This window comes from Nycticebus coucang, chromosome 4 (genome assembly GCF_027406575.1).
Source record: "Nycticebus coucang isolate mNycCou1 chromosome 4, mNycCou1.pri, whole genome shotgun sequence".
Taxonomy (NCBI): Eukaryota; Metazoa; Chordata; class Mammalia; order Primates; family Lorisidae; genus Nycticebus; species Nycticebus coucang.
Genome location: NC_069783.1, coordinates 43,736,535 through 44,882,667, shown reverse-complemented (window position 1 = coordinate 44,882,667; position 1,146,133 = coordinate 43,736,535). Strand labels below are relative to the sequence as shown.

The 1,146,133-nt window shown below is 42.4% G+C and overlaps 4 protein-coding genes, 1 long non-coding RNA gene, 1 other non-coding gene and 3 pseudogenes across 14 annotated transcripts; 2 read left to right on the top strand and 7 right to left on the bottom strand.

Annotated features, from left to right (window-relative positions):
• Positions 1-100,623: 100,623 nt before the first annotated feature.
• LOC128583113 (uncharacterized) lies at positions 100,624-104,056 on the bottom strand. Its single transcript, XR_008379383.1, has 3 exons — positions 103,980-104,056; positions 102,492-102,668; positions 100,624-102,011 (listed from the first exon to the last, which is right to left on the bottom strand). It is a non-coding gene; the product is annotated as an uncharacterized LOC128583113 (long non-coding RNA).
• A 4,991-nt stretch (positions 104,057-109,047) lies between these two features.
• On the bottom strand, positions 109,048-109,184 carry LOC128585239 (small nucleolar RNA SNORA2/SNORA34 family). The gene has a single exon (XR_008379962.1). It is a non-coding gene; the product is annotated as a small nucleolar RNA SNORA2/SNORA34 family (small nucleolar RNA).
• Positions 109,185-120,258: 11,074 nt separating this feature from the next.
• Positions 120,259-206,414, bottom strand: EPAS1 (endothelial PAS domain protein 1). The gene is made up of 16 exons (XM_053587011.1): positions 206,031-206,414; positions 155,220-155,410; positions 146,926-147,077; positions 146,428-146,512; positions 143,649-143,767; positions 143,348-143,553; positions 134,824-134,930; positions 130,526-130,673; positions 129,700-129,914; positions 128,982-129,172; positions 128,367-128,477; positions 126,402-126,898; positions 125,375-125,501; positions 125,104-125,218; positions 124,622-124,792; positions 120,259-122,485 (listed from the first exon to the last, which is right to left on the bottom strand). Exons 1-16 carry the CDS (start codon positions 206,054-206,056, stop codon positions 122,334-122,336), a joined length of 2,613 nt encoding a protein of 870 aa, XP_053442986.1. The 5' UTR covers positions 206,057-206,414; the 3' UTR covers positions 120,259-122,333.
• Positions 199,941-228,464, top strand: LOC128583112 (uncharacterized). 2 transcript variants are annotated; one of them, XM_053587012.1, is made up of 2 exons: positions 199,941-205,145; positions 228,349-228,464. In XM_053587012.1, the coding sequence occupies exons 1-2, from the start codon at positions 204,537-204,539 to the stop codon at positions 228,352-228,354; spliced, it is 615 nt and encodes a 204-aa protein (XP_053442987.1). In that variant the 5' UTR covers positions 199,941-204,536; the 3' UTR covers positions 228,355-228,464. The 2 variants fall into 2 exon arrangements, 1 of the variants encoding a protein (XP_053442987.1); XR_008379382.1 differs by lacking the exon at positions 199,941-205,145 and adding an exon at positions 206,490-206,921 and having other exon boundaries at positions 228,349-228,461.
• Positions 228,465-269,755: 41,291 nt separating this feature from the next.
• LOC128584292 (THO complex subunit 7 homolog) lies at positions 269,756-270,646 on the bottom strand (annotated as a pseudogene).
• Positions 270,647-284,200: 13,554 nt separating this feature from the next.
• PRKCE (protein kinase C epsilon) lies at positions 284,201-835,344 on the bottom strand. Of its 2 annotated transcripts, XM_053589740.1 has the most exons (16): positions 834,077-835,344; positions 638,248-638,311; positions 500,474-500,633; positions 498,358-498,392; positions 497,050-497,135; positions 493,003-493,132; positions 461,730-461,872; positions 459,120-459,216; positions 456,206-456,405; positions 453,138-453,311; positions 374,188-374,342; positions 318,441-318,579; positions 313,110-313,298; positions 308,777-308,923; positions 300,780-300,888; positions 287,246-287,375 (listed from the first exon to the last, which is right to left on the bottom strand). In XM_053589740.1, the coding sequence occupies exons 1-15, from the start codon at positions 834,422-834,424 to the stop codon at positions 300,799-300,801; spliced, it is 2,157 nt and encodes a 718-aa protein (XP_053445715.1). In that variant the 5' UTR covers positions 834,425-835,344; the 3' UTR covers positions 287,246-287,375; positions 300,780-300,798. The 2 variants fall into 2 exon arrangements, with proteins under 2 accessions (XP_053445714.1, XP_053445715.1); XM_053589739.1 differs by lacking the exon at positions 300,780-300,888 and having other exon boundaries at positions 284,201-287,375; positions 834,077-835,339.
• A 143-nt stretch (positions 835,345-835,487) lies between these two features.
• Positions 835,488-1,126,816, top strand: SRBD1 (S1 RNA binding domain 1). 7 transcript variants are annotated; one of them, XM_053589735.1, is made up of 23 exons: positions 835,488-835,591; positions 861,236-861,397; positions 867,110-867,241; positions 884,677-884,756; positions 887,506-887,680; positions 890,001-890,387; positions 901,661-901,827; positions 902,622-902,739; positions 903,611-903,749; positions 909,589-909,685; positions 911,526-911,661; positions 914,584-914,687; positions 925,386-925,493; positions 929,280-929,437; positions 933,993-934,083; positions 934,815-934,922; positions 1,000,804-1,000,895; positions 1,011,338-1,011,420; positions 1,093,280-1,093,386; positions 1,094,604-1,094,780; positions 1,096,783-1,096,965; positions 1,122,300-1,122,484; positions 1,125,909-1,126,816. In XM_053589735.1, the coding sequence occupies exons 4-23, from the start codon at positions 884,677-884,679 to the stop codon at positions 1,126,196-1,126,198; spliced, it is 2,985 nt and encodes a 994-aa protein (XP_053445710.1). In that variant the 5' UTR covers positions 835,488-835,591; positions 861,236-861,397; positions 867,110-867,241; the 3' UTR covers positions 1,126,199-1,126,816. The 7 variants fall into 7 exon arrangements, with proteins under 7 accessions (XP_053445710.1, XP_053445709.1, XP_053445713.1 ...); XM_053589736.1 differs by having other exon boundaries at positions 835,560-835,647; XM_053589734.1 differs by lacking the exon at positions 861,236-861,397 and having other exon boundaries at positions 835,499-835,591.
• On the bottom strand, positions 983,177-983,709 carry LOC128584659 (nucleolar protein 16-like; annotated as a pseudogene).
• Positions 1,021,380-1,022,157, bottom strand: LOC128584658 (dnaJ homolog subfamily B member 6-like; annotated as a pseudogene).
• Positions 1,126,817-1,146,133: the final 19,317 nt, after the last annotated feature.

The window sequence follows — 1,146,133 nt, the reverse complement described above, 5'->3', positions numbered from 1 at the left end:
ATGTAAAGTCTCCATTTTTTTTAATGGCTGAATAGTATTCCATGGTATACATATACCACAGCTTGTTAATCCATTCCTGGGTTGGTGGGCATTTAGGCTGTTTCCACATTTTGGCGATTGTAAATTGAGCTGCAATAAACAGTCTAGTACAAGTGTCCTTATGATAAAAGGATTTCTTTCCTTCTGGGTAGATGCCCAGTAATGGGATTGCAGGATCAAATGGGAGGTCTAGCTTGAGCGCTTTGAGGATTCTCCATACTTCCTTCCAGAAAGGTTGTACTAGTTTGCAGTCCCACCAGCAGTGTAAAAGTGTTCCCTTCTCTCCACATCCACGCCAGCATCTGCAGTTTTGAGATTTTGTGATGTGGGCCATTCTCACTGGGGTTAGATGATATCTCAGGGTTGTTTTGATTTGCATTTCTCTAATATATAGAGATGATGAACATTTTTTCATGTGTTTGTTAGCCATTCGTCTGTCGTCTTTAGAGAAAGTTCTATTCATGTCTCTTGCCCATTGATATAAGGGATTGTTGGCTTTTTTCATGTGGATTAATTTGAGTTCTCTATAGATCCTAGTTATCAAGCTTTTGTCTGATTGAAAATATGCAAATATCCTTTCCCATTGTGTAGGTTGTCTCTTTGCTTTGGTTATTGTCTCCTTAGCTGTACAGAAGCTTTTCAGTTTAATGAAGTCCCATTTGTTTATTTTTGCTGTTGTTGCAATTGCCATGGCAGTCTTCTTCATGAAGTCTTTCCCCAGGCCAATATCTTCCAGTGTTTTTCCTATGCTTTCTTGGAGGGTTTTTATTGTTTCATGCCTTAAGTTTAAGTCCTTTATCCATCTTGAATCAATTTTTGTGAGTGGGGAAAGGTGTGGGTCCAGTTTCAGTCTTTTACATGTAGACATCCAGTTCTCCCAACACCATTTATTGAATAGGGAGTCTTTCCCCCAAGGTATGTTCTTGTTTGGTTTATCAAAGATTAGGTGGTTGTAAGATGTTAGTTTCATTTCTTGGTTTTCCATTCGATTCCAAGTGTCTATGTCTCTGTTTTTGTGCCAGTACCATGCTGTCTTGAGCACTATGGCTTTGTAGTACAGACTAAAATCTGGTATGCTGATGCCCCCAGCTTTATTTTTATTACAGAGAACTGCCTTAGCTATACGGGGTTTTTTCCAGTTCCATACAAAATGCAGAATCATTTTTTCCAAATCTTGAAAGTATGATGTTGGTATTTTGATAGGAATGGCATTGAATAGGTAGATTGCTTTGGGAAGTATGGACATTTTAACAATGTTGATTCTTCCCATCCATGAGCATGGTATGTTCTTCCATTTGTTAATATCCTCTGCTATTTCCTTTCTGAGGATTTCATAGTTTTCTTTATACAGGTCCTTCACCTCCTTCGTTAGGTATATTCCTAGGTATTTCATTTTCTTTGAGACTATGGTGAAGGGAGTTGTGTCCTTAATTAGCTTCTCATCTTGACTGTTATTGGTGTACACAAAGGCTACTGACTTGTGGACATTGATTTTATATCCTGAAACATTACTGTATTTTTTGATGACTTCTAGGAGTCTTGTGGTTGAGTCTTTGGGGTTCTCTAAGTATAAGATCATGTCGTCAGCAAAGAGGGAGAGTTTGACCTCCTCTGCTCCCATTTGGATTCCCTTTATTTCCTTGTCTTGCCTAATTGTATTGGCTAGAACTTCCAGCACTATGTTGAATAGTAAAGGTGACAGAGGACAACCTTGTCTGGTTCCAGTTCTAAGAGGAAAAGCTTTCAGTTTTACTCCATTCAGTAAAATATTGGCTGTGGGTTTGTCATAGATAGCTTCAATCAGTTTTAGAAATGTGCCACCTATGCCTATACTCTTCAGAGTTCTAATTAGAAAAGGATGCTGGATTTTATCAAATGCTTTTTCTGCATCTATTGAGAGGATCATGTGGTCTTTATTTTTGCCTCTGTTAATATGGTGGATAACGTTTATAGACTTGCGTATGTTAAACCAGCCTTGCATCCCTGGGATGAAGCCTACTTGATCTTGATGAATGACTTTTTTGATGATAAGCTGTAATCTATTGGCTAGGATTTTGTTGAGAATTTTTGCGTCTATGTTCATGAGTGAGATTGGTCTGAAATTCTCCTTTTTGTTTGGGTCTTTTCCTGGTTTTGGTATCAGGGTGATGTTTGCTTCATAGAATGTGTTGGGGAAGATTCCTTCTTCCTCAATTTTCTGGAATAATTTCTGCAGTACAGGAATAAGCTCTTCCTTGAAGGTTTGATAGAATTCTGGAGTGAAGCCATCTGGACCAGGGCATTTTTTGGTTGGAAGATTTTTTATTGTTTCTTTGATCTCAGTGATTGAAATTGGTCTGTTCAGGAGCTCTATTTCTTCCTGGCTGAGTCTAGGGAGAGGGTGTAATTCCAAATATTGATCCATTTCTTTCACATTGTCAAATTTCTGGGCATAGAGTTTCTGGTAGTATTCAGAGATGATCTCTTGTATCTCTGTGGGATCAGTTGTTATTTCCCCTTTATCATTTCTGATTGAGGTTGCTAGAGATTTTACTTTTCTATTCCTCGTTAGTCTGGCCAATGGTTTATCTATTTTATTTATTTTTTCAAAAAACCAACTCCTTGATTCATTAATTTTCTGAATGATTCTTTTGTTTTCAATTTCATTGATCTCTGATTTGATTTTGGATATTTCTTTTCTTCTACTGAGTTTAGGCTTAGATTGTTCTTCTTTTTCCAATTCCATAAGATCTCTTGTGAGATTGTTGATGTGCTCTCTTTCAGTTTTTCGAATGTAGGCATCTAAAGCGATGAATTTTCCTCTCAAAACTGCTTTTGCAGTATCCCACAGGTTTTGGTAGCTTGTGTCTTCATTGTTGTTATGCTCAAGGAAGTTAATGATTTCCTGTTTTATTTCTTCCTGCACCCATCTGTTATTCAACAGAAGATTGTTTAGTTTCCATGCCTTTGGGTGGGGTCGAGCATTTTTGTTAGAGTTGAGTTCCACCTTTAGTGCCTTATGGTCTGAGAAGATACAAGGTAAAATTTCAATTCTTTTGATTCTGTTGATATTTGTTTTGTGTCCCAGGATATGATCAATTTTGGAGAATGTTCCATGGGGTGATGAGAAGAATGTATATTCTTTATCTTTGGGGTGGAGTGTTCTATATGCGTCTATCAAGCACAGTTGTTCTAGAGTCTCATTTAAGTCTCTTATATCCTTGTTTAATTTCTGTTTAGAGGATCTGTCCAGCTCTGTAAGAGGAGTGTTAAAGTCCCCTGTTATTATGGTATTATCAGATATCATATTGCTCAGACTGAGTAAGGTCTGCTTCAAGAATCTGGGAGCATTTAAATTGGGTGCATAAATATTTAGAATTGAAATGTCTTCTTGTTGTATTTTTCCCTTGACCAATATAAAGTGACCATCTTTGTCTTTTTTGACTTTAGTTGCTTTAAATCCACATGTGTCTGAAAATAAGATTGCAACTCCTCTTTTCTTCTGAATTCCATTTGCCTGAAAAATTGTCTTCCAACCCTTGACTCGGAGCTTTAATTTGTCTTTTGAAGCCAGGTGTGTTTCTTGCAGACAGCAAATGGATGGCTTGTGTTTTTTAATCCAGTCAACCAATCTATGTCTCTTCAGTGGGGAATTCAAGCCATTAACATTTATTGATATAATTGACAAGTGTGGTAGTATTCTATTCGTCTTATTTTGTGAGAGTCCATTGCTTAGTTTTATCTTTTGCAACAGTGTGGAGGTTAGGTTCTGTCCTTTAATTTCTGAGTTCTTACTTTGCTGCTGATCCATTGTGGTGGTCAGTGTGCAGAACAGGTTGAAGTATTTCCTGTAGAGCTGGTCTTGTTGTGGCGAATTTCCTCAATGTTTGTATATCCGTAAATGATTTGATTTCTCCGTCAATTTTGAAGCTTAGCTTAGCAGGGTACAGAATTCTGGGCTGAAAATTGTTCTGTTTAAGTGGATTAAAGGTAGATGACCATTGTCTTCTTGCTTGGAAAGTTTCATTAGAGAAGTCTGCGGTCACTCTGATGGATTTTCCCCTGTAGGTCAACTGGCGCTTACTCCTGGCAGCTTGCAGAATCTTTTCTTTGGTCTTGACTTTGGACAGGTTCATCACAATGTGTCTTGGAGAAGCTCGGTTAGAGTTGAGGCGACCTGGGGTCCGATATCCCTCTGAAAGCAGTGTGTCAGAATCTTTGGTGATATTTGGGAAATTTTCTTTTATAATATTCTCTAGTATGGCTTCCATTCCTCTGGGGCATTCTTCTTCCCCTTCTGGAATTCCTATAACTCGTATGTTGGAACGCTTCATAAAGTCCCATAATTCTGACAGTGAACGTTCTGCTTTCTCTCTCTTCTTTTCTGCCTCTTTTACTATCTGAGTTATCTCAAGAACTTTGTCTTCTACCTCTGAAATTCTTTCTTCTGCATGGTCTAACCTGTTGCTGATACTTTCCATTGCATCTTTACGTTCCCTGATTGACTGTTTCATTTCCTTCAGCTCTGCTATATCCTTTTTATATTCTTCATATCGTTCATCTCTTATTTGATTCTGTTTTTGGATTTCCTTTTGGTTATTTTCCACTTTATTAACAGTTTCCTTCATTGTTTCCATCATTTCCTTCATTGTTTTCAACATGTGTATTCTAAATTCCCTTTCTGTCATTCCTAACATTTCTGTATAGGTGGAATCCTCTGCAGTAGCTACCTCATGGTCCCTTGGCGGGGTAGTTCTGGACTGGTTCTTCATGTTGCCTGGAGTTTTCTGCTGATTCTTCCTCATGGGTGATTTCTTTTATCTGTTTACTTGCCCTAATTTTCCTTTCAATTCCTCTTGCTCTTTAAGTTCTTGTGCCTGTGGACTAAGGGTTACAGGACCAGAAGGGTGAGAAGGTTTAAGAGCAAAAAAGCGATGAAAGAAATGAGGACCGAGTGATAAGAAAAAAAGAAAAAAATGAAAAAAAAGAAAAATAGAGAAAGGAGAGTGGTTGGGTGAAAGGAATATTGACAAAAAGAAGAGAGGCACAGAAAGAGGGAGACAGAGCAATATAGGTGTACAGTAGGGTACTTTGATACAACCTTAAAAAAAAAACAAACACCTTCTGGGGGTGCCAAGTGGGGTGGTTCCCTTGAGGTCAGCAGCTCTTTGCTAACCTGATCAGACACAGTACCCCACCTCACTAAGTAGAGAGGAAAGACAAAAATGCTATAAATCAAACCAAAACAAGCAAACAGAAAACCTTACGGGATAAAATTGGCTGGAAAAACCAAATAATAGTGGTAGAAACACTAACAAAAATGAAGTTCTGATTATTGAAATAGGCAGCAATGGGAAATTATAATTAAAATAGAAAAATTGAGAAAGAAAAAGGATCTGTATGGAAAAGGTTGAACTTAAAAAACAAAACAACAATCTAGAACGTCAAAATAAACAAAAAAACAACCAAACCAAAAAAAAAAAAACCAAACCAACAAACAAAAAAAAACACACACGCAACCAAAAACAAAGCAGTATGTATATGGAATTGAATATTGTCTGGGCAACACGTGGTCTTCTGGGGTATGAGATGTTAATCACAGTTCTGATACGACTGGAGGCTGCTAGTTTCTCGAACCCCAGCAGGTAGACACCCTAAATCTCTCTTCAGCCCACTTAAAAGGCACTTTGAACTTGTTCACTTACTGAGCAGAAGCTTTCTCAGGGAAGTGCTTGTTGCTGGAATCACTGCTGAAGTGGCTATCCACTTACCCTGTGTGTCAAAACTGGTCTCCCTCTGCCCCCAGGGTTAGGGCTGCAAGGCGGCTCAGACCCCGCCCTTAGGCTACTTGGTCGCTGGGTTACCAGCTCCCACCCAATTCCAGCTCTGCGACCCTGAGGGCGGAGCTTGCCAGGGCAGATCGCTCACAATGTCTGCCTGTGACCCAGAGCCAAACTCTATTAGCTCCGTCTGGCTCAGCGGCTCAGACTGGGGCCCTAGACAAAGGCCAAAGTTCTCCGCACTCCCGCTCAGGCTCTCCCCAAGGCAGTTCAGCTGAGTGCCAAGTCCAAAGACACCAAAACAGTTCACAGGTAAGGCCTTTCTGGTTTGCAGTCTCGCTGCTACTGAACTTACAGTTGCGGGCGGGTTTAGGTGGATTGAACACACGCGACCACTTGCCGGTTTTCCACTGTTTTAGTCCTCCTCTTGGGGTCCAGAAGTCTCTCGCTGACTCCCTGTATCCTCTCAGGGGTGATGATAGGCAGATCCCACCAGCCAGAGATGCCTGGAGTCCTATATCCCCAGACTCACGGTGCCCAGATGCAAGGAAGCTGTTACTCGGCTGCCATCTTGCTCTACCTCAAAATAAGATTTTTTTAAAGAAAAGAAACTCCAGGAAATTCTGCTGAGGACAAAAGTTAGCCCATGAAGTTAGAACTGTGTAAGAAACAGAAATCCCATAAAATTCACACACAAAGTAGGGGACAGGCTACTGACAAACAGGATGTCTCCCAGGACCAAGGCGGGAATCCATCACGGTCTCAGGAGAGGACTGGGATTGGGACTCAGAAAGCCACAAGTCCCCTGTATGGTCACTTCCCTTTCTTTCTTTAAGGAGTGACTTTTTCTGCTACCCAGTTTAAAGGACGCAGTACTCACATGGCACAATTCCAAAGTTTACAGGTTATGTTGTTCCAGAAACACATCTCCTCTTCTTGGAATCAATTCCACTTTCCTACAGTATCCATTTGGCCCAGCTTTGGTCAGACATCCAGATGTGGTCCAGTTGGTATCTGGAGCAGTTTCCAGAGAAAGAAGGGACTTTTTCAGCTGGACAGACTTCTCAATAGGTATCTTCTATGCCAGATATTTTGAGTTTCAAATTCAGTCATTCAGTGAACATTTCCTAAATGCCGGTCATGATCCAAATCTTGTGTTGGATGCTGGGCTGCAAAGAAGAACATAATCTGGTCCTGTCCTTTAACTAAGGTGGCAATGAGACAGTGTGGCAAGTGCCAGCCCAGTGCTGCGGTGAGATCCTATGGGAATACAGTGATTGGAGGAGAAGGTCACAGGAGACTTCTTGGGTGTTGGCTATCATCTGGGGAAAAGCACTTCAGGTAAAGTGGGGGAGCATGTGCAAAGGCCCTGAGGTGAGCAAAACTGCAGGGTGTGCTGATAGGGCCTGAGGGGACAGAAGGTGGGACCATGGACAAACTGGGAAAGATGGCCATGGCCTCATTTTGGGGTACCCCAAGCCCTGCTCTGGAGTTTTGGCTTAATTCTGGGGGTGACAAGAAGGTCAGTGAAGGACTGTCCATAAGAGTGAAGAAACAATGGAAGCTGGACTTCTAAAAGATTATTCTAGTGTCAATGTGTATGGGAGAACATACTAGTGGAAGGGAGAGACTGAAATTAGAACACTTAAGGGGGGTCATTTATCAGCCTTAGTGAGAGATGGTAAGTAACCTACCCAGCTCCTTTGTGAGTTAAGTGAAATTCATGATATATAGGCCTGGGGAGATTAGAATCAATGACTTATGTTCCATCCACCCCCTCTACCTCCTCCTCCCCCCACAACATTTTTTTTACTTGTCCAGGGCTTGGGGCTTTATTATAGTTTCATATTATCTTAGGGTTTTTTCTTCTAAGGATCCCCCTATCCTCAGAGCCTTCCCCCTTCTCTCCTCACCACTGTTCCAGGCCCAGCCATGTACCCTCTTCCTGACTGACCAAGACCCCACTTCCTGCTGTAACCCAGGAATAAATGGACCCCTTGGCTTATCCCAGCTCTGACCCACTAAGTCAGCCTCATCTGTTACCTGCCCTCCACATTAATTCATCTCCCCAAAAAAGGCCAGTCATGGAGATTTTATGAAAGGTTTTGTGGGAAGTGGAGGAGAACTTTGCATGGTACCCAGGGGGCAAACTTCCTCCTATATCCCATTTGAACATTCTTATTTACAACTGGTGGGTCACATTGAAAGAAAACAAATTTATAAACATCTCTTATGTTCTCCCAACTTTTCTATCTCTGGAAGCTGCCACACACTATTTTTCTCACCAGCCTTCTCCTTCTCAGCCTCTCAACCCTGTGGATTCCCATCTATTCCCTCACCACGTCTGTCTGCTCAGCAAAACAAAACCCACTCCTAATTGAGCCCTGACTGCCCACAGTCCCCAGCCGTAAGGATTGCACCTCTCATCAAGGACTTTCACGCACTGCCTTTATTCACTGTCAGCTACTGTATCTACCTGTCTCATCCTTTTAGACACAGCTCCTCATGGGCAGGGACTGTCTTTACCCTTCTTGGTATCCCCTGCCGCCTTGTTATTTTAGTGCCTGACACTGGGTGCGCACGTCGCAGCTTCTGAGTCAGTATTGATGGCTGTTACATTCTGCCAGGCCTGGCTCTGGTTTCTGGATAGAGGACTCCAGAGTTTTTCTCCTTTCCAGCTAATAGCTGAGGTTATAGAAAGGTGCAAGCATGTGAGATGGTGGTCCTGGGGAGGTGTCGGCTTTGTATTCCAGAGATCCTTCCAGATAAGAAAATCCTTTTCTACAGTCCTGGGCAAAGGCTGCAGGGTGGGAGGAGCCCGAACTCCAGGCAGGGCATGCCTCTGCCTCTCCTCAGTCCAGTGGTTGGTCACCTACCTGATGTCCCTGAGGGTTTACTGCATCCTTTCCCTCCCTGGGAATCAAACAGAAGGACTTTGGCTTTGGACCTGGGTGCCAGGGTGGGGCCTGTGGAGGGGCTGAGCTTGGTCTGTGTCCTCCACAGGGCCTTAGCTATGGAAGGGGGCACATCTTAGCCTTCCCCTCTAAGTGCCCCCCAAGGCTAGACTTGACCACTGGTGAGGCTGCTTGTCACTATTCTGTTGAGTTCTGACAGCTGCCCCCCGTCTTTGCTCAACAGGGGTCTTTGCTTTAGAAAGGCTCGCACTGGGCACTTTCTGTGAGTTGACTGGTACAAACTTACTGCATTCTTTGTTAGCATCAACCTCCTCCCCCCAGGAGGATGGTCCTTGTGTAAGCTCCTGGTCCCAGGAGCCAAAGGCGCAAACTGTTACAAATGCAGGCAGGCAGGCAGTCCTTCCCCACATCTTGCTCCTCATTAACACTCCCTAGAGGTGCCAGGGAAGCTGCCTGCTGCTGCTGCAGAGGCTTTGCCTGGGGTGGGGGGAGCTGCGGGGAGGAAGGTAGCAGGAGTGACTGACTTGGAGGAGGAAGAGTGTAGATGATGTAGTTCTTCTTTTTTTTAAAAAAAAAAAATGTCTTTTTTTGAGATAGTCTCACTCTGCTACCCTGCTCACTATAGAGTCTCACTATAGTGCTATAGCATCATAGCTCACAGCAATCTCAAACTCATGGGCTCAGATGATCCTCTTGCCTCAGCCTTCTGAGTAGCTGGGACTACAGGCATGTACCACAATGCCCAGCTAGTTTTTTTTTTTTTTTCTATTTTTAATGGCGATCCATCTCCACTAAGAAGCCATCAGGCTATTCTTGCACTCAAACTCATGAGCTCAAACAGTCCACTCACCTTCGCCTTCCAGAGTGCTAGGATTACAGGTGTGAGCCGCCATGCCTGGCTCCTGAGTTGACTGGAGAGCCAGATGCTTTGACCATGAACCTCAGAGAAAGCAGGGAGACCAGACTAGCAGAACAGAAAGCACTGCAGAGCTTCCTTTCTGACCCTGAGGTCTTGGATGCCCAGAAGAGGGTCAGCAGATCTACTCTGGGCCCAAACACGTCCCCCGCACCCTCCATACACACCCCTCTGGAGAGCACCTGCAGCCCTTGCTGGGATCTCCAGGGACATTGCTCAAGTCTTTTCCTCCTTCCTCTGCTCTCCCTGGTGTACCCCTGTACTCCTTCCAATTCATGATCTCATCTCTAAAGTCCCACTTGTAGATGGCGCTGGGAAAGGACCCTCATCTCTCCTCCCACTGCTACTTCCCTGTGCTCTGTCCTAAAGTGTGATAGACCCTCACTCTTTCACAGCACCTGCACCCTCCTGCACAGTCTCACAGCTGATAGAGTCAAATGGAGGAACCTGCTCAAATAGAACCTACCTACCCAAATAGAGCAGACCCACCCAAATAGGATGTCCCATCCAGGGAAGAGAGAAAGTGCCCACCTCTACCCTTCGGACTCCTTAAATCCCCACCCACCTTAGCCCACGTGCTGCTTCTCAAGCTCAGCTCACCCTCTCTGGGTAGAAATGAAGGTCAATGTTGCCCACACAGAACCTGGACTTGTTTCCTTTCATTCACATGTTGGAATAATCTTTTATTTTTGGTTTTTGACCTCTCAATAGCACCCCGCAACCCTGTGGCCTTGTCCTCCCAGACAACACTCCATTCATGGGGAGGGAGGGTACCCCACTCCCTTTGCAGGTGCAGCAGTAGGGGACCCGTCTTGGCTGCCCTTTGGCCCAGCAGCTTACCACACCCTCGTGCACATTCTGGGAGTGATAGGATTGAGCACGTTGTCTTCACCGGGAGATGAGCCTGTGGAGGGTGATGTTGACTCATCCTGGATGCTACCAAACCTCAGTGAACTCATGTCCTAGGGATTACAGAAGGTTCAGAACACAAAGGGATTTGAGAGCCCAAAGTTTCCTTGAATCTGAAGCTCAGAGGAATCAAGGAAGCAGTCTGGGGTCATAATCAGCTAAGTTTCCTGGCACTGCAAACAAAAAGTCTGAAAAGACTGGGTCATCATCATTTGTTTTATGAAAAACTTATTGTATAGATAGAAGCTCATGAACTTAGGCTTCCCACAAGACAGATACGATAGAAAATGCATGGCCAGAGCTGGGTCCTTGGAAAATCCTTCATTTCTCCTTCCCAGGGAGTTCTGGTCTCAGGGTGCAGTCACAATGAAGGCCCACAGAGAAGGGGGGCCTGTGGGTGACCCCACGAAAACTGTGGCTTGAGGGGGCTCCAGGGAAAGAGAAGACCCCTGGGTGAGGTCAGGGTCCTAGGGCAAGTTGAGAACAGAGTAGGTGGAAAGGTGGGCCCAGCCCATAGCACCTAGCTCAAGGCTGGCTCAGAGCACTGCTGGCTAACCAGATGCTGTGCAAGGAGGAAAGAAAGGAAGGGAGGGAGAGATGGGGGAAGGGAGGGGAAGCAAGATGGGTTGGGGCTCAGTTGGTGGAAGGAGAACAATGGGGAGTGTTTGAAGAATCTTTTCTTTGCTCTTTTGGAAATTGAGCCCTAGATTTTCACTCAAATTATCAGACTTTTTTTTTTTTTTTTTTAGACAGAGTCTCACTTTGTCACCTTTGGTAGAGGGCCATAGCGTCATAGCTCACAGCAACCTCAACTCTTGCACTCAAGTGATCCTCCTGCCTCAGCCTCCCAAGTTGCTGGGACTACAGGTGCCCACCACAACAACTGGCTAGTTTTTTTGAGAAGGTATCTTGCTCCTGTGCTTAGGCTGGTCTCAAAACTCCTGAGCACAGGCAGTACACCCACCTGGACCTTCCAGAGTGCTAGGATTACAGGTGTGAACCACTGTGCTCAGCCCAGACTTTTAATTCATTTGTTCATTCCATAAATATTTATTGAGTGGTTACCAAGTGTCAGGGAGCACTGCCAGGCACTGCATCCCTTGCAGTGCACAGGAGAGCCAAGGCCTCAGCCTCCATAAAGGAACATTCTAATATGGGGGAATGCACAGTAGAGGTGCAATTGTTCTTGCTCAGGCTGGTCTTGAACTCGTGAATGCAAGCAATCCATCCTCCTTGGCCTACCAGAGTACTAGGATTACAGGCATGAGCCACTGTGTCCAGCCTAGGTGACACTTCAAAAATTTTTTTTTTTTTGTAAATAACACCTGGGGCTGATGATAGATCCCTTTTTCTTACAAAGAGTACCATTAACTTCAGCCTTGTTTTTAGTAGCAGGAACTGCTAAAATTGTGGTATTCTATGGGTTCCACCCCAAGAATACTAACAAATGCACTACCTACAGAAATCCTCATCCACTTCCCTTTGTCTTACTAGGGACCTGCCAGCAGGATTGGTAAACCCAGACTTAGCTCCCCTGTTTGACTGTTTGTGCCCTTACTGCATTTGTGGAGTCTTTCGGTTCTCTTTTAGCTCTGGACTGCTCAGGTCCCATCTCTTCTTGCCTCCTTCTGCCTTCTGGAATCTTTCCCCACTATGCACGGGAATCTTCAGGATTCTCGCCCATTGGTTTGTTTCATATGCTTTGGAGTTTGGGTCTGTATCCCTGGACAGGTGGCCTCCCCTTTACCTATGACTTTGCCAGATTTTTCTCATCTTCAGCCTTGAGGTTCACCTAACCCCATTAAGGGATTAAGTTGGCCTGAGGGATGGGGTATAGGGTTTCACTCTGTAAGAATCAGAATGATCCAGAAAGCAAAGACGCCACTGGGTATATCTTGAACAAGTGAATGGAGCTTGGCTCTGTGGCCTTTGATTCCTTTGGGCTTTAGATGGGGCTCAATTCTCTCTGGCTACTATGTGATCCTGGCAAGCCACATCTCTGTTAAGTGAGATCTGGGCCTGATGACCAAATTTCCTGGGACTCTCCAGCCTCTGCTCTCCCCTGCTTCCCCTCCACCCCCGTACTGGCTTCATCAACTGTCACTGAACCTTGGTCTCTTAGTCTGTGGGATCCTTAGTCCTCCTTCGGGGGCAGGATTGTATTTTAAAGGATGTAGGGGAGAATAAACTGCAAATTCATGGGCCTCACTCTTCCTCCAAGGACAGAGCATGTTCCCAGGGGAGATTGCTTTTGGGGACAAGGGTAGCTCTGTGTATGGGGGAGGTGGGTAGGTGGAGGAGTTTGGAGTGTAGGTGGAAGAATGCTTTAGGCCTAGGCGTTCCAACTCAGAAGACAAAGAGCATTAATAGGGCTGCTTCCTGCTTCCAGGCTCACCCACTGGAGGGAATCCACACTTGGATCTCAGCATCAGGCTCTTAATAATAGAAGTCTGTATTCTCCAGGCAGCTCCGTGCAGCCCAGTATGTAAGGGAATCAGTGTGGCTTATAGGGCAGAGCCCAGGGGTGGGAAAGTACAGGCCTAAGGTTCTAGTCCAGGGTTGCCATTCATTTGCTAGTTCAAGTAACTCACTCACTTTCTCCATGCCTTAACTTCCCTGTTGGTAAAATGGGAGAGAAAAATGCCTATTTTCTTTGGGGTGTTTTGACAATGAAATGAGATAAAACAGAAAGCACCTAGAAGGCAAAAGAGATTCCTGTGTGTTCCATACTAGTTTTGATAGTGAACTTCAACTTCATGGAACTAGTTTTATTATTATACAAGATATAGAAAATGTTATAGAAGTTCAAAAATGTTTTAAAAATCACATATAATTTTATCATCCTGCTATGCTACAGTTGTCATTTTTTCTTTCCTTACATATTTCAGTGATATCCTCAAATAATTATGCATAATATGTCTACTATTTTAAACGATTTTCACATAATGTTAAAATGTGAAAATTTGCAATGCCTGAAAACTATTATAACTAATATATAATAGTAACTAATATTAATAATTGCCTAATTATTAATAATTAGTCCAGTAATAATTGACGTTTGAGCTACTTTTAAGTTTTCATCACAACAAATCATGTTGTAATCAGCATATGATTTTTTAGTAAAATCAACCTGTAAATAACATGCGTGATTATTAAATTAATATATATACATTGTGGAAAATCTAAAAGAAAATTTAAATCACTGGCAATCATATCACTGAAAGATATGTATATAGTAAAGATGTGAGAGTCTGCCTTCTCATTCTTTTTCTCTGCATAGACTGTAAGGACACATATATATGTGCACATACATCACTGACCTGATGCTGTGTATATCCTGATTCCTTACTAGTTACTACTGTGGCAGGCAGCTAAGAACTTGGAGGCTAAGAGGCTGGACTCCCAACTCAGCTTAACCTAGTTCAGATCCAGTTCTGCCACATACTCAGCCCTCTGGATAAATTCCATAAGTCTCGATTTTCAGAACTTATTAGCTAGTCAACTTTGGGCAATTAGTTTCCAAAAGGCCAATTTTTAGCAGAAGGATGATAACAGTAACTATGTCTTAAGCTTGCAAGAAGCAATCCATATAAAGCATTTATCAGAACATCTGGCACTGAATAAGTGCCGAACAAATGCCAGCTATTATCTATCAGTTTTTATGATGTTCCAGGTCATGAAAATGTTTTGAAAATCACTATTTTAGACGACTTCCTAAAATTAGATTTTTCTTTTATACCCTAATTTATTCAACCCCATTATATATTTTCTTAGTTCAATAATAAAGCAGAGAGTGAACTTTGTGCACCTGAATTTTTGCCACAGTTTGGATCGTTTCCAGAGGCAAGCGTCCTAGAACTGGGATTCATGGGTTAAAGAGCCTGACAACTTTAGACTCTTAATACGTACACCAAATTGCTTTGGCAGAAAAGATTTTAAGGACTGCGACTCAAGCACGGTTTTCAAACTGCAGCAGCAAGAAGCACAATCTTAGACTTTTTTTTCCCTTCTCTCCTCCTTTCTTAAATTGCAAGACATGGAGCCTTATCCTTCTGATTCCTAGACTTTTGAGACGGTCCCTTGGTTTGAAAGGGGCCAGCACACTGGAAAAGGAGGAGGCCAGAGCAGGTTTGAATGTCGTATAAACGCCAGGACTGTCTTAGTAATTGTTTCACAGTTGACAGATGCAGCAGCGGTCACATGACCAAGCATGACCTCACAGTTCGGGGCGCCGCCCGCGCGGAGCCAGCACAGCAGCTGCAGGAGGAGAGGAAGGCGTTGTCAGCCCCCATCCCCACCCCCCACCCCAGTTGGCAAGTTGCTTAAAGGACACCTGGGGGCTTGGGAACTCTCAGGTTCCCTGGGCAAAGAAGGAAGATGCGACGAAGTCCAGACTTCTCTAATGGCTGGGAAGTGAGACGATTTAACAGCACGATTAGCAAGTATTTGCTTAAATGCCACTAGGTGCCCAGATCTGGCTGCTGGCCAAGCTCCGTGCCAGGCGCTTTACAAACTTCATCTCACTTCATTCTGATTACCCACATCTTCCTGTCGAGGAAACAAACAGGCGAGAAAACTCTGGATTCCGCTGGGGAGTGAGGACTGGCCCAAAGTCACAGTCAACTGCAGGAAGCAGAGGCTGCCAAGCTGCGCAAGGCGGAGTTGGCTTGGGGAGAGGGCGGCCAGGGCCGGGAGGGGGTTGGGAGGTGGCGGGGACTGCCGGCTGGGAGGGCTTCCCGAAGAAAGGAAGGGTTGAGGCAGCAGGGAAAAACGCAGACCAGGACTCAACCTGGCCTGACAGGACATCTGTAGTGAAGAGAATGAGATTTAGAGGAAGGCTGAAAATAAAACAAGATAATAAACAAAAGAACAGAGGAAAGTATTGATAGGATGAAGGGGGACCTCCTTGGCTCCTTGCCCATCCACCCACACCAGTGAGAGTTTACCCCCTGACTTTGAGGGTGACCTCAGGTCCCCAAAGCCCTTGACGTTGCATCAGTTCTAGGAACATTTCCCTTGCCAGCACCCTCCACCACTCTACTGGTTTGAATATTTTTCCTACAGACTCCTAAAAGAATTTTGAAAATCTTTGTGCCTCCTTGCGTATTTGTAGCCACAAACCCTTGAAATATTTTTATAAGTTTAGATGGGTACGTAGAGTCTACTTTATGGTGTATTGCAAATATTGACATTTTAAAATACTCTGAAAAACATTTCTAAATACAATACTATGTAGTGATTGGATATTACCATCCTGCCCTTTAAAAATACATGAACAAGTTGGACAAATTTCATCTTTCTTTTTTTTCTTGGACATATATTTCTATTCTACTTCCTCTACAGAATTTAGTCTAGTATATTTTTATGATTGAAAGTCTTTTTTTTTTCTTTTTAATGATTGAAAGTCTTTTATACATCACCCTACCATACTTCAGCCAACAAAAATATGTGTATAAAATAAATTAATTAAAATTTTTTTTCACAACCACAGACTCTAAATATTAAAGAACATTTTGTTTGGATTTGTACCATCATGATTAGTACACAATTAACCAAAACATATGCATTATATGTTTTAATAGATCAAAAGAAGAATAAAAAATAAAGTTTACTTGAAATGCATCTTTTAGGAGATGAAACTTTTCCCCCACCCCAATTAGTTCATATATCTGTGGATGAATATTATTTCTAGAAAGAGCCAGAATTCATCATTAATTCCATTTCCATTTTTTGTTTTTATTTATTTTTTGTTGTTTGTTGTTTTGGAGATAGGGTCTTGCTCTGCCCCCAGGCTAGAGTGGTGGTGTCATCATAGCTTACTGAAGCCTCGAAACTCCTGGGCTCAAGCAATTCTCCCTAAAGTTGGAACTACAGGTGTATGCCACTATACCTGGCTAATGTTTTCTATTTTTTGTAGAGACAAGGTCTCGCTATATTGCTCAGGTTGGTTTTGAACTTCTGTCCTCAAGCAATCCTTCTGCCTCAACCTCTCAGAGTGCTGGGACTATAGGCATGAGCCATTGTGGCCAGCCCTATATACAGGGTGTCCATAAAGTTCGTATGCAATTGTTTGTGTATATACATTTTTAAAGTAGTGATGGAAGAGCTGAGCTCTGAGACTTTTTTTCATATAAGTACAAAGAAATACGAGACCATTCGTATAGCAATGGCGTTCAATTCAGTACACTTCTTCTGAGTTATATGCTCCAAATCATATGGTCAGATCGTTAGAAATATATCAACTGATAATTAGAATTGATTATCCCTCTCTTTGAATGAAAGTGGAGAAGTGGAAGTTAGTTGATTTGCCCAGTCATCAGAGTTTCTCTGTTTTTCACATGGATACCAGGATTTAAATTGTCCCTCTGTCACACCGGACATTTTCCCTAAGTTGATGCACCCTGGTGAGATTTGGAAGGGATAAGAGGGATGCCTTTCGTGTAGGAAATGGGAGTGGCAGCAGCAGTGTCCACAAGCGTGTGCACAGACAGGTCACCTGGATAAGAGAGCCTGTCAGTGTCTTAAGAGACTCATGCCAAAAGGGACGCCCTTTGGAAAGTCTCCCTAGGAGGGCCTGCACCTTAGTTTGCACTGGCTCATTGCTGGACTGGTGAGCAAAGGCAGGAAAGGCAACGCACCAAGGGTTCCCGCAGGTCCCGCAGGTCCCACAGGTCTGTTTATACGGCGGAAGGTGCTTTCGGTGAAAGTGACCTCCCTGAAGGTGACATTATCTCTTAGGGCCTTTGTTTGGAGGGGCCCAAACCCAGATACACTATCTACTGTGTATGTCCCCCTACCCAGACGTTTCTCTCAGAGCCTTCTTTCTCCTTTTGGTTCAACCTGATTTGAGGCCTTGAAAGAACGCACCCCTCTTTCTTCTGTGGGTCATCTCTGAAAGGCGGGGTGGGTCCACATCATACCAGCCAGAGAGGAGGGGAGTGGCGAGGGGTCAGCTAGGGCCAGGGAAAGCAAAATTCCTGTTAAACCATGACAGAGTGCTGGGCTCCTTGGCTGGCTTGCTTCTCCTTGCCAGCCTGGGGCGGGCTCATTCCTGGGGCCATTAGTAGCCTCTGTGGTGCCTTTGTGTCCTTAGAGAAAGGACCCATTTGGGGTAGATGCAGCACCATGAGCCCATGGGGTGTGGAGCACAGGACACCTTTGTACTAAGAAAAAGGCTCCTCTTCTCCTGGACTGATGCAGCCCAGTGCCAAGGGAAGGGTGGGCTGGATTTCAGCTCCCATGTGGCCCCTCAGCTGGGCACCTTCACCATTGCACAGCTGCACAGCGACTTGGGGCATGCTGCCTGCTCCAACCTCCCTGCCTTGGAGCACACTGCTCCCCTATCTGCTCCCCCACATTTCAGGTGCTGCCGCCACCTCTTTCACCAAACTAAGTTTCTCCTGCTTACAATCACTCTCCCTTGTCCAGCTTCCTGCCGTGCTGGACAATCATGTGGTTAGGCTCTTGACTTGGGATGATTTTGGCCCCCTGGGAACATTTTGCAGTGTCTGGAGACATTTTTGGTTGGCTCTACTAGAGCAAGGAGCTGCTACTGGCTTCTAATCAGTAGGTAGAGACTGAGATATTGCAAACATCCTACACTACACGGCACAGGACAGCCCTCCGCCCCTCTAACACACACAAAGCAAAGAACTATCAGGCCTCGAATGTCAGTAGTGCTGAGTTTGAGAAACTCTGAACTGGATGATCGCTAGTTTCTAAAACACTTCATACCCTAAATAATGTAGTCATTTTTTTTTACATTGTATTTAAATGATTTCAGCATCGGTGTTCATTCTTCAACTGGATGGTGCTTCTTGGAGGCCAGAGAAACCATGTCTTGCAGTTTACTATGCCAAGGGCACTGACATTGGATCCCCTGAGGTCTGGACACTCAGGATAGATGCAGAAGAGGGAATGGAAGCTCTCTGGCCTGCCCCCAGCTCTGCTGTCAGATGTTTCTCATGAGCTTCTCCTGGAATTCCCTGCCAAGTGGGCTCTATGACATCAGATCTTAAAAATTTTAAGAAGACAAGACAGTTGTGGGATTCCTAGTATGGTTCACAGAATCATCCCTATCTCTAGGCTTTGCCTCAGTATACACCCAATCCTGGGGCTCAGCTGAGAAGACATTTTTGAGAGAAATCATTAAACTTGAAGGCTGAAGGCAGCTGTGTGTCAATTTCTCTCTAGCCTGGAGCAAGGAATCTATGCCTTGTATTTCCCAAATCCATAAATGCAACCTGGGAAAGCCTCACAGACAGATTCACTAGAAAGGAAAGCCCAGTAGATTTCTCATATGCTGCACCTCCGGTCAGGGCCTAATATCCATGGAGGCCCAGGACAAGAGGACAAAGGGAGGCCCGCGAATCACGTATTTAAAAATGTTATAGCTATAAAGTAAACTAACAAACCTTACATGTTCTAGGCTCCTATCTGGACAAATAAGTCTTCATAATAATCTGGTAGGTTAAATCTGAATTTAGCATCCCACACTCCTCAGAACACCATGCTGGAACCTGGTGGTTGTAGGGAGAGCTGGCTCCAGGCTCCCCCGCACCTGCACCTGCACCCTGCAGACCCTGTACCATGGACCATGGTCTGCTCTCCTCCTCTTGTCTTCAGCTCTGCCTCAACCTTTAAGGGGCCTAATTTGGGCATTCCAGCCCACAGTCAGGTTCCAATGACACCTCTTGTCTACTCACCTGCAGTTCAGTCTGCTCTTGGGAGGATGGACCTGGTGAAGAGTCCTTCAGGTTCTAAAGACAGGTTTGGGTCCTTTTAGGCAAAGAATTCTAGGGTCCAGTATACCCAGAGTATGGGCTAGGAAGAAGGAAGTGTGAATGTGAATGGACACACATGTCTATCCTCTGGGTCCTATAGACCTTGTCCTAGATGGAAGGGTGAGGCTGGAGGAGAGCCAGAGGAGGCCTTTTAGAGCGCCCGCCCAGAGTGAGATCTCTCTCGTTTGGGTGTGAAGGCAGGGCTGCCTCCCAGAATGCCAGCAGCCACTTGATGTATCCTGGCCTTCTGGAGGCCAACCCATACCTTCACCCGAACCACATGTACAGACTGGGCAGGAACCTCAAGAGCCTTGATTTTGTGTTGTTAACGACACAATTGAGATATAATCAATACCATTCACCCATCTACAGTATATAATTCAATGGCTTTTAATATATTTACAGAGTCATACTACCAACCACTACACAATTTTAGAACATTCATCACCCCCAAAGAAGTCTTGTATTCCTTTTCTGTCACCCCCTAATCCCTCTGTTCTCCCAGTCCTAGGCGACCACTAATCTACTTTCTGTCTATAGATTTGCCTATTCTGGATGTTTCAGAGACATAGAATCATACAAATGTGGTCCTCTGGGACTGGTATCTTTCACGTAGTATAATATTTTCAAGGTTCATCCATGGAATCAGTATTTGAATCAGTACCTCAGTAGCAGGAATCAGTACTTCATTCATTTTTATTGCCAAATATTGTGTAGATATCACACATTTTATTTATCTATCCATCAGTTGCTGTATGTCTGGCTTGTTCCCAGACTTTCATGGCGTCTTGTGAGCACAGCACTCTGTGTGTTGGCAGTGCCAGCATGTGACTGTCTGTGGAGTTTCCCACTGGGCATCCCCTCTCAGCTGGGCCCTGCTGCCATCTCCTTTGGCACTGTCATCAATCCATCCCCTCATGGCACTTCACCAGGGCTTTCTCTCCAGAATGGGGACGTGGCTCCCTTCCCTGCAGACAGAAACACATTCTTTCATGTGCCCCTAAGAGGTTTGCTTTTCCCCATATCTTTCAAATTCCCTTGCTGAGGTTCATAAACACATCCCTCTCCATGGAACAGGCTGGGACAGATGCTATACTATCCCCTAACTAGCTGATGAGCCCAGGTACCAACTCACAGAATGGGCAAGCCCTTGTAGGGTTCAGAACATTTGGTTGTAAGTGACAGAAATTCAATGCAAATCAAAATTAATAGCAAAAGTGGAAGCTGAAAATCTTAGGTGTTTCTCTTATTTCAGGCGAATCCAGGGCCCCAAATCTGTCATCAAGAACTCACTCTATCTCCTCCTCCTCCCTCCCTCCCTATCTGTCTTTCTATCTCTTGGCTCTGCTTTTCTCTATATGGGCTTTGTTCTCAGGTAGGCTTTCCCCAAGTGGAACAAGGTGGTCAACAGAAACTCCTGACATATATTCTACTAGCTTAGGACCCAGTGGAAAGAGAGTTTACCTTTCCAAGATTTCCAGCAGTGAGTTCTAGCTCAGGTTTGTAACTCATTGATCAGGCTTGGGTCATGTGTCCACATATGAGATCTCTGCTACAAATGATAAATCCATTCTTTATGAGATTCTAGAAATTGATAGCCATGATGATATTCTTCTTGATGAGGATTTCTCATTGAACATGAGCAAAGCCTTAGTCTGAGAAATTATAGACTTTATGGTAGGACAGTAGAGAAAATATTTTGAATCCAAGAGGTCTTTGGGAGACCCAGAGGCTCAGCAGGTAGGTACCCATTCATTACATCCACATTTAGGATCTAAGTGTCGGTAATTTCATAGTAATTTATCCGTGGCAGAGATGAGCAGAGTCAGGATGGGGGAGGTGTCAAAGGGGCCAGGAGTCTGAGATAAGGGTGTGTGGATAGCAGAGAGTTTGCTGTAGGCAGCAGCACAACACAGCTCTTCTCTGACATCCCCCTCACTCTATCTCCCTTGCTTGTTCCTCTGTCACCATGGCAACTAATGATGCTCCCTCCTCTTCCCCTCTCCAGCTCACTCTGGTCCCCAGGCCCCACTTGCTCTTTGTCTGGCCAGCTTCACAGAGCCCTTGCCAGTCTCTCTCCAATCACTCAGTCTGGGCACCCAGCCTCACCCTCTCCCACCCTATTTCCCTGCTCCCAGGCCTTTTTCTTGCACCTTCCTTAATCTTGATCTAGGCTGCAGCTAAATTCCCATCTTCCTTCCAGAAGTTGTATGAAAATTAGATCTTTGCTACTTTAACCTGATTTGAAATGCATTAAGAGATTTGTCTCTTGAAAACACCTCAAGGTGAGGCAATTTATGAAGGGAAGAAGCATCCCTTACTGCTGCTTCTGTGCTTAAACATTGTTAGAGAGTGAATCACATTCTATTTTTGTACTAGGAGTGTCTTCTGTTTAAATAACCCCCCCCCAGAGTGTTTCTGAGTGAAACAGAGACTCTGTCATAACATCTCAAGTTCAGAGATTGTGAGATGGTGGCCCCACAGACTTTTGTTAGGTCCACAGAGTGGCTAAAGAAAATTGGGTCCACAGTTAAAAATCAGCAGGTATCACAGGAAAGTCAGAGTTTCTGGCTGCCCTTGAATTGGATATGGAGCCTGAGTCTCCACATAGTGGAATGGGAGGGGTGAGTAGAGGCTGCTTTATGGCTTCCCCTTCCCTGACAGCTGCACCTGACGGCCTGAGCCCTTTGGCATCTGAGTCTGTCCCTGGCCCTAACTGATCCATTTGAGAATTAGGAGGTGGGGGTGGGGAACAGAGAGAGATAGAGGGAGAGAGAGGGGAGTAGAGGAAAAGAGAGAGAGGAGGGAGAGAAGAGGAGAGAGGGGGAGAGAGGGAGAGGAAAAGGTGTACTTAGCTCCTTCATCTGGCATTCCTTTGAAGTTCACCTGCTACCCAGAGAGCAGGTGAACTTTCTACCTTCCACTATGTTTTTGAGTCTTCCAATCATTTTCTAGGAACCCACTGAGGCCAGCTCAAATACTGGGTGCTCTGTGTGTGAGGATATGGAAATTGCCCAGAGTAGAAGTCAGGGGAGTGACCTGCCAGGTTTCCCTCTTCAGCCCAACTACCTCCCTCTTCTTTCATGTACCTGCCCCAGTCTCAGATGGCCCACACCATCACGGCCTTCAGAACAGAGCCAGGCGTGGCTGATTCAACAGTGAAGACCCCCGGGCTGACAGTTATGGCCTAGCTCTCCTGAGCAGGGGCATTTAGCAGAGGACAGGGGATGGGGTCCGGGCCTTTGCGAATGGAGCTGCTGCCATTCATGAAAACGGCAGGTGAGCCAGCGAGTGGGGACTAATCTGTTCCCCCCTCATTTTCTTCCTCAGCCTTTGGTGAGGGGACATGTGAGAATGGCGAGACGGAAGGGTAGGTTCATAAGCAGAAAATCTTTGAAGCTGCTACCCCCAGCTATACACTAGTAGAAAGGCATATAGTGGAACATAGAATAGCTTCCAAAATACAAAAGCATATGCTATCAAGCAGCTCCGAGTCTTTATCCAGAAACCCAAATAAACAAGACAAAGCATAATTCTTTAATCCCTTTAAAGCAACCTTCAGCTCTTTGCCATGCTTGGTCTCTGCCCCTGTGGCTGAGGAAGCTCAGACGATTTCTCAATCTTTCTGAGTCTGTTATCACAACTGCAAAGTGGGTGGGGTTGAAGTGTGTTCCCTCAAAGTTCGTACATTGAAGCCCCCACCCCTGGTATTTTAAACTGTGACCTTATTTGAAGATAGGGCATTAAAAACATGATTAAACTTAACTGAGGTCTTAATCCACTCTGAGGGATGCCATCACAAGAGAAGGGAAGTTGGGCGTGCGAAGGCACACCAGGGATGAACACGCAGAGAAAAGACCATGGGAGGACACAGAGAAGGCAGCCTGCCACCTGCAAGCCAGGAGAGAGGCTGCAGAAGAAACCAAGTCTATCTACACCTTGGATTTCAGCACTCCGAACCCTGAGCAAATAAGTTATGCTGTTTAAGCCACCTAGTCTGCGATATTTTGTTAAGGTGGTCAGAGCAGACTGATACACTAGGGTGGGCTGTGGAATGACACAAAGTGCCTTGACCAGGGCACGGTGCACCCTAGGTATTTAGTAAATGTGAACACCCTTTTCCGCTTTTTATGAAGCCTTTACAAAAACACTTCAGCTCACACAGCTTTTCTCAGATTGCCCATTACATTCTTTCTTTCATTCATGTGATCAATCATTCATGATCATTCATTTTTCCTTTAGCGCTGATTAAGCTCTGTGGACTCACTGTGGTCCCCAGCCATGGGGTGGTCCATGTAGCTATTAGTCACTCTGGCGTTGCTGGGGCCTGAAGTTGGAGCTGGTGCTCAGAGAGGAGCTGTCCCAGGGCAGCAAGTGTCTGGCACTGGCCCTTGCTGGGGTGGAGGGAAGCTCCTGAAGCCCCACCCTGCCCCCAGCTGCTGCATGGAGGACCCCCTTGCTCAGCACTTTCTGCTTGGCTTCGTGGTGGTTGTCCACCAAGGCCTGCTTCTGCCCCAGGACCTTACAAAGGCTCCTTTGATGAAAAGTTTCAGGCAAAGTGACTGTGTCATTTGATACAAGAGGTTTAATGGGGTAAAAAGTCTTGATTTCTACTATTTTTGGATTTTCTAGCCCAGAGAAAAATTATCAGCTGACTTGGGCTAGGGGTGCAGGCCAGGAGGGAGAGGCAATGCCACCAAGCTGGAGAACCTGAGGCGTCTGTTCGCCCTGCGCCTTACAGCCTGCTCCCCCTCCTGCTGGACTGGAGGCCCAGGACACAGCCTCTCTCAGGGTGGGATTGCAGAGGTACCACAAAGGTCCCTTGACCCTCATCTGCTCCATCCACCTCCAGGACTGCCTCCCCACCTGGCACTCAGGGGACCCTATGTACGGCTTACTGTTCTGTGTCACTGTCTTGGAATGCTTGATGGTTTTTGAACAAGGGACTCTGCATTGTCCTTTTGTACAAATACTGGAGCCCATCCCCCCCACCTCTTTCAGTTCTTGAAATTCAGGTCAGCAATCACTTCCCTTACCAGCCTCATTCCGTTCGTCATCACACAGACTGTCACTACAGCCCGGTGAGGGGCTGACATCTCCAGGCCAGCAGGGCCTTTGTGGGGATTTGCCCAATGAGCCCAAGCCTTTTGATGCCACTCCTTTGCTCTCTTTGAGGAGCAAAGATGCCTACCTCCTGACGCTTCTGTAATCCCCTCCTACTTAAGCACCAGAAATTTGCAAGTCCAAAGCCCACCCTCCCCTTGCTCTTAAGAGCCTGCACAGCCCTCTGAGGGTGCTTAATAAATACTGACTAATGAACCTGCAGCTGCTGCTCCTTTGGCTAATTAAATCTAAATAAGTCACAGACTTTAAATTATGCAACACGGCTTGGCCAAAACAGCTTAAAAATGTGGGAGCCGCAGCTTTTCTGCTGTGCCCTGTGGAAAAATCCCATCTTTTAATCATACTTAACCTTCACAAAGGAACAGTGGCAACTTTTAAATAATGAATGAATGTATATTAGCAAGATTTCCCCAAAGCTACCCACAGGAGCCAGATCAAAAAAGGGACAGAGGCAGACACAGGCCTGGGGGGATTCTGGAACTTTCTGATGAATCCTGGAGTATAGGGTAAAGTCATTTGGTTCCCTAGAAGCTCAAAGCGAGGACCCGTGAGGGCAGATACTCTGCTCCCAGGCTCAGCTTCCTGCATAAGCTCCTGCCGCTCCAGCCACGCCAGTTGTTGTTGGGCTTCCCCCAGTGCATCTAAGGGTGACATGCTCAGCTATTTTCTCTCTCTCCTCTTGCCCCCTCAGCCCTCCTGGAAAGACCCTCCAGGCCAAGAGCAATGTCTTCCCCACAAAGGATAGATTGAACTGAGTCTCATCACCTAAAGCAGGCATCCCCAGCCCTGAGGTGCAGATGAATCCCTAGGGGGTATTGTCACCATGCATCTGATTCCAGGTCTGGAGTGGGGCCTGGCACACTGCTCTTCTAAGAGGCTTCCCAGGCACTTGTTTTGGCTGCTTCTCCTGGTCTATGCATTGCTTGCTGAGGAACGAAGATCTAGGGTTTTCCACCCTGGATGCACATTTGAATTGACCAGGGCACTTTTAAGACTAGTAAATCACATCTGGACACCATCTCAGATTAATTAAATCAGAATTTCTGAGACCAGACCCTAAGCTTTGGTTTTTGTGTTGTTGTTTTGGTTTGGTTTGGTTTTGCACTGAGTTAGAGTCTAGATAATTTAGAGGTCACCTAAATGAAGCCTAGAAAGCTTAACCAACATGGAGTCACCTGCTAAAGTAGGATTACAAACAGACATGGCAGGGAAGTGGCCTTTGGACCCCAGCCTGCTCCCCTTCCGTCCAATAGATTTTAGCATTCTCTGCTATTCTCCTGTCTTGTCCCTGAGCGCAGGGTTGTGACCCATGAGATTCCATTTGGGGAGCAGAAAAGATGCTTTCTAAGCCTGCCTGAGACTTTATTCTCAGCGCTTCAGTGTTGGGCTGAAACTGAGCAGACCTTTAACATGTTTAACAGGCTTTAGCAGCTTGGCTGATTGGATCCCCCTCACCTGGCACTGGGCTCTGTTCTATGGGATGTGAGATGCAGAAAGGGAGGGAGGCTAGAGTCAAAACTGCTTCCTCTTCAGCTTTGCTGAGGACACCCAGCACAGAGAGGCGTGATCTTGCAGAGGGTTGGGGGATAAAGCTGCTCCAGGTGACCTTCTGCTGTGATATGTGTATATGGCACTCTCCCTTCAGGCAGAGTGCAGCAGGGCCAGGCCCAGGATGGTTATAGGTTTCACCTGTTCCAGGCTTAGTTATTCTTATAGGCTGCTCATTCAAGGGGGCGCCTGCTGGCCCCAGCAGCTTGGGAAATGAACAGGTGCCTGGCCTTAGACATTGGCACCTCAGACACCCTGCAGCTGGAAGCAGCCATGGGACCTAGTCCGACTAATGAGATGTGAGCAGAAGGCTGTGGGTGGGGCTTCTTGGAAAGCTTTTTAACGGGAGCTCCTTTTCTTTTCCACCTTATCTGACTTGGACTGGGGGTCAAGTGCCTGGAATTGTGTTACCATCAGGAGCTCATGGGGCTGGAGGTTATGGAGTGAGGTAAGAGCTGTGTGCTGAGGATGGGCTGGGTCCTCTGGGACTTCCTAGAGCAGTTTCATCATCCATGGACTGACTATTTGAGACTTCTTGGTATGTGAGAAACATAAAATCTCTATTTGGTTAGGCCACTGCAGCTGGGCTCTTATATAGGTGAACACAATCCTCAAACTGAGGACCTCAGAAAGAATGTTTCTGGAATGGAAACAGGTGAAGGTCAGAACATGGTCCCCAGAAGTTGGAAAAGGAATCTTTCATTACCTTTTTTTTTTTTTTTTACTATCTCAGTCTACAATCTTTTTAAATAGTCCCTGTTTCCCAAGGGATTACATTTATATTCTTCAGACCAAGACTATAAAATTTGGTCCCCAAACAATTTTCCAGACCTGTTTTATCTTTGATACCATTCACTGGAGCAAAGGTGACCCTCTTCTTCTGAATATAGATCATACACTCCCACCTTGACCTCTGTTTGTGTGAGTTACCCCTCCTCATTTCCGCCTGGTCTAGGATTACCTATCCTTAGAGGCCGAATATTTCAGAAGCCTTCTCCCTGAGCTCCAGAAAGCTCTCCTTCCACCTGCTTTATAGCTGAGGCTTACATGCTGACAGCTTCTTTACATTTTCAGGTATGTTAAACTCATCTCGCCAGCAAAGTTGGGAGATCCTCCAAGGAAGGCTCCTGGGAGCATGGCAACATGGAAAGAGCATGTGTTCCAGGATGACCTTGGGTAAGTCATTTAACTTCTTTGACCCTCAGCATTCCCATCGGTGGAATGGAGATAATATACATTTCTGCCCCCTGGGCTTTTGATGAAGATAGCCTCTGTAAACATGTAGTGTGGTGGCATTGGTGCCCAAGAGGTGCTTGGTACTGGTTTGCTTTTTGCCTAATTGGTAACTATTCAGCTGTGCCTTTTCCCTATCCTTGCATGTCTATGCCTTCTAGTTTTTTGTTTTGCATTTCAACTAGAAGACCTGATCTAAGTTGAAGGAGGGGCTCCAACTGGGTTGCTCCACGTTCCTTGAGGGCACATCTTAGGCTGTTGGCTTCAGTCTTCAAACACGTAGGCGGGATAGAGGGGAAGCTTTTATGCCCATGGCTATGAGTGTGAGACAAGATGCTAACTTAATTGTACAAAAGAGTTAACTAAGTCTTTCTCAGAAGATTTTTAAGGAAAATGAATGTATTTAAGTCCAGTTTTTACCTGAACTCAAGAGGATGGGCTAATGACCTTATACCACTTGTTTTTTTTTTTTTTTCAAACTCCCAATTCAGCCTGCTCTAACAAGGTAAATAGATGGGCCTTAAACTTTTTGCTGTTCTGATCTTCATCTCTTTCTCTTACCTCAGTCTCATGCTGGAAACCCAGATCAAATAAGATGATTGCGAGATGTGACCATAGCCCCGAGTCCCAACTTAAATGTTTAATGAGAAATGACAGTTTTGTCACCCCTAAATTAAGTATCTGCCACATGCGGCTATAAATGGGGATGGATGTATTGAATTGGGTGGAAAATGAGAAGTCACCATGGACTTAAATGGCATAGTAATGTGTACTGACATGGAAGTCCCCAGGCAGTGTTTTTTCCACATGGTTTCACTGAGCACCACTCTGAGTTCAACAAGACAGAAACTCTCTTGTCCCTCTTATGGCAGAGCCCGATGCCGGGGAAGAGGAAAGGTCAATAAAGCCTTGATTGATTGAACAGCTGTGACCAGCCTCGTGCAGTTTGGCACATTCTCACTGAGGAAACTCCCCTGTGGCATAGCCAGCCGTCATTGGCGGGCCGGGCTGGGGCCCCAGAGCAGCTGACAATAATCTGTAAGGAGTGTGTGTTGGAGAAGGGGCTGGGTGCTGGCGATGGTGGAGTTGAACTCCTTTCTTTGTTGTTATGTACTCACTGGGCAGCTCACTGCCAGCTCACTGTGAGCCCTCCTAGTGTTCAAGTCTATATTTACTGTTGTTGCTGCCTGCTTATTTGCTGGGTGGTGAACATTTGTCATGAACAACTGCTTATCTGCTTCGTATCTCCCTGTGAGTGAAGTTGGCATGTTTACTTCTGGGTTAGCTTTTCTGTATTTTTGTGAGTCTGTGTACTTGGGCTGGTGGGTAGGTATGTGCTGATTTTTTTTTTTTTTTTTTTCCCCTCTTCTCCCTTTTCTGGTATTGATGACTTCCTGTGGGCCCAGTCAAGGGGTTTAATTCCTCCTTCCATATGGTCCTTAGGAGTATGCCTTTACCTGCCTCACCCAAAGCAAGCTCTTCTCAGACAGGGATACCCTTTGTCCACTAGTTTCTGATAGGCCTGCCCTGGCCTACCTGGAAGTCAGCATATTTATTTAGACAGTCTCACTATCTTGCTGCCAGTAAAGTGCCATGGTGTCACAGCTGGCAGCAACCTCCAACTCTTGGGCTTAAGCGATTCTATTGCCTCAGCCTCCTTAATAGCTGGGACTACAGGCATCCGCCACAACACCCGGCTATTTGTTGTTGTTGTTGTTGTTGTTGTTGTCATTGTTTGGCAGGCCTAGGCTGGGATCCAACCCGCCAGCCCCCGTATATGTGGCCAGCACCCTACTCACTGAGCTACAGGTGCCAAGCCCATCTCTTTTTAAATCATAAATTGTTTGAAGGTGGACCCCGAGCACTGGTATGACTGGGTGTGTTCAGTTCTGCTCAGGCCAAGTGCTAAAGGAAACCTTACCAGCAGCCTGGTGTGGTGTTATCCTAACCTGTTGGCACAGCTGGACAGAGCTTGGGAGTTTTGGCCCTGTATTAGTGTTTTATTGCTGCTGTAACAAATCACCACAAACTTAGTGGCTTAAAACAACACAGACTTATTCTCTTATAGTTCTGGAGGTCCGACATCTAAGTGGGCAGGGCCAGGGTTCTTCTGGAGGCCCCAGAAGAGGTTCTATAGTCTTGCCTTGTCTACCTCCTGGAGGCCACCTATACTGCTTGACTTGTAGCCCCGTGTCACTCTGCCCTGTGTTTCCATGGTCACATGTCCTCTCTCACCTTCTTGCCTCCCTCGTATAAGGACCCTGTGATCACACCTGAAATAGCCAGGATCATCCCCCCACTCAGGTCACTAACTCAATCAGATGTCACAGCCTTTTGCTGTACAAGACAACGTGTTCATGATTCTGGGGATTTGGAACATTGACAACTTTTTCTGGTCAGGGGGCTACTCATAAGTCTACTGCAGGCTTTCCACACCTCAGGGAAGATCTACAAATGTGAATAGATGCAGTGGTTATGGTGTGATTCTGGAAAAGTCTTTCCCAACTCCTCCTTCCCCATATACCACTCTGTAGTCCACTAACTTCTCAAAGCCTCCTCTCAGGAGATAAAGTGATTCACAGTGAAAACTCAGGCTCTGAACAAGGGGCCTGAACACATTTCTTCCCACTCAGGTATGAGTGGCTGACACTAGAGCCCTTCATAAGAGCAGGCTGATGGGAGATAGGCACACATGAGCAGATGTGGTGCCAGGGAGGCTGGGGGCCAATTCGGATCATGTCTTGATAACTGATCACACACTATCATGGGGGTGGGGGTGGGGGGTTCGCAGTGATGGAGACAGCAAAGGCACTTGGAAGTATGACCAGAAGGTTTTAATCAGACAGAGCAAAATAGCCGCAATGCAGAACAGGTAGTGCTTGGAGAAGAGAAAGAAGACCATCTCCTTGGTGACATAGATTATGTGAATAAAGATGAAGCAGTACAGGAACATGGTAAACTGGTTCTGGGGCAGCAGGAGGTCCTGGAAGCCTCCCGAGAACTGTAGGGGAGAGAAGACGGTGGAGCTGGCGACACCAGGCTTGGTACCAGGCAGATCTGGGTTCAGTCTCGTTCTGTCCCTGCCTGAATGTAACCTTGGGCAGGTCCTTGTCCTCACCTAAGGAAAGGGTAATGATGACCACTTCACAAGCTCACAAGGAAGAAGAGTGAGACGATGCATGAAAAATTCCTAGTAAGGTAACTGGAAAATAGGGGGAACTCATTCTTTTTAACTTTTGAACCAACTTCTCCTCTTCCTGACTGGGGAACTGGGCCAATGACTTTCTCTTCACGCCCCATACTGGAGTTACACGTGTGGGCAGACTCTCTCTCATCCCAAGATCCCCAGATCCAAATGGTGGATCTTGGGAGGGTTCTTGGGACAGTTTTCCCTGATACACAACCTGGTTTTCTAGACAATGACATACTCAGAGGGTGTCCCTTGGGTACAAATGACTCCCTGAGTTGTGGTTTGTATTACCTGGGTTAGTCCATCATTCAGCCCAGGATTTGGCCTCTCCTGGAGGCAGGTGCTGAGAGATGTGTGTTAGGGCCTCTCTAAACCCAGGTAATACTGGGCTGGGGGAAAGTAGCTTGAGTTGTCTGGCTGATTCTGCTTGTGAGTTACTCTTTTCTGGAATCTGTATAACTGGGGTCTGACAGATTTTAACTGCAGAAAGCATCAATGTATAAGTAAGGCAAAAGGTAATAAAACTATTTTGACCCATTGAGAAGTTGAGAAGTCATCACCCTTGGGTTATTTTATAAAGTATTTTTTAAAAATCATGCCACATTTTTGGAAATAGCTAGCTGGCAGGGACTGAGATGCCCTACATAGTTAGAAACATACTCAGTAGTAGTATTTTCAATGAAAATCTGTCCATCTATCCAACCACCCACCCAGAAAAAGAGAAGGGGAGCTTCAAAATCAAGTCAGATCCTCACCTTTTAGTAAATGTATAAAAAGTAAAGCACTTTTGTAAACTATTACCAAAGGCTGAGGATTGGACACATCATTGTTGAAACAGCTATCTACAGTGTGAGGGCTACTAAATAAAATCCAGAGGGCAGCAAGTGACTCCAGTGATGCTGTCTTTACAATGAATAGGAAGGAAGGCTGAAAGACCAGAGGAAGCAACCCAGTGTTCTGGGAGTGGCAGGCTGGACCGACACAACGGTTCCCTGCAGGCTTAGTATGGCATTGGCCCTATGCCCTCTGACACCTTTCTGCAGTCTATATGTTTTCAGTGTGAAAATGCTGGTGCGTAATCTTTATGATTTTGATGACAAACTATGAATTTGCTAATCCTTCTAGACTTTTCAAAATACTTTCAATGGTCTACCTTTTCAGCAGTAGACAGAGACAGATAGGACTAGACACCAAGGATTTCTATCTCATCCAGCAAGGAGAAAGATTTTTCAGTCTAAAAAGGGAAACAGATATGGTTAGGAGGAGATACAGACCAAAGGCCAAGCAAGTGCAATACCATATCTGTTTTAAACAGTTTCAGGCTCCAACTTGTGACAACTTTTATCCTAGGATACTACGAAAAATCACAAGTTTGGAAATGAAACCTCAAATTCAAAAATATTAAGAAGTCAGCTTGGCGACTATAGCACAGTGATTACGGCGCCAGCCACATGCACCGAGGGTGGTGGTTTCGAACCCAGCCTGGGCCAACTAAACAAATGCAACAAAACAATACCCAGGTGTTGTGGCTGGCGCCTGTAGTCCCAGCTACTGGGAGACTGAGGCAAGAGAATTGCTCAAGCCCAAAAGTTTGAGGTTGCTGTGAGCTGTGAAGCCACAGCACTCTACCAAGGGCAACATAGTGAGACTCTGTCTTGAAAAAACAAAAACAAGAAGTGTGCCATAATCTTAAATATAGGCAAATATTTTCTAGATTTTTCAAAAAGGGGGAAAAGGCTCTGGTAATCTCAGTTCAATAAGCCTGACTTGGCGCAGTTGAAATCATTTAGTGCATAAGTAGGTATTTTATGAGCAAGAAAAAGAATTGTGACACTCATGGGTTCATTAAGAACAAATCACGCAAAACCCACCCTGTTTACTTTAGAAAAAAAATTGACCAGTCTATTGGGCAAATTCTATAGGTAGTGTTAATATCTTAATTCTGGGAAACCATTTGATGGTGTGTCTCAGGAGGAGTTTTTGGATAAGGTGAAGAAATGTGAGCTGGATAAAATGTAACTCAGGCATTCTTATTAATGGAACATTGCTAACCTGTAGGGAGATCTGTCAGTGGTATTTATTTTAGGTCATATCCTGTTCAACAATTATAGCAATGGCTTGGATAAAGACAGAAGGCAAGCTTCTCAGAATTGAGAATGACTCAGAGCTGGGAAGCATAGCTAATATATTAGCTAATATATTAGCTAATAAAACTAAAAAGTGATAAACGTAAGCTGCTGCATTTGGGTTAAGAAGCGAATTGCCTGAGTACATAAAAATGGTGATAGCCAACATTTATTGAGTGCTTACCTAATGTGCTGGGCTCATCGCAAAGTGTGGTACATGCATTCTCTCATTTAATTGAATGACAATCCTGAGGTAGGAATGACCTCATGGATGAGCAATACCCAGAGCTCAAAGAGTAAGAAAGTAATTTGTTCAACACTGCATAGCTTACAGATGGCAGAACCAGGATTTCCACCCAGGACTGCCTAACTTTAAAGCCTAGGCAACATCTTCCACTATTGAATGCTTATGATGGCCTGGCCACTGAGCTAAGCTCTTCACATCCCATTTAGTCTCTAAGCATTCCTATGCCCATTTAGTACAGATTAGGAGGGTGGTACATTTCTTGTGAAAAGATGGCTCAGCCCTTACAGTTGACTACAAGGCAGTGTGACCCAACAGAGTGAACGTAGACCTGACGGCGAGGTGATGGTTCTGTCATAATCTGCTGGCTAAAGCTGTGTGTTGGCATGTGCCTGTAATCTCAGCCACTCAGGAGGCTGAGGTGAGAGGACTGCCTGAGTCGCTGACTTGAAGGCTGTAGTGTGCTGTAGAGCCTGCGAACAGCCTTGGCGGGGTGGGGGTGGGTATTTAAGGTGGTGTCTCCAGCACCATATTTTGAGAGCTGCAGTACTAGGCCCAGCGACACACACCTGTAATCCTAGCACTTTAGAGGCCAAGGTAGGAGGATGGCTTCAGCCCAGGAGTTCTAGACCAGCCTGGGTAACATAAGGAGACCCCTGTCTCTACAGAAAAATTAAAAAATAAGCCTGGAAGGGTGGTGAATGCTTGTAGTTCCAGCTACTTGGGAGACTGATATGGAAGGATCCCTTAAGCCCAGGAGTGGGCGGCTGCAGCTACCTGTGTTCTTGTCACTGAGCTCCAGCCTGGGTGACAGAATAAGATTCTGTCTCTTAAGAAAAATGGAATTGAGAGTGGTGGAAATTTGGTGATAGAGGAGGTGTTGAAGACTTTCCCCTTAATCTATCAAAAGGGCCATAGGGTGGGCAAAGCGTTTCTGGGGCCCCTCCGGGCCTCAGCTGTCCTTGGAGAGGGGGATCGCAGCTGGGAAACAGAGCTGCCGTGTGTAGGGTGGGGGCCTCTAAGGCCGGAGCAGCTGTGACCCAGGGCAGGGACGGCCTGTGTGGACACAAATGTCTCCTGGACGGGACCCGCGGGCGCCACCTACCGGGCGCTGCGCGGCCGCGGGCAGCTGCAGCTGCTCCATCACCTCCTCGTGCTGCCGCTGCCGCTCGTTCTCCTCGTGCAGATACCGGAGCCGCGTGAGCTCGAACTCCATGCGCATCTTCTCCAGCTCCATCTCAGGGTTGTGCTCCATCCCTGGGGTCAGAAGCCACTCCGGGAGTTCAGGTCCATCACCCGCCTGGCCCTTGGTGGTGGGGCCGGCCGCGGGGGACAGCGACTTGGGCGGCCTTGGGTAGCCTCCGTCCTCACAAGTTTCCATTTCCTCCAAGTGGTCATAGGAGGAGTCTGGCTTCGGGGACTGTGCCTCCTGGGGCCGGGGCAGGAAGCGGTGGGGGGAACAGCGCAGCGTCAGGGTTGGGCAGCCCCCCACCCAAGGCACTCCCACAGCCTCGGTCACAACCACGGGGTGTTTGAAAGTGTCCTGAATTGTAAAGATAGACTGGGTTCTTATCAGAAGCACACTTACCCAGAGCTGTCAGAACCTGAGGGTTAAGAAGGAGAGGGCGCTAACATTAAGGGTGCCTGGAAGTGGCAAGTGGAGGCGTGGGGAGTTGAGGTGAATGTCTGTCTTCCTAGAGATTTTCAAATCACCAAGGAGGTAATCCCCCACCCCCAGCTTTGCGCCTAGCTGGATATCAGATCTAGGAGCTACAGAGGGAGGAAGAATGCCCAGGTCTGCACTGAGAGAGCATAAACGAATGGGGCCCAGAAAGTGGGCTATGGGGACGGGGCAGCCAGGTCCCATCTATGGAGCAAGGAAGGGCCCCAAATGGAGCTGCAGATGAATGAGATCAAAGCCAGCTTCCAGTGACTTCATGAGCAGCTACCTGGTTCCTGGTGACAGCTGAGTGCCAGTTATGGGAATGGGGTATGTGTTATCTGTGCTTCTTGCCAGCTCTCTGGAACCTTAGCATTCAGCTCTAGTCACATGTCCCTAGAGTACCTCTCTCCCCTCACTGGGGCAGTGAGATGGGATATCCCCCTTACCAAAGAAGCCCTTGGCTTCCCTTCAGACACGGAGTCACCAGGCACCATCTTGGGGAAGGTCTGACAGCTTTCTCCGGCCCCCCGGGCTTCCATGATCTCCCTCTCCTCCGTTGCCATCTAGAAAACCACACTGCTGCTAATTGGGGCCAAAGGACATCTTTGAGGTACTAACATTTGGTCTCACCAGATTCCACAGCCTGGCTACCATCACAATCCCCTGTCCTCACAATAACCCACATTCTACCAGTTGCTAGGGCCCCTTTGGTGGAGGGTGTGACATCTTCCAGGTGCCATTATTAAGAAGTGCAGAATGGGCCTTTCCCACCCCTAATGGATTGCTTTGAGAACTAAAATTCTACCACTTGAAATCTAGAATGTCATCATTTGGAATCTGTTCTTTTGCGTTACTCTTTTAAATGAAGATTATATTGGGATGAGTCACAATTAGTTCCATAAACCCTGTGATAGGCTGAACCACATCCTTTTCCAAGTTCATGTGTTGGAGTCCTAACCCCTGCTACCTCAGAATGTGACCTTATTTGGAGATAAGGTCTTTATAATGGTGATTAAGTTAAATGAGGTCATTCGGATGGGTCCTAATCTGATTTGAAGGGTACTCTGAGAAGAAATTTGAATCCAGACATGTACAGAGAGAAGATGTGAAGACACAGGAGAAAATGGCTATCTACAAACCAGGGGGACTTTGGATTAGCCAGGGTTCTCCAGAGAAACAGAACCAGGGTGTGTGTGTGTGTGTGTATGTATATTATATATATAAAATATTCATTATAAGGATTTGACACAATTATGAGAAAGTCTAAGATCTCCTGTCTGCAAGCTGGGGACCCAGGAACACCAGTGGTTTAAGTCCCGGGGCAAGGACAGCAGGAGACAGTTGGCTCATCCAGTGTAGTCAGGTGGAGAGAATCGGTTCAACCTTCTGCCCCTCTGTTCTATTCAGACTCTGTCCAGATGGAACAGGACCCATCCACAGCGGAAAGGGGGGCAATCTACTTTACCTACTCCAATGATTCAAATGCTAATCTTGTCCAGAATACCCTCAAAGATAGAAATGAGGTGCAAGCAGATATCTGGGCAGCCAATGGCCCATTTAAATTGGCACAGAAAATTAACCATCACGGACCTGGACTAGATCATTCTCTTAGCTCTCTGAGGGAACCTACTCTGCTGTCAACTTGGTCTCCGATGTTTAGCCTTCAGAACTGTGAGAAAATGAATTTGTTGTGTAAGCCACCCAGTCAGTGATACTGTGCTACAGCAACACTATCACATGAATGCAACCCCATCCTTCACATGGCCAGGTGGGTAGAATGGATTGAGGGGAGCAGCAAAGAGATCGGAGAGCTGGGAATATAGTTTACCATCTTCCATTTTGGTATTTGAAGGCAGGGTTGTGTTATGGAAGAAAGGAAGGCTGCATATGAATTTTAGTGTTGCTCTTCTTTCCAGCTGTGTGACCAAAGGAAGGTTATTTTACCTGTCTGAGGCTTGGGGTCCTCATTTGTAAATTGGATAAAGTTATGCCCTCTTCCTTGTGTTGCAGCACTAATGTGAAAAGAAGAGTGTTGAACCTATTCCCCGTCCATATAGGGACCAAGCAAATAATAGCTATCATCATTATTACTTGAAGGGGTGAGTTTGTCACTGGGCAGAAGAGATTGCTCAAGGTTTATCTTCTGCCTTTCTTGCAAACCTTTAAATGAACTGTGGCTTTCCTCTCCCAGCATTGGGTGGGGACCATGTGATTTCTGTCACTGCTGTTGTCAGTTATCTCACAGGAAGTTGTCCGGCCTCGAGCACCAGGAGTAGGATTGCCAAATATAGGATTCCCAGTTAAATTTGAATTTTAGATAAATAATTTTGAGCTTAAATTTGTTCTAAAAAATGTCGCGGGATGTATTTCTACTAAAAATCCAGTGTTGATTGTCTATCTGAAATTTAAATTTCACTAGGCATCCTGGATTTTCATTTGCCCAAAGAAACAATTATATGTGACCAAGTAATTGAGGTAGCTTTGTCTCAGAGGAGTCTCATCTTCTAGAAAACAATGAGCTAGCGTGGGCATACTCATCTCATGGCGATGGAAGAAGCACACAAGGCCTTGGGACTGACACACTGTCACTTCTGTCTTATACTGTTGACCGGAGACAGTCACATAGCCAAGCCCAGAGAGACTCAAAGTATGGAAATGTACTCTGCCCCTTTGGTGGGAGGAACTGCAAGGACACAGGCTCGAAGATGGGGATACAGAGGATGAAGAACGGGGCCCTTTGGGCAAGCTCCCCTGGGAGTCAAGGGGTCAGTGCAATTATGGGAAGGTTTGGAGGAAGGTGTGACGTGAAGGGTCGGTAGTATTTGGTGGGTGAGAGCATTCTCCATTGATGGTTGCTTCCCGACTGCTGCTCCATTTCCACCCTTCCCCACCCTGCCCTTTCCCTGGGAGGGTGACCTAGCATTCTAATTTTCCTGTCCCTGGAGAAGATGATCACAAACTGTCCTTCAGGGTTGGGGAGATAGGCCTCCTGAGCCTTGGGTTGGTCTGGCATGGGCGGCAGTGGAAAAAGAGCCTCATCTCCTCCCTTGAGGTCAGAGAAAGGAGTCTGCAGTAAAGCCGTGTCTGTGCTGGACTCCGGGCAGTTCGGGGAGCAGCGGTCAGAGCTGATGTGCTTTCCTGTGCGCTTACTTGTTGTTAGAACTTGGCTGATGCTGGTGTTTCTGTGTCCTCTCACTTCTCATTATCATCCTTTCTCACTTTTTTTCCTGTCTTGTAGCTTCACTGTGCACAGTTTTTGCTGCCTCCCCATTTCAGCTTATTCATAACTTCAGCTTCTGCTCGTCTTCCTAACCCTGACTGGCCTCTCCCTGTGCCTTCTGTGTTGTGTTTTCCCTAACTGTCAGAGTCACTCATTATTTCCTAGAAGACCTTTCCAAGGGCAAGAATCAGAATGAGCTGGCCTATCTCTGCTAGGTCGGAGCTTTCCATTCTGGCCACGGTGCAGCCTATGGATGGGGAGGTTGCCCAGCCCAGTCCATTCTGCAGTGACGTGGAGGAAGGGGAGAGCAGGGTTATAGGGAACAGCGCATAGCAGCCTCGGGTGGTCTATCAGCTGGTACTGCGGGTAAGGCAGCTTCACTTAGAAGGGTAGTAGGTGTAGCAGACATCATATTGGAGACTGATGGGCACATCCACAGAGCGATGTATCAATTATAAGTTTGACAAGCCTACCATATGAGAGGCTTGTATATTAGCGTGGTGCTCACAAGCTTTCATGTACATTATCTCATTTGAGTCTCGGAATGCCCTTGTGAGGCAATTTAAAGCAGGTACAATTACTGCTACATGATAAACAAGGAACTTAAGTCACACAGAGAGATGAGGCGATATGTGTCTGCATTCAAAGGATGTTAGTGGTTGATCCAGGACTGGAATGCAGGTTTCCCAATCTCCTTTCCCTGTTTTTGATTTTTTTTTCTTTTTTTATTTTATTTTTATTTATTTAAACGAGATCTCACTCTGTCACCTGGCTAGAGTGCAGTGGTGTCATTTGGCGTCATGATAGCTCACTCATTGCAACCTCAAACTCCTGGACTCAAGTGATCCTCCTGCCTTAGCCTCCCAAATAGCTAGGGCTACAGGTGCAGGGGTGTGACACCTGTCCCTGATACGGGGTTTCCCCATTCAATGCTGCACGTGGACCCCTATTTTCTAGGCCTGCTGGGTGAGCTTAGAAATCAGTCTCAATCATTTCCAGGCATAAACAGGTCCTTTCCAGGTCATGTTCTCTGGGCCCAAGCAAGGTCATGAAACAAGCACCTGATTATATCTCATCTGGGTGGTTCCTCCTGGAGTAGGGAACACACACCCTACTGCTTTGCTTGGAGCAAGGACTGCAAGTACCACATCCCTTTCTTAATTCTGGGATTATCTTCTGCCTGTAGGCTCCTGGCCAATTGTGACGTGTTCTGGACATACGTGCTGGACTCTAAGATAAGAATAGGATATAACCCCCTAGACCAGCGGTTCTAAACCTTGGGTCACGACCCACAGGAACTGTATTAAAGGGCCGCAGCATTAGGAAGGTTGAGAACTTCTCCCCTAGACGTGGGGACTCCCACATGGGCTTCCCACTTGGGTCTCTCCCCCTTCACCACTGTGGAGGTTTTCTTATCTCTTTATCTTTCTATCAATAAACTCTGTCCTTTTGCTTACTCACATGGTCTGTGGTTTCATTCTTCGAATCCTGAGATCAAGGACCAGACATCAATTCTGGCTACATTACCACACCTGACCTTTTTTTTTTTTTTTTTTTTAAGAGGTAGGGTCTCACTTTGCTTCTCAGGCTGGCCTGGAACTCCTGGTCTCAAGTAATCCCCCTCCCTCTGCCTCCCAAAGTACTGGGATTACAGGCATGAGCCACCATGCCAGGCCTCCATATATTTTTATACTAGACCATCAAGATTGTCATTGTGGCTCCCAGTCTGAGAGGCAAAATTATTTTCTGCCTCGTAAAAAAAAAACACAAAACGAATAAGTACATAGAAGTTTATAACAGCAGAAAACCTGAAATAGCTTAAATTTCTGTCAGAAGATATCTAGTTAAATAATTGGTGCTGTATTTATATCAATATTATGTAGGGGGGGATAGGTGGAGGGAGGATGATTGGTGGGATCACACCTATGGTGCGTCTTACAAGGGTACATGTGAAACTTACTAAATGTAAAATAGAAATGTTTTAACACAACTAAGAAAAAGCCAGAAAGGCTATATTAACCAGTGTGATGAAAATATTTCCAATTGTATATAAAACCAGTGCATGGTACCCCATGATTGTATTAATGTACACAGCTATGATTTAATAAAAAAAATTATGTTGATGTTAAAAAGAATAAGGAAAAAAAGATGAAAGAAAAAATAAGGTAGCTGCATCAGTAGCAAATATCTTGTTCTCTAAGATGTATTATTTACTAGAAAAGCAGGAACAATGTTCCCACATGTATTAAAATATGAAAATACACTTTTATGTACCTAGAATATATCTGGAAAGATGCATAAGAAACGGGTTTATTATAGTTGACTCTGGTTGGGGAGCTGAGGTATTGGGGGCTTAGGATGAGAGGGAGACTGATTCTTACCTGTATATCATTTTGTACTCTTGACTTTCAAAACCATATGCGTATATTACATTTTAAATTAAGATTTTAAAAAGGTTATCTGGGGCGGCACCTGTGGCTCAGTGAGCAGGGCGCTGGCCCTATATACCGAGGGTGGCGGGTTCAAACCCGGCCCCGGCCAAACTGCAACAAAAAAATGGCCGGGCGTTGTGGCCGGCGCCTGCAGTCCCAGCTACTCGGGAGGCTGAAGCAGGAGAATCGCCTAGGCCCAGGAGTTGGAGGTTGCTGTGAGCTGTGTGACGCCACGGCACTCTACCGAGGGCACTGAAGTGAAAGTCTGTCTCTACAAAAAAAAAAAAAAAAAAAGTTATCTGGAGGAGAGAGCTTCTTCCCTCACATAGGTGAAGGAAGTTTAGAATGTAGAACCTGTTCAAATTGAGGACAGGCAGGAATCCTCAAGCCACATGGCCCCCAACCCCACTGTGCAATCTGGGGTAGTCTTACTTCAACAAGGTATGGATGCCTTATTGCTACAATGTCCTTGTCTTTTTCTGGCTGCCTCTATTGCAGTCTCTGTGGTGGTTTTGAGACACTTGACTCAGGCCTGCTGGAGTCTTTAGAGAATTATCATAGTAACAGTTTATTGGGCACTTACCATGTAGCAGACACTGGGAATTTTTCATGGATTATTTTACTTAATTTTCACAGTAACCTATAAGTTAGGTCCTATTATTATTTCTATTTTTATAGAAGTCAAAACTCAGGCTTAGTTACCTGCCCATAGTTAGACATAGCTAAGAAGAGGTGAAGCCAGGGTTTAATCACCAAAGTCCCTGTATCTCATTCCTCCTTGTTCCAAATACTTAAAGTAGTTTCTGGCTGATATAGGAGTATGCAGGAGAAGGATGTGACTCAAAGCACTCCAAGGATTCACTGGAGAAATCAGTGCAGGGAGCAAGGACTGACTAACGAGGGCTCTTCCAAGGAGTATTCAGGGATGTGTATGAATGCATGTGGGGAGACAGAAACCACACAGTAATTCCAACAGGGAAGTTAGAATATAAAGAATTATTAACTAGTACTAGAGAATTAGCCACTACTAAGTGGGCAAGGAGAACTCTATTATATCTAGAATGAAATACATTCGGAAGAAGTAGACTTTTGAGGCTGAGATTCAGACCTCTTTGGGTGGATCTGGCTGAGCCACTGAATAATGCAGAAGTTTGCTAGGTCAAGGTCAAACAGGTCAATGCTAGCAAGCTGAGAACTGCTTGCTGGGTGCCAGCAAAACTCACTGGAAAGTTGCCCAAGGGGTGTTGCACTTGCCAGGAAGTTACTGATAACTTTAGCTGGGAGACTTTTTGGGGAGCTTCCCCCAAGGTGCTACTGAAATTCTCTGGAGGTGAGTATGACTAGGTGTTCTACATGTGGGGCAAGCATTGTGGCCTTGCAGGCATATGAAAAAAAGAAGGCCACTATGGACCTAGGGAGAGAAGCCCCTTTCTGTGCTGGTGTCTCTTCAGTGCCCCCTACTGACACAGCTTAACAATCATGCCTGCTGGCAAGAGAAATGCCCTCAGGGTTCACCTTCAATATCGCAAATAGGGCAAGTAAGGGAGAATTTGCAGCTGAGGCAATGCATCAAAAATTGGCATAGTGTATGCATACAAGCAAGTCAGTTCCCTCTCAACACTCTGGATCAGTGTCCTGTCTTTTAAGAAGTTCACCCTAAACAATACTTCACAAGCCTCTTCCATGTTCATGACCTTGTGCTAGGCACTGTTGGGAAATAACAGGTCATGTTGTGACTCTTACCTTTGTGGAGTGTGTAATTAAGATGGAGAGAGGAAGTGCTTCCTGATGTTATCTAAATACTCCCATGCTTGCCTGCTTTTTGGGTGCCAGTTTCCTCAGCCTAGAACATCCTCTTCCCCTTGTCTCTACCTGTGAAAGTCCCCTCCCACCTCCAGCCACTACCACCTATAAAACTGTGTGCTTTGCACCTCTTTGGCTGCCTGGTGGTAAATGGTCTGGTCTTGTCTCTGCTCCCACTGTTGAGAGATGGCTGAGGGCGGAGCTCACTATCCTGCTCATGACACCTGCTGTGAGCTTAGCCAATGCCCCCAATTCCCTCCCAGCTAATGAGTGTGACAAAGGCAGGTGATTCAGAGGGTCAGGGAGCTATAGCTGCTTGTTTTTGTGCTTACATACCCCAAGCAGAAGTGAGAGACCTCACTTCTTAAACACTTTCCTACTTTTATCTCTCTACCTTGATGTAGATGAATCAGCAGTAGATGAATTCCCACAAAGTTGGATATAAATCAAAGTCTTGTAAGTTTAATTACATTTTAAAGGCTTGTTAGTAGGATGACAGGTATGGGGACTTTGTTGTTTAATAGAAACTTTGTGCATAATTTAACAAAACCACTTTTCCCAAATTTATGGAAACCTAGTAACTGTTCATATGCTGGCTTTGGTAAGGCAAAGCCCACTATGGTGATGGCAGAGAAACTGAATAAAGGTATTCTTGGGCTCTAACTAGGTTAGAGCTCCCAAAGGGAGGAGTGTTCCCAGGATGAGCCTGTGTCAGGTAGAAATTCTGGGCTTTCATTATTCAGAGCCAGAGGAACCTTGGAGACCCCCCAGCCTGGACATACAGTGGCTTTCAGTAATGAGTTGTTGATTGATTCATTTGGGGTGAAGGAGGGGGCCAGTAGAGTATCTAGAAGATGTTTTGTACCTGGGACGGAAGTCCTGGTCTTCTAGCCCTAGTTCTTCTGTTGGCTAAGCCAAGACCAGGACAAATCACTGAAACCCTCTGGGTGTGCAGCTTCTGCAGCTGGAAAGGAGGACAATTAACCCTGCCCTACTTCTTGTGGGGTCACTATTGTTTCCACCTCAACAAATGGGCTTGGAGTGTAGTCCTGCCCTTGCTATTGGAATTGCTCCCAACTGGCCTGTTGTTTACTTACTTATTTTTTTTCTTTTATGTTTAGCTCTATACCTTGAGGACAGTATCACCTGGTCTTTTAGAATTTACTTTCTTGGTTCTTGTTGGCTCATAGTGGCTCACCTAAGTGAGATGACGGAAGGTCTCCCCTCTGACATTGTTAAGGTCTCCCCTGTGACATCGTTGGAATCTCCCTCAATGAAGCCACCTTGATTGTTTCATCTGACACTTTTTTTCGTTTTGTATAAAGAAACCTTCCTTTGAGCTCCTGGTCCTTCTACCCTCAACAATGGGAGAGTGACCTCAACTCTGTGAAGAGTGTTGGCCAATACTGCCCCCTTGTGGTGCCAGCTTGTCTTGTCAGGAGGTTTTCAGTCCAGTTTTTCCAGGGGTTCCTGCTCCTGACCCCTTGCAGAATTATCAGGTCACCCCAGAAAAGCTTAACCCACAAGACCCTTGGGAGGGGTTTCAGCTGTAAATGCCTGGTGACAAGCCAAACCTTCAGTGCTGGTTTCTGGCGGTCTGTGTTCCAGGGAGGAGATGAAGGCAGGGGGGAGTGTGTCATAAGCAGGATACCTGGGAGCTAGACCAGAGCCATGGGCATGAGACCAACCAAGGAAGGAGCCATAGTGGGGACCTTCAGCATTAGGGACATCTAGAGGCAGCAGCTGTCCCAGCAGGCAGGTGGGGCGTGGCCCCTGGAGGTCCTTCGGCAAGCAGGAGGCATCCATCACTGTAACAGTAAGCAGTGGGGTTTGTCCTGTGGCTTAGGGTTGGACTTCAGATCCTCAAAGGGATTAAGGCTAAGAGATGGGGAAACTGAAGTGGAATGACATAAGACTGAGGCAGGAGGAGGGGAGGGTCTGGCAGGGAAGCAAGTTCAAGGAGAAGAAATATAGGTGAGGGGCTAAGAGTAAGCGTTAGGTCTGGAACTTGGGTAATAGGTGGGGGCTCAGTTTCCAGAATTGGGGAGTGGGTTAGAGGCCCGGCTTGAGCCTGACTTATGCCTATAAATGCTGTGTGATCCCATAGGTGACTGAGAGGCCCCTGGACTAATGGGAATCTCCAGAGGTGAGCTGAACCTGTGGGAGAGGAGTAGGTGCCCCTAGCTGTCACTGTGAGGGGCCATTACTCCAACCCCAAGTTTAGAATTTTTTTTTTTTTTTTTTGCAGTTTTTGGCTGGGGCTGGGTTTGAACCTGCCACCTCTGGCATATGGGGCCGGCGCCCTACTCCATTGAACCACAGGCGCCACCCTGAGTTTAGGTTTTTGTAAGATTCCATGTAAGACCCGAGCTGAGCAAATCCTGAATGCACTTAGTGTGGCAGCTGTTGTCTCTTCTTTCCCAGCCCTAGCTGGGCATGCCCCTTCCCTAAGCATGTACCACTAGACCTTGCTCTGAGCCCCAGTCACTTCCCCGCCAGGAAGACAAACCTGCTGCTGGAGCTGCCACTCTGAGAGGGATCCCATCTGTGAATCACACCGAGCCTTGGTGACCAACCTGACTACACCATTTTTCCCAGGCATATTTGTGTTCAAACCAGTATTGAGACCTCTTAACCCAAATGAGTAATTTTGGGTGCAGAAGCAGAATAATGGGAGAGATAGCTAGGGGTTATAGGAAAACTTCTCGGGACGCTTCCTTGTGCAATGAACACACGTTAGACTTAAATACAAGCACTTCACGTGGGACCTCCCTTTGACACCCAAACATGGGCCATGATTCTGCTGTCTCAGTTGCTGGCGGGTTCAAAAGTGGCTCACTTTTCCAGGGACTGTATTGGCACCTAGGTTGTTTACAGCAAGGGGTTTTTGACATACCTTGGCTTTCTGATGTCACCCTTAAGGTGGTGTTCCCCAGACAGTAGTTCTCAAGAAGCCAGTCCCAAGGGATGTACCATGAAGCTCAAGTCTCCACAACCAGATATGTTTGGGAAGGGCTGACTAGAAATTCCCAGTTCACATCAGTGTCAGCTTTGATTTGAGACTTATTTTTCCCTGTGTGCTGTTTCTTCCCTCAGAACTACTTTCCCACAGAGCTCACAGGGAACCTGCTTTTAGTTACACACTGGGAGCCTTATTTTAGGGTGGATCAAAACAAAGCTTTAACCTGCAGAAGCTGCTGGAAAGCCTCTGACCTTGGTGTGTACTCCCTGCAGCTTCAAGGGACTTCTGTGGCAGCCCCAGTCCACTCCTGTGATTGCCCTTGACTACCTTGGGTCATACCTCCAACTTGGGATTGGGAGTAGGGTTGCCAGAATTAGCAGCTAAAAATAAAGGAGGACCAGCTACATTAGAATTTCAGATAAACAACAAATACTGTCACCTTTGGCTTTCTGATGTCGCCTTAAGGTTGTGTTCCCCAGAGAGTATTTCTCAAGAAGCCAGTCCCACCCAACCATACTCACCTTAATAAGTATGTCCCAGCTGGTATGTAGAAGATGCCTGAGAGGTGTGGGGGGTGTGTTTGGGGACAGGTGAACCCTGAGGGCTCCACAGAAGTACTATGCTGGGACCTTGGCATTGTTCCCTGCTGCCACCGCTGTAAATAGTACACGAGGGCTGTATGTGTTGGGTTTTGGGCTAGGGGTCCACATGCACGTCTTTGTTTTATTTCATTCATGGGGGATTGTTGTTGTTACCTCTATTTATGTCTGAAGAAGCCATGGCTCAGAGAGGTTGAGTGATTTGTCCATGCCACATAGTTCAATACCAAAATTGAGATCCAAAGTTTATTTGGATCTGCTTTTTAACTTCATCTTTGTCTTGACTCTGTCCCACACCCATGGACTGACTTGCCAGACTGTCTTGAAAAATATCCTATAGGCTTCACCTTTCCCCACTAAGGTTCCCTAGTGACAAGTTTTCTACTAACAGTGTTGCTGACCTGTGGGGAATGAAGGAAGTGGTGGAAGTTTCCACTCAACACTTCACTGAACCTTCTCTGCCTTTGATTTTTGATTGTTGCTTGTCAATATCAGTCAGATGTCACCTTCTCTGTTCTCTTTGGACCATTTCTTTTTTTGCTGTAGGCAGACGTCCTCTTTGGGGGTCTTGCCACATGTGGTACCTGTCTAGTGTGCTACTCACATTCAACCATTACCATTGGCTTACATGTCTCTGTACCTTTGTCTTCAGGCATTTTTTTTTTGACAGGGACGATCTCGTTCATGTCTACCCCAGCACCTCACATAACACTTCCAATATGGCAAGGGCTCAGCTAAATGCTTGTTGAATGATGAGTGAAGTAAGACATGCTGGAAATAGCAAAGAAAGAAGTATGCTAGGAAGTGCATCTTTGCTGTAGAAAATGAGATTGATTTCTTGCCATTCAAGGGTAATTTTTTCCTCCCCTGGTTGATTTTCAAGTTTGCTCTAGAGACCAGAACAGGAAGGGATCATCTCTGTGGCAGCAGTACCGCCTTCATCCAGGAGGTGGCAGGCGAGCCCAGCCTCCCTGTTTCAGAAAAGATACAGAAATCCCCCAAATATTTGCCAACCCTACAAATAAGCACTGAGGGTAAGAACTGGGCTTCTTCGAGGTGAGTTCTCTGGCTGCCTCCTATGAAAAGGAGCCTCTTGGAGAGGGTGTTTTGAAGGGAAAATATAGCAGTTGCTCATGAAGGAGCTGCTCTTCATAAATTCCCCATTGTGTTTCTTGAAACGCCATAGAAAAGGAACTCAATATAAACCTCTCGAGCTCTAAATGACTCAGGACAACATCCTTCTTGCCTGGCCAAGCTGGAAGCTTGTTTGCTTTGGAAGTCATTCCAGGCTCTGTGGCCCCTGGTGGCACCTCCTCCCCCTCCCTCACCGCTGAGAAACTTCTGGTGGAGTGACACCCCTCTGTGCACAGGTCTGTGCTCTCCAGAGGTCAGTAAAGACCTTCTGACTTGCGCTAACTGGAGAGAGGTGAAAGCCTGACAAAATGGCCTAGGGAATTGCCCACATGTGGGAATTTGCCAAATAGCTCTTTCACAGGGCCGAGGAGGCCTACCAATACTTCTCGAAGTCAGCCATAATTGCTAAGGGAAGGCCAGCAATTCCCACTGTAGGCCCCGAGGGGCATAGGTGTGGCCGTGAGAAGAGGTGACACAACTTCTCAAGCCTGTGCTAATATAGATTTTAAGGCTGCAGATACCCCATTCCCGTTTTTCTTCTGACCTAAATCCTCCCCTGGAACTGAGCTGGGCTCTGGGCCAGGGTGTCAGCCGTGGACAAAGGCGCCCTGTTTTGAAGCCTGGTTACTGTGTTTTCCTGCACTAAGTCAGCATGATTACTCAGAAAGATACAAAGGTGGCAGTTGCCTCAGTCTTACCTCCCAGGAAACCAAAAACATTGCTCCCTCATGTTTCCATCACATGGCCGGGGTGGGGGTGTGATGAGAAGCAGCCCCCTCCTCTGTCTCTGGGCTGGCTGGCCATGTGCTGGGTGCGGGGCTGGATTGCTCCTTAGCCAGGCTTGCCCTAATTTTTCTGGCTGACTGGGGAGCCAACCATTACTCACTGCTTCTCCTCAGGGTCTTTGGACCGTGAGTGAGTGAGGTCCCCACTATGGCCCATTCTCCCTCCCCCGCCGCCTCCTCTCCCCCCCCAGTACCCCAGCCCCTCTGTCCCTGTATTGCAGGGAGAATGGGAAAGGCCTGGGCAGGGCTGAGCTACCCACTGCCATACAACCGTGGGGATCCTGACCCTCTGGCTCTGTAGGCACGGTGTCCCCTGCTGTAAAGTGGGGATAATAACACATGCGCACCTCACTTGCCAGCTGTCTAGAGGGCATACTCACAGAGATGGTACAGGTGACAAGTGGGTGAGCATTCAAGATGGCCGGGGCTCTCTGAGCCTGGCAGGTGGAGAAGATGGGAGGGATTTAGGTGTTTGCATGTGATGGGCAGGGTGTGCCAGGTGGGGAAATGGTAGAAACAGTGGCACAATGACAGGAATCCATGAGGCATCTCTAAGGGACAGAAGGTACATCATTCTGGCTTAACCCCAAAGCCACATGTGTGTACACGCAGGCGCACATATGCCCATAATGGGAATGTGGTCCTAAGAACTTGGTAGGAAGTCCCAGTAAAGAGTGCCTTGAAGGCCTGGCTGATTATACTGGGGAGTGCTGGCAAGTTTAGGAGGAAGGATCACCTGTGAAGTAGTATCGGGAAGGTTAACACGGCTGTTTGTGTATGAGGGAGGGTTGGAGAGAGGGGAGAGGGGTCCATTTAAGAGCCAATTAGAAGTTCTTGGCCAGTGGAGGTGTGTGAGGTAGCAATGGAGTTGGGGGAACAGATGCAAACTGTTACGCCGGAAGAATCGATAGGACTTGCCTGAGTTTAGGCCAGAGATGAGGAGAGTGGTGAGGCCCCGCTGTGGAAGAAACAGGCAAGGCCTGGCCTCAGCAGGGAGTTCAGCTTCTCAGGCATAGCACTGAGGTAACTGTGTCCGTTTGGTCACATTTAAGCAGGGGCAGGTGGCAAGGAGATCTTACAGTAGGATAGAACTCCCCCAGCAGTCTCTCCTCACTATTCTGGTTTCCTCGTTTTTCGAAGGTGCCCTTTGCCCTGACCCCATATTTTGACTCAGTCAGCCAAACAACTGGGCCTGCTGGCCTGGCTCTCTGCTGGCCCAGCCCTGGTCAGAATGCTCTGTGCCCTTGGCTTTGCTTCACCAGGGGCTGGTGCTCCTCTCCCTGCAAAGCCGGGACTCAGCTGTCTTGAGGGGAGGCAGAGAACTCAGCCACATTTGGCAGGCTGCTTTTGGGAAGTAGAGACCAGGAGTTCTGCCCAAGAAGGAGAATAGAGAGACAAAAAAAGATGGTAGGAAATTCCTAAGAAGAACAAAAGGCAGCAAAAGGCATTTTCCCCCTCCAGTTCAGGCCCTTTCAGACAGCTGTTTATATGACTGATGGCGACGTTTATTTGCTGCACTTTTCTGGGAATCACCAGTCTCCAGTCAGTGCTCAGCACCCTGCGGAGAACACTGCTAGCATTGTGTAGTGTGCATTTTCATTCTGAGTTGTAGGTGCAGGCACAATGCTGATTGGCAACACAACTGGCAAAAGAAGGTAGGTGTGAGAGCCCAAAAAAGGAGCTGGGGCTGGGGGAGGTCCAGTTTCTGCAGCTTCCAAGTTCCCTCCCCCCTTTAGACCTCAGTCTTCTCATCTGTAAAATGACAGTACTGGGCCTGATGGCCTCCAAGTCCTTTTTGTACCCTGACATTTTGTACTTTTTTTTTTTTTCTGTGCCATGATCTCAGCCTGCAGCAAGATTTTTTGGACAACATTGGCAAGAAAAAGCACAGACTTTGCCAACTGGACAAGGCAACCACTGAACTGGTGCACCTAACCTGTCCAGGGCTTTTGGATCCGTCTTGATCCACTGAACAGAGTTCTTGTCAGTGAAAACTCTCACGCTGTCCTCTGGTTCCTGCCAAAAGTCTGTTTTAAGTTTTTATCCAATACTTGAGTCTGCAAAAAAGAAAAAAGAAATAACTTTTAAGAGAGATGGTTAAATTTTCAAATATTTTAAAAGCAATGAAATCTTTCTGCAAAGGCAATTCTATGCGGAATTAAGATAAGACAGATAAATCTATGGCAGAAGGGATATAGAGGACAGCTCTGCAGCCCCCTCTTCACACCCACCCGCCTGCCCCATCCCTGTCCCTTGCAGAACCTACAGAGCAGTGCAGTTTGTAAGTGGACGACCTAAGGGTCAGACAATGCACTGACAGATGTTGGGACAAGTGAGCTCCCTGACTCCATGGCCATGTTAAGCCTTCCCCTTATATAAAAAGTCCCCTGAAGAACCAGTATGTGAATTTTTCTGTATTTGCCATGAAGCTTTCGTTGAAGATACACAATATGTATCTAAGAATAGTGCCAGGCATATATGTGTGTTTCATTGAATATCACATGATATTCACTCTGGAAGGGCCTCCCCACTCTTCTTTCATGAGTCATTTCTTTCAGTAGTTCGTATTAGGAAAAACTTTATCTTTTCTCCAGGAACTGAAAGTCTCTCAGCAATTTGTTCTGTAACAAACAAGCACACAGAACTTGTTTCTCCCTAGAGGAACTTTGCCATAGTAAGAGGCACGTGACTGAGGCCATTTCCCTCCTTGTGCTTCATGTGTGGCGGGGACTCAGGCTTGATGTCCATTTCAGACTCCTGTGTGTCATCTTGTACCTGACAGCCCAGAAAATTAACAATGGCATTTGCCGATTCCCCTGCTGATGGGATTCTAGATTTAAATCAGCTTCCATTAGCAGCACTGATGCAATCTCTGTGAACATGGAGTGGAAGTTGTCCTAGCTGTGCTGGTTTTTGCTGGTGGCCAGCCAGGACAGTTCTGGGGTGTGGACATTCTGCAGTGGTGAATCACTGTCCAGCTGCTAGTTCTGTGGGTGTCATGGTCCATCAGTGGGGTGCATTGCCTCCCTGGTCCTGTGATTGGCGCTTTGGCAGCATGTTCTTAATTTCAACAATTCTAGGTGCTAAGCTTTGGTTCTCTGCTCTCCTGAGAGTAGCAGAGATGCCAGCTCTCCTGCAGCTTAGTCAGATGACTGCATTAGGCTTCTGCTCATCACTTCTGATGGCCTCGCCTAGAGCCTTCTTCTGTCATGCCCATGATTCATTGTGTAAGCATATAATTCTCTATATTTTGGCCTTTTTGCTTAAACAATAACCAACAAAAATTACTTATTGGTACAATGTACACTATTCCAGTGACAGGTACACTAAAAGCCCCAACTTCACCACTATACGATTCATTCATGTAAGAAAAAAACACTTGTACCCCCTTAATCTATTGGAAATTAAAAAAAAAAAAAGCCGACTAACAAGAGTGGATTCTGTTTTCCCATCTGACATTCTAAGTCACCAGGATACTTAGGTCTAAGTCTTTTTATTCCTTGCTCCTTGTTGAAGCTGCTTAGGGTCCATGAGCCTCAGTTTCTACGTGGATAATTCCATGACAATAGCGACTTCATTGTGATGTAATTCTTTCCTCATCTCCCCACTGGTTCCTGCCTCCCTCGGTGACTCACAACTACTTGGCAGCTTCACAGTTTACCAAGCCCTTTCCCTTGCCTGTCACTCAACCTTCACACCACCATGGAGGCCAGTAGGAAAGGTCTATGATAGGTACAAGGTCACAGGGTGATTGCCGTGGTGGGAGCCTAGGTAGAATGTTCTGGATGGCTTGAAGGAGTCAGATGGTTCTAGGAGTTGATGGCACCTGAGCTCTGAAGAATGAGGTATGGAAAGATGGGTGAGCAATGGAAAGACTTGACCAGCAGAGGGAGAAGCACCACAGGGGCAGGAGGAATGTGTGTGGCGCTTGTAGTGGAGATGGCGTGTGATCCAGGACCCTTGGAGTGGGGTGTTGGTGCTGGTGGGGTGCCTGCAGATGAGGCCATCTGGAGGGTCTGGTGAGAAACCTGTTGTACCCCAGGGGAGTTTCGATTTTTTCCCTTAGATGTATGAGCAGCAGGGCAACCAGGCTGGAGGAGGCTGTAATGACAACTCAAGTACAAGGTTATTAGGAGACGGTGTGAGGGGGCAGTGATATTGGTGAGTCTGTATATTAGAGCTGTTCAGTGTTCAGGTGGCAGTTGATACCTTGGGTGTGGATGATTTTTTTTAAGGGTAAAGACTTGGGAGGAGGAAGGATTTAAGGGAGACCTACAATGGAGGGAGGGAGAAGCAGCAGGAGATAAAGAAGGAAAATCAAAGGAAGATGCCATGGTTAACAGAGTCAGAACTGCTTGGATATCCAGTAAGGTGAGGACTAGAAAGTTTCCTTTGGATTTGGCAATTCCATTCCTTTTCCACTATGCAAGGGCTGTCTGGAAAGTATCCAGCCACACAATAGGAAAAGAAGAGATATATATAGTTGGATACTTTCTGGACAGCCCTCATACTGTGTGTATTGGGTGCCTAATATATGCCTGGCATTATTCTTAGAGCTTAGGCTGTCTCAGTGAATAATTTCACCCCGGTGAAAGAAGACAACTAATGAAGAACCAATACTACAGACTAGTATATTTAGAGCATGTTAAAAGTGCATTTATACCTTATCTGTAGGTAACAGTGATAGATGAAAAAGTGTAGAACATATGTATAAAGGGGAAATCAGGAACATTGAGCAGGATTGCAGTTTTAAATACAGTACTCATGAAGCAACATTTGAGCAAAGGTTTGAAAATGGCAGGGAGTTGCAATACATGGAAAAGTTTCGGGCAATACAAAGGTCTTACTCTCGGTTTGTTCTAGAACAGTACCAATGAAGTCAGGGTGCTGGAGTGGAGTCTGCGGTAGAGCAGCAGAAGAAACCGGCGGGAGTCAAGTGTAGGGTGGAGGCAGGTCTTCCAGGGCCTGGTGGGATAAGGAGGGAATTGGGCTTTGGGGAGCCACTGTGGAGTTTTAAGTCAAGGATCAGTATGGTCTAACTTCTGCTCTAAAAAGTTCTCTTCTGGCCACTGTGTTAATTATAGGCTATCAGGTGTCCTCAAACTACAGCTTGCAGGCCACATGAGGCGGTGTGATTGTATTTGTTCCTGTTTTGTTTTTTTACTTCAAAATAAGATATGTGCAGTGTGCATAGGAATTTGTTCATAGTAGTTTTTTTTTTTTTTCAAACTATAGTCCGGCCCTCCAACAGTCTGAGGGACAGTGAACTGGCCCCCTGTTTAAAAAGTTTGAGGACCTCTGGTAGGGAAGTTAGGGTCACAAGAGGAAAACAACACTGGAGTAGTGATCCAGGCACGTTGGCTCAGGGTGGTGGCAGTGGAGGTGGTTAGAAGTTGTCAAATTTTGGATATATTTTGAAGATTAGGCCATAAGAATTCCTGACGTATTGAGATGTGGGATGCAAAAGAAAAAAGAAAGAAAAACAAACAAAAAGGAAAAGCATTTGATAAAATCCAGCATCCTTTTCTAATTAGAACACTGAAGAGTATAGGCATAGGTGGCACATTTCTAAAACTGATTGAAGCTATCTATGACAAACCCACAGCTAATATTTTACTGTATGGAGTAAAACTGAAAGCTTTTCCTCTTAGAACTGGAACCAGACAAGGTTGTCCTCTGTCACCATTACTATTCAACATAGTTCTGGAAGTTCTAGCCAATACAATTAGGCAAGACAAGGAAATAAAGGGCATCCAAATGGGAGCAGAGGTCAAACTTTCCCTCCTTGCTGACGACATGATCTTATACTTAGAGAACCCCAAAGACTCAACCACAAGACTCCTGGAAGTCATCAAAAAATACAGTAATGTCTCAGGATATAAAATCAATGTCAATGAGTCAGTAACCTTTGTATATGCCAATAACAGCTAAGGTGAGAAGCTAATTAAGGACACAACTCCCTTCACCATAGCTTCGAAGAAAATGAAATACCTAGGAATGTAACTAACAAAAGAGGTGAAGGACCTCCATAAAGAAAATTATGAAACCCTAAGAAAGGAAATAGCAGAGGATATTTAAAAAAGAAAGAAGAAAAGGGTTACTTTGAATTTCTTAACATGAGCAACTGGAAGAATGCCATTCCCTTCAACTGAGATGGTAAGGAAGGTTTGGTTTCAAAGACAAGAAGTTTTGCTTTGGACACATTGAGTTGGAGGTGTCCGTTACACATCAAAATGAGATGTGAACTCAGCAGTTTCAGTAGCATGGGAGGGGTGGAAACTGACCTCATGTTTGGAAAGAACTGGAGTGAGACAGTGGAGGCTGAACCTGTAGACCACATGTCCTGCAAGAAGGGTGTGCTGCAGGGTGAAAGTGGGAGGGGAAGAGAGGTTGAAGGAGATTTTTCAAAGAAAGAAGCATGAGCTTGTTTACAGGACAAAGTGAATGATCTGGCAGAATCCAGAGGCTAATGGTAATTGAAGAGAAATTGTCCTGAGGGACTCAGGGGCTTGGAGATGCCACTGATAACAAATACACCTGGACACACAGACGTCCTCTCCTCTAAGGAGGAGTAAGGCTGAAGACTGAGGACATGCAGCTAGATTTCTAGGTGGTGGAGGGCAGGAAGTGGAGAGATTTTTATTTATCTATAGAATTAGGGACAACAAAGAGGGAAGGCAGGTGGGTTGGGAACTTGAGGAAGAATGTAAACATTCAGAAGAAATTTGTAGGGCATCATTCTTCACTTGGGTGAGATTTTCTCCAGCATCCCTAATAGGTACCCTGGTATAGAAAGTAGATATTTAATTAATCCAGGATTAGGAATTTATGGGGGTAGGTCTGATGGGAAGTCTAGAAGATGATAGAGCTGACGTGGTTGACAGGGGAGCAATTGGAAGTGAAACCTTCTATGGTATCTGGATGGGGAAGTGAAGTCAGACATGGAGGGACAGGTGGAGTCAGGACTCCAATGTCAAGGTGAGGTCAGAAAGTAGGCATAGGCAGAGGACCAGAGTGAGAGCTGGAGGGGTAAGCAGCTGTGACCTGGAGGGTATTGAGGCTAAGACTTGATAAGGTTGTTCTCAGGGGTATTAAAATAGAAGGCTTTTCCTTTTTCTAATGGAAAAGAGGTTGTCCCTAGAGTTGAAGATTAAGGACCTGGAGACTGGGATGCTAGATATCACATAGATACAAAATTCTCTCCCAGTGAGTGCCAGGAATTGAGTGAAAAGGAAATCCATAGGCCTGGATGATAAACTCCTCAATCGAAGTTGTGGAGCATCCAGGCTGTCCCTAAAGGATAGTAGTAACAGGTAGTTAAGGACAATGTGATGCTTGGCTTAGCCACCAAAGGGGGGGAGGTTGACTCAAAAGTCAAATAGGAAAGGCCTGGTAAGTTTATTCCTTTTCCTGAAGTCCCTCTGCATACAAGTATTTTTTGTACCTCTGTCAGCTCTTATTTCATTGGCCTCTGGGAGTATTATGTACACTGACTTCTCCCCCATGTTTCTTTCTTCCACAGTATTATTAGTTCCTTGAGGATGGGTATAATGTGCACTCACATCATAGGTCCTTGAAAGGTATGGGTTTAAAAATTAAAGCTAGGCCAGATTGTGATTTATGTTATGTACACTGCCTGAAACAAAGGGCAAGATCTTTATTTTTTCCCCATCAACCTGCATTTTCAATAGGAGTGCTCCAATACCAAAGGTTAGGGTTGGAGGGTTTCTGGCTTCATGTGGAGAAAAAGAGAAATGTTAGATTCCCACATGTGTCACCTCTCAAGACCTTGAGCTCTAGACGTGTCCATGAAATTGGAGCTTGTTCGGGCCCCTAACCGATGTCCTAACTGACGGGGAAACACAAGGAACTGAAAAAAACAAAAAACAAACCCAGAAATGGCTGTTGGAAACTAAGACTCCTGCAAAAGATTACTTGTACAATGAACAGAAAACTGTATGCAAAAGTAAATATTTAATTTGAGGTGGGATTTTATTTTCCTTCTATCAGAATAACAGTAACTTTGGATCAAAGCCTCTGGGACTAATGACAAAAAAATTAAATTAAGTATAATTATATGCCAATCAAGGCCTCCTGGGAAGCCATTCAAATATGCAATGGTCCTTTGTGAGAGGTGCGGTTGGTTCTTCCTGGTGGAGAAAGGCTAACTGTGGAGCAGGTAGGTTGAGTGAAGATAATTGTATTTGATAAACTCAATTACTACTTCTCAGTAACTGTCATGTGCTCTGCTTAAACAATGGAAAAATGATTATGTGTTCTATCCCTTTGATCCAAGTGAACAAAAGTAGAAAGAACAAAGTTCTTGTCCAGGCAAGACCAGATCTGGAATTAGGGAAGATACTCTAGGACTTGTTAGGACATATCGGACTGACCTATTTAGCCTACTGGTACAGAGCAGGTATTTGAATGCCAGGGACAGAGGGATGAACATAACCCCCTTGAAGGCCAGTGCCAGGCTGAATACTCTTCAGTCTCCTCCTGCACTTAACATAAGCATTGCCCATCTTAGTTTGAGAAATGTTTTATATTGCAACCCTGAGCAAAGAGGACTCACTGTTTTTTGGATACCATTGTATACACAGTGGTTGCCTACATCATTTTCTCTTTGGGGTGGTTGTAAAAGGCAGCTTCAGTTCACACATCAATTCCATGTTAGCCCTTACAGACCTAGATCAGTAAAAATTAGCAAACAAACTGAACCAAAACTCTAGCTTTAGCCTAAAACGAGTTGTGACTTGAATTGGATTAGCAACATTCTTTTCATAGCACTATGAGTGCCAATGTTGTGCCTCCCCAGTTTCTTAACTCCTATATTTGTCCTAACTTTCAGACTCCCGTGTCCAGCTGTCCACTGACTGCTGCCACGGCCACTCAGATTCTATCCTCTTCTCTGCGGCTGGTCTCCCACTCCACTCCCCCAGAGCCCTGGGAGTAACCTGGACTCACTGTTTTCTCTTTGGCTAGCGCAGTGGTTACCTCCTGTGCTGCCCTCTCTCAACTCTCCTCTGAGGTCTGTCCTCTTTCCCCACCCCCAGCCATAGTCACAATGCATGCCTTTTTTTTGTTTTTTACCATCTCAGGGAGTGGGGTAGGGGGTGTGGACGACAGCCACTTCTCAGCTGGCCTCCTCAACTCCCTTCTCATCAACTCATCCTCTGTGTTGTCCTGCACTACTCCTTGAAAGCAAAGTAAACAAAACAAATTGTAAAAGGATCCCCCTGCACATGGCATAGTGGTGGAAAGAACAGACTCTGGATTTGGAGGCTGGAGTTTCAACCCCAGATCTACCACCACCTTGTCGGGAACCTTAGTTCCTCTGGTAAAACTGGGACTAAAAATAATCCCTACCTTAGAGAATTCTTACAACAGGCCAGTGAGCAAATCTGTAAAGGATGGTGCCTGGTACAGAGTGAGCATCTGATGAGTGTTGGCTATCATTAGCCTCATGAAAACCCTACAGTGATGGATCACAGGCTAGAGCAGTCATTTTGACATGGCTTTCGGAGGCCTGGGATTCCTTCTGTCAATGTGAGAGAAGTAGGGAGCATGGACATATAAAGATGATTTGGGGTCTACTTTTGTTTCAAATTTTATATTTATGTTTTTAATTGAGAAATAGTTCTCCCATAGCTTTCAAGTTTAACCTGCAAAGTTCATAATTCTATTTGTCAGTCTAGCAAATATTTACAATCATGTTTAAAGGAGCTTCTATAATTTCTCCTAAAATATTCCAACTGCCTTTAAAATTCAACATATTCGGGTGGCGCCTGTGGCTCAAGGAGTAGGGCACCGGTCCCATATGCCAGAGGTGGCGGGTTCAAACCTAGCCCCTGCCAAAAATCCAAAAAAAAAAAAATAAATAAATAAAATAAAATTCAACATATTCTATGTTTAAGTGTTTTAACTATCTAATTCACCCTGTCTTCTGAAGTATTTCATAATTTTCAAAATGCTTTATAAGATATGTGGTAACTCTCAGTGTTCCTTATAAACTTAAAGAATATTATAATTTTAAACAAAATTATAAGACAAAAAGTGTACTAATAGACGCTCTGTTAGCATCAGAAGCCTGATTTGTTAGATATTTTAATGTGCAAATTCTCTTAAACATAATGTAGATGCAAACATTAAATTTATATATATCATTTCTAAATTTATACATTACCTTTAGGTAGATTTGACTTATTTAATCCTTTCTATACTTAAGTTTAAATCTCCTAGGATTAGAAAGATACTCATTGAATCAGAAAACAACTGTGTCACCTGCAGTCCCAGCTACTTGGGATGGTGAGGTAGGAGGATCACTTGAGCCCAGGAGTTCAAGTCTATAGTGTATTATAGTTGTACCTGTGCATAGCCACTGCACTGTAGCCTGGGCATAGTGAGAGCCAGTTTCATATATGTTTAAAAAAAATAAAAGAACTGTTTCATCTCAACTTGGGGCTTCTGACACGAATATTCTAAGCTTATTGACTAGAGAAGACCCTGTCTAGGGCACAGAATTTGATTCTTGCCCATGATACAGGAGCAGAGCTCAGGTCTTTGACCTCCAAATGTAAAACCATTTCTCTATATTCAATGGCCTAATTTTTAGTAATCAATTATTACCTCACTAATATTACAATAAACTATGCTACTCTTTTGGTTCCATTTCTTGAGCTTTCTTAAGGTATCTACACATATTTTGCTCCTGGCTCTTTATACCCTTGCAAAACAATTTTATCACTTCGAATTTTATCATCTGATTAAAGAAGATAAAGTCCTGCCCTCTCCACTCCTGTATTTTTCACTCTGGGATGGCTACTACTGTCACAACAAAGAACACCAGACAAAATATGTAAAACAGCGGCCCTCCAGACTTTGGACATGAGGCAACAAAGGACAGCAATCTCTGAAAGATTAAAAAAAAAAAAAAAAAAAACAAAAAACCCCAAATGCGTGGAGTCCTGCAATTTCCACAGCTCACTGCTTAGAGAAAAATTTCAGGCTGTGTATTAGGAAGAGGGAAGTAGGAACTGCCCAACAGTCTCCCTGAGTTAAGTAGGTAGAGCTAGGAGTCTGAGGAAGCTAGGAGTCCGGCTGGACTTTGCAGAATAGAAAAAGGGAGGGAAGATGTCTGTAGAGAGGCCGCCTCAACTGTTCTATTGAGTTCTGATCAGAGCATACATGTGAGAAAACAACCTGAGGCACCCCAAAAAGACTAGAGGGCATAGGGGTCACAGCTCGCCTAGAGATGAAGAGTGCTTAGTCCCAACAACCAGACTAAAACCCTGAATACTTACAGGAGTAGTGGGTAGAGTGACTGAGAAGGCTCTTCCCTTGGTGATGGGGAAAATGAACCCTAGACTAAATGCTGCTCTTGTGCATAAAAGCAAGATCTGAAAGGATCAGTGCTTCTAAATAACTATCCCCCAACCAAGCTTAAGAATAATTATAGCAGCGGTTCACAACCTGTGGGTTGTGACCCTTTTGTAACAATGAAAATTACATCCTGCACATCAGATATTTACATTATGATTCATAACAGTAGCAAAATTATAGTTATGAAAGTAGCAACGAAAATCATTTTATGGTTGGGGGTCACACAACATGAGGAACTGTATTAAAGGGTCGTAGCATTAGGAGGCTTTTAGGAAGGTTGAGAACCACTGAATTATAGGAATATAAAAATATATAGCACTCAATAAGATAAAATTGCTGGACATGGTAGCTCATGCCTGTAATGCTAGCACTTTAGGAGGCTGAGACAGGTGGGTTTGTTGAGCTCAGGAGTTTTTCAGGAGAGAAACCCCTTCTCTACTAAAGATAGAAAAACTAGCCGGGTGTTGTGGTGGGTGCCTGTAATCCCAGCTACTGGAGAAGCTGAGATCCTACAAGAGGATCACTTGAGTCCAAGAGTTCAAGGTTGCTATGAGCTATGATGCCCTTGCACTCTACCCAAGGCAGCAGAGAGACTCTGTCTCAATAAAAAAAAAAAAAATCACAAAAAAACTCACACTGTCTAGCATCCAGTCAAAAATTCCCAGGCATGTAAAGAAAGAAACAAAAAATAACGAACCATGGCGGGATCACACCTATGGTGCATAATGCAAGGGTATAAGTCAGATCTATTAAGTATAGAGTATAAATGTCCTAACACAATAATTAAGTAAACGAGATGAAGTATAAACCAGTGTGATGTAAATGTTCCTAATTCTGTATGAAATCAGCACATTGTACCCTATAAATGCATTAATGTATACATGTTCTATGCATTTATGATTTAATAAAAAAATAATGAGTAGATAGATAATAGAAATGGACCAAAAAGTGATAGAGATAGTAGAAGACAAACATTGAAACAATTAGTGTCACTATCCCATATATTCAAAAAGCTAGAGAAAAGATCAAACATACCAAGTAAAGAAATTAAAGATATTTTTAGAAGCCCTAAATTGAACTTAGAAGTGAAAACTACAATGTCTGAGATGAAAAAAATACACTAGATGAAACTAATGGCAAAAATTATAAATTACAGCAGGAAAAATTAATGAATTTTAGGCTTAGTAATAGAAACAATTTAAAACAAAACAGAAAAAAGACCAAAAGAAATGAAAAGAGCATGAATGACCTTTGAGACAACTTCATGGGGTCAATTAGACATGCATTTGGCATCCCCAAGGGGAGGAGAGAGGGACAGGAAAAATATTTAAAGAAATTATGACAATAGTATTCAAATTTACTAAAAAGTCTAAATTGACAGAAACTCAATGAACCAAAGAGCAAGAAACTTAAAATCACATTACAATCAAATTGCTTAACATCTCTGATAAAGAGAAAATCAACTGGACAACGAAGGAAGAGAGACAAAGATGAGAATAACAGAATTATCACTGGGAGCAATGCAAGTGAGGAGCGAGTGGAGCAGCAACATTTTCAATAAAATTAAAAAAGTCGACCTAGAATTTTTACTCCATGACAATATTCTTTAAAAAAAGTCTACTGTACCAGACTTCAAAAGATGAAAAAGCTTACCACCAGTAAACCTGCAATATAGTAAATGTTAACGTTCTTTATGAAGTAGGAAATTGATACACTGAGTCATCCTGGATAATCACAAAGAAATTGAGTATCAGAAATAGTAGCTACATGAGTAAACTTAGAGTTTTTTCTTGTTGTTTAGATTTCTTTTAAAGATAGACTTTTTTTTGTTTTTGAGACAAAATCTTCCTTTGTTGCCTTATTTAGATTTCTTTTAAAGATAGACTTTTTTTTGTTTTTGAGACAAAATCTTCCTTTGTTGCCCCTTGGTAGAGTGCCGCGGCGTCACACGGCTCACAGCAACCTCTAACTCTTGGGCTAAAGTGATTCTCTTGCCTCAGCCTCCCGAACAGCTGGGACTACAGGCGCCCGCCACAACACCCGGCTATTTTTGTTGTTGTTGTTGTTGTAGTTTGGCCGGGGCTGGGTTTGAACCCGCCACCCTCGGCATAGGGGGCCGGCGCCCTACTCACTGAGCCACAGGCGCCGCCCTCGCCTCAGTTTTTCAGTTTTTCATTTTTAGTAAAGACCGGGTCTCTCTGTTGCTCAGGCTTGTCTTGACCTCATGAGCTCAAGCCATCCACCTGCCTCGGCCTCCCAGAGTTCCAGGATTAAGGTGTGAGCAACCGCGCCCGGCCAACAAGATAGATTTTTAAACAAAATAACAGTATGTTATGCTTTGTAACATCTATAGAAGGAAAATGTATGTCAATAGCAGCACAAAGGGCAGGAGGGGAGAAGTGAGAGTATGCTATTATAGGGTTCTTAGTACTATATTTGAAAAGAGGCATACGGTATGGGAAAAACAAAAGGTTATCTTCTTTATACTCACAATACATCTGACACAAGATATTTGTGTACCATTTCCCCCACATCAAGCAAGTCTTCAATTTTCTGTGGACACTAAATAGGTGCCTTACGATTCATTTAAACTCTGACATTTACCTGGAATTAGCCCAGACCCCACAGATCAAGAACTCAGTCCCACCATTCTGCCCCTGACTTCAGATGCCTATCACAAGCAGTGGGTCCCCAGGTTAGCTACAACCTCTATCAGATGTGGCAGCAGTTTGGAGAGTTCCACGAACTCCTTCAGGTGTTATCATTTACTAGAATGACTTGTAGAACTCAGGAAAACACCCATGTTCACCAGTTAATTACAGAGGATATTACACTGGCTATAGAAGACCCAGATGAAAGGATCTATAAGGGGAGATATGGAAGTGTACCAAGTGCAGGAGCTTGTTCTGCCCCTATGGAGTTGATGTGTGTCACCCTCCTAGGATGTGGGTATGTTTATTGACCCAGAAGGTCTCTGAAGCATGTACTTTAAGAACTTTATGGAACCTTTATTATTTAGGCATAATTAACTATTTATTCTACAACTCTTCTCCCCTCCCTGAGGGTGGAGCTGAAAGTTCCAAGTTTCTGATCATGGCTTTGTTTTTCTGGAGAGTAGCCCCCAAGCAAGGGGCCCACAAAAAGTTGCCTCATTAGGGTAAAAGATGCTTCTATTACTGAAGAGATTCCAAGGGACTTAGGAGTTTTATGTCAGGAACCAGGATCAAAGACGAAATATTAACCTTAGAACCAAAGATGACTCCTAGCACTCCCATTGCTTAGGATATTATCAGAATTTTAGGAGCTCGGTGTTTCTTTTTATTTCACACATACTACAAACTCTAAAGTTAACTATGATGGAGTCTAGCTAATAAGCTACCAAAGGAGACAACACAAAAACTCAAGTCAAAAGAAGGTAGGAAAAGAGGAAAATGAGAACAAAATAGATGTTACAAATAGAAAATAAATATCAAGTTGGCATCAAGTTTAAACTTAGCCATATCAATAATCACATTAAGTGGACATGGCGTAAGCTCCCAGATAGAAAGGGAGATACTGTAAGACTGGATAAAACAAAACCCGGCAAGGTGTGCGGTGACTCACACCTATAATCCTAGCACTCTGAGAGGCCAAGGCGTGTGGATGGCCTGAGCTTAGGAGTTTGAGACCAGCCTGAGCAAGAGTGAGACCTCATCTCTACTAAAAATAGAAAAAAAAAAAAAAATTGGCCAGGCATTGTGGCAGGTGTCTGTAGACCCAGCTACTCCAGAGGGTGAGGCAAGAGAATTGATTGAACAAGAGTTTGAGATTGTTATGAACTGAGATGCCACCACATTCTACCCAGGGCACAGAGTCTTAAAACAAGACTCAACTATTGTACATGCTGCCTTTAAAAAACCCATTTTAAGTATAAAGATTTGTCATCATATTTAAGGATTACTATAAATATTTTAAATATAAAAAGTTTTAAAGTAAAAGGATACAAAGGATATGCCAACTCTGGTAGCTATATTATGGTCAAGCACAGTAGATTTCAAAACAATGACCATTACCAGAGATATGTCATTCATAATGATAGAAGGGTTAATTCATCTAAAAGACACAATCCTAAACACTTATATAGCTAATGACAGAGCTTCAAAATATATGAAGCAGGAATTAACAGTATGGCTAGGAAGAATAAGAAATAAATAAGATACAGAACATTATTAACCAACTGACCTAACTGATACTTCATAGATCACTTCAACTAACAGCAACAGAATGCAGATTTTTGTCACGTGTATGCAGAAAACTTACCAAGATAGAATATATTCTGGTCCATAAAATAAGTTTCAATACATTTTAAAAAAAACCAGGTCATCAAATGTATGTTCTCCAATCACAGTTTAATTAAAAAGCAATAAAGGAAAGATTCTGGAACACTTTCAAAATTTGGAAACTATATAACACTTCTAAATAACCCATGGGTCAAAGAAGTAATCAAAAGACACTAGAAAGTATTTTAAATGGAATAGAAACAATAATATGGGATTCCAACATTTATGATGTGCTAACACAGTACTTAGATGTAAATTTATAAAACTAAAATGCCTATATTAGAAAAGAAGGAAAAGTGACTTCAGCTTTTACCTTAAGGAAGGTGAAAGCAGAATAAGAGAAAATAAAACCCCAAAATATAAGCAGAAGGGAAATTATGATGATCAGAATGAAAATCAGTGGGGAAAAAATGTACACAGACTCAATAGAGAAAATCTAAAGTTGGTTTTGAGAGAAAGTCAAGAAAAATGATAACCCCCTTGCCAAACTTATCAGACAAAAAACACAACTGGGCAATAAATCAGATATGAGAGAGGTGACATCACTATTAAGGGGATGATGAGGGTTGTTACAATGTTATATCAAATTAGCCAACTTAGAGGAAATGGAAAAATTCCTTCAAGGACACAGATTACCATTTTTTTCATGTGAGATGAATAACATGAATATTAAACTGAATGTGTACATGCCTAAAGAAATTCGAATTAGATTTTTAACTATGTCGATTTTCCCTACGCTGATATTTTCCACCCATTTTTTTCAAGTGAATGTGCACAATTATGTGGATTCACAGGTAGGAACTTTTGTAGCTATTTTTCTTCAGTTAAAATAATTTTTTAAGTTCCTGAACAAAATTTGTCCCATGAAGGCCAAGAGCTTGAGAGGAAAGGTCTATACTTCCAAGTAGAGCTGCAGGCAGGTTTTCAAGGACCGAATATTCACCTTTGTCTGGAGGTATCAAAGCCTGAACCACCAGATTCCCCTTCCTATTTACAACTATATGCTTCCCACATATTCACAAGAGCTAAGAGAGGGTGCTACTGTGAGCGCTCACATTGTGAGGGACCCTTCAGGTTGCATGTGAGGGGCTAAGCCAGAGTCAGCCCGGTGACTTGGAGACCCCATACTGCCCTGGATTGCTGCCTTCTCTTCTGCATGTAGGAAAAGTTGCAAAGCTGAGGAAGAGGCTCTAGAGCAGTGGTTCTCAACCTGTGGGTCACGGGTCAAACGATCCTTTCACAGGGATTGCCTAATATCAGATATTTACATTATGATTCATAACAGTAGCAAAAATTACAGTTACGAAGGAGCAGTCAAAATAACTCTATGTTTGGGGGTCACCACAACATGAGGAGCTGTATTAAAGGGTCGTGGCATTAGGAAGGTTGAGAACCACTGCTCTAGAGTGTAAGGTATATGAGGCAGTTTCCTCCGAATCTTGAATGATTTGAATTGAGGACATCACAGTCTGCCCCAATGTAATCAGTAGAAAGTAAGTTTAAGGATCTGCTCAGTTCTAGACAGTCACCACTAGAAACTGAAGAGAAGCTGAACCAGTTCTTACCTCTAATTGCTCACAAATGTGTAATCAGAAAAACAAGGCCATATTTGGAGGAAGACCCCCTCAAGGAGACTCAGGGACCCTGGCTATTAGCGAAGCAGGTCTGGAGATACCGGGTGAGATGGGGAGACACGAGAGGGGCCTTCAGGAAGTATGTGCCTTGCGTTGGGCAGGCTCAGCTGCGGGAGGTGTCCTGGAGTGGTGAGTGCCCAGAAGGCAGGTGCAGCAGAGGCAGGGCCAAGGATGCCTTCGTGTTTTCTGAGACCTACATGATATTTCCTGTTACTTGAACTTTCGATAGTTCTGTGTGGTTAGAGGACTTGTATTATGTTTCAGATATGCATAGAAGACCTAGCATAGGGAAATATGCCTACCAGCCACACTCTAGAAGCCAGTATCTAGAAGACTCTCTAGGACAAATTACTTGGATCAGGTGTTTCAGATAAGCTCATGGATGGTGTTCCTACGGGATTATCAGGGGCTATTCAGGGTGCTTGGTACTTTCTCTATTCCATGTAGTTCTACAGTCCTTTGTGCACATGCTATGCACCCCCACAAGTGCTGGATTCCCTGTACTTTGAATCAGTGCACCCCCTTCCCAGAAAGAGCTTTGAGTTCCATGAAGGGGAGACAGGGTTACTAATTACAGAAAAGTCAGAGACATATGATTGCCCCACGTTCAGAGGTGGTGCCAGTGTGGGCTGGAGGTTGGAAAGGGACCAATCTTAGAGTTAAGACAGATATCAGAGGGCAAATATTAGTCTAATGGTCTATTAGGCCAGGGTGACTTTTGCTGTGCTGTGTTCAGATTTAACTCCAGTAAAATCGTTATTTATAAACTCAGTTGAATGAAAGTTGTTTAGGATTTAAGAGACTAGAAAGACCAGTGCTGCTCCATCTGGAACGAGCCTTTGGGAACACAGTGCAGAAGCAGCACTGGGCCCTGTGGGGCATGTGTCAGCCAGGGGCCCCTGCATATGTACTTCTAGGCTCTGCTTTCTCTGGGGAGGTGGGGAGAGGCAGACATGCGTGGCTTTCATCTGCAGTATTGAGGTTATTGTAAAAGTTGTTCCACTTTCATCGGAGGTGGGAGGGATCCCTCCAACTATCAGATTGTGAGGCAAGTTAGGGTAATAACTCAGGAACATTGTTGGGGAGGGTCCCATTTTGAAGACTGCCTATGGCCCTGTGCTTGTTTGTAAGAACTGTAAATACCAGAAGGGATGGGGGGGTCCAGGGAAACTGACACCCCGGCCATGGGAAGTCAGCTGAGCACATGGAAGCTATGAGCCCCATACTGGGGGCTGAACTGAGGTACAGGGTCTGCTGGATGTTAAGCTTTGAATAAGCAATGGAGCACCAGCTACTTCCCTAAAGGAAGACTAAGCTCAGGGCACAGAAAGAGGCAGAGTGCAAGCATTTTGGTGTGTGGATGTTGGAATTTGCGTAAGCATCCTGGCTGGAGTGCCTCTTTCTGTTGCGATGGGCTTAGAACATTTCTTGGCGAAGAAAATGAAACATTAGACTTATTGCCATTTTCTTATGGGGTTTCTCCCATGCATGTAACCTTCAGAGTGAACAGTATATAGTAACTTCAAAGAAAAATCAGATCAGTGGGGCATGGTGGCTCACATCTGTAATCCTAGCACTCTGGGAGGCCGAGGTGGGTGGATTGCTTGAGCTCATGGATTCAAGACCAGCCTGAGCAAGAGCGAGACCCTGTCTCTAAAAATAGCTGGGTGTTGAGGGGGAAACATAGTACCAATTACTTGGGAGGCTAAGGCAAGAGAATCACTTGAGCCCAAGAGTTTGAGGTTGCTGTGAGCTATGACATTACGGCACTCTACCAAGTGTGACAAGGTAAGGCTCTGTCTCAAAAGAAAGAAAAATTAGGGCGGTGCCTGTGGCTCAGTTGGTAGGGCACTGGCCCCATATGCCAAGGCTGGCGGGTTCAAACCAGGCCCCGGCCAAACTGCAACCAAAAAAAAAATAGCCGGGTGTTGTGGCGGGCGCCTGTAGTCCCAGCTACTCGGGAGGCTGAGGCAAGAGCATCGCTTAAGCCCAGGAGTTGGAGGTTGCTGTGAGCTGTGTGAGGCCACGGCACTCTACTGAGGGCCATAAAGTGAGACTCTCTGTCTCTACAAAAAAAAAAAGAAAGAAAGAAAGAAAAATTATATCAATCAAACCAGCTCCAGTTTACATGCCTTGGGGGAAGGAAACTGACCTCAAAATGTAATGCTGGGAAAAAAATGCTGAAATGATCAAATATTTGTTTAATATTTTCCATGCAAACAATTTAAAGAAATTAATTCAAAGTTTTAAATATTAATCTATGGAAAGAGAAGGAAGAGAGAGAACTTATCTCTCAGATGTCACCACCAATATCATTTTAACTATTATTAAAATTTAACATCATTGTACATATGTATATATATCTTAGGGGTCATGACCCTATACTATGTATATACAGTCTTTTTCCCCCATATTGTCTTGGCATTTTTAGGTCATTGCTTCACGGATTTAATTTTTCTTTTCTTTTCTTTTTTTTTTTTTTTTTTCCATTCTTGTGATGCTTTACTGAAAAGAACGTGTTCCACCTCAATCCAGGTTAATACAAAAGATGTAAAGTCTCCATCTTCTTTAGTGGCTAAATAGTGTTCTACAGTATACATATACCACAGCTTATTAATCCATTCCTGGGTTGGTGGGCATTTAGTCTGTTTCCACATTTTGCTGATTGTAAATTGAGCTGTTGTAAACAGTCTAGTGCAAATGTCCTTATGATAAAAGGATTTTTTTCCTTCTGGGTAGATGCCTACCCTGTTTCCCTGAAAATAAGACAGTGTCTTATTTTAAAGTGTGCTCCCAAAGATGCGCTAGGTCTTATTTTCAGGGGACGTCTTATCTTTCCTGGATTTAATTTTTCTAATTGTAAATTGATTTACAATTTTATAAATTTCTGGGTTACAAAGTGATGTTATGATTTATAAAATGTAGAGCAAGTAAATCAAGCTAGTTAACGTGTCCATTGCTGCAAATACTTAACATTTTTTTGTGGTAAGAACATTAGAGGTTTCACCGATTTTAAATGATTTTTGCTCATGACTGTTTAGTACTGAGATACGTATGAGCAGTTCAGAGTTTAATGAAATATTCCTCTTAGGTTGAAGAGTGAAGTTGTTTCTGTTCATTTCCCATTAGAAACAGTATTGGCGTGTCACATGTAACTGAAGTCTCAAGATGGGCAAAGGAACTTAAAACCACCACAACAGAGAGCTGTTGTCAGTTATCCCCCACCTCCCTGGATGTCGCCTGAGGCTGTGTGTGCTGCTGGATGCTTTGGTGTTTGTTCTGCACCCCCTCCACTGCCCTGTTAGATCTACCCAGATGCTGTGTGTATAAGTGACTGTATTTCATGCTCCCCTGTACAAAAAGAGAAGGGCGAGCTCCTCTCTACAATACTCCGATCAGAAAAATCCAAAGTTACAACATTTTTCACTTTGCCAAGGGGATAATTCCCTTTACAAAACGTTTAAATAATGGTCTTTGTTGTCTCTGAAATGTTATATTCCTGATCACACGGGTGGGACTTCTCCTTGGTAGAGGAGAAGAAACCAGGGGAAGTTTGAGCCAAAAGGCTTGGATGTCCCTGCCCTCTTGAAGATCTTTGGAAAAGCCATACAGTCACACATCATAGGATTCGGTTTACAACAATTCAGGCAAGTCAAAACAAAACAGCTAGGATGTTTTTGCCAAGCTTCAGAGTCCACTCTGCAGTAGAGCCATAGAATCTCAGTCTTGGAAAGGACTCTTTGACCACTTGTCCTGCTGATTAAGGTCTCCTGGCAGATGACCATGGAGCCTGTTGGGCTACAACCTTTCCTGAGACAGGGAGGTACACTAATAGTGGACAAGTTTTTCTGGTGGCAATGTCATCTGCCTTCCTGAACCCTCCTCTGGTGGCATGTGGTTCTGCCCTGTGGAATAACACTAAACAAACTCACCTTCTCTGTCCATCCTTCAGCTGCATATGGCTGCTTACTGAACACTCTCATTCCTGTTAGGTCTGTCTGGATGTTCCCTGTTCCCCTGGTTCTCAGTGTCAAGGATGAGTACAGGTACCAAGTCAAGCTGATCACAGAGACAGAGCAATCACACACACCTTTATTGCAAAGTGAACGTAGTCTCAGAGGGAAAGAAGGGTTATTCTCCACATGTGAAGGACGACTCTGAAGTCTTAGCACACACTGTCTTTTATATGCTCACTATTTTGTCCTACCTTTCTCCTGGCAGGATTGGTTGCTGTTTCCTGCCTTTGGGGTGATTGATGGGTTTGGGTTATGTAACAGATTACATAATAGGTTGGGTTATATAGTTTCCTTACTATGGATGTGTCCACCCAGAATTCTTCATGAAAACCCCACCTATTTTATGCTAACTAGATGGTAATGAGCCCAGGTCAGTTAAAGGTCACTAGGAATGCCTTACTGTCTATGTTCCCACCAGGGAACAGTTCTTAGCTTCAATTTGTTTCCTAGTTACAATTTGGTTCCCTTTGCCTGCTTTCAGCCACTTCTTTGCACCTGTTCACCCCCTACCAGACCTCACATTCCTACATGTTTCTCAACAATGTTTCCATTCTCCTCAGTTTCCTATGAGAAAAGCCCAGTTTATCAGTGTCTGGCTTAAAGTATGGTAGCCATCAAGACATTTCTGGAATTAGAACTTGATGAGAAATCCCATTTAAAACCTTGATGAGTACAGAAAGCCCCCCTCTAGTGACTTTTGATTCTTTATGGGGGAGTGAAAGTAACAAAAAAATTGACCTCCTGATTCAACCCAGCTTTGGTTGTCCATCGGCTCTCTATGGTGCCAGTGATTTCCCAGAGTTATTAGGGAGTAGGAAGGGGAGAATGGATAAAGGAGCACCAGAGAAGAGCATCTGGGTTTGACTTGCCTCTTCCTGGTACAGAAAATGGGATTTTTTTCATCTGCAGTCCTAGAATCGAAGAGCTGCGAGATTCTTAACAGTCACTTTGTCATCCTCCTGATGTATGTATGAAAATACCAATGGGAAAAGAGATTTAGCGATAGGCCCCAAGCCAGAGCCTCTAGGGTTCTTTCCATCAATTTCTGCTGTCTCCCACCCATCTCCTCTGCCTACTCTCAGCCTCTACTTCTGCCTCTCCCCCAAGACCCCTTTGAGCTCTCTGACAAGTGTTCTTACCTGAAACCTTCATTTTGAAAACAAAAGTACCAAAGTCATAAGATACCTTGGCACTTTTTTTCCCATGAGAATCTTTTGCACTGTGGTTTGTGGAGGAAGCAGACTTTAGCAATCTAGGGGACATGGTGGTTATCAAGAAAGAACTGTGGCTGTTAAGGTAATATTTGAATCTAAATATGTCAGCAGGTACAAGAGCTATTTTGTCCCACTGGGGCTACAGGAAATGTATTCACCCAAATGCTCGGGTCACAGATAGGTTAGAGAGATAGCACCCAGGGGTCAAACCAGCCACAATGTGGTTTCTGTAGACTTGCAATCTCTTTAATGCCAGGAGAGCAGAAATGCCCTTCTCTAGAAAATGCCTTGATGTTCACATGGGGCAGTCAAGGGAGAAAGAAAACCCCTTTATACAAAATTTCTGCAGCATCGGGCTATCTTTAATTTTAGACTCTCGTCTATTCACTGCTTCTAGAACATTTTTGGACATTCCAATTTGTGTTGTTTCTCCATGCTTTCATTCATTCATTCATCCAATAACTGTTTTAAAGTGCCTCCTGTATGCCAGTGACTCTGCCTTCCCTGCCTGTCTGAATTCTTCTCTTAATCCTTTAGGACCCAACTGGAATCTCATGTCTTTTGAGAGGCCTTTCTTGTCTACTCTAGCCCACATATTTCTTCTGCTGCTCTTTATATTTCCTGTACCTTTCATCTGCTTTGGGCACTTAATGCTATATGTGTAAGTTTGCTAACTGGCCTTACCAGTTAAATAGAACATTTGATTAGTCATTTTCAGCCAACCAAATTCAAATGCATTGTCTCATTTCATCCTCATAACATTGTTATCATTCTCATTGCAAAAATGAGAAAGCTGAGAGCACAAAGAGATAGGAAACTTGTCGCACGCTACAGGTAATGACACAAGGCGCAAAGCTCGAGTTGGTTCATCTGCTATTTCACTTTTATCACACTATACTTGTCTAAACTTCCTTTTATTCTCCATTGGGTCTTACACATTGTCAATGTTCAACTACATTCTCATTGATTGAAATGTTCGGAGATTTTTCTGTCCTAGTTTGGTGTAGAAGGACATACTCACTTGGAATCCATCAAGGAAATACGGAAATATTGGACTGTATCATGGCCATTTTTTGTTTCTAATATTATCTTAGTTGCTTGGCCTGGGCCTGGCAGATGACAAGGAAGAAGATGAAACACATATATTATTACCGTTATAAAGTAACTTATTAGTACACCATTTCAGCTATGATATCATGCCTCTTCTGTCCTCAGAACAGATATCAATATTTGAGGTGGGTAAAGGATAGAGAGAGTGCAATTGAATTGGCCTAAACAGAACAGGTGGATTGATATTTGATATTTAGTGGAATTCTGTACTGTCTACCTAAATCTTTTAGCATCCATTTACTATATAAATTGAGAGTTTTGTTTTGTTTTTCTTTTTTTATGTGTACTCTAGCATAAGTTTGAGAAATTAGTTCTACTCTCTTGATTCAAAATTATGCTACCAAATTAGCAAGGGTCCCTCTTTAACTGGTATCAGATTGATCTATTTACATAGGTAATCTTGCCATCTGTGAATGAAGACCATTTTTTCCCTTTCCTATTTGTATGCCTTTTGTTTTATTTTCTTGTCTTATCGCATTAGCTAGGGCTTCCAGTATGATGTTGAAAAGGAGTGATAAGATTGCACATCCTTGCCTCTTTCCTGATGTTAGGGGGTAAATATCCAGTTTTTCACCATTAAAAATAATGTTAGCTATGGGGTTTTTGTAGACGTTCTTTATCAAGTTGAAGTTCCTCTCTGTTCCTGGTTTGCTGAGAGTTTTAGCATGAATAGGTGCTAAATTTTGTCAGTTGCTTTTTCTGAATCAAGTGATACGATCATATAGCTTTTTTCCTTAGTATATTGATATTGTAGATAACATTGATTGATTTTCAAATGTTGCACCAGCCCTGCATACCTTGGATAAATTCTACCTGGTCATGGTATATAATTATTGTTAAACATTATTGGATTATATTTGGTACATTTTTCTGAGGATTCAGATTGATTTATTTAAGCCATAGCCAAAAACAAATCACTCCCTTATTTTAAAAAAAATCTCAATCATTCCTACACCTAATCAACTAAAATCCAGATCTTTTAGTCATTCAAAGCTCTCTTCAACCTCACCTCAATTTACACATTAGTATCTTTCTTCCACGACCTTTTTGTGATGTGCCTCTATTTCCCTAAATTTTTTGTATACTTTCTCACCCTCTTATGTTTGAATGACCCATTCTCTTTATTTGGTACTAGACATAAGTCAACTCTTTTCTACTCTTATTTTCAGGGATTTTATTTTTCTTTATATCTAGCTCAAATAATAAACCTTCTTCCATACTGATAACTGTGTCTTTTTTTGTCTTGGTATCTTAACAGTGTTTCACGTGTGACTATAAGGTGCTAAATGTGTACCTTCTGAAATGAAAGGAATCTGTGATTTAGCTATGGCCTTGTTTCTCAGAATATGCCTCTCTTTGCTTGTATGTTTTAAATATTGAGATCATCTAGTCCAGTGTTTCAAGCAGTGTAGCAATCCCCTCTATTCTCATGCAGAGGGGAAAATATTTTCTGTGATGAAAAGTTCCCTACCTCATGTTCTATATTATTGCTGGACTTTGTAACTGAGGGCTGGTTTATGTGACATAAATTGATCCTAAGTTTGCCACTTGTGATTTCCATCATAGGTACAACAGTCACTGGAGGAAGTTACAGCTTTCATGAAGTATTTTTTTGGGGGGGGGAGCGGGGACAGAGTTTCACTATGTTGTCCTTGGTAGAGTGCTGTGGTGTCACAGATCATGTGATGTGAGGTGAAGCCCCACCGTAAACTCCTGGGCTTACACGATTCTCAGCCTTTCAGCCTCCCAAGTAGCTGGGACTACAGGCACTGGCCATAACACTCGGCTATTTTTTTGTTGTAGTTGTCATTGTTATTTAGCTGGCCTGGGCTGAGTTCGAACCCACGAGCCTCAGTGTATGTGGCTGGCGCCGTAACCACTGTGCTACAGGCACCAAGCCTTTCATGAGGTGTTTATAGGGAGATAGTCTAGTGGAGCAGACAGACTTTAGGCTTTAAGTATTGGGTAGTCCTGAGATCAAAGTTCACTCTGCTGCTTACTAGCTGTGTTGTCTTAGATGAGTGAATGCAGTTGCCTGGACTCTGCTTCTCCTTCTTCTTTTTTTTTTTTTATTTTTATTTTTTTTTATTTTTATTATTCTTTTTTTTTGTAGAGACAGAGTCTCACTTTACCACCCTCGGTAGAGTGCCATGATGTCACAGGACTCACAGCAACCTCCAGCTCTTGGGCTTCCGCGATTCTCCTACCTTAGCCTCCCAAGCAGCTGGGACTACAGGCCACCACAACGCCCGGCTATGTTTTGGTTGCAGTTCAGCCGGGGCTGGGTTTGAACCTGCCACCCTCGGTATATGGGGCCGGCGCCCTACTCACTGAGCCATAGGTGCCACCCTTCTTAAAAAATGGAGATAATGGTACCTTTCTAGGAGAGTTGTTAGAACTAATGACAAAACATGTGCATAAAGGATTTTATGCAAAACTTCAAGTATAGCTCCTAGAATAAAGGTTTCACTGAGGAATAGCAATTATTATGAATCTCCTACAGTTTATGCAATTCTCTACTAGGCATCATGGGGGAGTCAGGAATGCACAAAATAGTCCTTTCCACTGAGGCTGATTTGAATTGTGCTCCAAACTCGTTGCTTCAGATGAATAAGATGAGAAACTTTGTTCCTGCACTTGCTAGGTGAATGTTGTGACTTCCAATGGGGATAATGTCATAGTTTCTTGGGGATAAGAACTGGCCTAGAATTAGTCAACAATTAAATGATAATTGATCACACTTCAGTTGAAGTTGCCAAAGGTGGTTTGGGAAGTCCAGACTATCAGTGTGAAGTTTGTGTGGGAAGGAGAAAGTGAAACAGGCCCCCAGGGCTTATTAGGTGAGCTGTGTGAGCTGTAGACAATGGGGTAAGAGGGGAGAAACAAATGAGAATTCCTTAGAACTTTCTTTTCACATCATCAGAAGATTTTGTGGGAACAAGCAACTGTTTTCAGTGACAATTCATAGTGATATCCAGATCTTTTTTTTTAACATTGGTATCCTCTTCCTCCTTTCTCATGCTAATACTCTCATTTTATGACTTATGACGATAACTGTGCAGGATCTCCTTTTAGCTAGGCTATGCAATACTTTTCAGTTGTGAACTGGTATTAGGATATGAATGTTCTGGGTTCTTTTTCAATATTTTGTGGTCTTAGGGGGTATTTCATAATAGCTGCTTTGAACATTTTCTAGGCTAACATGCTGGAGGCCATTCTCTATGACATACAGCTTCTGGAACTTTGCCATATGCAAACACAGAACTAAATCCAATGGGAAACTTTGTTGCTCTTTTTGGCCCCTTCTGGGTGGAGGTTCTGTGGATTTTCTTACTGGCTCTAATCCCAATTAGATTCTTTCACTTGGCAAAAAATGACATGGGTTCCATCCTTCACTTGGCTTATGGCCAAAGCATATTGAGTCTTCCTTTAATAGACTCAATGAATTATGTGAATCTCCAGCTTTTGCCTGAGACTATACCTTCCAACCCTGCAGCTCTAGTCTTATCCAGAAGCCAATTTTTAAACAAATAATATTCATGGAAGATTGCTTCAAAGATATGCAATTCATCTCTTTCTCCACATTATAAGTATTATCCTTGGGTAAATGTAGACCATCAGATAGCTGCAGACTTAGGCTGAATTGTCTGTCTTTCTAAGGATTCATTTGATAAATTGAACTTGAATTTGTGCCACTGGTCTACAATGAAGAATTGAAACATGTTCTTGTATTATTGAAGGTAGACTTCATTACAAACCATTACACTCCAGCACGAGAAAATTCTCCCTGGTTTCAGTACTGGGACAATCTGTGCTTCACCTGGCACCTGTTACTATCTTTTAGAAACCAGGAAACTGTAACCAGTATTCCCCTCTGGGAATTTGCTATGGGAAGCACAGATATTTATGTACGTAGTTCTCTCTTTGCTTAGCATTGTCTCTTACCCCTTGTTTATATTTTATTATTTATTTATTCATTTTATTCATGGCTGTGTACATTAATGCAATCATGGGGCACCCATACACTATAGACCATTTAACACATTTTTATCACACTGGTTAACATAGCCTTCCTGGCATTTTCTTAGTTATTGTGTTAAGACATTTACATTCTACATTTACTAAGTTTCACATATACCCTTGTAAGATGCACCGCAGGTGTAATCCCACCAATCACCCTTCCTCTGCCCCCCTCCTCCCTCCCTCACCTCCCTCTCCCCCTTCCCCATATGCTTAGGTTATAACTGGGTTATAGCTTTCATGTGAAAGCCATAAATTAGTTTCATATTAGGGCTGAGTACATTAATACTTTTTCTTTCATTCTTGAGATACTTTACTGAGAAGAATATGTTCCAGCTCCATCCATGTAAACATGAAAGAGGTAAAGGCTTCATAATATTCCATGGTGTACATATACCACAATTTATTAATCCATTCGTGGATCAATGGGCACTTGGGCTTTTTCCGTGACTTAGCAATTATGAATTGGGTTGCAATAAACACTCTGGTACAAATATCTTTGTTATGATGTGATTTTTGGTCTTCTGGGTATATGCCTAGTAGGGGAATTATAGGATTGAATGGCAGATCTATTTTTAGATCTCTAAGTGTTCTCCAAACATCTTTCCAAAAGGAATGTATTAATTTGCATTCCAACCAGCAGTGTAGAAGTGTTCCCTTTTCTCCACATCCATGCCAAAATCTATGGTCTTGGGATTTTGTGATATGGGCTAATCTTATTGGAGTTAGATGATATCTTAAAGTAGTTTTGATTTGCATTTCTCTGATTAAAGATGATGAGCATATTTTCATATGTCTGTAGGCTGTGCGCCTGTCTTCTTCAGAGAAGTTTCTCTTCAAGTCCCTTGCCCAGCCTGAGATGGGATCACTTGTTCTTTTGCTAATGTGTTTGAGTTCTCTGTGGATTCTGGTTATTAAACCTTTGTCAGAGACATAACCTGCAAATATTTTCTCCTATTCTGAGGGCTGTTTGCTTGCTTTACTTACTGTGTTCTTGGCTGTGCAGAAGCTTTTTAGCTTGATCCCAGTAGTGTATTTTTTTTTTTTTTTTGTAGAGACAGAGTCTCACTGTACTGCCCTCAGGTAGAGTGCCGTGGCGTCACACGGCTCACAGCAACCTCTAACTCTTGGGCTTACGCGATTCTCTTGCCTCAGCCTCCCGAGCAGGGACTACAGGCGCCTGCCACAACGCCCGTCTATTTTTTTTTGTTGTTGTTGCAGTTTGGCCGGGGCTGGGTTTGAACCCACCACCCTCGGCATATGGGGCTGGCGCCCTACTCACTGAGCCACAGGCACCGCCCAGTGTATTTTTTTTTTAGCTTGGTCCCAGTAGTGTATTTTTGAAGCTGCTTCAGTTGCCTGGGGGTGTCCTCCTCATAAAATACTTGCTGAGACCAATTTCTTCAAGGGTTTTCCCTGCACTCTCTTCTAGTATTTTTATAGTTTCATGTCTTAAGTTTAAATCTTTTATCCAGTGAGAGTCTATCTTAGTTAATGGTGACAGGTGTGGGTCCAGTTTCAATCTTCTACAGATCGCCAGCCAGTTCACCCAGCACCATTTGTTAAATAGGGAATCTTTTCCCCATTGGATGTTTTTAATTGGCTTGTCAAAGATCAAATAACGGTAAATAGCTGGATTCATCTCTTGGTTCGCTATTCTGTTCCAGACATCTACTTCTCTGTTTTTGTGCCAGTACCATGCTGTTTTGATCACTATTGATTTATAGTATAGTCTGAGGGCTGGTAGTGTGATTCCTCCTGCTTTGTTTTTATTTCTGAGGGATGTCTTGGCTATTCGAGGTTTTTTATGATTCCATATAAAGCGAAGTATTATTTTTTCAAGATCTTTGAAGTATGGCAGTGGAGCTTTAGTAGGGATTGCGTTAAAATTGTATATTGCTTTGGGAAGTATGGACATTTTAACAACGTTGATTCTTCCCAGCTCTGAGCATGGTATGTTTTTCCATTTGTTAACATTTTCAGCTATTTCTTTTCTTAGAGTTTCATAGTTCTCTGTATAGAGATCTTTCATGTCCTTTCTAGATAAACTCCCAAATATTTTATCTTCTTTGGCACTACTGTGAATGGAATAGAGTCCTTAACTGTTTTTTCAGCTTGACTGTTGTTGGTATATATAAAGGCTACCGATTTATAAATGTTGATTTTGTAACCTGAGACGCTGCTGTATTCCTTGATCACTTCTGAGAGTTTTGTAGTAGAATCCCTGGTGTTTTCCAGATATACAATCATATCATCTGCAAAGAGCGAAAGTTTGATCTCTTCTGACCCTATATGGGTACCCTTGATCACCTTTTCTTCCCTAATTGCGATGGCTAAAACTTCCATTACAATGTTAAAGAGCAGTGGAGACAATGGGCAGCCTTGTCTGGTTCCTGATCTGAGTGGAAATGATTCCAATTTAACTCCATTCAATATGATATTGGCTGTGGGTTTGCTGTAGATGGCCTCTATCAGTTTAAGAAATGTCCCTTCTATACCAATTTTCTTAAGTGTTCTGATCATGAAGAGATGCTGGATATTACCAAAAGCTTTTTCTGCATCAATTGAGAGAATTATATGGCCTTTGGTTTTTAATTTATGTGCTGAATTATATTTATAGATTTACGTATAATGAACCAGCCTTGAGAACCTGGGATAAAACCGACTTGGTCATGATGTATAATTTGTTTGATGTATTGCTGGAATTTGTTTGTTAGGATCTTGTTGAATATTTTTAGACCTATATTCATTAGTGATATTGATCTATAATTTTCTTTTCTTGTTGGGTCTTTTCCTGGTTTGGGGATCATGGTGATGTTTGCTTCATAGAACGTATTGGGTAGTCTTCCTTCTTTTTCTGCATTTTGGAACAAGTTGAGTAATATAGGTACTAGTTCCTCTTTAAAGGTTTGGTAGAATTCTGATGTGAAGCCATCTGGACCCAGGCTTTTCTTTTTAGGAAGATTTTGTATGGTTGATGCTATTTCAGAACTTGATATGGGCCTGTTCAACATTTCCACTTGATTCTGGCTAAGTTTTGGAAGGTGACATGCTTTCAAGTATTGGTTAATTTCCTTCAGATTTTCGTATTTCTGAGAATAAAGTTTCTTGTAATATTCATTAAGGATTTTTTGAATTTCTGAGGAGTCTGTTGTTATTTCATCTTTGTCGTTTCTGATTAACGAAATTAGAGATTTTACTCCTTTTTTTTCCTGGTTAGCTTAACCAAAGGTTTCTCTATTTTATTGACCTTTTCAAAAAACCAACTTTTTGATTTATTGATCTGTTTTATAATTCTTTTGTTTTCAATTTCATTTAATTCTGCTCTAATTTTGGTTATTTCTTTTCTTCTACTGGGTTTGGGGTTGGAATGTTCTTCCTTTTCCAGTTGCTTGAGATATCCCATTAAGTAGTTAACTTCCTCTCTTTCCGTTCTCTTGAGGAAGGCTTGCAGTGATATAATTTCCTTCTTAGGACTGCCTTTGTGGTATCCCAGAGGTTCTGATAGTTCATGTCTTCATTGTCATTTTGTTCCAAAAATTTGGCAATTTCCTTCTTGATCTCATCTCTGACCCAGCTATCATTCAGCATAAGGTTATTTAACTTCCATGTTTTTGTATGAGTATGCAGATTCCTGTTGTTACTGAGTTTGACTTTTATTCCATGGTGGTCCGAGAAGATGAAAGGAATAATTTCTGTTCCTTTAAATTTATTAAGGTTAGACTTGTGACCTAAGATGGATCAACTTTGGAGTATGTTTCATGGGCTGATGAGAAGTATGTGTATTCAGTTTTTTTGGGGTGAAATGTTCTGTAGATATCTGCTAAATCCAAATGTTGGATGGTTAGGTTTAAATCTAAAATTTCTTTGCTCAGCTTCTTATTGGAGGATCGATCCAATACTGCCAAAGGAGTCTTGAAATCTCCAACTATTATGGGGGTGGAGGAAATCAAGTTGCTCATGCCTGTTAGAGTTTTTCTTGTATATTAAGGTGCATTTTGGTTGGGTGCATTGATATTAATAATTGAAATCTCATCATATTGAGTATTACCCTTAACAAATATGAAGCGGGGTGGCACCTGTGGCTCAAGGAGTAGGGTGCTGGTCCCATATGCCAGGGGTGGAGGGTTCAAACCCAGCCCCGGCCAAAAAAACCCAAACAAACAAAAAAAAACAAATACAAAGCGACGATGCTTATCCTTCCTTACTTTTGTTGGTTTAAAGCCTGTTGTATCTGCAAATAGAATTGCAACACCTGCTTTTTCTGATTACCATTTGTCTGAAATATGGACGACCATCCTTTCACCCTGAGTCTATATTTATCTTTTAAGCTAAGATGTGAGTCTTGTATGCAGTAAATATCTGGTCTGAGTTTTTGTATCCAGTCAGCTAACCTGTGCCTCTTTACAGGACAGTTTAAACCATTTGCATTAATGGAGAATATTGATAAGTCTGGTAAAATTTTGGGTATCGAGTTTTTAGAAAGTCTAGTGGACATTTTTAATCCTTTTGCCACTGTGGAAGTTGGAGTTTGATCAAAAGTTTCTGAATGAGTTTACTTTTGTGGTAGAGGATTGGGCTGGTCATTATGGAGAATAGGTCTGAGAATATCCTGAAGAGCTTGTTTGGTTATGGCAAATTTCTTCAACATATGAATGTCATTAAAGTATTTAATTTCTCCATCATAAATGAAACTCAGTTTAGCTGGATACAGGATCCGGGGTTGAAAGTTATTTTGCTTTAGGAGATTAAAACTCGATGACCACTTTCTTCTGGCTTGAAAAGTTTCAGCAGAGAGATCTGCAGTCATTCTAATATTCTTCCCTTTGTAGGTAATGGATTTCTTATGTCTGGCTGCTTTCAGAATCTTCTCCTTTATATTAACTTTAGTGAAGTTAATTATGATATGCCCAGGGGATGTCTTATTCAGATTGAGTCATGCTGGCGTTCTGAAACTGTCTGCTATCTGAATTTCAGAATCTCTTGGCATGTCTGGAAAATTCTCTTTCATAATTTCATGGAGAAGGGCCTCTGTGCCTTGCGAGGCCACTTCATTACTTTCAGGGATTCCAATGAGGTGGATATTAGCCTTCTTCAAATTATCCCAGAACTCTCTGAGAGAATCACCCATTTTTGCTCTCCATTTCTCTTCCTCTTTGAGAGTTTGGGAGCATTCAAAGACTTTGTCTTCAATGTCAGAAATGCTTTCTTCTGCTTGCTCCACTCTGTTACTGAGGGATTCTACTGTATTTTTCAGATCTTTGAGGGCTGCAAATTCTTGCTTTAGTGTGTCAAAATCTTTGGTGGTTTTGTCTTTAATATCGTTAAATTCTTGAGAACTTTTGAATTTCTCCTCGAATTTCTAATTCCAACTTTTGAATTGCTCCTTGAATTTCTAATTCCAAATTTTCCTTCATTCTATTAATCTTGTTTGCAATCCAAATTCTGAATTCGATTTGTGACATCTTGGCCAGCTGTTTATGAATGGGATCTTCAGTTACATCTGCCGTATCTTCCCTTGGGGGGGGGGGTTGATCTAGTCTGGTTATTCATGTTACCGGAGTTTTTCTGCTGATTCCACCCCATGATTATTTTACACTGTTTCATTTTTCCCCTGGAGCTTTGTCAACGACCTGTACAGTGATATGGCTTGAGAAACTGGGGACCTGTTTGGTGTGGTGAGGCTAAGTGGTTTTCAGCTGGTCTCTGTTTGACCCTAGTGAAACAGTTACTCTGTGTTGAAGTCTCAGCTGTGAAGAAATACCAGCAATTAAGTCACCCTGCCCCCCACAGGCAACAATTGGAAAAGGAAAATCAAACCTTCCTACAACCACATACCCAGGTCACCACCTGAATAGTCCTCAGGCGATTGGCTCAGTTCAAAAGGTCCAAATCAATTGTCTCAGTCAGCACCTGTCTCAGGTGGGAGAGTTTCAAAGGTCTCTGGCACCTGGATCGCAGGGGTCTGGTGACTACTCAGATATGGCTGCTTTGGTGCTCCGTGGAGTCAGAAGGACCCACCCGGCAAATAGATCAGTCTGGGAAGGTTGATGCTTCCTTCCCCACCTTGCACCTCTGTCACACTCAGTCACTATAGCCCGGCAGTTGCCTGTAGTGAAGAGATACTCCAGGGGTTTGCACCTGCCTGAATTACAAGGAAATCTATATCTGCTCAGCCAGGCCACTGCACTCTGCCTCTATCTAGCAGGGGGAGGTGAGGCCTGACCACCTCGGGTGCTTGATGGAGGCTGGGGTGTGTTCACTCAGTTCCAGCCCCACCCCTGATTGCTATTACTGACAGAACAGAACAGAACAACTTTGCAGGAATTTGTTTCTGTCCCTGCTAAATTCCCCTGCAGAAGAGAAGCTGTTTTGAGTTCCCAGATCCTGAGCCTCAGGCCCTGTCTTTTGCTTGTGCAGGTTTGTATTTGGTTACCTTTCAGTTCTAGCCTCCTGTCTTCCTTTGTCCATAGGGTGACAATCCCCTGAGGGTCATGTGCATCTTAGGCTCAGTAAAGCAGTCTTCTGGGTCATCCCCACCCTGGGACCTTCCTGGCTCTGCGCGTGCGTTTCTAGTTCCCATGCTTCACCCAGGCTGATACCACCTCAGGCAAACCCTTTACTCACAGGGCCTGTCTTTCCATCCCAGATCTGTTCCATGGTGGTTGCCACCTGAGTAGATGTCCAGCCTCCTCTGGTTGCCCAGGGAGACAGGGGTTGTGGCTTCAGAATATCCGGGATTGAGCCCTATTGTTGCCAAAAGATGGCTGCTGCTCTGTGCCTCGGGTCACCGCTGCTCTGGTGTGGTTCCCTCTCAGCCAACCATCCTCTCCTCACTCCCATGCCGTAGAGTCAGCACTGACCACCTGCAGTTTAGGCTCTGTCCACACCCCTTGAGAAATCACCCAAGAATCTGGACTCCTGGAGGACAGGCCTCCAGACCTCAGAGTGAGAGTGGAGGGGAGTGCTGGGAGGGAGCTCAGAGTTGCAGGTAGAGAATATATACAGTTTTATACAGTTTTATGCCTGGCAGGAGAATGCTGTGGCACCCTAGTAGGGGAGGTAGGTCCAGTTTTTAGAGGGTCTCTCCCATCGAGTGCAGTGGGAGGACCTTTGAACTCTGCTCATTTGTTTGTGGGGCGCTCTGAACCATTCTCATGGGGGGGGGCTCCTGTCCACTTGGTGATGGATTCTCTACCTTTTGTTTGTATCCTTGGGGTTGCAGCTCACCTCAGGGGGGTTGATGTGCGATTTTCAATCTTCTGTCTTGGTGCAGCTCTAATCCACCAGGTTACTTGCTAAATTTCTGTCCTTTAAATCTCTTCTGGACAGGAGCCTCTATGGAAAGCTGGCTTCAGTCAGCCATCTTGTCTCCGCCCCCTCTTACCCCATTGTTTAATCTTTTTGTGCCTACTTTATTTTTCCTTCAGCCTAAATTTGTCATTGAGAGGAAACCTTTAATTTTACTGCACAGATATCTCTAACTGACACAAATCCATTCATGAGCATTTTAGGGCAAGTCTAAATTTCTAAGAGCTTAGTGTTGCTTGGTGGAGGTCAGCACAGTATGTGGAAAATTTCAGACCAGAAAGCAACGGGGGAGTGTTTGCCTTAGAGAACAAAGGTCAGCATCTGTTTGCATTTCAGTTCTGCAGAACCCTCTTCTAACCCTCTTTGGTTATGTGCAGCATGCTCAGACTGTGTGGTTGTTCTTTCTCAGGAAATCACAAAGGTGTTTCAGAAATGGAAAGTCTGGGCCCATTCACTAGAAATCCAGTCATACTTGGTGGAACATCGGAGTCACAATCAAAGCCAAACATGCCCTTTGTCAAGACCTCATAGCCCCAGTTGTCCTCACATCTGGGAGAACCAGCAGCTGTTCTGACCACTCCTCCCCCTGCATGGCAGACTCTCACGTGTTTCTGTGGCTCTGTTTGCAATTGCAGGTCTCCGACTGATTAATTTTATTTTACCTGCCAAAGAGCCAGGAGGGCCTAGGAACTTGAGAGAATCCTGATGAAGAGGTAGAGGGTCTTGTGATGACTCCCAGAAGTCATGTGGTCCTCGAGCTGAGGATGTCTTCCTTGGCCCTGGCCTCTCTCCTCTCTCCCACAGTGGCCCCCTATCTTCTCAAATGCTCAAGTTCTCTGTGCATCCTCTGACACCTGACTGCAGTCGTTCAGGTCCCTCCACGCCTCTGACTGTTTCCCTCCACAGCTGCAACTCCTGGAGCCTCTGATCTTCGATTTTGCTGTCCCTGTAACTAGGCCATGTTATCTGCCCGTGGCTCCACTCCAACGAGATTTTAATCTTCTGGAGGGCAACGTGTATATCCTAACCTTTTCATTTCTCACAGACATCAACATGATTCTGAGCAACAATAGGTATTAATAAAACCCCTCCTCTTCCTCTTCCTGTTTGGCAGCCTCCTCTTCCTATTCTTCCTGTTTTTCCTTGTTAGTTGTAGATGGGACTCAGTGTCAGTCAGCTCTGCCCTGGTAACAAGTAGCCCCACACATCAGTGGCTTATAGAACTTAGGTTTATTTCTGTTTCATGAATACCCCAGGCTTGCTGTGGCCCTGCTCCGTGTGTCTTCTCATCTGAGATCCAGCTGAAGGAGAAGCCCTGACTTGAGATAAAGCATGGCCAAGGGAAAGTGCAAGAGAGCTGGGAAAAATCTTAACATTGTCCCGAATGCTTTTCACTGTCATTGCCATTCACATCCCATTGGCCTAACCAAGAGCCTGGCCAAGCTTGCCTTTGGCAAGGAAGCATAAGCCGCCCACAGGACAGCACTCAAGTCACAGGGCCGTGGGTGGGATGTGTGAGCACCTTTCAAGGAAGACAGCCAAGAGTTGGGAATAAGGAAACATTTTACCACAGACTCCCAAATGCCTGGCTCTGCTTGGTGCATTACATAAGATAATGACCATTCAGCCCTAGATACAGTAATTTTATGACATGTAAAGCACTATTTTATAACAAGGAAATGGAAGCTCAGTTAATTTAAGCAGATTTTGAATGAATGAATGAATGAATGCCTACACTTCTTTCCATTTCTTTTGCTGACTGCTAATCCCCAGGGCTTACCCACCACCCACCAGCATGTTCCTTCTCGAGATAGTGACTCCAGTATTATCTTAAAATTTTTCACCATGATCAACAATACCTTCAGTAGGTCCTGGTATATTATTTGTTATCACTTAGATTAAGAAATTTCCATATTAGGGTGGTGCCTGTGGCTCAAGGGGTAGGGCGCAGGTCCCATATGCCGGAGGTGGTGGGTTCAAACCCAGCCCTGGCCAAAAACCAAAAAAAAAAAAAAATTTCCATATTAAAGAAACTTCTAGAGATGCCTCAATCTCTAAAGGTGATCTGATGGTGGAAAGTCCCAGCACCACATCCATGTAGTACCAACAGAGCCTTGGATACTCTTATTAAATGTTCCAAATTGTTGGTTTCAAACCATTAGTGAGTCTTGGCTTGAAATTAATGAGTCATGAAAATATAGTTTAACAAATAAAATAGAGTAAAAAGTATCAGAGTGTATCACATGTAAGGATAAATATTGTTTCAATAAATTTCTCTTAGTTATGTGTGTTGTGTATACACAATTGCAATGTACAACGTTGAGTTGACATCAAAAGGTTTTGAAAGCTATTGCTCTAAATAACACCTCCTTCAGCCTATTTTCTGGGTCTGTCCTTTCTGAGATCCAGTGCAATGAATAGTCTTGAAGGCCAAAGTCCACGTTTGTGTCCCATCTTGCCATGGAAAGCTGAGTTGGATGAGAGGGCTCTCTCTGGGACTAGGCATGTTGTAGGCTTCCAAATAAGATACGGTTGTAATGTTACCTTTTGTCTACAAAAACAAGACGGTCGATCAAGCAAGATAATCTTTAAGGCCACATCCAGCTCTATGATTCAATGATTCTATCTCTTTTGCCAAAGAAAAAAAGCAGCCTACCAAAATGTCTTATTTTCTTGGTAACATGAACCCCAAAACATTTTGGACCTTTTGGGTTGGGTCCTCTTACATCTTATGTCTGTGTCACTAGAAGTTTTTAAATGCTTGAATGGTTGCCATTATGTGAGTGTGATGGGCATTTCTCGTTTTGCTTTGCCTCGCCCTCTCCTCTGCCAGTGCTGCTCCCATTTTCTGTTAACAGTATTCAGCAATAGAGAATGGACTAATGGAGGAGGAGAAACATGTGGCCAACCAGGGCCAATCAGAAGCCTTTCTTGAGTATCTTCTATAAGGAACCTGGGATAGTGTTTTCTCTTTCTCTGGACTCATAGCTGGATACTCAAAATGATGTGCAGCCTGGAGTCATTCATGTCTTTCTGCTCCCTCTCTGCCTGAGGGGAGGATACATGCAATAGAAGATGAGGGCCATGCTCAGAGAATGAGTATGTGATGGGTAGTTTGAGAAAGAAAGCACAGAGCACGCTAAGGAACAGAGAGTGGTACTGTTTCAGCTCTTGAGTCCATCTGACTTGATGCCAGATCCACATCTTTTTTCCTGGTCACAGGAACCAAGATTTGCATGTCTTTTGTTGTGTAAGCTCATTCCTGTTCGGTTTGTGTCCCTTGAGTCAGAAGGACTCTGATCAGCACAATGGATATGACATTTGCATGGCTTTTTAAAAATACCACTTTTGATCCAGATCTATTCACCTAACTTTTGTAAAAACAATAAAAAAACAAAAGCCATTCCTTCTATCCTTCCAGAAGTATTTATGGAGCACAGAAAGTGTGCCATGCACAATGTTTGATCTTGACAATAGCAACTTGTATCTACAGCAAATTGTACTGCAATTTTTTCCCAATATTTGCTTAGCATAAAAAGTAATATAACTTTATTAAAAATACTTTTTAAAAACTAAAACTTAGCTGTATTTCCATCAATGTATTTTTTTCAGTTTTCCATATTTTCACGTAGTGTTTCTCCATCTGCACGATACAGTTTTCCATGTCGTAATCACGGTGTTGCCCAGATTGGGAATTCTATCTCTCTGCACCAGCTCACAAAATCTTCCAGTTTCTAATTTCTGTGTAACAGGGCGTGGTTGACACTCTGGGAGGCTGTCCTGTGCATTAAAGGATGGTTAACAGTGTCCCTGGCCACACTTCGTTAGATGCCATTAGAATACACCTTTCCCTAGTTAGAACAAACAAAAGTATCTTCAGGCACTGCCAAACATCTCCTGGGGGACAAAGTCACCACAAGCTGAGAATCATTACTCTATACCAGGGATCCTCAAACTATGGCCCGCGGGCCACATGAGGTGGTGTGATTGTATTTGTTCCCGTTTTGTTTTTTTACTTCAAAATAAGATATGTGCAGTGTGCATAGGAATTTGTTCATAGTTTTTTTGTTTTTTGTTTTTTAAACTATAGTCCGGCCCTCCAACGGTCTAAAATTTGAGGACCCCTGCATACTATTCCTTTGATTTGACACCATCATTTTCTTTATTATTTTTTTGAATTAAATTGTTTTATTCAAGAAGTTAATAAATCATAATATCATGATTTTTTTTGTCTTTTTTTTTTTATTGTTGGGGATTCATTGAGGGTACAATAAGCCAGGTTACACTGATTGCATTGTTAGGTAAAGTCCCTCTTGCAATCATGTCTTGCCCCTAGAAGGTGTGGCACACACCAAGGCCCCACCCCCCTCCCTCTTTCCCTTTCTCTGCTTTTCCTCCCCCCCATGACCTTAATTGTCATTAATTGTCCTCATATCAAAATTGAGTACATAGGATTCATGCTTCTCCATTCTTGTGATGCTTTACTAAGAATAATGTCTTCCACGTCCATCCAGGTTAATACGAAGGATGTAAAGTCTCCATTTTTTTTTAATAGCTGAATAGGACACCATCATTTTCTTAACTGGTCCCCTATTATTGGACATTTAAGTTACTTCCAATTCATTGCTGTTATAAATAATGTAGACATGAATATTTTATGCACATGTCTTTTTTATGTCATAAAATTAATTTCCTGAGAATAAATTCATTAAGGTCAAGGGGTAGGAACACTTCTAGGGAATTTTCTATTCATTATCAATTTGGTTTCTAAAAGCATCTCACCCATGTCAGTACGAGGAACAATTAATGAATGTAATAGTTTCCTTGCCATCTTGCCAGAGTGTCATCTAATAGGTTCCACTTTCAATGCAATTTCAGTATCAGGTAGTGAAAGGAATTTGGAATTTGGAATCAGACTGGTCTGGATCAAAATCCTAAACACTGATAGCAGGTTGACTCCAGGTAGTTACTGTGTCTTTCAGCCTCCGTGTCCTCATTTGTACAGTTGGTGTAACAATTGCTACTTTGCAGGGTTGTTGGCTTAAAAACAGGTGTTGTTAATTGTCATCATCCATTTTTGCCCTGGATGCTCGAAATACCCCTGCCTGTGAGGTAAGCAACAGAAAATAGTATTTCTGTTTTATAAAGGCCAAAGAGAGGAGGAATTTATCACGATCACACAGGAGATCTGTGTTCTCACAGAGCTGGAGGTTTATTGTGCCGGAGAGGTTGCTTAATACCTGCCATCTATATGTGATTCCATCAGGTGCCCATTCTGCTGGAGGTTGGGGGCGGGCTGCCAGAGAAGGGGGTGGTGGAGATGACTGTAACCTGAAATTACAAGAGCACCGTGCCTGGTACTGCTAAAGATTCCTGCACTAGAGGGATTCATTTATGATCTTCATTTTCAATACCTCCTCCATTAGCAAACCTGAGGTTGGGGGACAGGGTGCAGCCCCATGCCTGACATATGTCCTGACTCTCTCCGTAGCTCCTAACTGATGTCTTGCTTCCGCTGTTACCACTCCTCTGAGCCTCAGGCTTTAAGAGAGAAATAAGATCTCGTCACACCTCTTCCTGGGTCCTAGAGTGGCTTCCCATTGCTTTTAGAACAAATGCCAACTGGCTACCAGAGTCAGCAACTTACCTCAGTGGCTGTCAACTCTATGCTTTAGAATCATCTGGAGTGCTTTTAAAAATACTGATACTTGGGCTTTCCATCGACTCATTAAACCAGAGTCCCAGGGGAGGGGAGGGAAGTTTAGAAGCTGTCCAGCTGATTCCATTGTGTGGCTAGGGTGGAGAGCGACTGCCCACGTGTGGTAACCTCCTGTCTCTCCGGAAGCTCCTTTACTCTGTCCTGCTCACTGCCCACACTCCTGCCCCCACCCCCAGCCTTCTTTCTGCTTTTCAGGCCCAAACAAGCTCTTCTGCCTGCACAGCCTGTGTGCAGCCTGGAATGCCTCATCTTGAGATCTTTATTTGACTGGTCCCTGCTTACTCTGCAGATACTGATCAGATTTTATCTTCTCAGAGAATCTTTCTGATCCTGACCATTTTATGTAAAATCCACCCTTCTAATTTCTATCAAGTCACCTTGTTTTCCTCTTTTCACAGCATTTGTCAATATCTGAAACAAACCTTAAACATCTGTTTATGTCCTGTCTTGCATAGAAGAATGTCAGTGCCATGAGAAAAGAAGCTTTTTTGCCTTCATCACACTTTCTCTCCAGAGTCTATAACAATGCCTGAATTTAAATACAAAGCCTTGAGTCCAAATATTGCATAGTGAGACATGTGCTGGTCATGTGTAGTTTTTAAACAATTGATATAATGGCTAGTCTGAGTTGAGATGGGCTTTGAGTGTAAAGTACACAATAAATTCCAAACACTTAGCAAAAAAAAAAAAAAACCTTGTTAATACTTGAAAAAATTATTACACGTTCAAATGATAATATTTTTGGTATTTACTTGGCCTTTGAATAACATGGGTTTGAACTGTGTGGGTTCATGTAAAACATGGATTTTCTTGCCCCTCTGCCTCTCCTGAGACAGCAAGACCAGCCTCCCCTCCCTCCTTCCTCCTCAGCCCACTCAACGTGATGAAGGTGAGGATGAAGGCATTTTTAAGGATTCATTTCCACTTAATGAGCAGTAAATATATTTTCTCTTCCTTATGATTTTCTTACTAACATTTTCCTCTTGTTATAAGAATACAATACACACATACAGTACATATAACATACAGAATATGTTAACAAACTATTTATGTCATTAATAGTCATTATGACATCACTAGGTCATTTCTGGTCAACAGTAGGCTATTAGTTAAGTTTTGGGGAGTCATAAATTATACAAGGATTTTCGCTTACATGGGCATCAGTGCCCCTAACCTTTATGCTGTTCAAGGGTCAACTATATTGCGTTAACTAAAGCATATTATTAAAATTAACTTCATCCTTTTTTTTTTTGTCTTTTGTCATATGATTAGAAAAATCAAAATTATACATATGGCTGAAATTAAATCCTATTGGACAGCTGTGAGTTGAAACGGCAGACAGCATAATGACCTCTTACGTGTGCTTTGTCAGTGGCGTACCCTCACCAACCCCTAGAATTTCACAGCTCCTGCCCTGGGAGTTTCCATTCCAGAGTGACCCTCACAGATTCCCTGTTTCTGCAGATAGTGCCCACAGAACTGCTGGCTGCGGACCTTTACTACTTTGGTTTGAGTCCTCTCTCTCTGCTTCCATTTTGCCCCCCTACTCCATTCTTTAATCTTTGTTCTCTTCTTGAGCTTTTGCTCAAATCCAAAAACTACTTAATCTTTTCCATCAATAATTATCACTGTTCTGTTTGGCAACCATGCATTTTATTTTTATTGTATCTTCTTTAGGAGCCACAAAAACCATTAGAAGAGAATCACAATTGTGATAGCTGGCTGGGGCCTCCGGGACGTTTCATGAATTGGGAGGAACTTGATCTTCAGGTTTTACTAAGGTCACTGGGGTGGTAATCATTGAATCAAAGTCAAAGGTCAGAGGTTAATTATATAAAACATGAAGTGATACAAAAGCCCCATTGCTCAAGAGACTAGTGATGCTGGTGGTTAGAGGAAGCACAAACAGAGGAGGGCCTGACAGCAGGTGTGCCCCAGGATATGAGAGGGGGGCTGGCAGTGAACAAGAGAAAGGAGGCTTGAGTTTAGGAGATGGGGGCGTTTGGCACTCTCCAAAGCCCCACTGTGACCCACACCACAGTGGTTTTCCCAGACTTAGCTCTTGAAGGGGAGTTATCTTAAGATCAAGGGATTCCTGAGGATATGAGCTGAAGGCTGATACTAAAATCCTTATTGTCAGGTTGAATGGATTTCTACTCTAAGTCTATGACAAACCAGGAAACATACCCGTCCATTCACCTATTTATTCATTTGTGTAAAAAATCCTCATCTATGTTCATGAGTATGATTGGCCTGTAATTTTCCTTCCTTAAAATACACTCGTTTGGGCTCGGTGCCCATAGCACAGGGGTTATGGCACCAGCCATATATACCAAGAGTGGCGGGTTTGAACCCAGCCCAGGCCTGCTGAATAAAAATGACAACTGTCACAAAAAATAGCCAGGAGTTGTGGTGGGCGCCTGTAGTCCCAGCTACTTGGGAGGCTGAGGCAAGAGAATGGCTTAAGCCCAAGCGTTTGAGTTTACTGAGAGCTGTGATGCCACGGCACTCTACCCAGGGTGGCACAGTGAGACACTGTCTCAAAAAAATAAAAAAAAAAAAAATATATATATATACACTCATTGGTTTTGGTATCAAGATAATGCCAATGTTGTAACATCCATTTTGGAGCTTGCTGTCTCTTTTGGCTCTGAGACAGTTTTTAGTAAGACTGGTAACATATATTCATTAATGTTGGGTAGAATTTACTCAAAAGCATCTGGGCCTCCAAATTTTAAAATGTATTGATTTTAAGTTCAAATTATCTCTTATGAGACATCAGTGTCCATTGAATTTGTAGTAATGCTCCTATTTTTGTTCATAATATTGGGTTTTGGAGCTAACTTTTTAATTGAAAAACTCACTAGAATTTACCAATTTTATTAGTATTTTCAAAGAAACTTTTTTTTTGAGATTTCTAAGAACTTTATTTTTTATTTTTATTAAATCATAGCTGTGTACATTAATGCAATTATGGGGTACAATGTGCTGGTTTTATATACATTTTGAAATACTTCCATCAAACTGGTTAACATAGCCTTCACCTCATTTTCTTAGTTATTGTGTTAAGACATTTATATTCTACACTTAGTAGATTTAACATGTACCCTTGTAAGATGCACCATAGGTGTGGTCCTACCAATTACCCTCCCTGCACCCATCCTCCCTCTTCCCCTTCCCTCCCCCCCTTTCCCCTTCATCTTGGGCTGTAGTTGGGTTATTGTTTTCATATGGAAATGTGGGTGTTTAAATATTGGTTTCATAGTAGGGCTGAGTACATTGGATACTTTTTCTTCCATTCTTGAGATACTTTGCTAAGAAGAATATGTTCCAGCTCCATCTATGTAAACATGAAAGAGGTAAAGTCTCCATATTTTTTAAGGCTGAATATTATTCCATGGTGTACATATACCACAATTTATTAATCCAACGAACTTTTGATTGTATTTATCCTCTTTATTAAAAAGCTTGCCCCCTAATATGCAGCATTGTCAAGGACAAGGGTATCAGTGGCGACATAGACACACACATGCACACACAGAGATTAGAACTTACGTAAGTTGACCACCCAAGGGTCAAACTGGTCAACATACAGAGGTGGTCGCCATAAGGAACTAGGCTTATTGTACTGATATGTACATGTGATGCATGTTCAGTCTATGGAAATTAGGTCAACTTACGGAGGTGGTCAAGGTAGGAATGTGTTTAACTATGGAGGTTATAGTGTATATATCTCTGTGTGTGTTTGTGTATATATATATATGTATATTCAAAGTCATAAACTAAGAAACTGTTAAATAATATTTCTGTCCCACCTTGGCAAAGAAAACTATATAACAATGACTGAAAAAACATGTAAAATCTATGGCTTTATATATAAAGCTAGTAAAACATAAGAGATAACTGAATTTTATTTTTATGGGACTGAGTGTTCTGTATATGAAACAATAATGTTTCAATGAAATTTTTTTCTCTTTTAAATAAAATTAAAAATTATGTTGTAACAAATTTGCATTTGATTGATAGTAATGACAAATTAGACATCCTTTCCTGAGTCTTTGGTAGATATTATTTTTTTAAATTAATTTTAATTGGAAAAAATTCTGCTGAGGCAGTAACAATTGAAATTATAAATAAAATACTTAAATATCACTTTGATTTGGAAATAAACCTAACATTTTACATTGAAGTACAAATATTACAGTGGGGCTAGATAACATAACTTATTGCTACTGCAGAAATATAACAAAATGTTTTGATTTCATCCAAAAATTCTTATCATGGCAGGGCATGGTGGCTCACACTTGTAATCCTAGCACTCTTGGAGGCCAAAGTGGAAGGGTCACTTGAGCTGAGGAGTTTGAGACCAGCCTGAGCAGGAGTGAGACCCTGTTTCTACTAAAAATTGAAAAATTAGCTGGGCATTATGGCAGGTATCTGTAGTCCTAGCTACTCAGGAGGCTAGGGCGGGAGGATCACTTGAGCCCACGTGTTTGAGATTGCTGTGAGCCAGATTGATTCCATGGCATGTAGTCTGGAACAACAGAGTGAGATCTTGACTCAAAAAAAAAAAATTTTTTTTTTTAAATTTTTTAAAAAGAAATTCTTATCACCATCAATTTAAAGCAATATCTAGATCCCTATAGTGTTTAAGTTCTTTTTTTTACACCTTTCAATGCTTAGATAGTATAATGAAAATGTATTTCTTGCTCAGTTTTTCCAATGCTCCTTCAGTCAAGATCTTGATCTATGATTATCAAAAATTAGACTATACAAATAATTTTGGGGTGTATTTCTATGAAAATCTTCTTGTTCCTATTCATGCATATATTTTTGTTTCCTTTGTTAATCTATGTTTGTCCAAAAATAGACTATACAAATTATTTCGGGGTGTACTTGTATGAGAATCCTCTCATTCCTATTTATGCAAATATTTTTCTTTGTCCAATTTTCTTACTTCGTATTGGCGTGTTACTTTTTTGCATATTTCTTATGCAGTTGCACTTGACTTTGAAAAATTGTTTTCTTTAAAATTATTAAAAAGTTTTTAATCCTTTTAAAAGTACAGTAGTCAAATTTAGACCTTCTTGGATGTATTTGTAAGGTTTTCTATTTTAGTTCATACCAAATAACTGGATTTCAAATTAAAATTAATACCATTTTCTGTTGTTTTGCTTCATTTACCTTGTGCATTTTGCACCTTACCTAAACCAAGTCTACTTATTCTAAGAACATTTAGTCAGTGTTTCCATCCTGTGTCCCAGAGCGTCTGTGAGATCAAATTTGATATGTGTTTCATCAAGACACTCCATGTGTAAACCTTTGAATTGTTACAAAGAATATTGCTAGCTTTTGACATAGCTGGGCTTATGTCTCCTAGAAGCAAATTCAAAGTATGCACTGTATAGCATGAAGAATGCTTCCAGATTTTTGGCCAAAATTTTGAGTTAGAATGTCTTTTTATTTACAGACCATGCTAGTGCCAGTGTCAAAGGCTTGCTCTTGACAATATTTTAAATAAGTTCTTTCCCTCTCTCCCTCTTTTTATTTATTTTTGAGACAGAATCTCACTTTGTTGCCCTGGGCAGAGTACGGTGTTGTCATAGCTCACAGCAACCTCAAACTCTTGGGCTCAAGTCACTCTCTTGCCTCAGCCTCCTGAGTAGCTGGGACTACAGGTGCCTGCCACAATGCCTGGCTAGTTTTTATTCTATTTTTAGTAGAGGGTCTTGTTCTTTTGCTCAGGCTGGTCTCCAACCTGAGCTAGGTGATCCACCTGCCCCAGCCTCCCAGAGTGCTAGGATTGTAGGTGTGAGCACCCCGCCTGGCCTAAATAAGTTCTTTCATTGAAAGTAGTTTCTGTAGTTTTTCACTTAAGACAAAACCTGGCTCAGTGAGTAGGGCACCTACCCCATATACCGAGGGTGCAGGTTCAAACCCAGCCCCGGCTGAACTGCAACAACAAAAAAATAGCCAGGCCTTGTGGTGGGCGGGAGGCTGAGGCAGGAGAATCGTGGAAGCCCAAGAGCTGGAGGCTGCTGTGAGTCCTGTGACATCATGGCACTCTACCGAGGGCGGTAAAGTGAGACTCTGTCTCTACAAAAGAAAAAAAAAAAAGACAAAACCTGTACTTTTCACAGCAGTTGAAAAATTCTTTACTGCCTGAGCATGGTGGCTCATGTAATCCACGTAACTTGGGAGGCCAAGGTGGGAGGATCACTTGAGACCAGGAGTTCAAGATCAGCTTGGGAAATATAGTGAGATCCTATCTCTTACCGAAAAGAAAAAAAATATGTGTAAATATATATATATGTAGATAAAGTGGATGCACGCTGATAGTCCCAGCTACCTGGGAGGCTGAGGCAGGAGGATTGCTTGAGCCCAGGAGTTTGACGTTGCGCATGAGCTATGATGATGCCTGAGTGACAGAGCAAGACCCTCTCTGCACCCTCTTCCAAAAAAAAAAGAAAGGAAAAATTCATCAATTCCTGGTTTCTCTCTTTTAGTAGTTCATCAATGCTAATTAAGGATGTTGTTACATGTGACTTTTGTTCCTGTTATAATCTAATTGAAGAACGTAGTATTCACTTTAATTTTATTGTATATATTTATGTGTGATTTTTTCACTCCATTACCTATTAATCATTTTATTTTGAATGCTCCATCATACATGGTGATTGCTTCTTTAAAAAAGAAAATCCATCCTCTACACATTGCCAGTCTAGCATCAAGTTTTAAAATCATTTCTTCTAAACCTACACATTGTCTTTATTTTTCTTTAAATACTGGGCTATTAGTGTCCCCAAAAGCCTTACCTTGCCTGGCTAAAATAATGGATACATAATTTTATTCTTTACAGAGCATCAGTAAAATTTCTCCATCAGTGTTCACTTACCTTGATTATGATCATGGTTTTCTGTTTATTCAGCCTGTTTTTACTCTTAGTAATTGCATACATGCTTTTTGTGTGCAAGTGATGTTTTGTTTCCTATTAACCAAGAATCTAAGTTTTTCTGGTCACAAGTACTTTCATGGTCAAAGCTGAACTTGAATATTGATTATAAAACATATAACAGCAATTATAAAATTTATCTAGCTTTTTCATCTGAAATAATTTTGACGTAAAATGAAATGTTAAACAATTTTTTCCATGTTTTCCCAGACCCAAGGGAAAATTACAAACATCAGTTCATATCAGATTGTGTTTGCTGAGAAGTACTCTCTTGCTGTGAGAAGCATGTGACCACCATTTCCTTTGGTCATCTAATAAGCAGAGTAAAGAGACAGGTTTCTTTTTTTCATATCTAATATACCTATTTCATGAATGTGAATTTTTAAAATGGAAACAGTTTAATTCTTTGACTTTTGAGATGTGAATTAGATTAATTATTTTTCATTGTCGTTTTGAACAGCAATCAAATCTGTTTAGTATGAATTTGAAGGTTTATCTGTGTTTAATTGCAGATTTGACAATAATTTGCTTTCTTATTTTCATTAAAGATTTATTAAGATTGGTGTCTTTTTCTCAAATTCTATTTTGAATCATGCTTCATAGAAGTCTGTTTCTTTCTTTCTTCTTTTTTTTTTTAAGAGACAGGGTCTTACTCTGTGGCCCAGGCTGGAGTGCAGTGATCTCATCATGGCTCCCTGCAACCTCGAATTCCTGGCTTCAATTGATCCTCCTGCCTGGGCCTCCCAAAGTGCTGGAATTATAGACATGAGCCACTGTGCCCAGGCAAAGTCTGTTTACTTTCATTGCTTCTAGTATTTAAAACTCAACAGATCACCACTTTAAATATTTTTCTATTTCCTTTTTCTTTTCAACATTTTTCTTTCTCAAGTTTTACTTTGCTATTTTTTATTTCTAGTAACATCTCTAGTTTTATACCTTCTCAAAGACCTAAAGCATTAAAAAGGAGTGAATTCACCAAGAAAACATAATCCTAAATGTATATGGGCCTAATAACAGGGTCTCAAAATATATGAAGCAAAAACTTACAACATCACAAAAAGAAATTGCAAAATCCAAATTATAATCAGAAAGGTCAATACTCCATTTTACAGTGTAAAATATATATTTTTTCTCTGGTTTGCTTTAGTCGGTGTTAAATGGTATATGTGTCCCTTTTAACCTATTTATGTCTTCATGTATCATGTACATTTCTCACAGACCATGAATAGTTAGACCTTGCTTTATCCAATCTGACATCCTCTTTCACTTAAATGGAAGTATTTAGACCATTTGCAATAATATTATTAATGAAATAGTTTGGTTTACTTGCTATCTTTCTGTTTGTCTCATTTGTTCTTTGTTCTTTTTTGTCTTCATTTGGATTTACCACCTGTTGTTTTTTATTCTGTTTTATTTCCTTTGTTAGATTATAGTTATAACTTTCTGTTTAGTTTATTTAGTATTTGCTTTAGGGTTTATAATCTACATATTTAACTGATCATAGTCTGTAATCTTCAAGTCATACTATACTGCTTTATATATATAAAATCTCACCACAATTTACTTGCCTTTCCCTTCTGCTGGCCTTGGTTGGTTTGTTTCCTTTTTGTTTTAGAGGTTGCTCTTGCTCAGGCTGGTCTCCATCTCCTGAGCTCAGGCGATCCACCTATCGCGGCCTCCCAGGGTGCTAGGCCTTCTGGCCTTTATGCTGTTGCTGTTAGACATTTTAGCACTACATATGTTATGAGCCTCACAAGACATTGCTATTGTTTTTGCTTCATACAGTCAATTATGTTTTCAAGAGCCTAAAAATTAGAAAACAAAGCTTTTATATATTTTTTCACATTTTAATCCTTTTCAGCACTCATAATTTATGTATCTGATAATTTTTTTTCTACCTAATAAAGCTTCCTTTCACAGTTTTGGTAATATAGATCTGCTGCTCTGTATGCAAAACTATGCTTTCAGCTTTTATGCTTCTGAGAAAGTCTTTGTTATGTCTTTGTTTTTAAAAGGTATTTTCATAGAGTCTAGATTGCTAAGGTGGCAGGTATTCAATATTTTAAAGATTTTACTCTACTGATTTCTAGCTGGCATTGCTTCCAGTGGAAATTCTGATGTAATTCTTATCTTTGTTACACTGTCCATAGAGTATCTCTTTTCTCTGATTTTAAGATTTTTCTCTTTATTCCTGGTTTTAAGTGATTTAATTAAGATGTTCAGTGGTGTAGCCTCTTTCATATTTCTTTTGCTTGGGGTTTGTTGAAATTTTTGTCTATAGATTTATAGTTTACATCAGTTTTGGAAAGTTTTGGTCATTATTTCCTTAAATAATATTTTTTGGTATCCCCCTCTTTCCAATTACATGTAGTTTTTTCTTCATTTAGTTCATTTATGTTCTGTCCCTCCCCACCCTCCAAGTCTTTTTTTTTTTCTCCTCTGTTTCATTTTGAATGCTTTTTCTATTGCTATGTTGTCAAGTTCACAAACCTTTTCTTTGGTGGTATCTAATTTCCTGTTTATCCCACTCAGTGTTTATTTCAGACCTTGAAGTCTTTATTTTTTTAGAGTTTGATTGGGTTTTTAAAATATTTTTCGTGTATCTATGTAACATATTCAGTTTTTCCTGTACCTTTCTGACCATATAGAGTTTGTTAATTATTTTTAATGGGTTTTTTTTTACTAATTTTATCATTAGTGTCATTTTCATATATGTTTCTATTGATTGATCCTCCTGCACCTCTTACGTGGGTCTTATCTTCCTGTTTCTTTTCATGCCTGGTATTTTTAAAAAATTCAATTCCAGACAATTATGAATTTTGCCTTTTTGGATACTAGCTATTTTTGTATTCCTACAAATGTGCTGGAATTTTGTCATGGCATGCAATTAAGTTTTTTTTGGAAGCAGTTTCCTAGTATTGAGTCTTGCTTTTAAGTTAGGTAAGGAACATTATAAACTCTAGTACAGAGCTAAATTTCTCTATAGTACTGAGGTGTCATACCTTTCTGAGTACTTTACCTGATGTATCATGAATTATGAAGTTTTCCCCTCCTAGTGATGGAGATATGAGCTACTCGCTTCACTGTGTGAGCTCCAGTGATTTGTTTTTTCTGCTGGAGTGGTCCTTTCCTCAGCCTTTGATCATTGCCTCGTGTGAATGCATTGATTTCTTCCCAACCCAAAACACACAGGAAGGCTTTGCAGACCTTTGTATCTCTATTCTATCAATAAACCAACTATGGGGTAGGCACCATCATTATGCCCATTTTACAAAGGAAGATAGAGGTAACTTATGTGCTCGGGTGGCAGAATTAGTAGGGGACAGAGCTGAGATTCAAATCTTAATCATCTATTCCACAGGCTGACCTAACCACTTTGTTAAACTGCCTCTCTATATATGGTAATTCAGATGGTTTCTAGAGTTGACTTACCTCACACAGGTGGTGTAGCTGAGTTCTTAAAAGCTTACATCCCCGTTAACAAATCACTTTATAAGTCAAGGTCAACTGCTCCAAACTATGCAGAACTCAGACCATTCTCTAAATGGTCCCTCTTTTCTTGCTATTAAGTATGATTTTATTTGAGAAGATGTCTTGCCTCCCAAACCATGTAAGAGCCGCTCAGAGTGTTGGGATCCAGCCCCTCCTTTCCTGTATTACCTTTACAGACAGGATCCTATTTGGTGTAATCTTGTCTCTTTTTGAAAGGTAGCTCTATACCGCCTCACATGTCAAGTTAGCTGACTGACATCACTTCTAAAAGGGGAGAGGGAGGGGAGGGAGGGGGGAGGATGAGCAGAGGGAGGGTGATTGGTGGGATTACACCTGTGGTGCATCTTACAAGGGTACATGTGAAACTTAGTAAATGTAGAATGTAAATGTCTTAACACAATAACTAAGAAAATGCCAGGAAGGCTATGTTAACCAGTGTGATTAAAATGTGTCAAACGGTCTATAAAACCAGTGTATGGTGCCCCATGATCGCATTAATGTACACAGCTATGATTTAATAAATAAATAAATAAAATGGGTGCCAGTTTTTGTGCACTGAATTGCAAGCTGGGGTTTCTCGGTATGTCTGTACAGAGGTACAGGCAGCCTTCAGCCCAGCTTTTCTACTTCTGACTGCCACTGCCACTGCCACATGGTGGGGGAAAGCCAGGGAAAGGGCATCAAAAACAGAGTCGTTGGCATTTGATCAGGATAGGAATCAGTTATGGTCTGGGCTGACAGAGCACCATGACCATGATTGAAGAAAGAGACCTTCTGAATTTCCCAGCTAACAACTTTAAACTGTGGGTCTTATGCTGTGCTATCTTGTATTTTGCTTAGTCTGCTGAGAGTCAGACCATAAGCTTCTTCAGAAATAAATCTAATCAACATTCAGGAGAATTCCAGGAAAAGGTGCCCTATATTGTTTGCCATATACATGGCTATAACTAGTTTTCTCTTCCTGTCTGTGTATACTACCTGTTTAAAAATGAAATATTTATTTAATAATGAAGCATATAATTATAAATCAATAAAAATAAAATGATAAATACTAAAAATAGTAAGACTATTTTGGACACTATTGTCAACAAAATGTGATGTATTGATTTATTTTATGAAATGTCAAAATAACCTTTGGGCTCTAAAAGTCACTCTAAACCTGTAATTTTTGTTGAAAATCATAATTTTAATGGTGGTATACGACTTAGAACAGCTTTTGGCCAATAACCACAGTCTCTCTCTACCCAAGTGTGGATATTTTAGTCAAAACTTTAAAGGAAATACCAATATTTGGCTGGGGAGGAAGGGTTGGTCTATTTGTTATTTACACAGTGGGCATATTGCTCTTTTTATGTTTTAAATTGGGGCATGAGAACTCTTGGCTTTATTTCTCCCTTTCCTCTTTGGGATATTCATTTATATGTTTGGCAGAGAAAAGAACTTGGAGAAACTGGCTCCCCAAATGTGTGGTTTCCTGGCCTCCCAGGGCTGGGCATGAAGTGGGTGCTTCTGGGACATTCATGGATTGTCTTGCACTTTTAAGGGGACAGGAAGGTGCCCACCTTGTCTACCTAGCACAGCGTCATCATTTCCCGGTGCCCTGCTGGCTCCAACAACCTGAGCCAGTCTAGGCCTTGCAGTCCCCTGTGACAGATACTTGCAGCTGGTGATGTGGGGCTGACAGCCCTAAACCTTGGAGATGAGGGAAGCAAAGGCAGACAGTAAAATGCAGGCTGAAGGGCCCTGAGGAAGAGGCCGGGGTGCATGCTGTGGGTCTCTGCAGGGGCAGATGCAGGCTCTGCAGAGCTGAAATCAGCCCCCAATAATGGAATGGTCTTCCTGGAACAAAGCAGGGAGTCTTATATGTAAGGAAAGGCCTGCATGCATCTGGATGCTCCCAGGTGAAAGGGCAAATGTCATTTAGGTCCAACTGTTAGAGTTTGTCATCTGTGTGGATGGGGCATGTGCCATACAAGAAAGCCACCAGAACAAATCTGGTGGTGGGTACCCAAGAGGTCTACCCAGATCTAGGCAGGATAAAGAGAGAATCAATTCTGGGGAGGAGGGGCATCCAGTTTTCTCAGAACACCCTGTTGTGTCTTTGGGTAACAGCCACCTACCCATAAGGATATGTTCATTAACTGGCTTCTCAGCTAAGACCATGTACTTGGTGAGGGCCCAGGTTGGTTTGGATCTCAGCTGGTGTTGCTGCTCAACACCAGGTCCAGAGGGCCATGATCAGACAGGTGGCATGCTGCATCGTAGGGGGAGACTGCCTTAGCAGGAGGAGACCTGCCCTGTCTGCACCCCTTTCCTGTGTCCTGATTTCACATCCGCCTTGCAGTCACCAGATCATCACTCATGCCTCCCAGGGCCTGTGCCCCATTCCTTGGTTGGTACCCCTGGGCAGGGGTGAACGTTCTGGTCACTATCACACATACGCCCACTCAAAATAAATGAATGCACTTACATTGGTTTTTATACATCTTTTCTGCATTTGGTTGACATCAGCTTGTTACGGGTAAGTGTTACTGTCTCTGCATGAGTAAGAAGACCCTCTTTGTGGTCATTTAAGGCCAGACTCTGACCATAGTAAATTTGCCAGGAAAAGCCAAAGTAATATTATCCCCTTAGACCCCTTGGTCTGATCACCCTTTTGTCACCCATGTGTGACAACACTATTCTGTTCAAAGTTTTAACGCAGCTGGAAGCCTCTGTAGGGAGCTAAAAAGTGTGCAGGCCAAATGTCTGGGCATCAGGGTCCTGCTGCTTAGCTCAGGTTCTTGCTCACCACTTCCTAGCTGTGTGACCTTTGTGAGCAAGGCAACCTCTCTGTGCTATTTCCTTATGGGGATGACAACAGTTAAGCACCTCAGCACTGGTAAAGGGTTAAGTGAGCAAAGACGTGTGTAAGGAATCTACACGGGGAAAGCTCAGTAAGTGTTTTCTGTGATTATTCTTGGGCCTTGTTGTCTCCTGAATTACTTTTCAATAGTCATCTTTTTTTTCGGCAGGGCCCTGAACCTCCCCTCATCACTATGTCTGTCCATCCTTCCATCTCTGCCCATCTTCATCTAATAGGTCCAGCATGACTGAATCAGTAGCTGCAACCATGTTTCTGGGATAGGAAGAATTCTGAGCCCCACACAGGCAGGACTGGGCCTATCTTCCTTCATATCCTCAGGGCCTAGATCAGGGTTAGGCCTGAAGAGGTTCTCAAGAATCTTTGTTTTTAAAGAAACATACTCAATGTTTGTCATCTCAGGTGACTGGGGAGGTCCCACTTGATCCTGGGCACAGCATGGGCTACTGGCCAATGCTGCTCAGGTGCCAAAGGCAGAGGGAGGCAGGACCCTTCCCCGCTTTGGTAGCTGCATGAACATCCCTTTGTTTGCTGGGGGAGCAGGAATGGGGGGAGCTGATCACGGCGTTCACACAGCCTGGTCTCTGGGAACCTGCTGGAAAAAGAGCAAGAGAACACAATTTCAGGGTGCCACGAGGGGAACTTGGCCTAAATATACAATCTGTCAAGGACTCTCAGCCAGAAAAATTCTAGCCAGGCTAGTGAAGGGACATATGAATTAACAAAATAGATCAAAGACTGTTTTAAATTCCTCATGGCTCCCCCCAAAATAGAGACCATACATCCATGTAGGAGAAAGTGGTACTCTGTTAGATCAGCTCGCGCAACACATACTGAGAACCTCCTGCTCTCCAGGCACTGGAGACACCGCAGTGAACAAATCTGGCTCGCCAGCCATGCTGTGTGGCTAGAAGACCCCTGAGGAGGAGGGACGTGCTCTGGGCACCTGAGGAGCCGTGGAGATCTACGCAGCATAGACAGATCAGCGCTCCTTGTCTGGGGTCTGGTGACATAGGGATAACCACGTTGACTAGACATTGAAAGCCCTGGATTCTGTCCCTAGTTCATTATTTACCTGCTGAGTATTCTTGGACAAATAGTTTCCTCATCTGTCAATAAGAGGTCAGGCTAATTAACGATTGGTAAGGGCTCTCGAGGACACGGGTTCTGTGATCGACACGTCTCTGTGTTTGCCCTTGTTCTTTTCTGCTTCCATGTTGAGGTCCGACGTCAGCCCTGTATGGAACTGGAGCTGGAGTGGCAGAGGGGGAACAGGTGGAGGTTGGGGAGCTTCTCCCCCAGCCTCCCTCTGGCCTCTTCTCTCCCCTGGGAGAAAGTGCCACAGGAGCCTCAGCACTGAGGCACTCCTCAGGAATGCATGGTGCTCATTATACAGTGACAGAACCAGCCGAGCCTCCTTGCACCGACAGCTCAGCCCAACAACCTGCTGGGTGTTGACAGAAATGCCAGGCAGTTCAGGTGGATTCGGCGGTGACTCAGGGAGTTGGCTCCCGCGTGTGTGTATATTCATGGGACCTCACCCAAGCCAACGATGCACCCAAATGGGACATGGGCTATAGGGTCTGAGGCAAACACCTGAGTTGCTTTTGTCAACTGAACCTAAGCTCTGTCCACATGTGGACTGGGAGACGAGAATGGGCCTCCCTATAGCCTAGTCAGAGTAGGTGTACTTCCACTGAGCGTGTTTGGCCTCCCAAAGCTGAGCCCTCCCTCGGGACACCTCTGGGGAGGAAGGCAATACTATCCGTGCCTCACTGGGCTCCAGCAGTTATGCAACCAGCTCCAGGCGCCAGGAGAGGGCCAGCCGCCTGTGTTCTCTCTGCGGGCTGCGGGCAGCGCAGGAGGCAGGAGGCTCAGTCCTGGGGCTGGACCCCTTCCCTGTGGGGTGGCGAGAAGAGGAGGAAGGCGCCTGCTGGAGCCTGGGGCCCAGGTTCCTGGCTGGAGGGACTTCTTCCCCTCCCTTGCCCCCCACAGGGCAGAGTTCCTCTCCCCACATTCAGGCCCTGCCCTTCTTTGTCCCCACTCTCATGCCTCCCTGCCCATCTCATCCCCCCACGGATGTAAGGACACCAAGCTTCTGCCCTCAGGTGTCTCCCAGTCAGTGTGGAGTGGAGTGATCAGGAACGCGGGCTCTGAAAACCACATCACGGTTCCCATGCTCATGAGGTTTGCAATCACACTGTTGCATTTTTCTCATGTATAATTGGAGATAACAATTGTCCCCTTCTCAAAGGGTCAATGTGAGATTTAAATGAAGTAATTCGTGCACAGCTCTGAGACCTGTGCCAGCACCCATTATTTTATCATCTCTGTCTTCTCTGGCCCCAGACCCTTGGTACCCCAGGCTCCCCAGTCCTTACTGGTAGCTCCACAGCTCACCCAGTCCACCTTTTCCTGTCCTTTTCCTTGTCCTCTCATCCAGGGGTCTCCAGGCTCTGGTCCTCCCCTCTCCTCCACCCTTGCATCCACTGTGTGAGTTTAGGGCTGCTTGGTTTCTCTCTGCCATCGCAGGGACCCCCTGGCTGCTTCTCTCTAGCCTCACCTGATGCAATCGCTGAGTTGGATCATGATGAAAAAGGCTACCAGGAGCTTCCTGTCAACACCAGGATCAAGTCTACAACCTCCAGTGTGTGCACAGACTGGCAGGGATCTGGCCTTTGTCCACCCTCTGGCTTCTCTTTTGCCACATGTTCCCTGTAGTGGCCACGCCCAAGCCACAGCCACTACACTGCTTCCCCCACCATGCTTTTGTTCATGCTGTTCCTGCTTCCTGAGCTCCTTCCCTGTATTCTTTTTCACCCACCATATGCCTCCTTTTCTTCAAAAAAATCTATTCTTGTTTTCTTGCATTTAAAAAAAAAAAAAATTCAGTTTAACACAAGGGTACAAATGATTAGGCTACATTGTTTGCATTTGTTAGGTAAAGTCCAAGTTGTAGTTGAGTCCTTCACCCAGGGGGTGTGCTATAGACCCTTACATCGTGCCCATGAGGTGAGAGCTCACCAGTCCTCCTCCTCTCCTCTCTCCCGCCTTCCCCTCACTTGATTTTAACTGTTTTTCTCTCTGTGGGCGTGTAATTGTTCATCTACTGGTTTCATATTAGTGTTGAATACAGTTGGTGCTTGCTTTTCCAGCCTCATGGTACTTTACTAAGGAGAATGTTCTCCAACTCCAGCCAGGTTAATACAAAAGATATAAAGTCATCATCTTTTCTTTTTTTTAATTTCAGGTTAATGTGAGGATACAAACAACTGGGTACCAATGTTTGTATTAGGTAGAGTCCCTCTGGTAGTTGTGTCCTGCACCCGAGAGGTGTGCCCATTAAGTGGGAGCACACCAATCCCCCCACTTTCCCCCTTGCCCCAGCTTGGATTGAATTGTGTTTTTCTCTTATGTGGGTGTGTTTCAGATCTTCTACTGGCTTCATGTTAGTATTAAGTACATGAGATATTAGTTTTTCCATTCTTGTGATGTTTTACTAAGAAGAATGTGTTTCAACTCCATTGAAGTTAATAAAAAAGATGTAAAGTCTCCATCTTTTTATCGCTGAATAGTATTCCATAGTATACATATAGCACAGTTTGTCAATCCATTCCTGGGTCAGTGGGCATTTAGGTTGTTTCTACATCTTGGTGATTATAAATTGAGCTGCGATAAACAATCTAGTGCAAGTGTCCTTATAATCAAATGATTTTTTTTTCTTCTGGGTCGAAGATGACTGCTAGTGGGATTGCAGGATCAAATGGGAGGTCTATTATGAGTTCTTTGAGGATTCTCCATACTTGTTTCCAAAGAGGCTGTACTAGTTTGCAGTCCCACCAACAGTGTAAAAGTGTTTCCTTCTCTCCACATCCACACCAGCACCTGCAGCTGTGGGACTTTGTGATGTGGGCTATTCTCAGTAGAGTTGGGTGATATCTCAGGGTGGTTTTGATTTGCATTTCTCTGATAATTAGGGGTGATGAGCTTTTTTTATGTAGACAATAATCTTAATAAATATCTTTATAGACACTATATTAACAGTGTTGTATATGTATTCATGTAATCTTTTCAACAGCCTCATAAAGTGGGTACCATTAACAGTTGAGGAAACTGAGGCACAGAGAGGTTAGTAAGTTGACCAAGCTCATAGAACTAGAAACTGGTAGAGCCTTGGTGCAAACCCATGCATCCAACTCTAGCACCTGCTCTCAGCCGCCATACTACATCTCAAGCCCCTGCTAGGCAGTGCCCTCCCACCAAACCTGCCTGCCCTCTCTGGATGTTGTCTGATGCTTCCCCTTTGCTGCTGGGGATGACCCTTCCTGTGTTACAGTGCTCCTTTGGTGTGTTGCTTTTTCCTGTGAGCTTCTGGAGGGCAAAGACCATCTTCTGGTCATTTTTACATTTCTGCTGCTTCTCATGCTTGATATGTGGTGGTGCCTGATACACACAGTAGAACCTCTGTAAGTTGACCACCCAGAGACTACCTCAAACTGGTCAACATACAGAGGTGATGACCATAAGGAACTAGGACTTCTGTACTGATATGTACATGTGGTATATGACTGGTTTGTGAAAATTAGGTCAACTTAAGGAGGTCGTCAGTGCAGGGAGGTGGTCAACTGTGGAGGTTCTGCTGTCGTTATTAAAGCACAAGAGCCAGTGAGTGACGGGTCATCTGGAGGGTTTGGCAGAACACCATCTTGCTTCCACCAACCTTTGGCCCTCCATTTCCCATACATTTCTGGGACTTGCCTCTACCCAAAACCTTTCCTGCCCTCACTCTCTTCTTTTGCTGAAAGCATTCTTCTCTAGTGCACAAAACTCATGTGTACCATCAACTTATGGGTAGGGCTGCTGGTGGCAGAGCAGCAGACTGGGCAAGAGCTCTGGCTCTCTTTTGCTTGGGATCATGAGGCTTAGTGGACCTGAGTCAGACCACGCTGTGATGGTCTTGCCCAGCTGGGGGAGGGTGGTGTGTAGAAGATCCTGAGCATGGGACAGGAGACGCAGCAGCAGTGGGTCCTGTTGGGGCGTCCCTCTACCACCACAGCCCTTCTCTGCCTAGTTCAGATGATAAAAAGAGTAACAAGGAACCCAAGTGCAGAACTAGTAATCATCCTGCCCCACAGAGTGATAACCAAGGCTTCCATGCATAGAATGAGGGAGATGGATCAAGGCAGGGCATTTTGAGGCTAATGCAAAGTTCCCACAGCACCCAGGGAGCTCTTTCAGTTGAACATCAGGGTTTTGTCAGTGTGTTAGTGGGCGTGGCTGTGGAGCAGGAGGGAGCGGCCACCGAGGTGCTCCTTCTAAATGCCAGGGCTGCACTGAGCAACCTGCACAGCTAGTCCTGAAACTACGAGCTGGGGCATCGTGTCCTCTACAGAGGAAGAAACAGCTGGGAATCATTTGCCTACCTAGCGTTCATCCCCTAAGAAGCCTGGCAGCTCTAACGCTGATCACCAGAGATTCAGGATGCATCTGCTCAGTTTTTTGTCCCACCAAATGATATGTAGTCCCAGCCTCTGCCCCCCAGCTCCCTGAAGGAACCAAAGCCTGTGACATGTTTTGTTCCCAGATGCTTCCTGCAGTCTCTACCCCACACTTCCTGTGGAAGCTGAAGCCCAGAGAGGGCTTTGGAACATTCTCTCAGCCACCTACATGTAGCCATTTTGGGGAAGACGTGCCAAAATGACTTGTCCAGATGTAAAACCACTGGTTATTTTTTTCTGTTTGAGGTTCCGAGTAGTATGACCCACAGATCTCAGTGGGTCATGTCACCCCAGCCACATTTTCTATCCCCTTCCTCAAGCCCACCATGTCCTGTTGTGGCCTGCTTATCCGCAGATGAGGAGGGGTCAGGGAAAAAGTAAAGCATTTGCATGTTACTTGGTAACTTTTTAAAAGCTGTATGTATGAGGTCTGACAATTAAGTTTGCAAACTTATCCTAGACAAAGTGCTACAGACCTCATTGCTGAACATCACTACATTCGCCGTCAAGGTACCCGCCCTTGGGAAGCTGTGCACTGACACCAGTGCCTAGCCCACCCTTCAAAGCACTTTTTTAAAGGATGAGTCTGTGAACTTAACTGTCAGACATGGGTCCCTGCGTTGTTTTGGTTTTAGGTGGCATTAAAGTGTCTCCAACATGGACCCTGCTCCAGACTATTGCAGTGTGGGGATTTCTCTAGGACAGTGGTTCTCAACCTGTGGGTTGTGACCTCTTTTTAACAATGAAAATACACTGCGGCATTAGGAAGGTTGAGAACCACTGATCTAGGAGGTCCCCCCTGCAATGGCCGGGGCTCCCTTGGTCTCAGCCTCAGATTGGGCTGGGCGATGACTGTGTATGGGAAGCCAGTGTTCTTGGCCTGTGGACCCTGCCAGATCCCTTCTGGACAAGGGGAAGTGTGCTAGGAATCCTATAGGACACAGAGTGGGCTCACTGTGCCCTGGAAGGCCACCCTGAGGCCAGGTGGGAACCTCTAGGACCTGCAGGGAACGTGTTCAGCTGCTTGAGGCTCTGGGTTCAGACAGACTGGGCTCTAGTTTTGCCACTTACAGCCTGTGTAGCCTTGAGCCAGCTCTTTAACCTCTCTGACGCTCAGTATTCTTGTTCATAAAAGGAGGATAATGATATTTTCCCTTAAGTTTTCTGGGATATTAAATGCCTACATGTTGCTAAAGCTGTTTGCCCTTCAGTTCAAATCTGGCCATGGGTCTGTGATTTCTCTACAATTACTCTCATTTTCTGATACTTCTTTAAGTATCTGCTCTGCGAGGTTTGGCCTGAGGAGATAACAAAATTGTAAGTCTTCTTTATTTCCAAAAGGCTTGCCATAGGACAGTGGATGCCTGGGGATGAGGATGGAAGGAGGGATTGATTACCAAAGGACATGAGGAAATTTGTTTTCTTTACAGAAATTAACTTGTTTATGTATGTAGTAAGTACAATCCCATTTGGCAGATAAGCAAACTGAAGCCCACACGAACTTGGCCTCAGTCACATAGCTCTTACCTGCCACATGCAGAATCGGCCTTCCTGAGAGCATGAGGAAGGCCCCCGTAAGCACTGTGTACATGCCATCAAGCCATTATTACCTCGTGTAACCACACGGTTCCTCAGAAACTAGATTGGGGCAGTAGAAAGACAAGATGACAGAATGTGGTAGAAGAAACTTTTTCTTAATAACTCAGATCCTTCTTTCTCCTTTCTTTCTTTTTTCTTTTTCTTTCTTTTTTTATCTTTTCTTTCTTTCCTCCCTTTCCTTCCTCCCCTCCCTTCCTCCCTCCCTTTCCTTTTCTTTCCCTTTTCCCTTTTTCCTTTCCTTTCCTTTCCTGAGACTGAGTCTCACTCCATTGCCCTGGTTAGAGTACCATGGCCTCATAGCTCACAGTGACCTCAAACTCTTGGGCTTGAGCAATCCTCCTGTCTCAGCCTCCTGAATAGCTGGTACTACAGTCACATGCCACAATGCCTGGCTAATTTTTCTATTTTTAGTAGGGACAGGGTCTTGCTCTTGCTCTTGCTCAGGCTGTTCTTGAACTCCTGAGCTCAAGGGGTCCACCCACCTTGGCCTCCTGGAGTGCTAGAATTACAGGCGTGAGCCACTGCACTCATCCTAAATGTTTTTTCCTAATGAAATGACCATTACAATTCCAAAGTTCAGAAGTGGCCAACAAACTACAGAATAATAATTTTTTAGGCTCCTGCTTGAAACCAACAGCATCAGTAAACTGCTGGGCTTTATTCAAGGCCAAACACAGAGGAAGTTCTGGCAGTGCAGAGGGAAGGAGTGGGGAAGGGTGAGATGGGCTTGATGGGTCTGTGAGGGTCCGAAGTGCTCACTGTGGGAACTGGGGAAGGATGGTGGCCCAGCCAGCAGCCTCAGGAGTGAGTTTCAGGGAAGGTTGAGACAGGTTAATACTTTTGGGGGTGATGGACACATTCTCTGTCTTTACTGTGGCGATGGTTTTGTGGGTGTACACCTATGTCACGATGATTTATTTGTATACTTTCAGAATGTGCAGTTTATTGAACTTCATTTATACCACAATAAATATGGGGAGAAAATTTAAAAGGTATATTTCAAATGAACAAGAAGGATGAAAATATGCTTTTGTGTACTACACTCACAACTAACTAAACAACAGCAGAGCATTCAGAAAGGACGGGGAGTTTGACAATGGTCATCTCAATGGATGACCACAGTTCACCTGTGTGCTGGGCCGGTATGTGCCATAATAACTCATAAGCTCTGCAAGGACTGTGTTTATGGCTAAAGTCTTCATGCCCAACCCAGATCCTCGTGCACAGTAGACATGCAAAAAAAATGAATGAATTGATTGAACAAATAAATGGACATGGAACCTTAAGACAAGCCAGTGGGTGTTGAAATCAGTTGTTCTATCCCAAGCCTGCTTTGAGGTAGGAGTGCTTTGTTAACAGTTTCCTCCTGTTTCCCCACGTCCAGTTTTATCTGTCCAGGATAAACCTATGTGGTTGCCTCCTCTACCCCCTACTCCTTCAGAAAACCTGCTTTTCCTGTGTACATTTCCTGCGGCCTCAGTTGCTATCTGATAGCTTCATCTGCACTCAAGTGGGAGAGCAGGGGAAAAGTGTGTTCCATTCTGAAGGAATGCAGACCATGGGGGCTGTGGTCTCCTCATCTGATGGCCTCTGAAGCCCTGCCCTTCTCTGGCATCCCATGGTGCTGTCACTCCTCGCCTCCACTGTAAGGTCAGGACTATGTTTCTGTTTTGATTAATGAGTTTGTAGTCTGATGTGGTACAAAATTCATAGTACAATGGGGTAATCCTTCTCCCACCCTGAGACCCTGTGGTGCCTGTCACAGAGGCCACCCCACGGCTGGATCTTTGTGTACCCTTCCAGAGATGTTTGAACATATGTAAACCTAGAATGTGACGTCATGGACCTGGGCTAGATTTGGTTGACATTTGTTTGCTTTAAACACTGGCATTTTCTTGTTTAAATGCACCGTGATATACTCAGATAATCTCTCTGATGTTTAGGTTTAAAAATGATGCAGCCACAAATATCCTCATACATGTATCTTTGAGTACGTGTGGAAGTATAACTAAAAAAATCGTAGAAGTACAACTGCTGGTTCAAGGGATACATGGCATTTCAAGTTGTATGGATATAAAAAAAATTGCCTTTCAATGATATTTTTGATTTATACTGCTACCAGCAGTAAAGAGTACCCATCTCCTTACATGACAACATCAGTAATATTTCATTCAAGATTTTTTCCAGTTGATACAATTTATTGAGGTTTAAAATTCATGCAGAAAAGCACACTGTCTTAAGTGTTTGTTTTGAGGAAATTTCCCAAAGTGAAATGTATCTGTGTAACTAACTACCTTATAGATCAGAAATAGAGTATCCGTAGCATCCCAGAAGCCTTCTGCCTGTCTCTTTGTCACCATCCACCCTTTTGGCCAAATGTGACCAACATCTGGCTTTTAATACCATAGGTTAGTTTTGTCTGTACTAAACTTTTACATGGAATTTATGTCACTTGTAATCTATTTCTGGTTTGTGACATTTAGCATTTACAAAAGTCACCCATATTTTTGCCTATGGCAGTGGCTGATTCATTTTCATTGCTATAGCAAGTTCCATTTCTTGAGCATACCACCACTTTTTTGTCCATTCTGCTAATAATGGACATTTGGGGTTTTTAAATCTGGGACCCTTGGAAATATGGCTGCGATGTAGGTTTTTAACCTTCTCTTTTGCAGGACAAATGCACTCATTTCACTTGGGTCGACCTAGAGTACCTGGGTGAAAGAGTAGTATCCTTGTGTTCAGCTGCCCCTAAGCAGGATACCAAGCTTCACTTTCACTAGTCGGATACCAGGTGCTTCGCGTCCTCTCTAGAACTTGGAAGTTGGAACAGACTTTTCCAACTTTAGCCATGCTGGTGGGTACATAAATGGAAGTTTCTTACTGGGGTTGTAGCTTTCATTCTCCTAATGATTACTGAGTTTGAGCACCATTTTATTCTTTTATTACCTGTGAAAGCTTTTGTGATGTGTCTATTCAAATCTTGTGCTCAATTTTTCTTTTGGATTTTCTGTCTTTTTTGGATAGATTTGAAGAGTTCTTTACATATACCAGATAAGAGTCCTTTGTTATTTGTAAATATTTCAAATATTATCTCCCATTCTGTGGATTATCTTTTCATAGTCAAAAATTCTTGCCTACTTTGAGGTCATGAAGATATTTTCCTATGTTGTATTCTAGAAGCATTACTTATCTTTCACATTTAGATCTGTGATCTATTTGACCTGGACATTTTATACTTAATGTAAAGTAAGAGCCAAGAATAATTATTTTTCCAAATATGGATATCATATTGACTCAGGACATTTATTGAAAAAAAACTATCCTTTCCTTATTGCTGTACAGTATCACCTTTGTCCATGTATAAGAGTATCCATATAGGGGTGAAACCTCCATAAAAACCCAAAAGGACTGGGTTCAGGGGACTTGCAGATAGTTGGGCACACGGGAGTGTCTGGAGGCTGGCGCTCCCAGGAAGGCACGAAAGCTCTGTGTTTCTAGCATGATTAAACCTTCCTTAGGAGTTCTCAGGAGTTATCCGGCCTCAAGTGGCTTTCATGCTTTACTTACTGGCTTTAGACATAGCTCCACACTGTCTCCCAAAGAAAAACAGTAATTCTTAGAGACCATGCAGGCTATAATTCACATTAAGGAAGAAGAACATTTTAAAATCTAAATTCACCGTAATTTGTGCTAATTCTTCTGCTCACACTTAAGGATGGTGTTAATTTTCCTCTGTTCATTGTGGGTTCCACAGGGATGTCTTTCTTTAATGGCTGGGTCTTATCTACACAAAGATCGAACAAAGTTTTAAAATTATAGTTTTCATTGCCTTTGTCAGATAGCGTCAGATAAGGCATCATGATCTAAATGGCTTTCTGTGGTGATCAGAGTACAGATCTTACTCCCCTGGTGTACCGACTGAGCAAACACTGAAACTTCCAGGGAAGGGTGAGGTCTGCCCTTGAGTACAAGGGCTCAGCGTTGGGCTGAACTCTGCTTTCCTGCATCCATCGGCCTAATTCTATCCTGGGCAGCTGCCCAGAAAAATTCTGCACCCTATGGTTCCGGGAATATTTGAAGGTGGGCTTTTGAGCTCCCCAAATCTCATTTTCTCCAGGACAAACTTCCTCAGCTTCTCCAGTCAATTTTTATGAAATAGTTGAGAGTCCCCTCCTTGTTTTTGACCCTTCTTCAAATCAATCCCTGCTCATCTCTGCCTTTGTTAAAACCTGGTTTCCAGAGACGTGATAAACTAGGGTGGCTGTTTATTATGGGCTGCTCAGTTCCTTCTTTTCTCAGTATTGTTCTCCAATTAATGTATTTTAGGATCACATTCTTGCTATAACCCTTACTGTAGGACATCAGTGAGTACCAGCCTGGAGGATATGTTTCAGAAACTCCAAACTGCTACGCAAAGTCACTTCCTTGGCAAAGTGAGTGTATTTCTCTCTATACGGGTTTTGTCCTCTCCTAAGGGGAATTAGCTTGACTCTATGAGCTCAGAGGACTGTTGTGACACACAGACTCTAGTAAAGCTTAGCACAGGGAATGGTAAAGTAACTGTGACCGCCTCTCTCAGGGCTACTGTACCCTGCCACTCTGTGGCTTGCACCCTGGCTGGCAGAGGGACGGGTCTACCTGCAATGATTTGAGGAAGTCCCTCTTCTCCTTCAGGCCAGAGCTGTGTCCTCCCGGAGCTTGAGATGATTCTGGGATTCTACCCTTTACCCATGCGAGTCATTATTGGACCACAGGAACTTCAAATCAATTGGTCTCATTTCCCCCACTCCCATGAGACTGCAGATGTGTGGACACTGACCCACAGCTGGTGCCAGCGCCTTGAGCTGAGACCAGGCCTTTCTGTTTCCTTTAGAATTCTCCTGTGAGGGTACAAGTAACCAGGGAGGGGTTCAAAAGGGGATGCTGGGCTTGGAGTGGCTCAAAGGGAAATTTCCCACCAGGTTTGCAATTTCAGTCAGAAATTGAACAAGCCACAGCCAGTCCCAGGGCCTGAGGACAACACACCAAAGCTCAGTGTAGGTCCTGGGCATATGCGGTGCTGGGAATGACAGACCCTCCCAGCAGAGCCCGCCTGCCCTGGCCTGCACAGCTGTGCTCTGCATTCTAAGCAGCACAGCAGGACCAGGAACACACATGCGCTGGGCTTCCCAAACCCACGCTGGCCAACCTCCCCCAGTCAGAGGCATCTCTCTCCTTCAGCTTTGTATCTTAGTTGGAGCGCTGCTGTGGCCCTCTAGCAAGGCCCCAAACGATGTCAATGTTCACGCTTAGCTGCCATCGCCTCAACCAAGCTAATGAGGATGGGGAAAACGTTCTTTGTTCTAGGGCAAAGGGTCTTCCAACCACAGCTGTCTTCCTGTTTTGTTCCTACAAATACTGAGCCCACCCACAGGGTTGAAAGCCAAGGTTGGAACAGAAAGGAAGGGAACTGTCCCCAGGCCCCCGTCATACCTGCTGTTAGAAAGCAACGAACAAACTCAAATCCACTTTATGTTCGGTGAGCACATGCATGCGTGCGATGACCCCTAGGTGCTGCAGGACGGGTCAGCTCCCAGCCTTCTGGCTCGAGCCTCTGAGAGCCCCTCAGAATAATAGGCCATCTCTCTAATTCTCTTCAACTCAGCCATAAGCGCTAACCAGGCCTTCCAAGTCATTGGTCACCAATCACCACCTAGCCCCTGTCCTGGGATAGTTCTCCACATCCACTCATCCTCCACCCCTCCCGCCCTCCTGGTCCTCTCATTGCTGTCTCAGGAACTCTGTCTGATGTCGGCTGCTCCCCAGAACTTGCCCTCTCCTCCGAATGTGTCCTCTGCTCCTTTCATAGGAGCCTGTCCTATCCCCAGGGTCCCTGCTCCCTGCAGCTGCTCAGGGTGAGGCTGTTCTCTCTCTTACAGGTGGGGGTCAGACAGGGCTGGGGTGGGGGTGGGGGGCTCTGCTGCTGCTTCCAAATCCCTTCCTTTTCTTCCCCTCCCCCTCATGTCTCTCTGTCACCTTCCTCCAGTGATTTCAGCCCCCAGCCCCTCTCTGCCCGCCACCTCTCCTCTCACGGCCTCTGACCTGACCTGGGTGACCCTGTCCATACTCCACCCCCTTTCCTGCTCAGACGTCCTCCTGGATTTCGGCCATCTTCAAAAATCTCAGAATTGGCCTTATCTTTAAAATGTTTCAAAGTTACATACACTGAAATTCTTTGCTGCTGCACAGGGCTGTGACTTCTTTCCCCCGCACACGGATTCTCACAGCCACCAGCCCAGACAGTAAGGGTGCTGAATAATTCTAATTCTCCAGATCACTCCATCTCACTGCTCCTGTATGTTCAAACCACTTCCACCTCTGCCCTCTGGGAAGCAAAGATCTGTTCTGTTTCTATATATTTTTTCCTTTTCCAGAATGTCACATAAACGCAGTTATGCAGAACGTACCATTTTGGTACTGGCTTCTCTCACTCAACGTGATATTTTACTTTCAGATTCTTCTATGATGGTGCTTGAATCAAGCACGTTAACTTTTGTTGCCAAGTAATATCCCTTCATGTGAATATACTATATATTCTTTTATCTGTACCCCTGGTGAAGGACATTTGAGTTATCTTCATTTCTTGGTGATAAAGAATGCTGCTGCTATGAACATTTGTGTGCAGGTGTTGTGTGAAAGTAAAAAATGCCTAGAAGTGGAATTGCTGGGTCCCCCAGTGTGTGTAGGTGAGATCTCAGTTGAAGTTCCCTCCCCTCTGACAGGTAGGCCCTGTCTGTATGGTTCGATCCCTGATGCTGACCACTCTCTGACCTAAGACTCCCAATCCTCTGTGCTGACCAGTTTCTCCAGACTACCAGCCTCTTCGTTTCGTTTCGTTTCTTCTCATTTATGGTCTATGGTAAGAGTCCTTCTCCTGGAAACATTCCTAACTCCCTCTAACAAACCCTCCAGGGCAAACCACAACCTGGTGAACACAACTATCCTCCCATTCAGCCTCCATTTTAGCACAACCGTGTGGTTGGAGAAAAACACGCAACTGCACCAATGGGTTGATTCTTGACAACGCCTCTCACTTGAGCTTCCAGCACTAACATCTGACCTAAAGTGACTGGTTTATACTTGCATCTCTTCAGATTTCTGCCAGCCTCATACATCACTGAGGAAATGGAAGTGATGAAATTACAGGTTGCTGGGCCTCTTCCCACCACTGATTTCACTGATGGACTGTGCACTGACCCACTCTCGGGCTTCCCCGTTTTAGGTCATGAGCTGCCTGCACTTCTCCCCAACCCCCTCCCCGCAGTGCCCATCCCACTGTTTTTTTTTTTTTTTTTTTTTTTTAATCCCACTGTTTTAACAACTTGGCTTCTGCAGTTGTGTCTTCGTCTTCCTCTTTCATCACTTTCTCCCTCTGCCATCACCATGTAAACTCTCCTAACATAGCTCATCTTCAAAAAGAGCATCCCTTAAAGAAACAGTAACTTTACGGAAAAGATACCTGACAAACACTACCTCAGCTGAGGGATCAAGGTTAAAGTTAGCAGGGATAAGCCATGGTGATAACATGCACCTTTGATGTGATGGGGTGCTAGGGGGATGGCACTTGGCCTCTGTGTCTTCCTCTCCATCCCCACAAGCCCACAGCCCCTGTCTAACCAGAAAAACATCAGACAAATCCAAACTAAAGGATGTTTACAAAGTATCTGGCCAGCACTCCTCAAAACTGTCAAGGTCACCAAAAACTAGGAGACATGATGAAGAAATGTAATGTGGTATCTTGGATTCTGGAATAGAAAAAAGTGGTGGAAACTAAGGAAATCTGAATGAAGTACAGACAGTAGATAATAATGTACCAATAGTGGTTATGAAGTGTGACAGGGGTACCAGAATGCTGTTCACAATAGGGTAAACGCGGTGCAGGGAATTCTCTATAAGGCTCTTGCAACTTTTCTGTAACTCTAAAACTATCCTAAAATAAAAATGGATTAAATATTAAAACTCTTCCAACTCACACACACGTGCTCCTGATCCATACCTTCCTCCAGCTCTACTCCATTTCACTGCTCTCCTTCACAGAGAACCTTCTTGAAAGTGCTGTGTGTTGCAGTCTCAGGCCCCAGCCAACTCATTCCTTAGTCCCCTCCTCCTTAACCCCCATGGAAACTGCTCTTGGTAAGGCTGATGATGGACTCCCTGTCGGCAAGGCCCAGAGTCCACATTTCCTCCTTACCTTACCTTTCAGTCCAGGGTGTGACCCAGTTCTCTATTCCCTCCTTCCTGCAGCACCTGCTTCTCTTAGCTTTTGGGATACCCCTGGAGTTTCTCCTACTCCCTCTCCCCTGACATCTACCGGGGGTGCAGGCTCTGTCTTAAGAACTTTGTTCCTCATGGTCTATGGTCTTATCTCATAGGTGTATTTCATCCCATCTCAAGGATTGAAGTAAACCTTACTCACCACCAATTCCCAAATTTGCACCTCCAGCCTTAACCCTATGAGGTAGGGACTATTCTCATGCCCAAATAACAGAATAGCATGCATCGGGCTCTCAGACACTAAGGGGCTTCCTCAAAGTGACACAGTGGGAGGCAGCAGGGCTAGGATTTGAACCTGCGTCTGATTGACTTTAGGCCTTTGCTGTGAGTTGCCAGGCGCTCTACTGCCCCTGACTGCCCCCAGGGCCTCCCACATGTGCTGCTCATTCTGGCTTCAGGCCTTTGCACCCCTGGTCCACTCCTCCTGGAATGAGCTCTTCTTCTCCCCACTCTGCCTCTCTAATCATCTCCCATCCTAGCTATGGTGCAGAGTTTCTGTTCTCTTGAGACCCAGGCTGGTCTTATCTGGCCTACTGTGAACTCTCACAGGAGCTGGAATCCACCCTAAAACAGCTGAGGACTCACTTGCATCTATAGTTATCTGCTTTCTGGACAAGTGCAGCAGGTCTTGGAGTCAGGGCAACACACTAACACCCGGATTGGCTGGGAAAATGCAGGCCACAGGCCTCCACCATCATACACCATCTCACACAGTGGTCTGAGTGACCCAGGTGGCTTTTGTTTCCTCTACTAACTGTTAAGCTTTGAGAGAGAGGGATCATGACTTCACTGAGTAAGTGCCATTTTAAGAAACTCTGTATGTGTGCGTGAGTGTGTGTGTGTATTAGATGGTGTTGGGGAGTACTTCCAAACTCTTTTCTCCTCGGTTCAGTCTAGGAATGAAGGACTTGATGTAGACTCCATTGAGTCACAGAGAGGCCAAGCAGTTCCCACAGGGGTCACTAAGTTCAGAGAAACATTTGGAAGCATCAGGGCTGATGAGCAATCATAACCATTTTGGAAGAACTGAAAGTGCCCAGGGGAGGCCAGAGACCTGCCAGGCTGTGGTGGGAAGGGTGGTGAGAGAGGTCTCCAGGCTGGCTGAGAAATGAGACCTGAAAGTGAGAAAGCTGGTCAGTTTCATTGTGTTTCACAATGCTGGCCTGGCCTCTTCCCCCTGTCCCACCGGCAGCTTACTCTGAGACTGCAGGCAAGCCGCTCTGTTTTCCTGGGCCTTAGTTTCCTCATTTCTAGAAAGAGAAGGTTGAAAATATAAGTGATGGGCTTGGTGACATTGTTTCTTGGCCCTTCTCAGCATCCTGAGTCACTCTGAGATGACACATCCAGGGCTGCCTTACTGGCCCGGTGCCACCCCTGCTTTCCAAGAGGAAAAGCCAGGTTAATCTGGCCACTCTCACATAGGCCTCTTGGTAAAAATTCTTTTTCACAGGGTTCCAGGAGAGGAAGGCTGTAGGTGGTTGGATCTTGCATGTTGTGAAGGAAATGAGCCTGTATTTCCTTGATCTTCAGAAATACACAGTTCCTTCCCCATCCCCAGTTGAAATGTACATCAGACACCGTGCTGCAGAATGTTATCAGTTTTTCCCTGCATGGATTACAGGGGACAGGATTGGCTGCCTTCAAGTGGGGCCTCCTGCTATTCTGCTGGCCATGGCTTTGAGACCCCTCCCAGAGAGATTTCTCATCTGGAAGCTGCCAACTGAGCCAAATGCTGAGACGTCACACCCCACTAGGGTATGCTTGCCTAGAGGGGCAATATCTAAAGTCAGGGGATCCGGCTTATCCTGCACAAATGTGGGTGTGAGTCTGCTGGGCTCCTCTGCCCTTGCCCACCTGGCAATGCAGGTACATATTAACTCTGAAGCTACCTGCACTTTGAAAATAAAATATAAAATCAAGAGCATTTAAGTCAGTCTTCACTGGACTGCTTGAGACAAACGTGAAGCAGTGGCAGCTTGTGTGGGTCCCAGGTCTTATGCTTCAGTGCTGTAGGGAGGGGCTGAGCCCCTCTGAGCCATCCGGGGTTGGCTGAGCCATCAACGAAAGGGGTTTCGTTGTGCTCCTCCCCTTGCTTGCTGGACTTGGAAGTAAGAGGAGCTTGGCGCTGCCCTGTGGCTCTAGGGCAGGAGGGCACACTCACAGCCTTCAGTATGGGTAAGGCCAGAGGTTTTGCTCAGGGACAGCACTGTGGACCCCAGGGACTCATCGAAAGTTGTTGGTGGACTGGGATGGTGTCTTTCCAGCCCTGTATCCTGAACTTGCAAATTGTCAGAGGCAATTCTGTTCCTGAAGGATGGACTGAGATGTGTCATACACAGAAAAGATTCAGAAAAGAATGGTGGAGGGAGCTAGGCAGAGCCCAGAAACTCCAATCTGAAGGTCCAGCCCCCAGGTTTGGAGAGAGAAGAGTGAGCAAAAGAATCCAAGGAGGTCTAAAAGTTAAAGTAATAAAGACAGGAATTTTCTATTGGAAAAGGAAAACAGGGTCCTATCATGGAATCTACCTCCCAGCCAGTATAGGGTATGAGAAGAAAGAAGTTGGCCAAGATCTTATTTTTCCCATCAACAAGCTGTGACTTGCATAAGTCCCTTAATAAGATTCTCAGTTTCATTTACAAAATGGGTGCTAAGAGCATGGCTTAGACGGGAGCAAGTGAACCAGCAAGGTCACGTGTGAGACCACCCTGAACGTAGCAAAGTGCCAGGCAAAGTGTGGGCTGCTGAAAACAGCTGGTTCTGGGACTGACCGTGTAAGCAGAGGCTGCTGTTGGCTCTCTCCCCTGCTGCCCTCCACCCTCCGTCCCCGCAGATCACACCATGAGAATAGCTACCTGCTTAGAAGCAAGTTACAATTTGGAAAAATTAAATGTGAACTAGGGGACACATTGTGCTCATCTCCAATTCTGGGCTTCCTCCGTGCCATGTATGGCCGGGGTTATCTTTGTTCTTTCCATCCACATTCTACCTGGAAAGGCTCATTCCACCCGAGTTACCTCCAAGCTGAAGGCCTTTCTGACCTCTAGTGACCAGGCTGATGCCAAAGTGTAGAATGTGAACCCACATGGGCAAGCATGGCTCTCAAACTGCTTTATGCCATTTTCTGAAAGCAGAGACCAGGATCTCTTTCCTTGGTTTCCTCACAGGATTAAAACAAACAAACAAAAAACCCACCAAAAAACAGCCCTGAGGCAGATGGAAAAATACCTGCAGGAATATGGAAAATACAGCATGGCTTCTCAGACTTAGGCAACTGCCAAGTATTAACAATAGCTTCCTGTAAGCTCGACTCAGTTGACTTATATGTGAAGGTCAGTGCCAATGTTCATTTTCTATAAATTATTTACTATATCACTTGACATTAGTGTAGTCCATGATAAATCCCCAGGAAAGAAGAGCCAGCAGCAGTGGTAGGATCAGAATACTTTAATAAGATATCAGTGTCAAAATACATTTCCTTATAAAGTTAAGCTCCCATATAGTTATAATGTTGTCAGTAGGAATTCAACAATATAATAATGTTCATGAAATCATTACATTGACAGGTAAGGTTAATATGAAGCCTGGAATATTTTTCAGAGTATTTTAGTAAAACTGCAAGGGTAAAATGCCCTTCATGCCTGGGCAACACACACAGGGAATCAAATACTAGCGTTTACATGTCAGTAACCCTGCAAGTCCTGCTGCTGCCCTGCATTGGGCAACGCTAAAATATGATTTAGGCAGCATCGTGACTAAGTAATTTTTCTCATATAACTTGTTTCTTTTGAAAGTCAATTTTTGTTTTTTTGGCAATAAAATCTATCGGGCTTACCAAATTCTTAGCCTGATGTGCTGTGTGTGTTTAAAAGCTTTGTTGTGCCCACGACAGAAAAGTTCCACATCATTGGTATTTAAAAACCAAAGGTGTTGTCCCTCTTTACCCAGTGAGTTCCAGAGTGCTCTGGGAACACTCTGTTGTCAGTGCTTTCTACCTGTAGTATCACACCTCCTGTGACCCTGAGGCTGGGGGGCGGAGGGGGGGGGCGGAATCTGCCTGCCACTCGCCAGCAGGGGGCGCTGCACCTTGGCTTGCAGGGCCATTTGGCTGCTGGGCTAGGGATGGTCTGGCCCAGCTGTCCCCTCTTCATGGGCCCTTCCTCAGTCCAGCTCCACATGCTCTGAGGTCATGAGCTGAGAGGACGTAGACAGGGTTACTACACCATGGCTGAATCCTCGCTTGCCTTCCTATCTAAACCATTTCATGGTAGTTCAGGAAATATTCAAATGTGCTGCATGAAAGACCATTAGAGTCACATAGCTCAGTGCACTTGAAGGGCTAGCAACAAAACCTTAAGAAAAGTTAGAGCACTTCCCCTCCCTCCGTATTCTCCCCACCCCCACCCCTACGCCGTGCCATCAGACCCTCCGGCAGCAATAATAATAATACATACATATATGGTACATAGAGAACACGAGGCCATAGCACGCAATGCTCCCACTTAATGATTCCACATCTTGGATTGTTTGCCACACCGTGGCATATCACAGAAGCAAAAAGCCAGGAGAGACACAGACCTTTAGCAGTGTTAGTACAGGCCCTCGGGAGGACTGTACAATTCTGCAGTGTCAGCAACCACCAAGAAAAATAAAATCAATAGCTTAAGATAGTAAAGTGATTTTGTGAGCAAGATTCCATTTCCGTTTCTAGATATTACAAAGTACCCATATATACGATAAACACTTAACCCAGATATAAATTTTCTTCTTAAAAAACTCAGCTATGTTTTTGAATAATAATAATAAAAAATCCACCAAATGGGAAGAAACACCAAACAGTTTAGGAAATGCCACGCTGTGCAACTTTCACAGATAACCACAGACGTTGGAGTTTACCCTTCACATTTCTTTTTCTCCAGAAGTCATATCAAAATTAGAGCAAAGAGTCAGCTTAAAAAAAAAAAAAAAAAAAATGGTGATTTCTCTTAAAAAAGGAAGGAGAAGGGCTTTGAGAGGGAAAAGCCACAAATCAAGTTTGGAAAGCAAAATCATTTTGTTTCTCTTTGGCAACAACAACAAAGAATCTTTTTGATTAAACGAAGCCAAAGCTTTTCCTGCAGGAGAACAAACATACACCAAACTTGTTAGTATGAATTTTTTGTGTGGGGAGAAGGGTGGGAGATGGGGCAGGGGGAGAGGAGAAAGAGAGAGGGAACCTATGGATAATATAAATTAGAAGTAATTGAAGAGAGGGAGAAAAAATCTTATAAAATTTAAGAACATTTTCATTGACAGAGCAGGTAAAACAATTGTGTATTTTAAAAATATAGATAAAGTGAGCATCTCAGAAAAAAGGCCACTGCTTGGTGACCTCGGCAAGTCTGCCAGGTTAAGTCCATCCTGTAAAAAGTGTGCTGGCGGTAGAAATACCTAGTTGCAAATACAGCCGGAGAGGTGAAGCTGGTGGGACGGCATCGGCAGGGTGCTGCCGGGCAGGAGGGCCTGGCTCAGGTGGCCTGGTCCAGGGCTCTGAGGAGGTCCCCACCTTGCAGGAGCGTGGAGCTTCCTGGCACGGGCACGTTCACCTCACAGTCATATCTGGTCAGTTCAGGCAGCAGGTAGGGTTCAAATGAGGGCCCGAGCAGCCGGCTTGCTATACCTGAAAGGAATGGTTGGTATCATATTTTAAAAGGCCTACATTAAACGTCTGAAAAGCGTCTGTCCCATCAGAGGCTGGCGGGGATGAGGAAGGCACACACAGAGACAGCATGTCCGGTTTCCCTGACTGGCGAGGTACGGACAGTGCAGCCCTCATTTCACTCTGCTCCCCCAGTGTCTTCTTGGCCTGGCCATACTTGGGATGGACCTAGCAGAGAACACATCTGCCTCCAGACCCACCTCCCCAGACAGGGTGCTGAGACCCACGGAGGAGAGAAGCTCCAGGTGCGGAGCAGAGGCTGGGTAGAGGAAGCCCTCATTAAGTCTTCCTGGCCACAGAGGATGAGGCTTCAGGAAGAGCCTGGGCAAGGCCTGGGTTCCCCCACCCCATGCCTGCCGTGTACTGGCAGCGGGGAGGAAATGCTGGCACAAAGGGAATTCTGTACACACAGAGAACACACAACCTTCTCTGAGATTCAAGGGCCTGAAAATCCAGTTTCCAGTCACCACCCACCACCCTTGGAAGCCCCTCCTCGCCCCGGGCCATTCTCTGAGTAGGTGGACAGGGGAAGGACAGAGGGGAAACTCCCAGCACTCAAACAGGCCCTGCCCCAGAAAGGGAAGGCCGAGGTGGCAGCAAGCAGCCTGGAAGCTTGCATTCTGCTCCTTTGATGTGAGGTGCCCTCCTTCTCTTCCTTGCTTCACCCTGAACCTCCTAGCCCAGGCCTTTCCTGGGGTCTCTGCCTGACTCCCCAGCTCAGCTGTGCTCCTGGGGGCAGAGGCTGGGACAGCAGAAATGGACACGTGCTCCTATTACCTTGCTAACTTCCTTCTTAAATCCTAGTTGAAAAGAATATGATTTTCTCTTGATGTCAACATTCTAGGTTACTTGTGGGCTTCATATGAGGAAGCATAACACTGGCTACCTTTTGCTGAATACAAATGTGTACCAGTCACTAAGCCCAACACGTGCCATGCAAACCTCTCATCTAAACTGACAGGACAGTAAACAGCAGAGCTGGAATTTGAGCCCAGGGTTGTGTGGCAAATCTACAGCCTGGACTCTGAAGCACAGAACTATAATTTACCCCAAACTATTGCTGAGGAAACTGCCCTCTTAAAAGGCAGTTTTATAGTTACAAGGCAGCAATATAGTTACAAAACCACAAATTATGTTCAGGCCAAATAGAAAGCATTCTCGTGAAGACCGGTATGTCTTATAAGATGCTATCAGACTAAAGCTGCCCTGAATTGGAGGCAGACCTTCCAGCAGCCCTCTCTGTCCTGCCTCCTTCTCTGGCATGTTCTCAGCTCCTGCCTGGATTCAGTGAGGTCCTCAGTGTGTCTGAGGGGCTTTCGGCAATACAGTGACATGAAGACCTGAGTTAAGGCCACAGATTGTGAGACTGTCAGGGCAGAGAGAGCCCTGGAGGTCAGCTGATCATGGGAGGGCTCCTTCTGAAGTACTGAGGACAGATGGCCTTCTGACCCATGGAAGGGTGGCTGCCCGTCCCTGCAGCAAGCTTGTCCTCACGGGGAGCCAAAATCTGCCGCCTCGCGTCGTCCATGACTGGCCCTCACCCCTACCCCCACCATCCTAACTTTCACTCCTTCATCAGTTCCTGGCTAACCCCCTTTCTTCTGCAAGCACTCCTGCCAGTCAGTAACCTTCAGTTGGCAGAACAGTGTTCTAGGGGTAGCCAACCATGTCCAGCCTCTGTGGTCTGGGTTCTTTCCTTTAGCTTCTCTAGCCTGAGTTTGAATTAGGTCTTTTGCCCTTTTAGTTATGTCTTAGACCTACCCCCCAGGACTGCTGGTCACTACTGTGTCAGCTGGACCTAGTGATGAGGTACCCTGGGCCCCAGCAAGGGAGTTCTTTCGGTATATCAGTGCCAAGCGACCCTGCCCCTGGCACGGTGCGTACTCTGGAAGAAAGGAGAGGTGGGCTGGCCCTAGGGAACGTTGCACTGCGGCAGGCTGAGGAAACCCGTGTGTGTACTGAGCAGGGCACTTGGAGTAGCAGGCACTCAGCGAAGGCAAGTGTCTTAAGTCTCGGGGGGTTTTCAAAATGCTGACCTCCTGTTCTGTGAGGGTGATGGCCTCTCAGGGTAGGGGGGCCAGGCCCCGGTGCACCCACCTGATGCCTTGTGAGCTGAAGGCAGGCCATAGTCCTGGTAGGCGGCACAGCACTGCAAGGGGAACCCACTCTTGGCAGTCTCGCTGGGAGTCATGGTAGACGGCGGCTGTGGCGGTGGCAGGTGTCTTAGAGTCTGGCCCAAGCCATGCATGGGATTTTGGGTAAACTCATCTGAAAGACCCAAGCCAGAGAGTGAGGGTAGCACCCGTCCAAAGAGGATGGGAAAGGCCATGAAGCCCCCCACAGCCCTTTCCCTTTGCAAAAGGTGCTCAGTCACCAGCACTATCACCTGCCCTAGGGCCTCAGAACCCAGAAACTTCTGCCAAAGCTCATCCAAGCCAGAGAAGAGAGGAGGGAATTGGATGTGGGGAAGGTGGGCCAGAGGACTGTATCCATTCTGATGAAGCTAGAGAGGCAGGTGAGGCTGGCAGTGAGTGAGCAGAGGAACCAGGATGGGCCCCAGGCCTGCCACTGCTGCTCACCATTGGGGACGTTTGCATTCAGTGTCTTGTCAGGCATCAAAGGGCAGCTCCCGCCCCTGAAGTTCTTCATCCGTTTCCACATCAGATGTGAAGCGCGGCTACCTGGTGGATCCCCCTGGGTGTGGGAAGGGCAGATGTAGAGAAGGCCAGAGAACTGGGCCCCAGGCAGGGTCGGGCTGGGGTGGGTGTGGAGTGGCTCCACATCCCCTGTAGCCCTCACAGCCAGCTTCCCACCCAGCCTGCCCTTGCGGCCAGTCAGGGGATGGCTCACCCCGCTCATGTCCTGGAAGGCTTGCTCCTCATACTCCAGCTGTCGCTTCAGCTTCAGCTTGTTGGAGAGGGCTACCATGGCTGGGCTCATCACGTCTGGGCCCCGAGACCCATAGCCCTTTGCAGACCTGCCAAGCCCAAGAGAGTGGGCCGTGAGGGAGTCTGGAGCCCTTTGCTGCCTTCACCTGGTCTCAAGGCCCTTTGAGACCCAATACTCATGAATATGGTGACTCAAAGACCCTGAGGGTAGTCTGTGGGCTGAGCACCTGCCCCTCCCCCCTTTCAGGTGGCTCAAACCGCCTGCACCTCCCTGTACATCTGCCCAGCTGGGCAGTGTCTGTCCTGAGGAGGGTTTCTTTCTGCCCCTGTCTCGCCCTGTCCAGACCGTACCCCTCCCTTTGGCTCCCACTGGAGACCAGCTAGGTACCCTGTGAAGGGCAGGGCCTGCAGAGAAGCATCACCAGCAGATCCTGGGAGCTGCAAGTCATGTGCCAATTGCTGGGGCTTGGCTCAGTGAGCTCCCAGCTGGGTGAAATGGGGCATACTGGGGAGATTTGAAGGGGAAGGCAATGATGGTGCCTGGGCATGGCCCAGAGGTGCTGCTGCAGTGGAGGCCCTGGAAAGTAGAGAGGCGGGCAGGGAGGAAGCATGGACATCTTTTCATTTTTCTCAACCAGGGTTCCAGGAGAGAATGGAAAATGTAGTCACTCCAGTAATTTTCTGTCTTCTGTGGTTCAGGTGATGAACCCAGATAAGAAAGGCACTCTTGGGTGGTCTGAAGGGAGAAATCCATTGGGGTTCGTAGTTCTCAATAAGCCCCTTCTCTCCTTTCCTGTCCTCAGGCCTCTCTTGAGCTCCAGCCCTGATAAGAATCTGGGCCTCATTTACCTGAAGGTGATCCCCTGAAAGCCTAACCTCTCAAAGCACAGATAAGGGCAAAATGGAGTGTCAGCTATCTCACCAGCCCAACAGTGCCTCTCTGCCCCTCTCTGCTCAGCACACAGCCTGCTGCTGTGACTGCTACTGACCTCGTCTTGAACATCGAGACATGGGACACGGCGACAGGTGGCCCCAATGGCGGTGCTCCCAAGGACTCTGTGCGCTGATCCCCAATGGGCCACTTTGTGGGCCCAAAATGTAATGGTGGATCCGGAGGCCACTGTGTGTTGGATCTGCCCCCCATGGAAGAGAGAGGGGTGCTGGCTTGGCCACAGCATGGGGGCGGTGGCAGGGACGCCTTGCCTCCTGCATCAAAGAAGATGGAGGACATAGGCCGGTGCTCAGGCTCTGTCTTCTTGCTTCCCAGCTGCTGCTGATACTTGTCCAGGAGGAAGGGACTGTGTGAGGCCCTGGGGGCCAGTGGTTGGAAGATGTTTGTCATGGTACTGAAGCAGTGCTGGGGGGTGGGCTGTGTGCTGTCCGGCAAGAGCTGTTCCTCTGGGCAGATGGGGCTCAGCTGGAAGTCCTCCCCATCCATGGGGATGTAGGGCGCCAGTGTCTCCAAGTCTAGCTCATTGAAGTCCGTCTGGGGGAGGCAAAGCACAGCCTCACAAACACCATTCCAGCTCAGCCCCTCATCCCCCCACCAGTGCCCTTCATCCTAAACACAGCTCGATGGTGTCACTCTCCTGGCTCCCTAGGGCCTATCAAGAAGGTCTCAGACTTGGCCATCCAGTGTAAGGCCTTCTGTCAAGGGCACTAGCCTTTCCTCACCTTTGCCCTGTGCCATGAATCTCCATGCTCCACACTGGTGCCACCTCCCCAACTGACCAGAAAATCTCCTCCCTCTGGTGGCCAGGCCAGCCTACTCACTCCAGCCTGGGCTAGTTCCCCCTTCCCTAAATCCCAATACACTTAGGCCCTGAGGGTGCTAAGGACAGCTTACCTTCATCTCCTTCCTATGCCCTGGCACAGACCTAGGCAAGCAGGAAGTGTCTAGAGTGCATCAGTGGACTCTGAGTGACAGGCCCAGGAGAGAGGGATTTTTGTTCCAAACAGCAGACTTAGCACCCCATAGGTATGCAGTGTCATCATGGGCACCACAGGGAATGCTCAAAGGAGAGGCAGAAGACACTTTCTGCCTCCAGAGTCTGACGCCTCCCTGGAGAGTACGCTTACTAATGAGTGCAACTCTGGGAGGTGATGAAGGAGCAGAGCACACAGGTGTGATTAAACTACGAAGTTTTAAATCCTACAGTAGTTCAGAGGAGGCAGGATAAAGATGCAAACTGAGGAGCAAGGTAGACATCTGATGGACAGCCCAGACTAAGACAAATGGGCTGACCAGATTCATGGTCTGCTCTGGGGTTTTGTGAACACACATGCATCTACCCATCTCCTCCCTGGGTGCATACGTTTTGGAAAAATACTGGGCCTTATGTAATGAATGTGTTTCTGAAAAGTTGTAAGTAAACAAAAAAATATCAGAGGTCATTTTACACTGCATTTCAAATGATTATTTAAAAACATCCTGGCATGTTCTTAGTTATTTTGCTAAGACCTTTACATTCCACATTTACTAAGATTCAGCTATGTTGACTAGTATGATGAAAATGTGTCAAACGGTCTATGAACCAAGTATATGGTGCCCCATGATCATACTAATATACACAGCTATAATTTAATAAAAAAAAAAAATCCCAAGATGAATGTACTTGTGAAGGGATTATGTGTCCCTAAGGTTTACAAACATTTCATAAATCTGGGTATGTTTTTAAATGTATAGCCTCCTTAAAGAAATGTCCAGTTTTGTAGTTTGGGTTTTCACATGCACCGAGAAAGCTATCCAAGTAGGAGATGAAAAACTGTGAGTTAATAATCAAGGAACTAGAGGTCTGGGGGTGGGGAAATAGGGGTGACCGCAAACTCCATTTCCCCCATCAACACCCATTTAAGGGCCTTGGCCAAGCATCCCCACTGCTCTTTACAATGAAGGGACGAGGCTGTAAGAATGGATGTGAGCCTCTGCCAGATGGTGGGCATGCACACCTTACCTGGGTGCTACACTGGTCCTTGGCCTCTGTATCCATGGCGAAGAGCTTTTCAATCACTTCAATCTTCAGGTCATCGTTCAGAGATGTGTAGTAATCTCCAGGGCTGCTGGGCTGGGGGGCCAGGGAGGAGAAGGATGGAACCAAGTATATGGGACCAGTCTCTTCAGGAGCAGCATGGAAGGAGGACTACATCCTCAGACCCAGAGCCTCAACTCCATTCCACCAAACACGTATTTGTAGCAGGGCAACTACTGAAGAGCTATGTGAATCGGTCAATTCATCAACCTCTCTGAACCTCAGTCTCCTCATTGCAAAATGAAGCCTGTGGCTGCCAGAACTCTGCAAATGGTATAGCTCTGTGCCCTGCACTAGGGCTGACCTAGGGGCTCAAAGTCCTTCAAGGAACTTATCATTTTGGTGGAGGATGGAAACACCTCTAATACCTGGCAGGTAAGTGTCCCAGTCACTCTAGGGGGCTCTGTGACAACCCGAGAGGAGGAGGGAGGTAGCACTTCTGTCGCCAGTGCTCCTTTAGCCATCTGGCAAGAGGCAGAAGAGGAGCCCACCCTTTTTATCCTCACCCAAAGTCGGGGGGTGGGGGAGGGGTCAGCTCACCGTGGAGCAGCTGCTGTTGCTGGTGGCACTGGGGGTGGTGCTGCCTGGGGTGGCCGCCTGGGGCACAGTGAAGGCAGGCAGGCCCCCAGCCTCCTTCTGGGTGCTGTGGCTCCTCATCTCTGCTCCCCATGGCTGGCTTGGGGGCAGGATGGCCTTGCCATAGGCTGAGGACTCCTCAAAGTTCTGACATCCTGCGGAGACAAGGGCCTGATGGTGAACACTTAGAGGAAGCCCAGATGTTGCACAAAACATCTTTAAAAGGATTTGAAGAGGCTGAAAACCCTCAGACTTGCATTCCGAGGGACAGGCAAGTATTTTAATGAAATTGTGAATTTGAGGGCTTAATCCTGGGCCTCAATCTGTTCTCCATCCATGTTCTGGAATTATCCCTCTCAACATCAATCCAATTCAGCCTGTTGCCTAAACAAGAGGATCTTCCTTCTCTCTGTGATAACAACTCCTCCCTCTCATCTCAAACCCTCACTGCCTGTGATAGAGAATTGACCTCTCACGTGGGGTCCTCTCTTAACCCTCCTCACTCAGCACTTCAAGAGCCCAGGCTTTTGTGCCCACTAGAGCCTGTCATCTAACAGGTGATTAGCAGGGGCAGGGTAACTTGGGTTAAGGAAAGGCAGTACCTGGTTAGGCCTGTTATAAGAACTCCCTACCCCAGCCCCACGAGGGCTCCAGGGGCCCAGCTCAGCTAAGCAGCACCCACCGAAATCCAGAGAAATGATGGCATCTCCTGGGGTGGGGGCCAGCTGGGCCAGCTCCTCAGGCTCCTCTTTCAGCTTCGTGAACAGGAAGTTACTCTTCTCAGATATAGCCACCTCCCCACCGCTGTCGAAGATGCTATTCATGGCCATCAGGTGGGGCTTGAACAGGGATTCCGTCTGGTCCATGGAGAATACCACGTCGTTCTTCTCAATCTCACTAATGGGACAAGAGAGGCCATCAGGCCTCCCACATTTTCTAGCAAAATCCTTTTGCTCCCCAGACACATGGAAACCCTGACAGCTAAGCTCTCAAACAAAAAGGTTGGGGACCCTGTGTGCTGGCATTTTGAGAAGAATTACACCATGGAAGTGTGACTCATGGGGGTAGTGACCCCAAGAGTAGCTCCTGAATGTGTGTCTGTTTTGATGCTGTTCTATATCAGAGCTGAGCTGCGTGGTGCACAGGAGGCCAGAATGCTTCTGTTTTTGTTCTACCCCAGCAGTGACTTCCTCTAGCTTTCTTCCCACGTTCTATAGAGTGGAGGCGTTACACTTTTTTCTCCTAGAAAGTAAGAGAAATTTTCTCGCCCTTTTCCCCATTCAGAAAATATTTAAGTGACTACTGGGTGCCATCTGCCTTTCCCCACCCCCAGGTCATTGGCATGGCATAAATGACAGGGGCAAAATGGGCAGACAAAATTGCAAGTGTCCAGTGGTTCTCAAGACGTTCAAGGGAGCCTGAGGTCAGCACGGCAAAGAGCCCCTGGATCTGGACGCAGTGCCCTGGGCCTGCAGCCCTCTTGCAAGGTCCTGCTGTCTGGCACTTACCTCAGGACGTAGTTAACGCACATGACGCACTGTGGCTGCAGGTTGCGAGGGTTGTAGATGACTGTCCCCTGGGTCTCTAGCCACACGTAGCCCCCGTGCTTGGCAAGCATGCGGTATTGGCCGCTTACCACCTGGCCCTTGGTGCACACTGGGGGAAGAGAAACAGAGCCTGAGCTCAGGGAGGTGGGGCAGCTGGGTGTACCATGCTCAGGGGAGCGCAGTCTGCAGGGAGCAGACAGGACTGGGTGCCCTAAGCCAGGACCAGGGAAAGTGACCTGGAAGGCAGCTTGGAGATCATCACAGCCAGCTCAGTATTTCAAATACAGGAAAAGGAGGTTAAGAGAGGGTAAGCGACTCACCCAAGGCCATCTAGTGAGAGCATAGCCCATCACCAATCCCTTGACAAGGCACCCACAGGCCAGCTCTGCAGTGAGCAGGACCAGAGCCTGCCCCTCCCCTGCCTAACTCTCCAGGCACTGGGGACTCGCGAGTAAGCATCTTGGAGAAAGCCTGACTCTGGGTAGCTTTTTGTAGCACATCCATCACCAGCACCCTGCTTGTGAATAGAAGCAATTTCTTTTTTCAGGTCATATGTAAGGTCTGCCACTTTTTGGGAACAGAAGGTTGGTAAACCCACAGCAAGATGAAGGCAAACCACCCTTCCTTGGCTGGCTGGAGAAACGGAAGGGATCCCAGCAGTCTACATAGATTCTTCATAAGCCATAATAAGCCCTTTACATCCTCCCAACTGCCCCGCTAGGCTTCCAGCCCATGCCTTCTTTCTTTATCCAGATAGTCCTAAATGGTCATTTAAAAAGTGGTTTTACCATCTAAAAACACTAAGGAAGGAGTTCCGCATCCTGACTGTCCTCTTCCACCCAGAGTGCTCTGTCCATTACATTAAAGTATACTAACGTTAGAATGTTTGGTATTTTTATGGGCTCCCCATTTATTTTCATTCTTTGAGAATCACAGAGAATTGGGAAGAAGCATGGTAGAAGGATCAGGAAATCTTGCTAGCATGGGGATTCTGGGAAAGGAACAATTTTTCTCCCACACAAAAGGGGACATTGATAGTAATAGTAGCAATGATAATGGCTGACGTTATTAGCTGCTCATTATGCCACTGTGGTTGTATTGAGGAGCAGATGTACTTGCCTGGGCTATCCAATACACACGTGTTGACCAAATGCCAAGGACAAGCATATAAGAAAAGCTACCTCTTTCCCAAAGGTACTAACATGTACAGTGCCCAGGCCCTGTCACTGCCAGTTTGTACCACACTGCAGATGACGTAACCTGGTCTCTCCTGTGGGAGACCAGGTTCTCCGTCCACACAGTGTCTCCTTGGTTCCTCTGGTAGGCTCGTGGGCCACCACCTCCTTTACCAGCCCCATATAGCTGAGGAGTGTAGCTCAGTTTGTAATCTTTCATACTTAGGTTTTATTTGGCACATTTTACCCTCTTCAAAAATTTAACAAGCACGTGTAAGGTACAACAACAACTGTAACTTACATTTGTGTAGTGCTTTGTGGTATTTAAGACTGTCTCACAAGATGAATTCACTTCAGCAAAGCACTTAGGACAGTGTGTGGCACATCAAACACTCCAGAAGAAATCAGTGTCATTGTTAGCTCATTTAACAAGCTATACTGTGAGGCAGATATTATTACCACCAATTTACAGTGAAGAAACTGAGGCTTAATATTATTGAGTGATTTGCTGAAAAGTCCCCTCAGGTGGAAACAGCAGACAGAAGTATAGTCCAAATTAAAGTCTTTCTGTCTAGCTTTTTTTGTTTTTCATTTTACAAAATCAACTTACTGAGTTTTAATTTACCTTCAGTCAAAAATGCACTGATTTCAAGCATACAATGAGTTTTGACAAATGTATGTGCCTATCAGCACAGTGAATGTACAGAATGTACAGAACTTTTCCATCACTCCCAAAATTCCTTAAGCCTCTTGGCAGCTAATCCTTATTCCTACCCATGGTTCTACTGATCTGCTTTTTTGTCATGATATATTGGCATTGTCTTCTCTAGATTTTCATATAAGTGGAATCACACAGGAGTTTTCCTCTTGTCTGGCCTCTTTCTACTCAGCTTGTTTCTGAGATTCCTCATGCTGCTGGAGGTACTTGTGGCCATTCTTTTTCATTGCTGAGTAGTATTGCCCTGCATGGGTGGGCCATGATTATTCATTTGCCTGTTGATGGGTGCTTGAATTGTTTTCAGTTTGGGGCTATTATGAACAAAGTTGCGATACACATTTGGGTATAAATCTTTGTATAAACACATATTTTCATTTCTCATGGGTGTAGCTAGGAGTGTAATTGCTGTGTTATTTGCTAAATATGTGTTTACTTCATAAGACGCGGCCAAATTATTTTCCAAAGTGGTTGCTATTATCTTAGTCAAGTCTTTTTAACAAAATCCTGCACTGTAGAGAAGATAGATGAAGAAATAGGCCGAGAGGATTGTGACTTGCTTAATACCACACAGGGCAAGAGCAAGACAGTCTAGGCTAGACAACAGGCCTTGTGGTTCCCAGTACAATGTTCTCTTACTATAACATCTTGAGCCACAACTCACTGGGAAGACTAAATTTGCTGTTGCCACTGTCCTAAGCCATCGCTGACTCCTCCATGAAGGAAATAACTTTTGTCCTCTTTGCTATCCCTTTATCTGTGGCAGTGAGGCTTCCTTGCTACAGTAAAATGATTCTTGCACAATTTCAAGTGCCTGGAGTTAACTTATTTAGACGGTTCTTAATGGAAACCCAATTCAACCTCTTAGTCTTTTGATCAAACAGCACAGCAAGCAAGGTTTTAACTGCATTTCTAGCAATTGCAGGCAAGGGCCTGCTCTGTCAGGAGAATATAATTAACGCCAGCTTTCTAATCATCTGCTCATTAATGCCAGCCATGGTGAGGGGCCTGCTACTTGCTAGATAGGCTTTTTATGGTCTTTAATCTTGTTTTCCTAAGAGCACATAATATCCTCAATACAACAAAGAGAAGCCAGCCCCCAGACCCCACCCTCTGAGAATCACAATGTATAAATTATTTATCCATTTGGAAAAGATGGCTTTCAGTAGTCTAAATCTGGTTTTGGACTGAGCTTCCCCAGTCATTTCAACCATAAACCTTCGCAGGCTAAGACACGCACGTGCATAAATTTGGGACCCCAGTGTGTGAACCTGGGTCAGCCTAAAACCTGAGCCTCCACTTATTCCACAGCAGGAAAATGAGTCTGAAGTGCAACTTTATTTGTAAAAACCCAAAGATTAATGGGAGAGACAGAAGGGGAGGAGAAAAGAGAAGGATAGAGAACAGGACTCAGAGCTCAGGGCAACTTTACTTGTCTCTATCAGGGAACCTGACAAGAACCTGTGATTTCTGTTTGGGCCATGAATTACCTTTAAGTATACCTGATACTTAAATACATGGATTCAATAAAAGGCACCCTATTTTTCCTGGAGTCAGCACAACACTAACACGAAAAATTTTTACCCCAGTCTTTTTTACAGATCAAGGATGTTCTAATAAGAAGGGGGAAAGCCCCTTTTATATGCTTAGTGAGAAGTCATAAATCTTGTGCCCTTTGACAGTAGCTTCTTCCATTGTCCCATCTCAGAAGATAAAGTACAGTAATTCTGTCCTCAAAGAATTCTCATAAATTTTTCCCATTCTCCCCTGCTTTTCTTTCATCCTTGACTTGGAAGGAAAGGTAGTCTTTTCTCCAATTTTACATTTAAAAGTAGGAAGGCCCAGACAGCCAGGCCCTGGGGAATCAGTGGGTCCACTGGGCCTGAGTTGGGGCCCTATGTCCCAGAACCTGGATGATTCTGTCAACTTGCCTTTGGGAGCACAGACCAGGAAAGTTTGGGGGAATCCCACAGGCAAGGCTGGAAACAGATCCTATGCTGTCAAAGCTCGGGCAGGCTCAGTCAGGCTGGGTCACATTCACGGGCATACAAGAGTATTTCCATCTCTACCTCCCTACCCCAACCGTGGGTCCCAGAATGGGGCTGAATCTAGGTCATTTTGTGTATTTTATTTTGCCAGAGAGCACAGTGAGAAACTTCTCTGAGATAACATGATGTGCCCTGTTGTACTATCAGATCAAACCCAAAAGCCATAGAGGATGAAGCAGAGGAACCAACCAGAGGAGGTCTCCCTCCTTAAAAAAGCATCGACCATGCTTGCAAACAGCCTGGTCTTCTCACTGATCACATCCCACTCAAGGCCAGATGCCACAGACACAAGGAAGCCCCAGAGGCACTCCAAGAACTTACAGTTCTGGTGACTTTTGGTCATGTGTTCTGAGTCCAGTGCATGGTAGAATTCATAGGCTGAGCGGCCGAGAAGCTCCTCAGGATGGTAACCAATCAGTTCTGTGATTCTGAATTAAAAAAAAAAAATAGCATGTAGGGAATGAAGATACATGAACGTGGCCCATCATGTGGGCAGGGGCTCGAGGAATGAAACCTAGAATATAAATCAAATGCACACATCCAAGCTTTCTGGTCGTGCCATTGTGCTCAACCTATAATTGTAGGTTGACCCAAAACCTGTTGTGCCTCCCATTCCTGAAGTCTGGGAGGAAGGAAAGGATCTATTCAGAAGACTCCGCTCCCTGCCACTCCCACTCCACACAGGCTGTTGTCCGTGGACCAGCAGAAGGGCTCACACACCCTCATACCGCAGGTTTTGTGGATGAGGGAGTAGAAAGCCAGGGAAGGCAGGCAATTTGCGAGATGTTCATATAGGCGTCCAGGGACAGAGCAAGAATGAAAGCTGGGGCTTCCAGCTGCTAGGTCAAGCTCATGCTAGTAGAAGGTGAAATAAATTAAAAGTTAAAATTATGTGCCCCCAGGTGGGGAAGCAGCATGGAGCCACCTTTGTCTCTGTGTTAACCACAGTGTGAGGAGCATCTCGGATAAGCAGAACCTGGCTATGCTTAAATCTTTGTTCCTCTGGATACTGCCCTGCAGGTCCTCCCTGGGACCTCAGGAAGCCCTGGATATCAGGTTTGCTCCATAGCTTTCTCTGTTTCTCCCTATTTCAAGGAAAGGAGAGAAGGTGGGAGGTGCTGAGAGGAAGAACATGAAGTCAGTCATAGAAATGCCCTCCTCATTACACTCTCTGATAAACAGTTCTGAAATGATGGGGCTTGGCTGTCCCAAAGGCCCCTGGCTTTCATGGGAAGTGGGCAAAGGCAAAGGTGGAGAACCATGAATCACTTAACACCCTGAGGGCTCTTTGCTGAAATCACTGAAATAAATATAGTTCCACCCAAGAACCACCAGATTGCCTGATTTACCTAATTTCTTATATCAGGTAATATATCTAAATATTATTTCTCAAAATCTTGGTTGCCACGTCAATTTTTATGATGGGTTCATGGTCTTGTTTATTTGGCCTATCACAAGTTAGAAGTGATGCTGTGGTCTCATTTCACCACGCTGTTTGAGAATGCATGACTTCTGCCTACAGTCCTGGCATTTATCTGCACCGAGAGGAAGGCAGAAAACAGAAGCTGTGTTTCCTTGGTTTCCTCTTTACTTACAACATACCCTCCAAACAGGTTAGCTTGCATATGTCTGTCAGACTAAAGTGCCCTAACATACTATTTCCACCCTGCCAGTCCCTGTGTAAGCCTCTATTGCTTTCTCTTATTGCCAATCACATCAAGACAAACACTGCCTAACTTCCAAGTCATCTCTGTTTTTAGAGCAATTTGATTTTCAAATCATCTGTGGCACACCATGCAACCCCCCCCCCCACATACTTGGCAAACTTTTTTGCTACAGAACCTTTGTGCCTTCTCTCTTCCTTTCCTCCCCAACCTCTGACTCTTGCAGAGCCAGCTCAAGGCCTCATCCTTTTCTATAGAGCCCTCTCTAGTCCCTCCAACTCTCACGGACGTCTCTCATGAAGTCCTAAGGCAGTGCTTCTCAACCTGTGGGCCACCACCCCTTTTTAACAATGAAAATACATTGCATCATTAAGGAAGGTTGAGAACCACTAGCCTAAGGGATAAGTGCAATGTCACTGAGAATTGTACATCTGTCTCTTCACATTAGGCTGTCAACTCCCAAACTGCGGGACCACTTTCTCCTTTGTCTCTCCTACGACGGCTCTTCGTAAATGCCGGAGCAGCTGAGTCCTGTCTATCCCAGCCCTGTTAAGGAACCTGGGCACGGAGGATCCACTTATCTTCCTGCCCCATCAGTAACTGTCTCAGTACACACTGGTGTGCTCAGTCCTACACACACACAGCCTTCAACAGAAACCTCATGACACTCAGTCTATCCTTTCTTCATTCTGTCAGGTGCCTGGTTTTGAAGTGGGATGAGAAGAGGCAAGTTGTCTGCCTGGCTGACTCTGGGGGTTAAAGCTTTTGTCAAACAAGGAGCAGCTCAATGGCGCTGAGAGGCTTAGGGCTCAGCTGATTCAGCCCAGTGGAGATTTCTCCAGTAAGATACCAGTAGCTCACTTGTGCCAGCCAGCTTGTCTCAGAGTAGAAAAATCTGTCCCGTCACTTGGGGGGGACCCCGAGCAGAGAGGTCTCTGAACTCATTGGCAGCAAAAGTATTTTCTGGCACCCTGAACCTGCTACTGGCACTCAACGGTGGATATCAGGGGCAATAAGGACGCAGAGTTGTGCTGGTCCTATAACTAGTCAGCTTTGCTGCTGGCTCAGATGCCTTTTGGGGGTAGCCTGGGAACCAGCACTGTACCCTGATGACAGTGGCTAGGCATTTACAGGCTCACTGATTTGCCAGATAAACTGCTTCTATTCCTGTGCAAGTCTAGAATTTTCCAGAGACCCTCAAAATGAGTCTATGGGCATCCTGGGAAAGATGAGACTCTACTCCCTAAAGAAATTAAATTTCCGTTCAAGATTAGAATCTTTAAGTTAAAGTCTTCAAAATAAATATTTATTATAATCAGCCTCATGAGGACATGGTTTTTAAATTATCTAATTCGTGTGTCATCGATTCAAAGGCACACAATGGGCATGTTTTGGAAGTGGAAAAACAAACCTAGATTTCAGAATTGCCAGATATCTTCCCAGTAGCAGCTTTCATTTATCTTGTCAACTAAAATAAATATTTAATGTCTCTTTCTTCATTCTTCTAAACAGACTACTATAAAAACTGGGAAATACACATATCCCAAACACAATTGAAGAACATTTGAGTTGTCAAACTTCACAAAGCCAGGAAACCCCAACTTAAAGCTCATGGTCATTCGCCCCCATGTGCAGGCACGTAGACGCCAGCGGGAAGGTTAATGAACTGAGCTTGTTTATAACCTCACTCCTACAGCCCCAAAGGGCCTTCCCCACTCATTTCCCTGGGCTCCTGACAAACCTCCAGAGCTAGGTCATGATAACAGACTCTGCTCTTTCCATCAGGGGAACTATTTCTTTCTAATTAAGGGCTTCTAACTCACTGGATAAAAAAAAAATCAGTTTGGCGTCACTGATAAATTTGAAAGTCATCTCAGTAGGGCTGTTCTAAGAGGGGAGAGAAATGTAAAAGGACTTAACTCACCAGATTTTGAAAGTGAGATACTTTGTAATAATATAGTGGAAAAAGAAGCAAAATGAAGTGAAGTAACAGATGCAGACACAAGGTAGCCGCCAGAAGGCAGAGGAAGAAGAAAATAGAAAATACAGTGGAAAAAAAGGGTTGTTAAATTCTGAAGTTAGTGTAACCTGAAGTAAACAGGTGGGTCAGATCTTTGGGCTTTGAACCGCAGAGTGAGATGCATCTTCAGAATGTAAAGTGAATTATTCATTGCTCTTCAGTTGCCCTTTAGCCTCAAAAAGGTTTGCATTAAGCTCTGTTCAAAATGAACCTGTAGCTGAGCGCTAAGAAAAAAATTATTCTCTTGACTAGAGTGTCAGTGCTATTGCTTCAAAAGGCAGAAGAAATGCAGCCAGAGCCCTAAGATGGCTCTCTCTTCCCTCCATGTGGGGCACCACAGCCACACTCCTGGACACTGCCATCCCTGGTGTCACGCAAGGACTGCCTGTTTCTCACCCCTGCTCCCTACACGGGTGAAGGATTTGCTAGGTAAGTGAATTAACTAAACAAGATGGTTAGAGAGTATTTAAGCTATTTAAGAGGATAAAAGTTTTAAGTACCTTATAACAACCTATTTGCTTTCCAAAGAATGCGTTTGCTAATAAATACTTACATTAAAGTCTGCTCTCTCTCTGTCCACCCTCCTGCCAATGGCCTCTCCTAGGCATCCCTTGATTCACCTCATTTTCTCCATAATGTACGTGATTATAAACTCTGACACTGCATTTACTTCATAATACCTAGACAATTCACAACCTCAGATTTCAATGGTTGGTTTTCTATATTTTCATTCATATTTTGTTTGCTTTAAGCAACAATACTTACATCTTGTTTTCCTCAAATATTACCTGATTGCATGAAATCTATACAATTAGCTCTATATTATATGTCAGCCACATTTATGGGAACAAGCTGAGTAGCAAGTTGGGAAATCAATTTCCAAACTGTCTTTGGAGTGCTTCCTATGGGGTAAGTTTAGATTCAGGAAGGCAGTGTGTGTGTTGTACAACTCATGGCTCTTTATAATTTTTTTTATTGACATTCTCTTTATGATCTTCACTTTTCCTCACCTTTACCATCTTTACTATGAGAAAATTTAAATAAGTTTATCCACAGAATTATGAATACAGGCATCTTAACTTATTAAAGTCACTCCTGTCCTATGTTGCCTTAATCCAATGACAAACCAGGGTTGCCCTTAAATTCTTTATCTGTAAAGAATGCATGACCCTCTTTGCTGAAATTTTTACTGTAATTTTGAAATATGTTACCCCAGTGATTCTGTTCCCAGCGACATAATGGCTTTTTAAATTTATTTCTAAGATATAGAAAGACTGTAAAACTGACAAAATCACAGGGAATTCAGCCTCCTGGATGCTTCACAATTATTCTTTTTAGCCACTAGATGGCATCTCCCATGAATTTAAGAACCACTCCATTTTAAAGCTAAACTCCTTGGGTACAACTTCTGTCTTTCTTTTGGGTGAATGGAATGTTCTATTTTGTATCACTATGGTTTCATTAAGTTGCTTGCGTCTCATGCTCTAAACTCTTGGAAACCAGGAATCATCTTTTACTTCTTTGATATAACAGTGTCCAGCACAGGGTTAGACACTCAGCAGATGCTCAGTAAATTACAGTTAATGAACCGGTTGTTCGGTATTCTAGGAAACAGTATCATGCCTCCGTGTGAGTCATAAATGGAGAAGACATCATTAATTACATTGATAATCAGGACACTGTTCTTCTCTAATCTTGCTACTCAACTTGTTCCCATAAATGTGACTGACATATAAATTGTTACAGAATTTGTTTTTGAAAATATTTACTATGTTTTAAATAATTAATATAGGACATAATATGGTCCTCTGATCCTTTGTGAAGGGGAGAACAAATGAATTTTAAACCATCCATATTCCTTTCTTCAATTTCAGACGTTTCAGAACAGGTGGTTTCAGTTCAATTGATTTTAGGAACCTGAGAATTCAACACAAGACTAGAATCATCTTTTCTCTGTTCTTTCTCTTTTATTTCTCTCCTCCCTTCTTCTCTGTTCTCCCTTCTCTTTTTCTTTATAACCCTTTTGTTTGTGTCTGTGGTCTTGCTACATCTAAGAAAATTCTCAAACTGCTTCAAAAGTGATTGGGTGGATTCTAATTGTTTCACATTTTCTTCAGATTCTTTCTAACTTGTGGAAGAATAGTTCCCTTGGTGGGAAATCATAGCCCTTCATGTGTGTCAAATGCCGTTAAACCTAGTGAATTTCCTCATTAAAATGGAGAGCCCTACCCGCCCCCCATTAGCTATCACATGTAGATGTTGGTTTTTGAAGGATTTATTTCCGATGGGGTCATGTATTAAGGAGAGAGAATGTGTGGGTGGGCACGTGTACACATGTGCACTTCTCCCCATCCCAACACAAAGATTGAACACAAAACATGCTACCAAAAAAAAAAAAATTCCCAGTCCTCAAAGCAATTGAGAAATAACAGTTAGGGATTAAAGATTTAAAATAGTCATTTCATAAACTGTCTAAGCCATGTCTGTGCCCTTGTTAACTAATCTGCTAATCGGTTAAACACAATTTCTGTGTAGCACAGAATTTGGTCTTTAAATACCTCTACATTCAGCTGTCCAGCACCCCTGAATACAGACTTGGGGCCATCTCAGCCCTACTGAGATGACTTTCAATTAGGTTTCTTGAAAGGCAAGAATCTGCTGAAAATGCAGTGTGTCCTGCAGAACTTATAAGCAATACCATCCTGTGCGCTGTGAGTCACAAAGCCCTAAATCACAGGTTCCTTTAAACCAGTATCTACTCGGCCTACAGTCCCAAACCAAAGTGAGATGTCAGCACAGAGTGTCTCCCCTTTCTAGGTACACTTCCTCTCCTACATTTAGCCACCCAGTTCCTGTGTTCCCCCCACCACACAAACACCTTCTTTTATCCAAAGTTTAGTGCTTTCAGAAAATTACCTGAAATGCATTCAAACCAAGATAATAAAATATACTGTTGAATTATCCTTTCCAGGGGATCCCCCCCACTTTAACAAGAATCAAAATTTTAAGCTCTTTTAAAATTTTTTCTATTTTTTTCTCTTTTCTATTGCCGAGGGGTGGTAAGTTATAAAGGACAGTAGGGTTTTCCCGGGGCGTATGGAGTCACACTGTGGATGTGGTTCACTCACCAAGGGCTATATCCACCTGTCCTCAGGCCCAGGTGGCTGAGGCATCCTGAGCTACCTCACCTCAGAGCCAGTGACATGTGGGCTAGGATTAGGATTTTCCATGTCATCTCAGAAGGCTACTGAGAGGTACATCAACAAGACTGTAGTCAAATAAACAGTATGGGAAGAAGACACAAAGACTGCATCTAAAAAATAACCTTACCTATACCATGGATTGCCTTGGGGGCAATCTTTCTCTCTAATCATCATTGTCATTAACCCATACTCACAACTATAATAAATTCTGCCTTCTAGGACAAAAGGCTTTGTACAAGCTATCTTCTCCCTGTGAGGTTAGAGCACTTTTTTCTGCTTATAAAACTACCTATAACCTTTAAAAACCTTAATTCCAGCCCCGACTGTGGTCAGAACTGGGGCACTGGAATGAGCCAAGGACCAGTCTAGAGTCAGAGAGGAGAATCAGCCAGAGAGCAAAGTCCTACCCAGAAAGAAACTGGACACTCATGGGATGCCCAGGAGTGGGAAAAAGGTGGGTGGACCTGAGGGAGGCTGAGCAGGAGCTCTCTCCCTGGGGTCTGGTGGTTTCCTACTGCCTGGGGAAGACATGGCAGATTACACCTGGTGCTTTCCCCTTCCTCTTCCAGGCCCCCAGCCACCAAATCCCCTCAGAAGTGATCTTGGCTCCTTGAGCTTAGTGAGAGATTTTGCTTTGGGAAAGGCCAAGGACAGGAAGCAAGATATAAGCAATACAAGCAGCCTCCATTAGCCGGGCACTGTGGCGGGTGCCTGTAGTCCCAGCTACTTGGGAGGCTGAGGCAAGAGACCCACTCAAGCCCAAGAGTTTGAGGTTGTTGAGAGCTGTGACGTCATGGCACTCTCCTGAGGGCAGCATAGTGAGACTGTCTCAAAAAAAAAAAAAAAAAAAAAAACAAGCAGCCCTCATGTGTTATGGTGTTTGTACTTTTCAAAGTGTTTTCATAGCCATCATCTCACTCTATGAGAACCTAGAAGATGAGAGGGAAGTGGCAAAAAACTGTGACCCTGGGGAGAATAAAGCAATGACCGTAGATACCACAGCAAGCTAAAGTCAGGCTGGGCGATCTCTGCCTTGAAGGCACATCCGGGATGCCCGAGTCAGCAGCCACAGTGTGCTTACTCCAGCCAGGCCTAGCCCAGGCCCAGTCCTTCTCCTGGCTTTCCTTCCTTCCCTGGGGCCAGCCATTGCCCATGGTTTCTATTTTCGCCACCTGCCTCCTCTCATCCCTGGTCATCAAGCTCCTCACTCTCAGAGGCAGGGCCTATGGGGCAGTTAGGAGTTGCAACACACCCTCCCACAATGCTCCAGCCTCTTCCCCACCTTGCCCTTAGGTGCCCTCTCAACAACTTTTATAAAGAAGAGAGTAAGAGCTAACACTGAATATTAATTGTTGGATCTGAACCTAAGCTGTTCCACCACCCTCTTCACCATGTCCCCTAAAAGAACTTCCAGCTGGGCCTGGCACAGGGGACTGTTGAAGTTGGCTTATCTCCCCCTAAAAGCCCTTTAAGACCAGGCTGGACAAAGTCCAGGATGGAGCTGCACACAGGAGGGGAAAGGCAGGGGGAATAGCTCAGTCGGTAGTGGAAGAGAACACAGGGGCGCCATCCAGCTGTGGGTTGGTTTCTAGGCCAGAAGCTGATGTTCCCACTGGCTTCTGCACTGGGAGTACTAATGGAAATCTCCAGACTCTTCTCTCCTGGGGCAGAAGCCAGGAGCCTGATACCTACGTGGAGAAACATGTATACACCTCAACAATGACAACAGAGTGGAGTAGCAGAACAGTTCTGCAAGCAGACGTGAAGCTGTGCCAGTGAGAGACCACCCAACATGGTCCTGGGGACCTCTGAGGTGCACTGGTGGACTGCAGCAGTGACACAGGCCCACAAACACACACCTGGCAATTCGTGTTTACATCTCAGCCCATACCGTTAACACAGGCGCACCTGCAGGGAAGACCCACCCTGGCCCGTGGCACACACGGCTGAGCTCCCACCTGTCGTCACAGTAGGTGAACTTCATGTCCATGCTGTGGCGGCTCAGGAAGGTCTTGCTGTCCAGGGGGATGTCCATGTGGGACGGATGCTGGATGGGTTCACACATGATGATGAGGCAGGAGAGCAGAGGCTCCTTGTAGCTGCAGAGGTTGCTGTGAGGAGGGCAGTTGTCATAGACTTTCACCTGGCCGGTGCAGTGCAAGACCTGGATACCAGCAAGGAGGGTCAGGAGCGGGGTGGGAGTGCTGGGCACCCCCTCCACACACACCTGGAACCCACCCTGGCCCAACATCGCCCTACCTTCCAGGTGGCTGACTTGAGGTTGACAGTTCGGCCTCTGTTGGTGACCGTGCACTTCATCCTCATGAAGAAGTCCCGCTCTGTGGACATGTCTTTGCTTTTCTTCCCAAAACCAGAGCCTAGGTGGGGAAGAAGGGGGTCTGGTGAACTTTATGTTGATATTCATGGGGGGGCCCAGCTACAGTTTTTCTAGGCAGATTATTGCTATATTTCCTGAGCATCTGCCTCCACCCAGCATCACAGAATAATCTAGAATATTGTTTCAAATAATCAAACTCCTCCCTCGAGGCAAAGCTACCAGCCTTTTCACTTTCAGAGAACCTTGATTTATTTCAATGACATATTTTTGAAGAGTTATGTGCCAAAGGAATTGTGGTACCTACCCTGAACTTTAACATCCTTAAGGAGCCCACAAAGTAACTGGTGAATCTTTTTTTTTAAAAGAGAGGATATTCTTCCAACATGGTTATAAAACCATCTCTCCCATTCTTAATTATGCTTCTTACAATTTTAATTTTCACAGGTGGGTTCTGCACATAACGAGAGAAGCCTGGATCTTGGGGCCTGGCCCCACTGCCAGGATCAGCCCAGATGTGGGGAATGAGGGTGCAGGAGGGATTCAGCATTTGTGTTTGGGTTATTATTGAGGCCTAACTGGATTCTCCCCCTTCTGATATTTGATCATTATTTCTAAGCATAGCTCCAAGATCATGAATGGGGATATTGTCTAGAGGACTGAAGCATCGGGCATCAGTGGGGCTCAACGATTGTCAAGATCCCTTACAAACCTAAGACTGTCACTGGTCTCACCCCTTGCTCAAAAACTTTCAATAGCCCCCCACTTTCTATGGGATAAAGTTCAAGGCCCTCTGCCTGGCCACAATCTGCCGCATGGCCTTATATTCCTCTTAGAACTCACACAACTCTCTACCTTCAGATCATGAGTCCACCCACAGGCCAGCACCTTCAATGAGAATTTGCTGATTCACTAAGTTTCACCAATCCCAAGTCCCTGATACCTGGACCAAGAGATCTAAAGTTCTACCCAGATCAATAGAGGCCACTTGGCTGTGAATCACGGTACTTGAGAGAGGGAAGGTCCTAGACTTTGCCTAGTTCAATACCATAAAAATGAAAAGAGAGGCTCTGAGGAGCAAAGAAGTGAGGTACTGGGCTTAAGTCATACAGTCAAATGAGACTATGGTCAGTAGCTGAACTAAGAACCCAAAGGCCAAAGGGTTTCTGGAGTAGAGAAGGAATCAGAGACTTTTTGGTGTTCTCAGGCTTCCCATTCTAGAAAGTGAATCAGAAGTCTAGTACCAAATGTTCCACCGCGCAGCACAGATAAGACAATGAACAGCCCAGGGGTGCTTTCCAGCTTGTGGAGCCAGGTGGCCTAAGGCCTTTAGGGAGAATACAAGAGGGCAGAGGTGGCAGAGGGGCAGGGAGATGGTTGTCACTCTGAACATGGACTGCAGGTTCCACCTGCAACAAGGCTGGAGATCAGCTGATGAGACCTCTGTTTTTGCAGTGTGTGTACTAACAGGAGCAAAACCTCATAGGTTTAGTACCACTATCTCTGTTATGCAGGCTGGACGAGCACAGCCCCAAGGCAGTGACAGGTGTGGGAGGTTAAAGGCATCCAGACCAGACTCTGCCCAGACCAGTTTGTAAGGGATCTTGACAATTGTTAAGCCCCACTGATGCCCGATGCTTCAGTCCTCTAGACAATATCCCCATTCATATCTTTGCCTAAATGGCTCCAGTTACAAGAGATGAAGCTCTGCTGTCATTGTAACATGTTTTCTGCCTGTGTAGATCCTTTCATCCATGGGCACCTGCTGGGCACCCCCACAGGTAAGGTCCTGTACACTAGACCTTTTAATATCTCTTATCCATCAAAATCTGTCCTATGTCTCCAAAGGTGGTCCCAATGAACCATGCCTCCTGTCACTCACAGACTTGTACAGTTCCCTCCCATGCTGAATCAGGGCTGGCTTGTACAGTGCTCTAACCAATGAAATGGGGCAGAAGTGATGCTATGCTAACTTCGGGACTAAGCCTCGGGGTGGCAAGGCAGCTTCCACCTTTGTACTTCTAGGATCTCTGAGCTGCTGAGTAACATGTCTGGCTACCCTGGAGACACCATGTGGAGAGGGAGATGCTCTGAGACTCCACAAAGTGAAACAGCAGTCCAGCTGTCCCAACATTCCAGCTGAGCCTAGGGTTCCAGCCACCTGTCACAATGTCCCAGACGTATGAGTGAGCCATCTTGACTATGCCCCAGCCTAGTCCAGCCCTCAGATGCTCACAACTCAGCTGGATATCACTTAGAGCACAAGGCCCACCCACAGAACCTACAAAATCCTGAGAGCTCATAAACGATTGTTTAAATCCTATGTTTTGGATGTTTTTTTACACAGTAAAAGATAACTATAGTAGTTCCTGTGAGCACTTTGGTTCACAGATGGGCTTACTGGTTTGGGTGGCATCATTTGGCAGAGATGCTTGACTCCTAGAGACAGTGTCCTAACCCAAAGGAGCCTCCTAAACAGTGTTACTGCAGGAGATACCTCAGAGCAATGCAGCCCTTCCCTGCCCCCCAGTCTCGTTTCACAGGTTACATTGTCACAGAGGGCCAGCCTGGCTGATCTTTTATGGATGTCACTTCTTCCCGCATCATAATGGTGTTCTGCCATCTCTCCTATGCTCTGACAAAGGGAAGGAAGATTCCCTCCCAGGTGGGGCAAGAAGGAAGTAAACATATAATTAAGGGTACCATTTTTGAGACTGAGGTTTTCACGGATCTCCTCATGGTCACAGGGATGCGTGAAGTCAAAGATACTGTGTCCTGTGAGCTCCACCTGTTTCAAAAACAAGGTTAGGCTTCATTATTCCTGATATTGACGTTAAAGACGCCAAGAGGAAGCTGAGCCACCTTCCAGATTTAGAGACAGGGAGGAGATGGAATAAGGTCTTCTCATGACTCCAGTGCAGTGTTAGGCGCACAGACATACAGACACAATAGAGGACAACCGACAAGGACAGACTTGAGGCATGAGGGTTGGCTGTTAAGCTAGTCCACCAGGATGGTCACAAGCAATGCCAAGCCCGATGCCAGGGAGGGGGAGAGTGTTACTGAGGCTGAGGCCAGCGATAGGCAGAGAGAACATGGGCAGGGGACAGTCATGGAGAGCTGGGATCAGCACCTTCCACTAACTTCTACCTCCAAATGGAAACATTCCCCTTTTATGTAAGAGGCAGAAAAGGGTATCACCTGTGTGAGTCCCATGAACTTGCTGATGTTTTCTGACAGGAAGATCATGTCGCCATCCTGGGTTACCACAGCAATGAACCCCTCCAAGGCTTTCAGGTACAAGTTATCCATCTGTTGGTCAGCTTCCACTTCAGACTCATTTTCGGAGCAAACTGGAAAGAGAAGGGGATCAGACGGCTTGAGTGAATGTGGTGACTGACATGGGTAGGTGTCCACTAGGGATGGTGCAAAGGCATCAGGTGGAATTTTCTAGAAACACACACTTCTACTCATCTACATGTCTGCTACATGCCCAGGTGGTACAGATGAGCATCCCTACCCAGAGGACACCCTGGCCGGTGTGGTCAGTGTGCTTATAGTGACAACAGTGCTTGTGCTACCCGTGGTCACAGTGACAGTAGCAGGCATAGATATAATAGTAGTCACAGTAGTAGAACAAAAATTTTAGCTGCTGATGTGTACTGAGTAGACATTACATAAAAGGGATTGCACTAAGCATGCCGTACAACCTTCACAAGGACCTGTGAGGTAGGTACTACTCTTAGATTCATTTCACAGATGAGGCTTGGAGAGGGTAAGGCATTTGCCCAAAGTTATAGAGGCTGAAAAGCTAGCAAGCCCCAGCAGCTGAATCCAGAAGTACACTCAGCTATTTATAGGCTTCGGAGTTAAACACTGATCTAGTCCTAGATCAGTCTATATTACTTTGGGTAAGTAACCACCCTTATGAACATCAGTTTCTTCATCAGCTAAATAGAGATAACTATTTCCATCTCTTCAAATTAAAAGGAGAAATGTGTAAAATGCTTAAAATGGCATCAGCAGTAGTGAATTCTTCCTCCCTCTGCTCTAAGGCATTGTCACTGCCCTCAAATTACTTAAAACTTAGATGAGAAATATGAGAGATGCAAAGCTAAAAAGTTCAAGGGTGTCACTGCTGGGTACCCATGGAGGGTTATTGACAGTAAGTGCTCCAAGGATCTGAGGAGCAGGGGGTCACTGTGGGATGCTCAGAGACAACTTTACCAAAGAAGATTTGAAGAAATTAATGTCAAATATGGAGTTTACTCTGTAGAACAAAAAGAGAAGGGCCTTATGGGCTGGGTAGGTTGGGTGAACAGTGGGAAACATATGGAGCAATCCCTCTTGGGACTGAGAGGCGGCCCATTTGGCCAATGAGGAGAATGCATTTCCTAGACTGAGAGACTAGGCTGGGGAGGTAGGTCCAGTGCCCTGAAGAGGCCTCACATTTCAGGCAAGAGAGGAGAGAAGTGGCATCTCACAGCAGTGCTTTGGGGAGATTAATCTAGCCATGGCATGAAAAGAGTGAAGCGGCAACTTCATCACTGCCATGCTGGAAAGGTACTAAAAGCAGCTTAAGGAAACACCCCAAAGCATCCACTTTGAGTATCCTGCCCTAGCAAGCATACGCCTGCCATCTGCAGAATGCAGACTCAGCTCTGGTCCCACACAAAAAGATCTCTCAGGCCCCTGGCCCTCAGTTCTTATTCTTAGACCACAGACTTTATTTCAGCCTTTCTCTTCTGAGTTCATTATTTAACTGCAGAGATACGTTTACTTATGAAAATTTGTATTCATCCAGCACAAACATCAATCCAAGTATGCCTCATTTGATTTATAGAACAAGGAGATTAGAGAGTAATTTGTAACTCGCTTAACTAAAAAGAGTCTTTCAAATGGAAACTCTTCTAGGGAATGTAAAATGCAATTCAATATATGGGCCACTTGGCAAGGGACACATCAGTGCTGTGAAATGTGGTTCAAGGGCCTTGCTGCAAGGGAATGGACTTATTTCTCTATACTCTTTTTCCTCGAGCCCCTAAGAACTAAGCTCTGGACTATCTGCTGTTATTCCTCAAGGAGAGCAAATCCAAATTAGGAGATGTTCCTACTAAGGCCCTTCAATGGCACCACTGGGGACAAGTCATCTTTTAGGACACAGGATCTGAGAATGTGCTGGGGTCACAGATGCTGCTATTTCTGCAGAGGAACAAAATAGGGGCAGTTCCTCCCTTCAGAGCCAAGAGTTGGGTTGTACAGACTAATGTCCTGCTGGTTTTCCCTCTGTTTTTACTAAAATGGTGGAAATAAAATGAGATCCATTTTTTTTCCTCTTCACACGCTGGTTCAGACCACCTCTATGGAGGGAAGGATTCTGGGCCACAGGAATGGCTTCATCCCACACACATACCCACACCGATCCCTGCTGGGGGCTGCTGAAATCTCTGTTCTTTGCCAGCTACCCAGTCAGCTGAACTGATAATGAGCCAGCTGCTGGGGCTGCCACTAATGTTAGCTTTCCCAGCTAACATCTTCATTGAAACCGGAGCTTTAGGAGAGACAGTGACTTCATGCTGTCCACTGTGAGAGTGCATTAGAATCACTCGCAGGGCTGGCAGACACAAAGACTGCTGGGCCCGAGACTGCTATATAACTTGGATGGCCCAGTGCAAAGTAAAAACATGGGACCTCTTATTAAAAAATGTAACCTTGCTCAGGACCCTTCTAAGTGTGGAGCCCTCCAAGACTCTCAGGTCCAGGTTGCATACCCCTAAGCTGGCCTCCTCCCAGAGTTTCTGACTCACAGGTCTCAGGTGGGGACTGAGAAACTGCTTTTCTAACAAGTTCCCAGGTGCTGATGCTGCTCCTCACAGGACGACATGCTGCCTCTACTCAAGTCCTAGAGTGCCCCAAACACTGTGGAGATTAGTCTATCTTGGCAGGCAGTGACTTGTTTGGGGGATGGGTGAGAAGAGGTTGTCAACACCATTTAAATCACACAGATAGGTGACCACCTTCTATAGACAAGCATAGGCCAGCCTTATGGTTTCTGTCCTACTGAGAAGATATTTTCTCTTCAATTTCTTTGATCTCAGTGGTAACACTGACTTCAAAATCTGGAGTAATCCCAAAACAACCTTATTTGGGTTAACTAGGCCCAGAGGAAATAGTCCTGTTTAAAATTTCCTGTTTTTAACAGTTCCAGCCCAGCCAAACTGGTTTCCACCCATGCCCAGCACACTCGCTTCCAGGAGGTGGCGAGGTTGGCCAGAGCAGCATCAGATCAGCAGGCCTCTGGGAGGGAGGGATGGGGCACTCTAGGGCCATGAAAGGAAACAGAACGTCTTAGAACTGAAGGCACAATGGCTGGAGGACCAGGAAGCCAGCAGGCTGCCCCCAGGGACCCTGGGACAGAGGGCTGGGGAAGCCTTCCCTCTGCAGAACTCTGCTCTTCCAGCACCTGTCTATCCTTCTGCGAGCTTCTGCAGGAGTCTGGCCAGGTCACTTGCAGCTTGGAAGCTGCAAGTGAAAACTAGGTCCAGGAGGCAGACCCTCACCCAGGGTGCTAGGAGGCTTGTGTGTCATAAATCTGCTGAAGACTCCTCTGCCTTTTCGCCTATGAACACCGTGTCTTCCTAGTGTACCATTAATACGCAACTCAGCGTTAGGAATGTGGGACAATGTACTCATGCCCTACACAGTTATCCGGTTTCTACTGTGTACATCTGTCTCCATGTGTCACTTACTGTGTGCTCAGTCTTGTCCTAGGGAGACCAGAATGGCAGGGAAGACAAATAAACCTATAAGGCCATATAACCCTTGAGCATGAGCCCTCGGTGCAGAATGAAGTGAGAAGCCCACAAGTGCTCAAGAAGGCAGCAATGGGTGCTAGGTTGGAATTATGTGCTTCCCAGGACCCTTTAGGGCCCAACCCCAACGGAGGAGGACAGGCCATTCAGAGCAGAGGTGCTCTGTGGAGACGTCACAGCTGGGCCTGGGGAATGCAACAAGATTCTTTAATGCTAAAAATAACCCAGTAAACAGGCTTTGATGACTCCCCACAGCCAGGATATACGCGGGCTGAGGTTTGGAGCACTTTTTCCGGAGCACTGCTCATTTCCTTCAGGCAGCACTGCCGTGTGGGCCCGGGCCTCCTGGGCAGCGGGAGCTGTGCATGGGGGTGAGTGGGCAAGACAGGCAGCAGGCGCCTCCTATCAGGTCTCTACGGCCAGGCTGCCCTCATGGAGCTGCTGGTGCAAGGTCACTTTCCTTCGTCTCCTACTCTGAGAAGTTTGGGACTGCTCTGATCTTTCTTACAGCCATTCTGATGTGGGCTTCCCAGTTCAGATGTGCTTGGCAGCCCCCACTCAGTTGTCATCACAGAAACTTTCCTTCTAAAGGCTTTGCCTAAACTGATTCATCCCCTCCACACTCCTAGGGCCTGGGCCCCTGACAGCCCCCATCCTGGGGGTGCTGATTCTGAAAGCACTGCCAGTCAAGCCAGGAGAAAATTATTTTTGGATCATTTACTGAATCATTAGCAAGCTTGGGGTACTCTGACACCTTTAGCAAAAGACACTATGCAAGACCCCATCCATCTTTCTGGGTTCCTAGAGAGTCCCCAAAGTCCACCAGTACAGAGGCACCCTTTTGTCCTTTACATATCTGATTATCCCTCTCTGACCCCTCTGTATTTCTCTTCCTAAGATGTAGCACAGGGGTGGGTTCAGCAAACCTACTGATTGAACAGACATTTTAGTTTAAGCCAAGGGAATGATCTGAACAAGATCAGCATCCCTAGAAGAGACTGAATACTAGCCACTCTCAGCCATTAATATCCTCGCATGAATCAGTGAACTGGCTTCTTTCCAAACAGGATGAAAAAGGCCTTGATTTGGAGAGTGGGTGGGGCAAGGGGGTGGAGCAGAGAAAATGTCGGGGTGAAAGCCTGGGAAAAGAAGTTTGACAGTGGGGTATAAGAGGGCCCAGAAAACATATTTGCCTGCACAATGTTGCTTTCTTTGTCCCACTTTTCCTGCATGAAAAGAACGTGATAAATTTTTAAAATCAACTGTCCCACAGTTGCAGATCTTTTCCCTTAGTAGTCTAGAGATCAGATCACAATCTCTCCTTAAGACACACACCTACACTAGGCAAATGTAGTTGGATTAATAATAAGCCCCTGTTTTCTCTCACTTCATGTTGCTCTCCAGCTCCATGGAAAAGGAATCTAATTTCACCATTGTGAGTTTGGAGAAGCCTGCAATCAGTTTTACAGTAAAAAGCACATTCTGTGTATTGACTACTGCTTAATGTCCTCAGAATGCAGAACTGATCCCCATCAGGTCATGGTGTGTGGGGCCCATCCTGAGAGAGGATTTGAGACAATCAAGTGGTATTTCCACTGATGTTCCTGTGAGAGTGTGTTCTGTCCTCACCCAGCGTGGAAGCTCATATCATAAAGCTATTGTTTCAGTTTGCTTCCTGTGATATGAATCTCAAATGGTGGCCCAGACCCACAGCCTGAATTTCTCAGTGTTGAGGTTTCCTCTCCAACATTCCCACACAGAACAGCCTACTGTGAAAATCAAAGGGAAACATGTTACTAAGTAAAGAAGAACCTTTTCTAAAGCAAAACCTGGTATTTTTTAGCCTTTTGAACTCTGAGATATGCAACCAGTTACTTCCTACTATAAAGTGAGCCAAAATTGGTACTCATCTTTGTTAGAAATGCTTAAATAATGAATTCGTGGTTTGTGTAGAATTAGACTAGCATGGCGACTCTCCGTTTTGATACAAATTGCTCAGAGGTGGGTAAGAAGATAGTAAGAGCTTGTCTTGGGTTATGTTCTCATCATTTCTCCAGAAGCCTATACTGAACTATAAATCAATATACTTGCTTGTAATAATTTTTGTTTCTAAGGTATAACTTACGAGCTTAATATGCGGCAGACTATAGGATAATGCCTTTTATATCTTTCATCTCAATCCTAAAACAACACTGCAGAATGAATATCATAATGGCCTTGTGCCAATAAGGAAATTAAAGCTCAAAGAGAGAAAGAAATTTATATAAGGCTGCAGAGAAAGTCACCAGCTAACTGAGATTCTAGTACAGATCTATCTGCCCATGAATCTTATACTCTCCTTTCTTATCCTACTTGTGTGGGGAAAGTAAAATATGAGTAAAAAAGAAAAAGAACCTTTCTTATAATTTCTGAAAATGATTGGTCTACTCTAGAGAATATGTGGTGGGACCCTGGGAGAAAAGTCAGAGAAAAGGAGATGTTAAGAACCCATTTCTTTCTGGCTGTGCATGTTTTATGAGAACTTCTCCTTCAAGGACACCAAGACCAGATGGCCCAAAGTGGAAACTTTTTATCCTTTTCCATCATTTCTTTCCTCGGGACAGAAGACCACAGTGGACGTGAGGAGTCCTGTGGTCTAACTGGGGCTGAGCCAGAGGGCAGGCAGTCTGTGTCCACACTTTCAACAGCTCCTGTGTTGGGATGTATGATGCCCTGCCGTGGCCTCTCTGGTCCTATCTCTGCGGATATGTCTTACACACAGGGTTCACAATAGCACACATACAGGCTGATGTGCTCAGAGGGCTCAGCCCCCAAATTGTGTTCCTCCCCAGGCTAACCTATGATCTACTGAGGACAACAGGCTCGTATGTGAGCAAGCGTGGACAACCAGGCCTGCACCATGAGAAAGCACAGGAACAAAGCCCTGATCACGTGAGAGCCCCTCCTCACCCCATAGCTCAGGGAGGGCCCTGCGGTGCTTCCATTTAACTTTGGTTCCCTGCTTTCTCCCTGTGCCCAGCTCCCAACTTCCCACCCCTTTTTAACATCTGCGCCTGAGCAGGCTTGCAGAATCCTCCTGCCGTCTCGTGTCTGTCTTTCTGATGGACCAAGATTCAAAAGGATTTGAATTCCACGTACAGGTCCACCAGATGCTAAAGGTGTGACTTTACGCAACCTTAACTTTTTTGTGCCTCACTTATCTGTGAAACAAGGAGAAACATTCCACAAGTCCAAGTTCAGTCAAAGGAGTGCTTTTAGGATTAACATACAGGTTGAGCATGCCTACTCTGAAAATCCAAAATCTGAAATGCTCCAAAGTTGGACATGACGCTCCAAGGAAATGCTCGTTGAGGCATTTAGGATCTTGGATTTTCAGATTAGGGATATTCAACAAGTATAATGCAAATAGTCCAAAATATGAAAAAATTCCAAATCTGATCCCACACATTACAGATAAGAGATATTTAACTTGTATCACCCCTTCTGGAGCTCTCTGTTGAATGGGGTGGTGAAGAAGGAAGCAACAATTAATGCAAAGGATTAATATCTAAGAGTAGAATTTCAAGCACCATAGCAGGAAGGTAGAGGAGATGGTTCTAGGTATAGGGAAGGGATCTCTGTCTAATCATTAAATCCTCCACTGTCTACTCAATGTATATGTAAAGATGACTCCAACATTACCAGACACTGTGCTCAGCTGTCTAGGAAGACAAGCCTCTTTAGAAGGAGGAGGCACACAAGTGCCCTGTGAGTCTGCAGGCCTTCCTTACATCCAGCAATCCAAGCCTTGCCAAGGCTTTAGCCCATGGTTTTCTTTCTGTGGTGTCTATGCCTATGAACCTGTCATTGCCTTGCGCTGTTTCTCCCTATCCTGCCTGCACAACTGGCCTCGTCAGGCTGGCAGTACATACAGGCCTAGCCCTTTAACCCTTGGGCCCTCTGAGCTGTTGTACTATTTTCTGAAAGTCTTTCCCCCATATCCTTCCTGTGCTGCAGGACCCAGAATAGCACCTGCTGGTCTGGCCTCCCAGTCTTGCACTGGATTCCCTCTGCTCAGGGTTTCTTTCCCAGAATAGCCACTTCATAACAGGATGGCAGAATCAACTGTCTCCCAGGCACCAGCTCGCTCAGGAAAACCAACCACAAAAGAAGCTTCCCTCCCTGGCGGCCTCCCTGCGGCTCACCCCCTTGGGCACTGCCCACCTTTAGGCAGACCAGCATAGGGAGGGGTGGCTCATGCTGCCCAGTTTCTTCACAGAATCAACACACTAGATGAGATTATGAGATGAGAATAGGATGAAAAACTATTTCCTGTTAGCCCTGACCAGAAAGAGGTGTCTTGAGTAGTCTTCCATTGTAAGATAAAGATCAAAATGTTTTGTATGGATTCAATCTAGTGTGGAGTATGGGTCTTATGGCCAGATGGCAACAAACTGGAGAGTTGACAAAAGCTGTTCTTGGTTCTCCCAGCCCCCGTGTTCTCTCCAGCCTCTAGGTTCTGCGTTGACCTTGCCACTAAATTCATTGAGAAGTTCATTGTTGGAGAGATGTTTAGCGTGAAGTAATAAAGCTCTGCAGAGTGAGCATTCCTGGGAAGGAAGACTTCCTAATTCTTGTACAACAGGGGCCCCCTCTGTATAGGGATATGCTAGTGCCCAACCTGGGGAAGCCTGCCAGCCTCACCTGAGGACAGGAGCTTCTGTGTGCGCAGGAAGCTGATAGCCAGCCGCATGATGGAGGCCTTGTCCAGATGAGAGCTCACGCTGTGGGGCAGGGGCAGCTCGTGGGCCAGCTCATAGAACACCTCTGTCTCCTTGCTCCGCCGGCACCTTGCAGCATCTCGGGACTTCTCCTTCCTCCTCTCCAAGCTACTCCTAAATTGAGAAAGAGGGAGTTAAGCCCTAAAAGGTCACTAGCATTCTATCACATCCCTGGCCAAGACATCCCCATGTGCCCCCAACCTCAGTGCAGTCAAACTCTTCCACTGCACTGATCTGGGCCCACACCAGTCATCTGAGCCATCTGCTTCACATCATTAGCTCTGCTTTCATGTGCACTGGGGTCTTCCCAACTATCTTCCTCCCTCTTGTGTTTCCCATGGTGTCCAGAATAGGGCTTCACATGAGTGGGATTTGGACAAAGACTTGCTGATTAAATTAACTAGCAATGCCTTGGATCTGACCTTGGTCCTGGGTTATCTGAGGACAGAAGGTGAGTGTCCAGGGATGAAAAGAGAAGGGTGAGGAAGCTATGACCAGTATATAACCAGTATCCCGGAGGGTCCTGTCAGAGGCTCTGGAGAACAAGATAAAAAACTATTTCCTTTTTTGTTTTTCTGGATAAGACACTTCAGAAAAAATAAAGCCTGGTACTGGACCTTCTATCCTATTTCACATCAGAGAGTGATTTCCACAGTAAAAATTGAAAATGCTGTCATAGCACAATAAGAACGCAGAGTCAGACATTCATCAGTCGGGAGTACCAGTGTGCATTCCTGTCAGGGGTTAAAAGGGAGTGGGCACAAACATGTTTCTTCCCTAACCCTGCCAGGATAGCCGGCCAGCCTGCCTCAGGCTCACTTTCCTTTTTGTTGCAGGATGGAAAGAAAGACGAAGCACACCAAAGCATGCCTCTTTCAGGAAGTCCCAAAGAAATCCTAGGTCTTCTTAGAAAGCTTGTCTCAAGTTCTAACACAGACAAGTGTAAAAACCAGAATGTCTGAGTTGGAATTCTAACTTCTGTGCTTGCTAGCTCTGTAAACAAATTATTTAAAAATATTTAGCCTCGATTTCCTAATTTGTAAAATGACAATAGTACTTACCCTTCAGAGTTATAGTGAGGAGCAAATGTGGGAATTTATGTAAAATCTCTAGCAACAACTATAAGCAATCAATGTTAGCTAATAATAATTTTTAAGAAATCTATCCAAGAAAAGATGATTACGAGAGGTTAGAAGTTACAAAAGAGGGCAAGACAATCCCATTTTCATAGAAATGTATGTATTATGCATATTACTTTCTATAACTAAATAGGAAAAAACCTAAAATAAATTATTATTATTATAGTTATTACAGACATAGTACTTATTATGTTCCATGTACTATTTTAAGAAGCACATGAGCATCTTGAACTCACACAACCACTTTAGGAATATTATTATTCCTCAATTTCAGATGAAGAAGCTGGCCCTTAGAGACTAAGTAATCCACCCATGGCCTAGCAGGTAAATGACCACTGCCCGGTAGATTCCAGAATCCAGGGACTTAACCACTAACGTCCACCCCATCTCTCTCTGCTCAAAAATGTTAGAAGCTGAAGGAAAGTGAGGTTAGGGGAAAGTGTTTTTGTTTTTTGCTTTGTTTTACAGTTCTTATTTGTATTTTCTTATGTTTCTATAAATAACCTATATTGCTTATTTAATAAAGAAACATGATTGTTTTTTATTTTTTAAAAAAGTGTCTGATGCAGTGGCTCTCAAGGCCTTAATTCAACCAGCTCCCACTGGCTTGGTCTGTCCTGCCTTCTGAGTTTTCCAAAGCCAGGGGCTGCTTCTCCTTTTGTTTGGCTTTGCAGTCTGATATCTGGACAGAAAATTGATATTTTGGGATTCATATAATGTGGGTACATCTCTAAAATCCCTCAAGATTTGGAGTAGAAGCAATGTTTTGACTTTACAACATGCTTTGCCTAAAAAGACAGAACGTTCAGCCCCACAGAGGGATTAAGCATCATATACTCAGACCAGAGGAAGAATCGTCCAAGAGCTGTTGATGGTCAGGCAGAACCTTCAGAAAAATTGAGAAATGAGTGAAACTGTCTTTCTTGTCCTATGTCCCTTTTCTGTTTATCTAAGCCCGGTTCCCTCTCTCCCTGTCTTCCAACTCTCAAGACTCCTACCTCTGCTCCCCACCCTTCCCCATCCTCAGAACCTGCCCCAACTAGAACATTACTGGCAGTTTGTGTATTAGTCCCTCCGTTCTCATTTAAATTCTGGCCTCTGATTGTGGAGAAAAAACAGTTAAAGATCTGCAGGTACTCTGGCATAGGAATGGAAGGGAGGAAGGGGATGGGACACCGAAACCACACACATCATGCCCTAAGTCACAAGGGCCAGGTAAAAGGTGAATTCTGTTCTCCAGCATCATCCTCTGTACTTTCCAATAGAAGCACCATCAACAGGTGACCTAGTCATTGTGGGCATCTAGAGACGCCATCCTGGGGTGGGAGAGATCCCAGCACAGGCCACAGCATTCGCACCGACATCTGCATGCACGTGGGACGCTTCCCTTTGCCGTTGGTCCTTTTTAAGAGAAGAAGAGCTGACAGGGCAGAGAGGAGGAGCCAGGTGGGAAAAGGCAATCTGAGTCAGCGCTCTGACAATGGCATTTGACATTTGAATCCTGCCATGTTCCTCTGACCATATAAACATGTATTGACACCAACGTTTTATGCTTGGTGCTGCACCGAGAGCCTCATCTATGTTAGCTCACCATGAACTTCCTAATAACACAATTGGGTAGGTTTGTACCATTTACAGATGTGGAAATCAAAGCTGAGATATAACAGTCATTTGCCCAAAGTCACAAAGCCAACCCTACGTAAGACCTTGAAAGGTTCATAGTCAGTGACCAGACATACTCAGAAGTGCTGACACACATGGGGACTTCTTATCTAATTCCATCTGTGAACGAAAATAAAATTGCAAGGTTCTCACCAGCACTGACTGAATGGACCCCCTCTTGGCCAAGTGGATACCCTAAAACTGAGTTGTGAGCCATGAGAAAGGGGATCAGACATGCCTCATCTTGCCCTCCTTTCTTCTTGGAGGCCTTCATTAATAGGCCTACGGCTGTGCAAGACAAACCTGTAGGTCCCCAATGTACACAACAAATACACACTGGTAGCTTGTCCAATTAACAGACTTCCTTATTTTAAGAAAATTCTCGTCCTTTAGACAAAGTTTCATTTCCTTAATCAATTATAAATCAAAGAATCTTAAAACCTACCTATAATCTGTAAGCACCTACATGAGATATCCCATCTTTTTGGGCCAAACCAATAGAAGCCTTCCATGTATTAATTTATGACTTTACTTACACTTGTCTTCCTGAAATGTATAAAACCAAATTGTAACCCAGCCATAGAGAGTTCTCTTGCTCAAGACTTCTTAGGTGTGACTCTGGGCCATGGTCCTCAAATTTGGCTCAGAATAAACAAAATTATTCAAATTCAAAATTATTTTACAGAGTTTGGCTTCTTTTTCCATTGACACCAAGATGGACAAGGCAGGCATTGCCAAACCCCCTTTCACACATCTGGAAACTGAGACCAGACCAGGCCAAATTACGTGCGTAAGGCTATCCAGCCAATTAGCAGCAGAGCTAGGGTTAACACCCTACTCTTTCTGGGCAAATATTCTTTTCACTCCTTCGCTGTAGGAGATAGTGGCGTTAGCAAGAAATAAAGGAATAGCAACATCTTAACTTTTAGAAAAAGAAAGATTGAGAATTTTAGGCAGTTTCTTATTTAAAAGCCAGAAAGGTAGAATTTCAGTGGATCTAGAAGGACAAATAACAAACCCCTTACAGTGTTTTAGGAGTTCAAAAAGCACTTTTCTTTTAAACATGTGTTATCTCATTTAATTCTCACAACAACCTTAAGATATAGGAACTATTATTCCCATTTAATAAATGAGGATGTGAAGATTTAGAGAGATTAAATAATTTGCTAAAAATCATTGTCTCAGACCTAGTTCTTCTGGGTCCAAGATCAAAAGTTTTTCCACTGGCATCAAAGAAGCTATTATTTATTGTACAGTTTTGCCATGCCCAGTGCTGTGTTAGATACTTTCCCACAGACTACATGTTCATACATACTAGGGGGAAAACAGGAGGGCTGAGATTAGAAAAAGATAGAGTGACAAACATTCTGTGGGGGAAGACTCTGTCCTTAAGGGAGTACCCATTCACTCTAGGAAAAGACCTGGAATGTTGGGAATAGGATTAAGAATCAGTATCCAAGTTCAAATGGGAGAAAGCAGGAAGGGGAATCAGTGCTGTGGGCCTTAGCAGATGCAGGCCCCTTGCTGGAGAGCTGGGTGTGTGATGGGGTGTTAGATGTGACCCACAGCACCCCATAAAAGCAACAGGCCCAACCCTGCTACAGCACCTATCCACACTGCAAGTGGAAGGCAAGCAGTTACTGGTTTGTGTGGATTTTTGTTTGTTTGTTTTTGACATTTTAATATACACAAATTTATAGTCACTCTCCCCATGCTGGAAACTCACATTCTGAGACATCTGATCCCAACTGAAGGAAGCAACCTGCAAGAAGCAGGCAGCCAGTCAAAAGATAAAACAAAACTGTTCAAAAAACGTCAGCAGGTATGTGCTACAGCTCAACCAGGAAAAACCTCTCTGCTTGGAGCTTCATTATCTTAAAAACATCTTAACTTTAGGTCATGGCTGCAGGCGTGGCTTAGGGATACCTATTTAAGTTATTAATCTAAAGATGATCTGCTCTTGGTCAAGATGATCCCGGCTTCTGACTTCCACATGAACACAGCCTCAAGCGGGGCCCCAAGATGTCACCAGTTGTACCAAGGGACTGGTTGCTTAATTAGCTATAGATTCCTGACCTTTAAAGTGACTCACATGCCTCATGCCTGTGGCCATCGGGGTATCAAAGCCATATGCCTATTACCCTATAAGGTTAAATGACTTAGAAGCAGATTTCAGGCAGCTTGGATCAGACTACTGGTTGGGGGTGAAATTCTGAGCTGGTGCCAATTAAGATGAGGCTGTGAATGGAGGAGACCAAGGTCAAATGCAATTGGGAGGGATCTAGTGACCCTCAATAGGGCTGTGCGGCTATTGTACAGGGACTATCTGATGGGAGAAACATACCCAGCTTCAGGTCCCTGGGCCCAGGAGGAATGACTGGTCCTCACCTTAGCAGCTGACTGCTTCATAGATTAAATTAGAACGGGACCAAAGCCAGTGGTTCTCAGCCTTGGTTACTCAGAGCAATCACCAGAGGACCCTTAAAAATTTGATTCCTGGCTCCCACCCCCAGAGATTCTGACTTAATAGGTCTGAAGTGCAGGCTGGGCCTCAGCGTTTAAAAGTTCCCCACAGTGCCAGGTTTGAGGACCATTGTTCAAGGCATTCCATTTTAAAAGGGCTTTTTGAGGAGTTTAGGGGGTGGAATTTGGAGTTGAATGTTTTGGGGGATGCAAACAGCTGTGTCACCTTCATTCTCAAAGAATAGGGGCTAGGTGCGTTCCTAAGCAATCCCTTTTGGTCCCATTTGTGTTGTCCACTTTAGTTTGCATCAGAATCACCAGGAAGACTTATTAACACAGAGATTCCTTGGCCTGTGATCATATATCTACAGATGACCCAATTTACTTATAAAACCTAACCACAGTCTTTCCCTCTATCATGCACGTCACCCACATTCACTGTGTCCTGCAAATTTGGACTCACATTGTAAGTCAAACAGTTATGTATCTAGGAGCTGGTGTGATCATCAGTGTACCAGATGCTGCGGCTGACAGAAAGAGGGAGGTAGAAATGAGACAGTGATTTGAAATAGATGTCACACAAAAAAGGCAGTTAATTCCCCAAATTTCCACCTTGGGAGAAGCCTATAACTTGGTTCTGGTAGGTGGCCATTGCTTTAAGTATCTAGAGAAGCAGTTAGAATTAATTTCAAAGCTATATAAAATCAGTCATGACTCCTCATGGGATACACTTAATTTGAAACTCCACACAATATCGTCCAGTCTACCCACCCCTTTAGTCACCAGACTTGGCTGTGGATGGTTCATGGTTGTTTGAAAGATTCAATGTGCCCTCAAAAGATAAGGCTTTGCTACAATTGAAGGTATTCAAAAGAATGGTCTTGGCTCTGAGAGCAATTCAAAAGGAGGGGCAAAAATGTTTTAGATGAAGTCAGTGAGTGTTCCAATGGCCAGCTTTCTGGGTACATTTTGATGTTCAAATCTTGTAGTTATTAGTAGGGGAATCTATTATATACGGGAGGGGAAAGTAGCAATGTTAGCCAGCCAAAATAGAAGATACTAAGTTAGCAAATTCACAAGGAACTGAGCAGAGCAGACAGACCTTGCTTGACAAGGGAAAAAAGGCATCAATACCCTTTAGTATAAACACGTACATGTCTTGTGAGGGGCATGGTCTCCATTCTGAAGGAGAGCACAGCTCAGCTGGGAGACTAATAACACAAGAAGGGACAAAGAAGAGGGACGACATGGGGGTGGGAGTGGCTAACGCAGACCCAGCAGCTTTCACTCACTCCTTCCCTGAAGGGGGAATCCTGGAAAGTCTCCCATACCTCAGCCTCTCCACCCCCTCCTCTGGGGCTGAGCAGTGGCTCTGTGACCCACTCGGATGTTCTGCGTCCCTGGAGCAGAGGGCCTGGACTGCATTCAGAACTGACAGTAATGTCTGGGCCCACCCAACATGGCCCTCTAATGGTCAATTCTGCTTGGGGCTGACTGGAAATGCTTATCTGCTGGCCTTCTAAGCCCCAGGCAGCCTCGGAGAGCAGCAGATTCAATTACCAAGCAGCCCATCTGGGGCTCCAGATAACAGCTCCTTGCGTAACTCAAGGACATGTGTGTGTCCCCAGCCCAGCTGAGAAAGCTGTACATGTACAGGAGATGTCACAGTACTGTCCCTGTACTTGGCTTCACCAAGTCCAAGCCTTAGTGGATGCTATGGTCTGAATGTTAAATTCATATGTTAAAATCCTCATCCCCACTGTGATGGTATTTGGAGGTGGAGACTTTGAGGGGTGATTAGGTTGTAAGAGTAGAGCCCTGATGTGTGAGATTAGTGCTCTTTTAAAAGTAGCCTAAGAAAGATCCTTTACCCTTCCAGCGCTTGGAGCCCTAGTGAAAAAGCACCACCTGTGAGCCAGGAAGCAGGCCCTCACCAGACGTTGACTCTGTCAGCACCTTGTTCTTGGACTTCCCAGGCTCTAGAACCATGAGAAACAAATCTATATTGGTTTATAAGCCACTCTGTTTATGGTATTTTGTTGCAGAACAGAACAACAAACAGAACAAGACAGTGGAGAACTCCTTACTGTACCTATTAGTGAATGAGACCACTTTACATTTCTATTACACATTATAGTTTATAAAGCACTTTATAAGTGTGTAAATCCGGAAATTTTACACAGTAGAATATAAACAGCAGCTACCGTTATCCCCATTTTAGAGATGGAGAAAAAGAAGGCTTAACAAGGAGAGTAAGTGGAATTGGAACAAGTCTCCTGAGCTGTGGCTTTTTCCAGACCCCATGAAAAGAAAAAGCATGCTGCACTAAACATATCACAGGATTAGAAACAGACCTTCGTTATCTGTCCATCCTATAACTGAGCTTTTCCTAACACACAGAGATAAGGGTAATACTTATTTAGTATAGGCAGCTTAAAAATACAGAACGGTATGAAGAAAACAAATTGAGACCTCATTGGACTTATGGATTTTTAACTTTTTCTTTTTATTCAACATTATGTCACATTATTAAGAATCTTTCAAAACATTCCTAATAGCCAGCATTGTGTAGATGGAGCACAATGTAGTTTACTATCCTTTTGCTGTCGTTCAGCTATGGCTTCTAATTTTTAACTGTCATGAATAACACTATGATGAATACCTTTGTATCAGATGTTTTTTAAATTATTTTTTATGATAAAAGATATGGGGTGCCAGCTCCCCGTAGTGACCTCACGGTGGCGTCCCCCTACCTTACCTGCCCCACCCCTCGTGAAAGCTGAGTACACAGGTGTGGCAGCAGCTGCATCCTCAGGACCTCAGACAGCAGAACTGAGCCCAGAAGAGGTTCTTCAGAGGAAAGGAAAAGAGAACGCTCAACAGTCTCAGCCTTAGGCGGGCGCTCAGCCTCCTCTCCCTGTCTAGTGACCAGCTGCCTTAGGCTTCCTCTTTTCTGCATGCTGTACACTGGTTAGGATGTCAGAAGAGAGATGACCCACTGTGTTGAACTGGGGTTTGCCTTGACTCCAGATCCAGCTCTGAGATGTCTGCCCTTGTTGGTCAGCAGAGTCTCTTTCCTCGATGTAAAAATAAATTCTTTCCATCTTCCCTGCCCCTCACCATGTCCAGCACAGTCATGTGCACAGAAGTCTTTGTGGCATCCTTACGTATGGATGAGGGGAGGAAAGGGGCAGCTGCAGGGCATGTGCCTGGCTCTCCACTACATCTGTGGTCTCTGATGTTCACTACCACCCACCCTCAACACCACACTGACCCCAGGAAGGGGCTAATTAACTTCAGCAAGCTGAGATAGTGCTGCTGCTACTAGACAACTAGGAAATAACCACGTGTACCTCTCTCCAGTAACAGAGGGCTCATCATACTGCCTCCAATTGAACGCTCCAACGATCTTGAGATGTAGCTATAGTATCATTCACCATTTTACACACAAGAAAACAGACCCCAAGGACATAGGTGGCATGCCCTGCGTCGTCACTCAGTGATGGAGCCAGCACCTAAACCAGCATCATCGGGCCCTAAATCCCATACTCTTGATTGTAACTGGTCGATTTTCTCCCAAATGCCCATAAGCAGGTCCCTCTTACAAATTACAGATTTAACAGAGTTGGATATATTGGGGAAGGAAGCCTTCTAGCATACTTAATTTGTTGAGCTTCTGGATACATATACTCAGTCTGAGAAGCAGCAAAGAGGGACATCCTGGCCACCCTCTTGCTCTAGGTCAGCCCTTGTGCTGGCAAACGAGCCACTATGGGACAGTTTTCCTTCCTCGGCTTGGAGATATCTGCCATTTTTTTTTCCTTTTTTTTTTTTTTTTTTTAAAGCTCTTACTTTTACTTTGCTAGCAGAGCCTACAGATATCAGAGGTTGAGTGTTTCATTCTCACTAGACTATTTTCTTTGGTGCCACTTCTCTGGGCTTGAGGGTATTTCCCCACACCCAAGCTGCTACCAGATCTGATTTAGAAGTGTTTCTTTAGGGCTTCTAGCCATGAGCGGCCTTCTTCCCTTGGATCTTTCGGGCTTCCAACAGCATAATCTGTGGTTTGGCTCAGACCCTTCTGTGTGTGCAGCCATCCTGTTCCTACAACACTCCCTTCAGCTACGTAAGTTGACAAATTGCACAGCAGTAGGATAAAGAGAAAGGTGCCCAAGAGGTAAACAGATTCCCTGGAATATACTCTCTTCACCCCTAGGCCTGTCTAAATTACACTTGCACTTCAAGACATCCCACATGTCCTCCGTCTTCTCCAGAAGGGCCTCCCCGGCACTGACTGCTCTCTCCCTTGATTTCTGTAGCTCCCCAAATTGGCCACATTTTCTCCTGGGTAAGGCCTCTGTCACCTGTTATTCTGCTGGCCTGTACAGCATAAGTAGGGGCCCAGCCTTCTGGCTTTGCTTGTCGGGGCAGGTATGGGTGGCCTGGCGCTCCTGGACACTGCTCAGCCCTAGTAACTCAGCAACATGTGGTATGCTCAGCCTGCAGTGAGTCTGCCCACTGGAAACTACAGCTGCAAGGGGTATTGGTCTTGGATAGGAATATGACTGTTTACCTGTGAAGATCAGCTTATGGTAAGCACACTGGCCAGAATGCCCAAGCCAGCATGACCTCAGCCACATAAAGATCTGGAGGTCAGGAAGGATGTTGGAATGGAGGTGAACCTGTGGGCTTCACCACTCAGGGGCCAAGTGCACCCAGAGTCTTTGCAGCTCATAGCCAGGCTTGTCACAGAGATTCACTTACCCTGAAGGGCATGCGAGTGCCATCTGTGCTTCACTTTTATTCCAAGGATGGTCTGGCTGACACTGGTCTGCCTGCCTGCCTATGACCTCAACCACTTTACCTAGTTGGGGCTATGTGCTCCAGTTGCCCAGCTGTACCACTGCTGCCTGGGGGCACCTTCTAGGACCCGCCCACATAGACTTCATATTACTTTAATTGCCTCTTTCAAAATCCCACCTCAAGGATCACTTGAGGTGAGAAGATTAAGATAAGCCTGAGCAACACAGTGAGATGCCATCTCTAAAAATGTTTAAAAATTAACTGGCATAGTGGCATGTGCCTATAGGCCCAGCTACTGGGGAGACTGAGGCAGGAGGAACACTTGAAACCAGGAGTTTGAGTTTACAATGAGCTGTAATGATGCTACCATATTCTAGCCAGGGCAACAGAATGAGACACTGTCTCAAAAAATAATAATAAAATACAGAATGAGGTTAAGAATTAACATTAGGAATATGGGCATTACAGTTGAAATTTTAAGTAAGAGGTATTAAAGTGAATCGAAAGATTTAATATACTCAAGGACTGTATTTCTGTGTTGGTAAAACTTGAGAGTTAACTGGTCTTGAATTAAAAAAATGCATAAGCAGTACAAAGTTACAAACTGGAGACATTGGATAAAAGCTATTTTAATGACTTCTGTTCTACAAATTCCTCAAAGCTGTTCACTGCTCCAGATGTTTCATAAGAATTCTAATCCAACTCTTAATTAGAATAAAAGGTTTCCACCTGGGAAGAGTCATGTGCAGACGCTCTCAAAGGTATGTGTGAGAGAGAGACAGACAGTGTTTTGCTAACTCTGAATCAGATGTGGGGTCTGAACTACAGCTGCTGACAGTTGCCCATGGAGTTGTGCAGAGCAACACTTCTCCACCTCTGCTGTGCACACAAATCACCCGGGGATCTTGTTACAGGACAGTTTCTGATTCGGCAGGGTCTGACTGGAGACTGAGATTCTGTACTTCTAACCACCTCTGATGACGCTAATGCTGCCGGTCTGTGACCTCACACTTTGAAAAGAAAGAGACCTGGGATCTGTAAGATCTTGAGAGCAAGAACCCATGAGTGAAGATGCCATAAAGCGGAGTTAGCATTACCCGATGCCACCTTTACCCACGGGCACCTAAAGGCTAACAAATTGATCTTCTCTTCTGCTGGGAAGAATCCTATTCTCTTTGTACCCTTCTTTACAGGATTTCACTAAGCTCTACTTTGATGTCCCTCCCCTCCTTCAGGTCCTCCTTACCTCTCTCAACTTATCCCTCCCTGTTCCTTAAAAGTTTATCCTTCAGGGCCAGCTTAAGCCCCACTTCATGCAGAAGTGTCCCTGTGGCACTTCCCACCCACATTACTCGCTGGCCTGCATTAAAGATCCCCTGTCTTGCTGGCTTTTCTGTGCAAACACCCTGCCCTATAACGGGACTGTAAGCAGAAGACACAACATCTTCTACTTTTGTGTATCCTTCACAGGACCTTGGGCCAGGACAGACAAACTGGGTAAATATTTGCTAATTGCCATAAGGACAGTTCATGTGTGCCCTTTACTCTTTTCCTTTCGCTCTCAGGAAAGAAAAAGTGATCCCAGCTGCCTTGGCCTCCGTCCCCAGGCCAGGGCCTCGCTCATCTCTCAGGAGCTGCAGCTGGGCCAGCTCAGATCTCATTTTTCTCTCTGCAGCTCCTCTTCCCTTCAGTGAAGAGTTAAAGCATTGGGAAAGCTTCTTCCCACTTGGAAATCTCCATTTCCTCCTGCAGCATGAACAAGAGAACTCTATGGACAGAGGCTGTGTGAGCCAATTGCGCAGGGAGTGAACTCACTCTGAATGGGGCTGTTCTAACAGCCGCCAAGTCAAGTCATTAAGATGCCATCCCTGAGGTGCAGCCCCCTGCATCACCTCTGGGTATCCATATCCTCAAGCCTGCCTGCAAAAAGGATGAATGGTGAGCACAGAGCTAGTGAAAGCAAGCTCTTTCATGAGCAGGGTGTGAGAGGACCCCTCATCCTTGCTACAGGGGGGTGGGACACTGCAGAGGAACAGAAGCAGTTGGTCCTCCTCTCTCCCACCCCCCTTTACCACACTGAACTAAAATGAACCCTCTGATTTACATGAGGTTGCTAAACGATTGCTCCCCAAAAGGCAACCAAAGGGGCGGGGGAGGCTAATAACATTAGAGAAAATATCTGCAATGCCAAAAATAATCCCTGTGTCATGAGAAAACAGAGCTGGGCGGCCTCAGAGGCCAGCACTGGGTATATTCAGGAAGGAGGGGGCAGACATTCCCCTGGCAGCGTCGTCAGACATTCTGGGTGGAAAAAAAAAAAAAGAAGGGCCCAAACTGAAATAGACAGTTGTCAAAGAGAACTCTTTTCAAGTACAGAATATGATTTTAAAGGACCAGACACTTAATTTCAAGGAAAATGACATTTGTTTAATCTTTTAATTTCTTTATTTTAGACACTTTAATTTCAAAAAATTAACATTTGTAGTTTTTTAATCAGAACTAACGCTTGATCATATGCTTATGGTGAAATATCCTGGGATCTGCCTTACTAATTCCAATTTGATGCCAGAACTTCTGATGCCTGGAATTTAAAGTATTTCAACACAGCAGGGGGGATATGGGGGTGTCAAGGACCACAGGATCCCTCACTCTTCTGCCCCCATTCCATAATCCCTTCCATTCTTCTTATTAAAAAAGAAATGAAGAGAGAAGAAAAAAAGAAAAAGGAGAAAGGAGTCTGCAGAGTCTCTCCTGGGCTTCCTTTATAAAGCACCCCGACTTGGAGCGCATTCACAAGGTTACACATCCAGCCCTGTGGGATCGGTTCGTAGCCACAGGGCAAGCACTGCTTTCTCCCAACTCTTCCCCCTCCTACTCTGATGAGAAGTGAGATGTCTGCGCTCATTTGAGAAGCTATACTCCATTCCTCTGCAAAGGAGTCATCAAAAGCCACAGGAAATGCTGAAAGTCTTCCCAAATTACTAACATTCTCTCAGATGATAACATTGAGCAATTTGGGAAATAAGATTGAACTTTTCTCCCCAGCAATGGCTTACCCCCTCCACTCATTCAGTGTCTGATTCCCTCCCTCTTCACGTGCTGCAGCTGTGAGCACTAGAATGAAATGTGGAACCACCATTCCTGAAGTCAGGGAGCCTGTACAGAAGTGAAGAGTTAAGCCCTCAAGGACTGGTGTAGTTGTTGGTCAATGCTGCAGGAATTTGTGCAAGTGGGCATGGCAGGAAGAACAGATGGAGTTCTGTGATGAAGGTGGGATTTGAAGGAGGGAGACCATCAGGAGGGACAAAGGGAGAACAAAGATTGAGATACCACTGTGGGAATGAGCAGCGGTGCCAGTGGTCAGGAGACAGCCTAGAGCAGGGTGCAAGGTGGTGGAAGTCAGGCTGGGGAAAATACAGTCATAAAATAGAGTCAGATGATCAGATAATGGCCTACCTTGCTGACTAATTAGCAGCTGAGGTGCCAGGTGGTGGGCAGTGCCAGCCCCACCCCCCATACCCCTTCTGGCCATGCTTTTGCCATGCTTTCTGAGAAACCCTCTGTTTTTGGCACCAAAGCCAGGGAAAATGAATCCCTTCATTAGAAGCTCTAAATATGGCAGCAACCCTTAGGCTGCCACAGACTGGAGCCTTGGTGAAGTCCACAGAGACCTCTACAAGGCATTCCTGCTAAGCAGTAACTCATAAATGGTCCCCATGGGATGGAAAATAAACTGCACCCAGGGCATATGCCTCCTCTGGCTCCAGGGTGTTTCATTTATTTCCAGCCTTCTGCCCCCATCTTCCAACTATTTCCCCTTGCTCTCATTTTCTTTACCGTTGATAGAGAATAACATTTGAATCAGACCTTGGAGAGAAGAACATCTCACAAGCCCTTTCCCCCAAACCACTTTCAGCATGTCATTCCCCCATTTAAAAAATGGAAGTGGCACCCTACTGCCCTCACAACAAAGCCCACGCTCAACGTACTCCACGGGTCCCCCAGGCCCACCCTTGCTTTCCAAACTTAGCTCCCACTGCTTGGTGGCTACAGATGATCAGATAATGGCCTACCTTGTTGACTAATTAACAGCTGAGGTGCCAGGTGGTGGGCAGTGCCAGCCTCATCCTCCATACCCCTTCTGCTGGCCATGCTCCATTCTAGTGCTCACTAGAATGATGGGCAGTGCCCACCACCTGGCACCTCAGCCAGACCACACTGTGCACCACCAATCCCAAATTCAACACCCCTTTCTGCTGTCTAGCAATGTCCTTGGTGAATTTGTTCCACCTGAAATGCTCCCCTTCCTTTCTGACCTCCCAACCCCTACACTTTGAAAGCCAGTGTAGGCTTCCACCTCTACCCAGCCTATATCAATCTCTTCTCCACACGCCTACCCTGAAAACCATCCGAAAGACTCAATCTGTGCTACTTACCTGTGAGGCACCATCATTTTGTTATTCTTTATCTTAAGGGTCTCCTCTGAGGCTACAGGCAAAAGTATCACTCACAGTACTTTACCCCAACAATAGTGCCATGCAACTCTTTCAGAGATGGTATTGTGACCTAGAATCGAGATTAAACCAGCCACATACCCCCTGCCATAGGATCAGTACGGCAGAGTTCCAGCATTCTGGTGCCTTCCAGCAGAGAGTGGATGAATAAAGAGGAGTGATGGTGGACGTATCCATCACTAGGTTGCTTAATACCCCATGCCTCTTCACTGGCCCCAAGAAAGGGATCCCCGTTTCTGACGTTTTGGCACAGAAGTGGCTGGCTATGCCTGCTGTCCACATCACAGGTGTGTTCAGTGAGCCAGCTGCCAGTCAGCTCTCACTGACACAAGTGAACAAGCCCTGACTAGGGCGGCCCCTCCCAGCCCCAAGAGGCCAGTGAAGTTTCTGCCTCAGATCCCACCTCCTTGACACAACACTACAACCTGTTGCCCAATACCACCCACTGCCCAGAGCCCTCACATGTGTAGATGCCTTGCTTAGAGTCAGATTTCTGGCAGAGAGGATGTCAGGACTTGGCTAGGGTTCCAGTCTTCTGGAGATATAAGGTGAGAAAATGGGCCAAGCCTCAAAAAAAAAAAAAACAAAACAAAAACATAAAAACCACTAAACATAAAAATCATAAAAAACCAAAAACATAACTCTAAAGACAACCCTGAAGATCAGTGGGGTTAGAGAATGACCCACACCTTGGCATAAACTCTCTGCATTAGCTCAAATTTCGAATTTTTAAATTCTACTCCCTCAACCTTTAGCTGCCCCCCATAACGACACATACACCAGACCATGAGGGGTAAACAGAACCCAGCTGGTCCTCTTATCTGGACAACCTGCTAATGGCAAGTTTCTGCTAGTGGTTTCTGCAAATCACTTTTATTAGAGATAATGTCATTTTTACTTCATTATCCAGCCCAGCAGTCAAAGAGAAAACAAATTGATATTTTTTTCTGTGAAACACCAGTTCTGTTCATTAAATACTGACAGGTGACAGGGAACTGAAACTCCTGGGCCACACTTCGCAAGAGATTTTGGTTAAAAGACCTGGCACTTAGCACTAGGCCGAGCAGAGCTCACCTGGGAGCCTCTTTGCTGGAACCTCTAACTAAAGCAATGGTTGGTTTCTCTGTCTGGTGCTTGCTGCCCTGACTGCTCAAGAAGAGACCCCTGGCAACACCATGGCCGGCCTGCCTACACACTCAATTCTGCCACGGATAAGACAGTTGTATAACATCCAGACAGGCAAGTGCAGGAGCACTGTTAATTCTACTTTGTAGAAAGCAATAATTAACATGTGAGTCAGCAGCAGAGAAAGACTTTAAGCCTGGGGAAAAAACAATCCCAAAGTCCTGAAGCCTCAGAGGCAACGCGGTGTTTGATTAAACGATTTAGAAGATTAGCCCCAGTGTGGGGAGACCAACATGGAGGCGGCTGTGGAACCCTGGTGACTCTCAGCTCCGTCCAAATCCTGCTCCCACTGGATAAAAGAAAATAGGGTCATTTCTCTGAGGGGGCTGACTTCCAGGACGATGACTGGAACCATTCTTACAATCAACTACTAAGAAATGGTTTTATTGCTTAGTTGTTTCCCTTAATTATTTAAAAATGTCAGATTTAAGTTACATGTTATTGGCGTCACTTCAGATAGCCATAAAGATTCTGACAGAGGCATTTTTATCCCTTCCCCATAGCAGTCTGCCACCCTGTGTCCTATGCCACCTAGAAGAAAGTTCCTAAGCCACCTTCACTTAGCTTTAAAAAAAAAAGAAGAGGCAAGTACTCCTCCATACTTTAGCATTTTGCAAAACAGTGTGGCTCTCTGGAATCTAAATCCTATCTGGTATTTATGTTTGGTAAGCTTTAGTTTAGCTTTCATTAATTGAACATTTATTGAGTGCCTACCAAGCACCAGGCACTGGGGATACATAAGGGAAGACAGGTCCCTGCCCTCCGTGGGCTGACAGGGTACGAGGGAGACAGACAAGCAGACCAGGCCCAGGGGCACAGGCCAGGCGACGCAGCTGGACTGCCTGGGCATCAGGGCTCAGACACCAACTCTGTGCCCGGAAGCAAGTGACTTAAGTTTCTCTAAACCTTAAGGTCCTGTAAAACAGTTACAAGTACCTGCCTCATAGAGCTCTTGTGGGAATTAAATAATATATACACATAACATGCTTAGAACCACGCCTAGCACCATGCATTCAACAGGGTAGAATCTACTGCTCAAGAAATCAGTAGCAAGTGCTTTGGGAGCAAAAAAGATGCCATAACTCAAAGTGGGGAGCAAAAAGATCCCAGAGGGCTTTCTTGGTTGAGATTTTAAAGACAAAGCGGAGTTAGCCAGAACAAGCAGGTGGTGGAGGAGTCTCAACAGGAGGGAGCAGGTTCAGGCTGGTGAGGCTCAGGTTGTAGAAGCCAGGCTCTACTGATGGGGCTGACCTCCAGGACCATGACTGGGACCATCCCTCCTGAGGTGTCCCAAGGTGCCCTCAGCCAGAAGCAGAATCCTGGGTTAGCTGAACCATGGGGCAACCCTACTATGGTATTTCTCTCTCTTTTATTTTTTGCATTCCTTGTGCTTTGACAATGAGATGATTGTGTGGATATTACAAGAGGTGATTATCTCCATGGGCACTGAACCTGTTTTAGTGCAAAGACCTTGCCTTGCCAGAGCCAAGACTTCTGAGGTCATAGCTATGTTGCCAATTGTAGAGAACCTCCGACAAACCTCAAGGCCACCAGGGAGTCAGCTCTTTGTAGGATGGCTTATTTTAAAAGCTAAACTACACTACACAGGTCCTGGGCAGAAAACTGCATGGGATAGCTTTGATTCGGGAGCTGTGCCCTAGACATTGATCTGTGCCTAGCTTTGTGTGCAGGGAAGAGAAAAGGCAGTCTGTGCCATGAAGTGGTAACAGCTTAGAAAGGGAGCTGCATTCTGGATTCTGTAAAGCCTTTTATCCCCAATCTCTATGGGAATGGGAGTGCCTGGCGAAGCTCAGGCCCTCACAGGGTGTCGGGGCCAAGGAGTACAGAGGTTTGCTTCTGTCATGATTAAAAACATTAAGGTAGAAACTTGGAGTAAAAGTAAAATATTACTGATGTTTTTATGTGTTAAAATAAACACGGGGCATCATAAATTTTCTAGAACCTTGATGGGAATATTTTCAGCAGTTACACATTCCACATTCCTAGCTGATTTTAAGTCATTCTGTGACTGATTTACCTCCATACCTACAAGTGAACTACATAGCTATGGGGTAATAGCTGGGGAAATTAAAATGTGTAATATTCCACAGAGATAGGCGGAGGCTATGCAGTGAGCAGTATTATTGTCTTTAAAAAAGGGTTTTCTTTTTGTTTTTGTCTTTAAATAGAAAGACTACAGAAATGAGCACAGGCTAATGATAGGCAAGGTCTCCAGGAAAAGAAAACTTGACTTGGAGAACTCCTCGGTTCACTTGCCTTTAGCTGCAGCTCCCCTCAAACGTCTTCCTATTCTTTCCTAGATCTCCCTTTGCCTGAAACTAGGATAGCCTACATGCTCCTCTCCTGCCTCCCAAGGGCCATCGAAGTAGGGGCTGAGTCCTAGGAAAGAAAGAGCATTCTAGAAACGGTGTCTCCTACCCTGTGGTTGCCTAGTACCCGGATGACAATCCCTGGACCAGATTCAGTTACCAGCCCTAGCTCTTGACTTTCAGATATGGCCTAGCCATCAGGAAGGATTTTGGAAAAAAAAAAAACAAAACAGTAATACATTTCTCCACTAAAAACCCAGGAAGCTCTAACACTCTATCAAGTTCTTAAGACTTTTTCTTTTCTCCATAATCTTTGGCCAAGTTCAAAGGTGAGCACTTTCCCAGAGGCTCATTAGGAATCATGTTTATTTTATACATTTCGAGGTTGCATAGTTCGATTCCATCTTGCTTATTTGGAAAAAAAATAACTTTTTTTATGAATGAAAAGAAGGAGGAAACAGGGAATGAGACAAGCATAAAATGTGGGAAGGAAGAAAAAGGTACTTCGGAGACTATCCTGGAATGCAGACTTGTGTTCTGAGCACGTTCCCCTCTGATTTGCTCTGAAGAGTTGTAATGGGAGATTAGTGTGCCTTTTGCCTTTCTCAACCTCTATGACTCCATCTGTCCTCCCTACTGTGGCAGGTGCTTGAGTGAAGGTGTGTTTTGATGGCAAATATGATATGTACTTGTACCTTCACAGAGGGGGCTATATATACACAAAAAGTAGTGATATGTTATCACCAGGATTTCTGGGTTCTGTCCCAGGAAAGAAATTCAGCAGAGAGCTCTGTTAGGGTTTGTGATCTGATCCGAAGCCAGGCATCACTGCTGACTGCTCGGGTGATGGGCGGGAACTCTCAGCCCATCAGGGAGTTTATGTTTGTACCTCTTATGTCATTTGCATCTCACTTCCTCCCACCAAATAAAGCCCCAGATCTAAATGGACTGTTCTGTCCCATGTTTGGTTAGTGAGGAGTGGGATGGGGGGGGGGGTACCGCTGGGGAAACAGGAGGTGCCTGATGCCTCTACCCATCTTAACCTGCCAATGTGGCTTCTACTCATTCCAGGTCCACTCAAGCCCCTACCTCACTTGTTCCCAGAAGGGGCCCCTATTCCCTATAAGTGACCTCAGTCACACTCTTGGCACCTAGCAGTCTCTTGTCACCTGTGTAAGTCAGGGTCACTCACAGCCCAGTCTGCACATGGACCCTGAGGAACCAGGGCAATAGTTAGACTGCAGGAGAAAGTTGAGGCTGTTGCCAAGTTTTCTCAGAGTCTAAGTTCAGATACTGCTGGGGAGGGAGTGTCTGTAGCTTCCCCCCACCAAGGTGGGGAAACCTAGGGAGCAGAAGAATTCATCTTTGATAAAGATGGCTGGTTCAGGAGCTGTGAGGCAATTCAAAGCTCTTTACAGAGTCCTCTCCATGCACTGCCCTCTAGAGGTGGGGCTGAGAATCACCAAGGTGCCCACCGGTGTTCAAAGCTGAAGTGCGCTGGGTTCTTCTACAAGTCACCCAACAGATGAATTTTTCATGTATGCCCACTTTATGCCACGCACTATATTTTAACGAATTATCATCCAAGAACAGATAGCACATCAATTTAAACCTCTTTATAGTTTCAATCCACCCTATTGTTGTAGGCAAGGAGTTTTATAAACTTTATCTCACCCTAAACCCAAATAGGAAACCCTTGTTTTTTCCTCAGGTCAACTTTAACTTGAATATTAATGTCTATGTTCCAAGCTTCAGATTCTGGGATTTGGTAAATAAGTCTGAGCTCTTGTTTAAATTCTTCGTGCTTCTAAATATTGGATAAGTTGATACCAAAACTTATCCTAACTACTCTGGTCCAGTCTAAACTCTCTATTGCTATTCTTGCCACCAAGTTTTTAATTTCTGCTATTCTCTTATGTGTTAAGGTTCTCTCCTCACCTAGATTATAGCTTTTGAGAGAAAGAATCACATATTCTACTTTTTTCTTTTCCATTATGCCTAGCACAATGCTGGGCACACAGCAGGCACTTAAAAATATTCAACCATGAAATCATAGCATTTTAGTATAAGCAAAATGTTAGCATTTGTATGGTCTAACCCCTTTATTGTACAGATGAGATTATAAGTTACTAAATCAAGGTCAGGGCAGCCTCTCCTTTCTGGTCTTAGAGCTAAGACCATCTTTATAAGTGTTAAGCCATTACCTTCCAAAGTAGGGACTATAGCAACTCCCATTTTGCAGTTGAGGTAATAGGGGTACAGAGTATTTAAGTAACTTATCCAAGATATCACAGTTAATAGGAAGATGCAGGGCTTGAACTTAGGCAATTTGGCTCCAGAGCCTGCACACTTAGCCTCCTCTCTGCTTTTCCTCTTCAAAACCCCCAGAACCATTTCTAGTACTTACCACCTCCTGCCTTGACTGTGATCACCTGTCTGCCTATCTGACCCCTTCCTGGCTCCCACAAGACTATAGCTCCTATGGGCAGGAATGAAGGTATGTCCTTTAATTCTCTGACGCCTTCAGCCCAGTGCCCTCCCTACAGTGAGTGCTTAGTGAATAAAACTCTAAGAAAGTACAAAGGAAGCGTGCTAGGCTAGTAAGGCAATCAACTTCTTCCTCTTAAAATGATGTGCAGAACTTTAAATACTTGTTTTCCCCCATGGAGCAGATAGGAATCTATTAGGAGTACAAATGTCTTTGCCAAGACCTCTCCACCCTGGCCAAATGTTGCCCAATTCTTGCACAACCATGAAGTCACGTGGGAGGCGCATCTCCCGGGCAGGTGATCCGGCCACTTCTTTCTGCACCCATTCATGGTTTTTACCCCTATATTCTTTCACTCTGTACAGATGACGTCATCTTGGACCCCATACTTAAACTACTTCAGGAAATCTTAGTCCCCCTCATATTAGACAGCTAGGACTGGAAACCTAAATGGAACAGCAGATTCCCCTCTCCCCTAGCTTCTCCCAGGAGTATAAGATGATCCCCGCTGGGGGGAGTTGACAACAACTACAGGATTTGAGTGTTTCCCAGATCTATACAGGAGGGGAAACTAGGCTATTCCCAGGGGCAAGTGATGCCTGGAGGGAACCACCCCAATCCCAGCAGCACAGAATCATTTCCATTTTATGCTGAATGTCACTCTTTTCTCCAATATTCCAAATAGCACCCATGCTATTCCAAGGCTGCCCCTTATGAAGAATAACTGGGTCCCATATTACAGTTTTCTTTGCAGGAAGTAATCACTATAGCTAAGTTATTTTCTCTTTAGGATTTAAATAGGGTGAAGGTGAGGGGCTTTTACTAACCTCATATGCAGCAATTTTCTGTTTATTATGTATTTTATGTATTTGCTTTTAAAAACAAAATGTCTTGGCCAGGTGTGCTGGCTCATGCCTATTATCCTAGCACTTTGGAAGGCCAAGGCAGGAGTTTGAGACCAACCTGAGTTACATACTGAAATCCCTGTCCTCCATCTGAACAACAACAACAATAAAAAATAATAATAATAATCCACAGCCCCTAGTCCCAGCTACTCAGGGGGCTGAGGCAGGAGGATCTCTTGAGCCCAGGAGTTCAAGGGTACAGTGAGCTCTGATCACACCATTGCATTCCAGCCTGGGCAACAAAGTGAGACTTTGTCTCGTTTTGAAAACAAACAACAAGAACAGAAAAGAAAGCCTTAACATGAATCGTGAAAATCATTATAATAGCAGAATGTCACATTTTTCACCAAATTTATCTAGGTAGTAGCTATGGATGGATATAAACACACTAGAGTTTTTCTGTAACTATTGGCAGGAACAGAGAAAATGGTTATGGAATTCACTCTCTAATACCTGCCTGACACCACCAGCACAGAGGCCAGCATTCTCCTGCTGAGCAATGGAAAGGTTGACTAGCCACCATACAATTACCCTCTCTTGATCTCACCTGCCTGGATTCTCAGCTGAACTCCCAGGAGGTCACCACCAGAGTGAGTCATGCCATCCTTCACCTGCCTACAGGACATTCTTACCTTGAGACTATTAGCCCTTTTACCACAAACGAAGCACACCCTTGGTGCCTCAGCCCCAAGGAAACACCTACATCAGCAGAATTTTTCTTCATGCTCCCTCGCATGCTCTGGTTCCCATCTCCAATAGAGAGTGCAAAACAGATTCCCCCCAAAAGGAACTATCTAAAAAATTCCAAAAGACATAATATTTGAATATAATATAATGATGGTTTTAAAAATCCCTGATGATGTAAGGCTCTAACCTGGAACACCCAGCGGCAGTGCTCACTGGAGAGCACTGGTTCAAACAGGTTGGAAGGAGCCTTCCTTGCCGGGCTTTTACGTAAGAGAATGGGCTCCTCCCAGGGGCCTGTCCTTAGGGGATTTCCCTGCTCCAGCCACCCTAAAGATAATGTTAGAAGAGCTACAGAATATACCTAAATATTAAACAGCCTTTCTGTCATTGGGGAACTGCCCAAACCAACAGCGTAGCTAAAAGCTTGTCCCCAAGCTGGGTGGGACAGAAGACAGACTCGGGCAGGCTGTGAGACTGGCTCCAGCCCAGTGTGTCTCCAGTACAGAGCAGAAACATCAACCAGTTTTGGATTTCTCTATCCTTGACATTTAACAAAATAGCTCCAAATGGAGGACTCTGCCTCTCCTGTTAAGCCTTTTATAAGGTGCAGTTAGTTTCCCACTTACGTAACTGCTTTTAATACATGCCTTTAAAACTTACTGCGGAAAAAGTCTGGCATCTGGGAGCAGAAGAAGGAGGACCATTTTTTCATTCTAACCAGCCCGCCTCAGTCTTGCCCACCATGGGGCATGTCACAGCCAAAGTGAGACATAAGTGCTCCCTGTAGCTGTGCCCTGGTTTGCCCAGAAACAGCCCTGGGCCAGTCTGTTCTCATGGTTAGTTTTCTTTCTCTCACCTCCAACATACATCTATACTTTGTATTTTTGCAAATAAGATTCGTATTTTCAAAATCATAAATATTTATTGGTCATCTACTGCACATAGGCCTTGCTAAGCACTGCAGGGGGCTCAAGACATATAAAAACAATTCACCCTGCCCTTGCTTTTAAGCTGCTTACCAACAGCAAATGAGACAAGAGGTCGCCCTGTATACACGATAACCATAGACTAAATATTTGTTGGTGGTGGTGATGAAGGCCAGACGTTGTGTGGGCTGCAACATGCAAAAGATAGTGGTGGGTTATTGCAGAAGACAGGAGAATCACACCCAATGCAGTTTCCTTTGATTGCTCATGTATATCTTTGCAAAATTCTGCTTTGGCTTCTCTTTAGAAAACATATAAACAAGTACCCCAGGGACGTAGCAGTGACAATACCTTATATAACTCACAACTTGTATAAGGAAAGAAAAGAATTATCCTCTTGATAAGTCTGGTTTTCTACCAAACTCTAATTTCATAAGATGAAAGAAAAGATGTAAATCTATGGATGATTTGGGATTTGGAGATGCTAGGTAAACCCAAGGTGTTGTACCCCTTTGTTCAATCTTGTTTCTTCCTCCTGTCCATTTGTTAGAAGACCTCATGGAGTGTGGACACAGCTAACTTCTTTCTTATAAAGTATTAAGTATCACTTTATAGCCATTGCTAAGCTTAGCCACAAGTAACGGAATAGCTAATTTTTAGAACAAAACATAACATACATGAATTAGACAAAATATGGCAGCTTTAAAAATCTCTTTATTAACTTCAGCCTGATTTTAAACTTACTGACTCTAGTTATGATCCATGCTGTGCTTCTCACAGCCCCCCCTCCACCAGCCACCTCCCTCCTAAGCAGACTAGACTAGAGCTCAGAAGGTTCCTTTTTAGCTGTTAATGGATTGATTTCTTGTCTCCATCTGAGAGAGGCTGTATAGGTTGGTACAGGGATAACAAACTTCAGCTCCCACAGATGGGTATGTCTGGCAGTGTGTGAAAGATTCTAAGGCTATCTCTGGGCTCAGAGGTGCTGTGATGAATTAATACTGCCTGTCCCCAGGGGGACCAGATGAGGGAAGCTCCAGTGCCACACCTGACATAAGGGAAACAGCAGAAGCTTTGAAGTGAGCCTCCCAGCTTCCAGTCCGCTCTGGTACTCAGTCTGTAAGACCTGAGGCAAGTCATTTGGCCTCTCCACATGTCAGTTCCTCGTCTATAATGAGAATAATGCCTATTTCACAGAGTTGATGGAAAGCAGTGTGTCTCAAAGTGTGGTCTGGGGACCAACGACATCAGCATCACCCGGGAACTTGTTAGAAACACAAATTCTCAGGCCCCATCCCGGAACTACTGCATAAGAAAATCTGTAGGTGTGTCCAGTAATCTGAGTTTTAATGAGCCCCCTGGAGGGACTGATATATGCTAAAGTTTGGAACCTCTGCTGTAGAGAACCAGTTGTCGAACTGTAAGTTCTGCAGAGCTTATGAGGACAGAAGTCATGCTTTTCATCAGCTACACAGTGACTAGCAAAGTGCCAGGCTTACAACAGGTGCTCAACAAATTCTAACTTTTTTACCTTTCTTGTCAAAATACAAACTGTCAACATAAGAACCTAGGGCAGGGGTTGTATATTGCTTCAGGTGGAGAAATTAGTTAGTGGGTCAGTTCCAAGACTTAATTAAGCAAACACTTGACAAGATCTCGGGTCATTTTCTCTCCAAGAGGGAAGAAAATGGATTCAGGCTTCTGAGCCCATTTTCAGGCTTCTGAGCTTTCCATTCAGATGAAAACAATAATTATTCTCGAGAAAGAATATCAGGGAAAGGTACCTAAACATGATCCTAAATTAGGAAAGATTACACAGGGTACTGCCAGCCCACACCAGGCTTGCCTTAGATCTCATTTAGAGAGTTTTAGTTAAGTCCCAAAGGCCTCTATTTAAAACAGTTTCACCTTTTCCACAGTACACACTTTGAAAACAGTCTATGCAGGCGCCTAGAGGATACACAATAATAATAAGGCATCTTCCTGGCTCCTGACGTCTTTCATTCACAACAAATTTCATTAGTTTGATAGTCTCATTTGCCTCTCAGGTATAAACAATGGGGCAGAAGTTCCCATTCCCACACAGGCCGTCCATGTGTGCGAATGGGTATGTGTGTATGTCAATGTGTGTACAGTATGTTTATAAAGACAAATCACCAATCATTACGAGAACGCACATTGGAACCACAATGAGATACAACTTCACACCCACTAGGATGGCTATCATGTAAAAATCAAAATAATAAGTGTTGGCAAGGAAGTGAAGAAACTGAAACCCTTGTGCATTGCTGGTGGGATGTAAATTGGCATGGGTGGAGAACTGTGCAGCAGTTTCTCAAAGAATTAAACACAGAATTAACATCTGACCCAGCAGTTCCCCCTTTAGTTGCACATACAAAAGAGCTGGAAGCGTGGAGTCAAACAAATACTTGTACGCCCACATTCAGCATGATTCACGAAAGCCAAAGGTAGAAACAACCCAAATTTCCCTTGACAGAGAATGGATAAACAAACAGGGTGTATTACTCAGCTTTAAAGAACAAAATTTTGATACACATCACAACTTTGATAAATCTTGAAAAGATAACGCTAAGTGAAATATGGTAAGCCAGGTACAAAAGGATATATATTTTATATTTTCACATGTATGACCTACTTAGAATAATCAATTTCATAGAGAAAGTAGAACAGTGCCTACCAGGGGTGGGGGGAGAAAATGAGGACTTACTGTTTAATGAGTACAGTTTTGATATTGGATGTAAAAAGGTTCTTGAGATGGATGGTGGTGACAGAAGTACACCAACGGGAGTGTACTTGATGCCACAGAATTATATACTTTAAAATAGTTTAAATGGTAAGTTTTATGGTATCTATATTTTACCACAATAAAAAAAAGGGTAGTTAACCACCTACCCCCACCACCACCAAAGGAAAAAGACAACACGATGAAATGGACGGTACTCTTAAACTCTCACACAAAGTCAATGTCTTCACTAGAAAGGGTTCTGAAACCTCTCCATGCTTGAAATCCAAAATGATAGTGGTAGGTACATCTTTTCAAGGCAAACAGTTTTCCTAATTTACTTTGGTTTGCCACACTTCAAGTATATCTGCTATGAAAAAAAAAAAGCTGAAAACGGAGACCTGGCTGCGGCTCTCCAGTGTGTTCATCCTGTGGCTTCAAAATCCCCTCCTCCTTTCCATTAATGAAGGTTTGCTTCGACCTTTCCATTAGCCCACAAACTACTATTAAAAAAGCCATTTATCACATTAACACTGAGTACTGCAAAAGTCATCTGCAAGCGGCATGCACTTTTCCACGTAGGAGTTGCCATGCCAACAGCTGCTCCATGTTTATTGTACAGAAGTATCAATTTCAACAAAGTCTTGTTTCATAATTCCCAGGACCAATTCAGTCTTGTCATCCCCCTCTCCACTCCCAAATGTGCACACACGGCAAGGACCCCAAGAAAATCAGGTAATAACTAAGTAAGGGAGTAAGGACACAAGCAACTCGCTGAATTGCTCTATGCTGAGAACTATGAAAAGCAGGCAAAGACTATTATTTCCTCTCTTTTAACTCTTATTTCCATCCTCATTCATTAGCAGTACAGAGTCAGGGAATTTGATGTAATAACAGTCTGGCCAGTAATTCTAGAAAAAGGAGTCTGGGGTGAATAAACTGAAGGAGAGACTATAATTATGCAAATTGTTGAAATAGATCATTTGTCTGGAGAGCAGACAACTACAAACTACCCGTATCAAGTTCTGTTGCAAATTTTTGTTTAAAAGATGCCTGACAGCTTTTAAATAAATGTGTTTAAATTGACTGGTATTATCGTGTTTTTTGATTTAGACAAAAAAAAAAAAAAATCAGAAACAGAGCGCTTTAGGAAACAATTTGTCTTGTCTAAAAAGTAAACCTAGCAAGCAATTCCCAACCGTAAGCAATTATCCCCAGCCCCATGCTAAAATTTCTGATTAAATCAAAGAAATATTCGATCCACCTAAAAATGTGAATTAAAGAAAGCAAGTGAATGCTTATCGATACCTGGCTCCAAAATGAACAGGAATCATTATGTTCACATTTATTGTAAATCTCTGCCACACTTCTAACTACAACCAGCAACAGAAGAGAAAAAGCTAATCACAGCTTTCAGGGATGAGATAGAAACATTGTGTTGACAGCATCTTTTTCAGCTGAACTGTTGGGTTTTTTAAATCATCTAACTGTAAGCAAATTAGAATGATATTATAATTCTTTAAGGTTTTCAAAATCATGAAAACACTGCTATATAAAGAAGAAAGGTGCCTTTTTAGAGACAGGGATGTGTCACAAAATTTCAGGAGGGCAATGACCAATTAGAATTTAAAATGGAGCATATGTGGGGCGGTGCCTGTGGCTCAAGGAATAGGGTGTCAGCCCCATATACCAGAGGTGGCAGGTTCAAACCTGGCCCTGGCCAAAAACTGCAAAAAAAAATTAAATAAATAAATAAATAATAATAATAACAACATCAATAATAATAATAAAAATAAAATGGAGCATCTATGAAATCTTGGTCACAGAAACATCACTTATGAAAAACTTGTTCTACCAGGTAGCAGCTCCCTGCTCAAAACACACACACGGGCCACACTGGGCAAGCATCTCACCCAGAGCGAGACCTGGCCCAGCCCTGGAAGCTGTCATCAGTGCATCTTCTGTCTATGTAATCAAGTGAATTATTCTAAGCCTACAGAAAGGCCTACATGGCACATCACATTTTATTTTGTAGTTATTTCTGGGGCACCAGAGCTAACACGTTGGTCAGAAACATAAGAGAGATGCTGCTTTTCAGGTTTGAAAATAATCTTTGGGCTGGTTATAGCTTGTTTTCTGAGCTTGAATATGCCAACGAGTAGGAGTTTCATTATGATACTTCTGCAAAAGGAACTTAATATAGCTATATAGTAAATCTTTGTATCTTGATAGCAAGATATACTGCTATATAGAAAATACATTTTTACAGCAGCACATAATATGGACGTGCACTTTGCTTTATTGTACGTTGAAGATATTGAAGGTTTGTGGCAACCCTGTATCAAGCAAATCTATTGACAGTATTTTCCCCAACATCATGTGCTTACTTCATGACTCTGTGCCACATCTTGGTAATTATTGTAATATTTCAAACTTTCTCATTATTATTATATCTGTGATCAGTAGATATAATGATCTACTTGTTACTATTGTAATTCTTTTGAGGCACCATAAACCACACCCACGTAAGACAGCAAATGTAAGTGTGTTCTGACTGTGTCACTGATCGCCCATTTTCCCATCTTTTCCCCTTTCCTCGAGGCTCCCTATTTCCTGAGAAACAACAATACTGAAATTAGAACAATTAATAACCCTACTTTGGCCTCTAAGTGTTCAAGCAAAAGAAAGAGTCTCAATATCTCACACTTTAAGTCAAAAGCTAGAAACAGTGATGCTCAGTGAGAAAAGCCTGTCAAAAACCCAAGACAGGCGGAAAGCTAGGCCTCTTATGCCAAACAGTCAAGATGAGAATCAAAGGAGTTCTTGGAGGAAATTAAAAGTGCTACTCCCGTGAGCACATAAACAATAAAAGGTGAGCCAGCCTTATTGTTGATGGGGAGAAAGTCTTAGTGGTCTAGGTCAAAGATCAAACCAGCTACCATATTTCTTTAAGTCAAAATCCAATCCAGAGCAAGGTGCTAACTCTCTCCAATTCCATGAAAGCTGGGAGAGATAAGGAAACTGCAGAAGTTTGAAGCTAGTAAAGGTTGGCCCATGAGGTTTAAGAAAATGCCATCTCCATAACATAAAAGTGCAATATAAAGCAGCAAGTGCTGATGTAGAAGCCACAGCAAGTTGTCAAGATCTAGCTAAGATCATTGATGAAGGTGGCTACACTAAACAGACTTCTGGTGTAGAAGAAATAGCCTTCCACTGGAAGAAGATGCCGTCTAGGATTTTCAAAGCTAGAGAGAAGTCAACGCCTGGCTTTGAAGCTTCAAAGGACTCTCTCTTGTTAGGAGCTAATGTAGCTGGTGATTTCAAGTTAAAGCCAAGGCTTGTTTACCATTCCCCAAATCCTATGGCCCCTTAGAATTATCTACTCTGTGCTCTATCAATGGAACAACAAAGCCTGGATGACAGCACATCTGTTTATAACATGGTTTACTATTTTAAGCTCATTGCTGAGAACTACTGCTCAGAAAAATAGATTCCTTTCAAAATATTACTGCTTATTGGCAATGCAACTAATCACTCAAAAGTGCTGACGGAGACGTACACACAGACTGATGTTGTTTTCATGGCTGCTAACACAACATCCATCCGGCAGCCCATGGATCAAGGAGTCATTTTGACTTTCACGTCTTATTTAAGAAATATATTTTGTAAGGTTATAGCTCTCATAAATAATGATTCCTCTTGATCTGGGCAAAGTCAATTGAAAACCTTCTGGAAAGGATCCCCCATTCAAAATGCCATTAAGAAAAATAAAAAATAAAAAAAAACAAAATGCCATTAAGAACATTTGTGATTCATGGGAGGAGGTCAAAATATCAACGTTAACTGGAGTTTGGAACTTCAAACCTTATGAATAACTTTTGAGAGATTCAAGACTTCAGGTGAGGAAGTAATTGCAGACATGGTAGAAATAGCAAGAGAACTAGAATTAGAAGTGGAGCCTGAAGATGGGACTGAACTGCTGTAATCTCATGATACAACTTGAATGATGAGGAGCTGCTTTTCAGAGAGGAACAAAGAAAGTGTTTAAGATGGAATCTGCCTGTGAAGATGCTGTGATCACTGTGGAAATGACAGCAAAGGATTTAGAATATGACAGAAACCTAGTTGGTAAAGCAAGAAGTTCAACTACAAATAAAATGCTATCAAACAGCATCACATAGAAATATTTCGTGAAAAAAAAAAAGAGTCAACTGATGTAGCAAATTTCATTGTTGTCTTATTTTAATAAATTCCTGCAGCCACGCCAGCCTTCAGCAACCACCACCCTAACCAGTCAGCAGCCATCATCAACCACAGGGCAAGACTCTTTACCAGCAAAAAGAGTACAATTCACTAAAGGCTCAGATGAAAATTAGCCTTTTTTTTTTTTGGCAATAAAGTATTTTTAATTAACATATGTACATTGTTTTTTAAGATGTAATGCTAACTGCACACTTAACAGACTTCAGTATAGTGTGAATATAACTTTCATATGCGCTGAGAAACCAAAAAACTCACATGACTTGCTTTATTGCAGTGGTCTGGAACCAAACCCACAATGTCTCTGAGGTATACCTGTTGTCCATAATTGTATATCAATGTTTATTAGATAGAAGAAAGTATGTTCACCAAAATGTTAACAGTAGTTATCTCTGTGTGATAGAATTTTGCTGATTTTTATTTTTATCTCCATGCCTTTTTTTTACTATGACTGTGTACAGGGAACATCATGTATATTTTTTATAATCAGAAGGAAACAACTTAGCTACTTCAAGAATAATTTTACAAGAGACAACTCACAGAGATGGTAGGGGTGCGTGTGTGTGTGTGTGTGTGTGTGTGTGTGTGTGTGTGTGTGTGTGTGTGTGCAAGCGCCCGCGTGCACGCTCACAAGGTCTCCCTAACTCCCTCTGTGTTAAAATCTTGCACCAAACAATTTGGGAAGCCCTGCCCCTCCTGGGCCCAGAACACCTCTCTGGGGGATGTTCATACACCCCATCCTCCCTCCACATCCTGCCCTCCCCATCCAGCAACGTCAGGGAGCTGCTCCTGCACTAGGGCCAGCCATTCAAGAAGCAAGGAAATATTATGCAAGAGCACAGGAAGTCAGAGGAGACAGGATTCTGGGCAGGCCTGGCAAGGAGTCTGTGTGAACTCCAGTGAACAAGCAGACTTTGCTCAGCGGGGCCGAGGCCAGCAGAAAGCCTTCCCAGGGCGGCAAAGGAGAGCCGTTCACCTCCTGTTTCTGGACGGTGGGCGGCTATCCAGAACTTGATGTACCTGATGTAAGGCAGATAAACCCAAGTCCCAACATTTCTACTTTTTTGGCCCAAGTTCAAGGTGACTCCCCAGCACTTATGTGCTGTGACTCACCTCTGTCCCACGGTACATCCCCTCTCCCCTGGCACAAGTATGACTTCATTCAGTAATTTTCAAGCCCATTCCTCTCATAGCGACTGGTCCTTTCTCTACTACCTCAGACTGAAGGACGCAACACCTCCGAGTTGCTGTGATAATCGTCTCTCATTAAGAATCAATCCTGAGCACTCTCTATATATTTGTGCATGTATTTGTGATATATATGCTTAATATGTATATGTATATACAGGGTAGACAAAGTTCGTGTGCATTTAAATTAGTTTACTATTTAAATTGCACATGAACTTTATGTCCACCCTGTATATATATGAATCACAATAATGACCCCTTCTTTTGAAGTAATTGATATTTTCAAAGCTCCAATCTAATTGTCAGGGCAGAGCTCATAGCAGCCATCTGCCAGATGTGGAAAGCGAGGTTCAGAGGGAGGCCATGACAGCTGCAGCATGATGGTGTCAGAGCTGGGAGCCAAGTCTCCTAAGTTCAGGGGGCTCCCACACACCCCAGCAGCCTTCCTCCTTCTCCCTGGTGTCAGGATATGAAGACACCAGCTCTCTCATTGCTGTCCCTTCTTGGAGAAACTACTGGCAGCTCATATTCTGCCACACCTCAGCCCGCTTCCTTCATGCAGGCAGTGGTCCTGCTGCTGTCACGGAAGTGGGTAGGGCTATATATCAATAGTGACTTCCAAGTCTCTGCCCCCCCTCACTCTAACAGAACCTCCCCCTGAAGGGGCAGTTCCTTCCTCCAGCCCCCTACTTATCTTTAATCTCTCACCTTCCCCCTAAAGTAGCACCTGAGAACAGGAGTCACGACCAGGCTCCTTGAAATTCACCTTACAATGGAGTTGGAACCCTATAAAGGGTTTTTGAACCTATTTTGTCTGGTCTCACCTAGTGTCCATTCCAAAGATGGAGAAATTGAGGCCCAGGGAGGTCATCTAGCTGGTTAGCCCTTGTCTTTCCTATCTGGCAGGCTATAGAAAAATTCCACTAGATACACAAACCGTATGTTTTCCCAAGCAGAAAGGGCCTAGATATGCGTGGAGTGACAGGGCTGGGCAAAAATGGGGCTGAGTCCCAGGATCCCCCCACCTGCACTCCTCTCTGCCTCTGTAGAGGAACAGGCATTGGTGTTTCAAAATACAGGACCGGCCACATAGGGAGCAGCACCCACCCAATCACTGCCTCTCTCCTGACAATTACTAATTGTGGTAAGAACAACAGTGACATTCTCCTGGGACTCTGTTGTGTATTTCCAGACACTACCAACACACAATGGCCTTTACTCCTCTGGCATAAATATTGCCAAATAAACAAACAATAACATCACCACGACAGAAAAATAAGGTGCCAAGAGAGGTCCATGGGAAGAATGGAGGGCTGGGAGCTGTTCAAGTGGGCACTGCCACTCTCTGGTTCTGTGATCACATTGTTGTGCCTTGGTTGTTTCATCTACATGACAAAAACAACTGCTTTAATCTGTATCAAGAGCTTTGGGAAAAAATTAAGCACTGAACAAACATAAACAAAGATAACATTGAGGACAAAGACTCGGCAACCCTGGATTAATCATTTCACTTAACAAATATTTAAGAAACAGCTCATATGTATGTGCCAGGCACTGCCCCAAACACTAAAAATATGGTGGCAAGCATATAATGTATGGTCCTCACCTTCCCAGATCTCACAAATGGGGGAGGAGGGAGGGTGACAGATAATAAGCAAACAAAGAAATTACAACTTATGGGAAGTACTGTTAAAGGAAAACAAAACAAAAAAAGAGCAGGGATGGAGTTTAACTGAGGGAGGCAGAAAAGGCTTCCCTGAGGAGGTGATATTTAAGCTGAGGCCCAAAGACCTCAGCTGGCCAGCCTTGTGGGTGGGGCTGAGGGAGGGGCAAGCTTAGGTGTGAGAGCTATGGAGATATTACAGGTGATGGATCTGAGGCTTGTCTCTTGGTCAGTATGCAGCAAAGCCAGTATTCTGTACCCAAAGCCTCTTTCCCACTTCTAGCAACACCAGGAAGCCAAAGTATCATCTAGGCAGCAGTATTCACTCTATTTCTTGATCATCCACTAGGTCGTCTGATCTCTTAAAGACCTCAGGCAAGACACTCACTTCTTTGGGAGCCCACAATTAGGTCTTGCTCATAAGATACAAAGCAGCAGGCAGGACCTGAGAGGACATGGTGCAGACAGAGCCCTTTAGGTCCAGAGATTTGTGGGTGCCAAATTAAATGCTGATTCTTATTCTGAACAGGATCACAGTTGGCGTAAACCCTCTCCATCTCCAGAGGGGGAGCTGACCAGACATGGAAAGGGGCATAACTGAGATCAGACCATTTATCGGAGTCCTGAAGTTTCTTCCATCTCTTGGTATTATCAGATTTCCTCACATCTCAGGATATGGCAAAAATATAACTCATACCCTAAAAGCATTATTGGCAAAAACCCATAATCCCAAAAAGCCAGGAGGGAAATTTGAGGGCCTGAGAGCAAAAGTCACTTTCTAGATTCTCCTAGGGCTCCCTTCCACCTGCAGTTAATTCACTTCAGGTGATAATGTCCCTAATGATTATATTGCTGTGCTTGTTAATAATGATGCCTTAAAGGTCTGCACTTTATACTTTTCAAAGGTCTTTCTATTGAGATAATGGTTGCAAAAGTGATTTTTAAAATTTAAAATGCATGGTTTTCTTGAAACTCTAGCTCATATTGATCTTTTAATAGTACCCTGAAAAAGCAAAGCCTATGTCTAACTACCATTTAGAAATGTGCAGAGAGGTCATATATCAGAGAAAGATCTAGAATAGTCTTTTAGAGTCCTCTGAACCCCATGTAAGGCAGACTTTGCCAGGGACACAAAACAACAGAAGGTGACTTGGAAGCTGTTTACAATCTGTTTGGCAAGACAAAGGCCAAGAAACATAGAACCCTTGTGGTCATCCCAACACTAATTTGGGAGGCAAAGAAATTCAAGTGGGTGAAAATTTGCCCCTCTCCAAAATAAACATGTCCTCTGCCTTGGCCCTGAAGATCTAACTCAAGAAGTAAGCTGTCATCATGACCCTTGTAATATCTGGACACCTACAAGGAGCTTCAGGTGGCCCAGAATCACAGGCTTATGTTTGGTTTCAAATATGCTCAAAAAGGATAGGTTGGGAAAGAAGGAATCAATGTTCACAGTCATCTCAGACTCCTTTCTGCCTGGGTTCTCTAGTCACCAAGCTTTCCCAGGGCCTTGGGTTGGCAGGCGGCCACAGTGAGCACACCATCTCCAGGCAGGCCCAGGTCCTATCACCTCACTAACCAGGGCGAGGAAAGGAGCTTATAGAGTTCAGCAGAGGCAAAGTTAAATTTTTTTAAAGGACTTTTCACTTTGAAAAGGAAGAAAAAATAAAATGAACACAAAGGAATAGATTTTGATATGTACACAGGCTTCACACCCTAACAAATAGCTAGTCACAGATTAGCTTGGTTTGGACACCTTGCTTTTCCTTCTTGAGGCCTACCTGGAGATGTAAGAAGGTAGGTTCTAGACTCCAATTTCTAGCCATGGCAGATCTGGATAGACACCACATTCTGGGCTAGGGAGTTCCTTTGGGTACCCTTGAGATAACTTCCCAAGGAATGCCCAAGGCCCCAGACAGCCCCCGAGTCTGGGCAGGGCTGTATTGTGCTCCAAACTCTCTAGCACCTGCAATCCCTTGCTGGTCTTGACAGTCCAGGCTTCTTTCCACTTGGCTCCAGAGGACCCTTCCCTGGACCTGGCCCGGCACTCAGCAGCCTGCACAGAGTAGGCACTGTGAAGCAGATGGCTGCAGAGACAACCACTGAACCAGAAATCCTGCCTGCGCGGGGCAGGAATTTCCCAGTTAACTTATTACAAAAGGGATAGAAAAGGAATAAGAGATCAGACATGTAGTTGTCATTATGAAATTAAATTCCAAGCCAAGAGATTTTAGGAACGATAGCTTCCTTCAAAGTACCACTGGGCAGAGTGAGCTGAAGTGACTTGGATGAGACTCACTGGCCTCATCTGGTCCCTGGAGTGGGCTCTTCTCCAGTGATTTGGGATCTTGGGCCAAGGCCTGGCCCACAAGTGTTCAGCTGTGACCTTAAGTGCTTCCAAATTCCTCCAGGGGAAAGGTTACACCTGCTAGGGGAGGGGGGAAGCCCCAGTTGCCCTACCTAGGTGACAGTTCTTTTTTGTTCCCTTCTTCTGGCAGAACTGGCCCCGAGAACATCAGAGCCAGGGCTTTAGGAAAATGATTTGGTCAAATACCAAGAAAGGAGAAGGTCAAGGAATGGCTTGGCTGTAGGGCCCTGTACAGGGTGTGCAATGAACAGTTACTGGGAGAGAAAGATAAAAGGCGTGGTCTGACTTGGATTTGACTGTCTCATTCCCTATAAATAGTGGGGTGTTGAAGGGACTTCCCTAAATTATGTAATAATCAGACTCAAAAACCTAGAATCTGAATGAGAAAGAGCAAGAAGGTATAAAATGAAGTCTTTATCAAATCGTCTAGAAGACAAAGCCTCCATCACTAGAACGAGAGCATAGGGATGAGGGTGACTGCCACGTCAGGTGTGGCAAGCTGCACTCCTCCAGCTCCCACTGTGCACATGGGAGACTCATGCCTCGCATTTATTACCTTGAAGGGTATACAGTCCACAAAGAAATACACACCAGAGTGATTTGGGCACATTCATAGATGACTGACTTCCTAAGGGCTATGGAGGAGCTGAGGGCAACATTACAGGAGATGACCACAGCACCTCCAACCACACCTTGCTGTTCACATTAGAGCAGGTTCCCAGGTAGAGGGACAGTGGGGGTGTCCTGAGCAGCTCCTCATGTCCCAGAGTAGGCATGCACTGTCCCTTGTGGCCCCAAGGCAGCCCAAAGATTCCATCAGGCATGACTCAGGAAGGCTTGTCCCTAAACTTCCCAGCACCAGCCTAGGCCTGGTCCTCATCTCCTGTCTGTTAACAGAGCTCCAGATTCAGCTCTGGAAGGAGCCAGCTCACCAGCCCTGGCCTGTACACCTTGTTTATTCCTGCCTCCTCATTTTATTCATACTGTTCACCTCATCTGGAACGCCCCATATCCATCTGCCTACCCAAGTCCTACCTAATCTTCAAGACCTAGATTTTCATGCTCCATTAAAATTCTAATGTATACTAATCACTTCTCTTTCTAACTCTTCCCAACACACAGGTCTATTTATCCTTATTCACTCTCACTTAATTCTTGTCAGTCTTTAACAGTGTGCTCAATATTTTATCTAAGCTAGTTTTGATTTCCTAATGAGATGGAAACATCATAAAGACAGGGCTAGGACATCACTGATGTAAAAGAATCTTACATGGTTTTCAACAAATCATTCTAGGAGACCCTGGGTACAGGGTCCATCTAACACCTTTGTAACCTCACCGTGTAGTACAGCACCTGAATGTGGTAGGTAACCAATAAACATTTACACGTAATGATGATGCCAGCATCCCCACAGCCTCACTACATGGAGGGCGGATTTCCAATAAGGATAGGTTACATTGCTCTGAGCAAAGGGGTCTGCCTATGCTTCCATTTCTCCATACTAAGCTTCCAAAGTTCCTGACATAGATAAAATTACTCAGACTTCAAATAATTACTAAGCACCTCAACAGACTTCTGTTTTCAACACTATGGGAAGAAAAATCAGAAAAATATGACTGGATCCCTGCTGTTGAAGGACTTACCATCTAGCGGTGATCAAGAACAGATACGCACACACTGAAAACCAAGTTGTAAAAGAATCATACAAGTAACAAAATACAGATGGAAGATTATAAACCCAGGAGTAACTGGTGTATAGCTAACCAGAAGGCTTCCGGGGGAAGATGATCTCTCAACTGAGAGCTGGTCCCCTCTTGCACCACTTCTCCACTCAGCTATTAAACTTTGGGATGAAGCTAGGGTGTTTTTGTTTGGCTGGTATTTGCCTGAGTGTATAGGGCATTCTTGAAGTGAAGCACTGACATTGTACTAGCATGATGTTTGCATTGATATAAAGTTATGTATCAACAAGACAACCCTTCCTTTTTAAAGGGAAATGAGTAAAGGGCTCAAATCAATATGAACAGGGAAAGCAGAGCCCAAGAGGCAGGCTTTCCAAGTAACTCAAAGGATAGCAACAAAGCAATTCTATGATTTTTTTTTAAAAACTAAGCATGATTTCAGAGCTCAAAAAATGCAAGGGACACGTATTACAGTGCACATCAGAAACTTAGATATTCCCTGCCCGTCAGCAACGTGCAGTGTTGTTGGAAAGGCAAGAACAAATAAAATGTCATTAGATAACAAGGAAACATAATCAGGCTCGTTGGCAAACATAATCAGAAACATGTAATGTGTAGAGGGGGAGGTGCAGTGTGGGAATTACTCTGGAAGGTTCTGTGCAAGGTGTGGAGTTCAGGTTCACACCAGGAAAGTGGGAGCTATTTGAGTAGGAAGAGAGGGAACAGAGAGGGGATGAATGTTGCAGCATTGTGTCTGGGGCAGAGGGAGGAGGTTTGCTGTATTAGGAACTCAGGAGCACACTGACGGGAGGATGAGGCAGGGAGCTGGGGAAGAGTCGCTCCTTGACAGTGAAGTGAATCTCCATGGCATGTAGGCTGCCCTTGGGAAGGAAATTAGGCCAAGGACCCATGTCTTCATTCGGGTTCTGAAAGTCTGGTGATCCTTCAGAGAAACACCCAAATCTACAAAAGAAATCCCTTTACCACTGTGAAGACTCTGTGCTCCCAAGGACAGGGCAGTCCTACCAAGAAGGCCTAAAACAGGGGCAGGCTCAGCACCATGCAGACTTCTGAGGGTCTGGGAAAACCACCTTGGCAGCTGGGGTGCCTCCCAGCAGTGAGACAGCAGGGAAATGCACCAGGGCACTGATTGCTGTGAACACCAGGAGACTCACGGGGAGATGGGCACATGGTGGCCTAGCCACACTGACCAGGCTCTATCCTGAATTCTTGACCACCACACAGGGCCTCAACAAAAGGGAGGGGCATGTCAGCTGAGACAAGATAAACAGAGTGGAGGCAAGAAAGCCAAAACGCCCAAGGAAAGCCTCAGCTCTCCTGCTCCACCCTCCATTAATACCCCTAAGTTCTGGGCATAGAATAAAAGACAGATTCCTGCTGCACAGTGATATGGTTACATTTATAGAAGCTCCTCTGTCACCGGCAAGATGTGACCTTCATACTTTCCTTATCTTAATATCTGGGTAAACATTTGTTGTGCAAGCACACAAATAAAGGTTCTAAAGCCGAAATGTGGTGTGTCCAGTAACACCATGCTGCTCCTAACCCAGGCACCAGAAAGCTCTTTTGGCTCTGCAGATGATTTCTCTCTGCCTTTTCCCCGGGCACCAAAATTAGCTTTGTCAACCTCAGCCAGGGCTGGAGTAAATGCTGCCATTCCAAAATAGCATCTGAGAACCTTTAGAAACACAGGAGAAAAATACAAGGGTACAGTGGTTTACAAAAATTTACTGAGAAAGCAAATTCACTGGAATGCTTTTAGAACTGTACAAGAAATGAGCATTATGAGGATTTATTCTGGGAATCTTTTATAAAGCGAACAATACTCTTCTAGCTCACTAAATTCCTCCAATGGCATGTTATATGTAGTATATCCTGATTTACTCTATTAAAGTGCAATTGTTTTCATTCAGAAAAATATTGTAGGGGTAATTAATGTTCATAAAGGAGCATTTGTCAAATGACATACACTTTGACCCCAAATGTTCCTTTCCTAAACTTGCACAGTCCTATTATTTATAGAACATCCTTTAAAAACATGGTTTGCCCCATTCCTCCTGTATTTGATAGTCCAGAAGTGATTTTTAAAATGTTTCTTGAAATTCAGAAGAAAGGATTCTCAAGCACCTCCTCCATAAGCATAATTTTCTGTTGTTCCTACATGGAATTCATAAACAATACCCAGTAACTGATTTTTTTTCTGTGTGCTTAAAGGCATTCTTTCCTGCAAATGTGTATGACGTATTTTTCCAGGACAATCTTTCTCGAGACTCCAAAGTGCTTCGGCAACAGGAAGTCGTAAAGGTAGGAAGGAGGCCTGTAAATATTTGCTGTAATTACTCATTAGTAATGAGAAGAGCTGCACTGAAGTTTGAGTCACCGCTGGCTGTACTCTTGGCTCATTACCTGTAACAGGGGCCGGAGGTGATACATAGGGGCCCAGCCTCACCACCATACCTGGGGCCCCTGCAGACGGTGTGGTCTGCTTCTTTCAGCAGCTCCATTTCCTAAATATAAAATAAAGAACATGCATTGCATTGCTTTCTCCCTACCTCCTACTCAGAGGCAATCTCACACAAAGTGGGGGCAGTATGAAAATTTACTATCAGGAGTAAAATACGTGCTTGTTAATACTGTATTAATACCACATCAAGAGACAGAGGTAAATGCCATCTGGCTAGACACACAGCATAGTGATTTAAATGATTATTATCCCCCCACCAAAAAAATCACTTTTTTTTTTTTTTAAGATACAGAGTCTGTCTCTGTCATCCATGCTGGCATATGGTGGCATGGTCATAGCTCACTGCAGCCTCAAACCACTGAGCTCAAGTGATGACCCTGCCTTTTCTGATGAGCCCTGAGCCTTCGCAGTCATCACCCCATTGGCCTGTGCACTGTGATAATAGCTAGGACTACAGGCCTGTGCTATCACCTCAGCTAGTTTTTTCTTTTCCTTCTCCTCTTCTACCTCCTCCTTTTTTTTTTTTTTTTTTAAGAGACCAGGCCTTGCTATATTGGCCAGGCTGGTCTCAAACTCCTGGGCTAAAGCAATTCTCCCGCCCATGTTGCTAGTAATCATATACTTTAACTGACATATTTTAAAGGCTTTATAAAATGCTTCTGAACTTTCTCAGGTTGAGCACATGTATCCTCTTATTCATAACAAAGCCACTGACTCCTTGCCAGTTATCAGGACACCTTAGACTAAAAAAAAGAGTCAAATTCAACTAAAGCTGTTACAGAGTTGATTAACTTCTAAGAATACTATTGGGCTGTATGTGTACCCTTAGCATCTGGGGCAGCCAATATAGCTGTGGGGGTTAACTGCCAGCATCACAACCACAGTATAGCATACGGGATCTATTTTCCTGCTCAGGTGTTTGATTACACCGCTAACCAAATAAAATCACTAGTCTTTTATGATTCCTAGCACTTACCTCTTAGGTTTGATGTTTTTCTTTTTTGGTTGGAGGGCTCCATTGGAAAAGGACTGCTCAGGAAGTCACTGAGAATATATGAGATATTTCTAACAATCCACTTCCATGGCTTTGTAGAATTGAGAAAATGCTAGATGAGCGTGTGGCAAATAAAGACATTTTTAAAAATGAGGTCATTTACCTTATTGACAAGGCACTTTTCCAGAATATTTTTCCACATGAGAAAAGGATCTACTTCTCAGAGTCATTATCTGGCATAGAAATTACTTGTAACTCTAAAACTGAAGAATCTTTCCAGGTTAAGGGGAGGGAAATATGGCTCCTGGGAGCATCAGAAGCTTCTGGTGGTGACACCATATAATAAGAGTTTTGCTGACATACAAGAGGCCCCTGCAAACAGCCTAAAGCGGTCAAGCAAATCAGTATTTCTTGAGAAATTAGAAAAATCAAAGCCACTTGGAAGTAGATAACATTCTTGTCCATTCCACACCTGTCTCTTGGGCTCCAGTGATCTCAAAGGGTGAGTGTGTGGCAAATGAAGACATTTTTAAAATGAGGTCATTGGCTTCATGCCTTCAGATCAGTTCTGTGGCTTTCAACAGGTAGACCAGACAACTGGCACCAAATTATGCCTGACCTCTACTTGAAAATCAGAGATGCTGTTAGAGGCACCTACCAATGGGTCGCCACCACATGGACTGTGATGTGCAGTAGCCACCACAACTATAATACATGTCAGTGTGATTGTCTTTTACAGCACCAGGAAAACTCAAGAAGCCCTCCAAGTCACAGGGCACAGGCCAGTGGGGTGATGGCTGGGAAGGCTCAGGGCTCATGAGAAAAAGAGCTCTATGAAAATGTAACATTCTCACTGCAGGGATCACAGCTATTCTTCATCCCCCCATCCATTCTTTCCTTCCTGGATTTGCAATTTCAAAGGATCAAAAGAGCCAGAGGAAGTCCTGTGCATCTTGATTTGTAGATGGCTCTTCAGAAGCCACAGAGGAAAAGCTTCTAACAGGTTCTCCTGCACAATGGAATCTGAAGGCTGAAGTAATTATTGAATTCTTGCCACCAGCGAAAGGTGGGAGGTGGAAAGCTTTGAACTTCTTCAGGCAGTAGAGAACCACCTCCTGTCAGAGTGTAGGAAACCCCAGAAAAAAATAAGGAATTCCAAGAGTTCCAAGTCCACCCTTCAGCTCTTCAATCTCTAACTGCTTGTGAGGTTTGATACAAGTGGTGAGTCACAGAAGAGAAAAGTAATTATAATAATTATAAATGCAACAAAAGCAGTTATCATTTATAGAGTACTTACTACACGAGTCAGTCATGGTATTAAATACTTTATAGCTATCTTAGGTGACGCAAGGAGGTATATAGAGCTGGTTGGGAGTTTAGACTCTGGAGATACTTTACCCTGGCCAAATCCCAGCTCTACTACATGACCTTAAGCAGTTAACCTTTCTGCACTCTAGCTTTCACATCCGTGAAGTGGGCATAGTAACAAGGCTTATCTTACAAGGTTGTTATGAGGATTAAAAGAATTAATCCATGTAAAGTTCTGAGAAAAGTTTTGGCTAATAAGACTAAATGTTCAGTTTTGTGTTCTATTGCATACAGAATTCCTATTAAGGAGACATACATTTTGAGTGCATGAAGGACCTTTAAATAACTATTTGAGGATGAAGGAAAACACGAGAATAAATCTATATTCACAGCCATTTTAAGAAACATAACAAAATGAATCACCTCAGTATAAACCCTGTGCAGGGCACTCGACTCCCCTTTCTTCCAAGACTGAAGGCTGCTGTTAGGTGGCTGCCAGGGACAGGAAAGGGTATGCTGCATCATAGAATCTTTACTAGATGCACACGCCACCTTCCGCTGCCCCTTCTAAGACAGGGAAACACATTGGCAGAGAAATGTAAGAACTGTTGGGGAGCTGAACAGAAAGATCCCGAAACACACATAATAGAATCACCAAATCAGACATCCAAAAGCAAGGACTTGCCTTTTCCAGATCACAGAACCTTTGAAACGCTATTGAGAGCTAAACAGATTTCCTTCAGGAAAAGATGCTTCTATACCTGGCACACAATTTCAGATTTACACACCCCCAGAAGCCCATTCACAAAGCCTGGTTAAAAAGCCTCCTCTCCCTTCTTGGCCTTTCTGGAGTCACAGCTGTCTCCACTGCTATCCTCGGTGGAACAGAAACTGCTAATCCTATTGTACATGGACCCCTACCAGATTCCCCCTCCATGCCCCTCACCCAAAGCAAGTGTGTAAAGAACAGCAAACATTCAATTTGGGGGCCCTTTCTGTCTATGATGTCAGAGTTACATGAAAGGAACACAGTATGGGGACCCTCATGTTTTCGTCACTCTCATTACCCCCAACACCAAGTCCCCAACTCACCCTGGACCTCCCCTCAGAGCCAGTGTGTACATTGCTGGTCAGCACTCACCCTGTGTGATTCCGGGGACACTATGAACCAACTTTGCCATCCCCCAAAACATACACAATACTCTTAAATAATTGTGCTTGTATATGTGGTTACTGCCTAAAATGCTCTCAGAGCTTCTTTTGTTTGTTTGTTTGTTTTTTTGTTTTTTGAGACACAGCCTCAAACTGTCACCCTGGGTAGAGTGCAACCTCACAGCAACTTCCAACTACTGGGCTCAAGTGATTCTTCTGCCTCCGCCTCCCAAGTAGCTGGGACTACAGGCGCCTGCCACAACGCCTGGCTATTTTGGGGGGGGGGTTGGAGCCGTCACTGTTGTTTGGCGGGCCCGAGCTGGATTCGAACCCGCCAGCTCAGGTGTATGTGGCTGGCGCCTTAGCCACTTGAGCCACAGGTGCCAAAGAGCTTCTTACCTTTAGCTTCAAAATATTTGAGTCCTACAGAAAAGTCACATGCAAGCTGCCAACTACTTAACTTTTTTAGCTAACTTCCTGTGTCTCCTTTTTTACCCCAGTCTAAGCAACTTGATAACAAGGACTTTCTGCCCTATTTCTTAGTCTTCTCTTCAGCATTTTAGCTAGATTAGGAGGTATTCAGTACACGTTTGTTGTCTCACCAATTTATACCTTAGTGTGAATATCAGAGATGGTTTCCATCATGAGAATAAGAAGCCTCGTACTCGGGGGTGGGGATGGGATAAAGGCTACTGGGCCCTGGGAACAAACATTGCTAACATGACAATATCAACAAAAGCTAGACCTGTTATAAACTACCAGCAGTGGTCATTACTGAAAGCAAAAGGGTAGATTCATTTGGCTAAAATGAAAAGGGAAACTAGTATGTTGGTAGAGGACAGAACTAGGGAAAATAAAAAAGCAAATACTATGAGACAGAATAGACAGACTGAAAAGTGGAAAAGCTTCAATCTTGAAATAATTATTTTCCAATATATTGAGCTAACATCCTGGAGCACCTGGGTGCTCTAATTGATTACTTCTATTTCTAAACGCTTTACACAATCTTCCTAGGAAGTTGAGAATCACTCCCCTCCACACACGCATATACACAGACACAGACACATACAAAGAGAGACAGAGAGATTTACATTCTAAGTAAATTAAACTGTTTTAGTCTCGCAATTTCCACTCCTAGTAAAAATGCCAACTTGCCCAACACAAGAATCATTCTAGGCCGGGGTGGGGAACCTGCGGTCTGAAGGCCACATGTGGGCTTCTAGGTCCTTAGTGCAGCCTGTTGACTGAATCCAAATTTTATAGAACAAATTTTTTTATTGTTATTAATACATTCTTGTTTGGGCGGCGCCTGTAGCTCAGTCGGTAGGGCACCGGCCCCATATACCGAAGGTGGCGGGTTCAAACCCAGCCCCGGCCAAACTGCAACCAAAAAAAAAAAAAAAAAATAGCCGGGCGTTGTGGCGGGCGCCTGTAGTCCAGCTACTCGGGAGGCTGAGGCAAGAGAATCGCTTGGGCCCAGGAGTTGGAGGTTGCTGTGAGCTGGGTGAGGCCACGGCACTCTACGGAGGGCCATAAAGTGAGACTCTGTCTCTACAAAAAAAAAAAAAAAAAGAAAATACATTCTTGTTCATCTTTAATATTTCTATTTTATTTTTATAATGAACACATTTAAAATACCAAAGAATAAAATTAAGATTCAACAAAATAATCTTCCCAGATGGACCAGCAAAATTAGAACATTAGTAAGCCATAAAGGTTTTATTGACAACTGCTGTACTCATGATTTAGTTCTAACTTTGCCCACCTAACTGGCACCACAACCACATGAGGCTGGTTGGCAAGAGTTTATGGGGGACCAAGGACACCCGTCTATTATCAGCTTTTGACAATGGTGCACTATATTTGTGTTTGAAGTGGAATTTGTGAATAGTTCTACAGCTCAATAGTTTTTTTTTAACTCTGCTTAAACCCCATCACAACCAAGACAACCAAGAGAATGCTAACAGGAGGAAACTGATTTTTTAATGAGGACTGGAAATTGCCATATTATCTCATTTCTGCAAAAGATAAGATGATTTGCTTGCTTTGCAATACTGCAACATCAACATTAAAAGAAATTCAAAGCTCATTAGCATTAGAACACTCATAAGGACCACAAATATTTTAAATTAAAGGGAAAGGCTTGAAAAGTTATACTGTAGAGATTAAAGATGAAAAGCAAAAGAAAAGAGAATTCTTTAACCAGCAATAAGACCTGGACACAATGCCACTGAAGCAACTTATAAAGTAGTACATATACTTGGGGGAAAGGGAAGCTGTTCAATGCAGTAGAAATTATGAAAGAATGTGTTGCTGAAGTTGTAGGATGCTTAGACCCCCAATAACATTTCAAAGTACAAACAACTGCCTCTTCCAAGGAGAATCATACCTGATAGGCAGCATGAATTAACCTTCAACTTAACTTCATGCAATACTTCAAAAGGAAAATACATATTGAATTACTTTGAAAGAATCAACTGATACTATTGACTCTGCACTTTATACTTCATTGAGATCATAACAGAAGATTTTCTTTGCTACAAAGAATTACTTGCTTTGGGCACTCTTGGGAACAGAATATGGTGAATAGATATTTTGCATGATTTTCAAGATAAATGTCTGAATTTGGTACATTTAGTGAGTATATGGACAGACAGTGCATCTTCCGTGACAGGAAAACATGAAGGTTTATAAAACAAATTTTTTAAAAAAGTATTAACATATCCAGATGTTATCATTTTATCAGAAAAATCTCTGTGCCAAAGCTACTATTTTAAGTGACATTTTGCAACAAGTTTTAAGTACTGTTAACTATATTTGTACAAAGAGTGCAACACTGACTCATCAGTTTCATAACATGCTAAGGTTGAAAGATGAGGTATTCTGGGGGTGCCTGTAGCTTAGTGGTTAGGGTGCAAGACACATGCACCAGGCCTCCTAAACAACAACAACAATAATAATAAAAATAGCTGGGTGTTGTGGGTGCCTGTAGTCCCAGTTAACTTGGGAGGCTGAGGCAGGAGAATCTTGAGCCCAAGAGCTTGAGCTTGCTATGATACCATAACACCCTACCGAGGGCGACAAAGTGAAACTCTATCTCAATTAAAAAAAAAAAAAGAAAAGAAAGAAAGGTGAGGTTTTCAGTGTGAATCTGACATATCATTCTAAAGTGCAGTTGGCTATAACAGGCACAGGTGTTAGCCAAAATGTTATCTCTGTAAGAACAGATAGTTGAATTTTACAAAAGATAGAATCAGCAATGTGAATTATTGAAAGATTTCTACAGGAATACAGCATTTCTCTGTGATATGTCAAATCAAAACAACCTGGTAAAAATCTATACATGTATGTGACAAAAAAATCTAAGCATTAAGAAAAAAGCTATCTATCTTGTTTCAAAACATTTCTTCAAAAGTAAACTTCGAATGAACATTTTCCTTAGTTAGCAACGGTCATTGATGAGCAGGATGCTATATGGGAATCATCTGAAGAATATGTAGCTGTTACAGACCAACAATTGGAGAATACATGTACAATAAAAGGTTCACTGACTTTGGGAATCATGACATCACACTCAAATTAGCATTTCAGCCTCACCTAATTGATATCACCAAAGCACCTGCAGAACTACAGATGGAATTGATTTCGTGCTCAGTAGATGATGTATTTTAAGTCCTTGTTTGATGCTAAGAAAGATCCAACTGAAATGTGGAAAAATGCAGAATACCCACACCTTTGGCAACATGACTAAAAAAATGCCTTGTTGGTTTTCAACCATTTATTGTTGTGAATCTACATTCTCCTACCTCACCCAAATCAAGGTGCCCTTAAGGTCACAAATGACTGATATCCATCTGGATCAACTGCACCTGCAAAGACCCACATGCTGCTACCAAACATTCAAATGTTTTCCAACAAAAAGCAGACACAGCGAAGTCATCAAAAGATTACCTTTAAATTAACAAATCGTATTCAAATTTTTGATATTATTAAGTACATAGCAGTTAGTTTTTTATAAAATAATGTATATTTTATAAGTATATCTAATTGAAATTTCTTGAATGTGGCCTTAAATTTGATTACAGCTAAACTGAGGCCTTCCAACATGAAAAGTTTCCCCACCCCTGCTCTAGGGGCTGCTTGAATGTCCTCTACTTCACAAAACAATTTGCTCCACTGGGGAACAGTCCTTGCATTGGTTTTATTTAATGAGGTTGACCTATGTAAGTAGAATTTTTTTTCTAACTGAATAAAGGGAGAGCTCTAAGACAATGAATTCATACTTCTCGAAGTTTAGAGACACTGGGACCAACACCAACTCTGTTTCCTTTCTGTGCAAAAAGCAAAGAGAATCATGCCTGCTGCAGCCTGAAGGCTTTTATAATTATCTAGAAAAGCAAATCTCCTTTCTATAAGGTTCACTGGTTTGGGGGGTGTAATAAGGGAGGGCACTCTAATCCTTTAGAAATCATCCTCACTGTCTAGGGTCATTCAGGGCTAGGCCTACTCTTTTGTGAACAGTAACAAAATACATACTTAATTGCAAGTAATAAACCAGGGTTCTGATCCTTACCAGCATTGGAGAATTCATTTAATCTCTCTGTGCCTCAGTTTTTCTTAAACCCGAAAGAGGAAGGTTTGACTATATGGTTTCCACGATTTCTTATAAAATAATTCTAGGTTACCTTTAAGCAAAACTGAAAATACCCAAAGCTACAGCATTCTTTTGAACTTCATTAAAGCTATATGAATTAATACTTAAATAACTAAACCACAATCTGTTATATCAAGTCTGATTTGATTTCATTTTAGCAGAGGAACAACAAAATCCAGCTATCAGGGCTAGAGGGAAGTAGTTGGAACACTTCTGATCCAGATGTCTCCAATTCTCCTTCCATAGCTTACCTGCACTAAACAATACTGGGTTCCTGGAAGGTGCTTGGACCTTGGTCTGGCTTTGGGATTGGACTTTGATCCCTGATTATCCAAGGATCTCATTTTCATTTACCTGACCCACTCTCCAGTCACACATCTAAGAACTTCCACAATCTTTTCTCTTCCAGAGAAGGGACTCAAATTGTTTTATCAGGAGATAAATCACCCAGACACTTTCTAGCTATTCCTAGAATCAAGAACCCTGGCTGGTTAACGAGTCTTCCACTTCCCTCCTGAAAGATGGGTGCAGAAAAAGGAGTGAAAGTGCAGTGCCCTTACCAAGGTTCAGTTCTGACAAATTTGACATTCTGCTGTCACCAAAAGCAGTACCTTCTATGAGACGGACCAGCCAAATTTCAGAAAGCAAACTATTTATTACTATGCCATATCCATCTACACATGAACGTTTTGGGACAAAATAATCTGCCCAACTTCTTGTGGGACTATTGTTAGAAGAAACATTGAAAATGTTCCGTGCATTTTGAGTTCGGGGTGGCGTGGGGAATGGCTCTGCTGACCAAAGAAACACAAATTTTTAAGAACTAACTGTAGGCAGAATCGTGAGGGAGAGCTCCCTCGGTGTCACGTCACTCTTGTGAGGCACTTAGGAAAGCTACAGATAGCGGCTTACATGACAATACCAACTTTCCAGGTATGGGTTCATGTATTTTAATTACATCGTGGCCCCTAAAGAATCCCTTCCAACACAGCCAGGCGTGAAAAATAAATGAGTCTCGAGACAATCAGTCCAACAGGAAACGGACAGCCTCACAGGACTCTGGATGGTGAGGGCCACGATGTTTGTCCTGCCATTTTGCGGCACAAAAATCCAGGCTGGTCGCCGAGGGCGGACACGCTGGCGCGGCCACCAGCCCGGCGCCGCCGCCGCTCACAGTGGCCTCCCAGGCGTTTCACAGGCAGTCCCCGCAGTGGTTCTTAAAGCGGCCACTCTCGCCAGTTACTTGGAGTCTAATTACGCAGTTTTCTTCCAGCTCCTATTCTGACTATCTCTCTCTCCGCCAGCCCTCTAACGAAGGAGGTACTGGGGCCAGGTGTGTCGAAATCACTTTTCTCCTGCTCCGAAGGTTCTCGTCACAATTAATATACAGTACGAAGCCCCACAGGACGCGGCGCAGAGGCGCGCAAAAGAAGCTGACATTTCACACATTTGCCAAGATTACCATCAGGCCCCACCTCGACGATTGCGACATTCGCTGATACGCGTCACAGTTGTAAAATGTGCTGTAAGTTCCCTTGCCATCTCCGGAGCCGAGAACGCTCGCAGAGAGGGCTCTTTATAAATTGGGGGTTTTAAAAATTGTTCCACGAATAATTTTGGTAGTATAATCGGTTTTACAAAATGCACTGGAATCGTAAAATCTTCCTTGCTTCACTACCCTCAAAGGACAGGACCCCATGGCCACTCCCGGGGCCCAGGGACCGCGCCAGCCGCAGTATCTGTGTTCCTTCACCTGTCTCAGTCCCGGGGACAGACGTGGAAGCGAGAGGAAGGGCTGCGGCCGGGAAGGGGAAGCCGGGGGACACAATCCCCTTCCCTAACGATCCCGCAGTGAAGGATCTGGCTGCCTGGCCAGGACTGGCACGATTTGCTCCCGTTTATCAAATTCTTATCGGTGCGCCGAGGTGGGAACCGCAGCTTTGGACTGGAGATACACAGTTTCTGGCCCTGGTCCCGCAGTCTAAATCGGAACAAGAGCAAACCAACCCAGGCACTGAGCGCTTCGGGCCAGTCACCGCCTCCCCTCAAGCGCGGCCTTCCTCATCCCGGCACCCCACCTCACCGCCGCCCCGCTGCTGGTCTCTGGGAAGTTCGCTTCCAGCCCCAAGCGGGCTAGCCCTGCCAAGCTGCCGCCGAGCGCGGAGATGGAAGCTCCAGCCTACTGGGACAGTACGGGTGGAGACAGCAGGAGCGAGGGGCCAGGCAGCAAGCATCGCGCACTTGTGGAAGGTGAGGCCGTACCCACCTCGGACGGCGCACAGTGCGCTCCCACCCTAACTCGTAAAGAGCCCAGACTGGGAGCGGCCGAGAGGGGGCGGGAGGGCAGCGAGAGTTGGCCGGAGTTGCCTCTCACCCAGTGCGGAGAGGCTCGCAAGGGCAGGCAGGCAGACCGTGGCTGCCCTTCTCTGTCCTCTAAGGAGACAGACACCAGGACCTGCCAGGGGCGCCCAGTGTCGCCAGCCCCTCCCTGTGCACCGAGACACCTGCCCCCGCAGGCCAATTCAGGTCACTCCCCCACTCCCACTCTCCAGCGGAATCAAGATGCAGGGAGAGGGAAGGGGATCCTCCAAGCCTCGGTGGGGTCCGAAGCCCCGACAGCGTCCTGGCTACTAGACGGGGGCGCGTCCCTGCGCCGTGCTCTGCCTACAGCCCCCTGCCAGTTTGGGGCTCAGCGCGGGCACGAAAGAACATTTGGAAAGACTCGGGAGATCCGTAGTTAAAGAGAAGCGTGGATGCTGCCCCGGCATGAGAAACCTGAGAAAGTCGAGGGCATCAACCCAGAAACGTTTCAAAACGCGGGCCACGGTCTTCCTCTACAGGAGCTGGGAGGTTTTGAAAGGCACCGCGGGAGCACCTCCGACCTCCAGGGCCATCTCCCTCCGGCTCTTGGCCTCGTCGCGCGCGCGGATTTCCTAGGGCTCTGAGCCATACAATGCTCCACTGCGAAGCCAAAGCTCCGCGTCCCCAGACCCAGCACCTGCTCTCCCTGTCAGAACTTTCTAACCCGATCCTTGGGCCTCAAAGACCTCTCCGCACTCCTCTCCCAATCTCAGCTGCTCCAGCCCCACGCAGCCAGGTCTTCTAGCTCTCTCCTTTGCTCGGACGCCTGCTTACCTTTTCTTCTCCTTGTCAGCTGTCATCGTTGCTGTGGCCCTTTGAGAAGCCTAGCACCTGGGCTCCCTGGCGGGTGGCTGCAGCCCCCGCCTTCGCTGTGGCCCTCCTCCGCTCCCTGCGGCCCGGGCGAGTGTTAAAAGTCCTAGTGCTCGCAGGTCCCGAGCGCCCGCACAGCCAGGTGGAAGTTTGCGGGCGGCTGGCTAGGTGCTGGGGGGGGGGGGGGAGGCGGTGAGGAAAGGTGACTGGGAGGAACCTGCGGGTGGAGGCGGGGTCGGGAAAGGAGTGGGTGGAGGTTGTCAGTCTCGAAAAAAGGACAGCGAGAAGGGAATCGAAGTTCCTTTTTCCCTGGAAAAGCAGTCACTTGTCTGGGTTTTCAAGAAAAAAAAAAAAAGAGAGAAGAGGTTCGAATGACCGGAGTTGGAAGGAGTCCGAGGAGGGGCGGGGGAAGCTGCTGAGATGACCATACAGTCTCAGGACACTGCCGAGGATTGTACGGCCGCCTCAGGATCGCCGGGGCGGGAGGGCGGCGGGCGCCGGAGCTGTGCGGCGGGCCGCTCCCGAATGTAAGGCTCCCGCCGCTGCCAGCCCACTTTAAAAACTCCGGCGGCCGTGCAGGGGAGGGCGCGAGGGGCGAGCGGGAGCAGGGGGCGGGGGCGGGCGCGCGCCGGCAGGCCCCGCCCGCGCCGCGCGCCCGGGCAGCCCACTGCCTCCCGGCCAATGGGGAGGCGCGGTGCAGCCTCTGCCCTGACCCCGGCCCGCCCCCGCCCTGCGCTCCGCTCGGGTCCGCAGCGGCCGGCTTGCCCCGCCAGCCCCGCCTCCTGCCTCTGCAATCCTAGGAGCTGTTTATGAGGTCGCCCGGGTGGCCGGTAGCCGGGTGGGACCACGCGCCGGGTAGGCGCAGCCTGTGCGGGGCTAAGCAGCAGCAAGGAGCGGGTGTCAGGGAGTGCGCCTCGGCGCCGGTGTTTTCCCACCCTCGCAGTGCCCTTGGGACGAGGACAGACCGCGAGCGACCAGCGTCCCACGCCCCGCCGGGCCTCACGGAGACACCACGCTGCGCTCCCGCGTCTCTTGCCCTGATCCTGGCTCCTCGGGCGGGGCGGGGCAGGACTAATTATGAGAACCCCAGCGGCCGCGTTCCGGGCCCACGTGTTGCGCCCTTTTTGGCTGACTTTGCCATGGGGAGGAGAGGCAGGGAAACCTGTTGCGGGTCTGGCCTGGGGAAAACCGGCAGTTACACTAAACAAGGGCTGTGGCTGCCCTTCCCTTCTCTCAACCCGCACACCGGTTCTTCCGCCGTTTGGTTTTGGCGGGGATGTGGAAGAGGAAGGCTGGCCTGCAGTCCAGTCTCAACACCCTGCGGGTCCAGGCGAGTTTAGGGTTGGTGAAATGAGCATGGCTGCCCATGGATCTTGAGGTGACAATTGGCAAGGTGTCAATTGGCCTGCCCTCTGCGTCTCCGGGCTCGATTTAAGTCCTGGGAACGTGAAGGCTACAGGTGTTGGGAGATTGTAGAGTTAAGGGCTCACGCAGGTGGTTAGAGCTTTAAAGATGTTCCAGCTGCGCTTTAAATGCTGCCTTCCACCTGCGCTGACCTGCTCTTCCATTCCCGGCCTACTTTATAGTGACGGAGCAGAAATATCTCAGGAAGGGACGTGGGAAGCCGTTAATTTTTCAACCCCAGGGAAGGGCTCTTGGGCTTCACATGTGTGAATTGAAAAGATAGCAAGGGGGGGAGACTGGTCCGCCCTCGGACCAGAAGCTGTGCTTCTCACCACATTTTGTATTAGAATCATCTACATAAACCAATTTTTAGGGGACAGTAGGTTTGTTTCAGTGCCATGTTACAAAATAAACACGTAATTTCTCCCTTTGTACTCAGGAAGCGGGGTGGGAATACTTTTCTGGAGCCTTAGGAAGGCAGAATGAGGAAAGGGAAAATCCGCAGAGAACCGGGAATCAGACACATTTTCTCATTTTCCAAGCTCTGTGTACCTGGATAATCGAACATCATGCCTGACAGTTAATGAATTCAACCAAGATTGCAAATCTCTCTCCAAGGAGCTATTTCTTGGGGCTGGTGGTTTCAGGAATGGAATGATTTTGTACCGGCTTCTCCAGCCAGCCAATCCTAGTGGACACATTTATTTATCTAGTGAGGAATTCAAATTGGTAGACAGTTCTCCCTTAATCTACCATAAATTTATTTCCCTCACTTGGGACTGGAGGATGGGAAAAGGCACCTTGGTGGCTTCCAGATGCATAAAATCGTTTGCTGCAAGAGCCTCTAAGTCTTGGGCTGTGTCTAGCAGGTCACAAAACAACACTTGCAACCCACAGAGAACATTTCAGCAGGATTAAGTTTATAAAATTAGCCTTAAAATTTTTTAAAGGAAAGATAAAAGGTCATTCAACAGCGCATCAACTGTACTAAAATAGTTCCTTCCCCAAGGTCAACCTACCCATCTTCCTAATTGGGATTGTGCCCTATAAGTGAAAGGTCCTCAAACTAAAATAAACTAGACAGACTTTGTGGAAATCCCAGACTGAGATTTTGGCAGGGTTTGAGATTCATCAAAAGTCCTATATCATTACCAAAAGGATTGGATCCAGCCTTGCTTAGGTTAAGCTGGGTGGCCCAATGATCTCTTAAGATTTCTTGGAGGAATCAGTTCAACTACCTTTGCAGGAAGGACCTAAGAGTGTAAACCAGGTTCAGGTTGGTGGCTAGAGTGCTTTCCCCTCCAAGGAGGACTAAGGGGGAAAAACTTGGAAAGGTGATGTTGAGAATTAGGGGTGAGGGAGCTGGATCCCAGGGTTTAGAGGGGTGTCTCTGGAGATGATGTTTTGGCCACAGAGGGCAGCAGAGGACACTGGTAAGTGAAGCTCACTAGATGCTTAAAATGGGAACTTCCCACCTCCCAGCAAATCTCCCCACCTGCTTCACAATTCTGGATTGGACAGCTTAGGGACAAAGGCTATGGTACCAGAGGAACACCTACTTGTTTTTACAAGGGATAAGCCTTGGTCTCTTGCTTCCACTCTTCTTTGTAGAGTGTATCCTTGAGAGGATGGTACTAAAGATAAGGAATTAACTTACAAACTTGGTAGAGAGCAGGCACCTGGGATGCAGTGGGCTGATAGAAGAAAGATGGCCTCAGTAATCCCATTAAAGTAATGGTGTGGTCCATGATGTGGTTGGAAAATAGATTGGAATGGATGGGCTCTAATAGCAGAAGAAATCTTGCAAGGCTCAGCACTCTCGTTAGCACTTTACAACTTCCAATGCATAGTCACATACTGGGGCTGAGACCAGGGGAGCCAAAAGAGGCCCACAGGGTTCCAACTCTAAGGTGGCACTCTCAGCATTGTGCTCGTACACCAGCCCTGCTACATGTGTTATCTCATGTAATACCCATCTGCCCTTGTCTGGGCATTTAGCTGGTTTAGGAGTGGAGGGCATGAGAAGTAGGGAGGAAATACAAGCTGGCAGAGGTCACGGTTATTCCTCTATGAGAATCCTTGGCTGATTCACTCCTTCCCTCACACTTGCACGTTACTCTACCCAAACAAAAGTCACCTGTTTTATGACTTAAAAAATATATGTGTGTGTATATATATATCCTCACACTCCCCATCACTAAACTCCAGACCAGAAAACCATCCCTCCTGTGTTTGGTTTCAGCCTAATGCACTGAGATATTTTGCATAGACATATTCTATATCTACCGTTAAATGTAACTTTTGACCCCATAAATCCAAAATTTGTCATCTTTCATAAAGAGTTCTGTGATTTTTTTTTTTTTGGAGGAAAATGTCAAAACTTTTTCCACTTGAATTCCTAAGTGCTTACTGATAAGAAGGAAGCTATTTTAAAAAGCCTCAGCTTCTTCACCCCTCACACCTAGGTTACCAATGATTTAAAGACTAATGTGTCCATTACTAGGTCTAGGGATGAGGTTTTATCCCCGAAAGGTCTTTTTAAAATATTTTTATATTTTATTTCATAATATAGGGGCACAGATGTTTTGGTTACATACATTGCTCTTACACAGTTTGAGTCAAAGTTATAAATGTGCCCTCACAGGGAGTGTGCATTGCACCTATTAGGTGTAACTATGCCCCTCCACATCAGCCCCCTCTTGCCTGCTTGCTGTCCATTGAGTTTTATTACCAAATGTGCACATGGACATTGATCGATTAGTTCTGATTTCATAGTGAGTACATGTGTTTGTTTTTCCATTCTTGTGAAACTTCACTTAGAAGAATGGTCTCTGGGCTCACCCATGTTGTTACAAAAAAATACTAGATCAGCATATTTTTATGGCGGAGTAGTATTCCATGGCCTACAGATGCCACATTTTATTAATCCACTCGTATTGTCACTTGGGTTGTTTCCACATCTTTGCGATTGTGAATTGTGCTGCAGTAAACATTCAAGTATGTGTCTCTTTTTGATAAAATGATTTTTTTTCCCTTAGGGTAAATACTTAACAGTGGATCAAATGGTAGGTTTACTTTTAGTTCTTCGAGGTGTCTCTGTATGACTTTCCATAGAGGTTGTACCAGTTTGCAGTCCCGCCAACAGTGCATGAGTGTTTCTTTTTCTCCTCGTTTGTGCCAGCATCTGTCATTTTGGGATTTTTTTTTTGATAAAAGCCATTTTTACTGGAGTTAGGTAATATCTCATTAAGGTTTTGAAGATGTTGAGCAGGTTTTCTTATGTTTATTGGTCATTAGTCTATCCTTTTTTTTTTTTTTTAAGTCTCTATCCATGTCTTTTGCCCACTTTTTATGGGATTGTTTAGTTTTTTTTTTCTTGCTGATTTTCTCGAGTTCTTTATAGATTTGGACTATCAGTCCTTTATCAGATGTATAGCATGCTAATATTTTCTGCTATTCTGTAGGTTATCTATTCACTCTATTGATGATTGTCATTTAAGTGATTATGAAGGAGTCAATGGTTCAGGGCCACCATGTGCTGCCCCAGGAAAAGCATAAGGCACCAGTTTGGGAGAGGACTGTTGGTAGAGGACTAACGGTTTCCTTCCCTCCAGGAGGGCACAGTCCGTTTGATCACACTGTATTTCCCAGATTTTGAATAACACAATCACTTCTGAAATCAACAAGCATCTGTTAATGCGCTAATGATTCCCTTTTTCTCTCCAATCTATTTTTAAATTAGCAAATATACATGTATACAATTGATAATCTCTTACAATTTTTTAAATATGAAAACTGAGAGCAAAATCATATAGTCTAAATCATGGGTGTGCTAAGAATTTGGTAGTGGTGAGCAGGAGGGTAGAGGGAAGGAGTGAACACGCAGAAAAATCTGGAGTCTTAGCCATGTCCACTTCTAGGACCCAGAGAAGCCTTGCCCACACTGGCCCAGCTGGCAGGCTGATGGGTGTGACCTCTGGGGTGTCAAAATAACACACATGTGGGAGGAACGGCCGATAAGGAGGACATGCCAGCCCCACCTTAGAAAAAGGGATGAGCAGAAATGAAGGTGCTCTGTCATTGGGCCACAGGCATCCACACTGCCCTGGAGCCTGGATAACTACGGGTGGCACAAAGAGGGCAGTCAGAGCACCCTCCTCACCCTGTGGTGTGGCTTTGGCTATAGCACGGAATTAACATGGGACCCTCCACCTCAATTTCTACTGAGACAATAGGTATCAACTACGCCCACCTCCAAAATGGAGAACATGAGAAAGAACTCTTTGAAAATGGCTTTGTGTGCCTTCTCTAGCTACTTGCCACCTCAAGGGAGTGCATAGATGGATGAATGCTGAAGAGGAGAAGTACAGGGTTGTGGACAGTCCCCGTCCCCATACCAAGGAGAAAGGAAGCGTGCTCCTTGCTCCTTTCTCTATGTCCAGTAAGTGGGGCTTACAGGAGGCCATGTGGAAAGCTTGCTACCTGCCCCTGGGGCATCCCTGCCCAACAGTAAGAGGCTGGCTGAAGTGGCCCCTTGTAGGGGTATATACCTGGAGATTATTTCCTGTCATCTACATCATGGCAATGCAGCATGTGGCAGGTTGGGTTCCCTGGAAGATTAGGGAGGTTTATTAGAGAGTGCCCTTTGGATATCAATGGGAGATGGAAGAGGGAGGAAACAGGACCAGAGAGTTAGGGGCTCACCCCTCCTCTGAAGCTGGGATGGCCTTTCAGAGTTCTCCTAAGGCAGAGTGAAGGGGCCTTTCTACCCTTGCACTGATCTGTCGCTGATGCTGGGTGGCCTTAGGAAAGGGCTGAAACCTTGGGCAATAGTGCCTAGCGGAATATGTCCTTCATTCCTGAAAGGGGATCTGGGCAGGGATCCGAGGGTCCAGTATGCTACATCACATCCAGAGACTGAATGTGGAACCCACAGAGGAACTTCTCAGGGGATCCTGCTCATGTGAGCTTGTTCAAGGAAACCTTGGCAAAAAAAGATAGAGGCACCACTGTAGGCACAGGCTGAGGGGAGACCATAAGTGGCCAGCTGAAGGACAGGCCCTCCAGATCCATGAGGGATGCAGCTGCAGGGAACTGGGGTGGAGGTGCACATGCAAGGAACCCCACAAAGATAGCAAAGAGGGAAAGGCCTGCCATGACTGGAGATCAAAGAGGAATTGTACCCATACAAGGGAAAGGGAGAGTTTAGGAAGGGGAGGGGAGGGGGAATAAAGAAGGGAGGGGAAAGGAGAGAGGGAGGGAAGAAAGACCCTTCCTACTCCTTACTTTCCCTCCCTCTTACAAGGGGCTAAGGCAGGCTAGTTGAAGTTTGAGGTAGAGGTGCTAGGTGGGGAAATGTTGGCAACCTCAATGCCTAGCAGGGAACCTTGCATAAAATGGACACTTGATAAATATCAGTAATATACAAAGAATGAGGAAAATGTGTTCCCCTTATGATTTCCAGTGTCTGTATGAGGGCTCTCTACCTCTGCATCATTCTGGGGACTGCGGGTGCTGGTGTTCCTGGGGAGAGGTACAGGGACGACACCTAAAGCACACACAGACACGCAGTGCTCTTGCACGCACACACACTCATGCACCTCCCCAGGCGCCAAGGCAAGAAGCAGTTTCCCACCACAACCTCACTGGAAACTTTTCCATTTCTCTTGAGTACATACCTCTGTCTTTGCCCTTTGAAGAATACCAGGGATGCAATGCTGAGAATGTGCCTATAAATACTTAAAATTTTAAACTCTGAGGATTTCCTCTTGGTCTCCTCAGAGGGTCCTAGTATGTGCTGCATGAATCCTGGGACTGCAAGGCCACCTGTGCCCCATGTCCTCAATGACCTGTCCCAGTGGAAGGAAGATGAGAGACACCCAGATCAAAAGCTTGAGACAGTGGGTCTCAGCATGCCTTATGCCTATCTTAATTGTTAATTTTATATCATAGCAGATTAGCTCTCCTAATTATTTTTATCTTAGGCTAAATTAAAATGTATCCTGATCAGATAGTAATTTATAGTAGAGAGATGCCTTCTGGCCTAAAAACATGCCTGTGGTAAAGCTTTAAGTAGATGAAGCCAAGGCAGAGAGCCCAGGTGAAGTTCATATGCCCAGAGTTTAAAAGAATAATTAAGCCCTCCCTAATTACAAGAGCACTGGGAAGACTCATAGACAGTTCTAAGCTGACTTTACCTATTAAGAGGAGAAAGCTCATTTTATGAGTAATAAGATGAAGATGTTTACACAATGCAGATTTTCCGTTCCCTCTTCCAATTGCATCGCACTTGAGGCATCATCTCCTTTGTATGCCTTCTAATCTTGTGGAGTTAATTCATCCGCTCACTCTTCTATTCATCAGCCTTTATTAAGTGTCTACTAGCCCATACTTATGAATATGGTTGAAACTTAGCTGAGAAAGATGAATGACACATGGCTCTACCCTCTAATGCTCACCATCTACTGTTGGAAACAGACTTCTAAGCAGAGAAAAATACCACACTCGGTTTTTCTGGGTGCACAGAGTAGACAATGGCTCTGCCTTAGCATGGGAATGGGAGGGAAGAGAACTTACAGAAGGCTTCTAGAAAAGGTGACACTTTGGCTGGATCTTTCCAGGTGACCCAGAGTTTCCTAGTCAGAATAGAAGAAGAATAGCATTCCAGGCTGAGAATAGGAACTGAGTTTTCTTTAAAAATTCTCAAAGCAAAAGGAAGGCCATACAGAAGCAACTCAAAAGACCCTTCATGGAGGTTTGGTTATTATTATCCATCCTAGATTATCAGCAGTTACTGACTTTGTGCATTAAGTACTTAGAATGCCTTAGCTAACGTCCGATAGGGCAGTTGGGGATGAAGGAAACACATGTGCTGGAGATGAATGGGAGGTGACCCTCACCTTTTAGCCATGACAGTCCAGATTTCCCACTTTAGATTTGACCCAGTAAGTAAGTGGTCATCATAGCCATAATGACCAAAACACAGCAGTATTTCTCTATGAACTTTAGGAGCATCTGTAGAACTGAATGTGGATGCCCTTGACCTGTGTCCTTGGCTTATTACCAGGTACCTTCATTAAGTTTTTCATGACAAAAGTTTCTTTCTTGTTCAACCCAATTTTTACAAAATCTTAATGTTCCCTTTACACTGAAATTTTGCACAATAGGTATTAGCATCAGAGCAACATTCTTGTGAGTTCTAGAATCTTCTAGAGTAACTCTGAGCAAAGAGCCAATTATTACAGCCCTGACATTGGAGGGGACACTGGTTAGTATGAATAGCCCGAGAAGTATAGCTGGGTGGCTGTGGAGGCCACAGCATCTTTAGGATATTAAATAGGGCCAAAGGCAAATCAAACTGCACCTCCCCCCCTACCCCCCACCCCCACCCAATCTTGGAGTTATTCTTAGGTGCATGCAACAAGAGAGACCAACAGAGCTGGAAGAGTAGCCCCAGGGGAAATCCTTGGGCCCTGCAAGTTTCCACTAAATTCCTCACCTGAGCACTGCCCACTTCTTCACTTCTTTCTCTCTATTTCTTCCTTTCTCTTTCTGCATTCCTCTTGTCCAGTGAATATATATTTATCCTCCCCCCCACACACACACTGACTGGAAGTTTCTACAGAGTTCAGAGGTTTCAGCGACCAGACTTTTCACAACCATGCTGATGACAAAGATAAGAAGGCTATTCTCATTACTGCCTCTGGATGAGAGACAGCAGAATTAATGAGGCTCCTCTCCACAGGCCTGGCTAGACTGTCTTGGAGATGCTAGAGGGAAAGATGATCGGCTGTCCTCACTCAGGCCAGCGCCAAGAACCCAACACTGTGCTGGGCCTTGGTTGGTGCTGGGTGGGGAATGAGGGCAAGAAAGGTGGGGCAGGGAGAGCCCCAGAGGGGGCATTGGGAACCGACAATGAGATTCCATTTCCCATTTGTTCCTAAATTTATTTTTCTACCAAATTAAAGGAAACTTATCTTCTTCATACAGTAGAGAAGTAAATGAGACATGGGTAGGAAAAGTCTAAACCCCAATATAAATGAAAGGGTTTGAACCCAAGGGCTCAAACTGAACCGAGTCAGGGTGAGCTGGGCTAGACCTGGAATAGGAGGCGGTTAGTAGTCACTCTTCCCTCCCTTGGGTGTAAAAGACCCTGCATAAGAAGGGGCTGCAGAGCCTACTCGAGGTAAGCTGGGGGGGTAGGGGTGTGAGCCCGGGTTCAGGGCTCTAGCAAGCTGACCAACATCCCTGAGTCTAGGCTTCCCCATCTGTAAGATGGGAATTCTGATATTTCCACTTCATAGACTTAGGGACAGAATCCAATGCTCTACTGAGCACCAAATCACCTTATAAAATATAATACAAATGTGGTTATTAATGTTCCGTAACTAATACCATGGTGTTCCCTATACCATAATGGATTTCTAAAGGGAGAGTGTTCGCAAGAGAAAATAGTCTCAGAAGGACCTGATAGAACAAATCTTACACACTAAGATAATGTAAATCAGGTACATTTTAAAACTGAGTTTTTATGTAAGTGATTTAAAATCAGTTTATATTAACATTCAGAAGCATCTCCACATGCTCAGAAAGCCCCCTGTCCCTGGTTTCTGCCATTGCTGAGTTAGCCTCCCTTGGAAGGCTGTCCTTCCCTGCCCCATGCTGCTGGAGGTCCTTTAGGTGAACTCCCTCCCCTTTTCCCTGAGCAGATGGATGGGAGCATGGTACACTTCTGGTTATATTTCTAAAATAGTGTTGAGAGAGAAAAAGAGGGAGACAGGGAGGGCTCGCCTGACAGGAAGGGCAGGTTTTCCTGCCCTCCCTTCCCACCTGCCCCCACCCTAGTCACCTGCTCACCCCAGAGGAGCTGTCAGTCCAGCCCCACAAGTTAGAGGGTGCTACACTGCCCTGGCCCCACAGTCTTCTCATGAGATGCCGTCCTTCCCCCTGACTCCACCATCATCCCTGAACAAAGAAAGAAACCCCTCTTTCTAGCTCAGTTCTCACATCCAGGCCCAGGCTGGCTCAGTTACCCATCTTAGCCGGCAGCTAGCAAAGAATGGAATGGGGGCAGGGTCTGTGCCTGGGCCCCTGGGCTGGCCTGAGGAGTGTGTGCAGGCTGTACTTGGCCTTCCCAGGAGCACTGGCCTGGCCTTGTCCTGGGCTCCAGAGGGATGCACGCCTGAGTCCTGGGCCCCAGGAAAGGAGTGGTCAGACTCTCTGGTTTCCAGCATTGCTGTCTTCCACCTGGCCTCTGCATCCCCTGACTCTGCCTTGCCTTGGTTCCTGGTCACTGCTCCTCTGTAGGGCACAGACATGGCTACATGTTGTTCTTGAACTATTCTTCACTGTTCTTCAGGAGGTATACCTCCTGCCTGCCCCCATGCCTCTTATAAAGCCCTCAATTCCCATTTGCTAGCTGACTGAGCATCTGTCTGATAGACTGAATGGCAAACCAGTCCCAAGAGGTCTGAGTTTGTCCTCAATCATCTCTGACCAGGGAGGTTTCCAGGGTTTGGGGAAAAACAGAGAAATGTGACAAGTGCTTCAGGACTCTAAGCTTTAGGACCATAAGAAGAGCAGAAGGTCTTAGAGTTAGACTGACCTGGGCTGACTGCCAGCACTGCAGTTCATCTTATAGCCTTCAACAAACCCAGTAACTTTTTTTTTTTTTTTTTTTGCAGTTTTTGGCTGGAGCTGGGTTTGAACCCACCACCTCCGGCATATGGGGCCGGCACCCTACTCCTTGGAGCCACAGGCACTGCCCCAAACCCAGTAGCTTTTTACAATATCAGTTTCCCCATCTGTAAAATGGGGGGGGGGGTATTCTGAAGATTAAGTGTTCGCTAACGCATATTCAGTGTTCAGGCACACAACTCACCCACAGCACCACTCAAACTGTGTGTATGTGTGGATGGGGTCTAGCTTCTTGCATTCTTTGGGTTATTCAGTTGGTTGTTTTTTGCTTTGTGCACCTGTATGTTTAAGCTAAATGCCCTATCTTTGTGATCTGGCCTGCAGGGCCAAGGCTGGCCACAGATAACATACTGCTAGAGGGACATGAAAACCTTCCTTAATGTGTCACAGCTTTATTTTTCTTTATTTCTCAGTGACGACAGCAACGTTCCCCTCAGCAACATCAACAACAACACAGCTAACACGTGGACCCCCCACAGGTTTCTGTTGGCCTCACGGCCCCTGATTGCTTTGGAGATCTGAGCAACTCAGCCATGGGGCCGGGCTTGAAGCTGGTCTCCATGCCCCGATGTTGCTCTTATGCCTCACACTGGGGTTGCCTCAGCTCTGGGGAAGTGACAGAGAATAAGCCTTGCTCATTCCGAGGGGCCAGTGGTGTCAGTGATACCCAGTTAAAAGATGTCTGATCAGGACCTTGGGGCAATCCTGGCCTGGGAACTGAGAGGAAGGATCTGGCTAGCATTGGGGTTACACGGTTAAGTTTGCTCTCATTGACCAAATTTGCTAAGCAGCCATTGTGCAAGAGATGTCTTAGAAGCCACAGTGCTTGTGGAGGAAATTAACTCAAATTATTATTACATAGATCCCACTTAGCTAATTGCATTTAGTAAGTGTCCAGTGTACTGAGGAGGAAGGAAGATAAACACAGCCTTTGCTTTTGTGTAGCCCTTTGTTTTTTAAAAGTAACTTTTTAAACAGTTTGTTAGGGTTTCCCACCTTGTCTCTCTGACGTAAATGGCATAGATGTTACTATAGGCATTTTAAACAGATAACCCCACAGGTAGATATGGAGAGAGACCAAGTTATTATCCTAGATCCAGGGCATGTTGAGGGATCCAGGGCTCCTATCTCTTGGTCCTTTGTGTTTTTTGTTTGGTTTTCTCTTGTACCCGCCACAGGCTATTCTCTACACATCAGACAGAGTCATCTTTTAAACCTCAAATGAGGCGGTGTCATTCCTGCTCACACCCTCCAGTGGCTTCCCTGGAGAGACAGAGCACAATCTTTGCAGCCCACCCACCTGCTACAGCCCCTTCACGGAGCCTTTCTCCCTCCCTTGCTCTCCACGGCCTGCCTCCTCCTTCCCCAGGGCTTCCCAGTCCTCCAGGTCACTCTGTCCCACTGCCTGTGTTCTGCTGTCTCGAGTCTGTGTTTCCTGCCTCCCATCATCAGGTCAGCAGCTCCACGGGGTCAGAAACTTTGTTTTGTTCATGCTGCTTCCTCAGATTCTTAAATAGTATCTTGCACATAGTAATCAATAGAGGTTTTGAATGAATGGATATTGCACTGCATTGATAAAATAAAGCAAAAACATCCTGGGAGAGAGAGTGAGAAAAAAGAGGATGGGAAAGGAGAGACTAGCTGCCATGAGAGACTGCACCAGCTCTGCTGCGCTGCCCCTCTGCACCCAACCTGACACTCCTGAGCTTTCCAGTCACTTCTACCCAACAGATCTGATCAACAAACCAAGCTACAGTAACTCCAGAGTGGACTTTGACCCCAGATGGGGCCTTAACCCCAGGCCTAACTGCTAAAACTAACGCCTTCTCTAACTTTAACCCAGTCTGTAAGCACTCTCCTTAACTGGGTACTCCAGTGTCAGTGGCAAACCCAAATCCACAAGCACAGTCCCCTCTACTCAGATGGGCCTGTCTAGACTTAAGGAGCCAGCAGGCCCTACTCTTACCCCAATGCTGTCATTCACAGAGCCTTAGTTCACTCTGCCTTCATTCCCTTAGTGGAAAATGGGGGGTAGGGGTTGTGGACTAAAATCAGAGTCTCTGAAAGCTAGAAAAGACCTTAGAGATCATCCGTTTTCTTCCCTTTTTTGGATAAAATTAATACATACTATCATTTAGTTTTTACTTTTCCTGTTGGTTCTTTGTTTCTTTTTCTTGCCCTCTTGTGGATCAATCAAGTGTTAGTATTTCGTTTTACCCCCTCTATTTGTTTTTTTAGTTAAACTTCTTTGTTTTGTTTCCTAAGTGTTTGTTCTAGGGATTACAATGTGCACCCTAAACTTATCATACAGTTTATCTTGAATTCACATTTAAGAACTTAAACCAAGGTAATTCCTTGTGGTGCACTGTCATCATATATCTTAGTCCCGTGTATGTGATAAGCCCCACTATTGTTGTTGTTGTATTAGATGATTGTCTTTTCAAGAAATTAAGACCTGAAGTGATTATGCATTTAAAGCTACCCCTATACTTGCAATTTCTGATGCTCTTCTTTTCGGTAGGTAAAGTTTCTATTTTATATTATTTCCTCTCAACCTGAAGAACTTCACAATTCTCTTCCTCCTGTATGGACACTGCAGCCTCTTTACCCTTCTATCCCTGCTTTCCCAAATGCTCCAAAATCTGCAAATTTGCATCCATTCATTTCCCACAAGGCCAAGTGGCCTTGATAACAAGTGGCCAAGATAAATTTTTAGGCATTTCCAAACTCCCTAAGGACAGGTCCAGGTGGAGCCACGAGAGAGAAGAGAATGTAATTAACATCTCCTCCCCTCAAAAGAGACCTCTCTGACCCTAGAATATGAGATGAAACTAGTGGATTTATCATCCTTTCCCTGCTGAGGGACGAATGAGTATCTCAAACCTTTTCAGCCGCAGTGTGAACCCCTTCATCATTTCAGGTGTTTATGGAGCCCCTCCCAGTGCAGGCCCTTGGGTAGGGGAGGAGAAAAGTGGAGGTGGAGAGATGACAGGATGTCAAGGGGCTTTCGGATGAGTTGGGAGACCACATACACCCATCCAAAGGACATCAGCAATCCAGTCCTCCCTTTTGCTGCTTCTCCTTCCTCTTCTTCATTCTTTGCCCGCCAATTAGCAAGGATTAGCAGAATTGTTATTGGAATGAACATGATCAGGTAAGAAAAGATGATCTAAGAAGTCCTTAGATTCTGGACTCTGCTGAGGATGTTGTTTCCAAGGCCCTCCCATCCCTAAATAGTAAGAGATAAGAAGAGGCCACCTCAAAGCCTTGAGAACAGATAGATGATGGCAAATCCAAGGTTGTCCTGCTGTACAGGTGGCAGATTTGGACAGGACAAGGGCACACGGCAGCAGCAGTCCTCTGCAGGGTTATGAAGGGATGAGGGATGCTAGGAGCATCCTTAAGCTCTGAGGCAGTGACCAGAGAGATGCACAGCTGGCACCAGGGCAGGACCCTTCCTGGCCCCCAAATCCCCAGCATTTTTTTCCTTCTCCTTCTCTATCAATGTCCCAATCCCTTTAACAGCTGACCTCTAATCATCCTACAGAACATACTAAAGCTCCACCATTAAGGTTTCCACAACTACTGGTGGTGTTCCCTCTCTTCTTCTCATTTTTTTCTGATCCAGAGCCCTGGAGCCACTCAGACCAGGGTTCAAACCCCAGATGGACCTCTTACCAGTGCTGCCCTTGGATAAATCACCTTCTTCATTGAGGCTTGGTTTCCTTGTCTGCAAAAATGGGGACATCTTCTTTATTTGGAAAATTCTTCAAGAATGAATATAACAGATGTTGACTTAATATCCTTAAAATATAAAAGAGTTCATCCAAAATGACAGGAAATACACTAAGACAAAAACAATAGGTACCCAGGGGTGGTGAAGAGATAATTCATGTCAAAACACGTTTAACATTGTCAATAATAAAAGTAAAACTTAAATCCGTGAAGCACATTTTGTTTATAAAAGCTGGTATAGTTTAGAATCTATGATAGTCAATATTGGCAAGTGTGTGGTAAGATGGGCAATCCTTGAACTGGCTATTCAGAATACTTTTGGAACACAATTTGGCAATCTGTACCAAGAGTGTAACAATGCTTGTACACTTTGACACAGTAATTTCATTTCTAGGAATCTGGTTGAGGACATAATTAGAGAGAAGGTCAAAGATTAATATTCATTACAGAGTTATTAAAAGGAAATTTTTAGAAACAAAAATCTAAATGGCTATGAGTAAAAGAATGCCTACATTGGCTATAATGCCTTCTTAAAGTAGACTCACACAGCTATTAAAAATAATATTTTTAATGATTAATAATAATACAATGATTATAACAGATCGTTGCTGATAAGCAGGATATAGTGTTTTATATAACATATAATCTCAATTTTATGTAGCCATATTTATAGACACATATATGTATTCCATTAGAAAAAAAGAAATAAACACCCCCAAATGTTAATAAGAGTAATTTGAAAGGTTACAGATAATCTTTTCTCTTTTAAAATATTTACAGATTTCAAAGGGACAGTAACAGATTTGTTATGTGGATATAGTGCATAGTAGTGAACTATATTTCCTGAATCTTTCACAATAAGCAAGAGTTACAAAATTAGAAAACAAACTACTATTTAAGATCACAATTACACTGTTTGAATCTATAACTCCTCTTCTTCAAATTTGTCCTTTAAAAACATCAGACATTCAGTAAAAGATGTTGGTACAAAGATGTTAATGAATCATTATTTATACTTGCAAAAGATAGAAAACATATGTCTACCAGTTGGAGAATGGTTAAGAAAATAGTTGTGTCTCCATATAATGCAACACTGTGAAGGCGCTAAACATGATTTTTTTTTTTTTTATTGTTGGGGATTCATTGAGGGTACAATAAGCCAGGTTACACTGATTGCATTTGTTAGGTAAAGTCCCTCTTGCAATCCTGTCTTGCCCCCAGAAGGTGTGGCACACACCAAGGCCCCCCCCCCTCCGTCCCTCTCTCTGCTCTTCTTTTCCCCACCCCTTCCTCCTTCTTTCTATCTCTGCTCTCCCTTTCCCCCACTCCCACCATGACCTTAATTGTCGTTAATTGTCCTCATATCAAAATTGAGTACATAGGATTCATGCTTCTCCATTCTTGTGATGCTTTACTAAGAATAATGTCTTCCACTTCCATCCAGGTTAATGTGAAGGATGTAAAGTCTACATTTTTTTAATAGCTGAATAGTATTCCATGGTATACATATACCACAGCTTGTTAATCCATTCCTGGGTTGGTGGGCATTTAGTTTGTTTCCACATTTTGGCGATTGTAAATTGAGCTGCTAGTACAAGTGTCCTTGTGATAAAAGGATTTTTTCCCTTCTGTGTAGATGCCCATTAATGGGATTGCAGGATCAAATGGGAGGTCTAGCTTGAGTGCTTTGAGGTTTCTCCATACTTCCTTCCAGAAAGGTCGTACTAGTTTGTAGTCCCACCAACAGTGTAAAAGTGTTCCCTTCTCTCCACATCCACGCCAGCATCTGCAGTTTTCAGATTTTGTGATGTTGGGTTAGATGATATCTCAGGGTTGTTTTGATTTGCATTTTTCTAATATATACAGATGATGAACATTTTTTCATGTGTTTGTTAGCCATTCGTCTGTCATCTTTAGAGAAGGTTCTATTCATGTCTCTTGCCCATTGATATATGGGATTGTTGGCTTTTTTCATGTGGATTAATTTGAGTTCTCTATAGATCCTAGTTATCAAGCTTTTGTCTGATTCAAAATATGCAAATATCCTTTCCCATTGTGTAGGTTGTCTATTTGCTTTGGTTGTTGCCTCCTTAGCTGTACAGAAGCTTTTCAGTTCAATGAAGTCCCATTTGTTTATTTTTTGTTGTTGTTGTAATTGCCATGGCAGTCTTCTTCATGAAGTATTTCCCCAGGCCAATATCTTCCAGTGTTTTACCTATGCTTTCTTTGAGGATTTTTATTGTTTCATGCCTTAAATTTAAGTCCTTTATCCATCTTGAATCAATTTTTGTGAGTGGGGAAAGGTGTGGGTCCAGTTTCAGTCTTTTACATGTAGACATCCAGTTCTCCCAACACCATTTATTAAATAGGGAGTCTTTCCCCCAAGGTATGCTCTTGTTTGGTTTATCAAAGATTAGGTGGTTGTAAGATGTTAGTTTCATTTCTTGGTTTTCTATTCAATTCCAAGTGTCTATGTCTCTATTTTGGTGCCAGTACCATGCTGTCTTGAGCACTATGGCTTTGTAGTACAGCCTAAAATCCGGTATGGTAATGCCCCCAGCTTTATTTTTATTACTAAGAACTGCCTTAGCTATACGGGGTTTTTTCTGGTTCCATACAAAATGCAGAATCATTTTTTCCAAATCTTGGAAGTACTATGTTGGTATTTTAATAGGAATGGCATTGAATAGGTAGATTGCTTTGGGGAGTATAGACATTTTAACAATGTTGATTCTTCCCATCTATGAGCATGGTATGTTCTTCCACTTGTTAATATTCTCTGCATTTCCTTTCTGAGGATTTCATAATTTTCTTTATAGAGGTCCTTCACCTCCTTCTTTAGGTATATTCCTAGGTATTTCATTTTCGTTGAGACTATGGTGAAGGGAGTTGTGTCCTTAATTAGCTTCTCACCTTGACTGTTATTGGCATATACAAAGGCTACTGACTTGTAGACATTGATTTTATATCCTGAAACATTACTGTATTTTTTGATGACTTCTAGGAGTCTTGTGGTTGAGTCTTTGGGGTTCTCTAAGTATAAGATCATGTCGTCAGCAAAGAGGGAGAGTTTGACCTCCTCTGCTCCCATTTGGATTCCCTTTATTTCCTTGTCTTGCCTAATTGTATTGGCTAGAACTTCCAGCACCATGTTGAATAGTAAAGGTGACAGAGGAAAACCTTGTCTGGTTCCAGTTCTAAGAGGAAAAGCTTTCAGTTTAACTCTATTCAGTAAAATATTAGCTGTGTGTTTCTCATAGATAGCTTCAATCAGTTTTAGAAATGTGCCACCTATCCTATACTCTTCAGTGTTCTAATTAGAAAAGGATGCTGGATTTTATTGAATGCTTTTTCTGCAACTATTGAGAGGATCATATTATCTTTATTTTTGCCTCTGTTAATACAGTGGATAACATTTATGGACTTGCGTATGTTAAACCAGCCTTGCATCCCTGGGATGAAACCTACTTGATCATGATGTATGACTTTTTTGATATAAGCTGTAATATTGGCTAGGATTTTGTTTAGAATTTTTGCATCTATATTCATGAGTGAGATTCATCTGAAATTCTCCTTTTTGGTTGGGCCTTTTCCTGGTTTTGGTATCAGGGTGATGTTTGCTTCATAGAACGTGTTGGGGAAGATTCCTTTTTCCTCAATTTTTTGGAATAATTTCTGCAGTACAGGAATAAGCTCTTCTTTGAAGGGTTTGATAGAATTCTGGTGTGAAGCCATCTGGACCAGGGCATTTTTTGGTTGGAAGATTTTTTATTATTTCTTTAATCTCAGTGCTTGAAATTGGTCTGTTCAGGAGCTCTATTTCTTCCTGGCTAAGTCTAGGGAGAGGGTGTGATTCCAAATATTGATCCATTTTCTTCATATTGTCAAATTTCTGGGCATAGAGTTTCTGGTAGTATTCAGAGATGATCTCTTATATCTCTGTGGGATCAGTTGTTATTTCCCCTTTATCATTTCTGATTGAGGTTACTAGAGATTTTACTTTTCTATTTCTTGTTAGTCTGGCCAATGGTTTATCTATTTTATTTATTTTTTCAAAAAAACAACTCCTTGTTTCATTAATTTTCTGAATGATTCTTTTGTTTTCAATTTCATTGATCTCTGATTTGATTTTGGATATTTCTTTTCTTCTACTGGGTTTAGGCTTAGATTGTTCTTCTTTTTCCAATTCCATAAGATGGCTTGTAAGTTTGTTGATCCGCTCTCTTTCTGTTTTTTGAACGTAGGCATCTAAAGCGATAAATTTTCCTCTCAAAACTGCTTTTGCAGTATCCCACAGGTTTTGGTAGCTTGTGTCTTCATTGTTGTTATGCTCAAGGAAGTTAATGATTTCCTGTTTTATTTCTTCCTTCACCCATCTGTTATTCAACAGAAGGTTGTTTAATTTCTATGCCTTTGTGTGGGGTTGAACATTTTTGTTAGAGTTGAGTTCCACCTTTAGTGCCTTATGGTCTGAGAAGATACAAGGTAAAATTTCAATTCTTTTTATTCTGTTGATACTTGTTTTGTATTCCAGGATATGATCAATTTTGGAGAATGTTCCATGGGGTGATGAGAAGAATGTATATTCTTTATCTTTGGGATGGAGTGTTCTATATGCATCTATCAAGCACAGTTGTTCTAGGGTCTCATTTAAATCTCTTATATCTTTGTTTAATTTCTGTTTAGAGGATCTGTCCAGCTCTGTAAGAGGAGCGTTAAAGTCCCCTGTTATTGTGGTATTATCGGATATCATATTTCTCAGACTGAGTAAGGTCTGTTTCAAGAATCTGGGAGCATTTAAATTGGTGCATAAATATTTAAAATTGAAATGTCTTCTTGTTGAATTTCTCCCTTGACCAATATAAAGTGACCATCTTTGTCTTTTTTGACGTTAGTTGCTTTAAATCCACATGTATCTGAAAATAAGATTGCAATTCCTCTTTTCTTCTGAATTCCATTTGCCTGAAAAATTGTCTTCCAACCCTTGACTCAGAGTTTTAATTTGTCTTTTGAAGCCAGGTGTGTTTCCTGCAGACAGCAAATGAATGGCTTGTGTTTTTTAATCCAGTCAGCCAATCTATGTCTCTTCAGTGGGAATTCAAGCCATTAACATTTATTGAGATAATTGATAAGCGTGGTAGTATTCTATTCATCTTATTTTGTGAGAGTCCATTGATTAGTTTTATCTTTTGCATCAGTGTGGAGGTTAGGTTCTGTCCTTTAATTTCTGAGTTCTTACTTTGCTGCTGATCCATTGTGATGGTCAGGGTGTAGAACAGGTTGAAGTATTTTCTATAGAGCTGGTCTTGTTGTGGTGAATTTCCTCAATGTTTGTGTATCCATAAATGATTTGATTTCTCTGTCAATTTTAAAGCTTAGCTTAGCAGGGTACAGAATTCTGGGCTGGAAATTGTTCTGTTTAAGTAGATTAAAGGTAGATGACCATTGTCTTCTTGCTTGGAAAGTTTCATTAGAGAAGTCTACAGTCATTCTGATGGATTTGCCCCTGTAGGTCAACTGGCACTTACTCCTGGCAGCTTGCAGAATCTTTTCTTTTGTCTTGACTTTGGACAGGTTCATCACAATGTGTCTTAGAGAACCTCGGTTAGAGTTGAGGTGACCTGGGGTCCGATATCCCTCTGAAAGCAGTGTGTCAGAATCTTTGGTGATATTTGGGAAATTTTCATTTATAATATTCTCTAGTATGGCTTCCATTCCTCTGGGGCATTCTTCTTCCCCTTCTGGGATTCCTATAACTCGTATGTTGGAATGCTTCATAAAGTCCCATAATTCTGACAGTGAACATTCTGCTTTCTCTCTCTTTTCTGCCTCTTTAACTATCTGAGTTATCTCAAGAACTTTGTCCTCTACCTCCGAAATTCTTTCTTCTGCATGGTCTGACCCATTGCTGATACTTTCCATTGCATCTTTAAGTTCCCTAATTGACTGCTTAAGTTCCTTCAGCTCCGCTATATCCTTTCTATATTCTTCATATCGTTCATCTCTTATTTGATTCTGTTTTTGGATTTCCTTTTGGTTATTTTCCACTTTATTAGCAGTTTCCTTCATTGTTTCCATCATTTGCTTCATTGTTTTCATCATGTGTATTCTAAATTCCCTTTTTGTCATTCCTAATATTTCTTTATAGGTAGAATCTTCTGCAGTAGCTACCTCACGGTCCCTTAGAGGGGTTGCTCTGGACTGGTTCTTCATGTTGCCTGGAGTTTTTTGCTGATTCTTCCTCATGAGTGATTTCTTTTATCTGTTTCCTTGCCCTAATTTTCCTTTCACTTCCTCTTGCTCTTTAAGTTTCTGTGCCAGATTTCCACTGTTTTTGTCCTCTTGGGGTCCAGAAGTCTCTCGCTGACTCCCTGTATCCTCAAGGGGATGATTATAGGCAGATCCCACCAGCCAGAGATGCCTGGAGTCTTATCTCCCCAGACTCACAGTGCCCAGTTGCAGGGAAGCTGTTACTCGGCTGCCATCTTGCTCTCACACCCTCTAAATTCGTCTCTTTCTGTTTCTTTTCTGGACTCGGCTGTAGGCTTCCAAACCTTCTGTTAGTGTCTTCAAATTCTCAGGCTCCACCTTCCCTTCCTTGGGGCTTTGTTGACATGAATTGTGGACATTGTCTTCTCTTACTAGTTTTCCAGGCTAGGAAGTCAGTCCTTTGATTTGGCCCCAGACCAAGTCGCCAACATTGAATGACTTTTTTAGAGTTTTTAATGACATGAAATATTTTTTATAAATTTTATTTTAAAAAGAGTATATAATTCTACATACAGTGGAATATTGCATGTTTAAGATCATTTTCAAACTTGGAATGTACACACTTAAATGCTCACAATGGTTTATCCCTACTATGGGTTACATATGATTTTTATGACACTTTTATTTTATATACCATGTCTACAATGACATGAATTACTTGATGACCAGAACTTTAAAAAAAGAAAAGAAAAAGAGCAATAGACAGAGGGTGGGAGGGACCTCTCTGTTGGGTGATGGAGGAAATGACAATTATGGAGATTATTGAGAAGATTAAATGAGGTAACACTCCTGAATGTGACTAGCATGTAATAGGTGCTCAATAAATGCAGATTCATTCCCCCTTCTATTCCTGCACTCATCTTCCTCATTCTGAATGACTCCGTGTGCCACTGACAGTCTGTCTTACTCTCCTTCACTTGAGTAACATTTGTCTCCCAGTGGGTCTGTTGACCTAAGAGGATGGAGCTAGCTCCTACCCACAACAGGAGCTGTAGGCAGCATTGCTGAGTAGGGACAGAGGAATAGGGGCAACATCGGCTTCCTTCCACTCCAGTAATCTATGCTCATGATTTCTTCTCAGGGTGACATCTAGGAAGGTAAGGTTTGCATGAAGTGTAGTAAGAGGTAAGCTCCCTTGTAAATGGATCTTTTCTCCTCTTTCTCCTCTCCAATCTAGTGCTAGAAGATCTATCAGACAAAGAAGGCAAGAAGATGGCTCCAAGAAAACTTTCCTCTGCCAAACAGTCCTCTCTGGCTGATAACTGGTATCCCACCATTAAAGCTTAATGATGGTTAAGTAAGACTCTTTCCATTCACTTTATACAATACAGATTCCTTTTGGGCTCTGATATTTTAGTATGCATATATTTATTAGCTCCCCTTCAGAAGGCATGTATGTGAGAGGCCCAGCATAGGGAACTACCAAGAACAAACATACCTGGGGAAGAGGGGATGGAATCTTTCTATTAGCAAACTCATGCTGAGGCTTCTACCATATGCCAGACACTACTATGTCATAGCTGATGCAAAATGATAACAAGGCAAGGTCTGGTTCTCAGGTCTCTGAAAGAGGAGAACTAAGACAACCTTCTGAAAAACAACAGCAAAAACATATGGTAGAATAGAACTGCAGCATGGAAGGGACCTTAAAAGCTTTCTAGGTGGCTGTTCAATTGGTTATCAAATGACTATTGTAAGTAATAAGCACAAGGGATACAGGGCTCAGAGATGGCTTGATCCAGGACTGTCTGGGAAAGCTTCATGTGCAGAAAGATTATTAGGACTGGGTGAGCAGAGGATTGGGAAAGGCATTCAGGACATGTAAAGCACAGAGCTGAGAAAATATTTGAAGGACAGTATGTAAAGACTGTTGGAAGGAGGTTGGTGATGGGCAGAAGTAGGAAAAAGTGCACTCAAGGGAGTTAGGTTCAGTTTTCAAAGGCCCCAGAATGCCAGGTTTGGGTGTCTGGGCTTTGTACTCTGGACAATGAGAGGCCCCAGCTTTCCAAGCGAAGAAGTGATTTGGAAAAGAGGTTTCTATAGGTGACGCTAACATTGACAGGTGAGGGTAGTTAGAGACCATGTGGGGAGTCAGAGATGTTCCCTGCAATCCAAGTGAGATTGACAGGGCATGGATTTGGCCTGTGGAGGTAGGAATGGAAAGAAAAAGACAGTGGTGAAGGACTGTCAAGGGAGGACTGGGCAGCCCTTGGGGGCTGAGTGAGGGCCAAACTGGCAGCCCAGAACACTCTGCGTACCTTGGTCTCAGCTGCTGAGGCGCCACTGCTTCAGTAGTGCTCAGAATCTCTGGGGGAGGGAGAGGAAGCATGTTTCTAACGAGAGTTTCCAGGAGTTGTGCACCAACCGGGGCCTGGCACCCAGGGCAGGGGTGGAGTCAGGGAGAGAGGCGGCTTCTCCTATTCTCTTGGACAACAATGCACCTCAACCAGCCATTTTCTGTGGTTAAAATGAAGGCCTTCCCCACCAGCCAGTCCCTCACCCACAGGAAATCCGTGTCCCAGGAGTCCACAGCTGTGAATACAGTCTGTTAAATAGCTAAAGACGGGCCTGGGGCTGCCTGGTGCAGGCCTCCAGGACCATCTCAGGGGCCCAAAGCAGCCAAGCACTGGTCACTGTTGCCATCTGGCAGGCCTTATTGAGTACCTGTGGACACAGAGGGAGACAAAGCCACAGTCCAGTGGGGCGAGACCAGTCAACACTTTAACGTGGCCAGGCACTTGTGGTCACAAAATGGTCAGTGGAGCTCTCTGCCAGGTGTCATAGAAGCAGAGGATGGAGCTAGAGTGTTCAGGGAGAAGTGAAGAAAGGCTTCACAGAGATGGCATGGTGAACAGATCTTGAAGGGAACAGTAGGGGCTCGTAAGGTATATTGTATTCCAGAAGATGTCCTGTGCCAAGGCCTGACACACTGTGGTGCATGCTGAGGACCACAAGTCACAGGCCAAGCTGCAGAGAACAGTGCAGGTAGAAAGGTGGGAAAATGGGACTGGAGAGATAAACAAGGTCCAGGTGCTGAGGACCCCTGTGGCATCCCAAGGTGTATGTCTTACCCTACAGATCCTGGGGACCCTGGAGCTCAGACACAGCCACTCCCTGCTGGCCCCTCCTCTAGCTGAGCTCAGGAGTCCAGGGGAGGCACGGATGGCTGAGGGAGAAAAACATTTCTGTGTAACTCACAGTCCACCAGGCAGGCTCCCACCTGAGGGCTTTGCACCATGTGTTTCCTCTCCTAGAATGCTCTTCCCCAGATACTCCACCCAGCTCTGTCATTCATTTCCCTTGCCCTCCTCTTTCTTTCTTATTTTATTTCTGTGGCAAGTACCACCCACTGCAGAATAAACTCACACTATTATTCCTCGTCTCTCTCTACTAGAATGTGAGCTCTAGGTGAGCAAGGATCTTTACTTACTTTGTTCACCAGCTGTATCCCCAGCACCTAGAACACTCAGAAGCTCTCTGCCTATTTATGAAAGAAATGACTGAGTGAACAAATGAAGGCAGAATAGTAATCCCAGTGTCCAACACAGAGCTATGTGAGTGTGTGTGTGTAAGTCGAGCTGCTATTGTTAGGGCGCCACCAAGTGAGTGCCCCCAGGTTCCCCTGCAGACCCCAAGGGCTGGTCTGGGCTCCCCAACGTGGAGCGCTTTCCCCTCACCGGCCGCTGCCCAGCAGGGCACTTGGCACAGCCTGGGGCGAACGTGCCGCTTGGAGAATAAAGCGCTTCCTCGGCGCTGCCGCCCTGCCAGGCTGCCCAGGCTGGGCCGAGAGTCCCGGAAACAACTCCCCTCCACGGCCCTGCCAGTGTGGTCCTCCCAGGGCGCGACAATGGGTCGTCTGCAGGAAAGGCCAGCTGCCGGAAGCCTGGGCGGAGTTTTCTAGGAAGCGGCCCTTGCCCGCCTCTCCTAGTCCCGCCTGGAGAAGAAGAGAAAGCAGGTCCTAAGGCGGGAGCCCGAGTGGGCGGGGCATTTCTCCCGTCCGGTCTCTCTCCTACCCCTAAATCTCTCTGAACAGGTTCCCACGTGCAGAAAATATCCTGGTGTCCCTGTCCCCATTCATCATTTTGGAATTACACTATTTTTACTTATATAAAAAGAAAGCTACACAAACGGATCCCTAAGAATAGGATTGGAGCATGACTATGTACACAAGGGGACTTAGTTCTATCTGCAATGTTTATTTCTTACAAAATAAAATCATTGGAAACATTGAAAAAGAAAGCTTAAATTTTAGGTAGTGAAAATATAGGCGCTACTTATATTCTTCTTTTCACTTTTCTGTATCTTTTTTTTTTTTTGGCCAGGGATGGGTTTGAACCCACCACCTCTGGCATATGGGGCCAGTGCCCTACTCTTTGAGCCACAGGCACCGCCCAAACTTTTCTGTATCTTTAAAACACCTCAAATATTAAAAATAAAACAAACATAAGCAAGAGCAACAAAGTTCTTATTTTCTTTTCCATGATGACTACTTGGAGGTTTACCAAGTTAATGAATGTCCAGGGTTCCAGCCTTTGTGTGGCCATGTAACCAGTTGGGAGACCAAGGGACCATGATGGTCTGGTACAGCAGAGGAGATTTGCTGGGGTAGGGGGTCAGGATGCAGTGGCCCACAAAGGCACTTTCTAAGTGACTCCCAAGTCTCACTGTGTGGAGAACCACCTGCTCTCCCCACAGAAAGGGCCAGGTTTACTTCCTTAGCTTCCTGCATGTTTTATTTTCCCTCCCTGTCTTAGACCTTATTTCTTGGGACATGAATTAGAGGGTAGAAGAGTTGGATGAGCAGAAAACCCGGGACTGGTCTCTGGCAGTAAGGGACAGCCAATGTCCCTTCCTGGCGATTCAGTCTCTCACGGCAATTTTCAAGTGATGGGGCATTTATAAGATGTTCATGGATTGATGAGAGCCAGTGAAACTTACCTACCCTTACCCCCAGGCCAGTCCTAAAAGGCACCCTCCATGGAGATCCCAGGAAACACACGAAAATTTAGCAGATCCCTATCTATCCACAATCCAATGTAGGTACAAAACATGAGTTTTCCCCAGATTTTGTGAGGAGACAAAGGAGTAAACTTTTCTTTCTTTTTTATAATGCTCAGGGCATCTCCTAAGATCTCATAAGGCTGGTGTAGACTCAGTCCTATCTCTTCAACCTCCACAAAATCAGTGACTCTCAAGGTGGTGTGTTAGTCACACTGCTGTAACCATAGACAGTAAGATATTTATTTCCCACAGGACTGGAGACTGAGAAGCTCTGGAGTCTCTTCCTCTTCTTAAAAGGGCACTAGGCCAGTCATGACATCATCTAACCCTAATTACCTCCCAAAGGCCCTGCCTCCTAATACCATCGCATCAGGGTTTATGGATTCAACAAATTTTGGGGAAACAAAGTCAGTCCGTAACAGGTGAGAAGTGTCTTGGGAACCAGCCCTTACAGGTGACATAAACACCACTCCATACATCCTGACTCATGTGCAGTCTTCCTTTGAACTCCCCCTCACCCTCCATCCAGGCACACAGTTCTGTTCTCTGGGATGTACCAAATTTGTCTCATCCTTCCCATATTTGTAGACAAAGTGGTTCTTTCTCTAGATAAATGCCCTGTTGCCAACCATAAGCCTCCTAGTTTCTTAGTGGACAGGTCTGTACAATGGGAATGATAATGCCAAGAGCACTCTGAAATCCTCAGAGACCCTGAAACACCTCTGACACATCAGAGCAGGATTGGTAAGGTTTGCTTGACAGAGCTGTTGTTTACAGATGGGTAAATGATCAATCCACTGGCCATGGAAGTGAGGGCTTGAGGTTAACCAAGCTGTGTAATCACCCAGAGCTATTTTCTTCCTGGTCAGCTGGATCATTGAGTTGACTGAAGACAGACTAGCCTCCTAAAACTGTTTAATGCGGGGCTCACATTGGGCTCAGAAATTTTAGGACTTTATAGGAATATCTTTTAAATCACTGCTCCCTTCTTGAGAATTACATCCTCAAGAAAATGGAAAACTAATAATCCTTCACAATTGGCTCAGAAAATACATACAGTGGCAGTTTAGCTTGACCTAAAATCCTTAAGATATATGTTTTATTTAGGCTCAGATGGCCCTTTACAGGCACCCATTTCAGGGGTTTTACACAGAACTCAGCTCTAACAAATGTTTGCCCTGAACGGGAAGTGTTGGCCAGTATTCCTGATCTCTAGGGAGCTGGCTGGGTGGGGGTTCTACAAAAGAATGGGGGTGGGAATGCCCAGACTTTCTTCCTAAGACACCTCATCATCCTTCCTGCCTCACCCAGAATCTAGCCCAGCTCCCTGGTGGCCCCTTAACATCTCCCCTGTGCCCAGAGATTTTCTTCAGGAAACTGTGGGCACAGGGAGGGGGCCTGAGTGTGGAGCCACAGTTTTTAATCTGGGCCACTTGCTGACTCATTTTGACCTGGGTAATTACACTGGGCTGAGCACAGTGTCTAATTCAACACTTGGCAGCTCCTAGCACCAGCCAGGCATCAGTATATGTCAAGAGGCCCTCGGGAGAGAGAGCAACAAGGAGCAGATTTAGAGACCCAGCAGCAGCTCTGGGTGCCCTGGGTACCCAGCTTTCCTTGTGCCTGTGGGTCACATGACAGCTCTTAAAAATGCCTCTCTGGTCTCTTTCTGGGCTTGTTGGGGCACCCAAGTTCTGAAATACAGAATCAGTAGACAGAGGTAACAATGTGTCAGCTCTGCCGTTTGGACAGGACTGCTGAGGACCAAGGACTTCCTAATGGGGTTCTTGAGAAGGGCAACCTCAGCAGTGCCCCACACAACTACCAGCCCCCCATCAGGGTAGGTCCTTCACTGCTGCCCTGGCCAGAGTGGAGCCGAGTGCAGGCTGCCATCTGTGAGGCACTCGGCTCCCAGACCCAGTTAATTGGGGCAGTCACCTGCCTGTCGTGGCGGAGTCATAGGTTGGGTAAGCAGCCTGGAATTCCTTCCTTGTGGAAACCAAAGAGTGGGAAAGAGCCACCCCCATGTCTAGTAATTTATTTTTAAGGAAAAGAAGGCTGAGATATGGGGTAAGGACTTTTGGTTAAGAATTGGCTGGGGGGAGTTGGAAAGCAGCCACTGAGGGAGGCTGTCAAGCAGGGAGGAATTCGATTCAATTTGGCAACATTTTGAACACCCCATTTGTGCCAGGAAGACAACAAGAAACGCAAGATCCCTGCCTTCTACATCCTCAGCTACTGTCAAGGCACGTGGTGCTGCCTGGAGCTGAGGTGTGGGAGAAGCACAGAGAGGGGTGGCAGCGATGGCCCTGCAAGGGGACTTTGTGAAGAAGGTGAGCATTGGCCTGTTGAGAGACAAGCACGGGCACACTGAAAACCATATAGCTTCAACGACATTCTGTCCAGAGTCAGGGGACTAAGCTAGTTAGATCACCTCTTAAAATCGCAGATGGTCACCGCAGGGGTGTTTATGTTTAGAGTAAGTAATAAATCCCTCAAGGTGAGAAACAATAGTTCCACACAAGTCCCAAATCATCAGCCAGTCTGTGGCTGCTTCCTGCAGGGTTTGAGGTGACATTAGCACCCTGCTTGTGTGTGTGTGCACATGCGCTTTCATCCTTTCTAAGATGATCTGCTCTCCAAGTGTTCTTGCAAAAGCTTTGGGGGTCTCAGATCAGCCTCCAAAAGAGCCCAGGTTGTCCTCCCAACCCTGTTGTAAAACCGTTCTGCAGAAGAGGCCTCGAAATTAGATGGCAGATCAAGTTTGGAGACCTTTTCCCAACCTATTTGCCTGTGCCGTATCAGAACTGTCTTCTCTTTGGGGCGACATATACTTTTAACCCTAGAGAAGGGACCAATCTTTTCCAATAGCCTTTCTCAGTCGCAGCACCTCCTGAGAGATACCCCAGGGCCTGACAAACCTCTCAAGGCTTCTGCTGCTGCCACTATACCCAGGAGAACAAAGGTGCTGGCATCTGTACCCAGAGCACAATTATGCCAGTGCTCACATGCCAGGTAAGGTCCACCCTGATTTAATAAGATGTTAATGTTGAACAATAACAAGGGATTAACTTAAGCACATGGAGAAACTTGAGCTTGGACGCTCCATGTGCAGAACTGATTTGTCTCATTTGGGGCCACAGCCTGTTCTTTGGCAGGGCTGAGTCCTGGGAGGCCACAGGGTTGGTAGAGAGAGTCAGGTCAGCTGAGGACAACTTCAAGGGGAAGTGTGCGGGAAGTAGAGGGTAGGGATCGTTTGTAAGGCCAGAGCAGCCCAGCAGCTTCCATCCGCTGAGTGGTTTGTACAGTGGGGTAAGTGAGGAGCTAGAGGCAAGGAGGTTTCGGCCAGGGGGCTTTGTGAGCTGGGCCCGGGTCCAGTTTCCTTATTCTTTCCTTATCCTCCCTGGGTCTCAGTTTCCTTATCTTTCCTTATCCTCCCTGGGTCTCAGTTTCCTCTCTGGGTCTTCAGGCAGAAAGCTGCTTCTTCAGGGAGGGTGTCATGCAAATAAAACACAATCATTCAGTCACATTGTAAATTCCTATTAGGGAGTAATGGGTGCTAATTATCCCTTGGAAACTTCTAGGATGCTTGGTACTTAGAAGCTACTCAGCCAAACAAATGTTTATTGAACAAATGAATAAATCTGTTTCCTCCCTGCTAGAATTCCCCCAGCCAAAAGGGAAGCGAGTTTTGAGTGAGTCACAAATACTCTGATTGTTGTATCCAAGACCCTCCATTTCCATATTGTCTGTAGTTTTAGGAATTTGCTGAGAAACATCAACAAAGTAAAGCTTTGCTTCATCAAGGAACAATGCTCCCGAAAAGCTGAGTGTTAGGTCAGAGTTTTTATGAAACAATTTGATATTTTAAATGCACAATGAGAACTGGCTATTTTAAGAATGCTGTGAATTTGTATTGAAAGCAAATAATTTGTTAAATTAGTATAAGGTAAAACCCAGCTAAATCATAGAAATTACGCACACACACAGATACACTCACTGCACCTTCTTGCATTTTTATCTGTTGCTAAGCGTCCAGTTTTAAATAAAGATCTTATTAAAAAGAAAAAAAAATCACTAGTGCTGTTGCCTTTAAAAATGCAAATGATGGATAGTGATTCTCTTAATCTTCCAGGATTGCAACTACTGATTCCCAGTAGGGCAAGAGGGGAAATGGGCTGGAGAATCACTAATCACCACTTGCTGATTAGCTTCTGGGAAGCCAGTGAGTCATAGGGGGGTCTCTGTGGGCAGCCCTCGTGTGCTTCTCACCAATGACCATGAGTCCCCTCCCAGAAGGAACAGGATGGGACCCTCGCAGACATCTAGGCAGACTCGGTCTAGAGGGTGCAACTGGAAGAGGACATGAAAAGACTCAAATGTGTCAAATGGTCTATGAAACTAGTGTATGGTGCCCCATGATCACATTAATGTACACAGCTATGATTTAATAACATAAAATGAAATAAAATAAAATAAAAAAGAAAAGACTCCCTCCGAGGGAGGGTGAGGGGAACAACACTGCAATCTCTAAACCCAAAACAAATTTTCCCAATTGGGTTTTGTGGTCTCACCTCTGGGAGGCAGAGGCCTTGAGGGTTCTTCCAGTGGGGCAGAGTATGTCTGTCGGGGCTGGGAGTGGGGATGCCATTCTCTCTAGCTTCAAAATTTATTCCCCAAGCAGGGAGGGAAGTATTGAGGTCACTGGGACTGGACTGCTTACCAAGAATGAAGAATGCTCTCCCAGTGGGAGGATTATAATTCTTTTACTTGTTTCTAGTCATGGTTGGCCATATGACACGCCTTTAGCCATCATTGGCAGAATATGTGCAGAAACACCTGGGTCATTTCCAGGCAAAGGCTGCAACAGCCAGCACCTGTGGTCACCACAGCACTATCCTGGATGCAGAGGGCTGATGGTACAGAGAAGAACTCCCAGCCAGCCTGTGGTGGACATGTAGAATGAGCGAGAAATAAACCTCTGATGTTTGAAACCACCGGGACTGGGGATTGTTTATTACATGACCTAACCTTGCCTATATGGATGGGTTCATGTATTAAGGCAAACAGGCTAAGCATAAACCCTGTAGGAGGATCCCACAGAACCCAGGAACACCTGTAATCTAGGCTGAGTCACGGCAGGGAAGCGTGCATCTCCCAGGTTACTACTGGGCATGGGGAAACCAGACCTTAAATATCTGAGGGAGAGAGAGGGCTTGTCTTGTCTTAGGGAGATTCAGATAATCTTCAGTGAAACTTGTTAATAGTTTCCCCCCAAAGGAACAATTATGGAAAGCTTTCCTTTCTGCATGCTGCCCTTTTCCATCTCCTGGCGATCCCTATCTATGAACTAAGTATAGATAGGGATACTCAGCCCTGTGGCTCTGCCTCACAGACCCAGGTGCGTTCCAGACCCATATCACATGAAGCCTTGTTAGGAAGAAAAATCTAACCTGAAGAAATATGCGGAAGCAAGATAGTGCAGGACTGAATGAAAAACTCTGCAGTCCTTGTTTTTGCTTTTTAAAGTTGTGATAAAATACACATAACATAAAATTTCCCATCTTAACCATTTTAAGTGTACAACTAACTGAGTGGCATTAAGGACATTTATTTATTTATTTTGTTGTTGTTGTTGGGGATTCATTGAGGGTACAATAAATTAAGGACATTTATAATGTTATGCAACCATCACCATCATCTATTCACAGAACTCTTTTCATCTTGTAAAAGTGAAGCTCTATACCCATCAAACAGTAACTCCCCATTACCCTTGGAACCACTATTCTACTTCGTGTTTCTATGAGCTTGACTACTTTTAGGTATCTGTGAAACTCTTTGCTCATGCTGAAGGACAGTGGTCTCCAAATATTTTTAATCATGACCTCCCACCAGTTAAATATCTCTGCACATATACCATCAATATATTTGTAATTATCAATTTATAAATTAGGGGCTGGGTATAATGACTCATGCCTGTATAATCTCAGCCCTTTGGGAGGCCAAGGCCAGAAATTTGAGACCAGCCTGGGCAACATAGCAAGCCTCTGTCTCCACAAAAAGTAAAAACATAATAATAAAATAGCCAGGCATGTGGTGTGTACCCGTAATGCCTGCTACTCAGGAGGTGAGGTGGCTGAGGCAAAAGGACTGCGTGTGCCCAGGAGTTCCAGGCTACAGTGAGTTGTGATTGCATTACTGTACTCCAGCCTGGGTGACAGAGCAAGATCCTGTCTCTAAAAATTTAAAAAAAAAATTATACCACCTTACTACTATATTATGTATATTGGAAAACATACAGAGAACAGTGAAGTTTTTATTCCTTCTTTTTAAAACCTTTAATTTTGAAATAATTTTCAAGTCATAGAAAAGTTACAAAAACAGGGCAAGTTTTCATACACCCTTCTCTTAGTTTATCCTCATGTTAGTATCTTACATAACCATAAGACATTTAGCAAAACTAAGATAATAACGTTGGTACAATAGATTAGCCACACCACAGGCTTTATTTGGATTTCTACTTGTTTTCCCACTAATATCTTTTTTCTGTTCTGGGATCTAAGCCAGGATCCCACGTTGCATTTAGTTGTCCTATCATGCGTCTCTTGGCTCAATCTGGGATAGTTTCTGTTTTTCCTTGTTTTTTTTTTTTTTTTTTATGACTGGAACATTTGTCAGAAACATCCCTCAGTCTGAGTTTGTGTAAGATTTTCTGAAGTGTAGATTGGGGTTTATACAGTGTTGGCAAGAATGCTTACAGAGCCAAAGAGCTCTTCTCAGCGAGGGGCCATATATTTTGTTACTGGTGATGTTAATTTTGATCAGTGGGTTAAGAGGATACCTGCTGGGTTTCCCCACTGTCAAGCTATAATTTTAATTTGTAATTAATAAATATGCTAGGGAAGATGCTCTGAGACTTTGCAAATATCTTCTTTCTCCTCAAAACTTTGCCCACTAATTTTAACATTTGTTGCGGATCTTGCCTTCATGGGTATCCTGTAGCATTCTAACAGTGATTTTTCTGTTTCTTTCATCCACTTGCATTAATAGCGAGCATTCCTCTGAAAGGAAGAGATGTTCTTTCACCTCCATTTACTTATTATTTCAATTATTTATCTGTATCAGTATATCAATTATTTATCTACATTAGTATAAAATCATAGATATTTATATGGTTATAATCTAAATATTGTTACTATTTATTTTATTCCTCAGATTGTTCCAGTTTTGGCTGTTGGGAGCTCCTTCATGTTGGCTCCCATCTTTCTGGCACCACAAGATGCTTCAGGATCATCTTGCATTTACCCCACCCCAGCCTCGGAATCATTCACTTCCCCAAAGAGCATAGATTCCCTTTTTGGAGAATGGTATTGTAAACCAAGATCTGGGTGCTGGTGTGCTCATGGCCTCCAGGCTGTCTCAGCAGACAGAGACAGGAAACTTAAGTGTGTGCTGACACCTGGATGCACGCCTCCCTATATTTCTATAGCTATCTCTCTGTATATATACTAAAATGCCAGGATATTCATAAACATATGAATTTCCACTGTACCTAGTACAGTGGAATATTATTCAGCCTTACAAAGGTAGGACATTTGGACACATGCTACAAATGGATGAACCTAGAGAGTAAGTTGTCCAAGTGAAATAAGCAAGACACAGAATGACCAATATTGTATAATTCCACTTATCTGACTAGGCATAGTCGCAGAGACAGGGGGTAGGATAGAGATCACCAGGGCTGGGAAGGGTTGGGGGATGATGAGTTACTGTTTCATGGTTATGGAGTTTGTGTTTGGAATGATGAAAAAGTTCTAGAAATGGATGGTGGTGATGGTCGCACAACATCACGGACATGCTGTCATTGTGAATATAATGTCATTGAATTGTACAATTGAAAAGGTTACAGTGGTAGATTTCATGTTGTATATATTCTAACGTGAGTTCATCCTGATACCTCTGAATTCAAACCAACAAGATGGAGTTCATTCTAGCCTTCCCCGTTCTTTTTGCAGTTTTTGGCCGGGGCTGGGTTTGAACCAGCCACTTCCAGCATATGGGGCCAGCACCCTACTCCTTTGAGCCACAGGCGCCACCCCCCCACTCCACCCCCGTTTTTATCTGTAACTTATTTTTCTAATAGAAAGAAACTGGGCTCTCCTTATCTCTAATACATTTACTTATTGGTTGTTTTCAGAATTGCTAGTGCACATTCCCGTGAGAAACAAATTTACTAACTACGTTATTTGTACATAGTTTGATTTTCTTTAACCTTACAATATCCAGTCAAAATACTGCTTCCTTACTTAGATTAGTTCCTTTCTCACCATTCCTTGAATGTGGTGATGTTATTCACTTATAATATAGTTAAGTTCGTTTGTTATAGTTTGTGTCCTATTTATAATTCATCCCATATCCTAATTGATTTTTAAATATTTATACACTGCAAATTCATTCTTTGTAATGTATTTCAACAGTGCATAGAGAAGTGTATAAACCCCAGAATAGTTTCATCACCCCCCAGTTCTTTCATGCTGCCTCTTTGTCATCAACATCTCCCAACCTCTGACAATCACTGATCTGTTCTCTGTTCCTATAGTTTTGTCTTTTATAGAATGCCACACATATGGATTTATACAATACAGAGCCTCTTGGCTCCAGCTTATTTCATTAATAAAATATATTTAAGATTTGCCCATTTAGTTCTTGAATAAATACTTTATTCCTTTTCATCGCTGAGTACTAGCCCATCCATTGTGTAGATGTACCATAATTTTTGGTCCATTCACTGACTGAGGGACATCTGGGTTGTTTTTAGTTTTTGGCAGTTATAAATAAAGCTGCTATAGGGACCCAGCCATATGTTTTGACATAAACTAAGTTTTCATTTCTTTATGGTAAATACTTAGGATCTGGATCACATGGCAAATGTATATTTACCTTTATATGAAACTATTAGACTCTTTCCAAAGCGGCTTACCATTTGTATTCCCACAAGAAATACATGAGAGTTTCGATCACCCCAATTCTTGCCAGCATGTAGTATTATTAGGGATCTTGTGCTTGTCTTTCATAAAATAATTTGTCAGCTATTCTACTACAGAATAGTAGTGGTATCTCAGTGTGGTTTTAATTTGATATCACTTATTTCTAATGCTGTTGAACAACTTTTCTTTATATTTTAAAACAAAAATAATTATGAGTAAATGCCATGGCTTTCTCTAGTTTTACCCCAATGTTATGTAACTATCGATTCTTTGGAGGCCAAAGCTATAGGGAGTGAGAAGATGGAAAACTCAGCCCACCCAGAGCTGAGGTGGTCCAGGAAAGCACCTGTGTGATGTTGTGGGGTGGGGGTGATAGTGTTAAACTGGCCCTTTAGCAGTGGGAAGATCTGGCCAGGCAGACACCAGCTAGACTGTATTTTGAATCCCAGCTATTGGGGTCCCTATAAGACTCAAAGTCCTTCAGATGGACAAGGAGACAGCAATAGGCCGGAGGGGCAGAATGCATGTCCTTACCAGTCCTTGCCTCATTCTCAAAACTGGTCATTACCATCCATAATGTGCTTGTTCATTTCACACTCACCACCTCTTTATTCTTCAAATACCCTTTGAGGTATTTATCGAGATTATTGTCATTTTACTGATGAGGAAACTGGGTAGGAGAAGTTAAGTGACTTGCTGGGGCTTACCCAGTGATCAGCCACAGGACAAGGACTCTTGTCTAGGTCAAGTCATTCTAGAGCTTGTACTTTCACCATTATTGATACATGTTTGTGTGTGTGTGTGTGTGTGTGCATGTGCGCAAGTGTGGGGGTTGGGGGGTGCCATTGTTATCACACTCAACTAACCTTGACTTTATTTTCATGGACAGACACATTCATCTGTTCAGGAAATATAACTGAATGTTTACTATGGGTAAGCAAGCTACTCCTAGATCATGTGGGAACTCAAAGATGAGTAAGACATAGGTTTTTGCCCTTCTGTCTCTACCCACAGGCAAATAATATAAATTCAATGACTCTCAAATTTATGTCTGTGGCCTGGACTAGTTCCCACAGTTCCATGCTCAGATCCAGCTGTCTACGTGACATCTCTACTTGGATGCCTAATAGATTTCTCAATCTAAAACATCTAAAGCCAGACCCCTCTCTTCCACAAGCCCTACCAGCCCTTCTTGTCTTCCCCTTAGTTATTGGTGACTCCACCCTCCTAGTTGCCCAGCCCTCAAGCCTTGGAGTCACCACTGACTTCATTCTTTCTTTTATATCCACATGCAATTCATCAGCAGGACCTGTGGGTCTCACTTTGGAACACGCTGGAAGCTGACTGCATCCTACCTCCCACATACACCTCACCACTCACAGAGCAGGGAGGCCACTTCACCTTATTTTTCCTATTGTTTTCAAAGCCGAATCCAGTTAGTTGGGTTTTTTATACCTAAGCAGAACATGGACGCCTTCTTGTCTGCATCTTTCCCATACCAAAGAAATGTAGAACAAACCCAGAATGAAATCGGGTGGCTTTATAGTGAGAGTTTCTCAACAAGAGAAGTGCAAACAACCCCATTAATCTTTGGGAAAGCATGAATAGAACCTTCTCACGAGACAACCAATGAATGACCAACAAACACATCAAAAAATGTTCATAGTTCCTAACATCAGAGAAATGTAAATCAAAACCACCCCAAGATATCACCTAACTCCACTGAGAATAGCCCACATCACAAAGTCCCAAAGCCACAGATGATGGTGTGTGAGTGGAGAGAAGGGAACACTGAGGCACTGTTGGTGGGACTGCAAACTGATACAGCCTCTTTGAAAAGAAGTATAGAGAATCCTCAAAGAGCTAAAAGTAGACCTTCCATTTGATCCTGCAATCTCATTATTAGCTATCAATCCAGAAGGAAAAAATTGCTTTATTGTAAGGACATTTGTATGCAAATATTTATAGCAACTCAATTCACAATAGCCAGGATGTAGAAATAACCCAAGTGCCCATCAATCCATGAATGGATTAATTAACTAATCCAATTCATGGATGGAATACAATTCAGCCATAAAAAGGTAGAGACTTTACATCTTTTGTATTTGCCTGGATAGAAGTGAAGAACATTTTCCTTAGTAAAGTATCTCAAGAATGGAAAAGCAGGGTGGCGCCTGTGGCTCAGTGAGTAGGGCGCTGGCCCCATATACCGAGGGTGATGGGTTCAAGCCCAGCCCCGGCCAAACTGCAACAAAAAAATAGTCGGGCGTTGTGGCGGGCGCCTGTAGTCCCAGCTGCTCGGGAGACTGAGGCGAGAGAATCGCCTAAGCCCAAGAGCTAGAGGTTGCTGTGAGCCGTGTGACGCCAGGGCACTCTACCCTCGGGCGGTACAGTGAGACTCTGTCTCTACTAAAAAAAAAAAAAAAAAAAAAAGAATGGAAAAAGCAAGCATCCCATGTACTCAATACTAACTTGACACCAGTAGATTAACAACTATAGGCCCACACAAGAGAAAAACACAATTAATTCAAGTAAGGAGGGAGGGCAGAGGGCGTTTGGTAAGCTGCCATGTAACAGGCACACTATCTGGGTGAAGGACTCAGCTACAACTTGGACTTTATCTTACAAATGTAAACAATGTAACCTAATCATATGTGCCCTCATATTAAGCCAAAATTTAAAAAAATGAAGTGAGGGTTTTTCCTTAATTTCCCACAGTAAATTCATGTACAGTAGCTCTGGAGGCCCTTCTGTGAAGGGGCAAGTGAGGTATGCAGTTTCTCAACCCTGCCTATAGTATATAGGCTATTATTAATCTATTTACACTGCTCAACTGGCTCCCACATCACTGGGGGTAGCCTGGGGTTCCTCCTCACAGCAGAGCAGAGCAGAGCAGAAGCCCACTCTCTCCCTCAGCCCAAACCCAGGCCCTTGCTCTCTGCTCCCTGCACCATCCTACCGGGCAAAACTTGGCTGCTGGACCTGTGATGCCTCCTCCCTTCTTCAGTGGACCCCTCCTCAACCAGGGATACACCCACAGCCCCTGAGTCACTCACTCATCTGTTCAGCAAACACAAACTGAGCTCCTCCTTGAGGCCAGTTCCAGGGCAGAGCTTTTTGATTTTCTGCCCAGGGTGAAGGAGACAGGGACGGGCCATCCTTGCTTCTGTGGAAGTGCTGTAGGCCTCAGCTATGTGTCTTTTGAGGCTGGAGTCTTCAAGAAAAGCCATGCTCTACAGCAGGCGTCCTCAAACTTTTTAAACAGGGGGCCAATTCACTGTCCCTCAGACCGTTGGAGGGCCAGACTATAGTTAACAAATTCCTATGCACACTGCACATATCTTATTTTGAAGTAAAAAACAAAACGGGAACAAATACAATTCACACCACTTCATGTGGCCCCCGGGCCGCAGTTTGAGAACGTCTGCTCTACTGTTTTAAGAATTCCAGGATGGGGAAAAGGAAAGCTTGAAGTAAAGAGAGATAATTGGGAAAAAACAAAAAACAAATAGACTAGATGATCTTGAAGAACAGAAGATGTCTCTAGGGAAAAAAAAATAACAGGACAGTCCCCAAATAGTAAATTAATATCATTTTAGTGCTTACTAATATTTTTCAAAACCTTCCTACATATCATCTTATTTTCTCATCACAACATTCTTGTTAAACAGGCATGGCAAGGACAATTATCTCTAATTGACCGATGAAGCCTGTGGACTCAGATAGGTTAAATGTCTTACCCAACCTTGCCGAGGGAGTTGGTGGTGCAGCTGAGACCAGAATTGGAATTTTCTTCTCCTCTGTCAAAGACAAGGACATTATCCTATAATGATGACGTCATGTGAGCCACATGTAAGTGTCTCCTAATTAGATTCATCCTAGGTGATTAAGCGTCATAATCTTTTGGACATTAGGTGTTGTTCTTGCCCCAGCTTGATTTGATCTGTGATTGGTTGGCCAAGATGATCAGCAACACTGTGACAGGTTGGCCACTAATAGCCCGAGTGAAATATTTTTTTAGGAGTAGTTTTTATTTTCCGAAAATGTTAACTTGAGTGCCTGCTGTCATTATCTGTGTCCTCACTAATACCTTTCTTTGGAAATAATATAAAAGCAGAAATCTACAGTCTCTGCCCTCAGGAAGCCCCTCATCTGGTGAGAGTCCTCTGTGTGAAGGAGGAGGCTCAGTTCGCATCCCAACAAGCCTCTGTATGGAAGGAGAAATGTGTTCATCCTGTTAGGTGACGCTGCTTTCTTTGGCCACCCAACCTGCTCTGTTGATTTCTGAGGCTTTTGGTTCAGACCCCTCTCCACATAGAACTTGATGTGAAAATTCTCCTTGATCAAGGCTTTCCTGGCCAATTCTTTTCCTATAGTAGTGAGTGTAAGAGCCTAGGCATGCATTCCTGGAGGGAGGTGGGGGACATTTATTTGAAAGCAGAAAGAAACCACCAGCAGCACCCTGGGCTTGGTGTGGCCAGATCTAATAATTTTGTAAAAGTAGTTGGAAATGAGATGTTTTAATTTTTTTTTTAACTTTTTATTATTTAGAGAGAGTCTTTTTTGCCCAGGCTAGTGTGCAGTGGTATGATCATAACTCACTGCAGCCTTGAACTCCAGGCCTCAAGCAATCCTTCTACCTCACTTCCCCAGTAACTAACACTATGGGCATGCACCACCATACTCAGATAATTTTTCTTACTTTTTTGGTAGAGATGGGGTCTCACTAGGATGCCCAGGCTAGTCTCAAAACTTGTGGCCTTAAGCAATACTCCTACCTTGGCCACCCTAAATATTAGGACTATAGGCGTGAGCCACTGTACCCAGCTAGAAATTAAGATTTTTAAAGAGAAATCTCCCTATATTTTAAACACTGTAAAGCTGAAATAATACATATCTATAAACTAGACTTGATTTTCCCTGAACTTTGTCCAGGAAAATTGAAAGATGAGTCAGATGAATATCCATATCCCTTTCCCCTACACTCTTATTAGCATTTTGTACATTTGAACACTTGTTTTAATACTGCTTTTTTTCTCTTTCTGTACATACACCTGCTTTTTGGCTAAATGACTTGAGAGTAAGTCATAAACATCATGATCCTTCACTCCTAAATACTTCAGCATGTGTCTCCAAATAACAAGGACACATTCCTACATAGCCACAATACAATTGTCACGTTTAAGAAACTAACCATTATGCAATATTAACCCAGTCCATATTCAAACTTCTCTAACTGTCATATACTTTTTCCTTTTCTAATCTGCTATCTATCTGAAAATCTCACGTTGTCCTTAGCTGTCAGGACGCTCTAGTGTCCTTTAATCTTTAGCAGTCCCCTCGCCTTCTCTTTCTCTCCTTACACTGACAGTTCTCTGAAGACTGAATCTGGATTTATCTGATCACAGACCCTTGTGATAGAAGGTCAGACCTTTTGACAGGAATCCTATACAGGTAATGGTGTGTCCTCCTCCGTGGATCACATTGGGAGGAAAATGATGTCAGTATGTCGTGTTATTGGTGATGTCAAGTTTGACTTTACCACACTAGTAAGGTAGTTTCCATTGACTTTCTTCTTTGTAAAGTAACCCTTCTCCCTTTTGAATAGTGAGTAATCTGTGGAGTAGTATTTTGAGACTGTCACTTCTGGTTCAGTTAGCGCCTTTGCAGGTGTTTGGGGAACACAAAAAGAGACGATGGTACAATAGTAACCAGCTGCCTGGGTTCCCAGCCGCACCTACTGCCTCCACAGGCTGGGGCCCCTGGGTCTGGGCTGTCCATAAACATCGGGAGTGAGATGTGTTTTTACAAAAGGCAATCAGTCCACAATGTATGTACAAACTAGCATAGGTATAAGCTCAAGTGCAGCTACGTTGGACTGTAGCTATACAGAGTGAGCACACTTGATTTTAATAGCATACTTTGTGCATGCATGTGGGTATAAGCTCCATTATAGCTAGGCTGGCAGGACCACACTTACTTTGGGGGGTCTCAGTTTCCTCATTTGTAGACTAGATCATATTATATTGTTTCCAAAAGTTCATTTTAGCCATAATGTTTTAATTTTTTAAACTATCAAGCCTGGACTATGTACAGTGAATTTTCCCATATCGTATCTCATTTAAGTTGCCAAAAGCTCAGTTTTTACACACAAGGGCTATGAGGCTGAAGAAGCCTAACTTCCTACAGCACGGTTATTAGGTGAATCAGGATTTGAATCCTGGCATTCCTGACTACAAGAAGAATGTGCTTTAATCCATAGAGGCAGAAACAGATTAGTGGCTACAGGTGCCAGGGGGGAGGGCCGTGGGGCATGACCTCTTGACAAGCACAGGTTTCTTTCTTAGAGTGATGAAAATGTTCTAGAATTAGATGGTGATGATGGTTGTACAACACTATGAATATGCTAAAAACTTTACAACGTACACTTTAAAATAATTTAAAAGGTGAATTTTACGCGGGACAAATTTTGCCTCAACTGAAAAAACAATCAATAAGCTAAAATAAAAAGTGTGATTTTTCTCGATATCATGTTGACTTTTCAGCCAAAGATTAAACCAGCATTTAATCAGAAATAGAAACAGATTTGTGGATGGATGCCACTTCCATTACTCTTAAAATTCATAAAAATGAAAACTCGGAAATAACCTAAATACCCAACAAATAGGAAACTAGTCAAATAAATTTTAAGACAGCAGATGAAGGAACACTGTGGAGCCATTCCAAATTATGTTTAAAAAAAAAACTCTTAATGACATAGGAATGTGCTCATGATAAAACGTTCAAGAAAAAAAAACAGAGGATTTAACACTATATGTAGTTATATACGTGCATGTGTGTGCTTAAAAAAGAGCTCTTGGTGGAAACAGTCCAAACCTTTAACATTGCATATCTCTGGGTTGTGGGATTACGGATGATTTGTTTCCTTCTCTACACTTCCTTGTATATTTCAAGTTTTCTCTAGTAAGCATTTGTTACTTTTATAATAAAAAAAGAGTACAGTAAAAGTTATTAAAACAAATTGAGTGAAGTTTTCCTTGTACTCTCTCTGGCTCTGGGTATAGTTCCCAGGACCTCTCCTCTCCCCTGCACCCTGCCCAGATAAATAACAAGCAGATAAATATTTCAAAGGTCCTGATCTTAGATGCTGCCCAATTCCAGCAACAAATTAAAGGGACACTGCCCCTCTTACAGGCTCAGAGCTGGTTATGGCCTAGGAACTCTATTTTTATGGCTGGAAGCCCTGAAGCTTCTTTCAGGAATCTGGACAGGCATTACAGGAAGCAGCTGGTCACCCATAGGACAGGGTAGAGGGGGGATGAGGACGCTCCTCATGTTCAGGAACATACCAGGGGGGAGGGCCGTCCCCTTCTTAGCTAGGGACGTCCTGCTAAGAAGCTAACACACACATGAAGTGTTATCAGTCATTAGCACCTCCGTTGGCTGAGCTTGGCGGCTTCCTGAGAATGGGTTGATAAGAAGAGAAGGAAATCACACCCCCAAGAATAATGACAAAATGAGACTTTAATTTCTTTAGCTCCTTGGACATTGACTCTGAGAAGTCACTTTTATAAATATACAAAATTAGCAAGAATTGAGGTCATTTCAGAGCCTGGGACTCTCTGCCCTAGCTGGCAACGGCTAGGAAGCGTGTGTGTGTGTGTGTGTGCGCGTGTGTTTAAAAAAACAACAATGCCTAGCACCATCCCCAGAGGTTCCGATATCATTGCTCTCATGAGGGACCCAATTATCAGTATTTCTTAGCCCACCCCTAAGATTCTCTCTAGGGTTGAGAAGCACTGGATTTATGGATCTTCTTCCAAAAGTTCTTTGCTGTTAAAGTACCCTTGAACAACATGGGTTTGAACTGTGCAGATCCACTTACATACATTATGTGCAGATTTTCTTCCACCCTGAAACAGCGAGACCAACCTTCCTCTTCCTCTTCTGCCTACTCAATGTGAAGACGACCACAAGGATGAGGCCTTCATGATGATCCACTTCCACTTAGTGAATAGTAAATACATTTTTTCTTCCTTATGATTTTCTCAATAACATTTACTTTTCTCTAGCTTACTGTAAGAATATAGTATATAATACATATAGCATACGAAATATGTGTTAATTGACTATGTCATCAGTAAGGCTTCCAGCCAGTCATGGCTGTCTATCAGGAGTTAAATTGGGGGAGAGTTAAGACTTACACAATGATTTTTGAGTACACGAGATACCCCTAACCCCTGTATTATTCAAGGGCCAACTATAATTTTAAAATTGCTACTGATAAAAGTATTTATAAGCACTTGACAATAAAGGATTTCCTTTTTCCTGAGGAGCAATTTACTATAAGAAAGAAAATCCTACTTTATAGTTGGACATAATCAGGATTCATAGCCTTAGACCCAATAATTCTACTGCTAGAAAGAGAGTCAAAGGAAATGATCAGAGATGCCCACAAAGATTCTATTTGGAAAGATGTTATTTATAACACCAAAATTTTTGTGACAACATTATCATCCATTGTTTTCAATTCCCTGAAACCTGGAAGAAGTTAGTTAAGAAGAAACTAAGAAAAAAAAACTGGTAAAAAGTATTAAACTAATACTAAATATTTAGACCTGAGCATGAGGATGGTACTTTACCTCTCTGTATGAATTGGGTCCTTCTGTTGAAAATAAAGGAGACATGAGGGTTAACTCAGCTAATGAGGGTTTTCTGAAAGGGTACAGAGAAGCAAAGGACAGGAAACAACCTCAAATGCCCTACACAGTGAGATCTCAGGGAGGCTGAATCACCAGCTGGAAAATATATTATTGTTTAGGAACAACACAGCTGGAGCTACACTGGTATTTGGTCCTCCCCTTATCCTTCAAGATACTGGAGTTCCTTCTGTCTGACTCCATCATTACAATGACGATGGGGTCACTCTTGTCCTCTGGCTGCCCTGCTCCTACTGACGCTCACTTTCTGAGCCTTTCTAGGGCAGACTCTCCAGAAGGACTCTAATTTACTCTGATTTTTAATTCATTAAATCAAAAAATGTTAAATACCTGCTAGGCCCCAGGCTCTTTGTAGGCATCAAAGATACAGCATTAAGCAAGATGCACTAAGTCCCTGTGCTCACGGCACCTGCATCCTAGGGGAGGAAGATAGAAAATGCACACACATTAGAAGGGAGGCTCGAGCAGAGGGCAGATGCCAAATTTCCCATCAAAGGTGTCAATGCACCTGGAACCCACAGAACTTTCTGGAACAAGTGTGGCAAGCATCAGCTTCACAAAGTGACCCAGCATAAGAAGGGCAAAAGATTCCCTGTGTGCCCAGGGAAGAGGTGATATGATGGGAAACAGAGAAAGGCAGACAAAGCCAGTTTTCCAGAAGAAGGCTAAAACCACAAAGAGGATGTGCTGGGGCTTGAATGTGTTGAGCTTAACTGCAGATCCAGGGAAAGAGACCATTAAGAGAAGCCCTTTGAATTGGGAGAGGAGAAAGGGCTAAGTGATACAATTCCCCACTTCAGAAATGTTTGTTCTTTTAATTTTGAAGAGTAAATGTTGCAGCTATAGAAAAATGACCCATAGAAAAATACAGTAATATTCTCACTAAGAAAAAAAATTTAAAAAGTCAGGTGGTGCTACACGTATGGAAGAACACAGCATCTTAAAAGAAGAGAGAGGAGGGGCAGTGTCTTGTGGAGCAGTAGGAGAGGACACCTCTGACATGGGGAACTTCAAGATGAGATCCGAAGACAGCAAGCAGACCTCTGGTGACGAGGCCTTGGCCATGTTTCATTCAGTTCCTTGGGCCCTGCACTCGCTCCAGCCCTGACTCCCCCAGAGGGAGGTCTTCTCCCCTCTGGGGCCCACCCCCCTGGACACGCCACCCTGGATGAAATCTGGCTTCTGTTCTTACTCCCAACCTCCCGTCTCCTTTCCAGGGCTTTCCATCTTATTTCCCAGGCCTGTGGGAACACAGGACCTGCCTGAGGCAGAGAGAATCTGCTTTTCCTCCTGGAGAGATCAGTGCTTAAGAGTGAGGGGCCTAACTTCTCATAAGAGCATTTTGGGTAGCTCCTGGGGATCTTGAGAGGCGGGTAAAGGACCTTCCCTGTAGGCTTCAAATACTCTCTCTATCCCCTGGCCATATACACTGACCCCCTCCTGGGCAGCCTTACTGGCCCTTTCTGTCTCTGCCCTCCACCCCCCTGCCCTGCGCATGGCACCCATCGCACTGAGTCATCGGAAAATGTGAGAAATCACTTGATAAAGAACTGCCCTGGGGAAATGGGCAGGTAAAAGGCTTTAAATAAATGATTTCATCTCATGCTTAATTTAATAAGAACTATGCCCACACTACCTCTGCTAGTAAGGAAGACAGATGGCAGATAAGTGGATGTACTGTCAGTGCTGGAGCATGTAATCTCCGTCAGCTGAAGTTTCCCTCTCCAGATTCTGATGGGGCCATGCCAGGGAAAGCGGCTCTCTGCCTTGCCTATGGACAGGAGCAGGGGCCAGGAATCAGGTCAGCTTAATGTCAAGTCCAGATCCAACTCTTACTAGCTGTGTGACTTTGGGGAAATTACTTACCCCCTCTGAATTATATCCAGGAAATAGGAGTGGTAATACCTATCCAACTTGCTGGTTCCACACATATATGCCAAGTGCCCAGGGACCACTCTAAATGTTGGGGACCCATAAGAAGGACCAGAATGTCAGGAACAGCACAGGCTGAAGTGAAATGGCAAGAATACCAGAAGGACATGGTAGGAGCCCTGTCACAGAGGGGCTGGAAAGCCTTTTCCATCACAAGGAAGAGGTGTGGCTGGCACTTGATTGTGTATGGTAAGAGATTCTGGAAAGTCAGACTCCTGTCCTACTGATCGTTTCTTCTCTCTTCCTCTTAGCTCTAGAAAGTTCCCACTGAAAAGAACAGGAACAAAGTAGGAACCAAAATTGCCCTTAATAGCTGCACAAGTACAAGCCTCGGGCAAACGTAGCTGAAGCATGGGACTTACACACTAAGCTGAGTCAGACATCTTATTTAACATTTCCCCCTAGATCCAGATCACCAACTTCTGCATGGGCGAAATCTAGGGAAGAAGTGAGTAATACAACCAGGTCTACAGAGTACTATTTGGCTCAATTTACTGAGTCGACTTACCCATCAGGTGGATGGAGAAGAACATCATCTGGATACATGTGATCCATTAATGCTCCGCTCTGTGGGACCAGATCAGCAGTTCTTGGTGCTAAGCATTCAGGTTAGCATTTTTCCTTGAAGAGCTGGGAAGATGCAACAGAGATGAACCTGGAATAGGCTGTAAGAAATCCTCCTTTCTCTTAAGTGAGTGGGCAAGAACCCAGTCGCCCAGTGGGAAACACCACAGGCTACTTAGCCAGGTGGCTAACGAAGTAAGATTTGCATCTTTCAGGAGCACAGCTGCTGGCTAGATCCACCCAGGAGGAACTGTGAGGACCTCGTGGCATGATAGCAGCTGTTTCAATTTGGGGTATGGGAAGTAGTAACTGACTCAGAAAAAATGGGACGGGAAATGTTGGCATTCTGATTTGCTTCTCCCTGGGCCAACCAGGTGCTACCCCACACCTCAGAAATAAAATCAGAGCAGTGCAGGAGCCCTGGGCTCAAGAGTGGAGGGTTATACTATAGCTTATCCTCACATAAAGCTTAAAATAAATGAGCCACAGACAAGATGAATAAACCTCAGCAGTATAACACGGAGTGAAAAAACTAAGTGCTGCCAAATTCTGTGCAGCACATCATTTTTACAAGGTTACAAATAGGTAAAAGTAAAAAAAAAAAAAAAAATTTTTTTATTAAATCATAGCTGTGTACATTAATGCAATCATGGGGTACCATTGCTGGTTTTACATATAATTTGAAATATTTTCATCACACTGGTTAACATAGCCTTTCTGGCTTTTTCTTAGTTATTGTGTTAAAACATTTATATTCTACATTTAGTAAGTTTCACGTGTACCCTTGTAAGATGTACCATAGGGGTGGTCCCACCAAAATTTTTTTTAGAAATTACATAGAAAAAAAATAAATAAAATAAATAAAAAGAAATTATATAGATACAACAAGACCACTACAAAGGAGCACAAGGGAATGAAGAATGTAGGATTTAGGATAATTATTGTCACTTAAGGTGACAATGGGAAGGCAGGGAAAGTTAGCTCTGAGGAGTGACCATATCAGTGGATGTACTTTACAGAGACAGAGCAGATCAGTGGCTGCCAAGGACTGAGGGGAGGGGTTTCTTTTTGGAGCGATGGAGATGTTCTGGAATTGATTGCACAACTTTGTCAATATATAAGCTCCACTGAATTTTATACTTAAAAGATAAATATTTGATAGGAGGATTATATGTCAATTTTTAAGAGCAGGAAAAAATATTATAAAACTATAGTAATTAGTATAGTGTGTTTCATTTAAAAATAGGCAAATCAATGGAAAATGATAGAAAGTCCAGAAATAGATCTGCAGATATATGGATGAGTAATTTTCGACAAAGGTGCAGAAAGAATAGCCTTTTCGACAAATGATGCCAGTAAATTGGATATATGTATACCAGAAACAAAAAGAAAAAAATTTGACTTACATTTTGAACCATATACAAAATTTAACTCAAACTGGATCATGGACCTCAATGTAAAATCTGAAATTATAAAAGTTCTAGAAGAAAACATAGGAGGAAATCTTTGTGACCTAGGGTTTGGCAAAGAATTCTTGTTTTTTTTTTTTTTTTAAATAGTCTCACTATGTCACCCTTGGTAGAGTGCTGTGGCATCACAACTCACAGCAAGCTCAAACTCTTGAGCTTAAGCAATTCTCTTGCCTCAGCCTCCCAAGTAGCTGGGACTTTAAGCGCCCACCACAATGCCCAGCTATTTTTTATTGCAGTTGTCATTGTTGTTTAGCTGGCCCAGGCTGGGTTCGAACCTGCCAGCCTTTGTGTATGTGGCTGGCACTGTAACCACTGTGCTATAGGCGCTGAGGCAGGCAAAGAATTCTTAGTGATAACATTAAAAACATATTTTTTTTTAAAAAGAGTAAAGATAAATTGGACTTCAACAAAATTAAGGTAATCAGACTTCATCAAAATTAAGAACCTCTCTTTATTATTTTCTTGAGTATTTTTTTTTTAATTTTTTCAAATTAACATGAGGGTACAATTTTTAGGTTACATTGTTCTCGCTTCCAGGGTAAAGTTCCATTTGTAGAAGAGCCCTTCACCCAGGTGGCATGTTATATACCCTCACGATGTGCACATTAGGTGAGATCCTGCCTCATGCCCTCCCTCCTTTCGCCAAACGTCCTCCCCCTTCACCCCACCCCGCTTTCCTCTATCCCTTAACTGGACTATATTAGTGTTTTATTAAGAACTTCTCTTTAAAAGACATTTAAGAGTATGAAAAGACAAGTCACAGGAGACTTGAGTCCAGATAAGTCTGGACTTATAAGATAAGTCCTATCTCTTGAGTCTGAGATAGGACTTACATCTAGAATATATGAAGAACTCTTAAAACTCTTTAAGAATCATAGTAATAGTAATAATAAAAGTAATAAGCATAGACAATGGTAGGAAACTTTTGGAGGTGATAAATATATTTATGCCATATATTATGGTGATGGTTTCTGAGCATATACTTACCTCCAAACTCAGTACATTGTATACATTAAATATCTACAGCTTTTTATATATCAATCAGATCTCAATAAGCGATTTATGAAATGATTTTGGGTGCCACCTCAAAAAAAAAAAAAACCCGCCAGGTACAAAATAAACAAACCATTCAATTAAAAAATGTCAACGGACGTTTTGCCAGTGACAATATATGAATGGCAAATAAATGTATAAAAAGAAGTTAAATTTCACTAGTTATTAGTGAAATGTAAATTAAAGCTGCAATGAAATGCCACTACTAATTTTAGCATGTCTAAAATTAAAAAGACTGATATATCAAGTGTTAGTGAGGAGATGGATTGACTAACTCTCATATATTGCTGGTGAGAATATAAAATGGTACAAACACTTTTTAAATTAAGTACAACCTACTATATGAACCAGTCATTCCACTGCTGAACGAGAAATAAAATTCTATATATATATACAGAAAAACTTGTTTACAAGTGTTCATAGCAGCTTTACTTGTAATAGCCAAAAACTAGAAATGATGTAAATGTCCATCAACAGATGAAGGGATAAACAAGTAATAATATAGACCTACACCGGGATACTATTCAGCAACCAAAGGGAATGAACTATCGATAGATGCAACACAGATGAACCCCAAAATAATTGAGTAAAAGAATGTAACAAAAAAGAGTACCTTCCTGTATGATTTTATTTATATAATAGTCTAGAGAACACAAACTATTCTGTAATGAGAGAAAGCACATCAGTGTTGCCCTTGGATGGAAGTGAGGTGGGAGGGAAGGAACAGATTACAAAGTGGTACAGGGAAACTTTTGGTGGCAATGGATATGCTCATTATCTGGAGAGTGGTGGTGATTCCATAGGTGTAAACATGTCAAAATGTAGTGGGTTGTGCATGTAATTATCTGCAGTTTATGTAGAGTAGATATACCTCCCTAAACCTGATTAATCTCGGCCCGCATTCATAACTGATAACTGGATGATAGGTATACAGAAGTTCCTTACGCTATTCTTTACACTTCTTTGTGTTTGAAATTCTCTCTGTTAAAAGGAAAAAAAGATCCATAATCATGATGATTTTAAACTATGTTCACAAATGCTGTGACGCTCCTCCCTTGCATAGGTGCAGTCTACTTCCCCTCTCCTTGAGTGTGGATTGTGCTTGGTGACAGATGCTAAGGACAGGAAACAGGAAATGATAGTGGGACTTCAGAGACAAGGTCATAAATGGCAGTGCAGTATCCTCCTTGCTTTGTCATTCTTGGATCACTCACACGGAGGGAAGCCAACTACCATGTTGTGAGAACACTCAAGCAGCCCATGTGGCAAGGAACTGTGGCCTCAGGCTAACAACCAATGCAGAACTGAGTCCTCCTGCCAACAGCTAAGGGCGCGAACTTAGAACTAAGTGCTCCAGCCCCGTCAAGCCTTCAGATTACAGTATAGCCCCTGCCCACATCTTGATTGCAACCTTATGAGCGATCCTGAGCCAGAATGACCCAGACAAGCCATTCCAGAATTCCCAACTCACAGGAACTGTGAAATAATAAATTCTTGTTGTTTTAAGCCACTGTATTTTGGCATAATTTTTTGGGAAGCAATTGATAACATACTCTAACATAAAAAAATTCAGAACAAGTGTAATGGTTCACATCTTTAATCCCAGCTCTTTGAGAGGCCAAGGCAGAAAGATAGCTTGAGACCAGGAGTTCAAGACCAGCCTGGGCAATATAGCTAGATCCCTATCCTTACCAAGAAGAAGACAGCTGGCATGGTGGCATGTGCCTGTAGACCTAGCTACCCAGGAGGCTGAGGTTACAGTGAGCTATGATCAGGCCACTGCACTCCAGCCTGGGAAACAGAGCAAGATCCCACCTCTACCAAAACAAACAAACAAACAAACAAACAAAAATTTCAAAGGATAGGCAAAAAAAAAATCATCCATACGAAACACTATTGGATATTTTAACAAAGTCTATAGTTCCACTGAAGTGCCAGCCTTTACACCAATCTCCTGGTTTCCCCACCCTTTACTGGCACCCCCTTTTAGAAGTTGCTGCAGTCCTTGACATCTGGCCCTTGCAATTCTCCCTAGACTGTGCCAAGGTGCAATCTTGTCTCCCCAGAGCCATCTTGTGACCAAGACAAACCTTGTCTCTCAAGATTACAAAGGCCAGCCCCTGCTTCTTTCATGGTGCATAACACAGGACAAATTCATGGCCATAAGCCCTTCGTTTCCCAAACTTTTGGTAAAATACACATAACAAAATTTACCATATTAACGATTTTAAGTGTATACTTACATGGTATTAAATATATTCATAATATTGTGCAGCCAGTCACCAGTTCTAGCTCCATAACCCTTCATATTATAAAATGAAAACTGTTTCAAAGTCCAGGAGGCTGCAAGAAACACCCCTCATGGACACATCATGACTGATACTTCTCACAGCTCACTTTATATTTGAGACACTGAGGCACAGATGGAAAGTGACAAGCCCAAAAGTCACACAGCCAGGCAGTGGCAGTCTCTCCTGTCTGTGCCCGGTGAGAGTAAACGATTGTGCTAGAGGCCCTTGAGCACAGGCTAAGACGTTTGCTTTGAGGAATGGTTTTGAAGCCCTTAAGTTCACCGCGCCCACACTCCACACACAGTCGTGGTGCCTCCAGATGCTTAGAGACTAAGGCGCCCTGTTTCCATTTAACAGGCACAATAAATCCTGGTTCATAAAAAACAGATGCTCCAAGATATGGACACAGATGCAGACACATACAAGCCTGTGTGGCGGGACACACATGCACGCAGCAGACACACGGAGATGCCCAGAGAGCTGTATGGGGGAGCAGAGCCTCCCTGTGACCGCAGAGAGACCTCCATGGGCACCAGATAGCACAGACTTGTGTGCAGACACAGAGACCCACTGGCTGGTGCACAAATGGCATAGTGCTGGCCTTGGGTTTGGGTTGGGGTGGGTTGTTTGTCCTTCTTCCTCAGGCTTTGTCACAATAGGTGTCTATGAGAAGACTAGACCAGTGATCAGCAGCAAGCCAGGCCCTTGGCCATGAGCTTCCTTAGGTGACCCAGAGCCCTCCTCTGTGCCATGGTGTTCCTCCAGAAATCCCCTGGGCTGAATTTCAGCTTCTGTTTTGCCAAGTCCTTCCCCAATTTGGGTATCATTTGAGCCTTTATATTCAGAGGAGCTCACACTACGAGGCAGGAAACATTATCTCCATTGGCAGGGAAGGAAGATAGACCTCGGCCCAACCAAGGTCAAGTGATAAGCCAGTAGGCCCTCTCTCTCAAAGGCCAGGCATTTCTCCCAGCCAACTCTGCTAAACCTGCTCTCCATTCTCCCTACACCCTCTCCTCCCTAAGCCTTATAGAGATGCCACAAGGACATGGGAGCTAAGTCTGTGGTGAGTGGAGCATTCCCAGGAGACAGGAACCAGACACGGCCCCCTGCAGGAGCTGAGAAAAGCAGATGAGGCAGCTCAGACATGCTCTCTGCAGTCTCCCTTCCCATCTTTCTACTCTTTCATTTTAAGTCCTGGGGCCTACAGGGGGACTGAGAAGGGCACTGGGGAAACCCACCCCCTTAGGCACTTTGGGGTGCCCTGCAGGGCAGAAGGCTGATTAGCACCCATGTACCTCACAGTTTGCATAAGGCCAGTGGTGAGCCTGATCTTGGCTATAGCATTGTAAGTGAGACTGAAGTTAGATATGAAGGAGTTTCTGGCTCCAAAACTGAAATGCAATACTCTGTGGGTCCAAGAAGAGGCAGCAGCAATGATTCTGAAATTTATTAGGACAGACCACCTGAAGGGGTGAAGCTTGTGAGTGTCATCCACTTCTCTGCCTCTCAAAACCTGTTGACAGAAAGTTACAAGTAGCATTTGCATAGCAGATCCTTGTTGACAAACTGCTGTTAGCTATAGTTCATTTTGATCAATGAATATATTCATCCGGGAGGGTGAATGGTGCAATGGTCAGAAGTATGAGTCTAGCCTGGGCATGGTGACTCATGCCTATAATTTCAGTGCCTTCGGAGGCTGACGGAGGAGGATTGTTTGAGGCCAGGAGTTTAAGATTAGCCTGGGCAACCTAATGAGACCCTGTCTGTAGAAAAAAATTTAAAAAATTAGTTGGGTATAGTGGCGTGCACCTGTAGTCCCAACTACTCCGGAGACTGAGCCAGGAGGATTGCTTGAGCGCAGGAATTGAAAGCTACAGTGAGCTATGACTGGGCCACTGCACTCCAGCCTGGGCAACAGAATGGGACCCTATTTAAAAAAACAAAACGAAAAGAAGTGTGAGAAGTGTGAGCCTAGAGTAACTCCCTGGGGTTAAACACTAACTACATTGCCTGCTGTTTGACCTAGGGCAAGTCTTTTAACTCCTTTGAGCCCCAGTTTTCTCCTTGGTACAATGGGGATAAGCAATAGTCCCTCCTCCCTTACATGAAGGTTAAAGAAAGTTGGTAGCCTAGTGAGGGCACTCAAAGAGAGCTCAGTGTCCCAGCTTTTTGTGTTCATTAGTCAGGTGAGGGATGCCCTGCCTCCATCTACAAAGGATTGAAGTTAGCTGCAAAGTCTGCTTTAGTCTTCCCAGCAGCCTGGGGGTTGACCACGATCTCCCCAGGGAAAGGACCTGGGCCCTGGGTGAATCTAGTGCCTTGCTCTAATCCCACAGGCCAACCCAGGACCTTCACCCAGACTCTAACTCCAAGTTCTTGGTTCTCTCCCTGGACTGTTTACCGATGCTGCCATCCTGTCATGTGACCCCTGTGGGGATGCCTGGAAGGAGAGCAGGAGGAGGTCAGGACCCCTCCACTTCAGGAGGACTGGGTGCTCCATAGTGGTCTCTGTGCTCAAATGGCACCGAGTCTGTGGTGCTTCTGCTGATGAAGATTTTTTAAAAATTAAACCTCAGTGCTAATCTATGGTGGTATAAATTAGTGGTTGAAAGGGGAGGGGGTTGAGAGGAAGGGAAAATGAAGAAATCTTCTGGGGAGATGGAACCATTCTATAACCTGGATAATAGCTGCACACGAATTGCGAAAAATTATCAAATTGATATGTACATTTGAATGGATGTTAATTTACCAAATAATAGCAAGTTTTGACATAATTATGTCGGTGATGCAGAAAAAATAATTTTAAGTCTGCCTTTGAGCTCAACCACAGGGGCTGGACTCCCTCTGCAGCTCTGTCTGTGTCAGTCCTGAGGGGTTGCAGGGACCCCACATGGAGGCTTCAGCTGCATCTGCTGCCAGAGATATAGCTCCCTGAACACAAGCACACACTCATGTACACACTCATGCACACACCCAAACTTAGATGTAGGAGGAGAGAGGCAGGACAGGGTTGCTGTGGGACACGAGCTGCTGCACTCTCAGGGTATTTTCCAGTCTCCCATCTGCCCACAGGCCTGGGCACCAGGGAGGGCTCTGGCAGAATGAGGGGTGCGGGCCGGAGAAGAACATACCCTGGGCTGCAGCTGGAGTGAACTGGCTGTCATCCCAACATTCCTGCCTCCCCCTCCTGGGAGCCCTCCAGAAGCCCTGCTGGGCTGAATCGGCTCTCTGTTCAGGACCGGGGCATTAGTCCACAAATTGAGATGCTGGAGCTGAGTCAGAGCACAGGGCAACTTCAAGGACGTGAGGGAGAACACGCTGGAGCTGTCCACACCTCCCACCCCACCCAGGCCACAGCAGCCATCCAGCCACATCCTGGGCTACCCTGGCAGGACCTCCATGCAGAGCCCTGGCCACATGGGTTCCTGGGTGGCCCATGCTGCCCCCACCACCAGGTGCCCACCGGAATGGAAGGCAGGACTCTCAATCTGACAAAGGAGAAATTGGTGGAGGGTGAGTGGGGGAGGCAGTGGTCTTTGAACCCTCAGGGTTTTGGAATTTGTTTTTAATGTTTAAAAAAAATTGTAAGATTCATCTAAGGGAAAAAAGAATTAATTTTGGGATCATCTGTTGTGCTGATTTATTCAGATCATTTATTCACTTATTTGTCCAACAAAATGTTGTTCTGAAAGCTTAGTATCTGCAGGGCTCTGTGTTGGGCTGTATACAAAAATGGATAAAGCAGTCTCTGTTTCCATGGGCTTTACACCCAGTGGAGGAGACAGACAGGTAACAACTTGCAATAATAAAAGAAAGAGTCAGTGTCAAGAAAGAGTTGTAAGTGACTAGCAGCAATGGCCTAGGATGAGGGGTTCACTCTAGCTAGAGGAGTTAAGGGGAGGTTTCCTGGGAATGGGAAGGATGGAGAGGTAGCTGTACCTGAGCTTGAAGACTGAACGTCCCCAGGGAGGGGAAGAGCATGGGCAAGATGAAGAGGGCTGGGAGAGCCCTGTGTTCCCAGCAGCTGGGCTTCTGGGAGGGTGCCTTGGGGCTTGCCCTGAGAATGCCAGGCTGTCCACTGAAGGCCCAGAAGATCATATTCAGAAACTGTGTGTCCCCACCTCCCTGCTTTTAGCTGATTGAATCAGCCTGAGCACCTGCTCCATATCCAGTGGGCCTGGCAAGAACATTCTGCCCAAAGGAATACTGGGACTCCTTGGATCAATACTGGGACTCCTTGGATCCTGAGAGAAGCAGAGGAGTGTGTGTCCTGTGAGGCCAGAGCACAGACCTAGGGAGCGGGCAGCCCCACCTCTGAGCCCCCCTCTGCACTCTAGTCTCCACAAGCCCTGACTCCATGTCTGCCTTGACCATTCTTGATGCCTTGTCCTGGACTTTGCCAGAAGATTTAGCTACAGGGTTGATTCCACCTGAGCAGCCTCACCTATTCCCCCCAACCCACCACAGGGAGGAACTGATCTTTAAATTAGCATCATAATGAGCAAGTTTCCACAAAAGGGCGAACTGGAGTCTAGTTCAAGGACAGCGTGGAACTTGGAGGTTTTTGAGGTGTTCAAGAAGGTCCCTTTGGTATAAAACAGAAAGGATCTGAAGGGGACCTGGGCCAGGGGCTGTGGGGGAACAACTGGAGGGGAGTGACAGGTGGATAGGAAGTGGGTGAGGCGAAACAAAGTCTCCCAGGTGCAGAAGCCACGAGGAGGAACAGGTTTGGGAAGAGAGAATGGATCTGGCTGGAAGACCTTATGAGACATTCTGGTGGGAAGGGTAGGGTGTTCAGGAAGGAGGTCTGGGTCAGACACCTCAGCCTAGAAGCAGGGAGCTTGCAGGAGGGGTGGGGTCATGGTAGAAGGAAGAAGAGAGAGTCCAGGCTCAGGGAGCCCAGGTCTCCTTCAAGTCAGCAGGTACCGGAGGGTTTGCTGGAAGTCTGGAGCTCAGAGCAAAGCAGGTGGAAGAAGCAGGAGGTCTCTTTCCTCCTCCATTCTCTTTCCTTGGCCTCCCTTGAAGACAGAGGATGAGGAAAGGATGCCTGATTCATTTCCTAAGGCAGCCATAACAAAGTACCACAAAGTGAGTGACTTAAATCACAACAGAAATTTACTGTCTCACAATTCTGGAGGCTAGAAGTCTGAAATGGAGATTCCAGAAGGCCATGTTCCCTGTAGGAACAGCTTGCAGCTGCAACACACCAATATCTGTTTTCACACTGTGTCAGTCTGTTTGTGTTGTTATAACACAATGCCAAAGACTGGATAATTTATAAAAAACACAGATTTGTTTTCTCAGAGTTTTAACTTCCCAAGTGCCCTACTTGAACTAGAACTCCAGTTAACAGAAAATAAATCTCTGTTTTTTATAAATTACCCAGTCTCCGGTACTGTGTTATAATAGCCTACTCTGCAGGCTGGAAAGGCCAAGATCAAGGTGCAGGCAAGTTTGCTGTCTGGGGAGGGTCAGATCTTTCTTCCCCCATCGTGATTGGATGCTGTTGTATTCCTCCAGACAGAAGGAACATTGTCCTTACCCGGCAGAAGGGCAGAAGGGATGAACCTGCTCTGTTGAGAGGACACCTCATTCCATTCACGAGGACAGAGTCCTCATTACTCAAACACCTCTCAGAAGCCACACCTCCAATACCATTGCTTTGGGCATTAAATTTCAACATGAATTTTTGGAGAAGCCAAACCTTTAAATCATAGCACCTGGCCTTCTCCCTGTGTCTGTATCAAAATGTCCTTCTTCTTCTAAGTTTGCCAGTCATGTTGGATTAGGGCCACCCTAATGACCTTATCTTAACTATATCTTCAAAAGCCTATGTTCTGATGACGTCAACACGCACAAGGACTTCAACAGATCTTTTGGAAGGCCTAACCCAACCCATAACCAGGGCATTCTAAGGCAACTAGTGGTGAACAGAAAGAAGAGAGATGGAGGGGCTCTTGATAAGAGGGGGCCAATGAGGTTGGGGGGAAGGAAACAACTCCACCCATCCCAGTTCGTGCCTTGGATTGTTCAGACCCACTTATTTCCTCAGTGGAGAAAATAAGTGGGGCTGTGAACTCCTATCTAGGCCTTTTCCCAGGAAGCCTGGTTGTCTCTGGGATCATCCCTAAACCTACTTCCAGGATATATAAAAAAGGCAGAGATGAGGAGAAAGGAGCTCCAACCTGACTTGAGGCCCCTAACAGTATCTCCATGGAACTACAGTGGTGGCCTTCAGCTGACCAGGCCACAGCAAGGCCAAGGATTACCCTGGAGCAAGGGAGGAGCTGAATTTTGACCACAAAGCCTGACCTACCTCTCAAGTGGTCAGAGATGAAGCCTCAACGGAGTAACTTCAGCTGGAACTCTGCCCCTCCTCTCCAAAGGGTTGGGGCACAAAGACATTCGTATTTTTGGAGATCCCCCAACTGAAAAATGGGCAAGTGACTTGAACAGGAACTTCTAATATCTGTGGGGCCCTTAACAAACTATTAAGTAAGATATATTCTGTCCTCCTAACTTTGCGAATACACGTTCACAGTGACCTGGAGGGCCAGGTTCAAATTCAGAACTTCACGTTCCTAGGAGTTCCATGCCCAAACGTGTTGTTCAGGAAGAGCCTCCATTTCACTCCTCTTGTATTCCTGCCCCCAGTGACGTCTACCCTGCAGCGGGTCTCACACTTGTGAGAGGGGACACTCAAGCCTACATGTCCAAGCTTCAACCTCACTCCAGCCAACTTCTTGCACCATGGCTGCCCTGGAGACTGGGGAGAATAAGAATGCATGGTTCTATCCACCCTGGGAGGACAGGCCTGGGGAAGCAGCCCATGAAATCCTTGAAATCTGGTTTGGGAGCCTTTGGACAATGAATTCCAAAGTCCTAGTACCAGCCCCATCCCTTAGTAACTGGATAACCTAACTTCTATGGGCTTCAATTTTCTATAAAGACTGTTCAGCTAGGTTATTATGAGGTAAAAACATTATATAACTCTAAATCCTAATTCGAATGTTAGTCCAATAGATTTAATGGTGTGGGTCTGGACACTAGCCTGACAGCTTGGCCTGAGCTGTCAGGTGTCATCGGGCAAAAGTGACAAACTGAGATGGGGCCAGGCTCTAGCCAAAGCCCTCTGCAGCTCCACTGGGGGAGGGAAGGAGGCAGCTGACCAGCACCAGCCACAGCCCCAGGGCCTGGTGGGCAGGAGCCTTGGCTGTTCCTCTGGGGTCCCCTCTGGCCTCACAGTGATCCATAGCCTTGGCTAGGAGGCCTGACTGGGTGCTCGGAGCCCTGGCACTGGCCCCTACAGCTGTGTCTGCCAACTGGCTGGCTTGCAGCTTGGGTTGGTTGGTGTGTGCTCCAGAAGCGGGAAGACCTATTTTTGCCCCAGCCACAGGCCCATGGCCAGAAAAAAAGTTAAATTAAGATAATTTTGTTTTTTTCTTGGCATAATAAAGTGCAACTCGCCTACTTTGCAATAAAAGAAGTGATCTGAGAATCACTTCAATAGGAACAATGAATCCTAAATTCACACAGGTCTGCAATGAGGCCAGCAAAGCAGGGGCTAAGAAGTAAGGAGAAGGGGGCGGGGGGACTAGGGGAGCACTGAGGGGCCAGAGGCAGACAGAGAGAGACAGGAGCAACAGGAGGGAGGAGAAAAATCCAGTACAGATAGGTACACATTTAAGGGCCAGCAATAGAAAGAGAGATAGATAGCAAGGGAGACAGATGGACAGAAAAAGAACAGGCACCCTGGGCTTTGAGGAGTGCATGAGAGAAGTGGCAGAGCCTGGATTCATACCAAGCTGTGGTCTTGCATATCCATTGGCAAGATGGGACTTCATCCTGGATAGCCATTATTCAAGCTCTCCAATTACTCTACTCTGTGAACCCACAGAGGGTCCATCCTTAATGAACTGATCCAAGCAGTGTATAAAAGAGGAAGTTATCCTTGTTCCCCCAAAGCGCTGTCTCTTTTTTTTTTTTTTTTTTGTAGAGACAGAGTCTCACTTTACGGCCCTCAGTAGAGTGCCGTGGCCTCACACAGCTCACAGCAACCTCCAACTCCTGGGCTTAAGTGATTCTCTTGCCTCAGCCTCCCGAGTAGCTGGGACTACAGGTGCCCGCCACAACGCCCGGCTGTTTTTTGGTTGCAGTTTGGCTGGGGCCGGGTTTGAACCCGCCACCCTTGGTATATGGGGCCGGCGCCTTACTGACTGAGCCACAGGCACCGCCCCCAAAGCGCTGTCTCAAGACAAAGGGGCACATTCCTCTATTAAATCCCTGTTGTTCCTCGAGCCAAGGCAGGAGAAGACAAACCCTCGTAGACAAAGTCCATCCTACCTTGGGGTGAGGACAATTGGAGAAGGAAAGGTGTCTCCTTCCAAATAGCTTCTTAGGACCGCAGGGCCCACCCAGGGCAGGCCAGACACCCAGGCCCAGTGGGCAGCTGCTTCACAAGATGAGATCGGAGAAGCACCAGGGAGACAGCCCTGCCCCAAAATATCTGCCCCCCACTGCCTGTCAGGGCTTTGACCTTCACCTCAAGGTAACAGCCCCAACGAGGGCAGGAGTCAGGAAATTTAGCTGCAGGTCTCCCGCAAAGCTTTCCAAGCCTGGATTCTCTCTCTTTTTTTTTTTTTTATTGTTAAATCATAGCTGTGTACATTAGTGCAATCATGTGGCTCATGTTCCTTTTCTGTCCATTTCCCAGGGTTGCCGTGAGAACCAGCTTGCTGATGGATATGCAAGACCACAGCTTGAGTATGAATCCTGGCTCTGCCACTAACTGGTGGGGTATTTTGGGTTCTCTGTCCCCCTATCTGTGTAGGGAACCGGATCATGCAACCTATTTTGGGGAGGGAAACACCTAACCTGTTGTTAACACCTTTTCACAAGTATTTTCTAAGAGGACCGGCCAAGGTGAGCAAGTTTCTGATGTCTATTCTAACAGCACAGGTGAGGTTTGACAAACAAAGATAGGTGAGAAATTGGTCTAATGTTGGGGCACTGCTTGGTTTCAAGCAGTCAGTTCTCCAGCTGGCAAATGTTTACGTATTCTCTAAGACTCAACACAAGTGTCACTTTGTCAGTGACACCTTCCCTAACCAGAGAGAGTTACTCCTGAGTCTCATCACTCATGTTATAATTGTTCCACAGTGTCCCTCACATTTTACTGTCCTTATGGGGTGCCTCTCCCACCAAACTGTGAATCTGTAGAGCAAGGGCTTCATCAGCGTCAATTCTGGTTCACCAGCCTCTGACAAATGCTTGGCCCAGAAAGTCATTCCAGGTTTACTGAATAAATACCTGGGTTTGTCTCTCTACTGGAGGATCAGAAAATAGAAATATTTAATCTCTGTGAGGATCCTCCTAGTTATCCAAATAAAAGTCCTTCATTTGCAAAGCCTTTACAGATTCCAAGTTTATACACCTGTTACTTCATTTGCTCCTCCTCACAATGGCCCCATGGGCTAGGTGTGAAGGTACTGCACCCTACGTGACAGCTGAGAAGAAGTAGGAGAGGCTAAGGGATTTGCTCCAGGTCACCCTAACAGTGAGTAGCTGGGCCAGGACTGGCACTCAGGTCTCCTGAGTACTAGTCCAAGATAAATCTGCTGAGGCTTATTGGGTCAAGAAATTACAGGCTAGCTGGGGAAGGAAGTGGGGAATATTATTTTCTAGGGGTTTTGTTGTTGTTGTTTATGTTTCTTTGCCAAAGGATTATATAATTTTTAAAGAAAATATGTTTTAAAAAAGCCAAATAGGTAAAACATACAAAGCATATAAAAGCAGCATGCTATGTGAATTTATTTTATAAGTTCAAATTTATGATTATGTTGATCAACAAGAACAGAAAAGCTGTTGTAAATCAAACAAAAATGTAAAGTCTGAATTACACACGGTCTCTGCAGGCCAGTGAGATAATTATCACATGTATTTATTTTGTTTTGAATGATAATCACTGTTTCATTTCACAGCTTGCATTAGGGACAGTACTTTCGATTGACAAATAAGTACCAGGTCATTACAAATATTCTAATTCTTGATTTGTCCTAAAGACTCACACTATACATATTGTAATACTGTTTTTAAAAAATTATTTTTCACTGTGTGCTCAATGCTGATTTTTTTTGTACTTACCACGTCCTGATCTCTCTCTAATATAAACACACATAACCTCTCTTCTTTATGATTGAGGAAGTGGAAGAATGTGTCATTTGTTCAGCAAGTTCTATACTAAGAGACGTCTATATGATTTCCTAAGAACTCCTTCGAATATAGACTGCATACTTGCTGGAGTGTAGCCGGAGTGTAAAATCCCAGAAAAGTTACTCAAAGAGTAACCATTTCCATACATATTCCAAGTTAGCCTTCAAAGAAGTTTGCCCCAATTTACTCTCTTATATGCTGCGTATAAAACTGCAACCTGTCCCCACCTTTGCCAATGATGAGCATATTATTTTCAATTTGGTGTCAATATGCTACAAAATGTCAGCATGATAATTGCTTTAATAATAAGCAATAATTTGATAATAATAAGATAATTTGTACTTCTTTAATTATGAATGAGATTAAGCATTTTTTATGTGTCTATGGATGATCTATTTTTTATTCCTATGATATCCATTCATATTCTTTGCCTATTTTTCTCCTGGTTTTCTCTTTTATCCCTTACTGATTTATTTATCTCTTTGAGTATTAAGGGGGTTTCCACCTCCATTACTCCTCTGGCTGCCTATGACTTACATCGTATCAACTTCAATGAACTAGTTTCTGTTCTTCTGTGCCCTGAGTACTCAGCAGTGTTCAATACACTTGGCTACTCCCTGATTTTAATTATTTTCTTGACTTCAATAGTTTTTACTTAGTTTATTTTGATGAAAATTGATATGAACATAGTCAAAAGAAGTTATACAAGGTTTATAATGAAAATTAGCACCAATTTCTCCCTTCACTAATAACTGCTCAACAGAGACATCCAGTCTCAATGATGTTAGTTGGTTCATTTGGTGTTTACTTCCCCATCACTAAATAACATGCTTATATTGTTATTGATTGGCTTTTCAGTTCTGGCTATTATCTATTGATTTTCCATTATGGAAAGTGAAGATTCAGCTATCTTTTAACCCATATACATGCATACTTTTCATTCCTTATCCCCCAATACAATTGTACTATGATTAGTTAGATCAGTATTCTGTGTTTACGTGTTTATGACTCCATAAATGCCAGTTCCAGCTGAAACATACAGTAAACTTTTTGGTTTTACCTTTTCTGCACAATTCATTGTTTTTTTTTCCTGGAAATAACATTTATTTCTCCATGGCCTTCCTTTTTGATGAACTCATCACTCGTTCAATGTCAAGCCTCCCCCAGTTGTGTAAATCACCTCTCAATGTATTCGGACACATTAGGTGTTCTACCAGTTTAATCTTGAAACAATCCCCTGAATCTCCTGACCTTTTAAAATCCATTCAATTTGCCTTCTCCACTTGGCACATACATAGCCATGTCTTGGGAAATCCTTTCTCCATCATTCTGGGGATTTCCTGCTCCTCGTCCTTGTATTGAATCCCTTGTTTCCTGGATCCTCTGCTTTCTCAAGATTTCTGAGAAAGGGTGTGTGAGAGATCATTTCTTTTAACTTGAATATCTAAGATTTATTCTACAATAAAATCTGATTGATGATTTATGTTGGGCATTAAATTATAGGTTTAAAATAATTTTTTCTCAACATTTGAAAGATATTACTTCCATATATTATGTCTCCCTTGTCTTACATTGACTTTGAGAACTATAAAGTCATTCTGATTCTAAACATTTGCATGTGACATCTTTTTCCTTCTTTCTTAGAATTCTGTGAGATTTTTTTCTTCGACTTTCAGTGTCCTGAAATTTCACAATGTTGTCCATTAGAGGAGCATCTGTTTGGTTCCCACTGTGCCAGAGAACTAAAGGGCCCTTTTATCTGTTGAATGTTGTGATCTTCTCACATAGGCAATTTTCTTTATTCTCACACTGAACTATAGACTAGACAAGAGAAGAGAAATTTAAAGAACTCAAGCAAAAATTAAGAAAAATATTTAAACTTAAAGCATAGAAAGAAAAAAGGAATGGGGGAAAAATCCAGAAAGGAGCATAAAATAATATGAGATATAATAACAGATGTCTAACGTATATATAATTGGAGTCCCAGAGAGAAAAGAGAGGTAGAGAAGGAGGAAAAAGCAGTATTTGAAAAAATAATGGTCAAGAATTTTTAAATCACTCTGCTGCATTTTTTCCCTAAGAAAGGAACCTTTTTGGGGAGCAGTTATTCTGTTTCCTTCATCCCCTTTAAAAATAATACAATATTTTTGTTTTAAAATTGCAAACTCTCTTTTTTTTGAAATCATTTCCCTTTATGTGAAGATACATGAATGAAATGTATATGAATATTGAAAATCAAATATTTCACTGCCCAAACTTTAAATATCTCAAGAGCACAACACATTTTAAACACACTTAAGATCTTGTAGCTATTTCAATATTCTTAGGAATGATGAGTGATGAGCCGATCTACCAGTTAGGATCTGTTTCCTAACTTATTTCTTCGCCCTCTTTTACCTCTGAGAGCTTTTCATTATTTTCCAGTGTTTGCTGAAGTTTATGGATAGAACTAAGAAGAATATGAAACTGTTTCTGTCTCAACTCCAGCTTATTATCTTCAATGCTTTCTTTAATATGTGAGAGATGTCCTAATTCTTTTCCTAGAGCTTCTTGTTCCTTTAAGGTTTCATGCTGTCTGAATGATGCTGGATCACTTTGCCAAAGCATCATATTCTCGGCAATTTTTTCATATTCCTTTTGCTTGAAGAATTTGCTTGCTGCATTCAGCAACTTTTTCATGTGTTGGAGCAATGCCGCATTCTATTTCTTTGTAATTTTTTCATAATTTTCCATTTCTCTTAGATTCGTATCATATATTAATGAAGTTTTGCACACTGAAAATTCACATTTAGACAGTGTGCTCAGCATGCGTTGGCATTGGCTTTCCAACCAACCTTCCAGCCCTTGCGATCCAGAGTTGCACCATTTAGTGAAACTCTTTACTTGGCTTGGTGCCCATAGCACAGTGGTTATGGTGCCAGCGACATACACCGAGGGTGGCAGGTTTGAGCCTGGCCCTGGCCAGCTAAACAACTGCAACAACAACAAATAGCTGGGCGTTGTGGCAGGCACCTATAGTCCCCACTACTCAGGAGGCTGAGGCAAGAGAATCACTTAAGCCCATGAGTTTGAGGTTGCTGTGAGCTGTGATGCCACAGCACTCTACTGAGGGTGACATAGTGAGACTCTGTCTCAAAAGAAAAAGAAAAAGAAACTCTTTACCAGCAGATTAATTCTCCAATCATGTCCATCAACTAGGAGATGTTTCCTTATGACTTAGTCATCAGTCACGGCTCCCATGGTGTGTGTGGTGGCTGGGGTGGTACAAGCTGAGGATCGCGAACTCTCTTATCTCTCTGAGGATATTAAGGATAAAACTTTTTGTTTTTGTGAAGTTTTCTTCTTTTTCCAAAATACTTTTTATTTTGTTTTCTAAGATAGTCTGATAAACACTTTAAAATACATATTTTAGTATATTCAAAGAACCAAACGAAAAAACAAATTTTAACACTCTAGAGCAAATATAGGCAAAACTAAACCAGTTCCAGGTAGACATAACAAGATAAAGACCCACAATCCTTATCCACATTCTGAAACTCCGTAACTCTGAACACCTGAAAAAATATAAGATAGACCTGCAGACAATATCCAGACAGCTCAGGGGGAGCAAGGTTCAGAGAATTCTGTGAAAAATTTACTCCTGGGGATAAGAGTTGCACCTTGCCAGTGATAAGCGTGTATCCTTAAACACATGTCTCAAGATCTGAGAAGGATAGGGCAGACATGAGGATGAAGTTATGGCCAGAGGTGGGTGTGTGGGGAGAAGAGTGTCAAGTGTGGGGAAAATGCAGAGAATAATAAAACAGCCTCGGGACAGCATATTTTAGAAAGTATTAGTAAAAATAACTCCATGAGACGACCTTTTCTATTAACAAATATCTGGACCAGAAAAAGACACCTCATCCCGGAAAAGGAAGCAGCATTTACTTGATACAGAGTGCTCACTAGAAAAATATTGCCAAAGGAGAGGCAAAAATCCTGTGAGAACACTTTACTATAATTAAAAAATGAAAACCTACTAAATCAATAGTTTCTATGAAAAAGAAAAAACAGAGGAATTCAAGAAAGAGATAAGAAATCAAGAGTTTATGGTGAAATAATAGAGATGAGCCATGAGCTGGCAGCACTTGGGAGACAGAGAGAAACCGTCATGGAAACAAAGATGAACATAAAGGGGAATAAGACGCAGCAGGCGTGGCAGACAGGAAGGAGTAAAGAATTGTCAGACATACAAAAAGATGCGACCAAAGTGAAACACCAATGAAGGTTGTCAAAGGATTAGAGAGAAGGTAGGAAAGGAGCTCAAGATAGGTGCAACTGTAGTCACTGATGATTCAAAGAAAAAAAATGAAGGGCGGCGCCTGTGGCTCAAGGAGTAGGGCACTGGCCCCATATACCGGAGGTGGTGGGTTCAAACCCAGCCCTGGCCAGAAATTGCAAAAAAAAAAAAGAAAGAAAAGAATGAAGTGGAACAGATATTTAGATTATCTTACTATAGAATATAGAATTCAGGAAAATGCTGAAAGCAAGAAAAGGCAGCTTGAATCTACGTAATGATAGGACACACTGTCTGCCAGAGTAAACTCACACAGCATGGTCAATATGAAGACAGGGGTTAAGGCAAAAACAAAGAAAGAAAATCTTTCTAGCCAGCCATGCAAAAGATCAGGCTGCTTACAAGGGAGAAAAAAAAAATTATCCAGATTCAGATTTTTCCATACAACACTAGATAAATTAAATCTTCCGATCTATGACCAAAGTAGATTTCTCCATAAGAAATATTTTTTAGTCTATGGCCATACCACCCGGAACGCGCCCGATCTCGTCTGATCTCGGAAGCTAAGCAGGGTCAGGCCTGGTTAGTACTTGGATGGAAGAAATATTTTTTAAAATATTTAAAAAGACTGAAAGAAGATGAATCAGAAACTAAAAGCTGCCCTCCCATAATTCCTCTCAAATTTCTTGATATTGTGTGTCACCTGCTATATTTATTCCTAGGTACTTGAAGTTTTGGTGTTACTATAAATAGTATCTTTCTAAAAATTTCATTGTTTATTTATTGCTGATACATAAGGATGTAATTTGTTTTTGAACGTTGCGTTTGTATGGAGGTATTTTGCTAAATTGTCTTACTAATTCCAATCATCTGCAGATTCTTTTGCGTTTACTTCCCAGGCAATCACCTGTTTTGGAAGAGCGTTTTATGTCTTCTTTTCCCACTCTTATCAATGTCATTTCTTTTCTCTTCCTGTTTTGGCAGTTGTTTTACCTTCCTGCACAAGCGAGGATGCACAGGCACAGTGTGTAATAAAGGGAACAAGTGAGAGTGACAGCAGGTGTCTATTCTCATCGTCTTCACAATCTCAAAGAGAAAACGTTAAGCATTGTACTTATTGTGCTGCCAAATTAAAGCATTGTGCTGCCAAATTAAAAGAGTTTCCTTCTTTTCCTAATTTACTAACAGGTTATTGTTGATTTTGTTGTATACTAGCTTCAACCAAAGGGGAGTTTAATGAGGCCCCAGTTCTATGGAGCCTTTGAAGCCACCTTTGTTAGGCAAATAAGAAGGGTTCTTTATGTGATCTTCTTGGGCCATAAACTGCACTTGGCTTACTGCAGCTGGTCTTAGCTGTAGGGAAACAAGGTCTGCATCTAGGTGGAGTATTTTGGGCAGCCCATTGGTGCAGTGGTATGTCTGGGTAGACTGGCCAAGGTGGCTACAGTGATACTGCACCAAAGACATAGCACCATGTAGCGGGTAGATAAAGTCTATCTGGATATATCTGGATATCATACTTGGAGAATATACAGTAGGACCACCCTTCAGTGGCTTGCCAGCAAAAAAAAGAGGCTCTTGGCGGGAAGTGGTTGTCCTTCTTCATTTTGGATTTTGTCTTTGGCATTCTTTAAAGTACAGCTGATCTTCGTGTGAAGGGGGAAGAATGACGGCCTTGCCCACTAAAATCTGCAAGGTCTATATCTTTACAGAGGTGCGTGTGCCTCTAGTCTTGTTAAGCATCTTTATCATAAATGGTTGTTTATTTTTAAAAAACATTTTTCCATATCTAATGAAATTATGATATGGATTTTGGCTTATAATTATTAATATGGTGGATTATATGAGGTGACCAGGAATTCAGGTCTGCTCTGCAGCTATTTATCAGTTATCTCAGGGCCAGCATACTTTGGAGTGACTAGGCTTAACCTCTGGGTTTTCCTCTCCTAATAATTCCTAGCAGGTTCTTTGATCTTCTAAGAAGATTTTTAAAAATATTATATGCTGCTTATTTAATTATTCTTAGCAGTAGGGTAGTTTGAAGTTACTTATTCCTCTATAATCAGAAGGGAACTTTCACCATGAAACATGTTATATCTTTTGACTTGTGAGCCTTGGGTATGCATCACCCATTAAAAACTTCTTAAAAAATATAGTGCTAAAAAATTGAAAACTTGAATGAAATTATTATACTCCATTTAACAATATAAATGGTAAGGACTGATTCATGAAAAAAATGTAAAAAAAAAAACAATGAGACTGAAAGAAGATGAATCAGAAACCAAAAGCTGCCTCCCCTAAAAGGCGTCAGGCACAGAGAGTTTTATGTGTAACTGTTCCAGAGAATAAAAGCAATATAAATTATTTTAGATAATAGAAAAAGAAGGAAAAAATACAACTTATTTTACAAAGTATGTTAGTTAGATTTGCTTCAGTTCATGCCCTGCAACAAATAACACCCTGAATCTCAGTGATTTGTAACATTTCTTACTTCACTGTCTGTGGCTCGTATATACCATACGGTCATGGTTAATGTGGAAAATCCACTTTACTTAGTAAAATCCAACACTCATGTTCAAAGCACCCTGGTATTGGAAAGTAACACGAAAAGAGACATCTTTCCAAAACATATAGCAATCATTATACTTAATGTTGAAGCTATAGAGTTCCCATTAAAACCAGGAGCAAATCAAGAATGTCTACTACAATGGCTTCTAGTCAAATTGTCCTGGCTGTCCTTACCTGGCAGGAGGAGGTAGGAAGCTTAGAAATTCTTTGACTAAAGGCTTCATTTTTCTCATGAGTCACAAGGCAAGGTCATCAACTGATGGGCACAAAGTTGTCAGAGGTCTGTAGAGAGGAGAGGGGAAAGTATTGACAAATCTCAACAGGGTGAGAGAGCAAGCTTATTCAGGAAGCACTGAAGGACTGTAAGGAACAGTTAAATGCCCATTGTGTTTTGTGGTCATGAATGTACAGGGAAACCCATGAGCTAGAGTTTGTGATATTCTCAACCAATATTTAGTTGCCCAGGGATAAGTACAGTGAAACTTTTGGGTTTAAACAAGTTTAGGATTTTTTCAGGTAGATTATAATGATTCACAAGGAAACTGAGAGTTTTTGAAAGCTGATAATATTGGAATCTAAGCTGGGCAAAGAGGACTGTGAAGACTTAAGAAAGATAACTGCGAAAAAGTGACAGGCTTAACGGACAAGAAAACTCAACAAAGTAGAAAACTCATTGAGAAGATACAAAAGTGGGTGCAGAAGACTGTAGTGAGGGGTGGGAGGCTTGTGATTACATTTCAGAGGTGCTGGGTCATTGGAACAGGGCAACCCTGTGGGCAGGAGGGATGGTCTAGTTAGGGTAGGAGAAAAGTTGGAGGCAAAGAGGGCAGGGAAGTGGGAGATCAGGATGTCAGATGGAGTGGCCATTTAGATGTTAGAACCTCATGGACTGAAGACAGGAGAGAGAAATAGTGAGCTAAGAGTCTTCAGTGACAGAGGGAAAGGAATGAGGCCAACTAGGGGAGGACAGTGACAGATGATATGGGGAAATTGACTGAGAGTCATAAGACCTGGGATCTTAAAAGAAGGAAGAAAAGGCTTGGGAACATTAGTGGAGCACAAGGAAATACCTATCCCACTTTAGACCCAGAGGAAACCTGCTTTGGGGCTGAGGGCAGGTGGAACTTGCTGAGGGTGCTCTTGAGTTTGTGGAGGCCTGGCAGGAGGGGAAATTAAGAAGGAGGAAACAGGCAGGGGATTGAGTAAAACTAGGCCCAGAATAATGAGAGCAGCAAGACCCTGGAGGTTGCTGGGCTTCTGGTAGTAGCTACAGTAAGAGAAGACTAGTTAGTCTCTTGGGAGGGCTAAGAGAAGAGAAAACACTTTAAACTTGAAATCTTAAATGCTTGTCTTGGGGGTTTTGGAGAGCCTTATCAATGCAGATGAAATTGATGGTGGATTTTGAATCGGTTTGGTGGAGTTTCCCCTTAAGGATCCTGAAAGAAGTTTCCAGAAAGCAGCTGTTAGGGCAAGAAAGAGGACTCTCTAGAGATGGGTGTGAATCCATAGGCCCATGGCCCAAATACATCTTACCCAGCTGTGGTGGCTTCACAGGGCCACAGCTTGGGGCAAGGTTGTGATTAAAGGTGCCGGGCAGAGATAAGGTCTAGAGGAGATGGTTTAATCAGCAAGTGGTGTCCTGTCCTCTTATCCCTTCTAATAAACAACAGATTCCAAGAATGCTACTTGCTTGAGTTTGGCCCAAGGAACAATCTCAGTTGCATAAACACCATTTTCAAGGAGCCCTCTGGGCCAAGGGTGGGGAGAGAAAGCCCTCGGAAACCACAGCTGCCTTCCTTAGTTCCTGAAGATAGGACTGAGACATACACCCTCACTGGGGTCCTGTTCTGACTGGTGCCACACTCTCTTTCCTCCAACACCACTCCAAGGTAGGGGTGAGGGTCTCTACTCTGAGAATCAAGGAATGTCCCCAGTTCTTGTAGAAAGTGGCAGATCTCTTAGACCAGGGCTCCTTACTCTGTTTTCCTGCCTCCCATTTGATTCTTTAAACATGAATGGGCACTGTGGCAATCACTTGGTTAGAAAGTAAACTTGTTCAAAGGAAGACAAAGTTTTATGGCCCTAGTAGCACTTGAGTCCAACTTTGAAACCCACTACCCTCAAATTCCTACTTCCTGAGTTAAGGGGTAGAGCCCAGGAGTTGCATTTTCATTTGAACAAATTTGGAAATGATGACTTCAGTTTATGAAAGTTCCCATTTGCACAGGGCTGGAGGCCCTCTTGGGCCACCAGCACCTGAAAGAGACCATTGAAGAAGTAGGGTGGCCTACCTTTGGCCTCTTGCAGCTCAGTGGGGTAGAAGAGACAGCTCAAGGCCTGATGAAGCTCTCTCCACCCCCTACCCTACCTTCTTCATGGTCTAAAATCCTACTGTCAGAGATTCATTCCTTGAGTTAAGGGTTGATTACAGCTAAAAAGTAAAGCCCTCTCAGTTAAGGGGAATGGGAGGAGGGCTTAGGGAAAGGGACATCAGCCATTAACATTTGAACAGGGTGAGTTTATCCTATTAATGCACTGTTGGAGATGAAACCACAAGAATAACACACACTTACTTGAGGTCAATGGTTCTAGTCCTAGGATGGGCAGGGGAGAATAACTATGGGAAAACCTGGCAGGAACCTTTGCTCTAAAAGTAACTAGAGGGAAGTGTGGAGAAGAGGGAGGAGTAGGCCTGGGGCAGCTTGCAGGGATCTCCTAGCTGAAGCACGCAGGGAATGAGGAAGGACAAGGATGGCTCAAGCACAGGGTCAGCCACAGAACAGATAGAGGGAGCCATGTTGAGGGGGAACAGGAGTGGAGCTTGGGGCGGAGGCCTGGGGAGAGGGCACTATGGAGAAGCACTCCCTTGGCCTTGGCCTAGGAGCGCCAGCGAAGGCTTCCCAGAAGCCTTTGATGTCAACCAGAAAGAATAATTGTATGAAGTGGAGGGTAGCTGGGAAATGAAGGTCTTAGCAGAGGACCAGCAAGGGCACAGACACATAACTTTGCAGAGAAACTGACATGTGGAGGGTGGTGAGGGTGGTGGGGCTGAGGCCAGGGCTTTGGTTGGGCTGAGCAGACGCTGGGCTCTGGACCATGGCACTTCTGAATTCTTGGTGCTGCTCTGCATCTGGCAGCTTTAGAGGACAAGGAGGTGGAGGGGCTGAACTGATGGGTTGCTGTGCTCTGCAAACCTCAGGGCACGCCCTCTGTCACCCCAGGGAGAAATGTGCCTGAGGCCCGTTCCCTCCTACAACCACCCACACTGGTACCCAACTGGCAGAAGCACTTCAACATCTTCTTCAGAATAAATCCATGTTTTAAAAGACTTAGTTTATCTTGATGGAAACAGGAGTTAAATCCAGTAGTCAATTCCTGGGAGCTTTTAATTCCAGCCAAGAACCTGGCTGCTGTGGCAAGACTTTTTTTCTTCCTCTCTCAGAGGTGCCTGGGGGCCACAGTGCTTCTCTGGGCAAAATAAAAAGGCAGATTAAAGAATTAAAACATTTAAAAAAAAACTAAAAAAGAAAAGTCCAAGAACAACAGGAAGTTGGACAGGAAGTTCCCATAGAAGATGAAAATATTTGAGAGTCGTGCTGAGAGCTAAGGGCTAAGGACTGGGGGATTTCAGGGACACATAAGTGTGGAGGTGGCAGTGTCCTGGGCCACCCAACCTTCTACTATCCCTTCATTTCATGGGATGCCCCCGGCCTACTGGCCAACCCTTGTCCACTCCCAGAGGCTCCAGGCCACATCGTGTTTAAACAGGCTCACATGCACAGATGTATGCAAACGTGAACTTGACATGTGCTTGCCCAGATACACCCCAGTGTGCACACGCATGCACACATTCATGCCAATAAATACTTGTGCAGAGCAAAGCCATGTGCATACAAATGCAGAAAAGACAAACACAGAAACACAAAGAAAGTGGAAGTTGGAACCTAGACCCTTCCTCTTCTTTGTATATTTGACCCCCTCTTTCCTGGGGATCTTGGTCTCTGGTGATGTCTGGCTGCTGGAAGGCGTCTCATGGGTGTGTCCCCGGGGCCCACCACGTTCTCTTTGTCTCAGGACACCTTTACACTCTAGAACAGCAGCTCTCAACATGTGGGTCGAACCCCTTTGTAACAATGAAAATACATTCTGCATATCTGATATTTACATTACGATTCATAACAGTAGCAAAATTACAGTTATGAAGTAGCAATGAAGTGAGTAGGGCGCCGGCCCCATATGCCGAGGGTGGCGGGTTCAAACCCGGCCCCAGCCAAAAACTGCAACAAAAAGAAAAAATAGCCAGGCGTTGTGGCGGGCGCCTGTAGTCCCAGCTACTCGGGAGGCTGAGGCAAGAGAATCGCGTAAGCCCAAGAGTTAGAGGTTGCTGTGAGCCGTGTGACGCCACGGCACTCTACCCGAGGGCGGTACAGCGAGACTCTGTCTCTACAAAAAAAAAAAAAAAAAAAAAGAAAATAATGTTACAGTTAGGGGTCACCACAACACTAGGAACTGTATTAAAGGGTTGTGGCATTAGGAGGCAAAGCTGCTCTAGAACATTATAGGATCACAAAGAGCTTTTATTGAGCTGTATCTATTAACTGGTGGCATTGTTTTACATTTTTATAAATCTTTTTGATACACCTGTAAATAGAAGGCAGCTGGATTCCCATACCTGTGTCTGCATTAACTGCCTATTTTTTTTTTTTCTTTTTTAAGAAAGAGTCTCACTATGTCACCCTCGGTAGAGTACCTTGGCATCACAGCTCACAGCAACCTCAAACTCTTGGGCTTAAGTGATTCTCTTGCCTCAGCCTCCCAAGTAGCTGGGACTACAGGCGCCCACCACAACGCCTGGCTATTTTTTGCTGGATTTGTTATTGTTGTTTGACTGGTCCTGGCCGGGTTCAAACCTGCTACCCTCAGTGTATGTGGCTGGCACTGTAACCACTGTGCTACGGCCGCCAAGCCATGCATGAACTGTCTTAAGATATGTTTTAGTTGAAGTATATGAAGAAAATCCAGTACCAGAGAGATAAGTGGTTGGAAAAGAGAGGGCCTTGTGGATTCTTTGCTAGGCACGCGATAAGCTGTCTCTCACTGAGCCTCTCACCCCTGTCCTTGACCTTCACATTTTTGTGTAATCCCCTCTCTTATGTGCAGGCTGGGCATAGTGATTCTCTTCTAAGGAATACATATGGCAAAAGCAACTGTGATATCACTTTGAAGACCGAGTCACAGGAAGACTGGCTTCCATCTCGAGCACCCTCTCTTGCTCTCTTGCCCTGAGGGAAGTCAGCTGCCAAGTTGTAAGCTGGACTGTGAAGAGACCCACCTGACAGGAGCTGAGTGAGGCCTCCAACCCCCACCCAGTGAGGAGCTGCACCCTGCTGACAGTCCCCCAGGTGGGAAGCAGGGCCGCCCTGGGGGCCTTCCCATGTGCCTGCAGCCCCAGCAACCCCTAAACTGCAGCCAGTGAGAGACCTCGAGGCTCTGGCTGAGCTACGCCCAGATCCTGACTCACCTTGAGGTTCTATGAGGTAGACGTTTGTCGTTCTAAGCTGCTACACTGGGAGGAGTTTGTATTAAATAACTCAGGAAAGGGTCTTGGGGAGCCCTGAGAGTCCTCAGACCTCGCTTTGAGAAATGCTGTCCTCCATCTGTCTTCTGCCTTTAGTCCGGGTCCTCTCTCAGCCTCCTATTCTCAGCTGCTGGTAAGGGGACTGGTAAGATGGGAGGTCCGTGCAGGCGACACTGCCAGGAGGCCCCTCATGTGCATTTCTAGTCCCACCTTGCTGCTCCCTGGCAGAGGATTTTGAGGCAGCGGGCAATGAGGGACAGAATGGCAGGGTGGCCCATTTCCTACTCAGCCTGCCTATGTCGTGTTCTCCCCGACCTGGTGCTCTCTGGGGAATCAACTATGACCTTGCAGCTCCTTTGCTAGGACTTGGATGGCCATCACTACACTGTCATCCCATTTCTTCTACCTTCTGGGTCAACACATAGTCAGCCAGAGTCTGACTTTGTCCTCTAGTGGGTGAAAAGTCTTCCATGTGGATCAGCGCACGTTCATACAAGCCCATCTGTCCGGCCTTCTGAGTGCCTCAGCTACTGGAGTCACAGCTCTGCGTACAGGTGGAAAAGCCAAGGCAGGAAGAGGAATCAGTGGAATCCAGTCAGGATAGTGGTAGAACCAGGAAAACTACATTCAAACAGAGGGATTCCTTTAACCCCCACTGCCCAAAGAGATGGGAAGTGCCTGATCCCTACCTCCTTCTATTCCCTGGAGCGGCGCCAGCCTTGACCACTACACCAACAACACGGTATGCCCTGGGACACTTCCTGCTTCTCCACGGGCACATGTCATTGAGGGGATGGGAGCCTAGAGACTGTCCCGGCACACTGTGCCACTGAAGAGGAACAACACATGGAGACCCTGGCCCAGAAGCAGATGTGACCAGCCCCAGGTCACTCAGCAAGATAGAGACAGTGTCGGGGTCTCGAACAAGACTTTTGTTCCTCCTCCCAATCCCACCATCTGCCTCAGATAGGAGCTTCATGGCAGGGGAGGCTGAGTGGGGGGGGGGTGCCTCCCCCAGGCCATAGGGGCTGTGGGGCTGTGCTGGGCTCACAGCATCTGGCTCTCAGTAGCAGCTCACTACATAATTGGATTGGCATGTGTTCAGGTTTGGTCTGTGGCCAGGGGTAGGTTGCTGGGATTAAAGGTTAGTTTCTGACAGGGTCAAGGTTAGAGGGTTGGTCGATAGCCAGTTTAGGGGAGTTGACCATAGGAAAGGGCTGGAAAGTCAGTCTTTGCTGGGGGGGGGGGGTTCAGCTAATCTCTGGTGGGGTTTAGAAGTTAATCTGGCCTAGGTCAGAGGTCAGCCTTTGGCTGGGGGAGGTCTCAGTCCATGCCCAACATTTGCTCTTTGCAAAACTAATCAACCTCTCTGCTGCTTCCTGCAGCATCCCTGGCATCCTGAATGTCCAGTGTCCTGAGTAGGGATGAAGGGGTCGGCTCCAGCTCCATGGGTAGAGAGGACTGATGGATGGCACCAAGGATCATGCCTTTGGGTTAGAGTGGTCTCGTTTCTAGGGCTGTCCCCAAAAGCTCGCCTGGGATGCAGACCCTGCTTGAAGGGCGGGCACAGCAATTAAAAGGACCTCAGGCCCTTGGAGGCATTTCCTGTTTTCCAGGGAACTGAAAACTCGGCTTCCTGCTTAGAACAGTCCATAGGGATGGTTTCTTTTTTTGATGGTGGGCGGGGTGTCTGGGGGTTGAGGTTTTGTTGGACGTGAGGACAGACTCTCAGGGCCCTGCTGGGAGGTGGCACAGGAAGTAGGGTGGGAAAGCAGAGAAAGAACCCCCAAATGCCTCAGCCTATTTTTTGGCTGTGCCTTTGTGTTCCCATCCAGATTCTTTAGAAAGCAACACAAGTGTAATTGCACATCAAACAAGTGTATATATTTCTCATAGAAGTGAAGTTTCTCTGGAGAGAGAAAGCAAAAAGTGTACAGAACCTGTGTTAGGATAACGAACCAGGAGCTCTCTGGGGAGGGTCGGGTCTTTGGTGCCACCCAGACCCAGATTCAAATCACAGGCTTGAGCGCTGACCTGCTCCCACTGGCTGCACTGTCCCATCTCTCTAACCTTCTGAGCCTTCATTTCTAAAGGGTGGGGGTCCAAGCCACCACTGCCTTCGAGGAATACTGCCCAGCCCTATGGCATGCACCCTGAGAAGCGAGTCTCCTTGCCTCCAGCTGAGTGCAGGGGGGGAAAGTGGCACAGAATTGTATCTGTCCCTCAAACAACCCAAGCAGTTCTGTTTCCACCAAAGTTAGGGCTCCAGGCTGGTGCTGCTGTCCCCTGCCCGGGCCTCCTTCTCAGCCCTGTGGGCTCTCAGCTCAGCTCTGGCTCTCTTCTCATGCCTGGCTGGGTGGTAAGTGGAGAAAGGAGCAGTGGGAGGATGGAGGATGGAGGATTAGCTCTAACCACCTTGCCTTTGGCTGCCTTTATTCCCCCCAGCTGAGCCTGTGAGTTCCTCATCCTCTGCCAGGGATCACCCAGGAGCCTCCCTGATCCGCCTTCTGCAGGTTATGAGGGAGAGTGGAGAGGCCCACCAAACTGGCCCCTGCTCCCAGTTCACCTGGCCCGTGGTGTGCTATCTTTCGTGTCACTACCTTTGCCTCTGAGTGATGTGAACTAGGATGGATCCTTATCTTTTCCTTCAGAGAGGAGCATCCTTAGAGCAGCTGGAGGCACCAATCAACTGACTTGACTAACTGCGCAGGGCAGTGCCCACCTCTGGCCCACAGGGCACTGCGTATGAACAGCCCAACACCCCTTCTAGCCTCTCCCTTCCCTCATTCTTGCCTCCTCTTCACCCTCCTGTTTTTCTTTCTCAGGACAGTAAGGCAGGAGTAAGGTAGGTTTAGGGCATCTGGCAATAATGTGAAAATTTCTAGATACCTATGTGCATAGCTATCTTGGGTAGAGGCAGAGACCAGCTCAGCCCAGGTGGCCCTGGATTAACGCATTTCTAGTAATGGTCTCTGAAAACCAAGCCCACCAGGACCCCTGAGAACTCAGAGTTGAGAGTGAGCAATAATTCTATAATCACAGCACAGTTCTGCTCCAGGAAAAGCTACCATCTGGATGGGCTCAAAGTTCCAAAGGAGGGTCTATGGGAGGGGCCATTTGATTCCGAGTCCTCAGCAAAAAAGCAAAGGCCCAACAGGTCATGGTGTAAATTGGGGAGAGGAGAATGGAGGATTTCTCATACTTCGTCCTACCAGTCTGCCCTCTGGGACACTTCCGGGAGCTTAGGTTCATCCATTCCTTCATTCTGTTAATTGCGTATGAATTTAACGTTTCTACTAATTTTTGTTTAATTTCATGATTAGACAGACACACTGGTAGGGAGCTTGCTTCTCCTTGGGTGGTCACTTACCTAGAAACAGCTGCCTGACTGTGAGAGAAAAATATGGGATAAGCACACCTCTGTGGGGTGGATCTAGAAATTCATGTTCGCATCTCAGGATGGGCAGTGGATGCTGCGAGGGGAACGCTGCAGAGAGAGGCCATTCTGATGATATACCAAAGCATTAGGGGGCTTATGAAGAAGTGACTTTGTGGGCTGAGTGACAAATTAGGCCATCCCCTTACCTTAGGATGACAGACAGTAAAGCTGCAATTATTTCCATAAGTTTTAAGGAATGAGCAGTTTTTGGCCAATTGGAATTTCTGGTGTACTTGAGAATGCAGACTGTACTTCTGAGCTTCAAATATTCTTGAAAAATCCATGTTGGAGAAAGGAGAGGAGAACCAAGGCAGCATGAGTGGAATGACGAAGAGGAGCCCCGGAGTGAAAGGGAACACGGAGAGCCGGGGTGTCACCGAGGTGGTGGCGGATCCTGACAGAGCAGGAGGGCGAGGCAGGCACAGGCTAAGCGCAACGCCCTGCAGGCCTCTCTGCGTCCCAGGCCAGACTTCCAGGGGCTCCTGGGTTAGCTTCCTAGCTCCTAAAGGCCTGAAGTTCTGAGCAGCAGGCCAGAAACCAAGTCCTAAAAAGGCTGGAATGGTTGTTGGTTGCCAAGAGATCCAGAATTTGCTTCTCTGGAAAGATAAAAATATAAGTGCCCTCTGATTCCATGGCCACCTTCCAGCACCCCCAGGCAAACGGGCCATAACAGGGGAGAACCACGTCCACTTTGCACAAGTCCTCATTCTCTCTTCTGGCAGCACCAGAAGCAAAGAGGCCAGACAGGGGTAGGCCAGGGAGTATGCAGATATGGTCATTCCCAGCCTTTCTGCATCTTCAGAGAAGAAAGCTCAAGTGACATCCAGGTTTTGGAATGGTGCAATCTATAATGTACAAAAGCCAAAAAGCTTCATTAATTCCACCTTGCTCTATCATAAAGGAGATAAGAATCCTTATTGGGACTGAGAAATGAGACTTAATGTCATTGTATTTATTAGGTTCTGAAACAATACACATTCACATCCTTTTGAATACAGTACATTTGGCACAATAATGTTTACAACGAAATAACACTAATGAATGGCAAGTGATTACATCTAGAAAGGAAAAAAATGTACAAATAAAGCATCACAATACAAAAAATGTCCCTAAAATCGAATACATTTTATAGCCAGAATTATTTTGCACATAATTTAAAAAGAGGTAATTTTTTTAGTCTTTTTTTTTTTTTTTTAAGCAAGAATGCATTGTTTTTCACCTTTGGAGGGAAAATATTGTCTCCACTTCACAAAGTCTATAACGAGAGAACACAAGAGAACAGCTATCCTTCATATATTTTTTTGGCATTTTTTTTGCATTTTTTTTTTTTTTTTGAGAGAATGAGTGACAGAGAGAGAGAGGAGGGAGAGGAGGAGGGAGGGAAGGGTGGGGGTTGGAAAGATTAGAAACAACTGGCAGAAGCGTAACAGTGTGTCCGCTTCCAAACTCTTGTGAAAATGAAAATGAAACAATGATTCCTCAAGGAACACACAGGCCTTTTTCTATAGACCTATACTGGATTTAAATCTGCCTATGTGAGAACGTGATGAGCCAGAGGCATCCCAGCCTGCCTGGCTTGGTTGTGGAAGGAGGGCCTCTCAGGATCAGGCTGGCTGACTGCCTTGAGCTGCGGGTAGAATGCATTATTTGACTTCCCAGCAAAATTGCTAGTTGTCTTGTAGGGAGGGCCCAACCCCTGCTGCCATGTGAACACCACCAAGCCCTTGCACAAGGCCATTTGGCATTGTCCTTCGAGCTCGCTTGGTTGTCCAAAGTTTATGGGGGTGACAGAGCAGAAGAAAGATAGAGCAGTAGTTACACACGAGTATGATGGGCTGTATTGTTATGTCTTCCTAAAAAAATGAGATGATGCCACCATGAAGATGTTTCTGTGCTTGTACTCAACTCCCGAAGAAGTCTCTCCCCAGCATGTCAAGTTACCAAAGATAAATTAAATTAATCTAACGTTCTTCATCACTTCACTGGTATGCCAAACACATGAACCGATAGAGCATAATATTTAATATTTGCAATTATCATAAGAACAGATAATAATTACACCTGAGTTTTTTAAAAATAAAAACAAACGAGAACTGAATGTCATCATTAGTAACAAAGGCTATGACCAGCCGGATGCAAATAGGGACACAAACTCTCATGGGCTCGAGATAGTCACCGTCCAAGCTTTGAAACTACTATCAATAACATTCCTTTTCTTTTCTCCCATCTCTATCAGGGAATAATAGAGCACAGGAGAACTATGTGTGAGATTTAATATAGCTTAATATATGTTTACATCTTTTGAAATAAACCAAAATGAAATAAACAATACAAAGACCCCACCCCCCACCCAAAGGAACATACCTATCTCTCGGTAACTTGAACCAATACACTTAGAGTATTGCACCTGGACATTATTATAATTATTCTTTCATAGACTAAAGTTTTATAATATGCCTGAACATGCAGCAGTTGATACCTCTATGTTCAATGAATTCCACAGGCCTTGCAGCAAACACTATATACAAAAATCTCAAATGTACAAAAGGCAAAAAGCTTCATTAGTGCCACTTTGCCACTCACGAGGGGATATAGTTAGGGGCAGCTGGGAAATCCACGTGCGGCAGTTGGAATGGATTCCATTCCCTGCTAAATCAGTTCAGTAAAATGGGTAATCAAATGACCTCCAGGAAACATATACACAAAGCCACAGAAAACCCCTGGAAATGAAAGAATGTAACACTGTTAGCATATCTACAGGAGGTAACATCACTTCCGTTAAATAGTGTCCACTTGAGTTGCCACTGTGCGTCACACAGGAACAAAACTCTGAGTACATCTTGCCACATGGTCAGTTTTCAAAAGAGTTGCTTTTCAGTCCCCTGATACCCTTTGGGTAACCCATGTTTTGCCTCATTCTGCTTATTCCAAAAGCAGATAAACCACGACACAGTAGTACTACCATTTTGTAGAAGTGCGCAAAAAGGAACGCACTACTGCAGAAAATAAATAGGGTTTGTGCTAGGGACTTTGAGAATTTGAGAGCCAAGTTTTGCTAGAACCCCAGGGTCATGGCCATTGCTGCATGGCCTTTGTGTTCAGATGGAACTTTAATAACAGGGAGTCCTGCTTTTTTCCTTTTCTCTCAATGCCTCTAGCTTGCCTGGGCCCCTGAAGCACTGATCGCATAACCCTTGAACAACTGGTTTCTCATTGTATGTTAGCCCTTTAGTACCTACCTATGTTCAGATTGGAATTTATATCTTTTGGCCAATTAGACAGCAAGTTTGAGAATATATTTTTGAAATGTTAATAGAGTTCAACATCAAATTTCTTTTTCCACAAAAAGTGATTTTTCCCCCCCACAAGATATGAATTCACATGACTTTGGCATGCTCAACAGCTCAAACCAAAGCAGGCAAGAGTCAGCCATTCCAGAACACACTGACAGCTAGCCAACCATACATCTCCGTGTCCCCACCTCCTTGGGTGTGCCGAGGGTGCCTACCCTCAAAGCAGCAGCACCCATTTCTTCTGGACAGAAGGGCAGGGTGGCAGCCAGGGTGTCGGGGGGACAAGAAGCGAGAGGGGTGAGGGATCCTCTAGCAGAACCAGAATCTTCTTGTTTGCTTCATTTTTTTTCTTTGTGGTAAAAGAACTGAAGTTGCTCCACTGCCAGGAGCCCCTGAGGAGTGGAACCGGCTCACCAACCGTCGGCACCCGGCAGTGTGTGCAGCTGACTGCTGCGTTACTGGTGAGAAAGAACCAAGGGTGCCTTCTGCTCACCAGGTGGGAGGAGGAGGAGGTAGCCTGGGGTAAGGGAATGTAATAAATAGAGACTGGACGTGGGACTGGGCTCCGGGGAGGAGAAGTAGTTCAAGACTTTCTGAGTCTCTGGAACACAGGAATCTTCTCGGCACCCCTTCTTGCAGCATCAGCAGACTCCTCCCGGAGTGGCTTCTCAGGGCATCAGGTCTTCACCAAAATAGGAGAAGCCTTTGAATTCCTCCTGGTTGATCTGCTTCACAATGGCTTCGTCTACAAGCGTAAGTACTGGCTCTTCCCGGGTAAAGTCTTGGTCAAAGTTATTGACATCTCTTTTGGTTTTCTGTGGGAAGACCAGAGAAAGCACTGAGTTGAGGCTGACCTCCCTCCTGGAGGCCCCCGCAGGGAGTGGGCATCGCACTGACCAGCCTCTGGCCGAAGCAGGCCTCTAGCTACCAACAGCAGACATGGGGCTGTTCTGATGAGGTAATGATGGATGGCCCCAGGACCAGGACATGACAGAGAGGAGAGGAGAAATGAGTCAAGGTGAGAAGGAGGAAGGGGTGAGAGGGGATGGTGGAAAAGCAGGGAAGTGGGATTCCAACAGACTGTGTGTGTATGTGGGGGTGTGTCAGTACCCGTGCATGTCTGGGGAAAGTGAGAGGCAAAGCTCCCATCTCACACCCCCTTCCAGTGACTGCTGTAACCTTCTGGCTTCATTGAGACCTCCCTCTCTGTGACTCAGGGAACGAACTTGAATCCTTCTCCCATCAAGTCTCCAGTGGTCTTTTTTCCCTAGAGGCAGACCCCCATAACTTTACTATGTCTGCTCCCTTTGAAATCCTCTCTACAAGCAGGAGGCTGGGTAGCAGGGCAGAACCATCTTCTGAGAAGCCTACCTCAACCCCCACCTGCTCTCACTGTGAACCCTATTGTGCCTCCACATTTTCTTCTATTACTACACTCAACACACTGACTTGCTGTGATGTGTTTATGCTCTTGCTTAGACTAAGAGCCCCTTTAAGGCAAGACTTTGTCTTACTTAACCTTGGGTTCCCAGTAGTTCCCCTGCAGTATCTATAGACACTCCCCAGCTCAGGTGGATCTATACCAAGTCTGAGGTTCAAGTTTCCATGTTCAACTGTGTGGCTTATGGTTTGTAGGGGGTAGAGGGCAGCAATCAATCAACCCACAAGCAAAGCCTGGTTTGGAGAGAAAAACCAGAAAGCATAAATAATGCTCTCTACCATTACGGGCTTAGAGTTGCGCTGGAGAGTGAGTATTCTTGTCTAGAACACATGGAACACGTATGAACTCATTTTTAGTTAGAAAAGCGCCCACAGAAAGTCAGGACTTGGGCTAAGACTTGAAGAACGGGTCACAACTGTGTTGGTAGAGACGGGAGGAAGGATGCTTGGCAGGGAGAAAGATGGAACAAAGGCAGGGGGCAGGAACACAAAAGAGCCATACACAGGACAATGGGTTCACCCAGCTGCTGGGCAGAGTCCAGCATGGGGACATTGGGAGGTGAGGCCGGCAGAGGCCTTCAACTATGGGTGCCCACCTCCACGAGCAGGACAGAACCCAGTGCCAGGTGGATTACAGACACTCCAGCAATACTCTTTCAGACACTGATCAACTGGTATAACCTAGGTTTAGTGACCTGGATGGTAGACTAAATCTTGTAAAAACATTAGCATTATCATTTGTAGGAGAAATAATATTAATATATGCTATACCCCATGGAAACCAGTAACCTAAAAAATATTAATAAGTAATACTTTTGAGACAAAGCTGTATATTGTATTCTGCTTTTGGAGATTTGGCTTCCACACTGGGAAATTAAATTCTCTGAGAAATTCTAGAGTAAGGAAATCTAGTTCTTTGTTTAGGCTAGCCTTTCCTAAACTTGACATAAAATGTTTTCTTTTTTTTTTTTTTCCTGAATAGTTTATTTAAACTTCTCTTGAGGGCAGAGTTCTGTAGAAAAAAATTTGGAAAATGTTGCTTTATAGTTTACAAAGCATCTTCACATTCATTTGTTCAACTGATCTTTGGGAAAGGAGGGTACTGTAATCCTGGTTTTACAGAAGAGGAACCTGTGACTCAAAAGGATTTGGGGTCTTACAGAGTCACCCAACGAGGCAAGAGCAGAGCCGGAACACAAGTCAGGTGTCAGCATGGTGCCTCCCATAGCGTGGAAGGCTTAGAAATCTGGACAGTGGAGAAACGGGAAGATATAGCAAAGGTGAAGTTCAGCTAGGAGACATTTGGATAAAGCTCCTAGGCTAACATATAGCCAGAAAACCATGTAGTAGGCAAGCACATGGGGGATGGCTGTGGGCTGGAGAGAGAGTGGGTAAGGTGGGCCAGGTGAGCTGCACGAGGGGTCCATGTGGGCTGGAGAGAGAGTGGGTGAGGCGGGCCAGGTGAGCTGCACGAGGGGTCCATGTGGGCTGGAGAGAGAGTGGGTGAGGCGGGCCAGGTGAGCTGCACGAGGGGTCCATGTGGGCTGGAGAGAGAGTGGGTGAGGCGGGCCAGGTGAGCTGCACGAGGGGTCCATGTGGGCTGGAGAGAGAGTGGGTGAGGCGGGCCAGGTGAGCTGCACGAGGGGTCTATTTTCAAATGGGCCCAGATAGAGATCAAAATCACAAACAGCATGGAACAGGGATGAGCTAATTTTTAGCACCAGCAGTCCTGCTTGTGTCTTCTCTTTGAGCTCAAGTGCTTAGTTCAGTAGGTCTCAAAGACCTTAGACGGGAGACAGAAAGGGGTTTCCAGAAACAGAGCCTACAGCTGAAGGACGTGTGTGTTGCCCCTGGAGATGGGACAGCTCAGGAGCAGCTTTGTCATCTCTGCCAGGAGGGCTACCCAGGGCAGGAGGACCCTCTGTTCCCCTTCTCCAGTGTGTACAGAGGAAGAGGAAAAGGAGCATCCTGCTTGGAGAGGACTTGAGAGGAACAAAGACCATCCCCACAGTGACGCACATTGGCACACTGGACGGGGCGGGTGGTGGCTGGGGAAAGGGTGTGGTAATCTTCTTCCGAAGATCTCTATCGAAGGAGGGATAGATTCACTGCTTGAGGAGGGCCTCAGGGTACTGGCCCTCTGTGGGGGTGAAATGAGTCCAGAGAGAGGCACTGCGGTGGGAAAAGCAGCCACACCAGGGCTGGAGCTGCAGAGCGCTGAGGGGGCAGCAGTGGGCAGCAGGGTGAGGAAGAGAGTCCAGGCAAAGAGCAGGAGGAAACTCCATTGGTGCCACCACTGAGGACGGGCATGCCCGGGTCTGTGGGATTCCCAGCTCCCTCTTGACTAGTTGCTAACACAGGGAGTGTGTGCATAAAGAACCTCAGAAAACTCATAAATTCCCTGGCATTGGTTCTCTGTTTACCTAATTATTTGTGTTTCATCCTCCAACCTATCAGTTATTAGTATCTGTCTATTAGTCATGGAAACTGGTTTCATTTCCTGAGGTTACAACTTGCTGATTGTGTAACAGGGACCCAGGCTCAGTCAACACAGTGAGGGATGTTGTTCCCAGAGGACCTCCAGCTCCATTGCCCGTGAGGTTGGACGGCCACTGAGCTCAGCTCCAGGATTCTCAGGGGTCCCCAAATCTGTGGCATTCAAGAGAATATGCTGTTCCTTATGCTCTACAGATGTGGCCCACTCACAAATTGGACCCTACCCTGTTTTCCTTGGAGTTATTTTTAGGTACATGTCAGTTATCCACTTCCAATTCAAATAACCAATATCCCCGCTTGTGTAATTCCTGACTATGAACATTAGAGGCTTGGGAGGTTTTTCCCAAAGCAAATGCTTCTGGGAAAACCCATCCCCTGTTAATGACATGTAGGCCCACAGTACCTTCAGATTTGGAAAGGTCTGCAGAGTATATATTTTACTCACTACTTTGATTCTTTGAAAAGGTACTCCTTCCCTCACAGAACAGGCACAACAAGGCTTGACTCCAAGGTTCTAAGGGGCACACTCTCAGAGACACCTGCTTATCCTGATCCTCCCCCCACCCCCCAATGTCTAAATAGCAGACTCTTGGCGGCATCTGCACAGCCTAAGAGTGGAGACTCCCTGGGACACACACACGAACAACATTAACCGGAGACCTGTCCTTCTGCATGAAGCCTTTCCCACAACCTGTGGCCCACGGTTAGGGAAGGGTGCACAGAGGAGGAGAAGGATCACGGGCCAGCCTCTCACCCTGGCATGTTCCTCTCCTGGTTATACGATACTGGGAAGTTAACGTCTTTGACTTTTGCTTTTTTTTTCCATCTGTACAACGGAAGTGGCAATAGGCACCCTCCAGGCTGCTTGGAGGACTGAGTGGGGTGTGACGTCAGGTGTCTTACTGTGGACCCTGGACACAACAGGCACTCAACGGATATGCCCTGACCTGCCATTGAATCTTAGCCCTCACGTGAGCCTGTCTTCCTGCAGGAGTATCATGTATGACTTAGTTGTTAATTAACACAGTCCATGTGATCTGCCACTGATGAGCTTCTAGAAGAAAGGAACTGAGTCTTCCCCTTCTCTGGAGCCCTCTTGGTTCTGAACTAGTGCTGGGCCAGGGCCTGCCTGGGCATCCTACTTTCCTAAAGTAAGTGAGATTCCTCCATAGGCCCTTCACTGCTGTTGGGATGAAGTCCCAAGTTCTTACATGCACCTTCTTCTAAGGCCCTGTAGGATCCGGTCCTTGCCTGCTGCCCTGGCTTCACTTCTCTGGTGTTGCTGAACCATGAGGCTCTCGGGGCTCACCAGCTTCCTCTGCCAGACCCTTGCACAGATGGCCCTCTGCTTGGGACATGCTCTCCCCTCCTTGCCTTTGTCCCATGTCTACTCAATTTTCCCATCTCAATGTAAATATAAATGTCCTTCCTTTGGGAAGCCCTCCTCATCCCACCTACACTGGGTCGGGGGTACCCCACTGTCTCTCCTAACTCATCACAGTCCTTACTACCCTGAAGAGACTCCTCCTTTTAACTGCTCTGTGACCTCCTTGTAGGCAGGGACAGAGTGGTGGGACTCGTCATTCTACCCCAGCCCAGGGCACTGGCTGGCACACACTGAGTATTCAGTAGACATTTGCTAGAAAAAGTTAATAAATGTACCCGTCTTGCTGCTACTTTATCTAGAGCCAGTAAAGTGATCTCGTTTCAGGGCCAGGGGCCGCTATTCTGCAAGTGTGTTCCCCCTTTGGGGAAGTGAGGGAGGGAGAAGGCTGAGGTCTGATTCATGAAGGGCCTGGAGCAAGGCAGCCCACATCGCCAAGCCCCACGGGCCTGTAAAACAGGCTTAGGCCTAATGAATGGGGCTGCTTCTCCTGGCACTTAGGGCACCAGAGTTCTCTAATTGCTGGCAGAAGATAGAAACAGAAACAGGTTCAACCAGGGTTTGGGAAAATTCCATCAAGACAGATGCATTTAGAGACGTGGTAGTATGTCCCTGGCCCTCTCTGCTGGTGTTAGGGGAAAGCAGCATTCCTCCTCCCAATGGCATCTCTTCAGAAACAAGGTCTTGGATTTGAGACACCCAGAACTGCAGTGGGGGAAGGGCACATTTCTGGAGCCTGCAGTGGCAGAGGGTGGTAGAACTTAAGGAAACAGAGTTTCGGGCCACCCCAGATCTCTCTGAGAGGCAAGGCCACGGGGGCTGCCTTATACGCCAGGCCTCCACCATGGCAGTATTTTTGCCCCCATGGAGAGGGGCAGGTGGCCCGGGTGCATCCTTCCTGTCTGGTTCTTGCTGTGCTGAAGTCGTAAACACAAGCTCTGGAGGAGCCAGCGATTTCTGTTTCTGTCTTCATCTGATTATAAGATCAACAGATGACATTGTTCTGAAGCGCTGAGAAAACTCCCTCACCTCATAGGCAGAGCCTGGGGCGGGCTTTCATGTGGCCGCCTTGCTGGTCCCTGCCTCCCCCTCCACTCTGCTTGGCATGACAGCAAGAGCAGAAGTAGCAGAGACAGCCTTCCTCAGGGGTCTCATGAGTATGACCAGAACCAGGGGACGTGCTGTCACCAGGTGGTCTCCACAACGCCATAGGTTCCCTCTATGTCCTACCTCTTACGTCTCCCTGGACACCAGCCTCACCCAATCTCACCGTCCTCCCAGCTCCTGGCATGGTTCATGCGTGCATCCCCTTCTGATAGCACGTGTGTGTCATGCTCCCTTCTCGTTGCTGTCTACCACAAGGCAGGAGACACAGTGGACATTTAATGTTTATTTGCTAGAAACAATTCTATCCATTGTAACTGTCAATCTCTAAATCCCTCCTAGCTTTGAAATGTCAATATTCCTGTCTAAGCTCTTCTTTTCTCTTTTAAATAACATTCTAAAGGAAAAGGAATTTAAATGATTAGAAAGCTTTCTCAACATTAACTAGACCTTCACATAGACACATATATCCATTTAGCCGTACATTCTAATTAACAGAGCATACGTATAAGTGTTTATACACACACAGATGTGTGAAGTTCACGGGATAAGGGAAGCACCACTGTGTAGTGCCTTGCCTGACAGAAAGGAGGGCTGGAACAGAATTTAACTCTCAAGTTAAACATCTCTCCAAACAGAATCCTTCTTTCCTTCTCTCCTTTTATAGTTTTATTAACTATGAATTGTTCCTATTTTGGGGTTGTCTTTGTAGAAAACAGAGCAAAATCTACAGCCTGGCACTGGGCTGCCTGTGGACTTCCCACGGTACCCATCTCAGCAGGCACTCTTGCTAGTGCCCTGTTGTTTTTGAATCCATCTTCTTAGAAGGTATCGGCTGGCACTGACCGTTCCATCCCTGGCTGTGTGGTCTTAGCAATGCCAAGCATGGTAGCATGACCCACTCCTTGCTGGGGACACTTCAACTGATGTTGTCTAAGGCAGAATGTTTTATCTTTTCTTGAGCAGCTATAATAAAACATTGATGCTATCTTTGCTGCAGCAATCCAACGGAACCCTGCGATGGGTTGAATTATGTCTCCCCAGAAAGATAAGTGAAGCTCTAATCCCTGGCATCTCAGATTGCGACCTTATTTGCAAATAAGGCCTCTGCAGATATAAGCAAATTAAGATGAGATCATTAGGGTGGGCCCTAATCCAGTATGACCAGTGTCCTCACAAGAAGGGGCAATCAGACAGAGACAGACACCCACGGAGGGAAGACAGACCCCACAAGAGGGGACACAGGAGAGCTCTGTGATGAGACTGAGGGGGCGCTGCAAACAGATGTCTGGGCCACTGGGAGGTCGCAGAAGCAAGGAAGTCCCCTTCCCTACAGGTTTCAGAGGGGGCATGGGTCTGCCAACCTCTTGATTTCAAGACTTCCAGTCTCCAAAGCTGTGAGACAAGATGATTCTGTTTTCTAAGCCACCCAGGTTGTGGTGGCTAGGGGTACAGCAGCCCTAGGGTACCAACACAAACCCCAATCTTATCTCTCCTGAGTTTTTTCAATCTAAAAGTAATCCTTTACACTTAACCTCAATTTCTTCTTATTTTGGAATCTTATTTCGAGCGGTGAAGATCACCACAATGATTCTCTAACTTACCTCTCTGAATCTTAGCGTATTCACCTAGAAAGTAGGGATAACAAGTAAATGGAGCTTTCCGAGCTAACTTATAAGACCATATGAGTAAAGCCCAGGTAAACTCTAAACTACTATACAAATGTCATTTCAATCCTGTCCTCCATTTTCTCTGCTATATTCTTCAGCTTTATGACATGCAAAAATTTGACTGGCATGCCTCCACTTTCTCTATTAAGACATGTGTAAAAATATTGTTTAGAACAGGGTCAGGTTCAGGGCCCCCTGACCTGCCTATACAACAGCCCTCTTGAGAATCAACCCACCATCATCACTTTTTTCATCTTGGTCATGAGGATGATAATCAGAGACTCTTTCAGTTGCTTTGCTGGAATAAAGGTATAAGTGCCTGCAGCATTTCTCTGATAGAAATGAAGTTAATTGGCTGTACGTGATTACCATTTTTTCCCTGAATGGCCACAAACTATCATCTTATAAAAACTTCTAGAGACATGCTTTAACAAAAACCATCTCAAAGTATCCCAAATCTACATTTTCCTCATGTCTAAATGCTGGGAGACTAGTTGCCTGTCCCTTATCATTTGCTCTATCCCCTTATTTCCAAATTACCAAACAACAGGCACAGCTGAATTTTGAGTAACTGGGGATGTGATTCCCTGTGCCTCCACTAGCCTCACCCAGGGGGAGCTTTAGACAGTTGATGCTGGTCCCCTCCCCAGACTGCTTCATTGTTTTGGGACCTGGCCTGGCCGTGGCTGAGGATCCTGGTGGCCTCGGTTGCTGGTTGTAGAGTAAGGAGATACTCAGGCCTCAGGCCGGGGCCAAGTACACCCCTTCCCCACAAGAAGTTTGTGCCTTCTCTGAACCACTGAGGGAAAGCTGCTTCACCCCTTCTCAGGCAGTCTGTATACATACATAGGTTCCTTAAAACAGACCAAATTCCCTCAGACCCGCATTCTGCATAGTCAACCACAGCTGAATTCTGTCAGAACAGCTGTTTGATGGAATTCAACTATTCCCCTCTCACTACTATTCGCTAAACTATAAAAAATATATATTTTTACAAATTCCATTCGAAGCGTTACTTTTGAAACAAACCCTTGATTTCAGTTATTAGCTAACACGAATCTTCTTTCCTGCACCTGGGGAACATTTCAGTGATGCAAGCGACATTTGTCCATGAATCAGCTGGGGGATTACAGCCACAGCCCTCCGCGGTCTCCATGATAGGGGCAGGAAGGTATCTTTGTTACAAAGAAGTTGCTACCAAACTTCTAAGACTACGATGCTTTTAAACAAAACTTCAGGGCAACTCCTGGGAAGTTTGTCTGGAAGGCAATGCCAGTCTAGAAACCTACAGAAGGGAAGGAGAGTCTAAGACACACCTCCCTGCTGGCTTCTGCCCCCATGGAAATGGGGAACAGGTTCCTTATCTGCCATTGTAAAGAGATGAGCTTTCCAAGGCAATTTTCAAAGCTGCTTCTGCCTTTAAATTCTATGGTGCCATCATTTTAAATAAAAGTAAAGAATTTAAAGGAGCCTTCTTAACCAAGACTCCCTAGAGTAAGAGGTGCCAAATTTTTCTGAGAAAGCTCAGGTAGTAAATACTCTAGGCTTTGTGAGCCAAGTCAGTCTCTGTCATAGCCCCACCCCTCACTCCGCTGTTGTAGCACAACAGTGATAAGGACAATATGTAAATGGGGGACTGTGGCTGCGTTGCAATAAAACTTTATTTGTAGAGACTGATGTGACAATTTAATATAATGTCCATATGTCATGAGACAGTATTCTCCAACCATTAAAAAAAAAATAGGGTGGGCGGCGCCTGTGGCTCAAAGGAGTAGGGCACTGGCCCCATATGCCAGAGGTGGTGGGTTCAAACCCAGCTCTGGCCAAAAACTGCAAAAAAAAAAAAAAAAAAAAAAAGAGAAAGAAATAGGGTTCCACGCCCATAGCACAGTGGTTATGATGCCAGCCACATATACCAAGGCTGGTGGGTTCGAATCTGGCCCGGGCCAGCTAAAGGATCAATGACAACTGCAACAGAAAAATAGCCGGGTGTTGTGGTAGGCACCTGTAGTCCCAGCTTCTTGGGAGGCTGAGGCAAGAGAATTGCTTAAGCCCAAGAGTTTGAGGTTGCTGTGAGCTGTGACGCCACGGCACTCTACCTAGGGCAACAGCTTGAGAGTCTGTCTCAAAAAAAAAATCGAAACCATTCTTATTTTTGAGCCACACAAAAACAGGTAGCAGGCAGGATTTAGCCCATGGGCTATAGTTTGCCGACCCCCACCCCAGAGCATGGCTTCAGGGCTCGCGTGAACCTGGTAAAACCCTACAGCGTGTTTCCTGTGGGTTTTCTCAGACGGTGTGCCGGGTCTGCTTCCCAAAGGCCGTGGTGACTCCTGCTAAGTTAAGAACCACTGATGTAAACGCTTCTCGTAGAAAAGGCCCGGCTTTCTCAGTGGTATGATAACTCCCCTTGAGCATGCCACAGAAAGAGGAAAGCACTGAGAAGTATTTTCAGGACTTGAAATGTCCCCTTTTGCTGAAATCTTTCAGACACCAAGGGTCTTCAGCACAGAAACCACATGGCGTTCTGTGGGGAAGGCTGAAGTGTCTCCACACAAAAATGGCAGAGAAAAGTCCCCCAGATGCAGACTGTGCTTCTATGACTCTTCCTAGAGTCATCTAAGTGCAGGTGAAGATGATTATCTCAAAGCATTAGCCTCAAATGTGTCATTTTCCTATTCTTTTAAGAGTGTGCTTACTCCCATTCCTCAAACCCTCCTGGCCTACCACCCTCCCAAGCCCACAAGCATGCATGATTCTGGATGTGACACCAGTTGATTCTAAAATTTAGTAACAAAACATAAAGCACAGATTTCAGCTAAGAGGCATTTGGGGCCACGTAGTTACAGCACGTCCACATCATCTGCACAGGGCACTCCGGCCCTTGGTAAGGTCCAGTCTGGCTGGAAGAGTCTTGGCTCCCCAGTGAGGCTGGCAGCTCCCAGAGTGGCCCAGCCTTGCTGGCTCCTGGTAAACTGGGCAGACCCTGCAGAGATGCCGAGCACAGCCAAGCGCAGCAGCCCTTCTCTCTGCAGTGGAACCCAGTGCCCATCCAAGAGCAGAGATGAGTGTGTAGGAGGGTTTGTTTCCCTCTTAAATGCTGCAAATGGGCTCTGAAACTGCTCCTGAGGCCTCTGAAAAAGAGTCTGGGGCTGCTCTGTGGGAAAGGAATGTCTCTCCCTTGGGGAAACACCCCCAAGCCTGCCTGACCCTCCTGCACCTTGACCCTTCCCCCACCCCCTCATTCCTGGCACTTCTTGTAACCAGGGAGAAATAATGGCTCAGGCAGGAGCTGGCTTGTCTACTAGACGGGAGCTCCACAGGGACACCTGCCTTGCAGTTCAGGATCAGTGCAGTGTGTATGACAGCCTCAGTTTCTTCATGTGGAAAAAATAACAAAGCTCCTAGATAGAGACTTTGCCAGGTGCTGGCACTGCACAAAAGTGCCTTAGGTCTTGACTCTTATAACTTCACACCCACCCTACAGGAAGGTGAATGCAGCACATCCCCCACTGCAAAGACTGGGCCCCTTTAGGCCCAGGGGCATTAAACAGCAGGCCCACCCAAAGGTGGGGTGAGGATGTGAATTGAATTTGCTCTGCCACTGAGGCCTGTGTTCCTGGCGTATGCCTTCCTGCTTCCCGACGTGAACTGCTGGGAGGCATCGATGCATCCATCTGTGCAAAGGCACAAGCTACCAGTTCAATGGTTTCTGTCAATAGTGGGGTTGCTGTGTTAGGAACAAACAAATGGGTCCTGCCATGTCCCCTTACAGTGTATAAGGCCACCATCCACACTGAGCCTTAGGGCTCATTTCCCAGATACCAGGGTTGAAGGAAGCATAGCCCTCTGAAATAGTGTATTATGAGCCAACAGTTAAGAAATATATTTTACATATAACCTAGTATACCACCCCCCAGGAAAAGATGCAGCAAAGTATACTTTCTCTCCACCACAGGTATATCTGATGTATTTGGTGTTGTAGGCGAATATTCTATTTTGGGGCTTACAAATGGCCTGGAGGTGTCTAGCCTATCCTATTCATCCTAGTCTAGCCTATCCTGTTCATCCTCTCTCTCCCTCTCTCTTTTTGCATCTGACTCACTACATTGATTTTGCAACCCACTACTGGAAGGCCTTAAAGTAGGGTAGAGGGGCACCTGGGGATGGCTGAGACTGAACAGGATGCAGAAAATGCTGTGCGGATTTCCAGGAATCAAAACCCTTAGGAGGAGACAGCACCTGCCGTGGCTCGCCTGGAGCCCAAGCTTGCTGAGCCAGGCTCTAAAGTGAGGTGGTCCAATACAACAGGGCAGGGCCAAGCCTGGTGATGCACCCAGGGCCCATGTCTCCAGCCGGAAGCAAGCAGGCAGATGATGGTAACACGAGCCCATTCTGCTTCTAACCAGGGGCTCCTTTTCATCTATCATCTACTTTTAACATCAGTGTCATAGTCCACAGCTATTAGAGTTTATCTTTTCCAGGGATATTTCTGGTACCCAAAGAAGAAACTTTCCAATCCGATCCTGGCAAAGTCCATGTTCCTTCATGCACCACACTCTTCCCTGTTTATGAAAATATTCCAGATAGAGATCAGTTCTCTTGGCCCAGGATTTATTATTGCATTGCCTGCTGGCTTTGAATCAGAAACTATAAACATTCTAATACGTGCTTCTCAAGTCAAGATGAGGTCACCCACCTTCTCTCACCATTCGACAATAATTCCAGCTTTCCTAATATAAGGTCTTATGACCCTAAATTCCCAGGTATATACTGGAATTGGTCGTGGGCCATAAAACTTAAGAAAATAATTTAAAGATGGAGGTGGAAAAACATTACAGATCTATAGAATTCATTCATTCACTCCACAAATACAGACTGTATACCTGCTATGTGCTAGGAATTGTTCTAATTGCGGCAGTGCCCCTGTAAACAAAACAGAGATGACTCCTTTCCTTGATAGATGAACTATGCATTGCTAATTATCGACCTTAGGTGACAGACATGTGGGGATTGGCTTGATTCTCTCGACTTTTGTATATGTATGAAATTTTCCATAATAAAAAGTTAAAAATACATGGGTCACTACGAACATTTTGAGACATCAAATGTCAAGGGACTATCCCTTATTTCACTCCCAAGAAACACTTTCCACAGCATCCTGTCTGATTCACTTGTGCAAGTTTCAACTTGTTCAGTTTCTGAGGGCTTCATTTGTTTGTTCATGTGGATTTTACATTTCTTGAAGTTTATGTATCTCAAAACTTTCATAATGACCCACATATAAGTCTCAAATCTCAAAAACATGATGCTGAGTGAAAGAAGCCAGACCCCAAAAAGTACATGCTATGTGGCTCCATTTATATGAAACTCTAGAAGAGACAAGTCTGATCTCCAATGACAGAAAGCAGAGCAGGGTTGCCTGGGGCTGAGAGCATCAGGGAACTTTCTGGCAGGACGTAGACGTTCTATGTAATCATTGTGCTGGTGGTTACTTGGAAGTATATATTTTTTAAATGCATCAAAAACGCACTTTAAATGGGTGCGTTCTAGTCTATGTAAATTTTATTGAAATAAAGTTGATTAAAAAAACCTTGCAAATCCTCGCCCTCATGGAGCACATTTCCATGGCTGAGGATGGAAGAAATCTTAGCAATTACTACTAATTTTACTGGAAGGAAGTACAGGGAGTCAGTGACTTGCTTGGGGTCTCACAGATGGTGACAGCAGAAATCGGCACCCAATTGGGTCAGCGTTTCCCCTTAGCTCACCACCTGTGACACAGCGTGGGTGTTTAATTCTGGAACGCCATATTTTGGGGTTACTATATTCTCAGATTGGTGGAGCACCCACACACCAAGTCTAGATCAGCTATTCCGCCCCCAAAAGTCTGCAGGTCCTGGTGCTGCCAAACACTCACTGAGACACCAGTTGCTACAGGGAGGAGGAAGGAGTCTGGCTAAAGCCCCAAGTCGAGGTCTGGATTATTTTCTAAGTCATCTCAGTTGATAAGCTCCACTCTGGAAGGCTTATCTCTCCATCTCCCTATTTAGGACAGGTGTATTTCATATTTCACTGGTCCAACCATTCTGGTCCCTCTTCCACACCCAGCTGGCCTCACGCACCTGAAATCCTCCACTGACATCAAGCTCTGCACTCCAAAGAAATCCCTGTGAGGAGCAGTAGGTCCCAGAACACCATGCAGGGTGAGCAGCCACAGCTGGGCACCTCTCCCTTTGGAGAGATTGAGGTTGATGTGAAACCTTAAGGAAACCTAATACGTATTCATCAAGTCCAAGAACTCTAAAATAATATCTGAATGTTCAGTTTGGGCCAAATCCAATTCTGTTACCACCTTCTCCCCTCCTCTCTGCCCCACCCCAAGCACAAATAATAGGAAGTAAACAGGATCGCAGGGCCCCCAGTGTAAAACTGGATTCCCCACAGCACCTTTCCTCAAGGACAGATGTGCCCTTGGAGATTTCAGGTCTTAAACTTGGGGTTTTACATGTCAGCTTGAAAAATGCCCCTCGGTGCCTGTACCTTCCAGTAGCAAATGCTGGTTGGAGGCTGAGCCCCTCTGGGGAAGCTCTGAGGCTCTGTCTGCCTTTGCTTTGACACACAGGAACTGGCCTCTGACCACTGACCTGCTCCTGGCTGACAGACGTCCTTTAGCTTTCTTCACAGTGACGGGAAGGAGGGCACTGGATGGGGTGTTCCTTCAGAATGGGGGTCCAAAGTGGCCTGACAGAGGTCCGGCCCCTGGAAGCCCAGCCTCCCAGCTGTTTCTCTATAGCCATCTCCCACCCTCTGTCCTCTAAGCTCGAGAGGCAAAGCTCAAAACTCCTGTCCCACATGAGCGTCCAGTAGGAGTCGGGTGCTGGATCTCACCCTATTGCCTGTTATCACTGAAGCACTTTTCATGACTGAGTCTCTCCCGTGGAGACGTGAGGGTGGAAGTAAGGGATTCTTTTCCTCCTATTGTCAACCTTCTCCTCTAGGGCTCTACAGGCACAAAGTATATGCATAATAACCCCCTGCTGATTAGAACTGATTCAGATCCTTCTTTTCTCCTTCTCCCTCCCTCACCCTCCCAGATTTCTCTGCCAAGACCCAGCTCCTCTAGGGAACCTTCTCTGATCTCTCCTGCTCTCCTCTCTGTCCTCCAGCCAGTCTTGCCGTGTCCCAGGTGGGCTGTGCGTTACTCCCAGTGCTGGTGGGGCAGGGAGGAAATGAAGTTCAACACACACTGGTTTGATGGACCCAGGAAGGCACAGCCTGACTTGACAGCCACTAAGTCACAAAGGAAAACTCAGGAGCTTATAGAAATGCCCCATCAAGCCCAGGCCAACCCACCCACCCCAGGGCTCAAACTCTTGGGGCGGAGGTAGAGTGAGGACTCTAAAATGACTGTGCTCCCTACCAGTCCTCGGATGCCCTTCTGACCTGTGCTGGCCGGTGCCGTGCTGCACGGCCCAGTCCCTCATCTGAACTCCTGGCCCCTCTGTCCCTTTGGAACAGAAGTACTGTCTAGTCCAGCTTCCCTCAGCCTCTGACCCTGCTGCCCTCCTGTCAGCATCCATATTACCCAAATGTTCACCGTATATCAGGTACTGTGCTAAGCATTTCACATAACTGCTGTTGTTTATTCTTCATAGTAACCCTGTCCCTAGCCTATAGATCAGCAGACTGAGGCTCAGAGAGGAGAGGACTTCCCCCAAATCCCACAGCCCAAATTAGAACCTGGTTACATCTGATGTCACAGCCCAGTCTCCAAATACCACTCCTCCTCCTGCAACCCTTAACTCTTGATTCTTGGAGTCTTGGGGTCCAAGGGGACCTTTACCAGGCTGGGATGGGAGGTGGTGGATGCAGAGAGAGGAGCTAAAATGTATCGAGAATCCACAATGCACAAAGGAGCTCAGGTTTGTGATCCAACCCTGTCTGAATTCTACAAGGGAAGGAGTCTTTTACAGAAGAGGAGCTTGGGGACCAAGGTGGCCTGTGGGCCAGGGGTGAGGTGGCTTCTCGTTATTACGTGGCAATCCTGTGATAGCGATTTCAGTCCCGCCCGAGTCTCTCTGAAGTCAGAGACACTATTCTGTCCACTGTACCATGCTGCCACCTGGACCAACTACCAAAAATAGATTTCTGGACTTCTCCTGGGTCCTTCATCTGTGGGCCAGAGCCCTGGCAGTGGGAAGGATCTTGCAGCCTCTTGGATGGTAAGGACTCTCTCCCTGTGGTATGAACGCTGTCCAGGGGCAGATGTCCTCATGAAGGGCTGCAGGACTGGGCCACACTCCTCTTCCAGCTCAGCCAGGATGGAGGATGGGGATGGCACTCTGGCCCATGCTATCAGGTGGTCTCCTGGGCAGGTGGGCTGGCTTTGGGGAAGGGCTGCCTGTTCAGCAGGGCTCCTCCTCAGGCTGCTACACTGGTGAGGTGTGAGGTCTCGAGCCCACTTCCCAGGTTTTCTCTCAGCACAGCCCAGTCATGCGGGAGCATGCAGGGGAGGCCTCCCTCGGGCCGCCATGCTGCGCGGATGGCTGAATGGAGACGGTCATGAGGTTGGAAGGGGCCTCTGTGTCACCAGGCCTGAGGCTCACCTACCTGGAGAGACTCCCCACTCTGGAGGCCTTACCTTAAAGAGGGACATTCACACTGAAGCAAACTTGAAAAGAGAGAACACGTACACAAGAGAAGTTTACTCGGCCGGCATATCCCCCAGGCCTCCGGCTTTCACTGAGGACAGCTAGGTCTCTGGGGAGGCAGCTCTCCCGGCTATGCTTGCTTCCCCCCATCCCAGCACTGAAGCCCTGGGAGCCGTAATCTCAGACCTGACACTTTGAGGGGAAGGGATGGTATGCAGGAGCGAGGCCAGCAGTGAGCAAGATCTACAAGGTCAGATGCCACCCTCCAGCCACAGTGAACACATCGCTCTCCCCCTACAGTCCCCAGAGAAGGCAGCCCACTATAACACAAAAGCTGGACATGTTACTTTTATTGGCAGTTAGATAGATAATGCCACCACCTAGGGACAAAAATCTCCAGTGGGACAGACCGATGAACTGTATGCTTGGAGATTTTCTCTAGTATCGAAGGCTTTGGCTCACCCCTTGCTGGCTTTCCTACTCTCCTCATGCCCCACTGCTGGGGCACCAAACATCCCCCCACACCGTGCACCCTTACCCTGAAGCGAGCCGCCCCCAGAAAAGTGATTTGAGTACATAATGGCGCAAAGCCCTTGGTCTGGTGTTGATGGCATTTCCCTGGCACAAAATCAGCTCAGTATAGGGAGGGTCCAGGGTGGGCAGGAGGAACACCACAAAGCAAGTGGAGAGCGGGAGGCACCTAAGAGGGCCAAGAGGGCAGATGAGGGGAAATTTCCATGCTGAAGACAGAGCCCACTGCAAACTACTGACTGGCGTCAGCACAGAGTGACATCGACCTGAAGTCAGGAAGCCCCGTCAGACGGATGATAGCTGGGGAGTCAGGGCAGGAGTTAGGCAGGTGGGCTTAGGAGCCCAGGGAGCAGAGACCTCAGTTTAGCAAACATCTCAAGAAGGCAAAAGCCCGCAGGGGACGGCAGCCAACTGAGGTGTATTGAAACCTGACGAAAGGCCAAATTCCAGCTAGGAATCTGGACAATCTCCTTGGTGATATCTGCAGAGAGGGAGGCTCCTATGAAGGGGACCGAAGTCAGGCCCAAGAGTGTTCTGTGCCACACCCTCAGTCTCTGTGGGGGTGACCAGGGACCCCCTACCTGCAGCTGCACACAGAGTTGCTGTGCCTGGCAGGTTCTGCCACAGGGGGCCCTGGGAAAACATGCCACTGCACCTTCACTCTGCGTTTGTCCTAGCCCGGGGACATGACCACTCCCAGCCTCATCTCTTGCACCTACCACCTGACAAAGCCAATTCCTCCCTGGATGGGACAGCCAGGACCCCCCAGGTTATGCAGTTCAGTATGGCCAGCAGAGGAGTGGGGCAATAGCGAGTCAGCAGGTTCCTGGGGATTGGTGGCATTCTGGTGTGATGCTAATAGGGCGTGGCTCTGAGTGGAGCTTGCCCAAGACACAGCAAACCCGGGGCCCCGCTTAGGCCTCAGGCAGGCACTTGACAGAATCGCCCTGGAGGTCTTTCGTCTTACCAGAGTAGGGGAGCCTGTGCATCTGGTTTCCTTGCTTATTAAAACACAAGCCTCTTTGAGGCTGCCACCAAATTATAGAGCTGATGTTTGCTCATAGATTTGACCCCTTTCCCTATCACAGTGTCTGTCCTTTGATTTGGAGTCTGTCCTCAAGACACAGGACCTAAGATCCTCACACTGTTTCTGGCTGCTTCTGACCTGCTGTCCTTCCTCCCTGGTCTAAGCCCTTTCTTCCCAGCCGTCCTAGGAAAGCATCTGATATGCCCTCAAGTTATATGATGCCTTAAGCCCAAGGAATGCCTTCTCCTGTCTTGTGATGGAACTCTCTGCCCCATGAGGAGAAGGACAACCTCTGTGGGGATATATCTAGCTTCCTAGTATCTCTCCAATGACCTTTTGTGGTTAATAATCTATTTTGCCTGTGGTCACGCTGACTCTGACTCTCACTGCTGTTACCTGAGCTACGCAGGCACTCATACCCCTGGAGTCAACTTTTGGTTAGAGGGGAGTGAAAACTCACGTGAGTTTTTCTATTAGTGTTTTATTTTATTTTTAGAGATAGGTTCTTGCTGTATCACTCAAGCTGGAGTACAGTGGCATGATCATAGCTCACTGCAGCCTCAAACTCCTGGATGCCAAAGATCCTCCTGCCTCCCAAGTAGCTGGGATTGTAGGCGTACGCCACCATGCCCATCTGAGTTTCTCTCTCTCTCTTTTTAGAGACAGGATCTCTCTATGTTCCCCTGGTTGGTCTCAAACAATTCTCCTGCCTCAGCCTCCCAAGTAGCTGGATTAAGGGCATTAATTCTGCAAGGCTGTCTAGATGTGAAATACAGTATATTCATTACTGTGATGGGCTTTAATCCAACTACAAATTTGTTTCTGCTATACACAAGCCCACAGAAGACTCAGGCTGGTGCCACTGACACTTTTTGGAGAAGAGCTTTCAACATAGGGACGGATTGGGGACATGTTTCCCATCTGCTGCACATGCGGAGCATTCTTTTCTTTTCCAATTTTGATATTTCTCCTAAGAGAATCTCTAGTCCCATGGATGTAAATGTGATGAGACATTTAAATAACTTGAATAAGTCTTTAAAGACCTGTAGCTGAGACTTTTCTGCCACTTAACACCTCTCAGCTCCATGTGTGTGACCAGAAACACCTCTGGCACGATGTCTGTTTTATATTTTATCCTCCCCTTTCCCTGGATGTTCTAATTTTCTCCTCCCAACTGAATTCAAACCAGCCTAATAAATACCCTCTCCCATGACCCCCCACAGCATCCAGGTTAAAGTCTGAAGGCCCAGGGAGGTGAGGAGAGTAGAAACATGGACAGGAGATGATTTCCAAGGTGGTGATGAAGTTGGACTCTAGGAAATGTGATTAAGGCTGTTTTGAAATTAGTGGGAGCTCCCAGATGGCCCCTGTCCTCTCTGTCACTGAAAGCCTACTCGAGCCCCCCAGGAAAGGAGAGGGGTCTTGCCCTCTGGTCCCAGGTGGGAGGCTCCCAAGAGGCTCAAGGAAGGAAAGCACTTGGGTCTTGTTTTTCAGGTGTTAGAAGCGTCCCATCAGATCCCTGCTAGGAATGACCACCTGACCCAGGGATGTACTTCCTCCTGCTGGTTCCTGGGGCCACCTCATACCCCTGCCCACAGCAGACCTTCTCTCCTGGCCACGGACAGCTTTATGGGGCTCCCTGCCTACCTGGACCAAAGTGAAGCCTGCACCTTAGTAGAGCTGGTCACTGCCAGCTAGCCTCCCTCCTGCTTCCTTCTTCCCTCTTTTCCTCTCCCCTCCGTGCCCAAGTTCTACCCCATCCCTCAGGGCTCCATCTGTTTACCTCACACCTGCTCTCTGTAGCCCTTCCTCATTCTTCCCACACTCTATGGGGAAGCCAGCTACTGCTCAAAGTGGGACTCCTCTTTGAAGGTCTGCATTTTAACTTGGCTCACATGAAAGTTGGATGTCCCACTGAGGAATTCCTGGTATTGCCAGGACTTTCGGGACGACCTTTGGCAAGCAATGCTCTATCATCTATCACAGCTCAGAGACTCTTCTCCATGCAGCCACACTTTAAGGTTCTTTCCTAATTTCTGCCTTCCGCATGGCCCCTCTGGCTGCCTCTGCTCATACCAGGCCCTCTCTATGCACGCCTCTGACTGATGGTCTCCCTGGGGCTTCACTGACCCTTCCCACCCTGCCCCAAGCAGCAGGGTTCTCCTCCACCTCAGCCCAGGCCAGCACCACAAGCCTAGTTTCAAGTGGTTTTGTTGACCTAGAGTCTTGATTTAAGTTTAAGTCACTTTGTAGACCTATGCTAATATCTGATAAGCCCGTGTCTCATCCTGGGTTTCTCCTGCTTGGGCCTGGATTCTTAGAACTACTTCTCATCTTTGTTTGGGTCAATTAACTTAGATTAAACTGACATTAAAAGTCACCCTCACATCTGAGCCTTTTGTTTTTCTTCTTCCTCTGCCAGGCCACTGGTGTCCTATATCTCCCATTTTGCCAGGGACATAGCTAATCTGGGGGCACTCAGCCCCCAGACATTGGGCATTTGGGCATGCTCAGGGAGCCTGGTGGCACTGAGGGACAGGTGGCCCAGGGAGCGTGGGCCCCAAACCTTCCCAGTCTACCAAACCCACAGCATGGGCTCAGTGTGGTGGCCTGGAGCTGTGGTGGAAGTGGGGTGGAGTAAGGTGATGCTGGGAAGGAAGATGAACTCAAGTCCCACCTGTCCCAAGCTGTGTGCTGCCCAAGAGGACCCATGAAAACCAGAGCGGAAGTACATAAGGAATGGAGACAGGACGCAGGGCCAGGGCCAGTGAACCCTGCCTGCTCCCATGTGGCTGAGGTCTGGACCACACCTGCCCAGAGAACTACTCTCCCCATCCCCACTGTGGAACATTTCTAAGAAATGACTCCCCAGAAATCCTCCTCGAATAGAATGAAATTCTCCTCTGATGGTTCACAAAGTACAGGAGGGTGTTTTCTGTACTTGGAGGTAGGGAGGGAGAGCTCATCTGACAGAATGCTGGTGACCCACAGCTGAGCAGATGATCTTAGGCCTTCCTCTTCCCTGCCTGGGAGCCCAGCCCCACAGCCCCGGGTCTCCTGCCCAGTCAACTCTTGTATTACACACTCCCCGTCAGCTTGTGGCGAGCCTGCCGCTGGCTACCCTAATTTTCAGTCTGAATCAATGATTGCCTCCTTGCGTTACAAAGCAGCAGAATTGAGATAAAGACACACACTCTAACTTTACGAAGTACACCATGACTATCTCCCCACATTAGCAGAAGGCCACTTCCAGGACATGGGTTTTGTTCCGTATCAAGCTCAGACTGCAGTTCTATTCCTTGTCTCACCCTCTGAGCTTCAAACATCCTTTGCAACACCCTCTCCCCAGCTGGCAGCATGACAAGTCTAAGATGCTGGAAGGCAGGGAGAGCGTCTAGGAGGGCCCTGGGAGCCAGCTTTGTGGAGCAGGCCTCCATGAGGCTCCCACGGGGACAGGCTTTCCCTACTCCAGTCACTGAGTCCCAACCTCTTGCTCTGTGCTAGCTCTACATAATAACCACAACTATTATTGAGCTGCTCTTTTCCTTTACACTGATTGCCTCATTTGGAAAACACACCCAGTTATTTATAAAGATACCTTATGTCTCTGGCAAACTTGTATCATTTGTAATTTTCAATCAAAATAAATAAATCTCTATTAAGACAAAAGGTGTTTTCTCTGTGGCCCATATAAATCATCGTTTTGCTTACTGCTGAGGGTACATATTTTTGGCTGTAAAGGCTTAAGGCCTAAGAGACTCTCTCTTAGGGAGAGTCTTGGCCACCTCCTGCCTTTATCATCTTGGCTGTAAAATGTGTCCCCAGACCACTCTCCCTGGGCACATGCAGCCTGCCACACTCGTTCCCAGGCCCGCCCCACCGTAGAGAATGTGTGTGGGGCCTGACTTACAATTCGTGGCTTGAAGGGTGGCTTGATCTTCTTCTGTTCCAAGAGCACCCAGTCAATCTCCTTGAAGAACGGGTGCTGCTTGATGGCGTCCTCACCGTTCTGTGCTGCCACACAGCCCAGGCGCTTGTGAGGGTTCTTTGTCATGAACTGCCGGGATAAGGACATGAGTCAGAATTAGTGGCACAGGCTGTGAAGAAAAAATGGAAGCCGGCCACGGCAACATCTTCAGCATCATCCCCCAAGTCTGTTCTCTGCATCTTCAGGCGCCTTCCCCTTGGGTTTTCTCTCTTACATAGAATTTCCTATGCCCCCGTCTCCATTCTAACATATTATATGTTAACTCATCTCATCCTCACACAATCCTCCCAGTTATTCTCTTTAACTCTATTTTATAAGGGAGACACTTGAAGCAACGAAAAGTTAATTACTTTGGCCAAGGTGACACAGGTACCCCGCTGGGATTGAAAACTTGGGTTCTTACTAACTTTCTGATCCCCCACCCCTCAGCAGCTCCAGTATTCACATCAGAGAGACTGATAAGCTCATTTACACTCAGAGGGAAACAGTCCTTTTTGATAAGATAAGGAAAGAGGCCCAGGTATTCACTGAGCAGGTAAATTAGCAAAGGCACCTCCTGCTTCTCTCCTCTCCCTAGACCAGGGCTTTCTCCACTGTTTCGACATTTGAATCTGTAATCTCTACACAAATGCTTATGTTAGTTAAAAGATAAAAAAACAGACAAGGGTTTATTGCTTTTCAATGCTTGTATGCAAGAAAACTCACACTGATGTGTTTGACATTTTCTTTGGTGATGGGGATATTTTGGCTGGTTATCTTGTGATCCCCACACACCCTGATGAACTTACTTTTCCTATTAAATGAATCAGTTCTAATGGTAAACACTGAATGAGCAGACGTATGCCAGTCTAACCTTGAACAAAAGCTCCAGCAGGAGATATTCCTGAGAGCCAGTAGTGCACATGTGTGTTAGATACAAAGGCTTACATTTCACAGGGTGAAGGTTGAGTGTCTACATATTAAAAAAAGGAACTTAAGAGAACACAGTGTAACCCCAAGGAATACACTCATAAAGGTAGAATTTTAAGCTTCATCCATAAGGAAGATTTTCTGGGACAAGGAGAGGCTCCTACTATCTCTTGCCTGGTGCTCTTAAAACCAAAGCACGTGAGCACAGGTTAAATGCTGCCGGACAGAGAGAACCACAGATAAGAGAGAAGAGCAGTGAGTAGATCAGAGGAATGGCACCAAGGCAGTTCACTTTTCTAGTCTACAAGACATCGAGGTGACCTCTGCATACACAGCTCTGGTGGCCCATGCTATAAAGTCCATGTGCCTTAGTTTGATACGTGGAAGCTGCTCAGACTGAACCTGTCTACCTTGATGGCCTTCTGCATCCTTTATTCCTTCTGGTTGAAATCCTCTCTAGGCCGTAGGCATTCTCAAAATGCCACCTCCTCGGTGAAGCCTCCCCAGATTATATCCCCTTTGATGCCTTGGACCTCTTTTTTGGGGGGTGGGGGGGTCTATGTAAATTGTCATTTGTCTAAACATTTCTCTTTCTTGGTGAACTCTATGACATAGGAATCAGTCTTATCTGCCCGGCACCTGGCTGAACAGACAGTAAACTGCAATGACTGAGTAGGGGGCTCTGGGCTGGGCTGTTGCACAGGTTGTATACTGCATAATTGCATCATTCTGTGGTGCAGAAGATCTTCTCTTGAGTTCTGCACCATCTTCACATAGGCAGCAGCCCTCAGAGACAGCTCAGTGACCAGAGGTATGGAAATCCTGGCCTGGCCCTGAATCAAGTGACAATGTCAGGAAATGAAGTGCTTCAAGGCCAAAGGAGTAGAAGTCTCCTCCTAACTTCCTCAACTCCTCCTATCCTCCCTCTTCCGGGAGGGAAGTCTGAGGGCCAGAGGTAAACACAGAGGTCTGAAGCTACCCCTGAACCAGGGGCTCTTCTTCTCGTTTACCCTACTAGCCAGTTAGCATAGGTATAACCTTTAACTTCTGAATCTCTGTAGTTCAGAGTTTTCAACTTTGGTGCTATTAACAGGTGGACTAAATGCTTCTTTGTCACGGGGGCTGTCTTGTGCATCGTGGGTTGTTCAGCAGCCCACCCACCCCAGCCTCTATCCACTACCTGTTGGTAGTAACACTCACCCAGTTGTGACAACACAAATACCTCCAGATGTTGCTGAATATCTGAGATGGGGGGAAAACTGCCCTTAGTTGAGAACCACTGCTCTGGGTCTTCCAAAGTAAAAGGGCTCAGCTAGGGTGCCGGCAAGCGACTCACAGGGAGGGGTGCTGGGCTAATGATCAGCTGTGCCGGGCATGGCGTTCTGGCTGCCTCAGAGGCTAGAGGTTTTCCCTTAGCTACTTAGTTGACTTGGAACAAGCTGGGGCTCTGGCATTAGGGAAGGCAAAGGTTCCTGTATCTACCCCAAGTCAATTTCCCAGAAGACCGCTCTGTGGTGGTGCTTCAGAGTTGTAGCTCCAAAGTGCAAGTGAAGTAGAACCAATGAATAAACATGTTGAGATTTATCATGGAGTGGGAAAAGAAACACTGTGGAGATGTACAGCACCCTAATGTTTGTATGAAAAAGTGAAAAATATATCTTTATCTTTGCTTGTGTATATTAATACCTAAAAAATTCAGAATGATATATAAAAAAATCTAAAAGCAGAGTGGAATGTATGGAAAACAGGCAGATTGGACCAAGAATGAGATAAAGACCTTTCACTCTATCTTAGTTTATGCTTCGTGTTTTTGTAAAAAACAAAAACCAAAAAACAACCCCCCCCCAAAAAAAACCATATGATTAAAAAGCAAGCAAATAATGAAATATATAGACCTATATTATATAAACTGGACAAAGAAAAAATTTAATTCGAAAAATTGGGTAATCTAGTCCCCCTAAGCAAGATTCCTTCCCACTGGACGAGGCGCTCTTCCCACACGATCTCTGCTTCTATGCAGGAAGGTAAAAAGGGAGGAGGTTGGAGAGAAATCAGGCAGAAAGTGTTTAGGGTACGGGGAGCCTGGACTTGCAGCTGCCCAGTACTTGTCTGTTCACATCCCTTTTCTCCTTCGGACACACATTAGTCTCCACTTTGTGCCCTGCACATTGGGAAGACTCAATAAATAGTAGCTCACTGAACTGATGAATGAGAGAAGGAGGGAGTGTGGGAGAGAAAGGGAAATATATCAGGAAGGCAGAGAAAGGAAGGGAGGGAGAAAAAAGATCTATAGAAAACAGTGATGTGTTCTGATGTGGCATTTTGAAAAACATGGTACATGTGTCCCCAGACACCTACTACAGGGCTTTAATATTTATTTAACATTTATTTAATATTAATATTTTTCATATAATTATTTTAGTTAGTTATGGCAAGTCATATTGATATTTTTACCCACAATAATGATATAAATTTTCTTGTAAAATACATATAATTAGATAACTATTGAGACTCAATTAAAAGAACAAGAAAATTGTGCAGAGGGCACTAGAATGTGGCAAATTTTGTGGCCGTGGCATATATACCAGTGAACTTTGGGGCCATCTGATGGGTGAAAGGAGCCTGGAAGTCAAGGTCCTGGGTGAATGCCCCAATCCTGGCTCAGCCCAGTGGGTAACCTTGGGCAAACTGGCTGTTTAAACTCCCTGCACCTCAGCTTTCACAGATTCCAAAAAGGAGTAGGTAACACTGGTTACTTGACACAGCACAAGTGTTGTTTCATGGTGGAAAGGTCGTGTTGAGAGTGTATGAAAACATTGTTCACACTGGAGGGATTATCTGTAGGGGCAGGGATGGTCTATTGCATGCCTAACTCTGGCACGTTGCTCAAATCTTGAGGAGACCAGACCTATACTATCCTGACTGGCTGTTCAGCCACAGGAATGCTGTCACGGACATTGGTGGGAAGGGTCCTCTCACCCTGTTCCCCATCACAAGCCCCCAACTGAGGTAGGCCACAAGCGGCAGGCAAGGGAGAGGTGAAAGAGCAGAAGTGATGTCAGCGCAGTTAGGTGGGTGCTGCTCCCTCTGCAGTGCTGGTGGACACAGATGTACATGGCGCCCCACCTTGGGAAGCCCAGCATACCGTCCCTTTCCTACAAGCAGAGCCTGTCATCCCACGCCCTATTCTCTCCGCTGCAACCCTCTGAACTGTTCCGGAACACCCCATGGTAACTGTGCTTAACTCCACCCCTGCAGTTGTGAGCAGAGACAGAGAGAGAGGGAGGAAGAGTGTGCAGCAGAGGACCCCACGGGAGCAGAGCCCTGGAGGTGGGCAGTGACTCACAGCTTTCAAGATGCTGACAGCCTCCTTGCTGAGCCAGACGGGGTACAGCACGTCGTCATGGAGGATGGACTCAAACAGGTCGTCCTCATTGTCGGCCTCAAATGGGGGCTGCCCAGCCATCATCTCGTACATCAGCACCCCCAGAGCCCACCAGTCCACGGAGGGGCCGTACTCCAACTCCTGCAGGATCTGCTCATGAAAACAGGCACCGTCAGGAACCACCAGTGACCCCCCAACTCCTGGCAACACCGGCGCCACAGACACCAGTGGGAAGGACTGTGTCTTCATTTCCAGCTTACTCCTCTGTAGAGCAGTCTCAAGACACAGAAGGTGAGGTTCTAAATCAGCAAATTTGGAGAAAATTGAGTGTGGGAGGCACTGTATTGGGGCCATTTCTCCAAAGTTGACATTGATACTCTACCTTCCAGTGGGCACAGTTTACTCTCTGTCTGAGCATTAGATGAAGTTCCTGACTTGCATTTAGGACCATCTTAAAAAAATGCATCCTCAGGCACTAAAATTAGGATCAGAGGCACAATGCACCCTAAGGTGTAAGTGACTGCAAGTGTGGCAAGGTCACATCTCCCATCCCACATGCAGTCCCAGGCATGGCTCACTGCCGGAGGGGACTGGTGAGCAGCATCTCAGTCTTCCTTAAATGGAGACAACATTGACTTTACACAAGACAAAGTGCAGCGAAGTCTCCCCACCCTTTGGCATTCCACCAGCAAATGCAAGACCATTATTTTCCAGCATATTCCAAGAGAAGACCATCCCTCCATCGTTCCTCATGATTCGACTCACTGATTAATTCCTCCTACGACTCACTGATTAATTCCTCCTCTGTCAGCCTCAGCAAGCCCCAGGCCCCCCTTCCTTGCCTTTGGGGCCACCCTCATTATGAATGTCTTCCCTACTGCCATAGGCAGAACCAAATCATGTCCTTGACCGTCCGGTGCATTTTTTCTTTGAGTATGGTCACTTGTCTTTATTGTCTTTTCCTCTCTCACTTTCCTTCCCTCTGGCCCAACATATGGAATCAAACTCACTAAGTATACGTAGGATGTGATGTTGCTGCATGCCACACCCTGGGCCCTTCCTGTAGAGTGGTACAGATGGACAAGAGTTCCATAAACTAAATCATCATTTCAATGCATGAGCAAAATTCTACTTAAAGTTGAGAAGCTGCAGGGCCTTTTGAAAAGCAACTAATTTTCCTGGAGCACTGGCCACATATTACAGGGGAGAGAGAAGACCAGCAGGGATGTTTACGTTCCATCCCAACTCTGGTCCTCAATTTTGTAGGTGATCTCAAAAAAAGTCACTTGACTTCCTCATATCAAATGAAGCTCAGATTTTCAGCTTCATGTCACAAGATTAATTCAAGTGGAAAATTTTAAAAGCATATTGTATAATATAAAGCTCTATCCAAATTTTTTCTTGTGTGTGTGTGGAAATCAGATCCAGCAGAGAAAACTTGGATTTCATACTATCTTTCAGCTGTCAAGAGCTTTGTGCTTTGTAGTACGCTTTTAAATACTATATAGACATGTATATTAATACGTAGCAGGTCAGTGATGTGTATTTGGCTCAGAGGAAACATAAATGCTTAGCTGTCCCCCGCTCCTAACAAAGGGATGTGACATCCCCAACCCACAGTATTTTCTGTTCTTATCAGTCAGGGCAGGATCAGACATGGCCCTGCCCAGAAATAGGAGAGTAGATGAGATGACCTCACCAGGTCTGTCATTCTCTGAAAAATTCCAGAAAGTGAAGAGTGTGGAGGACAGGCAAAGCTGGATGAACACCTTGAGGACCCTGAAAAAACAGGCACAGTACACCCTAATCATTCTAGCTCTCAGGATACCTTGAGCAGGTAACTTTCTCAGGTCTGGGAGAAGGCTCCAATTTACTTCTCAGATTTCAAGGTGGCCCGGGAAGAGGAGGTTTAACTTGAGAATCTGATCTTTCTGTGGTCTACTCAAAACATTCTTCTAAAGGTTATAGATTACATGGGCTTAAATAGAAAGACTTGGACAAAAGCATTTGAAAAGAGTAAAAACACTCATGGTTTAGGAATCTTCTGAATTTAGAATGAGAAAGAATGTGAAAAAATGCTGCCAAGTCTAAATTACTAGTAGCTGATAATCCGCAAGTTTGGTTAGCATCCTGGTCTTGGCCCAGCAGTTGGCATATAGTAGCTGAAGTCAGAGCTATAGGTGCCATGGTCTGGAGGAGCCAGTGATGCTGCTCTGCTCCAAAGCCAAAAGCCACTCTCAACCTTGACAAGTAAGCACACAACCTAAGACCCTGCCTGTCCCTGAGATGCAGACACTTCCTACGTACGACTGCTTTTAGTTACTTTTTCACGGCTGTCTCTCTGCATCCATAAAGCACCAGAGGAAGAGGGCTGGTGTTCTTCTGAGCTCACCACTATGACTAGCCAGCTCTAGCAGCCAACATCTCATGACTGGCAGATCTGTGTATCCGTGGTGTGTCTCCTACAGATGTGCTCCCTTCTGTCCTGGGCTTGGGGTGCTGTAGGTGCTTCTTTCCAGAAGGTGGGGATAAGGTGGCTCCCAGGTGGCCTGTGTGTGCTTGAACTGATAGCATTGCAGAAACTGAAGAGTGACCCTGCCCACTCTGCTCCAGGCGCCCTTCAGAGTTTCTCATTTTGGGTGGCATCTTTTGTAAAATTCCTTTTAGGCTTGGCCCTAATTACCGATCCCTAATCACCTTGTCAGCAGTGGAGCAGGTGAGAAGGACAGGCTTTGCATGCCATGGGAAGGCACTTGGCATGGCAGCCGACCCCTCCAATGGGTCGGAGCTAGTGGAAAAGGGCCAGTACCAGGCCTGATGATGCCAGGTAATGCCACCTCCTAGGGAACAGGGGCCAGGTGTGGGTGCCACAGGGGTCAGCCAGGGGCACATGGTGGGAAGGGAGGGCAGAGCCCATGCCTTAGAAGGTGTCTCTGGTTTTGGGGTCACTCAGCATCTCATAACCTCTCCTATTTGAATAGAGATTTACATTTTCTGAAGCATTTCCATGCTCTAATCTCATTAGATTTTCATAATAGCTTGATGAGATGGGTAGGGCAGGAGTTATGATTCCCATTTGAAAGATGAGGAACCCGAGGCTCAAAAACATTCTGTGACTTCATCAGGGTCACAGAGAGGTATTAGGGGTCAAGTCTGGGCTTGAATCTCAATCCTTAGGACTGTTTTTTTCCGCCCCATTACACAGTCCAATGATGATGACACTGATTTAGCTGCACTTCGTATAGACCAGACTTAATAAGCACTTGGGGGACATAATTTCATTTAATCTTCCCAAGGCCCCTTGATAAAGGCAGCAGCTGTGTCACCTCTATCAGCTGTAAGTTGCCTGCAGCGAGACCAGGCATTGTCTGTCACTTCCAGGACAGTGGCCACTCTGCATAGTGGGCACAGGAGGAGGAGCAGGTAGGAAGCATGTCTGTGCCTCAACCCCCACAAATCGTGGAATTGTTCGCGGAGAGTCTCCGGATGGATTGATTTTCAGGGAAGTGCAGTGGGTGTTTTGTTCATTGTAAAGTGAATGTTTGTCTTGGGTTGGGCTCTGAACAACAACACTGGGCTGTCAACCCTTGACTCTGCATCAGCTCACATAGGGCCTGGAACCAAGTATTCTCCTGATGAAGGAGAAATGAGGAAGAGGAGAAAAGCAGGGCCCGGTCGTAAGCTCTGGCTTCCACTTATTTCTCCTTGATGTTTGAACTCCTCATGTTCTTGCCGAGAGAACACACTAGTAGAAAGACTGAATCTCTACTCTTCAGGTCTGTTAGAAGATAAAGGTTCTAAAGAGAATTCACCTATTCCTCATCACCTTCGCTTCTAGACCCTCCTGAGGGTCTTGCCTGGTCTATACGACGACTCTCAACTGTCCGTTCCTCACTCCCCGCCATGCATCTTCCCGGGAAGGTCTACTTAGGAGCCTTCTCCACTGGAACCCTGAGTGGGTGCACAGAGCTATAGGATCAAGGCCACATTCTTCGGTCCTTTATCCTAATCTCATTCATTCTATGAACACTAAAAACCCCTATGTTCTGGCTATACTATTTAACTTTCCTAATAAAGGCCAAGATGTTTTCACCTGTTGGCCTTTGCTTACACTGGAATGTCACACATTCTCATTTATTCATTCAACGAATTATTACTAAGAGCCTGATTTGTGTGCTGGATGCTGCGAGTACCCAGATTAGAAACATAAACCTTACACTGAAAGGATTCAGAGCCTGGGGACACCTAACTTTTTTCCTCTTCTGCCCCCTGTTCCAATCCTTCCTGCTGCTTTCAGGAATGCCCTCCCCACCTACTGTGCTGCAGGAAACCCTTATTCTTTATAACTCAATTCATCCACCAGGAATGAAGAAGCCTTCCCTGATCCCTGAGGACAGCACCTTGTTTTAGGTCCTTATTTATTCTGCTGAATAGGCTTTTTACTTATCTGTCACTCCCTTTAGACCAAAAGTTCCTTTAGAAGAGGGACCAGTGTCTCAGTCAATTCTTTATCCCTCATGTTGCTTTGTGTCTAGCAGGTGCTCAAATAATGCCCACTGAGAGCAAATGAAGGCTGGTGTGCTGACACCTGTCTACCAGGGCAACACTTAGTAGGGATTGGTACTTCCTTCCCATCTTACATGTCTCTGAGGCATCAAGATCATTTTGATTAAGTACCTATGGCAGGCCATGTCCTAAATCTGAATTATGTCACCCTAGGTATCTCTCAGTTTGGGCAAGATTGACCTGGAGGAACTCAAGGTAAATAAACCCTTCACGAGGAAGGGTTTATTTCACGAGCAAAAACTTCAAACAACTTTCACAACAGGCAACCCACTGGTGAGGTAATACACAGAGACATCTCATCTCTGTGTGTAAAGAGGCCTAGTCACTCCCTTCTTCCTGCTCCAGACGTAGAACCGCTCCCTACTTACAGCTGATAAGGCTAAGTATTACCTTTATCAAAGATGCTCCTTTATTCTGATTTTAAAGACATGAAAATAATGATATAAGCCATCAAATTCTCTTGGTCTGAGATTTATTGGTGGCTCTGGACTGGGATGGGAGAGTGATGTTCTATGAGGATTTGCCCAGATTTAGGGAAGAGCCTGTTACTCTCAGTTCACTCACCATCCCCCCCATCATTGAAGCTTCTTTAAGAAGAAATCAGCTAACCCCTTTCTTCCTCCTCCCTGGTTTCCCAGAACATTCTCCCAACACCACTAGATGACCTTAGTGCATAGGGTTGGACCCCTGCCACCAGGAACAGGGGCCTTTGCACATGGGCCTTACCTCAGGAGCTATGTAGTCAGGGGTCCCGCAGAACGTGGTGGTCGTCACACCATTCAGAATCCCTTCCTTGCACATCCCAAAGTCAGCCAGCTTGCAGTGACCTTCTGCATCCAGAAGGATGTTGTCCAGTTTCAAATCCCTGCAAGACAGGCCAGGACCACATGGTAAATGAATGTTTCACCCACGGCAATGGCCTTCATGAATTGAAGAAATGTGCATATCCCCTGGGGCTCTCTCTCAAGTTGGTCAGTCCCAGGTGGTGCCTCCATTCTCCTCGGCAAGAGGATGGACTCTCTGTAACCCCAGGAATATGCCAAGACTTCTGAGATTTCATGACTTCATGATTAAAGTCAGCAGCTACTCATGAAAGCCCTACCTACCATGCACTGAAATCTGTATTAATCAGACCTTACTTTGACAAAAGTAACTATCCCATGTACTTCATGAATTAACCACAGGATTAGACTGTTACATGTGAACATCAATGAATTAGATCACCTAATAGTCAGGTGCTACTTTATAGGGTACTGTCTATGTGAGCTGTTGTGTTTTAAAAGGGAAGACCAGAGAGCTAGTGCAGGCAGTGAGGACCTCCAGGAAACAGTGGCCCTCGAGAGAAGCTTAGAGGGTAAGGTTTGGCCAGTCCAGGAGAAGAGAAGGTGAGAGAAGGCCAACACAGCTGATGCAAAAGGTAGTGAAGAGACCAGAAAATTGGGCCCCAGTGAATAGGGAGGCAAGATAGGCCTGTTGAAACCAATCTCAAAGAGCTAGAATGCCAGGAAAAGGGGTTTGAAGTTCATGTGGAGAGCAATGACTGTCTGGCCTACATGAGCACAATGTGTTTGCAAGATTGGTCTTCCAGGGGCAAGCAGGCCTGGACAGGGGGAGAGGGGAGGAAGGCAGGCATGTAGGTCTCAATAGCCTGGACCTACTGAGCCCATATGGTCCTGGAGAGAATGAGAGCCACTTCTGCATGGTAGCCTCAACCAGTGTAGCAACCTCAGGGCCTGTTTTAAAAATTTTGGAGTTTTGTCTAAAACATGGCATGTTGGATAAGAATTCCTTTACTAACATGCCTGGAAATCAATACCTGGCCCTGTAGAAGATTGGCTACAGGTCTCTTCCCTAAACCCCCTTAAGCAGCCACCCTGGGCCCATCTCTTTGCACATAGAGAGCAGGAGAGGCCTGCTGGCTTCGGGACTTGAACTCTAGCCATCAAGGGGATCTAGGGCTGAGGGCAAAGGTGGGGCAGGAAGCACTTTAGGACCTGTCTGTGTTGTACCCGTGACCCTGTTTCCGCTCACAGCTGGGACTGCTTGAGAAAAAAGAACATATAAAATGTGCTGCTCTAAGCAAATGCTCACAAACTACAGAGAGGACAATGAGCCCGCCCAAGCCGAGCTACCAGGACAGGGCTCCCGGCCCCCACCATGCTGCTGTGCGTCAAAGCTCACTTCTAGCTCTGGCTGAGAGACCAGCGACACACACACCAGGCTGGGCTGCAGGAGGCCAGCTGTGCCTAGGTCCTGGTGACGCCACCTTGCTCATCTGTGAGCTTATCTGTCAAGTTGGGATGACACGCTCCTGCCTGCAGGCTGGTCTGAAGAACTCATGAAAGTAGTGTAATACCGCCACACACTTCCTTGGTGAAGAAACTGGTGGAGGGACCAGGTATACTCTCCGCCCACTTGTAACTATCTGTGTTCTCAGAAGGGAGGCAGTTTGGCCCCACTGAGTCACGTGCCCTCATGTGTCCTAGCACAGCTGTCCCCACAGCACACGGGATAAACAGAATGGCAACATTCATTGTCAGAGGATCAACAGTAATGCTTCTTCAGCACCTCCATTTACAAACCATGTTCAGGTGAGTTAGGAAGAGCATATTTGGCTATTACCCTTGCAGAAAAATGTCAATGGGGGAAGGTAAGTGACTTAAGGTGGTGAGGGGCTTGGTGGGTCTCCTGAAGCTAAAGCCAGTGTTCTCACCTCTGCATACCGGACGCCTCTGCCTTCCTGTCAGCTGCCTTCTTCCACTTCCAAGCCCAATCTTACAAAATACCCCAAATGCCACCTCTAAGCAGTCTCTTTTCAAGCTTTTTGTCAGAGCAGGACTTGTTTTAACTTTGCATGAAAGGGATGGATTGAGAACATTCTAGGCCAGCCTGCCCCTCTGTCCCATTCTGACTCGGGTTGGAAGGCCCAGCCTCTCTTTCTGTTCAGAGCTCCTACTCTTTTCAGGGAGGGGCAAGAGAAGGCAGAATGTCTCATTTCTCCCCACCTCCCGCTCTTTGTTGCCTGCCTCTGGCACCGGCCCCAGATGTACCCCATCCGAAGGCCAAGTGTGGCCACCACTGCCAACCACGTTCTGTAATTGTCCTCTGCCATGACTGATGGAGGCCCAGCCAAACACTGCTTCCTACTGTCCTACCACAAGACCTGAAAGCCTGTCTGTGGCCACTTCTTCCAAGTCTCTCTCCACTGTCTGCATTTTTTGAAAACTCCAACTCTCCACATAAAACCAAATCCAGGAAGAATTAGTGACTTATGTTCCTTTCCTTTGTGACAGAAGACATTAGTGTGGTTCAGAAGACTTCTGGGAGCCAGAAATGCCATTCCTAGAGCTTGGTTCTGCTGGGGGTCTTCAGTTCCATTGAAAATAAAAATGCTTATACCTCTACGACTAAATTTGCCTGGCACTGGGCTCAGTGGGAAGCAGTTTGGAGTAGTGGGGTTTCAGCAGATGGGAGAGTTCAGAGCCATGAGAGAGAGAGAGAATGTGTGTGTGTGTTGGGTGGGGATGGGGCAGGAAAGAAGAGAAGGACAAAGGGAGGGAGACCAACATTCCTTGTAAGATCCCCTCATGGTTTCCATACTAGCACTGTTACCCCAAGAGCCTTAAATTTCTACTTATTCCTGCCTCAGGATTCTCCCACCTGTAGGTTTTTAATTCTGCCTCTCCAATTAGACCTCCCTTCCTAGGGAACGGGGTTGGAAACAACTGGCCTTGCCTACCAGAGGTCTGTGGCAGATGGGTGGGCAGGCAGGGCGGGGTGGGGGTGGGGGGTCATCTCATCTCCTTGAGCCTTCCCATTGGTTCTTAGGACAGTGTCAATTAGTTCTCCTCACACTGGTTGACAGCTCTGGGACAACTGCCTAGATATTAGTCCTTATCTACTCAAGTCCTCAAATACAAGGCCAAGCCAATTTTGAGGACTGAGACTTTTTTTTAAGGAGTGGATAATTTTTTAATGGTGGTGGGGGGGGTAATCTGGCAAAATAAAACCCTTTCCCTATATATAAGCCCATGTGACAAGCTTTTACTTACTCAGTTTATCTAGTGATATCTTCATTTTTTTCGATAGGTAATACATTCATGTGTTCAAAAACCCAAAAAGTATCTAAGGGCATATAGTAAAATTCTCCCTCTTGCATCCATTCCCTAGCTGTCCCCTTTTCTCCCTTTGGGCAATTGCTTTGTATTTATTCCTTGTATATTCTCTTGGTCATATTTTATACATAAATAAGAAAATGTGAATATTCATGTCTCCCCTTTTAACTAAATAGGAGCTTACTATACATACCCTATGAAATCTTTTTCATATGCTTCGAGGTCACAGCTCCATACCACACACTTTTAACTACTATAGGTTTATAATATGTTTTGACACTCATTGGAGCTAGTTTCTTTATTCTTCTTCTTTTCAAAAATTTCCTGGCTATTTTTGTGTGTTTATTTTTCCATATGAACTTTAGAAGTATTTGTCCAGTTAAAAAACAATCCTGGGTGATGTTTTTATTGGGAAAATGTTTAAAGTTATAAATTAACTCAGGGAGAATTGATGCTTTTATGATGTTGAGTCTTCCAATCCAATAATATTGTTTGTCTTTCCATTAGTTCAAGTCTTATCAGCATTGCTTGGGAGCATTTTAAATTTATCTCATATAGATCTTGTACATTTCTTATGACACTTTATGATAGATTGGTGGTTGTCCCAGTAACCACCCTCACTTTCTTCTTTTATAAGAAAACACTGATTTTCTTCTTTTTAAGCCATGGACATAGCTGTGAAGCTATGAACTAGAATTAAAAACCACCGTTGGAACTGGGTGTGGTTATGGGACTAGGTTCTACCAATCAGGTGCATGAAAGTCTCCTTAAAAGGAAGAATCTTACTCTATTTCTTTCTTCCCTTTATCCTGTCTCTTCTTTTTCTTTCCTCCCTCTATCTGTTGCCTAGATGAGGATAAAATGCATGTAGTGCCATAGCAGCCACTTTTGAGCATAGAGACAAGAACCAAGCCCCAGAAAAAGTCACTGGGGAGTCCATCTCCAGATAACTTTAATATGAAAAATAAAATTGAATCTTAAAGTACTTTTGTTATGTTAATTGCAATGAAATCCACTTCTACATAATGCAAGGTATTATTTTATATTTTAAATTCCCATCATAGGTGAAGTGGGTGCCAAAAAAGTATACATATTTTAAGAGCTGTTATCTACGTGTAACCTTTGAAGTTGAATTGAAGGTACTGTTACGGCTCAAATGTATCTAGACATGCTATACACGTCTGTTTTTACCTGCAATCCATACACTTTTGGGAAATGATTAATTTTACCAATAAGATCTCTTAAAATGTGTTTCCTTTTTGTTTCTTTTGGAATCTCCTTGTATTTGATAGAATGAGGAGTTGCCCAGTACAAAAAACAATAAAAACAAATTCTAATTGTAAATAGGTTGTTTTCCATTATATCTAAGCTCTGGTTGCAGGTATAGGTACCTACTGGCTTCTGTTACTATTTTCTGCCCTGCCACTATACTCTTTTTATTTTTGTAAGGGCATTTTCCAGTTGATTCTCTAGGAATTTTTAAATCATCTGCGATTAATGATCACTTTACCTCCTTTTCAGTATTCATGTATTCAGTATTTCAGTATTCAGTATTTCTAATTCATTTCTCTTACCTGATTGTGTTGATTGAAACCTCAAGAACAATACTAACAATACTGATGACTTCCATTCTCAGCATTTCTTGCTCAGGCAGAAGGCACCCAGACCTAGGGCTGCCTTACTGTACTGGTCACTGACAACTTGTGAGAACATCCTAGGAACCACACTCCATCCCCCAGCTGCCAAGAGCCACACAGGATGTGGGCTGTGGGGAGAGGATAAAGAGCGGGCTGTTTAGCATCCCTGGAGTCCAGGGTTCCTCAACCACAGCACACTGGGGCCAGACTGACATTTGGGGCTGGATAATTCTTTGTTGGGGGAAGAGCTGTCCCGTGTATTACAGAATGTTTAGTAGCATTCCTTCTGTCTGTGCAGTAGACACTATTAGCAATCCCCACCCCTCTGTGACAACCAATAACATCTCCAGACATTGCCAAATTGTTCTATGTAGGGCCTCTGGTTGACGGCCCTGCTTTGAGCTAAGTCTTAAATAGTGATCAAAGCTCTAAGGCGGCCTAGCCCAAATTACTAAGCCAAATAGAGGTCTGGGAGCAATGCACTGTAAAGTGTGCATTTGCCTGGAATGTCCCCTGCCATTTTATCCCTGAGAGATAGGGATCCTGACTCCACCCACCCTTTTAAATGCATGATGAAACTGACGTCACATGTCCAAGGTCACATGGCTGGTAGGGGGCAATGTGGGGGCTGACCCCACATGACTGCTTACGATTACCTTTTAGATAAATGCAAGATCCATGAGCTGGAAATATCTACTTGATGTCTGAACTAAAATTCCTTTGGGCTTGGAAAAGGTGGTTTGTGGTGAGAAGAACACAGAGCCCAGGAGATCATAGCCACTGACAGAATGGCATAGTCAAGGCTCTCCTGGGGTAGAAATGCAGATTTCTTCCAGAAAAATCAAAAGACATGAAGAAAAGGAAATTCCCTAAACAATGTACTCCTAAAAATTCTGCAAAACCTGAGGGGAAAGAACACTTTTCGTTTTCAGGGGGGAGCCCTCCCCCGCTGAAAGTTTGACTTCTAAAACTAATTGTACTTACTACTACTTTATTAAGGTAGAAAAATGGAAAGGGATTGTGAGTGAGAACAAGGATCCTTCCAATGAGTTTTCTGTGAGGTGGAGAAAAAAATGATCTATGCTGAGGAAGAACTGGCACGCCCAGGTGTCAATATCAGAGTCATTTGCTGGAGTCGGGAGGAGACCAGGGGTAGATCAAAGTGTGTTTTTAGCATAACAAGAAACCAACTGTTGATGTCTCTAGCATCGTGTCTAGAATAATCTGAAATATGCATTTTGACATTTGGGGCTGGATAATTCTTTGTTGGGGGAGGAGCTGTCCCGTGCATTACAGAATGTTTAGCGGCATCCCTGCTATCTATGTAGTAGACACTATTAGCAACTAAAACTTGCCTTCCAGGTGTGGCTGTGCAGATGTCTGATTCCGCATATGACAGTTTGTGTGTAAGAAGTTGTTGGTGCTCATGTGCTGAGATCTGAGATGCTGAGAGGGACCTTCAACTGTCTCTTCCTGACACAGATAGGAGGGCGGCAAGGTGATTCTGAATCTGAATCCTAACTCTGCTACTTACTAGCCGGATGATGCTGGGCTGGTCCATAATATCTCTGAGACTCAGTTTCCTTATCTGTCAAGTGGGAGATAATACTGCCGTCACTAAATGTTACAACCTACACACAAGCTCTAGCACAGCTCCTGATACATGGTAATTACCCCAGAAATTGTGCCTTCCCCAGGGGTCTCTCATACTCATTTCTTATAATACACATCCTTTGCCAGGACAAGTCATGAAATCTCCAACAGATTTTTCTCAAAAATAAAGGAATTACTACCTCTCATTGTGTACGAGCCCCTGTGGGATCCAAAATGTGAAGCCCATGCCATGGAACATACGGGAGGAAGTGGCGAGAGAGAATAGGAATTATAATAAAATGCAGACTCCAGCCAGTTCAGTGAGAAAATCATGCGATTTCTTTCCCTAGGACTGGGGAATGACACAAAGTTCCTCAGGGAAGAAAGCAAAGGTGGCAGGGTATGTGTGTGTCACAGGCGGGGTGGGGTGGGGTGGGGGGGAGGCTGCAAGGTGCTTCTCATCAGGGCATGTGACAGGTTCTCAAGACCAGCAGCTTCTAGGTGATGTCATACACAGTATTTCTGCAGTCCCCATAGCAGCAGCCCTGGGTCTCATCCCTACCCCATCATTTATAGGTAAAGAACTTGGGGTGGGCTAGGGATAAGCAAAGCCAGAGAGGTGGCTGGGCCTTGAATTCAGATATTTAGAGAGCTCTGTTTTCCTCAGCTGTCTCATCTGAATTCATCCTTTCCCATTCAGAGAATTATATTTTCCCAGTGTCAGGGTAGATTCCCTGAGAATAAGGGCCACAAAACTCTGCTGCTATAAACCACACAGCATTTAGCAAAGGGTTGGCACACGGGAGGCCCTTAATGAATCAGAAAGAATGAAAAACGTGTTTGTCAGGCAGCACCTGTGGCTCAGTGGGTAGGGTGCCAGCCCCATATACCAAGGATAGCGGGTTCGAACCCAGCCCCAGCCAAACTGCAACAAAATAATAGCTGGGCATTGTGGCGGGTGCCTGTAGTCCCAGCTACTCAGGAGACTGAGGCAAAAGAATCACCTAAGCCTAGGAGTTGGAGGTTGGTGTGAGCTGTGATGCCATGGCACTCTACCAAGGATGACAAAATGAGACTCTTTTTCTCTCTCTAAAGAAAAGAAAAATGTGTTTGTAACCTTGACTTGAAAATATGCCATCAAAGAACCCCATACCACCATTTTATTCCCTAATGCCCTCACCTCCCCTGCCATGTGAATTCTACAAAGCTGAGGCCCGAATGCTGCACACTTGAGAGCAAATTCCTCCGGTTACCTGAAGATCAGAGATTAGAAAAATTATTTCACTTCAGAGAGCAGGCCCTTGAGGGAGATTGTGAAGAAACCCTGCTTGTTTTGGAACAAATAGCGGAGGCTTGTGAATGACTGTGTTTAATCAGATGGGAACAGAAGCCCTTCTAGCAGATGTTAGCAAACACCTTCATGAATTTAATGATACACTCATGAGAAAGGCAATTTTTCCCCCCTCAACATCGTGGCAATCAGGTGACTGGCAGGTGCCCTGCTCCTGGCATTCTCTGAGTAGGTACTTCCCAGCGCTCTCAGAAAGGCAATTCCCTCAGGGACCACCCCAGGCCAGCCAGGAAGGCCAGCAAAGTACTCTATTACCCCTCCAGCAACAAGAAAAGCACAACTTGTTTCAGAGCCCCAAATCAATGATTTATAAATTTTGCTTTGCAGTGTTCATAACTTAAAGAGTCAATGCTAATATTTCCTTATGGGCCAATGACAGAAAATCTTCTAAAGTCTTTTCATAGGAAAACGCAATCATTTAGGAACAAAATAATAGCTACCTTCCCCTCTTTCTACTGAAATGCTTCTGCATCACAGCTCAGTGTTAAGCACATTTAACCCCACCAAGACCCTATCAAATCTGCTCAGGCAATTATTCTATTTTCTAGATGAGAAGGGGTGTGTGGCTTGTTAACTGGCCCTGGACACAGAGGTGGTGAGTGAGCGATAGAAGCTATTCTGCCTGATACCACTGCCATGCTCTTAGCCACGGCGCTGGGTTGTAGAGGGAGAAAAAAGAAAAGACGTCATGTCCACACTCTTGTCCTTTCGTGGATAAAGAACAGAGTCGTTGCTGTGGGTTTGGTGCTTGTTTCTAACTCATGGAAACATGCTTATAAGATGTAAGCGATAAGCTGGGTGATGCCATTTTGGTCAAGCAGATGGCCCCTCATCTGGAGAGCAGACTTACAGCCACTACAGCAACAGCTGGAAGCCTGAGGTGTCAAACAATGTCCCCATGTACAGCCAAAATAAATAGCCTGCTACTTAGTTGATCCTGCCAGTAGAAGGGGGGGGGGGGGAAATCAATCGCTTGCAGCTGTACCTGGGCATTAAGAGTTGGAATCATTGCAGAATAGCTTATCTGATTGCATGGCTGTCCAATCACTGTTTGAAAATTCATAATAATGTAAGCATTTGTTATCCTCATCATTCATGGATAAAATCTGGACCCTTGCTGATTGGAAATAGCTGCCCTGGCCATTGTGATACTCACACTTAGTCCTCCACCTCCCTTAGCCCTCTCTAGGCCAATCAACTTGCTCATCAAAACAGCCACTCAGGCTGAGCTCAGGAGTGACCTTGAGCAAGTTACTTTTCTGAGCATTACTGTTTTCAAATATGAGATAAGACGGCTGGATGAGTTAATCCCCAAGGACCCTTCCGGTCCAGGATCCTGGGAAGTTAAGGCAGCTGGAGCCCATGAAAAACTTGCTTGAACTCGCAATGCACACCAAATGTTTCCCTTTCCACTCCAGAGCAAACCTTTGCCAGCAGGCATTTTTATATAACATGCAAATCGGATGATGCTCTCCTGCTGCTTGCATTCCTCAGTGGCACCCCAGGAGCATGGCCCTCGACAGGGTGTGAGCAGCCCTTTGCAGTCTCCACCAGTCTGGCCTTCTAGCCTCAGACTTCACCACATGTTCTCCTAGTCCAAGGTGGGGGCCTGGGGCTTTGGGGGGAGGTTCCTATCTCCTGCCCCAGTGTCCTAGCATTGGAAACACTCCCACCATGAGCGTCTGTCTTCCACAGTGGACACTCCACGTGGGCAGGGCCTTTGAGTCCCCCCAGTGTCTGATGCAACCCAGGGTCTCCGCACCTGCTGGTCAGATGAGTGAAGGAATCAGTGAGCAGAGATGACGTCATGGATCGTGCCCCAGGCAGCCAGATGACCTGAACATGCATTTCCAGATGAAATGCAGAACTATAAGACATTGTTATTGAAAACTGATCAAAACTAAGGCCAAACCCATCAGAGGCAACCAAATCTGACATTCTCTTGTACCCACCTATCCATTCTTTCCACAGCTCTATGGTTTGGGTTTCTGCCTCCTTTCCCTTTCCTCTCTTGGCCCCTTTAAAGCCCATCACTGTCACGTCCCCGCTTTCCTTGAGTCTCAGTCACAGCACTTCAGTCAGTTCCTTCACAGCAGCAATCATGATTTGTCATTATTTTGCTTATTTCCTTGAATATCATTGGTTTCTCTCTCACGATCATGGGAATAGGGGCTGTGCCTCTGTGTCTACAGCTCACTCCCCAGAGCCTTGCAAAGTGCCTGGTACTCAATGTTCATTGGATGTCAGGATGATGGAACGGGCAGAGTTTCTACGAAGTCCATTTCATTACAGTCTGGTTAGTGGCATGATTATAACTACCAATACATCCACTGTCTGCTTGGCCCTACTATGTATTTACTGAGCTTTTACCCAGAGCCTATTTCGTGCTAGGCCTTGAGGATATAGAGAGAAAACACATAATCCCTGTCCTCAAGGAAGGGTCTGGGGGATGGACATGAGGCCAGAGCACTCAGGATGGCACGTCCAACACCAGAGGGACAAACAGACATCATCACTGTCCTTATAAGGCAAGGGCTGCTGGTCTGGCCTTTTTTGGGCCCAGTGGTTTACAGCTCAAAGTCCAGACAGAACTCTGTCATCACAGAAAGGGCCACTCCAGCTAAAAGACCAAGAGTAACCTTTCTGAGGGCGTGCCTGGAGCCTGGCGGAAGTGGACTGTAGAACCCAGAATTCCCGGACAGGAAGGCCCGAAAACCACCCTTCAAGCTCCCTTGTCAGGATAAGAAGCTGCCAAAACTAGTAAGCATACGTCTTCCGCATCCAGCCACATAAGGAGCCACGTGCAAGGAGGTCGGCCAGCTCTTCGCAGGTCACTCCAGCCCAAATAAAGAGCTGAGGAAACACAAATGTAACTCTGCACAAGTTGAGGGGAGTGTAGGGAAGGCACGTCTCCCTGCAAAGTGGGGGTCACCCAAGTCACTAGGAGGGTGTCAGAGGCCTCCTGCAAGGTTAGCGAGCCCAAAACTAACTGACCTCTACAGGGACAGAAAACAGATTTTATTATTCTTAAAAAAGAAGTCTTCCATTTGTATTTGTTTAATTTGGCCATGGAAGGTATGCATTTAAGACCATGTGGTGCTTTTCAGCTGATCAGAAATGTGCTAGTGTGCGCGCACGTGTGTGGATATGCAGACACGTATGTCAGTAAGGAAGGGTACAGGACGGCCCTCGGGCCCACATGCATCTGTGGGCCTGGACCTATGGGCCATGGGTGAGGCAGGTTAAGGATATTCCTTCTCTTCATCAGGGAGGATACAATCTGGTAGAGTTTACAAAACAAAGACAATTAGAGCTAAAGGTACCTCCACCTCTCCATTCCATAGATATTTAGTGAGTGTCTGCAGCCTACCAGGAAGGCCTGGCTTCTGGAGTGAGACCGGGATATAGCAATTGTTCAGCTCACACATGCTGAGCCTGGGGTGCCTTGGAGACACTTAGCTGACATGCTGACTAGGTGTTATGTGTGAAGCTTTGGGCTGGCGGACATACTGAGTGTGGGTGAGATCTTCTGAGAAGAGGGTACACAGAGTGTGTGAGAAGAGAAGAGGGCTAGAACTGATCTGTGAGCAAACCCCATGATAGCCAGGACTTGCACAAAGAGTGGGCAGAGAGCAAACCCAGGAGACTGGTGGCTGGGAAGCCCAGGAAACGGGAGAATCGCAACTAAAGAGTGTGGCCAGCTAGTGACAGAGCCATGAGTTCCGTGGTCCAGAGATCTGTTTAGCCAACTAAAGTCCTTTATTTTTCTTTGCATGCTTTGAAAGTCTAATTCAAAAATAATAAGTAGTGATAGTAGCTGGTTTCTGAGAAACCATTTTCCAGACTGATAGAGCGATGAGTACCAGGGTCTGCTCAGTTAACAGCTTTAGTAAAGAACTATAAATCTCAAACCTGCTAATGGGAAAAGGGAAGAGAATTTCCAGAATTCCATCAGGGAAAAAGAGAATAGCAAGCAACCACTCTCCCAGTGATCCTGGGAGACGTGCCCTTGCTCACGGCAGTAGCAGTCCCCACGTGGGAAGAACCCCACTCACAGGAAGCCCACTGGTGCTCCCTGCTCTCCATGAGCCTTCCTCAGGCTTCCAACCAAGGCGGCCCCAGGAGCCTCCCTTCCTCCTCTGCCCACCCCGGGCTGTCCCTGAGGAGTAGGTTAGTCAGTGCGATGGTGTCCTATCCCAACAAGTCCAAAGTTCAGCATTCCTGAGTCCTTCTCCTCTCCTGGGCCCAATGCCTTCCTGTTGCCCCTGATGGCACTCCTTTCCAGACTGCCCCACCCTGGACATTGCTTTACTTCCTTCTCACAACAACAAATCATCCTTCTCTAAACTCTGAGCTCTTTCGAACAACTTGAAAATTTGTCCAATGTCACGGAGCTAAGGTGAACACTTACAGCTAGAAATGCAACTGCCCCCAGGGAAGCTGCAGAGATCAGAAGACCTGGAGAGTGAGCAGAAGTGAAGCCACATGGGGCCTAGTTGCAGCGCCTTGTCTCAGATCCTGGCAGGAAGGGCTGCAGATTTCCCTTTCCAGGGCACCTCCTTGCCACCACTGCCTCCCCCGCCTCTGAGTCCATCCTGAGTCAACTGCTTCCTTTTTTCTTATTTTACCCAGGACCATTCTTGGAGTAGGTTTTGGATTTCCTTGATGTCATTTAGCCAAAACTTGTAGTGTTATTCATTCCCTGACCTTGCTGATAATTGCCAGCTGAATTTATCCTCGCACTACAGCAGATTGATGCAGATGAAATATTAGTAAGCTATATTCAGCAAAGAGAGGTACTTTAAAAAGATTAATAATCTCTGCTTTGGGAGAAATGACACCCAGTTTTTAAACAAAGTTTCCCATTTACAGCTCAGGTCACAGATGTGTGCTGAGGGCACCAGAGTGTACATACAGACTATAGCAGAACTTTCTGTTGAGCATTTGCAGTTTTACTGTTCTTGAGCTGTCCTGAACGTCCATGACAAGCAGCAACTTCCATCCATGTGGAGTACACAGTTTGGGTTTTAATGGAGCCATGTGTGGGGCAAGTCAGCTGGCTAGCAAATGAGCCAGACCAACAAGGTCTGTGAAAGGGGTATTTCTCAGCCAGAAAGCTTTTTTGACCAAATTAAACACAGTAATATGAATTTGTTGGTGGTTCAGATCAAAGAAGTCCTTTAAATATTCTATTCTGAAATAAATAATGACTTGTAAATTTATTTTAGCAAGTACTATGGCAAAAACTGAAACTTCAGTGAAAACTAAAAAGATGGTTAATATGCTGTGAGGATGTAACATACAGGGTGGCCATAAAGTTCACATGCAATTTAAAATTTTAAATTGCACAGTGTTTATGGCCACCCAGTATAATTCTCAACATCTCCCTCTGTGCGCCTACATCTCCATATCATAATATATACTTTATTATATAAGGTACGTATGTAATATAAATGAAGTATACTGAAGTCTAGAGTATGATTAATTCGATAGAAAGAGAGAAGATGTTGAGAGTTACGTGTTGCCTGTATATATATGTGTACAATCAAGTATATAAACAACATGGTGGTCCCCCGGTATGAGAATGAGCCCAAGCAACATATAACTCTTATCGTGCTTTCTCAGTCTCATCTATTAATCACACTATAAGCTTTATTACATATATAATAAGGTACATATATAATAAAATATACAGTATGACTAACAGACCATATATAGAGTGATATTGGGAGTTGTGTATTACCTTATAATGTACAATAAAATATTCATGTAATAAAGTATATAGTCTGATTAATATGTAATACTTAGTATAATTTTTATACCATATACATATTCATATACATACAGAATATGTATTACATAAAATCAACGAAAGTTTCATTGTAAGCGTCCTTTTTTTTTATTAAATCATAGCTGTGTACATTAATGCAATCGTGAGGCACCATACACTGGTTTTATAGACCGTTTGACACATTTTCATCACACTGGTTAACATAGCTTTCCTGGCATTTTCTTAGTTATTGTGTTAAGACATTTATATTCTAAATTTACTAAGTTTCACATGTACCTTTGTAAGATGCACCGCAGGTGTAATCCCACCAATCACCTTCCCTCCGCCCATCCTCCCCCCCTCCTTCCTCTCCCCCTTCCCCCCATGCTTAGGTTATAACTGGGTTATAGCTTTCATATGAAAGCCATAAATTAGTTTCATAGTAGGGCTGAGTACATCATTGTAAGTGTCTTATTAGAGATTATATTTGGTGCTTCTGGTCTCTTTTCCATGTTGTATTATTTTTACCAACCTAATAGTTCATGTTAATAGAAATAAAAACAACAAAAATAATTCTTGAAACCTTAAGATTACACAAAAGCAATATCTTTTACCTTATCAGGCTAAAAAAATTTACTATTTTCATGTGCTAACAGTCTCTAATGGAGGTTAATTAGACAAATGCTAATTTCCTAATCTGTTGATAACTGTCAAACAGTTTTTATTGCCAGAGATTAGCTGTTATGATATACACCCACAACCATACCTGCTCTTTTTTTAAACATAAATGTTCTGATTTAATGGAAAATCACTGCAGGGCATAAGTATAAACTATAAAACAATTAAAATAATAAATCCAAATGGCAGCGATTCCCAGGGAGTCTTACAACATCAAAGTAAGCAGCTGCCAATCTGCAAAGCTGCCCCCTGGGCCCTGCAGGTGCTGGGCAGGGAACAGGCACAGGCAGCTTTCTGTGGGTCACCTTCAGCCTCAACAACCTGAGGCTGGCTGGAGTGCCCAGCAAAGGGGTGAAATGGTCAGCCCAGGACAGAGACTGGATAGTCCGCCTGTTTCCTTTCCTAGAAATAAAATCATTCATGCGTGCATTCAAATAGTTATAGAGCGACTACTATGTAACATGCCCTGTTCTTGGCACCGTGGACACAAGTTCCTCATCCTCTTAGAGTTGTATTCTAGTGTGAAAAGAAACAAGCAACAAATTCAGCAGTAAATATTAATAAGATAATGTTGAGGAATAAAATTGCAACGCACATGTAGGCTAAGATTAACTCTGGCCCATGACCTTTTTTCCATTAATCAACAGATAATGTACTGAGCACTTTCCATGCGCCCGGGTCTCTGTGAGATGATTTGCAGGAGACAGAACTCTAAGACTCAGCTTCTGCCACACACACGTGAAAAAGGAGAAAGCCATAAAGACACTGTGCTCAGTGATGGCACATGGTAAGCACTTAGCAGTGCACTCGTGTGATCTTGTTTAATTCTCCCTCCAAAACTCTCTGAAATGAGTACTATCATCTCATTTTAGAGGTAACAACTCTGAGATTTCAAGAGGGTAAATAACCCATCAGAAAGCCACAGCTAGTACAGGAGTAGGGAACTGAGATTTGGACCTCACAGAGCAAACTCTTAACCACACCCCCTCCTATGTGTGTCCAGGCTGGCTGGAGGAGGAGGAGGTGGTCCTGAGAAGCCTTGAACTCCTGGAAGAAGGACCAGGCCTGCTACACTGTCCACATTCTCTCCAAGACCAGTCAAGTCTTACTTTTCTCCCTTCAGGATCACCACAATTTCTAGCCTAGAAGATCTTTTGGTATGTGCTCATCCAGCTTACCCAGCCTTGATCTCGTCCCTGTCAATTCATTGGTTTATCAATCTTATTTTTAACAGTCAACCAGAGATCTAGATTTGATGCCTTCAGAAAAGTGGTAAAAAGATCAAGACCGTAAGGACTAAGAGACATTTACCATAACAGGGACTCTGCCCAATGCCACGTAAGGATGAGTATGACAGAAATGCCTGAGGCTGAGCAGGACTATGTGGTGAGTCTGAAACTCACAGCTGAGTTTGAAGCTTTCTCTGATTCCGACTCATTATTAACAGCATGTGAATACAATGACTTAAACTCAGTGAGGCTCAGGTTCTTGATCTGTAAAATGGGATGGTAATATTCATTTCAAAGGCTTGCTGTAATGCTTAAGTGAGATAATACAGAAAGGGTATGCCAGTTCCTGGCACAGAGTGGGAGCTTGACAAATATTTCTTCCAACTCTCTTTCATGAGCCATTTCTAAACTGGAGCATTCAAACCAATGGTTTCTTACTCCTCTTTCACATACAAAAAAAGTGCCATCTGTCACAGATTTGAACTTCTGCTCCTTCTGACTGCCCGCATTACAAGTGACACATCATGGAACAACACAGGAGCAAACACCACCGAGAAGCAGAAAGGGAAGCCAGAATGAGGATATGTAACCAGGATCTCATTCGAGTGGTTAGCCTAGGAATTGTATAATGGGCACTGTGCCAGGTCAATTTTTTTTTTTTTTTTGATCTGCAACTTTGCTAAAGTCATTTATTAGTTCTAGAATGCTGATCTTTTTTTATTCCATCTTATTTTCTAAATGGATGTAGATTATCCTACCAGGTTGATTGTGTTTCCCACTGTTGCAGTCTTAGTCATGGATGGGTCTGCGAGAGTCATGTGGCACACAAGACACCAAGCCGTGGCCATCTGGATACTCTGGTGATTTTTGAGGCAGTGGCACTAAGGCCAAGGGCTGTGACCTGACCAGGGCATGGTTTCCCGCAGCCATGCCTAAGCAGCATGGAGGTGTGCAGCTTCCTTGATTCCTGCTCATTTTCCCTTTGGTTTTCCAGTTTGCCTGTTGTATCTGTGAGCTGCCCTGTGTTTTTCTAGCAGTTTCTGCATTTGTGCAAGTTAGCCAGAACTATGGTTACTGCTCTGAACAATCCCTCCCAGTTCTGTGCCAATCTAAAAACTCCTTGACTCCTTAATGGTAGCAGGTATCCTATGAGGACAGCCTCTTGCTGTCAGAGGTTTACAAACTCAGAAATACTTTGGGAGCCAGTTCAATATATGATAAAGGTAGAGACCCCCTACTGGCCATCCTACATTCAAAAGTGTACAGCACTGGTTGAAAGCAGAGACCCAAAGCAGTCAAAGGCAGCATGGCCAGGATTACTAAGTGTACCAGGCCCCCAGGCCCTAAGAGAAAGCAGGGGCAAACGCTAGCCAACGGATATATGCTGATGTGACCATGAACATCGAGAAGCTGAGAGGTAAGGTTGCATGCTAGCCTAGGGCACGTACTCTTATTAAAAAAGAGAAAAGTCTATACAGCTGTTTCAACTCCAGCTGAGAAATCAGAGAAAACATTAAGCATATTATTAAAACCTAAAGAACTCACTGTGGGGGACACTGTTTTGGATCCTAAGAATCCAGGATTTTAGTGATATGTGATGAAAATATCAATGACAAATTATTTAAGGGCAAGGGTCAATGACTGTGCACTGAACAAACCTGGGAGCTAAATATGGAATGTACCCTGAAGCCCTCCAGCTAACCGGGAAGGCTGGAATCTGCAGGCTCTCTGGCCCTCCAGCCTTTCTCTCTATTTGTCCCTCACCCCCTAGGCTCAGGGTCCACAGGCTAATAGCTCTAACTCACTCCTCAGTTTGAAGCTCAACAACACTTGTATTTCAAAGGCCTATTATCCTAGGATAAGTCTGTTAATGCTGGGTCTTTACTATCTGCAGCCTTCCACCATCTCTCCTTGGGCTTTCCTCAGGGGTACCCCTCTTCGCACCTCCAGCGCCTACTGGCATCCCCACTCTTGGCAGCTCTCACTCTCCACCCCCAGAAGAGGCTGTGGCAATAGCCTTCCTCATCCCCTGGGAATGCTGGAGGGAAGACAGGAGGGAACTCCCAGCTGTTAGACCCTTACCATATACCAGGTTTCATCCTAGGCCCTACAGGGAGGTACCAGAAAGCTAAGAAATACTTAACACTAGGACAAGGCTTATAATCCAGCATTAAAATGGGATATATGCATACATACACACACACACACACACACGTACACGTATATATACTTATTTGCATATATATACACAGACACACATATACACACACACAGGATGGACATAAAGTTCATGTGCACTTTTAAATAGTGTGCAATTTGAACCTGCACATAAACTTTATGGACATCCTGTACACACACACACACACATATTTAAATGTGAGTAAATATAAGTGTTCACTTCCAGGTTTTTTCATACACTATTCACTCTCTTTACTGGCCAATTCCCATCACTTCTTGTGGGAAGCTTTCATGGACTCTCCCAGTTAGGATCAGTGCCCCTCCTAAGGTGTCCAAAGCACCTAGATCTCCCCTGCCATAGTATTCATCCCAGGGGATTGTGAACTGCCTCACTAGGCAGTGAGGTCCACAAAGACAGGACAAAGGAACAGGTTCTCTGGCTCACCACCTTGCATAGTGCCTGGAATGTAGTACGCACTTAATAAATACCTGCTAGCTGAGAATGAGCAAAGGGGCTGAGGACAGACCCAGAGAGATCTGGTGGGGCTGAAGGGGGTCCACTTCCAAGACAATGGGACTACTTACTAGAGAAATATCCACTAAATAATTTTCTTCTGAAAACAGTCTTGCTTGCTCCACAGCTTGGATGCCAAGCTGGTAAAACAAACACTGCCTGGGCCCACTTGACAAGAACCAACCTGTTGGGGTGTCAGGATCATGGCTTGGCAGTCCAACCCTGCCTCTTATATCTGCCATGCTGTTGGAGCAGATTAAGGTATCTTAAATCATTTCTAATCATTTTAAGCAGGTACTTCACTTAGATACAATGAAGACACGTACACTTTTTGATTCACTCTCCATTTTGCTATGGCAATAATCATGTATAGGATGGACTTTGATTTTCATGCTTATTAATCCTAATGCGAATTAAGAATGATGAATGACTCACTGTCACTGGCTGAATGTTTTTCTCAGAGAGTCCTTATATACCTAGGTGGTGTCTTTATATGGCAAGTGTATTTTTTAAATTTCAGATTAATATAAGGATACAAATGATTAGGTTACATCATTTGCATTTGTTAGGTAAAGTCCAAGTTGTAGTTGAGCCCTTCATCCAGGCAGTGTGCCATACATCCTTACACTGTACCCGTTAGGTGTGGGCTTACCAAATCCCCTCCCCGCTACTTGAATTTAATCATGTTTCTCTTCCATGTGGGTAGTTTTTCATCTACTGGTTTCTTATTAGTATTGAACACATTGGATGCTTAATTTTCTATTCTTGGGAGACTTTGCTTAGGAGGATGTCCTCCAAATCCTTTCAGGTAAATACAAAAGATGTAAAGTCTAGTCTCTCTCTTTCTTATGGCTGAACAGTATTCCATGGTATATATATGGCCATAGTTTATTAATCTATTCATGAGTTGATGGGTCCTTGGGTTGTTTCCACACCTTGGTGATCATGAATTGGGCTGTGATAAACATTCTAGTGCAACTGTCTTTGTGGCAAAATTACTTTTTTTTTCTTCTGGGTAGATACCTAGTAATAGGATTGCAGGATCAAATTGCAGGTCTACTTTTACCTCTTTGAGAATACTCCATACTTCTTTCTAAAAAAGATGAGTTAGTTCTCAATCCCACCAACAGCGTAAAAGTTGTTTCTTTTTTTCCATACCCGTGCCAGCATTGGGACTTTGTGACATGGGCTATTCTCACTGGGGTTAGGTAATACCTCAAGGTATTTTTTGTTTTATGGTTTTTGAATGATTTGATACATATTTTCATTAAGGGCTATGAACAAAGTTTTTATCAACTTACATTTGTACACATTTAAGAAATAGAAAATCAACTTAAGTCAATATTAATTTAAGTCAACCTAAGTAGTCCCAAGAATGTCCCCCCTTAGACAGGTACTTCAAAAAGTTCATGGATAAAATAGAAAAGATAAAAATGAAAAAGATAAATATTATTTCTCAACACAAACTCTATCAAGTTCAAAACCCTTTGTAACCAGTATCAGCCATTTACTCCACCCCTAAGGAACTGAAAGTGTGGGAATTTAACCACATTCATGCGGTCTTTTTTATTATTAACTAAAGAAAAATGAGTGGCCTTTAAAGACTTTTTTCAAGATTAGGAAACAAAAAAAGTCAAAAGGAGTCAAATCAAGATTAGATTGAAATCTAATCATTTCTCATTGACACTCTTGCAAAATTGCCCACTCAATGAGAGGAATGAGCAGAGCATAGTCCTGGTGGATTCTCTGGTGAAGCTTTCATGGGTGTTTTTCTGCTAAACTTTTCTCTGAGCTTCTCAAAACACTCTTGTTCTTTAACCCAAAGTAGAAATATTTCATTTTAACCATAAGTAGCTTTCTATTGCTACTACAGTTTGAACTGAAAGATATGGCTCTTGCCTGTAATCCCACCAAAAGCCCTCCGGAAAGTCAATATGCAAAATGCCTTGAACATCCCCCAAAACTGCTGCCATCTCCTTTGCTCTTTGTTGATCCTCTTTGGCTTTGGCTGGACTACGTCTACCTTTTTAGTAGCCATTGCTTTGACTATGCTTTGTGTTTAAAATTGTGCTGGTAATGCCAGATCTCATCTCCTAAGGTGGTTTTGATATGCATTTCTCTAATGGTTAAGAAGGGTGAGCACTTTTTCATGTGTTTTTTGGCCATTTGTCTTCTTGGGAGAAGGTTCTGTTCATACCTCTTGGCAAGTGTAACTTTATGTCTATATTTACTGGCACGTGTATGTTTAGGAAAAGGAAATTATTCAAAGACACTGAATAATGGAAAAATTTTATCAGTTGGACTCTGTCAGATGAAGTCAATGACTAATTCGTTTCCCTCCTGATGTTACTTAACCATATCAAAGAAATCTACCCTTGTTCCCCAACCCCTTTTTAAGGTTTGTGTGTAATAGCCACCTCTCATCCAATATGCCAACTCAGAAAACATTTCTCTTTTCCCCATAAAACTGATTCCCATAAATTCAAACTTTCATTTTAAATCTAGTCATCATTACCTAAAATGCCCTCCTCAAAAACCACTGTTACCATATGGTTCCAAAGAACTTTCTAGAGGAGCAACCAAACACTCCTCTTCATCAACTATATAATAGGGTCAATGTCTATTTTTCCTTTCTCCCAGATTTGGACTACTGAGTTCCACAAACTGGATGAACCATAGTACTAAATAATTCATTCTCCCAAAGACATATCTACTAATATTGGATAAATGTAACTGAAAATAAATCAGATTCCAATTTTCTAAAGTTTATACACACAGACACACACACATGCAAACATACATACAGACCACTATGAAAGTTTTAAGACAGACTATGGTACAGTCCATTATTTAACTTCCAAAATCCACAGTCAACAGCATTGTTTCTGATTCACCCATGCAAGTTTCAACTTACTTGGCTTAATCAGCATTGCTGAGAGGTCTTCCTTTATTGTTGTGAGATTTTGTTTCTTGATTTTTGTGTATTTCAAAACTTTTTTCTGAACCACGCATATACATACGCATATTAACTAAGCATACCAGTATAGAACTTGAGAAATTGTTAAAGGAAGAAAGGATTGGTAATTAGTAGCTAAATTAGTAAAAATTAGTAGCTAAACTAGCAAGGCACCATTGCAAATGATTACCAAAGTGTCTACTGGTGCCACACTGAGATAGACCAAGTGAGACATCTTTTATTTCTGGTAATATCTGTGAGGAGGAAGTTCCTCTTAAGACTCACTGTGTTCTCCACAATGAAGTGGACGTTTCTAGTGGAGAAATATTTTTAATTATTTAGGACCATCTGCTATCTCTAGCCATGCAACACTGCCATTTTTATCAGTCACCATATTGACTATGTAAGGAACTTTGCTAGATATGGTGAAAGATTGGAGAGAGATAAGACTGGGAATGACCCCAGTCTTTAGAGGTTTGTAGTTTGCCAAAGACAGATCTGTGAGTGAAGCATTTGGTACAAAGACTATACTTTTTCTCCTACCCCAAGCACAAACAAGAATGCAGAGCCGTGGATTTATGCCGTCATTTTAAACTTAAGTAGGAGTCTCTAACTGGGGAATGAACATAAAGCTATAGGGTAGTGTCAGAGAAACTGATCAATTAGGCTTCATAGAGGTAGCAGGACTTGCTTATGTTAACATCCATTGAGAAACTCAATTATTCTTTAAAAGGACATTCTCTATAGACAGCTATCTATTCACATTCCTTATCAAGTCTCAGAAGGCAGCACCACCATTAAGATTAGAAATGAGAATAGGGTCAGGCACTTGACACCAGTCTCTGTTAACAAGGAAACATTTTAACATCACTTTTCAAACTAGCATGGCTTGGTGAAACTGACTGACAAGTCAACTGCTTGAAGCATTGCCTCAAGTTTGCTGCCCTTCAATCACTTCTATGCCTTAGAAACATCTGATTCTTTGTTGATGGTAATTTCATTTCTTTTTTTTTGGATTGTGGCCGGGGCTAGGTTTGAACCCGCCACCTCTGGCATATGGGACCGGCGCCCTACTCCTTGAGCCACAGGCGCCGCCCGGTAATTTCATTTCTTTGCACTTGGACAGGCAATAATCCTTACCACCAAACACCCAAAAGGGTTGAAGAAGGAAAAAAGACACAATACGGCACGAAGACCATTACATTTTCTTTTAACTTATATGAGATAGAATTCTTAAGGATTATAAGAGTGAACAGGCCAAATTGTTCATTCTCTCTATAATAGGAATTCCGTGCTTTTGCACACTGACTTTGACTTCCCTCAAATTCTTTCACCCTCAATATCTCATTGATCCTCACTTCAGCCCTCCTACTTTCCACAACAGTCCCACAACTGGAGGAAATAGTTTAAGACATGACAGTGTGTGATTGGCTTATCTTTTACTCTGAGTCTCCTCTAAGCAGTATGTGGACCAAACAAAACAAAACACAAAAATGCAAAATCAAAACAAACAAAAAAAAAACGCAAAAACAACAACAACGAAACAAGTGTTTTCCTTTGTAAAGCTTTTCCTTTCCTTGTATTTGCACATTTTTGCTAGTGAACTTGAATACACTTTCTTCTTAAAGTTTAAACATATACTTCAGAGAGGTTTCAGAAAAACCATGGCCACTGGCAATGGTGCCACAAAGAACAATGGCAAAGTCTGGTGAAGTTTTCTAGAACGTCTTCTCTAGGAAGGAGGGGACTCAGTTTTACATGAAAACCAATCTGGCTCCACCAGGACTCCTACAGACAATGGAGGCAAGTGCTAGAGAAGACACCAGAGCCAGGCTCCAGTGCTGCCTCCACAATCTCCAGGACACAGGACCTTTTTGGCTCATCTTATAACCAAAGCCTCAGCTTCTTCATCTGTAAGACAGGAACAATGCTATATCTCACAGGTTTTGTTCCTAAGGGTTAAACAAGAGAATGCTTGCTGCCAGGCCTATTTTAACCCCTCAGTAGTTATTATTAATAGTTATCAATATCAGTAGTTTCATATATCAACTCAAACCCGGGCAAGGTCTGAGGGGTACACAGTGAGGAGTCCTTAGGATAATCACTAAGGTTGATTTGAAAGAGATCTATGAAACTCTAAGAAAAGAGATAGCTGAGAATGTTAATAAATGGAAAAACATACCACGCTCATGGCTGGGAAGAATCAACATTGTTAAAATGTCCATACTACCCAAAGCAATATATACCTTCAACGCAATCCCTATTAAAGTTCCACTGTCATACTTTAAAGATCTTGAAAAAACAATACTTCGTTTTATATGGAATCAGAAAAAACCTCGAATAGCCAAGACATTACTCAAAAATAAAAACAAAGCAGGAGGAATCACGCTACCAGACCTCAGACTATACTACAAATCAATAGTGATCAAAACAGCATGGTATTGGCACAAAAACAGAGAAGTAGATGTCTGGAACAGAATTGAGAACCAAGAGATGAACCCAGCTACTTACCATTATTTGATCTTTGACAAGCCAATTAAAAACATGCAGTGGGGAAAAGATTCCCTATTTAACAAATGGTGCTGGGTGAACTGGCTGGCAACCTGTAGAAGACTGAAACTGGATCCACACCTTTCACCATTAACCAAGATAGACTCTTACTGGATTAAAGACCTAAACTTAAGACATGAAACTATAAAAATACTAGAAGAGAGTGCAGGGAAAACCCTTGAAGAAATTGGGTTGGGTGAGTTTTTTATGAGAAGGACCCCCCGGGCGATTGAAGGAGCTTCAAAAATACACTTTTGGGACTTGATCAAACTAAAAAGCTTCTGCACAGCCAAGAACACAGTAAGTAAAGCAAGCAAACAGCCCACAGAATGGGAGAAGATGCTGGTATGTCTCTGACAAAGGTTTAATAACCAGAATCCACAGAGAACTCAAACGCATTAGCAAGAAAAGAACAAGGGATACCATCACAGGCTGGGCAAGAGAATTGAAAAGAATCTTCTCCAAAGAAGACAGGCGAGCGGCCTTCAGACATATGAAAAAATGCTCATCATCTTTAATCATCAGAGAAATGCAAATCAAAACTACTTTGAGATATCATCTAACTCCAGTGAGACTAGCCTATATCACAAAATCTCAAGACCAGAGATGTTGGTGTGGATGTGGAGAAAAGGGAAAACTTTTGCACTGCTGGTGGGAATGCAAACTAATACGTTCCTTTTGGAAAGATATATGGAGAACACTTAGAGATCTAAAAATAGATCTGCCATTCAATCCTATAATTCCTCTGCTGGGCATATACCCAGAAGACCAAAAACCACATCATAACAAAGATATTTGTACCAGAATCTTTATTGCAGCCCTATTCATAATTGCTAAGTCATGGAAAAAACCCAAGTGCTCATCGATCCACGAATGGATTAACAAATTGTGGTATATATACACCATGGAATACTATGCAGCCTTGAAGAAAGATGGAGACTTTACCTCTTTCATGTTTACATGGATGGAGCTGGAACATATTCTTCTCAGTAAAGTGTCTCAAGAATGGAAGAAAAAATATCCAATGTATTCACCCCTACTATGAAACTAACCTAGGACTTTCACATGAAAGCTATAACCAAGCTACAACCTAAGAACAGGGGGAAGGGGGAAAGTGTGGGGAGGGAGGGGGGAGGTGAGTAGAGGGAGGGGGATTGAAAGGATCACACCTGTGGTGCATCTTACAAGGGTACATGTGAGCCTTGGCAACTGTGGAATGTAAATGTCTTGGCAAAGTAACTAAGAAAATGCCAGGAGGGCTATGTCAACTAATGAGATAAAAATATGTCAAATATTCTATGAAACAAGTGTATGGTGCCCCCTGATCATATTGATGTACACAGCTATGATTTAATAAAAAAAAAAAAAAAAGAGAGAGAGAGAAAAGAAAGAAACCTGAACATAAAACTCACCTATGGTCAGAATGGTGGTCATCTGGGGGTAGGGGAGGTGCTTTTTGGAAGGAGCATGGGAGAGCCCACTGGGTACTGCACATGGTCTATATCTTGATCGGGTTACCCAGGTACACATTCACGTGAGAATTCATTAACATCTAAGAACTGTGTGCTTTATTAGTGAGGCCTATTATAATTCAATAGGAAGAAAGAATGAGAAAGGAATGAGGAAGGGAAGAAGAAAGGGAAAAGAAAAGAAAAAAAAAGTAGAGGCAAGCCTAAATGGGGTTTTCCTTGCCTTGATTTGGTCCTTTTAAAGTCCCTATTAGCCTAATTCAGGAGAGGCCCTCTCAAGGTGTGTGCCGAATGGCAAGCAAGAACAGTGTTATCTTTACTCCACGATCAGATCCTAAATTCCCATCAGAGGCATTTATGAGCCTCCCTTTGGTACATACGTAGGTGCGTGAAGCCCTGAGGGTGTGTACACATTCAGAGGTGGCATGCCTGTCTGTTTTCAATCCAAATGTGCTCCATGACGGGTGCTGAATGCCTGGGGCTATTTGATTCTTGCATTGTGAATCCTGAGCCTGACCACAAACCCAGAACCCTTGTTAACCAATTGGTCAACAATTTTTACCCATAACCCACAAGCTCAGCAGCACTGCTAGGTCCTATCAATTCCCTACTGGCACCTATAACATCTCAGAGCCTACTATGTGGTGCTGTATAGACCGGGCAGGGATTTGCAGGTACCCACGTGTCAAACAGGAATGACTGCACTGGACACCCTGCTATCAGAACCAAGAGACTGTGCAGGCCTGTCTCAGATCATTGGGGATGGTTCCTCCTTAGATGGATAGCATGCTGCAAAACGTTCAGGGCAGGCTGGCCTCAAGAGGTTGTAAGTAATGCAATGTTTACTAAACAGTGGGTACAGACAGGTGGAAATGAAAACTTTTATGTATTCTTAATCCTTTTAACCCCAAGAACATCAAACCATTATTGGCATCATGATTTGCAAAAGAAAAGAAAAGAAAAGGTGAAAGGGTGGGCAAAAATAATACTCATATTAGATCTAGCTCTCATGATATAGTGCCTTTAAAAAAATTGTTTTGTTTGAAACAAAATTTATCTGGACAGAAATAGTCTTGGTTTGGGAATGAATCCAAGCAGTTCAGAAGGATACTATGCTTTCTTTTTTGTTATTGTTGTTGTTGTTTTTTTGCAGTTTTTTTTTTTTGGCCGGGGCTGGGTTTGAACCCACCACCTCCGGCATATGGGGCCAGCGCCTTACCCCTTTGAGCCACAGGTGCCGCCCCATGCTTTCTTAGACAATAAATTTTACAGCTCTAACTAAGTTGGGCTGTTTAGTCATCTTCCTGATCATGTAGGGCAAGAACTACAGGCTTATGTTGAATATGCATGAGGTCCATGACGGGTGGGAAATTGATTTTAATAGCTGAATAAGAAGACAGGATCATATTTACACTATTCTAGATTTTATAGGAGGAATTAAGTATTTCTTGAATGACTATTGATAGAAAAAAAAGTCCCCAACCCTCTGGGTTTTCAAACATGGGTAGAATCCTTTCAAAGAAAGTTCAATACAATTTGATAGATTAAGTTGTAAAAGCTTGTTGAGTAGAGAAAGGAAATGAAAAAACAAATGGGGGTCTCTCCCTTAGCCTTTCAGAAATGTTCAGTCTCTACTTCTGATGTAAAACAGTGTCACCTCTCCTAGCACTAATGCAAACCATACCATAAAATGAGGCACTATGCTAAAAACCAACTTCATCCTGTTCAGCCTAGATTAGAAATTAGAAAAATTAAGAAAATACGAGTCCCCAGGCCCAATAAACCAGTTAGAATCATTTGTGTTTGATACTCCTAAGAATTTTATTTATGATAAGAATTTGAATATCTTCCGCCTGCTTTATCTATAAAAATTAAGTGACATCATTTAGCTAAAGAATGCCCTAAAAAGAACTAATAGCCTGAGATGTTTCTATAATTTAGGAAAGAAACAAACAAAAAAACCCCTAAAAAACTGTTCTTTTTTTTTTTTCCTCTTTCACAAAAATAACAGAAGGCAAGCTGCTACTGTAATCAGCAGTGATTGCAGGCATTTCCTGTATTTTTATATCGAGCTGGTTGTTGTTTTTCCATTACATACCCAGTGAACTCCAGTTAGGTCAAGACTAGAGAAAAACAGGACCAATTATGCCTCCAACCCCACAAATCTGCCTAGTTAGCTCTGCTAATTTTATCATGTTGACTCCCTGACTCTAAGGAGCCAGAGATAGGAAACCTTGGTGGGCCATTCGCCCTCTTCCTCCCGGAGGTGCACGCCTGCACTTCCTCTACTGTCCCAGCTAATCATCTCCAGCGTCCCAAGATGAAACTTTTCCACTCCATCTGTCACAGGCTGAGGTGCAGTCAGGTTGTTCAAAGACAGGGTCTTGGGTCAAGTCTCTCTGCTTTCTGAGAGGCTCCTGGGGTCAGCATTCTTGCAGTCAGAACAGTCAACACTAAAACCATAGTCCCTCGTGTTCATCTCTAGGAATCTCCATCTTTTGCTTCATCTCTAAGAAGGTCACCAAGTTCTCCTCTTTAGGCCTCACCTTCCTTCTCTTTGGCTTAAAATCTGTTTCTTCTGGCTCAGCCTTCTGGGGTTAGTTACATTAGGAGCCTCTTCGGTGGAGTCAATGCTTACGCAGTAATACTAAAATAATGGCCCCAACCCCCAGTTTTCTTCTTGTCATTTCAAGACTTTCCCTGAAAAGTGTACTCTGGTGTGTCTCTGCATTTTTTGATAACACTTAACACCTTGCTTGTATTAATAACACCAGATCACACTGGCTTTGCAGTCAACATGGTGTTTTCACAGCTGCCAGTATCTATTCTCTCTTTAAAACCTTCGGAAAATCTGAGAAAACCTTCTTTATCAACTTGAGATTATGAAAAGATGACACGCTCTTTGGCCTCCTTTGGGGGCAGTTTCTTTCTCCACCCTGTCCTACAGCGATCCAAGTGCTCACTCTCAGCTCAGTGTGGAGTTTCAGGTAGGTTTCCTCCTGATGACACAGCTCATGCTCAAGTTAAACAACTATCTCATTGTTTTAAACAACAAGACCACAGAGGAGTCTGTCCAGTTGACAATTCTTCCACAAAACTGTCCTCTGAGCTGTTCCTCTAGGGTTACTTGGCTCTGACAGTTATCCATGCTACTTATCAACACTCTTTATTGTTCATACTAATTCCATTGTTTCACGTAATTCAACATTACAATTTCATAGACTATTAGACCGGGGTAGACCTCAGAGGTAAACAAATACCATTTGGAAGTAGTGTTACAGGATTAAGGATTAAAAATGTTTTTCTAGTCCTACCACAGTTACCTCAGATGACTCTACTCTTTAAATACAGGTGTACTTTCAAGCCAGAACCTGACACTCATAGCAACAACCTTGCAACCAATTGACAGATATTTAGTGATTACCAACTGCGTATCTGGCTTCATAGAATGGTTTTAAAATGGAATGATAATAACAAACAATTACTAAGCCCTTGCTATGTGTTTTCCCAAGCATTACCTCATTTAATATTCACAATAATCACAAGAAGTCGGTGTTATTATTATCCTACCTTTTGAATGAGAAAATTGAGGGTCAGAAGGTAAAAAGAACTGACCTATGATCCACCTGTGGAGCCAGGATTCCATCCCAGGTGTGTCTGGCTCACAGGTGTGTAACCAGTCAGCCAAGCTGCATGTCAGCTACCCCAGAAAGTGCCAGAATTACTACCTACATGATTTCTGAACCTCCTCTAGACTTTTTCAGAATCCATCACTTCAAAGGCACTCAGAAGAATCAGAGATTTTCCTCTCTAGGCACACATTTCTGATACCAAATGATTGTTGGAAAATCAGATTTATCTCCAAGCAAGACTATTAGGCACAAAAGGGATGGTGTATTCACATAAAGATATAGAGAGGGATCTCAAAGCATTCAAAATAAGAGCAGTATTTTTACTCTGAGAATAAAGCCTCCCAAGAGGATGCTTAAAGAAGAGGACAATAGTCATTTGGATGTGTAAACTCTGGTATGTTTGCTTAAAAGAAAAAAAAAAAAAGTATTTCCTTATGGCAAAATTGAGACACTCCCTGCTCCCTAATGCCCTCACATGCTTTCTGGAAGAGCTGTTCTGGCAGACTCTAACAGTGCTTTGACAGTTAATTGTTTTTTTTCACTTACCTTCAAATATCAAATTGGGTTGCAGCTATTAATGACAAAGTCCTTTGTTTTATGTTCCTTCTTCTATGAAATTTGACCAATAATTTTTTCTACTCCAGACTTCAAGAAAAACCAACACAGGATTCTTTAGATTCTCTAAGTGCCCTGTCTCTCAGCTAACCACAGTTTCGTTTTCTCCTCTTCAAACCTTACTGCTGTTCACCTTCAGTTGCTACTCCTTTAGCATCCTCTAATTTCAGCATAAGATGCTCTGACTCCTGATACTTCCCAAGCCAGCTTTCAGGGAGCTTTTTTCTTTGTATAGGCATCTTTCTCAGAAACGGCATACCTGTGATTGAGTTAGCACCTCTGCCACCCACAATGGAGAAAGAGACAAAGGTACAGACATGAACTTGGCAGGTGGAGGCAGTGAGGTCAGTCTTGTTGGTAGCACAGACAAAATCCCATCAACTGAGTGCCCCACTTGACTTCAGTTAAAGGCGGATAGCAGGGGTGGAGTGGACAGGGGTGGGGAACACACACTCAGGGTAACCCAACCTTCTTATTTCATAATTGCTCCAAGGCGTCAACAATTCCAGGTTACATCAGCACTTTTCCAGTCTCCATTCACGTTGTTCTTACTCATCTTATTTTATTTGAAACTAGGATAAAAGTAACCAGGTCATGGTTGCCAAATTGCTTTTTACTCAGTCATGGAGGTTTTTTAGATTAGAATCCTGTGGGCTGTAGGTGTGGGGTGGCTCATGCCCACCTGTGCACATTGTTATCTGGAAATTTCTAAAAACCAACTCTCATTTGACATTGTCCGCTGTGGAGGAAGGTGGCCGCCACTCCAACCAGTCTTACCTCGCACACAGCCCTATGCTGGGCACCTGGGAGGACCTGAGAGAAGGCAAGGCCATGATCTCTGACTTCTAAGGACTAACAATTTAGTTGGAGAGACGAGACTAAAAAAACATTTTCAGACTATTGTATCCCTGTCCACCACTCTGAAATCCCACCAGCCACAGGGCCAATTCACCTTTTGGGGAAATCTCACTGGAATCCCTCTGCCCCTGTAACATCGTAAGACAAGCTCTTTCTCTTTGTAACTCTGGTTGACTGGGAACCATAGGTTTCTAATAAGTCAGGAACTTTGCTCATCTTATATTGAAAAAGAAAAAGATGAAAAGTCATATGCAGAGATAAAAGAAAGCAAATGGTGGGAAAAATCTTTCTGAGCTGAGTTCCCCAGGGTACCCTCTGTGATGGGGTGCTAATTACAGAGGGGGAAGCAGCCTGTATCTGGTTCTAATTATAGTTCAGAATCTTGCTTCTATCACAAACATTGACTTACAATTCAGACAAACACACTAAAAGAACTTGGTAGCATTGAGGCAAGTACTGATTCACACAGAGATTATTTCCAAAGTCTGCCTCATACATGCGATAGTACGAGGTATGTCTCTCACTGATGGCCAAATTGCTGTCATGTGCATGTAAATGTGTCTTCACACAGTGAAGGGTCCCCACTGGAGAACACTGGGGGGCTGGCAGGGCAACAGGGCTCCTGGGTTCTTTATACCCCTTAGCTGTTCTTCTAGCCAGGTATCTCTAGATAAGACTGAGTGGAAATTTTTTACTGGGGATTCAGGTTTTATGAGACATGCCTTTGTTGGTGCAAAAAATAATTATGGTTTTCAGATTCTCACCAGCAGCAATCACTGCCCTTAACCTCCCAGGAATCTGGAAGGATGAGCAGCAGTGTCCAGGAGCAGGCCCTGAGGAAGTGTGAAAGGCCAGGTGGTGAAAGTCCAAAGTGACAGCCTGAGCTTAGAACCCTGATTCTGCTTTGGACAGTTGATACCTTGTCAAAGACTACCTACTTCCCTGCCACCTTAACCCAAAAAGATCATGCCAGGGTCTCCAACTGAGGCTAGCTACGCTGTGGAACAAACCACTGGCGGCGTGGTTCATGTGGAGGTCCACTCAGCAATGAGGCAGGATTGCCGGAGGTCTTCTAGAATACATAATCTGGAGGAGAGGGATCCCTAAGTACATATTATCAAGGACTCAAATCATTTTTCTTCAAATCCTGCCTTTCCTTGCCTTATGTAATCCAGATAATTGCTCTAATTTATCACATATATATTTTAAACTTGTGTCAGCATATTAGAATCTCAGTGAGTCATAAAGCATAGTAAATGGGCTCTCTTGAGGGCAAAGGTTTTAGGTTCTCCTAGAAGCCTTGGATTCCGGGAGGGTAATGCTCTGTCTAGCCTTGTTGGCCAGGTTATGCCCAACCTTCGGGGAGAGTGCAATCTTAACTCAGGGAAAGATCAGCAGCAAGACCTGCTGACCATAGGACACTAAGACAGATGCAAAAACTTCTTGTAGGGCAGGCCTGGCTCTACACATGTTCAGTTCTGTGCTGCTTGACATCTCAGCATTGTGGGAGGGCCCTGCTCACCCAGGTCCAAAGGCCCAGCACAGGAGTTGTTCGGACATTAAAAATGTCTGGGGAGTGGAGAGAGAGACAGTGATTCATTCCCATTGAACTGAAATTACATATTCAGGAAACAAAAATAGAAGAAGGAAATGAAGAGGAAAACAAAGGAAAATGAATAACTACTTAACAGTATCTAGGATATTCTTCAGGAGAAAACTACAGAGATCAAGCACAGTCACTTTCTTCTGGGATCACTATCCAGGACTGTGTCAACTAAGTGGCTGAAACTCCTTCAGATTCACCGCTATGTGATGGGGTAGTCACTGTCACATTGTCCCTCTTGTCCCCATCACTCAGGCATCTCATTTTGTCCAAAAGCTAACCCTGGTCAGGGTTGAGCAGGAGCCCACAAGCCCATTACAGAATAGGGGAATAGCACCGTCCCCTTTCTCACTGCCTATCAGTGGCTAAGACTCTTCCCATAGAGACTTGTCCTTACAGCTTGAGACATTTTTTCCTTCTATTGTTTAAATTTTTATGTATGCGGCCTCTACCTTCATCAGGTCCTAAGTAATCCTACTTAGGATTACTAAGAGTTTCCAGCTCAAAAAGGGGGGACTGAGCCAAAGGGAGCCCCTAGTTTAGAGAGAGACATATGAAGACAACTGAGAACAACAATAATATCTGAGATTTGGGCACCTGCTAGGTCCTGATCACATTCTGTGATGAAGGTATTAGTGGAAGTATTTTATAGGCAAGTAAACTGAGACTTAGATTAAGAAAGCTTCCCACATCTATAAGTGACAGTCTGGGATTCAAACATGGGGCTATCTGATTTCAGAATTCTGCATATGACTGTGGGCTATGGAACAAACATGCAAAGAGAACAAACTTGAAGTGATGACGTAAAGAAGCCCAGAACAATATTGATATGTATTTAGGGTAAGTATTCTCAACCTTCAGCTGTGATAAAACCAGGGTACCTAAATCAGCTGTGAAGTCCATATAGTAACTGGGTAGCACTAATACAGTAATGGCAGCAATGGTCAATGTCTGGTGTCCACTGCCAGACCAAATACCATGCTGAGTACTCCGAGGTACTGTCTTACTTAAAGCCTCCCTCTCTGTGAGGGAGATACTATGACAGTATTTCATAGATTCTAGACCACAATTTTTCCCTCTACATTTAAAAAAATTTGAAATTAAGATCCATCTTACAATTGGCAATTTTTCTTTTTGGTAAAAAAAAAAAAAAAAAAAAAAGATGGAGGGAAAGGGAACAAAGAACAAATGTAATAAACAGAAAACAGTTGTAAATAGATATTAACTCAACTATATGTAATCATTTTAATTACAAATAGTCTAAATATACCAATTAAAAAACAGATTGTCAGAGTATATTTTCAAAATGCAAATAATAAACGAAGCAAATAAAAAATTCCACATGCCCCAACTATACGATTTCCAAAGGAAAAGTACTTTCAATATAAAGGCTCAGACAGGTTATACATAAAAGAATGGAGAATGAAAAATATACCACGCTAACACTATGTAATGATAAAGACGTCAATATACTTCAAGGTGACCTAAAATCCTAAATAGGCATGAACATAGCAGAAGAATGTCAAAATTAAAGAGGCAAAAATAGAGAACTCAAGACTACTGTGGGATACACATCATTATATTTACATCACATCCAGGTGGTTATATAATGAGAAAGACAGACAATGAACAGTGCTGGTGAGGACTTGGAGAAACTGCAACCTTCATACATCACTGATGGGAAGGTAGAATGGTGCAAACACTTTGGAAAATCGTCTGGCAATTCTTCCAGCAGTTAAACATGGAGTCACCATTTGACTTAGCAATTTCTAGGTGTACACCCAAGAGAAATGAAAACATCATTCTTCTCAAAAACTTGTGCACAGATATTTGTAGCTGCAAGTAGATACTATCCAAGTATCCATCAACTGATGAACAAAATGTATATTCATACAAAGAAATATTATTCAACCATAAAAAGGAAAGAAGTACTACATTTGCTACAGTGTTGATCTTGAAAACATTATGTTCATTAAAGAAGTTAGCCACAAAAGACCATATATTATATGATTTCATTTATATGAAATGTTCAAAATAAGCAAGTCTATAAAGAAAGATTAGTGATTGCCTAAGACTTTAGGTGATGGGTGGGAAGATTAGCAGATGAAAGTTAAAAGGAATGAGCTCCTTTTTGGTGTGCTGAAAATGTCCCAAAGTTTATCGTGGTGATGGTTGTACAATAGCCTGAATATTATATATAATAAAAATCATTGTAAACTCTAATGGGTGAACTGTATGGTATGGCAATTATATCTCAAAGCTGTTACAAAAAGACCGATCGAACTGAAAGGAGAAATGGACAGATCCCCTTGTACAGTGATGGATCAAGCAGACAAAAAAAAAAATCAATAAAGAAACAGTTGACATTTATAAAATACTCCATCCAACATCAGAGTACATATTCTTCTCAAGCTTGCATGGAACATTCAAGATAGATCACATCCAGACCACAAAAACTGCCCTAAATTTAAAAGAATTAACATTGACAGAGAATTTTATCAGACCATAATAGAAATCAGTAAGAGAAAAATCGTTGAAAAATCTTTAATTACTTGAAGATTAAACCTATTTCTAAGTAATATATGGGCCAAATAAGTCCCGATAAATACTAAAAAATATTCTGAACTGAATTAAAGTACAACCTATTAAAATCAGGGACACAGGGCAGTGTTTGTGGCTCAAAGGAGTAAGGTGCCAGCCCCATATACCAGAGGTGGTGGGTTCAAACCTGGCCCCAGCCAAAAAAAAAAAACAAAAATAAAAAAACCTGCAAAAAAAAAAAAATAAATAAAAGTAAAAACAAACAAACAAATCAGGGATACAGTGAAAGCAGTGTTTATGGAGAAATTTATAGCACTAAATCCACACATTAGAAAACAAGAAAAAATTAAAATCAATAAACTAAGCTTCTGTCTTAAACTAGAGAAAGAAAATCAATTTAAAACCTAAAGAAAGTAGAGACCAACAAGAAATAAAAAAAAGAGCATAAATCAAGGAAATCACAAACAAGAAAACAAAAAAAGCTGGTTCTGTGAAAAGATTAATAATTTTGATAAGCCTCTAACCAGACTAGGCAAGAAAAACAGAAGATCCAAATTATCAATATTAGAAATGCAAAAGATGTCATCACTATTGATGATGACATGAACGTTAAAAGGGTAATAAATGACTATTATGAAAAACTCCATACCCACAAATTTGAAAACTAAATAAAATGGACCAATTCCTTGAAAGACACAAACTACCAAGACTCATACCAGGAGAAACAGATAACCTGGACAGGCCTCTATTTTGATATATTTTTATTTGTGCAAATTTATGGGGTATATAATACATGCAAACTTTTGCTATGTGTATGCATTGCACAGTGATCAAGTTAGGGTATTCAGGATGTCCATTACTTGAGTACAATATATTTTTGTTTAGTCGTCCTACTCTCCTATTCAGCATTGGATTCATTCTTTGTATCTTACTGTATGTTTCTATCCTTTTTTCTCATAATCTATCCCCATTCCCCTCACTCGCTCTTCCTATTCTCCATTATTTATTTTTCCACTCTCTACCTCCATGTGACTAAATTTTGTAGCTCCCACATATAAGTGAGAACACAAATATTTATCTTTTTGTGCCTGGCTTATTTAAGATAATGCCTCCAAGTTCCATGCAAATTGTAGCAAATGACATGACTTTATTATTTTATATACAATGAGTATTATTCAGCCATAAAATTGAATGTACATGGACTGAAAGGCTCAGTATTATTAAAAAATCGATTCCCCATCCCCCAAATAATCTATAGATTCAATACAATACAAATCTCAGGAAGCTAATTTACAGACATCAGGAAACTTATTCTAAAGTTTATGTCAGACCACACCCATGGTGCATTTTACAAGGGTACATGTCAAACCTACTAAGTGTAGAATATAAATGTCTTAACACAATAATTAAGAAAGTGCAGTGAAGGCTATGTTAACCAGTTTGTTGTAAGTATTTCAAATTGTATATAAAACCAGCACATTGTACCCCATAAATGCATTATCGTACACAGCTATGATTTAATAAAAAAAAAAAATCTAGAAGCAAATAAAAAAAGAAAAGACAAAAGACAGAGGAGAGTCAACACAATACTAAAGAAAAAAGTTGGAGGACTCATACTGCCCAATTCCAAGATTTATTTTAAACTATAAAAAGATGAAATGCTATTGGGGAAAAAGTAGACATAAAGATCAATGGAACAGAAGAGAGATCCCCAAAGTAGATCCACACATCCCATTTACATCTGTAAATAACCAACTGATTTTTCACAACAGAGCAGAGGCAGCGGAGAAATAGTCTTGTCAACAAATGGTACTTGAACAAGCAGACATCATAAATGTCAAAAAGGAACCTAGACACCTTTGACAAAAAAAAAAAAATACGAAATAGATGATAAACTATAAAAACTATAAAACTTCTAGAATAAAACATAGAAAATCTAGACAGCATTGGGTTTGGTAACGAGTCTTTAGGCACACCACAATCCATGAAAGAAAACAATTGATAACTTAGAATTTATTAAAATTAAGGACTTCTGCTCTGCAAAAGACATTATTGAAAAGACAAGCCAGGAAATAGAACATATTGGTAAAATACATATCTGATAAAGAACTTGTATTCAAAATGCACAAAGAACTCTAAAAATTCAACAATAAGAAAACAACCCCCCTCCCCCCCCAAAAAAAAACAGGCAAAAGACCTAAAAAAGACATCTCACTGAAGAAGATATTTAGATGGCAAATAAGGTGCTTAACATCATTTACCATGGAATTGCAGATCAAAACAATTAAATACCACTACACACCTATTAGAATCGTTAAACCCCCAAATTAACACTAATTACTGGAAAGGATAACAGGAAACCTGTAACCTTCTGATTTCAAGATTGCTCCTTGAAAAGCACCAAAGGAGGCAAGGAAAACTTCATGTCTCTTCACTGCACCTTTTTTTTTTTTTTAATTAAATCATAGCTGTGTACATTAATGCAATTATGGGGTACAATGTGCTCGTTTTACATATAATTTGAAATACTTTCATCAAACTGGTTAACACAGCCTTCACCACATTTTCATAGTTATTGTGTTAAGACATTTATATTCTACACTTAGTAGATTTAACTTGTACCCTTGTAAAATGTACTATAGGTGTGGTCCCACCAATTACCCTCCCTCCACCCAGCCTCCCCTCCCTCTCTTTTCCCCTTCTTCTTGGGCTATAGTTGGGTTATAGCTTTCATATGAAAGTATGGGTGCTTATAAATTGGTTTCATAGTAGGGCTGAGTATATTGGATACATTTTCTTCCATTCTTGAGATACTTTGCTAAGAAGAATATGTTCCAGCTACATCCATGTAAACATGAAAGAGGTAAAGTCTCCATCTTTTTAAGGCTGCATAATATTCCATGGTATACATGTACCACAATTTATTAATATTCCATGGTATACACGTACCCCATTCATGGGTCAATAGGCACTTGGGCTTCTTCCATGACTTAGCAATTACGAATTGGGCTGCAATAAACATTCTGGTGCAAATATCTTTGTTATAAAGTGATTTTTGGTCTTTTGGATATATAACTAGTAGAGGAATTGAAGGATCGAATGGCAGGTCTATTTTTAGATCCCTAAGTGATCTCCAAACATCTTTCCAAAAGGAACATATTAGTTTGCATTCCCACCAGCAGTGCAGAAATATTCCCCTTTCCACTGCACCTTTTTAATAAAAGGATGTGTTCTGTAAGAGATTCAGTCAAAAGGCTGTGGACCTAGACTTAAGGACCTAGAAGGCCACACGTAGCCTTAAGGCTGCAGGGCCCCACTCCTGCACGCAAAATGGTTCAGCCACTTTGCAAGACAATTTCTTACAAAGCATAATCTATCATATGATCCAGCAATCACTCTTCCAGGTATTTATCCAATTGACTTGAAAACATACTTTTACACCAAAATCTACATGTTAATGTTTATATCAGCTTTACTTATGATGACCTAAATTGGAAGCAACCAGTATGTCCTTCAATATGCGAATGGGTAAACTGCATACATCAACATACTGATACTGCTCAGCAATGAAAAGAAATGAGCTGTCAGGCAACAGGAAGATGTGGATAAATCTAAAATGCTTATTGTCAGATGAAAGAAACCAGTCTGAAAGGTTAATACTGTAATGGTTCCAACTACATGGCATTCTGGAAAAGAATTTTACAAAAAAATTACAACATTGATAAAAACATAAATGGTTGCTAGGGGTTGCAGAGAGAGCTGAACAAGTAAAGCACAGGAAATTTTTTAGGCAGTGTATCTATTCTATATGACACTGTCATGGTAGATATATGATACTATCATTTTTCAAAGTCCATACAAAGCCAGGGATGGTGGCTCATGCCTATAATCCAGCACTTTGGGAGGCTGAGGTGAGAGGACTGTTTGAGGCCAAGAGTTGGCGAGCACCCTAGGCAACATAGGCAAGACTCTGTCTCTACAAAAAAAATAAAAAGAAAAATTAACCAGGTATGATGGCATACTCCAGTAGTCCCAGCTGCTTGGGAGGGTGAGGTAGGAAGATTCCTTAAGCCCAGGAATTCAAGGTTACAGTGAGCTATGATCTGGCTACCGTACTCTAGCCTGGGCAAACAGAATGAGACCCTATCTCAAAAAAACAAAAAACAACCAAAACCCCAAAGAACTTCACACCAGAAAGAGTGAAACTTAATATAGGCAAATTAAAAAAAAAAATCACTTAGGAAGTTGAGACATCTCAGGATGGAATGCAAAATGTGATGAAACAATCTGTCTGTATCTCAATTATATGAAACAACTTCTTGAAGGGTGTGGGGAAAAATGTGCTGACCTAAGTAACTCTGGAAATTAGTGGAGTCTGTAAGATCACATACAAAAGAAATTGCATAAACACTGCTTGTTACAGGCTGATTTGTGTTCTCCCTAAATTCATATGTTAAAGCCTAAACCTAGTCACCTCAGACTATGACTGCAATTGGAAAAAGGGCCTTTGAAGAAGTCATTAAGTTAAAATAAGGCCATTAGGGTAGATCCTCATCCAACCTTAACTGGTATCCTTATAAGAAGAGATCAGGACACACAGAGACCCCTCAGGGGCACAAGTGCAGACAGATGACCACGTGAAGAGGCAATAAGAGGGCAGCCATCTGCGAGCCAAGGAGAGAGGCTTGGAACGGACCATTCTCTCAACTCATGGCCTTCAGAGGAATCCACCCTGTTGGCACCATGATCTTGGACCTCCAACCTCTAGAACTGTGACAAAATAAATTTCTGTAATTTAAGCCACCCAAGGTCATGGTGTTTTGTTATGGCAGCCCTAGCAAACCAACACAGTGCTCTAGCTGATAAAGCTGTTTCTCACAGCAGTAGGGGTTAACAATTCTGATGCTACTATAAGTGTGTAGGGAACAAACAAACAGACAGCAGATTGTGGGAGCCAGGTTTCTTACTGTCAGAACAGATAAGCAACAGGAGGAAACTAGAATGATCCACGATGACATATTAAGAGATATCAGTATGAATTCATGTTTAGCTTAGTACAGACACAGATGTTTCCATATAGGAATATTTATAGACATGTATATATACATGGGTTAGTATACATATTATTTCTTGCTCTGTCATTTGAGAAGGCCTAAAAGAAATGACACCCCACTAGCAGTGAGCATATGTAGCTCCCAGATCTTGGTTTCTATTACTATTCTCCAATAAAAGGAGCCAGGGATCCTTGGAAAAATAGCTGTTTCTAGAACTGGGGTAAGAAACATATAACTAGAGCCTAATGCATTTCATAGTACCAGAAAGTAAGAAAGTCTTAAAAAAAAAAAAAAAACCCTACACAACAAAATACCCCACAAAGAGGTGGATGTATTGGAGACACAGGAGCGAACTGAAAGAGCTTCCAATGAGCAGATCAGGAATAATTTGAGCAAGAAAATAAAGTAATATTATATTATAACCCAAAATAAGAAAGAAATATCCACAAGTCCATACTGGCATAAATAAAAAAGAAAATAAATAATGAAGGAGGAGATAAATTTACCATGTAGAAAAATTCTAAATAATGACCCTCAAGGAGATGAAATATAATCTCTACCCTTAAGTGTGGCCTTCATATAGTGACTTCCTCCTAAAGAATACAGAATGGAAAAGAGGGGGGAAGATTAACCTTATGGAGGGGAAACCTGACAAACCTACCTGTGCCAGGTGATCAAGATCAATCTCAACACTGATAAGTCACATTGAGAGTATGTACCTTTGATAATGTGATGGAAATAGGAATTTACTCTTGTGGTCTCCTCCCCACCAAAAATAAAAATAAAAATAAAATCCAAAATCACAGTCTAATCATGAGGAAAACATCAGACAAATTCCAACTGAAAGATACTCTACAAAATATCTGAGCAGTACTTCTCAAATTGAAAAAGTCTGAAAAACTGTCACACCACGAGGCGGCTAAGGAAACATGATTGGTGAATGTAATGTGATTTCCCAGATGAGATCCTGGGCCAAAAAAAGTGGATATTAGGTAAAAACTTAAGAAATGTGGCCTTCCTTTCAGCCGGAGATGCCATCTTCCAGTAATTCACCAAAATCACAAACACAAAGGGAAAGAGGAGAGGCGCCCGATACGTGTTCTCCAGGCCTTTTAGAAAACATGGAGCTGTTCCTTTGGCCACATATATGCGAATCTACAAGAAGTGTCTTAAATTTGCTGAACTATGCCATCATCCCCACTGTACGGATGAGGAAAGCAAGACCAGAGACGTGGAAGTCACACCAAGTAGAACAGTTACGGTCCTAGAACACTTTCTCTGATCTTTAGGAGGAAGTTTCTGACTATTGGTCAGCGAGTACTGTATACCCCAGTGGAATACTGGTAAATGCTTAACAGTGGCTTTCCAATGAGGGAAAAAACCTTCATTTGTAGAGTCTGATAATTTTCATGGTACAAATACTCCCACCATGGCTGCTTTGAAGCTACCAACACTGAACACAGGGAGAGATTGACACAATCGGCCTTCCCACTGGGTGCTGAGCTGCTCACACCAGCTCCCTAGCAGACTGTTAAATCTTCAGCAACTTTGTGAGCTGGCTGTCAAATGTGGATAGCCTGAAATTGGTCCTGAGGGAAGTATTTATATCATGGAAATCCTCATATGTACAAGTCAGGCTTTGAAGTCTCTTTTGAAAACCAATTTACCAGCACACATCATCAAAACACCAAAACATCTGGGTCACCAAGAGATCAAGTGACCTTGGACAAGTCACAAAGTGTAATCTCAGTTTGTTCATATATAAAAGATGGAATTAGAGTAGCTAACCTCTCAAATATTCTCGCACTTCTGATAGTCTATCACACAGCAGGCTCCTCTTTCACAGCTCCCACAGACTCCTGATACAAACCACGACACATGTACTTCCAGTGCTCTGACAGTCATGTGCCAACCTCTCTGGGTGGGCTTCCTGCTCCCTCCTCCCCCCTGCCCGGGCATTGAGCTCTAAGGACATAGTAATTGTTTAGACCCACAGACCCATTTGGTAACCCCCTCCCTGCACCAAGCCTTTGCACATCCTGTTCCCAACTCCTTGGCCCCCCTCTTCTATGTCCTCTTACTCTGGCCAACTCCTACTCATCCTATTGTGTCTTTCTGGGAGTGGTCACCTCCCCTAGAAGGCCTTCCTGGACTTCCTCCATATTAGCTGAGGTGTCCCTGCTCTGTGTTCCCTGGGCAGCACCTTATAATTTCCCTGTCATCTCTTTTTTTTTTTTTTTATTAAATCATAGCTGTATACATTAATGCAATCATGGGATACAATGTGCTGGTTTTATATACATTTTGAAATACTTTCATCAAACTGGTTTACATAGCCTTCATGGCATTTTCTTAGTTATTGTGTTAAGGCATTTATATTCTACATTTAGTAAGTTTCACATGTACCCTTGTAAGATGCACCACAGGTGTAATCCCACCTATCACCCTCCCTCCACCCATCCTTCCCCCTCCCCCTCCCTCTCCCCTTTCCTCTTCTTCTTGGGCTATAATTGGGTTATAGCTTTCATATGAAAGGGATTAATAAATTATGGTATATGTACATCATGGAATATTATGCAGCCTTAAAGAAAGATGGAGACTTTACCTCTTTCATGTTTACATGGATGGAGCTGGAACATATTCTTCTTAGCAAAGTATCTCAAGAATGGAAGAAAAAGTATCCAATATACTCAGCCCTACTATGAAACCAATTTATATCCTGTCATATCTCTTATCAGTTTCTATTGCTATAGTTTGTTTTCAATGTCTGGCATTCCTGCCCAAATTCAAGAGCCAAGAGGGCAGAGACTGTGCCTCTTCTCCCCACTACAGTGTCTCCAAGGCCTGTACCTGGTGTACCAACAATTTAATTATTGACTGAATAAATGAACATCTGCTTAAACACACTGCTCTCCAAATAGACTTTTTCTTGGTTGCTCTGCAAAACAGATGAACAAACTCAGACTGAAATCCTCTTCCAAAACATGCTTTTGCATGAGTAGATTCATAACAAGGGAGGGAATTTCATCAGAGAGTTGTACCACTTCCAAGAAAGTATTGACGCATGGGCATGAGATTCTCAGTCCCGACAGGACCAGGACTTTCTAAGCAACCACCCCCTGCTCCCTGCCAGGAGTTCCAGCTCACATGGTCAGTTACAGCCCCTCAAGGCAGCTCTGCTCACCAGAGAGATAAATACTTAACTTGGCAACATCAGAGGCTCAAAAGCTATTTGTTTTGATTAAGAGGGATGACAATGGGTAAATTAGAGGTGGGGGGGGGGGGCGGACGCACAGACGGTGACTTGGTATATACAGAGCAGAACATGGGACCACCTGCCAGGGAAGCCTCATGTTCCAAGGAATTGCAGAAATTTGGGGCCAGGATTTCTAAACTCTCCTTGGGGGACACCTGGGCATTCTTGCTACTTAGGTCCAGGTTTATCCTCCTAAGCCTTGCTGAAGTAATTTTGAGACAGCATTTTTAGAATTTCATTTCCAGGATCTGTTTAAGGCATTCCTAAGCAAAACGATCTTAGGATCACAGAGCTGGATCATTCAATCTGGCCCTCATATTTTGTGGGTAGGGAAACTGAGGAGAAATAATTTCCCTAAGGCCAAGTTTATCAGAGTTCTGGCCCTGACTCCAAGCCTGGTGTTGCTTTCACTTCAGTAATTCATCAATCGACACTGTGAAGATCAAGATGTGCGGAATGGGGCCGTGCACACAGGAAAGAGACCAAGGGAGAGCTCCAGCAACAAGTTCACTAGAAAATGTCTCCTATGGCCAAATATGTTCACAAAATTCCCCCACTTCCCTGGAAGTGTTATTTTAATAAATTTGAAAAGGTCAGTCAGGAAATCATGGGCCACTGGGTACAACCAAAAATTCATCATAAAACCTGTGGAAACCCTACGGGATGATTCAACCAAGAAAGAGTCACACCATGCTATAAAAAGTGCTGTAATATAATGAAGCAGGTGCAGATTTAGAGAAGGAAGACATAATGAACTTTGCTGGAAAAAGCTAGGGAAAATCAGCTGAAAATGAACCTTACAAGAGGAGAAAGAGTTAACAAAAGGCATGTTATACCAGGAAAGGCTATGGTGTTCCTTGGTCAAGGCATTGCGGGTGGAAATGCGCTGGGTTGTGACTGCTGATGCTCAGGATCTAGGTAACACCTGCACGCTGCATCTGAGTGTGTCAGAGGTCTGCCAATGAGCACCCGCGTTAGGCTGGAGAAATGACTCAGAGGGGAGCTTGGTGGGAGAAGCCCTGAGGAAGACAGGAAAGGTTATCGTGCAGGGTACACAGAGACCTGTGTACAATCCCAGAGATGAAGCCAAGGACAGGCTCAGCTTGTGAAGGGCTTTGAGAGAGGCAGAAGAGTCTGGATATTGTCTGGAGATAACACAGAGTCACTGGAGGGTTCTGAGCAAGACAGTGCCCTAATCCCTAGGCTTATGTGACCTAACCAGCCAGGAATGGTGAGAGAAGAGAGCCAGGAGAGGGAAGGTGGCAACAACAGCAGTGTCGATCCTTCAGCCTGTTGCCACAACATGACCAAAGAGAGAGGCCAACTATGTATGCTCCTCACAGCCTTTGCTCACTGTGGTACCTGCATGGCTCCTCTCCAGACTCCGTCACCTGGGAGGGACCAGAGACCAGCCTCGGGTCTTCACACAGGACTCTGCTTACCATGGCAAAGCTACCAACTGTTGGCTAAAACAGTTCCCGTTTTCAGTAGCTCGATTATTAGCCAAAGGCATTGAAGAAACAAACAAAAAAAAATCACATGAGCAACCATTGAGGAATCCAGTCCCTGCTGTTGAATACGTTGTAGTAATACTTGGTCTGAGACTTCTGCTCTCTGTATAATACAGCATAGTTGTAAAATCAAAGTAACACACAGATAATGAAGACCCCTGCACAGGACAGGTGTTGATGCCTCCTGTTAGCCCCCGTTTGGAAGGCTCTAACCTGACAAGGTGTTTTCATCAGTTTGCCAACTGCCCGGACACATTCATGGTGAGATTTTTGAGATGTACAAAGTGAACCTCATCAATTGTGCACTCGGCCACTATCAGCAGCTTCTGTTCAGCGCCCTTACTCTGTAGCAGAGTAACTTTTGTACTCTGTTGTACCTTTATTGATTCATTTGATTCTTGCAATTTCGCTGTGGGGGAGGTAATATCCCCATATTACACATGAAGAAAAAAAGGTTGAGAGATGTTCCTTGCCCAAGACCCTATCCTCAAGGGAGAAGCAGAGGCAGAGTTTGAGCCCAGGGGTCCCAGAGTTGTTCCTAGATTCTCAGTTCTATGCTAGGTACCCTGAGATACACAAGTCATACGAGATGACAGGGTCCTTGACAACTTTTTTCTTTGAACACACGTTACTAGCCAAAAGACTCAAACAAATTTAATCAGGAATTTCCCTCTGGTTCCAAACTTCCTGTTTGCCCTGAACTTCTGATGTCAATGGCAGTCAGAATTCTACTTCTGAACTGGTCAGCAATAAGGTGGCTTTCTCAGAGGAATGTAAACTTGGCTCTCAGCCCAACTAGCTCAGTTTCTCCTCCCTCCTCCCTTCCCCTTTGTCATGTCACAACAATTTCAGCCCCCACTATCACCGACAGGTATTGTTTCCTGCCATCGGTGTAGGGTACAGATAATCTCACTAATGAGGTAAATTTAGACCCCTAAAAATGTGACTACTCCTGAGAAATTCATGCTAGTATTTAGCATTCTTTTATTAAAGGGTTAAGCCCTTCCTGGCAGAGGGACAGAACATGTCCCATTACTGAAACATACATTTTCAAAGTCAGCATCATTGCTAAAGCAAGTCATCTAGGGAGCAGGTGGTGGGGAGCCCATGAAGGTGGTTGACTGCAAAGGGAGACCGACAGGGAGGTTGAGGCACCAAAGTCAAATTTTCCAGCTTTCCAATGCAAGCACATCTGTCAACTGTCCCAGCCCACTGGTCGCTGTTATATACATTTATTGAAATAGAATATTGCCTGGTGGTGACAACAGGGCCCTTCCATCAACAGGCCCTAGACTTGCACAAGGGACACAGACTGGCACGTCCACTGACCAGTTCCTATCAAACCAGGGCATCACTGCACTGTCACCATCACAGGTGTAGCCCCAGATTACCTCCAGGGACATTTTTATGTTTGTAGCTCATCTAATTCTTACAACTTCTTAAGTCCACAGGTCTTGCTGTCTTTGGTAACATTTGTTAGTAGCACCATCTTACAGAGGAAGAATCTTTGCTCAGAGAGATGCTCTCAGCTGCCCAGGGCTTCATACTTAGTAAATAGCAAGACTGGGACTTGCCCGGGTACTCTGTATAAATTTGCTAGAACCGCCATAACAAAAACGACAGATTGGGCGACTAAACAATAGGAATTTGTTTTCTCACAGTTGTGAAGGCTCAAAGTCCAAGACAGAAGTACTGGCAGGGTTGGTTTCTCCCTGGCTTGCAGACAGATGGCTGACTTCTGGTATCTTCACCCAGAAGATTGCTTGCCTATACCCTAATCTCCCTTTCTTATAAGGACACCAGTCACAGTGAATTGGAGCCTATCCATATAACCTCATTTTGCCTTAATTACCTCTCAAAGTCTTTGTCTCTAATTACAGTCACACTCTGAGGTTCTAGAGGTTAGAGCTTCAATGTACAAATTTGTAGAGGATGCAATTCAGCCTATAACACCCTCTAACTCTTAAACTCAATGCTTTCTGTGCATCCAGTCAATATTTTTGGAACTTACCAAAAATACCAAGGTACCAAGGATTGCACTCAGCATGCCTGCAAATGTCTTCTCATGTAATTTTCACCCCCTCTCCCCAGTGATGTGTGTTATAATTCCAGTGATAGAATGAGGAAACTACATCCCAGTCCTCTGACCCCATACTCTACTTTATCTCCAACATCCAAGTTTGCTTCCCATACAAAGCCATGGCTGCTGCAACAGGAACAAGGTGACCCAACAGTAGCAGTGATGACAGTGAGATATGGCATGATCCCATTTTAGAAAGAGGATCAACAACAGTATCTACCTCATTAGGCTGGTGTGATGATTAAAAGAATTAATACGTACGAAGTGCTCAGAAGAGGATCTAGCTTATAACAAAGGCTAAGTAAGTATTTTGCTATTACTGCTGTTACTGCTACTGCTGTTATTATTGTTACTGACTTTTGCATAAAGAGGGTAGATTTTGAACATCCACAATTACCTTTCTCTCCATTCCACAAAGATGTGAGGAACAAAAAAAGAAACCACAGAAACAAGATTTTGGAAGCTGGGAAGCAAATGGATGAGTGGTCACTCACTCAGTAGACCCGAGAAAGCTGAATCCTGAACCAGTGACGGAGAAAGAATAAAACTCACCCCACAGAATTCCACCACCTACCACCAAATCAGGCAGAATCTGTCACAGTTACCCATGGAAATGAGGGTGATGGGGAGAAGGATGAAAGATGTGGCTGCGAAGCCACTGTAAGTCAGATTCTCCTTTTCACTCTGCCCTAAAGCTTATAGTTTAATCTCTAGAGAAGAGCAACATGGTTTCCAGACTCAGCGTGGGCATCAGCATACAGGACTGAAACAGGAGAATTGAACATCATGTCGTGTGGAAGCTGGGTCCGCCCACCCTCTTCCTTCACTTCGCTCCTGAGGTTCTGGCTGCCAGGCCCTCTCACTTTAGGCAGGACAGGATTCTAGAAGAGTCTTTCCAGGTAATCGAAGCATGTCAAGAGGAAAGGCTAAACATTTTGATAGACATCCCCCAACAGAGTGGCCAGCTGGATTAGTCTATAATGAACCCCACATTGATGAGCCCCATATCTGAATGACAGTTCAAGAAGTAGAAGAGAGGGACTCATTAAAGAAATAAATAGGACATTTTCTAAAACTGACAGGCTTGATTTTCCAAATTGAAAAGATCTATCCAGGGCCCAGTTCAATGAATGGAAATAGACCTATGGCACGTCATTAGGTAATTTCGGAATAGAGGTGACAGAAAATTTCAATAAGCTTCTGGAAAAAAAGAAACAGATCCATACCAAGGATCAAGAATCAAAATGGCTCCAGACTTCTCAAGAGCAACACTGTGAGTTGGAAAATAGTGGAACAATGGCTTCAAATCGAGTGGAGATGGCTTTCAGTCTAGCGTTCTATGCCCAGACTCTTCCAGGAGGCTGAGAGTAAAATAAAGGTGATTTTTAGTTATAAAAGGAAGGCCTTGCAATTTTCCTTCTAATACCCCAAACTCCTGGAGGAGCTTTGCCACAGGGATGGAGCATACAAAGACAGAGGCAGGAGGGAGAGACAGGAAGGAGGTGCTTCGACTAGGATAGTGGGGAGAGGACGCTTAGGGTGACAGTGAAGGGCGACCTCAGGACAGCTTGGCGGCAGGCACAGAGAACATTCTGCAGACTGCAGCAGTTTACAGTTCCCAAGAGAAATTCACCCAAGAACATGAAACTGATAGAATAGTGACTGCTAAAAAAAAAAAAGAAAAAAAAAAAAAGAATAGTGACTGCTTCTAAATACCCAAGACATGCACAACCCTTGGAGAGTGAGTGGGTGGTGGAATCAATAATGTGTACATAGAAAACAAAGATATAGCTATTAACCCAGGGAAAACAAACACAAGTATAGGAAAGAAAAAGTAATGAACGCAGGCTACCTGACAGCATAGTATTTCTCAGTCATGATGAGTATAGACTATATGAATATTCATTTAACACAAATTACAGGGAAGCATATTGAGAGGACAATAGTTGGGGAGGTTGGGAAGGTGGGTAGTAAGTAGGTGGGCAACAGAACTAAGTCTTCATCTTCCATAGTGGAAAATCACTAGAAAATACCACCAATGTTCTTTTTAAAGTAACAAAAAAATATTAATGTTATTTAGAAATACAGAGGTCCAGACCCAAAGAATGAGCTGCAAGAGTTGACAGTTGCATTTTCAAACAGGGAAACTGGGAAGAGGGAGGGCAGATAAATACTTTTTACTCCCCTAAACACCTTGTAGAACTATTTACCTCTTTTATCTATATATGTATCTTTGATTAAAATAACATCTAAGCTTTATATCTCACTGTGTGAACTTGGGCAAGTTACTACCCAACTTTGATCTCCGTACTCTGGCATTTGTAAATCAGAGGGGTGAGATCATAGTCCCCAGAAACCTCCTTAACATTCACTTGTGATTCCTGCCACAGTAGTTGGTATCCTCCCATCAGAGACTCAGCCCTTAAGTTGTGAGTGTTACATTAAAATGCCATTTTCTATATTGGAGGAGGGGAGCGCTGATGGGGAAATGCTCTGTGGGGAAAACAACCTTCAAGGACCCTAAGTGACTGCCTAAGGGCTGGGTTCTAAAGGACTGGCAGGGCAAAAGGAGGGGATCACCCTGCCTCCTTCTCCTCCCCGGCTTTGTCTCAGGTTAAACAACTTGATAACATAACGAAAGGAGACAGGAGTAAACATTAGATCTCCCAGTTATTAATGCAGGTTTAACCAGAGTCCTTCATCAAGTCAAGAAATCCCTAACTGTGCCAATGCAGGAGAGGATTCCAGGGATCGAGGCACACTCCCTCCGACTAGCTGGACAGAAGCTTCTCTCACGACTCGGTGTGTGTCTTATGGGTAGGCCCAGTTGGAGGGCACAGCCATGTACCTTACTACTTGCACATCCCCAGGCCCCTTCTAGGAAAACCCCTGCTAAGCCTCTCCTTTTGGGCCCCAATCCTAGCTCTAGAGAGAACACACTTCAGACTGGTTTATAGGGTGCACTGAGGTCTTCACTAAGTCTTTGTTCCTTGCTTTTAATTCTTATTTGACTTTTTATAAGCACCATAGTCAATAAGGAAAGCCCTCTGTAAGCATTTCCTGTGAGCTCAAGCAGAGGTGCCCTCTCTCTCCCTTTGTTTACCCACTGCCCAATTCTGGTGCCAGGCGCAGCACAGGCATGGGCGACGACTGCTCTCGGGGAGTGATGAGAAGGGCTTAGCAAGGGTCCAAAGGCCTGGAGAACTCGAGGAGCAGGAGAGGTTTACAACTTACAACCTCCTTCCTTGGTGGACCAAATTTTACTGTTCAAAATGACATATGTTATTTATTCATAATATATCACATAAAATGTCTTATCATTTCTTACTTATTTTTTCATTCCTGACCATAGTCTGACTTCCAACAACCATTCTCAACTACCTTTCAAAGGAGATGTGGCAGGTATTACCTGAATTTCACAATTGGAAACCAGTGACAAAGAGCTTTCTGTAACTTGCTCCAGAAGATTCCTCAGCAGATCCTTTAGAAACTGTTTTACCCCTGTGTAGCTATGAGGTCGGTGAAGGGAAACTGACCTTTTTTCCTAGCTTTCTTTTTTTAAATTTATTTCAGAATATTATGGGGGTACAAACATTTGGGTCACATAGTTTGCTTTTGTATATTTTAAGTCAAAGTTATAGTTGTGCCCATGACCCAGAAGTGTACAATGTACGTTCCCTGTTGGGTGGAATTGACCCATCCCTTTCTCCCCTCCCACCATCCTCTTAAATTTCACTGAGTTTTGCTTCCATATGAGTATAGATGTGTTGATCAACCACTTCCAATTCAGTATTGAGTACATGTGGTATTTGTTTTTTTCATTCTTGTGATACTTCACTTGGGAGCAGGGTCTCTAACTCCATCCAAGTTTTTACAAAGGATACTAAATCACCATCTTTATGGCTGAATAGTATTCCATGGTATAAATATATCCTGTTTTGTTCATCCATTCATGAACTGATGGGTCCTTGCATTTCCATAGGAAACCAATTTTATGCCTTTATTTACTGCTTAAAGTTTTATTTTTCCTACTTTTATAATTTTAAAAAAAGCTTAAAAAGGGATGAAGGACTGGGAATCATCTTTGGAGCCCAGGCTGGATGAAGGATCATCATTGTTCTTTCAATGTATCTTAATAAAAGTCAAGTCAAAGCATAATAGACAAGCTAACATTTATTGAGGACTTGCTGTGTGGCAGACACCGTTCAAAATTATTTAGACCTAGTAACTCATTAAATCCCTGTAACTGTGTGAGCTGGGTACAATCACTATTCCCCTCTTACCGAGGAGGACATCGAGGCAGGAAGCCCTTGGGCAGGGCTGTGGAATCTACATTCTTCAGCACCCTCTGCTGCACAGCGCTCCTGGCTGCTGGGCTGTAAAGAGTAAGACGATACATTCCTGTCTGCCACACCTGCAGCTCTCTTCCCCAGGCCCCCAGCTCCCTTGCTAAGATCACAAAATCTTTCCTTTTTGACCCATGGCCAGAGGAGCATTCTCTGCGCGTCACAGAGCCCACTCGTACAACCTTATTCTGAAAGGGGAAAGATTCAAAATTTGAATAACATGCATGAGCACTGAGCTTGGAGTGGAGGAGAAAGTGCCCCAAGTCAACTTTGCACAGACAACTCGCCCTGCACAGCTCCCACCTGTCACAGTGTAAGTACGTGTGTGTGTGCACGTGTGTGTGCTGGGAGGATTTTAAAAGCCATACTTAGGAAGAGTGGAAATGGATAACCAAACGCATTCTTCTACCATTGCACACAAAGGCAGCACAGGAACCCCGAGGAGGGGCCACAGAGACAGTGCCCTGTGTGGCCTGGGGTAGGGAACCTGACCCTAAGAGGGACCCCAGGAAAAGGGGTCTGTTCCTATCAGCTTGGGCTCTCTTCCAAGTGTAAACAACTGGCCAGAAAAATGACTTCTTTTATTTCTTGGACACTGGCCAATTAAGTAATTAATTTGCATATCAATTCCAACAAGAAAGCTGGAAAATTCAATCTTAGCTTCAGTAATGAGTTTCATCCTCCAAAACCTGGCCTTGTCAATCTTCCAGATACATCTCTATCACACGAATGTCACACAAAATGGCACTTCTGCCTGGCTTCAGAATATTTAGAAGCAAGCAGACAAGGACACACACAGCCTCTCTGTCAGCCTCACGTAGGTGGCCCCACAGAGCCCAGCTGCTGGCAGCTTGAAACAAAGCAGCATGGGACACATAGACCACATGGTCCTCACAAACTCATGAAAGAAGAAGTGGGGTGCCTTTCAGAATCAAAGAAAAAAACTGTGTTGTGCATTAGGAATACTTCAAACAGAGAATTTCAAGAACTACACGCCTGTGAGGCAGCAGCCCAGTGGAGAGGGAAGCTCGGGAGCAATACAGGGTAAGTATGTATTGATTACCCACTATGAGTAGGACATGGGCTCAGGCTGACCGTGGAAGCACTCTTGTGTGGAGTCCCAACCACAGAATAGGTGTCATGAGTAAAAATGCAAGGTCAGCAAAGGGAACCTGCTAAAGGCACAGTATAGAGAGATGCCTGGTCGCTGGGGTGAGGCATGATTCCTCTGCAGGCTGGCTGGGAGTGGTGGGAGGACATTGCACAGAGCTGTGGGACTTGGTACTGTCCTGAAAGCATGGAATTTCTCTCAAGCTGTAATTGATCCCCAAATGCCTGGAACACGTCAAAAAAATACAGATTCCTGAAACTCATATCAGATTTATTGAATCCAAAGCTTCCATTCCAGAGTGTTACCCTGGAGTCTATATCTTTCCACCATCATCATTATTATTATAGCAAAACACACACAAAGGTAGAAAGTATAGTGAACTTCCTGTGCCCAGCATCCAGTTTCAGCAATAGCTAACCCAGGGACACTCTTTTTTCTCCTATTCTCTTATCTACTTCCACTCCTCCAGTGTTATAAAAGCTATATATATATATATATATATATTTTAAAGCAGGGATTCTGAGGCTATCAGACCACAGACATGAACTGGGAACCACTGATCAAGACACAGATTAAGAGCAATGAAATCTCAGAAACAGTGGAGGCTCAGTGGGATGAAAGAGAATGGTGTTTGGGGAAGAAAGTACGTACAAGGAAGGAAAGGGGATAAGGATCAAAAGGCTGTGGGCTGCCAGGGCCCTGTTTAGATGTATGGTGTCTTTCTGAGAAGCACAGAAAGGCAACTCCTCTGGGCAGAAAAAGCATCCACTTCTCTGGGCTGAAGCCACCCATGCGAGGGGAGTGAGGCCGGATGCCTCCCCACCCACTGCCATGCCTTCGACTTCTATACTGCCCGGGTCACAGAGCTGAGCACAGCAGCTCCGGGGTCAGGCTGTGAGGATGTCTGGGCCCCAAAGAGGTCTGGACTTCATCTGATAAGGGTTGAAGGGTGCTAAGAAGGGCAGCGTGTGATAATCAGTCTATGCTTTAGAAGAATAACGGGCAGCAATGCAGGGGAAGGGGGCTGGACTCGGGGCCAGGACACCACAAGGCAGTGAGCAGGTTGAGTCAGCCAACTACCACAAACAGCCAGGGAGGAAGGGAGGAGGTCTTGATGGTCAAGCTCTGATGGGGGGAGACCTTTGAGGGAGAGAGCTGGGGATGATGGGGGCTGGACAGAGAGAGATGCTGGATACAGAGACGTGTGAGTCACTGGCATAGAGAAGTTGTTTGAAGCGATGGGAAGATTGAAATTGCCCAGGGAGAGTATTTAGGGTTAGACTAAAGAGAGATGAAAGCCTTGGGGAAAACCAGCTGAGAAGATGAAAGCCAGGGAGGGAAGGAGCCAGCTAAGCTGATACAGAGATTGAGGGGAAATGGTCAAGGGAGAGGGGGAGATGGGGAGAGAGGGAACAGCTCAGAGAAGCAAAAAGAGAAATCAGTATGGTGAGAGGAAAGCATCATTTAGGGAAGCAGAGACTCATGGAAAGCTTGGTTTCAGAGTACTTAGAATGAGAAGATAAGGAGTTTGGAGTTGGATTTGAAAAGGCAGGTTGATCAGTGCTATGGAGTATAGCACAGGTTAGTCAGTTACATTTCCCACGCCTGTTATTTACTAGGTTATGGCCTTGGACAAGTTACATAAGGGGAGTCTCTGAATCCTGTTAGTGGAACATAGATGGCTGTACCTGCCCTATCAGGGGTAATGTGGGGACCGGAATGGCAGTTTTTCTTCCCATCATTGGCACCTAGAGATGCCCTGTCCTGTTGTATGATCATTCCACATATTCAACTCCTTCATCGCTACCTGGCTTGTAAATTGCTTTGGGGATGGAAATTGGGGTTTAAAACTAACCAAGTCAATGGTCATGGTCAATGGTCATGGTCTCATATTTACTAGGCACAAAACAAGAAGAACCTGCAAAATAAGAATAAAAGAAGATGGAGGGTTTAACAAAAAAAAAGAAGTGGCCCTTAAGAGAGTTTGCAATTTTAGTGAAGGATCCACTTGGATGTCTAATCCTAACACAAGGCAAGTTCTGGTAGCAACGGAAAGTCTCCCACTGGCTGCAGGGACCAGGCAGGCAATACCCCACAAGGTTGCAGGGCTGGGCAGAGGAGGTGTAGAGGGAGGACCACAGCCATGTTGGGAAGTGGCAGGTGAGTTTGGGGAAAGTTAACAACCTTCATGGGTTCAAAACAAGATGTGTGGGAAATGAGGAGAGAAAGGTGTATTGGGCTGTAGCTGATGCCACCTAAGGTGTTCCCCTCAAGGAGTCACATCCTGGTACAATCCCATAATCCTCTTTCCTTGAATGTGGTAGAACCTGCAACTTCCCTTTAACCAACAGAATATAGCAAAGCCGATTGACATCACTACTGCAATTATGTGACATCACACGGCAAAGGCACTTTGCTGATATAATTAAGGCTTCTAATAATTTGACTGTGGAGCAGTCAAAAGGGACATTATCTTGGGGGAGCCTGATGAAAGCCATTGAAAAGAGAGTGCAGGCCTTTCCCAAAGTAAGAGACTTGAAATGGGAAAGTCCTGCTCTCTTGCTGGCCTTGAAGAAGCTTGCCCACGAGTTCTAAAGCCTCAAGGAAAACAGCTCTGCCAGCAGGCACCAGCGCATGGAGGACAAGCCCAGAGGTGAGATGAGAATGCAGCCTGGCTGTCCTCTCCCTAGCAGCCCGTGAGACCCTGAACAGAGGACCTAGATAAGCCATGCCTGGACTCCTGACTCACAGAAACTGCGAGATAAAAACTAGGTGCTCTTTGAAGCCTTTAAGTTCATGAAGAATAAGAGAGTAAAGAAGTATGGGCTTATTTATCAGAAATTACTGATTACTTTTTCCCTCTTGCTTTGGGAAGCTAAGTGCTGGAAGGAGGAAGAAAAGCCTGGGGTGGGGTTGACCAGAGCTCGGAAGAACATTTAGCCAAGGCATTGTTTGTAGGACAGGTTAGTAAAGTTTAGATGACTGACAAAGTTCTGGGGTAAATCAAGCCAGCTACTTACTCTTCTATCCAATTTAAAAAAAAAAGGAGGAAAAAGTAAAGATTGAGTAAAGAAATTGGAAGTCGCTGAAAAAAAACCTTAAGGAACTTCAGTGTCCTTGTTGCTAATTATAAATATTTACTCCTCCCAGAATTCCTGACTTCACAGAGAGCCTGCGTAAATAGCCTTGCTCTGTTACTGGACGATGAGCGTGCACGCGCACGTGAATATGTGTGTGTGTGCGCGCCTGTGTGTGCTTCTTGGAAGGTGACCGCGCAGTAATAAAGGACTGGATGATCTTCAAAAAGTCACTTCCTGTTAGACATTGTCTAGTTCCCATTCCCCACCCCCGAGTCCAGATCATAAACCCTCAGACCCGGAGCAACTCCTCCTTCCCTGATTCTATCTGCTGGAGACAACTAAGCTAAACAAACTCAGGAAGTGGCAAGGGATTGGGAAGGGGAGGAAGCTTGTGGCACAGAAGGAAAAAGTAAAGAGAATGCCCTGGTGTTCACGGAAGTGGGTGGGGGAGAGAGAAATGAAGGTCGACCGAAGGTCACCTGGCGCCAAGCCTTTAAAATGTCCTGCTTGAGCTTTAAATCAAAACTGGCACAAACAGTGGGTCAAATCTCCTGGGGCCATTCAAATATCAACATCCACAGTGATAAACAGCCCCCAAGAAAGTCCTCTGTACACAAATGGGAACAAACAACTGATCTAAAGTAGGTTGCTAAGAGACCACTTGGTCAGAAGCTAAAGTAGGTTCAAGTGTCCAAGTTTTTATTTTTATTTGTTGCTTGCAGGAAAAAGAAGAGAGAAGAGGCTACCTGTAGATGACTCCATGTTGGTGGAGAAACATGAGGGCTGACGTGACCTCTGCAGCGTAGAACCGTGAACGCGGCTCGTCGAATTTTCGGGAGCGCTGAATCTGAAACATGAGGTCGCCGCCGTTTACATACTCCATGACGAAAAAGAGGCGGTCCTGAAAGGAGAGAAGAAAATGCCATTTTGGTAATTTTATTGCAGCTGCCCACACAGGCCAGCATCATGTGAGTCCAGTGTAACACAACCAGGACTCAAGGGGGAAGAGCCTCAAAGGTGGACAATCCAGGGAGTACACGATCCAGAATGAAGGCAAAAGGATGAAGCACATGAATTAGCATAAGGAATGTTGTTTTACAATATCTTTCTCTTACTTTTGTAGGCATTAGCTTGCTCTAGGGGAAGCTCCCTAAGATTGATCAGGCCTTCTGACTTGTGTTACCAACTTGAAGTGTGGCCTTGAACACATCTCTGTCCTTTTGGAGGCTCCAGTTAACTTTACACATGGATGTATGGTAGGCTGAATGAAGGTCCTCCAACAGCTATCCAGATCCTAATCCTGGAAATGTGTGAATGTCACCACATATGGCAAAAGGGATTTTGCAGATGTGATTGAGTTAAAGATCTTGAAAAAGGGAGATTACCCTGGAGTACCAGGGTGGGCCTTACATGCAATCACAGTTGTCCTCATAAAAGGGAGGTACAGGGAAACTTGAGAAAGGGGGAAGTAGCCAAGTAACTACAGAAGCAGGGACTATAATGATGTAGCCACAAGCCAAACAATGCTGACCAGAAGCAGGAGGAGGCAAGAAAAGGAATGTCTGGGGTGAGAACAGCCTGGCTGATACCTTGAGTTTTGGCCCATTACGCTGGAGTTCTGGCCTCTAGAATTGTGGGAATAAATTTCTGTTGTTACAAGCCATCAAGTTTGTGGTAATTTATTAAGGTGCAGTCCTAGGTAACCAATACATTGTAACGTGGAATAATGAGACTGTGAGGCCACTGTTCCCTGTGAGGGCCACTCTTTAGGCTGGAGGATGTCCCTGCTAAGATTTCTATGGATTCTTCCCTTAAGGCTGCCTTCAGAACAGCTAAACCACAGTCACATGTCATTGGAGATGGCCCTTTCTTATCTGCAATCCATGGTGACGTGGAAACAATGGACTGAAATTCACTCTGTACGGTTTCTTGACTATCCTAAGCTCCTAGTGAAGGGGATAGTGTGCTAGGCAGTGTGCAAAGAATTATAAAGCCATCACTGCCCTGAGGGGCTTATGATCCAGAGGTGGAGATGGGAAACCTCAGAATGATATGGTATTAAAGATACCAGTTGCTGTAGGATTCAGAGAAAAGGGACCTCTCTGACCTGGGGGCATGGAGGATTCTAGATGGAGCCAGGCCTTGAGAGAAAGTCAGGAGAGGAGGCAAGAACCAATGCCAGGACTTGGGAACAGAGTGAGCACAGTCAGGGGCCAGAAAACCCCTGAGCAGCTCAGCGGGGGAGGAAAGATAAGGAAGTAAAGGGTGAGGTGTGTAAGAGCCCAGAGGGGCGGAGCACTTTTTTTTTTTTTTTTAAGATATTACTTTTATTAAATAGAAATGTTACACTATGATTTTTAGAGACTGTTGATGAAAATGATGACTCAGGGTGCTTCCAGGGGGATAAGCGCACGCTTTTTTTTCCATGAAGACCTGAGTAGAAGTAATTAATGATACTTCTTTGTTCACAAAGCATCTTATTGAGCTCTCTTTGAAAATAAGTCCATAGCTAAGAATTACTACTAACTCAAACAACCTCCTCCCCCACCACAATCTCCAGCCTTACACAGCTTTACTGGTACTGACAAAGAGTCTAGCTTCTCCTCTATTTATCACACCCTTCTTTTTCAAGTCTTACCTTGTTTTCTCCCCAGAGTACAATTTTTTACTCATCACACCTGGGTTTCCTTGCTAACTATCCATTCTATCATCCATTCTCCGTTCACCCATTTCAAAAGTCAGATGTTCAGGCCAACCCCAGCCCAGTGCAATCAGAATCTCTTGAGAGTTGTTAAAGCTCCTCAGGTCACCCCAACCCGTAGCGAGGGTTGAGGACTACTGACTCCCATCCATCTGGTTTCTCTCAAGGCATTTTTGCATCTGTGCCATGTAAGGAGTATAAAATATTCCCATCTCCTCCTTGTCTTTTCAAAGATTTCACCAAGAACGAGAGTTCTCAAACTTGTATATCAGAATCATAGTCTTGTTAAAATTTGTATTCTTGGGCCTCTCACTTGGAGTTTCTGACACAGGTCAGAGGTAGACTCAAAAAATCTCCATCTCCAAGTAGCACCCAGGTGATAGGTGATGTTGATGTTCCAGGAACCACACTTCGAGAACCTTTACTATAGAACACTCAGGGCAGCCCTTTCACATGGAAAGCATGGCTGTGTCACTCATTTAACTCTGCCCCAGTCCAGCTGAACCACACCGGCAGGGACAGCTGCCGATGTGCCCACTCCACAGTCGCCCTGTATTTGGACTTTAAGCAACAATGGGATATTTACTTGGCTGTGTTTGAAAAGAATCCACATCTCCAAAGGAGAAACATCTCCCCTCTCCACACTCCTTCCCTGGCTGCTTTTTATTTTACCAACACCGGATACACTGGTTTTAAAAAAACAGGGGCTGTTCCCGCATTGACTTTACCCCTTAATGGTTGCAAATGACTTTATCCCTTTATGCTCAGTTTTCTGATGTAAAAATGGGATGGCACAGTAATAGGACCTGCCTGACAGACCTCTCATGAGGATGAAATTATACGTTAAAATACCTGGCTCAAAATAGGTGCTCCATAAAGATCGACTATGACTACTGTTAGCTACAGTACTATAGCTGTTATTTTTATCATTATCATGTCATTTTCTCTGACCACTAGCTCAGCAGCTTTCTTCCCTAAGCACCTCCTCTTCCAACAAGCACCCGTTTCCTTTGGCTTAAGGCTGGTTTCCTCCCTAGGCTGCTGGTAGGACTTCTGCTGCTGTCTGTGGGTTTCTCTTCTTCCAACCCATTAAGTGTTGGACTCCCACAAGGCTGGGTTCTAGACCCTCCCTTCCTCACGTGGTACCTGCTGAGGGATCCCACCTACATCCAGATTCTAAGGTACCTCTAGACAGATGACCCACAAGCTTAGCTCTGCCCTGCACCTCTGCTCCACACTCCAGACCCACTCGTCTAACTGCAGTTCTGACATTTTCCCCCAGGTGCCTCAAAGGCATCAAACCTAACATGTCCAAAACTGACTCCATCATCATCTTCAGTGAACTGGTCCTTGTCCAAGGTTGTCTTTCTCAGGGCAAGGCTTCTCCCTTCAGCCAATTTTACATGGTAGAAACTCAAAGCCATTCTTCATCCTTCCCTCCCCTTCATCCATCACGCCCCTCACCAAGCCTGTTGCTTTACTTTTTGTCCCTTTGCACTTGTTACCTTCAGACCTGCACATTCAAGTCCTCATGCCCCCTGTAAGACATGTATGGCTGTCTATTTCTCTCCAGCTCCACCATTTTGGCCCCAGCAACCACCATCTCCTGTCTAGATTCTTGCTAGGGCCTTTCATTCACACTTCCCCTAAATGCTGGTTGCACTGGGGGTGGAAGGACCTGCTAAAATGGAAGTCTAACTGTAATCCACTCCCTTTCTCCTCTCATTCTACTGCTTACTTCTTTTAAAGGCTTCTTGATGCTCTTAGAATACACATAAAACTTCTTAACTTGCTTCAAAGCCTGTGTGATCTTTCAAGATGTCTCCCTTCCAGCTATCTGTCCCTTGTTCCCTCTGCTCCAGGGCTTTGTTCATGCTATTCCTTCTGCTGGCAATGTTTATCCCTTTCCCCTGCCCCATCTGACCCCTCTTCACCCTTCAGATTTCAGGACAGCCATCTCTTCTTCAAAAAAGCTGTTCCTGACTTCTCAAGCAAGGTCACATCCCCCACTCTGCGCTATGTTTTGTTGCAGTGTTCAGCACAGTGGGGGTTTTATTTGTGTAATTTATTTATGCCTTCCCTTGCCCCAGTTGTCTGTATGCTTCGTGAAGGCAGGAATTGTTGGTCATTCTGCCTGCTGTTTTTTTAAAGGGAATTAGAGTAACATACAAAAAATGCTGCTATAATTCCCTTTTAAAAACAAGCACTGGTTGAACACTGTGGCCTATGCCTGTAATCCCAGATATTCATGAGGCTGAGGTGGGAGGAACTCCTGAGCCTGGGAGTTTGAGACTAGCCTGGGCAACAATACAGTAAGGCCCAGTCTCTAAAAATTTAAAAATTAAAGAAAAAAAAAAAAAGGTTTTTAGCCAGATGTACATGGCAGGCACCTGTAGTCTCAGCTACTTGGGAGGCTGGGGTAAGAGGATCACTTGAGTCAGGAGCTGGAGACTGCAGTGACGTATGGTCATACTTCTGTACCCTAGTCTGGGCAACAGAGATCCCATCTCTAAAAAAGAATAAACATAATAAAATAAAAATAAAAACAAGTCCTCTGTAGATAGAAGAACTAAAAAAAGATTAAGGGGGTTACAACCAGCAAAGAGTGGTCTGTTATTTACATTAAATATCTGCAAATTTTTATTGCTAGTTAAAGGTAAGTCAGGCTGCTGCAGAAAGCCTGTAGTATGCAGAATCTGGGGATAGGGCCCTACTCTGAACACTTCTGCCACTGAGGGTCTGACTGCTGCAACAACCCAGTATTTGGTTACAGCCTCGAATAGCCTTGTTCCATGGATAGATGTCTTCACTTCCCAATGAGATGGTCATCTCTTTGAGGAACACATTTTACTCTTCCTGGCAACCCCAATTAACACTGGTAAAAACTCTGTACCCAAATAAGCACTCAAGAAAAACCTGCTCATCCAACTTCCTCTCCAGTGAGCATCTAGGGAAGAGCATCTGTTGCTTTAGTTCCTTACTGTACTATGTACAACCAGCGACTAGAGCTGAGCCTGAAATAAAGTGGGTCCTGGTGCAGAAAGCCTGAATTCTTGAGCACCCACTCTGGAGGAGGCTCAGATTGCTAGAAAGTAAAACATAACCCAGAGTTGGTTTCCCCATGTTACTTCTCTTGTTAACCTCATGTGGAGCTATTCTAATTTTAGTTCACTTTGAACTTGAGTTTTAATCTGCTTTCTACCCAATACAGCTCAGTGTTCACGACCTCCAAAGCATAAGTAGCATTTTTTTTGGTGGTGGGGAGGTACACAGTTTGGGTGTTTGAAAGCAAGATACTTTTTTCTTTCACTTCCCCTCCCTCTATTCAGTGAGTTTGGATTTTTTCTGACCTCCAAATCTAACACATTCGAGAAGCATGTTTTGATGTAGAGTAAGAACCTCAAGTCATTCTGGGAACTGCTTAATTACATAAACTGAAATCAAAAGAAAGCTGGCAAACCCAGCCGCTACTCATTAATCCCCTTTTGGCATTGGTAGAAAACAAAACAAAACAAAACACCAACTTCCTGGTAAAGTAAGCAATTATGTTTTCTGAAGTAATCAAAGATTTTAAAAGCCTTATTCCACCACCTCCTCCCTTAATCTCACCTGAATGTCTAAAAAGTTACGGTCTTGTGATAGCAGGTAAAACAATACAATTAGGAAAGAGATTATGTGTCATGGCCATTTAGGGTAAGAATAGTTAATAATGACCTACAAGCTGGAAGGGCCACACATGTGTTTGAAATTCCCACTGGGCTCCATTTTCCCAGAGCACTAACCTTTCCTGCCTTTGAAGGGAGAAGCCGGCCCGCCCTGTTCATCTTTCAAGGTGCGATGGGCAGCCAGATGCTTCCTCTCAGCAGCACTGCTTGTCCTGCCAGTGAGGTTTATTTGGACACAAATCCTCCAACATTTGTTGGCTGTTTTTATGTGAAAAGATTCTATAGCTTTTAAATCAATTTCACAGGCGTACCCAACAAAAGACTGGACTTGGAAGTGTCTGCCTTTGATGCGCTACTGACTGCATGAACAGTTTCTCCATCTAAGAGAATCACGGGTCTTCGTTTCAGACTCTACAACATCTCCTCTTCCCCTCCATGTCTACATCATCTAGCCTATCAATTCAACAGGTCTTTTCTGAGTCCCCAGCCCTCAGTTACATTTAGATGATGTAAGCCATGGCTTTTGTTTCTATGAGCTAGGAATTGAGGACAGGAAACCATAGAAAGCAACACAAAATGCCATATCACGATGTGCTCTGCTCTCCAGTATCGAATCAGACTGTGAATCATATCTTCTGGATCATATCTTCTTAGCACCCTTAGAAAATCATCATCTATCATCCAGGTCTTAACATGTAAAGAAGATCACTGCAAAAAACAGCCAGGTGAAACTCCCTCCATATTTTCCACAGTACAATTGGTATTGATGGAATTGGCCATTGCTATAGGAATTTGGTTGAGACAAATCAGAACTGGGGCAAGGAATATACTTGAGTGAAGTCTTTATTTTTCTTGTTAAGTGTCAAACAATGTGATGTGAGGCGGGAAGAGGAGAAGGCCGGTTAGAAGTACAGCCCTGATGGACAGAGGTAAGCAGACATGAAAACTGCTCGTGGAAATGAGGAAAGGAGGAGTGAGCCCAGTTAAAACTAAACAAAACAAAAATAAAAGACTTTCCACAGACCCTGGACATAGACAGGGAGGAGAGACAGAGGAAGTGGTAGTGGTGGGGTAGTTCTGAAAACATAGGTAGGAAATAAAGAACCCTAGAAATATTTTGAGTTGTCAAATGGCCCAATTAAAATTGATAATCAGGAAAACTGCTCTGGAAGCAGAGTTCAAGATGGATTGAAAGGGTAGGCTGAAGTTATTCTATCTCTTCTCCACTTCCACTGCCCTAAATGTTTAATCATCTTTGAAAGATGAAAAAGAAAAACAAGCAACCCTCATTCCTCACTATTAATCTTTCCTGGTAGAACCAAAGGAAAGTTCAACCACTTTGAGAAACTTAGCTAAATTAATTTCATTTCTCCATTTCTGAACAGTAAGCCACAAAGAAAGTACAGCCAGCCATCATTACAATAAATGACAAAGCAGTAAATAACAAGTGGGACTTTCCAGCTTTCAAGCAGACAAACCATGTGTGGACTGTAGGCAGAGCCACAGAACTGCCAAATGTGTGTTTTTGGAAAGGTGATATAGATAATAAAATAAAAGGATCTTTTTTTCTTACTGGAGACTTACCTGCCAATTCTTAGAGAATGAAAGAGTCTCATCTGTATGATAAATATTTTTAGTGATGTTCATTTTCCCATGCAATAAAAAAATCTTAATAATGTTAACAATGTAATTTGCACACTTCTACATAGGCCTTCTCCTTATTCTACCTCCTTGAACAAGCATAATGACCTTGTTGTGGTCCTTCCACAAATCCAGTTACTGCAACCAAATTCCGATAGCAAAGGCCAATTCCATCAACACCGATAGCAGTATGGGAAATATAAAATGGGCTTTCATGTAGCTATTTTTGTTTTTACTTTTGTACTGCAATGTATTATTTTTATTCGTTTCTCTTTACAACGGTTTTTTGAGGTCAGGTGTGGTGGCTCACTAATACTCTGGCAGGCTGAGGTGGGAAGATCACTCGAGGCCAAGAGATGAGAACAGCCTGAGCAAGAGCAAGACTCTGTCTCTAGAAAACACAGAAAAATTAGCCAGCTGTGGTATGTGCCTATAGTCGCAGCCACTTCAGAAGGTGAGGCAGGAGGATCACTTGAGTCCAGGAATTTGAGGTTGCAGTGAGATGCGATGATGCCACTGCACTCTAGCCTGGGCAACAGAGCGAGACTCTGTCTCCAAACCAACCAACCAACAAAACACCTCTAAAAAACAAAACAAAAAAAGACTACTTTTTGAGACCGCTTGACATACAAAAAGCTGTAGGTATTTCACGTGTACAACTTGATGAGCCTGGGGGCAAGTACACACCCATGAAACCATCACCAAATTTATTACTTATTTATATTTATTTTTCGAGACAGAGTCTCACTTTGTTGCCCTCAGTAGAAGGCTGTGGCATCACAGCTCACAGACTGTTGGGCTCAAGTGATTCTCTTGCCTCAGCCTCCCAAGTAGGTAGGACTATCAGGCGCCTGCTACAATGCCCAGCTATTTTTTTAGAGACGGGGTCCTGCTCTTGCTCAGGCTGGTCTTGAATGCATGAGCTCAGGCAATCCACCTGCCTCGGCCTCCCAGAGTGCTAGGATTGCAGGCGTGAGCCACTGCACCTGGCTTACCATTACCAAATTTACACCATAAACATATCCATCACCTCCAAGAGTTTCTTCCCATTCTCTTTGTGTACCTGTGCATGTGAGAGAGAGATAAGAACACTTAACATAATAAGATCTACCCTCCTGGCAAATTTTAAGTTAGCAACAGTACTAGGAAATACAAGCCCCGTGCTGCACAGAGGATCTCTTACCATCCTGCATAACTAAAACTTTGTACCCCGACTCATACTTCCCAACCCCCTCCTCCAGCCTCTGGGAATCACCATTCTATTCGACTCCATGAGTTTAACTACTGTAGATTCATCATCTAAGTCGTGTTGCGTGGCACTTATCTTTCTGCGTCTGGCTTATTTCACTTAACATAATATCCTCCTGTTTCATATATGTTGTTGCAAATAGTGGAATTTTCTTACTTTTCAAAGTTTATTCTCTTGCCTGTAGCTATGACTGTGTCTTATAATCTTCTATAAGCCAGAGAGGGTAAAGTTCGTCCTACGTTTGGTTAAAAAGGAGATGCCTGTTTTTCTTGGGAGGAAACCTTCATGTAATTAGAATTGGCCAAATAGTAAAAATTCCTCACTGCTGTCTGCTGGTCAGGAAGAAAAACAGTTCATTCACACACATCTGATATTTGTTTCCAATTACTTAAAAATTTGATTATTTGTTTTCAATGAGATAGCCCAAGTTTAAAGTAAGCTAACACTGCACCGAACTGATTCATCCAATAAAACTCAAACATTTCCTGCTGCTAATTAGAGCTTAACTTAGCCCAGGCAACAACCTCAAGTGACTGTCACCCCGACCCACACACTTGCATCTGTGTGTGAAAGCCAGAGGAAAGGAAAAAAGTTTTGGTCCAATAAGTCAGAGAACACTTCCTTTTACTGGGGTCATTAGCTCCTATGAAAAAGAAGTTTCTATCACATGATACGACAGTACGGATGGAAGAGCCCCCAACTAGGCTGCATTAGGTAACGCTAACCACCAGGACCATCTCCTGCCTGGGGAACAGCAGCATCGAAAGTTAAGCAGGAATGGCGTGTGGTTAGTTTCCTCTGTGAGAATGAGAGAATTGAAAGAGTATAGACGGGGAACTCTGCCAATAAAAAGCACAGTGGTGCTGTTTTTTGGAGGCTCTTTCTTTCCTCCCATTGCATGACCAGCATCAATGCCCAGGCTGAATCATCACTTTCCAGCATCCTGGCTTCCTCCGCCCAGCCTCACTCCACTGGCTGCTTTCTCCATAATTGCCATTCGTGGGGCCTGGTGTCTGGCTACCGTCCTCTGCCCCGGTTGCTCACCTGGACTTCAGAAAAGCAGTGATGCCAAGAACCTTAGTCCTAGCCATCTCCCCAATTTTGTGGCCCAATCATCTTCTGAGGAGTCATGCTGTTGGGGGACCTGTGGCCCACCCAGAGTCTGGTCTCCCTACTATGAACAAGATGATGACGTAGGCCCAATCTGTCTTTGAGGCCACCAAGAAATAATTTAAATAGACAAAAATAAAGAGTTGCTCAGTAGGGTCCCATTGACAGTCAGCTGTATAAAGCTCAAGCTAAGGACCTACAGAATATTCCTTGGAAGGCTTTTTAAGGTAGAAATAAAAGTAGTCATGTTCTAATCTCATTTCTCCAGCCCAGCCAAGGCCCACATGAGAGTTTGCTATCTACCAACCCTCTTCCCATGAGCTCCGGCATTTCCCCACAATCCAGGGTGTAGACTACAAATTCTGCTTGTTTCCCAGATGTGTGACTTCCTGTATCCCAAGAAGGACATCAGTGGCCAGAAACTGGTGCTCACAACACCCTTTGTGTATCTGCCCATCTCTCAAGTGGGTAAGGAAGAACTAAGGTGTTTCTCTTGCTTTCTACTCAGTGATGCTGGAGCCAGGCCCCACAGAGAACTGAAGCAACCCACAAGGCCATTAACTTTGATTCCAGAAACTCAAAAGTCATCTTACCATTTCCTGTGCCAACAGAAAAAGCACCCACTGCATGACTGAGGTCATGCTAGAGTTCTGATTTCACGTACTGAACACTGTTGTAAACAGAGCCTGCAGCCCTGCGCTAGGTCAATCCCTGAAACATTTGATTGCTGCTGCTGTCATAGCTGTTGCTGCTGCTTTTTCTCTGATTTTAGTTTCTTTGCTTGCTTAACTCTATCTGGAGAGGAATACTGCTTACTAACCAGGGTTAGTTAGAATGTGCCCATATCAATATTAAAATGACTGGTCAATTCAGTGAAAAATAATCAAGGAGTTTTTCAATCCTTTGCATATAAAACAACCAACCACTTAATTGAATCCTCCATTTTACATCCAGCTGCCAACATCATCATAGTTCTTTTCTTTCCCTTTCTTCCCTAAGAATATGCAAAGGTCTTGTGACAGTTTTAAAGATAAACACCTGCCAGGAAGCTGACCCCAAATAAACAAGGTACATCAGTATTTCCCTTCAATTGTGGCAAGGAAATATAACCTGCATAGATGGAAATATTTATGTTGGTCACATCACATAAAGATGGAAAAAAGCTGCCCCCTCGTCTTCCTTCTCTCCACCCCCTACCCCAGGTGGGTGTATTAGTCGAAACTGAACCTACCTCCAAGAGAAGACATGTGAGAACGTCAGTTTAGCCTGCAGACCAGACAATACGTGCACACCGTGGCCTATTCAACAATGATCCATGTATCCAGCGAAATGGCATTTCTCCACCTGGAATACTGGAGAACGCTGTCTCTCTCCCATTCCAAAGTGCACTCATTTATTGGGACATGACTCATGCCTGGTAAATTCAACCGCACTGACCTTTTCCCTTCCTGATCTGTCACAGAGCTGTCTGTTTGCACCAGTTTAGGCCCTTGAATATTATCAGGACTGTCTTTGGTAGAAGCAGGACAGATTCTGGAATGCAGGAAGCAACTACTCCTGTTGGGCTGTGTTGGCCAGACCACATAGCCAGCGTGATGTCCAAGGCTGGGCACTGATGCTGACACTGACATAAACTCTAGCTCTTCCAGAGGGAGGCAAACAGGAGGGTGAGGGGATGCCAGGAGCTGCGAGGAGTCTGAGGAAAGTGCAATGGTCAGTCTCAGCAGAGACTGTCTGAACTGAATGGATGAATGAACAAATAAAATAACTATTAAACAAAGAAACAAACTGAAGGGAAACTCTTGAAATAGTTGAAGGATTTGCATGTTTGAAGGAGATTTGGTCTGTGTTACTGCAAGCGGCCAAACTAAGAAAAAATGTATAGAAGACACAGCAAGATTCCCCCATTTTTTTTTTTAAAGGAAAGACTTCTAATAACTCCAGTCCTCTGCCCAACCTTGCATCCTATGACCTTTGTTCTGCAGAGAGTTCCTTCCAGCCCAAGGGATGCCAGGCTTGGGTGGGTGGCTACTTTTGCAAGCCTGTTAACAGAAATACTTGTTCACTGAGCAGCTGGCCCCGATGAGCTGGTTGCCCATTAGAACCTCTGCTAGCATTTTAAAACATACAGATTATCAGGCCCCTCTATCAGAGCATCTAATTGTGGGGTGGGCCCCAGAAATGTGCATTTTTTCTTAAATTTCCTAGGTAGTTTCCTAATGATTAGTGAGGTTTAGTAGCCAGTGGACTGGCCAATTGCTAGGGTGCCTTCTATTCTATTACTTTTTTTTTTTTTTACTGGCCAGGCACTAATTCTATTGTGTTTTGTCTTGCATCTTCCACTAATAATTTTATGTATTGGTAAATCCAATAAGAATAGCAATTGGCTTCTAATCTTCTATCCCAGTACACCAATGAACAAGGGGCACTCCCACAAAGGCTTTCTACAGTAAGAAGTATCTCGCGGAGTGACCAGGGCCAAGCCTCCTGTACTGGGCTGCGCCCCAAAAGTGCTTAACACCACACTGGTCTCCTCCAAGCCACTCCCAAAATGCCATCATAAAGCACTTACTATGCAGTTGATACTATGCTGTATTGTGTTTTTGTAACTGTGGGGGTCACATGAAATGAAATGCAGGGCCCCAAGTTCCCACCCATGTCTAGATAGCGATGATTTCACTCCACAATTGTATTTCTTGCCCCACTTGGCTGACTTTTCCTCTTATAGATGTGTTGTTGGATTCACATGCATGGCTGCCCGGATCCAAATAAACCATTTCACGATGGCAAGAGAGCGTGGCTGACATCTCCACTCTGTTAAATCCCTTTTCATGTTCTGACTCCTTTAATGAAGCCAAAATTAAAATGTGCTAATCCAGGGGAAACTGGCAACTTGGAAATAATACACTAACGTAGTCCTATAACTCAGTCCTGTCAATTCTGAACACTTGACCACATTGTTTTAAATCTTAAGCAGCACAACTGGTGGTTGCAGGCATGCTGACGAGGATTTCCATGCCACTTCACTAATACTTTCATTTGATGACAGATAGAGCATGAAAAGGGAGTTTTTGTTTTGTTTTTGCTTATTACATTCTATGATCTCTATATTTCTGTTCAGGTTTACTCTGAATGCTGAGCAGTGTGGAGAGAAAACTTATAAATATTTGATATAATAGCATGGAGTCCTGTGCAAAGAATTGCTGAACCATTGTTGTGCTGTTGAGAGAAGGTGCTGCATTCCCACGTGTGTTTACGTAAAATACATGAGCACAAAATCAACACGATGTAGTCTGCATCAAGCAGGCATAGGTAGCTGCAGAAGTGGAACAAAAACAGCTTGTGTTTAATCTGTTCACAAAGCTTTTGTTCTTAGCTGCCTGGAAAGGTGGTGACGCAGACGTTCAGGGGAGAGTTTCAGGACTGGGCTAAAGCTCTGATGTGGACTGAAAGCTGACATTTTGGACAGAAGGCTCGTCTCTCGAAATACGGAAATCCGTAATCTAAGCACACTTGTGAATACCTAGAGCAGTGGTTCTCAACCTTCCTAATGCCGCAATGTATTTTCATTGTTAAAAAGGGGTCGCGACCCACAGGTCGAGAACTGCTGACCTAGAGACACTGTCGGGGACATAAACAGGTCATGATTTGATTGTAGTCAATCCCCATTGGAGGTACTCTTTCCCGGGAGCCTTCTTTATCCTCATTCTCACTTACAGGGCATAGTAGTTCAAATTCAGCCTCCCTTCAGCCCCTGATTGCCTGGGTTCAAATCCTAGAGCTCAAGCTACTTACTAGCTGTGTGGACTTACACAAACTGAGGGGTTGTGGTTTCTCCATCTGAAAAATTGAAATCAAACAGTAGCTACTTCATGGAAAATCAGAATAGGTTATCTTTATTGTGGGTGCCTGGCCTATAAAAACTGCTTAGGAAGAGATGTGCTCTAATTTCTCATTCACAGCTTCCATTTATTAGCTGCATGTGGCTTGGCAAGGAGCAAATTTCAAATCAGTCAATCAATTTGTATTACTAGAGGGCTAAGAACCAGTTGGAAGAATGAGAAACTCAAGTAAAATAGAGTTAAAACCATAGGAGTGTTTTATGCCTTGGGAAGGAAGGTCCCATAGAAGAACTGGGATTTATCAGGAGATGTCAACCCCCAAATGAACGGGGTTTGGGTCTCCTGGGTACAGAAAAAGGCACAAAGATCCCCATGCATTTGGTATACTTAAGGAACAGTGATGGCACTTAGCTGTTTGAAGTAAACCATCTTCATCTTGACCTTTTTTTCCCCTTAGAAAATTTATAATCTAAGGCAAATGAGTATATAATAAGATTAATAATAGTTAGCATTTATTAAGCACCTACCCTGTGTCAAGCTTGAGCTTACTTTCCTCTAGATGCAAGAATCTTGAAAGCAAATGTTATTATCCACACCTTATGTGAAGAAACAGAGGCTCAGAGCAGCTGTGTGACTCACCCAAGGCTACAGAGCTTGTAACTAGAACAGCCAGAATGGGAGCCCACGTAGGTCCCAAAGCCAAGGTTCTTTCCATTGTTATGAGGGGTCACCAACAATAAGGCTGTCAAGAGAGGTCACATTTTACACACACACACACAAAAATAACGGTGCTTGAGGCTAAGATTCAAGAACACATGTCCAGGTCTTTACCCGAAGCCTTTGTATGGATTATATTTATAGAAGTGTCTGGAGTCTCTAGGAGACAAACTATGCTGCTTTTTGGAGAAGGGCAGTTTTTCTCCCTACAGCCACAGGATGTGTGCCCTTCTCTAGAGTAAACCCAAAGTTTAGGTGAACACAACATCATATCTGGTATACAGAGGTTTGTTTCCTGGAAAATTCTACCATTTGGACCACCACTGTGAATCTGTAAGAGAGAAAAAGTCTTCTGAGTGGGAAGGGAAATCCCAGTGCCAAGACCCACATGCTACACAACAGCAGACACAAACCTGCTCTCAAGTACATTGGCTATGTACTACTTTGTAGTTCTGTCTGCAAGATTCAGGCTAGGATTCAAAAGTCTGCCCTTCTCAGATTATTAGAACAGCAAGATGGGAAATAAGGGTATAGGTGACCACTTGAATTGCACAAAAACTGCTAATCTGGGACTACTCAACGTAGGACAGCAGTTCTGCCTTCTTATAGCTGAAGGCATTATTATACCAAAGTCACCACCTAAAACTGAAATAATATTAAAAAAATTCTTTTTATCAAGTGTTAACACATTAACTGCTGTGTGAGTTGTATGTGACTCATGCTAGTTTGACCCCAAGGCCTCATGAAACTGAAACCTCAACTCATTGTTTTCACTGTCGATAGGCACGTCTCCCCCTACTCTTGTCACCCTGTTCCAGCTGGCCACCCAAGTGCGCCACACCACATGTGCTAGATTGTGGTTTTCAATTACCATTACTTCCGATTGCACATTTCACCTTTAATGTTTGCACAGCGGCCTTTGAACAAAATTGGTAGAATAGTATGTGGCAATGTGACATGGCTGCACATAGTTAGGGAGTATGATTCAGGGTTGCATGTAACTCATGCACAGAAAATAACTGTAAGTAATACCTTTTTCATTAAAATTTGAAAAGAACATTTTCTTTTAGAAGTTTTTATTCCTTTTACATAATTAAATACCATGGCCCCAAAGGAAAAATTGTATTTTTCTAGTATGGGCAGTCAAGGTGTTAAAAATGTGTGCTAGTTTTCTTATTATAACAGCAACGCTATTGGTATGAATGTTTATGCAATGATTTTGTTTGGAAATTTATTTCCCATGAAAATGGTTTACTGGTTTATAAGGGCCCATATTAACTTTGTAATGTGGAAATCTGAATTTCCTGATAAACACTAAGTAAATGAACCTATTCTAAATAGTGGAAACAGTTTTTTAAATGGTGAGAAAACATATGAGTGAGTTTTATGTTCTAAGCTATAAGCACCATTTGATGTTTGTTCTTATTGTTGATTTAAATATTTTTTTGCAAAGTACACACTTTTTAAAGAAATCCCCACTTACAGAAATATACCATAGATTTGTGCTACACCTATACCCAGCCAAGACCCATCTTCAACCTTCAGAAACCACTTCAGAGAACATGAACATGATTTTAACTTCAGCTGGTGAGCGGCAGATAAGTAAGAATAAGTTACCACATTAAAGATGGTTTTCTAAGTGCCCTAGTTTGTTCACTAAGAACATGCCACTTCTACTTTTCAAAGATTCTTCAAAGAATCTCCATTGCCATTTGGAACAAAGCCCCAGTTCTCAGCAGTCATGCTTTTCAAACTTTAGCACGTGTAAGAATCAACTGGACACTTTCATAATGCAGATTCCTGGGCCTGCGCTCAAGTGGTCTGAGTCTGCAGGTCTAGGCTGGGAGCTGAGATTTGCATTTCTAATGGGTTCCCAGGTGACTGATGCAATGCTGCTAGTTAGGGATCCCACCTGGAGTGGCAAGGCTTGGACCTCCTCCTGTCTGGTGGAAATCTAAATTTCTGTCTGATCTCTCTCAACTCTGTATTTGAGTTGACTTCTTTGCACACCACACCCCCTCCTTGGGTCTTGGCTACTTCTGAACCATCCAGGCAACATATTCAAGTTCCTGCTGTCTACATGCCATGCACTTCCTGTTCCGCTCCTTGGTGATATCTTTTCAAATGAAGACATCCCTTAGAGAACTCCTTCTCTTCTGCCTTCATGGCAATACTTCAACTGCCCATCTGATCCCTGCTTGTATAAGATAACCTTCTACCATTGCCTTATATTGTTCAATCAGAAAAGGTTATGTAACTTGATGTTTCTCTTCCATCCTACTTCTTTGGCTAGACTTTCTCAGACTTCAGGAATTATGCCTGAATGTAACAGCAAGCCAATAAATAATTACTAATTAGAAATATCAATCAGTATATTTAATATAATTTTGATTCTGTTCCACTAAGATGTCTGAATTAACAAGGTAGGGAGTATCATTAGTCTAGACAATCCAATTCAACACTGCTTTTCTTTTTTTAGGGACAGAGTCTCACTTTGTCACCCTCAGTAAAGTGCTATAGTGTCACAGCTCACAGAAACCTCCAGCTCTTGGGCTTAGCCGATTCTCTTGCCTCAGCCTTCCGAGTTCCTGGGACTATAGGCGCCCACCATAATGCCTGGCTATTTTTTGTTGCAGTTTGGCTGGGGCTGGGTTTGAACCAGCACCCCATTTTCTGAGCCACAGGCACCGCCCTCAACACTGTTCTATGGTCTTGGTTCCCAGAGTGGCCCCTGAAGTCTCTTGCTGAATGTTTTACTGAACCTAACAGAGTAGGAATGGTCATAATTTACATGGTCGGCTACTCCTCAGCAGCTACCCACCCAGAGAGATTGCCTCTCTTCTTCCTGGATACAGACCGGCTAAGGTTTATACCCAGCCACAGGTATAAAAGAAGGGTGATCACTTTTTTTCTTCTTTTCTTTTAAGAATTCTAAAGGAGGATTCTACTTACCAATGATTTAAAAGGACAAGCAAACTTCCAGAGTCTCTCAGGAACAATGTTAACAAAAGGTTTTTTAAGTGTCTTCTGAGTAATGCTTTACTTAGTCATGTAATCAGTGAACCAATGAGGAAACCCTGCCTTCAACCACAGTATGATGTAAAAAGTGTGCATTCTCTTGCAATACTGATCTACAAACAATCCAATGCCAGGAAACTCTAAACAAATGCCTGGAAAACTGATATTCCAGATTCACATGACTTTTACTGTACTCGTTCCTTGCGTCATATTCTTGGTTTGTAGAGTTAGGAGACTAGCCAAGCAATTGTTATCAAATGAACTGGCTTCATAAGGATGGGCAATCACTCTATTTTGGAGCCCCAGCTCTCCTTTAAACTAACTGGAATTTCATGCATTGATTTCATGAACGCCAATCAATCTTCAGCAGATATTTTGTGAACATCAGTAGATGTAGGCAGTGTGCCTCCAGCACATGAACTGCTCATTCTTCTTCTTCTCAGAATTCTAAGCCATGTCTATTCTGGAAATTAGACTTGGCGTTTCATCTTGCAGCATATAGGCTGGACCCAAATGTGAACATGCCCTGGATGTGCAAAAGAGGCAAGATGGGCAGGTTGCAAAGCTGGGGCCATGGCACAAAGATCACTGCCAGGAACAGACAGGTCCTCTCCTACCCTCTGCCACTATCTCACTGCCACCTTGGGCCATTTCTAATTACTCAAATCACTGCTTTAGGTACCATTCTTTTTCCCATTAATCCAAACCACATGAAGCAGATTATTTTGATGGACAAGGACTCACTATAAAGGACATGTCATTCATTTAGCGCTTGTTCAAAGGTGATATGGTAAGGGAGAGGCAAGATGGCGGACTAGAGGGAGCTTTTGTCAGAAACGCCCATCCAGAAGGAGGAACGTGGGATTGGGAGTACTTGAAATTGGGGGATAGATAACCAGGTAAGAAATCAAGATGCTCAGCATCCCCACTGGGACAGACTGTGACGATAAAGATGAGAAAGAGGAAGGAAAAGAAGCAAGGAAAGGTACATTCGGGAGCAGACCAGATGGAGGAGCCTGGAGAGCAGAAGGATGAGGGGGACCCTCCCTAGCCTGGGGACTCCCGCGAGCAGTGAAACACAGGCTCTCTTGCCCCATGGGAGAATCCCACGAAGGACAAAAGTCCCACTTTTCCTGTCCCTAGGCATATCCGACCTGGGGCCTCCATCCTGCCAAGAATAGAGATCAAATATGACATGGTAACATTTTGTACAGGACCAGGCTGAAAATTCATCTTTATAAACAAACATACTACTTAGGTCTCTTAACAGCCAATTCAAGCACATAAACATTTTTTGATAATTTTAAGAACAGAAAGAACTTTTTGAGCACATCAGTAATACTGATCTACTTAAGAAATGTGCTAACTAAAACCACTCTTATCTTTTTATCATGGTAGGTGTCTCAGAACCTCTACCTAGCCATAATTTGTTAGCAGTTCTAGTTCCTGCTCATGCATAGAATATAGTGTCATCTCTTAGAATATATACCATATAATTTAGATTACTACCAGTTCTAATTGGTCAAATTAGTTTTCTTTGCCATGTGTCTGTTTAGATAGAATAAAACTCTGCCAGCTTGGTCAAAACAAAAGCACTGACAGAAGAATAATTACTCTTTTGGTTTCCTACCACCCCAAAGATGGATCTCACCACAGAACTAACTCTTCTCTTATCTGCGAAGCCCAGGACATGATTCCCACGTACTTGCAACCAAGGGTCAGCCTGTGATAACAGTTGTCTGTAGCCTAACAGCACACTGAGAAACTTCTGTCCTGCTCCGATCATCCAAATGGAAAATTTATGAGAGACACAGACAAATCAGTTCATGGGCTATGCCCCAAGCACTAGAAATAACTTATTTTCACAATTTATTTGAACAAAATGTACTGGGTGAGATAAAGTAGTTAAATGAATATGAGTCTAAGATACCTAACATACAGTCTTAGCAAAGTCAACCTTTATGTATCTATTTTCATTCATAAATTTGGGGGGTGGAGGGGAGAAGAAGTTAAAAAAAAAAAAAAAAAAAAGGAGGCCGTGAAAAAACAAAGGGAGGTAGGTGACTCCTGTTACTTCATCGTCTCCAAGACAGCATTCAAGTGGGTATATTGGCCAAAACAAAGGGGAAAACAGAAAAAATAAAGGAAAGGAAGTTTATAAATGCTCCCCTCTCACCTCCTCCCTCCCCCCCCCCCCCACTATACAGGGCTATCTCATCACTCCACAACTTGTGAAATGCCTCATTGCTTCTGTGGCCTTTCTCTAGGTCTGCAGTCCCCAACCCCAGGTCTGTAGACCAGTACCAGTCCATGGCCTGTTAGGAATTGGGCCACACAGCAGAAGGTGAGCAGTAAGGGAGAGAAACTTCATCTGTATTTACAGCTGCTCTCACTGCTTCCATCACTGCCTGAGCTCTGCCTCCTGTTAGAACAGCAGTGGCATTAGATTCTCATAGGAGCGCGAACCCTACAGTAAACTACACATGCGAGGGATCTAGGCTGCAGGCTCCTTATGAGAATCTAATGTCTGATGATCTGAGGTGCAGCTGAGGCAATGATGCTAGTGCTGGGGAATGGCTGCAAATAGGTGTACATATTATCATTAGCAGAGAAGTTTGACTGCACAGAAACCAAAATAAATTATTTGCATACAGATTCAAAACAAAATCACCCCCTACACCCATCCCATGGAAAAACTCTTCCATGAAACTGGTCCCAGGTGCCAAAAAGGTTGGGGACCACTGCTCTAGGTCAGTGTGTGACTCTCACACTCTCTCAATGGAAATACCAATATTGAAATGGTGTTTGGTTTGTCAGCATCCAAGTCAGTGAAATCATTTCTAGAGAGATGTTAGCCCTTTGGAAATTAGTGGCTGGCCAACGCAGTCTCAGAAAAGATAAGACAGATTACACAGCAGCGTTCTATTAGCCCCATATGCACAAGAGTAAGTCAGTGTCCCAAGAGACACCATCAACTCAGCATAAATCAACCGGTCCATTCTATTCTCTAAACTTTCTCAAATACTTCCCTTGAATCAGTAATATGACTTAAAGCACCTATGATCATTTATGGCTTGGAGACATAACAAAGATATTTTAGGATAATTTTCCAATGGGAAAGTATTTACATTTTTTTTTTTTTTTTTACATATGCTTCTGACCTCTAATGACATCAGATCTTGATCATGAAGATAAAGCAAAAACTGATCAGAAGTACCCAATTTTAGAACAGGAAAGTAAAAGGGATTCTGCTGAAACCTGAAAAGTGATTTCCCTAAGTTTAGTTATAGCAGATCTTATCTCAATTGTGGTCTTCATACACAAATAACTTTTGGCTGCTCAGATGGGAACAACAAATGCTTTACCAAAATAGCTGTGCTCTTTTTCTGACTCAAGCTTAACTGGACAGATGAGAAGATGGAAGATCTTTGGTTGGTGGAGTCAGAGAAAGTCTTTGCCCGAAATGATGTCTGCTTTCACATATTGAGAAATACACTATTTCTAAAGAATATTAGAAACTATGACAAACTCCAATGCTGTTTCTCATTTGGATTATGGGAGGATTGCCTCCTTTGCCCACAGACGCACTCTCTAACCCTTGGATATTAGCTAAACAGCCTTCTTTCAAGATACAAGTCTTAAAAAGTCTTTTCCCCCTTTTCTCTTTCTTAAGAACATGTTTTCAGGTTTGAATTATCCAGCAATTGCATTACTACCCCCATCTTCCATTCCTTTACTTGTTTGAATAAAAGAAGCTTGGAGAATTAATGTCATATAATATATGATCCCTTCTGAAAAGTGGAAGAATTTAAATAAAGTATTTTGAAGGGTCAAGAATGTACAAGGATCAAATAACTTAAGAACATGGCTTTGCAAGTTAGAAAGTCAACAGTTTCTTCACATTCTGGTTAAAGATGAAGAGCAACATCTGAAGAAAGATTAAGCTCACCATGAGCACCACCAGTGTCCCTCCCAGCCATGCACAAAGGAAGATAAATTCCATAGGCCATGGGTTTAGACAAGCAGAGACAAGCGAGCATCAGATAGTAAAAGCCTCTAATACTAAGAAGACTAAAGAGAGAGCCCAAAAGAACCAAAAAAAAAAAAAAAAAGTTATAAACGTAACTCTGCCTCCTCATCAAGTTTACCACGTTACCAATTTTAGACCAATAGCCAAATTTTCTAATTTCCACAATTTGGAGAGTCACCAAAATCAGAGTATAACTGTCCTTAGGATATGTTTCCTCATATCTCCCTAATTCTTCTTTCTATCTAATCTAGAGAAGAGATAATATTCAGTAAGGCCTCCCTTCTGGTGTAGACTACGGCTGATAATCAAAACCCCTCAGGCTACGATTTAAACATTTGTTGTCAGGACTGTCCTTTCCATTATTATCTAATACCATTTATTAAGGAAACCATTAGTGCAAGGAAATCTGATTAATTTGGTTACCAATTAGTCAGTATTAAGAAATGCATTGTTGATTTAAATTAATGTGAACTTCCGGTGTCAAAGGAACAAGACTATATTTTTATGGGTAGTTAACCATTTATATAGCCAATAAAATGTTATGGGCAAATGAAAGATTTGAGGACTCAAATTTTGTGATAGTCAACAACTCATGGGGCTCAGAGACGGTCTGGGATTCTATAAAGTCATTAGAAATGAACACTCCTTTCCTTGATGCAAAGGTTTATGGAAAAACAAATTTTTTAAATAAAAAATGTGAATGGGGCGGAGACAAGATGGCTGACTGAAGCCAGCTTTCCACAGAGGCTCCTGTCCAGAAGAAGAGTTAAAGGACAGAAATTTAGCAAGTAACCAGGTGGATTTGAGCTGCACCAAGAGAGAAGGTTGAAGAATGCACATCAACCCCACTGAGGCGAGCTGCAACCCCAAGGATACAAATAAAAGGTACAAAATCCATCACCAAGCAGACAGGAGTCCCCTCCCCCATGAAAACGGCTCGGAGTGCCCCACAAAAAAAAACGAGCAGAGTCCAAAGGTCCTCCCACTCCACTCCACGGGAGAGACCCTCAAAAAACTGGACCTACCTCCCCTACTAGGGTGCCACGGCATTCTCCTGTATATATTCTCTACCTGCAACTCTGAGCTCCCAGCACTCCCCTCCACTCCCACTCTGAGGTCTGCAGGCCTTTCCCCCAGGAGTCCAAATACTTGGGTGATTTCTCGAGGGGGTGTAGACAGGGCCTAAACAGCAGCTGGTTAGTGCTGACTCTGGGGCATGGGAGTGAGGTGAGGACAGTCAGCTCAGAGGGAACCACACCGGAGCAGCGGTGCCCCGAGGAGCAGAGCAGCAGCCATCTTTTAGGAACAATAGGGCTCACTCCCGGATATTCTGAAGCCACACCCCCTGTCTCCCTGGGCAACCAGAGGAGGCCAGGCATCTACTCAGGTGGCAACCACAGAACAGATCTGGGACAGAAACGCAGGCCCTGAGAGTAGAGGGTTTGCCTGAGGTGGTACTGGCCTGGGTGGAGCACAAGGACGAGAAAAGCATGCGCAGAGCTGGGAAGTTCCCAGAGCGGGGCTGGCCCAGAGGACCCTATACTGAGCCTAAGATGCACCCGGCCCTTAGGGGGTTGTCAGCCTATAGACAAAGGAAGACAGGAGGCTAGAACTGACAGGTAACTGAATACAAACCTGCAGGAGCAAAGACAGGGCCTGAGGCGCAGGCTCTGGGAACACAAAACAGCTTCTCTTCTGCAGGGAAATTTAACAGGGACAGAAACAAATTCCCACAAAGTTGTTCTGTTCTGTTCTGTCAGTAACATCAATCAGGGGTGGGGCTGGAACTGAGTGAACACCCCCCAGCCTCCATGAAGTGACTGAGTTTGTCAGGTCTCACCTTCTCCTGCTAGACAGAGGCAGAGCGCAGTGGCCTGGCTGAGCAGAAATAGATTTCCTTGTGATTCAGGCAGGTGCAAACCCCTGGAGTATCTCTTCACTACAGGCAATTGGGTCAAAGCCCTGTGGGACTATCAGTGACAGGGTATGACAGAAGTACAAGGTGGGGAAGGAGGCATCAACCATCCCAGACTAATCTATTTGCTGGGTGGGTCCTCCTGACTCCACAGAGCACTGGAGCAAGCTATACCAGAGTAGTCACTAGACCCCTGCGATCCAGTTGCCAGAGACCTTTTAAACTCTCCCAGCTGAGATAGGTGCTGACTGAGACAATTAATTTGGACCTTTTGAACTGAGTCAATCACCCAAGAACTATTCAGGTGGTGCCCTGGGTATGTGGTTGTAGGAAGGTTTAATTTTCCTTTTCCAATTGTTGCCTGTGGGGGGCGGGGTGACTTAATTGCTGGTATTTCTCCACAGCTGAAACTTCAACACAGAGTAACTGTTTCACTAGGGTTAAACAGAGACCAGCTGAAAACAAGACAGAACCTTGGGCGGCACCTGTGGCTCAAGGAGTAGGGCGCCGGTCCCATATGCCAGAGGTGGCGGGTTCAAACCCAGCCCCGGCCAAAAAAAAAAAAAAAAAGAAAACAAGACAGAACCACTTAGCCCCACCACACCAAACAGTTCCCCAGTTTCTCAGGCCATAGCATGGTACAGGTCATTGACAAAGCTCCAGGGGAAAAAACAAACGGTGTAAAACAATCCTGGGGCGGAATCAGCGGACAAACTCTGGTAACATGAATAACCAGACTAGATCAATCCCCCCCACCAACGGAAGATACAGCAGATGTAACTGAAGATCCCATTCATAAACAGCTGGCCAAGATGTCACAAATCGAATTCAGAATTTGGATTGCAAACAAGATTAATACAATGGAGGAAAATTTGGAATTAGAAATTTGAGGAACAATTCAAAAGTTGGAATTAGAAATTTGAGGAGAAATTCAAAAGTTGTCTCAAGAATTTAATGATATTAAAGACAAAAGCACCAAAGATTTTGACGCAGTGAAGCAAGAATTTGCAGCCCTCAAAGATCTGAAAAATACAGCAAAATCCCTCAGTAACAGAGTGGAGCAGGCAGAAGAAAGGATTTCTGACACTGAAGACAAAGCCTTTGAACACTCCCAAACTCTCAAAGAGGAAGAGAGATGGAGAGCAAAAACGTATCATTCTCTCAGAGAGCTCTGGGATAATTCAAAGAAGGTTAATATCCACCTCATTGGAATCCTGGAAAGTGATGAAGTGGCCTCCCAAGGCACACAGGCCCTTCTCCATGAAACTATGAAAGAAAATTTTCCAGACATGCCAAGAGATTCTGAAATTCAGATAGCAGACAGTTTCAGAACCCCAGCACAACTCAGTCCAAATAAGACATCCCCCAAGCATATCATAATTAACTTCACTAAAGTTGATATGAAGGAGAAAATTCTGAAAGCAGCCAGATATAAGAAATCCATTACCTGCAAAGGGAAGAATATTAGAATGACTGCAGATCTCTCTGCTGAAACTTTTCAAGCCAGAAGAGGGTGGTGATCAACTTTTAATCTCCTAAAGCAAAATAATTTTCAACCCCGGATCTTGTATCCAGCTAAACTGAGTTTCCTTTATGATGGAGAAATTAAATACTTCAATGATATTCATATGTTGAAGAAATTTGCCATAACCAAACCAGCTCTTCAGGATATTCCCAGACCTATCCTCCATAATGACTAGCCCAATCCTCTACCACAAAAGTAAACTCACTCAGATACTTTTGATCAAACTTCAACTTCCACAGTGGTGAAAGGACTAAAAATGTCCACTGGACTTTCGAAAAACTCGATACCCCAAATTTTACCAGACTTATCAATATTCTCCATTAATGTGAACGGCTTAAACTGCCCTCTAAAGAGGCATAGGTTAGCTGACTGGATACAAAAACTCAGGCCAGATATTTGTTGCATACAAGAGTCACATCTTACCTTAAAAGACAAATATAGACTCAGGGTGAAAGGATGGTCATCCATAGTTCAGGCAAATGGTCATCAGAAAAAAGCAGTGTTACAATTTTATTTGCTTTAAACCAACAAAAGTAAGGAAGGATAAAAATGGTCACTTCATATTTGTTAAGAGTAATACTCAATATGATGAGATTTCAATTATTAATATCTATGCACCCAACCAAAATGCACCTCAATTTATAAGAGAAACTTTAACCGACATGAGCAACTTGATTTCCTCCAGCTCCATAATAGTTGAAGATTTCAACATTCCTTTGGCAGTGTTGGATCGATCCTCCAATAAGAAGCTGAGCAAAGAAATTTTAGATTTAAACCTAACCATCCAACATTTGGATTTAGCAGACATCTACAGAGTATTTCATCCCAACAAAACTGAACACACATACTTCTCATCAGCCCACAGAACATACTCCAAAATCAATCACATCGTAGGTCACGAGTCTAACCTCAGTAAATTTAAAGGAATAGAAATTATTCTTTGCATCTTCTTGGACCATCATGGAATAAAAGTTGAGCTCAGTAACAATAGGAATCTGCACACTCATACCAAAACATGGAAGTTAAATAACCTTATGCTGAATGATAGCTGGGTCAGAGATGAGATTAAGAAGGAAATTGCCAAATTTTTTGGAACAAAACGACAATGAAGACACGAATTATCAGAACCTCTGGGATACCGTAAAGGCAGTCCTAAGAGGGAAATTTATAGCACTGCAAGCCTTCCTCAATAGAACGGAAAGAGAGGAAGTTAACAACTTAATGGGACATCTCAAGCAACTGGAAAAGGAAGAACATTCCAACCCCAAACCCAGTAGAAGAAAAGAAATAACCAAAATTAGAGCAGAATTAAATGAAATTGAAAACAAAAGAATTATACAACAGATCAATAAATCAAAAAGTTGGTTTTTTGAAAAGGTCAATAAAATAGATAAGCCTTTGGCTAACCTAACCAGGAAAAAACAAAGTAAAATCTCTAATCTCATCATGCAGAAACGAGAAAAACGAAATAACAACAGACTCATCAGAAATTCAAAAAATCCTTAATGAATATTACAAGAAACTTTATTCTCAGAAATATGAAAATCTGAAGGAAATTGACCAATACGTGGAAGCACGTCACCTTCCAAGACTTAGCCAGAATCAAGTGGAAATGTTGCACAGGCCCATATCAAGTTCTGAAATAGCATCAACCATACAAAACCTCCGTAAAAAGAAAAGCCCGGGGCTAGATGGCTTCACGTCAGAATTCTACCAAATCTTTAAAGAGGAATTAGTACCTATATTACTCAACCTGTTCCAAAATGTAGAAAAAGAAGGAAGACTACCCAACACGTTCTATGAAGCAAACATCACCCTGATCCCCAAACCAGGAAAAGACCCAACAAGAAAAGAAAATTATAGACCAATATCACTAATGAATATAGATGCAAAAATATTCAACAAGATCCTAACAAAGAGAATCCAGCAACACATCAAACAAATTATACATCATGACCAAGTCGGTTTTATCCCAGGGTCTCAAGGCTGGTTCAATATACATAAATCTATAATTATAATTCAGGACATAAACATATTAAAAAACAAAGACCATATATTCTCTCAATTGATGCAGAAAAAGCTTTTGATAATATCCAGCATCTCTTCATGATCAGAACACTTAAGAAAATTGGTATAGAAGGGACATTTCTTAAACTGATAGAGGCCATCTACAGCAAACCCACAGCCAATATCGTATTGAATGGAGTTAAATTGGAATCATTTCCACTCAGATCAGGAACCAGACAAGGCTGCCCATTGTCTCCATTGCTTTTTAACATTGTAATGGAAGTTACAGCCACCGCAATTAGGGAAGAAAAGGCGATCAAGGGTATCCACATAGGGTCAGAAGAGATCAAACTTTCGCTCTTCTCAGATGATATGATTGTACATCTGGAAAACACTAGGGACTCTACTACAAAACTCTTAGAAGTGATCAAGGAATACAGCAGCGTCTCAGCTTACAAAATCAACATTCATAAATCGGTAGCCTTTATATATACCAACAATAGTCAAGTTGAAAAAATAATTAAGGACTCTATCCCATTCACAGTAGTGCCAAAGAAGATGAAATATTTGGGAGTTTATGTAACAAAGAACGTGAAAGATCTATATAAAGAGAACTATGAAACTCTAAGAAAAGAGATAGCTGAGAATGTTAACAAATGGAAAAATATACCATGCTCATGGTTGGGAAGAATCAACATTGTTAAAATGTCCATACTACCCAAAGCAATATATAATTTCAATGCAATCCCCATTAAAGCTCCACTGTCATACTTTAAAGATCTTGAAAAAACAATACTTTGTTTTATATGGAATCAGAAAAAACCTTGAATAGCCAAGACATTACTCAAAAATAAAAACAAAGCAGGAGGAATCACACTACCAGACCTCAGACTATACTGCAAATCGATAGTGATCAAAACAGCATGGTACTGGCACAAAAACAGAGAAGTAGATGTCTGGAACAGAATAGAGAACCAAGAGATGAATCTAGCTAATTATTGTTATTTAATCTTTGACAAACCAATTAAAAACATTCAGTGGGGAAATGATTCCCTATTTAACAAATGGTGCTGGGTGAACTGGCTGGCTACCTGTAGAAGACTGAAACTGGACCCACACCTTTCACCATTAACCAAGATAGACTCTCACTGGATTAAAGATTTAAACCTAAGACATGAAACTATAAAAATACTAGAAGAGAGTGCAGGGAAAACCCTTGAAGAAATGGGGTTGGGCAAGTTTTTTATGAGAAGGACCCCCCAGGCAATTGAAGCTGCTTCAAAAATACACTATTGGGACTTGATCAAACTAAAAAGCTTCTGCACAGCCAAGAACACAGTAAGTAAAGCAAGCAAACAGCCCTCAGAATGGGAGAAGATATTTGCAGGTTATGTCTCCGACAAAGGTTTAATAACCAGAATCCACACAGAACTCAAACACATTAGCAAGAAAAGAACAAGGGATCCCATCGCAGGCTGGGCAAGGGACTTGAAGAGAAACTTCTCTGAAGAAGACAGGCGCACGGCCTTCAGGCATATGAAAAAATGCTCATCATCTTTAATCATCAGAGAAATACAAATCAAAACTACTTTGAGATATCATCTAACTCCAGTGAGACTAGCCTACATCACAGAATCCCAAGACCAGAGATGTTGGCGTGGATGTGGAGAAAAGGGAACACTTTTGCACTGCGGGTGGGAATACAAATTAATACATTCCTTTTGGAAAGAGATATGGAGAACACTTAGAGATCTAAAAATAGATCTGCCATTCAATCCTGTAATCCCTCTACTGGGCATATACCCAGATGACCAAAAATCACATCATAATAAAGATATTTGTATCAGAATATTTATTGCAGCCCTATTCATAATTGCTAAGTCATGGAGAAAGCCCAAGTGCCCATCGATCCACGAATGGATTAATAAATTGTGGTATATGTACACCATGGAATATTATGCAGCCTTAAAGAAAGATGGAGACTTTACCTCTTTCATGTTTACATGGATGGAGCTGGAACATATTCTTCTTAGTAAAGTGTCTCAAGAATGGAAGAAAAAGTACCCAATGTACTCACCCTTATTATGAAACTAATGTAGGACCTTCACATTAAAGCTATAACCCAGTTACAACCTAAGAATAGGGAGAAGGGGGAAAGGGAGGGTAGGGAGGGGGGAGGTCGGTGGAGGGAGGGGGATTAATGGGATTACACCTGCGGTGCATCTTACAAGGGTATATGTGAGTCTTAGTAAATGTGGAATGTAAAGGTCTTAGCAAAATAACTAAGAAAATGCCAGCAAAGCTATGTTAACTAGTGTGATGAAAATGTGTCAAATGGTCTATGAACCAAGTGTATGGTGCCCCATGATCATACTAATGTACACAGCTATGATTCATTAAAAAAAAATAAAATAAAAACATTCAGTGGGGAAAAGATTCCCTATTTAACAAATGGTGCTGGGTAAACTGGCTGGCAACCTGTAGAAGACTGAAACTGGACCCACACCTTTCACCATTAACTAAGATAGATTCTCGCTGGATTAAAGATTTAAACTTAAGACATGAAACTATAAAAATACTAGAAGAGAGTGCAGGGAAAACCCTTGAAGAAATCGGTCTGGGCGAGTATTTTATGAGGAGGACCCCCTGGGCAATTGAAGCAGCTTCAAAAATACACTACCTGGACCTGATCTAACTAAAAAGCTTCTGCACAGCCAAGAACACAGTAAGTAAAGCAAGCAAACAGCCCTCAGAATGGGAGAAGATATTTTCAGGTTATGTTTCTGACAAAGGTTTAATAACCAGAATTCATAGAGAACTGAAACGTATAAGCAAGAATAGAACAAGTGATCCCATCGCAGGCTGGGCAAGGGACTTGAAGAGAAACTTCTCTGAAGAAGACAGGCGCATGGCCTACAGACATATGAAAAAATGCTCATCATCTTTAATCATCAGAGAAATGCAAATCAAAACTACTTTGAGATATCATCTAACTCCCGTAAGATTAGTCCATGTTACAAAATCCCAAGACCAGAGATGTTTGCATGGATGTGGAAAAAAGAGAACACTTCTACACTGCTGATGGGAATGCAAATTAATACATTCCTTTTGGAAAGAGGTTTGGAGAACATTTCGAGGTCTAAAAATAGATCTGCCATTCAATCCTATAATTCCTCTACTAAGCATATACCCAGAAGACCAAAAATCACATCATAGCAAAGATATTTATACCAGAATGTTTATTGCAGCCCAATTCATAATTGCTAAGTCATGGAAAAAGCCCAAGTGCCCATCGATCCACGAATGGATTAATAAATTGTGGTATATGTACACCATGGAATATTATGCAGCCTTAAAGAAAGATGGAGACTTTACCTCTTTCATGTTTACATGGATGGAGCTGGAACATATTCTTCTTAGTAAAGTATCTCAAGAATGGAAGAAAAAGTATCTAGTGTACTCAGCCCTACTATGAAACTAATGTATGGCTTTTTCATGAAAGCTATAACCCAGTTATAACCTAAGAATAGGGGGAAGGGTGAAAGGGGGAGGGGGGAAGGGTGAAAGGGGGAGGGGAGGGAGGGCGATTGGTGGGATTACACCTGTGGTGCATCTTACAAGGGTACATGTGAAACTTAGTAAATGTAGAATGTAAATGTCTTAACACAATAACTAAGAAAATGCCAGGAAGGCTATGTTAACCAGTGTGATGAAAATGTGTCGAACGGTCTATAAAACCAGTGTATGGTGCCCCATGATCGCATTAATGTACACAGCTATGATTTAATTTTTAAAAATTTGGATATTCTACCTTTCTTTCAGTTATTTAATAATTTGTGCCTCAAGTTAATTTGATAGGAAAACAGTAATATAATTTAGGCAGAAGGAGAGTCACTAGTATGGATTTTTACTCCTTAAGGAGTTGGAAATCAGGCTTAGTCTAGCAAAAAAATCTTTTCTTGTCCCTTTCAAGATGGTCAGAGTTGCTGAATCTCTGTCCTGGGAGTATGCTTGCCTTCCATGCTCAAATGCAAGGGAAAACAAACAAACTTGGACTACTTCGCACAGTCTCAAATAGATTTTTCCAGCCCGCATCAGGTGGGTTTTTAAGGGCACAGACCACAGAAACTGTGAGTCTGTACTCAAAAGTCCACAACAATTCAGAAATTATTTCAGCTGTTTTCATTTTATAAGTAAAACAAAAACACGAAGTAGGAACAAACAAACACATGCTTCCATGTATCTATTTTTAAAAGAAAAGACAGCTCTGCCCCTGACATTCAGTCTATTCCTTTCTGTTAAACTATAGGATCTTGCACCATGAAAGAAAGTATAATACAACATGGGAAACAGGGGCAGTTCTAAAACTTCACCTCCTAGAACATCACAAATTTGCTCAACTTGATAAAGCATCTTAGGTCTTCAGTCGCCTCTCCCTGGCACTGGACCAAACATAACTGGGAATTGCTATTTCATCAGCATCCGCGGGTTCAATATTGGCCCACTCAGCTCTCCCTTTCCAACTTTGTCGCCATCTAGTGGCAAAAGCAGTTAACTGTAAACTACCCAGTAACTTGATTATAAAGAAAAAACCATCAACTTGCCCACCTGGGTGCTCTGCTTTCTTAGGTGATTTCCAAGAATGCATAATATAAAATGAAAGAACTTCTAGAATATGTGTGTGTCATTGTTTTAAGTGTAGAAAAATCTCCATTAATAAGCTGAACTTTCATCCTTCAATTCTAGTTAAAGGAATATTGGGGGTGTAGAGCTGGGGGTAAGGATGGTCAATCCAAGAATAAAGAGAAGACAGATTGTTACTGTGTTGCAAAGAGCCTGAGGCATCATTCTGCACAATTTTCCCATTTGCTTCATGGTCCCCATAGTTAGCACCCAGTCTCAAATTCCCAGGGGTGGGTTAGAGTCATAGTAGGGCACTGCTGGCATGGTGGGCTTCTCATGGCTTCCTAAGGAAATCAGGACTCTACCAGAAAGGTTGGCTAGACTGAGCAGGACTCATCTTCCTAGAGGGCACCCACAAGGATGACCTGGCACCAGAAAACCCAAACTAGCTGACGCATAGGCCTAGATATTGTTCCTGAAAGGCTGAAACCCTATTCTCAGTAAGAGTGCAGAGGCCATATCTGTCTTATTTCTATGTCCCCAGCATCTGTACAGTACTTTATACCTTGTGGGAGAGCAAGAAATACTTTGCTTATGCATGGATGAAAGCAAGATGCTGAAAGGGTGCTCAGGAAAGCAAGCAAAATGCTACCCCCCAGGAGACTCTGATTGCCAGTCCTGATTTCCTGCATAAACTAACAGGGGGAATTTAAAACTCAACTCCAGGGATCCTTTCAGACACAAAGAGGCATCTTGGGGGCCAGCCCCCAGGCAGCCAAGCCTCCCTGCTCGCTTCAGTGAAAGGGAGATTCCCTTTATAATTTTACATAGTGAGCTCCTCTGCAGGATTCATTTTAAAGAAGGATTCCATTAGCAAAGCAGCCTGAAACTACCACTCTAGGACATTGGCCTCAACACAGTAACAATAAACCTGAGAGGACTGGTTCTCCTCCAAACCACAAAGAGCAACAATAACTAAATTACAGGGAAAAAATAAAATAGAAAATCATTAAAGAAAAAAAGATCTGGCTCTAAGATTGGCAGCATTAGATAATTTCTTTGGGTCTCTGGGATAGACACACAGATATCAATGGGGAAGTGTTGAGGGGTGTCTTAGAAGCACATGAAATTCTTCTGGGGCCTTTTCCTGCTTGTCTACTGGAACTCAGTGGCACTGGAGGGAAGGCCTACTACAACTTAACAATAGGGGGAAGTGGGAAGGGGGGGTGGGTAGAGGGAGGGGGATCGGTGGGATCACACCTGTGGTGCATCTTACAGGGGTATTTGCGAAACTTGGTAAATGTAGAATGTAAATGTTTTGGCACAGTAACTGAGATAACGCCAGAAAGGCTATGTTAACCACTGTGATAAAAATGTGTCAAATGGTTTATGAAGCGAGTGTATGATGCCCCATGATCATATCAATGTATACAGTTATGATTTAATAAAAAAAAAATAAAATAAAAATCACTGACAACTTTGTTCAAAAAAAAAAAAAAAAGTGGGGAAAAAAAAAGTGGGAACTGTTTGCCTTCTCTGGTCTTGCCCGTTTCCTTTTGCAGGTGTATGGCAACCGGGGGCAGCAAAGTGCTGAGAGGATTTGCTTGGCTTGCCCCAAGTCTCATTCACAGTAGGACCACAAGCCTTAGACAGGTCTTCTCCCTTGTGCTGCAGATTCTTGGGCTGTCCAGGTGATGCTCATGGAAGGAAAGAGCCTTCTGACCTCGTGTATGGTGACTGTTCAGGAACTTACTACCCCCAGTCATTCATTTTGTTAGCTTCTATTTTCAGGGGCTGAAACTGCATTCCTAAATTGAAATACCTATGGAGTGTTCTCTAGAGAAGAGACACAACAAAACTACTCTTCTCCAACTTTTAATAGTATGTAGTCAAAGCCACAGATATGCCCTGATGTTCTTTAGTAAATGACAGAATAATTTATACTTAACTTATTGCTATTTTTCTTGTCTTTTGATTTTTTTTTTAATTTTGTTTCAACTTTTACCAATATGGTAATGATGCAAACTCATGACCTTAAGCATGAACCAACAGGGAAATGTCAAATTTGTGACAAGTAACATTTTTGTATTATTTCTATAATGTCCAACATCTCTTGAATTTAAGTTTCTTTCAAAAATAAATCAAATACTAAATTCAATGAACAAATTACAGGTGGCAAGCAAAAGGCCCAAATGAAACGTTGTGGGTTTTTTTATTGTTATTTGTAGAGATGAGGTCTGTCTTACTCCCAGGCTGGAGTGCTCATGGTTGTTCACAGGTGCAATCATAGCACACTACAGCCTTGAACTCATGGCCTCAGGAATCTTCTTGCTTTGTCCTCCTGAGTAGCTGGACTACAGGTGTGTGGGCTTTGAGAAGCTTTGTGAAGCACAGGCATGGTGGGGAATAACCAACATACTGAACTGCCTCACAAATCTGCTTGGAAATATTAGCAAAATCATTCATCTCTGCAAAAGAGCAACCCTAATGGCCTCGAGGATTCTGGAATCAGATTCTGGAAACAGAATAAAGAAGACCTTTCACCTTAAGGACTGACCAGTCACTCACATTGGTGCTGGTTACTAAAGGAGTTGAGCTACAAGACTCACCGCTGGTTAATGCAATGACTCAGTATGAGGCCACTGTATCCAAAGGCAACAAAGTGCAGGTAAATGAGCTTTGATACTATTTTACTTAAAAGTGTCATTTTAAGTAACAGAATATAAGATCATTCAATGTGACTAAACCCACACCATTTGGGACATCTGGAAAACTGGAAGCTTGTAGGCCTGTCCTGCTTTGATGAGAAGTCCCTCCCCGCCTCGCCAGGCCATACAACAGGATGAATCTTGCATTAATATCTTTACTGCAATGCTCTGATTTGAAACAACTCTCCCCTCTTCCTCCTCTCTGCCTGTTCCCTCCAACTCAGGTTTATAGGAGTTAAAATTCAGATCCTTTGGCTTCTTCAGTTGAAGTTTGGTTTAATAAAATAAATATTTAGCATCCTAAACAATGAGCCAGTTCCCTTGAGGACATTACATTTCATCCCCACACAATGAGCGTTTGGATTCCAGCCAGCCCTGTTCCAGTCTTTCAGAAGCTGGCTGGCTGGTGTTGGCCAGCTGACCTCCTCTGGTCTTGCCCTGCTACGGGCCACTAAGCCCTGGACATCTGTGTCTTGCCAGGAGAGGAGGCTCAAGTCTGCAGCAGTGGCAGACACCAGTCCTCTCTCCAGCTTTGCCAGTGTCTACAAGTGTGTGCAGGATGCTTTACCTAACAGGAATCCAACTGGATGATCCCTTACATCCCTCATAGCTCAAACTAAAAAGACTGAGAAAAGCACGAATTTGTTCATTATTTTGCTGTCACAAACTGAAAATCGAAGGCAGAGGCCAGGGGACTGAATTAGGAGGTAACTTGCAGTCTGAATCAAAGTTTGGCATCTTATTTGTCATTGGCTAGCAAACGGTCATTTGCCTTTTCTGTGTTTGGGCTGATGTAAAAAAACAAATCACTGTAAATAATCCTAACAGAGATACTTACACTGTGCTATTTTCCCAAGGTGTTGCTCATTTGATCCTCACAACAGCTGCCTGAGGGAAGCAGGGGAGCACTCCTGATCCCCCATTTTAATAGAAGAACAAACTGACTCCTGAATGCTTGAGTAAAACACAGAAAATCAAAACACCAGGTTGACTAGGTATATACCCAGGAGAGCAAAAATCACATTATAACAAAGATATTTGTACCAGAATGTTTGTTGCAGCCCAATTCATAATTGCTAAGTCATGGAAAAAGCCCAGTGCCCATCGATCCACAAATGGATTAATAAATTGTGGTATATGTACACCATGGAGTATTATGCAGCCTTAAAGAAAGATGGAGACTTTACCTCTTTCATGTTTACATGGATGGAGCTGGAACATATCTTCTTAGTAAAGTATCTCAAGAATGGAAGAAAAAGTATTCAATGTACTCAGCCCTACTATGAAACTAATTTATGGCTTTCACATGAAAGCTATAACTCAGTTATAACCTAAGAATAGGGGGAAGGGGGAAAGGGAGAGGAGGGAGGGTGATTGGTGGGATTACACCTGCGGTGCATCTTACAAGGGTATATGTGAAACTTAGTAAATGTAGAATGTAAATGTCTTAACACAATAACTAAGAAAATGCCAGGAAGGCTATGCTAACCAGTGTGATGAAAATGTGTCCAATGGTCTATAAAACCAGTGTATGGTGCCTCATGATTGCATTAATGTACACAGCTATGATTTAAAAATAAAGAAAAAAAAAAGGATTACTTTGGAATCTGCCAAATTTGCAACATTTTAGCCAAATTTACCAACATACTAAAAGTGATATTTTACTCCCTCAAGTAAAGCCTCTGTTTGATTTTGTTTTGATGGTTCTACAATTATTAATTCTTGTGACAGTTATTTTTTTAAACCCTTCTCTTAGTCTTGGTATTATAAATTTAAGTAAAATCTTGATAGTTATTATTTTGCAGATGGTTGTGGATGATGGTGATTTAATCGACCATTAGACAGTCATGACTGTCTGCCCACTGGATAAATAATGTCAGTAACAAACTTATGTATTTGCAAAAACAAAACAAAATAAAACAAAACACCAGGTTGGACAGCGATTCAGCAACTTAGAGAAATTGAAACACAGAATTGTTTTCTTATTCTCTTTCTAATACTGTATATCAGTAACTTTATGTATTAAAGAACCCTAAATCGGGCAGATTGAATAGGGAGAAGAATACCTTTTCCAAAGACCAGTATGGGACTGTCTCCCATCCCACACCCCCGGACACTGGGTAGAAGTAGCAGAAGTGATGCCATATGACTTCTGGCCCTGAGTTCCAGAAGGTAATGCAGTTTCCACATTATGGGCTAGAATAGTGTCTCCTGAAGTCTTTAGTTACCATGTGAACAGTCTGACTGTCCAACTAAGGACCTGCAGAGAGCTCACGGGGAAGCACTAAAACTCCATAGAGAGAAAAGATGCCCAGCTAGTCCTCAGCCCTCACCATAAACACCACTGGCTGACTGTAGCCACAGAACAGGACCTGCCTGAGCCAGACCAACCAGCCGTGCCTCTAAATTTTGGTGTGATTTCTTTTGTAGCAATAGTACTCCAAACAGCTCCAACTTCCCCCTTTTAGTTAGAACAGAAGTGCTTTTGTCTATTTATATGCTTGGGGTTTCTCAGTAATATTAGAGCCGTGAAGTCTTCCACTTAAAAAAAGAAAAGTTGAAAGCTATCTTTAAGATTGGGAAAAGGTAATTTCAGCCCTGTTACCTCCTTCTGGAAGAACAGCATGATGAAGACAAAAATCTAAGTCCAGGTTCGACTGGTCTCAAGATAAAGAAACAGTCACTCTGAATATAGAGTCAAGCTCTTAATGAATAGAGATTCAAGAGGGAAGGTCTAAAATCTGGAAACACCTCAATTCACTAATTGCTACCGATTTTTATCTTAACACAATGCCTTTTGAGAAAGATGAAAGGATTTGACAACAGTACCATGTAACCACTCCAAATAACAAATGGGAAGGGAAGAGCTCAGAGGAAGGTCTCGACTGGGGAAACTTAATCTCTTAGGAAAGTAACTGTGTGTTCAGCTTACAGCATGGGCAGGCGGGTTACGGGTACTGAACTTGACTCTGGCTTCTATCTTCTGGGACAGATATTTGAAGACAAACCACACACACAGGAGAAAGATCTAAAAGTGACAGGCCAGAAAGTCAAGAGATGTAGTAATGAAAAATGTTCATGAATCAGGAATATGAATAGTGAAAGAGATTAAGATGGAATGTAAGTATTTTTTCCAAATATGATAACAACAAATAGTTGATTGAGTTTCTAGTAGCTGCGTTCATTCCTCTAAATAGTTTGCATCTATTTTACAGAGGAGAAAACTAAGGCCTAGGGTTATAGAGCGTGTTTATGGCAAAGCCAAGATTCAAACTCAGGAAATTCAACTCTTGTGTTTTTTAACCACAGTGGGCTGGCATGTAAAAGTTAGATTCCCTGAGCCTTGTTCCAAAGGGCCGAACCAGGACTGAGAATGGAAGTCGCAGCAAGACCATCAGTGGCTCAAAAAATCAGAGAGGTGTAGAAAAATCTAACAGATGTAGAAAAGAAATGACAGTTACAGGCAGTGACCTACCCATCACTGAAATACACACGCACAAGCTAGATAACTACTTCTGATGAGAGACCGACCCGAGGATTTCTAAGGGACACCTTCAAACCTGGGATTTTATGCATGGTTGAAGGTGTAGAGATTCTAAATTTGCATACACAAAGTCCCAGGAACTGAAGATTGTCTGTTCTCCAGTAACAGTTTACAAATGTGCATGTGCGCTCTTATCAGACAGAGGCTGGGGGAATAGATGACAAAGTAGAAAAACACCAGAGAAGTGTCAGGAGATCCTGGCTCTGACACTCCCTGGGCTGGCAAACCTGGAGGAAATCACTCAATGTGTCTGCATTTCTTTTTCCTCAATTATCAAATACAAGTGATCAAAGGCGGTATGTAGCATGGTGAAGGCAGCGGTCCCACAGCCAGACGCCTGGATGTGCGTCCCGGCTCTGCATCTTACTGGCTGCAAGTCACAAAACTACTTTTTGCTTCCATTTCCTCATCTGTAAAACAGAAGCAATGATAGCATCCCCCTCCTAGGGCTGTTGTGAGAATTTAATGAACTAGTAATTTCTAAAGTGCTTGGAACAGAGCCTGCTACATAACAAGCGCGAAGTAAGTATCTGCCAAGATGAAGACAATGGGAGCTATTCTATCTCCCCAGGAGGCTGAGAGAGGGAGAGAGCTAGACACAGGGCCACTTCCAAACAAGAAGTAACTGTTTCTCCTGGTAGCAACGTAAAAGGGTGACACTGCTATGGAAAACAGTAGGGCAGCTCCTCAAAAAATTGAAAATAGAATTACTATATGATCCAGAAACGAAACTCCACTTCTGAATATATACTCCCAAAGAATTGAAAAAAGGGTCCTAAAGAGGTATTTGCAAACTCATGTTCACAGCAGCAGTATTCATAATAGCTAAAACGTGGAAGCAAGCCGAGTGTCCATCAACAGGATGAATGGACGACCCAAATTCGACAGACATATAACGGCATATTACTCACCCCTGAGAAAGAAGGAAATTCTGACACATGTTACAACACGGGTGAACCTAGAGGACATTGTGCTGAGTGAGACAAGGCCAAATATTAGATGATTCCATTTATATGAGGTACTTAGAATAGCCCAAATCATAGAGATCAACAGGAGAATAGGGGTTGCCTGGGGCTGGGGAAGGGGAGGGAATGGAGAATTAGTGTTTAATGGGTTTAAAGTTTCAGTTTTACAAGATGAAAAGAGGGATGGATGCATAATATTATAAACATACTTACTACCAAACTATACATTTAATTATTATGATGGTAAACTTTATGTGTATTTTACCACAATTGCTAAGTAGCTATTTTATATTCTAAAGTAATAGAATATAAAATAAAAAATATAATAATAATAAATAAAAAAAAATAAAAACCCTTTCTTAGGCTTTTTTAGGTTCATGTTTCTGGTTACCAATTTATCAGCCTGCAAATGTCTACAGGAATCCAATCAGCTTCCTCCCCAAAGCAGAGATTCTTCCTGAATTTGTACTATTTTTTCTCTCACCTCCAGTTACTTCTTTGCGATCACTGATCTTTGATAAGATAAGCTTATTCTCCTGCCCATCTCTCTTCTGCCAACCCTCTCAGCTTTTGACAATCTTATCTTTACTACACATGAGTCCACAGGCAGTGAGTGGTATCAGAAGTTCTTAGTTAGGTTTATAATCCACCTGGAGTGAATTTGCGTGTATGATGTGAGAGCAAGAATTAAATGTCTCGGCGCTATCCTGGGGTGGGGAACCTGTGGCCTTGGGACCACACGTGGTCTTCTGGATCCTTGAGTGCAATCACTTGACTGAATTCCAAATTTTACAGAATAACTCATTTTAATAAATGGATTTGTTCTGTGAAGTTTGGGTTTTGTAGAGGGGCCGCACCTGGGATCTGAAGGGCCACATGCAACCTTGAGGATAAGGTTCCCCATTGAAAAATTGACTATAAACATCAAGGCTTATTTCTGGAAGCTCAGCTCTGCTCAGTTCTGCTCTGCTAATCTACACGTCCTATCCTTATTGGAGTCCCACAAGTTTTAGAACAAGGATGTGTAAGTTCTTCAGCTTTATTTTTCAAAATTGCTTTGGCTATTCTTAGTCATTTGCATTTCCATATGAATTTTAAAAACAGCTTATCACCGTCTGTGAAGACGACAGCTGGGATTTTGTTGAAGATTGCATTAAATGGAGAGATCAACTTGGGAGAATTGCCATTTTAATATACTGTCTCTTCTAATCCATAAACATGGACTGTTTCTTCATTTATTTAGCTCTTCCTTCATTTCCCTCAGGAATGTTTTATATTTTTTTGTATACAAGTATTTGGTTTCTTTTGCTAAATTGATTCTTGAGCATTTAATTCTTTTCGATGCCACTGTGAATGAAACTGTCTTCTTAATTTCGCTTTCAGATTGTTCACTGCTAGTACACAGCAATTCGATTGATGTTTTATTTTGGTCTTGTACCCAGTGGCCTTGCTCGCCTTCTTTACCATAATAGTTCTAGGAGGCTCTTTCGTGTGTATTCATTACTATTTTCTGTACATGAGATTGTGTTATGCAGATACTGCATTTTGAAAGTGGCTCCAACCTTCGATATACACAACTACTGGAAGGAAGAGGGGACTGTGTGGAAGGTGACACAACTTTAGATTGTATGGCTTTTCCCCTCCCTTTCCATGCATGGAAAAGCACCACGGTTATTTGTTTTACACCTTTATTTCAGAAAGTAAAAAGGAGGGGTAGTGTGGAGAAAACAATACCTTCAAGGTGAGAAGGTGACAGCATGTCTATGGCGCATACACATGTGGGGTATATGGGCAGAACCTCGCCACCAGAGACCACCAGCCCGGGGTTACCAGCCTGGGCCAGCCCTGGGCTGTGCCCAGAGCTGAGAGGAGGCGGCCCAATGCCACCTGGCTGAAACCTACTCACGGTATCCTGGCTGGGAAGGTCAGATTTGAGCATCAAATGTCATGAGCTGACTTTCAGGTGAAGATGTTTTGAGAATTACAGTAGCAAAAAAGACTTTCATCTTATTCTTGTAGGAAGACTTGAAATCATCTCAGTGTGTGGTAGGGGTCTAGCCTGAGAGAGCCACACCCGTGGAGAAGCCTAATTTCTCTAACCTGATGTAACGCACAAATCGTCCTCCCCCTCTTTCCCCTTTCCCAGTGGGTGTGGGAAGTGGGAGAGAGAAAGGAAGTGATTAAAGTGTGGGGGGGGAGGGGTCACTGAGACTCAGGCCTCTGTGAGACTCCTCAGGAGTCTAATGTCCATGGTGGGCATTAGAAAGACCATAATTTTTTTTTTCCCCTAGAAAAGAATGAGGCTTTGACACAAATAAAGGAAATGGGAGAAGATGCATCCCAAAATGTATCAGTCTGCTCCTCAACTATTGTCATAGCTGGCAAAACAGAAAATCAAAGATCCACCGCGTTCTTTTCAGGTCATGGATAACAGTGTCCTGAAATTGTCCCCAGTTACCTTTGGAACCTCACCCAGGGCCAGTGCTAGGGGAGTGGGAGGGGAGGGGAACAAAAACCTCTCTTCTTTCCCAACTCACAAGGTCACACCTAATATTTTATAATCCATTCAGCTCACAAGGGAGGGGCAAGGAGAGAGAGGTGGTGAGGAAGGCAAGAAAGGAAGCCAAAAGACTAGAAATAATGTTTTCTCTCCACCACAACCCACATGGTTTAAACCCATTAAACTCCAAAGTGATTACAGAAATAAGACACCTTTTAACGAGCAGAACACTGGAGCCTAGGTGTGCCACAGCCCAGGCATGCAGGGACGGCTCGGCAAATAAACCCTCAGACAGCTTCTCACGGCTCGGGGATTAGGGGGAAGACTGTTTACTTAAATTTCATAAACTCTGCAATCACAAAGGGCTCCCAGGAAATTACCAGTGCCTCTGTCAAACTTTCCTGCTTTGGCCCTTTTCTTGTGAAAGGCAAATGTCATTTAAGGAAAATGACTTTAAGGACCTGAGCATGTGTGTCACAGGCCATGAGCTCACGTAAGTCCCCCCACTACCAAGGATCAGGCCACAGAGTGGGCCATGGGGACCCGCAGGAGGGACCATGTCTCCATGGTCTTTAGGAGGTTTCCCCTTCAGTCAGTGGGGTCAGTTTTCACTCTCCATCCCTCCTCCTTGGCCATGCTGACCTCCAAGTTGGCACCTCTCGGAGATCACCAGAGCTGGCAATTGCCCTAGATTTGGTAGACAGGAGGATCTGTCACGAGGGTCTTACCATCATGACAGGAAAACACAGATAATGTGAAATCAGCTGCAGGACACAAAATGACATGTCGTTAAGAGCTAAGCTGACATAAAACATGAGGAATCAGACAGAAGGAAGCCCATGATAGGCACCTGAGGTGTCTTTCTGGAACAAGTGAGAGTTAAGAGATTTCAGACTAGAAAGGTGAGGGAAGCTGCTCAACGCAGGGTGACCCCCACAAGGGAACAGAAGGTATTTTCTGCAGCATGGACAAAACTTGGAGATGCTTTCCCAACCCCAGTACTTCTCCAGAACACTTCAGGCAGAAACCAGTTTGGCTGCCCAAGAGCTGGACTTTGGTCTAAGCTCACAGTTAAATGTGTATGTAAAGAGTTTTGCACCAATCTGGAATATGGTATTCCATCTCCTGCTGCCCTATCTTGAACCACTTTAAGTCAACAGAAGCTTAAAGGATCAGTTGGTCTAAGAGAGAGATCTGGGCTATGTGCACTGCCAGGACTGGAAAGAAATCAGTGTGCCATTCATCCAGTGAGTGGTGGGGGATCTATCACACTCTAAGCCCACTCTGTAAGGAGTGACTGGTTGGGAATCTTTTAAGCAGAAACTCTGAGGCTCCTGGAGACCATCAGTAGGGTAAGGTTAGGGGGTAAGTCCAGAAAGGATGGGTCTGGACAGACAAGCTTTCCCCAGAGCTCAGGCCTGAAAGGGAAAGAAGGACCTTGGCTCTTCCTCCTGTCCTTTCAATTCTGACTATGGAGATCAGAGTCATCTCTATCAGAGGGCTCCAAGGAAGGCTCCAGGACTCTAGGCTGCAGAGAAGAGCCAACAAAGTGTCTTAAGAACCTTTCTGGAGTTCCTTCCATGTAGTTCAGACAGAGGGATCAGCACAGGACCACTGAGATCCAGGCCCAACTCTCACACTCTGGTTCGTGCCAAGTAGATGGACGTGAAAGTGCAGAATGCATTCTCTCTGGGAAGGGGAAGGAAGGCGGCATGGTCTTACAGGATGAGCAGAATTTCCCCATGTGGAGAAGTCTCTGAGCTCACTGACCAGGCCCTTTTGTATTTAAGGCCCAGTGCATTTCCTACCCAAACAGAAAGCTTACCTGTCACAGTTACTGGGTCTTCCCCGACCAGAAAGAGAACTGGCTGAACCCCTCAGGCAGAGCAGATCACTTCCAGCTGCCATCTGCCTCCTCCTGGAGAGACCAGGACAAGAGGGGATGAAGGACAAGTGGACAGATCTAAGCACTGGGCAAACCTGTCCCTCCATGCTGAGATCTGAGGCCCTGGCTCAGAAAGTCATATATTCGGTGAGAGGAACTGGCAGGACATTGAGCCCAGGGAATCCCACACGAGTCCTTGTTGAAAATGCTGAGTCCTTGCAAGTGGGAAATTGATGGGGGCTCGAATACACAAAGAACACACAGATAGGACATTTCCATATTATTAATACTGGGACTTTTCAAAATGCTGTCATTTAAGCCTCAGGACAGCCCTGTGAATGACGCTAGGAAGGAGTATTGTCCCCATTTCACAGATTAGGAAGATGAGGTTCAAAGATAATCATGTAGCTGCTATAAAGTCCTATAGCTAGTGAGAGAAAGAATAAGAAATAGAACTTAATTCTTCGTTTTCCCCAGGTGCTCATATGCAAGTCGTTAAACCTTACTAGGGAGGGCAGGTGGACACATCTGGGGGTTCCTGACCACATGCAGTAGACGGATTAAGTTAGAAGATAACGGCTTTATGACTATCGATGGTAATTAACCTGAGTTGGCCTTCCAAGTTTCAAAGCACTTTTTACATTTAATGACCTACCCGCTGGTCCTTGTGAAGCCCAGGGGAAACAACACTTTACAATCAAATTCAATTTTCCAGGGTTCTTTTGGTAATTGACAAAAAACTTCCTGTATGCTGGTTATACATTAGTGATCAGTGGAAATGGCTTGATGGGATTTACTTTAGGCCAAGACCCTCACTCTGTTGAACATTCTTCCCCTCCCCCCCCCAAGTTTTTGCTTTTGAATCATCTAGCATTCTTACTCAAACATAAATGAGTTAATTAAGTAAATAAGGGGAGAGGATCAGGGAACCACTTTGATTTGAAGCTTTGACTAAACAACATTGTCTAGGGTCTGTGCTGATCAAATTCAGGGTTTTTAAACATGCAGCCTATCATGGGCCTGAGTTTTGTCATGGTCTGTAAGTCGGCAAGTTCTACAAGGTGTGCCAACCAAACCTTCGGCTGACTACACAGTACTGTGAGCTTGCAGCCTGTGAGAGCCTTACTCCCCAGAACAATGTTTTCCATGATGTGTTTTTCTTGTCTCTTGTTCCAGACACTTGTCTTCATTGCTCTATAAAAGAGCACCTGCATCTCCAGTTATCAGTTGTGTTTACAGCCCCTAGTGAGAGTTTGTCACATTCAAGTACCTAGGGCCCCTGGGCCAGGTAGAGATGAGATTTGCATGCTCTCTGTCTCATGAGTACTTAGAAAACTGTTTATCAAAGAGGTATCAGATGAGCAATACAAGTGAAAGTTATCAGCCCCTGACTTGCCTGGCCCATCCTGCTCTTAATCTTATGCCTTGAAACTTCTCTAACTTGGAATCAATATGGCCAGTAAGGCTGAGTCTCCAGGGAAAAAGTGCCACAGAGTTCCTGCCACAAGTAGTTCTTGGATATCAGGTAAATCTCTCCTGACTTAAAAAGAATTTGCTCCAAGAGAAGGGACAGTGAATAGGCTGAGTTGAGGACAAAGGCAGAAAGCTGGGTGTCTGGCACATGACAAGCCTTTAGTTGCTGATTGCTGACTGGTGGATTAAAGTGGGAATAGGGTTATTCTAACAGTGTTCACTCAGGGACTGCACTGGAAACGAACAGAGAATGTGGGTGGAGTCCTTCTTGGATCCCATCAAAGGGACCCCAGCTATTGAAGTGCTCCAAGTTCTTGTTTATAGGATGGTATTTTCAAGAGGATGCCTGAGGGGGTGTTGCCTGCAGTGCAGACCCCAAGGGTAGTGCTCTAGTGCTGCTCCGTGGGTACACAGCTGTCATCCCCCACACCCTTTTAAACTTTCAACCAACTGTGGAAATATGACCAAGAAGACCACCCTCAAATTAAGCAATCTTAATTTTTCAAATTTAAGAATATGCCACGTTTAAAATTTGTCTATTCTTCAATGTGGTATATATACACCAAAGAAATCCTAAAATGGAGATTCTTAAACCCAAACAAGGCAGACGAATCCCCTGAGCCTGTGCTCAGAGATGCTGTTTCAGAGGGTGTTTTTGATGAGAAGCAGGAGTTCTGAGGGCCACTCCTGGAGAAACACTGGCCTGTGGAGCTATGTGTTACGGTATGGTGCTGGGGAAAATGACCTCTAGCCCGAGATGGAGGGGGAACCCAGGGCCCAGAGCCCATCCTGACTGTCAGAGCCACAACAGGATGGGGACAGGGGACTGGCTGTGTGGCCAACCTTGGAGCCGCTGGTTTGCTCTCAGCAAAGGGTGGCTGTTGGTCCTTTAGGTGTTGGGTCCGTGTGCCCTGTGGTCCTTACCCAGTCCTTCCACCAGGAATGGATCCCAGCCATAGCTCATGGGTGAGCATGGCACTGGCCTCTCCGGAAGAAGGGGAAACATTTCATTTACTGGCAGACACCATCTTCCTATGACATCTGAGGATGTTCTCTGTGACTCAGGCCTCCTTCCAGGCATTATCTTTGCCCTTCAGGGATGTTATTTTAGTTTCTTACCTACTGACTCAGTTCCCTCTGCCAGGGCCTCACCCTGTCGGTTAAGACCCACAGTCTAACCTGCTCCATTTTCTATAGCAGAGTGGACACTCCTTGATACTCAAGGGAAGAAGAGAGAAGGAAAAAAACAACGTGCAGATCCTGCCCTTCGGAGCCCGAGAAACCCCCCAGTAAGAGTAACCTAAATGTCTCTGCCAACCAGAGAAGCTGGTAATAGCCTGCCTTAGGTAGGAATGAGGGCTAAGTCAGCCAGCTGGAAGCAAAATCCTGTACGTGTCGAAGACGACGGTCAAAATTGCTTTGAACATCTCTTACATCAGTATTTAGTTTATCTTTAACCACAGCGCACAGTACTGAGGACCTAGCAGACATACATATGTGTAGACACACGTGGCAACTTCTTCGCACATGCAGGTGTGTCCATGCAAGTGGGATATCGTATATGCATAAACATGTCAGAGTAACTGAAACTAGAAGTTACTGGTATAACTCTTATTTTTACTATGTGTTGTACACTCTCATATTCTCCAAGCCCCTCTATTTTTTTTTTTTTTTTTTGAGACAGAGTCTCACTATGTTGCCCTTGGAAGAGTGCTGTGGCTTCACAGCTCACAGCAATCTCAAACTCTTGGTCTTAAGCTAGTCTCTTGCCTCAGCCTCCCAAGTAGCTGGGACCACAGGCGCCAGCCACAACACCCGGCTATTTTTTTGTTGCAGTTGTCATTGTTGTTTAGCTGGCCCGGGCTGGGTTCGAACCTGCCAACCTCGGTGCATGTGGCCAGCGCTGTAACCACTGTGCTATGGGCACTGAGCCAACCTACTCTATTTCATTAAAATAAAAATGCTCATGGAAACACGCTAAGTGAATTTCGTGATCTACTAATAACACTACTTGGAGTTTGAAAAATGCTGCCTTAGCTTACCATAAGATATGGGTTTTGTGTTTATTGCTCTGAAAAATCCATGAATATAGAATATACACAATAAAGTACAATACAGAATTATAAGGTACCAACACACTGCAACATGCTCCAGGAATCACAGTTAGCATGGTGTGATGTCTGTGGCAGGAGGAGGTTCTCCTGGAAGGAGAGGTGGGGGAGCTGAGGGCCACCAGGCACAGAGCAGGTCCACAGCTCCAATATCATGCCCTCCCTATAGTCATGTGCCAACCACCTTTCATCAAGTTAGCATAAATCCTTGTGTGTGGTGACCCCACAGTGTTCCTGTTATACTCACAATCTATAGAGCATCCCAGACTTTCACAGGACTTTGCATTTAAAATTCTAAAAGATGCAAACTCTAAATTTACTAACAGCATAATAAATTAGCACCCCCCTTCCCCAGTTTAAGAGCAAGAGGAGATAATTCTGAGCACGGCATATAAATGGGACCATATCACAGCTAAATAGGATCATATTATCTGAATGTCGCCAGCAAAAAATTAAGTGATCACATTTAAATCAAAGACTCCACAGCGCCAAATGAGCTCATCTTAAGGCCCTTGCTGTTCTCCTCTGACACACACCAGCAGTTTCAGGAGATAGCACATGCTGGGTAGAAGAACTAATAGAGCCACTTGCCTGATGCTTTGTAGGGAAAGAGGCCTGATCACTATCACAGCAAAGCTGTTAAGTGTCACCATGCACCAGGAGACACAGCTGGGGGCCACTGCTCACTTCAGAGATGAAGAACCAGATCTGCCGTGGGGTCACCCTTGCTCCTCCAGTCAGAGGAATGCCGCGGACTCAACACCTTCATGCTTTGTCCCAGGTCATCCAGGGATGAGGCGGCTTCTTCTCACAGTGGGCTCCACAGCCGCCTATCATCCAGCTTCAACCTACCTACCCAAACTCTTCTTTCTTCCTCCCACCCCCTACTGCAGCCAGGTGGGCGTCCTTGCTGTCTTCCTCAACTCCACATACACATTCTCTCTCTCTGCTCACACCTGTCCTCAAGATGTCACTCTGGCCTGCAGTGTTCCTAAACCAGGTGCCTTGGGAAGTCCTGTCATTCTGCCTTCTGGGTGAAGTCATGTACTACTATCCTCACCTATATTCCATCAATACCTCCTTTTCTCAAAAAATTATATAATCAGGACTGAAAGGGCTCTTTAATTATTTTATGTAGCTAGGTCTTCCTTCAAAACCCAGACTTTCTCACACATCTATTCAATAAATACTGTGTATGCACTAAGCACCACGCTACCCTTTCTCCTATGATTTCCTGGGCCTCTAAGCCAGGGTTTTGCAGAATCCCTAGTCTATACATATAGTATGGAATTAAATTTAATTCACATAATTGGTAACCAGGTTTAGAAAGATACTTTAGCCTCCAATCCAAGGCATCTGGTGTGAAATCCTAGCAAGGACAGAGCCCATGATGTCACACATTACTGCTATGTTTGGGACGCTCCAGCCAGACCCTCATGACCCTTCCTATGCAGAAAGGTCTTCTTCCCCTTTCAGAATTCTCCATCTGCACTGAGATAGTTGTCATAAGAACAAATGGGAGATTCCCACTTAAAAAGCCACTATTTCCACCTCAAAACACCCACCTTTTCAGAACAAATTGATAAGTTATCATGATCCACGGGCATAGGGAAATTTCTGATTCTTTCCATCTGGAGGTTCCATAATGGAGACCCAGGAACAGTCAGACGTAACAGAACCCTCTTTCACTTTACTTTCTCTGCAACATCACCCCAGCTAAAACCCTACCCCACACTCCCACCGCTAAGACATCCCCACCACCTGTTCACATGGCCAGAAACTCTGTGTTTACAAATGATGAAGACGCTCAGCCTGTGTCCCCATTATTCACTGCAATACCTTATAGGCAACAATTGTCTTGGGTCATACTACATAACAGCCTAGGAAGTTAAAAAATTTTAATGTACTATATTAAAAAGGCATCGACTAGGCATTTCTAAGGTTACTTTAAAAAAAAAAAAAGAAAACCCTTAAACAGTCACTGCATGTGTGACGCTTCCCCTCCACTGCTGGAATAAAGTTGTTTTTCTTGCCATATAGGCATGTCTACAAGAAGTCCAAACAAGCTGAGTTACATAACATATTTCTCATTTTTAGGGGCTATAATTAGAGTGATAAGATTATGGCAATGATCCTAGAACAGATTAAGGACATAATTGTGATGAAAGAGGGCTTTGGGTCAGTAGAAGTACAGATCTGAAACTGTTTTATTTAACATGATTTTGGCACGAGATCAGCAATCGTCTCATATTTATAGAACACCTCTAAAACGCTGTTTTTCTGAAGGCCCTGCAGGCTTTTCTCACTTCAAATGTTTAATTTGGATGGGAAGTTGCCTTGTGATGTAGAATGTAGTTATAACACAAAGAGGGTCCCCTCAGGAAACTACTGCAATTCTGAAAGGGCTTGAAAAGACAGGCACTATACACAGGCCAATAGAGTTTCAGAAACTTTTTCCATCTATTAAAAGAACAACAGCACAAACACAGTGATGCCCAAAGCTGCCTGTGAGTATGGATGTCCGGGAAGAAGTCCATGGTCAGGCTGGATCACATTACTGGTCAGCCAGCGAGAACCGGGCAAGGGTCATTCTGGCCGGGCTCTTGGGAACGTGCCTCAACCTTTCACCCCCTGTGTTAGCAGGCCCGGATAGAAACCTGGATAGAAACCTTCCAAGGAGAAGGACTAGGGAAGATTTCTTCTCCCATTAGTTACTTCACAGAATACAGCTCTGGGCTTCTGTGATTAGTTGAAATTTAACAGAAGGATCAAGAGGGGCTTCTAGGACGGGCTTCTAGGACAGGCTTTAAGTGGGGGCATTTGCCATGGTTGTCTGGAGGCAAAGGAAAGAGCTGCAAGCCGATAGAAGCACCTCGGAGGCTCAGCTGATCAAGCTACCCTGTGGTTAGAACTGATTTAAATTTGGAATAGAATCTTGGACTCTAACCTCTCCTGCTTACTTTTGTTTGTTTTTTCTTCTTACCAATGTTCCCCATGAAAACCTTCAGCTTGTTTACCAGGCAGTAAAACAGAAAAATCTTCCTTTCTTCACCTCAATAAGAAAAAAAAAGTTATTCTTTTGGGACTAGGACACAGGGGTAGGGGCGAGGCGAGAATAGGAAGGGAGATCTCAGAGACAGCGTGGGTTAGCTGTGAACCTGCTGTCAGGCCTAGCTGGGGGATACTGGTCCTCCACACGCTGCTGGCTTTTGCTTTTCACCTTAACCTACTATTTTCAATGTCAATACTAAATGGCTGGTACTGTCCTTCCAACCTCTAATGTCCTACCATTTAGAGGTTAGCTATAGTTCATGTATTTAAAAATATGACCTCCAAATAAAATGGGACATGTGGAAGGGGGACTGCCACCTCAAATCACATTACACCTTGGATTCAGAAGTCGTACATTTTGGTAACTAAATGTTAACCACTGAAAGGAAATGCTCATGTTTTGTTTTCAGTGTGGAAAATAAAACTATTGGAGCTGAAATGTTAAAATGGAGGCTTGGCTCGGTGCCTGTAGCTCAGTGGTTAGGGCACCAGCCACATATACCGGGGCTGGCAGGTTCGAACCCAGCCCACCTGCTAAACAACAATGACAAATGCAACAAAAAAAATAGCCAGGTGTTGTGGTGGGCGCCCCTAGTCCCAGCTACTTGGGAGGCCGAGGAAAGAGAATCGCTTGAGCCCAAGAGTTTGAGGTTGCTGTGAGCTGTGATGCCATGGCACTGTTCTGAGACTCTGTCTCAAACAAAACACAAAAACAGAGGCTAGTTTTTTCAACATCCAACGTTGGCAGTGCAGTTTTAGGGCAAACTCTTCCTGCTCAAAGACTTCAAATTTAATTAAACATAATGTTAGCTGATCTAAACAGTACTTTGCCATGATGCATATGGAAAGGTATTCTTAAGAAAACACTTCAAGTATTATGTTGTTCATTCCACGTTAAGGGAAAAGGCTATTATTTGTGACTTGGCAGTCAACTCAGTAAACAAATCTGAAGTCACTGCCTTCACGGTTACGTGGGCCGATACTTGTGAAGTTTACACGCTGAGAATCCCATAGTTCCTTCAAATGCTGCAACTTTCCACATTGTAAATTTTTCTTTCTTCTAGAAGCCAGCACACATACAACATGAGTTACTGTAGGGAGAAACATCCACATGTGTTTTTCTGTCCTTAAAACCCAATGTATTCCCAGAGTGGGTGTGTGTGTCTCTATAATAAGTACATGTGACTTAGGAAATTCAAGTACCAGGTAAAGACTTATAGAAGGAAAATCCAATAAACCAATCTCTATATGAAAAATATTTTGTTTTTTAAAAATTCTGACTTGGGACATACGTAGGTGTCGATACTCTAAGATCACAGGTAAATCCTACATCTACTTGAGAAAAGCTTCAGACTGTGTTTTTGCTGTGAACCTGAAGACCTGTGGGTCACAAACCTACTCATGAAATGAATGGCTCAAGGACAGAAATGATTTTTGAAAAATCAGAATATGACAGTTATGCAGAATGATTTTAAATACTGGAAATATAAACAGTACCCTAATGAATGTGCAAGTTTCTCATTCCTTGTACAATATGGAAGCTTTAGCAGTGACCTAGATAGAGCATGAAGTCTGAACTACACTGAAACTTGAGATTAGCCTATTTATAAGATTTCAGGAAATCAGCAACTTTCAGAGTACATAGCTAACAAATAGGGGGAAAGTAGTGGTATGGAAGTCTGAGTCTCTAGCACTGCCTGCCCCACTCATACTAGTCCTTACTGTTAATTCTGTGTATAAACATATCTCTTTCCATGGTTCCTACTCAATTTCCTCCTAGCTTCACTCTAAACTCTAGCTTGGAAGACCTAGAGGCAGATCCTGCCATTTCATCGAGATTGTTAGCAACCTGCAGTTAAGAGGCCTCCTTGTGTGGCACTGTCCCTACACTCTGAGCCTAGAAGTCCTAGAGGCCCTCAACCTCATCCTAGAATGCTCTCCCAGGCCGCACCATGGGGATTCATTTTCAATTCTGGAGTGAGCCAGAGATGCTGGGCTTTTAAAGTAGCCCAAGAAATTCTAACTGGAGCCAAGGCAGACACCATTTATACCAGGGTGTTCAAAATATTCAGCCATCTGTCTGTCCTCCAGTCATCTTCCAGTATAACTAAATTACAGTCTCATCACTGTTCACCTTCACAATTCCTGTCCCCTCCCTCCGTCTCCCCTTTCACATAGATCCTCTCTCTAGAATGCTCCTATCTCTCCAGTCATAATAGCTAAGATCCCACTCATCCCTCAAGGCCCAACTCACTTCAATTTAGCTAACATTCCCTCAGTATCTCCTGCAGCCAGGCATGGTGCTCAGGCCTGGGAACACAGACATGCAAAAGACATGGGCCCTGCCTTCAGGGAACTTCCAGCCATGGTTAATGGATGTGTTGACCAGGTTGAGAAATCAAGACTTTCTAAGATAATCACTCAAATCAAACGTCCGTCCCTCAGTAGGTAAAAATGTCAACTGCAAAAACGACAAAGGCCTATAAGCATGGCAGCCCACAAACACAGCCATGATCAATTCAAGTGGAGGATCAATTCAAGTAAACCTAGGAGGTGTGGTGACCCACACATAACCCCCAACCCCCACAAGAGTAGACATCAGTGTGAGCCTGAATACTAGCCACCGAGGGACCTAGAAGCTGAGCCTTGTGCCTAACTGGGGGGTCCTCATGCCTCAGCCTGAATATCAATAGTGTAACCTCAATGATTTCTGGAATAAACAGGAAAAATAAGAGGCAAGATACTTTAAAGGATAAGCCAGAGAAGCCTTCTGGAAGAAGACAAAACCAAACTAAAGATCTAACTTAGATTCTGAGATCCTGGAAGGTATTTTTTTTTCCTTGAGACAGAGTCTCACTCTATTGGCCAGGCTAGAGTGCCACAGCCTCAGCTTAGCTCACAGCAACCTCAGACATCTGGGCTCAAGTGATCCTTCTGCCTCAGCCTCTTGAGTAGCTGAGACTATCGGTGCCTGCACAGTACCTGGCCAAGCTTTTCTATTTTTAGTGGAGACAAGGTCTCGCTCTTGCTTAGGCTGGTCTCGAACTCGTGAGCTCAAGCAATCCACCTGTCTCAGCCACCCAGAGAGCTAGGATTACAGGCGTGAGCCACTGTGCCTGCCCCCCATTTATTTTTAGTAACATGAACCAATAATGCAGCCAGGAAAACATGGTCAGTAGAAACAGGACAAGCTGAGGTGGAGGTTTATTTAGCAATAATATTCTGAAACAAAAACTTGGGGACCTCAAACTCAGGTGGATCTAACACAATTGTGGGGAGGGGGGAACTAGCACAGAACTGGCAGCTGGTTTCTAAGCTCCCTGGAATGACTGCTCTCTCAGAAGGTCAGAGAGATGGAGCTGCCGGGTAGAAAGTAGGTGAGCCAGAGATGGTCAACTTGAAGACTAATAAAAAGCACAGCCGATTACACCCATCACATCCGTTTCTAAAGACTTCACCCTGTACCTACTCACGTAATCCTCAACATTAGCCTCTTAGAGGCTATTCTCTTTACTTTGCAGATAAAGAAGCTGAATCCCAGGGAAGTAGCTTGACCAAAATTGCGTGGCTCATTAGAGGAGGAGGAATTTCAACCATGTCAGCCACTGAAAGACACGCTCTTATTACCACACCAAACTGCATTTTAACAGCGCTTTGGATGCCTAAGGAACCAGGAGGTAAAATGCACTTAAGAAACATGCTGTGAATGCACACTAGAACTCAGGAGCCCCACGGGCACTTCAGCATTAGTGAGATCTGACTCCCAACCTGAAGATGTTCAGAGTTGTCGCCACACACAGTAGGAAGTTCAAAGTAAATTAGCATCTTCTAACCTGAAGAGGTTCATCATTGCTACTGCAGAAAGTAGTACAAGTTAAAGTAAATCAACATAAAAAAATCTTAATCAGTTACCCATTTCCGGCATTCCCCTATTTGGAGTTGGTAAAGTATCTCGGTTTTATTGTAAATTATGGCTAAGCCTAGAAGCTTCATGTAACAAAACAAGACTGTTTCAGGGACTGTCTGGGAAAAGTGTGTGTGTGTGTGTGTGTGTGTGTGTGTGTGTGTGTGTGTGCAGGGATCATCGCCATGTCTTCACTCCATCTTTCTAGATTCTAACACCACATCGCAAAGGACCATGGCATGTACTGAGGAACGTTCGGGAGGCAGGAACATTTGTGGGTCAAATCATTTCTCAAGCCTGAAACCAGTTCATTTTAAGTTCACACTTCACTTGGGAGCTAACAGTAGTTTGAACTTTTGGCCCGTGAGATATCCTGCCCATTGGTAAGTAAACATGTGGTGGGGACAAATAGTTTTTATACAACACTTCATTGCAGAATGATAAGATCTGGGGGAACTTTCCCCTCCCTATCCCCTGGGTTTAGATTTCTTTATTCAAATGTCGCACTCAGAAAATTCCCCATCCCACTTTGCCAAGACCCAACATTTGGTCTCTTATCTTCCCAGATTTCAATAATTTGACATTTGCTGCCAGTGTGTTTAAAAAAAAATTTTTTTTTTTTTTAATGCTATCTAGCCTCTCAGTAGATTTCCCCTCAGAATTATCCTGAGTATGAATGGCCAGGCAACCCAACCACTCTTCCTCCATTCCTCAGCTGACAGGACAGAGGAGACGGCTTACACACCACCCACAAAACAACCCTCCAAGGTGATCATTAGCACCCCGTATTTGTTGTCATTGTTGTTAAAGACGAGGAAGCTAAGATCAAAGGAGTTTGGGTAATTTGCCCAAAGTCAACCGACACCAAACGTAAAGGCCACACACTTCTCTGGCTTTGAAGGCAGTGATCTTTCCCTCTTTGCTAGAGCTAGGCTTCCATCTTTAAGCCCTTCTCCCTGACTCCCCAAAGCCTCCAGATCCCCTGTAATCTGACTGTAGCTCAGACCAGTTTCGGTAGATTGAAGGGTGGCCTGAGAGGGAACAATGGCCCCACAATGTCCTGCCCTTGGAAGAAAGGTTTGGGAGTTGTGGTTGTTTCCTTCAAAAGTATTATTACTAGGCTGAATAATGCCTTGCGTGTTATCCTCCCTCTTGAAAAATGGCAAGTAAAACAATACTCAGCTATAGTGTTACCAACCTGAGGATGTAAGCATTAGCCTGGGGGATATTTGAACTTCTCCAGAGCAGTTTATGTAACAATGCATCACTAAGCCAAATGGCATTAGTGGGCAATCCCTCTTTGCCATGTCTTAGAGTAACAACGCCCCTCCTGCTTTTCCCACACGGGGTCATGACTAACGGGAGGGAAGAGGTGAGCAAGCCTCAGGGACTGCTTACGGATAAGGGTCCCAAACTCCAAGTCGGGCTTATCTCCAGCTCTCACATACATGCCTTTTTAGTCTAGAAACCAAGAGCAATACTTTTCATCAGACCAGCTCCCCCCTCCACCCTCCGCCTGTGGGATTCCAGTGGTTCCAAAAAGGCAAAAAGAATTCCTACAGACCTCAGAGATTTACGTCTGGAGAGGGTGTCTGTGGCTGGGAGGGGACCCTGGCAGAGCGATAGTCATCACTGGAAGGGGTACAGGAAAGTCTGAGTCAGCAAGTGGAGGGCTTGAACCCAAGTGCTGTGAATAGCAGCTGGGGGGATGGGGAGGGCGGGGTGAAGGGTCTGGGCTTCAGTGCAGTATGTAGGAAACTCAGGAGAGCTGGCATCTCAACCGGCGGGGGCCAGGGTGCCTGCCTGCGCAGCCAGGCTTTCATTGGCTTTTCATGACTGTCCTTGTCCTCCAAGGCCCTCTCAGCACAGCCCCCACTCCATGCTCTCTGCTTATCTTCCACCAAGCCCTACACAAACTTGCCTCAGGGCTTTGTGCACGTTTCTCTGGCCAGGAACACCTCCGTGCATTCACCAGCTTGCAGCAAACGTCCTCCACAGTTCCAGTCCTCTCTCATGAGGCCATCCTTGACTGCTCCAGGCCACAGAGGAAGCAGCTCCCTCCTGAGTGTTTCAGAACTGTCTGCACTCCTGAGGGTGTGCGTGCCACATCCTGCCTCATCCAGTCACTCAAACTTTTATGAAACTACATTCTTTCTTTTTTTTTTTTTTTTTTTTTTGCAGTTTTTGGCCAGGGCCTGGGTTTGAACCCACCACCTCTGGCATATGGGGCCGCCCCCAGCTACATTCTTTCTTTTCAAGGATGGTCAGGTGAGTGCCTGGTCTGCCTCTGTCCCCACCTCATCCTCCCCCCAGCACATTCTGCCTCCAGCCATGCTGCCTCTTCACAGCTCCCATGAGATGCCTGGCAGGCGCCCACCACAGGGTCTTTGCACCTGCTGCTCCCACTGAAAGGAGCACTCTTCCCCCAGTTTGTGAATGGTTCCCCCCCTCCCTTCCTTCATGGCCTTGATCAAATGTTACTATAATCTGTCAGAGACCACCCTCGATTAAAATATCCCTTTTCCCAGCATTTCCACCTCCCTCTACCTTGTTGGTCATATTTATTCCCACCGATTTCACGTATTTCTTAATCTCTTTGCCTTTTCCCCCTGCTTGAAGCGCTATGAAGGCAGAGTTTCCAGCTATTTTCTTCATTGTCGGTTCTCCCACACTTAGGGTAGTGCCTTGTATGTGGTAGACACACAATAGGTGCTGCATGAATCCATGATTATAGCTTCTTTGCCTACATAGCGTTAAGCTGTCTGTATGTGTGGAGCTATGTTAATACTTACTACATATATCCCATGTCCACTGCACATAGAAATTCATATTCATCTTACAATCTACCATACATATGCACATATATATGAGGTCAAGGCTCTACAAATATTTGTTATGAACAGTATTCTTCTCTCCTTGGGCTCAGACCTCTACTGGTCTTTCACATACTCCCTCCCTAAGGCTGAGAGGGCACCCCCTAGACGGAAGAGGGGACAAATTGGTTGGGGGCAGCAGAGCAGGAAGGGACTGGGAACGACAAAGTGTCCTGTGTCAAGTGAGCTGGCATCTGCCCGAGGGAGCTTTCCTGTGGACCCCAGCCCTCTATGCTGCTGCAAGAAAAGAGTTCAGGTCCTGAGGGCCACGGGAAGGGCTGTAGGCTTTCAGGTCAGCTTCAATTCTGATATTTCTATAGAAGAATCAACTAAACCTTTCGGTGTGGTCTCATGAGCTGTGGGCAGGCCTGCTGATATGTGGAGACAGCCAGCTGACACAGGGAGGGAATGTTCTATGCTGCAAAGCCCTGAGATCAGGGGTTATACTGGCTCTGCTGAGCTACAGTAAGAGAGATTCTGTCTGAGGGAAGAGGATGGGAGGACCTTCAGCTCCAAAATACAACCTATGTGATCACAGGCTGCTTTCTGAGAATGGACTCCCTGGGTCAAATCCAGATTTACAGAGACTAAACACAGTAGGACCATAGATGTGTGCAGGCAGAATTTTCTAACCGGCAAGTGGTCCCCAAAGTTGCAAGCCTAACATCAGTAACGAATCAGGCTACTGTTCACTAGTCTCTGGGACACACCACTATACTAGAAATAATCTCTCTAATCTTCCGACAAGTTTCTGAGGTAGGTAAGAGCAGTTATTTTGCCAAAGGATTCTCTGTGGTCAGGCAGCAGAGCCTAAAAAGCAATCCCGACCTGGGTTCCAGCCAGCTGCCAGGCTGCCCCTCCTAAGCCATGGCTGCAGAGTGCTCCCAAGACCAGGGGAGGAGAGGGTTATGGAGACTGAGTTATCGTGGAGCCCCTCCAGACACTGGAGGGTGGGCTGTGGAAAGGAAGCAGCAATTCTGGTACTGAGTTTTGATGGACTGGTGGCCAGAGATCTACAGGCAATGTTTTCACAATTAAGAGTTGGAATGGAAGATACTGTGACCAAGGAAGAACATAATGCCAGATACATAAGCATGAACACACAGCCCCATTGAGAGAGTGGTGGGGGAAGCCCTGATAACCACCACCATTTACTGAGTGCTGACCTTGGTCCCGTGCTGGTGGGTAAGTGCACTGCCCAAGTTATTCCATTTAATCCTCGCTTTAACCCTATGGGGTTGGCCCCCATTTAAGGATCACCCAGAAGTGAGTGCATTGAAAATCTGGAACATACAAGTAACTTTAAGGTTCTGGACTCTCACAGACCACAATCTTAGCTCTTGAGATGCCCTAAAGAGACCCTTTATTTCAGAGCAGAGTTTCTGAAAGTCCAGAGAGCTATTATCTCCAGCATAGCTAGGGCTAACCCCTTATCTGCAGATGGTGGGCTGGGCTGCCTGCTTAGACTTGGTACTCATTTATTCCAGGTACTTCAATGCCAGATTTTAGAGAGGTCAATGTTCTGAATCTATGCCTTCAAGTTGGTGAAGTATCAAGCTCAAGCTCAAGCTCAACTGCAGCCCCCTCAGCTTATTCCTCTCATCAGAAATGCTCTCTTTCCCTCCATGAGTCATCAGCACAAATCCCACAGCCCTCCAGGCTCCTTTGAAATGCTACCTCCCATGCCCAGTCCAACTTGATTCTCCAGCCACCCAGCATCTGATTCCATCAAATCCTGTCCTGCTTACTCCATTTCATATGTAGCTTCTTAAGGATAAAAGGTGCAAAGCATGTGATCTTTCCCAAATCCCATCAGGCCTAGGACGGTGCCCAGGGCAGCCACCTGCTGATTAAAGCCAATTCTCCAACAGTAGGTGGTTATGCCATAATCAGGAAGTATTTCTCAAAGTGTGGTCAACAACCACCTTACTTTTAAAAATGCAAATTCCTGCACCTTACGGAACCACTATCTTCAGGGGTGGGACCTATAATTTTCCATTCAACCAGCTCCCCGGGAGACCCAACACTCTAATATTTGAGAACATTGCCATAAGCAACAATTAATATTTGAGAACATTGCCATAAGCAACAATGCAATAGTCAATTTAGACACCAAGGTCCACGTCCAAGGGCCACCAGATGGTAGGGCATGGAGTTCTGCCATGGAGACTGAGGACACCTCCCACTTTGGTGGGACTTCCCACCACGTCTTGTAAGGATGAGGAGAAGCAATGGGTACCTGACCAAATGATGATGTGGTGACATGTCATCACTGCCAATGAAAATGACATGCTGAAGTCCAGAACGAGTGTTTGGTTTACCTTTCATCCTTTCTAATCCTCCCAAAAATGACTGAACTTTGTAAATACGACACGTTAATTTCCCATCCCTGAACCAAGAGTGGAAGTCACAGGTCAGGCTTCTGTGCTTTTCACACTGATTACAGATGAGAACCGGCCTTTCCCTTCCAACTGGATGGCTCCAGTTCTATAAATGAAATCCTGACCTTTAGACACAGCCCTTATGATGGGTCCTTCAATCCATACTTTGGTTCCAGTACATGACGAATCTTTGGTAAAGAGCTCTTTGCTCACAGCCCAGAACCTTGACAGGCCCCAGTTGTGGTCGGCTGCAGCTGGGAAATATGAAATCTTGACATCCCAAAGAGCACACACCTTGGAAGAGAAACTTCACCCATGACTAATTAGTCATTCTTAAAGAGGAAATTATGGAGAGGATTAAAATGTTTCATCCCTTTCTCTCAGCTTCCCTATTAGAACCTTGTAGGGTTACGTAAACCACTTCTTGCTCTAGGCAATCTGACTCCAAGCATCAACATACCATCGTTGCCTGGATATTTTTTAGCCTAGCCAAACTCCCAAGCCCTCCTGGAATTTTCTGAGATGACTGGGATGCAAGAAAAACACATGGTAGCCTTTAACAACCGCACAACTGGAGCCAAGTAGGGGGACAATTCCGGAAGGTGGGGGTGAAGGGGTGGCCTGACCACAATTAAGAGCAAGTGCTGCCAGCAAATTCATGCCCATATTGAGAGGGTTGTAGTTTTCTCAGGCAGCAGCTCAGTGCTGGACTCATTTCGTAGGCAAATACTTCCCTCTCTCCTCTCTCCAAAATGAACATTGTCAGGAAGACGAGTGGCATGGGAACAAGTCTGCAAAGATCCAGTCCCAGCTCTCCATGAATCACGGGCCCTTGAAGCAAGTCCCCTCACTGATTTGTGCCTACTTCCTTATCTGTCAAAGAAAAATATCCAGGCACCTGCCTATCTCCGAGGTACCACGAGGATAAAGACAGAAGATGACGCGCAAAGGCCTCAGTAAAGCAATTAAAAGTTGCACGCGTGCCACATGCCAGGCACTGTGCTAAGGGCTGTGGATGTTATCACTGAATTCTCAAGGTAGCCAGCCCTCGGAAGGCAGCATCACATCCACTCTGCTGAGGGGACATCCAGGTTTACTAGCATCCTTAATATGTGCTGGAAATTTAACAGACAAGATACTGATAAGAAAATGATACTCTATTCCCAAGATGAGCTTGTATTGTGGTTAGGGGAGGGTTAAAAAGAAGCTTGGATTCTTTCCCATGCTAATTGCTCCCAAGTAAGAGAGGCTACAAGGAGCATGTGGAACACCGGGGGACTCTATGGCCATGTGTGGAGACAGGGAGAATGATGGATTAACAGTGAGAGGAGCTGTGAAGTTGGCTGACTTTCATTCTAGAAAGTATTCCTGCCACGTGTAATCACACTGTCTTTCCCTATCCACGACTACAGCAGGATGTGCTCCCTGAGCGCTCACTCTGCGTAAAGTGGAGTTTTCCTCCATGAGAGGGGGGTGTAAATGGGCAGAAAAGTTTGCATCTGTCTTTGAATGCTTACAGTGGGTTTGGGGAGAGAAGACTTTTCTGTATATGAATCTGAACAGCTACTCAGGCTGCGCGTACTGAGCATCAAGCCAGGTGGGACATTAGTAGACGCTGGAGGGGTTCAGAGGAATGGAAGCTTCATGGAGGAGAGGGTTCATGGAAGCAGCAGGGCTGGGTCAGCCCAGGCAGAAGAACGATGAGGAATTCCAGAAAGTGGGCAGTGAGACTGAGGAGGGCAGGTTGAGATCCAAACAAAGGAAGGAGGAGAGACGACATTTTACTTTACAGGCCGTGAGCGATGCCTGAAGTCTCAACACAGAATGGCAGAAGTGGAAAAACTCTCTTGGTCTACTTGTCAGACTCCCCCCAGGAGTGATGCATTTCAAATAAAAACCAAAATGGCCAGGCGACTCCAGCGTTACTCTAGTTACTATCCAAAGTAGCATTTAAAGGAAGTCCATTTAAATATCCATCCCTACCCACGTGGAGCTTGCCACCTCACTCACAAAAAGTTTTTTAAAAATAGGATGCCCTGCAGGTAATGAGGGATATATACAGGACTGTGTAAGATAGCCCCAGGGACGTTCCCAAGGATCATAAAAGGACACAAAATGGAAACGATTCTCAGGGAGAACAAATATGCTACTTCTGTGGACGGCAGGAAGGCAAGGACTAGCACACAGCACCAGCAGGGACAAACAGTGGATTAGGAGGAGGAGAGGACAATGTTGTATGAGAGAATTCCTTTTCGTTGGGATGTAATTACAGTTTGCTACAGGAAAGTGTTATAGCAGCAAGCCTAGGAGACATCAATTTCAGAATCCTAAAGACAGCAACTTCAAGTCTGTCCATCCCTACTCACACCTGAAAGACTCAATGGCTTCTTAGAAGGAAGAGTGATGGGGGTCAGAGACAGTGCTGCAGGAGCCCCAGGTGGGCCTGGTGTGACAGTAACAGACTTTGATCATTGTGTCTTCCGGCCTGCTGGTCACCACACTCCAAACCCCTTTGTCAAATGTGGCCTGTGGCACTGCCCATTGCCCTCAGGTATTCGGAGGGCAGGAAAGGCCTAAACCCAGCTAGGGAGGCAGGAAAGGCCTAAACCCAGCTAGGGAGGCAGGAAAGGCCTCCACAGAGCCCCACAGTGGGGCATTAGAAGAGGTTTATATCTGTCTTACTGTTGAAAAAATAAGTTTGTTTTCTGACAAGTCTGCCATTGTAGAACATGTCCGGAAGGTTCTCCAAGGCTGTCTCCATGTGCAGGAGGATGCCTACAATACTGTCCATGTCCTTAGATGATGAAGACAGCAGTGAGGATGCTGCATTCCCAGGATTTGAGGACTTCAGAGCCCATCAGCTCAGTCACCCAGCAGTTTTGCAGTGGGCTTAAACTTTACAGAATCTTCTAGCCGTGTTTTGCTAGTGGATTATCCTCTTCACAGAGAGGATATTTAGAAGACGGTATAAAACGAACAGATACAGCGATGGGGAAGGGTCTCAATGTTCACGAAGCCTTCTCTCACAAGAACCCCAGCAAATCTCCCTAAAACATTTCCTCCGCTTAACATAAAAAAAAAAAAAGAGCTGTAAGAGTTTGATATTTTCTTACAGTTTCCTTTTCCTGACTCTCTCTGTACAGGATGATGTAGTTGTTTACTTTAAGGCTCAGGAGTCAGCCAGCATTGTATGAACAGTTTTCCCACCCAAAAAAACCCATAGTAAGACAAACTCCTCTCCACGATGTTTTAGCAATTAGCAGACCATGACCAGGCTTGCTCGCACTCTCGGTCTAGGACCTGCTTCTTCTTCCTGTTGGAGGAGCCACAGCCTGGGACTGGGGGGTGCAGGAAGACCTACTCCATGTCAGGCGTGGTGTTGTCAGCAGGGGAATTGAACAAACCGGATCACCGGTCCCACTTGCATGCCACTTTCCTGACTCCCTCTGCTGTCTGTCCCATATGACATGAAATCCTGAACCTCAGCATGCTTATCCATAAAGTAGAGGAACCATCCAAAGTGGGGGAAAGATGAAACCACACCTGTCAAGTTGGTGACATGTTACCTGAGGCAGCCCTCCTGGGATGGTAAGCACTGGGACAGTCCCCCCACCTGCTAGTTGTGTGTTTTGGGAAGACGTCATTCTCCTTCCATGTCTCAAGATATTTACCTCCTAGGGGCATTGCAAGGATTAATCAACATACATAAAGAGCCTTAAAAATGACAGGTATGTAGTTAAGTGCCATAAAAACATCGGCTGCTATTATTGTTGGCTTATGGAAAACATTCTATAATTGTGAGCTACTAGTGATGGCGGCAAGGAAAGCTGCTGCCTCCAACTGGCGGTGGGGACAGGAGAGGGCAGCACAGCAAGGGCCATGCCCCCACAGAGAATACACCAGAATCCAGAAAGAAAATGTACATCTACAGCTTAAAAGCTGATTTCATTTATAATTTTGTAGATGAAAATGGAAGGATACCTATGATTTTCATAATATAAATTGCCAAATGAAATGTTCGCCTAAGCTACAAAATACAGCTAAAACAATGGCTGAGAAACACCAAAGTTGTGGCGATGGGAAAGATTTCTCCCCTACTCAGAGCTGCTTGTTGAAAGAAGCAATCCTCAGCCTTCCTCCCAACTCTTAAGTGGAGGGTGAGTCAGCATTTCTGTGGGTAACCCCTGGTCTTCATCTCCACTGTGGCCTTGGTCTTGGATAAAGGATAGATGGGCGGCGCCTGTGGCTCAGTCGGTAAGGCGCCAGCCCCATATACGGAGGATGGCGGGTTCAAATCCGGCCCCGGCCAAACTGCAACCAAAAAGTAGCTGGGCATTGTGGCGGGCGCCTGTAGTCCCAGCTACTCGGGAGGCTGAGGCAAGAGAATCGCTTAAGCCCAGTAGTTGGAGGTTGCTGTGAGCTGTGTGAGGCCATGGCACTCTACCGAGGGCCATAAAGTGAGACTCTGTCTCTACAAAAAAAAAAAAAAAAAAAAAAAAAAAAGGATAGGGACTGTGCTTTATCCTTCCAGCTAAAACCATATGACCAGTCGCCATACTTCCTGTCCTCGAGACAGACCTCACTGCCAAAGACAACAGAAAATCAAAACTTTAGTGGCAAGGCACAGATTTTTATTAAGGGTGGAATTGCTTTAGGGCATATTCTTGTTTAAAATGTTAATGACAGTTTAGATACTTTTGTGTTCTTGTCCTCCCGTTTTATTGCAAAAAATACCTACAGACAAATATATGCAATGTACCTATGCATTTTAAAGATCAAATAAGACACACTCCCTTTTAGCTGTGACCACCTTGACAAATAGAGAATGGCTGCTGGTCCTCTGATTACAACACCTCCCCCACCCAGGGGTAACTGTGATGATTTAGACTTTCCTTATAATCATTGCTGGTGTTTTTCTTTATGGCTTTATCACCTGTGTATTTACCTCTCAACAACATATGGTTTAGTTATGTCTGTTTGAGGACTTGGTGGAAATGGGACTATCCCATACGCATCTTTCTGGGACTTGCTTCTTGGATCACTGGTCTGTATCTCTCCTTTTAAATTACGATGTAAGGCACATGGTACACCTCCTGGGTGCCAGACAAAATCACGACAAGGACTCTACCTAACAAATGTAAACATGGTAACCTAGTTGTTTGTACCTTCGCATTAATCCGAAATAAACAAATAAATAACCAGCTCTGATGATGTGTCTCTGTTCTGAAGCGGTCTTGTTTTCATTTTTTTTTTTTTTTTGAGATAGAGTCTCACTTTGTCGCCCTCAGTAGAGTGCTGTGGTGGTCACAGCTCACAGCAACTTCAATCTCTTGAGCTCAAGCAATTCTCTTACCTCAGCCTCCCAAGTAGCTGGGACTACTGGCTCCCACCAAAATGCCTGCTTATGTTTTAGTTCGGGCTGGTCTTGAACTTGTGAACTCAGGCAATCCACCCTCCTCAGCCTCCCAAGTGCTGGGATTACAGGTGTGAGCCACCACCACCTGGCCTTTGTTTTCTGTTTTAAGTGTCCTTAGGGTGGCACCTGTGGCTCAGTGAGTAGGGCGAGGGTGGTGGGTTCAAATTGCACCATATACCGAGGGTGGTGGGTTCAAACTGCAACATACACCAAGGGTGGTGGGTTCAAACTGCAATAAAAAAATAACTGGGCACTGTGGTGGGTGCCTAGTCCCAGCTACTTGGGAGGCTGAGGCAAGAGAATCACCTAAGCCCAAGAGCTGGAGGTTGCTGTGACCTGTGACATCACGGCACTCTACCAAAGGTGATAAAGAGACTCTGTCTCTAAAAAAAAAAAAAAAAAGTGTCCTTAATAAGTATCCCTCAGCCATGCCCCCTAAAATATCATGACACATCAAATGAACCAATTCATTCTGTTCTCTTAGATTCAAATTGTCTGTGGAGTTTAGGAAAGTGTGGCCAGTTTCTCCCCTTTTCAATCCAAATATTTCCTCATATCAAAGTGATATATTTGGTAGAGTTATAGATGAAAGAAATGCATTGAAACACTCCAAAGAATACTATCTTCCAGATAAGGTAACTTTTTCCCAAACACTATATATATTCCTAATATTTTTGCACAGTCTTTCATGTTTCTTCCCAGTTTTGTCCAACTGCCAACACCACATTCCCCATTCTTGTCTTTCTTCACCTGTGATGTCCAAGTGTCCCTTTTTGTGGAACTGGGATTTTCAGTTTTACATCTCTATCTTTTGAATAATCTGCAGAGCTTTTATAGCCCCTTAACTTTGGACTCTCCATCTGATAAATGCCTATTTGTTTTGCTTTTTGTTTTTTTTTTTTGGCCAGGGCTGGGTTTGAACCCATCACCTCTGGCATATGGGACCGGCGCCCTACTCCTTTGAGCCACAGGCGCCGCCCTATTTGTTTTGATTAAACAGGGTTTTTATTCCAACGGACCTGTGAACTGTTAGCACCATTTCCACAGAGAAGGAAGGAGTGTTTGGATATCTGCAGTTTATGCTGAACTTCGTGTCATCAAGATTTTGGAATTGATAATTAACTCCAGGAGCTAAACAGAATCCACCCTTCCCAGGATACAGATGCCCAAGAATCACGGTTTTAGAGCTGGAAGCATCTATCATGTTCAGTTTTTGGAAGTCCTCAGTTTGTTCCCGTCCATGGCATTCACAAGGCTCTGACTATGCATTTGCCCAGTGCCTAGGACACTCTCTCTTCGAGGTTGCCATAGCAATGGGCTGATTCTCCCCCCCACCCCCATTAACGTGGTTTAAAGCAGCAGAGATCAACACTGGCCAGACAGCTGGAAGGGGGGATCTGAACTACATGAACATCCATATCTGTCTTGAACAGGGGTTTATTATCCCTTTTAACACAGTATTATAACCCCACAGAGCCAATCTCCTTGATTCAGAGGGAACCTCACCACGGTGCTCCCGTGGGGTCGGTAGTACCAAGGTTCTTACTCCAGTGACAAAGTCCTTCATTCAAGAGTGTCCCTGAAGGAGCACCTCGATGCTTACGCCTCAGATTTCTCCATCTGTAGGAGTATACAGGCAATTTCAGCCCATTCAGCTCCCTCCTCTCTCTCACTTTCTAAAATAATTTCTGCCACACATGCTTTTATACCAAACATTTCATTTTCTGGCTCACCTATCAGCCATATCTCCCTGGATAGACCAGCAGTTCTTGGCATACTGGTACTAGATCAAGACATACCAGGTATCAAAAAATACTGGCTGTCTAACATGCGCTAACGTATCTAACATAACTCCCCAGGTGGTGGCGCGAGTTCCAGAGGACTCGCCTTAGGTCCTGCTCCTCCAGAGCTACTGTTTGTGATGCTCCGGGTTTTGGTTACTCTGCCAAGCCTTAGCCACCACGTCTAGCAACACAAATGGGCCTTGCCAGCCCAGGGACTTTTCTAGTGAATTCTTTCATGAACATTTTATACTAGGAGTTGGCATTTGTAAGGTGAACAATCAGACCTAAATTTGCTTTTTCAAGTCACATTTTCAAGTTTTCTTTCAGTGGAGGCTGCTTATACTTTGTGAAATTTGTCTCCAGATTATGTACATCAAAAAATAATTCCCAGATCTCTAATACATTCTCCAAAAGGAATAAAACTTGGGGTGAGTTATATCATGCAAGTATTTCAACATTAATGATAATATATTTCTTTTGGTTCTGTTGATGTTTTTAGCGTTAATGCTGCTGAACCTAGAAAATCTTCATAAGTTAGGGCTTCTGTTTGGATGTATGCTATTACCTGAGAGGAAGATTAAAGAAACAAAAATGGGCATGGGTTGGGTAAATGGTGGCCAAAACATTTAGAACAAAGATCATTTTCCCCAACTACTCTCATCTTTGGACTGTTACTGCACCTTACCCACTCCTGTTTCGAGATTAGAAAGGCCATGAATTTCTCAGGCCCAAGTCCAGTTGGCTTGACACTAAGAGCCAGAGTCAGGTAATAAGCTTAGTTCCCTAGCAATCTGCACACACGTGTTCCGATAAAATGGGTTACCAACCACTGATGAATCCTAAGTGAAGGCCACATTGACTCAACAAGGGAGTTAATTTGTACCTCCTGACACATTGAGGGGACCAACTGAGAGAATTCTCTTTGCCTGTGATGTGATCATTCCTGGCATTCTCCCTAGAAGGTCATAGTAAAAACAAAATGCTCCAGTGAGGTCAAAAGTAGATGCTTCAACTTCCTATTGCGTCTGCCAAAAAAAAAATCCCAAAACAGGAAGCAGAGGGTCTGTTTTTCCCTCTATTGCTTTCCCAACACAACTCACATTGCCTAAAATACCACCCATAAAGAGTTATCCCAGGGTACCCTGGGCAACACACATAAGTAGTTCAGTCCCCGCATTACAAATCAACCAATCGCCACGTTATTTACACCTTGGTCTTTCCCAACACAACTCACATTGCCTAAAATACCACCCATAAAGTTATTCCAGGGTATCCTGGTCAACACACATAAGTAGTCCAGTCCCCGCATTACAAGTTGCCATGTTATTTACACCTTGGTCTCTTGGGAGTTTGATTTGCTGTTCAGTCCTCAGGAGCCTAATCTACCCTGGGCATTTGGACAAAATAAAGTATCTGGAAGTCAACTAACTGGATTTGAATCTAGGCTCTGCCATGTCTAGCTGTGTCACCTCTCTTTGGAATAAGTCCTACCTCAATGGGGTTGATTTGAAGATCAGTTCACTTAATACACATAAAGTGCTTAAAAGTGAACCTAGAATAGAATGAGTACATGTAAGTTTTTGCCAAATAGAAAGCCAAGGCGAGCCTCTCTCTGTACAGGCTACATCAGCAACCTGCAAAGATAAACCACTAGGTGTCAGGTTCATCCAAGATGATCTTCACTGGAACCACGAACCTCTTCTTTCCACCTTGGGGAGCCAGTCCCAATATGTGAGCCCTCCACTCACACACCCATGACAGGCAGGAGACAAAGTGTTTGCCAGGAATTCCTGGGAATCTTGTGGGCAAACACAGGTATTTGGAGAATCTATGGTCTGGTGATCCCTGTTTAAGCTCTGGGTCAGGCAGTCGGAAGGAAGAGTTACCTAACTCCTAGGAATCTACAACCAAAGATGTGATCTTCACATTAGCCAGTTATAGCTCTAAATTTATGAATAGTTTAAGAAACAAAAATAGTTTAAGAAACAAAGCATTTATCTCTTAGCTGGACATAACTTCTGGGAATGGGATCCTACTGACTAAGCCTTTGTGAGATGACCAGACAGGCCAAGGGGTTGGGCCATAGAGGTACTTGATGACAATGAGGGCTCAGGCTGGGTGCCAAAAAATATATGCACATTTTTTGTATTAAAATTATAATAATCACTATATACCTATAATGTTTGTTATCTCGCTCCCTCTGTGTCTTCCCACATTTCTTATTATGACTGAGGAAATCGATGCCCAGAGAACTATCTCAGGGCAATCATCATGAGTGGCAGAAGCCAGGGCTAGAAGCAGAGTTTGACCCATGGTCCTGTCTTTATGGTGTCTTGTGTTCCCTGTAAATCAATATGGCATACACGAACACAAATAGCCAAATGGGCTTTACCCACCACCTGGCAAGATCTTCAAAGTCAGAGCATTAGAGGCCAGCCAGGTTATCTAAAGTATCTAAGACCACTGGAACAAGTCCAGGTTATATGAGGAAAGCCCGTCACTTCAGCTGAGTCATCTCAACAGGGAGGCACAAGCTTCTCTACAGAACACCCCATGTGACTTTCCCTATAGAAAACATCAGACCACTATCAAAATTCAGCCTGAGTCTAAAAATAGACACATAATAAAAGGTAAATCCTGAAATCCAATAGATGACAGGTGTTGGGGAGACATGGCAGGTCTGACATCAACCAAGAGGAAACTGGCTTTGTTTGGGAGAGGGTTAGATAACTTGGACCTCTAGTTTTAGATTTCAAGATGAAACTTTTTATTTAAATTGGATCATTATGTACCTATTGAACTGTGGGCAAATGACACCTTATGAGTTTATAGATCACTTAGGTAACTGACGGCAATCTAAGTTCTTGTTTCTAATCCGTTCAGGGCTACACAATCAATATTCTCTGGAGCGCTAAATGGGATGATACTTTTGCTTCCTTCACAAGCAGGCCAGCCTTTCCAGATGCAGAGGGGAAATCAGCCACGCCAATTCTTCCTTCAGAAGTTCTTCCCTACTCCTCTGGGGACTCCTGGGCTATTTTGAAACATCCTCCTCACAGGGATCTATGCTTTTCATTTCTCCCATTAATCCAGGCTACATAGACTTGTGCTTTCTAAGTCCTCATTTCACGGAATTGTCCTTTACTTGCACTGTAAGTCTCAACTCCTTGCCTCGCACTTTAGGAAATCCCCAGCTGACCTAGAACCTCCTTGTGACGTTGTCTTCCTCACAACTCACTGCAGCAGGCCTGTCATCATGCTCCCTGAATGAGGGGTCCACTCCTGCAAACTCCTTCCTCCACCCACCCCCAGCAACCACCCTGCAGAGCACATTCCTCATTCGCCCCGATGCACAGTGGCCCTTCTCTCCCTTTAGAGGGCAAAGGTGGGGACTGCTGGTCGGAATCCCAGCTCTGTGAATTAACTGTGTGATCCCAACCAACAGCATATGCTTCTCCGAGTCTCAGTTCCTGCATTTGGCCAAAGAACTGGCAACAATATCTATATCCCACGGGACTTACGTGAAACTTAGGAAATTGGCTCTCAACCACTGTGCATGAGGCTGGCCATATAGCAGGTACTCGACCAACAGAGAAGTCTCTTTCCTCTTTAGCACATAGCACCTTTATTCTAAGTTACTGTTTGATATAAATTGTGTCACATCTATCCCAGTACCTGCCCCCTTATCCTAAAGGCAACTGAAAAGGTTCTGACACAGAGCAGATCCCTTGATCCATGGAGTGGCACCCCAGTCACATTGTCACAGGCCCCTGTGCCTGCCAGCAGTGGGTCAGAGGCCGACATATCTTACGTATCAGCGGGCACTTCAGTGAACAATCCAAACAAATTATAGACAGCACTGTTGCAGAATGAGAAATGGAACTGTTTCCAAAATTCCATTGCTACCAAGAATGTGCCTGTTTTGCTAATGGAAAGCTCCAGGAAATGATGCCTGCACTTATGCATTAGATTGTGAGTAGATTAAAAAAAAAAAAATCAAGATTCACTCCAAACTCTCAGTGGAAATTGTAATGGCTTGACTCCTCCCTCCCCCCAGCCAAGTGAAATCCTTTCTTCACAAGTCAGCATCCTTGGAATACTAGCTCAAGAAGCAGTTGGAAGTGAGAGGGGCTGCTGTGCTGGGAGGGGAAGCATTCAGGTCCTCCTGCCACGGTGCACACAGTGTCCAGCTCCACACCCACACACACTGTAGCAACTGAGGCACCTCAACAAAATCTAATTTGAAAATGAACAACTTCACAAGAATGAGCAAATAGTTTAGGAGGATGGGTAAACATGCGTAGGGGTGTAAAAAAAATAAAAACAAAAACAAAACCTCACTAGCCAGACATATACAGTAAGACCTTCAATGTCACCAATAGGTTCTCAACTTGAAATGAAGTGACATATCAGGAAACCACTTTTACCACAGGCTAATTGATATGAACAAGAGTTAAGTGCCTAAGGCACAAAAACATCAAGCTTTTAAAACGTTATTTAGGATACTTCTAATAGTAAAACTGAAATAACACTTCTAATATTAAACATCAAAGTCAATATGAGAGCCATGCATTTAAAAACCATTAATAGAAACAGACAAGAGTATTGTTTACCCTCTTATTCGGGAGCATGGGTGGCTGGAGCCTGTGCTGGCAGCTCAGGATGCAAGGTGGGAACCTGCCCTGGCCAGCACGCCGCTGGTCACAGGATACACTGGCACATGCGCAGTCAGGCTGGGGCTGTTTAGATACCCTGATTGATCCAATGTGCACAACTCTGAGATGTGGGGGAAAACTGGAGCTCCCGGAGAAAATCCACAAAGATGTGGGGAGAACACGCAGACTCCACACAGATGGGGGCCCTGCCAGGGAATCAATTGTTGCCCCTCAATGTTATAGCAAACTGACATTATTCAAGGACCTGCTGTGTGTGTATATGTGTGTATACAATGTTGAAGAAACTTAAATCTTGATTTATATTATGCTATTGTCAAATAGGCTATGAAGAAGTTGTACTCAAGTTCATGGTACCGAGAGTGAAACATAATTAGGAGGCGCGTTCATTCTGTGGCAGCAGCAAACACCACCCCTGGGCAGTATGGGCCCCAGGCACCTGGCTCACTGCTGGTATCAGCTCCACAGGAAGCCAGGCACTCCTCAGCGCCTACTGTCCCCAACACAGAACTTCTCTACAAGAGGCCTTCAGATACCGTAAGGGCCCAAGAAAATCACTCAGTTGAAAAATATTTTGTGAAAAGGAAAATAGTGATACTATGTTACCAGGGGAAACAGTTTACCAAAATATGAGCAATTTTACAAGTACATACATATGAACAGATACATTAAAAAAAAAAACTGAAAATATACATATCGAAATGTTGGTAACAGTCACTTGCATTCTTATTTTCTTTTAACAAATGTTCTTTGTGATTTAAAAACATCAAAAAAAATTTTTTGGAGAGGCTAACGGTTTTTAGAGAATAAAGCACTGAGTTTTGGGCACTAGATGGAGGGCAGCATTGGGAAGGCTGTGGTGCAGTGGACATGCTCCCACGAGGCTTCAAGTTCACGAAAACAGGACACACACCTACCTAGAGTCCCCACCACATCCCTCACATGTCCCCCACAGGGTGATGGTAGGTGCTCAGGAACCAATGGCTGAATGGAAAACCCTGATCTGGCCGTTTGGGGCATAATGCGTGAGCCCACAACCCCACCTCCCCACTTTCGCCTTTTCTTCTCCCTTCTCTTAACACTTTCAGAAAACAGAAACATTTCCAGAAATGGGCTGCCAGACTTGGCTACTCCTGCCAGCTTAAGGGGCGTTTTTTTTTTTTTTTATTCAGTCCTAATTTTATTGAATCCAAGCAAAACAGAGCTGTCACCCTCAGACTCCACCTGGGTGACATTAAATGGGGACTGAGGAGGGGGGATGTGAAGGTGAAGATGTGAAGTAGAGAATCTGAACGGGGGAAGAGCTGGAGGCAGAAAAACTATGCTCAACAAAGCCTATTTGATTCTAGTCTGGATCCTATCACAAACAAGTTCTAAGACCTCCCCAGGCCTCAGCTTTCTCATCTGTAAAAAGGAGTTACCACGAATGATTAGGGAAATGCAAATCACAACCACACTGAGATCCTACCTCCAACACATCAGAATGACTACTATCAAAAGCCCAGGAAACAACAAGTGTTGACAAGGTTGGAGAGAAATCCTAACACTTGTGCACTGTTGGTGGGGATGTAAAACAGGGCAATGTCACAAGGGAAAATATTATGCCTCCACAATGTTCCTTTACAAATGAAAACTACAGCTGCCATACGATCCAGGAACCTACTTCTAGGTATATAGCCAAAGGAATTGAAAGCAGGATCTTGAAGAGACATTTACACTCATGTTCATGGCAGCATTGTACATAGTAGTTAAAACACGGAAGTTAAAAAGTCCAGCCATGGAGGAAAGCATAAATGAAACATAGTCTATACCTACAATGGAATATTACCCAGCCTTTATAAGGAAGGAAATTCCGACATATGATACAACACGTACGAACCTTGAGGGTATTACACTAAGTGAAATAAGCCAGTTGCAAAAACAAATCACTGACCCTACTCCTACGAGGTGCTTTGTGAATCACAGTGACTGGAGAATCACTGTTGCCGGGCCTGTGGGCGGGGGCACTTAATGAGGAGTTACTGTTCAATGGCTACAGAGTTTTAGTTTTACCAGATAAAGAGTGATGGAGATGGATGGTGGTGATGAATGCGTAATAATATAAATGCGTTTAATACTACTGGAGTATATACTTAAAAACTGTTAAGATGGCAAATTTTGTGTTGCATGTTTTCTACCACAACAACAAAAAAAATCTGAAAAAAGGGGAGTAACCACACCTACCCCACAGAGACATCATTAGGCAGATGACATATGAATGAAGGCATTTTTAAAAAGCGACTGTCCTATTCAAACACAAGTCTTCCTTACATGTGAAGAGGTTACGTGAGGCAGTGGCACCCAGATGGCGAGCCAACCGCGTCCCTCTCTGTCCCCAGGGAAACTCAGCCACCGTTTCTTCTACCACATGGAATGAACGTGCTTGTGCTTCAAGACCTGGAGAAAGTCCTCCTGGCTCCATGAAGTCTGGTCTGAGCATGAAAACCTGTGATGTCCCTGCTCGGACTGGCCAGAGCACTCCCAGCCCCTCATGTACAACACTATCACTCCACAGTGGAGCATGTCCTCCACTCCCCATAGTGCCACCAAAGGCCCTTCCATAAAAGTCTCCTTATGCCCTGCAAGGATTTGCACACCACTGGCACTCACTAAAGACGTGTTAACTGCTGATCAGAAAAAATGGTGTGGGGCTTGGAGGTTCTGCAGAGTAAGGCCATGGAGCTCCCCAGTGTCGCCAACACAGAGCCTGAGACCTCTGACAGGGACCACCATTTACTGAAATCTGTAACAAACTACTGAGGCCATCTCCACTTGAAGTCTGTTACTGGCGAGGAAGCCGATTTCCAGTTGGCTGCCTGACCCACAACCCAGCCACTGTGAGGAGCACTCTGTCTGCTCTCGTGAAGCACCCACCAGACCCTGTTGCAAACTCTCCGTCCCCTTCAAAGTCATGCTGTCTCAGACAAACAGCCTGCTCATACTTTACAATTCAATTGCTTTCCCGGTTCTTTTGGATTTAATCTGGCAAAACCATTTCTTTAAAAAAAAATTGAAAATCTAGCAATGGCCTGCTGTGTTACTTTGTTTTTTACATTCGTGTTTGCTGTTTTGGGAGTTAACGGTTGGCCAAACATTAGAGTTCCTTGAAACTATACTTTTCCCCTTACTGTCAACAGCCCTTTTCTCAGTGGTTCTCCCAACTGTTAGCACGGATTATTAAAATGCACTTGGACAACGCCTCCGGTTGCTTTTTAAGGATTTTTCCACACGTCGTTTTCCCCAGGGCAGTGAGGGAGGTTGGCCAAGGGAGATTCTCTAGGAGTTCACCCTTCGCTTCCTTTGCAGCAAACCCCTCCAGGATTTGGCTTCCCAGGCCTGGCAGGAAATGCCAAAGGGTGGGGGAGGGGAGGACTGTGTGGAGATGAAAATGTTTAAAGAGGAAAAATCAGGGGTGAAATTATTCAAAAGAGGTTTTGTGGGATCCTGTTGGAGAGGACGGTTTCAACAGTGGGGGATCACAAATACAAGATGCTTCTCAAGCCACGTTTACTGATGAGGGGTTAGGAGGTTATACCGACTTCCACAGATGCAGAGAGCGCACAATCCAGAAATCCAGGAATTTCTTTCCCGTAACTTCAAACACGAAAGCAAAAACCAAACCTGCCTCTTAGTGGCTGTCCTATTCCTAGTGATTTAGGGCTTGAACAGGAAGCTGGGAGAAGCTGTTTCTGAAGGCACTTCTCCCCTCCACCCCAGAGCAAGCCCATGACTTTTACAGTCCAGCCGCCCAGCAGGAGGCCCCCAGCGTTATCTCTCAACCAGCAGCTCATCTCTTGCAGGAATTCCTCACCTTATTTTCTGAAGGCTCCTCCTTTCTCCCTCTCCTTCCTTGCTGTGATTCAGAATGATCATTTCCTTGGAAGAAGTGAACACAGAATGAACTGAGAGTTCTAGTCTTGGAAAAAGAGTAAAAATGTGGAAATAATTTCTAGACTTTCGCTGCTATCTCTTTGCCCCTACCCTCTTCCAAACGCCATCTCTGCTTCCAGGTCCAGGTTAGTTTCTATCTCCACCAGGAAGAGAGCCTTCCTGACTGTCTTCTGCAGAAGTTATCACTCATGGGGCTCCACGGGCAGAGCTGCCACGTGGTAAAGTATCACCTCTTACATGTCTCTCCCCACCAGACAGCAATCTCCGTGAGTTCCCAGTTGGTGTGTTTGTGGCTCTGTAGCCCCAGAATCTAGCATGGTGTTTGGCACCCAGTAGACGCACAAGACTACTGGAACCATAACTTTTTAAAAAAAAAAAAACACAACTGTAATGAGAAAAATACGTTTTCTCGTGAGTAGTGTCAGTTAAACACTACTGACAATAACTTAATATCATCCATTTAAAAGTCATCTGGCAGTTTTAAATACAAAAATGTTAGTTTCTCACCCATATCGACAGACTTAATTCTTTACACCTATGCCAGTTTCTCATAAAGTAAGAATCATGTTCAGGGTTTTTCAGTGGCAAGAGGGATGCCCTGGGATGAATGAGGCTATTCCATTTTAGCTATAATCAGAAGTCCCTTATCTCCTTTTCTGGACTTAAGTCTTGACAGAGAATTAAATAGAATTTGTAGAACACCCCACTTGGCTCAGGCAACTTTAGCATCCCAAAGAGCTCTGGTCAAACGTCATGATTTGAATTCGACTGAAGTTACAGTTGCCAGCTTCATTTATTGGCCTGTCTGCCTTTTCTCACTAGGCATAGGAAAGAAAGATGGGACCACTTCACTTGCTTTTGTCTGTCCAGATCCCACAAAGAATACCCAGAACACGCAAGCTGAGAGCAGTTATACTCAGCACGGAAAAGCCCAAATCACTCTTCAGCTGCAACTCGGTCTTCCAGTGGGCTGCAGGGACCAGATCTAATTATGCCATCGTGACTTGGGCACAAAAAGCAAGTGACGTCTTTACCTAACAAATGCAATCAGTGTAACCTGGTTTCTTGTGCCCTCAAAGAATCCCAAAAACAAAACAAACCAAAAAAACCAAGAGACGTGGCTCCAACTTTCCTTCCTGTGTGCAGTGAGAGTCTGTAGGATGCCAATGGGTTTGCAGATCACCACCACTGGCTGCCATTTAAGATAGGGCTCCTTTCACAGCACATGCTTCAGAGTCCTGCCAGGCAACCTGTGTGTAGGGCACGGACCGCAGTTGTGTGCAATCTCTCAGAAAGTGCTCAGAAGAATGTTTCCAACAGGGCAGAAAAATAAAGGCTCACCTAATAATTAATTAGGTGACAAATAATTAATTAGGTGACAAATTAGGTAACAAATAATTAAGCCTGACTTAACATTATTGCTGCTCCATGTGTCATAATTAAACGCGAATGAAAGAAATCTTAATAGGATGGCAATCTGGTCTTTGTGTTCCTTAATCATGTATTAGAGTCTTACCTGAAACCAGGTTTAGAGTGGCTCAGAGGAACCACCCTTTCTTTTAGGAAAAGTAAAACTCAAGCAAGACCAATTTCTATGGCTACTAAATCCAGCTCCCATTTCCACCCAAATCCTATCTAAATCCTCCTTACCTTTCAAATCACGGCTTGAGCCCCTTCCCCGCATGAGACCTGAACTCAGCTTTGTGTGCTGTTCTCTGCGCTTGTGGAAGTCAGTATAACCTCCCAACCCCTCGTTCAGCAAACTTCTCCACTTGCAAAGCATCTTCTTTTTCGCTGATAATTCCACACCCAGCACCTACCTCAATTAGGTGAATAAGAGCTGCCTTTTAAAACCACTGGCTGTCATAGAAAAAATTACTTTTTTATTTTTTTGACCAGGGCTGGGTTTGAACCTGCTACCTCCGGCATATGGGGCCGGCACCCTACTCCTTTGAGCCACAGGCGCTGCTGAAAAAATTACATTTTTTTAAAAAAAAAAAGTTAAGTTGGGGGTTTACAAGATGATTCTTCATAAGATTCCTTTCATAAATAAGTTAAGATCCTTCAGTGAGGTTGAACCATGATTCACTTAAGAAAAATTAGATGAATATACATCTGGTGTATAAAGCAAAGTATTCTACTAAATAGTGTTGGTGTAAAGTTCCTCTAATAAGTGTGCCTACAAAGTTCCTTCTCTCCCCACCCTCACTCCCACCCCAGCCATCCATACCCAAACATCCACATCGGTTGGATCACTGTTCTACTTTTAAGGAAATCCACGGTGGCATTCAATAGCTTTTTATACTCCCAAAGCTACCACCCACTGAGGAACCTCAGCCCGACCATCCTACAATGCAGGGAAGAGAGCAATGGTGACACTGAAGATATCCGCCCCCCCCCCATCCGCTCACTCACCAGGCTGACCTTCAACTGTAGCTTCCCAAGATCCACCATGTTCAGGTCCCCACAGGATCCTCACAACTAGACGGAGCCCCTCCTAAGATGCTGGCCCTCTTGGCAATGTGTCCAAAGACGGAAGCCAGGGCAGCTCCCTGCTGGGAAGCCACCTCTGACAGAGAGAGATGAGAGCACCTTCTGGGGGCAGTGGGTAGGAGAGTTTCCACACAGTGGAGATAGTGACAGTGCAACAGTGCTGGGTCAGACACAAGATAGCGACAATGTGGTGTCAGAAAAGGCCTCACTTGCCTGGGAGTCCCAGAGGAGGGATGAGAGGCCAGGTCAGATTCTGCCAACAGGAAGTTTTTGTAGACAAAATGATTTTAACTTCTCTGAAACCCAGTTTTTAAATGCGTGCAAAAAAAGAGAGAGGAGAGAGAAAGTAGAAAATGTGGCTTTGAGAAAATCTTTTAAGCCGCTGATTTTGACAGTGAGCATCTCGCAGGTGTGAGGTGCTGTGACAGGCCCCATGGAAGACAAAAGCATGGAGAACACCATCCATCTCTTGTTAATCCAGTATTAAATTGCAGTGGAGGAAAGAAAGTGGACCCAGTCCCCGAATCTGTATCATGTTGAACTCTGCATCTAAATAGGGCTCCCTGAGGAACATTTCATAGACAAAGAAACACAAGTGCTGTTCAAGGATATCAGAGTGATTTTTAGGTTTTCAGAAGATATTTCCGATTCTCCTGAGAAATCAAAGGGGTAGGAAAAATACCCCATCAGGTCAGTGTTTCTCAGTGTGGAACAGGCATGGGGAGTGTGAGAAAGAGATGGGGAGCCTGGGATCAAATAAGTTGAGAAAAAGTAGATTAAACAAAGGTAATTTTTTTATTCCACTGAAGGTCTCCTCAAGGACTCCAGTAAACAATGTGTTGAGACTCTCTAAGAGAGGTCCAGACTGCAGTGATCAAGGACCAGAGAGTCCCTTTTTACTTATAGCTTCTCAAGAACCCAGCTTCTCAGTGTTCTTGGAAATACCCTTTGAAAACCGGTGTACTCCAGAGACTGTCCCCTCCCCAAGGTCAGGGGCTGGGACTGGTTCACTCTAGCACCTGGTATGGCACATGGGAAAGATTCAGTGAAATATAATAAAATAAAAACTTGCTGCCATCCAGATGAGTTATCACTGACTTCGGAGTGAAAATACAGGCCCTCAAAATGAACACAGACAGGTGAGGTTATGCCCCGGTGAGGTTATGCACCACCACCATCTGGGCTCCAGATAGGCACAGGCAGGAGCCTCAGGGGAGGTTGTCTTTCCTTCTCAAGAAACCAAACGCTACAAATCCATAATGATCCTCAAAGACTAGTGCCCCTTCCCAAAAAGGATAGTAAAAGCTTCACAAAGAATGTTGGCATTTCTTTTCTTGTTAACAAGAAGGAACAAATCCCTTATGATACCCATAGGCCAGGCTGTTCTACGGTGTATAGATTTTCTTTGTTTCTTTATTGCCACCTTCTGGTTCTCCTAGGCACCTACATGGTAAATTTAAAACGCCACCTCATATTTGTATTTCACTATGAAAGTTGAAGGATTTGGTCACATCCTCATATGATATTACACGGGTTAGAAGAGATTAGGGTAGCCTTTACTCTTTTTCATTTGACCTGAAACTAACATAGAATTTATTAGTAAGTGATTTGATGAGTGCTAGAAAGTTAGGAGTCTGCAAAGGCTAACCACATCTGTTGGTTTTTCCAGTGAGCAAACACTATGTTTTAGCTATTTGGCTTTGTCCAGCTATATTTGCAAAGAGGCCTTTCTACTGCTCACTTCATCCCTTCACAAGCATAACCTTGAGTGAAAAATTCCATGACCTTAAAGAAGATGAGGCTGTTCAAATACACCTGATCTTTAAGGGCAAAATCCATTCCACTTTACAAAGTCTTTCAGAAAACAATGTAGAGGGTCTAAAATCGATATTTTATCGGATAATTAAGATACTATAATGCCCTCCACAAGGTCACCCCCAAGATGGTTCTTCCTAAACATACCTTGGTCTGGAAGCAGCAATAGAGTTGGGTTAGGTACGGGTGTTTCCGTGCCAGAGCCAAAATCCTCTTCTCTGTCATCGTGCAATCCACATCATCATCTTGAAGGATGACATCCTTCTTCAAGACTTTCACAGCATATACTTCATCTTTGCCCTTGAGTTCCGCCAACATGACCTGCAATCAAAATCACCCCCATCAATCCATGCACGCATAAAATCAAAAGAAGAAACACAAGATTTATACCCAATACTTTAAAAACTGATTTTTCTTTAATTTTGAATACTATAACAACATTTAAAAATGTTTAGAAAAGCTAGCCCTTCTAATATATCTACTATAATTTATTTGTTTTTAATCTCTGGCACAGTGCCCAGGCATAGAAAAGAAGTTCAATGCACATCTGTCCAATGATTAGTCATATGCTCATGTATTCTTGTCATAGCTACAATGTAGTACAGCAAATATGGTAATTATTTTTAACTGAACATTACTTTGTATTTCTCTACATGTTCTCTATCATTACCATGGTTGCTTATGCTCAGTTCAAAGACATATACTACAATTTAGTTAACCACATCCCTCAAATTAGACACGTAAGTTATATATAATGATTAAGTACCGTAAGTAAGTAGCACTTTGTATTTTGTACGTAAAGTGTTTCTATTTCTTTTGGACTACATCTTTACCATAGAAATCCTCAGAAGTAGATTAAAGGTTAAACATCTTGCACATTTCCTAAGTTATTTTCAGAAAGGATGTGTGATACAATATGCCACTAGCAACACACAAGTGTTTTTCCTTTCATGGCAATTTACCAACATGGAATGCTTTCCATTGAAGTTTTTTTTTTTTTTTTTTAACTCATTTAATAGGTATGAAATGTTAGCCCAATGCTGTTTCAACTTGCAATAAAACTTTTTTTTCCACCTAGGCTGAAGGGCAGTGGCACCATTTTATCTCACTACGGCTTTCAGCTCCCGGGGGCTCAAGTGCTCCTCCCGTCTCAGCTTCCTAAGTAGCTGCAATTACTGTTACCAGCCTTTGTGCTGGACTCTGGAACTTCTTACGTATTTGTTTTCTATTTCTTTTTATGTAAATTATTTGTGTCTAGTTATCTGCTGTTATATTGATTTCTTGCAAATTTGTGTACATATGATAAATAACCAGTCCTTTATTTTCTGAAAAGATTTCACCAAGCCAGTTTTATAATATTTTTTTTTCTATTGAAAAGAATCATTTATCTTTAGTTGAATCTGTCCTTGTTTGCCTTCTGGTTTCTTCTATAGCTTTAAAGTTGGAAACACGATTCCTCTTCCAGAGAACTAATTAACAGTTTCTATTTTCTTAAAGTGTTCCTATATTTGACAGTTTTGCACTCATTCACCCACAAATGTCACAAGTCTTTCTCTTTTAAAATAACTCCTTAGTACTTCAGGGTGAGTTGTCAAAGCTAAAAAGCAGCCACTCAGAACCTTGCAGAGGGAGTTGGTGATGATAGATAACCTACAGACTCTTGGCCGCCTGCGTGTCATAAGGACTTTAAAAATTGGCTCAAGCTTTGGATGTGGTTTTTCCTAAGAAACAACCTCCACACTCCAGAGCTGAAGTTCCTATCCTGTCTACACTATATGGAAAACTGGAATCTGAGTCTGCTTGTTTCCCTTGAATCTCGTTCAAAATTAAATCAAATCCTGTTCACATCCCACGGTCATGCCCAGCCAGAGGACTGGGGTCTAATTTAGTCAGTTTCTAAGGAATGTGATTGCTTCAGCTTTTACTATTTAAGTAAACGCCAGTTACCCTCCTGCAGTAGTGATCTCAGGATGAGATAGGGGCAGGTGAGCAGGGCTGAAAACCAGCTGGAATGGCCCACAGGCTGCTGCTTTCAAGAGTGCAGCACACACAAGGGCCATATGACCCAAGGGAGCTGCTTGGTCCCCAGGTGGGGCCTTTCTGCTCCAGGAGGTCACAGCCAGGCACAGCTTTGAGAAGAGCCATGGAGAATCAAGGAGGTCGGGTGAAAAACCAACCAGCTTCCTGGCTCTCTGCCCCTTTCTTCTTTCTAAAAAGAACAGGGATTGTTTTTTCCATCTCACTCAGTCATCAGGATGGCCAATTACCATTAAGGCTTTACTGAGCACACTTGGAGCCATAACCCCCACTATCATGTTTGTCTCCGAGGGGAGCAGGTATGGAGAATGGCCCTAAGGGCAGAGGACAGGATCCAAGCGTGATTGGATCCCATTCTCTTGCCACATGTGGAAGATAAACAGTACATTCACTGTCAGAAAAGCTGTTAGATAACATTTAACTTCCAGAGTGATGCATGCTAAGATTTGCTTTGAACCCAAAGTTCACTGAGGGCAGAGATTCCAGAGTTCATTTTCAAAGTCTTCATAATAAAATAGAACAGAATTTCAGATGCGTCTCTGAAGGGGGGAAGAAATGCATTGTCACTGGCATTGATGATAGAATGTGAGCATGTTTGTATATGCTGTCAACTTTTTCTTTTTTTTTTTTTTTTTGGAGACAGAGTCTCACTTTGTTGCCCTTAGTAGAGTACCATAGCGTCACAGCTCACAGCAACCTCCAGCTCTTGGACTTAGGCGATTCTCCTGCCTCAGCCCTGAGTAGCTGGGACTACAAGTGCCCACCACAATGCCCGGCCATTTTTGTTGTTGTTGTTGTTGCAGTTTGCCCGGGGCCAGGTTTGAACCTGCCACCCTCGGTATATGGGGCCGGTGCCCTACTCACTGAGCCACAGGCGCTGTCCTGCTTTCAACTTTTTGAAGTGCTTTTCCATCTACATCTCACTTGATTCCTATTCCCATTTAACAAATGGGAAAAAAAAAAAAACTTAATTCTAAAGAGGTTCAATAACTAAAGTCCCATAACTGGTTGACAGTTGAGCCAGGGGTCCTATCTGCTTGGTTCTCGGCCATTTCTATTCAACAAGGAAGGAAAACATAACCCAGATGAAAGGCTCTTCTTTTAATCTTAGATCAACCTGCTCAGGCATTGCCCAGGGACAGAGAAAACTAACAGTTCCTCCCCGGTGCACCACAGACCTTGCCAAAGCTGCCTTTGCCCAACACCTTGATGAAGTTGAACTCATCCAGGCCCAGGCGCTTGGCCTGACCTTGCCGGACTTCCCCGTTCTCACCAGGGCTTGCTAGCTGCCCGTCAGCAGACGACGCTGCCCGAGGTTCCTCCCCTCGGTTGTCGAATGACAAGGCCTTCCGGATGTTGTTTTCAAGTTCTTTTATTTCTAGGGCCAAGGGCAACAAGATACTGCATTAGTGCACACCCCGTGAGCCCTTCCCATCTCAGGACTCAATCCTCAGAATCTCAACCTTCTGTCTGGTTCTTCATGGCAACAGACCCAGGTGGCAGCCCTGTGTGTTCCTTTCTTTGTTCAACACATGCTCATCAGCCCCTAACGTACAGTGGGGGTCACTGTGCAAAGAGGAAGAGGACACAGTCACTACCCTGTCCTCGTAAGCTCCCGCAGATGGCCCTGGACCTGGCCACCTCTCTGCCACCCTCTTCGCCTGGCAGCATCCTCCATTTCTTCTAAGTGCAGCCCAGGAAGCTGGGCCTTCACTGGAACTCAGTGGGGCCACATAGGCAGCAAGGACCCTCCAAGCGTCCTTTGGAGATGAGAACACCTACTCAGATACCACTGGTGATATAATTATGTCAACAACTGAGACCAGGAGCCTTCTCACCTTGTAAAAGGTCTTTACCTGGCCTTGTTGCTGGGTTTGTTCTAAATACTCATCTTACACAAGATTATCTAACAAAGTGAGCAATGGGCTGATCGTTAACCAAAGAATTGCTTCCCAGAGTGACATGATGCAGACTTATCTCTGACAGGGAGGGAATTCCTCAGTACAATTTCACAACAGTGAGACAGTCTTGTGCCGCCTCCAGAGCATGTGACCTGAGTTACCTGGGGGTGATAACGCTGGGTGATCCTCTGCCCTTTTCTATTTGAAAGAGCTTTACGGTTAGCTATTCATTCGCCAAGATACACATTTCTGTGTAGAAGTGGGCATTTGAACACAATCCAATTTTAAAAGATTCTCATGAATTACTGGGATTGCAGAAAGGGAACATAGACTCTTAACCCTTGGGAATTAGTATCAGGAGTGAGTAATCACATGCCGCTTGATAGAAAGATCTTCAGCTTCTTCTCACAAGGACAGAACCCCCTGAGGGCTCACTCAGGAATTTCGGAGATCTTTCTTAGATCTGGAGTTGGGCTGCTCTGAGATGAGCTGGGGCGGGAGATGGGTGGCAGATTCTGGGTCCATGGATATTCCTCATACCAGTTCATCAGTTAGAGTTATCACTCTTAACTAAGGTCATCTTTAATCTCCCCATAGAGCTAAACATCAAGGCAGAACATAGGTATGTGGGACACTAAAGCTAGAAGAATGTGTTTTTCTGTGTGTTTTTGCAATGGAAGGAAGAGAAATTATGTCCTCTATACTGTGATAATGCCAAGTCTTGCTAAGAGGGCTTTCTCAACCACTTGTGCACATCACCACTGGGAAATACCCGTGCCTGTTGGCCAGGCTGAGCAGGGCCCTGAGAGGCACTCTGTTCTGCTATGGCCAGACAGCACATAGGGCAGAAGCCAGGCTTACACACCAGGGTCTCCTCACTCTTGCCTGGGTTCTCTGGACCACAAGACCCTGCCTCTTTGAAGCTCTCAAAGCAGGTATCAGCATCAAAAAGGGAAAGAGGAAAGTGCCCACACTGGCCCAGAATAATATCTTCAAATTTGCAGGCCCCAGAATGCTGCCAGGTTACTTATGAAAAGGTTAAATCTCTTTTGGAATGAGGTAGAGTATAAAGACACAGAAAATTAATTTTAGAGGGACTGAGACCAATTATTTTGTAGCATCAGAACTAATAGATGGTTCCTAAAGTTGCTTTATTCACTACTGGATAAGAAGGGCTGGGTCATATTGGTGACTTCCAGGGAGGGTTTGACAGCAGGAATTCTGATAGTAGATCCCTATGCCAGGAGCGTATAGTCTCACTCTTGCCATTGACTCAGCTCATGACATTGGGACAAATCTTCCCAACTCTCACACCTTGCACTTCCCACCCTGTTGGGCAGTAACGGAGTGTCAACACAGAGTGGATGTCATGGTAGAATGTGGGTAATGAATACAAAACGGGCAACAGGAAATCAAGGCATGACTCTTACGCTACTGTGATTGTTTCTGTCCTGCACAGGCACACAGCCCTTCCCAGTGATGTCTGGTACTCGTCATCAGAGCAAAATATTTTAAATGTGCAAGCCCTCCTCGCCTCACATTCTTAGAAGCCTGCAGAATATTACTATGCATATCACATCTGCAGAAATTATCACTACTTTAAGCATCTTCCATCAAAAGGAGATGCCCTGAGCTGAGCTGTGGAGAGAGTCAGGTCTAGAGCTGGTTTCCTTCCCCCTTCTCTCAATCTCTTTTCCAGTTTCATTTTTCTAGCCCCACCCACCCAAATGCCAGGATAGGGGATGGTCAGGGAGAATGTTTCCTAACTCAACCTGATCTCAAGTTTTGGGTATGATAGTAGAGGTTGTCAAACTCAGCTCAAGTGAGCAGGCTGACAGGTCTAGGGCCAGATACTGAGCAGAGAGCTAAGGAAAGAAGGTGAACCCCTCTTGCTGCCTTATACCTGGAAGCTAGAAAATAGGCCAAGGAAAATAACACATCATAGCATCACATACTCTCTAACCCTGGTCTGGAAGGAATTTTAAGGCAGGCATGGCCATTTAGTGCCCATCTCCCAAGAAATTCTTGTAGAGTGAATAATTATTAAACCAACAGGAAAGAGTGTCTGAAGACCTTCCAAGGCGTCTAGCTATTTATCCTAATAAGGTCTTTCTTGGGTGAGGAGGCCTAAGTGCCTTGGTCTTTTCAGTGACAGAGCTCAGAGGTAAGGAAGCAAATCTGAGGGTCTCACCCTGGTCACAAGGGGAGGTGGGTGCTGACTTGGATCGATCTTCCTCAGACGGCGAGTTTCCAGAAGCAGGCTGTGGGGATTCAGCACCAGCCATGAGCTAGAAAGGAGAGAAGGAAGAGAGCCATCAGAAGAAAAGTTCCAGATACTGCAACAGGAGTTCTAGGAGTCTGGTGCACAGCGGCACCTGCTGGATTGATCCTATGAAAGCATAGACTCAAGGTTTCAGTGGCCAATTAAAGAGAAGACACAAGTCAAATCTATCAAGCATAGAACATAGATGTCTTAACACAATAATCAAGTAAATGAGGTGAAAGCTATATTAATTAGTTTGATGTATGCACTCCAAATTGTATAAAAAAAACACATTGTACCCTACATCTGCATAAATGTATTCATGATCTATGTGTGTGTGACTTAATAAAAGAAAAAAATAGAGAAGACAAAGACTTCATTTGTTCAATTGTTATCCTATCCAAATATAACTGACCTTTCAAAGCAAAGCTCAACCTCACCTCTTCCATAAAGCCTTCCTCTGCCTGCCCAACTATGCAAGTCATCTTATCAAAGCAATACCACATTTTGTCTCTAACATCTTTTGGGCACTTATTGCCTTATTCAGTTTCACGTAGTTAATATCTGTAGGTGTACGTTGTGGGGCGGGGTTCTCCTCAGCAATAAGTTCTCTGAAGGTAGGACTACCTAGCACTTTTATTGCCTCTAGTGACTTGCATAATAGATGCTCAATAAATCTTTCCAGATGACCTGATCATCATTAGCACATTTTAGTAGAAAACCCTCAGTGAAGTTTGTTTCTTGGCAAAGATGCTGGCACATTCACTTAAGTTGCCATTAGAGTCAGTGGTTTGGACTAAGTCACATCACAAACATGTCTAGTCCCTTTCATTCTTTGTCCACCCAGTGTGGGCATATGTCCTTTTCTGGGCTACTGGCAAGGGACAACACAACGGGGCCTGAAGTTCCTGCAAGCTTTGCAGTTTCTGGTCACAGGCACTTCTCCCCCATCCTGTTATACTAACTTGAGCTGTGACTTAGCTTTTTCCAGGTTTTACATCCGAAGCATCACAGCAATAAAAATATCAGGACTACAGTCTTTTAGCCTTTCATGTTGCCCCTTCCTGAATTTCTCTAAGTTGGCTTCTTTCCACCAGGTTCCCTCAAATCCAAGGCAGGCAAGTAATGTCCCACTAACATTCTAACCCATGGAGAGAGAGGGCAGGTATTGAGTTTCCTTTTAAATGTTTCAGGACAGAGATCCTATCTTTACTTTCAGCCAGGAAAAATGAAAACGACCCATGTCTCCTGAAAAGGACTCTGCAGTGCTGGTAACGTGTCTAACATCGTCATCAGCGTGTCGCACAACCCGGATCTTTAGCAGGGGCCCTGGCATCCTTGGGCATTGGCCATCTGCTTGCAATTCTGACACCTTGGGTCAACAACTGAAGTCCAATTTCTACCAACGGGATTTACAGAACTGTGCAGAACTACCAAAACTATAAAAGCTCAAAGTTAACCAGGGAGAAGAGAGTTTTTCTGAAACCCTCATTGGTAACAGAGAAGGAAGAGAAGTTTCAGAAAATAAAAACAACCCATCCCTTCCCATGTGAGAGAAAAGGCTCTTCTGAGAGGCACCAAGGAAGAGACTGGCAGGTTCTAAACTGAGCAGATAACTAGGAACTTCAGGGTGCTTTAGAAGGAATTTCAGGGCAAAATTTAAGGAGCACATTTCGGAGCCAAGACTGTAGAGGCATCTAGAGTCAGACTTGTTTTTTTAGCAAAGAGCCCAAGGATGTGTGAGAGTGGGCAAGGAGGGCTACACCCCACCGCACTCTTTCCCCAGGATTTCTTGCCCAGTTAACATGTTTCTGATTTTCTCATAATTTCCTTTTTAAAGACTTCTTAAATTTTCTAGGCGAGGATCCAACACTAAAGAAGGGGCTGTAAACAAAGGGCTACAGATGCCTCTAGTTCTGTTTAGGTCTGCGGGCCCTCACGTGCCAAAATAACATTTTAACAAATGGATCTCTTCCTACTGATACTCAGACCATCACAGTGATAGGTCTCCCAAGAAAGGCCCAGATGTTTTATGTCATGGAACATTAACAATATTCCTCGGACAGTTCAGCACTGGTACGATCACAAATCTCCTTGGCTTTCTCCCAAGAATGTAGTTCCAACATTTCCTCCATTTATCTTCATTATAATAATACCGGGGGCAAAGTGCAGACAATGACCTTGCTTCATGCCAGTTTGGGGGGCAAATGAGTCTTTTTATTGTTTGTTTGTCTTCTGGTCTAGAGTTAACCTTTTTCGAGAAGACTTTTCAAAGTCCTCATCTCAAAGCTTATGTTTCTCTGGCAAACATAACCCCGAGGCTTGCTTTGTTTCCCCCCCACTTCTGGAGCTGAAGGAGACTTTAATGATACCTGCCTAGCCTCATTTCCTTTTTTTCTCTTTAAGCAGACGCTGTTTTGAGTAAAACACCTTAAAACCCAAGAATCTTCGAACCTCACTTCAGAGCTCTTTCAGGAAGCCACAGCAGAGATGCCAGTCCAGAAAGGGCTCCAGAAACACCAGCAAACAGCCAGTTACCTTTTTCCTCCTCTGGCCGCTGTTTGTGATTTTGTCTGGCGTGACGCCCAGGTCGGCCAGCACTTTGGCGATTCCTCTGGCGTCCACGCCACAGTTGGGAGCTACGTTGGTCTCACATCGACGGTGAACGTTCATCTTGCAGACTGTAGGAGACATGGACAAATGTTCATGGCCCCACATTACCTTTCTTTCTGATTGTACTAGATGTTCGTGAAGTGTTACATGTTCATTTGAGATTAAATTTAGGAAATGCAAAAGAAGGAAAATAAGAATCACCCATCATCCTTTCACACAAAACCAGCTCATGGAGATAACCACTGTTTCTAGTTACTTCCTTCCAGCCATTCTTTCTACACATATTAAACAAATATTTATTTACCTACAAATAAATATCACATTTATACTTCCTTCCAGAGAGAACAAAAAGACTCTAATAGAACTTAACTCTTTTCTCTGAAACAACGTCAATTTGAATTCTGGATCCCAGGGGGTCCTACTGGCTTGTATATACAGTCTACTCCATTATTCTGCTAAAATGCTTAACTATTCCTGAGAGAGAAATGCCTGCAGTTGGACTTCTAAAGCTCCTTTCAGTTCTACAAGTCTGAATTCGATGAATGCTTCTGTTTTTCCCACATGACTCAGTTGCCTCTGATACAGGCATCAACGCTAAATACAAACTGCTGATTTCCAGTTAGAAATCAGTTTAGAAGTCAGCTTTATTCTAACAAGTAAAAAACTGAACAAATTATAAAACCAACAACTCTTCTTAGCTATATCTGTGGAGCAAGGTCCCAGGGCAAACTCCTGCCCCCCAAATGGACAGCCAGCCAGGCGAACAGAGCATCACAATTTACTGGAGCAGAAAGCTCTGCAGGAACAGGGCCAGGGTAGCAAACTGGAACTGGAACTGGTGGACTGCTGGGGGCTTGGTGCAGACAAGCCAGGATCAAAACTCTAGGTGGACCCAGTCATGGAGCTCTTCCAGTCCCCTGCGCCCCAGCCTTTTGGGACTTCTACCCCCAGGAGTTCAACCAGATTGCTACAGTAAATCTGAGAAAAATCCCCTCATGGCTTCAGCAGAAGGAAGGGGGAAAAGAGTCTTTTTTAAAATAAGCCAGAGAATTCTGCTCTTCTTAATAAGATTTTCCCACAGGAGAAGCTATTTCACCAGAACTTAACCTACTGGGGTTTTATCAGATCCATCTCCAAGTCCACCCTAGCCACTCTGCCCCCACCAAGGGAAGATGGAGAGGCACTGCTGAAGTTCACAGTGCAGAGCTCAGGCTCACTGGAAAGACCTCATCACAGGGCTGCAGCATGCTTTCCCTCCCTGCACACCTTACCACCACCTTACTCACCGCCTATTTATTACAGGTTTTTTATCTAGTCTATAATATCTAACTATCAAGGAAAAATTGCAAGGCATACTGAAAGGCAAAAAGCACAGTTTGAAGAGACAGTGCAAACCTCAGAAACTAGACTCAGATATGGTAGTGATTTTGGAATCAGACAGGGAATTTCAAAAACTATAATTCATACGCTAAGATATTAGCACAAGCATATAAGGGCACATGGCAATATAAACCGAGAAAAGAAATTATAAAGACAGACTCAAGAAGACATTCTAGAGATAAAAAAAAAAAACACAGAAATGAAGAATGGTTTTGATGGGCTTGTTAGTAGACTGGACATGGCTGAGGAAACAGTCTCTGAGTGTGTGGGTACAGCAATAGAAACCTCAAAAATGAACAAAAATAAAACAAATAAAGACTGAGGAGGGGGGCATCCCCCAAATATCTAGGAATGGTGGGATAACTATTCAAGATGTAACATATGCATAATGAGAATACCATAAAGAGAAGAGGGAAAGAAAGGAACAGAAAAAAATATTATCATCATCACTAGGAGTTTCCTGAAATTAATATCCAACACCAAACCACAGGTCTGGGAAGCTCAAAGAACACTAGGCAGAATAAATACAAAAAAAAAAAAAAAAAAAAAAAGCAAAACAACAACTATCCATGGGCATATCATTTTCCAACTACAGAAAATCAAAGATTAAAAAAATTCCAAAAGAAGTCAGAGGAAAAAATTATTTTACCTGTAGAGGAGAAAAAAATAAGAATTATATCTAACTTTTTGGACTCCATGCTAGCCAGAAAAGAGTACAGTGAAGTATTTAAAATGCTGAGATTAAAAACCCACCAACCTAGGATTCTCTGCCTTACAAAAATAAAGAAAAAAAAACATACTTTCTCAGTCACACAAAAACTGAGGGAATTTATGGGCACTGGACCCTCCTTGAAAGAAATGTTAAAAGATATCCTCCAGAGAGAAGACAAATGACATAGCTCATAAATCTGGACCTAGACATAAGGAAGATCAGGTTAAGGAACAAGTGAAGGTAAAATTAAAACCTTTATTTTTGAAGAGGAGGACTAAAACAGTGGAAAAACGGCAAGTGGTCGCGTGTGTTCAATCCGTCTAAACCTGCCCGCAACTTCCACAGGCACGAGAACTTAAAGAGCAAGAGGAAGTGAAAGGAAAATTAGGGCAAGGAAACAGATAAAAGAAATCACCTATAAGGAAGAATCAGCAGAAAACTCCAGGCAACATGACAAACCAGTCCAGAACAACCCCGCCAAGGGATCATGAGGTAGCTACTGCAGAGGATTCCACCTATACAGAAATGTTAGGAATGACAGAAAGGGAATTTAGAATACACATGTTGAAAACAATGAAAGAAATGATGGAAACGATGAAGGAAACTGCTAATAAAGTGGAAAATAACCAAAAGGAAATCCAAAAACAGAATCAAATCAGAGATGAATGATATGAAGAATATAAAAAGGATATAGCTGAGCTGAAGGAACTGTAACAGTCAATCAGGGAACTTAAAGATGCAATGGAAAGTATCAGCAACAGGTTAGACCATGCAGAAGAAAGAATTTCAGAGGTAGAAGACAAAGTTTTTGAGATAACTCAGATAGTAAAAGAGGCAGAAGAGAGAGAAAGCAGAACGTTCACTGTCAGAATTATGGGACTTTATGAAGCGTTCCAACATACGAGTTATAGGAATTCCAGAAGGGGAAGAAGAATGCCCCAGAGGAATGGAAGCCATACTAGAGAATATTATAAAAGAAAATTTCCCAAATATCACCAAAGATTCTGACACACTGCTTTCAGAGGGCTATTGGACCCCAGGTCGCCTCAACTCTAACCGAGCTTCTCCAAGACACATTGTGATGAACCTGTCCAAAGTCAAGACAAAAGAAAAGATTCTGCAAGCTGCCAGGAGTAAGCGCCAGTTGACCTACAGGGGCAAATCCATCAGATTGACCGCAGACTTCTCTAATGAAACTTTCCAAGCAAGAAGACAATGGTCATCTACCTTTAATCTACTTAAACAGAGCAATTTCCAGCCCAGAATTCTGTACCCTGCTAAGCTAAGCTTCAAAATTGACGGAGAAATCAAATCATTTATGGATATACAAACATTGAGGAAATTCGCCACAACAAGACCAGCTCTACAGGAAATACTTCAACCTGTTCTGCACACTGACCACCACAATGGATCAGCAGCAAAGTAAGAACTCAGAAATTAAAGGACAGAACCAAACCTCCACACTGATGCAAAAGATAAAACTAAGCAATGGACTCTCACAAAATAAGACGAATAGAATACTACCACACTTATCAATTATCTCAATAAATGTTAATGGCTTGAATTCCCCACTGAAGAGACATAGATTGGTTGACTGGATTAAAAAACACAAGCCATCTATTTGCTGTCTGCAAGAAACACACCTGGCTTCAAAAGACAAATTAAAGCTCTGAGTCAAGGGTTGGAAGACAATTTTTCAGGCAAATGGAATTCAGAAGAAAAGAGGAGTTGTGATCTTATTTTCAGATACATGTGGATTTAAAGCAACTAAAGTCAAAAAAGACAAAGATGGTCACTTTATATTGGTCACGGGAAAAATACAACAAGAAGACATTTCAATCCTAAATATCTATGCACCCAATTTAAATGCTCCCAGATTCTTGAAACAGACCTTACTCAGTCTGAGAAATATGATATCTGATAATACCATAATAACAGGGGACCTTAAAACTCCTCTTACAGAGCTGGACAGATCCTCTAAACAGAAATTAAACAAGGATATAAGAGACTTAAATGAGACCCTAGAACAACTGTGCTTGATAGACGCATATAGAACACTCCATCCCAAAGATAAAGAATATACATTCTTCTCATCACCCCATGGAACATTCTCTAAAATTGATCATATCCTGGGACACAAAACAAATATCAACAGAATCAAAAGAATTGAAATTTTACCTTGTATCTTCTCAGACCATAAGGCACTAAAGGTGGAACTCAACTCTAACAAAAATGCTCGACCCCACCCAAAGGCATGGAAATTAAACAATCTTCTGTTGAATAACAGATGGGTGCAGGAAGAAATAAAACAGGAAATCATTAACTTCCTTGAGTATAACAACAATGAAGACACAAGCTACCAAAACCTGTGGGATACTGAAAAAGCAGTTTCGAGAGGAAAATTCATCGCTTTAGATGCCTACATTCGAAAAACAGAAAGAGAGCACATCAACAATCTCACAAGAGATCTTATGGAATTGGAAAAAGAAGAACAATCTAAGCCTAAACTCAGTAGAAGATAAGAAATATCCAAAATCAAATCAGAGATCAATGAAATTGAAAACAAAAGAATCATTCAGAAAATTAATGAAACAAGGAGTTGGTTTTTTGAAAAAATAAATAAAATAGATAAACCATTGGCCAGACTAACGAGGAATAGAAAAGTAAAATCTCTAGTAACCTCAATCAGAAATGATAAAGGGGAAATAACAACTGATCCCACAGAGATACAAGAGATCATCTCTGAATACTACCAGAAACTCTATGCCCAGAAATTTGACAATGTGAAAGAAATGGATCAATATTTGGAATCACACCCTCTCCCTAGACTCAGCCAGGAAGAAATAGAGCTCCTGAACAGACCAATTTCAAGCCCTGAGATCAAAGAAACAATAAAAAATCTTCCAACCAAAAAATGCCCTGGTCCAGATGGCTTCACTCCAGAATTCTATCAAACCTTCAAGGAAGAGCTTATTCCTGTACTGCAGAAATTATTCCAAAAAATTGAGGAAGGAATCTTCCCCAACACATTCTATGAAGCAAACATCACCCTGATACCAAAACCAGGAAAAGACCCAAACAAAAAGGAGAATTTCAGACCAATCTCACTCATGAACATAGACGCAAAAATTCTCAACAAAATCCTAGCCAATAGATTACAGCTTATCATGAAAAAAGACATTCATCATGATCAAGTAGGCTTCATCCCAGGGATGCAAGGCTGGTTTAACATACGCAAGTCTATAAACGTTATCCACCATATTAACAGAGGCAAAAATAAAGATCACATGATCCTCTCAATAGATGCAGAAAAAGCATTTGATAAAATCCAGCATCCTTTTCTAATTAGAACACTGAAGAGTATAGGCATAGGTGGCACATTTCTAAAACTGATTGAAGCTATCTATGACAAACCCACAGCCAATATTTTACTGAATGGAGTAAAACTGAAAGCTTTTCCTCTTAGAACTGGAACCAGACAAGGTTGTCCTCTGTCACCTTTACTATTCAACGTAGTGCTGGAAGTTCTAGCCAATACAATTAGGCAAGACAAGGAAATAAAGGGAATCCAAATGGGAGCAGAGGAGGTCAAACTCTCCCTCTTTGCTGACGACATGATCTTATACTTAGAGAACCCCAAAGACTCAACCACAAGACTCCTAGAAGTCATCAAAAAATACAGTAATGTTTCAGGATATAAAATCAATGTCCACAAGTCAGTAGCCTTTGTGTACACCAATAACAGTCAAGATGAGAAGCTAATTAAGGACACAACTCCCTTCACCATAGTTTCAAAGAAAATGAAATACCTAGGAATATACCTAACGAAGGAGGTGAAGGACCTCTATAAAGAAAACTAGGAAATCCTCAGAAAGGAAATAGCAGAGGATATTAACAAATGCAAGAACATACCATGCTCATGGATGGGAAGAATCAACATTGTTAAAATGTCTATACTTCCCAAAGCAATCTACCTATTCAATGCCATTCCTATCAAAATACCAACATCGTACTTTCAAGATTTGGAAAAAATGATTCTGCGTTTTGTATGGAACCGGAAAAAACCCCGTATAGCTAAGGCAGTTCTCTGTAACAAAAATAAAGCTGGGGGCATCAGCATACCAGATTTTAGTCTGTACTACAAAGCCATAGTGCTCAAGACAGCATGGTACTGGCACAAAAACAGAGACATAGACACTTGGAATCGAATTGAAAACCAAGAAATGAAACTAACATTTTACAACCACCTAATCTTTGATAAACCAAACAAGAACATACCTTCGGGGAAAGACTCCCTATTCAATAAATGGTGTTGGGAGAACTGGATGTCTACATGTAAAAGACTGAAACTGGACCCACACCTTTCCCCACTCACAAAAATTGATTCAAGATGGATAAAGGACTTAAATTTAAGGCATGAAACAATAAAAATCCTCCAAGAAAGCATAGGAAAAACACTGGAAGATATTGGCCTGGGGAATGACTTCATGAAGAAGACTGCCATGGCAATTGCAACAACAACAAAAATAAACAAATGGGACTTCATTAAACTGAAAAGCTTCTGTACAGCTAAGGAGACGATAACCAAAGCAAAGAGACAACCTACACATTGGGAAAGGATATTTGCATATTTTCAATCAGACAAAAGCTTGATAACTAGGATCTATAGAGAACTCAAATTAATCCACATGAAAAAAGCCAACAATCCCATATATCAATGGGCAAGAGACATGAATAGAACTTTCTCTAAAGACGACAGACGAATGGCTAACAAACAGATGAAAAAATGTTCATCATCTCTATATATTAGAGAAATGCAAATCAAAACAACCCTGAGATATCATCTAACCCCAGTGAGGATGGCCCACATCACAAAATCTCAAAACTGCAGATGCTGGTGTGGATGTGGAGAGAAGGGAACACTTTTACACTGCTGGTGGGACTGCAAACTAGTACAACCTTTCTGGAAGGAAGTATGGAGAAACCTCAAAGCACTCAAGCTAGACCTCCCATTTGATCCTGCAATCCCATTACTGGGCATCTACCCAGAAGGAAAGAAATCCTTTTATCATAAGGACACTTGTACTAGACTGTTTATTGCAGCTCAATTTACAATCGCCAAAATGTGGAAACAGCCTAAATGCCCACCAACCCAGGAATGGATTAATAAGCTGTAGTATATGTATACCATGGAATACTATTCAGCCATTAAAAAAAATGGAGACTTTACATCCTTCGTATTAACCTGGATGGACGTGGAAGACATTATTCTTAGTAAAGCATCACAAGAATGGAGAAGCATGAATCCTATGTACTCAATTTTGATATGAGGACAATTAATGACAATTATGGTTATGGGGGGGAAACAGAAAGAGGGAAGGAGGGAGGTGGGTGGGGCCTTGGTGTGTATCACACTTTATGGGGGCAAGACATGATTGCAAGAGGGACTTTACCTAACAATTGCAATCAGTGTAACCTGGCTTATTGTACCCTCAATGAATCCCCAACAATAAAAAAAAAAAAAAAGATACACAAGCTAAAAAAAAGAAAAAAAAAAAAAAAACCTTTATTTTTTCATTCTTAATTGATCAAACAGATTACTAGCTGCTCAAAATAAAAACAATGTATCTGCTTATGTATGATAATAGTTTATATAAGCTAGATATGTTTATGTGTAAGTGAAAAATAACAGCAATGAGATAAGGGCCAGGAGGGAGGAGTTACAGTTATTTTGTTAGTATGAGGTACTTTTACTACCATGAAGCACGGTAGTATTATTTCCAAGTGCACTTGTATTACTTGTGAATGTGTACTGCAAACTTTAGAGCAACTACTAAAGTAAAAGCAAACTGATATGCCAAGAAAGGAGAGAAAATGTAATGATGAAGTACTCAATTGAAAACACAAAAATCAGAAAAAGAATAAGACAAAGTAGGGTAAACATGGCAGATACCAACTGTATCAACAACCACTTCAAATGCCAATGGTCTAAATATACCAATTAAGAGAGACTGTCAGAGTAGATTATAAAACAAGACCCAATCGTACATTGTTGACAAGAAACCTACTTTAAATACAAAAACTCATACAGATCAAAAGTAAAGACATGGAGAAAGATACACCATGCTAACATTAATAAAAATAAAAGCAGAGTAGCTATAGCAATGTCACACAAAGCAGGCTTCAGAGTAAGGTAAGTTATGAGGGATAGAGAAATATGTTACATAATAATAAAGGAGTCAATTCTCTAAGAAAACTTATCCCTAATGTGTAAGTATCTAACAACAATGCATCAAAATAAATGAGGCAGAAATGCAGAACTGTGAGGAGAAATAGATGGCTTCACTATTATAGTTGGAGATTTCAAACCTCTTGTATATGCAATGAACAGATCCAGCAGGCAGAAAAATCAGTAAGGACATTGTTGAACTCAACAGCAACATCAATCAACTGGATATAACAGACATTTGTCAGCAACTTCATTCAATAATGGCAAAATATGTATACTTGAAGCTCACATGGAACGTTCATCGAGAGACCACACCAGGGGTCCTCAAACTGCGTCCCACGGGGCACATGAGGTGGTGTGAATTGTATTTGTTCCCGTTTTGTTTTTTTACTTCAAAATAAGATATATGCAGTGTGCATAGGAATTTGTTCATAGTTTTCTTTTTTTTTTAAACTATAGTCCGGCCCTCCAACGGTCTGAGGGACAATGAACTGGCCCCCTGGTTTAAAAAGTTCGAGGACGCCTGTATAAAACCCCTTAACACACTTAATAGAACCCATACAATGTCTGCTTTCAGGCCACAGGGAATTAAGTTAGAAATCAGTAAGAGAAAGACAGCTGAAAAATGTCAAACTATCTGGAAATTAAACAACACACTGCTAAATAACATATAGGTCAAAAAAGAAATAGCAAGAGAAATTTTAAAGTATTTTGAATTGATTGAAACTATCAATACAACTTGTCAAAATTAGTGGGATACAGTAAAGGCAGTACTTAGAGGGAAATTTATAGCATTGAATGCATACATTAGAAGTGAAAAAGACCTAAACAAGAAACTAGAAAAAGAAGAGCAAATTAAATCCATAGCAAGAAAAATAAGTAATAAAAATTCTAGCAGAAACAGCTGAAAACAGAAAAATCAACAACCAAAAGCAGATTCTTTGTAAATATCAGTAAAAATCAGCAAGCCTCTAATAAAGCTAAGGGGATAATAAGAGGGAAAAGAAAAATTCTGAACTCTATGCCATAAATTTGATAACTTACATGAAAAGGACCCATTGATTGAAAGACAATCTATCAAAACTCATGCAAGAAGAAACAGACAATATAAATAGGCCTATATCTAGTAAATAAAGTGAATTCAATACTTGATAACCTCCAAAACATAAAACACTCGGCCTGATAGGTTAATTCTAACCAATAATTAAGTTATACTAACTCTCTATAATCTCTTCCAGAAGATAGAAACAGAGGCAATACATCCTAACTCATTTTATGAGGCCAACATTAACCTAATAGCTAAACAAAACAAAGACATTACAAGAAAACTACAGACCAATTGTTCTCATAAACATAGATGCAAAAATTCTCAACAACTTATCAGCAAATTGAGTCCAATAATATACAAAAAGAACTATGTATCATGGCCAAGTGGGATTTATTCCAAGCATTCCAAGTTCGACAACATTTAAAAATCAATTGATATAATCATAACAGACTAAAGTAGAAAAATCACATAATACTATCAATAGATGCAGAAATAGCATTTGACAAAACCCAACTTCCATTTAAGATAAAATATCTCAGCAACCAAGAAACAGAAGACTATGTCTACAACTTAGTAAAGAACACCTTAAAACTCCTCTAGCTCAACTATAAAACTCTTAGAAATGACCAAGGAATACAGCAAGGTCTCACGATACAAAATCAATACTTACAAATCAGTAGCTTTTATATATGCCAACAATAGTCAAGCTGAAAATATAGTCAAGGACTCTATTCCTTTTACAGTAGTGCCAAGAAGATGAAATATCTGGGAATTCACCTAACAAAGGACATGAAAGATCTCTATAAAGAGAATTATTAAACTCTGAGAAAAGAAATAGCTGAAGATGTTAACAAATGGAAAAACATACCATGCTCATGGCTGGGATGAACCAACATTGTTAAAATGTCTATACTACCCAAAGCAATCTACAGATTCTATGCAATTCCTATTAGAGCACTGCTGTCATACTTTAAAGAGCTTGAAAAACATAGTGCTTCATTTTATATAGAATCAGAAAAAACTTTGAATAGCCAATGCATTACTCAGAAATAGAAACAAATGAAGAGGTATCACGTTACCAGACTTCGGGCTATACTATAAATCTATAGTGATGAAAACAGTATGGTACTGGCACAAAAATAGAGAGGTAGATGTATGGAACAGAATAAAGAGCCAAGAGATGACCCCAGCTACTTATCATCATTTGATCTTTGATAAGCCTATCTAAAACATTCACTGGGGGAAAGACTCCCTATTTAACAAATGGTGCTTGGTGAACTGGCTGGTGATCTGTAGAAGACTGAAACTGGACCCTCACCTTCCACCATTAACAAAAATTGATTCTCACTGGATAAAAGATTTAAACTTAAGACATGAAACTATAAAAATACTACAAGAGAGTGTGGGGAAAGCACTTGAAGAAATCAGCCTGGGAGAATATTTTATAAGGAGGACCCCCCAGACAATTGAAGCAACACCAACAATACATCACTGGTATCTGATCAAACTAAAAACTTCCGCACAGCCAAGAACACCGTAAGTAAAGCAAACAGACAACCTTCAGAATGGGAGAAGATTTTTTTCAGGTTATGCTTCCACCAAAGATCTAATAACTAGAATCCACAGAGAACTCAAACTAATCAATAAGAAAATAACAAATAACCCCATTTCTATGCGGGCAAAAGACTTGAACAGAAACTTCTCTGAAGAAGACAGGTGCATGGCCTACAAACATGTGAAAAAATGCCCATCATGTTTAATCACCAGAGAAATGCAAATCAAAACTACTTTGAGATATTACCTAACTCCAGTAAGATTAGCCCACATAACAAAATCCCAAAACTACAGATGTTGGCATGGATGTGGAGAGAAGGGAACACTTCAACACTGCTGGTGGGAATGCAAGCTAATACAACCTTTTGGAAAGAAGGCTGGAGAATACTCAGGGAACTAAAAGTAGGCCTACCATTCGATCCTGCAATTCCTCTACTAGGTATGTACCCAGATGATCAAAAATCATTTTACAACAAAGTCATTTGCACCAGAATGCTTCTTGCAACCCAATTCATAATAGCCAAGACATGGAAACAGCCCAAGTGCCCATCAACCCATGAATGAAATAACAAATTGTGGTATACATACACCACGAAATACTATGCAGCCATAAAAAAGATGGAAACTTCACATCTTTTATGTTTACCTGGATGGAGCTAGAACATATTCTACTTAGTAAAGTATCTCAAGAATGGGGGGAAAAATGTATCAAATGTACTCAATACTACTATGAAATCAATGTATAATCACCTACTCATTCATACGAATGGTAAAACATAATTACAGTCCAGAAAGTAGGAGGGAAGGGGGGAGACGGAGGGTATTTGTGGGGACCTCACCTAATGTGCATAATGCAATGGTACATTTCAAAATCATTAGGAAAAGAGTATAATTGTCTTACCACAACAAATAAGTGAGGTGATGGATGTGTTAATCAATTCAATGTAAGCATTTCACATTGTATATCCTATCAGTACACTGAACCCCATAAATGCATCAATGTACACAGTTATGATTTAATTAATAAAAGAAAATAAATGATACATATTGCAGAATAAAAAAAAATCCTACAGCTAACATCATACTTAATGTTAAGAAACCAGAAGATTTCCTGCTGAGATCAGAAATATGACAAGGATGTCCCTTCTTACTACTTGTTTTTGAGATTATAGTGGAAGTTCTAACTAATACAGTAAAATAAGAAAAGGAAATTAAAGGTATGTTGATTAGAGAGGAAGAAGTAAATCTATCTTTATTTGTAGGCCACATTAAAATCTATTTAAAAAAACTAAAAGAATAGACAAAAACTCCTTGAACCAGTAAGTAATTAAAGCAGGGTTGCAGAATACAAAGCTAATACACCAAAGTTAGTTGTTTTCCTATACAACAGCAGTGAACAAGTAAAAATTAAAATTAAAAACATAGTAATGTTTACATCAGCACCTCCCAAAACAAGATACTTAGGTATATGTTAGATTTATATGAAGAAAACTATAAAACCTTGAAGAAATCAAGGAAAAACTGAATATTGAGCTAGTCCACGTTCATGAAGACCCAAAGTTGTCAAGATGTCAGTTCTTCCAAACTTGACCTATAAATTCAATACAATTTTAATCACAATGCCAGCAAGTTCGTTTTGGGGATTGACAAACTGATAGCAAAATTTATATGAAGAGGCAGAAGACCTACACTAGCCAACACAATATTGAAAGAGAACAAAGTCAGAAGATTGATGCTACTCAATTTAAAGACTTACCATAAAACTACAGTAATCAAAGATAATGTGGAATTGGGGAAAGGACAAACAGATCAATGGAACAAAATAATGAGCCCAGAAATAGGCCCACATAAAGACAGTCAACTAATCTTTGACAAAAAAGAAAAAGCAATACAATGGAGAAAAGATAGGCTTTTCAACAAATCGTGATAGAACTGTACACAGACATAGACCTTACACCCCTCACAAAAATTAACCTCAAATGGATCACAGAGCTACATGTAAAATGCAAAACTATGGAAGTCATAGGACATAAGAGAAATAAGCGAGCTTGGACGTGGAGATGACTTTTTAGATGTAACACCATAATGCACAGACATAATCCATAAAAGAAATAACTGATAAACTAAACCTCATTAAAATAAAAAAAAAACTAAGGGCGGCGCCTGTGGCTCAAGGAGTAGGGCGCGGTCCCGTATGCCGGAGGTGGCGGGTTCAAACCCAGCCCTGGCCCAAAACCACAAAAAAAAAAAAAAAACCAACTTATTGTGGCATTAAGTTTAAAATAAAAAGAACTTTTGCTATACCAAAAAATCTTGTCAACAGGATGAGAAGGCAGTAACAGGCTGTGAGAAACTATTTGCAAAAGATGTATGTGATAAAGGACTGTGACCCAAAATGAAGAACTCTTAGAACTCAACAGTAACAATGAGCAGCCCAATTAAAATGAGCACAAGACCTGAGTATACACCTAACCAAAAAAGATATTCAAATGGCAAATAACCATATAAGAAGATTCTCTACATCATATTCCATTAGGGAATTATAAATTAAAACAATAAGAAAATTATGTGCTTATTAAAATGTCAGTGCTTTGGATTTTGGACATCATCAAATGCTGGTGAGGATATGGAGCAACAGGAACTTTTCATTCATTGCTGGGGAAAAAGCAAAATGGTACAGTCATTTTGGCATAGAGTTTGGCCGTTTCTTATAAAACTAAATATGCTCTTACCATTTGATGCAGCAATTGCACTACTCATATTTGCCCAAATTAGTTGAAAACTCGTGTCTATATCAAAACTTTCACACAGATGTTTATATAGCAGTTTTACATACAATTGCTTAAACTTGGAAGCAAGCAAGGTGCCTTTTGGTAGGTGAATGGATAAACTGTGATATATCCAGAAAATGGATTATTCAGCTTTAAAAGGAAATGAGCTATCCAATGATGGAAAGACATAGGGGAACATTAAATGCCTATTATTCAGTGAAAGAGGCCAATCTGAAAAGGCTACACACTGTATGATTCCAACTATATGACACTCAGGAAAGGCAAAACTACGTAAATAGAAACAGAATCAGGAGTTAGCAGGGACAAATAGGTAGAACGTGGAGGATTTTTATGGTAGTAGAACTCTTCAATGTGACACAATAATGGTGGATTCATGTCATTATATATTTGTTCAAACTTATGGTATACACACCAGGAGTGAACCTTAATGTAAACTATAAACTTTGATAATAATGTGCTAAGTTTGTTGATTGTTTCACATTCATTGTCAACCAATATACCAGTCTGGTGCAGGATGTTGATAGCAAAGGAGGCCATGCATGTATCAGGGCAAGAATATATGAGAAATCTCAGTACCTTCTGCTCAATTTTGCTGTTAGACTAAAAATTTTTTAAAAGTCTATTAAAACAGGGCAGTGCCCGTAGCTCAATAGTTAGGGCACTGGCCACATGCATCAAGGCTGGAGGGTTCGAACCCAGCCGGGGCCAGCTGAACAACAACGACAACTGCACCAAAAAAATAGCCAGGCATTGTGGCGGGCACCTGTAGTCCCAGTACTTGGGAGGCTGAGGCAAGAGAATCACTTAAGCCCAAGAGTTGGAGGTTGCTGTGAGCTGTGACGCCATAGCACTCTACCAAGGATGACATAGTGAGACGCTGTCTCCAAAACAAATAAACAAACAAACAAAAAAACTATTGAAACAATTAAAAAAAAAAAAAAAAGTCTCTGGAATGGAACCAGAGGGGCAGGACCGGCAGGACGGGGCAGACCTCTGCATAACGTGGTCATTGGCCTGAAGAGAGACAGCACAGACCCCACCTCACCCCAGCCAGGTCTGGAGAGTTCAGCTGGGCTACTGAAGGGAAGGATGGGCGTGCTGAAGGGAAGGTGGCTTTCTCAGGCAGAAGAACCAAACAGGAAAGCACCACCACACCCCTTGAGACTCATTCACCTTACCTGCTCTACCCACTAACCCCACGATGGCTCTCTTCTGCCTCTTTGTGACAGAAAGGGCAAAAATAAAGAAGCCAAATTAAGAGAGATTTTGCCGGCAAGGACAGACAACTGGTCTGCATAACTTAAACGTCAGCGCCCTCTGGTGTTGAAATGCTAGACTTGCCTCTCTTGACAAAACAACTTGGTCAGCAAGGTAGAAATAGTTTCTGAGGGCTTCGCTTTTTAAAAACTCTGCTATTTCCCTGGGAGAGCTACACATCCATCTTAATATGTAAGGGAAAAAATCTCAATCACACACCAGGTAAAATGGATAACATGACACAGTAACTCCGAGAGTGCTTTCAAAAGTCAGGGGCACGTGGGAGGCTAAGGGAGGCGGCCACAATGGTCACATGAGAGGTCAGGGGTGTTTACCAGGAGGCTGCAGGCCAGCAAAGAAAATCAGGTATGCCAACGAGAACCAAAAGAAATCTCAGACATATTTACATTAATGTGGCCAAAAACACCCAAGGCCCCACTCCTTCACTACTGAGAACAGCAAGGTGAAGGCCAGTAGTCCTGGGCTGCCAACCTGCTCACAGCCCTCAAGGCCTCTCTTTCCAGGGTGCTTTTTACTGCTCCTTTTTCCTAGTGTCACTTGAATGAGGCTGTGTTAAGAAACACAGTACCTTTGCCAGGAGCTCTTACAAAAGAACAATCAGCTTATCCCCACACACCTGTTGAGCACCTATTATGTGCTGGGTGGCACAGTAGTAACAGCACCGTTCTCTTAGGACAGATGGGGTGGGGCTGGGCACACTGGCCTTCATCTTCTATACATACTCTACTGTCATTTAGAGAGACTTTGCCTGTTTCCACCCTCTATATAGCTCAGATTAAAGCTAGGATTGTAACAAGGGTGGGTCAGGCTATAGGGAATTCTTCCAAAGCAAGCCAACAACCTTGCTTTGTTGATGCAAGGAGAACAATGATGACCACATGCCTGAGGAGACACCTAGACCCATATGTGCCATAGGAATTTCTTTATGTTAGGGTAATTTGGTCCTGCAGGGTGAGCCAGGGCAATGGGCTGATTACATAACAGGTCATGCCATGCTAGGAGACAGAGAACAAACAATTATAAATAGGAAACTGCATGCTTATGTAATATAAGTAGGCAGAGGTGGGGGGGCACAGTGACTGACTATAGAATCTCAGAAGAGGATAAGGATGTCAGCATGTGGCTCACTGCGATCCTGTTGAGCCAACATCACTAGAAAGAGATTTGGGAGTCCTGATCACACTGGAACCATTGCTCAGGGTTTTCTAAGAACCACAGCTGGCCAGCTCTCTGCTGCTCAGCAGTCCTCAGACAAGAGCTCAGAGTGAATCTTCAGCATACCTGTATGTGGAGGGGAGGAGGCATTCGTCATGGTCCCTAGGCATTGCCACATACCACCTCAAAGGATCAACAAGAGCACTCCTATAGCATTTGCTCCCTGCTCTCCTTTCTTTTTTTTTTTTTTTAAATTTTATTTATTTTTTTTTTGCTTTTTTTTTTTTATTAAATCATAACTGTATACAATGATATGATTATGGGGCATCATACACTGACTTCATAAACCATTTGACACATTTTTATCACAGTGGTTAGCATAGCCTTTCCGGCGTTATCTCAGTTACTGTGCCAAAACATTTACATTCTACATTTACCAAGTTTCGCAAATACCCCTGTAATATGCACCACAGGTGTGATCCCACCGATTCCCCTCCCTCAACCCACCCCCCCCCTTTCCCACTTCCCCCTATTCTTAAGTTGTAGCTGGGTTATAGCTTTCATGTGAGAGTCCCAAATTAGTTTCATAGTAGGGCTGTGTACATTGGGTATTTTTTCTTCCATTCTTGGGATACTTTACTAAGAAGAATATGTTCCAGCTCCATCCATGTAAACATGAAAGAGGTAAAGTCTCCATCTTTCTTTAAGGCTGCATAGTATTCCATGGTATACATATACCACAATTTATTAATCCATTCGTGGATCGATGGGCACTTGGGCTTTTTCCATGACTTAGCTATTATGAATTGGGCTGCAATAAACATTCTGGTACAAATATCTTTGTTATGTTGTGATTTTTGGTCTTCTGGGTATATGCCCAGCAGAGGAATTACAGGATTGAATGGCAGATCTATTTTTAGATCTCTGAGTGTTCTCCATATATCTTTCCAAAAGGAATGTATTAATTTGCATTCCCACCAGCAGTGCAGAAGTGTTCCCTTTTCTCCGCATCCACGCCAACATCTCTGGTCTTGAGATTTTGTGATATAGGCTAGTCTCATTGGAGTTAGATGATATCTCAAAGTAGTTTTGATTTGCATTTCTCTGATGATTAAAGATGATGAGCATTTTTTCATATGTCTGAAGGCCGTGCGCCTGTCTTCTTCAGAGAAGTTTCTCTTCAAATCCCTTGCCCAGCCTGCGATGGGATCCCTTGTTTTTTTCTTGCTGATGCGTTTGAATTCTCTGTGGATTCTGGTTATTAAACCTTTGTCAGAGATATACCCTGCAAATATCTTCTCCCATTCTGAGGGCTGTCTGCTTGCTCTGCTTACTGTGTTCTTAGCTGTGCAGAAGCTTTTTAGTTTGATCAAGTCCCAGTAGTGTATTTTTGAAGCTGCTTCAATTGCCCGGGGGGTTCTCCTCATGAAATACTCACCCAGACCAATTTCTTCAAGGGTTTTCCCTGCATTCTCCTCTAGTATTTTTATAGTTTCATGTCTTAAGTTTAAATCTTTAATCCAATGAGAGTCTATCTTAGTTAATGGTGAAAGGTGTGGGTCCAATTTCAGTCTTCTGCATGTTGCCAGCGAGTTCACCCAGCACCATTTGTTAAATAGGGAATCTTTTCCCCACTGAATGTTTTTAATTGGCTTGTCAAAAATCAAATAGCGGTAAGTAGCTGGATTCATCTCTTGGTTCTCTATTCTATTCCAGATATCTACTTCTCTGTTTTTGTGCCAATACCATGCTGTTTTGATCACTATCGATTTGTAGTAAAGTCTGAGGTCTGGTAGTGTGATTCCTCCTGTTTTGTTTTTATTTCTGAGTAATGTCTTGGCTATTCGAGGTTTTTTCTGATTCCATATAAAACGAAGTAATGTTTTTTCAAGATCTTTAAAATATGACAGTGGAGCTTTAATAGGGAGTGCGTTGAAATTATATATTGCTTTGGGTAGTATGGACATTTTGATAATGTTGATTCTTCCTAGCCATGAGCATGGTATGTTTTTCCATTTGTTAACATTTTCAGCTATTTCTTTTCTTAGAGTTTCGTAGTTCTCTTTATAGAGATCTTTCACGTCTTTTGTTAGGTAAATTCCCAAATATTTCATCTTCTTTGGCACTACTGTGAATGGGATAGAGTCCTTAACTGCTTTTTCAATTTGACTGTTGTTGGTGTATATAAAGGCTACCGATTTATGAATGTTGATTTTGTAACCTGAGACGCTGCTGTATTCCTTGATCACTTCTAGGAGTTTTGTAGTAGAGTCCCTAGTGTTTTCCAGATACACAATCATATCATCTGCGAAGAGCGAGAGTTTGATCTCTTCTGACCCTATATGGATACCCTTGATCGCCTTTTCTTCCCTAATTGCGGTGGCTAAAACTTCCATTACAATGTTGAAAAGCAATGGAGACAATGGGCAGCCTTGTCTGGTTCCTGATCTGAGTGGAAATGATTCCAATTTAACTCCATTCAATATGATATTGGCTGTGGGTTTGCTGTAGATAGCCTCTATCAGTTTAAGAAAAGTCCCTTCTAGACCAATTTTCTTGAGTGTTCTGATCATGAAGGGATGCTGGATATTATCAAAAGCTTTTTCTGCATCAATTGAGAGAATCATATGGTCTTTGTTTTTTAATTTGTTTATGTCCTGAATTATAATTATAGATTTATGTATATTGAACCAGCCTTGAGACCCTGGGATAAAACCAACTTGGTCATGATGTATAATTTGTTTGATGTGTTGCTGGATTCTGTTTGTTAGGATCTTGTTGAATATTTTTGCATCTATATTCATTAGTGATATTGGTCTATAATTTTCTTTTCTTGTTGGGTCTTTTCCTGGTTTGGGGATCAGGGTGATGTTTGCTTCATAGAACGTGTTGGGTAGTCTTCCTTCTTTTTCTACATTTTGGAACAGGTTGAGTAATATAGGTACTAATTCCTCTTTAAAGGTTTGGTAGAATTCTGACGTGAAACCATCTGGTCCCGGGCTTTTCTTTTTAGGGAGGTTTTGTATAGTTGATGCTATTTCTGAACTTGATATGGGTCTGTTCAACATTTCCACTTGATTCTGGTTAAGTCTTGGAAGGTGGCGTGCTTCCAAGTATCGGTCTATTTCCTTCAGATTTTCATATTTCTGAGAATAAAGTTTCTTGTAATATTCATTAAGGATTTTTTGGATTTCTGATGAGTCTGTGGTTATTTCGTCTTTGTTGTTTCTGATTGATGATATTAGAGATTTTACTCTTTTTTTCCTGATTAGGTTGGCCAGAGGTTTATCTATTTTATTGACCTTTTCAAAAAACCAGCTTTTTGATTTATTGATCTGTTGTATTATTCTTTTGTTTTCAATTTCATTTAATTCTGCTCTAATTTTGGTTATTTCTTTTCTTCTACTGGGTTTGGAGTTGGAATGTTCTTCCTTTTCCAGTTGCGTGAGATGTCCCATTAAGTTGTTAACTTCCTCTCTTTCCGTTCTCTTTAGGAAGGCTTGCAGTGCTATAAATTTCCGTCTTAGAACTGCCTTTGCAGTGTCCCAGAGGTTCTGATAGTTTGTGTCTTCATTGTCATTTTGTTCCAAAAAATTGGTGATTTTTTCTTAATCTCATCTCTGACCCAGCTATCATTCAGCATAAGGTTATTTAAGTTCCATGTTTTTGTATGGGTATGCAGATTCCTGTTGTTACTCAATTCAAGTTTTATTCCATGATGGTCCGAGAAGATGCATGGAATAATTTCTATTCCTTTAAATTTACTGAGGTTAGACTTGTGACCTAAAATGTGATCAATTTTGGAGTAAGTTCCGTGGGCTGATGAGAAGTATGTGTATTCAGTTTTGTTGGGATGAAATGTTCTGTAGATGTCTGCTAAATCTAAATACTGGATGGTTAGGTTTAAATCTAAGATTTCTTTGCTCAGCTTCTTTCTGGAGGATCGATCCAACACTGCCAAGGGAGTGTTGAAATCTCCAATGATTATGGAGCTGGAGGAAATCAAGTTACTCATGTCTGTTAGAGTTTCTCTTATAAATTGAGGTGCATTCTGGTTGGGTGCATAGATATTAATAATTGAGATCTCGTCATATTGAGTATTACCCTTAACAAATATGAAGTGACCATTCTTGTCCTTCCTTACTTTTGATGGTTTAAAGCCTACTGTATCTGCAAATAAAATTGCAACACCTGCTTTTTTCTGATTACCATTTGCCTGAAATATGGATGACCATCCTTTCACCCTGAGTCTGTATTTGTCTTTTAAGTTGAGATGTGACTCTTGTATGCAACAAATATCTGGCTTGAGTTTTTGTATCCAGTCAGCTAACCTATGCCTCTTTAGAGGACAGTTTAAGCCATTCACATTGATGGAGAGTACTGATAAGTCTGGTGGAATTTTGGGTATCGAGTTTTTCAAAGGTCCAGTGGACATTTTTAATCCTTTTGCCAGTGTGGAAGTTGGAGTTTGATCCGAAGTTTCTGAGTGAGTTTACTTTTATGGTATAGGATTGGGTTGGTCATTGTGGAGGATAGGTCTGAGAACATCCTGAAGAGCTGGTTTACTTATGGCAAATTTTTTCAACATATGAATGTCATTGAAGTATTTAATTTCTCCATCATAGATGAAACTCAGTTTAGCTGGATACAAGATCCTGGGTTGAAAGTTTTTTTGCTTTAGGAGATTAAAAGTTGATGACCAGCCTCTTCTTGCTTGAAAAGTTTCAGCAGAGAGATCTGCAGTTATTCTAATATTCTTACCTTTGTACGTTATAGTTTTCTTTCACCGGGCTGCTTTGAGAATCTTCTCTTTCATGTTAACTTTAGTGAAGCTAATTATGATATGTCTGGGAGATGGCTTATTGGGGTTGAATCGTGCTGGGGTTCTGAAGCTGTCTGCTATCTGAATTTCAGATTCTCTAGGCATGTCTGGAAAATTTTCTTTCATAATTTCATGTAGAAGGGCCTCTGTGCCCTTGGCAGCTACTTCATCGTTCTCCGAAATTCCTATAACCCTTATGTTGTTTTTTTTCGAATTATCTGAGAGTTCTCTGAGTGAGTGATCCGTTTTTGCTCTCCATTTCTCTTCCTCTTTGAGAGATTGGGAGCGTTCGAAGACTTTATCTTCAATGTCAGAAATCCTTTCTTCTGCTTGCTCCATTCTGTTACTGAGGGATTCTACTGTATTTTTCATATCTTTGAGGGCTGTAAGTTCTTGTTTCAGTGTGTCTAAGTCTTTGGTGGTTTTGTCTTTAAATTCGTTAAATTCTTGAGACAATTTTTGAATTTCTCCTCGAATTCCTAATTCCATTTTATTAATCTTGTCTGCAAACCAAATTCTGAATTCGACATCTGACATCTCAGCCAGTTGTTTATGAATGGGATCTTCAATCACATCTGCCGTATCTTTTCTTGGGGGGGTTGATCTATTCTGGTAATTCATGTTACCAGAGTTTTTCCGCTGATTCCGCCCCATGGTTTACTCCCTTTGGTTTTTCCCCTGGGGTTTTATCGAGGGCCCGTACAGTGTTGTGGCCTGAGAAACTGGGGCCCTGTCTGGTGTGGTGGAGCAAAGTGGTTCTGTCTTGTTTTCAGTTGGTTTCTGTTCGATCCTATTGCAACTTCTACTCTGGCTTGAAGTCTCAGCTGTGTGGAAAAATCAGCAATTAAGTCACCCCGCCTGCCCACCTCTGGCCCCAGTTGGAAAAGGAGAATCAAACCTTCCTACAATCGCACACCCAGGGCACCGCCTGAAAAGTCCTCAGTCTATTAGCCCAGTTCAAAAGGTCCGAATCAACTGTCTCAATCGGCACTTGTCTCGGGTGGAAGGGTTCAAGAGGTCTCTGGGAACTGGATCACAGGGGCCTGGTGACTCCTCTGACACAGCTCACCCCAGTGCAGCGTGGAGTCAGGAGGAGCCACCCAGCAAACAGAGCAGTCTGGGAAGGTTGACGTCTCCTTCCCCATTTTGCCCCTCCGTCGGACCCAGTCACTGGTATCTCTGCAGATGGCTAACCCAGTTGCCTGCAGTGAACAGACACTCCAGGGGTTTGCACCTGCCTGAATCGCAAGGAAGTCTGCCAGGCCCCCGCAGACTGCCGCTATCTAGCAGGAGGAGATGGGGCCTGACATCTTTGAGTGTTTGATGCAGGTGATGGGAAGGAGGTGTTCACTCAGGCTTAGCCCCGTCCCTGATGGATGCTGCTAACAGAACAGAACAGACAACTTTGTGAGGTTCTGTCTCTGTTCCTGTCGTCGCCTACAGAAGACGGGCTGTTTTGAGTTCAAACGTCTTTGCTGCTGGAGAATTGCGTCTGAACACCTCTCTGGGTCGGCCCCGCCCTGGAAGCTTCCGGGTTTGTGAGCCGTGTCACCGGTGGCCTCCTCTGGTTGCCCAGGGAGACAGGGGGTGTGGCCTCAGAATATCTAGAAGTGAGCGTTCTGCCGTTAAAGAAAAAACGGCTGTTGATCTACCTCCAGGGAACTGCTGCTCTGGTGTGGGCACTCAGGCGACCCTTTTCTCCTCTGTCCTGCGCCCCAGAGTCAGCACTGAGCGGCCGCAGTTTGTGCTGGGTCCACACCCCTTAAGAGATCCCCCAAGAATCAGAACTCTTGGGGGATGGGCCCCCAGACCCCGATTGGGAGTGGGGGGGGGGAAGCTAGAGTTTCATTCAGTGTTACACAATACTACGGTCCGGGGAGGGCTCCTGCACTGCACCGCAGGGAAGTGCCGCCAAGGCTTGATTTCCCCTCAGCAGAGTGCCCTCTTCTCGCTCACGTATCCCAGAGTCAGCGCTGACCTGACGCAGCTCAGGCACTGTGCACTCCCCTCGAGAAATCACCCAAGGAGCCGAACTCCTGGGGGATAGGCCCTCAGAACCCGAGTGAGAGTAGGGGTTCTCAGCTCTCAATGGGGAGGCCAGAGTCTGATTCAGTCTTGGGCCCCGTATGCCCGGGGAGGGTTGGTGCACTGCACCGCAGGGAAGTGCCGTGAGGCGTGACTCCCCCTCAGCCCGGTGCCCTCTCCTCACTTGCGCGCCTCAGAGTCAATGCTGACCAGTCGCAACTCGGGGACTGTCCACTCCCCTTGAGAAATCACCCAAGGATCCAAAGTCCTGGGGGACAGGCCTCCAGACCTCAGTGGGCGGGAGGGGAGCGCCGGGGATTGCCGGCAAAGGATTCAGGGTTGCCGGAAAAGGATTCCCAAAGTTTTATTCAGCCCTATGTCCGGCAGGAGAACGCCACGGCACCCCAGTAGGGGAGGTAGGTCCAGTTTTTAGAAGGTCTCTCCCGTGGAGTGTAGTGGGAGGGCCTTTAATTTCTGCCCACTTGTTCAATTGTGGGGCTCTAGAGCCGGTCTCATGGGGGAGGGGGACTCCCATCCGCTTGGTGGTGGATTTTGTACCTTTTGTTTGCGTCCTTGTGATCACAACTTGCCTCAGCGGTGTTGATGTGCGTTCTTCAGCCTTCTCTCTTGGTGAGGCTCAAGTCCATCAGGATACTTACTAAATTCCTGTCCCTTAACTCTCCTTCTGGACGGGAGCCTTTGTTGAAAGCTGGCTTCAGTCCGCCATCTTGTCTCCCCCCTCCCTGCTCTCCTTTCCAGGTCTTTCTTCTTCCTTAAGGGGCAGCTCAAGCCCCATCTCCTGGCAAGAGCCTTTCCTGACCATACAGCCCTGCTGGTCTCTGGGTTTTGTGTGTTTGTTTTTGAAACAGTGTCTCGCTCTGTAGCCCTAGCTAGCTGACGAGACTTCGGTGGCTTTATCAAACCTCATGGCAACTTCAAACTCTGGGTTCAAGTGATCCTCCTGCGTCAGCCTCCCAAGTAGCTGAGGCCATAAGCACCCACCACAATGCCCAGATAATTTTTTTTTATTTTTAGTAAAGATAGGGTCTTGCTCTATGGTCAGCCTGGTCTCAAAGTCCTGAGCTCAAGCAATCCTCCCATCTCAGCTTTCCAGAATGCTAGGACTGCAAGTGTGTGTAATCCAATGACAAAAAGTCAAGGGCTCAAAGATACTGTTGAACTTCTAAGAATCTGTATTCTATAATTATTTACACATACATGAGCATGTTTGTGGTAGCATAAATTAAAAGTGACAACACAGAAACAAATATCCATCAAGAGGGCAGTATTTGAATAATCCATAGAATAAACATAATGTGGACTTTTAAGCAGTCATTAAGAAGAATAAAATAGATTTCTATGTACTGCCTTAGAAATACTACAGGACATATTGTCAGAAAATTATAGAACAATGCATACGGGATTAAGTATCTAGTGAGTGCCAATGTGCAGGCTCTGTTCTTGGTGGTGGGGCAACAGCACAGAACAGACAAATCTCTGTACCTGTGGAGCTTATGTTCTATCCTAATGGACAGAAATAGAAATATATAAATAACTTAGAGCATTAGAAGGTGGTAAATGCTATGATTAAAAAGAGCAGAGGAAGTGATTGGAGGTAAGAGATGAGAGCTTCATTTTCTGCAAGAGTGGTCAGGGTAGACCCCACAGACAAGACAATCACATTTGTGGGGTAGCGGAGGGGCTACTGCAGTAGTAGGCAGCCCCTAAGGTGGTTCATAGTACTCATGTCTTGATGCAATTTCCTCCCATTGAGTGTGGGCTGGACCCAATGTCTGACATTCTAATGAGCACAGCATGTCAAAAGCAATGAGATATCATTTTTGAAATTAAGTTATAGAAGACTGGTTTGTGTCTTGGGCATCCTCTCTCACTTGTTTGCTATGAAGGAAGCCAGCTGACATGTTGTGAGTTGTCCTAGGGAGAGGCCCACATGACAAAGAACTGTTGTCTCTGATCAATAGCCAGGTGAGCAACCTTGGAAGTGGATCCTCTTCCAGTCCAGCTTTCAGATGAGACCACAGCCCATAGCTTGCCTGCATCCTCTGAGACCATGAGTCAGATGCATTCAGCTAAGTTGCATCCAGACTTCTGACCCACCACAAACTCTGAGAAAATAAATATTAGCTGTTTTGTGTTAGTAAGTTTTAGGATTGTCTGATATACAATAGACACTAATGCAGTGTGAATACAAGTGTCCACGCAGCAAATGTGTATAGAAAAGCCTGAAAGGACCCATTGCAAAATTTTGGTAGCAGTTAAATCTAAGGGTGGAAGTGGAAAGAAAATATAAAGACTTTTTTTATAGATCTAACTTGAGTCTTGCTTGAATCTTTTACAGTGAGAACAGTGAAGATATATTTATGTATTGTGCTCTTTACAATTCTAAAAATAAAAGGAAGGTATGACAAGGGGCCTAGTTGTTAAAAATAAAGGGACATTTTTCAGAACTTCTGAAAATTAAAAATTATTTGTTACCTTTTTAGTGTTTAAAAACTATCCAAAATACCTTTTATAAGAAGAAAAGAAGGTAGGGATAAAAGGAGGCAGACATGCCTTCATGTTTATGGCTCTGCACAGCCACCATTAGGTACGTGGCTAAAATCACTCTGTTCTTGTTATTTTCATTACTGTCCTCAGAAGGCAACAAAGCTATTGAGATTTAAAGCAAGGGGCACCAAGCCAAGGTGACCTGCCATGATCCCTGAGCCAGACATTAAGTAAACCAGGACGGCTCCCTCAACTCCTAGCCTGTGACCACCAACCCCGAGGGGCCTCCCCGGTCATTACTTCCTGGAGAGTTGGTGATGCCCTGCCCCTTAGCACACCCAGAACAATCTTGGATCAGAGTGGCTGTTCAGATAGATCTCAGAGAGGCAGGAGCTGGGAAAGTGACTCACTAGAAATGTCCAGGCCATGCCTTCCTAGAGGGCACCTTCCTGTGCTTTGGCCCCTGTCCAGGTGGACAGGCAGGTGCAGATGGTCCACGCTAGACAGACAGAGAAAAAAAGACAGGTGCCTGCAGGGCTGACTGCAATCCCCGTGAGCAGACCTGGCTTTCCTGTAAAATTCTCCCTAGGCGTCTGATGACTTCAGTGTGAGTATGTTGAGATGTGAGCGTGGGGGGCAGTGCGTGAGAATCCTTGATCTCCTTTAGAAAAGGAAAAGGCAATTATAAGATATTGGGCATCTTTTCTTTCCAGGAATAACTGACTCCATGTGTCAGAAGAAAAATAAAACACAGGTGGAAAAGGGCCCGAGAGAGTGAACCTGCCAGTGATCATGAAGCTGGAGATGGTAACACCATTAAAGTGGAGAATGCAAAGAATCCAAATGCCCCAGAGATTAAACAATGCTAACATCCAAACCTTGGAAGCTACCCTCTGCGCTGCTTAACAATGTGCTGAGACAGATCCATGAGTGAGTCTGGAGAAAGAATCACACAGCAGGTACGTGAATCATAAAACAAAAGAAAGAAAAGATACGTATTTGCCTGTTTGCTTAGTTTCAGTGTTTTCCTGTCCTTGGTTAAGAAGCTCAGCTACCTAATAATTTTGAGAGCATCCTCCTAGGGTCTGGCCCTCTGGCAGGGGAAGGACAGCCCCGAGGACACAGGCAGCCCCACAGCTCCCTGCCATATGCCATGTGTCCCACCCTCACCAGTCCTTCATTTCCCCATCAGCAAAACAAAAGCAATCACATTCCCTTTACCTGCTGATAGGGGCCATCCCTCAAAAAGTATACACACAATGCTTGAACCTGTGTAGGCTGAGCAATTTTAGGCTGTGAGGAGAGTGATGAGGACAATCCTATGGATCTCTTTAACTCCTGAGAAACCTGTTCTGCTGAAAATATCAGAACCCATTCTCAGGAGTGGCAATGGCAATAAGGCTGAAGCCATAGACTAGCAGTCACATGGCTGATCCCCCACCAGGACCGGGCGACCAGGACTCCAGCCTGGGTCTAGTAAAGGTGAAAACCCAGCTGAGCCTTCCTGAGAAGGAGGGGTAGAGATAGGCACCACTCTGAGCCAGGCACAGGCCCCACCACCTGGACTACACATCCAGCTCCATTGGGCCTTGCTGAGAGACCCATGCAGGTCACCAAGTCTTGATTCATCTTAGTAATCACAGCCACAGAAGCAGACTTAGACCTGGGCATAAGCAGCCCCTTAGGCCCATGCCAGCATCTTTCAGCCATGACACCTCTCCAGATTTCTGACACACAGCAACACTGAGAAAATACCAGTTGTTTTACACCAGTAAGTTTAGGGATAATCTGTAGTGTAGCAAAAGACACTAAATAACAGCATGTGTATAAATATCCAGGCAGCAAATGTATATAAAAAGGCCTGAAAGGAGCCAGAGCAAAATTTTAGGGTAAGGAGTCTGCAAGGCCAAAAAGATTTAGGGGGAAACAAAGATGTCTATAGTAATAGGAGATTTTTTAGGGCAACCTACTCTGTATGATACTCTACTGTTGGATACATGTCACTGCATGTTCGTCCAAACCCATGGAACCTGCAACACCGAGAGTGACCCTAAGGCAAACTACAGGCTTCGCGTGGTAATGACGGGTCGGTACAGGTGCATCAACTGCACCAGAAGAGCCACTCCAGGGGCGTTGGTGGTGGGGACACTGTGTGTGTGGGAGGTGGGATACAGCAGCTCTGTATATTCCATGACATTTTGCTGTTGTGAATTGAACCCAAAACTGCTCTAAAAATTTCAAGTTTCTTAATTAAGACATAAGGACACCACAAGAGGATAGTAGCAAGAGGAAAACAGCTAAGTCACAACAACAAAGGAACAGAAGAGGGAAGGTCTGGGCACTTTTTCTGGGGACCCTGAATTCTGAACAGTCTTCGTCTTCCAGCCTGACTCCCCTCCAGGTTCCTGGGCTCCCGAGAACAGACATCCTTGCTCCAGGCATCCTCATTCTCTTTGAACCCTAGAGAGAACATTTCCCACCCCCTGAGGGCCAAATACATCGTCCCTGGGCCCCGCCTTCTTCCAGGTACCCACAGGCCTACCAGCAACGTCTGGGCTGCTTTCTTAAAAGATCAATATTTATGAGATGATGTATCTTCATTCAGATTCCCTAGATGGATCAATCATTAAGAATTTACTAAAAACCAGACATGGCCTCATCAGAGTCCCATCCAGAGCAGGCTTTGCTTCCCAGTAACGACACTCATCTTTCCAAAAATGCATCACTCCTTGGCCAAAAATATTCACAATTCCCGCTAACTTTCTTTCGTCTTCTATTGTTTTCACCTCTCCTAAACAATTTCAGACAGGCCATTTGGTTCAGGGTCACATGCTAGAAAGAATACTCTGAAGGGAGACTGGATTGGCTTCCTTCTCGCTTCCAGCATGGTGGGAGGCTCCCACAGCCACTGGGAGTGTCAACAGCACATCCTCATGTCCTGGTCAGGATGTCTTCACCTCCGCAACAGCAATTTCCAACCTTTGCCACTTTCCTTGTGCTTTTTCCACCCCACTTCTTCAACTTCAAAAAGAACCTCCTATTTCAGGAAAAAAGGGAAATTGCCTTATAACACCCTCAACAGATTCAAAACTTAAGGGGATCATCTTGCCCACTCCTCTCCCCTGGATTGCTATACTGTTGACACCAGAAACCCATCTGCACACTCAGGCCTGGGCTCCAGGTTTTCCCTCCATTGGGGGCGGGAAGGACAGCCCCTTTCTCCCCAAATCCTAGCCCCCTCCTCTTCCCTGCTGTGTCTACAGTCCCTCCTCCCTCCTGGCTCTTCAATCCTTCCTTTCCCATTGCCCGTCCCTGACTGGCACATTCTGGAAGTATTTCTCCTCCATCCTCTCTTCAGCCTGTGCATGGGGGCTTCCACCCCACTATTTACTAAGATAGCACCTGCCAAGATAACTGGTGACGTCCTCATTGTTAAATCCAATTTCATATCTTAATCTCTTGGGAGCACTTAGTACCACTCGCTACTTTTTAAGTTTTAAGACTACTCTTTCGGCTTCCGTGGTGCCACTCTTCCCGGCTTTCCCTCCTCCAGGGAATGGCTCTCCCTCTCACTGCCTTGGCGTGCTGGTGAGCTTTCCCTCCCTGAGCCATCCCCAATGTGTTATCCTAGATTTTTCTCTCTTCAAACTCAAGGTACTTAATGCTGGAGAATGACATCTACTTTACAGCTTTAACTACTACTTAGATATTAATAAATCACAAATTCTGAATGCTCAGGCTAGACAGGCTCCTGCCCCAGGTGTCAGGAGAATGTTCCCCACGGTCATGTCTTCAACTCACCTCTACCACCTCTGCCTCCAGCCCTGTCCTCCCTGCTGTGCCCCATCTCAGGAAACGGTAGCGTCATCCTCCCAGCTGGAGCTCGTCACTTCAGCCAATTACTCCTCCTCACTCCACCATCAGCCATTACCTTAGTTCCCATTCTTGTAATTCCTCATTGGGATTCCTTCAGTTACCAATTTTGTGTGTCCTGTTTATTTTCTTATCATGTATTTTCTAATTTTTCTGCAATGGTCATTTATTAACATATTTAGTACAAATAAAACACTATTTTTAAATAATGCCCATGCAATATTCCTGCCCAATAGTTCATGGTTGTCCAAACTTGTGAGCAGGCTGAGCCAGGTTATAAAACTGGACACTCTCTTCAGACCCCCAAAATATGTTCCCACCTCCTCCCCCACATATCCCCCACACATTATGTGCTGTTCTCATACCACTTAGAATGCTTATCTGAGTGGACAGGTAATGGGCAGAATGCGAAACAAGAAACGCAAGAGTCAAGGTTCAGTCTGGCCGGGGCTGGGTTTGAACCCGCCACCTTCGGTATATGGGGCCGGCGTGCTACCCACTGAACCACGCAGCTCAATTCATAATTGCCAAGTCTTGGAAGAAACCCAAGTGCTCACTGACACATGAATGGATTAATAAATTATGGTACATGTATACCATGGAATACCATGCAGCATTAAAAAAAGATGGAGACTTTACCTCTTTTATGTTTACATGGTTGGAGCTGGAACATATTCTTCTTAGTAAAGTATCTCAGGAATGGAAAAAAAATCCAATGTACCCAGTACTACTATAAAACCAATTTATAATCACTCACACTTTCATGTGAGAGATGAATCACAACTATAGGCTGGGATGAAGGAGGGAAGGGGAGGTGGATGGGAAGGGAAGGTGGATGGGAAGGGAGGGAGGGTGGTTCAATGGAGGGTTAATGGTAGGACCACACTTATGGAGCATATTGCAAGAGTACAAGTCAAATCTATCAAGTACTTAACACAAATATCTTAACACTTTGATTAAATGAGGTGAAAGCTATGTTAATTAGTAGTATGTAAGCACTCCAATTTGTACAAATAATCAACACATTGAATCCCACAAAGCCATAAATGTATTCATCATCTATGTATATATGACTTAATTAAAAAAAAAAGAGTCAAGGTTCAAATCCTACTTCTGCTAATAAGCTGTGCGATGTGAGCAGTTACTTAGTCTCTGAGCCCCAGTTTCTCACCAGGGACATGGAGGTGATATCACCTATGTTCTAAGCCTGTGAAGGATCACAGGTACCTTATGTGACAATGTCCTAGCACAGCTCCTCCCAAGGGGAAGCTCTCAACCACAGGTCACGACAGAAAAGCCCCCGTTCACGTCTATTACTTCCACAGCCTAACTCCAAAAACTTTCTTCCCTTTTGTTCCCAAGTATCTTTTCTTAAATTATTTCTTTACTTTTGTAGACTCATCTTGTCTCCCCCCTTGTTAACTATCTTAAGAGGTGGCGGGAGGGGGTCACGCCTTCTCCTCCTTGGTGCTTCCCACCACACAGTTTTGGGTGGTCTCCGCCCAGAGCCTGCTTGATAAATGCTCAGAATTACCACTGAGGGCTTGACAAGGACACATGCTCTGTCCTTGGCCAAATCTGGAACTTCCTTCCTTAGTTTTGTTTTTTTTTTTTTTTTTTTTTTTTGGCAGTTTTTGGCCAGGGCTGGGTTTGAACCCACCACCTCCGGCATATGGGGCTGGCGCCCTACTCCTTTGAGCCACAGGTGCCACCCATGGAACTTCCTTCCTAAGCCACAAGGACAGACAAGGATTTTTTAGAAAGAGGAGACAAGGGGGTGGGGCTGTTACAGGTTCCAAGGGTGGGGCAGGGATCAACTTACCTTTACACTGCAAACCCTGACGCAAGAGGCCCCAGAGCAAGGACCCACAGTGGTCACAGAAGGTGGGAACCTTGTAGTTGTGGATACCAAACTTGTGGGGCATGTTGACACTGAACCGCTGGGAGCCCACCTGCAGGAATGGCAAGACACAAGGTCACCGCCCAGCTCCTTTCTGCCCCAAAGCACTTGTCACCAGACTCTTACAGAACTTCTGTCCCAGAGGCTGTGTGTCATTGTAGGTGGCAGAACCCAGAGCTTGGCTCTGAAAGTTGTGCTGAGAAACAAGGCAAAGAAAGCCTCGATCCTGGCCCGGCTCTCATTCCTGCTGCCCCAGGCCAGGTTCCCCCCAACCAGGCCTCTGACCAAGCACACAGCCCTCAGCTTCAGCTGCTCATGAGCCGTCACTGTGCCTTCAATGCTGCTTTGTGCACAGAAGCCCCACCCAGTCTAAGGGTCTTCTGGCAGCTCAACGGTGGACACAGGATTAGGTACAGCGGCATGTGAACTCAGCACAGTGTCACAGAAATTGTCAGACATCAGTTAGGACTAAAAACAATTAGGATAAAGATTGCCGAATACTCAGTGGTGACACTCAGGAGGCTCAGGTATCAGTGCTGACCACACACATGGCCAGGCACCTTATCTCAGGCCTCCTCCGTTGTGGGGCAGGCCCATCATCGCCCTGACTTCACGGATGAGAAAATGAAACACAGCGGGATTAAGAACCATGCCTATAAACTGACGAGAGGCAAGACCAGGCTGCCGTCCCCACGACTGTGAATTCAGACGCGGGTTTTTTACCCACTATGCAGCCTCTTGCAGAGTATTTTAAAGGGGTAAAGAGAAGGTGGCAAGATGGAAGGGGAAGGAGGTGGGGACAGGAGCCCAGGTGTGGGACCCAGGGGCGGGGGCTGCCACAAACCATCTGAGGGTCTCGGTCAGGCTTCTTGACATCCTGGGGCCTTGGATTTCTCACCTAGCAAATAAAGATGGTCCCCTAGCCCCATGTCACAGAATGATGGAGTCAACAAGCCAGGAGGGGTGAAGAGGTGGGAAACATGAAGTGCTCCACAGAAGCAAGGGGTCTTCAGCATGGGCCACCTCCCTGGGCTATCCCTACCCCTCCGCAGAGTGACTGTGTCTCTATTGGAACAGCAAAGGACGTCACTCTCACTGCTCTGGGGATTAGGGAGTGGACAACATGCAACATACCAGCCAGGCCTTGGCTCCCTAGTGAGTGAAAGGCTCCCCTAGGGACTAAGGAGGGAAGAGATAAGGCTGGACAGGAGCATGGATTTGAAGGCGAGCACAGATTCACGGTTGCCCACGTGCACTCTGCATCAACGGACTTCATGCCACATTCCCTATCGTCCAGCTCCAAGGAATGGCTGATCCTTTTCCTGCTCCAAGCTCTAGACACTTGGGCTATCAATTAGGGTCTTTCCTGGGTACAGGATTCCGATTATCCTCCCCACTGCTTCCTAGCTCAGGTATGCCTATTTGTGAATATAGACACGTCAACTCTGTGGCTGCCTGCCTCACGGTGGAGGATGTGTGGGATCACTGTGCTCACTCTGCTCCTGCCAATCCCAAAGACATGGCAGACGGCTGAGGATACGGTCCTGATGTCCCAGGGATGGCCTCACAGAGGAATGAGACTATGGTGGGGAGGTAGAGAAGCTGTCCCAGGTGACTGAGAGATTCAGCGTGGGGGTGCAAAGCACTGTGTGGCCCTCCACTGGGACCACTACAAACTGAGGCATCAGAATGGTGAGAGGAGAGGAAGGAGCCCACACAGGAGCCAGGCCCGGAGTCAGACAGAGACGCAAAACAAAGACGGATCGCCCGCTGGCCGGAAGCACACACACTCCTGCTGGGGAAGGCAGAGAAACAAAGGGGTGAGCAAGACTCGGAACACAGAGTGAATAAAGAGCAAAAACACAGAACTGTGAGATTAAAAAAGAAAAAAAGGAAAGTGACAAAGGGAGGTGGAACATTCCTTGGTTATCACAGCTGGAAATGCAGGGAGAGTGTGAGTCTTCAGCTAACACGGACACAAGATGGGGGAGCTCACCGACTGGGGCTCCTGGTGCCAAATATTTACGGAGCCCAACCTCCGGGCACCTTTGATGGGGGAAGGGATTAGAAGTGTGGTGTTCAAGGCTACCTGTGTAGGACGTGTGTACGTAGGATGTGTGTGCACAGGTATCACACTAAAGGTGATGACAGAGAAGAATGAACTCCAAGTTTGGTCTCCAGCAGAGAGCCTGCCCATGGCCCCAGTGGCCCAGACACGCTGGCACTGTAGGAGACTGACTTCAGGAAGCATGAGATGGTGGCAGGGAGAGCCGGGACAGGTAATCAACTCTGCTCAGCTAGGAAACCTAAAGCCTCCCTTCTTCAATCCCTGGCAATTTGACCCTTGGGCTACCTGCCAAATTGGGGGACACACCTCACTGGAGCCTTCTTTTCTGGATATGCCAAGAAGGACGGTCAGAAGAACTAGGTCACAGGTGAAGCTGGGTTCTGGCATTTCAAATGTCAGCCCTCCAACCTGAATGGCAGGGACTCCTATGGGACTCTTCCCTCCACAGAAGAGTAGAAGAGCGTCGGGAACCTGCAGAGGCCCAAGGTGATGAGAACTGTGAGACCCTTGAGGGTAGGACTCCTGTACTCTTTTACTTTCATGGGACATGGCACAGTGCCTGCCACACAGAACTTTCCCAGTAAACGTTCACGGGCACGTCCACAGGAAGGCAGACGGGTTGAAGCAGGCCGTCTCCTGCTTTCACTTTCTTATAAAAGTCATGAGGCTAACAGGGTACTTGGGGCCATGATCCTAAACCAGAAGAAGTCAGGACAGGCAGGTGCGGGCTTGCAGTTGTAACCACGACAGGTGACCTCTGTGAACTTTGGCACTCCAGTCTGCCCTGCAGGGGCATGGAAGGCTCAACCTAAGCCATGTCCCTTGCTTCTTTGCAAAGACAGTAGGAAAGTAAAGAGATAGTAGATGGGAAATGCCTCAGATACCAAGATGCATTTGGTTGAATTTAAGTCATTCTTGCTGGAAGCCAAACTGTAGACCTTCCTCATCATCCACCCAGATGATGGGCCCCTCTCTTTGCTCCCCAGCTCTAATAGCCTGAAATTATAAGTATTTCATGTAGAATTAAAAGCATGCCTTTGAAATCAATTGTTGTGAACACATAACACCTATACCCATGTTCATACTTATCTTCTTTGAAAAAGTTTACAGTCTACCAGTGGTATTGTCATTCTCCCAAACACTCGATTAGGAGAAAGCTAGCTTCACTGGTGCATTTTCTTGCTTTCTTATCCCAACAATTTCCTTCATAGCCCATCTGACAATAGATTCTGAGTTTAAGAGGCCACAGGGTACAGGGGTCAAGGGCTCAGACCCTGACACAGGCCCCAGAGGTTTGAATGTGGCTCTTAGTCGTGTGATTTGGGGCAAGTTAATTTGACCTCTCCGTGCTCCTCTGTTTTATATTGAGAATGATAACATCTATCACACTGGGTCATTGTGGGATTAAATAATGTATGTTAAAGTGCTTAAATCAGGGCATGCTAAGTTTCTAGGGACTGGTGACTGTAACTGCGATTATTTCCACCCCCTTAGTATTCCTGGGACTTGCTCATTTTATTCCAGTTCCAGCTCATTAAAGATAAGATCCCCCATTTCTATCACTGTTTATTACCAGCATGGAGCCAGTGACACCTCAGCTAGCCCCTTCAGTGTTCTGATGAGATAATGAAATAAAACTATTCACACTTTCCTTGGCTTGAGCTCTGGGATCACACCACATTTGGCATAACAACATCCACAGGGCCAAGACCAACTTGAAGTGCATTTACCCATAGGCTCTGCTCGTGCAGAAGACTGGACAGCTGCCTTTGGTTTTGATCAACACCACAAAGAAAGTGGTGAGGTCTCAAAGAGAGGCTTTCCCAGGAACCACAGAGCAGGCAGTGAAGAAAAGCATTGGTAGTGAGGGAGCCCAGAGCTTCCACGTCACAGATACTTACTTGGTCAGGAGTCTCCTGCCTCTTTAACCCAGCACACTTGGTGATTATGAGCTCATGACACCTCTTGTGGACCACACAGGTACAGACTGCAAACAGCAAAGATGGGAAGGCTGAGTGACATGTGGGAAAGGGAGTGTCCATCCTGGGGTCTAAACAGGTCTGGGAGAAGGGACAAGGGGAGCCCCTTCTGTCACTGAGCCTTAATACCCTCCCCCCAGAGCCCATTATGCAGTTATTTCAAATGCTCTGCCACCAGAGCCATCAGGGCTTCCTACTTGCTCTGAAGAGCAGTTATAGTCAAAGGGCATTGGCAGGCTTCTCTAACTGATCAATTTTCTCACTTCCATATGCTAAGGTCAGGGAACAACTTCTTCCCAGCTCTTCCATGGAAAACTGTCTATCAAAGGTGCAGTTGCCTTGTGCTTCACTCAGGATCATGCTGGGGTGACTAATGCGACAGGAAGGCCTGCAGCAGGAGACACAGAAGCTCAGAGGCTTCCTATCTGGTTGTGCTCTGATATGCCGAACTTTAAAGTTCTCACTGCATTGAAAACGTCTACAAGGAGTGACTGGTAGCTCTGTCTCTAGTGACACAGGTATGGTGACAGGTAGCCAAGAATTAAGTATCTGCCTGGACACACACTGTCTGAAAGACACAGCTACCTCCAAGTTCCTCCAAGGGTCAGACCCAATTTAAACAGCATCAGGGGAAGAGATGGACCAGCATTCCTGCCCTCACCACAGGGAAACCTCAACATGACCACAGCATATTTCCACCCTCCAATTCTGTACAACTTAACCTTCCATTTGTAGTCAATTAACTGGAAAACAAAATCATCTTCAATAGCTTCAAGTGAGGTTTGTTTTTAAGAGCTAACGATTCTACACAAGAGATAAGAAGTTATGAGCAAGGAGCATTTAGTAGAAGTGAATTAAACAAGTAGGTGAAAAGCCGCCAGGGAACACGGGTGGCTGAGGACAAGCAGGCATGCAGACGGCCTCTCACTGAAGCAGCGTGTCTCACACTAGGAGGGAAAGTGCCATCTGCTCCAACTGGTACACAGGGCTGCGTGGACTGGGTCCTGCTGAGACCACAGGGATACCTGGAGGGAGGCAGTACCTACCTGTACATGTTCCCATACATGTATGTGAGAGGGGTGGCCAGGCAGGGACAAAGAAAGCAGGGTCCTGCTTCACAGACTGCAGAGCCTCTGAATGGCATCAAACCCAGCACATGCCTCCTGCAAGCATTAGGGATCTGTATCTAACCAAGCCCTCCAAAGATTTAGTTCATAAAATACCTCTTACCTTGACATTGGTATCCCTGCTTTCCTATGACACCCCTGAAAAGAAGAATACAATGTTTTAAAACAGTGAAATTTTTCACGGTCAGAAAACACACACACAAAGCCAGGTACTCCTGGCTGCTACCTCATCACACTGATAAAGAGCCCACAGAGCAGGGTGGTTTTGCCTCCACTTGCAGGGCACCTTAAAACGCCTCCTTCTAGAAGGCCACAAGAGGGCAGCGCTGGTGCTGGGAGAGGGGGAAGGTTTGGCCAGTGTCAGAGCTTGGTTTCCTATACAGACAGTCACCTCAGCGCGGTCAGCAGTGTTCTGGAAAGCCATGACAACCCTACTCGCTCTCAGTGGGACTTGGCCAGTCACACACCCCTTCCTTGTAGACAGAGTGGACATTCCATGTTGGCCAGCACCATGCCCCTCGGGCTCGCAAGCTCCCTAGCTAGGAAGGTTGCACCGGGCAGGTGTGTTCTCTGAGCATTCTAGAGACCACACCAAGGTATCAGTCCCAGTCTGTGGCCAGGACTCAGGGGCTAAACCGACCCTTTGGGTGAAGGTCAACATTAGAAGCTCTTACCATAGCCAAAGTAAGGGCCCCAGACCAAAGCTGAAAAGCAGCACAGACACAGACCAATCAAACCAGCCTGGCCCTACACTGTCCTCAGCGTACCAACACTGCAATGTCTGGAAGCCCCCCACCCCCATCCAGCTCCCAGCTCAGGCTACACCCCAGGGGACTGAGAGCTCAGCAGTGTTTCCCATGGGCTTAGAGAGCTGGATCTGCATGTAAGACCACTCAATTTGTGACCAAAATATGGAAAACAGGTCAGAGAGGTGAGTCCGTCCTGGGAATGAGAAGTGTCTGTGGCTGGAATGGGGCATCATTTCTGCTTCAGTTGGGTTGAGTTTCCTCTGAGCTGTGTCATCTCAGGTGACCATACTAACCTCAGTGACTTGTTCAATAACATCGTAAGGCTAAGACAAGCAAGTACTCGATACTTTAGGAAGCCAGGGGGTACTCAGAGCCAAATTCAAACATCCCAGGCTGTGTTCATACCTCGCTCACCCACTCCTGTTGGATCCAAGTGTGTTGGCAACCTCTACATCAGCTCCAAAGAGCTCAGAGAGATTGATAGGCAGGCTAAGGGGATACAGGGGAGGTGTGAACACTACAGTCAGTCTAACCAGAGGAGGAATCGTGCCTCTGACCCTTCATAGCTAGAACACATCAAGCTAGTCCTTTTCTTTTCTGAGCCTTACTGGTGGAATGGTTCATAGTTCACAGAATATCAGGAAGATTTAATTAGATACTTCCACATCCTAAGATAGAACCTAGCATGTGGTGGATGTTCATTAAAAGTCCTCCTCCAACCCTAAGGCTAGTGCTTCCTATCCTCCTCTGCTTCCCCAAAGGCCTACTGGTACTTCTCTATCAAAATCCTAGTCATCATGAAAAAAGAAATGTCACCTCCTCCAGGAAGCCTTCCCTGACCACTTCAGCTAATGCTACTCTCTCACTGCTCTGAAATTTCAACATCCTAGTGGAAGCAGTTTTATAACAGCTATGAAGGACTGCTGTTGTGTTACAGAAATTGGCAACTGAGTATTTTATAATTTCATTATGAAAAAATTGAAATGTATAAAAGTAGAGTTATAGACATAATAGATCCTTATGTACTCATCACCAACTTTAACAATTTTCAATACATGTCCACACTTGTATCATCTGTACCCCTAGCTCCTCTCCCCTCCGTCCACAATCAGTTGTTCAAATAAATCCCAGACATCATATCATTTGTAAATAATTTGGCTTATCTAAAAGATAAGGATTCTTTAAAAAAAATAATCACTATATTATGGGTTATAAAACCTCAACTCCTTTAATATATAACTCTAGGTATAAAGTTACCAAGAACCATTGTTTCTTCTTTCCATTTATCCTCCCTTCCCCCATGTACCAAACACACAGCCTCCCAGGAAAAGACTTCTGTAATCAGATAGAAAAGAAATAAAGCAAATCGAGCACTTTTTAAGTCAAGTTCATAACCTCCCTTCTATCCTATCCCTGGCTTCTTGCCATAGTGAAGACATAACTTGAGGTTCCCAGGGGAGACGGCCTTACCAGATGAAATCTCTGCAGTGGGAGCAGTAGGTGGGCTGCCGAAGATAGGTGGCCATGAACTTGTGGCCATTGACCTGGTGGACCCTGCGCCGGACGGCCCCCTGCCGCTTCCTCGGCCGCATGCGTTCTCGGAACACACGCTCTTCATTGTCTTTAGGAGCTGGAGAAGGACAAGAGCAGAGCAGAAGACAGAGTCTGGGTTAGTGCACCTTCAAGATGACCTCCTGCTGGAAAGTGATTCTACTCCTGGGTGGGTGGGAGGCAACCTTCCCTGGGGGAGGGATTCAGGGCTCTGAGGAGTCTCACTGCTTAGGTTCAGTGTATGAGCCCCAGACCATACACAATCTTGCTGCATCCACACTGCACTCTTGGACTGTAGTCCAAATTCTGCTCCCAATAGGGTGACTGTCCCATTAACCTCCCCTTGCCCACCTATAGCACATTTGAAGGGTCTTGGGTCAAAAGGTTCGAGGTTTAATCTTAGTGCAATTTCTGAGCAGCATGACCTTGGACAAATATATTTCCTCGCCCTAAGCCTCCAAGGGCAGCCCTCTCTGTAGATGGGGTTCACAGTGCCAGCCACACTGGAGGCTGAGAGGAGCCAGTGGTGCGAATCCCCACAAGCCCAGTTACCTGGCTCACAGAACTAGCTGCCTAATGTAATAAATCTGACTTCTGTCTTATCCCTCATACCTACACTAGGACAACCAAGAACTTTTCTCCAGAGGTCTAAGGAGAGGGAAATGTAACACTATAAGAATAGACAGTTTCCTGAAGGTTCAACAGCCACCGCCATGGGTGGTGTCCCTCTACGATTCATATGTTGAAGCTCTAACAACCAATGTGATGGTAGTGGGAGGTGGGGCTTTTGGGAAGTAATTAGGGTTAGATGAGGTCATGAGGGTGGGGCCCCTATGATGGGTTAGTGTCCTTATAAGAAGAGGAAGAGATGTCATTGAGCTAGCTCTCCACACACAGCCAGGAAGAGAGCCCTTACCAGAACCCAACCCTGCCAACATCCTGATCTTGGACTTCCAGCCTCCGAAACTGTGAGAAGTAAATGTCTATTGTTTAAGCCACCCAGTCTTTGGAAAGTTGTTACAGCAGCCTAAGCTGATGATAATGGCTAATGTTTATTGCAGGCTTACCCTGTGGCAGATGCCAAGCTAAGTGCATTGCATACAGTAACTCACTGGATCCCCACAACTACTCTACTGGAAGGTTACTGCTTTTATGCTTATTTTACAGGTGTGCAAATTGAAGAATAGAGAGGTTAAGTAAACTATTTCATTAACTCAGCTAGTAAGTGGTAGAGCCCTGATTCTAACCCAGAGAGTTGGGGAGAAGTCAATGTTCCACATGCACTCACTGCTCTGACGGACAGCCCATACTCCCTACGGCAAGTCCCCAAAGCTCTAATCATGAAGGAGTTGAGCCACCTGTGGCTTCTAAGGACAGAGTAGGTAGGCTCTGGGTCTCTTGCTGGGCTCCTAGCACCTCCATATAGGGCTACAGAGGGTCCCCCTCCATAGCACAGCTTCAAATGCACTGGTAGGCTCCATGTCCCCAAATACCTCTTGCACTAGCTAGGGCCTGACTTCCCACCCTAAGAGTGCCAGTCTCGAAGAGAAGCAGGCTTGCTCCCTCCTGGGCCTCTATGAATGTAAGATTCTCTGCAGTGGGGAGTCACATGTGAGACCCAAACAGGTGATTAATCCACCTTGTTACTTACAGTTGGGCAGAGGCAGTGAGGCGGAGGAGGAATGGAGAAAAAGTGGACAAATGCCTAGTGTGTGCTTTTAGGAGCCTCTGAGCAGACAGGCAGCCAGTCTACTAGGTATGAGCCCTCAGTGCGTGCCCAGGCTACATGCCCAACAGACACAGCTGGCCCAGGTGGGAGTCTGCTTCCTGGTCCCCAGCCTGCCTTGAAGGGAAGGCTTTAGGTGCATGGGAGGCAGACAGCCAAGGATAACTCCTTTAGTTAAGTCTGGGTCTGAGCTCGATGTCCCCAAAGGTCTCTATTACTCTTCCCCAAGAGCATGTCTGCACTGTCTTTGAAGCCAGCGAGTCCATATCAAGGTTATGGGGGGGGAGAGAAAGCTACAGGAAGGGAAGAACACAGGTGGACTCATGCCCCAGGTGAATTCCTTGAGTCAAGTCACAGGTCAGGTGACAGGAGAAAAAGGTTGCAGTCCATGGCTGGCGTGAACACCTCCCATTCTACATTCCTCCAGATAGGGAGGTAACAGGTCAGCCTAGAGTGTCCTTAAACCCTGCCACCCCTAAGCAGAGAAGGAAGAGGCCTATGTGACAAAGGAAGCCAACCACAGTGTTCCTCAGTCCCCAACAACCCCCCTGCCGGAGCCTAGAATCTACTGCCAAAAATGGAGCCCCCAGCATTTCCCACTGCTACAAAATCAACTCAGAATGGATAAAAGACTTAAATAAAGACCTGAAATCATAAAGCTTCTAGAGGAAAACAGAGGGTAAAAGCTTCTTGACATGGATCTTGGCAGTTATTTCTTGGATATGACACCAAAAGCAAAAATAAACAACTTGGACTACAGATGAAAAAGCTTCTGCACAAGAAAAGAAACAATGAAGAAAATGAAAAGGCAACCTACAGAATGAAAGAAAATATTAGAAATATTTTATTAATAAAATATTGGAAGAAACCATATACCTGTTAAGGGTTAACATCTGAAATACATGAGGAAGTTCTACACTTCAGTAGCAAAAGACAAATAACACAATTTAAAAACAGGTAAAAGAATGGAATAGACATTTTTCTAAAGACAACATACAAATGGCCAGCAGGTGTATGAAAAGATACTCAGCATCACTAGTCATCAGAGAACTACAGTGAGATATCACATCACATCTGTTAGGTTGCCACCCCCCCCCCAAAAAAAAAGACAAGTATTGGCAAGGATGTTGAGAAAAGGGGACCCTTGCTCACTGGTGGGAAAACAGTATGACGTTTCCTTAAGAAATTAAAAATAGAGCTGCCATATGATCCAGCAATCCTTTGGCTAGGTGTACATTCAAAGGAAATCAAATCAGGACTTGGACGAGACATCTGTCTTCCCATATTCACTGCAGCATTATTCACAAAAGCCAAGACATGAAGCAATCTAAAAACCCACTTGTGGATGAATGAAGAAAGAAAATATGGCATATACATGCAATGGAATATTATTTAGCCACAGAGGAGGAGGAAATCCTGCCATTTGGGATAATATGCGGGAACCTGGAGGATATTATGCTAAGTGAAACAGGCCCATCAGAGGACAGATACTGCAGAGGAAGCTAAAATAGTTGCTCTGATAGAAGCAAAGTATAGAAAGGTGGTCTCTGGGACATGGAGGGGACTCAGGGAGGTGTTAGTCAAAGGGCACAGAGTTTCAGTTAAGCAAGTTGAGTACGTCCTAGAGGTCTACTGTGTAGCAAAGTGCCTGTGGTGAACAATACTGTACTGTGTACTTAAAACTCTGCTAAGAGGTAGACTTTATATTAAATACTATCACAAAAATAAAAATAAAATGCAGCTCTCATGTCTATCGTGTATGTATAGCAAAAGAATACATAAATGTGAATGTGTATACATATTACATATGAAGTACATATAATTTCTATAACATGTAGATCTATGATAGTGTATGTTTTACATAATATACAGTTTTGTTGAACCATTTAAAAGTTGTAGATAGAACACTTCAGCCTTTACCTCCTAAGAACAAAGACATTCTCCTACATAATCAGCCTGTCAGAGTCAAGTAATTTAACATGTTATGACATTACATAACATGTAGTTCATATTTAAATTTCCCTAAGTGATCCCCAAATGTCCTTTGTAGTTTTTTTAAAAATTTTAATCCAGGAGCTAACTAGAGCATATGCACTGAATTTGGTTGCCAAATCTCTTTTGTCTCCTGACTTTAGAACAGTTTCCATTACTCCCCCCCCCCTTTATGATACATCTAGGAAAGCCCAGGATGTCATCTTAGGGACTGCTTCACCATCTGAATTTATATAAGTGTTTCCTTCTAATTGGCTTCAGATTAAATGGCAAGACCACCACAAAAGTCTGTGTATCTACAAATTCAAATATCAACATTAAGATCCCTACAGATTAACTGTTTAAATAACATGAACATAACATTTATAGGATGTAAAATATTCACTATTAGAAATTTAAAAAATACAAAGCATAACATGACATATTACTGACATACTATTTAATACCTAATTAAAGCAACAAATTTGTTTTAAAATGGTGTTATCCATGATTGTCAAGTCTACACTGGTTCATTCATTCCCTGCTAGAGGCTATGCTGGTTGACACAAGGTTCTCAGAAAGCAGTATTACAACGCGTAGCAACCACCAGAAAGAGAGTCACATCTTTTGATTTGGCAATTCCTTAGGAATTAAGTCAATAATTAAACAGAAACTAAAAGCTATACTTCATAGGTGTTCTCTATCCTAGACACTAGGATAATGGTCTAATGAAGACAAATTATATAACACATTATAGTAATTCAGAAGTGCTGAGGGAAGACCATAGGGACATGGGGAAATGTGATATAATACTGTAAAAACAGAATCCACAATAACACAACCCTATGTAAAGCATGTTTGGAGGTTGTAGATAACCGAAGATTCATGCATCCCCTAGGATGATGGGATTATGTATTTTGATATTTGAAAAGATGTTCACATATATATATATATTTTTTTTTTTTTTTTTTGAGACAGAGCCTATGTCACTCTTGAGAGAGTGCTATGACATCCCAGCTCACAGCCACCTCAAACTCTTGGGTTTAAGCGATTCTCTTGCCTCAGCCTCCCAAGTAGCTGGGACTACAGGCGCCTGCCACAATGCCTGGCTATTTTTTGTTGTAGTTGTCATTGTTTGGCCGGCCCGGGCTGGATTCCAACTCACCAGCTCCAGTATCTGTGGCTGGCACCCTAGCCATTGAGCGATAAGCGCCGAGCCCACTAATGCTCTTTAATGACTTTTTAAAGCATTTCCTCTGTGGGAATGGGGGGCTTCTTGGCATAAACAGGAAGAGAAGGCACCACAGGCTGCCTGGGAGCAGGAGATAGGAAACAAACGCCGTCAGCTTCCCGAGTGCCTGTGGTTCTGAACTGGTAACTCTGGCTGGGCCCATGGGACAGCTCAAGTTACCAGACCTTTCCCACAACACCTCTGAATTGCTCTGAAGGAGACTCAGTGCCAGCCTGGATGCGCTCAGCCATGCCCGGCTGGCCTAGCTGTGCACCTGCCGGGACCTCCGAGGTAACACCAAGGCCGCCTGACTTCCCGGAGGACCTATTTGGCTCTCTGGAGATCCCTTATTTTATGGCTACATCTGCCACACTGCAGAAGGGGTGACCTTGAGTCAGAGAAAGGCCAACACAAAGCTGGATAACCTTAGTGAAACGTTCTGTGGAAATGGAGACCTTGGCGGTTCAGATAGAACAAGAATTCACACAGGCATATAAGCCAGGCAGCAGTATCCTCTGAAGCCCCTTCAAGATCCACAGTAACCCTGACCTCCAAACACACTCCAGGTGTGCTTCCTACTAGATTCAATTAATCTCTCAATTTCAGGTTTCTGGGAGCCTTTCATATCAATGAATATTTTACCGCCCCAATGCACAGAAAAATCTGACAGGCAGGTGGCAAGACAGCAAAAATAAGCCCACACCTTGCATTGATTATTCTGTTTCTCTAACCTCATCTGGCCCTTTTCCCTGGGGTGGGCAAGATTTCTCAGTCTGGACCTGCGGAGCACTCAGGGGCATGAGATAAGCAGGCCCTGGCACCAAACCACACCTCTCCTGGCCAGCGTGGTCACTGAAGGATTTACTACTCTGCTGCCATCTCCCTCATTGGCCACGTCTCCTCCTACACAAAGAGGGAGTAAATGGAACCAAACACCACACTCACATAAGAACGTGCATCCTCAGCCTCAGCACTCTTGGGATGACTTCCAGTTTCAGAGTATCTAGCAGGGAATTTCTGACAGATCCAGACATACAAACTCCTAGATGCCAGCACTTCCTTCTAGATGGTGTGCAGCAAGCACTGCCAAACTCCAGGGTCTGCCTTGCCTGGACCAGACTTGCAAATAGCATGCGCGACCTCTGGGTACCACCACCATTCCTCACTGCAGGACAGTCACCTGACCTCCCTGTCCTTCATGGTCAGAGCACATAGGGTGTGTCCACTAGCAGGTGTACTATGGGGGCTTCCTTTTTCCTGAACTTCCTTTCAACCTCCCATTTCTGCCAGTATGGTTGAATGAGGTGTCAGGACACAAGTTTTGCCTTTGTCCCAACTTGCCTTCTATCCATGAACAAGTCATAGACAGAACATCTCTTTGGGCCTCTATTAAGGGGAGGGTAATACAGTGGCTCAGCCCAGACCCCAGGCTGGTAGGAGCAGTACAGAGCCATATAGGAGTCTGAGGTGAAAGGAAAAGTCATCCTGATATAACTTTACCTAAAATGTTGATATTCCAGTCATTAGAATTTTTAAACTACTACATTATTTATCTTTATTACTGAAACTTTTGGTGCCCTCTAAATAGTGCTCCCACCCCAGGCCTGCCCCTGAGATGGTTGATAAAGGCCTGTGTGAAGGTCTTTCTGTGCCCTCTGTGACCCTCAAGGGCAGGTGGGGGGTGTAGGAGGCTGACCAGTGCTCCGTCTCCCTTATCTGGTCTATGGTGTGAGGGGAGAGGAGCGGAGCCTTCCAACACTCACCGTCCCCCTGGGATACTGCAGGATGGGCCACAGAACTTACAGTGTAAGGACCAGGAGTGATGGAAAAGCAATATTTTATTGCCAAAAAAAAAAAAAAATAAAATAAAAAAGATGGCTTCAGATTGACTATTGAACTTCCTCAGACTCATGCTACAGGACAGATTTTCCACTGCTGCAACCATGGCAGTGGGGTGCACTCTAGAGCCCATAGTTTGCATGCCGTTTCCCCACTGTGGCAACTGCATTATGATAGCCTGGAATCACTGCAATGGGTGTATTTACAGGGAAACCCCCAAATGCTGCAAGTCAGGACTTACTCAGGGTGCTTGTTGTTAAACATTTACCAGCACATCACTGCCCTTGAGCAGGGTGAGCACACACAGTCATAGTTCAGTTTGGGTCTCCTCTCTCCCTTACCTTTCCAAAAACAGGCTGCACCCCTGCAGCTACATCTTCCCATGCTGACCTCCAAACCCCCCTCTTCTCTCCTTCCAGCAGAGCCAACACAGCACCTTCCTGAGGGGGAGTGAAGCAGCTTCATCCCCTCCTGTGAGCTCTACACATGCCTGCTGCCCCACCCTGCTGCAGTCCAGCTCCCCTCCCGTGTGACATGCTCGCCAGGGAAACCGTGTGAGCGCTATCTCCCCACCCCGTCCACCAGGGGCCTTTGGACAGCAAACTCCAACTTCAGACTTGGAAAACTGTCAGGAAAATCAGGCCGGGCAAAAGAACGCCGACTGAGCTCTTCTAGAACAAAAGCAGCAAGAAAGGTTACTAGTTTGAGAAAAGACGAGAGGCCACCTCAGAAGGCTTTTCTTAAAGCCCAAGCAAAGAGAGACTCTAGTCCTCAAGGCGATTTCACAGCACAAAACAATTGACCATCTTGGTAATTTTGTCTCAATGACTGGCAAACCCTGGATATTCACAGAAGCCAAAACCAACAACCCTTCATGGGGCCCCCCGTGGTGTACTGAGCACCACGCTAAGGATGAGGTATTATTACCTGTAGGTGAAGTATTATTACAAATATGAGATAGTGTTATATATCTATGAAGTGCTGATACACATACCTGAGGTATTATTTATACAATAGGTAAGCACCTTACATATATCCTCTAATACCACGAGGTATTCTTATTCTTGACTTGCAAAGGAACCGAGGCTCCAAGAGGTAAAATATCTATTTCGTTGACAGTCACCCAGCGAACAGTAAAGGGCAGTTCAAGAATTCCCGCGCTGGCCCAGCCATCCACAGCCTCCAAAGGTGGGTCCCATTGGGTGTAGGGAAGCCTCCTGCTGACCGCCCTCCTGCACACATCCACCCCCCTCACCTGGAGACGTAGATACAAAAGCTGAAGGGGACTGATTGAATCATAGTACACGCACATAATGGCATTGAATGCAGGATTTTAACAAAGCAGAAACCCTAAGTCTACCAAGAAATGAGTGTTTACTTGTATAAAATGAGAAAAAGAATACCTATACTCAAACATGCATAAGCAAAAATACACATGAAAATTTTTGATGGGGTATGTAGTAAGTTATTTATCCCTAAAAAACTTTTGCTACGTGGATACCAGATGCCAGGCAATGTTCTGGGCACAGACTCCTCTTGGCCACAAAGGACTAGTTCACGGCCATTCCCTCAATTTTAGCTCTCAGGTATTTCGGATCTGGTCCTTCATAGACAGGTCTCCACTAACAAAGCATGGAATTGCCATGATACTCCAGATAATAGCAGTTCTGATTCGTAGGTGCCCATGACAGAAGCGAGGAGGAAAGGTTCCCTAGCTGACCTCTGGGGACTTTATTTTTCCTTTCAATAATTCTGTTTTGACTTAATGGTTAAAAAAAAAAAAAAAAGTTGCAAGGGCAATGGAAGGAAAACAAAACTAGGTACTAAAAATCAAAAGGGCAGTGTCTTATTTTTCATAGAAAGAAAATAGATGATATTTTCAAGTGAAATAAATGCTTCACATCAGTGAATTTTAAATATTAAGTAAATATTTACATGACACGGACGAATACATTCTGCATGTCGTCTTTTCACAATACATTAAAGAAAATCTCTGTTCAAAACAGGAAAGCGGAAACAACAATTAATTCCCTCAGAGAGAGTCCTCTGTGCTATCTGTGTCTCCCCAGAGAGCCGCACAATGGGAATCAGAGACGGCGGAGAGGAGAGGCTCAGGCTTGTCTGCGCGTTTTATTCTGTGCGTAATCTAATCAGGAGAGAACTGGTGGCATGTCAAGATCAGCATCTCGAATTTAATATACACCGTTTGCTTCCTCTTTGCTCTCTGAATGATCCTGCTGTGCACATGGCAGAGCCTATGCTCTGTCCGCTTTTGAAAACAAAGCTGCGGCTACTGTGTACTTCATAGAAAAAAGGGAGAACTTCAGACTTTGGTAAGGTGGGGAGAATAGCATTGCAGAAAACTGAGGCAAGACATGGTGATGGTCGTGCAAGGGGACCAAGGGGGTGGGCGACCCCCAGGCCCGGCCCTGTAGTCTCCGACGCTGAGCACACCGCGCAGAACGTGGGGCGGCAGTGAAAAAGGGGTGACTTCCTCAGCAGGAAGATCTCTCACCTCCTGCCCTCAGTTAGTCACTCTTCCCTTCATTCTTCATTCTCCATTCCTTCTCCAGCCATGCAAAGTTGCACATCAGCGTGTCAGTGGACCTTTCCTCTGCACGTGTCCAGGACCCAGGAAGAGTCACTACTTCCAGGCAGAAACAACAAAGCTACAGCCCCTCAGGCAGACCTGCTGCAGCTCCAAGAGCACTCCAGGCTGGGAAGCCAGCCACGTGGGCGCCAGCCAAGGGTGTGGCCAGAGTCCCTGCGGGTGCCAGTGATGGCCCGGATGAATTGCAGGCAACTGCGCTAGTGCTGAATTCTTGGGTACCTGCGGAGCTCTTGCTCCCTAAGATCAGGGTCTGTCCGTTGCTTATGTTCCTAAAAATGCTGGAGTGGCACATGTCTGTGGAACAGCAGTGGCAGAAGTCCTAGCGAGGTGTCTGCCTCTCCACCCCCAGGTGCCAGTTGGTGCATGTAGGGAAGGGGCAGTGTCCTTGCCAAGTGACGTTTGACATCCTCCCTCAAATAACAAGACTTTTAATACCGCGGGCACTGCAGCCAAAAAGCTTATGGGTTATTCGTTGAAAAACCTGCACCCTTCCAGTGCTGTTTGCAGCAGCCATTCCACATTGCCAGTCAGATTTGGTGAGAGGTGAAACAGAGGGGGCTGAAAATCATGCCCTCCAGATGCCCGCTGGGCCCCCAGCTACCACACCCTGTACTCCACACGACCGGAAAGCAAGCACCTGCACAATTTCCTGAAATACCACAATGGACTAATTCATAGTTTTACCCAAACTCCTTCTTTCCTAAGGCAGTTTGGAGGTCTCACTAATTTTAAAGAAATTTAAAAAGAAAAATCATGGCCTCTCCTAAAGAAACACTCTTGTACCACTGAAGTCCTGGCAGGTTTCCCAGGAAGCTGACCTGGTGGGTACTTATTAGACCATCTGGGAAAAAAGTAGAGTTGCAGGGGATCAGAAGATAAAAGGAAGGAACTAAAGGCAATGAAAGAATAGTAAGACAAAGGAGATGGAGAAAGACAAAAAGAGAGTGTCAAGTAGTAAAGATGATTAAATCACAAAGTCCATGCTGATAAGGAACTGAATGACCTCCACACCTTCCCAGAAAGCAGAGGGGTTTGTTTTACATAACACAATGGTCCTTTGCTTTCTACTGACCCAGAAGCCAGCTCACCTCCCTTCCACCCTCCTTGTACTAACCGGGCCCTATCCAGTCTCTAGGCCAGGGCACTGGAGTAATGAACCTTCCTTAGGAAGCTCACATTGGTGAATGAGTCCCAAGACTTTCTACAGAAACAACTACGACAGCCACAGTGTTTGTGAAACTTACATCTTTTCCTTGGCTTCAAAAACATGTTTCAATTAAACAACTTCTTACAAGTTTTATGTTCCACTGAGATTGACCAAAACTCTGCACATGGAGAAGGGCTGAGAAGGTCAGAAGCAATAATACTTTTAATAACTGAAAGCTTCCCCACCATACAACCCGTGTTCCTACAGGGCTCATGGGCTCTAACACACACGTGTGCACACACTGTCACCTGCTGCCCCTGCTGCTGGCACTTCTCCCCAGCTGAGGACATGGTAGCCTAGGAAACTTGCCAGATTCCCAGTTATTCAGGCCTTAGGGCCTTGGCAACTCTCATCCCCCCCTGAGCAGTCTTCTGTAGTGGTATGAGAATGTTGGGGAAATAGTCACTACATGGGGAGAAAAATCTGTTTTTAATCCTCCTACCACCAACAGAGACATCAGCCAAATGTGGGGCTGCATACCTATAAACTCCCATACAAAGAAAACAACAACTGCCAGAAGGAGAAGGGGAGTATTTTTCCCCAATTTGATGAACCTAAGAAAACACTGAGACCACCGATGCTTAAGAGATCCAGCTAGCTGGGTTTGTGGGTGCTAATGAAGAAAGAGTAGAGATCAAATTCCCCAAATGACTGAGTTATCTTTATCTAGAAGGAAAATATTACTGACCACAGGCCCTGTACCTTGAATCTTAGCCAGACTCCTGGCAGATTCCTGGCCACCGGGCCTCTGGGGGAAAATTAAGAATAGTTTGATATTACCAAACTTCTTTCTTAAAGTAAAGTACAACTCCCATCCTACACCTTACCGACCTTGGGGGAGCCCTAGAGTTGTATTTTCACATACAGAAAGTGTCAACGTCCTAACCCCCAAATCTCAGTCCTGCGTGCTCTATTAGCCACTTGCCTACCCTGTCGCTTGGTTTTGGTTTAAGCAGTAACTAGGAATAGGTCACAATGCTACACGGGGCTTGAGATCTGCTGTACAATGTAAAGCCTCTCAAGAATCCCCCGCGACGCACCGCACGGCCCCAGCCTAAGCAGCCTGCTGTGTCTCCGGAGAGCTAGCAGGTCTGCCTACCCACTGAAGCTGCTCCCGCATTTGAGACACTAAGAAAATGCATGTTATTGTCTTAGTAGCTCCTAAATTTGAGATAATCTGTTACATAACAATAGATACTTAATTCAAGCGGTCATAGATAAGGCAGGAGGAGAAACTCAGGGTAAACATCAGAAGGAAACTTTTTTAATTTTTACTTTTTATTGTTAAATCATAGCTGTGTATGTTAGTGCAATCAAGGGGTACAATGTGTGGGTTTCATATACAATCTGAAATATTCCCATCAAACTGTTCAACGTAGCCTTCATGGCATTTTCTTAGTTATTGTATGTAGACATTTGTATTCTGCCTTTAGTAAGTTTCGCCTGTACACATTCTAAGATGCACCGTAGGTGTGGCCCCACCCATTACCCTCCCTCCACCCTAACCTCCCCCCTCTCTTCCCCTTCCTTGGCCCTTTCCCCATAGTCTTGTGCTATAGTTGGAAACTATTTTTTAAACTGTGAGATTCGTTCATTCACTCAACCATTACTACTGAATGCCTCGTAGATGCTGGGTACTGTACTGATACTTCCTTACACATTTATTCTGCGGTGTATAGAATTCTGGAGAGAGACAGAGGAAGAATAACACTGCGACAGTCCAGACTACATCAGAATCATTATCACGTGAAAACCAGTGCCCATGTAAAATTCAGTTAGGCTGGTCTGGCTCCTAACTCCTGAGAGCTGGGAATTCAGAGATACAAGCAAAGTGCTGTTAAAAAAAAAAAAAAAAAAAAAAAAGATGGCTGCTGCTTCCAACTCCTGCGTAAGCTTTATCCCCTAAGCTTGAAGCTTTCAACCCCGTGGAAGCATAAATCATCTGGGAAGGCCATTATGAGTTTAACATGGATGAATTTTAGATCATTTTTATATTTTATTTTTGGATTAATACGAGGGTGCGTGTGATTAGGTTACATTGTTTGTGTTTGTTAGGTGAAGTCTAAGTTATAGTTGAGTCCTTCACCCCAGAGATGTGCCATATTCCCCACTACATTGTACCCTTTAGGCAGGAGCTTACTGAACCCCCTCCCTCTCTTCAGATTCTTTTTAGAGAGATTGTGCTGAGAAGGGAGGAAAATGGTAGGACAGAAAGGGTCATAGGAACTGCAGGGAAACTGGTGGCAGTGAAAGAAAGTATTACCATGAGAATGTGACCACCTCTCACTCCCTACCATAGGAATGTGACCTTTTGTAACTGTTCCAGAAGATAGCCCCCCGGAGCTGAAGCAAATGTTTATTGTTAAAAACAAATATTTGACTGTTGATCTTATCTTAAGACAGTTGAATAATGAACCAGAGTTCTTCTTATCTGGAGAGCCCCTGCTATGTCTGCTCCCCCTCCTACTTTATGGTTAGAGCCCCTGCTATGTCTACTCCCCCTCCTACTTTATGGTTAAAGCCCCTGCTATGTCTGCTATTCCCGCCTACTTTGTAGTTTTTGCCTTTAGAAGCTTGTAAAAACTGCTGTGCAGGGCTTGACTCCTCGGCTTCTAAAAGAGTTGTGGGTCAAGCCCTAGTATGCTGGAATAAAAATCCTCTTGCGTTTTGCATCAAGCGCCGTCTCTTGTGGTTGATTGGGGTTGTCAGAGCTCCGGGCAGAGTGGGGGGTCCTGCCCCAAGTCTTTCAGCAGGAGCTAAATTTGGGGAATTTTATAATCCAAAGCTGATGGGTGCTTGGTATATCTATAGCAAAAGATAAACCCCATTTAAAAATCAGATATTAGAAAAAAGTACCATTTATGTTATAGTAGGTGATCAAAATGCATTTTCTCCATCTGGAAAGGCTCCTACAAGATTAGTGTTATCACCTCCACCAAACAAATGAGAAAACTGGGGTTAAGAAAACCCGAGTGATTCACCACGGGCACATAGTGGTGATGGAGCCTGGTTTTGTACTATGTCTGACTCAAAAGTTCCTGTGTTCCCCACCATGTCACATACATTAAAAAATAAAATAGACATCCTCCCCCTTTTATCTCATGGAGAAACTAGAAAAAAAATACTCAAACATGTTGTTCATCTTTCTCTAACAGTGTAAGGATTTTTTTTAACATAAAATTTCCTTCTCAAATGCTGTAAGTGAAAAAGCTATGAAACATTATTAGCAGATCGGAACAGCAGAGGCCAATTTTTTTTTTTAATGCATATTGGCTTTGACAAAAAGTTCTGAAAGGTTTTTCTGGAAACTAGCCTGCTGGCAGAGTAACAGAAAATGGGAGCTCATAGTGACAATTCCCTCTCACACCATAACGTACCTGCCAGGGAGCACTAAGGGGTGACAGAAGACCAGGGGCCCTACTTTCAGCTTATTTGTACTGATTCCAGCTATTTCATTCAGAATTTTGAAAGACAAGAGGATAAGGGAGGCAATGTGGGAACAAATATAATCCCCACATAGGCAATATCCTCCAGGAACAAAAAGTTTATATCTGCTTAAGTCAAGCAAGGAGACAAGTTTCAGATCAAAGTGTTCCCTAAACTTGATCCAAGTGGTCCTGTGTCTGGCAGGAACACCTAGATATGAAGAAAAGGCCAATTTTTCTCTTTAGGTTTGTCCCCTCACCTCAATCCTGGGGCTACAAAGATTGAAAATAACACTTCTGTTCTTTTTTGTTTTTAAATAAACATTACCCTTGTTCTCCAAACAGAGCAGTTAGCAAAGGCCCAGATCAAATAGATTATTGGAAAATGAGAAGTGACAGGTTAATTTATTGTGTATGTCTATGTTGGGGTGTGTATTGAAGGCAGGAGAAGTAAACAAAGACTTGACATTCTTTTGTTCTCTCAAATCACCTGTCTGAGAAAAAAAAGATGGCAGTGTTCCAGAAAGCATCCTTCCACATTGTAGAGCTGCCCTGGCCTCTCCACTAGCAGCCCTGCCCCAGGGACCCACTGGAAAGAAAGTTTTTTTTTTGTTTGTTTGTTTTTTTGTAGAGGCAGAGTCTCACTTTACAGCCCTCGGTAGAGTGCCATGGCCTCACACAGCTCACAGCAACCTCCAACTCCTGGGCTTAAGCGATTCTCTTGCCTCAGCCTCCCGAGTAGCTGGGACTACAGGTGCCCGCCACGACGCCCGGCTATTTTTTGGTTGTAGTTTGGCCGGGGCTGGGTTTGAACCCGCCACTCTCGGTATATGGGGCCAGCGCCTTACTGACTGAGTCACAGGCGCTGCCCTGGAAAGAAAGTTTTGAAAACCAGGAGGAGAACACCAGCAACCTTCCTCTGGCCCTGGGGCAGCTGGGTGCTTTGGTAAAAGCTCACACAATATTCTTCTCCCCATTTGCAGCTCAAAAGAAGGCCAGTTGACCTCTGGCTGAGGACTTCCTGAAAGGAAGGAGAAATCACCCACCAAAAGAGCTTCAGAAGTTGCTTCTGGGCCTCACACCCCAGCCAGTCCCTGCTTGGAGGGAACAGCCAGCTTGAAAACTATTCCAGAGATCAAAAATGACCTCTCATTCCTTAAGGGGAAAACTCATTTCCCATTGGAGTATGGTGGCTAAAGCAGTCTAGAAAAATGTTTGAAGGGCCAGAGGAGGGAAAAAAACAGGTCAAGCAATGGCCACAATCTCTTGTCAAATCTGAATCAGAACACAGAAGAACGTAGATTATTAGGTCTATTAACATAATTTTGTCAATAATTTCTTCCAAATGCATTCTGAGGTTCTCTCCTTAAAATAACAGTGAATTTCAAACTTCAGTATGGATCAGAATTACTTGGAGGATTTGCTGAACCACACATTTCTTGTTGAACCTCACCCCCAGAAATTTCTAATTTGGCAGGTATGGAGAGCAGTTGAAAATCCATTTCTAGGAGGTTTTGGTGGAGGGAGGGTAATGGGTGGGGCCACATCTATGGTGCATCTTAGAATGGGTACAGGCGATTGCACTAATGTACACAGCTATGATTTAACAATAAAAAAAAAAAAAAATAAATAAATAAATTATTTTCAAAAGAAAAAAAGAAAATCCATTTCTAACAAGTTCAATGGTGATATGACCAAGACCACGTTTTAAGAACTGTTTAGATCTCATTAGCCACCTTATCTGAATCACTTAAAGTGATCAACTTATTTATGCAAAGTAATTAAAGTCCTGATTAAGCTGTAGAAAGCTAGAAAAACCATCATTCCCATCATTATAACAAAAAATAGACCTTTAGATCAATAAAGTCCAGAAATTAGTTCATATATGTACAATTCAATCGACTTACAAAGGTGCAAAGGCAATTCAATGGAGAAATGACAGACTACTTAATAATCAGTGCTGCAATAATTGATGTCCACATGCAAGAAATAGGCATAGACCCATGCCCTACACAAAAATAAACTCAAAATGGATCATAGATAGAAATGTAAAGCTTAAACTATAAAACATCTGGAAGAAAACAAAATGTTTGTGACTTTGGGGTTAGGTAACAATTAGCTATGACATTAAAAACATAATTCATGGCTTGGCACTCATAGCTCAGTGGCTAGGGCATCAGCCACATGCACTGGGGCTGGTGGGTTTGAACCTGGCCTAGGCCTGCTAAACAACAATGCCAACAATAACAAAAAATAACTGGGTATTGTGGTGGGCACCTTAGTCCCAGCTAACTGGGAGGCTGAGGCAAGGGAATTGCTTAAGCCCAAGAGTTGGAGGTTGCTGTGAGCTGTGACACAATGGCACTTTACCCAGGGCAATGTAATGAGATTACGTCTCAAAAAAAAAAAAAAAAATCATAACAGATAAAAAGGTGATGAACACCAGTTTTCAGAAAATGTAAATTAAAATAACAGTGGAATGCTACGACATACCTGTTAGAATGGCTAAAGTTAGAAAAATAAAGGCAAACCTGAAAACATCTAGTGCTGGTGAGGACGCAGTGCTAACATTGCCCCTCTCATACATTGCTGGGTGGAATATAAAATGGTTCTTCCACGTTGGAAAATATGAAATCAAACACATGCTTACCATACATGATCAAGCAATCTCACTCCCTAGGTATTTATTCAAATGGAAAACTTATGTTCCCACAAAAACCTATTGCTATATATGTATAGCAATTTTATTTACAATAACCAAAAACTGGAAACAATCCTAGCATTTCTCAACTGGAAAATGGATAATCAAACCTATGAAGGTGCAGCTGTACGGTAGGATTCTACTCAGCAACAAAAAGGACCGGGTTATAGATACAGATGACAACACAGATACATCTCAAAGGAAGCACGCTAAATGAAAAAGAGCCCCAAAAGCTACACATATACTCTACATTCCATTTAAATCGCTGATGAGATCAGTGGTTACTAGGGACTGAAGGTGGACAAAGGGTTTGGGACCATAAAAGGGGAAAGGATTACGGCAGTAGTTACACGAACACATGTATTTGCCAAAACTCAAAGAACTTATGCTAAAAAGGATATTTTTTATTGTATGTAAATGACATCTTAATTATTTTTTTAAATGGGAGAATTAGGGCAGATTTACTGTATCCCTTAGAAATCTAGAAAAACCATCATGCCCACCATTACTCAGTCCTGTATCAGAGGGTGCTAAAGAGACAAAACATGGCCCTGAGAACAATTTAGAATAAGCATATGGCAGAAGCGTTTATTTTTGTTGGAGGATTTTTTTTTTTTTTTAATTGTTGGGGATTCATTGTGGAGGATTTTTTTTTGAGATAGGGTCTTGTTATATTATCCAGCCTGGTCTCCAACTCCTGATCTCAAGTGATAATCCTCCTCCCTCAGCCTCTCGAGGAGCTAGGACTACAGGTGTACTACCGAATGCCAATGCACTTTAGGGAGCCAAGAACTCAACTGAGCAGAAGAGATTATAAAAGTAGGAGCTCAGAAGAAGCTGGCGTATGGGGTATAAACCAGGTCCCCTCCACTATCTGGTTCTACTTCTACTCCACAGGCCTTTCATTCTTCCTTTTGTGCTCCTATCACCCCAACCAGGTTAGCCCCACCTATGGCTCTCAGAAGTCACACTCATTCCTCCCTCCAAGCTTCTCCTCTGGGCCTTTTTTCTTCCCGGGCCCTCCTACTAATCTAAATCGTTCCCATCCTTTAAGAGCCAACTCTTCTATGAAACCCTTCCCTAAGAGAGCAGTCCACAGGGATCACCTCTTCTTTTAACTACCACAGTACTTGGAGTCTTTACTATTCAACTTGATATTCATCCATTAAACATTTAATCACACGCTTTGAGCGCTTGATGTAGTGTTCCTATTGTTTCCTCACTGAGACTGCAAGTTACTTTGGGAAAAGAAGGAACCCTTAAGACTTCTTTGTCATCCTTCCCCCCAGCATCCCCAATTGACTACTTCTAATCATTATTTAATGAAATACCAAAGTATTGACAACAGTAGGAAGGAGAAGCAAAGTGCTTTCAAACATACTGTAATTCATCCATTATAGCTCAAAAATCACTGTAGTTTTTTCCACATATACAATATGACTGAAATGTCTTCACAAAATAGAAGCCATCCTCTGTGCTAAACCATTTTATAATCCCCAAAGGACCCACAACAACATGCCCTAAGTACATGTGTTTCTTGATACATAATTGTTTCTACGTAGAAGATTCTTTTCATGATTTCACATGGAAATGATGGTTCTCTCCCCCACTTCATTTTAAATAATAAAATTCTATACATTTCTTTTCTATAAGTCTGTGGCTAAGCATCCTGAGTTAATATGGATCCTATATGGATGTTTCCTGTTTCCACCCATGCTGTTCAAAGTCAATCAGCTGATTTAATTAGTCTTTTAATTCTCCAGAACCATGATGCAAGAAGATCCTCATCCTAGGCTAAGGTCATCATATTCAGAGTTTCATGTTACATTCTATGTTCTCTGGCTGCTTTACAGTAAACGGTAAATAAACAATGCGATATGCATAGAACTAATCACAAGCTTTCCATCTGGCTTCTCAACTCTTTTGACTATTAAGTTTGCAGTGACAAGGAAACCACTAGTCCTCATTTGGTTTGGATATACAAACTCCTTTCAATAATAGATACACGTGGGAGCAAGTTGGAGAACTGTTTTTCTCTCTCCCTAGAGTTACTGGGGCCACATAAGGGCCCTGTGTACTCCAAGGCCCCTTTCAAAGTGGGGTAAAGAGATATGTTTTATTTCAAGAGTCAGAGATATAGAAAATGACATTTGAATGTGTTTTAAAATGTTTTCATAGGCAAAAATTTTTTTCATAGATTAGATTGTGGTGGGGGGGACAGCTCATATGCCTCAGGAAAACAGTGTTTGTGAATCCATTTGCCTCTCTGAAAATTCAACCCCTTCTGTGCTTTTGCCCACATCAACTGGTAAATTAGGTTCCGCGGGTGCACAGAAATAATAGAACCAATACCGCATGACATGGACTCTCAACCCTGGCTGCACAGTAGGCTCACCTGGAGAGAGCTGAAATCAGCCAATGCCTGCTCCCCCCACACACAAACATACAACTGAATCACAATCTCTGGGGTGGAGCACAGGCACTGGTATTTTTCTTTTTTAAAACTCACAAGGGGCTTCTAATGTGCAGCCAGTGTTTAGAAGCACTGGCAGGAAGAGTGGGTGGTGGTACAATTAAAAATCAGGAGAGGCACTGAGGGATAACAGCGTGGATCAAATTAGCGGCTCTGACTCAGCAACTGCCAGTGATATTGACCAAGTGTTCTTGGTTCGACATCATTTTGGGACACAACTCATAGTTGGTTATGCCAGGAGAGGTAATCCAGAGCACCGAGAGAGGGCATTGGGTGTTCAGGCAAAGGAAAGGGGAGGGGAAAGAAAAAAAAGAGGGAGAGGGGATAACTTTCTAACCAAAGTGAAAAGCACCTGGAAACAGCCCTGGATGGGGTGTCCAGTAATGAAGAATGGTGTGGGTTCCAATCTGTGTCACAGCCAGATACATGACCTCTGGATGGGTCTCTTGCTTTAGCCATGTCTTCCGAGGTAAAATTACACGGGATAGTTCTGTGTTTTTCAAGTTCTTTTTGGTGCTAAGATTCTCCAGATGTGTTCCATCAAAAGTACTATGGCATTAAACGTGCATTTACTTGGACCCATGGCAATGGAGAAGGGGCTTGAGAATGGAGTATGTCCCAGGTCATCTAATGCAAATGATAAAATGCAAGAATTATCTAGGGTTATTTTAGAGCTATCCTTACTGAGAGTGTCGTTATCTCGCACACTGCTCAGTAATATCAAGAACGGCAACTGGCTTGACATTCCTGTCCACTCAGTTAGATTTCAGGGTGAGCTCAGCCTACAGAGTAAAGCAAATTCTCATACTGCAACCTATAGTTTTATTTGGCTGCTGTGTTTTGTCCTCTTAAGTTATAAGCTCTTTGAAAACAGAACCCAGTTGTCTAATAAAATTTTCGTGTTATGTGGCACAATCCGGCTTCAACAAAGCATTCTTAGTGTTCTTACTTTTTCTACGAAAGTTACACTCCAGGAAAACTGCATGCCAATGGACTTCCCAGCAATCAGACCCAATTTTAAATGTTCAGTGCGTTAATGCTACATAAGGGAGCCCTGTGGTGAGTGCTTCTGAAGAGCGACTAAATCTTTTGATAATGCTAATAATTACACCTTAATCCCACGATTTGGTAAGTCTAAATTTTAACATAGCAACATCAATGTAAAATAGGGGTTGCTTTATGCTCCTTTAATTTAAACCCTTAACAAGAGGGTAGTTTAAGGTAAGTTCTGTTTGTAGTGCATGCTACTTTAGAATATATACTTTCAACAAAAGGGTGTTTTATTGGTTTAAACTTTAAGGTGCTTCTCTGGGTTATGCCAGTTAGGGAACAGCACGGCGACAACTATATGTACGCTTGCGAGGTCTAGGAGCAGCACAGTGCAATTAATTAAACAAGCACAGTCACTGAATTAGGGCCCGGGTCCTTCTGCTCACCACCACTTTGTTGTGTGCTCTCGGCTGAATCCCTTTCCTTTTCTGGGCTTCAGTTGGTTTATCTGTATGGTGGAAATATCAGACTATGTGATTTCTAAGTCCTTCCCAGCTGTGATATTCCAGGATTCTAGGGTCAGGTGAGGCTGTCATGAAACCACTCTGTTGTGCTTTGATTCAGCTTGGCACAAACTCAGAGCATAAGATGTGGGAGAACCAAGTTCATCATGTGTAGTTGTATAGCTTGTGCACTACACAAAAGTGTTCAGCCTTTGCTACAATTGCCTCCAACACAGAGCTGTATTGGTTCAATTAATACCTTCATTGTGTTAGGTACTGAAGGTCTGGTTTGGCACTAGGAAGAGTAGCTTTAGGCCTAAGGGCAGCAGAACACAACTCTTGTGGTTAACACCTAAGTGTGGCTCAATGCCAAAAGGACCCTCAGCTCAGGTGTGGAGAGGATGGACTCATAAATATTGCCTAGTGTCAGTGGGGAAGTCAAGGTTGAAGAGGAATTATGGAAGCCAAAAGTCATGCAAGACAGAGTGATGTATCTGAGATGACTGTGACAGGGAACTTCCTAGGAGGTCTGCATGAAGCTCTTTCCTAGATGACCTGGTTCCTCCCTAAAGCATTTGGTTAAAGTTGTCTAGAGCAGCACTTCCCCATCCTAACCACTTATCAGAGTCCCCTGGCAAGCTGGTGCAACCACAAACTCCAGAGCCACTCCCCAATTTTACTGGGTGAGGCTTAAAAATCTGTTACTTTCATCAGCTCCCTAGGAAATCTGTTGCAGCCAGCACTACATGGACAACATTCCCATGTTTAAAGAACACTGGTTTAGAGCAAAGGTCTGGGCACTGGCATGAAGCCATGAGAGAGGTTGGAGTATAATTCACAGTTATGACCAGGGATTGACAACAACAGAGATGTGCAAGGACACTATTTGGGGCTTTCCGTCATGGTTCCCTAATGAACATGTTCCCACATCAGCAGTCCAGGTGGGCAAAAGTAGGTGAAAGAAATGAGCCTGGAGTTAAAGGGCTTAATTACAGGAGCCAGGTTCTTAGGAAACCAGTCTTCCCACTTGCCCACCGCTGCCATTTCCTCGTCTTCAAATACTTCTCTCCTGAGCCAACGGAAGTGTGAAGACACCAGGCAGCACAGGGCTCATCTGCACCCCGCCCCAAGACAGCCGTCTTTCTGCCCTCCGTGTGCTTGAAGTAATCCTTCTCGCTCTGTGTCTTATTAGACACTTGGCCTGGGACATCAAACCAGGCATCCTGTAATCCCTGGGGAAACTGGGGCAGAATCCAGAATAAACTCTGCTAATGACCTTGAAAGCTATTTTCTGCTCATCCAGCCAGAGTTCCTCATGCAAATGCACTGTGACATCTTCAGCAGCTATCGTCAAAATTAGAATGTGAGAAGCAGAAATAAATTAACTCTCAATGAGTATAACTGAAATCCTGCCAACAAATTTCAAGTTAAAGCTTTTCATAATAAAAAGTGAGAATCATTCATCTAAAGACTAGAGATTGGTTGATATCCATCATAGGGTAATAAATTACCTGTTCTATAAAGCAGCGATCTGTTTTTCCTCCTGGTGTTAAAACTAAGCATTAGTTTTTGGTAAATACGTTCAATTAAAGAATAAAAAAAAAACCCTACTTAGCTGAAAACAGCTTCAGCCTTTGGTCAAAATTTCATTCTGCAGAAAACTATTTTGTTATGTTCTCCAGGACACCAATTAGGGGTATATTTTCTAAGAATTCATTTTAGGCAAGTGTTCTGCTTCATAAAACTTAAAAAGAAATTAAAAATGTGACTAGATCTGTAACCATTCTAAGAAGTCAGCAGTTCAAAAGTCAATGTATTTCCAATTTAAATCCCAATTGGGTTTCTCATGAAAGAAGAAGTTGGTCCTAAAATTTAAAGAAAAATGGTGGAAAGAAGGTTGATAAATTTTTTAAAAAATTGAAAAATACTTAGACTGCAAGTTTCTTAAAAAACAAAACAGTGGAAGCCTACTCTATCAGATACCAAAACTTTATAGCTAACACAATAAAAACAATGCATATTAGCTCAGGGGGACAGATATACCAAAGGAATAGGATGAAGATCAGAAACAGGAGGTTCAACAGAGAAAACACAGACTGATGGTAACACGATCCTGGGTCCACAGCTGTCAAATTGGAAAAAAAGTATAATTAGACTCAGATATAAAAAGCAAAACACCGAAGCTTTTAAAATAGAAAAATATTTGTATCTGCAGATAGGGAAAGGTTTATTAAACAGAATGCAAAAAGCACAGACCAAATATAATCATATTAAAATGTAAAACTTTGCTCAGAAAATACCATAAATTATGATGACAAGCCACAGATACTGAGAGAAGATATTTGTAACAGATAACAGATTTAGTTCAGTTTATCTCAAAATCCCTCCTGTCAAGCAGGAAACAAAAACCAACGAAAAAGAAAAATAACCAAACCATGAATAATTTCTTGGCCAATAACCCTGAAAGGATCCTCAAATGCAAATCACAACAATGCCACATCACATTTATTTGTTGGCAAGACTGAAATCAGATGTTACTAAGTGTTGGTGAGTATGTAGATAAACTCTTATAAACTGCTAGTGGGGTGTGAACTAACGTAACCATGTTGAAGAGCAACCTCCCAATAGTTAACTAAGCTGATGTGCTATGCTATAACCCAGAAATTCCGTCCCAAGTATATAGCACAGAGAAAGTTGCAGACGATACACAAAGAGACATATACAAAGCTGTGCGATGGCAGACCGTTGTGGTAGTAAAAACCTGGAAACTTAAATGTCCACTGAAGAGTGAATGGATAAAAACTGTGTTACTGTACTGTCATACAAGGAATGTCATCAGTTAAGATGATGAACCAGATCTATTATATCAACACGGATAAGTCTTTAAGGCAATGTTCCATTAAAAAACTTACAAAAGGACATGTATAGTATACCATTTATATAAAATAAGATTGACAAAACATTTCCAGGCACACTTATTTTTAAAAAGCAGCTGCATATGAATGGACTAAGCATTAACAGCACACTAGTTTCCTCTGGGGGAAGAAAAAGAACAGAAATGCCCCCACAAGGAGAACTTCAACTACCTGATATTTTATTTCATCAACAAAGAAAATGAAAAGGATCTAAAGCAATTCTTTTTTATACATTTGGTTAACTATGGGTAAGGAGGTAATTAGTCACTACATTATTCTTGCTTTGTTATCTATGTCTTTAATATTTCCAACATTTTTAAAGATTCATTTATGTGCCAATGAGTATTTGTTTTGAATGTTCCACCTGATGGTATAACATGGACTTAACCCTGGCACACTGAATTTGAAGAGGTGACACAAGTCCACTAGTGACTGTTCCACACAGCACGACTTTAAAACAGATGTAATTCGCAGATTCATTGTCCCCCAGAGCTACAGTCATTAGTCACTATCTGACTCGTAGACATAAGATGTTTATGTAGGTAAGTGAGACCTGAACAGAGTCTGGGACAGGGAGTTTTTTATTTTATTTCTATAGTAATTACCACCACAAATCTAAAAACCTGATGCCTTTCAATTAGAAGATAATCAAGCAAAACGTCAAACTGGTGGAGTGATAATTAGACTACGCGGCAAAATGGACAAAACTAAACCTTTTAGTTTGCTAAAAAGGTACCTGAAAACAGCGCACTGTGATGAACCACATAAAGATGTCTCCAAGCAGCCAAGAGCAAATGATGACATGTGTGCATTAAAATAGCTGTGTTAGTATTGTACTATAAGCGTCATCTTAATTTCTTTACATTTGGCCATTTTTTAGTGCTTACCATTTATGTCTAAAGTATCTTTTTTTGCAGCAGTTTGAGATAATTCACATACCATACAATCTGTCCATTGAAAATGTATCATCAATGGTTATGTTTACAGGATTGTGCAACCATCTCCACGGCTTATTTTAAATACCTTTATACCCCCAAAAGATTAGCCTCATGCCCTCGACCAGGCATCTCTTATTCCCTGGGCCCCTCCTCTGGCTCTCGGGCATCCCTAATCTACTTTCTGTCCATGCAGATTCACCTCTTCTGTACATTTCATATAAATGGAACCGAAAGTGCTCGCTCGTGAGCATCTTTCCCTTAGCTTCATCCATATCATAGCTTGCCCCAGCACTTCATTTCTTTTTATTGCTGAATAACATTTGATTGTAATGGATACATCACTTTATGTGGCAAGGTTTTCACAATAACAATAAATACACCAGGTGATCCAGAGGTTCAGAGTCTTCAGTTTGCCTGGGATGTGAATTATTTTTAATGACAGATGAGCTAAACATCTCAGGGTCTGGGTCTGAGCAGTTCTTGGAGCCCCCAAGCTGCTATAAGTTAAGAGGAGGCCACTTTGCATACCCAGGGTACATATCTGTGGGGCAGTGATGGTCACAGCTTATGCTCCCAAAACATTCTGAACTGTTCCAGAATATGGTCACATCCACGTTTACGGGACTTCCCACAGAAACTCCATGAAGCAGGTAGGGAGGTGTCACCCCAGCAAACCATGCTGGTACCTTTATCACAATCTGGTTCCACTAACCTTTATCCATCTCCTCTTCCACAAACCTCTTGAACTGGCTATCTCCCGGGACTCCAGCACGCATCTCACCAAGCTCAGGGCAGTGAGCCGGCAGGGTGACCCTGATCACTGAGCTGCTTTGAACAAGCATTGGATAGCTGAGGTCTTTATCTCTAGGCTCTGCCTTTTCTTTCCTCAAGTAAATGTCGTAGCAGTAACCCTGTCCCCTCACCCCACCCCACCCCACCCTGCTGGCAAATCCTGGGAAGAGCTGAGCCAGCATGTTCCAAGGTCCTGACTTGGGTCATTTATTTAATATAATCTGTATCATTTCCATACCATTTAAATGGAAAATAGATTCAAGTGAAGTGAGCCAGAAAAGACATGGTAAAGCAAACAGTCCCAAAGGCCTTATTGGACAGTTAGTCACAGTTGACAGAGCGTGACTCGTGGCCACTACGATCCTATCAAGGGTCCTGTGGTCTTAAAGCCCAGCGGTAGGCAGGGATTGGAGCGAGTTAGGGGTCCTCCTGGTTCTTTTAGTCCCACAAGCTCTGGCCACCATGGCTGGCATTCAGCCAGCATCTTATGCCCTGGGAAGGCCTCTCCTTGTAGGTGAGGATTAATAAGTCCTTGTCTTTAATAAGCACAAAGTAACTTATGCAGGCAGAGCACTGAATCCACTCCATTTTTTGGTTTGTCATCACCACCACCTAATGATGGCTTCGCACACAGGTGTAAGTGGCCATTGGTGTGGTCTCTTTTTAAAAGAGAGAGAAGCCCTTCACCAGTGCCTTCCCCATCCAGTGCCAGGCAGTCTACCATTGCCCAGTCATTCTGTCCTCTCAAGAGGACATAAAGATGAAGGGTCCTGGCTTTGGGGTCAGATGCCTGGGGGCTAATTCTGACTCTCACAGATTCACAACCTCTCTTCAAACTATCTCTCAAGGAGGAGTAATAATGGCATGGGCCTCACCCAAGACTGCGCAGAGAACCCAGAGTTCACAGACTGCACTGCCTGGCAGACAGTACAGGCCTAGTCAGTGACAGCTGTGGCTGGTGTGTAGCGTGGCCTTCCCTGGGTCTTCTCCTGAGACTGAAATCCTCCCAGAACACGTCTACTCTCAGTACACTGGTGTGTCTGTCATTCTCCCGCCTAATGAGAGGAATCTGTGGGAACCGAAGGCTCAGGGAGGTGCAATCACCATTACTGGGGAGAAAAGAGCGCTGAAAGGGGAGGCTGGGGACATGAAGACAAGTGTCCCCACTTTACTGAGGGCCACCTCTGTACCCATTTGCAAAAGGGTTGAAAGGAATTCATCAGCCTGTATGTCCAAGGATTTATAAATGAGGTCATTTGAGGTTTTTGTGTCTGCAAATTCATTTACATAAGGAGGAATGTCTACAAGTCAATGAGTCCTGACAACTGCAGACACCGGTGTAACCACTCTCACAACCTGGGCTGTCTCTTATGTACTGTGCGGGCTCTGCTGTACAGAGCTTGTACATCAGGAACACCTGCTGGAGAGACACTGAATTCTCTCCCTGAAGCCCTGGTACCCAGGGGCAACCCACAAGGTGAGGGACAAAAGCAGCATCAAAAAGCCTAAAAGGAGGAAATGGACCTACGATAGTTAAGCCGAATGGGCTTGACCCAGTGACTAAGTGACTCAGTCCTAAAAGGCTTGGGGGGGGGGGGTTCAATGAATTCAGGTAGGAATAGGTACAGATCAGCCCTTCAGGGTTGCCAAGGTGATCTAGCATAGAATTATAAGACCTATGCTCTCCCCACTCAGCTGCCACCCACACCGTCTGTGCACCTTTGAATAAGTCACAGCACAGTTCCTCAGTTTCCAAATCCGTAAAATGATGTGAGTGGATCAAATGCTTTTCTGTGTCTTTTCTACTCTAGCAACTTAGACAACCCTGGGTTGATTATCTGAACAGGGCAGCTTCACTCCGAGGTGACTGCGGTTTCTCCTTTGTTTATTAGCAGACGCAGCCTTCCCTGCCGTGTCTGGAGCACTCTGCAAACCGGGAACTCTTCTGATAAAGAGGACACGGAAAGCAGGAGAGGGAGGCTTGGTTTACACCAAGATAGTGTAACTTAACTGACACATTTTTATATCCTGGCATCTCGTGAGAACTTTATATTTCTCTGTCCTCCTCAAAGTCAACTGAGACAGTGGAACTGAAGAACTCAGGGGTGAGGGGGCACTGCCAAAAAGAAATTCTGGCCTGTGTAATCTCAACAATTGTGAGTCTTTGCAGGAAAACTTGTTCTCATCTTGAATGACTAAATTCTAAGTAACCTGCAAAGTGCAGTTCAAATGTTACCTTCTCGGAAGCTCTTCCCAAACCCCATTAGAGGGGGGGCTTCACAGTGAGCTCCTGTAGCCCTCTACCATAACCCCCCAACCTTTTGGCACATGTGATCTGAACTATAGTGTAACTCAATCTCCTGGCTGAAATGCTGCAGTTCTTTTAATCTTTCATAGGCACAGTAAATGCTTTGCACATGGTAAATCCAAAATCATCTTTTTAAATGGAGGAAGAAAAGAATGAATATTCAGAAAGAATGTCTGGTTTAGGGTAAACTTGAGTCCTTCAACAAAGATATGCACCTCTCCCAATACTCAAAAGCAGAAAATTACCTAAAATGAGCTCATATAGCCTGATGACTCCTCACTGTTGAATTATAGCCCCAACCACACCACCATTCTCTTTGGCTAAAATAATTCATCAACATAAAATGCACAAAAATTGGAATATCATCGAAAATGAGTGATAATTATAATCACATGTATCTGCGTAGCACTGTCAAATATACTAAGAAAAGAACTGAAGCAGCAGATAGCACTTGGAAAGTGGAAATAGGAGGTTAGGGAGAAGGCAGCATTTCTTTTACACTTTAAAGCGCTCTTAGGTTCTGCTGAAATGTTTTATTATAAGCATTTATTGTTTTATTATTTAAATCAGTTTAATTAAAAGGGGCTTGCAGAGAATGTTGGTGTACGTGCTCATTTAGTGACATCTACACTATAATATACATAATGCATATTATTGTTGAACAAACTGAATGAAGGAGAGTAAGTGACTTTCCTAAGAGTTAATCACAGAACCAGAAAACAGTGTGCGCTTATGTAACAAAGCGCAGGAAAGAGGGAATTTGTATTCTGTTCCCGTTCTAACCCTTCCTATGAGGACCTGGCCATTAGACCAACAGTAATTTACTGAGTGCACACCCCACACCAGCTGCTCCGCAACAGCCACAGGGACCTTTCACAACACAATGGCTGTGTGTTCCTCATGTCACACGTAATATGACAATATTGATTATACCGAAATTTACAGGAGGCTGCTCTTTTATATCCCCTAAGTGGATTCCAGGAAGCAATATGTCGTATATTGTGTTTTTCTCCCTTCACTTGTATAACTTGGAAGTCAACAGACAAGGCTATTATGTTGTTATCCTACCCCACATGTAAATTTTTCAAGGAATCTCAGAGTACACCCAGATAAGCACTATCATTGGCCAGAAATGTTTCTATAATTGGTATTTTTGAAACTTAACTAGAACAATGACTCATTCTGTCAACATGTAATATACAGAACCAGAGTGTTTTATAGGAACTGCCCCAGGTGAGCATGACAAGCAGAAGTTTCTAATGCCTGGTCCCTGCGCATCTCTGAGCCACAGTGTTCACATTCCATGGACCATGTCAGATGTCAAGCCTCAAAAAACAAATTGCAAGTAGCAATTAGATTTAGTGCCTAAGAGTTTGCTTCGACAGCTTCTTGGAATGATAGAGCCAACACCCACAGAACTTCAACTACCTGCAGCAGCCTCTTGTCTGGTTCTCCTGTTTTAATTAGGATTAGGTCTGTTCTGTACCAAGTGTCATTTATTCCAGTGAACAACCCCTCACCCATCCTCAAAACCCAGCACATTTATCACCTTCCAGCAAAAGTCAGCCAGAGAAGATTGTGTAATCATAAAATCCTGGGGTTCAAGTGGACCTGAAAGGTTATCTATGTCAGTAGCTGAAGTCCCTCCTAGGTGACGCCAGCACACGCTTCAATTGCTCAGTGACCACTCCAGAACTCCAGAGAGAATCATGCTGAGTCTCCCCTTCTCCTTATTTCAACCGTTCATCCTTCAATGTCCAGCTGCAGCCCTGCATCCCCCTCAACCCTCCCACTCTCCGACCCCTTCATGGCTCTCCCTGCTCTGGGCTGCTCAGTCTGGCGCTTTATAATACCCAGAAGTGCCTACTTTGATGTAGGTCTGTGTTAGCTCTCAGTCCAAACAGCATTAAGTTTCTTAAGGCTGGAGACAGGGTCAGTTCCCACCTGCCTTCAGATCACCTAGTCCCCTAGATGAATATACTAACGGTCCACTCAACACTCGAATACACAGAAACTGCCGAGGAGGTAACTAAGCTCCAGTCACTGTGCCTATGTTGGGTAGAATGGGTTAAGTCATTCAGCAAGTGGCCACATGAGTGCTTCCCCAAGGGATTAGCTATGCTGCTGTGTCCCTTTTCAGGTTAATGCATAAGTCATTTGTTCAGCTAGAAATTGGTGTTTATTAAGGTTTTAATTACTATAGGTTATTAAGCAAAGGGTGTGTTTGTGTGTTTGCCTGTGATGCGTGTGGTGTGAGAACACTTGTGTGCAAACATGCACTGTGTGTACACCGTGCACGCACAAGCACATGTACACACCCCTGGGCGCAAGGCATCATCTCTGCTCTGGCTCCAATTGACATTTCTTTGACCTATTTGGATCTACTAATCCAGAACTTTCCAAATTTTTTTCTTTTATTTTTATTAAATCATAGCTGTACACATACCCACATCCTGTGAACAATAATGCAATCATGAGGTACAATGTGCTGGTTCCATACACAGTCTGAAATATTTTCACCGAACTGGTTAACATAGCCTTCACGGCATTTTCTTAAGTATTGTGTTCAAACCCTTATACTCTACACTTAGTAAACTTCACCTGCACCCTTCCAAGATGCACCCTAGGTGTGGACCCACCAATCACCCTCCCTTCTCCCTTCCTGTCCCTCCCTTCCCTTCCCTAGCTCCCTTCCCCATATTCTTGTACTGAGATTGGGTTATAGCCTTCGTATGAAAGCTATAAATTAGTTTCATATTAGAGCTGAGTACATTGGGTACTTTTTCTTCCATTCTTTGGATACCTTGCTAAGAAGAATATTTTCCAGCTCCATCCACATAAACATGAAAGAGGTATAGTCTCCATCTTTCTTTGCGGCTGCATAATATTCCATGGTGTACAAATACCACAATTTATTAATCCATTCATGAGTCGATGGGCACTTGGGTTTTTTCCATGACTTGGCAATTATGAATTGGGCTTTTTCGACTACAAATACCAGCAAAAGCTTATGCATTTCTTCTTAATGATAAACATGTTAGCAATCCATACATGAAATATTAAAGCTGAATTATTCTCTTATCTCTTAGATAAGAAAATGAATAAATGAATATAGATAGAAGGTCTACTGTTTGTTTCCCAAATCCCAGTTGCTCACCTTGGCTTAGTATGTGCTATGTACCAATCTGGTCACTCACCCAGGGCCCAGACGCACATACCCACATCCTGCTGAGGATTGCTGCTGGATTGCAGGAAGCAAATGTCAGTGATGAACTGGAAATGAGGTCTGTATTCTTTCACATAGAAGGTAACCCTCCAGTTTACAGTACTGATGCAAATTTCTAGGAGTCAGGAAGTGAGTAGGAAAGGAGAAGATGGCAAGAAGATGCAGAGATGAGTTCTATACCCAAACACCTAGTCAGTAGGCAGGGAGAGCTATACTCGAGGCAAGGAAGGGTATTCCTGTTTTCTGAATGCACTTGCCAGCAGTTCGCTGCCAGCCCAGCAGGGCGAAGGGCTGGGTCACACCCACCTCTCAGAAATAACACCAGACTCCCAACCATTTACGGCAAGCAATGCCTTAACAGTGCATTAGCTAACTACACTGGAATCACTAAATTTTAATCCATTGTATTTTCTTTTAATGATATGGAATTGAAAGTGTCTCTTTAAATGTCTTAGCAGCCTAGTCGAAAAAACGTCCCCAGATGCTACTCTATGGTAGAATACCACATCGAATGACAAGTAGCAAGTGGAGAAAGGACAGCTCCAAGGCCCAATCACCTGACAGCAAGGCTCATTAGGGATTGAAATGGTGAACTTTGAGGAAGGTCATGGCGCCTATCTCTCATCTGTCACTATTGGGGTGCTACCAAAATAAACTCTGAAGATCTTTAATTACAACACTTCACACCTGGATCAATTTCTCTCTCCCAAAACAGACTTATGCTCATTACTTCATTGAAGCCCCCATGTGACCCTCTGAGTGAGGCTCAGAAGGGTATAATGTGTAGGTCTGTTTTTTGTGTTGTTTTTATGTTTACAGGAGAAGAAAGAATAGGGAGAGTTACAGTCCAGCACCTCCTCCACCCTGGCAGGGTGCTCTGGCTGGATTTCACTGGGGAGGGCAGGGTTGGATGAGGTCGAGCCAGCATGGAATTAGCCTACTGCACTGGATTCCTGAGAGTTGACTCAGCCACAAAGCTCCACAAGAACAGAGTGTTGAATGTGCTCAAAGGAGATGCCCACCGTGCATAACTAGGTGAAAAGACCCTGCTTCTAGCCTCAGGGGCTTACAACCTAAAACAGGGCCAAGGCTTTATTAGGGAACTGTAAATAAATGAGAAAAAACTGGCACGACTTTGTAAGTATAAGCTTTCTCAATTTGAGCAAATCTGCACATTTGTTTACTTTGTTCTGAAAGTTGCTGAATAAGGCAGGATACACGTACAATGAGTTTATAAATCAAATAACCAGAAAAAGGCAACATTTAGGCAAAAGAGAAGGGATCTGAGTTAGGAAAGAATGCACTTTGGAGGCCAGGAAGTTTGCAAACTGAATAACCAGCTGCTGCAAGGATGAGCTGGGGTGTGAGGGACCGGTTGACCAAAAGGTCAGGCATGGGAGCAAGGTGGGAAATGCAGGGACAGAGAAACAGGATAGGGCAGGTTCTGGTTTACCTCCGAGAAAAGAGTAAAAATCTAGCACTAGGTAATTATGAACAGTGCCACTTTTCATTCTCAGCTATATCCTTTCTTGGAGGATAAATTACGTAGTCACTTGGGTTCTCGAGAACCCACAAGATGCACTGGGTTGCTGGATAGCATTCTCTCCAGCCAAGCATTCCATGCTGCCTTCTGTATTTGCACAACCTCTAAGGAGCTAAATATCCTCCCCTCCCCACCCCAATCAACCCTTCACCGAGGCAAACAGCGTGCCTGTTTTCTCCCTAGCAGATGGTTATGTGTGAATAGTCTTTTTTCATTTCTGGGGCAACGCTGGCTCCTAAGAACGCAAGGGGCACAAAGGTGGTAGAAAAGGAAGTAAAAGAGGAGAGCAAGAACTGAGAATTGGGGATTGGGACCCTGTGATTGACATTAATAGTAAGGAGTAGACGGCTCTCACTGTAGAGACACCAGCCTGTTGGCAAAGACAACAAGTGACTTTGGGTCTAGTGAGATCTGTTTTCTACTCCCAGATCCCCATGGTTATTTGCTAAGCCTCAGCTTCCTCCTGTCTTAAACGGGGAGAGCAGGCATAGGCATAATATCTGTCTTCTAGAGTTTGTGTGGCATTTAGAGTATAAATATCATAGAGCACTTGGTATGTAGTAGGCGCTCAATAATGGCAGCTGTTATTGAAATAATGATGTTGCTAAGGAGCAACTTTAAAGCATAACCACCTAAGATGTGGCTCCTCACACATTTTAGCCTCCACACCATAATTCTGGGGCTTGTCACAGAGAAGGTGACCTTTGAGGTGGGCCAAGGGACACAGCTATGGCTGGGATACCAATAGCTTCCCCTGTAACCCCCCTATACAGGTATTTTTATATTAGGGCAATTATAAAACTATAAATAAAAGGAAATTTTGTAAAAGAAAGATAAAAAGCCATGGATTCAAAGTTGAATTTGTCTTTATCCCAACTGTAGGGGAGAACCTTGCTCATCCCCTAGGAGCACCCTGCTTTCAGGAGCACCACCTGGGGAGCCCAGAGCAGAAGGCCCGCGCATCTGTGGAGTTAAAAACACAAGCACTGTGAGCCTCGTGTCTGTACCAGGCTCTGGTTTTGATGCTGGAGATTCAACATCATGGCCCAGGCAGGTAAATACCTGGCTGATCACAGCCTGAACCTATAAGAGGGACTGACAAAGCTATAGCTTTTGTCCCTGCTCCTTTTAATAAGAACAGGTTCCTGCAAGAAGCTGTGGGGTGGAGGAGGCCTCCCAGAACTGAGAGGGGACATGCCCTACACCAACAGAATATCCGTGTGCTCCCAAAAGCCATGCTTCACAACTCAAATTATATTTAACTTTCAAGAAAATAACAGCAAAAATCAAAGCTTATGTAAAAAGAAGCAGTGGCAGAGGTTGCAGGCTGCCTTGGTGCATGCTCTGGCCTCAGTGAGGCTGGGAAAGCCTGGCTGCATTTTCTGAAGCCTTCTGCCAGGGCCACACGGGGGCACACGAGTCAACGCCTTGGATCCAGGCCTCTGGCTGGCTGCCTTTCTGTGTAGAAACGCGTTGGAGGAAGAAAAGGATGACCATGAGGGCAGAAGCGCTACTGGGGATAACTCTTCGCTTGGCCCACTGCCACTGACGAAGATCCAGAGCGGATCGTCCTTGGATGTTTCAAAATGTTGTGGGCACCAGCCCAGAGGTTCCCCTCACTTTCCAAACACATTCTCAACACCCCTGGGGCACAGGCTCCTCAGTTACCAGGCAGGCGGAGGCGGCGGGAGGACGGAGTAAATAAATGCAATGTCTGAGTAAAACAACCTCTTGACCTGATACCAGGGGAGCAAAGGAGGGCCTTAGAGGACTGCAGGCTGGGGGCTGGATGGCAGAGCCTCCCGACAGTTATAGCATGCTGGCCCTCAGCTCCCGCCCTCTTAGGGTAAAGAATCAGCCTCAGCTGCAGGGTAGCAGGCTGGTTCCTGACAGATCTCCCACGCCCTCAGGTCAGCACCTCCTCACCACCACATATGAGAACCCCAGGGGACAGACCACGGGTCCAGCCTCCCAGCATCACCAGGCACTGGAAGCCACAGGCAAGCCTGCACTCCCCAGCTCCAGCACACCCTTCCTTCCAGAACAGATCCAAGTGCACACTGACACAGCAGATAGACTCGGATGTTAATTAAATCATCACCTTCTAGTAAGAATCCCACTAAGCTGCAACTTTATGTGAAGACTTTAGAGAAGAAATATTTCTTTCCTCCCGACTAAGAGCTTTCATCTCTCTCCTTTCTGCACCAGAACTAGATGGAGTTTATCACAAAACACTTCTTTTTTGTTTATACACATGGGCTGATTTATAAATTTTGAAGCAATAACTTTATTTGCAGATAAAACTGCCCTTCAAAGAAGTTCTTAGCTTGAGGTTTGCTCTAGAGTGAGAGGGTTCATTCTCTGCTGTCCCTCTGATTTGTCGTGAATGGAACAGTGTTTGGTCAGTAAGTCAATAGATGCACAGAATCATTTCTAGAAAGGACATACACGCACTTTAAATATTTTTAACTTAAACACTTGCCTAAAAACAAATGTGTATGTATGCTCACTGACCAACAGAAGGCCAAGCTCTGTAAAGTATGGTTCCTGTTTTGAGTTCTGCATGACCTCTCACAGATAGTGGGTTCTTTGTCATTTCTAATTTTGGTTTCTTTCTAGTGGAGCCAAAACTAGAGATACTCTTGAAGTAACCTGAATTCAGAACGTTTATTATCCATGCTTCTCATATTTTGTTTTCACACATAATTCAACAGTAATTTTCATAGCAATTCATCCTTACTGACACTTTCCATCATTCAGTTTAGTTTCCAGAGAATTTCATTCTTATCTCATTAGTTTAAATAAGATAGAATCAAAATGATGCTATTACAATAAGAACCACAAACACACATGACTTGATAAAAGTACTACTAACAGTGGGGCCAGACCTGGGAGGTAGGAGCAGAGTGGGGTATTCCACCTCGGCCACGAGCTCTCAAGTATACCCTGAACTTCAGCAGGAATCAAAGGCAGAGTTAATTTAACAAGTCAGTTAAACATCAGTTGAGAGAACACCTCGTAAACTTTGATGGAAATTTCCAAGAAGTTATACACTCAGCAATTATAATACGGTTAAGTTCACTAGATATAATTTACATGCAACTCTTCAGAAAAACAAATGTGTTCCTGAAGCCAGGAGCACCTGCACCATGCATGCCTCTACCACCCCCCGACCCTGTTGCCACCTGCTAAAGTTAACATGATTTCACTGCAGCGCTGCCCAAATGTTTGTGCTATAAGCAACCTACTTCTCCCAGGTCAGTGTTTTTCAACATTTGTTTATCTCACAGCACACCTGAACCTATAGTTAAATTTCCATGGCACACTTAAATTACGTTGATCAAAGAAAAAAAGAAAAAAGAATATACTTACTATGCTTTGAACGTCTTTCAAAAATAATTTAATTAATGACCTTAAAAACTGTTCATGGCACACCAGTTGAAAAATCACTGCCCCAGGTAAAAAAAAAAAAAAAAAAAAACTACTCCCAATTGAAAAAACAATCACATAAGGTGAAGGTAAAAGCGAAGCTTTTGGAAGAACTTATAGGTGGATCTTTAGGTAGGAAATACTTAAATAGAACAGAGTGTAACCCATAAAGGAAAAAAAATGATAAATTGGACTGTGTTAGTTGGGAACTATTTATGCATCAAAGTATGCTCTTAGAGAGTAAAAAGACAAGCTACTATCTAGCAAGTATTTGCAATTCGTATATTCAAAGACTCATCTGAACGCTATAAAGATGAGTCTTCTTTATAAATCCATAGAAAAAGGCAGATAATCCAATAGGAAAATGGGCAAAAGTGTAGGCACTTCTACAACAGGATATCTAAATAGACAATATACATAAAAAAGATGCTCATGAGAAATGTAGTCAGAGAAATGTAAATTAAAATCAGAATAAAATCTATGTAAATCTATAAATATAATTCAGCACATAAATTAAAAAACAAAGACCATGATTCTCTCAATTGATGCAGAAAAAGCTTTTGATAATATCCAGCATCCCTTCATGATCAGAACACTTAAGAAAATTGATATAGAAGGGACATTTCTTTTTTTTTTTTTTTTTGTAGAGATAGAGTCTCACTGTACCGCCCTCGGGTAGAGTGCCGTGGCGTCACACAGCTCACAGCAACCTCCAGCTCTTGGGCTTACGCGATTCTCTTGCCTCAGCCTCCCGAGCAGCTGGGACTACAGGCGCCCGCCACAATGCCCGGCTAGCTTTTTCTTGCAGTTTGGCCGGGGCTGGGTTTGAACCCACCACCCTCGGCATATGGGACTGGCGCCCTACTAACTGAGCCACAGGCGCCGCCCAAGAAGGTACATTTCTTAAACTGATAGAGGCCATCTATAGCAAATCCACAGCATGGCGTTAAATTGAAATCATTTCCACTAAGATCAGGAACCAGACAAGGCTGCTCATTGTCTCCACAGCTCTTTAACATTGTAATAGAAGTTTTAGCTATCGCAATTAGAGAAGAAAAGGTGATCAAAGGTATCCATATAGGGTCAGAAGAGATCAAACTTTCGCTCTTCACAGATGATATGATTGTATATCTGGAAAACACCAGGGATTCTACTACAAAACTTTTTTTTTTTTCTTGTTTGTTTTTTATTGTTGGGGATTCATTGAGAGTACAATAAGCCAGGTTACACTGATTGCAATTGTGTAAAGTCCCTCTTGCAACCATGTCTTGCTCCGAATAAAGTGTGACACACACCAAGGCCCCACCCCCTCCCTCCATCCCTCTTTCTGCTTCCCCCCCCCCATAACCTTGTCATTAATTGTCCTCATATCAAAATTGAGTACATAGGATTCATGCTTCTCCATTCTTGTGATGCTTTACTAAGAATAATGTCTTCCACGTCCATCCAGGTTAATACGAAGGATGTAAAGTCTCCATTTTTTTAATGGCTGAATAGTATTCCTTGGTATACATATACCACAGCTTGTTAATCCATTCCTGGGTTGGTGGGCATGTAGGCTGTTTCTACATTTTGGCGATTGTAAACTGAGCTGCAATAAACAATCTAGTACAAGTGTTTTTATGATAAAAGGATTTTTTTCCTTCAGGGTAGATGCCCAGTAATGGGATTGCAGGATCAAATGGGAGGTCTAGCTTGAGTGCTTTGAGGTTTCTCCATACTTCCTTCCAGAAAGGTTGTACTAGTTTGCAGTCCCACCAGCAGTGTAAAAGTGTTCCCTTCTCTCCACATCCAGGCCAGCATCTGCAGTTTTGAGATTTTGTGATGTGGGCCATTCTCACTGGGGTTAGATGATATCTCAGGGTTGTTTTGATTTGCATTTCTCTAATATATAAGAGATGATGAACATTTTTTCATGTGTTTGTCAGCAATTCGTCTGTCATCTTTAGAGAAAGTTCTATTCATGTCTCTTGCCCATTGATATATGGGATTGTTGGCTTTTTTCCATGTGGATTAATTTAAGTTCTCTATAGATCCTAGTTATCAAGCTTTTGTCTGATTGAAAATATGCAAATATCCTTTCCCATTGTGTAGGTTGTCTCTTTGCTTTGGTTATTGTCTCCTTAGCTGTACAGAAGCTTTTCAGTTTAATGAAGTCCCATTTGTTTATTTTTGTTGTTGTTGCAATTGCCATGGCAGTCTTCTTCATGAAGTCTTTCCCCAGGCCAATATCTTCCAGTGTTTTTCCTATGCTTTCTTTGAGGATTTTTATTGTTTCATGCCTTAAATTTAAGTCCTTTATCCATCTTGAATCAATTTTTGTGAGTGGGGAAAGGTGTGGGTTGAGTTTCAGTCTTTTACATGTAGACATCCAGTTCTCCCAACACCATTTATTGAATAGGGAGTCTTTCCCCCAAGGTATGTTCTTGTTTGGTTTATCAAAGATTAGGTGGTTATAAGATGTTAGTTTCATTTCTTGGCTTTCAATTTGATTCCAAGTGTCTATGTCTCTGTTTTTGTGCCAGTACCATGCTGTCTTGACCACTATGGCTTTGTAGTACAGACTAAAATCTGGTATGCTGATGCCCCCAGCTTTATTTTTATTACTAAGAACTGCCTTAGCTATACGGGGTTTTTTCTGGTTCCATACAAAACGCAGAATCATTTTTTCCAAATCTTGAAAGTACGATGTTGGTATTTTGATAGGAATGGCATTGAATAGGTAGATTGCTTTGGGAAGTACAGACATTTTAACAATGTTGATTCTTCCCATCCATGAGCATGGTATGTTCTTCCATTTGTTAATATCCTCTGCTATTTCCTTTCTGAGGATTTCATCGTTTTCTTTATAGAGGTCCTTCACCTCCTTCATTAGGTATATTCCTAGGTATTTCATTTTCTTTGAAACTATGGTGAAGGGAGTTGTGTCCTTAATTAGCTTCTCATCTTGACTGTTATTGGTGTATACAAAGGCTACTGACTTGTGGACATTTATTTTATATCCTGAAACATTACTGTATTTTTTGATGACTTCTAGGAGTCTTGTGGTTGAGTCTTTGGGGTTCTCTAAGTATAAGATCATGTCGTCAGCAAAGAGGGAGAGTTTGACCTCCTCTGCTCCCATTTGGATACCCTTTATTTCCTTGTCTTGACTAATTGTATTGGGTAGAACTTCCAGCACTACGTTGAATAGTAATGGTGACAGAGGACAACCTTGTCTGGTTCCAGTTCTAAGAGGAAAAGCTTTCAATTTTACTCCATTCAGTAAAATATTGGCTGTGGGTTTGTCATAGATAGCTTCAATCAGTTTTAGAAATGTGCCACCTATGCCTATACTCTTCAGTGTTCTAATTAGAAAAGGATACTGGATTTTATCAAATGCTTTTTCTGCATCTATTGAGAGGATCATGTGATCTCTATTTTTGCCTCTGTTAATATGGTGGATAACGTTTATGGACTTGCGTATGTTAAACCAGCCTTGCATCCCTGGGATGAAGCCTACTTGATCATGATGTATGACTTTTTTGATAAGCTGTAATCTATTGGCTAAGATTTTGTTGAGAAATTTTGCATCTATGTTCATGAGTGAGATTGGTCTGAAATTCTCCTTTTTGTTTGGGTCTTTTCCTGGTTTTGGTATCAGGGTGACGTTTGCTTCATAGAATGTGTTGGGGAAGATTCCTTCTTCTTCAACATTTTGGAATAATTTCTGCAGTACAGGAATAAGCTCTTCCTTGAAGGTTTGATAGAATTCTGGAGTGAAGCCATCTGGACCAGGGCATTTTTTGGTTGGAAGATTTTTTATTGTTTCTTTGATCTCAGGGCTTGAAATTGGTCTGTTCAGGAGCTCTATTTCTTCCTGGCTGAGTCTAGGGAGAGGGTATGATTCCAAATATTGATCCATTTCCTTCGCATTGTCAAATTTCTGGGCATAGAGTTTCTGGTAGTATTCAGAGATGATCTCTTGTATCTCTGTGGGATCAGTTGTTATTTCCCCTTTATCATTTCTGATTGAGGTTACTAGAGATTTTACTTTTCTATTCCTCGTTAGTCTGGCCAATGGTTTATCTATTTTATTTATTTTTTCAAAAAACCAACTCCTTGTTTCATTAGTTTTCTGAATGATTCTTTTGTTTTCCAATTTCATTGATCTCTGATTTGATTTTGGATATTTCTTTTCTTCTACTGAGTTTAGGCTTAGATTGTTCTTCTTTTTCCAATTCCATAAGATCTCTTGTGAGATTGTTGATGCGCTCTCTTTCTGTTTTTCAAATGTAGGCATCTAAAGCGATGAATTTTCCTCTCAAAACTGCTTTTGCAGTATCCCACAGGTTTTGGTAGCTTGTGTCTTCATTGTTGTTATGCTCAAGGAAGTTAATGATTTCCTGTTTTATTTCTTCCTGCACCCATCTGTTATTCAACAGAACACTGTTTAATTTCCATGCCTTTGGGTGGGGTCGAACATTTTTGTTAGAGTTGAGTTCCACCTTTAGTGCCTTATGGTCTGAGAAGATACAAGGTAAAATTTCAATTCTTTTGATTCTGTTGGTATTTGTTTTGTGTCCCAGGATATGATCAATTTTGGAGAATGTTCCATGGGGTGATGAGAAGAATGTATATTCTTTATCTTTGGGATGAGTGTTCTATATGCGTCTATCAAGCACAGTAGTTCTAGGGTCTCATTTAAATCTCTTATATCTTTGTTTAATTTCTGTTTAGAGGATGTGTCCAGCTCTGTAAGAAGAGTGTTAAAGTCCCCTGTTATTATGGTATTATCAGATATCATATTGCTCAGACTGAGTAAGGTCTGTTTCAAGAATCTGGGAGCATTTAAATTGGGTGCATAAATATTTAGAATTGAAATGTCTTCTTGTTGTATTTTTCCCTTGACCAATATAAAGTGACCATCTTTGTCTTTTTTGACTTTAGTTGCTTTAAATCCACATGTATCTGAAAATAAGATCGCAACTCCTCTTTTCTTCTGAATTCCATTTGCCTGAAAAATTGTCTTCCAACCCTTGACTCGGAGCTTTAATTTGTCTTTTGAAGCCAGGTGTGTTTCTTGCAGACAGCAAATGGATGGCTTGTGTTTTTTAATCCAGTCAACCAATCTATGTCTCTTCAGTGGGGAATTCAAGCCATTAACATTTATTGAGATAATTGATAAGTGTGGTAGTATTCTATTCGTCTTATTTTGTGAGAGTCCATTGCTTAGTTTTATCTTTTGCATCAGTGTGGAGGTTTGGTTGTCCTTTAATTTCTGAGTTCTTACTTTGCTGCTGATCCATTGTGGTGGTCAGTGTGCAGAACAGGTTGAAGTATTTCCTGTAGAGCTGGTCTTGTTGTGGCAAATTTCCTCAATGTTTGTATATCCGTAAATGATTTGATTTCTCCATCAATTTTGAAGCTTAGCTTAGCAGGGTACAGAATTCTGGGCTGGAAATTATTCTGTTTAAGTAGATTAAAGGTAGATGACCATTGTCTTCTTGCTTGGAAAGTTTCATTAGAGAAGTCTATGGTCACTCTGATGGATTCGCCCCTGTAGGTCAACTGGCGCTTACTCCTGGCAGCTTGCAGAATCTTTTCCTTTGTCTTGACTTTGGACAGGTTCATCACAATGTGTCTTGGAGAAGCTCGGTTAGAGTTGAGGCGACCTGGGATTCTGATATCCCTCTGAAAGCAGTGTGTCAGAATCTTTGGTGATATTTGGGAAATTTTCTTTTATAATATTCTCTAGTATGGCTTCCATTCCTCTGGGGCATTCTTCTTCCCCTTCTGGGATTCCTATAACTCATATGTTGGAACGCTTCATAAAGTCCCATAATTCTGACAGTGAACTTTCTGCTTTCTCTCTCTTCTTTTCTGCCTCTTTTACTATCTGAGTTATCTCAAGAACTTTGTCTTCTACCTCTGAAATTCTTTCTTCTGCATGGTCTAACCTGTTGCTGATACTTTCCATTGCATCTTTAAGTTCCCTAATTGACTGTTTCAGTTCCTTCAGCTCTGCTATATCCTTTTTATATTCTTCATATTGTTCATCTCTTATTTGATTCTGGTTTTGGATTTCCTTTTGGTTATTTTCCACTTTATTAGCAGTTTCCTTCATTGTTTCCATTATTTCTTTCATTGTTTTCAACATGTGTATTCTAAATTCCCTTTCTGTCATTCCTAACATTTCTTTATAGGTGGAATCATCTGCAGTAGCGGGGTTGTTCTGGACTGGTTCTTCATGTTGCCTGGAGTTTTCTGCTGATTCTTCCTTATCAGTGATTTCTTTGATCTGTTTCCTTGCCCTAATTTTCCTTTCACTTCCTCTTGCTCTTTAAGTTCTCGTGCCTGTGGAAGTTGCAGGCGGGTTTAGACGGATTGAACACACGCGGCCACTTGCCATTTTTCCACTGGTTTAGTCCTCTTCTTGGGGTCCAGAAGTCTCTTGCTGACTCCCTGTATCCTCACAGGGGTGATGATAGGCAGATCCCACCATGCAGAGATGCCTGGAGTCCTATCTTCCCAAACTCACGGTGCCCAGATGCAAGGAAGCTGTTCCTCGGCCGCCATCTTGCTCCACCTCCCTCTACTACAAAACTCTTAGAAGTGATCAAGGAATACAGCAGCATCTCAGGTTACAAAATCAACATTCATAAATCGGTAGCCTTTATACATACCAACAATAGTCAAGCTGAAAAAACAGTTAAGGACTCTATTCCATTCACAGTAGTGTCAAAGAAGATGAAATATTTGGGAGTTTATCTAACAAAGGACGTGAAAGATGTCTATAAAGAGAACTATGAAACTCTAAGAAAAGAAATAGCTGAAAATATTAACAAATGGAAAAACATACCATGCTCATGGCTGGGAAGGATCAACATTGTTAAAATGTCCATACTATCCAAAGCATATACAATTTTAATGCAATCCCTATAAAAGCTCCACTGTCATACTTTAAAGATCTTGAGAAAATAATACTCTGTTTTATATGGAATCAGAAAAAAACTCAAATAGCCAAGACATTACTCAGAAATAAAAACAAAGCAGGAGGAAGCACGCTACTGGACCTCAGACTATACTATAAATCGATAGTGATCAGAAAAGCATGGTACTGGCACAAAAACAGATAGGTAGATGTATGGAACAGAATAGAGAACCAAGAGATGAATCCAGCTACTTAAGTTATTCGATCTTTGACAAGCCAAATAAAAACATTCAGTGGGGAAAAGATTCCCTATTTAACAATGGTGCTGGGTGAACTGGCTGGCAACCTGTAGAAGACTGAAACTGGACCCACACCTTTCACCATTAACTAAGATGGACTCTCACTGGATTAAAGATTTAAACTTAAGACAGGAAACTATAAAAATACTAGAAGAAAGTTCAGTAAAAACTCTTGAAGAAATCGGTCTGGGTGAGTATTTTATGAGGAGGACTCCCCGGGCAATTGAAGCAGCTTCAAAAATACACTACTGGGACCTGATCAAACTAAAAAGCTTCTGCACAGCCAAGCACACAGTAAGTAAAGCAAGGAAACAGCCCTCAGAATGGGAAAAGATATTTGCAGGCTATATCTCCGACAAAAGTTTAATAACCAGAATCCACACAGAACTCAAACGTATAAGCAAGAAAAGAACAAGTGATCCCATCACAGGCTGGGCAAGGGACTTGAAGAGAAACTTCTCTGAAGAAGACAGGTGCACGGCCTACAGTCATATGAAAAAATGCTCATCATCCTTAATCATCAGAGAAATGCAAACCAAAACTACTTTGACATATCATCTAACTCAAGATTAGCCCATATCACAAAATCTCAAGAGCAGAGATGTTGGCGTGGATGTGGAGAAAAGGGAACACTTCTACATTGCTGGTGGGAATGCAAACTAATACATTCCTTTTAGGAAGATGTTTGGAGAACACTTAGCGATCTAAAAATAGATCTGCCATTCAATCCTATAATTCCTCTACTAGGTATATACCCAGAAGACCAAAAATCACATTATAACAAAGATATTTGTACCAGAATGTTTATTGCAGCCCAATTCATAATTGCTAAGTCATGGAAAAAGCCCAAGTGCCCATTGATCCACAAGTGGATTAATAAATTGTGGTACATGTACACCACGGAATATTATGCAGCCTTAAAGAAAGATGGGGACTTTACCTCTTTCATGGATGGAGCTGGAACATATTCTTCTTAGTCAAGTAATCTCAAGAATGGAAGAAAAAGTATCCAATGTACTCAGCCCTACTATGAAACTAATTTATGGCTTTCATATGAAAGCTATAACCCAGTTATAACTTAAGAATAGGGAGAAGAGGGAGAGGGAGGGGAGGGAGGGGGGAAGAATGGGCAGAGGGCGGATGATTGGTGGGATTACACCTACGGTACATCTTAGAAGGGTACATGTGAAACTTAGTAAATGTAGAATATAAGTGTCTTAACACAATAACTAAGAAAATGCCAGGAAGGCTATGTTAACCAGTGTAATGAAAATATGTCAAATGGTCTATAAAACCAGTGTATGGTGCCCCATGATCGCATTAATGTACACAGCTATGATTTAATAAAAAAGAAATCAGAATAAAATCCATGGATAAATGGGTGAACAGAATGTAGTACATAGATACAATGGATTATTTAGCTTTAAAAAAAGGAAATTCTGACGTGCTACAACTGCTGTAACATGGCATAATGTCCTCAGGGTTGATCTAAGTGAAATAATGTGTACTGGTAAATAAATACTATACCATTCTACTTATGAGACACCTAGAGAAGTCAAATTTATCGACACAAAATACGGCGATGACTGCTAGGGGCAGAGGAGAGGAGGAGGAGTTAGTGTTTAATAGGTATGGACTTTCAACTTGGGAAGATGACAAAAGCTCTGGAGATGAGTGCTGGTGATGGCTGCCCACAATGTGAATGTGCTACAGCTGATACCAGGGAACTATATACTTAAAAGTGGTTAAAATGATAAGAACATTTTGTATGTTTTGTCATAAGAAAAAAAAAACAAACACCATAAAACACACCCATCTCATTTTAGACCAGCTAAAAATGAGATGAATACCACCAAGTTTGCCACCGGAACTCTCAGCACTGCTGGGAATGCTAATCTGTGCCATCATTTTGGAACACAGACATTATCAACTAAGGCTGAGCAGCTACAAGCTTGTGACTCGGCAATCCTATTGCTAGGTGTGCATTTGATGCTAATGTATGTATCTGTTCACCAAAAGACATGAATTGGAATGCTCATATAGCACTATTTGTACCACGCCTAAACTGGAAACAACTGCATGCCCATCGGTGGCAGAATGGATAGATGCATTCCCACAATGGACTATTCTACAACAATGAAAATCAACAAATTCCATTTAACATGGATGAATCTCAGAAACAATGTTGAATGAAAGAAACCAGTGCCTGTTCAAGCCTTTTTCTATTGGATTGTCTGCCTTTTTCTATGAATTTATAAAGAAATCTTTACAGAATTCAGATGAGTCTTTGAATATTTGTATCTATTATAGCACATTCACATTATGGACAGCCATCACCACTGTACAGATTTGTTTAAACTTAAAACCAAGGAGAACTATTCTATGTTCTTGGAAGTCAAGAAGACAGTTTGAGGGGTAGTGATTAGGAAGAGAATCTAGGTGGGTCTGGTCAGGTTCGTCTTCTTCATCTGGATGCCAATCACATGGTGTCTTCACTTTGTGACGTGTTTGCTTACTAGCTATGCATCTGTGTCTTTAATTAAAAGGTTCACAAAGTCAGTCATAAGCAGCATCCCATACAGAGGATTAATCATGGAATATTTAGAACAAAGGGCCTGGGGAAGAAGTTGAGCCCCAATGGAATGGGAAAGCAAAACAATATGGCTTCAACTGGAGTATGATTTACCATCAGGGAGTTGTTTAGGGAGTGAGGAATATTTAGGTCAATGAGATGATGGCACCAGAAGGTGTTTGACCACTCACAGTGGTGTCATTCCTCTTGCCATCTAATCACATGGAGCCTTGTTTCATTAAATGTTCAAGAAGTATTCACCTTAACAGTAAGCTCCCTGAAAGCAGGCACTCCAAGGTAATTTCTCTAGCATAAATCACAGCACCAGGCCAGATGCTATGAGCCATGCCTATAACCTCAGCACTTTGGGAGGCCGAGGTAGGAGGACTGTTTCAGGCCAGGAGTTCAAGACCAGCCTGGGAAACATAGCACAATTCCATCTCTACCAAAAATTAAAAAATTAGCCAGTCTTGGTGTCATGCACCTGTAGTCCCCGCTACTCCAGAGGCTGAGGCAAGAGGATCACTTGAGCCCAGGAACTGGAGATATCAGTGAACTGTGATAATGCCACTGTTCTCCAACTTGGGTGACAGGGCAAGACTTAAAAAAAAAAATCATAGCACCAAGCGCAAAGCCAGGCATGTCCTTAAATAATAAAACCATTTGTTTAATATTGTAATATACCATTATACTAGAATTATATGACAATAAGATGTACTATCAGCAAATTCAAGGACTTAACTAAAGTATTAAAATCAAGCCAGGGGCAATTTTATTTTAAGCAAAGAGCTTAGACTTTGCAGCATGACAGATCTTGGGTAAATTGTATAATGTCCTGACCTGTGCTCTGCACCCTCGGAGTGGGGACAGTAGTGACCTCAGAGTTGGTGTGAAAATGAAATAAATTATGAGGTACAGCTAAGGAATGGGGCATCAGAGACACAATTATATGTCCAGCAGCACCCAGGCATGTATGGTAAGTTGCCCTTTCCTAAAGGCTGTGCACAGTCTGACCCTGAGCAGGGGGCAGAGGAGGAATCTGGATACCTCCCTACATTTCATTTCCTCAAGCCTTCCTAACACCAGATCTTAGGGGAATTGAACATAAAGCCTTTCTTATCTGCCACCTGCAATCCCTTTTGTAGCCACAAATTTGAGGACAAAGCCAAAGAAACAACAGATGCATTTGATGGATTAATAGGCACAATAAATAATGCAAGTGACAGTGATCTCCAACCATGAGGTAGCAGAAGCAGCAGAGTTCATTAAGAGTAACTGCAATTGCCCTGCCTTCTGTGGACAAAACACAGGCATTCAGCCTGGAAGGTGGGCAGCCAGAGCCTTCTTTAGAGCTGCCTGTATATGGCCTGGTCCTGTGTATGTGGGGTATTCCTCCCACCCCCAATGAGAGGCAGGGTGGTGTCTGAAGATGGCTGGATTCTGGGGACATGCTCTGTGCTTGTAAGATTTATTGAGCACCCAGCATGGCCACCACACACTGTCCTGGATCTTGCACCAACCAATCCTGACACTTTGTCAAATTTTCTGAACATTGAAAGGCCTTCACTTCATCATTTTTAAACTGGTAAGTAGTACCAGGCCACATCCTGATCTCTGAACAACCCATGATTCTCTACTCCATGTACTTTCTAAACACCAGAGTTTACTTTCCTCTAATTCACGCCACGGCATCTTGTTCTGCTACCCATAGAGTCCTCATGTCCTCATTTGTAGAGTGTCACATGGAAAAGCAATCAGGTAACTGAGCTGGACAGACATGCTAGCTGATTGCCACAGGAGACCAAGGTCAGACCTGAATGCAAGAGCAGAGTCCATCTCCCACACCACACCCTTCAGAACCACAGCATGCCACCTTGGGTGGTTTGCTCAGTCACTGATTCACTGAATCATTCATATATTCAACAGGCCTGTATTTGGTGGCTTCTTGGCCCAGACACTAGGCGGGGCACTGGGGAAACGGGACAATGGATTAAGACAAAGGCCCTGCCCTCATGTTGTTTATGCCTTATAGAAAATGCAGGCAGTGAACAGGAATCACCCACAACATAGGGCTGTAAGCAAGGATTGAGCATGTTGTAGGCAGAGGGGAAGAAGCTCTGAAGAGGAGAAAACAATGAAAGATGCGTGAAAAGGGGAGATGGAAATGGAGGGAAGTCTTAGAGACTAGGGGGGAGGGCAGATGGGGCCGGAGGTGGAGGGAAACGGTATTCCGAAAAGAAAAAAAGTCCCCCTGGGAACCAATTTCCAGCACAGAAAGAACAATTTGATAATATGAGTTTAAGTGTTTGGCTTTTAAAGAAGTCAAAGGTAAGCTTAATTCAGCATCTTAACATCTGGCCACTACCTAGACACTGCCTCCTTCTGCCCTCAAGGGGAACAGCTCCCTGCATCTTTCTCTGATGCTCCCTTATTTAGGGCAGCATCTGCTGCCCCAACCCAGATCTGGGGGCTGGAGGGAATCACTGGGAAATGGACATGCTTTAAAAGCCACAAAATGTGGAGTACACACAAGAGTAAAGGCGTTTATACATGGGCATCTTCCGCTGGGAGGAACTGCTCCCCCATCACTCTTTGGTGTCTCAGACTAAGACTGAAGCACAACTCATTTTTCGCTTTTCCCTTCCAATTAGCTGTGTATTTTTAGCACGTGTTATATAAGGCTCATCTGCCCAAATTCGTTGGCTTGGGGCCTTTCTTTTCTTTCATTTCACTGGCAGATTGACCCACGTGGTTGGATGACGAGTAGATCATGACAAATCTGTAAATAGACTGCCCGAGGAGGGGTGGATGGGAAGAAAGCTCTCGAGGTGAAGTGAGGGTTTGTATTTGGCATGCCAAGGCTAAATCCATCCCTTCTAAAAGGGGAAAGCAGAAAGGACACACAATTCCGAATCAAACCGCAGCACAGTCTGTAGGAAAAGGCTGCTCCGTCTACAACAAGCACAACTCAGGCAGGTGGAGCTAAGTACCAACAGAGGCCTCCAGATCTCCCCCCCACCACACAACAGGCAGCCAGCCTTGGGTACAGAATGCTTCAGGAGCTCCTTCAACTGCAGGATGGTCTAATTCTGGCTGTCCATGTGTTATATGCACAAGTTGCAAGTCTTTCTAGGAAAATAATGCCCATCTGCACTGCTAATGGAAGGCAGGAACAGGCATGAAGTGGAATGGAAAAATCTTGCTTTAGCCCCACCTCTGCCTAAGTTCCTGCCACCCTGGGAAAGACATTTCAACCTGTCAGGATCAGCATCCTTGTGTTAAAAATATTTCTCATCACTTCTACACAAGAGGTTATGAAAGGGTTAAAGTGGAACAGTAAATGTGTCCCCCCAAAAAACCTGTAAAGTTATACCCAAATGTACAGCATTGTTGTCATGAGTCTGGATCATACCCATAATCACACACCCCAAGTAAAATTTGCAGTTCCTGGAGCTAAGCCTCCTACTCCCATGGATCACAACATAGAATGAGTCCCCTAGAACCAGCTGCTTGCAGAATTACAGCCTAGGAAGGCTTGGACAGAGGAGAGTGGCAACTCGTAAGTCAAGCAGGGCTCGGGGTGCTTCCTTAGAGCCCCACAGAACACACAGAAGCCGGACACCCTTTCTCAGGCCTGGACTCATGGAGAGTAAGTCTAGGTCAGCACTGCCCGGGTCCCCACCCCTTTCTCCTGTCTGCAGGCCAGTAAAGGTCATGCACCAGCCAGCATTCACCTGGAGGTGCACAACTGCATGAAGTGTTGGGCGTCTGAGATTATTTGAAGTCACTATAGACAAGCCGTTCTAGATCTAAAGAAAAATAAAGCATACATCAGCAGTTAGCAATTATGTGTTTACCTATTTAATGGGAAAAGAAATATTTAATCCACTGCAGGAGAGCATATCAGCTTCTATGAGGGACTTGTGGCTTTCTGCTGGTTTATAGCTGTGGAGACAAAATGCCCCCTCCAATAGCTCTCAGCCTGGGCCGCGGAACCCAGGAACGCACGCCAGGCTGCACAAGCTTTGGATCAGCGGTTACAGACTGGTGACTGTTTGGTCCTAGTTAGGGCTGGGGATGTCATAGACATTTATGGCCCTTGACATCAGAAATACTCAGATTCATGCGGCTTTCCTATATGACCTTGAGGGAGTTATTTCTGTTTATTCCGTTTTCAGCTGTGCAAGACTGGAGATGAGAACACCTGTTTCACAGGGAGGATGTGAAGGTTAAATTACATGATGTACACAGAATGCAGAGCCTGGTACCCTGAGGGAGGCCAGTGAACCCTGGTTTCCTCCCCTCCCCTAGGTTCCAGTCCCAGAGAAATCCAACTCAATCTGAATTCACAAATCATATCTTTACTCTTTCACATCCCTTTTCTCTGACGACACCCCCTTCCCACATATACAGGCTATATTTCTCACTAGCCTCTGTCCTACTTTTCAACCTAAACTTCCAAGCTCAAATTTTGTTTCCAGAAATCCCCTTTAGTACTTCTGGCCCACAGGAGCCCCTCGGTCTAAATGTTTCTAGCCATGGCTGTCCACGTCACGCAATTGACAAGAGACATAGGGTTTTAGTAATTAAAAAAAAAAAAAAAAAAAAAAGCACTGGCTTACAAATCTATCTCAGCTTCCGTCATTCAAGTGGAAATAATGCCTGCTCTGCCCACGTCACAAATAAGATTACCTACATGGAGGAGCTATGTAATCTGCTAGTACATGGGTCCCTACAAAAGTTTTAAATCAAGAAATGTAAAATCCAAATAAATAAAGCCCTCCCAGCAACACTCATAAGGAGAGCAAGTTGAAACTTGCACAGGTGAATCAGAAAGGATGCTGTCAAAAGGGTTTCTTGGAAGTAAAATAATGGACCATAACAGAGTCTGTCTCAAAATTTTCATAGTGACCCACGTACTATAAAAGTGACAGCTCTTCAACACCTCCACTGTCATTGCTGCCATCATCCCTCTATAAGACAAAGTCATGAGGTGGGCACTTACACGCCTCATTGATTTTACCAGCTCCTTCCTCACCTGCTGTGTAATGGGAACTCCCCTGTGAGCAGCTTTCTTTAAAGAAAGTGGTTGTGTATGTGGCAATTGCCTTGAAATAAGTATAGATTCTCCCTCTGCCCACAAGCCCCAGCCCCGGCCCTAAAGAAAGGAGAATTCAAAGTTAGCCCCATTTCCACGTGCATTGCTGCCGGCCCCAGAAGTCAGCTGCCAAGCAGCAGACTGAAAATTCATGCCTGCCAACCTTGTCATTTCTCGAAATTTGTGTTATTTATACTTCACAAGTTTGTGAGATTCAAGTCCCAGTTTCCGAAAAACTAGCACAATATTCTTTTAGAAACTCCCAACCAAAATGGATGGTACTGAGACTTCTAATATTCTGCCCACTAAAGTCTCCTGATCTGATTGAAGCTAAGTTAGCCTTGCCTCCCCACTGAACCCCACCCTCCCAGATTCCCACATCTGGGCCAGACTGACTACCCCAACATTCCATTCTCTGATGCAAAACCTTAAGGCTTATCCCAAGTCCCACCTGTTCTAGGGAGTCTGCCCAGTTTCCCCAGCCCACAATACTGACAGAGGCCTTCTCTCACCACCACCTGCTGACCTTTACTCATAAGAACAACTTTCGTCTGGGCGGCACCTATGGCTCAGTGAGTAAGGCGCCGGCCCCATATAGCAAGGGTAGAAGGGTTTGAACGCGGCCCCGACCAAACTGCAACAAAAAAAAAAGCCAGGTGTTGTGGCCGGCGCCTATAGTCCCAGCTACTTGGGAGGCTGAGGCAAGAGAAGGCCTAAGCCCAGGAGCTAGAAATTGCTATGAGCTGTGACGCCACGGCACTCTACCAAGGGCAACAGAGTAAGACTCTGTCTCTAAAAATAAAAATAAAAATAAAAAAAGAACAACCTTCATCCAAGCATCCCTTGACCAGCCTGTGAGCATCTCAGGCATGTGTGCCAGAATTCTCCCTTAGGTTCCTCACTCAGCAGGATGTACCTTAGGTAGGCAGTAAATACTTGCTGATCATAATTCATAAAAAGGCAGGATGCTTAGAACAGGTGAAATAAGTATCAGGACCTGTAAGAAAAAGCAAAGAGAAAGCCCTTGTCCTTAGTACAAGTCCTCAATCTTGGAAATGAGAATAGTCTTCAAGCCCCAGCTGGCCATAGTGGGCTCCATGTCTCTCCCTTCCTACTTAGAGGCCTTAGGAGGCCTGCCCTTGAAGGCTGGGGGCTTTGAAAACACCCTGCCTGGCATTATGTGCCCTGGCCCTGTTCTGTGTTCCTCAGTTTCCCCCCACTGAGCACACCCAAGATCTGGGGCTGCCACAGGCCTTCAGGCTGGTCCCATCCTCAGAGCTGTCCACATCCCAGCTGGCTGAGAGGCACCAGGAACTCTGCTAGAGTCTGCACTGCCCAGGCTGGGCTTTGGAGGCGGACCTGTGCCCTCAGCACATCCTCCCTCAGTCCGAGTTCTCAGCCAGCCAGCTTCTCCCAGGCATCAATTTCTGTGGACCTCTTTGCTGCCACCAATATAAACTAGAACACTCAGGTTTTTATCAGCACTGTGCAAGCCAGTAATGTAATAGCAGCACCCCTAACTCTGACGGAAAACATACTACTTGCCAAACACTTTTCCATATACTGTATGCATAATAACCTTAGGCATCACAACAACCCAATGAGGTAGGGAAGTGGGTCCTATCCTCCTTCCTGGAGAGTTCATTACCCACCTTCAGGCCCTACTGCTCAGAGGTAGCAGAGCCTGGATTCCATGTAGCACAGGAGCCTGTATGACAAGTGTCTGCTGTCCTGCCTCCACAGAACGCCCACATGCAGAGAAGCATGCTTCCTTCCCACCCAGCCCAATAATCACTGTTTTCTTCACATCCTCTCTGCCTTCAGCTTTCTATTGAAAAACAGCTGGCCAAGTAAAGAAAGCCTCAATTTTGACATAAGGCTTTCTTTCTCTGGAATTGGATGTGTTTGTTTTATCTCTCCTCAAACAAAAATATGCTTCGTCCCCTTCGTTATAAAGATCAAAAACCAAACTAAGTACAGCTAAGTAGCTGGGCTGGGAGTGAACAGCCAAATTCGACTGCCCTTCCCCACCTGTGAGGCGAGGTTTCCGGGAGAAGAAGGGAGAACGTGACTCAGAGGGATGGGTCTATTTGTTGGGAATCTCAGCCTGTGGAGGGAATGCTTACTCCCTGTCTCTCAGTATCTCCAAGGAACCCAGGACACAGCAAACTAGTTTGAAATGAGTTATTCATACTCCTCACAACTGTCCAGAACCCTCCTCCCTCCCCACTGCCTGCTGCACCCAGAACATTCCAGTCTGGTCCCCACATTCCCTTACATGCCCCTTTACCTTCTCTTTCAAGGCTCTCCCCAGCTGGCGCTCCCTCTCTCCTTCCCTCTGCTCACAGAAATCCATCCTCCCCAACCCCTTGAACTTGAGGGATAGGCCAGGCTCCGCATCTGCATCACAAAGCCACGTGGTCAGTGCATAATTATACATGCTGGTGCAGTTTCACCTGTGTATTCTCAACTTGTCTGGATGGAGTCACATATCTCATGCTTCAGCATCCCGACCCCAAGACAGGGCTGAGACCACAGCAAAGGTGAGGAACATGCCTGGATGGCTGACAGAAACTAGAACTGTCCCTGGGCTCTGTTCCACCCTCGAAGGCTGGTTTCAAAATGGCAATTTACAGGACAGAACCACACATCCCAGGGACACACTTGACATCACTTCCTTGTAGGATGAACTTCAGACCCTACACTATGGGCCTTGGTGAGTCCAGCCTGCAGCTTCTCCACACAGGCCCTGCCATGAGGATGCACAGACTTGTCAGAACAACTAAACACTCTCAGATTATCCAGCGCTCCTATCTGAAAAGCTGTTAAAACCTCAAAGAAGATAAAGGTGTCACGATGTCAGCCCAGGGGGCCAGGAACCTATAATTTCTGCATTTTCTAGACTTTTAGTGCCACACACTCTCCCATCAGAACTTTCCAAAATGCTTTCCACTCAGTGAGGACTATTTCTAATTATTTCTCCCTGTATAAATAGTTGCTCAAAAATTTTGAAAACATTGTTTTCTTCCTCTCCATTATAAGCACAAAGTTCAATTTCTTTTTCTTCCCTTTGTTCTGTTTTACAGAAGGCATGTGGTATTTTCTCCCCTTATATCTCAAGAATCACTGAGCCCTATAAAACCAGGGATACCGGAACATAATCTTTTGTGCACGATTTCCAATGACTGACACGTGAAGGATGTGCCCTCAAGTTAAAGGGATTTAACGTACAATCAGAGCTTAAGAGAAACGTTTGGTGGTTCTTAGGTGTTCATGCACATCCCAGTGCTGGGTAAGATACACGCGTCTGTACCGTGTGGTCTCAACTCCGTGATAATCTCCAGGCAACCAAAAGCCAGCTGCTTAGCAACACAAGCCGGAGAATCAGTTTGCATGTCTCTATTAAAGAGCTGCTCTTGCCTCATGGTGAGCACAGGCCTGGGCTGGAGGGGCCCCAGGCAGAGACATGGGCTTGGAGTGTGGGGGAGGCCCAGGGGGAAGAGTTTAAAGAAGACAGGGGGAAGGGAATAGGTGGCAGGCTATCCAGAAGTTAGAGGAGGCATTAAAAAGGCAGCGCAGGGTACAATTCCGGAGAGGGCAGTTAACCCCCCTCTCCACAGAGGCTCCAAAGCACCTGCTTCTTACTCTCTCTCTGCGCTGGATGTTCCTCCCTTGGGGGTGGAAGGAAGCTTGGCATTAAACCTAATACCGTTGGTTAGCAGCTCAGACAGCACAAAGAATTTTGGAGCCTCTAGTCCAGCTCTCCCCTCCGCCTCCATGCTAAATACAATGGGAAAGCTAACAGGGAATTGTGAAACTGCTATTTAATAGTATTTCAAAGAGCTCAGGCTTTCCTGGACACTGTGGGGGATAGAAACAAGAATATAGGAGCAGAGAGAATGTGATGATTTTGGACCTAGGCTGGAGACCAGACTCTATACCACTCTTCTCTGAAAGCTTGAAGAGTGCCTCCCAAGCCTCACTCACAAGAGGGAAAACAGCACCACCTGTGAGTGCCCAGGGTTGGCGGGATAACAGCACCACCTGTGAGTGCCCAGGGTTTGGAGGGGTAACAGCACCACCTGTGAGTGCCCAGGGTTTGGAGGGGTAACAGCACCACCTGTGAGTGCCCAGGGTTTGGAGGGGAATCAAATGAGAAGATGCGTGTCTGGAGGAAGCTTTGCCTTTCTGCAGGACTACGGTATAATATCATGGTAAATCAAGGCACCTCACCTACGAGGGTACCAAACCAGATGAAAAGAGACACCAATGCATGAGACAGTCTGACATGGTGACAGTTGTATGGCAAAGGCTGCAGAGACAGGGAAAACAGGGCCTGGAGTCTTTCTCCTGTTGCCTGAAAGCTGAGTAGAGGAAAGTATAAAAAAGGCAATTCAGACTAATCCAGAGGGGTCTGTGGGGACAGCTCCTCTGAAGTAGGTGTTAGTTGATGCCTCTCCTAAACCAATTCTATGGATTTTAATCATCCAGGCTACTTTAATCCCCTAGAGTCAGAGATCACCTTAAATTGATGTCAATGGAAAGACACTCCTGATATCTCCACCCTAGGTTCAGTTGGACCTCCCAGGGGAATATCAGCTCATTAGCAACCACATTCACACCAAGGGGTAGTCTTAAGGAAATACAGTCCCATGGAGAAAAAATTCCCTTATGCAGAAGCTGCCCACTTGTAATCTCACTTGAATCTTTGTTCATTTTCCCAGATGAGGGAGCATGTGGCTGTACATATAATCTTATCCCTGCTGCTAGATAGCCAAAACAGTCTAGAGGTTGGTTAACTGCCTCCATTTATTATACATTCAACTTAATTCAGGCCAAAGCAATAAATACGTATTAAGGCCTTTCTGTAAAACAGCAGGCATCACTCCAGGAAGACATCAAAATGACAACACTGTCTCCTCCCAGAGGCCTCGGAGAAGGGCTGCAGCCACTACACTCTGTCTCCCCTGCCTGTTATAAAATAGCACGTGGAAAATGAAAGTCTGATCAGCATATGGGGTAATTGGACGAAGCTCTCACAGCCAGGGATGAGTGGCCAGAGCGCCAGCCAACAGGCCACCCTATCTTTGCCATCTACCAGCTACATGACCTTTAGCAATTGACCCAATGACTCTGTAACTGAGTTTCCAAATCTAGAAAATGAGGATGATAGTCGTCAATAACTCATTGGTTTGCTGTGAGACACAAGCAGGCTAATACATGAAACACTTTTAAAATGGTAAGTGCTCAATTAAGGTTAACTATTGCTATTTTTCCCTCATTTCTTTTGAAGAGGCTCTCTGTTTATTTTTTTACTCTTTAATCTTCCTCAGAGGCCCTTGGAATTGTTTTTCTTTTTTTTTTTTTTTTTATTGAGACACAGTTCCCCTCTATTGCCTGCCTTGGGTAGAGTGCTATGGCTCACAGCAACCTCAAACTCTTGGGCCCAAGAGATTCCTCTTACCTCAGCCTCCCAAGTAGCTGGGACTATAGGCACCCACCTACCAGGCCTGGATAATTTTTCCTTTTTTAGTAGAGATGGAGGCTCGCTCTTGCTCAGGCTGGCCTCAAATTCCTCCTGAACTCAAGTAATCTTCCCACCTCAGCCTCCTCACATGGGTGAGCCTCCATACCTGGCCAAGGCCCTAAGAAGTTCAGCAGCTCTAATGCCACACACCATTTCCTCTGGGTAAGTGTCCTCTTCAGGGATTCCACAAAGGGCTCTGCTGTATAGAATACCCACCTCCCTGACACCTTTACAGGGCCCATATTCTTCAGACTCCTTTGGTTCACTGAAGGCCAATTTCTGTTTTGAACAGAACACAATTTCTGTTTTGTGAAAATATTTTGCAAGTAATCCCATTACTAAGTACCTATCCAAAAGAAAAAATATTTTGCCATGAGGATGTATGGACTGTAAATATTTGTAAGTAGCCCAATTCACACTTGCAAAGATGTGGAAACAACCCAAGTGCCCTTCAATTAGTAAACTGTGGTATGTGTATGCCATGGAATACTACTCAACCATAAAGATAGAGATTTGGATGGATTGAGAGAACACTCTCCTGAGTACAATATCATAGGAATGAAAAAACAAGCATCACATATGCTCAATAGTAAGTTGAAATAGATTAACAACTACATGGTCACTTGAGAGAAAAACTCAAATTCAAGAAGGGGGAAGGGATGGGAAGAGGATTTGGCATGTTCCCGCCCAAAGGGAACAATGCACGGGTATGTGGCACTCTTCCTGGGTGAAGGAAACAACTACAACTAGGACTTTACCTTAAAAATGGCTGCTCAGGAGGCTGAGGCAAGAGAATCGCGTAAGCCCAAGAGTTAGAGGTTGCTGTGAGCCATGTGACGCCACGGCACTCTACCTGAGGGCGGTACAGTGAGACTCTGTCTCTACAAAAAAAAAAAAAATGGAAACAGTATAGCTTAACCATGTGTACCCTCAGATTAATCTGAAGTTTTCATAGAAACCTAAAAATAAAAATAAAAAAATGAAGTTGAACATGTTACCCAAATTAATCCTATTAAATTCCAAGGGACCTTCCACCAAGGAAATTTCACTAAGAAGGATTTTGCTCTATGACTATTTCTACTCTGGCATAAAATTCTTCTTAACAAATTTTTTTTTAAGTATCATAGAAAATCAGGGGTCAAGGTAATCTTAAAGATGGTAGTTTGCCATGGAGATCACCCCATCCCACTATCTTATTTTACAAATGCTTGGCATAAGAACAAAGAAAATTCATCAAAGTAATGTGAATTACCTAAGGTCTTTTTCCTTAGTGAAACATAAAATACATGTACTATACAATATCTATAATTTGGTTTATGAAATAAAATGAGCCAGGGGAGGAAAAACTACTTTGCAGGTGAACATGTCAGGGCAGGGGCCATTTCCAGACTTCCATGAGTCCTGTAGTGTGAACGACCCGTTTCTTCTGACCACTTCAGCTCACCTAGGTAAGGATGAATTGGGAGCCTGGCTGATTGTTGGAAATGGCTGAGTGTCTGGCATGTGCACAGGGTGGGGAAGAGGAGGAGGAAGTGAGAGGGACAATTTAGTTGACTTTTAAAAACAGCTTTATGTGTATCATGTGCCATAAATGCACCTATTTAAAGTGTGAGATTCATGGTTTTTAGTACATTGATATGTACAACCATCACGTTTTACAACATTCATCATCTCAGAGACCCCTTATCCGTTAGTTTTCACCCGCCTAGACTTCAATTCCCCATCCCCAGCCCTGTGTAGCCACCAGCCTACTTTCTGCCTCTATAGATTTCGGGACGTTTCACGAGTGGAATCACACAATGTGTGGTCTTATCTGCCTGATGTCAGTTACTAGCGTAAGATCGTCCAGGTTCATCCATGTCAGTGCTTCCTTCCTTTATGATGGCTCAATCCTAATCCCTTACACAGACATTGTACGATTTATTTATCTGTTTGACAGCTGATAGGCATTCGGGTTGCTTCTGCTTTTCGGCTGTTATGAATAATGCTGCTATGAACATTCACATATATGTTTCTGGGTAGAGATGTGCTTTCCTGCCCCTTGGGATTACATCTAGGAGTGGAACTGCCTGAGCCTGTGCACCCGTGCTTAATCACTGAGGAACTGCAAGACTGTTCTAGAGCAGCTGTGCCATTTTATACACCCACATTCAGTTGATGACTGAGGGGCAGCTAAAAGGCCTCAGGCTGTAGCCTCTGCAGACTCGCTGTCACCTTCCAGATTGTTCCTCACACTGATGTCACTTTACTTTCCTCCCTGAGGTCTTAAGGTACATTTTTCTCTTACCAAACAGAAGCTTGATTGAAAGATTATTCAGACCCTGCCTGAGGAGTGAAGAGTGAAAGCTGTGTCCTTACTTGCCAGTGGGGCTACTAGCTCTGCAAATCAGAGTGACAGTGTTTATGTGCTTGTGGGACATCTGCAAGGTCACTCAGCAGCTGGCCAGGATAAAAAAGGTCAGTTCTTGGGTCCTCGGACCCTTCTTCCCTCACTGTACCTGGCATCCTCCTTCCACCCGCCCAGCCTTTCTTATACCTGACACTGGTGCCAGTGCCTGAGCCATGACAGTGCCCTGCACTCAGGTTCACTCCTTGGAGGAGAATGATATTTCCTCCTGCTTTCCCCTGCCAGAAGGGACCCCACGCATGCCATAGCATGTACCTATTGGTCATTTCCTACACTTTTCTCTAGCTTCTACTCTATGGTCACAGAATGCCCGGATTTTAAAAAAGAAAGGCATTTGGGTGACAATGACCCATGAACTTCCTCAGTTTTTCAGAGGCCACTTTTGACTCCTGGTGGCCTCCCCAACTCCACATTTCCTCAGTGTTCTCCCAAGTGTGAGCCAACAGCAGCAAGCACCCCTCCAGTGCCAACTTGCCCCGGGGGAGAGGGGTATAGGAGAAGGGCTCCCAAATTCAGGCCAAAAACAAGGCATAGCACACACCTCAGTGGAAAGGCAGCAAATCAAGAGACCAGGGCAGGCAGCGGGGGTGGAGGCCAGCACCTTTACACACCCTGGCTTAGCCAAGTAATTTGGAGACCACCTGCCCTGACAAGGAAGGTCTCAGACACCAGGCCGGTGCTCTTGGGTCCAGCTCAGCCTGCCCACACCCAGTGTTCTAAGCTCTACTCAGATGCTGAAAACTGGCCTGTGTGGGTTCATTCCCTTGACAGGATGTCTGTGTCCCATCAGCTCAGGAGCCCAGGTCACCAGCTCTTTCCCCCATCCCTCCACCCTTTTCTTGTTTTTCAATTAAACTAAAGTAAAACCAGCTGTTTCCATGTAACAGCTTTGATTTATATGCACCTGATCAAAGCCCACATGGGCTGGCCTCTGGCCTAACTGTTCTGACACCCTCTCTCCAGGTGGCTGTCCCTGCCAGCTGGGATACCCCTGCCATGCCAGCTCTGCCAGGGCAAGCATCTCCCAGTAGTAGTTTCCGGTTCCACCACTCAGCCACACAGGCCTTCCTGAGTTTGTGGAGTACAGTGACCCTGCTCACTCACTGTTGGTACTACCCCTCTGCACTGGTTCCCACCTGACTGAAGGCCCATGATGGCTCTTGATATCATGTTATTACACATTGTATTTTGACTTTTTTCCTCTCGGCGTTGTGTGTGTGTTCATACCATAGATACCACACTAGCTTTTCAGTCCTGCCCCTCCTGTGCTCTTATTTAGAAAGGAGCTCCTGAAAGACTAGGGCTGTTTGATAGCAAAGGGAAATATAACTGAGGCAGGGCAAGGAGCCCTGAGAACTTCCGACCTCTGCAGTGTTCTACATAACACAGTCTGTCCTCTGTGCTTCTGCAAAACACAGATGAGTGCGACAGATTTTGAAGACCTGTACTTCTCTCCTCCCTCCCAACTGCTGTTGCCAAGCTCAGCCCCTCCCCAGCTCCCACAGCGCCTCACCCCCAGCCTTCGAGGGCCCACCACAGAGCCTCCAGCCCATGAGACGTAATTCCTGTGTGTGGCTCCAGTTTCCAGCTGGTGGACAGATTGGTTTACTATACGCAACCATAAAAGCTTCAGGGATTTGGTTGAATTTAAATCATCTGGTTGTAAAGTAACTATAGAAATGTAAAAATGATTTATTTGGTGATTCTTCTCTCTTCCAATTGCATTTATTGTCTGAACCCTTTTCTGCTCTATTCCTGTTCTCCACAGTCCTTGTAACATGTTAGTTGACTAGAGGCTTATTCCCAAATACACAGTGTTGATAAAACTATTTGGTACGATGATCAGTGCTTAACTAAAAATAAATGAGTTACAATTTTGAAGAACACTAGAATAAAGCCTCATTACTGACTAGACAGGAGATGAAGCTGAAGTCCATGCTACACACTCCCCACTTGCGGGGGAGGGATGGCACCACGTCCCATTTCTATAGCCAGCGTAGAGATTTCACCTACAGTACCGAGTAGATTTATGAACATGACTTTAATGGGGCTTCATTGTGTTTGAATAATAAAACTCTTTTTGGAAGTCCTGTAGCCTTGAGAGATCAGAGCATCGTAGATTCTCAATTTGGCTAAAATACTCAATTTAAGAGGATGTGAAAATTGTCCAAACAGAACATTATTTTCAGACATCGTCAAATAAGAAATTTCCCCAATGTATACAGAACTATTTCTCTCCTGTTTTAAGAATACTACGTCTACAACTTTAAAGTGAAAGTAGAGATAGGAAAGACCAACACAAAACCCACCCCACAGCATGGGCAGACACCACATTCTTCCATCTGTGGACTTCTTTCTCGACAGGGCCATCTCTCACTGAGCCCTAGAACCATCCTAAACTCTCCAAGTTCTACCACCTTTTCACAGGAAGTGGCAGACCTCCCAGATGAATCGTCCTGATTTTTCCCCCTGATGATTCTGTTTTGAGAGGATGCAGAGTTCACCATGTTGGCACAGATGCTGCTGAGTTCGCTCAGGTTTCTTCAGTCCACCCACATCTCTTGCCATTTTCCCCAAGACCAAGTGTGTACATGACCGAACCAACATCAAAGCAAGGCCATGACTGGGCTCCGCCAAAGCAGCCCTCTGCTGAGTGAACCAACAAACGGAAAAGATTGTGTGTTTGGTGAAAACTCTGCAGAGACTTGAAACTCTTCATCTATCGGTAGGAGGCATCAGTTACTTTCATTTAGTCCTTTGTTTGCTCTTCAGGTAGAAAGAACTAGCTCCTGGAAAGGCCCTGAGGGAACCTAATCTCTGAGGATGAGGGGCTGAGTTCTTTGGAGTTCACCAGAGCTTGGGTAAATTCTAAAATACTCCGAAAAAAAATAAATAAATAAATAAAAAATTCCAATTCCCAATCTTCCTATTTAAACCCTTCTTACAAATTCATACCATAGTTCTTAAAGATGTGTTTAGAAGCTAACAACAGATGGGCTGGCTGAACACTTGAAATCTATTCATCCCTAAAAAACGAAACAAGGGAGTACTCTCATTGGGCTGAAAGAGCAGCATACCCTACTCCTTCATTGTATTATTTTGCACGAAACTTCACGTGGTAAGGAAAGAAAAGAACAAACGTCTCTTTAGTCTAAGATACACTACGGAAAATCCTGGCAAAAGGATTTTTTCAGTGGCTGATAGTAAGGGCCTTTGAGGAGGGAAGAAAGAGTTCCTTCTTGGGTAATCCCCCATAGCTGGGCACTCCTGGGTGGTTATACATGGCATTCATTACTTCCTGTGTGTGCCAAGCCAATAAAAATCAACACTTGATTAATCGACCATCCATCAAAGATGCTATGGACTCTAAAAATTCCATGAACACGAAAATGATATTTGCTGGTAAGAGATAACCATCGCCCAGTTAATCATCAAACCAGAGCTTTGTAAAGTAGGTCACTCAGCCAAGCAGCCTCAGTTTACGAATGAGATAACCCAAGCCCAGAGACGGGAGTTAAGTTAGCTTGCCCCGGGTCATAGCACTAGTAAGCAGAACTCCCTGCTCACAACACCGGTCACGCTGTTCTTAGTGTATTGTGTTCCTTTTGACAAAAGAGTAGTTTGGAGATGCTAAAGGAGGACTGGGAATAGTGTTGCTGTAACTGATGAAGGACGGCTGCTAGAGCTGCCTGGCTAGAGAGAGGAAAGCTTTAGAAGAAAACAATAGCTGCTTTTTACCCTCCGAAGGGCTGTCCAACCGATTTGCAGAGCCCAAGGGGATTCATCAAAGCCCGCAATGGTGAACAGTTATGAGCAGGCAAGGTTTGGGGAAGGCCCCGGGAGAAGTTTCTAATATCCATCCCACAAAGACATGGGCTGTATTAAGCTGTGAGGAAGGGAGCTCACAAATGAGGCTCTTCATAGATACAACAGAACCTCTGTAAGTTGACCACTCAAGGGACTGGCACAAACTAATCCATGTACATGTAACATAAGAAACTAGGTCTACTGAATGTTACATACATGCCTGTCTAGTCTGTGAAAATTACATCAGTGTAGGGAGGTGGTCAATGTAGGGAAGTGGTCAACTACGGAGGTTCTACAGCATATATCTACCTGGTATGAACAGGGAGAAGCTTGCCTAGCACCTACCAAAAATACAAAAGGTCTGAACCAGATCAGATCTGAAACTTGGTTGGTGGTTTGAATCTTTGGAAATACTTTCAAATACAGACTGCTGAAGGCAGCAAGGGAAAACTGGCCTGGAAACAGGTACATTTTTAAAAATGTCCTATATGATTCCCAATGACTGACTAAATAAGGAATCACTAAAATAGATCAGTGCTGTCATACTTTTTGACCATACCCTATAGTATGAAAAACATTTTTACAAAGAAACTCAGGATACACGTGTATTTATATAACCAAAAGAGAAATTGTACAAAACCATTGTTGCCCCTAATGCACTTGGATATTTTCCATTTTTATCAAATTCTTTTCAAAGATGAGACTCACTAAATTCATTTTACAACCCACTATGAGTGATCTCAGAAAACACGGAACTATGTGACCCTGAAGAACCCAACAAAGTAAGGATAAGAAAAAGAACATGCTCACCAGAAGAAAGAAACCATGAGTTTAGATCCACTTGGTGTTTTCCATGTAGTTTGGGTGTTTTAAATGCAGATGAGAAGGAACCAACCAGAACCTTGAAGGGAATGCTCATTCAAAGGACAAATATTTAAAGAGGTGGTTGCTGTAATTAAAAAACACTGGGTTTTGGCTCTTTGGGGGAAAAATATCTGAGAAAACCTCCATGTACGTGAATTATTTTCCCTTGGAGAGATTTGGAGAAGCAGCAAAGCTCAGGCTAATCTATGCTGCTTAATTATGCTAGTGATTTAAACTGTGTTTTCTTCCTTGGAATCTGCATTATTATTTGAAGGAAATGGCTGTTCATTAAAAATGTAGCAAAACTAGCCCCGAGCTCAATGTGCTCCACAATCCCATGGTTTGAGGCCAGTGGTTGCCCTTTCTGGTGAAGGTGAGCTCTTGGAGCTCAGCTGAGGACAGCAGATGTCTCATGCCACTCAGAAAAGAAATTGTATGTTTCTCCCATAGTTCTGTCTTTGCCAACCTAGTAATTCAGGGCCTCTTTACCTCATACTTAGATTATTAGACTATAACACAGGGGAAAGAACAAAGGCTTTTTACACGTTAGTGTCCACGTGCCTCACCTGGGATCTTGAAGTAGGCAAGATCTACTTCAGCAGGGCAGGGGAGGCTTGAGAGTCTGCATGTCCCATTCAGGTCCCAGGTGACGCCCACATTTCTGGTCACGGGACCACACTTTGGGCAGCAAGGATCCAGACTTCAGAGCCAAGTATACTGGAATTTGAATTCCTATTCTGCAACTTTCTATTCACAAAACCTTTGGACGCCTTTTTAAAGTACCTCTATTGGAATGAGTTAGGGGGTTCAGCTTACAACAGTAATGTAGAAAAAGGCAAAGTTATTTTCTGTCTCTGAGCTCAGTCTCTTCTGTAGACAGAAAACCATAATCCCCACCTCTGGGGTCGGGCGTGAATGCTCTCACCTGCACTCTCCCCTCGTAGTCCTGAAAGCAGGGTCTCCCTGCACTCCTCCACTGCCCCCTTTCTAGTCAATTCAGTGCCCTCTGCCCTTAAGATTCCCTCACAATTGCTCTCTCCCAGGGCACCAGGGTCCAACAGGTGAGTGAGTGAGCGAGCAGGTGAGTAGACAGAGAAATTGGTCACTGATGCTGAAGTGGGTTGTTCAGCAAGAAGTCCTGAAAACTGGAGCCGGAGAGATTAGGCCAGGCCACAAGACTTCCAGCACCTCTCAAAAGTACATGTGGCCCTTTCCCAGACACTGAAGCTGAGTCATCTGATCAGGAACACCAGAACCCAGAGCAGAGAACTCTCCACTGAGCAGAGAGTCTGTACCACGAGCCAAGAGTTCTTGTCCAGCTGAATAAAAGGAAGCACTTCTCAGGAGCATCTCCCCACTGTCTAATAGCACCAGCTCTGTACACAAAGCATTCAGGACACCACCTGACTTCTCCATAAAGCCGGGGTGAGAGCAGACATATTTGATGACAGTTCCTGTTTAGCCCTCTCATTAAGTGTCCCTGGCCAGGAGTCCCAAATATTTCAACAATGTCACTGTATAACCACTATGTCGCCAGAGTGTCCAGTCAGGTGTGGGCTTGAACTTCATCAGGACGGTCATTGTGGGCTCCGGTCAGTGGCCCACAGGAGGCATCTAGGCAGCATGTGGCCCCTTTCCAGATCCTGGAGCCTAGTTGATTTTGTCAACACTTCCGAACCCTCCCTTTCACAGACGTTTTCCAAAGCTTTTTCTTTGAAATCTACTTGGTGTTAGAAGCTTCCAAGTTCTACCTGGCTGAAACCAGGGGCCAAGGATGGGTCCTGGCCATTCCAGTGGAGATTTCTGGTGAGAGAAATTTCTAAGGTGCACTTCTGAGGTGACTCCATGCCACCTGCAAAATCTGTCTCTCATGGTCCAGCCTCCTGAATTGTCTGTACTGCCAGCAGCTGTCAGACACCTTCTCCACCTCCTCTGACAAAGGTGTGAGCTGTGAGCCCCAACCCTCTACAATCAGGACCTTCAGCCCGTGACAGGTCCCCGCTCTCACCCACTTAGCAGAAAACACCACTTCCAAGACAAAGCACCCCTCCTCCACGCAACTAAAGACAGAGTAGACCCAAGGTATGGCCATGTGTGTCTACTTATTCTTATTTTTCCTTTACCCTCCTTGCACCTGAACCTGGAACATGGAGAGATATGGATCTCTTCCCAGGGTCTTTACTGTTACTGATAAACCACCTATCTCTAGGCAGGACACTGACCCATTCTGACATGCAAAAACCCCTTCCCTGCCTGTCTTCCGGGTGTTGTAGGAACCTCATGATTGTTCTCGCTGCTGTGCCCCACCAGAAGGACCAGGGAAACCAGAAAGCCCCTGAAACACCGCCTAAAGCTCAGTCATCAAAATGTCTGGGAAGACTCTCTTAGCAACTTGGCAAATTAAAAATTCTCTATTTTCTTCTAGTTTGTCATCCTTGATAAACACAACAAAATTCCACCACCATGCAGCCAGCAGCTGACACAATATCTAGGAAGGCTTATCAGAAACCATGCAATGGCCGTTATCTTCATAACAATCCTACCATGTAGGTACACGAATGCTATTTTGTTTATTAAATTAAAAAATCAAAACCTGGAGAAGGGAAAGCAACAAAGCTTCCAAGCAGCAGTGCAGGATTGCACATAGGCCCAAGTTGGCTCCCCTGCTGCTGCCCCACCACCTTCCCTGCGGCCAGGTACCGTTAGCACATCAGTTATCCCTTCCTAAAGTCACAGGAAATGGACTGACAGAGACTGAGGGGTCACCCTCATCCACCCCTCCCTCTGCTTCCAGGCAGGGCTAACATAGAACATCCTTTTTTTTTTCGGTAGAGACAGTCTCACTTTATCGCCATCAGTAAAGTGCCATGGTGTCACAGCTCACAGCAACCTCCAACTCTTGGGCTTAGGTGATTCTCTTGCCTCAGCCTCCCGAGTAGCTGGGACAACAGGTACCCGCCACAACACCCAGCTTATTTTTTTGTTGCAGTTTGGCCAGGGCCAGGTTTGAACCCACCACCCTCGGTATACAGAGCCAGCGCCCTACCCACTGAGCCACAAGCACTGCCCCAACCAAGAACATTCTTTAAAAGCACTTTTTCATTTGTCCTCTAGGGCATGGGGGGAGGAGACTACGTATAGCCCAGGGGCGTGGCCTCCTAGAAGTGGAGAGTCCCCACCCCTTCATGCCACACTGGGCATTTGCTGACCCACTATCCCAGGAGACTCACAAGCTCTGCATACACAACACTTCATCTGGCCCTGGGCTGGGGCCCTCTGCTTCACGGCTTGTGTTCCCAGTGATTTGTTTGTTGAGAGGAATGGTGGAGAAGGCTGAGCTGGGAAGAGGCTGAGCAAGGTGTTTATGGGAAAAAGACAACCTCAAAAAAAGGAAAGAAGAGAAACAGAAATTCATCTCTTCCTAATGCTGATTGTAAGCATTTTCCAGGGATTTTAGTCAGAGGAAACCTGGAAAGAAAACTTTAGACTGAAAAAGCCAAAGGTTAGTATCTCCTGGGTAAAGGAAGAACCCTCCAGCCTTTGCTCAGGTTTGAACCAAATCCAAAGACAGGAGCTGCCGTCTGGCCGTGCATCTGGCCCTGCTCCCCAACACTGAAAAAGCCCACAAATAGTGACCCTAGCTTCTCGCTTTGTGACCCGTGTTTCATTCTTGCCCTATGTCCTGTTTCTCAGTTTCTTCCTACATGTACACAATGCTGAAACTCGCCCCAGCCCGGTTTGCTGCATAGCAGCGTCACATGGGACTCTGTCCAGCACAACCTGGACTGCTCACTGTCCCCTGACCAAGCCTTGGCCATGCTGTCTCACCCTGGAACCTTCTTTCTTTCCTCTTCACCACTGGCCCACCCTTCTTCCTCTCACAGGTGGGAAAGTCATAGGGAAGGGGACTGGTGTTACTAGGCACTGGCTGTGTGAAGGACAGTGCGCTGGGCTCTGCCACTGACAGCTCCAGAAGCAGCTGGGGTTTGGAGATTCTAAAGCCCACAGCCAGAGACCCTGAGCTAATAGCTAGAAGAGTTAGGATGTGAACCCTGGTCTGCCTCTGTGCGTTATGCTCCTGGGTTACCCTCACTGTGCACCTCACTGTAATGCTAGAAAGCATATTTGTGTACATGATGCCTCCCCACAGGATGGCAAGTCCTTCCAGAGTAGGCAGGGTTCCTGTCTTAGCTGTGTCTAGATTCCCCACCACTACCTCTTCACTTCCCAGCTGGGGAGTCTGGAACTCTGCACACAGCCATTGAGACTGAAGAACCCCCAGGTCACAGTGACAAGGGCCTACTTATGGTGAGGCTCCAGTTGTGCATGACTTTTCTTAATACAGCAATTTAGCAGTGGCAGTCCTAGAATAATTAACTACAAATGGAACTGCAAGCCAGTATTCCTAGGTGTCTTGTTTTGCTTTGCTTTTTAATTACCCTGTGACATGAGTTTAGGTGCCCTGCTAACACATTCCTGGGCACTCAGCTGGGACTGGATTTACTGGAAAGGGCCATTTACAAAAATGCCACTCTGTCACTTCTACCTTGCCTCCCCACAGGATAAGCAGAAGTGTGATTCCGGTTCTATTTGAAGAAGGAGGCAGTAGACTGTCTCCATGGCAACTCCAAGCAGCATGTGGAATTAGGGCCTAAATAAGGTTTAGGGGAAAATCAAGTTGTGTTGGCCATGTGTCTGTCCCACCTTGTCACAGGCAGTGGCTTGGAATACCTGCCCGAAGGAAGGAGTCGGGTATGGTGACCTGGAGCAAATGTTCCAGGAATAAGTCCAACATGCACTGGCCCGCTGACTCCTGTCCGGAGGGCTTTTCTGAATGCCTCACTCTGGCATGTTAGTCTTACCAGGAAACCAAGCACAGAATATATGTGAAAGAAGTGAAAGGTGGGTGGGTTCTAAAGTGAATAATTTTGAACACTTTCTAGCTTATTATCCTATGTTTTCTGTTTTTGCTGATTTTTGTTAGCTTCTTTGTTATTTTAACATCTTTTAAGTTCAGGGCATCCTCAGCTATGCCCTTTAGGAACACTATGACCGATATCATTCTAGAAACAGTCCTAACATAGCTTCAGGCTGGCTGCACCTTAATAATTTCACTCGCTATGGAATCATGTTTGGGACAGGGCAAATCATGACCTGAAGCATCAGCACATCTATTAGAACTGTCGGTATCAAGGCCAGTAAGAAAGCAGTATCCATCCAGTTCTGCGCCCACCGCCTTGTGATCTTTGGCACACCCAAACCTATCTGAGCCTCAGTTTCCTAGGACCAATACTCTTCTTTCATGTCATAATGGCATTTCGAGTACCAAATAAGATAATGACCAACCGTGAAAGCGCTTTGTAAAATGTAACATAATTCACAGATGGAGGGGAGCCGTCCTATATTAATAAATGTGGGACTTAATGCAAAGATGTTGCGTTACTAATGATGTTATTTTAGCAAAATGGTTTGGTGTTTTTCTCCACCCACCTTTAAATTCAAAAAAAGGTGGTGAAAGAGAAGTCTCCATGGCAGGCTGGCTTCAAGGTTAAGGCTCAGTCATGCATTTTTACATGGCACAAAGAGTGGCCAATCGATTGGACACAGAAATCAGAGTGCTGAGTAGAAAGTTGCCTGAGCGGCTCAGAGCAAGGAGGCTCAGAGCAAGAAGCAGGAGGAATGAATCTGTCCCTTGCACAGCCTGCCTGCTTCCCCTTCTGTGGTTTTGCCCACCTCAGAGCATAATTCTTCCCACGCAAGGAAGCCATAGCAGCTTCTCCCAGAGGGGTTCTCCACGTCGCCCCAGTGGGACCACATTAGCCTCACCCAGTCTTGTTCCCATCTGGCTGGTGTTGAGAAACCTGTGAGCATGAAAAAAGAAAACAGAACTAGTTTACAAGGACTGATGGCTCTTGATGGGAAAGATATCCGGGTTACACCATTCTGTCCTCAGTACCCTCGCTACTCGGCTGAGGTCTGCGAATAGCAGCATCGGCAAAACAGGGAGCTGGTTAAGCAGCAGAATCCGTGGCCACCAGCTTCCCTGCTGAATCAGAATCCGCACTGTGATTTGGTCACCAGGTGACTCTCATGCATGCTGAAGTTGGAGAAGCAGAGCTGCTCTGGCCTCCAAAGCCTGGCAGTGAGAGTGGTGGCCAGGGTGAGGACATCCTTGGGTGGGGCATTGGGTGAACTCTCCCACCTGCCTTGACCCTGATGGACTGCTGCAGCCCCCGTGTCCAGATCATTTAAGGAAGAGGAGTGGCTCCTGGAGCATAGCTCTTCTTGGCAGGAAGCCAATAAGCTGGCTCAGCCCCTGGGACAGCGTCTTCTCCCTCTACTTAGGATGGCCCACAACCTTGGCCCTCTGACACTATGGAGAATCCACCTTCGCAGTTGCCTAGCCTCTGTCCAGAGGGCATGTGGGTGGAGCGGTCACTTCTGGTGACACTGCCTTAGCAGGTGAGAGCAGACTGGGCCTCTAAGTCATTCAGCCTCAGTCCTTGGCTCCTGGTCCCTTCCCAGCTCTGTGAGCTGGCAAGGCCATCCTCCTCCATATGGTCCGGGCCTGGCTGCCTCTTCAGCACTTGTTCCTTCCCAGTGTGCAGGCACTCTTATCTGTTTCCCTTCATCTCTGCCTGGGAACTGGGCCCATAGGGCCACAGGTGAAACTAGGAAACCAAGGCCAAAACGAAGGCTTTGTGACAGGCTGCAGGACCTAATTAACCCCTTCCCCCTGCACGGTGCAGGGCAGCACCAGGGAGCCTCGCTTCCGCCCTTGCCCACCCAGTAGCTAGCCGCCTGCACTAAGGCTTCCTGGTGTGTCCACGACCTCAAAACCAGATCGCACTCCCTACCTCAGAGGCTAGAGAAGGACGAAATGTGACAGAATGCTGGGAAAGGAAACCAGGAAGGACGTGGGAGACTGCTCCACACAGGTGTTTAATGTGGAGTCCATACACTGTCTGCAGCACTCTGCGAACACTAGCCCATCTACGGGGGACAAGGCTACGAGGCAGGTGCGACCACCACACCCATTCCAGATGGCCTTGGAAAGGAGGCCATGGCAGACCTGGGCCCCTTCTCTGGACACAGACCAAGCCACAGAATGAAGACCACAGACACTGGCTCTGGGCTATACATAGCATGTGTTTCAAGGGTGCAGGGCCCAGCCACACCCCACCGCCTCCGCAGGTTGCCCCCAATGGAAGCCTCGGAAGTGTGCCGCACCTGCCATTACCTCCCCAGGTCCACAGGAGGCCCACCACCAGCAGCTCCTCAGAGGCCACAGCAGGGGACCTCAGAGCCATTTTTGGCTCCCAAACAATCAAGTACATTCAAATGTTTCCTCAATATCCAATTTGCCCAGTTCCTGAAAGTCATTTGAGAAGGGCTGACTTGTCTCTCCTTTTGCCAGCTGCCTGTTCACTGAAAGCCTTTCTCAGGCAGAGCCTGTGATACTTAAGGCTGGATTTCCTCTTCTCCTTCATCACTGACTAACCACGTGGACAATCCTGGACATTTACCTTTGCTGCTCAGCAATTTAACATACTGAGTGCCCCCTGACAACCTTTCTTTGTCACCACCAGACTGCCACTGCCTTATTCTGGAGGCAGTGAGGGGCCCAGCTAGCATGGTCGCTACAGAGCGTTGAGGGGAGACACTGCCCACCCTCCATGGGCACTCATCCCACCCACCGCGTTCTCTTGGACTGGCAAGTAGAAATCCAGTACGGCCCCTTAGAGAAGAGCAGAGGCCCACAGGACACCACCCCAGCCAAGTGAGGGGTGTGACCCATCTCTAGAGCAGTTCTGAGAATCAGTCAGAAGCTCCTGCTGCAGGGCAGGCACACACAGCAAGCACCTCGGAAGCCACTGGAACCTCAATGCCCAGAGCTGCCCAGAGGAGGGCTGGCCATGACAGACGGGGCCCGTGGCTCCCACTGCCCTTCCCACAGGCCACACGGAGGGAGGTGCACCCTGTCAAGGCAGAGGCAGTTTCCCCAACTGAGCCCAGCAGAAGGGAGATCAGGGATGTTACCTGTAATCACAGCAGCCAGGTCTACATTCAAAATCAGGGGAAAGATGTTCAGAGGATGCCAGAAACCTTTACCGGCCTGGCCCACCCTTGAATTAACTGAGCCCCCTACAGCACCACAGGTAGGAAAGGCTTGCTTTGGTTTTATTGTGGGTATTTTGGTTTTGTTTTAAAAAAAATGCACATATTTAAGTCAGTATCTCAGACCAATTCTGTAGCTGGAGATCTGTGTAGAGGGGTTAATTAACCCAATTCCTTCAACTTCTTGACTCCAGAAACTTGTTCTCTGCACCCTGGCTGTGTCCTGCCCCAAGCAGAGCTGCCTGTGCCCCATGAGAAATGCAGCCTCAGCATTCCTGGCAGTGACCCCAAAGGCCAGGAGACACTCAGCAGTCCAGGTGGTCAACGTGATCAGCTAATGGCTTTCCCGCCCTAGCTGTAGCATAGGATTCCTCTAGAACAGCGGTTCTCAACCTTTCACAGGGGTCACCTCAGACCATTCTGCATATCAGATATTTACATTATGATTCATAATAGTAGCAAAATTAGTTATGAAGTAGCAATGAAAATAATTTTATGGTTAGGTATCACCACAACATGAGGAACTGTATTAAAGGGTCGCGGCATTAGGAAGGTTGAGAACCACTGGTCTAGAAGCAGCAAGAACAACCGGCTTTGGGACCAACTAATTAGGAGAATTCACACTGGATTCCAGTAAGCTACCAGCACGCCAAGTCATGCTCTGTGCCTGGTCACAGGGCTGAGGGAGGAGAATGAAGGGCCCTGCTATCCCCAGCCGGCACGTGCACCCACAAGCACACACACGTGTCCTTCCTCCCAGTAAGCCTCTGGGACTAAAGACCTTCCAGGAAATTATTTCTGGGGGCTGTGTCTCACCCAATTTGTAGCTGAGTCCTGAGGATGGATCTGGGTCAGCAGTTCAGGTCCATATGTGTGTTCAGGGATGGAGGGGCATGAGCCAGTCTCCATTCCCCCTTCAGTAAACACCTTGCCTTCGTGGCAGTGGCAGAGTTCTACTGCCTTGCATCTGTCCATCTCCCTTGCACCCGCAGTGGTTCCAGCTGGGACCCTGGCCAGCCTAGCAAGCTCTACAGGAAGGACCTGCAGGGCCCAATCTAAGCCCAGCTTTGCCTGGCTTTCAGGAAAACACAGGGCTCCAGTGTGCTTAAGCTGTGTTTTAATAGACAGCAGGGTGTTTTTAGCCAATTATTAGAGCCACAGTCTACTACGGTCCATCAACAACCAATTTGGACCCAGTAAAATAGATTCCAATTCCCTCAGCACTCGTCTCCTGGCAATCAGCTCATCGATAGATGTAATGTTTAGAGGCTGGATATTGATTGTGGAATCTAATGGACTCATCATTCAGGGTGCAGCTTGACCTCTGGAGTAGCATTTTATTGGAGCTTCCTTCTCTTGCAACTACCTTATTCCAAAACTGGGTTAGGTGGGGTGAATTGGAGATCAGGCAAAGAGGTTCCTGGGACTTGGCCACATATCAAGGATGCCCCTGACCCAGGGTCTGTCCCCACCAGGGAGAAGGAGCCTTGATGCTGCCTCTCCCCAGCACCGTTCTGGATTAACAAGGAGCTGCTGTTGCCATAGAAGACAGCAAGTATCAATTGCATGGTTAACACTGGTGGTAGCCAGTGAGTCCTGTGTGCCATCATGCCTGAAGTGACTCAGAAGCCCTGCCACTGTCCGTGCAGTGGTCAGAAGCTACAGGCTCTCCACACTGCATGCTCTGGCCCTCAGGCATGGTCCCCACTGCCAACTCCCTGGGGTCCTCTGCCCCTCACCCAGGGCTTGTCCCCTCCTCCACAATCCAGGGCCTTTCTGTCAGAAGTACATTCCACACAGGCCTGGGAAAGAGGATGAGGAGAGGGGCACAGCTGGGCCAGGCAGTCCAGGCACTTGGCAAGTTATAGGGAGATCTTTTCTAGAAAGGGAGTAGTTTGATTTTTATTCCCCATCCCTCCACCCCCACCGTTGCTGAGAGATCCCTGAGCAGAGTCTACTCACAGTAAGGCCTGGCCAGTTGACAATCATCTCTAGATGTGGAACTAAGACATTTCACTTACTGGGAAGGGAAGAAACCCCTAGAGCCCAACCCACTAAGCCCACCCTTCCATTCTCAAAAATCACTATGTCTCATCCAGAATCAGTACAAAGAGATATGACTTTTAAGCCATGGTTTTTACATGTGAGATAATTTGGCGTCCTTGATTACACAAAAATGGAAGGTGGCTGGTATTAAAAACCATATCCCCTCCCCACTGAGATTTGCCCTGGGACACATACCTACCCCTATACTGTTCACTGCAGGTGGGAAACCTACCCTTTTGGTTTCAAGACTCTTAGGTTCATACACTAGTGGCAGATTCTATGAAGCTATAAATGTTTTGCATTCAAGAATATACAAATGCTCCCAAACTGAATGGAACATGATAAGCCAGAGGGAGTGGAAGAAGCTTTATATATTAATGCACCTCCCAAAAGGGTGGGCCTGGGCTCTCTGGAACTTGGAATTAGCCCTTGCTACCTTGTCTTGCACATCTTACATCACTTTCTGGTCTGTGTGTCTGGGCTCCCCCAAGCGTCTTGTGCAGGGTTGCCAGACTTAGAAAAATACAACATACCTAGTTTTGATTTCAGAAAAACAATTTTCTTATAATCATGTCCCATGCAGCATTTGGGACACAGTTACACTGAAAAGCTATACAGAATCGATCTGAAGTTCAAATTTAATTGGATGTTGTGTATTTTATCTGACAACCCTGCCAGTTCTTTGAGCTGTGGCTTCCATCATACCCCAGCTGCTGTGACCCAGGGCCCTGTCACAGGAGATGATGAGGCCATATGGTTGATGTAAAATCCTTCCTCATACTATGTATCTCGGGGAAAAAAGGGATAAGATGGCAGACGCAGTATTTTTTAAAGACTGTTAGGTGTCTACTACTATTTAGAGGCAAAGCTTCTGAACTGAGATGGTCCTAGGGCATTCATTCCAGGCTGGGGTCCCTAGAAGGGCCTCTCCTTCACTGGTTTCTTTAAATGAAGCCCCTCTGATTACTTTCAGACCAATGAATACATGACTTGAAGGTGACTTATACTACAAAACACACTGAAACAAACTCATTTAGGCTGGCATTTCCTGGGATCCTCCTGGGGTTAGGGAAAGGTGGTATCAAAACAGGGTTCCGTGAGTAAGCAGGAAACTGCACGCTATGTAGGCACACCTAGGAGGGTCCCTGAACCCAGCACGTAACAGGGCCGAGGAGTCTTGCAGTATGAAAACCTAGTAGCTTAACGCAGCACTATCCAAACTGATTCGGCCAGAGTCTACTGCCCTCTACTTTCCTTCTGTTACCCACGAAAGCTACAGAGAACACTTCGGACATTAGAAACCTATGAACATTTTTCAAACATGACTTAACCCTTGAGTTAATATTTCTTTCTACCCCCTAGTTTCAATCTGGGGATCTGGGGTCTTCAGACGTCTTCCCAGCCAAGCCGCCAGACCAGTTTAGTTATAGACTTCCTTGAAGCCTTACTCAAGTTCCACCTCTAAGAAACTTCCCTGACCTCCTGACCTCCCTGGCCCACTATGATCACTACCTTGTTTGTTTTGCTCTTTCATCCAGCAGTGATTCCCTGTACACCTTTCACCTCCCATACCCTCAAGATAATAACCCAAATTTCCTGATTTGACTTTCTTACTATCTGCTGGATTATAGGCAGTCCTCAAGTTACAAACATTCACCTTACCTGCAACTTGTACTTATAGATGGAGGCTATTACAAGTAATAGGTACATGTACTTGTTGAACTTAAGAGCAAACCTACAGGGGGCGGCACCTGTGGCTCAGTGAGTAGGGCGCCGGTCCCATATGCCGGAGGTGGCGGGTTCAAACCCAGCCCCGGCCAAAAAAAAAAAAAAAAAAAAAAGAGCAAACCTACAGAACCTATCCCATTTATAACAGGGGGACTGCCTGTACCTCAGGTCTCCATGTTTTGGGTCCTCATGCAGACTGAAAGCCTCTTGGGGGTGAGACCCTCTGCGGGACCACAGCCCCTTACACAAGACATGATGGGCACCCCGGAGGCCTTTGGTAAGGCCTTGTAGGCAGAATTTCATTTTTATTTACACCTCTGTGTTCTAATCATCACAGGTGTCAGAGATAGTAGGTGGTTTTTCTAAGAGCTCCATAAACTGGTTTCTCTCATGCACAAGACATGGAAGATTAATCCTGAAGTTACTTTCTGAGCCTGTCACATCAGTCTCCGCCCCTGACAAACACCCGACTCCAACCCAAGTCAGAGGAAGTGGGTAGGACCTGACAAGGTCTGAGATTTTTCATGAGGGCAACATAATTTCCCAATTAGTGAGTCAAGATTCCCAGGAATTATAGCATCTACAACTTAGAAATTCAAATTATCTCAGTTCTGTCCTAGGAAATGTCAGTTTGCAATCCTAAGGCAAAGATGGCCACATACTTTTATAAATAGAACAGATTGCAAAATGACCTGTTAATCTTAAACTCTGAACTTGAAGTCACTATACTCTCATTTAACGTGCCTGGCTTGACTTGAGGGTTTTACAAACATTGTGCTGTGAGCTTCATCACAGACCAAGGCTGGTACAATCCAGACTTCTCACAATTCAATTGTGTTTCCATATTCTTCAAGGAGCTTTAATCTTTTACACCCTGAGACTTTGACTTAGAAAAATCTGAGCCACAACAGGGGATACACGATGGAAAATCTAAACACACTGTATAAATCATTGTACATATTCTTCCTTGTCCCAGAAGCCTATTTCTTTCCATCTCAAGTTAATTATAAAAAATTCTTCAAAGTCTACACTCAGAGCTTTAAATAAGTAGCCTTATTTGCCAAGGTAAAACAGACTATTTTCCTTCTGAATGATTATAAGTAATAAAAATCGGTAATAAGCTGATTTTTTATTTATTTATTTATTTATTTTGTGTGTGGTTTTTGGCCAGGGCTAGGTCTGAACCCACCACCTCCGGCACATGGGACGGGCGCCCTACTCCTTGAGCCATAGGCACCACCCAAGCTGATTTTTAAATCAATTATTTTCTAAAAAGACATAGAAGTCTTTCTAAGAAGGCCCCGGGCTAACTTCATTGAATCTAGTTCCTAAAAATATCAAGTGAGAAATATGGAACAGGCTAATATATTTCCTGGGTGAAGAAGTTTGAGCATTGAGTAAGAAACATTTCAACACTCTAAAGACTAATGCCTTGCTGGTCCCCATCTCAATATTCAAACAACCAACGAGAAATACATACTACAACATAGACACTTATATTTCTATGTTGCAAGCATAATTTGTAAGAAGTTCTAGATTATGTGGCAATTTTTCTCTCTCTCAGAAATCTCAACAAGATTTCCAGTGAAATGAAATCTAAACATGCATAGTAGCACTTTCTGGATCAAGCAACTTCTAATCATTTGGGATTTTGCCCACACATCAATTTTTCAGAGACCTTCCCTGACCGTCACAGCAAAAGCATCCCTAGCCCATATACACCCCACGTGGTTTTCTACCACATTAGTTACCCAATTTTCTATTGTTCAAAGTTCTTGCAGTACCTGTATTGCCTTATTTATTCACTGGCCATCTCGCCTCAGCGAGCAGCAATCTATTAGAAGACCTCCTTCCAGACAGAACATCTCTCTTGTTCAATACTGAATCCCAGAGCCTGGCAGCATAAGTTTGTGAACCAATTACATTTAGGAATTTTGTTTCATCATGGTGAAATGTAAACAATTTACCCTTTTAACCATTTAGATCCACAATTCACTGGCATTTAGTACATCCGTGTTGGTCCGCAATTGTCACTGCTATCTATCTTCAGAACGTATCTTCCCAAAGAGAAAATCGATACCCACTGAATAATGACTATATTCTCCCTCCTTCTAAGCCCTGGTAACCACCATTTTGTTTTCTGTCTCTATGAATTTACCTACTCCAGACTTTCAGTAGAATCCTAATGTCTTTTTGTGACTCACTTATTTTACTTTGCACAATGTCTCCAAGGTTCATCCACATTGTGGCATATATCAGAATTTCTAAGGCTGAATAATACACTAGAGTGCTTCAGTTCTTTGGGGTATACACCCAATAATGGAATTGCTGGATCACATGGTAAGTTAATTTTTTATTTGAGGAAACACAATACTGTTTTCCACAGTCGTTGCACCATTTTACACATCCACTTGCAATGCACAAAGGTTTCAATTTCTCCTGTCAGTACTTGTTATTTTTTTTCTTTTTGGCCCATTATGTTTTATCTGAACCAGCAGCTCCCATTTATATATCTGCTGTAGATTAGAAGATCAAATAAGGAACTTGGTTTACCAAGTAATATACAGTCAGAGGTCATAGACGGATAAATAAAAGTAATATGCCAGTCACAATTCAGCCTGAACTAAGAGCACAGGAATTACTTTTGGACAGAGTCATCACACACCAGAAATATAACAATGAGGCAATTTCCATGCACCTTTCTCCCCATGCTGGTGGTCAGCCTTTTCTCAGATGGCCCTGGTTGACAGCAAGTGGCACCTCCAGCCAGAGCTGCCCCGTGCAGCACCAGCTGCAGCCCGCCAGTGCTGGGAGAGCATGGAAGACTGTGAAGACCTAGAGGGAAGGAGCAGAGGACGTCACGGTCATCTGAATCCAACTGCCTGGCTTCACGTTCACCCGACACTCTTAAGAGCTATAAACATCAGTGCGGGAAAGAAAGCTTTCCAAAGACACTTTCAAAGCTACGTGACCTTTGAGAGAATAAGGCCATCTGAGAAAATTACTTCCTGAAACTCAAATCCATGCTTAGAGAACGAGGCCGTAAGCCAAGGCTTAGTCCTTCACCCAAGACGACTCCAGTTAACTTGACCTCTCCTGGACTTGGATCCCGGGGAGAAGAGGCTGTGACCTACTGGACGGTAGTATCCCCAGCCCCTACATGGGGCCTGGCACAGATCTGGGGATGAACATATACATCCTGAAACAGCCTCTGAAGATTGGGGCCTTGCTTTCTTCTTGGTACGTCTCACCCTGACTGTTGCCTTTCTTGTAGTCCCAGCCCTTGGGTTCAGCTACTCTCCACCCTGTCTCTGAGTCACCCCTAGGATGCAGGGCTCTGGCTACAACAGTAGCCAATTTCTTCCCATCACCTACATGTGCACTCTTTTCTGACAGTAACCTCATTGGTGATGAGGACAGTGACAGCAGCTTCATTTATTGCACTACAGTTCACACAGCACCTCTGACTGCATCTGTTGACTGGGTCCTTAGCATAACCTAATAGGAAAGCCCAGGGGATGTCTGACTTACCCCGAGGGTGTGAGCAACATGCAGCAGAACCAAGCCTCTAGGCTCTGAGGACCAGCCCTGCCTGTATGTAGTGGCTTCCTGGTTCAGAGTTGCATACAAATGCCAACTGAGGACCTGATGAACACTGATGGGTGTTCAGTCACTGACCCCAGAACAACCAGTACTATGATTTCGTGGAAAACCTATATATTTGGCCCAGTGTCCATAGCTCAGTGGTTAGGGCGCGGGCCACGTACACTGAGGCTAGTGGGTTCGAACCCACCCCAGGCCTGCTAAAACAATGACAACTGCAACAACAACAACAAATAGCTGGGGGTTGTGGCAGGCACCTATAGTCCCAGCTACTTGGGAGGCTAAGGCAAGAGAATCGCTTAAGCCTAAGAGTTTAAGGTTGCTGTGAGCTGTGACGCCACGGACTCTACTGAGGGGAACAAAGTGAAACTCTGTCTCAAAAAAACCTATATATTTTGCATATCATTGTACGAGTAACTCCACCACTTTAATCGTACTTTCTGGATGTTCTTTTCATTATAGTTTATTCTTTTGATGTGTGGCTGCACATTCCCTGCATGTTCTTTTCATTATATTTTCTTCTTTTGATGTGTGGCTGGGACAGATGTACTTGCTGCCTTCTCTGCGTGCCTTCATATATTTCCAGTCTCCCCCGGAAACAAAGGTAACAGCGACCCTTTCACTGCTCATCTTGTAACTCTCCCTTTTCATTGGTATGAGCTGTTCCTGTCACTGCTCCTTGTCCTTGATTGCTCTCATGTCCACAAGATTCATTGCCTTTGTATACTTTTTGTGGAGACTGTGCACATCTTGGGTACACCTTCTTATGTTTTCTTGACGGAGCTGTCTGGACAAATATTTCAAAAAGTATTTTCTTCCCAATTATTTCTTTGAATAAAGTTGTGACCAGGCGAGACGACATTTGGCTAATATTTGTTTCCCAAAAAAAAAAATCACATACAAGTTGTATGCTGCAGTGTTAATGACGTTGAAGAAAATTGTCAGAGGCTAACAGAGTTCCTCAGAGACAGGAATGCGTTCTCGTGCACTTGATCTTTACCAAGTGCATCAATACCTGCTCTAGCAGCATTATAAAAGCTGACTGCATAAGGCTTCTTCTCTGTCCCCTCGACATCCTCATGCCCTGTGGAGAATACTGTAACTACCTTTCTTATCTTCAGAGCGTAACTTACTAATGTCACATATGGAGAGAAGGCAAATCTTGAAGAGGTTTTCATCAATGCTAGCCTGAGTTCTAAAGGTAAATACTTTTTATGACTGAGAATAGTACCCACTGTGGTTATATTCTTTTGAAATAAGTTAAAAGCCCAGGGCACTGGAGGCAAACTTTCTATCCATGGTAATATTTCTTCTAGACTGATCCAAATGATACTTCTAACCACTCTTTTCAGAACCTCGGAGCCCTATTGTAATTTCTAGGAAGTTTCTCTGATTTCCCTGTATGTGGCTATACCACAAAACAGTTTATAGAAGAATCACATAAAAGATTCACAGCAATTCCACACTTCCCAGTTTAGTTGGCATGTAAAGTCTGAATGGACAACATCCGCAGAAAGACCAGCTCCTCATTGACGGTGACAGACTAGGACATTAGTAAAGTGAGAGCTTAGTGACAACCATATTCCAAAGCTCTCAAACTGGAGCAAACTTACCAAGGCCGGGAGCTTCATGTGTTATAGCATCATCAAAATATAGACATCTCAGGAGGAGTCGTGTTGGGTTCTGAAAACGGAGCATGGTAAACCGGAAAATTCTCACTGAAGAGATCTCAGATATTGTCTTTATTTTGCCAGTACATACCACAGCTTAGAAGAATTCCAATTAGTCCTGATATCTCTTTTATTAAATCACTAGAAGTTTGGATGAAAACGTCCACACACAACTCCTTGGCTAGATGTAGTCTCTGATTTGTAAACTTGATAATTACATCCAGTTTCATTATCACTGAATACTTGGGAAACATCCAGTGGAGTTCCGTGTTCTACTTGCGATTGTACTCCTGCTTGAGTCACAGAATACTAGCCGAATGCTGGCTCCTCCATCCTTCCATGTCACTCCCGACGGGGCCGTCACCTCAGTCATAGGCTGCTCCATTTTCACAACTGGCTGTGGTCTTCTCCTGGGCCCCTTGTTTTGCGTTCCTCCTCTTCATCATCGTCATCTTCTTTTTCACTCTCTTTCTTAGAACGAATACTTTGATATTCCACCTTTACAAATTCTTCTTGTTCACTATCTGAACTAGTGAAAATGTCCTCATCATTTCCTTTAAAATCTGACACTATCAGTTCTTCCTCTATCTCAGCTCCCGACAAATTATACTGCCTCTTTGCCATATTTGTGTATCCCGAGGGGAAAAAGTCATCGCTTGAGATAAAAGAATTTATAGAATTCAGATATTCTAGATCAGGGGTCCTCAAACTACGGCCTGTGGGCCACACGAGGCGGTGTGATTGTATTTGTTCACTTTTTTTTTACTTCAAAATAAGATATGTGCAGTGTGCATAGAAATTTGTTCATAGTTTTTTTTTTAAACTATAGTTCAGCCCTCCAACGGTCTGAGGGACAGTGAACTGGCCCCCTGTTTAAAAAGTTTGAGGACCCCTGTACCTTGACCTTTCCCAAACAAATACACTACTTACTGACTTCACTATCTAAAAACACTTAGCAAAAATAGAATGCCGTCATTTCCTGGAAAAGAGACCATAACTCATCACTGCTAAGGAAAGTGTCGAGAACTGCTGATCAGAAGAACTGACATGCAATTCATGGATGGGTGATTAAGGGTCTAATAAAAAAAGTCATTAACATATATAAAAAACAAAACCACAATAGTGTCCTTCCCTGACTCCCCATTGGTATGCGCCTGATAAATGTCACCCAAGCACATACTAATGTCAAACGTCCAACTCCCCATGCTTTAGTGGATGCTCTCCATTGCCCACTGAGAAGACAGCTCCCAGCGGACAGATTCTAGCCACACGAACACGTGAGGACTGAAAGGGATTTCATCATTTGTGGTTGTTCTAAAATACGTCCACAAGTTCTTCCGCACTCTTCTCTTCAAGAAGTGGAGCCTAATTCTCCTCCCTTATAGTGTGGGCTAGACTTGCCTCAAATAAATAAGGTGAGGGGATAGTGTGGGACTTCAGAGACCAGGTCATAAAAACCATGGGGCTTTATTTTTATAAAAAGAGACCATTAGGCTACCATCAGTAACCTCCACCCCTGACAAGCCTGCAGTACAGAATCATACATGTGCCCACCTGCGTCCTCAGCATAAACTGATGGAACGGGAACTGCTGGGTAAGAAAAGGTATATTACTTCTGAAATGATTGTTACACATATCACCATATTATGTCAAAGATTAGGCAAATATATATCCTACCAGTATATCCAGATGTCCTTATTATGCCGGCAGTGATTACTATGAACAGCCAGTTCTTACCTCAAAAACTGAAATCTCTTGTGATAGAGTTTCAGGCAGAAAAATAGAAACATCGGAGTGGCTGAGGAAACGTTTCTCCGAAATCATACACCATATTGCAATGGTTGCTCTGTCTCAGTACCCTTGCTACTGACCAGCACTCCTTTGACATCTGCCAGGTAATGGCCAGGGCAGAAGACAGATAATCTCTGCCATGAAAGTCACTGAAACGTGATTGTAGTACTATCCCCTTATGTGCCACCAGACACTTGGCAATTATCACAGGCAAAGCACCTTTTTTCCCTGAAAGACACTCAATTCATTTTATTATGTAACATTAGCTATTCACTCATCCCTTTGACCCATGTAAAACTTCCCCAATTTTTTTTTTTTTTTTTTTTTTTGAGACAGAGCCTCAAGCTGTCACCCTGGGTAGAGTGCTGTGACATCACAGCTCACAGCAACCTCCAACTCCAGGGCTCAAGCAATTCTCCTGCCTCCGCCTCCCAAGTAGTTGGGACTACAGGCACTGCCACAATGCTGGCTAGTTTTCGGTTGTAGTTGTCATTGCTGTTTAGCGGGCCCGGGCTGGATTCAAACCCTCCAGCTCAGGTGTATGTGGCTGGAGCCTTAACCACTTGAGCCACAGGCACCAAGCCAAAACTTCCCCAGTTTGGTTCCCCAAAGAGGACCAATTTCTATTAGTATGATACAAAATGAGCAACTTGGCCAAAAAGGAAGACCTAATTCAGAGGCATTAGTAACACTGGCTCCACAGAGATCCAAGGGTATCTTATCTCTCATGAAATACAGTCTGGGGAGTGGTGGCCAGGAGATGGCCACCATGGGCCACCAATGATCTGATCAGATGGTCAGATCAATAGAACAGATATTAATACTTATTCTTACTAAACTAGAAGTGGACAGTTTTCTAGATAATTTGAATGTATAATTAAAAATTTCAAGAGGTATTTAATAAAACCACTAACATAGTTATTAATCATTATTTTTCCATACATCCTTATTTTGAAGGCTGCATATGAAGTTCTGAAGCATACTTCTCACCTCTGGCTACTTATGAACGCGAGTAGATTTAATCTCAGGATTCGCCAACTGCATATACAGTAGAACCTCCATAGTTAACCAATTCCCTACATTAACCACCTTCTGAAGTTGGCCCAATTATCACAGACCAGACATGCACCACATGTATGTATCAGCACAGCAGGCCTAGCTCCTTATGTGGACCACCTCCATGGGGTGACCAGCAGTTACAAGCCCTTTGGGTGGTCAACTTAGAGAGGTTCTACTGTATTTTTTCTGCAGCCCAAAGAAACTTTTCTCTTTACTTCACCACTTTAATAAGGGCATTATAAATTGCCTGTAGACTTGTAAGGGAAATATGTACATTATGCTATTTATTCAAAGAAAGCCAATTTCTTAATTCAAATATGCAAACATAGTTTATAAAAAACCAGGGAATAGAAGTTCAGGGGAAAAAAAGGTAAAAGTTGGGTGTGGGAGAGAGGCAACAAGCATGGAGGTGGTCACAGCAATCTTTGGGAATGATACTTCCAAGACCACAGAATGGAGCAAAATGATTAACTCCTTCCTATCCATGGCCACTTAGAAGTCCCTGACCTTCAGTACATAACTGTAGTCCCATTTGGAGGATTGCTTGGATCCAGGAGTTTGAGGCCAGACTGGACAAAATACCAAGACCCTGTCTCTAAAACTAAAAAGAAAAAAGAAAGTCCATGACTTCAAATTTCTTTCTTGGGACCCTATGCACTTTTAGGCAGGACAGAGATAACTATGAACATTTAACCAGCCTACAGCTATGTACACCTAAGATAGCGGTTCTCAACCTGTGGGTTGTGACCCCTTTGGGGGGTTGAACGACCCTTTCACAGGGGTAGCCTAAATACATCCTGCATATAAGACATATTTACATTACGATTCATAACAATAGCAAAATTATAGTTATGAAGTATCAACGACCCTTTCACAGAGGTAGCCTAAATACATCCTGCATATAAGACATATTTACATTACGATTCATAACAATAGCAAAATTATAGTTATGAAGTATCAACGAAAATAATTTTATGGTTGGGGGTCACTACAACATGAGGAACTATATTAAAGGGTCGCAGCATTAGGAAGGTCGAGAACCACTGACCTAAGACGAGGCAACACAGCCAGGTTGAAGTCAGGAACTAGGACTCAGATCTCTGACACCACAAAGGGGCAGCTTCTAGGATAGTTGACACATTCGTGGACAACTGTCCCCACTTCCACACACTCAGAACAGCCATTATAAAGTGCTGACACCCATCAGAAGTGCCCTCATCCACCTGAGACTGTCTTCATGGAGACATTCACACGGTGACCTGCAACCCAGACACCAGCTCATCTGGGAGCCCCTTACCCATGCCCCGCCACGCCTCCTCTATCCCTGCAGGCATTGTACCTTACCAGGGCCACTCTTGCTTTCCTAATACACAGAGATGGGACCCATATCCTCTTCCACTGCGTTTCCCCAGCCCCTAACAGAGCATGTGGGCTCAGTACAGTTTAATCCAGCTGAGATGGAAAAGCAGTCCTCACAAACCCTGCCTGCCATGAGAGTGACATCTACCAGATGAATAAAACATGATGATTTTGTATCAACTCTGAAGAGCATTTTTTTCTCCCTAACCAGATTAAGAAATTAATTGGGTTTTTCCTGGTGTCCCACAGTTATTATTTTAAGTCACCACATAGCAGCCTTGCCAGCCCTGGATCCCTACCATCCAGGGACCAGCCAGATGACATCCGAGACAGACAGCGCCAGGCCTCCTCTCACTATAGAGGCTTTCTTTGGCTTTTAAACAGAAAGTTCCCATTTTCCTCCCAATGAAACCCCCTAAAGTCAATAGAATCAGCATGGGGCACATCTACAACTGGTAGTGACCAGAAGTGAGAAAATGGGACAGAAGTCAGCCTGTGAGTATGTGCCTAATCTGTGCCATTTAGCCTAGCAAAAAAAGCTTATTCTATTTCTCAGGAGACAATGTTCCCGTTCTCCCTACCATGAGGTCAAACCCTTATAACTTATGCCCTCATCAAGCCACTGGGTCTCCCTAAGTTCTAAAGTTTACCCAGGTAGAGACACAAGCATTGTTCAGCCCACTTAAAGAAAAGAAAAACCCACACTGTTTTCTACCTTAGGGGACGTAGAAGGGACTACAGTGGGGCAGACAATAGGGAGTGTGTTTCACATACACCAGTAAACCTTACCCTCACATGGACTCTATGAAAGGGTATCACTTCCACATCCTAGAGTAAAGGAAACCGCAGCTCAGGCAAGTTAAATAACCTGCCCAAGTCCTCCTTCCTCGACACCCTGCTGGGGGACCTCACCTTGACAGATCCTTCAGTGCTAACACAGCACACAGAACCCCAGAACATCCCATCCGTTTTACCCCTGCCTTAAGTTCCCCTATTAATCTTTATTGGCTTCCTTACTGGACTGGTAACTTCTTCTCCCTAAAGATGTCTCTGCCTGGCAGTAATCAGGTATTCATGGTGTAAAGCAATCAGTTCCCTTAATTTTCCTTCCTTGTCTCCTTAATCACTCTGAATGAGGTAAGCTCCAGGCATCCCCTCTGTGTTAACTGCTACTGACTGCTGCTGCTAAAACCAGGGCTATAAAAGAGAGCTTCAAACTGACATCACAAGTCATCATTAGTTAACAGACATGCCATTTACTGAACACCTATTATGCACAACCCTATGTCACAATGTGTGTGGGCTGGAGACTGTGGGTGGGTGAGAATGGTGTTTGAATGCCTACCATGTCCAGGGGCATTATCTATGTTATTTTAATCTGTGGTATATTCACACTCATTTTACAAATGAGTATACCAAGACATGTTAGAGGTCCTTCACCTGGAGGCAAAAAGACTGAGATTGCAGCCCTAGAGCCCCAGCCTCTGCAGGGACCCCCTACATGCTGCTTGGCACAAGGCAAAGAATCCTCATGCGCCCTAAGACCAGACCAGCCCCAGTCCTTAGGAGCTCACAGCCTGGGTAAGAGGCCTGGATGTTCATTGGGAAAAGAACCTACAGTTCATGTATTTGCAGTGGATCAACGCACCTGATTGATCGCTGATCCCATTGATCAATGGGAGGTGGGAGAAGAGGTGCTAAGGGAGGCTCTTAGCAGAAGGATATGAGCCAGGCTGTGCTGGGGGGGGAGGGGTAATCTTGGGGGACATCTCCTCAGAGCCCCCATCACACTACCCTCTATTGCCAAATTTTGACAAGTTATGAGGAACTTTTTGCTTTCCACCCAAATTGTTCAACTGAACACTCTGTACATAACCCTCCCTCGCTGTCCTTCTGTCCTTGAACTCTAAGAATGTGTTCTCTCTCAGGACCCCAAAGGCCACAATCCTCCCAACTCAGAGGCCCCTCTCAACACTACTCTGTTCGGCAGGAGGAGCCAGTGGGAGAATGGGCAGGAGGCACAGACAGACCTCCATGGCAAATACCCTGAGCCCCCGGAGATCCTGCAGACAGACCTCCATGGCAAATACCCTGAGCCCCCCGAGATCCTGCAGACAGACCTCCACAGCAAATTCCCTGAGCCCCCGGAGATCCTGCAGACAGACCTCCACGGCCAACTCCCTGAGCCCCCGGAGATCCTGCAGACAGACCTCCACGGCAAATACCCTGAGCCCCCCGAGATCCTGCAGACAGACCTCCACGGCAAATTCCCTGAGGCCCCGGAGATCCGGCAGACAGACCTCCATGGCAAATTCCCTGAGCCCCCGGAGATCCTGCAGACAGACCTCCACGGCAAATACCCTGAGCCTCCCGAGATCCTGCAGACAGACCTCCACGGCAAATTCCCTGAGCCCCTGGAGATCCTGCAGACAGACCTCCACGGCAAATTCCCTGAGCCCCCCACGATCCTGCAGACATACCCCCACGGCAAATTCCCTGAGCCCCCAGAGATCCTGCAGACAGACCTCCACGGCAAATTCCTTGAGCCCCTGGAGATCCTGCAGACAGACCTCCATGGCAAATTCCCTGAGCCCCCAGAGATCCTACAGACAGACCTCTACGGCAAATTCCCTGAGCTTCCAGAGCTCCTGCCATGGAGAAGTCAGCAGGGTCCACTACTGACTGCTGCACGTTCCTAGCAGCTCTTTCAGCAAAGTGCACAGTGACAAGTGTCAGAGCTCCATGTTGGGGCAAGCTGTGAGGACAATCACAGGTGTGTTGGTAAATCCATATCCCGCTAAGCAGCTAGTTTTGTTCAAGCACACGCCACTTGTACTTCTGTTTATATAGACACATGTTTGAGTCTCTGAAAAACTCTGCTGCCTGTTTCTGGGCTACTGCCAAAGCATCCTTTCAGCTAGGTGGGCACTCACAATACACCTGGGAAGCGTACAATCTGAGTCTCCATTTGGTCTGCATGACCAACAGAGCAAAAACTTAACCACCCTGCCTTTCTAGACTTACTCAACACCCCCCAACTCCATTCTAGCTCGCCTGAGTCCTCAGCTCACCTGTACTCAACTTATTACTTCTGCAGTTCACATTTTAGTCTGCCCATACCTAATTTTTCCCCTTTTTTGATCTGCAACGAAAAGAAAACATCAGATATCTCACAAGCCCCCATGTGTCCAGCACCGGATGACCAGTAAAAGAAACACAATGGAGTATTTCTCCATAGATGCTAAGATTTCATCCATCTGAATAGATGCGAGACACGAAAGGGCTCGATGAACAACGCACGCCTGCATCACAGGAGCTCAAAGAAAGTGGTCGTTTCCATGTGGGGGTCAGCAGAACCTGAGAGGAACAGATTTTGTCAGTAGAGAACAGGGTCTCCTGGGCAACAAAGCCATCAAAAAACAGTCATGGAGGTACCAAGGTACAGAGTGTGTGTCTGGGGAGCCTGCATAGCTGGAGAGGAGGGTTTCTACAACTACACATAAAGGTTGAAAATGGAGACCAGATGTCAACTAGGTAAAGAGGTAGGGTTTACCTCCCAGCAGGAAGACACAGAGATTTGAGAACCTGCATGGTTTTGTTAATACACAGCAGCACTGGGTAGAAGGAGCGGAGATGGGGATAACTGGAGGTCTGTACAGGAAACCCTGAGGTGCCTGGCAGTGAGGAACCCTGGGCTCTCGCAGTTGCCATGGGAATAGAACAGCAGGAACAGCAGATCAAATGGCATTTTCAAGGAAAGCCTACGCTTTGACTGCTGAAAACGGGACAGGAAGCAGTCTGAGGGGATGAGGACACTCACAGTGGCGTGCTTATCTTTTAGGGTGCTCAGCATCAACACCCCCTTTCTACCTAGAGAGATCCCCATGGCATAATTCTTCGTAGAGGGCAGAACACCAGGTCTTCTACAGGCGCTGGAGGGGTCTGACGCTCTTTCCTGCTGGACACTGTTCCAGTGCATGACCTCTGATCAGATAGTCTCACCCGAGACTTGGAAACTTGAGGGGTGATGAGGACACAGGGACAGGTTAGGATTCAGCTCCAGAGGCAGCACCCAGCTATGACAGCACCAAGGGCAGCAGCAGTGGTAGTTTCTGCGGCTCAGCTTAGGCTGGGCTCCCTGGGGCAGGGCAGCATGTGGTTCTCCAACAGTGCTCCAGCCTGGCCACTCATTACCCAGAGGGCTTCCAACAGGGTCCTTCAGTCAGAATCACTGTCCGCTGCTCACTGACAACTTACTAGTTCCTGGGCCTGTCCTCAAATCCTCATCCCCAGATACCCAGACCACACACAGCCTCGGGGTCTGAGGAGTGACAGCGCACATGGGCGGAAACACTCCCTGAGCACAGAGTCTGTGCTCACTTCTGCCAGCCTACATTCCTCGTAAGTGCTTCAGGACAGGGCTGGCATCTTCTCCTAAACTCACTTCTCTTGCCTAATCCCACTCTGTCCCAGCAAAAGCTGACTGCACCCCGTCCCTCCCCTAGCAGAGTGCCACGTGCAGGGTGGGCACTCTCTATAACTGCAGAGTGACCTGGGTTTGTTCTAGGCAAAATCTGAAAAGCCCCTCAGAAGGGTTAATAGTATTTAAATGTTTAGAAAGTTTTGTAAAAATATTAAAGAACAACCAACAGTATACAAATTATCTCTATGAGGATTGGTTTCAAAGCAATCCAAGGGGAAGAAGAGGCATACAAGGGCAGATCAAGACTGGCCATGAGAGGTCAGGGATGTCAGCACAGCTAGGAATGGGAGTGCGGGAATTATATGATTTTATTTTTGATATTGAAATTTTCCATAATAAAAACTCTGAAAGATTAAATCCTAACTATCAAAATGAAATGACTATCCTTAAAAGTCTGAGCATGAAGAGAGAGGGAGCTCAAATCTCCATAACTATGGATAAGCAATTGGTCCAGGACAGATAGAAGTACGAAGCTAAATGTTATTAGAAAAAGCTGGGATTTAGTAATAACACTAAACCTCCATTTATTAAAGCGCTTAGAGGGGAAAAAGCACTTCAATAAGAATCAGCACAGAAGGATTTGAGCCCAAGAGCACAGAGGGAGATGGGGTGGTGATCTATCTCATGCTGTTCCAGCCCACATTTTGATCTTTATGGGAACTGCAGGCGGGGTGAGGTTGACTTTTGTGTACATATGAAGCTGCTATCAATCCCTCAACTTCAAGCTCAAAAATCAGGATACCAAAATTTAGGGAGCCAAAAACATGTCCTGTAACTGTAGACAACAAATCTGTCTGAGGTGCATCTGACTTCCTGTGGGAACCCACCTAGTGCTAAGCAGAGGTATACACTCAAGTTTGAGCACCTCCCCCCTTCCCCCCCACTGATAGGACTCAAAATACTTAAACTGAGGCTTCAAGCAGCACTAGAGAATGACGCATACATGCCACGGAAAAATTCTATGTTAAATAATCAAGGTAGAAAATGAAAATTAATGAAAGATTTATTGTGAGACACAAGCTAATCTTAAAGGGCATCATATCTCACCTTCTCCCGTATCATCTGGTTTAGGAAGGGTGTGGGCGGCTACCAACTACGTTTATGCCTGGTCCAATTTTCACCACTGTCCCCGGAGCACTGCTGTCCTTGCTGTACATCTTTATAAGGTGTGGTCTGCCTCCTCCAGCCATCGGGCTCCCTGCACTCACATTCCCAGTGTTCCTGTTGGGACACTCTCAGTCTAAGCTCCCTGCTCCGCTGCCCTTATTTTCCTTGAGCTAAATGCAGTTCCCTTCTGTATACCATCTGCTTTTATAACAGATCAACACAAATAATGTGTGGTCCATAATTGATTAACATTTATTGTTGTAATTGCTAATCATGATCACAAGCTGCCTCCTTGGAAGCCTCTAAGGATGACTCTCAGACCATCTGGATTTACCCCCTCTGTCCACACAGGCTGGTTTCACTGGTTGGGGCCACCTCCCTTTCGCTTCCCCTTGCAGGGTAGACCACCACCTGCACTTCAGGAAAGACAAGTAGATGCACCTGACAGAGGCTACTGAGAAGTTCAACTCCCTGGAAATCCATGGTACTTCTCAGGCTTCCTCTCAGAGAGACTGTTTCCCACATTTGGTGGGAAACACTTCTGGTTAAAGCAGAGATTTGTTGTAGTCAAGTTTGGGAAACCCTTACCTATTGTATCCAGGTCTAGATATTACCGTTTAGCATATTGAAGGCTGTGCAATTAAAGCAACTTCTTACTAGTGCTCCCCCGCCCCACCCTGACCAAGTAACATACAGTGAGAATTCTCTAAAACTCTCTGAAATGCTGCAACTACAGCTTCACAGTCCCATAGGAGCTAACAGAAGCCAGAAGACAAGTCTGTGATATTTTGCTACTTTTGAATCTTTGTTGCCTGTTACATCAGGCATCATCCATACATACACACTCCCAAAACGATTCACCACAATTCCATGGTCTGGCTGTGGCCTCTGTTCTCTCTCTCCTCTTCAGCTAACTCAGGAAGTCTGGGTCTGTTTCTACTGTTCACAGAGCAGGGAGGGAATGCAGGACTGGTTTTTAACATACATCTATCTTCCTTCTAGTATGCTCACCTGTCCTGCAGAGGATGGGCAGCAGAAACTCCATTTCTCAGAGCCCTTGCAGCTAAAGTTCCAGGTGTAATTTACGTTTGGTCAGTTAAACAAGTTTTTGTAAAATCTGAAAAGCCAAGTGAGGCAGACCCCACACCTTGGTGGCAGCTACCATGTGCTCAGCAGAGTCCAGGAGGCACCTGGGTTCTTCTGTGACAGTTTTAGCCAACATTCTGGCACCCAGGTGCCAGGAGGCAGGGCCCGGACGTGGTTTGCAGGTGCTGATCACAGAAGATGTGGCATGGTTCTAGAACTGTCAGCATCATGGCTTTCTGATCATGGGACCCCCTCAACATGATAGTACAGCGTGGGTCTGAAGAAGCAGCTTCAGGATTATAGGAGCAGCAGCAGCTTCCTTGCTGGTCTAGCTCTTTAGCATGGTTTGTGGGCACTTAATCCTGAAACCACCACCCAGAGACAGGTATCTTCAGAACTCTTAATAGTTCGATAAGCCATTTGATTCCCTATAGTAAATCTCTTCCTCCTTAAGTTTGACTATAGTAGATTCTGTTTTCTGCAACGGAAACTTGACCATACCCCATTTAAGCTGTGATCCACGGGATGGTCTCACTTCTCCATCTTACCTTGATGGCTGTGGGATTTCAGACAGACTCCCCTATTCCTTCTACATAGGAAGGCTCCTGCATGGCTGATTGTAGCCAAAATGCTGGAAGTATAACCTGAACGGCCTGCTTTCTGCAAGCAAGCATGCATCCCGGGCAGGTCAATGCAGACACCTGCCTCTCCAACAGTAATGAGATCAACTTCTGCAGCATGACCTTGTGATAAGCCGCCACAGCCAGAAGCCCAGGCAGCTGAGTCTACAAGGAGCAACACACCCGGGTCCTAGCCGCAGCCCATGTTCTTTAAACTGAGTTCCAGAACACCGTTCCGCCATGTGAGGACAGTGGCAGCATCCACCTCATACAAGACATGAAAGAACAGACCCAAAAAGTCTTTGAAGTAAATTAAGGAATAGAATTTAATACTACTGTTACTACTAGCACCCAGAAATTACAACCAAGAGGACCTTTTCCACACTTTACACTTGCTAAATCTTTTAATACTTGTAACTTTTCAGTACATTGGCATTTAGATACAAAGGTTTATGAGCTTCATAAAAGTCAGCACTCCAAGTGTTATGCTTCCTTTAGATTGCAGCCAAGCACTGGAGGAAAATCCATTTCACTTCAACTCTATCCATCAAGACTCATCACAGGGTTACTGTTTTCACATCAGTCATCTTCCTAGTGCACCTTACAAGATGCCTTGAGACAGGCCGGGCACGGTGGCTCCCGCCTATAATCCTAGTACTCTGGGAGACCAAGGCAGGTGGATTGCTTGAGCACAGGAGTTCCAAACCAGCCTGAGCAAGAGTGAGACCCTGTCTCTTCTAAAAATAAAAGAGAAAAACTAGCCGGGTGTTGTGGTACATGCTTGTAGTCCTAGGTACTCAGGGGTCTGAGGCAAGAGGATTCCTCAAGCCCGAGTTTGAGGTTGCTGGGAGATATGATGATGCCAGGGCACTCTACCCAGGGCAACAGAGTGAGCCTCTTGTCTCAAAAAAAAAAAAAAAAAAGGAAAGAAAGAAAAGAAAAGAAAGTGGGAGGGGGGTGGAACATGGCTAGAATATCTCCTTTAGTTTAGTTATGGAGTCCTGGGGTGGTGGTGTTGCTGTTTTTGTTTTTAAGCAAGTCTGTTGCTTTGATTTTGAGAAGACATTCTGTACGGCAGGTTTGTTTCCCTGGTAGCCTGAAAATGGCAAGTCCTCTGTAAGTGAATCCTCTTTAAAAGATGTGCAAATGTTCTCTAAGATAGCAGACAGCCACAAGGCAGGGGTTCTCAGGAAGAGAGAGTCAGCAGGTGGGAAAGCAGGCAGAAGCCAGATGCAGGCTAAGGAGCTTGAACTCTCAGCACGCAGAGGGACAATGGGTTAGGAATTGGGACAACTGACAGATGGGAAATGAGAGTCACCTGCAGCCATAGCTCCCTGGGGTGAGAGTACGTCCACAGTCAACTTAGCCATATTTTAAGGCCAACCACAGAAGTGTTTACCAGATGAAACCCAGAGCCATGGCCAGGACAGGTAAGGGTAACACCTGCCAGCAAGAAATGGGTCAGCAGCAACAGACCAGGCAGGCCACTTGAGGAGAAAGGAGGAGAGGGAGGCCACTGGCCAGGGAGTCATCTGGTGAGAAGGATCCAAGCTCTGTAGAGGAGTAGGCCCAGCCTTCCTGCCACACCTGACTTTCACATTATTGTAGGAGCCTTCATTAAAAACAAAGACAACCCTCACAGGATTCCTTAGAGACTCCCTAATACATTTAAAAATAAGACAACTTCAAAAGCTGTCATATGTATTACATTTTGGGAAAATAGAAATAAAAGTACCAATAACTCAGTTTTGTGGATTTTTTAAAAACCATAACAAACCATTTCACACTACAACATGAAATCGGAGTTGTACTAATCCCAAAATATTCACTTTAGGATGTTTGAAATGTTTGCTTTAGTTCAGCAGTTCTCAGCCTGTGGGTCATGACCCACAGGAACTGTATTAAAGGGATGTGCTTTAGGAAGGTTGAGAACCACTGCTTTAGTTAGTGAAATAAGTCCCATTTGTTGTCAATGACAGAGAAAGAAATTTGGATGGGCTAGGATTATGTACTACCCAAATAGCCAGCCAAGCCAGAGGTAGTCAACTGATATATGAATTCACATAGATTAACTATGTCTAAGTGAAGTTGATCAGGCTTGTTTAGTGTGTGGGAAGACATTCTGACATATACATAGCCTCCCTCATTATCAGAGAAATGAAAATCAAAACCACCTTGAGATATCACCTAACCCCAGCAAGAATAGCCCACATCACCAAGTCCCAAAGCTGCAGATGTTGGCAAGGGTGTGAAGAGAAGGGAACACTTTTATATAGTTAGTGGGACTACAAATTAATACAGCCTCTTTGGGAAGAGGTATGGAGAATCCTCAAAGAACTAAATGTAGACCTTCCATTTGATTCTGTAATCCCATTACTACATATCTACCCAGAAGAAAAAAAAAAATCATTTTACCATAAAGACATCTGTACCAGAATGACTATGGCAGTTCAATTCACAATTGCAAAGATATGGAGTCAACCCAAGTGCCCATCTACACATGAATGGATTAATAAACCATGGTATGTATATATCATAGGATACTAGGCAGCCATAAAAAGATAGAGACTTTACATCTTTTATATTAACTGAGATGGAGTTGGAGAACATTCTACTTAGTAAAGTATCACAAGAATGGAAAAACAAGTATCCGATGTACTCAATACTAATATGAAACTAATAGATAAACAACTATACACCCAGGAGAGAAAAAATACAATTAAATTCAAGTTGGGGGAGGGAGATGGAAGGGAGGATGGGGAATTGATGCACTCTCACCTATCAGACATGATGTCAAGGTATATGGCATATCTCCTGGGTGAGGGGCACAACTATAACTAGGACAATACCTAACAAATACAAACAACGTAGCCTAATCACCTGCACCCTCATGTTAATTTGAAATTTAAAAAAGATACACATAACCATCCTCTACAACCCAATTAATAAGCAGCTTTCTCCAAGGACACTGAAGAATGGGCTACAAATATTGATGTCCCAGGCAGGAGAGTTCTGAAAGCAAGGCCCGCTGAAGTGAGCTTTGCTGTATTCTCTAGGGTCTAAAAAATAAGGGGGAAGCTTTGTCAGGTTCCTGCCCTCTAGACACACACATCATTTTATTTGGAAGTCACATGGCATGATTAAATTTAACTGGGTGGAGCAGTAGAAAACCACAGCATTAACGACATAATTCTTTCTGAGAGATTCATTCTGCCGAGTGCAAGAGAGAGAATTCTGAAAGCTTTGAGCTACTAGCTGCTTTGAACATTTGCTTTAAATCCAAGGGGACCAAGATTTAAGTCAGCATACCTCTCCTCACTGCGACACCGTTTCTAATAACCAGAATACTGGGAACTACCTGGGGATCTTCATTGGGGTTCCTGGCTTAAAAAAAAAAAAAAGAAACTATGGTCCATATAATAGATCAAATACAGTTCATAATGTGATACATTTGTGTGCCACGTTGTATGTGCACAGGTGTAGACAGTTTCTGGAAGGGTAAAAAGGTAAACAGAAGTCACTTCGGGAACTAGACCTGGTTGGGGGAGGGGTACCCTTCATTCTGCACCTTCCTGTACGAGTTGAGAGTTTTTACTATGAGTAATTTTTATAATTAGAAAAACCAATCTAGAAAAGGAAAAGAGAAATCAGTCACAAAAAATATATATATTTTTTTTTTTTTGTAGAGACAGAGTTTCATTTTATGGCCCTCGGTAGAGTGCCGTGGCCTCACACAGCTCACAGCAACCTCCAACTCCTGGGCTTAAGCAATTCTCTTGCCTCAGCCTCCCGAGTAGCTGGGATTACAGGCGCCCGCCACAACGCCCGGCTATTTTTTTTTTTTTTTTTTTTTTTTTTTTTTTGGTTGCAGTTTGGCCGGGGCTGGGTTTGAACCCACCACCCTCGGTATACGGGGCCGGCGCCCCACCGACTGAGCCACAGGTGCCGCCCCACAAAAAATATTTTTTAAAAGTCATTTCAAGAGCCACAGGCAAGGAACTCTGAAGAATTCATTGTTGGTTCGCTTAGTCACCAACATACTACAAAGGTAGAAGCATTCTGCAGCTGCAAAATTCCTTATAGTTTATAAGGCATGTGTGACCTCCCTTTATTTATGTAACATTGTGTTACATTGACATCATGGGTGTCGAGATGACACTCCCTGGAGTAGTCACTGTTCCCGCTTTACCTCCACAGAAATGGAGGCTCTGGAGACTGGATGACCACCCTAGGACTACAGTGGTCTTAGCAGGATGACCAGGACTTGAATTCAGGCCTCTTTCTTCACCGCCATCCCATTTTCATACTGTGAACCCTGGGCAGTTCACTTATGTTTACCCAGCAATAAAATGGAGACATTATCATAGCCATCCTTTCAAAAAGGGAGTCAATAGCAGCAGTTCTATTTTCCCATGGAAATACTGAATGCAGAGGTTAAGTAACTCATCCAGCAACAGAACTTGAACTCAGAACCTTCTCACCCCACCTCGAGGCATAATTTCAGGCTTCTCCAGACTTTCCCCTCCACCTGAAACAAGGCCGGTTTCAGGAACCCAAATGTCCACAATAGTCCTGGTTTGTGACTGTCTGCAAAAAAAGCAAATGTTCTAGAAATTATGGCAGGGAGGGCCAGATGGCAGTTCACAAAGCCACCCACTTTCAAGGTATCTGCCAAAAGGCATCGCTGCACCCCAGAAGGCCTCAAAAGCAGCCTTACGGATCCCAGCTCTCTGCAGAATGAGAAAAATCCTCAGTTCTGCAAAGCACTGATGATGAGAAAGGCAACTTCTAAGGCAAGGCTCCTAGGACCTCTCCCAGGGGAGAGCAGGGACGTTCTCCCTCCCACTCTCCTGCCTGGGCAGTGCCCCCACACCTTGTTCCCGCAGTGGCTGTGAAGAAGTAGATGTGCACCCCAGCCTGCCCCTTCTTCCAGCAGGACAGGGAGGGAGGACAACTCCTTCATAAGGAAGGGGCTTAGCATCATATAGGGAGCGTGGACTGGCATTATAGTCATGGGGACTCACTGTCAGCACATACAAGAAAAACCAGTGTGTAAAACTACAGCATACACTTGAACTCCTCCTACCCCAAAAAGGCAAAAATCCCACAGACGAGTGAGGGGAAGGGGCAGGCACGTGCAGAGAGGGTCATCTCCCTGCTGCCTTGCCTCTGGCACAATAGGGCACTCACCTCTAGGAGCCTTCCAGACCATTAGACACTGATCACAGCTGAGTTAGCAGCAGCAGTGGCTGTAATGATCTTCCCTCGGGTCCTCCCCCACATCATGGGCCAGCCACGAGACATCCCGGCAGGGGCACCTCTGACTCCTAGTTGCACCACAACGCTGTTGCTTTCCATCAATGCAAACTCAATGACCAGTTAATCTTGACAAAATCAAAATCCATACTTGGCTGTATGCACAAGCAATGTGTTTAGAGTAGTTCCCGAGTGGCAGAGTTAAAATGCAGTGATCACACGAATGACACAGAGGATGGCTTAGGAGAGGAGTAACCACCAAGAGTACTACAAAGTGAATATGAATATATACAGGCCTCCTCCTGCCCTTATATTTAACCCAACTAAGATATTTAGTGCTCTGGGCTTAAACTCGAGCAATGACTGGCCATCACTATGCATTGCTATAAGTATGGCTCAGTTTGGCTTTGCCAGATGAACACATGTCAAAACCATGTATTTCCTAGTAGTGGCCAGCTTTATTAACTTCCAAGTCCTTCTGAACGGAGCCTGCCTGCTCCCACAAAGATTCGTCCTGCCAGAGGCAATGACACAAACCAGAGCTGCCCTTGAGTCAAGCAGACTCAGAGGTCATGTGAACATTTGAAAAATTAAGTTCAATGCACAGACAAAGGGGCAAAGGGAATCACGGATTCCAGCTCTCAAGGCAGGCTCTTTCCATTCACTTTCTTCTCACTCTTCTTCAAGGGTGGACAAGTCCTCAGGGTCAGGAGTCATTGAGAATTGAGCTGGTTTTCTGGTTACTTTAAGAAAGATAAAAGCCTACCAAGTATCAATGTAAGGAAGAACATCTAGGAGAAAGCCAACCAATGACTTTACTCTGCAGTGACCATATTGCAAACATCATTTTTCTCCAGAGTAGTTGAACCCAAGTCCCTAAACACAGCTTTGTATTCTTCAATCCATCAGCCACAGAAGGACCCAGTGTTACAGAGTAACTCACCCAATGAGGCAAAAACCACAGCCACTGCCTCAGACCATGGTGTAACTGAGGGCACCAGAGCAAGGGTGTAGCGTTGCCACGTGTGATGCTTGCTTACAACATACACCGAGTACTGCATGGCCATAGGAAATATTCCAGCCATCTAGTAAAACAAAAGGATGACTGAGGTGAAAAAAATCCTATAACTTCCATTTCTATGTGGAGGTCTATCAGCAGGACACCTTCAGCCTGAGATTCGGAACCCAGTCTCTACACTTGTTAAGTTATGAAATAGGAAGGGAAAACATACATGAGACACATCAAACCAGGAGAAACATCTTAATCTCTGAACTTTAAATATTAACTCATGCTGTGTTTATACCTTTCTACAGAAACACCTTTCCTCTTTAGCCAGTTGTACCTGACATAGCAGTTTTCTTGATGTAGCTTATTAACCCAACAGTAGACAAGGCAATGTCTCTACCAAGGCAACTGTTACAGCAACACATGGAGCTCCAGGCACATCAGAGGCCCACAAGCCACAGTTTCCCCTTAGTCTGCACAACTGCACATAACCCTGGGTAACTCTGGAAACGAATTATAATTTAATCTTGTTCCTTTAGTAGTGGAATAGAATATCAAGAACACAGAAAGAGCCAGAAGGACTAAGTTTAAAACTTGGCTCTCTCTGCTTCTTACTGTGTAATTTAAGTTAGTTACTCCATCGCATTGAGCTTCAGTTTCTTAAAAAAAAAGAAAAAAGAAAGAAAGAAAGAAAAAGAAAAACAGGAATGATTATAGCATCAGCCACATAATGGTGTTGAGATAATCAAATGAATTAATATACATTCACATAGTTCAGATAGGGCTTGGGGCACAGTGGACACTAGGAGTTGGCTGTGCTTCCCTGTAATTACCTTAAAGAACATGTACGGAGAACCTACCTAAGCACCGTGAAAACAAACTATATTTATAAACTGGGTACCTAAGAGTTGCCTATATTCTATATCACAAGTTAGTGATGAGGCCTAGAACTTCTATTTAACATGTATTCATCTAAATATTTTATGGTATATCCACTTGGTTCCAACATTTGTCTTATTCTTTTTCAGTATGTACATAATTGACACACAGCATGTTCTATATATAGATTGCCTTAATTCTGACATTCTGCTTTTCCCAACACAGAGCAGGGGAAAATAGGCACATTAAGATGCCAGCTGCAGTCCCTGAAGGCAAATGCACCCTGAAGTCTTAAAAGAACTGTTCCAAGTCCTTTATATCTAGGTCTTACTTACTGATCTATGAAAATGAAAGTGACAAATAATGCTTAAGAGGACTGCCTTCAGACCACAACAATCTTCTGCATCTAGCCAGCACCTACCCAAAATACTCTGCTGCGGTCATATTTCTAGAAACTAATTATTGTGGACCTACTATGAACCAGTCACTGTGCTAGATGCTGGAAGATATATACTCTCTGCCTTTACAAAGGGAGTAGACAGGTTGCTTTAATCAAAAATAAGTTACAAGAATCAACATCGTGAAAATGTCTATACTACCCAAAGCAATCTACAAATTCAATGCAATCCCCATTAAAATACCATCATCATACTTTCAAGATTTGGAAAAAAATCATTCTTCATTTTGTATGGAAACAGAAGAAACCCCTGTATAGCCAAGACAATTTTTAGTAATAAAAACAAAGCCGGGGCATCACCCTACCAGACTTTCAACTATACAGCAAGGCCACAGTGATAAAAACAGCATGGTATTGGCACAAAAATAGAGACACTGACATTTGGAACCAATAGATGACCATGGGATGAAACTAACATCTTATAGCCACCTGATCTTTGAGAAAATAAACAAGAACATACACTGGGGAAAAGAATCCCCATTGAATAAATAGTGTTGAGAGAACTGAATAACCACATGTGAAAGACTAAAATTGGACCTGCACCTCTTACCACTTGCAAAAATTGATTCAAGATGGATCAAAGATAAAAGATTTAAATCTGAGCATGAAACAATAAAAATCCTCAAAGAAAGTGTGGGGAAAACACTTGAAGATATGGGCCTGGGGAAAGATTTTATGAAGAAGACTTCTGTGGCAACTGCAACAACAAAAACAAATGGGACATAATTAAACTGAAAAGCTTCTGTAAGCTAAGGAAACAACAACCAAACAGACAGCCTTCAGAATGGGAAAAGATATTTGTATATTATGAATCAGACAAAAACTTGATAACTAGGATCTACAGAGAACTCAAATTAAACAAACAAAAAAAAAGAGCCAACAATCCCATATATTACTGGGCAAGAGACATGAATAGAACCTTTTGTAAAGACAGACGAATGGCTGGGTGGCGCCTGTGGCTCAAGGAGTAGGGCGCCAGGTCCCATATGTGGAGGTGGTAGGTTCAAACCCAGCCGCGGCCAAAAACCACAAAAAAAAAAAAAAAAAAAAAAAAAAAAAAAAAAGACAGACGAATGGCTAACATGAAAAAATGCTCACCGTCCCTAATCAGAGAAATGCAAATCAAAACTACCCTGAGATATCACCTAACCCCAGCAAGAATGACCCATAAAGTCTCAAAGCTGCAGATGCTGGCGTGGATGTGGAGAGAAGGGACCACTTTTACACTGCTGGTGGGACTGCAAACTAATACAGCCTTTTTGGAAGTATAAAGAATCTTCAAAGAACTCAATCTAGACCTCCCATTTGATCCTACAGTCCCATTGCTAGCCATCTACTCAGAAGAAAAAAAATCCTTTTATCATAAGGACACTTGCACTAGACTGTTTATCACAGCTCAATTTACAATCACCAAAATGTGGAAACAGCCTAAATGTCCACCAACCCAGGAATGGATTAACAAGCTGTGGTAAACGTATACATGGAATACTATTTAGCCACTAAAAAAGATGGAGACTTTCAGGTGTCCTCAAACTTTTTAAACAGGGGGCCAATTCACTGTCCCTTAGACCCTTGGAGGGCCAGACTATAGCTAAAAAAAAAAACAAATTCCTATTCACACTGCACATATCTTATTTTGAAATAAAAAAAACAAAACAGGAACAAATACAATCACACCACCCCTGCTTTACATGTTTTCTATGATCCTGGATGGATGTAGAACACATTCTTCTTAGTAAAGCATCCCAAGAATGGAGAAGCAAGAATCCAATGTACTCAATTCTAATATGAAGGCAGCAGATGAGCTAATACAAGGGGTGGGGTAGGGGAATGAGCAAGTGGGGAAAGGAGAGGAGGGAAGAGGAGGGGATCATGCTGTATGGCACACTTCTTGGGGGCAGAACGCAATTATCAGAGGGACTTTATCTAACAAATGCCAATCAATCTAACCTGATTCTTTGTACCCTCAACGAATCTCAAACAATAAAAATTTAAAAAAAAAAAAAATAGGACAGAACAGAAGCAAATATATCTTTCAGAGCCATAAGTAAAAATGGGCTAAATTTGGCTATTAAAAGAAATAAAGGCCAAGCATGGTAGCTCACACCTGTAATCCCAGCACTCTGGGAGACTGAAATGGGTAGATTGCTCGAGCTCAAGGAGTTTGAAACCAGCCTGAGCTAGAGCAAGAAAAAAAAAAAATATATATATATATATGTGTGTGTGTGTTTACAAATTCAGGTAAGTGACATTAAAAAAAAACTGGGTTACAGATCACTTGAGCTCAGGTTCGAGACCAGCCTGAGCTAGAGCAAGACCCTGTCTCTAAATGTAATCAGTGTAACCTGGCTTATTGTAGCCTCAATGAATCCCCAACAACAACAAAAAAAAGTTAACAAAAAAATAAATAAAATAAAAAAATACAAATAAAAATAGTGGGGCATTGTGGCACCATAATTTAAAGACTCAATAAAAGAGTTTAATACCAAATCAGGTACAGCTGGAGAGAGACTTAGAAGAAATTACACTCAGTAAACCACGGAGAGGCAAAAAGATGGAAAATACAGGAGAGAGAACAGACAACATAGAAAAGAGAGGATGGAGTATATTTAATCAGGATTCCAGAAAGATGAAGAAAAGATGGACTAGAGGCAATATCTAAAAAGATAATGAACTTTTAAAAGATAATACATAAAAATAAAAGCCAGCTGAGTTCTCAGGAAAAATAAGACGCCAGCTTAATTACCATGTAAACACACACCAGAGATAAAAATCTTAGACCCCAAGGAAAAGAAAATCTTACCTTCACAGGGGGAGATTTAAGAAATACAAGGTCACTGATAGATAGCAAGAATAAGTTCTAGTGGTGAGCTGATTACCGTTGGCAATGTATAGTTACAGATAGCTAGGAAGAGGGGTTGAATGTTCCCAACACAAAGAAATAAGTGTTCACAGTAACGGGCACATCTTCTTGATCTGATGATCATATATCACATGCATCACTATGGACCCCATCAATATGCGCATGTCAATTAAGTAAAAGAAAAACATGATAACAGCTGACTTCTCAATGACAACCATACAAAATAGAAAGATGATATTAATATTCTGGAAAAAAATTCCCTAGAAATCTATACTAGCAGAAATTCTACCTGAACAATTAAAAATATTTTCAAACAAGCCTGAGTTTAAGAACAAAATGATTCCCCTGTAATACCAGCATTCTGGGAGGCTGAGGCAGGTGGATCGCTTGAGCTCAGGAGTTTGAGAGCAGCTCTAGTGAGACCCCGTCTCTAAAAAATAGCTGGGCATTATGGTAGGTGCCCATAGTTCCAGCTATCTGGGAGGCTGAGGCAAGAGGATCACTTGAGCCCGAGAGTTTGAGGTTGCTGTGAGCTAAGATGCCATAGCACTTTACTGAGGGCAAGAAAGACTGTCTCAAAAAAAAAAAAAAAAAAAAAGAAAAAAGAAAATGATCCCAAGTGGAAGATCTCAAGTATAAGGAAGAGCAAAGGACGTGGAAATATGTGTTTATGTAAACATTGGTTGTGTAAGACTTGTGACGTTTTGTAGGGTTTCTTTTTAAGGAAACTTTTCAGCAACAGCATGTAAGATGAGTATGGGCAAGGTAAATGTAATTCAGTTATTTAAAGTCCTTGTATTATCAAGAAAGGTTAAGGTTTTGATTAACTTGAACATTTACAACTGTATCTCAAATTTTAAAGTGGTAATTTCCACATGCCCTGAGAGCTGCCGGCTGGCAAATGAAGCTCCTGAAATTCCAGACAACGTGGAAGATTGGCTTCGGGACATTTATTGCTTTGCCATCACTAGGAATGATTTCTGGAGGATCTTCATCCTCAATTTGGGACTCTGCTGAGGGAATCTGGCTGGCCAAGATTTCGAATGGCATTGACCTTGTGGCACCACTGCCATGAATGTAGCCAAGTAGGCAAAAGGAATACTACGTTGCACCCAAACCTTCCAAAAACAGCCTCCAATCTGCAACCATCAGAAGATTTGCCTTGATGGCAGCTGCAGTTTGATTCAGATGGGCACCTTCCCCTTCCCCTGGTTCCATTTTCTTCCGCCTCCCCTCAGAATTTTGTTCTCTGGTCAGTAGTTAGGCTTTAGCTGAAGTATTGCCTCTATTCTATAAAGTTCTATACGTAGTTCCTCAGTTTCTGCAGAGGTGATCTCTGCTCCTTATCCTGAAGGACAACACCGGTGTTTTAACAGATATTTGAAGACCACACACACATACACACACACAAAAAAAGTGGTAACTTTCAAGGTAATTACTAAGAATGCACATTTTCCAAACTAATAAATGGAGAAATTTTTAATTCAGTCCAAAAGAAGAAAAAAAATAAATAGATCGGGATACACATGATGTTATATTTAAGCCTAAATACTAATTACATTAGATATAAATAGACTAGATATTTTAGTTTAAAGGTAAAGATTGTCAGACCATATTTTTAAAAAGTCCAATATTATGGTGTTTACCAGAAATAAGGTAAATATAAAGAATGAGAAGCTATCAAGCTGGCCAAGACAGCTATCTAGTCAGAAGGGAGAGCATCTGCAAAGGCTTAACAGTAGGAAAGCAGTACTTATAGGTCAGCATGGTGAGGGGTGGAGATTATAGGGCAATATGGCCTGAATCCTGCCTGGAGGAGTTGGCTTGGGCAGTCCAAACAGGGGTAGGCCAAAAAAACAAACAGCTGTTGAGAATCTATCCCAGATGGTTAAAAGTACTGACAGAGGCACAAGAGACACTACCTAAGACCTCAAGTTGTCATACAATTACAGAGACCCAGTGATTTAAAAAATAATAAAGATCAATTTAGATCATGTGGGAAATGTGGCTGGAGTAAGAAGTTTGAGCCAAGGATCAGCTGCCAAGGAGATGATCTGGAAAGAACCAGAGGGGCCACATGCTGAAGGTATGTGATTCTGATATAAATCCAAATTCTGATAAAGGAATTTGCAAATGATGGGGAAATGCTGAAGGATTTTAAACTGGAAAGTTATTAAATGATATATGCACTTTAAACCTATCAGCCAATATTGTGAAAGATGAAATAAAGGGAGATGGGAAGCAAACCACTGTCGATTTTAGAGCCACATAGAGGTACTCAGTGAAGTACAAAGAAATGAGAATTCTTAAAATCTGACACGATGTGGATTGTCAGTAACCATAGGTTATTCCCACTACAGTTAAACACTTCAAAAGTCATTGTAATTTTGAAATTCCAAAACTTGCCCACTGTACAATTATTTAGCATTTTCTGAGGACTGGACAGCTGCCTAGCATTGTAAGAAACACAAAAGACTCAGAACCTTAAGCTAGGAGGAGATATGTCATTCATTTTCTAGTGTCTGTTGTGAGTTTCCAAATTCATTTAGTCCAAATGTCTAGGCACTGCTGGAGCCCCTTTTAGGTGGGAGGTCAACTGACATCTTTATGAATTTTTCTAGAGATGGGAGTGCGTACTCCCTCAAAGCAGCCAGTGTAGTTGTGGGAAAATCTTGAGCTTACATTTTATCCCACTGGTCTCTGTTTCCTGATGGAGACAGAACAAAACTAATCTACACAAATCTCCTTTCCCATACACACAGATCCCTACCCTGAGGACTTGATACACTTAAAGTGACTCTGCCATGACCTCTCTTCTCCTGGGTCCCCTCAGAAGTGGGCCTGGGTGTTTCTGCATCCTTCTTGGCACGTGATAACAAAACTGGCTTCCAAGTGCAAGAATCTTTGGCACAGTTGCGGACATTGAATTAGCAGGCTTTACATCATGATGACTTGAGGCAACAGATGAAGATGCAGCAACAGGTTAGAAGTGGAAGTTTTACATAGATATGGCTGGCTGAACCTCAAGTTCAGACCCATGACTTTCCCTAGTAACACACAAGGCAGTCGGCTCTTTCCTTCCAGGCACTGCTGCACCATTGCTGGGTCTCACCCTGAAGTGAGTCTCTCAGGCCCACACCAGTCACATGCTCAATCCTGCAGCTTCTGAGGGGACCCACAGAGACCAGAAGCCCCTGTTTCAGGTACTGTATTGTGTGTATGTATATATAGATATTGCTATAGTATGAAAAGTATATCTTTTCCTCTTTATCAAAATAAGAAAAACAGGATACTCTTGCCTGCTTGAAACATAGGTCAAATAGATATAAGCTATATCCTCAGAACCAGACACATAAAATGAGGCACTTAATTCTCCAAATATCTCCAGTCACCATGTTTAGTGGCATATTCTGAAATCTGAGATCTCATGCCAGCAGCAAGCAAGAATCCTCTCCGTAAATAGTGGAATGCAGCTTGTTGGACTGATAAGTCACCAGCTGCATATCACTCACCAGGAATTTAAAACCTGAAGGCAACACTTACTCAAGATGGCATTCATGAAACAGATGATACATTGGCACACTTCATGGTCATATGCTCCCCATGTGACTCTTCTAAAGACCCAAGGCAAAGAGAGAGGAAGAGGAGGGGAGCCTAAGAAGGGTGACAACTGGTTCAGAGGCGAGGGATCTGCTGGGAGAACTCTGAGAGGTATTGCCCAGATGTGGGAAGACCTATTTAGGAACAGGAGCTCCTGCTGAATAGGAGGCTGAATAGCCTCCTCCCTCCCTCAGCCTTGAGAATGGCAAGGTGGGAGGTGGGTGACAGGCACAAGGTCAGGCCAAGGTAATCATTAGAGCCCGTGCAGCCACCTCCCCTTATCACCAGCAGCTGGTTCAGCAACTTGAGATTCAATGTGTTGACCAAATAATCCTGCAGATGGATAAGGCAGGGAAGGCAGGAACAGTGAGAAAAGGGACTACCTCAGAAGCCCAAATGACGAGTTTGAAATGGAAGACTGGACAAAATCTGGGTTCATAAGTAGGAAGTTAACTATACAGTGCGACTTGATAGAACTTTTGTTGACAAGCTCTTCAGCGTGAGTTCCTCCACCAGGCACCTTACACTACTATACCACCTAGCACTTCCAACATCACCAAGAGGTGGGGAATAGCACGTCATCTTATAGAGAAGGAAGGATTAAGACGGAAACAGGTTAACAATGGCATTTGTCCAAGGTCTGCATCTCCCTCAAACTCTGTCCTACAATAGCTCAGTGTCTAAGTGAAACCAAAATAAATTTCCTCCATGGTCTGAAATGCCAAGATGAGATTCAGTTTTGGGAGGTTCTAGGCATCCCTGGGGAAACACTGATGGGCTTGCTTTAAGACAGGCTGGGGTACCTGGGAGACCTGCTCTTAGAGAAGACCTTGTCACTAAACCAAGAAATAGGTAGTCTCCTGTCTTAGACAAGAGAAAAAGAAAAAACATTCTACACTTACCCCTAACAAGTATTTACTGAGGGTTTACCTCAGGGGGCACCACGTTGGGGCATGCCTCTCAAACCAGCTGCGGTGAGAGACTCATGTGTTTCCATTTGTATAATTTACAATCTATTACATGGTCTTACCACATATAACTCACATGCAGCTTGCATGACAAACAAGCCCTCACGTGAGATCAACACAATCCAACTTGCCCATACTCTGCTCAATGAGACAAGTTCACAGATGCTGCCCTGGGGTGTTACAGCAATGTCAAGTTGTCATGAGAATTTCTAAATGCTTCCCCTCACAGCCATGAGTGGGGTGCAGTGGCTCACGCCTATAATCTGAGCACTCTGGGAGGCCAAGGCCAGTGGATAGCCTGAGCTCAGGAGTTTCAGACCAGCCTGAGCAAGATGGAGATTGTCTCTCCTAAAAATAGAAAAATGACCTAAGTGTCATGGCAGGTGCCTGCAGTTCCAGCTACTAGAGAGACTGAGGCAAGAGGATCTCTTCAGCCCAAGAGTTTGAGGTTGCTGTGAGCTATGATGATGCCAGGGCAATCTACCCAGGGCTACTGAGTGACACTCTGTCATTCATTCAATGAATAAATGCTTCTACGCAGTTTCTGGTCTTATCTCCTAAGCAGCAGCAGACAATTCCTGGACTGGAGGATTAGGCTGGGGGACCAGGGAGTGGCCATCCCTTTTTAAGATGGTTAAGTATGTGACAGTGCCACCTCCTACTGTCCTATTAGTAAACTCAGTCACTTTTATAGCTCTAGTAAAAGCACAGTAAAGTATCTAGGTAAGCCTTCGACCTGGGCTTTATATTAGGCTCTCCAACTGACCCAAGGCATAACCTTCACTTATACCTGACTAACTTTTCCCCTTAGAACAAAGGTTTAGCACCAGGCAGCCACCAAGGCCCAGGCCCCTTCCAGTTCCCAGGGCCCATGCTCCCTCCCTAGACCACCTACATGCCCAGGACTCCTCAAGTTATATCACCAACAATCACTCCCACCATGCCACAGCCATTCATTCAGCCACCATTATCATCCCCCAGAGAGCTACAGTTTAAACTGGCTGAGATATCCTGGCTGATCAGCCCAAACACCTTGAAGCCATTGTTGATTTCCCCTGTATCTCACAGTCCACTTCTAGTGTGTCAATAAAATTCAAGTCTACCTATTAGAATATATCCAAAACATAACTACTACTTATTATCCCCACCTCCCTGACCCAGGCTACTGCCGTGGCTGGTTCCTACTATGCCCCTGTCTGCCTGCTCTTCCTCAATAGGCACAATGATCCTGTTCAATCTTAGGTCAGGCCCTCCTCTGCCCAGAGCCCTCCAACAGCCCCCACCTTACCCCAGAGCCAAAGCCAGCAGCCTAACCGATCTGCAGAGCCCTGCACACTGGTTCCCTTCTGCCCCTTCCATCTTGTTTTCTACCTTTTGCCTCCTTGTGTTCTCTGCTCTGGTCACACTGACTTCTTTGCACACGGGGCCTATGCACTTGTTCTCTCTGTCCACCATATTTTTCGTTCATCCCTGCATAACTAGCCTCCTCATTTCTTTTAGGAAGTTGCCCAAGGGTCTCCCTGTTCCCCTAACATCTCAGGTTCCCTATATCCTACAATCCATACCCCCCTTTCCTGCTTTAATTTTTTCATTCTTAGCAATTGAAATTATACAACAACTATGACTTGTCTACAGTCTGTCTCCTCACCCAGAATATTTTTATTTTTTATTTTTTAGGGACAGTTTCACTTGTGTCACGCTCGGTAGAGTGCCATGGCATCACAGCTCACAGCAACATCCAGCTCTTGGGCTTAGCCAATTCTCTTGCCTCAGCTTCCCAAGTAGCTGGGACTACAGGCGCCCACCACAACGCCCAGCTATTTGTTGTTGTTGCAGTTTGGCCAGGGCTGGGTTTGAACCTGCTTCCCTTGGTATATGGTGCTGGCACCCTACTGACTGAGCCACAGGCACTGCCCAACCCCACCCAGAATTTAGGTTCTACAAGGGCATATCTTTGTGTTGCTCACTTTCTACCCCCAGTGCCTAGCACCGGGTAGGCCCTCAACCCTCTTATGGAAGGGCAGAAGAGTCCTGTGGGTCACTGGTCTGGCTGGTCTAAAGTCCTCAAATTGGGCCTTCTCCACCTGATCACCAGACCCAGGCAACAAACACAAACAAAAAGGGTGAGATTTTGGCAGATGTCAAAAAGGGCTGCCATCTGTCTCTGGAGCACTGTTTCAGAGGAGCTAGGTTGTGGAGAAGTTTACCCCTTATCCCTTAAAATCCTCACCACTGACCCGGCTTCCAAAGCCGCCGTTCTGCACCCTCCTCTCTGCAAAGGGAAACACCCCTAGGATGGGGTTTTTAAGACTTAATCCTATGTAAACCCTTTCAGCTGTTTACCTGAATCCCATTTAATCTCCTATAGAGATACCTCCAAGTCATCAGCTCTCAAAGAGTCAGAAAAAATAAACGCAGTTCCTCTCCTGAAGATGTTTTTATTGCTCTTGCTGCTGAGAACACAAGCTTTAATTTCTATCAAGAGAAGTGCAAAGCAACAGAGCAATTATTTATAGTCTCCCCCACACACACATGCCACCCTTTATCTAACCACAGCTTCCCCAGAGCATTTGATCTCCAACAGGCGAAGGGTTTTATCCACTGAAGTGCTCCTCTGGACAAAGATCCTGGGCCCCAGCTGCAGCTGCATGTGTGAACCTGCTTGACCTGCTACTTGTCCCCACCAGGAAGAGCATGAAATGCACTCAAAGCCAGAGTCAAATAAAAATGGGATTTTTCTCAAGAGGGATTTGAGGCCAACAGAACAGCCCAGACCAGCCACTGAGGGAGGGGGACCTTTCCTTTCAGCAGTTAACTGATACCTGTTTTATCAGTCCCCCCACAGCCACAGTCACTCTGGAAGGAAGAGGACACCCCAGAACCTTTGGGAAAAAGCAACATTTGCAGGGCCCATTGTATGCCCTGTTTCTGGGATAAGAATCCACTCGCCACTTCTGGGAAGCTGTTCATCCTGGTGCTGTTGGTATCAGGGGGGGTTTATTCCCTTCAGACATCTAGGGACTCTGTCGTCACTGCATGCCCAGCACTTTGCTCAGCTCACCGCACTTAACCACAAGCCAGGGAGAGAGAATTATTTACAAATTGGGGACAGGCAGATTTAGAAAGTTACAGAAACCTGCTCCAGGTTACACAGCTTCAGGAAACCAATAGAAACTGGATTTGAACAAGTGCGTCTGGCCCCAGAAGCTGCACACCTGACCACAGGCTCTTCCCTCTTGATTCCCACCTGCCACACCCGCTTATTTTCAATACTGAGCCCATGATGTCATGCAGAGGCAGAGTGGAATTTTTCCTCTGTATCTGGGAGCAACAAAAACACCAAAAGTGAAAAAACCTAAATGTGAATTTTTATTAAGAGTATAATTACATGCTTAGATCAATAGTTGATGTTAAAATATGTAAATAATGACTGAGAAGGAAGAATTTTTTCCCCTAGTTATGCTTTTAAAATAGGTCAGCATCTCCAAAACACCCAGATTGACACACTGGAGCTGCTGCTGCTAGCAGAGTCTGCTCAGGACCTTTCCTCTTAATGAACAGTTGGCCCTGTCATGGAATCCCTGTAGCCCAAGCATGTTTCAAGTTGTACTGTCTTTGCACAGCTAGCCCAGTCACCCCAAGTCCCCTGACTTTCTCCCCAGGGTAGAATAATACTCAAGAGCTCTTCAAAAGGAAAGACTGGGTATGAGGAGTCCTTGAAGAGGCAGCGGCAAGGGACCTGAGGGGAACAGCTAATCCAAATCTTCACCCTACAGGTGAGGACGCCGAAGGCTGGAAAGCAGAGTGCCTCATCCTAGGACACAGAGCTCCTCCATGGAGAAAAACACAATGGACCAGGAACACAGACAGCCCAAGTTAGGATCCAAAGCAAGCTTACCGGGTGTGCTCTTTAGGTAACTTGCCCTCTCTACACTCAGGATGAACGGGAAGAACGTTTGGCCCAACCTCACACAGGGCTGCTATGGAGGAGACGGAGAAGCAGGCATCATGCCTGGGGCATAACAGGTGCTAAATAAAATGGTAGATTTGTGTTTCTTATTACTAGCAGTATTTGTGTTTTAATCGCTATGAGCAGTTGGCAGAAGCATTATAGGAGTAGTTTCAGATAGGACGGAGTACTTACTCTCTCATCCAATCCTCTTTTCCCTATGGACATGGCTGGAATGCACAGTAACTTGGTCATCATAACAATAACAGCAACTAACATTTCGTACAAGAATGCTCTAAAGTTATTAGTGAATCTGAGTCGCTAATAATAATCCTGAGCTACCCATCTTTGCATTTGAAGTATTAAACCAAATATTCCATAAACTGTTTCTTAAATATTTCTACCAGCTCCTAAATCCAGCTGAAAAGCTGACCACCTTGAAAAATATAAAATAAAGTAAACCTAGAACAACGGTTCTCAACCTGTGGGTCATGACCCCTTTGTAACAATGAAAATCCATCCTGCATGTCAGATATTTACATTATGATTCATAACAGTAGCAAAATTACAGTTATGAAGTAGCAACAAAAATAATATTATGGTTGGGGGTCACCACAACATGAGGAACTGTTTTAAAGGGTCGCGGCATTAGGAAGGTTGAGAACCACTGACCTAGAAAGACCAAAAAACCCATATACCGAAGGAAACTTTCTTCTCCTGATCACACAGTTGAAAATTCTAGAATTACTTAAAATGCGTATGTTTGGGAGGGGGAAAGGCTCAGGAGAGCCAGGCTGGCAACCTCTTACACCTTGTTTTAAATTCATTTGATTGGATTTCCTTCCTTTCTTCATTACACAAGATAAACTGCCCCCAAAGAAGAGTTTTGTTTGACAGGAAAGGGAATTCTGTTGTTTTGAGGTTTTTAGGACAGATGTTCTTAAGCCACGCTGGGCCTTAGATTCACCTGGAGAGCTTTAAAAAAAATAAGGCATGCTCTATACACACGCACACACGGTATGGGTGCCTTTTTAAAGCATTACAGATAATTTCAATCTGAAGCCAGGACTAAGAACACCACTGTAGCGAGAGCAGGGCCGCTGCTCTTTAAGGTGCAGTTCAGCAGCTGTGACCATGGGGGTCTACAGGAAGAGCTGGCTTGAGGGAGGTCAATAAAACTTTTTTTTAAACTTAAGTATACTTCCTCTGACTGGGAAATGTCAGGAGCCCCAATATATAGGGGCTCCCAATAGGCTTGGGGTTCCCAAAGGGCCAGCTGGCAGAAGGCGAGGTGGACAGCCCTCACGCTAACACCCCAAATTCAACCCTCCCACTCCCTCTTCCATGAGGATAACACACACAAGTTCAGTACTTGCCTATATGCCAACAATGAATAATTGGAATTTGAAATCCAAACCACTTAAGCACTATGGGAGAGGGAAAAAAAGGCAAAAATCCCTCAGATATATTTATACCAAAAGATGTACAACATTTATATGAGGAAAACTATAAGGCTCTGATCAATGATATCTACGACCCAAAGCAACAGAGAGATTACCCCATTAGATTTTTAAGTACAAGCTCTCCAATTCATTCTCTTGTTCTGACATCCTTCACAAGGATAGTTAACAGGAAAATCCCCCAAAACAAAGTAGCCCCATGGATCTGCAGTTAGAAACAAGTATCTCAGGGTCCCCACCTCTGTGGGCTGCAGCACGGAAGAAAGCTCCAGGGTAGGGTTGCCAGATAAAATACAAGTCACTTTATAGTATAGCAGAGTCCCAAATATTGCATGGAATGTACTTTCACTAAAAAGTCAAGATTGTTCATAGTTTGTCTCAAGTTTGAATTTAACCGGGCCTCACAGATTTTTGCTATATCTGGCAACCCTACTCCACCGCCTCACTGTAGCAAGACTCGGAACAAGGAAAAACAACAGACCTCTTAGATGTACGTATGCATGGTGCCTGACGTTTTCCAAAGCCTCTTTCTCTGGATTTTACTACATGTCTGAGAGGAAAGCAGAACAAGTATCCCCCATCCTCCTCGTTAACCAGAAAAACCAGGCACCAAGCAACAGAGTGAAGGTCACATGGGTCAGGAGCACAGCTGGGTTTAATCATTCTTAAGTACACCTATTCAATTAGCCTAGTGAGGCCGCCCCTGGCTGCACATTAGAGCCACCTGGGGACATGCCAAGACAACAGATTCTGATTTAGTTTGTCTGGAGCGGGGCCTAGGCATCTTTTTTTAAAGACAGTCTACGATGGAAAAACTTAAAGATGCATAAAAGTTCATAAGAACAGTGAACCCCCAGGGGAGGAATGACCCGGGTTCAACAATTACCAATGGCTGGCCAATCTCGTTTGTCATACTAGTGCTGTCCAGTAGAATTTTCTGCAGTGATGGAAATGTTCTCTACTAGGATAGCCCCCAGCCACATGTAACCACACAGAGCATTTGAAACGTGGCTGGTGTCACGGAGAAACTGAACTTTTTTTTTTTCCTGGCTGGGGCTGGTCTTGAACCCGCCACCCCTAGTCTATGGGGCCAGCACCCTACTCCTTGAGCCACAGGCACTGCTGAATTTAACTTTTTTAAAGTCAATTTTAATAGCCACCGGTAGATAGCGACTACATATGAGAACACAGACCAACAACCTCACCTGCTTCTCCGCCCACCATGTTATTTTGAAGCAACACCCAAAGTAGCTCATCCATATCTTTTAAAGTTTTTTCCAGATGATTCAAATGTGAAACCATAGTTGGAAAGCAGTGACTCGCGGTCTCAATCCATTTGCGCTGCAGTGACAAGATACCTGGGACTGGGTATTTTATAAAGAAAAAAATAATAAAACCTTATTTTCTTACGGTCTGGAGGCTGGGAGCCCAAAGCCAAGCACCAACTGGTTCAGTTGTCTGAGAAGGGCCGCTTTGCTTTGGGTCCTTCTTGCTATAGTGTATAGCAGAGATATTATAGTATAAGTACACTATAAACTACATACCATAACCCTCTGGAGGGCAGGATGCAGAACCTCTACCTGACAGCAAGGCAAGTAGCCTGGCTGCTTCTGAGAAGCCTCTTTTGTAAAGGCCTTAAGTCGATTCATAAGGGAGGAGCCCTCAGGGATAAATCACGTTTTATAGGACCCACCCTTAATACCATCACATGGGCAACACCTGAAACATGGAGGGACCACATTCAAACAGCACACTAGGCCATCAAATATTCCATCCTGTAACACTCCATTTATTTAGAGGACAGACTTTCAGCAACCTTATAACCTTGAGAACAAGGTTCTCACCCTTGAGTGCACATTCAAGGTGTCTAGGCTCCACCTCCAGAGTTCTGATTTATCTATTTGGAGTATGACTCTTATTTCTCCTCCTCCTTTTTTTCCACAAACCTCTCACATGATTCAAATGCATAGCTGGGGCTGAGAATCACTGCTTTAAAGTCTTTCTACATAAAGACTTTTGTAGAAAGAACTTTCTCGTTCCACAGACGAGAAAAATTGGCATCACTTGAGAGCTGGCAGAATTTCAGGATCCACCCCAGACTTTCTGATTCAGAATTTGCATTATTACCAGGTCCCCCGGGGTGACATAGATGCACATTAAAGTTTGAGATATACCCCTCTAAAATAGTACACTGGAAACTTGTCAGAAATACAAACTATTGGCCTCACCGCCAATCTCTTGAATCAGAAACTCTGGGAGTGCGGACCAGCATGCTGTATTTTAACAGCTGGATGCTGTTAAATAAAATGACACTGATGCACATTTGAGACCCACTGCTCTGGAGCCTAGAACACATCTTCATTTGACTATAGATCTATAGCTCTAAGTAGCAAGAGATGATTATAAAAACAAGTACTCTGCTTCAAAAGAGAAGCTGAAGTCATCCTCAGGCTCCCACGCAACAATTATACAGAAAATATCTCTTTATAATGCACATGAATGGTGGGAAGGAATTAAAGAATAAAGCAAGCAGCCTGGGCCCTTTGGTACAGGACAAACCTTACGCCCCTCATATTTCTTAGAAGAGCATCAACCGCTAACTGATGTTCATAAAAACGTCCAAAACATTAAATGTTAAATTGTGTTCTGTACATTCTCCTCAAAAAGGCAACTAAGTTTACATTTAATGAATATTTCCATTACAACATTTTATGTTTCTTTCAAGTGAAATTAACTGCTTAGAACAGTCTATTATTCCTAAAAATGGGGATGAGCAAGAAGAAAGGTTACGCCAGGCTGGTATGGTACATTGGACCCAAGACAATTCTCCAGAGCAGTTACTGTTAGGCTTTTGAGGTCTTGAAATCTTTTGAGAACTAGAGCAAAACTTTGAACCTTCTTTCCTTAAAATGGCTATCTGAAACACAAAGAAAATTGTGCATGAAATAGTAGAAGATTCAGGGCCCTACAGCTAACGGGGCTGATGTTGTGGGCACCATTCTGCTGCAGAAGGCAGGCAGAGAAAACAGAGTGGGGTTCGCTGAGGAGCAGAGTCATTCAGACCCAGCCTAAATCCTGGCTTTCTCTCCAACCAGCTAAATCAAAGCCTCAAATTTCTCTTCTATAAAAAAGTAATTTTAGAAAGGGCAGTTTTATTGTTACCATTCCATAAATAAGGAAACTGAAATTTGGAAAATAGATGGGTAGTTAAGGTGACAAGGTCATACTTTTGACCTCAATGGCCTTTCCACTGGCCAGTCTATTGCTCGACGGGATGCAGTGCCTTCGGACATCTCCAGTGCAGCCAGGCATGTCACCTAGCTCGCCCTCACCCACCTTTATAGCCCATCTCCTACACATCCACATGAAGTCTACCGTCCGTAACCACCTGTCCTCTCCCCAGCAAAGAAAACCCATCTCTGCTTGTAGCCTTATTCCAAGCCAAGAAGAGTTGGCCAGTCCATCTGTTAAGCCTCTGTGAATTCTGAACAGAATGAGCTCCTAAATCCACGTCACCTTACTGCATCACTCTGTTTAAACACCCATTCCTACTACTAAAGCATGTACTGCTGAGAGTAGGGACTGCTTGTGCAAGCACCTAAGTGTGGGAGGGAGGTCAGGAGGGAGAGAAGACGGGAGGGAGAAAGGAGGGGAGGCCAGCATTCCCAGTCTCACAGACAGCACTGCTGCCTGAGGTCCTGAATCACAGCAGAGCAGCCTTTGGGCCTTTGCAATGGCGTTTCACCCTGGTATTGTTGTGTTCACAGGCAAGCCTATCTCTAGGACTAAACTTTAAGCCCTCTGAGGATGTAACTTTTATGTAGGCGGTACCAAGGCCCACACTAAATAGGCTGGCCTTGAGATCCTCCATTTTCCTGAAAATCAAGTTCCTCCAAACAAAGTAACCTAGATTGTAGTCAGGAGGGTCTAGGATGAAAGCTAATGAGACTGTGAGAATGTCAGGAAACCAGGAGCCTAATTCTGCATACCCAACTTCCAGGAACCCAGAACACATTAACTGGACAAAGTTCAGGTCCCGGCAGCCCTCTCCCACAACCCCCCAGTCCCTCTAACCACACATATGGTCCCCAACTGCTCCCTCCTCCTATAGCCGCAGGACCCCAGCCAGCAGAGGGGGAGGATCCTACAGACACCGGGGAGAGGAAGAAAGAACAAGTAAGGCTGTATTTCAAATGTTTCTCACCAGAGCACTCTGTTCTAAGGCAGGAAGATACCTGAGTTCTCAGTGTGAAGGGAATGTAGCCCCTGCCAAGCTTTGAGCCCAGGAGCAGACTGCTCAGTGATCAGGAGCACAAGTGTGTAAACATCTGTCTGTACGTGTGCACACACACCACATACACATGTGCACAGCCTCAGGGGGCAGCCCAGAGCTAACGTTTGATAATGAGGTGCCTGCATGGGGTCCTAGCAGTCCCCAAAGCCCTGAGCATTGCAACCTTGCTCCCATCCTTTGTAGGGTGAGCTCGCAATAGGTTTCCTAGCATTGCCAAGGTCAGTGACTCAGAGTCCAGCTCCAGGGCCACAGGAAGCCAAATACGCAGCCAAAAAAAACCCCTACCCCCTCTTGACTGCACAGGTAGGTGATGCCGAAGCCTTCTTGTACCCAGAATCACATTCACTTCTGACAGTCTGGTCGGAGGGGCTGACAAGGAGAGGCGAGGCACACACAAAACCTCCGAGAGGCCTCCTGCACCACTGTGTGCTTTGTGACCAGGAGGTCTGTGGCTCTTCAAAGAAGGCCAAGCAGCACTGGAGAGGGGTCAGGAGGTGATGTGGGCGTGGTCTGAGGAGGAGGTGGATTCTTGGGGCCAAAAGGAGTAGTCAGGTTGTGCTAGGAGGCTACACACTGAGCAACTCAGAGTGACAGATTTTGAGTACTGTAAGCGTGTATGCGTGTGTGCTTGTGGCAAAAATGTCAATGAGTTAAAAGGATAAAGGGGGAAGCAGAAGTCCCTGGGCCTTTTGGCCCACTTCTCAGGGGTGAAGTTCTCTGGGTGCGTGTGTAGCTCTAGTGTCAGGCTTCCTTCTTCCCTTTTACACCCATGGCAGCACAGTACACCTACTCTTCCAACTTGTGTTTTTACTTAACCATTTATTTTTAGCATCTTTCCTCATTAATATATAAAAACGTGCTGAAATCTTATAATGGTTGCTTATTATTCCATTATAGGAGGTACAAAATGCCCCTTAGCTCTGCACATTTAGCTTCCTTCCAATATTCTGCTATTTCCAACCTGGCACTTTGTCTCTGAATTACCCAGGCAGGTTCACCAATGGAATAAACCTGCAGCAGAATTTCTGGGTCAAGGAAAACTCCAATTTCATTCTCATCAACAGTTCGAATGGCATTTACTGAGTACAATGTGCAAGAAAGCGGTAAGAATAAAAGAGCATTTATTTCAGTAACACTGCAAATAAGCTAGTCTTGGAGACCTGACCCCAGTGTGAAGAGGTCAAGATTGAGAGATGGCATAGGACACGCCTACACTATTTTTTTTTTCATTTGTGTGTATAGACACACATAAACATACACATGCATATGTACACATATGTACACATGCTTATATAGATGATAAATATTAAGAGTGTAACTTAATACATGGCTTATCAAACACTACCGCAGAACAGGTAATTATATGGCATATTTACCCCTAATTTTTACACATCCTAAGTTTTCTTCACTGTCTTCAGCACAACCCAACGTATTATAAATTATGTGCATAAAAAATCACCACTTGGGGTTTCAGAATTATCTCCCAGGAATTGCAAGGATTGCCTGTGGAGGTTAGAACCAAATTAGACTCTTGCCTCAAGCCCACCCCCGCCCCTAATACCAGCCTCAGCATGAGGGAGCATTCACCCCAGGCAGTAACTCAGCTTGCTGCTTCCCCAGCCAGAAAGCCAGGGAGCAGGAAGCAGGGCTCCCCACTTGAGTTCTGATTTCCTGAAAGGCCACATTCTCCTCGCACTCCCTACCCAGGCCCTTTCTCTGCCCCCACCCTTTCATCAAAAGTAAAAGTGTCTCACTGGAGTTAGATGCTATCTCAAAGTTAGTTTTGATTTGCATTTCTCTGATGATTAAAGATGATGAGCATTTTTTCATATGTCTGAAGGCCGTGCGCCTGTCTTCTTCAGAGAAGTTTCTCTTCAAGTCCCTGGCCCAGCCTGCGATGGGATCCCTTGTTCTTTTCTTGCTAATGCGTTTGAGTTCTCTGTGGATTCTGGTTATTAAACCTTTGTCAGAGACATAACCTGCAAATATCGTCTCCCATTCTGAGGGCTGTTTGCTAGCCTATATCACAAAATCCCAAGACCAGAGATGTTGGCGTGGATGTGGAGAAAAGGGAACACTTTTGCACTGCTGGTGGGAATGCAAATTAATACATTCTTTTGGAAAGAGATATGGAGAACACTTAGAGATCTAAAAATAGATCTGCCATTCAATCCTGTAATCCCTCTACTGGGCATATACCCAGAAGACCAAAAATCACACCATAACAAAGATATTTGTATCAGAATATTTATTGCAGCCCTATTCATAATTGCTAAATCATGGAAAAAGCCCCAGTGCCCATTGATCCACGAATGGATTAATAAATTGTGGTATATGTACACCATGGAATATTATGCAGCCTTAAAAAAAGATGGAGACTTTACCTCTTTCATGTTTACATGGATGGAGCTGGAACATATTCTTCTCAGTAAAGTGTCTCAAGAATGGAAGAAAAAGTACCCAATGTACTCACCCTTATTATGAAACTAATGTAGGACCTTCACATGAAAGCTATAACCCAGTTACAACCTAAGAATAGGGAGAAGGGGGAAGGGGGGGGAGGTGGGTGGAGGGGGGGGATTAATGGGATTACACCTGCAGTGCATCTTACAAGGGTATATGTGAATCCTAGTAAATGTGGAATGTAAAGGTCTTAGCAAAATAACTAAGAAAATGCTATGAAAGCTATGTTAACTAGTGTGATGAAAATGTGTCAAACGATCTATGAACCAAGTGTATGGTGCCCCATGATCATAATAATGTACACAGCTATGATTTAATAAAAAAAAAAAAAAAGTAAAAGTGTTACTGCAATAGCACATGAGCCTTGGCATCAAAGATCTGCGTTATTCACTAGTTCCCAGAAAAACACTTGTCTGGGACATGGGTTAAGGAGTAGCCAAGAAGAGGTCATTGATCTCTGTCTCCAGAGCTTGGCGGCTTTGGCACCAGGAGGAGCCCAGGCTTTCCAGATGTTCCACTGAAGGGCTGGACGGGCGCCAGGAAAGCCCTGCGGTTCTACAAAGGGATGCCTGTTCCCAAGTGTGCACCAGGCGAAATGAAAAACTCTGAAGAGAGAGCGCTCCAAAGTGGGCAGGGCCTTCGGGGAGACTTCTGTGGTGACCACCTCTGTCTGCCCTCATTCCCTTCGCATCCACAGCGGCCACCTCCACACCTCACACACACGCACCCCGCCCCCAGCGCTCGCATGCACACACATTTCTCCCACACTACCAGCTCTGGTTTCTATAGCAACAAAGCAAAAGCCAACAGGGTTCAAAAAAGCAGCAAACTTGCCAGCAACCATCCAGAAGGGCAAGGAAACTAGCCTGGGAAATTCTGGTCTCAACCTGGAAATCTGCCCTCAAAGGAGCGCCAGGCACTCTGCCCGACGCCCCTCCCACTACAAGGCTAAAAACTGAGCTCTCGGCTCCCCAGGGTATAATTCCCTTCCTCTGGCTCCACTCACCCTTCCTGGAAAGGAAAAGGCCAGAGATACACAGAATAACACACTACGTAGGTTTTTGAGTTCTCTGAACAGGCGCAGCCTCTCAATACGGCACTTGGGTGATTGTGGAGCAAAGAAAACACAAGTAACACCCCTGATTTAGTCACTCATTGAAGAGATACTAAGCACCTCCTGTGTACCCGGCACTATTCCCCTTTGCAGGAATACAATGACAAACAAGTCCGATAAAATCCTTGCCCTTGGGCACACGGATAATAAGGAAACAAACAAATAATAGTGTAATAAGGCACTAAATGCAATTAAAAAAAAAGTTGCTTCAGTAACAAAAAATATTCCTACAGAGTAGAGTATGTCTAAAAATAGAGGCAGTATGATGATGTAGAAAGAAAACTAGACTTTTCCATATAATATGTATGTTGTGCTTGACTTTCAAAATGAGCTTTCGTGCACGTAAGTCAATGTGCCATGGCTAACGATTGAGAGGTAGGGTGAGGATGCATCGGCGTGTTCATTTACCCAAGGAGAAACATGTTTGGAAGCCTGAACACGTCAAATGATTTGTTCCACATCCACTAAGCTCTGTTTCATGAATGTCTATGTATCATATAACCACAGAGAGAATGTAAAGATGAGCCACGACTTGGGGGAAGACACTGCAACACATATGACCGCCTCTGAAGCAAAAATAGTCCAAAGCATGGAAAAATGTGTGAAAAGAGTGAACAGACATGTGGGGAGAAAGATCAAAAACTTGTAGACACATGGAAAGATTCTCAATATCATTAATAAGCTGAGAAATAAAAATTAAAACTATATGGTATATGACTCACTATACTGGTAGAAATTTAAAGGTCTGGTAATATCAGATGTTCTCGAACATATAAAGCAATTGGATTTTGCAACCATGTCTGGTGGTAACATCAATGGGTACAATCACTTTGGAAAACAATTTAACATTTCTTTATAAAGTTAAACACGCACACACCTGTTGAACCATCAATCCCATGCCTAATAACTTAAAGAAACTATAGAGAGATACAAGCAAGCACCAAAATATAGTATTGTCCCCAAGAGCAAACATTTGAAAGTAACATCAATGTATATGAATAGGAGAACAAATGAATTCTGAATAATGTATAGCAATAAAAATGAATGAATTGCAGCCATACACATCAATATGGATGAACCTCAAAACTGTATTAACTGAATCATGAATTTATATAGGATGACACTGTTTATTTAACTCTTTTTTTTTTTTTTTAAATAAGAGTCTCACTCTGTTACCATACTCTTGGGCGCAAGCAATCCTTTTGCCTCAGCCTCCTGAGTAGCTGGGACTACAGGCACGTGCCACACCACCTGGCTAGTTTTTCTAATTTTTTTAGTAGAGACAGGGGTGTGGGGGAGGGGGTCCTCACTTTTGCTCAGGCTGGTCTCAAACTCCTGAGCTCAGGCTATCTACCCACCTTGGCCTCCCAGAGTGCTAGGATTACAGGTGTGAGCCACCACACCCAGCCACTATCTAACTAAAACTCGAAAGCAGGTAAAACAAAATAGGATACAGGTGGTAAACATACAGTTGGTAAAAGCATAAAGAAGTGTAAGAAAATAATCAATACAAAATTCAGGATAATAGTTACCTTTGGGGAAGAAAGGGCAAAGCCACGATCAGTAAAGGAACCCAGGGGTCTGCAAGGGCACTGGAAATGTCCTTTTTCTAACCTGAATCATACTACATATGACCCTGAACATAAAAATTTAGAATAAAATGAATGACTGTGTGGAGAGGGTGGTAAAGCTGATTTAAATTAAACTCAAAGGACAGACTAATTCAAGGGAAACAAATCACAAGGTGTATTTTTTCCTTAAGTCAAACAAAGCAATCATCTGTTTGTTTTCTAAGGCAAAGAAGCCTGGCAGAGAAAATTTCATGCAGTATAGGAAATGTTAAATCCAAGGGAGCCTGGTTTGATTTGCATTTTAAAATAAAACCTTTCATATTTTATTTAGATTTATGTTTGATTGACATTTTACAAATAAAAGCAAAATAGGTTCCTCGCCAGGCACAGCCAGGTGTTTCTACTTGACCCCGTGGTGTAGTGGTCACAAGAGCCATAATTACAGGCAGGGAGAGGTTGAGAAGCCAGAAGGACATCTGTAATTAAGCAGGTGAAGTCTGTCTTCCAAGCTCCAGCCATTCTGCCAGTGGCCCCAGTGACCCCAAACCCACCTATTACAGGCAGAACTTGACTTTCACCCCTTTAGCCTTTAAACAACACAAGGGCCAGACACGGACACTTAGCTAGCAGTCACATGCCCTGGGGGTGCTTTCTGCCTGCCCAGCCCGTGAGCCGCCTCCAGAGCTTTGCCATTTTTACCCATTGCCATTTACAACAAACACTCCTTAATTCATTTACCAAGTATTTCCTAAGGACCACAGTATCCTGGCACTCGCTTAGGCCGGGAAGGTACAGTAGAGATTAAAATAAACACAGTCCCTGCCTTGCTAGAGCTTAGATTCTACAGAAAATGTTCATGCAGTTATTTGAACTGCCTGGTACCCTTTCTTAAAAAACACCAAAATGATGGCATGGTGGCTCACACGTATAATCCTAGCACTCTGTGACGCAGAGGTAGGAGGACTGCTTGAGCTCACGTGTTCAAGACCAGCCTGAGCAAGAACAAGACCCTCAGTAGTCCCAGCTATTGAGGAGGCTGAGGCCAGAGGATCACTTAAGTCCAGGAGTTTGAGGTTGCTACGGACTATGATGCCACAGCACTACCCAGGGCACAAAGTGAGACTGTGTCAAAAAAATAAATAAATAAAAATGATGGATAAGAAAAGAACAAAGATGTTGACCCTCGTGGTAAGAAAGATAGATCTCTTCTAACTTCAGAGAATAGAGGCGTAAGTAGCAAACTGTCAAATCTTTAGTCTCAGTTGGACCCTCCTAGCATTTCAGCAGGTTGACAGGCTGTCAAGATAATGAAGTAAAAAATTTTTAAATAGGGTAGTGCCTGTGGCTTAAAGGAGTTGGGCACCGGCCCCACATAACGGAGGTGGCAGGTTCAAACCCAGTCCCAGCCAAAAACTGCAAAACAAAACAAAAAATATATCTTTTTAAATAAATTTTTTCCACTTTCAATCTTTTCAACTTTTCTTTATTTTCCAATTTTTTTATTAAATCATAGCTGTGTACATTAATGCAATCGTGGGGTGCAATGTGCTGGTTTTATATACAATTGAAATATTTTCATCTAACTGGTTAACATAGCCTTCACGGTATTTTCTTAGTTATTGTGTTAAGACATTAGGGAGGGTAATTGGTGGGACCACACCTACGGTGCATCTTACAAGGGTACATGTGAAATAAATTTTTTAAAAGAAAATAATCCTGGAAATATTACCAAAGATTGTGCCTAAACAACAAGACACAATGGGAGGATTTTATAATGCATTTTACTTCTCCGGTAACAGAATCCTCCCTTGTCAGGTTTAACTGAATTACCCAACTTTCACTCCTTTGACTTTTAGATGCATTTGCAGAAAGCGTCACCTGCAAACTTAGGGAACTGACCGCCTCCAAACCCGGCTGTTGGTTCTTTATCAGCACAGCCACTACAGAAAACAGTATGGAGGTTTCTCAAAATATTAAAAATAGAACCACGATATGGCCCAGTAATCCCATTACTGGGTATTTATCCAAAGGAAATGAAATCAGTACGTCAGAGAGACACCTGCACCTCCACGTTTACCACAGCATATTCACAGCAGCCAAGACACGGCATCAGCCGGAATGCCCACCTCGGGATGAATGGGTAGAGAGCACGTACATATGTAATGGGGTATTATTCAGCCATAAAACAGAATGAAACCCTGACATTTGTGGCAACTTGTGTAAACCCGGAGGACATTATGTTAAGTGACATAAGCCAGGTACAGAAAGATAAACACCATATGATCACTCACAGGTGGTCTCTAAAAAGGTTAATTCATTTATTTTATGCAGAGATGGAGTCTTGCTGTGTTGCCCAGGCTGGTCTCAAACTGTTGGCCTCCAGCAGTTATCCCCCCTCCACCTCTCAAAGTCCTGCGATTATAGGCCTGCATCTCCATGCCTCGCCTATTTTGTATGCCCTTTTTCTCTACATTTTTACAGTATAGGCCTTAGTTGTTTTGTTTTGTTTTTTTTAATAAATAGTTGCCTTAGTATCTTCCATTTATATGTATTTATAGAAGTTATTTGTTAAAAAGTTCAGATCTTACAAAAGACCGTTAGAAAAATTGTGTTCTCGTGGAACAAATGGAAACATCTGTTTCCTAAAATCAGAAAAAAAAAACTTCAATTACCTAATCCATCCCTCCAGCTAAGGCATGATTCTTTTCTATAATATTTTGAGATGTTCATTCCATCTCTACTTGAATATCTCCAGAGACAGAGAGCTCCCTACATACTGTTCAAGTATATTTAACAGCTAGCAAACTCTGCGTACTAGAGACTTTTCCCATATACTAAATTAAGCTCAAATCTCTCTCTCTGCTGGGCACAGTGGCTCACGCCTGTAATCCCAGCACTTGGGAAGCTGAGGTGGGTGGATTTCCTGAGTTTATGAGTTTGAGACCAGCCTGAGCAAGAGTAAGACTCCATCTCTAAAAAAAAAAAAAAAAAAAAAATAGCCAGGCGTTGTGGTGGGCACCTGTAGTCCCAGCTACTTGGGAGGGTGAGGTAAGAGGATTGCTTATACCCAAGAGTTGGAGGTTGCTGTGAACTAAGACACCATAGCACTCTACTGAGGGTGACCAAGTGACACAGTCTCAAAAAAAAATTTTTTTTTCTCCCTGTAACTCCTTGTAACCCCTTGGGTCCTAGAGCTGCGTAAGGAGCCACAGAATAAGTTCTCCCCCTCTTCCACTTGGGCACACATTAAGTTCTTAAAGATACCCACCAGGTCTCACCCACTACTACTAAGGATTCTGTTCTTCACCTAAGAGTAATTGGGCCTGCCTCCCAAGTAGTAACTGTAAAGAGAGATTAGGAAACGTTCTTATTGACCCACACCTGTATTCAGAAAGTCTGCAGAATCCAAAACCCTAAGCAATTTGCTGAATCACAGCATATTAATGTTATCATTGCAATCCTGTTGAGGGTCAGAAAAACTCAATGATTTGCATACCTTCAGTGGGCTGATTAGTAGCAGGGCCAGGAATAGAATCCAAGTTTCTGATTTCAATAAAGGGGTTACTCGCACTACACTTTACCATGAAGCAGCTTAAGGGCTAAATTCAGTGTAACCCACTGGGGACCTTGTGCCCAGCACTACTGAGGCTTTGCATGAACCAAGGCTTACATAGATTTCTTCCTTGCCTCTATATGGCAGCAGTTTTCAACCTGTGAGTCGTGACCCACAGGAACTGTATTAAAGAGCTGCAGCATTAGGAAGGTTGAGAACCACTGCTCTATGGAAACCTGTTTCACGGTGGGTTTTGGCAGTCTGTCTCCACATCTGATTCCCCACTGGATTGAGAGGCTCCAAGTACGGGCGGGGCAGAGGGGGGTCCTTGTTCCTAAACTGGCTCTGTGCAGTCAGAACAGGAGGACAGGGCTCCAGGCTTGGCACTGCCATGTTATGAAGACAGCAGGGAGCCACACTGCACTGGGCCAGCTCTGAGCTCTGAGCTCTGAGCACATTATTAGAGACCTCTGCCCTTGACTGGCTGGTGCCCTTGAATGGGGCAGGCAGAGCACACTTTGACTGTAGTTACAGAAACACTATAAATAAGTAAATATGTTGTTGCACAGAAAGACCAAGAGAAGCATGGGGGCAAATCCAGTGTCGTGCACCAGCGGAGATCAACTGGTGGGGTAGGCCAATGTGGGAAGACTCCCAGGAGGAGGCAAACTTGAAATCAAATTTTAAAAGAATAAAAAAGTAACTGAATAAACAGGGAGGAGACAGAGTATTATAATTGGGGATTTGGTGTGCATGGAGGCACAGAGGTGGCCTCAGAAAGCCTCTAATAAGTATTTGGTACAGAAAGCTTACACCATTCAGGCCCATACCACTCATGAAATTGATTGCACAGTGGAATATGAAACAACTGATTATCCAAAACAAAGTCAGTCCAAACACCTCGTTTATCTCAATAGTTTCTTTTAAAAGTGACACTTTTTCCTGTTATTTTCATTTAGTCACACATTCATTTATCCAACAAGTAAAAATTATGCCCCTACTGTGTACCCAGCAACTAATCCAGAACTCTGTCTCTGCGTTTCCCCTGCCATAGAAAGCAAGTGCCACCTGCCTAGTTCAGAAAAGGATCACACAGAGGTACATTCTAGCAAGGTCCCTGGGTGGGTTATTTTAATTAAAACCCCAGGAACCAGGAGAAAATTAGCACAGTGGGATCAAATTCAAGCACCACTCAATACTTCAGGGTATTTATAGAAAAATAAACACAAAAACAGCAAATTCAATATCCTAACTGGTTGCTTTAGAAGGGTTACTTAGTGCTTTGTTTTCCTGGCATGAATTGTTTCTTATTCTCATCTCTGAAGGACACTGATGCTGTCTGTTTCCACCTTCTGCAGACTATTCAAACCAGAAAGAAAAACAAAGGCCTGGGCATTGCCCAGCCTCGCTGCCAATGCTGAGGACCTTCTCAGCCCCTGTCCCCCGAAGAAGGGAGAATGGGGAGGGGGATAATTCTGTACAGAAAGGGATTCAAAGGTATTGACTTTAAGAGGAACCAAGTGATTAGGTGATGGGGAAGAGAGTGCTCTGTACATTTCCTTTTTAATTTTCTTTCTTTCTTTTTTTTTTCTTGAGACAGAGTCTCACTATGTTGCCCTCGGTAGAGTGCCATGGTGTCACAGCTCACAGCAACCTCAAACTCCAGGGCTTAAGTGATTCTCTTGCCTCAGCCTCCCAAGTAGCTGGGACTACAGGCACCCACCATAACACCTGGCTATTTTTTGTTGTTGTTGCAGTTGTCATTATTGTTTAGCTGGCCCTAAACAACAATGTTCAAACCCACCAGCCTCGGTGCATGTGGCTAGTGCCATAACACTGTGCTATGGGCACCGAGCCTCCTCCTTAATTTTCAATCAAATAGAACCTGGTGTCTGCTCCTCATGGTTCAGAGGGGAAAATCTGAGATCTTACGGTCTTTTGCTACTCAAAATGTGGTCAGAGGAGCAGCACACGGGCACCTCCCAGGAGCTGGCTGGCAATGAGGAATCTCAGGCCCATCCCAGGCCCACTGAGAATCTGCATTTTCCTAGGACTCCGAGTGATTCACAATCACACTCTACTCTGTAAGCCTCATTTTTCCCATACATAAAATAGGGCTGATGAAACCTACCTGGCAGCTTCATGTAGGCTTAAATAAAATAATCTCTGCACAGTGATCTGGCTTGAAAAAGTTTGTTCTCTCCCACTTCCCCCTTCCAGGCACCTAGGTGTGTACAAATTTCTCTCGAGTTGGACCCAGAACTACAGAGCTAGAAGGAGTCCTTAGTGCCAGCCCACTCTGGGCAGAGCAGCCATCAGGGCCTCAACAGAGTAAATGAATTGCTGCTGGATGTCCCCTCACTTGGGACCTCTGAGAGGGAGGACCTATGTCATTTTCATGTTTGTTTCTTTGGCTGTTAGCACAGTGCCTGGCAGGCAATAGACTCTCAGTATACATTTGTAGAATAAATCAATTGATCAATAAAGTAATTAACTAATCGTGCAGCAGAAACTAAAATGCAGGTCCTGATAACTCACAGATACACCTGAAAGTAGATTTAATTTCCCCTGAGCTCATGGCTCCTGCTATGTTCAAGAGAATTCACACTCAGCTGATAGCAGAGATTGTGAATTCTACTCTGTTGCAGAGAACATCTCTTCCTTTAAGCTCAACATCATTATTATCTTTCTTTCTTTCTTTTTTTTATTTTTTTGAGACATAGTCCTCCTGTATCATCCAGGCTAGAGTGCAGTGGCATCAGCCTAGCTCACAGCAACCTCAAACCCCTGGGCTCAAGCAATCCTCCTGCCTCAGCATCTGAGTAGCTGGGACTACAGCTGCTCACCACAATGCCTGGCTAAATTTTCCATTTTTAGTAGAGACAGGATCTTGCTCAGATTGGTCTCAAACTCTTAAGCACAAGCAATCCACCCACCTTGGCCTCCCAGAATGTAAGGATTATAGGCGTGAGCCAGTGCTCCCGGCCACCATTATTTTCAATGTCAGGGAACAAACTTGATTGCCTGGAAGGTAGGCGTGGCCCACTAGCAGCCATCTTGCCCTAACTTAGCTGGGCAGAAGTTACCAAAGCCAGCACAGCCACTTGGTCTGTGGAGATTGACAAGCCTGGGGCAAGTCTCAGCAGATGCTAAATGCTGGATAATGTTGCCACTGAAAATGCCACAGGGGGATCATCCTTCAGATAGACATAAATAAGCAGGGCTGTCAGGCAGAGGCAAGTGGCTCCCTGGAGTTAACGCTCAGGGAGTCTTGCCCCACCCACTAGGCCTCCTGCCTCTACACAGCAGGAAACTGGGTCCTCAGGGACAGGCACTATCTGAGGGAATTCCTTATTTCAGCACGTCTTAGAGGTGTCTGTCAAGCCCCGAGTGAGCAGAGAGGACTATTCCTGGAGTTCCTTGACCTTAGACAAGTTCTGCGGATTCAGTGAGTCACTCCTCTCTGGCAGGGTTTTCCAGAGCCTGTTTAGCCTCTGGCCATGGGCAAGTCACTGTCTCTGTGTGTCTGGAAATGGTCACATTTCCATCTGATTCTTCTTTTTTTCCCCCCAAATTTCTGAGTAATTTTTAAAATATGTCATACAAGGGGAAGAAAAATAAAATGATAACCTTAGCAAGAAATGTTTCCTCCTTTTCACATCTCCCCTTTCCCTTCCCAGAGACAATCACTATTCTCAGGATGTTATACAGGGTGTCCCAAAAGCCACCCCCCTAGGGAAAATGGGAATTGTAGCTAAATGTACCTTTATTTACAAAATATTCATTACAAAATTTTACAAAGAGGTGGCCAAGATGTAGAGAATATTTTATAAATTTTCCCTATGTATGGTGACTTTAGGGACACCCTAACCTGTCCTTGCAGTGACAGCCTACCCACAACCACACCCACAAACACCCACCCACACACACACACACACACTTGAACGTAAGCCCCATCGGGGCAGGGAGAGTTTCTCTTTATATTGTTTACTTCTGTGCCCCCAACACTGAGAAGAAAACTAGCATACAGAAGGTGCCCAATAGCTGCATGTTGAATGAATGAATGTATAACTCATATGTATACTGGAAAAGTTGAAATTTGGGTCAATCAAATCTCAGTTCCCCCCAATATTTTATCTCCTATTTGGATGAATCTTCAGTAGGCAGTGGCTCTGTTTCCTCAAGCAAGGCCAGAGACAAAGGACGACTATTACTAAGTTGCTTTCTGGGTTGCCATGCGGATCTACTGACATCTGGCAAAACTGTTAGTGGTTGCCATTTGTTAAATGCCCACTCCAGGCAGGGTCCTCAAACGCAAGGGAGGCTCCACAGTGGCCCTATTACCCCGATCCTATCAACAGCCACCCAATAGCTAAAATACCAAGTCTCGGTATATGTTAGATTAAAGAAAATAATGCTTCCTACAAAAGAAGCTGAACTTGAGAGGGAGACAGAATAGTAGTTCAGAGACATTTTTCTCACCTGTGTGCATGTGGGCAAACATTCACCCCTTCACTGGCCCCCAAAGGTTTATAATAAAAAAAGGTAAAAAGCCCCAGTGTTAACAGCTCCATTAAAGATACTAAATGCACTGAGTTGTGAAAATGTGAATGCTTCAACAAAGCTAGGTAATAAGCAAAATCAATAAAACTGTTAGCACTGGCCAATTTCAACCGGATAAAAGAATAAAGTAATTGGTCCTGAAAGACAACTCTCCAAATTAGGTTAGAGGCATGAAAATACCCTTTCCTTTTAAGCCAAATCATGAGGACATCAACAACAATGAATGATTACATTATAGGCCACTCTGACCCATATGATCTGAACTACAAACAGGAATTTCATGGAACAATCTGTATAAGACACAGAAATGATATATAGCAGAACAGAGACAGAATTGAAGGCCGTGTGAACAAACAGGGGACCCATTTTTTGACTAAGGATCTATTGTAAACCCACCCTTTCTGTAAGCTTATTTCTTCAACATGATTATTCCTTCTTTAATCATTTCATTAGTAAGACAAGCACAAGAGTCAACAGGAAATATATGTCTATGCTCCTATAGGGCAGAGGGGAAGGAGGCTCTGCTCTCCAAACATGCAGGATTCAATTCTGTTTTTCGTCTGCTAATGGCTGGCATTTGGTGTTGTTAACCGTGGATGATTCATTTCAGAGGAACTGCTGCGCATCTAGAGGCTATTTGGAAGGAAATGAGAGTTTCTTGGCTTATTTCTCATCAAACATTTCAGCAATGTCTCTCTGTGACATTATAAACTCCTCGACGAGGGCTTGGTGCTCAGCGTTTTCAGGCTGATTCCCCTAGTCTCATGTGAAGCATATGGTCACTTCTAGGAACAACCAATTATTCCATCAGGACAATGACAGAAATCTGGAGACTACGGCACCTGCTCCCTGGGTCTGAGGAGCAGTGGCAGCAAGTTGTGATTCTGGGGGTGAGGGGTAATGTGCATGCATATTGTAGGATTGATGTTTTTGAACATTTGGATTTGGTTATTTGGTTACTTTCTGGACTCCAGGTCCTAGTAGTACATCTGCCACGTCCACCCATATCCAGGGTGAGTAGGACAGGATCTATCTCACTGCCTAAAGCAGAGCACAGGAGGAAGACATCAGCACCGGAGCTGTGGCCAAGGCCTTGAAGGCCCGTATTTAGGAAGCTGGAGGCTCTCCCGAACCTCTCAGGAAATGTTTCTTATAGAGGCTGAACAGAACTTGAAGAGAGAAAGCATGGGAGTGTGGACCGGATTTGGGGACACCCTACAGAGACTGGAGAGGAGGAGACTGCTGAGGGTGGTTGAGTGATTACCACAGGACTTTACAAGAGTGCAAAAGAGGCCACAAAGAGATGTACCTGGGCTGGACTTTCTAAATACCTCAGTGCTGTAACTGTAAAACTCCACCCAATGTCTCAAACTTGACCAAACTACACCTGGAACACTCCTCCTCTGATATAGTTTGGATACTTGTCCCCTCCAAATTCCTGTTTGTAGTTCAGATCATATGAATGTGATCCCCAATGTTGGAGGTGTTTGGGCCATGGGGGAAGGGGATCCTTGGCGGTATCCTTGCTGTAATGACTGAGTTCTCCTCTATTAGTTCCTGGGAGAACTGACTGTCAAAAAGAGCCTAGTACCTTACTCCTCACTTTCCCTCTCTTCTTCTCTCCCTCCCAGCCTACCTCTCTCTGACCTCTTTCCCTCCTTCCTTTTCTCCCTTCTCCCTGTTTCCTCCTCTCTCCTTCTCTTTTCCCCTCTCTTTCTCTCCCCTTCTCTCCCTTCCTCTCTTCCTCCTCCCCCCATCATGTGATCTGCACACACATTGGCTCTCCTGTGCCTTCTGCCATGAGTGGAAGCTTCCTGAGGTCCTCACCAGGAGCCCAGCAGGTGCTGGCACCATGCTTCTTGTACAGCCTGCAGAACCACAAGCCAAAGAAAACCTCTTTTCCTTATAAGTTATGCAGCCTCAGCCTCATAAGTTGCTATTCCTTTATAGCAACACACATGAGCTAAGGCATCCTCCTGCGGGGTCGGGGGTGGGGGTGGGGGTCAGGGTGGGAAAGAGACCTTAACCATGAAGTCACACACAGAAGGAACTGTCTTTGACCTTCAAACACAGCTTAATCATTTAAGGCATTTCATTTTCTTGCTTGCAGAGCATGAAAATTTCTGCCTGCAACACTGATGAATGTCTTTGTTTGAATGCTCTTTGAGAGCACAAACTGTGTCCACTTAATTTATCCTGCCTGTCCAGTCACACCCCAAAATAAGAGCCTCAAAGCTATCTTGATGACATGATTCCCTCTGCTCACAATGGCCTCTTCTTGTCTTCCTTGTTTATTCAGCCTACCTATCCTCTCCTTTCCAGTCTAAAGCCCTGCCTCTTCTTTGAAGCTTTTCTGGGTATTCCCATGTGGGGAACACTTGGTAACACCAAGTTAAGCACTGATGTGATAGCACTTTGAATTGTTTGCTAAGGTTTTCATCTTGTAGGTCTTGGACTCCCAATTGAATTACAACCTCCTTGAAAGCAAAGGCCATGTTTTACACTTGCCATGAATGCCATCTCTCCTCTTCCACTTCCCTCTCCTCCTCCCAGTCCCCAAATCCAGCACAGACACAATCTGGGCACATTGGTTGAAATGCATTGGCAACTACTAGTCATCTGAATGAATTATTCTTTTTAACTCTCTAATAATCAGAGGCATTGGATTAAATTATACAGAATTTAGAAGAAAAGAGGTAGAATTCTTATAAAGTGAAGCTTCAGTGGTACTTTGGAATCTGAGAGAGCCTGTGTAGATACATCCTGCCCACTGGTTGAGGCAGAGTTTCAGGAGAAAGCCCCACCCCACCCCTTCTTGCCCAGGAGGCATTGCTCTAAGCCTACCGTGGATACAGAGTCTTAAGGTACAAAACCAACTTTAACCGAGAGGACAGGTCAGTAGAAACGAACACTGACCTGTTGGGATTTGAGTCAGATCTTTTTTTCAGACATGGGCTTAGTTATGGAGCTGTATTCCAGAAAGCCTGAGAAGGATCCAATTGTTCCTGAGTTGGGATCAAGGAAGCTTTCGTTTCTAAGAGAGTGGGGAAGAGATCTGCTTGTTTATGAAAGGGACTCTCTGGGACACCTTTGGATTCAAAGCTAAGAACTTTAGCTTTATATTTCTATGAAAAGCTTTCTGAAGAAAAGAATTAAAATAAAAAGACCAGTGGGGAGGTCACTGCCATGTGGCAAACTCATTACTGGGGTCATGATGGGAACAGGGGCTGGATTGTCACGTGGGGCCCTTTGGCTTAGGGTATATCACTTGACTTCTCAGTTCCCCACATCCCACATGAAGGTAAGTTTAAAATCTCTGTACACACGTTTTTATTTCAAAACCAAGCAAAGCTGGTTTGACCACATCTGCCTATGCAACTGGAAAACGTCCAGAAGAGAGCTGCCAGGATGACTTAAGATTTCTAAAATTTCTCTTCTGATTTGATTGATTTAGCCTGAAGAAGACAGATTTAATAACTGTCTTCAAATATATGAAGGACTTTTACTCGGGAGCCAGTGAGAATATGGGGACCACATGTTTTCAGTCGGCACTGAGCAGAGGTGTCAAGCCCAGGCTCTGACAAGGAGAAGTTTCTGACATTAAGGGCCACAGGACACAAAGGAGTGGCTCAGGGATGCTAGAGATTATCCTTCTGTGAATTACTTCATTCAGGGAAGTGTGGGGAAGAAAGAAAGAGATTATAGGGAATCTGGCAAGGTCTGGGCTCCGCAGGGAGCAACCTCACAGTCCCTGCCAGACATATTATTCTACTAGTTGCCTGTTTCCTAACTTTGCTCTCAGCCCTGTGAACATGCCACACCTCACGGTCAGAAAGCTGCCCTCAAACTCTTTCCCTGAACAGCCTGACTGCCGTTCCCTCACGGGTGCTGGGAGAGCTGGCACCACTTGCCCTCAGGTCTCAGCGCTGCAGGGTATCTACTGAGCATCTCTTGTATGCGAGGACCTGGTACCAAGGCAGTGTTCTCACAACAGCCCTCTCAGCCCCTATGATAGGTACTCTCATCCCCATTCTGTGGGTGAGAAATCTGAAGCTCTAAGCTGGTAAGCACTAGACCCAGGATTCGGTCCAGGTCTGATGGGCTCCTAAGACTGTGCTCTTTCCCTGCTATCTGCTCAGGCCCCCAGAGGAGACTGGCTGCTTCCTGCAGCGCGTAGCTGCAGAGAGAAGGGAGCAGGGGCTGCATCCGCTTCTCCTCTCCTGCTTCCACCATCTGCAACATCTCTAGAACGCGATGTAACTGCATTATTTGTGATGCGTGTGTTGTAAAAACCATTCCCAGCCTTTAGTATCCCTGAATTCCACTGGAGAAACAGGTGCTCCAGACACAACGACGACTACTTCTTGTTATTTCTATTGTTGTTTAGACTCGGAGAACTCTCCCAGATGAGCACAACACCGGAGAGGAAGGCAGGGAAGGAAAGGCCTACGAGTCCTCAGGTCAGGCCCTGACCGTCTCTCATCTGAAAGTCTGCAAATAATGGTGTGTTGCCATATAATTATAAAGAATAAGAAATAATATGCAAATTTATGTCATATCAAAGGAAGTCATACTAAGGAATGCGCACAGCGGGAGCAATCATTTACACACTTGCAAATTATATTGCTGTTTATGCTTCTGCTACCTGGGCTAATTATGTCTTAATTTCAATATCTGGTAAGCCTGGAGTGCTGTGCTAACTAGGAGACCTGTGATTATTACTCAGGATAGAAGCACAACCCCAACAGCACCAGAGACTGGAAGCTCACACAGAGCATTCAGAGAAGGTGTTCAACTTGGGATAACACAGCTAAAGTGCCTCGCACCATACCTGTCAAAAAGAGGCAAAGAGGCCATTTCTAGCAACTCCTACTTACTATAGATATTAGCTGCCCTCGGCTGTGAGCTCTGACAGATGTCTATTTAAATTGTACCAAAGGATAAAAATCACATGACTGGAAATGACCTTAACTGTCATCCAGCCTTAGCCCTTACAGCTGGGGTTAGGTTGCCCGGTTTAGCTGAAGGACACATCAGTCAAATCCTATTAGGTAAACCACATGGGACATGCAAGCAGTGGAATTTTATTAGACAGAATCACATTAGCTCCAGCTCTTGCAGACGTAAATGCCCAGGCTTTCTAACAGCATGTTAGCAAGAAAAAGAATCCTTTGGCACATTCTAGAAGAAGGGGGTGTATTCACACCATCTCACCCCACACCTTTCTCAGAGCTCTTCAGAATTTGTATATGTTGTGAAGTTTGTGCAAGTCCTGTGAATATATCTTTTTCCATTGATGGGCTGGAGCGTTAGAGATGGGGGAGCTGAAGGGATGCGTGATGGCAGAATAGCGGAGTAGTGGAACTTCAGCTGTGCCTCATTTCAGCTACCTTTCCGTGCACAGAATGCAGAGTTAGGTATTTTTCACTCTGGACAGAGACTTAGACAAGAATCTGTGAAGGTCCACAGTCAGGGAATCCAAGAAGGTAGCTGTGATAACTGTGCTTCACCCCAGACCCATCTCGTGCGGTCCAGGGAACCAATGCTATGATTTCCTATTCTCCAGGTCCTCCCCTCACCCTCCTAGCTCTTCCAGAACCAAACGGCCTCCAGACAGGGCATTCCAGCCACAGAACCGAGAGAGCAGCCAAACACACAAACAGCCAGATCAGCTTCTGAGGAGGGATTACTGAGAGTCCTACCCACCATCTGAAGGAAGGATCCCAAGTCCAGGAACAGCAAGAAAAAAAAAGAGTAGACAAATTTCTTCCTTTCTTCAGAGCACACATGCTAGCACTTACGGATTCTGGCATGTGTCAGCGCTTCTGAAGTAAACTCTCTATTTTCTTTAGATGAAAGAGATAAAAAAAAAAAAATTCAGAATTTAGCCCAATGAAAATTGCTTTGGCTTTTCACATGCAATGAGCTGTAGAAGCAAGCAGAAGGAAAATCAATTGCTTCTGATTTATTTTTTCATTCATTTGTCCATCTCTTTTGCTCTAATGTAAAAAAGAATGTCTTCCATACTTTTGCAAGTAGTTAATATTTTCATAGGAAAAAAAAAATAGTCTAAGCTTTGGTTGGCCAGCATCTCAGCACAGGAAATACACATTTAATTATCATATTGTACACAAATTATGTAAGGAAAAAAAGGGGATTGATTTTGCTGTCAAATGCTTGGCCAGTGTCTATAACCAGATTTCAGTCTGGTGAATTTAGATCCATTGCTGTGGTGAAAGTAAATCCAAGGCTTCATCTCCTTGGTTGCTTTATTACTTAATCTGGATGGTGGGCATACCCACCTTTCTTTAAGACCTCTTGTAGGTCTTCCATATTTCATACTAAATATTGTTAAATCCTGAAATCTTCTACAACAGATTCTATTCTGGGCTGTTCAGAGCTGAGAGCAGAGAAGGGAAGTTGGAAATGCCAAAATGTAATTGCAATAAAGAGAAGAGAATGTAAGCAACCAATTCTGGAAGGATGTTTAAAGTTTTAAACCTATGCCAAATAATTCAGAGCTATTAAAAGAGGGCTGAGTTCTATTATAATCCCACATACACACAATTATTGAATATTCTGAATACTTATTGCGAGTGGGTGATAAATGAGCTGAACGCAAACCACCAGGCACTACTGTCCGGGCACCATTTGACCAGCTCCTTGGAATTGGCTTACATAATCTCTCCTCCCACCCCTGAACCTTAACTGGAAACTGTATACAGGATTATGACTTTGTGCTTATGACCCCCAGGATTCTGGGGAGCTGTTGTAAAAGGCCCAAATTTTCCAGCCCAAACAGCTGAAGGAGATGAGGCTCCATCCTTCCCTTTGGGACAAGTCCCCAAACACCCTTTTTTCTCACTTCCAAAAAAACCTTCCTGTGGTCTTGAAGTCTCTCTGCCATGTCATTAAAGCCAACTGTTCTGTCCCTGCACCCACGGGTAGAGGAGTGGGAGGACAGGAAAGTTGGTTGCAATAACTAAATTTCAGCCCCAAACTCCACCCTTCCTTTGAGCTTTAGCTGCCACCATCTCCTCGTTCCCATTTGAACCAAGGTTTCTTTTTTCAGCCTTTTTTTCTACCCTGCTGCTCAATTCTCACCACCCAGAAAACTCTTAAAAGGTATTAAGTGTATTAAGTGAACAAAGAAAGGATGGAAAGATGAGGGTGTAAGAGGAAGAGAAAATCTATATGCTGTCTAATCAGCTAGCAGGGAGCAGGTGTTCCCTCACCCCTCACTTCTCTTAAGAGCAGAGCTTTTTGCCTGTGTAAAGAGCTGGCAAAGAAGTAGCACTTCTGTAAAAGCTCTAAAAAGTATAAGATTCTGAAGTTTGATACCCTGTTTGTTTCATTTCTGAATACCGTTAGACCAACTGGTTTTACTTCCTTCCCGTTACACACACAAGCCCCACCAGAGCCTCCTGGGAGAGGCTGCCGCCCCACGGAGGCCTTCCCTGCACACACACACAAACACGCCTGTTTCTTTGGCCTCGCTTGGTAAGTCAAAAGCCTTCCCTCTGCCTCACCAAAGTTAACAGATGGCTGGTCCCTTTTGGTACACAGGCGTAAGAATCTTCAAAATAACCTTTTCTAGTATGCCAATTAATTAAATGTCACTATAACATGTCCCAGCCAAGGAGAGAAGGGAGAGGCCCGGAAGACAAGGGCTTAATGGAAGAGAATAAAGATAAGAGGTCACACTCTCCTACCTTCACCGGATGACCCCGAGAGATCGATGATCACATACACCCTTCCTTCTGGCTCCAGATCAATCTGCAATTAAAAAAATGACAATGACTCTGTTAGAACATCATATGGGCAACCTGAGAGTCCCACAACACTACCACCCCAAACTGATGAAACCTAGATCACAGCTCCCTGTAATTCATCTATCTACAAGGTGTCAAGTGCTGGGGGAATCAGTACTGAAAGAGAATCAACATTCACTGGACATCTACTGTGTTCCAAACACAATCTTAGGTGGCCTGACACATACCCAACAGGTAGCATCATCCCAGAGGCTCTCAACCAGGAGCGATTTGGCTCCTCAGGAGACACCTGGCACATGTTTAGAGACATTCTTGACTGTAGGCCTGGGGAGAGAGTGCTGCTACTGGTATCTAATGGCTAGAGGCCAGGGAGGCCGCTAAGCACCCTCCAGCACACTGGACAGCCACAGCCCTCACAACAAAGAATCATCCAGCCCAAAACATCCATTGTGTTGCCACTGAGAAACCCTGTTAGGCCGTTTTACAGATAAGGACAGTGTGCTCAAAGTTCCAAGGTAAGTAGCAATGCTGAACTCCAGGGCCAAGGCTATCTAAAGAAGCCTATGTTCTTTGTGCTACACAAACTGCTCCTCGGGGAACTAAGAGAAGCATAAGATGCTAACCATATCTGCTTTCATGGTATTTTTTAGGTTTTTTTAAAATTTCAGACTAATACGAGAGTCCGCACGATTAGGTTATGTTGTTTGCATTTGTAAGGTAAAGTCCGAGTTATAGCTGTTTCCTTCACCCAGGAAGTGTCTCACATACCCTGGCATTGTTCCCTTTGGGTGGGAATTTGCTGAACCCTCTTCCCCATCTCCTTTTCCTGAATTTAATTAAGTTATCCTCTCAAGTGAGCACATAGCAGTTAGTGTAGTTTCAAGTTAGTGCTGAGCACGTGTGGTGCTTGTTTTCCGTTCCTATGACACTCGGGAGAGTGTTCTCCAAATCCATTCAGGTTGTTACAAAACATACAAAATCTCCATCTTTTGTAATGGCTGAATAGTATTCCATGGTATACCTATACCATTTTATTAATACATTCATGTGTTGATGGGTACTTGAGTTGTTTCCCCATCTTTGCAACTGTGAACTGAGATGCTAAGAACATTCGACCGCAAATGTCCATATGATAAAATGACTTTTTTTCTTTGGAGAACATCCCTAATAATGTAATTTCAGAATCAAATGGAAGGTTTACGGAGAGTTCTTTGAGGACTCTCCATAACTCCTTCCATAAAGGCTGTACTAGTTTACAGTCCCACCAACAGCGCATGAATGCTCTCATGGCACTTATAATCTCATTGGGGAGTTAAAAAACACAGAACAATGCTGAACTCAGCTAACTGATGAGAGACTGAGAACAACAGGTAAAGATGAGTCTGAAATCAGTGCAGAAGAGCAGTCTGGGAAGTCTTCCTGACGGCAAACAGGGGAAGGCATGTAAGGTGGATGAACCGATGTGGCGAGCACCAAATGCAGGTGGCTCGGGTCATTTTGACTACACAGGTGTTCTGCAAATGCCAGATTCTACCAAGGTTGTAAACAGAGAGTCCATATGGCTAACTGCTTACCAGTGACCTTCACCACTTCCTCCCTCTCCATCTCAAAATGAGCCTGATGAAATCTCATAGAGAAACAGAAACCAGAGGGCTGGGCTTCTTATAGTTAAAGACATGTTGGCAAGGTTCAAACTATCCTTATAGAAACTGTGTTCTCTGTAAGAGAGAGTAGTAACTCCGGAAGCCCCGGATCACCAAGTCCCCCTGCTAGCCTCTCCCGCCTCCACAGTCCCATCTGTCTACACAGAGCTTTCACTGGCTCACGAGTGCCAGGCTTTCTCCCCAGCAAGCTGTGAATTTCTTGAGGGCAGGAACCGCAACCCCTCCCTTTCTTTTTCCACTGTCCCCAAAGAGCAGACATATATTTAGCAAGGAATACTCGGGAAGAGTCAGTCTAGTGGATACCATATCCTCCTCCTTCAAGGTCAAGGTGAATTATCACCTCCTCTCTGCAGCCTTTCCAGAGGCCAGTCAGAATGAACCATTCCCACCTCTGTGTTCCCACAGTGCACAGACACATCTTACTCATGGCTCTCATGAAACTGTACATGGTCCGATCTTCCCTGCTAGACAGAAAGCATGACAACCATATTTGCATCTGAGTCTGTAGCTCACTGTCTCTTAGGAAACACCCAGTGCACATTTGTGGAGGTGGGAAGAAGCTCTCTATTCAGAACTTCCACAGTCTATTCTGGGATCATTCACTGGCCCCCCTACTCCCCGCCAAGCCTCCATTCCCCAGGAAGGAAGGTGGGCATTTGATCTATCTATACTAACAGGACATTGGAACAAGGGGAGAGGGGAAGCCCGGGTGGGCTATCCCATGAGCCCCATGCACTCCCTGGGAGGCAAAGAAACCAGGCCTGATTGATGCTCCCCAGGCCACCTACCCTGTCACTCCATACACAACCCAGGTTCCCACAGCTACTCCCGAGCCCTACTTTATTTCCTGACTCAGCCTCTGATGTTCAGGAAAATTGCATTTTCACCAACAAGGGTCTTCAGTGCCTCGTAGGTAAGGCCATTGGTGAAAGCTCAGGCGCTCTGTCAGGACAGGGAGTCAGGGATGACAGTGGGCACATCTGCACTGCCCCTCAGGTACCCACTATGGGTACTTACCTGAGTTTGGGATCTTGAGCTTAGAATCCAGATGGGAACCAAAAAACAAACTGGTCATTCCAAGAGATGAATTTTCTCATCCCTTCCACATTAACCAAGAACCCCTGATTTTTTTTTATATTTTATTTTTTTAATTTAAGTTTTTATTAAATCATAACTGTAGACATTTATGGGGTACAATGCGATGATTTGATATACAATGTGAAATGCTTAAATCAAACTGATTAACATAACCATCGCCTCGCTTGTTTTTTGTGGTAAGACATTTATAAGTTACTCCTAGTTACTCTGAAGTGTACCCTTGCATTGTGCACATTAGGCGAGAGCCCACCAAATGCCCTCCCTCGTCCCACTGACACCGATCACCCTCGCTCACCCCTCCTCTCCCCTCCCTCTTAAGTTTCTGGGTAACAAAACTGTTCTCCGAAGTACTCAGCCCTGGTAACGGCCCTCACCATGAGCATAGCCCAGCCCCTGCACTGAATGACAAACAGGAAAACCAACAGTCAGCTCTACTGAATAGAGCCAAACCAGAATCGTATCCCTACCAAAGTTCAAAAATTCAGGCGCCCTTTTGCCCAAAAGCATGGAATTTAAATAATGTATGCTTTTTAGAGATTAGATCATCCCTATTAAACCCTGCCCGCAAAATGAAACACTTTCTCATATCCTCCAAGTCACAGATTTCCCACGACTGTGGTCTCTATTGGCAAAGTACAATGCTATCTGTGTAAAGCCGGGAGGGAGACAGCAAAGGAATGAGACGGGCTTTGGGGCCTCGCCACAGGCAGGCAGGGCGCCTATCTTTGCAAAAGGAGAGTGAGAACTCATGACAGGGAGGACAGGTCATTGGCGATAAAATGTATTCGGATATTAACATTCAAGATAGCAATCAGAAACCATTTTAGCACCCACTGCAGCCTCAATGCTAGCGAACTGCATTTCCTAACAGAAAAATAGGAATTAAGCTATTAAACATGCCAAAAGCAACAGAGAGCTTTGCAGCCTGAACAGATGGCTGCATAGTACTGGCCAAGCCCCAGTCAGCCAAGTGAGGAGGCCCTGAGATTCCATCTAGGGTGGTGGGACTTCGATGCCCACGGCTGGAGGGGTCACCAAATATAAAAAGGTGGAGGGTATGACACAACTTCATAAGCAAATTGATCTAATCCAAAATTTTGCTCACAATTACACGGCCTGGATAATGAAGCAAGGTAAGTGCCCAGCCCTGCACAACCCTGTCAGCAGACGTGAGAACCAGGGAGCCCTGTGACAAAAATGCAGGCCTGTCACCTCCCCCACCCATTCCCAGAGTTCACTCTGAACCCCTTCTGCATGCCAGGTTCCTCCAAGTTCTATGATCAAAATCTCCTGGGACCTCACACCTTTTCTTAACACATCTTCCCAGCTACTATCCCTGTTTTTTTTTTGACTCAGATACTCTTTCATGCTCCAGTGCTTTTGGCTACCCTCTAGCTGGTGCCAAAAGCCAGGCAGCAGACAGTAGGGGTGAGAAACACAGCCTTTGGCATCAGGCCAGGGCTGAATCTCAGTTCCCTGAGTTATTAGCTGAGTGACCTCAGGCAATTATTTATTTTCCCTGAGCCTCAACCTCTTCAGCTGTGAAATGGGTTGTCAAGAAATTGACATATACGCACTCTTGGCACTAAAAAAATAGTATGTGATGGTTGAGAGTGAAGTTACTGCCTATGTGGCCTGAAGCAAGTAACTACCCTCTCTAAGCCTCAGAGTGCTTGTCAGTAAAAAAGAGCTAATAACAGGCCTGGTGTCATTCAGGCTGCTGTGAGGTTAAATGAGATAATCCTTGTGAAGGGCTTAGTGTGGCGCCTGGCACAAAACAGTCATCGTTGGTGCTATTATTTTCAAGCCCAGGCTTCAAGTCTTCAGCTTCCTAGCCCGATGTTCTTTCCACTAAAACAAGCTTTCCCCCAACAAAAAAGGTATTTTTGTGCCCAAAGTTGATAGAATTACATGTTATTCCAGGACATCTTAGGACTTTGCAAATAAAGAAGCCAGCCCGAAGGAAAGCCAGGGACAGGGAAGGCTACCCCTTTAGACCTTGGAACATCCTGAGGAGCTCACAAGACGAAGGGCAAGTGGAAGGTAACCATGTACGTTCCAAGCCCTACTGTGCCACAGACACCGTTGTTGGCACTTCACCTGCATTCATTTATTTAGTCTCCTGTGAGACTGATAATAAATAATGCCTCTTTTTCAGGTGAAAAAACTGGGGCTTGGAGAGCTTTCAGCCAGCGCTCCCACCCAGGTCTGGCCGGGGCACACAAGAAGGGCTGAGGGAGCTCCCAGGTCACACTCGCCTGCCCAGCCCACCCACAGAGGCTTCTCTGACAACTGAGACGGTTCTCCCTCCTCCAGGCCACCTTCTCCTGGGAGGGCACCTGCTCCTTCCCAGGTGTAACTGACTTCCCCAGACAGAACTTTAAGACAGAGCAAAGCCTCAAACACCTGGACCACCCCACAAGCCCTGACGAGCTTGGCGTAAATTAAAGCTCCACAGTGTGAGCTGGGAACGTGTGGGAAAAGCCAACCCCCAGGAACCCCTGGAAAGGCAATCTTAGAAAAGCAGAAACATGGGGACTTCTGGGGGTTGGTACTGGACCATTTAAATACAAAGCATTTGTCACGGTAAATCTGTAAGGTGACTAGTGTCATTATTGCCATTTTACATCTGAAACCTTTGGGGTTAAGGAAGATGAGTGGCCACTCCACCACACCAGTGCACGACCCCAGGGGCACCTGGGAGTAAGTCAGGAGCTCGATGGGCAGAGTCTAAACTCACACTCTCAACTCCCAACACTCAGCTCAGGATTCCTACCCCACCCCCACCTGCCTCACGGGAACTCTGACAACCCAGGACAGCACACTCGGAGGGGCCCACTGACACCGAGTCTCCAGGCAGCCCCCTGTGTGCTAGTGCCCCATGACCCTCGGTGTCTGAGTCTGTGTTTTGGGAGAGAGTGGCTTCAAGTGAGGGCTGTGAGCAATCCTCAGTCAAGCTTCCCCCAACCATAGGCTCAACCTTCACCTGAGGCCTGTAAGCAAACCGCTCCTCAGGGCAGCCCACAGAGGCCTGATTTCAGTTTCACTTCCCTTTTAATTTTCTGGCCGGCAGGAAGACTTGGAGGTAGCAAGGGGGGGGAGGGGGGTGTCATAAAAAGATGAATCCAAAAAAAAAAAAAAACAGGAGGAGGAAGAGAGGTTTCCGTAACCTTGTTTCACCAATAAGATAATAACTGCATGCTCTTTTTCTTTTTTACTTGGAGGACGGTGGGGATTGAAGGAGGAGGAGGTGGTGGCCAGAGAACCACCAAGAGAAATGGCTCCGGGATCTGTTCCTGAAGCAGAGGACCAGCTGCCCAGGCCCTGCATGGGTGCCATTCTCCCCTGGAGGCACCATGGGCACTCTCCCCAGACCTGTGTGACATGGAAGAGGAAGCGGACAGAGCAGAGGCCACTGGAGAAGCAAGTGTCCTCCCAGCTTCTGCTTTGGGAAAGCACAAAACACTGAGGCACCCAGCAGGCAACTCATAACCAGCTGCTGGGTGCCAGCTTTGAAGTTAGCAGCTAATTAAATCGAAGACTCTTCATGTGGGGTGGAATTTGCTAGTAGATTTATTGGTAGAGTGCACTGACTGGTCAATAGGCAGAGCACACACATGTAATCAAACACTGTATTTTCAGGGTTCCACTCTGTTAACAGGCCTATAACAGCACTTACTTTCATAAAATAAGGAGAGGGGAAGATTGTTTTCTTTCTCAAACACCTTCCATTGCACTGCAAAGATACACAGGGTTTACAATGCCTCCCTGCAGGGCAGGACCCTGTCTGTCCTGCACATGGAAGGGATTTAATACACATTTGTACATGTTGGGGCAGTGAATGAATGGCCTTAACCTACTTCAATATAGTAGTTTTTTGTTTTTTTTTAAAAAGCTACTTCACTGTGGTATAATTTATATACAATTCTTTTTTACTTGGAGGAAGGTGGGGAGTGAGGGAGAAGGATCTCCCTGGATCTGCACAGCTGAATTATGGAGATGACTTACCTGTGAAGCCCTCTACCTGTATGTAAAATGTTCATAGCAGTTTCATTCCCAACAGCCCTAACAGGAAACAACCCAAATGTCCAACAACAGGTACGTGAATGAGCAAACCGCACTGCACCATCTAACGGAAGTTTATCCAACGATAAAAAAGCATGAATCGATACCTGCAACATCTCGGATGCTGTGTGAAAGCAGCCAAACATAAAAGAGTGCGTGCTGCCAGATTCTACTTCTACGATGTTCTAGAGCAGGCAAAATGAACTTGCAGTGACAACAAGCACATCAGTGATCTCCTGGGGGTGGAGGTGGCCTGCGAATACCAAGAGGCACAGGGCAATTTTGGGGATGATGGGCACGTTCTCCATCTTCACTGTGCCCGCAGTTACTTGAATGTATACACTTGGCAGAACGCATCAAGCCCTACACTTCAAAGGAATGCACTTAATTGTATGTAAATTACACCGCAGTGAAGTAGGTTTTTAAAAAGGAACTAAGGATTCCTTCACAAGTTTCCTTTAAATAACAAATCATCTTCCCACCCAAAGAGCATTTAACATTTCATATTCCATTTTTAAAAATGAAAGAACCCATTCAGAGTTTTTCAAGAGCACATCTGTTGCACAACATAATGTACACCTACCTGTGTAGGCGTACACATTCGCACACCCACCCACGTGTGCAAACACACTCACGGGCACACAGCTGAGCCACCTTCTCTGTCTTCTGTGATCAAAATACAATAATAGCAAGAAAAACACAGCCAAAATGTAGGCTCCAGAGTCTGCTGAATTATTTAAATCTGTCTGTGTATTTGCAAATCTGAATTTCATACATAAAACAAGATAATTAGATCAAATGCTCTAAAGGTCTTTTAATGACCATAATAACCTAAATATCCAAAAATAGGATATCACTTCAAAAGATTATGGTACAGGCTCAGCGCCTGTAGCTCAAGCGGCTAAGGTGCCAGCCACATACACCAGAGCTGGTGGGTTCGAATCCAGCCTTGGCCTGCCAAACGACAATGACAACTACAACCAAAAAATAGCTGGGCGCTGTGGCAGGTGCCTGTAGTCCCAGCTACTTGGGAGGCTGAGGCAGGAGAATCGCTTGAGCCCAGGGGTTAGAGGTTGCTGTAAGCTGTGATGCCACAGCACTCTACCCAGGTTGACAGCTTAAGGCTCTGTCTCAAAAAAAAAAGAACATTATGTTACAGTGTGTGATAGATTACTACGCAAGCCCTCAAAAAGAACGAAAACTCTCTGAAGGTACTGACTGATATGGAACTATCTCTGCAATATATTAAGTGGGGGGAAAGCAAGGCACAATATGTTTATTACACTGCGCAGCTGTGTGAATAAAATGGGTGAGTGTGTGGGGGTATCCCACAAACACACTTGTTCTAAACAGATTATCTCTAGAAGGAGCCTTAACCAATAGAAAGCAAGGGCTGCCTCAAGAGTTGGACACCAGGGCAAAGGGACCAGGGATCAGGAGAGGGAGGCTTATTCTTCACACTACATCCTTTTGAACCATTTGATTTTTAAAATTATGTTCTGAGCTAACTTATTAAAAATTTAAGTCAATACCTTTTCTAAAAAATAAAATGTCCCTTTTACTTCACTGGCTGTTGCTAACTTCCAATGCCCCAGACTACAGCTTGTTTCATTTACCAGACACACCTTCAATAAACACCTTTCCAAACTGGCTGAAATACTTCTTTCCCATCACCAGCAGTAGCCAGGTCCTAGGAACCAACTTAGCAGCAGCCATGGTTTCCTAGTGATAACCCCTGTTATCTGTCTCCATTACAGATCCCAGCTCTCAATACACCATAAGTGAAGAAAACTCCAGTGAGCACCTGCTGCCTCTTTTCAGCAGGCACAGAAATGGCTCCAGAGAACGGGCTCCCTTTGATGACAGAGGTGGCTGAAAACAAAAAACTCTATGTGAACACAAATGCTTTCTGAACCAAGACAACATCCAAAGGTGCTGACCTAAATAAGTATCATCTGGTCACAGCACAGTCAGTCTATCTTGAGGGAAATGGCAGCGAGTGACTACATGCCTAACCTAAGAGGAGGTCGTGGGTACAAATGGCAGGAATGTAGCCACTCACCCCAAGAGTTCTGAAACATACCCTACTACCAATCTGCACTTTGAATTTTTGCACTTTGTTTTGCAGTGGTCTCTATTACAGGTTGTATTGGAGCGTATATGTTTTATTTTACATTTCCCTAGCAACGTCTCACAGCAAGCCAAAATATTGCAATGGTTGAAGGCAAAGCCTTTGAAGCTAGCCTAGCCGAGTTCCCATGCCAGCACTGCCTGTTATGAGTTCCATGGCACTTGTTTTGATTTCCTCATCTTACAAGTTGAGCATGTCAATAGAACCTGCTTCAGGGTGTTGGGGGGATTAAATAGGACGGTGAAGGGCTTGGAACTGTGCCTGGTACACAGCTAGCTTCCTAGAAATGTTAGCTGCTGAGCCATGATTATTGTTATTTCCCAACTAGACTGTGAATGCCAGTTTAGGGGAGCCATGTTCTTCTTTTGAGGGTTCCACAGTTCTTGATCCAGGGCTGGGTGGAAGATAAGCAATCAATAAAGACTTCAAGTGAAACTGAATAAATTCATGTAAACAGAGGCAAGCTCAGTCGGGAGCTCAGAATTTTGCAAACAGAAAAATTATCTCTATACCAGGAACTTTTCTGTCTCTGAAAATATCACAACCTAGTAGAATCTTTCACTAGTGGCTACTCACAAAGATATTCAGCTCTTGGCTCCCTTCAAAATCCAAGACATAATTATTGTTTTCTATCCTGAGCTCCTCAAAAAAAGGGTCTGTTCTATTCTATTAATAATAATCACAACTCCATGAAACACCCTTTACTAAACTCTCTACATGTGTTACCTATGAGAACAAAGAAGAAGGCAATGTCTTTATTCTTAACCATTTCATGAGTGATAAAACTGAGCCTTAGGGATTTAAATAACTTGCCCACATTCTTACAATTTAAAGATGTGCATGGATTAAAGCAGGGCTCTCCACCTCTGGACCTAGTGCTTACAACTTTTACTTTGGGGCATGGCAAGTGGACCTGAAGATGGCATGAGCTTCAGGAGATTCTGTAGAATCTGTGACCTGTGCATGGATCCCCCACTGGGTGAACAAGAACAGAGTTGCTTCTTAGACACAAGAGCAATGCAAGCAAAGTCCCTTCATTGTTCTCTTGGAGCTCATAGTTGAAGGGACACTAAACCCACAGCAAAACAGCTGGGAGGCTCAGATGATAAAACACAAATATGATGCAGGATGCCCAACTTCAGGGAATAAATGCCCTCCAGGGAATATTCTTGTATCATAATAGTCTGTGCATCAGGCGGCGCCTGTGGCTCAGTGAGTAGGGTGCAGGCCCCATATGCCGAGGGTGGCGGGTTCAAACCCAGCCCCGGCCAAACTGCAACAAAAAATAGCCGGGCGTTGTGGCGGGCGCCTGTAGTCCCAACTGCTTGGGAGGCTGAGGCAAGAGAATCGCGTAAGCCCAGGAGTTAGAGGTTGCTGTGAGCTGTGTGAGGCCACGGCACTCTACCCAAGGGCAGTATAGTGAGACTCTGTCTCTACAAAAAAAAAAAAAATAGTCTGTGCATCGAGTCCTATTCACCATTACTTTTCATAACATAGTTGGAGCCATGTCCTGTGAGAAAAAGAATAGTTTTATAAAAATCACAAAAGAGTCACAAGCAACTTAGAAATCACTTGGTTCAAATATGTAAAGAAGCTAAAACACACAAAAAAAGATCTTCTTTTTTCTCGTCTTTTCCCTATCAAATAAGCCAAAGTTTCCTTTGGGTTATGTACTTCTGTGTTATTTTCTTATTAAAATAATGACCCAAACTAACTATTGTGATGTGCTCAGTTTTAAGAAACCAAAAAGTACTATATGTCTGCTTGTAATGAGAAGCCACAGCTCTCTGCCCCATCATTCCCCAGAGAGAACCAGTTTTAAGGATTTTATTTGGGTTTTTCTCCTGGCCAATGCTATATCCCTAAATAGGAGACTGTACCTCAGTCTCCTCATTTCTTATTGTAGACATTCTCTCTTGCCTCCCCTCTGTGATAGATGAGGATTCAGATCACTTACCACTTCCTTCCTCTTGGCCCCTCCATGAAATAATTACATATCACAAAGCCTCAACTCCTTCTCTTCATTCTACAACTACAAAAACACACACACAAAAAAACACAAATCACAAAGTATCCCCTGACCCAAAACACTGTAACCAGAGGACATTAGTGCTTCTAGCATTCCCCATCCCCTGCCACCTCTGTCATTTGTCACTTTACCATTAGACTATCAAGGTTGACTACACTGACATCCTGTTCTCTAACCATAGTTAAGTTCCAGGGTTTGTGTATATATTGGTTCTAAAATCTAAAAACTAACTAATAGTACTTTCTTATGACATTTTAAAGGATCTTACATAAACTTTCTTTCCATGAGTCCAATATGACAACCCACCTGTCACTCCATGGAGAAAATACTTAACATCAAATTCAGGTGGATTCTTCTTTTCTATCAATTGCCTTTCTCAGATCTTGGGATCTTCCCAGGGTCCTTTTCTCTCAGGGGATGCCCACATGGCTCTGCTCCCCCAGAAATGGGCAGACAGTATCTGGTCTATTGCACGACTATCATAATGTCCATCTCTTCACTGCTCTGCTAGGCACAGCCACTGCCATTGGAATTCCTTATTTTCCTTGTTCTGGGATATTCCCTTGGTTTTTGGTTTTGTTTGTTTGTTTGCTAGCAAAGTAACATACTGATTACAATATTGATTAAGAGTGAGGAGAAAGCCAGTTTTCTAGGATCTCGCCTGTATCTTTTCACAGGTAATTGATAGTTTGTCTGGATATAGATTTCTAGGTCAAAAAAATCATAATCTGTCAGAACTTTTTTGTAACATCAATATTGCTGGTAGCCTCTAATTGTCATTGTTTAGTAGATGACTTTGTTTTTACTCTTCAGGAGTTTTCCAACCTTCTTTATCCTCTGTTCTGAAACTTCGCAACAATGTGCGTTGGGGTGCCTTTCTGGATTCACTGTGTTCAGTGAAACTGAGCTGGTGGGAGGTGCTTTTCTATTTGTTCTTGTTACTGGCCTCCTCTCAATTTTCTTTCTTTTCTCTCTGAAACTCCTATTATTCAGATGTTGGACCAGTGGCATTGACACTTCATGTCTCTTACCACATGTTATATTCATTTCCATTTCTTTTATCTTTTTGTTTCATATTCTAGGAGATTTCCTTGACTTTATCTTATAACCCTTCCTCTGAACTTTTATTTCCGACAATATGGTAAGTTTCCAGAAGTGCTTTCCTATTTTCTCATGGCTCTCTTTTCTGGTTTTGGTTTATGAATGCAATGTATTTCTAAGGATACCTGGAGCCCATTAGGGCCCTGCAGAGAAGCTGGCTCCATGCCAGGCTCCTGTGCCCTCTGCACCTATTCTGGGCTGTGGCTCCCGAGTGCTTCTATTCTGCTCCATTAGTTGCGACCAAGCCCTCTGCGTTCATCTCCCAGAAACTAACTGAAATAGTTTGATGATGGCCTCTTTCTGCTCACTTGGTTATTACAGGCTCCCATCTACGCTTTCCTTTTTCTCTTATTTAGCTGGAGTCTTGAGTAGGCCAAGGAACAAATACATTTGCTCCAAAAACCACCTTGAATAGAAATCCCCAAAATGTGTCATCTGGAATATTATTATACAAGGCTGGTGAGAATGGGGGAGAAATAAACACTGTGATCAAGTGTAAAATGGCACAAAATGTGCAGAGTGTTTTGGCACTATATAACAAAAATCCTTTGATCTTACACTCCACTTCTGAGAATTTGTCCCAAATCACACATGTGCTGAAAGATTTAACTGCAAGAATGATCATTATAGCATTTTTAAGAGTGTAATATTAGAAGATATTGTTTAATAATAGCTAATTATTTAAATAAATTGTAATATATCCAAACTATTAGATACCATGCCATTATGGAAAAAAAAAAAAACAACCTTTGTTGAGTTATACTTAGTATCATGGAAAAATAATCACAATATGGTAGAAAGTGGAGCAAATAAGAATATAAAGGAATGTATTTTATCATGCAATTTTGAAAAAATAAAATGTGTATGGGGTAGGTACATACATAAAGGAAAAAAGTTTGTCAGTGGGGGACTGGAATAATGTATAATTTTTTTCTTTGTACATATTTATAGCTTCTAAATTTTCCACTTTTCTTCTATTTTCTACTATAACTTTTGTGCAAATAAATTTGTTGTTGCTTTTAGGACATTATGTAGCTCAATCCCCTTCATTACAGCTAAGAAAACTGAAGCACAAAGAGGTTAACCAGTCCATTCACATGCCTGCAAAAAGAAATAAAAGAGGAAAAAGAAAGGAAAGGAGGGAGGGAAGAACTGGCTTTGAATTCTACCAGGTATGAATTAAAAGTGAGACAAATTATTTAAATTTACATATTTCTTTAAAGTGTAATTCTCCATCCAAATTGTAATAGCACCTATTGTGAGTGGTAAGTAGCCAGGTGTATTCCTTATTAGATATAGTTTGAACATGTTAAATAAAAACTATAGTAGCTCAATAGAATTTTTGGTGTATTTTTAATTTAGTTTTAAAATTCTTTATTTGGATCAAATCTCCTTATCTATATTATGATGATGTTCCTCCACTTCTATGGGGTGATGGAGCCCACATTTTCATACCTAAACTGCTATAACATAGATTTTACTGATCAGGATATTAGCAAATATTTCTGCTATGACATGACCACATCATACCTATCATCTAGCTATCCAGAGTAAGCATCTTTGTTCCTACAGGAATCCTTAGAAATATACTCTCCTGTCTTGGGTGTTCTACAAAACAGGAAAAAAGAAAAACAAGCATAAATCTTACATATTTAGTGTACAGTAAAATAGAATTTATTAGGTGTCTAAATCAGTGGCATTTAACCCCCAATCCAATATTCACCAGTTGATTCTGTTTTGAATTTTGTAGGAAAACATCAAATTTTGAAAAACTTTTAGGTTTTATATCAAAACAAAGAAGATATAAGTGTGGCATCGTTTTGCACTCTCTGGGACAGACCTGCCTTAACATGTAATCTAAGGAGTGCTTAGATTACACTCCTTAGTTGAATCAAAGTCCAACTGCCCTTTCTTCCGTAGCTAAGTGAATATACGAGTTTTCAGGTACAAATTGTATATGATATCAGGAGCTGTCTATTCTCCTTTTATGTTCTGTGCTTGTTTTCCACATCAATATGAAGTTCAAGCCTTTAGAAATGAACACCCCTAACGCAGCTGGACCACAAATGAGAGTCACATGTGCTGAAGCCCACACCAACATCTATCCTCAAAGGGAAGATATTTCCTGAAGCATGTGGCAAAGGGGCCTGAAAACTGTCCATTCAAACTCTGAATGTCAGAACGGTTCTTCATTTGTGGCTTTCTTTCCTGGATATTAGATTTTCCATGTGCTATTTTGGGCAAGCAACGATAAGAGTAATATCACATGTATGCTGTGTTACACACCACAGGAGAGGGATTCTATGAACTTCCATCCAGTTCTTGAGGACCATTTAGAGCTATTTATAATTATTAATAAATTAAGGGAGGCAGGACTTGAAATAAAAAGAAATAAACCACTCCTCTAGCACAAAGAAAATTCTCAGACTTTCAAAGATATCAAAAGAAAATAAAGTTGGATGGTGCCTATGGCTCAGTGGGAAGAGCGCCAGCCCCATATACCTAGGGAGGAGGGTTCAAACCCAACCCCGGCCAAACTGCAACAAAAAATAGCCGGGCGTTGTGGCGGGTGCCTGTAGTTCTAGCTACTCGGGAGGCTGAGGCAAGAGAATCGCTTGAGCCTAAGAGTTTGAGGCTATGAGATGTGTGACATCACAGCACTCTACCAATGATGATGGAGTGAGACTCTGTCTCTACAAAAAAAAAAAAGAAAAGAAAATTTAAAACTTTCAAGTATATTCTTATAATAATGCTTTGTTTATTGCCCACAGTTGATATAACTAAAACCTAGTTTTCATTAATAGATCTTTTTTTTTTTTTTTTGTAGAGACAGAGTTTCACTTTATTGCCCTCAGTAGAGTGCCGTGGCCTCACACAGCTCACAGCAACCTCCAACTCCTGGGCTTAGGCAATTCTCCTGCCTCAGCCTCCCTAGTAGCTGGGACTACAGGTGCCCGCCACAACGTCCTGCTATTTTTTTGTTGCAGTTTGGCCGGGACTGGGTTTGAACCCGCCACCCTCAGTATATGGGGCCGGCGCCCTGCTCACTGAGCCACAGGCGCCGCCCAGATCTTTTCTAATATGTTGAACCCTGTTGGTTTTCTTTTAAAGTTATTTCCCACCTTATTTGCAAAAAATGAGCTTTCAAAGTTTGCGTTTGGAGACTGTGTTCACGAATCTAAGCCTTCCTAATCTCAAAGGAGCCAGCCCTGTGGATGTATGGGGGCAGAGAGAGAACCACGTGCAGAGGTTTGGGATGGGAGCAGGCTTGGCCCTTGCAAGAGCCAAAGGAGATGGGTGTGATGGGAGCAGAGTGAGAGGGCAGAGAAGTGGGGCACAGCATGAAATTTGGCTTTGGCTCTGCATGAGATTTGGAGCCAGTGTCAAGGGTGAGCAGGGCAGGAACACACTGTGACTCACGTGTCAAGTATCCCTCTGGCTGCCATGCACAGAATAAAGCTTAGGCACAAATGAGGATGCAGGGAGTGGGTGGGGTGGTCACTTAGGAGGCTATGGCAATAACCCAGGCAAGGGATGGTGGTGGCTAAGAAGGGGTGGTAGTAGTGGAGGTGACAGGAATTGACCAGATTCTGGATATAATTGGAAGGTACAGTCAGAAGTCTGTTCCGAGAGACTGCTGGAGTGTGTGAGTCAAAGAGAAAAGTCAAGGATATCAGGATGACTTCCGGCCTGAGCAAAACACAAAGCTGCCCTTGGCCAAGCGATAGACCCAAAGTAGGGTGAGCATGAGGCCCAGGAGTAAGGTTTGCACAAGCCACGTGGGATTCACCTATGACACAGCTGGGGATAACTGCTGGGAATAGCATATACGAATCTGACGTTCAGGAGAGAGGTCCACACTTAAGTCTGAACTTGGTAGTCACCAGCAAACGGATGGCACAGACCCACAATCCTCATAGCCATAAGCTCGAAAAATGCCACGTTTTTCTGAAGTGTTGGTCAAAATCATCTGGCACCAAAATCTGACCCAAACTAACATCAGGCTATTTATTGCCTAAGTGTTCCACTTACTGAGAATCTTTATACATTTGTGATATAGAAACATTAAATTTGTTCCATCACGAAGGGCTGCCCTAGCACCTACTGGGGGGCATTATATAATATACAGAATATACACTATCACTTCTAAATTCTAAAAAACAGCCTCAATTTCTATACAAATCTGACCCTACATATTTTGGATATGTAGTTTGAGCCATGAAATTGGAAGAATGAGATCTGACCCCCAGGGGTCCTCCAACACAGAGTTCGAGAGGCTGGGGACAGATCTGCTCAGGTGTCTGAAAAGACCTCAATACAGAGAGGCCTGACCTTGACTGCCCTAAGGGAGTCTATTTGACTTCCCTCCTTCCTCCCTCCAAACCCTCACCACCCAACACACGTACTCGTCAAGGCACAGGGCTTATAAAAGCCTTGCTTCTTTTGACTTTCTCCATGTCTTCAGAAGAGATGGAGAAAGAAAAAAAAAAAAGACTGTCACCCCCCACCCAAAAATGCACACAAATATGCACTATGGTTTCTATTAAACCAGTTGTAACACTGATTTCACGTACCACTGAACTAACTGTACCTTTTGCAAGGTGAGGTTTATGTAGAAAAACTGAATTATGCTTGAAGTTAGCATCAATGCATTTCCAGTTGCTGAGAATTCTGTCTGCCCGCAACTGTTGCTCCAACTCATTTGAGTGTCCCGCCCCCACCACTAAACACCCCAGCTGCCACATTCTGTCAGAACACAGTGAGAAGCTTGCAGCAGGGTACCCCAAGTCCTAGGCCTGTTGCAGGGAAACACCGGCTAGTGCCTGAACCCACAGCCCAGGGTTCCCGACAGCCTCGTGTTTTAATGCAAGACAGGAGGAGTCAGAACTGAGAACGTGTAAAGGTGGCGGGGACAGAGCTGCTGGTATGGAAGCTGCTGGTCCCACACTCATCCCCAGGGAATAAAAGTGCTCTAGAGCTGGCAGGTTTGCTGAAGATAAGCAGCCTTGTGAGCAGTGAAAAACGCGAACAGAAAGGTGATCTCACCTGCCACAGAGCAGATCCGTCCTATCGCCTCCCCTAGCTCCTCCTGCCCTGGCCACCCAACCAGCTACTCCTGCCCTGGCCACGGCTTCTAAGGCTCAGAAAACCCACAGGAACCTAAACTGTGGATCCCTTCAATTCCTAAGGAAAAACAGAAAGATGAGATGAGCAATCTCTCTCAGAATTTCCAGGAGCCCTTTCATTCTTAAATAAATGAAAAACAATAAATAAGAAAAACCCACAGAGGGGATAATGAAATACCAACTAGAGACGTGGTCACTGGTCACAATAACTGTCGAAACTGGGTGGTAGAGACATGGGGGTCTATTATTCTGCTCTACTTCTGTATATGTTTGAAATTTTTCATAATAAAATACAAAGGAAAGAAGGAGAAAGAGAAGGACAGAGAGAAAAGGAGGAAGGGAAGGAGAAAGGAAACGATCCACTTAAAAACCGCAAATGTTGTTCAAAGGCTAATTCTAAGTTTTCAACAAGATGTCAATCTGGGAATGGAGTCCTTCCCTCCAATCTAACTGAAAGCCCTGTGGGGACATGGGGATGAATAAAGCCAAGTCACAATTGACCTTCTTCACACCCCTCCAAAGAAACTCCCCAAGCCCTCTCCCTGGTCCTCTCCTGCAGATACAGCAGGTGGAAGTTGTTTTTAATGCTTTGTGCGAGATTCACAATGATAAATGCTCTAAAGAAAAAGAAGTTGATCCCTTCATCTTTTCCTTTCTTCATAAAGATGTTTTCTCTGATTTCAAAGGCTGTTTGCCTTAGATGTTCGGGAGGATTAATGGAATTAATTGTATTAACAACAGCACTGTCCTGCTGAAGCCTGCAAATTATCCCTGATTCCCTTTGTTTGCCTCAAGATTACTTCACCACCACCAGACCTGGTGAACGTGCTTACAGCCACGCCAGATGTGCAGAGTCAGCACTATGCTGGATGGAGGCCGTGGCAGCCTCTAACATGTGAAATAAGCCCGCCAGCCTCCAGCAGTGCCAAGGAAAAGAAGTGATCCAATGAGCGCATCCTGCAAAGGCAGCACTCAGCCTATCCCAGCCGAGCCAGGTGCCATAGCCTCACTCCTCCCAGGAGCTTTGAGCCTCTGGGCAGGCATCTGCTGTGCCAATACTCCAGCAGCACGGGAACAGGACCAGCTGCCCGGAGCACACACATCTTGGATGCCTCTGTGGCAGCCAGCAGCAGAGCTCGGCACACCCGCAGAGGTGGATCTGGGCCCAGGAAACAAGCTGGAAATCTACAAAATGCAGCCAAAGAAACAGTATGGAACACCTGAAGCTCTCCGTCACAGGCAGATGGAGGTGCTCCGCGGGGAAGCCTCAGGTGGCATTCCAACCAAGCAGCTGGGCGTGCCCGCCACCGTGGCCTACTCATGGCTTCCTTTCTGCCTACCACCCTCCCCAACTTGATTTGCTCTGGAGTGATTATCCTGAAGTGTGACACATACCCTGGTACCCAATTAGTCAAATATGAGGAAATCCACCACTTACTTTTCCTTGAATGTCAAGTCACTCTCTGATTCTTTAAGCTATTAATCTCTCAGTGAATGGCAGGTTTCCTGATTTAATGGGATCCAAAGGTTTCAATAGCCTGTCTGAGAAAGTAAATTGACCATCTCAGCCATTTGGTGTGAAGTATTTTCCAACCAATTCCAATGCCTTTTCATCCAGGAAAAGTAGAGGGTTACTTCTGATAAACCTCATAGGTGTGTTGTTTGAGGGAGTGGGAAGGACGTGGTTGTCAAGGCCACACTTCTCAAGCCTTAAGAATCACAGCCCTGGGAACCTAATCCAGCATTGAGAGCCCCACTTCATTCCCTGCCAAGTTGCCCTGGGCACAGGGATTGTGAGCGAGGAACAACCTCAGTAACATCCTGGGCTCTCTGGGGTCCCACTCATCCAGCAAGGTGTCTGGTCCTTTGGAGTGGCAGCCAGAGCATTACAGGTGTTAGTTATAGGAAGGGACAGTAGAACCCAATCAGAAGATTACACAGATTATAACTCATCTGTGATTATGATTTGTTTTGGCCATTACATATCAATTATAGGCACTTTAGTGGGAGATCAGAGTAATTATTAATATGAGTTTTGCATAAGGGAATCATTATCAAAATTACAAGTTAAGAAGCAACTCTCCTTACAGAGATAGCAGGTTAAAAAGCAATCACTCTTAACTAAGGCAGAAAAGAGAAGGCCATCTTTTGAGAAAGATTTTTCCCTTGATGATGCAACTCATTCAGTGAGTGACACAGATTCCACATCCCCAGATGCACCCCACCACCACCTAAATTGTCGGGTCAATTTAGCTAACTAGAATGAAAGTGAAAGTCCCATGGCACAAGGCTCTCTCCTGCCCAGAGTCATCACAGGGCACCATGCCAGGCAAAGGGAAGCAGGCCACCATGCAGAGCTGGGGACTGCTGGCAGTCACCTCCCATCCACGTCCAAGAACAGGTGCATCCGCAGACAACCCTGACCCTGCTGGCAGCACTGGGCAGATCCAGCGGGCTTGTGCTCGGGCCACAACCTCATCTGCTGGAGCCACTTGCAGTTGCACAATTCAGGTTGCTTTCTAATTTCTCCTAGGAGCCCACAGCACTTCTCTCCGGGGTTGGCTATGGTTTCATTCTCTGTAAATCTGCAGTTAAAATGCCATCGGCCTTTCCCAAACTTCAAAATTACTTTCCTCCCTTCTGGAGGTGACCGGGACATTTAGCTTCCCTGTCTCCAGGTGCCTTTGTACACACACAAATTTGACATACACAATAACTGATATATGCTGACTTTACACAATCATTTCTGCAAAGAGATATACAAAGGACTTGGAGAGAGTACACTGGACAGGCGCCAGAACATTCTGCAGCCTGTTCTCCCAGGCCCTTCATCTGGAGCCAGCTCCGGGTCCTCCCACACCCGCCCCTCATATCTGATCAGTCACTGAGCCCCTTCAAGCCTTTTGTCATAAGCTCCTGTGCCTACCCTTGGCTCCATTCCCACCTGTCCTCACAGTCTTTGGCCTGATAGCTCCTAAATCTTCCCTTACACCCCTAAGTGGGAATCCACTTGAAGGGTAGAAACTCAACTGCTCTACAATCCACCTGCCATCAGGATACTTCTTGCCCCAAACCATCCTCTGTCCACAGAGTGACATTCAGCTCCTCAACACGATGGCTCACATCCTCTGCATTATGTCTGTGCTCCTCTTGTACCTTATTTACCGCTGCCCAGTGCTCCAGCCAGGCTCCCCGTCCACTGTCCTGCCCACACACACCAGTCTCTAAATATATTCCTTGTTGGGCCCATCCTGAATCCTCATTTCTTCCCCCAGCACTAAGCATCAACAAGGCTGTCAAGAACTCCCTTCTACCTATATTATTAGTCCCCAGGTAGGCTCTGCAAGTACCTCTTTAGGAGCATCACCTCCCTTGTCCCCCATCTCCGCCACCCCAGCCTCAAGGGCAAAGAAAAGGGTCTCACATGGAGAGGCTGATCGACAGTCATTTTTTCCCTGCTGCACCCCAGGCTGGATGCTCCAGCTCTTTCCTCAGCATCTACAGCTTCAAGGAGATAGTGACTTTAACTTCTCAATATTCAACATTAGGTAAACCTAGACATACCTAATATTTTCTAAATGCTACACCTCCTTTCCATCAATCAAACAGTTTCTAAATTATACAAAAAGGCAGTATGCCTACAGCCCATGAGATGACCATGGAGCATGAGGGGCTTGAAGGGGTAAATGAACCCACACCAGGCCAGGATAATCTCTCAGAGGCTCAAACACCCCAGCTGTAAATTCTTGCAGGGGCAGCACAGAAATCTTCAGCAATTGTGCACCAAACAGAACATTTTAATGACCAAGAACTCAACAAATGAAGAGAGAGAAGCTTCTAGTTTGAAAACTTCAATGGCATTTGTGTCCTGAAATGAGACTCAAGGACAAAAGGCCTCTAAAATCTTCAACTCTGTAATTCCTGTCACAAGCCATTTCTCTTGCTGGCATTTACCACCCTTCAAAACTCAGCCCCAGCTTAAATCCCCGCCTTTCCCACCCCCTTATGCTGAAGCCATATTGCCCTCCTACTCTGCCAGGCCTTTCTCATTCTCCCCTCTCTTAGTACAGTTTGTTCCTCCCAAACTTCCCTCTCTATGAGTCCAAATAACATCTACCTAAAGTTTCAGGCCTATTTCCACCTGGAATCTGGAGACCCTCCCCACCTCCCCAGCAGGTGAGCACCTGTATCCTTCTTGCTGGTCCCTGGAGATTCCCCTCTGCCCACCAGGAGCATGTGGAACATTGCCAGGCACTTAAATCATGCTCAGTAAACTCATTGGTTCAATGACACACCATGGAAAACTGAAGCTCCACGAGGTTTCCATTACATTCCACTGGAAAATCCCATCGAGGAAGAACCCCTTGGGTCCAATCCACTTAAAACATCCTCCTTTGTTTTACCCTGAGCTCATCTCAGTCCTGTAAAAGTTCTGCATCCAGACTTCATCTGCAATTCCAGTGCAGTGCTCACTCCCACCAGCATTAAACTCAGATACTTTTCAGAGAGACAGCCACCCCAGAATGCATTACGAAGGCAGTGGCTGTGCAGGCACATAACCTGGAGCCATCTTGATGCAATTATGTCCTCATGTGCTGCTGCCCTGTACTGTACCCTTGTTCTTTTACCCACGGAGCTCCAACTGAAGCTGTATAGGGTGAACACGGCTGGCTATACGTTCCCCGCGTCCCAGAGTAGCCCCATGGGCTTCAAAGCCCAAGTCGGTGGGTCTCATGGATGGGAGTCAAACAGTTTCACAAACCAGCTTGCTCTACAGTGCCATTCTGATCTGGCCTCGGTCCTTTAACTTCCCAGTCCTTTCTGTACTAGGTGTGTGCTTCCCCCCAATCACCCGTGCTCCCATCCCTGGCCAAGGAACACAAGAAACCACAAGCTAATAACCAGTCGGCTTGGCAGGGAGCAGGCTGGAGGGAGAGAACAATCCCAGAAACCACAGTCTTGGAGGAACAGAACAGTTGCTCAGCTCCGCGGCTAATGCAGTTGAGGACAATGTGTCCTCTTGGATCCACACTACAGAACCTGACTCACAGAAGGGGTTTCTCCCTGACAGTCCAAGGAAAGGCAGGGCGCAGAGCCAGGTGAGTTCTCAAGACAAGAGGAAAAGGGTTACTATCTAGGACTTGGGAGGCAGACTGCCTAGGCTCAGGCTCCACTCAGCGGTTGTGTGACCCTGAGCAAATCAAGTCCTCCTTTCATGCCTCACTCTCGATCTGCAAACTAGGAACAACAGTACCTCCCTCCTAAGGCTGTCCAGGTCTGATGACTGCATTTATATAAACATGCATTGAAACTACACCTGACAGAACAAATGTTTACCGTCACCTTCACCACCGTCCTGGCGATTGCTGTTACTGTATTATCACCTACCCCCCTTCACCTTGTTTAGGTAGGAGAGCAAATGCCTCACTCTCAAGACAGAGCTTCCTGTGCCAGGAGGCTGCAGGAGGCTTCTAACATTTCAAACACCAAATATCCACTCGAGCATTCAAGCCATGTCTTACTTGCCCTCTCTCGCCTCAACAAACGCCCCAGATTCCTGCATGCTACTGAATACACTTGGTGGCAAATGAAAGACTGTTGACACAGGTTTTTATCGTTACACGTGTTTGGGGGAACATGCAGGGTGAGTGCTGAAGCAGGGCGAGGGGGAAAACTAAGCGTTAAAAAGATCAAAACCAGGTCTCCACCCCCTCATGTTAAAACCCGCTGTGGTCATTCTCTGCGGAAGCCAGAGAGGCTCCTTTGGGTTTTCTGTTCTGAATTCAAACTTCCAGCTCAAAGAGCTGGCCTGAGAAGGCGAGCGGATGGTAGAAGGGCTGAATCTCTAAGTGTAAGAAGAACCCTTTAGATGTTCTCATTTACTAACGCAGTTTCTGACCGACTTGGCCACCGCAGTGCTGTCCTTCCTAAGCACACATCTGTTCTGATGACTGAGGGCCAGGATAGTTTATTCTTACTCTGCCAAAACTTCCGGTGGGGTATTGATCTCATACATGTTATCCTTATGGCTCAGATGAAAGTCAACTTTCAAATCCAGAAGGGGATGTGGGGTAGCCAGTTCATCCATCTTCTGAAGCCCAAAAGACAGAAATCTACAAATCACAAGATTGATATTTGTTTACGCCTTCAACCCCAAATATTTGGAACAAACTCTTTAACATAGCAAAAACATGTCCTGTGAATGCAAAAACAAACAAACAAAAACAACCCCAGACCGAGCTTAAATTTCTACGTGACAGATAACAAATTTTACCCTATGGACCAAATGATTATGCAGAATGGTTATAAAATTCCTATTGCACTGAATTATAAATGTGGCGCTGTCTTTTCTTCTTACTCTAAAGACCAAACTGATTTAAACTTTGCCTAGCCCTGGGACTGAAAAGGACAAGTTGTAGGGAGACTGAGCCTTGTGTGATTGCCACCATAGCTAGATGAAATCCTGCCTCTAGCTTGTCACGCACCTTGAGAGCAGGCCGTGAGCTGCCCCCCAACTCCTCCTGCTGTCCGAGGCCAGGTAGACAGAGAACCACACCTACCTAATAAGGCAGGATTCTAATCCCAGCTTCTCACCTGTTAATAAAATGTCTTCAGGAAGGCCACTCAACCTAGCTGAGCCTCGGAGATGGCAGAGTTTCAGAGTTATGTGAAGATTTGAAAAATATAAGATATCTGATTCATGTTAAGACACAACCTTGACTGAAATTGATGATGAGTTTGTATAATTAAACAGGATTACTCTGGAGATTAAAAATATAAAATATTTTTAAATAAAATACTTAGATATCTGAGAGTTGGCACCTGACCAACTCTAAAGCCCAATCAGGAATTAGCTACCTCTATCATTGCAAAGTCTAGGGGTGAGGTTTAGAGTGCAAAGAGCTACCAGAAAGAGGTCCCTGCCTAGGGTAGTCCCTACCCAAAACACACACACAAACACTCTACAGACAGTTTATCATTTGAGTCTTTTCTCCCACCTTCTATGCCTTTTTGGTAACACTATTATTATAAGAGTTCACAGGAGTACTTGTAAGAAACATGTGTCCAATCATTTAATGCTTACAACAACCCCTGAGTCGGTACTCTCTTTACAAGTGCTACACCTCTGAAAGGAATTAGAATCACCCCTCACGCACACCGTGGGCCAGCTCAGCCTCTGACAATGAGGGGAAGGGGGGATTGCCAGGAATATTGAGGAGGTCAGAGGGGAAACCGGAAGGCACCTTGAGAGCCGGTACCATCCTTTGCATGGGGTGGCGCTGGGGACAGACAGGGCACCGGAGCGGGTCTGTGGGGAGGAAGAGTGTTCCAAAGACAAAGGCCTGGCACTTGACAAATAGTTATAATGAAAATATGGCAGGAATCTAAGGCTAAGGAAAAGAAACAGAACAAACAAAAGCCTGGAGTTTCGCAAGAAGTTTGGAGTCTGGCCAGGGCTGAGTTGCTCCGTCTCCCAAGTTGACACAGAAAGGCAAGCACAACTGTGTCAGGACCCGGAAGGTGCCGAGCTATCCACCTATTGGCTATGTCCTGGGGAAAGTCCACACAGTCTCACCCCAACAAAAAATCACTAATGAGTTGCCCAGCTCCAGAGAACCAAGACACCCCCAAAATGTGTTTTGTCAACAGGATCTCACTCTGTTGCTGGTGCCAGAGTGCAGTGATGTCATCACAACTCACTCCAACCTCAAACTCCTGGACTCAAGCAATTCTCCAGCCTCAGCCATCCAAGAAGCTGGGATTCCAAGCATGCACCATGCCCAGCTAATTTTTCTGGGTTTTTTTTTATAGAGATGAGGTCTTGCCACATTGCTCAGGCTGGTCTCAAACTTCTGGCCCCAAGTGATCCTGCCATCTTGGCCTCCCAAAGTGCTAGGATTACAGGTGTGAGCTGCCACACCCGGCCTACCCTAAAAACTTTAAATCTCACTACAAGCCAAGGGGTAGGGAACAAATACCTTTCTGCCTGGTCATTCAGAACAAACAGCCCTTTCACATCCATAGTTGGTCTGGAGCTCAAAGAAGGGCTAAAAGTTTCGAGCAGTGGTTCTCAACCTCTCTAATGCCGCGGCCCTTTAATATAGTTCCTATGAGTCGTGACCCACAGGTTGAACATGGTTGGTTTAGAGATTTCTAACAGAGCCTCCAAAGCCCATCCTGAAATCTCACTCTTACTAGTAAGGGCCAAACATCAAACTTCTATGTCATGCAGTGCCAGCCCATGATCACTATGGGCATTTTAGTAGTTGTGACAATACATGAACAGATAAATAAATACAAACATACATGAAGGTGTGCCTTCCCAGTACTCCTCACAGACTAAGAGAAAATGGTTCGATGAGAGCCCCATCTGTTCTTGGGATGTGTCTTATAACATTGCTGTAAGTACTCTTAACATCTCATTTGTACCTCTCGGCATTCACATCCTTCAGCCCACTGCTGGCACGGGCTTGGGAGTGGATACCAGTGCTCGGGTTTTTCAGATGGGAAACTAAGACTCCAAAGTGTTCTATCCAAGGTCATCTAACCAGAAGGAGGCAGAGGCAGAGCTGGAACCTTTGAGTTCTAATAATTGTATCTGCGAGCGGTGGAGTTTCTCTGCTCTAGCTCCAAGTCACTCCTCAACAGCATCCTGTGTTCTTCCTTACAAATAAGATATAGAAAGTAGTATATCTTTGCCAGAATGTTCCATCAATAAAACATTCTCCCTGCATGGAGACTTGGGCTGCAAACATCTGCCCGTTTGAGATTGCCTCGGGGAGCTGTGCTCAGGCTGTTTCTACTCCGAAGTCAGGGGTCAGGAAATGCTCCTTGGGTGCTACTTTGTTGGGGTGTGAGAGAGGGGACCTGAGAAGGAGAAGACAAAGCACCCCTGGCTGGAACCTGAAAGGAGACCAACAACATGCAAAGAACAAAGGCAGAGAAGGGCAGGGCTGGGGCAGTCTGGGAAGGCAACACCTGAGCACTGGAGGAGAATGAAGGACCCAGAACGCCCTGGAATCACAGCCTGCCTACTATGATCACAGCTCAAAGAACACACTGCTTTCTTTTGGCTCCAGAACCAACACTTTGCCAAATACATTACTTGATAAAACACTGTAAAGAAGAAAAATCATATTTTTGACCCTGAACCACCAAAGACCAAAGAAGAGAAGAGGAAATTGGTGTATCAAATTTCCTGTATAATCCTCTTATGAGATTAGTACCTTCTTAAATGGTAATGAGGTTCTGGCATGGGGACTAAATTATAACACAGGGTAATTCTCCTAGGGACAGGATGCCTAATTATTTGAAACAGGGTGGGAATAGAACCCTCTGCTCCCCTGCTCAAAGCAAGTACAGCTGGAGCCATCTCCAGGAGCACGGAGCTTTACAGCCAAATGGAACTCAAGAGAACACAATGCCTCGTTGGTTCATGTGTGGAAAAGTCACATTGCCACAGCCTTCATGCCCAGGACCCTCCTGGGGTCTTTTCTTTTCTGAAGGGCCCATGAGGACAACTGCAGGCTGTGGTTCAGGTGCTACAAAAAACTCCCCTCCCTTCTCCTTCAGAGAGGATGAAGTCTTCTGCAGGGCATTGTCCAGGGCTAGGATATTTCAGCAATTCTGTGGCACCAAATATCCATGGCACCTGAGCCGCGTCCGGAATGCACTTGAGGTATAAAGATTCAAGATGTCTGGCTCACACACCCCAAGCAGCTCTAAGCCCAGGAGAACTGGGGTTCCTCATTTTCTTCCAAACCAATGGTGATGAGGGATTATCCACCCCTCCTTTTCTACCTACAACTACATATTTTGTCCATGAGTTTTATTCGCCTTCCTGGCTTTCAGCATACTCGTAGAAGATTCCTAACGCCCCATTGAAAGAGGAGTAAACTCAGACCCCAGCAGCACTGCCAGGAATGAAACCAGAGATCTGGAGAGGCAGGGCTCTGGCCGCCAGCTGCAGTCAGTACACTGCCACCTTCCAGGAAGGGAAATCTTGTGCAGAGTTCCCTGACGACTCTCGCTGTAAGGCAAGGGCACGGGGCCACTGCATCACTCAGGTCTATGGTTCTCTAGGAAAAAGGCTCCACATCATTCTCAAGGAGCTGAATTTGATCAAATCCATTTCCAATCTCCAGCTCTGGCTTCAAGACTCTTCTCAACCTGGCACCAAAGTCACAGCAACTGCATCATGGTGGCAGGGGAGCAGTCACCTCCACATCACCCCAACCTGTAATTCACCTGTCCAAAGCCCTCCCTTTCTCAGAACCAGTCACCTCTGGGGGGCCTTAATTATCCTGCCCACCCTGGGGGCTCTGTTCCCTGATAAGGTCAATTTATGAGATTCGTGTAGATATACCCTGACCTTACTCAGTTTTGAATTTACTACATATGTTCCTGGAGGTATAGATTTCACAGACCCTCAGCTAATCTCAGCTGTATTTATCCCCTCACAGAAGAGAACGGATGCAGATTTTGAACAAATGCTCCCTGGGCTGTGCCAGCACCTCGCATAACCTCAGGGGTTCCTGGCGCATAAGCCACAGGCTCATTTCCATTTCACAGAGGAGAATTCAAGGCAGGCACAATTTAGACCCTGCTCTGTCTGTCTGCTCCCTTCCTCCTCCCTGTGGTGTGTGTCCTGAGTACCGGGCATAACTTGGCTCAAGTATCCGGGTGACCTTCTTGCTCCTCTCTGAGCCTTCATTTTCTCTTTTATAAAGGGGAAGGTTGGCTTCTGGAGGTCCTTCCAGCTCTCACCTCCCACAACGTGTCTGGGAAGAGCTGGGCACATGGCTGGAAGGGAAGGGGAAGACAAAGCCGCTGCCTCCTTCCTGTTCTGCCTCCTCTCTGCTCAGTACCAAGCCCCTTCATTAGCACCTGACCCTGCTTCACACCAAGAAGCACAGAGCAAGGGCAGAGGCATCCAGCCATTAACCCTAGAGCCCTTTCCTGCTTATGCAGTCAGGGAGTCACCTTAAGGCCCTTCTTTTTAAAATGACTGGTGGCCAGCAAGGCCTTAGCAGACTGCAGCCAGCGAGCCCATCCCAGGCCATCCAAGGGAGGCAGCTGCTCTTCTGAACCCGTTAGGTAAGCGCCCTGGGAAGGTGTGAGACCTTGCTAGCTGGTGATCGGCACACTGCCTGAGATAATACAGAATTCCCTGGAGTTTTGCTTCCTGGAATGAGACCCCAAGGATTATTAATTCCATCCCAAACAAGGATCATTCCTGGACTTCTACTGGGGCCAGGAAACCTCAGAAAAGGAATTTCCAACAGCTATTTTCTTCCAATTCTGGTCCTTTGTGTTTTTTGTGACCAAGCTAAAAACTATCCTTAAAGTATTCATTAACCCGAATAACACTAGTATGTCCACTCGATATTCAAATATTGCCCAGTGGACTATTCTTTTTGCTGGTATGCATGGTTTCATATGAGCCTTTCCACAGCTAGACTAAGTCACGCAAGAGCAGAAACCAATGCTACTGACAATTTACTCCTACACCACTGATACTGCGATGCCACTCCATGGACTCCTGTCCCTGCACCCAGCACTTTAAAATCAACAGCACACCCAACCACCATAAGCTACTGAAGGAGGTATTATTATCATCATTTCACAGCATATACATGTGCCAGGCGCTGATATGACATGTGTTTGGCATCCATTAGCTCATTTAATCCAAATAACAAGCCTGTGGGGTGGGTACTAACATTACCCCCATTGCACAGAAGAGGACACTGAGGCAGCCTACGTCACCTGACCAGGGTCACCCAGAAGGTAGCAGGGGAGCCAGCACTGTGGTCCCCAGCACGGGGTATGACACCCACCACGGCTACATAAGGACTCGTTTTTCTGGCTGACAGTTCAGCAGTTCCTTCTTTTTTTTTTTTTTTTTTTTTTTAAGGAGAGAGCTTTGGCTGTTAGTGATCAAACTTTATTTATTTATTTATTTATTTTTTGCAGTTTCTGGCCTGGGCTGGGTTTGAACCCACCACCTCCGGCATATGGGCCTGGTACCCTACCCCTTTGAGCCACAGGCGCCGCCCAGCAGTTCCTTCTTTAGACTTTGTGTTTCAAACAGCTTTTCTGCTGCCAAGCATAGAATTACCTATAGGAGATGTGTGGTTTCTCTCTCAGTGGGTAGTAATAATCCCCTACATTTGAACAATGCTTTACATTTTTCACAAGCATTGACAAATTACCTCCTCTCCGAACACAAATCCAGAAGCTGTTTCTGTAAGGTAAGCAGAACAAATGCAGTGAAGACAGATGCAGAATCTTTACTCACCCGAAGTCACACCACTCACTTGGTAGGGTTGAGTCTGAGGCTACAACCCAGGCTTGTCAACTCTTGGTTGACTCTTCTCCCATGTGAAGAAGAGATGACTACAAATAGTACCAGAGATCTCCCCTGTAGCAGAATCCCCTAGGCAGGAACGCATGACTGAATGAATGGGAAGGGGTGTGTGTGCAAAGGTGTAAAACTTCTGTAATAGCTACATACTTTAAACTTTTTATTTAATAATTCAAAATATTTTTAAGGTTTTAAAATAACAGTAAATCCAAAATTCAAGTGAAAAGACTAATTGTGTTTTTATTCTTGGGTACTCAGAGCCTCCCACTTTCTCCACAATTAGACAACCTGTTGTAACAAGTTAGAGACCTCATCCCCTTTCCAGCCTCAGACCAATTTCAGGATTTTTTTAGAGCCACACTTAGATGGTGACTTTCACTTCATTTTATTTTACTGACAATAGATAACACATGAACAGGGTACAAATCCAAAAAGAATCGAAAACAAGTCTGATGCAAAGTTAATATGCCTCCCTGTTTTCTCTGGCCCCCACTAAGGGGCCAAAGACCATTAGTCCTTTCTGTTTTTTCTTTCAATGTGGCTCTATGTGTTCATAAGCATATTCCTATTCAGACAGTAGATTGTCACATACCCTTTTTGCGTATGTTTTTTTCAGTGAACATTAGATCTTGGAGACATTTCTATAGTATTACAAAGCTGCCTCCATCTTTGAATGGTTCTATAATGTTCCATGGTGTGGCTGTAACACAAATTATCTGACGGGCCTTCGGTTGCCACTCAGCACTTGCTATCAAGAGAAAAGCTGGAATAGCCAGAGATGACGGCCGAGGCGGAGGCTGCTGGTCCCCACCCCCTCGCCCATGTCTGTGTTCCCTCTACAGAATTTTACACAGACCACATTTCCCAACCTCCCTTTCAACTAACTGTGTCATGCAAATAAAGTCTGGCCATAGACAGTCAGCAAATGCATATGTGGCCATTTCAAGGAATTTCCTTAAGAGAAAGCAGAGGTACTCCCTTAACTTCATCTTGTCAGCAAAAATTGTGAAAGACTTTAAAATGGACAAAAATGATGACCAGGCATCCCATCCATAGTATTCCTCTGTGTTAGCTCAGACTTTCCTTGTCTTTGAGCTATTTTACAATCCTGTGAGTGAAAGAATGCTAATAATAATGCAAATGTCCCCTCTCGTGAAAGTGCAAATTCTGTTTAGTGGCAATAGAGTTGATCTTGCAGCAGAAACTGATCAGCTTGGCATCTCACTGTAGGCTCATTTCTGTATTCCTGATGGACTATATGTGTTTGTGTGTTTCGTTTTCCTCTGAACCAACTATACTGGCTCCTTCATTCATTAAGGAGTTAAATTAAACCTTTGCCATGTGTTTCTTTTACATTTGTTTGACAGTCATGATTTTACCTTCCTTTCAAAGGTATCCTTTAATAATCATTTCTTCGTTTCTGCAGCCTGGAAGAGAGACACCACCCCCTTGCACAAGAAAACTGAGACCATCCTAGAGGAAGAAGCCCAGGTCCCCGGGACCCCAGAGTGCCCTGCCTACCTGGACTTCCACGCAGACTTTTACGTGCGAGAAAAACACATATCCATCTTGTTTACATTACCATTATTTGAAGTTTTGGGTTACAGTCCAACCTAACAATGAAATGATTTCCAAGAAAAATTTTTACTAATAGAATATATAGTGATTTCATCTTTGTGCAGCTGCAAATTTTCCTTTATACTGTTCTTGGCAGACATCATTAATCAATCATGGTGCTACCCACCCCCCCACCCTCATTGCCCCAGAGCCTTTACTCAAAATGCTTCCCAAGGTCATATTTTAGGTGGCCATTAGTATCAAAGAGAATTATGAGTGACATTTAATTACCATTCCTGCTAAAGGATAACAAATCGGTGCAAGTTTCTCACTTGTCCAGGTTCTAATACAAACTTCCTGATTAATACTCCTCTTACTCCTGGAAGGATTTAGGACACACACTACAGGGACCTGTAGCATCACCTGTAAAGTGTCAGGAGGAGGCGGCATCTCTGGGTTCCCATCAGCCTACAGAACACCCAGCCTTCGAGAGCTTCCTCATGACTGACACCCGTGTAAATCACAGAGGAAATGCATCACCAGCAGGGCAGGGGACTACGGGGTGCTAAAGCTGGGCAGACTAGCGCAGGGTACGATAGTAATTTAAGAAAATTCGCCTTGCAATGGGAGAGGACAAGATATGTGAAGAAGGTCCAAAACTATTCATGTACATACCTCTACCCAAGCCAGTCCCAGGTACTGTTGGAGAATAAGCACCAAGCTAGGAATCAAAAGAGCCAGCATCCCCTTCAGATGTGCCCTGATTGGCAGTCTGACTGAGCAAGACACTTCCTCTCTCTCGGGCCTCAGATTTTCCATCTGAGATTGGACTAGATGCTTCCTGGCCTTAAAATCATATGCTTCTTTCTCTATGTTTTCTATAACAAAACAGCCTCAGCATCCTTGAGAGCATCATCAGCTCAGCAAGGCCAGTTGCAGCGACAGTGCTCACACTTACCCCCAGCTCCATGCCACAGGGGGGGCTCTAATCCTGGCAGCTCCAGGGCAGCCAGCTCAGCAGCAGAGGGAACAGCTAGCACCTGCGGTGACTTTGGCATTTTTCAGACTGTACACAAACAGGAAACCAGGGAGGGGTGATAATTGTTTAATCAGCTCTCCAGCAACACTTGTTGTGTTTCCTCTAATGATGTGAAAAGTCAGGCATCTAGGGAATAACAGTTTCTAATGGTTGATATACCATCAAAGATGATGGGAACAGTAACCCCTCAGCAATGTTCTATAGTTCTCTAAACTCTAAGTCTACAAATGTCAACTCATTAACTAGGTGTATTTGGAGTGTCTACCATGTGTGCTTTACTAGTGCTCATAATGGTAAAATACACACTGGATGTTAAAGTGGAAACAAAGAACTGATTGGCCAACCAGGCATCTGCAACTCTGGCTTGGGGTATAAGACCAGTTGTCTGAAAATAAGTGTGGCTATGAAAGGTTCAGATTATAAGGGTTACAGATAATAGAGAAGAGGGGACTATTGTGGGCTGCCATGACCAGGAGTGGTCTGAGTATGCTGAGATCTGAGAGCAGCCTGGGAGGATGAGTGGGCATCCAAGAACTGTCCACATGCCGGGGTGGCCAGCAAGGGAGACCAGCCTGGTGGAGGCAGGGAGGGTGTGTCAACAGCAGGGGAGAGAGTAAAAATGGGATTGGGCAGAGCCAGAGCTCCCAAACTTGAGCTTGCATCAGCATCACCAGCTTGTTAAAGCATAGATTGCTGGGCTCAACACAGAGTTTCTGATTCTCATCTGAGATGAGGGGGTCTCACTTCTAACAAGTTCACAGGCGATTCTGATGCTGTTGGTCCAGGGATCTCACTTGGACAAGCATCAGGATAGATCGTAGAGGGCCAGGAACGCTGAGCTATTGGGCACTTGGGGCAGTCTTCCTCAAGGGAACGGGAATGGAACGGGAGTCATGATTGTTTAATGTGCACCTCGCTCTTTTCCATTTCTACAAATAGCTTTTCTGTCCCCTTTACTGTTTTCTGTTTTTGTGTAAATGGGATTAGTAGACATCAACCACTACCTACCACATTCTATTCATACTCACACTTCTCATTTCTGTGTGAAACACATTGTTTTCTAAGAAAAATTAACAGCCATGATTGGGGCCCTCAACAAAGTAGAAAACACTGTCCAGTTGGAAATTTCATCTTCTTTAAGAGGATGAAAACCCATCTTTGATCATTCCACTGATACTGTATGTGAGTACCTGCAGCCTGCAAGGCACCCTGCTTTATCTACTTCACATCTTTATGACAACATTACAAGGCAGGGATTTTCTTCCCCATTTTGCAGTGGCTGTGAGCACCAAGTCATGCTGTCAGGCTGGGTTTGAAGGCAGCTGAGTGATTTGGGGCAAATTATTTAGCCATTCAGTGCCTCTGTTTTCTCATCTATAAAACGAATGTCATAATAATAGTGTTGAACTAACTTATAGGGTTCCTGTAAAGCAGTGGTTCTCAACCTTCTTACTAGTGCAACCCTTTAATACAGTTCCTGTGGGTCACAACCCACAGGTTGAGAACCGCTGCTGTAAAGATTAGAAATTGGTGCTCAGAACAGTATCTGAAGAGGAGAAAAAAGATATTTATGGCTTAGCTATTCTGAGGTTTAGTCAGGGTTGAGACCCACTCCATTATTTTTTCTAACAGCTCTTGGCTTTGGCCACAACTGTGTTAAGTTGCTCCTACTGGCCATTCCATCTTCATAAAGCACCTGCTAGAGTCATTCATCGAGCACCAATGGGCAAGACGCTGACTGGGCTGGGTGCTGTGGGGTGGTAATGAATCAGCCATACACGCCTGGGCAACCCTGGACCCCTTGCCAAGTAAAGGAGAAACAAGTTCCTATAAGATAGTGCAAGATCTAAAGTTAGACTCAAATGTGTGGCTAGACGTCTCTCTCCCAGATGGGGTGAAGATGAGGCCCTGGGAATCCTGACTTCTAGCTTTGTGCATTAAACAACATTCTCTCTACAGAATCTCTGCAAGTTTAGACAGACTATTTTATGGGAACCCCCCACAAAAAAGTGTACTACATTGTATAAAGGGACTAAATTTACAGTGTATACAAAATAGGGTGGGGGAGCACTCTGTTACTAAAACATTTCAAAAACCATTTACTAAACATTTATTCCATTGACCTAAATAGAGCATAACCCACAAGTGATAGAGCCAGCACTCATTACAGCTGAGGATGGTAACAGACCCACGACTGTCCAAATCCAAGCCACCAATAAATATTAAAGCCCAACTTAACAGTGGGAAAGCAGAAAGGGATTAAATTTAAAAGCATCCTCATGACCGCTCTCTTAACTCAAATGTGACAGGCAGGTCCAGAGGGATTCTAGCAAACCCTTCCCACTACTTCTGATAATAACAGTGGGAAAATCATAATTGCAAGCTACCTTCCAATGGCCACCCAAGCCTAAAGGGAGAGGAAACTGTCCATGGGGCAAAAATTCCAGTGGGAAACAAACACTGGAAATTTGAGTGTTTGGGGTTGGTACCAGCTCCTGTAATGCCAAACTCTAAAGCACTTACCCAACATTCTTATCCTGGGATTTAATTTCAATGTATTATTTTGTGGTGCAAAATGGTCACGGCTAAATGACCAGATCATCTTGAACAACTCAAACACTTGGGTATGGACCAAATCTTGCTCTCTTGAGTCTAAACAATCTCCTTTTTCTTCAAGGTTCCTGGTGTTTATCAATGATTGCGCTACCATTGACCACCAGCTGAAACATGTTACATTTTGAATTTCTCTTTAAAACTGGGTGGAATATCATTTAGAATTCAAGTGCCATCTTCTAAGTCGTATTTTCCTCTTACCTAAAAAATAGACATCTATGTCTACAAAGCTACATTTTGTAATACCTTTCACACAATTGGCCATCTCGTTCCAATCCAGGTTGCTTAAAGTTTACGTAACACTTGAGCCTTCCTTAGTAAACAGGTGATAACAATAACTTGCATCAAATCCAGAGTGAGCTGTGCTCTCCAGTCCGTGAATAAAAAAAGGTGAATAGTCAAGACAATCCTAGAAAAACTTAAATCAGTCATATGATATAGTAAATATGTGCATATGTTCATACTTCTATGTCCACAGATCTTAATTCACACTAAAGTTTAAGGATCACTGAGCTGGACCCCATGGAAAGTTGTATGGAAGCAACAAATGGGAAACCTATCTGCGCTCAAAGCTTTCCTGCTTTTAGAGAAATCTAAATCTCTGTGAAGGGGGGCAAAGTTGAGCATTTTAAAGTGGCCTGACTTCCCCAGAGGGTTTATTCCATTTGCTTTTAGAATTGTGTTTTAATCTCATCTGATCTCAGAAGCTAAGCTGGGTTGGGCCTAGTTGGTACTTGGATGGGAGAATTGGGCTTTAATACATTTTAATTTGTTTGTTGTTGTGAAGATTAAGCCAGCAGACAGAGTCTCATCTTTAGTGGGAGGTAGGCTGCCAAATGTTTTATAATAGTCTACTGTGTTGAGCTCTTCAAAACACATTCACATTAATTACAGTAGTTCATCTAATCTAAGACACCATCATTCTAATGTGCATCATTATTTTATGCACCATTAAAAAAAATGGGACCTATTAAAGTATAACAAGCTACCTTTGCAAAATGTATCTGGAATTCATAAATGTTAAAGGGTGCAAAAAAAGTTTTGTTTTTTTGTTTGTTTTGCTTTCCTTTTTCTTTTATTTACTTATTTATTTATTTATATTAAATCATAGCTGTGTACATTAATGCAATCATGGAGTACCACGTGCTGGGGGTATTTTTGTTTGTTTTTGTTTTGTTTTGTTTTTTATTGGGGATTCATTGAGGGTACAAGAAACCAGATTACACTGATTGCATTTCTTAGGCAAACTCCCTCTTGCAATTGTGTCTTGCCCCCAAAAGGTGTGGCACACACCAAGGCCCCACTCCCTTCCTCTTACCCTTTCCCAGCTCTTCCTTTCCCCACCCCGCCCTCCTTCTTTCTCTCTCTGCTCTCCCCTTCACCCACCCCCACTGTGTCCTTAATTGTCCTCATATCAATGGAGAAGCATGAATCATAGGATTCATGCTTCTCCATTCTTGTGAAGCTTTACTAAGAATAATGTCTTCCACTTCCATCCAGGTTAATACAAAGGATGTAAAGTCTCCATTTTTTTAATGGCTGAATAGTATTCCATGGTGTACAATGAATTGTTAATCCATTCCTGGGTTGGTGGGTATTTAGGCTGTTTCCACATTTTGGCGATTGTAAATTGAGTCACAATAAACAGTCTAGTGCAAGTGTCCTTATGATAAAAGGATATTTTTCCTTCTGGGTAGATGCCCAGTAATGGGATTGCAGGATCAAATGGGAGGTCTAGCTTGAGTGCTTTGAGGTTTCTCCATATTTCTTTCCAAAAAGGTTGTATTAGTTTGCAGTCCCACCAGCAGTGTAAAAGTGTTCCCTTCTCTCCACATCCACACCAGCATCTGCAGTTTTGAGATTTTTGTGGTGTGCGCCAGTCTCACTGGGGTTAGATGGTATCTCAGGGTGGTTTTGATTTGCATTTCTCGAATAAATAGGGATGATAAGCATTTTTTCATATGTTAGCTAATCGTCTGTCTTCTTTAGAGAAGGTCCTATTCATGTCTCTTACCCATCGATATATGGGATTGTTGGCTTTTTTCGTGTAATTAATTTGAGTTCTCTATAGATTCTAGTTATCAAGGTTTTTGTCTGATTCAAAATATGTAAATATCTTTTCCCATTGTGTAGGTTGTCTATTTGCTTTGGTTGTTGTCTCCTTAGCTGTACAGAAGCTTTTCAGTTTAATTAAGTCCCATTTGTTTATTTTTGTTGTTGTTGCAATTGCCACAGTAGGCTTCTTCATGAAGTCGTTCCCCAGGCCAATATCATCTAGTACCATGCGCTGGTTTTATATACAATTTGAAATATTTTCTTTTTCTTTTTTGTAGAGACAGAGCCTCACTTTATGGCCCTCAGTAGAGTGCCATGGCATCACACAGCTCACAGCAACCTCCAACTCCTGGGCTTAAGCGATTCTCTTGCCTCAGCCTCCCAAGTAGCTGGGACTCCAGGCGCCTGCCACAATGCCCGGCTATTTTTTGGTTGCAGTTTGGCCGGGGCCGGGTTTGAACCCGCCACCCTCAGTATATGGGGCCGGAGCCTTACCGACTGAGCCACAGGCGCCCCCCAATTTGAAATATTTTCATCACACTGGTTAACATAGCCTTTCTGGCTTTTTCTTAGTTATTGTGTTAAAACATTTATATTCTACATTTCGTAAGTTTCACATGTACCCTTGTAAGATGCACCGTAGCAAAAAATGTTTTAGACTCAATGAAATACTGTTGCTTTTTAAGCCCCAGCCTAAATGGTAAGTATTGTTATCCCCATTTGGCAGAAAAGGAAAAGAGAGGTGCAAGATTGACCCCATCCATAAGACAGTAGGATCTCCATAGCTGACCATCTCCTTAAGTTGACCTAATTTTCTTTCTTCTTTTTTTTTTTTTTTTTTTTTGTAGAGACAGAGTCTCACTGTATGGCCCTCGGTAGAGTGCCATGGCATCACACAGCTCACAGCAACCTCCAACTCCTGGGCTTAAGCGATTCTCTTGCCTTAGCCTCCCGAGCAGCTGGGACTTCAGGCACCCACCACAACGCCCAGCTGTTTTTTGGTTGCAGTTCAGCCGGGGCCGGGTTTGAACCCACCACCCTTGGTACATGGGGCCGGCGCCTTACCAACTGAGCCACAGGCGCCACCCAAGTTGACCTAATTTTCATAGACCAGGCATGCAAAGTATGTACGTACTAGTATAGTAGGCCTAGTTCCTTATGTTGACCAGTTTGTTACAGTCCCTTAGGTGGTCAACTTACAGAGGTTCTACTGTATAGGCAGCAACAGTGAAACTCTGGCTTGGGTTTCTGGACCTCTTCTGGGAACCATCCACAGGTCCACAGTGGCCTCCGTCAGGCATGGCAACCTGCCTACAATGATGCCAGGAAACATGAGGGAAGGATGCCCTCCCTGGGACTTCGCCTCCTTTCCACAAACTCCCCAACTCTGGCTGCGCCTCATAGGTCCTCCACAGCCTCCTTTCCCCCTGGCTTCCAAATTGCACTCTCCACCTTCCCTCCCAACACCACAACCCAAATGTTCACCATCTGGAGCTTCACTGAGCTGGAGTCCTGGGAAGCAACCCTGCCTCCTCCTCACCCTCAAGTCGTGGGGGTTCACCTCCTGCTCCAGTCCTCCCCTTCTTATTCCAGTGGCCCTGGTCCCATTCTTTCCACCTTTCATCTGGCTTTCTCCTCTTCAAATTCATCCCTGAAAAATTCATTTTTAAATCCAATCTCTAATGAGGTACTAAAAATGATCTTCCTAAGATCCATAATTTCCTAGCCACTTTTCAGCTTACAACTCTTCTATCATGGCCTACGAGATCAAGGTGAGATCTCCAGAGCCCAGGAAACCAGTCCCCAGGTGTAGCTGACTGTTCTTCATTACCATCTCCCATTAAAACTTTCCACATAGAACCCAAAACACCCCAGTGCTGCCACCCACCTCTCTGCTTTTGCTTATGCTGTTCCCCCTGCCTGGAATGCCCCTTCCTACGCTAATACTTCTGATACTTGCTGAGGAATCTATCCTGACCCAAGCAACTGAGGTATGTGCTTATGACTGCACCAGTCTCAATGTAGTGTAAAGATACACATTTCCGTCTATCTTGTATATGAATTTTTTTTTTTTTTGTAGAGACAGAGTCTCACTTTATTACCCTTATTATCTACCCTTGGTAGAGTGACGTGGCATCACACAGCTCACAGCAACCTCCAAGTCCTGGGCTTAGGTGATTCTCTTGCCTCAGTCAAGCTGAATAGCTGGGACTACAGGTGCCCGCCACAACGCCCGGCTATTTTTTTGTTGCAGTTTGGCCGGGGCCAGGTTTGAACCACCACCTTTGGTATATGGAGCCGGCACCCTACTCACTGAGCCATAGGCACCGCCCTGTATATGAATTTTAATCTCTTGGCAGGGTAGGAGCTGAAACCATATCTCATGCATACTTGTGAGTGGCCAGCACAGTGGGTGGTGCATAGAAGACATTTTTTTTTTTTTTTTGAGACAAAAATCTCACTCTGTGCTCTGAATAGTGCTATGGTGACATAGCTCACAGTAACCTCAATCTCTTGGGCTCAAGTAATCCTCCTGCCTCAGCCTCCCAAATATCTGGGAACTACAGGTACCTGCCACAGCACTGGCTAGTTTTTTCTATTTTTAGTAGAGATGAAGTTTCTTGCTCAGGCTGGTCTAGAACTCCTAAGCTCAAGCAATCCGCTAGCCTAGGTCCCCCAGAGAGCTAGGATTGCAAGCATGAGGCACCCAGCCCACAGGAGACAATGTAGATTTGTTTAAGGAAGGAAGCCAGCTCTACTCAAGTTCTACCCCAAAGCCTTTCTCCAATTTTAATAGTGGGAGTTTTATTTGTTCTTCTGCCTTGAACCACATAGATTGAAACTCTTCTTGAGGCTTAAGGCATGGACTTAATCCTACGCTTAACAGCCCAGTTCTGCCAAGATTGTGGCTCTCCCTTGTCCTTCTCTCCAGCCTTTAGATCTTCTGGGAAATGGAGGCTGCCCTTGAACTCAGTCCAGGCAGAGTTGTCACTGCCTATTGACAGGGCCTGTAGCCAACTGCCTCTTATAACCTCCCTTGGCACATGCCAGCGGCCATGGTTTTGCCTGGGCTCCAGCCACTCTAGGGCTGGCCCTAAATCATGGTTGACGACACAGAAAACCCGATTGCTCTCTGAGGTGAGAGCCCCCAGCCTGGGGCTTTAGAAAGGGCTGCTGGGAGGAGGATAGGGGGTCATGGTGTATGGCACAACTCTTGGGGGTGGGACACAATTATAAGAGGGACTTTATGTAACAAAAGCAATGAGAAACCCAATTCTTTGTACCCTCAATGAATCCCAAGCAATAAATAAAACAAAAATAGACTTCATCTCTTAATAAAAATATTTTTTAAAAAAAGAAAGAAACAGCTGCTGCCTGGGCAGTATGATTCCCCATGCTCTCAAGGGTGACCTCCCACACTGTTCATCCTGGCCTGTTCAGTTGTTACTTGCCTCGTGAAAACACCCTGACTCCCACTTTACCCAGCAATGTGGCCTGACTGCAGAGTTTAGAGCAGGTGTCCTCAATCTGCAGCCCACGGGCCACATGAAGCGGTGTAAATTGTATTTGTTCCCGTTTTGTTTTTTACTTCAAAATAAGATATGTGCAGTGTGCATAGGAATTTGTTCATAGTTTTTTTGTTTGTTTGTTTTTGTTTTTTTGTTTTTTTATTAAATCATAGCTGTGTACATTGATATGATCATGTGGCATCATTCACTAGCTTCACAGACCGTTTGTTCATAGTTTTTCTGTTTAAACTATAGTCCGGCCCTCCAACAGTCTGAGGGACAGTGAATTGGCCCCCTGTTTAAAAATTTTAAGGACGCCTAGTTTAGAGCATGGCTGTTTGCCTCTGCTTTAACACAGCACCCAGGCATCAGGTCACTCCCACACCACCACCATTCCTACCTTCTCCCACCCCTGCAACTCTATTTTCATCTACTCAGCATTATACAACCTAGAAATCTAGCAAGGAAATGTCTCCTGACCCATCAGCTTGGACAGGCTACCACATACCAGTCTTCCCTGTCCCCCAGGGCCTACCATGGGAACAGTCACCAATACGGGTTCCCCTTGTCTCGTGGAGGAGAAGCCCAGATATTCAGATGCTGGGGGCTTAACTCACACCTCACTTAGCTGCAGCCTGGTTGCACGACTCCCACTCCTGATCCTGTTTCTGCTGGAAAACTCTGGCCCTGGACTGGGCCCTGATTCTGATAATGACTCCTTTCCCTATACCACCTCAGCAAGAAGAATTTGAATCTGTCCCTTACACAAACTAAATGTGTCAGCAGTGCCACCACAGACCAGCCACAAAGGGGACAAACACTGGGCCCATGCTTTTAGGGAATATTATTTTTAATATTCATTAATTATAGCAGCATGTGCTTTTTAATTTTGAATACTTTGGAAGAAAAATAACTTTTTTTAAACCATCAAAATAAATTTTTTTTAAGAGATAGAATCTCACCTAGTCTGATAACAGGGAGTTATCAGAACTTATTAACATTAGTGTCGCTAACATTGGTATATAAGCCCACTGCTAAATTTGACTGAGTTAAAAAAATAAAACAGACAGGGTCTCACTATGTTGTCCAGGGTGGAGTGCAGTGGCTATTCATGAGTGTGATCATGGCACACTGCAGCCTAAAATTCCTAGGCTCAAGGGATCTTCCTACCTTAGCCTCATGAGCAGCTGGGCCTAGAGACATGTGTCCCTGCATCCAGGGACATTTTTAAATTTTTTAAATTTTGTATTTCCTACAATTTACATATTTGCTAAAAATGTGCTTGATTTTTGTACATTTTGAATATAATTACATTTCATTGTATAATTATTTAGATTGCTTAAAATGAGTATAGGTTGAGATAATAATAGAAACAGAATATGGAGCTCAGAAAAAAAGGAATTGAAAAGAAAAGAAACAGAAAATCAATAATGAATGAAAATGCTTACATTTTTAAAAAATTGAAAATAAAAGAGACTTCTGTTGAATGTGCCCCAGATACTATTTGAAACAATATTACAAATTCTTGATTTAACAAAGGCTCCAGACTTCATTCCTGATCAAAATAATGAACACGAGCAAGAAAAATATTCCCATCAAATGTGCAACTTGAACTTGGTATTTTGCTGACTTTCAATCATATAAAACTCTGGGGCTTTACACATTTTTTTAATTTTGTTATTCTGAAGGTATATTTGTTAAGCTAGGAGGCTAGAACATATTTTAACAGTCTGTTTGACTTAGAACATTTCAATATTTAGACAGATGGTATGTGGATCTCCATTAGCACCTCCACTAGGTCCCACAGAAGTTGGGGGCAGACGTGTGTGTGAGGCAAAGCAGGAAGCAGTGTTTTCAGTGGTAAGTACTTGGCCTTTCAAGTTCAAGCCACAGCCCTGCTACTTACTAGCTGGATAAACTTAACTTTGGGGAGCCTCCGTTTCCTCTACCATAAAGACAGTAAAACCTAACTCATATTATAAGTTCCATAAATGTAAATTCCTCTTGTTAATTTTGTAACTACAGTAGAACCCCTGTAAGTTGACCATCTAAGAGAATGTAATAAACTGGTCAACATACAGAGGTGGTCAACATAAGGATCTAGGCCTACTGATACATTCATGTGGTGCATGTCCGGTCTATAAAACTTAGGTCAGCTTAAGGAAGTGATCGATGTAGGGAGTGGTCAACTATGGCAGTTCTATTGTATTTATTTTTTTATTTTTCCCGTCTGCCTTTTATAATCTCATTTAGACTAAGCCAATGGAACAACAGTTTCCACTGTGCACTTTACTTGCATAAATGATTTTGCTGTACTCCTTGAGATTAAGGGAGAAAGTACGCTCATTAAGCCTGGCCTCTCTACCCAGTACACCAAGGAGTCTGCTTCTGGGTTTATAAAATGAGGAAATGGGAACAAGCCTAAATTCCTGGACTGCGGGGTATCGAGGAACTCAGTATGCCCAGCATCTAGTTTTGCTGTGTTGGCAATGCGCATTCTCTTTCCAGCTAAATTCTAGAGTTCCATGAGGAGACCTGAATCCCCTCAACCCTTTCCAAAGTAGAGCACATATGAAAATAACAACACTCACGCTGAAAGCACCAAGGGTGCCAAGGTGGTCCCAACTGAAGAACACGGGCTCTGAACAAAACAAAGCTGTGAAGTGCAACACGGGCCTTCCTGAGTATGTGGACTTCAGCCATCCATCCCAGGGGTCACCACCCCAACAGGGAGAGCTTCTGCGACAAGCCCGTGTAAATGCTAAACAAGACGAATGACACCTGCCCAACTTGTTCCATACAGGTGGTCATGGGCAGTCTGTGAAAACATCCAACACTACACAGCAAGCATTATTCTCTCCCTCCCGCCAAGGTGGCCTTGTCTGAAACACCGTTTGACACTCCTAGTCACACACCCTCCTACATTGTCATATCACAAATAAATACCACACAGACACGCAACCTACAGTGATAACTATTCTGAGACCTTTATCTGTGTCATTAAAAAACCTCAGGACCTCTAAAATCCTTACTGGCTCTGTAAGTTTCGACCTGAGCCCCGGAGGAAACGCCTAATAACCACACACACCCCCACCCCTTGTTGAGCACAGCCAGGTGCTTGCATTTATTTGTTTCATCTTCCAGCTCCTTAGTGAAGCAGGTATTTGTGTCAACCCCATTTGCAGGTAGAGAAGCGGAGACCAGAGATGTGAAGTTAATTTGCCTGGAATTAGTCTACTCAAGTCAAGATAGGACAGCGCCTCCTCTCAGGAAGTGCAAGGGTAGTGATAATTTCAGTTTGGTGATGCTAAACGTTGTCCTGAGAGATGTAACAGTAGCCAGTGCTTATGTAGGTGGTGCTCACTATACACACCAAGGATTGTTCTGACTTCTATCAATTCACTTAGTGCTAGTTTGATCTATAAGAAGTATCATCACCATCTGTTTACACCTGAGGAAGCTGAGGCATGGAGAGTCAGTGACGGCTGGTAAAAGAGCTAGGATTCTAATCTAGGCAGCCTCACTCAGGAGTCTATCAGCCAAAGTGCCATGCAAGCAATACCTGGGCATTTTGTTAGCTAGAAGAGGACAACAAACCTGGGCCAGGCTTTAGGGCAGAGGTCCTGGAGGAGATGACAAAAGAATGAGCTGGAATGAGCACGCAGAGCAGAGAAGGGCGCACTCCACTGGAGGGACAGCATGAGCAGAGGCACGGAGACGTGAAGAATAACAGCTTCCAGAGACACCGAGTAGCCCAAGTGAGGGGAGATGGAGGATGGCAGAATTACCTAGAGATAAGGGCCTCTTCTTACTTTCCTATTCAACTTCTCTGAGTGCTTGAAATTTTAAAAAGCATTGTCAAGCTTCAGTGGGGGTCGAGCTAAAAGCAGCACAAATCTGGTGTGGACAAACCCACAGAGGGCTGTGGCACTGCCCAGCTCTGCTCTGTTCCTGGCCACCTGGGCAGCACTGGTGGACAGCGACATGAGAAGGGGCAAGGAGACTGGTGGCTGAGGCTCAGGTAGCCCCTGCTGAGGGGATCAGAGCCCAGGGAGCCAGTTTGTATGGTCTGAAGGGGCTGACTGTGACCTTTGGGCCAAGCAGGGAATCCAGTGTGGGCAGGCAGCGATAACAGACTGGGGAAATTAAAAATGTTGGAGCATTTATGGTTTGAGGGATAACAGAGCCTGGGGAGGGGGCAGGGAAGGAGGAATTAGCAAGGATGCTGAAGTCTCTGGAAACCCCAGCGGGGTCCCCTGAGGAAGAGGACCCAGCAGCCATGACAGTGTACATCTGGTCAGGCAGGCTGAGGGCATAGGGATTAAAGCCGTGATTTTCAACTGATGTGCCATGGGAAGACTTTAGATGTGCTAAGAAAATTGTAAAGATCATTAATTAAATCATTTTCAAAAAAAGTTCAAAGCACAGTAAGTGCTCTTTTTTCTTGATCAATATAATTTAAGTGTGCATAGAAGTTTAACTATAGGTTCAAGTGTGCTATGAGATAAAAAATGTTGAGAAACACTGGATTAAAGGAAAGAATTTAAAAACCGACATAGTAAACAATAACAGAAGTGAGGTCTAAATTACTCCAGTCTCATTAATTCTGTGATCTTGAAATTTCTACTTTTTTGAGGTTCAGTTTCTTCTATGAAGAAAAGAAATGGAGGGCTCGGCGCCTGTGGCTCAAGTGGCTAAGGCGCCAGCCACATACACCTGAGCTGGCGGGTTCGAATCCAGCCCGGGCCTGCCAAACAACAATGACGGCTGCAACCAAAAAATAGCCAGGCATTGTGGCGGGCACCTATAGTCCCAGCTGCTTGGGAGGCGGAGGCAGGAGAATCGCTTGAGTCCAGGAATTGGAGGTTGTTGTGAGCTGTGATGCCATGACACTCTACCCAGGGCGACAGCTTGAGCCTCTGTCTCAAAAAAAAAAAAAAGAAAAGAAATGGGGGGGAGTAACAACAGCCCCTCCCCCCATTTCTGTTATCAGGGAGACTGTTATCGCTACACTCCACAGAGTCCTTTAGGTGATAGATAAATGTGGGGTATAGTTATGGTTAATATTTCAAATAATTACAAATGGAGATGGCTAGTATTTTCACAGTCCAAAATTGTCCCTGGAAGAGGAAGATAGGAAGTCAGAGACTCTCAGAATATAAAGGAAAAAGCAGTGAATGGTCAGAGACTATCACACACCTCCCTCCAGGTCAGGTTGTCACACAATATTCATACTTTTCCTGAGATTTCTAGCAACAGCAATGCCCGGGTACTTCCCCAGGCACTTCAAACCCCAGAAAAGCCTTCGGGGGCTGTGCTAGAACAACCCATGAGGAGGAACAAATAAAGCACCTTGCTTTATCCAGGCAGGTTCCCCTCCCGTAAAAGATAAGAGTAATTCCTTCCTGTCTGTCCTGAGAATGCATTTACCATTTTCAAAAACAACCCCAAAACCTCCTCTCCCTGAATAATTCAGTATGCAAAGGCAACGCCAGCCCAGAGTGCTCCACTCCATTTATTCTGACAGAGGAGCTCATCTCAGGCTGTGTGGATGTGTTTCTGAAAAGGATCCACATGAGAAATCACTTTTTAAAATGTCGATATCCAAGAAAGCAAGCAGAGAGTTTAAAAGGGCCGTAATTCATAAATCGATGACGCCATACTCCTGAGGAAGAGTTCCGCATCCACCGGTCAACAATTCCATTTGCAGTGAGCTGAAACAGCTGCGTCTCCCTGCGTCTCTCACCAGGCCCGGGGCTGCTGCCCCACGATAATGAGGCAAGGTCTTTGGGATAATCAGAGTCATATTCTTTGAAATTCATAGGGAAGTGTGATTGCTGCAGATGTTTATTAGTTTCTGTTAGTGTCCCAATAACCAGAGCCGATAGAAAACTAGCAAAACAATAGCCATTTGAACACTCAAGACTCAGGAGTCCTTGTTGCCTGGCTTTTTAACAAGACTATTCGCAAGTTAATGTGAGACCATGTCCTTATCTTTGACCAGCACCAGGTTTTAACGATCTTGCTTCCAAACCTACCTGGAGGGGATTTTAAACAATTACTGCTATTGTGAGGGCTCCTGATGGCCTCAATCAAAGCATGGTGGTCGGCCTTACTCGTGGTTATGGAAACGCAACTCCACACCTGGAATTGTCTAACTCTCCAGCACACGCTTACACAGAACTCAAAGTGAGAGCATCAGAGAGAAAATCAGTAAGCCAAGGCTGCCGTTCAGAATTAGTTGTTGACAACAACCTCACTACGGCTGGAGAAAACAAGCCACTGCTTAGAATCATCAGTAACGCTCGCTGCAAAGAAACAGGGGATGGAACTCCTGCCAGCTCTCAGGCTTTCCAAAAAGCGGGGTTCTGGGGAGTCTACGGATAATTTCCTCTTCCTTCTTCCTCTTTCAGCTTTCTTTCTCCCCCAGAACCGTGTAACCGAACACAGGACACGCAAGGACAGAAGAAGAAAGAGAACGGGGGAGAAAGAAGAGCAGCCGTCCAGGAAAGAGATGGAGAACCGGGGCATTGGAGCTGTCCATTCTCACCATTCACCCAAGTTCAACAAATAGGAAGGGTCCTCCACAGCTCCCGCACGGTCAGCAAAGCGCTTTCCAGATATGTTGGTTACTGAACACCTCTTCTGTGCCCTTCTCAAATCTATTCTCCAAAAAGGAGGGATAAATAAGTTACGTATACCACCTACCATTTACCAGCACTTGTAGCAAGATGGGTATATTTCTAGAAAATATTTTATCTCTTTTAATCCTAAAAACAATCTTTGGAGAAAGAAACTATTCTGAACCCCATTTTTTAAGGGGAAAAAAACAAGCACAGAGAGGTTTAGTAAATTGCCCACAGTCATGTGATTAGTGAGTAGCAGGAGTGGACGTGGAACATGAACTTGGGTGGCCAGATATCAGACGCCATCCTCAGCCAACACGCTCCCTGGCCTCAGAGCCATCAGGACAGGCTGATAGGGGTGACAGGCTAGGAGGGGTAGTTTCTCCTGCTTTGTGCTTGGGATAATGATGAGAAATGGCTAGTGATCAGAACTTACCTTTTTCTGAGCACTTACTCTGTACTCTGGTTTGAGTCTGTCCTCACCAAAATTCATGTTGAAATTTGATCCTCAGTGTGGCAGTACTAGGAAGTGGGGCCCAGTGGGGTGTTTGGGTCTTTGGAACAGAGCCCTCATGACTCATGCCTTCTCTTGTAGATGAGGGGCTCTTGTACCAGTGAGACCAGATCAGTTTCCACACGAGTGGGTTTCACCTCTTTGCTGGGGTCCGCTTCCTCCTTGACTTCCTCTCCATCTTGTGATGCAGCACAAAAGGCCCCATTCGAAACTGAGCAGGTGCTGGTGCCTTGCTTCTTGAACTTTCCAGCCTGCAGAACCATGAGCTAAAAAACCTCTTTCCTTATAAATCACCCAGCCTTGAGGAACTGGACTACGATATCATGTGTCCATTCAGTACCTAAGACACATGCTCATTCCCAACACCCTAGGAATAGGAGCTGTTATCCTCATTATATGGGCAAGGAAACTGAGGCACAGAGTGTTCCTGTGGGTTGAACATCCTTGGACAGGATCCCCATCCAGACAGCCAGGGTCAAAGCCTGGATCTTAGCCATCACACCCTGCTGGAGTTGCAGCCAGCAGTGAGCGCTGGGCCTCAGTGCTCCTCCAGCATCGGCGAGGATGATAGGAACGCACGAAGGAAAGCCTGTCCTAAAGGAAAGCACAGCTGCTTTGTACAGCCGCCCACAGAGATTTCTGAGGAGAAATAAATTACTAAGATTTCATTCAGCAGGTATTCGTCAGGCTTCTACTTGGTCACTCAAGATCAATTGACCTGATTCTTCAAGAAAGAAAGAAAAAGAAAGGATATGGGAAGGAAAAAGAAGGGGGTACTAAAATCAATACAGTGTAATGCTGATTCAGCCCAAGGGAAGCCTGAAACCAGATGGGAGCAAGGCCTGCTGGGCACAGGACTGGACTGAGGGCCTGCTTCCTGTGCTCTGGGGAGGAGGGGCTCTGGGCTGGGACTTCCACCTACTGGCCCTGGCCTTTCCCCACTGGAAGCCAGAGAGCTGGACCTACAACTCCTAGGATCTTTTCCATCTCTAGTGTTCTGTTATTCTCGGAGATGTCAAGCTTTTAGCAGCAGGACTCTTTTTATCAGAAAGCCCAATATCTAAAAAGGCTGTAAGAGAATTGATCAGGAGGAAACAAGGGAGGTTGGCAGAGTGTAGACCACTCACCTTCTCCACAAGCCCTACAACAAGCCAAAGGCACCTCTATAAGTCACTTCAGTACCCTCTGCACTAAACCTTCCCTTTGTCACCAAAATGAGCTGACCGTACACCACAAAGGAGTATGTGCAGACGTTGGAGGGTCTGGGACAGGTGCCTGCTCTGCCTCTGTTTCAAAGTTCTGGAGATGCTGGCCTGGCCTCTGCAGGAGGCACTGATTCCTTCCTAGAGATCTTGAATCAGGTGCAGTCTCTGGCCTCTGAGAGCTGTGGTGCCACCTTCCCCACCCCCTGCACCACCTCCTCCATCAGGACCACAATATTATACTGTCAGCTCCTTGGTTAGAGAATCAGCCACGTTGACAACATCTAAGGATGGTGCAGAGATACAAAGCATATTCACAAATCAATTTCCCAGAGCACAGAATATCCCTCCTCAAGCCCGACAGCCCTCAAAAGTCTGCAGAAGATGAAAAGGGAGCAGGAAAACCTGAAGCGTCACCCAAGGTTGCAAGCAAAACGCCCAGAACAACTGTAAATACTGGACTAGCCCTCGCTGCTTTGGAGTCCCTGATATAACGGCCATTTCCTGCAGCCCCACTTCCTCTCATTGTATTTGAGTGGAACAAAGATGTTATAGTGAGCAACCGCTCAGTCACATAGGTTATTTTAATAGATACATCCTACAAGCCTTGAAAACCTGCTCTAACCCTCTCTGATAACAAGGCTAAAAATATCACAGGCCCTATTAGTGAATCTGAGAATCCAAATCAGTGAGACTGGAACACACGTGTGTGTGTTTTTCTCAGCACATCCTGCAGGTCTTCCCATGTGCTGCCCCGCTCAACACTTCTTCACGTTGGCTATCCCCTGGACCTCAGTGAAAACCACTGCTTTCATGACACCCTGGAGAATTTTGTGGTATCTATCTCCTCAGCGTCCCTCATTCAGCTGCACATTTCATCTGAAGGCTGAAGGATGCTGTCATTTACATGCATGTGTATTTAGCAGATACAAATATGCATGCTAGGTAATGCTAAAGAGCAAGTCATATAAGAACCATATGTCCTGATGCAGCCATCACCAAAGAGCTGATCACCCACAAACCGTTTACCAGCTCCCACCAGCTCTGTGATTAGAAACTTTCTCGAGATTTCCACTCCACTCTCGGGACCAGAGATAAATCTTTGGTGTCCCAGGTATTTTGATCAAAGCTCTTCTTCCGTTCATTATCACACCAACATGAACAAATACTCTCCTTTGTCTGTTATTTGTAAAACTAAAGAGAAATGTTGTCATTATCTTCACAGAGCTACTGATACACTAAAAAAGAAATTTCCAAGCCTTTTAGAAAATGTAGATTTATAAACAGCAATATAAAAGGAAAAATATCTTAAAGTAGTGATTCCCAGCCCTGACTCTCATTATAAATGCCTGGCAGGGCTGTTTTCAAACCATCTCTACTCCCTTCAGGTGGTTCTTATGGGCAGCCTGGGTTTAGAACCTCTGTCTTTAAGGAACACAGGTCATCAGGGGGTTGATACTGCAAGGGTCTAAATCAGTGGTTCTCAACCTTACTTGCATATTCAAAGCCCAGGGAGATCTTTAAAAACATCAATGCCTAGGTGTCATCCTCAAAGACTGTGGTTCCATGGGGCCAGGTCCTGCTATATGAATATTATATGAATATTCAGCCAAGGTTGAGGGCTACTGGGCCAGTCAATGCTCTTCTCTGACTGACTTATGCTTAAACATCCAAAGATGACAAATCAGAAATTCATCTTCATCTTCATATATTTCTTCAGATATAAAAATCCCAAAGGCAGCACTACTTTGCCTATCTCAAATAGGAAGTAATAAAAGCATTTAAATAGACAATTAAAGTTGATGTCATGATGTCTACATGCATCCATTTCAGACTACGTGTCCCTCAGGTCCTAATGAAGAGCTTGTTTCATTTCAGGGTATACACAGTTGAAACAAAATCATTTATCTGATTTCTAAACCAATAGACAGCCAATCAGAATCAAGATAAATTAGAAGCTACGGAGGGTCCAGATAGGAAAAAGGAGAGAGACTGTTAGATGCGAGTCCCCTGGTTAGAGTGAGAAGTGAGTGCTTATAGAGACAGAAAAAGTGAAATAAGTAGACACCATACAGAAAAGCATTTAACTTGGGGTTCTTCAAAGGAACAGTGGCCCTGATGCACCCCAATGACTCTGTGAACATCAAGCTGCCTGCGTGACAACATCACCAGCACTCCTAAGGAAAGCCCAGAGTCACTAAGGACAACTTAAATTGTGTTCATTATAACCTGTCTGTGCAAGCTGAAATATGTGTGATGACTCCCATCGAAAAGAACAATAACAAAAAACAAGTGCAATTCCAGGGATGGACTCTTAGCTATTTGGAAATTGCAGCCACTCAGAATGACTCATTCCCTGAGGACATCGCGTTAGCCACAGACATCTGTAGGAAGCGCTTTATCAGGAAAAATTTCAGTTTGACTGTGAGCCCAGGAAGAAATCCCCGCCCCTCTCAGAGTCAGAACACAGTGAGGCCTGAGGGGGTTGAATAATATGCTTTTTATTTTTTTTATTAAATCATAAACACATAGATCATGCATATATTAATGCATTTATGGGGTACAATATGTTGATTTCATATAGAATTAGGAATGCTTACATCGCACTGGTTAATATATACCTCATCTCGTTTACTTAGTTATTGTGTTAAGACATTTATACTTTATACTAATAGATCCGACAGGTACCCTTGCATTATGCACCATTGGTGTGATCCTGACCCTCAGGGCTTCTAGGTATGTACCAGGCACTCTGAGCATTCATAGCTGGAACATATTCTTCTTAGTAAAGTATCCCAAGAATGGAAGAAAAAATACCCAATGTACACAGCCCTACTATGAAACTAATTTGGGACTCTCACATGAAAGCTATAACCCAGCTACAACTTAACAATAGGGGGAAGTGGGAAAGGGGGGGGTGGGTAGAGGGAGGGGAATCAGTGGGATCACACCTGTGGTGCATATTACAGGGGTATTTGCGAAACTTGGTAAATGTAGAATGTAAATGTTTTGGCACAGTAACTGAGATAACGCCGGAAAGGCTATGTTAACCACTGTGATAAAAATGTGTCAAATGGTTTATGAAGTGAGTGTATGATGCCCCATAATCATATCATTGTATACAGTTATGATTTAATAAAAAAATTTAAAAAAAAAGAAAAAAAAAAGAAAACCTAAGATCAGACACAGCTGGGGAAGGCAGAGGGACAATCTGTAGAGAGCAGCCTCCTTGCTGGAGGGTTGAAGTGCTCTCGGTGGGCTTCTGATTGACTCTATCTCCCCTGAACAGACCTGTAATTCCTAGATGAGAACTTCATCCCTTGAGGCCAAACATCCCATATCCAGACACTTCTTTTAGCTGCAAAAACCTGAATTTCCAACTCTTAGCCAATTTGTCAGGTCTCCTTTGTTCATACTATAAGGCAGTCACTTTTAGTATTTTTCCCCTCTCCAGATGAAATCTTACATGGGACCCAAATATACTGCAAAGATAAAATGTGACACCTCTGGCTAGGAGTCCCTCCCACCAAAGTCCGGAGCAACGCCTGGTTAGGAAACCATTTGGAAAGGGTGTGCCTGGCCCTCCTGGCCACAGCTGAACTGCCTCCCCCCACACGCCCTGCAGGCTTAGTCCCACCCCAGGGCCAATGTTGCCCAGTGTTGCTGACTAGTCTGGAGCCCCACAGGGGCTATTCTGGCCAGGCTATCTGTGTGTGTCTCTCAGTCAGTCTGTGTGTTTCTGTGTATCTATCTGTCTCATTACACTTCATTCTACTAGGCTCTCTATTTGTTCTCGAAATCCATACCCAAATCTTTTGCCTGAAACCCTGTTTTGGTCAAGCTCCCAAGTCTGAGTTCAGTGATCACAAAATCAAGTTGGGAAGCTCAGTACTTCCCGCAGGGCCTTCCCCTACAGCCGGGCTCCTGCCAGCTTGGGGAAATGGCCCCTCACTTCCAAAAGGCTGAGTGCATATTTCTTTAATCCATCAGGAGGTAAGAGTCACTTAGGGTCTCTATGCACTGTGCAGATTCCCAAACCCACAGCATCATAGCATCCAATGGAAATACCTGGAGAATCCAAACTTTAACCAAAGCCTTGGGTGACTCACCTGATAAATTTGAGAAAACATTAGCTTCCTGGTTAACAGTGAGGCTCTGATACTAGACCGCGTGAGTTTGAATCCAGACTCAATTGCCACATGAGTTGTGTAAGTCACTCAAGCTGCCAAACCCTCGGTTTCCACACGTGTAAAACAGGGGTAGTAATAGTGGCTACCTCCTGAGTTTTTGGAAGATTCAGCATGAAGCACTTAGAGCCCACTCAGCACATGGTGAACCCCAGCAAGGTGTGTTTCTGTTAGTTGATAATGAACTTAGACATTTGCCCCTCACGCCAACCTCTGCCTTCTCACACAAAATACGCTGCCTTCCCAACTGAACCTCCAGCGCCAAGGCCCTAAGCCCTGTCCAGCCCTGTCTTTTTTTTTTTTTTTTTTTTTTTGTAGAGACAGGGTCTCACTTTATGGCCCTCGGTAGAGTGCCGTGGCCTCACACAGCTCACAGCAACCTCCAACTCCCGGGCTTAAGTGATTCTCTTGCCTCAGCCTCCCGAGTAGCTGGGACTACAGGTGCCTGCCACAACACCCGGCTATTTTTCGGTTGCAGTTTGGCCGGGGCTGGGTTTGAACCCGTCACCCTCGGTATATGGGGCCGGCGCCTTACCGACTGAGCCACAGGCGCCACCCGTCCAGCCCTGTCTTAAGGAGTGGGGCCTGGCTGCTTCAGGTCTTGTTGAAGTGAATTAGGTAGTGTGCAGATGGGAACTAAAGATGAAGTGGCTGGAAGCAGATACGAGGAGCAGCCAGAAGGAGAAGGAGTGGGTGGGTACAGAAACGGAAGTTGGGGCAGGGAATACCAACTTCACTGATGTCACAGTTTTCTTGGAACCCCACAGATGAGGCGGTTAAACAGCAACTGTCACTTCAACTGTCTGTTCACTGTAACTCCTCCTGGAGGTGTGAGATGACTTCTGCTGTGTGATCAGGCCAGGGGTACACAGAGACACTGGACAGGAACCTGGGAAGCCCACACTCCCTGGAAACCAGAGGCAAGAGCGGCAACCGCCTGCGGCATAAACGAGGCCCGGGGGGCTGCAGCTGGGGTTCCTTGTCATGTTATTCATCTCAAACCAAGATCCCCCGCAGGTGTCCGTGGAAGGCCACAAGTGCCTGGTAAGAAAGGAACACTCACTCCCACAATGACCCAACAGAACTGCTAGGCTCGCAGGCCTCAGGCAGTGCCAAGGCAGCTGGGCCATAACCTGTTACCGGCGGCAGAGCCCTAGAAGGGTCTGTGTCTCAGCAACAGGTGAGTAAGGGAGCAGATTCACAGCAACTTCCTGACCCTGTTGTCTCCACCTCTCTCCAAAAGCGGAGTCTGCCTCCCAGTCAGACTGGGCACACAAGAGGCAGCTGTTAGCACTTTGCTTCCTGGGGGACGTGCTCACATCTGCTGTGTTTCCTGGGCCCGAAATGGCTGTGTCCAGTTCACCACAGATACCCTGATCCAACAGCCATCTTTCAATGCCACTGTCTCTGAGGAGAATTGTCACCGTAAGTTTGAAAAAACAAAACCAAATGCTACAGATAATGCCCAAGTGATTCTGAGTAAAAAGAGAACGTTTTTCAGCAAGAGCCCCTCCTCTGTGGCATGGCGGCACCCTGAAGAGGCAGCGCCCCACCCCACTGGGTTTCTCAGGCTTCTGCCAGTCACGCACCACCTCAGCTCCTGCTGTCACCACTTACATCTCTTTTCTTAAAAACTTTTATTTTTAAACTAAAAATGTTATACTACTACTACTTAGGAAGACTAGTATCACTAGCCACAAACATTTTTTTAATGCAGTGAAAATGTTATTCTGAAGCCTTCTGTCTTTGTTTACAAAGGGAGAGAGATGTTAATGACACTCCAGCCCCAAGCTGAGAGTTTCTCCTTGATATAAGGACTGAAATAAAATTGCAATAAAAGGAGAAAGAATAACTTTATTTTTTGAGATACAGTTATATGCAATAATACCCAGATCGTAAGCGTCCAGTTAACTGAGTTTGACAGATGCATACCTTGTGCAACCAACACCCCAACAAATACAAGAAACATTATTTTCCCAGAAAGTCTCTCCTGCCCCTTCCCAGTTAAGTGCCCTCAGTCAGAGATAACCAACATTTTTATTTCTATCACTATAAATGTTTCTGTTCTTAACATGTTATTGGCTCACGGGGGTGGCTTTGTCATTGCTAAATCGAAGTCATGCTCATGTTAAACTTCAGTGTTTGCAAATTTTAATAAAAGGTTTCTTAAAAAAAAAAGTTAAAGAATGCCCCGCCAATACTTAACCAAAATCTTCTCCAGATCGTCTAATGGGACGAGACCTACAATTTGGGACACCTTGAACTAATGAAATGGGAAGGCATCAAATTAAGGAAATTAGATTCCGACTTGGCAAATCCCAACTTGAAGCTGATTATCGCACTGATTTGCCAAATTTTCATTCTCAAATCTCATTTAATCTGATTATCTTTTAAGCTCCCCCAAAAGAAGTTTTCTCCTAGATTAATAATCCTTCAATATCACCCAATTCTTCTTTGGCAAGTCAGGTCCACACCTTACCTGCATGTGGCTCTTGTGTCCCCAGGGCCTCAACCACACTGGACCCTATGCGGGGACGGCCCTCAACATCCTGCCCAAGTCCAACACCTTCCCTCCCTTCAAAATTGAGTTCATAGTTGCACTTGGCCTGCTTTTGTCTTGCATTGTTACCTTCTCTTTATATGAGCCTATCCTGTCTCTTCAGCTAGATTCCGAGTTCCTTGAAGGCAAGCACAAAATTATCTTAAAATCAGTGAAAATATAGTGGAGATACAGGGATACTAGTGGGAGAGCATGTGTGTGACTGGACTGAAACAAAAGCTGCTTGTAGGCTGGATCCTAAGGAGGTTCAAAGTCACAGTCTTTAAGATGAAGAAGGAAATTTACAGAGGCAGCAGCAGTCTCTTTAGTGATGGCATTTTATATACAGACCTGCGCCGTTTCTGTGACTTTCTGATCACAGATTCCCGAGTCCCACCACCAGAAATTCAGATTCTACAAGTGCTGAGTAGTGTTCAAGAGCTTGCACATTTCCTAGCCCCTAGAAGATACTAAGGCTAGTGGGTCATGGGCCACACCCAGAGAATGTAGCCTTGTGACCAGAGAACAGCCTGGGACACTGAGCATCCCCTCACCTGGAGACCACAGAAAACCAGGTGAAGCAAAGCTTGTCTTCGAATCAATTCTACCTCTGTCATTGGAGATGAGTGAAACAATAAAAAAATCACGTCCATACATCCAAAAGTGGAGATGAAATTTAAAAATGCAGGTAGAAGTAGATTCCCAATGAGTGAAAAAGCTGAAACCCGGCAAATGAGATCACAGTTCCTGACCTTGTCCTAATTTCCTTATAACACTACTTAGTGTAGCGACGCTTTTCTGTTCCTGGAAGGAAGATAAGCTTTAGGGTGCAGCCGTGAGAGTGTGGGAGTATATGTGTGCACCAAGGCACGTAGCGATTTAAAAATAATTCTAATAAAAAAGCTAACCTCAGGACAGTACCCAGTAGGATGACGGTGAGAGAACCGACAACCGGCATTCTTCCCACAAGGAACGAAAACCCAAGCTTTGGCCTCTGCAACCAGGGAACAAAGGGAGTTTTGAGACGGCTGTATGTAGGTAGCGGAGGTGGAAGTCATCCTAGCACTGAGAGTGTCCATTGAAAATAACAGCCCGAGTCTCCCAAGGACCCAGGCTGCCAAGCAGCAGCCCCGGGGAGCGCATGTGGGCCGCCAGGGCCAGCACACAGCTATTCAGATTGGTAATCCAATTTGGACGGGGAAGGAGCAGGAAAATAAATTGATTATCTTGAAACCGTAAGAACAAAATTTGTCAGGACAAAAAGTAATGAAATAATAAAGAGGAAGTACCTGAGTAGGTCATCTGAGGGGATGTTTCTCATGAACTGTTTTCAACCCAAAGTGCTTTCTGGACTCAGATAGGAGGAAATCATATGCCGACCTGCGGGCAAGGCTTGCTGAGTTCCTTCCCCTTTCCATGCGCGCATGTGCGTGTGTATGTGTGTGTGTGTGTGTGTGTAATCAACCAGAAAAACACTTGAGAGATTATATGATAGAGAGTGGATTATCTCAATTTATGAGGGGAAAAGGTGGATAGTTCATGAAAAACAAGCATCTTTCCCAAATCTAAGGATCAGACACAAGCGTACATTATCCTGAAAACACCGGCCTTCTATCTTAGGTCTCGCTCACCCTCTTTTCCCAGAGGCTGGATTCAACTCTGCCTTTCCACCCCAACAATAGCGACCATTTATTAAGCAAGTGGTACAATGTATACATTGCAGGCTAGGGATGTACGGTCTGGAATGGGCACGCCAACACTGTGACAGGGACTTTCACCCTAGTCGAAAAATGGAGAAACTCAGGATCATTATCTTAAGCAAGTGGCCCAGGGCCATCTTGCTTCCAAACGGGGACTCAGAACTAACCTAAGTCCATCTGGAGTTTGTTTCATTACACCCTGCTGCCTCTGAATCTAAGCAGTCTCAGAATCAGCACAGAATCCCAAGAAGGGGGCAGTGGGGGCCCATGAGCACCTGCTGGGCCGGAGACAGAAGAAGAGTATGAATGCTAGAGAAAGCATTCCTCCCCGGGCAGTGTCTGTGGCTCAAAGGAGTAGGGTGCCGGCCCCATATGCTGGAGGTGGTGGATTCAAACCCAGCCCTGGCCAAAAATGCAAAATTTTAAAAAAAAGAAAAGAAAAAGCATTCCTCCCTTAGCTCAGAGGAGTTTGGAAGGCACATGTAAAGAGTAATACTCGTCAGAGACCACATATGTGAAGCCTGCCCCTTAACATGGGTTTTATTTCTCTGGGTAATCATTAAAAGTACAAGAATTTTGGCTCAGTGCCTGTAGCTCAAGTGGCTAGGGCAGTAGCCACATACACCAGAGCTGGCAGGTTTGAATCCAGCCCAGGACTGCCAAACAACAATGATAGCTGCAACCAAAAAATTGCAGGGCGTTGTGGGCACCTGTAGTCCCAGCTACTTGGGAGGCTGAGGCAAGAGAATCGCTTAAGCCCAGGAATTGGAGGTTGCTGTGAGCTATGATGCCACAGCACTCCATTCAGGGTGACAGCTAGAGACTCTGTCTCAAAAAAAAAGTACAAGAATTTTGATAAAACTCAACCAGACATAATCTGGGTAATAGACTAGGCCACAACCTCACTCCATTTACCACTTATTGATTCTGAGAAAGAATGTAACCTATTTAGGATTCAGATAATAATTTTTTTTTTTTTTAAGTGAAGGGGCTGAAGCCAGACCATGGGCCAGACTGGTTTCTATGGAACTCCCCAGCAATGAGATTGATGATTCTAATAGCTTGAAAAAGTGACCCCGCCCTATGGTACCCCAGGAGAGTGATGATGAGGACTGGCTACATGCCTCAAGTCAAGAGGCTGAAGCAGAAGGATTGCTTGAGTCCAGGAGTTAGGGACCAGCCTAGCCAACATAGCAAGACCCCATCTCCAGAAAAAGAAAGTGATGCTGAGGACCTTTTTTGTTTGTTTGTTTTTGAGACAGAGTCTCACTATGTCATCCTTGGTAAAGTGCTGTGCCATCACAGCTCACAGCAACCTCAAACTCTTGGGCTTAAGTGATTCTCTTGCCTCAGCCTCCAAAGTAGCTAGGACCATAGGCGCCCGCCATAAGGTCCAGCTATTTTTTGTTGTAGTTGTCCTTGTCGTTTGGCAGGCCTGGGCCGGGTTCGAACCCGCCAGCTCCAGTGTACGTGGCTGGCACCTTAGCCACCGAGCTACAGGTGTCAAGGCATGAGGAACTATTTTTAATATAGTAGAACCTCCATAGTTGGCCACTTGCCTACACTGACCACTTCCTTAAGCTGACCTAATTTTCATAGACCAGACATGCACCACATGTACGTATCAGTACAGAAGGCCTAGTTCTTTATGTTGACCACCTCTGTATGTTGACCAGTTTGTTATCATCCCTTGGGTGGTCACCTTACAGAGATTTATTTCTGAAAGCTGAAAAGAAAGCATTTCACAGAGACACTGGGAAGACAGGACCACACAGCAGACTAAGTTATCAAGTTCAGGTACTTTAATGGCAAGTCTGGTGATGAGCATCTCTGGTTCTGAGTTCTTGATTAATGGAAAGCAGAAAATTATCATTAAGAAATGCAATTTATTCCCACAGTGGGAGGAGGAGATGCTGATCAATGGCATTGAACAACGGGGTATGATCACTTAAGAAAATGTGAATGAGGATGGGCTCCCTAGGATGGAGGGGAGAGCAGAATTCAGGAATAGTCATTTAATTTCTAAATGAAGTTCTTCAGGAGTTCGTGATATGATGTGTAAAGCATTTCAAGAGCATTGGCAAGTCCAGAATTTTCCTGGCTCAGAGCTGAGATATGACATAGTTAAGCTCTTCTCAGTGGCTCTGCAGTGTCAACTGGATGAACTGGCTGAGAATTAGAAAGAAGAGCATTTTTATGTTCTTTTAAAATAGATACTATTTATGGAAAGAAGGGAAGAAAGCAAATGCAAAACCACAATGACAGGAGGTGACTTCTACTTGTCCTGAGAACCACTTGCTGGTCAGCCCCAGCTGACCAGACCATGGGATCAGATGGCCCCAGAGGCTACCCATGGAAGGCTCTGATGATAAGCGAACCCCCGAAGCCAACTACACACCTCCGAAGCCAACCCTAGAGAGGTTTGGGGTGTCCCCCTTTATCTCTCACCTGTGCCTAGGGAAAGCAAAGGAAAGGGATTGCTTGCGGAGGCCTGTGATGTGTCCCCTCCTTTCTTAAAGCCACCTCTCTTTCTCTTGGTCTCCTCATTCCCCTACCTAAGAAGCTCTAGCCTCTCTGCCAAGAAATCTAATCTGATTCTATTCAAGCCTCTAGAACTAACCACCAGTTTACAAGAAATATAGGGACAGAGGAACAGGTTAAAAGACACAATGGGGATATAAGCAGTAAAATCCAAACTGTGGGAAACTTGACAGGACAAATGCCTAGTTTCTTCAACAAAAGAAAATTGGCAAAAGTAGGGGAGTGGGGAGGGAAGCCCATAAAAGAGGAAGTAGAAACGTATAAATGAAGTGAGTCTTAAAAAGCATTAATCAAATACAACATAGAGACTTTATTTGAATCACCATTCAAATAAATCAACTATTTAAAAGGTTTATAAGATAATTGAAAAAACTGGAACATTGATTAGATATTCAATGACATGAAGAAATTCATGCTTTTTTTCAGGTGATAATAGCATTATGGTTATGTATTTTGGAAAAGCCTTATCTTTTGAGATAAATATAGACATACTCACAGACGCAAGGTATCGTGTCTGGAACTTTAAAAATAATCCAATTGGGGGAATATATATGGATAAGGGCAGAGATGAAACAAGATTGGCCATATGTTGATAAATGTTGAAGCTGGGGGAGTGGATTTATTACAATGTTCTATTTTTACACATATTTAAAATTTTCCAGAGTAAAATTTTTTCATTTAAAAGATGATTGTGATATATTGTTTAATTTTTACAATAAGGAAATTATAAAATAGTAGTAGTTAAAATATCATCCTATTTAAAATAAATCACAATACATATGCCTGTATTATAGATGTATGAATATCTATATAGTTTTATAGGAATGAGGAAACTTCTGGAAGCACCTACAGAAAACTTTCAATTATTATTCCTGTTTTCTGGGAAAGAATGGGCCTAGAGAAGGATTTTTTTACTGTAAATACTTCAGCATTATTTAAATTTCGTCCATCAAGCATATCTTCTTTCTTAATTCACAAATGTAGGAAGGGAGGAGTCCCAGTGATTCCCCAGAGCCCCCCACGTAGCTCTCAAGGGCTCTATATACTGGATGCCCCCACACAAGGCACCTGGCATGGCTCAGGACCATCAGGGCTTTCCTGCCCGCAGATGTTCCCGTCATTAGCACTTCCTGTGCCTTCACCTGCCAAACATTCTCCCCCCATGCCACCTGCCAAAGCCCAGCTCCAGACACACCTCTTCCATGCAGGTGGTCCTGCCGGACTCCCTGAGTGCACAGGCGATCTCTGCTCCCCTGCAAGTGGTCAGAATCTGACCACACTTTGCCATTGTGTCTGGACAGTGCGTTCTTAGAGAAAAGCAGACCACAACCCCATACAAACTTGGTGGCCTAGTACATGGTTTGGACACACGTTAGATGCTCAGTAAAGCAAATCCTGGGCTGTCTGACCACAGATCCTGCAAGCTCTTTTTTCTATATCCTTACCTAGGTTATTATTTCATATTTTATACATGCAAAAGGATATTTGTAATATTCTATGTGAGTTATGAAGTTCAACAAGAATTCCAACGGCTGAACATCCAACCTAAAAACTTCCCAGTGTACTTCTCTCCAAAGCCATTCCTTAACCTTTCTAAGCCTTGGTTTTCTCACTTGTACAGTTCCCTCCTGACGCTGTGAGGAAGGTCAAGAAAAAGTAGGAAAAACTCCTGCACCTGTCCCAAAGGTTCTGCCTGGGGGCCACCAAACCGTCCCCCTGAGATGGGAAGCTGCACGTTTTAAGAGAACAGAAAGGAGACCTGAAAACCCACCTAGATCCACAGAATGGGAAGAAAGCTGTGCTCAGAACAGCTCGTTAATTTAAATATGAACAGTATTGGAAATAACGGGCTGGGGTCAGGAGGCGGTGCTCTGAAGGTCACACTGTGAACTCCCACTAGGTGGCAGTATTGGTTTCTTGCTGTTATGCAAATAGAGCGACACCTTTCTGAAATTGATGATACAAAGGAGATTTCTCTATTAATTTCCCCAGGACAGTGGAACAGAAGTTAGCTGTAGGAAATGCACAGATTTAGAAAGCTGTCCACTAACACCAATGGTGCGCTCTGCAAGGGTGGGCAGGAATATTGGGGGTAAATGCAGGGGTAGGGAAGAGTGAAAGCAGAGGCGTCATCTCATGAAGTAACCCCAGCCAGTAGCGAGCACCTGCTAGAAGACCGAACCATAGCTCAACTTTCCACATCTGAAAAGTAGTATCAACGCGACCAGAGGAAACGAAGATGTCCCTGTCAGGGACTCCAAAAGCCACAAATTGCATGAATCTAAGGAGCTAGGTATGTCTTCTGGGGAGATCGATTCAGAGAAACATGATTGGAAGATAAAGTCCTCTTTAACTCCACCTTCCCAAGCAATACTCTCTCTTTCACATGCAGCTGCCCAAAACCTCTCATTGATGCCCCGTTATTAGAGACAAAGTCTGAACTTTTCCACCTGGTGGTAAAGTCAGCAGCGACTGATCTAAACTCCACCCACCAACCAGTGGACTTTGGAGAACATTACACAGCCCACTCCTTCCCACCATCACTCCATGTTGCTCATGAAGTAAATGGAGCCTGAGAGATAAACTGACTTGTTGCTCCCAAAGCCCAGCCTTGGTCTCACTGGTTTCTCCCTGCCTGCTGACCTCCCTGCTCATCTGCTGACATGGACTCAGTGTGTCTACCAAGCTGTTCCCTTACTGGAAAACACCTGTCCACCACTGCGGCTATATTCTGTCTCAAGCACTTTTGCTTTAGTATCCATTGAACTGTTGTTGCTATCTTTTCTCTCTAAAAATCTCAGAGCTCCCTGAGTGCAGGGAAGTGTTGTGGTTCAGCGGAAATACTGTAAACCATGGTTCTGAAAGGGGGAGGGGCAGCATAGTGATTAGGAGTGTGGGGGCTCTGCAGCCAGACTGGGTTCAAATCCTACCTTGAGCTATATGAGGTCCCCCTGAGGGCTCTAACCTTTCTGTGCCTCAGTTTCCTCATCTGTAAACAAAGAATAGTAACAGTACATAGTCCGCAGCATCAAATGCAGATTAAATAGCACGCACACAGGGCAGTAGAAGTGTGTCTGGCACATGATGGGGACAACTGTAGTGCTCTAACCCAGTTCTACTGCTCATCAGCTGAGGGGCCCACTCACATTAGCCCTTGGGCCTCATTTTCTTCATTGACAACACTAAGGAAGAGTAAGGGTTGAGGGTGCGTTATAGGATGCACCCAAAGTCCACCAGGGCTCTAAAATGTCATGCTTCTCTGGAACTCTTCTCTCACAGTTCCCAACAAGACCTAGCGGCACATGAGGATAAGGGGAGAGGACTCAGGTACTGACCCTACTTAAAGCCAACCATCTATCAACCCCCAACCCAAACTCCACCCTCTTAAGGAAGTCTTCCCTGACCACCCCCACTCTCACCCTCCCCCTTCAACTAGGTTAGGTCTCACTGCTTTATGTTCTCGTAACACCTACTCCTGGCTTTGTAATGTACATGCCAAATGTCAACTGAATTATGAATTGTGGATTACAATCCCCATTTTGTAGATGAGCAAACTGAGGTACTGGGAGTTTATCTGATTCATCCAAGACCCACACAGCCAGTAAACGGCAAATCCTGGGCTGTCTGACCACAGACCCTACAGGCTCTTTTTACTATACCCTCACCTAGCTTATTATTTCATATTTTATACATGCAAAAGGATATTTGTAATATTCTATGTGAGTTATGAAATTCAACAAGAATTCCAAGGGCTGAACATCCAACCTAAAAACGTGCCAGGGTACTTTTCTCCAATGCCATCATCCTGCCAGCCCTCCCAACCCGCCCTGGGCACCACTGTGAACTTGTGTTTATTATTCTCTTGCTTATTTTCTCTTCTTCACCAAGTTCACCAAGTGACAGCACCTTTGTAGCCAGCACCATCATCAAGAAATAAAGTCTGCAGCACCCCAAATCCCTGGCACACCTTCCAGTCACGAGACCCTGCACCCTTCTCACTAGGTCACATTGCTCCTGAGGGCCCCTTAGTTCTAGCTAATAAATCCAGAAATTTTCATATGGGGTCTTTTCTCTCAAACAAGACAAAGTCTGCAGCACCCCAAAATCCCTGGCACACCTTCCAGTCATAAGACCCTGCACCCTTCTCACTAGGTCACATTGCTCCTGAGGGCCCCTTAGTTCTAGCTAATAAATCCAGAAATTTTCATATGGGGTCTTTCTCTTAAACAAGACACGAAGACCAGAAGGAAGGCTGGCCTTCTGGGATCTTTGGAGGAGTTTGCTTGTAGAGCTCTTATCAGAAAAGAACCAGAATCATATATGATAAGGGGCCACAAGGCTGGTCCCCTCCAGAAGTCACCTCCAAGGCCCTGGAACCACACTGGGCTTTCTTAAACAGAATCAGAGTGTGATTAGGGGGCGGGAGGAGGAACAGGGCAGAGGACCATCATTAAAGCCTCATGTGTGGTTTTGATTAGATCACCTGTATTAATATTTCTCACAGGCAGGTCTTGATTATAAGCAAATAAGTTTGCAAACAGACCATCTCCTAGAAATTATTGAGCTTCAGATTAAAGTCTCTTAAGCAAAATCCTGTAAGAATATGTGGGTGCGATTCTGGGTTTGGTCAATTTATTAGAACACCCTGAAAAAGTCACCCTTCGTCCTATAATCTTCTAGCTCCTGGTTATTTGTTCTTTCAGTGGGCAACAAGTTCTAGTTCTTCTCAAGCCTACAAGCACCTACTAAGCATGCACAAGTACAAGTGCAGAACCTCACAGGGGATTCAGATGATGATGTCTGAGCCTGACCTCAAGGAAAATGCCAAAGGAATGGCTCAGAGTTGAAGGAGGGTTTCTATCAGACTGTCTCTTCTCAGAAGGTTCACAACTCAGGCCCATGTTATGAATGGAATTCACTGTCTAATTAATTCTACTGGAAGGCCGAATTATCAATCTATAAAACTGTAGCAGCAGGGCGGCGCCTGTGGCTCGAGGAGTAGGGCGCCGGTCCCATATGCCAGAGGTGGTGGGTTCAAACCCAGCCCCGGCCAAAAAAAAAAAAAAAAAAAAAAAAAAACTGTAGCAGTAAGTAAAAGCAAAGCACTGGGGAGGAAGAAGTAGCCCAGTACTGCTGGGCCTCTTCTAATCCCTTTACGTGCACAAATATGGACTCTTTCCCCCCAAGAGTCTCCCTCTTCTGACCCAGCTAGAGTGCAGTGGTGTCATCATAGGTTGCTACAAACTCAAACTTCTGAGCTCCAGGATCCCCCTGCCTCAGCCTGTTGAGTAGCTGAGACTATAGGCACTGGCCACCATGCTGGCTAATTTTTCTGTGTCTAGTAAAGATGGGGTCTCGCTCTTGCTCAGGCTGTTTTTGAACTTCTGAGCTCAAACAATCCTCCTGCCTGGGCCTTCCAGAGTGCTAGGATTACAGGCATGAGCCACATCACCTGGTTACACATTTATTCTTAACTTTCTCCAGAGCCTGAAGCTGAGGGAAGTGAGGAGTTCTATCTAGTTCCTTAGTACCCAAGAGCAAGCAGGAATGAGAAATGTCCCTGAATCACTACATGAAGCTTAGAGGAAGCCTTCCTGTCTCCATGGAAACTTCCAAAGCCTTCACTTCATTGGTGTATTCCATGGTCCTAATTAGCCCCTCTAAGTAACCACCAGGAGGGTTTCTCCTGGCCTCTCCAGGCACAATGGACATCTACTCCCAAAGAATGTGAGCTATTACCACCCAGGACTTAGCTTGGGGTATCGTAGCCCTTCAAATTCAAAGGTAATGCTACTCCTTTCGAAACCTGCAGTCAGGTGTGACCCTCGCCCTACATGGACACTGACCTTTTACTAGCCTCAATGTCCTTACTTCTCTTAATTTTTAAGAACATCAAATATTCATATAGTGCTTTTCCCTTCCAACCTACCAATTGAAAAAGCATTCCTAGCACACAGTTCATAGACTATAATAATGCCTCTGATTTGTGGGTTCATAATATGTACATTCATAATTTTATATCGTCCTTCAAACCTCCATGAGTAGAACAGAACCAAACTCCTTGCCTCAAAGCACTTCACTCTTCACACTGTACCTTTCTTGGCCCTCCATAGGATCTGGACAGCGAATCTTTGTAAAACGTATGGGTGCACGTTCACCCTGGGAAGAGCCCAGAGGAGGACAGGAGCACCAGGGCAGCCTGGACCATACTTGCCCACAGGATCCCTTTGCAGAACTAACAACTAAGCTTGACTGGGGAGGGAGGGCCACCATGGTGCCCACACCCTGGAACTCAGCAGCTGCCGTGCCCTTCGATGACTAGTCAAACACGGCAGTTGCCTTTACACACCTTCCTGGCTTGCTTTAGCGCGAGCTTGGGCAAACATCAGAACCTGACTGATGAGTGCCCACACAGACACAGTCATGGCCACCCAAGACCCCAGAGGAAAGGAAGAGCAAGGCAGAGGGCCAGCCCGTGGTATTTATGGAGACGAGCAGAACCCAGAAGACGTGGGCTCAGCATCGTCTTGTGTTCCATGCAACTGGCAGGAATGTGAGGGGCAAACCACCAGATGAGCCAGGCTGCTTTCCATGGGGTGGTCTAGGCCAGACAGACCTGGACTCTAACCCAGTCCCACCCCTGGGGCTATGGGCCCACCATTCCTCTTCTCAGAATCTCACTTCCCCCCAGGAAAGATGAGCAGACTGTATGAGACAAAATATGCCTGGCACAGATTTCACACACCGTACATGTTAGTGCACTTCTGCTTTCCACATACATGTAAACTTTTTGATCTTGCTCCAAAAATATAATTATTTTCTTCTAAGATAAAACACTTGGGGGAAAATCTCTATCATTGGAGTAAAACACCAGGCTTCTAGTCGTGACTCCCTCACAGACCTGATAGGTGATATGATTCACTCAACTATGTGCCAAGCACTGTTCTAGGTACTTAGGATCTATCCATGAACAAGAGAGGGGGGAAAAATTACTGTTGTGGTAGAGCCCTACATGCTAACAGTAAGTGAGTTAATTACGTGATACTTTAAGAGTGATCAGCACATACACTGGACTAAAGAATAAATAGCACAGGGTAATAAGGAGGGCTACGAGGTTGCAGCTTTGAGTATTCAGGGCAGGCCTCATTGTGGGGACTCTGGACAAAGACTTGAAAGGAGGGGCTCAGCTATCCGAAGTGTTCCGGGCAGGGAAATGGGCAACAGGGGGGGTACCTAGTGTCTCTGGAACAGCCACAAGGCCAGTGGAGTGAATAGGGAAAGAAAAATACACACAGATTGGTGAGGTGAAGGCAGGGCCTAGACCACAGGGGCCTTGTATGCTATAAAGATTTTGGCTCTCACCCATGCTGAGGGCCCATGTGGGATTCCGAGCAGAAGAGTAACATAACCTGAGGATCATGTCATGCTGGCTGGGGCAGCAGGGAGAGCTCCAGGGAAAAAGCAGAGAGACCAATTAAGAGGCAGCTGCAATTACCCTGGCAGATGGTGGAGGCTTGGATGGGCTAGAGGAAATGAAGAGAAAGGGGTCAGATTCTGGATCTGTTCCTCCTTTGGCCCTCAGTTTCCCAGCAATAGGTTCAGAACCCACTTTCTATCTTCTGGAGGGTATGGAAATATTTGGGGCCCTGGACATGCATAGCAGTATAGATAAACTCTTGCTGGTGGGAGAATTTTATAAGCCTCAGTGCCTGAGCACTGTAGGAAACATGAGGATGGGCACTGCGTGTGGAGTCCCTCTTTCCCCGTGTCTGCCCCCACATATGTACGTGCGCGCGCACACACACACACACACACACACACACACACACACACACACACACACACACACACACACACACACATACACACAGCAGGGAGACAGTAATCCTTGGGAGTCTGAGACTGTCGGCAGCCTGGCTTGGGTTCTTGTTAACCAAGTGACCATGAACAACTTATTTAAAGCCAAGATAGTTCGTCACAAGCAAAGAGGGGAGAAAAACATGGACTTCAGGGCTTGGGGGACAATTATATGAGCACATATGAGTAAAGGGCCTGCCACAATGCCTGACGCATACTGCAGTCTCCATAAATCTTTGTTCCTTCCTCAAGGCTGACCCCCCTTGGGAACCAATCCCATCTTAGGGAGGAGAAAGCCATAGATCATCCAGAATGCAGAAGAATCCACTTGTAAATAACTGAGAAGTGTCTACGTTGCTATTGTTGTTTTACTATCCTGTTTACCATTAAGAAAAACAACTTCCTTTACCACACCCTGCTTGGCCCGTGTCCCTGTGCTTCCTCAGGTCAGCACGATAGCCTAGACTTGAAGGCAGCCTCAGGTCTGGGAGGCTCTGAGGCACTGGTAAAGGGTGTGCTGGCCCCAGGATGCCCTGCCTGGGCAGGACCCCCCGGGAGGGAGTCCATGTCTGGGTTACCAGGCATCCCAGCTTGACCCGTCTATCAGGAGGCCTCAGAGACCATGGCCAGTCTGCCTCCCTGGTCTCATGGCTTCAGAATGCCACCCTTGGGATTACTGCTCTGCACACTGCCTGCTCTGGAGTTTCACAAAAAAGCCACACCTGACTCCCGACAGTCAGCTTTCCCCAAGGCAGATGACCACGTAGGTAAAGCCGGGGACAAAGGGTGCTTTGGCACAATGGAAAAAAAGGGAAGAGGTTGGGAGGGAAGGGAGTTCAGTGAAAAGAGAGAATGCAGCCGCCCAAGCTGAAGCTGTGCCTGTGGGCCCTGGTGGGATTCTGTCCCAGCCTGAGTTCACAACTCAGTTCAACACATATTCCAGGAGCATCTCCACTGAGGAGGGCTGGAAGCTACAGGCAGTATGAGGAGGCCACCCTGCCAGGTCAGTGTCAGGTCAGCTTCCGAGAGGCCCTGGAAGCCAGGAGCCAGTTACAGACCCTGACGACAGCCCCAGAAGTGCCAGACGGAGACAAGTCCCTGGCTTCTTTCAGCACCTGTCCCTTTGAGAAAGGCCCCGCCACCTAAGACAGCACAGGCAGGTCCCCCAGATGAGCAGCAGCAGAGCAGGAGGGGAGGACTCTCGGGCCCGGAAGGGGATTTCTATTTCTAACCTGATGTGGCAGTCAGCAGCAGCTGTGGGATGACAGTGGCAGACAGCTCTGACGTGAGCAGCACACCATAGGGGCACATGCTAGGGACTCAGTCCACAAGGGGACAGCCTCAGGCAGTCACCCCCGGGCTGGCACTGACAGGTTCAAGGGCTCCAGAGTTTACCCAGAGCACTCCCAGTGGCGCTGGCTGTTTTGGGTGGCCAGAGCAGAAGGGCATTGAGAAATAGGCCCCGGCTGCTGTGGGGCAAATTGGGTCTCAGCAACCTGGGTCTCCTCCTCTCTGTCATTTCTGAAGCACCATCACGCTCAAGGCCTTTGCACACTTGGGGACATCCCATCTCTAGAATTCTAGAATGATGGTGCCAAGAGTGACCCAACGTGTTAGTTTGAGTTCTAATCTTACAGCGAGAAAAGAAAGACCAGCGGAATTCAGTGGGGATGTGATGTGACCTAGTCATTACCACACGGTCTCTAGAATCCCACCCCTGCCTCTTAGTGCCTGGGAGGTCCACATGTGTGACACCCCCTCCCTCACAGAGCAGAGCTGTTGCCCTCTGTAGAGCGCTGAACTCAGGGCCAGGCACAGTGAGGGGTGACTATGGCCACCTTTGTTATCATCACCCCCAAAGTCACATGGCTGGGAGGATTTCTCCCACAAAGCCTCACCCTCCCACAGCCTGGGTGGCCCCTCTCCTGGGGACAGTGACGTGGCCCCTTTGGCTGGTCCAGCCTCCAGAGAGCAGAGTCGGAGGGCTTGTGTCCCCAGAGCCAAAGCAGATCTTAATGGGCTCACGGCCTTCAAAGACCCACCCTGAGGAGATTCCCGACTAAAAACCCCACACGGGGCCCTATAGCCAGCACCTCAGGCATCCTGAAGGGGTAGAGGCAGAGGCGCTAGACGGAAGTTATTCCAGCAGGGCTCTTGCCTTCAGGAGAGAGACAGTGCACACTCCCACAAAGCCTCCTGAGCACACACCCAGCCCAGCTGCCATCACCACTCCATTCAAGAGTTGGATCCTAAACACCTGATCGACTGGGCTCACTAGCGTATCACAGGTACAGGACAAAGTCCCAGGCTCGCTGGAAACATCTCCAGTTCCCTTCCACGGTGAGGACCTTGTCCTCTTCAGCTCCTGCACCTCTTCCCCATGATGCCCTCTGCCGCCTTCCCCACACAGAGCCTGCTCCTCACGGCCCACGACTTAGTCCCAACCGGTGCCACGCACGTGACAGATGTTCAGCTCACGTTTCTGCAATCAACAACCATTTGGTGCTGTCACTTAACTCCTCCAAGCACGGATGTCCAGCGTAGGCTGCAAGCTCACTGCGGGAAGAACCTATATCTCCTGAGTCTCAAGTGTCCCCAGAGAGCACAGCATCAGACCAAGTTCCCAGAAGATGATCCACTGACCAGTGACAGTGACCAAGAAATGTCAGGGTGAGTTGACGACACCTGCATTTCCTGGAGATAGACAGCACTCGCTGCATTTTTTTCTCACCACGCCGCTGCCCAGCTCCACCACCTCCCCTTCTCTTTCCTACCACTCCCTGCTTCTCCTTCTCCTTGAGTTACTTTTACTCCTTAACCTTTTCCTTTATTATCAGGCTTTATGAAGAAGAAATGTTGAATTGAGTACTGACATTTCTGGGTACTAATTCTGAATCTGCCACTGAAACTACCTGCTTAACCCAGTTGAATAAGCCATTTAGTCTCACTGGGCCTCAGCTTCCCTTGCTGTCAAATGGGGACAGTCACATCTCCAAGAGCCACTGGAAGCAGGAAATGGTATGAAGACGGACTGACTCTCCCTCCCACAGTCCACAGGTGCTTTCAGGGAGTTGGAAGCTGTGGTTTGGGCCCTGCCACCCAGGGAGCTGGAGCTACGCATGTGGCTCTGGCCCCACTAACTAAGCCTGCCCCAGGCAGCCTGTGCAAGTCTTAGGAGCCTAGGGGAAGTTTCCATCAGGGGCAGAAATGGGCTATGAGGCTCTCAAGAGGAAGGGGCATAGCACCTGCCTGTCATTGGTGGCAAGCAGCCCTCTGACACACGTGCACACACACACACGAAATCACTCCATAGACTCATGCCATATCCCTTGTGTCTTAGACAAGTGTGAAACTGGAACAAAAGTTCTAAGAAAAGACAAAGGGGGAGGAAGAGGAAGATGGCCGGGGTTCAGTCCACGTCACAATGGGCGGCTCTCAGGAGGAGGAAAAGTCTGGACTGTAGAGCAGAGCACGTGTTTCATTGTGTCTGCGTCTCAAAGGAGATGGGGCCAGTGCAGGGGACCATGGGGAGAGAGGTCAACCTGAGGCCGACAGGTTCCCCATCTCCACCCACTGGGGAGGGCAGGCAGCAGCGCCAGGGAGAAGGAACCTCTCATTAGCTGTCTGAGAGGCTCTTCCTCAGCAGACTGTTAGCAGCAGCTGCCAGAAAAAGGATCTGCTTAATGCAAGCTCTCAGAGCCCTACATAAACAGATCCCACTTGCTCCTTTTCTCGGTGCCTTCTTCCTGAGCCCCTCCCTGTGTCTTCCCTTCAGCTTCCAAATCCTCTAGGTCATTGCCAGCTTTGCCAACAGCAGGCAAGGGAATCTCAGCCTGGGAAGGGAAGCTGAACTGACCAGCCTCTTCCTATTCCCATTCACACTCCCTATTCACCAAAGGCCCCTTGTCATCACTGAGCTCAGGGGTCACCCAATCTCATCACCCAGGAGCAGAGAGGACACTTACAGAGAGCACTATGGCAGCTTCTGAGAGTCAACTGCTAATGCAATCAAACTGGCCAGCCTAAACAATGACCAAACTTAAATATTTTCCACCCACATTAATCAGCTCAATAATTCCTTAATGACTTCCTAAGAAAAGTGTTAGAAAAAAAAGTACTTGTTTGTTTTGATTTGGTTGGTCTTTGTCACCCTTGGTTAAGGATTTCATTGTCTCTAAGTGGCAAGAGGCAGCCTGGATTTTTAGGAAGGAAGAAATAATCCTCTGCCGATAGGGCCTGTGCTGGTGACCTTCAGGCCAAGGGAGAGGGTGCGGTTAGAGAGCTGGCATCATGGGCCCCAGCTTCTCGCTGTCGCAGTTTCATCATCCACCTATGAAGTGAAGATAACCATAAATGCCACTGGCCTAAATCACAGGGTGTTTTTGTGGTTTGGGGGGCGGTACCCTGCCTGTGCCCTGCCTCGTCCTCCTGTGAAGGTACAAATCTCGAGCAATACTCAGCCTGCTGTGGAAACAATAAATCCTCCTCCTGCAAACCCCAGCCACACAGCAGAAGAGACACCATAGACCTGATGCCTCCGAGCCAATCTCAAAAACCATAATCTAGATGAATAGGAAAACCCTGAGTAATATTCATACTTTTAAACAGAAGAGCAACATCACGTCCCTAAAATTAAAAAGCCATGGCGAGTATTATGTTTCCAGACAGAGGGAGCATGATATTTACCTTCCCAATGCATCTGGATAGTAATTCCAGATTGTCTCTGACTGCTCAGCATTTGATCCCCTGGCAGAGCAGCAACTCCATGAGTGGGTGCGCAGCAAGACTGGACCAGGATCATGGTCTGGACCATGGTCCAGTCCTGCTGCACACCCCCTCGTGGAGCTCACATGGCTGCAATAGTGTCTGCCAGTGCAGGAACCCCCAAGACAGGGCAGCAGAAGACGCTGCATGTTTCCCTGTAGGCACAAGGGAAGGAGAGCAGTTCACAGCCTTACCTCTTGCACTGACTCCTGGTGATAGCTGGGTGTGAGTGTTCACCTGGGCATCTGGCCACATGTATGTGAGTGCCTCAGGATGGGGTATGCATACCCCTCAGATGCATACCCCTCAGGACCACAGGAAATTGGGGCTGAGCACTTGTTTCTACCTATCTGGCCTCGGAACGGTCCCTCCCCACAGCTCCTACCATTCTATCATGGGAGCTAGAATTTGAAGATTTGGACACAAGTATGCCCTTAGCCAGACTGAGCATCCACAGGGTAATCTGTGGATCCTACAGATCATCTGTCTGATCCTACACTCTAAGTATGACCTCAGGAAGCACAGTGTATCAAAATACGTGTGCTCAGAATATAAATTGCACATTAAAGACAAACCATCTAAAGCCCAAAAGCCCATAGAAGAGAAAATAGCTTACAAACTCATGCAATAGAATCTCTCCACAGTTCTGTATCACATGTTGAACAAACTCAATGTCAGTGAGAAATAAACTAGTCTCTGGATGAAAAATGAATAGTTTTTTACTTTGTTGGGGCTCAAGATCCTCGTCAGATGCCATGTTTCTCAGAGACTGCTCACTAGCAACTGTGCACCAAAGCATGCACATGTATCAGCCGTCTGATGTGCATACAGAAACACACAAGAGGATGTGTATATGTATTTGTGCGTACACATACATACGTGTGCACAGGCACACACACACACACACAGAGGCAGAGGTACACATACACGCACACATCCCTCCCTGCCCTGCCAAAGCAAGGCAGCCTGACTGTGAAACTCTAATACTCACCAAAAGGGGAAGAAGAAAAAAATAGAGACTAAGATGTACCTATGGTGAGAAAGAAGAAAAAAGCTCCCTGAAATGCAGTTTGGCTCACAGTTTTCAAGGCACAAGGTGGGCGAGTATGAAAAGACCTTCATCAAGAGAGCACAAAGGAAGTCACTGGAACAGTTGGGCCTTGCTGGCTCCCACACAGAACAAACCCAGCCAGATTCCAGATGATTAAAAAGGAGCTAATCTGATTAGAGAATTTTATATTTGGATTGATTTCCCAGTTCACCAATAAACAGGAACAAATAACTTAAATCTCACCCCACAGCTCTGCTGCCAGAATTGCCCAGAATCTGCCAACCATTGAAACCAGGTTTTGGTGAGATGAATGTATTAGCAGCATAATCATCAGATGATCAATAAATATCTGTGGCTAAGCCCTATCTTGGCAAGTGGTGATATCAAGATATCCTACCATTTCCGGGCCCCTGGGAGCCTATTTCTAGGTGGAGAAGTAACAATTAGATAGAACAAGTAGCAACTAGTAACAAAAATATTTGTACCCCTTTAATATTTGGAAATTTAAAAAAAAGAAAAAGAATAAGATACAAAATCTGATGCCAAAAAGTTAAAAAAAAAAAAGTAGCAAATACACAGGTGTAAAATGGTGTTAAACTGAGTAACAAAGACTGTAACTATTGTACATATTCACAGAAGGGACAGGTAGTTAGTAGTGGGAGTGAGTTTTCCTTCACATGGCACGTAAAGGACGCGGCAGATTCAGACGAACAGAGGGAAAACAGCATAATTGGTCAACATCCATTGTCTGTTTGGCTCCTTATTCAGATATGGCCCCATGTGAGAAGGAATAAAACTACCCAGCAGCATCCCTCAGAACTGACTGTCCCCTCCTATCTCTCCCCTACCCTTCTAATTCCCAAACCAACTGTAGGTTTTTGTGGACAGGAAAGAGAGGAAAAGCTAAAATGTCCTTTATTTCCCAACCAAACTGGATAGCACAATAAAAGAAGGGACCCAACTAATGAAATGTGATATGGCTCTGAATGGTTCCTTCCAAAACCCATCCCCATGGATTCACACATAGACCATGTCATTTGGAGTTAATCAGATGTCTTTGTAGATAATTAGAGCCAGGCCAGGATAGGGCCAAGGAAAAAAGCATTCCTACAATGTACATTTAACAATGTCACAGCTTTTGGAGACTCTTTAATTGTTTTGATTTCTTTCCACTACCAAAATTGTCAAATTTCCTGAGAGGGCACATCTACCCATCGGAAAACATCTGAATGAGAAAAGTATAAAAAGCTCGGTCATCTCAGAGTTCCTTCACCATGCTTTCAGGCATCTGGGTTTGGATAACCATCCACAAGGCCTGGCCGAGGTTTCTGCTTCTCACCCAAGCACTGGCACCACTGCCACCACTGCCAAGGAATAGCTCCTATCCAGAAAGCTTCTTGGGTCTCAGCACTTGAGTTTTAGCTCCTCTGCTTGGTATCAGGCCAAGTCTTGTTCTGCGGGGCATTTTTGCAAGGATCCACGATTCCCATGAATGTTTTCTATCACTTCACGTTTCTTGATTACCACGCTCTTGGAGGCACATACCTGCAACACTGTGAAATGTGAGATAAGAGGGGCCTGTGGCTCAGTGGGTAGGAAATAGCCGGGCGTTGTGGCCGGCACCTGTAGTCCCAGCTACTCGGGAGGCTGAGGCAAGAGAATCACCTAAGCCTAGGAGTTGGAGGTTGCTGTGAGCTGTGACGCTACAGCACTCTACCAAGGACAATAAAGTGAGACTCTGTCTCTAAAAAAAAAAGTGAGATAAGAGATGTCTTAAAACTCCCAGAATAAAGCCCTAAGTCTACCTCTAGGAAAACCACCCACTAGGGAATCCAAGACATGTCCCTTCCCAGTGGACACTCATGCCAGAGTGGATGCCAAGGCCACAGAAGCTCTGCTGAGAGTGAAGGCACATTCTTTGTAAGGCTGTTCCTTTGATCCTTAATAAAACTTGGGGACAATCATTGAAAAAAGGTATGACCCGGGAGTTTGAGTGTGCTGGATTATGAAATCCTTCTGCATATAGCACAGTCTTTACTATCAGAAAGACTATACCAGTGTTTTCCTGCATAAACTCTTTCTGTGATATAAACTCGATTATTACTCCCTCTCTTTCTACATAAATTCCCTCAGAATGAGAAGAGGTGGGAATATCAAGACTTTCAGCTAAGCAGAACCAAGATGCTGAGATAATACACATATCTGACATAAATACACTTCCAAATCAGAAAGTGCTCGAAATTGCCCATTGAGAGGTTAGTTAAAATGGAACGCTGAATGGGCAGGATGGCTCACACCTGTAATCCCAGCACTCTGGGAGGCCGAAGAAGGCGGATTGCCTGAGCTCAGGAGTTCGAGAGCAGCCTGAGGAAGAGTGAGATCCTGTCTCTACTAAAAATGAAAAACTGAGGCAAAGAGGATTATTTGAGCCCAAGAGTTGGAGGTTGCTATGAGCTATGATGCCACGGCACTCTACCAGGGGTGACAAAGTGAGATTCTGTTTCAAAGAAAAAGGAGGGGCCGTCACCATGTAGACTTTTTACCTTCTTGTCCTTTTTTCTAAATAGTTACAAAGAACACAAATGTGTTAGGTTATAGGGTTGAGCTAATTCTTCTCTACCCTCCTTCCAGAAAAAAATACATATTTGAGAAAACTCTTGTCTCCATTTTATTTTTGTGAAAATTATTTGCCCAGATGCCTTCAAAATAAAAAAGTACAGTTCCAGGGGAAGTAAATTCAAAGACCAAAGTGGAGCATGACTATGCCATTTCCCCGAATTTACCCATAGAAACTCAGACTACGTCTTTTGCCCCACAATTAGGGGGAATGTTAGTAGAAGAGGTGCCCTGCCCAAGCTAACCTCATCCATTATGCTGCCCCAGGGTCTGGATCCACCGTGACCATGTCTCACTGTGGGTTAAGTAGTGACACCTCGGGCTCTTCCTTTGGGTTATTTTCATTTGTTTGTCACATTTCTCTCACTGCCTCTGTCTGCCTCTCTCCATCTCCATTAATACTCTAGGAATTTCTCCGGTCCTATACAAGGCAAAATAAAGGTCTGTAGGCTGGAGAAAAAGAAGAGGATGGCTACAGGGCATGTGATCGACTCCTCACTCAAGTCTTCCTTTGGAATTGACAGAGGTCTGTACAGAACCCAGAACCAAAAGGGATACATAGAACATTTGTGCACATCTTTCAGGAGAATAAACAATGTCTGTCCATCTTCTTTTCCTTCCCCCAGTTGATTATCTTGGCTTGAACTTTTGGAATGAGCAGGAAACATAACTGACTATGGAGTCTACAAATCTGCACACTTCCATCTACAAAGCTCCATAAACACAGATAAACTTGGGTCCCTGCCAGCAACACAAGGGAACCGCTATGCTTGCCAGGGTCCTGAAATAATCTCTCCCATCTGCAGTACCCCTTTTAACTTTCCTAGTTGCTGCCTGGAGGTTGGGGAGGGATGGTCAGGGTGGAAGCAATTCCTGAACTTGCAGGTTCACTGCAATAAGGTTCTTAGTTGTTCCTGCTGCCCGCAGTAACACAAAGTCATTCCTTTTCCTAAACTTACGCTCTTCTGGGTAAAAGTGGGAAGAGAGAGCGTGGCAGGATGAAGGGGAAATCCTCTTCTGTGCACTAAAGCTCTGTGTTCTTAAAGGAAAACTCCGCCAAGAGCCCAGTTCTGAGAAGCAACCCAGGATCCTGCTGGGTGGTCTCATCTCCAGGCCTGGGGTGTTGGGGTCAACAGTCAGAGTTCCATTTCCAATGCCATCAGAACTTCAGCCAAGATATTTGACCTATTTTCATAAGCCCTTTGCCCTAAATGAAAGAGAAAAAGGGAAAAAGCAAGAAAGGTGAAAGACAATGATAGCACCATGGAGGGAAAGATCTGCTATTGAATAAAGACCGTAAAAGATATCGCTACTCCCAGCACACCAGCCTTGTAGAGCGGGAGTAGGATTTAAGAATGAGGCCAGTTTAGAGATGGATACCCTGTGGCTTTGCTGCACCAGGGGGTCCAAATGAAGCATCTCCTCAGAAGTCTATCTGTTGGCTCACCCTTGAGAACCCAACCTGGAGATTCCACTAGCCTTGGCCATAAGTTATGCCTTTCAATAAACATTATTTTTGTTGTCAAAAGAAAATCTCTTCAGAAAGCCTACTCTCCGGAGTTACTCATCATGTGGCTTATTTTTACAGAAAAAAAAATTAAATGAATAAAGGCAAACACTCAAGAATTAAGTAAAAATTAATTAGAAACACATGGCTAAATTTCTAAAGTTCCATGGCTCAAGAACATACTATGGGTAAAGCATTTCTTCCATCCAGGCTTGACGATTTGTTGAAAACAAGGTCCATGTGAGTGGGTGGCTTTTGAGGGTCTGGCATTTAGGACCACCCCACACCAAAGCCACTGGGAAGAAGGCTGGGGGCTCACGTTGGGCCAGATTCTTCATATGTCTGCTCCTAGGAGCACAGGCAGATCCAAGTCGTGCCAGAGGACTCATCTCTAAGGCATTCAAGTCACCACTTTGCAACACATAAGAGCAAGATCACAAAGAATAAAGGGAGGGAATATAAATATTTTTCATATGTGTTGATTTTAATATTGTGTTTCAACATATGCGTGTGTGGCACCATATAAAGAGGGTGCCAAAAAAAAATGCACACACATTTTAAGAAAGGAAAAACTACATCAATATATACTAATAACAAAGGGAACCCCAGGGCAGAGAGATGGAATGACTACAAGTCACGTTGAGCACCTCTTGTAATTGCAGAAGTCAAACGTGACTTGAGTATTACAGTTATATCAGGAGTGCCAAAAAATACATACACAATTTAAGAGATGTTATCTATGTATTACTTTTTGAAGGTGAACTGAATTATAGTAGCAATTTGTAGTATGACGTTCCCTCAAAAGATGGAGTTAATCAAATGAACGGTAGCATCACCATGTGACAGGCGTGAATAGAATCGCTTTTTCTCTTTAATTGTGTCTATATATTTTGGCACCCTCTGTATGTCTAATTCATTTCCAACAGAATGTCTGGTAATTTCTTTCCACTCCCCAACGATACTGGTAACCCCTACCTTTAGCCTTTGGCATGGAAGTACTAATTTGAATTTACTTCTAGACAGGCTTACTAAATGAACAGATAAATTTTTCTCGATTTTACAGTATATAGGAAATGGATGAAGAGAAATGGAGAGTTGAAAACTACTGTCATCTACCTCTTTCACTCAGTGTCAGATCTGAATGTCCCTTGCAGGGTTCCGGGGCCGTGCCTGTCATACTACCCATATTGGAGCTGCAGATGTTAACTTTCACACGCTCATGTACACCCGGGTCACACCTAAAGACTGAACCCTGGTCACAGCAGAAACCAGTTAGCAGCTTAATTAATTAAATCAGTTAATCTTTATATAAAGTCTCATTTTGGCTTTTATTATAATCGTTTCTTTCTTTGAACTAGTATCTTCTATCTTCATTTGCAGGCTCTTAGTAAAACACGTGTTTGAATTTCCTCGAGTGCATTCACATTTTATTCCTCTTGCATTGCAAAAGTGTAACTTAAATGGTCCCATATTTTCACCTATTGACAATCGTACAGGTAAGCTTTGCTTTAAGAAACTCGAAACAAGAAAACTGACATATTAAAAGCACATAAATTAAAGACAACTCTTCTATTGTGGAAAGACACTAGTTTCTCCAAAGATTCACCAATAACAAGAACTCTTGGGGATTGTAATTGAAGTGTTGGCCTCAACCCAATAGTGAGTGCCCATAATGCTTTCTTGATAATGATGATGATAATTATTCCAACACTAATCTACAGACCTTGCTCTGATGGGATTGCACTTCAGGACATCAAAGTTTCCTTCTACATCTGAGATCCTCTGGTTTGATACTAAAAATTAGAACCAACCCAAAACAAGCAAGATGGCAGGAGCGAGGAGAGAATTTAAGGAAGTAAAAGAATTTCAGATCTAAGTGGAGAAATCTCAGGCATGCAAGAAAGAGTGCACCAAAAACAATAAATAAAGCTCCCCGATCTGTTCCAGTTGGCCTGGGATTCTTTTAACAAGGTGTGTATAACTTTTCCCCACACCATAAAATAGACCTTAGAACTGGCCTTCTCTCTCCACCGAAAAAAATGTGTAGGTTAAACTAGGTCATCCCTTAGGCCCTTCCAACCTGTCGGGCTCACCACATCTGGGCAGGAGGGCAGCAGAAGAGAACCAGAAGCAGCATGAGGCAGCACCAAGGCAGACTGGAGAATCTAGCCCTGCACTGAATGTTGTGGAGTTTAAATGCTGACAACTGCTAGAGGAGAGGAGAAATCACCGAGGGTTGAGGTGGTCTGAAGGGAACTCCAGGGCAGAGAGATGGGATGTGACCGAAGCCTTAACACTTCCTGCACTTGGCTGTACTGCACTCGGTCTAGGTTCAGATGGTGAAGATAAGAAACATTATAAAATTCATTTCATCCCCTACCCTATAGCATGAGCTGGGGCCCAGTCACCCACCAGACAGTTCTCTGCTGCTTTTTGCTAAAAGAGTTTCTTCACTGAAGAGGAAATGCCTCTTCTATTCACAGGCCCAAAGGAAAGCATACCCAGGATCTACCTTGGCCAAAGAAGTTGTCCCTTCAGGGGGCACAGCTCTCTCCTAGCACCGCTCTGGGTGTTACGGCTTGAAACCTCCAACAGTGCAGGGGATTTTTCATCCTGGTCTTGCCACTTCCTCATCTGTAAAGTGGACTAATAGGTGTCCATTAGGTTGCTGGGTACACTAAATAAGTTAATGCACTCAGCACTGTCCCTGGCACAAAATGAGCACTCAATAAATGGTAGCTATTATGGTGATGGGAGGAATAAAGCTATCCATGCAACCTCGGGTGTGCTGGCCCAGGGAGAATCACTCACAAAGTGTATCTGTTAGGCTGCCACCTCCCCAAGCCAGCCCTTCCAGATAAAAGCCAGGCATAAGAGGTCATGTTGAGCCTCTGAAAATATTATCCTTCAAAAGCTTTCATGTTAACCAGTGTGATAAAAATGTGTCAAACTGTTTATAAAACCAATGTATGGTGCCCCATGATCGCATTAATGTACACAGCTATGATTTAAAATTAATAAAAAAAAAAAAGAGCTTGGTGTGCCAAAAAGAACTATTCTCCAAGCCTCTGAGAATGTAAATTTGAGGCCACCCAGCTCATCCCATCATCTTCCCAAAGGACAAAGATCAACTGGGAGCAAAAGAGAAGGCTGAACATAGACAAAGGCAGGAATTTTGGCATGAATCTGAATATTACTGTATCAGTCACTGCCTTCCCAACATAGTGGGACCCACTGGGCAGCATCACCAGATATATAATCTCTTCTGATAGAAATAAATGCTTACTGATGCTGGTGACCAATGATAGCACAGGTCTCAAATCCTTCAGAAGCGAAGAAAGCTCAACAAAAATGGTGTCTTTGTCCTCCTCCATTGATGAGAATGAAAATTTTAGTGTATTTTTAAAATCTTTTTAATATGATAAAATGCCATGGAAAGTGGCTGAGTGGAGCACACCAACCACGGGAACTCAGGTGAAAAGGTGGGATGAAAACCAGGTGGGGCAGGACCCTTCACCAATGTCTGATGTGTATTATCTCCTGGACAGGAAGCAGGAACTTGCTGTGTGGTCCTCAAGAGAAGGCAGCCTTTAAAAACAAGGAGACCTGGACTCTGCTTTTACAATTCTTGGAAGGGACTGAGCGGATGAAGGCAGCATTGGCTCAAGCAGAACGGGTGAGAAGGGGTGTGGCTCTGGGAACAGAACATGGCAGTTTGGGGCCCAGCAGAAAAACCTTTGAAACCAGACAGGAAAGTGCTGATCTCAGACAAGAGCCCAGGGACTTGAAGGAGGCCCAGGACAAGCCTAGAACAGAAGACTGCAGCCAGAAAGGACGAGCACAAGAAGAGAGACAGAGGGAGACCCATTGCCAAGTCTGGGTCCAAGAGTCTCAAAAGTGAGGACAGCTGCAGACTTCCTCAGACTGGGTGCTTGAGAGTGCATCTAAATCTCCACAACTCCCAGTCTTTCTGATGAAATGGAGATAATACCGCACATACTTCTGGAAGTTGTTGTTGGGATGACCATAAATATTGTACAGGTAAAGTGCTTGGGACACCAGCTCTTAGTACAGGTAAAGTGCTAAGTAACCAACAAATGGCAGCTATTGACAGTATGAATAGGTGCAGAGCAAACCTGCCAGCATGCACTCCTTTCTCTACTTTGTTTTGTTTTTAAGTAAAATCACCCTTTTTAGACTTCAAACAATTTAAGAACGTGTCAGGGTCAATAGCAGGTGCTTCAATGCTTCAATCAACAGAGATCAGGGAATAGTGTGCTAAGGATTTTAGTGAAAGACAAGGCCAGCTCTGTACTCGGGAATCAGATGTGTGTTTCCTTTTATGCTGCTGGACGCCAAGGCACTGGGCACCAAATCCGATACCAGACAGGGTAATTATATGATGGGGAGTAGGAACCCAGGGGGAGGGGAGCATCCGCATGCTTTCACGGGGTATAATCGTACAACGGCCAATGATGTTTCCTCTCTAAATTTCCACTACAAAGTCTCCTTCCAGAATTTGTCCTCAGTCTACTCTTCTAGTGATTGATGCTAAGTTCATTTTACATCAAGTCAGAGCCCCCAGAAGCCACATAACTGGACCTTGCCAGTTTAGCCAAATTACCTTCTTTGTGTCCTGCCTTGGCGTCCAACCCTTCACATTTATAAAGGCTTTTTGTTGTCAATGGACCCATGTTTATTATGCCACTGTGTCCTTTATGTAAACTCCCACATGAGAAAATGATTCTAGAAAAATGTGCCAGGAAGAATTCTGCCTCCCCTAAGGAGCTGGCAGACTTTCCCCTTTCCGATCAAGAAAGCTGTACAATTAACCTGGTTTCCATTATGTACTGGCTGCCAGGAAGCACAAAACCAAATCCAGCACTCAGTCAGAGCAACCGCATGAGCCACTTTCTTTCTTTTTGCAGCCTCAATTTTCTATCCGTGTGTTAACTTTAGTATACAAGGTGGTTTGCAGTGAGATGCCTCCATCCTTAGTAGACTAAGTAGAAGCCAAACCTTCTACTCCTAATATAGGGGTCTTCACCTCTTCTCAGCTGTCTCCCTCAGGACACTTTCCCTGATTCCCCCAGTCCCTCATCCCAGTAGCTGCTGCAGCCCCTTCATGCAGCACTTCCTTCTTTTTTTTCTTTTGGAAACAGAGTGTCACTATGTCACCCTCAGTAGAGTGCTGTGGCGTCACAGCTCACAGCAAACTCAAACTCTTGGGCTTAAGCAATTCTCTTGCCTCAGCCTCCCAAGTAGCTGGGACTACAGGTGCCTGCCACAATGCCCGACCATGTTTTGGTTGTAGTTATCATTGTTTTGTGGCAGGCCCGGGCTGGATTCGAACCCGCCAGCTTCGGTATGTGTGGCTGGCACCCTAGCCACTGAGCTACAGACACCAAGCCAGATGCAGCACATTCAAAGGCAGCCTCCTATCAGTGCTGGGCACTCCACCTTCTAACTGACACTTAAGCCAAGGCTCAAGGGCTGCCTCCGTGCCTTTTAGTACCTCACATAAAATCTGACCACATGTTAGGGACTCAAAGGACATCACAGACTTGATAGATCACCTGGAGCAAAAACAAATGAGGAAACAACCCAGGATTCCCCTAAGAAATTCCGCGCCTTCTCCCCGCATCTCTAAATGCCAGACTCCTTAGCATTTACTCAAACTTTAAACCACACATAATGCCATGGCAAGGATGCTCCTTGTAAATGCTTTTAGAAGATTACTCACCAGCACTGACTAGCTATTTCTGTCTTACTCCTGAGATCATAACCGAGGCATTTCTATACTTAAGTCAAAAGAGTGTAATAACTGACATTTCAGATTACAGCTCAGCTGAGTTCTGCCCTTACAGAGATGGCGCTAATTACTGAATTTGAGGAACAACAAGCATCTCCCAGCCACTGCCACCCTTGCTTCCTGTAGGAGCTCAGGTGTGAGGGGAGAGGCCCAGTCTCCCGAGAGCTGAGCAACACAGGAAACCTGGCAGCAACATCCCAGATCCCCAGCCCTGCACTGACACGGAGAAATCAGAGCCATCTGGTGGGCGCCGTTCCTCCGCTCCAGCCTCCATGCCCCCTCAGCCTAATGCACTCCTCCTGTAAGAACCTGCTATCCGCCACCTTTCAACACACAGCAGCTCGTGACATATTAGAATGATCACCCCACACCGCTCATGTGTCATTTATGGACACTGCCTTGTTCTGGCATCTTCTTTTCCTGCTTGTGTCTGAAGCAGGCATTCTCAACATAGGGCAGAGGCAAGCACCAGGGCTCCAATGGGGAGAGTGCAGAGTTTGGAAAGTCGTGTTCAAAAGTACCTTCAAATAACTGATTTCACTTTGTAATTTCAAACACCACGTGGCAGGCCGGACGTGGAAGCTCCCTCTTCCCCTCCTCATCTTGTGAGCAACAATCCTCTCCATGGCCGCGTCAGCAGATCACTCGCTTGTTCAAGAAATCACACCTAACTCCCCACAAAATCATATCACCTTCAGTCTGGAAAAAGCCATCAGGTACGTAACCTCTGTAACTTACAGTGAGAGACTGAGGCCTGAAAATGCTAGGTGACTCGCCCCAAGACACAGCTTATTAAGTCTTTCAGTCAACAAATACTTCTTGGCATCCATTACATTCCAGGAAGTGTTCTAGGCTCAAGGGATACAGCTGTAGATAAAACAAAGTCCCTGTCCTTACGGAGCTCACAGAGCTTGCATTCTAGTAGAGGGAACAAAAAATAAGCAAACAAACAGATCATATCTATGTTAGGTGGGGGATGAGGGGACTGTAATTTTCAATATCAAGGTCGGCAAAGAGGTCCCACTTGAGCAGAGACCTGAAATATGTAAGGGGGTGAGGCAGGTGGATATCTCAAGGAAAAATGTTCCAAGCAGAGCTGTCCCAACAAGTGCAAAGGACCTGGGGAAGGGGTAAGCTAGAAGCAGTTCCTCAAACTTTTGGTCAGGGGATCTCACCATGGTACCCATTGCTTGTTCCCTAATGATGTTGTCATTCAAGGTCCTGCCCAACAGCAGATAATAACAATAATAATAGTAGTAATAACATTTACTGAGCACTGATTATATGCAGGGATGGTTCTAAACACTTTTCATTCATTAACTCATTTATGTTCACTGTAACTCTGTGAGGTATGGACTGTTATTATTCCCATTTTACACATGAAAAAACTGAGGCACAGAGAAGTGAGGTCATCTGCCCAAAGGCCGCCAGTTGCTGAGTAGTACAGCAGGACACGCAGCCAGGCAGTGTGCCCCCAGGGCAGTTTCCCCTCTGGCCTTGGTTCTCGATGTCAGCCTTTGTCAATCTCCACCCTTGGCCGTCTCTGCACTGGCCTCCACTGGCTCTGTGACACAGCTGCTTGTTCTGTCTTTTACACCGTGCTTGTTTGGCACCTCACTGCTCTCAACATTCTCTCTACTCAGCCAAGGCATCTGAGGTGGATGTGGGTCCTCAGAGCTTTCCCTGACTAGTCCTCAGAGACAGTTCCCTTTGTTTCCCCAGCGTAGTCTCCACTAAGACTTGCCTGCGTTCAGCTTTAATAGTGATCCTTCCGGCCATCCAGGCTCCTAGAGGCTGTTTTCCTCCTCTCGTTTCCACTGAAATGAATTCGTTCCATCTTAGGGATGGAAACGTAGTAAGTTCCCAATAATGGTTTATTTAACTAAACTGCACTGAATCTCTCAATCACCACTTTCATTTATGTTTAACAGCTTTATTGAGGTACAGTAACACACAGAGATTTGAATATACTTAAAGAGTAAATTAAGCTTTGACACCCATGTACCCTGTGAAACCATCGCCATAATCCAGATTGTGAACATAGCTTCAGCCCCCAAATTTCCTCACACACCGATTATAATCTCTCACTCCTGCCCCTCCCACACAACCTCCATCCCAAGGCAACCACTGTTTCACTTTCTGCCTCCACAGACTAGGTTGCATTTTCTAGAATTATATATGAATGGAATGATAATTGTATGCATTCTTTTTTGTCTGGCTTTTTTCACTCAGCATAATTACTTTGAGATTCATCCATCCATTCCTTTTTACTGCTGAATAATATCTCATTGTACATCTGTTTATCCATTCTTCTTTGATGGACAACTGGAAAGTTTCCAGTTTGGGGCTATTACAAATGAAGCTGCTATGAACATTCATGTGCCAGACAGATGCTCTCATTTACCTTGGGTAAATACCAATGGTTGGATCACATGGTAGGTTCATTCATGTTGGGTTTTTGTTTTTTTTTTTCAGATTAATATGACAGTATAAATGATTAGGTTACAATGTTTGCATTTGTTAGATAAAGTCCGTGTTGTAGTTGTCTCCCACACCCAGGAGGTGTGCTATATACCTTTACACTGTGCCCAGTAGGAGGGAGCACGCCAATCCCCCTCCTTCTATCCTCTCCCCCTAACTTGAATTGAATTGAGTTTTTCTCTTGTGTGGTGTATATTAGTTCATCTACTGACTCTGTATTAGTATTAAGTACATTGGATACTTGCTTCTCCATTCTTGTGATACTTTACTAAGAAGAATGTGTTTCAACTTCATCCAGATTAATATAAAAGACGTAAAGTGTCCATCATTTTTATGGCTGAATAGTATTCCATGTTACAACACCACATTTATTAATCCATTCATGGGTTGATGGATTAATAACAACTTAGGTTGTTTCCACATGTTGGCAGTTGTAAACTGAACTGCAATAAACAATCTAGTGCAAATGTCCTTATAATAAAAATATTTTTTTCTATGTTTAACTTTTTTTAAAAGCACCAAAATGTTTTCCAGGGAGACTGTACAATCACAACTTTTCTAAGTCTGAAACTTTGCTCTCCAATCGCCCCCTGATTTCTGTTCCAGCTGAAGCCCCTAGAAGCTGGGAGAAGGATGATACCCTTAATCCTCTTCTTCCTCTTTGTTTTCTCATCTGGTGTTTGGAGACAAGCTCTCTCAAAAGTCCAGGATCCTAGAAAACAGGGTGGATCCCCATCTGATAAGCAAATGTTTATTTCTGTCTTAACTTGACTCATCTCCATCAGGCTCACCAAGAACTGGAGTCAGCATCATGTTTGAAGAATCCTGTTGCCACCCTTCCCTGCAGTTGGTCTGTATAGTCTTTGGCAGTTCATTGTGTGTCTAGTAAACGCCCAGAAGCCTGTGGTTCCAAACTAATTAGCTGCACCTCCTTAGTATGCCCAGCAATGGGGAACTAAAGTCCCCTCTGATCCTCTCAACATGGGATCTGCTGCTCTCCAGCCTCCTCCCTGCCCCTCCCCAATTCTCTGAATGCCACCCCGTTCCAGCTGCCTCTAAAGAAGTTTCTCCTGATGACCACAGCACCACGGAGCTCTCCCCGCTCAGAACTCAGACAGCCTCTGTCTGAGCCAGTTCTTTAGTCCTCACTAAACACAGCAGCTTTGCATTTCATGGGGCAGCTAGTTTTGAGTCCCTGATCGTTAAACCCGAGTACCAGGGCTAAGGAGGCTGGAAAGCAAAACCAAGCATAAATGCTGCCCTCAGGCAACATGAAGCCCAGGTCAGGAATAAGACGTGGCTGCCACTGAAATTTTTGTGAATGACCTGGTAATGGCCATAAGAAATTTGAGCTAAATATAGGGGGAAGGGGCAGGCCCTGCCAAGCAGGAAGAAGTGAGGACTAGGAAGTCACTAAGGGTTTCTCGGCAAAACTGCGGCCATGAGTGGCCACTGCGGAATGAAGCACCATAGCTTGGGGAGGTTAGATGTGCTGGGATGCTCAGGACCAGCTCTGATTTACTCCTGTACGAGGAACTTACCCTAATTCTCCACAAAAACATGTCTCTTCCCTCTCTTTCCCAAGCTGCAGTAATGTATTTCTTGCACATTTACGGAGTCCCGCTGTATACCAAATAGCAAGTGGTAAACAGCATTGCTTCTGAGGATCTTCAGGTCCAGAGGAGGATAAGGACATGGCAGTACAATGGGGTCAGTGCCCTGACTGGGAATGCCCTGCAGCCACAAAAGAGGTGCAAAGAGGACCGTTAGCACCATCCCTGGGGGGGAGGGCAGGAGACAGTTTGTGCTGACATAAGGCCATTAGCCCAGCACACTCCCTTCACCCGGAAGGCCATTAGCCCAGCACACTCCCTTCACCCGGAACTCCCCCCCTTACCAAGGCCACATTACTCATAACATCCACATGTCTAGAGTTGCTGCTCCCCCACTTTAAGCCAGCAGTAGAAAGCCCCCTGAAGCCTGTGACCATCAGGTCCCTGCCCAGAAAAGTCCTCCCCTCCTGGCAGCCTCGCACCTCAGCCACCTTGATGCTGGCAGCCTCTCCCGGCATGGCATTGTGGGCCATATGGTGCTACAGCTGATGCTGGGTGACGCAGGATAGCTTTGCTTTCCAATACGCGTCAGCCCTGGTCACGGGTACACCATGGCATTTAAATTGCAGTGAGGGACCTTTGCTTTGGATGGGGAAGCTAAATTAGAAGCCTGTAACACGTTCAAAACACCTACGGGAGGGAGGACACAGAGGCAGGGCCAGGAGGGGCGCGGGCACAGCACACCAACATTTATTTATCACACTTCTGGCAAGAAACCAGGACACCCAAATGGACTAGGTGTGTGTGGGAGCTCTTGGAGCCTGGAGCGTGAAGGAATATTTTCCCTCCAAAGAAGCTCAATGAAAGCTGGATTATTAACAAGGGAGAAAGAGAAACCCACGGAGAACAAATAAATCACAGGCCCCAAACACTGTAGACTACAGCTGTAGCCAAGAGTCCTCGGGGCCAAGAACTCCTCTCCCTACCCGGGGCAACTCCGCTGCTCTATAAACATATTCTAACAGATACACACTCACACATGAAAGCAACTACTGATCTAGAAGTCACATGCCTGGTCTCCCTGCCTCTCCAGATCAAGGACAATAGAATAAAGTCAAAGCCTCTGAGCAGGCAATTGGCACTGCACACAGCACACAGATCAGAACCCTGAACCTGCTCTCCCTCCCTCAGACACAGCTCACCAACTCTGGGAACCAGCAGCCACTAGCCCCAACTCACTGCAGATGACCCCAGCCCCAAACGACCAAATCTGAAGGGGAAGTGGTCTAAAAATCCAGGGCAATGTGAATGTAGGCCTTGTCCTTCTCTATGTTCAACTGGAAAGATTTTTTTATTTTAACAAGTAGGGGAATTTGAATATGGTTTGAGTATTAAATGATACATAGAAACTATTGTTGGGCGTATTAGTTGTGATCATGGTTTTGTGGTTATGCAAGAAAAATGTCTTTTTTTTAGACACACAGAAATAATTTGGGAGGAGAATGTCAGGATTGGCTTTAGAATACTTCTGCAAGAAAAAGATGAAGAAAATAGGTTAAAAATCTAGATGGAGATATGGGGGTTCATCATGCTACTCTTCATATTTTTGTAGGTGTGAACATTTGAATAGGAAAGTTTGTTATTGTTTTTTTTTAAAGCTCCAGCGAAGAATGCACATCAGCCAGAGTGAGGATAGCAGCCTGACTACAGAGGGTCTGAAAATACAGAGTATAAACCAACATCTCAAACAGCCTGGGTCAGCCTCCATGAGGTCTTGGTCTCAGGACTCTCTGAATCACAGCCAACCACAATAATGAATGGTCATAATGACAACTATGGATCGAAAAGATATTTAATTATTTTTTCAATATACTGGAATGCAAGTGAATAATTTCTACTTAAAAACATGGACAGAAGTGTTTTAGTTTAGTTTTGGTTTAGCACTTAAAGGAATGTAAAGTTCTCTGGAAAAACTGCCTAGGACAGTGCTTGGCAAAGTATAGTCCCTGGACCAGCAGGTTCAGTATCGCCTGAGAATTTGTTTAAAAAGCAAAGTGTCAGACCCAGGTGCTAATCAGAAACTGAGTGTTCATTGTCCTGACGTTCTGGGTGACCCAGACATTACCCTGAGCAAAGGTGCAGACATACATACACCACACTCAGATTGACTCTGCTCTATACCCTCTGCCTGCCCTGAGCAGGGAAGCTGGTAGGAGAAGAAATAAACCACAGCCCGTTAGATGGATGTGCCACTGGGAAGCCCCCATAAGCTCTGAGGAGCCTCCTCCTAAGTCTGTGCTCTAGGAAGTCCCATAAACAGCCGGTGCCCCATCTGCAGTTCAAAGGATGCAAACTCTATTAAAATGGATCGTAAAAGGCTTACATAATCCATTAAGTCCCAACTACTCAAAGGCCCACTGCCTGTTCTCGCTAAAGCGGGCTGGCAGCTTCTCCAGGCACACTGAGGTGGGGGGAGGTACTGGGTCAGGGTGACCTGACTGCCTGCCTGCGTGGCACAAAGGATAATGTGCCTGCAGGTGCAGGACACCAGGAGAGGAAAGAAGGATGTGGCAGAAAAGCAAGCCTGTGCTTCAGATGCTTAATTCACTAAATCACAGAACGTTCTAGCTTGGTAACAGAGATCATTGAGACCAGCTCCCAGATTTATAGGTGAGAAAACAGTCTCAGAGATATGAAGTGATTGTTCTAATGTCACACAGCCAGTGAGCATACAGAGGAAAGAAAATCCTGCCGCCCTGGTCCCAGTGCTGAGTTTGTTCCATTAAACCTGGTAGGAGGAGAAGGAAGGCGGGAGGTCTCTAGGTGGCTATGAGAGGGACAGAGGAAGGCACCATAGCACAGAGACTGCTTGGGTTTGAAACTTATCTCCTCTACTCACAAGCCTTGTGGATAGATAACTTCTTTGTGCTTCAGTTTCCTATTCTGTAAAACGGGGACAACAAAATCTGCCTCACAGTGGGAATAAAATTAAATATGAGTGAAACCAGGTGAATATTTAGCATGTAACAAGTATTCAATAAATATTAGTTATTACACAGCATATTCACTTGTTTTCAGGTTAATAGTGGTTAGCTTTGGAGAACAGAGTTAAAATGGCCCTGGGGTGGGGTTACAGGAAATTTTCAGGGTTTTTTCCTGTATCCTCAAAAATGTGTTTTCAGAAATGTGCTCTGGGAATGTTCTAAGTCACTTACATTCCTTGGGTGTGCATCAATTATATTCTGTCTGCACAACCTAAGTGCTAAAAGCTGGGGAAGATACGAGAAAAGGAGAAGCCACAAGCCCTGCTTTACAGGGCTGGCTTCTTTGATCCCATTAGAGAAATAAGAATTACTCACAAAAACCGTTTAGAAATGAATCAATGCCAGAGGCCAAATGAAGATTTTCTACACACACACACACACACGTAATATGTAATTTATATGTACAAACACATACATACGTGCATGCTTGGCAATCCAGGTCAGTGGTGGATAACATTTTAATTCAATTCAATAATAACATGGAAACTTCCTCTATGTAAGGCCCTAAGCTAAGGGATAAGATAAGATACAGAGATTAACAAGACATGGTCCTCTTCTCAAGAAATTTTCAGTCTAGTTGGGAAAGCAGGTGTGTACAGAGAGTCCTAATATAATAATATGACATGATATGATGATGACAAATGGAACAATTACCAGATGTATCCACACCTACATGCTTTATCATCTCAGTTAGTATCATTATGCACAATGAATATACTGTAATAATATTATATATTTCATATTATATAATATTACAATATTCACTTCAGTCATGATTTGTATCAGTTAATCCTCAAACCAACCCTATACTATTATGATAGATGAAAACATTAAGCAAAACAAATGAGCGTAGCTTTGCCAGTGATGATACATAGAAGGTCATTCCCAACAACACGGAAGAGAACAAGCAAAGGCACAGGGGCTGGAAGGGCCAGAGGTCTGGGGAACTCAAGGAAACTGGGAGGAGCAGCAGGGGACGGGTTCGTGGGGAATGAGGTAGGTAGAGAAAGCAGAAAGGAAAGCTGGGGAGATGCAAAGCTAAGCGATTGGAGCTCTCCACTCTCAGTAGTGGGAAGGCTCGGAAGGGCCCCGTGGGGACGTGCACATGATCGGTGTTGCTCTGTGACAATACTCAGGCTGTCTTCGCGAGTGGACAGAAGAGAGGAAGACCATGGAGGGAACTCCGCTATTGTTGCTGTGAATGGTGTGGGGCCTGGTCTAAGTCCTGACACCAAACACTTACCGCACATGTGCTGCTAGTCCATCCTCAGCAACACCCACACTCCGCAGCAGTGCGCATTCTCCACGAATTACCTCATCAAATCCTCAGAAGGACCCCACGACATAGACACTCTTCCCATCTTATGGAGAAAAAAAACTGAGGCATAGAAGTATTGAATAACTTACCCAAGGCCAAAAGCGAGGAACTTAACACCATTTCACTTACAACCTACAAGGTTCAGAGAAGCCACATAAATTGTCCAGGCACTTTCCTAGCCCAGTTGTTCTTATCACAAAGCTGTACCGACCTTGGGACTCAGGTCTACACTAGGGCCATGGGACTGCAGAGTTCAGTGCAGATGGAAGGAACTATGAATGGTAAAAGAAACAAGACACACACAAGGCCATATATTGTAGGATTCCCTCTAAGTGAGATACCCGGAGTCAGCAAATCCCTGGAGACAGAAAGCAGAATAATGTTCACTGGGCGATTTGAGGGGAGGGAATGAATGGGAGGTACAACTTAATCAGTACAGGGTTTGCTTCTATGGTGAAGAAAATATTCTAGAACTAGACAATAGTGATGTTTGCACAACACTGTGAAAATTACCAAATATCACCAAAGGTATATTTCAAATGTATTTTACCAGAACTTTTTAAAAACCCTAAGAGGATAGAACAACCCTTTGGGTGTACAGACAAAGGAGTTGGTGGAGATGATACATTATTCATCACTTGCACTTAAAAGCCTAGGAAAATCAACCATGCTGCAAGAACTCAGGCTGCAGACAAATAAGGTTTCCTTCAGTAAGGAATATATGTTCTACTCAGAAAAAGGCCTCATCCTTTTACACAGTTCTTGACCCCTACAGATATCTCTGGAAACAGGCCAAGTATAAGAGGCACTTATCTTGACTTCTTTTTATCAACCTTCTTTTTATCAAGCCCTGTCATAATGACTTCCCTTAGTTTGTCAGGCATTGATCTGAGTGGTTAGGCTATGTCCTATCTTCCTAGAGCACCTGTAATGAAGACGTGGCTTAACACAGCATAGGAGAGCAAAGACTTCAGAAATAAAGCAGAGTCACGTTCAAGACTGAGTTCCATCATCTACCAGCTGTGAGATTCTGGGGAATTCATTTGCCTCACTAATAATAGTACCTATACTTGCTGACATTCTTACAAAAATTAAATGAGACAATGCTCATAATATATTTATTAAATGTTCATTATATACACTATAACTTTAAAATATATGCAATCCACATTGTATGAACACCATTTCATATCTAGTGTCGTGGAACCCCTCTTTGAGACTGGCGAGGCCCTGTTGTAATGACTTCCCTTGGTTTGTGTGGGGCATTCATCTGAGTGGCTGGGCTATGTCCTATAGCAGAAGTGCATCCTGTGGGCTCAAAGCCATATGCCAACGATGTCCATCCAACTGCCAAATAAACTGAGCCCTAGGGACTAGAACAATGCATCATCCAACAGTCACATCTCTTAGCTATAGACTTCACTGGACTATTTGTCCATAGCCTACATCCTTCCTAAACATGCTTTGCTCAACCTAATAGTAAATAGGTTGGCTTTTTTGTGCACATACCCACAGCTGGTCTGGGAAGATGGTTCAGGAACACATTAAAATTCTATTCGATTTCTGATGGCCTAGACTACACTGTTTACTTGGTTTTTAAAGACACAACATCTTTCATTCTCTTCTGTTGTGTTTGCCACCCAGTCTGGCACCCACAGAGTCTATTCCTTCAGGGTGGGGACTGTGTCTTCCCTTCCCCCTGAATCCAGCACAGAGCTTCACCTGCCCAGCATGAGCTTCCTGTTGAATGGAATTGATTAATGTGGGCGAGCAGCTCTGAGAATAGCCAAGTTAGGAATAGGAGGGATGATAGATTCCAAAGACCAGAGTATCTGCCCTTCCAAGGAAGGCTAGGCAAAGGAACCCTGGGTATTTAAGCCATGCTAAGATTCAAACATGGAGGAAGGTTGCATTTGCAGAGTCAAGGATGCTAGCAGCAGCCTGCCTGCGAGGCACAGGGGTTTCTTTAATGAAATCCAGAGAAGAAGAGTGATGAGCAATATGTGTGAAGCTTGCGAACGTTCACTCACGCAGCCTGAAGGTGCTGGAGGCAACGCAGGGAGTCCGACAGGGCTGGCTTCACATCCTGAGTCTGCCCCTTACTAGGCTGGGGAACCCCCAGGAAACTATTTGCCCTCTCTGTGCCTCAATTTCCTCATCTGGAAAATGGAAGCAATACTGCATACTAAACAAGGGATTGCTGTAAGTTTCACATGCGATCAAGTACGGAAACTGGCATGTATCCTTAAATTTAAATAGTCTTTCAAATTGCCTGCCAGCTCATTCATTATGTGCACCATGATAAGAGGCAGACTCAGGATGTGAAGCATGAGGACCCTGATGCAGGTATAGGCTCCTGCAATACTTGGTCCGTGGTCACCAGTGTGTTCCCTATCAAAAGTACCTACTGCAAATCATGTATCTGATAAGAGATTAATATCCAGAAAATATATATAGAACTCCTACAACTCAATAACAACAAAACCTGATTTAAGAGTGAGCAAAAGGGGCAGTGCCTGTGGCTCAAAGGAGTAAGGCGTCAGCCCCATATGCCGGAGGTGGCGGGTTCAAGCCCAGCCTCCACCAAAAACTGCAAAAAAAAAAGAGTGAACAAAGGACTTGAACAGACATTTCTCCAAAGAAGAAATACAAATGGCTAGTCAGCACATGAAAAGATGTTCAATATCACTAACCATTAAAGAAAAGCAAATTGTGGCTACAAAATAAAAAATAAGTGTTGGCAAGAATCGGGCAGCACCTGTAGCTCAGTGGGTAGGGCGCCAGCCACATACGCCAAGGCTGGCAGGTTCAAATCCGGCCCGGGCCAGCTAAAGCAACAATGACAACTGTAACAAAAAATGGCCGGGCGTTGTGGCAGGCGCCTGCAGTCCCAGCTACTTGGGAGGCTGAAGCAAGAGAATCGCTTAAGCCCAAGAGTCAAAGGTTGCTGTGAGCCATGCCGCCAGGGCCCTCTACCGAGGGTGACATAGTAAGACTCTGTCTCAAAAAAAAGAATCCGGGGCGGCACCTGTGGCTCAGTTGGTAAGGTGCCGGCCCCATATACCGAGGGTGGCGGGTTCAAACCCGGCCTCGGCCGAACTGCAACAACAACAAAAAAAAAAATAGGCGGGTGTTGTGTGGGCGCCTGTAGTCCCAGCTACTCGGGAGGCTGAGGCAAGAGAATTGCTTAAGCCCAGGAGTTGGAGGTTGCTGTGAGCTGTGTGATGCCACGGCACTCTACCGAGGGCCATAAAGTGAAACTCTGTCTCTACAAAAAAAAAAAAGAATCCATGAAATTAGAACCCTTGTGCACTGGCAGTGAGAATATAAAATAGTCCTGCAACTATGAAAAATAGTATGGCAGTTCCTCAAAAAATTAAAAATAGAATTACCATATGATCCAGTGATTCCACTCTGAATATACACCCAAAAGGATGGAAAGCAGGATCTCCAAGAGATATCTGTACACCCAAGTTCACAGCAGCATCATTCAACAGCCGAAAGGTAGAGGCAATGCAAGCATCCATCAAGGGAAACACGAAGCGTGGTCTCTAAATACAATGGAATATTATTCAACCTGCAAAATAAAGAAAATTCTGGTGCATGCCACAAGTTGTATGACCCCAGAGGGCCTTATGCTAAGTGAAATAAGCCAGTCACACAAAGACAAACACTGTCTGATTCCAGGTATGTGAGATATCTTGAGTAGTAAACTTCAAAGAAAAAGAAAGTAGTAGAGTGGTTGGTTTCCAGCGGCTGAGTGGAGGGGAAATGGAGGTTAGTACTTAATGGGTACAGAGCATAAGACTGGTAAGAAAAGGCATTCTGGAGATTGGATGCACAAACATACTCAATACCACTGAACTACACACCTAACAATCGTTACAACAGTAAATTGTGTGTCATGTGTACTTTACCATGATTTTTTTTTAATTTGCCAAAAAAGGGTCTAGTTGTTTCCTATTATATGCTATGAGGATGCAAAAGAAGAGAAACCAATGTCATGGCCTCAAAAGGTCACAGTCTCTAAGGAAATGAGAAGAGCGTATGCAAAGTGCGGCAGGGTAAACCCAATGCGAGTCAGTGCAGGAGGAAGCACAGAGCATGTCATCAGTGCGCTGCATGGGCAGGGACTCTGCAGGGGCAGTGGGGACCCAGGCCTTGCATGGTAGGAAGAGCCTGGAAGGACTCGGGCCATAGAGACAGGCTTCCAGGAGAGGAGACTTAAGGGCAGGAAGGTGGTGGCAACGCTCCTAAGAAAATGAGGAAGACTGCCTCGTTGGAGAGAAGGAGCACACTGAGAAATCATTTGGGTAGACAAGATGGAGATGTGTCAAGCAGTCTTGAATAAAAGCTGGGTAAAATGTCCACGTGATACCGCAGGAAAAGAGACACTGAACACTGGAGAAGGAGCGTGATCTGACGCTTTGCGTCTATACAGCACAATTCTCTCCTTGTGTCCCGGCACACTCCATGAAGGAGAAGCACTATCCACATTTCATTCAGGCAGAGAAGGTGAGCAGCTCATCTGAGGACACACTTCTCACCAGCTGCAGAGGCGGGAATGGATCCACTCCTGACTCCAAGCATTAAGGTATAAACCTTTCCTATACTTCTTCCTTCCACAAATATTTATTGAAGACCCACTGTGTGCCACCTGCCCTCTTGACAGTGAGGATGAGAAGGACTGCAGGAGAACAGGGGAGAAAAAACCAGGAGCTCAGCTTTGCCTATCTGAAGCATGAGAGGCCGATTGGATACCCAGACTGTTGGATCTATGCCTGAAGTTTAGAGGAGAGGTTTGGACAGAAGTGAAAAAACGGAGAATCATAGGAGGTCTTTAATAGGATGAGAATCAAACAGGAGGTATTGAAAGCTACGAGACTGGATGTAGCTGATAGCTGGCCCTACAAATACACACAAAAACGGAAAGAAAGAAAAAAGGGGACAGGAGGAGGGGGACAAGAAGGAAGGGAACATTTCAGAAAGCTGAGATGGCATCCTCAGGATTGCTACCTAATTTCCTTCAGTGCCACTGTCTGATTTCTTTAGCTACCATTTGTGGGCATGTGGTAATTAACGTACTAATTTATAAAAAAGAAAAAACATCTTGGCAAGGTAAAAGACCACAAGCTTGTGCCTCCATCGGTAATGACCTCTTAGGCCTCATGCATTTAAATCAGCACAATGACCCAGGGCTAGAGAGAACTGAAATATGGTAGAAAGGAAATTAGATGCTGAACAAATTGAAATACGGTAAGGCGCCATCCCCATACACCGAGGGTGGCAGGTTCAAACCCGGCCCCGGCCAAACTGCAACCAAAAAATAGCCGGGTGTTGTGGCGGGCGCCTGTAGTCCCAGCTGCTCGGGAGGCTGAGGCAAGAGAATCGCTTAAGCCCAGGAGTTGGAGGTTGCTGTGAGCTGTGTGACGCCACGGCACTCTACCGAGGGCCATAAAGTGAGACTCTGTCTCTGTAAAAAAAAAAAAAGAAAAAAAAGAAATGGGGACTCTGATTCTCGGAAAGAACCCTGATATTGTTTTGATTTCCCCCACTCAGCACTGTTTCAATACTGGGGAAATTCTCAGGGGCTAGTCCACATAGGGCCATAAAGTGGTCACCCATGTCTGTGGGCTCCCTAGGAGTCCCATTTTACAGACAGGGAAACTAAGTTTGGAAACATAAAGCAAGTAACCCAAGGTTACTCAGTTTGTGATGGTTCAGGATTTCAACCCAGGGCTATCCTCCTCTTTCCCACACATCATTTTTATTAGCTGCACTATAGAAAGGAAGAAAGGGAGGGAAGGGAGGGGAGAGGAGGGAAGGGAGGGGCGAGAGGAAGGGAGGGATGAAGGGAGGGAGGTAAGGAGGAAGGAAGGCTGGTCAAGGTCCACCTCTCTATTTCCCATGAAAATTAACTGGGAATTATAAGTAAGATTAGAATTTTCTATAACACATACCCAAGTCTATTTAGGGACAATCTCATTTCAACAAGAAAGTTTCCCCAAATTGCAATCCGGTAGAAGTCAAGTCCCCACAGGGCAGAGTGAGTGATATGGGCAGGGCTGAGTGCAACAGGGACGAGAAAGGGAGACAGAATAGAACAGACGGGGTAAGACAGCTATCCAAGGCAATGTTCTGGAAGTGCTGCCGGGAAAGGCTGGGCAGGCCTGTCAGAACACAGTGAGATGAGGGCATCTGTGTCCCTGGCCTCCTCATCCCCCAAGCACTCACTACCCACCACCATCTGCCTCAAGTGCTACAGGAAGGAGGAGAATACACAGAATGTAGCCCTTTCCAGGCCCATAACAGATAGATAATTATAAGACGTGATTGGTCTCAGGGTCCCCAGAAAACAGTTAGTTCTTCCTGCCCTACAAATCTCCCCTCCCCACCCCGCAAGCCGGCACTCTACACCATTGCCTGAAATTCTGCTCAGGACAACTCAGAGTAGGACACATCACCCAGAGCACTTGTAAAAATACAGACTCTAGAGCACCATATTAGACCCACAAATCAGAACTGCGAGGAGTTAAAAACCAGGCAAGTGTGTTGTTAAAAAGCACTTCACGTGATTCTGATGTGTGGCCAGAATTGAGAGGAAAAACATTGCCTTCTCTAGGAAATTTCTGGAAAGCAACACTTGCAGGCCCTCCCCTCGATTACAGTCCTAATAACAATTGCTACCATTGGTTGAGAGGTTCTCAACATTCCTCTTCCTGAGCTATGAACTTCATGCACTTGTCTATTATTTCTGATGACAAACTACATGGCTGATGTTATTTCAGTCCCATTTTACAGACAGGGAAATTAATATTGGAAACATAAAGCAAGTAACCCAAGGTTACTCAGCTTGTGATGGATCAGGATTTCAACCCAGGGTTATCCGCCTCTTTGCCACACAATTTTATTAGCTGCACTATCAAAAGGAAAAAAGGGAGGGGAGGGGAGAGGAGGGGGGAAGGGAAGGGAAGGGAGAGAAGAAAAGAAAGAAAGAAGAAAGAGAGAGTAAGGAAGGGAGGGAGGGAGGAAGGAAGGAAGGGAAAGAGAGGAGGGGAAGGGAGGGGAGAGGAGAGGAGAGGAGAGGAGAAGATAGGGAACTCAATTCACAGTCCACTCAGCTCCCAGGAGTCAGGCCCCTTCCTGTACACCCAGGTCTCTGCGCCCTTCACCAAGCCCAGGGATGAGGTCATTCTGGCGCTGGGGCCCTGTCTCTGACCAGGCCAGCTTCCTATTTCTAGGACCCAAGAGCCAACAGAACATCTGTAGGGACCAGAGCTGGAATCAAGCTCTCTGTGGTGTCTGCTAATGTGACTGTGTTGGCAAACTATTTGGACTAAACACAGTCTTAAAAGCCTCCTGCTTGGGGCAAGGTTATGAAAGAATTAGTCGGGGAGAAAAATACCCACGCCCACAATACGGATGTGAGGAATAAGTAAATGTATACAGATGTGGCCGGGCAGGGCGGGATCTGCAAGATAAACCAGAGTTGGCTCAGTGGGAAGGGATGAGCTAACTTCCTACATCAGCTCCTCCTGGTTCCTTTCTCCAGAGCAACTTCAAAGGCAAAAAAGCATCGGTCTAGTCTCCAAGGCTCCTGGACCTCTGTCTGTGACGGGTGGGAAATTGCAAGAGAAGGGAAAGATTTTATCAAGTTGCACTTGGCTGACTATTTTTTTCAACTTTACTGAGGTATAAAATTGACAAATAAAAAATTTATTTTTTGTTTTTTGCAGTTTTTGGCTGGGGCTGGGGTTGAACCCACCACCTCCAGTATATGGGGCCAGCACCCCACTCCTTTGAGCCACAGGTACCACCCTAAAAAATTTGTTTTTATTCAAGCTATACACCATGATGTTTTGATACATGTGTACACTGTGAAATGATTATTACAATCAAGCTAACGAATATACTCACCTCACCTCGTTCTTTTATTTTGGGGTGAGAATACTTAAGATCTAATTCAGCAAATGTCAAGAATCTAATACACAATTATTAGCTATAGTCACCATGCCATATATTGTGGGACTCCAGAATTTATTCATCTTACAAATTCAAGTTTGTACCCTTTGACCAACAGCTCCCCATTATTCCCACGCCTCAGACCCTCCTAACCATCTTCTACTCTGTTTCTTTGAGTTTGACTTTTTAAGATTCCAGATGTAAGTAAGATCATGCAGTATGTGATATTCTGTGATTGTTCTATTTCACTTCACATAACATCCTTCCAGCTCATACATGTTGTTGCAAATGACAGGACTTCTTTCTTCTTTAAGGCGGATTGATATTCCTCTGTGTGTGTGCATGAGTGTGTACGTGCGTGTGTGTATACATGCTCTTCTCCATTTATCTGTCGACACTAAGGTTATTTCCATATCTTAGCTGTTTTAAATAATGCTGCAGTGAACATGGGTATGCAGGTATCTCTTTGAGTTAGTGATTTTATTTCCTTTGGATACATACACAGAAGTGGGATTGCTAAGTCACAGAGGGTTCTGTTTTTAATTTCTAAAGGAAGCTCCTGCTGTTTTCCATAATGGCTGTACCAATTTATGCTCCCACCACTAGTGGAGAAGGGTTCCCTTTTCTCCACATCCTCACCAACACATTGTCTTTTGACTTTTTTTTTTTTTTTTTTTTTGAGACAGAGTCTCACTATGTCGCCCTTGGCAGAGTGCTGTCAAATCACAGCTCACAGCAACCTCCAACTCTCGGGCTCAAGCTATTCTCTTGCCTCAGCCTCTCAAGCAGCTGGGACTACAGGCACCCACCACCTGGCTATTTTTTTGTTGTAGTTGTTATTGTTGTTTGGCAGGCCCGGGCTGGATTGGAACCCGCCAGCTCCAGTGTATTTGGCTGGCACCCTTAGCCACTAAGCCACAGGCTCCGAGCCTATCTTTTGACTTTTTGATAACAGTCATTCAAACAGTGAGCAGTGTATCTCCCTATGGTTTTGGTTTGTATTTCCCTGGTGATTAGTGATGTTGAGCACCTGTTCATATACCTTTTGGCCATTTGTATGTCTTCTTGGGAAAAATGTCTATTCAGATCCTTTACTCATTTTTTAAATCATGTCATTTGCTTCTTTAGATATTTAGTTGTATGAATTCCATATTTTTTGATATTCAACCCTTAGTGGAAATACGATTTGCAAATATTTTCTCCCATTCCAGGGGTTGCCTTTTCATTTTGTTGATTGTTTCCTTTGCTGTGCAGAAGCTTTTTAGTTCGATTGTCACACTTGCCTAGTTTTGCTTTTGTTGCCTATGATTTTGGTGTGGGATAGCCAGGAAGTTCCTGATTAGGAAGTGGAGATCACCTGGAACCAAGAGCACTGCAAGTCCTCCACAAGCTAACACAGCCTGCCTGCCTTCCTAACATCCCTCCTGCATGGGGGATGCTATTTCACCTTTAGCATAAGGTCCTTCTGGTTCATCCACATTATTGCAAATGGCAGGATTTCATTCTTCTTTAAGGCTGAATAATATTCCTGTGTGCGTGTATGCACGCACGTGTGCACACACGCGGGCACCCTTACAGACTAAGCATATAACAAGCATTGCAGGAGACCTCAGTCGTCTTTCAAGGTGAGCCCTGCAACATCCTCTGGCTTTCTGGTAGCTCTCTACAAGCTCCCTGTGGAGCTTTTCTGCTCACTGTGGTGGTCCTGCTGGCAGCCTGCAGGGGTAATCCAGCATAAGCTGTATCAGCACTGAGTCCCCCGGAATCTGCTCTTCCAAGATCACAGTGGCAGCCTGTCAGCTGTGCCATCCAGCCTGGGCCAGGGACCAGAACATGCACATGCCCACCTGCGGGCCTGAGCCGGCAAGGTCTCCAATCTGATTGGTGGGGTCTGCTGGGGACCTTGTCAGAGCTGGAGAACAGACCTTGTTCAACCAAGGCATTTCTGGCTTTGCTCAGATGAGCCTTTGTTATCTGTCTGCCACAGCCAGGCCCCCTTCTTCTGGTGCTTTGGACCCCAGGAAAACCCTGGAATTTGTCCCCTGGCAGCTCAAGACTCTGTCTCACTCCCTACAACTGAAAAGTGTCAGATCCATATATGCTGGAGCAAACTATAAACAACCGTGAGGAAGTGTTTCTCAGAAGCTTTGTAACAGTGAGATGTCAGCGCCATCCTCATTCGAGGGTAAGCCGTTCAGTCTGAGTTCCCAATTCACCAAAAATATCCCTTCATTGCTGAACACACAAAGGTCTACCTGGCTCTGGGCCTTCCCTGCAGCTTAGCATAAGCCTGCTTTCATAAATGCTGGCTCCTTTACAGGCACAGATAGAAGGAATTGCATGGGAGATCACTGAGACCAGCTTCCTAATTCCTCGATTCCACCACCAGAGCTTTCCCCATTTTAGTAATTGGTAAGCAACATTTTTTTTTTTTTTTGCAAAAACACCATTTTAAATAAATAAAATTTTTTCAGCTTATATTTATATTTTCATCAAATGTTTTAAATCAGAAAATGTGATCTCTATAACCGAAAGGGTTATTTTATAACTTCCCTGTCACTAAATACTTTCAGGGAGCAGAAAGCTACTAAAACTTCAGAAACCACTATGTCATTTGTTTCTTATAGAGTATCTCCTTGTGAAGCTGCACTTTTTTGTTTTCTGAGACAAGGTCTCACCCTGTTACTGGGGCTAGAGTGTCATAGTGTCAGCCTAGCTCACAGCAACCTTAAACTCCTGGGTTAAATCGATGTTCCTGCCTCAGCCTCTTGAGTAGCTGGGATTTTAGGCTTGTACCTTCATGCCTAACTAATTTTTCTATTTTTAGTAGAAAAAGGGCCTAACTTTTGCTCAGGCTTGTCTCGAACTCCTGACCTCAAACGATCCTCCCATCTCAGCCTCCCAGAGTGCGAGGATTACAGGCATGAGCCACCAAGCCCAACCTCTGAAGTTGCTCCTTTAAACAACTGTGATCTGAGATGAACCCAGGCAGAATTAGAGTAGGTCAGGGAGAGGTGGAAACGTTTGGGAGTGCAGTGAACAACAAGTAATTGAAATGAATAATCAGACATAAATGAAAAAGCAAAATCTCCAGACTGTAATGAGATGAGCTAGAACTGACTGGAGAGAAATTTGAGAGAATGGGGAACCAGACACTGGCACAGAAAAGACAGGCCCCTGGGGAGACTCTCGGAGCTCAGGGTGGACTATAGGAGGAGGCCTTGCAATGGGGAGGGCAAAGGGCACATCTGGGTGGGTCCTGAAGAACATGTCAGGTGGCTATAGAGAAGGGCTAAGGGAGGAAGGGCCGTCAGGGAGGGGGATGCTACACACTGTGCCTGCTAGACTTTCCTGCTCCCCTCCCAACATACCCACTGCCTAGGAAGGATCATGCTTGTAGCAGTGTTGGTGATAATGCTTCCTGCTGAACTTTTATTTCTCTCAGCTCTGTCACCCCATGCTGTGCCCTAAACCCTCAGCCTCAATCCCAGAACCCACATTCCCTAGGGAGCCCCCATCCCTGACTCAGCTGAGTCACATGGTGGTGGCAGAGAAGGGCTGCTGTTTTACTCAGCTCAGGGGCAACTTTCCAGTGAATGAGAGTCAATCATTCATTTTTTTTCCTTTAAATTTTTAGACAGAGGGTCTCACTATTTTGCCCAAGCTGGCCTTGAACTCCTGGGTTCAAGAGATCCTTCTACTTCAGCTTCCAGAGTAGCTGGGACTACAGGCATGAGCCACAGTGCCAGGCTGAGAGTCAATTATTCTTGAATGACTCTAATACTTTGTGGTTTCTTGTTCTTGGTATTAGATTATGCTGGTGTCTCAAAGCTGCTTAGTTCATCACAGCCTACAGTTTTGATGCTGATTAAGATGCAAATCCCATTGTCACTCGGCCCTGAACAGGATCTAAGGTTTTTTTGTTGTTTTATTAAAGTATAATTTGTATACTGTAAAAGTTACCCTTTTTAACATACAGTTCTATGGATTTTGACAAATACATATAGCCTCGACCATAATCAAGACATAAAACAGTCTATTATCTCGAAAAATTCTCCATGCCCCTTTATACTCAATCCCCCACTCCTATCACACTCCTTTTTTTTTTTTCTTAGTTATTTTGCTAAGATCTTTACATTCCACATTTACTAGGATTCACATATACCCTTGTAAGATGCACCTCAGGTGTAATCCCATTAATCCCCCTCCCTCCACCTACCTCCCCCCCTCCCCTCCCTTTCCCCCTTCTCCCTATTCTTAGGTTGTAACTGGGTTATAGCTTTTATGTGAAGGTCCTACATTAGTTTCATAATAAGGGGGAGTACATTGGGTACTTTCTCTTCCATTCTTGAGACATTTTACTAAGAAGAATATGTTCTAGCTCCTTCCATGTAAACATGAAAGAGGTAAAGTCTCCATCTTTTTTTAAGGCTGCATAATATTCCATGGTGTACATATACCACAATTTATTAATCCATTCGTGGATCGATGGGCACTTGGGCTTTTTCCATGACTTAGCAATTATGAATAGGGCTGCAATAAATATTCTGATACAAATATCTTTGTTATGATGCGATTTTTGGTCTTCTGGGTATATGTCCAGTAGGGGGATTACAGGATTGAATGGCAGATCTATTTTTAGATCTCTAAGTGTTCTCCATATCTCTTTCCAAAAGGAATGTATTAATTTGCATTCCCACCAGCAGTGCAAAAGTGTTCCCTTTTCTCCACATCCACGCCAACATCTCTGGTCTTGGGATTTTGTGATGTAGGCTAGTCTCACTGGAGTTAGATGATATCTCAAAGTAGTTTTGATTTGCATTTCTCTGATGATTAAAGATGATGAGCATTTTTTCATATGTCTGAAGGCCATGCGCCTGTCTTCTTCAGAGAAGTTTCTCTTCAAGTCCCTTGCCCAGCCTGCGATGGGATCCCTTGTTCTCTTCTTGCTAATGCGTTTGAGTTCTCTGTGGATTCTGGTTATTAAACCTTTGTCGGAGACATAACCTGCAAATATCTTGTCCCATTCTGAGGGCTGTTTGCTTGCTTTACTTACTGTGTTCTTGGCTGTGCAGAAGCTTTAGCAGACTTCTAAAGAACATTTCATCCCAACAAAACTGAATATACATATTTCTCATCAGCCCACGGAACTTACTCCAAAATCGATCACATCTTAGGTCACAAGTCTAACCTCAGTAAATTTAAAGGAATAGAAATTATTCCATGCATCTTCTCGGACCATCATGGAATAAAACTTGAGATGAGTAACAACAGGAATCTGCATACTCATACAAAAACATGGAAGTTAAATAACCTTATGCTGAATGATAGCTGGGTCAGAGATGAGATCAAGAAGGAAATTGCCAAATTTTTGGAACAAAACAACAATGAAGACACGAACTATCAGAACCTCTGGGACACCGCGAAGGCAGTTCTAAGAGGGAAATTTATAGCACTGCAAGCCTTCCTCAGGAGAACGGAAAGAGAGGAAGTAAGCAACTTAATGGGACATCTCAAGAGACTGGAAATGGAAGAACACTCCAACCCCAAAACCAGTAGAAGAAAAGAAATAACCAAAATCAGAGCAGAACTAAATGAAATTGAAAACAAAAGAATAATACAACAGATCAATAAATCAAAAAGCTGGTTTTTTGAAAAGGTCAACAAAACAGATAAACCTTTGGCCAACCTAATCAGGAAAAAAAGAGTAAAATCTCTAATCTCATCAATCAGAAATAACAAAGACGAAATAACAACAGACTCCTCAGAAATCCAAAAAATCCTTAATGAATATTACAAGAAACTTTACTCTCAGAAATACGAAAATCTGAAGGAAATTGACCATAACTTGGAAGCACGTCACCTTCCAAGACTTAACCAAAATCAAGTGGAAATGTTGAACAGGCCAATATCAAGTTCGGAAATAACATCAACCATACAAAATCTCCCCAAAAAGAAAAGCCCGGGACCAGATGGTTTTACATCAGAATTCTACCAAACCTTTAAAGAGGAATTAGTATCTATATTACTTAACCTGTTCCAAAAGGTAGAAAAAGAAGGAAGACTACCCAACACGTTCTATGAAGCAAACATCACCCTGATCCCCAAACCAGGAAAAGACCCAACAAGAAAAGAAAATTATAGACCAATATCACTAATGAACATAGATGCAAAAATATTCGACAAGATTCTAACAAACAGAATCCAGCAACATATCAAACAAATCATACGTCATGACCAAGTCGGTTTTATCCCAGGGTCTCAAGGCTGGTTCAATATACGTAAATCTATAAATGTAATTCAGCACATAAACAAATTAAAAAACAAAGACCATATGATTCTCTCAATCAATGCAGAAAAAGCTTTTGATAACATCCAACATTCCTTCATGATCAGAACACTTAAGAAAATTGGTATAGAATGGACATTTCTTAAACTGATAGAGGCCATCTACAGCAAACCCACAGCCAATATCATATTGAATGGAGTTAAATTGGATTCATTTCCACTCAGATCTGGAACCAGACAAGGCTGCCCATTGTCTCCATTGCTCTTTAACATTGTAATGGAAGTTTTAGCCACCACAATTAGGGAAGAAAAGGCGATGAAGGGTATCCACATAGGGTCAGAAGAGATCAAACTTTTGCTCTTTGCAGATGATATGATTGTATATCTGGAAAATACTAGGGACTCTACTACAAAACTCTTAGAAGCGATCAAGGAATACAGCAGCGTCTCAGGTTACAAAATCAACATTCATAAATCGGTAGCCTTTATATATACCAACAATAGTCAAGTTGAAAAACCAATTAAGGACTCTATCCCATTCACAGTAGTGCCAAAGAAGATGAAATACTTGGGAGTTTATCTAACAAAGAGCGTGAAAGATCTATATAAAGAGAACTATGAAACTCTAAGAAAAGAGATAGCTGAGAATGCTAACAAATGGAAAAATATACCATGCTCATGGTTGGGAAGAATCAACATTGTTAAAATGTCCATACTACCCAAAGCAATATATAATTTCAACACAATCCCCATTAAAGCTCCACTGTCATACTTTAAAGATCTTGAAAAAACAATACTTCGTTTTATATGGAATCAGAAAAAACCTCGAATAGCCAAGACATTACTCAAAAATAAAAACAAAGCAGGAGGAATCATGCTACCAGACCTCAGACTATACTACAAATCAATAGTGATCAAAACAGCATGGTACTGGCACAAAAACAGAGAAGTAGACGTCTGGAACAGAATACAGAACCAAGAGATGAATCCAGCTAATTACCGTTATTTAATCTTTGACAAGCCAATTAAAAACATTCAATGGGGAAAAGATTCCCTATTTAACAAATGGTGCTGGGTGAACTGGCTGGCAACCTGTAGAAGACTGAAACTGGACCCACACCTCTCACCATTAACCAAGATAGACTCTCACTGGATTAAAGATTTAAACCTAAGACATGAAACTATAAAAATACTAGAAGAGAGTGCAGGGAAAACCCTTGAAGAAATTGGGTTGGGCGAGTTTTTCATGAGAAGGACCCCCGTGGGCAATTGAAGCTGCTTCAAAAATACCCTATTGGGACTTGATCAAACCTATCACACTCCTGATCTGTTTTCCAACCCTAGAGTTTTGCCTTTTTCAGAATATCACAAGTAGGACAATGCAACATATGAGTCGTTTGAGTTTGGCTTCTTTCATTTAACATAATGATTTTGAGATCAGTGTCAGTTTTTTAAAGAATATGAGAAGAAACAGAATTTGAAAGTACTAGGACATTAGCTGAGTCCTCAGACAAGCTGTGAAAAGGTATCTAAGAAAAGTAGAAGGTCCCAAAATACAATCTGCCCCCTTTGCAACCAGGCCAACGGCTACTCCACAAAGGCTTATATACAGACAAAAAAGCACTGGCTATCCAAATGCAATTTTTTTTTCTTTTTTTTTTTTTTGTAGAGACAGAATCTCACTTTCTGGCCCTTGGTAGAGTGCCGTGGCCTCACACAGCTCACAGCAACCTCCAACTCCTGGGCTTAAGCGATTCTCTTGCCTCAGCCTCCTGAGTAGCTGGGACTACAGGCGCCCGCCACAACACCCGGCTATTTTTTGGTTGCAGTTCAGCCGGGGCAGGGTTTGAACCCACCACCCTCGGTATATGGGCCCGGCGCCTTACCGACTGAGCCACAGGCGCCACCCTATCCAAATGCAATTTAGGGTAATTCAAAGAACTTGAACTTTGGTCAGAAGACAGGCACTGTAGTCTTGCTGTGTGATCTTGGATAAGTCACTCATACAAAAGTATGAGTCTCTGAGGCTCATACTTTTCTCCTCTGTCCAGGGAGGTGCAGATCAACCAATCAGAGCACCATGTGTCCCTAGACACAGCAATGGTCTCAAAGGTGGACCCTCCCAGTGACTCCCACTGAAGCTATCAGAAAAGACACCCTCTCCTGTCATTCTGTGGGTCCCTAAAATATGAACAGCAGAATTTAAACCTGGAGTTTCTTGTGGCCATTTCTGCCACCACTGGAGAAGACCTTGTCTGCGAATGTGGCCAACCAGAAACAGCAGCCTAGAGGGACAGAGTCAGCGCTGTGATGACATCATGTGAGCGCCCTGATCCAATTTTATTTCCATCTATCCCTGGTCTGGTAAATGAACCAACATAGGCCCGTAATTTGCTTAATAACAGTGATATGTGAACAACCTATTACCTAGAGGTATGGAAAGGGTCATAAAATAATACCTGTGATAGAGCCAGTGTAACCTACACACATGGATGCTGTTAAAATACATCTATTTTAATCTCTAGAAACATAATTCCCAATCCTATACCTTTAAAAGTTATCATGTCTTAACTTCCAATAGGCAAGTAGACCAAAGGCAAAGTACTTATGCTACATATGACAACCAAACATCTCAGCTGTTTTAGCATCAATTAGGCTTTTGTAGAAACTCAGGCTGACTCTTCCAAGGAGGCTCAAATTCAGTACAATTCAGTCAATACTGAGAACAAGGTACAATGCTATGCTCTGGGGTTAGAGATTAAGATACAGTTTCTGTTATAAGGGCAATCCCAAAGAAATAGGAAACACACAAAAAGATCCTTGAAGGCAAGGCTTTTGTTGGATTGGGTTGGGTTTTGATGTTGTTGTTTATTTGTCTGTTTTTACTGTAAATATACTTCACTCAGTCATTTTGGTTTACAACTGAAACTCTGGAAATTCCAAATTATCATCCTTGCCTGTTTCCTATGGACACTAGCAAAAGTTTCAAACTCACGTTCCACGTTACTCTGCTGTGCTTTGTCCAAATGACCCGTAATGAGCTAGCTGCCATCAGGTTTCACTTGGATTCCCTTCCTCACAAGTTCACTTGGGAAGACCAAGTCCTCAGGATCACATCGTGCGCGGGCAGCTGCTGGGATGCTTTTGCTTATTTTTTGTACATCTTTTTTGAGTTGGCTTAGGTAGAATTCTCTTCTGAGTAATACAGACAATATGCTTCCCACTGAACTTTTTTTCCAGTTCACACACTAGCCAGACTTGGATTTTCAGGAAAGATTTCAGTTGAGGAATGGGAAATGAAGATTATGATAGCTTCTGACTGCCACCAACTTCAATGTCCTTGGCTGCTATTATATTCAGCTCCCTGAGCTGAGCTTTAGGTCTACATTCATCCCCGGCTCCAGAGAGCCCGGGAAAGGCCGGATTTGAACTCATCCAGCTTCTCACTGTTGGCTTCCCCATCTTGGTGCTTGAACTGAATGTGGCCTTCTCCTTGCTGAGCACCCACTGCCCCTTAGTAAGAGGCCAGATCTCACGACAGCTCATCAAATTCTAAAGGGAGATTATTTGAGAACAGTAAAGGGGGGGAAGAAAGGGTATTTAGGAGAAGGTAAGGCACAAGCAAAGGCAGAGAGGAAGGAAATACAACCTACTCAGAAAACAGCAAATCAGCTCTTTTGGCTGAAGTACATTTTTTCTACAGGTGTAAAGAAATTAAGTCGGAAAGACTAAATACTATAAAAGACTCCAGTTGCTAGGCAAGAAGTCATTATTTAATTCTAAAGCAAAGAGAAAACCCTGAAAGATTTGAGCACAAAAATAACATAATTAAAACTGTGTTAATTAATGATTTTAATTAACATAATTAAAGCTATAAATCTGGTAATAGTTGTAGGATAAAGCCAGAAGCAGGAGAGATTGGCAGCAGGGAGCCCAGTTAGGGGGAAACTATAGAATCCAGAGAAAAGGTTAGAGGCACCTGCAGCAGGGTGACGGGGAGCAGGACGCTCCCCAGGAGGCTGTCAAAACCAGCAGCTGGGACCTGTGAGGGGGCATCGCTGACAAGAGGTAAAGGAATGACACAAAGGGTTCAAGCCGAGGAAACTGAAGACCAGAAGTGCTGCTATAATCATGTACAGATGTGTGAGGGGATTTACTGAATTTGGGATGCTGGGGTGATGTCCAGGTTGGGCACTGGGGAAGGCACAAAACTCAGCAGATGGGGTGGGTCTCAAGTCCAAAGGGAGGCGATGGAGAGCTGTGGGGGAAGAAGGGTTCTGTGGACAAAGCAAGGAGAGCACGCAGGAGGATGGTGGGGAGAATTGGGGGGCTGGATACCCTCTTCCCATCAGACAGTCTGTCTTTTGTCTCCAGGGGATAAGGGACCCCAGTAATGGCAGCAGTTGGGACACTCCTACATGTCAGAGGCAAGAGGCAGACATGAAGCTGAGCCATCCTCTGCCAGGCAGTCGTGAGGACGTGCCCTCCCCCCACCCCGCCATGGGTCTGCCGCCATAACCGGGGATGCTGGCTCCTGCTCTGTCTCTGTGGCCCGCCCGCATGCAGGTTGGACAGGTAATGATGTCTGTGTGCTCTGAAGAAAAGCACAGAGAGTTCCAGGACTTGGCAGGCCTCATTCCACCAGGCTCCAGGCTGGGGGGGGCAGGGGTGGGGGATGATTCCATGAGGAGGGTTTGGGAGTTCCTGATTTATCAAAAGGATGCGAGTGCTCAAGCACCCAGGCGGCCTATAAGGGAGCCAAGACGTGGGCCAGGGGTAATTCATGCTTGCTTGCTCGCTCACCCACCTCCTCATCAAGATTTCATTTTGAAGACAGCTGCGTGGGAGGAACATTTGGTCTCTAGTTGGCAAGGCTGGCATAACCACACTCCCCTTGGGGAGCCATCCAGCCCCCACCCCATGCTGGGGGAGGCACTGGGAGCCAGGTCTGGGCCCTGACAGCACACAGGGGGAGAAGCACACAACAACTGACATCTGCCCCCACCAGAGGGTGGCCATGTCCCTCTTTCCTCTGCCCGGCCAGTCCCCCCATTTGCTCCCCCTCTCCAGGATCACGCTTTGGACCTCACCGCCTCCAGGAAGACTCCCCTGATCACCCTGCACCAAAATGATCCTTATTTCCATCAGATTTCTGAAGCACCCGAAGCTGCAGAAGGTACAATCACTTATCCCTGTCTCATGTTCCTATGTGCTCATTCTTTCGGCAAAGCTTCCTTCACACCTCCCAGAGGAACTCAGGGGACAGTACCATGCAGAATGATGAGAGGAAATAGGTTCGGCCTTTTCTGATCTCTAGAAACTTGACTACGTAACAGCAATGAGGATGACCCCACGGGTAACCACAGCATCTGATAGACATGACAGGACCCTTGACATTGAACAGAGATGCCAGCAGGACCCTTAACACTGACAGGCATGCAGGCAGCATCAGAGAAGCCAAAGCAAGCAGGAGACTCCAGCACAGGGAAACTAGGGGAGGGCTTCCTGGAGGAGGTGACTCCTCTGTGTCTGATTTGGCTGATTAATTTATCTGTAAGCAACTGATTTCTTCCCATACCCTATAGCACTGAAGATCAATGACTTAGGCAATGTGGTCTGGGACAGGAACATGGGCCCTGCTGTCACCCAGACCTGCCTTCCAACCCCACCTATCATGCAATAGTTCTCTGGCCTTGGACAAGTGATCTGATCTCTCACAGCCTTAGTTTCCCATCTGTGAAACAGGAATGAAAGTGGTATGGTAAGAAATAAATGGCACAATATATGGAAGGACTTGGCCCAGTGCCTAGAACACAACAGTTATCCAATAAGGGTTAATTCCCTTCCTCCACAGCCCCCCATAGCTATAGACTCAAAGCCTTGGTCTGTACAGTAGCATCTCTTGACCTTACCTCCTGGCTGGTATCTACACTCCCTAGAATAGGGTCTGTCCTGCCTTTCCCACTCATTACCACATACATCTTCAGACAAAATGCATATGTTCATGTTCTAAGAGTTATTTTCTCTTTGGTACTCTACAACATTTTGCTTTTATGCCACTTCCCATCTTCCCTGAGCGCCTTTCCCTTCCTTCCAAATCTGATAAGAGCTAACACCTCAGCAGGTGTGTACCAGGCACCCGGCACTTCTTCACTTAGTCTATAAAACATCCTTGGGAGGTGGGTGCTGTCATTACTGCTGCTTTTCAGATGATGAAGCTGGAGTGCAGAGAGGTCAGATGACTTGCCCATGGTGACCAAAGCTAATACACAAGGAGCTAAAATTCAGACCCAAAGTCTACAGCCTTACCCCCACCTGACTACCTCATGTCTTGCAGCTGCTTTCATTGCTCTTTTTTGCAACTAAACAGCTCTGAAATATTTGTTCATATGGAAGTGACAGTCTCTAAGGACTCTCTGAGCCAAAGGAGAGCCTGCCTCAAGGAGGACAACATTTAACTCAAAGATGTAAATCTCTAGTGGTGGGAGATATGGCAGGACAACCTTGCCAAAGACGCCAAACCATCCCACAGGAGTGATGGATCACAACACAGCGTTGCAATAGCACCACGTCCCTGGGGTGTCAAGAGGTCTACCCACATCACAGGGCATCATTTCCACAAAATGCTGGGTTGGCCTAGTCACTCTGAGATGGAGATTTGCATTGGGGAGTTTCTTGAGGATCAAACCCATGGAAGGCATGACCGAAGCAGGGTTGGGCAGAGAGAGAAGTTGGGCTGTGATGCACCCTTGAGAGATCTTTGGGATCTGTCCCAGCAGATCCCAAAGAGAACTCTGCAGCTAGAATGGACTTAGAGAACTAAGTCTCAAATTGGGGCAAGAGGTCTGCAGCTAGAATGGACTTAGAGAACTAAGTCTCAAATTGGGGCAAGAAGTCTGGGCCATTCTGCGTAAACCAGTCATTCAGTTTGGACAGGACTCTGGGGAATAGTCTTGGGGAGGAGGGGCTCAGCTACAGACTGTCAGCCGTCAACACTTCTCTAGGGAGATCTGTGCATCACAAAATCCACTGACACTCAGGCTTGGGGATTATCTCAACACGTGCCAGAGGCCCAGGCCAAACGTCCTGCTGCTCCAGGGAGGTGGAATGCACAGACCCAGGTACCCATCTCCCCTGGGCTTGCCTGACTCCCAAGCCGCAATATAAAACCACAGTAACTGAGATAACGCCGGAAAGGCTATGTTAACCACTGTGATAAAAATGTGTCAAATGGTTTATGAAGTGAGTGTATGATGCCCCATAATCATATCATTGTATACAGTTATGATTTAATAAAAAAATTAAAAAAAAAAAAAAAACCACCTCTTCTGCTGATGTTTGCTAACTTCCAGTGCTCACGCCACTACACATGGGCAGTCCCCCATCTACACAGAAGAATACACTGCCTTTCTGGATTACAATTGTTATGTACAAGGAGGTTCAACTGGATCTCAGAGTTCAATGTTTTTCACTGGATTGTACTTCCTAGCCATCCAACCCAAACCTAAACTAAGCTCTTTGTATGCACTTCATAATTACCCAGCTTCAATTGCACATCCCACATTGTGCTACCTGCTATATGGCTTACATGAAAAGTAAGAGACGGCCCCTGCTTTCAAGGAGGCTTTCCTGGGAAGTTAAGGCCACCCCAGGAAGCTACAACACATTCAATGCCATGTGGCACAGGCTCAGAGTGAAATCCTTTTTCTGCTTAGGAAGGCAGGGGTGAGTGGGCCCAGTGTGGCCTCAGCACTCGGCAGAGCAGAAGGAAACCACAGGGGCCACCAGCACAGTCGTACCTGGAATCCAAGTCTCCTAAAGCCCTGAGATCCTCCCCCAATGCTACTTTGGGGAAGAGAGCTTCTTGTCTGAGTAGAAAGAAGGCTGAGGCATGGAGACAGTGAGAGAGAGGAAGAAAAGCATTTCTGGCCAGATACGTGGCTGACTCCATGACCTCCTTCAAGTCTTTGCTCAAATCTCACCCTCCCAATGAGGCCGACACTGACAGGCTTATAACATGTAGTACTGCAGCCTGCCTACTCCACACCTCCCTGGGGAATTCCAGCACCCTTAGCCTTGCTTGGTATTGTCTTCTTTCCCCTTGGCCTCTACCACCTTATTACACACTACTTCATTTATTATTATCCGGCCTCCTTTGCTAAAATGTGAGCGCCACGAGGACAGGGATCATGTATGTCTTCTATACTGATATAGCATCCTCAAACGATCCTGGAACATAGCAGGCACTCAACAAATACTCGTTGGATGAAAAAGTGATTACGAACTAATATGTTTATTTGTTGAGCACTATTGACTGGGACAGGGCCAACTACCAGGAAAAAGGTGATGAGCAAGTTGGAATCTCAGTCCAAATGGAGCTCCCAGTCAGTCAACCTAGCACCTCCTTAACCAAAGGGGAGTAAGCCCCACAGCCCGATAAGGCAGCGAGCCACAGCGCAGGGCCAAATCTCAACCAGTGCCTGTGTTTATAAATAAGTTCATCTATTTGTATTGTCTGTGGTTGCCTTTGTGCTACAATGGTAGAGCTGAGTTATTCTGACAGAGACTGTATAACTCATAAAGCCAAAAATATTTATTCTCTGGCTCTTTAGGGAGAAAGTTGCCAACCCCTGATGTAGGGCATCTATTAATTATAATGATTTAACTTCTTGCCTATTCATCTAAAACTGTACATCATGTTCCATCCTAAGGAGGATTGAGAAAATAGTCACTTGTGTCATTCTTGTTTTGTGGTCCTGATGAGAAATCCTATTTGAGAAAGATAATGAAAGAGACAGGCAAATAAACAGGAAAAATACCAAATGGTGTCTAAGGTGCTGACTGGGGGAAAGGCAGGAAAGATACTACAGGAAGTACAAAGAAGGGTGCACACAGCCTGACTCGGGGGATCCAGGGAGACTTTCTGGAAAAAGTAGCATCTAAGATATTTAACTGTTATTGTTATTGCTACTAATAAGCTAGTCATAAAAGATACAACAGTATAGACTGACCTGAAACTTTTTCAAAGAGGCAGATATCAATGAATGAATAAGCCTATTTAACATGAGCAATAACCTATAATATTATATTTCATTGTTTGGTAATCTCATTGTTATATGATAGGTACTATGAAACATAACTCTGCCTTCTGAGTTGATATCAATATATCCAAATATTTTAACATTATCAGCCTTGGTAGAATGTATTTACAGCAGCATTTAGGGCTCACCCAAGGCCCTGAGATATATCTCTCTTCAGACTCCCCACATGGACCCTTCTGCCTGCCTTGGGATGTCCAGGACCCCAATATTCTCTCCTCCCCTCCAATGACAGTCTGTCCCAAATAAAGTTCATATAAATTTCATTTATACTGATGTTTTAAAGGACTAATAAGATGGTGTGGTCCTTCTCTAGGACACCTGTATTTTAACCTAGTCATAATAAAGCTTAAGTTTCAGGAAAGACTTTCTAAGGGTAGAATTTCAAGGCCTGTGGCAAACTGCAGGTAAGGTGCTCTGTGGAGTAGACAGTCATTCCCAAAGTCTAATTTACATTACAGATGGAAGCCTGGAAGAGTAAAAGGTCTAGTTCAGAAGACACTCCCTTGAGTTTTAGGTTTAAGTTTCCCATTTAGTAACTACATAATCATGATCAAGACACTTAATGTCTCTGAGTCTCTTTCTCTCATGAGAAAATGAGAACCAAGGAAGGAAACTTGACCTCTAGTTTCCTGATGACACTCAGCCAGTGAAAAATCTCCAGCAAATGTATATTCGTCTGACATTACACTCTCTTTCCACCTCTCCCGGGCATCTCTCTCAGGCCACACATTATACATCAAACCTACATGGGCCATAGAACTGATGGTCCTAAAATACTGACCAGAAAACTACAGGGAATGAAGCTGCTCTCAGTGAATGCTCTGGACCCAAGAGGCAGGCAGTCTCTACAGTGAGCAGCCCCCATCCTTACACCACACATCAAGCATAGGCAATGTCCATGCATCCCTCACATAAGCCATACCTCACTCTCCTGACACTAGCTATAATAACCACCCTTTTCCCTAAAAACAAAGGCAAGTGCTAACTAGCCATGGAAATCAATTGGCCCTAAAACTCTCTAGTCCCTAAACCATCTGCACAGCAGCTGCCTTCTGCCCAAGAATTTTCTCAGGTTCAAAAGCACCAAGCTCCCAGCATTTCCACACTCCTATTTCCTTCACCTCCAAATGTTCAACAGACCCCACATTGCTGTCACACCAAGGGATTTGTTTTCCTTTTAGGTAAAGCTGAGGAATATCATGGTCACATTCCACAAATGTAAAAGTTTATTTTTAAAAAGTTTTACAAATAACAGCTCTCTGTCACCTATGATCTGCTGGGGTAGACATACAAAGTTAATTTTGCCTAATGGAAACTTTCTGGGACACAAAAAAGAAACCAGCGGCTCTTGACAGTTAAAACTGTCATGCTCTGTTAAGCTCCAAACAGTTCTCTAGGGTCCGTGTCCTCAGTAACATGACTGCACCCCCAGGGCTGATCTCTTGACATGTACTTTTCATTTTTCTTCCTCTTTTCTTGAGTGAACCCAGGGACTCAAAGCATCCATTCTTGTCAGTGTCACTGAACTATAAAATTATAACCCTACACTTTAAAAAAGTGAAAACTATGCCCATGACCCAAAGATCTCCTTTATATTGGTGTATTCCTCTCCAAGAACCCAGATGGACTCCTAGACCTTTGGATCCCTGGACTCCAGGTTGGTAGAGTCCCAAGTCATTGGCAAGCTGAAGGTACCAGTTCTTAGTCCTGCAAAGCATGGCCACAGAAGTTCTTGGCACCAACTCTGGCCTAATCAGAGTCAGCATGCAGGCTGATTAATTAGACTACCAATGTACCATGAAATATTTTCTGCTCAAACTTGTAAAATAAGCCCTAATGGATAATGAAGCCTCCAAGAATAACCCAGAATCTCTTTTAACAGATTCAAAAGTAGCTCCATTCCTGAGTATACAGACCTCTTTAATACTGTATAAAAATTCACATAAGCCAGAAATCAGTGATCATAGCCACAAAAGACGTGAGTAACATCCTTCAGGCCATGCTGTAGGAAGAGGAAAAGGAAAACAGAAAAAAAGACTGAAAGGGGAACATACAAATGCATATGGTAGAGGCTAGATCCCCTCAGCTGCCTTGGTATCATATTTGCACTGACAATCTCAAAAGAGTACCAGGATCATATTTTTTGTTGATAAAGATGATGCAACTTGGGCGTCACCTGTGGCTCAAGGAGTAGGATGCCAGCCCCATATACCAGAGGTGGTGAGTTCAAACAGGGCTCCAGCCAAAAACAGAAAAAAAAAAAAAAAATGATGCAACTGACCCCTGTTAAGGAGACATACTCTTGAGTTGAAGATGGATTTCATGGAGACTTCCATCCACATTCTACCTTGCTCAGTTTCCTACAGCCAATGTAAGAACAGACTTCACTGTGTCCCCCACTGCCCTGTCTGAATTAAGCAGCCATGGACTCCTGATATATAAGTGAGATGGTATCAGGATAAGGACTCTGAACCATTAAACAAGGCTTTGGAGCTTAGAGCCCAGATTTCTAAGTTATCATGGTAGTCATGGTCAGAATCCTACCTTGGCAAGTAAAGGTTCCTGGTGGGGCAGTGGAAAAGAAATAGGGGTAGAAGCATGGAAGAAGTGGGAACAGAGAAAGCCTTACTTGGAAAGTCCAGTGCAGCACTGGCTAGGAGCCACTGCATACTGAGTTCAAATCTCTGTACCATTACGTACTAACACTGACTTTGAACACATTTCTCAACCTCTCTAACCTTGAAGGAGTGATGATAACATCTTCCTCACACAGTTGTTATGAAACATAAAAGGCACGGTGAAAAGCACTTAGCATGGAGTCTCAATAAGTGGTAGCTATTATTTCTCAGAAACTGAAAAAAAAAAACCCATGAACTGATAGAGACCTGGACTTTGAGTCAAACAACCTGAGTTTTTAGTTCCCCATCTGTCAAACAAGGGGCTTTTAATTAAGGTTCCTTCCAGCTCAGACATTATGACTAAGATGTAAAATGTCATGTGGGCATTATCACTATAATATAAAGTGATGCCCAATAGCACATTTGCCGCCATTAAATAAGCAACACGCACAGAGGGTGATGTGCAGAGTGTGTGAGCGAGCTTGGGCACAGGGCGTAGGGGAGGGGTCGGACACAACTGTCATTGTTCATGTTGTTATTCTCTACTTTGCTAGAGGGAAGTTTCTGGCCATCTAGGTGTCAGGCAGGCAATTAGGGTTGTACTCAATTTTGATATGAGGACAATTAATGACAATTAAGGTTATGGGGGGGAAGCAGAAAGAGGGACGGAGGGAGGGGGGTGGGGCCGTGGTGTGTGTCACACTTTATGGGGGCAAGACATGACTGCAAGAGGGACTTTGCCTAACAATTGCAATCAGTGTAACCTGGCTTACTGTACCCTCAATGAATCCCCAACAATAAAAAAATAAATAAATAAAATTAAAAAAAGTCCCCTCTTTGGGCAACGCCTGTAGCTCAGTGAGTAAGGCGCCAGCCCCATATACCGAGGGTGGCAGGTTCAAAGCTGGCCATGGCCAAACTGCAACAACAACAACAAAAAAAACAGCCAAGCATTGTGGCAGGCACCTGGTAGTCCCAGCTACTCGGGAGGCTGAGGCAAGAGGCCTAAGCCCAGGAGCTGGAGGTTGCTGTGAGCTGTGATGCCATTGCACTCTACCAAGGGTGACAAAGTGAGACTTTGTCTCAAAAAAAAAAAAAAAAAAAGTCCCCTCAAACAAAAAAGGAAAGACCTCTCCTTGGCCTAACCTTGATTCTTTGCCTTTTGAAGTCAAAATCAATAGTACCTTGAATTTATATAGAGTAAGAAGCTTCTCACCCATCATCATAATCCCCTGATGGTATATAAAAGGCTTTCTGAAAGGATGTGAAGTCACGCTTTAAAACATACACTTAAACAGAGAGTGAGGTCTGGTGTTTACACAAGACAACACCTCCCTCAGCCTAGTTTAAACCAGTGAGAGCTTCAGCTTCCTTCTTGGCTTCCCGGAGTTCTGGTATTCTATAAAAATACATGCCCTAAATGTGAAGCTAAGAAGCAGAGACCAATGCAACAGCAAGAAAACAGAATCATCAGGGCTCAAATGATAGCCAGCACATCTGGGCAGAATGACAGATGTTGTACAAAGGCTTGCTCAAATCCTCTAAGCTACCTGGTATTCCCTCCCTTCTAGGCTAATCCTTTTAGCCATTAAGGCAGAGTTCAAACCACCCTCCTCCTGGAAGCCTTTACAGTTCATATGAAAACCCACTGATCTCTCCCATTAGAAACACCCACCCCCAGTCAGGTGCATTGGTTGGACATACAGAACATTCTGCCACTGCTTGTTTTCCACTGTCAATACACATCTCATCTACATGAAAAGATTGCCAAAGGGTTTACTGTTTCTCCCATATCACTGTGCACTTGGCTTATGCTAAATAAATAACTGCAGCCTTAACAGGTAAGTAAGCCATTCTTATATACATATAATTTTCTCCTCCAGAAAAGACTGCACCATTTGCCTAATAAAGATTAACTACGTCCAGTCATGTAAAAGTAATTTCAACTTGGGCAGATAAGGGGCTGTACTATGTCATGCATACAGGTAGACATCTTTACCCAGAAAATTTGTTCAGCAAAAGGCAAGACTATTAATAAGAACTGTAAGGCCAAGTCTTAAACCAAACAGAGCTTAACAATACTAATACTAAAGAGACAACTATTTTAAATTGCACACAAACTTTACAAACACCCTGTATATCCCCAGTCTTATTTCCCATGAGGTAACTGAGGCCCAGAAAAGTTAAGTGGCTTGCCCAAGGTCATCCAGCTAACAAGCAGCAAAATTAGTCCTGGGGTCTAATTTCCATTTCCTTTTTACCACCCTGTAGCCAGCGTACAATACCTCTATGTCATTTTAAAAAATAGGTGTTACTTTTTGGGGGCAAGACACGATTGCCAGAGGGACTTTACCTAACAAATGCAATCAGTATAACCTGGCTTATTGTACCCTCAATGAATCCCCAACAATAAAAAAAAAATAGGTGTTAAAGAACAAGTCAATAGCATTAGAAGCTAAATGGTCCCAGACATATCTGTTAGTTTAAGGTTTTTTTACAAGAAGAATATATCTTGAGAATTAAAACTATAGGCATACCTCAGAAATACTGCAGGTTTAACATCTTCCAAACTCTTGCTAATGTTGGTATTTTGAATTCCTCCATGAATCATGAATGGAATGTTTTTAATGGCATCTCAGATGGTGAATCCTTTCCAGATGATTTTCAATTTACTTTTCCCAAATCCATCAGAAGAATCACTATCTATGGCAGCTATAGCCTTATGAAATGTATTTCTTAAAGTATTAAGACTTGAAAGTCAAAATTACTCCTTGATCCATGGGCTACCAAATGGATATTGTATTAGCAGGCATGAAAACAACATTAATCTTATATATCTCCATCAGAGCTCTTGGGTGACAGGTGCCTTGTCCATGAGCAGTAACATTCTTAAAGAAATCTTTTTTTTTCCTGAGCAGTAGGTCTCAACAATGAGCTTAAAATATTCAATAAACCATGCTGTAAAAAGATGTGCTGTCATCCAGGCTTTGTTGTTCCTTGATAAAGAACAAGCAGAGTAGATTTAGCATGATTCTTAAGGGGCTGTAGGATTTAGGGAATGGTAAATAAGCCCTGGCTTCAACAGCTGCATTAGCCCTTAACAAAGAGAGTCAGCATGTTCCTTGAAGATTTGAAGCTAGGCACTGAGTTCTCTTCTCCAGTTACAAAAATCCTAGATGGCATCTTCTTCTAATAGAAGGCTATTTTGTCTACATTAAAGATCTCTTATTTAGTGTAGCTACCTTCAACAGTGATCTTAGCTAGATCTGGACAACTTGCTGCAGCTTCTATCAGCACTTCCTGCTTCTCCTTGTACTTTTATGTTACAAAGATGGCTTCCTTCCTTAAACCTCGTAAGCCAACCCCTGCTAGCTTCAGACTTTTCTTCTGAAGCTTTCTCACTTCCCCCAGGCTTCACAGAATTGAAGAGACCTAGGCCTTGCTTAGGATAAGGTAATATTGTAGCTGGTTTGATATTCTACATGCATGACCACTAAAACATTCTCTTTATCAGCAATGACATGGTTTTGCTTTCTTATCATTCGTGTGTTTACTAAAGTAGCATTTTTCCTTCAAAAACTTTTCCTTTGCATTCACAACTTAGCTAACTGGTGCAAAAGGCCTAGCTTTTGACTCATCTCAGCTTTCAACATGTCTTTCTCACTGAGCTTAAACATTCCTGGTTTATGATTTCAAGTGAAAGATGTGTGACTCTTCCTTTCACTTGAACTCTTAAAAACCTTTGTAGGGTTATTAACTTGACCAATTTCAATGTTGTTGTGTCTCAGGGAATAGGAAGACCCAAGGAGAGGGAGAGAGATAGGGAAACTACTGGTCAGTGAAACAGTCAGAACACACATACCATTTATCGATGAAGTTCAACATCTTATATGGGTGTGATTCATAATGCCCCCCCCCAAAATTACAGTAGTAACATCAAAGATCACTGATCACAGACCACTATAACAGATACATTCATAATGAAAAATCTTGAAATAGTACAAGAATTACCAAAATGTGACACAGAGACATGGAGCAAGCACACACTATTGGAAAAATGGTACCAATGGACCTGCTTGACTCAGGATTACCACATACCTTCAATTTGTAAAACTGTGATATCTGGGAAGCACAGTAAAGCAAAGGGCCATAAACTGAGGTGTTCCTGGATATACCTGAGATGCCAGCACACTGTCCAGAATCGACAGTCAAAGTAGTAAGTAGAAATTCCAAACTGTTTAAGCAGCTCAAAAACAAGAAGAGTCTCCTAAATGAAGCCCATTTCATCACAGCATGAAGAAATTAAAAGAACATGTGTTGGAAAGTTAAACTCAAACCAGTGAGCTGCCCGGAGTAGCAGAAAATCCACAGTGGGCAGAAGGGAATGGTGAATCATGACCATCAACAGGGCAAACTGGTTAGGAAAAAGGACAGTACCTTCCCAATAAACGGGTCCAAGCAGGCCACATTTAACCTAATGCCCAGAAGCACATCTGCGTTGAAAATTAACACTTAAACCTCAGGCCCTGGAAGACTCCTGAGGCTAATTACAGGCACCCTCTAATTACTACCTTGGAAACACATATGAACTAGATTCTGGCACTCACAGAGGCCTCTCTTCCCCCTTTGCATATTTTAACAGGGAAGAGTCACAGCATTTTCTACCAAGACTTGCTAGGGGTGGAATAACCACATGTGTAAACCATGCGAACCAAAAGCGCCAAGAGAGCAGAATTGGCCTTTCACAACTCTGCTTGCTCCCAACATCTGCAAACAGAGAGTAAATGCTTTTCACTTATCTTCTAACTGCTACAATGCATTCCTGGGTTTCTATGAAGGGAGCCATGAGGTGCTTTTGTTACACACACAAGGTGAGATTAGAACTCCAGTGGGAAATAGGCCAAATTTGTCCCCACCACTGAATCACACCTGGTTAGTAACTCAGAGAGAAGACCTTCGATGGTTCTAGGAAGTGAAAAGATAGTGACCTTTCTCTCATCCTTCCATTTCCCAAGAGAGATCCACCAAGACCCAGCCAAGTTCAGTAGCCTCTTCTGCCTAGGTTTAAGTATTAGCAGGGGTTCCCAAAGTGTGCACTAAGGACCCCTGGGGGTCCTTTAGACATTTTCAGTTTGTCTGCAAGGTCCTAATTACTCTTTTAATACTAACACATTTTTTTTTGTCTCTTTCACTGTCCTACTCTCAAGTGTACAGAGACAACAGGACATGTGATATGACAACAGACTGAATGCAAAAGCAGATAAAAGAATCCAGCTGCCTTCTTTCAAGCCAGACATTGCAGAGATTTGCAAAAATATAAAACAGTGCCAGGCTTCTAAGATTTGTGTTTTAGAAAATGTAGTTTATTTCATAAAAATATGCTCTTCCTGTTAACATGTAATGGACTTATTTTTTAATTAAGTAATTTAAAAAATCTATTAATATCAGTTTTAATATTCATGTGGTAAATATTGATAGATAGAATTCATATAAACAAAACTCTATGGAATCTTCCATAATTTAAAAATGTTTTAATTTAAATAACTTAAACTTTGGTCATCTGGCCTAAAAGTTTGAGAACCACAAGTTGGTAAAAAAGAAAGATGAAAGACGCTCGTGTCCTTTCTGTGTTTTTTGAGAAGACTAAATTGGAATCACTCTGCTGCTTTTTGTCCATCAGATTCTATTCATCGTAAGGGTCTGGGTCCAGGCCCACAACCTCCACCAAATCCTGATGGCCCAGACCTCTAAGGACTTCACCTTCTAAGCTCCCCTGACAACTTGTTTTTCTATGCCACCTAGCATTTCATCCTTCCCCCACTGCCTGGTGACAGCCACTGTACTGTTGTCCTGAGTTATGTAACTCCTGTTGTTATTTAACTTTCCCCGTGGGTGTGTCTTGCTTCCCCCAGGCAATGCAGAACTGTGAAAATGGGTCTAAATCCTAGCTCTGCCTCTTAACTAGCAGACTGACCTTGGGCAAGTGACAGATCCTCAGTTTCCTAGTTTCTAAAAAGCTAGAGTAGGCAGACTTCCTGTCAAACCCAGGCAATTACCTATACTTAGCTCAGGATTTTTCTGAAAATTAACCGGTAACAATCCTGCACACTAAGACTGAGTGTAGCGCTGGCATACACACCTATCATCTTCCCAAATGCATAGCCATGACAAGGAGAAATGACCTTAATTATCACTTGCGTGAATAATTAGGTGAATGAATGAATGATGTATATCATTCATTGAATCAGCATATCAAGTTAAGGTATCACTAGAGGACAGCACTGACCTTCTAGTGCACTGGTTCTCAACCTTCCTAATGCTGCGGCCCTTTAATACAATTTCTGTGGGTCGCAACCCACAGGTTGAAAACCGCTGTTCTAGGGGGACATCTGGAGATGAGTGTGGGTAAGAAGGCTACTGACTTTCAGTGAACAAGAATTACTGACATCTATTGGGCAGAGACATATCAGAGACTCCATCTACCCAGAAGCCACAGATTTGAACTCAGTCATGAACTTCATGAACTCAGTATTGTGCTTCTCACTCACTCATAGAAGACGGTCCCTAGTGTTGCTCCCCAAGTCATGGGGCAGGGGGGAGGTGGGTATTGGGGAATCCTTAAATCCCTAGTTGGAATGCCAACTCCTCTGACATTCCAGGTAGTCTTACCAACCAAGAGGTCACAGTGACAGTGCCTCAGCTTCCTATTATCTCAACTCCCTCCATCCTAACTCCCCATGGGGTGGCCAAGTGGCCCAACTTGGGAGGCTTGTTTTGCTCACCTTAGAGCTATGGCTCTTCTCTCTCTTCCAGCCATCCTCCCTCCCTCTCTCTGTCTCTGGCAAGCACCCAGGGCTCCATCAGAAGGGACAGGACACAGCCAGGGAATGCTGTATCTGTGTGAATTCAGATTCCACTGCCTTAGACTGTGATCCCTGGGAAGGGATTCCATCAGACAATCCCCGTGTGAATTTACTACAGACAATCTGGGTGTTTCAATTGTTTTGGGTGGTGAGGGGGCAGGTCATGATTTTGTTTGATCTGGACTGCAAGGGAAGGAGAGAAAACGTTTTCCAAGCTATATCTATAAGCCATATGTATTTAGAAGCTACATTGTACGTATCACGTGCATATGTTTCAGATATTCACATCTTGGAATATTTGTTAGATAAAACCCTGGTCTATCTTTCAAATGAGACCCACCATCCATCCATGCATTTACTAGTTCATATTTCCCAATGCTGAATACCCACCACTGCTTTCCCTAGAGACCGAATAAGCCCAAAACAATCCTTCGCATGGTCTATAGGACTCCCTGAAAATATTCAGCCTCCACTAATATTTGTATTAAAAAAATAAACTTTAAAATAAAAAACAAAGTTTGCCCTCTGAGAATAAAACTGTAAGATTAACACAATAATGAATCAGTGTAGAAATAAATAAAATCAATCACTTAGGCTAGATCTCAATTAGATTAAACGCATTAACATTATCTCCAAAAAGTCACAGTCTGGGGTGACACTGGGGAAGAGGGGGGCCAGTCAAAAAAGAGAAGAAAGAGGGAAATTTATCCCAAGATTAAATTGCCAGCACCCATCCTTGCATCCCCAACAGGTGAGGGTACCCTATGATGAAGACGGATGCCTCAAGCTTTATCAGCCTGTTGCTAATAAACAATTTTTCCAAACTTTAGATTTTGAAGAATAGTTTCATAAGATGCTCCAAAAACTTTGGTTAACCCTAATTATCAACTCTTTAGGAGACTTATAACTCATATTAGCATCTTAAAGCCTCTGATAAGTTCTGAAATAAAGAAATCTGTTTAATTTTTATTTCAGTGTTTCCCAAACTCATTTGACCCTACCCCTTTCTTTATGAAACAACCACTAAGAACCCCAGAACTAGTGTTCCTTAGAACTCCAGATTAAACCATGGAATTGCTGAATTCATTCTCCTGACTGATTTTAGTGTTAGAGTTGGGTTTTCTGCAGTTTGCCTCTGGAGGCAAATTGGTAACAAGTTAACCAATTGATCCTAGAATCCCAGTTAGCATAACACACAATTCTCCTTGTAATGTGAACCGCCATACTGACTATTAGCTGTTTCAAATGGCTAGACACTCTCTCATGTGCTAACCCCCTATCAGGGGCTTTTGGTAACGTCTGAGACATTTGTGCTTGTCACAACTAGGAGAAGAGTGCTATTGGCATCTAGTGGGCAGAGCCAGAGATATGACTAAACATCCTAATTGTGTAAGATGGCTCCCCACAACAAAGAGTTATCTGGCCCAGATACCATAGTGCTGAGGTTGGGAGCTCTATAAACCCCTGGTCTTGCTCTGCAAGCATAAGAATCTTAGTAAATTCACCAAAACAATGAGTGCCACCCTAAGAGAATTCTTGGCAACAAGCCATCAGCTTCTTCAGGGGACCATCTCTGCTCACATACAAAGGGAGCCTTTCTTTTAATGCCCACAAGAGATACTGTCTGGGGCTGGGGCACAAATGCCAGTCACTCAGAGAGAGAATCCATGACACTGGGGCATCTTCTGCCAGTCCTCTACCCATAGTTAACAGCCACATGAGGCCATTTACCCAGTGTGACAGTCTTTTGTTCAGAAACTATTGATTAGCTTATGGAAGTAGCCAGTCCAGTGGTTACGGGAACCCCAGGTTCCTCCTCATCTTTACACAGGGGCAAAAGAAAGAGTGAAGACATCCCTACCAGACTACTTCAGTCTGTTAAATATCATGATTACCAATAAAAATACAAGCTATTAGGAAAGTAGTCTCAAGATCCTCTTCTCACAGTCAAAACAGATTATAGAACTTGGAAGGAAAGGACACATTTTGCCCCCGGCACCTGTGCATAGCCCAAATCATATGTAAGAGGAGTCCAATGTAGGTTTCCTCATGCAAGCAAAACTCTCCAAAATATGTACATATCTGTGTTTATGTTCATGAGCCCAAGTGTAGATAGACTAAAAAACAAGATGGATAATGAAGAGGGAGACAGATGATTGAAAGATCACAAAGCACTTGGTCTCTAAGTGCTGCTCCTTCACCATAGATCCAAACAGACCCGACAGACACACAAACAACCTGGAAGCAAGAGAAGCAGCACCGTGGGTGGCGAATGAGAGGCCCAGACTCCTTCTTCGCAGTAATTACATCATTGTCATCCAGGCCCAGCTAGTCTGGGAGGCAAACGCAGCGGGATCCCCATCCTTTCACTCAAGGACCTTGGACAGATTCAGGTCAGCAGGGCTATTACCATGACACCAGCCTTGACCTTTTAAAGCTGGAGAAACAACCTTTCCCAAGAATCCTAGTTCTGCCCAGGAACTTATTCAAGTAAAGGTGAATAAGAGACAAGTGCAGAGAGACAGGGGAGGGGAAAAAGGGCTTGCAGGTTTCAAAAGGCGCTTTTGAAGTTGAAGTTAAAACCTGAAACAGAATTTTAACAGGTAGGACTCAGCTGAGGACGTGGACCCAGCCCTGGGAGCCCAGAATTTTGGGTGGGTTCAGGGGTGCCTTGAAGGACAAGCACTATGGGGGGAGGTATAGAAAGGGGAGAAAGAGCCAGAAAGACGGGCTTTGTGGACTTTAGTTTGCCTTCAGCAAACACTGCTCCACCTGTCCCAAACCATCAAACCCCACACTTCCCCCAAAATAGAAAGAAGAAATCACTGAGCCACCAAAGAAAGCCAGTTTATGATGTGAGGAGAGGTGACAAGAAGCAAAAAAAATTAACTAGCAGCCAAGAGTCAGAAGGTGGAGGGAGAATAAAGATGGCACAGGCCACACTGAGAAAAAAGGAACAAATGTCCCTCAAAGCCATTACTCACCATGAACCTGTGAGAGCACTTAGCTCAGCAAAGGAAAGGAGACACCGCAGTCTGGTGGTTCATGTACAGGCTCCGGTGTGCAAAAGCCCTGGCTTCAAACCCTGGTTCCTCCACTGAGAAGCTGAGTGACCTGAGGTCTGCATCCCAGGCCTCGGCTCTGCAAGATAGCAACAACACCTGTTTCCTCTGGCTGGGAGGCCGAGGGCTCTCAGAGGGCTCTCAGAATCTACCCCGAGGTAGGTCTCCCTCAGCGCTTCCTCATCCCCTCACCTTGTGGATTTTATATATGAAAGGTACTCAACTCTTCCTTAAAGCAGACTAGCTTGTGTCAGGCATGGTGGCTCACACCTGTAATCCTAGCACTGGGAGGTCAAGGCAGGAAGATACCTTGAGGCCAGGAGTCTGAGACCAGCTTGAGCAAGAGCAAGACCCCATCTCTACAAAAACACAGAAAAAAATTAGCCAGCATGGTAGCAGGCGCTTATAGTCCTAGCTGCTCAGGAGGCTGAGGGGAGGGTTGCTTGAGCTCAGGAGTTTGGGGTTGCAGTGAGCTATGATGACACCCCTGCATGTTAGTCCAAATGACAGAGAGAGACCCTATCTCAAAAAATAAAACAAACAAAAAATACTAGCCTGTACACTGACGCTTGGGGAAAATTTCAGAAGAAGCCAAGTCTTTATGAGAGAGAAGCAGGAGTCTCTTGCTTCCCAGGGGCCCCATGACAATGAAGGACATTAAACAGATGAAAGCAAGAGCAGAGAAATTTCCTCCAAAAAGAAAAGCTGAAATTGGTCGGAGAGAAAAACCAGCTAACCATACCTTTATGAACTCAGAGTTAGTGACATAATTCAAAATTCACTGACACATACCCAGGGTGTCAAGGGGTCAGACCAGAAGGAGATGAGAAGCTTCCTCCCACCAGAAGCTTAGGCCCGGCAGTGGTGAAAAGGCCAAAGCACACGGGGATAGTCCAAGGCAAAAGATGCCTCTGTGCAGACCAGGACATCTGACAGCAGGCTCTCCTCTGTGCCCCACGGTGCCCTGCACAGTGCCACGCACACAGCTGCACACAACTGACACTCAAGAAATACTGTTACGTGAGTGAATGAGTTATTCATTCAACTCACAGCTCTGGGTCACTTGCCCACAGAAAAGCTCCAAGAAGGCAGTCTCATTTTCTGCCAGGGAACAATTTCAGCCTGTTTCAGGGAAAACAGCAAAGCCGAGGGAGGAACCTGCAGATGCTGGTCACCCAGAGGCCATGAGGTAAGACGCCCTGTGGTTGTCCGCTCACCCAAACCGCAAGGTTGCAACCAGCTTATTCACATATGTGAAAGTTATTAATACTTTCAGGCCAGCAGCCAATGCCTCTGGTCTACTTTGGTCCTGAGCGACACAGAGATTAGAGTCCAAGAACACCAAAGGGATTCCAGGATTGGCACGACAGGCTTAAGGCCCATGGACCCCCGAGTTAGGGAAGACATCTGCTAAGTCGGAGCTGGAGCCCCTGTTGTCCTCCCCACACATAAAGGAGCCTCTTTACAGGACTAGTAGTCTAAGCCAAGAATACTTCCAGTAGGCCACAAGAAAATAACAAAGATGGGAGGGAGAGAGGAAAAAAGCCAGAAAGGAAGACAGAAAGACAGACCTCAAACTTAAACTGAATGTCTTTCATCTAAAGAGCCATTCTTTATTCTGAGACGTGATTGTGTTAGTTTTTCTGCTTTTTTAATTTGAGCACAGCAAGTTCTTTCTCACCTCAGGGCCTTTGCACCGGCAGATTCCTCTGCCTGGAACACTTACTTCCCTTTCTATATCCAGCACCTTCTTTCCCTTTGAGTCTCAGATTAAATGTTCTTTTCAGACACTCCTTCCCTGACTGTGCCACCAAAAGGCAAGCCTGTCTCCTCACCTTGACCTCAGTGTCCTGCCTTTCCTCAGAGCCCATTCACACATGCACCTATGCTGGCTTGTTTGGTTCCATCTCCATCAGACTCTAAGTTCCATCAGAGCAGGGGCCTTGCCTGTCTTGTCTGCTATGAAATCACCACTACTTAGCACAGATTTGGGAGCATACTGCTGTCAGTAGATACTTATTTAATTACTGAATTCGAATAATATAGTCTGTTTTTTCATGAAGTAATTATGATCATAAATTTACTGTTCAAATTCTTACATGGTAAAATTAAAAGAACTAATTCTTGGTCAATCCTGCTCCTTTTTGGATAGTGGGTTGAGGGAAGAGAGAGGAAGAAGCATTTTACCGTTTAAAGAAATGGAAAAATGAACATGAAGTGGCTCAGGCCTGTAATCCTAGCACTCTGGGAGGCCGAGGCAGGTGGACTGCCTTAGCTCACAGGTTCTAGACCAGCCTGAGCCACAGCAAGACCTCATTTCTTAAATTAGCTGGGTGTTGTGGCTGGTGCCTATAGTCCCAGCTACTCAGGAGGCTGAGGCAGAGCTTGAACCCAAGAGTTTGAGGTAACTATGAGCTACGATGCCACAGCACTCTGCCAAGGGTGACAGTGAGACTCTGACTCCAAACAAAAAAAAAAGAAATGGAAAAGTTTGAAAACCAGTGCTTTAGAGTATTGAAGTCCTTTTATGTAAAGAAGATTGTTATGGAAGTTCCTCTATTAAAACCACAGACCTACTTTTGAAACAGGTGCCCATAAATGGAAAGTCTGCAAATCCAGATCTATTTCCAGACAGATTCACTTTTTCTGAGGCATTTTATCTTCATTTCTCATTCACCGTCAGTGGACACCAAGACCACAGTTTTAGGCTTTCCTGCCTCCCCCTTTTCTGGCTTGCCATGTTCATTAGTATGTAAGTTTTAATTTTTCAATCTATAAACAATCATTGGTTCCTATTTAAAGAAATGCTGACTGGGCATAGTGGCTCACACCTATAATCCCAGTGCTTTGGAAGGCTGACGTGGAAGATCACTTGAGCCCAGGAGTTTGAGACCAGTCCAGGCATTGCTGAGACCTCATCTCTACAAAAAATAAAAATAAATAAAAATTAGCCAGGTGTGGGCAGCGCCTGTGGCTCAGCGGGTAGGGTGCCGGCCCCATATGCCGAGGGTGGCGGGTTCAAACCCAGCCCCGGCCAAACTGCAACAAAAAAATAGCCAGGCTTTGTAGCGAGCGCCTGTAGTCCCAGCTACTTGGGAGGCTGAGTCAAGAGAATCATGTAAGCCCAAGGATTTGGAGGTTGCTGTGAGCTGTGTGATGCCACGGCACTCTACTGAGGGCAATAAGGTGAGACTCTGTCTCTACAAAAAAAAAAAATTAGCCAGGTGTGTGGCTCAGTGCCCATAGCTCAGTGGGTAGGGCGCCGGCCACATACACTGAGGCAGGTGGGTTCAAACCCGGCCCGGGCCTGCTAAACAACAATGACAACTGCAACAAAAAATAGTCAGGTATTGTGGTGGGCACCTGTAGTCTCAGCTCCCTGGGAGGCTGAGGCAAGAGAATCACTTAAGCCCGAGAGTTTGAGGTTGCTGTGAGCTATGGCACTCTACTGAGGGTAACAGAGTAAGACTCTGTCTCAAAAAAAAACTTAGCCAGGTATAGTGGCTCTCACTTGTAATCCCAACCACTCAAGAGGCTAAGGCAGGAGGATCACTTGAACCTGGAGTTCCAGCCTGGCTGACAGAGTGAGATCCTATCTCTCTGCAAAATAAAATTTTAAAAAAATGCCAATGGATCCTTTCTTCAAATGAAAAAGCAGTGTTATTGCTTTAACACCCTCCATCATTCTGTGGATTTACGTGTTCATACACTTAGTTTTCTTATAGCAGTGTGCACTGGATGGCTGTCTGTGGGTTCTGCTTCCTGACCAGTAACGTGGGAGGACACACAGCCCTGCTCATGCAGGACATAATGAGTCTTTACAGCTATCCACTGCCACCAGGAATTGCACAACTATGTAGGGCACAGAGAAATACACATTATTAGCCACCCTCAGGCTTGTGCTCTCCTGTGGATAGTCCCATCTGGCAAGGGGATCAGCTGTGGAGTCCAAGGGCAAGATGTGCAAAAACAATGACATCCTTTGTATGTCTAGAACTTGATTCCAAACACATTCTTAAATAAGTATCTACTTTACAACAGCCTGAGGTAAAGGCAATATGGGTCTTACAGGTGAAGAAACTGAGGTGCTGGGAGGTTAACCAGCTTACAGAAGATACCACTGCAGGTTGGCAGCAGACCAAGGCCGGAATGAAAAGATTAAAGGTGTAAGAGCTCTAAAATCATGCTATGCATTACAGATGTAAGATTTCAGTGCTGTATTTATCATTATTATTTATCTATTCAAAATCTCTGAGCACCTACCATATACCAGTCTAGGCTCTAAGAGGTAGAAGTGTGGGGTGACTACACAGGTAAGTGACTCATGGCTCCTGCCCACGAAGGAGAAGGTGTGCAAGGACAGTTGCATGCCTCCTAAACAAACAAGGAGCACACAGAAAATTCTGTATTAGCACCAAGTGGATGGGAGCCCCGAGTAGGGCAGCCTGACTCTGTCTGTAAGCCTGAGGAGCTGGCTGGCATTCCAACTGGATGGAGAAGCAGCAAAAGACCATTCCAGGCAGAGGCAACCACATGTCCAGGCCCTGAAGGTATGACAGATCATGCAAAGAACAAAAATGTTAGTGATCAGCCAGGGCCAAGAGCCTTCAGACTTCACTGGAGAGGGAGACATTCCTGGGGCCACCATCAGGACTAGCCTCCAGCAGAGGTGTTTAAAAGGAAGAATGACAGGATCAGATATGGGTGTCAGGGAACAGGACAGGCAATTGGGCAGGGAGAGGTTAATGGGAGCTTCTAGGGGCACAGAGATCAGTCAGGAGGACATGCACTTGTTCATTCAACTGACAGGGCTAAACTGAGGGTCTTCTCTCTGCAGAGTGAAATAACAGTATTTATGCCGCCTCCTTTCCAGGACTATTATAAAGCATAAGTAATAATAGAAAGATAATAAAAATAATAGCCAACATGTATTGAGCACCTGTGTCTTTCATTTAACAAATACTTACTTGTGCTAGGCATCAGCCATTCTAAGCACTTAACAAAGGCTAATTCATTTAATCCTTACAATGATCTTGTGAAATGAGGACTTTGATTAGCCCCATTTTACAGATGAGGCAATTGGGACACAGAGATATTAAATAACTTATACCAGGTCAATTAGGTAGTAAGCAGTAGAGCTGTGATTTGCAGCCTAGCAGTCTGTCCCTGCTCTTGGTCACAAAATCCAGGGCCTGTTGCTCGTTCTATGACCAGCACTGTGGTAAGCACCTTACAGCTGTCACCTATTGCTTTGGTCTTCAGTAATTCTACGAGCTAGGCACTCCTTTTTATCCCTGTTTCATGGATAAGGAAACTGAGACACAGAGAGGACAGGTACCTGGCCCAGGGCTGTGCACTAGTAAGCAGCTGAGTTGCAGACCGGTCTGTGGGATTACAAAGTTTATGCTCTCAATGCCTCCTTCCACCCCTTCATTCTGAAAGTACAAAAACCAGGAGAGGGGAGAAGGAGGCAGCAGTCTGGAATAAAGGCTGAAGAGCCAGAATAGTGAGTGGATGGTCAGATGGAATATGTCTTCATCTGGCCAGATTTTCCCAGCCAGAGCAGGGAGAAGGCAAGTTCCCCTCTATCCCAGCACCCTGGCTCAGCCTCCTGACAAGTCAGGCTGTGTCAGCTCGGCAATGACACACCCCCACCCTTATGGGGTGAGGGTATGTAGGCCTCAGGCTGGGGACAGGGGTGGCAAACAATGGTATCTCAGTCAGGCCCCCAGATTCTGCTGATTGGCCCTGGCAAAAACAAGATGTCAGTTAGTAGCAGCTGTAAATCCTTGTGACAGCAACTCCCCAGGCCCTGGGCACACTCTGGGCCATGCTGGAGCCACGATGTCCAGAGCCTTCCCCTGCCACTTCTTGGGACTAGGAGTCCTGGCCTGGGGCCTGGCAATCATTAATCTATGGACAGGTTTCATAAGGTGAAAAACATACAGGAAACTTTACAGGAGAAAGCAGAGCTCAAAAATAAATTCCCCAAAGTTCAGCTGAGACCAGACCATCCAGGGCTGTGATTCTGAAGCAGACAGCAAAACCCCCAGGAGGACGTGTTACAGGCTCCAGAGGATGCACGGACAGAGCACTTAGGAGAGGTTGCCTGTCTCAGGGGTCAAGGGCCTGGGCTTTGAAGCCAGACTCTCTGGGTTCAAATCCCAAAGTGGCCTCTTAACTAGCTAAGAGATTTGGGTCATGTTCCTTAATCTCTCTGGGCCTCAGTTTTCTTACCTGTCACATGAGGATAATGGTAACACCTACATCATCAGGTTGTTATTGGAACAGAGTTAACATATAGGAAGCTCTAAGAACAGAGTCCAGTGGCTACAGCCAGTGCTATGTATGTGTTTATTGAATAAGATAAATGGGTGTGGGGGAAACATGAGACGTGTCTCCACAGTGAGGGAATCATAATCATCAAGGTTAAAGGACATGGGAGCTGGAGGTCAGATATATTTTATGTCTTTTAAATATTGTGAAAGAGTTTACATGTGGGAACCTCTGACTTAAGGTCCCAGGGAAAACTGAAGTGCTATCCTACAACACGCTGCAGCAGCTCTGATAATGCAGAGCCACAGCCTTGGAACTGGAATGGGGTTGGTGGCCCAGTAATCACAGAAACTCTTGGGTAAAGTCAGTACTAGTCTGCACTAAAGCTTTCAAAATTCACATGCATAGATCTCCAAGATCACCTAGTCCACACCTGGCCTTAAAGTAAAGGAGTCACGCTGAGGGCCAGAGACAGGCCTTGGGCAGGGTCACATGGTAGGTTGGTGTATGGAGTACAGCAAGAGCCAGGACCTGCTAAGACTGGGGCATCTCCCACCACATCAGCCTTCTGGCTTAAACCTGGGATGGCTGAGAGCCCAGCACATGAGTCTAAACCCGGCTGGAGCAGCTGCCACCTGGCCTGGCAGGGCCTGCAGGTGTGCTGGCCCCAGCCCAGGGTACTCCTGACCAGCACCTGCCACCCATCTCTGGCAGTTCCCAGGGGCTCAGGCCCAATATCCTCTTCCAGCAGTGAGGACTAGGGAGTGTTCACCTCCTACCCTTTCACACCAAACCGTGTCACTAAATCCAGAAGAAGCAGCCCTTATACATTTCACAAACCTCACTTGTCTTGTCCCTGAAACTGGCATATTAGGGTAACAGATAAATCCCCAAGTATTACTGGCTAAATGCAATAAAGTCCACATGGTTTGCTACTATCCATGCAGGAGGGTCTCCCCTCCAAGCAGGGATTTGGAGACCCAGGCACCATCCCCCTTCTGAGGCTGCCACCTTCAACCTATGGTCCCCAAGACCACTACAACTGGCTGCGTCAAGCCAATGGAGGGAGAAGACACCTGGGCCACTGATCTAGAAGAGGCATTTATTCCTTCCACCCACATTCTACCGGCCAGAACTTAGCCACATGGCCACACCTGGCCACATCCAGCCACAAGGAAGTGAGAGCTGTAGTCCCATCTGCCCAGGACGAAGGCTTTAGCAGGCACTTGGGCCATCTCTGCTACAACTGACCTCACAGCTTTGGTCTGTGGCACTTCATAGTCCTAGACTAGAGCCCGGGCCCAGCTTAAATCAACAACTTGCTCCACCCAGGAAGATGCTAAAGAGAATCTGATGGCCTTCGATGTCAAGTCTGTGACGTGCAGGGATGTCAGCAGTAGGCTGGGAGGTCACTGAGGGCCACAATTGGGCTCAGCTCCCCAAGGCCTCCCCACATTCTTCAGACACTGCCTGCCACTGAGAGGCCCCAGTATGTGACTGCCTTACGGGGTGCAGCCTGCAGGAGGATGCTGTGGCCTAGTTAACTGCAGCCTCGTGCCTGGGACTCCCTGGTCCACTTCCTGGCTTGGCAGCTGGGAACCAAGGAGAAGGGGACAGCCAGAGCCACCCGCCCCCCCAAGGCTGGCTCTCACGTCAGAGGCAGACTCAGCTCGTCTGTGTGGGAGGGAACAGGAGCTGTTTCCATTTTATTTTATATTTGTCACGAACTGTGTCCCACAGACATGAGAAGCCACAGAAGAAACTTCTCCCTCCCCCACTTCAGCTCCTCAAAAGCAGGGGCTAGGGGGAAATGTTTGAAGGGAACACCCTTGACTTCCATGAACAGACACAGCTTCCCCCAAAACAGGCTGCACAAGGGAAAGAGCAAATGTGAGAATAGCCATGAATTTGCATTGTGACCTTGAGCAAGTGACAGATCCTCTGTGCCTCCATTTTTTCCCATCTGTCAAATGGAGATAATAAAGGCTGTTCTGCAGTTAGAATGAGATAATCAATGTTTAAATGGCTCTGCAAAGTATAAAGCTTTATATGGGAATATAAGGTATTATTTTCCACTCACCCTTCCTACCTCTCCAGTGAATTCAGATGTTTGGTAACAATTAGAATCTTGGCTAAAACTCAGTCTTGAGTAGAAGAAATAAATGCAGTTGCTTCCATATTTAAGAAGTGGGGACTGAGACACAGGTAAGTTCTGGGACACACGGTCTCCCCAAGAAATATCTGCCTGTGAAGTAATGGACTGTGAGGGGGGACTTCCACTGCATTCAGCAAAGTCAGCTCTTGCAGACTCAGATGTAGTATCTGTTAGACCGTGAGGAATACAACAGTCATAAAATCACAGCACTCCAGCCTTGGCCAGGAACCCCATCTAGGGGAAATGAGCTAGTTCCCAAGTGAGAGTGGAAAACCGACTCAATTTCCATGTGCTGTAAAAGGTAAAGCAGGTTTATGGCTATCACCACTTATTCCGTTTGGGATCTTGAGTAAATCACTTAACTGCCTTCTGCCCCAGTTTCTTCCCCACAGGAATGAGGACTGGGAAAGTACTTTAGTAAGTGAAAGACACAAATGAAAGGTATTTCTTGCTATCGATGATCAAATCTCTTACCTATGAGTCACCTGCAGTGTTCTCAGATTCTCTCACACGCAGAACACAGGGGTTCCCATTTTCCCTTTCCTGGAATCTAATTCATTGTGGTGGGGCCAACCTGTCATGCAGCCAAAACAAAATTCTACCTCAGGATGAATAGGAGAGAAGATGCTGCTGGGATGAGACACCACAGACTGTGACACATGTAAATTATTAATTAATTCAAAGCAGAAACGAGAGCAAAGATCATCCTGAATTCCAGCCTGACTCCTGCCAGGGGAGAGCCTGGGCTCCCCAGACACCTCTCAGTCAAGACTGGTTGACAGACAATGCTTCAAGTTCCTCTGATCTAGCAGAGCCACAGAATGAATGAGGCCTGAAACAGGGCAGAGAGGATTCAGGGGAAAGAAGGGAAAGACAAGAATGAAGAAAAACAGGACACTTTCAGAGCCTCATTTTCTCATTACCATTAGTGTGCGTTTATTTCCTCTGTTGGAAAGAGGGGAAAAAGTTTTCCACTGAGCGTCTAGGGCAGTCCTGTGTAATATTTCACTTCATAGCCTTTCTCTCTGGCCAACAATGACAGCAGCTGTTAAGCTATTCTCCTGGCCAGTCCTGTGGCATTTCTACTTCCAAATCAACTCAGAATCCTTCCCCTACCCTCACTGTCTCTTCCTTCTCACTCTATCCCACCACCTCCCCCAAGCTTTCACGTGCACATGTTTCTGCTCAGGTGAAACCTTTGGTAGAAATAGTTTCTAGTCCTCAAACAAAAGAACATTCAAAGGCCAACTGCAGAGGACCAGAGATCTCGTTATCTGCTACTGTGACCTGTGGCCCCACATGAACAGAGGCTAGAAAGCCCGATGCAGAGCTCTAAAGCAGGCATCTAACCTGAAGCATCTGGCAGAAAGCCCCGCTCAGCACCCAGGCTCAGAACCATCTTCAGAAAGCCCTGGGTCCACCAGCCACGGCACTGGGCAAACTCATTATCCTCAGCTTCAAGGCAAGACAGAGGCTTAATCAGGTCAGTGGCATTTGATCTGAAAATAAGCACCTTCTTGACACTCCATGGATTACAGGAATTAGGGCTGGGAAAACCACCTATACCACCATCATGTCAAAGGATAGTCAGGGATAATCAGCTGAGAGGAATAATTACAAAGTCAAATGCTATCAAACCCGCAAAATGAAAGCAAGCCCACCCATCACTCCAGAAGCCAAAGCCTGGAGGTTGATCTGACAGTGGAAAAAAACAGACAATCCCTAAGACTTTTCATGCCTCTTTCCTTCCACTGAGTCTGGAACCCATATGCAGGGAGGGCTGGGATGGGGTGGCCGGGGTGTGATGGGCAGGGTATGGTACAGTTGGGGCTACAGACGGCTTTCTCTGGGTTTCATATACGCCAGTGAGCAGTCACTCCTGTTTTCTGACGAGGCATCATTTTCAGCTAAAATTTTCCATTCTTGGATTCAGTCCAAAGGTGAGTTTATTTTGGAAAGTCTGAGCCAAATTTCTCTGCAACTCGAGTTTTAAGCAGGTGAAATAAAGGTTGCTGCTTCTCTCCACATAAAATTGTGTCCTAAGAGTGCAGCAACTGTTCAGGCCCCTGGTGTTACGTGGAGCTAAGCTCCACAGACCCAGGGACAAGGATGCATTGAACATGGTACTAAAAGACGTGCCCACCAAAATGGTTTTGAATAAAGAACTTAAATTTAATTTTGACACGTCTAAATAGTGATGATAGTAAGTCTTTAGCATTTGTAAGCTTTAGACTTCCCCAAATACTCCACCCCCATTATCTCATCTGTGCCTCCCAGCTGCCCTGGGAAGAAGAAGGGACTGTCCAGGCTCCCATGTGGCAGATGGCAAAATGGGAGGGAAAGTGAAGCCAAGAATTACTTAAGGCCGCACTATCTGTTAGTAAGATAAAAATCACCCTCTTGACCCCTGTCTTCCTCAGCCAAACCTGATAGCCCTTTAATAAGTCTAGGACTTATATAGCATATGGTATAGAATGGTGTTATCCAAGTTTCTTAGGCTTAACATTTTGGTGAAAGTTGCTGCCTGTCATCTTGGAAAGTTAGAGGGAAGAGAGAGATGGACATTCACTGAGTACCGGCACATGCCAGACACCGTACCAGACATTTTGTCTTCAAAAGTATTCTCCAAGACTGTTACTCTGATGGCCAGTTCTCAGGTAAGATAGATGAGAGACCCAGATAGTAACCGGCAGATTCGTATCAGAGGTCCAGTGAGTCTGCTGACAAAGTCCACTAGATCATAATGCCACACTAAGGAAAACTCAAATACCCCCATGTCACATTTTATACAGGAAAGTTGCTTTAGGATTTGAGTTCTGAACTAGTCTTTACCCAGACTAGTTAACGAAACTAAAGGCTGGCTTCTCCTCTCCTGTCCCTCTCTACCTGCTCAGTCTCTGATGAGGGAGGGCCATAGAAGGTACAGAATATTCAGGGCAGGAGAAATAGAATGAAAAGTGAACCATCTGCAAACTGGACAAACGAACCCTACATATTAAGCCATAATTTCCTTGAGATATATACTACAATGTATACTACACATACAGATTTTTTCCCTATATTTAATCCTAAAAACAATGAAAGGGAGTAAGTGGATGTAAAACGTGAATAATCCTACAGACTATTGGCTACTCCCTGCCATGACCTTTTTCTACTGAGTTATATATCACCCATGTGTCCCTGAGCCTTGGACTAAGTAAGTGCTCAATGAAAGTTTGATTAATGGATGGAGAGATGGATAAAATAATAATGCTGTCAGAAATAACACCTCCTAGCCTAAGGTGAATTTAAATCTGCATTACTCTAGCCCTTTGATACCTGGAGATATATTTGTCATTTTAATACCAGAAATATAAAACAAGCTATTTCTGCTTTATCTTCTGTGAGCATATGGGTGAAAGAATATGAAAAAAAAATTTTTGTTACACATGAACAGGCTGCATAGTTGAAATAGTTTTCCAAAGAATGTGACAGAAGCCCAATTACTGTCTTTTAAAAACCAAAGCAAAATAAATGTTCTAGGAAAGAATCTTTACAAGAACAAGGAAAGATTTCCATTTAGGACAAAAATAAAAGACAATCCAAAGAAGAATCAGTTCCACTCACAGAGGGCCCATGTTTGTCTGTCAGGTGGAAGGTTCTCTGGAGACTCCAAATGCTGTGCCTGCACCTTCAGAGAGCTTCTAGTCAAGTTGTTTATTTATGGGCTAGAGAATAAAACACAGGAGGAAAGCAAACAGCATTGCAACCTCTAATGCAGGTGGACATACACAAGAGTTGTCAAAAATAGAAAAGTAATTAAACAAAAGCTAAGGTCCAACAGGTTCCTCCTTTTGCTAAGGCAGCTAAGTTGTAAGACTTTTAGTTAGGAATAAGGATTGACCACCCAAGATGGAAACACGCTTTCTCCAGAAAACTTTTATAACAAGAGAAACTCTTACCCGCTGAGGCTGTTATCTGTAACCTTACCAGCTGACCTTAGGAACCCCAAGGCCCAGAAACTTCTTGTCAATCTCCAGTTCCAGTAAAGTTTTTAGTCCATCTACTCCCAGCATAAGGTGTTCAAGTGGCTCCTTGCAGGGTATTGTTAGAAGGAAAGAGGTGGGGACAGAGAGCAGTCTTTCCCCTGCTTTCAATAGCAGAAGCTGCTGTTAAACTGACTTCAGATGCTGGGGTACTCCTACAGCTTTATTGTGTTTAAAAACAAAAAGAAAAGGAAGGGCATACTACTAAAAGAAATAGTAGTAATTTGGATACCACTGTTGTAAAACATTCACTAAATCTCATTCAAGAGTCATTCAACAAATATTTATGGAACCAGACACAGACCTAGATGCTTTAATTAATCCCAGAAACCAGCCTTCAGGAGGCATAAAGTCCTTGGTTCAGGATAAACACACTCAACTAAAACTGCTCACGTTGACTGGTCTCCTGCCATGAGCCAGACACCCGAGTAGGCGGTTCATAGATGCTATCTTGTCTCTTCGTCACTACAAGAACTGCTTGTAGAGGGCAAGTATTAAATGTCATCCCCATTTTAAAGATGGAGAAACTGACATGGAGGAAAGGCAAATAATTTTCCCAAAAGCTAGGACTAGTACCCTAGGGTTGCTTGACACCAAAGCCTTCTCATCAGCTACTAAAACCAGGTTGATCTCTCCCTCCATCCCTCAGCAGGTTAGACCATTTCAAGTTAATACCTCATCCTTGTATTTGCTTTATGATGAGTCCTAAATTTCAGATACTAAAGGAAGAAGGAAGAAAAATCTAGACTTATCATTATCTTTAAGAATCTGGGTCTTGGGCGACGCCTGTGGCTCAGTGAGTAGGATGCCGGCCCCATATGCTGAGGGTGGCAGGTTCAAACCCAGCCCCAGCCAAACTGCAACAAAGAAAATAGCCAGGCATTGTGGCGGGTGCCTGTAGTCCCAGCTGCTTGGGAGGCTGAGGCAAGAGAATCGCGTAAGCCCAAGAGTTAGAGGTTGCTGTGAGCTGTGTGACGTCACGGCACTCTACGGAGGGCGGTACAGTGAGACTCTGTCTCTACAAAAAAAAAAAAAGAATCTGGGTGTTCTCTAAAACACCTATATAAAAGATGAAGCCCTATAAGCCTGGAACTTAAGTGGGAATTTTTCTGACCAACAGAAAAATTCTGCCTCATCTGATGCCATGCCTGAACCTAAAAGGTGAGCAAAGTTTTCTTCACTGACTTACCGCTTCTTCAATGTCTTCCTCTGTATTTTAGATCTTTATTTCCCTGATAAAATTGTGCTCTCCCCTCTTAGTATCAAACTACCCCCCAAAACAACCTGAGGGTCAGTCATCTACCTGTTAGAATGTCAATGTGACCACCTGCACTTTAAAGGTCTGTCTTCTGATGAAAGGGCTGTAGGTCTCATCAGAAGGAGGTTGATGGGGATACTTTGAGGGGCATAGGTAAATAAAAGACCCTCTAAGGTGGCTACCAATGATATATGTGGGGGGTATACACATATGTGTGTATATGTGTGTGTGTCTATATATGTGGCCGCCCAATTTAACCTTTAAGTACTTCCAGTTTTTCCAAAACAAACCAAAAGAGAAACCTCACCTCCTACACACACACATACAAAAATAAAATCTGCCCCTGTTTTCCACCCAATGAGATAACAATAGTTACTGTTCACTGAACACCTATTGTGTTCCAGGCCTTGCTCTGGGTATAAATATATTCTATTTCATCCTCAACACAACCCTTCATTTTCCTTCCTTCCTCTACTGTCTTAGTTTCTTAGGGCTGCCACAACAAAGAACCACAAACTCGGTGGCTTTAGACAATAGAAATGCATTCTCTACAAGTTCTTAAGGCCAGTCCAAAATCAAGGTGTTAGCAAGGCCACGTTCCCTCAGAATCCCTCAAAGGAGGGTCTTCCCTTGCCTCTTCCAGCCTCTGTGAGGTGCAGGTGTTCCTTGGCTTGTGGCACCAGGAAGTCCCTTGCCTCTATCCTCATCCCTGCATCTGCCTCTGTGTCCAAACTTCCCCTTCTTATAAGGACACCAATCATACTGGATGAGAGCCTACCCCATGAGCTCATCTTAACTTGACCACATCTGCAAAGACCCTACTTCCAAATAAGGACACAGGCTGAGGTACTGAGACTTACGACTTCAATATGCTGGGATACGTTTCAACTCATAGCACTCACCTGTGACAGAATGATGACCTCAGGTCATACACGGTCTCAGTCAAACAAAGTTCTGTTTCGTTTCCTAGATTAGCCTCAATCAGGCAGAAGCACCAACATGCACATCTGGAAGAACGCTATCATATCCGAGAATGACAGCTCCGCTCCTTCCCGAGGTGCCCTCTGCTTCCACGCTTCCCTCCCTTCTTCACCTGCGGACTTCTGCTCCTCCCGTGCTGACCCCAAGGAGCCTCCCTGACCTCCCAGACCAGGTCGGAAGCCCTTCCCAGGATCTCTGCACAGCACCTCCCTCTCCCTCCTTGCTCTCACCACCACCCTTGAATCTGCAGCTTTCCTTTTCTTTTTTTTTTGTAGAGACAGAGACTCACTTTATGGCCCTCGGTAGAGTGCCGTGGCCTCACACAGCTCACAGCAACCTCCGACTCCTGGGCTTAAGCGATTCTCTTGCCTCAGCCTCCCGAGTAGCTCGGACTACAGGCGCCGGCCATAACGCCCAGCTATTTTTTGGTTGCAGTTCGGCCGGGGCCGGGTTTGAACCCGCCACCCTCTGTATATGGGGCCGGCGCCTTACCAACTGAGCCACAGCACTGCCCCCAGCTTTCCTTTTCTTAGTGGTTCTCAACCTTCCTAATGCCACGACCCTTTAATACGATGACGTCATCACGCTGAGTACTCGTATGTGGGCGGACCCGCCTGGAGACCCACAGAGGAGCACGGTCTCTGTTCCTAAGACCCTCGGAAATACGTGTTTTCCGACCCACAGACTGAGAACCGCTGCGGATTACTTGATAGAAGTCTCTCTTTGCCATCAGACTTAAAGCCCCACAAAGACAGAGACCTCGACCTCCCTGTTTTGTTTACAGTTGCATTCTCACGTCTCAGCAGAGCCCCCTGCTCTTAGGAGGGACTCAGGTACATTTCGGCCTCAACCCCAGCAGCGTAGTTAACTGTGGCTGATGGTCTTGTGGCCCATGCCCGCCACCTTCCACAGGCTGTGCCCGCAGCTGCTGCCTCCCCTCTACAGCCCAACTTACGTCCGGCAATCAGAACCAGAAGGCTATCACCCCACACTGCCCTGGACTCCTCAGCTCCCCACCCTGCACAGGTGTCTTCACCCCCACTAGGGGCGCATCCACACTGCTGCCTTCCAGGGTGCCAAGGGGCTTCTCCCCTTCCCCATGAACCGCACCAGTGGCACAAGAGTCTCATCTAGGCTACTCCTCTCTGAGGTCCCAATTTCATACCCTTAATACTTTAACCTGTGCCACACACAACTCCAAATCCGCTTCTTAAATCCTCCAGGACCATAAAAAAAAACACCACTGTCTTTCTTGGGATTAGCTTTAAACAGTTGTCGTGACTAAAACAAGCTTGCACTATATACGCATGAGAATAGCAGAGCCATACGGTAACCCACTCAGCATGGGGCTGGTCAGACCCTCACCCCCACTGATAGCCCCTCAACCAAACGGAGGGGCTCTGTGTCACAGAGCAAGGTCATCTGGTCATTCCTCACTGTGAACTCCTCCACCCCCACTCAGCCACCCTTTACTGAGTTCTGATAGTATTGGTGGCATAATCTGAGACACTGGGGTTGACAGAGAAAATAAAAGGCCCATTTTGCTAGGATATTCCCAGCATCTTCACTCTGAGGAGCCACAGAGGAGGAAGCAGATAAGAAAGCAATGGGGTAAGTGCCCCAACAGAGGTACGTGCACAGGGCTGCAGGGGTGACACTTCTGGGGATTACAGAACTCCTGCTTTTGCCTGCCAAGGATGGACAGGGGGCAGGGAGGATGGTTTAGTTGGGCACAAGTACAGCTTACAAGCAGTGAGAAGGAAAGATATGCTGTGAGAACAGCAAGCCTCACCACTTGCCTGAGGTGTGGAGTGTCTATTAAAAATAGAAATAGACAAAGCTAAAAAAGATAAGACTGGGGGCCAGGATAAAGGGTCTTTAATTAGCTCACAAGACATAATTAATCTCTTACCACTTCTTTGACAATACATAAATTTTAATCTACTACTAGTGGTGAATTTTTAAGTTCCTGGATATTAATTCTCTCCAAAGGGAGGGTAATCACATACACTTTCTATATTGAATTCCTATTCTGCTCACATCTACGGGAACACCAGACCCTAGTAAACCCAGACACCTCCCTCCACATGGCTGTCCTTGGTCACCCTCGGGGCGTTCTCAGATTGGCTGTTTTTCCAGATGGCCTCCTAGGATACATGGCATTTGCAATCAGGCCCAGATACAAGAATTTGTATTTGAAAAACTGGATCTCATCCTTGTTGTTTCCTACTCACACTACCGGCCACCCTTCCCCCTCTCTTCCTCTCTTTCCTCTTCCTTTCTCTCTTCCTTTATAATATTTTTTTCTGCACTCATTGCTGTTTGCAACAGCTGTTGAATTTCACATATCTGGGAAGTCCATTAACTCGCTGTTTACTAGAGCTCCGCATCATTAGCAGGGATGTGGGGCAAAATCGAGTTCCCACCCCCAGGGAGCCACACCTCACCTGCTGGACACATGCAAAATAGCACTGTCCCTTCACTTACTCCCACAACTGAAGATGTATGTTTTGTATCAAGCCAGACTGCATTGAGTTTGCAAAAAAAAAAAAAAAAAAATCAATTTTAAATATGATTGGGGGTGCTGATAGAAAAAGACTCCACCAAATTCACCTACCACTAATCTGAGTACTTTCATATAAACCTATAAAGTCGATCATTACACACAAACCCCTATTTTTAACCACTTTTCCAGAAGCATGCCCACAAAATGAGTGTGTGCTGCCTGACCTGCAGCCAACCGTTACATTTGCATGTGGCACCCAATGGAGCATTTGTGAAAAATCAAGCCAGCACAGACGGATGCCCATGGAGTCATAGCTGCCTGGAAATTGAAAATAAATCTACAGGGAAACGACACACACTTGGCAGCTCCTTGGAAACTGGTCTCTCTCCCTTCTGTCAAAAGGCTGCTTTCCATGCTTCCCGTTCACTCTGGCTAGGAATGAGGAATGCGAGAGTTCTAATGTTCTCAATCTCTTTCAATGTAAGAAACTAATACACACAATTAAAGGACCGGGCAACAAATTTCACCCTCCGGCAGGAATATCTTTATTCACCAAGGAAAAATCGCTGGCTGGGAATGGGGGTGGTCGGTGGAGCTACTAATTGATCATTCAGCCTGGAAATGGGAACCTCAAGAGCAGGGCAGGGCTCCAAGCAGCTCCTGGGGCTAGTGGCAGGGGAGGGGCCAGAGCCTTCAGGTGAAGATGGCAGCTGCGGGCAGGCCATCTAAGGACTGAGGTGGTCGGGGCTGGAGTGAAAGAGTGAGCCAGAGACGCCACCCCCATGCTGCCAACCAGTCTACACAGAGGAAGGAGCAGGAACCTGTTCTCAGCCTTCCTACTTCTTTGCTTTTGTTGGGCAGGGTTTGTTTGCAATTTCCACTCGCTTTGGTTTTGTTTGTTCTTATCTATCCTGGCTAAATGAAAAATAAAATGGATTTTCAACTGTATTTTGACTAAGAGGGGGCAGAACACCATTAGGAGGCAGAGAAGGCAATGGTGTCAGCTAGACCAGAACTCTCTAGAGCCTCCAGAAGACCTTAGGAGCAGAGCCAAGCAGAAAATGAGTGGCCAGGAGGGCAGGGCCAGCCAGAGCATAAGGGGGTGAAGAGCAGATGTACCCCCTCCCCATCTCCACACCCTTGCAGGTAGAGCACTGGCCCTTTGAAAGGAAAATGTAATCAATCACTGTCAGCTACTCCAGAGCATTTCATTTTGTTTGGAGGCATCTTCCTGGGTATTAAAATAACAACTACCTTTGAGATCAGGGGATAACTCTGATCTCAGGGGATAATCTTCAATATCATCATGAACATTAATGGAAGAGTGGTCATAAAAGGATTTTCTTTCAGCTCTGTACCAAACATGGGCCTTCTTAGCAGGTACAAAAGCCAAGGGGAAAGAGGTCCAGAATGAAGAAGAAGTGGGGCATGGGCCCCAGGAGGAGAACAAGTGACCAGGGTGCTATGATCATGGCACCAGTCACATGACCAACAGAGTCCCCAGCAAAGCATGTCTGTGTCCTCACCTGTCCATCCAAAGGCATCAGAGCTGCTTTGAGCTCTGCAAAGAGTCTAAAAGTCTATTGGGACAAAAGGCCTCACAGTGTTCAGATGTCACTGTACGGAACAACCTAACAATCGTATCCTCAAGGCCCTGTGACAAGATTCTAACTCGGTGGGAAGACTGAGACGTAGGGCCTCTGCTCACCTCCACTGGCTTTGAAGCTCCCCATTATGCCTTATTGCCTATTCAGAAAGGCCTAAATGTTTCAAAGCAAATGAAACCTTCACCCACCATGCAGCCCTGAGGGGAGGACAACACCAAACCCAAGACGTGAAATGCAGACAGCAGAGCAAAGACACACAAAGCACCTCAGTGGAAATGCCAAGTGCAAGGGCAAGCAAAAAGGGGCTTCAATTCCACTGCCTCCTGCAAGAACTTGCACAGGGATCTGGAAAAGCAAGGTGTGTCGTGTGGGGCCCCTGCAATAGCAAAGAACTGCAGCTAGTATATAACAGGGCCCCAAAACGCCTTTTTGATAATTTTAAAAAGTAATTATTTTAACCACCGATGTGTATAATAAACTCTTGTCAGCCTGACATTAAAATCTGTTTCTTTTCTCTGCTCCCCACTCCGTTCCCCGTGAGCCCTCGCATCCCACAAGCCTAGCACATGTTCTATTATTGTTATTTTAGGATTTCTTCAAGGAGCTCTGTGATGGGCAGTTATTTTGTGAAGTGGTGGCACATTTATCTAATATAGACACCATCTCCCTGCAGGAAAGGAGGGAAAGATTGTACTGCAGTTGACCTCTCCAGCTCCAGCCTGACTCCGGTTCCCTTTGTGGTGGTGGTGATGGTTTTATGGAAACCATCCTAGGAACAGACAAAATCTAAAGTGGAATGTTACCAAGATCCTTAGAGGCTAAAGGCAAGAGCCCAAAATTGAAGGGAAAAGAAAGAAGAGAAAAACTGAGTTTTTCTCTTTAAGCTTTACAATAACCTGCATTCTGCTTGTTTTGAAGGACTAAATCCAAGCTCCTGGGGGAAAGTTCCCTGACTCAGAGAGGAAAAACAGGAAAGAAGAACAGCCTTCCCATATGTGAGTTCCACAATGGCAAGGAACACAGCAGATGCATCTTGTGTGAGGCACTTAGGTCTTCAGAGCCAAACCCAAGCAGAAGGGACTTACGTCCTCATCAACCCCACTCCCAGCCCTTCCTGGGTAAAGTCCAGCAGCCTGATGTTCAAAGCCCTCCACAACCCAGGTCCATCCTACCTGATCACAGTTCACTTCCTTCTACTCTGCTGGGCCTGATTGCCTCATGGAGCCACCACATGATTTCCAGCATGTCAGCCACCCATCCCAGGTACTATTCTACTTCTTTCTATTTCTGACCCATTTATCCAAACTAGCCATCATTCAGAGTCTCACTCATGCCCTCCATGAACCTTTCTCAGCCACTCTAACCAACGCTGACTGTGCCTCTCCTTTACTACTAGTGCACATGCACTTTCCAGGGAATTCTCTGGAATCCTCACCAGCACAGGACAGGCTGTAAGTCCCACGAAGACAGGAAACTCGTCCCTCTTGTGTCTGCTAGTAAAGCTTGGGGCTGTACTGACTTGATGCTGTGGGTACGCAATAGGCATGTCATGGGGTTGAGGTCATGCACTCCAGACTTCCTAACCTCATCCTCACTCTCCTGCCCCATTCCCCAGATCCAAGGGCAGTGTGAGGGGAAAGCATCCTTGTTCCCCTGGATGGTGATGGAGGCAAAATATTTGCTATTTCCAGATCAGGCTCCTATAGTACTATTATTTCCTAGATAAGACATTTTACTTGGCTTCACTACTTGGGCTAGAGAAAGCCAATCTGGGATGCCAGAGCTGCCCCTTAGTTCTGGAAAATTCTGTATTTCCAGCTGGGTGTGAGCCTCCAATGCCCAGGTCAGTAGGATACAGCAGAGTTCAATAACCACAAAATCTGGGTCCAGAGGTCAACCAGTCATTCTGCAGTCTTCACCTACAAGAGCGACCCTCACCTGAGTCCATCTCCTTCCAGGAACTCCCATGCTGTTCCCAGCTGCCCCTGGGAGTTTCAATCTCCTCTTCCCATGGTCAATGCCACTGCCACTTCTTCTCTAGAACTCACCTCATCAATTCACTATCCTGCCCTATCTTCCTGCCTAACTAAACATTTCTCTTTACCCCACTTCCTCCTCTTTGCTTCTCCCTGCCAAACTCCTCAGGGCAACAGTGCACCCCTGCTGCCTTACTTCCACACCACCTTGCCCCCTTGCAATTGGGATTCTGCCCCAAACACTGTTCTTAAGATCAGCCTCTCGGACAGAATGTCCGCCATCAGGTCTGCCAGCCTCCTCATTTTGCATCCTTCTCAGCTGTGTGCACGCCTCCCTGCACTTTCTTCTGCCCCTGTGGGCATTCCCCAAGCCCCAGGCCTTTCCATACTTCTCTCTGCCCTTCCTGTTCACATCTCTAAAACCAAACTCTGCTCACCCTTCAAGGCCACATCCCAGGGCAAACTCCTCCAAGGAGATTTTAGAACTGATGGGGTCTGCATGATGCCACAGCCATATGTCTGGTGCTGGCTGGGGTGCAGGGTGTGTGCATGTGCTATGTCCTCCCTTGGACTCTTCAGCACAGTGCCTGGGCGCTTTAAAGCACTGATACCACCAATTTTTCCATCAGTTTCCCCCACTGTATTAGAAGATTTCTGATGACGATGGTATTATAGGTTGAATTGTTATGGGTTGAGCTATTAAAAAGAGATGTTCAAGTCTTAACCCCCAATACCTGTGAATGTGACCTAATGAGGAAATAAGGCCTTTGCAGATGTCATCAAGTTGAGCTCATTGTGGTAGACCCTAATCCAATTCTTATAGGAAGAGGAGAAGATGGAGGGGGAGCGAGGGAGGGAGGACAGCTACGTGAAGACAGAGCCAGAGAATGGAGCTGGGCTCACACAGCCAAGGGGTGCTGGGGACTAGCAGAAGCTGGAATTGACAAGGAAAGGTTCCCCCACAGGTTTCAGAGGGAGCGTGGCCCTGCCAACACCTTGACTGTAGACTTCCAGCCTCCAGAACAAAAGAGAATAAATGTCTGCTACCAGTTTGTGGTACTTAGTTACAAAAGCCCCAGGGAACTAAGACAGGTGGAGACTGTGTCTCGTTTGTGAATCTCTCAGTGTCCACAGAGTCCTTAAAACTCATTAACTTCGTGCTAACTTCATGAACCAAATGAACCATGCACACCAAAGAACTCTGGGCATGAGTGAAGTTTTTTAAAACATTAATCCTTGAGACACGAATGTTATATTCACACTTAAATCATCATTTCCTAAGATAGAACTACTGACACACAATCAATAGAACCCCAGATCTGTGTTTTGTGTCCAGAGAAAGTTAGAAATGGGCTGAGTTTTCAGCCTCCTATACCTCCTTCACCCAGCCATCCCATACCTCGTGGAAATGTTGGCAAAGCAGCTGGCTGGGCCTGCAGGTATCTGCTACAGGAAAGAGCATCTCATCTCTGGGCAAAGCTGTGACCTTGTACTCATTAGCACAGGGTTCCATTCCATTGAGCCAATGACCTCAAATAGAAGCCAGCAGAAATGAGGTCCACTAAAAGGGATGTGGGGAGGGAAGGCTGATAAAGGCAGAGTCTCTCTTCACACGCAGAGTGAAGCAGGGCTTAATGATCAAGATGTCAGAACTGACACTGACACACTTTCAATTAACCAAGTGGACACTTGAACCAAAAACCAAAAGCCTTTTAGGAATGAACTGCCTGGGGAAAGGCTGCTGAATGTGCCGAATAGTAAGTTCTTCTCTTTTTTCCTTCTTGAACAAACATTAAAAACAAACATGTTGTGGCGCCTGTGGCTCAAAGGAGTAGGGCACTGGCCTCATATGCCGGAGGTAGTGGGTTCAAACCCAGCCCCGGCCAAAAACTGCAAAAAAAAAAAAAAACCAAACATGTTCAGGGCATCCCAGAAAAACCTTTGATGGACAGGGGGGAAACACTCTCTGAGCCTGCGTCACTCCGTTGGTGTCCACCAGCTTGGTGGCCATAAATAATACTCCTGAGCCACAGTGAAAACTCACAATCTCTCTGGAGACGCAGCAGACCAGCAACAGGTGCACCCAACCTGTCCTCTAAGGAAATCAAATCTGGGGGTGGAAAATGAATATTCCTGCCACAGAAATGCAAATGTTTCGTTCTTCCCTGAGTGGGTTGTAACAGAACTGCCCAGCCTGGCCTCTGATGGACAAAGCTCATTGGTTTCCAAAGGTTCCCCACTTGGGCCTGCGTATAGACTTCAGATTCTCAGTCCTGAAACTTAATGTTCCCCAGCTATTTTACTTTATTTTATTTTTTATTTTTATTTTTATTTTTCGAGACAGAGTCTTACTTTATTACCCTCGGTAGAGTGCCATGGCATCATTGCTCATAGCAACCTCAAACTCTTGGACTCAAGTCCTCTTCTTGCTTCATCCTCCCAAGTAGCTGGGACTACAGGTGCCCACCACAATACCTGGCTATTTTTAGAGATGGGGTCTCATTCTTGCTCAGGCTGGCCTCAAACTCCTGAGCTCAAGCAATCTACCCACCTCACCCTCCCAGAGTGCTAAGATTACAGGTGTTAGCCACCACTCCCAGCACAGTCAGCGTTGGTTAGAGTGGCTGAGAAAGGTATGTGATTTTAAATAAAACTAATACTAAGCCATAAGAAAAATCCAAAAAAGTTTAGGCTTTTCCCATGATGACTACTTTGAAGCTTTTTGGCAAATATTAAATATAATATTCTTTCCAAAATAAATTTGCAGTGCCCTTACTTTGCTGGCCCCCCAGGGTAATCCAGCAGAAGCCATGCCAAGTTATTCCTCTGGGAACACCTGGATGCTTTATGACTGCCCTTCCACTGCCTTCCACTTCCAGTCCAACCCCTCAAAAGTCATGCCCAGAAGGAAAATCACTCATCCCTCTACCCCTCTAATTCTATAACTTCCTTACTTCCAGCTCCCACATTATATATGTAATCCTCTTTTTAAGAGGTTCATCTGTAGCCCCAGATGATTTTTTTAAACTTCTAAAAATCAAAAACCTCCTATTGGTATATACTGTTTTAAAAGTCAGTGACATTTTTGCATCCAATCTGCTTTAATCTTTTATCATTAACCCAGTCATCGACAGGAACAGCAGTTCTCATACTGGTGAAATTGACAATGCAAGAGGCCTATCCCCACTGTGGATAAATGTCCTGCCTCCATCTCTTGCCTCTGCTGACATATGGACCAATGTTTCTTTCATCCCTTGCCTTACTCCAAAATGTCCGAGGTCAAGGATTGAGAAGGCACAGACCTTAATCTCTCAAGAGAAGTGGCAGATGTGATTTGTAACTATTTTTTTCTTACGTAGACACCTTTTTAACTTAGATGTTAAAGTCACAGACATTTAGAGCCATAGGGAACTGAAGATCTATGAAAATAAAATATTCACCAAGACATTAGTTAAGCTAATGTTTGAACTATGGATCACTATACCGTACAGTCTTTCAAAAAAAGAAGGTAGATCACTATGAGCCTATCATAACAATTTCCAGAGTTGTTAAGCAAAAAAAAACAAGAAGCAGGACAGTGTGTATGATGATCATTTATTTTGGAAAGATATACACAATGTACTTACAGAATGCACAGAATATTCCTGGAAGGATATCCAAGGAACTAGCTTCTGGAGAGGAGAGTGGGAATCTGAGATACAGGAAAGATAAATTTAGACATTTTTGCCTTTTCAATGTTTGAATTCTTTATTATGTATATTTATTAAAATTTTAATATTAAAATATATGAATCTATGATATATGTAAAAACAAAGCACAGATTACGTTATCAATGTTTAACAAGGAGAAAGACCTTGAAACTCTACTTTCATCAAGGAGGAGACCAAGATTAAGAGAATGGCCTGGGAAGGTTCCTGGAGGCTGGACCCAGGCAGCTAGTCTCAGGTCCTTCAGGTCATCCCACTCCTGCACAGGCTTTTTTTATTTATGATCACATTCTGGCTGCCCAAGCTCACCTGAAATCTTCTCCCCAGTTAAATGAGGCATCACTATTCTTTATTTCATTTATATGACATGCTTTAAACAAGAAACCTGTGATCTAGACTTTTTGTAAATCAAATTCTATTCCCAGTGTGCCGTAAAAGTTGTGCTTAAATCACTCCCTTCTTGTAAAGCAAAAAAAAAAAAAAAAAAAATCTATAATTTACTGGGTTTTGTTGACTCTGCTTTTCTTTTATGAGGTTTGCCTTAACCAAAGTGCCCCTGTTGGCTCATTCATACCTCCAGTGTTTTGTTCATTTTTTCCTTCTGTTCTGGCCACATCAGCACTATCAGCTTAGAAAAGTGATCTCCCAAAAGGTCAGTATCAAGTCGTTGGTGCCCAACCAGTGAGCAACCAATGAACTGTGCGTCAGACAGGCCATGCAGAAACCTTCTGATAAGACAGTCTTCAGCTAATGCACATTGACCTAAGGACCAAGGTGCATTCACTGTAGGTGCAATTTGTAAAATTACCAGTAGAACCTCTCTAAGTTGACCACCGAAAGGACTGTAACAAACTGGTCAACATGCAGAGGTGGTCAACATAAGGAACTAGGTCTGCTGTACTGATACACACATGGGGTGTGTGGCTGGTCTATGAAAATTAGGTCACCTTAGGAGGTGGTCAATGTACGGAGATGACCAACTATGGAGGTCCTACTGTAATTAGAATACTGTAAATTATATTCTTCCAACCCAGAGAAGATGCGTTATTTCAAATCCTGTTCTCTGTTCTTTGTTTTTCTTGATTTACCAATGCAATCGTTGAAATGTTACATAAATCAGGGAGCATCTAAACACTTAGTCTCTTTCAAGAAACCCACAAAATCAACATAATCATTTGGCGGTTTAGGCATTTGCCATTAACAGAGTGATGCTCAATTTCTCATGCATAATATATCCATACAAGTTCAACACTTTTCATTTAGCTAAATCCTAGGCTGTGCTGTTTATAAACTCCCAGAATGGTTATTTTATTAAAACTTATTTTGAGCTTTAGCAGGGAAAGCAGAAGAAAACCTAAAATAATATTTTAAAGAAGAAAAGAGCTTATAACTAAAGTTTGAATGTCAGTAATTCTCAACTTACCTTCTTCTAATATATACCCTTTTCTGGTTATCACTATGACATTTACTCTAGGGCATTTTTTTTTCTAATATTAAAAAATTTTTTACCTGTCCACCCATTAATTAATTGAAAATATTTCCTTCTGGCCTCCAGCTGCTCAGGGACCTCTCAGCAATTTCCTCACTTATAATTATGCTGATGGGCTATGTAACAGGTCGTATCATTATCTAAGTCAAATTAACGTTGGTGTGAATGTAATGTTGTCCAATCTGCAGGCTTCCCACTTGCTGGGACCCAGCATGCTGGCCCTAGAGGAATTTCCCTTTTCAGCCCCTGCCAGAGGGCCAGAACTAGATTCCAAGTGGGGAGGTGCATGTCTGCTGGGTGCCACTCCATCTCCAAGGGCCTGGTGCCATAAAGGACCCCAGCCACCCCCATCACACTGGCCTCCAAAGCACTTCCAAACAGGGCACTTGATGCCAGGGTACAGAAGCAAGCAGACTGACCTAGACTGACCATGCTGCCTCCGCCCTAGCATTTCAAAGCACAGGACAATTACCTTTAATTAGGACTCTCCCTTTTTCTGAACGTCAGAATAATGTCGTAAGTTTAGAGAATACCTTTCTTCTTCTTTCTGGCAGCCTACAGTATTCTGAGATGCTCTTATACCAGCCATTTCAAGTGTCAGGAAACTAGAATCATTATTCCCACCTCACAGATGAGCAAAATGAAACGTAGAATAATGAAAGACATTTAGATGCTGCAAGAGATATTCTCATACATGTCTTTGCACATAAATATTTCTGTAGGATAACATTTCTGAAAGTGGAATTACTGCATTAGTGGGTACATGCATTCTTCATTTTGATAAAGATTATCAAAACACTCACTATAGAAGCTATTCCAATTCATGTTCCTATTATCCATGGATGTCTGGTTCCTTCCACAGTCAATGATAAATTTTTTGATGTTTATCATTCTGACAGTCAAAAAAAAAGATAACTTATTGTAAGTTGAGCATCTTTGTGTATATTTAAGTCACCCTCTTTTTTCTGTCAATTATCTATCTCTTTCCTCTATTTTCTCATCATATTATTGATTTCTTCTTATTAATTTATTAGAGCTCTCTATAAATTAAGAATATTAGTCTTTGGGGTTCTGTATGTGGTTTTTTATTCATTGTTTGTCTTTTGACTTTTGTGTTGGTCCATGAAGCATTCAACGACTCAAGCTTCATTGAACCTGGGTTTGTTTTTTGAAATTTAATACATCATTTTTCTCTTTATCATTTCCAGGGTTTGTGTTATACCCAGAAAGATCATGATATGTAAAGAATTTTAAAATTCCTCCACAAAATAATTTTTTTAAATAAAATACCTCAATTTTCTTCTACAACTTTTAATATTTAAATTTTTGATCCATCTGGCATTTATGTTGGCCGGAGAAGTAGGGTGTAGCTACAGAAGTCCTAAAGTATTTATTGAATAATCTATCATTATCGATACTAATCTATTATAGATATTAATCTATTATTATACATACAGTTTTCCCAAAGTATTTATTGAATAATCTGTCATTATAGATATTAATCTATTATCATAGATACAGTTCTCCCAAAGTATTTACTGAATAATCTATCATTTCTCACTGATACAAAATGCCACTAAAGGCAAGTTTTCTGTGTATGTTGGTGGATAGTTCTGGATTATATTCTTTACTATTGACTTCTCTGCCCATTCAAGTATAATACCATATACTACTTCTATATATATAATATTTTTTAAAATATGGCAGAGCTAGTTCATTTTTATTATTCTCACTTACCCTTATCATGAATGGGGCCTTTGCTTCCATTCAGTTTTCTACCTAGTTGTTTTGCTGCCGGGCAGTTTTTATATATCAATTTCATGTCAAACCACCGCGCTGTATTTCCTTATTGTTTGTCATAGATAGCAGCGTATCACAGGGCATGTAAGCATATCATCTACACATAATGAAAGCTCCATCTATCTCTTTCTACATGTATACTTTTTTTTCCTTTTTTGTCCAAGTACATGACTGGTACCCATGGAACAGTGTTTACTAAATGGAGTAGTAGACATCCTTATCTTGTCAGCAGTACGACCCCTTATCCATGTAATCCTGCTGGCTCTGTATTCTGTAAACTCTTAGGGGAGGAGAGAAAGGGAGATAATTAAATTGCTGATTTCAGCTCTGGGATCTAGGTGAAACAGAACAGAAGCAGGAAGATTATGAAGAGCGAAAAGCTTTTCTCTAGGCCTCTCCTATCACACTTCCCCTCCTATGCCCTTCCCCTCCCCTTTAAAACTTGCTGTACTTTTATAAAGCCAGCTGTGTGTTTTATGGAGAACAAACACAAGTTAAGGGACTGAGATCCCATTCTCGGAACTGCAATATGTGATTCTCTACATTATTCCTGTAAAACTTCCTGTATTTAAATTTTTAAATAGTAATAATTACCAAAATCTGCTAAGCTATAACTTGTCTCATGGGAATTACTAGGTGGTCAGGGTTCTATCAATGGGTAGGTAGTGACCACTGTATAACAGGAGCTTTGCACGCTCTATGTAGGCATATTTGCAACAGCAAAGGGTCTAGTGGGCAGTGTATAGGGGGCCCTGGGTCTTAACCTGGGAAACCTAGGAAACCTATCCAAATGGCTTTCAGTCCAGGAAAGCCTGAGTCACATCACACCCCCTTACAAAGCTTTCCCACACCACTGCACCCCACACCTGGGGAGAGACTGAGCCAGTTGCCTCCTTCTGTATTCATTCTCTCCTTTTGCCTTAAGAATATTTCTCCTAATTTTTAGCTGCACACATGACTACCTGAAATAAAAATCATATTTCCCAACCTTCCTTAAAAGGAAGAAAGCATGCCCTTCTCCCTTTTCTCCTGGAATACGTAATAGCTGGAGCTCTGGCAGCCACCTTGGACCATGTGAATGAAGTCCACAGTCTAGGGATGATGGAGTGGGAAGCTGGATAGAGCCTGGATCCCTAAGAGCTTCATGGTACACCATATCAGTCCTGATCGAGATTTGTTATAAAATCTTGTGTCTTTAAGCCACTGTTGATTTGGATTTTCTGTCCAATGCAGATACGCTTAATCCTGACTAGTGTACATTGTGTGGAACCCTCACTGAGCACCACAGATGCAGGTCTCAGGCCCTTTTTGGTGCTACACGTGAATAAGCCTTACCTTCTCCTCGACTCTGCTCCTCAAGGGCAGGGACTTGTCAGCCCTGCTACCCCACCCCCACTCAGTGTCAGAGGACATGGTAGACATTGGGGACAGGGTGTGAAGCTGGGGACACAATAAATATTTGTTCAATGACAAACTCTGAGTGGCACAAAGCAAATGCCTTTATGTGCATGTAAAGGAGCTCTACATGGCGCTATCAAGAGCAGGTGGAGAAAAGAGAATTATTTTTCTTAACCTAGGAAACCTGGCAATTGTTTTGCTAATGTTAATTAACTCCCTGGTACTCCCTCCTAGTATAATGGTCATTATTTGAATAATAGCTATGAGTCCTCTGCTTTCAGGAAATGTAAGCTTAGTGAGTAGCTGAAGGTGAAGAAAAATCAGAGAATTCAAACAAAGGCATTCATGCAAATGAGCAAACCTCATCTTTTGCAAAACTAAATTATTGTAATCTGCAGTGGCCATAGAAGCTTTTTAAATAATACAGTATCTTGGTCAAACCCAGGTACAGAGAAAGCTTGTTGGTCAACTTAATAAATATTTTCTATTTTTAACAGATAACTGATCTTTCCTTATTTTTCCATGCAGATAGATTTCAGCTCTTCTCTTCTGCCAAATGTTGGTTATCTGAGAGTTACTGGCCAGTGTTTTGGTTACATGGGCCCTTTTTTCCCCATCTCTATTCAGTACCTTCCTGATATTTTGGGCCATTTTCAGACCACAAAGTAAAGGAGAACGGCATGTGAGGAAAAGGCCAGGAACAGACACTCTGACCAGTGCCATAGCCATGGCAGGTGTCCCTTCTCCTTCTGGATCTAGCCTATCCTCACCTGTGACATTGCACCTTCTGTTTCCTCTGTGCGGTGCATACTGACAGCACAATGCCGGCCACACAGATCCTATGAGTCAGTTACAAACAGGGGGAGTTGGGTACATAAGCCCCACACATTCCTTTCTCAGACACATCCTCTGCCCCTTATGCACATTATAAAAAGCGTCCTTACCCTGGCATACCCCAGAGTCTGGGTGCCCATTTGGCAAGAGAAATGAGAGCCCAAGTTTAGCTTCAACTTGCCCCCAACTAAGCACCCAGGTGCAGAAAATCCAAACAGCCCCTTGGCCTGACCCTATAGATCACGTGCCGGTAGCGGGTTGTGAAATCAATTTAGTAGGGCCAACCAACATTTTGTTAAAAAGTGAAATATAGGTTATTGAAATAGATCAAATGCCTCTCAGCCAGGAAAGTGCATTCTGCTATTCCTTACGTGTGCACACGCTGCAAGGCAGAATGGACTTCCTGCTGCAGGTGTAGGTCAGATATTTGAAAACCCAGCCTTCAGCTTGCCCACAGTGCTCATGCAAGCATGAATAAAGTAGGCCTCATCCTCCCCAGTGCAATCTCAGAATCATGCCTGCCTATTCTTCCATCTTGTGGTTGCTTCACCAGAAGCCAAGGTCTCCCAGTTCATTAAGGAGGCCCAGATTTGGGTGGCGCCTGTGGCTCAGTCAGTAGGGTGCCGGCCCCATATACTGAGGGCGACAGGTTCAAACCTGGCCCCAGCCAAACTGCAACCAAAAAATAGCCAGGCGTTGTGGCGGGCGCCTGTAGTCCCAGCTACTCGGGAGGCTAAGGCAAGAGAATCGCTTAAGCCCAGGAGTTGGAGGTTGCTGTGAGCTATGTGAGGCCACGGCACTCTACCGAGGGCCATAAAGTGAGACTCTGTCTCTACAAAAAAATAAAAAAAAAGGAGGCCCAGATTTAAAAGACAAATTTCCTGAAGAAGAAAATGCTGGGCTCTAAATGGCTGACTGCTGATATCCTGAGAGCAAGTTTTAATGAGGTGAGAAGTGCCCAACACATGATCAAATGGACATTTGTAGCCAATTATCAATCATTTCTGGTCCTGGTAAGAGACCTGCCTGTGGAAAACGTGTGTGTAGCCCAGGGACGGGAACACAGGAGCATCCACTCAAAAGGCAGACACTGAGTCCCAGCAGAATACAGCACAGGCGGGGTGAGGGGAGTGGGCTAGTCTGCTCTTGGACTGTTTGTTTTGTTAGGTTTTGTTCTTTTGGCATCATCATGGAGTTCCGGCTCTAATGACTTGTTCCAGGTAAGAAGATGCCTTCTGAAATAGCCATAAATTTGCTCCCAAAAAACATTTCCCCAGCAACCATGAAGCAGTCAGATTTGATTACATCCCATATCTCATTTTTTTCCAGCTAGAGTCAAGGTAATGGAGAGCAAAGACCTTCAGCATCTTGGCAGGACAGAGCCCACAGCTGGGTCTAGAATGCACACTGCCCAGTTCCTGACTTCTCCTGTGTTCTTTTCCTCACCTCACTTCCTCTCTGTTTCTGAGAAAGGCAGGACCTGCAGAGACTGAGCTTAAAATAGTTTTGTCCCTTTGATGATTCCAAAGAAAGATGTCTCTCTCACATTTCCTAATGCCACTTGGCTGAACGCTTAGGGGGGAAAATGTGACAGTCTAAGGGGGTGCTAATTAGAATCAATTAAAACTCAGCCCATCTGCCTGGGCGCTTAGTTACCTTGCAGGGATTGTTCAGCTCTTTGAAAATCAGAGAGGGATCCAGAGAGAAAGAGAGTTTGCACCAATAGGAATATCAACTTACTTTCCCAACTGAACCTTTCAGCCAGGATGCATCCCTTCACTAGGGAAACAAAATCTTTGTTGGATTTATCAAGAGGATAGAATGCACTAAGTTGCTGAAGCCATTGTATACTATCTCCATTTTAAAATGAACAAAGAAAAGACATAAAATATTCTTTTTTGTAAAAGGCACAGAAAGGAAGACTTTACAGCTATGTACACATGACCTTCAGTGAGCAGGATGGACTGCATGCCCACGTGGGGCAACTCACCGTGACAGAAAACCAGAATCTGAAAATCATCTGGGAACCAAATTACCCCCTTATCGACAGTACAAGTATCATTTCAAAATCCCTACATCATACTCTCAGTAGGCAACTTATATGAAATCAGTGGTCCTTGAACATTATTTTGAAAAAAAAAAAAATAAGAAATCATGTTTTCTGGAAAAAAATGAATAACATCACGGTATCAAGTTCAAACTTATTAAACTGTATACTATAAATATGTGTGTTTATTGTATGCCAATAATGTCTCAAAGCTGTTGGTAAAAAGTTCAGTAAGTCAATTTATAATTGTGTGAATAAACAATACTTATATTTTAATAAGCTAACATCACCATTTCATAATTACAGCAAAAATTAAGTCTGCTCCCCGTAAGGATCACTGGAGGAAAACCTGTGTCCTCACCGCTGGGAAGGCACAGCTGGGAAGAAAAAACAAATGCACGCAAAGGTTACTAATAACCCAGGACAGGATGTAATGAGTGCCAGATGAGTGACTCGGACAATACATGTTACACGAGCAGGGACTGCTGATCTGGCACTGAGGGAGAGCCAAGCCGATCTGCTGCTTCAAACACAGAGCGTGCTCCTGTCATAGTGCTCCATGTTTATCTTCCCGCAGGCACTGCCCATTTGTGTTCACTTGTGAGGGCATGGCAGCTGTGTCACCAAAAAAATAAACCCAGCTCAGGTCTCTCTGGTCTCAGCCAGAGGCCAAGGAAGGGATAACCACCAGAGCCAGATGAATGTGGACTGTAATTATAGATAAAAGGCTCAAGGAGTCGAATGGGACATTGATCACAGGCATAAACACCAAAACCAAAGAAGATCCACTGGCCTCCATTTAGGTGCATCGTAAATGCCCAGCTGGGCCCTCTGAAAACTTCCTTCGTGACTCGGTTTATAGACAGATATAATGGGACCAATTTCTAAATGTCAATTTAAAAACTGCCTGGTTAAGCCAGGTGTTGTGGCAGGCACCTGTAGTCCCAGCTACTTGGGAGGCTGAAGCAAGAGAATAGCTTAAGCCCAAGAGTATGAGGTTGCTGTGAGCTGTGACAACATGTCACTCTACTGAGGGTGATATAGTGAGACTCTATCTCAAAAATAAATAAATAAATAATAAAAACTACCTGGTTAAAGCTTAGGAAAAACTGCACTGTCCTAGACACTCAATCATAATTACTTCTTTTTACCAGGAGACAAATGAAGTGAGGCTGTAGGAAGAAAAGTGATTATAGGAGGTGGAGTAAGATGGCGGCTGAGTAACAGCTTGCAACTGGGCACAGTGAGTCTGGGGAGATAAGACTCCAGGCATCTCTGGCTGGTGGAATCTGCCTATAATCATCCCTTTGAGGATACAGGGAGTCAGCAAGGGACTTCTGGACCTCAAGAGGAGGACAAAAACAGTGGAAAACTGGCAAGTGGTTGCGTGTGTTGGATCAACCTAATCCCGCCGGCAACCATAAGTACAAGCAACAGTGAGACTGCAAACCGGAAAGGCCTTACCTGTGAACTGTTTCAATGTTTTTGGACTTAGCACTCTGTTGAACTGCCTTGGGGAGAGCTTGAACAGGAGTGCTGAGAACTTTGGGCATTGTCTAGGACCCCAGACTGAGCTGCTGAGCAGGATGGAGCTGTTCGGCTGTGGGCCGCAGGGAGCCGTTTTGAGAGAACTGCTCCAGCAAGCTCCACCCTCAGGGTCACAGAGCAAGTATCAGGCGGGAGCTAGTAACCTAGTGACTGAGCAGCCTAAAGGCAGGGACTGAGCTGCCCTACAGCCTTAAACCTCAGGGGCAGAGTGAGACTGGTTTTGTCACACTGGAGCCTCGGGCTGTTGCCCTGGGTAGAGTGCCGTGGCATCACAGCTCATAGCAACCTCAAACTCCTGGGCGTTGCGCCACCCAGACCTCTACAAGAGCTGTGCTGTGAACCGCGACCCGTGCCCACGGGGCATCCACATGCCCTGACCAGGATCTGCAGGAGCCGTGCAATCCTGTGTCCTCCCTCCTGTACCCTCCCTGACTCCACACCAGCCCGCTCGTCTGGCAAGGGACTCTGGTAGCTGCGTGCCCTCCGGAGCCCTCCCTGCCTCTGTGCAGAGCCCTTCTCCTGGCCAGAGACTGATGGAGCGTTGGGCTCTCTGTGCCAAAGTCACTGGGCACCAGGCACTCCCAGAACTGTGCGCACCACCTCCCAACCTGTTGCTGGATCCAGGTGTGTCACACTCTGGAGCTGCTTCCATAACCAGAACTCCCTGGCTGGGGCTGCTCCAGAGGAACTACACAGGGCCACTCGCTACAAAGATCCAGCAACAAGAGAGTGACCTCACTGGGGTCTAATCTTGGAGAGACACCTCCCCAACTCTGAGGACGGCCAGAGGCAATGGTGAAAAACAATCATGAGGTGAAATCAACAGAAAAACTCTGGCAATATGAATAAGCAGAGTAGATCAAGCCCCCCAAGGATCAATGGGGCAGACACAGCACAAGATCACATGCACAAACAAATAGCTGAGATGTCAGAAAATCGAATTTAGAATTTGTATAGCAAAAAAGATCAAATTCGAATTCCAAGCAGTAACCCAAAAGATGTCTCAAGAATTCAGCGAATTCAAAGACCAAATGACCAAAGATTTTGACACATTGAGACAAGAAGTTGCAGCCCTCAAAGATCTGAGAAACACAGTAGAATCCCTCAGTAACAGAATGGAGCAAGCAGAAGAAAGGATTTCTGACATTGAAGACAAAGCTTTCAAATGCTCCAAAACTCTCAAAGAGGAACAGAAATGGAGGGCAAAAACAGATCAGTCTTTCAGAGATCTATGGGATAATTAGAAGAAAACCAATATTCATCTTATAGGGATCCCCGAAAGAAATGAAGTGGCTTCAAAGGCACAGAGTCTCTTCTCCATGAGATTATGAAGAAGAAATTTCCAGAAATGCCAAGAGATTCTGAAATTCAGATAGCAGATAGTTTCAGAAATCCAGCACAACTCAACCCGAATAAGACATCCCCCAGACACATCATAATCAATTTCACTAAAGTTAATATGAAGGAGAAAATTCTGAAAGCAACCAGATGAAAGAAAACCATCACCTACAAGGGTAAGAATATTAGAATAACTGCAGATCTCTCTGCTGAAACCTTTCAAGCTAGAAGAGGATGGTCATCGACTTTTAATCTCCTAAAACAAAATAACTTTAAACCCAGGATCCTGTACCCAGCTAAACTGAGTTTCATTGATGACAGAGAAATTAAACACTTCAATGACATTCACATGTTGAAGAAATTTGCCATCATGAAACCAGCTCTCCAGGATATTCTCAGACCTATCCTCCATAAAGACCAGCATAATCCTCACCACAAAAGTAAACCCACCCAGAAAGTTTTGATCAAATTCCAACTTCCACAGTCGCAAAAGGATTAAAAATGTCCACCGGACTCTGGAAAGGCTTATCAATATTCTCAATTAACGTGAATGCTTTAAATTGTCCTTTAAAGAGGCACAGGTTGGCTCACTGGATACAAAAACTCAAGCCAGATATCTGCTGCATATAAGAATCACATCTTACATTAAAAGACAAATTTAGACTCAAGGTGAAGGAATGGTCATCTATACTCCAGACAAATGGAAAGCAGAAAAAAGCAGGCATTGCAATCCCATTCGCAGATGCAATAGGCTTTAAACCAATCAAAATAAGGAAGGATAAGGATGGACACTTCATATTTGTTAAAGGTAATACTCAATATGATGAGATTTCAATTATTAATATTTATGCAGCCAACCAGAACACACCTCAATTTATAAAAGAAACTCTAACAGACATGAGCAATTTGATTTCCTCCACTTCCATAGTACTTGGAGATTTTAACACCCCTTTAGCAGTGCTGGATAGATCCTCCAAAAAGAAGCTAAGCAAAGAAATTTTAGATTTAAACTTAACCATTCAACATCTGGACTTAACAGACATCTACAGAACATTTCATCCAACAAAACTGAATACACATTCTTCTCATCAGCCCATGAAACATACTCCAAAATTGACCACATCCTAGGCCCCAAATCTAACCTCAGCAAATTTAAAAGAATAGAAATTATTCCTTGCATCTTCTCAGACCATCATGGAATAAAAGTTGAACTCAATAACAACAGGAACCTGCATTCCCATACAAAAACATGGAAGCTAAACAACCTTATGTTGAAGAATAGATGGGTTATAGATGAGGTTAAGAAGGAAATCACCAAATTTTTGGAACAAAACAACAATCAAGAACAAATTACCAGAACCTCTGGGATACTGCAAAGGCAGTCCTAAGAGAGAAATTTTTGGCCCTGCAAGCCTTACTCAAGAAAATGGAAAGAGAGGTAGTTAATAACTTAATGGGACCTCTCAAGCAACTGGAGAAGGAAGAACACTCCAACCCCAGACCCAGCAGAAGAAAAGAAATAACCAAAATCAGAGCAGAATTAAATGAAATTGAAAACAAAAGAATTACACAACAGATCAATAAATCCAAAAGTTGGTTTTTTGAAAAGATCAATAAAATAGATAAACCTTTGGCCAACCTAACCAGGAAAAAAAGAGTAAAATCTCTAATTTCATCAATCAGAAATGGTAATGATGAAATAACAACAGACCCCGCAGAAATTCAAAAAATCCTTAACGAATACTATAAGAAACTCTACTCTCACAAATATGAAAATCTGAAAGAAATTGACCAATACCTAGAAGTACGCCACCTACCAAGACTTAGCCAGAATGAAGTGGAAATTTTGAACAGGCCTATATCAAGTTCTGAAATAGCATCAACTTTACAAAATCTCCCTAAAAAGAAAAGCCCAGGACCAGATGGCTTTACCTCAGAATTCTACCAAATCTTTAAAGAAGAACTAGTACCTAGATTACTAAACCTCTTCCAAAATATAGAAAAAGGGGACTACTACCCAACACATTCTATGAAGCAAACATCACCTTGATCCCCAAACCAGGGAGAAACCCAACAAGAAAAGAAAATTATAGACCAATATCACTAATGAATATTGATGCTAAAATACTCAATAAGATCCTAACAAACAGAATCCAACAACACATCAAAAAAATTATACACCACGACCAAGTGGGATTTATCCCAGGGTCTCAAGGCTGGTTCAATATATGTAAATCTATAAATGTAATTCAGCACATAAACAAACTAAAAAATAAGGACCATATGATTCTTTCAATTGATGCAGAAAAAGCTTTTGATAATATCCAGCATCTCTTCATGATCAGAACACTTAAGAAAATTGGTATGGAAGGGACATTTCTTAAACTGATAGAGGCCATCTACAGCAAACCCACAGCCAATATCGTATTGAATGGAGTTAAATTGAAATCATTTGCACTTAGATCAGGAACCAGGGAAGGTTGCCCATTGTCTCCATTGCTCTTCAACATTGTAATGGAAGTTTTAACCAGTGCAATTAGGGGGAATAAAGGGCGATCAAGGGTATCCACATAGGGTCAGAAGAGATCAAACTTTCACTCTTTGCAGATGATATGATCATCTATCTGGAAAACACTAGGGACTCTACTACAAAACTTTTAGAACTGATCAAGGAATACAGCAATGTCTCAGGCTACAAAATCAACACCCATAAATCTGTAGCCTTGATATATACCAACAATAACCAAGCCAAAAAAACAGTCCAGGACTCTATTCCTTTCACAGTAGTGCCAAAGAAGATGAAATATTTGGGAGTATACCTAACAAAGGATGTGAAAGATCTCTACAAAGAGAACTAGGAAACTTCAAGAAAAGAAATAGCTGAAGATGTTAACAAATGGAAAAACATACCGTGCTCGTGGCTGGGAAGAATCAACATTGTTAAAATGTCCATACTACCCAAAGCAATATATAATTTTAATGCAATTCCTATTTAAGCTCCATTGTCATATTTTAAAGATCTTGAAAAAATAATACTTCATTTTATATGGAATCAGAAAAAACCTTGAATAGCCAAAACATTACTCAGCAATAAAAACACAGTAGGAGGAATCACGCTACCAGACCTGAGACTGTACTATAAATCGATAGTGATCAAAACAGCATGGTATTGGCACAAAAACAGAGAAGCAGATGTCTGGAACAGAATAGAGAACCAAGATATGAATCCAGCTACTTACCGTTATTTGATCTTTGAAAAGCCAATTAAAAACATTCAGTGGGGAAACGATTCCCTATTTAACAAAAATGGTGCTGGGTGAACTGGCTGGCAACCTGTAGAAGATTGAAACTGGACCCACACCTTTCACCATTAACTAAGATAGACTCTCACTGGATAAAAGATTTAAACTTAAGACATGAAACTAAAAATACTTGAAGAAAGTACAGGGCAAACTCTTGAAGGAATTGGTCTGGGTGAATATTTTATGAAGAGGACTCCCCAGGCAATTGAAGCAGTATCAAAAATACACTCCTGGGACCTGATCAAACTAAAAAGCTTTGGCACAGCCAAGAACATAGTAAGTAAAGCAAGCAGACACCCCTCAGAATGGGAGAAAATATTTGCAGGTTATACCTCCGATAAAGGTCTAATAACCAGAATCCACAGAGAACTCAAACATCTTAGCAAGAAAAGACCACGTGATTCCATCTCAGGGTGGGCAAGGAACTTGAAGAGAAACTTCTGTAAAGAAGACAGACGCACGATGTACAAACACATGAAAAAAGCTCATCATCCTTAATCATCAGAGAAATGCAAATCAAAACTACTTTGAGATATCACCTAACCCCAGTAAGAGTAGCCCATATAACAAAATCCCAAAACCAGAGATGTTGGCATGGATGTGGAGAAAGGGCACACTTCTACACTGCTGGTGTGAATGCACACTACTACGTTCCTTCTGGAAGGATGTTTGGAGAATACTTAGAGACCTAAAAATAGACCTGCCATTCGAACCTATAATTCCTTTACTAGGTTTATACCCAGAAGACCAAAAATCACAATATAACAAAGACATCTGTACCAGAATGTTTGTTGCAGCCCAATTCATAATTGCTAAGTCATGGAAGAAGCCCAAGTGCCCATCAACCCACAAATGGACTAGCAAATTGTGGTACATGTATACCATGGAATATTATGCAGCCTTAAAGAAAGATGGAGACTTTACCTCTTTCATGTTCACATGATTGGAGCTGGAACATATTCTTCTTAGCAAAGTGTCTCAGGAATGGAAGAAAAAAGTATCCAATAATACTCAGCCCTATTATGAAGCTAAATTATAGCTTCCACATGAAGGCTACAACCCAACTATTGCACAAGACTATGAGGAAAGGGCCAAGGAAAGGGAAGGGAGGAGGGAGGTTAGGGTGAAGGGAGGGTAAGGGATGGGGCCACACCTACAGTGCATCTTAGAATGGGTACAGGTGGGGGCGGCGCCTATGGCTCAGTGAGTAGGGCACCGGCCCCATATGCAGAGGGTGGTGAGTTCAAACCCAACCCCGGCCAAACAGCAACAACAACAAAAAAATAGCCGGGCGTTGTGGCGGGCGCCTGTAGTCCCAGCTGCTCAGGAGGCTGAGGGAAGAGAATCGTGTAAGCCCAAGAGTTAGAGGTTGCTGTGAGCCGTGTGACGCCACGGCACTCTACCCGAGGGTGGTACAGTAAGACTCTGTCTCTACGGAAAAAAAAAAAAAAAAAAGAATGGGTACAGGTGAAACTTACTAAAGGCAGAATACAAATGTCTACATACAATGACTAAGAAAATGCCATGAAGGCTACGTTGAACAGTTTGATGAGAATATTTCAGATTGTATATGAAACCAGCACATTGTACCCCTTGATTGCACTAATGTACACAGCTATGATTTAAAAATAAAAATAAAAGAAAAGTGATTATAGAAGAAATGGTATATCTCTAAATGACCTTTATATGTTATTATATATTGCCTAAGCTACTAGTGTTTAAAAATTTCTAACCTCGAAGGTAGAGCCTGGAGCACAGTGGTGAGTCAGGAAATGTCTGCTCAATGAAGACTATACTATATGGGAACCTCAGAGTGTGTAAGACAACTCTTTAATCATTTCATGTGTGTTAGTCTGCACACATGTCTGTACCTTGACACAAATTAAATCTTATTTATCTTCACAAGTTGAAAGGTATAAGGTTATTGCAAAGTCTCTAGAGGCATCGCCTGTGGCTCAATAAGTAGGGTGCGGGCCCCATATACCAAGGGTGGAGGGTTCGAACCCAGACCTGGCCAAACTGCAACAACAAAAAAATAGCTGGGCATGGTGGTGGGCACCTGTAGTCCCAGCTACTCAGGAGGCTGATGCAAGAGAATTGCTTAAGCCCAGGAGTTGGAGGTTACTGTGAGCTGTGACGGCACAGCACTCTACCAAGGGTGACAAAGTGAGACTCTGTCTTAAAAAAAAAAAAAGGAAGAAAGAAAGTAAGTAAGAAGTCTCTAGAATATTCACACTTGTTAAAAGGCAAGATATCTTGGACATGTATGTATATATGTACAGACCTGAGAGGATGTGAGCTTTGGTCTAATGGCCGAAGTCAGCTGTGCTTTATCAGCCCGTCTTTATCTTATTTTCCCAGTTTAGCTCTCCATGTCCTGAGCACATAAATGGTCCAGCTTTACTGTTTAACCCTGGGCAGCAGCATACGACTAGCAGTCAAAGGAACAGGCTTGAGCCTAAAGAGCAGAGTAAGCGCCCCACCACAGGTCCACTCACAGGTGTGTGGTCCTCACTCTCCATCCTCACTCCCGTCAGGGGAGAGACGGGCACACAGAGGGGGGTGTGCTTATTCCCGCTACCAGCTCTAACAGGCTGATCTCCTAATTTGGAAAGAACAAGTCTTGCTACTAGAGCTCCTAAGACTGCTGGTGCTCTCCATTCAAATCCAACAAAGTCGGTAACCCCTGGAAGTCTGTAGCACCAAAACCAAACCACCCCTTTCAGGGAAGGCTTGTATTGTTTCTAGAACAGCCAGCTCTGGCCTGTGCACGCTAGCCTCACCCCTCCAGCCCGACACACCCCTATTCATCTCTGCTTCTATTTCCCTCACTCTCAGTAACTACTAAAATCTCTCACAAAATACTCCATGATACAGAGAGATGCTAAATCTCTTCCCATATCTAACTGCATGTAATAAAAGCATGGAGACTGGGTGGCGCCTGTGGTGCAGTGAGTAGGGCGTTAGCCCTATATACCAAGGGTGGTAGGTTTGAACCCGGCCCCAGCCAAACTGCAACAAAAAAATAGCCAGGCATTGTGGCGGGTGCCTGTAGTCCCAGCTAATCAGAAGGCTGAGGCAAGAGAATGGCCTGAGCCTTAGAGCTGAGGTTGCTGTGAGCTGTGATGCCACAGCACTCTACCTAGGGCAACAAAGTGAGACTCTGTCTCTAAAAAAAAAAAAAAAGCCTGGAGACTGGCAGAGCCTAAAGTCTAAAGAGACTTCTCCTGCCCTCTGCTCTCATAAGGACTTCGCCCTTTCATACCCCTTTGGTCCTGCAACAAGGAAGAGCCTAGCTGAGCCAGTCCCCTCTGCCCTGGCTGGAAGGAATCCAGATGAAGGAAGGTCAAGGTACCTACAGAGGCCAATCAAAACCCCCACAGCAGGGCCCCCCACACTCCTGCAAACTCCAGGCTCCCTGCTGTTGGCATCCCCAGCTCCCTCCCCCGCCTTCATGTAAGTAGTCCACATGCACGCACTTCCATCATTCTCCCAATCCACTCCGCTTTTCAACCCATCGCTCAAGTTCTACCACTCCAGGAGGTCTTCCTGCCTATTGCAGCCCACACACCCATAAGCTTGACCTCCTTAGAGCCACAGTGCTTCCTGTCTGTCTCATCTACTTGGCACTTATTACAAACAGAGTTAGATTTTAATTTATGGGTTGAAAACTGAGGGCAGAATTTTCCCTAGCAATGCCACCTTTCACATAGTAGGCATGCTAAAAAATTGTGAATTAATGGGGAAAAGATGCAATGCATCTTCTAAGACCTACACTATTTTCAGTAGTATAGGTCTTAGAAGAAAAAATACTCAAACCTAGTGGAAATAAATGATTAGGCTTCCAATATTGTGTTTTTCCTTCCTCCACTGTGTACAGCAAGGTAGTGTGCATGGAAGTCCAGGGCCAGATTCTATTGTAGCCACATTGCCATTTGCTGATTGCATATCTATGAAAAATTATCCTTTCAAGATGAAATTTTCCATGACTGGGTTCAGATCCAAAATCAGGGTGTTTCTCTCTCTCTCTTTCTCTCTCTCTCTTTTTTTATTTTGGAAAATTTGAACAATATCCAGTCAGCCATGTAGAAGTTGGGCATTGGTAAAGAAAACAATGACGTTTTGTCTTTCAAAATCAATGTAAGCCTTTCTTTTGTATGACCAATTAAAAAACAACTAACTTCAAAATGAGAAACTTTCCACTTGTCTAAGTCTCATCAAGGATGAACTCCATTGATAATAGAAAAGAATACGAACAGACACAAACAAACAGAATATGTATCTTTTCATCATACTTGATTTAAGTTTTACAATTTCCCAAAGTTACATTTCTCTTCCCAGGACTTTTGAAATCAAAAAATGTATTGTATTTGTGAAATCTCAGAGTCCATTGAAGCTGTGCTAAAGCTCAGAGAAATGGAAAGTTTCCAGGTAATAACAGAATAAACTTCTGCACAAGAAACAACTTAGTTATCCTGAAAGAAGTGTTCTCTCCAAATTTCCCTCATTATGGACTCTTACGTCTTCTAACCTTTCATCTATGAAATTTCCTCACATGATTTTTTTTAACACTCTGAGTCACTCATGTTCATTCTACGCCTTAAAACTGGAAAAAAGTTTAGAAGTGACTGGTCACCTTAACCAGCAAATGCATTTGCCAATAGCAGTTGTAAAACATTTGCAATCTGAGAATGCAACAACGTGGGAAAAATTTTTTCAACCTGATCCCTCACTAAAGTTACCAAAACTACACATCACAGCCAGTAACAAATGCAAAATAAAATTCTTCACTTTTTACATTATATAATTCAAAAAACTGTGTTGTATGTTCTGAGCACAATTGAATGTAGGTAGAATATTAAAGATTTAAAAGAGAAAAGACATGGTTTCAGTATGCAGTACATATTCACATACACACACAACCAAGTAAACCAAAAAGAAATAGGAAAGGAAGGCAGAGAAGCCAAGTAAGTGGAAATTTCCTCGTTACACCAAGAAACAAAGCTTTCCCTCTGGATCGGTAGTTGGACCACCAACCAGACCCCAATGTCTGATGGGATTCTCAAAGATTCTTCAGCTCTATGTAAAATAATGTTGACATTTACATTGGAGGGGCAGAGCAAAGGGCAAAAAAAGCTACTGGCGTGCACTTGCCAGGTCCCACCAGCTCTTCAGACCTTCCTTCACCCTTTGTCTTCATAGCTACCTGTCTTTAATAGTCGCATCTCCAAAACAGAATTTCCCAGAGTGGATCTAAAGCAATTGCCAAAGAAGCCAGGACCCACCTCAGAAAATAGCACCCAACTTCAAGCCACAGGATCTTTACCCATCTAACTAACTACAACAGTCTGCCAATTCATTTTATCTATCCCTAGCCCATTCTCCGGGGTGATAAAAATTCAACTCTGATCAGGTTATTTCTCTGCTTAAAGATCCTTTATTGGCTTCCCTATTACCCTCAGAATAAAGGTATTTATTCCAGAACCTCCATTCACCTGAAGTGATCCCTCATGATTCCAGGGTTAAATCAGAGAGAAGGAAGACAGAGAGGGAGAATGACAGTAGCTGACAAATCTTACGGGTCCCAAGCTGCCAACCTACTCCCACCCCCACAATGCACTTCACAATGCAGTCACACCAAACTATTTCCAGTTTTTCCTTTCAGGTCTCTGCTTAAATGTCACCTCTCCCAAAAGCCTTTCCCAGCTCTGTTTTGAGCACCCTGGTGGCATACATCACAGGGCTTGTCATACCCTATAATAACTGTCCATTTGCTCGTCTCCCAATTTGAGTGTGAATCCCCTGAGATCAAGGTCCTTATTTCTCATGATCTGGTTATATCCCCAGGGCCTAGCTTGATGCCTGGCACATGGCAGGGACACTCTGATGACTTGTCAAATAAATGAATAAATGGTCTAGAACCTATGCAGGAAAAAGGAAAGGTTGGATATGTGTGGTACCCTCTCTTTCCCCAGCTAGCAGTCCCGGAACACAGAAGGACAGGCATGTGCTGCCTTTACCTGTCTCTCCCTTAGAACTTGAGCCAAGCTTTTTATTGTCCTTTTCATTCTCACAACCTTTCATCACAATGGGACAATGGATGTGGCCAGTCAAGAATGTAATAGGCAAAGGCATTTGCCCTGACTTTTGCCACTTCTACTTACGGATCACAGTTTGACTCCAGAACCATCCTCCTCTCTATCCACAGTCTAGTCTTGAACTTAGCTTTCCTCCTAACATAAAAATGCTGTTCTTCTTCATGTCATTCTGAACTGCACATATTAAGAGAGAAAAAGGCTCTGTATCCTTTAAGAAATTATTAAAATGGTTTACATTGTTTTGTTGCACCTGTTTTTGTTTTTAAAAATCCTCTCATGGGGCGGCGCCTGTGGCTCAGTGAGTAGGGCGCCAGCCCCATATACCGAGGGTGGTGGGTTCAAACCCAGCCCCGGCCTAACTGCAACAAAAAAATAGCCGGGCGTTGTGGCGGGCGCCTGTAGTCCCAGCTACTCGGGAGGCTGAGGCAGGAGAATCGCCTAAGCCCAGGAGTTGGAGGTTGCTGTGAGCTGTGTGAGGCCATGGCACTCTACCGAGGGCCATAAAGTGAGACTCTGTCTCTACAAAAAAAAAAAAAATCCTCTCATGTAGAGCAATACTGCCATCACTGTAATACTTGCCTGGGGAAGCAAACAGTTACAACAAACAGGCTGCTGGGGAAACCTGCACGGGTGAGCAGAGCTGCACATCTGGCAGAGAAGTATTAAGGGCTCCAGCTCAAGACTAGGAAACCAGCCACTGAAAATGATCAGATGACACCTGTAGTGAGACCATCCTGGTGCTCCCTGAACTTCCTGGAGCCAAGAAGATCCCCCCAACACCCGTGGTAAACAAGTTCTCAAAACCAACAGAAAAGCCAAGTCAACAATTTGTGCCCATTAACCACTATGTTACAGAGCCACAGCAGAAAATCAATGTAGAGCTGCTGCCAGGGGCCGAAGCTTCTCATGTCAGAGCCTGGAGCGGAAGAAGGGGAGCAGAACCTGGTAAGACTTTTCATAAACAGAGGTTACCCCTCTTCAGCCTATCTATCCTGCCCGTCTGGGTCTTCCTGATGGAGGCCACCTCCCCCAGGTCTGTCCATCTGTGAGCCAAGACCCCTGGGAATTCTGCCTGGTGCCAGGTGACAAGCAGAGGCCTGAACCCTTCTGGAATGACCTTGGGCCCAGCCTCTCCCAATCTCCCCTCCTCCTACCAAGCCAGGTCACTGGCATGCTGAAAAGGAGGGAGGTTGCAGGGAAATAAGGAAGCCTAAACCAGGAAATGCACCACTAAATTTCCTCAGACCACACGGGCCTTAAAACTTGTCAGACAGGTTTAAAATTAGCCAGTACCCAGGAGAATAATTTATTTAATACAACTGTTATGATTCATTTAAATTCACTCCAATTCTGAAATGATAAATGACAGTGCATTTATTTATAAATGACAGTGTATTTATCTCCCTAAAACCAGTCACAAGTGTCCTCACTGCTCCTGAGTAAAAGATGGGATAAAAGCATAAAAGCAAGGACTTAAAAACAGCATCAATTTTATGCACCATAGAAAAAGGTGAGCTAAGAAGAGCTGAAAGCTTGAGCTAAGTTGCTAAGGGACATGCTGGGCTGTCTCGATCTGAGGAAGCATTTTCTAGAAAGGAGACTACTTAACATATGTCTACACAGAACTTTCTCATGCTGGTCTTATTTCGTTTTGCAACTAACAAATTATAGATTGTTCCGTTTGTTTGTAATTGATGACAGATCAGCTTCATCCCTTCCTTTCTTTCTCTGACTTTCAACCAGCATCACATGGGAAGCAGGTATATGGACGACCTGAGGCAAATGGAAATTGAGATACTAGATTTACAACACGCATAATCCCACCACACAGAATCACGCTATCAAAGATAATCGTGTCTCTCATCCATCCCCAGACAAAAGGTTCAACTGTCTGCTTTCCTTTCCTTTCAAGTTCAAGATGAAGCTCAGAATTCTCAGAAACTCCTGGAAGAAGCAGGAAGGCATTTCTGTCGGCTAACTCAGAGCAGCGTCTTTCTCCTCTCCCTCCAGCAGTGTCTGGCTCTTTTCAGGAAGCAATCTCTCTTTTCCATTTGCCTTTCCATAAAGAAGCTGGACTTTTATTTTTCCTTGGCCTCCAATCTGAGCTTTGGACTGTGCCATAAAATTCCTCAGTGATTTACGGCCTGTTTTTCCTTTAAAGGGGAAAAGCACTAATCCCTCACAGAGCGGGGAGACAAGCATTTCAAATGTGAGGTAATCTAGAAATAAAGGGTGTCCCAAAATTTGCCATGGGAAGTTGTAGCTAAATGTACCTTTATTTTACAAAATATTCATTACACAATTGTATTTTATAAAATTGTGTAATGTAAAAAAAAAATTGTGTAATGTATTTGTGTTTATAAAACTGTATTTTATAAAATTGTGTAATGAATATTTTGTAAAATAAAGGTACATTTAACTACAATTTCCCATTTCCCTATGTACAAAGTTGGACAATTAAGTTCGTGAACTCATCCTAGAAAAAGTGCTATATATCTCATTCCTGAATATCACTACACACTCATAGCTTTGCAAGCAGTTTTTAAAATCTCTTTTCTAATAAACTCAATGAAATGAAATATTGAAATATACCTTCATAATAGAGTTGATTGGTAGCAAATCTGGGCCCAATCAAGTAACAATTAATTTCTGAAGAGAAGAAGCAAGAGTTAAATTGCATTTGAACAATATTCACTCTGACCTGATTCATAAAAGAGGACAGTGGGCCTCTGGCCTCAGCCCGTGTAATTCTATATGAATGGTCTCTGGAACCAGAACACTGGCTTTGCTGCTGCTTTATAAATGTCGATGGCTAAAGACACAACAGGGATAAACCCCATAATATCATTTAGAAAATCCTGCTAGTAGGGCCCTGTTTGCACTCCTGTTTTCATATACTGTACAAACAGGTGTTCAACCTAATCTTTCTCTCTTCTTTAGAATCCAATGCCTATAAACACATGGCATACTATTTTAAAAAACAAAGTTGTAGCCTCTATCATAAAAATATTAACATAGGCTCAGCGCCTGTGGCTCTAGTGGCTAAAGCGCCAGCCACATACACCTGAGCTGGCAGGTTCAAATCCAGCCCAGGCTGCCAAACAACAATGACGGCTGCAACCAAAAAATATCTGGGTGTTGTGGTGGGCACCTGTAGTCCCAGCTACTTGGGAGGGGAGGTAGGAGAATCGCTTGAGCCCAGGAGTTGGAGGTTGCTGTGAGCTGTGATGCCACAGCACTCTACCCAGGGCCACAGCTTGAGGCTCTGTCTCAAAAAAAAAAAAATATATATATATATATATGTATGTATAAAAATATAAATGAATAAAGATCTTTCCTTGCCTATCACATTAGTCTCCTTTGGTCACTAGCCCCATCTATGTAGTATTAGTAGTACTTTAAATATCAGGGGCCAGATTCTAAGACAGTGCTTCCCAAATGACATCAGGAGATATAAGTACTGTCCCTAAAAGAATGTTGTATGAGCAAGTAAATTAGGAAACTGCTCATTCAGTTGCCATCTAGGAAACTGATGGAAATTAGCTATTGAAGGCTGTGAAAAGTCCTGTTTAGTTATCTAATCCTCTGTTTTCTTAATTTACTTGATTTTGGCATCTGATTTTGACTTATGAACGTCTTTCATTGTGTGAAACACATTGTGGAAAACAGTGCTCCCAGGAAAGAGTTACAACTTAACGTAAAATCTTGCCATTGCAGTAGGCTGACTGAATTACAAAAGTAAATGTACCCTATCACCCTAGAAAGTTCTGTAAGTAGGAAAAACAAAAAGGACATTACCAAAAGAGGAATTAAAAAACATAGTTGCAGTTTTTACCATCCTCTGGACATGCCAAGACCAACCACAGAGGGACAGGCAAATGGTTATCTCAACGAGATAAGTTTCAACTTTTGTTAGCCCAGAGGGTGATCTGGCCAATTACCCCTTCTCAATTGCCTTTAATTTGCTGAAGAATAAATTTAAAAAATAATAAATCAGCCTCCCTGACTAAAAATTCTAGATCCATAACCAATAAACTGACAGGCTATCTGAATGGACAGATGGATACATGGGTAATACACAGATGGATGAATGGAAGCGTGATGGATGGATAAGGGTTGGGTGCAGTGTGGGCTACTAACACAAACACCTTTCTAGGAATCAGGGAATCCGTTTCCTTAAATTTCATCTATAAGTAAAGAGTTAGTGAATATTTGTTATTAGACAGTTTATATATTTTGTCAATTGAAGGGAAAATATTCTGTGGGAAATATTCTCATTGTCCCTAAGAGAAAGAAAGAGTGAAAGACAAGGAAGGAAAGGGAAAGGTGAAGGTAATAGGAAAGAATGAAAGAAAGAAATTTGATTCATTTGATGACCTTTTTAATAAAACTTAAGTACATAAATGTATAAGAGCATTTTTTTTTTTTTTTTTGAGACAGAGTCTCACTTTGTCACCTCCGGCAGAAAGTCCTGGCATCACAGCTCACAACAAACTCAAACTCTTGTGCTCAAGCAATTCTCTTGCCTCAGCCTCCCAAGTAGCTGGGATTACAGACACCTACCCCAATGCCCAGCTATTTTTTAGAAACGAGGTCTCACTCTAGCTCAGGCTGGTCTCAAACTCATGAGCTCAGGAGATCTGCCCACCTCAGCCTCCCAGAGTGCCAGAGTTATAGGCATGACCCACTGTGCCCAGCTGTATAAGAATATTAAATGTATAATGATACTGATATCAATACCTTCTGAAGCAGACCCTGGGCCTCCTGGACATAGGTTTTTTGAAAAAATAAACATCTGTGCATGTGCGGTAAATAGTCCTGTCCTAAAACCCCAAAACACCCAGGTGCTTGTTTATCTGCCTCAGTCATCAATTCATCATTTAATTTCCCTGGGTCTTGTCCTTAAATGAAAAATTAAGAGAAAGCAAAACATATATTCACTAGCTTACAAGTCTGATAGGAGAATCAAGAGGAAAAGGATAAATTGTGGAATAAATATATTAACAATGGGCAATCCTATGAGGGGTAAGGCCAAAACACTGTATCTTCCAAAGACTGCATTCCTAATTAGAAGGTACAAAAGCTCTCCTGTGCTGGCTGAAGTGTAGCCAGTACCAGGGAAACCCACTCACTCTATGAGGATGAAGCTCTCTAACCTTGAACTTCCAATGGTTCGACCCAGGAACCCTGATGCACCACTATCTGATGTTGAATGCCATTTGCAGGGGTTTCAAGGGATGGGGGAGAACATAAGGTATTTCAGTTCATCAGGGTACCTCTGCATTCTTCACTGTTACGGATTTGTTTACTGAGCAGTAGTCAGGCAGGTTTTTCAGAACCAGTCCATCCTACTCATCCTTCAAGGCCCAGGTCAAAAGCCACCTCCTCCACAAAGCCTTTTATCAGTCCTTCCTGGCAATCATAACATATCTGCTTCTATGAAACTGTTTCGATTAGCACATTATAAGCTTATTGAGTGCAGGGAATCCTATCTTTACTTCCTTTATCTCCATTTTAATGATATTCATTAAAAGTATGTTGAGGGCGGCGCCTGTGGCTCAAGGAGTAGGGCGCTGGTCCCATATGCCAGAGGTGGCGGGTTCAAACCCCTAGCCCCGGCCAAAAGTCCAAAAAAAAAAAAAAAAAAAAAAAAAAAAGTATGTTGAATGAGGGTGGCGCCTGTGGCTCGAGGAGTAGGGCGCCGGTCCCATATGCCGGAGGTGGCGGGTTCAAACCCAGCCCCGGCCAAAAACCACAAAAAAAAAAAAAAAAAAAAGTATGTTGAATGAGAAACTGTGTTTGAGGGTAATCTCAATTTTTTTTCCTTTGCTGGGATTCGTGGCAGGAATCAAGATCATACATATTCATATAAACAAAATTGAAAGAGATATTTTATGAAGTAATGTTTACCCTTTTGCATGCAAGACATTCTGATAATTTCTATGTTGTTCCATTTCCATATTTAAAATTGCTGTTTGAGATTCATTTAATTGATTTCATGACCTTCATTTAGGGGTCCTGACCCAAGTGGAAGACATTATTCTTAGTAAAGCATCACAAGAATGGAGAAGCATGAATCCTATGTACTCAATTTTGATATGAGGACAATTAATGACAATTAAGGTTATGGGGGGGGAAACAGAAAGAAGGACAGAGGGAGGGGGTGTGGCCTTGGTGTGTGTCACACTTTATGGGGGCAAGACATGATTGCAAGAGGGACTTTACCTAACAATTGCAATCAGTGTAACCTGGCTTATTGTACCCTCAATGAATCCCCAACAGTAAAAAAAAAAAAGAAAAGAAAAACAAGGCTCTAATCAACACATGCCTTTATTCTCTTTTATGTCTTTCCCTCTCGAAAAGAAAAATAGAACCTGTAAAAAAAAATCATATGAAATCCTAAAAGTTCCTAACCAATTTAAATTTGAGAAGGGTCAAAGGATGCCTCACTTTCCTAAAATTCAACTTCCACCAGAGAAGCCACACGACAGCTTTACTGCACGGGGGTGTCCACAGGGCCACCTCTGCAGCCAGCAGAGACAAGTTATGGTCCGGATCTTAAATAGTATTAGTGCATGAAACATAGATTTGACTGATAATTAAAAATGGAATTGATTATATACATTTTAATGTTTAAAGTTATACTTGTCAGGTTGCTTTTCAAAAAAAGGGGCCACTAATTTATATCTACTTCTAATGACAGGGAACTAACCCAGGTTCCTCGTGCTCGCCCTGAAACTAATGTGCTGAGTCTTTTCAAGTGGGCATTTTTCATTTTTCTGTTACTTGGGGTCAAACACAAAGACCTCTCCTCTGGACTCAGGGCAGTCCCAAGGACACAGCAGAGGCCCTGGCCATCCTGGAGGGCAGGAGAGGGCAACACCATGCAAATGAGGCCCTGCACATGTGCAGGGCTACTCCATCTGGGCTTTAAAACACATTCCTGATGGGCCTAATTTACTCTCCAGGCGCTAAGGAGGCTTTCTCAGTCTAAAAAAACTGCTGTAAATCCCACCCACAAGGGGACAACCACATGACTCCATTTTCCTGCTTGTTTCTGAATCACTGTCTTATCTGTCTTCCTCTCCTTTTCCCCTTAAAATAGTTGGCTTTACGGTTGTCTGAGCACAGTCATATGATAAGCAGTGATAAAGAAAAATTTTTAAAGAGCCAAGTAGGGATAAGGAAGCAAAGAAAAAGAACCATGTTCTTTTGTGTGAGGGGGTGGGCTTCTAAGACACCAGTTTCCTAGAAACAAAGCCCACAGATCAACTTTGAATCTTCAGCCCCAACAATGTGAAAGAGCGAGGCAGACTATTTGGCTAAGTAGCCTAAATGCTGCTCAGTGTGAGCAGGGACTTAGGAGATAAGGTCTGAGTCCCTCTATAGTCTCTGCCAAGAGGCATCCTCTGTCTTCAACAGCTCCCTGTGCAAACTTCGCTTGAACATGCCATTTCCCTCCCCAAATCCCAAAGCAGCTCCCACTTATCACTACGTGCACAAGACATGCTTCACCTCTCAGAGGTATATTAAATGCATCTCACAACCCAGCAAGGTAAGTGGAGCCAACATGACCACTCCCATTTTACAGTGGAGAAAACTGAAGCTGAGAGAGGCTTCAAGTCGTCCTCAAGGTCACACAGCTCTTTAGTGGTAGAGACAAGTTGGTGAAAAATAAACAAGCAAACTGTGAATGCAGCACTAAGTGTTGTACCACCCCGTAAATGCTTGAAAGCGGGCTGCAAATACAAACTTTGCAAACCACAGGCATTTCCTATGTAACTCATTATAATGAGAACTACCATCTGTCTAAGACATATCCTTCAGATGAAAAGCAACCCCTAACCCCAAGCAAGCCCAGTCGCATAAAATTAAATCAAATGTGTTCTTTGACAACAGAATCAGTCCCAAACCACATAATCTACAATTTACTTTTTACAATAGAATTATAATAACAATACCAACATTTTTGTGCGCTTATCATGCCACAAGCCCTTTGCTGAGCACTTTATGTGCCTTCCATTATTTGTTTCAAATAACACAGATAGATATTACTGATGTCATCTTACAGATGAAGAAAGAAAGGCTCAGAGAGGTTTACACCAGTGGTCAAAAAGTCACACAGCTAGTTCAGTGGTGGAACCAGGATTAGAACCCACCTCCTTCTCATTCAAAGTCCTTCCACTTAACCATGGTGCCCCCTGTTTTAATAACTGGTAGCTGTGCTGCATCCTTTTTTCGCTTTCTTTAAAAGTTAGAATAACAGAGAAAACTGTGTGGAGGAGAGGTGGTATATGGGAATCTGTACTTTGTGCTCGATTTTTCTATCAACCTAAAATTGCTCTAAAAAATAAGGTTATTTAATTAAAAAAAACAATGCTGGAGTAAAAGATAAAAATCCTTCCCAAATACCAGCATCCTTCCTTGCCTTTTCCTTTTTTAAAGTAGATACAGGTGTGTGTGTGCACACACAGGTGTGTATGCATGTGTAACATTTTATATACACATTCTACTAAGTCACAGAATGAAAGAGAACATCCCAGTGCAAATATCTAAAGAATATCTATTATTTAGATAAATATCATTATGTTAAATAATTTATGTATCTATTATGTACAAGGCAATAATGCAAAGTGTTAGACAAAAAGGCAGGAGTTTTACTCTCAGGAGCAAACCCTTTCTGTCTTTGCTAGAGAATGGACAGAAAGCATCCAATCATCAACATTAGATATTCTTTAATGACGTATACAAATTGTGAATGTTACCATAATTCCAAAGGCCAAAAGAGCAATAACCTGGAGAGTTCTGGAATGATCAGCCAAAGAACACGGAGATTTGCAAGGGTGGTCAGAGTACTCCAGGGATGGGGATACTGGGGGTGGGGGTGGGGGGTAAAAGCTCAGAGAAGGGAAAGAAAGAGGTTGGGCACAGAAGAGAGAAACAAGCCCTCATTCAGGAGGTTTCTGCTCTGGAGAATGAGGGAAAATGAAAGGGGGTGGGGAGTGCAAACTGTGAAGGGCCCAAAGACCTAATGATATGCCTACTCCATTCTATAGGCAAGTATGGCTGGGCCAGAGATGATCATTGCTTCTGAGCACCCCAGAAGGGTACTTAGTGTCATTATGTAGCAGAACTCTTACCAAATCCTCTGGCTTCTGGAACCAGGCAAATAAAGATACAAAAACCAATCCTAAAACTGTCTCTATGAATTAGTACTCAGGTACCTGGAGCTTACATGAGATATTCTTTTCTAAAAGGAAGAAAATATTTTTTAAGCCATCTAGGTGGTCATGGCTAAGAATCAAGCACCTTCCGTGAGCAAAGCTCTGCTATTCACCATGGGGGGCAGGGCAGATGTAGGATCCTGCAGCTGGCTAATAGAAAGAATGAACTTCAAACATTAAGGCAGAGGCCTCCTCTGTTATTCCAGAGGCTCTAGAAAAAGGGTCCCTGATCAAAAACATATTCTCTACTTTTGGCCAAGGCTGTAATTTTTTTAACTCGAAGCTAAATTTCCCTCCTCTGCCTTCAGAATGACAAGAAGACAAGCAGATCCACTTCTGGGCATGTTTCATTATTGGGGTTGTGGGGAATAGAGGCCCCGGTTGCCAGATTTAGCAAATAAAAATAGAAGGCCCAGTTACATTTGAATTTCAGATAAGCAGTGAATACTTTTTTTGTATAAATATGTCCTATGCAATATTTAGGACATATCTATAGTTTTTAAAAAGTATCCATTGTTTATCTGAAATTCAAATGTAACTGGGCATCCTGAATTTCATCTGGCAACTCTGGGCTCAGGGCCCCTACAAGAGAGAGAAGATGGATGTCACGGAAGAGCAAAGGAGACAAAGGAGCTCGGGTACCAAATGCAAACTTTTTTATCTACTTTAAGACATGATGATTCTGGAAGCTGACAGATGCTCAATGGGGCACAGAGGTGATACTCCAATACCCAAGCACTTTGACCTACATTTATGTTATTTAATCCTTACAGCACCTTGACAAGGTGAATGGAGAATGGCTATTATTAACATTTTTCATAAATTAGAAAACAAAAGTTTAAGGAGCTTCAGTGAATTTTCTCAAAGTCACAAAGGTACAAATTAGAAAAACCATCCTGCTCCTGGATGAATTCTAAAGAAGATTTTGGAAGAAGAAAAGGACCTCCATTTGGTTGAAAAGAAGAAAAAGCAATTTCTTAGAAATGGTCTTCGATGAAGGTCAAATGAGCTATTTGCTACATTTGTTTTTGTTACTTAAATGTAAATTATCTAAAATGAAATGCGAATTTAAGATAGTGTCTTAACAGACAATTAACGAGTAAATAGGCTCAGCAGTGTCCATAGCTCAGTGAGTAGGGCGCGGGCCACATACACGGAAGCTGGCAGGTTCCAGCCCGGCCGGGACCTGCTAAAACAACAATGACAACTGAGGGGCGGCGCCTGTGGCTCAGTCAGCAAGGCGCCGGTCCCATATACCGAGGGTGGCAGGTTCAAACCCGGCCCCGGCCGAACTGCAACAAAAAAATAGCCGGGCGTTGTGGCCGGCACCTGTAGTCCCAGCTACTCGGGAGGCTGAGGCAAGAGAATCGCTTAAGCCCAGGAGTTGGAGGTTGCTGTGAGCTGTGTGAGGCCATTGCACTCTACCAAGGGCCATAAAGTGAGACTCTGCCTCTACAAAAAAAAAATGACAACTGCAACCAAAAAATAGCTGGGCATTGTGGTGGGCACCTGTAGTCCCAGCTACTTGGGAGGCTGAGGCAAGAGTAGCTTAAGCCCTAGAGTTTGAGGTTGCTGTGAGCTGTGATTCCACAGCACTCTACCAAAGGTGACATAGTGAGACTCTGTCTCAAAAAAAAAAAAAAGTAAATGCATAGCTCCTCATGAAAGTACAGGTGACCCTTTCTTCAACTCCTTAGCCTTTCCAACATCATGGTCAAAAGCAAAATCTTCCTCTCTAAATGGAGCACCTTTGTACACTGCTCAAATTTGGGTTAGGATAAAAAAACAATTGGTGTGCACTGCACTAGACGTTGGGCTCATATAAAAGAGACATGGTAGGAAAATCAAGTCAGATGCTTTGGCCCAGAGAAATGGAATGTACACCTGATCCACAGAAAAATGGGCTATAAAAAAAAAAAAGAAAAGAAAAGCCTCAAGCTTCAGTTACCACATTAAGCCTAGAAGCTAACACGTAATGTTAAGGTCAAAATATAACACTGTCTCAGCTTCTCAAAAAGGCAAGAGGAAGCAATGTGTCAGGTTTGCCCATCCACTGGGATGGAAGTCATCCCAAGAGCAAGGACTCCCTGTTCCCTTCACCTCCCATCCCAGGAGATTCTTAAGAAGGGCAAAGTGTGGAATTCTAGTTCTGCACGCTTATAATTCAGCAAACCCAATTCCTGTGGCTAGCTCATTTCAGAGAAGGAGGGAAGTGAAGCCTGGAAAAGGTTTTGCTGGCAACCCCTCAGTTGATTATCACTAACAAATCTTCAGACAAAAAGCACAATTTTACCTGTATCTAATAATAAATAGTAGTCACAGATAACTACCAGTTATAGTTACCATTTGTGGGGAACTTTCTCTAAGCCAGGCACTTTTACATGTTTTATATAATATCACAATAACACTGCAAGATAGCTGTCACTCCTATTTTATGGATGAGGAAGACTGGTACAGATATGTCAAATATTTGCCCAATATCATATAGCTAAAACTGATAAAAGTAGAATTCAAACTCAGGACTGACTGACTCCAAAGCTTATATTACTTTTTTTAGATTCATGAACTTGGACAAACCATTATCCAATTAGCAAATAAAAATAAAAGACTCAGTTGCATCTGAATTTCAGATAAACAAGGAATACAGCAAAATTATTCTCCATCTCTAGCAGGCCTATGAAGAAATAAACAAAAGAAAATTAAGTAGAACTGTGGCATGGGAGATTGAGGTTAGCCCCCAGCATAGATTTCCTTGATAACCAAGAGTCCAGTATATCATGAGTGGTTCTGTTCAATACTTTGCTCCAGGCTAAATTCCTGGAACATAGAAAGTATTCAATATATATTTGTTAAATAGCTGGCTGGCTAGATAGATTAATGAATGAATACCTATTCTATGTATATTCATTTCTCTGGATAGTTAGGTTTTTGTTATTTTTAATGCACCGATTATTTGGGGGTTGCATGCCTTCTTTCATCTTACCGGTTTCCTGACTTCCCTCATAAGTCAAAGTGCTAAACTTTTCTAACATTTATCCAACATATCCATTCTAACACTTATCCAACATTTTCTATGCTCTTCTTCCAGTTTAGAGGGACTTCTTCCCTTGCCTATTTAAAACCCATTTTCTTCAAGGCCTGGCTCAAAGTCTTGCCAAGAAGCCTCTGCCGACTGTTAGAGCCCACATTAATTCCCCCTTCTTTGAACGTCCATAGTTCTTCAAATTCACTGTTTCATAAAAAGGTGTTAATCTTGATTTTCCAAACGGCCCACTTGAGGAAAGTCCATTTCTGCTTTTATCTAATTATAATGTTTCAAAAATATGTCCACAAAACACTAGTCTTTAATGTTTCCCAAAGAAGAGCATTCTATGATGAAATACAGAGGTGTACAACTCCTTTTGCTACAGGCCATCTTGAAATCTTTACTATACTAATGTGCATTTGACTCTGTAACATTTCCCCACATCTTTGATCAAAAGACCTAAAAAGGGCGGTGCCTGTGGCTCAACAGAGTAGGGCACCGGCCCCTGCTGGAGGTGGTGGGTTCAAACCCAGGCCCGGCCAAAAAAAACTGCAAAAAAAAAAAAAAAGGGGGGCGGCGCCTGTGGCTCAGTGAGTAGGGCGCCGACCCCATATGCCCAGGTGGTGGGTTCAAACCCAGCCCCAGCTAAACTGTAACAAAAAATAGCCAGGCGTTGTGGCGGGCACCTGTAGTCCCAGCTACTGGGGAGGCTGCGGCAAGAGAATCACCTAAGCCCAGGAGCTGGAGGTTGCTGTGAGCTGTGATGCCACGACACTCTACCAAGGGCAATAAAGTGAGACTCTGTCTCTACAAAAAAAAAAAAAACCTAAAAATACTGGAAGGTTCCTGGAAATACAGCCTACCAAACACTGGTCAATTATATGCTCCAACCTTGATAACTAACTGATGCTTCTTTCAGCTACCTAAATTGGTTGAGATAATCATCAGTGCAGAGAGTCTGAGAGATTCTCAGACCTGCTTGCTTGCTTCTTTTTAGAATACTCTTTGAGTGCCTCAGTGACATAGAGAGGGGCTCCACTTAAAAAATAAGTTTTATTGGCTCGGCGCCTGTGGCTCAAGCGGCTAAGGTGCCAGCCACATACACCTGAGCTGGCGGGTTCGAATCCAGCTCAAGCCCGCCAAACAACAATGACGGCTGCAACCAAAAAATAGCCAGGCGTTGTGGCAGGTGCCTGTAGTTCCAGCTACTTGTAAGGCAGAGGCAGGAGAATCACTTGAGCCCAGGAGTTCGAGGTTGCTGTGAGTTGTGATGCCACAGCACTCTACCCAGGGCGACAGCTTGAGGCACTGTCCCAAATAAATAAATAAGTTTATTGTTGTGGGCCTTGAACAGTAGGTAAAGAAGCAAGCTATTAAAAACAGCTTTATGATTTCAATTGCAACATGAAGAAGGATGAGAAGGGGAAAAAGCAGAAGCGGACAGTTTTGCCTGGGAGATAGGACTTATCTTCCTGGTGAACAATGAAGATAAAATATTACCAAGCTGGTGAACAATGAAGATAAAATATTACCAAGAGCATAGTTAAGGCCCAAAATGAAGGGTACAGAGGGCTGAGTCAGGTCATTGTTAAAAGGTGCCTTACAGGGAGGTTGGGGTGAAGGGAGGGTAATTGGTGGGGCCACACCTACGGTGCATCTTAGAATGGGTACAGGCGAAACTTACTAAAGGCAGAATACAAATGTCTACATACAATAACTAAGAAAATGTCATGAAGGCTACGTTGAACAGTTTGATGAGAATATTTCAGAGTGTATATGAAACCAGCACATCGTACCCCTTGATTGCACTAATGTATACAGCTATGATTTAATAAAAACAAAAAAAAAAAGTGCCTTACAGAGCATCTAGAGGGGTCCTCGAACTATGGCCAGCGGGCCACATGAGGCGATGTGGTTGTATTTGTTCCCGTTTTGTTTTTTTCTTCAAAATAAGATATGTGCAGTGTGCATAGGAATTTGTTCATAGTTTGTTTGTTTTTTTAACTATAGTCTGGCCCTCCAACAGTCTGAGGGACAGTGAACTGGCCCCCTGTTTAAAAAGTTTGAGGACCCCTGAATTCTAGACCATCCTAATGGTTCAATTAACAGATGCAGAATCCAAGTCCAACATCTCTGATCAAAGGGAATCACCTCACTCCCCATTTAATACGTTTCCCATGGAAGAAGAGTATTATCTAATCCAATCCGGAAGAGGAGAGGTCTAGGTCTCCCCAAATTGTGAAAGAATTATGATAAGCTCAACTTCTCAGTTGTAATTTTATATACTAGTATATTTATTTTATTCCTTGATTAATACTGTATTTTCTACTAGACTCTATGTTCCATGAGAGCAACTCAATAAATATTTGCCATATGGGTGAAATAATGGACAGAACAATGAATAAATACACCACCACTCTGCCCATGGCTTAGAAATGTTTGAGAATTCTATCATCTTTCTTTTTCAGCACTGTACCAGGTGATGAACTTCTAAGAACGCAATCTAAGTCAGTCTGATTAAAGAATGCTTCCTGGGTGGTGCCTGTGGCTCAAAGGAGTAGGGCACTGGCACCATATACAGAGAGTGGCAGGCTCGAACCTAGCCCCAGCCAAACCGCAACAACCAAAAAAAAAAAAAAAAAAATAGCCAGACGTTGTGGTGGGCGCCTGTAGCCCCAGTTATTCGGGAGGCTGAGGCAAGAGAATCGCCTAAGCTCAGGAGTTAGAGGTTGCTGTGAGCTGTGTGACACCACAACACTCTACTGAGGGCAATAAAGTAAGACTCTGTCACTACCGCCCCCCCAAAAAAGGAATGGAACTTCTACTGGAACTTCTACAAGACAGATACCGTAGAGGTTGCCATTCTCATTCAACCACCAGATGAGTGAGCTTACATGGACTTCCTGGGTGGCTCATACTCCAATTGGAGGGGCCTACTTCCTGCTCACAAGATGCTTACCTTTACCTAGGGAAAGAAGACTAGTACCAAGAGACGCTATAGGCTTAAAAAAAACTTTATTCAAGAAGAGTATAAGGAAAATCATAGACTACTTTTTTCTTCAATAATTAATCATAGATTAACCCATCAGAGATTTTTCTAAAACCATCTGGAGCTTGATTTTCAGTCTGTTCTATCTCTTGAACTCAGGAGCTCTGTTAGTCAACTGGCTGGCAAGTAAGTAGCTTAACACCACCTGTCTGAGACTTCAAGGTGAAGTAGAGGGGACAGAGATTGGTTGGGAACAGGGGACATCCTCTTTCAGCACCTGAGTCTGGTGACAGGCTCTTCCTCTTCCCGGCACGGTGGTATGGATCTCAATTCTATGCCCTCTGAAGTTCCAATCTTGTTTAGATGTTAGTGAGTTACAATGACAACCGTATGTTCCTGTCCTCCTGGTTCTCCCAGCACAGTACAGACTTTTGGCTACTTCACATGTTTCTGCCAGAAAACTAATTTCAAACAGGTGCAGCCCTACTGATTAGCATTATAATAGATTGTAATTACTTAACAAGCCCATATATACCCAGAGGAACCTGGAGAGAAATGTAATGTTTTGCTAAGTGTAGCTTTTATTTATGTAAAATACTGCAAGCCTTCTCTGGAGTTCTTTTAGCCTAAGTAAAACCCCTGGAAGCTTTGTCTGCACATGCTTCAGTGAGCTTTGTGAGTTTTGGTGCTGGGATTTGAAATTTCGTGTCTTTGTTGCTGCCAGTCACAAACAGTTTTGTATCTAAAGCCCTGATGAAAATTTAAATTTGATTTTAATTCTACAAATGGAGGACAAGTGAGTCCTTTTCTTCTCCCCTCACTATCACCTTGCATAGACCCTGGGCACCCAGACAGTACACAATTCTTACTTTAAGGAACTTTAGACCAGATGGAGATTCTTCAGTTTGATGCAAATTCCAACATGGAAATAATCTAGCATTCTCTCATAAGGACATCTTTAGGGATCTCATTGATTTTTATAAAATAAAATATCCTTTTCTTCCTCCTCCTTACTTCCTTCAGCTGTGCAGAAGGATTTTTTTTTTTTAAATAATTTTTTTTTTTGTAGAGACAGAGTTTCACTTTATTGCCCTCGGTAGAGTGCCGTGGCGTCACACAGCTCACAGCAACCTCCAACTCTTGGGCTTAAGCGATTCTCTTGCCTCAGCCTCCCTCCTGGGACTACAGGTGCCCGCCACAACGCCCGGCTATTTTTTTGTTGCAGTTTGGCCGGGGCTGGGTCTGAACCCACCACCCTCGGTATATGGGGCCGGCGCCCTGCTCACTGAACCACAGGCGCAGCCCTGCAGAAGGATTATTTAAGGAATTCATTCAACTGCTTACTAACCTGGTCTTCCCAACGAGATCCCATATTCCTCAGAAGCAGGAACTATATATACTCGACTTTTGTTTTATCAAACCCTAATGTCCAACATTGTGCCAAACCATAGCAGGAGTTAGGGGAATGCACACTTGTTTAATTAAATTCATTCATGCATTCAACAAGGTACCAGGCACTGTTTGAGGTACCAAGAATATAGCAGTGAACAAAAACTCTGCATTTAAGGGGTATCTAATAGGCCAATATGGCTGGAGAGGAACGAACAAGGTGAAGAGTAGTAGGTGTTGAGGTCAGAGAGGTCATAACAAGAGGCTTGTCTTTTTTGGATCTATAGATTATGGTAAGGACTTAAGTTTTTACCCTGAAGGATTTGTCAGCAAAGTGGCAGAATCTGAGAAGTTGAAGCAAGGTGGAACCAATTAGGAGTCTGTTGAAATAACCCAGGTACAAGAAGACAGTGACTTGGACTTTAGTGGTGTCAACAGAGGTATAGAAAATGATCCTTGTTTGGGATATATTCTGAAGACAGAAACTACAGATGTTGATGATGGATTGAATATACGGTAGACAAGAATGAGAAGCATTAAAAATGGCTCCTCCAAGTTTTTTGCCTGAGAAAATGAAGGTCTTTTCTTGAGCTGGAAAGCAGGCTTAGATTAGGGAAGAGGGAAATATAATATGAGACATTTTGAGCTGGGAAGCAAGCTTAGATTAGGGAAGAGGGAACTATGATATTAGACATTAGACATTCTGAGTTTAAGATGTCCTTTACACAATCAAATGGCAGTGACAAGAAGGCAGTTTCATACATGAGTTCTAGAGTTCAAGGGCAGGTATGGGCTGGAATTAGGAATTTAGAGTCAATAGAATTGAAAATGTATTTAAATCCATGAAACTACATAAAATTTGTACAAGAAAACTCCCAAACGCCCCCATTTCCAGTCACTCATATGCTTCAATAAATAATTAACCTTTGTCTACAATGGCCCCAATTCCTAGTCTTTCCAAAACAATCTAATTTCAAGTAATTCTATTATTTTCAAAAGGGCAATTTGTTAAGTATAGCTAAATTAAATTTATTTTTAGACTATGTAAGGCTTTTCATATAATGCATTCACAAATCAAGGAGAGAAATACCTTTCACTAAACCATGTGTTCTGATTTAAGATTCTAAGACTTTGAACACACAGAACTCTTCAAATATTAATAAAATTGCCAGGCCCTTGGTAAAAGCTTTACAATTCTCTGTTTGATTCTCACAACAATCCTAAAAGGTAAGAACTGTCATATTCCCATTTTACAGATGAAGAACAGGCTTAAAGAGCCTAAGCCATATGTTCAAAGTCACACAACATGTGGGTTCCAGAGACATCCTATAGTTAGAACTCACTAATTCCAAGAAAGGAGTCAACTGAGGAGCTAGGAAACTGACAGTTTCAAATATTCACTGAATCAGCTGCTGGTCAAAAACAGTAAGAAGGACAGTGCCCGTAGCACAGTGGTTACGGCGCCGACCACATACACTGGGGCTGGTGGGTTCGAACCTGACCCAGACCTGCCAAACAACAATGACAACTACAACCAAAAAATAGCCGGGCGTTGTGGCAGGCACCTGTAGTCCCAGCCACTTGGGAGGCTGAGGCAAGAGAATCGCTTGAGCCCAAGAGTTTGAGGTTGCCGTGAGCTGTGATGCCACTCTACCCAAGGCAGAGTCTCAAAAAAAAAAAAAAAAAAAAGTAAGAAGGAGAAACAGAACAGAGAAATAACCCTTGACTGCCCATGAAACTGAAGCTGAATATCTCGGGCCTCTACCTTAAGGACCCAATGCCAAGAAGCTGTCTGTGATGGCAATGGGCCAGGAACTGATGCTTCAGGTAGTTAAACAACCAACTATGTACCAAGGGGGGCAATGTTGAACAAGATGGTATATACGGGAGTAGGGAAAAGGAAGAGATGGGTGGATCTCAGCTGCTGGGGGATGAGTTCAGAGAGGAGGAACACACACAGAGGGAATGGACCAGTTCCAGCCCTTCCACACCCCCCAGCAGTCTCTTCCCCCCTCACTCCTTTAAATGATAATGGAGGTTTTCTGATATTCTTTAAGAAAACTTCCCTACAAATTTCCTAAAGATAAAGATATTCCCTAGGGACACAGTGTAGTCAGGCCACCAACCAGAGGAGACTTAGCACAGGCCGGTCTAACCCAGGCTCCACCCCTGACATCAGAATGGGAAAAGCTTGTGGCTGTGCGCTGGCCTTTGTGTTGTTGGAGTCTTCCCCAGGAACTCTGGTGGGCCAAAGGAGAAGCAGCCCCAGAGCCTAACCTCTCCAGACCAGGTATAGGCCCATCTCCCAGGGTCAGCAGGGGTATGATAATTTGGAGAAGCCCTGCCAATGGGCTACTTAGAAAAACAAAACATAAACACTTCTAGTGTCCCATTTGTTGCCAAATGAGACCATCAGACTGAAGGGAACTACTATATTTTGGAGCCTAGGAAAACTGGCTTCTTCAGAGCCTATATAATAATCAGCTCAGTAAAGAACCCTCTTCAGGGCCAGCCAAATGCTAGGTTTAAGGGATACAATAATAGTACTTATAACAGTTAAACGTTCGTTGAGCAGTCACTAAGGCATTAGTCTACGCACTCTACAAGTATTCACATATTTAATCCCCATGCCAACCCCATTTCGTCAGTGGCAGATACATTTGCAATTGCCCATTTTTTACAGAAGAAACAAAAGGGTTAAATTGCTTACTAAAGGTCACGAAAGTGGTAGGTGGTAGAGGTGGGATTTAAGCCCAAGGAGCCTGGCTGCAGAGCTACTCCCTCAACCGCTTGGGACATGCCTCTCAGCTCTGGGGACATGCCTCTCGAATGATGACTTTCTATCATCACCATTGTATTACAAGTGCCTCTTCTACAGGACAAAGCAAGGGAGTGACACAAACTAAAGATGCTTTCAGACATAGGACAGTGGAACAAGGGGGAACTGAGCTCTGCATATTGACTAGAAGGATGTAGTCAAGGATGTGGGCAAGGATGGAGCAAAATCCAGAGTGTGAACAGACAGCCAGCTATAACCTGCAGGCTGCTGGCAAAGCCCTGCCTCTCTCCCATCCTAAGTGCAATCTCACTCTGTCCAGCCTTATTCCAGCCTCTGATTCTAACATGAATCCCCATACATACAGTTCACACAGTTATCCTTATAAATCTTGCTTTAAGAATTACAAAGTTCTATAGTAAAATTTTAGGACACATCTATGTATGAAAGTTTAATCCATTAATTATCTGGAGCCCACAATTTCTATTCTAACCTAATGTTTCCCAAAGCAAGCCTGAATCTCTGGGACAGCTTGTTAAAAATGTGGATTCCCAACACTTAGCTTATCTCAAACCACAGCACTAAAAGTTCTGAATGTGGGGCCAGAGGATCTATATTTTTAACACCCTCCCCTAATGGTTCTTATGCACACCAAAGCCTGAGTGGCATTATTACGCAGTCCTTTGAAACCCTGGCTATAGCAATAGTGTTAGAATGGTTTCTGTTTCAAGTACCAGCAAAATCTTTCCTTCTCTTTGCAATGAGCTTTCTCTAAAGCAACCCCTTTTGTCATCATAACCAAAACATCTCTCATTATCTAGAAAATAATTATCTTAGCCAGGCTTTTACACATTCTAGGCTCCACCTCAGTTTTCTAAACTTCCTCCCCTCCAGTGTTTCAAAAGTATGTCCCCACATAACTAATGATGTGAAGAGACAGCTAGAATTAGCTTTTTATTTTAAAACCATGTTTATTTTAATGTGAATTAAGAAAAATTGTAACTATAATATCCAAATCTATGATTTCATGCATAGTGAAGCTTAAGAAAAGACTAAGTGCAAAATAAGAGTCAATTTTCTAAAATATTAAGTAAATAATCACACAGGCAGTACTCAGATAAAAGTCTTAAATTTGGGAAACCTTATTCTGCCCAGTCCTTTCTAACAGCAGGCTTGGTTTCAGCCCTGCTTATCCATTCTCCAGCCCTGACCATCGGCATTCTCTGTGTTTATTCCAGCAATGTCCATGCCCAGAACACTGTGCTTTCCTTTAGATACTTCCTTAAATGTTACCTAGTGTTTCACTCCTAGTGAAACATGCCTCCTCCAGGGAGCCTTCCTGGATTCTTCCAGTTTTCCTAGCACACCCCTTTTCTGAACTCCTAATGTATTAGGGTACTATTAGTTGAAACCTAATTGCTACTTAGGTATCTACATGAATCTGCTTAGTATCATTTCCCTAGTGAAATGAAAGCCCTTTGAGAGTAACCCATGGCCTCTTCTACCTCTGATTGCCTACAGTGCTAAGCTTCTCTGGTTGGATTCGAACACAAAACAGGAGCTCCAGGAATACATGTGAATTCAACGTGCAGTTCAATTCATTGCTCTGCAGCAGTGAGGGAAGTGGCTGCTTCCTGCTGTCCGCATCCCTCATTCAGGCCACATTTCTCAGCTACCCCTGAGAAAAGGGTGTGTCTCTTCATTGCTCCCAGGTAAGGGAGCAGAGGCCTGAGCCCAGAAAATGTGACCAAAAGGTGTGAATCTGTGGGTGTACTTACATTATGGGAATGGGAAAGGCGAATTTCGCCAAGTTGCAACTTGTCTCTGTTTGCAAGGGCCAGTCACCTCTGCCAGTACATCCCCGTCTTCAGTCTGGGGAACCAGAGTGGCCACAGCCTCCTCTAGCAAAAGCCACTAAGACTAGCAGTCAAAACCAGCTCTACTGCTTTATTCCTCTTATGGCGCTGGGCTTCTCTGTGTCTCAAGTTTTTTAGTTTGGCCAAAATCTGTCATATTCACACTTGCTACAAGGCAAAAGAAATGATGATTTTGAAAGCACATTAAATTACACATGTGTCACACACAATAAAAATGTCAGGGACACAGTGCATGAATCTGATGGCTCTGTTCACCCATAAGCCAAGCACTGGGCAATAGGAGGTGAATGCCCTGCTTCCAACCCACCTTTGCTGATCATGTGACCTTGGGTGCCCACTTAGCTTCCCTGGAGCTCTTTGTCCTTGTCTGTAAAACTTGCTCATGCACTAGATGATCTGGTCTAGGGCCAAGTCCAACAGGAACTTGAGAACCTTAGAGAATGATAACCAGTGAGTAGTTCCCATCGCAGGCTTCACAGGGAGTGCTAAAGCACCCAGAGTTTGGGATCGACCCCAGCAAAGCTTCACCAGGGACTCACACCCTCCCTCCAGCCAACATGTTTTCTGTGGAAAATCACAGAACTGCGTGCATCTTCTCTGCTCCACCCCACTATCCAAGCCCCTTATCTGCACACACTGCAGAATGCACCTTTATCCTAGCTACCATAGTCTAATTGTTTCCTTCTCCTGTCTGTTAAAAAACACCTTTAAAATCATAGGTTTGGGCCAATTACAGTGGCTCATGCCTGTAATCCTAGCACTTTGGGAGGACTGATTGAGGCTAGGAGTTTGAGTCTAACCTCCCAATAGCAAGACTCTGTCTCTACAAAAAAATTAGAAAGATTAACCAAGTATGGGGGTGCATGCCTATAGTTCCATCTTCTTGGGAGAATGAGGCAGGAGGATCGCTTAAGCCCAGGAGTTGAAGGCTGCAGTGAGTTATAAACAATGCCATGGCACTCTAGCCAGGGAAAAAGAGTGAGACCTTGTCTCAAAAAAAAAAAAAAAAAAAAAGGTCAAGGGTGTTTATACGTTTTTAGTGTAGAGGGGTCTGTCTGGCTCTGAAATTAGTTATCCCTTCTGCCCACCCCCATGCCAAGCACCACGTCCATGAGAAAATGTCTTAAAGGCCATGTGTGGAAAGGAAGCACAGAATGAATGAATAGGAACTCTGGTAGAAGGAGAGAGGCAGAGGTAAAGGACATCTGCGAAATGGAATGGAATGGCAGTGAGTTCTTTGACATTCCATAAAGGTTTGCTTGCTTCCCAAAGTGCAAGCCACAAATCTCTTAGAGTTGTACTCATGTGGCTTGTTGGAGCTTCCCTGTGAGCTCGTAACCATGGTTTCAGGCAGACTACATCACAGCCGTGAGCATAAAAAGAACAGGCTTTTTCCTATTCTTCCTTATCCTTGAAAAAAAATGTAAGGTGATGTGCCAAGGTGATTCATACCCAACTTCTGACCCCTAGTACACTGATGAAGTTGTCTGTTTTCCAGTAGAAATCAATCTCTCCACATCTCTTCATGAGACTCATCTATCCAGCTCTTATACTGTGTGTACCAAAGAATCCTGAAAAACACATACCCAGAATGACACCTGCTCTTAGTGGAAACATGCAACAAACCTGAAACTACAGAAATCCACTTCCTAAGCTTAACACTTGCTCTCCAAGAAGAACTAAAACACAAGCTTGCTTCTCTCTGTCCAAGTGCCAATGTTGAATGCATTTGGTTTATAGCACATCTCAACAAGGCCTGTTTCCAAGCCCCTAATATTTTTACAATGTAATCACTTAACAATTAACTCAAGCTCAGGCTTAGAAATAGTTATTTCACTGCACAGTATCTTCACAAGACAGAGAAACAATATAACTTTAAGATTCAAAGCATTGACTTTCCAATTACCCACAAGCAAAACCATTTCTAAAATACCAGATTCATTCTGGATGGATGGGCAATGAATTAGGCAAAACAAGCTCAAATGTTTCTGGGACCCTAGAGGGGACATTCTGGAGAAGAGTACATTTTTTTCTCCCCTTGTGTGCCAGAAGATGAGGAACCACCATGGAAGAGGATAGAAATAAGCAAGCTTCCTCCTGGAGAGAAAAATAAAGCAACTCCTCACTGGGCTATGCAGGACAAAGCCAGGACGTGCAAGAAGCCTTCAGTCTAAGGCTCCACGTGCCTCTCCAAGGACAGAGGGACCCACCCACACACACTCACTCAACCACCGCCAGGCCACCACGCGCCTGCGGGAGACGCCGGGTCCTCAGCCAACCTTCGGCACCAGCCGCCGGGGCTCTCCCCGCTTGCCGGCCCCTGCAGCACCTCTGGAGGGCACGAAGCGGGCACAGACCCGTACCCTCTTCCTAAGTCTCATCTTCCTCACCCCGGATCCTCTTCTATTTCTCCCCAACTACAGAGTGTACCTCCCCAAGGAAACCGAGACTAGCATTCACACACATACATACACATACCCCAGTCAGCAGTAAGTCCGGGAGCCCCACGACTCATGCCAAGACGAGCAAGTCTTTCCTAGGGACCCCACAACCGCGCTCCCGGAAAGACCAGCGGCGCCCAACTCACCCAGTCCTCGAAGTGGCGGCTCCCGTTCTGCAGCAGCTCTTCGAACTGGATGGTGCAGTTAGCCACGAAGTCGTCGTAGCCGATGGGAGCATCGTGAAACACGGCCAGCTCGATCTTGCGCCCGTTGCACACATCGGTGACGAACTCGTCGTGCCAGGCCGGGCTATTGGTCTTTTGCTTGGTGGCCGTTTGGCCGATGCGCGAGTCGTCCACGTTGAGCGCAATGTAGGGGTCGAGAAGAAAAGTCTGCGGCCGGGGTCCCACCGCATGGCGTAGGGACCAGGCTGTGGGCTTCAAGCTCACGGCCTCGCAGATTTTGATTTTAAGAAGGCCATTGAACACTACCATGGTCGGGGCGGGGACTGGGGGCCGGGGTCACTCGGTCCGCCCCGAGGGCAGGGATGAAGAACTGACGGACCGGCACTCCGATCCACGGGGACTCCTGGGTCCCCTTTCGCCCCAGCCCACACACTGCCTACACCTTGTGGCGTTGCGCCCTGGAGCGGGCGATTCTCAGCGAGTGCATGTATTTCCTCGCCGGGTTCCTAACGGAAAACAGGGAGAGGGGGAGAGCCGGGGGACGTCCGTGTTTGGAGCAAGTCTCTCCCCACCACCACCAGCAGCACCTCCAGAAGAGAAGACGACGAGCTGTCGGCTCCGCTGCAAGCCGCGGGGGCTGCCTCTCGCCTCGCTGGCTCTCCGGCTCCGGGCTGCGGGGAAGCGGGAGCCGCGCCCGGCGCTTACCTACCTTTCCAAAACATAATCCCGGGAAATTTCGATTCCGGGAGCGGGAGGGGGCGGTGGGACGGGGCGGGGACGAGAACCGGGGGAGCAGATTTCAACCCGGATCCTCTTCGCACACCAGCGGGGGGTGGACCGAGGGATGTTCAGTCTATCCGGAGGGATGCATGTCGAGAGGAAATGGTCCTCCTCGGAACCAAATTTTTAAAAATCCACAAGCCGCATAGCCAGCCGTGGCCGCCGCCTCCTGGCCGAAGCAGCGCCGCGCCGGAGCCGGCGATCGGGAGGCGCCAGGAGCCCGGAATCTCACATCCGCGCGGGCTCGGGAGTCCGGGCGGCCGCCGCTCTGGCTCCGGGCGCAGGCCGGCACCGGGCGGTGCGCAGCGCGGCGGCGGGGCCGGGACTCGACTCGGCGCGGCCCCACCTCCGGGACGCCGGCGCCCGCCCGCCGCGCTCCCCGCGTCCCAGCTCTTGGCTGCCGCTCGCTCGCCTCCCGCCAGCCCGCTCTCCCCCGCGGTCTCCTCTCCCTCCGTCGGTGTGCGAGCGAGTCTCCCTCCCTCTAATGCAGGAAATGCGCAAAAGACGTCAGTGTGTGTGTGAGAGAGTGTGTGTGTGTGTGCGTGTGTGTGTGTGTGTGCACGCGCGCGCGCGCGCGCGCGTCAGTGTTTGGGGAAATAGAAAGTTTTGCCGGTTGGGGGAGCAATACGGAAAAAGTGAGCCGAGGAGAGAACCGCAGGGAGCGGGCGAGGCTGCCCGGATCGCGGCAGCGGGCGGGTGAGCCGGTCAGAGACCGGGCGCGGGACCCCGGGGAGTGGCACCGTTGGCGCGGGGTGCGAGTGCGGAGGGCTGTGGATGCGTGGTCTTTGGTCTCCACTGCGAGGCCAGCGGGCTGCACATCTCTCGGGGACTCTGCGGCCAACATCATCTTTTAAAGCCCGGGGTAGAGGTGTGGCGGGACCCTCGGCCAGCCCAGCCGCACCCGGCCAGTGGCCCTCAAGAGCAGCCTGGAGAGTACTGGCCTGTTATTCTGCCCGGGACCCTCAGCTCCGCGGCGGTGGGGGAGGGGAAGAGGGAGAGACGAGCAAAGCTCGGTGTTAAGTTTTTAATCATGACTATTCTCTCTTCCTTCTCTTTGGGAACATTCCCCCCTGTGGAATCTGCCCTGGACTTCTCAGGCTGCGAGTACTTGTTGATAAGTGAAACCTTGGTAGAACTCCGGCTCGGTTTGTGTGTCTGTTAATTTTTTGCAAAGTGACTCTTCCAATTTAGCCTGAACCTTGTCTGTGCTCCCTTTGGGGGCCATCGGGCCTGATCAGCGAGCTGACAGCTGCCGCCTGGGCTGCGTGAAAATGGGGCGCGCCCTCCGAGCGGCTAGTGGCTGTGCCCATGCTAATTTCCTCCGTAACCTTTAAACTCTTGCTGGAAGCAGCCGCGGCGGCTGGTCACGTGAGGCGAGCCCTGGGCTGCTGGGGAAGAATTTCCTCGGCGGGGAGCTAGGACAGGGAAGGGGGCCGGGCGAGGGACAGCCCCGCGCCTGTGGGAACCTGGGAGGGTGGGCCGTGAGCCCTGAGGCCAGGGTCGTGGCCCAGCGGAGACTGTGGTGAGGGCTGTGCGGGGAAGACGGCGTCTCTGCAACCTGGAAGATGAGGGGTTCTGCAAGTGGAAAGAAAACCTCTGCTGTCAAGTCCGGAACTTTGTAGGTATTGTGGCAAGCTGAGTGTTTACCTGACAGGTCTGGCTAGCGTAGACCAAAATTTAAAATCTGCCTCCCGATAACTTTTTCCTCAACGGAAAAAGGTTATCATTGACTGTGGTTTAAAAGCTTAAAGAGATTAAAAGCAAGGAAAGAGATAGTCTTCTGGAACAACAGAATATCTAGTGCAGCACATGCGTCCCAAAAATGATCAGAAAAGTCCCAAGGCCTTTACGGGAGATCCTCTCATCTCAGAAGAGCCGGTGAAGTAGAAGTCTGCAGAACCCTGGAGCTTTACGACTGGCAGTCTTTCCCATCGCCTGCCCGCTGGAACAGGGCAGCCGAATAGGGATGATCTAAGGAAGATGTGGTCCCAGGGGCGGTTGAATTAGTTCACATGTGAACAGTAAATATTTTTAAAAGCTGGGCCTTACGTCGCCACTCCCACTAGCTGGAGGTATGATATGTTAAAATACCTCAGTTTAACAAAGTATAGGCAGAGCTATCTCATTGCTGTTGAATTTTTATTTCTTTGATCATTAGATATTTTTTTCTCCTTGCTTCTTCAACCATTCTGTTCTTAGGAAGCTTAATTTCCGTCTTCACTGGGCATGTGATAGAAGGTCTTGATTTTCTGAAATGGATTTGTAAAGTAAGAACAACAGGAAAGTGACAGAAATGAGATACCTTTCCAAGAGGTGAAAATTAAAAGGTATCAACAAACTCACTAATAAAGATAATACTTAAGCGCATTTTATTTTGAGACTAGACAGTCTAGCCCTATCTAGACTGCGGTGGCATCATCACAGCCCACTGCAACTTCAAACTCCTGGGCTCAAGTAACCCTCCTGCCTCAGTTTCCAGAGTAAGCCAGGACTACAGGTGCACACATTGTCTTGCCCCACTAATTTTTCTATTTTTTGTAGAGGTGAAGTCTCGCTATTGCCCAGGATGATCTCAAATTCCTGGCCTCAAGTGATTCTCCTACCTCCTAAGCCTCCCAAAGTCTAGGGTTAGAGGTGCAAGTCACCCATCTAAGTCTAAATGCATTTTTTTTAGTTTTTTGAGACATAGTCTCACTTTGTGGCCCCCGATAGAGTGTCGTGGCATCATAGCTCCCAGGAACCTAAAACTCTTGGGCTTAAGTGATTCTCTTGCCTCAACCTCCTGAGTGGCTGGGACTATAGGCACCTGCCATAATGCTTGGCTAATTTTAGAGATGGGGGGTCTCACTCTTGCTTAGGCTGGTCTTGAACCCATGAGCTCAGGCAATCCACCCACCTCAGCCTCCCACAGTGCTAGAATTATAGGCTTGAGCCACCGCACCTGACCTAAATGTGTTATTTTTTTTAATAAAAATTAATGTGAAAATCCAGGATGATCCTAATATCCAATTTTAGTTAATTTTAAATACTTCACTAAAACATTGTTTATATTACTGATGTTATTGGCACCCCTTAAATTTTGTACCCAACCTGAGTGCTTCATTTGCCTCCCCCTAGTCCTGACCCTGTTAGGAAATCTAGAAAGTCAAGGATTTCATGAACTTAGGGATCCTTGACTAACTGGTATTTCCTACCTTCTCACCACTTGCTCTGGGCAGGTCCCATCTTACCTGCAAACAGAAGTACATGAGACTGAAAAACATTGACCTAAATCTCTCCTCTTTAGTATGTTAAACAGGAAATGAGTTTAGAAATAAGGACACACTGAACTTGTACATTTTGCTTATCATATTCTCACTCCCCTCTCCCTAGGAAAGACCCCCCCCCAAATATATTAAATAGAATCTGTTACCATTTCTGTGACTGTCTTAAAACCAATAATCTAGAAACTTCCAACACCACTTCCTTGCACCCTGGGAAAGGTTATAGGAAGGCAGCATATGCCCCTTAGCAGACCATTACCCTGAGTAGTAATCCGGCAGTTCTCAGAAGCAACCAACACTTGTCTCCTTTCCACGCAAGGACTCATGGGGTAGGGGTACTAAGCGGCGTTGCCAAACAAAATGCCTCTCTTATGTTTGGATCAATTGAATATTTCCATAAAAAGGGAAAATGCTGGTTGTCTGCATGCAAACATTGCTAATCTCTCGCCTTTATTACAACCTTACTTTTAAATAAACCTCTCACCTTCCCACTCTCAAACTTGCCCAGATGAAAATATTTATTCTCCAGGGGCATCATGTGAACATGTTCAAGAGAAAACCCTTAAATTCACTCAAGGGAGAGGAGGCTCTAAAATAATGCCCTGCTCCAAATTTCACATAAAAAAAGAAAACAAATCCTTGCAGGGGAAGGGCTTAGAATGTAAAATTCCGGTCAACAATTATCACCTGCTTCAAACTTCTCTTGTCCCATGTAAATAATCCTGAAGGAAAAGACAGTAAGTGGTATAGACATTGAGTAGACTGTCCTTTGGATTCCATTATAGCCTAATTATTTTGTAATCTTTGTGAGAGGGAAGGAAAATGATACAAGAATTCAACAAATATGATTAAGATGGAGCCCCTCTTTTTTCAAAATTAAGGCTTATGAGAAAAGAACTGACAGACCAGCCTCGTGCCCAGAGCAGTGTGATCAATGTTTAGTAGATCTAGGGATGGGTGTGGTACAGAGAAGGGATCAACCCTTTGCCTGGGAGAGCCTAGGAAGGCATCCCCTAGCGGACTCGTTTCATGCAAGTGTAAGCTTTCTAGAGGAATTCCTCCAGCACCCAAGAGGACAGGGAAGAGAACTGGGGGCAAAGGGAACAGGTGTGCAGCATACAGACAGGAAGGACAGTGGCTGTCTAGGACAGGAAAGCAGCCAGGTGTGTCTGGCTCCTGGTAGGTAGTAACAGAAGATGAGATAAGTTGGAACCTGATCGTTAGGGCCTCATAGGACCTGCAGATAGATTCAAACTTTTTCTTTTTCTTTTTTTTTTTTTTCTGTTTTTGGGCAGGACTGGGTTTGAACCCGCCACCTCCAGCATATGGGGCTGGTGCCCTACTCCTTTAAGCCACAGGCGCCGCCCTCAAACTTTTTCTTAAAGAGACTACTTCACATTCCAGTAGGCAAGCAGCATGACTGGAGTTAATATTTTTTAAAGCCATTTTGTGGCAAATGGATATTTTTCTCTTCTGTAATTTTTCTCCAGAGGACTCACCACAAGAGTGTTATTCTTACCACTGAGTTTAAGAAAAATCAAATTAAAAAAAAAAAACATCATTAGGTAGAAATCTAAGTCATTTACCATGACTCAGTATGGTAAAAAATGAAACTGTGGAGATTGTTTAGATCAGCTAAAGGAAGCAGGGAAGAGGCAGCCAGAACCTTAGACTGGCATGTTAATATTCATGTCTTTCTTGTTGTGCTAGTTGCTGCCATTTATAGAATGTTAATGGGCTTCTGCAAAGGTCTGCTTGGTCAGGGGCTATCATGCATTCCACACATGCTTTCTTGAACAGAGTCCAGCCACCTGGAGCATGGGGTGGAATGTGTGGCACAATGACACACAACCTGCCAGCGCTCTGCTGCCTGCCCCAACCTCGCACCCCCCTTCTGAACTTTGCCCCAGGCCCACCCTACTGCTGCTGCCTCTTGTCTGGCCTGCCAAGTCTTCTTATTCTGGTTCCATCTCTGTTCTGAACTCAGTTGTAGTGACTCAGAGGCCAAGCTTCCCTTTCACCTGCCAAGAGGTGGGGGGGTCACAGGTAGCCCTGCAGAGCTTAGGAGATGGCCTGATGCCATCAGTGCCTTCACTGTCAGGAGAGCCCCACTCTGCAGGGCACTATGTGGAAAATAACGCAGCAAACCTCTTCTTCCACTCAGATGCTGGGCTGTGTTTTGAGACTCTAAGTACATGTATCAATCCAAGGGGCTTTATGAAGTACCTGCTATGTACAGGACACTGGGGTAGGTGCTCTGGGGAGAACAAATAGATATATGGACGATTCCAGCTCCAGTCGAGGAGAGAAGTAGGTCAATTCCATCAGCCCTTTATTTAGCAGTTGGTAATAAGTGTCATAATGCACTGGGAAACAAAAATGACAATTACCCTTTATTAGTTAGGAATGACTAGGTCATGCTGCTATAATAAGCAATCTCCAAACACCAAGGTCTTAAAAGTTTCCTCTCATGCATGCTGAGAGTCTGTGGCAGGTTGGCCGGGAGCTCTGCTCCGCAGCAGTGTCATTCACACTCCTGGACACAGGTTAACAGAAATGATACTATCTGGAACACAGCAGGTCACAGGTGGAGAGCAAAAGGATGTCAGGAGGGTCTTACACAGGCATTCCAATAGTCCACCTGGAAATGTTAAATGTCATTTCTGCTAAATGACATTTGGCTAAAACCAGTCTCATGAAACCCCTCTCCCAAGCACAAGCAGCCTAGGAAGTTCTACCATCTGCATAGGCAAGGAGTCTGGAGTACCTGGTGACTAGCACTAGAGACTGCCAAAGACACTGTGCTCAAATACCTCGTGCAGAAAGGTAGTACAGTACATGGCAGACAAATGGCCCTATCAGAAATCTTTGGAGAAACTTAGAGATAGGCATGGTCATGATAAGAGTGTGACTGTTTGACACTCCCTCTCTTAATGGCCACTGCATACAGAACGCTTCAGATGATGGAGAGACTTCCCCTTAATATCAGATCTAGCTCTTTCCCCGGCCCCTCAGATGCCCAACCTCATAGGACCTGCAGGTCCTTCTAGCCACTTCAGAACCAAGGCAGCAAGTACTAAGGAGGTATTTGGACACAACAGCACTGACAAGGTTTATTATGATCTGCAGGATCTGAGAGATCACGTGATCTATATTTTTTATTGCCATTAAATTCCTCTGTTAAATGAGGAAACTGAAACATAAAATGTTAACTAATTTGCCAAAATAGAAAAAAAGGCCCAAATACTGATGAGAGACATCTAGTCTCAAGTCTTGCACCTTCTAACTTTACTTCCTTTTCTACAGTGTCAAGCTGAAACCTATGCAACACTGTTTAATGTTAATAACTTCTATTACAGTTTAACTCCTTGGAGATAAAATTTCTGTAAATGCAAGGTCTACATTTGCTTTAATTTACTTGTTCCAAATTAAACTAGCCTTATCACAGTGTACTAGAATAATTTTTATAGTAATATAAGCTATGGTAATAGTATAATTGTAATAATTTTCAGGGGACTTAGATCATGGATAAAGTTCTTCCTTAAGTGGTCTTGACGATATGAGTCTTTAAAACAAAAAGACCTTGTTGTTTCTCGACTTCTATTTTTTCATCTTCTCTCCTAATATCAATAGATGCACTGATGTATTTCTAGCACATGGTTTTATGATACCTGTACCAAGTGTAGCAGCTGTTTCCACAGGCGCCCCTGTAGGTATTTTATCAATTAGCAGAATGACTGATCTGACTGTTCAGACTAGGTTATATTTTACTAGCACATTCTGGACATTTGGTTAATCCATTTACACTTCTGATTTACCTTTCAGGAACAACAAGCTGTGGCTAGAGGGCAGGGACTATTGCTTTTTGTCGCTTATAATCATTTAGGTGTCAGCATGTGCAAACGGGACACTCATTATGCAGGTGACTAATTTGTCTCTCTTTGGCTCAAATGCTATGAGCTGGGTCTCATTCTGACACTTCCCTAAAAGACTCTGGAGACTCAAAATGACACATCTTGGTACTCCGGTATCTTGGACGTGCTAGATGCAACTTCGTGCTCTATGACCATTTGAAATAAGAGTGTCACAAATAGACCTCTTGTCGGTATCTCCCCTCCTTGCCCTAATGAGAGTCTTAACTCTCATACCTCTGTACCTGAGTCCGCGGTAACCAAGGGGGCTCCGCACCTAGGCCGCCCGCGCCCGACTTCGCGAGCCGATGGCGCCCCCTGGTGGACACGACGCGTCCTCTCCAAACGCTTCCGAGCTCCGAGCGCCTCCGTGGCTTCCGCTCCCCGTGGCGCCAGGTTCGTCTCTAGGTCGGAGGAGAGGCGGCTGTGACCAGAACTGCTTTTCTCTCCTGGAGGAGATTTTAAGGCCAAGGGAGAAGAGTAGGCAACCGGGAGAAAGGGGAGCGCGAGGGAAGCTACAGTCTCAGGAGAATTTCTCAGCGCCCACTCCCAGTAGATTAAAAACGGCAGCCCCGGGGAGAAGCGGACAGACCCAGAGGGGGTCTGGTCACGAGGTCATCTGGTACAGCAGACCACGGGTCAGAGCCGTCCTGCGTGGTTCAAGCTGTGTGACCTAGGTTACCTACCCTTTGGAAGCTTCTTTCCTTTTAAGAGGAGATAATAATGGCGTATAGGACTGCTCTGAGGATCAGAGGACTAGTGTGTCCTGCGCATAGCGTCCGCCACTAGGGTAACTTAGCAAAATAGGGAGTGACTCAAAGGGAAGACCACAGGCACCGGGCCATTGACTCAACCCCCACATGCCAGTCATGGGCTGAGGGCAAGTGCAGGCTTTTCCTGTATGCAAAACCAGCTTTTTTTTTTTTTCTTTAACAACTAGGCTTCTCAGAGTGAAGAATTCTGTTCTTCTCACTACATTAAAGCAACAGGCTTATCTTTTTTGCGGTTAAATTCATGCTGGGCTCAGGAAAAATAGAGATAAAGGGGCTGTGGTCCAGGTTTTCAAGAAGCTGGAACTTGAAGGTAAAGGAATTCTAAGAGCCTCTAGGTAGACCAGAGTCTAACCCTGCATTTTTCTTGATTTGCAATGCAATCAGCTCCCAAAGCTGAGGTGAGGGTTGTGAGAAGTGGCCATAGGAGCCAGTGGACGTGTCACCAGGATGAGAAGTACCGGGGTCAGGGGCAGGTCAGTGACTGCTTGGGTTGCTTCTCTTCATTCCAGCAGATAATTTGGCTTCTTTTTCTGAAAAACACAGACACCACTAGCTGGGATCTCACCCCCAAACCCAACAACCAACTTAGGAAGGAAGAAAGGATGAACATCATTCCTCCATCACACCAGTTGTCAAGGAAACAGGCCCCTTGGCTCAGGCCTGCCGGAGTGTGCTTCATCCGTCACCCAGCCTGCTGCTCAGGGGCTCTGCTCTGCTGATCACCCCCCACTTCTCTTTTCTCTTCCTCAACCTCTTCCTGTCTACTAGTTATTTCTTGTCAGTAAGTCTGATCCCTCTTTTTTTTGGTAATACTTTCTTGCTTCATATTTCTCTCCAACTACCCCTCAGTCCTCCCCAAACTTCTTAAGTGTCTTTTATTTTCACTGTCTCCATTTTCTTTCTACCCACTCCCCACTCCCTCCTCAGGCCACACCCTCACCCTTGATCTCTCAATTTCTTTCCTTTTCCTTTTTTTTGAGGCAGTGTCTCACTCTGTCACCCAGGTTATAGTGCCATGGCATCATAGCTCACAACAACCGCAAATTCAACCTCTTCTCTTGACTCATCCTTCCAAGTAGCTGGGACTATAGGTGCCTGTCACAATGCCTGGCTAATTTTTCTACTTTTAGTAGAGATAGGGTCTCACTCTTGCTCAGGCTGGTCTCCAACTCTTGAGCTTAAGCAATGCACCCACCTCAGCCTCCCAGACTGCTAGGATTACAGGTGTGAGCCTCCACGCCTGTCCTGGACTGGCCTGTTCTGTCATTTTCATACTGTTGGGACTGTGGGACCGTGGGACTGATTGTCATGTTTATTCAAACAATCTCTTTGTGGAAGATGATGTTGTATCCCCCCCTCCCCATCCCCAGTGAAATGTCCTTTTTCCTGACTCCCATAGCTTCTGCTTTTCAGTGTCTTTTGTTCACTTTTTCCCCTGCCCATCTCTGAAATGCATCATTATTTTATAGTAACACTGCAGAATGCTAAGGCAATAATGCGAAAGTTGTCCCAGTGAAATTGTGAGGTGAGTGAACATAGGTTCTGTGACGTTGAAGGAAAGAAAGATAAATCACTGTGTCCTACAGTGGTAAAGAAAGGCGCTATGAAGGAAGAGAGGTAGAGATTGTGAATAACAAGGGGGTAAAAGTTCAGAGGCAGAGAAAAAGAGAATGGACACTTCCCATTAAATGCACAGAGAGGGGAACATAAGATTTAATCCAGTGAGCATTAAACATTTCTCTGGGGCCAGCACTTTGCTGGGTATCACATAAAATAGAAAAGAAAAATTTGAGCCCCTATTTTAATCTATAGTTCAAATTCTCACAAAATGATTAAATAGCAATACAAGGTAGCATCTAATAGAGGCAAAGTTGAGAGAAAAGAGGGAAAGAACACCGTGGGCTTCCTGGAGGTGGGAAGATTCACACACTGATCTGTGTGAATTAGGATAGGATAACCACAGTAACACATAGATCCTGAAACAGAAAACCCCAAGCACAAGTGACATTTGTTTCTTGCTCACTTAAGGGTATTGGGTGGGTGATCAGATCAGAGGCCTGTCTTTGTCCCTCTCTTTAGCCTTCCACAGTCACCATGGGGGTTGTTGCCAATGAACCAATCCAGAAAGAGAAAAGATTACTAAGGGGCCCGCTGCGGTGGCTCATGCCTGTAATCCTAGCCCTGTGGGAGGCCGAGGTGGGTGGATTGCTTGAGCTCACAAGTTCAAGACTAGCAAAAGTGAGAGCCCGTCTCTGTTAAAAGTAGAAAAACTGAGGCCTGAGTTGGAGCTGTGAGCTATGATGCCTCAGCACTCTACTCAGGTTGACAACTTGAGATGCTGTCTCAATAAAAAAAAAAACACAACCGTAGTGCAAGTGTTATTCCCATTTTACAGATGGGGTTACTAGAACTTAGAGAAGGTAGAGGACTCAGCTACATCAGAGCCCAGAGGGAAACCTGGTTCCTGGACCCCAAGATGGGGCTTTCCCCCCATGAACAACATTGCCCACTTTAGGTAATGTCCAAGGTGCCAGTGGACTGTCTATAACTTCTCTGGAAGCTGAGCCTCCAAGGAGGCCCCATTGCCTTTGAAGGCCAAGGGTGCTGCTCCAGTTGGCAGGCCACTCAGAGGGCATCTCATGTACTCTCAGTTGCTGGCTAGGGTCTGATCACATCACGGTTCAACAGCAAGGCAGTGTGCTACACAAGGTATTCAGAACACCACCATTGCCCCCAGAGGAACATAGAGCCCCTAAGGGCATCCCACTGAACGTTCCTGCCAGAGGCATTAACTTTATCCCATCTCTGGGTTAGAGTGGATACCTCCCTGAAGGATCTTCTGTTTATTTATTTTTTATTATTAAATCATAGCTGTGTACATTCATGCGATCATGGGGCACCATACGCTGGTACAAGGATACAGGATCTTCTGTTTAAAGTTAGTTTCTTCCCCACTTCTTCCCCTTCCTCTGCACTCTTTTCTTTCTCTAAGCCCACTGCACTTCAGGTTCATTTCTGACAAAGGAAGCTTTTCTGCATTGCTTTATTCTCACAAATGAAACCATACGGCAACCAGGAAAGCAAGGCCAAGCATGAATGAAGCAGGTGGCTGTTCTTCTTGAAGGGTGGGAACCAAGCATGGGAGCCTTCTCCTGGGACCTGAGATTTCCCAGAAGCTTGGAGAAAGGGTGGCATCCCTGCCTGTGACAGGGTGCTGTTAGCCTCTAGGACGCGACACTCAAGGCCCACTATTCATTTCTTAAAATGGAGTCGTAGTAGTAATAGCCAACAACTTTTGGTTGAGAACTATGTTCCAGGTATAACATTTATCAGCTTTTATTAAACAGCAAAATAGCCCAATAAAATGTGTGTCTCCATATTTGGGACAGCCCCTGGGCTAGTGAGAGAAAAGGATGCTGTTTTCCTTGGCCCCTGAAAACCATGCCGGCCGCTTTGCCTGTCCTGGGTCCTGCACCTCTTATTACTGCCCCTGGGACTCCTGGCCCCATGCTTAGCTTAGATGGCATTTCTTAGGGGGTCTCAGCTTAGATGGCATTTTTTCCGAGGGCCTCCCCGGATGCCCCATTAGTCCTGAATACCTTTTATTGTGATCTCTGATCTACTTGTTTGTTTTCTCCAAAACAGAATTACATTGGCACTAACAAAGCCTGGACTTCAGGGCCCCTCATTTACTTGTGCTCCCTCTGAGGCCCTGTTCCTAATTTTGTGCACTTTTTCCTAAAGCTGTCTCTTCAAATTGTTCAAGCTTCAGGCCCCCTGAAACTCGGGTCTTTCCCACTACTCTGCAAATTCCTTGAATGTGTCAGATTCCTTGGGGTATTACTAGTGTCTAAAACACACACTAGGCTCCCAATAAACTTGCTAGATGAAAGAATGAAAGGAAGAAAGGATCTTTGGCTGACCAGTGGTTCTCAGTAGTATCTTATTGTGTTTTTAATTTTCATTTCCCTAATGGCTAATGATTTTGAGCATCTTTTCACGTGCTTACATGCCACCTGGGCCATGAGGTGCCTGTCCCTCCAGCACAGACTGGTGTAGGAGAAATCCAACTTGGTCAGGGACTTAACTGCAGGCAAATTATCTGCCTTTCAGTGGGTGTTGGTTTATTCAAGTGTAATAAGGGATTATAATAAGAACCTTTTAAAATAACGACAGGCATTGAATTACAGGTCAGTTGGTGCTGTACCTGCCATAAGTAGTTCTCAGGAAATGCTAGTTTCCTTTTCTTTATTTATGCCATAGTGAGAAACAATCCATTCTTAATTCTTTTGTCTCTAGCACTGACAGCTCCCTCCTTCCCCAAATCCTGAATACTGGGGTTTTGGTGTGAAGGGTCAGGGAACACAAAGGGATTTGTCCTGGGCCCAGCACCCCACTATGAATGACCTGGGACCAGATCTGGGTGCCCCATATTCACTGTTCTTTCCTACAGTAAAAGATAGAACTGCATGGAAAAATTCAAAGAATTTTCTTTTGAGTCTGGGACAAAAGAAAAATTGGATAACAATATAAATAAAAATATAAGAAAGCAAATGGGCTTGGTGCCTGTGGCTCAAGTGGCTAAGGCGCCAGCCACATACACCTGAGCTAGCGGGTTCGAATCCACCCCGGGCCCGCCAAACAGCAATGAGGGCTGTGACCAAAAAATAGCTGGGTGTTGTGGCAGGTACCTGTTGTCCCAGCTACTTAGGAAGCAGAGGCAAGAGAATCGCTTGAGCCCAGGAGCTGGAGGTTGCTGTGAGCTGTGAGGCGAAGGCACTCTACCCAGGCTGACAGCTTGAGTCTCTGTCGCAAAAAAAAAAAAAAGAAAGCAAATAATCTGGCTGACTGGCTTCCCTTTGCAGCCCTGTTGACTTTTCCAGCTATTTAACCCAGGCAACCCTAATTTCTGTGTCTCCCTCCCAGCACTGTAAAGCAGTAATTATTTGTCTCTGTCTCAGAGAGAAAAAACTGAAGCTGAAATGACCCTGAGGCACATGCCCAAAGTGACATGGTTGGCAAGCAGCAAGCTCAGAACCGCAGCCCAGGTCCGTGTTCTTGCCACCCTGGACAGGGCTGCCCATCCCCAGTCCTTGAGGACAGGATTGACGCACACACTGTTCAACTCTAGTGCCCGTCCTGCCCCACTCTTCTCGTGGGAACTAGCGTGTATGCTGATGGCAAGCTCTGACCCTGCCACCTCAGCATTCATCTCATTATGGACTCTCTCTAACAAGAAGTGGGAAGTGGTAAATGTTTCTTTCCTTGTCTTCTGGTAACATCCACACACTCTTGTGTTTGCACCTGTCAGAGCTTGAAAATTCAACAGCAAGAAGGGAGGGCCTGGAGAGTGGGGTGGGATAAATTTTACAATTGATTCTAGTACCACTTCCACCATTCATGTAGGGTAGCAACAGTGGTAGTAGTAATAATAACTACAATAATAGCTAACAACTTTTGGTTGAGGCCTATGAGCCAGGCCCTAACATCCAACAACTACTTTAAACATCAAAATAGCCCAATGAGGTAAGTATCACCATATTCCTCCAATTCTAAGACACACATTTTTTTTCATGGGTTTTTTTTTTTGGCCGGGGCTGGGTTTGAACCCGCCACCTCCAGCATATGGGACCGGCGCCCTACTCCTTGAGCCACAGGCGCCGCCCAAGACACACATTTTTTAAAAATCATATATTAGCATTTTATAAACCATGATAAGAAGTTATTGTCATACTATAATTGCTGGTGAGTTTTTTTTTTTTTAATCTCTTAGTACAGAAAATTAGGGTACATTTTACAAATGAAGCAACTAGAGTGGAGAAAAACTAAGCAATGTCCTCAGGGCCCCACAGCAAGTATCAAGATCCGGACTCATGACAAGTGGTCCAGCCCCATAGCCCACGCATTTGTTGCTCATTTATTTGTTTGTTTGTTTGTTTACAATCTCAGGCTTCCTGTAAACATCTCCTATCATAGTCAGCCATAGTTCTGGGCTTAGGCCAACCACATTCTGTAAAATAGGAGAGAGAGATATACAGTGTATATATATTCATTTACTCTGCTTTTGTTTTAACTTGCACAGGTAAGCATGATTATATTCTGTCTTTCCCAGAAAACTCTGAATTTAGATATTCACTAAAGAAAAACAGAAGCCAATTTAAACCCATGTGAATGCTTCTGGGGTAGGGGACAGGTATCAGAAGCTTTTCCAGAGACATCAGTGATATCATTTTCTTTTTGGGGGGTGGGGGACAGAGTCTCACCTTGTTGCCCTCAGTAGAGTGCTGTAACATCACAGCTCACAGCAACCTCCAGCTCTTGGGCTAGGGTGATTCTCTTGCCTTAGCCTCCTGAGTACCTGGGACTACAGGCAGCCGCCACAATGCCTGGCTATTTTTGTTGCATTTGCCACTGCTGTTTTAGCTGGCTGGGGCTGGGTTCGAACCCATCACCCTCAGTATATGAGGCCAGCGCCCTACCCACTGAGCCACAGTGATGCCATTTTCTCATCGCTGTTTTGCTGTCAAATTTATTTGGGTATTGATGGCTGGCATAATTCGATAATTTTACTTTCAAAGTAGAGGCTACTAAGCTAATTAACTGACTTACCTCCTAAAGAAGAATTTTGTCTGGGACAAAAGAAAAATCATATATGGGACAAAAAAAAAAAATCATATAGCCGAGCACAGTGACTCACACCTATAATCCTAGCACTCTGGGAGGCTGAGGCAGGTGGATTGCTTGAGCTCAAGAGTTCAAGACTAGCCTGAGCAAGAGTGAGACCCATCTCTTAAAAACTTCCTGTAGTCTCAGCTACCCAGGAGGCTGAGGCAAGAGGATCCCTTGAACCCATAAGTTTGAGGTTGCTATGAGCTGATGCCATGACACTCCACCCAGGGCAACAAAGAGACTGTGCCTCAAAAAAACAAAAAAAAGGAAAAAACCATATTAAAATAGTTGAAAGGATTGTAAAATTAAGTCAACTTCTGGTTTAGTTCTTCTGTTTTCTTTTGATGTGTCTAACATTGTTAAACAAATAAATAAATGAGCAAATGTGGAAGGAAGGGAGGGAGGGAGGGAGGGAAGAAAGATTGGTTTTTCCAAAGAGAAAATCTGCTGTGTTTGCTTCAACTTCTTTTGGCCTTGATGAAGTTGAAAAACTAATCAGAGGTTACCAGGGGTTAGTTGTTACTACAAATGGTAACATGAGAGAATTTGGGGGGGGTGATGGAAGTATTCTGTATTCTGATTGTGTTCTAATTGAGGTGGTGGGTACACAAACCTATATATGTGTTAAAGCTCAGAGAACTGTATACACACATACACACATAGATTGCACTCTTGGTAAATAAAGGAAAAAGAGGATACATCTATTGAGGACGTGTGCTCAAATATTCTTAGAGATATACCATCAAAAAAGTTTGGTGTTTTAATGCCTATGGCAACAAAAAGAAAAAAAAGTTTGGAAGTGGGACAGGCTCCTCATTTTACAGTTAGAGAAACTTCTGCCAAAGAGTGAAAGTGCCCCATAGTGTTATCTTTTCCAGAATATCTTGTAAATGGAATCATACAGTACATAACCTTTTGAGATTGTTCAGGGTATCAATGATTTTTTTCCTTTAATTTTTGCTGAGTATAATTCATTCAATGAACATAGGAGAAAATGTCACTATGCTACCACTTACTTAGCTGTTCACTCATGGAGGACAAAAAAGGTGTCTACAGGGTGATTATGAATAAAACTGCTATAAACATCCCTGTACAAATTTTTATGTGAGCATCAAGTTTTCATTTTTCTAGGGTAAATATTTAGGAGTGGGATTGCTGGATTGTATTGCTGGTTGTACAGTGTCTACCATTTTGCATTCCCATTACGGGTTGTATGACTCGCACTTGCTCTGCACCCTCACCAGCTCTTGGCATTTCCATTTGGTGGTGTTGGTGGTAGTTAAATTCTAGTCAAACAGGGGTTTAGTAGTATTTTATTGTGTTTTTAATTTTCATTTCCCTAATGGCTAATGATTTTGAGCATCTTTTCATGTGCATACCACCTGTATAACTTCTTTGTTGAAATGTTCATTCAAATATTTTGTCTATTTTTTTTTTTCCTAACTGTTGAGCTTTGAAAGTTATCTGCTTATTCTAGATGTAAGTCCTTTGCTGGATATGTGATTTGCTAATATTTGATCCCAGTTTATAGCTCATCTTTTAATTCCTTTTATTTTATTTTTATTGTTGTTATTGCAGTTTTTGGCCGGGGTGGTTTTAAACCCCGCCACCTCTAGTATATGGGGCCAGGGCCCTCCTCCTTGAGCCACAGGTGCCACTCATCTTTTAATTCTTTTAACAGTGTTTTGTCATTGTTGTTGTTGTTTTTGAGACAGAGTCTCACTTTGTCACCCTCAGTAGAGTGCCATGGCTTCACAGCTCACAGCAACCTGAAACTCTTGGGCTCAAGAGATTCTTTTGTTTCAGCCTCCCAAGTAGCTGGGACTACCGGTGTCTACCATGATGCTGGCTATTTTTAGAGATGAGGTTTCAGTCTGGCTCAGGCTGGTCATGAATTCCTGAGCTCAGGCAATATACCCACCTGAGCCTCCCAAAATGCTAGGATTATAGGTGTGAGCCACCACGCCCAGCCGGTTTAACAGTGTTTTCTACAGAAAATGTTTTAATTTTAAATCTAATTTTTTTTTACAAATTGGCTTTTGATATCACATAATAATAAGACTTTTTGTCTGGCTCAGCACCTGTAGCTCAGTGGCTAGAGCACCAGCCACCTATACCTGGCCAGGGCCAGCTAAACAACAGTGACAACTACAAAAAAAAAAAATAGCCAAGTGTTGTGATGGGCACCTGTAGTCCCAGTTACTTGGGAGGCTGAGGCAAAAGAATCACTCAAGCCCAAGAGTTTGAGGTTGCTGTGAGCTGTGATGCCACAGCACTCTACTGAGGTCAACATAGTGAGACTCTGTCTCAAAAAAAAAAAGTTTTTGTCTAATTTCAACTGACATTTTCTCCCATGTTTTAAAATAAAGGTTGCTTAGCTTTTTATTTTATATTAGATCTATGATCCATTTGAGATTAACTTTTTTTTTGAGATTAACTTTTTAATATAAACTATACTCTGACAAGGTCAAGGTTCTTTTCTTTTTAATATAAACTATACTCTGGACAAAGTAAAGGTTCTTTTCCTTTTTTTTTTTTTTTTTTTGCCTATGGATATCCACTTGTTCCATCTGTCGAAAAAATTATCCTTTATCCATTGAATTCCCTTAATGCTTTTGTCAAAAATAGTTCATGGATGGCGCCTGTGGCTCATTGAGAAGGGCGCTGGCCCCATATACCAAGGCTGGCCCCGGCCAAACTGCAATAAAAACAAACAAACAAAAAATAGTTCATGAATTTTATATTTAAAATGATCAAAAGATGTTTTTGTTTTTTGTTTTTTGTTTTTTTTTGGAGGCAGAGAAACACCTTTATTGGAGAAATAGTGCAGACATGAGAAGGGATGAGAGAGAGAGCATGGGCGGTGGAGTCCAAGGAGCTGGTGCCTTTCTCAGCGCCCCTCCAGGGGGCTGTGCAGAGATGCCTGGCACGTCCCTGGCCCGGTCACTAACGAAGCCCTGCGATTCCTTGGGAGAGGGAGACAGGAGGCCTGGGGTTCCCAGATAAAAGATGTATTTTTATGTTGTCAGTTTTAATTCAATAAAAGAATCTATCTACAAAAACCAATTGATCATATTTGCATGGATCTGTTTCCTGACTCTCTATTTTGTTCCATTTATTTGTATATTTCTCCATTTTGTTCCATTGATCTATGTGGTATGTAGTTTCAACAATTGAAACTGTTTTGATTACTTAGCTTTAGATTAAGTCTTAAAATCAGTTAGTTGAATCCTCTAACCCTTTTCTTCTTTTTCAAAGTAAATTGATTATTCTAAATCTTTTGGTGTTTTGTTATTTTAGAGACAGAGTTTTAGTCTGTTGCCCTTGGTAGAGTGCTGTGGTGTCACAGCTCACAGCAACCTCCAGCTCTTGGGCTTAGGCGATTCTTTTGCCTCAGGCTTCCAACTGGTTGGGACGACAGGCGCCAGCCACAACCCCTGGCTATTTTTTGTTGCAGTTTGGCTGGGGCAGAGTTTGAACCCACCACCCTTGGTATATGGGGCCAGCACTCTACTCACTGAGCCGCAGGCGCCGCCCAGTCCTTTGGTTTTTTAATATATGTTGGAACCAGCTTGCCTATATCTAAAATAATCCTGCTGCAATTTTGATTGTTGTTGCATTATGTTTATAAAAGCCATTTAGGTCTTGTAGGATTTCCAAATAATATACAGGCCATCCAATTAAATTTTAATTTCAGGTAAACAACAAATAATTTTTAGCATAATTATGCTCCAAATATTGCACGGGACATAATTATGCTAAAAATTAGGTGTATTTGTCATGGGCCAGGTATGGTGGCTCATGTCTAGCAATTTGGGAGGCTGGGGGGACACATGCAGACAGGAGGAATAACACCAGGAGTTTGAGACCAGCCTGAGCAACATAGCAAGACCTTATCTTTACAAAAATACAGTAATTATCCCGACATGTTGGCATGCACTTGTAGAGCCAGATACTCAGATACCTGGGAGACTAAAGCACTAGGGTGGCTTGGCTAAAGAGTTCAAGGTTGCAGTAAACTATGACACTGCTACTGCTCTATAGCACAGGCGACAGCACAAGAATTTGTTTCAAAACAAGTTAAAAGAATTATTGGTCATGAACAGATGTTGAAATTTGTTGATAAGATCAATTGATAAGATCACTTTTTCTTTAGTCTATTAATAGGGTAGCTTACACTGATTCATTTTAAGTTATTGAACCAGCCTTGTTTTCCCAGAATAAATGCCTCTTGATCATAATGTATGTATGATAACATGATCAAGATATGCGTATAAATATAGGTGCAAAAATTCTCCAAAAATTAGCAAATCAAGTATAGCAATATAATATTACTTTTATATATTTTTTGAGAACTTTTGCACTTGGACTTATGCAGGACTTCAGTCTGTAGTTTACATTTTATTCTTCTCTAATTTAAGCATTTAGAACTAAAACTTTCCCTTTTTTTTGAGACAGAGTCTTACTTTGTCACCCTCTATAGAGTGCTGTAGCGTCACAGCTCACAGCAACCTCGAACTCCAGGGCTTAGGCAATTCTCTTGGCTCAGTCTCCCGAGTAGCTGGGACTATAGGCGCCCGCCACAATGCCTGGCTTAGAACTAAAACTTTCCCTCTAACCATCGCTTTAGCTGTATCATTTTCATTTAGTTCAAAATACTTTCTAATTTCCCATGACATTTCCTCTTTGATCCATGGATTATGTACGAGTATTATTTGGATTTCCAAGTGTTGGGGGATTTTCCAGATAGGTTTCTATTATTGAGTTCTAATTCAATTCCATTATGATCATAAAATGTACATAGTATTTTTTCAATTATTTTAAACATAAATAAAAAGGACCCACATCTGAGTTTCTAAATAGAAACCCAGGGTTTTAGACTCCCTGCTTTGCCATTTATTTCCTGCAAGTGAGTCTACCTCTGGGGACAAGCAGCAGGAGGATATACAGAGAAAAAGCAATGGGAATTCACTCTGTAGCTTTAGGATCACAGTTCCATTGATTAAAGAGAAGCATTCCCCTCCCTTAGGGCTTTAGAGGTCTGCTGGCAGTCACAGCATCACTGCTCAGCTGCCCTGCAGCCATCTCAAGATGGGAGTTTTGTGTCTGGGGCTTGCCTGGGGTGAGGACAGGAAAGAAAATTCAAAGAGAGAGGGAATTTTTTCCAAATTTCTGCATTCTAGCTTGGTGCCTGTGGCTCAAGCAGCTAAGGCGCCAGCCACATACACCTGAGCTGGCAGGTTCGAATCCAGCTTGGGCCCGCCAAACAACAATGATGGCTGCAAGCAAAACATAGTCAGGCGTTGTGGCAGGCGCCTGTACTCCCAGCTACTTGGGAGGCGGAAGCAGGAGAATCACTTGAGCCCAGGAGTTGGAGGTTGCTGTGAGCTGTGATGCCACAGCTCTCTACCCAGGGTGACAGCTTGAGGCTCTGTCTCAAAAAGATTAAATTAAATTAAATTTTAAAAATGCAGAGGATTCCATAGGGTGCTCCCTCCCTTTTCTAACCAGAAAAAGGCTTTCCTTGAGAAATGCTTGGTGCAAAGATTAGGTCTTTGTTTGAGTTCAGACTGGGAGATAGGGAAGAGAAAAAAATTAAGAAAACTCACCACCCAGTCATTGGTACTTCTGGTTCTGATTTCTTTACCTTGTATGTCTACTGAGATATACTTTCCAGAGTGTTCTGGTCACTTCTTCAAGCCTTCTGTTGAGGTTTTTAGTTGCATACTCCATCCTTCCAGACCTGGACAATCCCAACCTAGGTAAATGCAACTTGTAATACATTTTAAACATGTACTGTTTTATTATGTAAAGTAAAAATAAAAATGACATTTACAAAGAACGAGAAAAACATCCACCCCCAAATAAGACAGAATAACACAGACAGGATTTATCCTCTCATCTGAAACAAGAATAAAAAGGGCAAAATACGTGAAACAATGAGTTTTCAAGATGTTGATGTCAGGAAACAAGGAAGAGCAGTCACTTTCCTTGTTGATGAAAATGAAATGGAAAACAAGGTGAGGTGAACCCTGCAATTGACCCAGCTTAACACAACTGAGAGAGTTTCCAGGCTGCAGTGTAGTGATGGGGATGCAGGCAGAACCTGGTGGCCCCTGAGCTGGAGAGACCACCACACCATAACTTGCATAAAACAGTGCTGCAGAGGGAAGAACTGTACAGAGGGGCTCCTCTGTATGCAGGAGGAGGGTTCCCTCGAGTACTCATCTGTGTGCTGATTAATGCATCTTTTGGGAGAAACTACCTGAAGCCTGGGAAAGAACCACCTGAAAGGATTAGAGGGAATAGTGCCTGGTGCTCCTACAGGATCAAGAATAGTGTCTCTTCCCATCAGCCAGAACGGGAAAGCTGGTGATTCACTGGATATTGAGCAGACTATTTGGAAAGGTCTCACATTAGTGGTGAAGAATATTCATCCCTTACACTGAGCACTGATCTAGCTGGGCCTAACAATTTTAAAAACAAGACACAAGAGGACCAAACTATTTCCAAGTAACTTAACTGTGCCCCAGAATAAGGTTAAGAATATTTAAGGGACTATAAAAAATGCCCATTATACAGCATGTTAAAATTCACAATGTCTGCCATCTAATCAAAACTTACAGCTGTACGTGGTAATTTACACCTTGGCCTCCCCAGCAATTTGGGAGGCCAAGGTATAAGGATTGGATGAGGCCAAGAGTTCAGAGTTCAAGACCAGCCTGGGCAACATAGTAAGACCATGTCTCTAGAAAAACAAAACAGTAGGTAGTGTGGTGACACGTGCCTATAATCCCAGCTACTCAGGAAGCTGAGGCAGAAGTATGGCTTGAGCCCTGGAATTTGAGGTTGCAGTGAAATATGATCATACCACTACACTCCAGCCTGGATGACAGAGCAAGACTCCATCTCTAAATATGAAACCAAGAGAAAAACAATTACATGCCCATCAAGTATATTCAAGTTGAGGGGGAATGGAGGAGAAAGGAAAGGGGAGGAGGAAAGGGGATTGGTAAACTCTCACCTGCTGGGCATATTGTACAGCACACCCACTGGATGAAGGGGTTAGCTACAACTTAAACTTTACCTTAGAAACATACACAATGTAGCCTTATCATTTGTACCCTTATGTTAATCTGAATTTTTAAAAAAGATTCTAAAACAGGGCGGTGCCTGTGGCTCAAAGGAGTAGGGCACTGGCCCCATATGCCCGAGGTGGCAGGTTCAAACCCAGCTCTGGCCAAAAATTGCAAAAAAAAAAAAAGATTCTAAAACATAAAAAGAAAAGATGTTGTGCCAACAGTTTTTTTTAAAAAAAGTAAAAGAAAAAAATTACCAGTATGCAAAGAAGCAAGAAAATAGGTCCCATAAAAAGTAGAAAAAAATCAGTCAATTAGAACTGACTTAGAACTGGCACGAATGTTAGAATTTGCAAACAAGGACATTAAAACAATTATTATAACTCAATTCCAAATATTTAAAAGATTAGAGACAAAAAAATAATATTAAGGGCTCGGGGCTCGTAGCACAGTGTTTACAGCACCAGCCACATACACCCAGACTGGCAGGTTCTGGCCTGGGCCAGCTAAACAACAATGACAACTGCGACAAAAAATAGCGGGGCGTTGTGGTGGGTGCCTGTAGTCCCAGCTACTTGGGAGGCTGAAGCAAGAGAATCTCTTAAGCCCAAGAATTTGAGGTTGCTGTGAGCTGTGACGCCATGACTATGTCTCAAAAAACAAACAAACAAACAAAAAAACGATAATATTAAAAAGACTCAAGTAAAAAAATCTAGAGGTATAAACTGCAATAGCTGAGAAGGAAAAAATCATTGGCTAGGATTAATGGTACAGATATTGCAGAAGAAAAGATTAAGTGATTTGAATGCATAGCAATAGCAATTATCCAAACCGGGCCAGGTGCAACGGCTCATAACTGTAATCCAAGCACTTTGGGAGGCTGAAGTGGGAAGATTGCTTGAGGTCAGGAGTTTAAGACCAGCCTGAGTAGGAGGAAGACCCCATTTCTACAAAAAAGAGCAGTTTGGCAGGGGCTGGGTTTGAACCCACCACCCTCGGTATATGGGGATGGCACCCTACTCACTGAGCCACAGGCGCCGCCTTCTTTTATTTTAAAAATTTAAATAATTAAAATGCAACACAATGTTAAGCACAGTGGCCTGTGCCCATAGTCCGAACTACTCCAGAAGCTGAGGCAGGAGGGTCACTTGAGCCCAGAAGTTTGAGGTTGCTGTAAGCTATAATGACACCACAGCACTCCAGCCTGGGTAAAATAGTAAGACCCTATCTCAAAAAAAATTAAAAAAGAATCCAAAATGAAACAGAGAGTAAAAAAAAATTTGAATGAAAAAGGCATTACTGAAGGGCAGTGCCTGTGGCTCAAAGGAGTAGGGCGCCAGCCCTATATGCTGGAGGTGGTGGGTTCAAACCCAGCCCCAGCCAAAAACTGCAAAAAAAAAAAAAAGGAGATTGCTGAGCTGGAGAAGAACTTTAAGCTTCCTAATATGTGTATATGAAATAAGAATCCTGGAAGGAAATGAGAAAGTGGGAAGGACAGAACAAATATTCAAATCCAAACCCAAATCTTTCTTCTTTTATTTTATTTATTTATTTATTTATTTATTTTGTATAGACAGAGTCTCACTGTACTGCCCTCGGTAGAGTGCCATGACATCACAGGACTCACAGCAGCCTCCAACTCCTGGGCTTACGCGATTCTCCTGCCTCAGCCTCCCGAGCAGCTGGGACTACAAGCGCCCGCCACAACGCCCAGCTATTATTTTGTTGCAGTTTGGCCGGGGCTGGGTTTGAACCCGCCACCCTCGGTATATGGGGACGGTGCCCTACTCACTGAGCCACAGGCGCCGCCTTGTTTTATTTTAAAAATTTAAATAATTAAAATGCAACTAATTTGGAAGAGAAACTGTGGGTTTCCAATTGGAAGTCTCTGGTACATGCCATGAGAGTGACAAGATATATTCCATGGTAGCACAACTGCATATGGAGTAGGAGTTTTCTCCCAGAGTCCCAGTGTTCAAACCCAGACTCTCGTCAGTGCCGGTCCAGAGCCTCTTTTGTGCTTCAGGGAAACTTGAGGTGGACTTGAAAGGCAAGAGTAATTAGAACAATTCATGACAGAGTATCTCATAGGGCATAACTTATACAGTATTAAATGTACTTGTAAGCCCTGTAAGTGTAGAGCTAGTGAGTTTTCTTCCTGGCGAACTCAAAGGTAGGGGCTGCCCAAGAAAACTGCTGCTTCGACATTTCCACGGGAGGGAAGTTTACCCTTTACCTGCAGGTCACAGGTTCAGAATCAGGCTGAGTCAGATATGGCTAATTTCCTTGTAGTCTCCATCCTGATTTAAATCCAGGTATCCTGATTCATCTTCTTCTAAATTCTTGCCAACACATTTTCAGGCACTATCTGAATAGGCAATCATTTTTCAAAGGAGACATTTGGGGTTTTGAAAAGAACATTTTCCTGGGGTTTGAAACCTCAGTTTTCTTAAAATACTGAGAAGACATGCTAGGCTGTTTATCTGATGATAAGGTAGGTAGCTTTTGGAAGAATACTGAAAAATCATTCAGTTGCCATTCATTCAAATGCCTTCTCTCATAGCTGCTTGATTTGTCCCCCTGGGTAGAGTGCTATGGCTTCATAACTCACAGCAACCTCAAACTCTTGGGCTCAAGTGATCCTCTTGTGTCAGCCTTCTGAGTCAATCCACCCTCGTTGGCCTCCCAGAGTGTGTGTATGTGTTTTAGCCAAATGCTGCCAGCTCAGTAAATTCTGTGTGGTAGAGCAGCCACCCCTATGGCTGGTGGGAAAGGAAGCAGCTCACATGGAAGGCAGACACTGGTGGCTGCCTTCCAATGATCGTTCACCAGGCTTTACTTCCTTGTTTGGGATTGTTTTGTTCCACTATTGATGGGGGGTGACACATTTCTCAGAGGCTAAGTGCTCCCCACTTGCTCAGCCCCTGGAGTGAATTCCTGATTAGTCTAAGCCAATCACAGGAGGGATAATGCATCCCTCTTGTCTGTGATTGTTATGGGAATGAACGTATCTTAGGGACATACAAAGCCACACAGTGAGAAGTGGGACTGGAGAGTCTTCTGGAGAGTTTTACAGGAAAAGCTTTCTCACGGATGAAAAGAAACAATTTCTTGCTAGCACCAAAAATATCACTATTGGTGATTATTTTTCCTTTCAAAATTGTCATTGTCCATTTCTTTTAGGTTAATATGATATTTATAATGCAAATACCCCCCAGAAGCAGAATACCCGGACTCACATCCCATGAATTTGTTGATCAATTCTCTAAAAGGGTTTAGGTGGTGTCGTGGATTGCATGGTGGCCCCCCAAAAGGTATGTCCATGTTGTAATCTATGAAACCTAATCCTTGGAATTGTGACTGTCACCTTACTTGGAAAAATGTTCTTTGCAAAGGTAATTAAGTTAAAGATCTTTAGATGAGAAAATTTTCTTGAATTACACAGTGGGGCATAAATTCAGACCCTCCGGTTGCAAGAATTCTGTGACTTACAGAAATTGTATCTTTCAAGAAAAATAAAAATATACTTTGGAAAAATAAATAAATAAATTCAGAGCCTCATCCTTATCCTAATAAGAGTAAATTCATGAGAGATTAATACAGACACAGAAGAGAATGTGGTGAGAAGATAGAGGCAGAGATGCCAGTGATGAAGCCACAAGCCAAGGAATCCAAAAACCGCTGAGAGCTACCGCACGTTGGAAAAGGCAAGGGAGACTCTCCTCTAAGGGGGGAAGGCCCTACTACAATCTTGATTTGGGACCTGTGGACTCTAGAACTGTGAGAGAATAAATACATTTATTTCTGTTGCTCTAAACCTCCCATTTTGTGGTAATTTGTTGCAATAGCCACAGGAAACTAATTCAGGTGGCATTGGTTCACTGAGTGGGTAAAATAAATTTTAAAAAGGGAAGCAGGTTCGCTGACGGTCAGCCTTTCTTCAGTGTCTCAGCTATGACCCCAAGGGGGCCTGTGCCTTGCTCCACAGCCAAAGACCAACTTGTAAGTCCTTCCAGTCCCACGTTTCATCCTGATCCTCGCTAGAGATGTGCTCCTCGTCTTGCCTGCTTATCTTTCAGCTGCATCCCCTTAGACACAGGGAAGCCAGGTAAAAGAGTCTGGTAGATTGTTCTCTACAAATGTTTCCCATTCCTAGGGCTAAAGCTCAGGAATGTCTCTCTATGAGCTGTTAGGTTTCCATAAGAAAAAGGGCACATTTGTTAGATTCACTCTCCCAGGTATGATATAGCTGGAGGCTCTGGCAAGCTAGCAACTGAAGTTGGAGGCAAAGGAACTAATATTTGTTTTGCAAGTACTGGGAGCCTGGCTCCGTGTTAGGTGTCTGACACATACAGTCTGATTCTATCTGCACAAGAATCTCATGAAGTAAGTAGTACATCATAGTACTATTCTATCTTATATGTGTGGAAACTGAGGCTCTGAGGGGACATAACGTGTCTGTAATCACACAGCTTGTAAGTGATGCAGATAGGATTCAGGGTGGCTGATTTGACTCCAAAGCCCATGTTTTCTACACTAGGAAGTGCTGCCTCCCCATGGAAGTTACAAAAGACTCAAGGTTGAGGGCAAAAGATGAATGAGGGAAACCTCAGGTTCATACTTCTCTGCTGCTCTTTCTCCACAGGCAGCAGCAGGATGTCATCAGAGTCTACTTTCTGATGAAATAGGCCTGGGCTGATTGTTTAAGGAACAAACGCCACTCTGACTCTGAGATGACACAGAGCTTGAAGGGCTCGCTGGAGACCCGTGCTGCTCCATTACTCTGGAACCACTGATCACTCAGAGGGTATTTGCTTACCTTGGCTTTTGGGGCTTGCTTCTACCTAGGTCTGGTGATCAGAGCAGATGTGAGCCAAAAGTTTATTTGAAAAAGGAGGCCATGCAATTGACTTTTCCTTTTCCACCTCTCCTGTGCCCTCAACCTGCCCTTCCTCAGCCTGCAGAACACACTATCCTAGAAATGATATCCTCACCTTGTTTAAACTAGGTCATTAGCTTTCAGGGTGGCATAACCAGGAGTGAAGCCAGAATCTCCCTTTCCTTTAAACACTTATAAGAAATTTCCTAGGGAGCAGCAGCTGAGATTTAAGAGAAAAGGGTTCGATTTACCACAAGAAATATAAAGTTTTAAATCCCCAATTTTCTGGTTACTATCATCAATTTCTCTCTTGCACCCCACAGTTTGGGAAGATCATTTTGCCTCCTATCTTCCTTAGGAGATAACTGTCTTTTTCCAGGAAAGGAAACTGTGCAAGTGTCTGATTTTCAAATCAAGCAGCCATGCACTAGTTCCTTCCCTTAATGAGATTGGCTTAGAAAGGGCAGGTGGAAGGCTGTCTCTGGAAAAGTATTCTGGGAACATGGGTTAAGACTCATTTCTCCTTCACTGGTTTGATTGCTCTAATTAGCTTTAAAGTGTACCAAAGACTTCTCTGGTCATCTCCAATGCTCCTACCCCCACCACCCAGCAGGATCTATTTACTTGCAGTTCAGCTTTCCTGTGACATTTCTCTTAGAACATGGACAAGATCCAGGTTCCAAATCCCTGCCCCACTAGTTAGTTAGCAGAGGTGTGATTCTTTGTGAATCACTTAATGGCTCTGAGTCTCAGTGTCCTCATCCATATAAAAGAGGCAAGTCATCCCTGCCACCTGCTCATCGTGTTGGTTGCAAGCTAGAGGAGGTGTGAAAGCACACTCAGAGGCTGGCGCAGGTGTAAATATTAATAACGTATTGTGAAAATGCTTACCCCACCAAGATGTTAGTTGTCTGCCTCATTGTTCAGCGTTCAGCACTAGGCAGAGATCTCGAACTCTAATGGCTTGTAGTTTAACGTAGACAGAACATCTCTCTGTATCCATTTAAGAGCTCAGCTGTGGCCCACTCTGATTGCAGATCAAGTAGCCTAAAGTAGGCCCCCAAACCATGGGATTTCTAAGAAGACATCCTCTCTTCCCAGGTAGTGGCCTGTGTGGCAACATACCTGGCAGTGCCACAAGCATCAGTGGGGACCCTTCTGTTAATTCTACTTCCCTGCTCATGGGGGTCAGTTATGATCATTAGAAAACGATTCCTGGGCGGCGCCTGTGGCTCAGCGGGTAGGGCACCGGTCCCATATGCCGGAGGTGGTGGGTTCAAACCCAGCCCCGGCCAAATTAAAAAAAAAAAATAAAAAAAAATAAATAAATAAAAAAAAAAAGAAAACGATTCCTAAGTGAGAATCCTAAGCTTCTTTCACCATTATTTTGCCTACTGGAGTCTTGTAGAGAAGGTCTTCCCACTCCTTCATAGGCTGGAAGATATTTGCACATAGCTGCCAGCTCCTTGTGAGAAAAAAAAATTACTCTAAAACTTAGCAGCTTAATGATAGAAGCATACATTCTCTTATACGGATTGGCTTAGCTGGGTGGCTTTGCTCTGGGTTTCGCATGAGGTCTCAAATGCTAGCCTGATTGGACTTAGATGGGAACCTAATCCTTACTTCTTCAATATTTCTACCAATACATATGGCATGAGAAACATCAGGCATTTAGCTTACATCTGCTAACTCTAGGTCTTGCATATTTTCTTTGCCTATCAGATTATTGTTAAAATGTAAATATTATAATAGAAAGAAACTTAGGAATCAGTAAATGCAGTCTTCTTATTTTAGAGAAGGAAAAACAAAATGACATGATTATCCCAAGGTCACTAGGTATTGTCGTCAGAAATAGGACTTGAATCCAATTCCATTCCTTTCCTGGTTAGGCCTGTTTCCTCCGTCATGTGACACTCAGAACATTGTTGGAAGGAAGTTCCACATACAGCATGATCAGATCATATAATTATCTGCCAAAGCCATTGTCTCCCTAATTCTTTCCTCACACCACAACTGCAAACAAGCCATGGCATATTTCTGAAAATCTATTCTGGTTCGAATCACCTCTTTTTCTTTAAATTAAAAAAAATGCGGGCGGCGCCTGTGGCTCAGTCGGTAAGGTGCCGGCCCCATATACCGAGGGTGGCGGGTTCAAACCCGGCCCTGGCTGAACTGCAACCAAAAAATAGCTGGGTGTTGTGGAGGGAGCCTGTAGTCCCAGCTACTCGGGAGGCTGAGGCAAGAGAATCGCTTAAGCCCAGGAGCTGGAGGTTGCTGTGAGCTGTGTGATGCCACGGCACTCTACCGAGGGCCATAAAGTGAAACTCTGTCTCTACAAAAAAAAAAAAAAATGCGTGACATACTCTTTAAATGCTAATAAATCCGCTGTTTAATAATGTATTTTAAACCTTGCTATGGATAAGAAATTTTGCTAGTCTGTGTTTCCTGTAATCTACATTTTTCACGTTTGTAAAAATCTATCACCCCTTTTTCATTATTTCACAAAAAGCCACAACAATGTTTCTTCTTCCTTTCTTCATTATTTCACAAAAAGCCACAACAATGTTTCTGTCACAGTTGTGTGTTTTAGTGCTGTGCTTCGTATTTGTTCAGACTCAGAGACGCTAACTTGGGTTAGTCGTCTAGATATCATCCTCCTATTTTTCTTCTTTTATGTGAGATTTGAATCCCTCTTTGTGGTATTTGTTTTATACTTTTCAACTTGAAGAACTTTATCCTTGGTGAAAAAAAAAAAAAGAAGCACAATAAGGGCCATTGTGATTTCTTTTCCCAATCATCTGCAGTTTATCCACCATCTTTTCCAAAGAATGTCCTTTTCCTTCCTTCTTTATTTTCTGACTCAGAACATGCTAGTTAAAGTCCTTTTTTCACTGACCTGCCATCAAAGGAAGGAGGAAATGCCTTAGGTGATGATTTGGAATAAGCTTGAAGATGTACTTGTTGAGTGAAGCAAACATGGTGCAGAATGCTAAACACAGGCTATACTATTTTTGTGTAAAATTGGAGGAAAAGAATGTAGACCATATCTTATGATTGTAAGATGCACATATTTTCATGTTTTTGTTGTCTCTGAAATAAATGCATTGTATAACAGGTGTCATATCATAGTTTAATTGACAAGATTTTTAAAAATTTTCTTTTGTTGTAGTACGTGTAATATTGGCACATCTTGCAATCAGTGGCATCTTAGGTTTGATAAAATACATTATTTGCATTTGTTTGCATATGCATGGAATTTTCTCTGGACAGATTATCAAGAAACTGGTAAAACAGATTGCGAACACAGGGAGGGGAATTAGGTGGCTGGGGAACAGAGATGACAAAATTTCTATTGCATTTTCTTTTGTATCTTTCACATTTTGAATCACATCGCTAAGTTAACAAATAAAACATTTCAATAAACCGGTTGCAGTGGCTCATACCCGTAATCCTAGCACTTGGGAGGCTGAGATGGGGTGATTGCCTGAGCTCACAGGCTCGAGAACAGTCTGAGCAAGAACGAGACCCTGTCTCAAAAAAAAAAAAATAGCTGGGCTTGTGGCACTTGCCTGTAGTCCCAGCTAAGCTACTTGGGAGGCTGAGGCAAGAGAATCGCTTAAGCTCAAGAATTTGAGTTTGCTGTGAGCTATGATGCCATAGCACTCTACCAAGGGTAACAAAGTGAGACTCTGTCTCAAAAAAAAATAAATTCAACAGTAGATTCACATTGGCAAAGTAAAACTGGACATGAGTGCTTCTGACACCACTGCATTATACAAATTGGCCCACAGTTCTATAGTTCTGTGTTTGTTTCTAGTAATGGCTGAAGAATGCTGAAGGCAAGGCTGTGCCATTGTGCTCACTGCTCTCAATGCAGAGTCCAGTTAGTTCCTGGCCAGGAACTGATATCACCCATTTCTGATATCACCCATTTCTCCCAAGATTTTGGTCACTTGTAAATCATTAACCAGATCTTTGTTGGTTAAAATTAAGTTCCATACAGCTGTTTCTGTCATTGCTTTCTTTACCTTCCTGTTGATGACTTTGTTCCATAAGGCAAGGCATAAATACATCAAATGCTTTGCTTTGATTAGATTTTGACCTCCCATAGAACCATGGAACAGCATGTAGGGAGATGAGGAGAGAAACATCTTAAAAGGAAAACAAAAATATTTTAATTGGCGCCAATGCACTTGACGAAAATTGAATTACAAAGCTAATGTCTATGCCGTGTTTACTAACTGAACCTGGAGGCCATTGCCAAGAATGACTCTAAGATATTGACAATTGTTCCTGTCACTAAAGCACTGCTGCTGATTCATTCTTGTTGATAAAGATATTTAAAAATGCAAATAGCCACTTCCCAGATCACTCTGAATGTTATATATATACAAAAAGTCATATCCATTCTCAAGAAAGCAAAATCAAACCCAGACTCCTGGAGAGCAAAGAATAACTGGTAACCAATGAGAACTAAGATAGTAGATCTGTCCCAAAAACAAGTTGAAAAGTTCTATACAGGATTGAGGTAGAATTTTCAGGGCCAGAGCTTTCAAGCTTGACAGCAATGGGATGCAAACCAATGCTGGTTGGGTATGGAAAAGGACAGATTCAAAGGTGATTACTATTAATTTCTGTTGGTATCTGTGGTTCACTCTTATTGGCAGGCTGGTACAAGGTGAAACAAGCCTAAGACTCACCAGTAAGTGAACAAATTGTTTGTGGTTTGTGTGTTGGAGTTAAGACAGTTTGTACAATTAAGACATATCTAATTTTATATCAATTTACTTTTCTTTTTCTTTTTTTTTGAGACAGAGCCTCAAGCTCTTGCCCTGGGTAGAGTGCTGTGGCATTACAGCTCACAGCAACCTCCAATTCCTGGGCTCAAGCCATTCTCCTGCCTCCATCTCCCAAGTAGCTGGGACTACAGGAGCCTGCCACAACGCCCAGATATTTTTTGGTTGTAGCCGTCATTGTTGTTTGGCGGGCCCGGGCTGGATTTGAACCTGCCAGCTCAGGTGTATGTGGCTGGCACCTTAGCCACTTGAGCCACAGGCACCAAGCCTAATTCACTTTTTAATAAGACTGATGATTTAATGTGTAGCTAACATAAAACATTTCATGTGATAACTTCCCAAATAAAAGAACAGACAGGCTCCGTGCCTGTGGCTCAAGTGGCTAAGGTGCCAGCCACATATACCTAAGCTGGTGGGTTCGAATCCGGCCCAGGCCTGCCAAACAACAATAATGGCTGCAACAAAAAATAGCTGGGCTTTGTGGTGGGCGCCTGTAGTCCCAGCTACTTGGGAGGCAGAGGCAGGAGAATCGCTTGAACCTAGGAGTTAGAGGTTGCCGTGAGCTGTGATGCCACAGCACTCTACCCGGGGCAAGAGCTTGAGGCTCTGTCTCAAAAAAAACCAGACAACTGATTCCAATCTATGGTGCAGAAAATATGGTTTCCTTATTAAATACCAGTTTGTAAATATTGCTTCTAATTGTCTTTCCTGTAATTGCCCTTCAAGAATCACTGGGTTGCCTGTTCACTATGTTTTTTCTTTGTCTGTCACATGTTTTATACTTATGCCATGGTGCAATTATTCTACGGGTCCTGTGAGGATCTCCCCTATTTTGTGTCTCCAGATGCACTTGACACCTTTTTTCGTCATACTCTCTGTCCCAAGAGACTGACTTCAATGGGGAATCTCCAAGGCTCCCACATCCATCAGCTTCCAGTTGAGTTTGTCTTCTGGGGACCTCTGGCAGGAAATCCAGGTAAGAGAATGAAGTCAGGTATTTACTCTTCACTTTTGCCAACTCAGATTGGCTATGTCCCTGGATCAAGGGTCACCGGTCCTCTCAAGGAGGCCGACTATACAGGATTTTCCCTAGCTACAGTAACCATTTGTTTTCTCCCCTCCTTTCTCCAGTCCCAGGGGTTGTAGCAGCATTCACTCACTTTACCCCGTGTCCTCCTTACCCACACTCACATCTTCCCAAATAGTTTATCTTAATTTGAATGTAATATTTGTCTCCTGTTGGGATCCTGACTGATAGGCTTCCTCACAGGAGACCGAGCCTAAATTTGACCAAATGGAAAGAAATGCTCCTTCCTCTCACCAAACCAGGATTTGAAAAGTGTGGTTGGCAGATAATCCAGATCACAATCATCTGGAATTTGATTAAAAAGGCAGATTCCCAAGCTCTACCCATTCTATCTCCGGAAGTCAGGATGGGGAACTAGTATTTTAAACAAGCTTTTCAGGTGCTATCCCAACACAGCAAAATGGGAGAACTTATTACAGAAGTAGAGGAATTTTAAAATACGCTGCTAATGAAACTAAGGTTTTTCCAAATCCGAGCAAGGCATTAGAGCGTTATCCCAAGCTCCCTCTAGGTCTCTAGAGGGAATCTCATCAAGAAGCTAAAAATAAAACTCAGAAAATGAATGCAAGATAATGACTAGTGTGAACTGGTCTTTCAGTGACTAAGAAACCTGTCAGGATGAGAGAAGTCTTCATAAATGTGACATAAATTCATATTATGAATATGACAAAAACCATTATAAACACAAAAGAAAAATGATAAACTGAGAAATAAAATTATTGCAATACGTATCAAAGAGCTTTGAAATGGTTCTCTTTGACAATTTTTTCCAGCTTCCCAGTATTTTGGATGGGGAGGAGGAAGAGGACTTGCTGATCTCTTCACTCCATCGTACCTGGAAGTCCCCCTTAATTCTTAACTAGCAATCAAGCAAACAAAATCTTGACTGTCTTCCACAAAGCACCTAATAAGCAATATATTTAATATGATTGAGTTTTCCCTGTCCAATGCCTGCTGATGATGATAAGCAATGAAATAGTCTTCTATGACTAGGAAGGTGGAGGGGGTGAGAGAAGGGGTGGGAGAAGTCGTCACAGAGTTTAACATGAAGAGCCAGTGGGCAAGTCAATTTCTCAGCACTGCAGGTTACATTTCATTCTTTTTAAATTTCAGATTAACATGGGGGTACACATGATTAGGTTACATGGTTTGATTTTATAAGGTTAAAGTCTGGATTGTAGCTGTGCCCTTTAGCCAGAAAGTGTGCAATATACCCGTTGAGTGGGAATTTACCAGGTTATATTCTAATTACATTTTAAAAATATAATTATATTCACTTAAACCTTGCTATTTTAGACACCTTTAAAAAGAGTCACAGGATATTTCCTTGGTGACCTAATTGTGTCAAAATCTCTTTCACTTTTCTGACTTTACTCCGTGGCCTCACCTATATTGGCACCTGCTAAATTAACCCAAGAATCCCTTCATATCCACTCTCAAGGGCATCCTCATGGATAATTTTGAGGGGGTTCAAGAATTCTGTGGAGGAGATAACTGCAGATTTGATGAAAACAGCAAGAAAACCAGAATTAGAAATGGAGCCTGAAGATGTGACTGGATTGCTGGAATCTCATAATAGAATGGATTAAAAGTTGCTTTTTAGGGAAGAGCAAAGAAAGGGTTTCTTGAGATGGAATCTACTTCTAGTGATGACAACCAAAGATTTAAAATATCATGTAAACTTAGTTGACACAGCAATGGCAGGATTGGAGAAGACTGACTCTAATTTTTCTTTCTTTCTTTTTTTTGTAGAGACAGAGTTTCACTTTATGGCCCTAGGTAGAGTGCCATGGCATCACACAGCTCACAGCAACCTCCAACTCTTGGGCTTAAGCGATTCTCTTGCCTCAGCCTCCTGAGTAGCTGGGACTACAGGTGCCCACCACAATGCCCAGCTATTTTTTGGTTGCAGTTCAGCCGGGGCCGGGTTTGAACCCGCCACCCTCGGTATATGGGGCCGGCACCTTACCGACTGAGCCACAGGTGCCGCCCCCTAATTTTTCTTTTAAATTTATTTTGAGATGGGGTCTTGCTATGTTGTCCAAGCTGGACTCAAACTCCTGGGCTCAAACAATACTCCCACCTCAGCCTTCCGAGTACCTTCTGACATTTAACTCTAATTTTGAAAGAAGTTCTGCTGTGAGTAAAATGCTAACAGTATTGTATGGTACAGAGAAAACTTTTGTGAAAGGAAGAGTCCGTCAGTGTGGCAAACATTACTGTCTTATGCTAAGCACTTTAAGAAATTGCTATAGCCACTCATCTTTCAGCAACCACCACTGTTGTTCACTGGGAAACTAAAAAATTTGTGTGACTCAGTTTATTGTGATACTGTCTTTATTGTGGTAGTCTGAACCTTCAATATTTCCAAGGTATGCCAGTACTTGGTTTAGTGTATTTAGAGATTCACCAGTTCCTAAACGTCTCAAGAATTCAGAGTCTTGCATTGGTCACCACAGTGGAGAATGACTTTATGTTGAGGTGGTGGCACAGTTGAACCTCCATATCCACATTTGTGGAAGTGGAACCTTTGGATACAGAGGGTCAACTTTTTCTATCCACAATTGATTGAATCTAAGAGACTTGTGTTAGGCAGATTTTGGTATGGGAGGGAATCCTGGAACGAATCCCTCAAAGCCCAGGAGAGCCTACTATATGTAGATACTATATGGATGTCTTTAAAGGTACTGGCTTTTGAGTTTGAACTCACCTCTGCAATGTACTACTTGATGTAACCTTGGATGAATTATTTAACTTCTTCATACCTCAGTATTCTCATTAATAGAAGGGGATAATAGCAATTATCTTATTGGGCTGATAGATGAATTAAATACACAAATACATGTAAAAGCATTAACTTAGTTTTTCTGACACATGGTAAGTGATAAAGGAAAGTTATTACTACTACTAGTACATTCTTCCTGAGAATATAGACTACAAATAGGTAAAGAACTTGAAAATATAGCTGATAACATACAACAAATATCATGGGAAGAGCTGAGTGGTAAACTGGGGAATGATAAAAACAATTTCTGAGCAAATGCCAGACATGTTTTCATTACTCCCAAACCCTATTGCGGGGTCTCAGTTAGGTGTTCAGATTATTGCCGGCTTGAATCTAAATCCACAATTTTTTTTGGAATTCAGCACTTGTGATCCAAATATAAATAATAGACTGGGCAATGTCCTAGGCAGAAATACCAGTTTTTGTGGTGGGGCATGGTTTATACTCAAGTGATTACAAATTTTTCTCCATAGCTTGTAGTGACAGTGACTCTTTTGCAAAATTCCAAGAGAAATGTTTTCCAATCTTTTTTTTTTTTTTGTGGTTTTTGGCTGGGGCTAGGTTTGAACCCACCACCTCTGGCATATGGGACCAGCGCCCTACTCCTTGAGCCACAGGCACCGCCCATTTTATCTTACTACTTCTCTTTGGAGTAGGCCACCACCTACATATTTTGTTTTTTTTTTTTTTTGTAGAGACAGAGTCTCACTTTATGGCCCTCGGTAGAGTGCCATGGCCTCACACAGCTCACAGCAACCTCCAACTCCTGGGCTTAAGCGATTCTCTTGCCTCAGCCTCCCGAGTAGCTGGGACTACAGGCACCCGCCACAACGCCCGGCTATTTTTTGGTTGCAGTTTGGCCGGGGCCGGGTTTGAACCCGTCACCCTCGGTATATGGGGCCGGTGCCTTCCCGACTGAGCCACAGGTGCCGCCCACCACCTACATATTTTAATTTTAGAGTCTTACTTTATCACCCTCATTAGAGTGCGGTGGTGTCACACAGCTCACAGCAACCTCCAACTCCTGGGCTTAGGTGATTCTCTTGTCTCAGCCTCCCCAGTAGCTGGGACCACAGGCTTCCACCACAGCGCCTGGCCATTTTTTGTTGCAGTTTGGCCAGGGCCGGGTTTGAACCTCCCACCCGCGGTATACGGGGCTGGCGCCCTACCCACTGAGCCACAGGCGCCACCCTCTGCTTCAGATTTTGTTTTTCCCAGATATTTGATGTCTAAAACCTTATCAGGTTATTTACTTTACCTTAGTAAAGTTTTTTTCTTCCCCATTTGAAAGGCAAATATCCCTGGTAGGAGAGAAGGGAGTCAAGGTTCAACACTACGCTAGCCAGCCTCTACTCTCCTCCTCACTGTGCAAGGTGGCTACTACTTATATAACACATTCTTTCAATTCTAGACTGTCTTGCTTGTTTCTGTTTCTTGTGGCTGTATCCGATCCTTAACCTTGTTTATGAATCCCTCCAGGGCAGGAATTATGTCAAAAGACTTTGTAGATCAAGTTCATCTTGATCCTTACTACACCTGCTAAGGTTTAAATGTCCACTTCAAAACTCATGTTTAAATTTAATCACTATTGTAACAATATTAAGAGGTGGGCACTTTAAGAGAGATTCAGTTACAGCGTTTTCCCCTCATGAATGGATTAATATCATTATTCCAATAGTGGTTATTTATTTTGAGATGTGGGCTCTTTTTTCCCTTTCTTCCTCCCTGCCCCATCTGATACCTTCCACCATGCCTTTCATGCAGCAAGAAAGCCCTCAACATTGGATTTCTGAGCCAACAGAACTGTGAGACAAATAAATATATTTTTGGGGTAGCGCCTGTGGGTCAGTGGGTAGGGCCCAGCCCCATGTGCCAAGAGTGATGGGTTCAGACCCGGCCCCAGCCAAACTGCAACAACAACAACAACAAAAAAAAAAATAGCCGGGCGTTGTGGCGGGAGCCTGTAGTCCCAGCTACTTGGGAGGCTGAGGCAAGAGAATCGCCTAAACTCAGGAGTTGGAGGTTGCTGTGAGCTGTGATGCTACAGCACTCTACCGAGGGTGACAAAGTGAGACTGTCTCTACAAAAAAAAAAAAAAATATATATATATATATATTTAAGAAATTACCTAGACTGTGGTATTCAGTTATAGTAGCAGGAAAACGTATAGAGACAACCCCTACTTAAACCTCTTTAGCACAATGTGCTATCAAAATAGGTGAATAGTAAAAAGTAAATTGCCATTGTTGATATTTATGATCTGGTTTCTGTTTCTACAATCCCAGACGGTACTGAGTTGTATAGTACTGTAACGGGACTGTAAATTGTGGAGTCCACCGTGATTGTATCATTTGGTTCCGGACCTTGTGGAACCACTGCAAAAGGCAACATCAGACTGTGCCGATTAAGAATGGAAAGGGGCCCTGGCGCCGTGGCTCACGCCTGTAATCCTAGCATTCTGGGAGGCCGAGGCAGGTAAACGGCCTGACACAGGTTGGAGACCAGCCTGAGCCAGAGCAAGATGTGTGTCTAAAAAAATAGCTGGGCTTTGTGGCGGGCACCTGCAGTCCCAGCTGCTTGGGAGGCTAAGGCAAGAGAATCTCTTGAGCCCAAGAGTTGGAGGTTGCTGTGAGACTGTCTCAAAAAAAAACAAAAAACAAAAACAAAAAAAGAAGTCCCTGAACAATCTCAGAAACTGATCTTTGGTGACCAATAAGCTTAGCCACAGATGATGAGACTTTCAATTTTATAAGAAGTCCAGCTTTTCTTCCTATTGCAAACACCTAGTAAAATCTATGCTCACTTTGGGGTGGATCTGTTGGAAAGCACACTCATGAGTCATTTCAACACCTTGCTGGGGTCTTCAGTTTCCGGAAATGAGTTATTAGCAATGGAAAGCTGCTTTTTAGTATCTTCTAACAATTCCAAGGAGTTTTGATCTTCATTTCTAACTTAGACTAACAACATACTAATTTCCCTAATTTTACACTCCAATTTCTTTGGCTGTATGTATCTGTAAATTCAGAGTGTAGGGTGCTTCATAAAAAACACAACACTAAAAAGTCATTTTTGACGTATACGAAGAACAGGTCCCACCCCCAGCGCTGTCTGGAAATCCTCGCTGCAGCCTGTCTACTTCCAGCTTGGCTCCGCCCCTCTTGGCTCCGCCCCTCAACCGCTGCTCGGGGTCTTGGCGGCTCGTTGCTAAGTTAGTCCGGCAGTAGAGAGGTGGGACTTCCGTTATTTGAAAAACTTCCGGCGGGAACCGGAAGGTGTGGTGCGGCACAGAATCCCGTGTCTTCTGACGAGCCCGGCGCGAAGGTGAGCTGTGCGGGCGTTTTGGCGGTGTTCTCGCGGACTCTCACGAGCCCAGGGTTCGAGCTCCAGTATTTTTGGGGCCATTAAAACAGTTATGAGCGCTTATTTGGGAAATATCACCCCCTTTTTTAAAAAGTGAAGTATCGTTACATTTTCTGTCAGCGGTCTGTGTCTCACAGCCTGCCCCGCTGAGATAACCTCCTAACTGCCGCGTGTCGCCTGGCGCGTCTTCTCAAATTGCTGCGTCTCGTAGCGCAGAGGAACAGACGTGGGAAAGCCCAGGCAAAGCTAGATTGTTTTTATCCCTCAGATTGTCGAAGATAGGGGAGAATCACCCTTTTTATTGTCAGATCATGGCTGTGTCTGAATCAACCGCGTTTTCAGCGGTTTAGGAAGCGCCGAAAAACTGTTGAGGAAAGGAATGATGGGAACTCTGGACCACTTTCCTCGAACCTCTCACAGGACAGCATGTTATTAGCATTATGTATAGGGAATAGGAAACAATGCTAGTCTTGGTGTTTCGGGCATTGTCCTTTGCCATATTATCTCTTCGCTTTGAGTAAACTGTTTCAACGCAGCGGATCTCAGGCTTCTGTATACAGCAAGACTGAAGCGCTCTTCCCAGCTCTGGTATTTTGTTTCAAACTTAGGGATCTGTGTTAGCATTCCAAGCACTTCTGTAGCACTTAAAATCTTACCTAGGTGCCTCATAAGATCTTCCTCTCTGTTCTCCTTGGATTTTTTATTTTTATTTATTTATTATTAGTATTAGATCATAGCTGTGTACATTAATGCGATCATGGGGCACCATGCACTGATTTTATAAACAGTTCGACACATTTTCATTACACTGGTTGACATAGCATTCCTGGCATTTTTTTAGTTATTATGTTAAGACAATCATATTCTGCATTCACTGAGTTTCACATGTACCCTTTTAAGATGCACCTATTTTTTTTTTTTTTTGTAGAGGTGGAGTCTCACTTTGTCACCCTAGGTAGAGTGCCTTGGCATCACAGTTCACAGCAACAATCAACTCCTGGGCTTAGGCGATTCTCTTGCCTCAGCCTCCCGAATAGGTGGGACTACAGGTGCCCGCCACAACGCGCAGCTATTTTTTGTTGCGGTTTGGCCGGGGCTGGGTTTGAAAGCGCCACCCTCAGTATATGGAGCGGTGCCGTACCCCCTGAGCCACAGGGGCTGCCCTGGATTTTTATTTTTATTTATTTTTATTTTTTATTTTTTGAATTTTTTTTGTAGAGACAGAGTCTCACCGTGTCGTCCTTGGTAGAGTTCTGTGGCGTCACAGCTCACAGCAACCTCCAACTGGCCACTCTCCTGCCTCTGCCTCCCCAGTAGCTGGGACTACGGGCGCCTGCCACAACGCCCAGCTATTTATTTATTTATTTATTTTTTTGTTGTTGCTCAGTTTGGCCAGAGCTGGGTTCGAACCCACCACCCTCCGTATATGGGGCTGGCACCCTACTCACTGAACCATAGGCACCATCCACCTGCTTGGATTTTTATTTATTTTATTTTATTTATTTAGTTTTTATTTTTTTTTCCTTTTTTTATCGTTAAATCATAGCTGTGTACATTAGTGCAATCAAGGGGTACAATGTGCTGGTTTCATATACAATCTGAAATATTCTCATCAAACTGTTCAATAGCCTTCATGGCATTTTCTTAGTTATTGTATGTAGACATTTGTATTCTGCCTTTAGTAAGTTTCCCGTACCCATTCTAAGATGCACTGTAGGTATGGCCCCACCCATTACCCTCCCTCCCTAACCTCCCCCCTCCCCCTTCCTTGGCCCTTTCCTCATAGTCTTGTGCTATAGTTGGGTTGTAGCCTTCATGTGGAAGCTATAACTTAGCTTCATAGTAGGGCTGAGTACATTGGATACTTTTTCTTCCATTCCTGAGATACTTTGCTAAGAAGAATATGTTCCAGCTCCAACCATGTAAACATGAAAGAGGTAAAGTCTCCATCTTTCTTTAAGGCTGCATAATATTCCATGGTATATATGTACCACAATTTGCTAGTCCATTCATGGGTGCATGGGCACTTGGGCTTCTTCCATGACTTAGCAATTATGAATTGGGCTGAAATAAACATTCTGGTACAGATGTCTTTGTTATATTGTGATTTTTGGTCTTCTGGGTATAGACCTAGTAAAGGAATTATAGGATTGAATGGCAGGTCTATTTTTAGGTCTCTATTCTCCAAACATCCTTCCAGAAGGACCGATTAGTGTGCATTCCCACCAGCAGTGTAGTAGTGTGCCCTTTTCTCCACATCCATGCCAACATCTCTGGTTTTGGGATTTTGTTATGTGGGCTACTCTTACTGGGATTAGGTGATATCTCAAAGTAGTTTTGATTTGCATTTCTCTAGTGATTAAGGATGATGAGCCTTTTTTCACGTGTTTGTAGATCGTGCGTCTGTCTTCTTTAGAGAAGTTTCTCTTCAAGTCCCTTGCCCACCCTGAGATGGGATCACGTGTTCTTTTCTTGCTAATATGTTTGAGTTCTCTCTGGATTCTGGTTATTAGACCTTTATCGGAGGTATAACCTGCAAATATTTTCTCCCATTCTGAGGGGTGTCTGCTTGCCTTACTTATGTTCTTGGCTGTGCAGAAGCTTTTTAGTTTGATCAGGTCCCAGTAATGTATTTTTGATACTGCTTCAATTGCCTGGGGAGTCCTCTTCATAAAATATTCACCCAGGCCGATTCCTTCGAGTTTTCTCTGCACTTTCTTGAAGTATTTTTATCGTTTCATGTCTTAAGTTTAAATCTTTTATCCAGTGAGAGTCTATCTTAGTTAATGGTGAAAGGTGTGGGTCCAGTTTCAATCTTCTACAGGTTGCCAGCCAGTTCACCCAGCACCATTTTTGTTAAATAGGGAATCTTTTCCCCACTGAATGTTTTTAAATGGCTTGTCAAAGATCAAATAACGGTAAGTACCTGGCTTCATCTCTTGGTTCTCTATTCTGTTCCAGACATCGACTTCTCTGTTTTTGTGCCAGTACCATGCTGTTTTGATCCCTATTGATTTATAATACAGTCTCAGGACTGGTAGTGTGATTCCTCCTACTGTGTTTTTATTGCTGAGTATTATTTTGGCTATTTGAGTTTTTTTCTTATTCCATATAAAACGAAGTATTATTTTTCCAAGATCTTTAAAATATGACAATGGAGCTTTAATAGGAATTGCATTAAAATTATATATTGCTTTGGGTAGTATGGACATTTTAACAATGTTGATTCTTCCCAGCCATGAGCATGGTATGTTTTTCCATTTGTTAACATCTTCAGCTATTTCTTTTCTTAAAGTTTCATAGTTCTCTTTGTAGAGATCTTTCACGTCCTTTGTTAGGTATACTCCCAAATATTTCATCTTCTTTGGCACTATTGTGAAAGGAATAGAGTCCTTGACTTTTTTTGGCTTGGTTATTGTTGGTAGATATAAAGGCTACAGATTTATGGGTGTTGATTTCGTAGCCTGAGACATTGCTGTAATCCTTGATCAGTTCTAAAAGTTTTGTAGTAGAGTCCCTAGTGTTTTCCAGATATACGATCATATCATCTGCAAAGAATGAAAGTTTGATCTCTTCTGACCCTGTGTGGATATCCTTGATCGCCTTTTCTTCCCTCATTGCAATGGCTAAAACTTCCATTACAATGTTAAAGAGCAATGGAGACAATGGGCAACCTTGCCTGGTTCCTGATTTTAGGAAATGATTTCAATTTAACTCCATTCAATATGATATTGGCTGTGGATTTGCTATAGATGGCCTCTATTAGTTTAAGAAATGTCCCTTCTATACCAATTATCTTAAGTGTTCTGGTCATGAAGGGATGGTGGATATTATCAACCTCAAACTCTTGGGCTTAAGTGATCCTCATTGACAGTGATCAGTTGAAAGAATCATATGGTCCTTATCTTTTAGTTTGTTTATGTGCTGAATTACATTTATAGATTTACATATATTGAACCAGCCTTGAGACCCTGGGATAAATCCCACTTGGTCGTGGTGTATAATTTTTTTGATGTGTTGTTGGATTCTGTTTGTTAGGATCTTATTGAGTATTTTACCAATCAATATTCGTTAGTGATACTGGTCTATAATTTTCTTTTCTTGTTGGGTCTTTCCCTGGTTTGGGAAGGTGATGTTTGCTTTGTAGAACGTGTTGGGTAATAGTCCTTCTTTTTCTGTATTTTGGAAGAGGTTTAGTAGTATAGGTACTAGTTCTTCTTTAAAGGTTTGGTAGAATTCTGATGTAAAGCCATCTGGTCCTGAGCTTTTCTTTTTAGGGAGATTTTGTAAAGTTGATGCTATTTCAGAACTTGATATAAGCCTGTTCAAAATTTCCACTTCATTCTGGCTAAGTCTTGGTAGGTGGTGTACTTCCAGGTATTGGTCAATTTCTTTCAGATTTTCACTTTTCTGAGTAGAGTTTCTTGTAGTATTCGTTAAGGATTTTTTTTTTTTTTTTTTGTGGTTTTTGGCCGGGGCTGGGTTTGAACCCGCCACCTCCAGCATATGGGACGGGTGCCCTACTCACTGAGCCACAGGCGCCGCCCTCGTTAAGGATTTTTTTAATTTCTGAGGGGTCTGTTGTTATTTCATCTTTACCATTTTTGATTGATGAAATTAGAGATTTTACTCTTTTTTTCCTGGTTAGGTTGGCCAAAGGTTTATATATTTTATTGATCTTTTCAAAAAACCAACTTTTGGATTTATTGATCTGTTGTATGTTTTTAATTTCATTTAATTCTGCTCTGATTTTGGTTATTTCTTTTCTTCTGCTGGGTTTGTGGTGATGTGCACACATGTCAAAACTTACCAAATTTGTACAATTTATTTTTTATTTTGTTTTTTGAGACAGCCTCACTTTGTCACCTGGTATTTAGTGCTGTAGGGTTATCATAGCTCACAGCAACCTCAAAGTCTTGGGCTTAAGTGATCCACATGTTTCAGGTTCCCAAGTAGTTGGGACTACATGCACTCACCACAGTCCCCGGCTAATTTTTCTATTTTTACCAGAAATGAGGTCTCACTCTTGGCTCAGGCTGGTTTTGAACTCCTAAACTCAAGTAATCCACCCGCCTGGGCCTCCTAGAGTGCTAGAATTACAGGCGTGAGCCACCACACCTAGCCAAATATGTACAGTTTAAACATGTGCAGTGTTTTGCATGTCAGTTAGACCTCAATAAAACTGTTGAAAAAATTTCTGAGGTTCTGATATAGCAAATAGGTGGATGGTGGTGCCATTTACTGAAATGGGAAAGACTGGAGTAGGAATATATTTTGCCTCCCCCCCAAAAATACGTGTTAAGTATTTTTGATAACTGTGAAGCATCTAAATAGTTTCAGAAGGAGGTAGTTTATTATGTAAATCAGAATCTTAAAGGCAAGGTTTTAATGAGTAGATGTTATAGATGTTTCAAACTGGAAGTGGATGAGATTTGGGTTAATCTAACAAGTTTTTTTTTTTTTCTTTTTAAGAGAGAGTCTCATTATGTTGCTCTCGGTAGAGTGCTGTGGTGCCACAGCTCACAGCAACCTCAAACTCTTGGGCCCAAGCTATTCTCTTGCCTCAACCTCCCAAGTAGTTGGGACCACAGGCGCCCACCCTAGCACCCCGCTATTTTTTTTGTTGCAGTTGTCTTTGCTTAGCTGTCCTGGCTTAGGCTCGAACCTGCCACCCTTGTTGCATGCAGCTGGCACCATATCCACTGTGCTATGGGAGCCGATCCATAATCTAACAAGTTTTATGATACAAAGTAAGAGGACACAAGAGGAATAGAGATGGAGAAAAGATCCCAAGAATATTGGTCTTTAAATTGGAGTAAAGGGCTGGGCGCAGTTGCTCATGTCTGTAGTCCTAGCAATCTGGGAGGCTGAGGCAAGTGGATTGCCTGAGTTCATGGGTTTGAGACCAGCTCTAGTGAGAGCGAGACTGCTGCCTCTAAGAATAGCCGGTTGTGGTGGGCACCTGTAGTTATAGCTACTTGGGAGGCTAAGACAAGAGAATCACTTGAGCTCAAGAATTTGAGGTTGCTGTGAAATACGACGCCATAGCCCTCTACCAAGGGTGACAAAGTGAGTCTCTATCTCAAATAAATAAGTAGGAGTATATGTAGCTCTGGGAGTATTCCTGGCATAGTTCTTAGCAATAATTTCTAGGTCCTCAGCTTTTGTATATATACACACTTTCAAAGTTTGATCTGCTTGAAATTGGCTTATGTGTTCATGCAGATTTTGCTTTCCCATTCCCATCCCATTTATACTAATTTTTTTTCCCCTTGTGAAAAGACACACTTAACTCTTACTCATCTTTGCATGTTATATTGTCTCCAGGGTGCCTAATAAAGGGACAGTATTTGTTTCAGGGAAGCATTTTTATTTATGTATTTATTTATTTATTCTTTCAGACAGAGCCTCACTATGTCACCCTCAGTGGAGTGCTGTGTTGGCACAGCTCACAGCAACCTCAAACTCTTGGGCTTAAGCGATTCTCTTGCCTCAGCCTCCCAAGGAGCTGGGACTACAAGCGCCTGCCACAATGCCCAGCTATTTATTTTTTTGTTGTTGTTGTTGCGGTTGTTATTGTTCCAGTGTGGCTGGTGCCATGCTACAGGTGCTGAGCCTGGGGGAGGCATTTTTTTTTTTTGCGGTTTTTGGCCGGGGCTGGGTTTGAACCCGCCACCTCCGGCATATGGGGCCAGCGCCTTACTCCTTTGAGCCACAGGCACCACCCTGGGGGAAGCATTTTTAAAGGCTAATGGTTAATTAAAACATAAAACCCTTATGCTAAGGGTTTGCTATTGCTATTTTCAACAAATTTCTACTAAGGCTGAAGTGTGGAGATAGAATTAATGTACAGTGGTCTGTATAGGAATGTTCTGAGTTCAGGTGTATTATAGAATGGTGTGGTGGGAGTGGTTGTAAGGTGATCTGGTTGGATTGTCTGATGGTGGAACTTAGCACCTTCAGGTTTTCACTCATGAGCTGGTCAGATTCTCCAGAGAAAAACCTTTCCATTCTCCCTAGAGAGTAAGGATCTGACTGGCAGCATTTGGGGAACTTAGTGTGAGAAGCGGACTTGAGGTTTTTGTATTTAGTCTGTATAGTTCCCAGGGCCATGATTATACTTCGTGTTCTGTAGTCTAGAGACTTTGACTTTTACTCCAGAGAATATATTATACTTCTAGACTTTTTTCTGGGGCAGTTGGCTAATAGTGTGAAGTGGAATAGGGCACATACAGACAACTTACACCTAGGCTTAAATCCTTCACTTTTAGTTAAAAGGTCACAGCTACTGCTTCCAGTGATTTTTTTTTTTTTTTTTTTTGAGTATAAATCCTCAAAAACCCTGCAGAGTCAACTGGTTTTGTTCACAGACAGCAGGTTTTGTTCCTGCTTCTGGCTTGGGATTTTAATTTTTGTGTAATGAAATCTGTTAATCTTTTTTGGTTTTGGAATTTTGAGTCAAGTCTAGGAAAACTTCCATTTTCCCACCCCTACTCAAAAGTATGCAAAGAGTCACTGTTAATTTTTGTAGTACTTTTGTAGTTTTATTTTGTACATTTTAAATCATTGATCATTGGGAAATATATTTTTGTTCATGGTGTGGAGTTAGGGATTAAACACTTGTTTTCCTCTGGAGAAATAACTTGTCTTAATATCATTTATTGAATAATTAATTTTTGCCTTGGCCTGGTTTGAAATACCAAATCTATCATACAGCGTCTTTCTCTATTTTTTATTGTGGTAATTTATTATATCTATGTAAAACAGAAATCACAATTAACCTGTTTTTTTGAATTAGTATCTAGAAGTACTCATTTGAGGAAGGCTGGCCTCTATAACTATAAAATCCAAAAGGAGTGAAGGAAAAGGCAAGAGCTTATTCTGTCTACTTTCCAGAGAGTACTTTGTTTTGTTCTCCTGGTTCCACCTAAACACTCTTCTTCCCAGTCTTTCTGCATTTACCTGATTAAGTTGAGCCATGGCTACTGGGAGAACGTGGACCCTTTGTGGCAACCATTTAATATTTCTATAAGGGATTACTTCCTCCTCTAAGTGGATGTTAGAACCAGAGGCATTGTAACATATGACTGGTTTAGGAACTTGAAGTGTTCCAGACTGTCAGTCTGATGCTGTTTTTGTGGTTTGGCACACATTCTGTAGGTAATGAATCTTTTCAGCTAAAGTAAACTTATTTACTGTATTATAAGAAATCTCTGGCTGTCTTAATTTTTTTTTTTTTTTTTTTGCAGTTTTTGGCTGGGGCTGGGTTTGAACCTACTACCTCTGGCATATAGGGCCCGCTCCCTACTCCTTTGAGCCACAGGTGCCGCCCTGTCTTAATTTTTTTTTTTAAAGCTGGGCTTTTGGTGGTGGGGGGATGCTGGACTAGAAGCAGCCTGCCAACATGCATTTTCCTAGAAAAGTACAGAAAGGTGCAGGCAGCTTTCTCCATCCAGATCCTTGTGGAATGACAGAGAAGGAATGTGGGCCTCTCAGAGCCGGAAAAGCCCCAAGGAAACAGGTGATGGGGAGATACGTATAATAAGATCAAAGACCTCACTGGGAATAACAGGAGCATAGAGCACTGGGCACCTTGCTTGCTCTCCTGGTGCTGTGTGAACTAAGCTGCTGCATAGCTGGCACCACCCTCACAGGTCTCTGCCAGGTCAGACCAGGGACCTGCCTGAAGTCTGTGAAGAGCCACTGCACCAGACAGCAGGTGTGATGGGTATTTGACAGCTGCTAAAACCATCCTGAGCTCTCAGGCAAGCTGTGCTGGGCCTGCATTAGGCTGGTTAGGGAGTGGAGTGACGTAAGCCATTCCTAGTGACTTGAAGCCAAGTGCTTCCCCCCATAGAGTGCAAGAGGGTTTGAGCACGGGAACTGACTGGGATGGGCAGAGCAGGCTCCAATCTGAGACTAGAGAGGCAGTGTTCTACCACTTAGCTTGGCAGGTCCTGGGAGGGATGTGGAGAGCTCTGTGGTCCGGGCCACCAGAACTGAACTGACATCAGCCTGTTTGGCATCCAAGCAGCCCTAAAGCCTACGGAATTGCCTTTCTCTTGATTGGCTCAGTCTCCATCCTCCAGGCCCAGACTTCCTCCTTTGCTTGGCTCCCAACCTCTCCCTCTAGGTTGTTACCTGTCTTGCCTTCCCCAGGAGTCTGCGTCAGGCTTCTGGGTCCTGCTCAGACACTGGGTTTCAGGCTCCTCCTAAAACCTGCCCTGAGCTTCTCATGTGGGAGCTTGAGAATCTGCCTCTGTGCCTGCAGAAGGGAGCCTTAAATTTTGCCTCTGTGCCTGCTTCCTACCCTCAAATTGGAGACACCATCCTCAAGTCTCTAGTGCTGCACCTGTACGGGGAGACTCCACCCCATTCTCTCTACTACTGCAGCAGCATTGGAAGATCTGTTCCAGAGTCTAAAGCCCTGCTGGGGATCCCCTACTGTCAAGCTGCCAGTACACTGAGACCTGGTTAGAGTATTGCACAGCTATGAGAACCCATAAAACTCATATCTAGCTGCTGTTATTAGAGCGCCATCTTGTGATCTCCCTTTATTCCACTCAAGGAGAGTGTCCAGCAAGGAACTGGAGCCCTTGAAATATGTTAGTCCTGAGCTGAGAAAAGAAGTCACAGATGAGAAGAAACCAGCAAAAGAACCCTGTAGCATGAAAAATCAAAACAGATCAATACCTCCAAGGGATCATAATGGGGCAACAGCAGGGAACTGCAACTGTGAGGAAATTGTTGAAATGACCAAAATGGAATTCGGAATATTATTGGCAAATAAGATGAATGGAATTGAAGAGAAAGTTGAAAACCAGCTAAAAGAAGCTCAAAATAATTTCAGGAAATTAATGAAATAGTCACTGAAGAAATAGGCAAAATCAAGAAAGATATAATGGGACTTAAAGAAATGAAAGTCGTTCAGGGAGTTTCAAAACACAGCAGAAGGTTTTAGCAACAGATTAAACCTAGGAGAAGAAGAATCTCAGAGCTTGAAGACAAGCTCTTGAACTAACTCAGTCATTTAAAGTGGCAGACAAGTACAGTGGCAGAGTAATCACCTAGGGCAGGCGTCCTCAAACTGCGGCCTGTGGGCCACATGAGGTGGTGGGATTGTATTTGTTCCCATTTTTTTTTTTTTTTACTTCAAAATAAGATATGTGCAGTGTGCATAGGAATTTGTTCATAGTTGTTTTTTTTAAACTATAGTCCGGCCCTCCAACGGTCTGACGAACAGTGAATTGGCCCCCTATTTAAAAAGTTCGAGGACACCTGACCTAGGGGTATTTGGGACTGCAAAGTGAACACACATGAGACTTGTTGGTATCTCTGAGGGAGAAGAGAGCACTAGAGCTGGGCTTTTGAATTTGGTAAATAAGTGGTAAATTTTAGTGGCATAGGGGCTAGTCATTCGATACAAGCATTATGAACTTTTATTATAAGGGAATGGTTATCTTGTTTTAGGAATAACCTGGCTGCTTTTTCAGCCAGTCAGTATCATTCATTTTATGGTCAGCTTTGTAGAGAGGCCTCTACTTTGTACTGTCGTAAGATACAGATGAAGGAAAAATGTTTCTGTCTTTGACATATAGTTTAATAAAAGACTTTATAATTTACTGCTTGATAGTATTATGATCAAATAACACTTGAGAATACTCAGGCACACAAGTCTAAGAAAACTAAGAATTGTCATCCTGTAGGAGCTTTTATGTGTGTGTGTGTATATATATATATATATTTTTTTTTTTTTTTTTTTTTTTTGCCGGGGCCGGGTTTGAACCCGACACCTCAGCACCCTACTCCTTTGAACCACAGGCCTGGAGCTTATATTTTTGAAAGTGTAGCCCATACTCTTAAGCCTTCTAACCCATGAGAAGGTACTTAGGTGTTCTTTTTTTTTTTTTTTTGCAATTTCTGACCGGGCTGGGTTTGAACCTACCACCTCTGGTATATGGGGCCGTGTCCTACTTCTTGAGCCACAGGCGCCACCCAAGTTAGCTGTTCTTTTAATTGGCAGCTACATAGCTGGGGAAACCAGTGCTCGAGCTTATGACTAAACATCCTTTTTTTTTTCCCTATGCACTGTTAGTTTTGAATGACACATCATTTTAGAGCTAAATAAAGTGATCAAGACTATTCAAGTCACACTGATTTCGTATTCTGTTTTTTCCAGATGTCATCATTGCCAAGAAGAGCAAAAGTACAGGTTCAGACTGCAGTATTGAAAGATGGATTTCCTTTCTTCTCTGAGTTGTAAGAATATTGGTTTAATATGGGGTGGGTAAATGATTATTTTAAGGAGTAATGCATCTGTCACTAACTGCTTGCATGATTTGGGTGGAAGAAAGTTATATCTTTTTCATTCATTCATGTAATGGATATTTGTTGAACTCATGCTATGTTCCAGTCTCCATTGAAATAAAGTGTTGGTGATAAAGTGTTGAATAAGAGGAAAGTAACCCGCTTACTATATAACATAATATAATATAACATAACATAATGTAAGCTTCATGAGAGCAAGAAGTTTTATGTGTTACTTTAGAGAAGTGTTTGTCAGCCTCTGAAATATTGACATTGTGTGCAGAATAATTCTTTGTTGTGAGGGCTATCCTTTGCCTTATAGGATGTTTAGCAGTATCTGTGGCATCTGCCCACTAGATGCCAATGGCATTCCCCCAAGTTGTGATAATTGAAAATGTCTCCAGACTTTGCCAGATGTCCCCAGTTGAGAATCTCTGTGTTACAGAGTACCATCGTGAGGTGCTCTGAAGATATTTGTTGAATAAATGACTGATTAATGTTAGGCAGTACTAAGTACTATAAAGAAAATGAAAGGTAAGAGAGAGCATGCTGAGTAGTTGTAGTAGGGGGACATTTTGGGCAGAATAGTGAGGGAGTTGTTTCAGAGGATGTGGCAAGAGATCTAAGGGAGATTTGGGAGTGCAACCTGCAAGGATCTTGGGGATGGGTCTTCCAAATAGAGCAATAAGTGCAAAGACCGAGGCAGGAATGACTTTGGTGTGTTCAGCAAACAGTAGGAAGACCAGTGTGGCCAGTCCAGAGGTTCTAATAGGCTGTGACAGGGTCTTGAGATTTTATTTGAAGTAGGTTGGGAAGCCTTTGGAGGGTTTTGCACAGCGATGTGACATGATCTGTTTTGCATTTGTAAAATATTCTAGTTTCTTTATGGAGAACAGACTATAGTGGGGCAAGATTGGAAGCAGCGGAATGAGTTAAGTAAGCCATTGTGAAGCTAGGATTCTAAAAGTGAAACTGATGAAAAATGGTCTAATTTGGGATATATTTTGAAGGTTGAATATGGTGTATTGTATTTGAGATATGAAAGAGGCATTTTGGGAAGACTGGAAGGGGAATAGGTGTGAGGTATGGTAGAATCAGAGGTTCTAATCTGGATTTCATAAAGTTTGGGTGATTGCCAGAGATCCAACTGAAAGGGGATATGCAAGTCTTAATTTCAGGGGAAAGTTCAAGTTGGAGATACTGTATAAGCTGAGATCCCTGTTTTGAGTCATAGGACAAGATAAGATTAGCTAGCAGAAGAGCATAGAGAGGGAAGAAGAGGGCCAAGGATTAAGCCTTGGGGGGATTTTAACGTTTAGAGGATGGAGAGAGAAGGAGGAGTCGGACTGAGGAGTAGCTTCTAGAAGTAGGATGAAAACCAGGGGAGTAGTTCTTGGAAGGGATGTAAAGGACGTTCTGTAAGGGGTACCAGATGCTTCTGAGAGCTCACATGTGATTGAGAACGAGTGTTGAGTAACTGCTTCATATATAGCAAAATGATAGCTGTGCTTGTGTTTCCTTTGTAAGTAAAAGCACTTTAATCTTGGCAGTATTCCTATGTGAAAAAGGTTTTAGTCAATAATCCTACTTTGATGAGACTCCTGGAAGAAGCCATCCTGCTCAGTTTGATGATAGTGTGGGTGGAACCCTGGTTTTCTGATTCCTTGGTTTTCTAATTCTAGTTCCTTTCAGTTTCACTGCTATTGTGTTACATTATTCTAAGGATTCCTGTTTTTTTTTTTTTTTGACTCTTAGTAGCATCCATCTCTAAAGAAAACTCTGAGAGTACTAGTGGTTTGACCTATCATAATTGTGATCTCCTAGAGCAGTGGTTCTCAACCTTCCTAATGCCACGGCCCTTTAATACAGTTCCTGTGGGTTGAGAACCGCTGTCATAGGGTATAATTTAGCTAAGAAGTCATTCAATCAGGTTTTTGCCTCCAAGTAGAACTTAACATTGAAAAACTTAGACATCCTTATTCCCTAGTGTCCGTGAAGGAAGTGGTCATCCTCCCCTCTAATACTTACCTCTTACATTAGGGTAGAAGTAGAATTAACTGGCTTTAACAAGAGTTACATGACTGCTTTTTCTCTGCTCTTGCTGTGAGTTTAATTCTTTGTTGTTAGAAAAGTACTGCAGCAGCACCTGATGTAGTTTAATCAGGAAACAAATCTATTCTTTGTAAGAAAAAAAGGGTTAATTAAAGCAGTTGGAAGAGTCTTCATACTGGCTTTTTATGTAATTTAAGGTGTTTGCTAGAGCTGTTTTTCACTCTTTCATTGATTTGAATAACTTAATACAATTTAAATGAATTTGATTAGCACTTACGAATTTAAGTACTTTTCACTGTTAAAATTGAAAAGCTTATGTTGATTGTGGTATGACATGACCCAGTAAATTACTTACATGATTACATAAATGATTTTTTATGTGGAATGTGTGTGTATATGTGTTGGGTGAAAAGAGAATGGAATACCTTTGATATATATTATATTGGGTATTTTTACATTGGTCTCTGATCAGCTTTCTTGGTTCATTTCTTAGCAGTGATAGTTCACAGCCTGAACTCCTATGGCTCCACTTTATATTAAACATCTCCTACTTTGTCATTTATTCAAAAAGCATTGTTTTTTTTTTTTTTTTTAACTTTGACATTTAGTTTTATTTTTCCTGGAAATTCTACTGTCAATTTACTCCTAGATCATCTGCCTCTGAAGATGACAAGGAAGATAGTGCCTGGGAGCCCCAAAAGAAAGTTCCTAGAACCCGTAAGCAGCCTGCTCCCAAGGAATCTAAACCAAAGAGGGTATCTCGGGTGAAGAATATGCCACAGATGAGTGATGGCTCAGAAGGCATTGCTGTCAAAGAGGAGCTGGTAGGTGCTGTAGCAAGATAGAGGGTTTAGTGTTACTTTCTTTTTACACAGAGTAGGACAAAGCATGGAAATGGCAAAAACTGCTAGCATTGGTGTCCCCTGCTGTGGGTGTAATATTTATCATCTGGTCTACTGTGTTTCTGTGCTTATTTCCTTTTCCTTGTCTAGGGAGTGGTCTAGGTATGATAGTGGTGGTAACGAAGGTAGAATTAGCAAATATTTGAATGCTTATCATTAGCCAGGCAGCTGTAACCATTGAGGCAAGTGCTGTTATTATCCTGATTTTATAGATAAGAAAGCTGAGGTGAGAGATGTTCAGTGATTTGCTCATGGTACACAGATAGTAAGTGATGGAACTGGGTTTCTAAGTTAGAACATGATTTTGTCTGCATTTTGGGAACTGATACATCTCTCATGGGTGTTTTTACATTAGCCATGCTAATGATGCGAGTGATGTATGCAATCAGAGTGCTGTCTCGAGGACTAGAAATTCTTTTTTTTTTTTTTTTTTTATTGTTGGGGATTCATTGAGGGTACAATAAGCCAGTTACACTGATTGCAATTGTTAGGTAAAGTCCCTCTTGCAATCATGTCTTGCGAGGACTAGAAATTCTTATGACCAGCACTTTTTCTCTTTAGAGGCTGAATTAAATAGAGAATTAAATAGTCAGAAATTTGCTTGATGAACAGACTCAGAATACGAGGATTAGATAAATTCATTCATTTAAGTTTATTGAATGTCTGCTGTGTTCTAGGCATTATGCTTGACACAGTGGCAGTTGAATGTTTTAATTGCACAAAGCTAAGGTAGTCTGAAGTATGTGTCTCACAGCAAGGCTATCTTTTTGGGATGAAAATATCTCAGAATCTGTTTGCTAAGCTTTCCTTTCTTTCATACATTAATCAGTAGAATGCCAATCATATTTGCTTTCCATAGTTTTCCTTTTTCTGCTTCTCTGTTCTGGCAACCTCTTTTATGATAGACACTTCCTTTCTTTAGTTCTGCCAATTCATTTTATTAGTGTATTATCAACTTCTGTAGGCCTGGGAGTTATTTTGTCTTTTTATGTCTGCTATGATTCATTATATTTTGAGCAAAATATTTAATACCCAGAGGGTTATCTAATGTTCATCATTTTCAAGTTCAGATGGTGGTTGTAGGTGGGCACTGGAGTGGGATTACTCTTACTAGTTCCCAATATTTTTAATAGTAATTTTGGAAAATAGAGTTGGTAAGAGAGAAGATTTAATTTTGACTGAAATTTACTTTGGGAGTTGTTTGTGTTATGTGCATCATTGGATGATGGAAAACAGGCTAGCTTGCAAAACTGTCAGCTCCTTAGTGACAGGGTCTTTATCTTATTTACTACTCTTCCCAAAGTCATGATGATTGCCAGCTCTCATTCCTTCTCACCTGAGCTGTCACTTGGATGGGGGTGGCAGGGTAGTGGTGGTGATAGTTCTTAGATGCTTGTGTGGACTCCTATTAAAGAAAAATGCTTGACATTACCTTGTTGTCACTCTTTTTCTGTCCTCTAGACTGCTGCATTAAATGGGTAGCAGGTGTAGCTTGTTAAGTTTTAAGAGTGTGTGAGATTCTATCCCCCATCCCCCAAGTGGTTGACTTTGATTACAAGTTTTAATTTTGGTTTTCTGGCATATGTAGACATTGCTTTGCTTATTTTTAAAAATTAAACTTCTTATTTCTAACTAATTCAGATACAGTGGTAAGAATAGAGGTGTTCCACGTACTCTTTATCTAGTTTCCCCTAGTGGTAACATCTTGCAAAATTAGTGAAATATCACAACAGTATATTGACATTGATAAAATTAACTGATCTTAGATTTTGCCAGTTTTACTTGTGTTCATTTATGTGTATGTGTGTGTATTATTTCTATGCAGTTTTATCACATGCATGGGTTTATGCATCTATCACCAAGATCTTTGGTGTTGCCCTTTTATTTATTTATTTATTTATTTATTTTTTAAGTTTTGGCCAGGGCTGGATATGAACCTGCCACCTCTGGTATATGGGGCTAGCACCCCACTCACTGAGCCACAGGCGCCACCCAATGTGTTGCCCTTTTTTATAGCCACACCAGCCTCCCTCTTAACCCCTCCCACTGTCATCTCGGACTCCTTGTCACTACCGATCTGATCAGGAATAATATGTAAATAAAATCATATAGTATGATTGGCTTTTTTTCCTACTCAACATAATTTCCTTGAAATTCTTCCAAGTTTTTGTGTGTATTAATGGTTGCAGGGTGATCGGTTTTTATCTTCTAATTCTCATGTATTCTCTTTGTGTTTTGATAGAATAGCTCTGTGGCTATTGCTGATGTTGATCTGGAAGACAGAAAAAATAAATCAGATACTGTACAGACACTAAAAACAGTGAAGACAAAACGGAAAAAGTCAGCTGAGCCACTTTCAGCGCAAAGGACTAAAAAGCTGAAAATTGAAGAAGAAACGAGCAAAATTGGAAGCTTAGAGGGTGGGAATACCAGTACAGAGACACCATCCACAAGCACCATGTGGCAAGGTACATGCAAGAAGGAAAAGAAGGATGATGACTTTACATTTGTTCCGTCCTCTTTTAAGATAATGAAGATTGAAAGGTATCCTCGGGGGCAGCCTGTCAGGGCTCCAGCAGATGCCTATAATATTAGAGAAGAGATCCAAATGCACTGGGATATAGTACAGGTATGTGTAACCCTTTTCTGTCACTTTAGGTGTTTTGACTACTAAAAGAATTATACTGGCCAAGGGAAAGGCTGAGAATTTTCAATTCTTTTTTCAGTTTTGTTAGTGATTTCTGGAGATTTTGGCTTTTGGTTCTTTTCTTGGGTATAGTGTTCTGTGTTATGGCTTCTCATCGTTAGTTCTTTGGCTAAGAGCTGTGACCTTAGTCAAGGTAGGTCTTTGCCATGGTGTTTTAGTGAACATCGGTCTAAACTCTAGACAGATTGTGCCAACTCTAGACAGATTTTACCCAAAGCTTTGTTAAGTTTTTGATTTGAACTTGGACTATATTTCCTTATAAAAGCAGTACAGGTGACTAGGCCATTGGCTGTTCATAATACCTATTTAACCTTTAGTGTAATGTAATTTTCAAACAAGGCCTAGTAATTTTTTTTTTTCTTTTAGAGACAGAGTCTTACTTTGTTGCCTTCGGTAGAGTGCTGTGGTGTCACAGCTCTTGGGCTTAGGCAATTCTCTTGCCTCAGCCTCCCAAGTAGCTGGGACTACAGGTGCCCACCACAACACCTGGCTATTTTTTGGTTGCAGTTTGGTCCGGGCTGTGTTCGAACCTGCCACCCTTGCTATATGGGGCCAGTGCCCTACTCACTGAGCCATAGGCGCCGCCCAGGCTTAGTAATTTTTTAAAGGAAATTGCTATAAGAATTCTAAGTGAAGGTGCCTTCTCCCAGCTTTTGGGGGGCTGGCTTTGGGGACTGTTGAGGAGACCTGAAGGGTGGCTCATGAGCAGTGATTCTCAACCTTTTGTCTGCCCTAGCATGTTCTGAGACCATTTCAAACTTAATTATGGCAGTGCCTCTCAGGGTGGTTAGGGGTGATCTCTCTCTCTGTTGTCTGTCCCACGTGATTCTTTGTGTACTCCTTCCCTGCTGTGATTTGTGGCTGTAGAATCCAAAGCCTCTGCTGGATCTGAATTTTACTTTTCAGTCTGGGGCTGTCTATGTATTTTCTTTTTACCCATGCTTCCTTTTCTATTACCTATTACTAGAATATTACCAGTAGTTTTTAATCATGATTTTTCTTCTCTGTGGCCCACTTAAGATGTAGGATGTTGCCTCATAGCTTTCCTTCTCATTCTTGTTTCTGTTGGAGAAACATTATATTAGGTTCCTTTCTATGCCTTCTTTTTCTTTGTTCATTTAGACGTACAAGGCAATGTTTTTTATCACATTCACTCTGAAGGGTTTCATAAAAAGCAGAGTCCTTGGTTCCAGACCAGACCTGTAGGGGCAGATGAACATGTCCCACTTCCCTCCCCTTTCCCCTAACGCTTTTTTGAGACAGGGTCATTATGTTGCCCTGGATAGAGTGCTATGACGTCATAGCTCACAGCAACTTCAAACTCTTGGCCGCTAGCTATTCTTTTGCCTCAGCTTCTCAAGTAGCTGGGACTATAGGCACCTGCCGCAATGCCCAGCTATTTTTTGGTTATAGTTGTCATTGTTGTTTGGCAGGCCCGGGCTGGGTTTGAACCTGCCAGCTCCTATGTGTGTGGCTGGCTCCCTAGCTGCTGAGCTATAGGCACCAAGCCCCTTTACTTAACACTTTTAAGCTTATTTCTATTATTGACATAGATCCATCCCTGGTAATTAACAATTATTCAGGAAGAAGAGGGGAAGATTTCAAAGACCATGAAGTCTCTCGTCTTAGGAGATTTAGTAATAAGTTATTCATAGCTAGCTCTGACACTTTGCCTTCTACCCTATCCCCTAATCTCTGTTTCAGAGATGAAAATGACCCTGCCTTAGCCTTGTCTCTAGGTTACAAGTAATAGAAATCTACTTCTAATGAGCTTAAGTAGAAAAAGTTTATTACCAAGGGACTTTTCAAAGAACAAAAGGGTCAGAATGTGATCAAGTCTCCCAAAGGACTTGAACTGGAAATTGGAAAACTGAGGATTTGGATAACATACTCTCACCATTCTCTCTTTTCCCCACTGAATGTTTTTTTTTTTTTTTGGTTTTTGGCCGGGGCCGGGTTTCAACCCGCCACCTCTGGCATATGGGACCGGCCCCACTGAATGTTTTTAATTGGCTTGTCAAAGATCAAATAATGGTAAGTAGCTGGGTTCATCTCTTGGTTCTCTATTCTGTTCCATACATCTATCTCTCTGTTCTTGTGCTAGTACCATGCTGTTTTGATCACCATTGATTTATAGTATAGTCTGAGGTCTGATAGTATGATTCCTCTTGCTTTGTTTATATTTCTGAGTAATGTCTTGGCTATTCGAGGTTTTTCTGATTCCATATAAAACGAAGTATTATTTTTTCAAGATCTTTAACGTATGACAGTGGAGCGTTAATAGGGATTGCATTAAAATTGTGTATTGCTTTGGGTAGTATGGACATTTTAACAATGTTGATTCTTCCCAGCCATGAGCATATTATGTTTTTCCATTTGTTAACATCTGTTTCTTTTTGTAGAGTTTCATAATTCTCTTTCACGTCCTTTGTTAGATAAACTCCCAAATATTTCATCTTCTTTGGCACTACTGTGAACGGAATAGAGTTCTTAACTGTTTTTTTTGCTTGACTATTGTTGGTATATATAAAGGCTACCGATTTATGAATGTTGATTTTGTAACCTGAGCTGCTGTATATTCCTTGATTGCTTCTAAGAGTTTTTTAGTAGAATCCCTGGTGTTTTCCAGATACACAATCATATCATCTGCCAAGAGCGAAAGTTTGATCTCTTCTGACCCTATATGGATACCCTTAATTGCCTTTTCTTGCCTAATTGTGATGGCTGAAACTTCCATTCCAATGTTAAAGAGTGGAGACAATGGGCAACTTTGCCTGGTTCCTGATCTGAGTGGAAATGATTTCAGTTTAACTCCATTCAATATGATATTGACTGTGGGTTTGCTGTAGATGGCCTCTATCAGTTTAAGAAATGTCCCTTCTATACCAATTTTCTTTTTTTTTTTTTTTTTTTTTGCAGTTTTTGGCCGGGGCTGGGTTTGAACCCACCACCTCTGGCATATGGGGCCAGCGCCCTACTTTGAGCCACAGGTGCCGCCCATCTATACCAATTTTCTTTTTTTTTTTTTTTTTTTTTTTTGTAGAGACAGAGTCTCACTTTATCACCCTTGGTAGAGTGCCGTGGCGTCACACAGCTCACAGCAACCTCCAACTCCTAGGCTTAGGCGATTCTCTTGCCTCAGCCTCCCAAGTAGCTGGGATTACAGGTGCCCGCCACAACGCCCGGCTATTTTTTTGTTGCAGTTTGGCCGGGGCCGGGTTTGAACCCACCACCCTCGGCATGTGGGGCCGGCGCCCTACCCGCTGAGCCACAGGCGCCGCCCCTATACCAATTTTCTTAAGTGTTCTGATCATGAAGGGATGCTGGATATTATCAAAAGCTTTTTCTGCATCAATTGAGAGAATCATATGGTCTTTGTTTTTTAATATATTTATGTGCTGAATTATATTTATAGATTTACGTCTATTGAACGAGCCTTGAGACCCTGGGATAAAACCAACTTGGTCATGATGTATAATTTGTTTGATGTGTTGCTGGATTCTGTTTGTTAGGCTCTTGTTGAATATTTTTGCATCTATATTTATTAGTGATACTGGTCTATAATTTTCTTTTCTTGTTGGGTCTTTTCCTGGTTTGGGAATCAGGGTGATGTTTGCTTCATAGAACATGTTGGGTAGTATTCCTTCTTTTTCCATATTTTGGAACAGGTTGAGTAATATAGTAGTAGTTCCTCTTTAAAGGTTTGGTAGAATTCTGACATGAAGCCATCTGGTCCCGGGCTTTTCTTTTTAGGGAGATTTTTCTATGTTTGATGCTATTTCAGAACTTGATACAGGCCTGGTCAACATTTCCACTTGATTCTGGCTAAATCTTAGAAGGTGAGGTGCTTCCACATATTGGTCAATTTCCTTCAGATTTTCATATTTCTGAGAATAAAGTTTCTTGTAATAATCATTGAAGAGTTTTTGAATTTCTGAGGAGTCTGTTATTTTGTCTTTGTCATTTCTGATTGATGAAATTAGAGATTTTACTCTTTTTTTTCCTAGTTAGGTTAGCCAAAGCTTTATCTGTTTTATTAACCTTTTCAAAAAACCAACTTTTTATCTGTTGTATAATTCTTTTCTTTTCAATTTCATTTAATTCTGCTCTAATTTTGGTTATTTCTTTTATTCTACTGGTATATGTGCTGCCGAAGCGAGCACTCGTTTCTTCTACTGGGTTTGGGGTTGGAATGTTTTTCCTTTTCCAGTTGCTTGAGATGTCCCATGAAGTTGTTAACTTCCTCTCATTCCTTCTCTTGAGGAAGGTTTGCAGTGCTATAAATTTCCCTCTTAGCACTGCCTTTGCAGTATCCCAGAGGTTCTGATAATTTGTATCTTCATTGTTGTTTTGTTTCAAAAATTTGGTAATTTCCTTCTTAATCTCATCTCAGACCCAGCTATCATTCAGCATAAGGTTATTTAACTTCCATGTTTTTGTATGATTATGCAGTTTCCTGTTACTGAGTTCGACTTTTATTCCATCATGGTCGGAGAAGATGCAAGGAATAATTTCTATTCCTTTAAATTTACTGAGGTTAGACTTAAGACCTAAGATGTGATCGATTTTGGAGTATGTTCCATGGGCTGATGAGAAGTACGTGTATTCAGTTTTGTTGGGATGAAATTTTCTGTAGATGTCTGTTAAATCCAAATGTTGGATGGTTAGGTTTAAATTTAAAATTTCTTTGCTCAGCTTCTTCTTGGAGGATCTACCCAACACTGCCAAAGGAGTGTTAAAATCTCCAACTATTATGGAGCTGGAGGGGAACAAGTTACTCATGTCTGTTAGAATTTCTCTTATAAATTGAGGTGCATTCTGGTTGGGTGCATAGATATTAATAATTGAAATCTCATCATATTGAGTATTACCCTTAACAAATATGAAGTGACCATTCTTATCCTTCCTTACTTTTGTTGGTTTAAAGCCTATTGTATCTGCAAATAGAATTTCAACACCTGCTTTTTTCTGATTTCCATTTGCCTGAAATATGGACAACCATCCTTTCATCCTGGGTCTATATTTATCTTTTAAAGTAAGATAAGATTCTTGCAAATATCTGGCCTGAGTTTTTGTATTCAGTCAGCCAACCTGTGCCTCTTTAGAGGACAGTTTAAGCCATTCACATTAATGAGAATATTGATAAGCCAGGTAAAATTTTGGGTATCAAGGTTTTTGAAAGTCCATTAGACATTTTTAATCTTTTCGCACTGTGGAAGTTGGAGTTTGATCAAAAGTTTCTGAGTGAGTTTACTTTTGTGGTAGAGGATTGTGCTGGTCATTATGGAGGATAGGTCTGAGAATATCCTGAAGAGCTGGTTTGGTTATGGCAAATTTCTTCAACATGTGAATGTCATTAAAGTATTTAATTTCTCCATCATATATGAAACTCAGTTTAGCTGGATACAGGATCCTGAGTTGAAAGTTATTTTGTTTTAGGAAATTAAAAGTTGATGACCACCCTCTTCTGGCTTGAAGGTTTCAGCAGAGAGATCTGCAGTCATTCTAATATTCTTCCCTTTGTAGGTTATGGTTTTCTTACGTCTGGCTGCTTTCAGAATTTCCTCCTTAACTTTAGTGATGTTAATTATGATGTGCCTGGGGGATGTCTTATTTGGGTTGCTTCGTGCTGGGGTTCTGAAACTGCTATCTGAATTTCAGAATTTCCTGGCATGTGTGGAAAATTCTCTTTCATAATTTCATGGAGAAGAGCCCTCTGTGCCTTGCAGAAACACTTCATTGCTTTCACGGATTCCAATGAGGTGAATATTAGCTTTCTTCGAATTATCCCAGAGCTCTCTGAGAGAATGATCCATTTTTGCTCTCCATTTCTCTGTCTCTTTGAGAGTTTAGGAGCATTCAAAAGCTTTGTCTTCAATGTCAGAAATCCTTTCTTCTGCTTGTTCCACTCTGTTACTGAGGGATTCTGTTGTATTTTTCAGATCTTTGAGGGCTGCAAATTCTTGCCTCAATGTCAAAATCTTTGGTGATTTTGTCTTTAAATTCGTTGAATTCTTGAGACAACTTTTGAATTGCTCCTCGAATTTCTAATTCCAACTTTTCCTCCATTTTGTTAATCTGGTTTGCAATCCAAGTTCTGAAATCGATTTCTGACATCTTGGCCATCTGTTTGTGAATCGGATCTTCAGTTACGTCTGCCATATCTTTCCTTGCAGGAGTGGTTGATCAACTCTGGTTATTCATGTTACCAGAGTTTTTCCTCTGATTCTGTCCCATGATTATTTTACATTGTTTGACTAGATGAGTGGATAAGGAAAAGTTGGGTTTGGGGCTCTAGGAGTAGTGGTTAACCAGCCCTTTGTCCAAAAGCTAGGACTGGTGTCTGTACCTTTTCCCTTGGAGCTTTGCCGAGGATCCATACAGTGCTATGGCCTGAGAACCTGGGGACCTTCTTGGTGTAGTGGGGCTAAGTGGCTCTGTCTTGTTTTCAGCTGGTCTCTGTCCGACCCTAGTGAAACAGTTACTCTGGGTTAAAGTCTCAGCTGTGGAGAAATACCAGCAATTAAGTCACCCTGCCCCCCACAGGCAACACTTGGAAAAGGAAAATCAAACCTTCCTACAACCACACACCCAGGGTACCACTTGGATAGTCCTCAGGTGATGGGCTCAGTTCAAAAGGTCCAAATCAATTGTCTTAGTCAGCACCTGTCTCAGGTGGGAGAGTTTAAAAGGTATCTGGCAATTAGATCTCAGGGGTGTGCTGGCAACTCAAATATGACTTGCTCTGGTGCTCCATGAGGTCAGGAGGACCCACCCAGCAAATAGATTAGTCTGGGAAGGTTGATGCCTCCTTCTCCACCTTGCATCTCTGTCACACGCAGTCACTGCTAACCCTGCAGGGCTGTGACCCAGTTGCCTCCAATGAGCAGATACTACAGGGGTTTGCACCTGCCTGAATCACAGGGAGACCTATGTCTCCTCAGCCAGGCCAGTGCTCTCTGCCACTATCTTGCTGGTAGAGGCGAGGCCTGACAACCTCGGGTGGTTAATGGAGGCTGGGGCTATTCACTCATTTCCAGCCCCGCCCCTGATTGATGTTACTGACCAAACAGAACAACTTTGAGGAATTTGTTTCTGTCCCAGCTAAATTCCCCTGCAGAAGAGAGGCTGTTTTGAGTTCACAGAACCTGTGCCTCAGGCCCTGTCTGTGCTGCTGTCCGGTCTCAGTTGTAGTTACAGCACGGTTAGCTGTCTGTTCCAGTCTCTGCCTGCCCTCCTTTGTCTAGGCTGATGATCCCTTTAGGGCCGGGTGTGTCTTAGGCTCAGTAAAGCGGTCCTCTGGGTCCGTCCTGCCTTGGGAATCTGCCGGCTCTGCGCATGCATTTTCTAGTCCCCGCGCTCCACCCGGGCTGGTACCGCCTCAGGCAAACCCTTTATTCACAGGGCCTGCGTTTCCGTCCCAGATGTATTCTGCCAGTTGTTGCCACCTGAGATGTCCGGCCTTCTCTGGTTGTCCAGAGAGACAGGGGGTGTGACTCTGGAACATCCAGGGGTTAGCCCTATTGTTGCCAAAAAACGGCTGCTGCTCTGGGCCTCAGGGCACTGCCACTCCTGTGTGATTCCCTCTCAGCTGACCTTCTTCTCCTCACTCCCGGACCGCTGAATCAGCACTGACCAGCAGCAGTCCATACCCTGTCCACATCTCGAGAAAATACCCAAGAATCTGTACTCCTGGGGGACAGGCTTCCATACCTCAGAGTGAGAGTGGAAGGGAGTGCTGGGAGTTTGGAACTACAGGTAGAGAATATATACAGTTTTATACACTTTTATGCCTGGCAGGAGAGCGCCATGGCACCCTACTAGGGGAAGTAGGTCCAGTTTTTAGAGGGTCTGTCCTGTGCAATATAATGGGAGGACTTTTGAACTCTGCTCATTTGTTTATGGGGTACTCTGAGCAATTCTCACAGGGGAGGGGATTTCTGTCTGCTTGGTGATGGATTTTGTACCTTTTGTTTGTATTCTTAGGGTCGTGGCTTGCCTCAGCAGGGTTGATATGCATTCTTCAACCTTCTCTCTTGGCGCAGCTCTAATTCGCCAGGTTACTTGCTAAATTTCTGTCCTTTAACCCTTCTTCTGGGTGGGAGCCTCTGTGGAAAGCTGGCTTCAGTCAGCCATCTTGTCTCTGCCCCCTCTCTTGACTCTTTATTTCTGCTTCCAGTTATGCTTGAGAATAGTGGTAGATGGCAGAAGAACAAGGAACTAATAAGAGCAAGAGTCAACATTACCATGTCAGAAAATCAAGATGGTCTTCGACCTTCGAGTGAGGACCAGACTCAAAAAAATGCCTGTGATATGTATATTATCTGCCATAAAATATTAATAAATATAAAACAATAAAACATAAAAATCCCTATGTCCAAGTTGTTTGCAGAAATCTTGAATAGTACTTGGTTAGCAAGGAATGTTCAATGGAAATTAATTGTATAGAGATGATTAATTACTAATAATTGAAGATGTGGAAATGTCATTTACATTTCCTTTGTTTTTTGTGCAATTCCTTGTGGCTCCTGGCCACCGTGATACCTTGTTCCTCCTTTTTTTTAAGGTATGTTACACAATTATGACATTTTTTGGAAGAATATTACTGCCTTGTTTGGGTAATGAAAACTACCTAGCCAACACTTGATTTATTTTTAGGCTTGTCAAATGGAGAAGATTACAACAAATTTAAAGATTTCAGTTTGTTTTATTAATGATTCTAAAATCAGATAACACTTGATTTCATAGAGTATTGCTATATAATGGGGAGGTAAGCACAATATCCCCTAAGGTTTTTATGGTAAATGATGGTGATGTTGACTGACATATGAAACAGGAAAAGATAACAGGTTTGAGGGAGAGAATATTAATAAGTTTGATTTTGTAGGGGTTAGGGAAGATAACAAGCAATAGAAACATATGTGAATAATGGAGCAGCCTCAGGAAGGCCTTTTAAGAGGGAAGCAACTGGTCTTATCTAGATAAGGCCACTGGGCTGGTGTCTAATTATTTAGGGGATAGTAGATGTTTAATAGTATGATGTTGGAGAAGAAGGCTCATGGTCATGGTGAGGAATCTGGATTCGAAGTGCAAAATCAATGACAATTTGACATGATCCAATATACATTTTGAAAGGAGCATTCTTGTTGTTTTATGGAAATTGGAGTAGATGGGACGTGGATGCAGGGAGAACAGTTAAAGGATATTTCAGGAGTCCAGCTTGGAATAGGCTCGGGCATGGGGCAGAAGAAATGGGGAGCAATGATAGGTTAAGGAAATATTTTGCATTTTGAGTTGACTGGTTTTTAAAATGTACTGGATTTAAGAGTTGAAGGAGATGGTTGAGTTAGACTGTTAGTTTTCTTGAGCTGCTCTTCAAATAGACACGTGGGGGAAAACTAGAGGAGGAGCAAGTTTGGGAGGAAGATCACTTTGCAAATGCAAGTTTGAGATGCCCATTAGATTTCTAAGTGAGTCTGGAATTTGTGTAGAAGAGAGTCAGGGCTGGGGATGTGTAATTAGTGTCCTTACCAGAAATTTAGCTGATAAGATGTACGTCTCAGGATTTAAGATGCCTAGAGAATGAGGTTATCTTCTATCATCTTCGAAATTTAGCCATTTATTTCATGTAGTTTTGAAATTCAGTATGTTAAATAGCTTGACTTGATTTTGTTGATTATGATTATTAATTAGTTGATTATGATAATTCTTTAGAAATGTTTCCCTGTTAATTTCTCCCCAATTTTTGGCAGCTCTTTGACACCAAGGTTGAAATAATAATAAAAGTTACTTCTTTTGTTCTTTACTTTGAAAAAACTGCTTAGATTTTTGAGAACAGTTACTGACATTGTGTTTTATTCTTTCTCTTCTCCAGGCTGACTTTTCTAAACCTTTTTGCTTACATGTACATTTTCCTGAGACCTATAGAATTATTTAAGAAAAAAATTGTTGTTAAATATATAACTTTTGTGCATGATACAAAATTCAAAAGATACAGAAAAGTCTTCTTATGCTAATGCTCTACCAACCAGTTACCTTTCTATTCCCCAGTTCTTAGGAATCTTTCCATATCAGTTTATATAGAGTTGCCTTGTATCTTAAATGGTTGGTTGCATGATATTCTGCTAAACTGTATTCTAACTTATATATCAGCTCTCCATTGTAAACATAGGTTTTTGCTGACCTTTACTGTACCAGAAACAGTTGTATCATTGTAAATAATATAATTTTCCAGAGGGATATATTTAAATTCATGGTGGAATTATTGGGTCAAAGATTTTTTTTTTTTTTTTTTTTTGAGACAGCCTCAAGCTATCGCCCTGGGTAGAGTGCCTGGCATCACAGCTCACAGCAACCTCCAACTCCTGGGCTCAAGCAATTCTCCTGCCTCTGCCTCCCAAGTAGCTGGGACTGCAGGTGCCCGCCACAACACCTGGCTATTTTTTGGTTGCAGCCGTGATTGTTGTTTGGCAGACCTGGTTTGGATTCGAACCTGCCGGCTCAGCTGTATATGGGTGGTGCCTTAGACGCTTGAGCCACAGGTGCCGAGCCAGGGTTAAAGATTTTATTCATTGCAAATTTTGATAGTTATTGCCAAAGTACTCTACCTCCAGAGTTTATTCTATTGTACTTTCTCATTAGTAATGTTTAAAATGCCTTTCCCCTACACTGATGGTGATGTGATGAGTTACCAACTCCTTGATCTTTGTTGTCAGTCTAAGAGTTGAAAAGTGTATCACTGCATAATTGAAAAGTGCTCTCCTTGAACACTGTGTAATTTGAGTGATATGGTGGTTCTGATTGGATTTTACTGTATTGGTGAAAAGACTATTTTGCCATCATGATTATCAATACATGTATGTACTTTATAGAGTTTTCTTTTTTCTTTTTTTTTTTTTTTTTGTAGAGACAGAGTCTCACTTTATGGCCCTTGGTAGAGTGCCGTGGCCTCACACAGCTCACAGCAACCTCCAACTCCTGGGCTTAAGCAATTCTCTTGCCTCAGCCTCCCGAGTAGCTGGGACTACAGGCGCCCGCCACAACGCCGGGCTATAGAGTTTTCTTTTTTATAAAACTGTAACAAGTAATTTCTAAGAACTAGAGAACGTTATTTGACAGTGAATTTTAAATTATATTTTGTAATGTAGATATTTAATATTTGGCATTTTAAATCACCGAATGTCTTTGATTTACAGGTTTTATCTGAGAGAACTAACACTCAAATTTGGGTTTGTGCCAATATCATTCGTCTCTTTAATGACGATAACACAATTCCCTTCATTATACGGTATCGAAAAGAGCTGATTAATAATCTTGATGCTGATGCTTTGAGAGAAGTTCGACAAACACTGGAAGAGCTACGGTAAGAGGGAAAGGATGAACCTAGTGTAAGGGGGAAAGGGTAAGACAATGAGGAGAAACTCGAAGAAGCGAATGACAGTATGTTTTGAGAGTTCTAGTGTTTTACTTCTTTGAATTATTGTAATCCGGATATAGTCCTTTTCTGATGGAGAAAGTCACTTCTATTTTGCTTATTTTTGGGTGTATGGAGTGCCTCTGCTGTTGTGTTTTTACATAGCGTGGGCATGTATTGGCAGAAAGGTGGTTTGCCACCTGATAGGATGTAGTGAGAACACAGTGTTACTTATGCAATATTCCTACCAAAGATGCATCATCTGAATTTAGTTGTAAGGAAACACTGAAGAAACCCAAACTGTGGAACATTTACAAAATAACCATCTTGTAGTAGTCAAAAATATTAAGACCTTGAAAATCAAGTAAAGACTGAAATAGCTTTGCTTTGAAGAAAACTATAGACAGCTATATGCTAACCATAATTCTGATCTGAATCTTCTGTGAAGGACATTATTTGGACAATTAGTGAAACTTGAATGAAGTCTGAAGATTAGATGGTACTAATATATCAGTATTAATTACCTGATATTGGTGGTTATATTGTGGTTGTGTAGAAGAGTAATGTTTATAGGAAATGCATCCTAAAGTATTTGGTGGTGTTGTTAACTTTTTCTCAAATGGATCAGAGAAGAAAGAGGTTTGTTTTCCTTTATTTGCAACTTTTCTATTAAGTTTGAGATTGCTTCAAAAAGAAAGTTTTGGTATGTAAGTCTCGTATGTTACGAAAGTTTTAATTTTCAGGGCTGTTGCAAAGAAGGTTCATAGTACAATCCAGAAAATAAAGAAGGAGGGGAAGATGTCTGAGTACTTGTTAAAAGCTTTGCTGACCTGTAAAACTTTTGAAGAATTAGAACATGTGGTAAGTTACTCTTTTTTATCTTCTTACTACCCGAATATATTATGGTTTGGGTCTTTTTGTAGTTAAAGATGACCAAGAAATAAAAAGATAAAGTTATTAGCCACCATATTTAATTCAACAAAATATTTATTCTTTATTCAGTAGATATTTATGGAATGGTTTTTTTTGGGCTAGACACTTGAGTTTATGGAGATGAATATTTATGATATGAATACATATCTTTACAGTATCCTCAAGGAATTCTCAGTCTAGTAGGGAAGGAAAGTAGTTAATACAAATGCTAAGCTTATGAAAGAAGGCTGAATTGGAGACCATGGTGTGTTCAGCCTGTAGTTGATATTTGAAACCATGAGAATGGAAAATTCACTTGAGAAGAGTTTGACGGACGAGTGAGTCAATAAAAAAATGTTTATGTTGATAATTAGAAGATCAGTGTGGATCTTTGTGGTACCACTTTCAGCAAGGTATATGGGAAGAGAAGCCAGGTGACAGCAGGTTTAGGAGTGAATGTGGATTAAAAAGTAGAAGCATTGTGTGTAGACGGGTTTTAGAAGAGTTAGATGGAGTTGAGAAGAGGACCTTGGCATCTAGATAAGTTTCTAAGATGTGTGAAACCACAAATAACTATTATGGCACATAGAAAAGCATGAAGGATAAGGTAAGGCATACATTATCTATATACAGTGAATGTAGTATTTAGTATTACTAACTAGTAATACTAGTATTACCTAGTTAGTATTACTTCACCCCTGAAGTAGGAGAAAAGGATGTTTTTAGCATTCTCAGAATGTCTTCTAATTTGGTATCCTAGTGTTAACTTTTGCTTTTTAAAACTGAACCATATGATATGTTTTCTGCCTTTTTTTCCTAGTCTGCTCCATATAAAACTGGGAGCAAAGGCACCAAAGCACAGAGAGCAAAACAGTTGGGATTAGAAGGAGCAGCCAAGACACTACTTGAGAATCCAGGGCAGCTCAATCTGCCGTCTCACATTAAACCTGGTGTTAAAGGTACCAGCTTCATTTTGCAGAGATCAGGAGAGCATCTTTGTTTCTGTTTTTCTTTTTTTTTAATTTAAAAACTTATGTTAAAAAGTTGTTTCATTAAGTAATGACTATATAAAAGGATATTGTAGCATATAAATAATAAATTGAATAAAACTTGATATACCTATTGCTTAGCTACCTAGCTTTCCCCTTTTGAAGTGCCTCTTTGCACATTTTCCTATTGTGTTACTTCCCTTTATTAATTTGTAAGTATTTTTTAGTTATTCTTTGTTACCTAGATACATTGCAGATCTTTTTCCGCAGTTCATAACTTGTCTTTTCATTTTCTTTTTGCCATTTCTTGGTAAATTGAAGGTTTTAGTTGTATTATACTTAAAATTTATTGATCTTTTAAGATAATTGCTCTCTTTTTAAGGAAATCCCTTAATATCCGAAAGTTGTAAAGATTCTCTATATTGCCTTTTTAGGCTTCTATTTCTAAAAATTTTTTCAATTATAAAAGTCGTATCTAGTCTTTTAAATAGAATTTCAATAGTTTTGACATCCATGAAGTGAAAGTGAAGCTCTGCTCCCACATTTTTTGCTAGGAGTAAAGTGTCTTTTTTGTAACATTTACTTCCAAGTGCATCTTTCTGGTTTTTTTTTGTGTGTGTGCATGCACAAGAGAATGAGACTGAGAGAGAAAGGGAGAGTCTAATAAAAAATGATTTCTAAGGAAAATAACAACTGATATATGCTAAGATGCATTGGTTTTATTGTCAAAGTGAACTTTTGATAACTTTCCAATTAAGGGTGGCTTTGTTTAATAGGAGTTCTCTGTTAGCATTGAGGGGGGAGATTGATGCTATGGTGATATCCATGCTTTTAAAAAATGACCATGTCCAACATAATATTTTGATATACATATACATAGTGAAATGAGTACTATAGTTAAGGAATACTGTACATGATAATCAAGCAAATTAACATGTCCATCATCTCACATAGTTACCCTTTTTCCTGTGGTAGGAGTACCTGTAATCTACTTTCTTGGTAAATTTCAAATGTATAGTACAATGTTATTTATTGTAGTCTTCACACTATATGTTGGTGCTCTAGTGTTAATCATCCTATATGACTGTAACTTTGTATCTTCTTGCCCCATTCCCCTTCTCCTTTCCATAGTTTCTTTTGTGCTTCTGTTGGTTCTTTAGGCTGGGAGATGTAAATATCTATAGGGGCCAGTTTCTGATAACAAATCCACAATATGTACTAACTAGAAAATCATAGCACAGCATAACCTGTTTTTGTTTTAAATTATCCAGCAAATATGAAGTTGTGATTTAAAAAATTGAATAGGGATGCCTGTAAAATACAAGTAGATGTTCATACTCAAACACAACATGCATCTCCATATGTTTGAGCAATAATGAAAAGAAAAAGCAAAATAGAGTTATTTGAATTAAGAGATGGGTTGAAATATGTATAATTCAAATTTAATTTTGTTTTTTAAGACAGAGTCTCACAATGTCATCCTTGGTAGAGTGCTGTGGCTTCACAGCTCACAGTAACCTCAAACTCTTAGGCTAAGCCATTCTCTTGCCTCAGCATCTCAAGTAGCTGGGACTATGGGTGCCCGGCTATTTCTTTGTTGTAGTTATTGTTTTAGCAGGCCCAGGCTGGGTTCGAACCCACTAGCCCAAGTACATGCGGCCAGCGCCCTAACCACTGAACTACGGGTGCCGGGCCATTCACTTTTTAATGTGTATTTATAATTAGATTTCTAAATGGTTCTAGCATTTAATATTTTAATAATAGCTGAGAGACTGTATAGCCAGAGATTAAGGTTAATACCAGTAAGAGCTATCTGTGCCCAGTCATGGTATGTTTTATATTGGCACTTTCAGAATGTTAGATGTACAAAGGTTTATTGACTGTTTTTGTTTTTATTTTTCTTACAGTTTATTTCTTTTTCCTTCTGCTTCCTACTACCTTTGGTGCAAAGGTGTCCTGAGTTCTCACACATTCTGAGTTCCTACTAGCTTGGTTTTAGATAACCATATATATCTTTTTGTATTGTCACAAATGGTAATGCTCCAGGAATACATAATGATGGAAACTTGATGATATTTCCCATAGTTCGGGGTTCTCCACAGTTGCAGTAGAACTATGTTAGCAAATATATCAGGACTTTGTTTCCTTTACTTTCTCTTTTCTTTTATCTTGATTAGAAGTGTAGAAGAATTAGAATTAATTTCAGATAAGCTATTTACTGCTTTTTAAAGTTTATTTGGAATGTTTTTTCTTTTTTTCTTTCCTCTTTTTTATGCATTACCATAACTCATGATCACCTTCATTTCTATTACTGTTTTTCTAAAGAAGTTTCATCATTTCTGTCATTCATCAAAGAAATACTTAAGAATCCATATATTTTGGTTTTTCCTTCAATAGAAGATACTTCTTGCTTACCATAGCCTAACAAAAATTTGGTATAAACCAAAAGCTACACTGTGCCACAGATGGAATATGCCCTAGAAGATCCCTATGTTGTATCCAAGAGGAAGTAGCTGATTGGTCTATTGTATGAGGTCTGACCATTAAGTTGTGGACTCATCTTAGAAAAAGTGTTGTCACCTTTGAAGTACTCACCTTGTGAAGCTATGCCTTGACACCTGCACCTAGCTTACCCTTCATAGCAATTTTGGAACTTTTTTCTGGAATGATCATTAGAGCTGCAATTGCGTGAGGTCTGACAATTAAGTTTGTGAACTTACCACTATGTACTTACGTTGGCAGAATTATATAAACAACTCTGTAAGGTTTCATAACCTTGATATATCAGTGTCTTACAGCTGTGTTTTTGTCTATGTGTGGCAGTGATAGTCATTCCAGAAAATGAGTTTGAAAACAAAAACTGCTTTTCAGGGAAGACCGTGTGTTGGCATTGGTGCATAGTTTCCCAAGGGGAGTACTTTGAAGGAGAGTATAGTGATAGTCAGCAATGAGGTAGGTAGTGCCTTTTCTAGGACAAGTTCGAGAACTTGTCAGAGCTTGTATGTAAGAAGAGGTAGAAGTGCAGATAAAGTGAAAAGAAATGTTGGCCTTTCATTTTTGTTACAGGTGTTAAGGTCTAGAGATTGTTTAGCTGGCAAGAGTTCATTATAAGGCAAGAGATCACTTTTTTCTTCCGTAGCCTTTATTTCCTCCTGATTTCACTTAAGGGGCTAAACTTTTGAAACTCCTGTTATCGTTGGCTGTATTAATCCCCAAAGATCAATTTTCTCTGGGGAAGGAGCATTTTCAAAATGCATAAGATTTTCTTTCTCTTTCTTTTTTTTTTCTCTTTGGTTGGATTCAGAGGGGATATATAACCTCAAAGAGTTTCCCAAATGACTCTAAAAATTTCTACCTTCCATTAAGAACCACTTTTCTAGAAATAGCTCAAGGCACCTCCCTAGCGGTGATGTTTTAAAGTTTTAGTTCTAAAAAATTCCCTTATAGGGGAATTCTCTTAAAATATTAAATAGAGGCTTGGTGCCTGTAGCTCAAGTGTCTAGGGTGCTGGCCACATACACTGGAGCTGGCGGGTTGAATCCAGCCTGGGCCTGCCAAACAACAATAACAACTGCAACCAAAAAATAGCTGGGTGTTGTGGTAGGCACCTTGTACTCCCAGCTGCTTGGGAGGCTGAGACAAGAGAATCGCTTAAGCATAAGAGTTTGAGGTTGCTGTGAGCTGTGACGCCATGGCACTCTACCCAGGGTGACAGCTTGAGACTCTGTCTCAAAAAAAAATTAAATAGAATTTGTATTAGTTTCAATGTCCAAATTTCATTCTTCAGATTTCCTTAAAATATAATCGACCCTTGCATAATGCAAAAGGGACCAACCCCTTGCACAGTTGAAAACCTAAATATAATAATTTGACTCCCCCCAGATCTTAACTACCAGTAGCCTACTGTTGACTGGAAGCCTTACTGATAACATAAATAGTCAACTAACACATATTTTGTATCACTACTCTATTCTGTATTCTTATAATAAAGTAAACTAGAGAAAAGCAAATGTTATTACGAAAATCAGAATGAAGGGAAAATATGTTTTACTGTTCATTGAGTGGAAGTGGCTCATCATGAAGGTCTTTATCCTTATCGCCTGGGTTGAGTAGGCTGAGGAGGAGGAGAAAGAAGAGGAGTTGATCTTGTTGTCTTAGGGGTGGCAGAGGCCGAAGGAGTTAAAGAGGGAAAAGGAAATAGGAGAGGCAGGCTCACTTGGTGTACCTTAAGGAAAATAACTTTACAAGTGGGCCTGTGCAATTCAAACCCATGTTGTTCAAGTGTTAATTGTAAACACAGTACTTCCATAGCTAACATTAGTTATCATAACACTACCAAAGTTAGGCATTTGTGTTTATTAACTATGCCATAATAAATTTGTTCTTGGTGGCGCCTGTAGCTCTGTGGGTAGGGCACCGGCCACATACACTGAGGCTGGTGGGTTTGAACCCGGCCTGGGCCAGCTAAAACAATGACAACTGCAACAACAACAACAACAAAATATAGCACGGTATTGTGGCAGGCACCTGTGGTCCCAGCTACTTGGGAGGCTGAGGCAAGAGAATCGCTTGAGTCCAAGGGTTTGAGGTTGCTGTGAACTGTGATGCCATGGCACTCTACCCAGAGTGACAGTTTGTGACTATCTTAAAAAAAAAAAAAAAAAATCTGTTCTTCTGTTCTCTTTGGCTCTTGTACCTGTCACTCACAGGAAAACTGTACTCACAGAAAAACATACTTACGATGCACAGTCCTTGCATTATTCAAGTTTTAATGCAAAGAAAGAGAAAAGCTTTAATGTGCATGGAACATTGAGGACAATGGAAATGAAAGGAAGCAATGCAAATGATCTCTATGTCTAAGTTGGTATCACAGGGGCTGTGATATACAAGACTCATGGGTGTAAATTAGCAAGTTGGAAGCTCTTACAGAGAACTTAATGCCCCATTTGTAGACAAATCTTAATTATGAAGATGAACAAATGTATGATAGCTCTTTTGCTAATGAAATTTGTGAAATTCAAATGAGTCATTGAAAATGTGAATAAAGGGCGGTGACTGTCCCTCAGCAGGTAGGGTGCCAGCCTCATATACTGAGGGTGGTGGGTTTGAACCCAGCCTAGCCATACTGCAACAAAAAAATGCCAGGCATTGTGGCGGGTGCCTGTAGTTCCAGCTGCTTGGGAGGCTGAGGCAAGAGAATCGCCTAAGCTCAAGAGTTGAAGGTTGCTGTGAGTTGTGACGCCACGGCACTCTACCAGTGGTGATAAAGTGAGACTCTATCTCAAAGAAAATGTGAATAAATGTCCCATACTCCAAAATAGGAAGTTAATAAAATTTATCGTAAAGGAGGATTTTTATAACAAATGGAGTATATACCTTGGGATATGACTCTATTAATATATCTTTCTCATGACACCTTTAATTTCTGCAACTACTTCATGAAGGAAGTACTATTATTATTATCCCATTTTTAAAGAAAAGTTAAATATAAAAGAAGGTACAAGGAAGTCAAGTAACTTGCCCAGGGTCTCACGCTTGGTAAGTAGGGGAAACAGATTAGACCAGGCAGGTCACTCCAGAGCTACATTTTTACCTCTAGACATTAGTATATAAAAGGCCTGTATCATTGTTTTTGGATACCAGTTTTTGTTACAGAGGGAAGCTAGTCACTGCTACTGTACCTTTCTGTTTTAAGATTGTCAATTTAAGATTATTTTTGACCGAAATAATTTATTGTGATTTAGTTACAGAATTTAAAACCAATCTTATACTTATTGTTTTTGTTTTCCCTCTTACCTTTCTCCTAAAGGGCTTTCGTCACTCCAGGATATTGAAGTAGGAGTGCAGCATATTTTAGCAGACATGATTGCTAAAGACAAAGAGACGCTTGATTTTATTCGACGATTGTAAGTAACTGGTAGGGAGTTTTCTGCTTTGTGGACTTGTGCTGTTAATGGTCACATGCTTAGTGTTAACACCAGGGTTTATTAAAAACTTTGTTGTATGGCTTTTTTTTTTTAGTAGTGGAACTCTTTGTTCAAATAATAGAATCTTAATACATAAAACAGATAAAAATAAAGTTTTAATTGAATTCTGGGCAGGGAACCTGGAACTATGCATGCTCATCCTCCTTACACTGAGGTACCTCAGTGAAAGGCTCTGATGAACACAGTGTAAAAATCACTGCATTACACAATATATGCTAGAGAACGATTCATGTTTATTTAGAGTGGGTGATGTTGCTTTTTAAACATGCTGTGATTTATGCTTGATTTTATAATATCTCATTTCTGGTGCCTAACAGTAATTAGGTTGACTTGAGGATGTATTTAATATAATATCAGGTCTGGATAAAAGTGTTGACCTCAAATGCATTTTAGCTGTTGAGGAGACCAGCTTATCTGTTGAATCATAGGTCCAATTTATAAGAGATTAAAGCTCTTTGACTTACAGCAGGTGAGTGGTTCTCATGCCTATAATCTTAGCACTCTGGGAGGCTGAGGTGAGTGGATTGCCTGAGCTTAGGAGTTTGAGACCATCCTGAGGAAGAATGAGACCCCTGTCTCTAGAAGGCAATGCAAGAGAATTGCTTGAGCCTAAGAGTTAGAGGTTGCTGTGAGCTATGATGTAACAGCACTCTACTGAGGGTAACAAACTGAGACTCTGCCTCAAAAAAAAAAGCTCTTTGACCTAGAACATACTTGGGCTTATGGGTTTTATGCTTCATTTAAAAAAGACATTAATTTAAAACTCCATTTTTTTTTTTTGTAGAGATAGAGTCTCACTGTACCGCCCTCGGGTAGAGTGCCGTGGCGTCACACGGCTCACAGCAACCTCTAACTCTTGGGCTTACGCGATTCTCTTGCCTCAGCCTCCCGAGTAGCTGGGACTACAGGCGCCTGCCATAACGCCTGGCTATTTTTTTGTTGTAGTTTGGCCGGGGCTGGGCCTGAACCCGCCACCCTCGGCATATGGGGCCGGCGCCCTACTCACTGAGCCACAGGCGCTGCCCTAAAACTCCATTTTTATATGTTTTTTTCTTTTTCTGCTCTGTATCAGGAGAGAAGACAGGCTTCTGCCAGAGGTCTGCTCTTTCTCTCTTTCTGTCTCTGCATCTCTAGTTGTGTGAGCCATATTAGAGGAGAGGGAAAGTGGAAATGACTCATGGGACTACTGTTGCTTCTCAAGGGTTTTGTAAATACAAGAGAGAACTTTTCTTTTTATTCAGTGGTTCCAGGAGGAATGAATTAAAATAGGGGAATTGCTCAGGTTATAAAATATGTTTTTATAAGTAATTATGCTGCTGATATTTGGTTCTGTTTTATAAATTGTTATTGGAAGTTGTTGTGACACATCCTTTTGTTTGCCTTCTTTTTGGTTTTTAATTGACTGTCACTGCCTTAGTGGTTCAAAGGATGATATTTAGATCAGAGTTATTGGTCTGACTTTTACAGATAGTTTTGGTCTCTTGCATAACTGCAGGTGTTATCTGAATTCATTGTGCATTTAATGGGAAGATTGGGTTGATGTTTAAATAGATTTGTAGGACCTATACTAGCATGAATAGGCAGAGTCCTCTTTTGTTGAGTCAGTAACATCATTTTCATAGTTAGACATCATTAAAAGAAATCTTATTTGGTAATGGCTTAATTTTTTTTGCTATCCTTATTTCTACATAATGTGTTTCTTTACTAAAGCACATATTAATAACTGCCTGTTTTTTTTAACATTTGTGTGTTTGAACAGATGCCAAAGTAGAGGTGTTTGTATCCAGTCATCTCTGGCAAAAGTGTCCTCCAAAAAGGTAAATGAGAAAGATGTCGATAAGTTTCTACTCTACCAGAATTTTTCATGCAACATAAGAAACATCCAACATCATCAGGTAAATAAGGAAATTGCTTGTGCATGTTGACAGTAGTATTGTAATAATAATACTTTGCATTTGCCTGCTCCTCTACTTATTAAGGATTTAAAGAATTTTATGTCAACTATTTTCTTTTTTTCTTTATATAAATTGTCATTGTGCTTTCATTTCACAAATGGGGAGCTATAGACCTGGAAAAGTTAGTATCTGACACTGAAAATTATTAGCCGAGCTGACCGTATAACAATTCAGATATGTATCTTGACTTCTGACTGGTGATCTTTCCTGTTCCTGCTTCCCAGTTTGCTTGAATTTGAGATCAATTCTGCATCTCTTCCAGGTAAAATACAAATCAGAGATACCTGCTTTAGAATAAAGTATGAGAGATCTTTATTTGGTTGTATAAACCAGACTCATTGTATCTCAGTCTTTTAATTTCATTTTGTAGTTCACTAATTTTTTTTCCTAAATTTAGTTATAGACCATCTACATTGTGGAATGTGGCTTTTAAATCTTATAGGGAAGAAAAACAGGAATTACAAACCAAAAATATATTAATACTGGCTTTTATATCTACGTATATAGCTACTCTTTAACAGTATTTTTTATTTCTCTATATGTCCTTGAGTTACTGCCTAGTGTTCTTTCATTTAAGCTTGGAAGAACTTCCTGTAGTATTTCATGTAAGGCAGGTCTACAATGACAATATCTCTAGGTTTCATTTTTCTAGGACGTTTTAATTTTTCCTTTTTTGAAAAACTGTGCTTAAATTATAATATGCACATAAGAATGCCCATTCTTAGTTGTATAAGTCAATAATACTAAGTGTAGATAGCCATAATGTGTTATAACCACTCTCTAGAACTTTTTCATCTTGTAAAACTGAAACTCTGTACCCATTAAACATTTCCTTTATTTTTGAAGGATAACTTTTCTGGATATAGAATTTTTGGTTGACAGGTTTTTTTCCTTCTTCTTTTAATACTTTGATTATATCATCTACTGTTTTATAGTTAAATCAGTCAGACATTCTAAACTCTTCTCGATTCTGGTGTATAATTCCTTTTACATGTTTCTGGATTTGGTTTGCTTATATCATATTAAAGATTATTACATCTATATTCATAGGAGATATTCATCTAGTTTTTTTTGGGACATCTGGTTTTCATATCAGGATAATACCTCATAGAAAGAGTTGGGATATTTTCCCATATATTTTTTTGAAAAGTTTGTGAAGAGTTGATATTCACTATTTTTTATTTTTTTATTTTTATTTTTTTTTTTGTAGAGACAGAGTCTTACTTTACCGCCCTCGGTAGAGTGCCATGACGTCACATGGCTCACAGCAACCTCCAAGCTTTTGGGCTTAACGCAATTCTCTTGCCTCAGCCTCCCAAGCAGCTGGGACTACAGGCGCCCGCCACAACGCCTGGCTATTTTTTGGTTGCAGTTTGGCCGAGGCCGGGTTTGAATCCGATACCCTCGGTATATGGGGCTGGTGCCCTACTCACTAAGCCACAGGCGCCACCCGATATTCACTATTTCTTAAATGTTTGGTGGACTTTGATGCTAGAACAATCTGGGCCTGAAAATTATTTTGTGGAGAAATTTAAAATTGCTAATTCTGTGTCTTTACTTGCCATAGATCTGTTCAGGTTTTCTATTTTTTTGGATTTGATTTAGGTAGTTGGGTTAGTCATTTATCCATATCAGTTATATAATTTGGCATACAGTTGTTCATAGTATTTTCCCATGATCCTCTTTATTCCTATAAGGTCCATAGTAATGATCTCTCTTTTGTTCTTGATTTTGGTAGTTTAAGTGTTTTTGCTTTTTTCTTGGTTAGTCTAGCAAAAGATCTGTCAGTTTTGTTCATATTTTCTTTTTTTTTTTTGTAGAGACAGAGTCTCACTTTATGGCCCTTGGTAGAGTGCCATGGCATCACACAGCTCACAGCAACCTCCACCTCCTGGGCCCAAGCGATTCTCTTGCCTCAGCCTCCTGAGTAGCTGGGACCACAGGCACCTGCCACAACGCCCAGCTATTTTTTGGTTGCAGTTCAGCCGGGGCCGGGTTTGAACCCGCCACCCTCGGTATATGGGGCCGGCGCCTTACAGACTGAGCCACAGGCGCCACCCAGTTTTGTTCATATTTTCAAAGAACCAACTTTTAATTTTGTTAAATTCTCTATTTTCCTTCTCTAATTAATTTTCACCCTATTATTTCTTTTCTTGGTTATGTTTATACTTATTTAAAGAGTGTTTTTAATATGTTTTAAGACATTGTTTTTCTTTTTTAATAAAATATAGTTAATAGCATGGTTGATCTGAGTTTAATTTCCTCCTTTGCTACCTGTGCTTTCTGATTCAGTACCAGTTAGTCTCAGATAAATTATTATATAAAATGAAGATGGTAATACAGACATCACTGAGGCTGTATGATTATTTGAGATAATGAATTAAGGTACTCAGATGGACCCTACAATTAGTAAGTGCTCAATTAATGGTAGCAATTCGTAGCTATTAAATATTTCATTTAGGATTTTGCATGTTTGTATTTATCTTAACACAAGTTATCTTTTTTACGTTTATAAAAAGCATGTCTTTCAACTCCAGATGGTTAAAAATTTCAATGGGTAGAATCTGAAATGAGATTTTTAGATCACCAATTCTGTTCTTATGAATGTGATAGATGGGCTTTGTACCTGTATTTTATTTTCAAAAATCATGTTATGGTTTTTATTATGAGAGAGGTAGGTTATTTGAAAAAAATGTAAACAAATTATTATTTTGAATATATTCTTGGTAATTAAATGAGTAAAACATTGGTGTAGGTCTTGGCTAGATAGCTACCTGATTTGTTTAAAAAATATTGACTGGTTAAATTGATCATTTATATACTTGTGGATTATCAATCTTTCTCATATATGTTTGTACTCAGATTCTGGCAATTAACCGTGGAGAAAATTTGAAGATCCTGACAGTTAAAATCAACATTCCTGATGGAGTCAAGAGTGAATTCTGTAGGTGGTGCATCCAAAATAGGTTTGTTTATAAATTTTTACAGAATTTCCTTTTTAAAATACTGTGGTCATATCTATATGAACTGATATGGAAAGATGTTATTATGTTAAATAAAAAAAGTGGCAGAAAATGTATATAGTTTTCTTTTTGTATTTAAAAAATAAAAAATAAATATACATGTTTCATATGTTTAAATAGAAAATATTTGTGAGAGCACATAAAAAATTATTCATAGTGATTGTCTCTGGAGAGAGAGAAATACTTCAGTATTTTTCTACATCATTTGAATCTTTTACAAAGAGCTTCTCTTCTCTGGTTAAAAAAAAAAAAAAATAGGTTCGGCACCTGTGGCTCAAGCCGCTAAGGCGCCAGCCATATACACCTGAGCTGGTGGGTTCGAATCCAGCCCGGGCCCGCCAAACAACAATGATGGCTGCAACCAAAAAATGGCCGGGCATTGTGGCAGGTGCCTATAGTCCCAGCTACTTGGGAGGTGGAGGCAGGAGAATCGCTTGAGCCCAGGAATTGGAGGTCGATGTGAGCTGTGATGCCACGGCACTCTACCCAGGGTGCAGCTTGAGGCTCTGTCTCAAAAACAAACAAAAAAAAAATAAAAACATACTGTATATAGCACAGCCAAAATGTTTAGCTCATTAAAGGTGATGGAAATGAAAATTTAACTTATAGGATATTACAATATAAATCCCTTAACATACTATCTGTGGTTTACCTAAAAGGTTTTGCACATGAAGGATGATTGAAATAAACGTTAAATTTATGGGGTAATTTAAATAAATTTCTAAACTTAGGTAATTTTTTATTGTCCTTTTCATTTGCTAAGAGAACTTTTAAAAAATACCACTACTTCTTTATTTGTATAACCTTTTAACTTTCAGTTTTAACTTTCCAAAGTATATTTGATCTTCACAATAATCTATTTGGTTGATAGAGCAGATTTTCTAGCCACAGTTGAGCCAAGGAGACAATACAAAGAGGTAAAGTGACAGTTAAGAGTGGCAACTTTTAGATATGCTCATCACCAGCTAGCTCTGTGTGACCTCAGGTTAGAGAGATTGCTAGGAATGCTACTTGCAAAGTTAGATGGAATGTACTTTGACAAGAAAAAGTACTTTGGGGAATTAGCTATCATGTACAACATAGCTCTTATGTAAGTTCATTGGAAGTCAATTTCCCAAAAGCCAATTCCATGAAGGATCAACTTGCTGAATGACCAAATAATAATAATAACCAGGTAACCATTAGGTAAAACAATAATCTAAACATTAATTGGTAGGTACATTGTTTAAGCCAATTATGTTATATCCATACAATGGAATTCTGTGTAGTAATTTTGAAAAAATTGTCATAGAGCTAAAGTTGAGATATAAATATGTCTTATTAGGTTAAAAAGATAATTTATAATTAGCATTTGTAGCATGATCTCATTTGTGTCAAGTAATATGTCTATGTATGTATAGGAAAATGCCTGAAAGGTAATAAATGGCTTACTCCTTAGCTCTGAAAAGAGAATGTAATTCCCTATTTTATGGTTTTCTATATAGTTATTATTTTTTTATTAAGTCATTTGTACATAGATCATAAATACATTCATGCCATTATGGGATTCGATGTGTTGATTATTTGTACAAATTGGAGTGCTTACATCCTACTAATCAACATAGCTTTCATTTCATTTACCCAGTTACAGCTTTAAGACATTTGTGTTCTACACCTTGTAGATCCAACTTGTACTTGCAATACGCTCCATAGGTGTGGTACCCCTACTAACCCTCCCTCTATCAATCCACCGCCTCTCCTTCCCCTTCCCTCCTTCATCCTAGGCTATAGTTGTGAGTGATTATAATATAGTTATAATTTTTAATGAATGCTTATTTCCCCTGTAAATAACCAAATAAATTTCACTGAAAATAAAAAGGACATAAATACCTGAAGGAAATCCTAGATTTAAAAATTTATAACAAGAAATTAGATAATTTTAATTTAAGATATAATAAAACTCATAGTCCCAGCTACTTGGGAGGCTGACGGCAAAAGAATCGCTTAAGCCTAAGAGTTTGAGGTTGCTGTGAGCCAGGGTGCTCTGTTGAGGGCAACATAGTGAGACTCTGACTCAAAAAAAAAAAAAAAAGATATACACACACACACATATATAATAAAACTCTTAAGATAGTGTCATGGAAAGAGCAAAATTCTAAGAAGTAGCTTATTTGAGTTTGCACTCCTAACTGGAATACCTTCTTACTTCCTACCCATGTGACTATGGGTATGTGTAACTTCATTTCTTTTTCAGTTTCATCATCCTTAAAATGGTGGGTGATATCTTCCTCGTTGATTTAAGGGGAGTAAGTGGTCTTTTTTTTTTTTTTTTCTTTGTTTTTAAAGATAGGGTCTCACTCTTGTCACCTAGGCTAGAGCATGGTGGCATCATCGTAAGTCACTGTAACCTCAAATGCCTGGGCTCAAGCCATCTTCCTACTTCAGTTCTACAGGCATGCACTACAATGCCTGGCTAGTTTTTCTAATTTGTTGTAGAGATTGGCTCTCAGCTATTGCTCAGGCTTGTCTTAAACTTCTGGCCTCAAGCGATCTTCCCACCTCTGCCTCTCAGAGTGCTAGGATTAGACATGTGAGCAGCCACACCCAGCCTAAGTGATACTACATGTGGTTGCGTAACATAATACCTGGTAAAGAACAAGTCCTTGATGGTGTCTATAATTACAAAGTAGTAGGATTATTGTGTTAATTCTGTTTTTAGAGAAGTTGCGAAGTATAGTAAACAGATCACAGTAAAGTGAAGAAACTTCTAGCTTATTTTTCTATAAATATTTGTATTACTCAGCATCAGAGTCAATCCAGTCCTCAATAAAGTATTAATAATAGTCTTTTACTTCCCATAAAAGTGTTATAGTTCTCGAAGTTATCTATATGAAGAAAAAATTCTAAACTTGACTAAAAATTATATTATTATTGCATAGTGATGTAACATGTTGTATTGGAAGTTAAATAATGTCACCAATTACTCAGAGTACCACCAAATAAAATATAGATAAGCCCCCCCCCAAATCAATGAAGAAAAACCATTCTATGACATTTACTTAGCATAATAATAATGAGTTAAATTATACAACAATATAATTGTTGTCAGGTTTAGAAGTTTTTCTTAACATAGATAACTCCAAGAACTATAATTTTATAGGAACTCTAAAGGACTGTTCTGAGTTTATTTCTTTTAACATATGTGGATGACTCTGGAGGCGCTTACTCAATGCATCTTTTCTTCTCTTTTTATTCTCTTTATTCTTATTTCTTTTACCCTCCTGTATTGTGTACTTTTCCATTCAGGTTATGTGCTAGATGCTGGAGGTTTGCCTGTAAGTTAGACAAATATCCTTCCTGTTCTTGGTGATAATGTAGTTTAATGAGAACAACTTTGACAAAATAGTGTGTTGAGTTATGAAGGAGAAGTGCAGTGTACTTACTTGTAAGTGCTTATACCAGAGAACTCTGGCATGGGCTCGACATGTAGGTAGGTCAGAGACAGAAGGATGGGGAAGATCAGTGACATGAAATGAGGATTGAGATATTGGGGTAGACCGGATCATACTTAGCTTTCTAGGTACAATAAGGAGTTTGTTGTTTTTTTTTAAGGGTGGTGGGAGCCAAGAAAGGTTTTAAACAGAGTAGTGTCATGATCAGATTGTATTTTAAGATCACTCTGGCTATAGTATAGAAAATTATTTGGAAGAAACCAAGAATAGATGTGGGGCAAGAGATGATGGTAGCTTGGACTAGGGTGGTAGCAGTAAGTGGACAGATTTGAGCAATATTTAGAAGGTAGACTCTATAGGAGTAGCGCAGTGTCTGATTAAATGATGGATTGATTGGTCAGAGAGAGAGGAAATGAAGCATGACATTATATGGCTTGAACAAAATAGATGCTGGTACTATTTGCTATCATACTATAAATATTAATATATAAAGTCTACCATTGGACCACCTCTCTGCCCTCAGGGATTCTGGATAAATATGGAAGGCTGGGTCCAGTGCCTGGGCCTCAAAATGAAAATAGCCACTGGATCTGCACTGCTTGGTACGATAGCCACTAGCCATTTGTGGTAGCCCAGATTGAGAAATGCTGCAAACATAAAATACACTCTGGATTTCTAAGTAGGCTAAAAACATGGAGGCAGATATAATTGCAAGTCTTTGATGCAAGCTGAAAGAGGTGAAGAAGAGAGAAGTGGCACAGCATGGATTACAAAGAGAGAGAGAGAGAGAGCATGGAGAGCCAAAGTGAACTGCAGAATCAATTGGATAACTGCCACAATGAGATGATGACCGTGACTGAGAATTATGAACAAGAAAAAATATACTTACTCTTCACAGAGAAATTGAATTTAAGAGTAGAATGTTGGGAAGTTTGAGCTGTGAATGTGAAGCTATTGAACAACAATAAAAAGTAAACCTGGAGAAATAAGAATAACAAGCAGAAGCCCTGGGCAGAAAGTGAATGAACTAAAAAAATAAGATAGAATAACTAAAAGTAGAATGAGATGAAGCTAGGTTTAGTCCAGCTGAAAAGCAGCTGAAGCACCAAGGAGGTCATTAGAAGGAACTGCAGTTAATGTCTGAATGTGTATGTGAAAGCTGCCTTCAGAGATGCTGGCTCTTTGAATCGAGGTGCCAGAAATGGAAAGTACAAAAACAGCATCAGAAAAGTGAATGACTAGAACAGCTAGAACTTCTGATTAGTAACTTAATGTGATGGGTCCACCAGTTAAAGAAGAAAAAGAGAAGTGCAAAAAAGAAGCAGTTTCTTTCTATAATACCCTGGTGAAAGCTCATGGAGCAAATCAAGATCTTGGGGGTGCATTTGGGCCAGCCACTTGAGCAAGCCTTGGACCCCAGTAGGAAAGGCAACTCTTTCTAGAGGTGAAAGATGGAAGGGCTGCGATGGAGCATCAGCTTATCAGTATGAAAGTCCAATATTCAGTCACTAAAGAAGCAAAATGTATTTATTTATTTATTTATTTATTTTTTTTTTTTTGTAGAGACCGAGTCTCACTGTACTGCCCTCAGGTAGAGTGCCGTGGCGTCACACAGCTCACAGCAACCTCTTAACTCTTGGGCTTACGCGATTCTCTTGCCTCAGCCTCCCGAGCAGCTGGGACTACAGGCGCCCGCCACAACGCCCGGCTATTTTTGGTTGCAGTTTGGCCGGGGCTGGGTTTGAACCCACCACCCTCGGCATATGGGGCTGGCGCCCTACTCACTGAGCTACAGGCGCCGCCCAAGCAAAATGTATTTTAATGGAGAGAGATGAAAAGAATGAAGTTACAAATAGCTATGTTGCTATAAATGAAAGGGTTTCAGACTGAATTTGAGCAGCAAGAACAGTTATTTGCCAGGTTGAGCAGAAGAATGGTGAAATAAAACAACTTGTAGGAGAAGTTTAAGAATTTATATGAAATTATGGAATCTAAGCTTTCAGCCAGTTCTGGTGCTCTGCAAGATAATACTTACTGTACAGATTTACTTCAGATAAGTAATACTTGATAACTTAAAATAACTTTTTGCAATGAAAGATGCCTTCAGCTTTCAGAAAGTGAAGATATGAAACTGAGAGCTAAATTAGATGAATTAAAACTGAAGAATGAACCCGAGGAGACAATTGAAGTACCTGCACTCAGAAGAGGCATGAGGTGCTGCCTGTGGATATAACCACCACTAAAGATGTGTGCTGGCAGTGAAGCTTATAGATTGCCACTTCAGAAAGAGGAGACACAGTTCTGTCCTAATAATTTAGTCCTAATAATCAGTCCTGTCTTGAATTAGTAGGAGATACCATACCATTTTTTGCGGTTAGAAAAATTGATGTCTACAGACATGCCACTAGTCAGCCTCTCTTCTCACAAAAATCTGCCTAGGGATATGCCACTAGAGAAGGAAATAAATGTCTGAAATTCAGAGGTGTTCCAGGTGACTGTGAACCCTTCAATGAAAGAACTGGAAAGACTCCCAACTCTCCCAGGTTAGTTGCTGGATCAAAGATTAAAACAGAAGTAAAAAAAGAGAAAGAAACTGCAAGCAGATTGGAAAAGAAAACTTGTAAGAAATCATACCCAATTCTATACATTTCTTCTAAATCAACTCCAGAGAACAAGTGTCTTCGACAGAAACTTTTTCTGTAATGAGACTATGGGACCCACTTGCCCAAAAGGTAGCTATGGTGCTCAGTTAAGATCATCATTATGTGACATATACCACCTTTTGGGTTATTTATATCTGTTCGTTGTGTCAGGACCTAGCATTTTTATGTACCTTTCACCAAGAGTTCAAAATTTGTGATTCTAATGTGCACAGTTCATTAAGTGATAACCCTTCACAGAGCTTCTAGTACAGCGAATAAGCTATTAAGTGAAAGAAAATGGTATAATTAATATATTTGCTACATTATATATGGATTTTAAAGTAATGTGAACACTTAAGTAACCTAAATGTTAATTCCATATATTTGAGAAGAAAACACTCAAATCCTTAAGCATTATATTTTTCTATGTGCTTTTTTTGGTGCAGTTAGTTTTTACTGTTTTGTAAAGATAAGAAACTTGGTTTAAATATATATTTTGTTTTAGGATTTTGTTAAGATTCGTCTCTGTATTTTTATACATGATTTAAATTGTCTCAAGCAAATGAAATAACTAATTTTGACATTTAAAATAAAACTGGAATAATTAAAAAATAATATAAAGCACTGTATAATTAGGTCAAAGAATGATTGAAATGTAAATTTTATGACCTAAGTTAATTATCAGTAACAAGAAAGAATTTCTTTTCTTTCTTTCTCTCTCTTTCTGTGTCTTTCTCTCTCTCACTCTTTCTTTTTCTTTCTTGACAGAGTCTCAGTTTGTTGCCCTCAGTAGAGTACTGTGGCATCACAGCTCATAGCAACCTCTAGCTCTTGCCTCAGCCTCCCGAGTAGCTGGGACTATAAGCGCCTATCACGATGCATGGCTATTTTTTTTTGTTGCAGTTTGGTGGAGGCTGGGTTTGAACCCGCCACCCTCCGTATATGGGGCTGGTGCCCTACTGACTGAGCCACAGGTGGCGCCCAACAAGGAAGAATTTAATGCTAATGTATTAGTATTAGAAATAATATTTAAGTGCAAATTTAGTAACTGAACAATTCATTATATGGAATTTTATGATGCTCGTATAAGAGGAAAAGTATGAGAGGATTTCTAAGCTTGTCAGATGCTGAAATAGTTATCTTTGTGAGAACCACACTAATCTGAGTTTCTGCATTCATTCTTTAAATACAAACATAAGTGAGGGAATGATCTCAATAGATCTCTGTACATGAGTTGGATTGTAGAGTGACCTTAACTTGTCTTTTTGAGCTTGTAGATCTTTGTGTCTTTGACTTGATAAGTAAATTTCTATTCTCTAAAATTGTGCCCCTGTTTTCATATAGTAGATTTAAGGGGAACTATTCCCTGTATTTAGTTCTCTTTTAAATGTGGCAAGATGAAAGCTACATGAGGAGAACCTATCTTTATCTCACATATAAGGAAAGAAGAGTTTATTTCTGTGCAAAGTGGAGAATATTTCTTTGTGTGTAATGGGTGAACAAACATGTCTCTGTCAAAAATATACAAGTTAGTTGTTTATAGCACCATCCTGATTTTTGTAGGTGCTTGAGTTTGTGGCCCCTGCCTTAATTTTGTGCTTTATTATGTACATCTTTTTTTTTTTGTTGTTGTTGTTTTTTTTGTAGAGACAGAGTCTCATTGTACCACCCTCGGTAGAGTGCCGTGGCGTCACACGGCTCACAGCAACCTCCAGCTCTTGGGCTTACGTGATTCTCTTGCCTCAGCCTCCCGAGCAGCTGGGACTACAGGCGCCTGCCACAACGCCCGGCTATTTTTTGTTGCAGTTTGGCTGGGGCTGGGTTTGAACCCGCCACCCTCGGCATATGGGGCCGGCGCCCTACTCACTGAGCCACAGGCACCGCCCTATTATGTACATCTTACATAGTCTGTGTTGTGTGGAATTTGGTTTAAGTGAGGTCCTTCTTAGTTTAATTAAGAGGTATTTAACTGTTCAGTTAGAGGAATTAACGTTTTGAGATGATATTCTGTAAGGCAAACCCATTATATTTACTTTAAGTCTATAGATACAATAAGCAATAATGTCTGTGAATTCACTATACTATTTCCTGTTACTTAGTGTGCTAGGCCTGTAAATAGATCCCAGGAAGCCAGTGAAGGGCAGAAATTGTTGCTGGAAAAGGAACAAAAAGGAGTTTCTGTAATATGAAAAATGAATATAGTTGTCATCTTTCAGGATTGGGTCTGACTGAATGTGTATAATTGAAGCATCCTCGAAAATAAAATAGAACCACAACACTCTGTTCCAGGGAGGAGAACAGAGCAGGGCAAGATAAGCCAATGGAGCATAGGGGCTTCCATAGGGTATGGGCAGTCGGCACAAACAATTTCTGGCTTTTTCCTGCAAGGAACAGGGAAACTTAAAGGGAATGAACCTAGCAGACATCAAAAGTGTACATTAAAAAAAAAAAAAAATCACTCCATTAGGGTCTTCCTGCCTTTGAGATTATCTTCCTAGCATACTGTTCTGGGACGCAGGACTATATTCTCTCTTCTACCTGGCCAAGCTCCATAGCTTGTGTATAAGAACCTTTATGATCTAGCCACTGTAATACTTTCTAGCCTCACCGCCCCCCACCACCTGTGTACCCCCAACACTTGATCCTGCCTCTGAGCTTACACATATGTTATGGATTTTTTCCCAGAGTGCCGGTATTGCTTTGTCTTGCTTGGTAAACCACAAATCATTTTTAAAACCCATTTCAGATGTTTCTTACGCGATATCTTTCTTGATATTGGATTCTTCAAATTAATAGTAATACCCTGTTTTCCCAAAAATAAGACATCCTCCGAAAATAAGACCTACTTACAGGAAAGATAAGACGTCCCCTGAAAATAAGACCTAGCGCATCTTTGGGAGCACACCTTAAAATAAGACACTGTCTTATTTTCGGGGAAACAGGGTAGCAGCATGTGTCAGGCATCATTATAAGTCCCTTACATATATTAACTCGTAATAACTTAGGTAGGTACCATTCTTATTTCTATTTTACAAATGGGGAAATAGTAGCACAGTCGTGGTTAAGTAAATCTGCTGAGAACATAGTAGAGTAGAATTTGAACCAAGGCAACCTCGGTCAGATCTTACTTTTAACTAGTGGATTATACTGCTATTATTCCTCCTTTTGAGCTCTCTATGTCTTTGTCTTTTACATATTTCCATTTTTACATTTGTTCTGTACGTCTGTTTAAATACTTGTCTCATTAAAGTAGGACTTGTGTGTGTCATTTATTTTCTATTTCTTTATATCCCTCATTCCTTAGAGTAAAGGTGACAGTATGGAGTGGCATGGATTTGAGTGGAAGGAAGGATGTATGTCCTGCCTAAAAACACCTTCATTCAAATTTAAAAATGAAACTGTTATCTTGTTTCATTTTTACATGAGGAAGGGATTTGGTTATTTGCTATTATGTAGCCTTTGGGATAGCACATTGTAAATGCATAAATATTTGTTGGCTGAAATTTAGTTTATTTCTTAGCCTAAGATAAGTAAGGGACATGAGAGTACCCTTATGGTATGTTAATGGGTTAGCAGAAACCTTTAATATTTTGTTAATGGTTTGTATTTAAGAGCTGTGGAAGAGCAAGGGCAGAGATTCCGAGATGGATGCAAACTCAGAATGAGTAGGGCTAATTTTGTCCTCTTAGCTTGAACTTTTCTATTCTTTATCCATAGTCTACCAACAATTAGTTCTGGGGCATTTTTACTCCTCATAATGTATGCATATGCTGCCTGATAAAGGACTGTGATTTGAGCAATAAAGTAAGTTCTACTCCAGAATGGCAAGATGCAAGAGTTAAAACAGAGTTTTCTCCTTTGATTAGTCAACTTTAACTCTGAGGAAGAGATAAAGAAATAGGAAAGGAAGAATATAGTGCTTGGCTTTATTAATTTGTACTGCCATAACAAAATACCATAGACTGGGTGACTTAAACAATAGGAATTTATTTTCTTGCAGTTCTGGAGGCTGGGTAGTCCAATATCAAGGTGCCATGCCATGGAGTTCCTAGTGGAGGCTCTCATTCTGGCTTGCAGATACTGCTGCCTTATTGGATTTAGTTCCTGGGGAAAGCTCTTATTCTGCCTTGCAGAGAGCTGCCTTCCTCCATTCTGGCATGATAGAGAAGGAGAAAAAGTGCAAGCTCTCTAGACGCATCTCCAAATATCATTACATTGGAAATGAAGGCTCTAATGTATGAATGTGAGAAGTGCAGTCTATAACAGTGCTATAGTAATTTTTTGATGACTTATACCTTGAGATTGTGGCCATTATTAATAACACTTTGGAGACACATCCCAGAAGAGGAAATTCTTTTCTCTTAGGTTTTATGTCTGATCATATTTTTGAAAAATGAAAAATCCAGATGTCATAGTAATAATTTCCAGACACCTCAGCCTTTCCTCATGGATTATGTTATGTTGGCATCATTCTTCCCCTTCTTTATTCTACTCCCATTCTTCTAGGAGTCCTTTCACAGTCTCATTATTGTTACATCAGTTTTAATATTGACTTTTCTTTTTTGCAGGTGGAGACCACGTGGCTTTGCAAGGCCGGAGTTAATGCAGATCTTAAATAATTCACTAGATGATTCCTTTAAACGCCTTATTTATCCTCTTCTCTGTAGAGAGTTTAGGTATGCAGCTTGTCTTATTTAATTTTGTGTACTGTTTATTATGTATGGTATCCATTGTAACATTAGTAAATATTTGTTGATTAACCACTCCAAAGAATTTAGTCAGAATCAGTCAACTATTTAAGCTTTGATTTCAATCTGTAGATGCATTCACAAGCAAAGATCATAAAACATAGTTCTTAATTATGATATAATTTTCAAATCTTGAGCACTTAATTTGGTACTCCTTCACATTATGTGGTACTAGTCTTGCAATATAATAACTAAGCCAACAAATGGTTATTGATAAGAGATTTTACTTGGAAGAATCAAATTGAGAAGTTAATGGAGGAGTTAGTTGGAGGCAGTTTTTAGAGGTAAGAGAGCCAAAGAAAGCATAAGGAAATCAATGGAGGACATAACAAACTTAGTACTATGAAGAGAGAAAGCTAATATAACTTCAGATGGGAGTCGTTTGGATGAAAAATGATCAGCAATGATGCATATTAGGAGATTATTGATACAGCCACGTAAATGGACTTTCTATGTATTATAGATTCTTTCATTCTCACAGCTTTCAGCAAGAGTACCTGGGCAATGTAGATTTCTAGCCATCTCACTGACATAAGTAGACTTTCTACTTATGTGTAATATTTGTAATATTTGTCTGTTTCTGTTTTGCTGGATTTGACCATTGGTTTTAGAGGTATTCAGAGCAGATAGTGAGTAGGTACTATTAAAAAAGATATGTAGCTCCATTGTTTGATTTCTTTTTAATCAAAGTCATTCAGTCTCTTGTTTGATCCTTTTGAGCCTAGATGTGTGCTAAAAATATTGTTCCTTTTGGAATTCTATTTCTTTTCACGTTTGTATGAAGTAACATTGCTTGTTCTTGAGTACTAGAGAATGAACTGTATTTAAAAATAAGGAATTCTGATCTTTTTTTTTTTTGAGACAGAGTCTCACTTTGTTGCCTCTGGTAGAGTGCTGTGGCATCACAGCTCACAGCAGCCTTAAACTCTTGGGCTTAAGCGCTCCTCTTGTCTCAGCCTCCCAAGTAGCTGGGAATACAGGTGCCGCTCTGCTATTTTTAGAGATGTGATCTCACTCTGGCTCAGGCTGATCTCATACTTGTGAGCTCAGGCAATCCACCCGCTTTGGGCTCTCATAGTGCTGGGATTATAGGTGTGAGCCACCTTGCTCAGCCCTCAGAATTCTGATCTTAATGAAGGAAAAAAGTTATCTCATTTAAAATATTTTGTGTATTTTTAAAAATTTTATTTTCTCATGCTGCATATAATGTCCAGTGGTGCGTTTGACATTTTTGCATTTATTTGATTTCAGTAGTTCCATTGCATGTGGAATAATTTCACTTAAGATTTTATGTAAGCATTTTGGTGTGGGATTGTTTAATGTATATTTCTTTTCTGATTTCTGTTACAGTGAGTAAACAAGAGTATTTTCCTTCTCTCTTTCTAAAATGCCTGCAATCGAGGCAGGGAAACAAACTCCCAGGTGTCTTTTTTTATTTTTTTTAAAGGAAAAATGCTTTCTCTAATTAGAAAGGATTTTTTTTTTTTTATAATTACAGGAAAATCGAAAGAATCAGTAGAGTAAGTAAAAAAGAAAAAAATTACATAATTTTGCTACCTGGAGATAATCATTGTTAACCACACTTTTCTCCATTCATGTATGTGTATTTCGAAAGAGACTGCATTAACTATATTATTTTGCAGTCATTTATTATGCTTTAAAATATTTCTTTTTTATACTTTTCAAAGGCTACTTCTGCATTTCTTATTCCTCTGACTGTCATGGTCAGATGTCATTCATCCATGTGTTATTTTTCTTTTCTGTTTTTTTTTTTTTTTTTCCCAGTTATTGGCTAGGGCCAGGTTTGAACCCACCATCTCCAGTATATGGGGCCGGTGCCCCTGTGTGTTATTTTTCACACCTACTTCATGAGTCCTGCCTTGTCAGCTAGCAAGTGTTTCCTGCTTTGCCATATTTTATTATATCTAGAAATTTTCTTCTTTCTCTCCATTACTGTCTTAATTCAGGACATTATTTTTTGTTTGGATCACTGAACTGGGATCATAGATGAATCTTGTCTTTCCTAATATATATTCTACATTGCCATTTAAAAATTTTTACCTTATTATTTCATGCTTAAAATCCTTCAGTTGGCCTTCTTTATCTCCTGGATAAAATCCATGCTCTTTAGAAGAACATACATGACCCTTTGTGATCTGTTTTTTTTTCTTGACTTTATTTTTTTTTCATGCCTCTATAGCTTTCTGTCTTGGCTATTTTTTTTTTTTACTTTAGCACGTGAAATTTCTTGCTCTTTCTGGCCATAAGTTCACATTTCCTGCTTCCATTGTTTGGGGTATCTTCTCTCTGCCTTCCCAAAGCTGGGGATTTACTGTCCCTACCTTTGTTTACATAACTCTTAGTCTTGCTTCTTGATTTACTTGAGAAGACATCTCTTCTAGCAAGTTTTCCTAGTTGCTCTCTCTTCTGTGAGTTCCATCAGCATAGCACTTAATCATTGTTTTAGACTTTTCTGTTTGTTTTTCTATTTTTTTCCATCAGATAGTGGTCTTCAGGGCAGGAATCTTATCTTTTCAGCTTTGTATCTCACCAGTCATGGTACCTTCTGTGAAAGACTGATGACACATGCTTACCCAACAGAGTTAAAAGTGAAGATTTAGAAATACATACCTGTGATGGTATCTTTCATCTTGTTTGACTGAATACAAGAAGAATGATAGTGAAATGTTAGAGAAGAGAAAAGCCTCAAGAAACTGAATTGAGCCAGAGAAGCAAATACTAGTTTGCTGTGTCCATCTTCATATATGTAGATAGTTCTAAATTAACACTGATAACAAAATATGCTTTGAATAGCTTTTGTACTCTCAATTCTCCTGTGGCCAACGGTGTGTGTTTTTTACCTTGTCAAATAGTGAAGACATGCTTTTTAATAAATTCTTAGGAATTTTGGGAGATAATATGTTGAGAATTTCTGTTAAGTAGATTGGTGGTGTAAAACCTAGTTTTTGAAAACCTGTAAGCCCGCGGGCGGCGCCTGTGGTTTAAAGGGATAGGGCGCCGGCCCCATATACCGGAGGTGGTGGGTTCAAACCCAGCCCCGGCCAAAAACTTCAAAAAAAAAAAAATTAAAGAAAACCTTTAAGCCCAATATAGACATAGGTTTTTATCCTAGAGAGTCTTAAAATTAGAACTTTTATAACTTCTCTGGATAAAACTGGAAAGTTATTTATATAAGGTATTGTTTTGAACTGGCTACTAATATCTGTTTTGGACTGGCTATAGGTATCACACAAGGATTTGATGTGAACTGAATGAGAAGGACATTGAGCTAAAATTTATAGTTGTGTAAATCTAAATATTGTTTTAGAAGACTATTGATGATCGATTTGGCATTCTAATTTTGTATTTATATTTTAATCCGTATATCCTTGTGACATCCCATGTGACATCTAAATCCGTATATTCTTGTTTTTCTTGCATGCACACATATACCTGTGGGTTTTGTATATAATGAAGAGCAGATAAAAATGGAGTATGAGTATTACAGATCATTAAGTTTGCTTCAGAATTGTTTGTGGCATCATGTATTACTGTGATTAGCGACTCAGTATGATTTTTGTCTGTAATGTTTTCTCTCTTAAGTTATTTTGTTATAATAAATGTTCCTGTGAAGAATAACTGTGCAAAATGGGTAGATATTTTTGATGAATGAAAAATAATTACTTTTTCTTTTCTTTTCTTTTATTTCTAAAGAGCCAAACTAACATCAGATGCAGAGAAAGAATCGGTAATGATGTTTGGACGCAACCTTCGTCAGCTCCTCTTAACAAGCCCTGTACCAGGACGCACCTTAATGGGAGTGGATCCTGGTTATAAACATGGTTGCAAATTAGCTATAATTTCTCCTACCAGTAAGTTGTCTGTCAGCTTTTCATGTATAAAAGTTGTTTGGTTGGTTATAAGTTTCACTTCATGTCTTTCATGAGGCTTTAGAAATAATGTTAGTTTTCAAGGCTTAGAAAATGATTGTCTCACATATAGGAATATTAGAACCAGAGAATCAAAATTCATAATTCTGTTATTTGTTAATTCAAATCCTTAATATGTGGCCATTATTTATAGCCTTCCTTGTGTCTCAAGGGAGGTACTGAGGATTAACTAGGCTTAAACTTGACTCTTAATAACATCAACTTCTATTTATTGTGATAAATTATTATATATGATACGTTTTAACTCTAGATATGTTTTATAATAAATACTAAAAGATATTTTTATTTTATCTCATCAGTATTATTTTCATATTTACTCATTTATCTATTAGTTTTTATTTCTTTCTGCATTTCTGTGTTTCTATTTGAGGGCCGTTTTCTTTCTGCCTCAAGAACTCAGTGCCATTATTATTACTTTTTTTTTTTTGAGACAGGGTCTCACTCTGTCACCCAGGCTAGAGTGGTATTCTGTCATTATAGCTCACTACAACCTCAAACTCCTGGGCTCAAGAGCTCCTCCTGTCTCATCTTCCTAAGTAGCTGGGACTATAGGTGCATGCCACCAGGCTCAGCTAATCTTTCTGTTTTTTGCAGCAACAGTATCTCACTATGTAGTTTAGGCTGGTCTTAAACTCCCGACCTCAAGTGATCCTCACACCTGTAATCCCAAGTGTTGGGATTACATTTGGGATTACAGGTGTGAGTCACCATGCTTGGCCTGCTGTGCTATTATTAATATGAGTCAACTGGTGACAGATTGTCTCAGTTTTAGTTTGTCTGGAAAAGTCTCTGTTTATTCTTCATTTCTGAAGAATTTTTTTTTTTTTTTGAGTGCACAATTCAAGATTGGCAGTTAACATTTTTATTTTCTTTTTTATGGCTACTATAGTTTCTGTTGAGAACTCAGCCAAAAATGTTATTGTTCCTTTGAAGGTAATGTCTTTTTTCCTGTGGCTGCTAGATTTTCTCTTTGTGGTTTTCCGAAGTTTTCTTGTGCACTGAAGTATGTGTATGTGTGTGTTTTTCTTTTCTTTCTGTCATTCCTTTTTTCTTTCTTTCTTGTGTTTTTTTTTTTTTTTTTTGTATGAATTCTACTTATGGCTTGTGGAGGTTCTAGCGTCTCTTTCTGTATCTCTAATTACATGCTTATTAGACCTTTCTATTTCTTCTGTTTTCCATTTTTATTTTGTATTGCTTGACAAAGTTAATTGATCCTGTATTTTGCTATGTCTAACTTACTATTAAATTCATCTATTGAATTCTTATTTAAGTTATTGGTTTTCTATTTTAGAATTTCTGTTTGGGTCTTAAAAAAAGTAGATTATAGTTTCTTGGTGAACTTCTTCACTTTTGAACTTTTTCTTTAATTAATTTATTTTTGGAGACTGAGTCTTACTTTGTCACCCTCGGTAGAGTGCTGTGGTGTCACAGCTCACAGCAACCTCCAACTCTTAGGCTTAGGCCATTCTCTTGCCTTAGCCTCCTGAATAGCTGGGACTATAGGCACCTGCCAGAATGCTCAGCTATTTTTTTGTTGCAGTTTGGCCGGGGCCAGGTTTGAACCTGCTGCCCTCTGGTATATGGGGCTGGCACCCTACTCACTGAGCCACAGGCATGGTCCCTTTTATCTTTTAAATTTTCTTTTTATCTTCTATTTCTCTTAAGGCATTTACTATTATTTTTGTTTTAGTGGGGTGTTTTAGTTTATGTTTTATTTTTGAAATGATTTTTTCATATCTATAAGTTATCTCATTTCTGAATTTTCTAATTATGACTTCTGTTTTATTTTCTGTAATGCCCCTTTTTTTGAGGGAGGAATAGTGCTATTTCTTTTTTGTCTTTCCATAATAGGGAGTACATGTTTTGTTTACTTTTTTTGTTTTTGTGCAGATTGAGTCAAAATTTTTTTTTTTTTTAAAGCTTGTTCTTATATATTAGGTTCTGTTTTATGGGTATATTTTTCTATGAGGACATTATATTAGGCGGCACCTGTGGCTCAAGGAGTAGGGCGCCAGTCCCATGTGCAGGAGGTGGCGGGTTCAAACCCATCCCCGGCCAAAAACCACACACACAAAAAAAAATAATAATCATAATATTTGACCATAATCCTTTCCTCTTGCTTAGTTGTATTTATTAATTTTTTAAAGATAAGGTCTCATTCTGTTGCCCAGGCTAGAGTACAGTGGTGTCATGATACCTCACTGCAATCTCAAACCCTCCTGCCTCAGTATCCTAAGGAGCTGGGACTACAGGTGTGCATCACTACACCCACCTAATTTTTCTATCTTTTGTAGAAATATTAGAAGAAGAGCCTGGATCAGGAAAGGTTTTCTAACTTTTTTTTTTGAGACAGAGTTTCACTTTATGGCCCTCAGTAGAGTGCCGTGGCCTCACACAGCTCACAGCAACCTCCAACTCCTGGGCTTAAGCGATTATCTTGCTTCAGCCTCCCAAGTAGCTGGGACTACAGGGTTTTCTAACTTTTATTCTAGCTAGCTTCTAGCTTTTTTTTTTTTTTAGCTTTAGAACTTTTTCCTTCTATTTTTTCCCAAATTATTAAGAAAAATACATGTGACCAGAGAGATAGTCTCATATTCTGGAATCTACTTCTTTGTTGCTTTTCTTTTATCTGGGCTTTCTTTTTCCTTTGCTCTTACTATCCTTACTTAGTTCTATTTGGATGTCTTTCCCAGATGTTTCTTTTCATTGTGGGATTTTTGTCTTGAAAGTGATCTTCTGCTGGCTAATTTCAAGAGCTTTCAGAGATCAGAGTTTTCCAATCTTTCTAACTTTTAGTGGGCAGCTTTTATGCTATATCTCTCCTAGATTCGTTTAGCTCCTGTTCTCAAACTGACTTGTGTATTTACCTTTCGTTACCTTTTAACATTTTTGGATTCTTCTTGAGGTCCATGAGATACTCCATTCTGCTTCCTTCCACAGGAGGCTCATATTAGGCATAGCCATGGGTTTTTGGTTTCGTTAACCTTAATTTTTTTTATGCTATTCATTTTTACAGTAAATGGGAAGTATATTTTATCAATGTTTTCCCCTTCATCTGAGGTATCATATGGCTTTTATCCTTCACTGTGTTACTATGATGAAAATACATTATTAGATTTTTTAAGAATGTCTATTCATACTCTTTCCTTACAATAAACTGAACTATGATGAATTAAATTATTAGATTTTTTAAGAATGTCTAATCGTACTTACTTTCCTTACAATAAACTGAAACTTTCTTCTAGATATGTTGATGGATCAGTTTTCAGTTATTATATAGGACACATGCTTTTTAAAATTTTACACTCACACACATGTCCTCAGTCTATTTTGGTAAGTTTTTTTGTAGGAATTTATCCATTTCATTATTTAATCTCAACTAACATAAAATTGTTCATAATAGTCTTTCTGTATTTTTTTATTCTGTGCTCAATCTCTAGTTATATTCTTTTTTCATTTCTAATATTGGAGTATTTATGTCTTCTGTCATTTCTTTTTCTTGTTTGGGTTTGCTAGAAGTTTGTATTTTTCTTATAAGTTCTTTTCAATTTTAAACCATGTTGATCCTTTCTTTTGTACTTTTTTGTCTTCTTTCATTGATTTCTGCTTTTATTATTTCGTCCTTTCTATTTTCTTTGGAATTATCAGTTGTTCTTTCCCTAACTTCTTCTTTTTTTTTTTTTTTTTCTTTAGAAAGTTTATAAGCTGTCACCCTGGGGTAGAGTGCCGTGGCATCACAGCTCACAGCAACCTCAAACTCTTGGGCTTACGCAATTCTCTTGCCTTAGCCTCCCAAGTAGCTGGAACTGTAGGCGCCTGCCATACCGCCCAGTTATCTTTTGTTATTGTTGCGGTTTTCATTGTTGTTTTAGCTGGCCTGGGCTGGGTTTGAACCTGCCAGCCTCTGTGTATGTGGCTGGTACCCTACCTACTGAGCTATGGGCACTGCCTCCCTAACTTCTTAATTGGTATCTTAACTCATTTTATCCTTTAAGTGGTTACCCTCACATTCTAAAAAATATTTTTCATTAAAAATAAAATATTTTCTGTGTAGTACAATTCAGAAAAGCTTGTATTTTTTTAAATATGCAGCTCAAAGAATTATACAAGGTAAATAAATTTAGACTAAAAACAAAAAATAGAATAAGACAATAGTAAATATTCATTAAATGATTGCGTTTACTACTATTAATGTTAGATGTTAACTGAAAACCATTTCTCTTTTAGATATCATGGCATATTATCCAGTTAATTATGGTTTTATGTAGCAAAATAGAATTCTTGAGATTTCATAAGTAAAAATATTTTTGTCTGCTTAGGGAGAATCCGATTTAGGGAATGTGAATGATTCAGACTGCAAGGAAACTTTAAAAGACAAGCCAGTACCCTTTTCTGTTACAACTTAGTTTATCAAATTATTAATATGTTACTTTTGGTAATATTTTTATGAAATGGCTTATTCTTTTCTTTTTTAAAGGTCAAATACTTCATACTGATGTGGTTTACTTGCATTGTGGACAAGGCTTCCAAGAGGCAGAGAAAATAAAGAAGCTTTTGCTGGATTACAAGTATGAAAATAAGTAATCTTTTAAATATTTCAGTGCTACAGCCAGAGATACCTTTGAAGCCCCTAATTTAGGGAGGGATTAAGGGAAGTGCTTTGGTGAGAGAAGGAATCGTATAAAACAATGCTGGTACAAATTGCTGGAGAGTGCCACGTATGGAGACTATGGAGAATTGCTACTCTCTTCTTTGCCACCTTTACAAATAAAGATGGTTATATCAGCAAATGTGAGCATTTCGTTCTTGGTGTTTGGGTTCCCTCGTCCTCCCCTTTTCTTCCTTTCCCCCCCCTTTTCCCTTCCCCCTTCCCTCTTTCCCTTCCCTTCTTTCTTCTCTTTCGTATGGATCTGAGGAATGGATATAGTATAGTTGGCAGCTTCAGACATTGACAACATATAAAATTCAGTTACAGTGTCTTTAATGTGGCTTAGAAAGCTCCAGAATTTACTTACTCATGTCTAATTTTGGGTCCTTCTGGATGGGAAGAACACTGACTCTTCTTGAGACAGTATGACAATAAAATATTTCTTCAGTTCCTCCTATATGTAATCAGGGACAGTACATCTTTTATTCTCCCTAAATCTGTGTTTTCCTTTTGAAACAACGGATAGCTTTCTTGAATATGTGAGGGCATAAGAACATTGTAAGATAGTATTTGTGCATTTTATACATTCTCTCCGGTTGATTTCAAAGTATGCCTTGAAATTCAGTTTCTTATTCTGTTTTTCCCTAAAAGCTGCAGTACAGTGGTGATTGGAAATGGAACTGCTTGCCGGGAAACAGAAGCTTACTTTGCTGACCTGATAATGAAAAATTACTTTGTGCCACTGGATGTTGTTTACTGGTAAGGATGTTAGGTTATGTTTGTTTTTTTATGGAGAATCTAGGGAACTTCTAAAGTTCTTTTTGTGATGAATTTTCCCTTGTCTTTTTAAGATACACATCTTGTTTGCCCCCCAGACCATCTTTTGCTATTCATAAGAGCTTGGCAGGGTAAAGTAAAGTATCTGTCTCTCAGAGAAATTTGAAACAAGAGTGATTAGAGCCAGGACGGTGTTCCAAAAACTTATATAAAGTCAGCGCATTAGGGTTCATTTAGTTTCATGAAATTTTATAGGTTACACATTGTGTGAGAACTCTAGTTAACTATTGAATAATAGGTAAGATGATGTTCCAGGCTAGCAACTGTAAACTATAGATAACTTTTTTCTCCCAAAGTTTTTAAGCCTGTGAATCATTGCCTTTCAAACTGAGAGCCAAGGTAGTTATTATGAACTAAAAATATTTCTGATGTTTTTTTCTAATTTTCCCTTGTTCATAAGCTTTCATTTCATAAAGGCATATATGTAACTTCTGAATAGACAGCTTTGGATTAGAATAACCCAATTTCTCTAGCTCCTGCATCTATAGTAGTTACGCTTTCATTCACCATTGTTTCCCCACTTTGCTTTTGGCCCTAAAATAGCCATGTCTACCCTTTCTAAACTGCAGTAGAATATTAAGGTCTGAAGGGTTTATTCTAAGAGAGAACATTGTTATAATGGCTGATTTTTAGGGAAGAGTGCTCAAGAACCATCTCTTATTGTTGGTGAGAAAACTAACCATAGTCAACTGATGAGTAGGTGACTAATACGATCAATAAAACCAAAGGAAAAAACCCCTAAAACCTAACACAGAAAGAATTCTAGGATTTGTTTAGGTAGGCCAGAAGGGCGGAGTCAGGTATTTAATGTTGTAGTCTGTGTGCTAATAGTGTAATCAAAATAAGTCAGGAAAATAATCCCAGGGTAACCAGAGAGGGTTAGGAAAAGGTCAGGGACATACTCTAGGTGCCAGGAATCATGGTTCAGGGAAAGGATCAGATTGAAAAGTTTGCTTCAGCTTTTTTCCCCTCTCCCTCTTCTTGTTATTCATGTTGACCTGGGAAATACTGTGGATTTTCCCTTTTCTGGGGACTGTAGACATATACCCATTCCTTTGGAGAACCTAATAGGAGCACTTGTCATAGCTGATTCAGTTCATTTTAGGCAACTTCTTTGATTTCTTTTTAACTTGTTCACATTAATTTAATGTAAATAACTTGGATATGTTTGTAGTGATTATAAATACAACTTGTAAATCATGAAGAATGTGAAGTCATGAGGATGTCTTGACTTAAGGAATACCCTTTCATTGAAATTTTAGGAATGTATAGTATTAAAAAGGATGAACTATGGAGCCAGATAAATCTGGTCCATCTTTTGTTTTCACCATTTACTAGTCATGCAAGTTTAGAAGAGTTACTTAATTTCTCTTAGCTTTACTTTCCTTCATTTTTAAAAAGAGGAAAAGATAAGGAAGTTTAAAAATGAGGTAACATTTGTTCAGACATAACACTACAAAATCTCTAACAAGTGGTGCAGTGTTTGTTATGAAGTTATGTACATATTTTATTAAAAATAGGGTTTATATTTAAAATTGTTACCAAATTAGAGGCAGTGTTTTCTTAGACATGTTAGTAAACTTACATAAAGATTTTTTTTTTTTAACCTGTATGTAACAGGGATAATAATAAAGTCTGTCACTCTGGGATAATGAAAATGTCAGTCTCACTAGTGTAAAATAAAGTCTATGTATATCATGTGGTGCCTTGAGATGTTCAGTCTTATTACTCAGTATGTATACCATTTTGTTAAGCCTCATAATAGATGCTGTGGCATAATGAAAGTTGATAGGCTCTGGAGATAGACCTAGGTTCAAGTGTGCCACCTACAACCTCTGTGATTAGCCATATATTTTTTACTCTTATTTAGCTGTAGCTTCTTCATCTATGGAAACAATGTGTACCTGTTAGCATCATTGATTACTGTGAAGATTTGAAATAGAATATGTTATGTATCCCTTATTTTTAAGGCTATTTGTAATAGTCTTTTAAGTTTGGACTAATCTTTGAGATGACATAACTTTTTATTTGAGACAGGGTCTCAATCTGTCACCCCGATTAGAGTGCCGTGGTGTCAGCTCACAGCAATCTCAAACTCTTGGGCTTAAGCAATTCTCTTGCCTTAGCCTCCCAAGTAGCTGGGACTATAGGTACCCACCACAACGCCCAGCTATTTTTTGGTTGTAGTTATTGTTTGGTAGGCCCACGCTGGATTCAAACCTGTCAGCTCCAGCCCTGGGCGCTGAGCTGCAGGCACCGAGCTGAGATAACGGAACTCTTAACTGAATCTCCTATTGCTTGGGGGAGGGAAACTGGTTATTTTGTCTTAGTTGTTATGTTGATAATAAATACTTTGGAAATAAGTTGCACTTATCCAAGAAAACACTATCGCTTTTTAATTTGTCTACCCCGAACTTTTCTCTTTCATGTATTTTTTTCACTCGTGAGATGAAGCATTGGCAGACCTGTTCATAAACAAGATGACTGTCATCCATGTTTTCTGATTATGTTGCTGGGACACGGGCAGAATAAGTTTGGGTTTTATTTTGAGAGCATGTGGGTTCTTCACTGTGTACACAATGACTGGCTTTATCATATTACCTGCAGTATTGCCATATAGTACCAGAGTTAATTTTTCTGTCTAAATTTTCTTCCTTGGTACCTCTTTGCCCTTTCATGAATGTGGTTTTTATTGATCACCTTCTTCCAGAATTGTCTGGTTTCATCACAGTTAAAGACTTGGTTTGGGTGGTATCCTTTCTGCTGTAATCTGCTTCTTCCTTTTTTCTGCTATAATCATGTGGGGTGTTTGATCTGCCTATGTGGTGAATTATAGTAGTTACTTCCTACAATTGAATAAGTGTTGCAGTTCAGATTTGAACTCCACTTTGTCATAGTATTCTTTTAATGTACTTTTAGAATCTTTTTGCTAATATTCTGTTATGTGCTTTTGAAGTCTTGAAATATTGCAAGGATTGAATCAGAATTTTATAGTGAGTACTTTAGGAAAATCAGGTGTTTGATTTCATTTTGTTACTGTTTTACCAGTTTAAAGTACTTCTTTGAGGAAACTGTTTTCTTATCTAACACTTTGAAGTTACATTGAGGTTGAAATCTTTAGGTTTTCTCTAGTTTTAATACCTTCTGAACAGATAATCTGATATGCTTTTCTGTAATCTTATCAGCCACTCATCCTGGAAAACCTTTCCTAGACACTTCCACCAGCACATACCCTCTTCTCTATTTCTTCCAACACTTTTTTCTTGACATGCTTCTGTAGGTTGACACATGATGTGTTGACACACATCATGATTTTTGTCCTAATTCACAAATCCCATGTATCCTGACCCATTCATCTCCCTTTTCTCTCATGCATTTTTCTTCCTACTCTTAAAATACCTCACAAAGTCTGATACTTACACATTTTATTTTATTTATTTATTTTTTTGAGACAGTTTCACTATGTCACCCTAGATAGAGTGCTGTGGCGTGACAGCTCACAGCAACCTCAAACTCTTGGGCTTAAGTGATTCTCTTGCCTCAACCTCCTAAGTAGCTGGGACTACAGGCGCCTGCTACAATGCCCGGCTGTTTTTTTGTTGTAGTTGTCACTTGTTTAGCTGACAACTGGACTGGGTTTGAACCCGCCAGGCTCGGTGTATGTGGCTGACGCTGTAACCACTGTGCTATGGGTGCCAAGCCCTCATACATATTATGGAGGAAGTCATCTAAAGCTTCAAATCCTAATTACCAAAGGTGAACAAAACCTGGAGTTAAGTTGCAGAATATAATTATGTTCGGACTCAGCACATTCATTTCAAATTGAAAATGTTTGTGAAAAATTCTACATTATTATATGGGTCATGTGTTTAAAGTATAGCTAGAATGATTTTATAATTTTTAATCCTCTGGCGCATAGTAAAGGCACACACATTTTCTTTTTTGAATAATCTGAATGGGACTGTTTATTCTCATTCATGTTAAAGTAACACATTTGATTATTTTTAATCATTTATTCCACGTTTTTGGTAAAAAAAAAACAACAGTGTTTTGGTTCGGAGCCTGTAGCTCATGCGGCTAAGGTGCCAGCCACATCAGAGCTGATAGGTACGAATCCAGCCTGGGCCTGCCAAACAACAATGACAACTACAACCAAAAAATAACCAGGCGTTATGGCGGGCGCCTGTAGTCCCAGCTACTTGGGAGGCTGAGGCAAGAGAATCGCTTAAGCCCAAGAGTTGGAAGTTGCTGTGAGCTGTGAGGCCACAGCACTCTACTTAGGGTGACAGCTTGAGGCTCTGTCTCAAAAAAAAAAAAAAAAAAAAAAGTGTTTTATTTTGTGTAGCAATAGTACAATTTATTAAAATGTGGAACTGTTCATAAGAGACATTTATGTGTCTCTGTAATGTATCTGATTTCTCCTTCATTAAAACCTTAAATCAGGAGACCATGTTTTGTTTATCTCTACCACTTTCATATTAAAAGCATTACTTATTGTCTGATAAATATTTTAAAATTTGAATTATTAAATGTTAAGTATAAGACTATTTTTAGTCAGGTAATCTTATAATTTAAGATTATTGACTAGAATTGCTAGATGTAAAACTTATGGGAAATTTCCCCTTAATATTAGTAAATCTGTGACTTATTTTCTCTGCTTTTTAAATTGACACAGAAATTTGCAATTGTAAGTTAGAGACTTTTCCCAAAAATAAATGATGATTTTAAGAAATTAAGAATTATATAGTTAGTTATGTATTTAGTGAACTATGAAAGAAATACAAGTAGTCTTTAGTATTTGTTGTCCTGTATCTCAAACTCTGATAGACACGATTTACATTCAGCATTGCTAAAAATGACAGCAATATGTGCACTTTGGAGCATCACAAGATACATGAGGCCATTTAAAAACTGGGAGCAGAAAATGGTAAAGAATATTTTGTGTTTTTATTTCAGACCTTGTACTTAATGTTTCTACTCTGAAAGCTATAGTATACAAATGACTTTGAGCAGGCAAATACAGAAAATAGGAAAGGAAATTAATCTTGCTTCCTAATGAACTCTTTCATTGGGAGAATGAAAGAATTAGAAAATGAAATGATCTGAGATGGTTAGGGATGTGATGAAAAAATGAGAAAAGGGAAGGGGTGCTCAAGTGGAAAGCTGGGGATACGGTTTTTGGAGGTTAAATGTACACAGGAGGCCTGATTAAATGGCCAGATCATATTAGGAAAACAGGCCTGGTGCTGGGCATCTGTGAAACACATACATTAAAGCTCATTCTTCTTTTTCATTCCATTGGGATGTCAAACACCTGATAGTAGGAAAATGTAACTTAAGGAGTCCTAGCTTTGCTGTTTGAGATAAATTGATGTACATTCTAGATTTCAAACTTGTAGGGAATAGCTTGAGCCTTAAAGGCTTAACTTATTAGTGAAAACTACCTGGTAGTGAAGCTGATGAAAATCTTTTGCTTTAAAATTAAAAAATAGACTTTTTTTAGGTTATTATATATTAATTGGAACATACAGATATGTAATAGGGTTGTTTGTTAACTAAATTTTTATATATTGGATTATATGTCCAGATTTTTCTTATTTATATATTATAAAAAGATTACACTATATGTTTTGACATAGCTGTACTACAATGAAACTATCACAACAACCAAGATAATGAACATATCCATTACCCCTTGCCGGTAAATTTTCTTGTATTTATTTTTCATACACCTTGCCCTCCCTATCTCCTTCCTCTAGGCAATCTCTGATTTGCTTTTTATGGTTCAGATTAGCTTGCATTTTCTAGATTGATATATAATGGAATCATATAACGTGTAATCTTTTGTTAGCTTTCTTCACTCAGCATAATTATTTTGAGATTGATCCATGTTGTTACAGAAGCCAGTGGTTTGTTTTATTTTGTTTCTTACTATGGAGTAGTATTCCTTTTCCATTGTAGGGCTGTATCACAGTTAATTCATTCACCTATTGATGGACATTTGAGTTGTTGCTAGTTTGGGGCCATCACAAATAAAGCGTCATGAGCATTCCTGTCTTAAGTTTTTGTGTGGACATATATATGCTTTTATTTCTCTTACATACATAAATAGCTGTGTTGTATGGCAGGTATATGTTTAACTTAAGAAACTAGCAAACTGATTTCTAAGGTGATTGTGCCATTTTGCATTCTTGCCAGTAGTATATCAGAGTTCTAATTTCTCCATATTGTCGATGGAATTATAAAATTATGGCAAATACTTGTTATGGCCAGTCTTTTTAATTTAGCTATTCTAGTGGATGTGTAGTGATATCTCACTGTGGTTTTAGTCCAGTTAAAAATGTTGGGAATCTTCATTTGCTTATTTGCCATCCATGTATCTTCTTTGGTGACTTTTCTGTTCAAATGTATAAATGTATAAAATGTAAAAATGTATGAAAAATTCTGTTCAAATGTATAAGTGTATAAAAAATTGGATTGTTTTCCTTTGCTAGTGAAAAAGAGTATTTTTTTAATTTACTCTCGATATAAGTCTTTTGTCAGATAGTATGCTTTCTAAACATTTTCTCCCAATCTGTGGCTTTTCATTTTTTTAAAAAAACAGAATCTTTGAAAAGCAAAAGTTTTAATTTTGAGCAAGTTCAATTTATCGTTTTTTTTGTATGGCTTTTGCTTTTTGTTTTCTATTGAAGAAATGTTTGGCAAAACCAACACTATTATTTTTTTTAAGAAGTTTTATAGTTAACTCTTTAATTTAGGTTTATACTTTAATTTTTAGAGAACTGACATGCATCCATTGAAGTTTTAATTTCAATTATTTTTTTATTTCTAGAAGTTCAGATTTTTTCCCCAAATCTACTATTCTTAGGATTTTTTTTTTTTTGCTCAGGAATGTATTTTCAAGCCTTTCTTTGATTTCCTTTACCATATTAAACAGTGTATTTTACTCTGTATGACAATTTTAGTATCTAAAATCCTTGCAAGTCTATTTCTGTTTCTGTTGTAACTGCTGGTTCTGCTTTGTTGTGCTTTGTTTTGTTTTTATTTTCATGGAACTTTTTCTTCAGGAATTCATTGAGGTCCAGACTGATTAGAGTCCTTTCAAAGAAATTTGCATTTGCTTTTGTCAAGGCTTCCTTAGATACTACCAGTTTGGGATCACTTAAATTAAATTCTTGGCTTGAAATTTTTTCTGACCGCCCAGGTAGTATGAATTTAGGCTGCAAACTAGAGAAATGACTTGTGGTTTCATTTTCTCATCAGTAATTTCCTGACCATCAGCCTATGATAAGGTATGAGATAATTCATTTTCATTTTGATTTTCTGGGAGTAGAATACAGTGAGCTTATTTCTATTTTACCCTGATATTGAAAGTTTACCCTTATATTGAGAGTTTAACCTAATTTGGAGTCCCAGGTTTTTATGTATGAGGGTAGGTGGGGGAATTACTATTTTAGGTGGACTCTTGAGTTTTGTCTTTTATTCTTCTAGTGCTTTGAAGCTCTGTGAGGCCATGAAACTAAAACATAAGGGCCACTTGGTTTAGCACATGCCTTCAGGTGAAGGTCAGCTTCAGAAATGAAGCTCTTCACATGTTACTTCCTTTATTTTTTTTAGCTTGTCTGTCTTTCTTGCCAACTCATTAATGCATTTAAGAAGATGTATTATAGCTAGGATTTTTAGTTGTTTTCAGGAAAAGGTCAATTCAGGTAGCTAATCTGTCATATTAGTTTTCTATTTTAAATTTCCTTTAAATTTAGAATTTGGTGTTTTCAGACATCAAAGACATAAACCATAAGAGAAAATAGAAGATCATTTTTCTTCCATTTGTTTGTTCAGTATACGAATGCCTATTGAAACATATACATAACATAGGCTTCATTCTCTTGTGATTTAATATGTACTTCTTAAAGTATGCTCCAAGAATGATCCTTCCAATGTTAGTCTTCAGAGTTGAGTAGGATAACGGAAAAGGAGCATAGTCTTAGGAAGTGACAACAGTTGCAATCTGAGGATAAGGCCCCCTGGTGGCCCAAATACAACTGCTGATTCTTTCTTTCATGGAGTGTTTTGAAGAATTTTTCTAATCTGTTTTTGTTTTCTGAGATTTCCCCACTGGGAAGCTGTGAGGTGGCAGATAGTCTTTTCTGGTTGACCAGCATGGCTTTCCTTCTCTAGTCCTGGGCAGACAGGCCTTTGGACAGGCTTCAGACAGGCTTTTCTTGTCTCAGTCACTTTGCTCTTCAGTCCTATTGTACATAATCTCTTGAAACCCTATCATACACTACCTCTTGCATGGCCAGGTCAACAGCTTATCCTTAGCACAGCTCTCTCTCCCCTTTTTAATTATGTCTCTCTCTCTCATATGCTTGTGGTTGCATCTGTTCTCTTTCCTATTCTCCCCATTCTTCCCCCTCGTACATTTGTTTTCTGTGCCCTCAGAAACTCTTGCTTTTAATTTTTCTAAGGAATGTTTAGCTACTCATGTTCTGGGGAGCATAATGTAAAGCTCATGTAGTAGTTCCAGTGAAGCCCTCTCACTTGGCATAGGATGAATGAGATATCCTTTTCCATGAAATATTGGGACAGCAGGAGAAATGCCACATTTCATTGTTAAATGCCAGCATTTTAACAATGTTCCTAAAGAAATTTTGTCTCTTAGCTCTTTAACTCCCTCTTCTTCTTCCCACCAAAATATAACCGTTTTATAGGATAGAAATGGATAAATGATGTTGGGAAAACAGGCATTTGGTGCTTACGTAGAACAAAACCATTCCATTACATATGCTTTCATACAATTAGTAAAGTGTCGCTCAGCACCCAAACTATGTAGCAGCACTGTGTGCTGGGAATAAGACAGGGTACCTGCTTTTTTAAATCTTGTGTGCCAATGGGGTAAATGGACAAAAAGATGAATGTGTGTATCTTTATATATACTGTACTATGTCAGTGATAAATTCTATGTGGAGACTTAAAAGCAAGCTAATGAGATATAGAATGACAAGTACAGTTTTTAGATAGATTAGGTATAACAGAGATTCTTAGCTCTTAGTGAAAAGAATTCTGTTTGTGTGGTATGATGCATGACATTCATTTTAAGAAAACTACCCATGATGGAGGGAAGTATGATGAATCTATGTCCTCCTTTTTCCATGTCACCCACATTCATGTTCTCATTACTCGTATTTTCCCTGTCATATGAGTTCTCTAGAGCTATGTTTTTCAAATTGTAGATCGCAACCTGTTGATGAAATCAATTTAGTGAGTCCCATGTAGCATTAAAAAAATGAAATAGAAAAGAATAGAAAGTAGAATGCATCTCATGTAGTAGGCTAAATATTGCCCCATGAATATTTGTTTTGGTTACATATATGTATAATGTACTGGGTTCTAATGTAAAGTGTATTTCTTACTGTTAATTATGATCAGAAAAGTTGGAGAAGTATTTTTGTATGTAATTGCATTTTCAACCTTTAAAAATGCAAAGATAAGAGAGAAGATTGGCTTGCAAGAGTCTTTAATGAGAATTTGGGAATCTATGAGAAATAAAATTCAGTATCTTATAAAATTGCATGATTCTTTAAGAAAAGGAAATAGGGCAGTGGTTTTCAGAACACCTTGGGATATGTGAGCTGGACTAATGTGCTCTATCACTAAAATCATGAACCATGACTTTTCCCACATTTTCTGGAAAAAATTAATGGATAGAATTTTCTTTAGTGAAATTCCTGGTGTCAAATGAAATTTCTAATTTCGGTTATTTACCAAAATTATTATTATTTATTTCTATTTTCGGTTATTTCAATTAATTTGGTTATTAACACATGGTAAATTTTTATTATCTTATTGCAAGGGAAGAGGCTTCTAGTAGGCCAATTTAGAGGTGCACTTTGATAGCAAAATGTTATGGAAAAGAGAATGTAAAATAGTAGAAGGAAACACAAAAGTGTTTGGATGATTAGTTTGATAGAGAAGTCTTATTAAAAGTAGATCAAAAAATTGTTTAAGCATTTTATCAAGAATGCTTTTTTTTCCCCCTTAAAGAAGGTTGTGAATTATATTATACAAGAAAGGTTCTTTACCAAATCAAATTTGGAACAATTTTTCTTTTATACTTAAACATTTTCTTAATTTTTTTTTTTTTTTGTAGAGACAGAGTCTCACTTTATCACCCTCGGTAGAGTGCCATGGCATCACACAGCTCACAGCAACCTCCAACTCCTGGGCTTAAGTGATTCTCCTGCCTCAGCCTCCCGAGTAGCTGGGACTATAGGCGCCCGCCACAACGCCCAGCTATTTTTTGGTTTGCAGTTCAGCCGGGGCCGGGTTTGAACCCGCCACCCTCGGTATATGGGGCCGGCGCCCTACCGACTGAGCCACAGGCGCCGCCCCATTTTCTTAATTTTTGATGTCTACTTGTATCTAGTATCTGATTTAGTCATTATGTATTTAGTCATACTGTTTAATATGCAAATATTCTATCGGGTTCTGAATAGAATGCATTGACTTCCTGGGGCTTTACAAGTCAGTCAATTTGTGTGTATTGATCGCAGACTTTCTGCCAAGTATGGATTTTATAATTACTTACACAAAGATGAAAAAAGTGTAAGTAACTAGGGATGTATCTCGAGACTAAAGCTTAAGGCCTAAATCCCTCCATTACCTGTCTCCCCTCAAGAATAGCATGAAAGTTTTAAATGATCATCTTCGGGAAAAGAGAGTTAGAAAAGAAATATCTCATTGCTAGTATTTAATATCTAATCCTAATTAGTGGGGAAGAGTGCAATTGTTTAACTCCTTTTTGGATTTGTCAGAGTGATTTGGGGCTAAAAAAATATCAAAAAAATAAAACAAGAATGTAATTGAAGTAAGGTGATGTTAAGAGAGCTTCTATTTCTCATTTTATCCTCTGGCCCAGAAGAAACATTTTCTGGAGGTTTGGGTGGATTTGTGCATAAAATTTTGATACCACTGTTGGTAATTGTGGAAGCTTGGAAGGTGGACAGTTGTTGTTTTGATGTTTCGAAGGGGAAATAAAGTAGGTTATGCAAATGATTGAGTTTGATCTTGATCAGGAAAGATTATTATTATAAAGGGATAGTTTATGAGCTTAGCTTAAGAAGGGACAGTATAATAATAACCAATCCTATTTTATTTTCTGCAGCTGGATTTCAGCACAGGGATGGTTTATGAGCGCTTAAGAAGGGACTGTGTAATAATAACCAATCCTATTTCATTTTCTGCAGCTGGATTTCAGCACAGGTTTTGATAGTTTCTTGATAACCTTATTGATAAACTGGAGATTAGTATATTTGTATGTGGCTTCCGAAAAGATGTTGATTAGCCTAAGAGGTTGATGTCTGTCGTGAAGTATGAAGTCTCTAGTGGCATGCCATACATACTGTGTTAATGTTTTAGTTAATAATTTAGTCAAGGTTTGGAGACTTGCTTTTCAAATTTGTGGACATGGAAGTGTGTTAGCTTCAAGATTAGAAAAGTTTTTGAAAGACTTGAGTTTTGGGACCTAACCTAGCAATATGAACTTTATTTAGCAGGGATGGGACTTTGGTGATGAGAGAGAGAATTTTTGGTAGAGGTTTGACACAATGATTTATAAATTTTCTTCGAACTCTGTGGATGATTGTGTCAGAATAACAAGTAGCAGATCTCTTATAACCTGAGCCGCCTGGACTTTTTTTTTTTTTTTGCTTTGGTTTAAAGAAACTTACTTTCCAACAAATCAGTAAGCTTAAAACTATACAACTTAAAATCTCTCTAGCCATATAAAACTCAAAAACTCATAATCTTATGAAGTTAATATTGGTTTGTATGGAGGATAAGTTGTTGCGGTTTCTGCTGTTAACTTCTTAACTAAGTGCAGTAGAATATGAAATCAGGTTTCTTTGTCTTTAAATACCCTGTCTCCTCTATCCGCAATTTCCTAGTAATAAGGAAAGTCATAAATTAGCCTTGGAATTTGGGACAGCCTAGATTGTTTTCTGGATAATAAAACTAATAATCCATATTATTAGGTGACAAAGTGGTAGGGTATTTACGTTTCTCGCTTCTTTTTGTAGTGTTGTCTGGAGAAGATGTATTGTGACATTCTATAATTTTGTTTCCTTTCACCTGTCGATAATCCTTTCTCCATTTTTGTGACTGTTACAAGCACTGGACTCTTGTTTATTATACGGTTTCCTTTCTGAGATGTTGGTGATAAAATTTAAAAATAAAACTTGATATAATTCATGTTCATTTTCTTGAAAGGTAGCTTGTTTTAAAATATATATATTTTAAATATATATATTTGAATAGACAATATTAGTGAATAATGTTGGGAAAGGAGGCAAAAGGAATAATTGGGGGGAGAGAGACTAAGAGAGAGGGAGTGCACTTGGCTTAAAATACTGTTTGGATTTGAATTCAGTTTGACAGTTTATGACCAAAATAAAATATGTTTTACCAGTTTTATAACTCATGTGTTTTTGTGTCCCTGAATCCAATTTAAATATCTACAGGAATTACCCCACCCTTAACTGTAGCCCCTCTTGCAGATCTTTGTTTATTGACTTATATTAGAACTGGCTGAGAGCACAGTGATGGTCATTTTATGTCTTCAGGTTTTTGGTTACAAATCTGCTTTTGTTGCCAGATCCAATAAAGATTCTTGATTGTTTTTGTTAGTTTTATTGTGAGCTCTTGCCAAAGATACAATATAACTAAAACAGCTGTTCTGTTTTAGACAAGTGTATTTGCTAAAACAGAACCTAAAATATAAATTAAGCAACAATATGTTTAGCATTAATGTAATAATTGATGAACTTTGGGATTTTATAAATGTTTCTGATAACTTTCAGAAACGGAAGCAACAGCACTTTATTTTGAGCAGTTTTACACTTTTCTCTGTAATACATTCAGTGTTATACTCCTCCACAGTGACATTTTACTGTGATTGTGAAGTTCACCATTTCATATGTACAAAGTTATGTTACTTCTTAAAGCACATACACCAGATAAACGGTATTTTCTGTTATAGGGATATCTGTTTAAAAGTAGAAAAGTTTTTAAGACTTTAATGCTTGTAGGGCGGCGCCTGTGGCTCAAGGAGTAGGGCGCCGGTCCCATATGCCAGAGGTGGCAGGTTCAAACCCAGCCCCGGCCAAAAACCACAAAAAAAAAAAAAAAAAAAAAAAAAAAAGAAGACTTTAATGCTTGTAAATAGATGGGTGAAATAATTACACATAGACCTTTCCATTAATGATGTTCTTTTTTTCTTTTTCTTTGAGATAGAGTCTCACTGTGTCACTCAAGGTAGAGTGCTGTGCCATCATAGCTCACAGCAACTGTGAACTCTTGGGCTTAAGCGATTCTCTTGCCTCAGCCTCCCAACTAGCTGGGATTAAAGATGCCCGCCACAACACCCAGCTATTTTTCTGTTGCAGTTGTCATTGTTGCTTAGCTGGCCTGGTCTGGGTTCGAACCCACAGCCTCAGCCTATGTGGCTGGCGCTGTAACCACTGTACTAAGGTCGCTGAGCCATTAATGATGTTCAGGTGTGAAATTTGGAACCATATTATCAGGGTTGTAGTGTCCACTTTTGGGGACTTTTGGTAACCCTCTTTGTGAATAGGCTCCAGGGGTCCTCAAACTTTTTAAACACGGGGCCAGTTCACTGTCCCTCAGACCGTTGGAGGGCTGGACTGTAGTTAAAAAAAAAAAAAACAAAACTATGAACAAATTCCTATGCACACTGCACATATCTTATTTTGAAGTAAAAAATCAAAATGGGAACAAATATAATCACACCGCCTCATGTGGCCCACGGGCCGCAGTTTGAGAACTCCTGAGTGCATTCTTGATTCATGCTGGATTCTGTGTTAACAGTGGTGAACACAGATATATAGCGAATACAAAATAAATCTATTTATATTAAGTAATTTAAGCTCTTTTCTCTCATCATAGTTTCCAGAGTAAATTAGACGTGTAAGGGATAAGACTGCATTATCAGTGTTCATAATTGGAACTGTTTTTACTTTGAGATTGTTAACTCTTTGGCCTATTCTTATTCATATCTTCTTTTTGTTTGGCATTAAACAGCTTGCTGTTTTCCCTCACTTTTGGCCAGTACAGTTAAGAAGAATATATTCAATCAATTAATTGATCACTGAAGGAACATTTAAATGTTTTCTTACAGCAACTTTTTGGGTTGTACATAATCGCTATGGTTCTTTGTTATTTCAGTTGCATTAGAAGAATTAAAAATTGCTGGAATCCTTTTCATTTAGTTGTATAGGACTTAGAGATTCAGAGTCCAGAAATTGATATTTGAAAATAGTAGTTCTTGAATCTACCTTATTTGTGTTTTATGTATGTTTTTTGGCTAGAGGGGGGAAGGATACCTTTTGAATCTAATGTATTTTGTGTGGCTAAATCTTTGTATTATGCATTCCTAACTTATTGAAATATCTCTTTTAAGTTTCCTGCATCCATGTATTTCTAAGGTTACGCCTAGCTTAATTCCCATTACTTTTCCGCTTCATAGCACTTGCGTTTTGAAGGAACCCTAACATTTGGGTTCACATTATGATAATTAGGTTTCAGGGGCAAGGAGGATTAAAGATGTCTCAGGTCTAGTTGCAGAATAAAGTTCAAAAGCATTTTTAAAACTGGCCTGATTGGTGGGTGAAGGTGCTTTTATTTATTCACTACTCATGCAGCATTAATCCCTGTTTCATCAGGTACCTACAGTGCTGTAATTTTAGACATGACCTTGGGTCTTGATTTACTTCAGCTCCGTTTTCTTTATTAATGTGCCATGAAAGAGGTACATGATAGATAGCCAACATCAAAGCACCTTTTAAAGTAAAATGGTTGATAGGAATTCCCTGGTGTTTAACACTGTCTCTCAAATGTTTCAGCTGGTTTGCATCCTTTTACAATCTATTGCTTGCTACACTAAAAGAAATTTAAAGCAGTTGTTTTAAGTCTTAGGGGGAGCAGCAGGGTGATGGTGATGGTGGTTGTGGGGTGGCAATAGTTAGCCAGAGAAGAGAGTACATGAGAAGGTAAGAGCATATTCTTTTTCAGCTGTGCTCTTCCCAAGATTGTTTGTTTTGGGGGTTTTGGTTGTGTTGGAGATTTTTGAGTGTGATATAGTGCTTATGATTAGAAGAAGGTGTACGCATCTTGGCTATCAGAAGATTGAAGATGGTGTCCAAAGTCAAAGCAGACCTTTATGAATAAAGAATAAAAGGCAATGTCAGTATCTTTTTTAGAGATTATTTAAGCAGCTTAATTTTACAGCCTGTTTATTCTTTATTGAGCCATATGAGACATAGCTGTTAAACACAGTAATGTGGGAAACTGAGTCTGAGGAATGAACAAGAACCGAGACTTGGAGAAGGTTTGCCATATGTATTGTGCAATATTTATTTTCCTTAAACACATATTTTAAAGGCTCTTGTCTCTGTTATAGGCTGAATACTTGGGGGTAGAACTTCTGATAGCTAGTTTTGAAACCCAACTCATTTTTTGTTTCATAAATATTAGTTGGCTGTTTCTCCCTACTTTAGAAAATATAGATAAAAGCATTTTGCTTTTTAGATTTCCACCAGGATTGTCTCTGGATCTATTCCTATCATCTTTACTATAGAACTTTCTTTTTTTCTTTTTTTTTTTTTTTTTTTTGTAGAGACAGAGTCTTACTTTATGGCCTTCGGTAGAGTGCTATGGCCTTACACAGCTCACAGCAATCTCCAACTCCTGGGCTTAAGCGATTCTCTTGCCTCAGCCTCCCGAGTAGCTGGGACTACAGGCACCCGCCACAACGCCCGGCTATACTATAGAACTTTCTTTTTTTTTTTTTTTTGTAGAGACAGAGTCTCACTGTACCGCCCTTGGGTAGAGTGCCGTGGCGTCACACGGCTCACAGCAACCTCTAACTCTTGGGCTTACGCGATTCTCTTGCCTCAGCCTCCCGAGCAGCTGGGACTACAGGCGCCCGCCACAACGCCCGGCTATTTTTTTGTTGCAGTTTGGCCGGGGCTGGGTTTGAACCCGCCACCCTCGGCATATGGGGCCGGCGCCCTACTCACTGAGCCACAGGCGCCGCCCTACTATAGAACTTTCTTAATATGAATACTATAGAACTTTCTTAATATGAATAGTGAACAATGGAAATTATGGATTGTTCTAGAAAATGAAATTTAGTTGCCTTTAAATGTGTGTTTTATTTTCAATTTACTACCCATAACCTTGACCTGTAGACACCTTAAAATCTATTGTAATAAAAACTTTATTGCAAATAGTATTTGTTAATGTATATTTATATGGTATTAAAATGCTTTAAAATAGTGTAATTTTCTTGATATTCTGTAATTTTGTTTGCACATACCTGCTTAACTAACTTTTAATTCATATAAGATGGATGTGAATATAAATTTCAGTGCAGACCTAGAACTTGTGATTTATTGAACTGAAGACTTTGGCCTGTAAAGTATGAGTAACCAACAGTACTATTGATGCGAACAAGTTTGGTAATGACCTTTTCAAGGAAAGCAAATATTTGAGACAGACTGTAACTGTCAATGTAGAATGAGCTACAGGAGGTCTCTTTGGGGATTTTTATAAAGGGAAATTGCCTAGTATGTATGGGGATTAGGCAGTGGATGTAACTTATTTGGGATTTGAGTTTGTGATTAAAAAGGGAGGATAGGAGAGGTATGCTTTACCCATTTTGTTGCTGAAAGTTTGGTACTTGTCCCGAGGCTGAATCAATGAAAAGAAAGAATGAGGACAAGTTGTTTGAGGAAAAGGAAAAAGAAGTTTATTAATTTGCTGGCACATGAAGAGAGTGACAGACTAGCATCTTGAAAGACTGTCATCCCGTCCTTATGCAGAAATACAGGTCTTTGGAAAAGGGGGGACAGTTCAGAAATCGGGCTTGGGTTTATGTGGCTGGTGTTACCTGTCATAGCCTTGGGCTATTGTTATTTAACTGTGGTTGGTGGTTTTGGTCAACCTAATGTCTGGTGAAGATGATCTTGTGACCTTTGTTCAGAAAATTCTGTTGAGCCATCTCCTGTGGTTAAAGATACTAGAAAACAGAGAACAAAAACATCTTTCTGCCCCTTTGATTACTGGCATCAGACAGGTTTGCAGGTTTTAATTCCCCCCAAATGCGGGGAGTTTTAAAGAGACAACTTGTAATACATTTTGCTCCCTTTCAGACCTTTACCTCTGTAATATATTCCCCACTGTCAATTTTGTCCTCCTATATCTATGGGAGAAGGGGTGATGTATTCATTGAGCTACTTTCTGCTGAATTGAGGTGATGTTTTAGATGGAAAGTTTGTCCTTATTTATGCTATTGCTCTTTCTGGTTTTTCAAAGCTTTGGTGGTAGAGTTACAAAAAAAATTAATAATGCAACAGATTACCAGGCAAAAAAGGGCATAAACAACATTTACAACCATGAGAATTGACAAGATGAAATTGAGGATACCTGATAGAGAGATTTTACCCCACTTGGTATCTAAGACACCAGAAAGATTGTGGGCTCTTACTGTCACCTTGTATTTAATGTCTGGTATGAGGCTAGGTAAGTAAAAGTATGCATATGGAGCTATTAGTCACGAACACAAACCCAGCAGTAAGACAGATTAGCAGAAGTGGTGATAGTTTGGGGAAACACTCAGTAGGGAGTTGTCTCTCTATTCTACAGATAGAACAGATATTCAAAGAAAGGTTAGCAATATTAGCATTTACATTTTCCCTTCTTAAACAGATGGAGTAGAGCACCTAATGGCTGGCCCATTTATTGGGGGCTTGTGTTCTCTTCTTCAGTGAGGCACCTCTTACTCTGGATTGATGGACCCAGGGTATTATTCCTGACAATTTCAATGAGGTGTGAGTTGTTAGAAGCACTTCATAAGATCCTTTCCACTTCTCTTCCAGTTGTCATTTGGGTCCTGGTTCCTTCCAGGCTTTAACAAAAACCCAGTCTCCTGGTTTAAAGGGAAGGAGGAGTGCTTCCAACTGGGGCAGGGACCTGAAAAAGCAGACTCATGTATAGTGTTTAGTATTTGATTTATTTGTTTGACAAGTTGCTTTACTCTGTTTTCATCACTTATGGTCACCTTACCATATTTATGGGGTTTCCCATAAATTATTTCTAGGGGCTTAATTTAAGCTTGCTTCTCAGGGCTATCCTTATCTGGAGAAGGGCAAGTGGCAACACTTTACCCTAGGTATCTTGCATCAATTTTGCTATACTTGTTTTTTGTCCATTTTTCCCACAGATTGAGGTCTCCAGAATGGATCCAATTTCCATTCTAGATGCAGGGCTTTACTTACTTGTTGAGTTACTTCTAATATAAAGGAAGGTCTATTATCACTCCGTATGGAGGAAGGGAGTCTATACCTCAGAATTAGTTCTTTTAGGATTCTGGTAACTTCAGATACTTTATCCTTTCAGGTAGGTTAAGGCTGTACCCAACCTGAAAAGGTATGCACTAATATAAGTATTTGAAGTTTCTAGTCATTTTATGCATCTGAGTAAAATCAATTTGCTAGTCATTGAAAAGGCAGCCCCCTACCTGTTGGGTTTCTTGTGTAACAGGTTTCTTTTCTGGTTTTGGATTATTGTGAGCACTTATAAAGGGAAACACTAGTTATTTGGCGGATAGTTTGTTGTAAACAGGATCCTCTTAGATGAAGTCCCACCAAATCCATTAAGGCTTTATGTACATAATGTGTGCTTTCATGTAGGTGCCTCATCAGGGGACCAAACCAAGGCTTTGGGTAGAATGACTTAATGAGAATTCTTTCTCCACTAAGCTTTCAAGTTTCAAAGCCCCAGTCTTTAGCTCTCTGTTCATCCTTATGAGTGTAGTGGGATTTATATTGGTCTAAATCTAGCTGGGGTATCAAGGCCTCAAGAAACAGATCACCTTTAACAGCCTTGTTAGCAGCCTGATTTCTTTTCTTTCTTTCTTTTTTTTTTGTAGAGACAGAGTCTCACTTTATGGCCCTCGGTAGAGTGCCGTGGCCTCACACAGCTCACAGCAACCTCCAAATCCTGGGCTTAAGCGATTCTCTTGCCTCAGCCTCCCGAGTAGCTGGGACTACAGGAGCCCACTCTTTCTTTCTTTTTTTTAATGGATTCTTTTTTTTCTTTTTCTTTTTGTTGCAGTTTTTGGCCGGGGCTGGGTTTGAACCCGCCACCTCCGGCATATGGGGCCGGTGCCCTACTCCTTGAGCCACAGGCGCCACCAGCAGCCTGATTTCTTTTTGCAACATTGGTGACCAAGAGGATAGTGCATGATCACCACCTTCTTGAGCTCAGCCACAGTTTCATGGCCATTATTCCATTTGTATACTTTATATCCTTATTTCTTGTCATCAGTAGCCCTCTTTCAGATAGCACCTGAGCATGTACAAACCACAAGAGCATATGTAGAGTCTGTATAAATGTTTACCCTTTTCACTCTGGATAACTGAAGAGCTCTGGTTAAAGCAATCATCTCAGCCTTTTGGGCTGAGGTCTTAGGCAGGCAGCAGTGCCATTGCTTCCAGTACCAACATTCCATGACCACTGCATACCCAGTCAATTGTCCATTATCCATAAAGCTGACCCCATTGGTGAAACATTCCCAATCTGTTTCTGGCATTAGCTGATCTGACAGGTCCATCTTGCTAGAATAGACAGCCTCCAGAATACTTAAACAGTCATGCTGGAAAGGTTCTTTATCTTCAGCAGGTAACAGAATAGCCAGATTGAGAGTAGACATAGTCTTTTTTTTTTTTTTTTTTCCAGTTTTTGGCCGGGGCTGGTTTTGAACCCGCCACCTCCGGCATATGGGGCCGGTGCCCTACCCCGTTGAGCCACAGGCGCCACCGTAGACAAAGTCTTTAACGTTTGGATTATCTAAAAGGATGGTGTGGTATTTTCTTAGCCTTTCTAAAGTCAGCCAATAACATTAATAAAGTCAAAAACTGAGGAGGGGCTTCATATACTACAATAGGTTGTCCTAAAGACAATTTTTCAGGCTCTTGTAACAACTTAAAAGTAGCTTCTATTGCCTAGAGACAAGGAGGCCATCTATTCTCTCACAGTATTGTTGACTTGCTTTAACAAGCTACCGGATGTGGGATGCATCCCAGCATCTGTAATAAGACTCCAAGACTCATTCCTTGTTTTCTTAAATGTATAATTTAAATTTTGCAAGTCAGGCGATCCCAAAGTGGGGTCAGTCATAAAACTCTGTGTTAGTTTTTCAAAGGCATTTTGACAATCTGTGGTCCAGATCAGAGGCTCCATATCTGTCCTTTAAAGGGCCTTATTCAAGGGCTTTGCTATTAGTCCAACGTTTGGGATCCAGATGCTACAGAACTTTGCCGTTCCTAGGAACCCACACAGTTGTTTTTTATTTTGGGGCACCTTCAGATTCAAGATGACTGGCTTTGGTCTGACATTAGGCTACACGTTCTCTTGCTAACGTGGAATCCCAAGTAAGTAACCTGCTGTTAGCAAATCTGTGCCTTTTGGGGTGCTACTTTATAGCCACATGAAGGCAGATGATTTAGTTTAGCGCAGCCACTCTGTGAGATTGATCATAATCAGGGCTGGCTAAAGGTAAATCATTCACATACTGTAACAGAATCCCTTGGTTCAGTTGCAGGTTCCACAAGTCTTTTACTGAGTTCTCACTCCACAGAGTGGGAGACTTTTAAACCCCTGAGGCAACACAGTCTGTTGGTGTTGTCAAGTCCTCCTAGTCTCTGGATTTTACCATTCAGATGTAAAAAGGAGATAGTGTTGGGGGAGGAGGCAAGATGGCCGACTGGAGCCAGCTTTCCACAGAGGCTCCTGTCCAGAAAGAGAGTTAAAGGACATAAGTTTATCAAGTAAGCTGATGGTTTGGAGCTGAGCCAAGAGAGAAGATTGAAGAGCGCACGTCAGATGCAAAAAGGAGTCAATTCTTTTTTTTCTAAAGGGATGTTAAAGTATCTTTTAAATCCAGTACTGTTTCATGGTGCTTGGTACTGCTGTCAAAGGAGTCTGTGAGTTTGTCACTGTAGGGTGTGTGTCTTGTACGATATCAATAATGGCATGCAGGTCTTGTATAAATCTATACTCATTGGTCTGAGGCTTCATGATAGGTAAAACTGGCATTTTACAAGAGCACCGATAGGCATGAATTAGCCCATGCTCTAGAAATCTGTTTAATATAGGTTGAATTCTTTTCAGTGTTTTCTTTCCAGGGGTTATTGTTGCTTGTGAGGGCGTGAGGCCCCTTTTAACAGAATGGTAATTGGTGTGGCTGTTATGGCACCTCTCAGGGTCCTGTTGGGCCATATGGCCTTACTCATTTTTTGATAGACCTTGGGAGGAATAGAATTTGTTTCTTCTCTGTTAGCAAGTAGACATTGAAACCAGAGAGTGTTTCGGGTCAGAACCTGCAGGTGGAATTGTTGCTTCTTTGTATAAAAAGTTATTTGGGCATTCATTTTATAGAGCAAATCATGGCCTAGGGGAGGTGTTGGACAGTCTGGCACATATTAGAAACTCTGTCTCAACTTTTTTCTCCCAGTTGGCACTCAAGAGATAGGAGCATGGGTCATCATTGCATCTGACCACTGCCACTGTATCCTTGCTAAGAGAATAAACTTTTAGAGTTTAGAACTGAAAAGGTAGTTTCTATGTCAATTAAAAAGTCCACTAATCCAGTCTCCACCATCACTTGTAGCCAGAGCTTCTGTGAAGATGTTTACATTGGAGCTACTATTGAGGCTTGGAGCTCTGGGCCCCCTCAGTTGTCATCTTTAGTCTTGGACTCTAGAAACCATTTGCTCTCCTCAGGGTTTCATGTTACCTGGAGCGCTTTGCAATTTTGTGTAGGGTTTTTTCCAATGGCCTCACTCTTCACAAAAAGCATACTAACGGATTGTATTCCAACCCAGGGTGACTTTTTCCACCCTTTCTTTTTGACTGTCTTAAAAGATCCTTTGTTGGTGCAGCTACCAGAGTACACATACGTTTCAGTTTTTGTTCTTTTCTACTTTAAAGACAGTATCAAGGAGCTGTGAGGGATTCATGTTAATTGTCCTTCTCACACTGTAGTTTCCTCCTTATGTCTTGAGTACTCTGCCCTATAAAAGTCATATTAACTGGGCGGCGCCTGTGGCTCAGTCGGTAAGGCGCTGGCCCCATATATCGAGGGTGGCGGGTTCAAACCCGGCCCCGGCCAAACTGCAACCAAAAAATAGCCGGGCGTTGTGGTGGGCGCCTGTAGTCCCAGCTACTCAGGAGGCTGAGGCAAGAGAATCGCTTAAGCCCAGGAGTTGGAGGTTGCTGAGGCCACGGCACTCTACTGAGGGCCATAAAGTGAGACTCTGTCTCTACAAAAAAAAAAAAAGTCATATTAACCATGTGAATGTTCAAGGGCCTCTTGATTCTCTTCTGTGTATTTCTAATATGCTTAATAGGTACATTCCACAAATTCAGCGGATGTTTGTTAGTTCTCTGTTGTATTTCTTGAATTTGGTTTAAACTCTTCTGTCTAGGCACTCCCCTCTGGAGGCCTGCCAGAGTATACTTCCAGTAATTATTTTTTCTCATACTATCTATGTCTGCAATATGATTCCAGTTTGGTTCTGCCATGACATGGCAGCATTGGGTGTGGGTTTTGAAGATCTCCACCATGGAGGTGCTGTGTTTCCTCCTCTGCCTTGTCCATCACCACAATTACTCATCTGTAGTAATAGGGTATTCATCTCCACCCAACTGAGGTGGTGCATTACAAAGATGGCTGTGAACAATTCTGTCATTCTCTGGGGTCTTCTCTATTGGTTAGACCTCTCTATCTATTGGTTAGTTTTTCCAATGCAGTAAGTCAGAGGTGGAAGATGGGATGAAAGTTAAATAATATCCTGCCAGCTATGCTTGTGCTTCCGAGCCCCCTACTGGATATTGCTGTAATGGAAAGTGCCCTGCCCCAGCTGTGGGTACCCTCTGACCAAATTGAGTTTACTCCTGGGTCTTGAAAGGAGAGACTAGTCCCACTCCTGAATCATAACCTGGTGGGCATGGAACTGAAAAATTGGTTCCAGTCATGCCTTCTTTGGCTGTGGATTCCTCCGTTGATGGTGGCAGATATAGGGGAGCCAGCAGTGGGGTAGTGGGTTCTTCGAGAACTGGATTGACAGGGTTCCTGAGATCTAAACTGATTAATTCTTCCCCATTTTTATCACCCAGTGTCTGACTATCTCACGTACTAGTGGTGGAGGTTTTCTTTGTACCATTAATTTTGTCCTAGATTTTTCAGACTCTTGATTATGCCTAAAGAATACACATACGGGCTCTTGTCCCATTTACCTGCCTTTAACCAGTTTTATCATGGTATAATAATTTAAGGTTTCATTCAATGGCCACTTCTCACACTCCAGCAATATTACAATAAAACACCATTCTCTTTTTAGGCATAGGCTTATAGCTATCAGTTGATTATTCAGCCAAGATTCTCTCCAAGAAACTTTCAGATGAAATAGAAACAGAGCCTCCCATATTAAACAAAGCTCACAAACAAGAACACAAGTTGACAAGGAGTTAATATGAAGAATTTACAAGGCAAACAATCTCAATCTCAATGCCAAGCCCTACCAAACAAATGGGAACCATACAAAAGTGAACTGAATTCTTCCAGCCCCAAAGGGAATGAATCTCCGGGGTTCCCTAGTTCTGCTCAACGGCGACTTCCATACCTACGGCATGGAACCAGAAGGGCTGAAGTATTACCACTCTTCCCAAATCTGTTTCCTTTTTCTCAATGAGGTTCAGGTAGTAAGGAGTTGTGTCTAATTTGGGAAGGGAGATATGAGAGTTTCTTAGAGTTAACCAGGCTCTAGCAGCTTCTGGAGTGGTCCCTCAGTCTCTCACCAAGAGGATGTTCCTATTGGTAAAGAACTATGGCTTGACCTGGGGCTGCTCCCCACCTCTTCCAGCCATGATAGCTGTCACAAGGTGGATTCACCCAGGGATGCTAAGTTTTGTTACGGAAAGTTCAGTACTTGTCTGTGATGCTGAATCAGTGAGAATGAAGACTGAGGACAAGTGGTTTGATAAAAAGGAAAGAGTAATGTATTAATTTGCCAACAAATGAAGAGAGTGGCAGACTAGTGTTTCAAAGACCAGTGTTTTGCCTTTAAGGAAAAATGCAGGGCTTTTTAAAGAGCGGGTGTTCAGAGGTGGAGCTCAGGTCTCTGTGACCAGTGTTATATGTCATGGCTTTGGGCTATTGTTGTTTAACTGTAGGTGGTGGAAATTTTTGGTCAACCTTATCTCTGGTGAATATGATCTCATGACCTTTGGACAGTTTTTGAACCATCTACTGCGTTGATACTAGAAAATAAGTAAAAAAGAACATTTTTCTGCCCCTTTGATTACTGGCATCAGGCAGGAATTCAGGTTTTAATTCCCCCACAGGGTGGGGGAGTTTCAAATAGACAACTTGTAATACATTTTGCTCTTTTCAGTCCTTTACTTCTATTATGGTTTATCAATTAAGGCAAAGTAGAACTTGCTGCTGTTGCCATATACCATGTATGGCTTACCCCTGTATTTGGAATCATGAACTCTGGGGTTAAGAGAAATGGATATTAGGAAATAGGTGGTAGAATAAAGGCTAGAAGACACACATCTTTCTATTTGTGCCGCATTTCCCTTCAACCTCTGTTGTTCCCCCCCTTCACAGTTTACAGCATCTGTCATAATAAAAGATACATTCCTTTATTAATTTAATGCATCCCAACATTGTCATAAAGAAGTGGGAGATGATAAAGCCTGATTCTGCTTAGAAAGCCATCAAGATCTTATTTTGTAAGCATTATAACTCCTGAGCAGAGAGTGGTAGAGTCCCTTAGTTGAATTGTGATTCATGCTAATTTTTTTTTTTTTTTAAGATTCTGAGCTTTTGTGTATTCTACCTGATTTGTGGTCAGCAGAGTTATAGCACATGAATTGGCACTTGTATATATTGTCATTCAAACATACTAACTGCAAGTTTGTTAGTATCAAACTGCATCAAGCCTGATGGTAAGTGTCAATACAGCCAATATTAGCTATAAGTGGTATTTATTACTGAGTGATTTGCAGGTATCACTTGCAAGTGAATTGCTGTGTTAGCAGTTGGTGGGTATATATATGTATGACTGATCCTTTTTTTTCCCTTTTTTTTTATTAAATCATAGCTGTGTACATTAATGCGATATGGGGCATCATACTCTGGTTTTATAGACCGTTTGACACATTTTCATCACACTGGTTAACATAGCCTTCTTGGCATTTTCTTAATTATTGTGTTAAGACATTTACATTCTACATTTGCGAAGTTTCACATATACTCTTGTAAGATGCACTGCAGGTATAATCCCACCAATCACCCTCCCTCTGCCCACCCCTCCCCTCCCTTTCCTCCTTCCCCCTATTCTTGGGTTATAACTGGGTTATAGCTTTATGTGAAAGCCATAAATTAGTTTCATAGTAGGACTGCGTACATTGGATACTTTTTCTTTCTTTCTTGAGATACTTTACTAAGAAGAATATATTCCAGCTCCATCTGTGTAAACTGATTCTTATGTTACTCAGTTACTTCATTTACATAAACTTCCCACTATTCTTTGACACATTTTTATTTTTCTTTTTAATATAATCATTTTCATGAATCTAGGACTATAAGGATCAGAAGAAGTTTGATAGACCATCCTAATTCCTAACAGGCTTGAATTTAGATAGTTCGTTGTTTAAGCTATTATGCTGCCATCATTGACATTGGCATATTCTATTTCCTATTTTAAGTTATGCTTAGCAGTGTATTTGGGATATTTCTGGTTCAGAATTCAGACGTTGATATTGCCAAACTTGGAAGGATATAGATGTGAAGAAGCCTCTGTAATGTCTTCAGTAACAAGAAATGCTTTAAGAATGTTTCTATTCAAACTGTATGCTCTAATTTCTAGGATTCAATAATTTCCTTCTCTTCAAAGTCCTAGTCTTATTTTTGAATTAAAATTGACTGATTATACTACGTACAAGAGAAACCCAGATAACTATTTTATCTTCTTACCTATTTGGTGGACCCTCTACCTCTCAACCACTTTGGGAGACTCTACCTCTTGTTTTAAAAAGGAAATACTATTTTCATGCAGATTAATCTTTGATAGGAAAAGGAATAACTAAAATTTCTACTGTGAAATAAGTATTTTTTCTATATTAATGAGTTTTTGTTGGGTACAGAAAGACTGGCAACATGTTAAGAGACCTCTGCTCAAATTTTCAGATTTGGGGCTTGACATTTTTCTCATTCCAAGTCTGTGGCAGGGAGATACGAGAAATAGATAAAGAAAGCAGACCTGAGAATACCCCAGGAACACAGTAAGCTTTTGAAATATTTTAGATCTTTTAGGTTTGATTTCTTTTTTAATTTTTTTTATAGCTTTTCTTTTTTTTCTTATGACTACTTTTCCTTAGTGAGAAGTGACAGGTTTGTGCTTAGTGGAAAAATATAAAGTGTATCTGTCTTGTTGAATTTAACATCTTGGGGAAATTTGCTGTTCCAAAACAGCATCCTTTTTTGGCATTACATAGAAGTAAAATACTTTGTTTAATTTCTGCTGTATGGTTAAGTCTGAGATCTTAATTATTGTATCAAAATTATTGTCATCTTCATTAACATATTCAGGAATCTTCTGGTTATAATGGATAATTGTCTTTCCTTTCCAGATGTGGGGAACCTGAGGCCACAAGGCCACATATTGCTCTCAGATCTGTAAGCGTAGCCCCTCAGCTGAGTCCAGACTTCACAGAACAGATTCCTTTATTAAAAGGATTTGTTATATAAAATTTTTAGTCAAGGCTTCACTCAAGGACCAGAAGGCCATGTGTGCCCCCAAGGCTGCAGGTTCTCCTCCCCTTCATGATATTCAACAAATATTTATCGAGTATTTTCATTGATTTGTACTAGGCATCATGGAGTCAGAGATTCATAAACCATATCCAGTGACCATTTTACGTTCAGTCCAGCAGCTTCGTGTAAACTCTAGCTTATCTGGACTCCTTTTCAATCTCTTACTGATGTTTCTCCCATCTCCTTTTGATAGTCTTACTTCTAATTCTGTGAACCATTTTTTTCTATGCATTTTTGTACCCCTTTTCGATATTAAATTTAGACAACACTTTAAATATTTTCCTGATCACCTTTGTCTTCTCCATGTATCCCTTTTCCTTGATAATTTTTTCATCTGCTTTTGGGGCTTCATCTTTAGCATCTATGTGGAGTCTATGTTTATATTGTTAGCTTTAGGTTCTTGCTAGAGACCTGGATTCAGATTCAACAGTTGGTGCTAGTCTATAGAGCAGTGGTTCTCAACCTGTGGGTCGCGAACCACAAGAACTGTATTAAAGGGTTGCAGCATTAGGAAGATTGAGAACCACTGCTCTAGAGTATCCCTCTGGTATCTCAACTTCAACCATATCAAACCCCTTGCTTTGACTTCTGAGCCCATTATGTTTTCATTTGTTTATTCTTTTACAAGCTTCTCCTTTATTGATAGGCTAACAAAGGAGAAGCACAAAAATTTGGGCACAAAATTTCTTGGGCACAAAATTTATGATCTTTGATTCTTATTCTATTGTATACCAATAGAACTACCATGAAGTCCTATTGAGTTTTTTTCATATGCTTATTGGCCATTTGTGTATATCCCTTGGATAAATGATCCTTTGCTCATTTTTTATAGTACTTAATAAAACATATAGTAGTGTGTTTTATTGATGGCTTTAATGCTTTAAAATAATTTTTTAATTGACAGTTAAATTACATATAATTATTGTATACAACATAATGTATTCTGTACAATTATTGTATACAATATAATGGTGGAATGGCTAAGTATAGCTGATGAACATTTGTATTCCCACATATAGTTATGTCTTTTGTGGTAACAATACTTTATATCAACTCTCTTACATTTTTCAAGAATATAATATATTATTATTAACCTTATTATTTTTGAGAAGTTGCCAAACTGGTTTCCATAGTGGCTGTACCATGTTATATTCCTCTCAACAATGCATGAGAGTTCTAGTTTCTTCATGTCCCTGTTTTCACTTTATAAAATTATAGACCTTTAGTAGGGGTGAAGTGGTATCTCATTATGGTTTTGATTTGCATTTCCTTAATGACTAATGAAGTTGAGAATCTTTTCATGTGCTTATGGGCTGGTTTTGTCTCTTGAATTGAATTTTTTGCCTTTTTGTTAAGTTGTAGGAGTTCTTATATAATGTAGAACTGGGACTTTCTTCCTCTGCTTTTCAGTTCCTTTCTGTCTTGGGGCTGCATCCCCAGTGAGTTCAGAGATCTTGTAGCTGTTACCAAAGAGCAAAATGCCCTGTGGCATTGTGAACAGGTGCTAACCTGTGATCTCACAAGGTTGCTGGACTGGCTCTGCAGCTTTGGAGGGAGATCTTTTCTGGATTCTCTGCAATAAAACCAGATTCATAGCTTAGCAGGTATGCTTCTGCAGACACAGGCCGGACTTGACCCAGCAATAGCGTAGAAGCACCATTGAGGATAGGTAGCCTGCCACTGCTGTCTGTGCCTTTATAGATCCGCTTCATAGATCAAGAAGCTGTCCGCTTCTGAGTAATCATTGCCTGGGATGTGATTTTCTCTTATTTTACTTTTGTCCTTTTGGTTTCTCGTGTTTTAAATATATCTTTTAATTAAAAGTATGAAGTTTGTACAAGGGGGTAGTTCAGAGGATCATTTTCTTGTCTGGTCTGCCTGAGTTTGAGTCCTAATTCAAACACTTATTAGTTTTTCTGGTTTTGGCCACGTTACTTTTCCTTCAGGAGGAATAACAAATAATAACTTTATAAAATTATTGATAGAATTAAATAAGTCAACATCTGAAAGTCCTGAAGAGTGCACCACAGTATAGCATAGGCAAAAATCCATCCTCCCTGAAGGCCAATGCATTAAACTGAGGCATCAAAGTTTTTCTGAAGTTAGAATTTCAGGAAAAATGAATAAACAAATTTTTTTTGGAGACAGGGTCTCACTTTGTCGCCCTTGGTAGAGTGCTGTGGCGTCATAGCTCACAGCAACATCTAACTTGTGGGCTTCTGAGTAGCTGGGACTATAGGTGCTTGCCACAACGCCTAGCTTTATTTAGACGGGTGGGGGCGGGGTCTCACTCTTGCTCAGGCTAGTCTCCAACTCCTGAGCTCAGGCAATCCACCCGTCTCAGCCTCCCAGGGTGCTAGGATTATAGGCATGAGCCACTGCTCCTGGCCTGAATAAAAAACTTAATCGCGTAATATGTGTGCCTGATTCAGTAGAAGTAACAAAATTTTCTTTCGAACTATCAAACATGGGGGGGGCATGATGAAAATTAGCTTAATCGGAGATACTCATGTAAATTAATTAAAATAGCCAGCACTGGGGACCTTGCATGAGTATAATAGGCCAAATGAACTTTTGTTTCTTTTTGTGCTTTGGTTAAGGTCTTCCTTTCTCTGGGCTGTTGGCGGCTAAGGTTTTGTTTGAAAGGTGTGATGTGAAGTGAGATGAAATGCTGGTGAGGCCAGAGGTGTCTGTTTGTTGTATAGTTAAAGACCTAGGAGGATAGTGAGGCGTATAAAATTGTTCCCTTTGTCTTCCTGCGGAAAAACTGTTATTTTTACTTACTTAAATTTGAAGAAATAAAAATTTTTTCTTTTTCAGGGCCCTCTTTTAACTAGGATCTATGTAGTTTAACTTTTTTAGGGCTATAAATATGATTGATTAAAGAATTATACCTTATAGTCTTTCCTAGAATATCTTTAATTCTTTGGTATAGCTTTTTGTCTTATCAGTTTTCTAACCTTTCTCAATGTACTTTGCTAGAAATTCCACTAGATAGAAATGCTGACATTCCTATCTTTTTTTTCAACTTTATTCATTTCGGGGAGCTTACACTGAGAGAGCCATAGAGAGCCTAGGTGTGCTATTTCTCTCTGGGAAAAATGAGATTTAAATAAATTCTTTAGTTTTATAAACTAAATAGTACATGCTTTGGCAGTTTATAATTGTTGACTCATTGATTTAAACAAAATAAGTCAACTTGGATATTTATGTTTGAAGCGCTTTAATTGCCTGAATATAGGTGTATCCTTTTGTTACCTTACACACAGGGTCTAGCAGCCTGTCACTGTTAGTGAAATACTGTAGTGCAGTGACGGGGATTAGGTCGATCAAGCTTTATTGTCAGAAGGTCAGCAATTCTGGAGAACAGCGAGAGTAGCCTCTCAATTCTGTTCTCCCTCAGTTAGAATTTTAATAACTTTCATAATGAAATACAAGGAAACAAACCTAGAAATTTTTAACTTTATCTGACAAGAAAACATTAGTCTTCAGTCTAACAATATAGTAATAAAAGTAACCTAACGAAACATTTAAGTGAATCAGCAAAGAAAACACCGTCACACTAACTTTTACTCTAACAATACTTATTGTGACTACCTCTTACAAAGTCTTTTGAGACAAACCTATCCTTGCAATCATGGTGAAACTTTAACTAGACAATCATGTGGAGAAGGCTAAGTCAACTAAGTCAGCTGTATTTCTTCAACTAACTTCTCAGGTTCCATTTTGTAGTCCACTTTTCTGGCTTCACTTTGCATAGAAAATTCTCAGATCATTATTCTGTGATCTATCCTTTTCCAGTCTATCTGTCTCTTTTGCAATCTGTCCAAAACATAAGGGTGTTTATAGGCTCTATCTCCTTTACACTCTGTCCAAAACAAAGAATATATTTCCCTGGTTGATTCTTAGGAAAGCTGCAGGCATGTTGTAAAAATGTAAAGTGGAAGTTTACTACCTACTTGTCTTCCGATATGGTTTCAATACAAGGTGTCATGGATTAAGGTTATGAGAGGCATGACCTGAGGCTTTCTCTCAGTCCTATAGTATGAGGTGCTGTGACCTGTGATGCCAGATCATTCTACCCAGGGCGACAGAATCAGACTCTGTCTCCCTATAGAGCCCCTTCTTTTTCCCAGTCTCGCAGTTCTTTTTTCTCCCGCCTATTCTACTCAGCATCCAACTGGGTTGACAAGTGTGGCCAATTTAGTTTGGAAATTGCAATACTGTTCTGTCATTCGGTCTGCTTAAAATAATCTCAGATAGCAGTGCTGAAGTGAATTGGGAGGTGGCTGGGGTAGCTAATTACTTAAATAAATATTCAGTAGGCTCTTTGAAGGGGCAATATTACATAGCAGAGGCCGATTTCTTTTTTATTTTTTTTTTACTTTTTCAGATTTCTGATTCCACATAAACTTTGATATTTTGCTAGTTTATGCTCTTAGGTGAATTAATTACCTTTCAGTTTTTCTACCTGTATTATTGTGAGGACTAAAGATACTATTGTATTTCAATGAGTAAAATGTTAGGAATTTTATGCCATTTTTTAGATACCTTTAAGAAAAAAACCTTGCCTATTAAATTATGACATTATGCTTTCTCAAAACATAGAGCTTCTTGAATTATCTTGACAAAAGTTTTTACTATAAGTTACTCTGGTACATGCAAAACAAAATAAAAAATAAACTAAATAAAATCAACTAAGTTATTTCTGAAACTTTATATTCAGTGACTAACTAGAGAGTTAACTTATTTAAAGTCAGTAGGAAATTTCTGACACATTAGCGCTCAGTAACTTAGCTGTTTGTTCACTTGCTCAAAGTTTGACCTACCTCTCAGTACTCTTAAATAGCTTTCATCTATTCCAAAGGATTTAGCAGTTTTTTAGTTGCTTTGCTATAACCTACTTGTTTTTTAGACTTGGTTGTTACCCAAACATATTATAATGAAGACTCTCATTAATATAAAAGTTGAATTCTGCAGCCCAAGCAAGAGCAAGACTCTGTCTCTACTAAAAATAGAAAAACTAGCTAGACGTTGTGGTAAAGGCCTAAAGTCGCAGCTACTTGGGAGGCTGAGGCAAGATGATCACTTGAGCCTAAGAGTTTGAGGTTGCTGTGAGCTATGATGTCATGGCATTCTACCCAGGATGACAGACTCAGATTCTGTCTCAAAAAAAAAAAAAAAAAAAAAAAGATAAGTTGAATTCTAATTGAAATTAAACATATTATAAAACAGTATGACACTCAGAAAAACAGGAATAGAGATCAATAAATACAATAGAAAATGTCAGAGCTAATTATTTAACAGATTAAATATGTATAGCAAAATAATGGTTTAATAATGTTCTAACTGATTTTTTTTAAAATGTTTAAACGATATTTAATGCTGATGAATATGTGATATATTAGATAACTTCATATACACCACATATTGTGTTTGAATTAGTACAACCCTTCTGGAAAGCTGTTTTTCTTTTTTGGAGGGTAAATTTAAAATGTTTTGCTGTGTATTTTTATTGCTATATCAGTATTTTGTTTCCAGCTATTGAGTATTACATTTTATTAAATTTAAAGATTAGTAAATATTTACTAACATGTAAGCTCCATGAGTGTAGAGAGTGTTTTGGTATTTATTGCCTGATATATCCATAGACATAAGAGTAGTAGCTAGCTGCAACTTATGGATGCTAGTATAATTTATTTTATATTTATGTTAAGAAAATACCTTTTCCTACAGAACCACTTTATAATTCCTTACAGCAAATATATGGTGAAAGTACTTACTTTTTTTTTTTTTTGCAGTTTTTTGGCCGGGGCCGGGTTTGAACCTGCTACCTCTGGCATATGGGACCAGCGCCCTACTCCTTTGAGCCACAGGCGCCGCCCCTTACTTTTTTTTTAATAGATCATTTTTTTGAAATTAGAATGTATCTTTTTACATCTGTATACTTTATATACAGACAGATTAAGAATATTTTTATTGGATTTGTGAAAATACATGATCCTATAAGTTGTTTAAACAGGATAGTTGAAAGAGTATTGTAGAGAATCATCTGTACTCTAGTATCCAGGGAGTAACAGTCGTTATTACATTGGTGAACATGATTCCAGATATATCTCTGTTCTTTGTGTATGTGTGTGTTATATAATTTAATATTAAGGACTGCTAAAAGGTATTTTATTGTATGTTCATATTTTATGATACTTTTTCAAAATAAGGATTTTTTTTTGATAGTGGTATTATCAAGCACTAAGATCCTGCCTCTCAAAACAACTCCAACTGCTAATATCTGTTTATTAAAAAGAATAGCGTACTATCCTATGCTTTTGTTTACATATTTGGAATATCTATTTTGTCTCTTTTTTTTTTTTTTGTAGAGACAGAGTTTCACTTTATCGCCTCAGTAGAGTGCCGTGGCGTCACATAGCTCACAGCAACCTCCAACTCCTGGGCTTAGGCGATTCTCCTGCCTCAGGCTCCCGAGTAGCTGGGACTACAGGCGCCTGCCACAACGCCCAGCTATTTTTTTGTTGCAGTTTGGCCGGGGCCGGGTTTGAATCCGCCACCCTTGGTATATGGGGCCAGCGCCCTGCTCACTGAGCTGCAGGCGCCACCCTATTTTGTCCCTTTCAAGAGTAAAAGGTTCTCATTTTAACCCTTGGTGCAATCTGTGTATTTAGTAGTATGTCTCAAATCCTTTTTTTTGGCCAGGGCTGGGTTTGAACCCGCCACCTCCGGCATACGGTCCGACACCCTACCCTGTTGAGCCACAGGCACCACCCACAAATCCTGTTTTTTGAATTGAACACACTTAAGTTCCTGGTACTTTGAAATGAACTTATTAGATCTTTCCCTTTTCTTTTTGCTTGTACAAAAGATTTTTATTGGTGAGGGAGGAATGCAGCAGAGCAGCACCAAAGAGGAGAGAAAAGAAGAGAGAGGGAGAAAAGAGAGAGAGGGGAAAAAGAGTGGGGGGGAGAGAGAGAGAGAGAGGAGAGACTGAGACAAAGAGAGAGAGAGAGAGGAGAGGAGGGGAGAGAGAGCGATCTTTCCCTTTTCTTTGCCCTGTGTTTAAAATTAAGACTGAGTACTTGAGTAGGAGTGTTTTTGCAAGAAAAGGTAGGAGCACAGGGGACAAGACAAGATTGTTGAAGAATATCACAGTTGACCCTGGGAGATTCCCTTTAGACTGTGTCTCTGGGATTGTTATGGAGTGAAACAGCTATCATGCATAATGATTATGAAAAGGTGAATTTATGACTTGCCATAGATTTAAACAAAAATTGTTGGCAGTAGTCTTTCTGTATAGAGATGAATTTAGAAATATCACAGTACCATACTTTATCATGTCTTTCTTGGATCCTGGTTTTCCTTCTTCACATAATTTATTTTGGTTTTCATGCGTACTCTATTACGGCAGTAATCTAGTGAGATAAAGGAGAAGAAATAAATACTACAGAGATTGGTGGGGAGTCGTGATTGTTGTGGTAGAGTCACTGCCTCTTTAAGAGATGATATAGGGCTAAGTCTAAGAGCATGGACTCAGAGTCATACAGACCCGAGTTTGAACCTCAGCTCTGCTCTTTGCTAGCTGGCTGATTTTGGGCAAGCTTCTTAATTTTTCTGAGCTTCAGTTTTCTAATGAGTAAGTGATAATAGTAGTACTTGCTTCTGAGGAATATGTGGAATAAGTTATCTATACAGTGCTGAATATAGTATAAAGTACAAAATAGTGGTTAAGAATATGGGTTCTTGAGTCAGACTGTGGGATTACTAGTTTTTAGATCATTAAACATTAAATGATTTCAAATCAGAAGTTTATTTTATTATATCTCAATTAAGAAGCAATACAATTAATCAAAGTGTGTGCCTTTTACTCTTGACACATCTTAACTGCAGCTTGTGTATGCCAGCAGTGAGGAAGCCTGGAGAGCAAGTGGTGATGACATTTTCCACAGCTTATTGAGAATTAAATATTTTTTTCTTGCAAGAAGTGATCCAAAGCATGGAAGAAGTGGTAGTCCATCGGCTCAAGTTCTGATGAATGTAGTGGATGTCAGAGAGTCTAGCTTCTTTGTTTAAGCTATGTTGTTTTTGTGTCAGCATTGTCCTGCAAGAGAACTGGCCTATCTCTGTTGATCAATCTCAGTTGCTTCATTGCAAGCATGCTCATCATGTCTGCCATTTTGTTGCAGTAGACATCTGCAATAATTGATTTACTAGGTTTCATGAAGTTGTCGTAGTAATAAGACCACCAGACAGACACCAACTTCTTTTGATGAATATTTGATTTTTGATTGTGTCTCAGCACTCCATCTTTAACTATTGTGCAGAAGACTTGGCAATTGTCAAGAAGAAGGCATTTTTCTTCACACAATATACGGTGTAGAAATGTCTTGCCTTTGTGTTGTGACAGCAAAGAAAGGCAAGCTTCAAGACGATTTCTCTTTTGAAGCTCATTTAATTCATGAGGAACCCATATATCTAGCTTCTTTACCCTGTTAATTTGTTTTAAATGGTCTAATATTGTTGGAATATTAATGTCAAACCTTGCTGCTAATTCACTTGTAGGTTGAGGTGGATTCCTTTCCACTATAGCTTTCAGCTCATTATCCACCTTGGTCTCAGGGTTGCCCATGTGTCTGATTTCAGGATCAGAACTTCTCAAACCATTGAGACGTTCCCAAGCACTTCATTGATGTTGCGAGAGCTGTTTACGCTGCATTGGTTCTATTATGGAACTTACATTAAAAAATGACATGAATTTTTGACTTATCTATGGTTTCACATACATTGCTGTACAAGAAAAATTGAAAAATAATCATAAGCCTAAACATGTGTTTGAAAGAATGAGGAGGTACCTTCTCAACAAAAAAAAAAAAAGCAAGAAAATGTCAATGTGAAATGTTAAAGAGATATCAACTGTCAAACTTAGTACTTAAGGAAATCAGACATTTCTAACTTCATAACCTAATATATAAGTTTCAGCAAATTACCAAACCTCTATTTACTTCAGTTTCCTCAGCTTCTATATGGAATAATATATTATAGTAACCTAATGAGTAAGTTTCAACAAATTACCAAACCTCTGTTTACTTCAGTCAGCTTCTATATTCCATAACAAACAAGATGTTTGCTATGATAGTTAAAGAATTAACACATCTGTAGCAGTCTCCAACTGCATAGTCTGATTCTGTAGCTAATAATAGCTTAAATCCTGAAGTGGTTCCACACTGTATGTCTAGTAGGATATAATGTCATCTATTCTCTCTTGTTCCCCGATTCATTGGAACATGCTGTTCTTGAGCTTGAAGCACTTACTAGTTTCCAAATTTCTCACTCATATTGCTCAGTGACATGTTTTCTTTTGAATTATAGAAATTTCTTTTAAAATTAAAGAGTGACATCCAGTGATTAGAGTACTGAATAAGGATATTTAATAAAGAATGTGGGCTGTCATAGCTATTCCTAATCTAAGACAGACTTTGAGTTTTTGGTTGAGAATGCTTTGAAAATGGTTAGTGCTATAAAATTTGTAATGTATAAGGAAGTTGTTAAGAATTTTAAAAGCAGTTTAAATGAGAATTGGAACACTTTGAAAACTATTTACTCCAGAGGGACTGATGAAATTAGGTGTTTCCTCTGGAAACCCTGATTGAGAGTATGCGTTGAGTTCCATATAAGGGAGTCAGAAGCTCTCACCGTTCCAACATCCCCATTCCATTTTATTTTTGCCCAGAATGTTCTAGAAGTATTGCATGTGTTTGTCTTCATTCTAGCCATGTATTATGTAGGCATGTAATAAAATTATTTTTCTAATTTTAGTTATAAGTTATATAATTATATCTAAATTATATCTGTGTTGGAATGTGTTTTTGAATAGTCTTTTTTTCCACTTTAGGAGATAAAGTGTAGTGGTAGAAAAATAATTTGTTTTTTCCTTTTGAGTTTTGAGATAAACTTTCTTTCTCACATTTGCTTTTTGTTGAGCTTCATAGGCATTTATTTGTGGAGTTATATTTGAGAAAGCCCCGAATCCTAACCACCAGACAACTAGGGAAGGTTGGAGTTATATTTGAATTATGTTGAACTGCTGGTTGTTCTAGATGCTACTTCACCACAACAAATTAGCACTGCTTTTTCATTTTGACAGTAGGTCACCAATTCATAGAATGTAGTTTCATAAACTGAGAATTTGTTAAAAGTTAAGTTATAGAAATTAATGCCTATTATTCTTAATTAGTTTGAATAGTTTGAAATGTATTTTTGTAAGAGGTGAATAAAAGTAGATTTTAGTAAATTCTTTAATTCAGATTTTAGTGTAGTAATATTTCATGGGTTCCATGCTGCTTATGAAGTACCTTTACACCTGGTCTTATTTATTCCTCACAGTAACCCTCTTGTATGTGTTACTCACATTTTACTTGTGAGGAAACTGAACAGCAAACTGATAAGGATTAAAGAGGATGTGGAAGGGGAACTTAAGTCCAAATCACTTGATTTTAAATCTCATGTTATTTCTAGCACACCATGCTGACTTTCCCCCTCTTTGTTACTTAAATATAGTACGTGTTACCAGAAGGTTTGAGTTGAGGGAATAAACTTGTTTTTAGCACTCTTAATTTTATCTTTTACCTGTGATTTGAGGAGACAATGGCAAAAACAAAAACTTCTGACCAAGACTGAATTTAATGAGTTTTCATCTGTTTTTCAGCATTAAAGAATTTTTCTAAATCCTACCCGATTTAGTATTATAAGAATACCTTCAAAGATGAAGTAGTCTGACTTCATTTTCTAGAAGAGACCCAAAAATTCAGTGGTCAGACCAGTTAAGAGTTTATTCTTCATGGTTCCTAGAACTCTGTGGCAATTATTTTATTAAGGTGGTAGAAGGCAATACTTCTTGAATTTATCATCTTTTCCAACTTTTAAACATTTTAGAACTAAATTTGTCTTAGTGCTAACACGAAACTGATTAACTACTTTATTAACTTTTTTTTTTTTTACTTTTTTTTTAAGGGATCATTTTTTAACAGGAACTTTCAGGGGATAATCTAGCCTTTGTTATGTAACTAGAGTACATGCCTTATGTTTTTATAATACTCGGACATTTCTTAAGCCTGAAATCTCAGCAGGTGGCAAGAAATAGACACTGAGGGAGTACAATTTGGACTAACACAGTTTTATAAGATAAGGAATGTTGAGGAAGAAGATATCTTAACCACTTATGGCATGCTATCCTGTGGATATGACTTTGTTGAAACAACGGGATAAATGTTACTAGAGAATAGTGGCTTGGCCAAGAAGGAAAGAGTGTGAAAATGGAGCTTGATTTCTCTCTGTAAGCTGAGAGGCATGTGTTCAAGGGGTAATTTATGAGTGTTTATTGTTTGCTTGGCTTGATTCTTCCTAGCATAAGGTTGTGTCTCTTTCTACTTCCCTTAACATAGGATGGATGTAGGTTAAGGGGGCAGACCTTTCTTTTCTTTTCTCTAACAGAATGTGGAGGTCTGTGTTTCTGTGGTTAGCATAAAGAAAAATGTTACTCATTTATGCAGATTCTAAGTACACACTCAGCAAGTTAGAAGCTCATAAGAGAAGGAATGATCAGTGCTTTGCCAGTGAATTCTTTGTAATGTAAAAGTTTTACTTTGCAGTGAGCTAGTGAGATCCCTTGTTGCATTTAAAAGGCTTTTAAAATGGAATTTGACTTACAAAAATTTAGTTTAAGAGCATGTTTTCTTGACTTCACCTACACATCATGCAGAATTACTGTTTTTGTTTTTAGAGTCCCAGTTGGTTTTCACATGGAAATAGTAAAGTTAAATATATGTTCTTGGTGTAAATGCCTGAATTTTTCTGCCAGAAAATTTGTGTTATTTTTTGAGATTTAAAATATTTTTCTTTAACAGATTTAGTAAGTTTTTGTATGTTTAGGAATTTAGTATATTGATGGAGTTGTTCTTTATAGATTGAGGTTTTGTTTTTACTGGGTGAGTGTTGAGTATTCTCCTTGAACTAAACTAGACTGAAAGTTTGTAAGCAGAATTGTGGTCACCAGTAGGGCTCCAAAATTAAATATACAGTACTCAGGTCTGCAAATGTATGTAAACTAAACAATGTAGAGAAATGAGAGTCAATTACATGAAGATTTTCTTTTCCCTTCTTTAAATAGCCTTCAGGTTTGTAAGCATACTTAGAAAAACAGTGTTTTAACTATGAAAATCCCTTAGTCCAGACTCACATCTTGGTCTGCATACTACTTTGCATAAAACATGGATATGGCTGTAACTAGTGGGGAGGAGAGAGGATTCCAATGTATTTCAGCCTCTTTACAGGATAAGTCCAAGCAAAGCAAATAGCCATGCTGTGTGTCTCAAAGGGCTCTTGTGTGGGTATTTCAACTTGAAAGAAGATTAGCATTGGAAGTCTGTGATCATGTCAAACATTTGTAATAAGAGGTGGCTGTCGAAAATAATTCTTTTTTTTTTTTTTTTTTTTTTTTTTTTTTTATTGTTGGGGATTCATTGAGGGTACAATAAGCCAGGTTACACTGATTGCAATTGTTAGGTAAAGTCCCTCTTGCAATCATGTCTTGCCCCCATAAAGTGTGACACACACCAAGGCCCCACCCACCTCCCTCCTTCCCTCTTTCTGTTCCCCCCCCATAACCATAATTGTCATTATTTGTCCTCATATCAAAATTGAGTACATAGGATTCATGCTTCTCCATTCTTGTGATGCTTTACTAAGAATAATATCTTCCACGTCCATCCAGGTTAATACGAAGGATGTAAAGTCTCCATTTTTTTTAATGGCTGAATAGTATTCCATGGTATACATATACCACAGCTTGTTAATCCATTCCTGGGTTGGTGGGCATTTAGGCTGTTTCCACATTTTGGCGACTGTAAATTGAGCTGCAATAAACAGTCTAGTACAAGTGTCCTTATGATAAAAGGATTTCTTTCCTTCTGGGTAGATGCCCAGTAATGGGATTGCAGGATCAAATGGGAGGTCTAGCTTGAGTGCTTTGAGGATTCTCCATACTTCCTTCCAGAAAGGTTGTACTAGTTTGCAGTCCCACCAGCAGTGTAAAAGTGTTCCCTTCTCTCCACATCCACGCCAGCATCTGCAGTTTTGAGATTTTGTGATGTGGGCCATTCTCACTGGGGTTAGATGATATCTCAGGGTTGTTTTGATTTGCATTTCTCTAATATATAGAGATGATGAACATTTTTTCATGTGTTTGTTAGCCATTCGTCTGTCCTCTTTAGAGAAAGTTCTATTCATGTCTCTTGCCCATTGATATAAGGGATTGTTGGCTTTTTTCATGTGGATTAATTTGAGTTCTCTATAGATCCTGGTTATCAAGCTTTTGTCTGATTGAAAATATGCAAATATCCTTTCCCATTGTGTAGGTAGTCTCTTTGCTTTGGTTATTGTCTCCTTAGCTGTACAGAAGCTTTTCAGTTTAATGAAGTCCCATTTGTTTATTTTTGTTGTTGTTGCAATTGCCATGGCAGTCTTCTTCATGAAGTCTTTCCCCAGGCCAATATCTTCCAGTGTTAATTTCTAGAACTCTTAGGAAGACTTCCTAGGCCCCTGCTGCCAACGCTCATCAATGCTTCATGCTCCAGAAACTTCCAGCAGTATTGCACATAAGGAGACTTCATAACTAGATGTGGCATTTGCGAATTGTCTTGAAGTTGGTGACCATGGATGACGTGCCTCTTCAAGATTGGACCTTTTCTTCTCTCTCCAACCTTATCTCGAAAATAATTCTTTACATACGAAATTCCAGCAGATAAGATAAGTGAAGTGAATGGGAAATGATCCTTTTTTAATTTTATTTATTTATTTTTTTTTTGTAGAGACAGAGTCTCACTGTACCGCCCTCGGGTAGAGTGCCGTGGCGTCACACGGCTCACAGCAACCTCTAACTCTTGGGCTTACGCGATTCTCTTGCCTCAGCCTCCCGAGCAGCTGGGACTACAGGCGCCCCCCACAACGCCCGGCTATTTTTTTGTTGCAGTTCGGCTGGGGCTGGGTTTGAACCCACCACCCTTGGCATATGGGGCCGGCGCCCTACTCACTGAGCCACAGGCGCCGCCAGGGAAATGATCCTTTTGTCATCGCTTTGCCAGAAAGCCAGGAAATTTGGTATCTGAAATTGGGGACTTTATAAAAAGCATCAAGATTGAAAAATGTATGATAATTCAGGTCTAAGAGCCTTTTAAAAAAAGTGCAGAAGGAATATATGCATGGAAATATATACCACCGAATTTTTGCTATTAACATTATCTTTCACACATTTAAAATTTATCTTTTTGATTACTCTAGTAGCCACAGGTAATATAATGATTTTTGCCAAACCACAAGCCTAGGGAACTTAAGTTCATGCTTTTTGTAAACAGTCTTATACTGTGAGTTTGTTTGTCCTGTTGCTTATATTCCCTGAAATTAAGTTTTAGTACTTTTAGGCCATGTGTGGTGGCTCATGCCTGTAATCCCAGCACTTTGGGAGGCCAAGGATGGAGGATGACTTGAGGCCAGGAGTTCAAGACCAGCCTGGGCATCATAGCAAGACCCTGTCCCTCTATAAAAAAATTTAAAAATTAGCCTGGTGTCTTGGCATATGCCTGTCATCCTGCCTACTTGGGAGGCTGAGGCTGATTCAGGAGGATGGCTTGAGCCCAGCAGTTTGAGGCTGCATTGAGCTTTGATTTTGCCACCACACCGTAGCCTGGGAAACAGAGTAAGACCCCATTTTCTTTAAAAAAAAAAAAATTCATTTGGACTTGCAGGTGAAAAAGATACAGTGTGATTGGCTACCAAAAAACATCTATTACATCTGCACATTTTGCTGCTAATGAATGAACACTTCTAGGAGGTATTTTCTGAGTGATATGCAGCTTTTGGAAAAGAACAAAGTGGGAAATGTTTTTCTTAGAGGATATTATTTGATCATCTAAGGCAATAGAGAAACATTAAATGATTTAGTGGTGGATTTCATTTTCCCTGAGCACCTTTTACAACCTGCAATTGTCAGTTATTAATGCTATGGGATGGGTGTACTGACCTTGTCAAAAGAGTGAGTGAGCAAGGATTTCATTTGACTTTGGTTTGTTAGTTCACAATACTCATGGATATCTGGATCTCTAATCTTGGCTTTTTATAACTCTGTGATCCTAGGTAGTCATTCACCAGGAAAACACTTGCATTTCTCTTTTTTCTTTGTATTTGTTCATTTGAAAAGCTTTTCAAAAGGAATTGCAGCCTGCATGTGATTATAGCTATCAGTAGCACTTAAACTAACTGCTGAGATGAAACTTTTCTTTTTGGACTCTGCTAATTTCACATATCAATAGAAAAAGAAAAAAAAATTTTTTCCTGTTAAAAGGCCCAAATTTACTAATTGGTAGCTTCTCTTTGGATTGAACTACAGTCCTTAGGGACAGCATTTGATAGAATAATTTTTGACATTTTAATTTGACAAGAAACAATTCAGTGAAATGACTTAGACTTATGCCTAAGTGGAGTCTTCTTATTTCATGATTGTGATACTCAGTGCAGAGAATGCCTTTGAAAGTCTGCAGCACTTTACAAAGCCTGTGATCCATTTGATATGGAAGTGCAAGCTGTTTGGCAGGTGTTTTCATAGGAGTGTCACTTGAAATACTCTTATACAATTGAAACACTTTTCTGTTAGGATTTTGGAGTAATGCAGCATATTCTAATTTTTGTTTCCTTTTATTCTTTATTTATCATTTATATCTTTCTAACTCAAAAATATTATTTGTTTTTAAAAATTTCCCCCCAAGTTACCACTTGAACATGGTTGAATAGACTAATTTTAGTTACCAGGTGTTTTTTGTGGGGCATGTGTGTGTGTCTGTATCTGTGTCTGTGTATATGCTGTTATATATGTCTAAGGAAAACTTACATTTTAAAATAATGATATTTAAAGTTGAAGCAAATATAGAGTATATACACATGACTCTGGTTAATTTCTGAAAAATTATCTTAGAAATCTACATTTGTCCATATATTTGGGGTAGTATTTAAATGGGCAAATTGGAAATAAAATAGGTGTTTGAAAAATACCTGGTAAACGAAGCCTGGCTTCTAAGCCTGGAAAATAGGTTGAAAGAAAATGAAAAAAATGATCTTCAGTTTTGTGTGTGTATTTATAATATGTGAAATTTTATTTTTTAGCTGCTAGAGAAAGTTAGAAATTGATAGTCTCAACCTTGCTCATGATGACAATGATTTATTCCAGATGAGAATATGGGATTCATTTTATTATCAATATATCCTCCTAAGATTGGGACAGATAGATGATGTGGAGAGGTAGACTGCTTAGTGTCAATTGTTTACATTCGCTTCCTTTTTTACAAGCCACTATTAGTTGGTATTCTACGTATTTTAGTAAAAGAAAAAGTTGTAATGGATTTGCTGGTCACATAAATTGTTGGTCTAGCTCCTGTTCTTTCCCCCAACCCCAAACATTTATTTGTGTGCTTTTCTTCCTGCCTCTCTCTCTCCCATTTAAAAATATGGGGAACAGTTTAACATCTTTCATATTGTGTAAAATGCTTACTACTATAATTTGTTTTGTTCCCTGAAGACTTATGTTTTAAATTATACATTTTATTTTTAATAAAATCATTTATTACATTTAGCAAAGCACTGAGTAAAATTGCTGATAAAGGGAAAACAGTCCTAAGGAAGAAGTGAACATTACAAACTTTAGTTTGTAGTCTGATGTTTTTGTATTTTTGTTTAACTTTCAAATGAAAATAATGTTTGAATATAACTCCAAGTTTGCGATATGCTACATTAATACTACTTTAGTGATTAGAGTTTTACTTGTAATGTCCTACGTTTGAGTTAGAAAACTTAAAATTAACAGAAAATACTCAGTAGGGCTTTTTTATATAAAATGTTGTATATACAATGTACCTTTAAATTATAGTGTGATAATGATCTGGACAACTTTCCAAATTTCTTTAGTATACATTTGAACCTCTATAATTTGATTACCCTATAACAAACTGATCAACATATGGAGGTGGTCACCATAAGGAACTCGGCCTACCATACTGATATATGGGGTGCATGTCCAGTCTATGAAGATTAGGTCAACTTGAAGTGGTCAGTGTAGGGAGGTTCTACTATATTGTTTATGTGTGAATAGTATGTATTTATATATTTATTTTCTTCCTTTTTTTAAATTATTGTTTGGGATTCATTGAGGATACAAATAATTAGGTTACACTGATTGCATTGCTAGGTAGAGTCCCTCTAAAAATTGTGTTGTGCCATACACCATGACATTCTACCCACCTTCCTCCTCCCCTCTCCCCACTCCCTCATTCCCCTATCTGCCACCATGTATTAGGTCATCTACTGCCTTCATATTAGAATTGAGTACATTGGATTCTTGCTTCTTTGTTCTTATGATGCTTTACTGAGAAGAATTCATTCCACCTCAACCCAGATTAATACAAAAGATGTAAAGTCTCTATCCTTTTTAATGGCTGAGTAGTATTCCATGGTGTACATATACCACGGCTTGTTAATCCATTCCTGGATGGTGGGCATTTAGGTTGTTTCCACATTTGGGTGACTATAAATTGAGCTGTGATAAACAGTCTAGTGCAAGTGTTCTTATGGTGAAACGATTTTCTTTCTTCTGGGTAGATGCCAAGGCAATGTACAGATTCAGTGCAATCCCCATTAAAATACCAACGTCATACTTTGAAAGTTGGAAAAAATAAGTCTTCATTTGTATGGAACCAGAAAAACCCTTTTAGCCAAGGCAATTCTCAGTAATAATAAAAAAAGCCAGGGCATCACCCTATCAGACTTTAGGCTATAGTACAAGGCCATAGTGATCAAAACAGCATGGTATTGGCACAAAAATAGAGACAGACTTTTGGAACTGAATAGAAAATCATGAGATGTATTTCTATTTTTGAGACAGGGTCTCCTCTGTCACTTGGGCCAGAGTACAGTGGCATCATCATAGCTCACTTCAGCCTGCTTAAGCAATCCTTCTACCTCAGCCTCCTGAGTAGCTGGGACTAGAAGCACACACCACAGCTAATTTTTTCTGTCTTTTGTAGAGAGGTTTTGCTCTTATTTAGGCTGATCTTCAAATGCCTGCCACCAAACAAACCTCCTGCCTTAGCCTTCTAAAATGCTGGGACTACAGTTGTGAGCCATTGTACCTGGCCTGTGTTTTTAAAACACGTAAATATCTATGGGCCAAATCTTAAGAATTTGCAGCAATAAACTTTAAGAATGAGGGAGATACCCTTGCTTTTACATAGATTAAGCCAGAAAGTTGTGTTTACTCATTTGTTGGTTTTAGGTTCTTTTTTCTGCACTTATGATTTCTTCTTAGCATTAAGAATTGTTCAGGTAAAATATATTTGCCAAAATTTAGGCCCAACAATTAAGTTTTTAAATTGCCAGGAATATCAAAAGAGGTTTTAAAACATTTTGATGGTTTCAACAAGGGAGACTTGACTGAATATTTGGAGATTTTATAAGCACAGTTTTTTTCTGATTTGTCTTAATTAAAGAGGTTCAATAAGTGTCATTGTCCAAGTAATACTTTAAGGATCCTAGTTAGTTTACTCGTTTTTTTTGTGGACAAAAAAAAAAACTGATGACTAGTAGTATGATTCTACAGTGACATTGGAAATTATGAGGTTATTTGTATCTGGTTTGACTTAGTTCTGCTTATATTTCTGTTGAAACACTTGCCAAGTCTGATTTTAATGCAAAGCCTGTCCATTTCATGTGCCTATTTACCAATTGCATGATTTTGAGCAATAAATATTTCTTGATAACAGCATTATGTCTTATTTTTACCAATACTCATCTTTACTCCAAATACAAGCACAAATTAGTTTATATGCATTTTAGTGAAGAAACAAATCCCTCTATTCCAGTGTGTCAAACAGAAAAGTACGAGGTAAATAATTTATTTTACAGAAATGGAAACCTGCAGACTAAATGAACAAGAAATCACACTAATTTAGAAAACACCACTTTTATAGAATGTGTTTTTATTTAATACAGTTGATTTTCAAACTGTAGAATATATATATGAGAGTTCTCTTAGCCCTTGCATGAATGCTGGTCTGTGTTAATTGGGATTTTTGTGCTTTCCATGGTATATAATTTTATAATCCTTAGAAGAAGATCTTGGCCAAGTGCAGTGGCTCATGCCTATAATCTTAGCACTGTGGGAGGCTGAGGTGTGTGGATTGCTCCAGACCAGCCTGAGCAAGAGTGAGACAACTGCCATACTCCCCCACCCTGTCTCTACTAAAAACAGAAAAAAAACTAGAGGGTCTTTGGCTAGTGCCTGTAGTCTGAGCTACTTAGGAGGCTGAGAGGCATGGGGATTACTTTGCCCAGGAATTTGAGATTGCTATGAGCTATGATGTCACAGCACTCTATCCAGGGCAACAGAGTGAGACTCTGTCTCAAGAAAAAGAAAAAAGAGAGAAAAAGAAGTTCTGAAAATACAGAGATGAGAAATTACTTGAGCAACTACACATAGGTGAAGAATAGTATTTGCTAGTTGATGACAAGACATGAAAATGCAGGCTCCACAAGGGTTGTTTTACTATGAAAATAGGCACAAATGTTTGGCAAATATGTAATTGTCAATGGTATAGTCATACAGAATAAAAATGTAGAGAAAAACATACCCAATTTCTTTTACTTTTTCTCCTTTTCCCTCTATTTCTTTCCTTTCCATGCTTGCTCTGTATGCTTCCAAGGGTCCTCGTGTTGACATTATTTTATGTTGAAGGATTACTAACTAGAAATTACGTGATGTCCTGGCTTTATTTGTACTTTGTCTTGTGAGGTATGAGAGGAAATCAGGTGGGTTTAAAGTATCAATCCTTGCCTTAGTGATCCTTTTATATATGCCAACAGAGTATAAAAACCTGAATGATACAGGATTTGTTTTTTCCATGGGTGGATTGTATTGTTAGCTATGTACTGCTTCTCTGGGTGAATCCTAGCCTATTTAGTTTCTGATGAATGTAACCAGATAGATGATAGTGATAGTGAGCAAATGCTCCTTAAACACATCAGTTGGGTGTAGGCTTCTCTAGCATCTCTTGATTTGAGTATCCTTCAGGTACCATTACATTTTCTTAGACTCAGGTCTGAGGGGAAACAAAGTATACCATCATGCTAATTATGTTAAAAATGCTAATTGGCTAACCTCCATAACGAACCTTTAAAAGCACTACAAAGCTTGCATTATTATTGGGAAAACCAGTGATAGATGATTGGTAGGAGAGGAATAGGCAGAGGATATTTAAACGGAGTAGGCTGGCATAATAATTTAAAAACTAGGTCATTTTTTAAACTTATTTTATTTTACTTTTATTTCTTTGTTTTTAGGCTAGTCAAGTGAAGCAGTGGTAGTGGAGAAGGAACAAAGGAATCTGTCACTGGTTGTGATAATTAGTTATAAACATCACTTCACTGGGACCAGCCAATATTTTTTATTTTTTTGAGATAAAGTCTTGTTCTATTGTCCTTGGCATCATCGCTCACAGCAACCTCAAACTGTTAGGCTCAAGCAATCCTCCTGCCTGAGTAGAAGAGACTACAGGTGCCCGCCACAACACCTGACTTTTTTTTTTTTTTTTAAATAGAGCCGAGGTTTGGCTCTTTGTCAGGCTGGTCTGCAACTCCTGAGCTCAAGGAATCCACCCACCTTGGCCTCCCAGACTGTTAGGAGTACAGGATTACAGTAAGCCACCACACCAGGCCTATGTTGTTCTTTTTACATCTTGGTTTTACTACTTGGTTTCAGGTTATTTTGATCTGATTATTTAACTCTGTGGATTTCTCTCTCTCTCTTTTTTTTGTGGTAAAATATCTTCGGTCTATTACGTACAGACTATATTCAAACAAACTACACATTACAAAAACACCTGGTTCTGGCTTTTCCATAAGACCCTAGAAGAATATAAATTAGAACCTCTGAGAGAGTTCCTTCCACAGAGGGGAGAGTGTGTGAGTGTGTGTGTGTGATAGAGAGAAAGACAGACAGACCTGATTCCATGGGATTTGGCCAATGCTTCTGAAGCACCCTTCCCTGCTTTAAACCCTGGCTCCAACTTCACTGGCCCAGGAGAAGGCTCTGCATGGGGCAGGTATAATATAAACCAGTCACTCAACCTCCATTCTTATCCTTTTGCAAGGAATTGATGAAGGCTTGCCACTCCACTGGATAAAAATGTTTATAGATGTTGATCTTATTCCAAATCTGTTTGGGGGTATCTTGATAGTAATTCTTCTCTTCTTGGGCCATGGCCTTTTAGTCCTCACCATGGTTTTCCACCATGAAGCGCACATAGTCAGTGAGATCCTGAAATAGGATATTTCTTTTCTTTTCTGGAAGCTGGCTTCTGCCTCTAGGTCATTCAGCACATAGGGCTTCTGCACAAGCTCCTTAGGTCTCTCCTCTACGTCCATTTCCACGGCCTTCATCTTTCTCTTATGTAAGGGTAATGCCTTGTTGGGGTCCATAGCCAACCCCAGGTTGTGCCGCACCAATTTAGCATGGTCCTAGGCATGTCAGATGTGCGAGTACCTGGTCTGTCGCATTGCCTTCCGTCAAGCATTCCGGTTCAGACACTTTCAGTTGACATTGTTACTGAACTTCTGCCTCTGGGTCTTGCCCTTGACCTTAGGCATTGCGCAGACCACAGTAGTGGCAGCTGACACACACCGCCTCTCACACTTAAAACCTTGTGCAATTAACTCTCTGTGCATCTCTCTTACTCAAAATATGCAGAGATTACTTATGATCCTAACTTCCTTATAGGGCTATATATATTAAAATGAATTAGTTTGAGTTAGTAGATCTTAAAGTACTTTCAGAGAGTTGTAAGCATTATGCACATGCAGGAGGAGATTCATAGGCATTACTCTAGAATAACTGAAAATGACCTTGAGAAAATAATACCAATTTGTAGACTAAACAAAGAATTCTGTGGCCATTTTCTTGGCATAGAAGGAGCTAGTCTGACCAAATTATTATACAGGCAGGACGTGAACAGGTGCCATTGTGCTCAGCTATTTTCCCTTTTATGAAAGCCTTGAGTTGAATGTTTCTCTGGGCAGCTAATCCTTGGCACCACTGCTTTGCTCCAATATTGGCATCTGGCACTAGATTGATTAAACTGAGTCTGAGGTTTGCTCTTTTCAGAATGTGCTCTCTAGGCAGCTTCTGTGTGGCTCTGACATGACCACATGCTGCTGCTCCTTTTTCTGCCTTCTAGCACTCCACATGAAGCTAAGACATTCTGACACCTGCCATTTGGAACCTTTATTTGCTGAAAAATGTCAAGATTTTTCAGACAAATTGAAGACAGATAGAACTGATCATTCTTCCCTTTCCCAGGAATAGGCTGAGGGCATTTGTTCATAGATGGATGGATGCATTGCTAACTTGATATAGTTCAGTTACTTTTGAGAGTGCATATGAGTTTTGGGTAGAAAATACAGTTATGTATATATGTTCTTATTTTTCCTTTGCACCTGTTTAGTGTGATATTAATTTGCTGTTTGTATAAGTGAAGATTTTAGTGACTATGTTCTGGATTTCACTGGATATTTATGATTGTTGAGGGGACTGTTCTTATCCTTTCTCCTCATTTTTATTAAAAACCTCACTAGGAAATGGCAGATATTTGAGGATGGGCTTTGGTTATGATAATATGCTGTACAGATACTCATACTGATGATTGTAAACTCTGAAATTGCCAGGACTAAGACCTTCTGTTTGAGATTTTTGCTGCCTCCTCTTCCCTTCCCCCCCTTGGTCTATCTTAATGTTCTAAGTTGAGAGGATTGCTTGTTAGATAAAGTACAGAAGAAGAGCTTACTTGATAACTTTATTCCTCCTAGTAACTAATTGAGGAATCTACTTTATTGAGGAAGAAAGTTAAACTCTGGAATAAAGTGATGGCTTGAAAAAACTAGTATTATTTTGCTTATTCTTACCTTTCAACTTTAAGGATAAATTATAATTTGCTGCATTTGAATAAACCTTTTCCTTTATTTCTTGTATTTTGTTCTTTATCTTGAATCTCAAGTCTGATGATGTCACAGATTTGGCATAATTTAGGAAAGAAGTTCCAGTGACCCTAGTCTTTTTGAATTGCAAAAAAACATAATGTGTGAGAAGATTCCCTAAAAGTTACTTTGTTGAGAGTAAGACCAGGTTGAGATACCATGGCTCAGATGTAGAACTATTTTCTTTGGCATCTCTGGAAAGCTGCTTCTCAGGTGGCAGAGTAGAAAAGGGAGGACTGAATAATAGCCAACAGGCTTGTTCTTTGTAATGTAATTTATGAAGACTAGTGGAATGTAAAATCCATCTTTAGCAATTAAAAGGCAATGAGGACTAATGTTTTTAAAGTTAGCAACAGGATCCAGAACATAAAATATTTGAAAGTATTTTATGGTAGAAACTTGGTAATTTTTCAGCAAACTAAGCTTCTTGCTTAGGGTGTTAGGTTGGCTTGAATTACACAAAGAAGAATTCTTGTTGCAAATTTAAACTTTCTCCGCTTTTACCTGGATTCTTCATATTGTAACAGTTTTCTTTATAGATTCACAGAATATGGGTCTTAGTTTATGGGTGTAGAAATAGCATTAATATAAGCATCTTTATCTTAAGTTTCGCACATAGGTAATCACCGAGGAATAGACATGCATTATATTTTTAGTTTCACCTTGGAAATGAACAATCTTAATATCGCTTTTACCTGTTTTCAAACAGTTAAGTTTGTGAACTTACCCTAGAAAAAGTGCTGCATACCTCCTGCTGAATATCACTACAGTTGCCTTTGAAGTACTCCCCTTGGGAGGCCATGCACCGATGCCAGCACCTATTCCACCCTTCAAAGCAATTTTGGAACTTTTTCTGGAATGGCCATCAGAGCTGTCATCATATTACCCCTGATGTCCTGAATTTTATCAAAATATCTTCCTTTCAATATTTCTTTTATCTTCATATAGAGAAATAAGTCTTTGGGGTTCTAATGTTTATTGGCTAGAAACTCCCTCACAGACAGTGCGGTGTGAGCTGGTGCATTGTTGTTATGGAAGAGCCATGAGTTGTTGATGAAAAGTTTCAGTTAGGATTTTCCTGTTTCTTTTTTTTTTTTTTTGGTAGAGACAGAGTCTTACTTTATGGCCCTCTGTAGAGTGTGGTGGCCTCACACAGCTCACAGCAACCTCCAACTCCTGGGCTTACGCGATTCTCTTGCCTCAGCCTCCCGAGCACCTGGGGCTACAGGCGCCCGCCACAACGCCCGGCTATTTTTGTTTTGTTGCAGTTTGGCCAGGGCTGGGTTTGAACCCGCCACCCTCGGCAAATGGGGCCGGTGCCCTACTCACTGAGCCACAGGCGCTGCCCCTGTTTCTTTTTTTTTAGAGACAGAGTCTCACTTTGTCACCTGGGTAGAGTGCAGTAGTGACACAGCTCATAGCAACCTCCAGCTTTTGGGCTTAGGTGATTCTCTTGCCTCAGCCTCCCAAGTAACGTCCGCCACAATGCCCAGCTATTTTTTTTTGCAGTTTGGCCGGGGCTGGGTTTGACCCCACCACCCTCGGTATATGGGGCTGGTGCCCTATTCACTGAGCCACAGGTGCCGCCCAGGGTTTTCCTGTTTCTCTATTAATGTTTACTTGGTCTGCTGTGCTTCTCACAGTCAGCCAAAGATTTTGACACACAATTCAACAAATATTTGCAATATTTTTGTCAGTTCTACTTGTTACTAGCTGTCTTGACCTCTCTTCATCAGTGACTCTTGTCTCCCTTCAGAAAAACATTTATTTATTTTTATTTTTTATTTTTTTTGAGACAGAGTTTCATTATGTCACCCTTGGTAGAGTGCCATGGCGTCACAGCTCACAGCAACCTCAAGCTCTTGGGCTAAAGTAATTCTCTTGCTTCAGCCTCCCATGTAACTGGGCCTACAGGTGCCTGCCGCAACACCGGCTATTTTTTCTTTTTGTTGTCATCATAGTTGTTTGGTAGGCCTGGGCCAGGTTCGAACCCATCAGCCCCAGTGTTATGTGGCTGGCACCCTAACCACTTAGCTTCAGGCGCCAAGCCCAGAAAAACATTTGATCTATTTGTATACTGCTGTTTTCTTCCTGGCATTATCACCATAAACTTCAACTAATGTGTCCCCGATTTCACTTCACTCTTGCCAAATTTAACAAGAAATTTATGTATGTTTGTTCATTGCTCTAATTTAAGTTCCAACATGCACATGATAGAACACAAAAACACAACAATAATGAATGCCATTCAGCAAGAAACTGTTACACATTGACATGAACACAGCTGTAAGACACTGATATACCACGGTTATGAAAGTTATGAAACCATTCTAAGCTGTTTGTACCGTACTGCCAACATAAGGACACAGTGGCAACTTTGTGAACGCAATTGTCAGACCTCTTATGTTTCATTCAGTTGTACCTTGTTGTACCTTATGGTATTAGATAAGATTTGAACTTTAGCTGCCATCTTTGGTTCTTCTTCTTTTCAACAAAGAAGGGGCCATATTGCTATGTGAATTATTTAAAAAGGTCTCTGAGGTGAAGATGATTAATATGATTGTACAAAAATGCCAATATAAACTAAGTATATTTTTTTAGGTAATGTGTTCTTTCTCTGTAATCTTTACCATGGTGTCCATTTATCTTTCTTCCTATTAATGTGAGTAGTGGACACATATTTCTAACATCTCTAAAAAGCATGGTGTCAAAAGCCATAAGACTAGACAGTGAAAACACTTGCCTTAGAAGTCCATGTTCTTTAGTGCCAGTGTTCTATCCATAGTTCCCAGGCCTTAGCTCAGGGCTATTTATAGCTGAAATAAATGAAAATAAATGTATTCATTTCATAACATAATAAAGTCAGTTGTAAATTATATTTCCCTTCATAAAAATGATAAATGTGTTTAATAATAGTTATGATAGGCTTTGCTAGAACAAAATAGAGTGCAAACAAATATTATGACGTTTAGGTACAGCTTATGCAGATAGGGAACTAATAAGCTTTCATATTTTTCAAGGGCTTGATATTTCTTTTGAGTTGTTGAGGCTTTAGGACAGTGTTGTCAAAGCATAGTCACAGATTTCATCAAAATTAGAATCTTCTTGTATTTCCAATGGGATTCATTCCAAGAATGCAAGGATGGTTCAGCATAAGCAATTTAATAAAGGTGATATATCACATCAATGTAATCAAGGACAAAGACCATATGATCATTTCAACAGATGCTGAAAAGGCATTTGATAAAATTCATTACCCTTTCATGATTAAAAGTCAACAAATTGAGTATGGAGGCAATAAACCTCAACAAGATAAAGGGCATAGGTGACAAACACCTAATATTGTACTGAATGTAAAAAAAATTGAAAGCCTTTTCAGTAAGATCTGGAACAAGACAGATCCTTTTATTCTACATAGTATTGAAAGTTATATTGTCACCTGGTTTTAAATACCCTAAATATAAAGACAGACGTCTAGCCAGAGCAATTAGAGGAGAGAAAGAAATAAAGGGTATTGAAATCAGAAAGGAAGAAGTCTAGCTGTCCTGTTTGTAGAAGATTTAAATATGATGTGTCTGTCAGTCTGTCTCTCCCTCTCTTTTTTAAAGAGACTGGGCCTAGCTCTACTTCTTATCCTGGAAAGAGGGCAGTGACACCATCATAGCTCACTCTGACCTTGAATTCTTAGTCTCTAGCAATCCTCCCATGGCAGCCTCCCAAAGTGCTAAGATTATAGGCATGAGCCACTGTGCCTGGCTTATGTGATCTTATATTTAGAAAAATCTAAAAACTCTACCAAAAAACTCCTAGAATAGATAAAAAAAAAAAATTTAGAAAAGTTGCAGGATAGAAAATCAACATATAAAAATTAGTAGTGTTTATGTAAGTTAACAGCAGTGAATCTGGAAAGGAAATCAAGAAATCTTTTTTTAGGTATAAAAAAATAAAATACTTAAGAATAAATTAAACCAAATGAAAGATCTCTACAAGAAAAATCGTAAGACACTGGTGAAAGGAAGTGAGGAGGACACAAAAAATTGAAATATAGCTCATGCTTTTGGTATGGAAGAATTAATATTGCTAAAATGTCTGTACTACTAAAAATGGTCTATGGATTTAATGCATTGCCTATCAGTACACAATGACATTCTTCACAGAAATAAAGAATGATCTTAAAATTTGTATGGACCCTGAATAGCTAAAGTAATCCTAAGCAAAAAGGACAAAGCCAGAGGCACCTTACAACCTGATTTCAAATTATACTGTAGAGGCATGGTAACTAAAACAATATGGTTCTGTTATAAAAACAGACAAATGGAATAAAATAGAGAACCCAGAAGCAAATCCATGTTCTTAATAGCCAACTCATTTTTGACAAAATTGTTAAGAACATAACCTTGGTAGGGTGGGAGGAGTACAGTCTCTTTAATAAATGGAGTGGAGAAAACTGGGTATCTATATGCAGAAGAAGGAAACTATATCCCTATTTTTTTTTTACCATATGCAAAAATCAACTCAGAGTGGATCAAATACTTAACTGTGAGACCTGGAACTATGAAATTACTAAAAGAAAACATTGGAAAATGCTGTAGGTCATTGGTCTGGAAGAAGGTTTTTGTGGGCAAAGCCTTAAAAGCACAGGGTACCAAAGCAAAAATAGACAAGTGGGATTACATCAGCTAAAAATTTTCTGTACAGCAAAGGAAAAAAAAATCAATAAAGTGAAGAGACAGCTTACAGAATGGGAGAAAATATTCACAAACTATCCATCCAACAAGGGGTGAATAGTTATAAGGATTATCTAAGAACTCAACTCAATAGCAAAAAAGCCAAATAATTTGATGAACAAATGGGCAAAAAACCTGAACAGACTTTTTTTCCAAAAGAAGACATACAAATGGCCAAGAAGTATATGAAGGAATGTTCAGCATCACTCATCATCAGGGAAATGCAAATTAAAACCACAGTGAGATATAATTTTAACCGCAGTTAGAAGGCTGTTATCAAAAAGATAAAAAATAACAAATGCTGGCAAGGATACCAAGGGAAAACTCGTACTTCATTGGTGGGAATGTAAAGTAGTATATAGCTATTATGGAAAGCAGTGTGGAGGTTTCTCAGAAAACTACAAATAGAACTACCATATGACTCAGCAGTCCCACTGTTGGGTATATATCCAAAAGAAAGGAAATCAGTAAATTGAGATACTTACTGCATGTAAATATCTGCACTCCCATGTTCATTGGGACATATTTACAGTATCAAAGATATAGAATGGATCCACCTAATTGTCTGCCCACCAGTGAATAGATAAAGAAAATGTGTGTGTGTGTGTATAGATGTTATCTATAAAAATCAATGAAATTTTGTTATTTGCAGCAACATGGATGGAACTAGAAATAAGTGTGTTAAGTGAAATAAGCCGGGTGCAGAAAATCAAATATCCTGTGTTCTCACTCACATGTAAGAACTAAAAAAGTGGATCTCATAGAGATAGTAGAAGGGTGGTTACCAAGTTGGAGGAAGGATGAAGAGAAGTTGGTTAAGAAGTACGAAACTACAGTTAGATAGAAGGAATAACTTCTAATATTCAATAGTATAGTAGGGAAATTGTAGTTAATAATTTATTGTATATTTCAAAATAGCTAGAAGAGAAAAATTTTGTTTATCTATTTGCCAGTTGATGGCCTTTTTGGTTGTTCCAGTGTTCCCCACACAAAGAAAAGATAAATGTTCAAGGTGATGGATATCCCAATTATCTTGATTTGTTTGTTCCATGTTGTATATAGGTGTTAAAATATTACAGGTACCCCCAAAATATGTAGAACAATTATATATGAATAAATTAAACAAAAATAAAATGAGCACACATTCAAACTTTTGTATTTCAAAAGACCATTAAGAGAATGAAAAGTCAAGCCAAAAATTGGGACAAAATAATTGCAAATTGTGTATCTGGCAAAGGATTTGTGTTTAGAATACGTAAAGAACACTTATAACTCTACATACCAATTAAAAATGGGCAAACAATTAGGATAGATAATTTCACTAAGGAAAATCTATATCTATTCTAGGAACAACCAGTAAATACATTGAGTAAGTGTATAGCATCATAAGTGATCAAAAAACTGTAAATTTAATTACAGGTAGGTACCACTTCATAACTACTCGAATAGTTGTAATCAAAAGGGTGGACAGATAACAAGTATTGTTAAGGATATGAACAAACTAGAGCCTTATTCATTGCATTTTAAATAATTGCTTAAAAAATTAAACTTAAATTTGCAACCCAAATTTGCAAATGGTAATTTGTAAATTTGCAATTACCACTGCTGAGAATCTACTGCCTGAGAGAAGTAAAACATATGTCCACATAAAGACTTGCATGTGAATGTTTATAGCAGCACTATTCATAATACCATACTACTGGAGCAACTCAGAAGGCCATCAGCTGGTGAATGGATAAACAAAATGTGGCACATCCATAACCATGGAACACTATCCAGCAATAATAAGAAGGAAGTATTTATACAGTAAATCTCAAAAACATTATGCTAAGTGAAGAAGCCAGACACAAAGGATCATATAATTCTTTTTATATGAAATACTCAGAAAAGGTGAATTTAGACAGAAAGTAGATTACTGGATACCTGGGCTGGAACTGTGGTTAAGGAGGAATGACTGCAAATTGGTATAAAGGATCTTTTTGAGATAGAAATATTCTGAAATTGAATGTTGATCATAGTTGTACAGTATTTGATAAAAGTCATTGAATTAGACCTTCAGGTAGATGAATTTTATGAAATGTAAATTATACCTTAACAAAACCTTAAAACTAAAATGTGGTCTCAGGACCAGTAGTATCAGCACCACCAATGAATTTGCTAGAAATGCAAATTCTCAGCTCCAGTGAAACAGAAGCACTGGGTGCGGGTCCCCAGCAATCTGTGTTTTAACAAATATTCCAGCTGATTTGGATACAGGCTCAAGTTTGAGAATTACTGTTCTAGAATCAAGAATAGTTAAATGGAGATGTGGGTAGTTGTTGGTACAGTTTGTGTACATTCAATCTACCCTGTTCCTGTAATTGCAGGAAAGGTTTGAATTAAGGGCTGATCTAGTAGAGTTAAAGGAAGTTACAGGGCAATGGGAATAAAAATAAACAGACCTTTCATGTTCTTGATACATCCCCATGAGAAGCTTTATGATTGTGTTGTTTGTATACCACATATGTTAGTGTTCTTTTTTGGCTTGCTTTTATTTAATGAACAAAGCATAAACAGGTTCATTTGCCATAACGACAGTGGAAGTTTAGATCCTTGAAAGGAATTATTTCTCCTAAATATTTACACAGTATAATATAGCAGAGCCAGAAATTTGCAGCAATCCCCAAAAAGTAAAGATTTGACTATAGATAAAGAAGTAAATGGAGCAGCTGGTTGAACTGAACAACTCATTCTCCCGTTATCTGTTCAGGGTACTTTAAAAAACATGATTAGAAAAGTGGTTGATCTAGGAGTGGTCTTATACATAGCATTTGCTTTCAGAAATTTCTTTTTAGTATTAGCTGGGCCGAAATAAATTCTAAAGGTTTAGGCTGCTCCAGAATAGAGCTTGGAGTTCCAAACTGGAGGCTGCTGGTTGGTGAGTATTTTAGTTGAAATTTGTAGATATCATCTTCTTTGACTGGGAGCAAGGGTGATGACTTCCGCTGATGTATGAGTTCACTTCAGAGGAAAGTAAAGGTTGTAGGAGAAAGGATAAAACGGTTGTAAGAGAGGTAGAAATGGCATGTAAACTAATGAATATATGTCATATCCTAGCAAAGCTCACTGAGATCACTAATACTACAATTTAGAAGACTATTAAGGAATGTAGCACAAACCATTCTTATTTCCAAAACTTTATTCAGCTGAGGTAAAGAACTAGGTTATTTGTTGCTAACAAATTACATCTCTGCTTCTCTCTTTTTAATTATTATTACTTTTTTACTTCTCAGTGTCTCTTTTACTTTGTTTCTCTTCTGTTTGGAGTTTTATTTGTTATTTTAAAAATCTTTTAATATTTAGCATTTATATTATTGGGGACATATTAGCAAAATATTAGAATGTTGTGTCCTCTAAGTTGGTCATTCAATTCTTTCATTATTGGATGGATGACATAAGAGTAGAATAACTTGCAATAAATTGTATTCTTAAAAAAAAAAAACTTATGACATAGCAATCTAGATTTCTTATATTTATTGCAGACAAACTCCCAAAGATGTATTTAAGCTAAAAAAATATAGGAGTGGTAGAAAAAGAAAAGTAAATGAAGCAAACTTCACTTTTGGCAAAAAAAAAAAAAAAATAATAATAATAGTTCTCTGTGTAACTCTTAGATATATATATCTGAACAGAATTGCAGTTGAAAAAGAATAAATAACTACAATAATCTATTATGTGTAAATGAAAACTGATTACATAAGAATTGATAGTTTTGGCGTTACCCATAAAAATCAAGGGAAATAACTTTTGGCTGTGTTGGGAGGGTAACAGGTTCATTGATAGACCATGTTTTTTTTTATGTCAACACACCTCAAAATGTTGACCAAAGAATATTTGACTTACAAAATCAGAATAGTGTTTGTCCCCTGCCCTCTTAGGTTTTGTATTAATATCTTGTTAGTAATGAACGTGGAATGTTTGTAGTCCTGCTGCAAACAACAGTTTTTGCCACAGTTAGTGTTCCTGTTTTTGAGCCTGCTGCTTCTTGTCCCAGAATCAACTGCATCCTTGCCCTTTGCCTAGCCCAGCACCACTTATGCACAAGGCCTTGCTGTTGGTGGCCTTTTTATTCTTGAGTTCCACATGATATCATGCAGTAATTGTAACAAATTTGTCTTGCTCTCAGGTATAGGTAAAGGAAAAAGAAATGAAAGATTTTTAAAAAGGAAAACAGAAGACAACGAAGGGAAGGGAGAGAATAAAAATGATCTCTACTGAGGAAGGGAGTGGAGAATGACAGTTCTGCTCATGCCAGTCTTAGTCAGAGATTGCTTTTACTTACGTAGTAGGACTGAGCATAGAAAACAAGCTTTCCATCTTCTTCCTTCACTTTATTGATTTGCGCTCCCTGTGATGGCATTTGAAGGTATCATTGATTTTTGTTACAGCAGTAAAAGGAATTCAAATGTAACATTTTGATTCATTGTGGCACATTGTAGCAGCTCAGCATCATTGTGAATATAAGCCAGTGTTGCTGAGTAGCTAAATCAGATTCTTGGGTTAAATATTATTGTTTATGGCATAGAAAGATAGGTAGCTCATGGATTAAGCAACCCAAACTTCAGATTAAAGTTCTGCTTGGTAGTTCCTAATTCAGGTCTGTTCTTTTTAGGTTTCTTTGTAAAATACATATTTCTAATATTGTATGGGGCACTGAAAAGCAGCCAAGGGAATTCTATTCTGTTGATAACACTGCTATGTGGGTAAGATGTGACAGGATGTTCGTCTGGGATTATACTTAGGTCCTCTGGTTGGTAAACTTTTCATGTTTTCCCAGGCTAGTTATGGATTTTTTGTGTGATAATTGTGCCACTGCTAGACTTGTTCTCTTTGGAAAATGCTCGTCTTTTTTGAAGATAATTTAGCCATTTTTTTTTTTTTTTAAACTGGTAATTGTTTCTAACTAGTCTTCCACCAGATGGGGCTAGTGTTATATATCTGAAGCTAAACTCCTTGGAAATAATGAGGTTGTGTATTTTCTTATTCTGTTTCCTGTCTTTATTTCTGCTTCACCACGTTTTGCCTTAGTGTATTTTTCCTATACACTACTTTCCTGGTATATTTCTGCATCACCTCTCATCTTTTGTGGATAGTAAGCTGATTGTGTCTTGGTGATCATGAAGGATAAATGGGAGATGGATTCAGGACTTCACATATAAAGACAAAGTAAAATTTAAAGATAAATAATATATACTTATAAAATTTTTCATCATTCATATGCTATTCTTTTGCCTGTATATAAAAAATGAGAACTTATTCCTTTTTTTGCTTAGCTGTTATTCTTTTATGTTATCATGACAATATCGTAAAATGTTACAGTGATCTTCTGTGTGTACCAAAAATGATACGTTTACCCAAATTTAAGTTGAGAATAACTTAACTTTAAAAGAAAGTTTGGTAAAAATTTTTCTAAAAGCTTGCCATTTTCTAATATCAGATTTTCTGATCAATTAATAATTATACCTAAATTTTAAGCTTTTTCTGGTTACAAATAAATATTACATGATTATTGCAGAAAAAATTAAAAAAAAAACAATTCAATTAAAGGAATATTTTGTGGTTAAGTACTATTAACATTATATTATGTAAAAGTGTAATGTACAATCCTGTATATAATAATATTTTTAAAATATCAAAATCTGTCTCATGGTATTATAACTTTTTTTCTCTTAATAATTTATCAGAAATATTTTACATGAGATGAAGATATTTTACATTAATAATTTAATACTGGTTCAGAGAGAATGTACATTTATGTGACTTGATCTAATTTTTAAATTACTGTCCAAGAGTTCTATAGTTCAGATATCTTAACAGTATATGATTTTGTGTACTTCTCTGTATCTTCATTGCTGGATCAGTTTCTTAAAGTGATGAGATTTTCTTCATTTAAAAAACTCCCTGAAGTGATAATTTATTGTTAAATAAATTTAAAATTGCTTTGATATTTTCTTAGAAATAAGCTGTATTCTTTAAGCATTACATTATAAAATTCCTCTACTTGTGGTGATTTGGTTTTTTGGCTTTGTCTCCTATTCCTAAAATACAAATAACTATTCTTTTAGTCTTCAGATTGGGTTATCTCATATGCAGAGAATTAAGATTTTTTTAAAAGAGGTGTTGGTTAATATTTTTAGTGCTTTCTATTAGTTATTGGGAAACTGAGGCCAAGTCAACCTCTCTTGATATGAATGTTTCTCAATCTAAAAGGTAAGAAGAGTGGTTTATAGATAAATTATTTTTAAAACAATAAAATAAGCTAGGCATTTAGTATAGTAGCTGTTTAATACACGTTTTGTGATAGAAGGAAAGGAAAGAAGGGGCTAGGTATTAATAGAGCCTGAGGAGTATTAGTATACTTTTGTAACGAATTAAAAACATACTAGTAAATATATCCTGGTTGATTTTTGATATCTTACTGAATAATTGCATTTTCATTTAAGTAAATTAACTTTGAATTAAATTCTCCTTTTAATACAAAGAAGCATGTCATTTATTTTAAAATCAGAAAAAGCAATTAAGCTATTTTGGTATTTGGGAAATGGATAGAGGTCCAGGAGTTTCATACAGAGACTTCACATAACCTTGTAAATTAATATGAAAACTTTTAGTTCAATAGCTTTAAAATAAACAAAAGATAGTCAAGTTAGTTTTGCTTTCTCGTGAACAGAACCACCCACCTCAATTTGGCAAAAAAATAAGTTATTGTTTTCTTACTGTCAGAAGAAATAGTCACCATAATAAAAATTCTTACAAACTTGGTTTTGAAATGTTCAGCAACATATAGTGTCATGGCAGAAGAGACTTCAGAAGAGATATCAATTCTGTAATTTAAACATATAAAAGAAAACAAATCATGTTGATAAATGACCAGTTTCATGTAAGCAACATCATTGAATTTTACTTGAGATAACAAAATTTGGCATTTTTAACTTACAGTTTTTATTAAAACTTAAATGAATGCATCTATATCATAGGTATTTTATTTGCTTTTCAAGAGTCTCGTGCTCTACCAACTGAGCTTGTGGAGTGACCTTCAATTAAACTTCCTTTTTAGATTATGAGTGTGTGGTTTGTTTTCTTAAGAAGACCTAAAAAGATCCTAAAATGGTGGTAATTAGATAAGATGTTTTAAAAAGTTACCAATTTAATTCTATAGAATTAGCATATTAATATATAGATATGGTAAATGTAAGTCTAATGGTAGCTTGTGAAATGTACTTTCATATGTTTAATGCTTGGGTGTTTGTCTCTAAACTGTGGTGATTTGAAGGGCCTTTAGAGTACTGTAATAATCTTGAAACATTAGACCAGTTACAACTGTGTCAGTTAAAATCCCTCCAAATAATAAATTCTGCTGAAAGTTTTGTCTACTTAATGGCAAAATACATAAAATAAAGAAATTGTTACGATTTTGAGCCTAATTTGTTTATACCAGAGAGAAATTTGTTTTGTGACGTATAATACTTATTAAATCATTAGATATATGAATTTTATACAAGTTCATTTTCACTTTCTTTGAAATATATTAGAGATAATTGGAATAATTTTCTAGTAGTTTATTGGGAAACTTCCCATTATGAGAAAGTGCCTTATAAATCTAGCATGATTTCTGCTGAATGTCTATTCTTGAGCTCTAAATAAGAATAAAAAAGAGGAAGGAAGCATTATAGCTTTTGTTCTTAGTAACTTCTGGAAAAATTCATCACCACTCCCAGTTTGATTTGTTTCATTTAATTCTTGCCACATATATTCCTTAGGTCCTTGTATGTTTTATATTGAAGTAATCAGTATTGAGGTTTTTCTGTTCATTTAGATTATTTAAGCTTTCTGGTCTCTGTGTAGTACTAAACTGTTTATTGGACCCATACTGTTCAATAACTAAAGCATATGAAATTTACTACATTTTGTATTGATTTAATATTAATGTTAATCTGAAATCTTTGGGTGCAGTGTGTCACATCTGTTTTGTATTCCTCTGTTTAAAAGAGGTGGCAGTATGGTATTTGGAGGAATATTTATTATCTGAGTGTTTTCTTTGCAATAGTTTCCCTTAGTCTTCTGAGAATTATAACCCTCCGAGAGAGTGAATTGCCCAAGAATTCTCAAGTACCCAACTACTAAACACAGTTAGCTGGAATTTTTATTTACTGTGTAAGTCTCCTTAATAGTTGTAACTTAAATAATTATAACTTCAGAGGCTTCTAAAAATGATAGAAAATAAATTTGTGGTGAGATTTTAAAATACATTCTTTTCTTTTCATTCAACCTGCACTTCACGTATACTTTGGTTCTTCAGGAAAGACTTTGTTAGACTTCTTTAGATTTTGTGTTGATTTGTATTTGAAACTAAATTTTCTATCGCTGGTGACTATACTGGTCTTATACTGTGGTGGTATTTATTAACCTTCTTTGGGGTCATGGATTTCTTTAAGTAATCAATGAGAACTATAGCCTCTTAGGGGGAAAATATGTTTGTATAAACACAAACATTTTTCATGCAGTTCTAATTAATCCTACCTCTCTCTGCCTGGTATTCCAAGGGCCCCAGATTAGGAAGTGCTACTGTTATAGGGTTGAAAAATCACTTCTCATATGTTAGTTTTTACGTTCTGAGATAGAGTCTCACTTTGTCGCCCTCAGTAGAGTGCTGTGGCGTCACAGCTCACAGCAACCTCCAGCTCTTGGGCTAGGGTGATTCTCTTGCCTCAGCCTCCTGAGTACCTGGGACTACAGGTGCCCTCCACAACACTGGCTATTTTTGTTGCAGGTGCCACTGCTGTTATAGCTGGCCGGGGCTGGGTTCGAACCCGTCACCCTTGGTATATGGGGCCGGCGCCCTACCGACTGAGCCACAGGCACCACCCACATTTGTTAGTTTTAACATCATATTATTGTGCCGTACTCAGAATGTTTTTTACTTCAAGCTTAATTGAATATTACATTTTAAACCTTGATCATTACATAATATTAGAAGATAAGCATAATCTAAATCTTATTTTAGAAAAAAAGCACAATTAACTTTTAATTTTAAAGTTGGTCTCTAAAGTTATAGAACATATTTGACCTTCTATATATTTTTTACATTCTATCATAGATACTCAAGCATACAAACTCACCTTAACCTTCTGTTGTTTATGAAAGTAGTTCTTCCGTACAATAGATGTTATATTTTTTGTTTGGCATAAAACTCTGGGTTCTCATTTTAAGGAGAAGTTGTAAAAATATTTAGGACCTGGTTGTGCTGGTTAAGAGCTCCATTTTGGGAATCAATCAGGTTAGGGTCCAAATCTAGCTCAGTTGCTTTCTGGCCATATAACCATGGGCCTATTACTTATCTGTAAAATAGAACCTACCCCATTAAAGGAGATAATAAAAGGTGTTTGATTTTGTGTTTTGTATATAATATGCACTCAGTTACCTCTTACTATATTATGACAGTGTTGATGAGAAATAGGACGAGCAGGCTCGCTGTACAGTTAGAGTGTTTATTGTTCATATTGTAAAATTTAGGATAGTATCTCTTGGTTACAAAAAGATAAGTTCCTCAGAGTAATCTTTTCAAGTTTTGGTGGCTTACAGTTGTCATCAGAATTCATTGAAGAATTCTCCTGAGATGGGTCTGGCAAACTAACCTTCCCACATTTTATTTCTCTGTTCAGTTGTTACAATGGGGCAATATGTTACAAGTTAATCCACTAAATTTGTCTTAGGTAACTGAAGTAAATACTGAGGAGCAGAGAAAGGGAGAGATTGCTAAAAGTGAATTAAAAATTGAGCCCTAATTTGTTTTTGCTTTTTAATCTTGACACCTAGATGGTCACATGGTATAGCCCCATAAATATTGTGTATATTTAGAGTAGATGATGTTTCTTTGTATATTATGTCATTAAGTAGAATTCTAATGTAAAAATGTTTGATAGGCCGGGCGCAGTGGCTCATCTAGCACTCTGGGAGGCTGAGGTGGGTGGATTACCTGGGCTCATGGGTTGGAGACCAGCCTGAGCAAGAGCGAGACTCCGTCTCTAAAAATAGCTGGGCATTATGGCAGGTACCTGTAGTACCAGCTACTTGGGAGTCTGAAGCAAGAGAATTGCTTGAGGCTAAGAGTTTGAGGTTGCTGTGAGCTATGACACCAGGATACTGTACCAAGGGCGACAAAGCTGTTTAATACATACAAACAAAAAAAGGGAAAAAAATGTTTGATAAACTGTACAAACAATCAACCACTGTACACATGTGAGCTTTAAGACAGTGTTTCCAGTGTGGTGTGTAAAGTACTAAGAGACAAAAAAGAAGAGGATGATTTGTGTGATGCTTTCATTAAATAAATACATGATGAAATGAAATAGTTTAACGCCTCCCTAAGTGAAAGGCTTTAAGTTCGCTAAAAAGATGATTTCAGACCTTCCTGAAAAGAAGTGAGATGACATCCTATCTGATCCTTTCTTTTTCATGTTGTGGTTATTAATTATAACTAGGTATTAATATTACCAGTGTTTATGACAGTGGGGTTTTTGGATGTCTGCATGTGCATGTATCTACACATGTCTTTGTGTGCATTCCAAGATGCTTTTGAATGATTAATTTACATGGGAGTCATAAATGGTAGCCAGTAATGGATTATAAGCATAGGAGAAGCTAAGTGTGTTCTGAAAATTTTGAAGTTGCTATCATGGGAAAGTATTTGTTGTGTTCATCTATAAACTATCTCTTGTTACCAGTGTCAGAGAAAACAACTGAATGAATTCATCATCAATTTAAGCCTGTTTATTTCCTACGGCAAGCAAACAAACATTGCTTGATCACTTTGAGTTGAGATATGTAGAGAGTACTTTACCAGGCTGTCTTTTTTTTTTCTTGTAATACCTAGTTTTACTCATTTATTTTCTTCAGCCAGGCAGAAAGTTTAGAAAATGATATTTCCCCCTTTCTTTTTTCTCAGTATTGTCAGCGAAGCAGGAGCATCAATCTACAGTGTCAGCCCTGAAGCTATCAAAGAGATGCCAGGGCTGGACCCTAATTTGAGAAGTGCAGGTAAGAAACTATGGATCATCACAAAAACGTATGATTTTGATATGTATATATTTTTAGCATGTCAACATACTTTTAGTATGTGTTTTAAAAATGTAAACTTTTAAATTGAAGTATAAATAGTAAAAAATAACCAGCACCTCTGCATTTTGGTTTTAATTTGCATTTCTCTGATGACTAATGAAATTTGCACCTTTCCTTATTGGCCATTTGGCTAAACTTTGTTTTGAGGTACCTGTTCAAACCTTTTGCTCATTTTTCTATTGGGTTGTCTGTGTTTTTTTTTTTTTTATTAAATCATAGCTGTGTACATTAATGTGATCTTGGGGTACCATACACTGGTTTTATAGACCGTTTGACACATTTTCATCATACTGGTTAACATAGCCTTCCTGGCATTTTCTTAGTTATTGTGTTAAGACATTTACATTGTACATTTACTAAGTTTCACATATACCCTTGTGAGATGCACCGCAGGTGTAATCCTACCAATGACCCTCCCTCTGTCTCTCTTCCCCTTCCTCCCCTCCCTCCCCCCTTCCCCCTATTCTTAGGTTATAACTGGGTTATAGCTTTCATGTGAAAGCCATAAATTAGTTTCATAGTAGGGCTGAGTACATTGGATACTTTTTCTTCTATTCTTGAGATACTTTACTAAGAAGAGTATGTTCCAGCTCCATCCGTGGAAACATGAAAGAGGTAAAGTCTCCATCTTTCTTTAAGGCTGCATAATATTCCATGGTGTACATATACCACAATTTATTAATACATTGGTGGATCGATGGGCACTTGGGCTTTTTCCATGACTTAGCAATTATGAGTTGGGCTGCAATAAACATTCTGGTGCAAATATCTTTGTTATAAAATGATTTTTGGTCTTCTGGATATATACCTAGTAGAGGAATTGCAGGATCGAATGGCAGGTCTATTTTTAGATCTCTAAGTGTTCGCCAAAAATCTTTCCAAAAGGAACGTATTAGTTTGCATTCCCACCAGCAGTGTAGAAGTATTCCCCTTTCTCCACATACACGCCAATGTCTCTGGTCTTGGGATTTTGTGATATGGGCTGATCTTACAGGATTTAGATGATATCTCAAAGTAGTTTTGATTTGCATTTCTCTGCTGATTAAGGATGATGAGCATTTTTTCATATGTCTGTAGGCCGTGAGCCTGTCTTCTTCAAAGAAGTTTCTCTTCAAGTCCCTTGCCCACTCTGAGATGGGATCACTTGTTCTTTTCTTTTTATTATTAAATCATAGCTATGTACATTTATGCGATCGTGGGGCACCATACACTGGTTTTATAAACAGTTTGACACATTTTCATTACACTGGTTAACATAGCCTTCCTGGCATTTTCTTAGTTATTGCATTAAGACATTTATATTCTACATTTACTAAGTTTCACATGTACACTTGCTCTTTTCTTGCTAATACGTTTGAGTTCTTTGTGGATTCTGATTATTAAACCTTTGTCAGAGACATAACTTGCAAATATCTTCTCCCATTCTGAGGGCTATCTGCTTGCTTTACTAAAGTACTGTGTTCTTGGCTGTGCAGAAGCTTTTTAGTTTGATCAGATCCCTGTAATATATTTTTGGGGGTTGCTTCAGTTACCCGGGGGAGGGGGAGGGTCCTCCTCATAAAATATTCTCCCAGGCCGATTTCTTCACGTGCTTTCACTGCACTCTCTTCTAGTACTTTTATAGTTTTATGTCTTAAGTTTAAATCTTTTATCCAGTGAGAACCTATTTTTGTTAATGATGAAAGGTGGGGTTTCAGTTTCAGCCTTATACAGGTCGCCAGTGAGTTCACCCAGCACCATTCATTAAATAGGGAGTCTTTTACCCACTGCTTGTTTTTGATAGGCTTATCAAAGATCAAATGATGATAAATAGCTGGTTTCATCTCTTGGTTCTCTATTCTGTTCCATACATCTACCTCTCTGTTTTTGTGCCAGTAACGTGCTGTTTTGATCACTGTAGATTTATAGTATAGTTTGAGGTCTGGTAGCGTGATTCCTCCTGCTTTGTTTTTATTTCTGAGTAATGTCGCTAATCAACGTTTTTTCTGATTCCATGTAAAACGAAATATTATTTTTTCGAGGTTTTTAAAGTATGACAATGGTGCTTTAATAGGGATTGCATTATTGTAAAATTGTATATTGCTTTGGGCAGTATGGACATTTTAACAATGTTGATTTTTTTCCCCAGTCATGACCATGGTATGTTTTTCCATTTGTTAACATTTTCAGCTATTTCTTTTCTCAGAATTTCATAGTTCTCTTTATAGAGATATCTCACATTCTTCTTTTAGGTAAACTCTGAAATATTTCATCATCTTTGGCATCATACCATTTTTAAAGAATACTTTATAATATCTGGAGTATAGTGGAAAATTAAAAAGTGTTTTAGTAAAACAGAGTTCAATAATAAAGGTAATAAAATATTCTTAGACTTTTTATTATTGTTATGAAATATTGTTTTAAATCTATTTTGTTGGTAAAAAATAATATATTAACAAAAATATTTGTAGCATAAATGCATGAACATACACAAGCTTTCAGTTTATTTCTAAATATTTGTCAAGTGACTAGTCACTCTTCTCTTGCTAATGCAAGTTGTCTTTTGATGGTGTACTGCTTACAATAACCAGCTTTGGTTTTAGTTTTATTTGATATACAACTAAAAATGTATTTCAAAATTTTAAATACTCTGATCAGATTTCACTGGCTGTCTTTGAAATCTGTACCTGGAGGTAAATATTTGAAAATTTGTATGTTAATCCAAAGCTAAAAACTTTCTTACATCCAAAAGATCTTGTAGTTTCCCTTCAATTATTTTGTTTCATGATCAAATCTCCTGTCTAAAAAGATTATCTTCTCAAACTCAAATCTAAGCTCAAAACTCTGCTTCTCTTGTGAAGTTTTTTCTCATCACTTAAGCTCACATTGTCTCTATCTCCTCACTGAGTGTTCTTTGTGTTTGCCTTATAATAACAACAACAATAATAATAATGATGATGGGAGAAGGAATAGAAATAGTAGTTACAGCGAGAGCTGCTGCTTCCTTTTTTTTTGCAGTCTTGACCGGGGCCAGGCTTGAACCCACCACCCCCGGTATATGGGGCTGGCGCCCTATTCCTTGAGCCATAGGCACCTCCCTGCGAGCTTTCTGATATTATTTATGTGAAACATTGTGGTAAATGCATTAGCAGAATTATTTTATTGTATCCTAACAATTGCCCTATGAGCCATTTATTGTTACCCCTAAGGTTTCAGGAGACTACGTGGCCAGTAAGTGTGTATATATTTGTATACCTAATTTCTTTTTTTTTTTTTTGTAGAGACAGAGTCTCACTGTACTGTCCTCGGGTAGAGTGCTGTGGCGTCACACGGCTCACAGCAACCTCTAACTCTTGGGCTTACACGATTCTCTTGCCTCAGCCTCCTGAGCAGCTGGGACTACAGGCGCCCGCCACAACGCCCGGCTATTTTTTTCTTGCAGTTTGGCCGGGGCTGGGTTTGAACCCGCCACCCTTGGCATATGGGGCCGGCGCCCTACTCACTGAGCCACAGGCACCGCCCCGTATACCTAATTTCTAAACAGAACTCCTCTGTATAAAATAATAAAAGCTAGAAGTTTTCAAGTTGGCACTGAACAGTTAATTTTCAACCGAGTGTTGTAAAAACTATTTGGACCATATTTTCTGAGAGGTAGCAGTCCTTCAGGGCTCCCACTGCTAAACAGACTGCTGTTTCTTATTTACTGGATTATGTGGGTACATAATTGTCACAGTACTATATGTGAGACAATATGACAACATTCTAACAAGACTCTATGAAAATTGAAGATAATAAAGCGGAGACTCATTATATGGTTCTAATTACTTTCAAAGTCTAGCTGTGTGTCTTTTGTTTGTGATTCACTGTAGGTATGCCTTCCTCCTGTGTCTCAGCTTGCCTTTATGTCTCAATAATCATTTTTGATTTGTATCAACTCAAAACATCTACCTAGACACTTTGAGTCTTTAAAATCTGCTTGGAGGGAAATATTCTAAGAAGCTTGGAATCTCTACTCTTGGTTTTCTAGGGTTCATTTCCTTTTTAATTCCTGTGTCTGACTAGGGATCTTTCTTTTTCTTAGTGGTTGATGCCAGAGATGACCTTATACTTTATATGAGACCTGAGCTACCTACATGTGTGGATTTTACCTTTAAATCCTCTATAAGTAGACTATATCAGAATATAACAGAACCTCAACATTCGTACATGTGTCAAACATATGTAAGAAAATGACCTTCATACATATTACTACATCTCCTTAGCCCGCTTATCAGCTTATTGAAAACAGAAGGTATCTTTATATATGCTTATATCCATAACAATAAATACATTGTACCTGGCATTTAAATTGAGTGGATAGACCAGTAGATGGATAATATTAAAAATTTTATTATGGATTTCAGATTTAAAATGGGAGATTGAGTATTATACCTTTTTAAAAAGTATTTTTATTATTACTGTTTTAAGGGGAGTCTCACCCTGTCATCGCAGCTAGAGAGCAACGGCATCATTGTGGCTCACTGCAACCGCAAACTCCTGGGTTTAAGAGATCCTTCTGCCTCTGCCTTGGAAGTAGCCGGGATTATAGGCAGACGCCTCCACACCCAGCTAACTTTTCTATTTTTGGTAGAGACAGGGTCTCAGTCTTGCTCAGGCTTGTCTTGAACTCCTGAGTTGAAGCAATCCTCCTGTCTTCAGCCTTCCAGAGTGCTAGATTACAGATGTGAGCCGCTGTGCCTTGGCCTTGAGTATACCTTTTATTCCTTCATTTCCTTCAGAAATTTTATTAAAATGGTAGAGTGAAGATGTTAACACTAGGACAAAAGAATGGAAGAGGAGATAACAGCAACATTAAGTTTTGAAGTTGGAAAGCAGATTTGTGAATAATAAGTGACCTAGACACCTTGAGAAAGTTAATTATAAGACAGCATTGTGGAAAACCCAGAGACCTAACCTGGTATGGATCATGGAACCCCTAGTATTTTAGGAAATTTTATTAAATGCCTTTGGAAGTATGTTTGGAGGTCTGAGCGTAGACCCCATAAAAGAGGGTTGGTTAAAGCCTATTTAAAAAACAATGAGAGCAAGTTAAACGTAGAACTACCTAGCTTATGACCCAGCAATTCTGTCCTTAGGCGTATACCCAAAAGCACTGAAAACAGGTACCGTTATGCAAACAACGCATTTTTACAGTCTACTTTTTTGTACCTGCCCCTGGTAGACAGTCAGGGGTCACCCACCATGCAGTGAAAACTTATGCTATTAAAGACAGATGCTAGAATATACTCAGCGGGAAGAGCTACTTGGGAGAGATAGAGACTATGAAAACAGGAGAAAAGTAAAAGTTTAACATTCTCAGACAAATAAAAAATATTTCATCTATTTAGAGATATACAGTATAGTGAACACTTCCAGAACTCTTTTTGGCTTCTGTTACTATTGTCCTCCTTATCATTCATTCTCTGCCTCTTTTCACTCTTTCCTCCTCCTTTTTAATCTGTTTCAAAATGTATATGTTTTCTAAGTTTTGGGCCACAACTCTTCCTCTTCCTTAGTTCTGTTTGTTAGCAATATGTTAGACTCTGTTTTTCTGAGCTCCCTCTATTACCTCTTACTTTCAAGAATCTGTTGTCAGCCTGAGCTCTGCATTACTAGCCTGAGCCTAGAGCTCTGCATTACTACTATCTACTAAATAAATTATCCTCAGTTGCCTCGCCAGCCGAAAAATAGCACCATCTTTGTTCCAAGACCTGGACATACTATTTTTTGAATGCTACCTATGTTTTCTTTTTTGGAGACAAAATCTTACTGTGTTGCCCAGGCTAGAGTACAGTGGTGTCATCATAGCTCAGTGCATCCTCAAACTCCTGAGCTCAAATGATCCTCTTGCCTCAGCTTCCCTAGCAGCTGGGACTACAGACATATACCAGAATACCAAACTATTTTTTTCTATTTTGGGGTAAAGGCATAGTCTCTCTGTAGTGCCCATGCTGCTCTCAAATTCTTAGTCTTAATCTATCCCTTTGTCTTGGCTTCACAAAGTGCTAGGATTACAGGCATGAGCTACTGTGCCTGGCCCTTCATTCTATCTAAGCAATGTTCATCTCTGTTTGTACAACTGTTCTAACTGATTTCTAAGTTTAGATCTTTATAATGCGGGTTTTTCTGTAGGGGTAAGTTTGAGAGATTTTCCTATTACTGATACTGTTTCATTGAATTTCTAATACTACCTTTCTACATAGTAAATGTTCTGATACAGAGAGTTTGGTTCCAGACAACTGCAATAAAGTCAATATTGTAACAAAGTGAGTCACATAAGTTTTTTAGTTTCTTAGTATGTATACAAGTTATATGTACGTTATACTGTAGTATGTCAGAATCTAAAGGCATTATGCCTGAAGAAAACAATGTATTTATCTTAATTAGAAAATGCTTCCTTGCTAAAAATTGCCAATGATTATGTGAGTTTTCAGGAGGTCATAATCTTTTTGCTGGTGGAGTGTTTGTTTCACCATGATGTAGATGGCTGCTGACTCATCAGGGTGGTAGTTGCTGAAAGCTGGAAAGAGGCCAATGCAGGTAAATGAATTGTTTGAGCTCACGAGTTTGAGACCAGCCTGAGCAACAGTGACGCCTTTTCCTTACTAAAAATAGAAGAACTAGCCAGGCATAGAGGCACACCACTGTAGCCCTATCTGCTTGGGAGGCTGAGGCAAGAGGATCACTTAAGCCCAAGAGTTTGAGGTTGCTGTGAGGTATGATGCTATGGCACTCTACCCAGAATGGCAGAGTGAGACGTTGTCTCCAAAAAAATAAAAAGCTAGAATTGTTTATGGCAATTTCTTAAAATAACAATGAAGTTTGCTACATCAAGGGATATAGATTCTTCTTTCAGAGACGATTTCTCTATAGCGTGCTATGCTTTTTGATAGTATTTTACCCATAGTAGAACTTCTTTCTTATGAGTTTCTTATGAACTCTGTTAATGTTGCTATAAATCACAAATGTTCTTAATGGCATCTAGAATGGTGAATTCTTTACAAAAGATCTTCAATTTACTTTTCCCAGATCCATCACAGGGATCACTGTGTATGGCAGCTGTAGCCTTACAAAATGTGTTTCTGAAGTAAGAAGTCTCAAAAGCCAAAATTACTCTTTGACTCATGGACTGCAGAATGGATGTTTTGTTAGCAGACATGAAAGCAGTATTAATCTCCTTGTATATCTCCATCAGTACTCTTGGGTTCCAAGGCACATTTTTACAGTAGTATACAAACCCAAGGGATTGTAACAAACTGGTCAACATATGGAGGTGGTCAACATAAGGAACTAGGCCTTCTGTACTGATATGTACATGTGGTGTATGTCTGGTCTTTGAAAATTAGGTCAACTTAAGTAGCTGGTCAGTGTAGGGAGGAGGTCAGTTATGGAGGTTTTGCTGAATTTTAAAGGATTTTTTTTTTTTTTTCTGAGCAGTACGTTTCAACACTGAGCTTACAGCATTCAGCAAACTGTGCTATAAACAGATATTCTTGTCATCTAGGCTTTGTTGTTCCATTGTTAGAACATAGGCAGAGTAGATCTAGCATAATTCTTAAAGGCCCTAGATTTTGGGAATGGTAATAAGCTTTGGCTTCGATTTAAAGTTACCATCTACATTAGCCTGTCCTTTGAAGCTTTGAAGCCAGGCATTGACTTCTCTCTAGCTATGAAAGACCTAGATGGCACCTTCTTCCAATCAAAGAATGTTTCATCTACATTAGAAATCTATTGTTGAGTGTACCCACTTTCATCAGTGATCTTAGCTAGGTCTTCTGGGTAACTAGTTCTAGCTTCTCTATCAGCTCTTGCTGCTTCATCCTGTACCTTTATGTTATGAGGATAACTTCCTTCCATAAATCTCATTATCTAAGCTCTGCTAGCTTCAAACTTTTCTGCAGCTTCCTTACCTCTCTCAGACTTCATAGAATTGAAGAGAGTTAGGACCTTGTTCTGGATTAGGCTTTTTCTTAATGAGAATGTTGTGGCTGGTTTGATCGTCTATCCAGACTGCTGAGACAATCCCAATCATGGGATGATTTGCTTTCTTACTATTTGCGTGTTCATTGGAGTAGCACTTTTAATTTCCTTAAAGAACTTGCACTCACAGGATGGCTAACTAGTTGGCATAAGAGGCCTGGCTTTCAGCTTGTGTCAACTTTGAACGTGCCTTCCTTGCTAACCATAATCATTTCTAGCTTTTGATTTAATTGAAGGATATACAACTTTTATCACTCAACACTTAGAGGTCATTACTGAGTTATTGATTGGCCTAATGTTAATTTTGTTGTGTCTTAGGGAATAGGGAGCCCAAGGAGAGGGAGAGAGATGGGGGAATGGCTAGTTGGTAGAGCAGTCAGAATACACAGAACAATTATTGATTAAGTTTGCTATCTTATGTGGACAGGGTTTGTGGCACCCCAAAACACTTGCAATAGTAATATGAAATATCATTGATCACACATCACTATAACAGATATGATAATAAAATTTTAAATACTGTGTGAGAGTTACCAAAATGTGATACATAGACCAGAAGTGAATACATGCTATTGGAAAAATGACACCAGTATACTTTATTGATACAAAGTTGCCACAACTTGAATTTCTAAAAATGGTAGCATCCATGAAGCACATATAGATTTAAAGGCCAAGCTAAAGAAATAATGTTTGCTTTAAAATAATTCAGGCATATCATTCGTGGCACTGTATTTTCAATCTGTAATTATAAATGTGGTTATTAACATTTCTCCTGGGCGGCGCCTGTGGCTCAAGGAGTAGGGCGCCGGTCCCATATGCCAGAGGTGGCGGGTTCAAACCCAGCCCCGGCCAAAAACCAAAAAAAAAAAAAGAAAAAGGAAACAGCGAGAGAGAGAAAGAGACTGCCTCTGTCCCCATTGGCTCCTCTCAAATCCCTCAGTAAAAAACAAAACAAAACATTTCTCCTATAACCTGCAGTGCTTGTGCTAATTAACCTTTTGTGATTTTTTTGATGATAAAGGTGGATGTGAAGACGTTGGAATCTCCACATCTCTTTTTTCAGAGAAATAGGCAGATTATATGAAACCAGCTTAATGTTTTCTAAGCTTGCTTTGTAAGCTGCCATTATCACTTTATGTTAGATATAGTAATAAAGTATCTACTAAAGGCCTCAATTCTTTCAGGGGAGATTACTAGATTTTTATCTCTGATGAGAGAATTGGTACAAATCTGTGACTATAAAATCTGATAGTGATTTGGAAGAGGTGGCTCTGTTGGCAGACCTGGAACAGATTAACATGGAAACAGGCAAGGGGTTTTCTTTCATTGCCTTAAGGTGTTCCTTTTATGAATTTATATTCCGTTCAATTTATGTGAATAGGTAACATATATTAGCTTTCTTGTGTTTGGAAAATGGAAGCTGTTCATATGTAAGGAATCAATGTAACTATGCTACTAGATCAGCAGTTCTCAAACTGTGGGTCATGACCCCTAGGAACTGTATTAAAGGTTTGCAGCATTAGGAAGGTTGAGAACTACTGTACTAGATAATGGGGGAGGCTTCTTTAGAAATATCCTTAATAATCATAATAAATACTTTCTCTAGCAAAATGTATCTTATAAATAAAATTAGATATGAAGGTTTATTGATATTTGGTAAAAAAATTGATAAATGATAACTAAATTAAATCATGATACAGGTAAAAGTATTTGACATTAACACAAGTTTCTTAAGCATAAATTATGGTCAAGAAAGGGATGTGATTAGAACTGTGTGGTGTGTTAAGAGAAAAGCAGTTGGGATTTAAGGAGGTCAATTCCCAGGGCAATCTTGCAATCATATTCAGAGCCAAATAAGTATATTCTTTATAGCCAAATGACTTGGTCTCTAGTTGCATTAAGATTGATTCCATTATTTATTCATTATTTTTATAATCTAGTCTAATAAGCATATTCAGTACATAAATATGTCAGTTATAATAAGGCAGAATTATTTAAAAGAAAAATATTCACTTGCTCTGTGAAGCACAAAGTATCCTATTTTGCTTTATTTAAAGAATGAACAGATAATTGTATGAGTATAGGTACTAAACGCTTTCTCTTTGCAAATTTATAATCCTTTCAATCTATTTGTGGTTAATGCCTAGGAGTTCTGATGACAATTAATTCTGAAATTTTGCATTTACTCTTTGGTTAGAAAAAAAGGGAACTTTAAAACTTAGTTAAATTGCTCATCTTTGGAGGTCGAGCGCAGTAAGGAGGGACAGATTAAGTACTTAGATTATAAGAAACTAACATAAGTAATTATTTGGATACTGCTTTTCACATTAAGTCATACTTGTTTTCTGATTTTGTTTTTTCAGTTTCCATAGCAAGGCGTGTACAAGATCCATTAGCTGAGCTAGTGAAAATTGAGCCCAAGCACATTGGAGTTGGAATGTATCAGGTAAAGCAATGTGAACCATTTCATTTATGAAATCCGTCAATACAAAGAATAGTCTCAAACCTGGCATAGTAATTGTCAGTAGGAGTAGAGTCCCACTTTTAAGGTTATACAGTTTGTGCAAATGTAGTTAGGAGTTATTAGAGAAGGAAGGAATTCTTTTTCTGGTGTTAATGATTTTGGCCAAGACTTAAAATTAACTATCGTCACATTTAAAGATTATTAAAACATTAGATGAAACTAGTAATTTACTTTGGAGAGCCTCTCCTTTTAACATTATTTTAAAAATGAAGACAGTATGAGCAAAGGGGACATGTTGGCTCTTTGTGTAGACCAGTATGAGCAATTGATCTTTATTGACCTTTCAGGAGGAAGCCTTTGGTGCATGCTGTACCTGATTGTTTTCCATTTTTATTTGATTATTATAGTTAGTTTTTAGTCATTACCAGAATAGTTAAAAGCCTTCCAATTATTGTTACTGTATAGTAATAATAATAATAATGTACTTAACTTTTGTTATTACTGTATATTTAACTCTTGAGATTATACGTGCTCTTTGGGCATTTGAACACACCACTAGACCTTGGCACAGTTAATTTAGAGTGATAGCAGAATGCTGTCTGATGCTTAAGTTGTTTCCAGAAAGCTTGGGTCACAATTTTTTTCTCTTTAATAAAAATCCTTCTTAAATCTGAAATAGAATATTACCTTCTATATAATTTTTATGAGCTTTGAGTGATAGGTACCATACTGCATTTTTTCTGAAGAAGGATTATTTTTGGTCATGGAATTTGATTACTAGAGTTGGAAGAGACATTAGAAATCATACAGCCATACCTCCTCATTTGTCAGAAAAAGAGGCTGTGTCCTAGAATAGTTAGGATTTTTACTCAGGACAAAGCTCAGATTACCTGCCATATATACTAGACTCAACTGGGAATTTTCCTATCTTACAGCAGTTTGGGCTGAGGCATTTGGACCTTTCACTGGACTTATTCATTTGACAAAGATAATTCCTAAAGGGAATGATTGAACTACAAGTAGACAGAAGCGCCTGGTATTTAAAGAATACAGTCAAAATAGTTTTGTGGTATAGACATTATAGTAAGGAGGAAATTTAATTATATTAACTCAAGATGAAGTTATGGGGCATCTCAGCAAGGTAATGGAATAAAGAAAAGAATAATATTTCAATTTTATGGAACTTATCCAGACAGGCTAATAAGCTATTGGCATCAAAGAAGTCTTTAAGTAAATCACAAAGAAATAACCTTCACATTGGGATTCACAGATAGCTTTCAGTGTAAAAGAATTTGGAATTCATTTCAACAGCAGTGAGAAAATAACAGAAGAGTTTTAAGAAAGAAGATGCTGTGATCTTATTTATGTTTTTAAATGTTGACTCTGGCTACTCTGGGATTAATGAATTAAAGGGGAAGAAGAGAATTATTAAGTCCAATTAGGAGGCCCTTAAACACTAGCCCAGGTGAAGGATGATGGTTGGACAAGGTTAATGGCAATAAAGATGAGAAGAAGTTAAGCTTATTTTGTAGGGATGGCTTGGTGAAAGTAAGGGAAAAGAAATTAGGAAGAATATGTTTTGAGTGTTCTAGTGGATGATGACCAAGTAGAGCATATTTGGTGGGGTAAGATCAGTAATTCAGTGTTGTACTGAATTAAGTTTGAGAAACTTATAAGAAATTCAGGAAAAGATGTCAAATAGTTGGGTATACAAGTCTGAGCTTAAAAGAAATAACCATATTAACATAGAGTATACACTATTTTGCAAATAATGAAATTGAAAAAGTGATCAAGATAGTAGGCTAAATTCATGATGTTCTTTAACTACCATACCACCACCACTGGCATAGCCACAAATCCAAATTCCATGAGATGACAGAAAAGCTGTACATGTATATCTGTACCTATGTAAATATGTGTTTATATGAATAAATTGATTATGGTCTAAGGTAACAAGAAAGGGTCCCATTAGTGGAGTTCCTGAAAGATATTAAGCATGAGAAATAAAACCTTGTGGAGTCACAGCTCAAAACATACAGATCACTGTGCATCAGTGGATTCTCGAGGTAGTTACTCTTCTGGTACAGCCAACCTAGAATGATTCAAATACAGTAAATTCCGCATTATCCTGAACTCTAGTAACTGGTACTCTTGAGCAACCACCACACGACCCAGCCAAAAAACCCCAGAGTTTAAAATTGGAGTGCTCTGCTGGTCAGTCAGCCTTAGTAAGCTGACCTTTGTGCATCACTCCTGTGGCTCCCATGTTTTGTCTATAACAGTTTTCATTGTTAATGTGTTTTAAAAAAATATGGTAGTGAAGTTGAAAAGTGTATTGAATGCTATTTAACTATAATTGTGCAGTACATTTACAAAGTTGTTTTATAATATAGCAAAACTGTGTTACGGTAAGTGAAGTTTGCTTTTTTTGTCTTAATTTGCTTTTAATTAGTGCATTTCAATATTAATATAAAGTCAATACAGAGTTTATGGTATAATATGGGGTGTAGAATTAGTTAAGCCTATTTCCCTCAAGCAACTAGAAACTACATTTATCCAGAATCTACCAATCCCCATTGTTACTGGATAATAGGAAGATTACTGTAGTAAGGAGGGAGACTGAAGTATTAAACAGGGAGATATGTATAGAGGGCTAGTCTACAGTAACCTGTTCCCTCAATATTCTCTGAATTCAAGCAAAAGCACTGAGCTTTACACAGGTTGGAGAAGCTGGGAGATACATCAAGAGGTCTTTGAAAGAATTGTCAGGAAATTCAAAGACCATTTCCCAAGAAGACAAACTCTTATGATAAACAAGACACCTGGCATATCCCACATTATCACTGGAGGCAGATAGTAGTAAAAAGAAACAGCATACACAGACAAATAGGGACTCTGAAATGGTCTCACTACCAAGAATCATTGAACATTTGAGGAAAACCTGTGATAGGAAAATGAGATATCAAATTTATTAAATAAAAATAACACCCAGTGAAACAGTGCTAGGCAACAGAGACTTTGAAGTAAATAAAAGTAATATTCACAGATGGCTAAGAGAAGGTTATTGCATTTATTAAGCAAACATGAGGAAGAATGAAATCAAGCCAGTTAAATATCTTAGGATTTTAAAATATGATTGTCAAGATAAAAGAGACATAAATAAACTAAGAATGGACACAGGTAAAAGCAAGTAAACAAATTAGAAAATTAAGTTAAGAGATTCTTCAGAATATACTTTTGAATTGAAAAAAGTAGGAAGTATGAACAATGGGTCATGTGATATAGAAGACATTGTCCAGCATCAATGTCTAATATATAATAAAATTCAAATAGAAACCATGAGAGAGATTGATAATCACAGAAATGCTAGGAGAACATTTTCCCAAAATGAACACAGATAAGTCTTCTAAAAACATCAAATGAGGACTGAATTAAAAAAAAAAAGTCTATACTGAAATGCCTACTTAAGAAATTTCAGAATACCAGTGATAGAGTAACTGACGATTGTAAATTGAACTGCAATCTAACAAAAGCAATCAGTGTAACCTGGTTCTGTGTACCTTCAATGAATCCCCAACAATAAAAAAAAAAAAAAGTAACTGACTAAAAGTGTTCAGAGAACAAACATTATATATCTCCACAAAGGAAAGAATTAGATCGTCATCATTCCTGTTCTTGGTAAAAAATAGGTGAGAGAAGATAGAAATGGAGTAGTTTTGAAGCTGTAAGGAAACATTTTTGAATAGAGACTTTAAATAAGTAAAATAAGTAAAAGTAATATTTGCAGAGACATAAGAAAGATTCTTGCATTCATGAAACAAACACGGGGTAGAATGAAATCAAATATACAGTGTAATTCTGTATTCAGGAAAACCATCAGTTTATATTGGAAAGGAAAATAAAAACATTTTTGAACCAGTGATTTACCTTCACTAATTGTTCCAGACCTTCTTTGAAAGAATTTATAGAACTACTACTTTCCAAAAGGGCTGAGGAAGTGTCCAAAAAAGGAAAAGACAAAAGAAACAGTTGTGAACGTTAAAATATATATATACACAGTAAAATGTATGGTTGAGTCTAATAGTTTTTTTTTAATGTATAATGTTTATCTTTAAATATCGATTCAACATGGGAGTGTTGAAGTGACAAAGTATTAATTCTTTTTAGGAAAAAGATTCAGGTATAGATTAACTCTAGAATTTGATTTAAAATTTTAATTTGAAATATATGAAGAATAACCATAAATAAGATATTAAATATAAATTGTGAATGAAAATATAAAAAGTTAATTATTTCAACCAAAGGCAGAAAATAAGAAAGTGTTAATAAATAACAGAATATAAAGAGTAGGTACTAGATAAAGGTAAATGTGTTCAATTCCCCTATTAATATAGAATAGAACCCTAGGCTTTTAAGACAAAAATGCATCTCTAATGTATATATGTACAAGAGACGCTTCTTTTTTTTTGGCCGGGGCTGGGTCTGAACCTGCCACCTCCGGCATATGGGACCGGCGCCCTACCCCTTGAGCCACAGGCGCCGCCCTACAAGAGACACTTCTAAAGAAAAAAAGCATGGCTCAACACCTGTGGCTCAAGTGGCTAAGGTCCCAGCCACATGTACCTGAGGTGGCGGGTTCAAATCCAGCCTTGGCCCACCAAACAACAATGACGCTGCAACCACAAAATAGCTGGGCGTTGTGGCAGGCACCTGTAGTCTCAGCTACTTGGGAGACAGAGGCAGGATAATCACTTGAGCCCAGGAGCTGGGGGTTGCTGTGAGCTGTGATGCCATAGCACTCTACCCAGGGCAACAGCTTGAGGCTCTGTCTCAAGAAAAAAGAAAGAAAGAAAGCAACCTCAATATTAAAAAGTTGGAGAAAAGCCGGGCATGGTGGCTCACACCTGTAATCCTACCACTCTGGGAGGCCAACACCAGTGGATTGCCTGAACTCGCAGGTTTGAGACCAGCCTGAGCCAGAGCGAGACCTCGTCTCTAAAAATAGCGGGGCATTATGGTGGGTACCTGTAGTCCCAGCTTCTTGGGAGGCTGAGGCAAGAGAATCACTTGAGCCCAAGAGTTTGAGGTTGCTATGACCTATGATGCCATGGCACTTTACTGAGGTTGACAAAGTGAGACTCTGTCTCAAAATAAAATAAAATTGGAGAAAAATATTTCATACAAATGAAAAAGATGGTCAATGTAATGTTAATATTAGACAACATAGAATGTAAGGCAAAAACATATAGATCAAAGGAGGTTATTTCATATTAATAGCAGATAGTTTCCTAAGAAAGTATGCCATGAACAATCTGTTATCTAACAACATAGCTTCTAGAAATATTGTAAGCTTTTCTAAAAATCAGAATATGAGAGAAATTCATTATTTTTGCAGGAGTCTTAATATACCATTGTATATTAATATATACATTTTAAAAATACCTTTAACTGTGCAGTGGTGTACACCTATAGACCTAGCTACTTGGAAGGAAGAGGCAGGATGATCCTTTGATCCCAGGAGATGGAGGCTATAGTACACGATTGTGCCTATAGTAGCTACTGCACTCCAGCCTGGGCAACATATGAAAATCCAATATCTTAAAACAACTTTGTTGAGATTCATCTTACAGTATGTATCATATACTTCACCCATTTAAAATGTACAAGTTAATGATTTTTAGTATATTTATAGTCTTGTAAAAATCAAACATTTTCATCACCTCTAAAAAAATCCCATATTTACTGGCAGTCACTCCCCATCTCCCTTTTTTCCCTAGGCCTAGGTGGCCACTAATCTACTTTGCTCTGGACATGTCATATACATGGAATCTTTCAGTATGTGACTTCTTATGATTGCTTTCTTTCACTTGTAATGTTTTCAGTATTGTTCCATGTTGCAGTATTTATCAGTACCTCTCTTTTTTATGGCCAAATAGTATTTGTGTGTGTATGTGTGTGTGTGTGGGACATTTTATTTGATGGACATCTGGGTTATTTCCACTTTTCAGCTTCTCTAAACATTTGTGTACAAGTTTTTATGATGTATATTTTTATTTCTCTTGTGTATATACTTCAGAATGGATTTGCTAGGTTATTTTTTAACACATAAATTTAAAGCCATATGATGATTTGGGAAAATTATTTGACACAAATGTATATGTATTTATGATAATTACATATTTTGTTATTAGGGGTTTTCCTTGTATATTTGTACACATTTATATAGCCTCTTTACCATAGAAGAAATAAAATCTTTCTTTTTATCAAAGTAACCCACATTTTAAAAGGTATTATTTCAACTTAACAATTAAATAATGTTGTAATAAAATGATAAAAATCTGTGCAGATCACGATACAGTGAAATGAGTATTTATATATACTGTCGATAGAAGTATAAATTGCTATTTCTAGCAAATGATCAATACCTATCAAGATACACTTTTTAAAAATCCATCCCTGTTAGTACTCCTTTTAACTAGTTCCAAGGCAATAAAAGAACTGGTGTGAAGCTTTATACAAGTTTGCTTGGATAGTGAAATGTTGGGAAAAACTACAATAGGAGGTTAGTTTTTTAAAAATACGATACCAGGCTCGGCGCTCATAGAACAGTGGTTACAGCGCAAGCCACATACACCAAGGGTGGCAGGTTCAATCCTGACTCCGGCCAGCTGAACAACAATGACAACTGCAACAACAACAAAAAAAAGCCAGGCATTGTGGCAGGTGCCTGTAGTCTCCCAGCTACTTGGGAGATTGAGGCAAGAGAATCGCTTAAGCCCAAGAGTTTGAGGTTGCTGTGAGCTGTGATGTCACGGCACTCTACCAAGGGCAACATGGTGAGACTCTGTCTCAATAAATAAATAAATATGGTATCAGTTGAAATATTAAATAACCATTAAAAACTTAGGCTTTCAAGGAGGACTTAATATCATGAGAAATTGCTCTTGACATAATATTTTAAAAATTTCAACAAAGGTGTTGATGCAGATAAAACTAGTTAGTGTTTTTAAAATACAGCTTTGCGTTTACATTGAAGAAAAAAGCCTTGTCAGGTGACTTATATCTTTGCTTGATATGATTAAGGATTTTTTTTTTTTTTTACATTTTGTTTTCAAGCTTTATATAGTAAATACATATTAGGAAAAATTACTATAAAATATATACCATTTCCATATTTATTTTAAATTTAATTTTAAACTTAATTTTAAACTTTGATACAATAGATTTCCCTTACAACTGGAGCGGGACTGAATTTCTTTGTAGTTGGACCCTCTTAAGTGCTTTTAATATAAACTTAATGCTTACATTCTCTTTGATGTAAGATATAAGTAGGTGGATAAACATTGCTGATTTTAGAAATGAAAGCTGTTCAAAGGAAGAATGTTAAATAGATCAAATAATAGATGTTATGTAGTATTAGTTCAATAGAAACTAAAATGCTTCGGATTTAATAATAGCTAAAATGCTATAGGCATCACTCCAACCCTTGTCTTAGAAAATGGGAGAGCTGATTTTAAAAAAAACATGCCTGTCATTATTTCTGGAGAGAGGGGCAGCTAGTGCGGTCGGATGACAACATATCCCTGACTGACCCCTAAAGACTTTGCTGGAAAGTGGCTTGGTGTTACTCCCAAGAAAACACTCCAGGGTGAGACCAAGATGATGCAGGGTTGGCTCTGTTGAGTTCTCTGGGACACAGGGAATGGTGGTTTAGCTTGGCCTTGTCGTATCCTGAAAGCACAGCTTAAATACATTGGATTCACTTACAATTTATTTCTTCTTTGGATTATGTTTCATATACTTTCATGCCCATTAACACCTTCATTTAGTAATGAGCAGGCTCAATGAGGTAGGAAAGGCTCAGAATAGCCCTCTGAATTTCATCCTTTTTGTGCCTCTCTGTTAGATCATTTGATGATGTTAGAGAATGAAATGGTTGTCAAAAATAAGTGTTTGGAACCCCTACTGGATTCTGTATCCAGGCCATCTTTATTCCTCATTATTGTGGATAATGAGTAGTCACTGTAAAAGGAAAATCATCTTTCCAGCTGAAATTTTTTATTGTAAAACCTCAAAGGTGGGAACTTGCATTTATTTTACTATCCCTTCTGTGGGATTAGTTCTGGGTAAAAACAACAACAGCAGCAAAAAACAACTTATCAGGGATGACACTACTCTGTTAAAAACTGTTTTATAGTTAACATACAGGAATTATGAAATGTAGTTTTAGTTTGAATTAAGTTTAAGAAAAGGTAAGGTTTCTTACCTGTCTATATTGTTGCTCAGATCTTCTAAAACATTTTAATTCCTTAATTATTTGTCATTGTACAGTGGGATGCAGAAAAAAGTCTGCCAGTAGACAGTTGCTTAGGTGACTTTTTCCTGGATTTTTACCCCTTACACAAAAGCGATATTTTGAAATAGAGAAAACACAACAGTAAAACAGAAAAAATGATTCTAAAACAGAGGCATTATTTACACAAGTGAATTCCCTACAAAAATAGTTTTGTAATCTTGTCCCTTGATTACAAGTCCCAGATCACTGCCTTTGCAGGGTATCATAAATAAAATTCAAACTGAGCCTTACAATTCAAATATTAATATTTCATTCATTCGTGACAGTGCAAAAACCTAACTGAATGAAAACAAGTAATGGAACCAAACTCGTGTTAGAATTTGCTAATTATTGTATAAATTTCAAGTTTTAAAATTTCTGTTCTGGGTATTTTTTTCTTCAGTTTGAATTATTCTTCCTATGTTGAAATATTAGTTTTAGTTTTCTGAGGTTCCGAGAAGTCACAAACAGTGTAATGAACAATAAACACGCACATACCCTAGTGTTTAAAAAATGTGAAATGTTAGCATGGTTTGAAGAACCTTTTACTAATAATGCCCTAAATTATTAATAATGATATATCTAATTTCCTTTATCTTTTGTTTGCTTACTCTTTGTATGTCATTGACCTTGGCAGTGAAACTAAATCCATTTCAGTTTCCACTCAAGTTCACCTTCTGGTTTTCATACATCAGCACAGAAATCACTGTTACAATTTCTAAGGTATCTAAATTTTAAAGTATTTTCACAGTGTTTAAAACTAATAATTATATTCACTGCAAAAATTACATACAACATTAAAAATACTACCACAAAGTAAAAAATTAAGAAATTCTACGTTAAAATACAAAATGTGTCTGGATCAGAAAACAATTATAAGATAATCCACAGACAGGGAGAAGATATTTGCAACACAATCTGTAAATGATTCAGAATATATAAAAGTCCCCTACAAACTTTTTTTTTTTCACCAAAGACATTCGCATTTATTTTTTTTTTTAAAGCAAATGACAAAGACCCAGTATACCAGCTTTACTTTTTAAACCTAAGCTTAACATTACATATTTAAACAACTGTCAAAACTTACTAAGATGCCAGCATTCATGCACAGCTAGAAAACATCCTTATAGTAAACCAGAAATGTTTTACCATTAATGTGTTAATATCTTTCACTACTAAATACTGAAAAAACCTGAAATTATTTCTGTAGAAGGTTCATCCTGCAGTGTTAACTTCACAGCAGGCTGACGCTACTTGGCTCACGTTTCAGACACAATGGAAAAGCAGGTCCATGCTGGTGTTAGTGCACACTCTGTTCTACCATTACTGAGGAGTTGGGGCTCACCTGGAGTATGTTTAATAAAAAAGCAAAGTGCATACAGAAATTTACAACAATTTTAAAGACAAATAAATGGTCCTATTATGTGGTCCCAATAATCTCAAAAGTCTATGACAAATATGGCTCCTATGAGCTGTTTATAAATACTCAGATTAGGTACAGTGATACTGAAAGTCGAGTTCGTTTGAAATCTTCAGAAAAAGTTCCTGTTAATCCTCAAATGGTGCTTGTTACAGTTAACATTTCTGTTAAACGTTGAGTCACTTGTTAATCCAAGCGCAGCTGCTCCTTACCATTTATTGTCAGGGACTTGAGCTGCCCGTCTTCATCACCTTCCACTCTTTCTTGACCATTCTCCACCATTCTCTTTGTAGTGATCTTTCTGCCATTAACTATTTTTGTAGAAATCAATATAGACTTGAAGTTGCCCATCCCACTACCACCGAATGATGTGGAAGAGAATGAAGTGAGACCCCTGTGATCTAGCAACCCGAATGAAGAAAATCCTGCAGGAAATCCCACAGAAAATCCTGTATTAAAAGAAGAAAATACACTTCCAAAAGGTGGAAATCCACTGAAGCCAGAGAAAAACGACCCTGTTCCTCGGTTTCTGCTTCCTTGGAGACCCCTCTGATTCCCAATAAAGTCCTCAAATGAGTCAAAGAAGTCAAATCTAAAGGGGTCCCTTCCACCAAAAAATTCCCTCAAGACATCCTTGATTATGGCTTTACGGAATGTGAAGCCATAATCAAATGGATTGTCAAAATGACTTCCACCTCCTCCACCATTTAATCCTTCTTTGCCATATTTGTCTTAGATGTCCCGGTTTTTAGGATCTGACAACACCTCATACGCCTCAGCTACTTGTTTGAATTTTCTCTCTGCTTCTTCTTTATTCTCAGGGTTTTTATCTGGGTGCCACTTTAGTGCCAGTTTTCGGTAGCCTTTTTAATATCCTCGGCTGAAGCATGTCTCTGCACTCCTAAAACATCATAGTAATGCACCATGTTTTAAATAATTGTTGGAACAGGTCGGAGGACGTGGACGACAGAGGGCGGGAAGGAGGGAGTGGGTGGCCGCCCTGGGCTCCTCGCGGCTCTGGCACGGCTGCGCTGGTGGTGGCGGATGGTCCTTGCGCTTTCCTTTCTCCCCCCCACAAACTTTTTAAGAGAAAAAACGATGAACAATTCCACAGAAAAATAGGCAAAGGATATGAAGAGGCAGTTCACAAAAGAGGAGACACACAGACAAAAAAACAATAGAAATAATGAAGAAAATTATCATTCTCATAAGAAATGGTGGAAATGGAAACAAAAAACATGATGGGAAACCCTTCAGATTGTCAGAAATTAATCTGACAATTCCTATGTTTGCAAGCATATGGAACATTGGGAATCTTGTATATTATCCATAGGAGTATAAAATGGTGCAGCCACTTTGGAAAGCAATTAGAAATTAGTAATGTTGGGGATAGGGATTCTCTTTAGTTCCACAGTTCTGTTGCTAAATATACATAGCCTAGAAAAATTCTCTCACATGGGCATGAGAAGACATGCACAAGAAGTTCATTGAAGCACTTTTTATAGTAGTGAAAATGTTGAAATTGTGAGTCCATCATCTGAAAAATGGAAAAGTAAAGTAGTATACTCAGGCTATGGAATATTATCTGAATAACTGAAAATGACTTGATTACAGATACCTATATTGATGGTTAGATGTCATAATGTTGAGAGAAAGAAAGTTGTAGAATATGTACACTATAGAATTGATATAAAATTTAAAAACATGAAAAAGTACTATAGAATATTTATGAATACCTATATATATTGAAAATATAAAAATAAGCACAGAATTTAAGATGACAGTTACTTTGGGTAGGGCATGGAATGAGAGAAAAATGGGAACTGGGTGTTCCTATTTTAAATATTTATATTTTATTTCTTAAGTTGATTGGTGGGTACACGGTATCTTTTATACAGTCAGTCCCCTAGTTATAAACATTTGACTTATGCACAACTTGCATTTACAATTGGAGGTCATTATAGTAAGTTCCCGAGTTACAAACATCTGACATACAACATGCACTTAGGAATAGAGGCTACTACAGGTAATAGGTAAACGTACCTGTTCTAACCCATATAGAAGTTGAACTTAAGAACAAACCTATAGAACCTAACTCATTTGTAACCCAGAGACAGCCTGTCCTTTATAAATTTTGTTAAATAATTTGTAATTTTTAAAAAAGATGCAGAAAATTTTGGTCAAATAATAAAGGTGCTTTAACTCAGAAACTTTGGCATTTAGTTGGTTTTAGGTTCTTTCTTGTACATTCTTTCTTATACATACATGGGTACACGTATGTTTTACAATGAGGATTTATTTAGTAATCTGAAAAAAATTATGCTCTTTGCATTTGTTAGTGAAAATGAAAAAATTCATTTACTATTTTAGACAACATTTCCCTTCATGATAATCTCACAAATTTTCTTCAGGACCCTAATGTTGCACCAAGTCAAATACTCTTTAATGCCCAGTTTTGACATGATGTTTCTATATTTCTTATCTCACACATGTGGATTTTCTTCCCTGAATTTTAAGAATTAAATATCGTTTGTTTTGCTCTTATGGTCATTTTAGAAAGATATGGCCTAGGACTGTTAAATTTCAGGTGCTTTTTACAGGGCAGAGTTGTGTAGAGGAGATGTTTAAGGAATTATAGTATAATGTGTTATAATAATAGTACTGTCATTCAACTAGCATTCATCCTATACTATTTTCATTTCACCACTACTTCCCTCCCTCACTCCTAAATTATCTAAATTAGAAACCTTAAGATTAAGCATGAGAGCTTTTCAGAATACCTAGCCTGGGCTGTATCTCCAGAGATTTTAGTTTAATTGGTCTGGGGGTGGGGCCCACATGCCAACAAATTCCCTAGATGATTCTCATATACAGCCAGCGCTGAGGACCATTGGTTCTCAAAATATGGTCCCCAAATCAACAGCATCAGTATCATCTGAAAATTTGTTAGAAATTGTTGCACCCTCTTCTCAGACCTGTATAGACTAAGAAATTGAGAGGGTTGGGCCCTGAAGTCTGTTTAGCTTAGGTTTGAGAACTATTGGTCTCTAATGCTTCTGAAGTTTGAATGTGCATGTAAAGCCCCTTTGAGGTCTTGTTAAGATGCAGATTTTGATTGATTTCATCTGCAGTCAGCAGTGAGCGTCTGTGTTTCTAGTAAGTTCCCAGATGGTAACTGGTGCTGGTCTCGTTTGAGAGACTCAAAGCCTCTTCTTGGGCCCCATCCCAGGCCTGAAGAATCGGAATCTGATTTGAACAAGTTTTCCAGGCACTTAGAATGCACATTGCCATGTATGTTATTTAGGGAGAAAATCTGGTTATGTCAGTATCTAACACTAAGGGTTTGAAGAAGCAAAAATCGATACTGTAAAACACTGCAAAGATGAAGTGGTTCAGAACTGAAAATGTGTGTACTGTATTTAATTAAAAATTAATTTTTGTATGGTGACCATACAAAAAAAATTTCACTGGAGTGCTGGAAGCAGAGGTCAGAAGTATATCCAGGACTGAATGAAAGGTAAGCATTTAAGGGACTAGTGTATACAAGTCTTTAAGGAAGAGCGTTGTTTAAGGAGGTCAGGATTTGAATGTATTTGATGTCGCTAGGAGGAGGTAGATGTAGAGAGTGAGGTCTTGAGATGCTGGAAGAGAAAGCTGGTTGCCTGACCAGACGGTATCCCCAGCATGCCTACAGAAATAGTCTAAAGAAGGAAGTGGATGAGAAGAGTTCCAAAGAGAGAAGTTCATGGGTAGTAGGTAGCTGGGAAAAGGTGGAAGACAGCCGGACTGTGATAGGATATTTTCTCAGTGAAACACAATCCTGCTATTTTAAACAAACCCCTGTCCAAGAAGCTAGTGTTTAAATTTCTGAAATCATTGTATTGATTTGCTTACTGTCTGTCCCTTCTAATGGAATGTAAAGGCTTATATGAGGGTGGAGCATTTCCACCTCTGTGTCTGTAGGTCCCAGAACCTGGTGCATGGTAGATATTTAGTAAGTATTTCTGAATGAATGAATGGTGGATTATTGGTATAGTTGATCATTTGTTATATTTTTAAGCTCTATTTTTAATAAATACATTGTAAAATTTTGTAGCCTCTCACTTATAATTTTTGTGTAAACCTGCACTGTTAATTACTAGTATTTTTTTTTTAATGAATCTTTTTTTCAGGAAAATGTCTTAAAAATCCTTGTTTTCCTTTCTAGTTTTCCTTCAGTGTTACAATTTTATCCTTAATAGTTTTAAGTCCTTTATGTTCAAGGCAAGAATTTGTTTATCTCTTTGACTGGACAAGTATCATGATCTACTCTTGCAGTCTGCATCATTTTCTATCAGAATTTTGTCTCTCTTTCTCTTCTCTCTGTACATATACAGATATAAAATTAGTAATTTACTATTTTAAATTTCTCACTAACTGTATGGACACCCTGTGTGTGGTGTGTGTGTGTGTGTGTGTGTGTGTGTGTATACAACCCTCATGTCTGGGGGTTCCACATCTGTGGATTCAACTAAGTACAGATTGGAAATATTTAAGAAAAAAAGAAGAGTTGTGCCTGTAGTAAACATACAAACTTTTTTCCTTGACATTATTCTCTAAACAATATAGGATAACAACTATCTACATAGCATTTACATGGCATTAGGTATGTAAAGATGATTTATGGGAGGATGTGTGTAGGTTAAATACAAATACTACATCATATCTGCTGAGGGTCCTGGTACCAATCTCCCACAGATACAGAGGATGAACATGTGTGCATGTGCGTTTATAGTATGTCCAACATGACAGTTTCTTTGTAACGTAGAATATTGGTACTCAGTTCATTAAGAACAGTTTCAATAAATGCTTAAAGATGATGGTGAAATCACATTATTATTTCATCAATAACCTTTTTTCTTGTTTTAAGTCGTACTTGCCCTGTTCTTTTTTACAGCCTAATGATAAGAACTCAATTACCTGAAAATAGTCTGTCTCATTTATATGTTCTATGGACTGGAACATTGATTATATCTCCAATTTTGTGCCTTTGTTTTTCCCCAGGGTAAATTTCAAGTTCTTGGATTTAGTTTATAGGGAGTGGCTGGCCTTGTGAAGGCCTTGTTATATACTCTAAATTTAATCTATCTCAAAGCTGAGGTAATAACCAGAATAACCAATGCCACATTATTTCCATTCTTTGAGATAGAAAGCTTTATGTAGTCCAGTGTATGGAGGTGACACTTGCAACTCTTTCCTAATTGATCCTTTAAAAAACCTATTATTTATTATATGTGCCATTTAACCAGTGCCCTGAGGGTGTGAAATGTCTTTCAAAAAATGCCTTTGAACACTGTTTTTCTGTGTTGAATTTTAATTAAAATCGTGAATTGAAAAGTAAAAAGCATGGATGCTAATTATCTCTGTAAGTGAATTAGCCAGTAAAAGTTTTTGAAACCTAGTGCGATAGGGGAGAATGGGCTTGCACACCTTTCCTTTCTGTTCTCCTTTGACTGGGATCTTTCTGTGGAATCTTCAGTGTTCTGTGGGAGCACTGTGTGTGATGTGAGCTCCTGCACTGATAGGTGTTTGAGAATTTAGGGCTAGAAAGCATTAGAATAGCCATGTAGTTGAAGTGAGAATGACCGAGGAAAGTGAAGGAGAACTATCACTGATGAGAGAGCTAGAGTTCTTTAATGTAGCACACATCTTTTTGTTACTTTTCCCTTCTACAATGTACATTCTCTATGGAAGTAATTCTTTTCAGGACAGATTAGAGAATTCCAACATGTTCCCTTGTTGCAATGGGATTCATTGGAATAGAATTTTTTCTTTTCTTTCTTTCTCTCTCTCGGTAGAGTGCTGTGACATCACAGCTCACAGTAACCTCCAACTCCTGGGCTTAAGTGATTCTCTTGCCTCAGCCTCCCAAGTAGCTGAGACTACAGGCGCTCGCCACAATGCTCAGCTATTTTTTGGTTGTAGTTGTCGTTGTTTGGCAAGCTCGGGTTGAGATTCAAACCCGCCAGCTCTGGTGTATGTGGCTGGTGCCTTAGCCGCTTTAGCTACAAGCACTGAGCCAGAATTTTTTCTTTTAAGTGAAATTATCTTTTAAAATATGAGTTTATAATTTTATCTTTGTAGGGAAGTTTCTGATAATTTTGATAAGTTCTTGATAATTTTAACTTTGTAGGGAAGTTTTTTATATGCTGGTCAGGCCTATTATTATAATTTGTGGGTGGATAGTTTATATAAAAGTTAGTGGGATAAGATAACTCCAATAAATGTTTATTTCTAGCATCCATATAGATATTCCTTTATGTTTTGCTGAATTTTTGGATATCTGTGGATAACTGTTTGGCACACTAAGGGAGAACCTTGGACGTAACTTTTAATTTAGGGCAAAAAGAAATACTGTTGGTTTAATAATGTTTACATTAGAAAAAAATCATTGAAAACACAAATATAGGATTATGGTAGGTAGTTATAGCAATTGAGAAACAAAATAAAACATATAAATATTAAAAGAGCTACTTCTGAGAATTTTAAGACTATATTCTGAATATCTGTTATCTGCTTTTTTTTAAGGAATATTGCTTAACTCATTTCAGATAGTAAGATATGTGTGTTGGGGGTGGGTGCTAATCATGGTCTTTAAGAATAACACAGGTAAATTTAATTACTTGTAAGATGATATTGCATTTTTGATTCAAGGGGAAGGCATTATCGTTATCATAGTGACAATATGCATTAAATGCAGGGTCCTGCAGAAAGGACCGTGAGGTTTTATAGAATTGAGGTGAGAAATGAACCCTGTCTGCAAAGTGATGTGATGCAGAGATAGGAAAATGGGCCTCACTGAAGTACTGTGTGAGTTCACTTATGGCATGTTTCTCTACCAAATTCATCTTACGCTGTGGACAGTTGAATTATAGTGTCTATCTTCTTGGTGATCATGGAAAGGAATTCTAAGGGTAAAAGTTTATATTGAGGGAAATTATACTGAAGAGAGATCCCCCCCCCATTATTTTACTCTAATTTGTATAGAATGAAGATTATTTTTCAGTCCATACAAAGAAATATATGTGTTGTCATTTTGAACAGGTAACCTTAGAATCTTTGTTTTGAGTGAGATAGTAGGCTAGTTGGTTGCCTTCTTAGTATATTGTTTACTGTGGTGATATAGTTTTTTTAATAACCTGGATCAGGTACCCAAGCTATTTATTGTACAGTATTACTAAAATGTTCTTTTTGAATGCATAATTAAAAGGGAGAATTTTCTTCTGCTATATACAAGACTCATGTTTCATTATTTATTTGGATAAATGGGACCAGAGGGTACGAGTGCAGCTAGGTTTTGTTGGATGGGGGTTTGCAAAGACTTTTTGAGGCATGATGTGCAAGTGAGTGTTTTTAAATCTCTGAGGTGTGATTATGTCATAACAGCCATAACCTCTGGGCTTGCTTTATTACTTTTATTAAAACAAATCTGTATTGGGGTGCTATGTATATTTTGGTGATGAAGGAAATGAGGTGGTTAATTTATTATGTGAACAGCACTTTCAACTAACCACAGCGTGATTCACTGAGAGTGCAGTGGAAAAGCCTAGCTCTGTAGGAATGAATGCTTTTTTGATTTGTGGACCTTAACTTTCAACACCATAGCATGAAATTTATCTACAAAATGCTTCATTTTTTTCTCTAATGTTTTTGCCTAATTTTAAATCTAATTTCCCCCCTTCATTTTATTGTGGACATTTACGGGATACGAATGATCTCAACAGCCTTTGACAACAAGGTGTATCTCAGAGGAAGACTCCACAGAATACCCTCAATGAATAGGGATAACTCTCTAGAGCAGGGGTCGTCAAACTTTTAAAACAGGGGGCCAGTTCACTGTCCCTCAGACCGTTAGAGGGCCGGACTATAGATTAAAAAAAAAAACTATGAACAAATTCCTATGCACACTGCACATACCTTATTTTGAAGTAAAAAAACAAAACAGGAACAAATACAATCACACTGCCTCATGTGGCTTGCGGGCCGTAGTTTGAGGACCCCTGCCTAGAGTCAGATAGGAGTTAAAGAAAAACAAAGTCCCTGCTATTTTTCCCTTTGTTTAGTATAAATTTTTAAGCAGGTACATGGTGGATAAGATAGTCAATCTCTTAAAAAGAGTCTCTGAGAAACATTTGTTTGGAAGTGGAGGTTAATTATGGGAGGAAGTATACCACACAGAAAGTATACACGCTACAGAGTGGGATCCCAAGAAGACCAGTCCATCTAACAGTTTGCAGTGTGTATAAAGCGCTTGTTGTATACTCATAAACAGCCATTGAAAGACCAAGAAAAGGTTGTTTTCCTTGCAGTGGAGCCATGTCCAGCATCATCTGGTGATGTGAACCTGCCGAGAGAGAGAGAATGATAATAGGTCATCTTCCCAGAAACATTTTTGAAAGGCCCCTTCATTTTCTAGTTATATTCCAAGTACCAGTCAGTACAAAAAGAAACAATTGGAAATCAGTAAGGCATTTAATAATTAGTTAATTGATTTTTATGTCTGGAACATTACAAGGGTCCATGAAAGTAAGGATAGCAATCAATTTTATATTTTATCTCTGCTGCTTTGGAGTGGCACACCACATTTCTCTCAGAGCACTAAATTTACTCTAAAAATTATGTCATTCTTTTATAGCATGTCCCCATGAGAGTGAATAAAGGCCAGGAGACATTATTTGTGCAATTTACAGGCAGATTGTAGAAGAGGGAGGTCCGAGCATGTGGTTTCTGTAAACAGGGTGGATTAGGTGTGAGCCCTGGGAGCTGATTAGGTTGTCCCTCTTCGTGACCAATCAGTGCTGATGACAGTGGGCCCACTTTGGAACCACTTCAATCATGGTAATTAGTAATGATCATCTGCAGTCTCATATTGTGGTAGAAACTTAATTTTAAAATTAATTGGATTTCAGGCAAAACTTCATTTTAAAACTTCAACCCCCCCTTCATAGATTGGGCCCCTCAAACTTCCACATATCTTCACTAGTAGAATAAAACTATTATTTTGGAATTCCATGAGACATTATGTTTGTGACTGTAAGCTAGCATTTAATTTGTTAAAAGATTTGTGTTTGTAATGGTTTTGCTACTTTTTTAAAAGATTGAGATTTAAAAATTATCCTTGGGAGTTGGCATTAAAATGTCTTACTCTTCCTTCCTTCTAAATGTTGACCACAGACCAATGCAGAACGTAACAGTTATTTTTTAAATGTAGATAACAGAGAAGCCGTAATTCCGTGAGTGCCCTCCTTTCTTCCCTACTCTCTTTGGCATTTTCTTCTGCTACGTCCACTTGTTTATGTATCTCCTTCCTGGGCTCCCTTGCAACCTCCTATGACCTTTTTTGATTTATTTATGTTTGTTTGTTTATCTTTTTGAGACAGGGTCTTGCTCTGTCCTCTGGGATAGACTGTGGTGGTGGTCTGGTAGCTCACAAAACCTCAAACTTCTGGGCTTATCCTGCCTCAGCCTCCCAAGTAGTTGGTTCACCAGCTCCTCACTCAGACCCTCCTTCATATGGTGTGAAATACAACCAAATTTTTTCAAAAAGTGATCCAGTTCTCATTTGAAACCTACTCAGACATGTGTTGACAAATTTAAACAACTTTTTGAGGTTTTTCAAAATGCAAGTTTATGGGCTTGCTACCAATGTTAGCATTAACTGAACACAGACCCAGTGATGGCAGCAGCATACAGAAGATAGCCACCCCAGACTCTAGATAAGGGTACAGTTGTAAACAAAATGGAACTTTGCAGTTGACAGTGAGCCAGGAGGTGCATTCTTGTGTAGAAACTCTGTGCTTATCAAGTTTGTAAAAGGAAAATTGGATTCTAAATTAAAATACTGTAACTACGCTCATTGATATATGCCCATCCTTGCAGTTGGTAGTTAAAATTTAGGGTGTGTTTAATGAAAATTTTCCTGAAAAGTAAAGATTCTACATAGACAGGACTGCCTTAAACTAAAGTTGTATACACGGTCTCACTGGCACCATCCTTACTTGGTGTGTTTCAGTAGAAATATTGGAACCTGGCACCTAATGAGCTGAGTTATGGTCTTGTTGCAGGAAAATGACAAATTAAAACAGACAGTTAGACCAACAATATAGAGGAAGGAACCTTTAATTGCTGGTGAGAACCCAGGTGGTGCAAGAAGTGAAATGCTGAGTTCTGGGTAACAGTTTTTTTCCAAACTCTTTTATATCTTTTTATTTTTTTTCCCAGTTCAATATCAGCTACATAGTTATTGCTACAGATGTTAGAAACCAGGGCATTGTTGTTAGTTACAAAGTCTTTTTTTTTTTTTTTAGCTCAGTTTGTCTTATCTTTGAAGGAGAAGTTCTTCTGCAGCTGCCTGCTGCTTTCTCAGGATCACTAAGAAGTATAAGGTTTATTTCTCCTTCTTCATTGTTGGTGTAAGGGTCTGTTTGTTTCAATTCGCAGTTTTCCTTCAACAATCTTACCTCCTTTTCACTACTTTTGCCATGTCACCTTAGGAAAGTAATGTTACTTCTTCATGCCTCATTGGAAAATAAGATAAGGGTACCTGTACGCTTTATGAAGAAGTGTTAAGAAAGAAAAAAAAAAAGATGTGAAAGTACCTGAAAGTGCAGATGTGAAAGTAATTTCATTTCATGATGGGACCATTAAACAACCAGATTTCTTTTATATAAATGGGTTTTTAAAAAATCTTTGATGTTAAGATCCTGCTTTTTCCTATTATTTATTCATAAGCTACATTTTTCAAATATTTAATTTCAAGTTACAAGAGACCTTCAAGATCATTTACTTCATGCCTGGCAGGTATGAGCATGTTCATTCTCTTCTGTTGAAAGGGAGGACAGAAGAAGCCAAAGGGGAAAAGCTTTCAGAACAAAGCAAAGGGAGGCATTGCTGTGGTCATAATCCAGGAATGAGGAAGTGGAGGCCCATTGCATGCATATTACAAAAGTAATGATAGGACATGTCGCATAGGAAAAGATAAGGCATTTGAAGTTGAATTGGAAAGTACACTTTAAACTTCTGTTAGTTATTACTATAGAATTTTTTTGTAAGTCTATAGGAATTTACTTGTATCAGTGTCTTCTGTTGTGGTTCACATCTAATGTTTAAATTGAGTCAGTATTTTGGAGGTAGGCATAGAAGAGTGTAAAATGCTTAAAAACAAATGTGACAGCAATAACAGAAACAAAGTGCTCAGGTTGTTGGGATTCATGCTCTAGTTAGGGGTTGGCAATAAGAGGGCTTTTTGTTTGTTGACAGCCTGCCATTCCTGGCTTATAATCAAGCTGTTCCTTATCATGTAATACCAGCTCTTTAGTATTTGATACTTGTGGACTTATAGTTGGTTGTTTAATGTTTGCCAAAATGTCATAGTTTAGATAAAAAAATTAGTAATTCTCCTGTAGTCATTCTACTGAAATATGAATGCGGGTTGTAATAAAAGAAAGATGCCTGAAGAGACTAATGAAATTCATTTCAAACTTAAGGGAATGTAGATGGTGTTTTGTGTGTTTTCTAAGGAGGGAGTGTTGGTATAACTCTTCTCTCTCTCGTAGACTACTGCCAGATTGAAAAGCATTCTGTGTTCTATTTTCACCCATGTAGTAAGGCAGCACTGATGTGGATAGCAGGAGAGATTTTCTGATCCAGAAGGACATAGTTGCCTTCTTACTTTCTGTCTCTCTTTTTTTTCTTAAAACACTCTACTGTTGTTAAAGCCAGGAATGAAAGTGAATTAAGTTAACTTAAAGTTCTCTGAGAGTCCAAGGTGGTGGATGTTTCAGCCTCCTGGGTAGCTATATTAGCTGAAAAAAAGCTGAGTGTGCCTCCTATTCTGAAGAGACTTACCTAGGCCAATTTATAAACAGACTGCTTTTCTTTTTTCTTTTTTTTTTTTTTTTTGTAGAGACAGAGTCTCACTGTACCGCCCTCTGGTAGAGTGCCGTGGCGTCACACGGCTCACAGCAACCTCTAACTCCTGGGCTTTATGCGATTCTCTTGCCTCAGCCTCCCGAGCAGCTGGGACTACAGGTGCCCGCCACAACGCCCGGCTATTTTTTTGTTTTTGTTGCAGTTTGGCCGGGGCTGGGTTTGAACCCGCCACCCTCGGCATATGGGGCCGGCGCCCTACTCACTGAGCCACAGGCGCTGCCCAACAGATTGCTTTTCAATCTGGATTTTGGGGAGTGAGATCCATTTTGAAATAAAGGTAAACCTGTGTTTCAGAGAAACAAGCCAGAAAGGCGAGGTTTCTGTTGTTTCACTTAATTTTATTCTTCAAAATAGTTATGCTTAAGTCACAGCTTATCTAGGAGTAGAAAAGTTTCTCTCCTTAATTGTATTACATTGCATAGTTACTTCAGAAAAATGCCCTTAAAGACTACAGTGTCACAAATTTTTATTTTCATAAACTCCAGAGAAACATTACAATTTTGTCTTGATTTGATAGGTTTAAAATTGTAATGAGTTTTAGAATATTTTCCATAATTTTCTCTTCAGTCTCAAAGACAGAGAAATAAACTTTCTCTGTATAAATATGTTCTTTAAAAGACAGAATATGTGTACAGTAGGTGCTTTTTGGGCATAGAAGGTGTAACTAGGAAAGGAAATGATTTTAAATTTGTAAAAGTCAAATTTTGAGGATAGTGATATATTTGGTAAGAATATAGTTTTTATTCTCATTATTTGCCTTGTGTTCAGACTATATTTTTCATCTGAAGTTCACACCTACTTTTTTATAAACATCAGTCACTGATATATTTTACTTTATTCTAAAAGCATGTGTCAAAAATTCTTGCTCTCTTGAAGCCAAATGAGCCAAAATGTTAGAGGGAATTAGACTATTAATGATTTCACCAGGTGGGTAGTGACAGTTAATACTTAGGGTTTTTACCAGAATTGAAATGTTTTGTAGGGTTTTATAAAATATACATGAGAATGATGTTTCTTATGGCTACTTTAAACTACTTAATTGGAGTTAGTATCATGGAAAGATTATTTTAAAATATTAGCTATATCATGAAGTTAGGACTCAAAATTAAAAAATTATGTCTGGCTTAATTGGAGCAGGTAGGAATGATGGAGTATAAAGGTGAATATTTCCATACGCACAGCTGTGCATATATTCTTAGTGCTGTATTAGGCAAAGCCTATTGTCCTAGTGGCACTCAGGTGCATAATTCAATCACATGAATCACAGATGATCCATTTTAGAAGCACTTTACTGTTTCGGTGTCAGGGGAAGAATATTTGGTTCTAATTTTGAGAACTTCATCCCCAAATCATTTAATATATTTAAATGTTTAAATCTGTGTGAACAAAAATTATTTAGTTAGAAATAAAAGATGTGTAAATCCCTACTCCAATGGCCTTTTTAGGGGAGAGGAGAGTATTAAGAGATATTATTATAATTTTCTATTTTGTTTCTCTGTATTACCTTTTCTATTTAGGAATGTTTTCTCAAAAATGATGCTAAAAATCAATTATTATAGAACCAGTAAAAACACAGGTTATTATCCACTGATTAATAGCAATGACCTTTATTTTTGGATCAATTTCATAAATATATACATTTTTTATGTCAGTCATTGTCTAGAATTTCATTTTTGTTCTGCTTTCCATTACATACCTTGAATTAAATGAAATTAATTTAATCGCTACTACAAACAGAAATTAAATGTGGCCTAATCCAGAGTTACGTTGTTTGCTTTTACAACTGTAAGTCATAAGTAATTAATTTTCCTTGGAAAATTAATTCACTTACCATTCCCAGTAGCATCATATGTTGACACAGGGTTATAGATAGTTTAATATTTTTCTTCAGCATGCTGGCCTCAACTTTAGAAGACCTCAAATGAAAACAAATTAAAATTTACTCAACTGTATATAATTTGGGGTTATTTAAAATAAGTGTTGTTGTTATCAATATCATCCAGGTGATGACTTGAAAATTATGTTCAAACTCTACAAAATGCCCATTAGTATATTAGCAAGTCTGAAAAAATATATTTTTTAAAAAGTTAATCATGTAATAGTAGCCATTGATATTTTCTATCCCTCAATTCTGAAAAAACATTTTTCATGACTGCTGTCTGACAGCAGTAGCATGGAGAGTTTTACCATTACTTAATTGATAGTAAAACAAAAGTAGTAAATTACTTGCCAGACATCTTGACCATCTAGGATAGCAGACCATCATAACCTCAGTAAAAAAATTTGCATCAAGGTCATCTTAAAATATAGAGTTTTAAAGATAATCTTTTAAACCGCCCAAATATTTTTTTATTATACTAATTGCCCTTCTCTAAATTCTTTACTATTTAATATTTTTTTTCCCGTTTACTTTCCAGAAAGGCCAATGCAGAAAGTTAGCAAAAGTCTTTCAGTGAAATAAGTTAGTTTCCCTTACTGCTGCTTATATTCTGAGAACTCAGAAAATATGAGCAACCAAATTTAGCTTTTCTTTTGCATTTGCCAGGAGGTTATTTAGTAAGGTGATTCCCCACCCCCACCCCCGTTCATAGAACTCTGTAAAACATATAGTGTTTATTACTTTGTGTATATTTATTTAAGTCACTAAGGTGAAACTCTAGTGATGGTGGCAATGTTACAGTTTTAATAAGTAGGGTTTATTTTATAAATGTGCCTTTGTGGTGATAGCTTTCAAAAACGCTGAGGGTTAGCAGGGAGATGTTCTTTATGCCTTTTGGAAAGAAAATTTGCTGTTTGATTTCAATATAAAAGTACTACTAGAATACAAAATCACCACTGTTGTTATTATTGTTGTTGTTTTTGTTACTATTCATTGTTATATTCAACTTTTTGTATCTGTATTCAGAGGATTTAACTTCATATATACCAAAGTTGTGTCAGGGAGAAAGTGTTTATTTCTACTTCTGTCATAAGGAGTATGACAAATTAATCCCCTTCCCTATACTTCAGAGGATTTTCCTGTCAGAGCGGCTTTCAGAATTCAGAAAATAGCTTTCTTCGTTATCATCCTCAGATAAAATGAAAAACAAAACAAAACAAAACAAAACAAACAAACAAAAGAACTATGTGTCAAGTCATGCACATTTATGTTTATGCTCTGACTCAAAGATCGTCATGCAGTTAGATTTAAGGCAAAGCAGTCTTTCAAAAATTATTTATCTAGGCATCCAGGAAGTGATTATTTTAAAAACTTCATTCCTAAATTACCTAGCGTTTGCCTACAATGTGATTACATGTAAGTATGTATGATGACATCACATATATTCTTAACAGTTTATAATATGCCTCTGCCTTCTCTCTGAAATGAACAGATTAACTTTATCCTGGTTTTGAAGTGGAAAAGTAAATGTGTCTATATAGAAAATATACTAGTATTAGTTTGCATTTAATTTTACAATGTATTCTCTAAAAAAGTTACATTTAATTGAAAGAGGGTTGTCATGTTATTAACTTTTATTTTGTGTCAAAATGAATGTCTTTTAGAAAAATGTTTAACTTTATAGTAAACTAAGAAATGGTAGAGGGGCTGTATATGACCAGGAGGTTGTGAGAGTATGGAAAAAAGATGTGGTAAATTTCAGCTACATAGTATTTACTCCAAACTGGCAAACAAAAACTTTATGTTAAAATATAGAATATTAGAGATTCAAGAGACAGTAAGTTTGGAGGTCTAAAATTTTCTACTTTTTTCTTTCCATGGTTATTTTGTTAATTCAGATTGGAATAGAAACAACCAGACTTTGTGGTATGAATGTTCTTTTTAAAAATTGTACAGTGTAAAGATGGTACAACGTTTATAATTTTCTGAGTAATAGTTGTGACAGGCATGAAAAACAATTTGTGCTATTTGTGAGAAGTAGACAAATGTTTGTAAGAGCTCTGGGGATCTTGAAGCAAAATCTAGCTTCAGTTTGGTCAATATGACTTTATTTTTAATTTTCAAGCACAGTGTAAATAATCATAATGATTCCTAAATTGCTCCCTGAAGTATGGTTAAGTGTGGGATTTGCAAATTGCTGATACCTGTTGGAGAATGAGGTAAATGTTTTATAACATGTTATGATTCAATAGAGCCTTTTGCATTGCCACTGGGTGAAAAAGTAAATTTGTAGCTAAGGAAATGTACAACTATTAATTTGCATTCTGTTCCACACTGTCCTTTCAAAGTCTAAATTTAAATCAGTTTGCACTTCTGCTCACAAAGGTAATAGTTAAATTAAGGTATTTAGAAAGGTAAAATAATTTGCCACCACTCGAGATTTACACAACTCTCCCAAGTCCTTCAAAGTGAATCATTCTCCTGATCATCATCCCATACACTTGAATCTTACACGTTGACAGGAGGATAAATTGGGTTATATTTTTGTTGTTGCTAGAAACTTAAATCACAGGCAAGGTAGGGAACACACCAGAATATCCTGCTTTTATAAAGCCTGTGTAAGGGCTGTACATTAACCCTTGGCTATTGAAACCAGCTCACTAGGTACTGCTCTTTGCTTTCATAGCACAATTAATAGTTTGGGGCCATCTTCAATCTAATATGAAAGAACCCTGCTTCAAAAGACTGTGTGCATGTGTAAGAATATGAAGTAATTTAATAGTCACCCTTTGGTGGGTTTAAAATGAACTAGAGATTTATGTTAATTGCAGTGGATGAATTGCCACATTTGTACTACTAAAGCTGCTTGTCAGAAGATGAAAAGGAACAAAAGAACCTTTAAATAATGTTTTATCTCCAAATCGTTGTTTCATATTTGCATACTAACCCAAAAACTGTACTGTGTGTATATGAGTATGGAAAAATTTCTGAATCATATTTTTCATCAAATTTTCAGTGAAGATTAAAAACAAAATCAGAAAGGACCTCTTCCCCATAAACATCACTACTACATTTAGTTTGTAATTTTTAGAAGAAAGGATCACTGGTATGAAGATATTCAATATTTTTTAAGCTTTAGTATTTATCAAATTTATAACATGATACTGTTTTTTACTGTTCCCCTCTTCCATATATGTAAATAAAGTTAAATTTAAGTGGTGATTTCTTCCCTGGAGTGATTTTTTAAAAAGTAATGTGTTTGCCAATAATAAACTTGAACTTATTTTGACATTACTGTACATTCTATATGTTATAATGCGGAAAAAATACTTAAGGAATATGGAGAAAAATAGACTGTTCTAGCTAATAAGAGTGCTTAACTCTGGAGGGGCCACCAAGGAGTCTGTCACGATTGACAAGCATTCTAGTGAAGTCTTTCTTTTCTTTCTTTCTCTTTTTTTCTATAGCAATGTTGAAGTCAGTCAAAGTATATATACAAAGCTGAGTGAATACCGGTTCCCCCAGTACAGGGGCTGTTTTTTCAGGAAGTCTAACTCAAACCAGATGTTTTGCCTAGACCTAGAGTTTGTTGCTGCCAAGCATCTCATCAGAGGTCAGAGTTCTGGGCTCTGGGCCCTGCTAGAATTCTTTCACAAATTGCTATTCGGTGAGGTTTTAATCCTAATGGAAAGAATAATGTGCTTGTAAAATCTGCAGTTATTACAAACACAGTATACATATTGTGAACTTCAAATGTCTACATATTTCATTCCCATAAACAGGGAATGCAGATGAATGCTTTGTGTGATAGCTTTAGACATTCTAACTAAAACCTAGTATATAGTTTATACCACATTACCATTCGCATTCGTAATACTCCCGTAAAAGCAATTGTTATTTTTGGGTGACAACTGGCAACCAACTTATGTCCCCAGACCACAACCAGTATTTTTTTTTTTCCTTAATAAGCTCTATAACCTCATACAGCTGTTTGAATGCAAGAATTAAAAACATTCAGAACTAAATATTGGATATTTTCATAGGAAAATCTATGAATGCTGCAGTATTAGATGAAAAGTTCTTAAAGCAAAAGACACCATTGTGCCAAGACTTAAATATCCTATATTAGGAAACACATACAAAGGGTGCAAGAAACATGTATATACATTTTAAGAGAGGAAAAAACTGTATTAACATTGTAATGGTCAACTCAGGTTTGACTTCTGCAGTTCTGAGAGGTTATAAGAGGTGCTCAACCAAGGCTAGTATTCATCTTTTGTTATCGGTATATATTGAGTATTACAATTTTAGTGTATATACTTTTTTTAAAATTTCAGATTAATATGAGGGTACATACTTGATTAGGTTACATTGTTTGCATTTGTAAGGTAAAGTGGGAGTTATAGTTGTTTCCTTTTCCCAGGAAGTGTGCCATATCCCTGATCACTGTTCTTTCAGTGTGAACTTGCCTAAACTTCTCTCCACCACTCCCTTCTTGAGTTTGAGTTTGTCTGTCAAGTGACCAAGTAATCTACTAGTTTGTTAATATACCACTTGTTAATTTACTAGTTTCAGGCACTTGTGATGCTTGTTTTTCCATTCCTGTGATACTTAGAGTGTTCTCCAAATCTATCAATGTTGTTAACAAAAGATAAAAAACATCTCCCTCTTTTTTGTATTCACTTTTTTGCAACCTCGGTATATTAAAACTAAATTCATGTACTCAAATTAGGATGAAAATGATTTTTTTTTTTTTTGTAATGGAAAATGTCATTGGTTCATAGCTAAATATGAATTATGGCCCTTAGGGAAAAATTAAGGAAGATTGCTGAAATTTATTATATCACTGCTTAATTTTATATACAAACATCACATATACTAGATGCTTACTTGGGGGACTCTGCTATTGCTAATTATGAGCCCAAGAGAAATTCCCAAGTAGATAAAGGCGTTTGAAACCAGAGTCACAATTAGGAGTTTATGTTGTTAAGTATTAGACTATACCTACTAAAATTAAGTAAATCTGCAGTTGAGTTAGATGTGGCAAATTTTTGTGTCCGAATTTCTGAAAATGAGAAACTGAGCTTTAAAAAAAAATTTTTTTAGAGGACAGAGTCTAATGTCCCCAAATTATTCCATAACATTTGAAAGCATTTTTTTGGTTTCCACAGTTTGTAGCATTTGTTTGCTGGTGGAAATGAAATTTCTCAATACTTTTTTGTTTTTGTATGTAAAAAACAACCATATAGGGTATAATAGCATAATAAATATATAAATAAAACTTAGAACACTATTCTTCCAAAAAAATAAAAATTGGTTAACCGCGAGCCCCCCAAATTTTAATAAAACTTTTATAGTATAGGTAGTGCCTTTTAAGCCATCATTTTGCATATCTCTACTGTGTAAACAATTGCATCAGTGTTGAGAAGAGTCATTATTTCTATGAACTTAAATTCTCCTAATCGCTGCGAGCAAAATTACAAGAAGATGTGTTAAAGAGTATGATTAAAAAGAAAATGTTTACAGGTTATGTGTGCTGTAGTACTTTCTTGAAGTTGTGGAAGAATTTATAAAATTTCCAATTAATCTTGCTGCTGTTGGGTGCCTCTGAAGACATAGCACAGTAACGGTTCTTCTGCAGTCTTATTTTCTGATGCACATCTCCTGAGTGTTCTCTCTCTCTCCCACAAAAACTCTCATATGACACTTAGCACTTTATTGTTTAGTCTCACTTTATTGCATAAGTGCGTACAAAAGACTTGTTCTTAGGAGAAAGGCTCAATATTGATGTACAGTATTTTTATCTTTGGTATTCTGGAAAGTGAAATAACATTTCTTTTTCATGTGTTCATAAACCATAATTAGTGAATTTTCCCCCCAAAGAGGTTGAAAATAAACACCAAAACGTGAGGCTACATTTCATTTTATATGGCATCACTGAAGTGCAACTAAAAAAAATAGTCTGAGACTGTGATCACTTAATGAGAAACAAACAATTTCATATTAATGAGTTCCCATTTGCCAATAATTCTGTCATTTGTAACTTGAGTCAGTCATCACCCTGCAAATACCCCTTTCAAGACATTATTTGCAATTTTGTCTCCTGTTTTCTGTCCTTGATGTTATGAAAATGGCCATCTACTGTTACAGGAATGAAAAGAGATCCCGTTCAAACATCTTTTGTGTTTCCACTTTCAGTGAAAAAATGTTTTTCAAACCTGCAGCTGGTTATATCTGCAGGAGTTCCCACTTATGCTCAGATTTGATTGACATTTTGAAATGGCAGCTTTTCATGAAAAGCTGTTAACTTGTAGAATTCAGTTATGGTACTAAGACAGACTGACTTTGTTCTGTGGCTGGGACCTGTCCAAACTAAATAGAACCCTGCATCTGAATTTAATAGTGGTACTCAGCCATGATAGAGCACTTTTGCCTTTTTGTCTCTAAAACTGTGATGCTTCTTATGTGTTCTTAAACTAACGTGATGGATATTCATCCCAACATCTTTCTGTTCTGTAATTGCTTTAGTTGACACATATAGTCATTCTCTTGTTCCCTTCCTTGAACAACTAATGGAATAGGACAGTGCTTTATTTTAAGATGTAATGCTAATTGAGAGAAACTTCTTAATTTGCAGGTAATGTTACAGAGACCCCCAGATTTTATCAGAGAATCTAAAATTTTTGGAAACATGTTACTACTAGAGCTCTCAATTCAATCATTATGTGAAAAATATTTTGCATATGGTACTATGCAAGTGTAGTTTAACATAATCTATTCATTGACCTAACAAGTAATATATTATACCTTGGCAATGTTCCGTGAAATACAGGAATCACAAAGTACATGATCCCTGCTCTTAAGGAACTCTGAATTCAGTATCTTCTTTATACTTAACTGATAATTAATGCTTCAAAATGGCTGTTTTGTATCATTATTTAATAATAATGACCTTGAATTTTTCAAATGCCCAGCTGTTCTATTTTATTTCCACATAACACTCTCATGAAATGAACAGGAAAATTTGGTATCTTAGGCCTGTTGTGCTGGTTTTTTTTTTTTTTTTTTTTGTGGTCTCATGCCATCTGTTCGGAAATGTAAAAATCTGGTTTCACTTCCAAATTTTTGGGTATTATTTGTTGTGTTACAGGGAGCCCTTAACCCTGAATATCTGTAATGACTATGAATGAGTGATTCTCAACCCTGCTAATGCCATGATCCTTTAATACAGTTCCTCATGTTGTGGTGACCCCCACCCATAAAATTATTTTCGTTGCTACTTCATGTAGCATTAGGAAGGTTGAGAACCACTGCTATAGATCCTGATCACAGTTGTAAAGCCCTGGTCTTCACCTTACTAGTTCACATTTTGATTCAAATAACTGGAGTTAATTGCTTAGTTTGTGTTAACTGTAGCTGAGTTATTATTGTTGCTTTACTCTGAGGTAGCTAAACTACTTTCCATAGCGTATACTCAAGAGTATAAGTTATTGCTATATAGTACGCTTTCTGAGAATGTTGCTGTAAGATATAACATTTTAATTTTTATCCATATAGCTCTGAGAGAGAAATTTAGGGTTGAGGTTGGTTGAAAATATTGGCCAAAATGAGATTGTTAATGTTTTCCCTGGATTTTATTATCCCACCTTTGTTTTGATCACCCACCAATGTAGATAATTGAAATAAAATCATACATATTCATTTATATTCTAGGAATTCAGAAGATTGATACAACTTTGCAATGCATCATTAAAAGTAATATAATTAAAAAACAAATTTTTTTTTTTTTTAAGAGGTCGGATCTTACTCTCGCCCGTGAACTGGAGTATAGTTGCTCACTGTAACCTCAAACAGACCACCTCAGCCTCTGGGGTAGCTGAGACAACAGGCACATCCCACCACCATTGTGCTTGATTAATTTAAAATTTTTTGTGTTGAAACAAAATCTCTGTATTGCCCAGGCTGGTCCTGAGCTCCCAGCCTCAAGCAATCCTCCTATCTGTGGTAAAAACAATACAACTTTGAAGCCATACTGACATTGATTTCAGAATCAAAATTACTTTTTAAATAAGAGTTTAAATTCATTTTTCCTATTTTTAATAATATAATAAGGAGCAATTTGGGAATCTTAATTTGACATTTGTGTTAAGAATCCCCATAGATCCGTATAGTTGGGGAACAGATAGCCAAAAAGGGATTCCTCCTCTATCCTTGTGAGGAGTATAAACTGATTTAACTGTTTAAAGAGCTCAAATGTGTATCAAGGTCCTTAAAATGTCCTTTTTGGTTTTGACTATTTAATTCTTATTTGGGTATTATGTCATAATAAAGCAAGTTAGTTTTTAAATGTTATGAATAACTATGATCTTACAGTGTTACCTATGATAATTGAAAACTAGAAAAGCAAAGAAAATATCCAGTAAAAAAGGATATTAACCAAAGCATATCCATAGATTGAATAATTTGCAGTCATTTAAAAATTGAACTTCCAAAGACCTTTAAATAAAATCAGAAAATAAAATATCCAATTTTGGATATTTAATATCTAATAGCTGGATTCATGTTTATATTTATAGAATGAAATATATGCCTAAGAAAAAGTGAAGGGAAAATTCGTAAAGTTAAGATGAATTTTCACTGGGTGATAAGATTGTGTATATTATTTTCTTCTTGTCTTTATATATTTGTGTATGTCCCTATTTTACTATAATTAAAACAATAACTTTTTTCCCCTGGAAGAAGAAAGGATTTATTAAGTGAGAAATCTATTAAAAAATTAGCGATACATTGGAATATAGGAATCTTGTTTTCTAATTTCTTTCAGGGAAGCTTGACATGCTTTGAAATGGGCAGGAGGTGGGAAAATGGTACTTGCAGGCCTTATTCCACCTGGTGAGGATTTTACTTGGCCAGCACTTAAAATTTTTAAATAATTTAAATTTGAGTGTCATTGGGGGAGGGCCCATGCCTCTCCAATTTACCATATACCTCTGCTCATCTCTTTTATACCTGCCTGTTTCATATAGACCCCTGAGACGCAAGTTTTTTTTTTTTCCCCAGTGCTATGCCTGAAGCTGAATATTTTTTGTCATAATAGTAGAATGAGCTACTCCAGGTTTTTTGTTTTTGTTTTCATTTTATTCTCAGCATATGAAAGTGATAGTGATGGTATTGATTATAACATCAGCATTTGTTAAGCACTTACGTAGTAGTTGGTTTATAATAAAACTTACGTAAATAATTCTCACAACTCTATAGGGCTAGGTGTTGTTATTTTCCCCATGTCCACGAATCAAAACTAAAATCTGTGTTCTTACTAGCTAAGTTATATACATGATGATTATATTTTAGCATCACTAGAAATCTTTAACCAATAATAACATTATATTATTGAAGAGAAGTATCAGTAAGAATTGTTTTTCTTGTTTTTGCATGTCACAAGTGGAAGGAGGTAGTTTCTGGTAGTATTCTTTAATCTTATAAATGATAAATTATTAAACAAAAATAAAAGTATCATTTAATTTTATTAAATGATAAACTGTGTTATTTTTAATTTTTAACTATATGTTATGTGTTAAAATATAGAAAGGAAATACTAGTGTTTGCTGTGGTAACTTCATAATAAATGTTGTTCTCTGTACCAAGGAATACTATGCCTGTTTCTTAGATAAAATTGTTATCTTCACAAACAGGTAATTCTGACATATTCAGCTCCTGTTACATAGAATATTCAGGATCAGGGTGGCGCCCGTGGCTCAAGGAGTAGGGCGCCGGTCCCATATGCCGGAGGTGGTGGGTTCAAACCTAGCCCTGGCCAAAAACCACAAAAAAAAAAAAAAAAGAATATTCAGGATCATAACTCTTACAAATAAATATCTAAGTATATAAAAACAAAAGTTCTTTGTCAAATAGTTTAATATACAACTTTCCAATTTTTATATGCCTAATGGCCTATTTTTCTAAAATGTATGTTGTGTTTTGCCTTTTGGTTTTCTTAGGCAAAAGAAACCAATTTGGGGGATTCTGACTAGAGGGAGAAAATTGGTTTCTATATAGAGTAAAAAATACATGTGTTCTAAAATATGTAATACTTTAATAGAGGGTTAAGTCACTTAATTCTTTGTATAAATCCCATTTAGGAAATGTAATATGCCATTTTAAAAGTAATTCTTTTAAAAATGATGAGAAAAGGATGAAAGTCACAGTGATTTCTGCTTTATAATCTTTAAGAGGGATATTCATTAAGCAAATGCAAACCATTTATTACACTAGTAGAACATGGCTGATTAGAAGAGTAAGCAAGTAAAACCCTGCTACTGATGAGCATCTTTAGAGATGTGTAGGGAGTAAATATTCTTAGTTCATGCATGTCAGAAAAGGTATTTTATTCTTATGCTTGAGTAATAGTTTTACTAGATGTAGAATTGTAAATTGTAAGTAATTTTTCCTTAGCAATTTTATTGTTTATATTCTGTTATCTTCTACCACCCAGTGCTATTGAAGGTGATGTGATTCTTGTTCTTTTGAAGGTAACCTGTTTTATAATTTCTGGAAAGTTTATTTGTTTTTTAATTTTTTCATCATTCCTTCTTATGCCTACGTGCTTCTCTTTTTCCATTCATTCATCTGGACACTTCTTGTACCCTTGTAATGTAAAGATAGACTTCATTTCTGGGATATTATCTTTCACAATATATTTGATTTCTTGCCCTCTGCTTTCTTTAACTCCACGTTGGATATTGGATCTATTAGCTGGAATATCTTTTGTTTCTTCTCTTTTTTTTCCCTAAATATTTCACCTCTTAATTTGTGTTACTGTTGTTGTTCTGGGAGAGCTCCTCAACTTTATCTTATTTTGTTTCTAATATTTCATTTTGGTAGTCATATTTTTAATTTAAAAAAAATGCTCTTGATCTCTAATCCCCCTTTTATGGTATTATGTTCTTATTTTTTGTTCAAAAAAAAAAAAATTTTTTTTTTTTGCAGATTTTGGCCGGGCCGAGTTTGAACCCGCCACCTCTGGTATATGGGGCCCATGCCCTACTCCTTTGAGCCACAGGCGCTGCCCTTTTTGTTCAATTTTTGAAGCTAAAATAGTTTATTTAAATTTTTTTTGACTGATTGTTATTTAATTTTTAAAGAATAGAAACCAGAGGAAATTTTCCTCTGTTTCATCTGGTTTTTATTTTTGTTTTCTATTTATTATTTTGATTTCTCTGAGTATAGAGACCTTTTCAACTTGTATGAAAGCCTTGATGGTTTCTTCCTATTTAAGAATATGGCCTACATGCTGAATGGAACTTTGGTGTATGTAGATATGATTTGTATCATTAGTAGGCTTTACTCTCTTAGGATCTCAAGAGGGGAGGTAGCTATTCTTAAAACAGGAAGTGTCTACATGTCTGATGTCAGAGGACCTTTACCTGGGGTTCTTTCCAGTCTTCTTAGTAAAGAACCTTATATTGATTTTCTTCTTTCGTGGGGGAAGGTAGAATAAATATTTGGCTGTAGAGGTAGAATATTAGATACTTCTTGTATTGAGTTTGTAGGGTGTACTGGTTAAATAGTGTCCCTGCAAAATTCATGTCTACGCACCTCAAAATGTCAACATATGTTGAAATGGAGTCTTTGCTGATATAATTAATTAAGAGGAGGCCATAATGGATCATGGTGGTCCCTAATCCAGTGACTAATATCCATACAAAAAGAGACACAACACAGAGAGAAGACCAGGTGAAGATGGAGACAGAGATTACAGTGATATAGCTGCAAGCCAAGGAATGCCAAGGATTGCCAGCAGTACCAAAAGCTGAGAGAGAGGCATGGAACAGATTGCCTCAGAGCCTTCAAAAAGAGTCCAACGCTGACAACTTGAGTTTGGACTTCTAGGCTCCACAAGTCTAAGAGAATAAATCTCTGTTGTTTGAAGATATCCAGTTTGTGATAATTTGTTATAGCAGCCTAGGAAACCAAGATGGGTATACAGCAAATGAGACTTAATGGCTTAACCAGTGTACATACCAGGCCTTTGGAACAGCATCTCATGCTCTTAGAGCTATTTGCGTTCGGGGACTGTATGCAAGAAGTTGCAGTTACCAGACTTCACACTTGAAAACTCAGATTCGGGGAAAGATTCCTAGTCCTTAGATCATGAGAATTTAAGGTGTAAATTTAGGGACGAATTGGGAAGATTTGATCACGGCAGGTGTGGCAGAAATTTTGCTTCAGTGTTCATGGTTGGTGGACCCCCAGCACTCCCCCAGTCAAGATAATGGGGACTGGCATCTCAAGACATGCAGTTCCAGCATTGGAGACTTTATGCAGCAGGGACCTGATTCACCACCTCAGCTTTCTCTCAAGATTGATTATCTTGACCTACTGTTCACATGGCACACTGTGTGAAGCCAGCCTGCTGTGAGTCAGTCATGGGCATGTAAACCCCTACCTCTCTGAGGAGGCAACTGTTTTGTATTCTGACTTTGAATTAATGCCTCAGATTTTATACAATATGGTCTCGTACATATCCCAAGCCAGACCACTGTAGAGTTCTGCCTGACTTACAAGCTCCCTTTTCAACTGTGTTCCTGTCAGGAATGTGTCAGCCTATAACTTCTTCGTTCTGACTTTTCTTCCTAAAGGCACCTAATTCTGAAGCGTTGAGGAAAATATGTGCTTCTAGCCATTGAATTTTTCTCTAGTAGCAGGTATATCATAAAGGATTTGGCAGGGGAAAAAAATACTGGCTTTCTTTCCTTTTAAAGCATCTTTTCATTTTTTGTGGAACTTTACTCAGTTAAAGAATTCAATCCCTATTGGAGATGGAAAAGTTTCACAGGTCGGTTATCAATAGTTGAAATGCATGTCTGACTCTTAGTAATAGCTGTTCTTAAAACAACTATGTACTCTGGCATGTTTAAGTAACAACATGTGGTTTTCTAGGTTGTCTGTACATTGGTTTCTTTAATGTGTTTCTTTGTTCCATGTCTAGACTAGCACTGATTCCTTTCCTACTTTTTCTTTACCTCTCCGAAAGTATTGCTTCTGTAGATTTCACATTGTGGAAAGAAGCTTGCCTCACTGTGACCCCTAACCTATGTAGTAAATCAGCTAAAATTAATTTTGGTTCTTTCTGATCTGTGCCCCATGTGACTCCCCCCTAGATTTCATTATTAGATTTTGACAGCCTTTTAAATTTGTAAGTGCCACAAATTTGTCACTAGAGATGAACAGGTAAAAAAAAATTCTTTGCAATAGAGGATATGGGTAAAATATTTCAAGTGACAGACCTGCATCAATAATGGTAATGTTTATGGGGTGGTGAAAACCATATAAGTCTTAAGCCAGAATCTTGTTTCAGCTGAGTCCCAGAAAGTTTGGCCACAGAAGCCAAGACACATTCCGTTTATTCCAACAAATGTGTTTTTCAAGTCTTTTCCTATAGTAGGGGCTCTGCAGTCTAGCTGTGTGTGTTCACATTCCTGCTCTCCCATTTAGTGACCTTGAGCAAGTGATCAAGTTTTCTTTATGGTCATCGTCATTGTCGTAGTCGTCATCCCTAGTGTAGCATTGTAACATGTTAGCACTAAAAGGTATCTAAGAGACTATCAAGCTCAACACTTTTGTTTTCTATAGACACTGAGGCCTTATTCACCACTTCACCACTTATTAGAATATTAGTTATAATGAGAACAATATTCTTTTATCTTATTTTTGTGTCCTTCTGCTACAACAGTGGTTTCCAGACTTTTATTTTAATGGATAAGTAAAATAATTTTTTTAAAAATTGTGATAACCAGCCTTCAAGATGGTCCTTAACAATCCCTGCCTTCTGGTAGTCACACCCTGCATTGTCCTTATTATTATTATTTTTTTTTTAATTTGAGGCAGAGTCTCACTATGTCACCCTCAGTAGAGTGCTGTGGCATCACAGCTCACAGCAACCTCAAACTCTTGGTCTCAAGCAATTCTCTTACTTCAGCCAGGCACAAGGCCCGGCTATTTTTTTGTTGCAATGTCATTGTTGTTTAGCTGGCCCGGGACAGGTTTGAGCCCGGGACTCTGGGTGTATGTCGCTTGTGCTTTAATCACTGTGCTACAGGTGCAGAGCCCATTGTACTCATCTTTATGAGTTGTAGAATGTGGTGGAAGTGACGGCATATCTCTTTTGAGATTTAAATTGTAAAAGACGTTGTGGCTTCTGTTGTGGATGCTTTCATTCTCTTGGATAGTTCACTGTAGGGGAAGCCAACTTCTGTGTCTTGAGCAGCCCTTTGGAGAGCCCAGTATGGTCTCCACAGAGAGACCTCTAGCCAACAGGATGTGAGGAACTCAGTCCTTTTGCCAACAATTGCAGGAGAGCCATCTTGGAAACAGATTTTTCAACTTAAACTCAGGCCTTCAGACTGCAGTCCCAGACAACATCTGGACTACATCTTCATGGGAGACCCTCAGGAGAGCCAGCATGACCCAGCTAAGCTGCTCCTGGATTCCTGCCCTTTAGAAATTGTGTGTGATAATAAATGTTTGTTTTAAGCAGCTAGGCTTCAGGGTAAATTTGTTACACAGCAGATTACTAATGCAGTGGGGTTATGGAGTACTGACATATTTCTAAAGTTTTTCTTTGTCCTAGACAAGAATAAGAGAAAGGATTATTTTAGCATCAAAATAGTGGGAATGTCATAATTATACAGTAGAGAACAGTTGTTTAAACAGAATGTATTTGTCTTGTTGAAAACTTAACTATATTGTTCTTTTCCTCATTTTGTAACTGACTTTGATAACTTTGTCATGAACTGGCATTTGGGGACCATTGTACTTCGTGCTATATTTCAATTACTAATTTTTAAATTTTGCCTTTTTGTGTGTCCTCAGGTGTTTAGTGAATAAAGGCAACTTTATTGTCTTTTGAATTGTTGCTATAAAAACATGTGATCCAGCTTTTCCTCTCCTTAGATTTTTTTGATCTGTGAATTGAAGGATTATACATATTATATGATCTCTCATAAACCTTTTTAATCCTAAAATTTTGAGATTCTAAAAGAACTTTGAACATTATTCTTTATTCCTACACTATTTACCAACAAAAAGGAGGAGGTAATCATAAATCTTTGCTTTTTCCATTTAATGCAATTGTTTAAAAATTGCAGTGTCATCAAGGCACATACAGTTACCCAGAAAGGGAAAGGGAAAACTGCATTTGAAGGGATATATTCCTTTGCCTCTGACTCTTCCATGTGCATACTTAACTCTTAACCGCTATAGTTACTATTATACCACTTAAATAAAATAGCTAAGGTCAATGAGTTTTCTTTGCAACCCAAGCAACCAAGCTAGAAATTTCATTGCTCGATCAAGTGATACTATTTTACTTATGAAAAATGGGATGGGGAGGAGGGGATTGGTGGGAGAATAGTATTTCAAGTCTGGGCTCAAGAAATGGACCCTCTGTTTTCAGCTACACTCTGGCACTATGATTTTGGGCAATCTATCTGAACCTTGGTTTTCTTTTCCATAAAGTTGAGATAATAATAGTTTTCACTCAATAGCATCGTGAAGATGAATTAGGTTAGTGTTGTAAAATTATAAACATCTACTAGCAACCAGTAAGGTATACATATTTTCTGGTATTCTTATTGTCAATTATGGATTTTCTTAGGTAGAGATATTGAAGTCTTTTGTCAATTTAAGATAGATTTTCTGAAACATTTTGTATTTTGCCCCTTCCTGTGAAAAACAGGTGCACCAGATTATGAATTCTGGCCTGGAAATTTAACCCCATCATTTAATTAACAGGTACCTGTTATTAAACATTAAGCATCTCATCTAATGAAAATTACTAGAAATATACGAGAAGGATTCTGAAGAAACAAATGGATAATTATAACTTCCCTTTTTCAGATGAATTTCAAAATTATTTGTTTGTAACAATTGCAAAAGGGTTGTATTCTTTTTTTTTATTTTTTTACTTGCAATATGCACATTTCCACTTCTATCCTTTGTGGTTTTAAATGCTTACAATGTTTTTCCCACCTGAAGGCCAGATAACTTGTACTTGAAATGCTGTTCCAGAGAACTCTCCTGAACACCAAGCTCCATATATGCACCTGCCAACTTGACCTTTCAATTTGGAAGCCTAATAGGCTTCTCCAACTTACCATGTCTATGAAAGAACTCTTGACCTTTTCTACTAACCCTTCCCTTTCCAAAAATTAAAATTAAAACCACACACTTTCTCTCCCATCCTTTCCTATATCTATTAATGACATTGTCATTCGGTAAAGTGAAAATTTTACTTAAAACTTTTCTTTGTTAAAATCCTTCATTTGTCCTGTTGCTTCATCATCCTCTAATATTAATAACTCCATCCACTTCTTTCTACTCCAAACCACCTAATGCTAGACAACAGTCATCTCTTCCTTGGAGAAAGTCTCTTATTAGGATTCCTTGTTTCCATTTTTTGTCTTCTTTTACTTTCTACAGTGTAATTTTAAATATCTGTCAGGTCCCATCTGTTACATTCTGGTTCAAATAACATTCAAGCTCCTTCCCATTGAGACCTTTACCAGCCTTGTCTACTCTCTAGCCTTATTTCTTAGCACCTTTCCCCTTTTCCATTATGTCCCAATTGCATTGCCTTCATTTCATTTTCATGAGCATTGTAGCTTTTTCCTACCTCCTGCCATTCAAAATAGAGTATTTATTATAAATTTACTCTTACGAACCAAAGACATGACTGCCTCAGGAGAAGTAACAAAGTTTTGTTAGAAAGTTATAAAAGAGAGGCACATAAAGAAGGTGGTTAGACTGCCTTTTCCCTTTGTCTTCATGATGTTAGGAAAAAGCATTCAAACTAAAATGGAAATAAGTTGCTGATTCACTTTAAAGCCCAAACTTGTTTAAAATAAATTATCAATTCTAAACTGAGATTTACTCTAGAATATTTCCCTCAGTGGGTTGAAAATGAATGAAAGGAAGAATTATAAGTCCCTGTATTGACCACATAGCTGTTTCTTTAAGGCAGGGGTCCTCAAACTTTTTGAACAGGGGGCCAGTTCACTGTCCCACAGACTGTTGGAGGGCCGGACTATAGTTAAAAAAAAAAAACAAAACACAACTATGAACAAATTCCTATGCACACTGCGCATATCTTATTTTGAAGTCAAAAAAACAAAACGGGAACAAATACAATATTTAAAATGAAGAACAAGTAAAGTTAAATCAACAAACTTACCAGTATTTCAATGGGAATATGGGCCTGCTTTTGGCTAATGAGATGATCAATGTCCGGTTCCATATTTGTCACTGCTAGTCGTAACAAGTGATGCAAGTGTGCATCAGTTAGTCTAGATCTGGTTGGAGATTTCAGATGTTTCATTCTGGAAAAAGTCTGTTCACAGACATAAGTGCTGCCAAAGATGGTTGCCATTTTGAGTGCATTGTTCCCTCAGAGGGGAGAGATGCATAGAAATTAGAAGGCTGCTTGACTTGAATGAGTCTTTCAGAGAGTCACAATTCTGCAGTTCAGCCAGTTCCATTTGGTAAATCATATCCACATGTTCAATGTCAATAGAAAATGGGTTACGGAAAAGCTGTATGTCCTGTTCATGGAGCTGAAGCTCTTTAAATCTAAATTGGAACTCCTTTTGCAACTTTTCCAGTGAATCCACACGTTTTATTTGGGAATGCAACCAATGGATTTTCCACTAACAGATTTTGAGTTGTGGGGAGATGGCAGAAATTTTCCTCCTTCCCTTGTTTGACGAGGAGGGCTAATTTTACTTCAAATGCTTTCACATGTGATTGCATATCACAGATGAGCTTCCCCTTTCCTTGAAGTTGCACATTGAAACTGTCGAGTAGTTCTGTTACATCTGTCAGAAAGGCAAGGTGCCATTTCCATTCTGCATCATTGAGCTCTGGTACTTCTTTGTTTTTTGGAAGCAGAAAAGCTGTAATCTGTGGAAGTAAGTCATAGAAATGTTTCAAAACTCTCCCTCGACTCAGCCGACAGACTTCTGTGTGGTACAGAACATCTTCACAGGCAACATTTAGCTCAGACAGAAATTTCTGAAATTGTCTGGTTTAGTGCATTACCTCTAACGAAGTTAACACAAGATACCACAGTTTTCATAACAGAGTCCCACTTCATTGATTTACTACACAGCGCTTGTTGGTGGATGAGGCAGTGTATGGCTATTGGATGAGAATGGCTATGTTTGCCCATCTCTTGGTTAATGCGAGCAATTACTCCTTTCTTAGACCCCACCATGCTAGGAGCACCATCAGTTGTCACACTGGCTAGTTTTGCCCAGTCCAGCTCCAAACTATCCAACGTTTGGCAAACCTTTTCATAGATATCCTCTCCTGTAGTCGTTCCTTAGATGCTTTGCAGTGCAGCAAGCTCTTCTGTGACTTTGAAACCGTCATCTGTTCCGTGAATAAAAATTAGAAGTTGTGCAGAATCACGAACATCATTACTTTCGTCGAATGCCAAGGAAAAATAGGAAAGATTTTTTGCGGAGTTTTGCAAATGCTGGTGCAAATTGTCTCCCATTTCTTCAATCCTTCATGTAATTGAGGGTCCCGAGAGACTCACTGTACTAAATAAATCAGCCTTCTCTGGACACATCTCTTTGGCAACAGAAAGAAGGCATTCTTTAAAATATTCTCCCTCCACGAATGGTCTGCCAGTGCACGCTATTAGCTTGGCAACTTGAAAACTTGCTCACAGTGATGAAGTATTTAGCTGCTTCTGCTTCACAAAAGTATTTTGCTGAGTTGTCAATGTATATTTTAGTTTTAATATTTTATCTCTTCTTACTTCTCTGACCAAACAATCATATTTGTCTTTATGTTGAGTTTGATAGTGTCGACACAAATTGTATTCTTTGAACATAGACACTATATTCTGGCATATCAAACACACAGCTCTTTCCTTGTACTGCATGAAAAAGTAAACATAAGTCCACTGTTCTTTGAATATCCTACACTCCGAGTCAATTTTTATCTTTCTTGATATCATTGTTTGCTAGGAATTCCAAATTGCTATTAGTAAAATACCTATATATATACAGCGCTCCAAAAACAATATACCAGCAATAACTTTGCCCACACAGAGACATATAGACTGCACTGCCCATCAGTGCAGTCTGATCAGTGCCCATCAATGCAGTCTGATCAGTGTCCATCAATGCAGCCTTGCCCAGTCCACATCATTTCAGCTTCGCCAGTGCCCATGTGGTGGAACTCCACTTTTACCTCAGGCTCACACAGGTGCGGTGTGGGAACAGGCACGATTATAAAGCCAGTTCCTCCACCACCTTTCCAGTTCACACTACCCTGTGAGAACTGCACTGCAATCTGTGAACTCGCACAGGAATCTGATCGCATGGGTGAGAAGACTGCAGGAAAAAAGAAGGCACGTATGCCTTTTTTCTTCCGAATCTAATGGGAGTTCAGCCATACAAGCATATGGCTGAACTTGCACTGCAATCTGTGAACTCGCACAGGAATCTGATCGCATGGGTGAGAAGACTGCAGGAAAAAAGAAGGCACATATGCCTTTTTTCTTCCGAATCTAATGGGAGTTCAGCCATACAAGCATATGGCTGAACTTGCACTGCTCAGAGATCGCAACAGTGTGAACCTGGGCTTACATAGCGTACAACATACAACATCATACACAACTGAATAGCAATCAGAATCTAAATGCACTTACTATCAATTAAATTGGGTTTCCTACTCCTTGGCTGTCTGCAGAGCCGGTTTAAATTCCCTTGGGGCCCTAGGCAGATTACCACTTTGGGGCCCCCCATGCGATAACACTGAGCACTGACCATTTGCATTAACACTGACTGCTGGCCATTTGGGATAACACTGACTGCTGACAATTTGCATTAATACTGAGTGCTAACAATTTGCGTTAACACTGAGCGCTTATAATTATCACCACTGAGCACTATTTGCATTACCTCTGAGCTCTGACCATTTGCATTAGCTCTGAGCACTGACAATTTGCATTAGCACTGAGTGCTGACTATTCGTGTTATCACTGTGATGCAACCCCCCAGAAACCATCCCCAACCAACTAACCAACTTTTAAAAAAGGCTCTACTAACTTCAAAAAGAAGGCTCTTCTAACTTTAAAAAAAAGGTGCCCCCTATCTGCAAAAAAAAAAAAGACCGCCTAACATCAAAAAAAAAAATAAAAAGAAAAAAATAAATCCTAACTTGTTCTTTCCTTGGTCCTTAGGCAGCAGCAGGCTCTGCACAGGCAACCTGGTGACTCCTCCAATTACACCAGAGACTGAGAAGAGGAGTAGGAGAGTAGGAGGGGATTCGGAGAGTGTGGGGCACATTCCACACATTCGCACTGTGGGCTGGGACTAGTGGGCTGCTAAGCAGGAAGGCAAAAACACCCAGCTGGGAGAGACAGAGAGAAGGAGGTGCGGGGAGAGACAGAAGGAGCCAAGTCCGAGAGTTGGCACACATTCCACACATGCACACTGCGGCTGGGGACAAGTCGGCTGCTAAGCATGACAGGGAGGGTGGCAAAAACACCCAGTGGGCCGCATGTGGCCTGCATGTCGGGCCGTAGTTTGAGGACCCCTGCTTTCAGGTCTTTGGTTCCTATGCCATAGGATTCTTTCCTTGGTGAAGAGTTAGTAACATCTGTATCCCTTTTCTATATTACATTCTAGAACTCTTCAATTTGTATTTTCTTTAACTGTAATGACATAGCCCCTGTCCACGACCCAGCTACTCTATGGGTCCAATAGGTATGATTTTTGCCTAATCCCATACTAATCCACAGAGGTATTTCAGGAAAATGAATCCTACTATGCTGAACCTTAAAGAAATGATTGTGTCTAAATGCAACATTTTCACACACGGAAAACTTTTTTCCCAGTCTTATTAATTGTATCAATGTATGTACCTGTACCAAAGTATACCTTTCTGGCAGAGGTGCTTGCTAAAGATGCTTGCTTACTAACTTGTTAATCATATCAGTTACAAGAGAGAGACCCTGTCTGTGGTAAACATTGTTCCATAAATGAGTGTCACAGGCTTGACCTGGGAACTGGCACGTCAGGACACTTTCTTACTAGTGTTTCTTTGCAATCTTCTTTCCAGTCTCCCAGTTTCTATTTATTGTGTGACTAGGTGAGGCACTTTAGGTCTTGTTTATAATGACAGAAGCTTAAATTTTCATTTTCCAGAAAAAGAAAGTGTTAATTAAGCATTTCTAATCTGGAGCATTGGAGATTAGTCTGACTTGGGTGTGAGTTAACAGGAACTCATTATTGACTTAGAAATTACCCAGAAACTATTTGCATAAGAATTTGGCAGCTTGGCTTGGGAGGGTCATGGTTATCAGTCTTAACATTTTATGTTAGGTCATCTTAGATTTCACTGTTTGCTTTAAAATAATCTTATGTTGTGGGGGACATGGTGACTCATGTCTATAATCCCAGTACTTTGGGAAGCTAAGGCAAAAGGATCACTTGAGCCCAGGTCTTTAAGAACAGACTGAGCAACATAGTGAAACCTTGTCTCTATTAAAAATAATAATAATAAATAAATAAATTATAAAAATATTAGCCAGTTATGGTGGCATGCACTTGTCCCAGACACTCAGGAGGCTAAGGTAGGAGAGTGTGTGAGCCCAGGGTTTGAGGTTGTAGTGAACTGTAATTGTGCCCCTACACTCCAGCCTAGGCAATAGTGGGAGACTCTGTTTCTATGAATCAATCAATTCTTTTTTTAAAAGGGCACATATAGGGGCGGTGCCTGTGGCTCAGTGAGTAGGGCACTGACCCGATATACTGAGGGCGGTGGGTTCAAACCCGGCCCTGGCCAAACTGCAACAAAAAAAATAGCCAGGTGTTGTGGCAGGCGCCTGTAGTCCCAGCTGCTCGGGAAGCTGAGGCAGGAGAATCGCCTAACCCCAGGAGCTGGAGGTTGCAGTCAGACTCTGTCTCTAAAAAAAATAAATAAATAAAAGGGCACATACAATTTCTTCTTCTGATATTGCTATTGATTGATACCGGCTAAAAAACATTTTTCTATAATATGAATTTAGACTGTGCTGCTGAAATATCCTTAAGTAATGCTGTGTCACTTTTATCTGCCTTTACTTTAGGGCAACTTTTTCTTTCAGCTTTAGCCAGAAAAACCCAAAGCTGAACTGCCAGAAATTTGCTCCTGACTATTCCTTTCTTTATCTAGAATAGCTGAATAGCTTCCAGATGCTAAGAAGTGTGGTATTAGGAAATGGAATACAAAGAAAAGTCTAAACGGACAGTAAATGCACAAAAGATCCTCAACTAAATTTGTAGTCAGGGAGCAGATTAAAATAGTAGTAGGGGCCGGGTGCAGTGTCCCATGCCTATAATTCTTGCCCCAGCTACTCCATGACTGAGGTAGGAGGACCGCTTGAACCCAGGAGTTTGAGGTTCTGTGAGCTAGGCTTTACGCCACAGCACTCTACCCTGGGCAACAGAGCGAGACTGTCTCAAAAAAAAAAAGGGGGGAAAAACAGTAATAGGATAGAGCACCTGCTGTGTAGCTAGATATAGCAATGGACAAATCACATTTACTTACATACATACACAACTGTGTGCATCAGAAGTTGAGTATTAAGGATAAAAATGAAAATGAAATAGGAGATGTGGATAGGAGCCCAGGTCTATGGGAGGCAGAGTTTTGAAGGCCTGTCTTCAGTCCCTCTGGTATAGGAAACTAGTATGGTTTGATTGTTGCTCCTGGGTGATTTATTGCCATGATCACATGAGAGGTTGGACATGTAAACATTTCCATTTTATTTATTTTTATTTTTTGAGACAGACCCTCAAGCTTTTGCCCTGGGTAGAGTGCTGTGGCATCACAGCTCACAGCAACCTCTAACTCCTGGGCTCAAGCAATTCTCCTGCCTCCGCCAGGCAAGTAGCTGGGACTACAGGCGCCCACAACAATGCCCAGCTATTTTTTTGGTTGCAGCCGGCATTGTTGTTTGGTGGGCCCAGGCTGGATTCAAACCCGCCAGCTCGGGTGTATGTGGCTGGTGCCTTAGCCACTTGAGCCACAGGTGCCAAGCCTCCATTTTAATGTCTGTCTCTGTAAAAATACATTGATGTGGATCCTGTGCCAGCAGTGTCAGCTTCAGGTCTAACTGGGAAAATTTTACTGTCTGTAATAATAATGGGCTAAAAGCCAATTCGTACCTTACTGTGTGCATGCATAGCCTTGTACGTATCTGTGTATTTGGGGAGAGAAGATGCATCTTTAGAACTTACTACTGGAAATATTGTTTCTACATTTGGGGAAGAAAAATCTTTGTTGCTTTGCATTAATATCCCTTTCTGTCTACACTCTCTGCTCCCTCAAACAAACAATTTAAACACTAAGCTGTCAAATTTTCTGTGCATGAGGAAGATGTCTGCCTTCTGTGTTTCTCTCTCACATGTGCTCACACACACAGACTTTTCAGATCAGATTTCTACATACTGTTTTACTTTTAATTTATTAGAAGGGAAAATTCTTTTTGTGGCTGAATCTTTGTACCCTAAATTTTTCTAAAGTCTGTTTTATGACTAAGCTATAAATCTCTAAAACTAGGGATTTACAGTGGAAATGTTGACTACTTTGTATTATGTCAGGTCAAAATATATAGCTAATTGGTGTGCATTTGTTCATGCATATGTCATGAGCCAAGGTTATGTTTTATCCCAGTGACCACACATGGAGAAGATGGGTGTGGTCCAATTCAGATATGTTAATGTTTTCTTCGTTTATGGTAAGTTAGAAGAGTGCAAGGCATTGGTTTGGAAAAATATGTGGGCAAGGTAAGAATTTAGGATTTATAGACCTTTACTTAGCCAGTATTACCCCTGTTTTTCCTCTACCTGTATCCACTTGGGGCCATAAGAGCACCTAATCAGAAGATAGAATGAAAGCCTGACTAGATTAAAATTGAAACATGATAGTCTTGTGTTTATGATACTGTACGAAAAGACTCATTTTTTAGTATCATGATTCATAAAAAATTTACACATGGTGTTTAAACTTTTATCAATCATCACCAGAAACTTCTTAAGGCAAAATCAAGACTTTATGTTGATAATTATGGAATTAGAACCAAACAAGAAACTAACTTAGCAAGCTTGTGTTATCTAATTACATGATCTTTCTCATTAACTCTATGTTGTTTATTGACACTATGCTGAGAATAATCTAGTTTTGCAAATTATTTTACATAGAAAAATATTATCAGCCCAGTATGCTGGTTCATGCCTATAGTCCCAGCACTCTGGGAGGCCGAAGTGGGTGGATTGCCTGAGCTGGGCATTTCGGTGGGTGCCTGTAGTCCCAGCTACTCGAGAGGCTGAAGCAGGAGGATTGCTTGAGCCCAAGAGTTTGAGGTTGCTGTGAGCTATGATACCATGGCAGTCTATTCAGGTTAACAAAGTGAAACTCTGTTTGAAAATAAAAAAAATTTTAAGTGGAAAAAAAAAAAAAGGAAAGAAAATAATTATGTTTTAGAGTCAAGAGGTAAAACAGACATGTGGGGATGACATCTATTGGATTCTAATAGACAGAAATCAGAATGTACCCCAGCCATCGGCACTAGAGTTATGAAACCTAAGAGAGATGTAGTTTTGGGTCTCACTGTTCATTTCTAAACTTGTTATCTAGCGTACCAGTTCAGAATCTTAGGTCATGTTTTTATTTACTTATAGTTCTTTTTAGATATAATCTACATACAGAAAAATGCAAAGATTTTAAGTGATATAGTCTTTGTTGACAATTTTTGCTTTTTACCTGGAGCAGGTACTTCACTGACACTTAAGTATTGATATAGTTGAATTAAGGTCTATAATTCTGTTTGCTTTCTATTTGTCCTATCTGCTTTTTGGTTCTTTATTTTTTCTGCCATATTTTGGCAGAAAATCAAATATTTTTTAGCTTTTCAGTTTAATTCTATTGACTTTTCACCTGTACTACTTTTTCATTTTTTATTGGTCACTCTAAGAATTACAATATATATTCTTACCTTTTCGTCATCTATAGTGTCTATTATTATACCTCACCATGTTCCTTTTTTTGTGCTATTGTTTTCACATTTAGGGTAGACGTACAATTTGTGTGCAATTTAAAATAGTTTAACCTAGTAAATTGTACCAGAACTTTATCAACACCCTGTATGTATATAAAAATCCAAAAATACAACATTGTAAATTTTTCTTTGCATGGTCATATGTCTTTTAAGTAAAATTAGAACACACATACACCATTTCATATTTACTACATATTTTCCATCTGGTGTCAATTTTCTTTAGCCTGCAAAATCTCCTTACGCATATTCTGTAGGTCTGTTGGCAATGAGTTCTTATTTATCTAACGATACCTTTATTTTTTCTTTATCTTTGAAAGTTATAGAATTTGAAGTTGACAGGAAGGGTGGGTGTGTGTGTGTGTTATAGTCAGCACATTAAAGGTGTCCTTTCATTGTCTCCTGGCCTTTGTTGTTCCTGATAAAATGTTAGCCATTATGTTGTTCTTCCATTTATTTGTATAATGTGTACTTTCTCTCTAGCTGCTTTTACGATTTTCTCCTTATCTTTGCTTTCTAGCCTTTTATATATACTGTACCTGGCTATAGTTTTCTTTGTTTTTATCCTTCTTGGGGTTCACTGAGCTTCTTAGATCTATACATTTTTTTAAAAAAATTGGGAAGGTTTTGATACCGCAACAAGTATTTATCTTCCCTCTTCTCTCTTTTCCCCTTAGGACTCCGATTACACATGTTTACGCATTTCGGTCTTGTCTCACAGGCCACTAAAGTGCTTTTGTTCTCCTCCCCCACCCTCACCCCTTTTATTTGATAATTTCCTTTCTTTTTTCTTTTTTTCTTTTGCAGTTTTTGGCCGGGGCTGGGTTTGAAACCGCCACCTCTGGCATATGGGGCCGGTGCCCTACTCCTTTGAGCCACAGGCATCACCCGTCCTTTCCCCTTTTTTAAAAATGTCTTTTTTTCAGATAGGATAATTATCTTTCACTGATTTTTTTTCCTCTTCTTCAATCTGCTGTTAAGCCCATCTAACAAATTTTTTACTTCAGGTACTGTATTTCTTAATTCCTTGGTTATTTATTATAGTTTTCATTTCTATACTACTATTTATCATCTATTCATTTGTGGCCATATTTTCCTTTAAGTCCTGGAGCTTACTTTAAATTCTTCTTTGCTATTTCAAACATCTAGGTCATCCTAGGTTGGTTTCTGTTGAGTGGTCTGCATCCCTGTTATTCTGTATGGGTCCCGCATGCATGCTTCTTTATATGTCTGTTTTTTTCTTTTGGGAGGTTTTTAGAGACAGTTTTACTTTATCGCCCTCGGTAGAGTGCCGTGGTGTTGTAGCTCACAGCAACCTCAAACTCGTGGGCTTAAGTGGTCCTCTTGCCTCAGTTTTTTTCATTTTTAGTAGAAACGAGGTCTCACTTTTGCCGCAGGCTGGTCTCAAACTCCTGAGCTCAAGCGATCGTCCACCTCGGCCTCCAAGAGAGGTAGAACTACAGGCGTGAGCCACAATGCCTGGCCCTATATGTCTGTTTTTAATTGAATGGTGGGTATTTGGAAACCTTAATACACTGTTGATAATGCAAATTTTATTGCCTTTGTTTGGGGAGTGTGATTTTGTTTTGCAGTCAGATAATTATCAGATCAGATTAAATCACACAGGCATTTTTTGACTTATTTTTAAAGCACTTTTAGGTTCGCAGCAAATTTGAGTAGAAAGCATAGAGTGCTTCTGTATATCTCTTCCCCCCTACATAGGCAGTCTCCTCTAATATCAGCATCCTATACTATATTTGTACTATATTTGTTACAACTTGTACTATATTTGTTACAATTAATGAACCTATATTGACACATCATTATCACTCAAAGTCCATAGCTTACATTAGAGCGTAATGTTATATACATTCTGTGAGTTTGGACAAATGTATAATAATTTGTATCCACTATTATATTATACATATTAGTTCACACAAAATTCATGTGTTATGCCTATTCATCCCTCTCTCCCTCCCCACTAACTCCTAGTAACCACTGCTTTTTTTTCCTCTCCCGGTAGTGTGCCTTTTCCATATGTGATAGAGTTGGAATCATACAATATGTAGCTTTTCCAGATTGCCTTCTTCTACTTAGTAATATGTATTGAGTGTTCATTCATGTCTTTTCATCTTTCGATAGCTCATTTTGTTTTAGTGCTAAATAATATTTCATTATCCCGGTGTTCAATATAACAATTTATCCATTTGTCTATTAAAAGGCATCTTGGTTGCTTCTAAGTCTTAGAAACTATGAATAAAAACGTACAAAGATTTTTTTGTGTAGAAATAAGTTTTCAACTCTTTTGGGCAAATATCAAGTAGCATAATTATTGAATGATGTTTTAAGAGTATATATATATATATATATTTTTTAATTGCCAAATTGTCTTCCCAAATGATTATATCATTTTTCATTTTACACAACAAGGGATTAGAATTCCTGCCATCCTTACTAACATTTGTTGGTGACAGTCATTTGGATTTTCACCATTCTAATAGATACGAGTGGTATCTAATTAATGTTTTAATATGTAACTTCCTAATGACATATGTCATTACATGCCATATGCTGTTTTGCTATCTGCTTTCTCACCATCTGTATATCTACATCTTTGGCCCATTTTTTAAATAATTTGTATGTTTACCTATTATTGGTGAGCTTTAAGAGTTCCATGTATATTTTGCATAACAGTCCTTTATCAAATACGTCTTTTATTTAACACTCTGTGGCTTTCTATCTCATTCTCTTGACAGAGAAGAAGTTTTTAATTTTAACAAAGTCCAGCATATCAATTATTTCTGTCATTGATTATTCCTTTAGTTTTTATATCTAAAAAGTCATTGCCATACTCAGAGCCATTTAGAGTTTTTCCTATGTTGTTGTCTAAGAATTGTAAGGTTTCGTGTTTTATATTTAAGTCTAACTCTAATTCATTTTGAATTAATTTTGTGAAAGATCGGTGTCTAGATTAACTTTTCTTTTGCATATTGATGTCCATTTGTTCCAGAACCATCTGTTGAAAAGGTATCTTTTCTCAATTGTATTGCCTTCAGTCTTTGTCTCTCTATAATGTTCTTCTGCTTGTCTTTTTTTTCCCTACCAGGACCATACTATCTTGATTACTGTTATTTATAATATGTCTTAAAGTCAGATAATGTCCATCTTCTAACTTTGTCCTTCTCCTTCAATATTGTTTCAGCTGTTCAGGGATTTTACCTCTCCATATAAACTGTAGAATCAGTTTCTGAATATCCCCAAAATAATTAGCTGCAATTTTGATTGGGTGGAATCTATTCCTCATGATTGAAAAGACTGACATTGTGACAATATTGAGTCATCCTATCGATGAACATAGAATATCTTGCCACTTTATATGTTTCTTTTATTTCTTTCACCAGAGGTTTTAGTTTTCTTCATACAGATTTTATGCCTATTTTATTAGATGTATAACTAAGTTTATTTTTATTTTTGGAGGTACAAATATAAATATTAATGTGTTTTCAATTTCAAATACCACTTGTTTATTGCTGGTATATAGAATAGTTGACTTTAGTATATTAGCCTTGTTTCCTGCAACCTTGCTATAATTACTAATTCCAGGAGTTTTTTGACTGATCTTTTGCATTTTCCATGTAGATGATAATATCAGTTGTGAACAAAGACAGTTTTATTGCTTTCCTCCCAATCTGTATAACTTTTATTTCATTTTTTTGTCTTACTGCATTAGCTACTATTTTCAATATGATGTTAAGTGGTGGTAAGAGGGGACATTCTTCCCTTGTTCATGATCTTAGTGGGAATCTAGATTATTACCATTAAATATTATGTTAGCTGTAGGTTTTTTATAGATGTTCTTAATCAAGTTGAGGATACTCCCTTCTATTCTTGGTTTGCTGAGAGTTTTTATGTGAATAGATGTTGGATTTTGTCAAATGTTTTTTCTACGGTATTTATAGGATTATGTGATTTTTTTTTTCTTCTTTAGATTGTTGATGTGATTGATTCCATCAACTGATTTTTGAATATTGAACCAGACTTGCATACCTGGGATAAATTGTGGTTAGCCATGGTATATAGCTCTTTTTATAGATTGTTAAATTTGATTTGCTGGTATTTTGTGGAGGATTGTTGTATCTATGTTCATGAGAGAGCTATTGGTCTGTCATTTTCTCATATGTCTTTGGTTTTGGTATTAGAGTAATATTGACTTTCTAGAATGAGTTAGAAAACATTTTCTCTGCTTCTGTTTCTAAGAAGAGATTATAAGGAATTAGTATTATTTCTTCCTTAAATGTTTAGTAGAATTCACTAGTGAACTCATCTGATTTAGGATTTATTTTTAATATTTTGTTAGTATGGCCATTGAGTGGCCTTTTACTCTAGAACTAGAATAGTCCACTCTACCCCATTCTGGGTATGAACAGAGTATCTGGTATGTTCACCATGGTCTTATCACTATGAATAGGAGGACATCCTGTGTCTCCCAGCTCTGTAAAATCTGAAGAGTCTCTGTAGCCAACAACTCCCAGGCAGCTGTTTTTTCCCTGGCCTGCACAGTCTTGTCTTTGTGCCCTGGGTATGGGCAGGTTAGTATCTAGCTAAATACTTAACTGGCCTCCTATACAAATTTTTAGACTTCTGTTCTTCAATGAGCCATTCATTCTGGTATCGTGCTCTTAAATTTGCATATGCCTCAGCAATCCTGACCTTCAGTCTCTGCTTCCCCAGCTCAGTAAGATTAGTATGCTCTGCCCTGTGTTACCTCCTTGGGCCACAGTCTAGAAACTATTCTAAGTCAGAAACCTGGGCAACTGTGAGGCACATCCTTTGTAGTTCATCTCTCTCTAGATACTGCATGTTGTCTAATGTCTAAAATCAGGTACCATATATTAAGGTGCATGGATGTAGGACAAGACTCCACGAGGCCTGGCACAGAAAAGCTGCTAGAGATTTGTGAACTGAGTGGACATTCCAGAGTTACATAGTGCCCTGGGAAAATAGGAATTTTGGCCATCCAGAGTGAGGAGACCTCACTGAATAACTCTGGCCACTCACTTGATATCTTAGAAGATCCATGCCTTAGAGTAGGTCTATGTAAGACCTCGAAGGTTGGTTTTTTTTTTATAAATCTATATTAAGACAAAAACTGACAGTGTGGTATGAAGTTTACATTTAAACAAAGTTTTCACAGGGAGAGCTATTGGTCTGCCTAAAAAGATTTAACAATATAGCTCTAGTTGGCAAGTCTAGATGATGTGATTTAAGACAGAGCATTTGGGTATCATTTAATTCTTAGGATTAAGAAAAAAATGCTTTTTTTTTTTTTTTTCGTTGTGTTTTACAGTGAACCACTGCCCCAGTATGAAAGTTTAATCATCTCCTGAGACCAGGACTTTTAAAATCATTCAACTCTTAGACTGTTTCAATGAAAATTGTGCTGTCCATGACTGATTGCTACCAATGGGTTTTAGACTTCAAAGTTAAAAAAAAGTAAATAACACACACACACACACACACAAAACAAGATCATGGGCCCTTGTCTTCCCTACTCTTTCATCTCCTAATAACCCCTCTTTCCCAATACCTCAGTCAGTACATGGTGAACAAACTGGTATTTGTAACTTCATAATTGGAAAAGGGTCATTTTGTTTAATTTCAGGAATTAGCACCTCTTAAGACAAAATGATCTCTTAATGTATTTTCCCTAATAAAAGACTCCCCTCCTCAATCAGTTTCTATCTCCAAAATGGTAGCTTTGGTAACTTATGAGTTAGCTTAGTCCTTTGTGGGGAATAGCATTAAGTTCAGGCAGAGAACACCTTGGCTTATAAGTTTCAGGCATTCACAGCTTTTAAACAGTCTCTCACAGTCCTCATTTATGGTGCCATTGACATTACTTGAAAAGGTAAAATAATTAAGGACTTAGAAGCAAATCATTAGTTGTCTGTTTTTTTCATTATTTCACCATTTCCCCAGTTAGCCAAAGTGATCCTACTCACCTCTCTTCTTTCCCACCTTATTCCTCCCATCCCAAATAATACATTAGTAATAGCCAAAACCCACACACATACTATTCAGAGTTAAAAATATTGGGAAGAAGGCTGTGAGTTGTGGAGATGCTCTTCGAAGATGTACAGTCTTCCTCTCCCACACACCTAGTTCTGCAAGTTTTGTCCTTCATAGAAGGCCTTTTGATTTTCTCAGCAACATGCAGAATGGGTTGCCTCGAAAGACTTACTTCCCTTACCCTCCACTGGGATGCGTGTGCAAACTATATAGCTTGAGTGGCTTAAAAGCACTTTGGGCGGCTTCAGGGCACAGAAACCTATACTGGCTCTTCAAAGAACATCTTCCTAAGCCACCTCTATGGTGTCAAGACAAGTGAAATTCCTTCCCGCCCCATTTTGAAAACCATAGTCAGATGTGACGGGGGTGATACTTCAGGAAAATTATTTCTTTTCTTTTTTTTTTTTTTAATTAAATCATAGCTGTGTACATTAATGCAATCATGGGGCACCATACACTGGTTTTATATAGATTTTGACATATTTTCATCACACTGGTTAACATAGCCTTCCTGGCATTTTCTTAGTTATTGTGTTAAGACATTTATATTCTACGTGTAGTTAAGTTTCACATGTACCCTTATAAGATGCACTGTAGGTGTGGTCCCACCAATCACCCTCCTTCCACCCATCTTTCTCCCTCCCCTCCCCTCCCTTACCACTTTCCCCATATTCTTAAGTTATAGTTGGGTTATAGCTTGCTATAAATTACTTTCGTAGTAGAGCTGAGTACATTGGATACTTTTTTTTCCATTCTTGAGATACTTTGCTAAGAAGAATATGTTCCACTCCACCCATGTAAACATGAAAGAGGTAAAGTCTCCATCTTTCTTTAAGGCTGCATAATATTCTCTGGTGTACATACACCATAATTTATTAATCCATTTGTGGGTGGATGGGCACTTGGGCTTCTTCCATGATTTAGCAATTATGAATTGGGCTGCCATAAACATTCTGGTACAAATGTCTTTGTTATAATGTAATTTTTGGTCTTCTGGATATATATCTAGTAGAGGAATTGTAGGATCAAATGGCAGGTCTGTTTTTAGATCTCTAAATGTTCTCCAAACAGCTTTCCAAAAGGAACGTATTAGTTTGCATTCCCTCCAGCAGGTAGAAGTATTCCCTTTTCTCTACATCCACGCCAACATCTCTGGTTTGGGGATTTTGTGATAATGGGCTAATCTTACTGGAGTTAGATGATATCTCAAAGTAGTTTTGATTTGCATTTCTCTGATGATTAAGGATGATGAGCATTTTTTCATGTTTCTGTAGGCCATAGGCCTGTCTTCAGAGAAGTTTCTATTCAAATCTCTTGCCCACAATGAGATGAGATGACTTATTTTTTTCTTGCTAATACGTTTGAGTTCTCTGTGGATTCTAGTTACCAAACCTTTGTCAGAGACATAACCTGCAAATATCTTCTCTCATTCTAAGGGCTGCTTGCTTTACTTACTGTGTTCCTGGCTGTGCAGAAACTTTTTAGTTTCATCAGGTCCCAGTAGTGTATTTCTCATGCTGCTTCAATTGCCCCGGGGGTCCTCATCATGGAATATTCACCCAGACAGATTTCTTCAAGAGTTTTCCCTACACTTTCTTCTAATATTTTTGTTTCTTTTTTTTTGTAGAGACAGAGTCTCACTGTACCGCCCTCGGGTAGAGTGCCGTGGCGTCACACGGCTCACAGCAACCTCTAACTCTTGGGCTTACACAATTCTCTTGTCTCAGCCTCCCGAGCAGCTGGGACTACAGGCGCGCGCCACAACGCCCAGCTATTTTTTTTTGTTGTTGCAGTTTGGCCGGGGCTGGGCTCGAACCCGCCACCCTCGGCATTCTTCTAATATTTTTATAGTTTCATGTCTTAAGTTTAAATCTTTAATCCAGTGAGAGTCTATCTTCTGAGAATGAAAGAAAGAAGATAAATTAATTCTTATTTCTTTCTTGTCATCATCCTGAGAAGGGTAGGAATGCCATGTCAGCCTTTCTTTCTTTTTTTTTTTTATTGTTAAATCATAGCTGTGTATATTAGTGCAATCAAGGGGTACAATGTGCTGGTTTCATATACAATCGGAAATATTCTCGTCAAACTGTTCAACATGGCCTTCATGGCATTTTCTTAGTTATTGTATGTAGACATTTGTATTCTGCCTTTAGTAAGTTTCACCTGTACCCATTCTAAGGTACACCGTAGGGGTGGCCCCATTTATTACCCTCCCTCCACCTTAACCTCCCCGCTCCCTTCCCCTTCCTTGGCCCTTTCCTCATAGTCTTGTGCTATAGTTGGGTTATAGCCTTCATGTGAAAGCTATAATTTAGCTTCATAGTAGGGCTGAGTACATTGGATACTTTTTCTTCCATTCCTGAGATACTTTGCTAAGAAGAATATGTTCCAGCTCCAACCATGCAAACATGAAAGAGGTAAAGTCTCCATCTTTCTTTCAGGCTGCATAATATTCCATGATATACATGTATCACAATTTGCTAGTCCATTCGTGGGTCCATGCTCACTTGAGCTTCTTCCGTGACTTAGCAATTATGAATTGGGCTGCAATAAACTTGCTGGTACAGATGTCTTTGTTATATTATGATTTTTGGTCTTCGGGGTATAAACCTAGTAAAGGAATTATAGGATTGAATGGCAGGTCTATTTTTAGGTCTCTCCATATTCTCCAAACATCCTTCCAGAAGAAATGTATTAGTGTGCATTCTCACCAGCAGTGTAGAAGTGTGCCCTTTTCTGCACATCCACGCCAGCATCTCTGGTTTTGGGATTTCATTATGTGGGCTACTCTTACTGGGGTTAGATGATATCTCAAAGTAGTTTTGATTTGCATTTCTCTGATGATTAAGGATGATGAGCTTTTTTTCATGTTTGTAGATTGTGTATCTGTCTTCTTTAGAGAAGTTTCTCTTCAAGTTCCTTGCCCACCCTGAGATGGAATCACATGTTCTTTTCTTGCTAATACGTTGAGTTCTCTGTGGATTCTGGTTATTAGAGCTTTATAGGAGGTATAACCTGCAAATATTTTCTCCCATTCTGATGCCTGTCTGCTTTCTTTACTTACTGTGTTCTTGGCTGTGCAGAAGATTTATAGTTTGATCAGGTCCCAGTGGCGTATTTTTAATATTGCTTCAATTGCCTGGGGAGTACTCCTCATAAAATACTCAACCAGGCCGATTCCTTCAAGAGTTTTCCCTGCACTTTTTTCAAGTATTTTTATAGTTTCTTGTCTTAAGTTTAAATCTTTTATCCAGTGAGAGTCTATCTTAGTTAATGGTGAAAGGTGTGGGTTCAGTTTCACCCTTCTACAGGTTGCCAGCCAGTTCACTCAGCACCATTTGTTAAATAGGGAATCTTTTCCCCACTGAATGTTTTTAATTGGCTTGTCAAAGATCAAATAATGGTAAGTAGATGGTTTCATCTCTTGGTTCTTTATTCTGTTCCAGACATCTACTTCTCTGTTTTTGTGCCAATACCATGCTGTTTTGATCACTATCGATTTATAGTACAGTCTCAGGTCTGGTAGCGTGATTCCTCCTGCTGTGTTTTTATTGCTGAGTAATGTTTCGGCTATTCGAGGTTTTTTCTGATTCCATATAAAACGAAGTATTATTTTTTCAAGATCTTTAAAATATGACAATGAAGCTTTAATAGGAATTGCATTAAAATTATATATTGCTTTGGGTGGTATAGACATTTTAACAATGTTGATTCTTCCCAGCCATAAGCAGGGTATGTTTTTCCATTTGTTAACATCTTCAGCTATTTCTTTTCTTAAAGTTTCATAGTTCTCTTTATAGAGATCTTTCACATCCTTTGTTAGGTATACTCCCAAATATTTCATCTTCTTTGGCACTACTGTGAAAGGAATAGAGTCCTTGACTGTTTGTTCGGCTTGGTTATTGTTGGTATATATAAAGGCTACAGATTTATGGGTGTTGATTTTGTAGCCTGAGACATTGCTATTTTCCTTGATCACTTCTAAAAGTTTTGTAGTAGAATCCCTAGTGTTTTCCAGATATATGATCATATCATCTGCAAAGAGCGAAAGTTTGATCTCTTCTGGCCCTATCTGGATACCCTTGATCGCCTTTTCTTCCCTAATTGCAATGGCTAAAACTTCCATTACAATGTTAAAGAGCGATGGAGACAATGGGCAACCTTGCCTGGTTTCTGATCTAAGTGGAAATGATTTCAATTTAACTTCATTCAATATGATATTGGCTGTGGGTTTGCTGTAGATGGCCTCTATTAGTTTAAGAAATGTCCCTTCTATACCAATTTTCTTAAATGTTCTGATGATGAAGTGATGCTGGATATTATCAAAAGGTTTTTCTGCATCAATTAAAAGAATCATATGGTCCTTATTTTTTAGTTTGTTTATGTGCTGAATTACATTTATATATTTACGTATATTGAACCAGCCTTGAGACCCTGGGATAAATCCCACTTGTTCGTGGTGTATAATTTTTTTGATGTGTTGTTGGATTCTGTGTGTTAGGATCTTATTAAGTATTTTCCATCAATATTCATTAGTGATGTTGGTCTATAATTTTCTTTTCTTGTTGGGTCTTTCCCTGGCTTGGGGATCAAGGTGATGTTTGCTTCGTAGGAAGTGTTGGGTAATATTCCTTCTTTTTCTGTATTTTGGAAGAGGTTTAGTAATATAGGTACTAGTTCTTCTTTAAAGATTTGGTAGAATTCTGAGGTAAAACCATCTGCTCCTGCGCTTTTCTTTTTAGGGAGATTTTGTATAGTTGATGCTATTTCAGAACTTGATATAGGCCTGTTCAACATTTCCACTTCATTTTGGCTAAGTCTTGGTAGGTGATGTATACTTCCAGGTATTGGTCGATTTGTTTCAGATTTTCATATTTCTGAGAGTAGAGTTTCTTGTAGTATTCATTAAGGGTTTTTTGAATTTCTGAGGGGTCTGTTGTTATTTTATCGTTACTATTTCTGATTGATGAAATTAGAGATTTTACTCTTTTTTTTCCTGGTTAGGTTGGCTAAAGGTTTATCTATTTTATTGATCTTTTCAAAAAACCAACTTTTGGATTTATTGATCTGTTGTATGTTTTCAATTTCATTTAATTCTGCTCTGATTTTGGTTATTTCTTTTCTTCTGCTGGGTTTGCAGATTGAGCGTTCTTCCTTCTCCAGTTTCTTGAGATGTCCCATGAAGTTATTAACTTCCTCTCTTTCTGTTTTCTTGAGGAAGGCTTGCAGTGCTATGAATTTCCCTCTTAGGATTGCCTTTGCAGTATCCCAGAGGTTCTGGTAATTTGTGTCTTGATTGTTGTTTTGTTCCAACAATTTGGTGATTTCCTTCTTAATCTCGTCTATACCCCATGTATCCTTCAGCATAAGGTTGTTTAGCTTCCATGTTTTTGTATGGGTATGCAGGTTCCTGTTGTTATTGAGTTCAACTTTTATTCCATGATGGTCTGAGCAGATGCAAGGAATAATTTCTATTTTTTTAAATTTGCTGAGGTTGGATTTGTGGCCTAGGATGTGGTCGATTTTGGAGTATGTTCCATAGGCTGATGAGAAGAATGTGTATTCAGTTTTTTGGGGATGAAATGTTCTGTAGATGTTTGTTAAGTCTAGATGTTAAATGGTTAAGTTTAAATCTAAAATTTCTTTTCTTAGCTTCTTTTTGGAGGATCTATCCAGCACTGCTAAACGGGTGTTAAAATCTCCAACTACTATGGAACTAGAGGAAATCAAGTTGTTCATGTCCGTTAGAATTTCTCTTATAAATTGAGGTGCGTTCTGGTTGAGTGCATAAATATTAATAATTGAAATCTCATCATTTTGAGTATTACCTTTAACAAATATGAAGTATCCATCCTTATCCTTGCTTATTTTGTTTGGTGTAAAGCCTATTGTGTCTGCAAATGTGATTGCAACATCTGCTTTTTTCTGCTTTCCGTTTGATTGGAGTATAGATGAACTTCCCTTCACTTTGAGTCTAAATTTGTCTTTTAATGGAAGGCGCGATTCTTATATACAGCAAATATCTGGCTTGAGTTTTTGTATCCGGTCAGCCAACCTGTGCCTCTTTATAGGACAATTTAAACCATTCACATTAATTGAGAGTATTGATAAGCCTTTCGAGAGACCGGTGGACATTTTTAATCCTTTTGTGACTGTGAAAGTTGGAATTTGATCACAATTTTCTGTGTGGGTTTACTTTTGTGGTGGAGGATTACACTGGTCTTTATGGAGGATAGGTGTCTGAGAATATCCTGGAGAGCTGGTTTAGTTATGGCAAATTTCTTCAACACGTGAATGTCATTGAAGTGTTTAATTTCTCTGTCATCAATGAAACTCAGTTTAGCTGGGTAAAGGATCCTGGGTTGAACGTTACTTTGTTTTAGGAAATTAAAAGTCAATGACCATCCTCTTCTAGCTTGAAAGGTTTCAGCAGAGAGATCTGCAGTTATCTAATATTCTTGCCCTTGTAGGTAATGGTTTTCTTTCGTCTGGCTGCTTTCAGAATTTTCTCCTTCATATTAACTTTGGTGAAATTGATGATGATGTGTCTGGGGGGTGTCTTATTTGAGTTGAGTTGTGCTGGAGTTCTGAAACTATCTGCTGTCTGAATTTCAGAATCTCTTTGCATGTCTGGAAGGTTCTCGTTCATAATTTCATGAACAAGACATTCTGTGCCTTGTGAAGCCACTTTCTCGCTTTCGGGGAGCCCTATAATACAAATATTGCTTTTCTTGAAATTATCCCAGAGCTCTCTGAGAGAGTGATCTGTTTTTGCCCTCCATTTCTCTTCCTCTTTGAGAGTTTGGGAGCGTTCGAAAACTTTGTCTTCAATGTCAGGAATCCTTTCTTCTGCTTGCCCCATTCTGTTACTGAGGGATTCACTGTGTTTCTCAGATCTTTGAGGGATGCAACTTCTTTTCTCAATGTGTCAAAATCTTTGGTCATTTGGTCTTTGAATTCGTTGAATTCTTGAGATATCTTTCGGATTACTGCTTGGAATTCCAATTCAATCTTTTTTGCTATCCAAATTCTAAATTCGATTTCTAACATCTCAGCTATTTGTTTGTGCATGGGATCTTGTGCTATATCTGCCCCATTGATTCTTAGGGGAGTTGATCTACTCTGACTATTCATATTGCCAGAGTTTTTATGTTGATTTCTCCTCATGATTGTTTTTCACCTTTGCCTCTGGCTGTCCTCAGAGTTGGGGAGGTGTCTCTCCAAGATTAGACCCCAGCAGGATCACTCTATTGTTGCTGGATCTTTGTATGGAGTGACCCTCTGTAGTTCCTCTGGGGCTACCCCAGCCAGGGAGTTCTGGTTGTGGAAGCAGCTCCGGAGTGTGACACACCTGGATCCTGAAACAGGGCGGGAGGTGGTGCGCACAGTTCTGGCAGTGCCTGGCGCCCAATGACTTTCGCAAAGAGAACCCAAGGCCCTAGCAGTCTCTGGCCAGAAGAAAGGCTCTGCTCAGAGGCAGGGAGCGCTCTGGAGGGCACATAGCTACCAGAGTCCCTGGCCAAACGAGCAGGCCGGTGTGTAGGCGGGAAGGGTATAGGACAGAGGACGCAGGGTTGCGCGGCTACCACAGTTCCTGGTCAGGGCATGTGGAGGCCTGGCGGGTGCGGGTCCGGGGTTGTGGCGCAGCTCTTATGGAGGTCCGGTCGGCGCCAAGCCCAGGTATTTGAGGTTGCTATGAGCTGTGACACCACAGCACTCTACCCAGGGCAACAGCCTGAGGCTCCAGTGTGCTAAAACCAGTCTCACTCTGCCCCTGAGGGTTAAGGCTGTAAGGCAGCTCAGTCCTCACCTTTAGGCTGCTCAGTCACTAGGTTACTAGCTCCTACCAGATCCTTGCTCTGCGACCCTGAGGGCGGAGCTTGCTGGGACAGTTTTCTCATCATGGCTTTCTGCAGTTCACAGCTGAACATTATTAGCTCCATTCAGCTCACTGGCCCAGTCTTGGTCCCTGGACAATGCTGAAAAGTTTTCTGCACTCCTGCTCAAGCTCTCCCCAAGGCAGTTCAACTGAGTGCCAAGTCCAAAAACACCAAAACAGTTCACAGGTAAGGCCTTTCCGGTTTGCAGTCTCGCTGCTGCTTGTACTTACGGCTGCTGGCGGGATTAGGTTGATTGAACACACGCAACCACTTGCCAGTTTTCCGCTGTTTTTGTCCTCCTCTTGCGGTCCAGAAGTCCCTTGTTGACTCCCTGTACCCTCAAAGGGATGATTATAGGCAGATCCCTCCAGCCACAGATGCCTGGAGTCTTATCTCCCCAGACTCACTGTGCCCAGTTGCAGGGAAGCTGTTACTCGGCCACCATCTTGCTCCACCTTTTAGCCATGTCAGCCTTTCATCATAGAAGGATATGACAACCTGTGGGCACTTGACATTGACTTCCTTGGCAGGGACCAGGTCAACCTGGTGAGAATTTTTCCATTTCATCAGGAACATGAGCTGTCCGTTTGAATCTGTAGCTCCAATAATGGGATCCGGCTCCAAACCCTGGGCAAAGCCTCGTGGCTTTTTTGACTCATCCTCCTTTGTTTTGCTCTCCTTTCCCTCAACTTTCAGATCAGAATCAGCTTTGCATTTGCCTCCCTCTGAGTTTTCTGTCTCATGTGCTGTTTTCTGTGACTGCAGAAACTCAACATTGAGGTGAGGGCCATCAGTTCTCTCCTGGTTCCCATGTGTTGTCCTCATCTAAGAAACCCTCCCACTTTAGGGAATACTCCAGTTTGCCCTTTAGTGAACAAGTTTTTCCAGCACATATTCCTCTTCCTGCTGTCCTGGCACTGCTTTCACTTTCTTGTTTTGTTTCTTCCCCTTCGTGCCCTCCAGCTTTCTGGTGCATAGGGTCACACTTCTCAGAGTGGTGCCCCAAACCTGGAGAGGAATCCCTGCTGCGATGGGAAAGCAACAAGCTTGTGGCCATGGTGCCACCCCCCATGGCATATGCAGGCCCCGCCAACAGCCCTCTTCTCTGGAAGGTTGGGCTTTTAAAATTAGTTTCCATTTGTCTTGTGTGGAACAAATAAAACAATCATTATCCCAAAGATCTTTCTGTAAGTTGGCTTTAATAATTGGTTTATCTTAAATAGTATACTTTCATAGAAACTTGATGCTTAAATATTGAGTTAGCGATAAAGTTGCCTTCAGCGTTCCAACTCTTTCCTGTGTTTTATTCGCCACACTTCAATTTATGTTTCCAAAACTGGAAAAATCCTTCCAGTGCCGATATTCTTTGCCATCTTAACCCTAGATTCTTATAGGCAAAATCAGTTGTTCATTGTACAGTTTATTCATTGGAAATAAACTGCTCGTTCTGCTAGTGTTTATAGTGTTTTAAAAGGAAGTGTTTACAAAGAAGTTTTTTTAACATCCTTTTTATTTTAAGATTATGTACCCCATTTTATATAATTACCTGTGATCAGTAGAGCTAGAACACATAGGTTTTTAAAAAGTTAAGTGAGCTGTTTCTATGACAAACACTCTCTTAGTCTTCAGAGGAAACATATAGAGATCCTCTGTTGATTGAATTTGAAGAATTGGAGGAGGCACTTACCTTAAGCATACACTATTGTGTTTTCTCAGATGTTTCCCATTCTCCTATCAGTTTTGTCTTTCATGGTTCATTTAACACACACTCCTCTGGATGACTCTTTTAAATTGTCGTGTGTCTATCAAAGAAAAGTTGGTATGAGATGAGGAAGTAAATTGGCTTTATCTGAAATTAGGTAGTTTGTCCGTGTAAAGCTTTTTTTTATTTTTTTTAACTTGACAGATAATGTCATATGTATTTATCATGTATAACATGATGTTTTGAGGTGCATATACATTGTGGAATTATTAAATCTATGTAATCAACAGATGTATTACCTCATAGTTCATCGTTTTTGTGATTAATGAACTTGACCTCCAGTCTCTTTGGATTTTTCAGGAATACACCCTGTACCTGTAAATCTCTTTTTTTCTTTCATTTTTGGTTTTCTAGTTGTATTTTGTATTCTGACAGAGTAAAGGGCAAGAAGGGATATGAGTAATGATCAGTAAATAAAATAAAGGTTTGAGTAAGAATATTGCACTAGAAAACCACTTGGGAAGAGACAAAGTTTAATACGAGATATGTAAAGTGAAATTTTATTGCTCTAGAAGCTATAGTCCAGTGTTTTATCTGTAAGGACTTAAACAAAATAATTCTGAGATAATTTTAGTATTTCAGAGTAAAATAAAACACAGCAGTTTGATGAGCAATTCTTACGAAGTTTGTGGTAGAATAGATCCATAAAAATGTGGATTCTGACCTCTAAAAAGTTGACTGGCATAAATGATAATTTATATTCCTTTTTTAAAATATCACGAATTTTAGTAAAAATGTAATCGTGTAAACAGTATTTCCTTGAACTGTTTATACTTGGACTGTTTATACAATTCAAATAACTTGCCCAAAAATTCAAAATTGTGTAACTTCTGCTTAAAAATGATGCAGTCCATTTTTCGTGCCATCGATTCCTTAGGGATTATTAGCACAGTTGAGGGGCCTTTCACCTCTTTACCAGTGGCTGCCGGTGGCGTGCTGTGTCACACCTCCACTTTCAGCAAATCTAAATGGAGCTTCTTGAAGACATGGAATATATATGATTTTTCCCTATACTTGCAACACCTAGCGCAACGTGCACAGTGTCTGGTACATAATAGTTGCTTAGAAAATGTGTGTAGAATGGCAAAATGAATGCCTCTGCTTTAATGTCAAAGACATTATTGTGGAGGCAGTGTGGAATTCTGTTCAGTGTTCCCTCCCCCAGATAACACCTCACAGAAATTTCTCTAAAGTAGCTGGTAGGAGAATCTAAAAAGTATATTTTAATTCTTCATCATCATGGACCTTTTTCCTTGTAATGTGTTTCGGTGAAATAGTTGTTTTTGTGACTATTTCTGTGGGTTTATTTATTTATTTTTTTAATGGCCACTTTTTTTGTTTGTTTGTTTGTTTGTTTTTACAGTTTTGGCTGGAATTGGGTTTGAACCCACCGCCTCTGGTATATGGGGCCGGCGCCTTACTCACTGAGCCTCAGGCGCTGCCCTTTAATGGCCACATATAGTTCAGTGTGTGGTTGTTTTATTTGCATGAGTCTCCTTTAGGGGTTGTGTTGCACACACACCACTCTTACATACTGACACACTCACATACACTCTCAGACATAAACACACACCTTCGCACATGTGCCTGCTATCTTTTTAGCGTAAATTGTTGTATATGAAGATGCTGTATAAAATTATGTATACATTTCTCCGGACTATTGTGAAGATTCAGCGAGATGCTGTTGTACAGCTTTGTAACGACACCTAACAGTAAAATCTCAAGGCTTTGATAATAAGGTTATTGTTATTTTTCATTGTCTTTATTCCCACTTGACTTGAAGCCCCAATATAAAGTAACTGCGTCAGTCAGAAAAACATCTGAAGTCTTAACTCAAACTGGCTTGAACAATAAGAAAATTTATTTTTCTTCATTTATTCAACAACAAGGAAATTTTGTTACAAGAAAACCAGTCTTTTCAGTGTGTGCCACCTTCCATCCTCAGTGGGTCCCTGGTCCCATTGCATGATGTAGTGCTTACCCTGGTTCCCGGAGTCATCCTTTACTCAAAGGAAGAAAAGACCAGCTCTTTATAAGGGTCTCTACCTAAGAGTTTTGAATTCTTTTTTCTGAAGTGCCTTGCAGATTACCCTTGCATTTCTTTTGCCATAATTGAATAAATAGGATTGGGACTACCATGATTGACCTTGATTATTGTTTTGCATACATTTTGATCATGTCACACTACAAAATACAATTTTGTAAGGTAAGACAACTTGATCTTAGCCAAAAGGCCAGGAAATAGTAGAATAAGACAACGAAATGCAATGTATGATCCTGGAATGATCATAACCATGACACCCATTACGAATATGTTTTGAATATATCTATACAATTAAGTTGTTGTATTCATCCTAGAAAAAGTGCTACATTATTGCTAAATATCACTAAGGTCACCTTTGAAGTACTCTCCTTGACCATCTGCTAACTTCGTATGTCTGTTTGTATAAGTAAACATAATTCAAAATAAAAGTTTCTCAAAATAATACTTTACAACTAATCATGAAGTTATTATCTATTTTATTTCTATTTAGATGTAAGTTTTTAATACTGAAACAGAAAAGTTAGAAAAGATTTAATATAATGTATAAATGTAGGATATTCATGAATTTTTTCCAGTCAATAAATGCACAGGGACAATGCTGTGAGCATATGCGGTACAGTACTGAGCCTGTTTTGGTAAATTTTATTTGGGTCAAGATTGAAAATACTTTCTCACACAAATAGATTATTGTGAGTGGTAAATAATTTTAATAATAATTGATTCAAAAAAGACTTATCAATAGGAGAGAATTATACAAGTGCATGAATATCAGGATTTGAGAATCGTGGGGAAATATCTTGGAAGCTACCTAGCACAGAGCATGAAAAAGTAAGACAACTTGATTTTAGCCAAAAGGCCAGGAAATAGTAGAATAAGACAACGAAATGCAATGTATGATCCTGGAATGAATTCTGGATTGGAAAGAAAATGCTATAAAATAGAATTGGGACAATTAAGGGAATCTGAGTAGGGGCTATATGTTAAATAGTGTAATTACATAAATAAATTTGCTGATTTTATAATAATTATATTGTGGGTAAGACAATGTTTTTGTTATTTGGAAATATATACTGAAGTATTTATGTGAGGGAAGGCTATCAGGCAGCCAGCTTTCGTACTTACTCTTACATATTTTTTCTAAATTTAACAGTATTTTAATATTAAAAGTTAAAAATATCAAGAGGGATTGTTTTCAGCTAAAAAAATGTAAGGCTGGTTATTACATTCATACATACTGAATGTTATATGAATGTCATGGTATATAATCCTTTTTAATGTGCTGCTGGATTTGGTTTCCTAGCATTTTGTTCAGAGATTTTGCACTAATATTCATAAGGTATTTATCTGTAGGGTTTTTTTTCTTTTGGTATTTTTGTCTAGCTTTCGTATCAGGGTAGTGGCTGGCCTCAAAGAATGAGTTAGGAAGTGTTGCCTGTTTTTGTTTCCTGGAAGAGTTTGAAAAAGATTGACATTAATTCTTCTTAACATGTTCGGTAGAATTCACCAAAGAAACTATCTTTTCTTTGTTGAGAGATTTTTGATTACTGATCGAATCTTTTGTAATGGATCTGTTTACATTTTCTATTTCTTTTTGAGTCAGTTTTGTTAATTTTGGTGTTTCTAGAAATTTGTCCATTTTTTATTCCTTTACATTTTATCTAGTTTAACTTACATTTAACAATAATGCATTTTTGCATTGTGTAAACTTATCTGGTTTATTTTTTTGTGAAGTTGTATTTAAACCATATAAAATAAATCCTCCATGAAACTGCCTTGCATATCTGACCTAAAATGTATTTGTCATTATAATGTTTTGTGCTATACAGTAGCCCTTCATCCATATCAATACCTGATATTTTCCATCTTTTTCATTTTTGCCCTCTGGTAGAGGAGTTCAGTTTATTTTTTAATTTTGAAGGTTCTTTTGTTTTCTTGTTTAGTTTTTTAAGAGACAGTGTCTCAGTTGTCTAGGTGGGAGTACAGTGATTCAATCATAGCTCACTGCACCCTTGAACTCCTGGGCTCAAGCATTCCTCTCACCTTAGCCTCCTGAGTCCAGCCGGGACTATAGACATGCACTACCACACCTGGCTAATTTTTTGTTTAATTTTTTATAGAAATGAGGTCTCACTATGTTGCCCAGTTTGGTCCCAAACTCCTGGCCTCAAGCGGTCTTCTCACTTTAACCCCTCAAAGTGCTTGGATTACATGTGTGAACCACCCACATCCGGCTCTAATTTTGAAGTTTTTGAGTTGTCATCTACAGGAATTTATCAACAATACATCTGGGATCTGTCATTTTTTTACTGTTTTATATATTTTATATATTTATAAAATCTTTTATTAAATCAAGTTATTTTCAAGTCTTTTTTTTCTTAAGATTTATGTATATTTTTTTTTTCTTTTATCGTTGGGGATTCATTGAGAGTACAAGAAATCAGGTTACACTGATTGCATTTGTTAGGCAAAGTCCCTCTTGCAATCATGTCTTGCCCCCAAAAGTGGCTTGCCCCAAATGTGGCTAGAATCAAGTCTTAACATCACTGAGAATCAAATCTTAAGATCACTGATTGTAGTCAGCATTTTATCTCAATTTTGTTGCAGTTAAAACTTTCAAATGTGGTTGTTGAGCTTGCTTCTATAGATTTGACTTCAAAGTATAAAATGATTTATTTCAAAGGAAGCATGTACTAACTGTATTAAAAATATTACATTTATGGGGCGGTGCCTGTGGCTCAAAAGAGTAGGGCGCTGGCCCCATATACCGGAGGTGACGGGTTCAAACCCAGCCCTGGCCAAAAACTGCCAAAAATTTAAAAAATATATATATATTACATTTACGTGGAATTTGAGAAAATATTATTCTCAACATCCTTTCTGAAAAATACACTGAAAGTTTGTAACTAAATTGGATTGAATGAATTAGCACCTTGTTAATAAATGATTAATTTCTAATGCACTTGCTTCTTGATTTTTTTTTTTTTTGATGCCTGTGGCAAGCCATTAGATTAATTTTATGACCCACTAATTGGTCACAACCCACAGTATGAAAAACCAATCAGTATTATCTGCTAGAGGCGGGGCAGCTTCCTCAAGAATTACGGCCTTACGGAAGTTGGATAAATGCATGAAAAACAATCAGACTTCTGTTTGAAACGAGGAAAAGGAGGTGGAGGCTAGAGGTAGGATAGGCAACCAAGATTGCTATAGAAACCATAGCTTACTCTTTTAGTTATAATAACCGTCTGGTGTGCTTTAAAGTGCTATAAAGACTTGTTTGCCCTTATTCTTATGGCTCCCAACTATTATTCTTTTCTTCCAATTTGTTTATAATTTTGTGTTCTTCCTCTGTTATTTTTTGTTGTTGTTGCTATCATTGTGCTTGCCTTTACATTGTTATCCTATCTCCTATCCTCTCATTTTTGAAAGTCCCCTTTTTGCCCCTTTTCATTTTGCTGTTTCTCATCTACTTAGAAAAAGAAAAGACCATGTAGTTTCTTAGAAGCTGTGGCTCACGAGTAATCATGTTCACAGTAAGGTCTTACATTTTACTTTATGATCTTTTGCATGATTGTGCTTATTATTAGATTTTTAAAATTAGATCCAAATCTTTTACCTGTGGCCTGGATAGTTACCAACTAAGGTATCTCTGAAAATACAGAAGTACTCCTGAAGAAAAACTTCTGCATTAATTTCACTTATAAATGAGGATGCAGTATCCTAAACAACATATTGACAAGTTGAATTAAAAATTATTGTTCAAATGATATACTTTGGTCAAAATTAAATCCAATTTATGTGAGAATTAGTCACTATTTTCTTTACTTTTTTTTTCTTTCCCCCACCCCCTCCTTCATGTGATTAATGATACGGTGGGGGTGGGGAAAGCAGACAGAGAAGAAGTGATTGTGTATCCCTTGTTTTAACCTGGCTTTAATTAGTCAACAAATATTTACTTGCAAATGTAAATTATGGTATAGTTTTTTTGATGAATTTGGTTGTTAAACCTAGAGACATGACTGAACTGAACCCCTCAGTGTTTTGCTTAATAAACCACTGAACAATAAACCATTACAGGACTTTGCAGAAAGAAATAGGAATTTGGTTACTGTCCCAAATTTCTTCTGTTGATAGCTTCTGTTAGCATTCATATGTGGCTATTATCATCAGAGCTTGTAAGAATAAGAATCTAAAGCAGGGGTCCTCAAACTTTTTAAACAGGGGGCCAGTTCACTGTCCCTCAGACTGTTGGAGGGCCGGACTATAGTTAAAAAAAAAAAAAAAAAAACACAACTATGAACAAATTCCTATGCACACTGCGCATATCTTATTTTGAAGTAAAAAAAACAAAACGGGAACAAATACAATATTTAAAATGAAGAACAAGTAAAGTTAAATCAACAAAATTACCAGTATTTCAATGGGAATATGGGCCTGCTTTTGGCTAATGAGATGATCAATGTCCGGTTCCATATTTGTCACTGCTAGTCGTAACAAGTGATGCAAGTGTGCATCAGTTAGTCTAGATCTGGTTGGAGATTTCAGATGTTTCATTCTGGAAAAAGTCTGTTCACAGACATAAGTGCTGCCAAAGATGGTTGCCATTTTGAGTGCATGGTTCCCTCAGAGGGGAGAGATGCATAGAAATTAGAAGGCTGCTTGACTTGAATGAGTCTTTCAGAGAGTCACAATTCTGCAGTTCAGCCAGTTCCATTTGGTAAATCATATCCACATGTTCAATGTCAATAGAAAATGGGTTACGGAAAAGCTGTATGTCCTGTTCATGGAGCTGAAGCTCTTTAAATCTAAATTGGAACTCCTTTTGCAACTTTTCCAGTGAATCCACACGTTTTATTTGGGAATGCAACCAATGGATTTTCCACTAACAGATTTTGAGTTGTGGGGAGATGGCAGAAATTTTCCTCCTTCCCTTGTTTGACGAGGAGGGCTAATTTTACTTCAAATGCTTTCACATGTGATTGCATATCACAGATGAGCTTCCCCTTTCCTTGAAGTTGCACATTGAAACTGTCGAGTAGTTCTGTTACATCTGTCAGAAAGGCAAGGTGCCATTTCCATTCTGCATCATTGAGCTCTGGTACTTCTTTGTTTTTTGGAAGCAGAAAAGCTGTAATCTGTGGAAGTAAGTCATAGAAATGTTTCAAAACTCTCCCTCGACTCAGCCGACAGACTTCTGTGTGGTACAGAACATCTTCACAGGCAACATTTAGCTCAGACAGAAATTTCTGAAATTGTCTGGTTTAGTGCATTACCTCTAACGAAGTTAACACAAGATACCACAGTTTTCATAACAGAGTCCCACTTCATTGATTTACTACACAGCGCTTGTTGGTGGATGAGGCAGTGTATGGCTATTGGATGAGAATGGCTATGTTTGCCCATCTCTTGGTTAATGCGAGCAATTACTCCTTTCTTAGACCCCACCATGCTAGGAGCACCATCAGTTGTCACACTGGCTAGTTTTGCCCAGTCCAGCTCCAAACTATCCAACGTTTGGCAAACCTTTTCATAGATATCCTCTCCTGTAGTCGTTCCTTAGATGCTTTGCAGTGCAGCAAGCTCTTCTGTGACTTTGAAACCGTCATCTGTTCCGTGAATAAAAATTAGAAGTTGTGCAGAATCACGAACATCATTACTTTCGTCGAATGCCAAGGAAAAATAGGAAAGATTTTTTGCGGAGTTTTGCAAATGCTGGTGCAAATTGTCTCCCATTTCTTCAATCCTTCATGTAATTGAGGGTCCCGAGAGACTCACTGTACTAAATAAATCAGCCTTCTCTGGACACATCTCTTTGGCAACAGAAAGAAGGCATTCTTTAAAAAATCCACGAATGGTCTGCCAGTGCACGCTATTAACTTGGCAACTTGAAAATTTGCTCACAGTGATGAAGTATTTAGCTGCTTCTGCTTCACAAAAATATTTTTCTAAGTTGTCAATGTATATTTTAGTTTTAATATTTTATCTCTTCTTACTTCTCTGACCAAACAATTATATTTGTCTTTATGTTGAGTTTGATAGTGTCGACACAAATTGTATTCTTTGAACATAGACACTATATTCTGGCATATCAAACACACAGCTCTTTCCTTGTACTGCATGAAAAAGTAAACATAAGTCCACTGTTCTTTGAATATCCTATCTCTCTTTCTTGATATCATTGTTTGCTAGGGATTCCAAATTGCTATTAGTAAAATACCAATATATATATACAACCCTCCAAGAACAATATACAAGCAATAACTTTGCCACACAGAGACATATAGACTGCACTGCCCATCAGTGCAGTCTGATTAGTGTCCATCAATGCAACCTTGACAGTCCACAGCATTTCAGCCTCACCGGAGCCCATATGGTGGAACTCCACTTTTACCTCAGGCTCACACTGGTGTGGTACAGGATGATTACAGAGCCGATTCCTTCACCACCTTTCCAATTCACACTACCCTGTGAGAACCACCCTGTGATCTGTGAACTCACACAAGAATTTGATCACATGGATGAGAAGACCCATGCAATCAGATTATACTGCAGGAAAAAAGAAGGCACATATGCCTGTTTTCTTCTGAATCTAATGCGAGTTAGTTCAGTCATAGAAACATACGGCTATACTTGCACTGCTCAGAGATTGCAACAGTGTGAACCGGGGCTTACACAGCACACAACAACATCATACACAACTGAATAGCGATCAGAATATAAATGCACTTACTGTCAATTAAATTGGGTTTCCTACTCCTTGGCTGTCTGCAGAGCCAGATTAAATTCCCATGGGGCCCTAGGCAGATTACCACCATGTGATAACACTGAGCACTGACCATTTGCGATAACACTGACTGCTGACAATTTGCATTAATACTGAGCGCTAACAATTTGCATTAACACTGACCATTTACAATTATCATTACCACCGAGCACTGACTATTTGCATTACTTCTGAGCTCTGACCATTTGCATTACCTCTGAGAACTGACAATTTGCATTAGCACTGAGTGCTATTTCTGTTATCACTGTGATGTAAGCCCTCCCTAGAAACCACCCCCAACCAACTAACTGACTTTAAAAAATAAAAGGCTCTCATAACTTCAAAAAAAGGCGCCACCATCTGCAAAAAATAAAAAGACCTCCTAACTTCAGAAAAAAAGGCCCCCCATAACCATAAAACAAAGGCCCTACTAACTACAAAATAAAAAAAAATAGACCTCCTAACTTCAAAAAAGAAATAAATCCTAACTTGTTCTTACCTCGGTCCTTGGGCAGCAGTGGGCTCTGCACAGGCATCCTGGTGACTCCTCCGATTATACCAGAGAGTGAGAGGAGAAGTCGAGAGACTGAAGGAGTGGAGTTGGTGATTTGGTGCATATTCCATACATGCGCATTGCAGGCTGGGATGAGTGGCTGCTAAGCAGGACAGCAAAAACACCCAGTGGGGAGAGACAGAGAGAAGGAGTGGAGTTGGAGAGTTGGTGCACATTCCACACACATGTACTGCGGCCTGGGCCAAGTTGGCTGCTAAGCAGGACAGGCAGAGCAGAAAAAACACCTGGCGGGCCGGATAAATGTCCTCAGTGGGCTGTATGTGGCCCACGGGGTATAGTTTGAGGACCCCTGATCTAAAGCTTGAAAGAAAATCCCAGAGACAGTAGAGGATTGCTCTTTTACGAAATGCTGCATTACCCAGGGTCCTGATAGCATAAAAGGTAATATTGTAAAGAAAACCTTCACACCTATGACTTTGAGTCTGAAAGTGATTCAGAGAGTTAAACACTGAATGTGAAGAAATTTTAGAAACACCATAGCCAGTTTAGATTGCATGTGTTTTTCTTTGTATTTGTACATGTATTATTATTTATTTTCTTTTTTATTGTTGGGGATTCATTGAGATTACACTGATTGCATTTGTCAGGCAAAGTCCCTCTTACAATCATCTCTTGCCCCCAAAAGGTGTGACACACACTAAGGCCTGACCCCCTCCCTCCTTCCCTATCTCTATTCTTCCTTTCTCCACTGTTCCCTCCTTTCTCTCTCTGTTCTCCGCTCCCTCACCCCCACCATGTCCTTAATTGTCCTCATATCTAAATTGAATACATAGGATTCATGATTCTCCATTCTTGTGATGCTTTACTAGGAATAATGTCTTCCATTCAGGTTAATGCAAAGGATGTAAAGTCTTCATTTTTTTTAATGACTGAATAGTATTCCATGGTATACATATACCACAGCTTGTTAATCCATTCCTGGGTTGGTGGGCATTTAGGCTGTTTCCACATTTTGGCGATTGTAAATTGAGCTGCAGTAAACAGTCTAGTTCAAGTGTCCTTATGATAAAAGGACTTTTTTCCTTCTGGGTGGATGCTGAGTAATAGGATTGCAGGACCAAATGGGCTCAGTCTACCTTGAGTTCTTTGAGGATTCTCCATACTTCCTTCCAAAAAGGTTGTACTAGTTTTCAGTCCCACCAGCAGTGTAAAAGTGTTCCCTTCTCTCCACATCTGCAGTTTTGAGATTTTGTGATGTGGGCCATTCTCGCTGGCGTCAGATGGTATCTCAGGGAGGTTTTGATTTTCATTTCTCTAATAGATAGAGATGATGCATATTTTTTTAATATGTTTGTTAGCCATTGGTCTATCTTCTTTAGAGAACGTTCTATCCCTAGCTCTTGCCCTTTGATATATGGGATTGTTGGCTTTTTTCATGTGGATAAATTTGAGTTCTGTATAGATCCTAGTTATCAAGCTTTTTCTGATTCAAAATATGCAAATATCCTTTCCCATTGTGTAGGTTGTCTGTTTGCTTTGGTTGTTGTCTCCTTAGCTGTACAGAAGCTTTTCAGTTTAATGCAGTCCCATTTGATTATTTTTGTTGTTGTTACAATTATCATGGCAGTCTTCTTCATGAAGTCTTTCCTCAGGGCTATATCTTCCAGTGTTTTTCCTACACTTTCTTTGAGGATTTTTATTGTTTCATGCCTTAAATGTAAGTCCTTTATCCATGTTGAATCAATTTTTGTGAGTGGAGAAAGGTGTGGGTCCAGTTTCAGTCTTTTACATGTGGATATCCAGTTCTCCGAACACCATTTATTGATTAAATGGTGTTCGGAGAACTGGATATCCACAGTCTTTCCCCCAAGGTATGTTCTTGTTTGGTTTATCAAAGATTAGGTGGTTGTAAGATGATAGTTTCATTTCCTGGTTTTCTATTTGATTCCAAGTGTCTATGTCTCTGTTTTTGTGCCGGTACCATGCTGTCTTGACCACTGTGGCCTTGTAGTACAGCCTAAAATCTGATATGATGATGCCCCCAGCTTTATTTTTATGACTAAGAACTGCCTTAGCTATACGGCGTTTTTGCTGGTTTCATACAAAATGCAGATTCATGTTTTCCCAATCTTGAAAGTACAATGTTGGTATTTTAATGGGAATAGCACTGAATAGGTAGATTGTTTTGGGAAGTATAGACATTTGAACGATTTTAATTCTTCCCAGTCATGAGCATGGTATGTTCTTTCATTTGTTAATATCCTCTGCTATTTCCTTTCTTAGGATTTCATAATTTTCTTTATAGAGGTCCTTCACTTCTTTTGTTAGGCACATTTCTAGGTATTTCATTTTCTTTGAAGCTATGGTGAAGGGACTTATGTCCTTAATTAGCCTCTCATCTTGGCTGTTATCTATGTACACAAAGGCTACTGACTTGTGGACATTTATTTTATATCCTGAGACATTACTGTATTTTTTGATGATTTCCAGGAGTCTTGTGGTTGAGTCTTTGAAATTCTCTAAGTATAAGATCATGTTGTCAGCAAAGAGGGAGAGTTTGACCTCCTCTGCTCCTATTTATATTCCCTTTATTCCCTTGTCTTGCCTAATTGTATTGGCTAGAACTTTAGCACTATGTTGAATAGTAAAGGTGACAGAGGAAAACCTTGTCTGGTTCCAGTTCTAAGAGGAAAAGCTTTCAGTTTTACTCCTTTCAATAAAATATTAGCTGTGGGTTTGTCATAGATAGCTTCAAATGTGCCACCTATGCCTATACTCTTCAGTGTTCTAATTAGAAAAGGATGCTGGATTTTATCAAATGCTTTTTCTGCATCTATTGAGAGGATCATATGATCTTTATTTTTTGCTTCTGTTAACATGGTGGGTAATGTTTATGGACTTGTGTATGTTAAACCAGCCTTGCATCCCTGGGATGAAACCTACTTGATCATGATGTATGACTTTTTTGATGATAAGCTGTAATCTATTGGCTAGGATTTTGTTGAGAATTTTTGCATCTATATTCATGAGTGCAATTGGTCTGAAATTCCCCTTTTTGGTTGGGTCTTTTCCTGGTTTTGGTGTCAGGATGATGTTTGCATTGTAGAATGTGTTGGGAAAGATTCCTTCCTCCTCAACTTTCTCGAATAAAGTTTCTGCAGTATGGGAATAAGCTCTTCCTTGAAGGTTTGATAGAATTCTGGTGTGAAACCATCTGGACCAGGGCATTTTTTTTGTTGGGAGATTTTTTTTATTGTTTCTTTAATCTCAGTACTTGAAATTGGTCTGTACGGGAACTCTATTTCTTTCTGGCTAAGTCTAGGGAGAGGGTGTGATTCCAAATATTGATCCATTTCCTTCACATTGTCAAATTTCTGGGCATAGAGTTTCTGGTAGTATTCAGAGATGATCTCTTGTTTCTTTGTGGCATCAGTTGTTATTTCCCCTTTATCATTTCTAATTGAGGTTACTAGACAATTTACTTTTCTATTTCTAGTTCGTCTTGTCAAAGGTTTATTATTTTTTTATTTTTTTCAAAAAACAACTCCTTGTTTCATTAATTTTCTGAATGATTCTTTTGTTTTCAATTTCATTGATCTCTGATTTGATTTTGGATATTTCTTTTCTTCTACTGGGTTTAGGCTTAGATTGTTCTTCTTTTTCCAATTCCATAAGATGGCTTGTGAGCTTGTTGATGCGCGCTCTTTCTGTTTTTCCAGTGTAGGCATCTAAAGCAATAAATTTTCCTCTCAAAACTGCTTTTGCAGTGTCCCACAGGTTTTGGTAGCTTGCGTCTTCATTGTTGTTATTCTCAAGGAAGTTAACGATTTCTTCTTTTATTTATTCCTGCACCCATCTGTCATTGAACAGAAGGTTGTTTAATTTCCATGCCTTTGTGTGCCATTGAAAGTTTTTATTAGAGTTGAGTTCCACCTTTAGTGCCTTATAGTATGAGAAGATAAAAGGTAAAATTTCAATTCTTTTGATTCTATTGAGGTTTGTTTTGTGGACTAGGATATGAACAATTTTGGAGAATGTTCCATGGGGTGATGTGAAGAATGTATATTCTTTATCTTTAGGATGGAGTGTTCTATATGTGTCTATCAAGCACATTTGTTCCAGGGTCTCATTTAAATCTCTTTTATCTTTGTTTAATTTCTGTTTGGAGGATCTGTCTGTAAGAGGAGTGTTAAAGTTCCCTGTTATTATGATATTATCAGATATCATATTGCTCAGACTGAGTAGGGTCTGTTTCAAGAATCTGGGAGCATTTAAATTGGGTGCATAAATATTTAGAATTGAACCGTCTTCTTGTTGTAGTTTTCCCTTGACCAATATAAAGTCACCCTCTTTGTCTTTTTTGAGTTTAGTTGCTTTAAATCCACATGTATCTGAAAATAAGATTGCAACTCCTCTTTTCTTCTGAATTCCATTTGCCTGAAAAGTTGTCTTCCAACCCTTGACTCGGAGTTTTAATTTGTCTTTTGAAGCCATGTGTGTTTCCTCCAGAGAGCAAATGGACAACTTGTGGGTTATTTATTTATTTTGCTGTTTTTGGCCTGATGTGGGTTTGAATCCGCCACCTCTGGCATATGGGGCTAGCACCCTACTTGTTGAGCCTCAGGCGCCACCCGATGGCTTGGGTTTTTTAATCCAGTCAACCAATCTATGCCTCTTCAGTGGGTATTGCAAGCCATTAACATTTATTGAGATAATTGATAAGTGTGGTAGTCTTATTATTTTTTGAGATTCCATTGCTTAGTTTTATCTTTTGCATAAGTGTGGAAGTTAGGTTCTGTCCTTTAGTTTCTGAGTTCTTACTTTCCTGTGATCCATTGTGATGGTCAGTGTGTAGAACAGGTTGAAGTATTTCCTGTAGAGCTGGTCTTGTTGTGGCGAATTTCCTCAGTGTTTGTATATCTGTAAATGATTTGATTACTTCATCAGTTTTAAAGCTTAGCTTAACAGGATATAGAATTCTGGGCTGGAAATTGTTCTGTTTAAGTAGATTAAAGGTAGATGACCATTGTCTTCTTGCTTGGAAAGTTTCATTAGAGAAGTCTGCAGTCACCCTGATGGATTTGCCCCTGTAGGTCAACTGGCGCTTACTCCTGGCAGCTTACAGAATCTTTTCTTTTGTCTTGACTTTGGACAGGTTCATCACAATGTGTCTTGGAGTGGCTCGGTTAGAGTTGAGGTGACCTGGGGTCCGATATCCCTTTGAAAGGAGTGTATCAGATTCTTTGGTGATGTTTGGGAAATTTTCATTTATAATGTTCTCTAGTATGGGTTCCATTCCTCTGGGGCATTCTTCTTCCCTTTCTGGAATTCCTATAACTTATATGTTTGAACGCTTCATAAAGTCCCATAATTTTGTCAGTGAACGTTCTGCTTTCTCTCTCTTCTTTTCTGTCTCTTTAACTATCTGAGTTATCTCAAGAACTTTGTCTTCTACCTCTGAAATTCTTTCTTCTGCATGGTCTAACCTGTTGCTGATACTTGCTATTGCATCTTTATGTTTCCTAATTAACTGCTTTAGTTCCTTCAGCTCTGCTATATCCTTTCTATATTCTTCATATCATTGATCTCTTATTTGATTCTGTTTTTGGATTTCCTTTTAGTTATTTTCCACTTTATCAGCAGTTTCCATCATGGTTTCCATCATTTCCTTCAATGTTTTCATCATGTGTATTCTAAATTCCCTTTCTGTCATTTCTAACATTTCTTTATAGGTGGAATCTTCTGCAGTAGCTTCCTCACGGTCCATTTGAGGGGTTTCTCTGGGCTGGTTCTTCATTTTGCCATGAATTTTCTGCTGATTTTACCTCATGAGTGATTTCTTTCATCTGTTTCCTTGCCCTTTTTCTTTTTACTTCCTCTTGCCCATTAAGTGCCATGCCTGTGGACTAGGGTTTTGATGAGTACTTTTGGTACAGGACTGGAAGGATGAGAAGTTTGATGAGCAAGAAGGGATAAAAGAAAGAAAAAAAAGAGAAAGTAGAGGGTGTGGGTAAAAGGTAATACTGCCAAAAAGAAGAGAGGCACAGAAAGAGGGAGACAGAGCAATATAGGTATATCGTAGGGTACTTTGACACAACCTTAAAAAAACACCAACTTCCGTGGGTGCTGTGTTGGGTGGTTCCCTTGAGGTCAGCAGCTCTTTGCTAGCTTGATCCGACACAGTACTCCACCTCCACCAAGTAGAGGGGAAAGACAAAAATGCTATAAATCAAACTAAAAGAAGCACACAGAAAACTTTATGGGATCAAATTTGGGGAAAAACCAAATAATAGTGGTAGAAATACTAGCAAAAATGAAATTCTAATTATTGAAAAAGCTAACAGTGGGAAATTGTATTTAAACTAGAAAAATGGAAAACGGAAAGAAAAAAAAAGAAAAGAAGAATCTATAGGGAAAAGGTTGAAATTAAAGAACAAATCATCAACAATAAAAAAAAAACAAAGCTGTAGGGCGGCTCCTGTGGCTCAAGGAGTAGGGCGCCGGTCCCATATGCCAGTGGTGGCGGGTTCAAACCCAGCCCCGGCCAAAAAAATAACCACAAAAAAAAAAACAAAGATAGATATCTTGTTGAATTTTGTCTGGGCAACAGGTGATCTTCTGGGGTATGAAATGTTCATCACACCACTGATATTACTGGAGGCCTCTGCTGATTTCTCAAACCCAGCTGGGTGGAGACCCTAAATCTCTTCTCAGCCCTCTCAAAAGCCACTTTAAACTTCTAAACTTGGCTAAGCAGAAGCTTTCTCAGGAAAGCACTTGTCACTGGGATCACTGCTGAAGTGGTTATCCACTTACCCAGTGTACCAAAACCGTCTCACTCTTCCCTGAGGGTTAAGGCTGTAAGGCAGCTCAGTCCCTGCCTTTAGGCTGCTTAGTCACTAGATTACTTGCTGCGGCCTGATCCTTTCTCTGTGATCCTGAGGGCGGAGCTCGCCGGTGCATTCTCTCACAATGGCTCCGCGTGGCGCACAGCCGAACATATTAGCTATGACTGGCTCAGTGGCTCAGTCTGGAGCCCTAGACAATGCCCAAAGTTCTCCGCACTCGTTCCCAAGCTCTCCCAAGGTAGTTCAACTGAGTACCAAGTCCAAAACCACCAAAACAGCTCACAGGTAAAGGCTTTTACAGTTTGCAGTCTCACTGCTTCTGTACTTACAGCTGCTGGCAGGATTAGACTGAAGGAACACACCCAACCACTTGCCAGTTTTCCATTGCTTTTGTCCTCTTCTTGGGGTCCAGAAATCTTTCGCTGACTCCCGTTCCCAGTTGCAAGGAAGGTGTTACTTGGCCTCCATCTTCAATAAATTCAGTTTTAATAAATTGGTCTAACATTAGTGTTATCTTAACACATTTCTGTACATGTATTATTTTTAAAATGTCTAAATGAGTCTTACAGAGTTCTTTCAATATTCAGAAATTAATTTTAAGCAGTAAGAAAGGATGTGTCATGGTTTAATTTACAGTATATTTTTCTTACTTATATAAAATAATGGTGCTTCATATAGATAATACTATCTTCAATTTGATTAAATGTAAGAGTTTGATTTCTCATTTATTAAGTGTTATTGTACTGTTCCTATAACTTAACATTTTCTTCTCTTAAGAACTTAGGAACAAATTCCAGAAAATGCATAAGTGATAGAGACCAGTATATACATCTCCAACTGTGGTGCAACAGCCACATTGTAACCTGGAAACCTGTTCATATGCAAATTATTAGGCCCCACCGAGGCCTACTGAATCAGAATTCTGGTCGTGGGACTCATCAACCTGTGGTTTAACACAAGATCTACAGATGATTTTAATGAAAGCTAAAGTTAGAGAACCATTGCTCTAGGCAGAATTGTAGACAAGAGAAAAATACTGGTATTATTATATTCATGTGAGAGTTAAGAAAACACAGATTCTTTGAGTTTGGCTCAATTGCATCTGCCAACAGTGTCTTCAAAATGAATAAGGAAATTTACCATGGTACATGTTTGCCAACTCCCAAGAATAAAGGCAGAGCAATGGAATAGTCCAAGAATGGTATCTACTTCACTTTTGATTGATTTTTGATCTATGTCTTTTCAGCATGATGTATCTCAGACTTTACTTAAGGCAACACTGGACAGTGTTGTAGAAGAATGTGTCAGCTTTGTGGGAGTGGATATTAACATCTGTTCAGAAGTTTTGTTAAGGTGAGACAAGTCTGTGGCTCAAGATCATAGAATCTTGAGTTTAACTGTCTGTCTAGTCCAAACTCTACTGGAAGAAGGGGACACATGTGAATAAAGTTGTCAAACATAGAAGATCTGTGGGTTTATACATGTTCTAGGTAATCTGTCAGAGGAGAAGGCATCATTTAAGAAGAAAATTGTAACAAGTCACATTATCATTTTTAATATGGCAAGTCTAAAGTGAAGAGCATATGGTAACCATTGAGTACATTAGTGTTGCTAATACAATTTAAATAAGGCTAACATGGAAAATAGCTGTTTCCCACCACATGAGAGTACATGTTTTTAACTAGTTCAGTCTTTTGCCTGCATCTGTTAAAGCTGGAAGTAACCGGAAAATAAGTTCTCCAAGTTCAAGGTATGGTTACATACTTTTATACTAATTCCACAAATCACCTGTCAAAATTTCCATCATAGTATAATCATATCTTATATACAATGTCTTTTTTCCCCTTTGGTTATAGAAGAGTTGCTTTTTTTGTTCATAGTTTTGTGTTTATTATATAAGTCTGCTGATGCCGCATGAAATTCCCTGGTTTAGATCTTTTTCACTAAAACAAGTGTCATGGAAAATATCCCTTATATTTAAGGTGCTGCTTTTTTACCATAGCTACAAACATTTGGTAATTCCATATATGGAATGAGATTATAAAATTAAGATTTTCTGAATCTTTTAATTAACACCAAGCAAACTACTTAATTGTATAAATTTTATATTTTTATACTAACTATAACATTCAAGGGTAAATATCTTTCTATGCTTCAACTCTGTAAAATGAGCTGACCCCAAAACAGGGGGAAGAGCTAGTACAACACAGTTGTAGGTATTATAACTTATGCTACTAAGTCACTTTATAAGCTAACCAGAAATAGGCAACATTATTATTTGATTTGGAAATACAAGGAATGTAAATATTGTAGAAATACTTTAGGGAACAGTTCTTTTTCTTACATCAGTGTTAACCAGTGTACCAGCATCTTTATGATAGTTCTGGGTTTTGTGACTATGTTTCATTTTGTTATCTATCTTTTCCCTTAGACAACTCTTCCTTGTCCTTTTTGTTCTCTTTTGGATTAATTTTAGGCATATGATAATATGTTGTTGCAATTGGTTTTTTATGATCTAAATGGTTTATATCACTGTCTTTTCAGATGAGCTCTTTATTCTTATTTTTTAGGCATATCGCAGGACTTAATGCCAACAGGGCCAAAAATATCATTGAATGGCGAGAGAAAAATGGGCCCTTCATCAACCGAGAGCAGCTGAAGAAAGTGAAAGGGATGGGTCCAAAATCCTTCCAGCAGTGTGCAGGCTTCATCAGAATTAACCAAGATTATATCCGAACATTTTGCAGGTGATTCTTAAAGAACTTTTGGTTCTGTTGTCAGCCTTTCTTGGTATTGTTACCCAGCCTTCTACTGACTGGCATAAATTCTAGGCATCTGTTTTTCAGGTCTTCATTCAGTTAATGCTGATTGTCTGTTCTGTGCTAGGCACTGGGAATACATCAGTGAATGAGTCAGCATGTTTCTCATTCTCATGGAGTTATATTTTAATGTGTGAAGTAGACAATAAACTACTAGTTTCAGATGGTGAAAAGTGCTGTAAAAATTAAAAAGGCAACACATGACACTAACTTGAGGAGCAGTACAACTTCTTTAGATGAGTTATTTATTGAAGAGTTATTTGAGCAGACTTTTGAATGAAGTGAAGGAGCTAGCCACACAGGGATAGGAGGGAAAGTATTTTAAATGAGCAAGTCCTGAGGCAGGGCAAATTTGGTGTATTCACAAAATGAAGTGATTTGGACCTCTTTCCAAATGATTGCATGTAGATTCTTTTTTTATTATTATTATTTGTAACGTCTGCATAATATATATAATTGTATGAATGGGCCATAATTTAATCAGTACCTTATTAATGAACGTGCCAATTGTTTTAAAGCTTTAGATTTTTTTAGCTAATAATTAGGTTACTTGAAGATTTATGACTCCTTGATAATTTGTACCTTTATTCAAAATGGAATAATATCGTCTCATTTAATGTTTTTTACTTTGAAATTTATTTTTCTCCCCTCCCCCCCCACAACGTTAGTATATTTGCGTTTTTCAGAATATGCTTGTTTTTTGTTTTTTTTTTAATTTTCGTACTTTCTGTGGCGTTTAAATTTTGATATGGCTCTTATAAACATATAGTTGGATCTCATAGTTTTGCTAAATTTTATATTAATAGATACATTTATTGTATTTATTGATAATGTCTGGAATTAATATTTCATCTTTTCTTCTTCATCATGCTTTCTGATTCTTCTTCTCCTTTTATTCTATTTATTAGACCTTTCAATTAACAAGTTTTCTCTTTATTTCTCCCACTTTACCATCTCATCTTTAGCTCTCCTTAAAAAGTTCCACATATCATATTCTTCTGATGATTATCCTCTAATTTGTTTTGAACTGACCTCTGGAGTTAATAGGTATCTCTGTTCTCCCAGAAGAGGCCAGAAACTTCAGACTTTTCCTAGTCTTCCTTTCTTCGGTTCTATCTGCCTCCCATGCTGAGGTGACCCGAGATTTTAGTTTCAAACTATCCTTCCTATATATTTTATTTTGCATTATTCACAAGCAGTTATTTACTTAATAAGTTTTTATGATTTCTGTGCTTATGTTATCATTTTTCTTAAATTCACTGTTTTTGCCTTTTAGAGAGGATATGTGAGTTATACTTAAGTTCTTACATGTCTGGAAATGATTTAATTTGCCCTCCTACTTGAATGCTAATTTGGCTAGGTATGTGATTTTAGATTCAAAATCATTTCTCACACAACTTTTAAGACATTGTTACACCATGTTCTGACATCTGATGTTTGCCAATGAGAAATCTGATGCTAGTCTGATTCCAGATCCCTTCAAAGTAATCTGTTTTGTTTTTCTCTCTTGAAAGCCTTTTGGGAGTTTTAAAATTATTTGCTTTCTAAAGTTTCCCAACAATATGTCAAATATGAGTCTTTTTCTATCCATTCTATTCTATCCTCAGTAACTTGTGCTTTTCTTTAGCTCTGAGAAATCTTATTATTATTATTTCCCTTCATTTTTCTCTGTTCTCTTTTGAATGCCAATTGTACAGACTGAATTAGTTAAGAATATTTTTGGCTTTAAGTAACAGAAAATCCTACTAGCAGTGGTTTAAACAATTGGTGGTAATGTCTATCAAGTGAAATGTCAGAATCTGGTTGCTGTTTTTGTATATTTGTATAGCGGAGAAATAAATACATTTATAATTAAAGACACTTTTATGCTGAACTGAACTTTAAAATTTTTTTTAAACTTTTCCCCCCTTTTTGTTTTAAATGGCTACAGTAGTGAGCAAAGTGAGCCTTCAGACCAAATTCAAGGAGTTGCTGTGACGTCTTCAGCAGGTGTTGAGGTCACAAATGAGAAGCAGAGCAAAAAGAAGCGCAAAACTACAGTGAATGTTTCACTAAAGCCAAATCCTTTGGACCAAACTTGTATTCATCCAGAATCATATGACATAGCAATGAGGTAAGTCTGAGGCCCATATGGGAATTCTCCATGCCCAGAGTGAGTTCTTTATAGCAAATGGCCTTTGTTTTGACATAATGAAAAGTGAAAAATATGACTGTATTTAACATGACATTTTTCAGAAGTTCCGCATTGCTGAGTTATGTGGCACATTATTTTATTTCAGTGAGGAATGAAACCATTCCTGGAGCAGTGTCAAGCTAATAAACCCTGGTATTAATGGTGAAGTGTGTGTAATGGAAATTGCATGGCACTCTCCCCTGTTTGTTTTGGAAATTAACAAGACACAATTGACTAACACCTGGCATAAAACTTGTGCTTTTCTAAAGATAAAGCTCTTCTGAAAGTAAACACCCAATTCAGCTTTCCTAGGAAGTGTTGTCCTGGTTGATTATTACAGAGTCGAAGAAATGATGTACTTTTAGTGAGCACACATTAACACAGAATGATATGGGAGAGTTTTTTGAGTATAAGGGAAGTTTAAGGCATTAAAAGAAAAACTTTGTAAAGCACATTTAATTAGACTTAAAATTTTTAATTAGTTCAAAAACAGTGACTTGCTACATAACTAAATTTACTGAAGGTTCTTACTGAATTTTATGGCACTGAATTATATAAATAGTGAATGTTAACTTTCATTGAACCTAAAATGAGATTTTTAACTTGTTCTGAACTTATTTATATTTGATTTTAGTAAATGTCATTGGTTTGCTTTCTTTTAAAAATGGTTAAAATTATAAAGACTGCACATTATAGAGAACTTAGAATATAAAAAAAGAAACAAAAAGAAAATATCAAAACATCATCTCCTGGTTTTCCTCAAAAATTTTATTTTGAATAAAATTTAACCATACAGAAAAATTGGAAAAAATTAGTGAATTCCTATATATCACATCTAGATTTTATAATTAACATTTTACTATATTTTCCTCATATCTGTCCATGTATTTGTCCATAAATCCATCTTATTTCTTTTGATGCATTTCAGAGAAGTTGGCAAACATCAACATACTTTACCCTAAATATTTCAGCACACATACAATTTAACTAAAATTTGATCATTCTTTGAGGTTTTTTTTTTTTTTTTACTTTTGAGATAAAATTCACATCAGTTAAATTTGAAGTATACATTAGGTGAATTTTGACAGATGTCTATGCATGTGTAACCCCAACCCCCATCAAGATAAAGGATAGTGCTGTCATCCAAAAACATTTTCTTATAGCTCTTCCACCAATCCCCTTCTATAAGTAAATGCTTTAGTTTTTTTCTACCAAAAACAATTTTGCTGCTTCTATATCTTCATATTAATGATACCATACAGTGTACTCTTTTGTGTAACGCCTCTTTCAGTATAGTATTTAGAGAATTTCCGTATTATAACAAGTACCAATAGTTTTATCCTTTTATTGCTAAGTAATATTCCACTGTATGAATATACCACAGTTATCTATTCTTGTGTTAATGGAATCTAATAGCTATGGGAAAAACAAAACTATTTTTCATATTCTTTACCTTCAGTACAACACAGAATATTTCTATGACCTCTGGTCACCCAAATATTTGGTGATTTTTACCCATCAACTACCAGTTATTTTCTGTAGTTGATTCCCCAACAGACAGTACCTGAGTGTCCTTTAATCAAATTCATATTCTGACACTATCAACTGGAGGTAACATCAGTGTTGGGATCTATGAAGATGCCAGCTCGGTTCAGTCTTTCTCTGGGTGTTACTAGCAAGCGGCCCCCAGAATCTGAAAGCACTTTGACTCCACTGGCACAAAAAGAGGAAAGAAAGCAAGGAGCAGTGGAAATTTAACAGAAAAAGTTTCATTCTTTTAAGCAAGTAAGAACACACTTAAGTTTATAAGCAGACAGAACAAGCTATGGGTCTCTTTCTAACGAATGGGGAAGGACCCCTTACAAACTTTTCTCTTGTATTTATTCCCCAACCCTAGCTTTGCTCTGCCTACATCTAATGCTTATTCATTTCTGTCACCTAGGGTTTCGATCAAGCTAACCCCGCACTATTCTTAACTAACTTCTCCTTTAGAAAGTTTCTAAGATACTAATAAGGTATTGATCTAATCATGGGGTGCTAACTTTCTCTTTAAAAACTTTCTACCGATCTATCTTTTTGTGGGGGGTCTTAGGAGTTGAACATGCTCTGAATTTTAAAACTTTCTATCCACAATCTTGATTAGTTCTGCTTTTGTAATAGCCCTGTCCTCCCACCATGCTCATGTCTAAGCTAAGGAACTGTTTCCTCTGTCTCAGCACTTGCCCACTTTGTCTCGGCAATTGCCCACTTTTCCTTTACTTCTTACCTTATTACTTACCTGTCCCTACCAGTCAGATCCCACAGGTTGAGGGCCCAGTCACAGAACAGTTCTCCCACTCCCACCCCAAACCTCATGAGATACCAGTTAAAAACACAAGACTCTGACCTCTGCTTCTGACAAACCTGCTATGAATCAGAGTTTCCAAGATACCCTCCTTGGTTATATTGATTTGACAGCTTATAGAAGTTAAGGAAACACTTTACTTACATTTACTTGTTTATTATAAAGGAGATTACCAAGGATACAGATGAACAGCTAGGTAGAAAAGATGTACTCCCTGGGCATGCCACCCTTTAAGAACCTCTAAGTGTTTAGCATTCTGGAGGCTTATCAGAACCTAGTCCTTTTGAGTTTTTGTTACATAAACATGATTAATCGCATCATTGGCCAGTAGTGAGAAACTCAACATTCAGCCCCACTCTCTTCCCGTATATAATCACACAGTTGGTTTTTTTGGATGACCATTCCCCTCCTGAAGCTATGTAGGGACCCCCAGCTTCCAGTCATCTCACTAGAATACTGTAGGAAACACCTGAAAAGTAACACGTTGGTAATAAGGGAATGAGGAAGGGATTGGTCTCTCATTAAAAAGTACAAGAACATGTACACCATTGTTTGGCACTCTCCATACCTGTGGTGTAAATAGCCACAGGAGCAGTTAGTCAGGGCTCATACTAAAACTGACTTCTGCACCATTGAGGTGCTCCGACACCTCTGACCTACTGAGACAACTGGATCCTCCTGAAGGGGAGCCTTACCTGACTGAGACAGTGGGCTCTTCGGCACTTATGGGGAGCCATACCCCGAGTGAGCTTGTACAGCTGTCCGCATCCTGGGCCAGGGCCAGCAACCTAGCATCCTGGCTCTGACAGTATACAAAAGACACTGGCTACTCTGGAGACCCCAAAGGTTTTAAGAGCAATCACATGACCTTAGCTATTTCAAGTTTTGGGGTATTCTGAGTAAAACTGCTATGAGCCTTCTTATACTTAATTTTGTGGCCGTTGACATTTGGATGGCACCTGTGGCTCAAAGGAGTAGGGCGCCGGCCCCATATGCTGTAGGTGGTGGGTTCAAACCCAGCCCTGGCCAAAAACTGCAAAAAAAAAAAAAAAAAAAAAATTTTTTTTTTTTTTTAATTTATCTTAGAAAACTACCTCTGAGAGGAACTGCTAAGTCACAGAGTAGCTGAAGGTTCTTAGAAATTTTACTATATCACATCTATGTCATTATTTGATGTTAGTCTTTTTGATTTTAGCCATGTATTGTGTGAGTAGTAGTATCTCTTTGTGGTTTTAATTTGCATTTCCCAGATAACATTGAACATTTTCTTGTGTTTATTAGCCATTCATATATCTTTTGTGACATCTTTTCATATCATTTGGTCATTTTATAATTGAGTTGTTTGCCTTTTATTATTGGGTTTTTGGTGTATTTTATATATTCTGTGCATATAAAAATGTCCTTTGTCAACTATATGTTTCATGAATATTTTTTACCAGTTTGTGCTTGCCTCTTTAGGAACAATTGATCTCTTGATATTTATTGAGTCTTTTGGTCCATAAACTTATTATACCTCTTCATTTAAGTCTCTCATTTCTGCAAGCAATGTTTTTTAGTTTTCATTATACATATCTTACATATGTTTTATTAAATGTATCACATGTTTTTTCAACAGTATTGTAAATAGAATTTTAAAAATTCTCTGTACTCGGCTAATCTGCAAAAATACAGTTGGTATTGTATAACAACATAATATCATGAAAAGTAGCTAAAGTCACTTACTAGTTTTAGTAGGTATTCATAGATTCCTTACATTTCCCTATATAAGCAATTGCATCATCAGCAAATACATATATATGTGTATATATATATTTAGAGACAGAGTCTCACTTTGTCGCTCTTGGTAGAGTGCTATGGTGTCACAGCTCACAGCAACCTCCAGCTCTTGGGCTTAGGCGATTCTCTTGCCTCAGCGTCTGGAGTAGCTGGGACTACAGGCGCCCGCCACAACGCCCAGCTATTTTTTTGTTGCAGTTTGGCCGGGCCCAGGTTCAAAACCCTCCACCCTGGGTATTATGGGGCCAGCGCCCTACTCACTGAGCCACAAGCGCCACCTCCATTAGCAAATATATTAAAACTTTACTTCTGTCTTGATCTTCATACTTTTCCCTTTTTTTCCCATTACATTGGCCAGACCTTCAGTATAGCGATGATTAGAAGTGGAGAAGGTAGGCATCCTTATTCTGTACTTAACCTTCGGACTTGTTTCTCATTTCTTTATATCAAAAAATATTGTGATCTCCTAGTGACTCTCTTTGGTATTTGGTGTTTGAGAAGATGCAAGTGTACACATGGATTTTACAGCTTTCTTGCAATAACTCTGGTGTCTCCATGAGACCTAAATTATTTTGTTCTGTGGAAATCAGTGTCTTTTTTTAATATACATTTTGGTTAGTTTCCATAATATAGTTATAATATATATGGTTTATAAACTTTTTAATTTTTTTGAATTTGCTTTCTATTGTTAAGCACAGTTTTATTTTTTTTTTTCTTGGTAAAAGGCTGGATAGTATTTCATAAAGTGAGTGAACTGCAATTTAGGGACAGTAGTACTACTAGGGGTTCCTTATTTTTGATTCCTAGAAGTGGAATTACTCTGCCAGAGGGTCTAAAGCAGCAGTTCTCAACCTGTGGGTCGCGACCCCTTTGGGGGGTCTCCTGCATATCAGATATTTACATTACGATTCATTAACAGAAGCAAAATTACAGTTATAAAGTAGCAATGAAAATAATTTTATGGTTGAGTGTTACCACAACATGAGGAACTGTATTAAAGGGTTATGGCATTAGGAAGGTTGAGAACCACTGGTCTAAAGTTTTTTGTGATTCTTGATATATGAGGACTGTCCAGAAAGTATCTAGCCATGTATGTCTCTGTCTTTAATATCACATGATTTAATACTTTCTGGACAGCCCCTGTTCATCACTGAGTAACATACTGATTTATAATGCTATCAAGTGTTAAAGACTGAAATATAGTGAATTTCTCCTGCTAGACAAGACTTTTCTGTCAACTTCCATATGGGCCAGTTTCTGCTTGTGAAGGATCATCTTGTTTAAGCCTCCCAGCAACCCCGTGAGATTGCTGCTATTGTTATTCCCACTAATTTAGATATACAGGGCTAAGGTACAGGGGTCTTAAGTAAATTGTTTGTGATAACCCACCTGGTAGAACCAAGATTTAAACCTGATCTACGTCATCCCAAAGCCTGAGCTCTTAACTAGGTTACAGTAAAAAAGCTAGCTTGAGGCCAAATTTGAGTGTAATCATAATGGTCTTTGCCATTAGGGTATTTTACCCTTAAAGACAGTATGTGTTGTCTCCCACAGAACATAATTGGATTTGTGTTATAGGTGCTTCTTAAGGGGGAAAAAAAAAGAGTATATGGAATATGCTGATTTTAAGTATTATTCTCTATCATCACATGGCTGAAATTAGACTCTGCTTTTCCTCTGAAGAATACCTTATCTCCAGTAAATGAAAATTTGCCTATTTATTGAATTAAGGGATTTGTAGGAAACAGATTATTCACTAGAGTGTGCAGAATATTACGCTATTCTGCTGCAGATATGGCGTTTCCTGAATATTACATTAAAAAGAATTCCCTTTCTCATGGTTTGTAGAATGAGGCACTTGCATTTCAAAATAAGTAACTTAACAGTTACTACATTTGTTGTCTTGACATCCCAGAAGAGAATAGAGTTTAGAGCAGGGACAGTATGTTCATTTTTTCCTTTGCTTTTTTTTTTAATTAAATCATAGCTGTGTACATTAATGAATTTATGGGGTACAATGTTCTGGTTTTATATACAATTTGAAATTCTTATATCAAACTGGTTAACATAGACTTCACCATACTTTCTTAATTATTGTGTTAAGACATTTATACTCTACACTTAGTAGATTTGACATTGTACCCTTGTAAAATGCACCATAGGTGTGGTGTGGTCCGATCAGTTACCCTCTCTCCACTCATCCTCGCCCTCTCCCCTTCCCCTCCTCTTTCCCCTTCTTCTTGGGTTGTAGTTGGGTTATAGCTTTCATATGGCAGTGTGGGTGCTTAAATATTGGTTTTGTAGTAGAGTTGAGTACATTGGGTACTTTTTCTTCCATTCTTTTTTTTTTTTTCAAAGTCAATGAGGATTTTATAATACAGTAAAAATTTCAGTAAATACATATAAACACAGAAATTGATTTTTTGAGCTAAGCTTTGGATATGCTTAACTTGGTACATAAATAGGTTATTGTATAAATATATATTTTTTTATTGTTAAATCATACCTGTGTACATTAGTGCAATTAAGGGGTACAATGTGCTGGTTTCATATACGATCGGAAATATTCTTATCAAACTGTTCAACGTAGCCTTCATGGCATTTTCTTAGTTATTGTATGTAGACATTTGTGTTCTGCATTTAGTAGGTTTCGCCTGTATCCATTCTAAGATGCACCGTAGGTGTGGCCCAACCCATTACCCTCTCTCCACCCTAACCTTCCCCTCCCTTGGCCCTTTCCTCATAGTCTTGTGCTATAGTTGGGTTATAGCCTTCATGTGAAAGCTATAAATTAGCTTCATAGTTGGGCTGAGTACATCGGATACTTCTTCTTCCATTCTTGAGATACTTTGCTAAGAAGAGTATGTTCTAGCTCCATTCATGTAATTATAAAAGAGGTAAGTCTCCGTAAGGCTGCATAATATTCTGTGTACATATACCATAATTTATTAATCCATTCATGGATCGATGGGCACTTGGGCTTCTTCCATGACTTAGCAATTATGAATTGGGCTACAATAAACATTCTGGTGCAAATATCTTTATTATAACATGATTTTGATCTTCTGGATATATACCTAGTAGAGGAATTGCAGGATTGAACGGCAGGTCTATTTTTAGATCTCTACGTGATCTCCAAACTTCTTTCCAAAAGCAACATATTAGTTTGCTGTCGGGGCCCGGAACTGGCCAGGTCTCCGGCCTTGGCTTATCTATTGTTCTGACGCGGACCCATGTGTTACCCTCCTCAGGAACAATTACCCTTAGGTGTCTGAGGGCTATTTGCCTTAGCAGAAGGGAGAGAGAGAAACAGTCTTAGTAAGAAAGCAAATCTTGAGTGGCGCCTGTGGCTCAAAGGAGTAGGGCACTGGCCCCATATGCTGGAGGTGGTAGGTTCAAACCCAGCCCTGGCAAGAAAGTAAATATTAGCAGCCTTCTTGGACAGACCCCGGGCAGACTCCCTGCAGGCAGGAGAAGCGAAAGAGTCAGAGTGAGTAGGTCCATTGAAGAATGTGCGCACGCTCCCAACTCACTTCTCCCGCAGCTACTTATAGATGTAATCCTGTGGCTATTTATACCACAGGTATAGAGACTACCAAACACTGATGTTCTCCTCTTGTGAGCTCTAGAGTTGAGGAGAGCCAAATCCCTTACCACCACGGTGTCATGTTACTGAGATGTTACTGGTGTTTCTTATTGTTACAGAGTGTCCCAAGCTTTGCTCTGCTTCTCCTTCCCTTGAAGCTATATGGTCTGCTACAGTTTGCATTCCCACCCGCAGTGCAGAAGTGTTCCCTTTTCTCCACATCCACACCAACATCTATAGTTTTGGGATTTTGTGATGTGGGCTGATATTACTGGAGTTAGATGATATATCAAAGTGGTCTTGATTTGCATTTCTCTGATGATTAAGGATGATGAGCATTTTTTTATGTGTCTGTAGGCCATAGGCCTGTCTTCTTCAGAGAAGTTTCTATTCAAATATCTTGCCCACAATGAGATGAGATCACTTATTCTTTTCTTGCTAATACATTCGAGTTCTCTGTGGATTTTAGTTATCAAACTTTTGTCAGAGACATAACCTGCAAATATCTTCTTCCATTCTGAGGGCAGTCTGCTTGCTTTACTTACTGTGTTCTTGGCTGTGCAGAAGCTTTTTAGTTTGATCAGGTCCCAGTAATGTATTTTTGGTGTTGCTTCAATTGCCTAGGGGGTCCTCCTCATAAAATATTCTTCCAGGCTGATTTCTTCAAGTGTTTTCCCTGCACTCTCTTCTAGTACTTTCATAGTTTCATGTCTTAAGTTTAAATCTTTTATCCAGTGAGAATCTATTTTTGTTAATGGTGAAAGGTTGGGTTTCCGTTTCAGCCTTTTACAGGTCACCAGCGAGTTCACCCAGCACCATTTGTTAAATAGGGAGTCTTTTCCTCACTGCCTGTTTTTGATAGGCTTATCAAAGATCAAATGATGATAAATAGCTGGGTTCGTCTCTTAGTTCTTTATTCTGTTCCATACATCTACCACTCTGTTTTTGTGCCAGTACCGTGCTGTTTTGATCACTGTAGATTTGTAGTATAGTTTGAGGTCTGGTAGCGCGATTCCTCCTGCTTTGTTTTTATTTCTGAGTAATGTCGTCACTAATCAAGATTTTTTCTGATTCCATGTAAAACGAAGTATTATTTTTTTGAGGTCTTTAAAGTATGACAGTGGTGCTTTAATAGGGATTGCATTAAAATTGAATATTGCTTTGGATAGTATGGACATTCTAACAATGTTGATTCTTCCCAGCCATGAGCATGGTATGGTTTTTCATTTGTTAACATTTTCAGCTATTTCTTTTCTCAGAGTTTCATAGTTCTCTTTTTAGAGCTCTTTCACATCCTTCGTTAGGTAAACTCTCAAATATTTCATCTTCTTTGGCACTACTGTAAAAGGAGGCTTTAAACTAACAAAGTAAGGAAAGACAAGGATGGTCACTTCGTATTTGTTAAGGGAAATACTCAACATGATGAGATTTCGATTATTAACATTTATGTACTTAACCAGAATGCTCTTCAGTTTATAAGGGAGACCCTAACAGACATGAACAATTTGGTATCTTTCAGCACCATAACAGTCGGAGATTTAACACCCCTTTGGCAGTGTTAGATAGATCCTCCAATAAGAAACTAAGCAAAGAAATTTTGCACTTAAACTTCACCATACAACAATTGAATTTAATAGACAGCTATAGAATATTTCATCCTAACAAAACTGAATACACATTCTTCTCATCAGCCCATGAACATCCTCCAAAATTGATCACATCTTAGGTCACAATGCTAACATAAGCAAATTTAAAAGAATAGCAATTATTCCTTGTATTTTCTTGATCATCACAGAATAAAAGTTGAACTCTACTAATAACAGGAATCTGTGTACTCATACAAAGACATGGAAACTAAATAACCTGATGCTGGTCATAGATGAGATTAAGAAGGAAATTACCAAATTTTTGGAACAAAATGATAACGAAGACACGAATTATTAGAACCTCTGGAATACTGCAAAGGCAGTCCTAAGAGGGAATTTATAGCATTGCAAGCCTTCCTCAAGAGAACCGAAAGAGAGGACGTCAGCAACTTAATGGAACATCTCAAACAACTGGAAAAGGAAGAACATTCCAACCCCAAACCCAGCAGAAGAAAAGAAATAGCCAAAATTAGAGTAGAATTAAATGAAATGAAAACAAAAGAATTATTCAAAAGATCACTGAATCAAAAAGTTGGTTTTTGGGGGCAGCGCCTGTGGCTCAAAGGAGTAGGGCGCCAGCCCCATATGCCAGAGGTGGTAGGTTCAAACCCAGCCCCAGCCAAAAACTGCAAAAAAAAATAAAAATGTTGCTTTTTTTTTGAAAAGTTTAACAAAATTGATACACCTTTGGCTAGTCTAACCAGAAATAGAAAATTAAAATCCCTAATTTCATCAATCAGAAATGACAAAGGTGAAATAACGGATACCTCAGAAATTAAAAAAATTCTTAATACTATAAAAAATTCTATTCTCAAAAATATTAAAATCTGAAAGAAAGTGACCAATACTTGGAAGCATGCCACCTTTCTAGACTTAGCCAGAAAGAATTGTAAACGTTGGACAGACCTATATGAAGTACTGAAATAGAATCAAAATCTCCCAAAAAAGAAGAGTCTGGGACCAGATGGCTTCACATCAGAATACTACCAAACCTTTTAAGGAGGAACTAGTACCTACATTTTAACTTAACCTTTTCCAAAGTGTAGAAAAAGAAGGAATACTTCCCATCACATTTTTTTCCACCCAAACCAGAAGACCCAAAAAGGAAAGAAAATTATAAATCTATATCTTTAATGAATATAGATGCAAAAATATTCAATTAGATCGTAGCAAACAGAATCCAGCAACACATCAAATGAATTATACACCATGACCAAGTTGGTTTTATCCCAGGGTCTCAAGGGTGGTTCAATATACGTAAATCTATGAATATAATACATCACATAAACAAAATAAAAAACAAAGACCAAATGATTTTCTCAGTTGATACAGTATGTTCATCTTAGAGCCAAGGAGATTTTTAAGTGAAGGACTTAGGATGGAATGCCAATTATTAGAGATACAGTAAGAGAACCTATATTATAGGAGATATAAGGGGAATGTGAGATTAAGAATATTGCTCTATAGTATTGCTACAGATAGATTTTACTTCAGTATCCTCTGAAGCTATTCTCTTCTAAATCCCTTGTACTTGTTACAGGGTCTGTCCTACTCACCTAGTGACTGTACTTTGTACCTCACTGAAAAAATTCACAGCTGCCTTACAGTCCCCTTCCTCAGATTTGCTCCATGTTTTTACTCTTTCTGGCCCATCTTCCCTAAGCTGATTCTCCATTTTTTAATTCTGTTTCACTCCCATTCTTTCTTCTTCCAGGTTGTTGATGAGACGTCTTTTTTTGTTTGTTTATTTGTTCTTTTGTTTGTTTTTGAGACAAAGTCTTACTTTATCCCCCTGGATAGAGTACCGTGGTGTCATAGCTCACAGCAACCTCAAACTCCTGGGTTCAAGCAATCCTCTTACCTCAGCTTCCGATTAGCTGGGACTATAGGCACCTACCACAATGCCCAGCTATTTTTTTAGAGATGGGTCTCACTCTTGCTAAGGCTGGTCTTGAGCTCATGACATGAAGCAATCCACTCACCTCCACCTCTCAGAGTGCTAGGATTATAGGCGTGAATCACCGTGTCCTGGGCTGATGCGAAGTCTTGACTTTGGCCATTGTCTTGATCTCTATGTTGTAATTGCCTGACCTTTAAAAGCTAGAGGGAAAGTGGCAGCTAAATGAATAAGGTATTTGGGCTTTATAAAGTTTTATGACTGTCTCTTGTATCTTCAATGTCTTCTTCACTTTTTTTTATTATTTTAGTATTCAGATTTGTGATTGCTGGAGTCTCCCCATATATACCCCCACTTCCTAAAAGCAGTAACTACCTTTTATCTTTCCCCCAGACCACTGCCCCTCTTTTCATTGCCAAAATTATCTGCCTCTAATTCTTTCTGCCTACCTTCTCTCTGTCCCTTACAGATTGGTTTCTATACTTAACCCTCTTCTGAAATTACCCTCTCAATGAATGGCATCCTGATTGTCAAAACCAGTGGGCTCTTCCCATCCTTAAATCTTTTACTCATACTGCCACATTTGACATCAACAATTTACTAACCTTCCTTATGACTTTTATTTTCATGTTCTAACTTCTCTTGTTTCTCTTTCTCCTCAGGGCTTCTAGATATTCTTCAAGTATTTGAGTTTCACCTTCTTTTCCTCTTACTCCACATGTTCTTATGGATGATTATATCCGTTCACATGCCTGTTTTTTATCACCTACTTCACACAATCCAGTCCTACATCAACATCTCTATTCCAGGCCTTTCTCTAGCTCAGCCTTCCATTTGTCTTCAAGAGAATTTCTCATGAGTATCTTAGCAATTCAAACTCAATATAACTAAAACTGAAACTTTTACAATTTCCTTAAATTATAATTCCTCCATTTTCTCTTTTGACCAATTCTCCTCACAAGCCCCACACAAAAACAAGGTAAACAAAATAAGTAAACAAAAAGGCTTGGTCTTCCCCTGTTTTCTCATAATGAATACCTAATAGCACTACTCTCTTTCTGTTAACCTAGTCTAGAGTTGACAGAATCAGTCATTTAGTCATTAACCATTGTCATTTGAGTGCCTGCTATATTCTAAGTACTGTTAAATGGTCTTGAAATACATTCAAAAATCCCTGGTCTCAAACAAGATAGACATTATACAATCAGCATAATGAATGAATTACACAGTATGATAAAGCACTGTGAGGAACAGGGAAAGGGCAGAGCAATCGGACTAGAATTGCTAGAGTTGTTGGTAGGGCTTGCAGATTTAAGTAGAGTAGTCATTATAGTCCTCATTGACATGGTAATATTTGAGAAAACTCTTGACAGATTTGGAGAAAGAGTTCCAGGAAGAAGAACCAGACAATGTAAGGGCCCTAATGTGGGAGCAAGCCTGATATATTCAAGGAATAGCAAGGCAGTCAGTGTGGACAGAGCAAAGTGAACAAGGGAGAGAAAAAAATAGGAGATTATGTCAAAAGGACATTGGGAGGCCTTAATTCTGAGTGAAATTAGGAGCCATAGCTCGGTTTTGAGCTGAAGAACAACATTGTCTGATTTCCACATGAAATGGATCTCCTTGGGTGGCACCTGTGGCTCTGTGGGTAGGGCACTGGCCCCATATACCGGGGGTGGTAGGTTCGAACCCACCCCTGCCAAACTGCAACAAAAATAAAGCCGGGTGTTGTGGCAGGCGCCTGTAGTCCCAGCTACTCAGGAGGCTGAGGCAAGAGAATCGCCTAAGCCCAGGAGTTGGAGGTTGCTATGAGCTGTGTGACGCCACAGCACTCTACCCAAGGCCATAAAGTGAGACTCTGTCTCTACCCAAAAAAAAAAAAAAAGAAAGAAAGAAAAGAAATGGATCTACTTGTCTACTGTTAAGAAAAGATGAGAAGTTCAGGGGCAAATTTTCCTGCCAAGGAAAAAAGAACCAAAAAAAAAAAAGAAAGAATGGGTGAAAAAGGGCAGTGGTACATGTAGTAGCAGGGAGAGCAGTTAGACTAATTATAATAATTCAAGTGAAAGTGATGATGATAGCAGAAGCGGTGAAAAGCATTTAGTTTCTGGGTATATTTTGAAAGTAGATCTATAGGATTTGCAGACAGATTGTGTGTAGGGTATGAAAGACAGTAATTATGGTTAGGAATGGCAGAAATAATATGAATACTAGAGATGGTGTGAAAGAGGCAGTGGAAATTCACTGTACTAGAAGGGGAGTAGAAAAAGAAGTTAATGAACTAAACAGTGATCACTGCCCTGATGATCTCTTCCAGTCTCCTGGCCGTAAGGGTTATCATAAGCACATGACTCCTAAATCTATATCCTTAGCCCAAATCTCTCTTCTAAACTTCAGATTTTTGCATCTGCCTCCCTACTGAATATTTTAAACATAGTATGCCTGAAACTGAACCCTAGGTCTTTTCCCAAAATCATACTCCAGCTATGATCATTCTCATCTCAGATGATTTCAGTTCATCCTTTCAATTTCTTAGTCCAGAGCTTTAAAATCATCTTAGATCTTATGAGATACTCCTATCTGGAAATGAGCTCTTTATCCTTAAACAACCTTTGTGGTTTACAAAGGGCACTTACCAATTATAGACCTATATTATGGTGAGTATAAGTTTTATCCTCCCTACATTGGTAGGCTCCTGGAGAGCATAGGTCATCTCTATTCATTTTTATATTTTTCAGGCCCTACCACAGTGCTCTGCACATTCTAAGTGATGAATAAAATCATCACCAACAAAATTCATGGAGTAAATATTGAAATCCTAAAGAAAACAAAAAATTATGGGTAATATTGAACTGATCTTAGAGCTCAGGGGTCTTAAGAGTAGAAACATCTTGCGTAAAAGCAAGAATAGTAATAATAAGTTAAAAAATTAATTAAAAGGCTTCTTTTCCTGTTGCTCTCAGTATTCCATTTTACCCCATTTATTAAAAATAGGCGTAGATGGTCAAAAGAGGTATGATGCAGTAGCATACTGTAGTTAAAGCTGTGAGCCTCTCTAGTTGTTCTTGTCCCTGTAAAATAAATAATGCATCTGAAAATTTGCTGAATTTGCTGGGCTAGTGGCAATTAAATTTCAGATTAATTTATAATTGCAGGCTGAAAGCTCCAGTGGGGTAGGGACTACAAGAATCTGATTTACCTCTTTATCCCAAGTATCTAACAAAGCCTGATATGGTCATATTTGTTTAATGAAGGAATAAATGATAGAAATAGAGAATGAAATATAACTCAGGAATTGATAGCTTTAAGAGAACAAAATGAAACGTTTAGCTTTAGTTCAGTTCACATTTTTTTTTTTTAATAATATAAACTGGTTGAAGTCAATGCAGTTCTGTAAATAAAACTGTTGGTAAGTAGATCATTTATCTGGGTGTCTAACCAGTTTTTTCTTTTCTGAACCTTGGAAGAAAAAGAGTTGTCTTGGGCCACACATTAAATACACAAACACTAAGCAAAGTTGATTAGCAAAATAAAGGTCCGAGCATTTCTGTGATATCCCTGCCCATAGATAAGCAAAGAAAGTCCTCACAAAATCAGCATGTATCTGTGGGGTTGAAGGTTGGACACCCCTGATAGATCATCCTTTCCTAGTATTGCTTTTCCTTCATGGTGAGTACTTCTCTCAGAATCCCTGTGGATTGAAAAGATTTTAGGACATTCCCAGGCAGAATATCTTTTGCCTTCAGAGAACTGTATCCAGGGTTCTTCCTGTCCTAGATTTTATCAACTGAAAAAGCAGACAGACCAGGAAGGAAGTTGTTTTTTTTTTAACCATTTTCTGTCATCATCAAGAAATGGTCACAATATCTCTGCATATGATTTCATTGTGTTGAATTGTACTATAAGCGTAAGTAAATACGTGGAATGAGGGCCAGAAAGAGCCTATTTAGGGGTTGCTATCCACCCCCTGCCATGTCTTCTCTGTTTTTGTCTCACTACTTGGGTTGATCCAGTGAGCCAAGGCAAGTATCCTATTTCCGTCTTTACTTGAATAAGGTGCCAGGAGGTAGTGCTTTATGCTGCGGATTATGCTGATTTGTACGCATCACAGTGAGACTTGGCACTCTCCCAAAGAATTTGCTACATTAAAAATTTGATTCACTCCAGATAGTTAAGTTTGAAAGTTATTGTGCTCTTGATTTAACTTGAAAAATGCCAGGAAATTTAATGTCAAGACTATCATTCGGCACTCATTTTGATAAAACATTAGGTAGTATTTGTTGTTTCCATTTTGGCCATTAGGGAAAAATTTTTAAAGAATTTTTTAGGAGTAGTTAACAGCCTGTGTAGCAGGAATGTGGCATGCAGCACCATCTGAATGAACCACGTAAATGTATATCAAGGGCTGATTTGTATCTATGTCTGTGCTATAGCATCACTGATAGTAGTATTAGGCATGCTAATGCTAGTATTATATCAATATTCTGCTGATAGGCCTGTGTCTGACCTCGACAATCACTGATGAAAAGCATGTTCAGAGAGTACATGGCCTTGAATTCAGAAATCAGGTCTGGACAGGAATGATCACATAACCTGACAATGTATTTACTTGTGGAGGGGAGAAACTTTTGTACAAAAGCTAGGCAATGTTTATCTTTAATTTCCTAAAAACATGTCATGTTTAAAACTTTTAAAGATGGAAAGTATAATTAGCCCAACATATGGCGCAAGGATACCCTGAGATAAATGGATCCTAACTTGTGCCCCATGGCTCAAAGTAATGGAGGTAGGTTGAGGCTGTTTAGAGCTTTGCTCCCTCCCATGGAGCTAAAACAAGTCAAGCCAGATAGTGAAGAATGTCTGAAGACCCTTAGTGAGTGGGCACAGCTCAGTCTCTCTTTTCCATTCCTGTTCAAGGATTTGCCATCTCTGAACTCCTGTTTGAGAATTGCCTTCAGAGGTTTTATCACCTTCTCTCAAACCTTAGCTTGCTAGCTCAGCAAAGACATCTTCTAACTAATAAGCAGGTGTAATGCAGGGGTTTAAATTGTGTTTTGGGTTTGAAAAAGAGCAACAAGAGGGCCATGACATTCACAAATTTGATATTCATAGTTTCAGCTATGAGCAAACTGAAGACCTGTGACTTGTGATTTATAATTCTTCTGAGGGGTGAGTCCCTTAGCCTACTGAGTATGTCTAGCACTCTTTCCCACATCTAAAATTTACTACTGCTTTGTTCTACATTGGCAAGCCAGCTACCTCCTGCAATGATAAAAACATTTTTCTTTGTGGGAAACTTGCCTGAAAAGAAATCCAACTGCAAATGCTGTGCAATCAATGACAATTAGGTAAACAGACCTAAGAGATTATTTGCAAATTTGAAAGAGCTCAAGTTTTTCTAGACTTGTCTTGGCAGCATTTGAACATGAAAAGTAAGGCAGAATTATTTCTGGCTTTTGGTAAGTGGTAACTTAGAATGTGTATCAATTAGTTAACCTACATTAATTTCTAATGGTACAATGGTTAGACAAGATTCAATTGCCTTTTCATAAAGAGGCACAGTATCTTAAAAAAAAAAAAAAGCCAAACCTAAGAATAAAAATGTTAAATAGATGGATTACTAAAAGCAGTTTTTGTTTTTTGTCTCCCCCTACCCCCCTTCTTTTTTTTTTAAAGCCTAGGCTGGACTCAAACTCCTGGGTTCAAGCAGTCTTCTTGCCTCAGGCCCACCCCCACCCCCCAAGGAGCTGGGCCTCTAGGCATGTACCACCACACTTGGCTTGGTTTTTTTTCTTGTTTGTAGTTAAAACCTAAACATCTTACCATAGTTTCCAAGAAGTAACATTCAACCCTAGTTTCCAGGAAGTAACATTCATCATATTTTAAAAGTACCTTCACAAATGAGAAAAATGATGAAAGAGAATTCATCTGCTTGAGAATTACATGATCAGACAGTGGAGTTCCTATAATAGAAGTTGATTGATATATCTTATGGAATGTTCTGAAACCCAGCACACATGATGGTTCTGGTGAAGCTGGTAGAGGGAACTAGGAAGTTCAAGAATCTGAGACTGTACATAACTTTCCTCTCATTCAGTCTGAAGGCAATGCAGTATCAGACTATCTGGGTTCAAATAATGACTACTTGTCCTAGAAATTTTACTTACCTTTCCTGCAGCTCAGTTTTCTTGTCTGGTAAATGTGGATAGTAATGGTACCTTTTCATAGGATTACATGAGATAATATATTTTAAATACTTAGCACCTGGACAGAATAAGCTAGTGTTGCTGTAATTATTAATGATGTTATTTTCATTGTAATTCTGGAGAGGCTGTGAAAATGAGCCATAAAAGAAAGAGAGTTGGGGAGTTACAAGAAAAACATTTGTTATTTTACCACATGATATGAATGCAATTTGGGCATTTAACATTGTCAGTGAATAGGAATATTGGGTCTTGGGTTGGAGAAAATGCTGGTTTCTCTTCTGCATATCTAGAACAATGTATCAGTACCCAGTGGAGGAGGAATGAGAGAGAGTTATTAGCCAGCGAAAATGTTGTGCTTGCTTCAGTCTCTTCTCTCTCTCAAGTATTTGCCTGCCCTTCTCCTTTTCTTCTGTTTGTCAAGTTTAGACCACAGTCTGAAGCCTGAACTCAGTAGGATATTGATTTAGTCTCCTTTATCTCCTCCCTCCCCTTCCTGCTCTCAGTCTAGCTATGGATTTTAACTTTATCTTACCTTCTGATTCTGGCTGTCACCATAAGCAAGTTACTTTGACCTCAGTTGCAGAGTCTTTAAATAGAGTAACAACGTTTCTGCTCATTAAGAGGACAAGCAGAGATTTACTGATGTGACAGATGTTAAAATAAGCATTTTCAACATTTTGAAAGGAAGATGCCTTGACAGGACAGCATTCATAGAAATAAATTATTCCTACTTTTTTTTTTTTTTTTTTTGAGACAGAGTCTCACTTTATCGCCCTCAGTAGAATGCTGTAGTGTCATAGGTGACAGCAACCTCCACCTCTTGGGCTTAGGCAATTGTCTTGCCTCAGCCTGCCTGCCACAACGCCCAGTTATTTTTTGTTACAGTTTGACCGGGGTGGGGTTCGAACCCGTCACCTTTGGTGTATGGGGCTGGCGCCCTACCCACTGAGCCACAGGTACTGCCCAAATTATTCCTGCTTCTTAAGGAAGAGAGTCCTTTACCTCTAATACAGAGCACTGTAGTAGTGCCAAAGCTATTTAGGTACAGCACTTTCATCATAAACCTGTACATTTTTGAATGCTACTTTTGTATGTGTCCACCTCTTTTAGGTATTCACAGGCACTAATCTGCATTATAACTTTACAGACAGTAAATTAAATTATATTAATTCTAAACACAGGGTTTTGAGCTGTAGAGTCCGCAGCCTTTGAAACCTCTAACTTAATTTTGTGCAATTTTTATTCAGTAATTCAAAAAGAGCTAAAATTTTTTCTTTGTATTTGGTTTAAAAAGTAATAATAAATTGCTCCAAGGCAGTGGTCCTAGGTGCCAAATTTTATCAGAGATCTAAATCTGTCTGCATTGAAAATCCCCCAAAGTAAAGGGGTAGAAGTGCTAATGAAAATGGGACCTATTATATATAACTTTTTACTCAGCTATTGTAAACTTGTGGTCTTAATTGTGTAATTTTGGGCAAGTCAATTTATTTGATGTTTGATTCCCTTAAATGCAAATCCAAATCTACAATAAATTTTTAAGAGAATGAAATCAAATCATCTTTACTAGGCATTTTGAAAATATCTATTTATGTGTACATAATATCCTGCTTCTAAAAGAGCAGATATAAATGGAAGACTTTCAATTATACTGTCATTGCTTAAAATTAGACTATAATCTCATTCAAGGCAAAGGCTCCATTGTCATCTTTCATAGTCTTCCTCCACAGTAAATGTTTATTGAGTAAACCTGAGTATAGTTCTCTAAACAAATTTTAATTGGCTTCAGCATTTGTCATATTCCTTTGAAGAGCCTTTATTTTAGCGAATCTTTATCATTTGAGGTGGTAAAACAAGTAGACTCACTGAAAAGAGAATGATCAAACTGGGTAATACTAGGTTGTTGATTCTTTTTTCTCCTGGTTCTCTTTTTGGGTGCATAGAGGTTTATTTTCTTTTTTAATGTAAGAAAACTGATATTTTAGGTCACTTGAAAATTTAGTTCTAAGGTAATTCCTAAAACAGTTTAGACATCTTTAGAGCAATAATTGCAACGCTTCAATATATGATACTTTTCTGTTTTTATATACTCATACTCATTTGGATGTGTGTGTGTTAAACATGTTTGCTGTTTATATTATGTGATAATCACAAAGTATACAATAAAAAGCAAGTGGTTCCAAAATAGGAAAAACTACATGAAAAAATCAGTACTACTTATCTGTTATTTCACTGATCTTACATGCTTTGATAATAACTATATAAGCATTGCCTTCAACTAGCCCTTAAAAAAAATCATCCTAAATCTTAACCTTTTAGGAAATTTCTATGTAAAGACATTTTAACTGGCACTTTGTTTTACAAAGTTAATTTCCTATATTAAATTGCTAAAAAATATAAATTTTAGAATAAAAAAGCTTTGTAAGGATGTGTTCTCCTATATACAATGAGAGCAACATGCAGTGACTATCAGGTTTCCACGTATATGTAACGGATCTTTGAAAAAGAGGGAAAACATTGGCTCGGTGCCTGTAGCTCAGCAGCTAGGGCGCCAGCCACATACAACAGAGCTGGCGGGTTCAAACCCAGCCTGGGCCTGCCAAACAACAATGACAACTATAAGCAAAAATAAAAAGTAAATAGCCAGGTGTTGTGGTGGGCACCTCTAGTCCCAGCTACTTGGGAGGGTGAGGCAAGAGAATTGCTTAAGCCCAAGAGTTTGAGTTTGCTGTGAGCTGTGATGCCACAGCACTTTACTGAGGGCCACATAGTGAGACTCTGTCTTGGGGGAAAAAAGAAAGAAGGAAAGAAAAAGAAGGAAACATTTAGGAAGTTCTTACTGTCTTGGGGGCAAAAAAAAAAAAAAAAAAAGAAAGGAAACATAGGAAGTTCTTCAGAAGTTAGAAACAGGTGACGGTCTGATGATTATAAACCAAGTGTTTTGGAAAACAAACTACATTCCTTAATCCATGATAGGAAATCGTTCTTCTTTTTAGTTCCTATTGATTATTTTCTGCTACTCAAAGATGTAGATGTTCCAAAGGCACTTCAAATGGTACTAAGCAAAAGCATTAAAAATGGCCCACCCCTGCCTGCATACAATTTAAAACTATATTCTGAGGATGGAGTGTGTAAGAGCTTTCAGAACAACCCCATTACCCTTGCTGAAAGGTTTACATTTTTTAAATGTTTATCTGTAGTGTGTTAATTTTAAAAGTGAGTCATCTGTAAGTTCTAGTTGAGAACTATTTGCTCTAACTTTCTTTGGTTGATTATTTGCCAAGGAAAGCCATTTAAATCTTACTTTCAATAAGTGTCAACAGCTTCTGAAGTACAGTAGGTAGTTTTGTGAGCCTCTGTGTAAATGCACTCTACTGGATTTTATAATTACTTGTAGATTTTGTACCAACAAAGATTTGTAACTCTTCTGGCCCAGTTCAGTGTTTTAGTTTAACAAGGAGATTAGAAGTTTGAAAAGATACTACCTGATGAGGATTAAAGTGACACTGCTGTCCCTTTGTTTTGCTGGAACAGCAGTTGTGCTAGGCTCACATTTGTAACTTCAGCTCCTCTGCGGGTAGTGTAAATGAAGCAGCAGGTTTTCCACCTCTGCCACCCATGAATTTATATTCAGTCTTTAATGTTAAGAGCTGTAGATTTGAAAATACATACAGTATCCCTGTGTTTTAGAGTAACAAATTATTACTGAACTTTCATTTATGTTCCACTGTTTACAATCAGTTTTCAAGGCCAGAGTTTTTTTATAGAGTTAAATATAAACTCTGTTTTTAAAGTCATTGAATATCTGCCTGTATTATAAATTATGGTCTGTTCTATGTGTACCTATTCATTTCTAAAATTTTGCTTGTTGGTGTGATTACTTTAAAACTAATGGATAAAAAAAAGTCTCTTAAAAGGGTTGAGAATGCATAGACAGCTCGAAGTCATTTGCCCTTAAAGCATCGTGCTTGGTAGAACTATAAATCATACGTGTTTTGCCCAGAAAGCACATGCTAATATTAAGTTGTTTTTAAGGTGATTGTGTTGCATCACAGTGGTTCTTCTTTAGGGTATCATGTTGGTATAATGTAATGAACTGAGTCCTCAGCTCCTAAATTTCCATGCTGGAAATGATTACATAAAACTGAATGGCTATGTCTGAGATCTCATGCATCTTGAGAATTTCTTATTCTTTGAGAAAAGTCTCTGCAAGTCTCTTATAGAGACTTGTCTTATTCTTAGAGGGAAAATCTCTGCATTTCTAATAAGTTTCTGTTGAAATATCAGTTATTATAGATTATATAGCATTTTGTTTGAAAAATAAGCAATATCTCAGCTACAAGTTCTACATTTTAACTTTGTACATATGTGTGCTAAAAGAACATAATGTGCTTATTTGTTGCATTTATGCTACTTTCTTACTTTAAGTAAGATGGATGAAATTACATATTAAATAAAAACAGCAGCTCAAACAGTAGTTCTTAGCAAACTGAAAAAGCCTTCCAGAGACAGTGGAGAAAATGAGAGTATGACTTGAATAACTCTTGACTTTTGAAGGAATTGTTTTTTTAAAAGCATGTGTACGTTTCTTTGTGGGATTTATTCAGTGGTAACCATTTAATGTTGAAAAGTAATCTGCCATTAAATTGTATTGGTAAAACATTACTGAAAGTATTGTGTTTTCTATCATAACCAAATACAGCACTTTAATTTTTACATACCTTCAGTCATACACAGACACATACATTGTGTGCAGCGTGAAACTGCAGTTAGTGAGAATAGCTGCATGGCCTTGGGCAAGTTATTTAACCTCCCAGAACTTCAGTTTTCCTTTTCCAGATGATATACCTACGTATTAGGATTGTTGCCATGATTAAATGAGAGTATCTGTCTAGCATAATGTCTGGCATGTATTTATCAGTAAATGTTCACTTGCCTTCTGTGTTCCAAGCTTCATAACGTAGTGATAGAAAATACTTGGTATTGAGTATTACTTATCACACTTAATTCTAAAGTGAAATTTTAGAATATGTAGAATAAATTTCTCTTAGAGTATTTAAGGAACATGTGTTTATTGAATGGGTACTGAGCCTAAAACATCATACACAGTTAAATATAGTTGAAATTCAGCAAGGGAGAGGTCAATCCAAATGCTGTTCCAAGTTCATTTTACAGTCCCTCTTCTTTTGTTAGCTCTTTCTTTCTTTGTGACTTTGTTGTTGACTTTTAGAACGTTTTGAAAATAAAAAAGCACTTGACTTTGTCCTGTTGTCATTTAAAAATAGAGTTGATCAATATGAAGCATTAGCTATGAGTACGACTTGGTGCTTTTTTATTGATTTGTTACTAATGCTCTCAGGAGAATGTGTGTAGGAGTGAAAATGATATATGAAATATGCACCTAAATTAAACGGACTGATTTTCTTACATTTGCAACCACTGTGAGCAGAATTCTTTATATAAAGTGACTTTGGTAGGAGATAGTGTCTTTCTCCCCACCCCCTCACACACACCCTTAAGACTCCAACTGACCTGCTGAACTACTGTTTTGTTACTGAAGCCAAGATTTAGACAGTTCTTTGGGAAGTTTCTGCCATTTAGTTACTTTTATTAATTATAAAATGCTATTAAAGGTTTTAGATTTATAGCACATGAATGCACTTTTTGGCATTTTAACAGATGATTATAAGCCAGAATCTTGAGGATTTGAAAGATACTCTGCTAAGTAGCCAGTTGCAGACCAATAAAGCCAAGAGGGTGAATACCAGGGAAGCCTGCTCAGCAGGGTATGAATTATTTAGAAAGTTGTGTAAGGAAGTTGGCTGTGGGCGGAGGTTGTCATGTGTCATCTGCCCTGTCAATCAGAACTCTAGCAGCTGTTCCCTGTCACCGGGGCCCTTGTGTGCTACTGCCCATCCATCAGCACTAACAGATACCAGCTGTCTCCACTGTGCTGGGGGGGCCACAACTACACAGACTCACAGTGTATATCTCACTAGTCACCAGTTTGGATGGAGGCTCATTTCCAAAGAGGGAGGCTCAGCACTAACTCCTGGGTCTTTTATTAGAACATTAAGCAAAACTTAACGAGAGAATTAGTTGGATGCTAGAAAATCTGTTTTGGACCAAAAATATGGCTATGGTAGTGCTGCACATTTTAACCCAAAGACATACTATAGTTCATTGAGAGATGGGAGAGCTTTCTCTGCCAGATTGTCAGATTATCAGTATCAGAGTATCAGTGGAGAGAACTTTACTGGTTGAACACAACAATGCAGAAAATGTTGAAATCCCAGACAACCTGCCAAATGGGATACATCCCAATTCTGATTATAGACAACCCTCCAACAGATTCTTTCTCCTTTCTTGTATTCCAGAGATATCCTTAGAGGAAAGGATTTGAGGGCATTAATATCACTATCTGTCTGATTACCGTGTTGACATTTTTAAAGTGTCATTAATCATAGGAAATGGAACTTAATGGTGTAGAAAAATACTCAGCCAAGGAATGTCAAGAAAGTAAGCTACAGCCCAACATTCACATGAAATTGTTGAAGGGAAATAAATGCATGTTAACCCTTTAATAGCTTTTGCAATTAGTGAACTCAAAGTCTAAGTAACTGAGAGGTAGCTGTGCAAGCAAAGGAAATGGTAAACATGGCAAAAGGAAGCAGATATTTTTACTTTGCAAATATTGCAGCTATATAATATATAAAGTGAATAAAGATAATCTTTATATAATTAAAGTCTTTCATTTTAGAAGAAAGTTTTTCTTTTTGATAGCTCCCCTCATATTTTTTCTGTTGACTTTGAATACTCAATATATTTGATGTAATTTAGTTTATGTGAGGCTTGACTGTTGATGGAATTTATCAGGCTGATAGTATGCTACACAGGTAACACTCCTATCATGGCCACCCAGAAGTAAAAAGCAGTGATGTAGCACATGAATAGATTAATTCATTTGTTGAAAGTTAGGGCTGGGCATGGTGGTTCATGCCTGTAGTAATCCAGTGCTTTGGGAGGCTAACACTGCGTGAGGCCAGAAGTTTGGGATCAGCCTGGACAACACAGGTTGAGACCCCATCTCTACAAAAAAATTTTAAATTTGTCCAAGTGTGATGGCACAGACCTATAGTCCCAGCTACTTTGGAGAACAATGCGGGAGGATATCTTGAGGCCAAGAGTTTGAGACTAGCCTAGGCAATATAATGAGACCCCATTTCTACCAAAAAATAAATAAAAATTAGCTGGACATTGTGCTTGTGACTATAGTCCCAGTTACTTGGGAGACTGAGGTGGGAGGATTGCTTGAGCCCAGGAGTTCACAGTTAGCTATGATCAGGCCATGTACTCCAGCTTGATAGCAGAACGAGACCCTCTCTCTTTAAAAAAAAAAAAAAATTGGCAATTTTGGTATCATCAAATAATTGTTTGCTATTAGCTGATTTAAATTCAAATAAGTTTTCCTAACATTTTAGGAAATGAGGTAAAAATAGATAACCTTATTTAGTAAATAGATACGACCTTAAACTATAACGAACATTACTTCATAAAATGTTTTTGGTGCTGACTCTAGTCAGGTAGCACAGGAACTTAGCATTTGAAAAGTAGCACAGGAATTTAAATCTACCACCTCCTCATTTCTCCACTTTTTTCCCCCAAGACAGATCATCTGTTCATTATAACATGGGACATATAGTAGATTTTCAGTAGACTGACTGATTGATGTATGGATCTGAGATGAATGAATTTTAATGTGACTTGTGTAAGAAAGAAGTAATATTATTGATAAGAGTTGGGCTTTTCCCCCCCACTGCAGGTTTTTACCATTCATTGGAGGGACACTGTGTGAGACTGGGAAACCTGAAATGCAACAAAAAATAAATTCATTCCTTGAAAAGGAAGGAATAGAGAAAACTGCAGAAAGATTAAAAACAACAGTACACACCTTACAGGTGATCATAGATGGTCTCAGCCAGCCTGAAAGCTTTGACTTTCGAACAGGTAAACAATTGAACTTGAATTGTAGCAGCTTGTATTTGTATAGTTCGTATTATGTCCTTTAATCCTCACAAAAATCCTATCAAAACAAATGCTGTTCTCCCATTTTATACATAGAGTGTTCTTCCTTAAATTATAGTTAGTTGATATCCAGAGCCAAAGCTAGAAGCCAGTGGTCTCCAGACTCCTTATCCATGTATATATGCCATTATACCAGACTACCATGCATCACATGTGTACTACTATATGCATGAAGGCACGCTTTTTTCATGATTTTTTAAAGCTGTTTTTACCTCCTAGGAGCCAGAAGTCTAAGGTGAAGCAGTCAGTTCACAACCTAAAAAGTGAATCTTCTTCCTAGATTACAGCCTTCTACGTTTTTGGATTCTGTGTCAGTGAATTCATTGAACAAATAAGATAACTATCTCTCTGTTGATTTTCCTTCTAATTAAAAGTGCTCTCAGCTTTCAGCATAGGTAGATGATGAGAGAAGTATAACAGCCATAGTTGTTGAGAGCACTGACCCGGTGAAAAAGAATTACATATCAAATGGCCTACTTCCCCAGGGAAGTTTGCACAGGAACCACTGAGATTTAAATGAATCTTTACATTTGTCCCATAACCAGTTTTGATGATGCCATATTTAAGGTTTGGCTCTATTTATTCTGATTTAGGCTATGTTGAGGTAGTTAGACATGCTTCTTTGAAAAGGTTTACAACAGCCCTTCTCAATCTGTGGGTCATGACTCCTTGGTAACAATGAAAATACATCACGGCATTAGGAAGGTTGAGAACCACTGGTTTAAGAGAATTTAAAAACACAGCCAGAAAGTTTATTCTTTACTGTACTATAGGTCTTAAATTTTTTTTAAGTTAAAGAAAAATAAATAATACTCAGTAAGACCTGTGCCAAAATGTGAGAGCAGAAGCCTCCAGATGGTCCACACAAAGTGGATATCTCAGCAAACAAATCCATCTCCATTTGGAGGCCTGGTATCCTTGTATCCTTATATCCTTTTATGGTAATTCCAAGGGTGTTTTCTAGCCAGGATATTAAGTAGGGCAGTAGTTCTTAAAAAGGGTGAGATATACAGAGGGTAAGCCGATGCCCACTGCATTAGAAGGTGGGGAAATACGCTCTAACTGCAAGTATCCTATACTGGATTGTCCATCTTCACTTTTCTGTTGTGTTGATTGCTTCATTATCCCAGTTATCCTACAGACTCAGAGCAAAGGTTAGTGCTCTAATTATATGATTCAGTTAAACAAGCAACCCAGCTGAGCAAAACACAGGTACACCTGGGCTCTCCACTGAGTTTTCTAGTTACTGCAGTGTTCATCAGTATAACAAGTGGAATTTCAAATAGATCTCTTTAAGCAAACTTTGGAACTGACCTTTGCCCTAATGTAAGTCACAATTTTCAAGATATCTGAGAACTATTGTTTTATTACTAAACATATTCCCAAGCAGAAAGGCAAATGAGCTATTCTTTTGAGGGAGTAGATACTATTTTGGATGTTTCCACATTACAATATTTATGTTACATCTCTTTCTTCCAGTTTCTCAAAAGTATTTCCTTTCTTAATGCCTCATTCTTTCCTCAACTCATCTTCTGTTTTCTCAGTGACATAATCAATTCTATTTGTATTAACACTGGTTGCTAGTTTCCAAAATTGAGTTCATCAGAGCAGTCTGGTGACAGGGGACTGAATATGCAACCTTGGCTATGAAAGTGTTAAAGTCTCCATGGTACACAGAGGATTTTTTGATTTGTTAAAGTCTTCATGGTACACAGAAGATTTTTTGATTTCTTACTGTCCCAGACTGTCTTCAGGAACAAGTTAAGTAGTTCCTGACTCTAATTTTCCATGCAAAATCAAACTGAGCAGCTGATCAGGAACCCTTTGGGAATCTGTAGCAGCTGGACTTCTACAAGAAAGAGAGGGGAAAAAGAGTTTCGAAGCATAAAAATGATGCCTTTGGGGCTTCAGAGACCATCCTACCCCTGATCTAGGACTTAGTTTCACTTTGCTTTGACACAGTCCTTAACCCAGTGTAATATTACATTACATTACAGTAGGTTTCTTGCTTTTAGAATTCACATCTTTAGTATTAGGTGAAATTCTACAGGATCAATTCCAATTTTTGCATATTCTTACTTTATAAGGAAAATGAGATTTGGGGTTTAAAGAGGATTTTTGTTTTGTTTTACAGGAAAAAGCTTAACTTTTAAAACGTCTTGGCTTCAGTATGGTTGGACTGGGGGAGGGGAAGAAAGAGGTGACCAGTTGTTAATACAAATGTAAAGGATAGCTTTAGCAAGTAATCAGGATAAAGCCAACAGCTGTGGAGGAAAAGGAAATGGAATGGGTGGAGGGGAAAATGAAGTCTTAATAAATGGAGATCCAAGCATAGAATGTGTTCTTTGTTATAAGAGTCAACGCTCTAATCCTAGGGAAGGAGGCCTTCGCAAGAGCGTGGATAAGTGGAGCCCACAGATCATCCACAAGCCCCATTTCAACTGTTAGTTCTGTCTCCCTCATGAAACTTGTTGTTGTTTTCATTTAATTGGAGCCATGATGATACCTTGGCATGCTTTATACCACCTTTTGGGGGATAGTGTTAGTGAACAGAGAAATGTAGAAGAAAAGAGGGTCATAAGGAACTTGAGAGCAGAGATCTGAATGTCTTCATCTTTGCATCTCTAGCACCCAGCAGAGTACCTGACTGAGAGGTAATAACAGGAGTAAATAAATGTTTGATGAATTGAATTGAAAGAAGAGAAAGAAGGTTTAAGTACTACCTGATCTGGGTTTCTGAGCCACAGATAATCAAGAATATGAATTTTGAGTGGATAAATATATCTGAAATGAATAGGAATTGATTTTCTAAGTTGCAAATTTGTAGGAGGAAGTGAAGAGAGAGAAAAATCTGAATTTCATTTATTTTTGCCCAAAAGTCAATGTACTTTTTGCCACCTTTAAGCAATTTAAGAATCCAAAAGAGAAGGGTCCCCAGTCTCGTGTCTTCAGAGGTCTTACTTTCTCAGTTTGTCATTTAGCCTTGTATATTTATTAAACAACATTTTCATCATCTCACAAGGAAAAAAAAAGACCTATTCTTCTCAGTCTTCATATATAGCGCTAATGTCTACCTGCTAGTGAAATAGAGTTTAGAGAGAAGAAATTGTTTGAATAAATTTTTTATTATTGTTTCTAGTGTGCAAATGCTGTTTCTCCCCCTAGGATGCATTTTCTCTGAAGGCAAGCCTGTGCCTTCAGCTCCTTTTATGTCCCCCCTCAATGCTTGGTAATGGTCTGGGCACATAACTGATACTCAGGGAATGCTTATTACTGTGTTATGTTATATTCAGGAAGCATAATGCCTTACTAGTTATAGCTAATTTTTTTCCCCCTTTCCTTACAGATTTTGATAAGCCTGATTTCAAGAGAAGCATAGTGTGCTTGGAAGATCTGCAAGTTGGGGCAATTCTTACAGGCAAAGTCGAGAATGCTACTCTGTTTGGAATTTTTGTGGATATAGGAGTGGGGAAATCAGGGCTGATTCCCATACGAAATGTAACAGAAGCAAAACTTTCTAAAACAAAGAAGAGAAGGAGCCTAGGACTAGGCCCTGGAGAAAAAGTGGAGGTCCAAGTGCTCAATGTTGACATCCCCCGATCTAGGATTACTCTGGACCTCATCCGGGTGTTGTGAGTGTCCTGCTGAAAACTAAACACTGTTTCTGTTCCCTCCTTTTATTAAAGGCTGACAAAGATAAGTCAGATTTTTATAAGTTTTAGATAGTTGATGAGAAAATATTCACTTAATATCAGAAATATCTTCCAAACATGTTCTTTATTTTTCCTTCTGAATAAATAGGAAACTAATAGTTTGATTTATTTTCCCCTTAAAGAAAACAACTAATAGACCTTCCTATATGGCTTTATGTAATACTGGTTTTCTGACCAAAATATTAGTTTTTGCGTTTTGTAATTTGTCTTTAATCCTGTTTCCATTTTATATAATGGATGGCTTCACTTCTACTTACCAACTGGTATGGAATTGTCTTCTTGGTTTGAATTCCACAGTGTTTGTTGACACGGTAGGGCTAGTAGTGTTTAGTCCTCCCATTTTATAGATTTTTTTTTTTACCAGGCCTTTTGGATTTGATTAATAATTTTGCAATAATCTTTATTTTCCCTTGCCAAGCAAACCAAAAATATACTAGTAAAAGTGATTCTGATTTGTTCGTAACCATCGAGTAAATGGCACAAAACATTTCTCAGAAGGATGTATAAATTGATACCAACAATAAAGTTTCATGGCTGGTGACATTTATTTATTTATTTATTTACTGATTCTAGTGAAGGACGTAGAAGTCGATCTTGATTTTAAAAAATGTGGTTCATTTAATAGCCCCTGCAGGAAAGAAGGAATCCTTTGGAAATTTGAAGAATGGTTTCATTTGAGCACAGAATAGGATATTTTTCTTAAATCAGAATTAAACTTCAAATGGGAATAGAAATGGCCTTTTTAAAGATTAAATATAGATCACATGTGAAGGAGCAAGAAAAATAAATTGAGGCCAGGTACAGTGACTTTGGGGGGCCCACATGGAGGATCACTTGAGGCCAAGGGTTCAAGACTAACCTGAGCAACATAGCAAGACCTAGTCTCTACAAAATATTTAAAAATTATCCAGGTGCCGTGGCATGACTTTGTAGTACCATCTACTCAAGATGCTGAGGCAGGAAGAATGCTTCAGACTAGGAATTTGAGGTTATACTAAAAAATATAAACAAGTAGGTAAAGGAAATGACTCACTATATTTTTGTTCAGTGGAGATGGTAAGTATTAGCATGACCATTTACAGTCAAAGTGACTTAAATAGAGCCCACACTGGACTGGTATCCTGTCCATTCTGGCTGCTGCTACTGCTGTTGATTTGCCTAAGGATGATATTTGCATGACCAAATGAGTACTCATTAGGCATAATGAGTAAAAGATAGTTACTAAGAGATGACCAGTTCTGTTTGCCTGGGACAGTCCTAATAAACACTCATTGGCATAATGTTTAATGTTGCCCCTCTATTCTCAAAGTACCTCATTTTGGATAATAAATCATATGATCCCCTAGAAGAAGTCATAAAATAGCAAACATTGTGTGTTTCATGACAGTTCTGCCTAGTGGTTTGCTATTCTCAAAACATATAGCCTTCCAACTGGTATACATAGATGTCATTCATGCAGTAGATTTCTTAAAAGTTGTACACCTCAAGTTCCATTTGCCTGGCAATTTCATTTCTGAAATATTTTTTTCCCTTTCTTACTGGTCTTCAGCTGACACTTGATCTTAATGTTGTAACTTTAAGTTGATCAGCTGATCTTCCTGGTTCATATTTTGTAGATCAGTGATGAGTGATAAGTACCTGAAGAGTCTTATTCTGAAGCCTGAGATGTAATTTCAAAAGAATGTTTTGTTTTGGAAAGAGGTCTTCTTTTTGGGCACTTGGGATACAGAAACAAGAGCAATTGACAGTGTGAAGCTGCTCTGTTGACCTGGCAACTAAGCCTTCGTGGACATAATGATGACTTGACATCGCACCAGATTGTGTGGTTTGTCCTGTCCAGGCTCTATTAGGCCTTAGCTGGGAGAAGAGGGTCCACATCTCATTTATCATTACAAGTCCAGAATGGAGCATAGTGATCCATTATGTTCTGGTATTTCTAGTTTCTATTCTAGCAGTAATCCACATTGTTCCTTAGTGCTAGTATCTTTACTTTTATGGGCCTCCCCTCCCAAGTTTAAAATGAGGACGACAATGATGATGATAAAGTGTTTAGTCCCCTAAACATTTATTGGTGGCCTCCTGTGTGCCAGGCACTGTGCTACACACTGACCATGCAGTTGTGATAGAAAAATAGGCATTATCCCTGCCCTTATTTATGGAGTTTAGAGTATTGAGGAAGAATCATTAATTGAAGAATTATACAAAAATATAAAATAACAGTCATATAGTCATGACAACATGTAATAGATGAATTGACTTAGAAAAGTCAGTGTTTTAGTGGGTCTTGACTGAGTTCTGAAGATGAACTAAAGCTAACTAGGACAAATGTTGACTTGTATGAGTTATTATCAATAAATGTTGAGAATGAAGCCTATTGGATGAAGCTTAGAGTTAGATTGGAGGGAGTAAATATAGACAATTTTTTCATGGACTTGAGCTGTGAAAGAAGAGAAATATTAATAGCATGGTGGCTAGGAGGGGAAAATAGTCAACCAAGGGTTTTTGTATTTTTTTTAAGAGAAAAGAAATAATTTATGCAAATGGAAATAATCCAATAAAACAGGAAAATATGATATAGAAGACAGAATTACTGGAAAGATATCCTTGACTATATATGAAATCAGATGGAATCTAGTGCACAAGGGATTGTTCTAAGTTAGGAATACAAAGTTCATTCATATTAACAGAGATAAGATTGGATATATGGGCACAGATGCTGGTAGATATGTGGGAGGTCTCTTTGGATTACTTCTATTTCTTTCATTAGAATATGAAGGAATGTCATATGAAACTAAACATTAGAGGGAAAAGGAGTTGGAGGTTTGAAAAGGGAAAAGTAAGAAATGGATGAGAATGAGAGTAATAAGCACAGGGAGGCACGAAGTATGATTTCCAGGCACTGTTAAATGCTCCATTTGAGGTTAGTGATCATGAATTGAGTGCAGGATCAATCAGCTTGATTGTATATTTTTCTTCAGCCACATCAGCTATGTGGATGCATGTCAGTATGACTTGACACAAAAATCACAACACCTACTCAGGCCATTTGTATTGAACTTAGGGACCCCAAAAGACCAACCCCAACCCTTCCGCATGGAGAGTTAAGGGTGCAGCCCCTCCTGACAGTCGACACAGACTTTTATTGCAATCTCAGGCATGAGAAAACAGCAGCAAACTTCAAAGAAAAAGTCAAGTTTAAAAAACAAGTTTTTTTTTTAAAACTGTGTAATTTAACTCTTAACACATTCTGTTTACTGTACTTCTGTCTTGCCTTTTTCTTGTCACTGTTAGCATCTGACTTAGAGTTGGGACAGTGTACTGTGTCTAGTGAGTATTGTTTTTAGTACTCAGGGCCAACAGTGATGCTTGGCTTTTTCTCAGATCACTCTGTACTTAGAGCCTAGCACTTTTAACCCTATGCTCTACCAGGGGTCCTCAAACTACAGCCCGACATGTGGTGGTGTGATTGTATTTGTTCCCATTTTGTTTTTTTACTTCAAAATAAGGTATGTGCAGTGTGCATAGGAATTTGTTCATAGTTTTGTTTTTGTTTTTTATTAAACTATAGTCTGGCCCTCCAACGGTCTGAGAGACATTGAAGTGGCCCCCTGTTTTAAAAGTTTGAGGACTGCTGCGCCAGGTTAGGTGGAGAGGTGATTTCATCGGGTTTGGGAGTTTGCCAAATGAGTACAATAGAGAAGAAGGGCAAGGAAGTTGGGGCATGTAGACCAAGAAATTATTGACCAGGCAATTTAAGCTCAGTGACAAGAAAAGTGAGAGTATAAGGGGAAGTGAGGGGGAGTGTCAAAATTTAGGGTGAAAGTATTGTAGACAACTGAGGAAGTTGGAGAGATGTTGGAGTAGCAATGTTAAGGACATAATGGGTTGATAAGAGTGGTTGGCAGAGGTGGGGTGCATAATCTTGAGATTCTAGAGGGTTGCAGTTTTTGGTAATGACTATAGGAAATGATGGTGGGATAAGTTGCAGAAAGGGAGGATTAGGATATGATTATTAGAGAATAAAAGTCAAGAACAGAGTTTAATCTCTTTCATTTACAAATCGTTATCTGTTGATACTAATTTTTGGAGGCTGTTACAGTAATGGTGCAAAACAATGGTGGCTCAGATCAGAATGTTAGTGATACAAATAATGATAAATGATGGGATTCTGGGTATAGTTAGAAGGTGGAGGTAGAGCAAGATAGGATTTCCTGCTTAAAATGTGAAGAGACAGGAGTCTGGATTGACCTAAGCAACTTTTAGTATAGAATTATCTACTAAGATGGGGAAGACTGGGGGTGAAGGAACCCATTTTGGACAGGTTAAATTTGAGGTACTCGTTAGACATCCAAGTCCAGATCTGAGGTCCAGTGGAGAGGGCTGAACTAGAAGTGTAAATTTGGAAGTCACTAGTGTAGAATTGCACTTACACCCTGAGACTGAATGAGATTGTCAGTGGAGTGAGTGGGAGAGGTCCAAGGCCGGAGTTGTTGAAAATTATCCAAGACCCTTACCTCTAAAATTTTTTATTTCTCTGTAAGGATAAGAATTTTGTCTTGTGGTGGGGTCTGCCACCTGCTTATTCTGATTCTCGAGTTCTCCCTTCCTAAGAGAACTGGGAGGGAGCAACAAAGTGACTAATGACATGGATATGGGCACTTGAATGTAAGTAAAGTCATGGGTGGGGTTCCAGGAAGGTCAGAAAGAACAGGGAGATCAAGCTCCATTGTCATGGTTTGCATATCCTTTCTCTTGGAAAATGCTGGAGGTCAAGCTGTGACTAGAAATCAGTACAGAGTGCTAGAACATTCCTGAATCTATTTGGACATTGTGGAGTAACCAAAGCAGCCCTGACCTGCCTACTTTGGATTTCACATTGTGTGACAAAAGCAAAGCTCATTCATTTAAGTTGGAGGAAGTAGGAGGGGATTTATAGCAAAGCATGTTCCCTAATATACACACTTGTGTTGTTCCCTAATATACACTTGTGGTGTTCCCTACTGTATTCTTATATGTAGAAAAATGGCCAGCATGTGATAGATGCATAATCAGTGTTGATCAATTGGCTGAGTAAATGAATGAATGAACATCTAATAAGAATTCAAAAGAGTGCAATATAAAATAAATACCCAGAAATCATGTTAGACAATGTGATAGAATAAAGATTCCTGTTTATTCAACACTACAAAATATTTAGAAATGATCTAACGAGCAGTGTAAAAAAACAAATATGAAGAAAAACTATGCAGTGTTACTTATGAATATAAAATAAGATCAGGGTACATTTAAGTATACCATGTTCTTGGATGGGAAGACATCATAGATTAGAGAAAGACCAGTCCTTTAAAAATCTTTATATACTTGTATGTAGATCTACTTTTGTAAAAATTTTAATCATCATTCCAATTGGCTTTTTTGTTTGGTTATTTAGTTAAACTTAAAAATAAAATTCACATGTGAAAAGTCAAATCAATACTTTAATAGAATAATTGAATTGAGTGGTATGGAGCAATTTGCCCTACCAGATACTAAAGTGTACTGTAAAGCTGCCATTACTTAAACAGTATGTTACTAACATAAGAATAGACATATAGAAGAATGGAATAAAATAATTCAAAATCATTGGGAATTTCATGTTAAAAAGTAACATTTCAGATTGGGGAAGAAATTACATTGTCATACTATACACATAAATTCTAAGTGGATTATACAAAAATTCTTTAAAATTACATGCAAACATAGGACTTTCAAAATTGGGGTTGAATAGCAACAATGTATAATGTAAGGAAAAAATAGGGGAAACTCAGGCTTATAGACCTAAAAGTTCTACTCAGAAAACATTTCCTGGGTTCCTGTAAGACCCTGTGTCAGGTAGTAGGGACAAAAGATGAATAACATATCTTTTGGGATGTCTTCAGCTTGGAGGAATTGGAATTCAAGCTGCAGCAATGGGTATCTTAAGTTCAATATCATGGGCAAAAAGGATTTCAACTGGCTGTTGTGTACTTCAGAATATGGTAGCATCCCATCTTGTTTGAGGCCATGGGACCCACTGGAAAACTTAGCTTTGGATTAATGAGTGCTCACATTGGGGTGTCTAGGTATCTAGGCTTGATCTCAGAGCTAGCACTTATGTTAAAATTGGAGATGGCAAGAAGAGACAGGATGGAAAAAACAAAAATATAGTTAGTCAAGCTTTTCATCTTGGCTTTCTGCCTAAAATCAGTCAGGAGTTGAATTTAAATAACAGATCATGGAGAACTCCTGAATGACTGGGCTCATTGCCAAAGCAGTCTGTTCCACAAGAAGAAAGATTAGATTTCTTCTCACTCACTTTATATGGCAAGGATGATTCTGTGCATGAAGGCTGCATTTCTTATTTAGGGAGAGAGTGGGATAAGCAGACTCTGGTCCTGTCAGCACTAAAAACTACATTTTTAGAAATTAATTTTAAAACCACCCCCCAGAAAGATTTGCTGTTCTCTTGCCTCATGTCAAGTATCGAAATAAGGATTATAGTACCTACCCCTCAAATATTTTCAAGGAGAAAACTCTCTTCTTGAAGAAAGGAAATGAATTATTAATCTAAATGCTGCAAGGAAATCTCTTTAGATACCAGAGTTTATTCCACCTGTATGGCCACCTGATATGACAGGCCTAAAATATTATGTATTTCACTCCTAGTAGAAAAATCTAAAGCTATAAGACCGTGGTGAAGAGAGAGATTGGGAAGAGAGAGAACAATGTAAAAGCCCCATATTGTTGAGTTACCAAATTTTGAGAATCCAGTTTATCCAAGCAATTAGGCCAAATATATGTCTTCAGATTTTCTGCAGAACTTTGCAAAAGCAATCAAGTAGCAGATGGATGAAAGCATGCTACTGAAGGCTTTTCACTTCTGACAAAACTTTCCACCCTTCTTAGGGCCAGGGCCACGATAAGGAGGGAAATTCCCACCCAGGGAGCACATCTTTGGATGTGTTTCTCCTGTCCCACTGATTGGTTCTTGGATGATTTGGCATTTGCCCACTTGCTTGCCAGGTTCAAGTCTCTTGGCAATGAAGGAAAAGCTGGCATTAGTGAAAGTCAAACCTAAGATGCTCTCAAATTCTTTTTATCACAGAGTTAAAGTGATTCCATGAAGCAGAAACTCAAAATGCGAGTTTAATCAAATGTGTCATTTGCTACTTCGATAATCAAAACAACTGAATCTCTAGTAAGGTGTACTGTCACTTTACCTCTGTTAGCACCTATGAGAAAGATCTGAAGCTATTTTTGGCCGCTTTGTCATATGGATTTTTATGACTTTTTTCCTGATTAAAAAAGTATTACATGTAGTATAAAAAGTACAAATAATAAAATGTAAATATTGGAAACAATCTCCGGTAGTTTCAGAAAACATCTTCTGTGCCAGGCACAGTGGCTTACTCCTGTAATCCCAGCACTTGGGAGGCTGAGGCGGGTAATTGCCTGAGCTCACAGGCTCGAGACCAACCTGAGGCATAGCAAGACACCGTCTCTAAAAAGGTAGCCAGCCGTTGTGGCAGGCACCTGTAGTCCCAGCTACTTGGGAGATTGAGGCAAGAGGATCACTTGAACCCAAGAGTTTGAGGTTGCTATGAGCTAAGACACTATGGCACTCTACCAAGGGTGACCAAGTGAGACTCTGTCTCAAAAAAAAGAAAGAAAACACCTATAGTTTGTATATAGCCTTTCTCTATTCATTTACATAAAGATTTTAACAAATCAGGATCACGTTTTCTGTTCTACTTGTCACGATAGAGAAATCTTCTTGTATCAGTACTTACAGACCTACTTCAATTTGTTTCACTGTGGGTGTAAACACCTGCAGATGGTGCTACAGTGACCACCATGGTACACTGTCCTGAAGGTATTCCTCTGTCAGGGCAGAGGCACATTTGAATTTCAATAGCTATTATGAACTTCCTCTATACCGTAAGGATAAATAATTGTTTTATGAACTTCTATTTCAGCTCTGTGTGTTGGTACTGGGTTAAGATGTAAAATATATTGTGGGTTGAGAAAAAGAAAAGCGAAAGTCAAAGCTGGGGGACACCTTTCTGTGTGGAGAGAGTTCCTTCTGTTCCCCACTAAGCGTATTGCCTCTCTCTAGAGAGCCTTCATACGCATCGCTCCTTTGTCATGGAGTGAGCCTCCCCTCACCTCACTGCCACCACTTTGTCAGGTTCCAGGATTGGATCTCACCACAGATGGTATTTTCTGAGAAAAGTCTTGCTGACCTCTCAGACTAAATCAAGTTCACTGCTACAGACTCTCCTTGCACCACATAACTTTTCTTTACTTCCCACACATGGACATTTATGTGCATAACAGATTTAATCAATGTCCTCTTCTGCAGACTGTGAGGAAGGACAGCAACCTTGACTATCACCATTTGTAGTGATCAGGAACCGCACCCCTTTTTCATTCATTCCTTACCTCCTCTGATTCTGATCCCATCTTCACCAGATCTGAGTCTTCCATCTTTCTTTGATTCCTCCAGGTGAGGGGTTTGGCCTTGCTCTCTGTCTTACCTTAATTTTTCTAGAGATCAGAGCATGAAAACTATATATACTCAAGTTTTATTGGGAGATCACAATCCCAAGGCAGGAAGAAAAAGGGTAAAAAGAGAGTGAGCCCAGAAAGCAAAGAAACCTTACGAGCTGGTCACAGCCTCTTAGGGAAACACTGCCTGTGTCTTAGTCACCAGGTTGTCTTGGAAGAAGTTACGTGGAATCATGGAAGGAAGGTAGGAAAGATGAGTTTATATGCTATCTCCTGCCTGTCTCCTAGTCTTACTAGTCAACAGTCAATGTCTCACCAGGCATTGACTCACTCATACTTCTAAGTGTTATGTGGCTTCTGCAGACAGCTGCTAAGGAAGTGGATCCAGTTGGGGTGGACGCATGTGCTGGAGCTACTTTAGATCCTATGACAGCAGGCATGATGGAGGCCACCCTGAAGTCTGGTTCTCATACCCACGCCCTGCCAAGGTGAGAGAGCACATAGCACTACCACAGCTGCCCCCCTGCTTCCCATCGAGCAGTTGGCTGAGGTGGGAGTGGGGTGATGCTGGCAAGCTGAGTGAATCTGGGGAGCCCCATAAACAGGTCCAGTGTAGGCTTTGCAACATTAGAATTGAGTTTCTTCTAGGCAGCTCATGAGAACTTCCCCCACCACCCTAATTTTTCCTCCAGTCATCCTTACTCCTGGACTTGTGGTACTCAGCTATAACCCAGGCTACCTAACCAGCTCCTAAGCAAGCCAGCCCCAGAACCTGCTCATCCTTGGCCTCACAATTTGTAGTAGCACCACGTGACTGAGGTGCCAAGATGTCTCCATTTCTTCATTATTTACAAGATTCCCTTGGCTCGCTTCTGTCCCACCTAGACTTCTAAGAGCACTGAGCAGCAGCTGCACACCCATTAAAGAAAGAAAATTAGAAATTCAGAGTAGTGACGAGGTCTGTCTGGCTCATGGAGAGTTTGGCTCCTGTGTGATTGATACTGGAAGCAGTTGTGGTTGAAAATGGACGTGAGTCAGGGGCCAAGAAAACTCAAACTGACAATTGGCCCTTAACCCAGCACCTCTTTCAAAGAGGAAAATATATCCTCCATGCCCCCCCCATCCCCAAGATAAAAACATCAAAAACCCTAGGAGATGATATGCAAAACTAGACTGCGTATGTCTAATTTGACAAAAGGTTATTTAAAAATAAATTGCTCAGGGCGAAGCACAGATCAAGAGAGTTCTTTGGGCTTGGGCCAAGTCTTTACTAATACAGTCTGCTGGCCCTGTTGAATAGGGCCAGGATCAAAGAAAATAGTCTGCATTAAAACATTTTGCCTCCAGAAACTTTACCTCACTCTTAAAAAAAAAAAGCTTTATTGAGATATAATTCACATACCCTACAACTCACCCATAAAAGGGTACAAATCAATGGTTTTCAATATAGCCACAGAGTTATGCAATCATTATCACAATACATTTTAGAACATTTTCATTAACTCAGTGAGAGAGACCCTGTACCCATTAGCAGTTGTTCGACATCCCATCCTCCATCCTAGCCCTGGAAAACCACTAATCTACTTTTTGTCTCCATGCATTTACCTGTTCTGGACATTTCACATATATGGATTCATATAATATGTGGTCTTTGCAACTGGTTTCTTTTCACTTAATGTAACGTTTCTAAGATTCATCTATGTTGCAGCATGCTGTGAGTCATTGCTTTTTATCGCTAAATAATACTCTATGAATATACAACATCTTAATTATCAGTTGATGAAATGTTGAGTCATTTTTTGGATATTATAAATTATTTGCCATGAACATTCATGTACAAGTTTTTGTGTAGACATATATGTGTATTTTCACTTCTCTTGGGTATATACCTACAAGTGGAATCACTGGGTCAAATGGTAACTTTATGTTTAGCCTTTTGAGGAACTGTCAAATTATTTTATTTTATTTTTTATTTTTTATTAATTGGGAGAGTCATTGAGGGTACAAGAAACCAGGTTGCACTGATTGCATTTGTTAGGTAAAGTCCCTCTTACAATTGTGCCTTGCCCTCAAAAGGTGTGGCACACACTGAGACCCCACCCCTGTCCCTTTTTCCCTCTCTCTGCTCCTCCTTTCTCCCACCCCCTCCCTCCTCTCCCTCTCTGCTCTCCCCTTCCCCCACCCCCCCCACAGTGTCATTAATTGTCCTCATATCAAATTGAATATGTAGGATTCATGCTTCTCCATTCTTATGATGCTTTACTAAGAATAATGTGTTCCTGTAGCTCAGTGGGTAGGGCTCCAGCCCCATATGCAGACGGTGGTGGGTTTGAACCCGGCCTTGGTCAAACTGCAACAAAAAAAATAGTCAGGAGGCTGAGGCAAGAGAATCGCCTAAGCCCAGGAGTTGGAGGTTGCTGTGAGCTGTGATGCCACTGCACTCTACTGAAGGTAATAAAGTGAGACTCTGTCTCTAAAAAACATAAAAGAAAAAAATAAAAGAATAATGTGTTCCACTTCCATCCAGGTTAATACAAAGGCTGTAAAGTCTCCATTTTTTAATGGCTGAATAGTATTCCATGTATACAGATACCACAGCTTGTTATCCATTCCTGAATTGGGGGGCATTTAGGCTTTTGGTGATTGTAAATTTAGCTGCGATAAACAGTCTAGTGCAAGTGTCCTTATGATAAAAGGATTTTTTTCCTTCTGGGTAGATGCCCAGTAATGGGATTGCAGGATCAAATAGGAGGTCTAGCTTGAGTTCTTTGAGGTTTCTCCATACTTCCTTCCAAAAAGGTTCTATTAGTTTGCAGTCCCATCATCAGTGTAAAAGTGTTCTGTTCTCTCCACATTCACACCAGCATCTGCAGTTTTGAGATTTTGTGACGTGGGCCATTCTCGCTGGGGTTAGATGATATCTCAGGGTGGTTTTGATTTGCATTTTTTTAATAATTAGGGATGATGAACTTTTTCTATATGTTTGCCAGCCATTCATTCATCTGTCTTCTTTAGAGAAGGTTCTATTCATGTCTCTTCCCCATTGATATATGGGATTGTTTGCTTTTTTCATGTGGATTAATTTGAGTTCTCTATAGATCTAGTTATCAAGCTTTTGTCTGATTCAAAATATGCAAATATCCTCTCTCCCATTGTGTGGATTGTCTATTTGCTTTGGTTGTTGTCTCCTTAGCTGTACAGAAGCATTTCAGTTTAATTAAGTCCCATTTGTTTATTTTTGTTGTTGTTGCAATTGCCATGGCAGTCTTCTTCATGAAGTCTTTCCCCAGGCCGATATCTTCCAGTGTTTTTCCTATGCTTTCTTTGAGGATTTTTATTGTTTCATGCCTTAAATTTAAGTCCTTTATCCATCTTGAATCAATTTTTGTGAGTGGAGAAAGGTGCGTTTCCAGTTTCAGTCTTTTACATGTGCATATCCAGTTCTCCCAACACCATTTATTGAATAGGGAGTCTTTCCCCCAGTGTATGTTCTTGTTTGGTTTATCAAAGATTAGGTGGTTGTAAGATGTTAGTTTCATTTCCTGGTTTTCTATTCAATTCCAAATGTCTATGTCTCTATTTTTGTGCCAGTACCATGCAGTCTTGACTATGGCCTTGTAGTACAGCCTAAAATCTGGTATGCTAATGCCCCCGGCTTTGTTTTGTTTTTTAATTTTTTTAATTTTCTTTTTATTGAGCAATAATAATAATGCAAAAAAGGTAACATTCACATTGTCAAATAAGAGTATGTCTATTATAGAATGCTTTGACTCTGAGGTTCAGTATGGCGTCATCAGTTAACTTCTTATTTTTTTCCAAAGTCACAAAAAATAGACAACTAATATTTATAATAAAAATAAAAGACAATTTCAAAAAACAGATCATGCCAAATCTTATAAACAATAGAAAAAGAAGAAATACTTCAAAATCATTCTACTTCATTTGGATACACCTGATATTAAAACCGGCTTTGTTTTTATTACTAAGAACTGCCTTAGCTATACGGGTTTTTTCTGGTTCCATACAAAACGTAGAATCATTTTTTTCCAAGTCTTGAAAGTATGATGTTGGTATTTTAATAGGGATGGTGTTGAATTTGTAGATTGCTTTGGGAAGTATAGACATTTGAACAATGTTGATTCTTCCCATCCATGAGCATGGTATGTTCTTCCATTTGTTAATATCCTCTGCTATTTCCTTTCTTAGGATTTCATAATTTTCTTTCTTTTCTTTCTAATCTGCCAAACACTGAAATCTTCATGTCTCAGTCCTTGCCTTTGGGCTGCTCAGTCAATAGATTATTGGCCCAAGGTCTTCCAGCTGGATACTGTCACTATAACCCTGAGGGCAGAGCCTGCAGGGGCAGTTCTCCCACACTGCTACACACTCTATGACCCTGTGGGTGGAGCCTGCAGGGGCAATTCTCCCACTATGGCTGTGCAGGGCCTATAGCCAAACAATATTAGCTCCCTTCCAGCTCAGTGGCTTAGTCCGGAGCCCTAGACAATGCTAAAGTTATCTGCACTCTTGCCTAAGTTCTCCCAAGGTAGCTCAACCAAGTGCCCAAGTCTGAAAAAATAAAACAGCCCACAGGTAGGGCCTTTCCTGCTTATAATCTCACTGTTGCTACAGTTACAGCTGCAGGTGGCCTCTGACCTAACAAACACATGGTACCGCTTGCCAATTCTCCACTGCTTTTGTCCCCCTCGTGGGGTCCAGAAGTCTCTTGCTATCTCCCTGTGTCTCCAGAGGGATGTTTCTGATCCAGCCAGAGATGCCTGGAGTCTTCTCTCCCCAATCGCACTGCGCAGGGTTGCAAAGAAGCTGTTACTTGGCCTCCGTCTGGCTCCTCTCCCCTCCCCCGGCCAAATTATTTTCTAATGTGGCTAACACTGTTGTACATTCTTAACAGCAATGTAGGAGAGTTACAGTTTTTCCACATCCTTATCAATGCTTGTTACTCTCTGAGTTTTTTAATTATAATCATGCTAGTGAGTATGAGGTGGCTTTACATTGTGATTTCAGTCTACATTTTCCTTGTGGATAAAATAGTTGCACTTTCTTCCATCTTCTTATTGGCCATTTGTATATCTTCTTTGAAGAAATATTTATTCAGACTCTATTTTTACATTATTTTATATTTTCTACATTGTGGGAGTACTTTGTACATTCTAGATAAAAGTTTCTTATCAGATATGTGATTTGTGAAAACTTTATCCTATTCTGTGGGTTTTCTTCTTACTCCCTTCACAATGTCCTTTGAAGCACAACGCTTTTAATTGTTATAATGTTCAAATTATGTTTTTCTTTTATGCTAAAGCTTTTGGGATCATATTTAAGAAACGATTGCCTAATCCAAGGTCAGAAAGCTTATGCCTGTGTTTTCTTCTAAGGATTTAATGATGTTAGCTCTTACATTTAGGTCTTTGAACCACAGCGTGTGGAATGAAGTAGGATTCCAAACTGATCCTTTTGCATGTGGTTATCCAGTTGTCCAGTTGTCTCAGAGCTGTTTGAGAAAACAATTCTTTCCTCATTAAATTTTCTTGGTACTCTTGTCAATAATCAAGTGACCATAGATGTGTCATAGATGTGACACATAGATTAATCCTAAACCATTGGTCTGTATGTCTGTCCTTATGTCAGTATGATACCTTCTTGAGTACTGCAGCTTTGTAGTAAATTTTGAAATTGGGAGTTATAAGTTGACCATCTTTGTTCCTCATTCTCAAATTGTTTGGCTATTCTTTGTCCCTTACATTTTCATTTCATTAGCTTGTCAATTTCTGTAAAAAAAGTGTTCGCTGATGTTTTGATAAGAACTGTGTTGAATGTATAGAACAACTTGGGAAGTATCTTATTCTTAACAATACAGTCAGCTGTCCATATCCATGGATTGTACATCCATGAATTCAACCAATAATCTATGGAAAATATTTGGTGAAAAAATGGATAGTTGTATCTGTACTGAGTATGGACATTCTTCAAATATCAAAATCCATGGATGTTCAAATTCCTTATATAAAATGATATATGCATCTAACCCACACATATCCTCTCATATGCTTTAAATCATCTCTAGATTACTTATACCTAATACAATTGCTGTCTAAATAGTTATACTTTATTGTGTAGGGAATAACGACAAGAAAAAAGAGTCAGTACATGTTCAGCACAAATGCAACCATTTTTTCTTTTTTTCATTTCTTGAATGTCCACTGCAAGTGTATAAAAATACAATTGATTTTTCATATTTATCTTATATCCTGCAACCTCACTGAGCTCATTTATTAATTCTAATAGTTTATTTAGTGGTTTGCTTGGGATTTTCTATATATAAAATTATACTATATGTGTATGGAGATAGTTTTACTTCTGTCTTTCCAGTAAATTCCTTTTATTTAATTTTCTTGCCTAATTGTTCTGACTAGAACCTCTAGTACAATGTGGTATAGAAGGAGTGAGAATGGACATTCTTGTCTTTTTTCTGATCTTAAGGGTAAAGCATTCAGTCTTTGGTCATTAAGTATGATAGTAGCTGGCAGGGACGGGGGTGGTAGAGAGGTGTGTGTACAAACCCTTTATTAGGTGCAGGAAGTTTCCTTATATTCCTGTCTATTTGTTAGTATTTTTATCATGAAGAGAGATTGAATTTGTCAAATTCTTTTTCTGCATCTATTGAGATGATCATGTGTATGTTGTCCTTTGTTCTATTGATGCGGTGTGTTAATTAATTTTCAAATGTTAAAATAATCTTGCATTCCTGGAATAAATTCCACTTGGTCAAGGTGTGTGTTATGGATTGAATTGTGTTCCCCCAAAACTTGTGTGTTCAAGTCCTAACCCTCCGCATCTCAGAAGGTGACCTTACTTGCAAATAGGGTCATTGCAGTTGTAATGGTTAAAATGAGTTCACATGGGATTAAGGTGAAACCTCATTCAAAATGACTAGTGTCCTTATGAACAGGGAAATTTGAACACAAATACACACACATAGGGAAGATGTCCTCTGAAGACTGGAGTTAGCCACCACAAGCCAAGGAACTGCCAGAAGGTAGAAGAGAGGCCTGGAACAGATTCTTCCTAGTGCCTTCAGAAAAAGCCAACCCTGCCAACATTTTGATCTCAGTTTCTAGTCCCCAGAACTGTAAGACAATAAACTTTTGTCATTTAAAGTTTGTGGTATTTTGTTATGGCAGCCCTGATAAACTTATATAATGTATGATCCTTTCCATGTATTACTGGATTCAGATTGCTAGTATTTTGTTGAGGTTTTGTATCTGTGTGTATAATAAGTGTTAGTCTCTAGTTTTATTTACTTGTGATGTCTTCATTTGAAGTTATGTTCTTAGTGTTTCTCTAGGGTTGCCATGTATATCTGAACTTAGCAGAACTTAAACTCAGATTTATATTCCCAGTGAGATATAGAAATATTCCTCCTATATAACGCTATTCCTTCTCCCCATTCTTGCCTTATTGTAATGTTATATGTCATCTTGTATTGGTATTATTTTTACATCGTTATATGTTACAAACCCAGCAATACTTTGGTATAATTATTATTGTATGTGATTTTGTATCTGTTGAAAAGGGGGGGGAGTAAGTACAGTCACCCCTTGATACACGTGGGGACCTTCCTAGGATACCAAAATCCACAGATGCTCAAGTCCCTGATATAAAATGGTGTAGTATTTGCATATAACTTACACTCATCCTCCCATGTACTTTAAATTATCTCTAGATTACTTACAATACCTGATATAAATGCCACGTAAATAGTTGTTATACCGTATTGTTTAGAAAATTATGACAAGAATTTTAAAAATATATACAGCTTCAGTACAGATACAATTTTTCTCTGAATCTTTTTAATCTGCAGTTGGTTGAATCCACCAATGAGAAACCCACAGATAAAGAGGGCCAACTCTTTCCTTCCTTCCTTCCTTCCTTCCTTCCGACAGAGTGTCACTATGTCACCCTCTGTAGAGTGCTGTGTTGTCACAGCTCATAGCAACCTCAAACTCTTGGACTTAAGCAGTTCTTTTGCCTCCCAAGTAGCTGGAACTTAGGCGCCTGCCACAATGCCCGGCTATTTTTTTGTTGCAGTTGTCATTGTTATTTAAAAGGCCTGGGCTGGGTTCGAACCTGCCTGCCTCAGTGTATGTGGTCTGCACCCTAACCACTGAGCACAGGCGCTGAGCCTATATATTTCTATAATTGTTCATATCAACCTTTTTATCTATCATTTCTGGTTCTCTTCTTTTGTACCTTATTTCTAAGCAAAGTGGATCGACTGAAGATATTTGGTAGGGGGAAAGGAAGAGGGGCATTTAAATGTGTAAGTGATATTTGAGGACAATGATCTGGCATGTGTCAATGCATCAAGGGTAGTGGGAGGAATAGGAATTGGGAGCTAAGTTAGGAGGCAGTTGCTGAAGTCAAGGTCCAAGTTAATGGGAGCCTGGATTTGGCTTGATCTGGGCTCTGTTGCCTTGGGTTTTGCCTTGTGGAGCTGGGAATATCCAAGTCTGTGTGAATAGGCACTGGTGAGGGTCAGGCATGTATAGGTACACTCATCAGGGCATGTGGAAGGACTGAGGTCAATTAAAGAATGTGTCCGAGAGGAGGCAGATGCCAGGTCTGGTGAAAGAGAAGCTTTCCCATGGCAAGCCTCTGTGCAGAGTTTGAAGCCTGTCTCAGGACATGGTGATGAAAGTAAACTGCCAGGCAGTAATGTGTGAATAGCAAGGCGATAGGGGGACTGATGAGGGGAGTCTGCCCCATGCACGTGTCTCTGCAGCTGTCTGGGATGAGGTTACAGACCATGGTAGAGAATGCAGAATTCCCCTTCCCTTTCCAAAGGCAGATGACCTTTCAGAAATTAAACAAATCAATTCTGTGTCCACAGAGGAAGCATGTTTGACTGCCCTGATTCAATGGGCTCTATTGTTTTAGGTGAATCCAGGTGATTCAATTCATCATTGATATCCTCTTTAGGAGATTTTGTGAATTTTTCTCTGGAATAATTTTCTAAGAGCAGAATTAGACATGCGACTACACAGTGAAAACAACAACTACAACAAAAATAAAGGGCAAAGAGCATTCTCCTCTGAGTGTAAAGACAATGTCGGTGCTATAGATAGTGAGAACAGGTTACTCCAGTACAAGTAAGAGGAGACCAAGGCCTGAACAAGGCAGTAGTGATACAAGTTCACTTGTAGGATGCTCACAGAGGTAGCCAACGGTAGCAAACAACAGCAATAACAAAGATTTGGCAGTTTAAAAATACTTCCAAACAATCCATTAATTGAAGAGGATATCAAAGTGAAAATTAGAAAATACTTAGAACTAAAAAAAAAAAAAAAAGAAAGAAAGAAAAAGAAGACCTTATAAAATTAACACAAATGCTGCCCCATACTGCTGATTTCATACTACCTGAGCGATTCCCAGCTCCTCAAGCCAAGAATATTATCTAAAATGACTGCGCTCTTTGGCACCTGCTGCAGTGAACACAAATCTCCGAAGGAGAATTCTCTCAGAAAAGTTCCAAGGAATATGATAGCACAGTCAAGAATCTAAAAACAAGCAAAACAAAACCAAAACAAGAAACAAGCTACTCTAAGAGTCAGCAGGAAAAAAAAACATCAAAGTGAGGCCAAAGCTTTCACATATTGGAATTATAAAATAGGCATATTAAAAATGTTTAAATGAAAGAAGGGATTGAACAAACATCTTTTATGTAAAGAGAAAAAGAATATTTTTTAAATGATCAAGTAAGACTAATGAAAGAGGCTATGTTAATGTTTGGAAATGAAAAATATAATTGGAATTTTTTGCCATAAAGAAAATCAAAATGTTTATAAAGTCAAATATATAACTTCAGTTACCTTTATGGTTAATTTCTCCATTTACATAGTTTATCTAGAATTTATATTGCTGTAAGGAGTGAAAGAATTTAATTTTATATTTTCCAGATTACCCTCTTATCCTAATTCCATTTATTAAATATATAATTTTACTGATTTGAAATGCCAACTTTGTCAGAAATGAAATCCAAACATATATTCCCATCTGTTTCTGGTATATCTGTTCTATTTCATAGATCTTGCTGCTCATGTGCTGCTACCAAACTATTACTATGTTTATAATACATTCCAGTACATGGTAGGGCTGGTCTTTTGATTTTCTTTATTTACAAGTAATGTTAGTATTTTTATTGAGGAAGTTCATTTTTATATTTAGTGAAGATTACCATCATTACCAACATCTCTTTATCTAAAAACATGATATATCTTCCTATTTATTCCAGTCTTTTTTGATGGCTTTAAGTAATGTTTCCAAGTTTTTTTCATATGAATCATACATGTGCCCTATGTTTATTCCTAAAAATTCTATCACATGTCTTATCATTGTAAATTGTATATTTGCTTCTGTTATATTTTCTTGATGATTCTTCTTTATAAAGAGAACTATTGATTTTTGTGTTTCAGTTTTTTTCTCAGCCCTATCTGCAAATAATGTTGCTTTTTCTTTCTGATCTATGTATTTTCCTTTCTCTTCTTTAATGACATTGGCTAATACTGTCCAAAATTTAAGTAATAGTGGTAATAATGTGCACCCTTGCATTGGACAGAAATTTTTATGTAGTATTTCTCCTTTGATCTATGTGTAAGTTTTATTATCATAGTAGATTTATTAATACTGAACCATCTTTGCTTTCTTGGTATGAGCCTTGCTTGGGCATGATATATGTTTGATTAATAACAAACTAGAGTCAACCAGTTGATGTTTTATTTATAGTGCTTAGGGATCAGACTGTATCAATGTTAAGATTCTGAAAATGTTCCTTTATATATTCTGGAACCATTAAATAATATTAAAGTGTATGTTCCTTAAAGATTTCATAGAATTTACTTATACAAGTATTTAGAAATTGATTTCTTTATATTTTCTTCCTTTTTAGGGGTCAGTTTTGATCATTTATATTTCCCTAGCTAATTATCTATTACATATATTTGCATAAAGGTGAGCTATGGACATGTATCATCTTAAAATTTAATTTCCTCAATATCTGTGCTTATTTCTCCATACTCATTTTTAATATTTACTTATGTATGTCTTCCCCTTTTATTTCTATTGTTTGATTAGCCTAGCCAAATGTTTATCCTTTTATTGTTCTTTAAGAACATTCTCTGGGAGATACCTCTTTGTCCTACAGTTTTCTTTTGATTCTTCAATTGTTGCTGTTATCTTTACTAGTCTGTCCCTTCTTTTGCTCTTAAGATTAGTGTGCTGTACTTTTTCTAAAATATTGAATTGGATGCTTAATTAT

Excerpts from the sequence above, each read along its gene's own strand:
- LOC128583112 (XM_053587012.1), top strand. The coding sequence starts at position 204,537 with ATGCACTGGAATCGTAAAATCTTCCTTGCTTCACTACCCTCAAAGGAC.
- EPAS1 (XM_053587011.1), bottom strand. The coding sequence starts at position 206,056 with ATGACAGCTGACAAGGAGAAGAAAAG. Across the intron at positions 129,173-129,699 it reads CATCATTTCTCTGGATTTCG|GATGTCAGAACTTTGAGGAG; the intron begins GTGGGTGCTGCT and ends TTGTCTCCGCAG. Across the intron at positions 124,793-125,103 it reads GAATGCAAACGTCCCCAATG|ATGAGTTTACCCAAAATCCC; the intron begins GTGAGCAGCAGT and ends TGGGTCTTTCAG.
- PRKCE (XM_053589739.1), bottom strand. The coding sequence starts at position 834,424 with ATGGTAGTGTTCAATGGCCTTCTTAAAATCAAAATCTGCGAGGCCGTG. Across the intron at positions 497,136-498,357 it reads GCAGGGATACCAATGTCAAG|TCTGTACCTGTGTGGTCCAC; the intron begins GTAAGAGGTATT and ends TGCTGTTTGCAG. Across the intron at positions 453,312-456,205 it reads GCAAAGGCAGCTTTGGCAAG|GTCATGTTGGCGGAACTCAA; the intron begins GTCTGTGGTGCA and ends TTTTGATTGCAG.
- SRBD1 (XM_053589735.1), top strand. The coding sequence starts at position 884,677 with ATGTCATCATTGCCAAGAAGAGCAAAAGTACAGGTTCAGACTGCAGTA. Across the intron at positions 902,740-903,610 it reads TTGAAGAATTAGAACATGTG|TCTGCTCCATATAAAACTGG; the intron begins GTAAGTTACTCT and ends TTTTTTTCCTAG. Across the intron at positions 929,438-933,992 it reads AGCTATAATTTCTCCTACCA|GTCAAATACTTCATACTGAT; the intron begins GTAAGTTGTCTG and ends TCTTTTTTAAAG.